Genomic DNA, 1,045,371 nt, shown 5'->3' on the forward strand with positions numbered 1-1,045,371 from the left:
GGATCAGAAAGTCTACTGTCACTACGCTTGATGACTTGTCAGCAGAAGGATTTGCCTTTTTATTGTAAAAACAGGCACACATACTTTATTGCAAAGATTTCCCTTAAAAGTTATTTATAAAATGACAGCCTCTTTTCTCTCTCATTTCCCTCTGGAAAAATCTAGCATTCACAAATTTGATCTTTTGTCTTCCAGATTTTCAAACATCTCCTGAATCTTTACAATGTCAGATTGATTCTGTCATTGAGTTTGAGATGAAGTTAGTCTCTTCTTGATAGCCTTATTTCACTATTTTATATCAAAGTCTTTATTAAAAATCCCTTGCACTTATCATTTATTCCTTTAGCTTTAGAAATCCTCTGACATGAAAGAAACCCTGGAACAAAATGTTCCCCTGATATTTCTCACTCAGCTACCCCCGTCCTCCTCTGGCAGTTTAAGTACACTGCAAGGACATATAGACCAGAGGAGACTGGCAAGACATTCTGCCTGATTCTACAAACCTGCTTCATCTGGTCCCATCAGTTTTTGCCCTTACTCATCTGGGAGCACTGGTGGCAGCTGACACCTGTGGAGTACTACTGGACTGCTATCATACTGAGCTCCGTTGTTCCAGTTGAAAGCTTTCCACTATTCAGACAAATCTATTCCTTAGCTGTATGGAAATAATGTGGATTTCCATATCAGCAGGCTGACGACTAACAGTGGATTGCTTTGTCTTGCAAGGGCCATCAGAAATAAGCTGTTCAATTACTCCTGTCATGGTTGCTTAGACAGAAGATGATCAGCACCACACAAAATATCTCCAAGTACATCAATACTTAGACTAAGCTAGCTTTTTCTTGGTGGCTAAAGAAACAAAATAATTTCATTCAGTTCATTCAATATCTGTCAGCAAAAGTCCCGGTGCAGACATTCTCCAGATACAGGCAACACTAGCCATGGGCCTTTTCTCCCCTTGTGAGTCTCCACGTTCTGTTTCTTACCTCATAGATCCTCCATCTGTCACTTGAGAAAGGCTGGGGTTTTTTTTTTGTTACTTGGATAATATCACTGTATCACAGCTTATAAAGCCAATTACAAACAAACAGCTTCTCTCTGGATGAAAACAGTACCAGGTAGGGAGCTGTCAGCTCCACTGCAGTCTCTTTGTGGTTACAGTGTTCTCATATAGAGACCATAGTTCCTTTAGTGACTGCAGAATCTCCAGTAACAGGCAGAGATGTAAGCCTGAATATAAGCAACAGTCAAAATCAGAGGACACAAAATACCGGCTTCCCTGATTCACAAGTTTGCCTCATTTTGAAAAATAAAATTATGGGGCTAGTAATCCTATCTGTCCATTGAGACCTTCACCATCTTCTCACATCTACATGCTGCCGGCTGATTTGATAGCTTGCCTAATTTATGAGACAGTTCCATCAGTGTTTCTACTCTTTCCATTTTAGTAATTGAGCACGCTTACCTCAGTGCCCCCCGTCAAATCTCTTTAAGGAACAAAACTCAGAATGCAAGATATGGACATCTCTATATTTCAAATTTGAGTGCAAAGAACAGACTAAAAACTAAATAGAGACAGTCAAAAATCAAATTAAAATTTACATAAGAAGGAAAGATGTATCATTCTTAATGTAGTGTTGGAGTACTGATGGTCAGCGGGGACTAGCAAAAAATTCCATGGAAAACTTCTACTATAACACACTAGTGGGTTGTACGAAGCTATGCTGGTCTTTCATTGCAAAGATTTAATGAACCGATTCCTGCTCTCACTGTGAGGAGCTGAAATGTACCAGTTTTTTACTTTAATGTGGTTGAGTAGTGCTATTAATGCACCCATGTCACACTTCATTGCAGTCTAACACTTGTTTGGAAAGAAGGAAAAAAGCTTTAATTAGAATTGTGATAAACAGAAATATTCCCTTCAAAAATAGTCCTGTGGCTTTGTCCTTTATTTAAGTCTTCTCTCAGGACTCCAGATTCTTATGTGGAGTTTACCCCTGACTCAAAAAATCCTTACAGTTCAGAGCATAATGAAGACACCTCTGATACTGATAAGGTTCCTTTTAAAAGTTGTATTAATTATTTTGGTAGTTTGCCTATTGTTGAAATCACTGAAAAGTTCAACTTGACATGCATTTATTTGCACCAAGATAGAGCAAGTTCATGAATAGATTGACTTCTGCTGTATTTCTTCCTAAAATAAATATATGTAAGCTGTCTTTCTCTCTCTCTGCTTTAAATATGCATAGACCACTTGACTGAAACCATCTTGGGATATCTGAGAACTAAATACAAATAATTCCATTAATTTTCACTGACTAAAGGCTAAATCATAGGCTTCTCCTCCTACCTGCTTTCTACATTAGTCTTCGGTAGTTAAAGCAGACTGAACTCATAAATAATACATCATTATCTTACTTTTTTATTGTAACTATTAGTGTAACTAAAAAGGAACTACAAAGTTACATGGGACAAAAAGAAAAGTTTGAAAGCAAAGGATTAGTTTTTAGCGGTCTCCTGTCAGGTTACTATTGAGCAGCTCAAATCTAAACACCCTAAAGGGATTTATGGTTTTGTTGTCTTTGTGTTGCTCCAAAACTAAACCCAGAAGGACAGGGCTTAATGCTTCTGTAAAAAGATGGGTTTCACCACCCTGCAACAGAGCCCCCATTTCTCTATCTGACCTCTCAGAGAATACGAGAGAAGTACAGAAGGAATAGACAGTGGAAGCACTAATTTCTATCAAAGAAGAAAAAAGGTAAAAGATAAAATAACATATGCCTGCAAAATTTACTCAGAAAATAATTAAATGTAACTTTAAGATGTGTTTCATTGGAGCAGTCTCCAGCGCTAGAATACTATTTTAGGGTGGGATTTCTAAACTTGACTACAGACAAGGACAGTGTAAGAAAAATAAGCTGAGAGATCTGAGCAAGGAGGCATTGCAAGGTACTAGGCTAGTGCTAAAACATTGTCCTCCTTACACATGCTCACATTTTCTTGAAGAGTCTGGTATTCTCGTAAATGGAGGTCAGTTTTTATGATCACTCACTAGTGAAAGAAAACACATTTGTATCCTTATTGAAGTGGCTTGCCAGAAACTGTGAACTGTTTCTCCCTAGCAAAGGATCATGTGACCCTGCAACTGCTGGCTGATCAATTAATTTTAAATGGCACACACCAGTTTTCACTTTCCCTAACAGGAGTTAGTTACAGATCAAGAGGAACAGACTTTTCCTGACCTCATTAAAGTTTAGTTGTAGAGCACATCATCAAGCTGTACTCCACAACTAGAGTTCTGTGGATTTAAAGAAAGACTTCAAAGAGCTTAGAAATTATTTATTTCAATGTATCAGGACTGACATCACACTTTCTAATCATTAGAGAAAGTAAAGCAGCAGCATCATCACACACATCTCATGGCATTTATTGTTGAGAAAGGCCCCAATAAAGGACTAAATTAATAACATTTCTTAAAAGTTATTAAAGTCAGATTATAGTAAAGTACAATTTTAGAAAAACAGTGGGAGATATCAACAGCAAATGTGACGACAGGGAGCCATGGGAAGTCATTTCGGAGGTAAGCTGCTGTATCCTCCATCTGCACTGCCATGAGAGAAAACCATATTGAAGTTGTTTACTACAGGCACACTATGCCTAGAGGTTCAGTGAACACGGGCTAGGAAAGACGTGTCATTGAAAGGTGAAGGGTTTACAGTGCCTGAAATACAGCAGGAGTTGTTATCAAACACAGTTACTAAATGTAAGGAGTTGTTACTAAATACTAAATACAGAATGTTACTAAAGTCAACCCTTTTACATCCTGAATTAGACTGTATTTTTTTTTCCCATTGGGCATTTCTTATGATACTTTTAGTTTTTCTAGTAACAGAAGATAACAGCTTGAGTAATATGAAGTTCATTTCTCATGTGTTAGTGACAACCAGATGTTCAGCTCTAGGCATTCTTTTTCTATTTCTTGCACAGATAACGGTTGATCTATTATTTTTCCTTAATAACTATAGCTTCCATCTATAAGAACTTTGTCCTTACATACCAAAGGAACAGAATCAGTTTAAAGAAAAGGCAAAACATGAAAAAGAGACAATGATTATTTTGCTAAGAATGAGGCTAATATCTCTTCTAGGTCTTTTCAGTGCTCCAAACTCTGATAATATTTCAGTATTGAACATTTCTTCCATATTAGATCTAAGTTATCCACATTCTCCATTAGCTACTCAAGACTAGAATATTCAAGATACATTAGCCTTAAGTAAGTGACTGTATTTATTCACTGTCTTAGTTTTGTGTAGCTTCTGTGAGGAGCTGCTAGAAGTTTCCCCTTTGTCCAGTGGACCTGGCTGGGCCTACGACGGACTCGCCGCTGGCCAAGGCTGAGCTAATTGGTGACAGTGACAAATCCTCTGTGATAACATGTTTAAGAAGAAGAAAATTAACAAAAAAAAAAAAAGACAAAAAAAAAGTGAAGAAGCAGAAGCTCATGCAGAGACGGGGAGGCACGAGACTTGTGGGCCTTGCACACCTCATCCTCTGGCCTCCCACTGGGCAGCAAACTGGGCCCGACTCGACCCAGCCCGGCTGCAAGAAGTGGAGAGGAGATGAAATGTGAATGAGATGTGAAGAGATCCTGAGAGGCGTCTGCCTGAGCTGATTGTGAAGAATTTTTCTTGTGAGAGGAACGGCTGCAGATGCCAAGGTCAGTGAAGAAAGAGGGGGAGGAGTAATGTTGCTCCTGGCAGAGATTCCCCTGTAGCCTGTGGTGCAGCCCATGGTGGAGCAGGTTGTCCCCCTGCAGCCCATGGAGGTCCACGGAGGAGGACCCCACACTGGGGCAGGCAGATGCCCAAAGGAGGCTGTGGCCCACGGAGGGACCGTGCTGGGGCAGCAGTTCCTGAGGGGCTGCACCTTGTGCAAAAATGACCCACGTTGGAGCAGTTTCATGAAGGACTGTAGCCCATGGGAAGGACCCCATGCTGGAGCAGGGGAGGAATGTGAGGAGTTTTTCCCCTGAGGAGGAAGGAGCAGCAGAAAACAACTGACCACAACCTCCATTCCCTATTCCCCCCGTGCCACTTGGGGAGAGGAGGTGGAGACAATTTGAAACAAAGTTAAGTTTGGGAAGAGAGGAGGAGCAAGGGGAAGTTGTTCTTTGTTCACTCTCATTATCCTGCTTTGGTTTTATTAATAATAAATTGAAATAGTTTTCCCCAAGTCGAGTCCGTTTTGCCCATAATGGTGACTTGAATGATTTCTCCCTGTCCTTATCTCAGACCTCAAGCTTTTTTTATATTATCTCTCCCCCATTCCCTTAAAGGGTGGGGAGAGTGAGTGAGGGGCTGCGTAGCTTGGTCCCGAGTGGGGCTAAACTATGACATTCACTCATACTGGATAACAGATAGTGTCACTCACTATTTCTTGTCCCTGTCAACTCATTTCACAGTGCGATGGCACAAAGGATTTGTTGGTGAAGATGGAGTTTCAGCAAAGTGGTTGTTACTGGCCATCAGCTTCTCACTGTCCTGCACACAGGCTAGAGAAACTGGGGGAGCAATTTCCAATTCCCTGTTGTAGATATGCAGTACAGGTTGCGACTGAGCCCTTCACAAAAGATCCACCAATATTAGACGTGTTAAAAGATTGTCAGTGAATGGGAAATCAAGGGAAAAACAGGCATAAGCCGCTTTATTTCTCTGTTTTGAGCCAAGGATGTGACTTACAGTGGTAATTCTCAAGTAGGAGAGTCAATACTATGGAACCATGGCAGGTAGCTTGATACTGACTGGTCCTTGTCAGCCCTGTAACAGAAGGAATTGACTTAATTTAGAAAATTATGTCGCCTGACATTCCAGTTGGAATAAGTATCAGGATCCAAGAAATGCTGCAGGAGCCTGAGAAGGGAGGATTTGATTTCCTCAGCGATCGTGTTATGCCTTGCAAAAGAACAGCACTAGTACATGTGTTCTGAAAGTCGTTCAGAGGACTAACTGTCATAAATGGTATGGAATTAATAACTGAATGCCAAATTCTGAAGAAGACTAAAAATCTTCATAGAGATATATGAAACTCTATTTCCAGTTACGTACTAATCTGGAGATTTTTGATAGCTAATAATAAGCACCTGAATACCTCTGGCACTCCTAGAAGATGATAGCCTAAAATGATGCTTGCCCACCTCCATGGTAGATGGATGGCCCAGATAAATCACATGCCTGTAACACTCTGTCTTCCTCTGTGCCCAACACAGCACAGGACTGCTGTAAAATTTGTAAAAAGGCTACCTGCTTTTCCTTAGTTTCCAAGTCAAAGGAATTGTCCTCAACCTGGACCTGGAGTTTTCATAGCCCTTAAACATGACTAACCTCAGGCTCTACCTCAAAATTGTGGAACCACAGTGTGTGTAAGCTCATGCAAAATAGCCTGTGGTGGTTTAGCCCGGATCACCAGACAGTTTCTTATTCACCCTGCCCCTACCTAGTGGGACAGGGGAGAGAAATTGGGAAGAAAGGAAAACTCGTGGGTTGAGATAAAAAACAGTTTACTGAAAATACTAAAAACTACAAAGCTAACAGGATATAAGGATATTAATATATACAAAATATACAAAATGAACAATGTACAATTTCTCACCACCCGATGTCCGAATGACCGACGCAGCCCGTCCTGAGCAGCGATCACAGGAACGACACCGAGCAGCAAGCAAAAGGGGGAGAGCAAGCTAGCAAGGTAGAGGGAACGATGCCAGCAAGCAAGAAAGAAGAAAAGAATGCCAAGGGTGCCCGAACGGATACCCGACAAGAAAAGGAATAACTGAAAATGATGCCCCCTCCCATGGGCAACCCCCACTTATATACTGAGCATGACGTTTATGGCATGGAATACTCTCTTTGGCCAGTTTGGATCAATTATTCTGTCTGTCTTTTGCCCAGCTTCCCGCATCTGCACGTTAACGAGACTTGGAAAGCCAGACAGTGTCCTTGGTCTCATTCACAACAACTCGTATCATCAGAATGTTTTTATCAACATTCTTCACACACAAAATCCAAAACACACCGGCTACTGAGAAGAAAATTAACTCCATCCCTGCTGAAACCAGGACAGTATCCACCCCTTATTCCATACCATTTACGTCATGCTTATAGATATACACACAGATATCACTATCTCAATCTATGAGCTATCCCTCCAGAGTCTGTTGAGTTAATTTAGTCCATGACTTTGGGCCCCATCTGTGATAGCAGTCTCTCAGGGCAGGAGAGATGGTATGTAGTGTGAAGTTGTTACATACTGCATCTGGAACTCGTAGCTGGTACCTCTGGCGCGGCTGGTGTATCACGTCCATGGTCTGCGAGTTGAAGATGTTGATCTCGAGGAAGTTGTTGGTCACCAGTTCTGACTCCATCACTGCTGCACATCGCTCGGTTTCATCAAAGCTTGTTCTTCACTGTTGAGTGTGATTCTTGCTGCACTACCTCTGATAGAACATAAAAGAACTACAGACATGATTATATACAGTTCAAATTATTGGCTGTTTTCACCTAGAATCAAATCTCCTTGAGGTACACATCGGACTTGCCCATCCTCCCGCATCACCCACCAAGTACATCCAGGTCCTTGAGCGAAAGCAATCCCACGAATGGGTTTGCCTTTGCCCAGAGGAGGAATAACCCAGACTGTTTTCCCCAACATATTCCTTACATGCACCACAGGAACTTTATCACCATCTACAGTATGTAAAAGTTCAGATTGGGCAGGGCCAGCTCGATTGATGGATCCCCGAGTGTTGACTAACCAAGTGGCTTTTGCTAAGTGTTTGTCCCAGTTTTTGAAGGTTCCACCACCCATTGCTTTCAGTGTAGTTTTCAGCAGTCCATTGTACCGTTCAATCTTTCCAGAGGCTGGTGCGTGATAGGGGATGTGATATACCCACTCAATGCCATGCTCTTTGGCCCAGGTATCTATGAGGTTGTTTCGGAAATGAGTCCCATTGTCTGACTCTATTCTGTCTGGAGTGCCATGTCGCCAGAGAACTTGCTTCTCAAGGCCCAAGATGGTGTTTCGGGCGGTGGCATGGGGTACAGAATATGTCTCTAGCCACCCAGTGGTTGCTTCTACCATTGTAAGCACATAGCGCTTGCCTTGGCGAGTTTGTGGGAGTGTGATGTAATCAATCTGCCAGGCCTCTCCATATTTGTATTTCAGCCATCGTCCTCCATACCAAAGAGGCTTTAGCCGCTTGGCTTGCTTAATTGCAGCGCATGTCTCACAGTCGTGGATAACCTGTGCAATAGTGTCCATGGTTAAATCCACCCCTCGATCACGAGCCCATTTGTATGTTGCGTCTCTTCCTTGATGACCTGAGGTGTCATGGGCCCACCGAGCTAAAAATAGTTCACCTCTGTGTTGCCAGTCTAAGTCCACTTGGGAAACTTTAATCTTAGCAGCCTGATCCACTTGCTGGTTGTTTTGATGTTCTTCAGTGGCTCGACTCTTGGGTATGTGAGCATCTACGTGACGTACTTTTACAACAAGCTTCTCTAACCGGGCAGCAATATCTTGCCACAGTGCGGCAGCCCAGATGGGTTTGCCTCTGCGCTGCCAGTTGCTCTGTTTCCATTGCTTTAACCACCCCCACAGAGCATTTGCCACCATCCATGAGTCAGTGTAGAGATAGAGCTTTGGCCATTTTTCCCGTTCAGCAATGTCTAAAGCCAGCTGGATGGCTTTCACCTCTGCAAACTGACTTGATTCACCTTGGCCTTCAGTGGCTTCTGCCACTCGTCGTGTAGGACTCCACACAGCAGCTTTCCACTTTCGATGTTTTCCTACAATACGACAGGATCCATCAGTGAACAAAGCATATCGCCTCTCATTTTCTGGGAGGTTGTTGTATGGTGGGGCTTCTTCAGCACGTGTCACCTCTTCCTCTGGCGGCATTCCAAAATCTTTGCCTTCTGGCCAATCTGTGATTACTTCTAAGATTCCTGGGCGATTGGGGTTTCCTATTCGGGCTCGCTGTGTGATCAGTGCGACCCATTTACTCCACGTGGCATCAGTTGCATGATGTGTAGAGGGGACCTTCCCTTTGAACATCCAGCCCAGCACTGGCAATCGTGGTGCCAGGAGGAGCTGTGCTTCAGTACCAATCACTTCTGAAGCAGCTCGAACTCCTTCGTATGCTGCCAGTATCTCTTTTTCAGTTGGAGTGTAGTGGGCCTCAGATCCTCTATATCCCCGGCTCCAAAAGCCTAGGGGTCGACCTCGAGTCTCTCCTGATGTTCTCTGCCAAAGACTCCAGGTAGGGCCATTCTCCCCGGCTGCGGTGTAGAGGATGTTTTTCACATCTTGTCCTGTTCGGACTGGCCCAAGGGCTACTGCATGAACAATCTCCTGTTTAATTTGTTCAAAGGCTTGTCGTTGTTCAGGGCCCCATTTAAAATCATTCTTCTTTCGAGTCACTTCATAGAGAGGGCTTACAATCATACTGTAATTTGGAATATGCATTCTCCAGAAACCCACAACACCTAAAAAGGCTTGTGTTTCCTTTTTGTTAGCTGGTGGAGCCATAGCTGTTATTTTGTTGACCACATCCATTGGAATGTGACGACGTCCATCTTGCCACTTTACTCCTAAAAACTGGATCTCTTGTGCAGGCCCCTTGACTTTGCTTCGTTTTATGGCAAAACCGGCTTTCAGAAGGATTTGGATTATTTTCTCCCCTTTCTCAAAAACTTCTTCTGCTGTGTTGCCCCATACGATGATGTCATCAATGTATTGCAGATGTTCTGGAGCTCCACCCTTTTCTAATACAGTCTGGATCAGTCCATGGCAAATGGTGGGGCTGTGTTTCCACCCCTGGGGCAGTCGATTCCAGGTGTACTGGACACCCCTCCAAGTGAAAGCAAACTGTGGCCTGCATTCTGGTGCCAGAGGAATGGAGAAGAACGCATTGGCAATATCGATGGTGGCATACCACTTGGCTGCTTTTGACTCCAGTTCATACTGAAGTTCTAGCATGTCTGGCACGGCAGCACTCATTGGTGGTGTAACCTCATTTAGGCCACGATAGTCCATTGTTAGTCTCCATTCTCCATTAGATTTTCGCACTGGCCATATGGGACTGTTAAAGGGTGAGCGGGACTTGCTGATCACTCCCTGGGTCTCCAGTCGACGAATCAGCTTGAGGATGGGGATTATGGAGTCTCGGTTGGTGCGATATTGCCGCCGGTACACCGTGGTAGTAGCAATTGGTACCTTTTGTTCTTCAACCTTCAGCTTTCCCACAACAGAAGGGTCCTTTGAAAGTCTGGGCAAGATGGACAGCTGTTTATTTTTCTCCACGGTGGCTATACCAAAAGCCCACTGGTGCCCTTTTGGGTCTTTGAAATACCCACTCCTGAGGTAATCTATACCAAGAATGCATGGAGCATCTGGGCCAGTCACTATGGGGTGCTTTTGCCACTCATTCCCAGTCAAACTTACTTCAGCCTCCAATACAGTCAGCTCTTGGGATCCTCCTGTCACTCCAGAAATACAAATGGGTTGTGCCCCTTTATAGCTTGATGGTATTAGAGTACACTGTGCACCAGTGTCTACTAGAGCTTTATACCTTTGTGGGTCTGATGTGCCAGGCCATTTAATCCATACAGTCCAATAAACTCTGTTGTCCCTCTCCTCCGCCTGGCTGGAGGCAGGGCCCCTCTAGTCCTGTTTGTAATATTTTCTATTCACTTTCTGTGAATATGAATCAGAAGTTCCTTCCGTAGGATCAGAGGTGAGATCAGCCCTTCTACGCTGTCTGGGGAACTGCCCACTGGAGACTGGAGCAGCAAATTGCCTGGAAGAACCTCCCTTTGTGATTGTTTTACCTTGCAACTCACGTACACGTGCCTCTAGGGCCGAGGTAGGCTTTCCATCCCACTTCCTCATATCCTCTCCTTGGTCACGCAAGGTAAACCATAGGTCATCTCGTCGGGTGTACCGTCTCCCTTGAGCAGGAGGAGGATGAGGTCTTCTTCTAATAGCTGAGATATTAGTCCGTGCAGGTGGGGAGCAAGAATCTTCGAGTTTCTCACACACCTCAGATAGTTTTTCTAACAGTTTTTCAAACTGGCTTTCAGATTTCTCAGTCAGTCTTTCTATAGCTGAGACACAGGCCCGCATCGGGGAAGAGAGATTGTCTTCATATTGTCGGAGCTGGTTAGCCACTGCACGTACTGGTGGCATCTCATCATCTTTCCAACTCATTGCTGCCAATGAGTTGGCATACGATGATGGTGCACTCTGTACAAATTTCCGCCACATGGGTCGGGTACATTCAATTTCATCTGGATCTACGGATGTCCGTGGGTCATCCAGGTTATGATAAATCAGCTCCCGAACAGCTAATTCCCTCAGAAACTGGATACCTCTCTCCATGGTGGTCCACTTGCTTGGGTGGCATACAATATCTTCCTTAAAGAAATACCTGTCCCTCACACCTGACAGGAGTCGCCTCCAGAGGCTGCAGGCTGCTGACTCTCTTCCAATTGCCCTGTCAATGGCTGCTTCCCTAGACAGAGATCCCAGCTGCCTGGCTTCCCTGCCTTCTAATTCCAGGCTGCTGGCCCCTCTGTCCCAGCATCGGAGCAACCAGGTGACAAGTTGCTCACCTTGATTACGGCTGAAATCTTTTCGCATATCTCGCAGCTCACTCAGGGATAGGGACCGGGTGACTACCTCCCCTTCTGTGTCTCCCTGATCATGTGATGGGCCTGGTTCATCATCATCTTTCACTATGTGAACTGATTTTTTGGTGTATTTCTTATGTACAGGGGCAACTGATACTGGTGTAGATGATTGGTTTTTCGGTTTCTCTTTGGTACTGCTTGCCGAGGTTTGAGTAGCCACAGTGTCTGGCGTGGGGGCTGAAGCAATCGCAGTGCCCGTAGCAGGGGCTGGGGTAGCTGCAGTACCTGCCGTAGCGGCTGAAGTAGCTGCAGTATTTGTAGCAGCAGTTTGAGTAGCCACAGTGTCTGTTGCGGGGATTGGAGGAGCCATAATACTTTTAAAAAACTGTTTAAACTTCATCAATATCAAGATCTGAGATAGCTGCAGAAGACTTGTCACCATGAACATGGTGGTAGGGGTATAAAAAGGGTATTCAAAATTCTCAAAAGCTGTTGAAATTAGCTTGGTGAGGTGGGGAAAGCTGTAAACAGATGTTCCCCCCGCGGCCTGGCTTCCCGGAACAAAACAACAGGTATAGTTCCAAACAACACCCACAAGATGGCTCCCGAAATACCCGGGTGGAGCTGCCTCTGCCTCCTCGCTCTGCACACTGCCCGCCCCCATTGAGTACAGATATGAAAATGGTCCCATTACCAGCAATCTCACTAAACAAATCAGTGCCGCATAGCACAGCAGAACGATACCTTTGATCCAACACACATCATTGATAAAGCGTGCACAAACACCGACAAACAGAAAATACGGCAAGTAGGGTGCTATCCAGTACAGCTCTAAAAACAACTGCGAGAACAAATAAAATAACATTGTGCCCAGCGATGACCAAACCGGCTTAATGAACACTTGTAACAAATCTGTTTTCAACACACTGTGTTCAAACCTGTCCTTATCTCAACCCTTCGGGACTGACCGGGGCTTGAACCTTGGATCCTCAGACTAAGGTCCGATGATCTCACGACTGATCTAGTGAGGCCCCTTCGAGCCCCACGTTGGGCGCCAAAAAGACTGTGGTGGTTTAGCCCGGATCACCACACAGTTTCTTATTCACCCTGCCCCTACCTAGTGGGACAGGGGAGAGAAATTGGGAAGAAAGGAAAACTCGTGGGTTGAGATAAAAAACAGTTTACTGAAAATACTAAAAACTACAAAGCTAACAGGATATAAGGATATTAATATATACAAAATATACAAAATGAACAATGTACAATTTCTCACCACCCGATGTCCGAATGACCGACGCAGCCCGTCCTGAGCAGCGATCACAGGAACGACACCGAGCAGCAAGCAAAAGGGGGAGAGCAAGCTAGCAAGGTAGAGGGAACGATGCCAGCAAGCAAGAAAGAAGAAAAGAATGCCAAGGGTGCCCGAACGGATACCCGACAAGAAAAGGAATAACTGAAAATGATGCCCCCTCCCATGGGCAACCCCCACTTATATACTGAGCATGACGTTTATGGCATGGAATACTCTCTTTGGCCAGTTTGGATCAATTATTCTGTCTGTCTTTTGCCCAGCTTCCCGCATCTGCACGTTAACGAGACTTGGAAAGCCAGACAGTGTCCTTGGTCTCATTCACAACAACTCGTATCATCAGAATGTTTTTATCAACATTCTTCACACACAAAATCCAAAACACACCGGCTACTGAGAAGAAAATTAACTCCATCCCTGCTGAAACCAGGACATAGCCAATGCTTACTTTTCTTCTCTCTTGTTTTCCTTTTTTTTTTTTTCATTTACTATATAAAGGAAATAATATTCACAGATTGGAATATGCCATTTTGGTCATTATTAATTGTCTTAGATTAGCAGTCTCCTGTTATTTCCTCTATATTCATGTATTAACCATTCTTATGATCAACTAACATTAAATAAAACCAAGTAAAGTACAAGGTAATAGATATAAATCTCAAAAAGTATACATAAATGTCTAAATAAGAATGCAAGAAAATAAAATTAAAAATAAATTTTAGGAAACTTCCTTAAATGTAAATATCAAAAAAAGAAAAATAATTACTCAATGACACACAACAGGGTGTTTGATTATCCTATGATAATAATTCCCTCACGTCTTCCCAGCAGTTTTAAATCCAAGATATAAATAGCATCACAGTAAATGCTAACGGCTGAGTTTCATACTCATTTTCCATGCCATCACTGTGCAGATCTTCAGGGATGCATTTCTGACAATGATGTCCATCATGCCCCTCTGCAAAATGAGCAGAATTTCAGATGGGGATCTGAGCAATAGGTTTTAGAGAGAAAATTATTCAGAATTTTTTTTTAACAAATCTTGAAATAGAAGGAGTTGCTGTTATGGAAAATCTCACACCATTTTTCATATGCAAAGTGGAAAAACATATTTCCATCTCTGAATCATATTTATGAGAATACCAGAACTCTAATAATAATCATTATATTTCCATTTGTGTTTATATTTTGTACACAGATTACAAAAGAACATTGTGTGGCAGCTGGAAAGAAAACAGATTTAAAAGGTGTTGAACAGTAACTCACTGTGCTGTCTATAAGCATTGGAATTTCTTGAATCAAGAAATATCAGGGAGTTTTCCATCAATTTACAAAAGCTGATAGGAGGAGATAAAGGTAGCTGGAAGGAATAGGAAATACTTGCCATTAGATAAACGGATTTCAGAGAAGGTTTTGTATACAAACTATGTTTTAGTACTTTTCACCAGTGTATATTTCCACCCTCAGATTCAGTGGTCTCAGTTTGAATAACAAGGTAAGGCAGCCATAAATACATGCTGGGAAGGCATCATGAGAAACTGGAACTCCTTAGAGGCACAGCTTACCATGTGTGATCAAACTTGATGTGTCCTAATTAACATACAGTCTCAGTAGCTTTCAGAGACAATGTTTGACAGGGTCTAGTGGTCCTGTTACCATTTTTCAACTTGCATTTCATGCATGGAGATATGAAAGGTAGCCTCACTTGCTTCATTATATTTTCTTCTTTCAGTGAAGATGCCAGAAGAGACTACTTCTTCCTATTTTATAGTTTTGTACCAGAACAGAAGCCAGCCCAGAAAAAAAAGCTCCTATATAGTTGTATATAACTTATGAAGACACTGTTTGTATTCTCAGCCAAAACATAACACAGAACATTCATGATTAACAAAACACAAAGTGCAGAAAATATGCAAATATAGGCCATAATTTGTATGCCTCTTACAGCTTTGAGAATCACCAATGAAAAGCAACCTGTGTAGCATGAGATTACTGACTGCCATTTTCAGGCATGAGAAACAAAATTACAGAGAGGAATGTATATTTACCAATTCATCAATTACTGAACAGCAGAATTTGGAATACAAACCAGACTGATTTCTTCGGTCTCAAGCCACCACACTGTTTCTAGTTATTTCTTTGATAACCTCTATACTCTTCAATAAACACTTAATAGAAATACTTTATCATCTATGGTTCAGATTATCCGATAAGAATGAGGTGCATTTGATATTTCATTGCAGTGTTAAGCTTGTCACAGGATCAAACCCACTTACAAATTATTTCCATTTCTGTTTTTCCTCAGAACACATGCTTACTTTCCTTTGTAAATTTTGAAGAAAAACAATTAAAAAATATTCAGAAAATAAATTTAAATAATCACAGAGGGAACATAATTTCCTGTTGCAAAGACATCCACTTACCTTCCTTTTTTTTTTTTTTTTCTGTTCTTATAACATGCCAGATGTTAATTTGGCTCGCAACCCCTTGCGTACAGCCCTATTGCAACTTTAATCAAGTGATTAAGAGAGCTGTTATTTCATTAGTGCATCCTTTTACTGATCATTGTGACACATTAGTCGTAGATAAAATGGGTACCAGAGGCTTGCTTCAAAAATCACACAATATGGTTTCAACTGCAACAACACTTCTGTTGCCTTTCAACCTGCAAAATGTTAATATTCTAAACAATCAGGTCTAGCAACTCTTTCATCTCTGTATAAATGGCCTTTCATTCTAGAGCAATAACTATTCCTTTTGTCTTTTTTTTTAATATTAAAAAAGAAAGAATGAAAGAAAAATTATAAAGCAAAGCAGATGGGTATTTTATTAGGTTATTTTCAAAGGCCTTTTGATAAGAGGGAAAGACTTGTTAATAATAATCAGCCAGATACCTCCTCCATCACTTATGCTAAAATTGACCTGACTACTTAAAAAAGCACTATGCTACAGTTTTCATTTTCCTGCATTTGCTGGCCTGTGTATGCAAATCATTCAAGGGAATGGCTATGAGAAGCTGAGTATTTTTTTGTAATGGATTCTAATAAGAAATGGACTCAATAGTGCAATTGAAATTTTATGGGGACTGAAGCAATGCTATTAATACTCAGAATTAAAGTATTTGTATTACCAACTGCCAATTTTTTTGAGTTATGTGTGAAAAATATCAGAAGTTTCCACATAGATAACACAAAGACAAATTTTTAAAAACTTAATCCTTTAGTGAATGACACCTCAGATTTTAAAAATTCAGAAGTCTGTGAAATCCATCCTATCTTCCCAGACCCCTTCAGCTTCATATCATACCAACACAATTCAGCACATAATGAAAAAAAAAAAATTAAGTATTCACATACAGTCATGATTTCACCATTTTGAGCATACTGACCAAAAGTTTGAGGCTCAGCAGCCCCACAGTTGACTCTGGTGTCCTTCTCAAGGGCCACCCCACAGCCAGTGCCTTTCACTTCCCCAGGGTGGATCTGCGACTCTTCCACTGCCTTTGTCTACAGAAATCAGGTTTGGCATGACAATGAATGGGTCACTGACGAATTCACTGATATTAATCTTTAAAAGATGTGTTCAAGGAAGAATTTGTAGTAACTGAAAGAAATAACTTTTTTTTCTTCCCGTACGAATAGCTACACAGCTCACAGACCACTGTAAAAAGTAACTGAGATTTTTGTACAAAACTGGATATGATCTAATCTAAAGAGCATATCAACTTCCTTTAACAGAGAAGCAGGCCATTTAATTTTGGACCAGCAGGAGGACCTAATTAAGCAGGTCAATCCTTCTCCACAATTTCAACCAGAATTTGTAAGATAAACGGATTTGTAAATAGTCATTGGTTCCAGCAAGAAAAGATGCCTTTCAGGATCGCTATTAAAGGAACATTTGACATCCTATTATTAGTCTAATTGCTGCACATTTTCACAATGCCATAAAATTGTGAAAGAGTATACTGTTACTTTTTGCTGGCAAGTGTATTGTGATGTAAAATGTGTGGAAGTATAGGGTATGAAAGAGCTATAGTGAAATTCAATTACTGTAGCATACATATAAGCTTTGAGAAAACTGTAGCAGAAACGTGCAGCTCTGTGTTACTGACAGATAATCAAAGAACTGGCTGCTTTTCACAAGTGTTGTAAGAAGGGATTTTCTATTAAAGTTTCTTTTTTTTATTATTATTAAAGTAGAATATGGACTGCTTCTTTAAAGATTACACAAACAACCAAACAACAGCCAAAAGAATGAAATGCATTAACAAAAATCACATTCAGTCTCCTCTAAACCCTCCTGCCTCCAAAACAAATGCAGGATAGCCCTGAATTTTAATATAGGTTTCATCAGTAGATTCAGATCCAGAGCTGTGATTAAGGCCTGAAAGTCTTAGGCTGAAACTGAAAGATGCAGTTCAGCTACAAATATGTAGTAATTATCATGAAATGAAGTTCATTCTACATTTTAGCTAATCACCATGGAAACCTGTCTTCATTGGCTCCTAATTGGAAATGTTCCAGACCTGGAAAACATTGTAGGCTTAAGACTGCATAATTTCTTATTTAAGAAATTGTACTACTTTCTGTGTTTGTGACAGTACGCCATGGCAATTTTGGCTATAACAATAGAGAAAATATATTTTTCTTGAGAAGCTTGCCTTTGCATGTATTTTTCACACTGTGGTGGGACTTCTGCCCCTATAAGACTGTTTCATCAAGCCACTTCTACCCTTTGTGACATTAATACTCGAATACCAAGACCCAAGTATTATAGAAGGATTATAGAAGGCTGCTGTTCCAGTGACTTCAAGTTAAAAATTGATACTTGAATATTGCTAAAACAAAAAAAAAGTTTTTAAAATCCTTATTACATGCTTTTACTGAGCTTTTCTAATAGGTTCAAGGCTAATTTTTCAAACTTTAATGCAATTTTTTAGAAAAATGCTTGGACTGACTTAAGCAGAGATGACAGGCTGATTTCCATTGATGCATTCCTAAATCCATCCTTCAGATTTCAAAATGCTCTAATAATCAGAAGTGATGAACAGATTTCATTAATATTACTAGGATGCATGCAGGCCTTCTCTAAAAATCAGATTATTCAGTTAATTCAGTTATTTTCCATCACCCCTTTAGCTTTACTTTCCTCAATATTTTGATCAAAACCACAAATCACCATTTTATGTGCATATATTTTGTGTGTGTGTATATGCATGATACCAGTTACATAATTTTTAATAAAGATGGACATGAGTTCCAGTTGCATGGACCATTTCAGAAAGGAAACTTTTAACTACAAGCTCCTAAATGTTTACTTTTTCTTTTGAACTATGCAATTACACTCTCTGTTTTTTGTTAGAATTCCAGCAAGTAATTTTCCCTACTTTTCAAAATGAAGAGGTCAAGCAAGAGTTGTTTTTTCTGGAGTGAAATAGTCACTGTATTTCTAGGTTAGCTTGCTTGCAAAGTTTCCATCTTTTTAATTCCCAGAAATATGTATGTAACAGCTCACATATTTCTTCTCAATTCCGTCTATATAATTATACTCTTTTTGGATGGTATAGAGTTAATTTTCTTCATAGTATCTTGTATTGTACTGCGTTTAGGATTTGTGATGAAAACAGTGTTGATAATACAGAGGTGGTTTAGTTATTGTTGAGCAGTGCTTGCACAGAGTCAAGGCCTTTTCTTCTCACATCACCCTACCAGCAGGGAGGCTGGGAGTTCACAAGAGGTTGAGAGGAGACACAGCTGGGCCAACCGACCCCAACCCACCAAGGGGATATCCCATACCATATGTTGTTTTTCTCAGCAATAAAAGCTAGGGGAAGAAGGAGGAAGGAGAAGTGTCCAGAGTGATGGTGGTTGTCTTCCCAAGTAACCGTTATGCCTGATGGAGCCCTGCTGTTCTGGAGATGGCTGAAAACCTGCCTGTCAATGTGAAGTAGTGAATGAATTCCATGGGTTTTTTTTTGCTTGCACATGTGACTTTTGCTTTACCTATTAAACTGTTTTTATCTCAACCCACATGTTGAGATAAAACACCCTTCTGATTCCCATCAGGGAGGAGTGAGCAAGTGGCTGAGTTGGGCTGAGCTGCCCACCAGCATTAACCCACAGTAATCACGAAGGCTGTATCTTTCTGTTTAAAAGAAAACTGTGGTCTGATGAAGGTGTTAGGAAAACTCATACAAAAAAAAAAATTGTTCTCTAGGGATTATTCAGTTTGCTGTAACACATCGCACCATTAGACAGGAAGGAGTAAGCACAGACTGTAAAAAAAAAAGCCCTATGTAAACTTCTAAGTTAAGAGTCCTGCTGCTAGACCAAGCTCAAGACTATTGCTACATTACAGAGGTATTGGTGTCTGAACTACCTGTTTTTAAATCAGTTCTGGTTCATCTGCAACCACACTGTTAGACTACAATGTAAATGCTTCCCAGACTGCTATGAAAAGCACTCCACAAATGTGTTTCTTTCATCCATTTCTGTCTGCAAGAAGTAAAAATGAATCTTTGTTAAGCAGTTACAAAAAGGGCACAAAAATCTTCAAATTATTGGAAATAACTCTGTTAAGTTTTGCTTTCTGTGACTAGAAACGTTTAGCATTCCTGTTCCCCCTACTCTCTCCTCCCACAAAATACACAGAGCAGAGGAAAATCCAAATACTTACACGCTTATATGCATATATACAGTTGTCACACAGTGGTCATTAAAGAGAATGTTTCCATGTAAGTTCTATGGAGTTTGCTTTAATATTAGATGGCACTAGTCTGTACAAACCGATAGCACTACTTTGTTGGCATAGCATTAATTCATACAGCCTGATTTTTCTCAGTGGTGTGCTACTTTGTAATTCCTGTTTTCTGCTAGAAAATTAATTAAATTGTGAGTCAAAAGAACATATTCCTCAAATTTACAAAACTATAAACAAATGTGAGTGTATGTGAAAGCCACAATCTTCAGGTGGAGTATGTTTATTTGAGTTTCAGACATGCCTTCAAGTAATTAAACTAAGAAATACACAATTATTTTTAATTTCCACAAGGCTAAGATTTGATCTTACATGTTGACAGAGCAGCATACGACAAAACACTTGGTTTGGTTTTTCTCTGTGTCAAATCAGCTTTCTGGGTTCAACCTCCCCTGACAGTGAGGAGCAATGGACAGCGGGGAATGGAGAAGCAATGCAACTGTTTCACCGTCTAGAGAAAGTTTTTTTGGATCAGCTACAATGGTGGTGCGGAAGCATATGAAAATATACCCTTGGTGTTTCTATTCTTCAGCTCTTGGTTTGGCCTTTGGTTCTCAGTCCATGCACCCTCAACCTTGCCTTCTGTATTTCACTCTCATCAGCTGCTGAGCATCAACTCCTATCTTTACAATGCAAAATGCTTGTCACAGGTAGCCTCAGTATTATCAGGTTATTTGAAGTATATATTTAATTCTCTGTTTTTCTTCCAGTGGAAACTGCCTTAAGTTCATGTCCAGTCTTGGGTGGATGCTACTGATGTTCTACTGCCTTGGGTTAGCCAGGGCCAAGTACAGAGCTTCAGGGCCCCTAGCAATCAGCACAGCCTCTCCAGTGCAAAAAACTGCTACCAAAAGCTGCTCCCATCCCTTCTTCCTCCCACTGATGACTGCAGACTCCTGCTGTCACTCTTGCAAAAGCAGCTTCTCTTCCTTTTTTTTTCAAGCCCTCCTTTTTCCCGTAACCCTTTCTCTTTCCCATGGAATAATCACCAAATAATCCTGCCTGCATTTCTTCCAGTGATCCTGTGGGCACAAGATGATAAAGGAATGCGGTACCCATTTTCGTATTAGGACAGGGAAGGATGGTGTGTTAGACGCCAGAGCAGCATTGTTGTGTGAAAAGTTGATGATCTTTTTCCAAAAAGTGGCCATCGCAGTAGCTATTGCATCACACTGCTTTAGCTCATTTGCTACATTTGAGTTTTCAGTAGGGTTTGCTGCCTCAGTAGCTAGAATATATGAAAAATACTTCTTTCTAATTTGTTCTTTCAGAGAAGAAACTACTCTTCCTGTTGGCTGTTAAAACCTTCAGTGAGTGTTTTACATATCTATTATATCCACTTTAAAACCTTCTAAGCTTTAAAAATCATTCTTATTAAACATCATGGCCCAGAATACCAATTTACCTGGCATTGAGAAAACCTTTAAACTTTGTTCTAGCACTCCTTCAAGTTTGAAGTCTTAATATATCTGAGACCTAAAGTTTGGTTACATAAGGCTTCTCTTGTTACATCCCCTGAGACCCTACCAGTCTTCAAATTACTAAATGTATTCATTAATTTTATTAATGCTTCCTATTTCTGACTACTCTTCTTTCTTTCATGCAAATGTTTGGCAAACTTTGAAGTTTTACGTTAATCTGACACTTAAGAGAGTTCAGAGAGTGTTGATAGCTTTTGCCGAAGTATTCTCCCCAAGCCTTCTGATTGCCCTCAAAAGAGCCACTTTACTCCTGTAAATACTTACATGGTGAATTAATGTATGTTTACTGCTAGTTACTTTAGAAAATGAGCAATTTTTTAGTTCATACTTTGAATTCTTGTTCTCTAAAATCCATTTCCATAAATGGAACTCCAGAAAAACTGCTGGTGTTAAATTAGAGTACACCTATTTTAAATCTGGTTGCTCTCTTAATGATTGCATTCCTGTCAATATCTTCCTTTCTGTATGCTTACTAGGTTGCTCTGTTAGAATGGCAAAAGGGACACTGAGATGGCAAAGAGGAGTTTGGGAAATAAGGGGTTTTTTCCCACTTCAGCTGTGCAGAAAATGAATGCAAGAAATTAAAATTAGGTTTCATTAAATCAAAAAGCAAACCAGAAGAAATTAACTTCAGGCAAAATAATAATAAGTATTTATTATTAATTATGTTCATTATGATCATAGATATCGCTTTGTTAATTTATATAGAAGACAAGTAAATAAAGGGCTAGTTTATAAAAAGGGGTTGTTGTTGCCATCTCTTTCCCAGAGGTGCAATGCTTGAAAGACTGTTGCAGGATGTATGAGGCAAAGATTTGCTTTAAATCCAGTCTTTAGTGATTTAAACAATAAACCCCAGATTGAGATATCCACACTCAGAGATAATGCGGGAAGTTTTCAGTTTTCATGCTGTATCTAAAATGCCATTTTGCACCAAGTACTTTAATATTCATCTGACTGCCGACAAAATGACCAAACTTTGTCTTTCTCATTTTAAAAACCATGACAAATATCCAGGTTATATCATTTCCCATCCTGGGATTTTCTTCCCCTTGAGACCAACTGCACAAGCATTTGTTTTGGAGCTACTATTGTCCTACTCGGAGCAGATGCTGGAGCTCATCTTCAGAGGGGAATTTTTCTCCCTAGAACTTAACCTTTTGAGACCAAATGCACCATTAAAAAAACCAAACAAAAAAACCCCAGGGAACAGTTATCTGAACCACAAATAATATTTGTGAAAGGAAATGGCTCCATACTTTCCGGGGTATATCCTTCTTTAGACATAGTTTTCATGGTTAATATTTCTGAGCATAACTGAGTTTTATTTCTGTTAGGTATACACCTTCAAATAATGAAACTTTCTTTAAAACAGCATTTTATTTTATGAAAATCAGTTCTGAAGATAATTGATGTGTGAACAAGGTATGTGTACATCTAGCTGAGCTAAACCCTTTCTCCTACGGTGGACGAAGAGATTATAGAATCATAAAATAGTTTGAATTGGAAGAGACTTTTAAAGGTCATCTAGTCCAAGCCCCCTGCAAGGAGCAGGGACATCTCCAACTAGATCAGGTTGCTCAGAGCCTCATCCAACCTGACCTTGAATGTTTCCAGGGATGGGGCATCCACCACCTCTCTGGGCAGCCTGTTCCAGCGTTTCACCTCCCTCATTGTAAAAAAAAATTCTTCCTTATATCTAGTTTAAATCTACCTCCTCCTACTTTAAAATCATTACCCCTTGTCCTATCACAACAGACCCCGATAAAGAGTTTCTCCCCATCTTTCGTGTAAGCCCCCTTTAGGTACTGGAAGGCCACTATAAGGTCTCCCTGGAGCCTTCTCTTCTGCAGGCTGAACAGCCCCAACTCTCTCAGCCTGTCCTCGTAGGAGAGGTGCTGCAGCCCTATGATCATCTTCGTGGCCCTCCTCTGGACCAGCTCCAACAGGTGCACATCCTACTTATGTTGGGGGCTCCAGAGCTTCACACAGTACTCCAGGTGGGGTCTGGAGTCCAGGTGGGAGATGCAGAAAGGGAGATTGAAATCAATGTATTTTTCAAAGAGAGCAATTAATTCTAAATCTTACAAGGAAGAGATAAGGGAAGATATATATTAGGATTCTGAAAGCAGAAATACCTTAAAATACCAATTTTGTAAGGTTCATTTATATCCAGCGTGTTATTAAAGTCATTTAATGGCATTCTCTTTCAAAAAAGACTACACCTTCTAAAGCATCTACAATGACAGATGCTAATAGAAAACTTACTTAGAAAAATATAGTAGTGCTACATTAATTCAGATGAAATAGGCTGGCTGGGCTTTACAAAGTTGTTCTCATAACCCTGTTACTTTATAATACTTTGAACAGCTAAGTAAAGTTCAGAATTTGAGTACCATGATAATAAATGCTATCTAAAATCTTTTTAACTTTTATTAAAGATACAGAAATGAAATAAGAAAACAGTTAAACTTTATGACATGTAAGGAAATAAACAAGGCTAATTTTAAACAGCATTTTTTTTCTATTATTCTCTGCTTTTGCTCTAAAGCTTCTAGAAATAGATTTCTTATATCACAGCTTTTAGATGGTAATATCTGTCCATTTGGGATAGAGAAAAAAAGAAGTAAAAGCAGTTTAGATAGATGCTGTTGTTGCAGTCTGTGTTCTTCAGAACAAAGGAAGGTAAACAAAGACAAAAGTAAGAAAAAACGAACAGCAAAAAAAGGAAAATGCAGTTTCTGCTTCTGAGCTTCATTTTTGAATTATGGACTAGAGTTTAACAACTTTTTAACTATGATGAAGGCCATGCTCTTCTTTTGGTTAACCTGAAGAGAGCACATTCCTCCCTTGGGTATGCACAACTCAGTGTAAGACTCAAGGCCTGGGCTGAAGATCCCCTTCCCTAACTGTCTTTTTGCAAGGTGTTTGAGAATGAATAAGTTTGCTTGCCCATAATGGGAAGAGAATACTGTGGTTTGGACAGAAGTCATGCTGTTCTAATCTGCCTTTCAGAAAGATTATGTGAACCTTCTAAAATATGAAGGTTCCTCAAAATCGTCAACATACTTGGATACAGAGGAAGCTGAGAGGCTGCCCTAGCTAATCCAGGATGTACGCTCACCCCACCAGAGACAAATGTCCTTCTCTCCTCTCAGATGTGCTGCCTGAAGAGGTTACTTTTGTTAGCTAGAAGAGGATGAAGTATTTCCTCACCAGATAGTTAGTCTCTGTGTGGGGTTGTGAAAACCTCTAACAGTAGCAGATTATTTCAGAACATTTCTTTAACAACCTCTATGAGATGAAGCTGTGGCTGGCAAACTAGGCTCTTTTTTATACAGAAGACCAAAGGAGAAAAAAACATCAGAAAAAGAGCAAGGAGATAAAAAGACATGTGAGAGAAAAAGCAGTGGTATTAGGCCTTTAGCTCATACTGTGAAGCTAGCATTTGCACTGATTTGTCTCCATCTGGTGTGTTACGTTTAGGGCATTTCTCACCACTGGCTGTGAAAGTTTTGAGTGTTACAATGGAATTCCAAAGATCTTGGACATGGGACCCTGGATCTCAGCTCTTTCAGCAAAGGAAATGGTTATGACGGTAGGAATATCCTAACTTCTTAGCTTTTTTTATCTACCGAGTGCAGTAATTTTTGGCTCCACAGTCTTGTCTGTCAGACATGATCTTAGCACAGTCCTCTCTGGATAATTCTTTTTTTTTTTTTTTTTTTTTAAGAAAAGAACAGCTTGGCACAGTCAGTATAATACTAGCTTAACAATCTCTGTATGAGATGAATTCAGAAAGCCAAAGAATTTGCATAGTAAACAAATTGCAATAATTGACAAATCATAAAATCATCGAATAATAGAATGGTTAGGGTTGGAAGGGACCTTCAAAGGTCATCTAGTCCAACCCCCCTGCAAGGAGCAGGAACATCTTCGACTAGATCAGGTTGCTCAGAGCCTCATCCAGCCTGGCCTTGAATGTTTCCAGGGATGGGGCTTCCACCACCTCTCTGGGCAACCTGTTCCAGTGTTCTATAACTCGCATTGTAAAAAATTTTTTCCTAATATCTAATCTAATATCTAATCAAAACCAGTAATTGAAGAACCGTATTTGAAGATAGTGCCTTTAATTTTAACAAGGTTAAATATTTCTGACAAAAGTGAATCCTTCCAATGATATTTAAACTGGGAAGAAAATGGTAAGTTACATTAAGTTCCATGGCTGTAACTTATTGTTCTTCAAACATGAAAGCAAGCAATATCTGAAGTTGCATAATACTCACCTTTTTACACTTGAGACTGTTGCAAATGTCTATCATTAAGGCAGCTACAGCTAGCCAGTCAGTTAGTGTCAATCAAAGTCTGTTAGACATTTTACAAATTAGTCCCTATTGATATATAATGATAGATGAATTAAAAGTAAGAGATGGAGCCATTTGTCATTGTAACAGCTAAGTTTCCAATTAGCCTGTTTAGCTACTTTTATTGTATATGCCATGTGTATGCCATGCATTTTTTATCACTCAATGTATTTTAATTGAATAACAGAAATGCTTGAAGGAGCTGACATTAAATCAGAAATCTTTGGATTTTTTAATCTACTGTGTGCATGGAGGAAGGAGGAAAATAACATTTATTGTATTCTTAACTTCATTTTGCCTACATTATTTACTTCACATTTCTTCGCATAGAGACTTAATTTACAACCAAAGCCTTTCTGACAATAGTCTGGGGCCAAATTTGTTGATAACAAAAAGTAAAAGAGCAGCCTTGGACAGAAGGAATCCAGAATAGAGATATCTATCTCAGAAATGTAGACTAGCTTAAATGTTATGATGAGAACTGAGTTGCTCTCACATTTCACCAGTGAAGCTGGAATGAGAAGCTAATCCATACTCTTCAAACAGTTTCATGGGGTTGCTTCTGCACAACTGTAGTGAACCTAGCCAGAATTCTATTCCTTTGCGGGTATGTTGGGACACCTCAAAATGTATGGTTAGTTTGCTCCCCAGGATATTTGACAGGGAATGAGAGAGTACAAGAGAAGGAAGAACGACATTACTGCAAATTACTGCAGCATTTGTCTATTCCCTGGCTAGGGGAATCACTCGAAGCATAAAGAATCAGTTCAGCAGCTGGCTGATAAGCTGCAAGAATGGAAAATTGATGCTGTGTCAGGATCTGCTTTTCCCTAGTTAGAGTAGGAAACTACTATTTTAATTACTCTGTATTGCTCTAGATTTAAAGTGGTGAAGTATCTTTGTCTATCTCAGTTTCTAAAATGTAACTTTTTCACGTATAATATTCTCTATCAGAACAGTAATCTTATGAAGATTATTCTTGAGTTATTTGCACTTTATATGCTGATTTTTGTGTATCAGATCTTAAGTATTTTTAGACATCGATTTGTCATTTTCTTGGCCCCTTGTACTCAGAATATGATAGTCCCATTAAATGACTCTTGGATGTCACTTTAAAGTGACATAATACCATAAAGAATAAGATATTTTTCAAAGAACGAGAATAAAGAAAATTAAAAAAAAAGAAATTATGCATTTCACATAATGATGTCAAGTAGGCACACAAATCTGCTAGAGTATGGAAGAATAATCACAAGTAAAAGAGAGAATTGTTAGAAACTTTCTCTTCTAGAAGATTTCTACTCCAAAGCTTCTTGCCAGATACTGTTTTGAATTTTCAAAAACAGTCAAGGGATTTAGATGTTAACGTCCCACTGGAAGTGCCTTTGGAAGTCCTCCCTAGGAGAACAGCCTGGAAGGAATTTTGTGCAAGGAGTAATTAGTGTGTACCTGCAAGCTGAGCAGATGCAGAATAACACCATCTGTACAGCAACTCTAATTCTGCAAGGAATTTAGGCCCATAATGTCACCTTTCTTTGCTTATTCATCCATTTGTCCTCACTCACCACTGTGCTTTCCCCTGTGCATACTCCATCTACAGGAAGAACACCCAAAGATAACTGATCACATTGTTCTATTAACTCTTAAAAAACCCCCTCCCTTTAATGAAGTTAGGCTATTTATTGAACTAACACTGCTTGTTTCATTATAACACCCTGCTACCACTTCTTGACATGAGGTTGAATGTTATATGAACATGGTGGAGCAAGGTGCTGCAGGGTACAGACTGACCAAAAGGCAGAAATAAAAGCAGGTAAGAGGGGATTGAAGGGAATGTTAAAGCTGTGGAAGACTGCAGAGATATAAGCGGGACAAGAGACAAAAGAATCAATATGAGTCAAACTCCTTTGAGGAAGGTGTTTTAAAAGGCTTTACAGGTATGATCTACCTTCACGCTAGAGAACTCTGTACTGCTATTAAAATAATGGAAAAATTCCTGAAACAGTTTATGGGAGATCTTTATTTTCCAAACATAAATTAAGAATAAATGCCATTAAAATAATGAGCCTGAGAAGAGAGCTGATTGTCCTCTCACAGGGTAAATATGAGAAAGAAGTAAGCAATTTACAAAGAAGGACAGAACTGGCATAAAACAAATCAGCGTACATTGGTGAGGAATTAATTCAGGCTGGAAATTAGGAGCTATCTAACCATCTCAAGAGGAGCGTTCCAAAAGGCTCAGCATATGGCCCAGAAAAATAATCCGTTTTATGCTAGAACATGAGAAACTTACGGGGGCAGTAGCATGATAGTTTCATATCCTGGGAAGTGATTAGAAAGTTGAAAAAAACCCAAAAAACCAAAACCCTCCTGTCAATTGTTAAGTTGGCCTGCTGTTTAACATTGCATACTTAAACTTTAAGCAGCAATTATCTTCTCACTATATATTTGGACACAGCACAGAAGAAGCTGAATCAAATACAGCTAACATGGTAGAAATAATAACAAAATAACACTGAGGTTTAAAGAGAGCTATTTAGGGAAAAGATTAAATTATGATAATATCTTCCATGGAAAATTTCAATAAATCTGCCAGAGTTGGGTAACTTCAGAATCAGTGAGACAAGGCTATGATCACATTTATTAAATAGAAATGACCCAAGTGAGTCATTTCTGTAAGTGGGGAAAATAAAGGAAAATATAAGAAATAGTGCTTTGGAAAAAATGAGAACTTGGAGTTCACTCAAGACAAACATTCTATGTTTTCTTTCTATGCACAATTGTAGGGTTAAACTCCTTACTTAGCAAGGACCAAAATATCCTAGATCTAGCTCAAGTTTCAGATTTACATTAAAATATTAGTGCAGTAGCCAAGTAACAAGAACCATGTAAGGAGAAGCATCTCTTCTTTGAAAAGAAATGTTTCAGTGTGCCTTTGCTATTTATTCAAAGACCTTAGCATTCATTTTCTTAATTAAATTAATATATGCTGTATTGCAGACACTTATTAAATTAATTGTTTGCATAAAGCAGGGATATCATAGATATAAACATTCCAGTCGTCTTGATATGATTCAGAGACCTTTGCTAATGGCTTATTTGAGTAAAAGTCTGGATTTGGCTTGCCCTCTGTGATAATAACTTCCTAGAAATTGGGCTAAATTATGCAAGCTAGGCTTACAAATCTAGCTAAAACTATGAAAGGAAGATTAAAAGAAATATTTTATAATTGTGAGGTTTGATGATCCTGTTTCCAGACTCAAGTGTCTAGGCAAAGTTTCAAATCATACAAAGCAAATGTAAGTAAATGAGTAAGAGCACTACCCCCGTGCCTCAGAACATGATATAATAGGTCGTCAGAGACGGCTTCTACTCTGGAGTCATGACCCTGCATCTGCACAGTGGGCATTTGACTCATATTCATCAAAACCTTTGAGATTTTCAGTACCATTATCTCTGAGGTAAATTTATCTGTTACACAATTCTTTAGCAGGAGACTTTCCAAAAGAATGATGTGGAGAGTCATGTTTTGTTTTTTTTTTTTTTTTTTAAATTCCTTTCTTCCCAAGGCATATCTGAGCTATCTAAAGATCAGTGAAAAAACTGTTTAATTACACCAAGAATTTGAGGGAAAACAAGTTATTTTCTCCATGTGTAGAAGTTTGCCCCAACAGCTGTTAACTTAATAATGTAATATTAAGTGAAGAATTGTCATGATATGTTCTTTGATTAGTACTATTTAACAAAGCAATGATCTTTTGCCTTGAACATCACCTCAGTAGTCTACTGTATACAATGCCTAGGAATCAAAATCAGCCTTTGACTGAATGCTTTTCATTTTCACTGAAGTGGACATTAATCGCATGGATTCCTGAGCTGAACTTGCCTTACCAATGTCTTCTATGCACCCTTGATAACAGTCTTAACCAGATCCTACCTTCAAACTTTTGTGAGACTGGGTCTAGAAACACACCAGGAGACTATCACTGCTAAATTGTACCATCAGGTGATAGCCTTCTAATGTAAAAAAAGAAAAAAACAAACCAAAACCAACAGTTTCCTCATACCTAGGTATTGCAACTTCAGTCATGCTGAAGATAGAGAAATTCTTTTTCATATCAACTGACTTAACATAGCCAGATGTATATTCCTAAAGTTTAAGATTTTGCTGAATGGCTCAACTGCCTTTATAATACAGGAGAAAACCCCATGGAATTACTTATAAATTCTGGAATTGACTCCTAACCCAGGAGGAGATTGGTTGCTATGGCTGCTGCTTGTGAAAGAAGCTGACTTCTTCAGCATCTGATTATTTTAATATATTGAGTGACAATCTCCAAACACCAGAATTTAAATATATATATATGTTTAAAACAAAACCTGCACAGATACCATTAAGGAAAATATTATCTATTTGAATATTCCCTATCTCTACATTCTTCTCTCTGTAAGGTTTCAGTTACTCGGACAGATATACTTTACAGGACTTGAAGGACAAATTGTCTCTTTCAGTACTGTAAATTCTGTGTTCCTACTTCTGACAAATTCAGGCTGATGCTATGACATTTACTTTCACTTGTAAGGAGAGGTAGGATAATTCATTCATATCTCTTTCTCTCAGCTGTTACTTTCTTCTTTTTTTTTTTTTACCATGAAACTGGAAAGAAAAAAGGAAAATGAGGGATTATCTGGATTCAGAGTTACTATATTCTTAATTTTGAAACAAATTATTAATTGCTAGTATCAACCTGTCTTTTGAGCAACTTTTGCATCAGTTCTAAAACAATGTGGTAAATTTTTCCCTAGGTAATTTTGTGAGTCAAAGGATCAATTCCAAACAAAAAATGAAGTAAGCATATCAAAACAAACTTTAGTTCATAATACACTTAGAATAATTCATAATTCACTTAGCTGATTTTCCTCTTTTTTTTTCCTGTTCTAGAATTAAAAAAAACAGAAGGTGTTTTGTTTCTTTGGTGCACAAGTCATTACTTACGCTTGTGCGATGCCAACTTGCTATACTATAACAAGAATTTTCATGTTCAGCTACAACGACTTGCAGAGGGAATCCATTGTTTTCAAGGCTTAAGCTGCAGTTGGAGAAGTTCCAATTCATTACCTAAATTTACATTCTATTCTGTCTGGAAATGTATTTTTACAACTTGCAAAATTTTGCGGTTGACTTCAGTGTGAAAAGAGCATCCCTGTAGTTTTTAAGGGATAACTGAAAGTCACAGAATCACAGAATCGCAAAACAGCCCAGGTTGGAAGGGACTTTGAAAGACCATCTGGTCCAGCCTTCCATCGGAAAGGGAGAGGCACCGTGGATGAGAACTATTCTATTTTCCTATTAGCCTGCTTAGATATGACTCATTGTCTATATTGTACACTTTATTTTATTTTAAACTTGAAAGTGTCACAACATCTAGAAAAGACCTGTAGTCTTGCAGAGGATGGACGGTTACGGACGTAAGAGTGATGTTCTCTGAGAAATATATTTTATGCACAAGGACTGCTGAGACTTATTTCTTACATTTGAAGTGCAATATAGCAGCCAGTAAATGTACGTAGGAGCTCTTATATATGACAGGGGGTGAAATCCTTCTTCCCTTAATCATCAGGTAGAATCCTTCAGGAATAAAGAACCTGACTACTAATTCTGCTTTGAAATGGAAAACTTGGAGGGCAGATGATTTCCCCACTTAAAAGAACAAGGTATACTGATGTCAGTCATCTTAGAATTCAGATGGCTCTCTTACTGTAAAGGTTGTGCTAAATATAGGAACGGTTTTAAGCTGAGAAAGAAATTCTACAAAAATCTGCGGAAAACCCTGGACTAGAAAAGGTTTTTTTTGCTTGTGAGGCTTCTCACATATTTGAAATTAAACAAATGCTTAATTAAGGAAAAATTCCATCAGTTTACAATTATCTTTGTTAGACAAAAATCTCATGATTTAGGAGAATAGTAGAACAATAGTTGCCAGATTTGGCTGATTCATACTGTGAGTCAGAAAGAACAAAAAAAGGGAATATTATTCTTTTTTTTTTCTGCAGTCACTTTCATGCTGTCTTTTCCTTCCAGCTTCAGAGCATTAGCTCAAGAAGCAGAGAGAGAAAAGGAAAACAAGCATTCATCTAAAACAAATTTAAAGATTTTTTTTTTTTGTCCATAAAGAGGTTAATATTTTTGGCAACTTACATTTTTCCCTCTGCAGCTGGAATTCAGCAGGTCATAACTGTCTGCCAAAGCAGATGCATAATCTAGGCCATTGCCTCACAACTCCTTTTGTGAGTCTTCTTAAAGGAAACACTTTCTAAATAAATACTTTGAGAATCTTAAAATTAGAGAGTTTGAAGAAAAATGACAGGATTCACTTGTTCAGCTGGTTGTACAATTTAGGTATGGAGATATTCTTTCTCAGTTCTAATTTTCTTACACATTATTTCCTGTCTAACTACCCATAAAATAAAGATCTAGATGGTAGTTCTAATTCAGGGGATGCTGGACTGACGAAATCAAGCATTTTTCATCATTTCATATTAATTTGAATGCAATAATAATGTTATCTTGAATACGGGAAAAATTAAACCACCAGGTTTACCTGTTCACAGTCCCACGGATTCTTTAGTGAGCGTCCTGACTTTATAGCTTTCTTTTCAAGTACACTTAAGCTGCTGGGATGATACTTTTCTCTCCCTTTTAATTTTGCTAATTGCTGCTCCAATTGTTCTGTTATTCCTTCTCTTTCTCTCATTCCACACACACATACCATGCATATGCATATATATACCTATTCAAGAAGATAGTTAGCAGTTTACTCTCATTTTTGACCTATGTGGAGCTCTGCGATTTTTACCGGGGATTTAGATACAGCTGTTTACTCAGCTGTCTCTTGTGAAAGCACTTCCGCTAATATTCCTGGTAAAACAAAACCATTAAACTCATCAGTTTCAATAATGTTCTATCCAATACAGTATTTTTATAGTGCTGATGGAAATCTCCTTCAAATCAGGGCACTTTGGTGGAACTGTTGTCTGCTACATATAATTTAAATATTTCTACATCTGTTTCTCCACCTCTGGAGATCATCTTTGCTCAAAGCATGCGCAACTTAAAGCAGGCTACTCAGGGTAAGATTTCACAGCTTTTCTGGGAAACCTGTTCCAGTCTTTGATTACACTCACTCTGCTATTGTTCTTTCTAATATATACTCAGAATTTCCCCTATTGTAACTTGTGCCTTTTGTCTCCTGTTCTTTCATTGCTGACTTCCAAGAATAATCTGGCTCCTTTTTTTCTCCACACTCTCATTATGTGGTTGAAAAGAGCAGTAAGATCCCCCTTAGTCTTCTCAAGACTAAACAAACCCAGTTTTCTCAACCTTCTTTCATACATCGGGTGCTCCAGCCTTTAATCATCCTGCTGGTCCTCAGCTGAATTCACTCCCATTAGACAATGCCTTTTTTTTTTTTTTTTTTCCCCAGCAATGATGTATGGGAAAACCCAGCATGGTGGAAAGCCCCTGATAGTGGTAGTCACAAGCTTAGTGCTTTTTGCTCTTCCACAACCTCTATACTATCCTTCTGTCTGTTCCAGTTTATGGGATGGCTTTTTAACTGGGAATGTTTTAGGTTCAGAAGCAGTCTGCTCTCTGCATAGCACAGTTCCCAATCTGATACTCCTTTGCTGCACCAGAACAGCTGAGGGCTGTGATAGAGATGGGTCCAACCAGCTTCATATCGGTCAGAGGGGGTTCTGCAAAAAAACCTGAAGTTGGTTAGAGCTTTCTAGTAAAAGCAGGTATCTCACTGAGTAGCCAAGTTTTTTCTTTGCCATCAGTTCCCAGATTTCTGCGGAAGTAGCTGCAGAAGATGTGTGGGCTGATTAATCATGTCAAACTTCACCCATTCTCCATTAAATCAGTTCAGGTGCATCTATACCACAGATGGTGAATGTCTGATTTCTGCACTGTCCAAGAGTAATTTTCTGTAGATATATGGATTCACATATCTCTGTGTCTACTCATATATCTATCTCATGGTTTACATAATTACAGTTAATCTAAAGGAAAAAAAAAATACAACCTAAAACGTTAATTACTTCTTCATGGCCATCAGTAATGAATTAAGCAGCATATTAGGTGTGGATTAAACATCACCTCTGTATCAGCTTATGCCAAGAAGACCCTGGCTTCTACTTTACCATATTTTTCATGCTAAAATATTAATGCTGTGTAGACAGAGTGTGTAGAATGACACAGATCTTTTATTCTAAAAGACTCAGTCAGCATTCTCTAAAAGCTTCCCTAACTAATAACTATTTCTAACACTGATTGTTTAAAGAGTTAATATGTTTTAATGGAATCACCTCTGTGAAGAAAAAAAAAAGAAAGAAGTTAAATGCACACAGTCCTACATCATGAATAAAGATATTATGAAAAGAAGAGGAGAGGCGAAGCGAGGCAAGGAAGAAAAAACCTCAAACTTCCAGATATCAAGTTAAAAACTTTTTGATTTTTAACTCATACAGGGTTATCAGGGAAGAAGTCAGAAACTCTTGAGCATGGTATTAGGTAAACCTTAACTGTGTATAACACGGCTTATTGGCCAATTTCATGGCTGCACTCATCAAGCTCCTTTCTCAAGCAGCACTGTAGTGAACATATTGTTGTTAACATTGTCTTAAGAGAAAAAAAAATACCTATAATGAATTCCAATGGGCATCGCTTAACATTTTAATATTCCTGCCTTGAAGACAGATGTGTTCCTTTTGTACTGCCCGATACATGTATCCCTGAAGCAACAGCCACATGAGGTCACTGTTGTTCATATATGAGTCATAAGCTTTAATCGTGATATTTTCAGTTGACTGAAGCCAAAATGTGTGGCTGGAAAATAAAGCTGTTTATATTATACATAAACAAAAGTATGAAAAAAAATTTCATTAACATGGCATATATTAAATGCAAACATTAACTCCATAAAGTACAGAACATAAGTTAATAGCTTATTTGGAAAACAGTTAAAAATTATCTCATAGTGGCTGAAAAGATGAAAGGATATTATCTATGTTTACTGGAACTTCCTCTGTGATAGTTATTCTCCTCAGTACTTGGTTATAGAACATTTGATGGGCTGGGCTGGCATAAAAACGCAAGAGTTTCAAGAAAGAATTAAAGTTTATAATTGTTTAATTGCTTATCTTTCATGAGAGAGATTTATTTTTTCTTTTTGCTTTTACATGTGAAGTTTAGTGTCTTCAGATGTATGAAACTAAAAGACTGAAATATTATGTGTAATGTTAGATGCTCTGGCATTAGAAAGCAAGCAATTAGAGAAGCAGTGTTACGGCAAACCTATGTGCTGAATTGTGGTGTGAAGCCCTCCTGACTGTAAATTTGCTAACCATTTTTTGGTAAATTCTTATAATATATTATACCTATTATGCTGATAAGAGTTTCTCTGAATGATTCATCCATTCATGTGATTATGTCAATGTACATTGTCATAACATCTTCTCTTAAAATTTATATATTATATATAATGAACTCAGTGTTATAAGATTTCAGAGAAAGTAAATTTCTTTTTTACTAAATTCTTCTAATTAAAGAATAAGGTGTCATATTTGCCAATGCTATATAGTCATGAAATTAAAAACCTTATCATGATCAAAATCATCAAGAGAATAGAACTGAAATAGCAATCAAAAATGTCAGCTGAATTTGTAGAAACGCATAATTAAAATATTACTCCCCGAACTGAATCAAATTCACATTCATATGCTGAAACTCTTTCAGTAAGGCAGGTTTTTATGCATTTATATGCAAAACCATGACTTGCTTTACTAATAAAATAAAATATAACTTTAAGAGTTGATTAGTTTTTGCAACATCTTTTATCAAAGTACCATGCATATTAACGTATACATTTGAGCATAAAAAACCCTCTCCACATAATGTACACAGACTGCTTTAATTCGACATTAATCATGGAATCATAGAATGGTTTGGGCTGGAAGGGACCTTAAAGGTCATCCAGTTCCAATGACCCTGCCACTGGGGGGCAGGGACACCTTCCACTAGACCAGGTCACTCAAAGCCCCATTCAGCCTGGCCTTGAACACTTCCAGAGATGGGGCATCCACAGCATCTCTGGGCAATCTGTTCCAGTGCCTCACCACCCTCATAGTAAATAATTTCTTCCTTATATCTAACATAGCAAAAAAACCCTCAACAGTTCTTGCATTTATTTCTTCATCTTTAAGCAGGTGAGTAAATAAAATTCCTTATAGTATGTTATTATTTCATAACTTTGGATTCCCATATGTGATTTAAGAGACCATGGAGAAAACTTGAAAATTGAACAGATTAATCTTTGGTAATAGAGGAACACAATAATGAATCTTAAAGGACAGAATCTGTACAAAAAATTAATGAAAAAGCAAGTCAATACAGGACATTATCCCAAATTTTTATTGACAGTGTATTGCCTTAAAACTGCAAAAATAAATTGTCCTTTTCATTAAATAACCATTAGCTTAAATTCTACAGTAGATCTAACTACACATAATGCAACCTCCATGTTTATAGAAACAAAACAGAGTATAATTACAAAATATAATTAACTGTACTAATTAAACTATAAAATAGCAATAACTCTCAGTAAGTATCTCACTACAGTTTGCTGCTCAGCTGAATTTATGACTGTAAAGGAAAGCTAAAAGGGCTAGATGTGGGAATGAGTGCAAGAGTTCATCCTGCCCCAGAAGTCAACTAGATTTAGAAAATCTGTTGGAATAGTTGGTGAAAAATCAGTAGCAATAGCATGTGCAGCAGATGGTTGTTCAACAGTGGAAATGAGTTTGAGTGTGCAGGGCTGCAACAGCTCTGCTGGTAGCTGGTGGCCCCACTGTGATCTGAAAGAACGAGAAGGGGTCTACCTCAAGATTTGTTAGCTGAGTCACCAAAACCGGAGCTTAGCCAGCAGTGCTCTCAAAGAGGAGCCAAACTATTTCCCAGAGAAATGTTTGATTGATGGGGAAGCAATAATGAGGTGTTTTCACTTCCAGAGCACAACACATAAAATTGCTTGATAGTGCCATCATGCAGGAGGAGAGAAATCTGTTGCACTCCCAGACTCAGATCACTACCATGGAACAACTCAATACTTTTGTTTTGGCTCTTATGTCCAAATAGATCTTGATTTATTGTACTAACAATTCTCCTAACATATCTGACCTTTTAAACCACACCAGCTGACAATTGTTGTACAAGATAAATATATGAGAGGTATTTTCAGGAACAAGCCATATGACAAACAATTTCAACTTAAAGTTGCTTAGGTGTTTATCAAGTAGTGAGTTGCTTCTTTCTTTTGCTATTTTTTTCTAATAAAGTATTTCTGCCTAAGCAAGCGAACAAGCTAACGTACCTCCTGCTGCCTTGCCTTTACTCTCTGTGATAAAAATCCTTACTGAATGAATTTATCACAAGGTAAGGAGCATATATTTTTTTGAGTGGAATCCCTTCAAGATATTGGCAGCACATCACTGGATTCCTCAGAAAAGAAAAACAAATCTTCTTTACTAAAACATACATATTTTAGTGCCAGCTACTGTTCCACCTAACAGATCAACAACCCAGGAGGCTACTTTGGATCACTCCAGCAGATGATGATGGGGCAGGTGGAGGGCACTTCTATTCATTTATTTCAAGTGAGTTTTAATTTGTTCTTCGTCTTTTCTTTCACTGAGAACTCTCCCTTGCCTTGGTAACCTGCTTCATTCAGTGTTTCTACCAAACCAGTGAAGAGGAGATGGTATAACATATTTTTGTGTGAGTCATATGCTGGTAACGGTCTGAGCTACTTTGCTGTCCGAAGTAGCGTGGTTCTATCATCTCATAGGTAGTTTTAACACTACTGGTTAAAGGTTTAAAGGAATGTATGGCTGGTCTATCTAAGTGGCAGCTGACACACATTGGGGAAATTTTAGATCAGTGAGATTCACATATCATTCAGAAGAAGCAAGCAAAACCAGCTTTTCATCAAAGCCCTGTGACCTTGAATGTAGCTTTCGTATTGTGTCTCTATAGCTTGTAACATATAAGGATCAAATTTGTAACATCCTTTAGAGAAAGTCTTCAGATTTCATCATTTTAGTTATTCTAAATTACATTTATAAGAGAGAAACTAGCACAGTTGTTGTCAAACCACTCAAAATTTTATAAGAATTCACATCATTTAAACAAACATAGTATAAATTTTGCCTTTCTTTTTTGACATATTCATCATCTGTCCACACAGACGCAGAGATTCTTGCTGACACAGGCAAATCAGGACTTGAAGTCATTCAGAAATCTAACAAGATATAATAATAATAATACAATCATTGTATGTAACATTCACATCAAGTAAAACAGCTTGTTCCAACTGTTGCGGAGATTTTTGGAACATCTTACTCTCTGTACAGAAGTTTCTTCTTCCAAACCATGGAAGCTAAAGTTGAGAGTCACAAAAGGCACCATCTCTCCAATCACCAGAACGTTTGACCATATTCCTGTGGTAGTTATACCACTTGCATATACCTTCCCTTTAAATTAGTGTGTTTTTTAATCTCCACCTTATCAAGACATCTGGGACATGTAAATATGCAATTAGTTATCATCAAGGCATTTTTGTAATGCATTTTTTTCTCAGAAAATTATGTGTGTGTGTGTACATTCTTGTGTGTGTAAACAGGGTCACAGAATAATTTAGAGTGGAAGAGACCTCTGGAGGTCATCTCGCCCAGCCCCTCTGCTCAAGACAGACACACATTCACTAATTAGGCTAGAAATAGCAACTTATTTTTTTATATTAGCATCAGGACAGGTACAATAAAGCCACTCATTCATAATAAAATAGTCTAGAAGCTTGCAATTATGTACGTTAAGCAACGCCATTTTTCAGCTACCTTTCTAACATACACACATTTCTCTTTACATACATAAACCCCCCCTCCCCCCTATAAAGATACAAACAAATAAGCTGGAAAGGATCTGTAAATAAACATATATAGCAGAAATAGAAATTGCATTTGTAAAAAGGAATATGCGTATGTGAAACGTCCTAAACCCATATGCCTTTCCTCCTGAAATAAAGGCAAAACCACAGAGCCTACTAAGAGAGGTAAGAGAGGTCAGAAGATAAGACCACTTGTCTTTTACTCAGACCAACCTTTTTTTAAAAAAAGTATCATATAATGGAGAGTGGATACAGGATGTGACATTTTGAGAGCACATCAGTTGCCCTTCAGTGCATTTCATATGAGCCTAACAAGTCAATGCTAACCTGGGTGACAACTAATTAAGACACTACTAATGAGGCTGTAAAAATTGAGGTCCTTAGAGAATTCTGATTACTGACATCTATTGCTTTTTGGTCATTATATGGGGAGAAATGTCCCTGAGTGAAAGTCTGAATGTTTCAAACAGGTTTTCCAGAGCACAGCTTTCTGTGGTAAGTAGAAAACAAATGTAGTTAATCATGCAGATATCAGCAAAACATAGAACATTATGCCTTTGTGTTCATGCAGAAAGAAAATGTGTCTGATGTAGATGTTTAGCTTTATAGTAGCTTAATAGAAACAATATTTGGCATATTCAAATACTGAACTACAAACAAATGTGCTGTCACTCTGAAAGCTTTCATATGGTTGCAATTTTCAAATTAGCAAACTGAAAGTTATCTAAAAGGCAACATATTGTTATACTCTTATGGACTATTATGGCATAACTTATCTACTTATTTAGTTATCTGTTCCAGCTTAAATTCAATTTTTCCAGATTTTGGACTCAGAAACCCCACAGGGCTTTTACAATTTGGCTTCTGCAAATCCTACTTCTTTCTCAAGAGGTAGACATTTTCTTCTGGACTATATTACAGGAGCATGAACACCACAGGGCTTGGCAATATATCTGAGTAAATGTGACCTGTATAGGCATTTTTTTTCCCCTGTATTTACCACCCGTATTACAAGAATAGTGTAATGCAAAGACTCCCTTGTCATAGTATAGCCTTACATACAGTAAAGGAACACGACTGACCTGATCCTATTCAGAGAGAAAATATCTGATCTCAGCACTTAAGGAGAAGTTGAGTGAAGCCAGATTGCAGCCAATTGACCTGAAAGGAAAACATCCAAGCTCCTATATTAGTTCCATTGGTGCTCTACTGACCGAAAGGCATTTGTATCCACAATAATTTCCCTGTGATTTCTCTCCTGACATTTTATTTTCCTAGTTTTAAACTGCAGAACATGAAAAAGGTCGCCTTCTTCATCCCATATATAAAAGCCTAACTCAGTAATGCTGTTTTCTCAGATTCAACATCTTTCCCTGACCCAAACTTTAACCACCCACAGTGTAGATGTCTATATATAAAACAGTCTCTCTAAATGGTTTTGTAGTCAATGGAAAGCTAGTCTGTGTAGTCAGCACAGAGTCTATCTGAGGAGGAAATGCATGTATAGCTTCTTTTCATTGTAATTACCAGGTCTCTGTTGACTACAGAGATACTGCATGAAGATTTTTCAGAGATCCTTTTTTTTGTCAGATGGCTCCTAGACTTACCTCAATTTGTCTAATAATAACCTATTGCTCAGCGTAGTTACATTTGGAAAAAAAATCTGAAAATGTTATATTGTTCCTTTGACTTTCTTCTGAAGAGCTGTTTCTTTAAAGCAGCAGATCTTCCACTCTTATATATCAAAGTGACTTTCGTAATTAATTTTTATCTTCATTTACAAAATGAGAGTATACACAAGTGAGGAGTTAAAGTTCGCATCCATGAAACTTGGGGATAACCACAGCTGGAGTATTAGGCTCAGGTCTAATTTAACGGTTTGTGTTTTTTTTCTATACAAGCATCTAAAACATTCAATTCCATTTTGGAGTTTTACGGAGAGTCTACTGCAGTCTGTTGAAACATTTGCAACAATGTCCACTCTTACTGGATTAGATTCCAGATATTTAGATTCTTCAAGTATTCTGGGAAAAAAAAAAATCTGAATTCTGAGTTAAATTTGGTACTTACACTGGTCAGACTTTTAGTGCTGTTGAATAATGTGGATATCCTTATTTCTACATGCATACTGTATACAATCTTTGACTTTCTCTTGATGACTTTTCTTTCAAAGATGTCTAAAACTTTTTAAGATTTTTCTCAGAGCTGCCTTCAATTTTTTTGTGATATATTCCTAATAGAGAGATGCCCAGAACTGGTCACGTGTAGCCAGAGCAGGAGTAATTATGTTCCTGTTAATGCGTGTTCTTTACATATATCAAGCAAATACTTGTTTCCCTTCACAGACGCAGTGTTAAAATTGCATATCTGCTTTGTTGCCTACTGACACCTTTCCTCCTTTGAAGAATAATGAAAATCAGATTATTATCTCCTATTGATTATTTTGTTTTATACTGTTCCCCAAATGAAACTGTATATGTCCCCACTGGTATCTGCAAAATGTGGAGCATTGTCTCTTATATTATGAACATGCCATTTATTCTACTTCTTCTGAGCTTTTATTTTAGAAAGAAAAAAGACTGACTTACCACTGATTCAGGAAGATTCATCTTACCAACTTTAGCTGTTGACAATGTAGATAACCTTTTCAGTTCACTGTTATACGGTTTTTCTCTTATAAAATTGTTATGTGATTTTATTTCTCTTTCCTTGTTTTAGAAGTACTTATGTCATGCCTATTAAGAAGAAACCCACTGTGATTATATTCAAGCTACTTTCAAATTATTTAGTTAGGGTTTGCGGTCCCTAATGTAAAATTGTAGTTGAAATCCAGCGTAGTCCTCAGGATAGAGTCGGAGATTTAGACCTCCCTGCTCCCAAGACTGTGTATTTAATAATAATAGGATAAAATACACCAATAGTATTTGGAACAGGAACCAGAAGCTGGAAGCATCTTCCCTCCCAGACAAAGACTCTTCTCAATGTTTTGTTACAGCTGGTTTCCCCCTTTCTACCATCTCTTTGCAGAATGGCCCATTTTTACCATGAACATGAGAAAACATCTTAATACTGTGGTATAACTGGTAATTAGAACAGTTCCCTTGACAACAGAGTAGTACGTAGCTGTTTCTCCAGATTAGTCACACAAGATCGAGTAGCTACAAGCAACAGTATGAACTATGTGATAAACAGGAGAAATAAGTTACTTATCCACGCTATGTACAAGAGAGGTTCAATCACATTTTCCTTTATAAGACAACTATGACCCATTGTATATTTCTAAATGAAATTCATAAGCAAGTAATTGCAGATTCTCTGTTTCCATCTTCATATACACGCCAACTGAAGACTGCAGGGAAGTGGCTATTAGCAAGATTTCAGAGAATCTACTCTTTACAGTATTTCCTGTTGATTTTTATTCACATAAAAGATCTAAGAAACTATTGCTTATAACTATATTACATGATCTGTGTGCAGATCACCTCTTCCAGACCTTTTACTGAGGCTCTTTTTGAAGCTATCAGTGCTCTCGGTACTCTTGGAGGCAGGGCACTGCGAATAAACGCTCTTGATTAGAATCCCAGGTTGTTCCCCCTGGTTACCACCATTAACACAAAACAGACATGTAAAATCTTCAGATAATAACAGCAAAGCAAGACTTTTCAGTATGCTGTCTCACCTACACTTGCAACCCCCCCAAACCCCCTACACAGGCATGACTTAATGACTTCTCTGGGGTGTATCTCTGCGGCCTTCTGCTGCACAGCATGCTGAGCCCTGAGGCCTGCAACTTGCTGGCTGGTATTGCTTGGAGTGTATCAGAGATTCCATCTGGAAAGTGCACTCAGATTTAATTTTCAGTGAAACTGGAGCCTGTGTGGAATCGTAGGGAGGAGAAGAAAAGCTTGAAGAGCTGATGCACACCCTTCTCTTGCCCCATCAGGATAACCTGACACATCTATGCTTGGGCTTTGCTTTCTGTAAATCAGGACTGCAAGCCTGAGTCAAAATGCAGTACTCATGAACTTCCACCTCATTATTCATTGCTTTCTACAAATGGAAACTTTAAAGCTTTTTAATATATATTTCATGTGAAGGTTGACCTGAGAATTAAAATCCTGGAGGAAGCCCCAGAGGCATCCTTTGTTACGTTGGTATTCTGTATTCTATCATGCTAGGTTTGCTACTGTTTTCCTTTCCCGCACTAAATCATTTGATCTCACCCAACTGTAAGTAATTTATCACACAAAGTGTACTGTTATTCACTATGCCAACAAACAGAATGCAAATATTTCCCAGTTTGGCACAAGGAGCATGTGTCACATCTTGTGACCAAGTAACAGCAGCAGGCTACATATAAACAAGAAGATAAAATTCCTTCACAATATATTAGTCATCAGTTACCACCTCTCTCTCAAGACACTGTAATATAAAATTGCTTAATAATCACCTGCTTTTTTTTGAATGAATGAATGAATAAGCCATACTTAAAAATCTTATCATTTAAGATAAAAAGTATTGCTCCACTATTTTCTCATCATGCCTTTCCTAAAGGAAACATCTGCAAATCTTGTGAAAAGAAATTTTGGCCTATTTGAACAAGAGTATGTTTCACTAATATATCTCTCAGCATCCCACCAATAAGGGTGGTTTACAGAAGTAATCAAAAGAAGTTTTCATGGCCTATTTTTTCTGTGACTTTGACCCAATCTGTTGGAAAATTAAAAATCCTTGTTCAGGACTGTAGTTTTTGGAAAAAAAAAAAATAGAGAACGAGGTATAATATAGGGTAATTTTCTAAGATGTTATAAATCTTCATATTGCTTGTATTGAGACTTGAATATAAGGAATACTCTTAAAGATAAATATAATGTTTATAGACATTTATATGGCAGGTCAAATGGAAAAATTATTCTGTTTTATTAAGAGATAATGATTACTTCTTACGACTAAATTTTATAGTGCTGCATTATTTACAAAGCTTTGGGCAGACATTAAAATAGTCATTATCAAGGGGAGGATTCTCCTTTCATTTTGTCTCTGTTCTTTCACATAAAAGAACATATTGTAAATGTAAACACACTTTGAGCTGAATATATACAGTATTTTTTAACACTCTTACTGGCATCTTGCTGGCAGATGACTAGCTGTGATACAAAAAAAATGGGGTTTTTTGTGACAATTGTTTTATGTGCTTTTTACTGAAACTTTCTTCTGATATATGTGCTGTCAGAATGCACATGCACAACATATTTATGCTCTGTTGACCATCCATATTTAAAATATACCAGCTGGATGTAAGTCAGTGAATGCATTCAATCTCAAATCTCTATGCATCTTGGCTCTAGAAACTGAAGAAAACCAGGCAGTTTTTTAAAACTTACACACTTCAACCCCTCTGTGTTTCCAGTTTCTCGCCTGTGTTTATCTACTCCATTTGTATGAATAAGAAGGAAAAAAGAAACTTGCACATTTTGTTATTATAGGCGGGACTGGGATTTTCAACACAGACACAGCTGAGGTGCCACTTTGGGCCCAGACACCCCATGAACAGCCCCCGAAGACAGTGTGCTCCTATAAGACTCCGTTTTTTACTCATGTCTCTGTGCAGCCTTAGAATTCATATGTGGTACAGGCTAATAGCAAATGTCAGTCTATACCACCAAGAAGTCACTTTTCCTCTCTGCTGGTTGTTCATCTGAGCTAATCGAAAAGCCCGTGAACCAAGGAAAAGCAGGTGCCAACTGCTATCTCTGTGTGGCTGTGGACAGGTTAGCTCAGAAACCAAAGCCTCTGTGCCCACCGCGAGCGCAGAGCCACTCTTCTTCCCAGCACATGCAGGCATAACTGTTAATCAGGACTTTCAGTTGGCTGCAATGTTGTTAAAAATTGTATGGGCCCATATGAAAGGAATAATCTAGATGGAAAAGGGGTGGGAGGCTGAGCTCCATTTACATCTGCAAAATGTAAAAAGAAGGTCTCACTCCTTTGCGAAAGGCACAGCCCACGGGGGAGTGGATTATTGCTGTGCAATTGATGTATCTGTAAGCCGATTGCATGGTGTGGGGGGTGGATGTGCAGAGATATGAGGGAGAGAAGGGAAGCCTATGGTCTTATGGACTGAATACACCAGGTAATGGTTCTTAAAACAGTCCCACTATGTTGCCTGAGATGGTGGCTGCCATATGTATGCAGTAAAAAGATCACCTTGAGTGAATCATCCAAAATAAGTGCATCAGGGAGAGATAAAGCAGGCAAATTTGGAGAGAAATGAATTCAACTCATACCAGCCGATGTTAAAAAAAGCTGTAACACTGATCATATTCCTTTATTTGTGATGATTTGCATTATCCTAGTCAGCTCTATCCAATCCTAGATTTTTGTTTGATGAAATGAAAGTCACTTTAGTAATATAGTTTGCAGAGGGCATGGAGAACAAGATTGTTTATTCTTATGTTATAACTTTATTACTCTGCATATTTGCAGGAGAAGTTGCTTACTATAAGGAGGAAAAAGGAGGTTTACAGCTTGGCTGTTGACTTCTGATATTTGGGTTTTTTTTCACTTACATTTCATTTCCCATCTCATTTTTAGATAATTAAAAAGAAAGCTACAAATAGAATCAAGTCAAATACTCTCTGGCAATAAGGAACTTTGTCAATGTCAAAACCTGCATGACTCAAGTGTCTTCACTTCTTGACTTTATTTTCAATATTTTTCAATCAAACTGATATAATGGGAAAATAGCAGGAGTGTGAAGAATTTCCATTGTCACTGAGTTTTCTTCTGTTTTTCCCTGTAGCACATGTTGAATGTACACTTACAGTGATGTTTTTCCCCCAGTACTGTTCAATCAATGATGAGAATTCTCTGACTAATGTTTTGAGAGTCAAGAAAAACAAATAAATGGGAAAGAGTGCCTCAGGATTAGCAAAAAGATCACCATGAGAGTTTCCTGCAGGAATTATCTGCAAATGAACCACAGAGTTCTTAAGAAAGTTTGGGGTATGGAAGGGATTTTAGCAAGTGAAGAAAGAACTTCAGTAAAGTGAAGAAAGCTCAGTGACAGAAGCTACACCTACAGGCAGTGACAGCAAAAAGAAAGTGAGTCAATATGTGTGAAAAGAACAGTGTCAGGGAGCAAAATAGCTGAAGAAAAAGTGATAAAGAAAAAAAAAAGAACAGGAACAGGAACAAAATGTGATTGGAGAATTTAGTTTTACTATGGATGATTTATTTATGTGAAATCTTCCTAAAGAGTAGCAAAAGATTACTCCAGGCTGGTTAAACCTTCTGAGACAAAGTAATCCTGAGAAACAGACTGAAGAGGACATTAATTTTGGACTTTTACTGGATATAATGGTAGAAATAGTACAAAACTCTTACCCTCTGAATGAAATGGTCTTTTCTTTTACATTATTTACCACCTTATTCACTAGCATCTACCATACTGTTTCCTGAGGTTCAATCAAAAGAAGAAAGTTTTTTTTTTTAGTATTTCCAGAGTGTTCTTGGAAAATTCTGGTAAAATTAATTTTTGCTGAGATGTCTTCAAGTCAAAGTTAGTCTGCCTTCGTTTGTGGTGCTTCTAGCATGGGTGCATGGGACAGTAATACTATAGTAATAGTAGCTGGCTGGAGCTATGGATAGGGAAAACATGGGAGGTACATATCTATTGTTAGGTAAGGGCATAAGGAATTGAAAGGTACCTCAAGAACTTAAATGTCAAAGGAGAAAAAACACACATAATTTCCTAAACACAGAAATAGACCCAGGTGATACGCATCCACAAAGAGAACGAAACAGGTCTCAAGGAGGATGGCTGTCTCCAGATAGGAATGAAAGAAATATCCTGGGCCATCAGTAAAAGGCACTGGGAGAAGGGAGCAACAACAAATCTTAAAGAAAAACTACAAAATGTAGGAACAGCTACAATAAAGCCACAGATCTGGTGGGTGCAGGAATTGACAAGCCTTTCTTGTTTAAATCTAACCTCAAGGCAGAACATGAAAAATTGGAAAAAGCATTAATTGCAAGAAAACTGAGAGAGCTGACATCTGCCACAGCTACAGAAAAAAAAAAAAAAAAGAAATTAAATCACTTTGAAATACTCAGTGAATTTAAGAGCAACTGAAAATATCTGCAATAAATCCTATCAGGATACACGAAATAGGAGCTTAAAAAACACAGTTCTTTAATGTTCTAGCCTTTTAAATGTTCATTTTTAAATGCCCAAATGTATTAAACATTTTATGATACAGTTAAAGGCCCAATCTCTGTATTGAAGAATTCAATGTAGATTTAAAGCACAGCTTAGAACAAAAGTATTTCATAAAAAGATCTGGAATTGGTAATACTGGGCTACAGCATTCAGGTGGTTGCTTATTAAGCTTATGTGTGTCTCAGTGGTTTGTGAAATCCATGTTTCATGTTGGAAAAAGCATGTCAGAGATTAACATTAGAGAAAGGTTTAAAGATGGAGAAGTTAATAGGATGAGTGAGAGAGAACAAAACGGACCCTAAATTTCTAAAAATAATGAGAGACTTGCTTCTAAATACCAGCTTGGCAGAAACTTCAGGAGCCCATTACTATAAAGAAAAAAGAATAATAATTAAAAACTAAAGCTTAATCTACCTTCATGGCTCTCTGGTAGGTTGGTGATAGCAGGGAAGAGGTTTACGTCACAGTTTTTATGATGAGGTGATAGGTTTTTTACAGCTTTATTATAGCTACCTTCCACCAAAAGATCTAATTCCTGTCCTGAGGAATTGTTTGACCTAAACTTTCCTTATTTCACTCTGACAGAAATGGAAAATAAACTTGAAAAAAAAATATTGTTTGAGGGTTATTATTATAACTAAACTAATATACATTTAGTGGTCTGAAAGGTTAATATTTTTCCAGCATGTATTTTCTTTTAGCACAATAACATCTTGCTACTATCATCTCCACGTATTAAATTTACCTAAAATCTCTGTGTCAGCTATATAGCTGAAGAAAATCACCATTCAAAAAGATAAATAGAAAGAATCTTATTCAAGTAGCACATAGGGACCACAGCATAGTTTGCTGTTATCTGAATGCTGAGACACAAAATGTGACATTGTCGCTTGATAAACTTTTTAAGCCAGTGAACAAAACCTAATCCATCAAAGCCCTTCCTCTACCCCTCTACCCTCTATGGACTGAGTTAACAACACAGCTGGAAGCTGTTCCTGTGCTCCCCATACCAGCTTTTCAGGCACAGGAGAGGGGCATCATCCAAGAAAGACCTCTTTGTCTATGTCTTCCCCATCACAGAGTGCCCAGGACACCAGGAGGACATGCAAATTCAGACTGCAACCCTGAGCACTGCTTTCCCCCAACTCCAAAGGGCTCTATGGTCACTGCACAGAAAGGAAGGCACAGCTCCTGCCTCGGTGGCTCTGACCATGAGACCTTCGGCAGCTGACCGTGCTGCCAAACAGCTGGGGCAAGGACTACCTGGGCCCTGCTCCCATCTGCATCCTTGATATCCTGCAGACTTTCCCACCTTCCTAGCCTGCTGCAGAGGAGGGCTTTTGGAAAGCTGGATCTCTTCACAGCTCTGATTTATAGCCTAATTCTATGTGGAGTTGTATAGCATCTCTGGGGAGGTGGTCAATTGTGGGAAAGACCTTGGTGAGAGGGGAAAGCAGAAACTTCTTCAAGTGATCTCACTGCTAGCAGAAACATAATGGGAAATTACATCCTAAAGGTTGTTTAATTGATGTGACTAATGGTCAAGTAAGGTGCCTGATTCTGGACAAGTTCTTACTGTCTATCTTTGGCAGCACTTTGCTTCTGCTGTTGGGAATCTGCTTTCAGCCTCTTGAGGTGCATTGCATTGGGAACATTTAACTTCCACTACACATTTTACCAGGCAGCAAGGCACCAGGGTCCTTTTCCAAATGTTGCCTGAGGAGGATAAACCAATAATAAAAGGGGAAGACAGAGTGAGGAGGAGAACAGAGCTGTCATTTAGCAGAAAATCAAGACACTAAGAATAAAATTAATCAAAACTCCAAGAGATGTGAAAAACAAACAAACAAAAATCTTTAATTGCCTACACTCCAAGGCTAGAAGCCTGATTAGTAAACAAGAATTGGAATAGGTCATTTATTAGAATGAATTTGTCCTCATTGGCTTTACTGAGACTTGGTCAGGTGATCTGCATGACTAGAACTTTGAAATCACCAGTTGTAGTCTATTTAGGAAAGATGAAGCAGGAAGAAAGAGTGGAAAATGACACTTCATGTCAAAAATGGCACTACGCCTTTCCAAGTGCTGACAGTGTGGAAGTGATCAATATTGAAGGTTTATGGGTAAATATTTAACTGGCGAAGCGCAAAGTACCAGCTGGGATTTGCCATAAGTTACTAGATTGCAGCAGGAAGCAGGTGGTCAGCTAAGTACCTGTCCATAATGCAGGAGGAATGAGCTGCTGTGTTATCAGAGAGACTTCAGCCTGAGTGATATACACTGAGGAACTTCTGATGCCAAAGTTAAAACCTTTGCAGAATTTCAAAAAGTTATAGATGAAAATCGCTAACATTTTACTGGATAAAAAATCACGGTTACATTCATGCAAATTCCTAGATTTGCTGTTTGCACAGAGAACAAAGCCCAGTTTATGTTTTGCTTTAAATGAGTTGATTTCAGAGAGTTGATAGCAATTAAGAACCAAATTAAATGGAGGGAAAAAATAAAAAAAAATAGTATCACAATATAATGAGCATACACTGAAGGAGGAACTGGAGAAAATGGATAAAGGAAACAAAACTAAAAGAATACACAATCATTTTATAATGGACCTCACCAGATCCAAGTAAATCAAGATGAATCGATTACAAAAGTGGAAAGGCAGTAAGACCTGCCATGGCTGTTAAGGTCAATAGGAAGAGAGACTATCTGGGTTTTTTAAAGTGATATTAAAAGCAAAGAAAAGAGAAGAACAATATTGGCTTTGTACTATCAGACATGAATCACAGAACAAAAAATAAAATGCAGGCAAGACACATGTGCTCAGTGCATAGCTCCATTCTGTATTTAGGAGGGGAAAAAGTAGAAATTTTATCATAAGGTAACGCTGAAGTACTTTCCATTCCAGTAGTCACTCCAGAGAATTAAAAGGCAGTTACTAACGGCACACATTTCCAAATAAAAAGGTTCAGGTTATTTTCATTGAGGAGTTGTAGAAAAACCTGGCAAAGAAATTCTCTAGACCGTTAATGTTGATTTTCAATAAGAGTTGGAGCACCAGAAATGCACCAGAGAAAAGGAGCAATGCTAATATTCTGCCAATATTTTAAAGGGGTAAATGAGATGACCTGGACAATTACATACCTGGCAGTCCAACATTGATCCAAAGTAAAATGATGAAACAGCTGAAATAGGACTCAATTAATAAAGAATTTAAGGAGAATAATATCATTAATGGTTATCGACATGAGTTTATGGAAAACAGATCTTGTCAACCTAACTTGATGGCTTTTATTGATGAGCCTACAAATCTGGATGATGATGGTAACTGTGTTGGCTTAAAATTTTAGACTTTTTTGAGCTCATTTTGATGACCATTCGATTGAGAAAACTAGAATGATGAAAAGTCAGCATAGAGCATAATAGAATCAGAGAATCACAGCATAGTTTGAGTTTGAAGGGACCTTCAAAGGTCATCTAGTCCAACCCCCCCTGCAAGAAGCAGGGACATCTCAAACCAGATCAGGTTGCTCAGAGCCCCGTCCAACCTGGCCTTGAACGTTTCCAGGGATGGGGCATCCACCACCTCTCTGGGCAACCTGTTCCAGTGTTCTACCACATTCACTGTAAAAAATTGTAATTTTAAATGGAAAACAACCACTGAATATGTCAATAGCACCTTGTACTACCTACCATTTAAATTATTTCTACATAAAAGGAAAATGAGATTGCTACAAACACAGTATGAAGATGAAAAATAGTTTTGGTAGCATGTTGTGAAGAGGACCTGCTACTTTCCATGCAATTTGGTTAATTTGGCAGGCTGAACACCAAGAAAGAGATCTGTTTGAGCAGAGCAGAATGCAAAGTCCCATAGCAAAGAACAGACAAGGTCATTCAGAGGGAACCCCTCAAGGAGCCTGTCCCAGGAAAAAGAATCAGAAAAGGGGCTTTAGTGGTTGTGGGAGATGCACAAGATGGACAGGACCATCTCAGGATGATGTAAGCAAAAATACTACAAAACTTTTTGCATTTGGTAATGTCACATTCACTGCTAATATACTGTATTCACTTCTGCTGCCCACATTTCTAGAAAATATTGAACAGCTAGGGAGGATTTCAAGAAATGCTGTGAGAATGATTAGAGGATTGAAAAACCTACTGGTTAGTATAAGACATAGGGAGACCAAGGTCTTTGGCTTATCAGAAGGAAGATTAAAGACTGAAATGGTAACAATATAGACAAGCTTATAGAGAGAACAAAACTTTTAACTTTTTTAATTTCTGAAGGGAACTCTTCAGTGTTGCAGAGAGAAATTGAGCAAGAACCAGTTCTTGAAAATGAACTTTAGACTAGAATTAAAATTTGTAATATTATACCTTCTACTGAATTTTTGGAATATATTACACAATGCTTTGTGCAGTCCTCATTTTTACAAAATTTTAAATCATGTTTGGATCAGCACTTCCCCAAAGTTTAGTTCAATTACAAATTGGTCCAAGGAAGACTTATGATTTCTTGCAGGAGGCCAATATGGGTAAACAAAGGGCCTCCACTTCACCTAGAAAGCCGTCAAAATTTTATAAGCAAACACAAGGAGGGTTATTCTCTCTGATCAGCTGTGTGAGTTACAAGTCCACCTATGCTCTCAGGAAAACAGAAGTGTTTTCCAAGCTCTGAGTTCAGAAGAGACCATTTGATCTTCTGCATTTCTTTTACATTTCCTTCTTGCATTTCACTCTTTATGCATTCCATTAATCTGCTTGAGTGACAAAGTGAGATTGCATTAGACACGAGCTGCCTTCTGTAGCTTTATATCTCTGCACCAGCTTCCTCTGTTCTCCAGCGACCGGGGGAAGCTGGCAGCTCTGTCGGGAGTGGGGCTGTGCCGGCTGGGGCAGCGGGTCAGGCAGGCAAAGGCTCGCCAGCTCGCTGGCTGGAAATCTATGCATCCACAGGCATCAGAGAGGACGGCTGCCTCCAGTATCGGGTGTTATGTCTGTACATGAATACAGTGCCCTCTTTTGACAGGTTGCAGTTTATAAAGAATATCACGGTTCAGCTGTGGTTGAGAGCTACTAGAGCTCTTCCCTCTGCTCAGATGGTGACAAGATCTCTCCACAAAGGTAATACAAGGGTTCCTTCTATTCTTCTATTTTCTCATCAAGTTTCCTCTCTGCAGAGGAGCCTTTTTTTCCTCTTTTCCCAGATGACTTTTTTTTTTCTCCATTTCTAAGACTGTAAACACACTTCTGTCACAGCTTCATCACAGAATAAAACACCATTGTTTTTTCAAACACTGGGATTTTAGTTTCACTGGTAATCAAAATATTTGCTGAAAAAAGTGTCCTTTTATTTCAGAATTAAAATACATTAAAATATTTTGTTAAATAGATTATAATAAATAAAAACTTAAGAAATGGAAATCAGATTTGATAGTGGCTTATGGAAAAGGCAACTTTCAAGCATATTAATAGTAGAATGCTTAAGAATATATTGTTAATTGAAATGCATACATGATTCCACGACAATGAAACAAATAGAAATAACAATGGTCACAATGAATAATTTGACCTCCATGCTGGCCAATTTTAAAAGTGAAAGGAAATTCCAATGCTAGGAAAATGATTTCTCCCTTGTGTCACCTTGCCCTAGGCAAAATGAGAACACATTTATTTTCCAGATGAGGTATATAAGAAACAGAATGTTTAAGTGACTTGTTAAAGATTACACAAGTTTACAGGAGATAGATAACAAAAATCTACTATGTGAATGTCCAAAGTACCTAACATACAAAGTGTTTCAAATCTCTGTGCTCAGATCTACTGAAATGTAGGATCAATAATATTCGTTTACCTATACAATACTTTAACATCCACAAGTGAGAAAGCATTGACTAAAAATAAAGTAGTGATAATGTTATTAGACACTTTTGTTCTTCCCCAGAAACACTAATAAAAGCATAGAAAATTACAGTGCTAGTTAAGAAAAACATTGTAGATATTATGCTTGCAGAGAGCAGTGGCAAGCCTCCAGGATGACCATTTTGTCAACCCCTGCCCCTGTGCAAAGCAATGCAACAAAGCGAGCCATCCCTCCTCCCCATTAGTTCCTCCTTTTTCCCCCTCACCCAGAGACAGTGGAGCTGTGTGGGAATTGCCTAAGCTCTTGCATCCTTGCCGTCTCCCCAGTCTGGGCAGAGAACAAACTCAGCAGCAAGGATGCAGCAACAGCACTTGGCTGCCATTGCTCTGGGGCCCTGCAGTAGGTTTTTGCCACTTGTGGTGTGCTCCAGTTGATGGACCAAGAAGGTCAAAGATGTCCTTGGGCACTACTCTGCTGAGCTTTCCCCATATCTAATGGGAGCCCTGTGCCACATCCCAGAGCAGAAGGTCAGCTGAGCACCTGGTTACAGCACCCCTCAAGATAGGTTCAGGATTCAGCCTCATGTATGATTTACTATTATTTTCTACTAGCGTTCAATAATGGCAGGTATGTGATGGCTACATTGTCTACGAAGTCGTCGTATGACAGACTGCCAGGGACACGTCATTCTCTTCTTCAATCTAACAGCTTGCTGAGCTTCCCCATCCTATTCCCTTCACATTTTGAAAACTGGCTTGTCCTTTGCCCACGCACAAGAAGTTAGAATGCTACTACTGCTAGTTCATCCGCTCATTAGCATAATAAAGTACCCTAAAAAATTCCCTAATTGGTTAGCATTGCTAGGTAGAAACAATGCTTCACACTCAAGAAACTGAATACGTCAAAATGAATGGATTTTCCTTACTATTATTCATATCTCATCTAAAGATATTGTTGAATAAGGAAGTTAAATCTTATTCTACTCTTCACACTAGTTACAGTGACCCAATATTTCTGTGCAAAGAGGAAAGAGTGCCTGTTTGTCTCTCCAGTAGCCAGAGTGCATAGCCTCAGATCTCCAGCGTAGGTTAGTAGGAATAATGAGTTTTCCAAATAGGAGCCAAGCACTTTTTCCTCTTAGCAGCAGGCAGGATATATCAGTAGACTTCCTATTTCTGTCCTTCTTTTAATTCATGAAACGATGCCCCTTCTAATTTGCTTCACCCTCTGGCTAGTTGTTGTCTGGTGACTTTCACAAGTCTTAAATTCATGCCTGAAAGGGATAATATTGGTCTTCACATTCAGTTAAAACAAAGACTTGCTTAGAAAATGTACACATTTAAACCCACCTTAATGTTTCAAATATCATTATTTTCAGTAGAAACTGCTTCTTAGTTAAATGGCTTTCAGGCATCAGACTGTTATATGACAGACGATTTTGTCACTATGCAAAATGTGAAACCTGTAATCAACTTGTTATGGCATTTCACAAAAGTGTGTGACAGTAAAATAAGTAAACTGTCATTTGGGCAATCAAGTCTTGAAATCCTGCAGGAGGAAAAAAAAAGTACCTGACATTCAATCTTCATGGTGGGGATGAGGTTCAAAAAATAATTTAATACTGCTACAGTCTGACAGGTTTGAATAGAATTCTTACTGCAGTGTGCTTAAGCCTGCAATAATTTTGTATTATGTTTTAATCATGTATTTTCCCCCCTAATTGATTTTTTCCCCAGATAATGTATATGCACGTCACACAGCAAGGTCTGCTCTGTTAACATGGTGTTGGATAAATTGAAACAATATTTTTCCTTTACTATTGATGACAACATTATCAATTACCAGGCACTTTCAGGCTGGTTTGATACTAGAATAGCTACAGTAGCCAGGAGCCCATGTTGATTTACCAGTGGCTGCGACAGACTGGGCAGACAGGGTGCTGGCAGTGGGGAAGGGCAAGGTCCTACACGGATGGAATGCTTGGGATGAAGTGCCACCGCACCCACGCTGTGCTGGCTTTGACGGAGCTCACATAAAAGTTTTATTAGAGGAAAGGGACACACAAGCTACGGTTCATGAGCCACTTGTGGCCCTTCACGCTGGTGCGTTTGGCCTGCGGCTTGTTCTTGGAAGTCCTCGTTCTCCCCTGTGGCTGCAGGTCTGACGCAGCAGGCTGGCAGCTGCAGCCCTCCCTGGGCTCCCCTCTCCCCGCGGTACTCCCCCAGGCTCAGAGAAAGAATAGGTGGGGGACAGGATTACAACCGATCAGTCAGTCCTGTCAAACCACAGGGAAGGAACTGTGGGGGACACAGGCTTTCTGTGAAAGCCATGTTCCCCACTCCTCTCAAAAGAGCAGACACTATGGGTGTACAGGCACTAGCAATAAGCTCTTATAACTGGGGCTCTAAAATGAACCTGTAACCTCTTGTTTCTAGTCATTGGCAATGATCACAAATTTTGGAACTGATCTCTTCCCAGAGATGAGCTATAGAAATCAGAATAAAATTACACTCGATTTTAAAAAGAGTGAAAGGAAAGAGGAAAATCTATTTTTATCTTTTTTTTTTTTTCCTTGTGGCCTCTTTCTGGTTACAAAATAACTGGTGAAACCATTGAAAACTGCAAGTTAATATTTTGCACGGAATAACCTTCAGTGAAGAGCACTGCACAGCCTGGCTTTGCAGAAAATTGGTTTTGTTTTGACAAAGTTACGAACGTTTGGAAATTACTCACTGAGCACACACAACAGGCCTTTTGTTAAGCTTAACTGGGAATCTACAAAACAATATTACTGTACGTATACAGCTGACCTGGCCGTATGCTCAAGATGCGGGGCCGCAGGCCGAGACTGGCCTGGGAAAGGCCCTGAGCCTTTGGCCTAATGCGAGCTGGATCTGGTTTTCCTGTGGCTCACCTCAAGTGCTCAGGGAGCCATCTCATAAGGGTTCAGGGGTGGTACTTTAGTCATCCCTCCCCCGCCGGCTGTACATAATCATACCATAAGGTTTTTTTTTCCCTCCCCATATATAATTTGTAGCTTCTCTGATTGCACAGAGCAAGTGAAGGCAAGCCCGCAGGAAGCCTAACTGTGGTGAGTCTGCTGGTTACACGGAGCAGGAATCTGCTTTGACACATCATCGGTGGTGTCTCTCACAGAGAATCTAAATGTCACTGTTGTAAACAAGATTTAACAGATTCCTAGCTTTTGGGAAGGTTCATGCTTGGAAAGGTAGAAAGACTGGAACAGCAGCAGAGGGAGAGAGCGACAGGGGCAACACTAGAGCTCCAACAAAGGTCAGGGAACACAGCAGTTCACATAAACGACTACTTCGACTTTCTCTGCCCCTGCTGAGGCCTTATTCTGCTCCTATGAGAGCCCTTACCAAGTGGCTCTGGCCAAAAGTGGAGACAGGACAAAACGCAGTCCATATCCATACAGGTATGGAGCAGTACCTGATACCATGGGACAGAGTGAAAAACGCTTTGCAACTGCTGGTGAAAAACAGGGCACAGATAGCCCAGAAAAGCCCAAAGGAAGGAGAGGTTGAATGGGTAAGAGTGACATGGAGAAAGGCAGCTTGTGTGGAAAGGTGAGCTATAGACCAAGGGGAACTGGAGAACAGCAGCAGAAAGACACATTTGCTTTGAAGCTCAGGAGAAGGCAAAGAAGTAGAGATTCTTACTAAAAAGCAAAGCTATAAAAGGTGCTGAGAAAATAAAAGGATCAGTGAGCTATGGGAAGCTATAGTGGTCCATGGAGGTAATCTTTTTGGACTGTCACTGCTGCTCATATTTTCCTCTGGAAATCTCCCACTGTAATAAACAACCAGACCAGTTGTGGACACAGAGAGAACTGGAGTCAGCTTTCTCTCAAGAGTCTAAATGAGTGTAAGTTTCTCCTTCTCCTGTTAGCTTCCCATCTCCCAGTCTCAGATAATCAGATACACTGTGCTCACCACTTTGCCAGTTTTACAAGGAGACAATGGCTGTGGGTAAACAAAAAGTGTTTTCCATTGGTTTTTGGCCACCCTGACTCTGCAGTCAGGCAGGATTCACTATACTAGAAGAGATCAGTACACAACCGCTAACACGCCTGGGATGAGATAGAAGTAATTATACAGCAACAGCAGAGGCTACTGCTGCATCTTGTCCAGTCCAAATCTAAAGTTCAAACAACCATAATGCCTGCTAATACCTGCACATCAATGTAATTTCTGTGAAACGTTTGCATGGCATGCCAAAGGAGTCAAGAAAGATTATTTGAATCCAGAGGTACCTGAGCTATTCTTTGCCACTTGCTGGACATCTCTGCTATTCCTGAGCCTTGTCAGCTCCACAGCTTTACCTGTTCTCAGGTACAGCTCTCCCTCAGGTCCTAAAGTTCACTGTGTTTGGTGCCCTGCATGACCAGTGATTTGGCAGATCAATGCTGTTTCTGATAGCACAGAAGCTGACAATCAGAAGGATGTCCTTATGGAGCAGAGGACAACGTAGAGTCACCTTTGTGTGTGTTTTGCTCCCCTGTGGAGTGCTCATCAGGTTACAAGGCATTTTAGGAATCGTAACTGTTAATTTGACAACCTGCCAACTATTTTGACAAACCCGCTCGGAAGGTGAGAGACAAACTACACGGGGTCCTAAGTGTCTAGAGAGCTTCCAGTTTCACAGAATATTTGTGCTGCAAACAAATATCCACATGTTCTCAGAAAACCTGGTGATGCTCCTCCAGTCCATAATTGTTGTTGTCACTCCTAAACCTACCTCTGTTAATGGCTGGCTCAGTAATAAAAGTGACCTGGTCCGAATGCGATGTCAAGACTGCTGCTGATGACACAGCAAGTAAAAGCCGTTGGAGGCTGATTGACACATGAGAATTTGACATACCATTTCCCACCAACTTCATGTATTCCGGATTCTTTTCATGGCAGAGAAAGGCTGGACCATGCCACTAAGTATGAATGCTCTTCGCGGTGATGGTGAACAGAACCAGCTCCCTGAAACCCATTAGTATTTTTTCTAATTTTGCCTGATCGTATCCTCCTCTTCCTGCCCTCACCCTGCAGCTCCCGGCCTCTGCTGCGGATCCCTCCCACTGCTCCCACTCAGTCTGTCCCGACCTGCGCCCGCTTTCTGCCTTGGGCGGGAGGGAGACCGGTGCGGAGGGCAGGGCTGCGGCCGGCGCGGCCCCGGAGGTCCCCGGGAGCTCTCCCCGGTGCCGACCGGAGCGGCGGCGGCGGAGCCGGCCCCCTGCACCGCTGGCCGCGGCCCGGCAGGCGGCAGCAGCGCGCCCCGCCCGGGACTGTGGTCGCGCCGGCTGCGCTCCGCACCGCGCCCGCGGTTGCGGGGGCTTTGCCCCGCCGCGGTTGAATGCCACGCCGCTCTCTCCCCCACCTCTCCGCGCCCGGCGGAGGGGCTGCGCCCGGGCGGCAGCGGGGCTGCGGCGGGGGCCAGCTGGGCGCGGTGTCGCGGCGCGGTGCGGAGGAGCCCCGGGAGTGGTGGGCGCGGAGACGTGTCCCGCCGAGACAAAAGGTGCCCGGGGAGGGGGAAGCCGCTCCTCGCCGCGCCCTCGCAGACAAAGCGGCATCCGTCCGTCCCCGCCGCCCCCTCCCGTGGGGGAGTCCCCAGGCGAGGGGTTTCCGCTGCTGGGGCTGCCTGAGCCCCACCGGGAGGAAGAGAAGGAGGAGGAAGGAGGGTGGGGGAGCGGCTGTGCCGTGGGCAGGAGGGGAGCCGCTCTCCGAGCGTGAACTGAGCTCAGCACCGCCGCCTGCCTCGCCTCGCCTCGCCTCCCCGTCCCTCCCTCCTTCCTCCCCTCCTCCCCCCCGCCCCCCCCCGCCGCAGACGGCCGCGAGCCCGGGTGGTTTGCGAGCGGAGTTGAGGGGGCAAACTTTGAAGCCCAGATGCCTCTGGGGCTGCGCGGCAGAGCGCGGCTCCTCCTGCAGGCACCTGCCGCCGCCCTCCCCCCGGCGCTGCCGCCCTCCGCGCGGGCGGCCGGCCCCGCTGCCGGCTGCCGCCGAGGCGGCGGGCGCTGCGGCCGCGGTTAAGGCGGGCGGGCGGGCGGGCGGGCGGCGGGCGCGCCCCCATGCGGGTCCCGGGCTGGGGCGCGCCGGCGGCGGCAGGCGGGAGGCGGGCGGCGGCCGGGCGGGGCTCTCCCGCCGCCTGAGCGGGCGCGGCGCGGGACGGCGGCGCGGGGTGCCGGGAGCCATGGGCTATTGCAGCGGCCGGTGCACGCTGGTGGCGGTGTGCGGCGCGCAGCTGGTGAGTGGCGGCGGGGGCGGCCCGGGGAGGAGGGGAGGGGGGCAAGGAGGGAAGGGGCGGCGGGGCGGCTTCCCCGGTGCCCGGAGGGGGAGCCCGGGGAGGCGGGGGGGGGGGGAGATGAGGGGACAGCGCCCGCGTTTTGGGCGAGAAGGGGGGCGCGGGGGCCGGGGTGGGGAAAGGCGTGAGAGTGCGGGGCGGGAAGCGGGGGCTGCGTTACAGGTAGTTTCGCGGAAGCTTTGCCGGGGAGGCTGCGGTGGGCGCCCGGCGGAGTTGGGAAAACTCGAGGGGGGGCATTCACCAGCCTTGGCTCAACTTGGTTCCCTCTGGCAGGCCGGCGTTTGGCTGGCCGGGGATAGAGCGGGGACGCGGCCGTGTCAGGGGTGATGGGTCGCTTGCCAACAGTTTGCCATACAGGTGTGTGTGTGTGTGCGTGCGTGTCAAGTTGTTATGCCTGAGCTTTTCTGCAGGTGTGTACCACTTCTTTTTTTTTTTTTTTTTTTTTTTTGTCCTTCAGACTTATTGGCCAGTCTATGTTAACAGGGTGTCATTATGTTGTTACAGAACTAAAACAATTATGTATTTATACTTACCTGTAGAGGAGACGTGTGGTGGCACTTGTAAGCTCAGCTATCGGCGGAACTAGACTGAGTTTAAAAAGTAGACACTGAGACACAATAACAAAGAGACTGCCTAGAAATAGATTGGCTTAGCAAGGCGGCTAGGCTGTGCAATGGTATTGTGGCACTTTAAAAGGCACTGAGTTTAAAGTTAAGAAACTAAAGAAATGTCCCTTCTAGCACTATATGCACGGGTTATTTTATTGTTATCAAATCAGGTACATGATGTATAGAATTCCAGTGGATGTGGATGCAGTGACACAGAGCTAAAGACCCATCAATGGAATGTGCCCCATTTCTCATTTTCCTCAGACCAAGTGTTCGTGTGCTAGCAGCACAGGTGATGGAAGCACCTTTGTTGAGCAGTTAACCTTATAGCAGGGAGAAAATAATTCCAGTTACTCCATCCCTCTACCTCTTACTGAATAGTTTTGCTGAGAAAGTGTTATTCGGTATCAATAGCAACCAGCGTTGTCACCAATTTCTCTCCTGCAGACAGGTACCAAGAAAACTACAGAAGGAAAAGCCTGGTAGATTTCAGGGACCAAAATCGGTAAAAGAGGACGTAGGCAAAGGAAGATGTGTTAGCAGATCAGAAATTCGAAATGCCCTGGTCTTTCTGTCAGTTGTAATGAACCCTTAAGCCTTTTGTGTTCTGGAAAACGTTTTATTTGTCTATGCTGTTCTCCACCTAAGTTATCTGATTCCTTGTAGCTGGATGTCTCTTATCAGATGTGATTTATTCATGCACACTGTCTAAAAAAAGAATCTCGAATAGAAGTAGTGAATCTTGAATGGAATGGTAGGAATGTAACCTTTTCCAGCAATTTGGAAACATAAAATTAATCACCAAAGTTCTTCAAATCCATTTAAGTTTCAGAGGCATACTTTTCTTTTTTTTTTTTCTGCAAAGGGAACAAAAAGTGTTTTAAATTGTACCTTTTACAGATAAAAGATTATTTTTTAATGCATTCAACAAACAGGAGGTTATGATGACTATGGAATATATGCTAAGATTTTAAATTATTATTGTTTGAAAGTCTATGAAAGAAAATATATTTGCTAACTCATGGTGTCAAAAATACACACAAAACTCGTAGTAAAAACATCAGCAGAAATGACCTATAGGAATGTATCAGCAGGTGGATGTACAAGTTAGCTGTTGTAGAATTGTAGCGTTACTGTATGCTATTTAAAAGTGGTTGTAAACTACAGCGTCAAATATATATAGTTACATTTTATATATATTATTTCAAAAAGTAAATATTGTATTCTGGAGTAGCTTAAGTGAACTGTTGTTTTCATAAACTGAAAGCAAACTTGGAAATTTTTACTGAGCAAGAAAAGGCTGGGCTAGCAGCAACACAAACCTCTGAGTCACACTTGGCCTATGTAATGGCATTTAGATGGGTTCAGAGCAGGAATAATAATTTACATGGAAAAAATTATGCACTTTATTAAAATCGCTTGGCATGTTCCTTCAGGTGCCATATACCATCAAATGGGAACGGATCGTGAGTTTTAAGTCGAGGAGACTTTACCTCTTCTAAGCAGGCCTATCGGTGATTGATCAGTTGTCGCTGCTTTTTAGGTAAAGGCTACTTAAAGGAGCAAATGCCATCAAGATTCATCCTTGAATTAGTAGCCATGTTAATGCAGATGCAAATCACAAATAAAGGATGAAGAAGTTATCTGGCTTGAGGAGATGGGCGTGGGAAGCATTTCTACAATGATAACAATACTTTAAAAAAATTGCATACAACATGGAAGTTTTTTTATTACTGGTACCTGGGTTTCAGTTTTAAAATGGTCATGTTTGTAGGAGAAAATATACTTTTGTTTGAGGAAAAAAAGTTTGTAAAAAGAAAGGTTTCTTCAATTTTTTTAAAATGAAAGTATTTTCTTCCATCTCTGCAGAGCTAGGGTGTGGTGACCTGATTGGTCTTTGAAGGCACTGTACAATAAATGGTACTGAAGAATACTGCAGCTCAATAGAGAAGTTGTTGCACATCATACATATATAGATTATGTAGGTGTCTGTGAGTGGGCAAAAAAAGGTGGTTGTTTCAACTACTGGTGCAGGAGTAGAGCTACATCAACTTAAGAGACCCTACGCAAGCAGAATTATTTTCATAAATACATTTTAAATGCTTATAACTAAGACAGCATACTGTACACTTAGATTATCAGAAAGCTCAAGGAATATTTGTGCTCCCAAGGGCATACTGATCATTGCGCCCTGCTTATTAACATACGTATACCTTCCTGTTTATGCTCTCATTTGTACTATGGAAAACAACCTTTGACAGCTCATTTTCTTCTGTGTTTGTAGCCAATGAGAAGAATTAACAGCAAGTAAAAGCTAATTTTGCCCATGTTAGGAGCAAGGCATTGCCTTCTGTATACAAAGTGAATAATCGCAGAATAACTTTTCTTTTTTTAAGATAATAATTTTGGTCTCTCTTGCCCTTTGCCCTTCTGAAGAGAACCCAGGACTCTGATGTTTTTTGTTGTACATCAACCATCCTGGTTGCACTGAAAGAATTCTCTGCTATTGCATTTTGTCCTTTAAACCTCGTTATTTTTGGGTGTCTCATTTTCTATTAATAGCTTGCATCAGTAACACTAATATCTTGTTGCTTAGACTTTTTAATAGCAAGAGCAGCAAAGGTGACACTGCCAAGATTATTGTTTGTTCAGTGCTTTCTGGAAGGTTTCAGGAGCCCCATGGAAGCCAGTTTGAAACTTTTTACATGTCCTCTATTGCTGCTTGGGAAAGCTCGGAGTAGTGGCAAAACAGTAAAAAGTACTACATGTTCTCAGCTTAGAAGCTCTTTTCCCAAGTGCAGTGAGATGAGAAAGGACAACATTTCGTAAGCAAACTTGAAGTCTTCAGAAATCATTGCCTTATTGTTTCTATCCATCAGGCAAAGATTGCCATAGTCCCAAGGCTAACTGGAAGACAGCCTTTGCACTGCCTTCTCTCCGTTTCTGTCTGAATTCATTTATATCATTCTTTTTGTACATTTTGCCTGTTCTTTTTTTTTTTTAAAGTAAACTGTAATACAGTTCAGATATTCTAGCTATGTACTAAAGGCTATATAAAATTTGTAAACAAGCTGCGCATATATCAAGGCTCAGCTGGTGATTCAGGGGTATTCAGTCTGATGCTCTAAAGAAGCATACACTATCAGGGGTACAGGTTCCTCAGTTTCTGAAAATCGATTTGTTCCACAGGCAACAATGTATGATGTTTGCAGTCTCTCCTCCTCACTAACATCTGACCATTTGGGGCATAAGCACGCCAACACGCAACTTGGTTCTATCTCTCTGAGACCTCTTCTGGTTACAATTTTGGCTGAAGCCACTGTCCAGGGCTGCTGTTGTGGCCAAGGAGAATAACAAAGGCAACCAAATTTGGTCACTTTTGGTAACATAGGCCCAGTCTTTATCTTTCTTTTGAGCTAATGGAGGAAATGATCAAAACGCTAACAGCTTGTATGGAAATGTCCTTGTTTTGTGCTTTTCCACAAATGAATAATGTGAATTAAGAGAGAATTCAAATACTTAATTAAAAAAAAAACTATTTCAGCTGAGGTAATTGCTGTACTTATCTCTGATGCCAATGTCCATAAACACATATTGAGTTACCTTGTTGCACATGAAGGCATGTATTTGATCTGCATCTGCGGCAAATAAAGAGGTGGAACCACTCGAACTCAGGAAATGAATTACGTACAAACTGGGAAGTAGCATCTACTGTATGTCTTCTGTGACTTCCTCTGATGTCTATATTGCATACCTGATGTAAGTCTGAAGAGTGTCCTGTTCTCTTCCAGTTCTCACATGCATTGTAAAACAACGGTACATGTAACAGAGCTTGGTTCTTAGAGAAAAAGTCTGCCTTAGTGATCAGTCCTGTAAAGTTCTGGTTTGTCTTTTTTAAACATGAACAGCAAATATTCTTATGCTCATTCAAACACTTCAGGAATGGTGATCACGACAAGTTCTAATCTATATCACAAATCTACCTATAAGGTTTAAGCACAGTTTAATACAATTAATATCCTTACTTGAGGAAAAACTCATGTTTTGACAGTTTGAAGGTTGAATTGTCTCTGGACCTCAGGGAGTAAGGTTTGCCAGATTAGAGCTAAGGTCCCTCTGTGAGCGAAGCAAAGGCGTTTTCACCAGATACTCCCTAGGACTAGCTACTCTGCAGTTTTATGTAATGAAGAACATAATTTTGTTAATATAGGCTCTTCTGCCATGCATGTCAGCAGGGTGCTTTCTAGTAGCGCACCAAACCACATAACTGGTATATGTAGCATGTTTATTTTTTTTTTGTTTTTGCTGTAGGTAAGTGGTAGTGAAATTTTTGATGCTTGCTTTTAGTTGCTGGGTTTTGGGGAGAGTTGTTTTTTCTTTTTGTGTTTCTGTTTTAATTGTGCTTCATTGTTGCTGTTGCCAGTGGTTTTCAATAGCAGCTTTAGGAGAGAGGTGTCTGCAGTGGGAAATTCTGATGACATGTACATGTTCCTATGTTTTCTGTTAGCAAAAGGGGAATTAAAGAAGTGAGCTTTCCCTGTGGAATGGAAAGTGATGCTGTTACTGTACCTAGCCTGTGGATATGTAGATTTACCAGTCTAGAAAGAGAGTAGAAAGAATTGGTTTCTGTGTTTTGGATAGTGCTTACATTTAAGTCCTGCCTTTGAAATTGTGACTACGTCAACAACCTGTGTCTGTGCCTTCTTTAAAGTTCTGCTTCCTGCTTCATTTCAATTTTGATAGGAAAGAAAGTGGAAGTCTTAGTTTCACAGTATCAAAAAACATTGTGATCCTACTAGCAATGAAAAGGAAACAGTCCTGTGAATAGCAGATTTTCACCAGATGCATGTTTGAAAGCTATTGTATAGTACTAAGGAGTAGATTTTGAGGTGTTGCTGGGAATATATAAAACAATCTCATGAATTCAGAGAGGTAACATCTTTTGTTGCCATGAAAGAAATATATAGCAACCTTTTTAGGTTTAAGTGAGACCTTGGTAGAAAAGTAAACACTCTTTTTCTATTCCATTTTTGAGATAAAATACCAAGGATTCATAAACAAACTGTTTTTTTTTTTTTTTTTTCTGGTAACTTCAGGTCAAAAACAGTGATGCATACAAAAAATGGATGTCAGAGGTAATGGTCCATTGTGTCATTTAATTTTAGTGTCTTGACATTCACTATGAATGGTACAGTATTATTTTTCATAGAAGTGTGAATGAATAATAATTCTGAATAACCAATCATACACTTCAAGAAAAGCAGAGTATGTTGTTTTAAGTTACAGTGGTAAAAGATTTCAGACCAGCTGAACAGCAAGTTTAATTCACTGCTTTTTAAAGCTAAACTTCTTTATAGTTCAGTGAGCAGACTCAACATTCAGATACTGTGATGATGAGTAGGAGGGAAAGGTTTAAATAGATTGAGAGAAGAGGAGTTGAATAAACTACCTGAATATAGGGACCTAGAATATCTAGCAGAGTTACTCTTCTTGTATAGCCATGAGGCAAATCCTTGACAGTAGGAATTAATTTCATATTGACAGAGATTTCAGTTAGCATCTTGAATGATGAGCAGCAGGGTTGGTGTTTTTTTATTTTTCTTTTTCTGTTTCTTTACAAAAAACACAAAGTAAGCATTTTTAAAAGACACTAAAAACTAAAACTTCTCTGTAGCCAGCCTGTAGTCAGTGAAGAGAAATCTCTCATTCTGTAGTCAACAGAAAGGATCAGGTTCCATTGCAGAGTGATTCAAAGCAGAAACATAATGTGTTGAGTAGGTAGTGACTTTGGTGTCCCAGGCTGAGTGGTGGGAATGTATACAATGCAAGTGCAGTAGGTAAGGTTTCTAAACAAGTACTTGGTCACTTGTTCCAGGAAAGAATCTAAATCCATTTGAGGTCTTCTCAATGTCCTGGTACATCTGATGACATGGGTTTCAATCTCTAGTTTCAGTTAGCATTAAGTTTTGAGAAACTTCCCTGGGCTTAGGGACTGGTGAGATTCAGTCAGTGTCTGCTCTGGAAGCTGATGTCAGTGCCCAGTGAACTACCTGGCTATCCCCATATGCTCCAAACTGCCTTTTTGGTCCCAAAAGGTTATCCTGGGTGTATCGTGCCAAAAGAGACAGCTATGCCCAATGACATTTTAAAAGAACAGATGTGTCAGAAATCTTGAATTTGTACAAGGTTTGCTTATGGTTCTGAATTTAAGTGACATTTAGCAGAGAATAGCAATAGTGAATATTTTCATATTTGGGTAGTCACAAGAGTATTGATGGTCTGACTAAATCAGAAAAATCTCTCTTGGCTATTCTGTGCCAGAAGAGGAGGGACTCCTTCAAGGAGCAGGTCAGAGTGCCTAAGGTTGTTTCTTGCCCTAAACTGCCCTTTAGAGTTGTGTCTTAAGTAAAATGGTCCTTCAGCTTAAGTAGGATTTTGGGAGAGGCAGGGAAAGAAGAAATCACAAAGCCATTGTATGCTCTTTTGCCATGCACAGTAGTTATTATTTACATTTTTGTCCCTCTTCCATTTTCACTAGTCATTTTACTGAGGACTTTTTGATTTTAAGGATGACTGTGATCTACATATTGAGAAACTCTGTTTTGGAAAGGTGTTTGTTGACTGCAGAAGGAAACTAAGGAGCCTGGTTTCACCAGAGCAACATCAGCTTTTGTGCATAAGTTCCTTACAATCCCTTAAAAAAAAACCAAACCAAAAACAACAACAAAAAAAAATCAAACAAAAAAACCCCAACTAAAATCAAATAGTTAAAACCAGTTTATGCTCACTGTGTTTTTTAGGTGGTTTTCTGTACCTTCCAACAGGAGTGAGGAAGACAGTGACCACCGTGTATTGTGTGTGATCATAAAGAGTATACTGAAAACACACACAGTAATTTTAAAGCATCAAATATTTTATTGTCATCTAGATTAATCATAATTTATTTATTTATTATAATGAGTGAAAGAGAAGGGCTGTTGAGTGCTACCTGACTTGTAAAGTAGAATGGGCACAACAGTTTAAGTAACATTTTCTTGCCCCTGTGGCAAATAAACATTTCACAGTTTGTTATTTTATCCCCTCTCCCCAGGTGTATGTGTACCAGCTGGATGGCATCTGAGAATTGTTTCGGCGTTTTATCATTCTATAACTCTCTGATAGAAATGACATTTAGAAGAAAAATTACTGATTTCTGTGTTCACTAAAAAGTAAACATGCATAGCTAATAGTTCCATTCACCACAGATCATACTTATGCATTTTTAATAAAAACTTGATTTTAATTCATACATAACTTATGAGAAATGTTTATCAGTTTAAGGCTCTGCTGATTCCACTTAAACGTTTACATATATCTGGATACCTTGAAAATGTCTTTCATTTGAGGCTCAAATTTACCTTTTATACATAAACTTACTTCTCTGCTGACTATATAATGTGTAAGAAATGCTGATTATTGTACTGATTGCTAAAATCAGTAAAAGTACCATTTATAAGACATAAACAAATCTCAGATTTTCGTATGCTGTTTGAAGTAATAACTTTCTAACATCAAGGTTTGGTTTTTTTTTTTCTGATTTTTTTTTTTTCTTTTTCTCAATTGGGATGTTAAGCTGCACCTCTAGTTGCAAGTCCGTAGTTACATATAACTGGCAAGTTACCAGTTATGTGAACGGGAATAGGAACAGTCTCTTGTATCCTATATTCATACCATAACAAATTGAGGTCTAGTTTTCTCACCCTTCTTTTCTTATGAAGGAATTCTCATTAGCAGAATTTTGTACAGAAGGCAATGTATGAGGTTAATTCTATTATTTCTGAGAGGCATGTTTGAAATGATGATGTTTGTCATGTTTATATGTCACGTCACCTTTCAAAAGGCAAAAATGCAGGACCATTTGCAGATGATGGGAGAGAGAAGCATGCTATCTCATTTAAGCTTATAGTGAATAGGCCTTGAACTGCCTTCTGGAGGTGGCTGCCTCTTTCCATTGACTATATAGGGATCTTTGTGTTGCTGCCCAGCTGGGCAGAATCCAGCTTCTCTTCTGTGTGCACCTTTAATTAATTATATAGTTAAGCATGTTCATCTTTGATGATATCTTTGTACTAAAGAAGGGAGGATAGACTGTGAAATTCTCGTACAATTTAGGCAGAATAAACATGAGTGATGCGTAACATTTCTTCTGGATGAATGGAAGTTGTGCTAGAGGCCTAGAACAAGGGTCGGAGGGCTGCCCCTGGTCACCTTCAATAACATTTACTGTCGAGTGATTCCACAGTAGTGAATGAAATTGGTCCACATGAACAAGATGGTATTAAGAGACAGAGGGTGTTGAATCAAAGGTACTACTAATATTTGTCTAAGAAAGCTTAACTGTCTTAGGAAATGATGTAATTCCTTTCCAGGTGACTCACACCGTGGGTCAATTTACTAATTAAAAATTCCTTTAAACTTCTTCATAGACGGACTGCTAATTTGCCCTCAACAAGTATATTCTTATTGTTTGAAGATAAAAAGCTTTTGTGGGGAAAGGAAGATGGATGCCATGATGTCTTTTTAGAACAATGCATCGATCTTTAGAATAATGCATGGATCTTTGAAAAGCCATTCTTCAATAATTAAACAAAGTGTGAAACTTGCAAATTTTTGCCACGACCAACAGTCACTGGTCACATTCTCTTCGGCAGGCTGTTCTATTACAGAGCACAGAAACAAAAGGGAAAAAAAAACCCATTGTGTGTCATTGCTGCCTTCACAAAGCCACAAATACATTGAACTCAAGATACTGTTCATTGTGCACTAGAGCCACCAGTGACAAAGGTGCTGCGAGTACCACTGCATATCAGGCAGTCATATGTCATTACATCACTGTTCAGATTGGCAGAGCACATGACAGTAAAACAAATGAGAATGGTAGCAGCAGAAGGAATGCAAAAGAATAAGAGGCTTATCTGAAAAAAAAAAGAACGGAAAATATGGATGTTATTTTTGCTGTTAGCTGTAGAGTTGATTTTCCCTTTTTTCTTTCTTTTTTAAAAATTATTTTTTAAGTTCTTGGCCATACCGATCTCATGCCCTTGAGGCCAGTTAGATTTATTTTCTTTGACACTAGTAGCAGTCACAGGCAGTGACAGCAGCTGGTAACAAGCCAGATGATGGCACTGGTAGTGTTAACATAAGACGTGGGCTTCAGTGTATTCTGAAAACAGAGTTCATTGTCTTGGATTTTATCAGACTGGCTTTTCTGAGTGTGGAGCTGGCAGTAAATTTGGTACTTGCAGAGCAAAAGCCACAACAAACTGTCACTGAATGTGGTATTGAGCAATGTACCTAGTAATGCCTATTTCTGGTCCTGGCCACCTCAGAATTTTTGGTTGGGGCTGCTGTCTGGTAAATTTTTTTTTTCTTTCTTTCTTTCTTTTAAAATGAAAGCTGTCACCCAGGAGTAGGGTGGTAGTGACAGGTACAGAAGAAAGTTGTTGGCCTCAGCCACTGGAAGAGATGGTGTCTGTTCTGCATCGTGGTAAACTGTGCTTTTTCAGATGCATAATAAAAGTTATTTATGGACACCAATAAAGCGGTATCTGTTGTATAATATCACAGATAGGCATAAGGACAATAACCAAAGGCAGCTGGTTTAGTAAGCTATATTTGCTGCCGAAATGTGCTGTTTTTTTGCAAACTGAAAAAAAAAAGTGGGGGGAGAATGTTGTTTTTTTTTCTGGTTCCTGGCATTTGAAATCATTCTTGCTTTGCAGTGTACTTATAAAGACAATTATGTGGGTCCCATGTCAGTATTATATTTGTCATGACTAGCACCTTATTAGAGGACAGCTGCTCCTCTCTGCCCAGCACATATACATAACTACCACTGACGATAATAGAAGTTATGAGCGTAACCCTCCTCTGCGTTACACTGACGGGGGATGCTGGAGCTCTCATGCTTTCAGTTAATTAATTCAGCTGTAAAATCAGGAATGAAGCAGTGATGTATCTGGGACTATCTGCATGCTGTTTAGAGTTCAGTGTATGAAGGAGGCTTTGAACTTCCAGTGATTATTACTTGGCCCTTGTAACAGATGAATAAGAAAGGCACTGTCTAAATACACAACATCTGAGTCTCTCTCAGATCATGCTAAAGTGTCTTCACTAGAAGGCCAGACATTCAGGTCCCCATCAGCCTAGAGCAGCCACAGGGAAGATCAGTGTGCAGGGGATATTTCCAAGTTGTAAGGGTTTTATGGTAACTCCTCAATCTTTCTCTAATTCCATCAGGATTAAAAAAAAAAGGGTGACCGGCACATTTCTCCAAAGGTCCTCCGATACTGTAATAGTACTTTGGCTGCTGTTGCTTCTGCTGAGAACTGGACCAGTTTTGGAACAAAGAAGAATATAGAAGTGGCACAGTGCCATCGTAATGCGTTAAGTAAGAGCTAATATAAACTCAGCTGGAGAAAACCATTTGCAATGAACAACAAGGTTTGTTGGCCATGCCAAACCCAAGAACCTGCTCTCAAGAACCACCTCTTGATGTTTTAGCTATTGTGATGAGTTGTGTGTGTACATCCTTAAGCACTTGCGTATCTCAGCTCAGATCTGTGTAGTGGGCAGCTCAGACTGACTTAGGGAATGCAAACCCATGCCTCTCTGCTCATGCAGGCTTCTCTTTTGTTGCTGTTTTTTATTTGCTTTTAAAAATTTGAGTAAATTAGAAGTTCTGCAGTGTTTGGAGTGACTAATTGGATTTCTGGGTGAGCACAAGCCGTGACTTTTTTTTTGAAGGTGAAAACTGTTAGTCTTAAAACTGCAGCATCTATTTCAGACAGTTTTGTTACTAATTTAAGACAAGACGAAGTTATACAAAGTTACAGTGATGAATGCATTGAACAGTTAATATTTGACACTTTGTTTTATGATTATACCATTTTAAAATAGCTGACTTTTGACAGACTGCTAGTATGTTTTTGTATGAATTAGAAAGCGTAGATTTATGGTAAGTTCCCTGTTACCTTTCAGTCTGAGATCTCTGGAGGGTGACCATACTGAAGATCCCAGCTGCTCTGATGTTTGGCACAAGTATGGACACATTCAATAAAGATGTCTCGGGGAGGTGAGGGCATTCATTTGCCCTCACAGCTGGACTGGTCAGGTGATTGAGAGAGAAATATGGAATAGCATCATAGTCAGTGGTAAACTAAAAAAAAAAAATTTTAAAGGTTTTAAATTCTCTGAGATATTTTAAGTCTCTGTAAAAGTGAAAACTGGTGATAGCAACAAGTGCCGGAAGAGTACTTTAGAACAGTCCTCTCTGAGGCAGTTTTGAAGGTATGGCTGTCATAACTGGAATGTATGGGAGATGTAAACCTTGTATTTTAACCTCTTCACATTTCAGGAGAACTTAATTCTTATCTGTGCACCTGAGGCCCACCTGCATAATTTAGGACAAGATTTTGTCTACTGTCATAGGTATCTCCCTGTGTTGCTAGTGCCCAGCTGTAGCTAGCATCTGGGGGAGACTGATGAGTGCATAGTCAGTGTCCTCAGTTTAAGCTGTGAATGGTGGTGTCAAGGAGGCTGAGCCATGCTGTCACCATTCTTACCCCAATGCAGTGATGGCCGCTGAGTTGGCCACATTCTTGCAGTGTAAATGATTTCACAGTGAATTGCATCAATTTCTCACCCACATAATCCAGTAGGAAGGTGGAGGAGAAGGTTTGTGCTTGTGGAGAGACCTGAGACTCTGGCACTGGGTTGTCTTTGGTCTTCTTTAGTGGAGTGTTGTAGCTTACAGCTTTTATCTCATTTGTTCTGAAGATGTGAAATTTGTGGAGAGGAGCGTGCTGAGGTATGCTTGCTGAGGGAAGGGATGGGTAATCTTCCAGGAACATTTAATGTAAAGCGTCAGCTTGCGTTTGTGAGGAACCTGTCTTTATTAATGATGTGCTTCCTGCCAATTCTGTCTTCCTATTGGTGCAGATCTTTCCTAGAGTGATGCGGGTTTATGCTGCCCCTTACGTAAGGGTCAACTGAGACCCAAATGGTAAGTGTATGATGGTGGGTAACTATGCAGCTCTTCTAAAAGTATCGTACTCTACATCATAGCCGTCCTCAAACTTCTATAAGGTCAGTATGCTAATGCAGCCACCTGAATGCCTTTAGAACATCAAATTTGATAGAGATAAAAGTGCTTAGTGAATATTTTTTAAAAGGTCAAAAAGTAAAGATGATTTATTTACTTCAATTGAAATTCAGCAGGTCTTAGGTTAAGGTGAGGGACAAAGAAAATAAATCTCTAGAATTATGTTATACTTGACAGAATATTGATCAATAATTGTCTCAGCAGGAGCTGATGGTGAGCTGAAAAGTAGTTTTACAAATTTACATAAATATTTCTGATTGGCACTTCTTTTTGTTACATTGTTCTGCCTAGATGTTTGTTCCACACTTTGTCTCCACATTAATGTTGCAGGAATGTTAGACCATCTTCATTTTTGATTAAAAATAGGTTCGAAAATTCTGTCTTTCAGTTAATGTTCCTTAATGTAGTGTAAGAAAATAAATACTTGTTTGGACATTATTAGCTTACTAATTTCATGAAGAAGAGTGTTTTACACTGCAGTGGTTTTACTGGATACTCCACACCATTAGTAGTGCTACCATAAGGAAGCTGGCCTTGGAAAGGGAAAGCACTTTTCAAAAGCATGTAATAATCACTTAGGGAAAACGTGGATCTGTGAAGCTCTTCTAACAAGAGTGCTTGTATTTGTAAAATATCATACAGTTATTTTCTTTTCTAACCTCTTTCTTCTTGTGTCTACTTACAGCCTCCCTATCGCAGAAGTAATACAAGCTCTTTCACTAGCCAGCTAGCATAACCTTAGAGTAGGTATTTCTAGTGCGTGTTAGTGGAGGTCTGTGTCACCTTCTGTACCTCTTTATTTGCTGCCACGCTTTCCCATCCATGCAAGCACCTGAGCAGAATTCCCACCAGCTCCCTCAGTGCTTAGGCTGCCTACCAAGAAGATGGAGGTAAGCAGGTGCTTCTAGTGGGGGGAATTCACTGCTGTTTGTTAGCATTTAGCAAACTTTGCTGAGGTACTCTAAATCCTCCTCTGGAACAACCAATATCTCTACCAACCTTATACAGAATATCGGGTCCTAAATTAGGTGCCTAGAATACACAGAATACCTATGCTTTGTCTACCCCCAAGCACACCTGATGTATACTTCTAAGTGTAGAGTAGGTTAAAATATGGACAAAACTTAAAAAAAAAAGTTTTGGTTTTTTTTCTGTCTTCTTTCTTTCCTCTATATTTTCTTTCAATACCTTCATCTTTGTAATCAGCCATGAAGTAGCACAGGTAAGCTCTCCTCATTAGGCAGCCTATGATTTGCCTGGACTGGCTGTAGGGCCCTAGTCTCTTGGTGGTGTGCTGACAGAGGATCTGGAGAATAAAAGACTCCTTTGCAGAGGCTGTTATCACTTATCCTGGCAGGTATACTGCATGATGGAGTGTGGTGCTTTTGAAGCAGGCCAGGTCTAAAGCAAAGTAGAGTTGAAAGGTAGATAGACAGTTCTCCCCTGTCCCCTCCACACACACATGCACAAACACATACACACACTCTACTGTAGCCAGGTTTGTTAAATTATAGCATCTCCTTATGGATTTGCATTTTGAAAGAAAAAAAAAAACCAAACAAAAACCAGGCTATTTCTTCAAGCTTGCTTATATGATAAGATGGATATAATTGTAAACAGGAAAGCTGTTAAATAAAGTTAGTAAAATTCATCCTTATAAGGACTATTTACCCTCCTGATGGTGACCGAGTCTCTGCTTTTCAAGAGGTGGCAGGCAATGATGGAGTATGTGAGAGCGGTTTTCTTTCATACCCTCTTTTTGTCACTGTTCGTATCTTTTCACTACTCGGATCCTACTTCTGTTACTTCCTTAAAGTGTCTTTGTAGTAAGAAAAGTTAGAGCCACTACTTAGTTGATATTTGTTGTATTAGCTTGCCTTCTGCTGCTGCTATGAGCAGTACTTCTTTTATAGTTACACAGTAAGCTAAGTAAGCAGCAAGAGTTGCTTACAAAGTAGCTACTAATAAGCATGAAATATTTCTGGATGGAATCACTCTTTCTGGTTCTTTCCTATGTCACTGAGGTTTCATGAATCTTCTTGGTTGCAGTTAGTCAGTGATCTGTTTGGTGACAAGGCAATGTCTAGCCAAACGCATCCACTTACATTTTGTTGACTGTCATCTTTATTCTCATAGGTATCTGTGCTTAAAAATGTGAGGGAATATCAGTTCTGTTGCATCAAAACAGGAGAAAAAGAGGCAAACAGGTTCCCCCAAAATACTGTGCATCTTGGAGAAATTCATCTTTACTGAGAGAAAATCCATTGACAATAAGTGAATGGAATGATAGTAAGGCTTATTGAATTCAAGAAATGGGGTTACGAAAATCAGAACTGGACTCTGACATAGTAACAGAACCACCACGAGTTGTGGGGATGAAGAAATGAGGAGAAGAGATGGAGGAAAGAGAAAAAAAAAAAATGTCACAGATGGGGCTGATTTTGAATTTTGGGAATGTAATTTCTCAGGGATGTCTTTCCCGTAGACCAACCTCTTTTTATACTGCTCTGAAATCCAAAAGGTCAAAATTAATAACAGTTTTTCAGGGATTCATGGTTCAGATGAGTTAAAGGGGTTGAAAGAAGCATACCAGTTTGAAACATTTATTCAATATATGTATACATATACAGAAAATGTATGTGTGTTTATCTAACCGGAAAAATGGATATGTCTCAGTAATGTGTAAAGATGTCATGTTTGACATCAAATTCTTATTTAAAGCAGTGATATGTCAGGTACTGCAGTGCATACATGATGACACTCAATATATCATAGAATTAAGGACTTTCAAAGAAAAACTCACATAGCTCTAAAGCTTGAGTTGGGAAACTGGGCTTCTTGGGAAAAAAATTAGTAGATGTAGCTTAGGCACAAGCAGAGTCTTAAACAACATGTTGAATAAAGGGTGCCTATAAGCAATGGATTACATATCCGTTTCCAGCTCAGTGTTGCAACAAAGGAGACAGCAGCTTAAGCAAATATGCCTGAATGAAGTCATAGCTCTGAATGTGTGTGCTGTGAGTTTTTAAAATAGAATCCTGTTGAATTGAATAGTCATCTTCTCCTACGCTGCATGGGTGGTACTCAAGACTTTAGGAGAACAGATGATAAATCTGATACTAATGGGAGTATATTAGAGAGATTAATTTATCTTGATGCATGTGTCACAGGTGAATTTGTCTTTAGCAGACCTATGAGCTGAGTAAATGATAAATGTTTGATATTTATGTCATTGAATTAAATGGGAAAGGTCAGTCATTCTGCCACTTCCTACTGTTATTATCAATGCTAGACTGCTAATTTGGGAGAAACGAAAGAGAACAGAGGAAAAGTAACCTGGATCATGAGCGGAGGTGGCAAGTCTCAGGACCCTGCTGGAAACAGAGAAATACAGAACTCCTCTTCACAGCCAGTATGAACTCCAGAAGTGAGTACAGATGGAGAGTGTACACTGCTGGATCTTGCTGACCATGGATCTCGTTGGTTCTGGCCATTCTTTAGAGGCTTTAGAACAGCGCCCCAGGGAACAGAGAGACAACAGGAATGGAAAAACTGCAGACATGACTGTCTTTGTTACACCAGAAACCAGTAACACCAAGCACAAGAATTGATGCTTCCTTTGGCAGAGAAATACTGTCTATTTCTGGTCATTCCAGTCACCCATGGCTTACTCACCTAAGAGGGAAGTCAGTTGAACCATTTGAGTGGTGTGCATGGGAAAGACCATGTTTTTAGCATGTATCTCTAGCAGCAAGCACATACTTGAAGTTCATTTTGTAAAAAACTTAAAAATATGTTTAGCCCAGTAATATAAAAGTTGTAGCATAGTCTGTAGTTTATATCGCATATATTTAGAAAATCTACTAAAATGCAAGCTTCATCTTAGATTTTGCCATAAAGAAATCCACATAAATTGAGAGCACTGCGTAATGTCAGTAAGACAAGCTTTTATTCATGACTTGTATAAATGTTGATTTTTAAAGCAAAACTAAGCCCACGCTAACATGACACATGGTAAAAGAAAGAATGCATTACAGTTGGGCAACCGTAGTATTTTCAAGACTACCCACAGTGAAAGACCTTTTGGCTAAGACAAGGTGGTAGTTTGCCGGTTTCTCCTACTTCTGAAACCTGTTCTTTTTTGCTTTTTCACTCACTTAGCTTAAAAAAACCCATCAAATCATTTCCCTTTTCCGTTTTTGTTTTCATTTTTTTTTGTCAACCAGTACCTGCTTTGTAGTTGCTGAATGTATAAAAAATTGTGTTATCTTGATTTTGTGGGGGGTTAATTCTTCCTGATATGATCTTTTAACTTTGTTTTTTCCTAACTTGATTTTAGTGCTCCTTTAAAAATATCTGTGTTTGTTTCCTGGAGTTTATCAATCACCAGAAAAAAAAATGTTCAAAATTAAAGTATTTACTAAATTCCCTTGAAGCTTTACTGGTATGATATTCATATGTCTAGGCTAAATGATTTTCCCATAGTTTACTCTTTTGTACTTGCTCATCCAGCTTACCTTAGCTGCTAGTCAGGCCTGAAGACTACATACTTTTGCTGCTTTATCTGCTTGGTAAGCTAAGAAATAGTCAATACAGTGAAAGCTCTTTAAATTACTTCAATGCACTTGCCTTAGGTCCTAACATAGGCTAGTTGCTTGTTTTTTCTGAAGTGAACAGGATGAACACGGCAGGCAGAAGTACTCCTGGGGTCATACTGAGGGTGGGGAAGGGGTCTTATCACTCTTCCTGGCTGGGTTTAGATGTCCACTTGCTGCCCACTTTAGACGCTTGTGTGGGGTTAGGATCCACTCTTGTAACCTATGCTGGAGTCAGACAGTGAGATTGCTCTTTTTGGTACCGAGGGGAGGCTGTCACAATGTGTCTGGAGAAGGACTGCTGTAGCTGCAATGCTGCCCATTTTTCACATAGTGACTTTTTGGTTTGTGCACACACACACCAACAAAAAAGGCATCAATTTGTTGCACTCTTGAGCAGATTGAGGCTGAAGCCTTCATTTCTCCGCCATCTTGAGAGAAAGTACCCTCACCAGCAGCCCACGAGCAATGGGAATGTCTGTCCATCTCTTATTCAGTCTGGGGCAGGAATAAAACAGAGAAAGGGAAAAGAGGCCTGAACTCCATATATGTGAAACAGAATATTTCCCTAAAGAAATGTACCTAAATTCAGCTTATTGGACCACTCTACATGTTTTCCTTGATAGCTACCAGATGCATAAACAGTATTAAGAACAGACATATACTGGGAATTTGTTTAGTGTGGTATTGAATTGGGTAGAAATAACCTCAGTCACTTGCCCAGAGTCATGACATCAATCAGTGGGAACTGGATCTGAAGCCATAACGCTTGATACTTTCCCTTTCAGCAGTGATTTTATTTTATTTCTTCTTTAGTCAAGTGGTTCAAAGATTAGTTACAGATCTAGGTAACTGGATTTTGACTCCTTGCTGTTAGAAAAAAAACCTAGATTCAGGCCCCAAGACAAATGCCTCTTTATGAAACAAAAGGTTTTATTAAAAAAATTAACTAAATGCCTAAGAAAATTCCTTATAAAAACTACTTCTATTACAACACCAAGTTGCTTTGTCAGGAAAAGCAAGATTAAGGTAGAAGGATCAAACATAATTTTTATTTCTCTTTTTTTCTTGCACTTTAAAATATGGCTGTTTCAGTCATCACTAGTAGTTATCTAAAAAAGCCTTGCAAATGGAAATTTCTTAAGCTTGCTTTCTTCTGCTAAGTTACTGGTCATGGTCTGATTTTATTCAGTGAGATTTTAAAGCCACTTTCAACAGTGACAAAAAATGAGTATGCTCTGCATTCTCTGTGCCTAGAAGAAATACTGAGTGAGTCTAAATCTGGGCAGCCTGATAATTGTCATAACATTGCTGTTTTCTGTTCATTCTCTTAGCTCTGCGCCCTCTCCTCAGAGCCGCGCTGTGTGTGTGTAGCCTGCTGCAGGCCGGGTTGTAGGGTCCCCTTCAGACGCGGGACACCACACATGAGGGGCCGAGGGCAGTGCGCAGAGTGCTGGCAGATTGTGGTCTTTTGCCTTTGAGTATCCCTCTGTGGCTTTTTTATTTCTCTGAATAGCTCCTTAGAGCAATTTCCAAAACAGCTGAAGATACTCTGATGCTTGAATTGAGACTATCTTTTTTTTTTTTTTAATCGTCTTTCCTGCATGCACTTCTCAATGTGCCTGAACCATGTTTTGCACAGAATGGAGATTTTGCTGACCATTGTCCTGTGTTTTACATCCGTTGTATCCCACAGGCAGAAATGAGCTGTTCTTTTCCTAATCTGTCCTTCTCTTTGGCTGTGTTGTCCTTTGAATCTGGAGGGATAAAAAGGATGTTGTGATTTATTTGTTGCACATCCATCTGATTACTGTTGCTATGAACTCACTACCATCTGCCAGACAAGAAAAAAAACCTAAAAAACACTACCACTACCACCAAAAAAAACCCCTTAACAGTTAAAATATATTTCTTTATGACCTACAATCTTCATAAGCACAGCGCTGGTTGGTACTGTCGGATGGATGGTGTGCTATCTGAGTTTATCAGAGGTCAGTGATGTTTCTTCATGTTTCCCGTGTCTTTCTGTTCAAGCCAAGTGTGCTCTCAACAGACCAAGTTTGAGTTTGTGAAAGCAAGACTCAAGTTTTTGAAAGCTGCCCCTGTCACCCAAATCTGTTAAAAATAGTGTATAAAATGGGCATCCAGATGCCTTTCTGGCAGCTTTGAAAGTCTTAGCTTATGGGAGCTCTGTTGCAGTTGCAGGAGTAACAGTCCATGAAACCTGTATATCAGCCAAGTGATTCAAGGAAATTATTGGTAGCCACCATTATGGTTTTGTTTTCATTGGCAAAAACATTAATGTAGTGGCTTTGCTATCTTTCCTCAGTTTTTCATCCAGACTGCTAGTAGTAAAAAGTATGATTACTTCATTGGAAATGTGCTGCTTGCACATAATTCCTGGAATCTTTTCTGTTGTGTTTTCTTTTCTCTGTCTTACATTTATTTATTTTATTATATGCATAAAAATTAATGAGACGGTGATGTTTGGCATTTGTAAAGCTTTAACTGTTCTTTATATTTGTCAATACAAAACTCAATCAGGGATCTTTTCCAGTTTTGGTTACTTTTGAATGTAATGCCTTCTAGTTTTTACCTCCCCATTACTCACCTGTATTTACAATTTTAAATACTGTCAAAAAAGAAGAAATATAGTAGGCATCAATTTATTGACTACTCTTTCATTTCTCCCTTTTTTCTTCCATACCATCTCCCAATAAAGTTTTAAAGCATATGTATCTAACTGACTTCCTTTTCTATAGGAAGTGATTAAATGTTATGTTAAATGTAATCTATAAACAGATGGGCAATTATATGCATGATATCAGATACTATCTCAATAACTTTAAAATCTACCCTATTTGAATGTTTACTCACGTACAAGTTGTTCCTTCTTTAAGGAATGCTGATAAGTAATACTGGTAGCTAGAATTCCTATGTGAGGAAAAGATAATTTAAGAAAGTCTTAAAACCTAATTTTTGTTATATTTAAAGCTTGTTTTCCTTCTGTTTATCTAGCATAGGCACAAGACCAATTGAACCGATTATGTGAATAAATGCATTTCATGTTACAACAAAAATGTAGACAGTGATTATCACTGGCTTTAAAGAAAAGAAAAATAGGTGAAAAAATGTGAAAAAAGGCATGGATTATCTTCGGTGTTTGGGAACATCTGTCTTATTAGTTGTATGGCAGTACTGAAGTTAGACTACACCTGTATTCTCCTAATCACCGTATAAACTACCAGATAACGAACTCCCCGTCTGCCAAAGCTATCAGGGTGTGTCGTAGTTCAGCCCCAATCTGGACCAGACTACGTAGTCTCTCTCTCACTTCCCCCACCCTCCAAGAGAATAGGGAGAGATAATATAAGAAAAACGGCTCGAGGTTTGAGATAAGGACAGGGAGAAAATCCTTAGTTACCGTTATGGGCAAAACAGACTCAACTTGGGGAAAACTATTCATTTATTACTAAAACTAGCAGGATGATGAGACAGAGAACAAGATAACCTCCCTCCACCCCTCCCTCTTCCCAAGCTTAACATTATCTCTAATACCTTCCCCCACCCCGAGCGGCACAGGGGGGAAGAGGGAATGGGGGTCGCGGTCAGTTCATCACGCGATGTTTTATGCCGCTGCTTCATGGTTGGGGGAAGAACTCCTCACGTTCCCCCCCGCTCCATTGTGTGGTCCCACCCATACACCACAGTCCTTCATGAAACTGCTCTGGCCTGGGTCATCTCTTCCATGGAGTGTATTCTCTCCAGAACAGCTGCCCCAGCAGGCCCTCCACGGGCCACAGCCACCTTCAGGCATCCACCTCCCACTGTGTGGGGTCCTTCATGGGCTCCAAGTGGATCTCTGCTCCTCTGTGGACCTCCATGGGCTGCAGGGGGACAACCTTCTCCACCATGGTCGTCACCACAGGCTGGAGGGGAATCTTGGCCCGGAGCTGCATTACTCCTCCCCCTCCTTCTTCACTGACGTTGGCATCTGCAGCTATTTCTCTCACAAGAAAAGTTCTTCACAACAGGCTGGCAGACGCCTCTCAGAACCTCTTCACATCACCCAGCTCATCTCCTCTCCACTTCTTGCAGCCCGACCAGGCCGAGTTGGGCCCAGTTGGCCACCTGGAGAGAGGCCAGAGGGTGAGGCCTGCAAGGCCCGTGAGGCCTGCGCCTCCCCCTCTGTGCCTGTGCCCCTGCTCAGCTTCTTCACATCTTCTCTTCTCTCTTTTTTTTTTTCCTGTTTTCCCTTTCTTAAATACATTATCGCAGAGGCGTTATCAGGGAACATTCTGCTACCAATCGGCTCGGCCTTGGCCAGCAGCAGGTCCGCCCTAGGACCGGCCGAGTCCACTGAACAAAGGGGAGCGACTTCTAGCAGTTTCCTACAGAAGCTGCCACCTTAGGCCCCCCCTCACTAAACAAAACCACAACAGAGTGGTTATGATTGTTTTCAAGTTTGGGCAAATTATCAAGGGTTACAAACTTTCCAGTGTTCCTAGTCACCCAGAGGAGTATAATTATAGACTGGAAGTGGTTATCACGGGTGCCATCTCCTTAGGTGGCCGTTGAGAATCTCCTCCTTAGTTCTGAAAGCTCTTGCAAGAGCTGGTTGGAAAGCAAAAGGGTCCTGTTACTGTGCCATTTCTGTTGCCTCATCTTTTGCAGTCTAGAATATGAAAGATTTATGGCAAACAATAAAGTATTAAAGATCTGCTTTTATATATATATATATATATATTTTTTTAAGGAGCGTAGTTTGCTGCCGGTGACAATGCCTGCTGAGATGGAAGTTCAGATGCTAGTGCTATTGAAAACAGAGTTGAGAAGGTGATTTGGCTTTGAAGTGGTGATCCTTTAAGTAAAGATCCAGTGAGCTAGTCATTGTACCTGTTCATTTTAGAAATCTCTTGAAGGGTCTCAGCTTGTTATCGCTATAGTCTATCACAGTGTAAAAATGGCTTTGTTTTACTACCATCTATGTAATATTTTTACTTACTTGTAGACTTTAACTTCTGAGGCCAATCCAGAAAAGTATAGATTTCTGTTGTTCACAATCACTCTGTCTTTTGTTATATACGTGTGCCCTTACAGTGCATTGCATCTTCTGACTCTTTTACAATGCTCAGCTCTCTCATAGGAATATTTCGAGGATGACATTCTCTCTGCATTTCACAGCAACAGAAAAGCTGAGGTTGCTGCGTCGTCATTGATTAAGCAGTAATAAATAATTGTACAGAAGTATGGTGTCAGCTTCATATTCAGCTCAACTGATTTCAAAATGCAAAACATTCCTCTGATAAGTTTTTTCTTCAATGCTAATATAATTTTATTTTCTGTGCAGCTTCGGAAATAAATATTGTTACAATGATCAAAGTGTATCACCCATGTTCTTCAATGAAAACTAATATTTGGAAATGCTCATCTCTAGCTATGTGAATTTGGCTGAGTGTATTAACTTTTGAAAAATATTTTATACTGTGAGCAGGCATGTTTAATCAAGAGCAACACTAATCAAACCATTAGCTATACTGGTAGCAATACTCAGTCTGGATTAACAGCTTTATCTAGGGCTGTATTCAGACTGTCTTTTTCCAAGAATCTCTACAAGGATAGTGTTCAGGTTTTAATTAAACATAAAAATTACAATTGGTAGAATGAATCATATTGCATACTTTATTTTGCTTCACCTAATACCATATATATTTAGCTTCAGATATTTTCAGTTTTTCGTTTGTTCCTTGACTTTGTCCTAGAAAATGTAGCATATTCTGTAAAAGTTATAATTGATTAATACTGTGTTCTTTTCAATTACCACTATACTTTAAATATTACTTAAATATTCTTACCAAATTATTATATACTGTTCTTAAAATATTTACTTGTTTCAATGATTGGAGCGGTATTCAGGAAAAATTTACATATAAATTAAATTTCTTGCTTGGAAAGTGGCAGAATGCACAGGGTGAAAAGAGGAAAAAAGTGATTCCCCAGGTTTGCTCTTCTGTCAAAGGTGGCTTTCAAATTTGTTGTTGGCAAGTGCTCAACTTTGTGAAAAAATTTAGACTTTGGAACTGGAAAGTGGTTATTTATTATACAAACTGTTACTTTTTGAATATAGAATCACTGTAGAATTTTGTAAACATGGAAAATGATGATTTTTTTTCTAATTGTTTTGGATAGATTCTGGTTATTTATATGGTGTGAAATCAGTCATGTTCCGATAAATATGTTCTTTATCCTCCTGCCTATGCTGTAGGGAATCCTAGTTCTTTATTACTAGAAAGAAGTAGGATTTAAGGTCCAGTTCCTACAGAGATTTACACCTCTGGACAAGTTTCTAGTTTAGTTCTCCTCCTTTCTTTTGTGACTCCTTATGCTGTGCGTATCCTTGCACTTCACTGCTGCAAGAGTGTTGGTGAAGACTGTAGTGCTGTTGGCTTGCTGTAAAGGCTAATGCAGGGTTCCACTGTCTTGGTTTAATTCTTCTAAAGGTGCAAAGATTTTTTATCTTCCCCCCCCCCCCCCCCCAAGGTTCTGACTTGAAAAAGTAGCTAGAGCTCTTGTACATGAGGATACAAGAATGACAGACTTCTGAAGCTACAGTCCAAAATTCGGTATGATTATTTTTGCTTTTAGGTTTTTTTAAATGCAATTTTTTTTTCCATGTACCTTTAGTCTTTATCATTTTTGAAATAGATGCTGAGAGTGCTGTATGATCATATGATTAAAGACAATATCATAATGCATATCTCAGTGGTGTATCATAAAGTCAGAAGATTAAATCTGCAGAGGCTGCTTCTTGACATTTTTCTAAAATTTACATATGCTTTTTGTCCAGCTTTCTTATAAAAATTTTTGTAATTTTTCTCATTAAGAAGCACATGCTACACATATGCACACAAAGAAAATACACTAAATTCCTCCATTTCAATCAATTAGTGCTAGTTGAGTCTACAGAGTCACTGATAGCTATCCTAGGCTGCTTGTCCTCCCTTATGTCACTCATTAGTAGTGTCTAGTGTCTGCAGAATGCTTTGTGGATGGATTTCACAGCTATGTGCTCGCAGCAGAGAAGTGCTGAAACATGCAAGACGTATGGTTCCTTTGATTCTGGGTCATGCAGAGGTGTCCATCCGAAGCCAAAGGATGCTTCCCGCTGAACCTAGAACTTGACTCTAGAGTTGTAAGTCTTTACCATTATCTGCTCTCAGCAAGCAGTTAAGAAGGTGTTTGTCAAGCAGGGATGGGAAAGAAAGCTTCCATCTCCTGGATAGGCTTTCTTATTAATTATGATTCCAGTTTCCTGTGTCTTCAGCATCTTCAGGGTCTGGAGTGATGCTCAGTTTATTGCCGACACTCTGGAGGACAGCTGAACTTCAACACCAGGATCTCCTGTGAGATCATCAAGAGATCACCTACAGTATCCAGACCATGGATCCTGTCTCATACTGCACCAAATGTCTTCCTCCTTCATCTCTCTGTGCTGCACAGGGTGTCATTTTTCCCTTCCCACTTCTGTACTAGGTTTGTCCACATCCCATCTGTTGTATCCTTGCAACCCACCTACTCTTTACTCACTTACTTTCCTAATTTGGCCCTCTTAAAATAAAAAGGCAAAGAGCTCTGCTCCAGTATATGGTTCAATATTAGAAGTGATCAGCTGTGATGTCTCTCTCTCCCAGCATCAGATTACTCTCTCTGAACCACATAATCTAAACCCTGTTTCATGCCTCTATATACCTGTTCTGTTTTTCCTACTTTTCCCATTCCCCCCCCCGGATTTTTCATCTTAGAACCTGTTTCCTTCCCCGTTCCTTGTTCTGCTTTGTGGGAGTGAGGCTGCCTCTTCCTTCATTCAGTATCATTTGGCATGACTGAAAGCAAGTAAAAACCAACATTTTATTGTGTTGACACAGAAAAAAACCCGAGTAGCTTGAAGTCAGCTGGTGCTCTCATCTGTCAGCCTCTTCTGGGTATTGCTCTTCCACATCAGAGACATGTTTTAAGCAGTTCCTGGAGTTCAGTGTATATAGGCACATCAAGTGGGCTGTGTGCTGTAAAGATGCTGGTACTGTTTCAAGTGAAGCCTGATGTCATTGCTAGGTCACCAGCTAAAGGATCGAAGAAAGTGGAAGCTAGTGGAGCAGAACCCATATGAGGTGTCCAACTTTTCATCATAAATCAACACTCTTAGAATGGAAAACGCATAATGTCTAACCTGATAATGTTATAGCAAATGAAGAAGGTTTGACTGGTGAGAGAAATGGTGATTTGGAAGCAAGAGGAGTCATTTCTGATGTGTACTTACAGTCTCTGATGTGATTTTATTCGATATACGACATGTGTTTCTTTAAAATATGAAACAAGCATGTGAATCTAAGCTTCGAATCTTTGAATTGCATGATTAACGTGTGGACAAAAATGTCATAGCTGGCATGTATTTTCATCTGGTTTTAAAAACTGTTAGGCAATCTTCTGGTCCCACATTTTGAAATTAAGATTCCTTTGCCACATTCCAAATAAGTTAAATGTAAAATTGGAAAAAACCTTGTAATATATTCTGGTAGTTCCTCTGCTGATTATCCTAACAATGTGATTAATAAAATCTATATGTGATCTTACATGATACAGTCTTGAATTACAACTTTTGAAAGAATGCTTCATTCCTCCTCAAATTGAAAATACCTCTGTGTGACTTACTGTACACCTTATCAGAGAACTTCACATGGTTTCTTCTGTCCCTTCTTGACTGGAAAAAACACTGGTTGCACTAAAGAAATGGGAAGAACACTGGATTTTGTAAAATACTGGCAGTCAGGCCAACAAGCTCTTTTAATGGTCTGGAGTGGCAGACATAGCAAGTATTTGTTATTCTCCCTGGTGGTTTCTGAGTCGCAGAGGGGAAGGGCTTTAATGCTGCTCAGGCCAAGGGAAGTCACAGTGGATGTGTCTGTGGTGATAGTGAGACATATTCTGTGGGGTCCTCACATATCTGGCTCTTTGTTCATATATGCAAGATTGAGGTTGAGTGCTGAAGCAGCAGTTACCTGGTCCCTGGGGGTGCTGTTTTCGGAAGAGCCCTGACATCACATGGGACACTGGCCTGGCAGCATAGTAGATACTTGAGTCTCACTGTTGAAGTGATTGGTCTGAATTCTGGATGAAGAACATCTTGAGTCCACAATTTCATCAGCAAGCGCAACGTCTGTAGTCACAGTCCCCTGCATGAGACACGCAAGGGTTTAGGCAGTGATGGAATTACAGAGTGATGGCCACAGGCAATACTGTAGCTGTCACAGTGTCTGAATATCACGGATTCATTAATCAGAAAGTTTGTTGTAATGTGATTGTCCCTGATCTGGGGATGTGTGGTTGCCAGCAAGATTGTTGGGATTGCACTTTGACTCCCCATGGAAATAGTCTTTATTTACTGTATAATTAACTGATAAGTTAAATGGCTGAATAAAACAAGCCCTGGCATTAAGTTTGATGCTAGTTTTCCGGCAGCCCCTCAGGGTAGTGCTCTCCCTCTCAGTGTTCCCAGCATAATTAAATATCATCCATCCTTTGAAGGACTTCCCAGGTAGGAAGGAAAGAAAAGAGAACGGTGGAAGCAGGGAGGGTATAGGGGAAATAAAGTGAGCAGAGTGAGGGAATTTAGCATGGGCGAAAGGGGGAAGCAGGGAAAGGATAGGGACAGCATTTGGGGTGGGTGGATATGGTTAACACAGGTCCTTCACTTACAGCAGCTGAAGATCTCAAGCAATTCAGAAAGACAAGCAAGTTATCGTATCAGCTGATGCACTGTAACATACTCTGTGTATTTAAAAAACACATATTCCTTTTACTTTCCAGTACCTTTTTTTTGGTATACTTGTGAGCTCTGGGAAGGTGTTTCAGAAGGATGGGGACTATATTTTCAGAAGTGGCCACCTCTTTCAGGTACCTCAATTTTAAATGTATAACCTGAAATACACCAGGACCTAATTTCACAGAGGTTTGTAGCTGCAGCTCCTTTTCACTGTACTTTGAATTTTGGATACAACATTTGTGGATTTTAAACCACAAGTTTACTTTGGATGTGATCCATGAAAATGCTCCCCTCGAAAAATACTGACCCAAAGTGGTTTTCCAGTCCCCATATAATGGCATTAGGAAAAAACTACTAGATTCTGGGTGCAATCTGCATTTTATTCAACTCTGAAAGAAAGTAAAAGAAATATTATACTGTAAGAAGAGGATATGATGCTAATTTGCAACATCAGAAGTTTCTTCCACTGGAGTTTACAAGTTCTGATTATGGGACTGTAGTTTATGGAAGTTAAAAAGCATTTTGTAGCTTATGAAGTAAGTTAAGGACTACAGCTTTGCAGTTTTCATCATCATTGATGATAAAGAGGGTAGAAAATTACTCTTAACTGAAGGCTTTTTTTCTCTCTCAGCAGGGATAAAAGGGAAGGCAATGGGTGGCACAGGATGTATTGAATTAAAAAGTTAAAAATACAGAAGTGAGTGTAGAATGGACCCTAGGGTAACAATCAGAAAGCATTCAAAGAACAAGTCTGTTGATGAGTTTCCAACTAAAGTGTAGGTGCTTTGTAGACAGATAGGTTAGATAAGGGATCAGATCCTGGAGCTTGTGGATTTAAACTATGAGTTTCTAGCTCAGGGGCATTGCCGTTCTGTTGGGGATCTGTTTTGCTGCTATTCTCCAAATACTATCTCACATCAATTGCACTGAATATTAATAGCATCACAGGGCAATCCTGTTAAGGATTTGGTAATAATTTTATGGTAACTTGCATTTTCTGCAGCTTTGCTGTTGTCAGCCTTCATATGTCTGTTTAAAGTACCCAATTTTTACTGTGAGCGTAAGTGCTTGGAGCTAAATGGGGGCTGACTGCTGCTGCCGCTGAGGGCGAGAGGGCCACAGAGCAGAACACTGCTTTTTTTTGACCTGAAAACTTGCTGAGCACAGTCTCTGCAGGGAGCTACAGCAGAAAGTCTGTGGGGCCCCGCACACAGCGGTGCCGCAGCTCTGGCGTATCTGTCTTTGTGCCTTGCCGAGCGTGATCCCAAGCCGGGGGCAGAGGGGCCCTTTATTTGGTCTTGCTTTTCTTACTTAGATACCTTCATTTCAGTGTTCTGGCCAAGCATCAGCTAAACGTTGTGTGATTTATTTACGATGCTGTATGTATTCATTAGATGTGCAGAATAAAGTTGATACACAGCGAGTCTGCGGCAGCGCAAAACCAGTGAATCAGTTGCTGGAGAAACACTGTTATTAGACTGTCAGCTGTTCGCAGCAGAGACTTTCAGATACATGGCACAACAAACTTCAGCCAAGTGACCTAGAAAGGCGTATGCTTTATCTAGATGTCAGCCCGCTTCTCAGGCCATAAAGTACTGCGAGTTAATGGTGGGTGGCTGTGTGCTGACCTCTGATGGGCCTGCCCTGCTGCAAGCTGATTTCTGCTCTCGCCTTGCCTCTGCTCATAAACAGCACGAGCTCTCACAGCTCACGTGCACCGTGGAGGAATAACTTCACTGGGAGTATTTTTATCCGTCATCCTCTTTCATATCTTTCTGTAAAACCACGGAGGCTGTTGCTGGTTTGGCAGCAGGTGGGCTGAGGCTGCAGTCTGCTCTGCTGACCAGGGCTGTAGCTCCCTGTTTCACTGAAGTGTCTTGACTGTCTGTACCCTTCTGCTGTTTTCCATCCATACCATATGCTCTTTGGCTCATTTACTGTCATATTCTGTGTTCGCATTATGCTAAGTTGACTTGGATTTTACACACTACAGGGTATCGCTGCTACTGTAGTCTTCCTCATATAGGTGCTGTTGTAATCATCTCTCTGTTTAAGGCTTCATTTCCAAGCAAGGCTATAATATTTAACGCTTTGAAATTAGGGTAGCTGAAATGTGGGTACCACCAGCTCCTAACTCATACAATTGCTAATCCTGAAGCACCACTAACAATAAAAAGGGGGAGGAAAATATTCAAGGTGTTTTTGGCAGGGTATGGATTCTCCTAGCTCACCACTTCTATTGGTTTCTAAGCACAACAACAATTCTTGGATCCTTCAGAAATTCAGATGTAGTGGCAAAATCCAGCACGATTCCATACTTTTCACAAAAGTGAGATATTACTAGTAAAAATACCTTAATGATGTAGGAATTGGGGGCTACTTTGCCCCCAGCCTACTATTTGGTGCTCTGAGGGTCTTGGTGGGACCCAGAGCCTTCTGAATGCATGCAATTTTTCCAAAAATTATGATTGTGTTCGAAGACATACAAGTGCTGTCCACGCTATTTTCTACTGACTTGCTTTGAGTGGTAGGTTGGTTTATCTTGAGCACTCCAGGGGCCCCATGGAAGGGGTTTAATGCTGTTAACTAACTGAAAGGAATATAATAATGAATGAACAAAATACTAAATTTTCTTTACATGTGCATCTCCTAGCTTCGTAGTGTGTGCAATCTGAGTATTCATTTAATGTATTTTTTCAATGTATCTCATTTTCCAGATTTCTTCACCTGCCTCCAGAAAGTTCATAATTAAGACACATAATGAGGCCCACATGTTCATCAGTACTTTTGAAAGCATAATTAATAGCAGGAGAAGGGGCATACATATCACCAACAGGTTTTTGGAGATACACTATCAATGGTAGAGAGTGAATCAGAATTCCCTCTGGTAGTTTTGAGGGGAATACATGGTAATATTTGTAGCTAAGAGCACCATCCAGCAAAACTCACTTTGCTCTGTAAAGAAAGAATGTAATCAATAGTCTAATGCATACATATAGATGTATAGATACATAGAAAAATGTACATACCTATGGACACATATTGAGCTGGGAAATTCCAGTATCAAAGACAAACCAAAAGAGTCAGAATAAACTTTGACATGAATCCATGCGTACTCCTTCTGTTGGTTTTGCAGAACCTGCGTCATGATTTCTGCTCTGACTTGTTAGTGATACCTCAGTGACGGATTGCCTATGTCAGGCCTTCAACCCAAGCTCTTTGATCAGCTTATGATGGTATTTCCCCCCTCCCCACCCACTGTTACCCTTCTGAATATCAGCGAGGCTGTAATATTTTTCTTGTAAAGTTGACATTTTAGTACTGTCACATTGAGAGTTTGGTTTTGTGCTACAAGAGTGGCTGGTTTTGCCCCATTTTGGGCTTTTTGTTTTTTTAATTACCTCCCCTGACTAGCCTGGCCAGCTCGTTCCTGGTAGATTGGTTCCTTATCTGCCAAGAAAGAGGCAATCAAAATTATGCAGAACTTCTCTGTACAAACTGGATTAACATTACGCCAAGCTCAAGCTTTCTGTTTTATAAAAGATTCACTTCCGTAGCCTTTTGCTTCCTTCCCGCCCTCTCCCTGCTTTCCAGTCTTTCTTTGTTGGACAGACAGGCTTGCTGGGGAAAAAAAAAAAAAAGTAGTCCTGTCCTTCATTGCCCTTTTAAGTTAATCCTCTGTTTTCTGTGAATGACTGAGGCAAATAGTACTTATATTAAAATCTGTAGCCCTGTGGGTTCTGATGATTTCAGAAATCTGTTCAGTGCACAATCCTGGGAAACCATCATATCATCCTCCTGGGCATCAACCTTTCACAGATTTGTTTACTGCTTTTCTTTGAATAGAAACTTAAACAAGGGTGGGATGACTTCTTTACAAATTTGGTGATCCCTTTATTAATACGCTTACAGCCTTCGGGCTGGCCTGTACAGTTCCATAAAAATATCTATTCTACTCAGGTGTTTACAGTTTCAGGGATATTTTGTGAAATTTCTAAACCAAGAAGCTGATACTACTGATCTGTTCTTTTTTCTTTGGTTGTGTTTGTTTGTTTATTTGTTTTTCCTATAAGCTTTTAGCTGTGTAGAATGCCACCTGGTTTATTTGCTTCTGGTAAATTAACTGCAGAGGTTTCTGATGTTTCAGTCTCTTGTATTCCTTAATACTTTCTTCCTTTTTTTCCTGATTCTTGTGTGCTAATGTTTGATTTTCATGTGTTTTTCAGGCTCACATAATCTGTGTTTGTCCTTTTAAATTATTTTAAAACTCCTCTTCCGCATTGTCTTTTCTGGGTAATTACTTAAACACACTTTCCAGGAGAAGTTTTACCTAAAGCCAGATAGCATGGTTTCTTTTTTTTTTCTTTCCTTTTTTTTTTTTTTTTTGTCCCTCCTCCCTGGAGCAGATCTAATAGTTTCTTGTGTTCTTACCACTGTTTCTGGTGATATTCCTATCACTGGACTAAAATAAAGAATAAAATAAAATCTTTGAGCAGGCTTACAGTGGAAGCATTTTTCTTGTCCTCTGCCCTCATGTACCACAGACGAGAACAGATATTATAATTTGCTCTTTTTAGTAGAAACATGCAAAGAGACACTGGAACAAAGGATTATGTTCAGGGTAATATCAGTTTCCTGGTTGTTTTGTAACAGGATTAAGGGAAAGGGTGGAGGGAAGCCAGTCTACCTCCACTCCTCCTATATCCAACTAATGACTGTCTCATACCCATCGTTACTGGGAAAGAACATAAAATGGAGAGAGGTGACTGAGCACAAGAACAGCATACTCTGGTGACTGATATTATTAGGAAGCTGTTCAGTTTTTGGAAGAGCTTCCCTGTGAAGAACCGAAGATGAAGGCATTTTCTTCTAATGTAAACCTTGTGGTTTAGGAAGTTGCTCTGCAACTCACTGGTTCACTGATAGAGTGTTTTACTTTTATCTTGAATGTATATCCCTTCAGCCCTGTGGCACAGGAGCACGCAATTCCTGTGACTTGTGATCTGCAGGGGCTTGTGAGCTGCTCAGTGCCATCCCGTGGTCCAGGCCCCTCTGTGTGACCTGGTCACTTGAAAGCTTAGCTGCACAAAGAAGCTGGCTTGCCCCAAGGTGCCATTCTTACCTTGCAAAGGAGCAGAGATATGGCAGGGATGATAAGGGTTATCCTCATCTTATAGACTATTTCCTTTGGTTCCCTGAAGTGTAAGGTCTGAGTCTTCTGTCTTACCTGGATAACTGTTTTGGTATGAGTCTTGAAGGCAGGTGGCTTGGTTGCCCCTTCTCAAGTGTGTATCTTTGCTAGTACCATGCAGTCCCTTCACATTCCTATAATTGCATCTTCTCAAAAGACATGACTTTTCCATCAGATCAACCAATTGCCAGAAATGGACCAGGTTATCACCTTAGTTATCTATCCTTAATTAAAATAAAATCCCTAAACTCTGAGTGATTTGCAGTATTAAGAACAAATGAGCCAGAAAAGTTAATTACCAAGAAGGACCTGCTTAGACTGAGATGGAGGACTGATATTGTGTGTGTGTGTATGTGTTGGTTTTGTTTTTTTTTCTCCCTAGTGGAGGTGATAAAGAGGTTAAGATGAGGTTTAGGAGTAGATAGGATGAAAGAGGAAAAGGGACCAGTGTGGATTTTGTCACTGACACTTTAAGATCAAGGTCTGGAACAAAGGTAATTCTGACAAATTATGAAGTGGTAGCTTCTCAATATAATGTGGTTGATATATTAATATATATATGCATTTATACATTTTGACCCATAATAAAGTTGGAATGTGAAAATGCAAAGTTTGGGCCTTTCTCAGTGTTAGATTTTCCATTTGAGGCATTATGTTTTAAAAAACATCTGTAAAGTATTGTTATAACATCAAGTATATTCTTATGCTAGTTTCCCTACTCAACTTATTCATATATTCCAAAGTAAATAGCTATCACAAGGAATTCTATATCACAATCTTATATTTTAAGTTTAGTAAGGTTTTTGTTATGTTTTGCTTTCAACTTTTAATTGTGGCCATTTATAATTCATTCTTTGTATGATAATGTGTGAGGATAATCCACTAAGAAGAATATTCTTCTTCAATTAAACTTGGATGAATGAATGGTGTTTTCTTGCTTCTCTGTAGGATCACCTGTAGGATATGCATGAAAAGCAAATGAGTTTATCTAAAATACAGCTAAATCTAATTTAACTACTGTAGTTACTAGCTGCTCCTGACATCTGTGAAAATAATTTCACTCCAGGCAATTTTAATGTCAGCTTGCTTTTTGGGACTAATTGTGAAAAAGTGGTAATCACCATATATTATGTAGAATAAGAAAGCAAGGGTGAAGTATACAAGGTAGGTTTGCTTGATATCTTGAAATTGCTCTTCAGTTTTGCTTTGTCACTGTTTCTATTCATATATGTGCAGTTTATATAAATAATCTATGTCTATGTTTCCTTTAGCTTGGTGTTCCAGAGAGAAAAAGATAATATAATATCTTTACATGGGAGGAATAATTTTCTTTTCAAGAGGAAAGCAACTCTGCTAAGGTGGATAACAGTGAAAAGCCAATTTTCTGAAAAGACCATAGTCTCTTGCAGGCAGTCCATAGGAATTCTAGTTCAATTTAATATGAGGAGCATAAACACTTGAAGCCGAACTAGAGCAATGGTCTGTTAGTGGGTGTGTGCACGCTTGTCAAACAGTATGATTGAGTCTTTGCTGAACTTTGGGTCCAGCACATGGTGATGGAAAACAGGCTATGTTGGCCATCTAGAAGCATGATTCTTCAGCTAATGCGTGTGTTAATGTGCCCACTGTGTTCATTTCATGTAAATCATCTAGACAAATGATATAACTGATGGTGGAAGAAAGTCCATAGAACTCACTGTTTAATAGCATGAATTGGTCAAGAGCGCCACCTTATTGACTGTCAAACCACCTTCTGAAATAACTGTAATAAATGCAAGTATAAAACCTCTCCTATGTGAAACTTCTACCCTTCCTTTGTGCTGGAAGTATTGGATTTTGTGTGGTGCTGATTTGAAAAGCAGTTCTCCAAAAATGACATAACAAGGTTCCATTTTATATCACATTTTTGCCTTTGGTAAGTGCACAATTTACAAGTAAAGCAGTATTTTTATTTTTTTTTTTTTTTTTTTAACCAGCTACCAGCATACCTGGCACTGAGGACTGAGATTCTCACCATGGACTGTTAGTAGTGCTAAAAGGTCTTCAGGATAAATTATGTGTTCAGTACCTTCATATTTGTATGTTTATAACAGATCAGAATAAGTAAGCAGTTCAGGAATGAAAAGCTCCAGTTTGTGCTGTCTGTGGTAGCTCAGGAAGTTGCGTAGGACTAAAGCACAGTTCTCATTTTCACCTCGGTTGATTACACATTGCTCTAGTGTGCGTGAAATGTAATACAGAGCTGCACCCTAGTTCTGTAGCGGTATTTCTGTAACATTTCCCTATGGAAAGCTGGGGCCTGCCTTGTGGCCAGGTAGCTGCCCAGAACTGGGATGGGCTGGTTGCAGCTGATACTTGCCTACAAAAGGCACCAAGTGGCATGAAGCTGCTGGTAGAATGAGTGCACTGCAGGAGTATAGTAAAGAGACTGCACAAAGTGGTAGGATGATGCAAAGAACAGGGCAAAGACAGATGTCTTTCTAGGATTTATGGGGCTCAGCTGTGGTGTTGAGTGAAGTTTATTGGTAGAGAGAGCAGTCATGATGCTGAAGACTTAAATAGAACAGACATTGCTGGATAAGAACTTTCCCACAGACAATCAGAGTTTTTAAAGGTATTTAGGTGCTGACCTGATACTGATTTCAGTAAGAGTTAAATGTTTAACTAACACGTCTGACATACTGATGTCTTTGCTGTCTTGTGCTACTATTATCTGCATAGGCATCTAAATGGAAGGAAGTGCTGTGCAAATAAAGATACACTGAAAGAGAATATCCTCATTCATTATAAAAATGACCTTTGGAAAATACATGATGTATTAAAAAAATTGCTGTCAAGGTAATATGACCTACTACACCCATGCTAGACACCAATTTAAACAGAAATCCTGGCTAAACTGCATTTTAATACCAATGTAATTTTATTCCTCCTTCTCCTGTGTGTTTATCAAGCAGTGATGTACAACTGACAGGACTACTCAATGGCAGATAATTTTGTTGTTAAGCGTCAGTGTCCTAGCTAGAATTCTATGTTTTCCATCAATCTTTGTTGTCAGGTTATTATAGATTATCCGTGGTTCTTACAGTGTTTCTGTTTTTTCATGGCATGTGGTAGATATGACACAATATCTGAAATGGTGGTAGACACATGCATTTGTGCTGTGCATTAAACATCACTACTGTCTGACAGTCCAGCTCACTCAAGATTTGGCGTGCAAATGTTACTGGTCAACGTCTTAAACGAATGTGAAGCTATCCTAAGTAGGTGTTCATTTGAATGTCATTACATTAATTAGTTTGCATAGACTTACGGCAAAATTATTAAGTCTGTCGTATCGTTGCAGAGGAGCAGTAGGTTGAACATACTGCTTGTAACCTGTGACTGGAAGTGTATTCCTAAGCAATTACAAAAGATATATATTTCTGGGAGTTTAGATACAAGAATACTGTGATCCCTCAAAGTACCTGAATTATTCTAGTGCCAAATGATCCATAATTTGACAGTTAGTTGCTGGGAGGAAAAAAGGGGGCAATTTTTTTTTTTTTTATGCACATGAAGATTAAGCTGAATTCTTCCATAAAATGCATTCTCCCCACTCTGTGTGGTAATACTTGCAAGTTAAAAGGAAATCTTTGATCCCAACCACAGTTGTTGTTCTAGCAGCATTTCCTTGGTGTTTTCTTAAGGGTTTTTCTGAGTTCCTAGAACACATGAAGTGCTCGCTTCAGCTAGTAAACAGGCTTTTGCTGTTGTTTTAAGAATATGAGCAATGATACAGTTTTATTAGAATACAAAATGTGAAGAAGGGAACTGAAATGCTATTTTAAATTTTTCTATAAATTTTTCTGAATATTCTGTTGCTTTTACAGCATGCAGTGTACAAGCATATAGAAGGTGCTTAGTCTGATGCAAATTGTTTGCAAATGGTTCTTTGAGGGCATGTGATTGATGGCAATCAACTCTAAATTGATGATCTGCCCTATATGGCTTTCACATATGAAAAATGTGTGGTTGGTCCCATCCTTAATGGATGCTGTTCTTTTTTTGGTTGCGTGTTTTACCCATGGACCGCTATGTCAAGCTAATACAAATTCAGTTGCAAGGCATGTTCCATCTATACGATAGTCTCTTAAAACTTCAGATTTAAACTTATACTTAAGGCAGGGATTAAACAGACTGTTTTTGCAGCCAAAGTTTGTGATTGACCAGAGTAGAGCAGCTGTAGCTCTGGGCAGGGGAACATACTTCAGAGATAGAGAAGTGAGTCCAAGACACAGATCTTTAAGGATACAACCATTGGGGTTCCCTTTTGACTTAGCTGTAAGCATCGAGCTATTTAATTCTTTACTAAACTTGGGCCTAAACCCTCAATATTTGACACACAACTGGATTCTGGAATGATAGATGTAGGTTTTCATCTTACCTTTCTTGATTGCTTATGGCAGAGAATTTCAGAATGACCCTGTTTTATCTTTTTTTTTTTAACTTTAAAATAGATCTTATTTAAAATATTAAACTTAAATATCTAAAATATTCAGCGGATATCTTATTTTTTCATCACTGCATATAAATACAGCCTGTAACTGTGAGTTTTTTAGCCTGTATATTCTGTAGCTGATATTCCTTAGTGGCTATAAAGGATCTATAATCATGTAAAAAATGCAATTAAGGAATTTTTTTTTAGAAAAAAATGCATGTACTTTTTTTTTAGATCACCCATAATGGCTCCAGTGTGTAAACATGTAATTATGGAGTTTTCTTAAATGCTTACTATTTACTCAATAGGCCGTGAGGGCTACAGAAGGAGCTCTTTATGGCTTTGCAGATCATTGAACTTATAGACTGCATAATAGCTACTTTGAAGCCAGCATGTTCTGTTTTAATGTGGGTGCTGTATGGAGTCCACATGCCCACATCCCATTTTGAAGAGAGAATAGTAGAATTATCTTCTCTTGATAGAAAAAGCAGTTGTTCCACGCTATGGGAGACTTCAAATGTTGTTTTGAAGAACAGAAACTCTTCCTGATTTAAGGAGATAGGGTTTTGGGTTTTGTTAGGTATTCTTGTGACTTTTGTTTTTAGGCTGTATGACCCAGATCAACATTTTTACAGCTAAATAGTGACTAACTGAATACAGAACTTCATAAAGAAAATGTTGACATGAGACATGAACAAACCAATTTTAATCTTTAGGAATCTGACACTGTTAGGCTTTCAAGTGCTAGTATGGGAAAGTTGCCAAGCTGGGGATCAGGAAGAGCAGGAATGGTACTGAGAGTCTCTCTCTTCTGCCTGTTATTACTGGTAGTAGTCAATGGTGTTTTCCTGCTGTTCAACTTCCCGGTCCTGGAGCTGATCACTGGGGTGCCTGGCATGCAGACCGCTGAGACTTTGAGACCATGCCCATAATTAGCCTAAATAAGACTCTTTCCAGGCCAGAGGTGAACAGAGAGAAGGCAGGAGTAATTTTCTGTATTAGTGGAGGAGAGAAATGCTGTGGAGATAAGCAGAAGTAGGAAAGCATTAGGGAGCAGGACCATGTTTGAAGTACTTGCAAAACTGGAGGGTGAATCTAGCTGGCAGTCTGTGGCAGGGAAGAAAAGCATCCTGCAGGTGGTATGGAGACAAGGGTGGGAGGAATGAAATGCCTTGTTAGTTCCTCAGAAATCATAGTATGGTTGTTTCTGTGTTCTAAGAGCTGGCAGCAAATGTAAGTTAGTTTAAATAAGCTATTTCTGCAGTAAAAAGGGGAGAAAATGCACAGTATTTTGAAGACTGTTCCTGAGCAGTGTGGGAACAGAAGATCAAAGCTTCCATTTTCATAATTTCATTTAACTTCTCTGATATGTAATTAGCTACATCCAGATGCCCGAGAAATTACGTCTGAAGAGTAAAAGTGGTACGAATTCTGAGTCTGACAAGACTAATGAGCTAAAAAGCAGCACATATTCTGATGACTTAGAAAAGGGTATTGTTCTTTTCTTCTTTCATAAGAGCTTGTGTCTACGAAGTGCCTCAAAGCAAAATCAAACTCCGTCTCAAAACAAATCTTTTTGCAAGGGAAAAGAGATGGGTCATTTCAATAAGCGTATTGTAAATACCTTAATTTCATGCACAAGTTTACATAAAGAGTTGCTCACAAATGAGAAATGGTTGAGTTTGGAGAATTACTGTGCCTAAATATGAATGCTAGCATTCAAGTTAGAGAATTTAATTAAGATAAGCGTTCTTAAACTGCAACAATTTGTTAAGATATTTCAAACGAGTGAATATTGTTAATGAAGAGTTTGCTGTAATGTCAACATGCATGTCAAAGTTAGATTCAGCACCATGAATTAGGAAGAACAACAGTGTCAAATTTTATCTATGTCTTTCATTTTGTTTTTATGAGGTAGTGTAATGATGTTTCATTAGGTGACTACTTTGTTGATGTTCTACTGCATGCGGGAGGGTCATTGGATGCACCAAGATAAAAACCTTTCCTATCTGTCATCCACTGAAGAGTTTATTAAAAGGCAACATTGTGAATAGCTGATTGGTTCCTAATCCAGTTTGTAGTTTGTTACTAGTGGAACTAATTGGCATCGACTTGGTAGCGATGAATAACGTCTTCTCTCTGCTCAGCCCTTGAACTGGCTTTTCCAGAACCATCAAATCAGCATACGGGTTTCACTGCTTTTACCTTTTATTGAAACTATTGCACTGGTAAGACAGTCCCTTGCAGTCTAGAGCTTTTAAGAATTGCAGTCTTTTAAAATATGTAACACAATCATATACGCGAGTAAAATATTGAAGTAAAAGAAGGCAACTCCTCCTATACTCAGCTTGGTTTTTTCCCCTCAAATGAGCTGAAAGTTACTAGGATCTCATAGGGACAGGTGGGTAGATGATTTCATGCCCTTCATGATGAAGTATGTCTGCATTCTGATGAGCTCCGTTGCAGAGATTTTGTGGAGAGAGGACCGAGAAAAGTCAAAATCTCCCTTTCCCTAGGAAGCATTATGTGAAGTGAGGCTACGTATTTAAAGATGACCCATCAAAATAAAACTAGTTGCAGTGCATAGGAGGAGAAAGAAGTGAATTGTTCTCCGTAAGTATTTGTCCATTCAGACATCTGTCTTAGGTTGGGATGAATTGTCCACTCATCACAGGCAGCACAGAGTTTCTAGTTTAGGTATAACTAACTTATTTATAGAAGTTTGAAGTCAGTTGATAGAAATTTCACCATGACTCTGTTACCTATGAAAGCCCTTGTGCGTCACTTTCAGTGCATTGTTTATTGACTGTGTTGCTCAGAAATCTCCATAATCTTGCATGCAGTAACTTTTAGAAATGAATACTGTTGCCATTTGTAAGGCAAACAAAGGAAATAATTGTGTGTTCAGTATAAAGCCTACCGTGTCAATGTAAGCAACATTTCAAAATGCCTCTCAGTTGAACACCCGTCGGCAGAAAGTCTATGGAAAGCCTTTCAACCTAGCAACTAACATTTTGCTAATCTGTTTTTCATTCCCACACTGATTCTTCCTTCAACTACATGGATAAAATCATACTTTGTTCCCCATCTCTCGAATCTGTTAATCCCCTTTTGTTTTGTAAGCAGCTCCAATAAAAGAGAGAGAGTTTTATTTCCAATATCACTTAAAGCAATCAGAGAACTGCTGTTTTGGGATTCTCTGTTAAAAAGTACAGGAAAAATAACATGTAGGGGAAGATCACATTCAAAGTCCTCAGGCTGTGCTTAGTTTCAAATATTCTTGTTTGTAGAATATATGAACGCCAAAATCATCTCTGAATTATTCAGCTATGAAGCATCCTTTGCAGTGCACTTTGTAATAAAATAGTCGATGTCATGGGGAAGGTGCAGCCATCAGGAAATATGAGTGGCCTGGAAAGTACCAGAATATTGGACATCACGCAAAGGAGAGCTGAGCTGGAGCTCTCCTCGGGAGGGGTGGTCATCCCAGGCCACCGGGGACCACAGGAAAATAGTGAGGGTGTGTAGGTAGAGCTGCAAATGTTGGGAGTGATTCAGGCAGACAGATGTGGTGAGGAGAAAGGCTGTCATTAAGCATGCCAAATGCTCAGTCTCACATAAGCTGGGCGCATGCATTGACATTTCTTCTTCTGGTTCATACTCCCTCCTGCATCCACCCTGTTTTCCTTCATTCCTTCCTCTCTAACTAGAGAGAAGTGGAGGATGGATTGGAGGAAGTAGTTGGGGAGGCTCAGTCAGTTCACAGTGAGTTGAGACTCAGCATCTCAATGCAGTCATTACATTTTATTCATCTGATGGCTGGAGAACTTTTCTTCCCTGGGCTACGCACAAAGATTCACTGTGGTGATTTTGTTTCCATTTTTCCTGTATGCCCAAACTTGTGTACTTCATTCTAAAAAATTGTTTGGGTTTATTCTTATTTTACTTTAAGCACTACTGAGCACTACTTTATTCTTTCTCTGATTCATCCTTACCTTCCCAGGCCTACTGATTATGAAAATGGCAGCATGCTACTGAGCTTCAGCCATACGCCAGATATGTTTCTCCCTGTTCATGACATACAAGCCTGTGACTTGCCCAGGGTTGCCAAGAAGCTAATTATATCAAGTCATCATTTCCTTCTGGGGTATGATTCTCATCAGCACATATTGGCATTTTAATGGATTTACTGAAAACCCAGGACAAAAAAATCTGAACCTCTTCATAGAATAGTGGGATTAAATCCAATCCCTAGTAAATAACAAAGAATTGTAATCAGCCTCTTCAGGTACCTTAAGAGTCTTGAGGGCAAGGACATACAGTATGGATTGGTTTAAAAAGAGAAATAATTGGGCTTTCAGTCACATTTGGAAGGCATTTTGGAACTGCCATTAATAGTTACTAATGGGTATCATGATCAGCTGCAAATCTAACAATTCAGTTTGCTGCACTGGGGAAAAAAAATAGTCATTAAGACATTGTAGAAGGAGTTAGTCCCATGTCTGAGTATTAGGCTAGGAATGAAAAAGACAGAGATGTGCAAAATGTTTGGGGTTTTTTTTGTTTTTGTTTTTGTTTTGTTTTGTTTTTTTAATAAACCATGAACATCATCCAGACTTGCAGTTATAAGTCTCAGTTTATTTAAAGGTAGATTGGTTGCCAGTGGGTTCTTATGGCACTTTTGTCACTCTCAGTTTAATTTAGTGGTCCAGATCCTCTGGGACATTTTAGCTCTCCTGAAAGAATGGTCTAGGATACAGTATCATCCAAGCCAGTTGTGAATTTCCTGCAATGTGCCCAGCAGCACTGACTAGGAAATGAGTTGTGATTTGGGAGTACCAGCAATAAATCGACACATTTTCTGTCAGAATGGTTTTTCCAAGAAGATAATGCTTAATCAGAATTCCAGTCTGGGAGAAATTTGGAAAGTGAACCATATACAGGCACCCACATTCTCTTATCCAGATATATCTTCTCCAAAGGAGGTGAAGCTCAGGTTAGCGTCTCTACTATGCTTAATTTAAAACTTGTTCTCACAGATCTCAAGAAAGTGTTCAAATCTCAAGAGTATTTGCTGTTTGGTATTATTACCTTAGTTTGTTTTAGGACTTTGTTTTAGTTCCAGTGCTGAATGTAGAAAGATTTTGAAATCTTGATATTTCATGGGAGGAAAGCTCTGCTTGTTTCCCCACTCTGTATTTGCCAGGTGGTGTATGGCAGGGTGCTCCCAAAGCTGTACAGGCCACTTGCCAGTTGAAACACCAGTACAGATTTCAGCAGTCCTGCCCTTCAGGAGAAGTGCCACCTGGAACCTGGAGATAGCACAGGATTTCTGCCAACGCTGTTGTTAGTGCTCTTGAAGAGGCATACAGTTTGTTAACTATGTTTTGAGATTGTATGAGACTGGAAGGAATTGTAAACACTACTGAAGGCAAGAAAACAGAAAAAAAAAAAAAAAGAAGAAAAGCAATGGTGTCATCATACAGTTTGGTAGGGGAACAACAATTTGGTTTCGAGGAATGTACCTAGAATGGTTTTCACATCCTGGCTCAGGAAGATGACAGTTCAGTGCTACGTATGGAGTATGAAGGCATGAGAACATGTTACAAGGCTGCTTTATTTATTGTTACATTTTCACAAGCTTGCCAGGGAACTCCCAAGCTTGGAGTGGGGAGGGGCTGCAGAATAGTGAACTTCTGACATAAAAACCTGTGTTGCTGAGCAACACATAGAACCCTGTTTTCAGGTTTTGGCAGCTGAGAAATTTGTGAACATTCTGAAGCAGCATCAGTATTTGAAGGTTTTTTTTAAGTTTTGATTTGTTGGTTGTTTTTTTTTTAAGTGATTTGTGAAAACAGGATAAAAATGTTAAGTGCTATGGGCTTGACCTTCCACTAGCAATACATAGGAGAGGAACCATTGTAATTAGTGAGTCACATAAATTTACCACTACTGTGCATTCTGTTCTGCATTTTCTTACCAAAATTCCTGTCATTTAAACTGGAATGAGTTCTGTCCTTATACTGTTTCAAGTAGGACTTGGGTGACTCATAAGCTTTGTCAGGATTCTGTGCATGACTTGATTTCACCTCCACCAGAGAACAGAACATCAGTTAGATAGCTAGTTAACCTAAACAGGGGCAGATGGAAATACCATTCAGGAAGTTTTAAGTTAGGTTCCTAGTCTCCAGAGGTGCAGATTATCATATGCACAAGACGGCTAGGGAAGGAACTGGGTGGCTCCTGTGAGAAACAGGTTGTCGATCATGCCAGAATGTATTTCTTTAAGATCCTTTATTCAGTTTTGCCTCATCTATTTTCTCTATCTCCACTCCAAAATATCTACAATAGAATATATGAAGTAGTCAACAGCTTGATTTTTTTTTCTTTTTACTTGTATTTCTGTCACATCAATAATGGATCTCAGGAATCTAACTAAAATAAAAATAAGGCATCATATGATTGCAATGGAAGATGAAAATTTCCATTCTCTTCTTCAGTTTTAAAGTTTATGTTCCTTTCACTTTGTAGATCTCTGATCCTTTCAAATGTTTCAGAATTTGTCAGTAAAAACATTTATTTACAGAGAAAGGAAAAAAAAAGCCCAAACTTCCAAGACTTTAGCTCCTTGTGTGATATAAAACTTAACAGAAAGGTTCAATTAGCCTGACTCAAGCTCTTCTTTAATAGACTTCAGTTGATTCACCCTATCCAAAAGACATCAGTGTGCCCAGTGTCTGGAAACACTATCTTCTGCTTTTAGGAAGGTTATTGTACCAGTTGTTAGGCATTTTCTGTTGAAATAAAAGTATTATGTTTTAAAATCGTTTAGTGTAAACAAGCTGCCAGTAGTCATAGAAGGGTTTTGCCCTCTTTTTCAGCTCTCCATCTTGGTAATTAGGACTGGGTTTGAAAACTAAATGATTGGCTTTGGCATTTGTGTCAAATCACAGAAGGAATAAGGTAAAATAATTTTATCCTGCCAAGAAGCATTGTCTCAAAAACAGTAGACAGCTAACAAAGTGCTGGTTAGACTACTCAACTGGCAGTCAGGTGAAATTCTTGAGCTGAGTAAAATCACGTTTGGTGATTGCTGAGCTTAATGTTGCTATGGGAATTATGGCACAAACCTCACCAAGAACGTCAGATGGGTAGATGGGTCAGTCTGCGGCAGACTCTGAGTCAGGAGGCAAAAGAATCTGTAAGAAAAGGATCTTTCTGGAACAAATATGGACTTCTGAAGAAAGCTTAGCACTATATGTCCAAACATCTGACAACTATTACAGAGGACTTAGCTGGGACAAAGACTGTACCTTATTACTGATATTGAATATCCTATAAGGAAATGCTGTTCTGTTACAAGAGAAATAGGAGCGAACACTTTAAGCTGCTGTATTACTCAGAGCTAAAATGAGCTAATGAGATATCATATATATTACGCAAAGAGTTTAATAAAAATCTCATAACAATTTGTGTAACTTGGCAAGAGAATTTTTCCCAAATGGAAGGAAAGATTATCCTCTAATCATTATTTAAAAAAAAAAAAGAAAAAATAAATGCAGGATATATCCAGGAACTGTGCAACATATCTTAATAGACTGTTGCAGCAAAGAGGTTATAATGGAATATACTTAGAACAGTTGTACCTAAGTAAACAAAGACATGCCTTTCTAGCTGACAGTCCAGAGATTTCTGTCTATTTTGGATAAACCCTAGCTAGTATTTGTGCATTGCTCTAAGCGTGAGAGAAACTAAATGTCCTTTCTGGGAAATACTACAACCAGAAGAAGACTTTAGGTAAGAAACAGATTGTGAAGACATTTGCAGTAGGAAAATAAGACAGTGAAACTTCTCACCTTATGAAGACAAGAAAAGTGGATTTGACAAATACAGTGAGTTGCTTCTCATTCCCAAAAAGAGTGGTCCTTTTGTTAAGAGATACTCCACTGCATTTTCAGAGTGATTTTGTACTACCAAGGGATTGAAAAAGGGTCAAATCCGTGATCCGTACAGAAAACACTAAAACAGCAATGTTATTGATTAAGACTACATTTCCTTTTCTCTTCACATATTTGAAGTAATTACTTGGAATAGATTTTTTTTTGAGAGCTCAATAAATTAAATATAACCCTCTACACCTTAGTAACATAAAAGCTATGACACCAACAATAACATAATAGAAATCTCATCTTTTTAATATCTCTCATCATATTGTCTAAACACAGCAGTGAAGTGAGAGATGAAGTTAAGATGTGTTATAACATGGAACAGTTCAAAGGATATTGCATGCATATGCTGAAGAACACATACTCTTCACTGTTTGTGACGTATATATTTTAAGACGTGCTGTTGAACCAGCTGGAAAGGTTCCAGCACACCTTTGCTGGACTGCAAACTTTATTGTGTGGACTTTTCAGTGGGAATTTTGTTACTTTAAAAAAAAAAAAAAAAAAAAAAAAGGATTTACAGTTGTTATTTCAGTAGAAGCTGACTAAATGGGCATAAAGTATTAAACATAAAACCAAAATGTTAAAGGGCTTCTGTGTGGTCAGTACCTGTGCCTGCTAACTTCCTGTTAAGAAAAAATGATGCAGAAAGGCTCATTATTTTTTTCCAGTTTGGGAGGAAAGCTTGTTTTTAAAGTAGCTTAGGTTTTTTATTTAATCATTCTGTCAATGATATTAACACAGGGTCTCAATGATGTTTCTTGGTTAATTACTGCTTCAAAATGGGCAAGTGATGAGCATAAAACATCTTTGTGCTTAATCCAGAGGATGATTTTGCAATTTTTTGTAAGAGATGTAATTTTTCAGTGAGAGAGCAATAGGTACCTTTTAAGAGCTACTGTGATAAAAACATTCTGTGGCCTTTCTGTAGATGTCCCTTCTTTTAATTTTTGGCAATCTTTTTCAGCAGTGATTTAAAGAGAACTTTAACTACCAAACAGAACTGGTTATATTGAAACCTCCCAGAGCTGTCTGTGCGTTCATATTTTCTCTGCAAAAATACTGTGCTTGAATCCCTGCAGATGCTTTAGCTTTCATCCTACAGAAGTGAAGCAAATAGGAATAATATATTCTGGCTTCCAAAACAAATCAATAGAATATCTCTGTAGCTCCATGCAGACACCTGAAATCTTCTCACAGTTTTCTCACACTTAAAACAGATTATAATGAATTTTTTTGGTCAGCATTATGTTGAAAGTAGATAAATGCTGATTTAGAAACAGAAGCCACTCCACAGCAGTACATCATTATAAATGTGCAATAAAGCTGCATTTTTACCATGCCCTGTTTGAATGTTTTTGTAGCTGTCAGTACCTCTTCCTTTTTGTCCCCATGCGTAAGTGCGGTAACTTGACTTAGATTCATGCACAGAAATCAGTCTCTACTGTTAATGTTCTCTTCACATCTACTTCCACCTGTTTGTGGATATGTGAATTTGAGAGTTTGACTTTTGTAAAATTTTGCTCATAATATGCATTAGCAATCCATTAGCCTTAATCATTTGTTTAGCACAAAATGGGTTTCCATTAGCACCCTTGTGGAAACTAAAATGGAAAAGTGATTTGTGCAAAAGGCAGAAAAGGAGAAATTCAGAGAGATGAGTGCTTTCCTGATCTGTATATGTTTCTGATCAGCCAGCTGGAAAATAGGACTAAAATAAGCGTGGTCATTGAAAAAATCAGGATTGCAGACTACTCATGCTGTTCTCCCACAGGACTCTGCAAAGGTTTCATTCTTTGATTCCAAAATGATATCTTCTAGAATCGTAGATATTCATGATGTGGAAAATGTTATTTGGTAACAAATCAGCCACTCCAGTTTAACTCTCTAGCAACATAGTTGTTCTTTCACCATCAACCACCAAGTGAGTTACAAGGGTTGAAGGTGAATCAAGGATTTCATTTAAGACAAGGATTTACCAGTCTTACAAAGAGTTTGGAGTTGTTTTCCTTTTCGTTCTCAGACAATGCTTCATTTCTCTCGTCATGTTATGTAAAATGCTTCAGTATCAAGGGGTTCACAGACAAGGAATGGAAAACATCTACCCTCAGGTATCAGGTATATACTTTAGCCTAATGATTTTCACTTCTAAGGTCTATTATATCCTGATATCTAACCTTTTCCTTTGCCTGATTTCATGTTCTTATTCCTTATTAAGCATCCTTTGTCAGGACTAGTCAGTGTACCTAGCCTGTGTACTCGTTTTTCTCTACAAGATATATTGAATGCAATTGTAGTAGTGTTTAAGTTTGCACCAGGAGTGTGCTTTTGAAGTGAACCTCCTTCAACTGGATCCCATTTGGATCAAACCGAACCAGGGTTTCCAGGAGCAAACCTCACGTGCTCTTGTTACAAAAGCAAACTTAGGCCTTGGGACAGGATTAGGACTAGTTGAAAGGAAAACCCTCTCAAATGTGTGGGCATGAGGTCCACAGCCCACTAATTATTTTGCTCAGCAAATCTGCTCCTATTAGACTTCATTACGTGCTAGTGTAGATGCAGGCATTTCATCCTTATTCCCAGTCATGCCACACCTAATGAAGTCTTATGCAGAAGGATTTGTTCCTAGAGATTACACCTCTGATAGTTGTGTCTGGATTTCCAAATATCTCAAGTTGACATATATAAAATGTTCTTTTAGTTTTTGTGTCTTTCTCATAAGTATTTTCAGTTTCTTTGTATTCTTACTACTGTTATCTTTTTTCTCTGTGTTTTATAACTCTCCATGCTATTATAGATGCATTATTTGTAAGGAGAAAGATTGCAGGGCTGTATCATGATATTGTCGAAGTTCTACAAGCACTAATACTTTCCTCTCCTTTAAAATATTATAAACTTTTTTCTCAGTTATCTTTCATTAATATTCTTAACATTCTTGTGGATGACCTTGGTGCTATCATTTACTGCTTTGTATGGCTGTTTCTGAATCTCTCAGAAAAAGAAATTCTTTTTGCCCAAATTTATTAAATTTTGAGATGTATCAATAAAAATGCAGGCAAAACCTTGATGTCTTAATTGCTAGTGATTTTCAGCCACTTGTTGAATATATTCTTCTCTTAAAATATAACAAGATGATGTTTTATAATAACCTGAGCAAATACATAATACTAAAAAAAATAGGAAATGTAGGCAACATACTACATTTTTATATTTATCTCAGTCTTCTAATTTTTAAATTTTTCCTCTCCTATGAGGATGGATTAGAGACATTATGTAGTTGGAGAGTAGTTCTGATAAGAAGGCTTCAAAGAATAGTATCAAACATTAGTATCATGCAATAAAATTGACGGGAAGAGGATTGCTACTTTGCTGAAAGACATAGAAGTGGATGTTTCTGATAAGTCTGGTCAGCAGGCTTTGGTTTTCTCTATTAGCTTCAAGGGAGATGGAGAATTATGTAGGTAGAAATGTAGGTAGATATCGTAGAAACATGGTAGAAACATTGTCAACCATGAGTATTTCCTGCAGGTTGGGGTTTGGTTTGTTTGGGGGTTTTGTTTATTTTTTTTTTTGTTGGTTTGTTCGAGTTTTTTTTAAATGCATACTTTGTAAGTTAATGGCATAATTTAACATAAGTCCTTGCCTTTATCTCTGTGGTGAAGGTGGAGCTGACTGAAAATGTTGCAGAACTTAGGCAATACTAAAATAAAGCAACTGACAGTTGCAGAAACAAAAGCAGTCTTTTTTTTTTTCCAGGCAAAATTACTGACACTGAAATTACGTTTCAACAGTAAACCATAAAAGTGATACACAGTGGGAGATCATTAAAAAGTATCCTGTCACTTGAATCAGACCATGTATTGTAATGCAGATTATATTGATTTGCTGCAAGTTTCAGATTGAAACTAGAGTTTCCCCCAGGTGAGCACAGGTATTAAATCTCTTTGAATTATAGTGGCAAGCAGCAGGGTAGTTGGTACAACATCTCTCTTACAAAAAACTTGAGATCAGAAGGTTATTAGCAGGAGGTTTTCAGACTTCTTTCTGAAAGCTCAATAAATTATTAACCAATTGTATTCATATTATTTGCAGTACTGCTGATGGATAGGTTTTTTTAAAAAAAGAACTGTGCTATGCTGTGCCTTTATTTTTGTTGTAAAGTAAAATATTATTCATGTTGTTCTTTTCAAAGATTAAGGACATTATCTCAGATAGAGGCAAGATCCCCTTTCCCAAGATCTAAATTAAAATCTTCCACGTTATGGTTCTCAGCAATTACCAAGACTGTAAGAACATTCCTTGTTGATTTTTGAAAATGTCCTAACTTTATCAGTTTTACCTTTGGTAGATAGTGTATCCCACATCCTCAAACGATGTGAGCAGGAATAGTAAAAGCCATAACAGAAAGGCACGTCAAGACTATAGATAAGGCTGCTAGAATTATCCTCTCAAATGATTTGCTGTGACATTTGAAAGTATCAAATGCGATAGCAAATATCTCAGAGTTAATCTGATCAGTCTGCATCATGCAAAGTAGAAATTTCCTCCCATTTAGATGCCATGATCTCTCATTCATGTCCTGCCAGCTGAAGCCCATGGCAGTACAGCCTGTCCCAGTTTCCAAGATAATTCACAAAAAGTTCTGTGGGAACTGTGGCTAATGTTCTGTTTTGGGGAGCTAAGGGACAAATGACTGAGTAAATCTCATTCTGATGAATGCTAGTAGAAAAAAGCCTGATTCAGTTACATTAAGGTCTCTTTAGCTTGCCCAACTAGTATGAAGCAACCTGATGATCACAGAAGCAACCCTTGTGTGCAAGGAGTAGCCTACAGCCAGAGCAGAGAGTAGTACTGTGTGAGTCTGCTTACAGCCCCTAAAAGGTGAGATCCATCAAAGAGTTAACTTGGGAAAGGGGAAGCAATTAAAGAGGTAATGAGTCTAGGGCTTTACCAGGTGCCACTTTTGCAGCCTGTGAGAAGGAGAGGTCAGTTGTTGAGCAGGACCACTGGAAGCACAGTTTCAGGCAGGGTAGTCTGAACCCCCACTGACTTTTGCTGCTGAGGACACAGAGTCTCAGCCTGTGTCAGAGTGCTGGAGTACAAAATATTGGTGATTCAATGCTCATCTCATCTCCTCACCTCTTTCCTCTGTTGCAAAATTACATATTTGAGAGCTGGGACTAGGGAGTGGAATAAGATCAGAATTGCTCAGTAGCTGGTGGTGATACCTTTGAGGATCATGCCACCGGTACTAAAAACTACTGTAGATTTTCATCACTTTTCAAAGAAATTGCATTCAATTTCTGCTTTGCCTTGATATATCATATCAGATCTGTCAGATTCTGTTTCACATTAGATCTGGCTTTGAAAATATTGTTTTACCATTTCTTTTGCTGAAAGACTTTCCAACTAAAGTGAAAGAGTGTGTTGTGATTTTATTTTTTAGCTTGATTTAGTACTCTGGAGCAGGCTCTCTCTGTATTCGTATATTCTTGCTGTTATTGAATTTAGCCCTCACAGAAGAATAGCCTTTCAGGCTGTGTGTCCCTATTGCAGAAATGATACGACATGAGCATCTTCTTTCCTTCCCTAGCATTACTCTGTCATCATATTCACCTTCTGTCTCAAGGAGCCCTCCTTAATCATGAAGGACAGTTCTTTCTCAGAGATCTGTTTCATCTTGGGCATTTTTTGCTGTGCCTGTTGTGATGGTACAAAGTTGTAGAGGTGGGATTTTTCTTGTGGCATTTCCTTAATTGGGTTTTGGACTGAGTTTGCTATCTTGTGTCAAATGAACTAATGAATATGGAACATGGTGCAGGCAGTTCAAATCATCCTACAACCTTAAGTAGCCAATTTCTGTCAGTTCCTGTCAAAATTATACCTTATATAATTTTGGAAGGATTTCTTATACTAAAAACATAGCTGAACTGTACCCTCAGCTGTACCCTGGCTGGCCAGAACCTCAGCCAAATGTGTGTTGCTTTGTACTAATACGGTGATTTTGCATAATTTGTGAGTTTCTAAAGGGAAGGAGGGGAGATGTCTGACCAGGTGCAAGTCTGAAAGCCTTTCAGCATTGTTAAATTACTGGTATTTCAGTACCGGTTACTGAACATTGATTGAAAGGAAGTTCAAAAGGATTACAGGAAGAACAAAATCTAAATTGCGGACCTTAAGGTAATAGGTTTGTTCATAACAGGTGTAGATTTTTGTGGCTATAATGACATCCATGAGGTTACATCTTTATAAAGCTTTTAATCTGAAAAGCTTTTCCTCTTAAATTGTGCAGTTTCCTGCAAACACAAAGAAGAGAGAATGAATACTATTTGAAAATGAGCGTTTGTGATTTTCACTTATCTTCTCATATATGATATACTGTATCTTTTTTTGTTTTGTGTTGGTTTTATTTTCTCCGATGTTCAAAATTTGATGGAGAAATATTCTAGCTTCTGCCTATTTTTCAGTAGATCAGTGTCTTTACCAAATATTAGATTTTCAGCACATTATGGGATCATGCCAAAAGTAATCATTGCCTTTTCAGTGTTTGGATCCCAGATTTCAATTAATTGCTGTTATGTTATTTATTGCTGTCTTTTAGAAGATTTAGTAATACATTTGTACCATGCTGTAGCGCTTCTGGAGTAGAGCTAAATTAATGGCAAATTCATGGAAGAGAGCTAACTGGCAAGAGAGCTAACTGGCAAGAGAAACCACTAAATTTATCTGAATTACAGCTTAGGAAGGATTGTTCAATGTGGAGTTCATACATAGCAGACTTAGATATGCCAGTAGAACAAATGGCATTAGGGATTTTTGTTCAATAGTTCTTTGATGTTTAAAAAGGTCAACTTGATCTGCACAGTTACAAGATATAAATTCATTTCTGTAATCAACATTTTTTTTTTTTTGTTTCAAGTTCTCACCCCTGATAGCGTGGGACTGCATTGAGAAGCTAATATTTTATATTCAGGTTTTCCTGGAACAAATCCCTATCCACTGGGGTCACATTTGCCTCCTTTTCAGACATCTAAATTGGGATTCTTTTCACCCAGTAAATGCTAAAAGCTAGTAATCTCACCCTAAGTGACTCACTCACTCCTTTTACCCAAGGGGGAGAAACAGCTACATCAAGTGAGAGCAAGTATCTCACATCCTTACAATGAAATGAAGCACATTTCAGAGGTGCCTATTTCTCTCCATTGATTATTGATTATTATGCACATGGGTTGGGGCAATCCCAGGCACAAATACAGGCTGGGCAGAGAATGGAACAAGAGCAGCCCTGAGGAGAGGGACTTGGGAGCACTGGTGGATGAGAAGCTCAACATGAGCTGGCAACATGCGCTTGCAGCCCAGAAAGCCAACCACATTCTGGGCTGCATCAAAAGAAACATGGCTAGCAGGCTGAGGGGGGTGATTCTTGCCCTCTGTTCCACTTTCTTGAGATCCCACCTGCAGTACTGCGTGCAGCTCTGGAGCCCCCAACCTAAGAAGGACATGGACCAGCTGGAGAGGGTCCAGAGGAGGGCCACGAAGATAATCAGAGGGCTGGAGCACCTCTCCTGTGAGGACAGGCTGAGAGAGTTGGGGCTGTTCAGCCTGGAGAAGAGAAGGCTTCGAGTAGACCTTGTAGTGTCCTTCCAGTTCCTAAAGGAGGCTTATAAAAAAGACAGGGAGAAACTCTTTAGCAGGGCCTGTGTTGTGATGGGACAAGGGGTAATGTTTTTAAAACAGAGGGAGGTGGATTCAGACTAGGCATAAGGAAAAGGTTTTTTTGCAATGCAAGTGGTGGAACACTGGCATAGGTTGGCCCGAGAGGTGGTGGATGCCCCATCCCTGGAAACATTCCAGGCCAGGTTAGATGAGGCTCTGAGCAACCTGATCTAGTTGGAGATGTCCCTGCTCCTTGCAGGGGGGTTGGATGAGATGACCTTTGAAGATCCCTTCCAACACAAACTATTCTGTGATTATAGAGGATCCTAGTCTAGAGCACAGCTAGTCTTAGCTGACCTTTCAATGCCTAATTTAGGCAGAATGATGGTACTGTTGATCCTTGCTTCCAAGTTCATAATTTGTTGCTGATGCTTCTCAGAAGAGTTGAACCGTGCAACCAAATTACAGGAATGTTTGTTAAAAAATACTAAAACCCATTCAACCAGGAAGTGAGAAACACTTCCTTAGCTGGAAGTTAGTCATGTCCCCCATTTGAACTCTTCCTTAGAAATGTATGATTAAGCTCTGGAAGCAGTCTTTGGCAAATGATCTTGAGTTGCAAGAGCTGCACAATATTACTGTAAGAACATGTTACTAAGTGAGAGAATCGAAAGGAAGGAGTAAAGGAAGACCTGAAAACTTAATGTGAGTTAGCTGTTGGGTCAGTTGTTTAGATTCAAAAGAGATGTAGGGAGCCTTTGTAGACTGGAAACCCACTCAGTAAAAAAGGAAAGTCAAAACCAGTCAGTACAGTCATGATGACATATCTCCCTTGTTAAGGACTCTTTAATAAAAGATTCTAGAAGAGAGTTTGTCTGTAGTTCTTTTATTCTTTCAGTTTAGAGTGTTAACTAGCAAAGCATGTGAAGATAGGGAGCTTTATGAAGTGGTTTTGCACTCAACAGAAGTTTTGCTTATATGATGACTTCCAGTTTTAAAAGGAATATTTGTAATTAATAAAGGAAAAGATACAATTTATCAGCTAAGAGTAGGGATACTAAAGCTGCTTTTTAAAGATTAAGTCTATACTGAGGAAGAAATTAAGCAGGTTGGTGTACACTTGTACATATTTTTGTAGAAATATGAGAGATATGAAAGCCACAGTATCTTTCCTAATGCATTCTGATAGTTAAATTTGCTAGACCCTAAGAAATCCAAGTTTGCTTATTTGTTCACTGACTAAGCTTAGGCTGTTCTTTTACTTGGGACTCATAAAACAATCTGCATATTGATGAATGGGTAGTGCATTTTCACAGTTGCTTTCTATAAATAAACAAGCAGTGTAGCATTAAAATATGGTAATAGCAGCAGCAAAGTTTTACAATTACTTATTTTTCTGCATTCCATATTTCTCTTCTTGCAGTAATTGTACATGACATTGCTTGGTTATATAGACAATGGAATCTTTGTTTCTTTCTGTTTTCAGAGGTCGTCATTGTGTTTGCTATTCCACCTGTACTGGAAGGTTGCCCTTCTAGAATTGATCAAAGGAAGATTTCCCATTTCTTTCATACTGGAGTTAGTTGTTTGCCTTTTCCCATGCAGAGTGTACATTTAATAGAAAACAATTGGAAGAATACCCTCACCTTCAATTCCAAAAAAGTAAGAACTTCGCCATCATCCACCACACAAAAAACAAACAAACAAAAACCCCCAAAAAACAAACCCAAAGACAATAATTGGGCAAAAATATAGAAAGCCACAGTGTTTTACAAGATTTTCATATTTTAACTTCTGAATTGCTTGTCCAGAGACTGGTGTGTTCTACAGGGGATTTCAGTAGGCAGCCACTACAACCAAAAATGTCATCAACAACTAAGGAATCAATCTGGTCAACTTCATTTGTATTTAAAAGGAGCTGAAGATCTCTGTGCAAGCTTAGAGAATTCTACAGCTTCTCTTGTTTGTTACCTACTGTACAAGTATTTTGCAGTTCATCTTCCGCGTCTTGCCAGTGTTGTAATGCTGGTATCAGTAGCAAGGTCAACCAGAATTGACAGTTCAACTGAGAAAATTGGGAACAAAAACCTAAGCTAAGCAGTCCAGCATAAGCATATTGGCAAGCTCTGTATGACATGGGTTGGGATGAAGCTTCATGTGATGCTGAAGTATTTATTGTTTGGTGAGTGGCAGCAGTGTCAGTGCTGCTGTGCTTCATCGACTCAGTTACTAAAAGAGTTTTGAAGTGCAACCCTGATCATAAAAGCAATGTTAATGCTTTGTGACAAATTTGAAATTGATTAAATGTTTATTTACTTTACAGGACATGCAAAGAAGCTGTGTAAGTGGCTCTAATTTATCCCAAAGAGCTCAAAAAGTACAGCGATCGCAGGAAGCAAGGAAAAGGAGAATGTTAGAGGAAAAAGGCTAAAGACAGTGTCAGCCTTCCTCCAGTATTTCCTACTCTTCCTTACAGTTCTCTGTCACTTTATTTTTTTAACCTCTTTTCAGCTTTCCAGTGATCTCTTCATACTCATAGCTGTAATTTCTACGAATATTTACATATTCCTTTGCTTTAGCCCTAGATCTTTGCTTTTAATGTGTCCTGTTGCAGTATAGAGAGAATAGATTGCTTAGTTTTGGGAGGGGACTTCAGGCATGACAACAGGCAGAATTTGACCTCTCTCTTTGAACTGCCTCTTTTATGAAATGCATCAGCTATAAAAGAGCTAAAGAATATAACAATTGGTTTATTCAGAGGGGATATAACTGGTTCATAGGCACTCTTCTGTGCCATTCAGAAAGCAGCTGTCAGACTAAATAAAAATACATGATAAAACAAACTCATCATTTTAATTGATTTTAATCTAGCTGCATCCAGCCATAAAATGCTCCCCATTGATGATATGGCAAATAGTGTGAATGCAATTAGTTAGCAATTCAATGTGCCTTCCAGAAAAGTCTCCAAACCTTTCTGGAAATAACTTTCTTCTGTCATAACGAACAAAAGGGTTTTTTTGAGACATCTGAAACCACCAGGTTTTAGGATCTCTTCAGATCTGTATTCTAAAAATTTGTATACTCTTTCTGAAATTAATATGAAAGCTTTGGTAGATGAGGCAATGGATGCTGGTTTTAAAGGGAAATAAATAAGCATGGCATATCCTAGCATATAAAAACTCTTCTGAAAACATTTCTGAAGAGAACTTTTATACACCATGTTTTTATCTTTTGCCAGTCCTGGCAAATGGATGATCCTGGAGAGTGCTCTGCAGAACTGTAGTAACTCGCTTCACATTCTCTTAAGTGTACAGTTACCATGAGTAGGAGATAGCCTTTTGTTTGTGTTTCTATTTTTTTAATGTTTTGTGATCAAAAAGAACAATATATTATAATTACTCACTAAGAAAAAATCAATCCACAAGTTATAATCTGTCCATTAGTGTACCGCATGCCATACCTAAGTGATTCTGGAGCATCCTCTGGTAAAAGAGACAGTCTTCACTGAACTTACCTGCTTCTGATACTGTTAATTATCTCAAATTGATTAGACAAATTATTCTTCTAGTACTGAATTACAGGCTTGTTTTAAGCATCCTCAGCCATATAAAGTCCCTGCCTTCAGCCACTATGCACCCTACAGGATTTGTTTGCTCTGGATGATCCACGGGTTATTTGCTGTATGTGTTGCTACATTTAGGAGGGCAAACAAGCACTTTATAACATATAGCAACAAAACTCAGATCAAAAGACTGAAAGATATAACGGAGAAGAGCACTGAGGTAGGTCAAGAGTGACTGCCTCTAGTTAGCTTCCTTCTGTTTACCCTCTGACCCCACTGCATTCATTTCTGCCGTGCAAACAGCGTTGTCATTGCTGATGATAAGCAACAGATTTTAATTTCCAAGCTGGTGCATCTGGATTTAGATTGTTGGATGACTATTGTTGCCCTTGTTCCTTTTTTTTCACCCAAGTTGTTTTGGCTAATGGGAATTATATCAAAGCATGAAGGGAAAACTGTCATTCACCTGTTCTCGGTAGGAGATGGGCTCCTCTCAGGCTTTTACTGAAAGGTTGAAGGAAATTGTTTCCTTTGGAGTTTTTCTTTTACTATGATTGTCTAAGGTTCTAGTGGCTAATGAAATGGCTCTACAAAATGAGCGGAAATGAGTAGGAATCAGACACCCAGTTCTTCTCAGTGCATGTAAAGATTATGCCCAGTTTTACAGACGGTTCCCCAGTTCCCATCAGTTTCTAACAGAGCAGCACTGGGCTGCAGCTGATTTCCCTGGTAGGTGAGACCCTGATACAGTTTGGGCTGATACAGAAGCTTGACTTCTGGTTACCTTATTGCTTTTGTGCCGAATTGAAGTACCTGTCTTGTTGTTCTGTGTGCTTCAGGGGCAGCCTGACCCTTGAAGTAACCCCACTGCATACATTTTGTTGCCTCACTCTTTGGTGTACTTGAAAGCCTGCTCAGTTACTGAGCCTACCTCGGCTGCAAACCATTTCTTCCCTGCTCTCATCAGGAGGAAACACCTCTTGATTATTGGTTAATCTCAGTTGATTTGCACTGCAGCATTTGACTCTCTACTGCAACAGGGTTTGAAATTTTTGCTGGAAAGCTCTTCAGACTTTTTTCATCAAAGAGCTTTCACAGCAGAGTGGATCTATTTCACTTTCCCAGTGCCTCCTAAGATTTCTTGAGTCCATGGTTTATGATACTTTTAAAATAATTTACTGTTGTTGTGTTGAATAAACTAAAGACAGTTTAGTCTATATATTTCTACATAGTTGCCATTAATTCCAGTTGTAGTTGTACGTGTACGGGAAGGTGAGACTTTCCTTAGTTCCCTAAATTCATCTTTATGGAGGAGAAGTGATTGACCTTTATTAATGTGGTAGTATTACACATTTTTCCTTTTCAAGAAGTTTCTTTGAAAGTAGAGTTACAGGTGTAATATATTACTGTGACTAAGCATCATGAAATATCACTTTAAGAAAAAAATATTTTTAGTTGTCACCTAATGATCCCTTAGTTTAAGTACTCTCCATGGAATAACACGAGATTATTTTTGCCTGAAGGACATTTCTCTTAGATATATGAAAAATACCTGTAATTTATATAAGTTAGCTTCTCTCTTTATTAATAATTTTTGCCTATAGGACGTTCAGCACTTTATATACTTCTTAAATGTGTTGATTCATTCGACATCCTCTGAAAGTCAGATATAAGTAAAAAAATTTGAAAGTTTGTTTACTGGAATAATTTTTGAACTGCAGTAAGAATACAGTGCTCATGCTAGAGCATGATTTTGAATCTAATGAGGATTATGTTGCTAAGTGCTTCTGTCTCCTAAAAGGCAAGAAATGGATAGCCACAATGTGACATTTTAACACCAATGGATGAGTGTAACCGACGGCTTCATTTCTCTGAGTTTTGTACTGTTGTTGAAAGCAATGAGATTCTTTGCATGTTCTGTGTAATGCAGCATCATTGAGTGGAAAAATGAAAATATGGAAATGGAAGATATTTAGAGTCTAAAAGCATAAATTTCCACTAGGTTAGCAAAACTGCAGTGCAGAATTGACCATAGTGACTATATAGAGAGAGCATTTAAGGACTCTAAAGAGCCAAATCTTACTGCCTTTTTTTTTTTACTTTTGGATGGGAATAAAATCCCTTTACTAATTCATCTGAGAGTTTTATGGGTCTTTTGTTTTGAGTTTTAGGTGGCTTTGAGGTTTTTGGCTGTAGGGGTTGGGTTTTTTTGATTCCTACCCACTTCCCTCCCCGCCTCCTCCCAGTAACAATGTGTAATAGATTAAAAAGAATGATAATTATTTTGTGAAGCAGAGCTCCTCCCCTGTCTTGCATGGCACTTAGTGCCCATTTAGTAACGTATTTTGTGTTAGCTGCGTGAACTAAGAATGTGAGGAAAGAAGATACAGTATAAGATCTGATTTACATAAGAACTGTTCCTGTTCTGATAATTTTGTAAGTTTTCACAGATTAAAAACTTCACTTTCTGAGGACAATTGAAAGGACTGGAATGTTGACTTTATGGGAGTAACTGCTCTAGTTGAAGACAAATGTATTTGATTTTTAGTAGATTCTAGCAATGTGTATTTATTTTAGATTTACTTGCACATTAAAAAGCACCCATCCAGGATTGGAAATGCCTTTGACATTTATTGAAAATACAGCCGTACTCTAAGCAATTGTTGATTCTTTCCATAATTATACAGCCTAGGGCTCAGCAAAGCATGTATATAACTTTAAATACACACTTAAATGCTCTGATGGATAAGACAGCTTGGCTACTACATGGCAGTGAGCAAGAATGAAATGGAAAGGTCATATTCTCTTCTCTGTTTGAGTCAATCTGCCAGGGCAAAGAAACCAGAAATTGGACAAATTTTATTATGTGGATGTGGGACCAGCAAGGCCAGATTTTATTTCACTCTGTTTCAGAACAGTGACAGAGAAAAGTGAAGAGGCACGTGGCAGGAACTCTTCAGCCTGCAATAGATCCTATGGCTGTTATAACATTTAGTGAAAGTGAGACGTAACGTGATCTATGAGAGCTTGTGAGCTGATCCTGATCAGGGAGTTGTGAAGAATATCCTTACCCTCACCTTAAGCATAGCTCAAACAAATGCAGTGTTACCATATTAAAAGTTAAGAAAATGTGGATCACTTCAAGTTGTTTTTTTTTTTTTATTTTATTTTATTCATTAGGAAGAGCTTGTGCACTCCAGTTAAGTTGATGGATACTTGAGGCCAGTTTTACTGCTTCCACAGCCTTTGTTCAAGTAGTGTTACTTAGATGAATGGCCTGTTTAAAAAAAAAAAAAAAAGAGGAGTGGAGTAGTTGAATTCCCGATATGATTCTCTGTAGATCTTGCATATTCTCAGTTACCCACATAATTTTTTCCACCACTTTGTACCTTTATTATATATGTAAATACTGGGATTTAGGTCTCTCTGAAAAGGAAGCACTGCTAATAAAAGTGTAAATGTACTGCTCCTGTTGCAAGTGTCTTGCTGCAGCCATCTGAGGCGATAAAGTAAACTATAGGATTTCCTTAATTATCATTTTAAAGGAGAAAAACATAGGTAATACTGCGTTAAGTCACAGCTTTAAGTCACAGCCTAAACTGACTTAAAGTGACTCTGAAGTGTAGAAAGCTGGCAGGCCCATATTCGATTCATGCTTTAGGTCACGTCTTAATTCTCAGTAGTTTCCTAGTGATCACTAGATAAGAAATCTTATTTAGTGGGGAGAGAAACTGAGTAAGTTTTATTGAAAACTCTTTGGTTGGGAAAGTAACTGTCACCAGGACTGCCTATAGGGGCTTGTCATCTGAAAAGTGAAGAATCTGTAGGTGAACGTCACTCCTAAGGTAATGGAGCCTTCCAGCGTGTGCTGTCCATATGAGTGGTGGATCCCAGGCTCTGGCCACTTTTAATCTAGAATAGGTTGAGGCTGAAGTGGACAGGTTCTGCTGAATAACTGAGCTAGCCACATGATGTGTCACAGTGACCCCAACAGTACAGAGAAATATGCATCCATGTGGGAGGCTGACATCTACTTTGGAGGCTCTAAGCAGTCTGTATAGAAAAATAAATACTCTTACAGTTAAAGAAAGGAAAAGAAAAACAGAATCTACTGAGGAATTTTTAGGTCTCAGGATCCTACAGCATAGCCATAGTCATCCTTAGCAGAAAGGAACTTCTTTCATTTAGGTACCTTTCTTGAAAGTGTGTTTTTAATACAAAGTTTTACAGGTTTTCAAGAGTATTTTCAGCTTTAGACCTTTCAAGGAGGAGGAAATAGTGCAAGCTATCTTCAGTTTATAACCTCTTGCAAGTAAGCTGTGACTGAAAGAAAGAAGTGTCTGTCAGACATCCGTAATTTTTTTTTTTTCTATGGGGATTTCCTGACTGCAGGCTGCATTACAGTTGATCGGTTCCTATTGTATAATTCAATCTACCCTACATGCATGCACAAACACAAAAGGATATTGAAATTCCAGCATGATACCTAGAAATTAATTGAAATGGCAGTAACCGATACCTATAAAATGATAGTGCTACTAGTTCATGTTGGACTGTTGTGTTGCCAGGAATGTTTTCTTAGGAATGAAGACTGAGACAAGATCTAAACCAATATGTAACTTATCCGGTATTACTCTACCATATTCATACTAAACTTCTTGAAAGCCAGTGCTTACATATTTACATACTCCCTGCTCTGTAACCATATTCAAGCCTTGTATCTAAACCCACTTTTTTTCCAGGAGTGTTTTGAGAATTTTCTGTAAGCCTCCTTGAAGTTGATGTTGTATTCATTTTGCTTTTGTGGTGTTTTTGTTTTGTTTTTGTTTTGTTTTGTTTTGTTTCATTTCAAGGCAGGTGTATGCCACTATGGGCTGAAGTAGACAGTAAGGATGTGTAGTCATGATAGGAAAGAAAGATATGTTACTAAGTATTGGAAACAATAAAACATGAAACTAAAGGAGACTATCTTACCTTTACTGTCCTCTGAGAACAGAGGAGTTTGATAAGGGACAGCCATGGATAATTTTGAGGGTTGGTCTGATCTACTAATCCCAAAATGTCATATGCAAAAGGATTCAGGAAATGGGGCTGGAAGCCCTTCAAAGATTCTATAGTTACAGAAAGATCTTTGTGAGAAACAATTATTTGGCTTTCTATAAAACAAAAGTACATTAAAAATAATGATGTCCCAAATTGGGATAAGTTTTTTTTTTACTCTTTATCACAAGATTAGACTGTTCTTGGTTTGAAAGAAAATGAAATAATTCTGTAACATCATTTTGATTTTGTGTACTTTTGCACTGCTAAAGATAGATTAATTCCCTCACTCCATCCCCAAATATTATTTTAAATCAAAGACTGAATTTTTCAACTAAGAAATCCGAAACAAAATTCTAGCTTTTTTTCCTGGAGTTTTGAATGACAAAAGCTGGCTTTAAAAATATGGCCTTTTCTTTGTAAAGGTACTATGTAACATCCTAGCTAGATTTGCAAACTTCAGTGCTCTGGCATGAATCTATCCTACATTCATCTTAAGTGAGATGTTAGACTGACTTTATCAGAAAACTCGACCCCAGGTATTGCTACAATACTTTCATGTGTTGGAAAGATTAAGAGAGCAGGTAACAACCCAAGCAGAGAATCTGAGATGCAGAGGAGTAAATACTGAATAACAAGAAACAAATCCAGAAAACAAATTAGAGAGATAAGAATTCTTGTACTAGAAATTTTATATCTCTGGGCTTTTTCAGTTTAATATAGACAGATATAGCTTCAATAGTATTGATATTAATAAAATGAGACAATTGTATTCCAGTATGTCAAAAGCCTGAAAGTCATTCCCCGCCCCTTGCCAAATAAGATATTGACAAGAAAGGAGAAAAAAAGAATAGTTTTTTAAATAGCTTGAAGTGTTGAGACACCATGCACTGGTCTTCCATTATTCATTTTATGAAATAATGTATTGCCTACACATCCATTAAAACACAAAATAGAAATAACGGCTTAATTGTTATACAGAGTAAGGACTAAATAGCCTAGTAGAAGCTGAAACAAAATGAGAGGTTGACTGAGAAGTCTCATGCTGGTGACAAGGCTTATTGCCACATGGGGTAGCTTAACACAAAACTATTTCTTAGCAGTGTTTCTGCTTGCTTTATTTTCCCCTGTTCCTTCATCAGTTTGTTTTTTAATTCCAGTGATGTGAAGTACTCTTGCAAAGCTGTATCACTTTCCTCTTGACATTATCTGCTGTCCCTGGAAGTTCTTATGAGTGGGAAGCATACATGTTTTTTTATTGTGTAGTGTTTACCTGTAGGAGATGTATACTAATCCTCCTCCTGCAAACTTAGGTTTTTAGATCCTTAAAAAAATCTCTATAAAATAGACAGATTAAATACTCCAGAGAGGTGCCTGTGTGGAAAAAGGAGAGTAGAATTATACCACTCTATTATATAGATTTGGCGGTGGCTATATAGCTACTACCAAATTTTCCACAACAGAAGTGTTTGTGAAAGTTGCAAAACGGGAAAGTAGCTGGGCTCAAGAAGAGGAAGAAGTTTCCAATGAATAGTCAGAAAGTGATACAGACATTTCCCATATTTTCTGACAACTTAGTCTCAATTGATTCTGGTATATTTACTGTGGGAGAGTGGAGGTGGCCAGAGCTTTCATGGAGATCTGGCCAAATCTGTTCCTTCAAGTGAGCAACTCAAAACCACTAAAGGTGAGTAGCTCTTGAAAGAGAGAGAACTCAAGATTTACTTGTAGAGATGGCTTAAAATAAAGGGTTTGACAGCAGATCTCTCTTACCCCTCCCAGCGCACTGTTTGTTGAGTGGATCCTGTCCTACTGTCATTCCAGAAGCTTTCATCAGCTTTCTGAGCTGCAACAAATTCTTCATTGTCTCTTCTGATTCTCTGCAAAAGTATCTTTTTTTTTTTTATCATCAGCTCTGAGGTTTGGCTTTGAGCCTGTTCCCTGCTTGTCTTATGAGTCTCTTAATCTCTGCTTTTGCTGGAGGCTCCTAGCTTGCTGTATTTCTCGATCATTCTACCTGCTCCATCCTGCAATCAAACACATCCACTCCAAGGCAAGCATCTGCTCCCATCCAGGAGGCTCCACAGCCATTCTCAGCTGAACACGTGGGTTACGTGCTGCAACTGGCAAATGCACAAACCAGAATGGATGCCTTTCATCTGCCTCCTATTGGCCAACACCGCGGGAGAGGTAGCTGCGCTGTGAATTTGAGGAGCATGGTAGTACCCGGAGTCAGAGTGGTTATGAGGAGAAGAACTGTAAGAGGAGTTAGAGCCTACTGTTGTGCCCAACATTTAGGAAGAGGTGGCGAGACAGAGATAACAACAAGAGGTAATTAAGGAGAGAGATCTGAAGGTCTGTTTCCTTTCATAATATATTAATATAGTATCAAGTGTTTGTGTTAAAGGGTTTTGGCTGTCATTCCCTGCAGATTTATCGAGCGTGGGAGGCCATGCCTCCTGTTCCGAGTAATGGTGAATGATGAATGACTGCTTCCAGGTAAATTCTTCCTCCCTCAGATGACAACAGAAAGGACCAGAATGATGTGTAGTCTGTCACTCGGTGATATGGTTCTATTAAATAAACAGAACAGTTCACCTGTCTTTTAAAATGTAACAGATAATAAAATAACTGAAAAAAATAAAAATAAAATGTTTCTCGTCTTGATTGCTGATTATCTAGCTCATTTGCATTGATAAAAGCTTGTAAGGAAAAAAAAAAGCCCTGAAAAAGAGTAGAGCAAACTATCACAGAATGAAGTATAGCATGATGAAAAAGAAATTTTGAGTGAACAAATTTACAATTGACCAAAGCATAGCTGCCATCTGTCCTTCAAATAAATGAGAATGCAGCTGCTCAATGATGTTACATTAGACTAATGTACCAAGGACTACAAGACTAAATGATGACATCTGAGTCATTTGGCATATATGAAATAGACATTGAAATAAATCTCTGTCCTGGAGCAAATATCCCTTTGAAAACAAATGATCCTGGCTCAGCATTTATTCCTGATCCTAGAATCACAGAATCATTGAATGACAGAACATTAGAATCATAGAATCGTCAGGATCAGTTCCTTGTCCCCACCTCTGTTCTGTAATTGCAGTAACACACTATAAAAAGGTGTGAGTGTATGTGCCCCACACCGGCTGTGCAGATTAAGTGGAGGCACATGATTCAGTGAACAGCAAAGGGACTTAGTGACTTAGTCAAAACTAATATGAAAGTGAATTGGTCACTTTTAGCCATTTGACAGTTCTGGCTTTGTAAGTAGGTCACAGCATTGGAATATTAACGTATTACAGTGCATTTAATTACATTCAACAGCAAGATTGTAAGGAAAGGATTTTAATTGTAGCTTCTGGATCTGCATTGAGTTCTGTAAGCACAGAAAAGCAAATGATTGATTTCTTTTCTTGTTTTCTTTTGTAAAGGAGCCAAAATCATTGTATCCAAAGCCCTTTTTATTTGAATGTATAGACTGCAGATATCATTTTATAATGCTTAGTTGTAATGGTTAAGTGGAAGATGTCTTGTTGAGTGTATGCCCGAGTAGTTGGTTTTGCTGCTATGTTGCTTTCTAAAAAGCAAATGGAAGTAATTTGAGAAGAAGATGTCACAGAGAGAACCTGACCTGGACTTCACTAAAAAACACGAATCCTGTGGAGAAGATAAAATCTGTGCTTTGAAAGATCTTGCTTTAAAATGCAAAGCCTTCTCCCACATTGATGTCACCGACGAAGAGCTTATTTCACAGAGGGTTCTGCTTTTAATTGTAGGGCACTACATCAAATTCCAGAAGATAAATGAACATGGAACAAATTTGTACTGGCTCTGTCAATAACTAATCTGACCTCAGCATTTTAGCTCTTGGACAAAGGGAGCTTCGGGATGCAGAGAAGATGACAAAAGGGCCTTTTCTTTGTGTTTAATTCAAATGTTAAATTTCTATCAGCTCAAGCCCTATGTTATTAATTAAAAAGAAAAAAAAAACAGAAAAAAAAAAGGAAAGAAAAGGAAAGAAAAGAAGCTGATGTTTGCTTCTTCTCCAGAATGCGCACACATGCTGTTTTACTGAGACCTTTACAAGCTGCTGTTGGCTAGCCATACACTCCTGAGGCTGTTTTATTATTGTTCACCCTTTCTGCAGAAAACAAAATACAGCAACTTATGCCATGACATTTTGTGACATTTCCAGATATGAACATCTGGGAAGTTTAGTGTGACAGTGACAGCAAAGCTGACAATGATTTTTCCAGTGCCATATACAGCCTGGGCATCTGCATTCATTGCCTTTTCGTTTTATTTTCCTCTCCCTCTCTACCTCCTTCTCCCACCCAAATGCTTAATACAGCCCTTCTCTATTTTGGCCTTGAAGATAGAATAATATCCCATATTTGTTTCAAAGCTGTATGCGGAGCATTGTACATCAAGTGCATCACAAAGCGGCTCAGTGCAAAAGGGAAGTGCGTTCCAGACAGCAAGAGGAAGCGCAGCTGCACAAGTTGGTCTAATTGCAGACATTGGGTGGATTTGATCATCAGATGTCTACTCTGCATAAAATGGAAGTTAAACAGCTAAACATTAATTACTTCTATTATTGCATTTATATATTGAGATGAAAGGGAAAAAAAAACCAAAAAACAACAACCCGCACATCTTGGGTAGTAAGCCAAAGGGAGAGAAGGAAAAAAAAAAAAAAAGCCAAACAGTTGCTGCATTTAAAATGTAAAACGTCTGGTTTGTGTGATGAAAGGTGCACTGCAAGGAACTAACACTTTATAAATGACTCAAACTACAACACTAATATCGTTACTTAATAAAATAATGTAAACCACATCACGGTACACTGAAAATTTTGAGAAATGTTATCAGGATCGTCTCAAATTAAAATGCCATTGATAAACATTGATATGGGAGACTATAGGGAGTTGTAGTTAGCAAAAGACAAGGCCATGCATCTTCGTGTTAGATTTAAGGACTGCATCTAACAGCCTGTGTAAAGGAGGAATTTTTGATGCTGTGAAATTATGAATTGATGTGCCCTAATGGTGTGAGGCACAAACACTTAGTCAACCTGTTGTTATGTCAACTTCATTTTCAACTTAAACTGTTTATTTGCCTTTTCTTGTCTCTTAAATGTCTACAGAAATTGTGTTTTATAAGGAACAGTCTTTCTGTTGCTTTGAGAGCCAATACTGAGTGGCGTTATTGAAACCAAAAGTTGCATAACCTATCTAACGTGTTGCAGCATTTGCAGCCACAAGACCCTGTGAAACTCTCAGCAAAATTGTAGCAACCAGGCCTTAAAATTACATAGTGTCTTTTAAAGATAATTTCAAAGACTAATGACTCAAATAAATACCTCCCTATCTTAAAAAATATTCAAATAAATACCTCCCTATCTTAAAAAATATTCAAATAGAAGATTCAGTATCCATCTTAAGTTTTATGCTATGAGAACCTATACTTAAGTACAGGGTGACAGCAAAATAGTTTATATGTAATTATTTTTTTTCTGGATTTACTGCAGTCAAACACTGTCCTGTGTTTGGTTGTGTTTAGACACAACACTGACTTTACAGCATTTTTACTTCAATGAGCAGCCTTGAAATATTCATAACGTTGCTTTAAAAGAAAAGTGCTCAGATGAAGGAAAAAACTAAGGTACAAGAAGAAAGAAGTAATGTCTGTTAGGTGAGCATTTTGTTCATATGATCTAGGAAAATTTGTATTCATTTTTTCAGAATTGCTTTATTGGGTGAATAGAAACAGCTGTATCAATTCCAGTCTGCTTTTCTGTCCCAGAATGGACAAAATTCCTAGAAACAGTGTCAGTTTTCCTGGATGGAAAATTATCTTCCTAATCTTTATTATCAGAGGTCCCCTGCAACACAAGATTTTCTCATCCTTGAAAAATACTGTATTTCCTTCTTCTTGTGAAAATCTCGCTAATAAACTTATTTATTAGAACATTCCTTGAAGGCAAATGCTAAAGGAGTGTGATAGCAGAGTGCAAAGGCTGTAACTTGTCAATTGAAAAGAGAGTATTGGCAGATTGGGCCCACAGAGCCATTCCTTGCTCAGACCAGAGAAGCTGGTGCTCCTGGAGGACAGGGAGAGCTGAGGATATTTCTGTGTTGCTTGCTGGCGAGTGACTGCCTGGCCATGAGGCAGCAATGACTTCCACTAGCTAGGTGACTTTCTACCTTCTCCTAGAAATAAATATAATGAGTCAGAGGGAATGCTTGAGGTTTTTCGACTGCCGTTAGCCAGCGGTTGTTTCAGCCTGAGACAATCCTGATTGAAATGCAGTCATTTCCTTAGCCAGCTGAATATATTAGAACAAAGGAGATTATAACAATCCTGACTGGAAAGTGACCTGATGAATCAGATTCCAGAAAAGGTTTCTCTTTTACCTCTTCCCCCTTTCCATCCTCCTCCTCCCCCAGCATTCTCTTCATTTCAAACTCTCACACATCTTTCTTTTACTTTTCAAGACCTTTTTCTTATTTTGCTCTGCCCCTTTTTATCCTGCTAAAAACCTGAGCAAATTGATAGAGCAAATCCCAAATACAGTGTCAACAGCCTACAGAGAGGTTTCCTTAGAAGACAGCAGGCAGCAGACTTGTATTTTCTGCTTCACAGTATGAGGATGTAGCAAATACGACCAGCTGTTCCATGGAGAGTGTTGGCACAGTTAAACCATTTTGTGCAATGATGCTCTGGCCTAGCCCCAAACTTTCTTTCTCCCAGGCTCCCTTATGCAGCATACTGGAGAGCTCAGTTGGCTGGGGGCTTCAGTGTCCCCCTTCCCCCCACCCCAGCCTCTATGCATCTTCTCTACAGTTTGAGCCACCTGTAGAGAAGAAATATTCTTTCTGTTGCTTTTTGTTGCTTTTGGCCCTTGCACATCAGTATCAGCAAACACAAAGGTTCTTTGTGTTCCCTTTCTTGACTGTTGGGTGGTTCACAATGTTGCATCATCTAAAACATCTACTCTGCATTTGGACTTGGCTAAGTGACCCTCTGTTCACCCTGGGCTTTGCTTCCTCCTCTTGTGGCAAGAATTGCAAATTCAGTCCTGTTCACTGCAGCTCTGTTTATGCCATTCCTAGGCATTTCTCCTGAAATTTTCACCTTTGTGAACTGATAAGTACTTTACAACATATCTAGAGATGTTACTGCTCTTAAAACATGTCTTTTCCCATCCTGTTTTCATGGCTGGAATCTGTTCATATAGGCATTTTTTTTTTTTTAGTTAAGCTCTGAATTTGTTCTGAAATTTTTTCTCAGGGTTTTGTGTGACTGTTAGTACACAAACTCAGCTGACTTCCGTGTGACTACTGTGCTGTAGTCTAACTGAGGACTAGTTTATACATGTACATTGCTGGAAGTTTTAAAAAATCCTAATAAATGATTCTTGCATCTGTTATGGTCCCAGGATGTTACCATAATATGTGGGTATTATGGGTACCCACAGGTGACCAGGCTGTAATGCCCCTGGAACAGGCACTATTTGAAATCACTTTCATTGCCATGTAAAAATTTGCCATCCTAGGAAGGACCAGTGCCAACGATATACCAGAAATTAATCTGAAAGAAGGAAATCAAGTGAAGTAGGAAATATCTCAGGCATTCTCATTATGGGATCCCAGCTAATCTGTCTCAAATGGACCATGGAAATTTAGGAGTTAACCAAAACATAAAGTGATGCTAGAGGACATGTTGGCATCTGGTGGAGCCTGAAACTGAGAAGGTTCACTTGGCTTGTGGCCCTTTTGCTGCACCTTCAGGATGGTGGGCATAGTATTTTACATGACTTCAACTCTCAGGCTAGTTTCATGTGCCTCACTTGCAAGAGAGACCCCCATAGACCTTTTGATTGACATCGGTTCTCCCCTGAGCTCCTGCCTGGGACTGCACACACACTGTTACACTCTTTGATTTTCCCTGTGACACGACATTAGCTTTCACCCTGAAGCTCAGTATTATTTTATGCCATGTGTTAATTTCTTGCATGAATGCCTTATTTACCTTCATTTAGAGTATGCTGCAGGTGGAAACAGAACAGTACTTACTGGCAATATTTTTGGTGGCAAAAAAAACCTGAAGGACAGCTCAGGGTCTTGCATAGCTCCAGGGTATCACCACTGTGAAAGCAATTTGGAGGTGTGATTTGTCATTAAGGAGGACTGCTTTCTTAAATATTGGTGCTTCATAGGACTAACCACGAGTATGAAGTTTTGCAGTCTCTTCAAAGTGAGCAGATATAACAATTTCTGGGCTCCATCCAAAAGCCGCTCAAGTCAATGGGAGTCTTTCCTGAAATTTCAGCCGGTGTCTGATCAGGCTCTCAGAAACATTTCTTTTTGTTTGAAAGTGTCAGATAAGAACAGCTGAGCTCTTTGTGCTAAAATTACAAATTTATCTAATAATTGAGTAAGGTTCTGTTACTAAATTGTTATTAGGTATCAGTAGCTGTTCTAACTGCTTTTTTTTTCTTCTAAGATAGAGTATTTACTCTATCTTAACACATTGTTTTGTTTTATCAGCATTATAGAATTTGTAGCAATACGATTTATATTAGTTTTCCTAACTCAGGTGCACTGACTTTAGTAGTTGTAGTTATAGTGTATATACAACAAGGTTAGCTAGATATGCATATCTATTAAGACACTTTGCCCAGTGCAACAAGCTTTGTAGAAGATCCATTCAGTACTGTACCATATAGAGGGATTGCTCCTTTTCAGAATTTCTCATTGTTTTCTTTTGCTACTTGGGCAAGTTTCGATTTTCAAAGCTGTCTTTTAGACACTTGCTCTGTATATATGACTTTTTGATCATCTTGGAGGTTTTGTATCTGTTTTGCTCTGCAACCATTTGATCCTCTCTTAATGATCTTCCAAACAATGGAGCTGGTGTTTTCAAAGTAGTAAGGCACACATTTCTTCAGTTAATTTTAATGGGTAAATATATGGCTACATTCCCTAGACTGTTTGGGCAATGTACATTTAATTTTTGTATTTTTCCTTTTTCTCCTTCACCATTCTCTTCAAAGGCTGATAAAACTGCTTTTCAGAGTTTAAAAATGTATTCAGCAATAGAGAGGTTTCGGTGCTTATGTTTGTGCGTGTTTATGTGTGTTTGTGGTGTTGGATGATTATCAGAAATAGATATGTACATGTATATGAATGCATGTATACATACATGTATATATATAAGCTTAAACTATAATTGTGATAAAGTAGAAAAGGAGTGTAGCTAGATGTAAAGTGTTTGGTTTTAAGCTTCTGTGTCAGGTGCTTCTCTTTGCTTCTGCTTCTAGGAGTGCAGAAACATGGTTTGTGTTTGCCTTGAGGATGAATGCAGAGGCTGCTTAAATTGCAGCTATAAAAACTTCTTATTACTTTGCATTTCCAGAGCAAAAGTCCATCAAAAGTAAAGCCACAAGGAAATACCTTTAAAATTAAGCTTATACAATAATCATACAGTAATACATTTGAGCTCTATAGAACTTGGTGCCATGTGATATATGAGTCAAAAGTTTTGAACAATTTCTATGAACACTCAAGCTTCAGGGCATAAACTAACTTCTAAATTCAGATTTAAGAAGCGACTTTGCTTATTGAAAGGTTATTCCATAATTGCCAATTTCATGGTTTCTTGCCCTTTCCTCTGATGCTGGTCACTGTCAGAAAGAGGATATTGGACTAGATGAATTGATCTGAATCACTTTGACAATGGCTGTATTTGTTATTGTGAGGAAACGATCATTTCTGCTGGTATCTTACCAATAAGAGCACTTGTAACATGTAGGCGCTAGACTGAGAAACAATCTGTGATTCCCCACTTACACACTGTGATGGTTTTAGAACGCACAGCTTTAAAATGCAAAATTGCAACCTGATCAGCCTGTTTTTATTGGAGAGAAATGAATTAATGCCTTGTACCTTTTTTAAAAGAAATGCAATCCAGTGTCCTACTCAAGCTAATGAAAGTTCAGAGTTAGCACATAATGTACAATGCGGGATGGGTGATATATTTCAGATGAGCAGTTTATGACCTTTTCAGGAAAGCACACCTGAATCTTCTCCCAGATTTCAGATCTTTATCACAGTGACTTTTGGTCTAAAACTTGGGCTTCTAGATTATATAGTAATACAAATGATAAACTGTAATAATAACATTTGTAAATATGATATTTTTATGCAGTTGTTTACTCTTTTCCTAGTTTCAGTAGCAGTGGCAAAACTAGCAGTTTTTTTAAACTAATAAGTGATGCATCAGAGAGAAGCCAATGTGCTTCATGGGAAACCTTTCTGCAGCAGGATACACAGAGGGCTTTGTCAATTTTTTTTAAATTTTCTTCTGTAAAACCTTTCTCCACTAGATGTCCCAAGTACAAGGAATGTAAGATACATGTCTTCTAGTTTTAAACATTGACCTTTTTTTTTTTCCCCAAATCAAGCATTCCTGTTAGGATATATTCAATGTTTATTTTGCTTACAGTTAAAGGATTTTTTGTATTCTAGCCTAAGTACTTTTATAAAAAGGATATAAAAAGCTAAAAAAGACTCAGGATACTTTTAGTAATCTTTTTCTTTATTCCTGCCTCATGTCCATGTAAAAGCAACCTCCAGGACGTCACCAGGACCTCTGTAAACACTTAGCTGCAGGACTCCATAGAGTCGAAACAAATAGCTTTGAAGAATTTTGTTATGACTGTCCCCCTTAAGACTTAGGAAAAAGAAAGCTTTACTGCTTGTCTTAGAGGACAAGTTGATCCTTTTGGTACCTTTGCATCAGTTGATTCTTACAGTTCCCAAAAATTAGTGAGAAACTGAGCCAAGTTTCTTCAAATTCTGCCTAAGAAAATGCATGGAATCTGTAAATTGTTGGACATGCTGTGCACTTCTGTGTTGTGGAGAAAAATTCTTCCATTAATGAGGCTTCATTGGAACCTGCAAAAATATTTGGCAAGGACCTTGAATGGTCAATATACATATACTCTGTGCCATTTGTGAGGACAGAACAGACTGATGCAAACTCCTGCTGAGAGCAAGCCGATATGATCAGATCTGCTTGGTCATAAAAGTTATTCACTGGCAAGCTTGCAGTTTAGAATGTCAAATTATTAGGTCCTTCTGGCATGTTATGATTTTCTTAATTATAATAAGTTTACAGATTTTGTTGATGAGGTCACCACAGGAGCATAGAAAAGAATTTAAATCCCTAATTGCTGAGGGACAGTTAGCAGCAAGAGCACCTTTATAAACAGCTCTAGATGCTGCAGTTACCACGTTATAGTCAACGGAAATATGTGTGGTAATGAGCCGCTCTCTTCTTGGCTCTGGAGTTCTGTGATCCCAGAAGCGGTGTAGTCATCAGAGGAGGATCTTCTGTTTGGTTGATGGGAATTAGTTCTGCATGAAAAAGGGCAATGCCCTTCACACTGTAGAGGATTCCTTTGCTGCATTTTTTTTTGTTTGTTTCAATGTGTATATGACTGCAGAAAAATAAAACAGAATTTTCTGATAGCTGGTTCATGTACAGAGTAGGACAACATAGAAAAATTTCTTGTTTGAGATGGCAGAAAACCCTGGTGCCTGCTCAAGGTATTATGAAATATTCTCTTTCTTACTGATTTTATCAAGTAACAATCCTTCTGACAAGACTGTTTTGAGTTACCATTTTGACATGCTTATGGATTTTTGTCACTTTTCCTTGCTTTGTAAACTAGCTTTTCTCATTCTTGGTATTGAGGTATTCAACAACATGAACTGCAAGGTCAGAGAATGTTGTGACTTGCCTCGTACCTGTCCCCAGCTATTTTATCTTCCCCTTAGAATCCACTTTTGCCAGAATCCATTGCCAGAGGAAGTGAATCTTCTCTGTGTTTTGCAATAGGTGAAAAAGTTTCTTATGAATAAGAAGGAAGAATTGCTCTTCACACTGTTTTATGATTTCCCCCACAAAGGAGGCCTTGAAAGCCCTCCCTACTTTCATTCGCCTGTTAACATCCAGAGAGATCTCCAATACTTTGTTACATTCTCAGATGACAATCAGAACTTGACAACACCTACAGATCAAGTTCTTGCATTTTTTTTTTTTTTTTGTCTAGGAGCACTCCTAACTGTCTATGCTAGATAACAACATTACCTGAAAACATCATACAGGGACAATTTGGACATACATCTAACAGTTCTGTCCTTATTGACTTCTGACATAAAGATCCTGGCAAAGTAAACAAAACCAAAAAGATATTTTTGACTAAGACCATGATGATCTGTATGGTTTAGGAGATATAAGCCCTCATGACATCTCCTCTTTATATAATTTATATAAGAATTTACTGGCCGTGTAAGGAGGGACCTAGACTCCAAGTAGCCTAGCATACTGTTTCCAACACCTTCCCAGCACAAATCATAGGAATAATTCAATTACAGATCAACCATGTAGTAATACTTCCCCAGAATATTCTCAGCCTCCAGGAGTATGTAGTCAGAGATGGCATCTTTATAGTTAATAAACCTAAGTGGATTTCTTGAACTAATGCAATGTTTCCTAGAACTCCTGGAACTTCTGTCATTCATTCTGGTTTTGTTAACCGTTCCTTGAGTTCTTGCTAAAAATGCTATCAAGTTTCCCTATAGTTCTCATTTGTCTGCATAATTTCACTGGTTGTCATCTGATTATGGAGAACCTAATCTTAGTGTTTAGATGTTCCAGTCTTTTTATGTAAAAAAAATTGAATCCCTGTAGAGTTTCCATCAGACTTATTTGTTTATTATCAAAAGAATGACCCATTTTTGTCTAAAGATTATCCAAGCAGTTTTCCGAGATTATAAAGCTATGTTATTAAGGTAACTGTTATTAAGGTCTCTGGGTGATACAGAATTCCACCAAAGTAGATGTAGACAGCTTTTCCTACCTGTTTGATAAGCCTTCCACTCACTGGCATATTTATTTGAGGTTGTCGGGACTGTTAATTAATTCCACAATACGTATTTGTTTTGTAAGAGTAGTATTTTGCAGTCCATTTTTAGGGTAGCACCAAATCATTTCAGTGTTTAGATCGAGTCACTGCATTTAAGTTGTTAAGCAAGCATTAGAAACTCTGAATAAGAAAGAAAAGGTACTTGCTTGTACAGCATCAGAAGTTCTTAGGCGTTTGTTGTCCATAACTTTATAATAGTGCATACTGTTCTGCAGCTGGCTCTTGTTTCCGTATATTACAAAATATGATGAAGATAGTGTTCCGCAGTGGAGAAAGACCTGAATGTAGCTTCACCTCTCCTTTTCCTGACATGGACATCACACAGCAACCTCTGCCAGGTACTGCAGCCTATTCCTTTACTGACACTTTGAAGCCTGAGGATACGGCATGGAGGTACATCATCCTTAGGATGAAGAGCAGACATGTTAAGAAACTGTATTCAGCCTTTCTATTAATTACTGAAGTTTATTTTGCTCTCAGCTCTGGGCATTTGCGTGGTGCTTACTAGCTCAGTTACTTTTGCTATTCTTTTGAATATATTTACATTTTGCTTGATTTTGAGAAAAGTGTGATTGTTTTCTCCGCACTGTGAATCATCTATAGTTTCACATACAGAGGAGCAAGCGTGATCAACAATGTGTAAATTAACTGCTTGTTTTACCCCAAAGAAATAATCTTTAGATGAAATATAATTCTAAGTATTCTAATTCTGCTTAGTGCTCTGCTGCACTAGTTGGAAGAGTTAAATGGTATAATCTTCAGTAATCATCAGAATCTCTGGGCAAGGAATGAACATTTTATGGTTTATCAATCAGTGGCTGCCAAAACCTTGCAAAGAAAAAGGAGTTTTGATTGGTTAATATATGCATATCTGGAGGATTCTAGCCCTCTCAACATAATAATGATAATATATCGTATATATCATATATAACATAATATATCATAGTAGCTGAACAGGTGTGCAAAATACTAGCTACCACATTAGGAGAAATCCGAACTGCATAATCTTCATTTTTTTTAGAAAATCTTTACACCTTTTCTTTTTAAATAGGCTATATAGAACATCAGCATGAAAAATGGCTGTACCATTGTACCCCTGTGCAAATATTTGGCTATGTCTGGCTAGATCCTGTTTTCAAAATGACTTTCTCATTGTTAATAGCAAAGTTTAAATGTTTCCTTAGCTCCTAAAAGTTGATCTGTGGAGCTAACTTGCCAAGCCAATGCCACACATGTCCAGATGTTAGTGCTTTGGGGCTGGGTTCAGTGAAGCTGCCTTCAAGCCTCATAGCAAAGCAAGATCTGGTTTCTTTGCATCCAAACAGAGCTACCTTAACAGCTTTGCCACTGTCAGTTATAACAATAGAAGTATCAAAATGACAATATGTGGAACAGCTGCACCAAGTGTCTGCACAGTGTGGTGAAAAAGGTACTCCACTCATCCTTACATGCACCAACGTCAGCTGAGGTTAGCACAGTCAAGTGTCTGTAACTGAGGTTATTGAATCTTTGCTAAGAAGAGCTACTGGCTATTCGTACTCTGCTTGATGTGCAAGGCGAGTGCTACGTCTAGGAGATGCCTTTCTGCTTGTGGCTCATTTGCATGAGTGAGATGCCTAACTGGTCAGATTCAGATGGTGTCCAGAATCTTCACCTCACTGAACGGACAAAAAGTGGTAGGATTGTAAGAGAGTATTTGATCCAATAGATCAAATCAAATACATTCAATATCTGAACATCTTAAAAAACCCATTTCTTAATAAAACATCTTTCTGAAGAAATGACCATTTCCCAAGTGTTCTTCAGCACAAAATATTTTAGAAGATGAGCCTGGTGATTATAGCAGTCATTGTCCATGTGTAACTTACATGTCAGTACTGTAGCCAGGATTTTCAAGAAATTAAACTTTTGTATTAAATTTCAGCATAAAATACCATGTAATAAACAGAGTAAGAGCTATTACTCATTTTCAGCTGATAGGTGATTTACTCAATGCAAATTAAGTATCACAGTGGAAAAACATTCACACACTTTAAAAAAATTAATGAAAAGTTATGCCTCCATAAATCATCATGTTACTGGTTCATTTCATGATTTTTCTATCTTATTCTGATGCATTTCACAGCCTATAGGCTTACCAGGAAAGGCAAACCAGAGAGATCTTTGGAGACTGAAAACTCTTCTGAGTGTGGACACAGCTAATCAGGAACTCCAGCCCCTGAGGACAGGACAGCTCGTTACAAGATTTTCCTTAAGAGGGAAGGATGGTACAGCTCAGTATCTCATTCAGCAGCTGTTATGCTGGAGCTGACCATCCAAGACAAGTGGGATAAAATGCCTGCTTGTGCAGGGATGTAAAGACAAGATCATTTGGAACAGTCAGAAATGTATAAGCTTTCAGGAGAATCATAGAATCATAGAATGGTTAGGGCTGGAAGGGACCTTCAAAGGTCATCTAGTCCAACCCCCCTGCAAGTAGCAGGGACATCCCCAACTAGATCAAGTTGCTCAGAGCCTCATCCAGCCTGGCCTTGAACGTTTCCAGGGATGGGGCATCCACCACCTTTCTGGGCAACCTGTTCCAGTGTTCTATAACTCGCATTGTAAAAATTTTTTTCCTAATTTCCAATCTAAATCTACCCCCCTCTATTTAAAAACCATTACTCCTTGTCTTATTGCAACAGGCCCTACTAAACAGCCTTTCCCCATCTTTCTTGTAGGCCCCCTTGAGGTACTGGAAGACTGCTATCAGGTCTCCCCAGAGCCTCCTCTTCTCCAGGCTGAACAGCCCCAACTCTCTCAGCCTGTCCTCATAAGAGAGGTGCTCCAGCCCTTTTATCATCTTTGTGGCCCTCCTCTGGACCTTCTCCAGCTGGTCCATGTCCTTCTTGTCTTGGGGGCTCCAGAACTGGACACAGTGCTCCAGGTGGGGTCTCACCAGGGCAGAGTAGAGGGAGAGAATCACCTCCCTCGACCTGCTCCTCTTGATGCAGCCCAGGATGCGGTTGGCAAACCGCAGTTCATATTTCAAAAAGAAGGCGGGGAAAAAGGCTGTGTGGAGGGTTGTAATCTTGTTGAAAATCTTTTTTGGAGCAATGCAGTTGTGTTAAAGGTATGGCTCTGGTGTCTTAAGAAATGTAAAGCCAGATGTATGTGCATCTCTCCTTTCACAGTTTTGTTGCCTTAGATTGCCGCTATCACTTTCAGCAATTGGAAATGCATGTTGGCAATTGTAAATCCGTATGTGACATTCTAGTAAGGAAAGACACAGCTGTAAAAACATAGTGCCATAAATGCACTGACTTGCCTCCAGTGTGCCATTTTCAGCAACAAGAGGAAATAAGTCTTAAAACTGTACATAAAGCTCTCCTGCCATATATTGCTATTATTCCTGATTCATTAAACGCTTTCTTGCTATAATCAAGCTTGTGGGAAAATGGCCATAGAACAAATGTGGAAAAATAAAAGCACGATTGCTTGTGCATTATTATTGCCATTAATCAGCACTGTGGGACTTGTACGGTCATATGATGTTTCCCTAGTATATCTTACATGTTCACAAGCAGTGCTTCATCTATGGAAAGTATTACAGACAGGATAGCAATGAAAGAAAACAGAAAAAAACCAGCAATTTTATGTAGGCAAGTATTTCAGCTGGGCCTCAGTTTAGTGCAAAAGCATGTTAAATATTTGCTGGAACAAACCCCACATTGTGCAGACAAATGGATACTTGGATGGTCACCCAGAAGATATCTGTGTTGTAATGGGGCAAAAGGCCAGAATTTTTGGTAGCCTAGCAACAACACTCTTCTGGGCCAGAACCACCAGGGCATTGCCAGGCCTCTGTGATATGGAGCTGAGGAGCCCCTAAGCTACTTACGCATGAAGCCCCAGCAGCACCAGAGGAATAGGAAGCCTCCTAGTCTGGGAGCTGGCAGATCTTTGTCGTCTTAGCTCAAATTCTCACAAAAAGCAAAGAGTGAAGTCAAATAGTTTAAGCACTTCTGCCCGGTGTAGCTTGGAAACTTATACTTTGGAAACTGAAGACTGTTAAGTTTGCTGAAATGACAGAAACAACTCAGGTAAATGGTAGTGTTGAGTCAACACCTGTTCTGTGTGTGCCAGGGCTTTCCGTACACTTCGGAAGGAGATGGGGCTGAATGACATTAGTCAGGAGCAGGAACCAGAAGCAATGTAGTTTTGGTCCGGGGCACAAATCCTTTCTTGGCAGAAGTTATTTGTGCAGTGGTTGCTGTGGTATCAGGAGATTAAGGATCCAGAGAGAGACATTATTTTTTGAGTCAGTAAGTCCATAAATATAAATCATAACCTTACGGCTCTTCACTTTGCCTGTGTAGCAGGAAGGACATCTGATTACAACAGGTGAGGAAAGTAAGAGATTAAAAAGCTTTTCTCTTACTTTCATTTAGGATTAATTGTCCTTGATTAGTTTTGGTATGTCTTCACTCCATATTAGCCTGAGTAATTTGTGGTTGAGGGTGAAGGTGTTAATTGATCTTTGTTCAGTGCTAGCAGAGGTTATAACAGAGTTATGGTGTTGCCACTGTGTGGCAGGTGAACTGCTTGAGTGGAGGGCTGTTGTTTGGGGTATTGTGTACAGCTGTTAGCACAGGTGTTTTGAGTGTCTGCTGATAGATGATTATAGAAGAGCTAGTTTGAGCTAGTTGGAGGTATTCAAAGGCTCTCAATTTGTTAGTGTTTTAGTTTCATCCTGACAGAAACTGGACTGGTTACCAGTCTGAATGAGAACAGGACCTAAAAGGTGTATTGTGCTTTCAGGTGGACTTGACTAAAAGCTCCAGCAAGCTCAGATTAGTGAGTTTTTTTTTGAGAATGGCCAGGGTGAGATTTTGCATATATGCAAAGCTAGCTTTGAGATGCTGATAATGTCAAAATATGATAAAGGATGTCTCAGTGGCCAAAGGTTTAAAAAAAGTTTCAGGTATTTATTCACCTCTGGTAAGGGTGAGTGGTTTGTATTGGTGGGTGGATTAAATTAAATTCCTTTGTGAGTTATTCTTCTATTCCTCTTCTGCAGCTTTCTCTTATGATCTCAGGTCTGTTACTCAGAATGTGTGGGAAGGTGGCTGGAGTGAGATTGCTTTTTCTATCTGGCTGTGGGAGGTTTACCACTGGATGTGGTTATTTTATGAGTCTTTTCTGTGGTAGAAGGTTGATGCATGGGAACAAAGAGAAGCTTGTTGAATCTTAAGCTAATAAAGGACTAGGGACTTCAGTAGGTATTATTTTCCAGTGCCATCTTCCCTATAATCTTGTAGGGCTGATTTGCTACAGGGAGATTGTGTTAAAATAAATGCTATTCTGGCATGAGAAAACCAGTCAAGATCGTGATTAGTAACTGCTGCGGTGGTTTTAGCTTGTTTTAACAGAAATGAAGTAGCAACTTCTATTTCTTATTAAAAAAGACTGCAGTTGGACTAGTACTCTGTTCTCTTGAGGCATGGAGACGTAGTGACGCATAGCCTTCCTTGTATTAGGAAATCCTGAAATAGGTAATGTAATGGTCCTCAGGGTTTTGATTGCAAGAACTTTGATCTTCAGTATAATGGTAGGAAACAAATTAATATAAAGCAAGAAGACTCAATGAAGTATTATGTCCTTATATTCAGTAATAAATCTCTATGCCATTAGATAATAAAGAAAATTAACAACAAACTATGCAAATAGCCAAGATTAAATATCTGTTCTTTTGAAACACAGTATTAATGTATGTGGTGTTCTGTGTATGGATACATAGCATAAGGGTGATTTATTTGCTTATATAGGCTTGACACCTGTTTCCCCTGAAGCAAATGGAAGACATTTCCCTAATTAGTAGAATTAAAACTTTGCTATATTGTATGGTGCTTGAATGTTTAAATACTCAAAGGTAACCACTTTTACATGAAGGTTTCTGTATGATTTTTAACATAGAGCTGACATATTGAGGAGAAGTTTTGCTTTCAAATAATTAGTTACATATTTAAAATAATACTACATTGGTAATTTAGGCAATTGACTTGTTTTTGCAAGCAGCATGGCTATTATGGTGAGAGTTTACCAATCGTGAGAAGTCAGACTATGCTTTGGATAAACACAGAGTAGATGTGTTTGGTGACAGAAACAATTTCTGTGTGAAGTTTGTTAAGTATTTTTCTATATTTGGTTTAACATCTGATAGTTTGGGTGTGCTTTAACAATGAGGTATGTTTTGTTGATGCTTCTGCTATAAAACTGTTCTTGCTTTCAATATGGATTTGTAAATATCCTTTTCACAGTCTTTGTTTTCTGCAAGTGAACTGAGGAAGGGCACATTGCTTTTTATCAGAAGCAGTTTTGTTCTAGGTTATTAGTTGGTTATATCTTCAAGACTGAGTGAATCATGGATCAGGTTTAAGTGGCAGAGAAGAGAAGAAACACATATAGTTAGAACTAAGATTTCACTTGGGAGCAAGAAGAGATCAATACAGAATTCCAGCTAGGGAATTCTAGTCTGTGAAAGATGTGACCATGATGTTAGTTATTTGATGTAAGGTGATAAGATTTTTCATTTTTAAGAAACTGCACAAAGTTTATTGTAATCAAAGCTCTTATTTTAATAAGGAATCACTGGATTAAATTTCTTGGCCAGTGTTCTGCAGTAGGTAACTCCAGTTAATCACACTTAACCCTGCAAAGCCAAAGATATTCTTTCTTCATTGGGTGCAAGCTAGTAAAAATATGCTTGTTGAGGATTTAGAAAGTGAGCGCTTGTTTACAGATCTATGATAACTTTTTTTACTTTGAGCAGAGAAATTGGAGCACTTAATTTTACATTATTGAATGCTATTGACCTTGTATCTCCATAGCTGGAGGTCTAGAAGATGATCTAAAGAAGTCTCCTGACGGAAGCCTAGATAGATAAAGTAAAAATTTCCAGCTTTATGACAAAACTAGAGATGTTGGAGGGGAGAGGAAAGAAATGCTTCTGATCAGAGTTTTAAAAACAATAACATTTCTTCCTTTGACAGCAGAAAAGATCAACAGAAAATTGTTGATCCTGTATACATCGCCCCAGTGTTAATGTTCTCCATCAAGAAAAGTGGGTAACTTTTATTTATTTATTTTTCTTCCCCTAAAGTAGCTCATTGATAAATGAGCTCTCTGAAGTGCAAGATAGCGTTAGAGAAAAGAGCTGTCAGCCACTGAGAAGAACCTGTGGAACAAAGGAAACATGGGCAAGCGTGGTTGGAAAGATAGTCTTGGTTAAGAACTTGGCTCTTACTATCTTACTTAGCATTGGGAAATAAAAACAGGTTTGCAAAACAGAAATTTACAGTGTGATCATGAGATATGATATGATACTTTTGAGAGCTCATTTGTGTATGCTAGAACAGAACATTAAAATGCTGAAAGTCTTCAATATCAGGTGGCTCATTTGCTAGTCAGTCACTCTAATGTAGCTCAGCTGAAATCAACCGGTGTAAATCAGTCTCCTGTGTTTACTTGTCAGGTTGGGAGATGACTGCTTTTTCTGTTTTGTTTTATGTATAATTGAAATGTTGCATTTTTTTTTTTTTCCAAGAATGTTCTGGTTACAGCTGTATAACATTTTGCGTGGCTCTGGAGTCAGTGTTCAATTTAAAAGACATATTACACCTAAGAAGCATTTAAGATTAAAAGGCTGTATTTTGGGGAAGTAAATTACTATAGTACCATTTAAATCTGCAATGGTGTTTGCAATATAAAGGAAAAATCTTTGGGGTTTTTTGTACTACTGGAAACCAAAGTTCCAGAAGGCTTTATAGCAATACATGTTCTGCAATAAAACTGTATTTTTGTAGCTAAATTCCCAACGTGGGAGATTCCTAACTCTCCAAATTAATACTGGAGCTAAAGAACTATAAGAGACAAGAGAAATATTTGGAAAATGAGAACGAATGAGAGCTACACTTCTTTGTGTGTGTATAGTTTTTAATCAGCTGTAGGATACACACATGTTACAGTATTATTCAGCCCATATTCATATACATTAGTATTTATAATCTGACAATAATGAAAGATTAGCTGTAACTGATAACCATTAATCTTAATGGTGACTCTGTTCAAATGAAGGGAAAAGAATTGTCCCTTCTGTACTGGACTAAGCCTGATTGCAGTGTGGGTGGTTTCCCTAACACTGTGGGTGTTAGGAATTTCTGTTTCCCATCTGATTGCTGTATCAAGCTCTTTACTCCAATTATTGTACCTTTCCATAATGATAAAGTGATTGCACACATAAAGAGGAAAACAGATGATGTTCCTACTACTTTTTACCCTTTGCTTTCTGGGTAGGACCAGCTGAAGCTTTGTCTGTTATCAGTGCTTTGGTGTGGGCTGGGCTGATGTGCCTTTTGGTGGCTGAAACAAGAAAACCCTTGTGCTTTTTAGGGCTGATCGAAGGTGCCAGAAATACCAAAGAACAGATACTCAGACATATTTAGGAAGCCAAATCCTAGTTGAGATGATGACAAGTGCTAAAGCCCTATTTGAAAATCTGGGCTTTGTGATTTGAGTGAGACATTTTCTTTCTCCTCTCACAAACATGGTGAGTGTGTGATGGAAGGGGAAGGTAAAGCATCCTCCTTGAGATGGATGGGAAATCAGCAGAATGAGAGTGTCTCAAATAACAACATGGTGAATTGAATGGATGTAGTGTTAGGGAGGTGGCGGCTGGCAGGAGGAGAGAGCACGAAAGCAAAGCTATGTGCTTTAATGCTTGATATGAACTACGTCTGCTGGAATTCTCTGCATCCTTTTGCTCCAACTCCTTCCTCCAGTTAATTGCTAAGGGAGAGGGATCCAAAAGCAAATTAGCTCTCAAGATGGAAAATTTAGACCAGTGTAGACTGTTTCATTTAAATCAGTGAAATTGCAAAACAAACTGGAAAATTCTAAAGCTTTCAGTGCTGCTGTATTTCCCAGATTATCTAAAGCTCTGTCCTGTCTCTGGAGTTCCTAACTTACATGTCTTCTCAGAAAGACTTGAGAAGAACAGGCAATCAAGGCAATTAATAGGAACATCAATGTTAGTATGATCAAAGTTTTAGTCAACTGTAAGTATTTTCAGCCATAGTCTTTGCATTTGCTTGGGATGTTTATATGTACCAAACAATTAATTCTGTGCTGTTCTTACTGTTTCTTCTTGGAGAAATGCTTGCAGAAGAATGTGTGAGTGAGATCTCTAACAATCCAACTCTGCCAAACTTTGAATCTCTTTATAATCAGGACAGAAATTGTCTACTAGAGGAGCCTAGATTAGGCATTAGATCCAGAAGTCTGACTCATTCATTATCTTCTTAGACTCAGATTAGCTGGATGTTGTGCTGATTTGTCTAGTCATCATGAGGGCAGCTAAGAGTTCGAATGAGTTCTGAAATGCTTTAGGAAGGGTATGTAGAATAGTGCCAGTGCACCACAAAACCAGCCAGGATCTTGACCCTGATTTGAGACATGTGAGCCTGAAAGTGTTTTCTGGATAATGTAATTGAAAAGTTTGCAGCTGCTATGAATGTGATCCTCACTCTGAAACAACTAAAGCCACACCCTACATTTGGATGCTGATTGTCAGATGGATGCTGGTAGTTAAATTATCTACTGGATGTAGAGTTTTTATTCAATTATTTTAATAAAACCCAGAATAACTGACCACTTTCTAGTTCTGTCAACCTTGACCTAGATGTTACTACTACCACTGAGACAAAAGGAAATTCAGTAGTGGGACAGTAACTGAGAAGCCAACAAAAGATTGTCTGTGCTTTGTCTTGATCCAGCCAAGCTTATTGTATGACTTCCAGTCTAAGAAGGTTGTCCTTGTTATACATTGATCTCTTATGTATTTAAATGCTCTACAGGATCTTTAGAAAATTTTTGTCCTGGTTCCTACTTGGTAGTTAAAAACACAAAGCTCCCTTTGTGTCTTTTGCTGGTATTACACTATAGTCACCCCATTGCCTGGCTATACAGAAATTCTCTGTCACAGTTTGGAGGAAGTTATTGCCAGTAGTGGGCACCAACTACAACAGACAAAACAGTTTGAAAGAACTGTGGAAAAACTTTGAAGTTTCCTCAACAGCCCTAACATCAGCTTTCATTTCTCATATTTGCTGCCTGTAAGCCTCTTGCTGGCTGAGAAAAAGAGGGTATTGTCTCTCATCAACAGCAGGACTGTTTGCCAGCCCTTTGACTCAACAGGAGAACTTTGAGCTTTTGCAAAATTTGCAGTTGAGCAGATGGACAGCACACAGGAGGCTGGAATGACACAAAGGGAGCCCTTAGTTTGTAGAGCACAGTTTGGGTCTGTCTCTAGATTGTCAGCTTTGTGTTCTCTGCAAACAAGGCTGGTACAGAGAAAAGAGTACAGAACAGACTGAAAGAAAATCCTCTGTGATAAGTGAGAGCACAAAATGTGGGTCAAGACTTTTAAACCTCCTCCCTAGTTCTTCAAGCTGGGTAGAGAATGTGAAAATTGGAAGACTGATACACAAGAAGCTTTGCTGTCCTTCTTAGTACATGCCTTACAGTTAGCAAACATAAAGAGTTTTTGAATTGTTTCCACCAAAAATGATGAGGCATATCATTGCGACCTTGCAAAAGACATAGAGTTCCTTTCTAGTACGGCTTCACTTAGGATTTTCTGAGTAGAAGAGCTTAACACACTAGCAACGTAGAATCTGGCTCAGACTTCACACAGTGACCCTGAAAAAGTGATTAATGCAAGAGGATAGCCTTTCCGCTCCCGAACTAGGAATAGAAAAGAAATTGAAGTCATGGGAAAGGGAAGGAAAAAGGGGAGGGGGGAAAAAAATAGAGAAACACGATAGCTTAAGAACTCGTCTACTTCTTTCCCTCCTCAAAGGCTTCTTCCTTTGTGGGAGGCCGAGGCATTGGCACTTGACCCATAGGATTTTAAATAAGAAACTCAGGACAGAGTGTTCCCAAAGGATTTCTTTGATATTGTGGTCAAATTGTCATAAAAATTTCAGAGCTGCAACTTGCAAAGTGGGGGTGGGGAGGGGGAATAAGCTGAAAAAAGAGACATACTAGTAGTAAAAAGGAGTCTAATTCTTTCCCCTTAGGACAAGACATGTAGAAAAATTTGGAGGTCCTTGAAGGAAAACTCTGAAATGTCAACAATGTGGTATTATAGAAACAACACTCAACCATCCACTGATCTTATTAAAGCATTGCTCTTTTGGTGTTGTGTATTAAAAAGTAAATAAAAAAATAGCTGACACTATATTAGATCCCTGTGTATCAAGTAACTGTCCACTTGATATTCTTCTGGAAGCAAGACAGCAGCAGCAGCCTGGATAGTCAAGTATTAACCCTGCCCTCAGTGGTGCTGTTCCTGTAGCTCTAGAAAGTTAAGGTCCATGGGAAAATATTTCCGTCAAAGGGAAAACAAAGAGTTTAACATAACAATACAAGAATATCTAAACCATGATTTTTTTTTTCTATCAGCCCAACCATGCAGTGAATGATTACTGATATACCAGCGAGGTATTAACCCCAAAGAGGCAGAGACTGGGAAATTCAGGCACTCTTTTCTTCCCTCTTCTGTTTAATGGAGGGGCTGTCCAGGAGGAGAAATTGTCCTGTCCTGTCTCCTGTCAACATGGAGTGTTGTTTGCATTCAGCGAAAGGAAAGCATGTCCAAAGTGTGATGAGATGGCCTATACAGAAATGGACTTTTCTTAGAAGACATGTGAAGGAGACTTCTAGCAGTGAAATGACTGCCTTCAATGGGATCAGTGTTTTACCTCATGTATTTCATAACCTTAGGGCCATTTATGTATTTCTGGAAAATGTGATTTTATTTAACTAAGAGGAAATACTATGGCGAGGAAAATACTGATAATAAGTTGCGGGAGGATTTCTGGGACACAACTGTTATTCTGGCCTCATTCCCAACATGGATCTTAATGTAGTGTTGGCATCTCATAGCATTTAGAATCATAGAATGATTAGAGTTGGAAGGGACCTTCAAAGGTCATCTAGTCCAACCCTCCTGCAAGAAGCAGGGACATCCCTGACTAGATCAGATTGCTCAGACCCTCATCCAACCTGGCCTTGAACATTTCCAGGGATGGGGCATCCACCACCTCTCTGGGAAACCTGTTCCAGTGCTCTACAACTCGCATTGTAAAAATATTTTGTCTAATATCTAATCTAAATCTACCTCCCTCTATTTTAAAACCATTATCCCTCGTCCTATCACAACAGGTCCTACTGAACAGCCTTTCCCCATCTTTCTTGTAGGCCCCCTTGAGGTACTCGAAGACTGCTATAAGGTCTCCCCGGAGCCTCCTCTTCTCCAGGCTGAACAGCCCCAACTCTCTTGGCCTGTCCTCATAGGAAAGGTGCTCCAGCCCTCTGATCATCTTTGTGGCCCTCCTCTGGACCTTCTCCAGCTGGTCCATGTCCTTCTTATGTTGGGGGCTCCAGAACTGGACACAGTACTCCAGGTGGGGTCTCACCAGGGCAGAGTAGAGGGGGAGAATCACCTCCCTCGACCTGCTGGCCTGCTGGCCACGCTTCTCTTGATGCAGCCCAGGATGCGGTTGGCCATCTGGCCACAAGAGCACATTGCCGGCTCATGTTGATCTTCTCGTCCTCCAGCACTCCCAAGTCCTTCTCCTCTGGGCTGCTCTCAGTCCATTCCCCGCCCAGCCTGTATTTGTGCCTGGGATTGCCATGACCCAGGTGCAGGACCTTGCACTTGGCCTGGTTGAACTTCATGAGGTTGGCATGGGCCCACCTCTCCAGCCTGTCAAGGTCCCTCTGGATGGCATCCCTCCCTTCCAGCGTGTCGACGGCACCACACAGCTTGGTGTCATCGGCAAACTTGCTGAGGGTGCACTCTGTCCCACTGTCCGTGTTGCCAACAAAGATGTTGAACAGGGCCAGGCCCAACACGGACCCCTGAGGGATGCCACTCATGACCGGTCTCCATATGGACATTTAGCCGTTGACCCCCGCTCTCTGAGTGTGGCCATCCAGCCAACTCCTTATCCACCGAGTGGTCCATCCATCAAACCCATGCCTCTCTAGTTTAGAGAGAAGGATGTCGTGCGGGACAGTGTCAAAAGCTTTGCACAAGTCCAGGTAGATGATATCTGTTGCTTGTCCCTTGTCCACTGATGCCGTCACCCTGTCATAGAAGGCCACCAAATTGGTCAAGCACGATCTGCCCTTGGTGAAGCCATGTTGGCTGTCACCAACCACCTCCTTGCTCTCCATGTGCCTTAGCATGGTTTCCAGGAGAATCTGCTCCATGACCTTCCCTTGCACAGAGTTGAGGCTGACTGGCCTGTAGTTGCCTGGGTCCTCCTTGTTCCCCTTTTTAAAAATGGGGTTGTGTTCCCTCTCTTCCAGTTATCAGGGACCTCACCAGTCTGCCACGATTTCTCAAACATGATGGCCAGTGGCTTGGCAACTTCATCCGCCAGTTCCCTGAGGACCCGTAGATGGATCTCATCAGGTTCCATGGTCTTGTGCACCTCTAAGTTCCTCAGATGTTCCCGAACCTGCTCTTCGAGTACGGTGGGAGGTTCTTCATCCTCGCAGTCCCTGCTTGTGCCTTCCATAGCTTGGGTGGTGAGACAAGAGCCCTTATTGGTGAAGACTTAGGCAAAAAAGTCATTGAGTACCTCAACCTTCTCCATGTCCCGGGTAACCAGGACACTGGTTTCCTTACAGAGGGGGCCTACATTCTCCTTGGACTTTCTTTTGTCCCCTACGCACCTATAGAAGCTTTTCTTGTTGCTTTTTATATCCCTGGCCAGATTGAATTCCGTCAGGGCTTTAGCCTTCCTCACCCGATCCCTGCCACTCGCACAGCCTCTTTGTAGTCCTTCCAGGTTACCTGTCTCGTACCTGTCGTACGAGTCTTCCCAGCATGTCTCTGTGATGCCAACAAGGTCGTAGCCCTGCTCGTGTGCACGCATCTCCAGCTCTTCCTGTTTATTTCCTATGCTGTGTGCATTGGTATGGAGACAGTTCAGCTTGGCCCCTGACAAAGCTGACTTGCTGGCTGGAGCGACAGGAGTTCTTTTGGACCACAGTTTAATTTGAGAGCTTATTTGTGACCAGTGCCTTGGTGCAAGGCAGATCCACTGTGTCAATCTGTAATCAACTGACTTATCTTTTGAATATATAGAATCATAGAATAGTTAGGGTTGGAAGGGACCTTTAAAGGTCATCTAGTCCAATCTCTCCTGCAAGGAGCAGGGACATCACCAGTGTAGAAGATATGGAAATAGTTCTGACAAACATTTCTGAAATAAATGCAATGTTGAATAGTGAAAGAAGGCTGGAAAATTAAATGATCTTCTGTAGGCCTTCAACAGGGCTCAAAAAATGAAGTTGGAGAGAGAAAGCAAAGAGTAAGCTTGGTGAGAAGAGGACTAAGAGGGGGGGCAGTGTTCCGGAGGCTGTCACCAAACTGATGTCCTTTGGTCACTCATTGCAACTAAAGTTTTTTCTATTCGTATCATTGGGAAGAAGTATTGGGGCCACTCAGGGCAATTATTCTGAGTAAGAGTCTCCTTAACTTAAGCTAGAATATCTTCCTTTGTCTCTCTGTGTATTTGCCCATAGTTTTTTATCATTGAGTTGTGGTGATGTTGTTATATGGTCATGATGATGGCAAGAGGGAATGAAGATACTTGCTTCCTTAGCCTTCTTCAAGGTCAACACAGATGTTCTAGTTAAAAACTTGTATACTTTAATAACAAGCTGATTTAGATGCTCACAAATGTGGTATATGAGGTGGTGTGGTCAACACACTGGAGGGAAGGGATGCAATTCAGAGAGACCTTGACAGGCTGGAGAGGTGGGCCCATGCCAACCTCATGAAGTTCAACAAGGCCAAGTGCAAGGTCCTGCACATGACTTGGGGGAATCCCAAGCACAAGTACAGCCTGGGCAGAGAATGTATTGAGAACAGCCCCGAGGAGAAGGACTTGAGGGCAATGGTGGACGAGAAGATCAACATGAGCCGTCAGTGTGTGCTTGCAGCCCAGAAAGCTAACAGCATCCTAGGCTGTAACAAAAAAAGCGTGGCCTGCAACTCAAAGGAGGTGATTCTTCCCCTCTACTCTGCTCTGATGAGACCCCACCTGAGTACTGCCTCCAGTTCTGGAGCCCCCAACATAAGAAGGATGTGGGCCTGTTGCAGCAAGTCCAGAGGAGGGCCACGAAGATGATAAGAGGGCTGGAGCACTTCTCCTATGAGAACAGGCCAAGAGAGCTGGGGCTGTTCAGCCTGGAGAAGAGGAGGCTCCGGGGAGACCTTATAGCAGTCTTTGAGTACCTCAAGGGGGCCTACAAGAAAGATGGGGAGAGACTCTTCAGTAGGGCCTGTTGCGATAGGACGAGGGGTAATGGTTTTAAAATAGAAGGAGGTAGATTCAGACTGGACATAAGGGGAAAAAAAACCCGAAAAACTTCACATTAGGATAGTGGAACACTGGAACAGGTTGCCCAGAGAGGTGGTGGATGCCCCATCCCTGGAAACATTCAAGGCCAGGTTGGACAGGGCTCTGAGCAATCTGATCTGGTTGGAGATGTCCCTGCTTCTTGCAGGGGGCTTGGACTAGATGACCTTTGAAGGTCCCTTCCAACTCTAACCATTCTATGATTCTATAAGATCTTCTGCCGACTCTTTTCTTTGCTGTTAGAGTTTTTTATATATGCAGTAAGTTACTACTTCTGGCTCCTTATGAAATACACAGAACCCGTTACAATTCTCAAATGAAAAATCCTCACTGTAGAAGAACACTCAGTATGTCATAATAGGATTTTTGCAATGTTTTGCTTGCCGTATCAGTCATGGTTTTCATCTTTATGCAAGTTTTGGGTTGTTTTTTTTTTTTTTTCTCCATTTTAGAAATTACTTTCTATTGAAACCCAAAAGACCTGCTGTACTTGAAATATAATATGCGCTCTTCTATTCACAGAAGCTTGTAGTTTGAATCTCTTGATTATTGCCTCATACAGCTTGATAAATGCAATATATCTATCTTCCTTTAATTACAAGTTCATGTGTCTCTTGCTGATTTGCCTTTTATGATAACTGTTTGACCGTGGTGGAACAGGAGAAAGATGATGAATGAGAGAGACTCTGTTAGAGGAATTGAATTGAGATTAGAATTTGGCACTAGGCTGCAAATTTAAGTGTGTGGTGATCGAGCACCAGTTTAAGAGGTGGTTATACAGTGACACAGCATTACTCCTGTGTAAGTGATGCTAGCTCAGGGAGAATTGTTCTCAACTGCACAACTCAGCAAGCATAAATATACACCAAGGAAATACTTTCCAGTTATGCCTACCTTCTTGTAGAAGCCGGAAGAATACTTGCAGGTAGCCTTACTTTGAAGGGTAATAATATTTATATATCTGAAGTTATAAAATGACAAATATTGTTATACTTTCATCCTACACTGCTCAAGATGAGTGTTTCACACATTAGCCTGAAATGTAGTGGTGCATTTAAAACCTTACAAAACTCTGAAGACGTAGTGGTACTGCCTTTGTATTAACTACATAAAAGCATAGATGTTCTCATTTTGGTTATTGCTTCTGTTGAGAGTCCAGATGAATATTCAGATAAAGAACAAGTTGTTGTGCTGTGCATCAGACCCCTGTATTATCATGCAGTTTCTGTGCAGCCTATAAACAAGGGTAAATGCCTGTACGTGGGGTCTGTAAAGACAAGGTGCCTGCTTACTATTCGTGACCTTTTTCTCATTCTCCGTCTGAATTGGTTAGGCGTGGCTACACGTAAATGAAAAGCAAGGCTCTTAAACTGTGGGAGACTCTAGTTATACATGTTTTGGGACCTGAGCAATAGTTCAAGACAAGCTTTACTTGAGAAACAGCTATCAATATTTCTAAAGCTGGTCTGTAGGTATATTTAGAGCAGTGTTTTAGTTCAGGTGAACAGAATGATTCTTTCATTATCATGGTGCAAACTAGTTTCCTTTTGGATGAAGTAGACCTAGGAGATGGGCATTGTTACAATAACTAATAGACCACAGCTGCTAATGGGCACTTAATCCATAGGACCATGCTGTACCTACTTTGAAATAAGAAGTCCATGTAACATCGTTAATTTCACTGTACATGTCTGCTCTTAACAGACTGCAGTATTTGCTAACGTACTTGCAGTAAATTATGTGGTGCTGTCATTGTAATTCAGGACTCGAACCCTTGGAAAACCCTAAAATGGGACAATTCACCTAGACTCTGAGAATTTTGCTACCACTTATTCTTATGACAGCATCTCTTGAATCAGACTTGGCAATGAAACTTCTAGATCACCCATAGAGACACTCATGTTGGTGCCCAGAGGACTCAAAATAAGTTTAATCTCAACTAGTTTTAGACATCTACAATATGAATGTTTGTCAGCAATAGCTGATTTATTGAAAGTTTGGGCGGTGAAAATAAATTAATTCACTGGGATGCGATTTAATCTATTTTAGATGCCTATTGTAGGATGAAATTGTTTCCAAGAAGATTCTCTCCCTGACTTTAAAGAAAACAAACAAACAAACAAACAAAAAAACCCAAAACCCAAACCCCAACACAAACCAAAACCTACGGTAAGCAGCTTAGTCAGCTACAATGACCTACAAAATGGGTTTCTTAAATTGATGTGTTTCTGAGTTTGAAGTCAGTTATGTTCTTTACTGATGCAGAGTAAAAGGTAGACGCTCCCAAGTTTGTTTTGAGGATATAAACTTTCAATTTGACCAGTACAAGGACAGGCATTCAAGGTCTGTCACAGGTGGAATTCAAAATCTGTGCACTAAAGTACTTGCAATGTAATACAGCCATTCTATAAATGCATGGTATTTTATGTTGTTGGGATTAAATGGGTGTTTTACTCTGTTTGGTCAGCAAAACATCTCTTAAGAGCTTACTTTCCCAATGTAGTTGAGCTGAATCTCCCTAAGCGTTATGTTTCCACTTACAGAAAGTACTATTATATTTTCTGAGCCTGTTTCATTCTGAGAAATGTGCAGTAGCAGTGCTTTTGCTGGCCTCTTGATATCATGGCCACATGTTTCTCGAGCAGGTGTTTCTATGCTGGAAGTACTGGTTTAAATTGATTATCAAATCACTACTTCTTCTCAGAATATTGGGTACAAGTGAGTTACTGTAGCAGGAAATGAGTCAACATTTACAAAGATACTGAAATACTATTTCAACATATTGTATTAAATCCTCAGCAACAATTACTTGTCACTTCCAGGCTTGAGTTAGGGCCAGTGCCTGATGTTGGTCTCTAAGATACATTCTACGTCCTAGAAGTTATAGAAAACGAAGTGATTGTGTCGTTTGTAATTCTCCCTAAAAATCTTTGTGAAAGCTTATTAAAATGCTATGGCAATTAAAATAGCCTTTAGGTTTACTAGTTGTCGTTAAGATTGTGTGAACTATTATTCACTCCAGACTTCTGGTTTGTTGCTCATAAACTTCAGTAACGTTTTGCTTTCCATACTGGCTTTTTCCAGTCACCTTTCCTGCCTGAAGGTGGTTCTGGTGGTGCTTCATTGTGGACTTTTAGCAACAATAACACTTCTGCCACTTTTAAGTGTATGAAAGCCAGGGAAAAAGCCTTTCCCCTGTAGTGACTCTTTGGATCTGTGCTTAAAGCACTCCAGTAGCCAATGAGGTGGGAGACAGAAATCTGAAATAGCCCCTACTGTGGAAAAGCAGATCTCAGTCTTCTGGTGAAAACTGGTTTTAGTTTGAGCAAATGAGGAGGAAACTACACAAAACCTGTGTGCACGTATTTCTGTATTTTAAATAACCATTTTAATGTGATTTTTATCACAAAATACATTCAAATAACTCTGGCTATTAACCAAGGACTTTGCAATGGAAAAGCTATCAGTTTTATATCCCAAACAGCATACTCAAATACTGAGCAATAGCTATTTCCTGACAGCGTTTCCATAGTTTTTATTTTATCAATGTCAAATAGATCACTGGGTTTTCAATATGTAGCTGTTCACATTAACCCTGAATGCAGTCAGGCAACTAGGCTTTGTACAAGAGTGAAAACTAATATGCATTACATTGTATCTAATTTTCATGTGAGTTTGCACGTATGTAGCTCTTTCCGAGCTAGAAAATAAGCTTTATTTAATTTTCGTAGAATTCAGTGCAACTTTTAGAAAAACTTTTTTTTTTTCACTGGAAAAATACTGCAGCCTTTCACTGGTTGTACGGTATCTCTAAATATTCCTGAATGACAGCTAAAGCTGATGGCAACAGGGTTGTAGAAATTCAGTTAATGTGACTGACGTAAATTCAATCCCTATTGTAATGATCTTAAACTTTTAGTTCTTTGGTATCAAGGGAATTGTAGCGGCAACGTTAGTCAATTGTTGGAACAAGTTTAGTGATATTAGAAGATCCACACCAATGTTCTGAAAGCTTTTTATTTTGTGCAGTGCATTGACAAAAGATATATTATTTATGTACTTAAAAATCCATGTTATGAAAAAATTTAGATATTCAAAATCAGTCTTGTACAGGCACAGTTAATGCGCTGCATCTAGGATTCCTGGTCTGTGATCAATGATCTGTTTCGGTGCTTTTTTGAAATGGAGATGTGAGAACTGAATCAGTGAAAGAAGCATTGTTTATCACTTCTGTCCTGGGATTTCTGATAGAACCTATGACAGTAACATACTTCCAAAATGCAATGGCTTTCTATGTATCACATTAATATGTATGTTCTATTTACAAAAAGGTCCAATGGTGACATAGCTTTTTATGTATTAGCTGTATCTTTTGATAACAAAGTTTTTTTTGGTGTGGTTTTTTTTTTTTGGTTTTGTGTTTGTTTTTGTGGGTTTGTTTTTTTTTTCTTTTTTTTTTTTTTTTTTCTTTTTCCCCCCCCTCGGGGTAGGAGGAGGCACAGGGAATGAGTGGAACTGGCCCAAAGCATTCTGTAGAAATAGATGGGTGTGTTTTAAGGCAGTATCCATCATTGCTGACCTACAATTGAATACCTATTTTCTCTCATTAACTTCAAGAGGAAATTGAGACATTTCCAAATGCCACCAGAAATAAAGAATATGAATCGGTTGATACAGTATTTTGAAGAATAGAGTGCAAAGCTGTTAATGAGCTGTAGTGGCTGCCTTCTTTAAGAAAGACAAGTTGCTTTAATCAGAAAGATCATGCATGTCAGATAGCATTATTGTCTTCTGTATTAGCTTGACTCTACCTCAGTCTGCAGGAATTAGGATTTCGATGAACATAACTAATAGTTAAGACACATGTCTGGGGATGTGAATGCTTCTGCATTTGGCTTTACTGAAATTTCACTCTTGATTTATTGGCATTGCTGTTAAATACTGCTTAAATGCAACCAGCTTTTACGTGTCACTGAAGCCCCTAGAGTCTTGCAAGTGTTAAATTTATAGCAGAGAAAATAGCTTAGGGATCAGTGAAGCACAGCTAGTTCCAGCTTGAGTTTGAATACTAAGAGCACCTTCATCATCCCCAAGGTTCAAGTGATGTAGTCATACTTCTTAAATATGCTGGAAAGAAAATGGAAAGGTTGTGGTTCAATTAGGCTGAGACTCAGTTTATTTGGGAATTATCTGTAGATAACAATTCTCTGCAGGTGGTCAGGCCTTCCTAAAGATTTTCTATTTATTCGGTGATCTAGGGGGAGGTTAGAGAAGAACCTCTTTGGAGGGAGTGTCACAAAGACAGTGTAAATACAGACCTTCCCCCCCCCCTCCCCCATTAAATTCCTCATTTTTATGGATGTGTAAGCTGTTTTATGGCTAGCAACTACTTAGTTACTGCATTAAAAAAAAATCAGTGCAAATATAGGCAAATACCTTCAGGTCTATTTTTACTTGGCATAAACCACTAGTTTCTTCAAATATATTAAGCCTTCTTGAAACATTTTAGTATATGATCCAACTTCCCATCAAACAAGTTTTCAGTGGAGTGCTGATGGAGGACTTGTTGATTGTCCTTTTCATAAGATAATGGTTGTCAGGATTAATTCCATCCTGGGTGTCAACACATGGTTCAGGTTTATTACTCTTTTTGCTCTATGATCAGTCTGATTTTTTTCATCCGAGTCATGCACTAGGATTGAACTCCCTTGATTTGAGTGGTGGTTGCTCCAACCTGTGATTTCATAGGCAACCTGAAGGGCTTTTTCTGGAACAGGAGATCATAGTTTCTCTCTGTTCTGGTATTTATTTCCATCGCATTGTTTCTTGACACTTGAGCATCCTGACTAGCCACAGTATTGCTGAAAGTAGTGTCAAATTATTTTTGTTCTTCACTAGTCCTATCAAGAGATGGTCAAGTTGAAAAAAAATGTTTTCTAAATAATATTTCACAATAGAATCTCCCAAATAACAGAAATCTATGTGCAGGATAATCCAAGATATTATTATCTTTATTTTTTGTCATATTTGGGAGCTTTCTTTCCTATGTTCATAATTTTATCATACAGTGTGCATTAAACAAAAAAATCCATTAGGAACTAACAAAACCAGTTTTGTCCTCAAACTTGGAAATAAAAAAAAAGTGAAGAGGGGGGTGGGCAGAAACCACCACCATTCATGAAACCTGAAAGTGTTTGGGGATACGTATTCTGATGACCGTTTCACCCATGCTGGCCAGACTATCTTGCTGCAAACGCCTCTAGAAAGGTCAGCAAGGAATCTGTGAGGTTCCACAGAAGTTCACATCCTAGCAGGAACAGTAGTGTTCCTGTCTTGGTGCTGTTGGCCTGCAGTGATGCTAGACCACATAGAAAGTCCTTTATTGCAACTTGAGTGGGAAGGCGGATAGTCATCTTGTATATATCAGACACATTCAATTCACTGGGAGGAAAAAAAGGGACCCAAAAAAAAAAAAAGGTGAACATGTATTTAGCTCATTATTGCTACTATAAGCTGTCCCTTTACTGAACTGAGTTCAAGACTCTGCTGTGGAAAGCAGGAAAGGCTGATAAAGGGTAACATGGGAAATGATTGCTTTCAGAAATTGCATGGCAAATGTGCCATGTTGATTCTTCTCATTACCTGGGAAAGACTGTGTACTTTTTTCTTTTTTTTTTATCTTTTTTTTTATTTTTATTCTTATATTGGTGACATTTTCTCCACTTTTTTTTTTTTTTTCCATACATCTTAAAGTCTATTCTGCTCACCTGCCTGAGCCCTTTCTTCAAGTGTTATTTTTCACTCAGCTCTTGAAACCCAGGTTAAGGAATCCGGTTTGGTGATGAAATAAGATGAATGTCCAGGTACTTGAAAAAAAAAAAAAATCAAGTTTAGAACAGGGTCAGTGCAACTGCACAAGAGTGTATATATGCACACCAAGCACTTATTAGAAATCATACAAATTGATACAACCTTTACCTGTGGGAGCTATTGTGCCTAAGTGAGGTGTTCATCTAAAAATTACTGACCTTGCATTCAGCATTCCTTTTTTAAATAGAAAAGCATCAGTCAGCACTTCTTGCCATAGCTTCTGCCTATGCAAAGGCTATGCAGAATACTTTTCAGAGACAGGACTGTGCTTAGCAAGGTAAGTGTGGGCCAGCCAGGAGTACAGCATCTTCCCCCTCAACAACTGTGATATCATACAGGAAGGCCAGTGTGCTTTTCCTGGTGTGATCTGTATCTTCCACTCCCATTTAAAGGTATTCTAAAATTAATTTGAATACACAGCCAAGATAATTCTCCTAGCTTTTAAAAGTCTATTCTTTTTTGAGCAATTTGCAGTTCTAATGGAGACCTATATTCTCTATACAAACTATTTTCTATCTCTTTTCGTCTTCTCCAAGAAGCATGGGAAGTACCTGTGCAGCCACTAATTACAAAGTGATTAAAATAGATTTCTTAATAAAAAAAAAAAAGGAAGCTCAGCACTACTTTTTCAAGCTAAAACAGATAAAGAAGCTGACAATATTAGGAATTACAGGCCAACTGAGAACAGCACCAGCAGCAAGAACAAAAGAGCTGGGCCAGCACGAATTGTCATAACTGTGTCAAAGACACAAATTCCTTTTTGGATGGCCAAGAGGCAAGACCACTTTTGAATGTGCTACTGTCTCAATACAAGGGTGGCTATAGGATGTGACAATTCTGACTACACTGAAACACCAACAGCATTATAGGATCCTGTTTGTGATGTAACAAAGCACTGAAGAAAAGATAGGAGGTATCTACAATGACCATGCCCAAGTCTGTCCCTCCCTAATTATTTTTTGATTCTGAAGATGAGAACAAGAAAAGCCATACCAGCAAGTATGGATACAGGTTAACTTTTGGAAGGTGAAACTTCAAATTGCACTTCAGCAGAGTGAAAACCTGAAGTTTTTTTGGTATAAATGCTGTAGGTAATGAAGAAAAAAGAATAAATTACAAACCTTTTTCTCATGATGTCTTATGTAAGAGTGGCCTGGCTTAAATGCTTAATGAAGAAGACTACTGAAGATCAGAAATAATAATTTTTTTTTTTTTAAACCTTTACTTGTGCTGTATTTTATAAGGGCCTGGTGATTAAACCAGGGCATGCAATTCAATAGCACTTCAAACTTATTCTGATCATTACCTTTGTAAGGAAGGTGCCAAAATGTCACTGTTAAATTTCTGTAGCCCCATATTATGATGAGAAAAGGGGAGCAAAAGTAGCATTTTACAAGTTGCCTGAGAACTTTCCCTCAGGGCACTTGAGGTGCTACAAGTCAGATTAAACTTGTCCTGGAAATCAAAACCCTGAACCTGATACTTGTGCTAACACCCACTCAATCTTGTACCTGTGTAACAGAAGTGATTAGGGATGTGATTTACTTAAAATGTAATTGTCCCCTCATGTCCTCTGTCTTCAGTGCAACTACTAATAATATATAGGTGCTTTTTCCAGTGGATCAAGATCTGTGTTTTCAAAGCTTGAATAGTTACTTTTTTAGATTTTCTCTCATGTCTTTAATTGTCTGTACTATATGAGTTGTACTTTATTACAGTAAAAAAAGTAATAATAATGATAGTCCTATAAGCAGAAGTCATACTAATCTATATTCCCACTCAAGCAGTGTTCAAGTGTACTAAATTACATTTGAATCTCTCTTGTTACTCCTTCTATCCCTCAGACTTGTCCAGGGCAGCCTTGATACGAATGTGCTACCAAGGTTTCTGCAGGAGACCTGAGCATGGGGAGCTCTTAGTGCTTCGCTTGCCCTCTAGTGGCTAGGGATGCCCCTTGGGGTGCCCTACTGGCATCCCCAGTAGTGAGTGTGCTTAGTCAATGAAGATGCAAACCCAAGAGCTTTGGTTAGCAGAACATCTTCGTTCTACATTGTATTTGAAATTGGTATTGATAAGGTAAAGGATATAATACAAATGCAAAGAGCTACCTGGTCTTGCATGTGTCCAAGAAAATGCCTTTGACTGCAAGGAGGAAAACTGTTCTTCCAAATAAAGTAAGTCACTCTGTTTACAGGAATGCTCAACACATCACAGGCAGAAAATTGCAATTGAAAGGGATACTAACATTGTATCATTCTTGTTTTATATAACTGACAAATTTTTTTTTAATTGACATTTTCACTTCAGTGATTTCTGTAGAATAATGTTAATTACAACTCATTAGCTGTTTTTAATTTAAAGACATAATGAAATGCTAATTTACTTGCATCTCAGAAAATTCCCTAAGCTTAGTCACAAAAGAAATAAATATTTGTTGATTTGTCTTAACATAGTATCCTTTTCCTCTAAATTGTGTTTTGGTATGTTTGATAGCTAAAACTGTCTTCTGCCACCCACACTTAAAACTTTTTGTCTGCAGTGAGATGGTTACACTGTTTTCTAGAACAATGATCAAAATGTCAATTCAGATTGTGATCATACAGCTGAATATTATTCATTGGTCTTATGCAGGAAAGTCAGCTGCAGAATAATGCTTTCCGTTCATTGCTCCTTTGGCACTAGGTACCTTTTGCCACTGCAGCATATACTGTTAACTATTATCATCCCTCAATTTCTTCTTTATGAGCTGTGACATTCACTGTGCAAGTATACAGTGGGCTTTTTTGTTTGCTCCTTTGAGGGTTGTTTTTTTTTTTTTTAGTTAGATTTGCCAAACTTCCCTGTAAAATCAAATGGTCTGTGCATGGTCAGAGAAGGAAGCAGGACGAACTTGATACAGTTGATTTTATGGCATACTCTTAAGGGCCTCTTTTCCAATAAGTATTTCTCAAACAAAATGGTCAATTTCAAGATGATTTTGGCCTGTTGTCTCTCTGCAAGTTCTTGTACTTTTACAATTAAGCATGTGATCAAATGATTAGAGTTTTTGGAACCACTCTTGTAATGAAAATATACTATATTTTCTTCTTCGCTATAGTGATTTTAGACATTATAATGGACATGGCAGCATTTTAGTCTCAAGCTTTTAAGTTGACAGAGTATCATTAAGAACTATTTCATTCATGTTGACACTTTAAAATTATTTACATATACCAAGCATTAGCGTAGAGCAAAAAGAATTGGATGCCTTTGTGCTAGTACTAGTTAATTACATACAAAACATCAAATCTGCAAAAACAGCCTTCAGACACTTGCACAGTGAAGTAAATTCATTAATTTAGCTTTATTAGATGTTTGGTGAAAGCACAAGTGAAGGCTAGAGTGTATATATAGCAGGAAACCCATAACCCATGAAGAAGACGGTATAAGTGTAGATGACTGTTCCCATGCTGTATTCTGGAATTCATACCTGTCGCAGAAGACCTGTATGTTGTACTCTTGTATAGGCTTTCTCCTCTGCCTGCTAGAGCCATCTTGCTAAAATGCAATAGTAGACTGAAGTGCTGGTGGCTCACTGGTGCTTCAATGATAGAAAACACTAATGTGGTAAGAACCTCAAAGCTGTACCAGACTTGCTTTCGGCTACCAATTTTTTTTTTTATGATGGATGCTATGATTGTGTCTATATTAAAATTAATTTTTCAGTCTTTGGAATGAGAACATTTATCTCATTAAAATGTTTACACATTTTTCAGATGCTCCTTTTGCCTGTAACAGCTAGCATGCTCAAGTATTTTTTGTGTGCACACAAGTCAAGAGATGACATGCCTGGATGAACATTCCACTGTGCAGTTTGCATGCAGTCACTCTGTCACAGTAAGCCAGGAGTTTAACAGATAAGTTGCACTGTACCAGTAGACCTTGATGTCCAGGAATGGGTGGCGTGTTGCGTTTACTGATATGCATATAGCTAATAAGAATCAAATTATATTTTCTGTGATGTTAGTCAGTAGCTCATTAGTTTGATATTGGTAATGATGAAACCAAAACTTGGTGGTCTTGTTTTGTTTGGATTTTTTTGGTAGTGTTGTTTGTTTGGTTTTTTTTGGTGTGTTTTTTTTTTTTGTTTGGGTTTTTGTGTTTGTTTGTTTGTTTTCTTTTTTCTTCCAAGTACAGCTAAGGTATATTTGATTCCTCTGCACTGGAGAAGAGAGTGGTATTTCCATGTCATTTCAGAAGAAATACACATATTTTCTTCAGGAAATAATGGGGAAAGCATAGCAGAACAGAAACAGCTCTTTGGCAGCAGATGTATTTTTATTTATGCCTTTGAAACACAAGTCTTAATATCAATTCCAAAATTTTGGTTGCTGTTGAGTAGCTACTGTACTAACTCAGGACTCCTTTTAATACCTGAATAACAAAATGTACACTTTTCTTTTTAAGTCTGCTCCAAATTTCTTTGATTATTTGTAGCAAGGGTGAGAGGTGACAGCAGGCTATGTAAGTTTACCTGTCAAAGGTTTGTTGCACCTTTGTTAGCCACCAGCAACAGGCTGCCTGACTCTCCTGAAACTTGAGATCTTCAGTCACTTTTCAGCTTCTGCGTTACAATGAGGCTATAAAACCGTAGGTCCTTCAGATCAGCTTTCTGATTGATTTGTAAAAGTGAACTAGATAGCTTTTTGTAAATACGGGGATTTAATATTTATCCTGCGTAAAGCCTGAATTGTTCCTAGTGCATGTACATGCAAAATAGTGCTCAATGTTTTTTTTTGGTTCAAGGCTGTTGTATGCTTGATCCATAACTAAAAATTCATTTACGTGCTGTACTGTTAAATTAGTCTTTGAAAAAAACATAAAGATAAATGCAGAAAAATGCTTTATGGTATAGCATTATCTTGAAGCTACCTTGCCTGAACAATATAGTACTCTCATGTGTCTCCATTTTTCAAATACCTTGCCTTTTGTTGCATAGGGCATAATGCTGAGTAAGACTTAATACTGAGAAGGGCAAAGAGATTGGTATGTAGTAACTGATGATCCAACTAGAATGATTTATAATGACTTCTTTGCCATGCCTATTATCATCTGAGAATATGACTGTTAGCCTTTTCTTCAGCTTAGCTAAAGGGACATGCTTCTGAGAAAGCTTTTATTGCCCCTTTCTTTAACTAAGCTGAAAGAAAGTTGGAGACAAAGGTAATGGATGAACCCTGTCTGTTAAAAGGAGAACACTGCTACTTAACCTTGTGAAAGTTTATTAATAGACAGTGTCCTGGTTCTGGCTAGGACAGAGTGAATTTTCACCTGAGCTGGGAGAGGAACTGGAGCTGGTGGCACCTGTGGCTGGGGCACACAGCTGGGATAGGTTACTAATTAGCCAACAGCTGGGATAAATTTACCCAAATTGGCCAAAGGGCTCTTCCACACCTTGTGACATCATGCTCAGTGTGTACAGTGGGGATGGTGCTGAGTGGAGTCTTCTGCTTCTCGGGAGGAAACTGGGCATCAGGATTTGCTGTGAGCTATTGTATTGTATTTGTTTTGTTTTCTTCTGTTATTTCTCTTAAATTTATTTTTTGTTTCATTTCAACCCATGAGTTTTTTGCCTTCTTTACCAATTCTCCTCCTTGTACCATGTGGGGGTAGGGGGAGTGAGCGAGAGACTGTGTAGCTTGGTCCTGAGTGGGGCAAAACTATGACAACAAGGGATTGGTATTGCTCAGTTTTTTCAGAACTGATTAGAACTTCTATTTAATTACTTAGTGATTTGTCAATTAAGACTAGATCCACAAGTAGTTCTATGTGCACAGGAAGGATATACAGTTGAAAGGTAGTTTCAAGGTGTTGGTTTAAAATATGTGACTCTATAGAGCATTGATTGTGTTCTACATTCACGTTGTGTGGCTTCTGCTATAGTACATCTGTGTTTCAATCTTCTTCATGGGATAGCAATAAAATGCAGCAAGGTTAGGTAGGTGTTACAGTCCTTACTGAAGACCTTGATTAAACCTGATGGCCAACCTAAGGCTACCCTGCTAGTCACACCATGGTCAGCATCTGCTTGACTGGATAAGAGTTAGCATACCTACATGGGCTGTAACTCATGCTGAAGTATTCTTGAATAGTCAGATCACTGGAAAAATACCTATTCTACTTGTTTTCAAAGCTCCCAGTACAGGAACTTCTTGGTAATAGGCAGGTTTATGGAAAAGCACATACTGATAATAGAAAGTGTATACTGGAACTCCTAACCTGATTTACTGGCTTCAAGCAGAGAGTTATGTAAAATGTTGCATATAAACCTACTTTACCAGGGGCTTTGAAGTTGGCATGTGATTCATTCATATCCATGTATCACTTGCATGGATGTTTTTTTTTTATGGTACAAATGTCAATCTATTAGATTAGTCTTTTGCTTATGAGTTGACCTATTTAACGTCAATAGTAGACGTATGAACAGAATCACATGATCCTAGAGTATATATGTCTGTTTATAGCAAATCAATTTCAATCAAAGCAACAGAAGCTCAGATCATAATGACAAGAGAAAGGTGACGCTGTACTAAGTCTAACCAAATGTCTGCCTGGAATAAATACCCTAGCTATAAAAAAAAAAAAAAGTGCACAAGATTTGATAAACTAATGATGCTCTTTCAAAAGAGAGCCTTGGAAACAGGGGATGAGAGAGGGCGGAGAGACTGCTCGGAATCCAGCAGTGGTTTATGGGGAAGGCTGAACTGGGCTTAGCTGTCAAAGCTCATCACTTCATCCTGCCATGCAAAGTGCTAACTTTGTACTTGTGGGGATAAGAATTGCAATATTTCTCTTGAAGAAACATAGGAAAGCATAAGATCCAGTGAAAGTGAGCCTGACAGGATACATATGACAGTTATCCTGATTTTAAATAAAATACAACTAGAAGAAGATAAGCTGTTGCAATCCAAAGATCAGGAAAGATTGTGCTGGAGATTCTAGGAGGGATGGTCACAAAGAGTAAATTTAGCCTATTGAGTTGAATCTTCCTAGACTACCTATTTGAGCAATGCAAATGGGGGAAAGAGAAAGTTTAGAAGGATCTGTTTCAGTAGGAAACAGTTAGCCTTCTGTGATTTAATATCTTCCTCAGTCTCCTCTGGGAAGTGTCTAACAGGTAATGCACTGAAACCAAGAAAGGAAATGACTGGTAAACTGCATTAACATAGGCAGTCTCCAATAGTGCTACTTGGTCATCAAAACTCAAAGGATTTTCAGCAGGGGTGCTGGCAGACAGTGGACAACAAACACCTTTCCTTCAGAAACAGTTATTTCTTCATGATGCCCTGCAGCCACCTTTCTTGCCTTGTGAGCATTAACGTTATACATTATCACTGCAAAGCAGCAGCTTTGAAGGTAAAAGGGCAAGAAGAAGAAAGGAAGACTATGTCATTGTCATATACACTGAACAGCCTGATTTGAAGGGATGGAGGTTCTCCTTGCTTTGTATCCTGCAGTCAGGATACAGAAACAAAATCTCCTATGTATAAAGAACACTTGGCTATAATCAGTGTGAATTAATGCATATATTTATAGCTGGAGAATTTCCTAAGAAGAAAACTAGTTATCTAAAATATTACAAGCAAACCATGAAATGAAATACTGTATATGGCCAGTCCTGTGGGAATGTCTCTGCCAATTTATACAGCATAGCACCCGACTGCATTATAAGTTTAAAATAATTTTAAATATTTATCTGAACAGGTTTCTTTTTATAGCTTTACTCACAGTGTTTGTTCTAAATACGATGAAGTAAAGATAGACAAGTAGAGTGAACTCTGTTTTCATGAGTGGTCTCCAGAAACCATTATTTAAAAAAATACTTAACAGTGTTGCTTTTAATTTTATGTTCTTTAAAGGAGGGGAAAAGATAGACTTAATTTGGGATTATGCATTTACACCAAATCTCAAAATATAGTCTACATAGTACAGGGGGTTTCTTGTATGTGTTTTACTGCTGATGATTGAGAGTTCAGACGCTTTTAAGACTTGAAAGCATTTTAGTTTCTGAGATGTAAATAATCATAGTGTTTTTCACACCCATTATTTAAACAGGTTTAACAACCACACCATCAAAACTGCAACTTCTATGGCATTTAATATTGAAAGTTCACATAAGATGAGATTTTTATTTTCAGTTCTCTCATAAATTAGCTTTTATCTACCGTCTGATTCTGCATTTTCAGAGCAGTCTGTAGAGAGTTTGGTTCCCTCAAGAAAGAAAACTTGGGATTTGAGGCTTTTTTTTTATATGTTGAACTAGATTCTCTAGTCATCAGAATCAGTGCAGGATCTCACAGGTCCTGTCACACCTTGGAGGATTTATACTTTGGAGGATTTATTAACATAAACAAAATGAGAGGAGATGATGATGGATTTTTTTTTTTTTTTTTTTTTTTTTTTTTAGCACTATGAATGAAGTAAGATTTCAAAGAAATGCAAAATCAACATTTAATTACATGACGCTGGAACTTTCATAGCAATTGCTAGCTATTAGTCTGAGTCATTAACAGTTAACCAGATCTAAAGTCTGCATTATGTAGAAATCTAGTTTGGAATGCGTAAAAAAATTTGGACCACTTACAAAGTTTGAAGGCACACAAACCAAAACAGTAACACTTTCCTAATGGTAGTGTAACTCATTAGCAAAATACTACTATGTCTGCATTTCCTTTGTGCTTATTTAAGAGGTATCAGCTTGCTAGCTTGTTTTTTGTCCTTTTTTGCATGGTTGGGTAGAATTTGAAGTGTAATTCAATATGCTTTTAAAAAGCAAAACAATTGTATATAGCTATACTCCTCTACAAAATCAACAACAACAAAGACTTCCTAGAAAACAATAGAAATGATGCTGGCATTTGTTTTTCTCTCCAGATGTCATGAAGCTCAATAACATATACCCTGACAAATCGAATAGAAATGTATATTGGGGGGGGGGGGGGCAGAAAATAGCAGAACAAACCGTTTCTAAGAGGTCCATGAAAAAAAGGCTTAATTGAGATGGGAACATGTGTCCTCTGAACACAATAGCTGCAATGGCTTTTGAGGGGCAGCTAGTATGTCCAAACTCTAGCAAGCCATTGGCTGACAGGATGAACACATGCATTTTTAATGTGCCTCATTTGGATCTGTCACATCATGGCCAACATTTCTGCCTCCCTGAAAATAGTTTATGAAGCTATTATGGCATTTTGTTTAAGAACATCATTTTTGCTTGAAGAAAAGCGTCTGAGATCAAGAACATTGTTCAGGCCATTTTAAGAGGTTGCAGGTAACGGAAGGAGTCCAAAGTGGGAACTTCAAAAAGTATGCAGATAACTCTGCATGAGTCTTGCCTTGAAAACTCTTTTGTGCCTCAGTTTGCAGCTGTGTGCATACATTGTGTTTATTTTTGTTGAATACCTTTGTCATTGACATAATGTTATTTTAGAATACTTTGCAACGGGGTAGGGGGTGGGAGAAGCACAAGGCTCCTTCTACCATCTCTGAACATCCTTAGAAATGAGAAAATAGCAGTCTTTGAATATATTTATAGTAGTATGACAAAAATCCTGACCTTGCTGAAGTAAATAGAAAATTATGAAGATTACAATAGTATCAGGATTTGACTTTTAATTATCAGTACTTACAGTATGTTCACACAATGGTCTCCCAGTATAGATTAGTAATCACTTGCTGCCTTGAAAGTCTTTGTTCAATTATATCTAGGAGAGAAGAGTTCCCTAGAGCAACCGATACGTGACGATCTATTTTATAGAAGCTAACCACTGTTGCCAAGAATTTCACTTATGCTGTCAGGTCAGAGATCAAAACCTAGTGTGATAATTGTGTTAATATTTGATGTTGAAATAGAGCTGAATGCATCTGAGAATCTTGGCCCAGGTTTGAGTTGCCAACTGTCTTGTGAATCGTATAGGTGAGAAAATTGCCAAGTGAATGATCTTTGGAAACTAACGAACATTCAGTAAGAAGCAAAAATATCTGTACTGCCCAATTACAAGTTTTTACTTAAAAGTAATCTTTTCCAAATGAAGTTGATTTGAAGAACGCTGAAAGATTCTTCACAAGCGAGAACACTCTGCACATACAGCTTCAGTTCAGTAATGTTCTTATTTTTCTAAAGGTAAGAGACCTGAAATCCCACTCTGATAAAGTGACAGGGATTCTCTTACATGTTTTGTAGGAAACTGGGATTTTGTTGTTTTTTTTTTTTTTTTTTAGTTCTTCAGCTTGCTCTTTTTGAAAAGTAGAGGGAGGGAATGTCTGCTTCTTTTTTTTTTTTTTTTTTTTTTTTTTTAAATGCCTTTATTTACTAGAATGTAAAAGAGAGGGAGAAATCAAATGATCAATCTGAAAGACAAAATATAAAAATGCTTTTGATATATTCCAATAACAGCTTTCTTTTCCAGGAAATTGAATGCCAAATTTAAAAATGTGGAATCAATGAAACCTATATGTGCATATCTGTATGTTCACTCAAATGACTTGAGTGGTTACTCAGGTGCTAAATGAAAAGGAGAACATAAAATATTCCAGGCTGGAAGTTTAAAATATTAATGAATCATGAGTTTCAACATCATGAGAGCTCTAAAAATATCTAGAAGTTTTATGCGGGTTCTGTTAAAAGGATTTTAGGTGGAAAGTCACTTTTTCTTGCCTTTGGTGCTCTCAAAGTATCTATATGTGTAATCATATACCATCTTCACAAAGTAACATTATACTCTAAACCAACAGAGTCTTTGCTTGAAGTTCCTGTTCCAAAAAAGGTCTTCCATTTTGGAGACATGACTAACTGTGGAGACTTCCACAGTAAGTGTACTGAGATACAATGAGTTGGACATCTAGTGTTGAAACTTCTGTTATTACTTTGTGTTTTGTTTTTGCAAGAAGCACAGCAGTTCTGAGGGAACAGAGGAATAATTTTAAGGATCTCAGTTGAAAAGAGTTGACAGCCCCTGCAGATTTATACTGAAGCAAGCCCACTGCAGATGAGAAGGTGCATTCGGTTGGATTATCAATAAACTGTAGTTAGCTTTGAAATGCATCCATTTTATTATGAGATTCCAGCAAAGTCCTACAGATATGCAGCTCCAGTGAGAGCTCTAAAGTTGGTAATAACGAGAAAATGACAGGGTTTTTATTTGGAGTCTTCTGACAGCTGTGGAAGGAAAAAAAAAAAAGCCAACCACAATAGCATATTTTTTTTTTTTGGGTTTTGTTTTTGGTCCCCCCCCCCCCCCCCCCCCCCCCCGCCCCAAACAGTGAAGGAGTAGATAAACCTTTCTGTTCTCAGGAAATAAATCCTTGTTCCAAGAGAAATGTACTCTGTGTGACTGGAAATGTATACAGTTCTTGAACCCTTTTCTTCACTTTGTCCTTTCTTGTGCACTAATGCACAAGTGCAGATGGAGTAAACTCATGTGTGCTCCAGAAGGAGCAAAGTGCTGTTCTTCTCTTGCAGTCTAATGGAGATGGCATAGCAAGACCTATGCTTTTGCAGAAGAGCAGAAGATACAGACCCACAAGGTGGTACTCACCTTAACACACTGTTCAGTACAGGGCTTTTCATTATGCCAGCAGTAAAGGCAGTGCTATGTGTTGCCCAGCCTGAACTAATAAGCTTTGTCTTGTAGAGGCTGGCTAGGATGACTTGGATCTCAGGCTAGCAGGGTCCTTGTTTGACTAGAGTATCTGTGGAGTAAACTATTGCACAGTGTAGCCCTCTGTTAAGTGGAGCAGAATCAGTGTACCATCATAAAGGGTATATAACAGAAAGCATGTTACTCTTTCATATTAAGGAGTAATTCTTTGTAGATCTTCCCTGGCTACCACCTGAGGCAAAATTTCTTCAGCTTCTTCTTAAGTATATATTGTAGTGACTGAATAGAAGAATAAAAGACAGGGACTGGGAGAATGAAGAACCGCCCACTGCAGAAGAGCAGGTTTAAGACCATCTAAAGAACATGAAAGGTACGTAAGTCATACAGGCATAGAATCATAGAATGGTTAGGGTTAGAAGGGACCTTTAAAGGTCATCTAGTCCAGCCCCCCTGCAAGGCAGACCATGGAACCTGATGAGATGCATCTGTGGGTCTTGAGGGAACTGGCAGATGAAGTTGGTAAGCCACTATCCATCATATTTGAGAAGTCATGGCAGTCTGGTGAGGTTCCCACTGACTGGAAAAGGGGAAACATAACCCCCATTTTTAAAAAGGGAAACAAGGAAGACCTAGAGAACTACAGGCCAGTCAGTCTTACCTCTATGCCTGCCAAGATCATGGAGCAGATCCTTCTGGAAACCATGCTAAGGCATGTGGAAAGTAAGGAGGTGATTGGTGACAGCCAACATGGCTTCAATAAGGACAATTCATGCCTGACCAACTTTGTGGCCTTCTATGACAGTGTTACAGCATTGGTAGATAAGGGAAGAGCAACTGACATCATCTACCTGGAATTGTGCAAAGCATTTTTCACTGTCCCATGTGACATCCTTGTCTCTAAACTGGAGAGACATTAATTTGACAGGTGGACCACTTGGTGGATAAGGAGTTGGCTTGGATGCTTGCACTGAAAGAGTTGCAGTTAATGATTCAGTGTCCAAGTGGAGACCAGTGATGAGTGGCATCCATCAGGGGTCGATATTGGGACTGACCCTGTTTAACATCTTTGGTGACATGGACAGTGGGATTGAGTGCAAGTCCAGAGGAGGGCCATGAAGATGATGAGAGGGCTAAAGCACCTCCCCTGTGAAGAAAGCCTGAGAGAGTTGAGGTTGTTCAGCCTGGAGAAAAGCAAGCTCTGGGGCATCCTTTCAATACTTAAAGGGGGCTTATAAGAAAGATGGGAGCAAATATTTTAGGAGGGCCTATAGCAATAGGACAAGGGATAATGACTTTAAACTAGGAGGCAGATTTAGACTAGATATAAGGAAGAAATACTTTACGATAAGGGCGGTGAGGCACTGAAACAGGTTGCTCAGAGAGGTGGTAGATGCCCCATCCCTGGAAACATTCAAGGCCAGGTTGGATGGGGCTCTGAGCAACCTGATCTGGTTGGAGATGTCCCTGCTCCTTGCAGGGGGCTTGGACTAGATGACCTTTAAAGGTCCCTTCCAACCCTAATGATTCTATGATTCTATTCTATTTTATGTTTTTTAGCTTTTTAGAATGTAACTGAAACAGATGATCTCTGCCCATCACCAAACATGAGAAAAGCTAATATGTGTGTTTTGCTGCTAAACAAAATCAGAGTACAGCTCTGTAGATTGTCAAAGTAATTTGATTTTGCATCAGGAGACAAAATGGCCATAGTAAACCAGCAGAGAGCTGAGTGTCTTCAGGTTGCATCAGGAGCATATTGGTGTCTCAGCTGTCACCAGTTTTGGAACCTATCTAGCAGTAAGCTATTCCTAGTGGAGACATAAGGGTGAAAGGCAATGCAGTTGTTGGTTTTACATGGAGTGCAGAGGCCTTCAGCATACTTCTTTGCACAATTTATTTTCTGCACAAGAGCTATGATGGCTTTCCCAAACAGCCATATATGAGTGCTTGCACACTCTATAATTTGTCTTTGCACAGAGAAGAGAAAATGAACACAATATACAGTTTGATATTGCAGATAGTTTGCCAATAGAACAGAGAAAGGATCAGTGCATGCAAATTTGGTAACCAACCTACCTTCAGCTACTGCAGAGGACCTCCAGGCAGTAGGTGAGCTGCTGTATTCCTGGGTTGACGTTGCCTGACAAACTCTGGTTCTTCTGAGCTTTCTGCAATGCTGATGTAATCACTTAGGCATAAAGTAAAACTAGACGCATCTTTAATCTGTAAAAAGGAGAGAGACTACTGCTGTTCCTCCTAAGAATTTACATACTGTATCATTGTGGCCAGGAAAGCTATTTGCCCCTTGATAAGACCCTTTATTATCACTTCTGTGCTGCTACTGGATTTCCATCATAAAATAACTAAAAAACCATTTAATTTGCTGCACAGACTTTAAATTTTACAGTTGCGTTAGCACTTTTTACCGGAATTCTCAATCATAGTGCTGCAATCATGTTAACTTTTGGGTTTAAAAGCACTTTTATTATTCCCACTTTCTAAGAGCCCAATTAAGAGCTTGTCTTCATAGCTTTCAGTTGCAACCCTACTTGCTAAGACGTTCTAGGACCAAGCCTGCCAGTCTTTGGATGGCTTGGGGTTTTTTGTTTTTTTTTTTTGTTTGGTTTTTTTGTTGTTGTTGTTGTTGTTCTTGTTTTTTTTTTTTTTTTTTTTCATGGCAAGCAACTGCACTCTATCTTCTTTTGAGCTGGATGTGTGCATCTCTACTAGAAAGTGAACCAGGCCCTTTAAAACCTAGTGCTGCATGTGATGGTGGTGTTAGAAGTTATGAGACATCTTAGGTCACTTAACACTCTCCTGATTGGGTAGAATATTTAGGCAAAGCCATGATTTAGCAGGGCAGAAATAATTATTTTGTTCTGTTATGTGTCCATAATCACCAACAAGCAACTATCATCATGTGCGTGGCTGGAAGTCCAGCAGAAGTGTTTGGGTTGGTCCCACAGTTTGATTTACACCCAACAGATTTTTTGTTGTTGTTGTTTTTGTTCATAGTAACTTTAGCAGCAAGTGTCCGAAAGATGTGATAGCAATAAAATAAATAAAACCAGCACTGTAACTGGAAAGAAATTTTTAAGTATCAGATTGCTTTTGGCCCCATTACAAATTACTTGGTGTTCATAGATTCTTTTTAGTTTGTCCAAAACAGACTGTGAAATTTACAGCTTTCTGGGTCTTAAAATCTCACATTGCTATAAGGATCCAATTATTACACTTATTAGAAGGACACAAACATGAAACATTGCAAGTCTAATACTGAACAAAACCTAGCAATAATCATATCTGTTCCTTCACCTCTCGCTGTGTTCTGAACATTTTTCTTACTGTTTCTCAAGGTTCCAGGCACCACTTTCTTTGAAGAAGTCAGATCTCCATTCTTGCTGGGTGTTTATCAGGCTCTGTTCCAATGCTTGTTTCTCTGTCTGTCTCATTCATAACAGATACCAGTGCTGTGATTTTTTTTTATTTTATTTTATTTTTTTAAGGCAACAGCATTCACTTTAGTTGATAAAATGTTTTGGGGCAATATCAATTCTTTCATGCTAAAGCAAGAATATTGTGTTCAGTTCTCTTATCACAAGACACTGAGAACAAAAACATACTGTTGTTACAAAATATTCTGACAGTCTGTACACAAGGTCATATTATCTTGAGAGCATGCTTTTTGTTATTATTTTCCAAAATTAATAACCATTTTCTTTTACATACTCATTTTTCCAGTGTGATTGTTCTAATGCTATTGTGCCACTGCTGTGTAGTGCACTTTTACATAACAGCCTTCCTTGTTGAGTTTACTTTGCTGGAAGTTAGACAAAAAATATTTATATGTAAATTAAGCACATTTGGTCATTGAGATACAATAAGCATAGAGCATAATGATACCACTTTTATAGCCATGTTTCAAAGTACAAGTACACTTCATCTTTTTGACCCCTTTGTTCTACTGCTGGAAATAATGTTAGCTACTGAATGAGCTTCCGTAATGTCTTATGCAAGGTTTTTTTTTAATCAAGGACCAAAGAATCATATTCCATTGAACAAAAATAATAACAATTCTGCAGGAAGACTGAAGCTTTAAGTTGTGGTTCTGTTTTTGTTTTTTTTTTTTTCAGCTTTTGCAATAATAAATTGTAGTGGGCATCAAAATTTCTGCTTTCTAGTTTGCAGGGATCTCTCAGCTGTCACTCAAACCCAGTACTGAACCCATACAGCTACATTGCAATAGCTAACATGTAATGATGACATTTTTTCTCTGTCAAAATATGTTTGCTTAGATCCCCCTAAGGAAGAAAACTCCTATTTTGGGGACCTTTCTTTGGTAGCCCGCACAGTAAGACATTTGCAAGGAAGGAGATGTCCAGGGTGAGATGGAGAATTAACAATTCTAGTAGTGAAACTTCTTACTAGAATCTTGGGGCTCATACTCATGAACCATTACATATCATCCAAATACTGGGTGGTGCAAAATCCAATTGCTCTGACTACTTGTATTATTTCTCTTCTCAGTGTGTGGCTTATGAACAATATTTTGCATTTCCCATAACTTCCTCCCTCCTACAAGCATTTCCTTTTTGTTTGTTCAAATTAAGACAATAGTTGACTCAACTCAGTCTGGCACTGTTTCCCTTTTCTGACAAACTCATCAAATGTGTAGAGAAACTTCAGGAAGGAGTGTCTTAAGACCAAAAGAAACCTGTAAGCATGGAGTAACTTTGTTTTAAGATGCTACATGAGAAATAGAATTTAAGACGGGCTTATAGATGCTGTGACTCCACTTAGCATCTTTCTTAGGTTTGTACTATACTGAGTTTAATTTAAGTAGTGTTACTTCTCAAAATATCACTACAGTGAAAGATGTATCTCTGAAGAAGTTTGTTTTTTATTTTCCCCATCTTCTCACAAGAAAACTTCTCCAGCCAGTTCAGCCCCCGTCCAAGTAAGGGAAATATGCACAGCTTATATCCATTTTTCCCTTAGGTTATAGATGCTGTTGTGTAGTGATTTCCCTCCTTTAAAGAGGGCAAACTGAGATGCAGAGAAAGGTTAAGCTGTTGGTCAACAAGGAAAAATACATAGTTACACTGCACTGAATTTTGCGTGGTAATGTTGCATGATTTGACTCAACTGTTATCCATTGAGTAGTCTACATATCATCAATACCCTTTAATGCAAGGGCTTTGATAGTAGTTTTTTGGGGGTTTGTTTTTGGTTTGTTGTTTCCCCCCACCCCTTTCTAGCCAGTGACTGAATCATTTCCCTCCAGAACATTGCTTATTCTTTTCTCTGGCCTGGACAAAGTGTAACAGCTTCAGCATAAAGCTGAAGCGCTTCTGAAGTACCTGATGATAGTAACTCTTAAGTTCTCGTATGCATATCTACTCATGAGCATGATAATCTTTAAATGTGTAAGTTACTTAAAGTAAGGTTTCCTTTCAAGAAGGCTATTTAATTCTTGTTAATTTTCATCATCTCTTCTCTGCCTTTGCCTCATAAGTTACTGTGATTTCTGACATTACTATGAGTAGCTGTCCTGGTTTCAACAGGGGTGGAGTTAACTTTCTTCTCAGTAGCCGGTGTGTTTTGGATATCGTGTGTGAAGAATGTTGATAAAAACACTCTGATGATAGGAGTTATTGTTAATGAGACCAAGGACACTGTCTGGCTTTCCAAGTCTCGTTAAAGTCTCGTTAATATGCAGATGCAGGAAGCTGGGCAAAAGACAGACAGAATAATTGATCCAAACTGGCCAAAGAGAGTATTTCATGCCATAAATGTCATGCTCAGTATATAAGTGGGGGTTGCCCATGGGAGGGGGCATCCATTCCATTGCTTTCTGGCACCTATTCGGCACCCTTGGCATCCTTTTCTTCTCTCCTGCTTGCTGGCATTGTTCCCTCTACCTTGCTAGCTTGCTCTCCCCCCTTTGCTTGCTGCTCGGTGTTGTTTCCGTGATTGCTGCTCAGGATGAGCTGTGTTGGTCATTCAGACATTGGGTGGTGAGAAATCGTACGTTGTTCATTTTGTATATATTAATATCCTTATATTCTGTTATTTTTACAGTTTTTAGTATTTTAGTAAACTGTTTTTATCTCAACCCACAAGTTGTATTTTCTTCCCAATTTCTCTCCCCCATCCCACTGGGTAGGGGGAGAGTGAGTCAGAAACTCTGTGGTGATCCAGGCTAAACCACCACAGTAGCCCAGGAAGGTATGTCTTTTCTGTTTTGCTTTTTTTTTTTTCACATGGTATATGAGTTTGTAAAGATTGAAGGAGTGAAAATACAAAGCAAGCAAGGTAAATTATCTGACAGGATTAATGTGTGAGGAAAAAGCTAGGTGGTCCAATCAGCTCACTAGCTCTTCCTTGTGCTCTACTATCAGAGGATAATTTTATTGCCTGGTGTTTTAATGTACAATTAAACTGACTGTATTTATTAAAAAAATATTTTTTATATTTTTAACCTATAATGCTTCTATATTATGATCAAGGAGTTATCTGAGACTAGAACAGGAATGCCTGACCAAAGCATTAAGGATGTGTTTAGGATTATTCTTTTTTTTTTTTTTTTTTTTTTAAGTAATAGACACATAAATGAAAAATTAGGAACAGTATTAATATCTGGAAATTATAATTATAAAATTATTTAGCTAGATAATTATTCTGCACTGTTTCTTGGAAAATAAACTTGGTGGTTTAAGGAACTTGTCTGTAAAACTTATGAGCTAGGTCATCATCTTTTGTGTGGATAGAATGTGGGACATGTTTTACTTGAAAATGACTGAAGTATTCTGAAGGTCATTTGTCAATTTTAGCAAAATGGAGAATTTGGCCTAAGAGGATGGCATATAAGCAGCTCAGTCTGAGATGCCTCAAGTGCCTACTACTAAACATGAGAAATCCTGAGTAGATGTGTGGCAAAAAAGCCTCGATAACAGGTTTTCCTTTTCCCTTTTGGTAGTTGCTATTGAGTCTTCATTCAGTCTGTACTGCTCTCTCATTTGTGAAGTGGCTCATACAGCATTAATCACCTTTTGTGCTCTGCCGCAGACTTGAGAAATACGCCCACCTGTGGACTGATTTGGGCATAAGGACTAAATTAGGGCACTTACTGGGTTAAAGTCCAGGACTCAGGCCTGGGTCACTCTCTCAACCTATGTGTCATAGCAATTAGCCCAGAAATATGGATGCTGCTGCCAGAAAGAGCCCAGCTGGACTTCCTTACACGCCTCAGCCAGAAAAGGCTGGTAGTTAGGAGAAGGATCTGATTTATGTTGGGAACTGAATTTTGTGTGGAGTCACTAAAGAAGAGTAATGCAAAACTCTTCCTTCTCTCCACCCCCCGCTGTGCTTTCTGTGAAGTTAAGAGCGATAAAGCATCTTAAAGCTGTCCTCAGACACCCTCATTTGCCTCGCGAAGCTTTTATTGGTAAGTATCTGCTGGCTAATACTGTAGTTTTGCAGGCTGAGTTCAATGTACCATAGTAGACTGAACAGCATCTTGCATATATGATTTATCATCTTGATACTAGTCAGGCTGTCTCATAAGCTAAAGTGTTTTACTGGTTGATTTCATAGGTCATTAAAAGACTTGCATTTTCCTCCAACAGCTGAGTGGCAAATGAAAATACCAGTGAGTTGCAGAGACTACGCTACTAAGTAATTCTAGCTTAACTGGCCATGCCTCTAGTAAGCGGTAAAATCATTAACTGTGACAGCACTCTTATTAATTACGTCTCATTCATCTCATATCCATGTTCCATGACTTCAACTGCTTTTTTTTCCTATGTGTATTATTTAACACTATTTTAAATTATTCCCTAAAAAAGAAAAGGGGATGGATTTAACTAATCTTCTTTCAAAAAACTCTGATGCTCTGTCTTCAAACAATTATGTCCTCAACATTTAGACAGAAAATAAAACTGAATCATTCACTTATTTCCAAAAGGTGTTCTTATGCAAGGCTTGATTTACCTTGATTAACATAGCAATTTACTACACATTTCAAAAAGTGTTGCTAGTATTTTTAGCTCGAAGTAGATTTAGATGCCTTAGAATTTCCTACTGTATTCAATCAACACTTTTTAGACTTCAAATGCTATTTAAATTTTGCAGATACAATAAGATTTCATGTTAAATAGGTTTTGATAATACAAACTTAATCAGTAAAGTGTTACAGTGTTAAAGCTATATTGTGTGGTGGTTGTTTTGTGTTTTGGTTTTTCTTTTTGTTGGTGTGGTTTTTTTTTTTGTTTTTTTTTTTTTTCCCTTTGGCCCTTCCTTGGCTAACCTCTTTAAACTACATTTTCATCTATGTAGTATGATTCTTATGAGGCAAATATTCTTTTTTCCTTCTCCCTGGAAGTGTTTAGGGGCAAACTTAAATGGTGTAGGCAAAATGTTGGCTTCATGATATTAACTAAAAGTAGTCAATGCAAAAAACTGAGAATACAAGTAACAATCTGAAGTAGGTCTTTAGCTTTATTTTTGAGTAAGAATAGGAGAGTTTGGTTTTATTTTTTGTTCCTTGCAAAAAAACTCTTCTAAAATAGCTTCCAGAGACCATAAACATTTCTGGTATAAAATTATAAAATTAATTAGCAGAGATTTTTTCCTTGTTTTTTTTTTTCTTTCAATTCCACTTCTCCATATAGTACTTATAATTAATTGAAAGCGTGGTTGCAGTGTTTGCCAGGGACCATGACTGTAGTAACTGCTGTTGCAGTGTAAGTCTACAAGCTTAACAGTATTGGAAGTTTCTTTTGCAAATATGAACCATCTCTGTACCCATTTTCAAGAACAAGCTTTTGACCCTCCCTGGAGCTTGTGCTGAGCACACAAGTTATAATATGGCTCTGAGTCCAGTGAGGTTTGGTTTGGTGTTTTTTGCACACTCTTGGGGAAGTAGTTTGTTGTGTCCTTTCTGAAGTTCTCCCTTTTACACAAAACAAAACAAAGTTTGGTAAAAGCAGGTAAGCGTGAACTGTGGACAATGGTGCCAGTGAGTTAGAACATAACAACGTATATACCAGCAGAAATCTCCTTGCACCAGTCCCCTACACTCCTCCCAAAAAGAAAACTAAACCCAAAAACAACAACAAAAAAAAACCCAAATGCAACCAGCCTGCTAACAAAACAAAAACTCACTTAAGAACAGGTGGAAGTTAAGGCAAGTCAAATGTTTTCTGGGGTTTAAAAGGAGCAAAAGAAAGAAGCAGGCACTCCTGAAGCTTTATTTCTTTATTTCTCTCTCCTTTTTTTTGAGAGAGAGAGAGTATTCTATACTATAAACATACAAACTATCATGACTCTGTCCCCTAGTCTGTCTAATTTGGTCACTCATTTTCAGAGCATCAGTCCTTCCAATGTGTCTATGACTGTCTTTAAACAAATGAGTTACTCCAGTAATCTGGCAGGTAGGGGGATTTGGTGCAAATAGGGACTGGTTGGTTTTTAGGACCACGTGCAGTAGCACTTCACTTGTGTAAGTAGCACTTCACAAGTGTAAGACCCAGCCTGGCAGGGACGGCAGCCGGGTGCTTGTAGTAGTACCAAAACCACTGTGCTCTGCTGAGATCTGAAAGAAAAGCCAGAAGGAAGTCAGCACCAAACCAGGAGATCATAGGAGAAAAATGAAATAGTGAACTACCATAACTTTTATTGCTTAGGAAAGAAAGTAAGACAAATGGAGATATTGTAGTTAGGAATTGTTCTGTAAGTAACTGATGGACATTCATAGCTACAATGATAACAGTGGTCCAGTAGTTGAAAATTGTGGGTAATGCCTTATTTCTTAGACATTCTTGGACTATCGTTCTTTTTTGTTTCTTCCTACTGTTGTATATAACAGACTTAGATTTTTTTTGTTTGTTTGTTTTTGAGATTTGACATGAAAAAATGTTTTAAACATTACTGCCACTGATTGGCATATTCAAAAATCTAAGTAGAATCAGAGACTTTGTGTTCATGTTTACCTTTAAATGCTCTGTATTGAAATATGTAGATTTTGTGACAGAGTATGAAACAGATTCTCACAGCACCTTTTCAAGTGCAAGTGTCTTATGCAATTCCGAGTGGCTTCAATGTATTCTGGACCAGGCTCACAGTGAATAAACTTGGGAAAAGATCTATAAAAGCAGTCAAACACATCTTTGTGCCTTTAAAAAAAGTAATTTTTTTTTTAAAAGCCTTTTCTATATATTTCTGAATTTCCTTGTTTAAACCTCTCAGGTTTTTGCTGTGGGTTTTTTTTTTTTTATTCTTCTTTTTACTTTGGTATTAAGCAGGTTTTAGTATACATTTATTTTAGGAAACAACTTAAAAACAAACAAAACAAACCATGAAACTTCCAAGAATTGCTCCTTTGTCCTATTTTTATTATAATGTGCTACTCCCACTTCAATTCATCTGATTTTATTACTAAATTCAATGTTAAAAAAAAAAAAGTAGGTTTTTCGGTGCCATCCTGATTCATTAAACTGCATCTCATAGTTCACTGTCAATACAGAAAACTTAAAGCTGTTCCTGGGGTTATTCTGTCTTTTCATATGCTCTTAAAATAGTCTATGTGCACTTAAGAGGTTTTCTTCTAGAGCTCTGTGTGAGCTACCTGCTTAGGAGATAAAGTACATTTCCTTAGGCTCAAAGTCAGTTTCTGATAGACCGTAGCCAGACCTCATTTCTTGTAATTTTTTCAGCTTAATTTTTCCTAATGTTTCTCCATATCGTGATTTTTCTCATTAACTCCTCTCCTAATGGTACCATACCACCTGAGGTGCCTTGACACTTCATTTCTACTTGGGCTCTGTATTCTGGTTCAGTGATGCAGGTTGATTCCCATTCATCACTAGCACAGTATTATGCCTTCCTGACTAAATCCTCTGCTTTCCTAATGTACCAAATTACTGAAACCGAATTTGGCTGCCTCTTCACATTTCTTAGACTGATCAGTGACTCTCGAAACCTCTTCTTAGCTTTATAGCACAGCAGAGCTCACTGTCTGAAAGGGAGCAACACAGGTGCCTAAACAGGGGCATCAGAAGAATATACAACATGGTATCTGACACCTCAGCAGAGGCTTGGGCAGGTAGGATGTGTGATTAATGGGAGGCGCTTCTGGAGCAGCAGCTGGAGAACACACAGGATACTTTAAAGCACTAGATGCCTGTTTTTAGGCTCACAGATCACTCCCCAGAATGACTGCTCCGAAATAGGTTGTTATTTTAATTAAAAAAAAAAACAAACCCTCAGTCCAAAATATGCACTTGATTTTTATTTATTTATTTATTTATTTTTAATTCAGTGAATTTAATGTTCAATGCCTTTTAACAGTTGCAATGCCTTTTCTATCTGCAATGTATAAAGTTGCCAAAATTTCTGTGTGGTCAGGTCTTCTGAAAATCACAAGAAATATTTGAATAAAGATGCCCAAAGGGAAGAAATTAAGGCACAGAATGTCTGCAAAGAGCTCATTTGTTCTAGCAAACATGAAAGAAAAACTTTTAATGACAGTAATTGTTCTTGAATATACTGTGGATCCTGCACTGGAGGGGGAGAATAGTGGTTACTAAAATACGCACGTGTACACCCACATACACTTTAAGCCTTACTTTTTTTTCGTTTTGCACTTCCTTCAGACTGAGGAGTAAAATAGCACTGAACCATTCATAGAGAATTTCATTTTCTGGTCTTTTTACTGCTGGAATGTTTTAATTTCCTGATACAGCCAGAATATAGCCACTTTGAAATTTCAGGTTTAATTTCCCTGTAATTGTGAAAGCATTTTTTTTGTAGAAACCAGGCTTTCGGAGGATCTTTCCTTTCCTTACAGAAGATCCTCATCTAGAAGGGGGGGGGGAGAGGGATGAGGGAATGAATATCCACTTGTATTAATGTTGGAAATAAAGTAAGGATGAAATAGAATTTTCTTCCAGTGAAGCAATGAAAATGAGAAGGGATGCTTTAGAAGTGCTAATGAAGGACTTGATTATGAAGAAGCTGCAGAACAAAAACAGCACCAAGGAAATTGGCAGTTATTCATTTTGTGGTGAAACACATTTGGTCCTATTGGGTAAAAAATTTTTCATGAGCCAAATTTTTTATTATTTCAGCTATTGCATAGCCTTGAGTCCCACACACAGCTGCACTTGTTTGGGCATACAGGAATAAGTATCACTGTGGCAAATAGCTCCTCTTTACCCAGAATGGTTAGAAAGGGGAAGGGCAGAACCCAGTGTATCTCAAGAATACAAAGGAAAAGAAGTAGGAAAAGATTCCTTGAAGAGTCTGATGCACAGTGCCCTCCTTGTTCAAGGCTTTGTTTAAGAGCACTGTCTACCCTTATGTGTTTCATCTGCTCTGCTCAATGGAGAGATGACACAAGCAAAGTGAAGTATTATGCTGTTTTTACTAAGTTCTGTGTCAGTGAAGTGACATTTCTTTGTTGGAAGAAGCCCAGTAACAATGCCAATTAGCTGATACCTCTATACCTATATATACATGTACATATGTGTACACACGCATACTATATATATACATGATATATGTTTTTTCACATCCTAGTTTGGCTAATTTAATGAATGTGGTGTTACCTCACGCTTGTCCCATTTAGGAAATAGATGAAGAGCTGTTTGCTGGTGACTCTGTCATTAATGACAAACACCAGCCCCCAAAAGAAAGAAACATCTAAATTATTGACTGCCTGATCAGCAACTCAGTTGGGAATTTCATTGGGTCATGAATCTGGCAGGTTGTCAGGGAAACAGGAAAAGCTTAATGAACTGCTTTGGTTTGTTGAAAGATGAAACCTTTTTACATATTTTTGGTGGCTAATAGCTGAGATGGATTTGCAAATGGTTGCTGGAATGGAAAACACAGTCATGCTTTTGATTCAATACAGAGAAGTTAAACAATTTAAGTTTTAATTTAGAGTCTTGATACATGGATTTCTGTTTTGATTAATGAGGAACTCCTTAGGTTTTCATTCTTCTCACCTTTTCCCTGCTGTAACCATTAATTAATAGCATGTATGGAGATTTCTTTATATTTTGGCAATTTGCAAGTAGAATCATAGAATCATAGAATCACATGGTTGGATGGGACCTATAAGATCATCTAGTCCAACCGTCTTCCCACTACCATTGCTGCCACAGCTACTAAACCATATCCTGTAGCTTCTCATCAAGTAATTAACTAGTGCTCTGGAAGCTCACTTTAGATTAGCTTCCCAAATATGATAAGCCAAAATTCCAAATGGTTCAGGTGCCACCATTTCTGCTTAACATTTTATTTGAGACTGGCTCCTTTGCCAACTATATGTCCTTCAGGAGCAGCAATGGATATTTGCCATGGCTGAGGCAGTTTGCCTTCATTTTGAATAATAAAGCAAGCACCTGGAAAGGCAAGTTGAAAATCATAGACAGAAGAGAAGCTATGCTGGGTGGTGAACGAGCTAAAGTAAGATTCAGTCTGTGACTGGGGGAGACATGGAGCTGTTCTGGTTGTCAGGAGCATGTTTCTGCCTGCAGTTAGGCTGTAGTAAGTTGTGAAATGGAGCCTATGGCTCTGAAACCTCTCAAAATTCTCTGTAACAAGCTCATAAGAATTGATTGCTAGTCCATAGGGCTTGCCTGCTCTCCTGAGCATTTGCCTGTCTGGAAAGCATCGTGCTGGGAACAGGGAAAACAACTGTTACAACAAGGATCTCTATTCCAAAACTTTATCTGCTAAAAGAACTGGTCCCACTTCATCTGTTTGGTTCCTTGTTCTTAGCGTGTATGCCAGCACTGGTCAGCAAAAGTCACAGAATCATAGGAATAAGGGTACCTGGCTACTGTATGTAGCATCAAATTCATTCGACCTCTACTTAGACACTTAGAGTGTAGACAGTATGCACCCATCGGTTGATTATAGTCAGTATTCATCAAATACTACAGCATCTATTATTTAGCAATTGATCTTTTGAAGTTTTTGTGCTAAATAGGAGCAATCATGGGCAATCATGCCACAGAACATTTACTGAGAAGACAAAATTCGCAAGTCACGCAGTGGTCTAGATTTCCTGGGACAATCTACAAGAATAACAACTGATGGGAAGCCTGGAATCAAAAGACATGCAGTAATCTCTGACTAGCAGAATATCAAAGATGAGGCTTTGAAGTATTAGCTGTCTTCAGGATTTCAGATTAAACTATGTTACTGCTACACAGCAGCCCTATGGAATATGAAGCCGAGTTTTCCTGAATTGTCATCCTTGTAGCTAGAATAAATAGCAGAGTAGTTTTTCTCTTCCTCATTTTTTTCATGAAGTGTTGTACTAATCTGATATTCTCAGGGTGGATAGATGAAAATATAGGGGAGAGGTATATATATAGCACTGATTTTTACCACTCAAATGTGCAATAGAGAAAACAAAACTGCTTTGACTATCCCCAGTCACCGCTTCTCTTTTCTCACCCCTTTACAGGCTCTCATCCCTTTACAGTGCTTGAAATGGCATAGCTTGCCATCAGAATAATTCAGAACTGTTCCTAGGTCTGAATGCTGCCTTAACAATGGAGAACAACTCATCTCATTTAACTCAGCTAGTTGTCCAGACACATTTTATACTTGGTGGAGAGAAACAAGCACTTTGAGGAAGCAGTTTGCTCCATCCAGCAATGTAAACACCTGCCTTTTGTGTGAGTCCGCTGACTTCATGGAAATGCCCATTTCCTTCTGTAGAGTAGAGTCTGGACAATGAGCTGAGATATCTGAAGTGTTTAAATCTATAAACAGGCATATGAAATGCACCAAACTGACAAAAGGTAGGTAAAATTATAGCCTATGTTTGGATATGAAAAAAACCCCAAACATTTCTCAATCAGACTTTCTCAGATCCTAAAGCATTTCCCTGCTGGTTAGGAGGCTTGAATAAAAATTATTCTCCAGGTAGCAATGACAGGATTGCATGACAGGAATTTCCTTTGGTATGTATTGTGATACAGACATCACTAGATCTAATTCCAGCTGGTTTGTTTGGGTTTTTTTGTTTGTTTATGCTATGAGTAAAGTACTGAGCACATTCACAAGAGAAAATGTCACTTACTTGCCCAGACTATCAGAATTTTCTCTCCTAGGAAAAAAAAAGTACTTCTTTCCTTGCTTAGTTTTAGGAACAACTTTCCTTTTACCTGGGCTAGCAAGAGAAAATAATTCTCCAGCTTCTCTTGTTTATATTTTTGTTTGGTTCTTTTACAAGCAAACCTTTTACAAGTGTAACAACAGTAAAATAAACTCTTTACGTTGCCTGTTAGTAAAACAAGAAAGCAAAACTATACCCCATAGTATTCAGCATCATCAAATCCATTTCTTCTCTATTTCAAAGTAGCAGTTTTTTAACTGCTAATGAAAGCATTATAAAGATTGGCTTCTGAAGGGGAAAAAAGCTTTCATTTTTTCCTTCTCATATTCTCTCTGCCATCCGGTTATGGTTCAGAAACAACCATTTTTGCTCTTCAGGACTAAATTCACTTGATGCACTATCAAAGTGCATTCAAATTATCAAAGTCTCATTCTTGCCCTAGAACATGATATTGAAGTGACAACACTGATCTGCTGGCATTTCATGGATAGCTTAGAAATATCGAGCTAAGAAACTGCAGATGAAATTACTCATAGTTTCTGCTTTGTAAGTGATTATCTCTTTTCCCCTCCTACCATGTATTAAAACGTTGTTCCCCTGTAGGTTAATGGTTTTGCTTCTTACCATGTAGTCAAAAGCTTCGATTTGTTATTCTCTGTAGTGATCACTTACACTGGGGGCACTGAAGCTTTCACAGCTGAAGAGCTGCTTTAATATGAAATATACAATAGCGACTCACAGAAGAATGCAACTATATTTATTAGTGGATTTTAATGAGAATTCTTATAGTAAATGAGAACTTGGTAACTAATAAGAACTAGTAATTGTCAAAAGCAGATAAATAACTACTGAGGACTGGGAATTTCAGAGCTATCTAGGCAACTTAATGCTATTAATATAGTCACTTGTAAAGCAGTCAAGTATTGGTGCTCTTGTGTCAATTACTAATGTCTCTGAGCAGGTCTCTCCAAACCTCTTGGTGGTTTCAGTTGGTTAGGATGTGGATCCCAAACAGATGATATTTTCTACTTCTTTTTTTTTGTCAAAATGTCTTACCGTCCATTGAGGGTGGCTGGTATCCCTTAGCAGAAAGATTATTGTTGTGTCAAGTGATACCAGCTACTCAAGAGAAAGTGATAATAGAAAAATAATCTTTAAATAAATAAAATTTTTAAAATAATAATTTAAAAGATTATGTAAATTATTAGACCTGTCTAGATGATGCTCCTGGAAGAATTTTCACATTTCTCTCTGTCTAGACATTTGCTGCAAAACAAGGAAAAGAGACAGTGAAGTACAAATTGATGGTTGGAGGTCTTGCGAGGTCAGCATGAAAAGCCTGAGGTGTGATTAGCACAAGGATGCTTTGTCTGAAGCATAAAGATAAAATATTAAGTCTGAATTTTGAGTGACAAAGATAAAGACATTGCACAGAGATGAAGAGGGGTAACGACAGAAAGGAATGTTTTCTGTTCCAGCATTTAACAAATGATTATGAGTGCTTACAGTCCACCAAACTTTCTTAGAATGGGCAGTATCACTTTTCCAATTCTGAGAAAGGGAATGGTGCTATTAGTTCACAGCTCAAGAGCTGAGTCATCAACAGCTGGAAAATTTCAAAGGAAAGCAATGGTGTCTGGCAAATATTTGGATTGGAGGGACCATTTGTGCCTCAATCTGTGTGGGTTTACTGCAGAAAAGGACCCCAAGAGCTTTTCTTGTGCATGTAAAACCACTGGAAATACTTTTATTTCGCACTATTTCATACTGCCTAGGCAAAATAGAGAAACAGGAGTTTTACCAGTTTTATGAGTTATAATTTCCATATTTATAGATTAAACTCAATAATTAGGTATTTATATCATCTACAGTAATTAATTTTGTCTGCCTAGTGTTGTAAAATATTCACACTTGACATGTTTAACATCTTTTTCTTATGACTAATTAGCAAAGTGACAATATTCACTTATTTCAGTTTTATGCAGGGGAAGTGGCATTATGGTAAAATGGTCATTCATCATTAATATGTGTAGTAGAGGAGACTTTCTTCATTTTATAATCCTTTCGAATTACATATTACATTATATTAATAACACGTTACACTGCTATTTTTTTTGCAGCTCTTTTTGTGCAGTTAGTAGGCATCCCAGTTTTGCAGTCCATATTCCACTTGATCCTTGGCATTCATTGAATGACTGCTGTTCTTACTGGAACTAATTTGGAGGGCTGGAGGGATCAGGATCTCTGCCATCATTTGTTTTATTATATTCAAGGATAAACAAGTGAATAAAATTATGTTCTGATGGTTTTCAATACAGATCCCTATGAAAGTGACTTGTTGCTTGCTTCTGTCAAGCTTTGAAGGTCTCTCTTTATCTACTACAGTTCTCTAGATGCAATGTATATTTTGGTCAATAGCTGGAAATTTTTGGACTGTGGCCTGGAATTTAATTTGCTTTGGACACTTTGGGTATTTTCTCACTTTCTTGTACAGAAAATACTATTGTGCATTTGTTAAAAGCCTTTGAGAAAGCTTTTTTACTTCAAGTTTGAAAAAGGATTTCTACTTCTGAGAGAGCTCAGCAACCTTGAGAAGCAACCATCTCCTACTGAGCAGTTGTATTTGCTTTTAAATGCAAATATTTTGGTTGATGTTGGTTGTTTTGTTTCTTTTTCTTTTTTTTTTTTTTTTTTTTTTAATCACCTGGGGTGTGACATTCATATTTACATTCTGCCATCTTTAGAAAAGCTTCTGTTGGCCTTAAATTTGGCCCCAGTGCATACAGCCAACCTCTTTAGCGGTTGAGAGGGACAGCCTCAGGATATCTGAGACCTCCTCTGTAGGATAGGGTATTCCTTCATAGCTGCCGCCTTCTATATAGGTGCCCCTTCAGGAAGCTTCTTGTATCTGTACTTAGCTAAATAATGACAAAGTGGAGTAAAAAAGTAGCATACTTGTTTTCCCAAGCCATACAAAGTGAAAATACTCTTCTAGCGCTTAGGGCCAGTTTTAATGGCCACACAAATGGCAAGGCCCTGGCCTGCAGGCTTTCTCTGTTCAACAGAAAGCCAGGGTCGGAGCATGATGGTGATTGGTAGTGGTGAGCTATGGACTCATGGGAAATATACTATAGTGCTAATGGTTTATTGCAAGCTTGTCAGAAAGATTAAATAATATTGACAACAAAATTCATTCTTTCGGTTATGTCTGTTTGAACACTTATGAATCAATTTCCACTCTTTCTTATCATACATGTTTGCCCTTGTCTGAACAATCACTGCAAACCTCAGGCACAAGAGCTTAATTCTTTACTGATAGAAAAGAGGGATGGTAACCTAGTAACCTTTGTCTCTTTCAGAGGCTTAAAAATGAGACTAAGTGGTTCTTTCATGGTGGTAGTGATTATAGTGTTTCAGCTTATTCTTCTTAAATTACGTTTAACTCACTGTTAAAAAAATCAGAATTGATATAATGCAGTTTTCAAAAGGACTAAACTAAGATCAGGGTTACTACAGCTAAATCCTTCCCCTTTTTGCCTGCTCCCCCAATATGTAACTAGTATATAAAATTAACATCCTAGCATTGTGACGAAAATACAGTGTGTGCCTATGTTTGGTCTGTCCCTCTCACTGCAAATGTGATAAATGACAAAACCCAGCCAGTGAGTCCTCTCATTTCTATAGATATGTAGATACAGACAGGGAACATGGAATAACATTGTTACTACTTCCTCAGATATTTAATCTTTTTACTTGTACAAGTAATTCATGGTTTTCTTGGAACGGTTTTGTAGAGCTTAGAGTCTTAGCCAAATCTCATTCAAGACAACAGGATGACTTTAATGGATTTCAATAGCTACACAATCTTTCATCAGTATTACATTTTGGAAGCAGCCTCTAGCTTTTATTGCTAACAAAATTTTCAATACAAAAGCTTAAACTAAAAATTCTGGTTGTTCCTTTCCTCCAGTAATGTTCTGCCAAAGATGGAGTTTTATAGTAAGGCAATGCTTTTACAAAACATAATTAGAAACAAAAAATGCATTTTAACATGCTTTTCTGAGAAAACATCTGTTTCTAGGGAAAGAGATTAAAATATTCCAACAGTCACCTACACCTACCCATTCCATTCTGTCATGTTGGAAGAGCTACTGAGATATGTGAAGGGAGCATGAGAACAGGAAAATTTATTTTAAATATTTGAGTTAGGGTTTTTTTTTCCCCACTTTGTCCATTGCTTGTTAGATATCAGATTTTCTTTTTAAAGATTAAGTATTTTTCTTATTTACATTACTAAATGGTTGGCCATCATGTAGTGATGAATTAATAGAATAGATAGAAGGATTAATATGCTAAGGTATAGCAACTCATGATTTTTGCTTTGGAGTTGGTGCCTGTTTTATTTATGAGCTGAAGACCTACAAGTAGAGCTCATGAGTTATTTCCTAACAGATAAAAAGAAGAATCACTTCATAAATTTAAGAAAATATTTTTTTCCTTTAAGGCACTTTTTGGCCACTCATACGTTATCTATCTTATTTAGGAATGCTGAAAGATTACCTCTCCTCTCCCCCTGCCCTGATATGTTAGTTACATTAGAAATGTTACTTTTGTATTGTGGAAAGCACTGTAAGATTAATGCATTTTCATTACAGTATAATTCTAAAAGGGATTAGAGAATTCTAAGGAAACTTTATAGCATGGTCAAAATAATAATTCTAATTTATATACATGCTTATAAACTTGCTGGGAAAAGTCTCTGCTCACAGTTAAATAACTTGGTTTTTTTAGGCTTGAATGAATAATAGAAGCTGCTGTGAGAGTGAATAAAATTAAACAAAGACATTCTCTAATGCATTGAAGATAGGGAGCAAAAGCAATTCATCTACCGTAGGTCATAAAGAGGATAAACATATGTAGAGAGCAGTAAGAATGCTAAGACCAGTAACCTGATTTTACTTGTGAGACAAGTAGTGTCGTAAAACCTAGCAGAGCATGAGTGCATGGACACTAGAAGTATTCAGTTTAAAGCAGTGTGACGTTTCATTTAAGCAGAGTACAAACCCTTAAGAATCTACTTGCCCTTTTCTCCTACTAGAGCAAGACTGTGAAATCTTGATGAAACAATATTTTGGTAAAATAATCCAATGCTGAACCATGGTAATGTGAATTAATACAAGACGGGGTTAGTGATGTAACAGTAGTTCTACGAGATAGAGAATCAAATTTGTCTTCTGTATATTACATAAGGCTAGTAGTTTTTGCAGTAACTTTAGATTTTACTGATCTTATCCCTGTTGTGCTTATTTGTTTGATGGTAGCCCAGCTAATAGTAAAGGAAAACAGATGACGGCTATTAAGCAGTCTGTGTCCTTAAAAAAAACCCCACAACAACCAAATAAAAACCACAAACAAACACAAAACCTTCTAAAAATTGTAGGTTTAATTTTTTACTAGAAATTATTATCTTATGAGTCTTCAAATCAAATTAGATGTGTAACTTCACTGTAAATTTAGTATCATCCTGGGCATTAAAAATACTTTTGGAATGAAGTAAGATCAACTGTAAAATTTGAATAAGAAGTGAAGCAGCAGCCTTACTTTCTAGGTTCTGCAGTGCTCTGAGTCCAAAACAAGCAAATAGCTGGGAAACATGCACACTTTGAAGATGTTTTCATGTGAAGGTGGAGGTTTTTTTGTTTGTATATATTTAATGATTACACCATTTAAGTATTTACCAGTACTTAGGTACTGGTAATTTACCAGTTCTTAGGAAACTTAGAATGGCAACAATTAATATGCTTTGTGTAGTTGTAAATCTGTTTGGGTCTAGGAAAAGAGAATTTAAAGTGATTCTTTATGGGTGGTACCTCTTCTGAGTATATGACATTATTTTTAAGAAGGAATAATGTAAATACTTATTAATTCATCAGAAGGAGAAAACAAATAAAGGAAGTTATTTCTGTCAAAAGCGTTGAAGATTTTATTTATTTTTTTTTCTAATGTTTGAATCATGTTCAGAAGTGATGATGTTAATTAGATTTATGGAAGCTTTAAAATAAGAGATTTTATTTCCACATCTATATGTAGTGGAACTACAGGTTTTACTTTTTACTAATACATTGAATCTACTGGACTAAATGGAAATACAGCAATGACTTGCAGGCCATTAAGTAAAGAATATTAAATGTCTAACAAATATTCTATTCCATCCTCACTTTCCAAGTAGATAATTTTTGAGTGGCATCACCTTGACTGTCCTACAAGCACAGCTGCTGTCAGTCTTTGGATTTTGTACATTCATAACATTCAGGTGACAATGAACAACCAAACACCTTTTTTAAAGATCTATCTTAAGTTAACTGTATGCTTCAATGGATGTGATAAAGGAGGTTTGTATGCATGTATGGGAGAGATGCTGAGGTGGGCTTCTTGGGTATTAACACAGATAAACCATTTGAAATCTGAGTAATCTAGTGAAGGTGTAGGACCCCTGACTGGGTCTAGAGGTCTGCATACTGTATGAAGTAACAGGGCTGCTGTGATCAGAAACAGTAACAGGTGACTTCAGAGATTTTAAAATCTGAAATAGACAATATTAAATTCCACTTGCAAGTTTCTATAAACTGCTCTGTTGAAAGAATCTTTGTAAGGAGTAGATGTCAATAATAATAGCAATAACAGCAAGACAGGTGTAATTCTGCCTGTAGAGGAACTCTGTCTGAAACAGTAAGCTACTTGACTGTACTTTAGTCAATAGCAATATTTCCACTGGCTTCAGTGGTTTCTGAATGTAGCCCTCTATATCTGCCTTAAACTCTGCATTGGAATAATTTCCAGTTTTTCTAATTATCTTAACTTTCTTCATTTCCAAAGGGCAGTTCACCTTGGACCCCATAAACTAATGGTTTTGTTATGGATCAAATTAACATTTCTTGTCATGTAGGTTCCTTGCTGAAAAAGGAAAAGATCTTTTAAGATGAATGAGACCAAGTGTCCATCTAACCTACTTCATGGACAGACTATTCTCAGGTACATGCAGCTCTTACAGCATTTCCGAATGTTAATGATTTCCCTTTGTGTGAGTAAGGTATATGAAAGTAACGTGGCTTTAGTATTTCTCACTTTGCAGATGTAGGTGCCATGTAGAAACTTACATTTAAATATCGAAAGCCTTACATAGCCGCTCTCATTTGAAGTTCAACTGTGTAGTCAGCAGATCCATATGGATTCTTGCAAAGAACACTCATAGTAGTACTTCATATAGAATAAGTTGTTTACTGTGCATTCAGAAAGTGTAGTGGGGTGAAAAGGCAGAGGGACTGTAACTGTTTAATAAGCCATTTGTGCATGTTAGCAATTCACACAGCAAATATTTGTGGTCACTTTCTCAGACAGATTTTATTTCCTTGACTTATTGCATTGCATGAGGCTTGTTCTACCCCACAGCTGGGGCTGGGTGATGGTGCTGCTGACTCCCTGGCAAAGCACGTTTGCAGTCCCCTTGCTTCACCTGGGGGAACCTGTCTTCTCCGGGTATTGTACCATTACATCTAGGATCTGTCCCTGTGTGTGTCAGAATGAAAGAAAGATCAGAATGATCCTGCTGCTTGCAACATTTTAATCTATTAAAGACAAAATACTGAGTACAGAGGTGGCTTTCCCCTTTTTCCTTCAGCTTAGAATGTGCTATGTCTAAAATAGGCAAATAATAACTGTGTATCATTAATCATTAATAGACTAGTAGCAAAACACAGGATCAACTTAATCCTTTTGGACATTGATGAGTGCAGACTGCCACTTTAAATAATGGCGGAAAAGGCATCATTGCTACCCGGTATGGATTTACCATAGCAAATGAGTTTGAGTTACTGTATATATTTTGCACTCCATACCCTGTTATCAATAACAGTCCTCAGGCCCCACAAAGGGCAACATGAGCAGGAAAAGAATAATTGCCATTCTGCATGGAGCCAGTTTATTGATGAGGTGGACAGAAGTAATATTTTTAGCCTGCTGGGTGTCCATCTGTAAGCAGTTTCCTGGAGCTGCCACTTCTCCTTTTTCTGGAAACTGTTATGGCTTTGTCTGCCCAAGGAAAATAATGAGATCCATCTATCAAACAGAGAACAAACAATAAACTCTATACCTTCCAATTAATTTGTTTTTCACCTCTGTTTACCAATGTGCATGCAGTTAACTATCCATCATATTATATGCATGTAAAGAAGTACATTTTTCAAAAGGTTGAATCTATTAACCCTTTTGCTAGCAAAATATATCTGCATGGCCTCCAGCTAAACAGGAGACTTGGAAAAAAAATCAATCCTTTTGAAGTGCCAGAACCTAACAACATAGAGCATGCTGTAAAATCATACCATCCAATCTTAAGTCTGTATCCTCTGTTATATTAGTAATTTATAGTCCATAAAAAAATATTTTCATGGGAAAAATATAATGCATTTCAGTCTGGCCCAAAATCTGCAGTGATGAGTCATTTCAGGATGTGATATGTCTATATTAAATATAGAGATCCCTCAGAAGATGAGTTGAGCTGGTACTTGAGGTTGGAGTGGCTTCTCACCACATTACAATAAATTACCTCTTTGTCCTAGCTGTACTTCCCTCTCTTAGCTGGTTTTCAACTGTTCTTGCATAGGGATTTTCAAAGAATGTGAGAAGGGCCGTAGCAGACCAAGCTATATAGTCCTTTTTGCCATTGGTATGGTAATGTGAGAGCTTGGGGCATGGGTCTATCATGGGGGTTTGCCTTTGTGTCTACAGTCTTGCTATTTGCATAATTAAGAAGCACTTGAATCTAGGTATTATTCATCTACCTAAACAGGTTGTGTGCTATTTCCATGTGTAAAACACACAAGTCGAATTTTTCAGGACACAGATGGCATACGAAAAAACCTAAGAAACCAACTAGACAGAAATGTTAACCTGTCTGTGTACCACCACGCACACACACACGCATGCACACACACACATCCCATGAGAAAACTGACTCCCAGGAATCAACTTGTTTGTAATATTTCACTAGCTTTTAGTGCATTAAAGGCAATGTTGTGCTTTTGTTTAGTTGAGGGGGGGCCTAAGGTGGTAGCTTCTGTAGGAAACTGCTAGAAGTCGCTCCCCTTTGTTCAGTGGACTCGGCCGGGCCTAGGGCGGACCCACTGCTGGCCAAGGTCAAGCTGACTGGTAGCAGAATGTTCCATGATAACGCCTCTGTGATAACTATTTAAGAGGGGGAACGCAGGAGAAAAAAAAAAAAGATGTGAAGAAGCTGAGCGGGGGCAGAGGCGCAGAGGGGGAGGCACAGGCCTCATGGGCCTTGCAGGCGTCACCCTCCGGCCTCTCGCCAGGCAGCCGACTGGGCCCGATTCGGTCCGGCCCGGCTGCAAGAGGTGGAGAAGAGATGAGATGGATGATGTGAAGAGGTTCTGAGAGGTGTCTGCCAGCCTATTGTGAAGAACTTTTCTTGTGAGAGGAACAGCTGCAGATGCCAAGGTCAGTGAAGAAGGAGGGGGAGGAGTAATGCGGCTCCTGGCCAAGATTCCCCTGCAGCCTGTGGTGACGACCATGGTGGAGCAGGTTGTCCCCCTGCAGCCCATGGAGGCCCACAGAGGGGCAGAGATTGACCTGCAGCCCGTGAAGGACCCCACATCAGGGGAGGTGGATGCCTGAAGGTGGCTGTGGCATGTGGAGGGCCCACTGGGGCAGCTGTTCTGGAGAGACTGCACCCCATGGAAGAGATGACCCACACCGGAGCAGTTTCATGAAGGACTGTGGCATATGGGTGGGACCCTACAACAGAGCAGGGGAGGAATGTGAGGAGTTCATCCCCCGACTATGAAGCAGCGGCGTAAAATAACGCATCATGAACTGACCACAACCCCCATTCCCTCTTCCCCCCTGTGCTGCTCGGGGAAGGGGAAGGTAGTAGAGATAATGTTAAGCTTGGAAAGAGGGAGGGATAGGGGAGGTTATCTCATTTTCTGTCCCATTATCCTGCTAGTTTTAGTAATAAATTAGTAGTTTTCTTCAGTCGAGTCTGTTTTGCCCATAATGGTAACTTTAAGGATTCCTGTCCTTATCTCAAACCTCAAGCCGCTTTTTCTTATATCATCTCCCCCTATTCTCTTGGAGGGTGGGGGGAGTGAGAGTGAGACTGCGTAGTCTGGTCCCGATCGGGGCTGAACTATGACAGGCTTGAACACCTGAAGAAGATTCTCTACAGGATAGTCAGCCTTCTCAGGCTATGTCTGGGGAAATGCCTAGTGCTAGAAAAGGAGTGGTGCTTTAGATCTTGGGACTGACTATGAATAATGTTGTATGAATGGCTCAAGCTCTGTATCATTGTCATTAGGCCCTCTGAAATATAGTAAAAATTCCACTGGGGAGGAGCTTGCTTGCTTTTTAAAAAGGAGAGGAATCTGTTGTGAAGGAAAAGGTTAAAAGGCTTCACAACTCAAGTGTGACGAAAGGAAAACAAGATAAGAAAAAGATAAAGCCAAGAAGAAAATGTCTTCCTATGTATTTCTCTCTAAATCAAATCAATTTCTAACTGGCCCAAGTTAAACAATTGGTAGATGACATTTTATGCAGATGAATCAACGTGTTCCCAATTATAGTTGTGTATACAATATCCAGTATGCAGTCAGCATTTTAACTAGTATTTTTTAGCAAGCTGCTCTGAGCTCACCCACAAATGTGTCAGAGAGAGAAGTCTGTACGTTCTGAGTAAGTGTGAATTAGAGAGGCAGATGTATAACCTGGGAAGACTTCCAGATTCCTCTTTCTTAAAAATGGATGTGTTCAGTATTGGCTACACTGATCAGGATTATTCTTTGTGCTGTAAGCCATCATCAGTATGACGATAATTCAGAAATAAGCCGAGGCTTGTTAACAGATCACTGTTTGATTGGTCCTGGCCTCAGCCATAGGAATTGCTGAGCCTTAAAGGAAGGAATGCCTGGTCTGATACTCTCCTGTTATTTCTGTCTTGATGCTGGGCAAACAGATAGTCAGCTCGTGTAAATTGGCACAGCTCCATTCAATTTAATGCTTAGCTAATGATCTACATAAAAAACCCAACACATCACTTTTATTAGTCATTAATTTCTTACTAAACATCTGAAATTATGAAAAGTTCTTCTGCACTTCCCTGCATTTTCAGCTTTTGTCCTCCCATCTGGTTGTATGATCGTGATTTTAAATTCTGTCCTTTGTTACTTACACATTGTTCATTGCTGCTACTCTACTTTTTTTTCCTCTGAAGCAGCAGCGACTATGTACATAAAGCTGGTACACAGTCCTAGACCCCAGTGTAGTTCATTTAGTCACAATTTCAACACAATTCCTTTAAAAGCCATCCATAGAAAGTACTTTCCAGTGGGATGATACTCTTATTTCAGTAGAGCTGGAACTGTTTGATAACGTTGACATATAGATACCACTTCACTATGATATCTCACATCTATTGCAGTGTACCTGTACCACAGAGGATTTTAACATTCACTGTTGCTGTTTTAGTAATATCTCCCTGGACAAAGATTGCTAATTACAAAAAGTGTGTAATTACTCCAGACTGGCAAAAGGCTATTAAGCTCTACAAGACTACTATGGAAGGGTGTATTTTCACGCAATACATTTGGAGGTTCCAAGTACTCCAGTCCTGAAGTTTCAGTATCAAATGGGAGGATATAATTTACTGAATTTACTTGTGTTAATTTTATTTAAAATATGAGTTCTCATAAAATGACGACTAGAAAGTAAATCTTTATGAGACTCTTTTGCCTATATTAGAGGATTACAGCTGAATTAGGTAAATCTTATTGAAAATCTTTTTGAAAAAAAAAAAGGATTTCAAGACCTGATTGTCAGATGAAATAACTCTGAAGAAGTTATTTCTGAACTTCACTGAAGTCTACAGAAGATACATGAATGTATACTTTCCTAGAGTATGGCCTACGTTTTATAAAGGCTTAGAACGTGACATGGTTAAATGAAAAGAATTTGGCATAAGAAACTGTTGTAGTTTAGCCCAGCTCAGGACCAAGCTACGCAGTCTCTCACTCACTCTTCTCCTACCCTTGGAGGGAATGGGGGAGAGATAATATAACAAAAATGGTCAAGGTTTGAGATAAGGACAGGGAGAGATCATTGAAGTTAAAGTTATGGGCAAAACAGACTCAACTCGGGGAAAACTATTCATTTATTATTATTACTAAAACCAACAGAGGATAGTGAGAAAGAGAACAAAAACAACTTCCCCCCACCCCTCTCTCTTCCCAGTTTTAAATTAATTTCAGTTATCTCCACCTTCTTCCCCTCCCTGAGCAGCACAGGGTGGGGAATAGGGAATGGGCTACAGTCTTTCATGACTTTTCCTTCTCTTTTTCTATGGGATGCAGTCCCTCAGGAACCAGCTGCCCCAGCACAAGCCCTCCATGGGCCACAGCCTCCTTCAGGCATCTGCCTGCCCCAGTGTGGGGTCCTCCACGGGCTGCAGGTGGATCTGTGTGGGGTCCTCCATGGGCTGCAGGTGGATCTCTGCTCCTCTGTGGGCCTCCATGGGTGGCAGAGGGACAGCCTGCTTCACCATGGGCTGCAGGGGAATCTTGTCAGGAGCAACATCACTCCTCCTCCATCTTTGCTGACCTTGGTATCTGCAGCTGTTCCTCTCAAAAAATTCTTTACAGTCAGGCTCAGGCAGATACCTCTAAGGATCTCTTCACATCTCATCTCCTCTTCACTTCTTGCAGCAAGGCTGAACCAAGTCAGGCCCAGATGGCTGCCTGGTGGGAGGCCAGAAGGCGAGGGCTGCAATGCCCACAAGGCTTGCACCTCCCTCTCTCTGCCTCCTACTTCTGCTTCTTCATGGTTTTTTTTTTTTTTGTTTTTTTTTTTTTTTTTTTTACACACCCTTAAATACATTACTACAGAGGTGTGAACATTCCATCACCAATTGGCTTGACCCTGGCCAGTAGTGGGTCTGCCCTAGATCCAGCAAAGTCCACTGGACAAAGGAGAAATTTCTAGCAGCTTCTTGTGGAAGCTACCACTGTAGTAGACCCCCACTGCCAACAAAACTAACACAGATACTCTATAAGATCAATCTGTCTCATGTCGTCAGACTCCTTAAAATGTTTAACAATCTGATTCTCTAACTATTTATAGTTCACTTCAGACCATAGGCCATCAAGTAATGACAAGCAATTTTTCCTCATTTACTCTGAACTGACTTTATTTGCCAAGATATTAAAGGTTTTTTTGGCACTTAATGAAATTTTCCTCATGATATTTTATATTCGCTGCTCAAGAGGCTGACTAAACTTGCATGTATCTACTGTCAAGATGCAAGATTGATAACACTAGATACATTTTGCCAAAAATAAAATATTTAATGTGGTTTTTTTTCTAAAATTTAAGATAATGTAAAAAAATAATGCTAAATAGGGCAGAAGTGCTGCACTGCTGCCTAAAGACAGTATGTAAAAAGCACAGTATTTTTGTAAGGGTTGTCTGAGGGTAAAAATGCATTAGTCTGAGTACTGTAGGCTCATTTCTGCAAGTTTATTATGGTAAAGGTTTTGTAGATATTTTTAGTATGCATCATATACTTTCCAAAAAAAGTATGCTTGATGTCTCCAGGTACTGTAATATTACGTTAGGTTTTTTCCCAAGTGCTTCAAATATTTCATAATTGAGTAATATGACTGATAAACTTCTGTTACTAAATGTGTAAAAGGCAGGTATCCAAACAGAACACAGACCCTTCAGGTTCTGTGGGAGATAAGCCTCCAAGCCTCAGTTCATTGAAGCACTTAAGTATGTATGCAGCTTTAAACACGTAGCGATCCCATCATCTCACATTTTAGCTATCAAATCACTTGCATCAGGAGACTACTTGGGTACTTAAGTTTATTAACATGGTTAAGTTCTTTGCTAGATTTATATAAGTTTGAGGAACTAAGCCCAAAAATGTGCTTGCTTTAGGGAGAGAGTTCTGCACTGTGGGAGGGAGATATGACCATATCTTGGACCACTTTGTCTCCAGAATGAAGTAGAAACTTTCTGTGGATGTTATAGCAAGAAGTTCTATGGGAAAAAAAATGGATCAGAAAATGAAAAATTGATGCACTTGCTGTTCTTTCTTACTTTAGTTTAGTCTTTGTATGATTTTAATTAGTTGTTCTAAAGGATACTTTAAAAATGTGACATGAATGATCCTTAAGCAATATCTATCCACTACTGCATGATTAATCTATTTCTAAACTAGAAGATTAGATGTGGTGCCCAGTGTGTGATAGAGTGTGAATTGCAAGAGAGAGAGCAACTTTGACTACTAAAAATGTTGAAAAAGAGCGTAATTTATTATTAAGAATATTTAGATCTCTTTCAGATAATATCATGGTATAATAAGGAAAAAATAGAACTACAGCTATCTTGAGTTACTGTTTCTTTCAATCAAGTTTATTTCTTGGAAATAGAATATATTAACCTGTTTGAGAAATACTTTCCATGAAAAAAAATATATTGTTATATGAAAATGGAATCTGATTCTGATGTCCTTTTTACTGGTGATAATTGCAATGTTTCACTTAGTGGGGGCTGTCAGGAGATGCTGGACAGCCATGGCCCACAGCACATTGGCAGGAACTGAGGAAATTGAGCAAACAGCAAAGTAATCAAATGAAAAGTTTTGGTCAGTGGAGAAAAGCTTTCACTATTTTATAAGAAGATGTAGATCTGGAGAAAGTATGGACTGTTATGAGATGGGAACCAGAAATGCAGGCATCAGATAAGGTGGCACAAAGCAGGCATTGCAAGATGAAAGTATCGTTAAATACATAGCAAGTAGTGGCATGTCTTTTTATTCTTCTATACTATTCTATAGTATTTTGACTTTTCATGCCTGGTACTCTGTATCTGACTTAATTCCATGACTGACCTGATTTATTAAGTGTTGTTACAAGCCTGCATAGGTACACTTCTGTTTTTGCATCTTAAGTCTTTTTTCAAACCCAAAAGAAAATTGTAATGTGCAAGTGTTCACAAAAGGAACTGCATAGATACACTACAGAACCTGAAATTCACACTTTACCAAGACAACTTTGTCATGCAGACAAGCCCTGGTTAACTTTATAGTAGATGCTAAAATTACACAGTGGGACAGGTTTTGTAGCTGTAATTTCATCACCATTTAAGCAGCAGAGGGTATTTTCAAATCAGTCCAAACTGATACAGAACAGCAAGCTCATTCTGAGTAAAAGTCATGGGAGAAATCATGCACTTTAGCAGATAAATGAAAAGGAAGGAGGGCATAAAGTGTGCAGATAAAATAACATGTATTTATTTAACAATGTTAGAAGCAGGAAGGCAAGGAGAAGTGCTGGCTAACAGCTCTTCAGTGTCCTTGCTTTTCTTACTTGCTCATTGTACTTTGGAGTGACCAAAGCATTGATCTGGCTCAGTCTTCACCACAGAGGATGGTGAAGACAGTGATGCTTGCTGTTGGGTATTTCAGTTAGTAGAAGTGAGGTACAAACAGACACTGAAGTCTTAAAAAGAGATGTTAACCAGTTCAGTTTAAGGTTGTAGCTTACTGGTGATGATTCACCTTTCAAAGGAATTGGGCACAAGGAATGAAGTAGGTAAGATGCTGTAAAAATCAGCCCCTGGTGACAGTCTTCTGCCTCGCTTAAATAATCAGAAAATGCCACATGTTATACTTTTTTTTTTTAAGAAAGATATTATCTAGGAGTTAGACTATTTTAAATCTTATTTCAGTGTCTCTGAAAGTATTATGAAAAAAAACCCAAACATAATTTTAATAGAAGGAGAATTAAGTTCTTTACTAATGGAACTATGATGTAGAAAATGTATACTGTTCAGATTAATTTAAAGCAAATATATTTATCCAAGCTGCACTATGAAAATGTATAAAGTGAATATGATCAATACTTACTGCAATAATATCTGCTAGGGAGAGCAGAAGTAAAATTGTTCTGTACTTAACAGTTACAAACACAAATGCATAACTGCCTGTGAGGGAGATTAGGTCTAGTTTCTGCAGCTGTTGTCCACAGATGTTAAAATAAACATTGCTTGGTTGACATGTGTAATATTTGTGTTCTTGAAAAAACGTAGATATCATTTTTTTTCCTGTGGCTATGTTAAGCTTGCCCGCTTGGTTAACAGAAGCCAATGTCCCAGCTATTCCCACCAGGACTTGGGCTCCTGCTATTAAGGGCTCTTAAGGTAATTAGAGTTTCTCGTGTTTACATCTGAGATCTCAGACACATAAATGAATTTATCCTTGCAACATCCCTGTTGAGATTTGGTGATCCAGACCTGAGCTTACTCCCAAATCATTGTAAATGTTTATCTGCAGGAGCCCGGGGAGACTAATCCTCCCTTCCTGTGTTGAGGAACCATACTGCTTCTCTTGCCTGTCAGGTTTTATGCATGAGAAATAGGGCGAATTCTACCCATAGGGCTTGCCTTTTTACTTTTTAGAAAATAAGATGAAAACTTGTTACTGAAAGTACTTTAAAGTCATCCTTGTATCCTTTTTCTGAGGTATTTTTTTTCCTGTACAATGCAAGTGGTAATAAAAATTTCACTTGGAAAGAATTCTATAGATGTGAAATGGTGCCAATAATTTCAGTGTTGTGTACAGCATCTTTGAAAAATGGAATAAGATACTCAAAGCAATTAACAAACATCAGATTTCCATTCTAGATGCTGAATGTGATTAGAAACTGTAAATGAATAATGCTTCATTCCAGCTGTTCTGGGAGCAGATTTTCATGCACCATAGCCATACTGAGCATAGCTGTACTTCTATTTATTTGCACAGCCCATCAAAATACCATTTTGATTAATGGGCTTTACTGTGTTATAGAATTGTTATAGAATTGCAGAGTTATAAACTATGAGTCTCTCTATTATAACAGAGAAGGCTAAATCTGGTAAAAGTTGTAGAGATTCTGTTTGAATTAAAAAGTCTTTGGACAAAATTAATATTAAGGCTCTATTTAGCAATAATGTTCCAAGGTGCATTTTGGTTCTTCATTTCATGGAATAGACAGTTTTTATGTGTATAGTCTGCAGTAGTAATTGCAATAGTAGCTAAAGTCTTTTGCCTTCCAGTTCTTCAGCATAGTGTGTTTTCTCTCATTTAAATGTTGGAGATTTTTTTTTTGTGTGTTGGTTCCAAACCCTACTAAAGGAAAAAAGAAAATCCTCTGGCAACTTTTTTCGTGGTGAAAACTCTCTGACTTTGCTGACAGTAGACTGAAGAAGCTGGTTTTATTAGGCAAGTGGGGAATGTAGCAGTCTTATAAAAACAAATAATGGACAAGCTCTTGGCATGTTCTGAGATATCTCAGATTTTAGTACTAATCTTATGGGAACCCTTTTCAGTTAATCACTAGTCACACCCTAATGATAAAGTCATTGTAATTCTTTGTGGTGTTTTCTTTTCTAGTGGTTATGCGATAATAAAACTATCAAAAACTATATTTCTGTTTGAAGTAGTGCTGCCAATTTGGAGATGGGAAATAAAGGTCTTCCAAATAATTTTTCCCCCATGTACTTTTTCTTCATATTAATTGTGTAAAAGCACTTTTGTCTGAATGCGCTTCTGGGGCTTTAATCTTTCATGTGCTTGCTTGGAAGCAGCAGCCTCTCACTTGTTCGTGTATTATCCAAGTGACATTAAGTAATTTCCATATTAACGTCTCCATTTGCTTACAATAGTTTTATGAATGGCTGTTGTGTTAATTGTCCCCCACTCCCTTATTTTCCTTCCCCTGATCCTTCCTTCCTTTATGCACAGGGGTTAGCTGAGAGCCTGCCTCCTAACACACTCTCTTTGTGCCGCTCCAGAAATAAAACTAGGGCTTCTTGTCATCTAAGCGAAAGTTTTATGTCACTAACTGCTTCTGCTCACTGACAGATGCAGTGAGGAGGGAATTCCAAGCAGCTTGGGATATCTGCATCCCTTTATGCTTTGTACTAAGTCTTGATTCTCTGTTGCATTGTTCACTTTGTTTTCTGTTGCATCACTGCAAATGGGAAAGCTGTACCTTTCCAATGGAAAAATGTTTTAGTTGTGTGAAGTCATAGAAAAAGGGGACTAAAGCTCACCTAGTCAATTATTCTGTCCCTGGAAAGCATCTTATCTTCATCCATCTTACTTGCAAGATCTTAAAAGCCTCTGATGATGGAGAATATATAACATTTGTGGGCAGTCTGTTACAGTAATTCAGTGTGTTCGTCAGTTGGACGTGCACACATGCACCTGTATATATATGTGTATGATCCTACGTCCAGGCAACTTAAAATCTCTCACTGCAATTAAAAGCCCCTTTGCTACTTGTCCTGTCCACAGTGAACTCAGAGAACAATTAATTCTCTTGCTTGCAGCAGCCTTTTACATGTTTTCTTCTCTTCTTATATCTCCAGGTGACATCATATGAACTGGCTAGCCCCTCTGCTTTATTTCACTTCAGCATAAAGATAAGAAGCACTGGAGTATAACAGAATTTTAGGTCTCAAATTATTTGGTTTGGGGTTTTTTATTATCGTTTTGTCTTTTTACAAAAAACAACCAACCAACCAGATAAGTTCCCAAAAGACTGCTTATTTTTTGCTCATCCCTTTATCTTCTTTTTGTTTCTGTTACCAGAATTACTCTGTGCAGCTTTGGACACTATTTTTAATTAACTACTGCTTCATCAATGGGGAAGGCCCACACACATTGTGCTTTTGTGGACAGACATCAAAATGGAGGCTTGTGTTTTAATTTCTCTGCAATAACACAGCTTTGCTAGGAAACAAGGTGATTAGATGGTGATTATATAATCTCAGATATGTCTTCATGTTCTGAATTATTTTAGTACTGTTTCTCTAAAATCAGTGCTCCATTATAATAAATTGGGTATAAAACATTGACAAGCTAATTGTAAAATTTGACTTTAGAAGTAACAATATACAGGTTAATCTGATTGATCAAATCTCTTGGTTTTTGGGTTTGTTTTTTTTTTTTTTTTTAAATAGATTCTATTTGACTTGGCTATTGTAATTATATTTGCAAGACTTCGAATTTTAGCACAGAGAATAATTGTATGTTTCTTGACATTTATTTATACATACACACATGCATACAATATGGCGTATATTGCTTCATTTTTGTATTGAGTTGGACATTGAGTGAGATTGAAGTGAGGGAAGCATAATCTTTTTTCTCCTTTCTCCAAAAGTTAGTTAAAATATTAAATGCAGCCACCTTGTCCTGGCGCAGTCTTCAGCTGGTGCAGAAGACGAAGCACCAGGCACCTTCCAGACAAGGGCTTTCTGAGCACATTCACAGCACCTTGTTTCCTTGTCAGGACCCTGCTCCTCCTGGGCTGCAATGGCTGCCTCGTGTTGGGGATCAGAGCTGAGAGCCCCGGGCAGAGGGAGAAGGGGAATCAGTGGGGCTGGGAGCTGCGTCTGCGAGGTAGAGGAACAGAGCACACACACACATCACTGCTGTGTTCATACACCTCAGCACTCACCTCCTCCCAGATGACATCCTTTCACTGCATGGAGAATTATTCTTCAGAAGCTTGCCTTTCTTCTACTAATCAGCAGAGCTGACGTTACATTGTCCTCTTTTTGCTTTTATCATCATCCACTTGGCTTATTTTCCTCTAGCATCAAACTCTCTCTAGCTTTAATTCATCTCTCACACAGAAGTCAAAAGCTGCAATTATTTACAGTGTGTGAGGAGGAGGGAGGGAGCACATTAATTTATAAATCATTTTAAATTTACTAGTCATAAAAGGTGATGTGTGGAGAGCTCTGGCCTCCATCCACTCAGCTTTGCCAGAAAACAACAGACCTGTTTAGTCAGAAGTAGTGCCAACTATTCCTGTCTCCTACAGCAGCCTCATTCTGTAGGGGCCACCTGAAAGATGAGAGGTCTGCCTTTCCCAGACCCTGCACAGTTCGTGGCTTTGCTGCTGGAAAAGTCAATATCCCTTCTAGTTGTAATACTGAGACTTTTTCCCTGCTAGAGGGGACTGAGTTGTGACTCCTGGCTTTTTTTTCCTAGATCAGAGAACCGCTTCAGTGTTGCTTTCAGAGTGGCAGTCTGGGGAGTGGTGGCCAGGAGACGCACATTGGAATATTCTGCGCAGGGCATTGAGGCTGCCAGAGGTCGTTCAGTTGGAACTGCGGGGAGGAAAAAAGAAGACATTATCTCAGCACATGTTCTTAAACTATGTGCCATTAAATTACAGAAGACTGGATGAGTAATTTTCTGAGATAAGCAATATGAAAAGAACAGGTGTATAAGGAAGAATACATGAGTACTACCAAGGCTCTGCTCAGGATATGAACCAAGCAGCACAGTGGTAGGAATAGCTACCAAAAATATTTGTTAATGGCTGGTGAAGGAAAAGTTACAAGTGGGCAAGTAACCCAGAGAAGAAGATTATGATTGTACAGCTCGTAAAGTATCCCGTATGTAAGGAGCATAGGTGGATTGAGGTGGATAGCTGTTATCCAGCTAGGCTTCACACAAGCCCCAAAAGACATCAGAGAAAATAGATCATAAATGCTCATCAGTCTGGGCACATGTGGTATGCTTATATCTAGATACTTATGTGGGCTTGTGCAAAAGATCAATGATTCATAGGGCACATCCAGAAGAAATGTTGTGGTAACTGGGTGCTGTGATACCCCATGAATGCCTGCGCCCTGTCGGCAGCTCTCTTAGACTGGATCCCAGTTCTAGCAGCAGCTGGTGGCAAAGAGCTGTCTGCCAGCCCCGCATCCCTGCCTGAGCACGCAATGTGCAGTCAGATCAGAACCCTGAAACACAAAATGTATGAAACACGAGATGTATGACAGCAGCTCTGGCATTACTCGTGCTGGCGGTCGCTATGACACTCCCACCTTCCCACCTCTAGGTCCGTGCCAAAACAGGTTTAAACTATTGTATTTGCTTTGGGGCAGTCTCTTCAGTGGCACAATGCCCAAATCTAGGTTGTCAATATCCTACCCAGTTATTAAAGTAGATTATTAGTTTTTTCTTTAAATTCAGCCTTATTTTAAATAAGTCTTTTCTGTCTCACCCTTTCATGTTGGTGATGGTGAGGGATGGCCAGGACCATGCTCTGTAGCAGTTAAAGCTGACTTTTAAATTTCCTGGATTTACCACATTTCACCTCTAAAGATCTTTTGAAATTAATACAGGGACAGGGTGGCCTCTTCCAAATTCAGCTGAGTTCACTGCAGACAGTACTACCCAACTGCATGTTGATGCTGAACTTTTACCACCCTTAGAGCTCTGCAATTTAAAATTAGCTGAGCTGGTTCGTCTGTGTCTGCTGATGAGGTAAATGAGGTGTGCTGGGGAGATTTCTCCCTGCAGAGTTCTGAGCTGAGGGAAGGACTTCCAGACAGAAGAAGATAAACGCGCATGAATACTTCAGCTTCAGTCCACAAGCACTCACAGTCTCCCACAGAGATGCGTCACTCTATAAGCAAGGGAATTCTTTTTGTTACATAAGTGAAGGATGATACACATTTATCACATGGTTCTGCAACTGGTCAGTTTTGTACTGCCTAGAACACATATAGAAGCCCTTGTAAGCAGTGTGAAATGAGGATCGTGAACCAGCAATGCTGAGACTTACTGGTACCACTCTCACTAAATCAGTTCTATGAAAACAAATTTCTGTGGTACATTTTTTTACAAGAACCTCTTTTGCAGCTGCACTTTAATAACTCTCCTCCTCTCTTTCTATCAACAAGAGCAAAATTTTTAAAGAATAATGTTCTGTAACATGGAGCAGTGGGTTCTGTGAGAGTTTTAATCCTATATATCTGGTGCAGAAAGGGAGCACTGCAGCTTAAACAGTGCACCACACTTTTGTAAATGGGTCCCTATAGTGTTGTAGAAGGAAATGAATGGCCTGCAGTGGACAGCAGGGGTTTTGCATGAGGTTTAGGTTCTGCAGCCCATAACTAGCAGTATTTTTAGAATGCTTTTAACCTCAGTGAGAGCACTTGCATGTTTTAAGTGCAGCATATTCTTAAATATTTTGCTAGAGTAAAGGGGTCATATGCTCGGTATCTACTAATTTCAAATATTGGATTAGTGCTAAGGTTATACAAACCCTTTTGTTTGATTTAAGTATTTTGAGTTCCAGACTATTTCTTTGAGAGGATATGTACAGGAAGTCATTTCAGACCTGTGTTTTGGGAATTGTACATTTATTTTAATAATGTGAATGCTGAGGTGCAAAAGGACTCATTTGGAAATGAGTAAATAAATGATGGGGGAGTCAGAATATTTTATTTTCTTAATTAAAGTGGGAGTTTATGGTGCAAATGTGTAGTTAGAAAACAGCTAATTCTCAGCTGACAGGATTAGAATTTCCATAGAGAAATGTGCATTGGAGGCTGTATTTGACTGCATTATTACAGCATCTTATTTTATAAATTGAACTGAATTGCTATTTCTGGTGATCTTATAAATCCTAGAACAGTTTGGGTTGGAAGGGACCTTTAAAGGTCATCTAGTCCAAGCCCTCTGCAAGGAGCAGGGACAACTCCAACCAGATCAGCTTGCTCAGATTCTGTTAGAAAATTGGTGTAGTAATTATTATTGCTCTTTTCTTTCTGTTAAATGGTAATCTTTGAATAAAGCTAAATATCAGCCTTAGTCTCCATCAGAAACAGTGGCCGAGGGGGAGGTTAGTCTTTTGGTGCACACAAGGAGCTTAAAAATTTACTGTACTACTTTTGATTTTAGGTAGTTCATCACAATCTAGAAGTCATTTATACCAACACATAATTGGTCTTAGAAGTATATAGTGATGCCTACTGGCAGGAACCTCAGAAGTAAAGCTGGAACACTCCTTTACATTGTAAGAGAATGGATTCCTTATGTTTTATATAATTCTAAATCTGAGAAGATGATATATGGAAATATTGCGATTGTGATTTTTAATGTTCACTTCCAACCCAAACTATTTTGTGATTCTATGTAATTCTGAGATTTTAGAAGCTGAGGTTTTTTAGGCTTGGGAGGGTTTCTTCTACCTTTAGCATTTTTGATTCTCCTATCCTTTCTCTGCTATTCCTATATAAGCGTATACTGTAACTGTTGCTGTCTGTGGTCAACTCTTTGGTGTTCTGAAGGATCCCTGAATTTGAGGTACCAACCTATGTTCCCTTCATAGGCTTGCTTGAGCTACTGCTGCTGCTTTGTCCCTTGAACTGCTGTGTTTTAATCTGTTGAATGTAAATAGCATTTATTTGTAAACAGCATCTCTGAGTTTTGAGACTCATTCTTGAGGAACATAAGCTCTGCATAATACCCCTTCTAATGGACAGGTTTCACAAGACACTGCTGTGGCACTAGCTCACACACAGCTCAAATGACTGAATGACTGGCTGCCACCAAAAGGAAGAAGTCTTTCTTTGCACTCCTGGCTGAGCTATCCTACCCTGTGGGCTGTGCTGGTCCCAAAGGGAAAGCAGGAGAAAACTACCCAAGGAACCATGGCAAATTTTGAGGGTGGAGGGATATATAGAGTTCAAGCACTTTATTAAAAAAAAAAAAAAAAGAAAAAGAAACTCAGTAAACCACAAAATGTGTTAAAGTATACAGTAGGAGAGTGGGGATAAAAAGACAGGTGAAAACCAGATGTAGTGGCTTTCCGTGATACCGAGCAGTTAGCTCAATTGGAGGAGACACTATAGCTGAAGAAATGGGCCAGTGCTCTTGCATCTCCAAAGCAGTGCTTTGCTAGGCAGTGTGCTCACTGTTCAGGAGGCAAAGAGAGGCTTGGAGATCCAAGTATAAGCAAAAAGATCCTGCAAGTTAAATCTTTCCTGCATGTTTACCACTCTGAAACAATCAGAATTTTTTTTTTTTTTGTGTCAATGTTTGCAGGTACCCAGACTCTTCAGTCTCCCTTTTCATGCCTCACTTCCTCTGTCTGTACAATGCTATATATGTAGATCTTGTACCTCAAGCAGTAAAAAAAATTCCCATGGACTATTATCTTCACTGAATATTTTCAGAGGACTATATTGGTAAAATTGTGAGGAAAGAACTGGGAGTATTTGTGTGCTGATTTTCCATCCCTGTTAACACTGTCTTTTTTTCTTTTTTTAAAAAACATTAATGATCATCTATTGTTTTAAGCTTACTCATGCAGCCAAGATTTGTATGGGTTGTGCTATCCCATTGGTTTGGGTTGGTTTAACTTGAGTGACCATTCTGGTGAATCATGCTCATTGTTCCATGTTGGAAGACAATGTAGCACAAGATCTTTTGAAATTTTGGGACTGAATTATTTGCAACAGAGGCCCTTGAGATTAAGATGATGTTTTCAGAATCAAAAATTGAGTTTGCAATTTTATTTTATTTATGTGTGTATATTAATGTTTGTGTCTGTATGTACATGTGTGGTGTGTATATATACATAAAGTTTTAAAAAATATACACATGAACACCATAAATGTACATACAGGGCTGTTAAATTGTAACACACCTTAATGACCTGACATGGTCAACAGCTCTAAATATAACTTCCAAACCACTATGGCTTACTTTCTGATCTTGTTCTTCAAGTAAACAAAGAAAATCACACTTACAACAGAAGGCTACTGTTTTCACAGGAGCTCTGGGTGAGTAGCACCTCTGAAATTTAGAAATTGGAATAACTTATTCTTGTCTAATGATAGATTGAATTAGTTTAGTTTAGGTATTTGAATTGGAATATTTGTCTTAGTCTTCTTTTATCTCTCCAAGATACATATTTCAGCACATTTTTCAATTAAAAAGAAAGACTCTTGGGCTGAGTTGCTAAATTTCAGCATAAATTTTTATTCTGAAGTTATAAGCCCTCAAAAATAGCAAGAGAGAAGATTATAACTGTCTGACACTACCTTATCTATGTAGCTGAGAACAGCATCACTACAATAAAAGAAGATAGCAGTGTCTCCCATTGATTGTTGTTTGATGAATGTAAAGCAATTTACTGGTATGCAATTAGCATTTGCAATCGCGTTACCGTGGGGAATTTTTTTCTGCTGGCTTTGAATTGAAAATCTATACATTTTCTGGCCATGAGTCACTCCTAAGGAAGCTTTCTTGTTTTTTTTTTTTTTTTTTTTTTTTTTAAGATTTCAGAACTATAATTTGTGGAATGCTGAAAAGAAGTAAACCTAGATTTTTTTATGTTTAAAATATGCTGAAGGACAAATTGTACAGTATATCTGCTGCAGTAGATGACTTGGATTTAAATTGGTAATGCTGTGCATTACTGGGGTATTAGTTTTTCAGTGCTTTTATGGAAAGAAATAAATCTCTCAAAAAACAAATGGCTTCTAGATATGGATATCTTAGCAACCTCGCAATAATTTTATAAATGTATGAATTAAGAGCTTGAAGTACACACATTAAACAAGCAAAGCAATATGCTGAAACAATAAGATCTGTGTATAATGGCAGGGTAACAATGCTGCAAAAAGTAATAATGCTACCTTTCCACAAGCATCCACATCACCAACAAGAGACGTATGTGTGTGCAAGTGCTTGGTTGGACACACGGTTCTGTCTGCGCTTTAAATAGGTGTCAATTTAATTACGTCCTTGTGGTGATTATTTCTGCATCACACACAAATGTTACAGAGATTTTAGAAAAAATACGTACAGATGCGTTGATTCACAATTTGAATTTTCTGTGGCCATGCGTGTGACTGATTGTCAGTGTTACTGGACAAATCTCAGGGGACATGCAGAGGCTATCAATGAAAAATGTGTATGTTGCAGTGGGCTGTCCTCCTGATGGTGACACATGAATACAACAGCAAAAGTAGTCTGTATGGAGCTTTTTAATGGCTTCTGTATGTTGTGGACCAAGTGCTGCTATACTGACTCAAAGACTGTCACAGAGAATTGTTTCCATAGTGAACTGGCTGTGAATGTTTGTTGTTTTCAAAATACAGTTATTTTTAACACTCTAAGTTAATGTCATCTTGCTATAATGGTGTATAGTGTACCTTAACCACTTTAGGAGAAGCTTCTCTTTTATGTGTTTGACCTTAAAGGTCTTATGAAGTCCCATTCTCTTTTGCACCTTGTGTACCTGAATCTCTGTGAGGTCTAGAAAGAATTGCTATTGAATTCCTGGATACTATATTAATTTTCCCACTGGGACATTATCTTCTGAGCTTTCAAAGGATTTTTTTTGGTAATGAAAACTTTTAAAGAAAGCATAACGGATAGGAACAGGAACAAAGGAGTTTCTGTGTTTATAAATTTAATATAGTACTAGTTCTTGTTATTTCTTTTTTTTTTTCCACTGCAGACTTCCTTCAATTATAATGGTAACAATGGCATTGTAATGGTAAGCTTTTTAACTGGGGTTGGCATTAATATTTTAGTGGAGTTAGAATTGTCTGTGTGCACCATCACTGCCTTGCTTAGGAAGAAGAATGCTATCCCATTTATCCCCATTTATCCCCATTCACTGCCGCAATCAGGCTGTCCACTGGCGTGTCTTCCATCTTAAGGAGAGGCTGGAAGCTTTGGGACACATCTTGTGTTGGTAACAATAAAACAAAATATAGGAAGAATCACTAGGATAGCAATGCAGTCCCTGCTTCCTTCAGAATTAACTCTTTGCTGCATTTTCCTTTAATAATTGGTGAATGACTTCATATTTTCCACACTTTCTCTTTCAGGAAAAAGGCTAGATACTTTTGCCACACTGACACAGCCTCAAATTTTTTTGTCACTTAAGTTCTATGACAATTTAAATCAACCAGTATGAAATGCAGGTTACAAGGAATGAGGAAAATTGTGATTGCATGAACAGAGCCTTAATAGTTTTCTAAAAATTAAAAACAAAACAAAACAGTAGATTTTCTATTTTTCTGGTTGAAATACCAGAGACTTTGTATTGCTGAGTTTCAAGGCTGGGTGTGTTCCAAATATAATTATTGCAAACAACTTTCTTGAGAAGGGAGATTTGTATTCTTTCTATATTAAACATCTAAAGTTAACCTCTTTATGCACCTCCTCTTCTGTACTGCTGTCTTCCTCAGACCACAAATTGCATTTCTGTGCCCTTAGTTTCCTCACCAAACAGTCCTAAGGCTAAAAGCAGATAGTGGGTTTGTCCTGTATGGGGCAAAATATTTTCTTTAAGTCTGCACTGTCATTTTGTGTATGTAAGGCTGGTTTGGCACTTTCAGATATATTCATTCAAATTCTGTTTTAACTGCTCTTCTTCTGGAACACAAGTGTTTCCTGGAGCTCGGTGGAGTTGACATTTTATCCAGAAACTGCTGAGACTAAACTGTGTGTGTAATACTTCTAATTGAGTGCTGGGTGGTATCTACCCAGTTTAGACTGGGGAAGATGCTATGCTGCTGCTTCTTCCATTTTATAAGCTGTGACACGTTGTGGCTGCGGGACAGGCTGGCTGAGGAACCATCACTGGGCACGAAGGCAAGAATGTGCCAGGCAGCTTGTTTAAGTTACTCTGCTACTGTGTGATCAATGACTCCTGGCTCCTGATAACTTTAACTTAACAGGAATCTGTGCACAGATAGGAGTCACTGTTTATTGTGCTATTGATTACCTGATTAGTGTTGTCTTGTCTCTGTGAAGGCAACAGCTCCTGTTTCTTGAAGGAACAGGACTTGGGGATTCACGCAGAGCCTTCTCACAGGGGTGGTCTCGCCTTGTGCAAGCTTGCTGCCGTTGTGGGAGACTCTACCTGTCTTGAAGGAAGGTGGTATCAGTGGAAGCCCAAAGCCATTGTTTCACATGAAGGCAAAAATATTAAGGTCATATGGGAGGCAATTGCTCTTGTGCATACAGGAAATAAACAGGAAGCAGGAGCTCTTTCGTGGTATAATTTAGATGACTCCAGGAGCTCATAAAATATCTTTCCACTTCCACATGAAGCAGGCATCCTAGCTTAGCAGACTTAGTGACACTTTCCCTCCACCCACTCCATGCCTTTCAAGTATTATATACAAAGAGTCCTTTTGATTTTTTTTTTTATTTTATCTTTTTAAGGACCTTCACCATATGTAAAGAGTGACAGGTGTAAAGCAGAAACTTTGTGGTGCCCTTGTAAGAAGGTTTGTCTGGTTTGTCTGTGCCTAGCCTATGCAAGTTCAGTGCAGTGTTTTGATTTCAGTTTGATCCTTGTTTTAAAATCATTGGAAATGACTCAGGGGAAGGAATGGATTTTTGAGATCTTATACCTCCCTTTACCAGCTATTGTATGCAGTCCAAGCCAGGGAAGGCTGTTGCATGAGTACACAGGAAGTAGACCAAAGTTATTTCACATGGAACTGAAGGACCTTCATTCAGGCTAAGCGACGAGTGACCAAGACATGCGAGTGAGTCTGTGTTTTGAGAACAGATTGTAGCAAACACAGTTAGCTTTGCTTAAATATGCAAGCAAGCCACTTAAATAATGAACATTGGTAAAAGTTGGAAGATCAGGACTGCTTACATTTCTGGGACTGAAAGACCAAATTATATAAGGATTTTTTTTTTTTTAACTTGTGTGAAGGGGATTAGACAGGAGGAGGAGTCATAATAGGTTGGAGTTGCTTAGAAAGGGTAGGCTGAAAACATTTAAACCTGCTTTTAATGCAGCTCCTGAAACAAAGGAGGTAGCCCAGCCCCTTTAAAAACATGTCATTATCAGTGTGGAAAGTGGGATTCATTTATAAAAATAAATAAATAAACAAGCTGCTGCACAGATTGGCATTACCCATCAGGAAGACAGAGTAAACATTATCAGTTCAGCTCATCAGATCAAATACTGGATTTGAAAACAGTACACTGAGGAAGAGATCATGGAAGCTTCAATCACAGCATTTTGCCCAGAATTGGGTCTTGGGACTGACTTGGAAGAGAAAACTGAGTTCCGTCTGCCAAAAGTGATGCATATCTTGAGGTCTCATTTGCATCTTTTTCCTGATAATGAACTTTACAGGCAGCTATCAAGAACAGAACAAGAGCCAAAAGAACCACCTCAGGATTTATTAGTTAAAAGTCCTGAATGGGAACAGTAAGTGCAATGTGTTTCAGAGTGTATCTTCACCTCATGTGTGCTCCTCTATTTCGATCAACTACATTTTGTTTGGTGCTGTTGGGATTACAAAAATGTATTATTCATTCATAGATGAAAAATAATTTTAGCAACTTGGTGTTAACACATTTGAAAGATACAAAGCAGAATAATAACAGAAGATGGAGAACTAAGTGGAGGCAGGAAAGTGGTGTTCTTTGAAACCACTGTGTGCCAAAGTCATATCAGTAACTGAAGCAGCAGGAGTTTTTCTCAAAGGAAAAAAATGTTTCAAATGTAATTTCTTTTGTGAATGAGATAAATGAACTAAGGGCCAGAGTTGATTAAATTAGAGCACAAATGCAGAAATGAACATTTTAGTTGTGTAAACACATAAGAGGACTGCATCTGGGAAAGAAGAGTCTGGCCAAGGATCATCATATATACCTTTTATGGAGATGCTTATGAAACCCTTTAGGAGTAGGGGAAAAACGCTTGGCTGTCAGCTGCTGTGGAACGAGGACCTCCAAAGAACTGCTCTGAAGGGGAATGCCAATGCCTCTGGATCTGGAAGCCATGTTCGGTGCCTTGCAAAGAAAATTGCTGGGCGAAGGGACAAAACTGAGGATGCATTTAACTTATAAGGAGTAATATGTACTTGGCTGTTGAATAAGAAGTAAATTACAGACAGGCTAGGTCTCAAGTGATTGATAAAATGGAAATTTCCTGAGGATTTTTTAAGAATTCTTATTTGAACACATATTCTTCACAAAGGATGAATTGAAGTCCTTTTTATTTTAAAATGATGATAGCATGACCATTTCTGTTTTGCACAGTACACATGAAAGGATATTAAAAAATGCTGTAAGGAACAAGGAAGTTAGAAGTGGCCCTATGGGATGACTGGTCTTCCTAATCGGCTTTGTATTCCCCAAATTCACATCTCTGTTGCGTTGTTTTATATGCCGTCTACAGAACCCGTTCCAGTGTGACCAAGAGCAAAACCAGCTGCTCACTTGGTACTAGTAAATGTTACGGTCCTCTCCTGTTGTGGTTTATCTTCTGTATCTCCCCCAGTGAGAATTTGATGCATTTAGGAAGGTAAACCAAGAATATCCGACTGTGTCAGAATGGTAACTGCAGCTAAAAAGTATTATTAACTTAACTGAGGAAGGCTGAAGTTTCTGCCTTTAAGTTAGGCTTTAACTGGCAAATGTCACTCCTGTCTTTGCAATTCTTCACGCTTTATGGCCATAACAACCTGCTAACCTATGTTTTCACTTCTGCAAGGCTGACTACTACTGCACACTGGTGGGTAGAAGAATTACCTGACTGCAACTTTGAGAGCAAAGGGAAATCTAGTACTGTGCTTTATTCATTATTCATCTCTTGATATGAGAGAGAAATGAATAGCGGAATAAATATTGTGTAGCATCCTTTGGCATATCATAAAGTGCCAAATCTTGACTAACAGGTATTGCTACCAACTATCAGCAGTAAAATCTTCTCCATGGACATTAAAGCTGCCATCAAGACTATTACACAAAAAGATAGCTGAATAATACCAAAACCAAAATCAGCCTGTTTAAAAAAATGTTTCACTGTAAATCACAGATCACAATAGATGATTTTAGATACTTTTCTCGATAATCAAGAGAACACTTGAGACTGGTAAAAACTCCTCATGACACAGGAATGGGAAGGACTGTGTATGGGAAAAGATGATCTGCTTTTCTGTGATATGAAGTAGTGAACTCAGCTGATACTGACTAAAAGGTACAAATCAAGTCAAGTACTTGAAAATAAGGTATGTGTCTAATTAAAGAGTAAATAATCTTTGTGGAACTGGTTGTGACATCTCAGCTGCCAAGAAGAGACCAGAGGCTTGGACATACACAAAGGGAAACAGTCAGCTTTACACAGCAACCAGAAGTGGTATGTTCGCGATGTATTCGCTAGACGCCTGTTTCCATCTTACCCATTCATTAGGAACTCTTAAGAAGCTGTAAGAATGAACAAATGAATATACTTTCTAGGGAAAAATAACACTCATACAGTATTAAAGTTAAATTAAAAAAAGGTCCTGTTTCTCTTGTTTCAGGAAAGTGGGTTATTGAAATGGAAGTGTCAAGCATACTTTGCTTCAGTCTTATTTTATTTTTTTTCCCTTGACATAGAACCATTCTCCATAGACAAAGATAAAAATAAATTAAAAATAAAAGAGGAAAAAAGCACCACAAAACCAGGGGAAACTAGTAAAGAGAGCAATCCATACACAGAAGGGACTTCTGGTGAGTAAAATATGTGGTAATATGAAAACCTTCTGTAGCACCAGAACGGTGAATAGAGAGACAAAGGTATTTAATCTGCCTCTGGGAAAAAAAACTGCAACAAGTAGCTCACAGGAGAAGTCTGTAAAATGGGAAGTATGGCAGGGCAAGTGGAGGTCTGCTGACCACTGAAAAAAGAACCACCAAACTTCTGATGTTTCAATACTGGGACACCTAGCTATCAGCATTTTAGTGCTTTTGAGTATAGCAGATCGTGGAAATTGTATTTGTGTTTTGATGCATTTGATGTTTTGTTTGAATGGGGCTTTGAGCAACCTGATCTGGTGGAAGGTGTCCCTGTCCAGGGCAGGGGGGTTGGGACTAGGTGATCTTTAAGGTCCCTTCCAAACCATTCTATGATAGTAAAACAATGAAAAGACAGTAGTAACCACACTTTCTCTTTAAAAAAATGGCCTATTTGCCAGATTTTATATTGAAATATCTGTAAACATGGAAAGGTGTACTAATATGACAATAAAAAAAAAAGTCATATCATACTAGGGATATAGCTTCAGAAATTTTAGAAATGAAGTTTATTATGAATTAAGGATGACTGAGATAATCTTTGATGCAGTACTGGTTTGCTCATGGTTCCCAGGGTAAAAATTCCCAGTAAAAATAAAATAATGAACTTTTTCCTTGTATCAATATAATCAGTCTGTCATATAAGACTTGAAAACATGTTTAATCCTCAGTTTGTGTTGGGTTTGGTTTTTGGGTGGCTTTTTAAAGTATCAAAAACTCTTTAAACTTCAAAAGTTTTAGGGCTTAATTTTTATTATTATAAGGGTTACTGCTTTTTAAATCCAATTTGAACTGTATTTCATATCTTAATGACTCAAAAAATGTGTGCCTTAGTTTTTCTTGATCTGAGCAGTATGAAACACAAAAATATACATAGCATTCTGCAATATTTGGTAAGATTAATCTAATCACTATGTCACAAAGAAAATAAGTTACTTTAAAGTCCAAGAACTTGTGCTTCTGCAGAGCTAAAAAAAAAATAATTTCTATATTGATTACAAGCTAGAAAATTCTGGTTCCTTTGGATTTTTATACTTCATTCAATGTAATCTAGTTCTACAAGACTGTAAGATCAGAGTTTTTTGTTGTTAATATTAACAAAAATCTTACTGTGTTCCCAGGAGAAAGAGTATGTGTGTTTTATTTTGTGTTTTCTCTTGAAGAAAATGTTTAACATGTGGGAACTTTTCTGGATGCAGAAGGTGCTATGAAGCTGTTTAGTGATTTGAAATGTTAAAACACCTCTCATGGGAATGGATGAATGCGCAGTTGATCTGATCAGACAGGTAGGAGACAAAAATTGTACAGATGTGTTTAATTTGTTCTAAATGTACCCATATCCTCAAGCATCTACTACCTAGTTAGTGCCTCTTCTTGTGAATTTGCACTATATTATGTGAGAATATCTACATATTTTACTGAAAGTTCCTTCTTTTTAAGAGTAGTATGGGCTCTAATAAGCATTCAGTCTGACAATATAGAGGAGACAGCTCTTAAACTCAAATTTTATTTTCTTCCTTTTGGAAAAAGAGTAGGAAGTGATCATATTTTTCAGCAAGCTGCTTTGTATTAAACATCAAATTCAGTAGTTCCCATGGGAGCTATTAGATGTACTATCATAATGGCTGCTGTACTATTTGAAATAGCAGTTGGTGAAGCTACAGTGTGTACGAAGTAATATGAATGTTCCTGTTTGTGTGAGCTTGTGCACATTTCATACTCATAGATGAACATTTTTCAAATCTCTGTTCGCTGTTTGATGATATTGCTTTCACGGGTAGTTTATGAACCAGACAAGGTCCCTCATAGGAGCTAGAAAGGCTTGGTTTGGAAAACACAAAAGAAAAACAGGAATCCTTCCCCCTCCAAAAAAACAAAAAAACAAAAAAACAAAAAACCCAACAACAACAAAAAAAAAAAAAAAAAAACCAAACAAAAACCTGAATCAAGTAAGCATTTATTTAATGAAGTAAACAGCATTTGCATTAGTAAGTCTTTACTCTATTTGTTAAACTGATTGACAGAGGAAATGAAAGGGATAGGCTAGAGCTGAAGCATTCCCTCTGCCTTTAATGTCTTACAATACTCTGCCTTGCATTAGATATTGATGGCTTATAGTCTTTGCAAACTCTGCACTCTTTGCAAAGTTGTTTAACTTGTTGTCATGACTTAATTAGACAAATTAGCATACAGAATGTGATAAACAACTGTGTAGCCCCACCTGCCTGTTTATTCGATTACAAAAAAAAAAAAATCATGGTGAGTAGGCAAACAGCTCATGATAGCCTACATTCACAGCCATTTTTTTTCTAATGGAAAATTGCTTTATGCTAATTGTCTTGGTATAAGAGAGGCCAACCCATTGAATGGATGAATTTAATGTTTTACAGTGTTAACATGATCTCATTGCCTTTTTCTATGTCATGCATATCTTCTACAAATATCTTGCCTAGCCAGTATGTTCATAGACACCATTACAATAATTAATCTACTGTGTGTGCAAGGTTACTGGAAACAGTCAGTGGTTTTGGCCTTATTTCCTATTTAATGACCATTTAATGTGTAGTATGCTGCCTAATTTGTCATTTTTGTTTTCCCATCTGCAGTTGAACTTGTTTACCTTCACATGCTTTACAAACACATCATTAGCTTATTGTAATCATTATCTGAAAAATTAATCTATATTTGATTCGTTATTTAAAGTATGTGAGGTTTTCAGACTCATTTTTTCTAGGTATAGTTCATAATGTCCACAACTGAAAAAGAAAATTAAAGTATTTCTTGAAAAGGAAATAAACATGGTGGTTCTTGTCGTAAACAATCTGTACAACAGACATCTGTGCAGATGAGGTATGGTGTCATTTCATAATCCATCCTCTCAGTTGTGCTGATTTGGCATTAACTTGCATCGTATTAGGATTGCGCTAGCAGGGGCTGTATCGTAAGGTGTACAAGCAGTGGGCAAACCAAGTCTCTGTGCTGATAACTCCAATTTCTAGCATATTATTCTGTGCTGCACATCTTAGTCTCTCATGTTTTATTGGTATGGCAACCATCTAATTTATTATTGAATTTAAAATTATAAACATTGTATCATTTAGGGGACTTTTCATTTTCTAGGAAGAGGGTTACCTTTGAGGTGTTTCTGGCAGTGGAGAACGGCTGTAAGGGTCCCTGACAGCCTGCCTTGTTCAGTTCTTTCCCTGGAGCAGCAACTATGCTGCTGCTGTCATCTTCTACGAGGGGGCAGGTTTTTGTGCTGATTGAAGGCCTGTTTTTGCAAAGAAAATGCACTGAAAATCTGAAAGCTGTTTGTCTCTCTTCTGCACCTGGTGTTTTTAGATTTCCACTGAGTAAATTGCAACCTTTTTTGCTCTGCTTTTTTCCCCTTTTTTTTTTTCCCCAAAGGCTTAGCCTTTTGAATTTAAATAATGAAAATCATAGAACCATCATAGAACCAATTTGCCAGTGTCAGAAAACAATTGTAGAGTCTACAAAATATCTACATTCACTATAAACCACCTGTAATTGCATAAATTAAAATGAGTGTTACTACTAGTAGTTATTCTAGTAAAACATTCATTTTACTATAGTTAAATTATTATTCTGAATATTGGAGAGCTGTGATGTCTTTCAAGTTAAGTCTTCAGCAGACATTAAGGCTTTAATATTAATCTGTATTTAAAAAGTAGTATCTCTAACTAATAACTACAGATTTATATGTGGCTTCTCTGAGGCTTCAGATATTAGGTTAGAAGAAGTTGTTACTGTACTTTAGTAAGCTTCAATGAAAAATTCATGCTCCTTCTGTTTTGACAAAGAAAAAAAAAAAACAACAATCTAAGAAACTCCAAACCTATGCTTAATCTTTACATTGTCCTTGAAGGTTACAGTAAAAGGCTACTTTTCAGCTGGCCTACACAGTTTATCTCAGATGTCCTACATCCTTCCTAAGTACCTCATGTACACTCCCTGATTTCTGTGTAGGGTTGCTCCCTGCCTGTGATAATTGTATTTTAGGTTTGGTTTTTTTTGTAGCACAAACCTACGATCTTAGTGAAGTAACTGAGATGCAGTGAAATCTGTGAACGAGTGGCAGTTCTGAGATCCTTTGTACCTTTCAGCAACTATTCTTACAACTACTCTACTACTACTGTAACTTATGAAAATTACGTTTCATAGCTTACTTTGGGGAGGTTCAGTGGTTTAGTGCCGACAAAGCTTTTGCACTTGATCCAGAGATGGCACTGCACTAACATGATTTCATGGAGCCTCCAACTGGATAAAGAAAATACAATCTTGTAATTACAGCCACAGAATTTCAGCTGTGATGATGTTTTGGGAAAAGGGAGAAAATGCCTCTCTGACCCAAAGCATCCAAATGGCCTAAAATGGTAGCGTACATAACTGCCAGAGTATGAAAAGCATTATATGCTAGAGCCAGCAAAGAATGGACATCTGAACAGATGAAGAGAAAGAGTAAATGTCACAGAAATAGAACAGATAATGACTTTTTGCTGCCACATAAATGCTGAGGCCACAAGGTGAAGCAGAAGACATTTCAAAACAGGCAGCATTGATCTCATGATAACAGCCCCATTACCATGATTTTATTTTTGTGACAGCACTTGATTGATACAGATGTAATCATTTAATTTCCAAGTTGCTAGTGCAATAGAAGGGTATTTCCTTAGTGTGTGCCCAATGCCTCTTTTCTTGCACAAAGTTCCCATTCCTGTCTCTGTACCAATATTAACATAGCAGGACGTAGCCTGATGACAGAATACATCTGTATTTTGCTTTGAGGCAACCATGTGTAATTGTGTGTGGTGTTTTTATTACATGTTTTTGCAGATAATCTAGATGCTTCCTGAAGTTTCATAATCCTTAAGTTGCACTGTTAGTAAATTATGGATGTGCATCTAGCAGTATGATAAGTCATAAGTACTGAAACTGCTACCAAATATAAAGCAATCATTTTGTCAAAGCCAATACCAGAAAGAAATGAAGGACCAGTTTTCAAATGTAGGAAGTTAATTAAAACCAGAGAACTCACACCAAGCTATATGAATTATACTTACTCCAGATCTATCCCTAAAAATGTTGTGATTGTGGGATATTTTCTTTTTATAATTTATCTTTAAAAGTAAAAAAAAAAAGTATTTTCTTTCTAAGAAATATTATTTTAATAAGGAAAGCAGTAATTAAACATCTGACAAACATTTAAAAATAAATTGTGCATTTTGTGTGTGTGTTTGTTTTTTATGGAGTGATTAATGACTGCATAGCTGTGATTGAGAGTGTAAGTGGGGAAATGCCTGTAAGGAATTCATATTTTATTAGTGCAACTGATATAGTTGCAGGAGGGAGACAGACAAGATTTCTGGCACACAAACTCTTTTTGCTGCGTATGTTTGTTTTGTCATTCAGGAGTGCAGTTCAGAGACTACAGAATGTGCCATACGTCTGCTGAAGTGGTTATAGTTTATGTCTTTAAAATTAGTTTTTTTAACTTGTACAAACCTATTTCAAGTTTTGAAGAAGTTCAAAATATAAAAGACTTCTCCAGTTGCAGAAGCATTTATTTCATAATTTGCCCTATCCAAATGACTAATATCACTGTTAGGGGAAAAAAAAACAATAACGTTTGTACATTTTTTCTTGAGCTCCTATTCCTGTGGTGGTATTTCTGTAATGTTTCTGCAGATAGTCTAGCTGATACCTTCTCCTTGTCTGTTTGAACAGAAATAAAGATCATTGTGCATTGGAACAGAACTAGAAGAGACATCTCGTGGTTTTCAATCTTATTTGCATCAGTGCAACTCAGGTGTAATTCTGACCTTGCCAGATAGCATGTAGTTTCAGTGAAGTCACTGCACAAGTGACTCCCAAGTATCTTGATACGTACAAAATCAGAATAAATAATGAAAGAATATGAGCTGCTAACTTACAGGTGATGTAAGTGTGCCTAGTTTGTCCACACTTCCATTATTATAAATAAACAAAGCCACGGGGCAATTAGACCTCTTTTTTTTTTTTTTTTTTTTTTTTTTTTCTCTCCTGTGCAGTGGGGAAATGCTTAACTGCTGCACCTAGGGTATTGTCAATATTAGATAGTTAGTGTTTGTTCAGTGTTATAAAGAGTATTATTGATATTAACCAAGCATGAGACGATTGAAGTGATTTAGCGCTGCTATTCACTAGAACATTTACAAAGGGAATTTACTGTAAACATACATGTTCACTCAGGGTTAGTTCTCATTCATTCCAGACAAACCAATCATTGAATAGAAGGTTCAGCTGTTTGACATGTCAGAGATTTTTCTTGATGCTTTCACGCAAGAAAGTTGAAGTTAAATCACAGTCTGGGTTTTGATTCCCATCTGTTCTGAATGTTTATCATCTCAAGGACTATCTACATCTCAATTTATTACTGGAATTCCTATAATAGGGAAGGCAAGAAAATATTATCAGAAATAAAACTTGTTGTTCAGGAAATTCTTACACCATGGTTTCCATTTCATATGAGACATCACTTGCTGTTGGCTTTTTTCACATCCTCGCTGATAACTAGACTTGAAGGGTTTTTTTTGTACAAACGCTAACCTGACCTCAAAGCTAAATATGGCATCATCAAGATATTCTGCATAATTTTGTCAAGGACTGGGTTATTTCTGTTTACTCTGTCCATAAAATACTGACTGAACACTGAATTGAAACATCTTTGGATATAGCCCTTTGGGCTGGATACAGGCTGTCCTCTCCCCTTCTCTCTCTCTCCTCCCCCCCCCCCCACCCCCGCTTCTCCGCTACATTTTTGTAGCTTATTAGAAGGAACATTCCAGTGGATTCTACCTTCTAGATGAAATCTTTTTGTTCCTTGAAGAAGACTCCTTCTGTCACTACAGCCTCCCCAAATAATTAGGGAGCATGTCCAGATGGCCCAAAACCCAGGAACAATGAGTGCTTTTTCTTCCACAGGTTGTTCTGACTGTCCTCAATTCTTCCAACTGTTATATTTTCCCTGTATCTATGTCCAGTGCCATAAATCCACTTAAGACTGTGTATGGTCAAAGAAATGTTGCTCCCAGTTAGTTATCACTTCCCAGAGTCTCATTAGTGATAGTGGGAGTGAGGGGGAACAAATCTCCTTGCAGCTATGCCCGTTGCTTATGGTCACTTGCATGGAAGTGCCTTTAAGGTCTGGCCCTGTCTGAGGTGGCTGAATTACTTACGTCTGCTGAAATTCATCGGTAGTAATTTTTTTTTTTCTTCCTACTCAGTAACAGAAGTTCTACTCAAAAGCTGGTTAAAATTCACGATATAATTACTACATATCAAAGAAATACACTAGCAAGAAAATGAAATTAAACAAAGCATCTGTTTTTGCCACCTATCATAATAAAAAAAAAAAAACCTTTCATTTTTCTAGTTCAGCTGAAGTTTATTATGGCCTTCTACAGTAAACACACTATCTCCAAAGCACCTGTTCCACATTCACTTTTTATTGAAACTGAATTCTTAGTGAATTGGTGCAGTTACACCTTTGGAATTCTTCAGTAACCACCTCAAAACTAATTCACTGTAGACTGTGCAATAAGAGGGAAGAATCTGAAATACTTTAGCTGAATCTACCACAAGAAATCAATTGCAAAGGTATGTGGCATCCATTTTTTCCAATTTACATCAAAAGGGGTTTACAGTGTTTGATGTAGTCAGACATTAACGTAAACTCAAGTTCTTAATTTTTCTTCTGGCAGAATCCTGAATATATCCTTCGTCTAATTCAGATTTTAAATAGGTTCTGTAGCTTGTTTCCCAAGACCACCACATCCTAAAATGCTCCTTGCTTCATTGTTGCCATGACATTTCAGAGGCTGGCATTACATCTTTTTGCAGAAGTAACGAGAGTACATTTTATAAAAGAGGCTTTATACAGTTAAGAACAGTGTATAAAGTCTTGAATTGTGTATGCATTTTCAAACCCATTGTTCCTGTTTTGTAGAAATAACAGCTACTATTACAGTTATTTGCAGCGTTCTCTTAGGAGAATCACTGAATTCCGTGACACTGTTGTGAGTATTCCTGTTGGCGTTTTCATAGAAACTCAGAAATGGCCTGCCTGTTGTTTCCAGATTTATGTAAGTGTGTAATAATTTTCACTCATGTTAATGGGGATTACATAGAGCAAACATCTAAATTATTTGGAGATCAGCTTCTAAACATAAAGGAGAACCTGCAGGCTTAGAATTAATGAAATATGTAAATCAGTATGTTGCATCACAGACCCTGAATGTGATAAAGTACTTGCTGACGTTTCATCTGATCAATAGAATAATCTTTGTAAGGAAGCAGAGCTTTGAACTGGTATCAGGCTGTGTTCTGAATGGCCTTGCCAAAGACAATTAAAAACATGAAAAAAAAAAGTTAAAACATTTCTGAGGTACAACCATACTAAAGATATTTCTGGTTTTAATACCTTTCAGGATATTTTCTGCCTGATTTTTAAGACAGATGTGTTTTAGATGATGACAAGCAAAACAGATATTCTGCAGAGCATGATTGCCTATATAGCAAAGAAAGAAAAATGTCTTGCCAGGAATGCTTTTATTTGAGATAATTCTCCTATTATGAGATTTAAATTTTGCCCTGACCCTGAGTTTGTATGCTGCTCAAATCCAAAATAAATAAAATCAAGGAAAAGTCACCAAATTAATGGTATCTCAGTAGTGGAGCTGTTTCCACTTCTAGACCATTGTTTTACAGAAAAAAAAAAAAAAAACAAAACAAAAAACAAAAAACCAACCCAAAAACAGACACAGAAAAAAAAAAAACAAAAAACTGAGGAAATAAGCAATAATTTTCTTATAGCTTAAATTTTTCAGAGAACTGGTAATGCTTAATTTGTTTTGCTTGTTTATAACAAAGTCTGAGGACAAAGAGGTCACAGGCAAATCAGCAGAGCAAATCAGTCTCCAGACTGTTGTGAGTCTGTGCATGGATGGGTAGGGTGAAATTCATTGGAATAAAACCTGTCTCCTCAAGCTCACTGTGTTTTCTTTTTATTTGTAGTAGTTTCTGAGAAAGATGTGTAGTGTTGTTTTGTAGTTTTATTAGTGTTAATAAATAATATAAAGAATGAGCTCATTGAAGTAGAGGAGTACATTTTTCAACAACGCAATAAATTTTTCCCACCAGTGATCATAATACTGTCTTTAACCAGGATATATTAAATTATTTTTATACTGAATGTGTCATATAGGATCATGCTTAGTATATGATATGGAATCTCAGTTCTGTAGATTTTATTCTTTTTATAATATGGCCTGTTGGACTGGTTAGGTGCTCAGGTAAACATATTCCTGATTTTGATGATACTAGGCTTTTTAAGTTAGTATCTATATAGGTTGTGCTAAATGGGTGTACATGTAAATCCAAACAAGTAATGAATCATGCATATATTATTCTTTATAATCTATATTTAAGATCTCCCTTACTTCATAAAGGCAGGTAGCTGGATTGCTATTTATAGTGGGGTTGAAAACTGATAAATATTCATGACATTTAATATGTCTTATATCTGATTATTCTGAAAGAAGTACAGTTCTCATAAATGAATATTCGACCAAGCAAATGAACTGGAATAGATGTATAATGAATATCAGTGTTATCAAAAAAGCAGTGAAACAGGCACTTTTAGTGAAAGATAAACCTCTGAATAAAGCAATTTCTTTTATATATCTTGTATTTTCTGACTAGGAAAGGAATACATCATATGGAGGTGAGTATGACTTGCCTAATTAAGAAGGGGAACATAGAAAAGTGGTCTAGAATCACATAAATAGAAAGAACACAGATATTCCCTGAAAAGTCCTGAACATGTTTTTTTAAAAATCTATATTCACTCTCTTATGCTTCAAGCTGTATCATAGTTTATATTGTAAAGAAAAGTTGCATGAATTTTGCTTACCTTAATATGCCCTAAATGCAAATATTCAGGACTGAGTGGGAGATGATCTCTGGAAGCATAAATTGAAAGCAGATGAATGTTTCAAAGTGTAGTTGCAAATAAAATTACAGGAAACTAAATACATGGTTCTTTCATTCTGAAGTGGTATAGTAAGCCATTTAGGAACAATTTAAACAGTTAGTTTGTAAAAGATTTTTCAAAACTTAAAAAAAAAGTGATTTTGGAAAAGCTGAGGAAAGCAATTATGTTCTTGTGGGTGTTCTAACTGCTTAGGGTTCTGTCAGCGCACTGCAAATTCAGCTTAGATATACCTCCTATAAATGCTTTCAGATCAAACAAACTTGAACTAATGGGAACTGCGAGTTATTTTTATAATCCTTTCAGCGATAACCATGCACACCACACTTAAAAGATAAAATTCTTCTCTTAAAAGAGATGTTTGGGAAAAAAAGTCATGGTTCAATTTTTGCTCCCAGTGAATTAAATGGAGTTATGTTCCTTTCTGCTACAATGACTGCAAGGTGAAGCAACTACACCACCTTTGGAGGTTTTGGGGTGTTTTTTTAGGTTGAGGGGGGAAGTTTTTCCTTTATTTCATCTCCATTATATCTTGTGAATGAGATTAGCACCAGGGATACTAATGGCTGAATTCTCACCCTCCAAAATGATTTAGTGAGAAGGAGCGAGTTTATTGTTATTGGTATGTAGTTTGTGCTGTAGTGCACCTTAGCAATCCGTTGCACCTTTCTTCTGAAGCTGCTACCATCTGCAAAGAGGAAATTAGAAAGGCTAGGGGGAGGTACCTGCCAAAAAGCTGACTTGGTGTCTCCTGGCTCTGCTCTTCTCAGAGGTGCTGATGGTGGGCCAATCTTAGAGGTGCCCACTGCACCCTTCCAATATCCCTTTTACTCTGAGAAGCAAAGTGCTCGCTTCTCGACTCAAGAAGTTAGGGTGCTTGTAGGACATTCAGCTAGGAGTCCTTCCATCTCTGTCTCATTTGACCCAGTGCTTTGCGAGGATCAAGCAGATACCATTTCTGAGGCAATCTCTCCAATACCCCTGGTGCAGGTTGTAACTTCAAACCCACAACACGCAAACATCTGGGTTGCTCCAGACCGCAGCATTGCAAATGAAACACTGCAGTTTAAATGTGCCCAAGCTATGCTATGGGTTAAAGTGCATAGAGATTAATAAGACACACCAGTGCCTTATTCAGTACGACTCAGCATGGACTACTCGTAATTAGGATGGGGAGAATGAGTGAATGGCGTGCTAATTACAGGAGCCTGAAGTACCAGCCTTTGTATCCCTTTGCAGTGACTGGCAACTACTGGTTCAGGTTGCTCAGTGGACAGCCTGAGCAAAAGCCATGGATACGTACAAAACTAAAATTGATGAGTTACTTTTTGGAAAATCCTTACTTCTGCTGGCCAGATCTGTTTGTGCTGTTGCCTAATATGAAGTTTACATGAATCTTCTTTTACTGTTAGCTTAAGACAATTCACCTAGTATCAACTTAAACACTTTTGCCGAGTATAATAATCAGAAAATAAGGAACTAGTACAGTCGGATCCTATTTTAAGAAAGCAGTAATTTCTTCCTCTTTGAGGTAGTGAAAAAACTTGTTTGTAAATATGGGAGAGAAATAACTTTTGAAATAGAATAATTTTCTATAAAAGTTTCAGGAAGGTTTTACGAGATAGTATTATGCAATGGAAGAAATGATCACTGAATCTCTGATGCCAAGAAAAGGATCAGTTTCTTAGTTCCTATCTTCCCCCATATTTCTACTCTTTACGTTGTATCAACTTACTTTGTCTCTTCTGTTCAGTCTTAGCTCTAGGATTATGATAGTTTGCAATGCCTTTTACAGACCATCCCTGCCCTACTGTCTCTCACTGGATACTGAAATGTCAACTGACTCGTCTGATTAGCCATATTTCCAGTGTCCACTGTTTTCTAGATGATTGTCAAAGTACCACCTCCTTTTTTTTTCCCTTTTTTTTCCCATGCAACCTTTCATATTCATGCAGGAGTTTTGTATTATAATATAGTTTACCTTAGTTTTATGAAGGAAGGAGGACACAATATAAAATTTGTAACTAATATGAAAAGCAATGCTTTTTCGCTTTCATACCTGGTTTTGTTTTGTTGATGTTCAAGTCTTGGACCTTGGTCCTTCAAGGTGATTCAGCAATCAGGCCTATATTGAACCACAGTAACTGCCTTGGGTCTTGCCTGAGAACCTTCCAGACAGGATTCCATCTCTTTTACCAGTTACTCCAGCTTAGTCCTCTAGGCAGCTAGTTATTGTCAAGTCCACCAGAGATTCCAGAAGGCAGTTGGACTCAGATATTTTAGACATCAGGTTTTTTGATTGAATGAATGCCCCCGTAGAGGTCCCTGTTGTTTTCCCTTGGCCACAGAGGGAGCCCACAACAGAGTCTAAGTCAAAGCAGATTCTTCTCTAGGAGAGCTGAATTTAAGATCAGCCTGTTATTTTTCTTCAGTATTTTCTCTTTTCTGATGAATCTGACTTTTAGCTTAAAATACTGACACGGGGCTAAGGGCAATTTATTTTTATTAATGGAGGTGTTTTTAGGAATCAGGCTACTCTCCTATACTTGATCTCTCTTAGTAGGGCAACTGTTTGAAAAAGGTAGAAAAGTTGCTTAGGATGACAGGAACTGCTGTCAGTGCTGCCTCAATAACCCCAGGAACTTCAAGGAGAGACCTACAGCACCCTGTCCTTCCAAACAGACTGTATGTCTTACCCAGTTCTACTGTTAACAGCAGAAATGCAGCTGTTCTTTTAGCCACAGTCCCTAAGTGTCACTACTGCTGTCACGTCACTCCAGTTCCTTTTTAACATTTAGCTGTTAATGACTCGTCTTATTTGTGGAAAGAGTCTCTCTCTTTTCTCATCACAACTTGCCTTTTCCATTTCCCCGTTTGTGTCTCTTTCAAAACATGTTCACAAGATTTCTTCTTTTTTTTTTTTAATGCATTTGCATATATTTCTGAGTAATATTAAATGGTCTTAAACATGAATGTTAAAAAAAAAGAAAATGTTAGAATTCTTGCTTAAGCTTATTTTTTTTTTCATTTCATTCCATGGTTCTTTTAAGGTATTATTTTTCTTCTTGCTTTTTAAAGCTAAATGCAGCTGTCTAATAGACCATGTGGCCTTCTTTTAGCACTTTAATTGGTATTATACCTCCTTGACCTAGAAGAACAAGGGCACTTTTTCTAAAGCAAGCAAATTATATACTTCAGGTTGTGTAGCAACATGGTGCTGATGAGCAACTCCTTTAAAGAAGTTCTGTAGAAAGCACTTTCAAATTGCAATATACTGAACTAATAACATCTACAATTTTTAGTATGGTATTCTTACACTGCTGTTAACAATGCAAATCTACTCCCATCAATAAAGTCAATGCCATACAATTTTCTATACCTAAATTTAGATCTAAAACATTCAAAATAATTTCAAAAATATTGTAATAAGAGTAATTATTGTTCATCTATTATTTTCGTTAGTTAAAATCCAACTTTGGGTATATTAAGAAAGTGTGAGATAAAACAAAATAAAAAGTAGACTTAATTAAAAATATAGACAAAGATAAATCAAGCTACAGAGTGCAATTTCTAGAAATTATCAAGTAAAAGCTCTCTTGTGCTGGGAGTGGAAATACTTGTAAACCTATGCTTCTTATTTAAAGTCTTCAGGTATGTGTATGGAAAAAAAACAATGTTGGTTAATCGTAAAACTTTGATGTGGCTGAATGTCAGAATCGTGCAGCAGTGTTGGAGTTCAAACCATCTCTTAAACTCCATGGGGATTGGGGTGGTAATTAAAGTACCCTTCCATCCCCCCAAGGTCCAGCCATTAACTCCTCTTTCTTTGCAGTGAGGGCTCAGATTCTCCTTCATGCTGCTCATTGCCACAGATCAGCAGAGCTTATGGTTTCTGTAGCCAGGGACTAGATAGAGGAAAACAAGGGCTTTGGCAACTGGAATAAATTGGCTGCCAGCACGGGACTGTAATTGAAGCAAAAAGCTGGACAAAGCTCATCTTCCCTCTGCCCAGCAGAGAGTCATTTGCAGTGCTCCATGTCACGAGCACAGGCATGGAAGAAGATGTCAGCCTCACCTTTTTTAATTAGGTGCTGAAGGCTAAAAATACTGTCCTTGTATGCGATCTAAAGACAAGATAGAGTACACACGCTGACTCCCACATGCTGCAAAACTAGTTAGGTTGCATTTGCTGAATGGCAATAGAGTTAAAAGCAGGAAAAGCCAGCTTCAAGGCAAGCTTCTGAAGGGAAAGCCGGAAAGAACCGTACATTTTACTTGCATACAGAAAACTTTACCTCCCACACACTGAGCTCTAATAGCAGCAGTGTGTCCTGATCCAAACCTGCAGACATGCACGGGGTCATGCAGTTCTCTTGAGCTCTCTCCAACTGCAAACCATTAAGAGAGCTGAATAATACCACAAAGGAAAGAGAGCTATAGTTCTGTTAGCAAAGACATTCTGTCACCTTTTGAAACTATATCTTCCTTTAGCAATTCAGAGACATTTTAAGCTGGGAAATGGTATATGTATTTTGGCAAGAAAAAAAATGTTTCAGACTTAAATAAAAAGACCAAAATAATTGTGCCATGAAAAGTCCCTTGGCAGAAAGCTGTTAGCACTTTCTATTCTTAGTGAGTTTTGTCTAGTTTAAAATCATCTCAGCTACTCTGTATTGAAAGGCATTACCATGCTTAAACTTGAATGTTGCTTTATTTGCATTTTACTCAAAGAGGACCCAAATCAAAAGCAGTGGGCATAATACTGAACAGAGCAAAATATTTAAAAAAACAGGATCCCTTCTCCTCAAGTATATTGATTCCTGTGGGAGATGTAAGTAACGTTATGAAAAATTAAATGTGTTGATGGTGATCTTTTCCCTTGTCTGACACCAGCTGTCTGGTTATATCAGTGTAGCTGCTCTGTCAAAAGGGTGCTGAATTATGTGATCTTTCAGGTCAGCTTTCCAGTAGAGAAGTGATGACATTAACTTCACAGAGTTCTTGTCTTTAATATAACTTATTTTATTTGCACACAAACATGAGTGTTTGATCAGAGGTGGCCCATTAGGATGCAAGGCAGTAATTTCCCCTATCCTCTGTCAGACTCACACTGTTACATAGTCATGGAGACTAAAGCTAAGAATAAATTCTGGTTTTGATATATCCCTCCCATGCAGGACAGTGTATACCCCAGCCAAAATCCACCACATACTTTCCCTCCAAGGATTAAATCACTAAGCAATCAAGCAATCAGACTATAGTTATCTTCATCTGGTGTCACCACCCAGATCAAATGTTACAGTCCCATGTTTACAGGTTGCCTTTCTCGTGGGGATGGCTGGTATTCTCAATCCCTGATATATGTTCTACCTTTAATATTGGGAAAAGAGAAATCTCCTCAGAGAGGAATATGCTGCTCAGCTATAGGAGGAAAAGAGTTCTCTTAAACTGAATTTAGACTGGTGCTGATCCTGTTGTTGTTGGGTGTATTCTTAAAGGGTATTTTTGGAAGAGATGGTAGTGTCCATAGTTGGCACAGGAAGGCCCAGTCAAAGTTTATAGCTCAGTAGGAAATGAAAAGTAAAGGTAATCAGATGTCAAAGAAAAATTCCTCTTTAAGGGTCCAGCATTGGTTTATTCATGTGAATTACTGTTTCTGTCTGTTTTCAAAAGCATCTTTAGTGACCTCAAAAGAATCTTTCTTGTCTGTATACTTAACTGATCAGATTGGGTTTTTTTCTTCCATCACTGCAAACACATTCTGTAAGGTAGCTAAATCTCCCTATGCTGACAAGTTCTAAAGGTTTTTTAAAACCTTCTTTTCCAGTATTGATAGTTCCACCTGCTTTTCAGAAAGGGTGTGTAATCTTTTAATTTTTCTTTTATAAATATCTTTAACAAAGCTGAATTAATTAAGTATCATCCAGGTATTCAATCTGTAGGGTAGGAGATCTCCTGAATAAAAGATTTGAAAGCTCTATATCTTTAGTTGATATTGTAAAGTCAGTGATGGCTACCCGTATATATGATGATAGGATCAAGCCCTTCAGACTGCATGTACAAGGTTTTCTGATTGTTTATAGCTCTCAGCATCCTTTAGAGTTATAACCAGTTGCACAGTCAACATTTTTTGCTACATCACCTATATGTCCTTGTGTTATGGAGTCTTTCATCCATAATAATCAAATAATTTTCTTTCTGGTAATCTAAATACTTGTTCTCCTTCCACTCAGCCCTTCTTTGACTAAGTGATTTTTTTTTTACAGCAAAAATAACAACATGTTTAAAATTTTAAAACAAATACATAGTTATGAGGAAAAAATAGCATTTTTCTCAAAAAAAAAAAAAGACCATGTTTTATTCAGGAGATTTTTTCCATACAGATTAATATAAGTACTTTGGTCTTAAAATTAGTCCTTCAAGAATCAGAGAAACCTTAGTTTAAGCCATCTAAAAAGTGGAAGCAACATTATCCAAGGGGTTGAAGTCAGTAAAAGGGTAAAGTGAGGATGCAAGATACCACCTCATTTATTCAACACAGAAATAGCAATGAGAAAGGTGGTGGAAGGATTTAGAGATGCTTTCAAGATAAACAGTAGATTTTCCAGTAATTTGAGGCACATGGATGATAAATATTTGTTACTTCATAAGATGATGAAAGAAAGATTGTAGTTAATGAAATGGATGGATGTCATGGGAAAATAGTATAGATTTGCAGTTAATATCCAAGTCAAAGCAGGTAAAACAAAAAGGAGCAGGAATGTTCTGGTGGAGAGGGACAGTGTTTTATTTAGGTTGAAAGTTTGGTAAATAAGCTTGGTTACTACCCAAGACAGTAAAGAAAGCTCTGACAAGGTTATGAAGAAGAGTTCAACTTCAGTATAAAAAAAAAACCCTGTCTTTTGGAGGCTGACTGCAACATCACCAGATTTTTTTGAAATTGTATTTTATTTTTTAAAAAAGTCATTTTAACCTAGATCTTACAGAGAATTGTGTAGAGTTGTATGTCCAGTGAGGAAGTCTAACAGCTGGGTTAGTTTCATAAGGAGAATTATGTGGCAGAAGATCTTATCAATTAGAAATTGGGATTTGTGATGAGATGAGAGAGACAATCATTCAAGGATGCCTGGATGAAGGACAGTACAAGTGCAAATGAAGAGGAGCGAATGAAAGTGATCACCCATCACTCAGAAAGATTAGTGATAACTAAACCACTGTGGTGAGATCTGATTTATCACAGCACCAAATCTCAGAGCGGTTATGGTTAGTGATGAAAATAATGGTTAACTAAAGTAATGTTTACCTTTAGGAAATCATAGACATAAATTATGTCATGTTTCTTTTGTTTGTTGATGGAGCCCATCATGCCAATGTCTATAACTTGTGTTTACAGTAGTGACTGGTGTAGCATGAAGAATGAAGGACAACATGTTGATTTGTCATCTTCTGTTACTGTTCTACTAGTATATATCTGCATTTTGTGTTTTCTGGCAATTAATTTTATGATAGTTGCTAGTGTTAGGTACCTAAGATGAATCTGTATCCAACAGACAAAACAAAGTAGTTTTCTGCACAGCTGTTCCAGATGACTGTCCCCATTGCACATGCTGTTACCAATAGAAATTAATGCATATGTAGTGAGTACACTGCTGGAGGAGCTCCGAGAGGATGTGTTTTCCTCCTGAGGAAGGCATCCTGTGTCCACATAGTACGTGAGGGCACTCTACCCTGGCATATTACTTTCAGCCTTGGTTCCACAGAGGAGAAAGCATTTAAAGTGCATTTCAAGGTGCAGTTGAGTTCATACCACATGACTCAATACAGATGCAATGCAATGTATTTCTATCACTTGGTTCCAGGGCACTGGGTGGGTTATGTAGATGCACCCTGAGCAGAGTGCATTCCTCCTGCACTACCGTTTTCTTTATCTTTTTGCCACTTCTGACAGATAGATAATTAGGAACCACTCTGGTTAATTTCTGGCCTTATAAAATATTATGATTGCCTACAGAATGGAAGTTTTCTTATTCTTCTGGCAGGCCTATTCCCAGTTTTTTTATGATTTATCTGTAATATGTTGTATTCCAGTTTTTCTACATTTTACTATAAAAGTCTATTCAGTGAAGTGTCAACACAAGATGAAGGACAGATTTGTTTTTGGTATGCTAAACCAGATTTTATCTACAGAGATATGTGAATAAGGAGTTGGTTCTCTTTGGCACATACAATATTTAGATCGGTATAGCTATGAATGGCAACTTCGGCATGTAAGCATCTTATCTTGATCACTTCCGTCTATGGCATGACATAGTTTTCAAAAAAAGCAGTACAATATTTCCAAAGATCTAAGTATGTAACTGTCCTTGTTCACTTTGTGGATAAAGTCTTTTAAAGTATGTGTGTTTATGGTGTCTGTTCCACATAAACCTTTTCCAGGATATAATTCATATTTTGAAAGTAGCATTGGGCAGAGGGAGAATCTCATGTTTAATCTGGGAAGCAAGTTCATTTGTATCAGACTTATTTTTCCCCAGGGTGTCTATCCACCATCAGTGATTTGTTTAATTAATGCATTTTAGCTATTGCTTCAAATCTCATAGGATTAGAGTTTTTAAATATTTTAATGTCATTAGCTACCACTGGAAATCTCACTGTAATTCTGAATAAGATAGTTGTACCAAGGTGTTCAGTTTTCTTTACAGTCGTGTATTTTTCCTGAATGTAAATTTTGAAGGGAGTTCTGCTTCTCCTACGTACACATTAGAAATTTGTTGGCTTTCTCCTCAACATACAGTAACCTTCCTTAAGACAAAGGATAGTAAATGCTGGTTGCACATACTCTGTCTGGATTATGTTTAATTCATGTGTCTTTCATATAAGAGTTTTTGTTTTGTTTTGCTGCGTGGATTGTTTCAAATTTATTATTGATCTAATCTTTTATGGGTTTTTTTTTTTTTGGAGCTTTTTTTTTTTTTTTTGTATGTAGGCCTTTGCAATACTGTTCTTGAACAGAACAGCATAACACTGGCCATGATATTTCCTACTGGTGGTTCCTATGTGTGGCAGCACGCAGCATCACAATGATTCATTTCATTGAAGGATTCCAGTCAGTCATGAAGCCTATGAAAGCAGTATTTTAAAGAGTCACAGTTCAGTAGTATCCACACCAAGGAGATGTCTCTGACATGAAGAGATGCTTACACTGACATCTATGCAGTTTGATACTGTCAATCATATTCCCAGATCCATTATTTTCACATTCTGCTAAGTTTGAAGAGGTTAGTGGTCTTTCTTCAAATAACTAGAGTAAGACATTGAAAACAGCTGTATTTGCAAGAAGCAGGAATAATGTCTGTGTTAACAAATCTTTAACCACAGGGATAACATTCTTTATCTTAACTTGCTGTGGTGTACCTGTGCAGGGGATGATTATTTGAGTTTCACAGATGCCCTGATGAGAATTATTGGGGTTTCTGTCTTTTTTTTTTTTTCCAATTAATTCAGCACAGAATTTATGGAGAACCTGGGTTTGCTTTCCTTGACCTCTAAATACCAGATATGACAAGCCATGCTCCTTTGACTCAAGACACTAAGTATCCTAATGGAAGTATTCTTAATGTTCTTCTTTGTATCATAGTGTAAATTCTTCAGAGTTGTAAAGACTAGAAATCACTCTTCTAACTTAAAGCAAATGTTTAAGTTGTGGGAGGTATACTTTTCTGAGATAGCACTGGAAAGCCTTCATCTACAGGTGTGCAGGTAGCTGCTTCCTTGCCTGCCTGATTCTACCTGTGAGAAAACACTTGAACTGTATATGAGTGCTGAGTGATGCCCTAATTCAGGAAGCTTTTTTTTTTAAATTGCAGAACTGCAGTCTGCAGTGCAGCTGTGATTTAGGTGTACATAATTAGTCTGGTATAAGTACACAACAGTTCTGTCTTCAGATTCTGTCCACAAATTCCTTTTAGGAAATGTCCTTGATACAACATTGTCTTTTGGTTTGGTAGATAGGGAATCATATAGCTCCCAAAAATTACAAAACCGTTAAGAGCTGAGGCAATTCATGGGAGGAATTAGAACAGTGACCAAAAAAAAAAAAAAAACCAACAAAAAAAAAATCAATATAATTAAAAAAAAAAATGTTAGCTACACACAAGTCTTTCAAAGCATTGGAAGGATGCCTGTAAACATAGTCCTTCACCACATTATTCTTTCTGGCTGTCTATCTTTCTGTGTCCATTTATTGCATATATAACAAAAGTAGGAGTAACTTATTTTGACTTTTGTGAACGCGATTGACCAGAACTGTATGCCATATTCAAGGTTGAGTTCAGCCAGTGCCTTGTAGACTGTCTTCAATATTTGCTTTACTAGAGCTAGAGTAAGGTTTGATTTCAGTTTTTTTTGTGTGCATGTTACGTTGATCACTTATACTTTACTAATCCACCTAATTTTGATCATCTGTTCTTCCTAAGTTTTGAATTTGTGGCAGAGGTTGTGTTAGTCATTAGCTGATCTTGCACTCATTGCCATTTCTATTACTTCTGCTTTTGTGCTCAAATAATGTTTCTCCTGTGATACTCTAATTTTCCTCTGAATGTTATTCTACTTGAGTAGAAGACACTGCTTGTTGTAATTTTTACCAAAATTAAGGTTCTATGAGGAGGAGGACAAAATAAGACAATAAGTGACTCTAGAAATACTTAGTCCATTTTTTTCCAAGTTGATGTCTATATTTTGGTGAAAAGTATGTGAGGGATGGCTTCTGCCATCTGAAAAGCTATTTTGATGGTGCATAATCTAATATGTGGTAGTTTATCCTAAAGTAATAAATATTTTGGTTGCCATAAGGCAAAAACAAATTAAGAGGGCAGACAAAATTCTGGTTTTAGTCTTCAGGTTTCTAATTTTAAAATCTTAGTTGCAAACTGATATGATTTTTGAAACTGATCGTGTTGATGATGAAAATCATTCAGCATCTGGCAAAGTCAATCCACTTGTATGCACTTAATGTTTCATTTATGGATTCATTTGTTTTATTTAATTAGCTGGGCTCTTGTACTCATTCCCCTGAAACACTGCAATGTAATGTTTATGGAAGTGCATGTGACCTTGGAGATATACTTCTAGCCATTCTCTTATCTTCTGAGAATACAAAATCCATATGGTGCTCTCCAAAAAGGAAAGTGTTTATGCTGCCTTGATGCCAAATTAGTTGTCATTTCATTTGAATGAAAGGTGAACAGTTTGAGGCAAAATCTAATTATCATCTATTGCTGCTTATATTCTTTGTGCAAATTGAACATTTACATTTTTTAATAACAATGCAGAAGATCAAAGTACATCTTTGTCAATTTTGCTTATTATTGCCATCTATGCTGGTGTCATAAACTCTGTTACTGACAGACTGACTGACAGAATAGCTAGAGACCTAATTACTTGAAATAGATTTCATGAAAGCTGTTAATAAAGTGTTGTTGCAATTATCACATGTGAAAACATGAAAACAGTGGTGTATTGGAGCACTTTGTTTCTGTTGAAAACTTTTTTTCTGTTGAAGAATAAAAATGACTGAAACTATTTTCAAGCTTGTAATGAATTTTTCATTCAAAATAATACATTAAGAAAGTGGATAGCTTACAGTTAATGGAGGAAAAATTTCAACTTTTCAGCTCAAAACACTTCATTTTCACTGTTCATAAAAATCTACTGCTAAACTAAACTCCTAGGTAGTCAAGTTCCATTTGATATTAACTGGTTGCTTGAACAAGCACAACTGTTTCAAATTAATGTAAAAAAAAAAATCCTTCTCTTTTAAAGCCTACTAATCAAACTAATATTACTAGAATAGAATAATATTTAAAATGCTAGGGATGTTCTTGGAGGAAATGTTGAAATTTAAGAATACTTTTGATAAATAGTAATAAAATTAATGTAAAAATTGGTAGGAACAGAAGGCCATAGGAGACTGTTAAGTAGATCTTTTAATTTCAGTACTCTAGAACAGCGGATAGACATTGAACAATTACACAGTTCATGACGGTACACAAAACACCTGCCCCATGCAAAAGAGGCCACAAAGCATTTTCCAGTACCTTATATCAATTCCAACACTTTAATGACCGAAGATTTAAAAAAAAAAGTGCCACAGAGAGATAGAAGAGATCAAAGGCATTGTGAGTGTCTTAGCTGCCTCCAGATGTGCCTGCAAGAGTACTGTCCTCACCGTGATATTGGAAGTTGGACCTTGGAGACAGGCTCTGGCATGACTGGGGTTGAAATTCCATCCAATCCTCAGATCTGGAGATCAAAGACCCTTATCGTATGATCTATACATTGACCAGAAAACTGTGATAGCTAAAATCATGTGCTCTTTATTTTGCATATCTGATTGACAATTTCTGGAGTGTTTGATACAGCTAGCTTATCACGCAATCTATGCATTGAAAGAAAAAATTCTCTGATTGAGGATCCTTCCTGGTCATGCTGATACTTTTAAATATTTGGGAGAAGCAAAAAGACACAGTGAAGTTCAATGCACTTCCAGATTCAAACAAACATTTTTGGAAATATTTTTTGTTCTTGACTCAGCTCTGGACAAAAGAAAAATATTTCCATTGGCATTTGAAATGATGCATTCAAAACAGTTCAGGGCCAGATTTCTAATTTCTTAGTATCCATTTGTGGGTGACAGAGCTTGAAAAGTTAAACTCCTATTTTCAGTTTATCATAAGCATGTCCTACAATGAAACTGATGACCAAATTTTCTAGACCAAATCAGCTGACATACTGATTTTCCCTTGAAAATCCTCTCTGACTGTGAGAGTCTGGAAATGCTGGTGACGATGTGCTCCCCACAGGACGCACTCGCTGAAGCTTCCAAGCAGAATTCAGTTTGAGGGATTTTCAATTGTATAGCTTTGTAATTAGGCTGCGTCAACAGAAGATTTCTAGGGTATGTTGTATTCACAGATGGTTTAATCAACAGCTACATTAGTGATGAGTAGACTTGATATCCTGTTTGGGTGTGCTTTTGCATTAGGACAACATATTTCTTGAGAGGAGTACGACTGGACCTCTCTGTTCTCAAGCAGCTAAGAGAATTTTCAAGCTGAGCGTATTTCATGTGAACGTCAAATAGTTGCCAAGCAATGACACTTCTGAAATTCCTCAAGCTTGTAACACATCAATAAGTTTGCAGGTAAAACCAGAATTTTCCTGGTAATATTAGATAAATACTATCTTGCTTGAGCTTCTGAAAGCCACATTAATATCTTTTACATGTAAAATATGTGATTGGATTAATTCTTAACATCTCAAGTACAACTTTGTAATTTAAATGGATTTTTAAATGTGTATTAATTTTAATGAATAACTGGGAGGTTTATTGGAGGGAAGGAGGTATAGTAGTGTCTCTGAAGCCTCACTGGCTAATCAAATTGCTATAAATAATCTTTGATAGTCTAAACCCCTATGCCTAGATGATTTCTCTCATCATTATCCAAGATGCTAAAAAACTGATACCTGCAGAGGCTTGCTTTCAGCTGCTGGGAATGGTCCTGAACCTAAACCCTCCCCTCATGACAAATACCTCTCAGTAGAGTTTGTAAGTAGTGTGTAGTATGCCAAATATTTGCTCTGTGTACATTTGGCAATGAAAACTCATCTTATTTAAACTGACGGAGACTGCCATCTGTGCTCACTCTTAGGTATCAGTCATGGAAGGAAGACTGAGGGGAAAAAAAGTGAGTGCCCTTGCTCAGATGCCTGATTTGTGCTTCCTCCATGCAGTCCATACAGCAAAAATAGATAAACTTTCATGACAGGTATTTCAAAGGGAATGAAACAAAAGTGCTTTTTTTTTTTTTTATTGACAGTGACAATGCAAAGTGAACCAGGTATGTGGAGTGGGAGACTTCCTTCTGTAGCTGAATGTTTCTGAGAATGGCTGTCTGTCGCTCTACTTCAGCTCCAAACTCTTTTCTTCTTCTTTAAAATAGATCAGTACTATAGTTTGTTTTTTCAACAAGAAACTAGATAAATGTTAATGCAAACAACTGTAGTTACAGTTTCCATTTTGAAAGCGTGAGTTTGACATCGAGAAGTTGATTCTGTTGTCCAAAATAACATCAAAAAAAAGCCAATGTGAAAGCTGGCCAGGAGCAGGAATCGTTTGATCCTAGGTCCTACACTTTTTAAACAACCACCTAACTAATTTCACTCCTAGATTCTATATTTCTTATCTTGGATCATTCTAACAGACTGCAGTCTGGTCCTGTTTAGATTATGCATTTCTTTTTGTTATATTCATGGTACTCCGTGATTTACATCTACTTTTTGTTATATGCACGTTCATAATTTTTGTTGTATATACGGTCATGCTTTCTTGAAAATTTAACTAAGCATATTAAATATGTGCGCATGTGTATATATATGTGCATGTGTGCACATTCACATTTCTGTGCAGATACAAAAGATGAGGAACTTTGGAGCGATCACAGCAGGTTTAAAGTAAATCAAAGTAGGTTAAATCTGTTAGGATGACATTAAGGTATTTGATCTTTGGAATTTTACTTGTTTAGGCCCAGAGTCATAAAGCTCACTCTCTTTTCCTAGCCTTTTTTTGCGTGTAGTCTCAGCTGAGAAACTGGGTATTGAGTGGGCTACAGAACAGGAATCACCTGTGCCCACTGGAGATATCAATGTAAAATTAGAGATATTTTGTACTGGTGAAAAAATGTGAGCTAATTGGCAGCAACAGGGCATGTAAAGGCTGTTCTGCAGTTTAGAACCATCTTAGTATAAATTGAGGGTGTAGTGATCCAGACCTAAAGTTAGAAAACAGTCTTTGTATTCACAGTTATTTTTGTCTGAATGAGAGAGGGAAGAAGTGAACCTGTTTTGCAGTCGTCTTTGTGACAGCCTTGGGATTGCAACTTTGAAATGCACAGTTCCCTCTGGTCAATATGGACACTACATTTCCCAAGAAACATTTCAAGAATAAGTTTTCCCTGGTGTACGTAGTTAAATACCTTTCTTAACATCTTGCTTTGTTGTGCACTGGGCTGCACACCAAATTGGCTGTATTTCAGTGCCACCAAATGTGTACAGTTTGATAAGCACATTGTAGCAAATCTTCAGGACGAAAGGCACTGCACAAACCTCAAGTTATTTACCCATTTTAAAGCAATTTATCCTCCATAGCTGTAAATCCAGCACCATTTGCTAACATAAAATTAGTTTTTTAATGCTGTAGGACCCTCCAACGCTAACACATACAGCAACGTCTGCATCCTTGCTGGTGGGGAGGCTGAAGGTTGATGTGTCTAGAAGGTGAAGTTTCAGCAATTCAACAGCTTTATTCACACTGGGTTTAAAATCACATTAATAGACCATACCAGGTCTCAGTTCAGCAGTTCAGTCAACCTGCCTTCTCTTATGAGCAGTAAGGAACAAATATGCTCACGTGCATGTTGTCACCACTCACTGAAATCAGCAGCAACAGTAAGCATACAAGCAAGGGCAGAATAGGACTCTAAGCTTCTTACTGATAAAGTCAGCATAGGATAGCGCATTGTTTATGTCTATTATTATATTTGCTTCATAGAAGATTTATTACTTCTTTTTCAGCAATTAGTTGTGGTTGCCTGAAAACCTGAAAATATGACAGAAAGCCTTGTTTATTTCCAGTCTGGTGATGTATTACACACCTTGTGTTTTATCTTTGTTGGTGTTCCATCGTGAACTACTTTTTTTTTTGTCAGACTATTTCCTTCAGCTTTCTGTTGCCTAAATTTGTCTTACTACTCTTATGTCCTTTTCTTAGAAGAGACAATCAATAGAAAGAGCTTTTAGCAGTGGCACGGCACAGTGGTTTACTGCAGTGTAGGTGCTGGGTGGTGTCAACACTGCTGACCTTCTCTATATTGGGATTTTGGTTAAGCAGCAGATATCATGTGGTGCTCCTTTAATATGTGTCTTTATGGTGCCTGGGCATGTCTGGAGCTGGGCTTTGTTAATACATGTTTGCTTTAGATTCTGAAATAAGACTGAAGACAGAATCTTATTTACCGTTTTTTAAATGCTTCTCAAGGAATATTTGTTCAGATATAAAGCATTTATATTAACAATATAATACTGAGACAAGGGAACACAAAAATATCAAGTATGAAAATACATTTTATTTTCAGTGGATTTTTACTATTATTGACAGTGGGGCAGGGCATTGCTGCTTGTTCCTCATTTTAGACCTTAGATACACTTCATATGTTAAAAAGCTTTGGGAGAAGGTCAATTTCCCATTCAAGCCAGTATGTGTGAGATTTAAACTCCTGAGACCTAAGCTCCAAAGAGAATTCAGTATGAATTCAGAAGTACCTACATGTCATCATCAAGAAATATTTCCTTTCTTGGCAATGACCAAACAAGGTATTTGTATCCTCAAAGAAGTGCAGTTTGGCACAGAAGAATGGGAGCCATAGGCACATCTGGTGAGATAATGGAGGTTTCTGTGTCAGATGGAAGACCTGAGCTCTGGGCTTTCTTCAGCTCTCATGGGCTTGATTCTGTAGTGTAACCAGTTGCGCCAGCTCTCCCTGTGGCCATGCAGTTGTAGGCAGGGGAGTAGTGTGGTCCACCATGGCCAGAATTGGGCACCGTGCAGCTGGGAATGCAGGAAGTAAAGGGCAAGGAAGAGAGGAGTGACAGGGAGCCTGGCTTCAGCAGTCTGCAAAGGATCTAGCATGAATGGGATCCTAGACCAGTTCCTGAGGGTAGGTGTGTGCTTTGCATAGCACTCACTTTGAATGAAGAAGGAAACGACTGTCTCTTCTGCATGTTATTAGTTGCTTCTCCACAGCAGAGCCAGGCAGATTCTTGGCTTCCTTAGAAACACCCAAGAGGACTTCAGAGTTAGGAAAAAAAGCCTGAACTAAGGTAACACTTAATATAATACCTTATTTTAATCTGGTTTGTTTATTTAACTCTGATTTAAATCATGGCTTTCATTACCTGCCTCAGGAAACATTTAGGCATGTGGGCAGCAGAGGGAGGGTGACGGCAGCCTGTCACAGCACCTGCACTGCTTATGGGGGTTCTTTTGCAGTAACTGTTCAATGTTGGAACTCAAGGAGTCAGGCTGGGTTCTCCTGTTGTGGTGAGAATCTCATCTTTCCTCCACTCAGTTCATCTTCTGCTATTGCACTACAACTTCTTTTTTTTTTTTTTTTCTTTTTTATACTCATAGCAGGTAAATATCTTTTGTCTTCCTTTAAAATTGTAACGTCTGACTGAAATTAGGAGACGTCAGTCTCCAGATGGTTTGAGATTTTCACAGACCTAAGTTCAGTTGCAAGAGACAGAAATTTTTAAAAATACTGTCTTGGAAAGACAAAACAGGGTGTAGCGTTACTACACCAGACAGAATTTTTGTTTTGTAAGGAAGAGGTAGCTTTTCACAAAGCTGTGAGATAAAGATTCACAAATTCTAGAGTTTTCAGGCTCAAACTTTTTCATTGCTGAAGTTACCTAGGATCGATGTCTGCAGAGGCAAAGAGTAGAAACAAAGAACCTGAACGGTAACTGGGGGACTTCAGGGAGGTTCCATGACGAAAGCTATAGTCTATTTCTGTCAGTCTTTCCTTGATGAAAGGAACAAAATAAATAATGGTAATGCGAATAAAATCACCACCTGAAGCTATCTTTTAAATACCTTTGAGAATCAGTGCCAAGTAATTTGAGAGATTTTTCTAAAAAATTACTTAATATTGTCTTTTTGCCTTTTTACTTCCTGCCTAATGAAGATAGCTTGGCTTCAGAAATTTTAGAAAGTGCATTCTGCACAGTTATGTAGGAATTTGAAGGCCTAAGAAAAAGCTATGCTAATGAAATGCCTAATATAGATAAACACAGGAAGTGCTGGTTTGCATTTTGCCTGCTTATTTATTGTTCACAGAGACAAGTAAAGGTCATCTTTTGCTAATGGCATTATAACCTTGGCCTCCTTGGTATCAAAACATTAAATATTGTAAAGAAATGTTTCTGTGAGAGGAGGATTTTAATTATAATAAAACTTTATGTTTTCATTTTAGCACCAGTCCATTTTCTTTCCACATTGAAGTTCTTAGTAATTTATTCATGACCTTTAACTGCTTTTAAGAAATGTAGATTGGGAATTATTGCTTTCCTCACCATTGGAAGTGCCATAGCAGGAATGCCTTAAGGAGCTTCAAGGGATTTTATTAATGAGATCCACTTCGCATGTTAGAATAAAACAGCTGAAGCTGCTGGTTTTGCTCATCCTGGTGTATATGTGGAGGATCAATGTTAAAATCACATGGAGATAAACAAGTGGTCAGACCACATAAGGATATGCAATTTATGATGAATAATCTTGCTTTTTTAGGATTAATTTTCAGCCTTGTGATTCTGACTTCTCTCTCCCTAAAAGCTGAGATAGTTAAAAAAACTAAAACCAAGCAGCTGAATTCAGAGGCTGAGTAAGAAAAGAAAAAAATTTCTCCATATGTGTGAATTTATGGGTAGCAGTATATAGTGTATCTACCCAAGTATATGTAATGTATGTTCAGAAACACATATGTAAAATGTATTTATTACCAAAATGCCTTCATCACAGTGAACTAATGCTGGAGACATAAACTTCAAAGAAAAATGTAGAAAGTAGACACGTGGGAACTGCTAATGTTTCTACATATCTTTCTGTGTCACTAAGCAGAGCCTGACAACCTGGCAGGCTGGCAAGGGTGGAAAGCTCAGGAACCCTGTCTCCTTTATGTTTTTTTAATTTCCTATACCGTGATCTACTCTAGGTAAGTCCTCTGTCCTCTGATGGGAGTAGTCATGGAGGCAAGGAGAAAAAGGGGAAGGGAGAAAGAGATTGATGCCAACTGGCTCTGTGAAGATAGAGGCTATGAGAGGAGGAAGGAAGACTGAGAAGCAAGTATTCAGTTTATGGGCTAAGACTAGAAAGGCAAACCTTCAGAAATTTGAATTTGCATATGGTAAATTCTTCAGCATTTTCATAGGCATTGAGGGCGCCTCCACCAAGGTCTGCAACAGCTGTGTGCTCCCTGCAACTGCAGCTCTCACAAGGTGTAGGAGTGCTAGGGACACGGGAACTGAAAACACTGGGATTCACCTCCCTGATGTTCTCTGCAAGATTCCGGGCAGTATGCATCAGGAAATAACTTTAGTAAGGTATTAATGGATATACCAGATTGGGATTATAAACCTTCTTTGAAATAATGGACTCATCTGAGGGAGACTAAGACTGCATCTGTGCCTGCAGGAAGAGGGAACGGCAGTGGGAGCCTGACTGAAATTTAGAAATGAAGGTCACAGAGCAGAATGCCGGAACTCAAAAGGGAGAAGGAGATCAGGAAGGACTAAGTGAAGCACGTTTTGTCTCAGACCCTTTATTTTATCAAATAATTGTGAAATATTGACAAAATGTGCATCTTTCTCAGAGAGAATGACAGAAAGTGGCAGCCTCTTGGTTTACTTGCTTCCAGCAGGACATTCTGCTGTGAATCTATACTGTCTAACCGCTTTGATGACCTGTACCTCATATGGACTGTTCAAGTTTGTGAACTTAATAATTTATCTTTAGAGATGAAAGGAATTATTTTAATTATTACCAAATACAAGTTCAGATCTCTAGTGTTTAACACATTCTAGAACTGACAATCCTTACTAGTATACTTAATTTAATAATTAATGTTTTTTTACATAGTCTGTTCTGTGCATTAGATTTTGTATAGACAAAGGTGTCTATACAAAATACCTGCCTTCTTTATTTACTCTTATTCTTTACCTACTTACTACTCTGCAGTAAATTAAAATAATATGTTTCAGAAACCTCTTGTTCAACTCACTTCAAATTTTGTAGAAAAATTTACTTTGATCTAAGATATAATTTACTACTGAAAGAACAAGGCACTTTTAAAAAGGATTAATTTAGACTTACGATAAACTCAGTTGTAATCTTTTTTTTAGAGGAATGACTCTAATTGGCCTGTTTTGTTAGAGGTCATGAGAAGCTCATGTCCTATTTCTTTTCTGATGACTAAGTGATATGCTCATTGCAAGCAGTAGAAATATATTTTTTTTATATAGTGTTTTGTGCCTAAAGTAGAGTTTTATTATTTTATCAATGCAAAGTGTGATACAATGGAACTGAAGCATAAGGTTTTGATCTTAGCAGAATAAATTAATAAATGTACTGTACAAAGACATTTATTCTGATATGCTTTATTCCCTAAATATGTGTATGGCTTCTTTCTGTTTATGAATGCTTTTCACAACCTGAGCATCTTTGCTATTGACAAGAACTGTTTCAGCTTTTTAGAGGATATTCTTAATATTGTAACAAGTTCTTTAACAGCATCAGTCCCATGTGATGCGGCGTATGACTGAATTTGAGATCTAGCTGCAAAATTTGGATTGAGCTTCCAGATTGTAGTACTTGCCAGGTGTGCTCAAATGCAAATGTAAAACGCCAAAACATTTTTACACAATCAGTTTTAATGTATTATATGCATGACCAGTAAGCATTTACCATTGCATGCCTAGTATTTAGCATTAGAAGACCTGATGATTAGTTATTTGTCCTATTTAGGTTTAAATCTTACATATTAGGGCCTCTCAAAAAAAATATATAATCAGAAATTAATTGTATAAAAATCAGTATCCACCAACTGAATGTAGAGAGAGAGAACAGCGGGGACTCTGCAGATGGGAAGGAGGAAACTGGGACAAAGGGTAAAAACGTAAATGAAGGGGACTAAGACATTTCTAGGAGCAAGACAGGGAGCAGATGAGGAAAGGAGAAGCACAGAGCTGTCAGGGCAGGGCTAGTTCTGGCAAGGGATGGTTTTGAGTATTTTGGATGATGAATTAGGGCAGTGACTGAAAAGCATCTGGGATCAGGAGGGGAAAATAGAGAAAATAGAGATAGGTAAAGTGGGAAGTATTCAACATGGATCAGAGAAAATTAAGTGAGCTTAAATGACTTAATTTAGATATTAAAAATAACACCTCTGTGGTAAAAGGTTTCTCAGCAGGAAAAACTCTGCAGAATACTCAGTATGTTGCTCTGTTAACTGCTTCAACTCGCTCTGTTCTTCAGTGCATTATGTAGCATAGATAGCCTAGAATTCAGTGTCTGAAGGAGAATGCTAAGATTGGTTGAGTAAAGAAACTTTAAACTGAGTTGATAGACTCGTACAGGTCCAGTTTAGTGAAAAAGCAGGGCTGAGAAAATGAGCAAAGCATTAGAAAGAAATAGAAGTGGTAGAACAGGTTGGAAAAAGAAGAGAGGAAAGGCCAGGCCTGTGAAGATCAGGCAGAAGAGTCCATTCCCCAGGTCTTCAGTGCCTTGGAATGCCTCCAAGGTTCCTGAACAAGTCGTTCTTGTCTCGTAAATGTTTTTAAAAATCTCCAGCAGATTCTGGAGTGATGTTTCAGTTGGTAGGGATCCAACAGTCACCTGCCCACTACTGCTGCTACTTACTCTGCTACCTCAAGTAGAAAAACCAATGTAGTGGATCTAAAAGCTCCTGAAACAGCTGATGTTGGAACGCTGATGTAAAACATTACATAATGGGGTTTTGGTTTTTGCTTTTAAAACCAAACCAGACAACTGAGAAATCATTTGCAGAAATAGCTTAAAAGGACACAACTAAAGTGATGAAAGCAGAGCTTAATTTTTGGAAATGACATTGCTCCAAATGCTTCTGCAACTTCAGCTCCTTCCCTTTCTAACATACTTGTAAGGTTTTTTTCTTGTTTACACTTCAAACAAAGAGCAGGATGGACCTACTCTGGGAATCCATCAATACTGAGTAATGAAAGGAAAGTATTTTTTTAAATTTTACTTCTGTCTCGCTTGTTGCAAAAGTTGGAAAGCATACTCTTTAAGTAAGCAAAGGACTGCAGAAGAAAGGGGATCATTTCAGGATAGAGAACTAGTTGCCACTTGCTCTGAAAAACTGTATTCTAAGCCTGCCACTGACAAGTTCCTATCTCATGCCTGACAGGTGGTTAAGCAGACTTTTCCTAGGCATGATTGTATGTTCCTTATTTTTAAGATTCCTAACCTAAGATCCAGATTTGCAGATGTGAAGCTTGTGTTCTTTCTTGGAAAATGAGCTTCAATGTATGAATTGCTGCATGTGCTCAGAACAAGTCTTAAGTGTCTCATCCTGGTGCTCCAACTTTATCTCCTTGATTCTGTCAGATGTGGCTGAGTAGAAGAAAATAGAACCATTTTCAGAATGCATAATACTGGAAAAGACTGGGAAATAACAGATGCCTTGACCTAAATCTTTCTATGCTACTGTTGTAGTAGCCAGTAGTGTAATGACTGTTGTGAAAATAAATTAGTGAATTTGTCGGTAAGTCATATGAAGCATGGAAAGAAGCACCAGCAAAGTAACTATGAGAAAACCAATGACTCTGGGAAAAAATTAACTCTGGTTTTAGAGCAGGATGTGAATACAAAGCTGTAGGTAACGCATGGAGCTACATGTTGAACAACAAAGAGAAAACAAAATATTGAATTATTACCTAATTAAGTGGGTACTGTCCGTCAGGATCTCTGAATAAAGTGGAGATTATGCAGAAAAAAGCAGCATGCAGTATATGCAAAAGGGGCTGTGTAAAATTTGCGCAGTCACCCTCTGGAATTGCCTTACACTTGAGTACTCGACCTTGCAACGATTTTAATGTTCTTTGATTGGAATTTTGTTTCATAAAAACTCATGTGCACATAAATCTGGGTATATTTCTGCACAAATGTTTATTACACAAATTCTAATTGGGTGATTACATTCTGTTTCTGTAACAAACTAGATTTTTCCTATTCAAGCTTTAGTTTTAGTAGACCCTAGAGGCCTAGTCCAGGCTCAAATTTTACTATTCAAGCATGATTATAACAGTCTTTTCACCACAAGTATTAATGCTGTTATAAATTATTTAGGGTTAGCACTCAATATGTTTTGTACTAAATTTCTTCAATAATTTGGTTTTCTTAGTGTTTTAACTGTTAAGGTCTTGTCCTGCAACTGGTGGTAACATTGTGTGTACCAGATGACCTTTCCTGGACTTCTTGAAGTCTCTAGTTTATACGTTATTATTATCCCTCGCCTCGCTGCCCCAGCTTGTACAGGTTGAAAAAAAATGAGCTGTGAGATGTCAAGGTAAACTTTCATTCAGTACTATTGCCATGTTTGTCTGTGGATTCAGCCAAAAACATCATTCATATGAAGTACAGGATGATTCTAAAAGCCACACTAAAAGCTCACACAGGATTTGAATACAGATTGGCTTGCAGCAGAGCAGCAGCTGTCTTCAGTTTGAAATCGTGTCAAACAAAGGAAACGGAAAGTCGTTCTCCTGTGTGTGCATCTTGGGGGCGTTATTCTGTCTTTTCATTTTCTAAGTGCAGTAGAGATAGGAAGAGCTTGATTTGTGCAGGTGATGTAGAAGAAGTGTGGGCACTACTGTTACGAAAAGTAATTTAGAACTGGAAAAAAATAAATCTTTAAATTGCTGCTGGAGGAGGACTTAGCCAGAAAAAGAAGCATCCAGTCCTTATTCTGAAAACATCGCAATCCCATCTTTTGCCAAGTAGTCGTAACTGCCAGTTATTGCACATCCTGCCGGAAATGCATGTAGGCTTTCCATCTAAGTCAGTGGAAGGTTAGCAATCAGTGCTTCCATACATTTTTATTCCCATTGTAAGAGGGGATGCCAAGCAGTACATCTTATAAATATGTATAATTGTGGTACAATGTTTTGATTTTTAGAAACTGACAAAATTCCTTGCAGTGACTGCAATCTCCTCTTGACACAGGTTCTGAAGAACCTGGAATGCTACTCCGTCTAGAACGGTAGCAAACCGAAATTTCTGGTTTGCAGAGTATTGTGCAAAGTCTAAATTGGCAAGCTTCAAAGTCAGAAAGTTGAAATTAAAATTGCAATAAAAATTTCAAATACATTATAAACCTTAAAAAAAAGACATTTTGCTGTAACATAGAAATATGCTTCTGAAACAATAAGCTTGTTCTGGAATTAAAAATAAGTTTTCCGTTTGCAAAATTAAATTTGATAAAAAACACAGGTTTTGATGGAAAATTGTTCTGTCAAAAATTTTCTAATCTGTTAAAGTTGTCCCACTCTTTTATCTAAGCTGAAAGAATACATGTATGTATTTGATATGGAAATTAATTTCTAACTAGGAATAGGAAGTCTTTTTCTGAGCATATAATGCTTTCATTCAAATTTATGTGAGTTTAGCAGTTGTGAATGTTGATGTACTTGAGCACAGGTTTCTCAGTCTTGTCAGATTATAAGATAAAAATATATATCAAGTCCTGTTCTAGTGACAAACATTCAATTTTCTTGTAGCATGAATGGACTGTAATGAAGTAGAAATATACAGAAAGGACTTTTTTCTCGAGTTAGAGTTCATTTTGATTTGGAATGAAAGCTAAAAAAAAAGTAAATTCTGGGTGCCTGAGAGCAGAAGCAACATTTCCTATTTCAGATTCCCAAGACTGGGAGAATCTGGAAGTGGTGGACTCCACTCACCCTTGAAGTCTGGACTTTGTTTGAAAGCATGTACTCCAGGGCTTCCACATCCCCACATCTCCTCTTTGGCTTTTTAGCTAGGATAAGTGAGAGCTTTTGAGATGCCTCTTAGCATCTCAGCTCTTGTCGTCTTTTCTGCCTGCTACAGTGTAAGGCCTGGAAGCTCAAGATGTTCAGATGAATGTCTGAAACTTGCAGATGGAGCTGGAAAACATGAGTTGTCCTGTAAATTGTCAGAAATAGAATAATCTTCATGAAACACAGTTTCAGTGAACTAGTATTCTCCTACAGAAGAACGTAGATCATAGAACTTCCAGTGACATCTTTCTTCTGTGACAGAGCGATCTGCTGAAGCCTTTTTTTTTACAGCAGGGGGCTACAACTACCCAAATGTCTCAGTGCTCCAACTTTATCTCCTTGATTCTGTCAGATGTGGCTGAGTAGAAGAAAATAGAACCATTTTCAGAATGCATAATACTGGAAAAGACCCATGGTGAGGCATGGTAGTGCCGGATGAGTGATTAGCTCAGTAACTTATGTACGTCATAGTTGACAAATGAAAGTTAGGGCTCATTGGGAGGCGTAATTTGAGATAACTGTACCCATTGCTGGATTCTAACTGAGCTGTAAAGACCTGATGTAGTCAAGAATTGTTCAATGACTGCAGCAGGAACTGGAAAAAACCCCAGAATTTTGGGATGTTTAAACAGACAGGTAGAAAATAGTGCTATGTTACACATAAGTCAATTATAACCACTCAGCTGGAATGTGAAATTCAGTTCTGGTCAAGAAAGATAATTCAGAAAATAGAGTAGATGTATGGAGGCTGCGTAGAAGGACTTCCATATAAAGATGCAACATATTATTTTAATTTAGAAAGGATTAAAGAAGAGAAATAATAGAAATGTGTAAGTAGATAAACATGGGAAAGATAAAGCATGCTCTCATATTTACCTTTTGTTGTTGTATAAGAAAAAATAGATAGCTGAAAGAAAATAAAGAACAAAACCGTACTGTTATAAAATGCAAATTTTGTAAGCACAAGCTACATGTGAACTCATTTTCACAGCCAGGATAGAATTAAGGCCAATATTTTAATACAGTTTTTAAATGAGTGATATATTCGCATGCTTCTTTTGACTTTGTATTATATCAAATAAAGATTTTGTAAGCAATTTGCCTTTCAGCTTAAGACTTAAGAAGAAACATCTCCAATAGGCAGATTATTCCATAGCTATTCATTACTTTCCCCGAGGCATCTTGTCATGCTTCCTGTTTGAGACAGGCTACTGGAATTAACAGCGTTACCACTTGTTAATAGAAGTACACTGTCCAGTATTTTGAATGCAGTGTTTTTAATGACATTAGGCCTGGCTATGTTTAAGCACTTTTCTGATATTTTGAGTTAAGTTTCAAGAAACATACAGACATTCCTATAAATTCTTGCCGTGCCTCCTATCAAAGACGACTTTCTGCTCTAGCTCATTCTCTGTATATCAGTGATGCAGATAACAGAGAATACAGGCAAGAAGTAATACAGAAAATAAGAAAAAGGTTTGTCAGCCAAAGGAAATACGACTTAATATACAGTACAATGACTGGCTTGACTTTATAGTCCTTCCAGTTTACGAATCTTCTTCAACTCAAAATTAATTTTGAACTCTAACAAAGGTTCTTAAATGTTTCCTAAATAAAAAGGTCATTTTTAAAAGGTTGTTGTTTTAGCACTTCTTTTTCTTTAAAATTAGACTGGGAAAATAAAAATATTATTCACCTAAAACATCAAGGCAACCAAAACATTCAAAAACATCATCAAGCATTTAAGATACTTATGATTAATTAGCCAATCTATTAATGAGAGACTGAGGAGCAGTCAGAAATAATTGAAGTGTGCTTAATTAATAGTTTTTATGATCCCTTGTTTTTTTCAGTGTTGTTTGCCATTTCAGGCTGTGAAATCAAAGATTTACAAGCTTGCTACACTTTGCACATTGAATTCTGCAGCTGTTCATGTGGACTGCTACACAAGAGCATAAACTTCCATGATATGGGGCCCTTCACAGCAATGATCTCTCCTGTTACTTGTCCGTTCTCAAGAAAATAAGGCCTGTACCTTATTCATGATTCAATACTAAATACTAGGAATGAAATCCTGCCTTCCCAAAATCAGTTGAATGGCAGTTTTGTTGGTCACTTCAGTGGGATCAAGATCAGAATAGAGGTACTCTAACCTATTAGTCTCGTGTCTCTAGTGATAGCTAATTGTAAAAGGATATAAAGTCAGAATAAGCCTGTCATGACATTTTTCCAGAATATTAGCAGCCACTGAGTTTGGGGTGTTACTTCTATATTTACCAGCTCTGATATTTCTTTCTCCTTTAACTTGTCCAGGCTCCCTTTATATCCATCTAAATTTTTGTCATCCACACCCATGCTTGTAGAAGTATTCCCACAGCTACACAGAGCATCAGCATCTCCCTTGGCTTGTGACCTCCTAGGTTGCATTTGTTACACCCTAGTTCTTGTATTTGAAAAGATGGTGAATGACATAATGCTTTCTACTGTAGTACAACATAAAGCAAATTAAACATCTCACTCTTGTTTTTCTCTGATAGGGACAGAGAATGTGTAGTTCTGAAAGGAAACATACAAGTTGCCCCATTGAGTTTTAAGCTGAAAATGTCACTGCAATAGAGAATTTTGCCCTATTATTGGAGACATGATAGGGCTCAGTAAATTCCTTATATTAAAAAAAAAATCTTAAAGCCTCCAAAGTACTTGTTTGAATTATAATGCAGAGCTTTTCTTTAGGGAGGAATGATAAAATGGAAAGTATGTTCATTGAATTGCATTGAGCATGGACAGGATTTCTGCTGCACCCAGGTCCTTAGCTTTTTTTTGTTTCTGGTTTGCTGTGGGTAACTCCTCTGTCAACGTACTGATGCTCACTGATTGCTTACCTGGAGGCCCCTAACTTTCCTTAAGCTTTACAGAGGCCAAAGAGACAGATAATGGTCTCTCTAACATTTCACGTGGGTGCCTAAGAGAATAAATTTAAGTGTTGAAGCACTTTAGGTCAACACCTTACCTTTAATATTTGGATCATTGTATTCAGTTGATAATTTGTGCGAGCATAAGCAGATCGCCAGCTGTTGGAACATGGCAGAGGGTAGTAGGACAGTGGAGAAGAAAAATAACAGGCTTAGGACAAAATTAGACACAGTGCAAGTTCTCCAATGTGTGAAGAATATCTGGATACAGATACCCGCCCATGCAGAATTCACAAAGTGATGTGGGTTTCAGGATTTGAATGTTGTCTCTCAAAATTCAATAGGAGTCCTTCTACTGATTTTAATGAAAATAAAATGAGGCTGCTCTTCAGCAAGGTGGTTAAGAACAGGCCTAGTTTTCAGGCGCATAAGTAATTGACTTCAGAGGGACCTGCTACATGTGTAAGTACCTTAGTGAATTGAGACTATATTGAATGATAGACTGTCTGTTAGGACTAACTAGGATGTGAAGACCATAAAATCTAATGAAAATGGGAATATGAAAGTAGCAGACTTCAGTCTCATTAAATTTTTTGCTAAACATGCTGCATTTGATTTCTTCATTTCCATGCAGGAAGATCTTCCTTAAAACTCTGTCTTATAGCACTCAAATGTATTGTGAAATGGTTAATGTTACTTTGACAGAATTAAGTATCCTCTTAAAGGTCTGAAAGGAAGCAGGTTTCAAAAACAGAACACTTGTAAATGATACTGAACCCTACACCAAAAACGTAATTGTTTGATTGTATGTCAGGTTGGTTTGAAATGGTAAGAGATGTCGGAAAAAATAGACTTTGTAAAAAGTTAGCACAGGGGGGTAAGGTGTTGTTTAGTGCCTGTTTTTATGCTGTCTACACCCATTTTTGTTATAACTAAACAGTGGAATACAGTATCTGTAATTATTTAAATAGCCACGTTTGCAGTTGTAATTCATTCTTTCACATGCAAAACTGTTATTTAAAAAAAAAAGGAAGGGAAGAAATAAGCTCTATATGGCTTTAAATTAAAATAGCAGTTAATATGATAGAGCAATTTATAATTGTAAAAAAAAATTAAAGGGTTTCCTTTTGTTTTTGCTTGTCTTAAGTTGATTTTAAAGTGTCTGCCAACTAGTAGCAACTAAATTTAAGACAGTAAGGGTGATTCTGTTATTCTGTCCTTTTTTAGTAAGAATTTTTTAAATTTGAAAGACTTATGCTAGTTCATTTAAAATGTTGGGACAAGAGGTCTTTCTTTTACCCTGTTCAACTCTTAGTGGCCAGAGCTTTTAGTCATTTCATCATAGCTGGGAAGTCTTTAGCTAACAAAAGGCAACAATTTCTATTCCATCTCTTTTTCTGTCTGTCAGGGCATGCTGGTGTATTTGTTTGAAGCTCTGGTTTTGCTTGTACCTGATCCTGTATTAGAGCAGCTCTGAAGATGCTCTGATACAGGATCATGTATCAGGTTTTATCATAGTTTTATTACAGAAATTTGAATGCTAGAAACTTAATAATTTCTATTTTTACAAAATGTAATTTTATGCAGTAACAGCAGCATAAAACTTGAAGAACGCAGCAGTGATGCAAGCCCTCCTTATAAATAAGTTTGTAAAAGATGCTTAGTAAAGGGGGGGTCATCCATCGTTTATTCAGCTTAAAGTAAAAATCACTATTGACTTTAATTATCATAGGCAGTTATTAACTGTAAGTGATGTCAATTTCTGAGTTATTTCACAAAAAGCCTGGCATTAACAAGTTTATTTTCAGTTCCTGTTTAATAACAGACTTACATTGTTTACTAACCATCTGGGCATCTGATTAGACCCTATAACAATCATTTGGTATGAGCTTCTTTACTTGCGCTAACTGCAAGTTATAAAAGATAATGACTTGGAAGTGAAAATATATAACTCATATAGGCAGCACAAGCAATTGTTTCAGCTAGCTATGCCATTCTTTATATTCTCATGCTTCGTATTCAGAGGAGGAATAAACCCTCAAAGTCTCGTACTCTACAAAGAACCTGGTGCACACTGTGAGAGTTTGCTCGGCTTTGTACGCTCTGCGTGACCAAATCTGCAAGAGCAAAACAAAGATAAAAAGCTTTTTTCTCCTGGGCGTTTTGTGTTCATAGAGACTAATAGCCAATTAAGAAAAAAGGAAATATCTAGTAATACTATCTGTCCCAAGTCAGTTTGACATTTAATATGTTTTTACTCTTCAGCAATTTTACTACAAGGGGCAATTTAAGCATTTAAAGAGAGGAAGTGAACTGTTTCTGTCTTGCGTAGTTGTTTTTTTCTATATAGATGGTGTTTTATCATTACAGCAGTGACATTTATTTACATACTTACATGCTCCATAAAGAAGATTCAGTATAGTAAGGGCTTTATTCAGACTGATAATGACCTCCTGAAGAGTTATTATTGGTTTAAATCATTTAAGGATATTGAATTTTTGGATTCTTCTTTCCAGAACTATGAGTGAAAAAGAGGAGAAAGAAGTTGTACCTTTTTGTATGTGCATATGTTGTGGTAGATTAACGTAGAATTATTGAATAGTTTTATAAATTCAATAAGAATACCTAACCTGTCAGAAACATATCTAAGTTGTCAGGAACAATAATGCGTAGACTCATGAACAATCAATAACTACTGGAAGTTTGGGGTTTTAGTTAAATAGCTTTTCTGATTCGTTGCAAATCCTTGCATGGCTGGTAGTCATAATAAGTATTTTTTTTTTGTGGACTAGTGTGCTGAAAGGGAAAAATAAATGTTAGTAATTGATGATTTCTTGTAATGGTGAAATATCTACTTTAAATTGTTCCTGAGATGTTAATTTTTTTAAAGTGTTACCTATAGTTACAAGTCACTTTTCAGAGCAAAAGCAGCAAATAGTAACCATTGGGTTAGAATTAAAAGCTGTAGTTGGTGACAACCAAAACCTGCTTATTTTGAAGTCCTTAAGTCTGCAGGCATCTTAACTTTATCTGGTATTGCTGTTCCATACCATCTTTTATAGCTAATGACTGGTGAAGAAAAGCCATCTTTTACTGAATACCCCTCCCCTTCAACTGGTAAATACATGGGAAATACAAAACTGAACTGAGCTATTTATCATGTAATTTTGCCAGCTGGAACAGTGAATGTTCCTATTTAAGTACCTGCATGTAACACATCACTGGCATTTAAGGCATTAATTAGGACATGATAAATAACTGGTTTTAACTGTTTTTATCTGTTAGATATAGAAAATCACTGCTTTTTGTATCTTTTTTTTTATAGCTTACCAAAAAAAAAAATTGTTTTGTCACATGAAATCTTCCTTTGGTTGAGTGGTAATCCAGAGAAGACCATAACATGGATTTTTTTTTTTTTTTTGTTAGCGTGTTTTTTTGCTTGTTTCAAAAAGCCATTACAACTTATCTTGGTGAAAAAAAAAATAGAATTGCTAAAAGAATAAGAATACCAGCACACACAAAATGCATAGACCCTGACCTGTACTATTCTGGAAGCAGGGAGGGTATATGAGAGGAAGGTTCACTGCACACTGCTCCTGTTCTTAGATAGGCCACTGTCCAAACAGGGACAAGATGACAGGCAGACCTTGGTCTAGGTATAGTATAATTGTGTCTAGTTATGCCTTATTTAATATGGGCCTGAATAAATTCTCAGGGAAATTATCAAACAGGTCATTGGAGAAAAAAAAAAAATGACACCTTCTCCTCTTAATGCTCCGCAGAGGTCATCATAATCTTTGGCAGAAATTTGTTTTACAAGCAAATGCCTCTGGACAGGAGACTTTCTTGAAATCTCTCCCTGAAATACCATCTCCACTAGGTTTTGTGGATTCTGCAAATATTTTTCAGCTCCTATCCTCTTATTATACTATAATTACTAAGTTAGAGATTATGAAAATTAAAATGCATCTTTTGTCCTGTGCATAGATAATGTCTTTATTTACTGTTTAGTTCCAGACCTGGAATTCCCCAGTCACCTTCTTCCATACAGACGAGGATGTGACATACCCTGTTCGAGTATTCAGCATTCTCAGTCATCCCTAAAAATGTTCACTACCTTAAATCAGATTCCTAGTTCTGCCTCTCCTCAGGCTTTCTTACCCAGTCAAAATGTTTTTTAATTTGTTAAAGTCCTCTTGGCACCTGTCGTTTGCATTGCGAAAAATGTTGCATGTGAAGTTCCCTGGTTTAATAGTTCGGGTCTGCTTTATGAAAGCATCTCTGCTGTTTCCCATTACAGACTGAAAAAGAAAATATACTCAACTAAATCTCTGTGTATATAACGATTAAGTAATTCTTATATATAATCCATGAGCTGGAAATGCTGGGCTCAGTCCTGCAAATACAGATGTCTTTTCAGATGCATGCCTTTTGTTTGTTATGCTTCAATGACTGCATTCCTGTGGCAAAATATTTTTTTCATCCTGGGACAGTGAAAAGGACTCTGCACTTCTGTCAAATTTTCTATCCAATATAAATGAATTCTTTTGATCTTATCACTTGTGCTTATTAATGCTGAGTGATGAGAGTAGAGCTTGGCAACAAGACTTTTGCAGCCTCCCTGTCTTTGCCACCTGTTACGAAGGGATTTACATGTTCCTTTCTAAATCACTTCTCTTGATAAAGCGGGATTGACAAATATTTTGTTTCCATTTGGATTGGGAAGGACAGATCCTTATGCATATTCACTGTTAACTTGATGGCTTTGTGAGAAAGGCTGTGGTACTGTTTCCCCCCATACTAAGGAAAATCTTCACCACAGGAGCAACGGAGAGAACACATTCAGTTCTGCACCAGAGGACTTTTGCAGGTCTTGGTTAGCATGTCTCAAAGAAAGGAAAGGGTGTTAGTAGGGCTGGAGCTCTAACGGTTAATTCCTCTGCAGTTTTTGTACGTCTGCATTTGATTTCTTCATTTCCATGAAGGAAGATCTTCCTTAAAACTCTGTCTTATAGCACTCAAATGTACTGTGAAATGGTTAATATTACTTTGATAGTGAGTAGTGTAAGCTCTACATTAAAAAAAAAATCCTCTTTTCTACCCAGGTTTATACACAGATTAACCACAGCTTTATGCCAAGCCCCCGGCCCTCAGAGGACGCTGATATTTTACAGGCAGACTTGCTTTCGTTTCCTCTGGGGTGCTGAACATTTTGCTCTAATTAGGGAACAGAAGCTTAACTCGAAACAGCAAAACACTTTTATTTATTTATGTTTTTATATGAATTTTGTCAGCATTTGATCAAAACTTGCAGGAGAATCCTGTTGTACCAGGTAGTATATAAACAAGGCATGGAAATATTGCCCTTGCTCTAAGAGTTATAAGACAAAAGATAGTGGGTTGCTTGCAGACAGATGGAGAAGTGGGTTGAAACGACGAGACAGAACTGCTCAGCTGAAGAGGCAGCATTACCAGCCCACCAGCAACTTCATCACTGTCAGGCAGTGGCAAGTTTCAAGGAGGGATTTAAAGGAGGTTAAAGAGGAGTCTCTGTGGATGCTCAGAGGGAACTCCTTTTAGACATTAGAGGCAACGTTGAAGACTTTATATGTTTGAAAATACAGCTAATAGCAGTGCAAGTGTCATAATTTGATCTGGGACAGAAACTGTGAAAAATGAAAAAAAAATAGGAAAGGAATAGCCTATATCGTGACTTGAAAATTGAATGAAGATAGATCAATTAAAGTTTATGCTTAAGTGGGCTTGCATAGTGGTGGTATGATCAACCCACTGCCCTGGGAAAGTGATCCTTGCAAAAACAGTAGATTTTTGATGGATGCAATTGGCTTTGTTAAAGCAACACTTTTGTGCCTTGCTGGATAGCCCTTCATTGTTGTGCTAAATCATGTGTGAAATGTCAGAAAAAAAATCTGTGTTCAACTTTTTTTTGTACAGGTGCATTTCAAATACTTGTTCTTATTTCTGCTTTATTTCAAATCAAACATCAGTTATTTTCCTGTGTTACTTAAAAACATCAAATCAATGTATTTAGGTTTTTCCCTTGTATTTTGTACTCCATTATGACTAAGGCTATAACAAAGACTGTCTTATCATTCAGCTGTGCCTACAAGATTAGCATGAATACCTTCACAGAGCTATTTTCCACGTGCTTTATAGGAGAAGTAGTTTTCTGGCATACTACTTCCCATTGAGGCATGACTTTCAGATTTTGGTGAACAATTTGTATTGAATTTAGCAAGTTGTTTTGACTAAAAGGATTTGAGAAAGTGAAAACATCAAAATAAAAACTTCTCCAGACCTCTAGAACAAAGTAGTCCCATTTCTCAGCTCAAAATACTGTTTTCTGAAGTTAGTCTTTATTCCTTAGGTATTTAACAAAAAAAGTGAGTTTCAGATTAAATCAAATGAAGTATTTTCTTGACCTGAAGCACCTTTGCGGTATTTTTTTTTTTAATTCTAAATATTTTTTTGGCCTAATTTGTTCATCAGGTGTAATAGTGATGCTTTTTTATTTTCAAAATTTATTATAAAATAGAGCATGAATCTGTCAAACGTTATAGTGTGATGGTGGCTCAAATTTACATTCCATGCAGAATTGTAGTGTATATTGTCTAGATTTTTACTGTATCAAATATCTTTGGATATTACATGTTGGGGAAGATGAGTAAAATAGTTCTCTGATTTACATATGTTCCTTTAGCTGAAGCTTTATGTACATACTGGATTTTGGGTGACTTAGAAGTTGTATAAAGTAATGAAAAGCACTTTTTATATCAGCTATTTATCTTCTTGTCTGTCTATCATGAGAAGTCTTACGCTACCCCCAACAATAAGAGTGCTTCATAGTTTTTAATCTTTAGTTCACCACCATATGGGATATATATTAGCCAAAACTGTCAAAGGAAAAAGTGTAAATTTATCACAGGACTACTTTTATGAGCATGAAATGAATTTAAGAAAATCTGGCAAGGATCCATAAATCTATTTTTATAGAACTAAGGGATTTTGTAAATGGTGTGAAAAAACTGTAGCGGTGTAGACCTGACTACTATTTCTCCTGTGTAGCCCACAGGCTAACAATAACTATGCAAAAAATGTTTCACTCATAGTGTAAGTCCACCTCACAGCTCTGCAACAAGAAAATAAGCACTGCTCTCTTTATTTGTTTTTAAAGCATGCATATTAATTCTGAATTATTCTCTTGTGCCGAATGCTGAATTGCTGCAAAAGCTCTTTGGAATAGCAGCACCGCTCTCTTTGCTATTTTTTGCTGTCTTTGAAGATGGTTCTGCGTCTTCTAAGCAGTGCACATGTGTAGAGCTGATGTAGTGGGAAAAAGGAATGCCATGTCTGATTCATTAGTTGCAATTACTTATCATTATTCATTATTTATTTTGATTTATAATGGATAAAAAGAACCTACCCTGGGCCATTTTAGCATGAATGATAAATGGAGTCTCATAAAACGATTAAACTGGCAACTACTGCTTGTCTCTTAAGTGGACAATAATTAATGTAAGATTGAGAAAATTCCGACCAATGCTTGCCCCAGTCTTTTTTATGAAACTCTGATCACAAAATCTGGCCAATCTTTCCCAAAGCTAGGAAACTTCTGGAAAATTTTTAGCAAATGATGAAGAAACAAATTAAGGCCTCATGTAAAATCAGCCATTTTTCTCATCACAGTCAACAAAACTTATTCATCAATGTCAACAGTCAATTCAACACAGAGTCTGAAGGGGACTAAAAACCTGTCACAGAAAGGTTTGAGTGAAAAATTCTTTTGTTCTTGCTCAGGGTATCTGTCACAAGATCTAGAACCTCTTCTACAAGCTGGAAGTGGTCTTTCATTATACTAATGTAGTTCAGCTATGCTTTGAATAATTAAAATTCCTCACTCAGCTGTTAGGATGTCAGGACATTGTTAAATATGATAATATAATATCCCAATGGATTCAATGTTTCCTAAAGCAGAAACAATGAAAAGTACCATATATGTACACTAGTATTTTTCAACAACTTATATCAGGATTATCCTGGAAAGGGAAATTATGTCCATAGTTCACATACTTTCACTGGTTCTATTGCTGTTGAGCATTTAGACGCTGCAGTACTTCAATTTCTATCTGTGTAGTAATGCTATAGACATTGCTGTTCTTTGTAAAAGGAAATCTTGGTGCCTATAAAAGCCGTCTGATCATCTTTGTGGCCCTCCTGTGGACTCCTTCCAACAGGTGTCCATGTCCTTCTTATGTTGTGGGCTCCAGAGCTGGAGGCAGCACGCCAGAGTAGAGGGGGAGAATCACTTCCCTTGACCTGCTGGCCACGCAGCCAGGATACAGCCCAAGATGCGGTTGGCTTTCTGGGCTGCAAGTGCACATTGCCAGCTCATGGTGAGCTTCTTGTCCACTGGAAAACCCAAGTTCTTCTCCTCAGGGCTGCTCTCAATCCATTCTCTGCCCAGCCTGTATTTGTGCCTGGGATTGCCCCAACCCATATGCAGGACCTTGCACTTGGCCTGGTTGAACTTCATGAGATTTGCACGGGCCCACCTCTCCAGCCTGTCAAGGTCCCTCTGGATGGCATCCCTCCCCTCCAGCATGTCGACCACACCACAGAACTTGGTGTCGTAGGCAAACTTGGTGAAGGTGCACTTTATCCCACTGTCCATGTCACCAACAAAGATGTTAAAAAGCAAAATGAGAAATTAGCTGTCTATTGTTGGTTGCAGTGATTTGTGAGTGCAACAGTTCTGTGTATTGTGACTTTCAGTACATATAAATTTGAGGCAAGATTTATCCTCAGCAGACAGCCTCCAATGAAGCCAGGCCTCAGTATTTTGTGAAATTGTAAGAGCTGGAGGTCTTCATGTTTGTGCCTTGAAAAGAAATTAACTATAGTGACCAGTCATCTGCGGAACATTTCTTCTGCACCATGGAGTCAGTATAGTTTTAGGTAACAGGAGTATGGATATTTTTGTTCAGTAAATCTTGTACGGGACAGTGTATCCCCTAGTGCCTCCCTGAGTCTTTCTGTTGCCCAATGTGGTCTTCAAATGACAACTGTAAAAACACCTCTCACTTTGTGGGAACACCATGAATCCTCCTTCTCTGGCAGTCACACAATAAAAAGTGGTGTCTTGTTAGTCAAGATTACCTGTCAATGTGTACACATCACTTATACGACAGGCCATTGAAAGGTTTCTACTCAGCTACCTAGGAAGGTGATATGTCTTAAGCATGCCTAGTGAATGTATGTAAGTATAGTACTTGTTGTTCTATCAGCTGTAGAGCTAATGAGAGTGCCTGATTTCCTACAGACTTTTGTCCTTTAATCTCTCGGATCTGTCTTCCATGGCAATAACATCTGTTCCTTCCTGGGTCTGTCTGTGACACTCCTGCAGATAAAGTGTTTTGTCATTACTCTGCAACTAGATATGTGCAGATTGCCTGGCCCAGCTGCCTTCAGATGGGGTGTGTAGCTGTTTTATTCTGCCTACCTTCCTCTCAGGAAACTATATCTCAGGATGTAGTTGTGTCCACAGTTATCTGTTTACATCCCCTTTTTCTAGTCTCCAATTTTATAACATCTTTTAGGAAGTTAAGTTCTCTTTGAGCCTTCATCCCTTTGCTAAATCTACCTGAATTTGGCCCACTGGCTCAAAAGTTATTTGGGAGATTACAGGGAAAGACAAGAAGATAGCACAAACCTTCTGTCTTGAGATACTTTAAAATTAAACCTATTTCTTAAAAGTCTAACTTTAAATGTATATATCTGAAATACCTGAAACTTACCTGATAAAATGTGATAATATTTATTTCTATAACGGATAAAAGGAAAATAATCTGTATTCAGTACATTCAAAAATATGTATAGGATCCATTATATACTATTTAGTCTCCAGTCTTCATCATATTAATCCTGTAAGTAAATTTATGAAGCTCACTTTCCCAGCAGGAGTAGCAAAGTATTTGAATATTTTTCAAGCACTGTTTTGGCTGTTTTTATTACCGTTTATTGACCAACAAACAGGATTTGATTAACATACACAATGTCAAGATTTGCACAGAGTTTATGTAAAAGTGAGAGCAAGTGTGGTTACTTGTGTCCTAATCATTTTAGAATAGACACTCAGACCTCTTCTTTTTCATAGCTTCTTGCAGTTTCTTTCTGTATTCTAGGACTCCTCGGTGCAAAGGCTGTAGACTTCTCAGTCACAGATTTTGCTGTATGAAGACTATAAGTTGGAAAGCTGCTAGATTTCTATTACACATACCTAAAAGCACAGATTGTAGAGGAGGCAAAGAAAGCACTAATGCACGGGAGAATAATTGGCTTTATTTAATACTAGATACATTTTTCCCCCCTTCTGAATTAAGAGTTAAATTATGCATAGACAGCATAACAGATTACTCCCCTCTGTGCCCTGATACTTCATCACTTAATGGATAGATAGGTGGAACTTCAGAAATAAATTATTACCATTAAAAAAAAAAATCAAGTGTAAGAACTTGATTACCACTGCAAGACTTGTCCTAAGAAGGCCCAGAAGGCCAACCGCATCCTGGGCTGCATCAAGAGAAGCGTGGCCAGCAGGTCGAGGGAGGTGATTCTCCCCCTCTACTCTGCCCTGGTGAGACCCCACCTGGAGTACTGTGTCCAGTTCTGGAGCCCCCAACACAAGAAGGACATGGACCAGTTGGAGAAGGTCCAGAGGAGGGCCACAAAGATGATAAAAGGGCTGGAGCACCTCTCTTATGAGGACAGGCTGAGAGAGTTGGGGCTGTTCAGCCTGCAGAAGAGGAGGCTCTGGGGAGACCTTATAGCGGTCTTCCAGTACCTCAAGGGGGCCTACAAGAAAGAAGGGGAGAGGCTGTTTAGTAGGGCCTGTTGCGATAGGATGAGAGGTAATGGTTTTAAAATAGAGGGGGGTAGATTTAGATTAGAAATTAGGAAAAAAATTTTTATGATGCGAGTTATAGAACAATGGAACAGGTTGCCCAGAAAGGTGGTGGAGGCCCCATCTCTGGAAGCGTTCAAGGCCAGGCTGGATGAGGCTCTGAGCAACCTGACCTAGTCAGGGATGTCCCTGCTCCTTGCAGGGGGGTTGGACAAGATGACCTTTGAAGGTCCCTTCCAACCCCAACCATTCTATGATTCTATGATTCTATGATTCTAATATTAAGTCTGCAGCGTGTGCTGCATATAAATGCCTGGTTTGTGTGGTAAAGGGCAAGATGGACGGCTCTGCTACCATGTGCTTACTAATTAACCAGCATTGAAGACAGCCTTGTCATGAGAGCATAGCCATCGCCACTACAACTAGGAAGCAAATGATTTTGCTGCTTAGATCAAAATATGAATACAGAAACAGGCTGGCTGCTGCTGGAACAAAAGGAAACCAGCTCACTTCTTCATTCTGTATCAAGAGTTTGGGCACTATAGCATTACTAGGCTTACAGGTTTTTTACTAGTAGCCCTAAACTGAATAGACAATGAAGAAGTGAAGTAGAAAAGGAGTGCTTAAGCAGACATTCCTGTCGAGGTCCGTTAGTTTTATTCTATATAATCAATTTTCTGCTCTTCTTCCAACATCTTATTTAATACTTTCAACATTTGCAATAACTTTTGCTTGTGCCTTCTCTTAAAATGCATGTATTTATATGCAACAGTGAAAATAAGTTAGGGAACTGTTAAAAAATGAATGGTTTATGATCAGCTGTGATAATTCTGTTTTGTCAGAATTTCTGTTTTATTAGAACAGCCTTAGTTGAAAACCAGACAAATGTAATACAGTTTTCCCAGCCAGTCTAATTTTCCTCACTGGGGTTAACAACACATTTGTGTGTGAACACCTGTTTTTAATAAATAATTGAAGCTGCTGATCTTATGCTTTTCAAAAGTGTCACACTAAGATAACTGATACTGGAAGTGTACTGTGAAGCAAGCTTTAGATTTTAAGAATCCAGCTATTACAATAACTTTTAGTAAAGATCATACCAGTTAAAGGAAATTAGCTATCTATTGTTGGTGGCAGTAATTTGGCAGTGCTGCAATCCTCTGTATTATTGCTCTCAGTGTGTATAACTGTATTTCTCACCATTTCTGTCCCAGACAGCTAATAAGGCTAAGTAATTGAAAACAAATAATACAATACATTTCTACTTGTGTGAAGTATAAGTAGTGATTCTGTTTTGAACATCACAAAGTATTAAAAAGGATAATATTTTAATCCTGTGAGGATACAGATTATGATAACTCCTACAATAACTTGTTTTTGTTGTAAGCTGTATGGATCCCTCAAGCAAAGAAATGTATATACTTGGTTTTTTTTTTCATGAGGGACAAAACAAGTCTTTTTAGCCCACACATGCTGTTTGGTTATTGACAGTGTAGTGCCTGGGCCACCCAGTCAGAAGCTCATAGCTCCTTACAAAGCAGTTACACCACGTGAAGCTCTGCTCATGTCAGAGAAGATCTCCACTGACAACAGGGATGTACTACCAGGCAACCCTTTCCAGCCCAGTGGGTTTGATGCTGTAGAATTTGTGCACGGTTTTCAATGAACGCTTAAAAAGAGTCTTTAGTAAATGTGCAATATTGTGAACTGAATAGGAAAAGGATAAAAGTCCTTAGGCCCAAGTTGCTAGTTATTTTTATTTGTGTAGCAGTATGGGGAATATTTTTGGCAGTAATTACTCACTAACCCTGCGTACAGCATTAACAAGAGGCATACAGTCTTCCTAAGAAATCTCTCCCTTTGCTGTGGCAACTAAATATCACAATCTTTAACATTTACAATGGATTTTATTTCTTCTTGTATTGGTATTTTATCCTGAGATATTCCTCTGGTTTACCCTGCCCTGGCTTTGCACAGCTGGTATAAGAGGTTAGTAACGCTGTGTGTCCCACCCAAAGGTGGGACACATAGCGGTCTGTATATGTGTCTTTCCTGTATCTTGACTTCCAGCCAAGCTGGGATCAACGTGAGTATCAGCCATACATTCGCACAAACAGAAATCTTGGGTTAGCCATAAAGGAGCCACAGTGTCATCTGTTTAGATCCCCAGTTTCTACAAACAGGGGACCAGTTCCTGAGCATGCAGCTGCATCTTAGACTAGATAGAGCCTTGGAGAATTTTGGCTTAACCTTGCTGTTGTTGTTGTTATTCATTACCTTTTAAAGTACTTGTTCTCCACAAAACAAACATGATAGAATGATCATAGCAGTTAATGGTCATCAGTAGTCAAAAATCTGCAGCAATATTTACATTGGAAGCATGATCACTCCATTATTATCTTTGACTAAAGTTTATAATTGTGAGATTTCTAGATAGCTATACTATAAAATGACAATCATGGAAGTGTTGCAGGTGCACGTTACACATTGTATAAATATTGTTTGACTCCTGGGAAACAGCCAAGAGAAGAAGGGAGAAAAATAACTGCATAAGAGCCCTTTGAGTTGAATGAAGAAAGACAGACTGCGCATGCCGTTCAGGTAACAAGAAAAGGCAGTGCAGTCCTTTTTCAGTCACTCTCTGGCAGAGAGAAGCCCTATGTACGAGGAATGGCAGCCTAGGCTCTTGGTTCTATTCATTTCAAGAAAGATGGAACTCATCATCTTATGTCCTAATCCCTGTTCTGAGGGAGCCACGTCCTCCTCTCTCTACATTATACTTAGGCCACAGTGGGTTGTAAGTACAGAAGTCATGACAGATAGCTCATTGGAGGCAGACAAGTATCACCTTATGTGCAGGGAACATAGAACAGGCATTACTGGGGTTCCAGGTCAGTCCAGCAAACAGGAATGTATTCTGCTCAGGCCTGCTTTAGACAAAGAAGTAGTACCACAGCAGCCAGAAACCAACTCAGTGCCAAACATTTTGCTAGAATTATATTTCCTCATGCTTTTTTGGTCTTCTGGCTCTTGATTGCTCCCTGACTGGCTACCCACAGTCTAGCAGAAAGGGAGAGGATGGAAAACACGTTCATCTCAAGTTAGAAAGCAGACTGTATTGGTGTGGACCTAGATTAATTTGAGGTACTTAAACAGCAATTTAGATAGGCGGATCTGGTTTGTTAAATGAGCATGGAATGATGACTTCTCTCCCACACCTGGAAACGCATCTACCTGAACGGGATTACAGCTGCTGCCCACACTGTCTCCCTTCCTTGTCAGTGATGAGGAACTCTTGAGTCCTCAGCAGATGGTCTAATACCTTGATGGATTGCTGAATTAATAGTTACCTGAATATTTAATCTGCTTCTCTAACTTCACCAAAGTTTATATGAAGTCCTGTAGTAGCAACAAAATAAACATATTGGCAGATTAAGGTTAGGTTATTATAATCTATTACTAGTAAAAGGACTGGCTTAGAGAAAATAATCAGGAATTTATAGCAGCTGTATGACATGATAAATAGTTTTAGTGTAGGACTTGAAGGGAAAAATAAAATAATGTTGATATTAAGGAAAATAGAAAACACAGTAGTGAGGGGATATTTTAGTGCAGGGAAATATTTTACATGATTTTTAATTTATCTGTATGTATGAAACAGCCGTTGTGTGATGAAATACATGTAGTAAATCTTGTAAATTTCACATACACTTTCATGTATGCCCCTCCACATTAATGCATTCCAGATAACTGTTGCATGAGTTTTTGGTTCCTATTTCCTTATACAGTGGCAAGGATAGCATAATAGGAAATCAAACATGTGACACCATTAGTAATACCAGTGAAATGAAAAAAAAAGCACAGGACCAGCTTTGTAAAGGTATTTCAACATTCTCTACTTTCAGTGTGGACCAGACAAAGCCATTGGTAGCTTAAATCTGCCCGCTATCTTTGGTATCAGTAAAGTTGTATGTGATAATATTGTCAGCGACTTCCATTATTTTGTTGAAAAAGGACAGGAAATACCAGTTTTAGGTTTTAATCTTTGTTATTGGAGTTATTCCAAAGCATTGTTTCTAAAAATCTGAAAATTGTGTCCCCTCATTGTATGCCTGATGATTACAACTGAAAGGAAAATACAGGGGAGCTGACAATTATAGGACTGTATTTGGGTATTGCAGGTGAAGTTTCCTGCCTGTTGAATGAGATTGGTTGCAAATGCATTTGTTGCATTATTCTGTGTGATTATCTTGAAAGGAAATAAATATGAACAACCTTTCCTTTAAATTAGGGGTAGGAGAGTTGTGAGTTGTATTAAATACATTTCCTTTAAGCCTCTGTCAGAGCTCTGGAAGAGAAACAAAATGTGCAGAACAACCTCATGTAACACGAAGTCAAAATGCTTAGTACAAAGCTTACAGGTGCTTACTAGTTATGGTGAAAATTATAATAGAACAACCATGGAGATTAGTGCAAAACAGAACAGAGGCACTTGACAGAAATTAGCAGTGTACTCAGAAATGACAGCATGAGAAAAAGCCACTGTCTTGGATTCTTATCCAAGTTAGGTTAGTCAGATAGTTACAGTAAATACTTTTTATATTTTTGTCAAACTAAAATGCTGTGGAGTTTATTTTTAGAGTATTCATGGTTTATTTAGAATTAAGACCTATAATTTCCAGCAGCTGTCGTTCTCGGTATAAGGATGCCAGTGCTTTTGCCCAAGTGGCAGTCTCATTAACAAAAGCTCTGTTAATTTGCATATCAGCATAAATGTTCTATAAATCGTCTTTTGCTGTAGTCTAGATAACATTTCTAAAAGACTGTTGCTATCTTGGGCAGGGGAGAAAATTCTTAAAGAATGGTCTGTTGGGACCTGTAACCATGGTAACTAGAAAGCTGACTTGCTGTAATTTGTTGTAATTTAAAAAAATCTTATACTGATTTACTTTTTACTTCACAAAATATAGTGGAGTCTCTAATGAAGAATCCATACTAAAAAGTGTTGTGCGTCTATATAGTATTGAAATTCACTAAAACTCTGTTCTGGGGGGAAAAAAAAAAAAAAAGTTCTTTATCTGTAATATTTAAATAAGTTGGTTTTTTTTTCAACTGTAAGTAAAAAAATTTTATTTGTTTATGGTGAGTCTACCTGTGAAGTTAAGTTAGAGTCTTGGTCCCTCCTAGTAAGTATCTAAGAATTATTTGGATAGGGCACTTCTGATAACACTAATGAAAATTCTAGCTGTATGTGCTTGTGTGTTCTCCTTCCACCATTAACAGTGTCGTATCCTTCTGTGCTGCTGTTGTGTTTCCACTTTGGGTAGTTGTTTTGCACCAGTACCTAAAACCTACATCCAAAACTAGAACGGGTGAAAACTAAAAGCTAGTGCTCAGAGAAGCCCTACTTCCCCAAGCACTGCTCGAGGAGCTGAATGGGAGAGAGAGATTCCTGCAAATCAAGGTTCTTCTGGAAACAAGGAAAGAAAGGAAACAGAAATGTTAAGTCGAGTCTTCCCAGATTGGAAGAAAGAGTTGCTCTCTTTAATTACGTTTTAGAATTGGAGAACTTTGAAGTCAAGGATTAGCAACCTTCCTACTTTGGGATTTAAATAAAATAGCTAATTAGCCCCTAAGAGAGAAAAGGAGTCCCATGAAGTTGAGCTTTTGGCTTTGTTTTATGTTTGCATGACCTGTGAGGATTATGAAGGTTTTGTTTTGGAAGCAAAGGACTGTTTTGTGGGAAACTGTAACTCAAGGGGATTCCTGCACAAGCTGATTAGAACCTGTGGTGTCTTTGTGCAGAGATTGACCAAGTGCAGATTTCTAAGAATTAAGGCCCGGATTAAGAAAGAAAATGACTTCTGTCAAATGCTTTGGCTCTCAGTGCTTGCTGAAAAAAACATATGTTCTCCATATACTTTTCAATTATAGTAATTGCCTTGTTCAACTAAAGACATTTTTATATTTTCCTTATACTTCCAAGGCAAGGATGACATTTACTGTTAATTCTTGAGGGAAAGACAAATTACAATCTCTTCTTATGCTAGCCCTTTTGCTGACATTCTTTGCAAGATCTCTTTTCTACTGCAGTTGTGAAATACCAGCCTGTTTCAGTATCTGAAATTCACAAGTGGATTCAGACAACATATACATACCCCCCCTTAATCCTAATATTTGCAAATTTGATGGAAAAAACTTTTGAATATGCTGATTTTAAAAAAGGGTGAACTTCATATCACTATTTGTCATGTCTGTATCGGTAATTGATGGCAGTTTCAGAAGCTGCCATTAACTTAGAATATCACAAATGAAATAGAGAGTTTTCAATATCAATCAAAATTTCAATATAGGAATAGATTAAATAGTTTCTATGTTGAAGCCTATCCATTTGAAGAATCACTCAAAAGGCAAGCTGTCTTTTTATAGAATGTATATGCTTTGAAGCATCTTTCTTTCTATCAAGAGTCAATATATGATATAAACTCAGGAAGATCGGTCTACAAAATACATCTAGATTTTATGAAAGAGCCATAATGGGAGAAAACAAAGTGATGCAATTAGTGCAAATCAATCAGCCTGAAGCTAGAAGAGCTAAGAATATCTTCTACCCATATTTCTACTCTTCAAAATTTAGCACTTTCTCCAACATAGTTTCATTTGGGATCTCCTTACAAATGAGCTTTGAAGTGCAGTTCAGTCTCATATATGACATTTTGTCAATAAATATCTCTGAAAATCGGTATGACTGTGAGAGAAAAAATGTCAGCAGGATTTCTCCTGCAGGTGCTTATCTCCCATTCAGCTAAGTTCTAGCTCTTCTTGGAGTTCTTCTTTGAATTCCTGTTTTATTATGTTCTTTTTAGGGAAAAGGCTTTCTTCTATACTAATTCTTGAGAAAGCTCAAAATATTGAACTGGTTTAAAAATAACACTCCCTTAATAAAGAGAGACCTGAGTCAAAGGGTAGTATATCATTATGTAATTAAAAGGTACATAAAAAATTCATATGCACAAGAGATAAGACTTCAAAAGTTCAAATTTAACTTTTGAATCTCTAATTTTTGATGAGGGAAAATTAATTTTGCATGAAAGTAGAATCTCACATGGAACCTAACTTAAAAAAGAAAAAAAAGTAATCACCATTGTCCTTTTTACAAAGATACCCGGAGTTCCAGATTTGAGGTTTCATTTTGGTTTATTTTTTAAAAACCATTACATTGTTACACTATTCTTATTTCCTTTTTGGGTGGATGGTTAATTTACGGTGAAATTATTCTAATTTCAAGTCAAATTGCCCTCCTTTTCTCTATCATGTTAAAGCCTTTCTGTCTCTCGTAACCTTTCTCCCGAAGAAAGCTTTTGCATTATTGTGTTTCAACAGTGTGTCTGGCTTCATACACTGTTTGAAACAACCAGAAGCTTCATAAACTACTGAAAGTATGGATTTTTCTACAACTACAGAGGGAAAATATATTTTCTCAATAGTATTCAAAGAATTTATTTTTTCCTGTTACTCTTAGCTGGAGTATGGCAATATTGCACCTGAAACAAAATGCACTTGGATAATCTTCTGTACTAGATTTTACCATAATTAATTTCATGAACGATAATCAATTTAAAGTTCTGTCAACCAATTATCACTTTTTCTCAAAGTCTGGGAGAGTACATCCTGTCTGAAAAACTACTAGTGTCTCCACAGTGCTGTCTTTGCTGCTGTGTGTTTAGACCAACGCACCATCCTCCCTCCTTCTCAGTTTCCAGGTGCCAACGCACACTCAAAATCTATGACCTATTATCACTAAGGTAAATATCAGAAATCAATTCATATGAGATAAATGTGGAGGGTAGGAAAGGAGGTTTTACAGCGGCACTTTTTCTTTTGTAGTTGTCGACAAGGTATATGGGAAAGGAAAGGTCAGATAGGCTGGGGGAATGTGAACTCAACATGAAGAGGGCTGGTGTCAGGAGCTAGAAATATAGATCAGGAGGATGGGGAAGAAGGCATCAAGCATAAGGTAAAAAACAGTCAGCGGCAACAGGAGTGATTGGATGGCATGGATACTCAGCAAGTCTACAGATGACTCTACATTGGGGATGGTAGTTGAACTAATAGAGGGAAAGGCTGCCGTACAGAAGGACCTCAACAAATCAGAGGAATGAATTAACAAGTCCCATTCAAGTTCAACAGAAACAAATGGAAAGACTTGCTTCTAAGACAGAATAACTCATGTAGAAGCACAGTCTGGGGATTGATTGGATAGGAGCAGCTCTGCAGAAAAGGAGCTAGGGGTCCAGGTAGACATCAAATTGACTATGCTTCAGCAGTGTGACTTTGTGGCAATGAAAGTTAATACCATATTAGTAGCCATGTCTAATAACGGTCTGTATTAGCAAGAGTGGAACCAGCAGATCAAGGAAAGTGATTATTTTTTCCAGCAAAGGACTGATGACATTACGTCTAGAGTACTGGTTCCAGTTTTGGGGTTCATCAGTACAATAAAAATGTTGACACACTTGAGAGACTCCAGAGGAGGATCACTAAGGCTGTGAGGTTTTATTTTTCCAGGTCTAGGAGATCCATGGCATCGCCTTGATAGCATATACTCTTGAGACATTTAATGATGCAGCAACTTCATACCCTCAATTAGAATTCTACTTGCATATAGAGAGATTCCCTGAATTGTCATATCCTCAAATCGCATCTCCTCTGTTACACAAATGAAGTGTAAAAATGGCTTACAGCTCCTGCAAGATGCACTGCTGTACAAAGAGTTGCTCATAAAATTACTGAATAGAATGAATGGATTAAGAACATTCACGCTGTTACTTTCAGTGGATTAAATCTCTGTGCTTTTTATTTCAAGTTAATCAGCACTTTGTACTACAGGACGAAAAACCAACAACCCTCTTCAGTAGGCCTCAATAGAAGGCATCATTATCATGCCAAAGAACTTTCATTGCCATGAATAAACTGCTGAACTTTTAGAAATGCCAAATTGCACTTCCTAATATGTACTATTTCTGTTCTTTTTAAAGTGAACATAGAGGTTTATTGAATGACGTATTCAAAATTTTAGAGTTGAAAAAGTTTCACAAATGCTCTAATTCATTCTGTCTAAATTGTGGTACCCACTCTGTATAATTCATCTTAATATACTCCCACCCATGATATTATTTTTTTCTGAAAGTGGCTGGACACTCTGGGAGTTGGCATCATTTCTATTTCACCTATGTGCTGTATCCCCCTTTTCACTCTCCTCTTCTGGAAGTAAATGTTTCCCTTCTCAGACATCTTCAGACTAAATCCCTGTTTGGGTGACCAATAATGTTTCTGCTATCAGTCTGTACCTTAAGCCACAAAATGAAATACAGCAGGGAAAATCTACACATGTTTCTCCTGACTATGCATAAGTAATTATTTCAAATTACAATGGGCAAGGTTTTGGGGACACTCAACCATCCCAAAACTCTCACTCAGCTATTACTAGGTGCCCTCTTGAAGGTAAGTCCTTTCCCCTTGCTCCCTAAAGTGAAATGTTGCTTGTAAGAATGACTAAAGATACTGTCATAGCTTGTGTAGGGCCAAAACTAACTTTTTTTTTTTAATGGTTTCTAACTGTATTGTATTTTATTTAGTGTATTTCCTTAACTTGAAAACTAACCTAGACTGTAAAAAAATAAAAACACCACCACCAACAAAAAAAAAGCCCATAAATCTGAACTATTTTATATATCATCTGAAGAAAGCCCTATATAGGTCTATAATTTAAATGCTAGAATTGCAAGTGTCTGTCAGTCAAGCTAATGGCTACTGTGGTTTCAGAAGAATGGTCTAAATCCTAGCTAGGTAAGAAGCATTAACAAATGGTCCGACGAGAAAACCCCATACACTTCACACATTTGCTGTATGAGGCACGGCGTGAGACTACTGGATGTTTGATATCGTATTCAGTAGAGCTGAGAACAGATCTCTAAATTCTCAGTTCAGATTGGGTATTAGTTTGCTTGTGCAATACAACTCGCTAGTACCAATATGGGGCCATGGTGATCATCCTTTTAACCTCAGCATATCCTCAACAAACCTCTGCATGGAAGTATAAACAGCTGCCAGGAAAGATAAGAAGAGAACACATTCTTCTGGCTTACGGCTCAGTATGCTTCCCCTAGGCTACAGGGAATTTATTTCTTGGAAACATGTAGCTGAAGGGTACTAATTTTGTCCTGATTAGCCAGACAACGGATAGTGGGGTTTGACTGAAGTCCTGATACTTCCAAATTGTGAAAGCCTTGATGTTCCTTTTCCTCCTCATCATTAAGCACCCGTGTTGTATTAAGCACAATTAAGCTCTTGAGATTTTTGTCTTCATCTGTGTTTGATGTAGTATTCTGGTAAACATTTCCATTTTGGATGGGAAATAAGAATCATAAGTGGGAGGAGCTCATGTCTGTTTCTTCTGTCTTCCTAGGCAGTGGCAATGTTTACTTTTTTTTTCCCCCTTTAAATTTTACTTTATTCAAATTATTGTTCCTCTAATGTTCTCTTCCTAGTACATCTCAAGGATTACAAATACAAAAAAAAATACAAGGTAGATTTTTATCTACTTGATTTTATCTTGTCTTTCTGAGTTTGTCATATCTCTGTACAATTGCTGTAAAAGTAATGACAGATGGGCTCTATTAAATTCACAAATGTGTGGAAGGTCAAAATTGCCCTGGAATTCTTTATCACCCTCTCACAAGTCATAGTGTAATCCTCACTGAAAGATGTTAAGTCAAAAAGTCAATCCCACTTTCCCTGATTTTTGCAGCTGTATATGGGTGCAGCGTAATTCTTGACCCTACTCCTCGCCATTTCTGATAAGCTTGCATACTTTTAGATCTGCCAGCATGACAATGTGTACTGTTGCTCTCTAATGCGTTTCTACATGTGGTCTACCTGGACTTCAGCAAAGCCTTTGACATGGTCTCTCACAGTATTCTCCTAGGGAACTGGCTGCCCGTGGACTGGGTAGGTATACCCTTCTTTGGATAAAGAACTGGCTAGGAACCCGTGCCCAGCGGGTAGTAGTTAATGGAGTCAAGTCCAGCTGGCAGCCTGTTACAAGTGGTGTTCCCCAGGGGTTGGTACTTGGGCCCATCTTGTTTAATATCTTTATTGATGACCTAGACGAGGGGATTGAATGTACCCTCAGTAAGTTTGCAGATGACACCAAGTTGGGTGGTGATGTTGATCTGCCTGAGGGTAGGGAGGCCCTTCAGAGGGATCTGGATAGGCTGGATCGCTGGGCTGAGCTGAATGGGATGAGGTTCAACAAGGCCAAGTGTCGGGTCCTGCACTTTGGCCACAATAACCCCATGCAGCGCTATAGGCTCGGAGGTGAGTGGCTGGAGGACTGTGAAGAGGAAAGGGACCTGGGGGTGTTGATTGATGCTCAGCTGAACATGAGCCGACGGTGTGCCCAGGTGGCCAAGAGGGCCAACGGCATCCTGGCCTGCATTAGAAATAGTGTGGCCAGCAGGAGCAGGGAGGTAATCATCCCCCTGTATTCAGCGCTGGTGAGGCTGCATCTCGAGTATTGCGTTAAGTTTTGGGCCCCTCACTACAAGAAAGACATTGAAGCCCTGGAACGTGTCCAGAGAAGGGCAACAAAGCTGGTGAAGGGGTCTGGAGCACAAGTCTTATGAGGAGCGGCTGAGAGAGTTGAGATTGTTTAGTCTGGAGAAGAGGAGGCTCAGGGGAGACCTCATTGCACTCTATAGCTTCCTGAAGGCAGGTTGTGATGAGCAGAGGTTTGGCCTCTTCTCCCAGGCAACAAGCAGGACCCAAGGAAACGGCCACAAGTTGTACCAGAGGAGGTTTAGATTGGACTTGAGGAAAAACTTTTTCTCCCAAAGAGTGGTCAGGCACTGGAATGGCCTGCCCAGGGAGGTAGTGGAGTCGCTGTCCCTGGCAGTGTTCAAGAGGCAGCTTGATGAGGAGCTACAAGATACGGTTTGGTAGCTGTGGCAGCAATGGTAGTGGGAAGACGGTTGGACTAGATGATCTTATAGGTCCCATCCAACCATGTGATTCTATGAATTCTATGAATTCTATCAAAATGAGACAGCATTAACATGAAGGCTACATTGAACCTGGCCATGCTGGCCAATATAAGAATGACAATTTATGCACTTACATCCACAGATCCAAGCTACACTGTATTTGTGATGAAGGGCAGAGGGGCCTGTATCCCTTTAACCCAGCTCAGCTCTAGGCAGCGTATAGCATCCGATCACAGCCTGAATGATCATAGCCTTTGTAGCTTTCTGTTTGTATGTGCACTTAAAAGATGCCCCTGGACTTAGGATATATATTACAGGAGGTCAAGCAATGCTTAACTGCTGCACTTCTGCACCAATACTTCAGTCACTGGATAGATCTGATGGTTCTTTACCAAAACACCTGAGCACCTATGTATTTGAGAACAAGAGCTCTGGGATGTCATCTAAAAGCCATTAGAAGCAGTGGAAGGTCCTGTTTACTTCAGGCTTGAGTAGGTCCCTAATAGGACACGCCATTTTGGTGCCATGATGTTGATGAGGCAGGGGAAGAAGCTGAGCTGTTGCAGATTAGTCAGGGCAGCTTATGGTTTTTATGCTTCAAAGCATGCACGCAGTTGCCAAGTCAACAAAAGAGGTCAACTCTTCTTTTTATTTTTTTTTGGCAAGGGACAAGCTGCCAGAAACAAATAACCAGTAAAATTATGATATAGGCGAAGTATGGGAAAGTTGTTACCACAAGAAGTTTCTTCAAAAACATTGCAAATACTTTGTGGAATAAGCTAATGTGCATCTTTTAAAAAAAAATTGATATTCTTAAAAGACTTTTTTTTTTTTAATACTAAACTGTCATGGTTTAATCCCAGACAGCAACTAAATACCATGCAGCAACTTCCTCACTCTCCCCCTTCCAGGTGGGATTGGGGAGAGAATTGGAAAGAAAGGAAAACTTATGGGTTGAGATAAAGACAGTTTACTAGGATAGCAAAAGAAAAGATATTAGTATTTAATATAATTATAGTAGGATATATAAAATGAATTATACACAGTTTCTCACTGCCTAACAACCAATACGGCCCGTCCCAAGTAGTGATCACAAAACGGAACCGAGAGTGATCTCGGAATGATCCCGAGAGAGACTTGCCCACTGGCCAACCTCCACTTACATACTGAGCATGACATCTATGGTATGGAATACTTCCTTTGGCCAGTTTGAGTCAACTGTACTGGCTGTACTCCTCCCAGCTTCTTATACCTGCACATTAGCAAAACATGGAAACCCGTAAAAAGTCCTTGGTCTGTTAGCAGTAACTAGTAACATTGGTGTGCTATCAGCGTTCTTCACGTACCAAATCCCATATTAAATTCAAAACACAGCAGCTACTGGGATGAAAATTAACTCCATCCCAGCCAAAACCAAGACATCAATGTTTAAGAGCAGAGCTTAGTTAGCGTTTGCAGTAAATCTCTCCTTTTTAGTGCTATTTAGTTGAGTGACTATTTACTCTAATAAACGTTGGATGAATAGTGGCACAAGTAACTACAGGCAAATATCATTTAAACCCCATCCTTATTTATCTGAGAGTGGCAATACTTTCTTCTTGACACAGGACCTTTCTATACTGATTGTAGCTGCATGGACAATTTATTTAAATTATTTGGTCAAAAATACTTTGATTTAATGTGCTCTTATGCACGCTGCCCAACAGAATTAAGCACCTTGCATTCATCCAGAGCATTTCCCATGCTTTGCTGTTACAGCTGTTTGTGTGGTAAGAATTGACCAACCTGTGTGCTGCTTCCCTGTTGCTGAACTCAGCAAATGGTCTGTGCAGAGCTCCAGCAGATGGGCGTATTCTCTTCTGATGATGCATGTTATCTTCTGTACCATTTTATAGCTTGTGCTTGTTTGGTTTATACCTTAATAGATATACTAATAAATAGACTACCCATGTAGTTCAGCTCTTCACTTCAAAAAGGTGGAAGGTGTCATGAAAAAGAAATAACTAAAAACAAGATGAGGCCAAATGCTTTCGTTTCAGTAAGGCCATTGGAGATGTATGCCTGCTGATGTATACCTTTTTTCTACAGCAACCCCAAATAAAGATTGGTATATATTATTTTAAAAATAAAGAACACTGTTTTATATTCTGTTAAAATATATTATCTTGGTATGATTTACACTCCTGAGCTGCAGCCAGATCCCTTTCCTGGATGTACTGAATTTGATTCTGCCACCCCTTTTTTGAGGAATCTCTGAGATGTGGATTAAGCTCACTGTGACACAAAAGCCATAATAATTTATAAAAGCAATTAAATGTTACTTAAAAACACTATGTGTAAGACCTATTCAGGATGAGATTTAAACTGTAGTCAGCTTACTTTCTTCTGTGGTCAAATATAAGTGTACTCTACAAGGAAAGGATAACAATGGTAGGGAAATCTGTGCAGTAGATATAAAACAAAGAGATTTGGAAGATAGTAGCAGATAATAAAGAATAGAACAAGAATATGAGAGAAAAACATGCAGGCATCAGCTTTAGAGAATATCACCTCAGATACGCCAAACAAACAACAACAAGATTATTCAAATTTGCATGCATCTTTGTCACTCAGAATATTTTAAAGTATTTAAAGCAATCTTCTCCTGTTTGAAAACAGAACAAAACAATGTGAATATGTTCCTGCACATTCCAAACAGTATTGTTTGAAATAATGTCTTCGAGGATACAGCAAAAATGGATTAGGCATCTCTTAATTAAAGCAAACTTTGAATGAAATTATGTTTTGACTCTGGGTTTTGTGATAGCAGGGCTGTGGGCCAGGATAGAGGTTTGGGGGCTTAGTAGTTCTGACAGCTTTCTAGTAGCTACTGTAAGCTCTGATTCATTCTGCTTTGCTAGTAGGGATGTACTTTCATCACTTGATGTTAAAAAAATAGTCCTATAATTGGCAGCATCAATTGTCTGGGGACTGAGAGGCAGGAATTTTAAATATATCTCTTCAGGCTAAAAAGATATTCAGTGGTTATTCTGTTTTAACAGAGATACATTTACAGGAGCCTTTATTCAAATACTGTGGAAGATTAATCTTTTTTCTATATATATTTATTTTTTGGGGTTCAGAATGTGTTCAAGTTATGACCTAAAAGCCCACAGTCTTGGTTGTCGTAATGTATTCTGCTTTTGTGGGATGTGGGAAGTTAGTGGGAGGCTGGTCTGAACACTCTTTAGATGACTGTAAGACCTCCATAATATTTGAATCTATATACGTACGTCTGTTGATTTCACAAAGGGCAACAATTTTGTTTATTATTAACCCCTAGACTCATCCAGTTTGGTGTCTTAAAGTCATGGAGTGCAATGATATGCACAAGGAAGAGTCTTTTGGTTTTTCAGAAAAGCCCTATCGATACTGCATGGTGGAGAAAAACAGCATCTATTGTAAAACAGCTTCTTGGGTGCTCCTCACCGTGCTGTGTGGCTGCAGCAGCAGTAGGAGAGAGGAGCTGGCATCCTTTCCCTTTCTCCCAACTGTCAAAATCCTCCTACATCCTCATGTTTTCACCAGAACTTTCTACCACGTACTCACCCATCACTCGGCCTCTGCAGCATATGTCCTCTGTGTGTTATGGAGTTTTCTTGGCTTACTAAGTCTTTTCATGTCTGAAGCAGAAATACCAGCTTTTCTACCTTTCTAGGACAATTTTGACAGCTGTAAAGTTCTATCAACTGCAAGAATACAAAATATAATCCAACCTGAATCAGTAACAATCCCTGTGTGCATAGAGAGAGAAAAAGTATGCCTGTTTAAATACCAGAATCTTTGGTAAAATGATGTGAAGGGACAGTTTGAAGCAAAAAAAGTCAAACAGTATAGAGTAAAAAGCTTTTCAACCTTTAATCTTATAACTGTATCTCTGTATTTCAGTTGACACACAGCAATGTATTGCTATGTAGCAGTGCAACTGAAGAATCAGGTAATTTAGTCAGAAAAACAATAACTGATCTTTCATTTATTTGTTTTGATTTCTTCTTTTTATGCTCTGAAGAAAAATAAATAGATGACAAAATTTGAAGACAAAAGTTTTAAAATCAAAGTTACACATTAGATTTTTTTTTTACTCTTTCTTGATACTTATATTTCTATATTTCTTCTAAACTCAGAATTATGTATAGAAAAAGTTGAATGAAAGGCATCCATATATATCAGCTATGAAAGAGATAAGAAGTGATTAAAAGAGTGATCATATATAGAAGATTTTTAGTCCTTTTTTTGACGGGTTAAAAAGCTAGGGGTTCTGTTTTCTTCTTTTCCCAGAGTTTGCAACTGACTTTACATTGAAAACTCTGTATTGGGCAAATAGGGAGGTAAAGATAACAAGAGAAGAAGAATTGTCAGAAATGATGATTATTAGATTTCTAGATTCCCTTGTGCACCTGTGTGGACAGGCATGCTTACATTATGCTCATCAGCCCACCACACTCAATAACTAGTAAGGAGTTTGTCTCCTTATAACAGTTTGCTGACTAAGCTGTAGCATCCTCATAATGGAAGGTTGTAGAAATAACCCAAAGGCAAGTAACTTGACAGAATGACTCAGAAAATCTTCCCTTTGTTTCATTAGTCCTAGAAAAATATCTCTGTCACTGAAAATGGTCAGTGTTAGCTTAAGTCCGTTGTTTTCTCTGAATTTGAACCAAGCGTAATTTGAATAGGTTATTTGGTGGTAAATATCAATCTTCCAGACCCAGTCTTATCAGTTATTCTTCCAGGAGTTGCACAAGTATTTATGTTTTCAAGATAACCCAATTTTGAAACATCAGCTTCAATAAAACATTGGGTTAGTTAAATGCACCATGCAAACCTAACGTTTTGAATTACTGCATGTTTAATGTGCTAGCTGTATAATAACTTTTTACAACAATTTTTTAGTGAGATTTGGCCTGTAGGTCTTGGATCATAGCAGTCAATGCTATGAAACTTAAAATTTATCACGTTTCATCAGGGTACAGAATTTTTCCATTGTTTCACCTCAAACTTGCGCACTCTGAAGGAAAACAGTGCCATGAAAAGCATTCTCAGTGAGAACGTTCACATGCTGAGGGTAAAGTTTTTCTTGCTGGCAAATTATCTACAGAAGATTTCACTGTTTATCAGTTTGTGAGGGATTCCAAATTCAATTTGTCTGTTGTGGAGTTGTATTTTGCTGCCAATCATTCTGACACTTGTTACGTGCTACAAAATATCAGCCTGCAGATCACTTATGAGGTCTTCTCCTGTGAGAAGTGCCTCCAGTATTTGCTATTTACAGTTTCTGATTAGCATGCTAAGTCACATGGTAATTTTCTGTGATTTAAATTTATATAAAAGAGAAAGATTGGATAAAATGTCTCTTCCCTGGAAAAATATATATCAGTGCTTTTATTGGCTTGGATAGGAATAAAATTAGGTCGATTAGCTGCTAGCTAGATCACTGAAAAAATATAATGGCACTAAACGGTTTTGGGAAAGGCTTTTCTGTGTGCTCTGCTTTTATCTGTAGTACTACAGTGAATTACTGTGGAGGTGCCTAATATTAAACGGATGAATGAGACTCTTAGGGTTTCTATTTTTTTTTTTGCCTACTTTTGCTGGTTATATTCATTTATTGTATTTAATATTTTGTAGAAGACCCAGTCATGGCTTAAGACTCTCTGTGTGAATACCAAACAAAATGATGATCCATGCCCTTAAGTATGATCGCATGTTACGAAACTGCCCCACCAGAAATGAAAAAAGAGGCAAGACTGACGAGTGTGATAGGCAGTATGTTAACAATCTAATTGCTATCAAATTTTGTGATGACTTCAGAACAAAGCAAAATTTTATCAAAGGACATGAAGGAGAAAAATAAGGTAGTTCTGCATGTGTTTAAAAGGAAGTCTTCCAAAATCTGAAAAACAAAATAGGAGAAAAGAAACAGATGTTTTCAAATGTAGTAAATAAATGGAGGCTTGGATCATGAGCTAATCAGTGGCAAAAGTCAGTCTTTGCAGCTGATGAGAGAGAAATAGTCGTGATACTTTGAGGCTGATATTTGAGCCAACAGAGAAAAAAAGGCAACAACTAGGATGGAGTGAAATGGATGCCCTTGAGCAACTCGTTGGAAACAAAGATCCTTGCAACAGTCTTATGAACAGAGATAACAGAGCAATATCACATGCAGCCAGGTCAGAAAAAAAAAGGATGATACTGTGATTGAGACTTCAGATGATAGAGACTTTTATAATTTTTATATGCGTGTGCAGGTAGAGAGGCAAAAAGATATGTAAGATGTTAGATGTATGCAGTGAGATTCTGGAAGGTTAAAGCTAAGTAAGTACTTAGGTATTTGTAGGATACTCTCTGATTTAATATCTTAATTAATGATTTCAAAGAACTAAATGACATGTTAATGTAATTCATAGATAACGAAAGTTGACAGCGGCTGCAAACATATTTAGGAGAGAGGAAGTATCCAAAGACTGGAAGAACTGGTTAGTAAGAAAATATGTAAATGCAAATATACTAAAGCAGAATTGTTTACAAGATACTGGAGTAGCAGAAAAAAGGGCTCACAATCATTAAAGATGTAATATCTTTAGGCCAAGATATGTGACAGAAGCATGGAAAGGATTCAAAGGTCTAATTGGAGAGTGTGTTACAAATCGCCAGTGTTAAGTTACAAAAAGTTTGGTGTAATATTGTTAGTATTACAGAAATAAATGTCCTTTGGGAGATTTGAAGTTGCCTGATTAAAGAACAACTGCTGTAAATTATTATAGGCTTTACATGTTTTTACACCACCAACAAAATCAATCTACCAACAAAAGTGTAATTGATATTGTACATTGGCAAGTCATTGATAAGCCCTGTTGCTTCAAAACAACCTGCATGGAAGTGTTCCTAAAATGGATCAATCTGGTGCATTACATAAAGAGTACATAAAATCTATACAAGGGTCTTATTTTTGGAAGAGAAAAGGTGACTAATTATGTAGACTGTCTACTGAAAATAAGTGGACCAAACAATTCCAGAATTTAAAAATCATTAATGCAAAAGATATTTGAGGTAAGGGAAGATATTTCATAAAGAACAGTTCAAGTTCATGACAGATAAATAAACAGGTCTTTCTTTCTTAAAAGGAATAGAGTGTAAGAAGTTAACTTTTTTTTTAAACAGTCAATATGAAAGCTACATATTAGAATTCAGCACACACTAGGATGTGAAAGTTGCCAAATGTCAAGCCAAGCTACATCATACAAAAAGTATCCATAACAAGAGGTCTTTAACCATAGAAACTTGAGAACAAAAAAAAAGGAAGAAAAGGACTCTTTATTCTGAGAACAAGAGATGTTAAAAAAACACTTATTTGCCCCCAATTCTAAATGAAAATCTTGTCAAAACTTTCAGTAAAGGCAATGGTATGGAATGTGGAGAAAATTATGAAAATGAGGACATGGAAATGTGAACTACTGCTTCACAGAATAAAAAAAAAAACTTTAAAAATTCTATGTGATCCAGATGGAGGAGATCAGATATTCTTCATTCCAGAATTTTGAAATAACCATATTTGAAACCACAGGTCTATTCAATCAAACTATCCCTAGTCAACCTTTCCTACCTGATATCACATACACAGAGAGCAATAGTAAAGCCTGCATTTAAAATTTAGAGGGAGACATTAAGTGATTTGGGATAGTGAGTTCATCTGGCCTTAGTAGCAGGCAAAATTTTAGAAAAAAATTTCAGTTGAAATTCTAATGAAATGTATGACTGCAATTTGAAATGGGACAAAACACAACATGTTTTTAACTGCGATTTTCCTTTGATAAATAATTTTCTAAGCAAATGACATGCAGTAAAGCTCATCTATTTGGACTTTAGTTAAGTAATTGATACAGTGCCAAAGAGTAAATTAAAAATAGGATTGCTACAAGAATTTTAATGTGCTGCAAGGAAATTACTAAAGGGGAAAAAACCATGTGTGATATTGAAACAGATAACATACACTGCAGGGGAAGGGGGTTATTGCAGAAGATTTTTATCATTGGTTTGTAAGGCTTCTTATTTAATATTTTCCTTAATGACCTTATTGCAAAATGTAGGAGGATGTCCTTGGTATTTGTCTGTGTTACAGGAAGAGAAGCTTTTTGTCAATTTGAAGAAAAAACTACCATAGGAAAAGGCACGAATTAAAAAAATAAAATTGAAGAATAAGAACAGGTACATGGAATTAAATTCATTAGTGCAGTAGGTAGTCATAGATTTTGTACAATAAACTGGGAGATATTAAGTAGCTGAAGAGGAAAGAGTTGAGTGTATTAGACGACTGAATCATCAAAATAATTCAGATGTGAAGAAAGAAAACTCAGTTGAAGGGTTGGCTCTGAAAATGAAAAAATGTTAATGTTGTGTAAGGAAGTATTAAGGCCTCCTCTGAAAAGCTTTGTAAAATTGAGTTTGCTAACAAAAAATGAATTCACAGTGTAACTGGTGAATGAAAGCATCCTAAAAGAATCAAGCAGGGGAAAAATATAATGTAGTAAAAGATACCAAGAAGCTGAAAAAAAATCCCTAAAGTTGAGAGTAGATATGATTGTTTCTTATAAATCCACCACAAGGATAAGTACAGGAAGGAAGAAAATTACAAAGTAGTTATACTAAGAGAATTAATTGGATATAAACTGTCAGTTAATTATTTTAAGCTGTAAATTAAAAGATTTCTAACCATGACAGCTTTGTGTTTAAAACTTTCCATCAGAAATAGAAAAACAAGAAACAAACTGCTTTTAAGATAGTACATATTTACTTCACAAAATAAATTACATCAAGTAGCACTATATTAAAGTTAGTGAGCCATAAATTCTTTTTCAATCCAATGTTCCTTTCATAACCAAAGGGAAATATGATACAAGTATCTGAAAGAGATTTCATTTTTCCTTTCCATTATTGTTTTTAATGTGGTGCATAGTGATAACATTGCTGTAAGAGTACTGGAATATAATATCAAAAAGGATAAAATTCCTCTCTTCCTTTTGGCTCTGAAATAGCTATTTAAGAAAAGCAATGGTAGCTTCATCTCTTGGGACTTTTAAAACCAGATTCAACAATCCACTGAAGACAAATACTGTAGGGAACAAACTGAGAGTGAAAGGAAGAGGCTTAATAAGCAGTTTTTCCCCTCCCTGATTCCTGGAGTGCCAGCCCTTCTGCTGTTCTTTGCTCTGGTGTGGCATCTTCAGGCCTGCACACAGCGCTACTGCCCTTCTGAATGCAAAGATTAACAAAGTAGCTAGCGCAAGTGTTCAGTAGCTATTTTCAGGTTTAAGTAATTTTCTATTTCACTTTTTTTTATTTTAATTACAACAACCGCTCGCCCGGAAATTGTGCATATCCTTTGATTGTTAATGGGAGATTTAATTTTCTGGTTGAATATTCTGTTGAGTATTCATTCTAATTGAATATTTGACTCAAAGAAAACAGCAGTTTCTGGAAACGAATAGCATATGTCCAAGAACTATTGAGAAAAATATAGAACTATGGAAGTCTTGTCTTTTCTTTCTTTTTTTTTTTTTCCTATGAAACCAAAAAATGGACAAACTTGTCCATGAAAAACAAGTACGTTAAATTTTCTGTGAGAAACTTTACTTGCAAATAAAAGCAAAGGGCCTTCTAAGACTTTTCCAAATGTAATCAGTGTTGCTTTGGGAGTAAAGGAGAAAAATCCCCAGACTATCACATCAGAAATATCTGCTTTTACTCTCACACAGAAAACAGTATTTAAACAGTAAAATATGCCACAACTGTAGACTTCTGGAGTCATTGTCTTTCAGGTAAAGCTGAAATTCACAAGTTACCACTTGCAAGCAGACCATTCAACATTCATGGAGTCAAACACAAACAGTGTTTCATCACAAGCCAAGCAGTTCATACATACATTAAAGCTTTTGGCAACATTTATACTGTGGGGAGCGATTCTGCACTGGGATGGAAAAGGACCAATTGTAACCTAACAGTATTTCTTACCATCAGCCTCTTCTCTTGAATTAGTGCAAAACCTTTATCCCATTTGCTCAAGATTTTATGATACGTGTTTTTTACACTTGAATAAATGAACCAAGTTAAGAATTTACACTGGGATGATTGATTCTTCACTTTGAATGTCCAATTTCAAAAGAGAAGATAAAATCATTGTGAACTTTTGTTAACACAGGTGGGGGAAGGAGAAAATTTCACTTCCTGGGTCCAGCACTGAGCCACTGAAATTGCCCTGTTTAATTCTCCAGGTGTCTTTCTGAATTACTAATCTGGCATAAAATGAAAGCAAAACTTACCTCTTACTTTTACTGCACTGTGATGAAGACAGTTTTCCTTCATATATTGAAAAGAGTGTTATAGTTTGAGAAAACGCTTCCTCTGACCTTGTGTTTAAAGCCTACACTTTTTTTTTGAAGAAGTGTAATATCAAAATGCTAATTTTTATGTCTTTATAGAGCACTGAGGAGTTCACTGAGGTCAACAGGAAATAGTAGAGTTGCTGTTATTTAATGGCACCATTTTCAGTAAGATCGAGTTGCTAGGCAAAGTATTGTTAGGCGTACTATAAATTTAACAATAACATATTATTACATGTGTAAATGGCCTAGAAATACTCCATTTAATAAGTACATCTTGTTAGTTGACATACAATTATGTTAATGCAATAGAATTGGAGAGTAATTTGAATGTAATTATCATTTTAGGGCTTAAAAGATAAATCATACAGAACATGGAACTTCTTCTCATGAAGTATATCTGAAATACCGTTTTACCTTTGATATTCATTTTTTTCAAACAAAATAGGAGTAATTTGTAAATCAAAATACAATTGTGCTGCTCAGTGCTTCAGTTCAGTTCCAAGTTCAGACTTGCACAATTAAGACAATCAGAAAATATATCCATAACTGAGGTTCAAAATAATCGTGTATCATGGCTTCAATTTTTCTGTTTTACTAATGCATAACCTAATAATAAAGAATAAATAATTTATTTGCATTTGTAACTCTACATTAAATTTCTTATCAAGCTTACTTCAGTATCTATCTTGTCTATCTATGTATGTTCATGTCTTTCATTTTTATAGAAATAACTTAAGATTCATTTGCAGCCATCAATATTGTGATAATGCAAGTTCTCTAAAAAATAAATAATAATATTTGTGGATTATTTATTAATTTCACTAGATCCTTATTGTTTAATGTTGGTATTTAGAAATTGAATTTTGTTATAGATTTAGGATACATATTTATTTTTTACATTTCTATCTTGTTTTGTGTTTAAAACTCGACTCTTCCCTTTTAGAATGTCTTAATAGTCTTTTTTTTTCTTCCACATGCATTTTTATCACATACAGTGTGCCTAAATTTAAGGTACTGAAATCCTTCATATTATTCTTTTTTTGATGAATGAGTGCTTAAATTCTTAACTTTAGCTCCCTTATGATTATTAGTTCTTTTATCACAGAAATAGATAATTAATTATGGTCAATCTTCAAGGACCACTTTTATTCGCTGTGATCTTTTTGCTGGAAGTTCACTAGTGAATAATTTCACTCATTGTTGTTGAATGTATACAATGGTTTTTTCATGCTGGTTTTCCTTGAGGAATTTATTTCTTTTCCAATATATTCTTGTTACTGGGAATATATTCTTTCATATTCTGCTTTTTTTTACTTTCATACCCATATGATATTACTCCTCTTTCCTGTTTTCATACATCCTTTTTCTTTTTCATATATTGTTAGCTTGAATGTATTTATATACTGCAATCATGATTTTTCTTTTTGTGGATTCTAAATTTGAGGTTTTCACTCTTGGCTCATTTTTCTTATTCTCCTCACTCAATAACATTTTTTTTCTACTCCTCCTCATATTTTCCCATGTTTTTCTATGTCTTCCTTACACTGAAGAGCCAAGAATACAAGATTTATGAAAAAAAAGAATGAACAAGGAAAAATACATACACAGTTACGAAGACACACCCTCTGTCAGTGAGGACCTACAAATTTATTCTTTTTATGGGAGTCATGTGGTTATGTACTTTCTCTGCATTAGAAATAAAATCCTCTGCATACTTGGGACAGAGATGTTCTCCTGTTTTCTGTCTCTTGTCCCCAGGTACCTCATTTCCTGGATTAGTGACTAATAATCATTAGACTATTATTTAATGAGGTGAGGGCTGCCACCAAATCCACAATTGCTTTATCCTGCCTGTCATGTTTTTTTACTAGAAGTGGTTGAACTGCTGAAGTTTGTGCTGAACTCTTGGGTATTTACACTCTGAATACTCCCATAGGACCATTACAAGGGATTTAGGCACGTCGTTTGCAAGTCTGAAATCGACTGGGCCGAGAGAGAGGCATGGATTTGCTGACCTCTGCAAAGATTAGTATGGCACACAGTAGGTATCAGAGTAGAAATTTGGCTGTCTGGGTAATTTATTTAAGAAGGTGTGGCCACTTTCAGCCTTTCAGACTAACTTGTATTGTGCTTTTAGACTTAGGGAAAAAACTAATCTAGTCTTTTAGATCCCTAATATTAACCTCCACCATAAATCAAGACTTTATATGTCCTCTTCTGGTGTCAGCGTAGTCAAAGGTTGAGTAGCATCTCTAGTTGCCAGAACGACTACCTAAATTCCTTATAAAGTAGGTGGCAACAGGCCGATGCCTCTGAAGATCTGCAGGATGTTTTAGCCTGACTAATGTGTTTTCTCTGTTTTGGTCATACATCTAACTTAGCCAGCTGCTGAACACTAATTGCCTCTTATGTATGGTTTTTATGAACCCAGTAAGAGATGTTAGTCACCTCCTGGCTACGCTCCTTGGATTGCCACCTTTTCTTTGCCATACAGCTTCAGCAGGAGAGAGAGAGTTCTTACGCTCAGGATACCACCAAATGGCCCTGCCCCATGTAGTGTCCTTCTGGAGAGCACCAAAGGCTTAGAATGAAAGCTAGCTGCTTTCTGGATCAGTGCTTAAACACTGAGCTGTTAAAAAAGTTATAAGCTCCAAATCCAACTTTTAAAATGGAATTTAAACAGACTTCATGTCTGTCTGCCTGATTCTGGATCACACTGGAGCCTTTGGTAAGAAATGTCACCTCCCTTGCCTTTGGGGCAATTTAAAGCATGCACAAATGAGTAAACAGGGTAAGACAACCTTGTCATTTTAACCACCTTCAGAAATAGTCTGCTGAAAAGCAGATTTGTTGGAACTCAGTTTGGGGACCACATTTGGTTTTAGGCAAAAAAAAATCTAGCCTTTGCTGCCAAGACAGCAAGGTGGCATCCTAAGCATTTTTCCTGGAAATTCCTCAAACATTTCTGAATCCACAGATTTTACTTTCTCCCATTACACACTGACAGAGTAAAAGAGCAGTGCAAGGGCCTGCCCCACAGTTTTAAAAAAGCTGCATTGACTCCTGCAGTCTTCAGATAACTGACTATAAACACAGTGAAAGAATACCAATTTTATTGTTCTAAAATCCTTAGAATACTAAGCAAGGTCTTCTTAATTCAGAAAAAAAAATAAAGTTATTTACAATTGTATGAAGCTGTACTATGAAAGGTTTCAAAAATCTAGAAACTTTGGGCAAAATCCTCACCTTGATGTTAAGGCTACTCTGCTCCATTTTGTTTTAAGAAGTCATTTGCAACACATCTTGTTTGGCAAATGCAGACTTTGTCCTGTGTGTGACATTCTTGTACATTTTTTTTAAGCAGCAGGGATCTCTGGCTGTCAGAATGGTCTATAGGCATAAGTGTTTTTCACTAAGGGCGCTGGCATTATTCCAGCCATCTGTTCTAGAATAAACTCCATCCGGTATGACTTTTTAAAATTGGTACACTTTTTTTATTGTTTTGGTTATGTTTGATGGAATATTTTATTTGAAATGTGTCCACCACTAAGTACTGGCCAATTGGCACAAGCTGCCATTCTCCTCAGGAAGGCCTGGTACGATTCAGGTTTCACACTCATGCACAGTAGATGTACAAGTGAAGTTTAATAATGAACGTTTACAGAATCAGAATTGTATTCAGAATGTATTGTTATGGAGGAGGTTAGAAGAGGGAAACTACAAGACAAGCAATCCAAAACCAACTTAATAATCCGAATGGCTTAGTACAAGCTCATTCAAATGACAGAGCATCTTTTAAGGGATATAAATTAACATTGTACATGAAATTTTGAATTCTGTCTGAGGTGCAAACCTTGTCTTGATCTGCTAAGTATAGCTTTCTGAAGCATAAAGCTGCCTCCATAAAGTATCCTTGAAAAGTCACTCAGAAAAATTTACTATCTTAACAACAGAACATAGAGGAGAAAAGAGTAAAAAGAAAGAAAACTAAGAACTTCTCACTGGAAGCTAAGGCTGATGGAGGGAAACTAGTTTGGCACAGGGATAGTATATATAGAGTGGCAAGAGGAAGAGGAATTAAGTTGGAGTGATGTAGCTTGGCAAGTGCCTGTCCCTCCCAGATTCTGAACAAGAGGTATTTCCTTCTAGATGATAGGTTTAAAAAGCCTGATGACATTCTTTAATATTTCTTAAAGCATTATCATCCTCCCTCAAACAACAGTTACAGTCACAAAACAGAAGAAAACTTGCATATAAAGTGTTTTCAGTTCTTTGATGGAACTTCTATAAACAGCTTATCTGTAAAGAATGTAATGTGATGTATCGTATTTGGTCAGTGCTACATAAAACTCACGTTTACTTCATACATGCATTTTCTGCGTTTCTTAATTGCTTACATCATCTTTCCTAATACATTATTTTCCCTAAAGTAATATTTAGGTTTTGCGAACTGATGGCTAGACAAAGAGGAAAGACATGGAATTCATAGCATCATTGAGGACAAGTCTGCAAGACTGCAAGGGAATTTAATACCTATCAGTTTTTTGGGTTTTTTTTTCTGATCTCCTTATGGCCACAGTACACATGGACCCCTCACTGCTCAGGTGACTCAGAACCATCACAGCGTACTCTTGTCTTTTCCTGAGGTGGTTGCTGGGAGCCCTGGGAGAGGAGACATACAGAATGTATAAAAAGATTGAGGGTTATCATTAGTATCTGGATATATTGCTGGACAATCAGAAGGTCATAAAGGACAGGACAAGGAGCAAGGCAATTGTGGCAGTGGTGGTTTAAAGACGGTGGTTTAGATGACCTGCCCATCACTACAGTTCGTCAGATTTAATGTCTACGTATCAATCCTTTGGTTCAGGTCAGAGAAGTCACATTGAAATGCCTGGATTTCCCTGGGATAGCCGTGTGTCACAAAGAAACCTGGGATGTAAGTGTCAATGTGGCAATGGGCTTAAGGATGTATCAGTTCATCTTCTGTACTTGCTAAAGTAGTGGGTTAAGCCTGCTTTAGAAAACTCCAAGACAGGATATTTTGGTTACCCTTTTTCAAACCTATGCAGTAAAACAAAGTAGGTCTTATGGATTAGGAGACTATTTCTGAAATGCTTGGCTGAGGTCTTACCAAAGCTTCATTGATGCCAAAGTACCATTACAATGACCTTATTTCAAAAAAGATTATTAAAAAGTTGACATTTTTACTTTACACAAAGCGTATACCAGAGAAAAAAGCATAAGCCTTCCCTTTTTATTCCTGAGTCCTGTATTTGTTGATCACAGGAAGAATTCGGAATTGAAAACTAGTTTCATGATGTGTCGTTCCAAACCATTAATCATTTTTTTCACTGTGAGGTATTTTCTTCATCAGTGAAGGGGGAAAAAAAAATAATAATCTGTTCTCTTCATGAGGAGAGCAAGACAACCGGCTTTCTTCTGTTCTGTTTTCAGATGTTAGGTTAATTTTGTTGCTCCATTTTCAGGAAGAGCACAGATAATAACATCCACAGTATGAGAATTACAGTTATCCTCATTCTTGCAGTTCTGCAAGTTGTTAGAGTGATCTGTATCCAGAGAAATAAACTATAAAACCTATTCAGAAAATCTTTTTCCATAGGAACTATTTCAAATCCAGAAACTTCAGTCTGTAAAGGGAAGCACCACAAATTTATCTAATTGTTATGCCACATATTTCTTTTTATCTCAGTTCTTTCATCAGTTTGCGAGTTTGCTTTTTTGGAGGTTTTTTTGTTTTGGTTTCGTTTGGTTTTTTTAACAGTGCCATTTTCAATCTCTGCTTGTCCTTTGTCCTTGAAGAGTAACACTTATCTACAGTTTGACCTTTTGCCAAAGAGCTTTGTAGTCTATAAAATCTTTTCTCTCCCTCCTACTTTCCCAGAGTGATAGCTCTCTGGGAAATGTATTGCGCCCTTCCCAGGCTATCAGGACTAATCCAATCAGGGACCCCCACTTCTTACTAAGACATATGGAAGGTGCTGCAGGCATTTAAACGGGAATGTGCTTCACCCTATTGACATTTTCTTGGTTTGGCATGTGGGAATGATCATTGATTTTTCTCATTCAATGTTCTGCCTCTGGCAGTAGCTTATAACACACAACGCTGAAAAGGAGATCATACACATGCCACATGAACAATTGGGTTATTCTGAGTGAAGTAGGATGAATTGATTCTTTCAACTGGGATGTGAATTGGTGTATCTATGACTGCAGCATACCTGAGAGTCCCTTGACTGGAGTTCCTTTGTCTGAAATAGAAACAATGAAGAACTGGCCCTATGTGGTGATATGGGGTATTCAGGAGAAAGCCAGGTATGAGATACAGAGTGAGATTCAAACAGAGCTTGTCCTCCATGCAAGGCACAGAGAGTGGAGCATCCTTGTCAGAGTCCTTCATGATCACAGCGCTGGTATGAAAAGCACTTTTGGCCAATTAGGTTGGAAGGATCACCAGTGCCTAGTATCATGTTGAAATTTATCACAGGTAGGAGAGATTAAAGAAAGGAAGCATCTAGATCCCTCTTTCTTTGGGATATGTTTAAAGATACAAGGCTTTATCTGTAATAAAATATCTGACCAGAACAAAAATGCTGTTAGTGTGTCTGTATTTGAAAACATTTCATGATTTCATACAGCTGCACTTAAAAAGATATCCAAAACCAGACTAGTAATTCATGAACATTGCACACAGTAATCACATATGTTTTTTTCTCATTGCAAAGTGAAAGTTGTTTTATGTTTACATACAAGTCAGATTTTTATTTTGACTTTTTGTTCCTGTTATTTAATCTTGTTATTTAGGGCCTTTAGGAGATAATATGGGATCATGTTTTCAAATGTCAGAGCCAAAGGTATTTTTTTAGCTGGAGCTGTTGTTTTTTTTGGTTTTTTTTTCCAAGGGAGGGGAGAGATGGGCTCTAGGACTTGACTAATTAAAAGTGATTTGTTTTCATGATCTGGATGAAGTGTTTTTGCCAGATGCCTGAGATACCTCTGAGATTCAGGCAGAATTTTGTCGCATCATCCAGGAAATCCTTATCAAAACACAGCTTGAATCTCTGGCGGCACTCGGTGTATGGTTTGATAAGTGAGTCCTATTTTCTTGTCCGCACACCAGTTCTTTGTAGCAGAGGGCATTTATTAAGGAAACAGATGGGGAAACATCAGTTATCTTTTGTGCCTTCTGTTTTCTATAAAGGCCAGCAAGACAAGGCAAGCTCAACCAAAATAATCAAAGGCTTTGTAGAATACGTTAGGTGAGTCAGAGCAGAATAGATTCACTACAGCTCCAGTAACAGTATAGTTCCTGATAAAACAAAGTGGTTTTCATGCAGGTTAGTAAAACAGCTCACATTTTGAAAAGCCAGAGACCTTATTTTTCAAAGAAATTTTGATCGATTAAATTACTGGTACAGGCTGCTGTGCTAAGTATACATGTAACTGATATAAACCGATTCTGAACAAAAGTTATTTAAAAATTGAAGGCCTCAGACGTGGTGAACCACCACCTGCAGTTTTTATGGACTTCTGTAGAAATGGTCAATAATTATAAAAATCCTGAGAAAGTTATCATTAATCAGAATCATAACCATTAAGAGCAATATTTTTTATCCAATAAATAGCTTCTGTAGTATTAACTCAGGTCTAATGTGTTTATGTTTCTCTCAGTTTTGTGGTGGGTTGACCTTGGCCAGTTGCTAGACACTCACTCCGCTGTTCTCACTCCCCTTCCTCAACAGGACAGGGGCAGAAAATACGATGAAAAAGCTGGTGGGTCAGCATAAAGGCAGGGAGACCACTCACCAATTACTATCACAGACAAAACAGACTTGACTTGAGGAAAAATTGGCTTAATTTATTGCCAATTAAAATGGATTTGCATGGTGAGAAACTAAAACTAAACACTTTCCCCCATACACCCTTTTTCTCATGCTCACCATCACTCCTTCATTCCTAACTCCTCTGCTTCCCCACCTGAGTGGTACAGGGGATAGGGAAATGGGGGCTTAGGGGCTTGGGTTCAGTCTGTGTCAGCTCCTCTCCACACTTTTTTTCCCTCACTCATTGCTCCTAGGCAGCATTTTGCCCTTCCTCACAGAGGCTTTCCCTGACGCGCCGCCATCTTGGCTGCGGGGCTCAGCCATGCCTTGTGGTGGGTGCACTGGAGCTGACTGCAACTGGCTGTGTCCGGCATGGAACAGCCCCATCTTCTCCTCAAGGAGGCCACTCTGCAGCCCCTCACCGGCACCTGTGCTCAGTGTAGGTTTTTAAGTGAAACGTGACTTCATTAACAATACTGGAAGGGAAACGATACGACTTAGAGATGATTTCTTTCATCTGAGCTTTGTTCATGTCTGGGCTTCATATTTCTAATAACTATAAGGTTTATACTGTTGTTCACTAATGATGAATTTCTTAATTTATAGTGTTGAATTAAATAAATAAAAAGCTAAGCACCAAAATCTGAGGTGATTTCTCATAAAAATCCTCCTCAGAAAAACATCAAGTAAAGTGAATAGTACAGGTTAATATGACTTCTCTCTAGTTTTTGAGACAGTCTACTATATACATGCATCGAATTACAGTAGTTTGATTGGCTTTAGTAATCAAATGCTGCCCTAGCAAGCATTTTTGTGTGCAAATCACGCAAACTTGTGTTAGGCAATAGCCCATGAAACAGGCTCTGGAAGGACAACATGGGGTTCCTCAGCTGCATGAACTGCCACCGATGAAGGACAGAGCCAGGAGCACAGTGACGTGAAGAAACAGTACAGGTTAAGAAACACAATGAGAATGAAAAATATCACATTAACATACACCATAACGCTATAACGCTTTCTTTCTTTTTAACAATTTCTTAGTACTATCCCAAATGTTTGTGCAAAAAAAAAAAAAATTCGATTTTTCTGCAGTGTGTGTATGTGTATATTGGTTTGTGTTATTTTGACTGTGTTGAGATATCTGATATTATCCCTCAGACAATATTACTAAGTTGCCTGCGATGATAGTCATAATATCTAGGTGCAAGTAGAATTGTTTTTCATGTTGCCCACATTAGTGACCCAAATCGTTAAAAACCACAGAGATAAGAAGATCGGATTTGTAAGTCCATATTAGACATGTACATAAGTAAACTTTTTTTCAAGTGCTGTCAGCCTAGTTTAGCTTAAATCATGTTTGCTGGCTTAAAATAAGAGGAAAAGAAGGCTGGTCACCTACCTTATTGCTTTCTGTGTCCAGATCTCTGTCTTTTTAATCATTACCTGTTTGCCATTGGTATCACTTTTGCTTTCCAAGGCAATGAAATTGTCATATCATAGCTACAATATTGCAGTTTATCTATAGACTTCTGATACCAACTGGCTGTGTACTGCTTGTGCTTTCAGTTATCTCTAGTCATTTCCCTTTGTGGATTCACAAGAAGAAGAAAGTGCTGTAATCATGGTTTGGAGGTCTCTTAAAAAGAATCTGGTTTATTTTTATTTTTCCTTTTTCTAAGAAGAATGGCTTTAAACTGGAAGAGGGTAGGTTTAGATTAGACATAATGAACAAATTATTTACTGTAGGGGTGGTGAGGCATTGGAAAAGGTTGCCCAGAGAACCTGTGGATGCCCCATCCCTGGACGTGTTCAAGGCCCGGTTGGATGGGGCTTTGAGTGATCTTATCTAGTGGAAGGTGTCACTGCCCATGGCAGGGAGGTTGGAAATAGATGATCTTTAAGGTCCCTTCCAACCTCAACCATTCTATGATTCTGTGATATGTCTTCTGTCGCATAATGTAACTGTAGAAGGTCAAGGAGGCTAGAACTCATAGCTACCTGCATCTCAAGGAAACTGCAAAGTCCTAGCTAGATGATCTAAGGAGGAAACTCCCTTATCCAACCTGTTTGCCACTCTCATTGGTGTAAAAATAAATGGCTTATTCATGTCCTGTGGCCCACAGCAAATAGATTGCTAGTTTAGGTGCTTCAAGGTGGAGGTTAGGGGTATAGGAAGACTTACAAGGCTAGTCAGTGGTGTGCCTTGCCCACGACTCATTATTTCAGTTACCCCTGCTATTTTCAAAGCAGAACTTGAATTTCTTATGCTTAGCATAAGCTATACATCATTACCCCAAATTGCTGCACTTTACCACTAGCGCTAACTTCACCTTCTGTTTTATAACTTAATAAGGTGCAGCTTTTTTACTGGCTACCATTCAGTGGTTGGCAGGTGGCTGATGAAGCACTCAGTGGAGTTTTCCATCTGCTATTCCATTCTTCCTATCCAGGCTTCATAGGGTATGTATTTTCTCCTCAAGCATTACAGTCTAAGCTTGCAAAAGACATTTTCTGTCTTGTGGTGCAGCTTGCATGAGGTGCACTAATCTGCCATATCTGAGTGATATTTTTATTTTTAGTTTGAAAATGCACTTAGTGATTTTTTCTTGTTACAGTGACATTTTTGAGTGGAGCTGTATCCTGTGGCAGTTACCAGATGTGCCACCTCTTGGTGCTATGCCAGCTAATGTTCATCCCATTAAAGGACGAATTAAAATAAAGAGGTGTTCATATTTTGAATGCTTTTAAAGCGTCAGGAACACCATCACCTTATTATTAATGTACCTCACAGTCTTACTTTTTATCATGGTATATATTATTAGAGCCAGATAATAATACATGTAACAGATATTAATCATAAAAAGATAGATGGCTTTCTTCTGGTTCCTGATAATGAAACAAAAGTGCTACCTAACAGTTGTCTTCGGTGCAAGCAAAGGCTTTATACTTCACTGATTAGGGCTCTCAGCAGGACTGAGGACATGTCAGCTATTCTCCGTGCTGGAGTATTTACCTGTTGTTTAGATGAATTTTGGTAGGTCTTTATCATTCTCATTCTTCAGGTCCTTATTTTTAAAATGAAGATAGTGATGTTTCATGTCCTTTTGCAAAAGTCTTTGGTTAAAAGGCAGAGTAACAGGCTTACAAATGTATTTATTTGTTTATTTAGGCTTGCTAATGACCACAGAGGAGCAGAACAATTGAAGAGGAATAGCTGAGTAGGATCAGCACAGCAATACCTATTCCAGGGTAGACAAAAGTTAACCGTCTCAAAGGATGGATAAATCCAAACTAGGCTCAAGGTTTCTTGTAGTCTCCATTTATTCACAAATGCTTAATTTGTGCCTCAGCTTTGCCCACTCCCTTTGTCCCCCTGTATTGACGTGTAAGTAAGTGGGCCCTTTTATAGTATTTTTCAAAATTTTTTGGCTAGTGCTGTTCAACATCAAGGTTATGTAACATGAGCAATGACATTAAAATGTGGGGAAAAAAAGGATGAGGAATTGTAAATAAAGGAAGTTATTTCATTTTATATTCTCCTAATTCTTGGTCTTTGCCATTAGTCACTAGAGAGCAGCTTTTTACAGGACCTGAGAAGAGATTAATGTCCCGCGGTCTTACTGAAATGTAAAGGGGGGGGAATATCTCTGAAATGATTGTGTTTTAAAGTAATTTTATAAATAAGTTTAGGCAATATGTTCTCAGATCATATCGGTTTTGTTCCTGACCCAATTTAAATCTTAACACTTTCAAAAGCCTGAAGACATAATATTCTGTGATTTAAGCGTAAGTATACACATTCTTGTATGCTGTTGATGGGTGTAGTTTTAACATGATTTGTGATTTTGCAGTAATTTCATTGCAATTTAAATTGAAAAAAAAAAGAAAAAAGAAGCTGTCAGCTGCTTCAAATGGAAGATAAAAAAGCCATATTAGATGAGAACAAAAGATCACCTAAGCAGAGAAGCTTGCCTCAAGCGGCAGTCAGTAGCAGTTGCCTAGTGAACAGTGCAGGACCTTGTAGAGCTCAACCATTTCTTCAATTTATTCTCTCAGATTTCAGCAATCAGTAATTATGAGACTTCTTAAACCAAAGGCTGTGGCCACATGATCATTTTTAACTATTATCAATGGATTAATTTTCCATTAAATTATCTTTTTTTTTTCCTAAGACAGAAAAGCCTGTGGTAATATTGCTGCCAGTTTCATTATTCACCCTGTGGAAAAATATTTGCTTTTTTTGTTTGTTTTCAGTTTTTCTCACATCATTGCAGCTGGCTGCCTCTATGGCTAGTACTAGGAGAAATAATAAAACTCGTTCCCTACTTATTTACTTTATATCATCCTTCATTTTAAAGACTTTTTCATATGCTCCTACAGCACTCTCTTTACTGACTTCAAGAGTCCTAATTGGTTTAGTCTGTCCTCAGTAGAAATCCTCTACCATTCTGATCATACCTTTTGCATTTCTTTGGACTTTTCCAGTTTTGTTGTGTCTACTGCTGCAAGTATAGTGCTGTCTCCGATAGTGCATTTCTCTGTTTCATTGCCCACTCTATCCTAATGATTTCTAAAATTTGTCTTTTCTTTATCATCAAGCTGACATTTTATGCTAACTCTCTGGAATGATTTTATAATTTCTTGAGTAGTAATAGTTAATTTAGAACCACTCACTGTGTATGTTAACTATTCTTTCCCAGGGAGGCACCTTATTTTGAATTTATCAGGAATTTATTTCATCTACGCTTTGATGCTTATTGATTCAGTGTTGTGATATTCTTTGCAACAATTTGCAGGTGATTTTAATATTGTTACCTTGCAAATTTGGATAGTCAGAAAACTTCAGCACTTCCACATATAACCTCTTCTTACAGCACACTTTCTTCAAATGTTCAGTATTGCTGAAGCTTTATCAAAGAACATGTATTCTAGGAAGGTTCAGTAACCAATTCTTAACATCCTTTAGCAAAAAGTATTGTTGATTCTCTTACAAGAAATTATGTTCATCAAAATGTTTTCTCAATCTAACCTAATTGTAGTGTGCAATACAAGAAGAGAAGCAGTTGGTTTGAATAGCACTTCAGCAAATTTATACTCCATCACATTGTTGCTAGGATGTTAGCTGGTGTCACCTTTGGTTCTTGATCTCTATTTACAAGAGTGGAATAGAAAGTCCAGTGTATAATAATGCTGAAAACTAATATTTACGATAAGGACTTTTCACCTTGCAGATTAAACCGATACAGAGAATAAAATGTTCAGAAACATTTAAATAAGATAGGAACTTAATAATTAGAGAAAGTCATAGAATGATTTGGGTTGGAAGGGACTTTTAAAGGTCATCTAGTCCAACCCCCCTGCAAGGAACAGGGACATCTCCAACTAGATCAAGTTGCTCAGAGCCCTGTCCAGCCTGGCCTTGAACGTCCCCAGGGATGGGGCATCCACCACTTCTCTGGGCAATCTGTTCCAGTGACTCACCACCCTCACACTAAATAATTTCTTCCTTATGTCTAATCTAAACCTACCCTCTTCCAGTTTAAAGTCATTACACCTTGTCCCATCACTGCAAGCCCTTGCCAAAAGTCCCTCCCCAGATTTCTGGTAGGCTGCCTTTAGGTACTGGAAGGCCACTATAAGGTCTCCCCAAAGCTTTCTCTTCTCCAGGCTGAACAGCTCCAACTCTCTCAGCCTGTCCTCACAGGAGAGGTGCTCCAGCCCTCTGATCATCTTAATAACCTTCCCCTACTCACTTGAACAGGACCATATCCTTAAGACAATGAAATCTACCGTTCTGGATTTAAATACTGCCTAGATGTGTTACCCTGAGATTAAAAGATTTTGTCTAAATCCCATGGGAATCTGTGGCAGTCCCTGGAAAAGCATACAGGCTGACAGTTTATTCATGGACTATCAGCTATATCAATTAATTTAGTAATAATTTTAACTATTTTAGATTAAATGGGTGGATGAGATTGTCTTCGTCTCACTTGGGTACCTGCACTTAGTCACATCAGATCTCCCTATGGAGACCTTCAGGGACACAATCTTTCATTAAGTATATCAGAAATTTGGTGGAGGTTCAATACCTAAAATGTAGACAGAAGTCAGGGTCCTAAATTAGGTAGGTTGCACCTCGCCTCTGCTTTCTAAATAGAAATTGTGATTGGGATGGGCCAGTGTCTTTTTTTTTCCTGGGAAAGCAGTGTCATTACATGGGGAAGGTTTATTTGCTCCACTGCGTGGAGCATCCACATTACAGTGATGTATGCGGTGAAACATACTTTTGCGCAAGGCATGATGGAAGAGACTTGATCACAGTTTAGTAGCATTCACCACAGCAGGGAAGGCAGTTTCACCAAGGGGAGAGCAGCTATGCAGGAATCAGTTGTTCTTACCTGAGCTTCTCGCAATGTGAGAACTTGAACATCACTTCAAAAATATCGTAGATACTGACAACCATTGGCTGCTCTCGGCAGAAATCTGCTGGCACTTTGGTTTGTTGCCCACAAAACAAAGCTGTCTTTGCCCTGGAGTTTTACTTTTTGGCATTATTTTCTTGTATTGTGAGATAAATTAAGGGAAAACTTGATGATTCCTGGTTTTTCTTCATATTTTCCTAGATATGTGCTAGCTTTATCTATTCCTTCTTCTCTCCAATGTAGAACTACCTGTCAAAAGCAGGGCATTTTGAATGGACATTGATTTTTTCTTTCCTTGGCTGCAGCAGCAGAGCAGCAGGGGTGAGAGAGGTTGACTCTGCTTTGGTTATTTTTTGCTACTTGGAAAGAAGGCATTTCCCGTTAACACAAGTTTCTTTTCCACCTAGACTATTTGCCAGGGAGGTCAGTTGCGTGCATCTTCATTGGAAAGAGAGTTCTAATCAGTGTGGCATCAGGCTAGAGATAGACTACATGGTAGATCATTACCGCAGTCAAAACACTGCCATGCAACGCAAAGCAGGAACCAGCAGGTGCAGCATTCATTGCGTAAAGGTATGCACTTGCTTTAGCAGAGAAGCAGCACACACAATATTATCAGATTATCTTTTCTTGAGGTAAAAATGCTCTCTCTAGAGAGGTCACCTATACCACTAAGAAATGCGTGGACATTTGGTGTTATGTAAATATTATTTTTTCCTATTGTTTCATTAATAATAGGAGTCCACTTTGAAAAATACGTTGTAGTTAGCCTCAAATAATTGTATTAAAAGATACTGTCTAGCAAGGATTAGAAAGTCAGTAGGCGTGCATCATTTAAAACACTGACTAACGTGATTATAGGAAAAAAGCGCCACTGATTTTTTACAATCTTGTGTAAGATAGCATACATTATGAAATTAAATTGAACACTGTTAGCTTTCCTCTCCTAATCTAATTCACAGTAAATTGGTCAAAAACAATTATAAATATTTATTTTTTGACAGGTCATGATTGGATAGATGAGTTGGTTTTTTTTATAATTCGAGGAGGTCATTTACTAACAAACCAAAGCATTCAAAATGGGTAGATTTAATAAGCAGCTAACCTAAAAATCTCTCTCTTTTTTTTTTTTTTTAACTATGCACTGTAGAAGAGTCTGGCTGAGGCAATTTAATTTGCGTTTCATAGTCTATCACAAGGCTCATGATTATTTCTTACAACAAAATATTCAGTGCAACAAATTAGTGGATTCTGCTATGTTGGTTGGGCTGCATTCCAATTCCTGCTTTAGTGATGCTGGCTGCCTTCAGCACTGCCAGCACAATAATTATCACTGAGTTTTTTAGACCTCATCAAACCAGCAAGGTGCTCACCCCCTTAGAACAGCTGGGGATATAAGGTATGGAAAAGTGGAAAGAAATTGCTGCAACTCTCTGCTATCACACCAGCAAGTGCCACTTGAATGATGGCAGCTATTGGCAGGGTTAGGGCTTTGCTGAAGGAGAGCTTGCAGCAGTTCTAGATTGTAGCTTTAGCTGCTTCCAAGGAAAATCGCTGTGGGCACTGAATTAAAGAAAGCAAACTGGAAGGTGGGGAAAACAAAGATTTGAAGGCAAATGTAGAAGGGGAGATGATGATTTGTGACAATAAAGCAATTTTTTTTTGTTTACTGTATGTGATTGGCTCTTTTATGAAACAAAAAAAACTTCCACAAACACCATAATGTCACCTATGCAAGTCTGTTGGTTTGTTACGCAGCCCTCTCCAGCCTTTGTCACATAGTTAAGGTACCAACTCGTGTTACCAAACTGATGTAATTCCTGTTCCAGTACAGAGAAATATACTGCTATTTATCAGTATTTTACCATATGAAGTACAGAAGCAAAGTAAAAAAAAAAAAAAAAAAAAATCTTATTTTAGATATTTAACAATATTGTCATCATCAAAATACCTGCTGAGAGACTGCTACTGTGCTTAAGTGCATATTTTGAATAAGCAAATGGGTTTTACTCCAGGACACTCAACACTAACCTTTACACAAAGTAAACATCCAGTAAAAATCTGAGTTTAGCCTCGAATTAGTTGACGTAAAGTATCTCCACATAAATCAGAGAAACATCGACCACAGTAAAGATTTATGCAAATAAGAAGGCCCATTATAGTCTTTAGTATCGCTGTTTCTCCCTTTTGTTTTAACATTTTAATTTATATCCAGTTGCATTTTATTTTCTGGACAATCTACTTGCATGGAAGTGGAATGTTTTGACACCACTCTTGTCACTGTGATACAGTGGCACCTATTAGCACTATGGAATATAGCAAGCATTCATCATGTGTGTTTATTCCTTTGTCAGAGCTTTGCATATATCCTTTCCTTTGTCCCTCACATTTTTAACTTTTAAGTCTGAACAGACTGGGAATAGAGCTTTGTGATTCACTATCTCTTAAGCCAGAACTTTATTATGGTGCTCAATTTTTCCCTATTTGTTACCTTGTAGGTTGATAAAGCCTGGCTGCAAACAGATAGTATTTCAGTAACAATGTGCTTAAGAGAAGGAGATATTTGTATGCATACATGAACTGGTATACTAAAAAGAGGTCAACGTGCAGTATTAGTACATTAGTCATTACAGAATAGCTTTTTATTCATTATATTTGTCATCAGGGCTAGGAAAAAGGAATGGCTAGTCTGCCTTTTAATTTTATTACGGCTTTAATGTTGGAAGAGGCAGGAGAATGAAACTGTAATCTATACTGCTTACTTATATTACAAAGGCTGTGCTTTCCAGGGGCAGGTGATGGGTTTTGTATTTTCTCACAGAACGCTTAGAGTCTGACTCATTTAAACATATTGTTTCATAAAACCTGAAAAAAAAACCTTCCTGTTTTCCTTGAAATGTTTAATGGGATCTTTTTGAGGGCAATGTCTGACTGACTCATTCCAGCTGTCCACAGGGTGAGGAACGGGGACCCCTACCCCAATTGCCCAATGACCTAGTGTGTTTCTGTGATGTCTATGACAGCACAGAGTGTTTCATATGCTGTCTTTTTTTTTTCTTATAATCATGTTCCAAAGTAAATTGAATACAAATGGTGAAATACTGAAAACTGGTGCACATTGACTGGCTCTAATCAATGGTTCTTGAGTTGAATCAACAATCTTCAACTAGCCTATGACAATACTCCATTTTCTTTAAAAAAAAAAAAAAACCTTCACACTTAAGATAGAAATTTCTGTTTGTGGAACTGGGTTGTAGACAACAGTCAGTGTTCCCCAGCTGTGGTGCTGGATTTGGGTCACTGGGCATCTGGAAGATGAGATCTAAGACCTTGTGCTTGTCCCTGGAACTCTGATGCAGAGAGCAGATGGGAAATCTGCCTCTTAAGGTAGCCATGTTGCAGAGAAGATGTGTTGCTGCCTTCAGCAGCACTACTTGGAGTTCCCTAAGGACTAATGGCTTTATATACAGGTAACAGGCAAAGTTTAGCAGCTCCAAACTTCTCTGACTTTAAGTAATGTCAGTTATCTCTGTTCCATAAAGTGGTCTGCATAATTTAAATGTCAGTTCTCAGGTTATGCCAAGGCATGAAAATGTAGTAGATGCTTCACATATTCTATATAAGAATAATGAATATTCCAGCAGGAGCATCTTAAGAGAGAGATTTCTGTAAGGTCAGACAAAGTCAGCATCCTGCTCATCCAGGTTCAATTGTGGAATGAGTGACTGCAAACCAAGGAACGCTCTGTGCCTTACAGTTCTGACATGGATAAGTTGTCATCCTCTCTCTTGCTTTGTGGACATACTTATATGTCTGAATACAGGTAAAACCACCACAATGAATCCAGATCGACTGTTTTTACTCGATATAGTGCTCTCATACCAAATACTCGGTTCTTGTTATCATAAGACTCAGTCCTCATGAGATAGTGAGTGATCCCTATCAATACTACTCAAAATTATTTGGCTAATGAGATTTCTTAGAGGTGTGCCTTTCCTGTTGAGGAGTAAAGACTATTTTTCTGTTGTTAGAATGTAATTTTTTTTCAGGTATTAGGCTGCATTCTATTTTTGGCTGAAGAAACATACACAGAACATAGTTTTACTAGCTTAAGTTAAGCTACCTTAGATACATCCTCTTGTTAACTCCATATCAGCATTATCATATCTTTGTTGAGTTTACAAATGTAATATATTGTAATTTCAATCGCTGTGTAGAAACTAGTTGTATCTTTGTGAATGAAAGTGAGACCTGTTTTATTGTCAACTATTTCCATAAAGACAGAAACAATTTGAAAGTAATAGATAAGGCTAATCTTTCTGAATGCTCTCTGAATGCTTGATTTTGCCTTCAGGTTTTACTGCAGGCAAATTCAGATGATGCAATTATAAAATATTATTAAAGCTTAATTCAAAAGTATTTTTGTGTTCAGAAATGACTTAAGGCTTCTCAGCAGTGTCAGTAAAATTGGATTTTGCCACCTTAAAAAGAGAGGTGTGAGAGCCAGGGCTTCGATGCTCTTGCTAGCAGAAGGATGCAAAGGAGAGAGAAAGAGAGGAGTAGAATCATGGAATCATAGAATAGTTTGGGTTGGAAGGGACCTTTAAAGGTCATCTAGTCCAATCTCTCCTGCAAGAAGCAGGGACATCTCCAACCAGATCAGATTGCACAGAGCCCTATCCAACCTGGCCTTGAATGTTTCCAGGGATGAGGCATCCACCACCTCTCTGGACAACCTGTTCCAGTGTTTCACCAGCCTCATGGTAATCTTTTTCTTCCTTATCTCCAATCTGAATCTACCTCTTTCTGTTTTGAAAACATTACCCCTTGTCCTATCGCAACAAGCCCTGCTAAAGAGTTTCTCTCCATCTTTCTTATAAGCCCCCTTTAGGTACTGGAAGGCTGCCATAAGGTCTCCCCGGAGCCTCTTCTTCTCCAGGCTGAACAGTCCCAACTCTCTCAGCCTGTCCTCATAGGAGAGGAGCTCCAACTGTCTGATCATCTTTGTGGCCCTTGTCTGGACTTTCTCCAACAAGTCTATGTCCTCCTTATGTTGAGGGCTGCAAAGCTGGAGGCAGTACTCCAGGTAGGGTCTCATGAGAACAGAATAGAGGGGGAGAATCATCTCCCTTGACCTGCTGGCCACGCTTCTTTTGAGGCAGCTAAGGATGCAGTTGGCTTTCTGGGCTGCAAGCACACATTTCCAGCTCGTGTTGAGCTTCTTGTCCACTAGTACCCCCACATTCTTCTCCTCAGGCTTGGTCTGAATGCATTCTCTGCCCAGCCTATATTTGTGCTTGGGTTTGCCCCGACCCACACGCAGGACCTTACACTTAGCCTGGTTGATCTTCATGAGGTTTGCACAGGCCCACCTCTCCAGCTTGTCAGTGTCCCTCTGGATGGCATCTCTTCCCTCCCGTGTATTGACCACACCACACAGCTTGGTGTCGTCGACAAACTTGCTGAGGGTGCACTCTATCTCACTGTCCATGTCACCGACAAAGATGTTGAACAGGGCAGGGCCCAACACAGACCCCTGAGGATTGTCACTCATCACCAGTCTCTGCTTGGGCATCGAGTCATTGAACACAACTCTTTGAGTGCGACCATCCAGCCAATTCCTTATCTGCCGAGTGATCTGTCCATCAAATCCTTGTCTCTCCAGTTTAGAGAGAAGCATGTCGTGCGGGACAGTGTCAAAAGCCTTGCACAAGTCCAGGTAGATGATATCCGTTGCTCGTCCCTTGTCCACCGATACTGTCACCCCATCATAGAAGGCCACCGAATTGGCCTGGCACGATCTGCCCTTGGTGAAGCCATGTTGGCTGTCACCAACCACCTCCTTGCTCTCCATGTGCCTTAGCATGGTTTCCAAGAGAATCTGCTCCATGACCTTGCCAGGCACAGAGGTGAGGCTGACTGGCTTGTAGTTGCCCGGGTCCTCCTTGTTCCGCTTTTCAAAAATTGGGGTTATGTTCCCTCTCTTCCAGTCATCGGGGACCTCACCAGACCACCATGACTTCTCAAATATGATGGCCAGTAGCTTGGCAACATCATCCACCAGTTCCCTGAGGACCCATGGATGGATCTCATCAGGTCCCATGGACTTGTGCACCTTCAAGTTCCTCAGATGTTCCCGAACCTGCTCTACCAGTACAGTGGGCAGTTCCTCATTCCCCCAGTCCCTGCATTTGCCTTCCACAGCTGGGGTTATGTGCCTAGAGCACTTCTCAGTGAAGACTGAGGCAAAAAAGTCATTAAGCACCTCAGCCTTCTCCATGTTCTGGGTAACCAGGTCTCCTGTTTCCTCCTGGGCGGGGGTTTGGGGGGGGTACATTCTCCCTGGTCTTTCTTTTATCCCCAACATACCTAAAGAAGCTCTTATTGTTGCCTTTGATGTCCCTGGCCAGATTCAATTCCATCAGGGCTGTAGCCTTCCTTACCTGATCCCATGTTACTCGAACAATCTCTCTGTAATCTTCCCAGGCTACGTGTCCTTACTTCCACCCTCTGTAGGCTTCCTTTTTGTTTTTCAGTTGGTCCAGGAGCTCCTTATTCATCCATGCAGGGCATCTGGCATTTTCACCTGATGACTTCTTTGTTGGAATGCATTACTCCTGATCTTGGAGGAGGTCCATGAAGACGATCAGAGGGGACTGGAGCACCTCTCCTGTAAGGACAGGCTGAGAGAGTTGAAGCTGTTCAGCCTGGAGAAGAGAAGGCTCTGGGGATACCTTCTAGTGGCCTTCCAGTACCTAAAGGGGACCTACCAGAAAGCTGGGGAGGGACTTTTGGCAAGGGCATGCAGTGATAGGACAAGGCATAATGGCTTTAAACTGGAAGAGGGTGGTTTTAGATTAGATGTTATGAAGAAATTATTTAGTGTGAGGGTGGTGAGGCACTGGAACAGTTTGCCCAGAGAAGTTGTGGGATGCCCCATTGCTGGAAGTGTTCAAGGGCAGGCTGGACAGGGCTCTGAGTGACCTGGTCTGGTGCAAGGTGTCCCTGCCCAGGGCAGGAGGGTTGAAACTGGATGATCTTAAGGTCCCTTCCAACCTAAACCATTCTATGATTTGCTTCAGGTTATGAAATTTTACATGTCTTCAGTGGAACACTTATTTAATTATTTCTTTATCATAATTCTAGCAATTCTGGTTCCTCTAAGGTTATTCTAAAAAAAAAATTTAGGAAGCAGTATTAAAAATACTGACCTATTTAGTGTAAAATTAGAGACTTCTCCCATTTTTTCCCATCATTTATCTCTATGGTGGATATTGGTGTTTCGTGGATATTGGTGTTTTGTAACTTGTGTGGAGAAAGGATTTTGCAAGAACAGAAGCATTTGCCAGCAATTTCATCTTTTTTTTTTTTTTCTGCCTGCTCACACAGGAGGTTATTCTTTCAGGGAAGTACTTGGAAGACAGGGTTTTGATTTTGTTATTGTTTGAGTCACTTGGTTTACATGTATATGTGGTGGAGTCCAAATGTTTATAAAGCATGAATATAATACCCTGAAGATATGTTCAGTGCACATTAAATCATCTTTATTTAAACCAACTGTCAGATTCACCAGCTCAGCTTTGGCTAGAATCTTTCTTATTTTCGTGTCATGAGTAACAATAACTGAAGTGTTATTTAGATAACAGGTCTGCTTCTCATTACTACATAACAGAAAACCTACTGCAGAAAGCTTGTATTTACACGTTTTTGATTATTACTGTGTTCAGTTAGAAAAGGCAGCAGCTGAGACTTAGAATATATTCTGTACCCATGGAGAGCCCTGTTGTCCTCAGTAGGTCACAGCAGAAATCCACTTGTACACAATACGATGCAGGGATGTGGTCCTACATAGGATTTTTAAAAACTATGATTACCTTCTTATCAAGTACGATAAAGGCCTATTCCTTCTCTCAGCAGCATCAAACGGATTAAGGACAGGGGCTTAGTATTATATTTGTGACTCCTTTAAGGAACCATTGGACAAGTGGAAACTAATTCCTTCTTGATTTTGACTTGAATTACCTGTGCTTGTGGTGGATTTTATTAGATGTGCTGAGACTACCATTGTGTCCATAGCTCTTCACAAAACTTCATTTAGTTTTGCCTTTCTTCTTAGAAAAAAAAAAAAAAATCTTTTCTTCTTTTTCTTCTTTCTTGCAGTAAAGGACTTGACTCACATGCACATGCACACTTGCAGATGTATAAATGTATTTTGTATGGATTTGACTTTCAAAACATTATTCTGTTTTTCTGCTGGGTAACTGGAGAATTTGTTGAGTAGCTGGGCCTTCTATCTCAGGATACTACCTGAAATTTTGATGAAAAATTAAATCAGCCTCTCTAAGGAATGTCACAAATATATGCAATCTGCCTCAAAATGATGGAAGTGCTGGGGAATGGTTAGCTGGGGATGTTGTACATAATGCAGGTAGACTTTAGCGTTAGAATTCTTTCATAAGGCACAGGCCCAAAATACTTGTATTTATTGAGCTCTTTTTAACTTTCTTTGCCATAAAACCAAGAACTAAAAGTCGTAACTGTATGTCTAACTTAAAAACACAAGCAAATTATTAGAAGCTGTGGGTATTGTATGCAACACAATTGAGTTGAGGTGCCTTAATGAGTTACTGATTACAGCTTAATTTCTGTAGCTCATTCTTAGCCTGCATCAGTCATGATGTAAACCATGGTTGCTTAATTCTCCTTCACTGCAATTTAAGCTAATACTCTGTACTTTCTTCGGAGTGAACTGAGAGCCTGTTACCATGACTCAGCTGATGAGTCCATCAGTTGAGTGTGACCCTGTCCCAGGCCCCAGCATACTGGGTGCCTCTGTGCTGTGCATGCTGTCCAAGGGTCCTGGCTGGCAGGGGCCGTACAAACCTGCTTGTATGTGTGTACCTCTGTGCACTTTAATTTATATCGATGCAAAGTTTTGATTCTGTATCGTTGTGATGTAGTCGTGGTTGAGTTTCTTCTCAAGGAGCTTTCTGAGGAGAGGCACTTTGTCATTTTCTGTTTTGAAGTCTGGGTTATAAATCATCTTTTGACTGATTTCTCCTTTGTGGGTCCTGTCTGAAATTTTAGTCCAATCATATACTTTAAGAATCATCTCAAAATGGTTTTCTTTATGCTCTGGAAATTCAATTCTGAGATCCCTCAAGGTCAGTAACACCTTTAACCTATTAACAGCCAGCATCTGACAGGAATCTGGAAATAGTTTGAGCTATTCCAACCTGACAGTATGCAGGCTGATTTTATTTTGTATTTATTTTTTAAATAGTTAGCAGAAGTCTGGAAAAAAAAATAATGCATTAGTAAAAATGAATCACTGTAATTGCATTAACTCCTCTATAATTTTATCAGTGCTTACATAAGATAATCTATGATATTTATTTATTTGGAAGCCTAAGAAAACAATATGGTGGATGTTTATTTTCTAACATTAGAAACTGACTCTCCATAACCCTACATTTTGGGTTCACTGCATTTTTAAAATGCAGTTGAATTAAAACATATTTTTCTTTTCTTACCATAGTGTACTTTTTCATGCAAAGCGTCCATTTTTCATCTTTCCTGTTCTCATGTTAAACTCTTGTTTCCAGAAGAAGAAAGAAAATGGACAATTCTCTGTCTTTTTCTAGATAGAGATTAATATGTCTTTGTCAGACCTTTTCTTTTCTCTCTGTCATGACCTTGAGACATCATTAAACATTTGAAGCTGGTGGATATTATTTGAAGAAAGAAGTATAGTTATTTAACCAAAAATTTTAAATTTTTAAAGTAAGGGGGAAAAAAAATCTTTCAAAATCAAGTCTGTAATTTCTCTTGCTATATAGTGAAATCTCTTATGATTCTGGCATCTGTGAAAGAGGAGGAAGCTGCATAATACTATTTTTAATAGATTTTGTCAGTACTTTGTCCTACTTTTCACTTTTTCCCTTTTAGAAACACAGACCTGATGAGATTTTTTATTTTTTTTTTTTAGTAACTGTGTGTAGTAAGTCCATATTGGTTTTCTGGTTGTTTGTGCGTTGTTTTTGTTATCTCTCCAGGAAGTGGAAACAAAGATCTAGTTCTGTCCTAGATTTTGTGTTTGATAAATCTGTGATGCACCTTGCTGCAGTAGTCTGATCTTCTAAGGAACAGCAGCTGCATTTCCACAGCATTTTATCTGTGCACAGCCTGCCAAAACACTGCCATTTCACAGATCCAGTAGTCCACACACAGCTGAGTCCTTGGAGTGACAGGAGAAAGTCTAATAACAAGTCTGCCTATGGCAAATATGAGGTAAATACACAGGGGCAGAGGTGGTGCAGACTCATCTCCTTGTTCTGCACAGATGATACTTCCCCTCTCCCTTGTGTGCGAAGTTTTTCAGTAGGTCTGGCCGCCAGAAGTTTCAATATGGCCACAAAATCTGAGGGAGTAGTTGCTTGGTACTGAAGAAATTGCTAGTCATCTGAAAAAAAAAAAAAAAAAAAAAAAAAAAAAGTGGTAGATTGGCATGTGGGAAGTGAAGATTTGCACAGAAGTAATTTATCCAGTACAGCCTCATAAACAAGTTTTGGTGGATCTACTGCATCTTTAGCCAAAATTGTAAAACAAAACAAAAATAAAAGTGCATGATGCATGATAGTGCAGTTTCCTTTTAACTGAAAGTTGCAGCAGAAATATTAGGTTTTCTACTTTTTTTTTATATAATTAACTGCCATGCTGCAATGTTCCTGTGTAACTGACATACTTAACTGTATGATTTCCTACAGATTGAATTATTTCCGTCATCCCTTGTGGTTTTTTTGGCTTACTGAACTCCTACTGTTACTATACTAGAAGCTTGTACACTCTAGACTCTTTTTGCTACTGCTTCACTATTGTTGTTTACTCTTTGTTCAGCTGATGAAAATAAGAACTCTGTGCTCAGAGTGAGCATTTTCCCTTTGTTACCTGTTTAATAGCACTTAAGGTGTAGCAGGTCTTTTCCTGATACCCCTAATGGTCTTTACACAGACCTATATAACACTGCTTTGTGCCAGATGTTGGTCTTTTTTATATAAATTACTATGTCACTAGTCAAGGAAATATTTCTTAATGATAAATTTAGAAGCGCAGGCAGTCTGAGATTTCATGGAATTACTAATACAGCTTGGGCTTCCTTTTCTTTCTTCATCATATTTTCACTATTATGTCTTGGGATTCTGGGACTCTTCTATGATGTTGCTTTGCTAGGGAGAGTTGTAGGATAGTACAAAACAGTTCATTAAGATCTTGGATAATGTAGGACCTTAATCTCTTGCTGTCAATAAATCTGTGAAATAAAATGCTAGGCAAAATACCAAGACTGCCTGTAAGCTGAATGCACCGTGTGAAAGGAATCTGTTGTAGAGAGGAATTCAATGGTTGACATGAAACCCTGAACTTTCAGATTCAAAATGATGTGGCTGACAAACTTCCTCAGGGTTGTGTTGAGAATCCCTGTCTTAAAGTTCAATATGTGCTGGTAGATACTTGTCGTAGTTCAGCCCCGATCGGACCAGACTACGCAGTCTCTCTCTCACTCCCCCCACCTTCCGAGAGAACAGGGAGAGAAAATATAAGGAAAAACGGCTCGAGGTTTGAGATAAGGACAGGGAGAAATCCTTAAAGTTACCGTCACGGGCAAAACAGACTCGACTTGGGGAAAACTATTCATTTATTTCTAAAATTAGCAGGAGAATGAGACAGGGAACAAGATAACCTCCCCCCACCCCTCCCTCTTCCCGGGCTTAACATTATCTCTACTACCTTCCCCTCCCGAGCGGCACGGGGTGGGGGGGGAAGGGAATGGGGGTCGCGGTCAGTTCATCACGTGTTGTCTTACGCCGCTGTATCATCGTCAGGGGAAGAACTCCTCGCATTCCTCCTCTGCTCCAGCGTGGGGTCCCTCCCACGGGCCACAGTCCTTCATGAAACTGCTCTGGCGTGGGTCATCTCTTCCACGGGGTGCAGTCCCTCTAGAACAGCTGTCCCAGCGGGCCCTCCACGGGCCACAGCCTCCTTCAGGCCTCCACCTGCTCCAGCGTGGGGTCCTCCACGGGCTGCAGGTGGATCTCTGCCCCTCCGTGGACCTCCATGGGCTGCAGGGGGACAACCCGCTCCACCATGGTCTTCACCACGAGTTGCAGAGGAATCTTGGCCAGGAGCCATATTACTCCTCCCCCTCCTTCTTCACTGACCTTGGCGTCTGCAGCCATTCCTCACAACAGGCTGGCAGATGCCTCTCAGGATCCTTTTTACATCTTATTCACTTCTCATCTCCTCTCCACTTCTTGCAGCCGAGTTGGGCCCAGTCGGCTGCCCGGCGGGAAGCCAGAGGGTGAGGCCTGCAAGGCCCATGAGGCTTGCGCCTCCCCCTCTCTGCCCCCTGCTCAGCTGCTTCACATATTCTCCCCCTCTTTTTCCTGTTTTCCCCTACTTAAATACGTTATCGCAGAGGTGTTATCACGGGACATTCTGCTACCAATTGGCTCGGCCTTGGCCAGCAGCAGGTCCACCCTAGGCCCGGCCGAGTCCACTGAACAAAGGGGAGCGACTTCTAGCAGTTTCCTACAGAAGCTACCACCTTAGGCCCCCCCTCACTAACAAAACCAGAACAATACTGTAAATTAACACTCTTCACATTTGTGATGTAAGACTATGCTGTCTTTTTCATGGCAAGTTTTCTTACTTAATGTCAAAAAGAAAGTGTTGGTATGGCAGTGGACTACAGCATGAAATTTGAAGAAGTCTCCCATAGCTATACCATGCAAGAACAGTGGTCAACAGCAGTTAATTATTCATTTAGTACTTGATCTCCAAAGTTGGGTTTTTTAAAAAGAGCGGAGTTTGTGGCAGATCCACCTCATTCAGTTACTCCACAGTGTAATATAAACCTAGTAAATAGTCACCCATAATTTAATGAAACTTTATAAATAAACAGCCTGCTTTTTCTTTCTGTCTTTAGTGTATGTGGTGTTGGTGTGGTTGTTATTGCAATTATTATTCTTTTTCTTTGTATTTTATTTTTATTATTCACATTTTCATGAAACTCATCTATTCACCATTCAGGTTAGTAAAGTTATTGCTGGAATGGTGTCAAAGAAATTCCTTACCCTTTCTGTCTAAATTCACTTCACCCTTATATTGCCTTCTAATATTACATCAATATTGTTTTTTTTTTCAAAACATGCCATTCTGTCTATGAGTTGGGGTGCAGTGCTGTGTTTTAATATAATGTATGACTACCAGTTAAGGGACACCTACTGTTTGCATTCTGAAATGATTTCTACTGATACTGTTAGAAATGCAGTTTTTCTACTTTCTGATCTATCTACTTGGAATGGTATTGCTTGAAAACAGTAATCAACAGCCCAAGATTGTCCTTTAATTCACTTTTTGAAATTAAGTACCTAGAGTCTTGGGTAACAGCTTATACTTCAGCTGATGTTTTGACAGTAGGAGGAGGTAAACTACAGTCATTGTCAGTAGAACCAGGTCAGAAAGTTGCATGCATTTGTTTACAGGTAAAAGCCCACTGACAGGATAGCTGGGGATAGAGGGAAGAGAAAAAATCAAAAGATAGGGAAATAATGAAAGTAAATAGTTCAGGACCAAGCTGAAGGGTGGTGTTTGTGAATGAAGCAAGGTAGGTGAGAAGATGTTGTAAGCCCACCACTGATTTTCAGCACCGATACACTAGAAGATAACAGCATTTGCTGGTGTGTATAACAAAATTATTTGTGTTTCTCCTTCTGCAAACACACCATGCTAGTGAACAGTTTAGTATCTCAGTAGAATTGCCCACATGAATATTGTAGCTAACCGAATATAACTCGGTAAACTGTCAGTGAGAAATGCAGCTTTCATTAAAATAAGGTGAAATATAGCAAGCTGATTTAATTTTACTGCTGACTGAGGTATTTTTTTTTAACTCAGGGCAATTATCTTGGGTATGGGAAGGGTAAATGCCCTGATAGATGTTTTCTGGTCTGTTCTAATATATTTCTGCTTTTGCTTTTTAATCATAGGTTTCTGTGCTCGAGAGGCAAATATTTGACTTCCTTGGTTATCAGTGGGCACCCATCCTGGCAAATTTTATACACATTATTATAGTCATACTTGGCTTATTTGGAACCATCCAGTATAGACCTCGTTACATAACAGGAGTGAGTATTTAATCTTATTTACTTATTTTGATGTGCATGTAAAAAAACCCAAGCATTCCAAACCCTATTGCTTATAAATCAAACAGAAATCTCATATTAGTTTAACTGTCTTCTGTAATATTTTACATTTACTTGTTTTGCTTTTGAGACACCTGCAATAATTAAGTGGTAACAACCTACGAAAGTTGAAAGTCAATATGATCACAAACTACATGACAATATGAACTTTCAAGATCTGAATTCAGTTTAAAGAATTACAGCATCCTCAGAATTACAGAGGTTTAGAGCTAGAATAAATAGCAGTAACTTTCCAAGATGCATTGGACCTCCCCAATAGATCCACGATTTATTATAGTTACTCATCATTGTTATTAACCGTCATTGCTGGAGTGCCTGTCTGTTGTGTATATCCTTCCTAGAAATTATAGTACAGTTGAAAACAAAGTATGAGAATATAGTAAGAAATGCATGTTTGATGTTTACAGACTGAGGACTCCAGAATAAAAGTAAGGATTTTGACCTTTGTATTTTTGATCCATTTTTCTTCTTTATTCAGCTACCCCTCTTACACAGACTCAGTATTGCTCTACTCTCTGTTACAATATAGTATTAATGAAATCCTCATTTCATACTCTGGGTTTCTGTTTTTTCCCCATTTGTAGGGCTACAAAGACAGAATAATAAATCTGAAAGCCATCATTGAGAACACTTGTTGTTAGAAATAGATTTGCATAGCAATATTTCTATCAAAATTGGCTGCTAATTCAATTAAAGTTTGTATACTTTTCAGAGACAGACAGCAATCGAAAAGAGTTGCCTGTACATGACCGTATTTACACGGTCAAATGAAAGAAAGATTTTGCTTGTACCCTCGCTGTGTGACCATCCATACTACAGTAATGTGACACTAACAGTACTACATTAACATTTGTGTCTGTGTTTCTATCTTTGTTATTACCTTTATGCAGAAAATGTGTGTCCATATATGTGTCTTTATGCATGCACACAATTTAATATATTTCAAAAAATAGATCATTAACATTGAAAAATATATTGCAAGCCTTAAATATTTCTAGTGTTCCCTTCAAGTCACAACTCTGGGAATCACATGGATGTGAAGTGGAAATCTATTCTTCCATTTCTAGTGCTTTGACCAGTACAAAAGGCTTGAAAATAAAATTAAAAAAAAAAAAAAAGTTCAGTCAAGTGTCAGTTGAATAAAAAGAGTAAACAGTACCATCCTAAGACTATTCAGACTATTCCAAGGCAGAAAAAAATGAGCGTAAGCATGAAATGTTTAGCTGAGCTAAACACAAAAGCTAGATTTAAATGACCCTTTCAATAGGAGTATGGCAAATTACCTGCTACAATGACGAGTGCATTGTGAATGGGGAGGAATACCAGCCTTATAAACAGGTACTGTTCACATGAGTTTCTGGATGATACTGTTTGTGCCACAGCATCCTACTAGTTTTCACTAGTTTCTTAGAGCTCCCCCTCACCCTCACTGTGTGGCCGGTCTGGCTTTGTGAGTTTGCCTCCCTGCATCCTGTTGCTTGATTGGATAGAAGCAATCTAAGATCAAATTGTTTGTCTTGCTCAGATTTTATAATGGACACCTGAATCTGCCGTCTATCACAGACTGCTTAGATAAGGAGACAGTGGTGAAACTTTCATCCTTTATTTAGTTGGTTCAACAGAGGAGTGCTGTGATTTTTTCATTTCTGTTGCTGCTCTCTTTGGAGAGCATCTAAAGTCAGGATGTGGAAAATGGTACTGGTCACTGGAGGGAGCGATAAGGGAACTGCGTCCTTTTCTTTGGTTTTGGTGGGCCCAAAATAGGCACCTTGTTGAAGCTGGGCAAACCCAGTGGTGTTATCTGACATCAGGAGTAAAGTTATGAGTTCAAAGGCAAGAAGAAAGACAACAGCCTATAAGCCTTCAAGTGTGTAGCTATGAGGTTTTCAGGTGAGTGGATGTAAAAACTCAGACTTCAATAGATTCTGCAAGGGTCAATCTATCTTGAGTGGACCCTATAGGACCCACAATACACTGTCACATTAGTACTTCAAATATAGCTTGCTTCAACAAGACTACAATAAATTTTCCTTTTCATGTACATGCTTCACAAAGGATATCACAAAAATGTTTTCCAGACGTTGTGAATCATAAGTTAAAGCGAGCAGGGAGGTTTTAAGGTGAGATTTGTAGAAATTATTCAATGGCTTAGGGAGAAGAGGAAATAAGTTTTAGACAGATGGGACACCACAAGTGCAAGAGTGTCCTTGAACTCGCAAGAGTCACAAGTAAGTTTAGAAGTGGGTGAGGGGAATAAGACCTTGGAAAATAGTTCAAATTACTTGGGATGCAGGAGTTGTGATGGACAAAGAGGACATGAAATTAAAGTTTAATAGAACCAGAGGGGTTAATCTAAATATAGGTTCAGCATGAACACATTCATTTTCGCTTGTAAACCTAAACCATTAGCCAATAAATGAGCAGTTGATGCAGGAGGTGAAACATCTGTTCTAGGGGTGGGAATGAGTTTCTGTTCAAAGGTGTCTTTTCAGAAGATAATGATTAAGCAAGCCTTTTTTTGTGTGTGTATGTGAAAATAATAATGACAAAAGGACTGCTTAACAACACTATGCTGAAGCAGAGGATAAGGATTTCAGTAGGAACAGAGGTTAGCTAGCATAATGACTGAAATGTAAATGTGGATTTTAGCAGTCCTTTTTGTTTTTTTAGCAGCATAGGTTATATCAATGAAAATGCCTGACAGGTAATACCGATGTAAATTATTAAGGATTCTGGAAAGAAGTAATCATCTTCACCTGGATAGGGCTCTGCCTGGAGGCTGTTTCTCTCTGTTCCTTCTATAGAGGTATTCCAGCTGTGCTGATATGCTCAACACATATTCCTTACACTACTATGGGTTATTAGTCACTTGACTAGTATAGTGACCTTCTATGATGGAGTAATTGCATCAGTAAGACAAGGGAAGAGCTATGGATGTAATCTATCTAGGCTTCTGTAAGGCATTTAATATGGTCCCCCACAGCATTCTAACTGCTAAATCAGAGAGATATAGGTTTGACAGATGGACTGTTAGATGAATAAGGAAATATGTGGATGGCCACATCCAGAGCTATCCTCAATGTCTCAATGTCCAACTGGAAACCAGTAACAAGTGGTGTCCCTCAAGGATCTATACTGGGACCAATAGTATTTAATATCTTCAACAATGACATAGTGGGATTGAGTGCATCCTCAGCAAGTTTGCAGACAACACCAAGTTGAGTGGTGCAATTGATTCCCTGGAGGGAAGGGATGCCATCCAGAGGCACCTTGACAGCCTTGAAGAGTGGGCCCAAGTGAACATCATGAAGTTCAAAAAGGTCAAGTGCAAGGTCCTGCACCTGAGTTGGGGCAATCCCCGATATCAGTACAGACTTAGGGATAAATGGATTGAGAGCAGCCATGCAGATAAGGACTTGGGTTACTGGTAGATGTAAAATTGGACATGAGCTGGCAGTGTGTGCTTGCAGCACAAAAAGCCAACCATATCCTGGACTACGTCAAAAGAAGTGTCACCAGTGGGTCAAGGGAGGTGATTCTCCCCCTCTACTCTACTCTCCTGTGACCTTACTTGGAGTACTGTGTCCAGCTCTGGGGCCCACAGTACAAGACAGACATGGAGAGCCACAAAACCAGTAAAAGGGCTGGAAGACCTCTCTTATGGAGACAGGCTGGGAGAGTTAGGGCGGCTCAGCCTGGAGAAGAGAAGGCTCCAGGGAGACCTTGTTGTGGTCTTTCAATATATAAAGGGGGCTTATAAGAAAGATGGAGAAAGACTTTTTACCAGGACCTGTAGTGACAGGACAAGGGGCAATAGGTTTAAACTGAAAGAACATAGATTTAGATTGAGCATAAGGAAGAAAATTTTTACGATGAGGGTGTTGAGACACTGGAAGAGATTGTCAGAGAAGTTGTGGATGCCCCATTGCTGGAAATATTCAAGGCCAGGTTGGATGGGGCTTTGAAAAACCTGATCTAGTGAAAGATATCCCTGCCCGTGGCAGGCGGGGGTTGGACTAGATGATCTCTAAAGGTCCCTTCCGACCAAACCATTCTGTGATTCTACTATTCTATAAAAGAAAAAGAGTAACGAAATGCCACTGAATGAACTAATGTCTTCTGGTTCCTAAATTATGGAAAACCTTGGAAATCTCATTCTACACTTCTCTTAACATTTCTAGAAAGCATTCTCAGAATATATAAGAAGGACAAAAAGTCTAATTTGAACTGAATATCATTCTCTTCTCCAAATGGAGAATCCACTTGACATGTGAAGCCCGCCTTGTAGTTCTCCAGTGCTACAGAGATAGCACTGTAAAATTAAGGACTCTGTTTCTTCAGTGCCATGGGAGGAAGATAAAGGGATGTCTAGTGAAGCTTGACAGTGATATAAACAGAAAAAAAACCCCACTTTGAAATGAATTATGAAATACAAGAATTCGAGGAAAGTCATGTTTGGGAGGTAGATTCTGCTGTAATTTCCACTGCTTGTTTGCACCTTCTAGACCTGTTATATTTACTTCTTCTAGAATTAGTTCCAAGAAGGTGAGAGTTTTTATACAATTCTGTAGGTTTTATTGAGCAGTCTTACAGACAAAGCAAGAGTGATAAGAAAGTGAAAGAGCATTTGCACTGAAGAATAAATTCTTCTGCCTGGAGCATAAAGTGAAGATCCAATACCAATAAGAGAGAAAACTTTTAATCCAGAAGGAATTACCTTGTTTCAAACCTGTGATAGCAGGAGATTGTACAAACTGTTTTCTTGTAATGACCTATTCATTGCACAGTTCAAGTGAACTTTGGTTGTGTGTGAAGCAAAATCATGCAGTGGACAACAACATTGCTAACATTTTCCCAGGGATTAATTTGTTCTGTTCTTGTATTTCCTCCTCTTAAACATAATTATAACACCTCCTAATAATAGTGAACATAATAGGAACTCATACAGACCACAATATACTAGCAGAAGAGAACAAGTATCTCGGTTTGACACAAAGCAAATGTGCAACCTTTAAGAGCAAAAAGAATCTTGTACAGGATAATACCTGGTCACATTAAGACTGGGAGAAAAGGGTGGGTTATTACTGGTACATTACTTAACACGTAATTGTTATTAAAAAAGAGAAAGAGGCAATTACCTTATGTCTGAGCTTCTTGCAGCATCATCAGTCTGCCAAACCATTAGTCCCCAGAGAGTATAACTGAGTTTATCTATGTCTTTTTAGAGACTAGACATTGTCAATGGCCTCAGCGCTCCTAGTGGGATCTACATAATGCCTTGTATGACAAGTAGCCCTGAGTCTACCAGATCAGTTTTGGAGTATTTAAGTTGTATATAACAATTTAGTATCTTCCATGTTTTTCAAATGTACATGAAAGTGTGCAGCAGTTCATCTGTCATGTACATACCAGGATACTATCAAACAACATTAACCATGCTATAGAAAACTGTAAAGCCAAGAACAGCAGGGAATCTGCATTTCTAGAGCCATGCTCTCTGAGCTACTTTTTTGAATTTTAAAGACAGATTCCATACAGTTAAGGATTTGGCCAGAATTTTTGGTGAGAAGACATTTCAGGAGACCGTTCTGCTAAATCTTCTAAGAGAACCAGTTTTTGGTTATTTTTTCCTGATGAAACAGTTATTTATAATGAAAGAAAAGTATTCTTATGCTTAACATTTTTTTAATAACTGAATTCTTCTAACATAGATTTACCTTATTGACCTAATCCAATTTATCTTCCAGATACTTGTTTTGTTTAAAATAAGAAAGTACATGTACCTAAGCTCAGTACAGGAGTTATTTAAAAATATATTTTACTTCTGCTTTTTTTTTATAGCTATTAAGAATATATATATATAAAACTCCATTTAACAAAGAGGAGGATGCCATTCTGGTCAACCTGCAAGGCACAAAGTTCTTGAAGTGTAGGAAGTCAAACTCCTAACTGACACTGCTCTTGATAAAGGGGTTTCTCAGGAAGTGCTTTGGTGTCCATTCTGAGACAAATTGTTCAGTGCTTCTCCATAATTGTAATTGTTTGATTATTTACTGTGTTGCAACTAAAATTTTTAGAAAGAGACACGTAGTCACACAAACTACTTCTATATACTGCACAATTTTTCAGAGCAAATGTTAATTTTGGGATAAAAAAAAGCAATAATACTCTGCATACTCATTTTGAGCTAACGCCAAATAATACTATAAGTACAATTAAGTAAATAAAGACCTTGAACATTTTAGTAGCAGCTTTGTCTGTTGCTTGTCACAGGAGATTGTGAATCAGGATACTGATTTTGTTTCAAAATGTGCCATTGGCAAGATGTTTTGTTTGCTAACATGTCGTTCAAGCACACATAATTATATTCCTCAGTTTGTTCCTTGATTCAGTAGTTTGCCATGGATAATAATGAATGTGAATGGTTATTCTGTGATTTGTGTCTGTGCTCTTTCAATGTATTCAGTTACTGAATACAAAATTACTAATACTCAACATAGATTTCTGGTAATTGTAATTGTAAATTAAGCAACAAAATTGTTAGCTATATAAATAAATATATATTATATCTACTTGTCTTTTGAAGACTGACCTCTTAAGCTTTGACAAAACAGAATTTATTTTCTGCAAATATCACTAATACTACCAATAGAATGATTATTTTTTTAAGATATTCCATCACTATATTTACTAAAATCTTTGCTGAATGTGAACCATAAGCAAACTGAACAAAACTGAAGTAAGTCCACTTAAAATTGAAAATTGTACTTGTAGGAGACATTTTTCATTATCCATGCTGTTCTCAGTGTAACATTTTCAGGATTTATTAGTTTCAGTCAGGTTGAAATTATCATCATGCAAGTTGATTTGTATTTTAGTGCTCACAGGCCAGATCAAAACCCAGAAGTATGTGACGACAGAGGTTGTATTTCCATCTTAGCAGAAAAATCTGTGTCAGTTAAAACTTAAGTAATGACTAAAAAGTCAGAGGTAATACAAATGCATATATAGCCACTGGAAAAGTTAAAACAGAAGGAAAAAAGAGAGGTCTCTCAATGACAAGCAATGAAAGAGAATATTGACAGAATAATTTTCACAAATAGTAGAATTCCAGAAATTAAGCACTATATAGTGAGTGTGTGCCTTAAATGAGGAGGACAGAATAGCTGTTTTATTTTGGAAGTGCATGCATATAAAGGAGTTCTTACACTTGGGAAAGGAATAAGTGGAGGTACTCACCTAGTAGTTCCAAGTTACAGTAATATAAGCACAATACCATTACATTTTCAATCAGAAAGACCAAGAGATTCAGAAAATACAAACCATACAAGATCAAGGAGATGATAACATCCCACAAAGTGGTCATTGTGGAGAGCTTTCTCTACACCTGCATTGAACAAATGCTCACTCAGGCCAAACTTTAATAAAATAGATCCTTTCTCATTTTATTCTTAGGGCTGTTGGTGAAAAATTAGTCACATAGAATGTTTGCCTTCAGTTGAAACTGAATCAGATGAGTTTGTTAAAAAATAATTATATCTGAGCCATCAAATAATAGTGGCTACAATGTTAGTGGTCACTATGCCTCAGGAAATATCAAGTAACTAACATTTATTACTAATCCTCATCTTGGTGAAAAATTAGGAAAAAAATCTTGATCGTAGTTTAAGATCCCCAGAGACTCCCAAATTAAAAAGGAGACAAAGCAAAGGAGAAACAACACACTCATGTGGCTACTTAGTAGAGATGGTTAACCAAAATAAACATATCTGTGAGAGTTTGTGTCTGATGAAGTAAATAAAAAAAAAGAAAATTACTAAAATGATAATACAGCATAGGACTGTATAGAAGAAAAAGCTTTGAAGAGCAAAGCACCTGACCAAGAGTATGAGGACAAACAAAAAGTACAGAATAAAAGTAGAAAACTTAAAAGAGCATTAGTAGACCTTCAAAATGAGTGTACAGAACTGTTTTTGAGACACTCTGGTAAAGCTCCAAATCATAACATGAATTAACACTAACAGTGCTGGAGAATCCACCTTGACCCTGAATTAACCCTGACTTTCATTCATGGTTTCATTTTCATTATGCCAGGTAGATCAATGCTGAATGAAGTACTGGTATTTTATGGTATAGTAATTATTGCATAGGGGCACTTTCATTAAATGCTTTCTGTGCCATGAATAGCAATGTGAATTCTTCTTAGCACTTTCTATGTTAAGTATTCAATATCATTAACATTATTTTCATGACAGAATTTATACTAAATAGTTTGGTTGAAGGATGTTTGCTGTTTGTCGAAGCTCACCTTCCTGAAAAGATCTTGGTTACCTTTCCAGTAATCCTCTTTCAGATCTCAACAGTGTTTTCTGATATATCTCCATATTCAGAAATACCTGGAGCAAGACCATGTTATTACAACTTTTTCATGTAAAAATTCTTATAAAAGATTACTGATAACAATTTGGATGTCACAGAAGAGTAGAGTTTGGAATTCTTTTTGTAGTCTGTCCTTTCACTACTGGATGCTGCCTCCATAAGAATGACCTTTGTAAACTTTACTAACTGCTATTTTATTGGAGAGTTTTGCTCACTTCTGGCAGCTGCTGTGAAAAATCAGTAGGGATGTAAGTAGAAGACTGCCCTTTGGACTTTAAACAACATTTGCTGAAAGACATTTCAATTCACAGGGAGGTATGCTATAGAACGCTTTTGCTGCTGTTGTGTTAAAAGATTAGATTTTAGTATGTTGTGGATTTAAATATGCTTTTGTTTGTACTTAAAAGGGCAAACTCAGCAGTTTACTTTTGAAACTGAATCTAGCCTACTTTATGGTAGGGATGGGAATGTGAAGGGAGCAGATGCTAGTGAATCGCTAGCTGGTCAGTATCATAGCTATAGGGGTTTGACTAATCTAAATTTTGAGTCTAACACCTTGCACACATCTAGAACTTGAACAAGAAAAAGCTTAAATATTCCAGTGGTCAAAATGTCATTCCTTCTTTATGCTTATTGGTTAGTTTATTGATGAAGTATTAAATATCAGTTTATAATAATAATACAAGTTTATAGTATAATAATAAATCCAGAAAGCTAATCTAGGCTTTGATTACACTGTGCTTTTGATTCTGACTTCTCCTTTTAGAAATATTTTGATAACTTGCCAGAGATCTCAACAGATCTCAAATTCTCCAGCCCTCAAGATTCAGCTGAGCCTTGGGCAAATGTGTCATAGAATCACTCCCAGTATAATATTGTTAAGAGTGCATCTGTCTTGACTATATGGAAGTAGATGAAAGAAGGTAGCCTACAGTAAATTTCTCTGGCATTTTCTGCCTTTTTTGGCTCTTGACTTTAAAATTTTCATACTATTTGGAATAAAGACCACACAAAGTAATTTCTTTTTCATAGAAATTGTCTGAGTAAAGTTTGACTACTTTCATCTGCTCTCTTCACTTGAACATATGTGTGTGGCATTGAGGTACAATAGGATTAATCTAAAGGAAATTATGAAAAGGAAATGTCTTCTGTGTTCAGAAAACCTGACCCAACTTCTTCTTAAGAAAGTGTAAAATATTCTTTCAAGATTAGAGAGTATCCAGGCAGTTAGTCTGCCAGCTCTAGGGAAGCACAATGGAAAAAAAAAATACCAAACCCTATTGGTCACAGAACTAGTCAAGACATTAAAAGGCAACAATCCCAGTTAAGAGATCCTAAGTCTGTGATTCCTTTAAGTTTTTTATAGGACATTACTTTTTCAGAAGTCCCCTACTGTCAGAAAACAGAGTTCTGAAGAGAAAAAGTGTACCAACCCTCTGGAGTTTCGTTGTAGGTAGTTCAATGAGAAGCTGTCAGACTCTAAGAGGCTTTTAAAATAGTAAACATTTTGAAGACACAATAAACTCTTCTCACTTATTTGAGCATGAAATATATTAGGTCCTTAGAGACACTGAATCTTGAAAATTAATTTGTGATATTTTCAGAAAATATGGTGAAAGGCACCCTGGACAAGACTTTAGGACAGAGTTTACTTCAACAACAGTTCTTCTTGGAGTTTTGTTTTCTTTTAGAATGAGATGGATTTTCATTAATTTTCAGAGTGTTTTTTAAGTTTTCCATTTAAACAATTCCTTTTAAAGATACTTAGGTAGTACTATTTTTTAAAGTGATATATGTATTGAGTGTTAGAAGATGAAAGATTATAATTTGCATCATAAAACGAAGTACAACATTGATTTCCAGGAAATTTTATTCAGAATCAGTTCAGTGCATGAAGCTGCCTGATATTTTTTATTTAAATTATTAATTATTAGTTTCATATCAGGTTTAACTACTTTAGAACTCAGCTACATTCATCCTTTCGTAATGCTTTTATCCCCTTTCAGGAGTCATATTCACATTTTAAAAGCAGCCATTCAAAATGTCTCTCCCTTATCCATTCCACAGAAAAGGAAGATGGTTTTCCAGGGAGTCTCCACTGAGGACTACAGTTCTGTGTAGAACTGCTAATAAAATATAACAAATATGATATTTTCTTTTCGTTCAAACCAAAGAGCTCAGTAACAGAATCTCTGAAAAGGTGCCAAAACATGAAGTTCATCTACATTTCATTTTCTCTTTCTTTAAAATAGATCCTCTGGTTTGTCACTGTAATGACAAGTGGGTTTTATTCTACAGGGTTTTTTTGTGGGTTTTTTTTTTCTTTTTAAGAACTAGCATCCATTTCTGTTAAAATAACGTCTAATTGGCACATTTTGAAATGCTATAAAAAGCATGGAGAATGAACAACTTAGCTGATGATGTCTTTAACAGATACTCAAAAGAAGAGATTAGAAAGAAAATCCATGTGTTTTGCTACCACTAACTAAACTGCAGTTGAAAGCGTTAAAATTCTGTCAAACACTCAATAGCTCTGACCAGCTAGAGATAATTAAAAATCAAGCAAGGATAAGGTAATGTTTCCAGTGCTCTGAGATGACCTCTGTAGTTCACTGCCAAATATTTCTTTTCATCTAGAGTAATCAGATTTCCTTGTATTTCCCGCAGTTGCTCCTGTACCTGTTACTATGGATTTCCACATTATTTAGTGTTTTTTCTAGCTGGCACGTATCAATTACTGCTGACATTCACTTGTCTAAGAGGTTATAGCTCTATCGTTTTATCTTGTACGTGTGTATCGCATGCATTCACGGAGTATCTGTCCACGTTAGAGATTTTAATGTCTCTGTCCTTGTGTCGCGCTACTGAAGTAGGAAGTACTCCCCCACACTGCTTTACAAAGTGGGAAGTGAAACACTAAAAGACTGAGACATTTTCTCAGTACCAGAGGAAAGGTTGTGACAGATCAACATGTGAATCCATTTTTCTCAAGTTACAAGGCAATGCTTTATCCACTGCATCCTGCAAACATAGAGATGCCCCAAACTCTCTGGAAAGTCTAGGAATAAAGATTGGGGTCACAGCTAGTCAGCTACTTAACAGTGTGAAATACTTCTCTAAAAAAAGAGAAAAAAAACAAAAAACCAACAGTCTTTGGACAGTATCTCTTTCACCAAGGGAAAAATCTACTGATACCTCAAGCTGTCTTTGTGATAACTCTTTCATCAGATTCAGTGACTGTTACAATGGCGGCTGAGATTTGTAGTTGCACTCCTTCCAGGAAGAGATTAATATATTTTAATTAATAGCATATACTGTAATGAGATAAGCATTAGAAAATAAGAGGAAACACTGCCTCTATTCCAAGCTACCTATCCAAGTCTCACATTCCTCTGCTCTGCTGTCTCTCCTTGCAACAGGCTGCAGGTTCAGAGCTTATTCTGGAGTTCAGTCGTGTAACAACAGCTCTGCTGCTTCTCCTCTTTCTAGTCCAACTCCTTTTGTACTTCTATGTCTTCCTCTATTCTCTTCACCTTGATTCAGCCACTAATCTCTACACCTGTATTTAAAATGGCATTGTGCTGCATGTAGCTAAAATGAAGCTGTCTGTTTTAAATGAAATGAAATCTGAATAACAGTACCTACTAATATGTTGCGCTGAAACCCAGTTCTTGTTTTGGCCAGCTGAGTAAGATTCAGGCAATCTCAATCATTCAAGTGAAGCTGACTTCAGTCACAGTTGTTTTACATCTCTGCACAGGATGACCTGCCAGTACCTGGAGTCCATCCTTATCTTTTTTTCCCAACAGCTTTTTTTAGGTAATGTGACTGATTCTCTTTCATGAGTTTCATTGTCACCCTGAGGTTATGCATCAGGAAAGGTCCATTGAGAATCACACAGAGCTATACTATCCTATTTGCTTACAAATCACCATTCCCAATTTTGAGAGAAGATGGAAACTACTTTCTTCAATCATATTCCAAATGTGGCCTCCTTTTTTTTTTTGCTTTCTGAACAAGAACCTACATAAAAATAATTCTGTAGATCTCCTTGTCACAGATCTCCATTTCAGAACTTCAGAAATGTTTCTCTCTTTCCATCTGTACTTACCTTTTTCAGTTTTTAATGTTTTCATTGTGATTTTCAACTCCTGAAGTTCCACAAGAAAAGGGACACACTACTTTTTTTTTCAACCTTTGCCTGTTGGTATGAGTACCATTACCAATGAAGACAGATTTTCTGAATGACACTGAAAGGCAAGATCAACAATGAGTAGAGTTGTGAAATGCACTACTAAACATGTTCCAAAATTTGCATTGCTCCCTATTTCTATAATTTAGCTGTCAAAGGCACTATTTATTTGCAGTTTATTTTTATGGGGTATTGTGTATATTTGAGCAAAGGTATTACTGCTACATACAATCCTGTTGGATAAACTTAAGTATACATAATAAATAAATTTAAAATAATAAAGATCATAGCAAAGCAATATTTTATGTGCTGTGAACTCAGCAGTATGATTTGAATTATAAATGCCTCTAAGGATAGAATTTTGTATATCAATATGAATTTTACTTCTAAACAAGTCTAGTAAAGTGACATTGTACTTTTACAAGTAAGCACTATGATTCCTATGTACCAGTTTGAGCTACTGGTGGTGCTGCTGCTCAGTTTGGTTCCTTGCTGCAGTTCCTTATCTATTTCCAATCATACTGTTCATTAGATTTTTACATTTATTTGTTTGTTTATTTATTTTATGAAGCTCTACAGCTGTTTTCATTGATTTCAGTATCAATTTTGGGTGAGTGCAGACATAACCAATTTTGGGTTCATGCTGCTTCATTCAGTCAGTAAGCCACTTAAAGATTCTGTGTTGCTTCTGCTCTGAGACCAATGAGGGTTCTTTGCTTTTCTTTATGGGTCAAAAAAAAAATAACATTTAGTTGTGGTGGGTTTACTGTCCAACCAGAAAAATAGAGCACTTATTAGGAATAGCTATAGAAGTTTCCAAGTTAATTAAATCACCAGCTTTGGGAAGGGCCTAAGTGTTGGTCCTTAGATAAAAAAAATTTACTGAAGGATAGCCTTCTGTAACCAAAAGATAAACAAGCAAAATTATTGCAGCTGTGTTTTCTTTTTTAAATGTTTTGAATTGCCAATAAATCTGAAAATAAAATAATGAATTTTAAGGTTATATCATTTACTTTAACTGCTTGCTGTTATGCACTTTGGCATTTCTAGTCTAGATCTTATGTAATCTTCAAATCTTCCGTATCATGTATGGAAACACAAAAAGTAACTCATAGCTTGTGGTACTGCGCACTCTGCATATATTACCTTAACTGTGCATTTGCCTGAAGAGCAAGTTCTTGTTCAAAAATTTAGTGTTGAAACATGTGTGTCACTGGTTTTACTTATGAGTTTGATTTTACCTACTCACTACTTCTACCTTCGGTGAAATAAAAAGCAATCTTTTGTCTTTAGTCTTGTTGAAATGCCTATTCATAGATTTGAAATGGTTTTGGTGATATAAATGGTACAAAGGTTCTGGGTTCTGCACCACTTAGTGTGCTAATTAAGCCAGTTTTGGATTTTATCTTGATGTGTTCTATTCTGTAAAAAAATTTAGATCCAATATCTGTCTTGAGAGACTTACCCTTGTAATAAATTTAATTAGTAGTAATATTCGTGGTTTCGCCTGTGTGTCTTAGTTTGATTGACAATGCTTTGCCCTCATAAAGATGCCATTGTTAAATTCACGTAAGTATAGACACAGTGTGAATGAGCAGCCTTTTGTAATACTTGTCTGTTTCTAAGATACATCGCTGTTTCTGTGTCAGAAGTGTCTTTGAGATGACTTTATTGATGCTGACTTTTTGTCATTTGATAATTGAATTCTAGCATAACTAATTCTAAAAATATGCAGTTTTATTTATGGCCACAAAAAGTCTGAAAATGGGCACTGGCCAGCAGTCTACATGTCAGCTCAGATGCAGATAAGACCACAAATATACAAAACTGCATATATTTTTTTTGAGACCTAAAACTGATATTTAGGTTTATTCAAGGTACGGCACAGGAGTTAGATTTACCACAGAAATTCAGGAAACGATATTTTAGTTTAGTAGGTGCAATCACTAATCAAAGTGCAAAAACATCTAATGTCAAGCAAAGTGCCAAATGGAAACAAAATCCAGTCCACTCTGAACTTACAGAAAGTCACAGGATCAAAAAAGAAATCCACATGTTGTTGACTAAAAGGCCTCAAAAGGGCTGACCTAAGAAAAGGCATACACTGTATGCAGCTGTAAATAAATAATTCCACTCTGGATATTTTCCCCATGAAAAGACAGTAGTCATGCTGCTGGTTAAGAAAAAAAATGTTGATATATGAACATTAAATAAATATATTTAATTTATGTCTTAAGCCTGGTGTGGAAAATAGTAATTAATGTAAGCTGGAAGCTATAATAAGTTAATGCAGTGCCTGACGCACAGCCACTGACATTCTTTTTAGACTTGAAGATAAAGTCTGTATGTTAGATGACAAAAAAATAACAAAATGGTCATGAAACGAGGTAAAGAAGTCTTAATGCTATATGCTGTTATTTGGACTCCATTGCACTTTAGAAGATGTGACTACATAGTAGGAGGATTCCTGCACAGACCATATCACAGAGAGTCTGTCGGAACTGTGAAGGTCTGATTAAGTCAGGGTAGTGTTGCATATGTTGATGCATGATGACAATGACTGCAGATTTTAAATACAATGGTGCCTTCCCCATAAGACCAGTCCTTATTCCACTAGTAGGAGAGAAGAGGAGACACTCAGATTTATTCCTTTCTACCATCTGGCAAACAGAGGTGCCAAATACCTGGCAATGTTCAAGTGTTGGCAACATTGAAATCAATGAGGATTTTTTAATTGTCTTCAGGGGAGCTGGGTTTTTGTCTCTGTGTGTCACCAGAGTGATCCTGAGCTCCACCAGGCGCTAACACCCATGCTCTACTGGTGCCAGGTATCCACGTTCTCCTGGCCATCACTCAGGGACTGCATAGGCCTCCTGCCAATCCAGTCACTGCGCTGCATGCTCAGAGAAGGGTACTCAGTCTCACCTTTCAAAAGAAGAAAAATCCTTTTGTAAAGCGCATAGATTTTCAGGCAAGAAGCATGCTTTAAAAGAACACAAGCTAAATATGGAGTTACTGAAGGAAGAACCTGGGCTTTTCTTAACATTTGCAGTTGTACTAGCATGCCTTTTGAAAACCTCATGTGGACAGGATATTGTTTAAATTCTCTGAATGGTGAATGAACCTGTGTAGAGAAGTCACCCAACTTGACAGTGGTTATTAATTTTCAAAAGTTATCCATTGGAAATGTATTTATCTAAGTGTTTTAAAAATTCATTCTTATCCTGCTTAATTTGTTTGTACTGAATGGTTGTGGCTCTCTTCAAAGAGATCAGTTGGTTAAAATACTCGAGGTCATGCTTTTTTCTAATATTCCTGCTTCATCTGAATACAAAAAGATGGCTATTCCATACCTGATTTTACTTTTTAAAAAGGGACAGGGAAAACATTGCAGTAATGTCAAGCACAAACCAGCCAATTGAATAATGGTTATGAAGACAGTAATTGTGGGATCAGTGAACAGTTCTTAAGTTCTTAAAAAGTGTTCAAATAATCTATCAGAAAAAGGAGTTAAACTCATGTAAGATATTTACACTGTAGGCAAATTAAAATGTTAAAAAAAAATAGTAGAGCTAATATAGACTTTGCAACAGGTTTTGTATTTAAGCAGTACCTTGTGAAGTAGGAGAAAAAAGAATAAAATCATAAAAAGCAAATTTAAAAAAATCTTGGTAGATATGAGGAAGTGCAAGCTCAGCAACTTATATATGTTATTTATTCTAAAGTATATGAATATTTTCCTAAATTATTTAATATTATCAGCAGAGGTTTTTTTCTCTGTAGGAAGTCTGTCCATACTTGTGCCTCATGATTTCAAAATAGGAACTGTTCCTAAAAGAAGAAGAGACTTACAGAATTGTTTCTTGTCTTCAGGGCAAGCAAAATAGAATGTGGACTTAACCACAGTATATTATTGTTGGCCTTGCTTCTCTATATAAAATCTTCATTTAGTAGCTACAAACCTTGCAGAATGTCCTCTCCTCACTATTCATACAACTTAGGTCCCTATATTAGATCTTGTATTCCTTAACATATGCTATGTTTGGACAATAATTAGATACTGTGCCATCTCTGGGCTCCTGGGCTTAGCTGCAGTACAAATTCTCTGCTCAGTCCCCCTTCTCAAAAATTGAGTCTGCACAGTTCTGCTGCTTATGGACTTATGCTCTAGTTAACCTATCTGTAAAAATCACCCCTTCAAGGTTCAACTCTGTGAGAGCTTGTTGTGTCTTCTCAGTTTTTCTGAGTTTCTTTTAATCCTCTTATTAGCTTTCTTATCTCTGTCTGACTTTCTTACTAGATCTACCAGGCAAAACAAACAAAAAAAAAAAGCAATTTTTCAACATCTTTCCACATTTTCTTTTCTTGCATTTTGGAAATTCAAGTTTTTACTTGTGTCTCTACAAACAAAATGTGATAACCCATTTATTTTTTTTTATTTTTGTTTTGGCTTGACTGTCTCCTTGGCATAAATACTGTTCCCAGGAAGTTAGGGGTACGTTAAAGAACAATATGTTGGACTGACACTATTCTTGAATGAGTTGCCTAATAATACGTAAGCATTTTCCCATTGTTTGAATGACAAAATATTTCAGTGTGTTTCTCTGCTTGCAAAACACTAGCTCTTATGTCCAAAAGCAGCTTTAATATCTAGCAACTATCCAGGTTTAGCTCAATCAATTTGGCAATTTGCTTTCACTACCAGTAATGTACATTTTCACAGAAACTGGCATTTATTAGCATTAGGTGATTAGCATTTGCTTACATTGGCTCTCTGTGAAATCTGAGTATAGATAGGAATGCTTCAAACTTAGTAAAGTCAATCATGAGTTTACCTCATGATATAAACAAAGTAGTTCACATTCACTGGCATTTTTCAATTGGTTTGTTGCTATTGCTAGAAGCCTAATTTTATTACAATTTAAATTTGACATGAAAATATATTTGTTTTGACAAAGAATTGCTTTCTACCAAGATATTTCAAATCTAGCTATGTGAAGAGGATGGGAGGTGAATGTAGAATAACTTGATACATTAGTGATTGCTCATCTGAGATATGAGGAAATTTAAGGTTCTATAGGCTCTTCAATTGCTCCTGCGCATCCTATGCTGGTGCTACATTATAAAGCCATTTTCTGCTCTCGATGACTTCTGTTTGGTTGTTAACTTTTTAAGTGTAGTGTATTTTTTTTCTCCAATACACTTTGAAAACAAATCTGAAATGTCAAATCTCATTTTGCATAATGGGAAAGGTTTTATTGGGCAGCCTTGTTAAGTATCCTGTGGGAGATTTTTTGCTGGTTTGGATTTGTTTCTTTTTTTTTTTTTTTTTTTCAGTGAGGTCTTCGACTAGGTAACTATAACATTTGATGCTTCCCATCTCATTTAAATCTATCAAAGTTGTCACAGTCAGACCCTGCTATTACTTCAATGGGAGGACAGTTTGCATTTCTTTACAGTGTAACCTTTATCATAAGAGACTACAAAAATCAGAAAATGTAAGCCCTCTCCCTGTAGGGGTTGACTCTCAATGAATAATCTATCATCTGTCTCTCCATCTATTTTATGTAATCTTTTTGAAGCTCCACGGTGAGGGGTGAGTGCTGAATGTCGATGACAGCTGTCTTAAGCCAGCCAGGGATATTAATGAATATGCTTAAACATCGTTTTCTGTGTCATTTCTTTTGATAGCTGGAACTATTTCTACTTACTTATTAGGGAACATTTACACTTACGAACGTTTGTGTGAGAAGTTAAATATGAAAAGCAAATAGATTCTCAAGAATTAGTGTTTTAGTAGAATACTATTTGTTTATGCTAGTCTTCAAAGTTCAGCACCCATTAGGACTAGAATAGACAAGACATGCTATTTTCTTAGCCAAGAGCTCATAAAGTTGAAATGCAATACTATCATTATATCTCTGTTTTAATTTATCTGGGCCAAATAAGCAAATATTTCCTTAAAATTGGGTGAACTCAGAAGGTCCTTTAATGCAACTCAGGAGTGAGGCATGGTTTCACTCCTTTTTTTTTGTTGTTGTTGCTGGCAGAATGTCTTTATTGGCTGTACTGTTAGGGCTGAAAGCCCAATAAAATTTTGAATACAAACAAAATGAAAAGGTACATTTCATGTTTAATAGTAATTTAGCAGGTTGGTGCCACTTTAAACAGAGCTACAGTATTAGTTCACTGTCAACATTTCCTTTGAACCTCCAAGTTCTTCCAGAACAGTCGTTTGGAGGTTTCCTGCAGCACAATACATGTGTGTTAAAGGCTTTTATTTTGTTGGGGAAGAAGAGATGAGCAAAGACTGTGACCACTTTCTGCAGAAAACATCTACAACAGCAAACAGCCTGTAGAAGGAAATAGAAACGTGGGCATGTGAACTGCACCATACAGACAGCATCATGATACCATAATAAGGCCAGTCTAGTACAGAGTTATACAAACATTATGGTTGGAAGCGTCATCAGAAGGTCTCTAGTCCAACCTCTTGCTCAAAGCATGGTCAACACTGAATTTATATCAGGTTGCTCCAGCTAGGTCTTGAAAACCTCCGGGGATTCACATTACTTGGTTTTTGATCTTTTATACCAAAAACCCTTTTCAAACTCTTCTAGGTAGTTGAGATTTACACTAACTCTTGTGAAAAGAGGGTTACTCCCATAGCTTTAATGACAGGATGGGTAAATATCTGGATAATACAGCCATGCTGAATCCATCTTAGTATGTATCCCTTTGAAGACAGACTGCACTGCTTTCAGATATACTTCTACATGCACCAAGAACAAGAAGACCGTATGACAAGGGAGTATTAAGAAAGTCGAGACATATATTGAATGTGCTATACTGCAGTGAAAACTCATTGCTACCCTTGTAAATACTTGTCCAAAAATTTACCTCAGTTTTTACCAAATGAGGAAAGTTTTGCTGTAACTACACTGTGTATGACCTCATTTTGATTCTAATGAAAATTGCAGCCCACAGAATGCAAGACATAACTGCATGTTCCTTGCTAACTTTTTCTTTAAAAGTTTAAGGACCCTTTTGAAAGCAAAAATAGGTACAGATTATCATTATTTCATTACTTTGTACAATCTTTAGCAAGTACCGCAAGTATTGTGAAAAGATACTAAGAATGTTAAGGGTAAAAAAGGTTAACGTTGATGCTAATGCAAGATCTAATTAGAAGTTTTTCATTACACTCATTCATTAAAGTAGTTGAACTACATATTCTTTGATTTTCTGTGAATAGACAGCTGTGTGGTGTCATGAGAGGCTTGCTAAAGTGAACAAAGATACTCAGACAACTAAGGAACCAATCTCAAATACACCTACGTGCATGTGTTAACTTTTTCATATCAGTAAAACACTGAACTCAGCAGGACTACTTAGGCATAAAGATTAAGTATGAACACGTTTGGGGAATTGTGGATGTAAATTCTGATCCACAATATCATTGATTGAAAAGAGGATTTCCACTGGAATTTTATATAGACTTAAAACAGGACAGCAAAAACAACTTCTCTTTTTTAAATTAAATCAAATTTAAATGCAAATCTGCAATGTGAAAGGATTTTTGCCTACTGAGCTTTCTAACCTTCATAAACAGAATGATGACTTTGCATTTCAGATCTATGGAAGATGTGCACTTGCAACAGAATTTTGAAGACATCTTACCAAGTAAATATATCTGGTCAACCTTGCAAAAACACTTTGGAAAATATTTATACAACATATCAAATGAATTTACATTGCTCCTGGTGTTTTCTCTTTCTGGCAGTATTCTCATAAATGACCTTCAGAAGCATGAAACTTCAAGGCTGACAGACAAAAAAATGTTATAATCATATACATTTGAATATTTGTTGAAGTTGAATGCAAACCTTACATTCATGTATAATATTCTTAGTTCATGGTATTGATTATTCAGGTAAGTAAAACAGCCATGCACATATATAATTTCATATGATTTATGAAACAACCTGAACAACAAAAATACATTGTCTTCACCAAAAGTAAACAGAAGATCAAAGTATTATTGTTAAGCTTGGTATCTAGTAGCCAATGCATCAAGAAGTTGTCCAGTATAATATTAGAGTCAAACTTTTGAGTAATAATATATTTACATAAATATCTTTTGATTAATATAAAGCAAAAAGGTCCAGTTTACAAAATTTTATTTCTATGCATTTGCAATTTTGAAAATGCATTTATGAGCATTATCACCTGCTTATGCAAGTAATAAATTATACGTTCTCTGGAAAATTGCAGACTAATTTCACACTTTTTAGTTTAACTAAGCTTTCTTGGCAGAATGCTGGGATTTGAATTATCACCCAGTAAAATGCATGGTCTGAAAGGTTGCTGCTATTAATATCATTATTAATCACTTTTGTTACAGTAATTTCTAAGAGCCAACTAAGAATATGCTCTGTTGTGCTAAACAAATAAAGCAATGGTGGGATAAGGAAGTAATTTGGAGAGAAAAGTTAAAAAGTAAGAAGAAAAGAATGTAGCAATCATAGTAGCCAAAAGCAAGGGTGAAGCTGAACTGAGGAGACACTTCTTGTGTTTTACGACAAGGACATAGAGTGACCGTACACGGGGCTCCCATTTTGAAAGGAATATCCCATTTAGATCCCATGATCATGCACTAAGTCAGACTGGACTTTAATTATCGTTTCCTGGGGATGTCAGACTCCTTGGAGGGGGTGGGAATTGGAGCATCAACCCATGCAAACCCTCAGCATGCTGAAAAATATGGCTGGAACAGGAGAGAAAAGCACAGCCATGGAAAGAGGCAACTTGATAGCATTAGAAAATTGTGTCATATTTTTTATCCACTAAACAAACACAAGCATACTGTAGTCAGCATCTGGGTTAGCATCTACATTGTGACCTGCTGAGCACCTCATCCTAGGCTGAAAGGTGAAAGAGTACTTTAGTTCCAATATTAATATATGCAAATTTTCCATGACCAAATATTTCAATCTTTGGCCTATCTGCCACATATAATCTAATCAAAATAGGTATTTTTACAGCACTCACTACTGTTGTTTCTGAGTGTTTTACAAATATTTTATATTATTAGCATTTTAAAACTGAGAAAATTAGGTTATATTTCTGTAAAGAGTTATCTGGATATAAAGATAACATCTTCCAGCATAATCTGCTGCTTTTTCAACCTCTTTATTTAATATTTTTTTCTTTTTTTTTCTTTTTTTTTCTTTTTTTTTCTTCTTAATTTATTGTTTTTATAGAGGAGATTTCATAACATCATTGCAAGTACTGGTAAGGGAGTTCAGTTTTAATGGGCACTGTTTGTTAGGTACCCACTACATTTAATAAAACCAAAATCCAAAGTTTGTTCTTCAGTAGAATTACATTTAACATTGCATTTGTTCAGCCAACGATCTCATGCATAGTGAGTACTTAACTTCCATTGACTCCAGCTGACTTTACTTGAAGTTAATCATATATGTTTACATGTATTTTTGAGTTAGGATTAAATTAATCATGCTAGATTAGAGCATTAGATTTCAGAGAAATGTAGTTCTGCCCATGCAATAGATATTACCTGATGACGACCCCAGGATTCCTTCATTTTTTACTGTTAACTAAAATGAAGTTGACTGATCCTGTCACAGAAGATAAATGGTTAAGAAATCTTTGATTTGTCCTCCTGAAATCTTCATATGTTTGGACCTGGGTTTAGAATCCAGTGAGAAATTCCTGAGTGTGCTGCATAAATGTTTTCAGCGCGAGCTTAATATTTTTCCACTTTACTTATCACATAGCAAATGTACTGTCAAATTTTACACTGTGTGGAGCTTGCTAAAGGGGAAAAAGAAATGGACATGCAGGAATAACGTATGGCATGCACACAGAGAGTGTAAACATTAGCAAACATGTTCCAGAGCAACTCCTGTATAGGTCATTGAGAAATAAGAAATTTGCAGGGAAGTCCTGCTAAATTGTAGCATTGTGTCTCTAATTTTTAGCCCTTGAAACAAGTGAACTGTGAGTCAGATTTAATTTTTAACACATTTGAGTGGCAAAGGGGAAAATACTGAGGGATAAGAAATTAAACAAAACAAGTGACTGCTTGTGTGGGTGGTGAGAAACAGCAATGTTTCTGTTATGAAAGTAGAAACAGTCATCATAGATACAGACAGAGCTGGTTCCAGAGCCAGATGAAATGTCTGTGGAAAGTCAGCCAGTATGTGACAATATTGCTGAAAGTAAAAGGAAAAGGATAAATGTGTGTGGGGGGGAAAACCAACATGGTGGACTTCAAAGTGTACAGCTATTCAGTTTTACCTTCAAGGCTAAATACAGCAGAATTAGTGCATCTCTGATTCCCAAGAATTGGTGAGCTCATGATTTTGCTTAGAGCTGTATACTCTAGGAACGGAACAGACACTGTGAACTGAAGTTCTTTGGTCCTCAACTAACACTAGAACAACAAATGTTGCAGCTGAAATAACTGCAAATATTTTAATGCTCTTCAAAAATTCTTTCAGATCAATAACCTTTGCTAGCTTTAGAAAAGGTTTTAAAAATTTCTGACGGGAAATATAATAAGATAATGCTGAGGTTACTGTTTGGGTTTGTTTTTTTTTTTTAAATTTGTGGAATCTGTTGGAAAATGTGGCAACATTTCATCTGACTCTTGTGCTTGCAAATGAATCAATAAAGCCATCAAAGCTTCTCGGACACCTGGCCAAAAAGCAACAGGGGTTTAAAGATAAGACTATAGATTTTTTTTTTGTAAGGAAATTAAAAGAAGAAAATAAGCAGATATAATTTATGGGGGGGGGGATAAGGTGGGGGGAGTAGTTACTCTGCTAGGGAAAACATTGAAGACTGCTTACCTGGTTTTTCTTAGGATGGCAACACAAGGCAGGAAATCTCATGCTACTGGGAAATCTCTAAAAATGCCAGGATCAACTGACAAGTGTAAAGCTATTCTTGGAGTGCAGCAAAGCTATAAACAAGCTAAAAAATATTTCAACAGTATGTCTGACAGCAGAATAAAAAAATTGAAGACATGAGTTCAGTTGTAAAGTCAGCCTCGGACATAAATGGCGTTAGGCTGATATTTGAATTTTACTGCCTACAGGTGATGCTTGGATTACTTGCTGGGTATATTTGCACAGTTTTTGTCACATCATTGAAAATGAATCTGTTCTAAACCAAAAATATCCTCATAAATAACATTGTAATAGAAACTTTGTGGTGCTGTCTATAATTCTTTTTTTTTTTTTAATCACGTTAACTGGAAAGGAGGATAACATAGTAATGAAGTAGCATTTATACTGATGATCTAACAGCAGTCATGTAAAGGTAGTTAGATATATTTTCCCCTTCTGGGTCTCAACCATTTCTATTAAGAACAAAAATGAACCCTTATTTGAACAATGGACGTAAAATCCTTCTTTGCTGTTATTAGACAGACAGAACTCTGTTTTTCTCGTTTTGTTCTTGCAATGCCCTATGCACATTTAGAATTTATTAACATTTTGAAGTTTGTTCTTCTGGCTAGAAAATGCTGATCACAGCTTAAAATGTCATCATAGGAGGACTCTGAGAAAAACAGCGTCCCTTTTTCTCTGGAGGCATCTAAATTCATTTTGCAGCTCTTCCACTTGAGGATAATATGTAACAAGCAGGAATAGAAATGTACTTTTTTACACTGGGATCACATCTCCAACATGTTACACTGGGATCATATCTCTGACATTTTATTCATTATTTTTCTATCTGCAACATTTTTTTTTCTTTGTTTTGCCATAGACTTTCAAGCCCTGATTTGAAGTCTTCAGAATTACAGAGGCTACTGCATATGACTTTTGTCCATCCATAAATTACTTTCATTAGCATTTACTTGTGCAATAAGAATTATCCAGACAGAGGGTAATTAGCCTTAAACAAGTGCATTTTAAACACTTAGACAACTGATCTTTTGCATACATCTTTCACAAATGATCTTCAGTTCAAGAATCAGAAAGAAGTGTTATTTATATCACATAATAGGTTCTTGTTACTGAAAGGATTAGAGCAGGTCTGCTCTGCGTTGTTTGGGAAAGTTTTACTTCTCCCTGAACATTCTTCTTTTTGCTAAACTACCATTTCAAAGTACAATGGGTGTCACAACTATTTCGAAATCAAGACTGATTTTCATAGAACTGTTCTAACTGTTCTTTAATAAATGTTTGTCTATGGAGGCACCACAACTCTTGTGGTATATCTTTAAAGATATAGCTCTATGGATAATGGTCTCAGTATCTTCCAGTTGTGAAACTAGATGAACTCAAGACTTCTTTTCTACTTTCTAATTCCTAAGAATTAATATAAAATGATAAAAGTAGCCTTAATGCCAAGTTTTACAGCATTCTGTTAATTACATCTCTGTGTCTCAGACATGCTGCACTTTACGTACCCAGTTTAGAGGCCATTTCTTACTTGCTGTTTAACATGTAGAGAGCAAAGGAAGCACACTAATCATGCAAGAGATTTTGAATTTGCTGGACAGCACATTGTCTCTTTGCACTGACTTCCTGTGATTTCTTTACTGCTGTGCTGAATCCACAAGGTTTGAAATGGATTTGGTATCAAAAGGCATACAGCAAGGAGCTGCAGACTTGCCACATGGAACAGATATTCTCATCTAATCTGTCATAACAGTGATTTTTACGTGCTGGCTGCAGATCATTTTGAGGAAGGATTCTGAACAGTGCAATTCATGCCAGAGTCAAGAATTTAGGGGACTAAGATGTTTCTTAAGACAAAGATTCATAACTTTTGTGTAGTTAGGCAGATGTTCCATTATCTTTCCTTCACCAATAAAAATGTTGCACTATAGGCTTTCTAAGGCTTAATTTCTGTGGGTTTATATGTAGTGGTCTTTCATTTTCCACAACAAAAAAAGATGTTAAGACAGAAAGCCTTGCTGAACCAAAACAATTGCACAGACCAACCTCTGGCTTCTTTCCAGGGAGAGTTAGGGGATCACATTTGCAATCTGCACTTGAGACCTTCTGTAAGAATTGTCATTTATTAGTTTGAATGTTCTACAAGAATATCCCATGGGGTAACTAAAAAGAGATCCACTTCAGTGCTTCCTAATACACCTTCAACAGGCAAAAGCATTAGCACACTTAGAAGAACAGCTCTGGGATAAATGGAATGTGAGTTAGATATCCCAGCCGCACAGCAGCCTCCTATGATGCTTCATCTGCTTTCTCCACCATTTTGTTCCATAATTAGTGCCATGGGAGTCTCGTCGTGACAACGGGGTCTTGCTTAAACTGGGTTGCCACAGAATTAATTCAGCCAGACACTGCACATGTTGGAGCTGGGCACAGGACTGGGATGTACTACTCTCTTCTCCCGATCCATTCACTCCCAGGCAAATGTGATCTCAGGTTGGGTAAGACAAGCACGTGTTCAGTAATGGGAAAGGACAGAGATTTCTAAGGATTCCCTCTTCATAGGTCTGCCTTCTGCTACTCAGCCGAGTTAACACAATGAGCATTTATTTGCCTAAGCCCTGAAATGAATCCACATTGATACTGATAAGCCAAGACTTTTGATTCCTTTGGCCCAATTCTGTCTGGTGGGGAAGAGCTGGTTTTCTAATTTCATAGCTAGATCCATGTGACAAGTCTATAGGTGTTCTAGATTTCTATCTTTTCATTTTAATGACAATCTACTTTGCAGTTACTTCCATTGCTTTTCTATGGAAATGTGGTCCTGCAGTTAAGAGTTTGCAAACATAAGCTAATTGTTCTTTTATCTTTCTTGCCATTTCATTAATGTTCTGGGACCAAATCCAACCGCCATGGAAATGTTCTTAATCCTCCAACTGTAATTTCTTGCTGACCACTACTGACCTGATAATGATACTCTGACATATTTCTTCCTTTTTTTTTTTTTTTCCCCCTTCCCCTTAGAGTTTTATACTTCTCTTTCTGGCTTTTGTTCCCAAGTGCATATTTGACGCACAGATCCTGACTACATTTTAGAATTCTCTTTTTCTTCTGTCAGTGAAATTACCATTTTTATGCCTTATAGATGTGACTATATTCTCCAATGCCAATGACCTCTTGTGGCTTATGTATTTGAACATTATCTTATTTACTTAACCTTTCACTCAATCCTTTCTGTTTTAAGACTTTTTCTCTAACTCTCTTTGAAGTATTAATACTCTTCTCTTCCTTACCTTCCTTGCTTTGGAAATTTTCCTTTTTGCTCTCTGTGTTACTGCTGTTATGGGATGTCTGTACTGAAGGAATGAGGGCGAAAGAATTTCTAACAATGAGAAGAGATGATCAGCAAAAATCAGCAAGATTTGGATAATCTACTGAAATTTCATGTAGACAAAGGGACAGAAGAGCTTTTCTTTGGGACTTTGTTTCTTTTGAAGTATCATCGAAGAAGGAGGACATATCTGCAGAATATTACTGAAGTCCCAGCAATGTATTTACTCAATGTGTGAAGTCCTAAAGGAGGATGGGGAAAAATAAATGACTGGATCTATGTAATAATTTAAATAGTGACAGTCAAGTTTGGCAATAAACGTTTACCCATAAGGTTGTCTAGCATTTTCCATTACAGGACCTTGATATTTAACCACTTTTATGAGTGGGCTACAGTTTAGCCTTTCAAACTAAAGTTTTGCCTAGGTCTATTTATTATTTTATAGTTAAAGCAACTTGGCCTTTCTGATCATCTAGATCAATGTAATTAAAAACCAAAAAAAATCAATGGATCTTTTTAATAACCATTACACTAATGAGTTCTAATATTTTTTTTTTTTTGCAATCTCAGTGTGACATTTGATGTGGAAAGAAAGAGGGAAGAGATGCCACAGGGCATCATTTCAGGCTGTCATTTGTCCCCATTGCAAATTCATCTAGCTTTGTTTGAATGGGCAGTGATTTCAAATTAGGGAATGGCAGCAAACTCTAGGCAAGAGCGCCAGCATGCAACCATCTATTCTGCAACTGAGCCACAGTGCTGAGACTCTGCTTCTGCTGAACAGACGGATGAACCCTGGGGGCTGTGTGGACTCTTGCCCTGCCTGTGCGTCTCCTGGCTTGGGCAACTGGCACCTGTGTGGGATGGAGAACAAAAGAGATCGTCCTTTCTTTGCACCAGCCATGTAGGGGAGAGGAAGAAAGCCATCTTTCACTGTGAAGAAAGGGAGGAGGGCATAGTGCAGAAGCCTTTAGCCCATAAAATTGTGGCTGGTGGTGTGTTTCCTCCTGCGATTTTGTCGCCTTGAGTGGCATAGGTCTGTTCTGAGAGGCTGAGGGTCTCTAATGGCTCACGTGTAGATCGACATCTCTCTGTAATAGTGTTTTAGTGTTTCTTTTTGCTTTCAATGTTTCCTTTAAACAAGATAGAAGTATTTATACCTATGTGTTAACAGAAGATTTACCTGGGAGCTAAAAGACCATTATCCTCGTGCTATAATCAGCTCATGTGGAGGACACTGCTCGTTGCATGTTATTAATTGTGGCTACCTGACTGCATAACGCCCATTATCCAGAGTGTAAGCACAGTTGTGAAAATACCTACACGTACGCTTTTACATGCACTGGAACAAGAGTCTATTAAAGCTGCAACTGCAGCATCCGAGACTGAGAAAGTTCCAGAACTGAAGCTGACTCTGTGACCTTTATTTAGCCACCCATGTTTTTGAATTATGCTACAGTCTTTAATTGTGTGATCAAAGTGAGCATCTCCTTATTAGTGCACAACATGGGTTTTTCTCACTGGTAATGAATAATGTGATTGCCTTCAGCACCCCAGACTCATTTGTGGAAGAAATTTCTCATCTCTAACATGGGACTAATAACTATTACCCTGCCCAGCCAGGGTCTTAAGAAAGTAATCCATGCCTAAGAAGTACTCAGAAGTTGCAGTAAGTCAGCTAGCCTAAGAAAATCCAACAAACAACTGAATGGGGATGATATTCAGTAAATAAAGCACAAAGCTGCACTGGATAATGAAAGTAAAAAGAAATATTGAACAGCAGCATCCGGTGCACCTCTGCTGTCACACATGAAAAAGAATTGGATGTTGATGTAAATTAGCGTGGGTAACTTCTCATTCCACTTTTCTTAATTTTCCAATATTTTACTTAAATTTACTTTGGATGCTTGGAAGCATGAAATATATTCTTGTGCTTGGACAGGAATTTGTTTGAAAAATCCAAGCAATCAGACCAGCAGCATATTCTAATTTAATTCAAGCATGAAATGTAAGCATGAACTTTAACTTGCGTAGTTAAAAGCTTTTTCCAATGGTCACAAAGTTATCCTGTTGATCTTAAGGCAACAGCAATTGAAAAATGACAGTATTTTCCTACAGGATGTTTCAGTACTTATTTCCACATACCGGTAGAAGTATGCACTTGATCTGCCACTTAAATGGAATTGGAGAGCAGGAGAAACCTGTTCAATTTTCATTATACCTTACAGACTTTGGAATAATTCAGTCTGGGCTCTTCAAAAACCCATTGCTTTTCCAAGCAAAGTTATCAGTCTGTCATGCTGTTGTCTCCTGTCATAAAACTGTCATCACAGTCTCTCTGATGTGGCAATGCTGGGGGCACTGGCAAAGCTTCTTGGCTTGGTGGTGCTCAGATGTTGCATGGCAGGCGAGGAGGCGAGGTTGTTGCAATGAAAGTCATGTGACTCTTCTGCCACAATGTGGGAGCTATCATGACTCTCATTACTAGTGTCATCTAATACTATCTTGACATCTGGATATATTCCCACCCCATTTGAAGTATCAGCTGTTTGTTCCCTCACTGTTGACCTTTCTTATCTCCTTATAATTTGTTGATCTATCATCCTTTCAACAACCTTTTTTTTTTTTTTTCCTGAAAAGTGCTGGGAAAGGATCTGTGTAACACTGAGTGTTTATCAAAATAATGGGTATGCTTTTCCATTTGAGCTGTGCATAGAGTCATAATGCCAAGAAAAATCTGTAAGAATCAAAGAATTAGAGGAAAAGCTAGACTGGGAGGAACCCTTGAAAATCAGCTCACCCAACACCCCTTTCAAAGCAAAGTTGTGTAATTTTATGTTTCAAGGCTGCTTTTGAACCCCAGTCATACCATTGAGTTTATAGACTGTATCTTCTGTATCTCCTGATGTTATTATATCAGAAATTATGCTGTAATTGATTACATTAATGGTATATGACAAATTCTCATGCATCTTGTACCTTGCCAGTCAGTTTAATTCTGTCATCATGTTATTCTCAAGAATTTTTTTAAAGACTGGTTTAATTTAAAGGTTAAATAATCTCCTTAGATTCTAATTTGCTGAGTTAGGACTGCTATAAAAAGAATATGTAGTCTAGCCTTAGCTTGAAATAACATCTATGCTGAACAATGGTTATTTTCAGGTGATACATCCAAACAGAACTGTAGCTATATTTTAATTTGATTTTCTACACTATCCATATATTTTAATGATAGATTTACAGGAACTCTAGAATACTATACTCCAAAGAGGTTTTTTTTCCCCTAAATCTTTTCCAACAAGCCCCCAGACTTTGGGTCATTCATTAATCACCAGTTGTTGTAGAAAATAATCTTCTACAGCTGTAAATGTTTCTTTTCAGAACTATTTTAACTAGCTATTTTCACCTTGTAATCAGTACTTTGTGCATTTTTTTTTTCTTTCATCACAGGCAATAAGTAATGTTTCCATGAACCATTTTCCATTAAATTCCTCTTGAGAATGTGAAAATGACAGACATTTTTTTATGCCTGTTTTTTAGAAATAATGTAATGTTTTTACTAGGGTCTACTCTATGATTAAAGATTCACATTCCAAATAGCTGCAACTTCTTTTACCTTTATACATAGATCAAATTTTATTCTATTTCAGTTGTTAGCTCTGATGCACTCATGGTCTCCAGTGAACTTTGTGACCTTGACTCATGCGATGAGGAGAAAAACATATTTAAAATAATATGTTTCTTATTAAAAGATTGACTAAATTACTGATACAAACTAAAAAAAAAAAAGTTTGTTAAATTTCTATGGGAATGGTGTGTCATCTCTGTCAGTTGGGGCTATTTAGAACATCTCAGCTATATATTACCATAAAATAATCTGTTTGAATTCCTCTCAGTGTGATCCAATTCTTGCATTTGCAAAGCTTTTGTTGTTTCAAACGTGTAAAATGAGGTGAGCTTGTATTTTTGCATGTTTTTTTTGTCCTTTGAATTAGTGGCATACAGTGCACAATACTTAAACTATACTCCTAACCTGCCATACTTTCTGAATTTTATCTCATAATGGCTTTGTTCATCAGTGTCGTATCTGTAGATACTGCTTTCTTTCCCTTAGACTACCAGTACCATATCTTTCTTTGTAAAAAAAGATGTAAAAATGGTTTTGGCAAAACCCATTTTCAGTGAGTGAAAAAAAAAAAAAAAAAAAGACATTGTCTATTACTATGTCAGCACTAGCATTTCTTCCTACAAAATAAATGGCATTTTCAGGGTTATACAGGCTACCCATGTAAAACCTTTATTTGGCACCTCTGTGTACTGAAACTGTCCAACTAGCTGATGAGTGGGCACAATGCCACTGAAGCAGATGGGCATAGCTGTAGAGAGCCAAAAGACAATGTATGTGCATCAAGTGTGGATGTTGGTGGCAGGCTTCCCAGTCAGTGATGTCTTAACGATTAAATGTCCTGAGTTTTTTTGCATCTGTAGTTACAGAGATGCCAACCTTATTCCTGGATGTTGTTTTAAAATCTCTCCTGTTTTATTTTTAAATAATAAAGAACTTTTTGAAAATGCTTGATCTGGGAGGTACGTAGGTCAAGAAGATTAACAGTAAGGGAAAGAGTAACAATAACCTTTCCCAGTCCAAAACAGGCACATGCTCTCACTCAAAACTGAGATGCAAACTGGAGTTCCAGAGGAAGGAGAGCAACAGCATTATTTAGGATATTTGAGATATGCAATGGAGAGAAGCAACAGGTACTTTCAGAGAAGGAATATCAGGTACAATCAGAGAAATGCAGTTTCTGCAATTTGACAGAAAAAAAAAGAAGAATTTGGAGGTTACATCATGAATGAAAGAGACTCAAAGGCATGAATAAGGAACATTATGCTATTCTTTGATTGTATCACTTTTAGGGAAATAGAATTTGGACAGTCTATGTATATTAAGAGGGTGGACCACAAAATTACCTGATTGCATCACCAGAACTGGAAGAACTTATTGCATGCAATATTTTTTGCTAATGTTTTTTGATGCAAGTTGAAAGTGAGAGAAAAAATAGTCTCCCTAAGATACTCTCAGAGGTTTTTCTTTGTTTCTTGAATAATACAGAGCCAAACATGAACACAGAGACAGGCATTAACCTTCCTGAGGAAGACCATAACTCACTCAATAAACAAAGTGTAATGTGTTCTGGCGATTTAAGTAAAGTCTGATATTGACTGATTGATAAATGAGGAAGATATTTTTAGAATAATACTTCCTTTGAATATATGCAATCTGGTTTCAGTGGGAAATGAATAGTTTTTTAGACACACATAGTCTTAAATTTACTTGAAGAAATTAGAAAATGAAGTCCATTTTGCATTTTATGGTCTTTTAGAAAGAGTGATGTTTGAGTATCTACTTTTATTTTATTGTTATAGCCCTCTTTTTTATCTCATAGTCTTCTTTTTTATCTTATTCAAGATTAAAAAAGATTGAAAAAAAAGCCGTGTTGTATTAAAACTTACTGATCTTGCCAGATCATGCAGTCTTGCCAATCAGGTGCACCAGAAGAGAATAAGAGAAGGGGAAATGTGTTCTTTGTGTTCCTCTCTCCCCTCCCTGTGGCTCATTAGTGTCACTCATTAGTGTCACTCATTGAGTCAGTCACAGTCGTGTGGGGAAGGTGACAATCTCACAGGTATGCACCTCTGACGCAACGAAGCTGCAGCTAACCCAGTGCTCATCATAAAGTCTCATGAAGCTGGTTTTTGTGCCTCTTGAATTTGACTCGGTCCACTCCAGCTGTCTTAGCCTCCTAAACAAAATTCAGTCTGTCTCTCTAGTACGGTTGGCTTTAAACAGCTGTGCTAGTTGGGATCCCTTTAAAGGTGAACACTCTGAAGATCCGATTTATGTACGTTTGTTATCTACAAAGAATGAGAAGTGAACTTTGCAGTTGACTGATTCTTTCAAAGCAGCCAGCAACCTCCCAAAACAGAGCTACCAACCAGTAACTTTGAAAGTCTGTGTGCTCTGTTCCCCAACCCTGAAACACAAACTCGCCTAGTATTTTAACCACCTCCTAATTTTTTCCAAAATTTTAGAGTTGATCTTAGGAATTTTTGAAAATGTGTGCTTTAGAAAACAGAAAACAGAGAGGTAAGAAGGCACCTCATGGTCCTCACTTATTTTTGCTATGATAAATATAACTTCAGCTTCAATTAAGTCTCCTTTGGAATATGAACACCAAGGACCCAACTCAAAGCCCTGTGAACTCCATGGCCAGACTCCTCACGGCTTTGACTGTAAAGGCATTAAGTCAAAGAAAATGGAAGGAAGAAAACAATACCTGGGAGGCTGAATACAAATATTGCAATTTATCACAAAGATCTTGTTGAAAACAGCTTAGTTCTAGCAAGAATTTTTATGTATTCACTAAGAGAGATTGATTCTCTTTATAAATAGTTGCAGTTGGCACTCAAATACTGAGGCATCAATAAAAGAATCTAGATAAATGTCAGTAGAGTTCTGTTCCTAGTAACAGTATCTATTGATTTAATTTTTTTTTTGCATTCTGTTAAAAATGAACACTGAAAGAATTCTGAGTGTCCTAATTTGTATTTTTAATAGGGAATTTAAATGAGCACAGCTGCTAAAAACTCCATTAAAATAAACTGTTCAATGACTAAATTGTAATAAAGATTTTTCGTTTTGTGTGTTTCTGAAAAGGCCAGAGACACTAAGGAAACAGTCAATACATGCGCAGCTCCACCAATATGCTGATATCTGAAACAAATTATGGCTTCCCATCTTTGAAGTGAAAAGCTCTTTTCAGTAACTTACAGCAAGAATATATTTCTTATGTTAATTTTGTCTGGACAAAAAAAAAGCCTTGCCTTCCTGGATGCACATTGTCCAGTTCAAGCAGGAGGGAGAGTTAATGTTCCCAGCCAGGTCTGGTCAGTCAGCAGAATAGACAGGTTCCTCCTAGGGCTGCCTGAGGTTGAAAAGGACCTAGAGAAGCTAGGTTTGACACTGTCCCACACAACATTCTTGTCTCTAAACTAGAGAGACATGGATTTGACAGACAGACCACTCAATGGATAAGGAATTGGCTGGATGACCGCACTCAAAGAGTGGTGGTCGACAACTTGATGTCCAGGTGGAGACCGGTGACAAGTGGCATTCTTCAGGGGTTGGTATTGGGACCAGCACTGTTCAACATCTTTGTTGGCGACGTGGACAGTGGGATAGAGTGCACCCTCAGCAAGTTCACCAATGACACCAAGCTGTGTGGTGTGGTTGACACGCTGGAGGGAAGGGATGCCATCCAGAGGGACCTTGACAGGCTGGAGATGTGTGCCTGTGAGAATCTCATGAAGTTCAACAAGGCCAAGTGCATGGTCCTGCACATGAGTCGAAGCACAAATACAGGCTGGGTGGAGAATGGATTGAGAGTAGCCCTGAGAAGAAGGACTTGGGGGTACCAGTGGACAAGAAGCTTAACATGAGCCAGCAATGTGCACTTGCAGTCCAGAAAGTCAATCGCATCCTGGGCTGCATCAAAAGAAGCATGGCCAGCAGGTCAAGGAGGCAATTCTGCCCTTCTGTTCCGCTCTCGTGAGACCCTACCTGTAGTACTTCATCCAGCTCTGGAGCCCCTGACACAAGAAGGACGTGGACCTGTTGGAGCAAGTCCAGAGGAGGGCCACGGAGATGATCAGAGGGCTGAAGCACCTCTCTTATGAGGACAGGCTGAGAGAGTTGGGGCTGTTCAGCCTGGAGAAGAGAAGGCTTCAGGGAGACCTTATAGTGGCCTTCCAGTACGTAAAGGGGGGCTACAGGAAAGACAGGGAGAAACTGTTTAACAGCACCTATTGTGACAGGACGAGGGGTAATGGTTTTAAAATAGAAGGAAGTAGATTCAGACTGGACATAAGGAAAAATTTTACCACAATTTGGGTGATGGAACACTGGAACAGGTTGCCCAGAGAGGTGGTAGATGCCTCATCCCTGGAAACATTCAAGGCCAGGTTGGACCGGACTCTGAGCAACCTCATCTGGCTTAAGATGTCCCTGCTTCTTGCAGGGGAGTTAGACTAGATGACCTTTAAAGTCCTTTCCAACCTTAACTATTTTATGGTTGTATAATAAGCTTGTTTACTCTGGGTGAAATGCAAGCATATGGCAGAGTGAGCACAGCACAGAGTCCGCAGGGAGAAGCACTGCTGCCTTGCAGAGGGGTTGAGCAGTCAGTGAGGCTTGTTGGACTGCTCTCAAGAATTGGTACCATCAGCAGAACCTCTCTATACAATGGTGGTCCCCAGAATGGGAAATGACAGGGAGGGAGCAATACCACTTCTTGTTAAGGGGCTATTCACATATTCTGCAGAAAAGCAATTACACAGTCTGTTCTTGAGCGTTTTTCCAAATATTTCTTAACAAAAAAATTTTTTTACAATGAGGGTTCTAGAGCACTGGAACAGGTTGCCCAGAGAGGTGGTGAATGCCCCATCCCTGGAAATGTTGAAGGCCAGGTTGGATGAGGCTCTGAGCAGCCTGTTCTAGTGGAGGATGTCCCTGTTCCTTGCAGGGGGGTTGGACTAGATGACCTTTGAAGGTCCCTTCCAACCCTAACCATTCTATGATTCTATGATTCTATAACTGAGGCAGACTTGTACATACAAAACCATTTTTCCACCTATCAAGTTTGTGCTCAGTCTGTGGGATTTTTTTACAATGGGTTCACTCCATAGTAAGAGTCACTCTCAGATGAAGCCTTGGATAAAGCAGTAGCAGTTTATAGTAGCCAGTGATTGTGTTCACATTTCTTTTTCATTGGTAATTCATTAGTAAAATGTTCTGTGGTGCTACAAGTTCCAGGGAAATTTTACAGCAACAATTCCTGCAGTGTTGTCCTAAGATTTAATAATAAAAAATATCCATAGAAGACAGTTTGAATTTTTGTGAATGCTCTTTCTACACTGATAATTATGTACAAACTCTGAGGAAATCCAGGGCTTGAAATGCTTAGTGTGTTAAGAATAGTCTAGAAGGTAGGGTTTGGAAAAAAAATCTTTCAAAATATTTTTAGCCTGTGCATTGAAGAACCAAATGACCCCCAAAATCACATCATCTTGATTTCTATCTTTCTTTTTTTTCTATATCAACTGTTGTATGAGTTTAACAGCTGATAAGAACTACTTAAAAAATATTACCATTTCAAAGCCATTATTTGAAATTTTTAGAACTTGTACAGCATTCATTTCTAGTGCTGGTAGCTCTTGAGGTAGATCCTTGTAAGATTCATGTTGGAATTAAAGCAGAGGTGTAGAAGAGGAACAAAACAGCACTATTTTAAGGTTCACTATTGCCTAACTAGCTCAAGTTGCATCTTGAAAAATAGAGGTATTACTAGAATTCCAACATAAAGAAAGCATTTTGAGCTCTGTTTAAGTGAGAATTATCTGTATATAATTTTCCTGTTACTTAGATATAATTAGTCATTTCTATTTTGAGAGACTTTATAATCTCTTCCACAAACAAAAGAAAGAATGCTGAAAAAACTAGGCAAGTAACATAAGAGGAAAAATATCAAGCCATCTGTGAATATATGCATGTATATGTATGTGTCTGCAGACGGATGGATATGTACTGTGTTGCAGTAAATTGAGTATTCAGACATTTGAAGTTGCTTCCTGCTGGTAAATGTTTCACAACAAAGATATGATCAAAAGAAATACAGGAACTGAATGATGAGTGAAGCCAAACCAATTAAATCTCTACTGCTAAATCAAAAAGGTAAAATAAAGATGTCCTGTTAAAATTTCTGTCTTACCTTACTTTCTTTAGTACATAAAATGCACTTTTGTTAAAAAGGTCATGACCTTTAACATATGGATGCAGAAGAAACCTAAACATTCCCCCCCCCCAAAAAAACATCCAAGAAGAAAAGAATTCGAGAGAATAATTCTCTGCTCCCCATTTAAAGAAGTAGTGCAGAAATATTGTCTTTTTAAAGAAAACTCCTTTAGAAGTAACTCCTCAGTTACAAAATACTTTTATTTGGGAATCTAGAATATTGGCAACACCCTAGTGTAACACAGTACATTGACTAAACAATGCTAAAATGTAAGTTATGTATTTCTGTGTGCTTACATTTATGTTTTGGCCATTCACCCTTATAGCATCATATTAAAATAAATCATTATTTACTAAGAACAGTATGACTACACTGAGAAAATGTTGTGTATTATTCTTATGAAGGCTGTATGAATAGGCCTATACATCTCCTGAGTTGTTCATGGGTTCTTGGAGTGGAGATTTGTCATTTAGTGCTTAGGGTAATATTTTAAGATGGTACAGTTGGACACTGAAACAGAAGCTGAAAAACTAACAAATGTGATGCGGTACTCAAAAGCAGCTGCTATGTTAGCACTTCTCCCAGTCTTTTCCACTAAAACCTAAAAAGCTGTGAATCCAAGAAACAAAAATTTAACAAATTAATGATTCAAACTTAAGTCTTATTGGACCATCAGTGTGTGTAGGATAGAAAAGACAATAGTTCTCTGATTATGTCTTTTCAGCAGTCCTTTGGGGTTATTTTACGCTGGTGATGTTTAAATTGCTTTGTTCTTTCTGTTTATGTAGAGAAAGGGAGTGCATATTCGCCTAGTGCAGTGTTATTGTCTCTTTTTTTATGTCACCAGTACAAGATTTTTAATGGGCTTTGTGACTTTGAGAATTTTGCCTTGGATGTGTTCAGCTTTCCAAACAGCAAGGGTGGAGTTATGTGTGTCAGTAACTGAGAAAAGAGACTGGTGAAGCATTAGAATGGGTTGCTCAGGGAGGTGGTAGATGCCCCATCCCTGGAAACATTCAAGGCCAGGTGGGACAGGGCTCTGAGCAACCTGATCTGGTTGGAGATGTCCCTGCTTTTTGCAGAGGAGGTGGACTAAATGTCCCTTCCAACCCAAACTATTCTATGATTCTATGATTAAATGAGCTAAGCCCTGGAAGCTCCTTTTCCTCTCAGTTGACTGTAATGGGAATCTAGATACTGCTCGGAGGAGGACATCTGCATTGCAGACATCTAAATGTGTGCAGATGGATGCCACTCCAGCTGTCATGTGCTCTGTAGAAATCTGACTTCTCTTATGCAGAAGGAATTGAAGCTATGTCTTCAGAAAAAAAAAAGTAAATCTCTGCTGTGCGTTCTGGGCCCAGCATAATTCTGACACACAAGAAAATGGAAACAAAACAAAAGAAGCCAAAAGAAAAAAGGAGTCCAGTGAGTCCCACCCAAGCTATAACTCCCTGGCTATTAGTAGATTGAGGGGTGCCTGCACATCATAGCAATGTGCTGGGCTCTGGGCTGTCCCTTCATCCATTTGTGTCCTGACCAGAATGTGCCTCAGCTTTCTTCTTGCCTTTTATGCTTATGAATCCTTCCCACACAAATCAAGGGAAAATAGAGTTAATACACTCTATATAAAATCAGGGCTTATAAGTGAGCCCAAGGAGCTTGAAAGTTTATGCATAGCCACTGGGTGTATAGAAGCCTCTGGGAAGAAATTTTAAGCAGCACTTGCTCTATATCTGCAAGCAGTGATTGCTCAGGAGTGAAAAATACCAATCTAACAGTAATTTTCTGTTTGGTAGTGACCAGTTACAACACACTTGAAAATTCAGCAGCATTCTGTCAGTTTTAGCAGAGGACACTAATTATTAAAGTGTAATGTAAAGGAAGTAAAATATCAGAGATATTATTTACCTGAGGGAGCAAAGGAAAGAAGAAAGTATCTATACATTTGTGAATGACAAAAGGATGAAAAGCCAAGGAATCACAATGCCAAAGGGTTAAAAAACTCCCTGGTAAAAACAAGCAGACAAACTAGACTGTCATTGCAATTTGAGACAGAAAAGTCCAGCAACTCAAAAATAGATCATACAAAACCAGTTCACATTAATTTAGAAATAGAAACTCACAAAGATAGACAGTGCTCTGACACTATAGCTATGATTGATTAAAAATTAAAAAAAAAATAGCAACAAGAAAAGGTCTAAGTCCTAATGACATGAAGTATTCAGCCAAGCAAAACTAGTGCAATCTGTATGCTGTGAAAACCGAGAAGCAATGTAAAAAATCCAGAGGATTATGTCATTCTGCAAGAGCTTCCCAGCACATTCAAGAAAGTGAATGAACATTTATTTAAGTTGAACTGGTTGCACAAAGTCCTCTACTGCCAGAAACATTATTATTTGTTGTCAAGGCTACTGGTTTTGGCCCTGAGCTCTCTCCCATTGAGGCCTGTAGGTAACTGCTGGGCACAGAAGACTTTCATCTGGATCATTAAAAGCAGAGTACTGTTGCTCTTTGTGTTAGATTGCTGAGAGCGGTGGTTCTGCTTAAAACAGCTGGTCCTCATGCATTCAATAACTGAATCTCTCCTGGGTGTGAATCTGGCTTCTGATTCCTCTTTGGAGTCAGGCTGTGGTTTCTGATCCTGCTCTGCACTGGAGGCTTCCCGCTGATGTGTTGCTCCTGCTGGACTCTCCACCACGCTGTGCTGCCCACACCCTCATCAGCTCTCAGGGAAAAGCCTCAGGCAATGGCAATAGGAAGGAAACAGCAAAATGCATAGGGCAGATTAAATTAGAGAATGGTGCCTTCTAAGTGGCTACATGAAGGCACCCTGTAGACTGTTGTCATTGCCACTTCAGCTGGACTTCTCCACGGGAGTCTAGGTGAGGTCTTTTACTAGTTCCAGGAAGGTGGAAACAAGAGCCAGAACTTTTGCTATTTGGTGGTGAAGCAGTTCAAACAGGCAACACCACAGAAGGTTATGACAGCTGAACCATGGACTTTGCTTTTCAGGAACAGCTGACTCCACCAAATAGTTGTTTCTATTTCAGAGGGGCTTTTCAAAGGTAAGCAGAGCTGTAGGCACCTCAAAGATTAGCTGAATGTTATCAGTAAATTTAGATATTATGTTGGTGCCAAGTATTCGGAATTCCACTTGTTATCAGATTTGCTGGGGAAAAGATAAGTTTGAAAATTGTATTTCTAAGTAATGTATCTTCATAGATAGACAAAATTAGGGGAAAATAACTTCAGATGCAAAGATAATTATAATTGTGGACAGATGTTACTGTGTTATTGGAAAGAGGTGCTCCTTTCCAGACATGCTAGGCTCAAGGTAGTCTTTGAACAACTCAAGTACCGCTGCCCAGATAGCATAAACAATCACATTTTTAATTACTATGGCAAATTTACTAATTATAATTTTAGAAATGCATTTAGTTTCTTTTTCTTGAATGGAGCATGGAAGAGTCTTGGGGCATAATATTTTCAGATTTGGAAGAATCTGAAACTAAAATTGTATACATTTCTAAAAAGAAAATAAACAGCAAATAACTAATCACAAGAACAATTCAACTGTTTTGAATTGCACAAGGTCTAGGGCTCTTGTATCCCTCAGTCAAATGTGATTGTAATTGACTTACATATCCAAAAAGAATTTGGGAGCAAGAGAAATGCATGTAAAGTTCTGTGGAAAAAATGCTTAAATTTTAAATACTCACAGCTATCAGAGTTGCTCACTATACTTGAAAGTTATGTGACATATTTCTCCCTGAGGCAAAGTGACAGGAGTATTAGATGTGAGCTCTGGTGACCAGGTTTATATCAAAGGTGGTAGTGGGCTACCTGGACCTTTGGTTCTTGTGGCTTTGTGATCATTTTTCTATTGGACGGTGTAATTAAGTCTAGTTATTTAATTTCTTTGGCCTTCAGTTTCTCTATTGGTAAAACGGAGATACTGTGACTTAAAGAAGTGTGAATAGGAGTGTATGAATTCTTAGTACTATTCCAGGTATTTTAATATTTTTGTTTCCCGTTTCCCAAGAAAAAAGACATCCTGTATTAATTTGTGATGGTTCATAGCAAATTTTCGAATCTGTAACTACACAATATTAATAGATCATAAAGTAGGTAATTCCTCTCACAGTTCTTTGTAGAGGGTTATAAATTTGCGTGTACTTGAAGAGTAGTATGTGTATTCTGACATATAGGAGCTGTATTTATACAATTAATTTTACCAAAAAAAAAAGTAACTTTTATTAATTGGCTACAATTCTGCAAAATAGTAAGTATCTGAATCTTCAGTCTTAACCTTCCAGTTATACCTCTTTCCAGTGTGGCTTTCCATAAAAATAATAAGCTGTGTTGTCATTGCTGTGCCTCCTGTCAGTATCTCCTGCTTGGTCAAGTGTGTGCTCGTCAAAGTTCTTGTCTTGTTGATATGTGACTGCTGTAGCCTTGTGGTAGCTTTTGTCGGATAATGCAGCTGTATTGAACTCCCACATATGAGAAAAAAATACAGCTATAGCCCTTTGAAGAACACTTATAAAATGTGTTTCTAATTAGATACATATAATAGAGAGTACCAGAGGGATTTGTTCCTTGTCACAGACCTTCAGAGCTGGATTTCCGCAACGATTTGCTGAAGCACATAGACAACAAGAGGCATTTATGACTGCATGTGATCCAGAGATAAGAGATGTGCTAGATCTGAAGCATCTCAAATAAGAAGCAGTGGGAAGCAGAAGCATCCTTGTATTTCAAGATAATTATGTTTATCCGCAGAATTCAGGCAGCAAACACTTAATATAACATTTCAAAAGGAAGTAGTTTAAAAAATACTTTAAAAATACATTTTAAAACCTTATCTGTAGTCCAGTAACAGCAGATGCTTGTTAAAACAGTGTATCAAAAAGTCAGATAAATTTTTCATTTTTTTGGTAATAGACTAGACAACGGAAAAGAGAAGTTTAACTTCTTTGTGTAAGCATAAGGCTCTCTGCGGGGACAAGCAGCTCCAAAGTGCCTTGGAGTGTTTTGCTGGATGTGCTGTGCACAGGAAGGTTTTTAATCAGCTGTTGCTTACATGCAAAGTGGTAAGTTGTGCCATGAACAGTTGATCCAGTGAAACCTAGTTTTCAGTAGTTCTCTCCTACATTTTTTTTCATGTTGACTGATAAAAGATTATCTTGTAAGTCTTTCTGTGTATGAGGACATTACAGAGTTTCTCTTCCATTTGTAGGCCTATTTTCCTGAAACTTTTGTGAAAAAAAAATATCTTTGAATTTTCTAGTCTTTTCTCCAGTTACTTAAAATTTCTCAGGAACACAGAAGTTATTTCAAGGGAATAGACACTGCATATGAATTTTACTGCTTAAGTGTAATTGTTTGGGAAATCAGTCTAAATGCAGTATTTAGAATTTTCACTGTGAGACATCCAATTATCTTCATGTGTGAGAAGGAATACTTGTATTAACTCCATCAGACTATATGTATACTTGTATATAACATTGAAATGTAAGATAATTGGCAAAAACTGGCAAGTTAAAATGCTGCAAAGTTAGGAAAAAACCCACCATATTAAGATTACTGAATCTAAATTAATGTTTTCTTCTCTTGTTCTTGTCGTTATAACACTTCTTATTACATGCAAAACCACATATACGGTGAGCAAACTGCAGGAAAATGTAATGCTCAATATATTTAATGTCTCGGAGTTGGGTTTGAAAAAAAAAAAGCGTGTGTTAAGACCAGGCATCTGAATTAAGTTCCTATATTCCAAAGTTTTACAAGCAGCCTATGCTCAAAGAGTAGATATGCATTAGAGAGGCCATGAAATCGCCATCCCTGGAGATATTCAGACTTCAGCTGGGCAAATCCCTGCACAATTTGATCTATGCTGGTCATGCTTTGAGCAGAGATTGGACCAGGTGACCTCCAGCAGGTCCCTCCTGACCTAAATATATCTGTGATCTGTGACCAGATCTATGGACCAGAAAGAGCTGTCCTATAAAGTATATGTAATCTGTACCTTGTTACTTCTGTGTTAAGCAATTCAAACCTTTAAAACTATCTTAGCTTCCGTTAGATCAAAACAATATTTATCATAATTCTTTAAAATCTCTACGTGGTCTACCTGATAGGTAGGCTGGTTGACAATTATTTGGTTATCTATAAAAACAAGAAATTGGAACAGGCAGAAATTTTATTCATGTTGGATATAGTCTCACTTTAGATCTCCTGAGAAAGGACTGAATTGTGTTCTTTTCACAGCATCTAGAGGTTTAAGTAGAAAATGACATGTTGAATGATAGACAATCTGATACAAAAAAACACTTAAAAAAAAAAAAAAAGCAGGAAGAATCCTGAATTCTACAGGTTGTTACTGAGTTTAGAGAATGAGATAGTCATTCATGACAAAAAATGGTTTGTCACGTATTTTTTTTTGTAAAGCATGGACAGTGTACAGTCTAAAAGATTGCTTATTCAGAAGGTGATATAATACAGAGGTGTGCAGAAAACTTTCTGATCTGGAAAAGTAGTTTAACAAAAATGAATCAGTACAGTTTGGAGAGAAGACAACAAAATAGGAAGAGTAAGTCTGTAAATACTTGAGAGGAAGGGGTTGGTGATGTAAAAGAAAGAAACGGCCCTCAGCTATAACAAGTAAGGTATAAGGTCATGTCTCTGTTGTGTTTCACACACATACAGCACCATGGGTCTGTGGAATGAAATCAGCAAACATGCAGAATTGAATTGTGGACAACCATAAGATAGCTACCACAGCCATTAGAAAAACAGTTGTAGATTCTAAGATTTATTAGATGATGGAATAATTTGTCAAGGGAAGTTCTCAGGCATAAACATTAGATAAGAGTAGCAACAGCAGGTCAAACTTTATTATACAAGATCCTCCAGCATTACAGCAGGGAAATGTAGTTTCCAGTCCTAGCACATAAGGTCTTATGAATACCAAAAAGGAAGCAAAGTAGTGGACAGAAGGAGAGAAAACATGTACTCCATTACTCACATCAAATATGTGAATAAGACATTTGGCAACCACCAATGGACAGATATCGCTTAAGCATGAACACTTCTCCTGTACACTGTAAAATAAAATAAAACAAAACAAACCCCTCAAAAATTGCAATTTAAAATACAGTCTGCCCCTGAGGGTGTTGAATAATTATGAACCATGCTTTGGAATGTCACAAAATATATTGACAGAGGCAGCTGTCATGACCAAATCCCTCTATATTTTGTAGAAATACTGCAAAATAACCTATATATAGGTTTTAGTTTCTTGAGACTACATCCAAAGTGTTGCAGAATCCAGCTCCTACTTCAATTAGACTTTGTTATTTGATAGGTTATATTTGAATAACCATTTGAATAAACAGCTCTGCACTTCTCATATATAATTAATATTACATGCCTCTCTTGATATTGCAGTATTCCCCATTTGAACTACAATAAGAGATCCAGATTAGTTCAAATTCAAATCAGATCTATCAACTTTTTTTCCTGGATACAGATTTTATGGTGTGACTGAGTACTTACTAGGTCACTCTAAATTGTGTCTGTGAAAGGGAAGATTTTATTCTTGGTTTGCTTTTATATGTAACACTTTTATTCATATGCACCGTATTTATAATCTGGTTTTGTCTTGAATTGAACTAATGGTCTAATGAACTAAGTTTAACTCAGTTGATTGTGAAATTATTAATGCTGTGTTTCTCTCTTCCTCCCTGCAGTATGCTGTCTGGCTGGTCCTTTGGGTTACATGGAACGTGTTTGTTATCTGCTTCTATTTGGAGGCTGGGGACCTTTCAAAGGTAATTTATCATTGGATAAATTTAAGCCATCAGCACTGTGTCAACATGCCCCAGTCGAAAGGCTGTGTTCTATTTTACTCATCCTCTTAGTGTTATTAGAATGAGGGTAGTATGATGGAAATTTGGAGTATTCTGGGTATGTTAGAAACGTTTAATCTAGGCAGTAATGGGCATATGCCTTCTGATGAATATAATGGTATAATGGTATATATGTTTTAAACGATAATGGTATATATGTTTTAAAATAAAATTACCTCTTTTGCCCCCTCAGTAATTCTACAATGTAAACTTCACCTCTATGAAAGGCATTAATTAGTGATTTCATGAATACAGAAGATTGCCATCTCAAGGGTAAACAAATATTTTTTGTGCTATATAGCTTGCTGTTACTTAGCTGGATTCCTTTCAGAGGTCTTATAGCACAGCATAATAATTGTAAAACAAGGTGTCTTTCATCACATTAAAATGTAAACTGAGGTGCCACAATAGATTACTATTTGGCTACAGCAGTGTTTTTTAACTTTGTGATTCTGGTAGGAATGTTATGATTGAACACTTATACACAGTCAAAATCCATAGGAAAAATACATTTTCCTAAGAAGGATGTATTTATAGGGTTTTTATTGAGACTGCAAGTGATAACATAGAGTGGCAGCTGGTAATGGGCTCAAACCAACTTCTCAAAACAAAATTCCTACTTTCTAAGGCATTCTCAGAAGGCTGGCAATTTGTGGGATAAAAGATTAGCAGTGGTAACAAATTATTTTGTTAAAGTAATTAGCTTCAACTGAGTCTCAATATTGCTGTCCGTGCTGAGTTATACTCACAGTGGTGTGAACTGACCATCAAGGAGAGTCCCACATGTGAAAGAGATCACATTCTCTTCTTGACTTAGATATTTAATTGTCGTTCCTGATTAAAGGGAGTTTGGTCCAACTGTAAATTACAGATGTAATTCTCTGATCCTTTGTGAGTTACTGATATGTTATGATGCAGAAAGTTAAACACAATTAGAGAAAGAATAAATGAGGCAAAAATATTTCCTTACCTGTATTTTCTCTGAAATCACTCCCAAAGTACAAAAAAATACTAGAGACTGGGATTTTTCATCCTATGTATTCTGTTTCTTCAAAAGATGCAGACTTCAAAAGGATCAGAATTTCATTTCCTGAGGGTGTAAAGTAATTTTCTACAGGTAAAATGTTACACTTTCTGGGTTTTATACCTCCAGACAAGCCCACTCTCATTAAAAGCTTGGCAAAAACATAATAACTAAAAGAACTTGCATATATTATCTTTTATGTGGTTAAAATGCTTCCTGTGAACTAATGTATGTAACAAACCTGGCACCTGTTGTACAACTACACTCAACCCAGTCCACCCTCTTCGCACCTGCTTGTTTCATCCAGCTGCATTCCTAAACTTGTTAATATTGGGATGTTTATCTTGTCTGGGAAAGTGAAAGGGAATGGGAAGGAAGAGAGAATGCAGAAGTAACTGTTTGAGCACTGTATTTTAATTAATATAAAATCAGCTTAAGAATACTAAGTAAGTGCTACTTGAATAAAGATGGGCCAAAACCAGTATCTAAACCTGGAACCAATTTTTTTTTTTTTCTGAAGTCTAGGGCTGTGTCATCTAGAGTGTTTCCTAACCAACCATATGGTTCAGGCTTGTATTTGGATGCAGTTACATTTTTTTTATTTGGTCTTTAGAGGTATTATTTGTTCCAGTGATATTATCCAGTAAAGTATATTCCTTCCACTTCAGCTGGTTGTCAGACCAACAGCATTGGTAAAGAGAGGGAGAAAAGGAAAAGTTTCTAGAAAATAGATTTAAGAAATAGGTACAGATCAACTTATTATCTACAAAAGCTCTAATTCACACATGGGACATCAGCCTTCTCTCCCTTTCAACTGTGCATGCTACATCAAAACTTCGTCACGTGACCAAATCTTCTGCAAAATCCGTGGCCTAGAAATATAGCTCTAATGGGAAGATATTCAGCTGTTTGGGTGGATAAAACTTACCCTCCTGTCCTAGATACTTCAGAGGCTCCAACTGTTTTACATATGTAGGTATGTTACAAAATGGATCATTTTAAGTTTTATGGCTCTCAGTCATGTTCATACGTCTTGTGCTGAATCTTCTTTATTATTTGTATTTTCATCTGGGAATAACTGCAACTTCAAATCTGTAATGATACACCTGTGCAATTTTTTTGTGTTTGGAATAGCACATAGAACCTTGAAAAATTCTTTAGGTCTGAATAGGTTCTAAATAGAGAAGAAAAAATAACCTTTAGGTAAGTACCAGAGGGATGCCTCTGAGGTTGTAAACTATGAGAGAGGATCCTGCACAGCATGGCTTTAGGAATTGATAGGTTAAAATTACAGCCTAATAATAGTTCAACTGGGTACAGTTTATTTTTATATGTGTAATTTATAGCTTTCTACCAAATAAAATGAAAGAAAGGCTTTTTTAAAAGTTTTGAGAACAGCTTTTATTCTGTGTGTACGTACATCAATTTTTCCATCATCACCTGCTGATACAATAGAGAGGATGTATTTCAATTGTTAATATACCTTATTACAAAAGGCTTGCTGGCTTCACCTTTTTTATTTCAGTTGTGGGGGTGGAGGTCATGACATTTTTACAGCTTTTTATTACACTGAAACAGGCCTGCAAAAACTCAGAGATTTTTAGAACAATGGGATAATCATGTCTAAGAGACTGAGGAGGCTCAAGAATTATTACTGAACTGCAGTGCAAATCTGTTTGCATTGTATACCATTACAATCATATATATCTTGTGGAAAAAATGACATCACATAGGTATTTTCTGTCCTTGAGGCATGGCTGTCTTTGCTGAAACTCTTTCACAGCAAGCTGGGATATTTATGGCTTTGTAGCAAAGGTTTGTAGCAAAGAGGAAGCACAATCACTTGTTATGTGGATCTGTGAATGAATGCCTGGAAAACCCACTTCTCAGGCTTACTTTTCAGTATTACTCTTCAATAATATTTAATTAGTCTGTGTGTTGTTTTGCTTGCTGGTGAGTGCCATACTCAGTATAAGTAGGACTTTAAGGTTTCAGGAGTGGGAATATTTATTTTGGCCTATAGCTAAGCAAGTGTAGTATACGAAAAGCATAACCTCTTGTCATGAATGAGGCACATCTGAAGTACACTAGTGAAACAAAAAGGAAAACATAATAGAAAGAATCTCTGAGAAACTAATATTTCAATGATTTGCTTAAATATATCAAGAAAGAACATAAGGAACTAGATTTAGAGACCTTGGAACAAAAAAAGAAAGCCCCCCAAACCCAACAAAAAGTTAACAGTCTGTTTGGCATTTTTTACTTTCTTTTTCAGACAAAACTTCCCATTTACTTGTATGGGATTCAGCTGCAACCTCTAAATAAAGACCCTCAGTAGAAAGAGTGCTGCAGATGCTCATGTAATGAAGAACAGTACTCTTGCTTCAAGGCATTTAAAAGACTCCCCTAATGATGCCTAAGGATCCCAGAAGCAGAACGGAAGTAGAATAACAACTATCAAACTCCTATTTTTAGTTTAAAAATGAGTAGACATTTTTTCACTGCAAAAAAAAATCCATGACTGAGGTTGCAATGGACCCATCACAATTGTGGGAGTGTGGAGATGGTGCTACTCTCAGTTATTGGAAATCAAGAGGCTGGATTTGGAGAGCTGGAGGAGGAGGACCTGCTGGGATTCAGGGTCCAAAGCAGCCCTTGCTGCACATAATCCCAGCCTTGTGCTAGTACTTTTGGTTCTCCTTGCATGCAAACCTACTTGTGTGACCAGATACAAGAGCTCTCCTCTCACTGCTGCCTGGCTGACCTCTGGTATTGCTTTGCTGTAGTCCCTACAACCTACAGTACTATGTGAATGGGACCAAAAATACACTTACAAAAAAATCTCACTTTAACTGTCAAAACTGACTCAATTTCTATTTGTGTGACATTCTTAACATCTTCCTTATTTATATCTAATACCACACAAAGGTTACTTTTAATATATTAAATCATAAAGTTGTACTTTTATCTTTTGACACAAAAATTAGATGTTTGAAAGTCAAACACTCCACTACCAAGAAATACCAGAATTAAGGTTACTTGTATAAGCATGATTTAGCTCTCTGTACATTCATTTTTATACAGCTTTTAATTATGCAGTCACAACTGTATTTTTTTTCTTTTTCATGATCCTCTCCTTAATCTCTGTACGGCATGTCCTATTTTAGAGATTAATCAGGTTTGGGAATTGAGTGAGGCTGCCATCCTGGATCTTATTCCTTGTATTGCAGCAGTGAGGAAAAGCTTAGTAAAGGGACAATGAAAAAAAGCGCTTTTCTTACCATATGTGGCCATTACATGTTTTGTTTTCTCCTCATTGACCATTATGTAATTAATTTCCATACTTCATACAAGTAAATCCTGTACTTCAACTCTGCCCTGAAAACATGTGGAATAATACTATGAAAGCTTGTGCAGAGAACCGTGGCGCCTAGCAACAGTATGTATACAGCTCACTGTGTGTAGTTAAAACGCAGTTCCTCATTACTTTAGCACTCATTCTACAGACTTGAGTTGCAAGCTACTGTTCTTTAAAAGCCAAATTGCTATTTGCATTCAAATGAGGTTAATTCCTTTCCTATATTGTCCTTCAACAGGGGGAACATGAAAGAACAGGAATAATTAAAAAAATATGCTTATTTAAAACTGAAATTATTAAATATGATACAAAGAACTGAATGTATTGTAGCTATTAAACTGGAAACTAAAGAAAAATATGTAATCAGATTTTTTTCTGGGGAAGTTTTAAGGGAAATCAAATATTACACATTTTTGTCTACCCAATCGAAATATCTACAAATCTAAGGTAACTCAGAACAAAATCATAAACTAATTCATGTTGGAAGAGACCTCTCAAGGTCACTTAATCCAGTCTTTTACTCAAAGCAGCATTAACTTCAATGTTAGATCAGAGTTTTATCCAGACAAGTTTTAAAAGTCTCCAAGGATGGAAATTTCATAACCTCTCTAGTTCTTAACCACTCTAATTGTGAAAAAAAAAATTCCTGACTTGCAGTTGAAATTTCCATTGCTGCAATCTGTGACATTGCCTTTTGTCCTTTAACTGTGTACCTCTGAGAAGAGTCTTTTCTAACACCTCCTTCAGACTTTTAACTGAAGTTGAGCTTTCTTTTTGTCCTTTCTGTAGTTGAATTCCTATTTCCGACCACACACAGTTTGTTGCACCTCACAAGCCAAAAGCTAATTATCATGTAATAAATCAATTCACTTTTCATGATTGTACATGCTTTACTATGGAAGAAAAATGAAGGGTGTACACCACTCTGGTGAGACCCCACCTGGAATACTGTGTCCAACTCTGGAGCCCCCAACATAAGAAGGATGTGGACCTGTTGGAGCAAGTCCAGAGGAGGGCCACAAAGAGGATCAGAGAGCTGGAGCTCCTCTCCTGTAAGGACAGGCTGAGAGAGCTGGAGTTTTTCAGCCTGGAGAAGAGAAGGCTCCAGGGACACCTTATAGCAGCCTTCCAGTACTTAAAGGGGGCCTGTAAGAAAGATGGGCAGAAACTTTTTAGCAGGGCCTGTAGGACAAAGGGTAATGGTTTTAAACTAAAAGAGGGTAGATTTAGACTAAACATAAGGAAAAAAAAAATTACCATGAGGGTGGTGGAACACTGGCACAGGTTGCCCAGAGAGGTGGTGGATGCCCCATCCCTGGAAACATTCAAGGCCAGGTTGGACCGGGCTCTGAGCAACCTGATCTAGTCAAGGATGTCCCTGCTTCTTGCAGGGGGGTTGGACTAGATGACCTTTAAAATCCCTTCCAACCCAAAGCTTTCTATGATTCTGTGATATATGTAAAGCTATATAGTATCATATGTAATATATGGAAAGATTAAGTTTATCCTTGTTCTCTGGAAGTAATGACATGTTCAAAAATAATTAGAATCCTTTAATTCAAAGACAATTCAGTTTATATCAACATTTAAGTTGCTTGATATTGTATTTAGGGAAGTATTGAAAACATTGCCTATAAACCTTGCAGTCAAATAAGATGCTGAAAACGTGTAACTCTTCCCCTTTCCTACTGAGGTAAGTATGAATCAGGAAGGTTAACCAAAACTTGGTGAAGGCTCCCCAGTAACTGACAGGGAGCAGGAGGAAGGCTATTAATATGATGGCATTTCTGGAGAATACCCCTCGGGAGAAAGACAGCTCTTAGAGTGCAGAGGAACTACTGGAGAAATGAAGGTTTAGCCAGAGAGCTCGCTACTGTTTTGTTATCTGCAAGTATTGCCCACTCTGTAGCTGAACTGCAAGTATGACTATTGTCCACATCATGAAAGCAGAGTAATAAAGACAAATGTAAGAAATCATGTAAGTAGGATTCCCCAACTGCCAATGTACACTGTGATTAGAATCAATGTTTTCATACTCATAGTCATGGTTCATGATGAAGTAAGGCCAGAAGGAACTTCAGGATATGTTTAGTTCATTCTCCTGCCTCCAGTTAGGCTCAGCAACCAAGGTGGACTATGGGAGAGCATCTGATGCAAAAGATCCTAAGGAGGAAATGAGCAGTTTAGAAATCCACCCACAGCTGGCGTTCATGCATTAGTAACTTTTCATCACTGATAAGTCCACCTTTCCCTTGATGACCTGAGATGATAGTTCAAGATTAGCCAGATATATCTGACTTCTAGTGGCTGTAGTGCAGTCCGTCCCTTGTCTTTTCTTTTTCCATTGGATGACACTAACGGGAAGATGAAGAGGCAGCAATGGTTGTAGCACTCCCTGCCAACAGGCAAATTAATGTCAACTCTGCATTGCTGATGGGGTGAAATGGAAGGCTAAATGGAATGGGTAAATGTTCCAATTTGTCCCCACCGTCCCATGTAGTAAAGTTATAAGGAACAACCAGAAATTGTAGTATTTTTCCACTTGAATATCCCAACAGAGGCAAGTACACAACACTATGTGTCTGACTTTTGTATACCACTGCTTGGATTGATTCCTGGTTGCTCTGAAGTGCAGTTTATATCCATATGCAAATTAACTGCAATAATGCAAATTACTTCAGGATATGATTTGCATAGCTTGTCACTCATGATACTTAAAAAACATACAGGCTATGAGTGCTAAACATTTTATGCAACTAATATACTCTGATTTTAAAGGGGCAGTTAGATACCTAGATGAAGCTCATGAAAGAAGGAAGCAAAAGAAATGAGTCATCCATCTTCAGTGAACTCAACAACTTGTAACAAAGCAATGAACTTGGCAACAAGACTGAACTCACATCAGTTACACATTCATTCTACAGTACTTCATGGCCATTAGTATAATCATTATACTACTTTGATTCCACATTTACTAATTATTTTTTGTAAGGTAGTGGTCATTAACAGTTAAATGTCAATGTTGCACATACTCTAATAAAACAACCTGCAGGATGTTTAATTTTGAACGTATTACCTTCCTTGGATGTTGTTTCAACAGATGTCCTGTTAAGATAACAGAGAAATTAAATTAGTTTTCAACTCAAAGCATCTGGTTAACTTTGTAGGTAAATGCCTTTAAGTGGTAAATCTGACCAGTGTTTTCAGATAAATAGCTATCAGAATGTTTTAAGTAAATGACTTTATTTTTTCACTTTTATTACTCAGGGCAGATGTGACATGCTTGATCATATATCTAACAGATGAAAATCGAAAATAGTGCTGACAACCAGCAGTGTTAGGTTATTTTGAGGGTAGTTGCATGGGTAGATACTATTAAGCATGCTTATGGTTTCAGATAATTTCATTTTGCAGCAATTTTTAAACCTCAAGATTTAAACCTTTACCAGCTAGAAGATAACTGATTATAAAATTTAAACTGTTTATTACTGTAGACATAGCATATGGTGGAAAACATTCAGATAAAAGTGGAGTTCTTTCGTCTCTTTCATGGTGAAGCAAATTGTGATAGGAAATCATTCAAAATATAGAAAAATATGAAATATGGTTGTATAGATTTTGTTTATTGTACAAAGTTTATCTTTTAAAATTCTGGAATATGTTTTTATGTTGAGTTCATGAATAAGCATGCATCTGCATATTGATTTATGTATGCACACTTTTCCCATAATCTAATAGTTATGCACTGAATACAGGAACACATCATGAGTAAGTGTAGTAACTGATCAAATGATAATGCCATATTAAAACTTACATATGTGTGTACATGTATATAGATATCATATATGTGTGTATATATGTATTAAGTACCTTAGTTATACTGCTAGGATTGTTAAGCACATATTTTAGCATATGCCTTGCAATTGCATATCTTGTAGTTACGTGGAGGTTTTAGTGTATATCTGGAGGCAATGTATGAATATTTCTGCAAGTCTTTCAACTGCTACAGGCAAGATATTGCAGATAAATATTTATTTATGAGATTACTTTTTAATATTTATTAATTATATTGCAGTACCATCTAGTGGCCCCAATTTGATATCAGGGTGCCATTACACTATGAACCCTAGATACACGTAATATAAATAAGGCCTGTCCTAAGTAGTGTGTAGTCTTAGTATGTGATGAAACAATAAGAAGTGGGAACCAACAAATAGGAGACTGCAGGGAGAATGCAAACCAGTGTTATATCTTTGAAATTCTTCATGAAGTCTGGATTTTCTCAACTTTCTCATCATGTTTCCCCCATGTTTCTCATCCATGTGAGGATGGATAGGCAAGCAACACAAAGCCCTACTTTTGGTTGGGCAGCATTTCCTCATCCCCCTCTGGAAGGGTATCACTTCTGAATGCTATAGTGCACCATTGCTAGCATTTCACCAATTGTTTAAGGCACTAGGGGAAAAACTGTTGATTTTGCTTAAAATGAAAAATCAGAAGATAAATTTATTTCCAGTGAAGCTCAGAAGATCACAGGTACACAATGCACGTTTGTGATGACAGCTTTTCTGGGGAGTTGTCTATGCCTCTCATAGACAGGATCTTTCCTATGGGTGTTTAAATTAGGCTCTGGAATCAGCTGTTCTAGTAAACTGTCTTCATCTCAGCCCATGAGTTTTCCTTTCTTCCTGATTCTCTCCCCCATCCCACTTGGGGATGGGGGCGTTGAATGAGTGGCTGTGTAGTATTCGATTGCTGACTGGGGTTAAGCTATGACAATGGGTAAGTGAATTAACTAATGTCAACTTTGATAACTGTAGGATTAAATGATGAATGTTTATTAATTGTCCATAATTAACCAGAAAAATTGTTTTCCGGCAAATCCTCATTTACTTCAGTGCTATCACGCTGCAGCTGACAGCACACTCTCAGCTTGTTTTGTTTTGTTGATTCCATGTGCTCAGAATGAAGGACTAGCTATGAAAAATATTTTATCTCCTTTTCTAATAACCCACTAAACTCGATTATTACCTTTGTGAATTTATCCCCAGAGTATGAGTTCACTCTAGTGCTGATGTTTTCAAACTTGCTGCTGCTATTTCAATGACATCAATTTTAAGGGGCATCCTATCTATTCAGGAGTATTCATGCTGTACTATGGCATTATATCCCACTTATCAGACTACCGCAAACACCTGTTTGGGTAGAAATTGGATTCTGTGTTTTGAGGGTAGGGTTTGATTGATTAAATAACCTTGCGAATTGAACAAAAGTGTGGTTTATTGTGGGTTTCATGCTAAAAGCCTGTTCTTCAGCAGGCCACAGTGTAACTAAGGCTATTTTTCTTCCTCCCTACAATAGTTGGCTAATTCAGCAATAATGAGGTGATCAGTAACGTGCTGTGTCTGAGTATCTCACCAGTATCTTTAAACTGCCAATGAACTCTTTTATAGAAAAACTGCTGTTTGCAATGTAGAGGGAGAGTAAGATCAGAGTGTTCAAAACTATGTGAAAAAAAAAAAAAAAAAAAACCAACAGTTCCTCCTCTGCAGGTAATTGAGACATAATTCACTACTCAGATGAAAAAAAAAAAAAGTGGGACTTGTCAGGCTTTTGACCATATATTAAAAGTGAAGGACTCTCCCTACTTATATAAGGGTTCTGTCTATGACTTCCAATCAGATGTGCAAAGCAATCCCCGTCTTCCGTTTTCTCTGTTTACTTGGCAATGTTGTATTTGTCACTCCTCTCTTTTCCTCCCTCAGCTTGTTAAAGCTGAACACTTTTTTTAATCTTGGCTCTGCTCATCACTGTCTCATTCCTCTGATGCTTACCACATCCAAATGTATTCTAGCTGGTTTTGGCTAAACTGACAAGTTTTATTTTGCTTTGGAAGTATGGGAAAACACTGTATTAGAATGCAGTTTCGTTTAGGTATTTCTCTTTAACTGCCACTTACAGAATATACATTCTGTACTTCACTGCCCATTGCAGCCACATGCACCTGTGGTGATTTGTTGTGCTCCTACAGATGGTCTTAAAACCCAAGGACAAGACATCTGTCCTACAGCAGCAAGGATGGGGATTGATTTGCATTAGGTGGAGAAGTTAAGCACTTGGAACATATTTGTTTATCTTAAAGTTTGACTTAAGGGAATTTTTTTAAACCTTTTTTTCCTCATTAGAATATTTAATATCATGTTTGTGTAAATGTGTTTTTTCTTTCATATGTTGCATATGACATCATAATATGCATTTTAATGAAATATTTTTACATATATTGCATATATACAGTATATAAACTATTTGCATAAGTATTCACATAAGAATAATGTAAAAATTGGTACCATGGGTTGTCTGTGAACATTAGTATGTACCCATCTGCAGTTAATCCTGGGTGTTCAAATGACCATGTAAGAAACACTGTCATGGGCAATACTGAAAGAAATTCCTCCATTGAAAAAGCTTCTCCTTCAGCCTGGAGAAATAACCACTTGCTTTTATTGAGAAACAAACATACACATACATACATACTTTTTTTTTAGTCAATGTTTTCCATTTTATTTGACAGCAGGTATATACCATTCTGTGTCTGACTCTTTTTATTTATTTTTTTTTTTATTTCTTTATCCTTATAGGCATGAATTCTACAAAAAAAAAAAAAAAAACCACCGTTCTTAGCTCATGTTTATTTTACTTTTTTTTTTGTTTCATCGGATGTTTTCTTGTGTTATGGGTGCCTGATTAACATTTACAAAAATATCACATTTTCTTTTAGTTATTCTGTCTTGAATAGTTCCTGTTCTACTTCCCAAGTACTATCAGTGCCTTTGAGAACGGTTTAAAGTATTTCAATCCCATAAGTAGTTCCAGCTCAGCACAAGGATATACAATACAGCATACTTTGTGTAGAATCAGAAAGCTTTTGAGCTTCTAACCATGCGTTTTTCATAGTCGACAAACATGGGTTCAAAGCATGAGATGTTTTCTAAAACTACAACTTCTGGCTGTTGTGTTTGCCTTCCTGAATTCTGTGGTTTTAATTTTTAATAAAGGAAAAAGTTACGAGCTCAGACAGCTGTTTGGAAGAAGAGGTTACAGGAGCGCTTAGTAACAACAGACTATGATACTATGTAATTAGGTTTTTTCTCTTCATTAGCATATACAACCTGCTTCAGGAATGAAAATATAATGATAATTGCCAGACTCTTGGGTTTTCACTCTTGGAAATAGTGTAAAGTACAAATCTGAAGTAATTGGGATTCTTTCAAGAAATGTTTCCACGTAGTGAGAGCAGGAGCTTATAACAGACTATGGAGACTTAATTTTGATGTTACATTTCTGGCAAAACATCTCCAGGAGACAATAGTACTTATCCTAATTTGGGTCTCAAAGTGAAAATGAGTGTAGCAATCTTTAACTTAGCATTAAAGGCTGTTTGTCTGTGTCACAGTATGTAGCATTAATGATAGATTCTGCAGAGGAGAGTTGCCTTTGTATGAAAAGTCACTGAAGACTAAAATTTGTTGAGAGAGCTTACATGGGAATTTTTTTTTATTCCTGTACCGATTCTGTTTAGCTTTAGACAATGTTTTCAGTTGTTTTTCACAAGAACAAACGTGTCGATTAAAAAGAAAATAGAAAAAGTAATATAATTTTTTACAATGATATCATGTGCTGTGTTAAAAGTACTCCTTTGTTTTCTGTCATAAAGAAGCATGCTTTCAAAGTTGATAAGTATTAAGTAGTACCTCTTCCACATCTCATAGGGAGAGAGAGTGCAAAAATATTACAAACATAAGTAGAAAATGTCATGTAAGTAGAGTGTTATTTCACATATATCTAAGGTCTTTGATAACTCAAATCCTAAAAATTATTTTCAAATAATCTGCTATTTATTTAAGATGGTGGGTTTTAAGCATGAAAACACAGACTCAAGGAAACCAGCAAGCCACTGTGAGTCCAGAGGCCAAAGACGAGTCTTCAGCACCATCTCAGCAGAACATGCCAATGTGTGCTGCTACCCTCCCATGCCACTTTCCATGTGTAATTCTTCAGTCTCTTCACCCCACCTTTTTATACTTCCTGTGGTTTCCTAGACACTTGCCTGATGCAAGTGGTGATGGGCTGAAACATACTTTGGAGATCCCTGTTTCTCTGCCTAGACTACCAACATAGCTCAGAGTAGATACCTGACTTCTAGACAGCTAAAGTTAAATGAACTGAATCCAACCCTACGTGTTTATCACCCATTGAATTCGTGGTGGTTAAGCGCAATGGGATGTCTTCCTTTAACACCAAGATCCTAATATATTTAAAAATCTGGTGACATGGAGCCTAAATTGCATTTAAATTGGACTTTGAGTGTTTAGTCCGTTAGTCTTTTCTGACAATGGGGTTTGAGTTCTAGCAAAAAAATCTTCATGCTTTTTTGAAAATCTTGCATTTATTGATTTGCCTTCAAGAAAAAGATAAAGAATGGCAATAGTAGAGTTTTCATTTATAAACATACTGAAAAACTGCTTCATGTTTTCAGTTGGGGTTGCATAGTTTATTTGGTTCTCCTCATTCATTGATTATCATTTTGTTCCAGAGTAAGCCAGTGATGCTGCACATGAAATAAATTGAAAACCTGCCTACCATATCCATGAAACAATGGGTGTCCATTTTGAAAACCTTCTACAAAAAGCCATACCAACATGCAAATGAATAATAAGCATTTGGGTTTTCGGTTCAGAGCATAGAATAGTTGAATTTAAAAAACTGATATCCTTAAAAAGGCAAATGAAGTAAGTGCACACTTCAAAGCAAAGAGCAATGTCAAGAATTTGTGGCTCTGTATTGATCGATACTGTAGAAGACACTCATAACAAGAAAAATGGAAAGACTGTATAAAAAATTCAAAGCAAAAGATCTGATCTGAAGATTTCTGATACTGAGCGAAGGGTATATATTCAGCCTACTTAAAAATTTAAAGATATATTTTTATTAATAGCTGTTTCTTTTCTGTAGTATTTTCTTTGTGATGACCTTCGTGGTACATGTTAGATAAGGTAAAAAAAGCGGGGAAAGGGAAGCTGCTGAATATGTAAGTCCTTGAGCAAATAAATATTTTCTTTTACATTTTTAGAATTAAATATTAAACAGTAGAAATATTGAATTACTGTATTTTAAACATAGACAGTTACGTGGCACTATGTTAATTATAAAGTCCTTTGCGATGATGATTTACTTTATCATTACAATGAAAATGAAAAAGAAAACCTATAAGCAAATTACATATTCATGTGTTCCTAATGTATTTAGAAAGATATACCCATGAGTCCAGAATGTCCTATCTCTTTTGCATCTCTTTGATGCTAAATTACTATAGACCAGGTCGCTCAAGGCCCCATCCAAGCTGGCCTTGAACACTTCCAGTGACGGGCCATCCATAGCTTCTCTGGGCAACCTGTTCCAGTGCCTCATCACTCTTACAGTAAAAAATTTCTTCCTTATGTCTAATATAAACTTATCCTCTTCCCGTTTAAAACCATTACCACTTCTCCTATCCTTGCACGTCCTTGACAAAATTCCCTCCCCAGCTTTCTTATAGGCACCTTTTAGATACTGGAAGGCCGCTATGAGGTCTCCCTGAAGCCTTCTCTTCTCCAGGCTCAACAGCCCCAACTCTCTCAACCTCTCTTCATAGGAGAGATGCTCCAGTCCTCTGATCATCTTCATGGCCCTCCTCTGGACTCCCTCCAACAGTTCCACGTCCTTATGCTGGGGGCTCCAGAGCTGGACACAGTACTCCAGATGGGGTCTCACGAGAGCAGAATAGAGGGGGTGAATCACCTCCCTTGACCTGCTGGCCATGCTTCTTTTGATGCAGCCCAGAATGCGATTGGCTTTGTGGACTGCAAGTGTGCATTGCGAGCTCATGTTGGCTTCTCACCAGCCAACAGCCTTAAGTCCTTATCCGCAGGGCTGCTCTCAATCCATTCTCTTCCCAGCCTATATTTGTGCTTGAGATTGCCTCGACCTGTGTGCAGGACCATGCACTTGGCCTTGTTGAACTTCATGAGATTCTCACAGGCACACATCTCCAGCCTGTCAAGGTCCCTCTGGATGGCATGACTTCCCTCCAGCGTGTCAACCACACCACACAGCTTGGTGTCATTGGTGAACTTGCTGAGGGTGCACTCTATCCCACTGTCCACGTCGCCAACAAAGATGTTGAACAGTGCTGGTCCCAATACCAACCCCTGAAGAATGCCACTTGTCACCGGTCTCCACCTGGACATCGAGTTGTTGACCACCACTCTTTGAGTGCGGTCATCCAGCCAATTCCTTATCCATTGAGTGGTCTGTCTGTCAAATCCATGTCTCTCCAGTTTAGAGACAAGAATGTTGTGTGGGACAGTGTCAAATGCCTTGCACAAGTCCAGGTAAATGACGTCAGTTGCTCTTCTCTTAACCACCACTGCTGTAACTCCATAGTAGAAGGCCACCAAATTGGTCAGGCATGATTTGCCCTTAGTGAAGCCATGTTGGCTGTCACAAATCACCTCCTTATTTTCCATATGCCTTAGCATGGTTTCTGTAGAGATGCAAGAGAACTCGTTATAATATTTCTTGCACATATAAATAAATAATAATATTTAATATGTCTTTAACACTTGGTTAGATAAGTGTTTCCTTATAAACTAATAAAATGGATTGCATATTATTACCAAGTAGCCTGTTTCTGCATGCGGGAAGTTTTTTGTAGTATCCAACCAAAATTTTTTTACTGAATATCTTTGACCTTTCCTGAACAGGAAGGGCAAACATTTTCTTTATTATACCATCTACATGTTCAAAGACATTTATCATGCTGATTGTTCTTTTTTTCTCTCTTCTCTAGGCAAATTAGATACATTATTTCATATTTCTTTTTTACTCGGATTTTCTATCTCTTGTATTCTATTGTTCTCCTCTAGATTCTTCCCATATACTCTGTAGCTTTTTTAGCATGAAATATATATATAAAAAAATAGGATATTCCAGCTGAGACCTCACCAGCATCAAGTAAATCAGACCTATAGGACCTCTAGTATTTTGTCTATAAACCTTCCATTAAGCTTCACTGAATCAGATTTTCTGGGTTTTGCACAGCACTACAGTGTTGATTCTCATTTCTGAGTCACTGTTACAGTCTCCTACAGTTCTCTTTGCCATGTTTTGCTACCTTGCCAAATGTTACTTTCAATCCGTCTGATTTCTCCTGCCTATGGGAAGTACTTTCTCTTTTCTTTATTTAATTCACCTTGTTGTTCTTGGGTCATCTCATTAATTTGCTGAGATCATTTGGATTGCATTCCTGCCCTCTGCAGTGTTTGGTATCCTTCTTCTGCGTGATATAAACAGTGTTCAATTCTATCACCCAAATCATTCATGAAAATATTAATTGAGTTGAATATGGAGTGGACACCCATCTTCCACTTCAAATCTTTTCTCAGCTTAACAGCCAAACACTGGTAAATACTTTTTGAGAACAAGTTTTAAACTGGCTGTGCAGCTAATGCATGTTGATTTACATCCATTATGCATTTTCTCAGTTTGCATGTAAGTGACATGCAGCCCAGTGTCACAAGCTGGAATAAGGTCAAATATGTCCTGTCTATTGCTCCACCTCCCCAAAACCACCACAGCTAATTCACCTGTCATAGCTGAAGAAGGAACCTTATTTTAGTATGAACTGCTCAGGAAAACTCATATAAGTGTCTTTTTCATCTTACAATTTCATAAGAACACAAGAATTGACGAATTAGCAATTTTGTTACAGAACCTCAGGATTGGATACAGACTCACTATTCTAAAACTCTAAAAAGAAATCTTTCTGATTCTCTGTGGTTGGTCCTTCAGCTTTTTAATTAGTTCTACTTTTTGCTTCTTTTTTTTTTTTTAGGTAGAAACTTCAGGTGAAATCATATCCCTATTGAAGTCAATGCATGAGTGTTTTTTTATTCCATTGACTAAAATGAGGCCAAGAGCTGACATAGACTCTTCAAGGGCTTTTCAAAATGTCAAGTCTTATTCCTAAAAGCATGATGATGTCTTGAGAATTCTGCACATCAAAAACAATTTCATAATAGAAGAGAAGATTTTAGTTTCATTGATATGGAAATCATGTTATGGAGCTTGCATCATGCAGGCATTCAGTGTCTAAACCGACACCATGTAAGGCATGCATAGATAATTTCCATCCTCACCAAAATGTTGTTAAATTAGATTTAGTAAAAAAGACATACTGGTATTTATCCTCACAAAACACAGATAAACATATGAGTAATGGTATGAGTTATGTTTGGTTTTTGGCTTTCATATTTCAGTGAACTTGGAATATAAAAGATGTGCAAATGTTAAGGGATTTGAATCTGTACATGAAGAAGTAAACATTTATTAATCTATTAAATATCATCTGTTCACTGAATGAGCCAGTTATTTAACTGCAGAAAAGGAACATAACTTTGTAGTTCAAGTCATTTGACTGAACCTTGGGAGATTTGAGTACATTTTTCAGCTCTGACCCGAATTTCCTGTAAATCAGAGTTTCTGCCTCAATTTCTGCTTTCAGTTCTTGACAGTGTAAAACAAAGATGATTGCAGCTGCCTGCCTGAAAAGGACAGCACCACAGTGAGGTTATTCCTCAAGTGCATCACAGTGCTAGCGGAGATGCCTTGCTCTGATTGTTCACCATGTGTGGTCCTGTTCATATTGTGGAATTACTTGAAGCCTTGCTCATAGAAATGGATCCCATTAAGTTTTCCCATGTTGTGATGGTTTAGCCCGAATCACCACACAGTTTCTCGCTCACCCTCCCCCTCCCCAGGGGGATGGGGGAGAGAATTGGGAAGGAAGGAGAACTCGTGGGTTGAGATAAAGATAATTTACTAAAATAAAAAGGGAAAACTACAATAATAACAGAATATAAGGATATTAAAAATATACAAAGTGAACAATATGTGTTTTCTCACCACCCGATGTCCCAATGACCGATACAGCCCGTTCCGAGCAGCGATCATGGAAACAAAACCGAGCAGCAAGCAAAGGAGCAAAAGGGAGCCAGCAAGGTAGAGGAAACGATGCCAGCAAAACGAGCAGGAAAGATGGATGTCAGGAAGGCAGATACCCACCCTCGCCTGCCCCCATGAGCATGACGTTTATGGCATGGAATACTCTCTTTGGCCAGTTTTGGTCAATTATGCTGTCTGTCTTTCTCCCAGCTTCCTGCATCTGCAAATTAGCGAGACTTGGAAAGCAGGACGGTGTCCTTGGTCTTATTCACAACAACTGGTATCATCAGGGTGTTTATCAACATTCTTCACACACAAAATCCAAAACATACCAGCTACTGAGAGGAATAGTTAACTCCATCCCTGCCAAAACCAGGACACATGTATGAAATGTTCCCTTCCTCAGTGAAATTACAGCCTATTGCTAACAAGACAACTAGTCATCAATACATTTAACCTTTCTTCTGCTAACTTTTGTGATGACTATGATTATCATACTTGTATATTTAAAATTTTAATAGACTTTTACAGGAGAAAAAACCCAACATTCTTTCATTAGAAACTGTTCACTTCACCACTTAATGACTGACAGCCAGTTTGGTTCAAAGTTATTTTTCTTTTTACTGATTTCAGTAATTCATTATATGAGTCTATTTGGCATATTGACTTTCCAAGCTACCAGACATTTGCTTTCCTTAAGAACCTGGTGAGAGTAATCTGAAAGATAAGGAAAAACAAAAACAACATTAGCTACTTTTACTTCTTCTTTCTGTATCCTTTGGGGAAAAAAAAAAAAAAAGAAAAAGAGCTATCCTGAAAAATCACTGTTAAAAAAAAACTAAAGAACTTCAGAGTTCCTGAAAATTGCATATCTACATTTCTTAAAATTATATTTTCTTGGGTTTAAATCACCAATTCACAACAGTCAGTGAAAAAATATTGCTAGGAAATGTGTGGCAGAACCCTTGTAATGATTTCTTTTATCTGGGTTTTGGGTGAACAGATCTGGAAAACAGACCTGGAGAACAGATCAGCAATTCAATTCAATCTGTTCTATGTTAACTGAACACAGCTGTAACTCTACCTTCTTTTATTAGTTATCCTTAGGTTTGATGTTACAGAAGCCATATGAACAATATTATTCTGGAAATAGTATACTCACCCACTTAATTAAAGATAAAAACTGGTCATGATACAGTCTGCCAGTTTGAATGAATCCCTACACCTATGTTTCTTTTTTTTTTTTTTTGTGGCATGGAGGAAATGGGGAAAAGGAAAATGATAAAGTGAACAAGTTTCTTTTAGAAATTCAGTGACAATTGCTTAAAGGTTATTCATATATCTCTTAAATTATATTTACTTTGGGGATTATGCAAGCTAAAGATTTGTACAATATTCTAGGTTCCTAAAACAAATATTCTGGGTTAATCATGAAGATTAACTACAAAGTATTTAAATTAATACTGATGCACTGAAATTTCTGTTTGTCATAATTTAAGGTGTCATATTTTGCTATAGAAAAGAAGATTGTCCTTGACAAAAACTATGGGAAATCACTTTGAGTAAAGAAACTTTAACAGTCATTCCTATGGCATTAAATGAAGTACAGCTGACTTTCAAAATAAGAATCTCAGGGAAAAAAAGAAGTCTTATTTCTCTTTAGGCATGACTTTACATTTTGAAGTATCCAAAATAAATTTTTAAACAATAAATGTAGGAATCACATCATCCATAGCTGAACCATAGCAGTAACTGAAGGTGGAGGCATGAGTAATTGTTTTTAGGTCAGAGAATAAGAGAAAATGGATATCCTACCCCCCCAGAAAAGAAGAGTATGTGATTAAATCCTTCCAGTCATCTACCTTAACACAGAGGCCAACACCTCTCTGATTTAACAAAAATATGATGGGACATTTAGCAATCACAAACATTTAAGCATTAGACAATTCATCACAATGGTCAGTAAAGCAAAGTCTATCAGAAAAATGATTGTTTTTCAGCCTAGTGTGTCTTCCACCTACAGCTAGCCCTCCAGGAGACCTGAGGGCTTTCTGTGGGAAAGAGCAACATCCTGAGAGTAATGTCATCTCCAGTGGTGCAAATGTAATAAGATAGAAAGCCAGGGATTTTACTATAATGTTCTATCAGTAAATACTGCTAATTTATCTTTTTCTTCTTTTTTTTTATAGTAAAATATTACTTGATAATCAATAAGCATATCAGGAACTAAAGACAGAAAACAAAAAAATAATTTTCACAAGGGAAGAACTGGCCAATGGATCCTAGCAGGATTTGTGCTAGAACCTTTGCTCCATCAGAATATTCAACATTTGTCAAGCAAAAGTGAGGAGTAAAGTGAGGTGAGAGAAACAGCTGAGTATACACAGAGTTTCAGGTTAGTCAGAGTTGGCTGGGTAGAATTGCAAACTGATCTTGCAATGTTTGTATTTTACGAAGTAGCACTGATAGGACAGTTTGGCCCTGATAATAAGTGTACAGTGATAGGCTCTAAATTAGCTGTTACCATTTAGGAAAAACATCTATTATGTGACTACTTCTCTGAAAACATCAACTCAGCAGTGACAAAGCAATGTTAAGACTTGCTAGGAAAGGAGCAGATCACTGGGCAAGGGAATACCTCACTACTGCCAAAAAACATGGTGAACCCCAGTATTAACTACTGTATTCAGTTCTGTTCATTTGCATAAAAAAATAATGAATAAAATTGAGAAGAAGGAAAGGGGCTGCCGGAGAGGTTGTATGAGGTGTGAATGACTGTCACAGCTTCTTCAAGTAAAGAGTACTTTCCTCCAGTATGTTTTACACTGACAGTGTTAGAGCTGTAGTTTCAGCTATGGTTCCTCTGCTTTTTTGTTTCTAGGAAATAGGACAGGTTTTGGTTTGTTGCTTGAAAATATTAGCCTCTTAAAATGAAAAAAAAAAAAATCCACAACAGAAAACTGAGGAACAAAGACAACTGGACAAAATTACTTAGGAATGTTCTTGTAATTACTTGTTTTTTGCTTTTGTAGCTGGTGAATCGCTCTGCCTACCATCCCTCCCTCTCCTCTTCTGCTCCAGTAGAGAGGAGAGGAAGACAGCGGTGATAATCCTCTTGGACTGAAATATTTTACACTTGTTTAGTAGGTGATAAATGCTGCATTCCAAGGGGATTAGCACAGTGAAACTTCACGAAAGGAGCAAGAGTTTCTGCATGCGCACTAAACAATTCAGAGCCTTGTTGAATTAACAGTAATAGCCACACTTTTTCTCTGGGAAAAGCTAATACAGGAACAACAATACAGAAAAGATTTTTTGAGTAAACTGTATTATACTGCAGCTACTGTGCTGTGAGAACATTTGATTGTTGTGTTTGTTTTTTTTTTTCACTAGTTTACACTAACCTGTGAACTTCAGTGAAATCTTAACTGAGTTAGTAACATGTATTGTGTCTTCTCAGGAAAGGAAGGCAATGTTAGGCAACTTAACGGTCTAACACAGATAAAACATTTCTAATGATCAACATTGCAACCACCATAAAATCTTAATAAACATATATCCTAATAAATGCAAAGGGTATAATATTACAAGTGAAACATTTTTCTTTTAGTGGATTCCTATAATTTCTTTAAGCATTTTTATTTCATTACAACCAATCCTTGAAAAGACATGCTGAATTTTCAAGGCAACTAGCAGAGTATTTTGCATCTCCTCCTCAAATTTATAAGCATTTAAAAATACTTCTTCCAGATGTGTCAAATTTATGGTTTTAAAATGCTGTTGCTTGGAATTTCTTCAGTCTACATAGAATAACAAGGCAAATAACCTATCCTAATGTTGAATCAAAAAATATGGGATTTAACGAACTGTATGGAAAGAGTAAGGTGAAATTATTTTCTGATTTCTTGGTGTTTAAACATAGAATATAATCAAAAGTCTTATGGAAAATGATAACTTCTGGTTATTTTATACTGTACTGCATATTTCCTGATACTATCCCTAGTCATGTCCTAATGCCCAGGCAGAAGGCTGCAGTAGAACACCAGGAAAAAAAAAGAACCTGATAACCTATCTAATACTAGATATTTCTACTACCAGATGGTATCATACAGATTATTCTAAATTGTGAGCTTCATGGTAGAGTTGAGTACTCCATCCGTGACAGACTTCTAGCTACCCCTGATGGAAATACTGCTTTTTCATCCATTTCCCTGATAGAGATTGAATGTGTTATTTTTTAAAAAGCCATGAAAGCCAACCGCATCCTGGGCTGCATCAAATGAAGTGTGGCCAGCAGGTGGAGGGAGATGATTCTTCCCCTCTACTCCGCTCTTGTGAGACCCCATCTGGAGTACTGCCTCCAGTTCTGGAGCCCACAACATAAAAAGGATGTGGACCTGTTGGAGAGAGTCCAAGGAGGGCCACAAAAATGATCAGAGAGCTGGAGCACCTGTCCTGTGAGGACAGGTTGAGAGAATTGGGGCTGTTCAGCCTGGAGAAGAGAAGGCTCCAGGAAGACCTTATTGCAGCCTTCCAGTACCTAAAGGGGGCTTATAAGAAAGATGGGGAGAAACTCTTTACAAGGGCCTGTTGCAATAGGATGACAGGTAATGTTTTTTAAATAGAAGGAGGCAGATTCATATGGGATATAAGGAAAAAATTTTTTACAATGAAGTTGGTGAAACACTGGAACAGGTTGCCCAGAGAGGTGGTTAATGCCCCATTCAAGGCCAGGCTGGACGGGGTTCTGAGCAACCTGATTTGGTTGGAGATGTCCCTACTCCTTGCGGGGGGCTGGACTAGATGGCCTTTAAAGGTCCCTTGTAACCTAAACTATTTTATGATTCTATGCTTTGTATTATATTTACTTTGAAGCACCATTGCAAGATAATGTCCAGTGAATTAACGCCAACAGATTGAGGCGTTCTTGCTCCCACTTGAATATTACTTGTCTTTGTAGTCGTTATACAGATTATTGCCATACTCAATATTGAAAGTGTTGAGGGGAGGAGGTATTTGAATTATTCTCTTTTGTTTCCTTTTTAAAATGTAGTTTATGCAGTTCTTCCTTTAGCAACATAAGATTACAGACTAAGGAAATGTATCCACATTGCATGAACCTGTTGATTTGTGATGTAGTGGAGGAGATGAAGGACTAATAGGCAAGAGTGATAGAGAGCATTCAGCCTGGATGTGAATGATTGCTGGGAATATTGATATACCTTCATTTGCGTATTGAGATGCCTTCCCTTCACCTGTCCCTTTTGCGGGTTTTGTCTCTAATGACTTACAGTGCTTAGAATATACATACTGTAGGCTGTTTCAGGATAAATCTCTTTTTTTTAAATACAATTTAACAGAAATGTTAAAAATAAGAACTAGTGAAGGCAGAATTCAGAAAACATTGAATGTAAGAGTATTTTCTGTCTTCAGTGCCTTGACGTGAATTGCACAGCTTAAATTGTAGGCATAAATTTAAAATAAATATTAAGCTAGGAGAGAAAAATCCTAATAAGTCTCACTACTGTATTTCTCTGAAGAAATTTTCATTTTTACTATTTGAAAAAAGGTACCAGTGATGACTATTTAGACCTTGAATTTAATGCTAAAATTTCATAATTTTTTTTTAAGACATCAAAAACTGCATTTACAATGCTTGGCTTGGAATAGGTTATTTCATGGCTTTGTTCCGACTTTCCAATATGAAATGCACTTATGATGGCAGAAGATAAAACAATGCCTCCTCTGCTGATTTAGGCTATAACATTTAAATGCTGCAGTATCTTGAAAAACTGTCTACATCTTAGTGGTAATTGTTCGTAATTTGTTGGACTGGTAGAAGTCTTCTTGACACATGCAAAATAGAAGAACAAAATATTTCTATGCTAATGCTGCAACACTAAAAATATCTAAATAGTGTTAGGGAACTGATTTGATGGTTAATACCGAAATTTTTCCTTTTCATGGAATGTAAGTTTTTAGCACTTTAGACAAAAATGCTTGTAGCAATAAAAATGGGCAATATAAGAAAGTCCATTGAATATATTTCCATGTAGATTAAATATTATGTGACTTCTTACTTTCAAATTTGTACTCTTAAAAGTGTAATAAAATTTTTTTGACATAGGATGATGTCTCATAGCCAAAGTTGCATCTTAATCTCCAGCCTCAAAAGCTAGGGAATGTTCAGTGGAATTAGTTAAAATTATCTTAAACAAGTCCTCTAATAAAGAGGTTTACATGTTTTGTGTCTTTGCTTAAGACACCTATCTAAGTAGTTCAGATAATGGATATGAGATTTTGGAGATAGAGTGTGTTTTATTTTTTTGGGGTTTTTTTCCAGCGCTGATTGTATAAAATTATCTGAAGATTGGATAAGGACTGTATTTGTGTGTGAGAATGCTGAGGGACTGTGCATGGGGTGAATTTTGTGCAGTACACACACTAGCACAAAAAGTATGTAGGTGGCAGGCTCAAGATAATAAAAGCTGGTGTAAACAGGATTCTGTGCAGACAAGCATAAATATAAAAAGTATTTTTCCTCAACAGATCTGATATTTTAGGGCATTCCTGTTTTATTATCAAAATCAGTGTTTGTTCCTTTTTATTGCCTCATTACAGTGTTGGTACAAATATGAACTGGTAGATAGGTTTTTAAGTGTTTCCCTTGTCAAATGTCAAAAGACATTTGTAGCGGCTTTTAATATATATTAAAAAATGTAACAATACTCTGAGCATTTACCTCCCTGTGAAAATTTTGCATTTGAAAAGGAAGGAAGGTAAGGAAAAAAGGGAGTTGGAAGTGTTACAAGAGAAGTTGGATGCTGTACAGTAACAGCTATAACATATTTTTAAATGAGAAGGATGTAGTTTTTTATTGTTACTGTAAAGATAACATATTTAAGTAACTCAGTTCGAAAATAATGCAACTTGTTATACTAGGAATATGATATTCATGAATTTCTGGTGCTTTTTAATGGAAAAATCTTTTCGTTCAGTCCAATTTTGCGTCATCAAATACATCATCTGTCAGAAAAAGTCACTAAAAGGGTAACTCCTGCTGAGGGAGAAAATAGACGCATATTTTGTTGAAGGATAGTAAAAAGGTCGAAGATATTTCTTGAAATGTTATGCAATTTCTCCTTTATACGTGCTATGTACTCTTCTGTTGAAAATTACGTACTTGTGATCTGAGGTGTACATGATCTTACAGTTTTAAGACTGTAAGAGCTTGTTATGATGCTCTAGTTTGATATTTTTGAATAACACAATCCTTTGAATTTCACTGAGTAGTTTTTCAATTACTCATGGAGCTTCTTCTTATCTTACAGAAAGAAATTCATTGTAGTCTAAAAGATTTAAAGTGATGGAAAATCCATTGTTCTAGATAAGCCATTCTGTTGAATGGGTGTTTCTAGTGTTAAAAAATTGTTTCTATCTCGTCTGAATTTGTTTAGTTTCTACTTCCAGCCAGTACCTCTTGTTATACCTTTGTCTGGTACATCTAGCATCTTCCATAAATTTCCTTTTAATATTTATATTGTCTTCCTTGTTGCATTACTCGTACTGTATCATCTTTACCAAGCTTAAAGTATAAGGATTACTACTATTAAATTACTAGGTTAAGCTTAAAAGATTGTGACTCTTAAATCTCTAATTGTAATTCAGGCTTCCCAGTTCCAGAATAACTTTTTGAGCTCTTCCCAGAACTCTTTTCACTTTCTCAGTATCTATCTGAAAGCGAGACATGAAAACTGTTTCCCAGTACTTTTCACAACAGTGTCAAGAACTGGGTAAACAAAAAGTCCAGTTCAAACATGCATATCCTACATATATGTTCAGGTATTGCATCTGTTCTCTTCTCCATGACTCTACTCTTGGAATTCTAGTTCATTAATGGCTCTAGATCTCAAAATCCTCTCTGAGGATGATTTTCCAAAATACAAGCGTTCATCAGAAAATCTGTGACTTGTGTTCTTAGTTCTTCATCTTAAGATATTAAAATGTATTATTTTGAAAAGTCTGCCTTACTCTGTAATTCAAGTATATGCGTAGCACCATCTACTCCTTATTCCTCTTCATCATTCCATCATTTTTGTATCTGCTTGTTTTTGCTATCATGAATGTGCAATTTCTTTTGGATAAATGAATATTAGATAGGAAGTGGTCAAGATATTTGCACTAGTCCACTAGAAATTCCTCTTCACACAGTTGTTCCAAATTAACAGCTGTTTTCTGAGATTTGCCAGTGAACTACTTTTTCAAACGTTTAGTATGTGTTACAAGGAATTTTGTGTAGTGCTATTTTTTAATCTGAATGTTGTGCAGACAACTGCCCTTACAGAATTTGTATTATGTCAAAACGTTTTCCTTTGTGAACTGAACTTCTCACCTCATCAGAAGTTTTGGCAAGATCTGTTTTCCATAAAACTGTGCTGATTAGTACTAATTATGCTACCATCCTTTAGTTCTTTAGTACTTTTATGTTACATCAGCTTTTCTGTGACTTTGCCCAGAATGGAAGAGGAAGACTATAATTATATGGGTCATCATGTCTACCCTTTACAAAATATGCTACAACAGATAATTACAGTATTTTTTTCCCCTTACATTATGTTTTGTAAACATGGCTTTAGATCTCCATGCAGAACAGAAAGTACAGTTTTGTGTAGTATGTCCTTCAGAAGGACTCAGATTTGCAAACCACAGAACAGACTGTCCCACACAGGACAGTGTAGCTGCAACACACATGGAGAGGCTGAATAGCGCTTACTTTTCACATGACACGGAGTGCATACTGATGATGCTACTAGAAAGGTTACAGTCTCCTTAAACTCTTCTCTGCTCCATTAAGTCACCCCATATCTCAGATAATCTCTTTCAGTGGTATGTTTTAAAGCCTCTATCATAGTTCAGTGGTGTTATCCCTGTCCTGTCTGTTATGGCAAGACATCACAGAATATATGCCCTGGAAAGACTTACATGTATTTAGAAAAAGCACCATAGAATATTTCTTGATTCTGGATCTTTAGTTCTCCGTCTCCTGATTCTTATGCAGTTGTACTCTCAGGGCCAGATCCTCAACCAGGGTGGAACAGTGTCAACAGGCAGTGCTCTGTTGAATGCCATGATGCCACTATGATTTCTAGAGCAGCTGAGCAGCCGTCTTCATTCTGGAATGGCATTAACACAGTATTTTGCTTTTACTCCTGCATAACAATTACAAGAATTTCATGGTATTACCAAAAACATTTCTGATGTCTTTAAGTTTAATTATTTACTATGCATTTGGAATGTCTCCAACTTTTTTTCAGATTAATACATGTGACCTGTGTAGTCGTATGGAAGTATAAAGACCAGAAAAGTGGCACAATCAGAAAAAAAAAAACACTTCGGAAAAAAAAAAATCTAATATTTCCATACCTGCCCTTGCCCCTTCAGTGGTGCACTTTTAGGAAACAAAGCTTAATTTCTCCACTTTACAAACTCAGCTTTCTCTTCTGCAATAAATGAAGTCGGCATATATAAAGGGAGTAGTTCTGATCTGTAATGTTATTTCATCAGCTAATGAGATATACACTTTCCTACCATCTTGATCATAGAAAATAATCGGAGGACTAAGTGTTCTTGAAACATGATGGCAAGGTTACTGCATTGGAAGTCCTTTTCTTTTGAGGTTGCACTGCAATCAATTGAAAATAAGCAAAACTGTATATACAGTGATTGAAAATACAGAACAATAAGTCTAGTTTCTTTGTGGAAGAAGAAAAGTGTAAATAAAATCTATTTGGTTATCCAGATTTATAAAAAATGTATTCAAATATATAAGAAGCATAACTAAACTTGGGAGAAGGTAAAATGTAATCTGCATATTATGCCACAATTCAGGATTCATAGCAGATGTCACCTTAGGCAGCTGCTAACCCATGTTCATGCACGTGTGCACATACAAAGCTTAATCAAGTTATTTTAACAGATAGAAATACTGCAAATTAAAACTTTTTGTTGGAATTACATGAAGTAACATGGAATAGCTTATATTTTTATGTAGTTTGCATTGCACTACAAGGAATCTGTGGATTGTCTCTGGTCCAAAATACTCCTAAGGAGATTTTGTCTTAGGGAGTTTCTGATGCTTATTGCCAGTAGGAATTGAACAGGTCACTTTCATCAGAAGTTTCTGTAAGTTTGCTAGAATCAATAAGAAAAAAAATATATAAAAAATCCCATCTCTTCTGGAGGCAATATATTTGTGTTTGATTCTATGTCCTGGGAAGGGCTCAGATGTTGTGCTCTTCAAAATGTTCTTGTAATTGGTTTGCAAATTCCTTGAAATAGCTTTAAGGTGTTTTCTTTTTAAGTGAATCCAGTAATTACTAATTTAGCAATTTTTCTATTTCTGTCGTATTTGTTGGTATAAGTAATCTTCTGGTCTTCGACAACATTGAGTTATCTGTGCTTTATGATCAACATATATATTGTCTGTGTATTATATTATTATCTGTGAGCAACATATGTATTATCTGTGATCTGGGACAAAGTAACTTGAAGATGAATTGAGATTGATAAGTTTGAAACATAATGATTCTCCTCCCAAGCTATGGAAATTTGTGATTATCAACGGAAGAATCCAGTTCAACTTTCTGAATCTGATACACCATTTTTCTTTAGCCTATTCATTATAAAACATGGAAATATATGTGGTGGAGAAATTCAGTTTCTAAATTATAAAATGTCTAGGAGTCCTTGAATTTCAAATTTTTTAAAATAAGTATATCACACTGGTCAGTCATTAGAGAGATTCTAATTAATTCACACTTTTAGCTGAGACCTACTTGCTAGATACTCTATCTGTAGGTTACTCTATCTCTATAGATACTCTATCTATAGGTTGTGTTTGCCTTCCATCCAGAGTGAGTCTGCATATAGTACCTCTTATTTGTGGCCAGAGGCTGTTGTGAGTCCTTAGTAGCAGACCAGACCTCAATGTGATATCTGACTTCCTGTAAGTGTGCTTTGCATTTCAATGGACCATTTAATATTTTGAAGACAACTATTTAACTTGGAAATCCAAGGCACGGTCTTATCCTGGGCAACACCATAGAACTTCATCCGGTTAGGGATATGATTTAGCTGAGAAGTATTGGTGATGGTTGGACTGGATGATCTTTTAGGTCTTTTCCAATCTTGATAATAATTCTGTGAAATTCAGTTTTTATCACCTGTAAACTGTACCTCTCTGTTTTCCATGGAAACTCTCTCACTAAATATTATTACTTTATGCCCTATCAATCTACTTTTTATATAAATATTATTAATGTATTAGCCTTCCATTGTGATCTAATGAAGATTATAAAGTTTTGTCTGCAAACAGCATCAGAGCCGTGTGTTCGTATGGTGATGGGATTTTGGGAGGCTTTTATTTTTGTTCTTTAGTTTTGCAGTTTTGGACTCTGCTGGTACAGAGCCAGTTAGTCTCTGTAAATTAAGGAAGAATGCTGTCTCTCAGTCATGTACCTTTTATTTTATTTGTTTCTCAATTCCAAATGAAGGTGAAAGAAAAGCATTCTGAGAAATATTTTTATTCCCTTACCTTTTTATGTCCAAAAGTTAAACAAACAAATAATAACAATGCAAAATAAATAAACACATATTGAGATACTAATTTAAAAGTTTTGGTACTGTAATAAAAAGTATGTGAAAGTGGGGATTTAGAACTAAAGCAAGCAACAGAAAACTCACCATGGATGAAATATTGTGTGTCAATGCAGAAAAGAGGCAGAAGATTCTTGGATGTTTTAGATTGTTGTGTGTGAGACTTGTTTCTCCTAAGTAAACTAGTTTTTATTAAGTTTGATCTATTTTCATTAGTGGTGGTTGGAAAACTGATTAAAACCGGCATTAACAAAAATAATACTTTAAAAATTGCCCACAAAGGGATAAAAAGAAGACCTATAAATGGAGTAATTTCTATAAGCTACTGTGCTTATATATTTAAAAATAATTACTGTAGCTTTTATAGTTAGACCTGTATTATTCTTTAAAGATCTGAAGACCAAAAAGTCTTGTACCATGTTTGGTTTTTTATAGGTAAAAATTAGGAGTACTTTTCCTACCTATTTTAAATTCTATGGAAATTCAGTGTTTAGAGATATTTCAGAGACTTGACAGCATTATGACACAGTAGACGTGAAGGAATTAAAACCTAATTAATTAAGATAGCATGCTTTTTCTTACTCTGATTTCAGTGGTATCTGCTTAATCATTTCAGAGGGAAGGTGAAGGCTAATCATGTCCCTTGGCTCCCTGTTTAAGGACAGGGAAACATATCAGACAGTTTTAAGGAAAGAGTAAAAGCACAGAGAAAATAAAAACAAAGGACATTCCAAATAGTTGGGAAAAAGTGGTATATTGACAAGATCTTTTTTAATTGGTACAAAGTTAAGGAATTTTTTTTCCTTACTTTTATTCCTTTCCACATTTTTATTGTGTTTAGGATCAATTTCTAGCTGTTGGAATGAGTCTTATCATATTTTGTTATATTTTTGTGTCACAGACTGAATTATATTTCACTTTTGTGAGGTGGAAAGGGGAAGAACAAGGAAAGCAGAAGAAAGTGAAGCACTCTCAGTGCTAATTTTGAGTGAGAGGTCTTTATTCTTGAGCTTATCTAATATCCAGTTTCTAAAGACAATTTAGAAGGATGGACACTCGTTTATTTTGCTGAGTCTTGGGTAGAATAGTGGGAAGGAATTCAGCTGCTTTCATTTCATATTTATGTTCAATGGAAAGCAAGGGCAAAGAGAAAGAACAGTTATGTCAGGGTAGGGCTCCGTTTTTCCAGGGTGACTTCCCATTTTTCAGCTTTTGACATGCACACTTGCTTGACATGCATATACTTGACCTGTGCAACTTAATGACTTGAAAATGTTACAATTCCGGAGAGTTTTGGTACCAAATAAGCTAGTTTTTACGTTCCATTTTTTCTTTGATTTTAATAGGATGACAAACCTGTTTGATTTTAATTTCTTTTTCTGAGAGCCAAGAATACCGCTATTTTTAACAAACAAGAAGGAATTAAAATGGAAGGTATTAGAATTAACTTTGTGAGGAATCATCACAAGCCTCAGCAACTCTTTCTACAAAGATGGTACATCTTTGGCTTTGTTCTTTCTTAATATAAATAGAGCAATATGTGTTTTGAGGAAACGCACATACAGCAATCCTTTCCAAATGTAACAGCAATAATATTGCCTAAACAAGATACTCCACTGCACTTTTATCTCACATTTCCCTCTTCCTTAAGTCAAGGTCATTAGAGAAACACATGGAGTAGCTGTTAGTTACATTGCTTAGAGTATACTCAACATAAGAATCAAAAAGTATGGAAAGGCTAAAATTATGTTTAAATTGCTTCTCCTTGAAGAGTTATTTCTATAATATATACAAGTAATTTTCTCTCCAGAAGGAGAAAGACTAGTATTCAGGCATTTGGAAAGGGATGTCCCAATTTATTGTTCTTTTGTGAAGGTGATATTACACAGAATGTGAATAGATAATCATACACAGTTTTTACACCAGGCCCACTGCTACATTAAGTGCACAGAGTCCTGGTTATGATTTAAAACAGTACCACAGTTTTTCTGTTTATGATGTAAGTTACTTGTTACGCATTATCCAGTTTCTGCATAGAGTAAGAGCTGTGTTCTCTTGAAGACTGTCTTTATAGTTATAAATTTTATTTTAGAACAGTCACTCCTTTGATAAAAAGGAGTATGTATAGTGCTTAGCCTTAAGAAGGACACTTTTTTTTTTCCCCTCTCTGATGAACTTTCATTTGCAAGCAATATAGTAATTATGAATTAAAACTCATTATATATCAGAAGCTAATGCAGCCTAAGGTACTCTGCTGAAACATCACATGAATAATTTAGAAACAGTTGTGCAAACTGCATCCCGATAAGGCAGTCCAGTTTTCTTTGCAAATGGCTTGCCACTGGCACAATATTAACAGAACAGGAAGAGAAATCAGACATTTCAACTCCCTGGCTATTCCTTGATCTGGTGGGAACTGTTCCTTTTATCTAAATTACATATTTTAAGGGTGCCTAATAATCCAATTACACTGCCTCTAAAAACTCTGGCCTGTCTTTCTAGGAAGAATGCCAACATTGCTAACAATAGTCCAGAGTAGTTTTCAAGAATTGTCGCAGACCACGTAAGCTTGTGTGTTCATGTTGTTCATTCAGTGCTCTAAAATAGTTTTTACGATGGCACAAATCAAATCCTCCCAGCCAGCTCAGCAGTTTACTACACAAGTGAAATCTTGGGTTTATATCCCAAAATGCTATTTTGCCTTCTCACATTGCAAGAAGGTCCCCAAATATTTCATAACTGCAAGTCTTGTCTGCACCAATTGTGTCTCCCCTGGAAGCTGGCACATCGAGTTACCAAATGGTTTCTCAATATTATGCTAAGACATTGATCTGCTACTGAACAGAGGGAAGAGTGCCAAATACTGAATCACCAGTGCTGCTTTCCTTAGCACCTGGGATTTTCTTTGGAAAGTTCCCAACCAATTATTATGCAGGCCAGAATCCGCTTACCTTATGAGATCTGACAAGATCACAACCTGAAGAGACACAGATGGTAAGGCATTCCCATCATCACCAGCATCCACAGGCAAATGAACTATTTTCTGTTCAGATCTGCTTCCAAGAAGACTTAATATTTTATGGATATAATTATGTTAAGTGAGACTGAATCCAGGACTAGATATGGAACTATATTTGCAGTGCATAGACTCAGTTATGGATATATGACACTGCTAGTATCTAAAATATGTGTACACTGCTGGTATCTAAAATATGTGTACACATACAAGAACTCTGTAACTCCATCACAGGACAAAAAAAAAACAACCAAACAAACAGTCCTACCAAAGGAAAAAAAAAAATAAAAATCAACAGCTTTGTTTGCAGGGAGATTTCTGTACCTTTCTGAGAATCTGGAAAGAGGTCTGTATATGTGTGCATGTGTATATGTGTGTATATATATATGTAAGAATTCAAAGGGTATGGACTTGAAAGAGTCATGAGAGAGATACAGATCTCAGTATCAGAAAAAAAAAAAAAAAACTTTAGCTTAAATTTCCCCTCTGAGAGAGCTGAAGTAACAGTGGAGCCCAGGGGACTGATTCCACTCAAGGCAGAGGATAGATGAGAATAGAGACACGCTATGATAATATGGGAAGCCTAATCACAGGATCATGGACATCATTCCCCCTTTCATTTCTTACTCAGTGAATAACTTATAATTTTACAAATTGGAATAGCTTCCAAGTATGGACTTACAAGGATGTGTTGCTGCTAGATCTATCCAAAATTTCAGCAGCTGAGGCTGAGCGACTTGTGTTTCAGAACAATTTATAGCTGACAAAAGATGGTATTTATCTGAGTGATAGGAGAGTCTAAATCAGACTGAGGGGATTTAAACTCCTCGCATTCATTTTAAATTGTCTAATCACTGTACTATCAAACACAGAAGAAGAGGCAAAAAAAATCTCTTTAATTTTACAAGTGATGTATCATAAGAGAACATTTTGTTAGGAAATATTGGAATCAGTTGTTTAAACATGCTTCCTGTTTGGTGTCCTGCAAAGATGGATTCTGCAGCAAAGATAAAATGTGACAAATGGCAGGAATTAACACGACTGAAGAAATAAAATATGCAACATGTGAAATGTTATTGTCCAGATCATGCATACATAAATTCAAGGATTTGTACCATCTACCTCTTCTGTTTTTGAACTCCAGATATTTTTGGATCTCATCTTTTCTGCCAGTTGTTGCTTTGCAGCCTGTTAATCTTTCCACAATCTCTCTGGATTTTCCTTTTTTTTTTTTTTTTTTTTTGAAAGATCTAGTCTGTCTTTCACAGAAGTAATTTTGCAATTCTCTCCCTCCATATCAAGATGCCTTTCTCATATAGTTGAATTGCAGTGCTTTGGCTCAGAAATTTTGCAGTCCTTTTCATTGATCAAAACCCATGACCCTCATGCAGCACCTACAGTTAATTTACAGCAACAAAGATGAGTCTGCCCTGATATCATTTACCTGCCTCCTTTTTCTGGTAATTTTGTGGTGCTTCAGGGCTACCGTTTCACCAGCAGTGAAATTGCGCTTACAATATACATATTTCCATCTGGAATGTAGATGAAAGGAAAACCAGTCTGATTAATATGCTCAGGACTATTATTCTTCTGACTCATTTTAGGGTGGGAGCACATGAGTGTCTAAAGAAAGAGGCTTTTTGTTTCCCTTGTGTGTTCTGCAATCCATAAATAAATACAGAGAAGAATATCTGCTACCCAACGCAATAAAACCCTCCTATAAAATGCTAAGACAGACTTGCTTGCATACCATTGTGTGACAGTCATCATCTCAATCCTCTCTGCAATTATGATACCATTTTGCTTTACAAAACCGCTGCAATTAGCATCGTTAAACATAGCCCTTTTGAAGTATGCTGTTTAGCTCAAATTTATCAGCATTTCCATTGTATAAAATTCCATCTTAATAATCCATGAAGGTCAAGCTATTAGCAAGACGCACACAAGCTCCCAAAAAGCATGCCTGAAGCACAGTGGAAAATTCATGACACTTAAGTGACTTGGCTATAATTCCTTTTCATCTCAACAGCCCTTCAAACTCTCCACATGAAAACAGCAATAATCTTATGACAGTTACAGGGCAGTGTGTTTTCTGGACATTTGCTCACTTGACTTTTTCTTGACCTAAAGGTAATGTACAATGTCAGCAGATTTGAAATAAGTTAAAGGCAGAAACAGACTTCAAAACCATAATATTTTTCATGAGAGCCTTACAATCTTTTCAAAAAATAGACAACTATGTAAATGCACTAAATTTGCATATGTGTAGTATTCTCTGTGGATAGCCTGGATTTTTATGAACAGAAAAGAAAATCCATTTCAGTTTGTATGTCCTTTTTTATGCCCCACAATATTATTTCTCACAAATATTTGTTCAGCTGCCTTTCTGGAATTGTTTCTTCATACAGCTCTGAAGTCTGCATGAGACTGTGAACTTTATACATTAAGGTATGTAAGAGAAGAAATTCCATCAGGATTATTTTAACAATTTGTATTTCAATAGTAAGATCTGAAAATTAAAGCATTTGACCTCAAATACTACCTGTGTTTTAATTTGTAAAACAAACAAACAAACAAACAAACAAAACCCCCCAGAACCCAGACAGTTTTATGCACGCTTCTCTTCGTCTCCTGCAAATACCATCATTAAAGATCCAAATGCATTCAAATTTAATCCACTCTTGGTTTAGGTTCATGTCATGGATGTGAATTGTGTTCTCAATGCCTTTGGCATCAGATTTAATATGAAATTTTTGAAACATTTCATGAAGTGCTATTTATCACCCTAATCTTGATCTCACAGTGTTCTTTGTATTTTATTTTTACTTTACATTTAATTCAGGTTTGTCTCTGATATTTTTTTTCTGTATATTGTGTGCACATTCTTCTATCTTACTGATCCATCAGGTGTGCAAAATTCCATGTCATTAGTAGAGTTAATGGGGCAAGCAAGTGTCCATTGTCTAATGATACATTCACTCTGATACAAAAGCAGGTGAAATAACATAAAATGGAGTTTAATAAGGAAAGGTGGGGGAGGTTTCTGTTGCCCAGGTGAGTGTTAAGAATGACTGTAGTATGTGCTGAGGGAGTAGAAAACAGGCAGCTGCTGTCAGTATTCAGCTGTTTAAAATAATTAAGACACATACTCATTACCTGCTCTAGTGCAAGTAAGAGATTCGAACACCTTTTCACTTGCAATTTATTGCTATTAACATGCCTTCTAAGGGGAACAGGTTGGTGGCTTGTTGCATGAAGTTTTTGCTCTTGGAGAACCACCTTTAAGCTAGGCTTAGGCATGCATTACATTGTGGCATAACTGCTAATGACTACATGGTATCAGTTTTGAGCCATGTTATCTACTATGGTGGCTTTAGTTTGTTACTTTTTATAGCATGTTTTCTACTGTGAATTTTCCCGTGCTCAGTGCGGCTGGTAAGTACGGAGGTCTGTGTGGTCCACCTCCATAGAGCTGCACCTTGCCAAAATGAATGCAGTGAACGGAGTACATGTTAGATCATGCTGCTTCGTTATGTCATCCACCTACAGAAATTATTACCTCCTATCCTGTCACCTATATAGAAGGGCTTACATGCTTGACTACCTACCCACAGGGATCAAGAAAATAAAATTTTATATGATAGCTTCAAAAGCTAAAAATAATCAGTTGGAGAAATTAATTCATCCTAGAGCACAAAAGAAACCAAAATCCAATCATTTCAGCTAAGGTAGCCTTCTGTGCTCCACTTCCAGGGGCCCAAGGAGACATGTTTCAGTTCAATGTAATCAAACAAAAAAAATCTGACTCCTAATTGTGATTTGTATTCCTAGACAGCGGACATCAAATCCCTAAGTGTTCTTGAAGTTATAATGAGTAAAGTCAGAAGTGTAAGTAAGTTTATTTCACACGCCTACATATGTTTCAAAGTGTCTCTGTCCTTTGTTGCTTCATGTTGAGAGACTTTGTGGGCCTAGCTTGATGGTTTTTACATTTTTAATATAGATGACTATTTGCTTAAGGACAGCAAGTTCTTTAATGCTGGAATTAATGAATAATATTTACATAGTGCATATCAACTCATAGAGGATTTTGCAAGAAGATGAATCAGTAACTTAACTGGCTGTCCTGTACTTAACTAAATAGCTTCAACATTACATAATTCTGATTGTTGGTGATTGTCTTTCATTTTTCTAAATAAATTCAAGAACAGTTTCAAGATTAGAGCAGCAATCTACATAAATACTTTTAGTATACCCATCCTATTCTTCTATTTTGCACTTGATAAGAAAGGAAACAAAAGAGAGTGGAGAGTTTATTCTCCACTGAAGTAGTGTTGTGTAGTGAAGGATTATTATTTTTTTTTGGTTAGGTAATATGTTAGGAGACTTAAATGTCAAAATGAGAAATTAACTAAAAGGAGTTAAATTAGTTGTAAATTGTAAGTTCACAGGAGTCATAAGCTTAGATTATTTACCAGTAGAAGTGAGCCTGATTAGCTTTCCCTCTCTGTCACTGTGTCAAGTGTGGGCATATGTGTATGCATGTGTCTGGTTAGTGAAAGTTAAATTGCAGTTTTTTATGGAAATGTTAAACCTTGCAAGATGTAGTGCTCTCCAACAACAAGATCGACTGTGATTCTTATTTCTACCACCAGCCTCTATGACTTTATATAAAATTCCAGAATTCTGATAAACTGTCATAGGGAAAAATGATAAAGTGATTTATACTCAATTTCACTGGAAGGAAGAGATACAGAGGCTGTCAGTCTGGGTCTTCAGAACAAATGAGTTACAGTTCATGAGGCAGCTCAATAAGGCTATCATTTCCCATCAGCTCCTATCACTGACAACCGTAGATTTACTGGACGGGGAAAGGGAAAATGGCTGAGTTTTGGTGCCAGGTGAGTCGACACTATTACTTCATCAACCAGACTTGTGTAGACAAGAGGCTACCATGAATATTTGATAGAAGCTTCTTCCCAGACATGCCTGTAGAAAGCAGTAAAGCTGTTCTTTCATTTGTGTAAAAAAAACCTCTGTCTCTCTCTTTGGATCCTGTTGAAAATGTCCATTTGTAAACCGCTAAGGTTTCTCTGATTTATTTTGTGTGTGTGCATTTGTTTCATTCAGCAGTCTGTTTTGTGCCACATGGCTTATTTATAGCCCATGCAGAATGAAACAAAAGAATCCTCAATCTGCTGGGATTTTATATACAACGCTTTTGTCACTATCCGTCTCACAAAATGGCAGTATGAATGTCGCCTCAGAGCCACCTGTGCGTGTCCAGAGGAAAGAGGCCTTTGATCTGCCACAATTACAAATTGTTAGAAATATGTATGTTCCACTTCCAGGCAGAAAAAGATTCAGGTCAAAGCTGAAGAACTCACTCTGTATGTATTTGTGTTAAAGTAGATCAATATGAATGATTTCTGTTTTATCCCAGTTTTCTGTTGCACAAAACTTACCTGTTGGTGTTTGTTCAAAGAGCTACTATGTATGCCTCTTGCATTTTTTTGAGGATGGTTGAACAGCAGGATTTCTTAACAGAAATCCCTATTTACCTGGCTAATAACTCAGATCCTAAAATGTTTAAACATTTAAACATTTCAATCTTAATGATCAGTAATGTATATTGTCCCTAGATGCCAGCATTAAACGTTCTTGTAGGCTGAATTGTTGTGCTACAAGGGTGGGATAATGCTTGCAGGTGTTATTGCCTGTTAGCTTTTTAAGACAGATGTGTACTTCCAAAGGAGAGTTTCATATGACAGTTAGAAACAAGGCTGTGACGTTCTCACTTAACACTGATATACCTAATTCTATGTGCAAGTTTAAGTAGTGAGTCAAACACCACTGTAGCTTAATCAGGCATCAGAACTATGTCTCTGTCCCATAATTCCTTACATAAATGAGATATTCTCCAAGCCTTTGCTTGTATCTGTAGCTTAGATAAAATATTTTTAAAATATCTGTTCAGTTACAGAAAGTCCTTCTATCATCTACCCACTCAGAAAGAAAGAGTTGAAGAGTTCACAAAGAAAAAAAAATTAATTAGTATCAAATACAGCTTTCATCTTAAAAAGCGCAAAAGAGAAACCAAAACCAAACAAAAACCCCAACTAAGCAAAAATCTCCAACATGAAATATCATTTATGTAGTTTCTCAGAATCCTCTAGGCAATCTATTCAAAAGAATCTTTCCTCACAGATCTGCAGTTCTTTTCCTGGATAATAAATAAATATATAAATTAAAGCATTGTATCTTCAGAACAGTCATTGACTGGAAACTTCCATCCACAGGAAACTTAATTCATTATTTTCATTTTAGAATCTTAGAAGGCCATGGCAAGGATATCCAGGCATTGTAGCTATGACTAACCTAGCATCAAAAGTGTTAATGATGTCAGATTAGATTTGAGACAGATGTTTTTTGTCTTGCTGTGAAGATTTAGAATAACCTTAAACCTTTCCACAGTATAGCTAACGTGTATTGCTAATGTTAAAATGATTGTTTCTTACCTGAATTTTTAAACTAGTGTTAATTGGTTTGGTTTGGTTTGCCTAGAAACCAAATATGTTTCCAAAATAGTCCTTGGGTGGTTTTTTTTTCCCATGTGCTTGAGTTTTTCCCATCATTGCTAATAGGTACCATTTCTTTTTTCAAATACTTCTCTGCTTTCATTTACTTTAATGATTGAAACCTGTGTACCAGCTCTATCTTTAATCTTTTTCTCTTAAGCTTTGAGAATCTCAGTAAATACACTTTCTAAAATAGAAAAAGAAAAAAAAAATCAAAGCCAGATCAGATTAACAGGTTTGTCATTTCATGGACCATTTTTCATCTAAGAGTAATAAATACAAAGAAGTATTTTCTGATTCATATTTCTCTCTCCTGGAGCTAGAGATGCAGACTGATGAAAACCAAAAGTGTGTCATAATGGATCAGATTCTGTGTAGAGAGAGTAAGGAAAGTGCAGGATGACTGCAGTCATAGAGTCCTCATGTTGTCCTATTTGTCATCTGTCATGTTAAACTCTCAGAGTACATAGCAAAATACGCAGTAATCTACTCTGGAAAATCCTAGCATCTATTGCCACATGTTTTTCCACTCATTTTTGTCTTGATTTATCTAAATGCAGGAGACAGTGATGTTATGGCAGAACCTCAAAATTCTCTAGGCAGGGAGCAGGAAGTCATAGAAATCCCTGCATCACTGCAGTTTTCGTCTTCTTTATGTTCACATAGCTGACCATGAAAAGGGATAACAATTAGGATACTAGGGCTCTGCGATCCTTATCACTACAACAGTTCCCTGCTCACTGCAGTGACTGAAGCATTGAGTATGAACTGGAAGAACTTCATTTTTTCAGAATGGCAGATTATTTTTCACAACCTGGAGCATCCTGTATCCCCATGAGTGAATATTATGGCAGAAAGGCAAGGAATGAAAGGGAAATGGAGAAGGGGATGAGGTAAGAAGGGGAAAATGGAAAAAAGGAGGAGGAAAGAGGAGGAAGGGGAATAAGGGGAAAAGGAGAAAGGGAAAGGGGAAAATGGAAATGGAAAATTGTACATGTCAGGAGGTTTCTCAGTTAGCAGAAGGTCCTGGAAGAATCTTGCATTTTCTGACCCTTTAATTCTAACTTGAGGTGGGTTTATTGGTCAGGAGTGAGTTCTCTTGAATGTCATTCAAATTTTAAATTGACTTTTGTTTCTTGTAGCCTCAGCTATGAAGCATGAGCTACAAATTAAAGATTTATGAAGTTTTCCAAAATTTGAGGTGGCTTAAATTTCTCATTTGAGTCAAGATCTTGTCTAATGTTATCTTGTTTTACACTTCCCTAAAGAGGTGCCCAGCTTGACTGAGAGTGCTGGGAAAGTCTTTTTTCTCATAGTTTCCCCTCGCATCTTGCCTAACTATAACTGGCTGTCAAACAAATCAGAAGTTATAGATTCCTATCCTTTCTGAAACATTATTCAAAAGGCTTTGATGACATCTGGTACACCTTCAATTTGTCATATTTCCAAAATGAACTGTATCATTTCTGGGCTTCTGGTTTCAAAGACCTGCATTGCAAGAGCAAGTGAATTTTCAGTTTTAGCCCGTAGTTCACATTTGAAATCTATTTGCGTCAGAAAACCACTGTGAATGCTGGCAAGAGTAACAGCAGAAGAGAACCAGAACTGAAATAATCAGGCATGATGAATGTATAGCTGAAAAGTATCACATGGACCGCTTCCACATTGCCTGCCTGTCTGCCATCCCACAATTTCTGGCACTGGTTCTTATATTTCTTTGAACATCCTATTGCATGAGAATCTTATTATTTCCCTCTGATTTTGCTCTCCCAAGGACAAAACAATCAAACATATGGTGTTTTAACCAAATCTGTGCTGAAACAAAGGATCTGGAGTCAGTGAAATACTCTGTCTTCTTTACTTGCAGCAGTTCTTCTGTACAAATATTACACATTGAAGTTATCTTCAGGAAGAAGACAGTGTCTTCTAAACACCTCATTTACAGTTTTGCAGGTGAACGTGTGCATGATTATATGACATTATCTCCATTTTATTTTCTAGTGAAACTGTAAGAACTCTTAAAGGTAAAGAGCCTATGAAAAAAGGTAAGAACTTACTAGAAGGTGTTATTTGTTGTCACAGTTATTCATGGATGAATTATACAAATTCTGCCGTAAAACTGAGTTTGTGCAGCTGCTGAGACATTTTCAAACTACATGCAGCTGTATAGCTAGTGATAGATGAAACTGGCTATTTGCCAAATTGCATCACTCTACTTTTCTCCTATAGGTTAACATGGATGCTAGTTTCTCACAGGATGAGAAAGTATGTATCTTGTTCAGGGATCAAATAATTTACTTTCTAGTAGTTGAATCACCCCTCAGATTTCTTTATTATATTCTCCATTTTCCAGTAATAGAGTGCTGTTTCTCTATAGCAATTCAAGGTGTAACACATGTCAACTTTTCCATTTCTTGAAGTAAAACCATAATGGTTAGTGTATAAAGAACAACAGACAGACATAATGAAAGGTCCAGCTAAATGAGAACCACGCTAGGTGTGATGTTGCTTTGTTTCTCTGAGCCTTAATATCCTGAATTTTCCAGTCCTGTTTGAGAGTGTATAGAATCAACAGTGAGGAAAGACTTAAGTATTAATAAAGTTAATTCAGGAAGTCCTTAGTTCATACTAAATTGTCACTGGTGCCAGCAGAAACCTTGAATGTTTAACTGTCTAATGATACTATGTTTAATCTGATAACTCAGGAGACTATAAAAATTACTTTCTTTTAATCCATAAGAAAATAATACAATTGGGCAACAATTAACAACTGACAGGCATTAAAGGTAAAGACACGTCTCAACATGGCTGATTTTTGTAAGGGTCCCTTCATCCTTATGGCAGAGAAAATTCCAGATAAAGGATAATTTTGTTCTGTCTTTTCCCCATCACCAGAAAAACAAAGCATAAAGAAATTACACAGGACTACATTTATTGAATTATATTATATGAAATCTAACTATATGTATACAACACTCCTCAGACACAGTTCTAGCAGTAACTGGAAGGGTGCAAAGCTTTATGAAATCCTTGTTTGCAAGGGGTAACTCACTTGAACATTACAATGCCATACATGTTACAATACCTAATGAATAAGAGTCAGGGTCCAAAGTGACAGATCCTTCAGTTACGCTTACTACTTAGGCTAACATATGTCTGGAGATAAAATAAAGGACACTGATCATCACCAGGAGGCAAAGGACCATTCGCTCTGTGTGTTTCTTCTAGCTAGTTTCAGAGGTGCAGATGAAACAGATGTAGATGTAACAGCAATGTGTCTGTTCCCTCTTGTCTTCAAACTCCTTGTACCCTGCAACACCCAGCCTCCACTCACCCAAACTGCTTGCCAGGCCCAGTCAATCACCCCTACATGTAAGATCTCAGTCCTCAGCCTCTCTGAGTTTTCTGGAGGCTGCGGTCCACCCAAGCCCTTCCCTCCCCATGCTCATCCATCACTCCCTCACTTGTATAGCCCCTGTCCTCATACCTATTCAGTGTACCCAAACTACCCAGGCCTTTTCCTCTTCAACCGCAGTTCCCTGCTGTACAACTCCAACCACTCCAATATGTGTCCCAGCAAGTGTTGCTTGTCAGTCATACCCTGCGACTGCCTCAGGGCTAAGTTTCTGCTGCATTTCTGCTGCCCGTCAGCTCTGCTGATGCTTTCCAGGTAGCTTCTGGAGTTGAACCATAGTCCTCATTGCATGGCTCCACCACGTCTTCTGCTTTCTTGTCCACAAGAACTTCTGCTCATTCAAATATTTGGGCTGACTCAATGCACATTGATAGACAACTCGGAGAAAAACTGTGTGATGTCAGATGACAGTCCTATACAATGCCTGGCAGTAGGCTCTTCAGAGCATGATTCAGACACCATCAAGGGTAGAACTGAGGAGAGTAACTGCTGTAATATTTTATTGATGATGGGCTAGAGGGGAGGCAAACATCACTACAGCCTTGCTGTCATCTGCTGGTGTGAAGCATGTGCCACCCTGGGCGGTTCTCACAGGGCCGAGGAGAGAGCCAGCCTGCAGGAACATTGACTCTTAATTTTGCATAGTAGTACTGGGGTTACATGGGTGACATGGCAGTTACCTGTCATAGGAGACATTTCAAGTTTTCTTTCTGTCCTGGGAAAGTCAACCCTAAATCTCCAACCATACTATAAAGTGATTTGTCAGCAGTATTCTCTTTAGAGGTGATAATATTCTTGAGTCTTCAAGCACAACCTGTTATACACCATGAAAATCAATATTACTTAGACTTGAGAGAGTGGAGGTATGGCTCTGTAATTCAGAACATGGGGGTCAAGAGTCTCAGATGCCCACAGGAAGATCAGGGGGTCTGAGGAGCTTTGTCTCCCTTCTTGTCTTCAAAAGCCTCAGTGGAAATTGGCAGGTTTGTCCAAATATCTTGATTTCTTCAAATTGGTGTTTGCCAGTGGCAAACATTTCATTCGGTGAATTTGCAACCAGCTCTCCTCTGCGAGATGTTGAGAAAAATCTTACAAGAGACCAAATTCATGTCAGATTTATTTTATAAATGGAAATCTGTCAGTTCTTTTGGCAACAAGGACTAATAATTTGATTGTCTCATAGAGTTAGCAACAATCCAGTTCCAACAAGCTGGAAAAATTGCTAACATGCAACACTTCTTCATCTGCCTAAACATACAGATATATACAGAAAGCATTGATGCATACCAAATTCATTATTTCATTTTCTCTAAAATATCTGTTTAAAAATAAAAAGAGATTGAAGGTTTACTTTTTTTTTTTCCACAAAATGACAGTCACCACATCTTCTAGTTCTTCATTGACTTGTTGGTATTTAGCGTAACTTATTTCCTTCCCAGTTGCATCTAGAAATAATGAAGAATGTAGAATTTCAGTGCTTTTGTAAATACTATTTTATTAATAGTTTGTTTCACTGGAAATAGAATAAGAACATTTAAAAATCTTTCTTTTTCAGCAGAACATTTTGCTTTCTGTTTCAACTTTTTAATTTTGAGTTTCAAAATTCTTGGTATGTTTTTAACTGCCTTTGTGCATTTCTCACTATGTCATGACATTTTGTGAAATTCTTCCACCTTACTCTGAGCTTTTGATGATCCCTTCATGTTCTACTTAGACTTTATCCTATACTTTGAAGAAATGAGTAACATAGAACAACACTCTTATTTCCACTGAGTTAATTCTGTGCAATTTCTACTGATATTTTCCAGCTGTCTTTGTGTCTGATGATCGAGGTCTTTATACTAAACCTATGTAGTTTCTTTATGATGTGTCTTTTGCTTTTCTATTCACATTTTCCTACTGGCTTTACTATGCTTTACTGTCTTTACTGCTTTCTTCTTATTTAGCTTTGCTTTTCTATCTTATGTTATCACACTTCTAAAAAATTGTACATAATTCTTACTGTAAGTCTTCATTCATGTTCTTTATGATTCTTATTCTAGATATTTCACTTTTCTTAATTCTTAACACTTTCCTCATTAAAGGATACAATGTGACTACTAATACTTGACAGGGCAATTAATGCAGTGCTTTTTAGGAAGATAAACTGTGTTTGCTTAATATGCTTGTCTTGTAGTAGTTGGAATTTTATTTTCCTGATTACACTGGCAGTGGAAAACAATCAGTATTAAATCTTCAGTGTAATGTCAGATTTTTCTTACTTTTTTTTAATGATCTGTATCTTGCCCTGTCTCTTATATAAGGGAAAAAAAAAAAGAAAACCAAAACAAAGTGCATGTCATTAGACTATATTAAAGCTTGAGGGTTTGGAATTTTTCCTTTTAGTGTAATTTAAGCTGTCAAAGTAGGTGGCCTAGTTGCTCAGCATACTATTCTCTGACTCACATAGCAGCTGATTGAATGAAATGATATGAATTTTCATCCCAGTATTATCAGACTATTTCAAAAGCGGCATAAAATGGCCATGTCTGCTCAGAGGAGCCCCAGGAGTTAATTTTTTTCTATATAGGAATCAAACAGAAGCTTGAATAAAGATTGTCCTTTTTTCTTTCCCTAATTCATGTTACTTTATACCCAGTGGGATGAAATCATTTTGTTAATTCTTTAAGGGAGAAAATTGGTTTGTTTTCTTCATTGGAAATGAGAGTCTCCATGGATGCCTAAGCTTGTATGGGGCTGTGAATCGTGCTCTGAGAAACCTATTGCCCTGTTTTGGTATAACTTCAGGGAAAGGCAGCAAATTTCCAAGATTTGCCTCTGTGCCCTTGAAATCAGAATCTGGTTTTTAGAGTTAGAGGACCTCAACTCACAGAATCACAGAATGGGTGAGGTTGGAAGGGACCTCTGGAAATCATCTAGTCCAGGGAGCAGGGGAGGAATGTGAGGAGTTCTTCCCCCGACTATGAAGCAGCGGCGTGAAACAATGTGTGATGAACTGACCACAACCCCCATTCCCTCTTCCCCCCTGTGCTGCTCGGGAGGGGAAGGTAGTAGAGATAATGTTAAGCATGGGAAGAGGGAGGGGTGGAGGGAGGTTATCTTGTTCTCTGTCTCATTATCCTGCTGTTTTTAGTAATAAATAAATAGTTTTCCCCAAGTCGAGTCTGTTTTGCCCGTAACGGTAACTTTAAGGATTTTCTCCCTGTCTTTATCTCAAACCTCGAGCCGTTTTTCTTATATTATCTCTCCCTATTCTCTCAGAGGGTGGGGGGAGTGAGAGAGAGACTGCATAGTCTGGTCCCAGTTGTGGCTGAACTATGACAGGAAGGTGGGTCTCCACAAACACCTAAGCTCATCTGGCACTGTGAATCAGACTTTAGGCAATGGTTAATGCATCATGGGTAACTAAGAAGCATCAGTCTCATAACACAGGCAGTGCCTTTCTGGGAAAAAAAAAAAAAAAAAGGAGACTGAAAGAAAAAAGGTAACACATGAATCCTTTTATGTGAATTTGAGCAGATTATATATATTCTCAGTGTATCATGGAATCATAGAATCATAGAACAGTTTGGGTTGGAAGGGACCTTCAAAGGTCGTCTAGTCTAACCCCCCTGCAAGGAGCAGGGACATCTCCAACCAGATGAGGTTGCTCAGAGCCCTGTCCAACCTGGCCTTGAATGTTTCCAGGGATAAGACATTTACCACCTCTCTGGGCAACCTGTTCCAGTGTTTCATTGCTCTCATTGTAAAAATTTTTTTCGTTATGTCCAGTCTGAATCTACCTCCCTCTGTTTTGAAACTATTACCCCTTGTCCTATCACAACAGGCCCTCATCTTTTTTGTAAGCCCCCTTTAGGTACTGGAAGGCCACTATAAGGTCTCCCTGGAGCCTCCTCTTCTCTAGGCTGAACAGCCCCGACTCTCTCAGCCTGTCCTCATAGGAGAGATGCTCCAGCTCTCTGATCATCTTCGTGGCCCTCCTGTGAATTCGCTCCATCAGGTCCGTGTCCTTCTTATGTTGGGGGCTCCGGGGCTGGACGCAGTACTCCAGGTGGGGTCTCATGAGAGCAGAGTAGAGAGGCAGAATCACCTCCCTCAACCTGCCACTCTTTAATTCTGAAATTATAAACATTAATACAAAGTAGATTTAAAGAAACTGCGATAGCATTTGCTTGTACTTGAGTCATTCTAAACCACCTCTAGTAAGTTCCTGTTCTTTAAATTTAGTTTCAAATTGCAAGCTCAAAAACATGTCCTGAGCTTAAAAGAGTGGAATTTCTCTTAAAATTATATCACAGAAAACCGGATCTGAATCATTACATGGTGCTATACATACCAGAAGAGGAAAGTCAGAATTTTACTATGTACTATTTCAGACTTTTAAATGCTGAAACCATGAGCTGAATTTTAGGTAACTGAAAATATCTTTTGAATTTGGGGTAAACAAAAAAACAACTGTCAGCACAAATATATGAATCTTTGATAAACTTGTCTCTCAATCCCTATCATAGTCTGCACTCAATGCACACACAGACTTTCACACAAATGTTAAGGGAGTATTCATTTGAAAGGCTGCATAGATATATCAATTTATTTCATGTTACTGAGTCCAGTAGTTCAAATGCTGAGTATTCTGATGTGTATTTATGATAAAACATACTATCAAAAAATGTCCTTCTAGATGGTGAGATCAACTGAGAGAAATACTGTTAGTGATAGAACATGGTTTTTGTGATGCAGACTGCTTTGGAGAAAACATTGAGGGTTTGTTAACAGAAATGAAAAGAGAATGGGGAAAGTATATTGGGATTAAGATATAATTGTTCAAAGTTATTTTTATAAGACAGATTGTTAGAGAAAATAGACTTTATGATATTTATCTGGTGATTTGCTGTTTTCCAGAGTTTTATTCAGCCTTTTGCATAATGTAAATGTTTTTACAGCAAAAATATTTTTTATTTAATTTACCTGCACTTTTTATGGAAATCACTGTACTTGCCAAAATCACTGGCCTTATGGCATTTGAGAACTTAAGGTGTATATGTTTCAAATTGCTTACGGGTTGGAAATTTGCCACTTTGGACCACAGTGTAGGAGTTCGTACTGATACATGAAAAATAGATGTAGCCCAGCTGTGAAACAATACAAGAGACAGCTAAAATACATGTCAGCAAAACTGGAAATGGAAAAGCCAGTTAAAATCATGATATCCCTCAATGCAAACTCAATTTCTCTTCGTAGTAGTTTTGTTGAAATTCTGCAAGTTCTCTCTGCGTATGGCTATTCATTGAAATAAGATCCCCTTATGTTCAAAAGTAGGACTCTTATGTTTAGAGTTTTCCACAAATTATAATATGTATCTTCCTTTATGCTGACATATCCTTTTCATTAATGCATATGCAACCTAAAGATGCTGGGAAACAAAGCTCTCTATTCTTTTTACCACTTTGCTGCTGTTTGACTTTGGGAAAGTCAGTTGATACTTTCCATGAAAATTTTGAGAAAAGAGTCTCAAAAGTTTGGCTCCTACGTATTTCAGTGCTGGTGACATGTTTTTAGAGCTATTGAGTACAGCTCTTTGTTGTGTTATCATTTTTTATCTCTATGGAAACTTTCGACATAAACAGTCTGTTTACTAAAATTCACAGAGGACTGTTTTGTCATCCCAGTGAAGGACTGGAAATAGGACTTTTAGAAACACTGGTTTTGGTTGAAAATTTGGAGAAATTTCCAATAAATATTTTTATGGATACATTTGCCTAATGGAAATTGTTTTATCCAGTTAGAAGGGTTTGGGGGACTTTTTTACCACGTCTAGGCTTTGATCAGTCCAACAGCAATGATTGCTCTGTCTTGGCTAGGTTTTTCTCTCATATGGAAGGAAGTATGCAAATAGTATCAACATTATGACTGTGCACTTTATACTTGGATGATTTCAAAATTCTTGCAGATTTCAGAATGCTATCTGCCACAGGGGCTGGTTGAAGGCAAAACAAAGAGGAAATAACACAAAAATGTGAAAGCATTTCCTGCCTCTCTGTCTTTCTTAACACAGATTCAGAACAGTTATATTCTGATGAAAACTAACAATGCAGTAGAAAGTCTAGTTAGCCGTACTTATGCAAATAATGTGTTACACTGTGCCAAAATTAATTGTGTATGTAAATTTAAATACTGTAATAACGGTATAGTAGATGAAGCACTGGCATGTCAGATCTATGGTCATTTAAATTTAACCTGAGGTTTTAACCACAATTAGAGGAGTGGTTTAGGGTTATTACCTGTTGGACAGTAGTCCTCTGTTATCTTTAATAAAGAAAACATCATTTATCACAATTAGGTTTAATTGGCAATTTTCAGTCTGAATATCAGGACTAAGGCAGCATGGACAATCACTTTATTCCTTCCATCACCAAAGGTGATTTTCCTCAGGACCTTTCCAAGCTCCATGATAAACAGTATGAGGATCTCATTTTAAAAGTCAAAATTATGAATTCTGCATCAGTAACTATCACACATGTCATTCTTCCCCGAGTTAGGCATTCTAGGCAATTCAGTTAGCAGACAGGATACTTCAGTCAGAAGATAGCTCAAAGTGTATGATGCTAGATATGCAGAAATCAGAAAAATATGCTTTATGATACTTAGGTTTATGCATAAGATTATATTGGCAAGTGCTGTTGAATACTATGATGGCAAACCTTTGTATGTTTAAAGAGAATGAATGAAAGCTAACACTATCTTGAATTTTGCAAGCTAGTCTGTCTACCACTTAGACTCTACTTCTGAAAAAAAGCTGTAACCCCATTCAAGCTTTTCCGTCTGTTCTGGAATGTTTGAAATCCTATTCCACCACTGCTCAAAGTGTTACAAAGCTGCAGCTTATGCACAAATGCATAAGCTGATTTCAGTGCGGGCGTTTGTCTCAGAGGACATCCTTTCTTGTCACCTACATTTAACTTTCACCGATTACCTACTATAGCAAAAATAATTTTTTTTTCCCCGCAATCTCTGTGGCCCAGCACTGACAAATGCAAAATGTTTACAGGCAAAGAAAAATCTCTGGCATATGTCTGCCTGTCATTTGTGCTTCATGGGAAAAAGGGAAAATGCTGGGAAATGAACAAATGTAGTTTTTATTCCTTTTGTGTTTCAAAATCTTACCAAATGTTGTTCTGGATCAGTGTTAGGGTGAAGCATCAAAGTATGGCTCTATTTCAGAAATTTTAAAAAGTAAACTCCTGGGCTAGCCTATGATACGTTCAGATTGGAATAATCTAAAGGACAGTCATATTCCTGAGAATATGACCATAGACGTAGACAAATAATTACCTTTGTATTACTTGAAATGCAGTGATTACTGTCTTCTGGAAAAATTAATGTGAACAGACTTCATGGCATACAGGATTTGCTTACTGCATTTGCTATTAAAGATACCTATGGATAGTGATAACATGGTATGAGGAACAATAAAATCTGCCAGCCTTTTCTCATAGCGAATGCTTAAGCAAGAGCTTACATCTCAGGATAAGTTTTGTGTTCAAATTATATGATTTTAAAAATTTTCTTTCAAATACAGTGAGTGACTGGGACAGAAATGGTGTTTGTGTTTGCGGGACTTTTTGTTCTTAAAGGAAAGATAGAGAAGTTACAATTTCTTCTTGGAGTTTAAACACAGTATTCACCTCCAGAGGCTGCCCTCCCTAACAATCCATTTCCACTGCACCAGCATCACCTCTTTCAACTTCTGTAAGTGCACTTGTTCCACATCAGAAACATACACTCAGTCTTTACGAAAAGTAAAAATAGATGCAGATGTGGGGAATGTAACAACATATTTTGATAAGAAATATGATACGTCAGAATTTTTTTGTTTTGTAAAATGGTGGAATAAGAAGGGAATAAGCTGCTTCAAAGCACATGAATGCAAAGTAGTTCAGTATCTGAAGAAATTTATATAATGAAGAATCAATATTTTTTACTCTTACACTTGAGATATAAGATCTGTGTCATGAAATCTGCTGGTTTTGACCTACAAGCAATGGAGAATTTAAACAGTCTCTTCAGTGCGGTAACAGCACAATATATTTATATAGCATCTTCCCTTAAAGAGTCACAAGGGACCTATCTGTGATCTTTCAGCATGTCAAGCGTACTGACTCTGACTAATTTCTAGTGTGGTGAAAGGAAACATGAATGCTATTTAGATCTCCTAGACAACAGTCTATTCTTTGAAAGTATACTTTGATATAAATCTAGGATTCAATTTGGGAGTGAAAGAACTTGAGTATCTGGCATTGTTTGCCTGGGCTGCTTCAGATGGGCAAATAAAACTCAGCTAGGCTCCAGTATTGTTAAGTTCTGATCATATTTTTACTAGATATCTAGACAGAAATATTTATCCTCCATTTTCCTTATAGAAAAATTAATTTCATTAATTTTAGTGTGTTCATCTTTCTTGTAACATAACAGTGAAGTTTGCTATGTGTAAATTTTATTTTCCAAATGGGCAAATACATACTATGAACCAACAACTACTAATACATTTCTGTTATTATTATATACTCTTCTGTTATTATTTTTAACGAAACATTCTTTGCAATGTTTTTAGACCTGTAGTTCTCCTTATACATAGTTTAACTTTCCAATAGATGTTTGCTATTCTCAGTTGCCAACCCAGGTACCATAGTGATACGAATTAGAGTGAAATTTTTGTAACAGGCTACAGAAAGGGGAATATTCTCCATGGAAAGTAACAAAGAAGTAATTAAATCAGCAGTGCTTTCCTATACATTGATGATGACATCTTTAAAACCACAGTTATGAAACAACCTTAGTGTGATTTCTAGCATATACTTTACCATATATAAACATTGTTTTGCAGGGTTAATTTGAACAACACCACATGGATTAACTAACTAAATGAACTGATTTTCAGCTACATCAGATTTCAGGAGAAATTCTAATTAGCTGAGCCAAATTTAACTAAACCTTTTTTCCAAGACTACTCCTTGGAGAAAGAGGGAAGAAATCAACCAAAATACTCTAAATGATAAAAAATGTAGACAATTCTTCAATTGCATTTTATCCTGAAGAAATAAACTTTCTACATGAATTGTTGAATTTTGGCAGTGGAAATTGATTCAGAGGCTCCATTCTGCCTATTAAATAATGCTAAATAACATAAAAGAAAAAGCTGTTTTCTGTTAAAATTGATGTTTGAGGTCCGCCAAATTAAGAAAAGCGTTTTATGATAATTTGTCTCCAGACTAATATTGCTTTTCTCTAGCGGGCAAAATAGTTAAGTTTGCTTCTTTATTCATTCACTCTTTTTAAAATTTGCCATAGCCACAACCACTAAGGTTTAAAAATATTAATTCAAGAATCCATGAAATTTAAATTATGCCTTTATAAAATTAGATGGGCTTGCCAAGTTATTTTTCATTTAAAATATTATTTATGAATATGTAAGTACATTTGCTGGTTTGTAAATTAAAATGTGACACAGGTAGACATTTTAGCAAGTAGTCTGAGTAGAAAACAGACCTCTTTTGGTTGCCAGTCTGTATTCTCTCATTTACTTTCAGAAGCAAAAACTTGCCATATTTACATGTCTGTGATAATTCTGATGCAAAATAATTAGATAATTGTAATTAACAGGTATCTTTTTTTCTCTCATTAAAAGACTTGATATATCTTTCCAGAGCAGCTGTTTGGCTGTCAAAATTGGCCAAGTAGCTCTTTCGTGTTGAGGAATATTTACAGGAACCATTTTACTGCTGAAAATAGTTTGAAAGTTCTTTCAGCTGTTTAATCTCTATGTTAACTGCAGTGTAGTTACTCATAGGAAATAAATTTAAATTATTTGGTTTATAGTATTTTAACTTGAAAGTATGTACACTTTAAGATGAAAAATTAAAAGGTAAAGTCAGAATAAGAGATAAGGTTTAAGGCGAGTAAGGCAGTTGATAGTAAATTACTAGTAATTTTTTAGTTGAGATTGCTTTAAAACATATGTATAAAAATTGACTCTCTTATTCCCTCATACCAGCTTTCATGGTAGTGTAATTTTATGGCTTTTGGAGGATTTTTATAAAAGCACTGTGCCATAAATCCCTGACATGAGGTAAAGAAAACTCTTGAAACTTCAGTGATACTCTCTTCTGATATTCTGATATAGGATTGTATTTGCATGGGGAAGCGGTGAGGAAGGGTAGGAGGCAAGATCAGTGCCTGAATAAGACGAGCGTCTAGCCCAGTTGATTAGGGAACACAAAGGATGACAGACTGTCAAGTCAGTGACAGTTTTCTTGTTGCCCCCATCCCATGGGAAAGCCATTGCCTGACCTGGAGTGTACAAATGCTGTACATTCTTCCACAGTTTCCAAGTTTCACAGCAGTGCGCCAGAGACTGAAGCATGAGACCAGATCAGTCTGTAAGATGCTAAATGCTGAAAGCTGGAAGAATGCACCAGCGAAGAATGACTGGATATGTGCCTGCACATGTTCTCCTCTGAAGCTTCCAAAACTGGTCTATGTCATAAAAAAAAAAAAAAAAAGACACTGAATGCTCTTATGGTTGAGTGTTGTGTGAATGGAGAGGGTTTGTTTTCACACTCTGGGAGTTGAAAGCTCAGAGCAATACTGCGTATTCAGCCACCAAAATGCTCTTTTTTAAGGTAGAAGGCAGTAGCACAGCCTTCTTGTCATATTGGCACAACTTAAATTGCATCAGGTTATATTTAAGAACAGACTGTTAGAAGAACTTCAGAGTACACATGGTTTAAGCACTGACATTTGGCCACAGATGCCACTGTGAGATCCCAAATTGCCATTGCAAATAGCTGGAGTATTAATGGGGAATTAAATCTCTTCCCAATAAAAGATGGAGACAGTATCTTCTTTTATGCTTCCCTGCCCTGTCTGAACTACTTCCCTTTTCTAACGGCTGCATTTCTGCCAACTGCCTCATCTTTGCAGCCAGGAACTATAAAAGCAAAGCGTCCTTGCCATTTGGGAAAGATGTTGACAGGAGGTAGACGCAATGATCCCCTGCATACTTATGGCATCAATTATTTCCCAGTAGCATCACATATGAATAAGTGACTAACTGCCAAATGCCATTCTCTGGAATGGAGACATTTAGACAGTACTGGAGAGTCTAGTCTAGGTCCCTAAAACAACAAAACTCAAGTTCTCATCTCTGCATAAGAATGAGCTTAATTAGTATTAAAACCGAGTTTATTACTAAACAAAGTTAGTGGGCTTAAATAAGGCATTGAAATGTATGTTCACACTTTACAGATAAACTTCTATGATATGTATGGTGCGTTGGAATGGCATAAGTTAAAGGGTTATATTCAGCTCCAAATTTGCCATAGAATTTGATGAGAATATAATTTACTTTCTGAGGCTGAGGACAATGTAGACCAATCTTTGGTCCTGAAAGTTAATCAATGCATTCCGGTTTCATGTTGACTACAGGAATTCTGTTAAAATTTGGGTAAGACTTACAAGTCTTCCTGTGCCTAAGTAAAACAGATCATAGTATCAGACTATCCCCTATCCTAATATGTAGTGAGGGTAGATGCACCGAGCTGATCCGAGTTTTCAAACATTACAGAGTAGATCTGGTAAGTATCATCTACAAAGTGAAAGCTGTGTTTTCTCAATGCTGAATCTGGGCATGTAATGTGTGTGTGACTGTAATGCTTGGCACACTAAGCAGATGGTAAAACAGAGCTCTGCAGGTGTCAGTGTATGGAATACACAAGGACAGTTGTTCTGAAAGGCTGAGAGCTCCTGCAACGTACAGGCAGTGAAGCAGCACATGAGTTCTTCAGGTCACTGTACTTGAAAAGTTGAAGTATGTCTTTATATTAGTAATAACCTATTTTGCATGGATGAGAGTTATATTGTAATGTGTCCTGGTTCTGCCTAGGGCAGAGTTAACTTTCACCTGCGCTGGGAGAGGAGCTGGAGCTGGTGGCCCCTATGGCTGGGGCACCCAGCTGAGATAGGTTACTAATTAGCCAACAGCTGAGATAAGTTTACCAAATTGGCCAAAGGGCTCTTCCACACCTTGTGACATCATGCTCAGTCTGTAAGTGAGGAGGGTGATGGAGGGAGTCTCCTGCTTCTTGGGAGGAAACTGGGCATCAGGATTTGCTGTGAGCTATTGTACTGTATTTGTTTTCCATCTCTGTTTTGTTTTCTTCTGTTATTTCTCTTAAATTTATTTTTTGTTTCATCTCAACCCATGAGCTTTGCTGCATGTTCTTTACCAATTCTCTCTATCCTGCTGGAGGGTGGAGTGAGTGAGTGAGAGACTGTAGCTTGGTCCTGAGTGAGGCTAAACTACGACATAATGTAGGTACAGTTTCCATGGAAGTTGCTGAAGCTAGCATGTTATTTATTAGGAATTATTGGACAGCCCGTGCCAAACAATGCCTATTAGCTACTGGTCAATTCAAAGGTCACTGCAGAGGTAGCTATTTGAGAAAATCAAAATTACAGTGTTCTTAGGCCCCTCAAACTGAAATAATGGTTGCCCACTGGAAACAAGTTTGTTCTCCTTACAAGAATTTGTGCCAATTTTCTCTAGATACAGTGTTACAAGGTGTCAAAGCTGGAACTCCTCCCTGTTCTCCCTCTGTGTAGCCCGTGTTGCCTCTTAAACGACTGTAATTTTTCAGTGAAGAAACAAACGCATCCTTAGAAGACAGGTTTTAGAAATAAAAATGGCAAACATTTCACACTGTGTAGAGGTGTGATATGTTGCAAGTAATCTTGGAAGAAATGGAGTAGTGGGCAGAGTGCAGGTGGAGTGTTCAAAGCTGCATGTATAATTCACACTTAGTGTGATGGGTGCTATATAAAAAAAAAAAATCAATACATAAACTCTAAGGCAGATGGAGTTTATCACATACCTCTGCTGTTTGTCACCTGAATAGCACCAGTATGTATAGATGCATCTGTATAATTTAATCTTATTTTCCTTCTAAAAACACATACTAAATGCATATTAATTCCTGTACAGAAGCGGAAGTGTTCAGTAAATTATGACTAGGATGTTGACTAACTTACATAGTGCCTGAACAGAAAGTATCTTTTCTGAATATCATGTTTACTTCTCAATGAGAGGTCTGTTAAATCAGTGCTTCATTTTGGTTAGCTCATTCTGTTGAAATGTACAATAATTACTTAACCTGTATTAAAATATGACAACAAAACCTATTAATAGTGGCAATCATTATAACGCTCTAATTAAATATATTATGCTTCGTTTCCATAGCTAGGCCAAACACTGATTTCTGACAAGTAGAGCATTCTGCTTTTACTATTTGATTGAGATCTACAAGGTAATCCTAAAAGAAGGGGGAATGATTGAAATATCCATGTACATTCTTGCTATGGTAAATAAAAAATGGCCTTCTATTGAAAAATGATCTATTAAAGCACAACAGTGGGAATTTGAACTATAATATAGAATTTCCAGTTTTCTGAGTGGGATCTTCCTTCTAGTTGAAATTATAAACACCTGAAAATCCAGTGTAAATTGATGTTATATTTACTGCATAGCAGTCACTTTAATATGCTAGCCTTGAAGCCTCAAAAGCAAAATCCTGTGTATTAATACTATGACTTCAGAAAAGCAGGGAGAAAAATAACCATTGATGCTTATAAATATGAAGCCTGCAGACTATAAGCAAAATAAATTTATAGAGAAAACCTTGAACAATTCCTACAGCAACATCAGCCCAACTTCATTCTGAACTGTTGAGCCAGAAATGTGAGAAAATGAAGTGACTGAAGCCTGTCAGAAAAGAAAAACAGCTAGAAGAGTGATGATACGAATCCACTGACAGCAGCATTGAATCCGCTATCCTTACTGCATTGATTAAAGACTGTTACTATTCAGGTGAATTGAAACCTTCACTGGAGCCATGGTGGAGATGAGCACAATAAGAAGTTGTTTGTCATTTGTAATTCAGTAGAACTCTGAAGTAAGGAACTGATTTCTTCTTTTATTTATTTATTTTTTCCTTCAACTGTGTTATATTAGATGACTCATGGAAAGAAATAATATTGTGTATGTTTCTTCCCATAAATACTTTGATTTATAGTACATGTTAGCAACCAGATTAGGTAAAATCTACAACAAGGCTAAACTTTCCAAATATAGCACTACTTTATTGCTATAGCTTGTAGCTTTAGTTAGAATCATAGAATGGTTTGGGTTGGGAGGGACCTTTAAAGGTCGTCTAGTCCAAGCCCCCTGGAAGGGAGTTCATCCAGTTTGCATAAAACAGTGCATCACATTTGGCCTCCTTTGAAGATGGATCTGAAACTTGCAGACAGCACAGCTTTCAACACACTCTACTGTCTCCTGATCCAAATTGATACCTGTATTTCATGCCAATTAATACAAAAAAGTTAGGCCTTTTTCTTGATAGAAAAGATTTTGAGATTTGCTCAGTAGTTGAAACTTAAGGGTGTTTGGGTTTTTGTGAGAAGACAGCAATTTTTATTAAACGTTCATCTTTTTAGCATTTCACAGCTTGAGGACAGATAAAGTGGTCAGAGACATCACTCCCAGGATACTCCTGCAGTCTAGATGACTGCCAGGGAGAAGGCATTTACATGGAGTTTTTTTACTGACTCAGAAGTGAGTGCCTAGGCTAGGTCTCCCATATTTCAGTCACACCTTCTACATATATAGCTGCTTGGTGCCATGAGGAGGTCTTCCCAACGACTTGTGTAAGACCTGCTCCATTTTGAACAAATAGTTCAGGTAAATTTATTCAAAAGTTAAGTTTGACCTGGCCTGCCTTCACTTCAATGAAGATAGTCTTCTTGCCATAAAAAAAAAAAATCTTATTTTAATACCATCATTAAATATATTATTCATGACAGGCCAGGACCTGTAAACATGAGGTGTGTGGAAAATGCCCAAACAGCCTAAAGGAGTTATCCAATATTGGAGGCTTGTCAGGAGTTCCACATTGGTTTAAGTGAGATTCAGCAAAATTCTATAGTAAATCTTTCTACTACCTTATGTGAAATAAGTTCTGTAGTTTACAGCATACCACAAAGAATGACTTGGCTATATTGTCAGGAACACACCGAGCAAGCGTCTGCTCTGTCACTCACGTATGCATAGTAGCAGAAATCAGATAAAGAGCATTCACTGAAGTTTAAGGGCAAAATAATGATTTCTTCCAACAGTTCTTAAATCAAATTGTAAAACCGAATATAAATTTTGTTCCTTATTCCTCAAAAAATGTGAAAGTGAACAAAAACCCCTTATTTCTGTGAAGCTGCTTTGAAATATGACTTATAGTACTAGTATTTGACAAAGCATCCTCAGTCCGACAAAATCAACAAAACTGAAATAATCTGCTGTGTTGCTGCCTTGCTTCTACTGAAAAGCTTTCAAAAATCAGCAGAGAAATCCCTAGTGATTTTACAAGATAACTTCCTTTTAGCAGTCGAAAACTTCGCTTTTTCTTTATACTTTATCCTCTCTTAGTACTTTTTTTGGCATCACTGCAGAAGAGAACTGAAACTTTCAGGAGATATTTGTTGAACTGTTAGAATATGAAGATTGTGTTTTGAGTTTGCAATGTGAAGTCATAAAAGTCAATAATTGTTCAGGGCTTTGGATGGAAGGAGTTTTTGTTTCAGGTGACATCAGCTAACAGTACCATATGATTTCAGTAAACTCTCATTCTTCATAGAATAAAATTGTGAGTAACTCAGCATTCTCTGATGTAAGTTCATTTAATTAAATATAATTATTTAGAATGTATTAAGTTGTGATCAAGAAAGCTCTCTCTAACATTCTGTAGGTTGTTTAGAAATTTTTCTCTTTTACTGTTTAAAATTGTTTGTACCATTCCAGCTGACTTTATCCATTCTTACACAAAGGTTTTTAAATATAGCATAAAAATGTCAATCCTACTAATGCAAATTCATATATCAGGCATAAAGCCAAAACAAACTTGCTGTTGCATGTTCCTACTTTAAATCTAGTGCACCTGAATGCAAATTGTTAGTTAAAAACAAATTACTGATGAAAGAATATCCCTCCAAAGTAGTTTCCTTAGCCACAAATTTTTGCAGGTTTTTGCAAAATCTTCAAGATTAAAAATGGCTAAAAAGCAAGCCTGATCAGGCACTTGGGTCCGCACGAGCTGACCTGACTTTGTCAATTTAAGTAGCTCATTGCTGCAATGAGTTATTAGCATGGTAGTAACAGCTAACATAAACTAGATGGCTAGCCTTCTCAGTCAGCTCGAATGTCAAGCATGTATTTCAGTGATGCTGTGTATTTTCCAACAACTACCAATTAACCTTAAGGTGAAATTCAAGGTGTTGGTACGTAACCCTAACTGTTTAACATCTCATTTCCTGCAAGATAGCTTTTCAGTCTCTGCATTGCTGTGTTTCCTGTGTTTAGTTACCTGTCCCATGGGTAGTGAGGTTAGAAGTCACATACTATTCGTAGTGCTGGGCTCACATTTCTGGAATTTATCCTTGCTGAATAAGTTTAAGTGTGCTTACTTTTAGAACATTACATAAGCTGTGAGCTATGTTCAAGTTTTCTACTTTGCATCCCTTGCCATTTAGATTCCTGACAATTTATGTTTCAATTCTTTGATCCTTCCAGGGGGTTAGTTCACTTGCTTCAAGGGATCACACAGTAAAGTGTTCCCTATCATAAAGAAAAATGCCCCTTGTAATTTTCGTGTTCAGATCCTATAAGGATTCCAGATCATGTAATGGGAGGTTTACAAATGTGTATTTTAATAATTACAATTAAAATTCATTAGGATCTGTGCTGCTGTATAAGTTCAGGAGGAAAATTATCTGTGCATGCTAAGCAAGGAGAAAAACAGTGAGTCTGTCACAATACCGGTAGTGGGAAAAAAACCTGAAGTTTCACAGAAACGTGAATATTTTATATGATCTGAAGCAGTTACTACCAGACTTTGAGAGAAATGCTTATTATTAGTAAGCCCACACCAACCACTGTCATGCCTGTGCATGTGATACCTTACAGTAGCTTAAGTGGGGGAGAATTGAGAGATGAGAGCATTCTGTATCTTCCAAATTTGAGCTTCTTTTCACCTATAATTAATTTAGTGATAATATTCATTTTTACTTTTTTTACTTCTTTATTTAACTGGTATAAGAAACAAGAATGAACAAAAATCTCAGGAAATGTACATTTTGTCTGGTACTGTGTCTGTGGTTAAGAAATTAATATTACAGCAGAACAAATAGACTTATTTCTTCTTGTGTATCCTTCCATCTTCAGTTGATCAATATTTTAAGGACTTTCTGAGCAAGAATTTGCATCCAGTTTATTTTATTCAGTAGCCTATAACAAACCTTTCTTCCATAAATTTCTGTGGTAACTTTTCTACTTCATTTAAGATTCTGGCGTTCAAAGAACCTGATAGCAATGAGTTCCACAACTGAAATGCGTGGAGCATAAAGAAACTCCTTCCATTTTTTTAGTTCTCCATTTCATTTAGCATCCCTAGTAGGAGAAATAATTAAAAAAAAAAAATTCCTATTCACTCTTTCATCATATCTGTCATTGTGTATAAGTTTATGGCCCTGTCTTCTCCATGCTGTAGCGTCATAGGCTGTCAGCTTCTCCTCTCCATAGTTATAGCTGCTTCTCTTATGGAAGCCATTCCACTTGTTTGATCAACCTTATCCCATTTTCTGCATCTTGAAAACTTGAAAAGTTCTTCTTTCAGCTTCGTATATTTGTAGATCAGGCAAGAACTGTGCATTTTATCCATAGTGAGGCTGCACCATGGCTTTAAAGTGGTATAGTGCCATTTTGGTTTGTTCGTTATTTCCTTCTAATACTTTCTAGCATTTTATTTGGCTTTTAAGTACCTCTGAGTATTGAGCTGAGATTTTTCAAAACTATCCCTCAAGTGCTCTTTCTAGACTAGAAGGACAAGAAGCTACCTTCAGGTTTTCTCAGCATTTATTCAGCATTGCAGTGTCTTGCAACTCTGTTGCACATCTCTATTCCAGTTCTGGCTATCCTGAAAATGTTTTATTGTAGAAATTAGGAAAGTCTTGAAGTGTCAGACATTTGCATATCCTGCATGTATTCATTCTTCAGTGAATGTAATTCTGTTCAGGTAATTTGTTTCTATTCAGTTTATCATGTATTGATTTGCTTTATCACTTTATTCTAACATGTATTTTCTACTGGCTTTCCGGTCTATGACACTTAAGAATCATGCCCAAAAGGGGAAAAAAAAAAAAAAAAAAAAGAAAGAAAGGAAAAAAAAAAAAAGGAAAAAAAAAAGAAGTCCTTGTAGTGAGCACCATTAGAAATAAAGAATTGGACTAGTTTTTCTGCTGTGATCTTGTTGTCTTTGAGTGATCACACTGATCGATCATCTGTTGGCACTGAAGACTTTTTGGCTTATTTAACTGTCCTAATGAGTCTAGAAATGAAAAGGTCTTTTCTGAGTTTATTACATTTACAAAGTACTTCCTTATACTCTCTTTGGTCTGTGTTGTCATGCTTTTGCATTTAACTTCCCAGGTATTATACTCTTTTTGTTCTACTCTGGGCACAAATTACAATTTCTGAAGAATGTCTTTTACTCTTAATAGCTTCTTTTACATTTTTTTGTCTTCTTAAAATCTTACTGATAGGTGTTTGTTATACTCTTTTTGGGCCAACAAAGTCACTGGACTTTATGTAGACTTGGACAACAGACAGCAAGCTAAGAATAATTCACATCACAGCCCCTGGATTGATCCACAACATTGCTAGCTAATGTAGACACACCCATTGTTTACTCTGAATCTTCTTGTGTCTTGAACACTACCCATGAAAACAGCAGGCATTTTATCTTTTAAGCTTTTTCTTTTCATTTATTTTTAACAAATATCCTTGCTTTCTCTTTTAGAAATTAAATATTACTCTGTGGATTTTATTTTTTTTTAATGTATTTCATTCAAGGATGCAGATAACAAATATTTCACTATGACTATTATAAAACGGCTCTTATAGCCATCATGCTTTAAACCAGATTCTGCATGGCTATACCATTTAACACAAAATGCTAAATAGAGTAATTATGTGTGTATATATATATATATATATATACATATGAATATATATATTAAATAAGAATATAAATAATTGGAAAAAATAATTTACCTAGCAATGGAATGTATCAAAGACTGAGGATTCCACACTGAAAATTAGGTATAAAGTCTGCTAAGATGATAGAACACCCTCAAAGAAAAGCATTTTTAATAAAAGCAGTTATGCATTCATCTACTACAGGCAAAATCCTAAATTCCTCATAAATATAGCTGCTATTATTGTATGACAGAACAGTGGAAAGCAGATGGACCTTATTTGCAATAATACAGCTGGGCTGAAGGTATTTTTCCACCTCTCTTCCTGCCTTAATAATGACAGCTGGTGTTGGAGATAATTTTAACCAGATTATGATGAGCTGTAGTTCAGATTCAAAGACTTTTTCCAGCTTCTCATGCTTGGTATATGACTGAACATACTTTTAAATGCAATTCTTCAAAAACAGCATTTGAAGATTTGTATGCGTGAAAGCTGATGAGGTGCTTGCCTTTTCTGAAAAGAATTCTTTGAAAAACTTAAAAAGGACATATTTCAAAAAAAAAAAAAAAGGTTCCTCTGACTTTCATGTGAAGGTACCTATTTTGATATGAAAATTCTTGTAAATGGAATTTCCAAATAGCAGATTCCCTCCTTCTGCAAAAAGGATCACAAACTAGATGAAGAACAAAAAAGAATCCTGTGCTTACTTTAGACCTTGCAAGCTAACGATGTAGTGTATTAATTGCAAACTGATTGCAAGGTAATGTTTCTTCTTTTTAAGAAGGAAATAAGTATATAAATTTATGTGGTACTTGATTTACCTCACAGCTCAGTGAGTTACCTTCAAAGCTAGCTCATGCCTTGAAGAGAATTTCGGTTTCTTAACTCAATTCTTTGAGTTTCACCTTCTGTGCTATGTGTATTTATGCATATGAATGAATGCAGATATGTGCAAATGACTGCATATATTCAAACTTTCTATAGTTGTTTACGTATTGGGAAAGAAAAGTAAAATAGAGCTTAGACTATAGTTTATAACTGAGGTGGAGAAAGAAATTGTGAAGGGGTTAATACTCATAACAGCCTTATTCACCTGAATGAAGATACGTATTAATGAAATATTAAACAGAGAAGTTGATTTCTGCCATTTGTAAGGAAAAGTTTCATTTTATGAAAAGCAAAGTCTGTTTTCAAACATATCAAACTGAAGATATAAACAGAACAAGAAAAACGCATTGAGTCCAGCCACAGATTTATTTTGAATGACATCTGAATTACCAGACTGGAATAGTTGAAAAAATGGTAGCTGCAGATATTTGATAATCTCAAAAGATTTCTTTTGCTTGGGAAAAGCAGTATAAAGAACAGTGGTAATTGAGCATGTACCCACTCATTGGGACTGAATAATTACAACTTCAGTAAATGTTGGTTTGTTCTGCCTGTTGAAGCTAAAATTTTATGCACTTTGATTCTGCAATCTGAAGTCCCTCTGCAAAAGTTTATATAATTGCAAATACATAAGAGTAATAATATGGTGCTGCCTGAGTGTGTGTTTGAATTCATTTTTATCATCAAGGAACTGTTCCTGTCCTGAGAGAGAGCTGGTGGCAAATTCCTGGCAGCCCAAGGCTCCGTCCAAGGTTATGGACTACTCCTTTCTTTTGTTTATACGTCAAGTAACTTTCTTTGCTAACTGTTTTGACTAGTTTAATCTTCAGCCATAGTTGCAGCAAGCTTACAATCTGTTTAAAAACACAGTTCAAGCAAGACATAGCCATGACTTTAGAAAATCCTTAGAGGAGTCATAGTAGTCTTTGCCCTCCTCAATGTGAGCTCACTGAGACCACTGGAAAATGGTTGAGAAAACAAAGACATTTCTCCCAAACCAATTCCCTGTCATGAAAAGGATCTGCATACAGCTCAGTTTTCATTTAAAACACTTCCATGCATTTGAGGATTATTCCAGTCCAGTATTTTAACTTCTTCTTGGTATGAAGTGCTTGGTAGATCCTTGTAACATGCTGTGCAGACTCACTCACATGCACAGCACAGTTGCTTTGCACAGTAACCATTTTCAGACATGAGCTTTGTTAGTTACTGCCCAAAGTAGCAAGATAATGAGCAATACTAGCAGATATCTGCTGCTAAAATTGATAAACTTGCCAGCCTACATGTTAGCTTAACATTTCTTGAACCTGTGATACTGTTATCTTGGTTCAACCACATGTAATAAATCTAACTAATTTAACTAAACCAGTAAATGAAGTTGTGCAGCTAATTTTATTGCAGTTTAAATGAGGCATTTTTCAATTTAGCATAAATTGGAATCTGTTTAAGCTAAACTGAAATAAACTGCTTTTAAACTGACTTATACATCCACAATGGAGTTTAAGTAATTCACTTTATAAAAAATCTTAAGTTAATAAACCTTAAATCTCTTGTGTGAACAGAACTTTATTCTTCCTATACAAAACTGATAAATTACTGTTAAATAAGGTTTCCTTGCCTTAATAGAAAAGTGTAAAAGGAGTCATATTTGACACATGGTAATCAGATGGCATCTGTACTTCACTGAAATATGCTCAGATAGAAAGTAAAGGTATGACATAAAAATTTGGCTTAGAATAGAACAGTAAGTGTAAACACTAAAACAGTGTTGTGTGAGAAAATATAAATAAATTAATCACAACTCTAAGAAAAGCAAGTGCTTCTATCATTAGGGAGAAGTAAGAAAAAAATAACAATATTTTGGTTCAGGGACTGGATTCTTTGCTGTAAGGAAGACAGTGGAACTGTAATGATTTATTTATGTTATCTAAAGATCTACCTTCTTCTAATATACTACTAAAATATGTTTTCTTTCATACACAAACCTGAATACAAGCCAACAAAGTTTTTAAGAAAAACATCTAAGATAAACAGTTATTAATCTTCAAGCATGTGCTTCAGTTTGATCAAACTACTGAGTAAAGACAGACATAAGCACATACTTAAGAACTTCTTCCAGCTGAGACTTTGCACCATTATTAGTTCTAACTGTGTAAGTACAGGTTCTCTGTGTTATAGTGGAGTATGTCTGAAAAGATAAATTGCTTTTGACTTCAGAATAACAGAGTACCTTGGAAATATTACAGCAGTCTGAGGCCTGTCTGTGGATGAGAGGGGTCTGGAGTAGTAGAGAAATGTTTTGCTCTGCAAAAGAAGAGCATGTTCTACTTTGCATAGATACCATGGATCATACCTATAGGAAAATTGTATTGAAGATCACTTTCATTAGACTTTGATTTTTTTTTTTTTCTAGATCTGACATCACTGAGCTTTTCCCCAGCAATGAGCACCCGCATTTATGCTAGGCTGCTCAACAGCACTTGCACATGTGCCAAACACAGTGGCTGGATCTCCTCACTGTGACATCAGAAAAGGAAAAAAGAGCAAGAGACTCCACAAAAAAATGACAAAACGCTACATGTCTGGAGCCATGGTTGGTTCAGGCACCATTTATTCTTGGCTTAGATTTATCTTCAATCCTTCGCTTGAGCAGCCCTGTCCTTGATATTGTCTTGCTGAGCTCTCTAGATCTTCTGGAGCTAAAGCACACTGTTTGCACTAGCAAAGTACAGAGGAGAAGGTGGTGGGCACCTTCTCATCAAGAGAAGAGTCTCCCCTTTAAGAGAGGAGCCTGCCCTTGAAGAGGCATGGAGCAGGACATTGCACCAGGACAACTAAAGGGAAGACTGTGGCTGTATGTTAGGATTGTCCTATAAGACTGTATCAGACAGTAGGGAGGAATAAGTCTGAGGCCATAGGTAAGATCACAAAGAAATTTTGATTGATTGGTCATGAGGAAAATGAAAAAAGGTCAAGATCCTGTGTTTCCACAGGAGAAGGCTGACATGGAACGTCTAACTCTTTTTAAAATTTGTGTTTTATTTAGGATAAAATGTTGCCAGAATTCAGTTATTTAAAAATAAATAAGCAACAGCTTGAATGCAGATAAAGGTACCAAACTCAATTACGAAAGATTTTTTTTTTTTCCCCAAATTTGAAAGCAGGCGTTATCCTCCTTCGATAGAAAAACACAGCTGTGCAGTGCCGAGATACTAATGCATTCTGCATTCAGCAGATTGTGCAGAAGACAGACATTCTTACTTTGGATACAATTCAAACTTTTGGCAGTGGCTTCCAGCTTCTGAGGTCATTTCCATCACTTCATTACAATGCACACATATTGTTACCTTGTTATATGCCGATTGACTATAAGTAAGTATTTGCATATTATTACTCCATGGTTTAATGAAAGGCATTTCATTTCAGAATTTTAAATATTTAGTGACTGGGTGTTTAACTACCAAATCCAAATTATCATGTCTGTTTCTTATGAGGAAAAAATCCAACCAATCCAGTAAGACATTCTCAGTACCCAACTAGCGAAGTGTGTAAAAAATGTAGTGAGCTAAATTCTGTTCTCATTTAAAACAGAATAAATGTGCAATTATTCCTCTGAAGCAAAAAATGCTCCACCAGATATATTGATTTTAATTAAAATTAGAATGTGGGTTCTAGTGTATCAGTATGTTTGTGATACTTTAACTTAAAACACCAATATGGTGGATTGACTTACGAGTTATAGAAGGAATGAAGAAAACAAAAGAGAAAACATACTTTAAATTTTTTGTCCATTGTTGTTTTAATCTTTTTCCAATTATTCACATTTCATATTTGTTCTGCTTTGTTTTCAGTGGTTTTGGTTTTGGGTTTTTTTTTCTTTTTTTTTGTTTAATTGATGGCTGACTGTTAGGCTTTTTAACATGTACCTAAATGAAAAGAGCTTGATTTTTAACGTTATAGAGCACCTTCTGCTCTCCTTGATTCAGTAGCTTTCATTATTTGACCATGGAATTACTATTAATCTGAATGTAATGGGATAATAGACAGATGCAGCCCTAGATTATGTCAGGTAAGATATTTCCAGGAGAAAGAGGGGGGTATTGAAGCTGTTTTAGAAGACATGGCTGAATCTTCATACAAAATACAGGGCATAGACCCAGTGCTTGCGTCAAAGCACCAAGTATTCAAAAGCAACAGATGTAAACAGAAGCTATTGAAATAATAAGAGTTTTGAAGAGCTTGCAAGAACTGACTAAAAGAGTTCAACTTATTCGGTTGAATTAAAAAAAAAAAAAAAGAAAGAGGACAAGTGGGAGGTGTTATTTTCCTGATGTCTCTTCCTGCCTCTGTGAATTAGTATATTAGAGACTTCCTGAGCTGTAGAAAGCTATTCCATACTACCAGCCATCCTTGTCACTTCGTATACTGTGAATGGTATCATAACCTTGTGTCTGAGATAAGTGGCCTGAAGTGTGTACTTGGTATTTGAATTTTCCATACATTATATATTTGTATAGTAGCGTAGTTGTTTTCCATTTTGTCCTTTTTTGTTTAGTTTCCTACTTTGTTTATTACAAAATAATTCAAATTTTTTATTTGTCTTTTTATTGTTTCAGATCTGTAATAATTCCAAAATCTTTCCTGACTGGTGATATCTAACTCAGGATCCATCAATTAATTTATAGAATTAGAGAAGTATTTTGCCTTGTGTGTTTTACTTCGCAGTAGTTGGCACTGAATTCCATTCACATATCTTAAATATGGTAAAGGATCCCATGAAACTGTCACTAAGCAGGGTTAAGATAAATGGGCTCACAAAGTTATCCTGTGGCAACAGATATTGTCCTTGCATGTTGTGCTTATGACAGCCCTGCTTTGACATGTTTTATGTTTTGAATATTAACAAGCATTCATGTGCACAGAATTTTAGAATGTTGATTTGAAAAACAGAAACAGAGGTAAAACCTTATCTGTTTTTCTACTTCTCTCTCTACAAGGCTTATAAATATGTCAGTACGTATGCCTGGACCTCACTTTAGCTTCTGGTAATTAATTTGCCTTGTTGTGCTATTAGCTGTGTCTACTTGATTGCCAAAATAAAGAGGATGCCCAAGTTAGGTAATGTTTTATTTTTATTTTATTAGCTCTAGCCTTGGTCTCTTGTTCCCTTTTTTCTTGCTTAGTGCCATTACAGACGTTTCATTTATGAGTACTATCAGCAGTTATGAAAGAGCAATAAAAATGTTTGAGGATCTGGAAGGCATTGATTTATGAGGAAACAGAGAAGAGTTAAATATGGAGTGCCTGTCTAAATAATGATTTATAATGATGTGCTAAATATCTGGAAGTGTTTTAAGAGGGTGAGAAAGGAATCAGGCAGGTGGTTCAAAGAGAAGTAACCAGAATTGACTGAATGGACTTAAGTAAAGGAAGGATTTAGGCATATTTTTCTTTATAGGCATATTTTTCTTACATTAAAACTGCGTGCAATAGGAAACAATCTCCTAGGGATGCTTAAAGCAGTGCTGCAACTTGACTGGATCAAACGCACCATCAAGATGCTCTAAGAAACCACTCTTCTTTGAATCAGTAATAGCTGTAAGAGTTCCTTTTGTATACATATCTCAAAGTGCTCTGCAGCCAGTACTTAGCACCTTATGACACCTTTTGTGTCAGGTGAGAAAAGAATGTTAGTGAGCAAAATTGGACTAGACACAGGTGTTTACAAATTTTTACATAAATAACTCACAACTTTAATCTTAAATGCTTCAGTTTGAGTCACAAAATTGGGAAGAAAGGAATACTTTCCCTAGCAGCCTAGTTACAGTGCTCAGAAAATCTCAGTCCCTCGCTCCGTCCTCTCCTTTCTTTATAGATATTTGACACTATGTCTGTTATCTCCTAGGGGATGACCAGTTGCCCATATATAGAACTAACAACTATTAAGTTTTTGGGGTGCATTATTCCTATTTTTAGCTAGTTAAGCTGTCCTGCTTCCTAGAAAATTATTCTGTGTGGACTACAGAAAGGCACTGAGAGTGACTCTGTAGCATGACAGCCCTGGCAGTCCTCTGGAAGTTGGACAGTATGTGTCATTTCCCTGAGCAAAGGAGGGAGGGTAACTTCCAAAACCTGGTGAGTATTCCAATAATGGTCGTTCTGGTTGTATCATATAGATATTCTGAGATTATATAAAAGGAGCCTAGAGAAGTACAATGTTTCATTCATTCACAGCACTATTTTATTTTCTTTTTTACACATATTGTATTCACTTTGATCTACAATTTTTTTTTCAGTTTGTCAGTTAGCTTCCAAATAAAAAAATGACTGACAGCTGCCAATCATATACAAAAATGCTCTTATTCCCTTATAAGTCCCAAATATTCTTCTACCTGCAAAGCCAGATGACCTAGAAACATTCACAATACTAAGATTAGTGAGAGAAAGCCAACCACCAAATATCTCACAAGAATACCAGTGAAACAAGAAAGAGAGAGGAACTTTGAATCCTGGGAAGTTGCTGTCCTCTTTTTAGAAGATCCAGTATGCTCTTATTTTTCCAGTGTGGAATTAGAAAGACATGGAGCAGTGACTGTATTTCCCCTACTCTAACATTTTATAACCTTATTTCCTTATTAGAACATCCTGCTGGGTTAGCAATGTTCAAAAAATATAGTTCCGTTTCAGCCCCTTCATAAGATGCGTTTCTTAGGAGGTGAGGAAACAATATAGGATGTTGACTCTGTAAAAGTTGAAAGGGATCTCTGGAGGTCATCTAGTCCACCCCCTCTGCTCAAGCAGGTGCCCCTACAGCTAGTTGCCCAGGTCCATGTCCAGACAGCTTTTGAATATCTCCAAGGACAGAGACTCCACAGCATCCCTGTGGAGTCCCCGAGCCAGTGGTCGGTCACCCTCACAGTGAAAAAGTATTTCCTCATGTTCAGAGAGAACCTCCTGTGTTTCAGTGTGTACCCGCTGCCTCTGGTCCTGTCAACACTGAAAAAAACCTGGGTCTGTCCTCTTTACATCCTCCTTTTAGGTATTTCTTTATACACATTGATAAGATCCCCCTGAGCCTTCTCTTCTTCAGGCTGACAAGTCAGAGCTCTCTCAGCCTCTCCTCGTATGAGAGATGCTCCAGTCCCTTAATAATCTTTGTGGCCCTTTGCTGGAGTCTCGCTAGTATGTCCATGTTTGCCTTCTATGGAGGAGCTAAGAACTGGACCCAGCACTCCAGCTGTGGCCCCACCAGTGCTGAGCAGAGGGGAAGGATCATCTCCCTCGGCCAGCTGTCAGTGCTCTTCCTAATGCAGCCCAGGATACCATTAGCCAGCTTCCCTTAAGGGCATACTGCTGGCTCATATTCAGCTTGGTGTCCACCATGATCCCCAGGTCCTTTTCTGCACAGATGCTTTCCAGATGGTTGTCCTCCAGCATATATACTGGTGCCTGGAGTTATCCTTCCCCAGGAGCAGAACTTCACACTTACTTTGTTGAACCATAAAGAGGTCATGGTAATGATGCCCAGTTTTTAAAGGAAATGGTCTTTTTCTTCCTATTATTCCTTTTTAGAGACATGCTCCTCTCTATTTGGACTTCGTTTGGTCCTGCAGCATTAACAAGGAAGTTATCTTTTCACAATTGGCCTGCTAATACATACTCTTTCAAATTTTGCCGCATATCCTGCCACTTTGAACTGTACCAGACCCAGTCAAGATCTGAGAGCTGGTCAGGAATAGATGTGTTTGGTCTGATTTTCAGTTTCTTCAAGAAAAGATGATATCTGAAGGTCTTTTGATTTTTGGCATGTAAGGACTTAATTTTCTCTATGACTGACTGCTACTTTCATGTCTTGCAGAAAAGACTCTCCATAAACTTTCATATCTTTCTTCTTTTACATCATGCCTCTTGCAAGAGCTAGAGGAATTATTATTACCATAATAAATTATCTCTAACAGTATCAGTGAAACAACATGGGGGAGAAGAATGTTTAGGATTCAGTCCTGAATCCTAAAAGCTATTTTGGACTTGCTTTATATACCAGTGTTAATTACAGAACCAAGTAATGTATTAATATTTTCTTTCTAGAATATAGCAGTAGGTGTAAAGGTTGCACCGTATATTATCTCTGCTCGTAGATAAGTATGACTAAATGCAGTGTACATCAAAAAGAAATCTGTCCTGAGGTACTATGCATGAGTCACAGAATCCGTAGTATGACATTTATCAGATAAGAAGTAAGAGACTTCCAAAATTTAATGAGGTCATTTAGATAAAAAGTGTATTCCCAGTTTGTGTCAAGCTACAGGCCAGTGTTATATGTACTTGCTTCTTTTTCTTTCTTTCTTTCTTTTAAATTATTTTAAACAACTATGTGTAATGGAGCTATATATTACCATAATGTTAGTCCATAGCCTTAACAAGGTAATATAAGGTGTCTGCAGTTTTGTTTTGTAATCATATTGCCTGTATATTATATGAATCATTGTGGTGAAAATAAATGTTTCTGATATAGAGTGCCTTATAGGTGAGTAATCCTTATTGTATTACTGTAGGTGATAGAGGCAACCTAAAAAAAAAAAAAAAAAATATGCTTCAAAGATGGCCAAGTCCAAATACTCAAATACAAACAGGTAGGAGATTTACCTTTTAATAATATCAGGAGTCTGCAAAGGTGCATTTCTTCTTCCTTCTGCTTGGAAGAGAAGTAATGATGGGTTAAACACCACACTAAGTACTGTCCTCTCAAATGACAATCTTGTCCAGTTTTGAAGCTGCTCCTGGAAAAGGGAATACAGGTTCTAGCAACTTAAGTAAAAGAGCAGGTCACAAATATAGTTCCTGATCTTTGGAGGTTTAGGGTGTATTTTTTTTTTCCTTTTCCTTCTGGAGTAGCATAGCTTCTGAAGAAAGGGTGTTTTGAATTAGTTGCTTCTCCTGTTCCCTACATCTATCTGAAAAAAATACCCGTCTTTTTTTGGGGTTGTTTTTTTTTTGTTTTGTTTTTTTTTTTTTTTTCAAAAAAGGTACAAGAGAAAAGTGGTAGACTACCAAGAAATTCGTATAATTTTTTTTCTGTAAGCTATAGTGACATGTTCTCTCAGCTTTTTTTTTGTACCTATCCCTAGTGTGCATGAAGAGCAAATGCTGCAAAATCCTGGTATTTTGAGCTATTAGTAAAATTTTTATGGAGAGGAGATCTAGGTTTATTCAAGAACATATTTGCTGAACCACAAATAATCCACTATAAAAGAAAAGGCTCTCTAAATGTTAATGTCATCATTCCTTTATAAATTCTGTAAACTCAAGGATTGTCAGGCTACGGGGCACCATGTAGGGTTATTCAAGAAATAGTCTCTTGCCATAGAAAGATAGAGATATTTCAGTGCAAGGTTTGAAATAATAATGGGGGATCTTTTTTCACTTGTCTGTGTTTGTTCACTTTTTTGTTTTTCGAAGATCTCTTTCATCTGTTAATAGCTTAACCATACACACAGGGCAACATAAATTAATTATCCTAATATTTCAGTTGCAAATTATATTCTTTACTGCTCCAGTCCTGGATCTAGCTGCTAGTCTTGAGCTAGTTGATATTATTGGCTGTTATCTAACACTGCAGAATCAGACAAATTACTTTAAAAACAAACAAGCAAGCTAAGCAAAACAATCAACCAACCCACAGGAAAAAGGAGGAAGAGGGTTTTTCTAGAAAGGTTTTCTATTTAGGCCGTTAATTACCTCCTAAAATAAATCTTTAAAAGTCACCTTCATGATGTGTTTGCTATCCTTGACATTGGACATGCAAACCCAAGAGCTTAATTTGAAGATTTTTGTTTAGTTTGCTCTGCACTTTGCACAGTATACTAGATACACGGAATCTGATTTTATCACGTAGCAGAAAATGAAATGCATTACCGTTAAGCGAAGTACTTTGTTGATACTTATCTTATTGAAGAAGAGTTCTTTGGACTGGTGCCAGCATGTTTAGCAATTAATTGTGGTGGTCAAAAACCATTATGCTGTCAAAGGCGCTCAACTTCTCTATAATGCTGGTGTGTTTCTGTCCCCCACAGAGATAACAATTGGGTTGCTAGGAAACTTACTTGAGTTTAACAAAGAGTAATGTAGGCATCTCATCTATGGAAATTATGCATGAGCCAAAAGCTGCATTACCTAAGGAAATACTTACCCTAAAATGCCTTTATTTTTGGTTTACAGTGGATGGACAGGTGCATTTGTCTCTTCACAGAAACATTTTAATGTATTCTGACTTGTTAGAGTATATAAATGTACCTTAATCTAACTTCAAAGTGTGGACTTCCCTGAGACTTCATGGGATCATTTCATTACCAGAAACACACGTGCGTTCAAACTGCAAGGGACCCTACCTGTCTTGCCTGAATCTGTCTCTGACAAAAATAATTCTGCAAATCTTAACACCATGTAAGCAGAATGTGGGAGGGGGAGAAAGTTATTCTTTGGTTTCATCCTTTAAAAAAGAGAGCCTTAGTTCTGATTCTCTTTGCTTTAGCCCTGAAGACTAGGCTGTCTTTGTGTGTTGTTTTGTGCCGTACCTTCACCTGTGCAGTCTTTCCCCTATGGCTAAAGAAGAGGCAGCTTCAAAAATGTTCTTGCGCCTTCCCCGCTCTGAAATACAGTAATCCCCAAGATCATTTGGACAACTCCGGGGGCAGAAGCCTCACCTAGATGATGAGGTCTCTTAGATCTTGCCCCCATGTCAGCACCACCTGTACACAGGGTTAGAAAAGGTTTCTGTTCAAAGATGAACCTAGATGAAGGCAGTGAAGACATTGGTACACCTGTCTTCTTATTCTAGGGGCACTTCCCACCAGGCCACAGCTTTGCTCTGTTTCATTCCTGTTATGTGGAACTTTAGGCAGACACAGTCAAGGTGATACTGTGACTTTGTAAGGTTTTTTTTGTTAAAAAAATCTGTAGAAACATTCTGTGTCTTGGTTGAATGCTGTTGATTTTATCTTTTTTGAATTATATTAAAATTTTCTGTGAGCTTTCTCTTCTCAGAGTAACCATGGCAGCATAATTACCTTACCTGCTATTTCCTTCTTTCCTATGTTATCAATATTTTTTCTAGAGCTCATAAGTATGTATAAAAATAAAATCTCACTTTAAAATAATATTAGGATGCTTTGCTGACATTTATACCCTCCTAGTTTTATGATCGCTGAGAGCAGATTTGCTTTTGGCAACGGGAGTATGACAGCTATCACTTGCACTGTGCAGGCCACTTTAGCGCTGTTGAGATCATAGAAATAGCATCAAAAGCTGATGTCTGATGCTCTTCAGTAGAACAATTTATTTCTATTTCTTGCTGTCACAATAATAATGATATAAGTTTAAAATAACAAGTCAAAGAGAAAATTAAGACAGACCTTATGGGTTTCAGCCTATTTACCAGATTCTTCACAGTCAGCATCCGAAATCATAGACATTCAGGATATTGAATATGGGTTCCAAGTGTGCTGGTGAATATAATTCTTTAGTTTTAAGTATCATTTCAGAGAAAAAAAAATTGGTCCTCTGAACTTCACTCAGAAGTACTTTACTTCTCAAACTGATTTTCCTGTAGACTTTGAAATGCCTCTGTGGAACTCCAATCACAAGCTTCTTTCTGGGTTTTTTTTTTTTTAGTATGTGTTGGCATTAAACATATGTTTTGGTCAGGAATAGCTCCTTATAGAAAAATTATTTATATAGCCAACAAGATTAATCTGAAACAGAGTGGTAGGGGAGAAGTATCCCAGTCCTCAGGCATTGCAGAAGAGGTAAATATAAGATTTAGAGAGAAAACAATCTATAAAAAAAAAAATCAGAAATTAAAACTATGAAAGTAATGGGGACAGCATTTTTATTGTTATGAAAGCAATTGCAGAACTGAGATTTGATTAAGAAAATGGACGTAGATATCCTGATTATGAGAGAAGAATCTGAAAAGATGAGAGAGGGGAGACTTGTGAAATGTTGGAGGATTGAATCTGGTAAAATCAGAAAGATCCTCTGAAAAGTAAGCAGTTTATATCACATCACCTGTCTGTATATAATGTAGGCTACAGTATTATTCAGATTTTACAAATTTTTTTGTGTGTTTCAAAGTCAGTGGCTAAAATATTGAATAACACCTCTTAGAGAACATATCCAAACCCCAGTCTCTTCTGTCCTGATAAGTATATTTTACTGTACTTCCTAAAGCCCTGTGGATCCAAATTCTTCCCTGCAGTAATACAACTTCAGAAAGATAGAATGAATGTACCTCTAGCCTGAATAGCAAATAGCATAACACCTGCTGCTTTTTCTGGAAATGCAATATTTAGGTTGTACTGTCTCTTACTTTTACATTCAAGACCTGACAAGAAGGTGTTGGATACCAAACAGAAAGAAATTACTTAACATAGGAGTGAATAAAGATTAATATAAGGCCTTTTTTATATAAGGCGCTTTTATTTTTTTTTTTTTTGTATAGCCTAACATTTCTTGTTAGCTTGTTCACTGTGTGAGATTTTTAGGTTACTGTTCTCATACTTAGCCTCATAAGTCTAAATTTTGTTCAGGATCAACATGCTTAAAATTTAAATGCTTCAGCACCCAACTTGTAGTGACCCAAGTGGTTCATTAAGAGCTATCACTACATAACTTAACAACTACATTAATGCCAGATGGTTAATCAGGCATGACACCTGATCTAAAAATCCATAGTGTCATCCACAAAGTCAAATGTTGTCACTACTGAAATACCCCGTGCAGAACTCTGTGTCCAGGCTGCTAAGGATGCAGTTTGTAAAGCTGGGGCTTGCAAAACAAGCTCCGTGCTAGTTTGGCACCTCCACTCCATCAGCCATAAGTGCAGCCAGGTAGGAGAGATTTTCAGAGCAAAGCTGTTGGTGCTGAGGACCTGACTTGCAAACTATGGAGGGTTCAGGGTCAGATCCCATGGTTTTAATGCCTGCAGCAGTGGGAAGTCATTGGGAGGTTCCTAGAGTACACCTGGTTTGTTTTGCCCAAAAGGGCTCCCGCACGGGATGTCTGGGACTGCTCTGCGGTGTCAACCAAGGCATGGTAAGTGAGGTTGTCTACAGTCCTGTCTCACCCTTGTGATGTGAAAAACCTGGAAAACTGGGATTTCAAATCAAAGTCTAAAAGGATTCTTGGATCTTGAGCTGGCTACATGACATCGTGTGGCCTCAGAAATGCCCTGGGGTCTCTGGTTATCCCTGCAGGCCAGGCAGCTCTGAGACATGACCATGAGAGGAGCACCCATCTCTGCCGTAGCAGTTGCACACCAAGCAGCACAACCCAGGCTGGATCAGCACCTATATTAGGGAATGTTCAAATTCTGGTGAATTTAGGCACCTTTCGTACAGAGGTGTCTTGTGAGCTGTGCTATGCAACTATGCTCTCAGTATTGTGAATAGGCACACAACACTGTGAAGTAAACAATGGAGTTGGAGCAAGTCTTTTCATCTGAAAACAGATACCTATCATCTGGTCATCTCAGTCAGTCCTTAAGCTCCATTAACTGTACCTCCATTGACTCCAGCAGAGCATTATAGGCCCATATAATGGGAATGTAGATGCTTATCACACAAGCAGACCCCTATGTGAGACACAAAGCTAAGTGTCTTAATCTTGTGCTGGATTTGTTTCTTGAAATCAGAACTTGGCCATGTTGAAATTCCCAAAGAGCTTTATAAGCACCAGCAGAGTATTCTTGTTCAAATCATTCACATTAGGATTATTCAGATCAATATGAACCTTTATAAACGTTGAGCCTTTATGAAGGAGTAGATTTTGAAAGGGCAAATAACTTCAGCAAGAGAATGTCAGTGTCTCAAAATAGACTCAAAAAGCTGGTTTCCCTTCACAGTGAAACTAGTTTACTTAATGCTGTGTGTTATTTCCAGAATGGTGATTTTTTTTTTCATTTACAACAATTTATCTTTATTTTGAGAATAAATATGCTTATGAAGTAATTTTAGGATTTTCAGTCCTATAGGATTTCAGTAAGATAGTAATGTTTAGAAATTATCTATTTGCAGGGAAATCTTGCAGCCAATGAAAAATTCTCCCTCTGTTCGGCTACTGTTATTTATTCTTCTCTTGCAGAAGAGCAGTAACTCATTTCTCCATGTGCTGAGGGACAGATTGTTCCTCTTCACATGCCTCATGGCTGAGGGGCTAGGGTTGTCTCGCTATACTTAAATCACTTATGTTAGCTTTACAGCTCTTATTTTGCTTTGCCCACTTCCTTTTACTTCCTTCTTGTACATCACTCATCCTGGAAAGTGGAGCACAAGATATCCCTGCTTTAAGGAGGTAAGAGTCCCTCTGTAAGAGGCAGAGAAAAATTTTAGAGCTATAGATGGGAAAGGGGGAAAAGGCTAGAAGATGGTAAGCAGGAACATCTGTGTTTTGAGAATGAGCTTAACTGTGGGAGAACTGAACTTCAACATGATATTATTGGAAGGCTAACTGCAGAATGAAGATGTTTCTTAAAATATAGCTGATACAGAAGTGTAGCACGTAAAAATATAAAAGGGAAATGCTTTGGAGGAGATGAAAGTGATAAAGAGGGTAAAATGCTGAAAGTTTTTTGGAAAGGAGGTAGATGTGTCAAAATACAGATGGTGGTATATGAATAGAAGAAAATCAAATCCACATCACCCTTACATCTTTTTTGAGGAAAAATGCATCAGTAACTCCCTGGCAGTAACATTCATAAAGGGTGGGCCATATACTCATTGGAGAGGGGAGAAAGAAGAGAACGTGGATTTGTATGCGTACATTTGCCTGTATTTTAGATTTTTTTTTTATATGGCTAACAGTAACTTTCGCCTCCAAGTTTGTCCTTTATACTGGGGGCGGGGGGGGAAGCTTTTAGGAATTAGAAGCCCTAAACTGGGAAATAACCAATTGTGAAGGATAAATTTTACCTGAACTACTACCTTAACACTTAAAGAAATGCTAAATGTATTTAAAAAGCTTTGGTTGCCCTCAAGTATTGATATAGTACTGTGGTCTGATACTCAGAAATCACTTGTAATTTTTATGGAAAATCTGTATTGCCAGAATGAAAAGCACTCATTTCAGTCCCATCAGAGTGCTAGTGTTTTTAACACAAAGAGTAATGTAACTGAAAAGTGGACTCATTATTTTTTCCCTGCTGTTTTTTATATATTATACAAACCATAACTTACACAAGATCACTGCTGGTATAACTGACACAGGATTTAATGAGAAAGGACCTTCCCTGTTTTCTGTTTCTGATGATCCAGACTTTGATTTCTAGCAAATTAAGAACTTGAAATATTTATTTGATACAACGTTATGTTAAAATTGTTTTCAGAACAAAATTAAACTAACTTTAGTATTGAGACTATTGCTGAGCAATTTGATTGTTTTCATTAATTCATATAAACTTGTTGAAACCAGCAGTTTCATGGTGCAGACATATTCAAAGAGCTGGGTCAAAATTAGCAAATTGTTTTCGACAAGGAAGGGAGAAACATCATTTTGTAGTAACGTTGTTTAGGTAGTTGTTTTGATTTTTCTCTTTGAAAAAAGTGTTTATTTCTTTAAGCAATTCTAGAGTATATTTTCAGAAGTTTTAATCAACCTTTCAATATGAAACTAATGCTTTTGATTTAAATAATATTAAAAAGTTTGAATGTTAATTCCATTTTGGTGACAAAAATCAAAGAAATTGCTTTTGTAGAAGTTGAACCATATTTGCGCACTTTGTTGATGTTATTGTTTGACCATTGATTAGAGAAGTACTTTTCCATTTATTTTTGCAGCTGAAATCCATTTATAAAATACAGCTCTTTATTTTCTTTTAACAAATAATAGATAGAATGGTTTCACTGAAACAAAATGTTTCTTTTTCGGAGTGCAATTACTTCAAGATATAATTTTTGCACTTTGCATATATAATAGGAACTACTAATACTATTCCTTGCTTTCAAACACTTCATCCGTGCTTGACACAGAGAAAATGTCGTTCATTACGTGGCTGCTAATGCAGTTTCTGTTCATTGACCCCAATTACACAACTACCACTTCTTAGACTTAAGAAAGCACTTAGATGCGCACTTGAGTTCCATTAATTTGTTGAATGGGGAAAGGCAGACACAGGCTTGAGTGTTTTGCTGAATAGAGTCTATCTTGGGTGTTAGCCCTGCCAGGCTTAACATCTTTGGTACAAGAGTAATCTCATTGATTCTAGCAGGATAGTTCACACAAGTAAAAGGTCAAAATTAAGCACACATCTGAATATTGGAAGAATCAGAAGCTTAACGTCCATCCATACAGTCAACTGCAGATAACTGCAAACTTGACTCGTCCACAATGCAAACTGGCTGCATGCATACTAGCTCAAATCCTACAACTGTTGTGATAAGTCCAGGAGGATGCTGTTAGACTATTTCTTGAGTAGCCACTGTGTCTGCTGCTTTGGGCCATTGTACACCACTGCACAACAGTGATGCACATCACAGGTTCAGTTCTAGGATATAGGAGGGGGAGAATCCCTGGCAACAGAGTTGTCCATGCCTCTACATTAAACACCTATATCTCAATCACAGTCTATGAAGAAAATAGAATGACTAAGAATATCATTCATAATTGCACAGTTCGTGTGGAGCTGTCAAAGGCAGGACATTGGGAACATCTCCCTAGTTCTCACATCAGGCAGTATTTTCCACAGAAAGGGATTCCTCATGAACCACTCACTGGCATTAGGGAACAGGGCCATATAGGTGCTTCTTCATTAAAAGGAGAAATAGTGATAATGACCAAGGAAAAACAAGGAAATTAAACTGATTTTATTGCTTTTTTTTTTTTCTGCAATATACAGACATTCCAGAGAAGAAGCAAAGCTAAGAGTAAGCATCTATAGTTAAAAACCTTGTGTCTGCACAGACCACAGAGTTTTCAGATGGGCAAGGAATTTGTAGAGAGAGAGAGTACCTGTAATTCTGCACCAAACCATAAGTCAAATGTACTGTTTGTCATTCACTTCACTTTGATTATTCTACGTTCTTATTGCTGAAGTAGTTTGCACTTTCCCATGACAGTCCATTGAATTTAACGCAAGCATCTAACTCCTGTTGTTCTTGACAGATTCACCCATCCTTGTAGATAGGATTACGCAAAACAGCCTTTCTCTCTCTTATGTCACTATGAAAGCAATGCATGGATGCTTCAGGTGCAGAACTTGTTGCTAAAAATATAACCTGCCAACAGGGAAACAAATGTATAAATTGCCTTTGGCCAGCCATCATATTTAATTGTTTTCCTAAACTGTATTACCTCCTAGGCACATGCTGCAGCACACTTGTATCAGAACAGATAATACAGCACCATGATTTTTCAGGGCAAAGAAAGGGATTTTAATGAAAATGCCATGTTTAATAAGAAAACTCAATAATATTCAGTCTTGGTTGTTCCAGCTGAGATGTTAATGTCTTGCACTTCTTTCTGGAATTCAATAACTGAAAGGGAAAGAGGTAGAGATGGAGAGTTTAAAAAATACTTGGCTGTGCTAAGCATATAAGGTCACTGGAAATGTTGATGGAACTGATCTAACAGCACTTGCTCTTGAAAGATTTTTTTCACTATTTTTCAAGACAGCCAGACGGGAGCTCCTCATATGTCTAAAGGCTAAAAGTGTTAAGGCACTTTTACTGTGGGGCAGAAGTTGTATCACATGGAGTCCAAGAAAATTCTCAAACAAGTCAGAGTGCAAGGTCTTTGTACTACCACCACCTTGTATGCAGGGACAATGACTGAGTGTGACTGCCCTTCAAAGCCACAGACTAGAATTGGGGAAGACTTGGTAGTCAAACATTGAAACAAGTAGTTTTTGCATTCACCAGCTGTTTTCCGCATTAAGATTCTCCGTTTGACCTAAAAAGCCCTGTATAGAGACTTGCTGATTAGGGACCCATTCTGTGGAGTTACGCGCTTAATGTAACAAACGTGAGCAGACCCATTCACTTACATGAGACTGTCCTTTGCATAAAATTTAAGGATAAGTGCTTTTAATCCCTAGGAGGTGAACTCCATTATTGTCATATATAATTGGGATCAATGGAGCTATTTCAATTAGAGACTTGTGTGAATTAGGAGAGCCTCTGCTGAGGAGGTGTTTGAGAGGGATGGACTCCTTTTCACTACGTGCCCCTCACTCCACAACTGCAGAGGTAAGATTGCTACATAGGCAGAAAATGCCCACATGTCAGAAAGAAACTGTGGGCAGCAGCTGAAAGGTATTTTGATAGAAATTTTAACATAAGGGACTATCTAGATGTCTTTATTTTTCCACTGAAGTCATGTTATTTATGGTGTGTGCATTTTTTTAAATGAGAGTTTCTCAGTTCTTGGGAAGACCAATGTTTTTCTTGCTCTTCTTTTCCCCTTTAAATTCTTACTGCGGGATATATTCTGATACTTAAATGAATACAAGAAAAAAGAACAAAAAAAAAAGAAATGTTGACTGAAAGTGAGTAAATCTTTTAATCCCAACACTTATTTTACTTTTTGAGCAAGAGACAAAATTTACTACACTGCTATTTTTCATATATCACTTTGTTTATGAAAATATGTCAGTTTAAATAGAACAACTCTGAATATTTTAGAGTGGCCAGTTTTATACTTTCAAAAGGAAAATGTCCAACTTTTTCTTTTGAAATAGTTTTTCCTATTATACCCTTCAGTTCTAAAGGTAAAAATTAAACAAACAATATAAAAAGCTTGGATATTTTAAGTTATTTTTATTATCAAAGTAATGTGTTTCTTCAAACCTAGGAAGAAAAAGCTTTTAAAAATGATATAGCAAGTACAAAAAAAAATTCTGTGGAATGCAGGTTTCTAAATCAGAGTTGAACATTAAGCATCACAGATTATTCAAGCTGAAGTGTACAGAATTTAAGTAAATGCACAATGGACCATGCTTCATTTATTTAAAAAAAAATCAGCTGCTGGAAAAGGATATTTGGGTAATTATGACAGTCCTTATCTTTTACAAATAGTGTAATAATGAAAGCATTTTCCCTGTTGATGTAAAATCTGAGTTATAGGTCTCTACATCAGATTTCTAATCTGCTTCCATAGGAAATTGCTATAGTAACTGGGGCATAGAACAGCTATAAAAAAATGGGAAAACCAAAGCTGGGCCACAGTGCAACGAAATATGCAAGATTTACGAGGCCAAAAAGAGAACACAAAAGCATCTAACTCTTTAGTCAAAAGGTTAGCTTACTCCCCTTGAGGGGGAAGATCCAGTTCAAGTCCTTGTCCCCAGGCTGTTTTATGTATTATTCAGTAGAGAATTATTGCAACCAAAAATAAGGTACGTAAATCACTGCAAGATAGGTAAGCTACTTTGAAACAATTTTTTTTTAAATTTATTTTCAGGGGTTTTTTTCTTTTTCTTTTTTTTTTTTCTTTTTAAGGGAGAGTACTTGACTGTTTATTAGATTGGCATTGCAAGGTGGCATGGCATCCTTGTTGCTGTTGTTCTTGATTTCCACTCATACTATATTTCAAAGATAGTTATCCTTTGAATAAATACACTTTGGGGTTTATCTAAACGGTACATAAGCAGAAACAGTTTGAATGACCAAATCACAGAATAACTGGGTTTGGGAGGGACCTCTGGAAGCCACCTAGTCCATCTCCCTTATCAAAGTAGGATCAGCTGTAGCAAGTTGCCCAGAACCATGTCTAGCCAGCTTTTGAATATCTCCAAGGACAGAGATTCCACAACCTCTATCAGCAACCTGTGCCACGGCTTGGTCAGCCTCTCAGTGAAAAAGTATTTCCTGATGTTCAGAGGGAATCTCCTGTGTTTCGATTTGTGCCCATTACCTCTGGTCCTTTCTCTGTCCTCTTTAAATCCTCCCTTCAGGTATTTATTTATATACATTGATGAGATCCCCCTGAGCCTTCTCTTCTTCAGGCTGACAAGTCAGAGCTCTCTCAGCCTGTCCTCATATGAGAGACGCTCCAGTTCCTTATTAATCTTTGTGGCCCTTTACTGGACTTTCTCCAGTATGTCTATGTTTGCCTTCTATGGAGGAGCTGAGAACTGGACCCAGCACTCCAGGTGTGGCCCCACCAGTGCTGAGCAGAGGGCAAGGAAGGATCATCTCCCTCGATCTGCTGTCAGCACTCTGTCTTGCAGCCCAGGATACTATTGGCCTTCTTTGCCATGAAAGCCCATTGCTGGCTCATGCCAGGACATCGGGTCCTTTTCTGCCAAGATGCCTTCCAGGTGGTCATTCTCCAGCTTGTACTGGTGCCCGGGGTTGTTTCTTCCCAGGTTAAGGACTTTTCCTTTCCACTTGTTGAGCTTTATTGGACTTCTGTTTGTCTCTTCTTAACCATGTAAACAAGATACGATTACACTCAAATTACAGCACTTAATCTTACATGATTGCAGCTTTCCAAGTGTTCAAAGTGACAAGTCCTCAGGTAGCAGTGAATCCTTGCTGCAAAGTAACTGATGTTTCTTTTCTTATTCAGATCTCAGTTGTCTCAAAGTAGAGCCACTGAAAGGTTTTAAGCTTTTCAAGTACAGTATCGTGTTATGGATGTCTCCTCTTGGCTGATTTAGAAATCATATGAGCAGAGAATATATCTGCTTCTTTTTTTGATTTAACTCTCTGTTGTATCAAATGCAATAAATAAATAGACTTGTCTGTAACAGTGAAAATCAAGGATCAAACTGGAGTTCTTGTAACAATGACAAGCAGAGTAGTCATTGAAGCAGAAATACTCCCCTGCCCCTATTGAATTGTTTGTGCTCAAGTAGCACTGTCACCTTCCTTGGGAACTCATATTCCAGTGCAAGCAGTGGTTCAACTACGGTGGCTTAATCAACCCCATCTTGTCATCAGTCTAGTTTTATGAGCTTCAGTAAATGTATTTCAAAAGTAGATGTAAGATTCCTCATCTTTTTATTCCCAACATCTAGGCCAGGGTCTGAAGTGTATGCACAAGCGTCTTGTTAATGTTGGACGTGAGCAGCATGCTTGAAATTTAGATGAAGAAACACCAAACGCAACAAAGAAAGTGGCTTGGAGGAATAAGCAGGACACCAGCTTGTGTGTACAGGGCTAGAATTCTTCCTGTAACTCTACCACTTTTGTAAATAGCTCTCATAAATAAACAATTCATTTTTATAAAGCACAAGTCCTTTAATGTAATTAGGTAGTGCACAATGCATGAAGCAAACTAGAGGGGATCTGTCTACTAGCACTCACAGCAAGGAAGAGGGAGTGATTAATAGGAAAAGAAAGCAACATATTGGAACAGAGCAGCGGGAAGCATGGAAAGACTCAGACTACCTGTAATCCTTATTTCCAGAAAAGCAGAGCAAACTTGCATAAACACAAAAGTGATGGTAACAAGAATTAAATCTGTGTTTGTAGCTGGTTTAAGGGACGAGGGTATAAAAATAAGAATATGAAGATGAAGTTCATTACTACCGCTTTTAAAGGACAGACTAGGAAGTCAGTGAGACAGTGTGGTCAGACACAACTTTTTAGATATCAAATGGCTGGCAAACACTTGAGTACTGCCACATAGGAGAGAATAGATTGGCTATGCCCTGTCTTTTAGGGAAAATTGACATCGGATGCCCAGTCTAAATGTAAATCACTCCATACTCCCTCTGCAGTGGATAGAGAGAAAAAAAACTTACTCTCCCAAAGCAGTTCATCTCATGATAAAAAAAAGTCAAAGATTATTTATCTCTACCTTTCTTACAGAAATCTTTAGCTAGTTCAGATTTAAACGTGAAACTAAAAGGTTGAGTGAAATAAATTTTACCCAATAATAAAATAAAGGCTAGAGTGATAGCATTAAAAAAAAATTGTTTACTTTGAAACCAGAAATGGATCTCTGCAAATTATTTATCCCTACAGCTGCCACGTGGCTGTACCTAGGCGATTTCTAGCATGTTTGTCAAATCTATTAGTTTTTCAGGGTTTGTCAAATCCGTTTGTTAGTTTTTCAAGCACCCCCACAGCCCTAAATAATTTCTCCCAATTTTCGTTACCTTTAGCATGAAAAGACTGTTACCATGGGAAAAAAAAATATTGCAAGGATTATTGAACACACATAATCCACTGTGCTGCAAGAGTATTGCAGGAATTAATGGCGATGTATTTGCCCCTTCTTATCTGCCTCCCTAAGCACCCACTTTTGGCCATTGAGAGAGATAGGACACAAGGCAGAATGTATTTTTAGTCTGGCCCATTACAGCCTTTCTATCTTTCTAATGTTGCTCCTTATTTTTCTCCTCTTAGTAAGGCTACACAGAACCAGTCACTTTGGAAGAATACAAAGTTAGCTTTTGAGACATACCAGAGTCAGGAGATTCGTAACACCAATTTCCAGGTGGGATTATTTCAAAGAAACAAATTTAACCACACTGAAGTGACTCCAAAATGAGGGTGACCTAGCTACCCAGGGTAAAAGTTAGAAGGTGACAATCACTGCTGGAGAGCAAGAGCTCTCCAGGAGCTTAGCACCTGGCTAAGATCAAGACCTCAAGCAGCAGGACAGAAACACTAAGTGTTTGTGCATGTAAGGTCCAGTACTGATATCATTAAGATCAGCATGATTAGAAGGAAGATACTAACTCCCTATCCAGCAGGGAAAGAGAGTGAGAAATAATGCTAGCCATCCCTTCAAGGCTTCTTGTATTCTGATTATCCTGGGAGGCCTGGGTGAGTCCAGCATCAACAGGCACAGGGTCAAAGCTGCCCAGAGATGGTCAGGCTCTTAGAGCACAATACAGTTTGTTCAGAAAAAAAGAATAAAGGAAATAGATGACAGAGCAATAAGCGACTTACAGTCATGCCTTGCTTTCCTAGCACTGCCTATTGGAACTGTAGGAACTAATTCTCTTTAGTTTGGGATTTTTTTTTTTTTTTTGTTCTGGTTTCATGTCACCTATCCTACCAAAGCAATATGTATTATATTTATCTCTATCAGAGTTACAGATAAACTATAGGAACAGATAACACCCATGTACTGTAACACAGGAACACATATAACACTTGTAGGACACTGATGCAATAGATTTTTGAAGATTTCATGTATCCATGGCATCTGTTGTATGTCAATATAGTATTTATTATTACATGCTTCCAAAGCACCTCAAGTGTTATGAAAGCTGACATGCATTATACCACTGCATTTTGCAACTGTGCTATTAGATCAGTGAAAAACTTTTTTCTGGTCAATTTGTGGAGGCAGCTTCAATGTAACTCCTGCCACATTGAAAAGCAGAAATGTTATACTGAAGCAGGGCCAAGTGCTAGTGTTTTAGAAAAATAAAACATTCTGAGGCCAGTGGCCAAATGCAGCAAGTTGATATGGAATTCCTGAGACAGAGAAGGATTATAGGTGTTTGCAAGCAGTGGCACCAAGTGCTAGGTACCTGGACAGAGAAATCCATATATTTAATTTCAGGGCAGCACTAGAATATTCTCAAACTGAAAGAGAATAATTATAATGGGCCTGTATAGCTTGCTAATAGATAGCAAAGGCATAGTGCTAGGAAATAACCACTAAGATAGTACAAAAAATGTGAAGTAGATCCTGAAGTGCAAAAGATGAGACTATAGTATGCAGCACATTAATGATTTTGATGAAGCTCAGAAGGAAGAAAATGGCAAATCTGTAAAGAAAAGGCAATATGGGCCATGCTGAAACTTGCACAACCTTCTAGGAAACAGTGAGAAATTTACATAATGTGAGGTTCTGCACTTCACCTAAATGATTTCTCAAAACATGTAGAAGATGTCATCGTGAGTCCAGTGATCATGTTCACACCTGCCAATCCACCCAGGAGAAAGTTTTTTTTTTTTTTTTGTATGTGAACAACAAGGTTAGCTAGGTAGATAGAATGCTCCAAGAGGGAGGACAATGCCAAATAAACACAGAAGGTATATTGGAAAAACTCAACTTTCTTATAATGTCTGTTAGGAATGAGCACAAGGGACAAAGATTTTCTCATGCCAAAGAGTGTTGTGCAGTGTCCATCAGAGGAATCACAGACAGTAAAAAGAAACTCTGAAGATAATATCAGGCTAAGGAGGCGCCCTTTAATTGCAAAGGAGTGGAGGATCTGAGGTGCAGGAATCCTGTTTTGTTCAGCCACAATTCATATAAAACAACAGTGAAAGGCACCAGACTAAGCCTCAAGGACTTCTGCTCATGTGACAACACCACACATTCAAGGATGAAAATAGGGAAAACTTTCCTGGATTGAGAACAGTCCATCTTTAGTAGTGATAACACAGCAGACAAGAAAAGGGACTTTTTTTTTTTTTAATCAGCAGAGTTGAAGAATAGTCTTGGTTATTAAAGGAGTAAAGGTTGAGAGTGAAGATCATTTTGCTAAATTAGTTGTGTATCTGGTCCCAGCAAGTTAGTTAAGAAATTTCAGAGCAGACTGCATTTTCAGGAGTAAAGAGATGCAGAGGGTAGGAAAAAGGGTTGAAGGAGGTGCCTGGAAACAGTCTACATGTTATTAACAGTTGTAATCGTAGGCAATTGCAATATCCCTGTAAAACTTTAGTTTTACATATTCTTGTACAACAGACACCAAGATAAAGTTGAATACCTTCAAAACTCAAGACCATTCAGGTCTTCTGTCAACTCGTTGCTTTCCCATAGTCAAGCTGTGCCTGTCCAAATTGTCACCTGGTACAGGCTGGATGAGGGAGTAATAAGAGCAGGGCTGCTCTGGTATGGGGGGATGAGCTGAGGGGATGAGGGTGACCACAGCAAAGGCAGTGCCATCCAGGACCTGGGTGCAGTCCCACATCTCTGAGCAGGTTCTGCATGGCAGCAGTGACAGGGCTTGTTGTCGGTCTTAGACAAGAAGAGGTAATGGGTCAGGTCCAGGGTCCATCCAGGGTCCAACCAGGTGAACAGCAGGAGTGCCAGAGTCAGGGCTGGAGAGGAGGCTATCCCAAAGCTTAGGTGTGGGCTGCCCTGCTCCTGGTGTGGATTCGGTCTCTTGCAACTTAAGGTATTTTGCAATATGACTGTGTTCATTACTCCAGAAATGTTTAATTCAATGCTACTAGTGCTCTGTTTTCTAAATATACAGGACCACACACTTAGGATTCAAACTAGTGGCAGACAGGACTACTGAATTTTTTGAATTGATGAGGATACATAATTTAGAAAAACATAGTCAATAATTTATCACAAGTCATATGGTATTAAAAGACAAATGTTGCAATAGTGCCTCAGAAAGCTTTGCTTTCCCGTGGTTAAAGTAGGAGAAAAGTGTGTTTTATTAATATTTAAGAACTGTTCTGTAACTGACCAGAGCATGTTCTTATTGATAAAGTGTAACGATATCAGTCATATGGGGTAAGAGTCCTCAATGTATTCTATAGTTTGTAATGTTAAAACCATGGGGTTTCAGTTCTGTGACATTTTAATACAACAAAGTGATCTTAAATCCTTTGAAAACTATGAAAAAGCACTGATTTTATAGTTTTGCATTGTTTTATGGTTGGTACAGATTAGCAAAGTGAAAATCAGAGATCCCACTTCATAAATGCATTCATTTGTATAGGCAGAAAACACAGCCAAAGAGACCTCTTGGGGGTTTGTGGGGCTTGTGTTGAGTCTGACTTGCCCAGAAGAGCAAAGGATTGTGGCATGGGGTGGTATAGTTACCAGTCCTAAAACAAGTGGATAGGAAACTATGTATTATGCAAAGATGGAGGCAAGAACTTGCCTCTATAAAGCTCCACATTTGTCTCATTAAAAGTTATTTCTGTCTTGTTATATAGCAGCCCTGCAAGTGGCCCTTTACATTTGACTATAAACATATTCAGACTCAAAATAAGCATTTTTCTCATGCTGAACGCTGGAGCAGCATGCTTCTTTAGCACAGTTTATGCAGAAGTTGATAATATCTTAATAAATTTTCTCTTTCTTTTTCATAAAGCACACTCTGAATTGTACATGAATGCTAGATTAAACACCTTGTTGGAAATTAAGAGCACCTAGCAGCAGTTTCTTACTTTGAAAGCAAGATTCTCTGCCTGGACCAAATTATTTCCAATAGGAATTACACTGATTGTATAAATGACTCTGGATGAAGCATACTTGCAGATACTAGTAGTAACAATAGGCTCTGCTAATGCGCCTTAGCGCTGAATCCCAAAAAGCACCCCAGTGGGGACTTAAACAAAGGAATATAAAATTAGCTGAAGCGCCAAGCTGGTCACTTATTAAAGAATCATTTCCTTTCTTATCTGACTGAGCCTCACCTACCCTCCTTTCACCACTAGACATGTTTGCTCTCTTTCTCTTACCTCCCTTCGTAGCTGAAATAAGAATTGTACTTATGTGCTTAGAAGCTGAAACTACCGTGTGCTGCAGCACTAGGGAAAACATCTATGATGTTGTTAAAATATTTATACAGCTGGATTTAGAGAGATGCAGCATCTCCTTTTAAGTTAACAAGCTTCTGTCAGCTTCTAGATAGAAAAAAATGAACGATGCCTTTAGAGCCAAACCCCCCTCAGACAATTTTTGTGGTAATCTTATGAACCATGTAATTCACAACATTATTTGAAACACTGTGCAGTGCCACATCTCACATGCAAACCAGAATGTTCATGTAAGTACATGCAGAATACACATATACTGTTCTTAAGCCGCTATGCTTGGAAAGATTTTGCTTTAGTTCTAACCCTGGGAAGACAAAACATTTCCAAGAGAATAGGAAAATAACTCAGTCACTGTCAAGGTGAAACCAAAGTCACCCATTTGTTTCTCTGTATATACATTCTAGCTGGTAAGATCAGAGAAAGCATTTTCCTCATAGTAGCAGTCAAAGCTGGATTGCTTTTATGTATCTTAGATAAAGCTATTATGCCAGGAGTAAATTAAAGATTAATATACAGTAGTTATTCCAGTCAGCTATATAATTATTTTTGTGCAGAAAATAACATCTGAAATTACTGATTTGAAATCACTAATATAGAAAACAGAAAAAAAAAATTCTAGATGCACAATCACAAGACCTTGCTACCACATAATATTATTGGCATATTTCAGCACGCAGAGACTGGATGCTCACATAGGAAACCTAGAAAACATGAGCAGTGGAGGTTAGAAAGCTGCTGGGCAAATCAAACCCCCTTATGGTGCATGGCTGTCTGTCAGACCGGTGCATATACATGTAGCTCATGATATGGGAAACTTAATTTTCTGTGTGAGCAGTTGGGAGGAGACTGCCTTTCCAGACAGACCTTAGACAATTGGTCCAACTGCAGGCAGCATTCATGGCCCCTTCCTTCTCTTCCCTCCCTGACACGGAGTCTGAACATCACAGGCTGTGGCCAACCACTCCTGCAAGCCCCTGGAAACACCTCAACCCCCAAGGCAGTTTCCTAACAACCTCTCAAGATTGACTTTTCATTTTTAACTCCATTGTGTAGTTCTGGCAGTGGGTTCTGGATTGTGTCAGTGCCCAGTGCTGCCCATGAATTTGTTTGCAGGGAAGTTCACCTATTCCATAGAAAGGACAGTACCGAAAGCCAAAGGCAAATATTTGTGCAAGCTTTCTTCTCTTTGGGTTTGGAAAATGCTTCCTATTTTAGATGCTGAAAGGCTGTATAAATTTTGACTTTGAGATTTAGAGATGATTTCATAAAAACATAATTGTGTTTGTCCCTCCCTGATATTAATAAAGCAACTACATCTATTTTTTACAATTGTAAGCATAGGTGGACGCTCAAGAAAAAGATGTTCCTGACAATTTTACTGCAAACAGTGGTATGACAAAAATGTCAATTTTATTTAAAAGCCATAAGGGGTCATATGTGGGGTCAGTGCCCTGGAGCAAACCTGCCAGTTCCATGTCTAATTTGGACACAAGTTGGGATCTGATTAGGACTGAAACTAAATTATAAGCAAACAAATAAAATTCCCAGCAACTGAAAAAATGGGTTTTGGCTAGCTCAACTGATAAACAATGACAGGGTCAAGTCAGCTTTATGGATTAATCTGGATTGCTTGGTGAAGCAGGCTCATTTGAAAAATGCAAACAGTACCAAATCCAAGGTCATGCATCTAGGAAGAAAAAAGATGGTTATTCCTGTGAGATGGAAGAATATCTTATATTGCATTGATGTTGGAAATAATTTGGAGACACAAGAGATTAGGGAAAGTGTCTGTTAGACATTCTAGCTCTGAGGATAACCATGACCTATGGATATAGGTTATTAAATTTGTAAACTACTGTTAGTCTCCCAAATGCAGATTTTCTGTCGACATTTTTAAAAGATAACAAACAACAAAAGAGGAGTGGGGAAAATGTGGTTAATAAAACATAGCAAGAAATATAGAAAACTGAATTTATTCCATTTGTTCACAGAAAATAAAAACAATCTGGATAATAAGCAGAGAATTTCTAGCAGATATTTCTTTAATCTAGGAGAAAACATAGTTGCAGTAAAACCTAATGTTTGAAAATTCTAGATAGATAAATTCAAAGTGTTTATTTATAAAACCAAAGTAATTAACTCTCCCTGAAGAACTGGAGGAGACCTCATCACTGGAAGTATTTAAGCCAAGATTGTATACTATTTTGAATTCTGTACAAAACGCCACTGGACAGTATCTTTGTAATTGGTGAGACTGTCTGAAATTGTCTGTCCTGTTCTACAGAAAATGAAATATCACATTAACACTCCCTTCTGACTTTAAAAACTACATTTTTGGTAATCTTGAGCTTTTTCTCCAAGGAGCTTAACACTCTGCAACTTCTTGACATCCTATTGGCATTTAGCATCTCCTACTTCCTCTTATATTCTGTGGGCTACGGAATAAAATAGTAACCAAATTCCACAGGAAAAGCCTTAATTCTGTGCATGTTTATAGGGAGATTTTTTCTAGGGTTGTTTATGACAAATTAGGATATACAGCTGTTTTGAAATCTTACCTAAACCTCTGAATCATTGTTCACTCTGTATATTGAGGTCTGGTCTGCAGCTATCTGCATTCAGACAGGAAATAATTACATTTACATATGCAAACAAAATCACCTCCAGTAACCTAGGTCTTGGAAGCAAGGTTATTGTATTAAACTGATTACTTTTTACAAATCATCCTTGGGGGGGAAAAAAGAGAGAGAGAGAATAGACTTTTCTGGGCTTCCATAGCACTTCAATCAGTGCTGTGTTTAGAAGCCAGGATCACTAATTTTGAGTATGTTTTATGTGGTTGATTGTGGAGTCTGATTCTAGTTGCTTCTACTATCTTTGGGATGCTTTTCATGAAGTGAGGCATCGCTCACAGCAAGCAGTAGTGCCATAATTATGCCTTTCAACAGCAGAGTCAGCAAGGAAAATCACCCATTGCTCACAGTGAATAAAGCTTTGTCTTTTTTCTGACAAAAAAAAAAACAGTTGAGGCAAGAATTTGGATCATTAAAGGGGGGGAGGGGGGTACCAGATTTTACTATGACTTTGGAAGCTGCAAAAAAAAAAAAGAACAAAAGAAATCAAGTTTTAAAATACTACATAGATTAACAATATCTGTTTATTTATATTTATTAATAAAAAAATAAATAGCCTTGCTTTGATATTCTTGAGCACAGAGACCTTTGACTTCACATCCTTAACTAAGACTTTGAGCACAGCAGTGGCCTCAGGCATGTGACATTTTAACTTCTGTTCATTTGATAAAAGTATCAGACTTCAAAAATGTATTTCTTCAGAAATGTTAGTAAATGATTTAATGTTAATGAAATGTTACAGTTTTCATGTTATCTTTATAAAGTTACAACATCCTATCATGCTGTCCTTTCTGCATTAGAATTTCAGAACTGAAAGCCACCCATACATTAAGCAGCCTAGCTCACAGCAAGGTGTTCAACTTGACATTTTGAAGAGCATGGATATTTCTGTCCTCCGTTTTTTCAACTTAATGCATGATAATTATGCATTTTAAAGCATTTTTACACTAATTTATTGCTCTTCTTTCAAGTGGGATTGCTCTTGAGTCTCACAGAGCATGTATTTCATGACAAGTATAATTAATATTTTTTTCAAAGTGACTCGTTTGTGTACACTCTGTTGCATCTAGAGTTACTTCTTGGAATTTAATACAGGTATATTCTGGGGAAAAGAGTATTCTTCAAGCTCTTGTTTATCTTCTGCTCTATACATACAATAGGAACAGAAATATGTGTGCTTCTGTGAAAATTAGTATCACACATACTGTACACTTTTCAAATCCACTGTATATAATATATTCACACTATGAACTTATGAACAATGAATGTCTGGGCTTCCTGTGTAACTTAGGCTGTGAAAAAAATTCTTGTTATCTCTCTTCTTGACTCTAGAGGGGTTCTGTCTTCCTGATTTCAGGAAAGCGAATTAGTCTAAAATAGCCAGCGGAATCAAACTCTCACTCCATTTGAATTGGAGGTTCACAAAGAACAAGATGTTTGCCTGTGTTCTGTGACTATATCTGCTGATTTATTTCAGTCACACTCACAGTGATTTTATTCACAAACATTTGTAAAAGGATCACTAATCAGAATAGTCAAGGAAAGGGAATGAATCATGAACAGCAGAAAGAACAGATTTATAGACTATTCACAGTTAGTAGAAGCCATCATGGCCCTTTATTAAAGCCTCTTTTTTGCCTTTATCACAAGAGGCATCAAAACCTGTGGATATTCATGTATAATTCATTAACAAATAAGGCATTTTTCCTGTTTATAATACATAGGTCATCCATTCTTGGAGCAGAATTGATACCATCTGATTTTGGTGATTAATCAAAGTGCACAGAGTAAATAGGAAATAATCTTACTGACCAGTTATGAATAAATTCTGCAGGAGGTTAAAAACTGTGCATACAAACTACTACAAATAAAGAAATACAAAGCTTAATTAACAGCTTGCTGAGGGATAATTTGCAGAATTACTGTATTTGTCAAAAAAGTTGTTCTCCATAGTTAGTAAAAGCAGTAAGTGTTCACTTTTTAATGTTCTATTGCAGTGCTTGGACAAGCAAAATATGTTCATATACTCAGCCCTGCATGAAGTTAGGAAAGTTTTTGTTTATATTGATAGTTAAAAAGGCGGGTTGGGTAGTTCCACTATTCAGAACATAATCTTAGACATCAAAAAACAACGTGCAAAGTGCAAAACCCAAAAAGGATGGAATATATATAAGCGAATACAAAACAAATAGTTGCATGGGCAGAGGAACTTGTAAGACCTGGTTTCCTATGATTTTGCATCCTTTATAGTCAATAAGGAGGGTTGTGCCTGCCATCTGCCTAACCAACTTATTTTTCCACAATACTCTCCTTTCCCCTTCAGTGGCTTCCAGGAATGACCCTCAGGTCTTCCCCAAATCATCCCCACCCTTACTTTTCATCTGTGATAATACCTCAGTTTGCCAATTAAAACCAAACCAAAACAAAACAGGCAACAAAAAAAAAAAAAAACCCAACCAAACAAACAAAAGCACTCACACAGTGCTTAGCACTCTGTCACCCTGTTTGCTACCTACCTGGCTGGGCGAGAAATGCCAGTTGTGCTGAGTTGCGAGCTACGCTTATGCTGGTTGCTTGGTACAAGTACATGTGTTGCCTGGTGAGCCACCAAGCCAGCCCACAGGAAAAACTGTAGGTGCATTTTAAGCTTTCCCTCAGTGGGTATAGTAATAGGTTGTCTCTCCTCTTCCCTGTTTCCTCTCTTCATGAAATTTGTGCAATTTTAATACCTAGATGTCTCTGTCAGATTTGGTTAAAATCTGCCAGCAGGCTCAAAAATTGCATAGGAGAAGGAAAGAAGGAGTTATACAGAAAGAGAGAAAAATAACAAACAGGCAGCAGAATGCTGGAAGCTTTTTCTTTCCTTAGAAAATGAATCTAAAAAGTTCCTGTAATACATAGTACAGAGCTTTAAATATTTATTTACTGGCTAATTAATACACAAGATATGGACACAAGCACAGTTTATGTGAAACATAAAGCTGTAATTGAAAATAACAGTTTTCCAAAGACAGATGATGGTTGCGGAGGATCTGTGGCAGGTCGCAGCAGGCAGATGTTTACTATGAAGTATAAAAAGCCTGCAGAAATGTTAGTAGTAGTCAACTAAGAAACTCTCATTTAATCTTTGGACTAGTGGGAACTCAAAGTGGCACATTTAGCTTTGGTGGTTTTTCACTGCTTGGCAGCCAGGAAGCCCAGGAGAGACATGAGCGGCCCTGGTTACTGAGAGCAAACACGGACACAATAGATCTGTCAGGTTCTCCATCTCCATGCTGAAGCATCCTTTGACACAGTCAGTGAGGTGCCTGCCTGTCTCTCCATAATAAATATCTGGGCATTTCCTGAAGGAAAAAAGAAAAAGTGAAACAAAACTAAAAAACCTCCATTATATTCTATTACTGGAAGTGTAAGTAAACTTTTATGCTTCTTCTAAGAAATAACCTTCTGACTGATGGAAATGCCTACCAGTTCACATCAGCATGCAGAGAACAGAGGGATTTTTTCACACCTGTGATAATACTTTTCAAGTTTCTTATTGTTAGAAAAATAAAAATACAAAACAATAAGCTCCTCTTCAGTTCCCTCCAAAATACCCAAGAACTCCACCTCTTATGAATAATAAGTTATCCAGATGCTTTTTTATTAATGATACTAGATGGTTTTTTATTAATGAAACCTCTTCTTTGTGTAAGCATATTGCCTAGGAGTATCAGTCACCAACCAAGACTTGCTCTGCCAAGTGCTGTACAGACACAGGACAAAAAGATAGTCCCATGCAAAAGTGCTCACTGTTTAAAATACAAGAAAAAAAAAATCTCAGTGTCTAGGGAATATAAGATAACATAAATGTTGAAGGGGAGTAGAGTTAACTTTATTTAGGATACTTTAACTCTGCATCTCTATGCTTTCCCATTTTTCCCTTATTTCACTTCATCTTTGATCAGCTGATTGCTTTTGTCTAGTTTCTCTAATTTTGTGGGTTTAAGACTGCAGTGTTCTTGCATTAGTTTCTGTTTCTTTTACAGATATGTTTTTACAATCACACCCAATTTTAACAAAGAGCTGGGATACGGAGGTTGTCCAGAAAAATAGTATTTCCTTGTGGTTTGTGACTTGTAATTCTTATCCACTCCCAGCCAAGAAGCAACTCGCAGCAGGCAACGATCCTTAATATCTTCCATCCAAAAATACTGCACACTTGCCAGAGAACAGAATCTCTAGGAATTACTTTCCTGCATGCGGGATTTAGTATAAACCCTCTTTACCTTCTCACAGTGAGCATCGAAAATGCAGAAGCCTATTAACTTCAGAGTGTAGTTCTGTTGCACCAGCTGCCTCCTTTGCTCCTGCAAGGACTACAGTAAACACAGCACCAATAAAGGCGGTAGATTGTTTTTATCCACCCCAACTTTAGATTTCCATACTTGTGGCTTTTAAACTAGTTTCTCTGCAACCTATAAGGTGTTAATAATTCTTTGTATGTTCCAACTTTTCCACCGAGCTGGATGAAAGAAAGGATGCAGTATGTGTATCATACAGTATATTCCAGCGTTGGTTCCCAGTGCAAGCAGTTACATTTGCTGATAAGAAAATACATTTGTCTTCAGTGGCATTTTAGATAGCTCCACAACCTGCTGTGTTTTCTAATGAAACCTGTATCGTTACCAATTAGACACCTGCAGAAGAAGTGGGCTATGCAAATGCCTTGCCCCCCAAATGCTATTTTCCCTCTCTCATTAAGCTTTCAAACTAAATTATATCACAGTTAATGGCTAAAGACTTTCCCCTCAAATTTCAGTGTTGCATGGAATTTAGCCAGACATCTCCCACTGGTTTTAAGGAGTTGTGTGACTGCAAGTTTTTGAAAATGAATTTGCATTGCTTCTTACATGCCTAACCTAACCTGACTACCTTCCTTCCCTTTCACACATGCACAAACAGAAATGCACTCCCTTCTTCCCTTCATCACTCCCTCCTCTCACCCTCCATCACTATGACAAAGTATTCTGGTGGGCTTGGCAAACCATAGATTATTGTTGTGCTTTTCATCTCTGGAGGTGCTTGAGTTCAAATGTGACTAGATGTAAGTCATGCTTGCTGTAAACAAATACTTGTTGGTTATATACACAAGGTAGAGAATAAATAGCAGATATCTTGCTTATGAGGTTATATTTCCATCAAGGGTTTCCAATGATATCATAAACCATGAGAGAAAAGCAAATATGATTTATGAAGTTGCCACAAGTCCCAGGATAGAATTATATCTTGGTAATTCACACATATCCGTTTGTTTCATGCGAATCTAAGGACCTGTTCTAAGCCCTGCCTGGGATACAGTCCCCGTCTTGCTCTCAGTGAATGTTGCATTAACCTTTTATCTGTTCCTGGCTCCTGCTGTTGCTGCCCCACATTCCAATTTGTCTGGCTCCTGGTCTGGTTGCTTTCATCTCCTTCTCCAGGGTGCTCTCTGCTGAATGTCTTGGCAGAGGCTGTAAGCATTACCCCATATCTTTTAATTACACATGCAAGCATATTTCTGAAAGCAAGCTGTGCGTTCATAAGTCAAAATTGGATTATGAGATGCCTAAACAGTTTGTGTTCACAAGTGAGTATAAATATGTGATCATCTCTGAAAATGTGAACTGCAAAGATTTGGTAGTAGGCTTTAGATTCCTCCTTTGCAATTTTGGCCATGTCATTTTAAGCATTTCTTGAAGAAAAATGTCTCAAGAACAGATAAACAAAAACTTAAAATCTGATTTGCAAAGGTAGGAGGAGGGTAATGATCAAGTATTTTACTCAGCCTTGAACGAGATCCTCTTCACATGCCAGTAACGGTAATATGCTGCAGAAAAGCCATCAGTGCTCTGCAGAAAGAAATTGTGTGTTTTTCCAAGTTGGACTATCCCAGCCACAAAAGTGAGGGTTAGTTCATTTTTTTTTTCTATCTGCAGTTATAATAAAGATTTAACATATCTATGACTTACAATTTTTTATTGGACAATTCAATAAGACGAGTTGTAAGAACATCTTTGGTCTGTGTAAATGACAATACAAATTCATGTCATTCTGTCTTCACGCACATTCTTGTATTCTAAAGTCAGAAAATAGAGAACAAGCTGAATCTGCTAATGAGCTCCACTTCCTTACATTTTAAGTCACATCCAAACTTAGAAGGAGTTTCAGGCATTATACCACACTTTAGCTGACTCTAAAACAAGTAATGTTGTGGTTTAACCCTGGTGGGCAGCTCGGCCCCACACAGCCGCTCCCTCACTCCCTGCCGGGGGCATGGGGGAGAGAATCGGAAGGGTAGAAGTGAGAAAACTTGTGGGTTGAGATAAAGACAGTTTAATAGGTACAGCAAAAGCTGAACTCACAAGCTAGGCTAAATAAGCAAGATGATAGGAACGAAATTAGCTCCATCCCAGTCAAACCTAGTACAAACATGGATCTTAAGTGTAAGTGGGCTATATATATATATATCTATCTATCTCTTAGGATTAATTTTACATCAAGTTGTGTAACCTGTTAACAGTATGAGTTATAGATGTATTTAATTGTAAAACATAAAATCTTTTAAAACATAGACCTCCCTAACATTTATTCTTTTTCTAGAAAACAGGAGCAATAATTTTTTAGTTTTGCGTTCAAGTTCTTATTTGAGTTTGCCTTTTTATTCTCACTATAGTATTAGAAAAAAAGTTACCAGTTCTAGTAGCTTTGAAAAATATGGGCAGAAGATTGGACTGAGGTATTACTCTGATAGAAACATCAGCAGTGTAGTCTTTCTAGCTATCTCAAAAATAGCAAGAAATTTGCACAGTAATGTTAACTACAAATATTGCCTTTAGCACAGTTCACTGTAACTGGCTATAAAGTAAGCATTTACAATGTGAGCTTATCTTTATCACAGAGACCCTTGCTCAAGGGGAAAACTCTGTGAAAAGGGATGTCAAATAACTATTTAGTGAGCAAGGCTTCCATTTATTCTCTGGATGGGTTTTTTGGTATTTCTTTTGTTAGCTTGCCATAACACCTGTATAGGTGGCAGAAAACATTTGGGTTTGCTTTACTGCTATTGCTCACAAAATCTCAGAGAGTAAAAATGTGCAATTATTCTGAGACTTAAGGAAATGAAAATTCTAGATATTGCAAGAAAGCCTATTGCTAACCTGCTCACCTGGAATGTTTTCCTGACAGCCTATAAGATGCCTATAGGCACTTTTTCCTGTCTCACAATGAAATATTAATTGTCCTTGATTAAAATACGTTTATGTTGTTAATTTAGTGTTGAGGAAAATATTTTCCTTTTAATCTTGTTTTCCATGTAGCCTGCATAAGAGGTTGAGAGAAGTTTAGGATCTTAGTCTGAGTGGACTAGTTTTCCTGTCATAATCCTGGTCAAAAACACAAGGCAGTGAAGGAAAATACTTAAACTGTGCTGCTTCGTAGCAACAGCTTCAGCCTTTTTCAGCTGTCAGTGCAGGATGACTCGAATTCCTAATAACTGCAAAAAAATTGCAGTTTTACCAGTTATTTCTATAATATTTGGTGTTTTGCTTGAATTTCTCTTTCCAGAGTCAGGATTCACCATGCAGATATCCTTCTATCACATGACAGATCTCAAAAATATTAATTAAAAATGTTTTAATTACAACCCTCACATTCATTAAGAAACACACCTGTACTGAAAAAGATTCTTGCAGAAGCTGCCACTGTACCCCCCCCCTCCTCCCCCGCCCCGCCCTCACCCCCCAAACCTGGATGCCCTATGTAGGCTGACTGGCTAGGAGAGGATCTTATGTGATAGACCAAAATGGATGACTAAAATTAGGTGGGCTACACCCCAATCTCTGTTGATAGAATTACATAATGATTACATATTATGAAGTGTTTGGTACTGTTCCTGTACAACCAATACTACTTTATCAAATTTTGTTTTGTTTTATGGAACAACTGAAGGATTGTTTTGACAATATACTATTGATCTGGAAGAATCACAATCGATAAGTATTATAGCTACTCAGTGACTAGATTATTAGAAAAATAAATTAGGATCTATCCTGCCTGCAAATAACCATTATTTTACATGATGAGTAGAAAAAATTGTATACATGTCATGGCATATTGTTCATTTGCAAACACAGAGAGATCTTATCTAATGTTATAAATTTCATTTATTGATTAGAGATCATGATAAAGTGGTTTCTTTTGTAGTGCTCTTTGTCTAAGCCCTCTCTTTTAAATTAAGAATCTATTTTACATTACCATAACCCAGCATAGAAACTATGTGCCTGTATGTGTACAAGCAAGTCACTTCTCTCCTGTTTCGACATAACTGACTTGGCAGCCCTTCTTATTAAGGAAAAAAATCTGCTTTTGTCTTCTCCAGCTGATCTTTGTGTTCAGGTGTAGCAAACATATTGTTTCCTGTTGTGGCTTATGCTACAGGCGATTCTGACATTTGCATTTGTACATCATGTGCATTTTGAAATAAAGAACTGACAGCTTAACTCCATGTTGAAAGCAGGCTTTTGTATTGGTATTTCTCTGTAGTTTGTTATTTGGCTTTGTTTTGTTTTACTTTGCTTTGTTTCCTCTGGAAGATTTCACAATCTGCTGTGAAGAATTTTTGTGTTAAAGAAGGAAAAAAGAAGTGTAAATCCCACTGAGAGAAAGTCGTTGGTGCAGAGCAAAATTGCCACAAAGCACCAGACACTGATAGAGATTCAGGCCTTTGGGTCTGCGACAATAAAAATAAACCGAGGCAGCCATAGTTTCCCTATAGGGAAATTTGCCCTTTCAAAGCACATCTCGCGCGTTGTTTTGATCGAGGAATGACAAGATCTGAAAATACAACTGCTCATCCTTAAACAAAGTAGAAAGAGGTTATGATGGAGAAATACACAGAATTCAGGATACAGAAAGAAGTTTCCCAACTGTGACATGCATGGCTCTGGTCTCCTTTGTAAATAGCAATAATCAGAAGCATCTGGCTGCCTGTATATATGCGTTTGCCATACTTGGTACTAGGCAAATGCCAGCTCCCAAATAATCACACGGAAACAGCTGATGGAATTAGAAGTAAGTGGATAGAGGCAGGGGGATGAGGATGGACTTGTGCAAAGTAGAGACAGTATGGGGGCTGACACTTGTACAAAGGAGAGATATGTTAGGGAAAAGGCTTTAAGGTTATTTTCATGAGGTTATTTTTAATGCAAAACTGTCAAAAAAATTCAATATCTACAATGTAAAGGTTCAGAAGACAAATCAATACAAATCATTGCTGCTCAGGTCTGTCTCAAATTCTCACTGAATGACAAGATGAGTTGAATACTAAACCTAAGCAGGGCATATTGGCTGCCTTAGCCTAGTTACAGGGAAATACCAGGGCAGAGAACTAATTAATGAATGACAATAAGATTTAAGAGAAAAAGGGTTAAAAATATTACCCTAATCAATTTCAAATCTTAGGATAATGCAACCTTAAGAGTAAAAGTGTACATAGAATCATAGAATCATAGAATGGTTAGGGTTGGAAGAGACCTTCAAAGGTCATCTAGTCCAACCCCCCTGCAAGGAGCAGGGACATCCCTGACTAGATCAGGTTGCTCAGAGCCTCATCCAGCCTGGCCTTGAACGTTTCCAGGGATGGGGCCTCCACCACCTTTCTGGGCAACCTGTTCCAGTGTTCTATAACTCGCATCGTAAAAAATTTTTTCCTAATTTCCAATTTAAATCTAACCCCTCTATTTTAAAACCATTACCCCTCGTCCTAAAGGGATTGAGGACAAACTGAGGTACAGGAAAGCACAGTGCCTGTCCTGTGTCAACCTGCATGGCTCAAGTCCTTCATCCTGTGTCAAGCACAGGAGTACAGTGCTGGTAGCATGTCCAGCATTGACCAGTCCTTTCAATAAGTAATTGGACCACAAGTGCTGTAATGTACGGGAGAAGAGGGGAGACCTTTTGATTTCCATTCCCTCACAATGGGTGTAGTTGACCCCTGAAATTACAAGTCCCACCAGTTAAAAGGCATTAAATCTCAAAATCTGATCTGGAAATCTTGCCTTCCTCCTGTTCTCCCACCCCTTCCACATCTGAAAGTGGAAGAGCTTTGTCAGAGCCAGTGTGCTCTTGACCATCTTGAGCGAATTAGACAAACCTTTAGCCTTGAAAGATGCACTAGACTTGTAGTTCCCCTTTACAGCTTGCTAACATCTAGCCAGATGTGTGCATAACTATCTGACCAGTTCCTGCATTCCTAGTAGGAAAACTGGGGAGAAAAGATAAATTATTCTACATCCAGCAGAAAATGTTCCTGAGTATATCTTTAATATATGTTCTCCCACTTTATGGCTTGTTGTTACTGTTACACTAATCACTTTTTGGTGACATGGGAGAAATTTTCTTCTCACTTCCAAATAAGCATGCATTTCTTTTCTCTCAGACCCCAGTGACCTGATAGGCAGGTTCAGTTACACACTTTTTTTCCAGTTATAGGTGTGTCACATGTCAGTGCACAGAGATTATGAAGCACTAGATTCATTACTGTCTTCAACAGACGTTTGCAGACACCCTTTGAAGTAACAGAGATGAGCTGGAGGCACTAAGAAAACCACACCTTTGCCGTAGTCTCAGTGATCACCCAAGGGCGAGCCAAGGGAGCTACGTTATCAGAGGGCCTGAGGACAGCAGTCATAGAGCGAGAGTAAGCCTGCTGCAGTGCTTAGGTTACAACCAAAGAGTGTTCATAACACGATGCTCACAAAAAATATCACAATGTGTATATACCACAAAAGGTTTTTTCTTTCTGTAGGTGGTTTTAATTGCACAAATGCAGAATTTTCTATTTTTTTTTCCCTTCTTAGCTTAAATCTTAATGTATAAGTCTGTGGCACTAATGTATGCTGTAAAATATGCAATATAGGTGAACTTATACTGCCTTAATATTGCTTTTGATATATGATTTTTGAGAGGTCTGAGGTCTTTAACTTCAGAAATTTAACACTACATTAGTTTTAGGGTTTTTTTTTTTTTGCATTTGAAAGACAAGACCTTGTTATGCAGTGTTTTGTTTGAAAATAATTGAACGTTTGGTTCCTTTCAGTAGAATCAATGCAAATTTTAATATTTTTTTTCATTTTGCTTATTATATCATTATTCTTTTTGAATTAAATTGAGTGTAGCACTCAGCAAATGCTCCCTGTTTCTAATCTACAGAATAATGCGGGTAGTGTCTACTCTCCGGTCTACAAATTTCCTACTCCAGATTTTGTGAAGGTACAGATTCTGGAGAACAGGGAAGTAATTCATTCCCTGTACTGATCCACTCGCTGGCCTTGCATCAAGTGTTAAAAGCAACTTTCACAAAATATTGATGATGATTCCTTCATCTTTTCTCTGATAGTGTCCGTAAAATAAATGTGTGAGTACTGGTAGAAAACATCCATAAGGGACTAAAGAGAATTTTAAAAATCATCTTCTTTTCTGTGTTGTAACAAATGCAAGGAAGGAGTGAAGTAGCATAATAAGAAAACATAAGGACACTTTGAGAAATGCTGTTCTCTACTGCAGAAAAGCATATGGTGTCCTGTTTTCAAATAGTTGTTTGAGCTGTTCAACATATGTGACTAAACATGTATGTGCACACATCGAGAAGTGAAACAGGTGAACCTGCGGCCTTTTTTATGAAAATCTATATTTTAGGATGTAACTCTATAAATGGCTGATGCTAATGACTATATATGTCAAATCACCACCTTTGCAGCTCACTCTGAGCGATATTCTTATCTTTTAAAAAATAAATATAAACCTCAAACCTTCTAGAAGATAGCATCTACCTCCTGGAGAATTTTGCTTCCTTTAGAAATAAGATTTAAGATACTCTACATCAGCACAACATGAATGTCTTTTCTGGTCCCTGTGCTTATTCATCCATTTCCCACTACTCCCTGCAGGGGAGGAGAGGTCAGGAAGTGATTCCTGCTATCTACCTGCAGCCTCCTCTCTGGAACATTGCATCCTTACAAGCAGACTCTATCTTTCCTGTGTTGCTGTGAGATAAGAAAGTGCTATCTCCTGTTTAGGAGCTGACAAGTGAAGGAAAGTGAAGTGGCAAGCATTTTTTTTTCCAATTATTAATGTATTTTCACCAAATCTTGGAAATCTGCCCAGATCTTTTGTATCTTGGCCCAGTGCTCCTATAAACCATGTCTGGACCCAAAATCTAGGTAGCATCACATTTACTTGCTTCTTCTTACCTCCTTGTACTCCTGTAAAGCAGAATATACCTTAAGAAAATATAAAACAATGGGAAAAATATTTTCTGATAACTGAGTACTACAAAGATCGTCAAAGTGGGAGTCTGTATGCCAATGCAAACAACAGTTTGGATGCTGTACAAGATACTAAATAAAGGTACATCCAAATTGTATTGGATAAAATTAGTTTTGTAAATGAAATACACTGCCAGAAGAATTAAACCAAGCTGCCTTTTGTCTGATGAGATGCATCCTTGGGAATCCTGTGAAAATGTCTTTAAATTTCCCTGAAAAGCAGATTTTGTCGATTCAATCCATGGGTTACAGCTCTGCAATACTTATTTATAGCGGCAGAACCCAGTCTATAAACAAGCACTACACCCCATGTCATTTGTTATGTTCTTTGTATTTTATTGTGATTAGGACAAACAAGAAGATCAGTCCTACTTCTTGTATTTACAAAGCAGCCCAACAGATAGTCAATATGGCACTTTTCTTTAAGGGATAAGGACGAACTGTGCAAAGCAGGCTTTTCCCACCTCCTTTCCTCTCTTTGATCATTACTCCTTTCTTTCATGTTGTTTTCAGCCAACAAAGCACCACATGACCTTTGAGAAATGCCAGGAAAATATTATTTTCTCTGCGCCGCTCCAGTTTGCAGCCATCAGGTACATCCTTATTGCTCAGTGTAGCAGCTTTGAGACAGGTCGTGCTAAAACACCTCTCGCTGTGCTCCTGGGGATGCTGCGCACCCCTCCTGACCTTCTCCAACTGCTAAATGTGGCGGTGGGAGTTTCACTGATGAATGGCATTGCACTGTCCGTTTGGCTCCCACCATTGCACCTCCTTAGGGTAAGAGAGGAGCAGCAAGGAAATGCCGGTCCGATACGTCGATCTGACTCACAAAGCAATACAGCCGCCCTCCTGTGCTTTGTGCCCTTTTCTTTTTCTTTCTAGAATGACTCGGATGCATTATTTTTCAGAAATATCCCAGAAGTGTAGAAATTTTAAACGCATGTAACAGAAATAAAATAATTGAAGTATATATGATAGCAATAAATAAATAAATGAAAATTAAACCAATTAAAATTGTAGCTTTTCTGCATGTGTGACTTTATATGCAAGTGCCTGTGTCTTTAGAATGTGTATTTCAAACTGGATAAAAATTTACCTGTGAATAGTTACAGAAGTACAGGTTTCAGGTTTTATGATCCCATAAGTTTTGAGAGCTGAATCTTTAAAAATAATCTCTTGGGCATAAATCGTGTATCAAGGCTTTTACATTGTGCTCATTCAGACAAAAAAAAAAAAAAAAAAGGAGATGTATTCCATTATCATGATTGCACTTCCTTTTAAATTCCTTGGGACAAATACTGTCTTCTTTCTTCTCTGTATAGTTTCTAGTACATTTTTACACCTCTATAATACAGCATTTGGCATTTTGAGATGTCCTCTTTCAGAAATACGCATTTCATCTTGCACTCTATGATAGAATGAAAGATAATGATTTACTACGATACATAGACTAGCATACTCAATCTTTAGCTGTACTAAGTAAGGTACTGTCATTCTGTAACTAGTTTAATTTGCCCTTAGTCAAGTGAAGGGAAATATTTCTTTATCAGCACTTTCAAAGGGAAAAGGTCTAACAGAGGGCTGGACGGGGTGCCCTGTCCTTTCTGATGAACAGCAAAGTGTTGCTACACTCCCCATGGAGCAGCTTGGAAGGGGCTGGTGGCATAAAGCATGTGCATGTTTACCTGTGCTGGTTAAACCATCCCTACTCAAAATAGATGTGGTCATCTGATACAAGGCCTGAATTAGTTTAGCCACACCTTGTGTGGCTACAGCAGATTTTCAGATTTGCCATAGGGCAGTCTTGTTTTGAAACTTCTGCCTCTCCTACACATGGTTTCCTTCTTTACTGTCAGCAATGCCTCCGTTGGCTCCGTGTTGTATTTACACAAAACGGCACTGGCTTAGGTCACCAAAGACCTATGTTGACGTCAGCCCTGAAGTCACAATGAGTGAAGCACCCTCTCTTCTCCTGGGCCAGCCCTCTGCGGACATCCAGGTCCTTCATCTAGCTGCCCCTCACTTGGCCTTGCCCCAGGAGCCCCTGCAGACCATTCCATTGCAGGATATCGTTGTACCTTGGCGGTCTGGATGATCCTCCCATATTCCCACAGCCTCTGAGAAAGAAGGAGCTGTTTTAGGGCCCTGCGCAAAGCAGCTTGACTCCTTTTGCAAGGTAGCATGGTGCAAAGAGACAGGAGGAAGAGAGAGCAGAAATAAGTCTTCCTCATCACAGCCTCTTCACATCCCTTCTGGTCATGGGTGCACACACAAAAGCAAAATAGCAGCTCTGCAGAGCTCTCCAGGAAAAAGGAGGAGGTTAACAGTAGTGGGGAAGCAATTTTTTGCCTTTCTAGTAGGACCAGAGTCTCAGCTGGATTAGGTGGTATAGGAATATATTTTTCCTTGCTTTCTACAGGCGTGTGTAGATAGTGTAAAACAGGCAGAGCCATGACTCCAGTAAAAGAAAATACAAAGTGGAAACAAACCAGAGTACTAACAACAAATGAAAATTATGCCGTGGTTGTGCCAGATACAGTTAGAGACACAAAAGAGGTGTTATTTAGTTACGTGTTCCTTACTTTCTGACAGTATGTTTTCTCCTTTCTCTGCATTTTACAGCTCTTTATAGGGTGGAGTATATGACTGAGCGGGAGCGGATGCCGTGCTTCCTTTGTGAGCAGCTATGCCAGTGGCAGGATTTGAGCCTATTGGGCAGATGTTTTATTCACTAAAGCTAAAAAGCCATTTTCTGTAAGGCTGAATATTGAATGATGGGAGCAGTATCTTGTGTAATTGTTTGGGGTTTTTTTTGGAATGCCCATAAAAGGTCAAATCTGTTTGGCACATGAGATATAAGAACAGCTGCATTTTGATAATAGTGCAGGAAAAGAGACGACCATATTAAATTGTATCTCCCCAAATCTTCCAAAGCAAGAAACACAATTACACTGGAACATTATGGAAACTCAGTAGGTTTTCTTGGATTTTTATTCAGTCATGTGCTGTTCAACTATTAAAACCCTGTCCAATGGACATGACATTGCATGATATACTTCAAAGCCAGAGCCTAGGCTTTAGGCACTATCGTAAAATGATTTATTTGGGAAAACAGTAATGGCAAAACACCGTTTGCAGACTGTCCACATGAAAATTGCTGCACACATCTCTTTTGCGTTTGATTCAAGATCCATGAAAAACCTATTTTAGTACTCAGGCCTTGTGTGAAGAGCCCTGACTATCAGAAGGAGCAAAGCAGGAGGAACAGAGAAAATGAAAATGAAAAGAAGGGATTGACTCACTGCTGTTAGACCAAGTCCGCATTTCATATAAAAAAGGCAGAACTATGTTTCATTTGTGACTGATACTGGCATTTAGCAGATCTCAGTGGTTTAAGTTTTTGGTTTAATTAAAAACTGTGCAGTATTATCTGGACTAATAGATTATTTCCCATGAGGGGAAAAAAAAAAAGTATATAGTCTTTGCACTTAATGCATACAAGACATAATCAATCCCCCCTCACCTGCATTTGTCTGTCCACAGGGGAAATAATTGTCATTTAAGTATGAGTTGGATGAAAGTTTATTTTCTTGAGGACAGGCACCTAGTGCTCTTACTATTGCACTGGCAGCAGCCTTAATTTTGTTGTTGTTGTTGCTTGGATTAAAAGCAGGAGCAGGTGTAAAAAACCAGATCACAGGACACAGGAATAGTTCCTCCTCCCCTCTGCCTGCCTTCTTTTGCCTTCCCCAGACATGAATCAGTGGCCTCAGCCAGAAGAAAGCAGTGCATCTTTCTTTTCTTTCTGTGACTCCAAAAGTACCTGATCTGCATAGCACCTTTTTAAGCTGCTGTGGTGAGATCCTATCTATGGTTTCCAGCTATGATGAAGAATCAAACCTCCAAAAGCTTTGACTCTGCAATGGGGAGTTGAGCAGCACCCAAGGCGAAACACGGGCTTCCTTACTGGAATGGGATTTGTTGTGTTAGCAGTCACTCAACAGTAAGATCTTTAAATACCGCTTTTTGCTCAAACATGGTTCCTGAGCCTGCTGTGAAATAGCGTTGAGAGGAGACTAGAGAAGTTACTTAAATAGATACATCAGATTTATGTAGCAGACAAAATGTAGTAAATTCTCCTACCTGAGTAAAGATATTTAAAAAAAAAATATCTTTATATAGTAAATAGGATATTGAGCCAAAAATTACATTAAATTTATATAAATTGTGGAGTCCTGTTCAAATGAAAGGTTTTATGCAGGTAATTCTATTAATGATATTGATAACTATCTGCATAAATCCTAACTTTTTCAACAGGAAAAAAAAAAAGTTTCTTCATTTAGAAAGCATCTGGATATCCAATAATATATTACTGTGATCCTTACTTTCAGTTAGGAAGAGAAGAATGGTATTCTGTATGTAATTACATTTTTAATATACATGTTCAAATAATGCAGCAAGATATTTTTAAGGGAATTTTTTTTAATAGAGTGAAAAATAAGACCTTTGGTTATCCTTCAGAAAGCCAGAGGAAATCTGGCCTCTGAAGTCTCATTTTTTCCTACCTCTATAATCCTTGAAATCTAAAAATCCCTTACTAAGATGAGTGAATTCATTTTTATCAAACAGGAATTAGTTTATGCAGAAGTGGTATTGAAGAATTCCTAGATACATTTCTTAAAAAAAACCTATGAATTCTGCATCTGACAACTTAAGAAGCTGTATGGGTTTTGATAATTGCTTATGAGTATTCACAGTACTAAAGCTCTGACCAAATACTTGGTAGGGAGGCTCTTATGATCAAATGTTAACATTTGATTAAGTTTCTCTATAAGTTTTCCTTTGTATTAGATCAGAATCCTACCCGATTGAGCCTGGAGAAGGGTGTGTTTTCAGAAAATGGGAGGGACGTGGAAGAACATTCATTATTTTGTCCAAATATCCTACAAAAAAAAAAAAAGGTTTGTAATTTGCAATTTGTGGATCTAAACTCAAAATTGGAAGGAGCACCTGGATCTTCATCAACCTTATAATGACTCCCATAATTTAGTAAATGTTTATGCTTCCAGAAAAAATGAACATGCTCATAGCAGAGTAGCTGTACTGGGAGGGTGTACACCTCTCCCACAGCCTGCGTTTGGCTAAGTTACCTGCACTGAGTGCTATGATGCTGCAGCTCAGTGGTTAACCAAGCTGGCTGAGACCTGCTCAAATCTGTGTGTGTGCTGCAGCTGCATCTCTGACGTACCCTTGGAGGGCCTAGAAGTCCATCTAATAGCACTGCATCCAGTAGCAAATCCCCAGCTCATTTGTATGCAGAGAGATCCATGCTCAACTTACTTTTTTCTTGGTGTCATATGCATTGTTAAATGCACTGACTGCATTTTGCGTTTTAGAGTGTGAACAGTAAAAACATTATGCTTGGTGGCCAGTTGCTGTGGGAGATGCAGTCCTTAGCGTGATCTGTTTCTTGGTGGTGGATATCAGGTCTATGCTAGGCAGCAGAGCAGGAAGCAGGCGCAGCAAGTCCTGCCACTGAGGTGCTGGGCACTGGCTAATGCTCTCGGTGAGAGGTGAAGCCCACTGTCCCAGGTGATGCGCTGCCACAGGACTCCTCGCTGCGTGGATGTACCTGCTCAGGTGGGTGGTGACACCTATGCTGCTGTATGGTTTTTTTTTGCCTAGAGAAAAACTACCTTTTACCTTCCACTCACCTAGATAAAGTCTTTTCAATACTCCCACACATGTTTAGCTAGAGTTTTGCAGCATTATTTCAAGGGACTTTTGAATCCTATTTCTGCTACACTTATTAATTGAATATCTTATGTTAGGTCTTCAAATAATATTTAATTTAGTATGACCAGAACAATTTTGTTACTCTCTGTTGTATGTTAACTTGAAGATAGTAATAAACCAAGTGTTGAAAATTACTCTTTGCTGATGGGATGGAAACAGTGACACCCAGAAACTCCAGCTGACGTCTGGGCGAGAGGGGCAAAAGAAGCCTGTAGGCATAATGTTCAGGACAAAGTATTCTACGAAGGCTTATAGGCACATTGAATATCTTCTGGAAAGTCTGAAAGGATTGAGCTCAAAAGGACCAAGTGGAAGGGGAAAACAGAAGATGCTCTTTGTGTTTCTCTCTTACAACTGACAGGAAAGATCTTCTTTAAAAAATATTATTTGAAGCAAGTTATTTATTTCTGATTATTTTATTGCAAGTCCATGCCACTAATGCATGTTTTGATATCTGTTCCTTCTCTTAAATTGTTCAACCTGTTCCAAAGTCAACAATGCATCTGCTTCTGTATTCCTCATGCTTATATACAGTGTGCAATCATTAGTGAAGCCTGTGACTGATATTTTATGCTCCTCCACACTCAAAAGTAATGAGAAACTGTTTTATAGCCACACATATCTTCTGACTGTTCACTTTACAAAAAAGACAATTTTCACAGAAGCTGACAGAATCAGAAAAAGTACTGAAACTATTGTTAAGAATTATATTTATTCCACAAGGATTTAGGGCACAATTTCTTTTATAACTTATATTTTATTAAAAGCTTTGATAGCAGTAAAATGTACTATCAATTATTTTGCAATGTTCATTTATCTCTAAGGAAATTTTCAAGGCCAACTCTAGTATGTAGTAGCTAACAGAAGTAAAATGTCGAAACTGCAAATATCCATACCTGAAGCAGCAAAAGCTTTTTGAGACTACCTGTAAGGTGTCTGTTTTATTTCACACTGGGGAGATTATTCACTGCCTCTGAAGAAATGGTGTGCCTTCTCCAGTAAGACCAATCTATAGAGGTGTAACAGGAAAAAAAGAGGGTTCTGCATTCCATATGTTGGATTTCCAGGCATTCACTCATGACAGTGCTGATTTGTTGGTTTCAAAAGGGATGAAATCCATTCCTTCAGACAAGTCTGTAAACAAAAGTAACTTACTGCATTCAAACCTACCTTAAGCTCTCAAGTGGGGGAATGTTACTGATATCCTAAGTAACATGCAGGGAGCAATTTTTTTTTCCTTTTATATATAATTCTCTGTCTTCCCAAAACTCCAAGGAAGACTTTTGGAAAGGTTAAATATGAGGCACAACCTTCAGAGGAAGAAAACAAACATGGTAGCCCTCCCATGAAGACCACTTTTAGAGTAATAACTGTGCTGAACTGTACCCACTGCTGGGCAAACACATGCCAAAGCCTCATTTTGTTCACTAAGAATTACTTTGAGGTTGGTTGTATTTTATTTTTTTTCAATTATTTTGCACTCCAAAATTAGAGCAGGGTGCATGGAAACCAACTCCAACCAAGTCTTGCTATGAAATGTCACATCTGTGTTTCATCTTATGTTGCAACAAAGAGAACAGTTTCTGACGTACTTTAATATATACTGCTGCATCTGCTCAGAAAATGAGGTAGCCTTATGAAATTTTGTGGTAAAAATGTATTTAATTATCTCACCTCTACTAGGGAATGTACTAGGCTGAATATCTGTAAAGTGTCTTTAATGTTATTTTGAAAGATAAAAACGGGGAGGGGGGGAGATTTACATTTAAATCATATTTCAATCAGCTTTAAAAGTGCTGTTTACGCAGTAAGGGTATAAAATGTTAGCTCATTAAATATGCACAATGTTTTGCATTGCAGAAAGGATGTGGATTGTACTTTCGATTTCCAAGCAAATTAAACCTGCTGTCAGAAAGTACTCTGTAGCAGGATACAGTGGGCTCTGTGGAAACCAATTTAAACAATTCATGCTAGTACTTAAAAGTTGAGTGAATTGGATTGCAGATAAATTCTCACTGACAAGCTTAGGTTCTTCTTACAAGAGTAGAAAGAATCCTCATCTCTTGTAGGCATAGGATATTTCCTCTTTTTCTGGTCTTAGATTAAGGGCTATACTTTTACTCTCCATGAGAAGAGTTTCAACCACAGGTTGAAACAGTTGGAGTGGGAGATCCTACACAGAAGGTACTAAAAATGTAATGCAAAGAGACAGCCTCCTGGGCTTAGCAGCAACCAACAATGTCTTGTCAGGTACACATCAGAACTTGGTCAATTAATGTCTGTAGTTTGCAGACCATCCCACTAACCTCTAGCCTCCTTCTGTGCAAATGCACCCAGTCCAGTGAGTGACCCCATGTTATACTAGTTTCCTTTCTCATTTCATTTCAGAGCCACATAGAAATGGTTTTTTTCAGGCCTTTGAAGACTACATAAGGGGCCAGAATATGCATCCTCAAGATTTACTCATTCCAGTCAACCTACCTCATCATATGGTTTTCTTTAATCTCTGTGCTATGAAAAAGAGGAGGGCAAATCCTGCCTATCCAGTGCCTTGTGGGGTTTTTTTCATAAGGTGCATTTATTAAACTATAATGCAAACGAAGTTTTCAAACACTAACTTTCCACTTCTTTCCAGTGCTTTAACAAGCAGCTAGGGACATATCTTAAAATCATAGAATCATAGGATAGTTTGGGTTGGAAGGGACCTTTAAAGGTCTTGTAGTCCAACCCCCCTGCAAGGAGCAGGGACATCCCCGACTAGATCAGGTTGCTCAGAGCCCCATCCAACCTGGCCTTGAATGTTTCCAGGGATGGGGCATCCACCACCTCTCTGGACAACCTGGTCCAGTGTTTCACCATCCTCATTGTAAAAATTTCTTCCTTCTATCTAGTTTAAATCTACCTTCTTCTATTTTAAAACCATTACCCTTGTCCTATCAAAACAGACCTTGCTAAAAAGTTTCTCCCCATCTTTCTTATAAGCCCCCTTTAGGTATTGAAAGGCTGCAATAAGATCTCCCTGAAGCCTTCTTTTCTCCAGGCTGAGCAGCCCCAACTCTCTCAGCCCGTCCTCATAGGAGAGATGCTCCAGCTCTTTGATCATCTTTGTGACCCTCCTCTGGACTCTCTCCAACAGGTCCACGTCCTACTTATGTTGGGGGCTCCAGAGCTGGACGCAGTACTCCAGATGGGGGTCTCACAAGAGCACAATAAAGGGAGAGAATCATCTCCCTCAACCTGCTGGCCACGCTTCTTTTGATGCAGCCCAGGACATGGTTGGCTTTCTGGGCTGCAAGTGCACATTGCCAGCTCATGTTGAGCTTCTCATCCACTAATATCCCCTACTCCTTCTCCTCAGGGAGATCTGTTCTCCTCACAGCTTGTATTTGTGCCTGGGATTGCCCCAACCCATCTACAGGACCTTGCACTTGGCCTGATTGAATTTCATGCAGTTTGCACAGGCCCACATCTCCAGCCTGTCAAGGTCCCTCTGGATGATATCCCTTCCCTCCAGCTTCTCAACCACACCACACAGATTGGTGTTGTTGGCAAACTTGCTGAGGGTGCACTTTATCCCACTGTCCATGTCACTGACAAAGATGTTATATCTTCACATTTAACTTCTTATGGTATTCACTGTGCTTAAAAAAGATATACTAAGAACTTTCCGAACACTGATTCATCATCCAGCTGAAAATGCTGAAAATTCATCTGTTGGGAAAAAATGTTTATGATAAAGATGAGGCCATGGAGTAACTGTTGATATTTAATTGAAAAGCATCTGAAATAACTGTATATATAACATAAACTAAAACAAAACAACTTTGAAGATAACCAAATGTCTAAGGTAAGATAATTTTGTTGAACAAGTATAATTCCTTAGTAATAACGCTTTTATGTCTTTAGGTTAGAGGATTCTAAAGCCCTTTACAGACTGCATGCACTGTCTTCACTGTATTCATAAAAATATGCAAAAAGTTCTAGATGGTACTCTTAAAATTAAATGACTCAGTGAAGTCCTTTTATGATTCTTTCTCAAAAAAGAGTCTGAGAGGCTTTATATTGTCATCATGTCCCCTCAGTTAATATATTGTTAAATTGCTGCAAATACTGGAGAAATTTGGTTCTGTTTGTACAACACACAATTGTATTTTCGGCCATCTTATCTCTGGACAATAATCACAGTGAGTCCAATTTCTAGCCATAAAGTCTATTTTTCCAGAAGTGGCATCTGTCTCCCAAAAGACTCCCATCAGACACTTCAGTTAGCATTCTTCAAGTTTCCTCTGGATGAATCTGTCATGCAATTAGGTTACTGATAGGCTGCTGTGACAAATAGGTTACCATTTGCCTTTTGATGTACTTTTGATTTTGATGTTTTAAGTATTTTCTGCTTCTAAATACTGTCTTCTGGGAGCTGTACCCACTCTATTTTATGTTTTGGATAAAATGCTTGCAGCAGCATCTTTTCTTTGTGAATCCGAAAAGCAGACTATAATGTGTCATATTTTTCCCAAGAGTGAATTTTATTTTGAACAATACTTATTGTATTGTGGAATAGTCTGTAGACTAAAGAGTGTGTTTAGTTGCTGGTTTTCTCTGGCCTGAGAGAGTTAGCCGATAATTCTCAGTCCATTAATAATAGTGTACAACTGATTAAATAGGCAGTGAAATCTTTCAGTTGGTAAAATAAGTGTTCTCATTTTTCCAAAATATCTGAATAGTAATGTTTTCTGTGCAGCCTTCATTTGGCTCCGCTCCCTGTGGCTTATGATACTGTATATAATTATTTTATGATTTACAATTTTTCCTCAAGATCTCTGCCTTGTTCACTGCGCAGTGGAATGGATCTGCAGGTCAATCACATCTAAGCAATGAAAGAGACTATTGTCTGAAGGACCTCACTTGCTGAAATTGGAATAATAAGGCAGGAGTCTGCAAGAGAGGGAAAAACTAAGAAAACTGTTGCTGCCCTGGAGGACGAGATTCTACTTCTGTCTTTACTGCCTGAGTTTCTCAGTGATACTACTGTCCACTTTCTAGCATAACTTTGCCTAGTAACTGTATTCTCTTTTTTTTTTTTCATTAATTAAGAGAATTAATAGAGAAGCAAGTAGAACGCTATGGTAAAAAATTGAGAGATGGAAGGTCAAATTTATCTTTTTATTATTTGAGTAATTTGATAGTTAAATTCAGCAGCTAGTTCTGACTGGTTTAAGATATGTTGGAAGAGTACTAACTAAGCAAAGCATGATGGCCTTTAAATTGAGTTATAGAACTGCTTTATTGTACAAGATCAATGCCAAACAATTACAGAATACACTCCCAGTTTCTCACTGATGCAATGTTGCAATTTCTTCCTGTCTTATTTTTACCTGGTTTTCCTTAAACCAGTGTGGAACAATTCAGGTCAAAGAGGCTTAATTCATTGTTAAAATTATTTATTTAAATTCCAGTCAGTATGAGCTTTTATGAAAGTAACTTCAAGACCTTGTGTGTTGCTGCTTTTCATTACCATATTTAATGAATAAATTATAAATGCAGATTTTAATGACATAAATGTGAGGATATTGCTTTTGAATTTTTGCAACACAAAATTGCAAAGAAATAAAGTGGCTCCTTAAAAGAAATGTTTGGTACTGCAAGTGGTTAGGCAACTCCTTAGCTCTTCTGCATGTGAGCAGTGACTACTGCTATGTTTCGTTTATGCAAATGCGTAACACAATTCAGGATCTGCCCCTAAACAAGGCAGCTGATTGGCAAATAAATTTGGCTTGAGTAGTGAATATTGTTGTCTGAGGGCTTCAATTCTAGTTTTATTGTATTCTTTTATCTTAGTTGCTTAACATCCTTATACCTTAAAAAACAAATTGCCTTAGTGTTAATGAGGCATAATTACTTACACTTTCTAAACATTGACTTTTTTTTTTTTTAGTTTCTAGATAGAAATACTGACACGTAAGAATAGTCTACATTCACAGTCTTCATTTAGGCAGTTAAAGGATGGGTTTTCCCAAAGCAGTTAAGTGATTTAAGAATGCAAGTCCTAGATTTATGAAAATAAAACAAAAATGAAAAGCTCTGATCAGCATACAGTAGCATAAATGTTTTAAAGCTCTTGATACACTGGATGTCAAATGTATCAGAAGATGTATATGGCCTAAAAACACTTTGTCAATATCCAGGTTATAAAATAAGAAGACATAAAGAACTAGAAATAAAAACCATTAAAAAATAGAAATTAAAATTACAAACTTTACTCAGGTTGGCCAAATTCCAAATTCCACCCACCAGTCTTTCTGAAGTATGGATGTATCCTACTTTATTTTTATGCTGTCATCTTTCTATTGCAAGTAAATAATTAGCTCTCCAAAAGATGTCTTTAAGTTAAAAAAGTAAATGCTGAAATTTAGGAGAGAAGACATGTTAAGTTTTTTCATAGAAAACTTCTCTGTGAACTTGTCTTTAACACTGAAGCTGCTGCCTATTTCATCATTATGTTTACCAATGTGTTCAATGTCTTCTGCACACTTTATGTATCAAAATAATATTACTTTTATCATATAAGGAGGCATAGGTAATTGTGATATATACTACTTAAAAGATTTTTTTCTTTCATCTACAAGAAGTTGCAGGCTTTATATATTAAGGATGTTGCTTTTGTACTGCATACTAAAGAAAAGTAGTATAAATGATACTAACTAGCAAATATAACTACTTGTTCAAATATTAATATACTCCCCATATAGTCATTCTAGCTAAAAGGAAATTTTAAGCATTTCATATTCATCACTAGTTCATGAAAATACATAACAAGTTATGACACATCTAATAAAGATGGAAAGGATGAAAATCCTTGTGAATTTTTAATGTGGATAATAAAGGGCATTAATACAGCTTAATTATATAGATAAATAATTAAAATTACATTTTAAACTACGTTTTATTTTTATTTGAAATATCTTTATCTGGTACTCTCGGAGGAATTATATACATGGCATTACAATGACAGCCGCTCTACAAGGGAAAGTAAGAGTTGCTCTATTGGTTATCTGAGTAAATATGACAATTTAAAACATTCTTTGGACATTCTGGCCAAGTTACTGATTCTTTTTAAACTATCCCTTTAAATCCAAAGTTTAGATAAATATAAACAACAATGACAAGATTCAATGGTCTATCCTGAGGTTACATGGCTGATTGGGCTGCCACTCTTAAGGCAAATCAATTTCTGTACACATCAGCGTACCAAGGAGTAATGTGTCCCCCTTTGCAGGGGACACATTTGGTTTTCAGTCAGCTCAGGTACAGCTGAGTTAAAGGAAAGGTGGGCATTTGATTTAAAACCAGAGGTTTAAACCAAAGTTCAATACTACATTTCTAACTTTAGCCCAGTGAATTATTGTAAATATATTCTCACAACAAAGTAAGCTAATATTTCAAAAAGGCATTAACTATTTAGCAATTCAGAGTTAATACACTGTTAACAAGATCCACACCAAATGTCTTTTTCACCTTTGCTGCATTTTCACAGGGGAGTGCACCAGTGCACCTCCCTGTTTCTCTTTCCTTATCTCTGTCTGCATTCCCTAGCTGGAGGCTGCTGGCACTCACCTAGAATCATAGAACATCTGAAGTTGGAAGGGATGCATAAAGGTCATCAAGTTCAATCCCTGCTCCTCTCAGGACTACCTAAAACTAAACCATATGGGTAGGAGCATCATCTAGACATTCTTTGAACTCTGACAGGCTTGGTGCCATGATCACCTGGTGACCACTCTCTCAGTGAAGAACCTTTTCCTCGTGTCTAGTCTGAACTTCCACTGATGCAGCTTCATTCCATTTCTTCGTGTCCTATTGCTGGTCACCAGAGAGAGGAGATCAGCAACTCCCCCTGTGCTGCCCACCTTGAGGAAGCTGTAAACTGCGATGAGGTCACCCCTCAGCCTTCTCTTTTCTAAGTCGAACAAACCAAGTGACTTCAGCTGTTCCTCGTAAATCTTACCCTCGAGGCCTTTCACCATCTTGGTCGCCCTTCTCTGGACACACTTTAATAGTTTCATGTCTGTGTTATATTAAGGTGCCCCAAACTGCACACAGTACTCAAGCTGGGGCCATACCATTGCAGTGTAGAGTGGGACAATCACCACCCTTGACTGGCTAGCTATGCTGTATGTGATGCACTCCAGGACATGGTTGACCCTTTTGGCTACTGGGGCACACCATTGACTCATATTCAACTTACAATCAACCCAAACACCCAGATCTCTTTCTGCAAGGATGCTCTCCAACCTCTCATCCTCCAATTTGTATGTATAACCTGTACAACTTACTGTGGTAACTGGTTTGGGCTTACCGACTACCTGAGCTTCTCCCCTTCTGATGCTGAGAGCCATGGAAAGAGTTATTATAACCACTTGAATCAACCAGTGCAGCAAATTTTTACAGGGAAATATACATATTTTTGGGGTTTTTTGTTTGTTTTTTTTTTTTTAAAGAGACATCTGTATTACTTGCAGTATTGCCACTTGATGACATCTTCAGTATGTCTAAGTACCTCCAAAGGTTCAGAGGAATTTTGTGTCCAAGATTAAGTGAAGCTGATTTCTTCTTTCTCCACCTGAAAAGTTCCTTGGAAATCTGGCAGGGGTATTTCTTAACAGCTCTGGAGACTTTTAGTCCTTCTCTTCCATGTACTCTCCTGATCTCAGCAGTGATCAGACCAAAGCCTCGGAGTTAACTAGTTGTATCCAGTTGTGTGCATAAAGGAATTGCAAGCATTCACTGACAGGTGACTGGCTTGAACTAACCCTGTCCTCCTGTTTTACAGATCCGTACAGAGAAATAATTAAACTGCAATGCAGAAAACACTATGCCAATAAGCAAGCCAACATCTATATTAATAAAACATTGAAATCCCTGCATGTTTGTCACAACCTCCACATAGTTAACTTTTGAAATATTTATTAAGTGCATAACACTTTGTGGAGTTGTCTTTATTCTTATGTTAAAAAAATAATAAATTCATGTCCAAAGTAGTGGATGCTGACAGGAATTCTGAGCTTTTGGTAGGAGCCAGACTGCATCTTTGCAACAGCTCAGCAACACCTGCTTTCCAGAGATAGAGTGTGACTGCTGCACGTCTTGCCCCTAAGGAAACATTGCCTCCATGGCCTCCCAGCAGAGTATTAAGATTTCTTTTTCCCCCTGTCTACTTACAGCTGAGGGTAATTGAATGGGTCACAAAGATGAAAGAGAAGGAGAATTTCTCACTGGCCAATGATCTTACAAGTCGTTAAAAACTTAAAGGAAAAAAAAAGAAAGCACTACCACAGTTGCCTGGAGGATATCAGCTTCGTAGTTATCTATAAACTCCTCTCTCTTGTGTAAATATTCAAGGGAATTATTTAGTCATGTATTTGAATAAAATAAGCTACTACAGCTGAGGTAAAAGATTTAAGATCAAGGTTTAGCGATTTTATTTCACAAAAGATTTATAAGTTAAAATAAATGCTTGCATTCAAATTAAGAGGAAAAACATGCAAAAAATGTACCTAGGAAGCATACAAGAAGAGGGAGAGAGGAGCAATACCTATCCTTGCTTTTAGAAAATTTAAATCTTTTATCTAGAAACACTCAAATTTGAAAAGAAGAAAGGTGACAGTGTGTCCACTTTAGTGAAAGTGGATCATGCTATTTCAGATTCTCAGCTGGCTCGCTTTGCAGCAGATGACCTCCAGAGGTCCCTTCCAAACTCAGCCATCTACAAAACACATGTCCACTCGCACAAGATCTCTTGCCAGCCAGAGGGAGAGACTGAGGTGCTCCATGGGCCAGACTGCCTGCTAAGTTGGCCCTGAGGACATGGCTCAGAAACTCTTCATAAAAAAAGGTGCATCTCCATGGTGTAGTTCATCAGCTCCTGGCTTGTACCATTTTGGGGTTGAGAGTGAGCCCAGGGCCACACGTGTATTAAGTGCACAAGATTGCAGCCTCTCATCCAGCTCCACCTCAATCTCTTCTGCACTTCTCCCTTCACCTTTTTTAATTAGACCCTCCACATCCAAGGGTCTTCTGTTACACCTATAAATGACTACACAGTCTTCTGTAAACATCTGAGTCATTCATGTTCTTCTCTTCTTTTATCCCTTTAGAAAGACCTTTGAAAAGGCTCTGAGGTTTTTGGTAAGGATACGATAATCTTAAAGGAGGCAAGCAATAGTGACAACAGCCAGCACTAAATAACCTGAATTTGCAATAGGGATAAGTCATGTGTCTTTTGATGTTTCTTCAGATGTCCCTCCCAACCCCCCACTGACTGCTGCTTATGGAAGTCCTCATGTGCTTGTGATGCCTTTGCATTTTTCCATTAATTTCTACATTTGCCTTTAAGTCTACATAAATTTGTCCCGGAACTCAATGTCGTGCAGCAATATGTTCCACAGCTGAATTACAGTTTGGTTTACAACAGTTTATGTTTGAACCTTTAACTAGGTTTTTTCAGCAAGTGTTTCAAGACAAAGTGTCCAGGGGTCCATGCAAACCTACAAGATAAGGGAATCATATCTGTGATGAGTTTCCTTTCCTTGCTGCTCAAATGAACTTAATGGCTTCAAGCCAAATAATAAAACTATCTTCTTTGGGATCATATACTTTTAAATTTGTACTGATATAAAAATCGAGGTTACAATAAAGAATCTTGATCTCTTATTATTTCGTTGCCCAGACCCATGAACAGATCTTGGCAAGTACCATTCAGTATTCAATTATATTTTATAATTATAAAGTATAAAATTATATTTTAAAGTTAGGTAAAGGCTATAAAATCTCCTGTTGAAACATTTTGATTTTTCTATTGCTAAAGCTCCCGCTTAACACAACATTTATCTAAGATTATCTAAGAGCTTGTGATTTTCCCACTGTCTTCAGTATTTAAGTAAAAAAAAAAAAAATTAGCTCTTTTGATGAATTTGCTCAAAACATGTCTACATAGTCATCACAAAAGGGAATCTCCATCTAAGGTATGTCTGGAGTTTGCTCATGCACTAGCACACCTTTTAAACAATTCAACTAGGTAACACTAATACTACTTTTTATGGGAGAAGTTCAAAATGACAACAGTATATAAAGAAAGAAATAAAGGAGAGCAGTGTCAGTAAAAGTTACATAAAGTCAGAACTGAAATTCAACTTTGGATCTTTGCTAGTCATATTCAGCATTACTACATCTTAAAGAAGAATATATTTCTTAGTGTGCTAAAATTGAATCCTGTTCTTTAATAAAAATAGCTTATAAGCAGCTACACAGAATGGTACTAAAATACCTCTGTTGATACAGTAACCTCTGTAATCTCACCTTTCTTTTTCTGTTTTATTTTGCTTTTTTTGAGTCTGTCTGTAAGAACTGCATATCAGACCGTAGATAAAACAAAGTTTTCCTTGAGTTGTTCTGAATAATTTTGTGCATTGCAAAGGTCCAGATATGAAGGAGTTTGAATTTCTTTACTTCCTTTTGCTGGATTTTGGGGTGAACTATGGGTACCTAGAACTCTGGGATAGGGATGTCTTTACAAAATATAATCTTAAAGAGAGAAGTTAGGACACTCTTTCTGAACATTCAGACATGCCTGTGATTAGATGTATCTCAGCTAAAATCCATGCTTCTGAAAACAATAAGCAACTATGTGGTTTATGTAGATTTGAAACATCTGGTAATAAATACCCAGTGTAAAATATAAAAACCTTGTCTTTATCTTCTCAAGATTGCTAAAGCTATGTTAACATCGCATATACGACCCAGGGTCAGAGCCCCAAGCTCTCACTTGCCAAGTCAGCTGTCATGGCCAATTTATGTCCATAGCTTCATCCCCAGCTTGGTCTCACTGTAGAAGCAGCACAACTGAGGCCCAATTCTGCTCAGCAACCAGTTGCTGTTAAGGGGCAGTGATTGGGTTCAGTCGCTCACAAAGCTTTTTCCAGTGTGCAGGCACAGCTGTTTTAAGAATGGATCTTTGTTTCTTGAAAAGAAAAGAGGAGTTCAAGGTGAAGGCTTAGGTCTTTAACTCACAACTGGGTGCTGCTTGGTCAGATGGGAACTTTGGAGAAGGATCAACATTGCTAACTGTATTCTGTATTCCTATCACTTCATAGTAGTAGGCTGAAATGTGTTCCTAATACAGTCTACTGTTTTGATTTACCTGGAATAACATCCTATTTGGTTTTGAACTCTGATTTATTTTTCTTTGTAAAAAAAAAAAATTGTGTGTGTAGTTTGACATCCTGGTATCTGTGGGATTTCCTAGTCTGTCTTTAAGTTGGGTAGTTTAAAGAAAAGTGAGAATAGTCCAATGAAGAGTACCTCTTAAACTCAGAGGCTAACATATTCAAATTAAGTAAGTTGGTAAGCTCCAACTGATCCACTTATGCTATCCCAAAAAGTAATACATGCTTAAGAAAACAAACATAGGTTTTAATATCCAACCTAAACAGTCTAAAGTATATTTCTGCAAAGAGAGGTAAAGTTTCAACCTTCCTACAATGAGAAAAAATCAAGCATAATCAGTGCACAGCTACTGGAAGGTGCTTGTTGAATGTCAGGATCTTGATGGGACAAACCACTTTGAGTAGTACTTTATGCAATTCAGTGAATAATATCCCAATTAAGCTCCCTAAGAGCATTTTTGAGGAATTCTGCTGTGGGTTCTGGTGAAAGTGAAGCATTGCATCACTGACTGGCATACATTGGCATAGCTCTGATCAGAACATACTGTGATCATTCAAAGCCTTCACAAAATTTTCTTACATGACTAAGATTATGTTACATACTCTTCCATCTCTTTTCTGTTTGTTCATTAAATGTAAGCAAGAAGAAATTAAAAACTACCTTTCGGGCCATTTGTGGCAAAATATTTCAACATAAGAGAGAAGACATGAAAGAGTGTTGCTGAGCAGTTAGATTTACTAGCAAACTGTCTTTTTAGAATCATAGAATAGTTAGGGTTGGAAGGGACCTTTAAAGATCATCTAGTCCAACCCCCCTGCAAGGAGCAGGGACATCTTCAACTAGATCAGGTTGCTCAGAGCCCCATCCAACTTGGCCTTGAATGTTTCCAGGGATGGGGCATATAGCACCTCTCTGGGCAACCTGTTCCAGTGTTTCACCGCCCTCAGTGTAAAAAATGAGGATTCCTTATATGCACTCTGAATCTACGTCCCTCTATTTTAAGCCATTACCCCTTGTCCTATTGCAACAGACCCTGCTGAACAGTTTCTCCCTGTCTTTCTTATAAGCCCCCTTTAGGTACTGGAAGACCACTATAAGGTCTTCCCAGAGCCTCCTCTTCTCCAGGCTGAACAGCCCCAACTCTGTCAGCCCTTTTTCATAGGAGAGGTGCTCCAGCCCTCTGATCATCTTCATGGCCCTCCTCTGGACTAGCTCCCATATACTTATGCTGGGGGCTCCGGAGCTGGACACAGTGCTCCAGAGCTGGATGCAGTACTCCAGGTGGGGTCTCATGAGAGTGGAATGGAGAGAGGGAGATTCACCTCCCTTGATCTTGCTGGCCACGCTTCTTTTGATGTAGCCGAGGATGCGTTTGACTTTCTGGACTGCAAGCGCACATTGCCAGCTCTTGTTGAGGTTCTTGTCCACTGGTACCCCCAAGTCCTTCTCCTCAGGGCTGATCTCGATCCATTCTCCACCCAGCCTGTATTTGTGCCTGGGATTGCCCCGACCCATGTGCAGGACCTTGCAGTCAGCCTTGTTGAATTTCATGCAGTTTGCACAGGCCTACCTCTCCAGCCTGTCAAGGTCCCTCTGGACCTTTCTGTTGGCATATAGAAGATTAAAGTACCTGAGATCTGAGAGTTAGAAAGGCTGCAGGATTCAGGAACTCCAGTGATTAAAAACTCTGAAGAAAAATGGAGTTAAATTCTCAGCCAAAAATTTAAAGACCTGGGATGAGCTGCAAATAGGAATTAGCCTAAATGGAAATTATAAGCTTTAGATAGTTCTGACCTTTGGGAGGCAGATTATTTCTTCTCAGTAAAATGTTAAATCTCACTTCAAGTCTTTCAAACGCCGTTTATGACCACGGGAAAAAATCTGAATTTTGAACCTCCTTTGAATCTGGGAGATTTAAAATTGTTATTTCAGTTTCAAACTTAACACTGTCAGCTATTTTCCAAATGTAAATTGAGTTCACGGACTTGACTTATACTTTCATGGAAGTTCTTAGACTCAGTCTACTGCAGCTATGTGTAGCTCTGTGTCTGGAGGCGGGGGCGAGGAGAGGGATGGGAATGGGTATGTGTTTTTTACATAAGTATCTAAAACCTACAAGGGAAGGAGTACATCTTACAGTAAGACATTTTAACCTGGAATATCTGTCTCTGTTTGGTGCTGTTACTTGCTACTTTAGTCTTGAATATTTCATTTAGTAAAATTTAAAATTTGAGTTTAAATTTATTATTTCTTGAACATATTTGTTTCCATTTACCATAATGTTTTCTCCTTTATTAGAAAAGCTTAACTTAGGAGAAATAAGTTAGAATATTCTACATTTTTACTTTTACTGAAGATAGCAGAGCAAATTTTGCAGAGAATTCGAGCCTTTATCCCATGAAATGGAAAAGATGCTGTCAGTATTCAAGCAATAGAATAAACAGAAATGCTTGCTTCTCTTTCCTCTACCTTCATCTGTTTAGGACTTCTTCAAAGTTATATAGCCTTAGTCAAAAGTAATATCGGGGTCATTTTTATTATTTATTTTTTTTCTTTTGAGGAATCTGCAATCACTTTTCAAATATTGGACTCTCAAATCCTTTTCTGAGACAGGCACACCTTCTCCTCTGTAGTTCTTGAGAAAGTTGAGCCTTCTTCCTCTCCTCATATGTATTATTTATGTGAGTATGCAAGAAAGCTGAGAGGAATAAATTGACAGCTCCACCATTGCACACCATTCATCAGAAAGGTTAGGGTGCACAGCACCACAAAGAGTGCACCGTAACTTTCCAGATTTCCTTGGGCACTTTGGAATATTTTACCTCTTTATGAGCAAGATGTCTGGCTTCTGCCAACACACCTGGAAATTAACTACAACAATAAATACTTGTAAGACTTGTACACTGGAATAAATGAACCCAAACAATAGCAATAATGCAGAGCACACAAAATTTCCCTTTACTACTTTTAAGTAAGAAAAAAGTCTAGTAAAGAAAATGCAAAGGTAGACTGTGTTTCAAGTAAGATATTTTGAGCAGGTTATTCATATCTTACATCTTCCCTAGGCAGTATTTTCCCTCTGCCTAGCCACTATGTAGAAAGAGGAGGGGGATAGCTATTTTGGGAGTTTTGACTACACTTGTTAACTAGGTGACAGGACACTGGGAACAGCAAACTTCCGTGAATATAGGCCAGCAGTAAGTTGCTAGCTTTCTGCAGAGAAGAGAGAGTTAGTATAATCTCTTCCCTGGGATGTTCCTGGAGTGGAAGAGCACCATAACATCTGCTGGAATAGACACTTCCAGATGGCTAAGGAGCTGCTTAAGAAACACACTCGATCCTAGCAGTCCCCAAAAATCTCCTTGATCTAGTCTAACTCTAGGCAACCACAATTCAAGCCTACAACCCAGTGCAATATGCAGCAAGGCAGAAAGAAATGCGTATCTGAGCTGAACTACCAAGCTGGAGGTGCCGTAGTTGGTATGTGCAACTGAAATCCCTGAGTCAAGGCACAGAGTGGCTATTATCTGAAAGAAGCACCCTAAAATTGTAAAAGTAATTGAAAATATAAAATTCAAATGAATTTATAATTGCATAAGAAGAAGTGTGCACTCTGAATGGTGTTTCTAAAAGGAATTCTGCACACACAGGTACGCTGCAGGAGCCATAGTTCTTCACAGGTGTTTATGGTCTTTATGGTCTCTTTCACTGTGTTTTCATTCTTAACTATTACCAATAAGAGAACAATGCAACAGTGACATTTTATGAAGGAGAGAGAAAGTGGTTTGTTTTTTTTTACCATAGATGAACATTTGAAAACAGAAAACTACATGAGGAAAATTCTCCTATGAGCGTCTCCATTAAAGTTTCTGATCTGTAATGATTGCCTTCTATATTCACAGTCTCCTTCAGAGCCTTGTATGCCATTTAATTCAAGACTACTTCTGCTAGACTGTTGTTTGCTGATAATCCTTTACTACTATTCGTATCCCAAGTGTTGTAGTTATAGCCTATCAATCTCAATCAACATGAAGACTGCATTTTTCTTATGTGCTTTACAAACACATATAAAATGCAAATACATAGAGATACAACATGACTTTATTGCTTTGTTTAAAGCAAAGCAAACAGTGAAAAAATGTTTTATTTTTAACTATAGGTTTTGTCACTATGAGCTTCCCATATTTTTCTTCAGAGTTTATTCAAATATTTTTATAAATTAGACAGGACAATACCCTAGAATGTGATTTCTACACTGGCAGGTAAACAGAGCTACAGGTTTTCTTCTGTCATCTGCATTTCCTCCTGAATCTGAGCATAAAGTAAAACCAGGGAATGGAAATTTGTGTTTTCACCCTGTGCTACTCACTCTAAAAGAGTAATTATTCTAGATTACCGGAAGCAGACAACTAAGATGGAGAAAGGATTAAATTATGATACTTTTTACTGCTGTGTCTAAAACTATTTGTGACATGGCAAACAAAAATTCAAGTTACAATTCAAATTCGCTGTATACAATGCACAGTTCTTGTTTGCTGATTTAGTGAGTCTACAAAGCTTAAATTTAAAGAGTTGTCTTTAAGGTAAAATCAAATATTGGTCTCATAATTCTTTGCAAACTACTGATGTAAAGGATGCAGGACTGTGCACTATTTTTTCTGTTGATTTTGGACTTTTGCTGCTTGCAATGTCTTTCTTCCTCCGCATAGTCAGTTATCCAGTTGACTTTGTCTTATCAGTTTTCAGTGACTTTTGCTGTCATTTCTAGCTGGATGTAGGAGAAAAGTTTGTCAACCAGGACAAATAGCTCGCAGGATTCAGCAGGGCATCTCAGGTCGTTATGTGCCATGTTCTGATCACTACAATTGCAGTTTTTCTGACCTGAAAAAACATTTCTAACTGCACGTATTTTATCATTTTTACATCGGATGATAAAAACTTATGGTCCTTCATTCTACCTGTGGAGAGAGAGAAATCTACATGAGAGGAGAAAAGGTAGAGAAAGGACAAATAACAAGAAAGTGGAGCATGTTGCTTCTCAGTTACTGCATGCTGAGAGATTCCACTCTATCTGACCTGATGATCCAGACTACCATTTTAAGTAAATGAGTATGATTTCTCTACCCTATGTTATATAAAGACCTATACATATATAAAGGAGCAAAATGTATTTACTTGTACAGCGTTTCCTTTGATTATAAAGGGATTCCAGACATCTTGTTTAGCTTAGCTTTGCTAGTCCAAAAATTATTACATTTTAGCTGTATAAAAATAGGTGAGACAAATCCCACCCTAAGTGCCTAGAAAAGAGTTTGATCGAAGTAAACCTTCATGTTACTTCAGCCTCAGTAACTGCACTGAGTAAACAAAGCCTGTCTATATGACTCTCACGTGGGATTCAACTGGTGGCAATGCATAACTCTGTGTTTAAAAGTCAGCCAGCTTTCTCTCCTTTGACAGTTACTAGAATTGTATTTAATAGAGTTAATGGGCTCTAAGATAAAATTAATCTTATTTACAAGTAATTATCTAATACAGGTCATATAAATCACAGCTTAAAAGTGAGTGTTTGCCTCCACTGGTAAAATGGGAGTCTATAATGTAGCAGTGAAGAAGCAGCCTAGCATCAGGGTGAGAGCACCAGGCTTGTAAGTGCCCAGCTCACAGAATGCCATCCACAATTTTTGGTTACAGACCAAAGCTACGCCATATGGTCAAGCATTAAATAGCCTAGAAAAGTTATTTGTTCTGATGTTTTGTTGTCTTCACCCTCATTGATTCATTTAAGCTAAGTTATACTCTCTCGTAATTAATTGGGCTAAAAGCATACTCATGGACTCTTGTAGCTGCTCAGCTGACAGGAGGCAGCTTGTTAAGTCACCACAATTCAATTGTGTTTGATCGTAGTGCTATAACATGAAGCTTTGGCTTTCCTCTGTTGTCGTTTTAAATCACAAATAACTTCCCTGAAGACATTAGATTTATTTCGCAGAATAAAACCAACATGAGAAGAAAATCAGGGCCTCAGGCCACCCAACTTAAACAACAATAAAAGGGAGAAGGGGAATTTACGGATGATATCAGCAAAGAGAGTCATAAAACCAAACTTACAGCCTGAAATAGCTATACTAATTAAGAAAGTGGATTGCAAAAGTTGGAGATTGTAATGTAGATAACTCCACAGTGCAAACCCATAAAGAGTGAATTTTTCTCTTACTAGAAATCCAACTGTTGAACAATACCTAAAACCCACATGAGTCTTGAATCATGAGTGGCTTAACTTAATCAGAGGCATAGGCATATATATCCTGCACAATGGAAACATACAGTTTAGACAAATCACTTAAGTGAATATGAAGCCTTTATATACCTAGAGTATTTCCTAGCACATTGTAGATATCTGAGGCATAAACACGATTTGATTAGTCAGTTAAATACATTAAAAAGCAGAAGCAAAACCAACACACCATACTGTTCAACATTACAAAACAATTATTCTATTCAGTCAGTGCTTTAAAAACAAACCCATTCCAGAACAGCTGGAAGCCTGCAAGTGACATTTATAACAATTGCAAGCGGTAGTTAACACAATGTAGTAAAATAAAAGATTGACTCTTTTGGTCTTTTCCCACATATTTTACTTTCAAATTTATATTTGGTTTATGATTTTCATGTAATATCTTGCCTATTCTCTTGTCTTCCCTGAAAAGTTCTAATTAGCAATTCTCACCTCACAGGTTTTGGTGCACCTGTGACTCGAATTCTTCCTGATGTGTTTTAACATGCCCAAAGCTTGGTCCAGAGTGCTTTTACACTAGTATGTGTATTTTGCTTGTTTGTTTCAAATTCAGATACATCCCTGTAAGCACAGGTTTCTCTACCAAAATGAATTGTGCCTGGTATGTTGGTATAACGATGCTCGTATCTGAAGAATTACTTCTAAATGTACCTGCAAACAAAGAAGCATTTCTAGGCTTTTTAAAAAATCTTGACAAGTGACCTTTCATGTGTTTGTGTCATTTAGAGCAGATGCCAGTGACAAGCAACATAAGCCATACCAAAGAGATACCCCACAATGACTCATGGCCAAGAAAAGAGAGAAGCATCTGGGAGCAGAGTGTAAATGCTTAATTTGAAAGGCTCTAGCTTGTTCTTGCCATCTCAGTGCAGATGAATCATTAGACTGACTAATACAAAAGTAGATCAGTTCAAACTCAGATTCCCAAAACCAGAAATGACCCAATGAACTGGATTTATTGTGCTGATACATCAAGATATGGTGCTAACTATGAATGCTCCCATTAGCACTGCAGTACTATGAATAGATATTTTACTTAAATGACCAGACAGAAGCTATAAAGTCAGATCAATTAATGAAAATCATTCATTGATGAAAGGTCAAAACACATCATAGTGGGTGGCCAATCACTTCACGTATCTTTAGGCAACAAAATTAGTGGGTGAAGAGGAGCCGTGTTTACTTAGACATCCAATGAACTTAAGAAATGGAGAAGAAAGGCTGAAGCTCCTCTGCTGCACAGAAACAGCTCCAAAGCCAAGTTTGTGGCCAGATTGAGCAATTCATAGCATCATAGAATCATAGAATGGTTTGGGTTGGAAGGGACCTTTAAAGGTCATCTAGTTCAACCCCCCTGCAAGAAGCAGGGACATCCTTGACTAGATCAGGTTGCTCAGAGCCCCGTCCAACTTGGCCTTGGGTGTTTCCAGGGATGGGGCATCCACCACCTCTCTGGGCAACCTGTTCCAGTGTTTCATTGCTCTCATTGTAAAAATCTTTTTCCTTATGTTCAGTCTGAATCTACCTCCCTCTATTTTAAATCCATTAACCCTTGTCCTATCAAAACAGGCCTTGCTAAAGAGTTTCTCCCTGTATTTCTTATAAGCCCCCTTGAGATACTGGAAGACCACTATAAGGTCTCCCCAGAGCCTTCTCTTCTCCAGGCTGAACAGTCCCAACTCTCTCAGCCTGTCCTCATAGGACAGGTGGTCCATGACCTTCTTATGTTGGGGGCTCCAGAGCTGGACACAGCACTCCACATAGGGTCTCACAAGAGCAGAACAGAGGGGGAGAATCACCTCCCTCAACCTGCCAGCCATGCTTCTTTTGAGGCATGCCAGGATGCAGTTGACTTTCCGGACTGCAAGTGCACATTGCCAGCTCGTGTTGAGGTTCCCATCCACCAGTACCCCCAAGTCCTTCTCCTCAGGGCTGATATCGATCCATTCTCCACTCAGCCTGTATTTGTGACTGGGATTGCCATGACCCATGTGCAGGACCTTGCACTTGGCCTGGTTGAACTTCATGAGATTCACACAGGCCCACCTCTCCAGCCTGTCAAGGTCCTTCTGGATGGCATCCCTTTCCTCCAGTGTGTCAACCACACCACACAGCTTGATGTCATTGACAGACTTGCTGAGGGTGCACTCAATTCCACAGACCATGTCATCATCAAAGTTAAACAGTGCTGGTCCCAATACTGGCCCCTGAGGAACTCCACTCGTCACTGCTCTCCACTTGGACATCAAGTTGTTGACCACAACCCTTTGAATGTGGACATCCAGTCAATTCCTTATCCACCGAGTGGTCCATCTGTCAAATCCATGTCTCTCCAGTTTAGAGACAAGGATGTCATGTGGAACAATTTCAAATTCTTTGCACAAGTCCAGGTAGATGACATCAGTTGGTCATTCATTATCTACCAATGCTGTAATGCTGTCATAGAAGGCCACCAAGTTGGTCAGGCACGATTGCTGAACCAGTCCTGGAACTGCTTTGCCAGGTCTGGGGAAAATTGAGGTAATGCTACATACTGTACAATACACCTCAGGTCATATTTACCTGCTATGTGGATAAGCTCCAGACCTTGTCCAGCTCATCTGCTGTCACTAGGGCTTTTATGCAACTGACATCAGGTGGTCATAACGTGCAAGGATTTTCCTAGGGAAGCCCTATGCTGCTTATTGCTGAAACACAGGCTTCTCCAAGGCTGCCTGCACAAACAATGTAGGCACAAGCTTTCAGGTCTTGAGGGTACCCAGGACTTCAAGCACTCAAACCAGCTGGCTTGACTGCCCTGTGCACATCTCCATAAGCTTTTCCATAGTGTAGTTGTTATCACCTCAGTTAATCTCTGGCTCTGAGTGTCCCTTTAGAGGTTTCAGCCCCACAGCGATGACAGTAGTAGAAGTGCAGGGAGACCAGACATCTAAATTAGATGCTTCAGCCTGCTTCTCTAGTGCTGGGCAAGAAGAATCTCTACCACTATGCCCATGCTGTCTGATTTCCAGCACCAAAGGGCACTGGAATGAGCTCCTGCAATAGTTTCAAACATTAATTTCAGCTGTTACACACATATACCAAGTATTTGAGGGTTTTTTAAAGCCTCATACTTGAGAGGGAGGGTATGCCTGGGATTTTTTGTTGGTTTTCCACTGATTCCTTACAGACTGTTAAAGAGGCATACAAGACTTCTGATTTCAAGACAGCAGGAGAGCAATATGGGCAGCCCTAAAGCACCATGCAGTAGTACTTTTGTTCCTCCCAGACCCACTTAGATTTCTGCATGCAATTCAGCTCATCTGAGCAAAATTTGATTAGAGTTTATAATGCTCCATCCACGTTCTGTATGCAGGAATTTTCAGAAGAAAAGAGAGTCAATGACAGTATGTAGGAGAGATCAATAAGAAGAAGATGTTTTTAGAAATCTTTATCCTTAAATCAATTAGTACAAGCCTAATGTACTATTAAAAGATGTTCTGAGATCTTAGTGGACTCTTACATCTCGTGTTGCCAAACCACGAGTTTTTGGTTGTTGTGACTTCCCTGTTGTACAATTTTATTTTGCTGCTGGATCTGGTCCAATTACCCTAACAGTAAGGAGAAATCCAGCCACTAGCAGTGGTTGAACAGCTCTCATGCTGAAAAAAGCAGAGTCATTATTATAGCCGTTACTGTGGCATAGCCTATATTATAACATATCATTTTCTGTCATGTAACACCATCTAATGCCATCCAAAGTTCTTTATCACACAGGAAGTTACAAATTAATTTTACAAATTTGTATCTATGTAAAATATGGTGTTTCATTGACTAAATAATTCAAAATATTTAACATTAAGAGTAGTCATGTCCACATCTTCGCGTCCAGAGATCTTTTCTAACTGTGTTTAAACTAAAGAGAGAACGAATTCACTATTTGACTGTCTGACTTCTTTGTTTTTTTCTTCTTGTGGCCTGTGCAAGTGTTGTTGTTTTGTTTAGTGAGGGGTGGCTATGGTGGTAGCTTATGTAGGAAACTGCAGGAAGTCACTCCCCTTTGTTCAGTGGACTCGGCCGGGCCTGCGGCGGACCCGCTGCTGGCCAAGGCCGAGCCAATTGGTAGCAGAACGTTCTGTGATAATGCCTCTGTGATAATGTATTTAAGAAAGGGAAAACAGGAAAAAAAAAAAAAAAAGAAGAGAAGATGTGAAGAAGCTGAGCGGGGGCAGAGGCGCAGAGGGGGAGGTGCGGGCCTCATGGGCCTTACAGGCCTCACCTTCTGGCCTTTCACCAGGCGGCCGACTGGGCCCAACTTGGCCCGGCCCAGCTGCAAGAAGTGGAGAGGAGATGAGCTGGATGATGTGAAGAAATTCTGAGAGGAGTCTGCCAGCCTGTTGTGAAGAACTTTTCTTGTGAGAGGAACAGCTGCAGACGCCAAGGTCAGTGAAGGAGGAGGGGGAGGAGTAATGCTGCTCCTGATGAGATTCCCCTGTAGCCTGTGGTGATGACCATGGTGGAACAGGTTGTCCCTTGCAGCCCATGGAGTCCACGGAGGAGCAGAGATCCACCTGCAGCCCGTGGAGGACCCCACACCGGGGGAGGTGGATGCCTGAAGGTGGCTGTGGCCCATGGAGGGCCCACTGGGGCAGCCGTTCTGGAGGGACTGCACCCCGTGGAAGAGATGACCCACACCAGGGCAGTTTCATGAAGGACTGTGGCATATGGGTGGGACCCCACAATGGAACAAGGGAGGAATGTGAGGAGTTCATCCCCCGACTATGAAGCAGCGGTGTAAAACAACGCATGATGAACTGACTGCAACCCCCATTCCCTCTTCCACCCTGTGCCACTCGGGGGTGGGGGGGGAAGGTAGTAGAGATAATGTTAAGCTTGGGAAGAGGGAGGGGTGGAGGGAAGTTATCTTGTTCTCTGTCTCATTATCCTGCTGTTTTTAGTAATAAATGAATAGTTTTCCCCAAGTCAAGTCTGTTTTGCCTGTAACGGTAACTTTAAGGATTCCTGTCCTTATCTCAAACCTCGAGCCATTTTTTGTTGTATCATCTCCCCCTATTCTCTTGGAGGGTGGGGGGAGTGAGAGAGAGACTGCATAGTCTGGTCCCGATCGGGGCTGAACTACGACAGCTAGGAAAAGTGAGACACTGTACAGCTTTTAATAAGCCTTTGATGGTCAGTTTTAGCCATAGAAATAACTCCAAATTTCTTTACTTGCCTTTTTATTTTCAAATAAATTAATATTAAAATGTAAATTTAAAAAATAATAACTGAACTTTTTCCCAATAGTCTTCAGGATGGTATTCATTAAAATTATTTTTTTCCTTAGCTTAATAATTATGGTTGGGAACTTGTTTCTTCCCTCCTTTCATGCAGTTGCCAAAGCAAATTATAGAAACTGCTACCAGTTCAGATTTTACTGTAGACTAAGCCTTATCTGAGGCTGTTCATCCAGAGCACAGCTTCATCTTGTGACAGCTTCTGAATTTCTATAGCCTGGGTTTTATTTCAGACATTTTGGCCTGTAAATCTCTCACATCTCACTGAACCTTATCAAAATTAGTGTTGATGTCTATAGTACTCAGAAAATGATGGAAAGGTCAATACCATCAATTCAGCTTCAACTGAGGTCATGCCAACATCCAAGAGAGATCCTCATATAAGATATGATGACTCATCTCGTTGAAGAAACCTGCAGTGTGGTTCATTTCTTTGTTATTATACAAAGATGTATTTAGTCATCAAGGCCTGCTGCTGCCAAAGAAAGGAAAAGAAAAAGTTCTCCAGCTGTCAACTTTGGGAACCAAGCTGGTTTAGTTTTCCATCAACAGGCATCTGTATACCTGTCTGGTCACAAAGCAGGTGTTGTTTATTTAGAGGTGTGATAGATCTTACTGAACACAAAATAATTATTCATTTTATCAAAATAGGCATGTTCAGAGCCAGATAGTGCTGTATACAATAAAATCAGGGAGGAGCACACAATCCCTCACCAACACAGTCTACAATACGATAAATAATCTATAAATAATAATAATAAATAAAATATAATAAATAATAATCCAGAGAGTGGAAAAGTGAAAAAGAAGGCAAAAAGTCAATACAACTTCTGCATTTGACATAATGCCTCATTTCCCATTGTATCTTTCTCTCCTTCAGTAAAAGCTTCTGGGGAAACCTGCTGGCCCCAGAAGTTATGACCCAGAGCATACAAAGCCTGTCTTCCTAGCTAATAAGCTGTACAGGGGTCCTTTCCACAGAATGACGAGCCTGAAAGCTGTGGGAAGGAAGGACACCTCTGAAGGAAGTTTCAGATTCTAGGAATCAAAAGAGCTGCTCTCAAAAATATCACTTTTCTCTGTTTCAAAATTGCTGTTGGTTACCTGGTGTACCTGTAGTCAAGTAACTTGGTTCAGTATGTCCCTTTATTCCATGTATCTGTACAGATTTATAGAAAAAAAAAAAAACTTTTCTTTTTGTCTTAAATTGCAGGACAGAATGAGTTATTTAATAGAAAGGACATTGTATGTAAGAGTACTAAATATTGTGTGACTTCTAGTCCATAGTGAATTAATTATATTTAAAACTATGAAGTGGAATAAAACCAACCCTACCAATAAAATTAAACTTTATTGGGAACAAATAAGGTCTAATCATTTAATGTATTTGAATTGTGTTTAAACAGGACAATAAGGCATTAGAAGTTTGGAAAGTAAAGCAAGGCATATAGATGATGAAATTGGTGAACAGGCAGCATGTACTGAGGAAACTACATTGATGATTTGGTAGTTGGTATTGTAACACTTCCCAACTGTCTTTTATTCACAATCTCTAAAGCCTGCTCCTAAATGGCCTTTTCACTCTTTGTGGTTTCTGATCCTGCTGGAGAGCTAGGGATGAGGCAACAGAGACAGGACAGCCGGCCACGACACTGGCAGTGGGATCCCCAAACCGAACATGATCACTTGTGACATGGAAATCACAGGGACATGAAAATGCTCTATCTGTTTATACAGGTGGTAAAGAGAAAAATCTCCTGTTTCCTTATAACATCTGCCTGTGGGCTTTTCACAATGGGTAAATATTGCCTAAAATCCATATCGTGTCCTCTTTTGTTGCAGTCTAATGCTATGAAAGTCTGGCATTACTTTGAGTAGGAGTCACCAGCTGCAGTTGTCTGAGAAGAAGATAATCAGCTTGAGGTAATCATCTGGGTAGGTGGGATGATTCATCCACTGGAGGTGGCAGTTACTCCTCAGTTCTGCCAAAGGAGCCTAAACAGCTAGCTTAATCTAGAAATTTAGCAATTTCTCAGCCAAAGATAGGTGAGGTGAGTCTTAACCTCTGCACATGAAATTACTCTGATCTGGTATGAATCTATCCTTAGTCACAGAGTGCCTTAAGACAACAGATGCCAGCTGGTACCTTTCACTAAAATAGGTTCAAGAGTATCTTAAAGCAAGAGTGGTTCAAAGCTGCATCAAGAGAGGTTTAGATTGGACATCAGGAAGTGTTTCTTTACTGAGAGGGTGGTCAAACACTGGAACAGGCTTCCTAGAGAGGCCATCGATGTCACAAGTCTGTCAGTGTTTAAAAGGTGCTTGGACAATTCCCTTATCAACATGTTTTAACTTTTGATCAGCCTGGAAGTGGTCTGGCAGTTGGACTAGATGATCATTGTAGGTCACTTCCAACTGAAACAGTCTATTCGATTCTGTTCTATTCTATTTGCAGTCGTGATCTTTCTGTAGAGTTGGCATTTTGCTGCTGAAGGCTAGCAAGAAAAGTTCAGGATCTTGTTAGCTGATCAGTTTTATAGTCTTTAAACAGGATTATCAGGGATCATCCTTAAAAGGGTTATAAATTAGTCTCTTAACAGTCACAACTTTTCTAAGAAGCTGCTCCTTTTCTCCCAGTTTAGGGGAAAATCCTTGGGCAAACTGAGCCAGGGAGCCCAGAAAGAGATTTTAAGTCCATACATTTTATTTCTTTTGACCAGTGATGTTAAAGTGGGGATATATAGCAGTGATTTCTCTGTTCAAATTTGTAGATAGTCTCCCCCAGCAAAGAAAAAAAAAATAATGATACATGCTAGATTGGGATTTTTTATCTATTACCAGCCTTTAGCACCAGTTCTGCCTTACTGCGTTGCTCTGGAATTTTCCCTCAGATATGTCCCACACCCCACTGGGCAGCTACCAGCATGTGTTGATAAGACTAAATTCTGTTTGTATCGTTTGTCTTGGAAGTACAGGTGAATACATGAACCGATGCAAATGTCCTAGATGACTGGATAGTTTTAAATTTCAAACAGATTTTTCTCAAATGATGCCTGGGAAAAAAATATATATATATTGAGTTTGGATCTGAAATCAAATTCCTGAAGGTTTTCAGTCTTTCATTGCGCTCCTTTTCTTCACCTGCTTTCCAGGGGCAAAAAGAGAGTGAGAACATGAAGAAAATTACACAATTTATTCTGTAATTTGTTCTGAAAACCCAAATTTGTTTTTAAGCAAGTGTAGAAAAAATGGCATGTTTAAATGAAATGAAGAATAGCTGAGGATAGAAATGATATTTTTCATTGTGAAATTGCTTTTTAAAAAATTATTGCTGACTTCTTGCTGCTTTGATAAATCAGCCAAATGGTAAGAATTGGTGATGGTGAAAATTACGGATGAAGGCAGACATATACTATCAGCAGTACAAGCTGATGTTCTTTCTATTGGTAATTGAGCTATATTTGTGTCTGTCCTTCACCAAGAATCTGTCCATGTGATTTCTTCTCCACATACTTAAAAGTCTACCATGCATGCATGCGGGTCAGAAGCACAATGCTTTTTATTTTTTACGTTATCATATAGATTGCACAATTCACCTGTATTTCAATATTTGCAGTGCTCTCACTCCAAAGTCAAGGTTAAGAAGAGTTTATTTTAGAACAAAGAGGAGCATTGTTATTAATTACCACAAAGTATTAATTTCTGTTGGGATATTGGGCAGTAGCTAGAAGAAAACAAGGTAAGGTATTATGTGTCTCCCTTTATAAAGGATTTTGTCTCTTATGGTTGTGAGCCTCTACATATACTGTAAAGTTTCTGTGAATACTGAAAGTGTCTTTATGGGAAAGGATAAGAATAAGCAGCGGAGTGGAGATGAACTGTCTGCTTAAAGAAACCTATTATTTCTTTCTACATTGATTTGTGGAGCTACATAGCACTATATAGCTTCCACTGAGATATCCAGAAAAAAAGTTTTTTATTACAGCTCAAGGTAATTTAATGCAATTCAGGATGTTTTCTTTTAGAGTGTTTTGCAACTGCCTCCTGCACTTCGAAGCTGTGGAAAAAATATTAGAATAGGAATAATCAAATCTGCTTATATATTCAGAAGCTTTATATGTAATATAGCTTAGTAATTTCCATCAGTTTCCTAAAGTAAAATACCACCTATATTAGCTACCAGATAAAGCTACAGGTAAAATCTGTTTTCAAAGGTCAGCTTGATGCTTTTTTGCAAGTTACTAAGGTCATTAAATCTAGACCTGATGTTAGAAAAAGCAAGCTTGGAGATAAATAGAGATCCTACCATTCTGGAATTGTATTGGAGCTCTTTGATTCTGTTACATGCATCACAGACTCCTTGGTGTAGCCCTGCAGAAATCTGTTCTGAAATGAGCCTCAAGGACCATGAAGAGATTGATCATTTATATAAAATAATGTTCTTTTTCTGGTTTATTCTGTTTGTGCAACCGCTGGAAAAACGTTTCCTTTCTTGACAAAAGCATTGTTCACCATCCAACATGTCTTATGAAGCTAAGAGAAATATTTTATTTTGCACTGGTAGATAGAATTCTTATTAAATACTTTGCCATTATCTTGAGTAATGTTCTGTGTGCCTCTTAGCTTCTATTTTTTTTCTTGCAAAGACATATTAATTGTACCTTCTTTTTCTGTACAATACATAGAACCTGATGTGAGGATTTATAAAAACTCTGATTCATTTCAAGTGTATTAAGCAGAATTTGACCACTTAAGTTTACACAAAAAAAAAAAGGAAAAAAGAAAAAAGGACATAATTTTTAGATAGATTGACTTCTGATTTATGTAAGTCCTTTAAGAAAACCCTAAGAACAAACTCTGTAAGTATAAGGAAAATTGTGGAGTCCCCACTGCGCCCTGTATCTCCTCTTCCTCCTAGTTTTTGCTTTGGTTTTTGTTTACAATTTCAGAAACAATGTGTTAGGGGAAAAAAAAAAAAAACAAATGAACCCAAAACAAAACAGAAAATATCGTTCTTCTCATTCTTTTGACAGATCACGCTGAGGTTTGTTGAAGTCCTAAGCACCTTGCTTATCTGAGCCTCTGAATAGAAATGGTTTTTATAACATAATAGGTTTTTTTTAATGTAATTCAAGCTTAAGGAATTCCAGATCCTCATACATGGTTTTGATCTTCTCCATTTCTGTGGGACTCACCACTGGCCATCTGCAGCAGTTAAAGATGGTGGAGGATGTTGCCAGAGAGTTCCTTAAAGAGTTTGACATTTTATCAAAATTGCTAACAAATGAGTATTGTTTGTCTGATGCAGCTAATCCTCTTTTCTCCAGCAATACAGTTCCTTTTGATCTTTAGGTGAAGCATTTACACACTTGTAAACAAAAATCTAGCGGTGTGAATGCCTGCCTGAGATAGCAGATGTGATATGCACTGTATTTTTTTTTTCATGGATTGTATTATTCTCATAAACATACTCTCAAACTCTTTAATAATCTTATCCTATTAACCAGAAAAACTGTAATTGTCCACAAGACCAACAAACAAATTAATGTAGTAAATTTTTACTGTCATAACTCAGATGCTATCATGAGAAAGGATATCTTGACTCTCAAAAGGTCATTTCTCTTAATTTGTAGAAAGACTAACAAGCTAATTATAAATCTAGCTGAAGGGAAGACTTATGCACTCAGTCCATGATTATGTCTGGAATTCATTCTTTTTATTCTGAAAGGATGGTGAACTCAGTGGAATCTACTGGGATTTCAGGCACTGTACTTAGATCATTAAAATAAATCCTTAACACTATTATTTAGGATTTTTTTTTTTCTATGTTGATCAGGTTATTCCTCATGTAGAGATTTTCTTTTAATTATTTAATTGTATCAAATACTTACTGATGCCTTTTTTTAATAAAATGTATTCTAATGGTTATATGCATTCCAATATATAAAGGAACATAAAATTTGAAATAGATTCAAGGGAGACATGCTGATACTTTAGACTCAATGGGAAAAAAAGGATGTGCTCAGCTATTTCCTGAACTAGGACTCTAGTTGCAGGATAGATGAAGAATAATGGGAGTTGCATAGAGGAATATTTCTCCCCTACTGCAAAGTGACTGGGAAAATAAAAGGAAAAAAAAAAAAGAACCTGAGAGGTTTTGATAATAAACCTTAGAAACAACATGGGGGGTGGATTTGAAAGCCTACACTTTAATTTTTTTTTTTTTCATATAAAAAATAATCTTTTTTCTCTGTTCTTTTTAAAGATAATTTTAAAATGAAACGAATGACCTTTTTATGTACAATCAATAGTCCCTGAATATGTAAATGATGCTTTCTAATCAATATATAGGAATAAGCATTAAAGTAGAGGTATTATCATTGACAAAAATATCCCCTATAGCTGAGAGAAAGTGGGATGAAAATTTATTTTTCTAAACATAATTTCATAGTAATTTTTTCCCCTTGATGTGAATTAGTGATTGCTACTGAAGGACAAGCAAAAAAAAATAGATTTGAGATCTACAGGTACAATAATTATACTAAAATTAACATCAATATGAAAGACACTAAAATGTACTCAAATAAAAATTCTTCTTTTGAAGCATTAAACTGCAATTCAAGAAATGTGCCATGTTTATTGATTGATATGGGAGGATGTCGTAGTTCAGCCGCGATCAGGACCAGACTACGCAGTCTCTCTCTCGCTCCCCCCACCCTCCGAGAGAATAGGAGAAGATGATATAAGAAAAACGGCTCAAGGTTTGAGATAAGGACAGGGAGAAATCCTTAAAGTTACCGTCACGGGCAAAACAGACTCGACTTGGGGAAAACTATTCATTTATTTCTAAAACTAGCAGGATAATGAGACAGGGAACAAGATAACCTCCCTCCACCCCTCCCTCTTCCCGGGCTTAACATTATCTCTACTACCTTCCCCTCCCGAGCGGCACAGGGCGGGGGAAAAGGGAATGGGGGTCGCGGTCAGTTCATCACGTGTTGTTTTATGCTGCTGTATCATCGTCGGGGGAAGAACTCCTCGCATTCCTCCTCTGCTCCAGCTTGGGGTCCCTCCCACAGGCCACAGTCCTTCGTGGAACTGCTCCAGCGTGGGTCATCTCTTCCACGGGGTGCAGTCCCTCTAGAACAGCTGCCCCAGCGGGCCCTCCACGGGCCACAGCTTCCTTCAGGCCTCCACCTGCTCCGGCATGGGGTCCTCCACGGGCTGCAGGTGGATCTCTGCTCCTCCGTGGACTCCATGGGCTGCAGGGGGACAACCTGCTCCACCATGGTCTTCACCACGAGTTGCAGAGGAATCTTGGCCAGGAGCAGCGTTACCCCTCCCCCTCCTTCTTCACTGACCTTGGCGTCTGCAGCCGTTCCTCACAATAGGCTGGCAGACGCCTCTCAGGATCCTTTTTACATCTTACTCACTTCTCATCTCCTCTCCACTTCTTGCAGCTGGGCCGGGCTGAGTTGGGCCCAGTTGGCTGCCCGGTGGGAGGCCAGAGGGTGAAGCCTGCAAGGCCCACAAGGCTCGCGCCTTCCCCTCTCTGCCCCCGCTCAGCTGCTTCACATCTTCTCCTTCTTCTTTTTCTGTTTTCCCCTTCTTAAATACGTTATCGCAGAGGCGTTATCACGGGACATTCTGCTACCAATCGGCTTGGCCTTGGCCAGCAGCAGGTCCGCCCTAAGACCGGCCGAGTCCACTGAACAAAGGGGAGCGACTTCTAGCAGTTTCCTACAGAAGCCAGCACCTTAGGCCCCCCCTCACTAACAAAACCACGACAGAGGACTACAGCGAAAGCTTTAAAGTTTGAAAACTTTCTTGGGGAATAACATATAATTGTCAATAAACTGTGGTTACTGTCCTTACTTTGTCCTGAACAATGCTTCCTTTTGAAAGAATTTCATGTAATTTGATCCATATGTCAGGCTGATCAAAACTGAACTCTCCATTAACATATGAAAAATAAAAAAGAACTCCTACAAAGAATTGAACATGTTGACAAAAGTGAGTGGAAATGTGCTTTATGATTTGGTTGAATATGTAGAAATACCAAACAAAAAAGCAAAATTTGAGAGAAATTCATGTTGTCCCTAAATGCTTCAATAAAAGCAAATGTGAGAGAAGACTTTGAGATATTATTAAAATACATGTTCCTTGTTATTTTACAAAGTATAAAATTCCCATTCAAAAGCATAGCTTTTGTCCAAAGGTAATTTCCCTAGATAATCAAGGAAAAGCTTTGCCTTTGCTAACACAACTGTGTAGTGCACTTTCTATATATAGACTGGCAAATGTATTGAAAAGAACACTAAATTTACTCTGTTTTCCCTGACCCAGCAGAAAAGTTCAGAAGTTTTTTGATTAAAATACGTCTTTGATCTTGGATTATTTACCAGGAAAAAAAATAGTATATATATAAAAAGTTTTATTTGGATAGTCTTTCTGTTCTTCAGCCTGTCATCCAGTAAAGAAGAACATTTAAGTCTTACTATCAAACAGCTATAACTATTCTGTCAAGAGTGACTTTTTAAACCTGTCAAGCAGTCATTCCTTTTCCGTTGCAAAACATCTAAATTCAAGCTGCCTAGCCATCTCAAACAAAAATTTTAGAAGAATATGCAGTAAAATCCCACTTCATATAATCCTTTTTACAAACTCTCATGCAAAGACAAATACTGAACAATGTTACAGATAATGTTTCTGATCAGAAGCTCAGTTAACTGATGTTTCTGCACTGAGGTCAAGCAACTTCTGTAAACAATAGTTTGGTGGGGAACTGTGTGAAACAACTAATATTTTGGCCTGTTTGTTACCACCTGTCAAGAGTTAGAGTGCTATGGTGTTTTGTTATTAAACTGTCAACATTTGATTAAAAGTTGTATTATTTAGTTGTAGCACAGGTAATGTAATTAAAGTGTTGTCTTCCTGTACTGCCACCTCAGCAGAAAATTCTAACATAAAATCTGTATTATTAATAAGCTACTGAAAGTAAATTAAAGTTACTTTCTCTGGCACTGGATACTGTTAGCAATTTATATTTGAAGCTGCCTAATACATTCTGCTAAGAAATCCCAGTTTTCTGCAGGTTATGACTTTGCCTTACGTCAGCTTTTCATGCTGAAATTTTCCATGCTTGCTCTCAGCTTCAGGTTTTTCTTTTTCTTTTGAGAAGATGGGTGTTAAATTTCAGCAGAAGTTCAGGTTCTTCAAAGAATGAGAGTAGATGGTAGTTTTACCAAAATGAATTCCCAGATATCTGTCTGATGCGTTCTGGACTATTGATACTTTAGAACAGCATTTTGGCAAGAGAAGTGAAGACTGATGTTGGACATACACATCTCTTCTCCATTTGAAAGTTAGGTTTGGCCAAACTAGTGGCGTCTTAAAATTTTCTGGTGCACCTGTCCAGCAGGCATTGCCAGTATTTGCCACGGATCCCCTGTGGGTGATCCAGGCACCTTGCTTCTGCTCTGGTCTCACAGTGTGCCAACTGCACTGAGCTCATCAGAGCCCTCTCAGGAGCAGAGCACATTTCCCAGAAGCAGAGACACTTAGAATGACCAGATCCTTCCCATGTGGCGTGGCGCAACAGTGAGTTATGAGCCAGAATTCCTGTTTGCATGCTAGTCTAGCTTTTCTAGGAATAATGGATTACAGATCTATACCTTCAACTCTCTTCACGATTTTGTAGGCGCTCCTGTCGAATACTATGTTGTGGATGGACAGCAAACATTGTTTCTGTATCTTACAAAAAAAAAAAACAACAAGAAATTGCACAAACTCTTGTCTGGAAGACCTAAGGCTATCACTCCATCATCCCATGGCAAATTTACTCTACTTAGCCAGGGATATGTAAGAAAAAGTGACCCTTTCAAGATCATTTTGAGAAATAAATCAACTAATTCTTAACTGAGAATGCTTTACTTTTTGAAGACCAAATGGCTACATAAAGAATAGCAGGAATTCTTTATATACATTTCATTTTTTCTGTCATAAGATGTTGGGACTATCCAGATGTGTCCCTACCCAGGATCAGTTCCAGGTTGGGATGTTCAGGGGCAGAGAGAACCAAACTGATGCAGATTCTTTCCACAGATAGATTGGGATAATAGGAGATATTCCATTCTGAAGGTTCTTTGTTGCCCTGCAGCCATTTTCCAGTACCTCTGACCCCATAGTTTCTTTTATTTAACAAAAAAAATGCCAACAAAAATTAGGTGTAGAGCTGGCTTTTTTTTTGCACAGCCTAAGCAGTTATGCTAACAACATTGGTAACACATAAATAAATTAATATAGTTTTATGAAGACTTACAAAGTATATGACAAGAGAACAAAATGTTCTTCATTACTGTGTCCTGGGCTTTGTTCTAGTTGTCATCTGAGGAGAAGATGCTAGGAAAATGAAGCAAGAAACAAAAAGCCCAAGCCCAAGATCATTTGTCTCTTGACTCAGCCTCTCTGAGCAAAATTGCTGACCTCTAAATCACCTTCAAAAACCCAAAACCCTCTATCACAGAACTGCATTGTCTCAGGACCCTGAGATAACTAAAATGAGAGAGCACGGTGAATGTGCAAAGTGAAGTAAAATTATACAACTGTTTTGTTCATAGCTTAAGTGCAACAGTTATGGTCCTAGAAAAGAAGAGCAAAGAGCTCTCTTAAAAGTCCAGCTCACCTTCACCTTTACATCCCTCAACATCTTACCTTTGGGGACTTGACAAAGTATAGCAGTATATGGAAAGACATACTTGGCTTTAGTTGAGTTATTTCTGATTTGTGGCCAACTTCACACCCGAGGCAGAATGAGGCACTCTATTCCTCATACCAGTTGAACACCAATTCAAAAAAAAAAAAAAAGGTTTCTCACAATACAGAGTTTTTCTGTTTTCTGTATGGCAAGTTAACTATTCCATGTTTTTTTACAAAAAGGAGACATGAAGCCAACCTACAGTGTGTTTTCTGAATACCACACTGAGCCCTCAGCTGAGTTTGCGGCCATCTTTGCACGGGTAACAGAAGAGGACAGGTAGTGACTAGTGACTGATATTTAGAATTAACTGGACACCTCAATTTCTGAAGTTTCCCCCCTCTATTTCATTGCAATAAACAATTTGAAATGCAAAAGGCCCCAGGAAACTTCAGTCCTCAAAACAGAGATTTGAACTTGCTTATTGAAACAAGTTCACGTAATCTCTCTGTAATTTTCAAAAATATTTTTACTCTTTTTTGAAAAGCACTTCATATCTGGGCAGAGGCAATATTAACAACAATTTTCTAAAGCATAATGAACTCTTCTAAAAAGCTTAGTAACATACTACATTTTTCATGTGGTCTGTAGTGGCCTAAATTATTTCAAAACTTCCCAAGTTTTTAGTAAAACCATCATTCTCAGGGAGACTAGCAGAATATCAGAAATAACATGTATAAGTCGAAATGTACTTTAAGAAGTGTCTGCCTGCAATTTCAGAATAGCTGACAGTGAGTCAGAGCAGAGAGACAGGTTTCTCCATCTGCTGCAAAACTGAGCAAAGCCTTCTGCTTTGTCCTGCTTGCCCATAACATTTTTTAAGGGTTAGTTTTAAGACAGTTACTCTTAGTAATTAGTGGAGCAGGATTTTCATCATTGCACAGAGTGGCACCTAGGAAAAAAAGATTGCAGAGCACTCAAAATCTGTCAAAGCAGGAATGTTTTCTGTTGGAAAAAGGAGTACAGTGTATTTAAATACCAAGTTCAAAGCAGTTTTACGGCTTCGGTCAGGCATGCTAGGTCCAGTAAATACACAGCACATCATAGAATATGCAATTAGAATGAATTATATAAACAAATAGAGAACAAAAACTTACTTTCCACCCACCCTTTTTCCCTCAAAACAATAGGAAAGGAAACAAACCACGTATCGGAGATATGAGTCATGTTGTTTCAGTCACTACTGGAGAACAGCCAGAGATTACAATGATGAGATCAGTATAAGGCTCTCTATTGAATGCAATTGTATTGTTTAGTGACAGCAGAGAGACTGAATTTGTGGCAGCAATTCTGGACACTTATACTGAGCACAGAGCAAGGTGGAACAAAATGGTCCTAAAAGCATCCCCAACCATGTTTCAGCTCCATAGTTGGTATCAGTGGCAAGTTGATTTGCTTTGTTTTAGGTTAAACACACAGAGTCTCTCTACATTATGATTCTTAAAAACTTCATGAAGCTGGGTGAAAGCATCAACCTAGAAAAGGAGGACTTAGCAGAAACACAGAAAAGCAAAGCTTCTGATTTTAGAAAATAAAACTATCTTTTTACTCTTTGTACTGAAATGCAAGACACAGATTTCATAATGTCATAAAACATGTAACAAAGAGAAGAAAGAAACTGTTGAAACACCAAGAGATTCTTACCAAGTCTCTGGGGCTAGTATGAAATTACTTGCTGGCTTTATAGTGCTTTGTAGATTTTCATTCACAGTGAATGTCTGAATTTTCATATAATGGTTAACTCTTTGATTTCCCCTTGCAGCATGTTGTTATTCTGTAGTCCTTTACTTTACTAAGAAATAAAAATGGTCTTTGGTAACCCATTTACATCAGAAAGTTGCCTTTGCAGATATCTAGGCTTTGCAGATTGGTGTATATTTCCCAGACTCATACAGAAACAGCACCTCCAAAATGATAAAAAGACAATACCAAGCCTTGTGTCTAGAATATAGTCCTATTGGGTTTCAAATAAATTCTGTGTAGTATAGTATTAAGACCTTTCTGAAAAATCCATGTTATTCACTAAGCTGAGCACATGGTGCCATTGAAATTTTTGTGGCTTGTTCTTTGACTTCTGTGTGGGACAAAATCAGCTGGGGTAAAGAATATGACTGTATTATATTCAGAGAACAGATACAAATGAAATATGGAGCAAATGCTATAATGAGTTTCTGAGAAAACAAGGTCCAATTCAATATTTTTAGTGTCACTGAAGACATCCTAATAACATCAATTCTTGATTTCTCTGAAATAAAATTATAAAATGGTCTATTTTATTTTTGTTCTTGGATAGAAGAAAGGAACCCCAGGAATGGGGCTCACCTCACTATGCAAGAGCTTGTACAAATGCAGAACAAATTTTAATTCTTAAAATTTTAAAGTGTAAGATAATATTTCAAATTAGTGGCAGATTGTATTTTAAAGTATTGGCCTAAGTAATTTTGAATTTACACTAACAAGCTGAAGCTGTAAAAAGTGTTTTATAATTTTGTGGTGCAACATGGTTTGGGGCAGTTTTGAGGTCGTTAACAACTGCAATGCATTTTGGTGTAGGCTCTGTATTACTGTACCTTATTCATACGTTGATGTACTTCATGTAGATCCATGGCATCTGGGATCTGGAAAATATTACTGCTTTTTGAGACCTAAAAAAAATCACAGAACTTTTGGATTCCTTGTTAGGATTTGTTAAGTTCTACAGCAACAGCAGCATCAAATGTCAGGAGCCACAGAGACCTTTGAACAGCACGTCCAACCCAGCCTAAGGCCATGTACAGGGAATTTCCTTTTGAAGCAGGGGTAGGTACCTACTCCCCAGTCCCACAACATGCGGTAGCTGCAGGAGATGAAGCGAGTGGTTGAATACTTGCCCTTTGTATGACTCAGAAATTTAAATATTTTCCAATCCCTCAGAGTCTGCAGTAATTGTGGTATATCAGAAAGGCCAGTGGGAGGACCCTTGGCATGAAAACATGAGCTTTGACCCATCTTTGTGGTTTTTTTTTAATCCAGTAACAATGAGGATCTTTTAGCAAAAGTCTCCATTGCAGATTGTAAAACTATATGAGAAAATAAGGACCTCCCCCTGTAAAACTATATGAGAAAATAAGGACCTTCCCCTCAACTCATCTGTGCATTCTCGTAATGCCTTCTCCCTAGCATTAAGTAATAATTGATAGCATTTTGAAGTTTTTATGTAATACTGTTGTCCCAAATGTGTGTTCTTTTACCCATTGTGCAGTACGTCAATCTTACACAGAGAGCAGAGTTATTTATTTATTTCATTTCTGTGCAGAGATGGGTGCTAGGCGGTAAATCCACAAAGCTAGCACACCCAGTTACCATTGCATTACATATTTATACAATTCAGAATAACAGTTCTGCCTTTTGGTCATACGTACTTAACCACAATTGATTAGTTCTTTTCTTATGTTAGTTTAAAGATGCAATACTTCTTAAATTTACTACACATGCTCAGTGAGTAGGAGTCTTTATCTGAGGAGGGGACAATTTTCATAGTAGAGGTGTGGTTTTCATATTATAATGAGTGAGTTCACTTTGAGGACATTAACGTTTGGAATTTTTTGTTGAACATTCACAATCAATGTCATGCACCTGCAAGGATAGACAACCCCTTAGTTTAATAAGTGTTTTCATGCTCTAGATCCCTCCTTATCTGCTTGAGTTTCTCTAGATCTGCTCTCCTTGAGCCTATCTCGGTGTTTCTTTGTTCTGGCAGATTTATGGCATCATCCTACTCTTTCAGGGATGTGTCTGCCATGTTACTCTTTGCTTATCTTGATTCTCCCTTTCCCATGCAAATCCTTGCTGACTTCAGGCTCCTTTGACAATCATCCAGCTTTCCACACCTTCTGGGGCAGAATGTTTCCTTTTTATTGGTCTCTCTGTTCCTCTTCAAGAGTATAGTCGTTAGCAGGGTATGCATTGTTTATACAAAGTAACTTGGCTTGCTCAAGCCAGATTCTGTTTCACAATGTATTCATTGTCCTTGCCTAATGGAAAATTTCATAAAAACTCATTTATGTGTATTCATAAAAATTTCATTCATGTATATCAATACTTACAGTCTTAACTTCATTCTTATTCTATTGCTACTATTAAATCTCTGCAAATCTTTCATAAGTAAGGAGAGATGCTTCTTAAGCTATGCGGTAGTGCTACTTCCTTTTTCACAGACGGATGATATGGGGGGTTTTAATTATTTCATTACTACAGGCTTTTTTGCTTTTATCCCTATAGTAGGCATATAATTAAGCTTGATATAACAGCAAAGTTTTGTTCATTATTAAAGTATTGTCATGGAATGAGTTTTGTAGTTGGAATGAAATTACAAAGACATTTCCAGTAAAAAGGTTAATAATATGACTTAGTAACTGTTGTGGTTTTTTAAGGAGTGGTATGATAGCAGAGCAATAAATTTCAGTTCTATGAAGAATAAGCCAAAAATTATGTTAATGAGCACAATAGTTTATCTCTGTTTTTATTGTGCTTGTGCCAACATATTGTTCACCCTCATAGTGAGGAGGATAAGGCTGGTTTTACCATAGGCCCCGGTGGAAACTGGGTACAGAGGACCCTCAATTTAGGAGAGTTTGGGATATTGGGCCTCTTACCAAATAGACTAGAAAGGCTCACTTTATTCTCTGAATGCACTCATCTGTATTGAGAAAAAAAAAAAAAAAAGAGTGAGAGAAAAGCAAAACTTAAAAAATGAGAATTAAGGGAACACTGGATCACATAAACATAATTGCTACATCACACTTCAGCTAGGAATGTGCCACAAAGCATTTTATTGTCCCTCACATCCTAGTTCTGCCTGTGAGGTTTGTGCAGAAAGTACCATTCCAGCAGGTTTTGTCATGCAACTGCACTTTTGTGTCAGTAATTTGCTAACGCTGTCACCTTACAGAATGCAGCAGCATTAATCTTAGGAGCAGCATGTTAACATCCCCCAAATGATCACAGTAGTCAGAGCACTGGCATCTGCTCTCTGCCGGCTGCTAGTGCTAAACCCTTGTCTCATAAAGATGATCTGCCTTTTCGTCTTAGATCTGGTCTGAGAAAGGGAGAATTTCTCATTAGTAGGGTGACTCCAGCACGAGGCTTCTGGCTCCAAGAGATCAAAAACTCCAAACTGACTCACACACAGTTATAAATCTTTACAATGTAAGTCCTATTGTGGGCTTTCCAAATGCACTTACATGCCTTATTTTCTAACATATGTTGACATTTGTGAGTGCCTAAGCAGTGGCACTTTTGCTAAACAGAAGGCAATGCTGTTATCTCCAGCTGACCTCGTGCATATTTCCATCAACCATTGTTCCCATCCCCATCTTGGCTGCATACAGTCCTTGTAAACACTTTTTAAAATCTGACCTTTAAAGAGCTTCAGTCAGTTCTCAAAAGGGTCTAAGACTTACAGAAAATGGATCTTACAGTCCCTTTTATATTGAGGTGAAGAACATGACTCTATTTCTATTCATATTTTTATTCTTTAGGCAGGGCTGACAGATGTTTTTCTTTAGTAGGTAGAAAGGTAATTAGGATGGAAAGAAACATTCCAAACAAGCTAAGCAATTGTCTCCTAGTAAATATATTTCTAAAGCTTGCAACAGGGAGATCATATGCTTTACCTGTGTTATACAACTGATGACACACCTAGCTGCCATATATAAAAAATCTGGACTCCACAGTGATGTTATAGACTGAGCTGGGACCAGTAAGGTGATTAGCATGCGTATTAGCAGCATAGAAGGAAGCAAAAACTGCCTAGGCAAGGAACAACTTCCTGGACTGGGCATCCTGCATTAATTTCAGAACTACCCATCGCTTTCTGTAGAAAAGACAAGATTCTCTAGAAAAAGCAACATTCAGCCGTGATTCAATGAATCTACCCATAAATTTGGATTTCTACAAAAAAAAAAATATATATATATATGCAGAACAGATAAACATACCAGAGCAAAACCAGATTTCTGGCCCATCTGAGAACATATGCTGTAAATATATTGAGACAGAAGCACCCACCCAGCTTTATGAGTTTAGAACTTTTATCTTAGATTTCATCGTTACACCACTTAACTTGGAAAAACTATTAAAGTTGTTGGAACCTATATTTCATTTAATTTTTTATCTCCTTTATATTTGTCACCAGAATTCTTATAATTCTGAAAAAAAATGCAGAAGATTTTTTAGCAGAGGAAGACTGAGTAGCAGATGTCTGGCAGTATCTATGTATGCTAAAACAAGATCTGTGAGGTGTATTTCCATCAACAAAATCCGTGTCTTGTAAGGAATGATCTAGTAATACAACATAGATTTTAAAAAAAAAAAAGAAAAACAAAAAAACCCAAACTTGGAATTCCTTTTTAACATTATTTAAGGAGTTTTTTTTCACAGCTCCACATGATGTTTTCACTGGTGTTATCTGAATAATTTTTAGGCTGCTGTGGTATGCAACTGAGAAAACTGTGAGCCACATGGAGGTTACATTAATAGTTTACATCTTGATAGGGTTATTAAATTTGCCTTGTAAATGTAGCTAGTAATTGATCTGGAATGGTAAAAGATTGATTATTGTTCTCATTTCCTCCACGGTGAGAGTTTCATACACTTGGTTAGAACTAGGTACAAACACAGTTCATTTTGTATTCAGCAGTATCGATGGAGCAAAACTGCTCATCAGGAAGAAGGGGTGGGAATTGCCTATGGTGGTGATGCTACCACCAGAGGAGGAAGTTTTTATGAGCTCTAAGTATCTATCCCTTTGCAGTATTCGTTTTTGTGGTTTACTTCGAGGAAGATGAATTTGGGGGCTAGAAGACTGTGGGCTGACAACTGACACTTGTAGCCACAGATTGACAGTATATTAAACTGAGATGTCACCTGTTACTTTATAAGCAACATGGAGTATAAAATAGTCTTGATGTAGCAAACTCTCCTTTTTTTTCTGAACTGTAAGTGAAGTGCTATTGAAGAAACATCCTACTACTTACTGTACAGAAGAGTTTACAACAATTAGGTATACTTGCAATAGTATACATTTTTCAAGTCATATGACAGCTTAAAATGCAACGTGATTCTCTGTCATGGGTCTAAATGGAGCAACTGACAAACATCCAAAGATAGTACAGTAGGCTGTGGTTTGTTTGTTTTTTTTTAAGAAGGGCTTTCCTCTAGAAAAATATTTTGTCAGAAAATGTTGGCATAAATTCAGACAGTTTATTCCCCTTTGAAGCAAAATTAATTCCTGTAGCACTAGCAAAAAATATTGCAAAGAGCAATTTAGTTACTCTTATGGCTACCTAGCCATTAGTGACAATGATCTATAAATGTACAATATTGAATATTTATGTATTCACCAACATCCTCAGAGGTGAGGATTTAAAAATAAGTCAAAGCTTCCTGTGCAGAATGTACTTTTCTAAAAGCATTTCATTTACAGCACCATAAAAGGTGGTAGGAATTACATTAAGAGTTTAACTCCCACCCAATCAGGCTCATGAAAAAAAAAAAAAAAGCTTCTAATTGCCTAAAGTGCATTTTGGATATACTCCTTGTTCACTTGTATTAATTGTTACTGTGTGAAATAGATAAATTGTTCTCGTCTTTGTGTTCTGAAAGGAACTTCTCGACTATTGTTAACTAAAGTAAATGCTAATATTGTATCTTCATTAAGCAAAATAAAGGAGGAAGGCAATTTGGTCTAATGGTCCAAAAACAAAGCTGGGAATGAGCAACTCTTCAGTCCTAATTAGGCAAAATCAAATTCCTTTCCTGTCTCAGTTTCTCCACCTGTAATGATTTAACTACTGCTACTATATACCTCATACTATTTGTTAATTCTAAAGTGCTTTGAAAATATAAGGAGTCAAATGTTGTTATTAAATCACTAAACAAAATAATTAAACTGTCTAAATAGAATTACAAAGAATAATTAGCAATTATACAGGATGCTATTATCTGTGCAGTGTGATGATGAGAGCAAAACTAGGGGAATGCAGAACCCATCTGAATACAGAAGGAATAAGCAACAATGAAAACTTATGTAACATTCAAAACATTAAAATGCACCTAAATGACCTCGAAATACATTTTTGTCTCATATTAAATGATCAGATTTAAGACTTTGAATATCATTTTCCCTTCTATTTAGAAATGAATTGTCTTGTTCAGCGTCAGCTGTACATGATCAAGCAGAAACCTCTTCCTGAAAGTATCAGTGAAATGCAAGCCTCCAGCAATTTCATCAGTGTCAGTCATAGTAAGTTAGAATATATAGGTAGTACCAGACCTGTAACATATCCTTAATCTGTGTGTTCTTATAACCAAATATTCCCTTTAGCTATATGCATTCAGATCTCAACGGAAGTCACTGGGAAGTGTATCTGGCATCTCTTGGCAGAATATGACATTTATTTTAGAAATATGTGCTTTTACAATTTATCAGTAGGCAAGTAGACTGTTAAACACCATGCCATTGCAATGGTTGTACTGACAGAAGAAGAAAAAAACCGAAGATATGATTTACAACTCTGAAAGAAAACCCAGCAGCTATCTCAGTTATTATTCTCTTAAAATGAAAAGACTCATTTTCTTTGGATAAACAACAGATGTGTTTTTCTGCATAGGTGTGCTGACCTCTTTGAATCGTATTATTGAAGGTAGTAGTAAAGTATAATATATATATTTACAGAATCAGAGATTATTCCTAGGAAGTCCAGTTTGAGAGTAAAACTCATCAAATGCTTAAATCGGCAAGCTGGGATCTGGGAGGCTGGTTTGGATCCATGCTTTGCCACAAACTTTATTAGTCGAAGTCTCTTACATCCAGATTTTTCAGTGAATTTAAATGCCCATCAAAATCGATGTAGGCATTTAAATGCCCATGGAAATCCATTCTTTTTCCAATTCTTACTTCCCACAGAGAAAAATGTGATAAGAATATTCTTTTACAGAGACAGGAAACTGTGAACATAAATACAATATCTTGATTTATTCAGACACAACAACACTACCTAAAATAGGTGAAGCTGCAGAATCGCATGCTCTTCTCTGCAGTAAATGTGAAAAAAAAAAAACAATATTTCTGTGCTGTCCCAAACAATAGACATATCAGGGAGCTGCAGTGTCAATAAAGAGATGCAAATACTACATAGTTTGCATACAGAGTCAGACTGCAGGAAATTCAAATGAGCTGCTTTATACAGACACCAATATGCGGATTTCTCACCAAAAATTAGGAATGTGGAGGGGGCATTCCGTTTGCAATGTGTTTTCTCTTTTAGAAGCTTTTCCAGATTTCTGTGTCATCATTAAACATGTGAAAAAAAAAATAGGAAAAAGGTTTCTTCATTTGGATACAGTGGAGAGTGGAAGCAAAACAACAAGATAGCTCTAGACTGTATTTTCAGACAGAGTAGCTTTAAAAATATTGAAAAGGAAATTAATTGTTGAATAGACCTGATCTTCAATACGAGATAAAGATATTGTACAGAACAAAACTTAATGTCATTTCTTAAAATAGAACATTAAAATCTTAGTTGCCTGTGATAGAACCAGATGAAGGCCCATAAAAAGGCAGTAATTTCACAAAAACACTTCTGTGACCTGCTGTCAGAAGTCTCATTTTCACAAGTGATGTAAATACTCTAAAGACTTTCTCTGAGATGCTTTAATGAAAGTGTATTTGATAATTTGAGCAAACAACCTAAGGAATCTCAGGAAAGATTTAAAGAATATTTAGATGTTAGCACAAATGAACAATTACCCATAAATCCCAAGAAACAACCAAGAAATATTAGTACATTTTAATCAGAAAAGCATATGATTTAAGAAGAACTCTTAGATGAATAGCTGTGATCTGAAGTCTCAATTTTAAGTGGTTTGCCAGTTACTCTGTGGAAGAGACATAAAGGTGATTTCCCTCATGAGCATTGAATCAAATGGTCCCAGCCTGGGTAGGGAGAACCAGAGAGCACACCACTGAAGTGATTAGGCAGAGGCAGCTCAAAGGCAGTGGAGGGAATCTCAATGCACTGTCCAAAGGAGATGAGCAAAAGTAAGTGCAGTCAGGGCTAAAACTGAAAATGCTAGTCCAGCATCCAGGTTGCAGAGCAGGATACCAGACATGTGAAGAGCTCTGATCAGAGATGCATCTTGGGGAAAGCAAGCAGTCATGAGTGAGGTAGCACAGGAGAAAGGCTACTGAGAGTAGGAATAGGCTGTTGGAAGCCACCAAAGAAACCTTGTAATAACCTCTAAGAGGCAACCAATGAATTTGCTGGGTATGCTTTGTCTCAGGGGCCAAGCTAGCCCTCTAGGAAACTGACTGTTACTGCTGTTTTACAGATGCTGGTAGTTGTCTGATAACTGATCAGAGCACTCAAGACATACTTATTTTCTTTAAAAATTAAGAGACAGATACTGGTGAAGTCCACATCCTTTTATTACTTGGCTAAGGGGCTGTATGAAGTTGAGTGGCTTTGCTTAACCATCCTTCTTCAGTCATGATTATACCACATGGGTCTCAGCTGCCCAAATATGCTCCATCATCCAACCATCTGCCAAAGTTTATTGTATCCTCATGAAGTACTTCTCTTGCTTCAGTTTAAGAGAGGCAGGTATGTTTAAAGAGTGTAACTAGTTGCTCTTTGCTAAACTGACTGATATTGGTAGGGTTGTTTTGAACAAATGACAAGATCTGAGAAGTTGGCAGTCTCTAATGTATCATGGAAGTGAGGAGGTCTTCAGTTAGCTCAGATCCAGTGGAAAAAAAAAAAAAAAAAGCCGTTTCTGAAGCCAACCTTACTTGCTGTTTATTTTGTTGTTAGACTTGATATAATTGACTGAATTCAATTGACTAAGTTCTAAGATAAGCATAGTTAATTTTCATGTGTAAAAAGAAAAAAAAAGGCAACACAAAAAAAAAATCGAAGTTTTAAAGCAAGTAGAAATTAAATTATTTATTAAACTCCCCTTCTGAAAGGCAACCCCTGAAAAGCATTAGGACAAAGTGCATTATATCTTCAAGAAGCACAATGACATCAAGAAACACTAACGCTGTATGAATGAATGATCAAATGTACTGAGTAAAAGCATAAAGAAGTCATAATAACCCATGCCAGCTCAGCCCTCTTACACTGTATCATCCTGTCTAGGATGTGCACACTGTGAAATACAAAAGGATAGGCAGAAATAAAAGAATTCATTTTGTCCCATTTATTAGTCACCTCCTGGTTTTCTGGATACTGCTCAATAATAAGGGAATATTCTTCTCTGACTCTGTTGTGAGTTACATTATCTCACATTAATTTCACATGTTTCTCAGAATTGTGCCTGAAGAAAGGACTATTACATGAAGTTCTGAACTGAATACTGATATGGCATTAGCAGCCTTTACAAATAAAGCTTAGGGGTTTAGATGACAGAGTAAGCTAGGTCAAGTCACAGCAAACTAAGCCTCTTAGCATTGTGTATGTTCGAGTCAAATTTACTAGTTTCTAATGAAAAAAAAAAATGGCTCAAAAGCTTGGAGGGTTTTCTAGTGAGTAAAAATAAATGACCACAGCCTCTCGAAGCCAGAAAGATCTAGTTTAAATCCCATAAAAGAACACTGAAACAACCTGCCAGAGGGATCAAAAAATGTTTAAAAATAGTAGCGACAATAGCAATGCACTGTATGTTCTTGATGTACCAGAGGAGGCAAGTTTGGAATCGGTACCTTTAAACAAATGAAAAAAAATTAAGTGGCCTGTGTGAAAATGTACAAGGACTTTTCTGCAACAATATCTGTAGTATAGCTTTTATCCCTATAGTTAATGAACAACCAAGAAAATCTAGCAAATATTTGCAGCGGTTTGTATGGTAAGCAGATAAGACTATTCACAACCTACATCCACTGGAAAAATGTTTGGGAAGTTGAAGTGTTGCATATTTTCATATTTGGAAACCCTGGAGTTGTTTGTTACACAGCTGCAATTAATTCCTTCTTAGCTATGACTGTTATCATGTGGTTCTCACTTAATGTTCGCATCCTAATTTTCCTGCAAAGGTATTTTTCACATCAATGTTCACACAAGGTACAAAGTCTTAACTTGATGCTCAACTGTTCTTTATTTTTTCCTCTTTGTTCACTAGGTGTCTTGTGATGTGGTTATTTAATGCTATTCAAAATCTGCTACTTCTGCATCAGTGGATGGCTACCAAAAAGGGAGGAGAGTGAAAGAGAAATGGCAAGACGTTAGGCCTTCTGTTTCCTCCTTACCAAGGATATTGGCTCGAATACATATTCAAGTTGTTTCAACCACCCTTTCTACCAGGAAAGGGGTAGTATTATGCTGCATGCCAGAGCAAAGGAAGTAGAAAATTAAGTATGACCCTAAAATATCATTTTAATTTCAAGGAAAATCTGAGATGGCATTTTATGTAGTCAGAATTATGACAGCTTTATTTTGTTTAGGTTAAATACTAACAGCCATATAGTCACAGCAATGTGAAACTTACTGCACAAGCCCGTCTTGGGCTTCTAAGCAAGTGGCTTAATTATTTGGTGCATCTTCTTAATAAATACTGTTGTGTAAAATTAGTTATATTAAAGCTAACCAAGGCACATAAGTCTAAGCTGCAAACTGACACTGAATTTCAGTGTCACAGGACAAATTTTTCCTCTTTGGGTGGTTCAGTTAGCGTGAGCCCTCATACAAAGCCCACACTGAAATAACTCATATGTCAGTTTGTAATGTAGTTATCATAATGACTAGAAGATAGATGGGATTCCAGTAGAGACTACAAAACTAAAAGATTCATTAGACCAATTGCAGTATGGTTATCTAAGAAAACTCGAGGTCTGGATCAGTTAAAATAGGATTCTAATTTACTTATTTTTTAATATACAATTTCTTGATTACAGAGTAATCTACAATACGTACTCAAGATTTCTGAAAATAAATATTGCTTATGCAGTATGGTGCTGTGGTGTTGAAAGGAGAGATGAATGGTAAAGGTTCTGCTCTGAATTTATCAGATGTGTTTAAGCAAATATTATATACCAATGTTATTTTTTCTTGTCGATACTTATTTTATATAGAGGTGACTAGTCCTTATACCCTTTGTTTTCGGTGTACATACTGCATGCACAACATACGTATCAATATGATCTGTTACCTTCCTCTTCTTGGTCAGACTGCCATGTCATTTTACCAGACCTGTAGTTTTCCAGGCCAATGTATATTTCTATACTCAAGTGTTACTAAATTGAATGAAGCAGAAACAGAAGTCATATTTTAAACAGATTTCCCACTCAATTAGACTGTTTTCTTTTTACTGATCCAATTGTGATTATTTGAACAACATATTAACACCAGGGAGTTTGCTAATAAGTATTTTCAATAAGCTTTATACTCTTTCTGCATACTAACCTAAGGAAAGAAGTTCGTTATCTTGATAGATTAACTTGAAATAGATTTCTAACTCAGACATCAGGTAAGTAAAGATAGCTTTGACTATGATTTGCTGGCAATAATACAGTAAGTAACACATTAAAAGATTGAACTTTTCACAGATTCCATACTGGTCATCCTTTTCTACCCGATTTTTAAAAACCTTGATACAATGAATGAGAATGTTTCAGTTCTCCTCTTGATCAAAGGAAATATTGTTCGTTTTTTATTTAAGGCAAATGAATATGTACTTGTCTTTTCCTTTTATGGGCAGATTAAGACCAGTGCATAGATACTTTAGGGTTGATGTTCACTAGTGAATAGTTTGAACGGGGTTTTAAAGGAAAGAACCTAACTTATGAAAGCCATCTCTTTTGCTGTCAGAAAATCATAAGCAAGTAAAAACAGAATTTTACTATTTGTCCCAATATAAGCCTTGTGTGTAAACACAAGGAACAGAACAGTAGTGGCTGTTATTTTTGCAAGATGAATATTGAATGCACAACATGTGCACACAGATACACAGAATATCCTTCAATTAACAGAGTGTGTATATGTAGTCATGTACTCAAATACATGTAACCATATACATATATGTTAGGATACATGCTATTTATTTCAGTTCAGTTTCAGGAAATCAGCAGAAACTGTAGATTTAGGTGGACAAGGAAGAGATTTCAGTAATGCAGTGCATGGAGCTTAGCTCAAGTACATTGACATTAATATGAACTTTTCCCTTCATATCAGTAGACTTTGGATAAGGTTCACTTCCAGCTTCAGGAATATTCAGAAAAACAGTAAATAACACAAATTATCTTTTACCTATTTGAAGTTCAGGCATTTAGGTCATGGGAGTCATCTAGGCCAGTGAAAAAGTGTTGTTTCCTTACAAGACACTTTATCACAAGTATCTTTGGCACCTGTAAAAACAACAGAGTTAGCAGTTGCCTTCTAGCACTCCCTGCTCCTCTTCATTGACTCAACCAGGGAGGCAGCTTGACTAGATACCTAACTTTGAGAATGTTAAAGTTAAGTGAGTTTAATCCTTCTCTAGCTTTTACTACTATAAATTTTAGGGGAGTTTACTTATTTGCTATGCTTATTGATAGCCTAGTACATAAGTTATACAAAACGGAATCGTGTCTGGTAAAAGAGGTAATTAAGATATAAATAAAAGAAGCCCTTACAAGAGACTGCAATCTATTCCCTGATGTAGATTATTCTATGAGGAGGTCAATATCATTGACATACGGCAGGGGTCATTGTCCACTGATTTCCCTCATTGCCCTTCTTTACGTATAGAGAGAAAGTGAGTGGATATGTGTATACATGCTCATAGACATGTATGCAGGCAGTGATACTTATCTGTATGAATGTATCTCTACATTAGTTAAGTTCTGAGCATTTCTTCTGAAGATGTTTATTCTTAATGGCATAGAGACAGATAAAGGTCGATTTTCAGTTATATTATGCAATGTAGAGATAGAAGCTTAAAGAACTTGAGGCCATTTTAAGGCAACAGGCAGAGGCCTTCTTATATCCTTTTTCTACCATCCATAGTTTTGGTGTGAATGGTTAAACAGTGTGCGGGACTTGATAAATAAATGAAATTCTAACTCCATAAAATATATCCAGTAAGTATCCCCTCATGATAAGATTTTCCATCTTGTCTGATCAAGGAGTTTACAATCTTCTGTTCAGGTTTCATCAAAGATTCAGTTCTGTCTTGCTATAGATCATTTCCATGTTTAGTCAAACTGTCTGCTCTGTGTCAGAGGAATAATATGCCTTTAAGGAAGTAATAACTGGATTTTAATAGGAAATGTAAAGTATGACTGTTCACTTTGATTCATCATTCAGCAGTAGTATCAGAAACTCCATTTCGCAGAACTGTAACCAGAGATCCAGTGAAAGTGTTTATCGCTACTGAGCAAACACTGCCACTAATGACTGATTTAGAGAGTTGCAATGTTGAACAGAACATGGCCCTTGCACATACAACAGGAATCATAAACTTTGATCTGCTCTTTATCAGGAGGACATATTGTATGCTAGTCCAATGATTAATATCTAGTTTGAAGCTAGAAACAGGAGTCTTACCTGCTGATATTTCAAAAGCAAGCGAACTCTGTGCAGGGATCAAAAGCCACTGGATCTAATGCATCCATAGGCATGTTATATGAGTATTGGCTGATAGCTGCAGCTAGTAGTGAAGGATGTTAAGTAGAGACTGGAATTATTCAGGAAAAGATCACACCAGGTATGATGACAACTAAGAAGTGGAATAATACTAAGTAGGAAATTAGAACTTAATGGATATGAAAATCATCATCTGAAAATGGAAGCTAGGAAAATTACTTTCATGTTCATACAAAGAAAGCAGAACTTACACGTGTTTACCTGTCTCACTAACCACAGACTAAATTAATTACAGGTGGACTCACCTTTGCAAAATCTAGAAGATATCAAGGCCACTTTATTCGCAAATAGATTTAAAATTAAAGACTCAAAACCAAGAGATATAATATTTTAGTCTTCTGAATAAAACATGAACTAAATATGCTCAATGCTAAGGCTGATTTCTATGTATTCCAGAGTATCTATGTTTCTGATTTTATTTCTTAAATATAAGGTGTTGAATTGAATGCAGATATCTACCTTTGGATTAGTATCTAGATCTGTTCTAAAACCAAAGAACTTGCAAACAGAGGACATTTTAAGGTGTGATTCACCTCATACTGAAGAAGACTTCTACACCTAGTGAGATGACTCATACCCCGAAAGTGCCTTTTCAGTTCCATTGACTATATAGACAACTATAGATAACCAAAGCCACAGAAATGCACTCCAGCCATTACAGATCATACTCGGTTTCAGGAGTTCCACAGAATGGACTGTGCAGTTCTATAGGAATCATCCTATCAAAAGTTGGGAACCTAAAAAAGAAGAAAATTTTTATAGAGAGTCATTCACTTAAAATTACTTGTATGAATCAGGCTCCCTTTTCTTGCATTAAAATTACTCAGATCTGTTACAAAACTCCAGGGAAAAGTGTTATATTTAAATTCAGTTGTGTTTCTGCTTTACATATTGGATACTTCCAATTATTATATCAGATGTATCAAATCTCAGTGGAATGACTGATAGTAAGTGTTACATATTTATAAATATTATGTATTCCCAGAACCATGCTTTCAGTCATTAGAATCATAGATTCACATTGCTGAATGACTCAGTAGGTCAATTAGTTCATGTCCCCAGCCTAAATAAGTATGAAAACGTAACAGAAGTTTGTATATCTTGTTCTTAAATGCCAGCAACAATAGATCACACAGACTCCCCAGGCAGTCCTTTCCAGTCATTTCCTCTCCCTTGACTTCAGAAACTTTTTCCCCCAAGATCTAATTTGTATCCTCTTTGGAATGTAGTCTAGTTCCTGGGCCAATGATGGATGTTTCTCCATTACAGGCAGGGAAACAGTTACTCAGTTCTTTTCAACAGTCAATTATGCTCTCAGTCTTCTCTTTTCTGAGCTAGGAAACCCCAGCTCCTTCTATCTTTCTTCATAGGTCTTGTTTTCAGACGTCTGCTCCATCTAATTGCTCCCCTCTGGCTCCTCTCCGGTCAGTTAGTAGTTTTTCTTGAAGTCTTTTGAGCTGAAGCCTTGCCAATACTAAGCTAACGTGAATTGCATCAGTGCTGCAGACTGCCCTCCTGTTTATAGGATGCAGAAGGATGACTCCTTTTCTGCAGCAACACAACAGTTCACATTTGTGAACTGTAATAACCTTCCACTCCCTTGTGAGAGAGAAATGTTCAGGCTGTTGTTACCCATACTTTGTTTGCACATTTAGTTATTTCCACCTAAGGGTTTTACTTTCCACTTGTCCTTGCTGAATAGCATTTTCCAGGACAAATCTCAGATTTCTCAAGATTATTTTCAATGCTTCTCCTTTTGTCAGACATATTTGCAAGCTCTCAGTATACACCTAGTAAGTCTTTTCTCTTTTCAGTCATTCATATAATTAACCAAAATACAATAGTATTGGACTAACAACAGACCACGGCATAGCATCGCTTGATACTTCTTTCCATTATGACCATGAACTATTGAAATTCCCTCTGGACATAGTTTTCCTTTTTTTGCAGAATGCCTCATGGGTAGGTCAGACACACACACAAAAAAAAATGGTTTTGACAACATTAAACTTTGTCTCATGTGACATCCTCTTCAGTATGCTAAGGAATCACAGTATATTTACCAAAATCAGCAGGAGAACCATATCCAGAATGAAAAAGATATTCATGTCACCATCAATATGGAAAGATACAGTAATAGGTTCAGTGTACATCTTGAAAAGTGTTTATCTGAATGTCTGGTCTCAGAGTAAGAGATTTAATCTCACATACTGTGAGAATCCCATTAATTTGATTGAATTATCAGCAATACAAAAAATGAAATAAATTCTGAAGTTACCTTGGATTAAGCTGTAAGTCTGTACAGGTTAAAAGACTGAAAAATACGATTAAGTTTTACAGGATGCTGTGTGCTCAGCTCAGATGATAAAATACTGTGTAATTAATACAATATTGTAGTGCTGAGGTGCACTAGGGCAGAACCAAGGAGTTTGTCATTTCCTAACCTTTGATGACTGCACTATGTAATCTTTATTTTTCAGGCTTAACTCTGCCATTCATTTTTGAGATTAGATCCTTTTGTACTTTATAAATCACTCTTTCAGATCAAATTAAAGCATTTCTTTTAGGTTGGAAGCATATAGGACTTTACTGCTACCTTCTCTGGGCAAATTCAATTCCCAGTGGAATCGGAATTGCACTAATGTGTGTTGTAGAAAACTGCTCTGGTACTAGGAATTCAGGGAAGCTTCAATATTTCCAATGCTTTTGTTCAAGAAAGAAAAAAAAAATCAGTGATTTTGATGTAAAAGCTGTATGTCTTTGTCTAAACAAAAGATCTCTCTTATAGATATTTCATGAGAGCTTTACTCTAAAGAAAGAGCCAGAGCACTGGTATACTGCTGGCACTTCATAGTGAAGTGATTATATAGATACTGTAAAAATGAATTATTATTGAAGTTTACATACTTTTCCATTGGGCAGATATATATTTCCTTGAAAATGTTTTTACCCAGTCTATATTTAATAAACCACATGTACTCCATTTACTCCTTGACCAAAAAAAAAAAAGAACTCTACTTCTTTGAATTCACAGTGGTTTGCAATATTCTTAAGCACCAGGAAATCAAAGAAGGGCTCTTTGTATCATTCTTCCCCCTGCGACTGTTCTATTGTGTATACCAGCTTTCCAATTCAAAGTAATAAAAGCATCGATCTAACGTCTTGACAGTGGAGTTTTTCTAATTCTACATTAGCACTAAACACAAACAAAAAATTTAGTATAAGCAGCCCCAAGAGGCGCTTCAACCAGATTTCTGCATTTCCCTGGGCTGAATCAGCTTCTGAAAACTTAATTTCAGAAACTGACGCAGACATTACAGTGAGAATGGTAAATCTACTCCCCATCAGTTTCTTAAATAAAGTTTTCAATCACTGATTCAGTCTACAGAGATATAGAGCTCTATTCTAGTTACTCCTTTCAAGCTACGCTCATTAAAGATCATTGCTCCTCATGTTTCATCTTAATCCTGGTTGGAAACTGGAGGGTTTTTGGACACAGAGCTGGATACTGAAGAGGTTTTCTTAAGCGACGTTTTAGCTAGCCAGCATGAAATGCCTGCAAATAAAATAGGCAAACCTAAGTCCTGCAATGACAGAATTTCAATGGAATGAATGCAAGAGAAAACATTTTGAAATATATTTCCTAAATTTTTTAGCACTTTCATTGTTTTACTCCCCATTACTTGGGATATTTCATTGACAAGATAGAGAAGAGCCCTAATTGTAGCCACTTCATTAAAAATCTCTACAAAATCTTTGGGGATGATATTTATGCCACTCCCATGCAACCTTTTCTTCACCCATCTCACTGAAGGGGACATCTCTGGGTTGTATCAGGGCAGAAAGCGTGTAGGTTAAAAATCTGTTCTTGGTTCCTAGAAGTATGTTTTCCTTGCAGAGCAGCGTACAAGTCAGATTTGAGTTGCTGCGTTCTTACTACTACTGTGCTTCCCAGTATATTATAGTAAGAGTTTGAGGGATACCCCATAGATATTCATGCTTCAGGAAGGCAATCCATTCTGTTGTCAGGGTTTTTTTTGTTTGGTTGTTTGGCTGGGTTTTTGTTTGTTTTCTGAAGAACTGCAGCGACACTACTAAGTCTTCAAGGAAAGACACTTTGAATCACAAAATTATGTAGGTTGGAAGGTCACCTTGTGCAGCTCCCTTCTCAAAGGAGGGCCAATTAAATAGCAGTGTTCAGGTGCTTTTGGGGTCAAATTTTGAATATCTCTAATCTAATATGTAATCTCTGGGAACCTGTTCTAGTGTTTGGCCACTCTTATGGTTAAAAAAAAAAAAACAACAAACAAACAAACAAAAAATACCCCAAAAAATAATCCTTACACCTGATCAGAGTTCATTGTGTTCCAACTTGTGTCTGCTGCCTCTTGTCCTTCTCCTGTAGACCTCTGAGAGGAGCCTGGCTCTGCCTTGAGTAGACCCTCCCATTAGGAAGTTATGAACAGTGGTATGATCCCCACAAGCCTTCTGCTATTATCTCTAAACTGGCCCTGCTCCCTCAGCCACTCCCCAGATGTCCTGTGCTCCAGTCCATGACCAGCTTGGTGGCCTTTGCTGGACTGGCTCCAGTATGTCCATGTTTCTCTTGTACTGGTGAGCCCAAAACTGGACCCAGAACTCCAGGTGTGCTCTCACCGGTGCTGAGCAGAGACAAAGGGTCACCTTCCTTGGCTTGCTTATGACACTCCTCCTAATGCAATCCAGAAGGTTGTTGGCTACCGGGACCCCCAAGTCGTTTCCTCCAAGAGTTGCTCCCCTGCCAGTCATTGCTCAGGGAAAGAGAGCCCTGCATTCTCATCGACAAGTGAGCAAACTGCCCACGGTCCTGTGTGAGAGCAGAGCAAGAGACTCCCCTCCACATTCAACTTGTCTTGGGACCAGTCAATGTGGATCTGAACTGAAAGGCAATCTTCCCTTTTGCACAAGCCTGTGAGACAGAGCAAAGCATCCAAACATAAGTCTTCAGCAGCAGTGGAGCTGACACCTGACATGAAGTGTCACTGAACTATCATTAATGCATAGCTGATCTAGGAATTAGTTTTTAAGGGTGCCTGCCAGCTACCAAATCCTGCTCTTCAGTTAATAGTCTTTTCTGTGTTGTCATTTATAAAATATCTTTTATATATTTGCACTTTAATACCTGAAGTAAAAAGCAGGGACAAAGACTCTATTAAAAAAGGAAATATTTGAATCAGTCTGTATTATTTTTCTTTATATTCATTTCAATTTAACTATTAGAAAGAGAATAAAGCTTTTACAAGACTACACCAGAAAATAAAACACCAAACAGCATTTTTATATCATTAAATAATACGGTTTATTTGTTAACCACTATATCTTCCACAAAATACCAGATGAAATTATTTGTATCTAACAGGAAAGAGAATTAAATCACAGGAAACAAAAGCTAATGTAAAGAGTTTTAGGAAGAAATAATGTGATATCTGGAAAATTACTTGTTACAACCTAATAGCACCATCCATTCAAAACTGTAACACTGTGCGCTGAATTTGCATGATACATCTTATGTATATTATACTGGCTGATATATATGTACAAACTGGTGCTAAGCAAAAGATTAGCAAAATAATGGATCTTCTTATTGAAGTGATTTTGTCTCTTAAATTAGGTGTTCTTGTATTAGATATAAGAACACATCTATTCTTATACATGAGGACAGTCCTCTATGCTTTAGCAGTATTGTATGCCACATAGTCAACATGTAAAAGAGTGACAGGCTCTTAATCTATGGATTAGTACCTTAACTGGTTTAAAATGCTCGTTTCTTTTGCAGTACCTGAGGTATTTTCCTTCATCGTCGCTAAAAATATCTAGCATAATATTATTCCTCAGGGTGTGCTTCTGAAAACTTAATAAAAACCATACATTTACCCAAAGTTATGCACTGAATCTTTTTAAATGGCTTTGAATTGTTCTTAGGAGGCTGCAGTTTACTAAAGTGGTGGGCATTGGCATGTCTTAGCAATAGCTCACAAGAGGAAAGGACAAGCACTTGAAAGGTTTGCTAGCATCAGCTTGTTTGATATTGCCATTTGTTTATCGATGCAATGACGAAGTTTCTTTTTAGTCTGTTTCTGTGAGACTTGTGTTGTCAGAATAGAGGCTTGTGAATAGGTTATTTTTCATTTCTGAATCAAGGAGATTTGAACCCATATCACCTACACTAAATATGTGAGAGTGCTAACATTTTCCATTCCAATTTGCAAATGCTGCCTAAAGGCCCTAATAAGTCAAGTTTGGAAAAGTGTAATATTTTCTTCTGAAAATGTTGAAACACATTTGTTGCTCACATTATTCTTTTCTTTTCTTTTTGAACTCTAAAATTAGCTAAAACTGGAATTCCTGAGTAGTATCATTATTCAAAATTGTTTCTGAGACTCAATGTAGAAAGAATTATCAGCTTGAGAACAGAAGTTGTGTGTCTTGTTTCTTAGAAATAATTCAAATAATTGTCAAATTCAGGAAGCAACCAATATACAAAACATCTGTAATTAACTCTGTGTTCAAGATAAGTTAGATCTTATTATTTCTATACTTAAATGACAGTAGTGGATAATCAAATTAGTTTTAATAAAACTAATCCATGCTGAGTGACATAATATCATGGCACAAAAAGAGAGAGGAATTTCACCTCTTGTTAAATTAATTACTGCATGTAAAATGAAAAGAGTTTGATTTATCAAATCTGAATATAGCCTTAGGTGTTCTAACAGACATCATCAACTGCAAGGACATAAATGAACTCTTTATGAACTAAAGTTTATCGGAGTCATTTAACATAGTCCTTTGACAAATGTCTTTTTCATTTAAAAATGGAAATAGATCCTTTCAGACAGGAACTAAAGGTGGTTTTCAAAGTCTATGGGGCACATATAGCTCAGGCAAATTGAGCTCTGGCCACATGAACACTGAAACTTGTGACACAGTTTTTCCGATGTCATCTGGTGGAGCTGCAGCTGTACAATCCCTTGAAATTGGTAAAAGTCACATTTAGGTGTAAAATGTGTCCAATTAATGGTCAGAAACACCCTTGCTATAAATATTCAGCAGTGTTGCAATAGACCGCTACATGCAGGCTTTGTGCACGTCATGCTGAGTGTGTGTTTGTGTGGTTTCACTGCTGTGACTTTTGTTTTACCATCTCAAATTTGCAAGCTACATGAATGCTGTACAGTTTCAGATCTGAATCTGATTCTGTGGATGACATCTATCAGACTGGTCAATAGTGGTCTAAGTTATAGTGAAAGAGCCTGAAATAGTTGATGCAGGGGTAGTTGCTCCACACCATTTCTTGACCAGGGCATAAGGGCTATGTGGAGATGGCCTACACTTCCACTTCTGCCTCTGTGCTTCCTCACCATCAGTCTGTGGCAGGCTTCCTTCTCAACGTCTTATCTAATCTAGGTTCTCTAAGCAGCTTTTCAGAGTCCTTCAGGAACAGTTAGCACTCTGTTTCAGCCAGGTCCTTTCTATTGACTGCAGAGGAATCCAAACTCTTTGAATCTGGCCATTTGATTTCATACTGAGAATGCAAGATGATTGTGAGGACTAGCTATGCATTTTTAATTGATACTTTAGCTCAACGCAACCTCCCCACAGAAGTAAACCCTTCTGAAAATTTTCACCTGGGCTAGACTTGAATCAAACTGAGTAAAATGACCCCACATGCTTTTTAGTAATTTCCCAGCTCACCTAGGCTTCTTTATAATTATTCTGAAATCTTAATGCATATAAAATCACCGCTGGTTAGAAATGCTTTGACTACAGAGCACTAAGTACAGCATGTATTTATCCTCACCTTGATGTTTCATGAAGCCTTTCTGCATGACAATCATCTCATGATTCCTAACACCACTTTTGGGATAACAATGTTGTTTCTGTGGTGTGAGAACTCTGTTAAAGTCTGGTTACTGTTTCCTGCACAGGCTGCAGGTGGTAGATTTTCCTAGATTTGACAGCAGAGGCTGATTCAAACAAAAAAAAATTTTCACTGTAAACATGAGCTCCACCCTAGGGTCATGAATGAAGTGGGTTCTTTAAAGGGAAAAAAAAAAAAAAAAAAAAAAGGTAGACAAGATAATTATTTACATTTTAAAGGAGAATTAAAAGCCAGAAACAGAAAACAAAGGTTCGTCACTTTACATATACATTTTGTTTTACAACACCTGGTACTATGTAATAACCAACACCAAGGGACACTGAACAAACCACATCAGCTGGTATTTCTTTCTGTATACACGCTATAAACCTACTGATGTTTGAGTTCTACAGCATACACTTCCTTGCTAAATGTTGGACCAGCAACTCAGTAAACCATTTATTCTAGAAATGGAAAGCATTTTAAGGATAGTAATTTCATCTTGTTATTTTACTCAAGGAGTAGACCTTTCTGTCTGCAGCCTGCAGAACTGTGTTCCCAGCTCACTAGAAGCTCTGCATAGTCTTTTGGATATTGTTCAAATGTAAGATATCACTGTGCTTAAAAAGGTTTTATTTAGAATTAAGAGGTTATTTATATATGTGTCTGCAAATTCTAAGCACTATTGATCTATGTATTTGCCTGGGTAAACCAAGAAAAGATATATACCTCTTTTACCATTTAAAAAGAAGAGGAAACGAAAATCAGTCCCAAGAGGCTAAAGAACTTAATCTTCTTTAAAAGCATTACGCCTTACTCACAAAAAGCTAGTACTGATATATGGTGAAAGCAGTGAAATCATGTGTTTCCAGCTCAAAATGAATAACCAGGGTTTGGGAACCATTCAGAACATTCACTTCACCTCGGAAAGAGATCCAGAGCCACACTGAGTTTAGTACAGTCATAAAATTATTTGCTGGTTTTGGTGTGGGAGAAGAGACCGTGTGCCACCACCTTGTTTCCAGCTCTGGACCTGTGCCCTAAATCAGGCCACTCAGTTCCATACCAAAGCAGAAACTTTCCTCTCTAAGATATCTGTGGGATCATCATCTTCTGGTACACCAGTAAATATTTAAATTGCATCTTTGTACCTTCAGATTCAATCTAAACTTTAGAACAACTTTGTCTTTTGGAATGAAATAAGATTGTTTTTGTTGGGGTTAATAAGATCTAGTAATAATTCCATGCCCATTGATAGGGCTAGAACAATGTAGATCACCTGAGACTGGAAGACTGCCCACTGTACACACACATTAACAAAGTTTGGAGGCAAGCTGTTTTCCTCAGAGAATGGCAATTTGTCAAAACAGAAACTTTTCAAAACAAGATATTACATTTAACTAAATTTCCTTTAACAAATTTTCTCAATTCCAGAATGGTATCTCTGATTACCCCCCATAGTGAGAAACAAATAAGATTCCACAGATAGCTACTCCTCTGGGATGTGAGCGCCTCTGGTCAGCTGCTTGTTTCAGTGTATTTTGTCATTGCACAAGCTTAAATCCTCCAGAAAGTAATTTTCCAAGAAATTACAAAAATTCTAGTTCTCAGGATCTTTGCTAAGTACATACAAGAGCCCGATTAAAATTTTTATCTGATAGCACAGGGACTGCAACTTCTCAGTCCCTGTGATAAGTGACATCAGGCTGCTGGGATAGGCTTAATTCTCTTGTTCTGTACAAAAAGAATTCAAAGGATCTTAGCTCAGAATATTCTTAGTCTAAAAATATTCGGTTTAAATATGAACAATATTAATGGGATAGTAATAACCAATTTAACCTTGCAATGCAAACTGAAAGTTTCTATTTTCTTTTTATGATATTTTTAACTGAAGAACTATATAGATAGAAACTTTTTGAACAAAGATGTTAATGAATAATGTTGATGCCACTGAGCTGATTAAATTAATATTCTGGAGTTTAGCAGTTACCTTTTTTTTTAATGAGTTGAAATAGAGAAGAAAAAAATGTTAAGTTTGTCAATGTGCATATTCCAATACTAGAAAAATATTAAGATCTTAATTAAGATAGTATTGATCGCAGCTCTAAAAATTTCATAAGATTGACAGGAATCATATCACAGAATAACAAGTGACAATGTTAATCCCTATATAGTAGTACCTATGCTTTTTCAGGAGTATTTTATAGTATTTTATTAATATAACACTCTAGTTTCATTTTAGAAAACAAAATGAGGACACCTAAGTTATGTCTTTCTTTCATGCTGGTATCATTATAAGTAATTCATTGAAATCTTCAGAAGTACATTGGAAATCACTTAAGATCTTTTGGAACATTTTTAACAGAATACTGAGAAAAGCTAACAGTGAGACAACTTTTGCTGGTTTTAATGGATGAACTTCAGAAGGAAATCTGTTGGATGGATTCAGACTGATAAATCTTACCCTATTAATGATACATATGTAAATCAAATTCCATATCCAATTTGGAATTATGCTGGTACAAAATTTTTTTGTAAGAGGAAATTAAACACTAAGATTCTAGGTTACTTTAAAAAAAATTCAAGTGAAAGAGTCACACACATATATAAAAACAGAGAAGTTAAAAAGCAATTCTGATGCAACATGATAAAAAATATCAGGAACGTTAAATATCCATGATCCCTACACAATTATAGAATAATTATTCCCTGTATATCAACTGTGAATTAAAAAGCAAAAGAAAATAATAATAATAAAAGAAAGGAAATAAAAGAAACACAACTGCTAAGCTCTCTTTTGACCCTTCACTGAGGGCATTTTTTTTCTTTAGACAGCAAAAGGTCTGCTTGCATGAGAAAACTGATGGGAGCTAGTTTTAGTGGAAAAGTGAGATAACAGAAGGAAAAAAATAAATGCTTGTAGAGGCCTCTGTGCATCCGAGGCATCCGGAACTACAAATGCTTTCAGACCCTGATCTTTTATCACAGAAACCTTGTAAGATCGTTCAGTCTCCAAGCAGCCTGTTCTTGCTAGTTTGAGTTTGAAAAATGAAACAAATGGTTACATGGTTGTCTTTGACAAAACTTGTACAGAAGCTTGGCAAGGTTGCACAGATTTCAGCAATTCCTAATTAGAAAAAAACGGAAGAAACTTATTTCCCATGACACAGCAAAACATAACCATGGAAGTCAGTACGATTTAATCTCCTGAGTCTGTGAGATCTCCTGGACTTTCAAAGGGAATCAACCTGAATCATTGCTGCCTCTTTTTTTCTCTTGGCACCGTGTTTGGGATCAGCTTCTCTAAGCTGCATCTAACAAAAAATCATTGAAACAGTAGTAAATTGTAATTACTACATAGAGACAGTATACTTACTCATCTGTTCTAGTAATATAATATAATATACACAGAGCTATCTTCATTCTGAGCACTGCTGTCCTCCTGCTGCTTCTTAACGCAAAGATTGTATTCATTTCTGGCAGCTCTTACAAATATTTCTGCTGCCATGTTCTGTCATCAGCTGTCCTCAGCGAGAAAATGTTGTGTACTATGCAGTTAACCCCAGCAAAAGTTGTTACCTACTGTATTAAAGACAGGCACAAAGCCATCAGAGCTGAACATTTTTTTACAAACTAAGCTGAAATAAAATTACAGACTTAATGTGAAGACATCTCAGCTTCAAATCTCTGAGATCTGGGTCGCTAAGACCTCCGAACTCTAGCCTTTATCTAATTCAGTAGTACTTCTCTGGGCCACTATAAATACCAACACATCTTTAGAATGTCAGCAAAGATGTCCTACTAAATACTTTCCTCTGGTTTTTTCCTCCTTGATGAATAGCAAAATCTACTTTAATGCACCAATTTTCATTAACAGGCTTTACAAATACCAGCAGGATTTACAAAAGCAGCATCGTGCTCATCAATAAATCTCATACAGATGTATTTCTGTGTCCATGAAGGAAGCAGCTGTTTGTTGAATTTAGGATAATGAAATCTTCCTTGACATACAGGCTGTGAACAACACCATAAAGGCATGCCCAATGTGTATCAACAGTTTTTGTTAGATTTCATAGCTTCGAGGCTTATCAGACCATTTCTCTGCATTTCCCTGAACAATGTTTGAGCCACAGATGTTGGAAAGAAAACAGACGGCAAATACACTGGAGAGTATAACAAATTCCCAGCTTCCAGCGTAGACTTCATCTGTGTCCACTAAAACTGTATTTGAACCATGAGTAAAGTAAATAGCAAGTGGAGTTTGTCCAAAAATAGCTTTAAATATTCTCAGTTGAGAGACGTTAATGATAGATACATCATCCTTTCCTACACAGTTCTCCAAGGAGATTCAAGGCCTTATCAGTTCAGTGTTCTTACTAAGAAGTAAAACTTTTTTTGTAAGCTGGATGACCTTCACTACTAAACAGCAGGAACTGCTCTGCTTATATAGTTCCATACAGGGGGATATGGTTTGAAGGTTATAGGGAAGTTCAAAGCCCTTAGCAATTTATACCTGAGAAGATCTAACTGGAGCAACTGACTTTCTAGTGAATAGGCTCCTTCTTCATTTATTCTTATCCTGCATATTTTGGGGACAGGAATTTGCAGGGTTTAACATAGGTGTTTGCTTGTGAAAATCTGTCTCCCTTATAATTCTCATTCCAGCCAAGTTTGACCTGAGCCATGGATGATGTCTAATCTTACCAGAAACAGATTTCACCTCCGTTTATTGTTCTGCTTTCTGAAGTTGCCCTTGTTTGTTAACTGATTCAATATGTAACATCTATCCTTGAAAGCTTTCTCAGCCACGTTATTCAAAGTTCTCTAAGATTTGAAGTCAAGTCTTTCAGTATGATTTATTTGTTTTTACTAATATGAAGAATTAAGGAATATAGCAATTCTCTGATAGGCATCAGATCTGTTGTGTGAAAAGAGGAAACAAAAGAGCATTTTATTGATTACTCAGAGATAGGAATAGACTATAGATCTGATAAAGATCTGTAATTTTTCAATGGTAAGCACTAAAAGACTGTTCTTGAAAAAAAATCAAGATTATTTAGTCCTAACAACAGCATTCAACTTAACTGCCAAACAATGAATTGAGGGCAAGGGAATTTTCTAGATATAACAAATTATTTCAGAAAATCATTTGGGGATAAATTCAGGAGTGGAAGAAAAACTGGACTTTGTGAATTTTTATTTATATATGTAATTATAAATATTTTAGTGTGTGATTATATTTCCTATGTAACTTGAAAATTTATTTGTTCTTTTAACCTGTAAAGTTTTGCATTACTACAATATTGTAAGCACACATAACCATCTCTAGAGCAATGGTGTTCTAACCAGAAAGCTAATTTTTGTCTTTATGTTTAACTCCTACTGATCCATTTTAACTTCATCTGGCACATGCATGACAAATACTCCGTTCCTGCAAGCCAGTTTATCCCTTTCTTTCTCAAGGAATACATGTTTCATCCCTTACCTGCACTTTGTAAAATATTTTTAGTCCGTCACTATTCTTCTGAAGGTATTGCAAATGATAAAATAGAGCCAGACAATGAGTCCTATTCGTTCATGTTGTGTCTCTGATAAGAGACTAGAAGTTAAGAATTTTCCACGGTAACTAGAATGACTTAAAGGTCTTCCGACAATAACATGGTGGATTCCACGTTTAGTCATTCAGGAATAAGTCTATTACTTTAAGCAAAGTTACTCTAAAGATACCCATTCTTCAACTTCTTATACCACGTGAGAAGGCCAGGGTGCTGCTGAGGGGCCATAACAGACTCCAGGAAGAAAAATAGTCTTCTAGCTGGGATGTAAGGTAAAAATGCCCATTTCCAAGAAACATCTGGCAGACACTGGAGTAGCAGTTTTGGTAGAGAGGATTCCAGAAAAAGGAGAGGTTTGTTTGGGTTGAAGACTTATAGACATAGGTAAATATATCTATTTTTGGAAAATGTGCATTGTTTATGCAAATGTTCACTGATTATTTGATCACCTTCTAATGCTTGAAGTTAGCTGCATGACTAAATTCATATGAAACAGCATATGTTTACTCATACAACTTATTATTTGCTGGATTGCATTCTTGTGAGAATGTAAGGTATTCATTCATCGCTGAAATATTTATGGTCCTTCCTGCAATCTGGTAGCTGGGTGTGTTGAAACAGGGTAATAACTGATTTTTTAAAAAAAAAATGTACAAAATTTCTGCACATTTAGACAAGAACTGCAACTTAAAGAAAAAAACATTCAGCTACACTGCAGTGTCAAGTGTAAACACGGATTGATTGACATGTCAGTCATGACATTATCTAAAACCTCTCTGGATGGAGTTACCTTTGCATGAGTTAGTATAAAAAGGGAAAATAAGTAGGATTGAAAAATTACTATTTTTGAAGGGAGGGAAATGTGGACTCAACATATCTGCTACAGAATGGCATTCTATTTATTCTTTTTGGCATGGTAAATCTAATTAAATAGCTACATTTTAAAATCTTTATGAGAATCTTAATTATTAATGTCATCAACAGCTGAAAAAATGTAGGTTAGATGTGGGGAGAATTTGGTTCCGCAAAGACATTACTTAAGAGTAAGTTTTTTTTCATGACTGAGCACATGTGCACACAGAATAGATTGTCACACTTTACAATGAGGTTACACTTATAAATAATTTATAACGGGTTGGTAAACACTGTAGGCTCTTACAGAATCCACAAAGTCCATAGTTTTGTTATAACTATGTATAACACTCTCAAGTAATGCGCAGCCAAGTATAATTTATGAAAGTCATATCCATAGTATTGTTTATGATGTATATTAATCATTTATTAATCCTTTATGAACTATTCATAAATGCAATCTTAATGGAAAGCATGGCTGACTAGTTACTCCATCGCACTAGCTGCATGGGAGTTAAATGTTGCAGGCCTCTTTATCCCTCCTTTTTAGCAACCTAAGTAGTCTTTAGACAAGGCAATGCTCACTAGCTCTTTCCTTACAGACTCCTAGGAAGTTAGAAATCTAAAAGAGGCATTTCAAAGAGGCTATCCTTGTAAGCAGATGTGCAGAATCCTTTTTTTCCATCTTCTTCAATATTACAGCAGAGCTACCACAGGTCTCCTTCACAGGGTCCATGAGACAAAGTACCTTGCAGATGGCCCATGAATATTAAAGTCTGTGAAGTCTTGGTCCCTGAGGACTCTTGCACAGTTTGATACATCAGACCACCAAAATATGGGCCGTATTTCTAGGAACCGAGCAGAGGATGGTTGCTGTGTAAATGTGTATGTCCATCAGTCCTTATGGCTTCATCAGGAAAATGGGCAATGTAAAGGAAATGACTGCTATAGTCTAGGCTATCACAATGTCTAGGAACAGATCCTGACTTACATGATTATTCTTCTGCTCCAAAGCAATTCTACCTGCCAGGGTATAGTTGCTTGTGCTTGCTGCAGGCAAGCTCTGCTAACTTTCATGTGACAGTCCAGTTTTATCACTGCTCTTTGCTTCTTTGTACATCCTGTGAAATCTCTTGCTGAGACATTTGATACCGGCGTACCGTCCCAGCACATTAATTCTTCACTTGTTCTTTTGCAGGAAACAGATCTCATCCTGACCTTTAATATCTCAATGCATCGTTCTTGGTGGATGGAGAATGGGCCAGGCTGCACCGTGACCTCAGTAACTCCAGCCCCAGACTGGGCACCAGAGGATCATCGTTATATCACTGTCTCGGGGTGTTTTCTTGAATATCAGTACATAGAAGTGGCTCACAGTTCTCTTCAGATCTTCCTTGCAGTAAGTGTTTACAGATAGCTTCACTTCCACCACCTTTTTTAGATTTCTTCTTGCAGAATGTTGTTACCAGAATAGCAGAGTATTGTGACATTCATTCACAAACCTTGGCTCTAAGTGTTAGTTCTGTTATGAAACTCTGTTGTCTTGCAGATAGGTCAAGGCATCTGTAGACAAAAAGCTCCAACATACATGTTTATTGCTGGGAGAACTTCTGACATGACACACTCTGTTTTCCTGAACTCCATGTTGGCTATTGATCATGCCACTAATGATTTCCAGCAGGTTACATTCAAATTACACTATAGGACGTAAGTTGTGACATGATAAGAAGTTACAGCCCTTGCTGTGAATGCCAAATTGAATATAAAAGAAAAGCTAAAATGAAGGAGAAAATTTCAATGGTAAAAAACGATTCAACAGTTCACAAGACTCAAAACTGATCAATTTGTTTTTAACCATATTAGTCAATATGCACTTGAGTTGAATGGAAAAAGTTGTTCCCAAAAGAACAAAGTGGTGCACTTACATGAAAATCAAAACCAGAAATCTCAAATATTTTTAGGAGGATAAGAATCCACTGTTACACTGCAGAAAATTTGTAAGGAATGAAAACAGCTTGTTTTGGGGAAAAATGGTAGGTTTTTCAACCACATTTACCTGTACTAATAATTTTGCCTTGTGTTGCTCTGACCTAGGTGAAAAGAGGATATAAACACTGAATTAATTACATTGAATGGCAATGTGCATTTCTGTGCTTGCTCTAGTGATACAAACGTGTTCATGCCCAGGTGGAGGTATATATGACTGCAAAAAAACTGCTACTATACATCTCAACTTGGACCAGTGTCTGGGTACATGACTCCCTCTATATACATTTTTTGATCAAGAGATTCCAATGTTTTGTCCAAAGAAGGACCATACTGGCAGAAGGGAGAGAAAATCTGGTTAGTCTGATCCAGAAGATAATATAAGGCAGTTGGGCTGTCGATAATATGTAATGTGGCCCTCAGCTACCCCAAAAGTGAGCAGCTTTTCCATCTGTCTATTCCCTAGCCTAGCTGTAAATGACCAAGTACTAGGTGAGTTTGGGACAATATATCTCTGTCAATAGATCTCTATGTGAGCTCTGCATGTTAAAGGTTAGTGGCAGATTTACCTGAAAGCCCAGCTACCTCCCTTCAGTGGAGCCATCCCAAGTCTCCCTCATGCTCCTTAGCTCACAGTGTTGTAGCAGACCAAAGGGGCCTTGACCAAGCAGATAGCAAGGCAGACACTAGATAGGTCTGGAAGATAAAAGCAGCTCTATCTCCAGATAGTTCACAGCTGCAATTTTGACAAGCTACAGGTGGTGCAAAAGAAACAAAAGGAAAAGTGCAACAAAACCAGCATGAATAAGTAAATAAGATTAAAATAGCTTTACAATTTTATTTACAAGCAATTGTTATCACTCAAGCTTAACTCATAGAACCATAGAATCACAGAATTATTTAGGTTGGAAAAGACCCTTAAGATCATCGAGTTCAACCGTAAACCTAACACTGCCACTAGTAGTACACTACTAAACCATGTCCCTAAGCGTCATGTCTGCACATCTTTTAAATACCTCCAGGGATGGTGACTGCACCACTTCCCCAGGCAGCCTATTCTAATTCTTGACAACCCTTTCAGTGAATAAATTTTTCCTAATATCCAACTTAAACCTCCCCTGCCACAACTTAAGGCCATTTCCTCTTGTCCTATCACTCGTTACCTGGGAGAAGAGACCAACACTCACCCCACCACAACCTCCTGTCAAGTAGTTGTAGAGAGCAATGAGGTCTCCCCTCAGCCTCCTCATCTCCAGACTGAACAATCTCAGTTCCCTCAGCCGCTCCTCATAAGACTTGTGCTCTAGACTCCTCATCGGCTTTCTTGCCCTTCTCTGGACACATTCCAGCAACTCAATGTCCTTCTTGTACTGAGAGGCCCAAAACTGAAAGCAGCATTTGAGGTGCTGCCTCACCAGCACCGAGCACAGGGGGACAATCATTTCCCTACTCCTGCTGGCCACACTGTTCCTGATGCAAGCCAGGATGCTGTTGGCCTTCTTGGCCACCTGGGCACACTGCTGACTCACATTCAGCCAGCTGTTCACCAGCACCCTCAGGTTCCTTTCCACCGGGCAGCTTTCCAGCCACGCTTCCCCAAGGCTGTAGCGCTGCATGGGGTTGTTGTGACCCAAGTGCAGGACCCAGCACTTGGCCTTGTTGAACCTCATACAATTGACCTCAGCCCATCGATACAGCCTGTCCAGATCCTTCTGTAGAGCCTTCCTACCCTCAGGCCCTCCAAAGGAGATACTGGGCTTTTTTTTTGTATGTCATAAATGATGAACAAGAAACTCAGGGAATATATAGTTTAAGCTCAATTCTTTTCCTGATGTAACAAGTTTTTTTGTGTGTCTGTGCCTAAACAGAGCTGTGTTTCTAGATCAGGTCATTCTTTGGTAGCCAGGGGAATAGTTCAGAATAGCAAATCATTGATAATCCACTAGCTGTAGTCAACTACAGCTGATTTTGTATTTCCCATCATGTTACCATAAATGTGATTATTGTAGGTAAAGAGCTACACAGTATACATATGGGTCAATTTTCCAAACCTCGTGCTTGCAACTTTACTGTTTCGGTCACTTTCACATTTCCACTTTTGGCCATAGCATTATTTTTTTAATGGAAATGCTAGCATAAATTCACTATCATATTAAATGTGGTGAGAAACAGAGGAATTACCTGGTCCTGCTCAGTGACATGTGACACAAAGTTAGAAGAGCAGATACTGCTTTGTTTTCAGCAAACTAGCTTTCAACAAACCCAAGTCTTAGATCTGATGTATCTCAGGTTAGTAGAGAGAAATTAATCTTTCCTTTCAATTTTCTTTTATGGACACTTAAGTGGGTCTTGCCCTTTAACTGTAAAACCATAAATTGCAACCTATGAATTGGTTACTTGCTTTCTGTCTGTGTTTCTGTATATTCATAACAATGATCAAGCTAATGTTGATCTTGGGTTGCCATGCACTGGTGGCACTGCAGCATGTTTTTAAGGATGTTTTCTGCTGCTTACAGATAAAAAACTACAAAGACATTCAGCTGCACTGAGGACCACTTATATCAGTCTTTGAAAAGAATACATTGAGTGTATTTTGTACAGCTTGCCAGTAAGCTCACAAGGAATCCAGCTACAGAAGGTTAGGCTTCACATAGATGTGATATTTGCTGTGGATTACTTAGTGGAAAGAATATGACAGCTAAGGTAAAAGCTATAAAACCGCCATGGTTTATACTTTCTAAAAAGCAAGTCTCAAGGTGGGCTGTGGAATATTTCAAGGATTGCAGACAGATACTCTGCAGAGGTGCAGAATACTCATAGTCTCCAAGAGACTCTCTCCAGAAGAACGTGTCTTAGGAGCAAACAGCACCAGATTGTGAACCATACAAATGCAGCTGCTAATTTTGCGCAAGTCAAGATAGATTTTAGGCTTTTAAGAGTAAAGTTTTGAAGAATTTTCATTTCTCCTGCTGCTTAAACAAAGCAGTAATTGAAGCAACTGGAAGGTTAAATGATCCCAATGGCCAGGAGAGCCTCCAATGTGCAGAGTGCTGGTGTTCATCATACTAGCCTTAGAGATAAAGAGAGACAGATGTGATGATGCACAGATATTTTGCCAGTTTCTCCTGAGGAGTGGATTTTGCTCAGGATAAACAACTGGACAAAATTGCTAGTTTATCTCACACTGAAGAAGTAACAGAAAATTCCATTTGGTGGTCTCTGTACTTTGACCGGCTGAATGCTCATGGTTTCGAAAATCTTCAAAATGGGGGAAAATTATTTGAGAACTAATGTGTGTGAGAAAATGCTCTGATAAAACAAGGATTGTCCCACTTTGGGTATTTAGCATTTATATATGCACGGCAGGGCTGGAGTAACCCACAGTGGTAACAGGGGCTGCAAAGCAGCCACAACCACTCCTTTATCCCATAACACAGAGCACTTCATGTGTTGAGTGATACTGGTGGAAGACTACAGCCTCTGTAGAGCCTATCAGTAAATGAGTCCCTCTATCACATATACAAAAAAATGACATTTATGTCTGTCTTGTAGCCATTCCCATGCCAGCACAATACTTCTTGCTCAGCTGCTCTCTGATTTTTTTTCATGTTATGGAAATCTAACATGATTTGAAAAACCTCCACTGATTTTTCACTCAATTATTGTGGTAAATGCCTCTCTGAAGTGGTACACCACCAAAATCTCAGTGCCACACACCACGTTTATCAGTTTTTGCTCTGTGCTCCATACCAATATCTCCCATTTGGTTCTTCTGAGACTGAGCCTCATTGCTATCACTTTATCTCTACGTCTCACCATCTTCTTCCAGCAAGTTAAAAAGAGAGAGGGGTCCAGGGTGAAGAGGGGAGAATGTGAGGGAGAGGAATCTATTTCATTCTTAAGTGCAGATTTGCAGCCTGCAGTGCTGCAAAATAAGCAAACGTATTTTTAGGGCACCACCTGCAGCACGCAGCTATATGGAACTGAACAGAACTGCCAAGGGTGTGATTTTTTCTGCTTTGTGTGAAACCCTAGGGTCTGAGAAAACATGTGGGGAAGGTATTTCTATGGAACAACTCCCTTCTTCCCTGCCCTCCCCAATTCTTGGTGAATATCATAGCTGAATCTGTAAAGTGAGATCTCAGCTTCATTGCACTTTGACAACAACAGTAATTTATTTAACGCTATGCTGATACATGGAGAAAAAAATGCATCATTTTGGACACAGCTAATTCATTTGTTTTGTTGCACAAAGCTAACCCTCAATGCAGCCTGTGCTCACACACTGGGCGAAATTCTCTGGTCGACTCTTCTCTTCCAGGGAAGTCCCATTTACAGAGCTGTGATATCTTGAGCACCTGGACCATCCAATGTGCTCTGCAAGGACCACAGCTCTGCCTGTCCTTGGTGCCTACATATTACCAAAATGAACTGATTTGGTGATGGCATGCCTTGGATATCCATATGCTTCATACATTAAAGTGTCCTTATGTGCTTAATGGTTATTGATTCTTGCTGCTTACACCAAAGAAGCTATTTAATTTTCAGGACTACTGGGTTATCAAAGATAGATATACGTAAATTACTGATCTCTGGAGACAATTCTTCCAGGTAAAGAATGAGGTCAGTGGTACTAACGGAAATTTGATTTGCTACTGGTTTGTGAAATTTGAGTTGCATTCTGTATATTATTTACAGAGTGGAGGCTGAGTGAAAGTTCCCACCCACCCCTAAACTATAGCTGCCACTTCACCATGGGGACAGCAGTGCCTGGGAGAGACATAGTGCGGGGTATGCACCATTGCTAACCTTGGCATGTAACATCACCACTTAAGGTGGTCGTTGGCTCTGTGTATAAATCCTATGTGCATCCCAGCTTTTTGGTCACACAGCTAAAAAAGGACCAGAAGCTCACAGTTTCACAGACACACACCCTCATCAATGTCTAATTCTAGCTATGAATTCTACATACAATTTATTCATTTGCACTTTTTATCAAACTCTTGTCTTATAACAGAAGGTGGAAATCTTTTCAGTTCAGGCCCTGAGCTGTGGTTCAGGTCAGTGGGTTCTGCTCCAGGTCTACCACTATGTCCTTGGGAAAGTCATTTCATCCCTCTGTGCCTCTTTCCAAGTACTGCAGAGAGGAAAGCATGCCTAAATTTTTCATGTTCAGTTTATAAGACACTGTACCATTTGCATAGATAAAAATCTCTTGGATCTGTCAAAAAGCCTCTAAATGTGGATGGCATACAGTACAGTAAGGTCTTTGTGTGGTACAAGGAAATTATAATAATGATAATTGCATTTCGTACAGAAATGGAGCTCAGATTCTCTGTTTTCCTTCTGCCTGTGTTTTACTCTTTGATTATGCATGACCTGCCCCCACTCCCACAAGGCTGTTCTTGCAAAAGTCGACAAATTAAAATCCATTTGTAGATCAAAACTCTGAAAATATGCAAATAAAAGATCAGCCTTGGAGATAAGTGTGACAGAATTATATATCTATTTGCCAACGCAGGATTAAAAGTATTTATTATGCTTGTCTTTTACTCCTCACTTACACACTCACAAGTCTATTGATTTTAGTGGAACTAAGTGCCCGAGTTATGGGAATAAGACTAATGTGAAGGCATCACCTTAGCCAATTTGGTTTTTAGATGTATGGTGCTTGAAAAGATAAACTATATGATATTATTCCAGTAAAACAAGTGAGGGAAAAGCATTTCTTATGCACTGTATCTACCTTATTGACGGTAACTTACATACCAAATAAATAAAACCATAAGTAAACTGTTACATAAAAGTATTGACCATTTTCATAGTGATCCTGTCCACTGACTTTTATGTGCTGTATATTAGTCTTAATTCCTTTTTGTTCCTTCCTGTATTTATACTTGAGTATATGCTTCATGCAATCATTAAAATTATTATTTCATGCTTTAAAATTTGTAAGATGTAATTATCCATCCATAATAGTTACGGTAAATGTATGCTATTTGGGATTCTGCAAGGTCTGCGTCATGCATAGTACCTTTCAAGCTCTGATGCTGTCAGATTGATTTAAAACATCATGAAGCATAACTGTGTTATTAAGGTGCAAATGCAGTTAGGACACCGGCTTCAAAATCTCTACCCTGTTGAGACTTACAGTATGACCTTTGGCAGGGTGCTTAATTCATACCAATTATTGTCTGTATTATACAAACAATGGTTCTTAAATATTTGAGAAAGACGTTGCCATGATAATTCCACTAAAAATTGCAAGGTAATCAAATATTATGAAAGGTGGTCCCTGTATGTATTTAAATAGTACAGTAGAATAGCATTAATATTCCCTGCGTCTCTCAAGGATTAGTAATAATTAGAGTAGGGTACTCTTAAAATCCTTAATGTTAGCATAGAACAGGTGACATTAAATGGTCTCATGCCCTTGTGGAAAGATGGGAGTAGTGAGTAATCACGTACTCTTATAGGAATTTCTTTACTGAACTCTCTATTTGTGCTTTAGACCCACATGCTCAAATGCGTTTCTAACAGTATATCACTTAAAAGCCCCCAACAGCACTGAGGACAGTATGACTGCAAAGCAAAGCAGAAGTTCCTGTCCAAAACAACTAACCTTCAAGGTACGAAACAAGCCAATCAACCCACACAGGCGGAAAACATGGGAAAGACAGGAAAACGGAGAGGGAATACTGGTTTGCAGTTTCAGTGCACCTCCTGTTTGATCATTGTCAGCCTTTTTGTAGGCATGATAGAAAAGCCCTAAAAAGGGCTATGAACCAGAATAGTGAGTAAACTTTGCATTACCTGGGGGAAAATTCTCCTAAAAGGCAGCAAAAGAGGAAGTCTGTGAAAGTTTGAAATTTATTAAGTGGCTGACAACAGCTGGTGGCTCATCAGCAGTGCACTCTCATACTGACAGGAGGGGGCAAGCCATGGGGAATAAGCCACAGAGAGCCTTGCCTGTGAATGGAATAGCTGAATTTCGCTGGAAGAAACTAAAGAGAAGAAATGAAGCAATAAAGCAAGCTGTGGAAAATAATCTCTACTGTAGCCTTTCAGACAGGCTCAGCTGAGACTGAGACATTGGTCAGGAGCAAGGAGAGGACATGGCACACGTAGAGGCAGGATGCTCCTCTGAAGCTGGGACTCTCTCAGTGAGAGATCAGGAGGGCATCATCAGGACAACAGAGGTTAAAGGAACAGAAAGCTTCTAAAACTCTTTTTTTCTTTTTCCTTTTAATTTTTTTTTTATTTGGGAAGAAATTGATGAGCCCTGAGCAGAGGAAAAGACTAGCAGTTCCTCCAGAGACACCAGCAAATTACAGAGCAGGACTAAAAGAAAAGAGCAGGGGGTGTAAAGCATGTGGGTGTATCAGCAGGACAAACTGCACAATAGGAGGAGGGGCAAAATAGGAAAGACAGGAGAGATGACGGAGGGAGTCATAGGAATGCATGAAAAATAAAAGCTACCTGGCCAATAATGTCATTAGGAATGAGACAAATAGCAAAAGGGTGTTGCTGTGGGTCCCAAAATATGCATGAGTGGAACCAAACAAAACATAAGTTGGCCCTGGCTTGTCCAGGTTGAAATGCTAAAAGTAATCAGGCAGGCCCTTTTGTCAGAGCTACAAAGACTCAGGGCAAGGAACAATCGAAGAACTTGTACTGTATTAAAGATCTTCACTGAGTTCAGATGGGTAATACTCATCTTTTAGGAGGTGTCACCAGTTGATGCAGGCTTTGGGTTCTGCTAATAAACCAGCATATGATATTCCTGTGCTCAAAATACATATAGTGTGATAGGCTAAAAATAAGAAAAAAAAAAAAGTAAGATCAGAACTTGCTGTTAATGCAAAAAGCCAAAGCTCCTGCAAAACATCTGACCCTCAAATGTAGCAGCAAACTAACACTGGATTCTTAATTTTCCAGTCCTCAGTTCCTTTGTGCTGACCGAAAGCAGCATATAGAACATCTATTTGCAGTAATAAGCCTAATACCATTTTCCTTTCTAGCCAACACAAAGGTCTTCAGTTGTGCAGAAAGCCCATCTTGCACATAAAGGCCCTCACACAGATTTACCCTTGCTAATTTTGTTTCCCCACCTCCCTTTTGACAGCAACCCCCACCTTTTCCATGCACATACACACCTTGCACATCAGTTGCCTCCTCCTGTGCTTGTGGAGTGGTGGGAATATTTATAGGTGAGAAAGGAAACAAGAGCTCGTATAATCAAATTTTGACTCTTCGAACCTAATGGGGAAAAATAACATTATTTAATTAAGGTGGAGTTCCTTTCTAGGGCAACACAATGATTGAAACAAAATTGATTCTTAATGATACAGATTGGTACTTTAGAAAGACTATTTCTTCACTGCAGGACTGGGCAAAATCAGCACAATGAGAGAAGGGTATGAATCTTTACAAAGTGCTAATTTAATAACACTGTCGTGCCATGTTAGCAGAGAAGCAACATCAGGTTCAGGCATCTTTGACATTGCCTCAGAGCACAGCATATTGCTGTTTCTCTGTTTGGCAATAATGTTAGAGTGTATGTCATTAGTGTTTTGAAGAATTACTATAAGAGATTTCTTTATGCCTATACATTATCTGTTTTTATTTCTATCAAATTTTACCTGCATTTCTTCACTACCCCTTGCAGAAAACTGAATTGTGCACATCAAAGCATAAACGTTTTTTTAATGAGCAGGGAGCATTGTCAGTAGAATTGTACTCATTCATTTCCCTAAAAGCTTCTCTTCTTAATGAACTGGGCTCACATAAAGCTAAGTTGTACAATAATTGCGTGAAAACAAGTTTGCTCCGACTCAGTGGACAGACGTCAGCTTTAAATAGAGTTACCTGACCGATGCACACAGGATTGTCTCTGAGAGGTTTATTTCCCTGATGGAATGAAAGGCAACAGCACCAGCATGAGCTGAGACTGGAAGAAACAGTTCTGCCTCTCACAGATCCTCTTGCACTGGCAAAGGCAGACAGTGAATGTGATTTTGGAGGGAAGGATAGGAATTGTGATAACCAAGAGCTGAACATTAGACTCATTACTTTGAGGCCTGAGGGAAGTTTCCTGAGAATTTGTTTTGACCATCTCATATGTATTCCTTCACACAGGGGACTCTGATTCTGGCTGACCCTGTAGGATAAATAGTTATACAATACAGCAATGAGATTATGGTTCCCCAGGCTCAGTGCCTCATGGCTGTCCTGGGGCTATGTGATGCTGGTGGTGCTGTGCTAACTGGTGATGCTGGCTTGCTGACTTGCTTCCTGCCACAGCTGGGATTTAAATTATTCCTCAGTTCCAGTACTAGCAGAGTACTGCTGCTGTTTTTGTGACACTGTCATAGCATAAGAGCTGCATGTGAACACTTTCCAGCTATACTCAGGTCAGAAGTCTTGTACTGGGATCTTTTTACCCAGTTTTTGTGAGCATGTATAGGTTTTCTACATTTTGAAGAGATTCTGGACAAAGCCTTGTCCATTCAATTTTCTTTCTCTACAAGTGGATTTGCATGGTAGAGAAACCAAATTACATGTACTTTAGATGTAAGAATAATATTAAAAAGAAAAGCAATAAATAGCACAAGCTTCTGTAATCATAAGTATTGCATTACAAGATATATTTAAAGAAAAAGGAATCCCTCTTTATACTGAAAACTCATAATCAAGTGCCAGGCTCACCGACCCCATTCCTGAGCTGATTCTGAAGGTACAATAAACATATGAATGCTGCTCTTTAGAAATACAAAAAAAAAACCCCACCCATCTACAGTACAGATGGACCTCAGCATCATCATGCTTGGTATTCTTGCAGATGTTATAGTACTGCCTTGTTCTGCCATATACGAATGTGACAGCTATTATTTTGCCATTTTGCTTCACATGCCATAAAGAACCTCCAGTTCTGGAAGCAAGAGGCCTCAGTTCATGAGTTAAATTTTTTTTTCTGAATATAAGAGAGGAAGTGATAAAACAGACAGCCAGCTTCCTCATTTGGTTATGGAGAACAACATTTAAAAAAAAAAAATACAGAAAAGGCCAGTTCTATCGGAATGATAGATTCCTAAATTTCTTTAAAGTGCCTTTGGTAGAGCTCACTGACCCACTGAGAACACTACCCATGCCTAGAGCAAATGGAAATCTAGGAAGCATTTAGATGCCCCTTGTCTTTAGAGTGTGTAAAATAAACCCAACAACATTACATTATGAATTCCATAACTTTTTTCCCCATTTTGTAGCACAGATAGCATAACAAGGAAAAAAGAGTACCTAGCTTTCTGTGGCAACTGTGTACCCTGGTACCCTTGGAATAAGTGTCTGAGGCAGGCCAGGAAAATGGGGTCAGAAAACTAGTCATTTTTGATTACTGAAGTTTCTCATGCGATCTCAGAAGTAGAACTAACTGAGAAATATGATTCTTTTGGAAAATGCATCAGCCCTGAAATGTTTTGTCTTAACATAACAGTGTCAATGAACTTCACTTAAAGTGCAGGCAAGTGACAATTAACATAGAACCTGGCTTCCTGCTAGATTTCTCAGCTGGCTGCTTGGTAGATTTATACCTGGACAGGACACATCCTAAAAACTGCCACATGATTGTCCATAATGTTTAATTTTGCCACAGTCCCTGTCACGTGTTTGCTCCAGACCAGCTATGACTGTCCCAGACATTCTCAGGGCATGGGTGCACGAATCAGGGAGCATCTATGATAGCCAGTTTGGATGTGCTCATCTTGTTCTGGGGGAATAACAAGACCTTATTTGTGTGAACACAGGCTGTGCTGTACCACTTGGCATCTAGGTCAGAAGACAATCTCCGGGTTATTTCAGTTGCTACTATGTCTTTATACACTCCTGTCTTAGTCTGTGTGCCCTAGAGCAATAGTAATACCAACGCTAACCAGGTCTCTAGCTAGTCTTTGAGTCATGCTGTGGCCCCACAACTTGCAGTCCAGGAGCGGAACATGAACTGTAATGTAGGAGGAAAATTATTACTTGTAGAAATAAGCCCTTTTTCTAGTGCTTATGTAGCATGCAAAACAATGTGTGCAATAGGGAAAGATCCTCTGTAGGCATGTCCTAAGGATTCTTAACTTTCTGACTTCTGCAGTGCTGCAATTCTAAGGAGAATGGAGTCTGAGATAATATTTTGTCATAAATTTGTGGAAACTTACACCTGAAGCCCAGATTTTAAATGACAGGTAATATTCATTAGTGAAAACGTCATTGTTCCATCCAACTGAAAAAAAAAGACTCTCCTCTGAAATCAGAGATAATCTGTTCTTTGCACATATTCTCAGTAGACATCAGCCAGTTCTCACCACTTCTTTAATAGATGTTATCTTCACCACTGGTTGGACAAGTAGAGAGCACTTTTGTGCACTGATGATGTGTTTGGAGGGCTTTGAAGACGTGCCCCTTAACAACACCATTCACCTAAGCTGCAGCACTATTGAGATATCGTTTTGTCAGTACCTGACTGCTTGAAACAGATTGGCATGAAATAATTCGTATTTTCAAAACCAATAGAGCAGATTTTTTTCCCAGCAGGCAGCATTCTTTTAACTTTACCCTTGAGCTCTGCCAGCTTAACTTCCATTCTTTTCTGAACACAGTGAAGAAAATAGCTATATTATTAGTATACAAATTAATAATGAAATGTTGGGTCTTTTCCTCTGCTTTATTTTATTTTTGGATGTTCAGGCTTTCTGTGAACAGATCGGTCATGTGTGCATAGTCCCAACCTGAGGAAAAAGAGGCATTTGCAAAACAACAGAAGCATTTGTCTGTTGGTAACGATTGTTGCCATAGATGTGAATTCAACATTGACATGACAGAATTTATTTTTCCTTATATGTAGGCAATGATCAAGTAGTGACATCTGGAATCTACCCTAGAGGTTCAAGTCAATAAAATATTAATTGCTGCCATTTCCAGAGAGGAGGATGTAACAAGAGCACAGCAGAGGAATCTCCGACATTTTTGCAGCTACCGTTCTTCCTAATTAGTTAACTATTTCCCTTTCCACATACTCTTCTCCTAAAGACTGGGGAAAATAAATCTGGGACTGAGAGGCAATTCCCTATCTCAGATTTAGGTAATTTGCTGTTCAAATAGCCCCGTTTTTCTGTGACTGCTGTGTTGAGAAGCGGCTACTGACAAGAGAATGGATCCTCTGGTTTTCCCGAAGCTGGGAGAAGTGTACACTGATTCACAGGTGATTCTCAATGAAAACCAGGCACAGAAATCAAGGTGGTGCCGGGCAGTCTCATCTGAAGCACTCAGCATTTTACCAAGAGATTACCAAGGCTTTCCTTAGTGATTGAATTCAATGTATTCAGTCATGACAAGCAGGGAGAGTAGGTGGAAGAGAAGGACTGTCGAGACTTATTTTAGACAGTCCTGTTCTTCCCATTCCTCTCATTCAGTGAGTAAGTATTCATACTCACTTATGCATAAGAAGAAATAATGAGGCTTAATGAATCTCCAAAGATCAGCTACTTCATAAAAGCAAATGCCGCACTTTTATCAGTTAAAGGCCTCCAAGTCCAAAGTCAGTAGCAGAGGGAATTTTTATTTTAAAGCAAATTGCACCCAGTTTCGGTAAATTATCATAGAATGATTACTCGACTTTTATCCAGTCAATGTTATGCCTCCCTAGTGAACTGGTTTATTGTCAGTGTGTCTGCTTCAAAACATGTCTTCCCTAGAAAGCACTCCTTCATTCAGCTTCTGCCGCTGGAAGCAGGCAACAGCTTGAAGGTAGCAGCTGCTCTTGAACAAAGCAGGTAGAGATGCAGAAAGGCTGCTGAATCCATAACAATAAGCACATCATGACATAATTACAGTAAATCTCCAGAGTAGTCTGTACACACAAAATGCCATATGTTTTGGGTAGAGGAAGTGTGCATTAGTAAAACCATAGTATAACATAAGCATTTTCCATTGTAGTCCTGTTAGCATGAAATTGATTTTTTATCTCGAAAATCAACATTGACAGAACAGAGGATAGTATTTGAATGGTCGGCTAGTTAGACTAGGGGGATATAATTAATATCCTGAAGGGCAAAAGCAGGTGATAGAAAAGTTTGGGAGGATTTTCTTGTTGTAGCTGTGCATAATCTAATAGCTGGTCCATCCATTTAACCTTTCTTTGATATGGTCTTCTTTCACCACTGCATGTAATAGCTGCTCTGTTTTCTAAACATCTTCGTTTGACTTTGAACAGGTTAATAGGATTTCCTGCTTCTGCAGCCTGCCTATACAAAACAGATTGTCAATATGGACAATACTTTAGGGTCTGTCAGGGAATAATAGACTGCTTTCTCCATCCCTGCTTTAAGGAAGTTATTTACTTTCCTAAAGATTTAGATACAAATGGGAGAAGGAGGGGGAAGGTATTTTTTCTGTGTGAGTCTAGAGTGAGCTGGCACTGCTGAACAGCCACTTGGCATTTGCTGTATCAGCCGGCGGTGCTTGCCTCATTGTCAGATGGCAGCCTCCTGATTCTCTTAGCGATGTCTGCAGAAATTTCGCTGTGGCTAGATACCAATCGTACAAAATACACTACCCGGATACATTTCAAAGATTGCAGTGGACTCTTGCAAACATTTTCTGTAACAAACTGTGTGAATTTATCTCAACTTCAAAAGCATTAATCTCCTAAATCATTGTTTTGTGCTCTGTCTGAACCTGCATTTTAGGTTTCAGTGGCTTTGTGGTTTGTAAAGATGTTTCTAAAATCACTGTGTGTCATAAGAAAAGGATTTTTCCCCGGCTGTTAGCTCTTTCTTGCCATGGTTATTGCTTCCTGCTGCACCTATCAAAATATAACGATGCAGCAAATTTTACAGGAATGTAAACTGCATGAACTAAACAAATTGTCATTTTCTGAAGTATCAGGTCCTTTCCAAATGCCGTCTGCATGTTTACACCTTTATGAGTTTTGAAGCTCTGACTGACTGAAAGAGTTTAGTGTCATTAAAAATTATGATACTGGTTACACGTAAAACATAGGTAAGCAATATGAGCTACATTTTCAGTCTCTTTTTGATCTTGGAGGTCGTACTGCTGATGGGAGATTCACTGTGATTATAAGACCCTAAAAAGTATCAGATGTAGTAGTAATTTAATCCTATGATTTTTACATATAGGGACAAACAAAATCCCTTCACAGTACGTTGTATTATCTGTCCTGAAATGCTCCTTTTGTGTAGCTGTTCAGCTTCCTTAAATTTGCTGATTCATTTTAGTTAAAACAATCTAGGAGAACATGAGCAAGAAAAAGGGAAGAGTTCTTAATTTCCTCATTGTGTAATTGTCTGTAAACTAAAAAAAAAACCCAACGGGCTTACTTACAAAGTCGTACGAAGGTATTATCCTTTTGCACACTTACTGGGAATGGCCTCAGATGGTGGGAGATGTATAATCTCCACTTGGATACTAACAAGAATCCATGTGCTTCCAGAATAACAAAATTAATCTTGCCTATTTCCAGACAAGGGACAATCACAGATAGCAGTTGCCATCAGTGAATTGAACTAGTGCCCTGCACTTCAGCAGTGTTTAATCTGGGGAGTTTGATCTCACACCACCTCTGAACTTTGGGATGAACTTTGCAAAGGCGTCTTCTTCAGCACTAGCGTGCTTAAGAGCAACAGGCTGTGTTTGATCCACAGCTCCTTAGAGAGCTCAACTCAGTGCAGGAAGCTTTGAACAAATCTCCGGGGGAATTTTGAAGAGGGTATGAAAAGCGATTAGACCATTAACCAACTCACAGAGTGATTCAGTGGCATTTTTGAGTTAGCTTATGCAGCTGCAGACATCATTCAGGAGCTTTATAATTCTTCCTCTAACTCCAGGTGTTTCAGCAAAACTTCACTGAAATTAAAAAGTAGCACCTTTTCAAAAGACTGTTAAAAGTTTTTCAGTCCTAAACAAACTGCCAGCTGGAAAAGTGCAAGCAGTGTTTGGAGCCTCTAAAAATACAGTAGAATCTAGAAGGATATGGTTGCCGTATCAGAACCTTTAGTATCTAATACACACTAGCTTAGTGTTTTGTGTCTTCTAAATACTGGGTTAATAGCTAAACTGCTTTAAGATTACAGAATCTTAACTCCTGGTTTGTGCACATGAACACAGAGGTTAATTTATGATCACATCTGAAAAGATAACTCTTTTTACTTTTTATTTTTAATATCTTAGGGAGGTGTACATGAACTTTTCTCTCTCTACAATTCTGAACATTCTTTTCCACTATCTACAATTAAGTTCTAAAATTCTTTCTTCAGGTAATTTTTAAAATTACTTTTAAGAGTTTCTCTGATTATATCTGAATATTTTTTTTATGTGAATCCTGGAATCTATCTTTTTTTTTTCTATACACAACAGTTAACAAATCAGAATCAAATGGTGAAATTCATATGCAAACTTTTTTCAGATAATGTCTGAGAGACTCAAGTTTCACATGAAAAAGACCTATTAGCTGGAAATGGTAAATGTCTGAATTGTTAAACCATTCAATAATCTTCTCTATAGCTTGCCTACTGAAATTTGATAACATTACCTTAGTTTACTTAGCATTTTCTTATTCTAAATTAAAAGTTACTCCTAGTGTTGTTTGTTGCAGTTGTTATTCCTTAATTGTTGATGCTGTTATTCCTGTAATTTAATTTTATCACATATAATTATTATCTCTTGATTTGATCACTTAGAATATCAAATATCATTCAAGGTGAAATCAGAACCTAAATCAGGTGGGAGTGTCGGTCTGCTCAAGCATAGGAAGGCTCTGCAGAGGGACGTGGACAGGCTGTATTGATGGCCCGAGGTGAACTGTATGAAGTTCAACAAGGACAAGTGCCAGCTCCTGCACTTGGGTCACAACAACCCCATGCAAAGATACAGGGTTGGGAAAGGGTGGCTGGAAAGCTGCCCGGTGGAAAGGGACCTGGGAGTGCTGGTAGACAGCTGGCTGAACATGAGCCAGCAGTGTGCCCAGGTGGCCAAGAAGGCCAACAGCATCCTGGCTTGCATCAGGAACAGTGTGGCCAGCAGGACTAGGGAAGTGATTGTTCCCCTGTGCTCGGTGCTGGTGAGGCAGCACCTCAAATGCTGCTTTCAGTTTTGGGCCTCTCAGTACAAGAAGGACATTGAGTTGCTGGAGTGTGTCCAGAGAAGGGCAAGAAATCTGGTGAAGGGTTTGGAGCACAAGTCTTATGAGGAGCGGCTGAGGGAACTGAGATTGTTCAGTCTGGAGATGAGGAGGCTGAGGGGAGACCTCATTGCTCTCTACAACTGCCTGAAAGGAGGTTGTAGGGAGGCAGATGTTGGTCTCTTCTCCCAGGTAACGAGTGATAGGACAAGAGGAAATGGCCTTAAGTTGTGGCAGGGGAGGTTTAAGTTGGATATTAGGAAAAATTTCTTCACTCTGTCAGGCATTTGAACATGCCACCCAGGGAGGTGGTGGAGTCACCATCCCTGGGGCTGTTTAAAAAACATGTAGACATGGCACTTCGGGATGTGGTTTAGTAGGCATGGTGGTGTTGGGTTGACATTTGGACTGGATGATCTTAGAGGTCTTTTCCAACCTTAATTATTCTGTAATTCTATATGCTGACATATAGAATCTTATGTCTTTGTAGAACTGCCGTCATATACATGTTTGATACAAATTTATGTTTGTTTGCCAAAGCTACCTTAGCATTCCAGATACATGACATAGCGTCTATTGAACATTACTAAGCTTTACAGCAGTTACCAAAATTCTTGGTAATACTTACTTTTGTTTGATTTTTTTTAACCCTCGTTTAACATAAATGGCGCTTGTCAAAATTGCAATCTATTAACGTAAACTCGGGCATCATTCAGCCAGCCTCCACACCCAAAGGCTATATTTGATACAATATGGGGCTTTTGCTTGCTCTCCTTCCTGACAAATGACTGCACGGAAGCTACAGAGACAGACAGACTGCCTTGGAAGAGCATACAACAATTTGGAACGTGCATGGGTCTGGCTTTTTTCAACACCATCTCCATAATAATACACCTGTGACTAAAGCAGGTGATGGGAAGTGGAGCGGATGCGTACAGACAGATGGATTAAGACAGAAGTAATTGTGCTTTCACTTGATTATAATATTAACAGGCTCCAGGTGATTTCTATTTTTTACAGCGTCACTCATCTCAACAAATCCCAGCAGGCTTGGAAGCAGAGTCGAGATGCATCCTGCTTTTCACATGAATCTGTTTCCAGCATGAGCACTTAAGAAAGTTCTTCTGTCAAAAAGCAATTAGCTTCTGCAGTCTAGGGTGCCGTTTAGAATATCCAGGCTCATGCGTTTCATCATAAAATTGACCTTTTTAATTTTTTATGTCTGAGATTCCCCACTAAAAGAGTAAGCATTAAAAAAATACAACCCTAGAGAAAATACTGAAGGCACATGTAGAACTTATTAAAGGATGTCTGGCCCTGAAGTGCTGCAGATAGCAACTCCATCTGAATATCATAAATATGAAGTATGCAGTATTGTGTGCTTAATTTTTAAATAATTGGTGTCATTAGGTAGCATAATGATACCGGTTACATAAAAAGCAAAGGAAAGTAATATGTGCTACATTTACAGGCTCATATTTTTCCTGTAGTAATTGTTTTGCCATACAAATAGTGTCTGCATGTTGATACCTTTGAATAACTGTGTACTAATTATCCTAATATTTCAGAGTTTGTTTTGCTTTTTAGTAACATTTAGTAACATTTTCTATCTTGGGAGTATACTTTTTGACAAAATTTTGCATCATTTTGATGCAATGGAGACTTTCAAAAGACACTGACATTCAGGATAGGCAAAAAAAAATCCCTCTTTTGGGGTACAAAATACCTCTTCTTGGACGATTTGAGTAAAAATATTGCCAGTAATAGTAACATCTTCCCTCCATCTCTGGGAACTATCAAGTTTCCATGGAGACATTAGACAGTTTCAATAGTGCAAGAGTACTCAAGATTTAAAGTACAAATAGGTGTTAGGCATTAGGAATTTCTGACAGAAGCTGACATACTTTTAGATCAGTTCTTTGGTGCTTCTGCTCTAAAATTTAGTAGCAAGTTTCTTTTGCGTCTCTACTCCTTAGAAACAGGACATGACAGAACCTTTAGCTCTGCTTGGAAGTGATTTGAGGTCAGCTAAGATTCTTGATGCTGACATCTATGCCTAGTTATGATCCAGTACTCAATATCCCTACAAAATGATCCTCTGTTGTAGCAGGGTAGAGACACACTGCAGAGAAGAGTAAATTTAGAAGGAAGCAGGAATATACATATATACAACATACATACATGAATATGAGAGTGTGTATGTATATAATGATTTAATGAAGTTTAACTTGGCTGACTGCCTCACAGTCACAGTATTTCTTAGAAGTGAATGAAGCAGGAGTCACTCCAGCCTATAGACAAGAGATCTTCAGATGATGTGCTGTAGAACATCAATATGGCATGTAAATAAATTGTCAAGATTTATGGCTTGTGTTACTCGTTTGGCTGTATTCAGCTTCAGACCCAGACTATGCTGTCTGGATACTAAGTTGGAGAAGTTCAGCAAAGACATATAGACACCAGAATAACTCAGTGGTCCATCAGCATCAAACCCCTATCTCTGAGACTGCCAGTGAACAATATTTCAGAATAAGCCATAGGTAACTCAGTTCCCGTAATTAATTAACTGGGTAATATTGTACTCTGTTATGGGTGATAACACATGAGAAACAGTTTTTGTTTGAGGCTATCCTTTAAGAAAGTACCAAATTACTTAATTTTCCAGGAGGAAAAAAAAAACAACTAACCAATAAAAAACACAAGAAAATCCATCTATCCTGTGTCGTTTAATCTCTTGAACATCCCCTCCTTCTCACCTCTGAATCTTTTCCATGCAGCACATTAGGTCACTTTTCTTTCTTCCTCTGCCCACTGTGGATGCTCTAGCTCATTAATCTGTACGGTATCTTTCTCTTTTTCTGGTTTCCCAAGAGCCCTGTTTTGCACTTCTAAAACTGTTTTATACTTACAACTTTATATCTGTAGCCTTTCTCTCATCTTCCTTACTCTTCCTGCCAAATGATGCTGTTTTTCCTGCACCCTCTTTTTTGGTGTTTGCTGAATCACCCTGAAGCCTTTTGTTTTGCTTAAAGCTTTTCAAACATTTGAATTTATGTAAATTACTCTGGCTACAATCACCCTAACCTTTCTCCTAGTTGTGTGACTTATACTTTTTTTTCTAACAACTCCTCCCCAATTAGCAAATTTCGTCTGCTCCAAAATCCTCTTTGAAACTCTGTGTTGCCTTGTTCTCATGGCAAATTCTTCTTCATCTTGGTTTTTACCCCATGCTGTACTTACTGCATGTGCTTGTCCTGCGTTATTCAGACATGAAGTCCTTTGGGGCAGAGGATGTCCCTTCATCTGTGTTTATAACACACAGAGTAAGATTATTGCCCTCTGTAAAGCAATAGTGAGGGCACAATTATTTGGCTGATAAATCAATTTGAAGGAATGCTTCTAATGATTAATGAATCTGTCACATCAACTAGGGCACCTACTAATTGTTTTCGAGGTGCTGACAAATATAACAGTTGTTAACTATACCACCTGTAGCCAGGCAAAACTTTACTATCATTGTGATGGCAAGGAGTCTCTGAAAGTTACTTTGCCATTGTTTCCTTCCCTTCACAATACCTGCTGCAATAAGAAATGTTGTGTTCTAGATTTTGCTTGTGAATGAGTTACTTAAGCTTAAGCTCCCACAAGCTGCAGTGTGAGGAGAAGGAGCACAGGCAAAGGTGGAGGACTGAAGCAGCTAGCAGAAGAGCACCCTGTACTTAGAAAACTAATTTTCCTCTAAGTATGGTAGATTGCAGCTCCCTGAAGCAGAGTCCTTGCTTTCAGAAAACCAATTTCTAGCAGATTGCAGAGGTTATTCCCCTTTGGTTTTCCAGCATCAGACAGGAGATGGGAATGGAGGACCCTCTCTCAGGGGGCTGGCGGCTTCACAAAAAAACAGATGGGACCTGACAGGCTATTTCCAGGAGATGGAGTCTCTGAAGCAGGAAGCAGGGATGCCTGAACAACTATGGGGAAAGTACCTGCTTTTAAACTGGGTGAATCAAGGACTCTTTAGACAGGAGGAAGCATCCTTTCACAGGCTACCAAAGGTTCTGTTTGTTATGTGACAGTCTTACCAGGAAAAGGTTGTATTATGAATTGGAAAATATTTGGCTAAAGTTTGACCTGTACAACACAAGCTGTCTCTACTTGATTTTGACAAGAACAATTTGTTTACTTTCTTAATTTGTGTCCCCTCCAGCCTCCATCATGTAAAAAACTCACCTCATAGATAGATCACATATCTCCTCACCCTGTGCTGTCATTTAAGTTTCACCTCCAAGGGACTTCAAGCATCCTGCTTTTTCTTATTTCTTACAAATCCTTTAAAACTAAAACCAAATTATTTTTCTGAAAACACTTGAAATTTAAACAGTTAGTGGTCTGCTTGTGACAACCTTTAAAATTCTAATCTCTCATCTTGAAAATGTAATTGAGTGTTTGCAGAAGCTGCACACTACATCTGTCAGAAAAGGGCCGTCCCTAAGGAGTTAGCTCTGCGCTTCACAGGCATGCGAGCAGGTACTATTCCTCACCAGCTGCAGGAAAGCGTGCCAGCTTTTTAGCAATTGGTGAGAATAAGCTTCTGCAGAGAAAATAAAAGAAGGCTGGCTGAAAAGGGCTGATATGTAGATGCTGATCTAGTCTGCCAAACAAAGGTACTAAGTTTGTAGTTATTGGAGAAAGATAGGTACCTGTATACCTCCAGAGGGCTGTTCAGCTCTTAGATGCTCATTCTGCTTAAAATAGAGATGTACTGAAAATGCAGATGTAGGTTTGGCCCATGATTTGTGTGCAAGACTGTGTTTGGGTTCTTTCTCAGTGCAGGAAAGGATTTGTAAACAGAGATTGAGGTCTCGTATACAGAAGATGTGTGAAAATCCACATCAGAACCAGCACTCATTTCAAAAAATTGACTTGGAGCAGATGCTTCTCATCCTTGGAAAAAGGGAGATGGCAATAAAACCTCACCAACACAGAAGGCAGGAATCTAAATACTGCCTGAATTCAAGTGGTGAAAGCTATAATGGAGGATTATGATTCTATGATTAAGAGTCACGAGTCCATGCAGCTTTAAGTCACCTCCTGTCTTCCTGCTCCTGGGCTGTGGCAGGATCTGATGTGACCCCTGTTGAATCAATGCTGACGCTACGGGTACCTCTGACAGCTGGTCTGTGGGTACAGCACTCACATCTCTATGCCCCATGCTCTCATTTACAGCCAGGGGATTCTTAGAAAACAACTTTGTCACTGAAGCTTGCACAGCTGTTCCTGGAGATCCCTCCCTCACCTTGGTCTTTGACCAAACCAAAAGAAGCTGTTCTTATGGTCAGACACCACCATATCTTGCACAGACATTCAATAAGTTTTTAAGCAGCTTTCTGTCTTCCAGGAAAGGCACTGCATACTAGTATGGTTAATACCATTATTGCTTGTTGCAATATTAAGGACAAGTTTCTAATATCTTTTGCCATCATAAACATGTATTCATCTGGTGTAATGTAAACATTATGTAAAGTCAGATTTTTGATGCACTCTGATGTATTTGTAGCTGCACATCCATTCACATAACAAAGATATGCATATGTTCATTGAGTTTTAATTAATAGAGTCCTTGCCAATTCCTCTTTAGACCTTTATTATCCCTTTCTTTTAATGCACTTCATTCATCACTTTTAAAAATTAGACCAATTTAGTAACATAATTTGAATCTATAATTGAATTTGCTCGCTACTTTCACTCTTTACAAGTTAATCAAATGGCATAGTTTAAAACACATTTTCAGTACTTGGGAAAGGCTATGTTGGTGACCAATCAGCTCATTTAAAATGGGAAACTCTTATGTCTTATTCTCAGCCAGGTTCTGTACTGATTAAACTTTCTCTCACCACAAATAATAGACTAGACTTTTTCCATTCACTGATAAAAATTAATAATATAAGGCTATGCGGAAGGATGAATAAAGTATAACTCTAGTTAAAAATGGGAAATGACAAATAAATGAAAAATGCTAAGTGAGGTGGAAGAGAGATGTGTAATTGAGCAGCACTAGAACCATATGTCAAATGCCTTCACAAGAAGAGGCAGGAAAGGAAAATCCCAACAACAGCTCTGTGGAAATGCCAGAGCAACTGCTTCACTTTCTTACCAGAGTGCTGTGGACTCACTAGGGACGCCCTACCTGGTCTACCATTTGACAAGTTAGTGTCTCTGTTTGTGTGTGCTGTCACTCAGACAATCTTTTCTTCCACATTCTCTCTCTCTCTCAGCTTAAAAAAAAAAAAAAAGATATTCAAATTAAGCTGCCAGAAAGTAACTTAAGTCAATTAGGCTGGACCAACATGCATCTTCTATCAGAATGAGCCACTATATCAGAAAGTTGCCTTGTTTTAAACGCCAGTAGGTTTGAACAGTTACTTCTATCAGATTTGCATGGATTTGTGTCAGGTGTTATTTGAAAAGTCTGGCTAACAAATAATGTGTATATATATGTAACATGATTCTGAGGATGTGAATGCATCTGGAATAGGAGAAAAGAGAATGTTGGATCTTCATGGAAATACAAATGGAAAATAAAGATTTGAGAATTCATGCAATGCAGTTATGAACGTCTTTAGAACCAGTTCATTTTCCTACCCCTAGCCATATAACTCTACTAGCAAAATCATAGATGTTCATGTCATTATATTAAAAAATATGAGATCTGAAATCTGCTCATGAAAACAATTTAAACTATAGCAGCAGAAGATAGATTTTGTAAATATATTCTACATCTCTTTTAGAAACCTTTGCTTGTGTAGCTGTATTGATTCTCAGTGCAAATATATGCTTTCATTTTAATATTATCCCTCTGCTTTTTCTTTTCTTTGTTGGTTTGTGGGCAAAAATGTTGAGCAAATGATTCAGTGCAAACAACATAATCCTTTACCCTTCCTCTCAACAGAAGAAACATTTTTTTTGTAGAGCATAAAATATATATCTTTTAGTAGCACCAGAAAGTCTTGCAAATGACACATTGTGGCTTTGCAAGATATTTACTATTAAGTCTCTGAACTCCTTTCTTAACAGCTTTTTCTGGGCAGCCCATAAAGCCACCCCAGCTAGTGACATGTAGGCAGCATGGCTTCACTGGAGACAACAGGCAGGAAAAAGAAACTGGAAAAGGAGAGGCCAAATGCTGGCAGAAAAAAATGAAAGATGTTTCTTTCCACTGCTCTTACTTTTCTTGCTTTGTTTTTTTCCTTTACTCTTAGCATCACCCAAACCTTCATGCCACTTCCTCTTCCCTTTCCTCCTATTGCCAATTTAACAGAATAAAACACAACAGCTAAATGTGCAGTCAAATCTTCACCCCATTAATGTGAGAAAAGATTCAACTTTTCATCAGCTTCAGAGCTGTAAGACTACCTGCCTCTCAGAGCATGAACTTCCTTCAGGGCTTTGATATACATTTGATACTGGGACACAACAACAGTAATTGTGTTGCTAAACAATTGTTGGTCGAGACTCCCTCCTCCACGCATGCAGTTGCCTTCATCGGCTACCTCACCTAAGTCAGTGTTGTAATGAACTCAGGGATTGTGCTGCTGCTTCTTCAGCAGGAAAGGAAATTAGCAAAGCATCACTGCACAGTGATGTTTCACCACATTTCGACACTTGATTAACTTGGAAAAGTCCAAGAAGAGTTACAAATCATTGTACTAATAATTTAAATTTTTCTGTATAGTTTTATCCTAAATAGAATATACAATTATATTAGACATAATGAAGAGTATTGTGATTCTTTGTTGGTCTTTTTTTTTTCCATTAAGTAATTAAAATGGAGGGGGAAATTACATTTACATTCACTTTTTTTATTTAGGCATTATTTTAAAGTCTCTCGTAATAGCTAGTGTTTCTAGCACTATTGCTCCTGGGTAGCCCACAACAGAGAGAGGCAAAGTAGTTAATTGAGTTAGTTCTATTTTTCTAGTTTATTTTCAGTCCTCACCTTGGATTTTCACTAAAGGTCCTAGAAATATTATATTAATTTTATTTTTCAATAGCAAGACAAAATAGTCTGAGAGAATGGGTTGTTATAAAAAAGGCCCTTTAATTCTCTGTGAGTCTCAAAGTGAAATAGTACTTAGAGTTCAATTAGCAACACTTGGCTAAAGGCCAAAGAAAAATTAACAAAGATCTAGAATATCTCTGATATTCTGATTATTTTTTTCCTGATAGAATTATACTTTTAAAAGTAAGTCCTACCAGACTCTAAATGCCCAAAACCTAGGCTCATTTCCAAATTTAAGCTTGAAGATTTATTGCATTTCCACCCTCTATTCTGCTTCCCAGGCACTATCTGCTTTTGGCAATTAATATGAACGTTATGGGTTTTGATTTGCTTCACTGCAGCATGTGAACTCAATTTCTTTTCATTTGTAGCTTTGAAATAGCATAAGCCTCTTTGTGACAGACTTTCACATTGCAGTGGTACTGCTTACTGAGCCATGGGCTCACACCATCAGCGTCAGCTATGCAGACTGCATCCCTTTTGTTTTCGTCTAGCTCTGCTCACTTCGTGCCACATCAAGGCAAGAAGTTGGACAGACAAGTGTTATGACTGAGTTGGAAATTGGTCTTTCAGCCATCTGACTAATGGCACACATAGCTTCACGTGAGTCAGAATGGAAGTGGAAAAAACCCCGCAAGCTAAGAAGATTACATGACCACTCCAGAGATGAGTACTTTATTTTTATTGTGCAGAAAGGTATTCTTACAAGGACTCTGACACATCTCATATCTCAGGTTGTTCTCACATTAATTTTCTCCCACCCTCACTTACAGACTAATAACTGTGTCCAAACAAACCAAACTTTATAACAACCCGCTCCAATCAGACTTCCACCGGTATTCGCCACCAGCTGTTACTGCTGCAAATTCTTTTGGAAATAGCTGGTATCTTTGACTGTGGCTGGAGCAGATATCAACATCAGATTTGAGCTAGTATTAGTAAATCCTGTAAAGGCACATTTCAAACTTGTTCCCTTCTCAGAATTTCTGCTCAGGAGGAAAAGTATTCACCGGACACAGAAAGGAAAACTGACTGACCAAACACAGTTGAGAGGACAGTCATCCTCCGTACACAGATGTGTACAAAACTCCTAGGTGGGCTAGAGCCAGGCTCTTCACAACTGCAAAAAGACTGGAGAGCTTGGCCACCAATGCAGCTCTCAGGGCTGGAGCAGCAGCCAAGCACGGGGACAACTGGCCATCTCACAAGCAAGGGAAGCGTCCTCCTGGAATGGGCTGATAGGGTTTGACAGCCACTCTGTTCTGGCCCACCAGTCCCAATACATGTATTAAATATTACAAAATCTCCTTAAAATCAGTCTCTCATTCCTCTCTCTTGCACTTTTGAATGTGTTGCAGGAGTCAACTCCTGTTTTGTTGCAGTATCTATTGAGAAGTTTGAGGATGACAACTGTTCCTCCTTCATCATCAAAGTGTTTCTTACCTGTATCGACCCTCACAAGACTTTTCAACAGGGTGAACAAAAAGTAGCTAAGGATGCTTAAGTTTGATTAATGTAGCTGCATCCCTTTGTGCTCTCTATTATTGTGTTCTTGTTATAAAGTATAATAATGAAGTGATCATCAGTCCCGTGTTAAAGGAACTGAGAGAAGGAAATTAACTTTAGAGAAAAAGTACATCTGCCTCACACAACAGGCCATCCAGAAATGCCAAGCTAGCCCTGAGCAGCCCAGTTCAGAGGCTAGAAACACTGTACTCTGCCTGAAATAATATGCCTATGAGATAACCATTTATTTAGCCCAGTTGCAGTGCATTTTAAATTGTGTATTTGCTACACTTCTTACCGTTACAAGTCTTATATGCCTGATATATGCAGCTAAGAATTTACTGAACTCAATTAAAGATTTAACAGTCTTATAAAAACAAAACAGTTGTTATTATTAGTCCACTTACACTGATACTAATTCTTATAGTCCAGATTATCTAATTAATACAGGATAATCCAATTAACCATAAAGTTATTATGCAAAATTTTTCCAGTACCTACCCCTTTCTCTGATGTAATGCTCATCCTCCCAGTGTTCTTTCCAAGGGTCTTGAGGCCATGATGCTAGTTTTACTTTTACTGGATTACAGTCTGAAAGAAAGGCAGCTGAAATACAGCATTCTTTCTCCTAGTCCATTCTACTGTTGAGATGACAGACTTTATAATCAGAAACACTGGAAATATGGAAAGATGATAGAAAGAGTTATGGTTATTCCCAAGATATATTTTTTTGAGAGGTAACAAGCTTTCAAAGCCTTTTTCACAGTCTGCTAGGGAAAAAAAAATCTTTTATCCTATTTTCCTCTGAAGAATGAAAAGGCAGAAAAGGCAAGAATGAAGAAAGCTGAGGGGAAAAAAAACCCACCCAAGATTAAAATATAGTATTTATGTGATAATATATGTGAAGAAAATTATACATTCTTGAAAAATAAACAAAGATCTTTAATCTTCTGTTCATCTGTACCATTAACAAATACAGGTCTGGTGGGAAAGACATTTGAAAATGTAAACTTTGTCAAAACACAATAACTCAAATACCATGGAGAGTTATCAAAGATGTAGGTTATTCTCATATTTAATCTCCCCTTAGGTTTGCTTACGCTAAATCATCAAGTCTCCTCTTAGTACTGCACTTCGGCTGCTCTCACTGACACGACCTGAGAGTCAATGGCTGCACGTCTTCAGTTTTCTTTTGCGCTCACCTCAGCAAAATTGTTGTTGTTTACAAGATTTGCCTCCATACTAAGGGACTGTGGAGCTCTTCTGGCCAAACCATTTACAAGCCCTTCTCCTTAGAAAGTATGTAACCTGGTTTGATTTTTGAATAAGTAAATATTTGCATACTCAAAAACCATAAGCATCACTGCAAAAATGAGTGTGGAGAGCCAGAAAATTGTTGTCCACTGAAGAGCCAAAACTGAAACCTGAGCTGCAAGATACTTACCTAGTAATCTCCCAAAAAACCCCAAGTGTTTATGTTCACTGAGTTGTACCAGGAACAGCTAAATGCAATCCCTATAGAGGCAATGTAAATGTCCATTTTTGAGGACTGAGACAGATCTCAGCTCCTGTCTAGCAGTCAGTATAACTGGCTTGGTAAGACCTACAGAGAAGGAACTCAGGTTCTCTCAGCTCTGTACATATTTCAGAATATCCAGGCTGCTAGAAAAAATGAGTCTTAATGTCCAAAGAAGTGTGAGTAGGAGCCCTGCTGTGAAAATTTTTTTATCGTAGGTTGGAGCTGACATTTATAACAGCAGTAAAGCAATTGTTGGAGCTTAATAGCATGATGCATTCTCAGTTACTGCTATGTGAACATATCAGCTGAGATAGCCTCTGCTATCAGCCAGTATCATCCAATCTAGGTTAGCAGTCAAGAGACAATGATGTGTCATCTGTCACAGTTAAAAATAATTCTGTGAAACTTAGAGTATCACACAGTTTGTCAAGTACACTTAATTGAGTTAAAGCAGCTCAGCCACTGATCAAATCCCTGTGGTATCATAGTGACATAATAGGCAACAACACATGACAGCACGAATTATGGAGCGTCTTAAATGATAGGTAAATAAGTTGAATTACAACAATGGAAGTGCACCAGGGGATGCTGGGAGTGCTATAATAAACACTGAATGCAATGCTCAAATAGTATCACATCTACTTGCATTCTTGATCTTGTTCACAGTTGCTTTTTTGTACTGATGAGATATACATGAAATTACGAGTTCCAAATGAGCCAGTTTGGTTTGTTCTTTTAAAATCTGAATTCACACTGGTGTGATTTCTCTGTGATGTCCTTTTTCAATTTACCACAGGTATTTTAATGTGTCTCATTTCTGTGTTTCCTGTTTAATGAGACATGTACCACACAGTGGTAAACTGTGAGCTGGCATTGTTTATCAGGTTTTATTCACACTTTTTTTAAAAAAAAAAAAAAATCCTGGTCTGATTTTTCCCATCTTGCTTTTGTGTTGCCACTGCTTGCTAATTCTGCATGGGGCTGACTGGAATATTAACCCACCACATTCAGCAGTACAGGGGGTTCTTCCTTGATTGTGTCTACTCTGAAAGGCACTTGCAAGACCAGAAAACAACTGCCATCCTTGTGAGTTGTTGCTTTTCTGTAAGTTAGAAAGGAAGAGAAAAAGACCCCTAAAAATTATAATGACATTCATATGAATCCAAAGGGTGCCAAGCACACATCTGGTGGAAGGAAACCATTCTAAGCTAATTTTATAATCAGCATATGCAATTTGTGGTACTATTCATTTATTTCAAGTCAAAGTCATTCAGTCATTGACAATTTGGTCCAGCCCCTGCATGGAGATGTATTACCTGATGTCTGGTGTAGGTGGTTGATATCTGCATATCCAGTCACATGACCTGGATATTTAAATTATCAAAGAAGCTACAGAGACTTTCCTTGATATGCTGATAAACCAGGGCCGTTAGCAGAGCAACGTGGAGAAACTGCCATTTGTGCTTTTTCCTCACTGGATTATAAATACTTTTCTAACCATGGGAAATTGAGTCTCAGAAAATTATACTATTTTAGGAGGACTGTCTTTGAAGCACTGACAAACAATATGGGAAATTCCCCTATTGCCAGTGTTTATCTTCATTTCGAAAAAACAAGTGGTGGCTAATGAGCTCTGTAAATATGCCAGCTTTCAGTGATATTAAAGACAAATACAGCTATATCTACTTTCCAGTTGCTTGTAAAGCAGTTAGTTGCTCCCATTTCACCCACAATGTAAAAAAAAAAAAAATAAAGATAGAGAAATTTCTGTTATATCTGAAGGTTTCTCACCGTACAACTCAATGAGCTACCAAATCATCTGGACACTCTTTAAGTGCCTTTAGTTGGAGATCTTGTAATTCCTCATCACCTTCAAAAAGATTTTTTTTTCCCTTTCATTTACTCTTAGTTTACTAAGTACAAAATGGAAATCTTTTTTTCTGGTATAAGAAAAGTTTTTTAGGAGCACACATACTCCATAGGTTGTGTTTCTTTCTACTTCTGTAGCTGTGCTCAGGTTGAAGAAGTAGTTCTTTCGATCTTTGAACAAGCTGTCCTTCTGGAACACTTGTATTTTTCTGGTTTTAGACTATCAAGTAGAATCAGGATGTACATCAATTGTGTTTATTCCCAGGTTAGCTGTCCTCTAGCATAAGTAAAAAAAAAAATATGTAAGTAGAGTAAGTGACATAAAGGTAAGAGGATTTTTCTGCTCAAGTTTTAACTCGAGTGTGCATATAGTCTCCTTTTGTGATGACTGAAAAGCAAAAGGAATATTTATCTGGTCCAACATCTGGCATCATGATATCATAATTTAGATTTTTCATTTCTTTTCCTCTAAGAAAATATTTTCTGACAGGAATAAATTGTTTAGTATAGAAGTCCAACAGCATTGTGAGATATTCTTTATTGTTCCTCTATCATTTGGAATTTGCATTTGATTTTCATTAACTCATCAGGAAAGTTACCTGCAATCTGAAAAAAAAAAATTGCATGCAAGTTTGACTGGTATTGCTAATTTTATCCTAGTTCTTGTGCTTTTAAATATGGTGTGTTTATCATAGCTAAAAATATTCCTTCTCTCATGTTGTCTAATAGGCTTTCAGTTGTGGTGTCTACCACAACTTTTCAATTACAGCCTGCTAATACAACACTGAGAAAAATCACTGTCAGATTTCACTCCTCTTCTTTCAGTGTGTTAGAATGGTGCAGTCTCAGAGATAAATGAATATGAATCATGTTGATAAATTATTATCATTCCAAGCGAAAAGGTTTAAGGCACTCTACAACCTCTCTCAATAGGAGTTTAGAGAGTAAATAATCTGCGATAACAGATTTGTGAACAGCTGTTGAACAAGGAAGCAAATCATGTAATCATATCAGAACTTAAACCAGTGATAGCTGGTTTATAGTGGAGGAAAACAGGAGAAGACATTTCAAATACCAGGGACAGAAAGACATAGATTGTCTTCATAAAATCTTGTGTTGACAAGGGTACTTAAGCACTCTTTAGCTGTAATACATCGTCTTAGACAATACTGTGGAATGATATCAATATCTGCTACATTTTTCTATATACTTTCAGTTTCTTCCCTCTGAACTTAATTTGTATCTTCATACTCAGTTGTTTAACATTTACATTTTTATCTGTTTATTAAGTATAGTTGAAAGCCGTAAAAGGGCATAGCCACTGTATAACTACTGATGTAATAAAAAAAATTGGAGGACATTTTGAAAAAAAAAAAAAGTAAGAAAAAGATATATGAGTGGAAATCAGAAGAAAACTTCCTTTTATTTTTGCAAAAGCAGTAGGATCTTAATTTCTCTCTGATGTGGAAATAAATCAGGGAAGAACAATGTTCCTGTTTGTGCACAGATTATCTGTGCCATAATAAGATATATCAGATACAAATTCAAAGTACCACAGTGCTGAGAAACAACTTTATATGAACTCTTTTATCAGATCTTGAACAATCTTTATTTCTGAATCCAGTGTAAGTATACAAATATTGCTTTATTTTCAACTATATTTGTAATCACTGGTATTCTTTATCAATATTTATTGCATTGGTTTTTGAAGTAAATATGAGGTGCTGTATAACTTGCAATAAAATAAAGATTTGTTCCAGGATCCTCACACTGTACAAAAAGACAATTATCAGGGGACAGGTCAAGATTATGTTTGCTGTCACACATTCAGAATTGCATAGATCTTTGATTTTCAGGTTCCACTCAAAGCCAAGAGAAAGAAAAGGAGAATACTTTTGCATTCATAATTTTATTCATAGCTAAAATAAAAATACTAGTTTTAGAAAATAACATGAAACTTCTTTAGAAAAGAATTAGCTGAAACAAGTTTAGTGAGCTTCACACAGATTGGCCAGTAGTTTCAATCAGTTTGAATCTATATTCTTCAGCAAATAAAACATGAGAATGAAAATGCTGCTGAGGTCTACCACTCATCCCAACATAGCTAACAATTTTTCCTAGTGCTACTGAAACAACTACACCATCTGTTGATGGAAGGTCACAAGATCATTTTAGTGCTGACATACCTGTAATTGTTTCTCAGATACAATAAACCTAGCATAAAGCTAAAGCATCACTGATCTCTCCTAGGTTCGCACAAGTGACACGAGAACATAGTCACGGGGATGGAAGAACATTCAGATGATAGTCAGTCTCATGCTGTGCCTTTAATCTTAAAAAAACCTCTGTTTAAATGTGATGTCTTTAAAAGTGTAAAGTTGAAATATTTTCTATCAAGCATCTAAAAGATAGTAAAGTTCAACTGGGTCCAGTACTAGCCTCTTAGTCAAGGCTAAAATAAGTCTTTTGCTTACTTTCCAGTAAAGGACAATTTTGTCTCACAATTAAGCTAGAATTTCAACACATTCCAAGAATGTTGAGGACCAGAACATTGATTTGAGCCTTAACCAATTTACAACTGCTGAAGCATATCGAGCTGATTGTCGGCTCTACAGTTTAATTGGCACCTGTTCTCTAGTACTGGTGGCAAGAAAAAAAAAAAAGAGGAAGAATTGGATATTCTCAAACCACATTTTACAGAATATTGTTTATCAGTAAACAGACTGAAATACTGATATTCTGTCTGTGCCAGGCTCAAATTCTGGACAATGCATTGCTGTTAAGGTAATGCTGTACGTACTTTGCTGTGTTGGGGAACAGCATGTATTAGAGATGGAGCATTTCAATAAATCTATAAAAACCTCTAAAACAATTGGTTTTCTTTTGCCTAATAGAGTAGATTTGTAGTTGCCATCAGCGAGTCTAATACTGCAACAATCAGTGACTCAATGAATTATTATGCAATTTATTCCACTGAACCATTTTAAAGTACATTTATGATTTCTACTCTCAATAACAAACAAACAAAAAAGAAACATTAATTTCTGTTATTTCTGCTTTCATTATTACTGCTATTTTCATAGGACCGGCTCTGGCAGTTAGATCTACAAAGAGACTAATCATCTAAAGGGGGGCTGTGGCAGAGGAGGGCTGTTCATGATTGATTAGTGAGATTCAGACTACGTCAAACAAAATGTAAAATCCCTTTGCAGACAGCGTAGAGAAGGCTCAGAGGCGATTCAGAGCATCAGTCAGATACCCATTGTCAGACAGCATGATCAACTATTTGCTGCCTTTGCTCTGCTGCTGTCTCACCCTGTGAGTGCCTGGAGCCTGCATTTGCCCAAACTTTCACCAGCAGACTTCCCTTAGCATCTAATATTTTGGTTTTGCTCAGAAGTATCAGCCTTGCTGTCATTGAGCAAATAGGTAACTGTATTTAGTCTGTACCCCCCAGCCTCTGATTTTACAGTTGCTCTGATTTTACGGTTACCTGCAGGTGATTTCTGGCTGTGAAATATGGTTCTGATCATCTGCTGACCTCACAATACCCATCCCAGGTACTTGAGAGCCATGCAGCTGAGGAACAAATAAAAGGGCTGAAAACTTACCCTGCTAAAAGAAAATAGTGCTGAGTTTGTTTCTGACTTCACAACCCCAGTGCTTACTAAGGCTGGAATCAGTCTGATGGCAGCCATGCTAGAATCACAAGGTGTGAGCCCAGACCCAGCTGGAGTCCAAGACTGGACCCTGCACTGAGCACAGAAGCTGCTTTCAGATCAAGGACCAGAATCCAGGACTCTTTCCTCTCCCACCTGCTTAGAAAAATTAATGTTTCACAAGTGAATGTAGGAAGGAAAATGGGAATAAGCTTTTCAATGTCTAGTTTTACTGCGGCAGCAAATCTTGGGTTTAAATTGCAATGAGGAAGATATGGAAGATGCATAGTACTTCTCTGCTGAACACAGAGCTATGGAGTTACTGGCATGGATCAACAAGGATAATCAAGGAGTTTCTACCAGGGGAGGTTTCTAAGACAGTTTTCACTCCTCGAGCAAAACATCTGTCAGAACAATATAGGTAGAGCTGACTCTTCATTGAGATTGAAAGAGGTAGTAGATGTGCTTCCCATCCTTTTTTCATATGATCCCAAGTGTTCTTTAAAAATGGGTTATAAGCCTGAGAGGTGGGATTCAGGAAGCAATTCTGCACATAAACGCACATGTGAAAGAGAAGAAGCAGATTTATGTGATCATCAGAGAAAAAATCTTTTATCTCCCCATGAGAGTGGATAAAGCAGGGTTTAGTACAGTGGTTGCCAGCCTTTTGCTTAGTCTGGCCCCAAGTTCCTACCAGTGCTTCACTAGGAGCTTTTTCCAGGCTTCTACCATTGGCTTTCCCCTCCACACAATTTTTTGGATGCAGTGTGTTACCTTCGGGACAGTCAGCATTGGGACTTGGATAGGTGGATAGGTGAAGACACGTGGAGCATAATCAGTCTGAGCCTTTCTCTGCCTGGCCTCTGCCTCCCATTAACTCACCATTAATGGGGGGCTGGGGTGGGGGATTGCAGATCAAGGGGGACAAAGACAACAGAGGGGATCCATAGGGTGGATGTGGGGAGAGGCCACCTGCAAGACAGTACACCATGGCTGTACTCATTCCTTGAACAGAACCTTACTTGAGTTGAAGAGACAGAAGTAGCACTGAAGAGCTAGGGAAGAACAGGGCAAGAGATGAAGACGAATGGAACATAATCCAATATGCAGCACTGCCTCTTTGTTCCCATATTCCCCTTTGACCTTCAGTGCTGCCTTGCATTAAAGAAAACATTAAAAAAAAGCACTGGCAGTCACAAAGAGACATAACTGCTACTACCACCTCTCCATACTTTCATGTTGTCAAACCTCACTAGCTGATACATCTGGTCTAGAAGAAAATATTGCCTTTCTGATCAAGACAATGCGGAGTAAGGAGCAGGAGAGTTTAGAGCTGCTAAGGGAAAAAGAGACAGTATCTGGGCTGGAACTAACGGAGGGAAGAGGAGGTCTCACCTTTCAAAGGAATATGTTGTCACTCATCAGGATCTATACAGACCAGCCTGCCTGTCATCGCAGGGAGAGGGTAGCCCTCCTGTATATTAAGAGAGAGGCTAAAGCTCACTGCAATTGCAATTGTACTGAATGAATCTAGAGCAAATCCTACATGAAGTAGTGCCTGTGGTGCAAAGCCTAGAGTCCCAGGCTCTTGGTGCATGTCACAACCACAATTTCCAGTCCTGACAACCCCCAAAGCACCACCAGCTAACAGAGAGTAAGGCACTGTGACATCCTTCTGTCCTTTCCCTCCTCTTGCTATACTCCCACCTGAGCTGGAAGACATATGGAGAAAAACTGTAAGGTTATATTCTGGCCTAAATTAGTCATTACTGTGTTGGTGTTAATTCTGACGGGAAAAATTTCACTTTCCTCTGTGTTCAAAATGAGGGGTTTGAAAGGAAAGAGGTGCTTGCTGTGATACCTTTGAGGGAGGTTCTAGGAAAAAGCTGTCAAGAGTACAGGCGTGGGATACGCATCCCATGCTAAAGAGAAGAGATGATGGTGCTGCAGTGTAGCTAGAAAAGGAAATGGCATTTTGGCAATTGGATTCAGTGTGTACCATATGCACTTAAAGACGTCACGGCCTTCTTCCCTGGTATTCACACATACACACAAAAACTGCAACACGGCCCATTTATTTTAAAGCACTGCTGCAGCTTAACGCTGATTCCAACTCCAGTAGAGCAATGTTAAGTAATAGAGTGTTGGTTTTAAATGTACTACATGGAAAATATGTCCAAGGGATTTATGTATATAACGTCTCTGTATTGCTTTAAACACTTCATCCCTAAGGGCTCTTATTCACTAAACTGTTTGTTTGGTTTTTGTGCAGCACAGTCATTCAAAAAACCCCAGCACTGCTAGCGTGTTCGTCAAGTAGGGTGACCAGATGTTCAGAAACACCAGCAAAGACTGAGGTTAAATATCTCCCTCAGGGGTTCCTCTTCTGAAAATATTTTGTAACTATGGGTTATTCTAAAGAGTATTGAACTGCCTTTTTCTGTTGCCTTCCCGCAGCATCACACAGAGCACAGGGAAAAAGAGGCAGAATGACAAACACAGAAACTGGAAGAGCAAGAAAGGGCACTTCTTTACATTTCAGAAGCACTCTGTCATTTATATTAGTACAAAAGTCTGGAACCTGAAACAGAAGACAAAGAATTATAGTTTATCATACAGTGTGTAAACTATCTAGCTCGATGCTTAACTGAGTTATGACGTTTAGCTTTAAGAGGCTGAGCCTAAGTTAAAAAAAAAAGATTAAGACAGCGAATGTGAATAAGCACAAATTATTTCAGATGTTCTGTTACAAAATTAGGAAAAAAAATGCAGTATGTCTTTCCAGAATTGGAAATTTTGTTTTGTTTTGGAGTTTTTTGATAGTTTAGTGGCTAGTTATGTATTTTCTGTCTTCACATGTGTCCTTTGTAAATGTCTATACTCTCTCCTACTCTATGCTTATTCACATTTTCACAATGAGGCATAGGGTGATCAGTTTGGTGTGTCATAGATTTTCTGACTGGGAGCAGTTTCAGCCATGGTGAGATAGCTGTCCATTAGTAAACTCCCTTCCTGGTGTTTTACCTTCAAAATGTTTCCAAAATTATTTTACTAGAAAAAAGGCTTTTCCCTTTTTTTTTTTTTTTTTTTTTGCTCCTGTGTTTTGGGGTTTCTTCCAAGAACGTATTTGCAGTCATAATTAAGAAATGTGTTAAACCTTCTGTCAATTAGCCTAATTGATGTAAAAACCTGATTGGGTCCTGAGAGAAATTAATTTCCCCAGCTGAACCTTATCAAAGAACAGCTTAGCGCTAAATAAGGAAGAAACCAAAACATGCAAGACTGTCAGGAAAAAAAACTTGTGATGCTTTGAGACAAGGTGAAAGAAAAAAATTCATGTGTACAGACTGTTGTGTAGGTGTTTTAAAAATAAGTCAAGTGTGTTTAAAATGCTTTCCTTTCAGTGCATAATATAAAGCCTTTAAAAGTGAGAGTAGAAATGAGGAAGAGATGCCTGTGAAATAAAAGATTTATCAGAAAATAAGATAAGAATATGGAAAGAATGGGGACTGTGAAAAGACAGTTCTTAACAGGCCAGAAAAGTGACTTGCTGTTTTTGTTTCTTTTTTCTTCTGGAAATGCCCATTACAGAATACAGCGAACACAGAGTGCATAGGAGGTGTGACAACAGAGGCCTTGGCCGTATGATGCTATCAGCAGAACTGTGTGTAAACTGGTGTAAACTGAGCGCATGAAGTGGAGGAAATACTGTGATTTATAAGGAGCACCTTTTATTTTATGCACTGCACAAATACATGAACACTTCATGGAGTAAGGTGAATGCAAATTGCGGAGACTTAACCTATAGTTGAGAGAAGGGGTACATCTCCACATTGGTGCAAGGAAGATCTTAATGTGGTCAGTGTTAAAATGTGAAGGGAAAGTAGGGTCTTCATCTGTCTGACTGGTCCCAGTTTTCCAGCAATTATTTGCATTAGTTTCTATTAATCATCAGGAGACCATTAATCTCAGTAAGGCTATCTGTGGAAAGTAAATACAAGTGCAGAGATTTGCAGAATAATAATAATAATCATCATCACATTAATAATATGTATTTCAAGTATATTGGCAACCCTTTGAATCATAGATGTTGAAAGGCTTAAAAAGTGAGTGTCCTCAAAGGTTACATGTGTGTTCATATTAAAAGAAGGAAATAAGAGAGAGCTCAAGCACTGGACTCCTGATAAATTATGTAATTTTTAGCTTACACGGTGCCTCTGTTTTGAGTATTGCCACAAGTATTTCCTATGACAGTACACCACACATTATTTCTGGAGATACTTCCTTTCAGAGACCTCTCTCAGAAGGCAGAATGGTTAAGACAGCACCCTGTTTAGCTCCTTCAAGCTTACACAGTTTCCCAGTGTTATCCTCAGATGTTTTGAACCCTCAACCGCTCCCTCATACCCTCCTGCTACATCCAAGAGACATGATGCAATCCTCAGTTTTACTTCCAGGAGTAGTTCACAGAGATAGGAAAAGATAAAATCAAGGGAACACCTCAACATAGACGTCAATATCAAACAAGACTGTTTTCTGCTGTCTCTCATCTGCCTTGCCACCTTCAAGAGAGAAACTTGGATAGGCATGGTATGATAGAGTAATTTTATCGCACAGCAACAGTATACTAGAAGACAAAACCTTGCTCCGTTGGGCTGTGACACAGCCCTCGTTGTTTCAGACACTTTGAACTTTAAAAAAAAAACAGAGAAGATGGCACTGTCTCAGAGCTGTAAGTCCAACTGCACAGGAGTCACCAGAGTCTCAGTTAACTGCTACTCGACCTCTGTGCAGCCCCTGTGTTCTAGCTGGAGCAGCACCAAAGTGGTGTGGACAACAGCCAGTCTACACAATTTGGCCTTGAAGTTAGAGACTGGCCCTTGGCCGTTTCCTATTTAGCAACATAGCCATAGCCAGAGTATCTTTCCCTGCATCGTTAATTACCCAGGTCCCAGGAATGCACTCTGTTTTATGAAGATAAAATATTTCCAGTTCTTTAGGCAGCACGGTGCCTCTGCCTCATTAGTGTGGCCCTGTTCCGTGAGACACTTGATTTATGTCGCTGTACAACTTCCTGTCACTGCTGTCTCTACAGTTCATTTCTTTTAATACATTTCATGAAGGCTACTTGCTGATGAGGGAGGGCTCCACCTGCGGTGTGCTGCCCCGGTGTGCTCTTAGCCTTCAGTCTCCTCACCTGATCATTTCATAAGAGCAAATGTCTGGCACTGTAGTTATGTGGTGATCGGCGAAGAGGAGCTGTGTTTGCCTCAGGCAACCTCCTGCCAGCGGTACAGCACTTATTTTGAAATTTCGTCCCTCTGCACATTTCATACTAATCCACATCCCTCTGTAGAATAGTCAGGAATATTATGCTCCTTAAAAAATTAAAAATTAAAAGAAAAGAAAGAACTGAAAGAAAGAGTCAAGGTGACATGTTCCATCGCTCTCTTCTCTTTACTCTGCTCCCAAGTGTTCTTTACCTTCTTGAAATCCTCTGTATTTTGTTTCAGGGGTATATTTTACAATATTATTTTCTTCCTTTTTGGAGATCTCAATGCAATTCCTGACATAAGGGTTGAAGCTTTTGAGGTGTGCCTTCTTTTCCCATATTTCCATATTAAGTATTAAACCAAACTCTGGAGTAAGCTGGTTACTCCTCTCCTGGGATTCTTTGGATTTAATTCAGCACTTGTATAAGTAGAAATGCAAATTACATATCTAGTGAATTAAGTGTAGTAATAATGGTGTGATATGCACCACGATACTTATTACTGAATGTGCAAATTGAAGTTAATTTACTCAAGAAGAAAATAGAAAAAGAAATTATACTACAGTTGAAGGTAATTGTACTCCGCTGTACCTAAGTGAGCTAGATACTAATTGCAGATACTTTACTATCACTACAAGTTTCTCTACTGTTCTTCCACTAAAGCAACATGCTCATTTTTCCCCATTTGTGAAATTAATTTCTTTCACAAATGCTACTATATACTAAAATTGTCGCATACCAATATTGCATGCATCATATTAGACTCGCACATCAAGAAGCCAGAAGAAAATGCTGCATTATCTAGTTTGACCTCATGCATATCACAGGGCATAGAGATTCCCTGAATTAATTCCTGTCTGAACTACAGTTAAAAATCCATTTAATCTTGATCTTAAAATGTCCCATGATGTTCACCACAATTGTTGTTAAAATTTACCTTCAACTTTCTTCCTTGTCTAAATTTCTAGTTTTCCTTCCAGATGCTTGTAATATGTTTATCTGCAAATCTGCAGCATCCTGTCGTTAGCAACATTTTACTCCTGTTTTTATGATTTGTGATGAAATTTGTTCTCCTTTGCTTAGGTAACCTACTTAATCTTCTCCGTCCTTCGTGAACTACTTATATTCCTCATCCTTTAATCATTCTAACAGTTTTTCTCTGAACCTTCTCCATTTTTTTCAAAATTCTTTTGGTGTGCGGACATAGAAGAATACTTTGAAAACTAGTATGAGTGGCACCACTGTCAAATACAGACAAAATGCAACGTTCTCAGTTAGACTCAGAGTTCTTATTTAAATAGCCACAGAGTACGCTCACTCTTTAACCGCAATGTTAACTGGGAATCCACATGGAGCTAATTATGCACTACGAACCACAGGTCTGGAGCCACTACTCCACAAACATCCCATCTGTGAGCCAGGCTTTCCTGCCTCTCTGTGTTCAAACACGTTATTTGCCTGTATTTGGAAGAAGTACTCTGAAGGAGTATCAGTCCTCCTTCTTTCCTAGCCATGGAAAAAAAAAAAAAAAAGGCACTTCTAGGGAGATTCATCCCAGTCTAATTTAGATAATTCAGATGCTTGAAACAGGTGGGAAGATTTGCTCACCTGTCTCCAACAAGTGACTACACAAGAAAGCTAGGCAGTATTTGTTTTCACATTCATGGGGAAAAAAAAAAAGGAAGATAATTATAATTGTTGTCAATTATTTTCATGATTCTGGAGGTGAAAATTTCAGAAGCTGCTAGAACAATTCTGAGCAAGTGAAACTTGAGGGCAAAACTGAGGTCTGACATTTCTATCACAGCCACTCCCCCACGTCACAAAGAGTGAAGCAACAAGCAAGAATGCTTGGCTCTTAAAAGAAACATCAGTACATTGTCACTGCTGGTGAAACACCAGTACACTGGTATTTCATTAATACCTAACTAAGCACAGGGCTTGCCTTGCTGGTTTTGGAAAAGTGTATATTTCATGCCAATTCATGATGTAACTGGAAAGTATTTTGAAGTTAATATGCATACCACAGTTATTACATTCAAACAACAAGTTACATTAAGGTTAGCTGTAAATACTGCTGCTAATTAAACATTACAGTATACTTGTTACTAGATTACATCTTTCCACATGTGATATAGTAGTTGACTGGGGAAACAAATGGAGTTGATGGAAATAGCACAAGAATTCAATAGATAAATGGTTAATAGAAACTATACGGCCACAGTTTTTGCTGCTTGATAGCAGGAAACAGAGTAGTTGACCTATGGAAGACAAAAGATATTATATTATAATATAGAACCTCCCTGTGACAACATCTGTCAAAATCAATATCCATGTGAAGAAGGCATAGATAATGAAAGCATGCAAAAGGGTGCATGTGAAAAATGCAAATGACAACCCTAAACTGATTGAAAAAAATATTGTTATCAGGGAAGAATCTCAGCAGTGAAAGACTGTGCCTGACTGAGGCAGCAGCAAGGACAATGAAGACAATTGCACTACTTAGTGGGCTCAATAAGACCTCAAGATCAAGTAAATCAGTATTAGAATGAAAAAAAAAATATGCCATCATCAGAACCTTTATATTTGTAGTGACCTAAAAAGAAGGCTAAAAGGAATTTGGAAGGATGTCTCCAAAAGAACACAGAAGAGCGTTAGGATGACTGTCAGATTCAAATTAGACAGATGGGGACTCATTATCCAGATTCTTTGTTGAATTTGCATGAGATGGCTTGATCGAATGATAAGAATGAGGAACAAAAGGATCCCCAAGCAGACTTTTGTACTAGATGTCATTCTCCAGATAAAATAGATGTCTTCATGAATCATGCAATTAACTTCTCCCTGAATACCAGTAGGGCTGCACATCTGTTTGCTGCCCAGTTATTTAAAGTTTTCCTTCATGGCTAGATTGATGCATGCTGAAGATCAGAGTGAAATTCGGAGGCAAGCACCTGCTAATCAGGCACATATTAGGCACAAAGTCTAACACCTTGTTGTGGAATTATGCCTTTGGTGGCAATTTTGTGGACTTTTCATGAGAAACTTGTGAGCACCCAGGCTTTCTGGGCACATAAACAGCCACCTGCCTCTGCAAATTTGCTGTTTTCATTGCAGAGGAACAGTCAATATCTGAAAATGTGAACAAGGACTGTGAAAGCTGTGAAAGAAAGATTTCCACTCTTATCTGCTCAGAATGAGCTCAGACCTAAGCATACACTTATCTCCTCCTTCCTGACGCCCTGGTTTCCACAGAAGAAAAATGTGCATGCATATGCTAAGCAGGAGCCATACTTGTCCCAACCAGGTCACCAGTCATGCAAGTGAAGGGACCAGATTGCAGCAGCTTAGCCAAACTGGTCATCTAGACACAACCCGTAGCACTTTTGAAAATGGAATGTGTCTGCCCTAGATAGTTTTGAGTTTGAAGGCTATTGGCATTTTCAACTTTAATTTTGACCTATTTCTTCAGTATTAATGTATCTGATCTACTTCAGTTCTTTGGGAAACAGCAACCTGCTTATTGGACCTGTGTCAACTCTCATTTGTAGACATCCAAGCAAAGAATCTACTTTATTTGGACAGCACATGCATATGTCAAACATTGCAAATTGTACTTTTTATCTCTAATAAGTCTTGCAGCCACTCCAGTCCCTGATCTCTAAATGTTTGGATAGTCTTTCATTTGTCTTGGCATAAAATGTTGGTTTTTTCAATCTGTGTTTTCTTTTCCTCCATTTTCTAAAACTCTAAATGTGTTCTGCAATGTCTCTGGCCTTCCACTGGACTTGTATACCTAATGTGTTATACCTTTTACATTTCCATGGTCATGCTGCAGACTTGTGTTGCTGCAGATTGGTGATTTATTGCCCACTAATACTGTGTCATACATTTTCCAAAAACTATGTATATTCTCAAGTATTCAAAAGATAGTGTTGGTGTTCTACTGCACTAAACATGAGTGAAAAAACAAACAAATCTATGAGTTTATGAAAGTGTAACTCATCTATAACAAGAACCCTCACAATGATAAGGTGCTTTATTTTAAATCTTACAGCAAACGATATACTAATGCATGTCTTCAGAATTACAATAAACTTCCCAATGATGTGCACCGCATTTAACAAAGCAATAAAGCATAATTGGGATGGAATTGTTGAAAGACAATTGTTTTCCTCCATAATGAAGGGTTCCCGGATCCATTTACCTGATTAGCTAGGATTATGAAGAAATGTTATAATTTAATTGACATTTCCTTGAGTTTGTCTGTGTGGACAAAATGCAACAATCAGTTTGCATTCACTGCTATCAGATAGGATAAAACAGATGCCTAAACTGATATAATAGAATCACAGAATGATTTGAGTTGGAAGGTACCTTGGAGATCATCTAGTCCAAACTTCCACCAGACCAGGTCACTCAAAGTCCCATCCAACCTGGCCTTGAACACTTCCAGGGATGGGGCATCCACCACTTCTCTGGGCAACCTGTTCCAGTGTTTCACCACCCTCACAGTAAAGAATTTCTTCCTTATGTCTGATCTAAACCTACCCTCTTCCGCTTTAAAGCCATTACCCCTTGTTCTATCACTACAATCCTTGATAGAGACCCCCTCCTCAGCTTTCTTGTAGGCCCCCTTTACATACTGGAAGGCTGCTATAAGGTCTTCCTGGAGCCTTCTCTTCTCCAGGCTGAACAGCCTCAGCTCTCTCAGCCTGACTTCATAGGAGAGGTGCTCCAGCCCTCTGATCATCTTTGTGGCCCTCCTCTGGACTCGCTTGAATAGGTTTGTGTCCTTCTTATGTTGGGGGCTCGAGAGCTGGATGCAGCACTCCAGGTGGGGTCTTACCAGAGCAGAGTAGAGGGGAAGATTCACCTCCCTCAACCTGCTAGCCATGATTCTTTTGATGCAGCCCAGGATGCAATTGGCTTTCTGGGCTGCAAGCACACATTGCCAGCTCATGTTGAGCTTCTCGTCCACCAGCACCTTCAAGTCTTTCTCCTCAGGGCTGGTCTCGATCCAGTCTCCACTCAGCCTGTATTTGTGCCCGGGATTGCCTCGACCCATGTGCAGGATCTTGCACTTGGCCTTGTTGAACTTCATGAGATTCACACAGGCCCACCTCTCCAGCCTGTCAAGGTCCTTCTGGATGGCATCCCTTTCCTCCAGCGTGTCAAGCACAATACATAGCTTGGTGTTGCTGGCAAACTTGCTGAGGGTGCATTCTATCCCACTGTCCGTGACACTGACAAAGATGTTAAATGGTGCCAGTCCCAATACTGACCCTTGAGCGATGCCACTTGTCACCAGTCTCCACTTGGACATTGAATCATTAACTGCAACTCTTTTGAGTGCGAACATCCAGCCAATTCCTTATCCATCGAGTGGTCCATCCATCAAACCCATGTTTCTCCAGTTTAGAGACAAGGATGTCATGTGGGACAGTGTCACATGCTTTGCACAAGCCCAGGTCGATGACATCAGTTGCTCATCTCTTATCCACTGGTGCTGTAACCCTGTCTTAGAAGTCCGCCAAATTTGTCAGGCACGATTTGCCCTTAGTGAAGGCATGCTGGCTGTCAGCAATCATTTCCTTATTTTCCATGTGCCTATTCCAGTCAGAAGGAACCTCACCACACTGCCATGACTTCTCAGATATGATGGATAATGGCTTAGCAACTTCATCCCCCAGTTCTCTCAGGACCCATGGATGCATCTCATCAGATCCCATGGACTTGTGCCTCTTCAGGTTCCTTAGATGGTCTCAAATCTGCTCTTCTATAGTGGGTGGTTCTTCATTCTCCCAGTCCCTGCCTTTACCTTCTGCAACTTGGGTGGTGTGTCTAGAGCACTTGCCAGTGAAGACAGAGGCACAAAAGTTGTTGAGTACCTCAGCCTTCTCCATGTCCTGATAATGTTTATAAAAGATAAAATTCTGTCAAAAGCTCTCAAATCCCACTTTCAGAATTCATTCACACACTTCTCCACCTAAAAGTCATCAATGAGCTCCTAAGTCCCTTGGTCAATTTAAAAATGGAACTTCTGTGTCAGGTTTACTTTATATAAAGTACTTGCCCACTGCACCATTTTTTTCTCTTATATAGGTATAAGTGTGGAAGAACTTGCTAAACTTTCTGTCTAAATCACAGAGCAGAATTTGGTAAAATGGATTACTAGTTTCCTAGTAATAGGAGTAATTACTTTTCGCAGTGATTCGTAACAGCAGGACATACATATTATAGTTATTGTCTCTGGCAGCTTGTCACTGTGGAAGGTAGAAGTTCAACGTAGCCGGTAAGGGCTGTTTGCTAGCTCAAAGCAAGTTTTTTCCACATGACATCATCAACTGCTTGTCAGATTCTGTCTTCACTCTTCCTAACAGAGAGCTATTTCCATATTTACCTGGCAATGCCAAGGTACTTAAGAAGTGTATTTGTTGAATATGTTCTATTTCAGATGATTAAGGTAAGGTTTGGGTTGAGGTTTTCTTACCATTTATTTGTTAATTTCACAAATTATGCAAAAAGGAATGATCCATGGTGCTCCAGATGTGACGTACGTGATGGCACAAGGAAAGATGAGAATGCTGAGAGTACTGGTTGGTGAAGACACCTAGTTTTGTCTATTCTGTAAAGCAGGACGGTTTCAGAAATAAATATCCTAGCTTAATCATGTTGTAATTCTCTAGCTGTTTACCTGATAATCTTATAGTCATTCCAAATAACTAACTAAAGCTCCTAACCCGTGAGTTTTGATGAAGCAGAATGTCTTCATGCACTAACAAACTACATATCTAGAGATGGGGCCAAACTGTAGTGTCTCCTGTGTGTCAGTAGATGGTTCAAGGTGTCAATGATTAAAGACATTATAACAGACAGCTGTTAGACAGTACAAACATATCTCCTAATTCCCAATATTCTCCTATTTACATTAGATTATATAGTCTATCATTAGGGCACTAGTGAAAAATGAAGGGGAGGCTGGCATGCCTATGTGCACCCAAACACCTGGTATCTTTTTCCATCTGTGCTGGAAACTTTTCCTTCCCTTCTGACAACACACTTTATGCCTTCAGGTACTGTTTCATTTTTCTCCAAGCAGTCCTCCAGTGCATTACACTACAATTAATGGTTTTCATGTTCTTTAGGAATATTCTCCTGATGTTTCCTAGTAGGTGCAACTTTGCTGTTGACTAGCATCATGCATCTGGATATTTGAAAATGGGCTAAATCATAGACAACATTCCAGATGAAAGCTCTTGAGTTTGAAACATGATTAGAATTGACCTAAGACAAAAGATTTAGTGTTCCTTCTTCTGAGAGGTCTAACTCAATCACTAGGCATATTTTCCCTAAAACTCTTATACATCCTTTATTAACTTTTAAAGATATCAATAGAATTTGGCCCACTTACAGTGGATATGTAAGAAACCAGGGAAAAAATATCTCATTAAATATGACATGTTTTGGCTTTGCACTCTGTTTAGTGTTGTTATGCAGCTGCACAGCTCGGCTGTCTTCAAAGATGGCTGTGCAATTTGGACCTCATTACACAGTGGCATATTGCATTCTCTCATGTCTCACCAACTAAATTACCTTCCCTTCCCTTTATTCTGCCAAAGCAATAGAACCAGATGAAATAAAGTCATACTTCTCAGTTTTGGCACTGAACTGGTGACCTAGGAGAACCAAACATCTAAGAATCATTTCTTCTCTGACTCTCAGTAGGATATAACATTGTCTTCCATTTTTCAAAGACTTAGTGTATCCGTTCAAGTCAATAACACCAAATCTCTATCTACAAAAGATTGTCTGTCAGAGCTGAGTCTGAGAATTACAAAAAAAAAATGTCACCTCATAAAGCTGGAATACAAAAATTAAATATAAACAATACTAAAAATAAAACATTAACACATTGTTGTTATTCTTCACAGACTACCCTAATATTTGAATAGAATACATAGCTGTAGCACTTTTCATGCTTTCCATCCAAAATCTCAAACCAAAAGTCATAATGATGACTGGAACCTTACAGTGCTCTGGTAAAACAGGCACTATTATCTCAATTTTACAGATTTTGTAAGGAAAAAAAAAAAAAAAGAAAAAAATGATCGTGCTGTTTTGAAGCTCATGTTAGGGAGCACTGTGGCTCTGCATCACAGAAATGCGAGCTTCTGGAGGCAAGAAGAAAGGCAGAGCAGGGACAAAGAGGGAACACAGCTGCTCTGCCAGCATGGTAGCTACTATGTGTGCTGCTGCCAGAGCAGAAGGAAAAGGACTATGGTCTTTTCTCTCACTTCAGGCAGTCCACTACCAGTGCGGAGACTGGATGGAGATTGTCCTTCTCTGCAGGTACAGAAGCTTCCCCTCCCTTCTTCTGCAGGAGCGGAGGCATCCCAATCTGCCACTGGATGGGTTGTCCTGAATGACCTGTGCCTGGAACAGGTGACAGAGCTGCAGCCTTTACCACACGTGGGTTAAAAAAACCACAAGCCTCACATTTTTCATGAAGACTAACGTGTCAAAGTACTGCTGTTTCTGGTGCTCTTCCTATCAGAGCAGCTTCTGCATCAGCATGATAAATAACTTCTTACTGAGACCTAGGGAAGAAATGTGTGCTGGCTACTGAAAGCCACACGGAGCTTCAGAGCTTCAAGCTGACGATCACTGCTTTAGAGGATAACGAGAGAAGTGCCCAGTTCAGATGAAACATTTTGTTTTAAATGGGCATCTGATGTCTGTCAATGGCAGAGGTCTAATTTAGACTTCCTTGATCACCATAGCTGGCACACTCCCAGGTACTGCATTATATTAACAAGGTTCATAAACTGTCAGATATAACTCATCCACTTAACTCTCTGCAATGAGAGACAGACTCTGAGGACACGGCCTTTCCGAGAATGTTCTGTCTTTATAATTCATCATTCCTCCCAAATGCCTCATGTGATATGATGTTACTGGAATCTTCAGCTAAAAGGATCAAGTTTTTTGGTCACACATAGTGCAGAATTTATTCATATGTCTTCTACCACCCCAGGCAGTGACTGGGACCTTTGCCACCAAGCTATTTCCATTCAGGCCAAGGAGATCACTATTTTTCATGCTGAATAAACAAGGCAGTTATCTCTTGCCCTTCAGCAGAAGGGCTGTAAGGGGAAAGGTACCTTTGGCTGTGGAATTCAAACTGTCCTTATGCTTGGAGGCTCTAGAGGGTCATCTGTCTTCATGCCAGGCCTGGTTGCGTGGTGTGATATTCCTTTAAACTGTCCAGTGGTTCTCCTTTTGCAGGAAAGGTTTCACAAAGCACTTTGGCATTTGCTTTCCGAAGCCTGCTTAGCTGATTTTGCTGAATGGAAAAGGTAGCACTGAAATATATCTTTTATTATAGATTACAATAGTGGAAAGAGCCTGCAGTAGGCTAATGCTGAGAGGAAAAATAGCATTGAAACATGAGCTGAGTTCAGTTACTTTAAACATTAGATACCACAGGAAGAAGTTTTATTGACCTTGAAAACCCCCTGACACTTGATGCTGTTATATTGTGCATCTAGAGAAAAACATTTGTGCTAAGCAGTGCATTTCCTAGATGTATATATCCTAGGGAGATGCAACGATGTGGAGCATCCCATGCAGACTGCTTTGTGTTTTCACTGAGATACATCTCTTTCCTTACTCCAGAGCATGAGGCTTGAGGGAGCTATTTGGTTAAGATAAGCTCATTCTTCCTCGTCTTCCCTACATGCATTGTCTGAGAGAGTGGCTATCCTGTCAGACATCCCACCTAAATGTCTTGTGCATAGGTGCACACAGCCAGAGATCACAGGCAAAGCCCTCCCGCTGGCTTAGTCACCTTCCTAGCAGCCCTGTTGCTGATGGCACTGTCAAAGACATCTGTCTGTTCCTCTGATATTAGTTCACAATTCCCACTGAGCTTCTGAATGACTATTACTGTATTTTAATAATCAATCAGTGTTCATATTTTACCACTTCAGGCCCTATTCATCTAGATCGCACCATCTAGAGCTTTTCCTATGAATGCCTTATTCAGTTCTCTTTCTGTAAGATAAAGTAATTAACATGACTGTTCAGGTTGCGGAAGAACTGCTTCAGCTGAGCTGTGCACTTCACATACTATACACCAATCTGCCTTGTCAACGCTGCCATCACCAACCATCGTAGGAGCACTTTGATCAGAGCATTATTAGGCTGTCACACCATGACCACCACCATGAAGCCAGTGTAGTGCCAAAGCTGTCACCTACCATGAAGCTTCCTGACCCTACGACCGCCATCAGAGCCTTCAAATAAACAGCAATTCATCACAGGGAAAATAAATAGCATCACAGGGAAAGTGCCAGTTGTTACTGAAAAGTCTCTCAGCTTTGATGAAATGTTCGGGCTCTTGCCATTTATATGACAGCATTGTTCTAACTTAATCTAACATGTAATGATGGAGAAGAACAAATTACCTGTGCTTCCTTTCTGAAGTTTTACTCTACCCAGTGTTCATGGTTGGCTGCAATCCTGAGAAACTGGCAGACACAACAACGTATTACTCTATTACTCCCTTTCTCGTCTTCAACTCACTCTCCCCTGAGTGCTTCTCTTTCCCGGATCCGAGGACCTGACGTTCACACTCACATCATCGAGGTTCACTTGCCATATGGATGCCTGAACATGGAGTGATGGGTTTTCACTGAACAGAAGCACTCACATGTGTTTCTTTATCAGGAATTCAGAGTTCTCTTATATCATCAAAATATTTCCCCCCATATAATCTGCACAAACTTCAAATGTGCATTTTTTTCCCCTACTGCCCCTCAAACAAACGAGTAGCATTGATAATCAACTGTTTCATCTAATGCAGTTCAATTTAAAATGCTAGGCATTCATTTGGTGGGCTGTGAGCAGTCTGTGGCTTTGTTAGATCTGCAGCATAAAGAACCAATTTTTCTTATCCTAATCCTATGGCTGTCTGGAAAAGGTGACACACAGACATAATGATAAGAAAAGCTACTGCTGCCAAAGGCAGTCAGATACTGAAGCCAGATGATTAAACCGTTCCAAAGCATTCTCAGAAGACAAGAGGGGAAAAAGGTCCAAAGTTTGTTTCTATAAAAGTTTTCTTGCTACAAAACCTTCAGAGCAAAGCCCACATACAGACACATATACACTTTTGGTTTAATACTCCATTCCTATTATTAATAGAATGACCAGGGTGATACATATTTTAAAGCCTTTTACTTTAGGGTTTTTTGTTTCAACTTCATTCTTTCTTTTGTTGTTTTGCTGTTGTCCAGTGGATAGATGCAGCTGGTCTTGTTTTAAAAATGAATGGGCTGATTTTTTCCAATCTACACAGCTCTAATGGCTAAATCCCTTTGATGAGAACAGCAGTCACTGCACACTGTTGACCTCTGTTCAGCCAGAGCTCTGTTCTAACAGTGACAAGTTGGATTCCAGAGCTCCACCATGACAGAAAACAGAGCAATAGACTTTTCCATTTTCAGGACTTCCCATAGTCTCATTTTGGATGGAATTAACAAAAATATGTAACCAAGGATATCCTTTAACCCTCATCAAATGAGAAAATGTGCAAAGACAATTCTACAAAAGCAGAAAAGCAAAAGTTAAAAGTTCTCTAGTTTTTAACCTTTTTTTTTTTTGCAGCACTAATACCTTGAGCCTGGACTGAGCAATGCACACTTCAGCTGCACACAGCACCTGCTGAGTGTAGCTAGTGGAGAATTTGCTCCTGGCTTCCCAGCCCTATCGTTGCTCTAAGTTGTGATCTGGGGATGAGCTGTGTCCTCCCCTCTGCCCCTTGGCACATGCTTGCTGCAGTTTCCTGAGGGAATCTGGCCGGGTCCCAGCTGGGGCATTTTGCCTGTGGGAGCAGGAATGTAAAGTTCAGCACCGAGCCTGAATTTACACAATTCAGTTACCACAGAGGTCAGCAGAAAGAGAGCCCTCGTTCCATCTCATACAAGCTGGTAGCCCCTGTATTTTGGGTTGTCTTTGATGTTTGAAGCAGGAAAAAGGACATCCTACCCTTTAGCTGGGAGAGTAGAAATCATGGAAAAGCACCAAATATCATGTTGTTATCAAAAGCATAAATCACACTGAAATATCTAGGAAGAGGGAAGATTTGTAGAAAGTTTTAGGTCATATTTGCAGAAAAGTCTCTCGAAACTTTCAGGAAATTTGGGTCAAGCCGAGTGTCTGTAATACAGCTTCAAAACAGGTGAGTACCTCTGGCTTTCTACCATTGTTAAAGGTTTGCACAGCTCTTATCTGACAAGCCACAGTGCTGTGATTTTCAGTGCCCCTGTGGTCTCTTCAATTCATCAGGTGAAAAAGCTTGCCAGGGAAGATGCTAAGGGAACGGCTGCCCTGAACAAGACAGAACCGCTCTCAAGCGCCCAGCAGCATTTCAAACGAAAGCATTCTAGCTGGTCTTCATGGTGATCTTCAAATGCTTCTACAAAAAGGAAATCTCCAGAAAATTGAATAGTACACTGAGAAATAAAGAGAGACTTTATGCTAAGCACCTTCTAGACAGCTGATGTAAAAAAGATTATGATGCACTAGTTGAAATAAATGCCATTTTTATCACACTTCTATTTTCCAATGTATCTAGATTTATCTGTATTTATGACTCATGTTTTACTCTGCCTGCTGAAAAAAAAAAAAATCAAAAACATCTGGGCAGCTTTCAGCTTAAGAAAGGAAAGACAAAGAATTTGACAACTACATAGGCTAAGAAATTATTATTTTGGTTTGGTTTGGTTTTAAATTTCATGAATGCCCACTAGATATTATTGTGGACATGGAAATTTAACATTGTCTTTCTTTAATATTTACTTTATTGCACAGAATAAAGCTACTTGGCCATATTGATGAATTATTCTTTCCAGACAGCACACAGATAGTTAATTCTGTAGAATAAAGACTGCAAGGCCACACAGTCTACATTCCACATCAGGAATCTGGCCTGATATCAATAGTTTTCTTTCTTTTATGATGAAAGATAGTTAAACTTGGAGGAATGTCAGAGCTCTCATCATGTTAAATATAAGCACAAGTAAAAGCGTACCTCAACAGAGTAGTTTCCATGGAACATAGCTTGAGTTTTATATTAAACTCTAGCAATGATGTTCACTCAGCAATGAGGCACTGCTGCAGGCAGTGAAATCATGCTTGAAAGGGTTTTTGCAGGGGGCAGCTTTAGAACCCCTGTGACACTGACTTAATTCTACAGATATGGAGATAAAGGTCTCCGTCTCACTTTTTCTGCTAAATAATGAATATGATATGATTTTTCTGAAAATCAATACACTGGAAGCTTTCTAGATAGTAATTCTCCAGCTCTTCAGTTGCTAATAACGTACATATATATCTACAGCCTCCAAAAATCCATTTTAAAGAAACACTGTTCCTAAAAGCCTTACAAAGCCTTTATATGTGCAGCCCCCTGTAAAGTCAAAAAAATATGATTAAATTGCACATGGATAGATATGTAACATCACAATGTTGCAATATAAAGATCCCAGGGCCAAAATGAACCTACATGTAATTTTGCATTATTATTGCTTGAACTAGCCCATTTTTTTTGCTAAGGTCTTAAAAACACAGTATTTGTAGAATCCTGCAAAAACATAATAATCAAAAGTAAATATACAAACTTCAGCTGTTTCAGAAGATACTGTGACATCTTTTCATAGGAAAACACAATAGTTTTGTGGTTTTTAAGTTTAAATTCCATTTCTTCTAATAAAGACCAGTTATAGGAAAAAAAATGCTCATTCAATGAAGCCAAGACCATGTACTATTTCCATAACCCTTAACTCATTCATCTTCATTTTCAGCCTTCTCCCCATCATCTTATCCCACTCAGACCTTACCCACTTTTACTTTTTGTTTCTTCCTTGCTGACATTCTTTTGCTTCAGGTGTCCGACTTAATAAAGATAACCCCTAAGAATTATCTGTATAGATATTGCTTTAAAAGAGGGAAAAGTGGAGGCCTTGACCAGGAAGGATGGGTTTGCATCTAATAGCCTTTTCCCCAAATCTGGTGCTATTTGCAGTGTATGAAAACATTCATCTCCATAAAAGTGAGAAAAAATAGCAAGACAGGATTTTGATCAATACCAATTCTGATTAAGTTTGATCACAGCACTTGACATTTGGAGCAAGTCTGGAAGTACACTCACAGAAAAGTCAGGATCTGCTAAGAGTCTCTAGCAATGTAACAGGACACTGCTGACTTGAGTAGGGCATATTCTGTCAACTTTTTTGTTTGCCTTATATGGCTATAATAAGGCAATAAGATGCATTAACTTAATTCCATAATTAGTCTCATTGCCAAACTTTCAGTAGTGCTGTTATACTGCTGATTTATTTTAAGCTTTTGCTTGTCTTCATTTTTTTCCTTGGCAGAAGGAATGATGGTTTTATCAAGGTGTTTATAGAGGAAAAAAAAACTTTAAAGTATTTTAAAAGTGTTTGAGATCATTGTATATAAAAGTGATCATCAGACACCATCAAAATAACAACTAGGGAGCTGGTGCAGGGATGGGCAATGTGTCACTTTTAGAAAGAGCAGAGTTCCGTCACTTTTAGAAAGAGCAGAGTTCATTTATACTCTCATATGGACGTATCAGGGAAAGTTGTAAAGAGCAGATTTTTTCAAGCTGCAGAAAATGAGGTTCATTAAAACATGCATGCACTAATCACTATATGTATAAATGAGCACTAGTGTTGTTAACAGTTCCTTCTCCCCTGGAGACCCGTACTACAGCATTACAATGTGAATGAGACAGATGTAGACACCTAATCTGGATGAGTCTGGCATCCAGATGCAATCTTCTGTTCATTGCACCTATTTCTTTTTATTGCTACGTGGTTTATAAAAGAAAGCTCAGTTAATAAAAATGGAAAAAAAAAAAAAAGGAGGAATGCAAAGCAACAAGGGTTTTCAAGCCACCTTTCCTAGTTCTGAACTGATTTTCTGAGAGAGTCAGGCTCCTTCTCTATCTCTGGGGACTCATTCCCCTCCTTCTCACATAAGACAAAAATCTTCCTGAGATACTGAATCAGGAGAACTCTGCTCTGTGTGATTCTCATACTTCATTCAGCACTGCTGTGTTTTGAGGGCTTCCCAGAAATATATTAAGCAATGTGACTAACCTCTATTACTTGGGTTTGAGTTTTTGTTTTTTTTTTTTTTCTCTCTCTCATCTTCTTCTCCAGGAGGAGTGTGTTCAGTGGAGTGTTTTGTTTTGAATTTTGTTTATTTATTTTTTGTTGTACATAGGTACATTGCACTGTATTTTTCTTAGAGAAACAAGGTCAAAGAAATGCATCTTGCACTATAACAAAAGTGGTTAATTTTGTGAAAGCCCTTGATCCATGTGGAAATTCATTAATAATTTTAGCTGACTAGTCCCCAAGAAATCTCTTCCTTGGGCATAGATGAGCTGTACCCTTCCTACAGCAAGTCTGAGTCCACCAGGGAGGAAGCCTGTTCCTGGTCTCCAGCCCAGAGGTTTCTCTAGTCACCATGGTCTCAGGCCATTGAGCATACTCAAAACAAAACCTGCCACTTGCGTGAACCTCAGCTGTCAGTGAATGCCCTCTGCTGCTGATGCATTAGAAGATAAATCTTTAATGGCTTTCACTAGATCAGAACTGATAAATTGTTTGGTTAAAAAAAAAAGAGAAAAAGCAAAAAACTAATGTGATGCCCAAATTAAAACAAAATGTTTATGTGTACCAAGCAAAGGGTTGGATAAATGTGGGAGAAGGGGAGATTTATTTTATGAACTCTGATCATCTCATATATTTAGAACAGAACAATTTCTAGCTTTAAGGCACACTTTTAATCAGCAAACTCATTTGTTGAAATGCTGTAGGATTTACTTGTATATCAAAGGAGTTCCCTAGACATTTAAGGGATGCAACTGAATACAATTAAGAGATCAGTTGTAAGCACAGTTTGTGAAACAGTTTATTTGCTGTGCTTTGTGAGAGAACTTTAGTTAATAACATATGAACTTGTAGTGTTTTAGCAGATGGTAAAGTATTGAACTGTACTGCAAGAAAAGCTTTACCATTGCAGTCTCCTACTAGACATGCAACTCTTCAGCTGTCTTGGATCTTATGGTCTGTAAAAGAGAACAGAGAAACTGTTAAGCTAAGGTTCACATCCAAGAATGGAATCATTTATGAACAACCTTTCTGGGCCTAATTCATTGCTGAATTAAACCTCATGTAATGTCATTGAAGTCAATGGGGTTATGCAGGGCATAAGTCAGTGGAGCAAATTAGTCCTCTGTCTTGAAGCCAAGAAACCAAAGGAAAGATTGATTCAATAAAACAGAGATGAAATGCTGATATTAGCTGAATGCCACTGTTCTTCATACAGTGCATTCTTTGTGTCCAGTAGTGAATATTTCATCCTTCCCAGGTGTAACATTTTCCCAGCAGCACTATGAAGTAGATTTATACTAAATGACAAAATTAATGATTTAGTTCAGTTGTAATGCCACTTCTGGGCTCCCAACAGGAACTTAAGCTGTTAGCAGACAAAATCTATGCTGGCTGTAGTGTGATCTCCAGATCAAGTCTTGATCTCTTCAGAAAAGGCTTGGAGCTGGTTTGTTTGTTTGTTTCCTTTAGCCATCTCTCATCCATACGGATGTTACAAGATAGCATTCATAGGCATGGAGCTTTCTACATAGAAAACTGACAGAAATACCAGGAAGATCTGTGTAAAAGCTGGAGTAAATTAGGCCAAATCACTGCCTCAGGTATGAAGCCACTAGGAAACAGCCACTAAGAACCCTGAACACTGCAATGGTTGTAGGTGTGCCTTGGATTCATGAAAAAAAAAATCCGTCTGGACCACCAGCATTCATAACAATACATGGTCTGCTCTCAGATTTCACCCTTTTTACCGTCTGATGCACTGATTACTTTGTCTGAAATTAACATCATCATCTCCCTCAGCCAGAGATTATGGGTTTTGCACCATCCACACAAAGAGCTCAGTCCTGGCTGGAGCCTTTGGGCATTTTTATTATCCATAAAAGGAACTAATTCCCAAAGTTTACAGTTGGGTTTGCAGCTCATAAAAAGATCACTGTGAGGTGACCTGTACAGAATAACACATTTCAACAGCATGGCTCACTTTTCACTGCAAAGAGATCAAGCAACCTGAATTCTTTTGATGACCTACCATGCAAACTTCAGTGATGAGCTAAAGGATGAAAAATGGTTTGTTGGCAACCAGTAGAGAACACTCTCTTGACCTACATGTAAGGGGAGCTGTGTAAAGCATGCAATGCATGGCACGTGCTCCTGTTCCAGTATTTGTACTGTTGCTTCTGGAGCAAATTCTCAGTGGTGACAGAACTTGCTGGAGGGACTAGTAGAGGACTCACATGATACTTGGCCCGTGGCATGTAGGATTTTGGTAGTTTATTCCCTTTTTAAATTTTTTCAGGTGATAGTGTGAGACAAGCAATCTGCCATGGTACTCGAGAACAATTCTGGATTTTTATTTTCTTTAAATCTTGCTGCTTGTGTTTACAGTTCACTTCTGGGCATGCTCTGAGGAGATGAATAAAGGGAACAAGGCATGAATTTGCCAGCTGCAGCATGAAATGCTGATGTAAACACATCCAAACCTATCCAAAGTGCTAGACATGTCTTGAGGTCTGGGGGCTATTGCAGATACGGGAGTAAGTCCCACTAATCCACAGCCCTAATTTCAAGTGATAAAATATCACTATAAAGCCAGTTCACAAGTGCACTGAATTCATTCTTGGTTTAGCTGGCAAGATTCTGCTAAAAAAAACCCCAGAGTTCTGCTAAAAAACCAGTGTTCTGCTAGAGGATCAGGTTTTCTTGGATAACAAACCTGATTTCAACAGAAATATTTACATTTTTAGTGGCTACAAGTCCATTAATCCGATCACCATTTGGTTTTCTGGTTTTCAATTGTCAAAAAGAAGTCAATTTGGTAACAGAAAATTGTTGATTAATTTTTGGAAGTTTTATTGAAGGGTGTGTTTTTCAAGAAAGATGCAAAATTCCCCTGAATATTTCCAGTTAAAATTTCCAAACTGTTGTGAAGAATTACCATTATCTCATCAGAATCTGGTGAATTTTGTTATTTCTGTTCCTGTTGTTGCTTTTCTAAAACCAACTCTTGTTTTCCTATTGTATTTGCTTTACATCTAATGCTATCACATTTTGTTTCAGCTGGCGGGCTTCGTCTATGCCTGTTATGTTGTGAAATGTATTACTGAAGAAGAGGACAGCTGTAAGTACTAAAGCTTTATGACATACAAAATGAATTCTTTTTTTTTTTTTTTTTTAAATCACCCCTCCACTATGCTGGCTCTTGCTGACTTCAACCCAAATGCCTTATTATACTGTAGTCAGAACATGCTTTCTGTCCATCCTGCTTGATCTAAAATTTGCAAATGCCTGAAAGACAAAGGAGTCATGAAATCCAGCTTAAAAAATACATACTCCTTTCTCCAAGAGATCATTGCATTTTTTCTTGCTCACAGTTTAGCTTAAGACATGCAATCAAAAAAAAGCAAAAATCTCAACTGGCAAATACTTTTTTTTTTTTTGCTCCTTATTCTGGATTGTTTTTAACTATCTTCACAGTAATTAATTGGTTATCACTGAGGGTATCGCTCTTCTGTGTTGACTTATGTGTTGGCTTTAAAAGCACTTTTAGAAAAAAAATAGCTTTAGATCATTGCAGGACCTTCATTTATGAGAGGTGAAACTGTGGAGCTCCTCTTTTTTTCCTGCTGCTCCCAGGGTACAATTACAAATAGCAAAATGATTTCATATAGATGTGTGTTTGTGTTACTTCTGCTTATTTATATCAATAGAAACCTGTTGAGCAAAATTTGCTCTTATTACATGTTATGGAGTCAAGCCATTTCATTTTTTTCTCTACTCTAACCTTGATTTTTTTTAAAAGGGCCACTGCAGCATTTCAGTTCATCTTGGGATTCATATTAAAGCACTTTAGAAACAAGTATCAGAACTGCATGTAACTTTGATAAAATATACATGAATCCTAGAGAGAGCTCTGCAACAGGAAGCTAAAGGGTTTTTATTTGATTGAGAGCACTGCTAGGGCTGGTGGGGGTTCCTTTGTGTGTTCTCCTGCATAGAAAATAGCTAAAACTCTATAATCTATTGGCAATACAGTGCCACTGTGAGCTGTCAAGGGGAGATTTAGTGCCAAAATCAAACCAGAATTTGCAGGTCTTTCCGACTATGCTTGTTTCAGTTGCCTTCCTCTTTCTGTGGAGGTGAGGAAGGCATAAGAGTAAAAAGAGTTTGGGACAGATATGTCAAGCAGGGGTATGTCACAAATAGGCCTTGTCTTCTTAGGGAAAGACATATGTGCTTTCTCCTGCTCTCCTGTTAAGTGTGTTCACTATCCACAGAGCAGGAGGAGAATGATTCCTTACCCCCCAAATGAAACCCCATTTAATATCATTCTGCTCTCTTTTTTAAGTGCTTACATCTTTTTTTCACTTTTCTGTGATGCTTTAGGGAATGATATAAGTAAGAAGCAGAAGTGAGGAAGGGACTTGTGACTTGGCTCACCAAACAAGCGCAGAAGTCAGAGCACATTTGAGAGATTTCTCCTGTGGTCTGTAAAGTGGCATTCCTGGCAGCAAAGCCTCATGGCCAATATGGTATTGTTTTCTGCTCACTGTGATGGGAGCTCCCTGTTATTCAGAAGCCACAGACCGTTATGCTTCTTTGAACCTTTTCTTGCTGTCAACTTGCCTATTTTGAGGCCTTTATTACTTTGTTAGTACACCTCAGCCAGGCCTTCTTTTCCAGCCAAAGAGCCATCTTACCCATCTGTGAGCGTCTGACTGAGGTACTGGAGCAAGTCCTCACCCAGCGTGACAAAGCCAGCACAAACTCAGGCACCCCAGCTTTATCTCTGGTGAGGTCTGGAAGCGTGACTGGAAAAAAAAAAAAAGAGAAAAAGGGAACTTCTATGGCTGAGTCATCCCAATATGGTAATAACACTCAGATCGGATTTGCCCCCTCAAGGTATCATAAAATTAAAGCAGCTTTAATTTCTACTGAGTATTTAGCAGAGAATAAGAATGATTCTAGTTCTCTCTCTGCTGAGATATCTACTGTGATGTGCACCAAGGTCTCACTGTGACAGCCAGGGGTTGCAGTCCCTACAGATACCCCCTGCTCTTATTTTATTTCCATTTAGATACATTTTCTCACTTTTTCATTCCCTTTTGGCAACACATCCATCTGTCATGCTCCTCTGAGAAGTAGTGTATCTCTTACAGATGCCGTGTTATTTAGCATTTATGCTCCAGAGGAAGAGGCCTAAGCATAACTTCCTCAGTACATTCATGGATGGGGTCATCTCATGCAGACAATTGAGTTAGTGTGAAGGAGAAAAACTTTCGGGAAAAGTGGAATATGTCCCAGAGACATTGCTAGACCTTCCTGCGTATGCAAGTCTTTGGTCTTGAGGTCATTCCAGATCCACTAGCTGTGTTTCTTTTCCCATGGCCTCCTTTTCCACTTTTTCAGTTCCTTACCCCTTCGTGCTGCTATGGAGCAAGCTCTGTGCAACATCCAAGAGCCAGACATGGGCATGTTGTAGATTTTAACCAGAGGAACATATCAATCCTGCTCCAGAGCAGAGAAAGCACCTCATCTTCTGTTGGCACAGAGCCTGAACTGTAGAAACACAATCAAGTTGCTCTTAAGCTGCTTCAGCTGCATTAGCTTTGCTCTCAGAGTAATTGGAACAAGCTGAAAGAATTACTGTTTCTCTTCATGCAGATTTTATTAAGAGAACAAATGAGCGAGGGTAGAATTAAGCAAACATTTCACTAAGATTAACCTGCTGTAACCCCACTAAAGGATTAGGAATGGAACAATACAATGATCAAATCAGGGTCATAACTAGGGCTGAATCAGCAAGTCTAGTGGTTTTAATTACTCACACACCAAATAAATCCAGCAGCAGGACCCCTAAATCAAAGCACAAGTCCGCACTACCTTTCATGAGAACAATCTGCTTTGGGTTAATTCTGCACTGAGGATTAAAGAGGAAGCTGCTTTCCCTTCTGGTACAGGGCCAAGCAGGGCTCTAACTCTGGGTGCACTACAGCTGAATTGCGGGACCCATCTCCAAGGGTCAGACAAAGGTGGCTTCTCTTGTCAGTGGTTTGTCGCTCCCAAAGATCCCTTCTGCATCCTGCTCCATGTGGCTGGAGAAACTCTGAGGCTTGGAGCAGCTTGGATCTCCATCTGAGAAAGAGGAGGCAGGATGGGTGCCCAGCAGGCCTGCTGCCTACCGAACGCTCTCCTCTTTGCTGTTGTTGCTGGTATGCCTAAGCCAATGTTATTCTTATCTCATTAGCATTATTAGCTGCAGCAATTAAAAATAAAGCATGAAAATGTCAGCAACAATCATTACTTGGAGGCATTCAGTGGCTGTAAACTTATTGTAGCTCCTCATTTGTTTTCCAAATTCGTATTAGGCCTGCATTTTTCAAAGGCTGCACATTGTTTTTGCTAACATTGAAATGTTCCTTTAATGTGCATTTCCTCACTAGCAATTTGGCTCCCTGCTATAAGTTGTTACTGCCTTACTAAAAGACAATTCAATGTATTTTTGAAAATGTTATTAAATATAGAGATATTTTGTGGAAAACCCTGAAATGTAAGCAATAAAGCAGCATCCTCCTGGGGCTTTTTGTCTGTAGGCAATTAAAAATGAAACTTGTGTTACTGAAGTGGGAATTCTGCACTCGCCTTGCAGGTTCTGTTGAGAGAAAGAGGATTGGCTTGTTGTTAGAGGGACAGCTTTGGCTGCGAAGAACCCCCAGCCTAGAAAAAATCATCATTTCAGTCTGTGTCCCATGGCAAAATCCTAATCCAGATGGCTCCCTTACAGACACAGAGAGGGGAAAGAAACAGCATTTACCTACCAGAACACAATGCCAAGTCAATAAGAGAATAAATATGATCTATCTGACTGTTGCCTGAGTACCTTTGCACTGTCTCATGTTAGCAAGGATCCAACTTTCACATACCCTACCTTCTTTTCTCTTGGCATTATTTCCAGGTAAACTGCAAAGCAAAAGAAATTGCAGCTGGGTTAAATAGATTTTTGCAGCATATTCTCTTGAGCCCAGCTTTTGGGGATGTCTGGCACAGAAATAAAGCTCTAGATAACCCTTTAAAATTATTTTCACACCCCTATAAAGGCTTGCATCCAAGATTCTATTTGAATTACTGAAAACATTCAGGAAGACAATACCCCAGATAGGGGATATCTACTGGTGAGCAACACAGCATAGCAATTACGTGCCAATAAACTCAGTGCCAAACAACAATCCACTCTGGGATCCTAGGCCTCACCTGGGAAGTACGAAGGTGATGACAAAGATTTTCTTTTAAAAGACAATATTAAATTCATTAGTTGTGAGAGATGTGAAATTTTAACAGATGGAATAGGTAGAAAAGCCTTTTATTTTTAGCTCTGTTACAGGCTGCCTTCCACCTCTGGGCAGGTTATTTAACCTCTCCGTACTTCTGTTTCCCATATTTAAAATGGGAAATAATGACAGGGACAAACTCACAGGCATGTTACTTCATAACTTTGAGCTTCTCAGATGAAAGGCACTATTGAAGTGCAGAATATGCACAGGTATCACTTTATTTCTGTGCCAAATGCTTTTCACAAGCTGCTTCATGAGACATTACAGAGGAATAATACTTCGGCTTCCACCCCTGCTTAAAAATCTCTAAAACAAAGACAAAGAGAAACTGGTAGCAAACATTTGGCTGTTAACTCTGCTTCTTTATTTCCCTTCCCATTTTCTGGTGAATATAGTTGTAAATTCTGAGACTACCAGGACAGGAGAAAGACAGGAAGGAAGCAGAAACTAAGGCTGAGGGAGATGGCTGAAGAGATTGTAACCATCTTTCTGCATCAAGGCCGGGCTTGAATGCATCTCTGGAGGTTGGTGTCCTGGGCAGCCTGGTAGGTCTCTTCCCCCCCCAGCTGAAAGATGACACACCACAGCTGCAGCATGAGATGCAGCCCTACCAAACACAGAGTTATCTGTTACGCTTCTGTAACACAACACAGGGTAGGGCATACCAGGTCTATCCAGCCCAATATCCAGCAATGAAGAACATCTAATGCTTACTTCTGTATCTGTTTGCCATATAGGCATATAAGAACACAGCAAGTTTGTGGTTCCCCAAAAATCCTGACAGTAATCTGCAGTTCAGGGACTTCCTTAGCTGGAAGTGGTCTCGTATTTTGTTGCCCACAATGATCTTTTCTTCCTGGAAGTGCACTCCTGTGTTTGAACTAAGAACATTTTTATCAAACACAGACCCCTCGAGAGAAGGAGTTCCAGCATCTCAGCTGTACATTTTGTTAGTTTTGCACCTATCTTTTGTGTAATGTGTCCTGTGTCTTTCCCCGGAAAACATCAATCACACAGTCTTCATCTTCTCCATCTTCACCTTTTCCATGCTGCCACAGGTTTTATAGACCATCATCAACTGCTTCCCTCAGCCTATGTGGAAATATTACAGACCTTGTGATCATTTTTTGATAGGTGGGAGGGAGTTTCTGCATCTTCAAACCCTTTATATCATAGAAATACTAGAAGCGGAATCTGTCATAAAGGAATAGCAGTGTCATTAGGAGAAACAGATTTGCATTTTTGGGCTCCTCACTGATGCCACAAAAAGTCACGGATGATATTCATATCACATACCTACAGCCACATGTAATTAGGCCTGCAGTTTAAACTATCAATCAAGATTTCCACCACAGCCAATGGAGGCAGGGATGTAACTACAAAGAGCAATTTGCCCTCTCTGTGGTTGTCATCAGGGTGAACCACTGGTCTGAGTTGTTTGGTTAATGCTAAGGCAGTCAGAGGTAATATAGGAGCAAATAGGCATAGGAACAAATACACGGCAATATTTAAAACACAGTTGTTCTCCAGCTGTTGAACAGGTCATTTATGAATGAGAATTCAGTGAACAGGCTACAAAAGCTGAAGCTACAGCTTGTTTTTTGCTCAGCTGCACTCTCCAATTTACAGCCTCTGGCTAAATTAGAAGCTTTTTCCATTTACTTGTTTCATTTAGTGTGGTGACTGCTACATGAACTAAGTAAACCAAAGGGATGGAAAAGGGATGCCTTCGGCTGTCAAGATGCTGATGGAAGTGTGGAGGGAGAGAAGCCTTTGAAATCCCATGGTACTGCCTCATGCTTATCATCCTAAAGAGAGCTGTCTTGGAGAGCTGCAGTGCCACCAAGAACACTTAGGAAATTCCCTGAGATGCCTGTACAGCATCAACCTTTTGCACATATCAATAGCTGGTTCCTGTGTCATTATTTCCAGTCATGTCCTGTCTTTGAGGGGACCTTTCGCAAAGGAGAAGGCTGGTGTTGAGCATCTCATTCTCACTGGTGCAGCGCACATGCACTCCGCATCCCACAAGGCGTGCTCGCTGGTTAGAAAGCACAGGCTGAAAATGTCTGAGCTGCAGAGCGTGAGGCTAAAACGCAGAGGGGAGAGCCTACGGTGGGAAGATATGACAACGGAAACCGGCTGCGTTTGAGATGCAAATGGACTTGAGCAGTCCAAGGTGTCACAGCGCTTGGCAGACGTTACACAGCCTGGTCTGTGATCATTTGGCACTGCACTGCAGAGAGAGAAACAAACTTAAAGCTCAGAGGAGGTGCAGTTTGTTTAAATAATAGCAAGTAATTAGTCTGAAGACAAAATCAGTGATGGCATTTTATAATTACGATTAATTTAAAGGTTAATTTCCTTTGGTGCTAAAATCTTATTTAAAACATTTACCAGGAAAGGAAATTAGGATGTTACTATCTAGATGCATAGAATGCTTCTGGGAATCCATGCCTATTATCACTAGAAAATTAGGTTAGACTCAAAGTGGGAATTTCAATTCATTTTAGGGTATAATAGATGGTGGTCAGGGCCTTGAGTCAGAAGGGTTGCTTAGGGTAGACTGTACGATTTGCATTTTCTTTGTTTGTGGGATTAATTGCAAATGTTTCTAACAAAAGGGCTGGGTTTATACATGAACAAGCTTGACATGAAAAGAAAATTGGTTATGGATTGCTGCCTTTGTAACTAATGAAGTTGATGTTCAAGGAATCCCTAGGAGATAGGGCTGTGGTATGAGGTAGATAAAATCACATGGGGGGAAATGGTGGTGTTGCTGGCTCCATCTATGACAATTTCTCTTCTCCCTCACTGTCTTCCCTGCCACTCCCGTTGCATCCATCACCACCTCCTGTGGGGATTGTCAACTTCGAGTTTTAAAAATGTCTAAATAACAATGTAGAGCTTGAAGGAAGTAACATTTCCATTCCAGCAGCTCATCGCAATGGGATACTGCTTTAAAAAATCAATGCATTGTAACAGCCACAGGGATATACTTATATTGCATCATTTTTTTAACTGTTCACCACTCATATTTTTTCTTTTCAATAAAAACAAGTTGCAGAATTATTGGAAAAGAACGGCATATGTGGAAAGGGAATGAAGAGTTAACTTCTCGTTTACGAAGAAAGATGCATTTCATATCAAAACATTTTGAAAATATCACTTCTTTTGTTATGAATTAATTGTTTCAGGAGAGGAACACAAAGCAGTCTGGATCACAAAACAATGTCCCACACTGCTGCATCAAACCGGTGGCAGAAATGCTGTAGTAACTAGTGACAGTTCTGACAACAAAAGCTGCAGATGATTTGAAGAGATGCTCAGGTTGTTGCTGCAGCTGCATAGGATGTGGTCTTCCTGGCCATGGAAATGTTTTGACATTTAAAAGTAAACAAAACTTATCTTCAAAATCAGGAAAAATCGGTAAAATCTGAGACTCTCCACAAGCTGAAAATTGCATGGAAATATGTTTCAGGCAGACCATCATGTTTTGTTTTGATTCCAGTGGAAGACTTAATTTTGATGTGAGTCATTTATCGCTACTTTGCACTGAATGTGGAGGGCAGGCTTTGGGGGCAGGGCCTCCTGCGCTGTGCCCAGAGGAGCATCTTATCCTTCGCCCTGATGGAAAGAGGGCAGCTCAGGCCTTGCCAAGTGCAAGCGGAGGAGCAGCCCATGGGAAGCCATACAGGGCTGCTGGACCCCTTCCCCACCCCAGTTTCCCAGCCTCTGAGGGTGGCTGGTTGCCTCCTTGGGGGTTTAGCCAATATGAGTCGGTGTAATAGAGCAGGTCCTGGCCACCCAAGCATAGTCTGAACTGAAGAGAGGAGCAGTGATGAGCTGCTACAGGTGGACCAGACTCATTAACCATTTCCAGTGGCCCTGAAAAGGACACCTGCCCACAGCTTTATAGTGTCTTCCTCAGTGAGACAGTCAACGTGAGCTCCTCGCGGTTTCCTACATGCCTGGGACATAGCTTTGTACTGAATTATTTTTATCAGCTTGCCTTCTGTTAAAGTTTTCCTTATTACTTTTCCTTTTAAATATCTAGATAGGTCTTCGTTAGCATTGGATTGTTAACTTTCATAGATTTGGGCCTTAATTCTCCACTTTTTTTGCACCTACTAATGACTCTTATTCTAATTTATTAGTGTGGTGGTCACACTTGGAGGCCACTGCCCCAGGCATTTTCTTTTTCCTCCTTTTTTCTTTCTTCTTCTCTTTATTGCTTGACCCTAGCAATGATCTGGCTAAGAACAATATTTCCTAACGATTCATTTGATAACTTCTATGATAATTCAGTCTACCCCACATTTTCTTTAATCCTTAGAATGATTTGTCAGTCAAGAGCTGTTTCAGGGCTGTAATTTTTTGCTCAGTACTCAAGCATGAAAATTTGAAAGCAAGTGGCTGTTATCCAGCAGTGTCCAGGTCTGTCTAGTTTAGAAAAATAATATATTCTTCAGAGTATTAATGTCCTCATAGCTGAGTGGAGGTCCTTTACACACTCTTTACAGGGCGTTGGATGAGCCCCACTGTGAACTTGGACAAGCCTTGCAAAGCCTTGCAAGGGCGAGGCAGCAGCCTGCCTAGCAACCCTATTTCCAGGTCTATAAGCCTGACAGGTGGCTTGCTGTGTTTAGCAGATATAAAAGGCAGTGCTGACCATTTCAGTCCAGTATTTCTCATTGCTGCAGCTATGCTCCAGCCATTTCCTCCTGGCCTCTGGCTCTTGTTCTTGCCTGCCCTATCCCTGGTCTCTGTTTCTGCCTTCAGTTGCCGAAGCCTCGCTTGTGTTTCCCAGTCATTGCTTGGTTACTCCTGGCTGCTTTCATCCTGGCTCCCTTCCGCTCATCCATGATCCTGGTTCCCACCTCCCTGACATGGTTCCTGCTGCTGGCCAGCCCTACCTTGCTGAGGCATTGCTCCAGAGCATAGTCTTCCTCACCTCCTGCCCTGAGGCTCTGCTGCTGATCAGACCCCTCTCCACCTGGGAGTTTGAGATGCATTTCAGTTTTTCTAATTTTTGAACCCTCAGTATCATTCATCCTGGTGTTTTCTTCTGGGCACAATCATGAGCTGGGCTCACCTTGAACGCAATATCTGCATCCATGCTTGGTACTAATTACAAGGAATATCGGGCTGAGATCGCTGTCAGTACCTCTGTAAAGGCAGTGACACCAGGTAGTGCTTGTCAGATTTCACAAACCTACCTACCTCCCAGTCCTACATCTTGTCTCAGAAGGGCTTATCAAAGAATTAGCCAGGGGATCAACAGCAACAGAGACAGAAGAAGAAGCTGCAAGCCCTTATCTAACAACAAACACGATAAGAGAAGAATCTGGATTCTTCCAGATTCCACAGTCCCTGTGAAGCAAAAAAAAAATTACAGAATAATTTTGACTATTATAAAAAGTAAAAAGCATGGAAATAGTGGCAGTGGGGCAGAATATGAGCTGAGAAACTCCACCAAAATTTGTGCAAGGGCTTCCCTTCCCTGTTCCTGTGGACATTGTAGGGCTCAGAAATGCTATGAGCTTACGGTTTAAAAATCTGAGGTTTTAGTTTCACCTTGCAAATAGGTGAGCTAAGAGCACTCATAGGCAGTTACTGGCTGTTTGGCAGAAATGCAAGAACCAGACCGAGTACCCAAGTCCTTGGGCCATTTCTGAACCCTCCTGTGCCAGCGGGAAGGACGCAGTCTCACATATTGGCAGATGCCCTCCTTCCCTCTGCTTTGCCTGGCCTTGGCTCTATCCCATTTTGTGAGTCTAAATCACTGTGCACTCAGCACAAAGACCAATAATGTTTGATTATTGTTGTAAACAAACTTTATTGAGATTGTATTCAAGCAAATCTCCTCCTGTGTGCTATATTGTGGAACAGCCACCAGGCCATGCTCACAGCAAAAAAAAAAAGCAGCAGCACTGAAGTGTTTGGAAGCATCTTTACCAAACAGCAAGGTGGGTAGCAGGATACTGGCAAAGCTGCAGGAGCAAGGGTGTCCCCATATGTTCTTTTATAATTTTTCCCATATGTCATTTCCAAAGTTATTAAAACTAAGTCTAATTTTAATCCTCTCCATTTTTTCTGAGTTTGGCCAGGTTTTAGCCACCAGCATTTGTGCACAGCTCTCTCTTGCCTCACATGCTCACTTCTGCACTGACAGTAACACCAGTGACGTTGTTTGCTGCAGTTTGTTTGCCATCTCTCCTCTCTCCCAGCTACTCATCCAGTGAAATGCCTTGCTGTGGCAGTGAAGCTTAATCACTGCACCTCCGAGGCCTGAGTCCGGGAGGCCAAGTCTTTGGCATCTGGAGCCAGTATACATAAGTTTAAGACCTCACATGTCAAATGTATACCTCATGTTCTCTCTCTGCTACACTGCGTGGGAAATATGTTCAGTCGTGACATGTATGTGCAAGCAGCATCCATGCACACATGCACATGCGCTTCCCTGGTCATTAGCACTTTTTAAATGGTGCCATCTTTATCATGGGTAATTGTAATTTTTTAAATATTATTTTAGTGCTTTAGATTCATGAATATGTTTAAGCACTACTATGATGCCAAGCACTGTATAAATATGAACACCAGCAGTGTTTCTTGGAACTTGCAATCTATGTATTAGACAACAGACAACTGGTGGGTACAGGCAGAAAGTGAGCACAGAGAAGCTATGAGCAAATATTGTTCACTGTAGTAGGCAGGAATATAAGTGCATTGGCAAACTAATTATTGCCAACAGAGCAAAGAAAAGTTTTAAGGAAAATAATGAGAGAACTGGTTTTGAAGTAGTTCTGACAAGGAGAAAAAGTGTTTGGAAAATTTACAAGTATGGAGGTCAAACTGGCAGCATGAGAGCAGAATTTCTTTTTTAGAAATGGGAGGGCAGATTAATGTGGAGCCTCCACAAAAAGCCTTAAATGTAAAAATATTTATCTTCTACTTGGTGTAATATGGAAAATGAAATCAGTAGCAGGATATGGAGAGGAGTAACATAGCCAAAGAGATGAGTCCTGCAGCTTTCATCTCCTTAACTCCACATTTGGTGAGATTTTAAAAAAGGAACAATTGTGGTGTTTGGCACTGAGAGCCCTGAGTAAATGCTATAGCTGTGTCAACAGATAGAAAAGTCTTCTTCTTCAATATGCAAAAATAATCTTTGGAAATTAAATCATGCACAGCCCAATCAAAGTCAACATCTAACGAATATCCTCAAATGACAGGTAGACTTGAGGGTACAAGTGCCTTCTTTCACTATAAGAGGCAGCAGGAAAGGTTAGGGAGGAACAGCTAAGAGTTATGGTTTTAGCCGTGCTGAACTGGAATTGATGTTTAATTATCCAGGGGTAAATATCACAGAGAGAAGCTGAAATTTCAGTTTGTATAGGAGGAGCAGGGGGAGCACAAGCCAGGTTCTCCATGACACCTCAGAGAGCCAACAACAGCAGAATTTGCATTTGCAACTGTGACTATCCAGTTTACGTGAGGTAGAGAAAAAAGAAAACGCAGAGGTCATGGGACTCTGACATCGAGCTGGAGGTAGAACCATCAAGAAAGGAGATGAATGATGAGAGGAGGAAGATGACCACGTGCAGAGGTGAGAGTGGAGGCCAGTGACACAAAGGTTTCAGGCAGAAGAGAGCAGTGGCTGTGAAAAAGGTGTCTGGAAGGCCACTGAGAGGACTGTGTGCATTGGTTTACCAGTACCCAAACTTGGATAGGAAGAGGTGATCTGACTGCAGTTCCAGCTGTGTGCAAGGGACAGAACACAAGATGGGATAAAATCTTATACAAAAATGGAGGGAAGTAGCTCCAGAAAGTGTCTGAAACCATCAGGGGAGAGAGAGTGAGAAAAGCAGGGATAAGGATGGGGTTGATTTTTTATTAAAATAATTTGCATGTACTTGCATTGGGAGGTAAATGAAAAAAAAAAAAGAGATCAAGAGAAAAGTCTGTCACTGGGACAAGCAGAAGTTTTACAGGACAAAATTCATGTGACTGCAGTGAGAGAGAAGAGGAAATAAACTGTAAAAGGAGGAGTGAAAAAGGCTGGAAACCTGAAGAAAGGAGGACTACTTTATCAGTTTGCTTATATAAGTTTGCTCTGCAATTGCAGCCCAGAAAGCCAACTGCATCCTGGGTTGCATCAAAACAAGCATGGCCAGCAGGTCAAGGTAGGTGATTCTCCCCAGCTTTCCTGTAGGCCTCCTTCAGGTACTGGAAGGCTACTATAAGGTCTCCCTGGAGCCATCTCTTCTCCAGACTGAACAGCCCCAACTCTCTCAGCCTGTCTTCATAGGAGAGGTGCTCCAGCCCTCTGATCATCTTTGTGGCCCTCCTCTGGACTCGCTTCAACAGGTCCACGTCCTTCTTATGTTGGGGGCTCCAGAACTGGGCGCAGTACTCCAGGTGAAGTCTCACGAGAGAAGAGTAGAGTGGCCTGTTGTGATAGGACAAGGAGTAATGGTTTTAAACTAGAAGGAGGTAGATTTAGATTAGATATAAGGAAGAAATTATTTACAATGAGGGTAGTGGAACACTGGAACGGGTTGCCCAGAGAGGTGGTTGATGCCCCACCCCTGGAAACATTCAAGGCCAGGTCAGACTGGGCTCTGAGCAACCTGATCGAGTTTGAGATGTCCCTGCTCCTTGCAGGGTGTTGAACTAGATGACCTCTAAAGAACCCTTCCAACCCAAACTATTCTATGGTGCTATGATTCTATGAAATGGAAGAGATAGTGTGGAGAGAAATAAGTGGAGATGAGAGGAAGAAAGCGGATGCAGAGGTGATGGGGGAGTCTGGAATGGAACTAATAAAGCTGGAGGAACCCAGCCGCTTCATCAGGGAGATGGACAAAGTGAAGGAGAAGAGGAGGAATCAGTGACAGAAGTCACTCTCATTGCAGGCTTACTACAAAAGACATTTTCACTTTTGAATAAGGAGACACAGGCAGGAAGCACATGCTGTGGTGAAGGCAGGGTTGATTGCCGGCAGTACATTCACTGCTGTGAGAAGCAGGGCCTCATGCATCAAGGGCAGAGGTGAGATAATCCATAAAACAAACAACAGTAGCAAAGGAACCAAGTAAGGAGGGGATCTGAAAGCAGTCAAGAAACCCATACTGCAGGCCACAGGTTGGGCAAGTACATGTCTGTTTCCCAATCTTTCCCTTTCCTTTTCTTTGCAGATAAAGCCACTCATCTCCCTCCTCATTCCTAAACTCTGTATCCTCTTCTATCTAGCCTGCATTGATTTTTACATGCCTACTGAAATGCAAGGAAAGCCATAGCATCAGTCACGTTTCTATATGCATATGCCCTAAATGACTCTTTGGGTCAGATCGTCAGCTCATGTAAATTATCCATGCTTTGATGAAGTCACTGAAGCTATAAATACACATATATTAGCTGTAGACCTGAATCTTTATGCTTCTGTACATATATCTTCAGAGGAAAATTTCTATAAGGAGAATAGTGTCTAATCTTCTGGTTTCTATTTAATATCTTTCCTTCTGCTTTCTATAGGAAGATGTTATTGCTCTTATTCTACACTGTTTCCTTTCTCTTTGTCCGTCTGTCGATTTAATCAGTTTCATTGTTTCTCACTGCTTATGGGGTCTTTTTTGTGCATCCCAGTTTAATGGTCCCTCTATACACCACAAACTTCCAGAAATGAAAAATGAGAAACCCGTTTATGCCTCTCATCCAGTCCTGATACACAATGGACACAGTGGGGTGTTCAAGAAACGTTTGGATGTTGTGTTGAGGGATATGATTTAGCTGAGAAGTATTGGTGATGGTTGGACTGGATGATCTTTTAGGTCTTTTCCAATCTTGATAATAATTCTGTGAAATTCTAATTCTGTGAAATTCTGGGGACTGTGACTCTGAGTGAAGGCTGAAACTTCACATTCCTGGGGGTACTTAGTAATAGAAAATATGTCCCTGTTTTGAGCCATGTGTCCTGTTTGTGTTACAGTTGTAACCACAGTCATATGCCTGACAAGCCTCTTAACACTAGCAAAGGAGGAAAACACTCTGCCTGAATTTCTTGTAACACATTTTACAAATAAATAGTGTTCTTATTATCCTATTCAAGTCCAGCTAGGAAAATAAGCATCTCAGCACCCAATGTTTCAAAGAAATGAGTTTCTGTGTTTATTTGTATATGCACATGTGCTTTTACTAAAGCAAAACATGACAAAGAAGCCACTTGTGATAACAGTGACATGTAGGATGAATGTAAAATAGAATAGTCAAAAATGTGTTTGATGGATGAGGTTAAGGATGGAAGCTTCTGTAGCGATTCAGCTAATGAGCCTCATTTTATTCATCTCATGTTACTGCTGCCAGGAATGTATCAGTCGTACAACACTTTTAGTGACCTTTCAGGCACAGCCAGGATAAAATGCCTGCAGAAAGGGCAGCATTTTGCATACTTTAAGAAACTAGCTCTGAGTCCACGGGGAGCTTTTAGCACCGTCTGAACATTGCAGGCTCTGCAGGGATGAGAAACTGCCACCATCAAGGAAACTTGCTACTAAGAATTTACTGAAATCATTGTGTATTGGAGTTCACTTTCCATTACATACCTTTACCTGCCTTGCAAACTTTCTTGTTGTGTGCGAGAAGCCATTGTATGTCTACAACCCTCTGCCCTACCATCGTTTGGTTACACACATGGGAACTTTCACTGTCAGTTGAAGGCAGAAATGTCTCTGCAAGCTTGACAACCCAGCTTGTTAACACTCTGTGTTTACTCCATGTAACAGGGCAAAGACACAATGCATGCAGATATATTAAGCATGTGTCTTTCTCTCATGCCCACACAAACTCATTTTACTCAAAGGAATCTTTTTCTTAACACGTTGATTTAGCTTTCTGAAAACAACCCTAAAATCACCCTTAAGACCTTTTGCCCTATGACTGCAAAACAGAGTAACTATGCCTGCAGCCTTCCAATAATGGTTTACCAGTTGCTTGAAGGGTCTTGGGAAGTACACAAAGCTGGATAAATGCATTTAAGTAACATCTGTAAAATGATATGGGTTGGCACCAGCAAGGCACTCAGTTCAACATAGATATTTTCTGACTTGTGTTGTCAAACGCCAAGAGAGAGAAAAAAAAAGGAAAACCGGGTGAAAGAATAAAGCAACAGCAAAGATACGTCCATTCTTTTTACTGCAATCTTTGTATCTGAATAAGAGGTTTTTTACTTCCTCCCAGCCCAGCACTTCACTTAATGATGTTCCTATAGTGAATTCTTCATTCTGTGCGTATAAACTTAGTATACTTCCAAAGACATGCTCACATGGTAATAAAGTTATTCTAATGGTTACAGACGTTGAGTAAGCAGGAAGCAACAAACAGTATTTATCTTGATTTTAGCAAGATTGTGACCCTATGAAAGGTTTGTAAAGAGGACAGGGAAGCACTGTCCAGACATAGTCATCATAAGTTGTGTGCAGAATTGTCTAAAACTGTATTTGAAATGTAGTTATCAATCAGCTAGGATAACATTTCAGATGGGATCCTACTGGGACCTTGGCTAGGGAAATAATTCTCTTAATTATTTTTGTTAAGGGCAAGCACAATAGAGGAGAGAACATTTGTAAAAATTTCAGATGAAACCAGACTGGGAGGGGTACCAGCAATTGTGAAGATAGGATTAGAAGTCAAAATGATCTTGAGAAGTGGCTTGAAATCAAGAAGATGAAATTCAATACAGACAAGTACAAAAGAACTCCTGTGGGGAAGAATCAATCAAGTGTCTTCAGATAAAATATGGACTACTTGGCTAGACTACAGTTAGTGTAAAAATATTAAAATAAAGATCTGGTTAAAAAAAAAAAAAACCAGCAACAAAAACCCCACCTTGTTATTCCAAGTAATGTACAGAAGGTCTACTTGGCAGTTGTTCCAGTTAGTCCTGATTTGTGCAACACACACTATAAGAAAAACATAAGCAGACTGAAGAAGGATCTTCAGGCTTGGAAATTTAGAGGCTTGGAAAACATGGGCCATGACAAAAAAAAAAGTTTGAAAGATGGATAGCATGAAAATACTTTTTGAAAATGCTTAAAAGTAGTTAAAAAAAAAGAAAAAAAAAGCAGCTCGTTTGTCTTCATATCCATAGGGAGAAAAGGTCGAGATGTTAAAAAGTAGTTAATTTGCAGGAAATTACATTTAAATTAGACATTAGGAAGTTAGGTGCGGGGAAAGACAACACAGAGAGACTATAGAACCTCCTTTGTTAGAGATGTTAGGGATTAATTTAGTAAAACATTCTGGGATAGGAGTATATGTAATGTTGCCACAGAACAGAGAATCAGCTAAATTATTTCTACAAGGGCCATTCTGGCCAAGGAAGAAGGTGGATGACAGGTTCAACATGTCTGCAATTGCAATGGAGACATAGTGTACCAGTCCAGTCTAGCGTTTTGGTGGCTTTTTGTTTCCAAAGTAAATGGTGGACAGAGGAGTACAAGAATTTGATTTTGTAACATGTCTGGAATGGGTGTGACTCCATTGATAAGTGTGGCACCCGTTGAGGGGCACCTAAGTATAAAATAACCTCATAAATGCAAGTTTTAAGGACTCCAACCACTGTGAAAGTTATCAAATCAGCGGTTATAAATTTACATTTTGTGATTTTTATGTGAATGCTACAGCATTTTAGATCCACAAGAAACTATCCTCTATCAAAGAAACTTTTTTTTTTTTTTGCTTTTAATGTACATAGAGTCAGCCTGTCAGTAGCAGCGCTCACACCTGTGAAAAATGCACTTCCATACCTGAACTCTTTGGTTCTTTTGTATCAAAGCAACCTCAAATTCACATCTGCTCTGTAAAAGTCAGTATTTCAGGGGTGAGAGCTGCCCACAAATAACCCCCAAAAGCCAATAGGTGGGTTTCCTAGTGCAAAGGAAGAAAAGGGTGCGCTTTTACCTTTGTAAAGACAGTGTTATAGCAGAGAAACAGTGGTCTCAGGCTCAGATCATATTGAATTGCCCTGGCAATTGTTTAAAATAAACATGAGAAGACCATCGGGAACTGGCAGTGGTGTGAATTAATAAATAATTCCCACCCTGCAACTTTCCTGCAGACCCCCAGCGCCTTGAGAGAAATACAGGTTTCCTTAGATCTGTGAAGCCTCATCTCTGAAGCTCAGATAAATTGTTCCAACTCTCTGTTCATGCATTTCAACCCATATGTCAAAGCAGGGAGTCAGAGAAACTTCTGTCTCTCAGACAGAGTCAGATCAATGTGCTCTCTCCTCTACATCACTGAACTACAGTATGACAGCAAGGCAGACACAGTAACCACAGTCAGAAGCAATGCATTCATGCCAATAAATAAATGGGTTTCAGCATTTTTAATATCTCAATAGCATGTTGGTTTGTACTCCGATGAGATTGTCTACTTGAAAAATAGGGATGTGTGGCTGTTTCTGATGGACAGATGACTGTTATAAATGCCTCATTGTCTTTCTGTGATTTTACAATTAATTTTATTTTGAAATTTAAAAAGGCACTTTATCTTTATTTTTTTTACCCTTTTTCTACACCTCCACAATTAACTGGTCTAATTTTAACAGGTTATTAGGGGGTCCGTCAAAAATAATCTCTATGCTGGGTGTTTTTTGAATGATGGTTCCTATCCTTTCTGAAAAGATATTGCTAATGAAAGCAATTTTCCCCCCTTTCAGTTGATTTCATAGGTGGATTTGACTCTTACGGCTATCAAGGTCCACAGAAGACATCTCATTTACAGCTACAGCCCATGTATATGTAAGTACTTAACTTCTGAGATACTCTGCAGAGTGGCAGGCTGATATTAAAGGATCATTAAGCTGAAAGATGATGTGACTTAAAAATTCGGAATAGGCAGAAGCTATTTTGGAGGGACTGAATTCACACTACACTTAAGTGCCAACATTACTCTTCTGTTGAATTATAATAATTTCTTATGGCAGGATACAATGTGTCGCAGTTGTTTAAATAACAGCCAGCTCTCACCTGATTTTCCCCTGTTTTCATTCAAGCTGTTTCCAATTAAAGGCAATGAGAATTGGATTTAGTAAAAAAATAAAACTTGTTAGCAAAAAAAAAAAAGTGTTTTTTTAGTAAATTTTACCAAAAGTTCAGCAACTTGCTAATTTAGTGGATGCATTTAGCATTTGTCTTACCAGCACATCTGTTCACTGAGGCACCTCTGTACCTCATTTCCAGTCTCCACATTAAAAAAAAAAAAAAACAAAACCAAAAACTAAACACTAATGTAACAACATATGGCTTTTAAAACCAGTTTGAATAGAAAACAGTATTCTACTTAACCAGTGAGAATGAAATCTCCATCCACTGCCTTGGAGTACAGCCTGATATATTAGTGGATTAAAGGGGTAGTCAAATCTCAGCACATACACACAACTGGAGTACATTCACACTACAGCTAACACCCAACTGTAGACCACTCTAGAAATAATCATCTCCAAATATTTCTTGTGCTGATGCCAACTGCAATTCAGAACAGTCCTGACAGCCTAGATAAATCTCACCTCACTGCTGCAGCCTTTTGAAATGTTTTTTATTTACCGTCACTGGCCTACACGGTAAAATCACAGCATGGAACAGCTCACAAAGGGGCAACGTTTACTTTTTTCCTTTGTTTCTCTTCTGAACATTTCTTTTGAGGAAAAGAACTGAATACAGGCAAACAACACCCATCCCAACATACACTTCCATTCACCTCTGAATGCAATTTCATTTCTTCTGATTAGTGGAAGCAAGTCTGCTAATGGATTAGTGGATTTTTGCACGGAACTGGCATTTACTCCTTTATCAGTGGTACAATCAATTCTGTGGTAGTGCTTAGGATTGGGCCCTTTGGGAGCTTTGCTAGGAGCTTTTTAATAATCTCAAATTACAATAGTGCATATCTCCAATGCCATCTTAACTTCAGCTTCCCATCTGTCTGTGCTCAAGTAAAGATTTTTCACCTGCACTTTTGGCACAGTGCTGTGCATTTAGAAAATGTTATTTCCTTCCTAGTATTATGTGTGGCTCATAGGTACTTAGAACATTTCTAATCCTATTTCTTTCTCAGCATACCATACCTTATCATCAACATATGGAGCCCTCTAGCTGAGATATTATCCTATTCTCTTTATACTCTCAATGTTTCTTCCAGAACAGTAGATTGCATTTACTGAGCATCTTCATACTGACTGAAAAGAAAGTTAGATCTGTGGAAAAAAAAATAAGGCAATATTTTTAAGCTTGTAGCTGAGACAAAGAGATATATGATTAATCCATGTAAACTGTGTTCCGCCTTATTTCAATGCTGCATTCTTACTGGAGTATAGGTGATTTTGCTGTCTTAACTGACAGACAGAAATCAGTATATAAGCTGATGTTTTGTCCAATCAACCCACAAAAGTGCTGCCATGTCTCAGCTGCAGTCAAACAAAGGCACTTCATGTTTCCCTCTAACTGTATCGTATGTGACAAGGTTCTCTAGAATTGTTATAGTCTGTCCTGAAGAGGCTGGAGGCTGTTACAGCATTTAGTAACATCTTGCTGTTATTTCCAACTGAGGCACACCAGGAACACATGCATATGTATTCACACTGCAGTTGCTCTGTAGATGTAGGCAGACCATTAGGTAAAGGAGTGACAAATTCGAGTGTCAAATTAATCAAGCTATGGTTTGATCTGCTTGTAGCACTATTTACAGCAATATTACATACTGGCAATCAAAACATACTGATATGATAACAGCAGGCCATACTCGATGTTTTAAAGCTTTATTTGTTGGGAGGAAGAGTTTGGTTCCCTCGGGATCTTGTTCACCAAAGAATGTCAGTGTTAACTTACATAGTACTCAAGGAGAAAAAAAACAAACAGGACTTTACATTACTCTTTGGGTGATGTCGCCTGCACTTTACAATGCTCAACGTCTCTCAGGGATGAGTAAAATATAAGAATCATTTAACATAGAAAGGCAGAGAGTATGGTAAGATAGGATAGGATAGGATAGGATAGGATAGGATAGGATAGGATAGGATAGGATAGGATAGGATAGGATAGGATAGGATAGGATAGGATGGGATAGGATAGGATAGGATAGGATAGGAATAGAACTAGACTAAACCTTCTGCTTTATGGAGTATGTCGCCATACTCTCACCACTGTCCAAGGTATAACCACATCCATCTAGGATACAACTATACCCATATATATATCCTTATAGCTGTATTCATATAACTATTTTCACTACTGCTACAAAATATCTTTGAATTCATAGGCAGTGGAGGATATATTAAGCATCCTCCTGTATAATTCCTGCAAAAGATTGAGAAAATAGAAAGGTAACTAGTTGCCACCTCTGCATCCTCTACTATTCAGGCTCACATTGGGTACAACTCATGGAGCTCTGGGTTTGTAAGATAAATAGGAGATAGTTGCCTTTAAATCATCTGGTTAGTAGCTAACTATATCCAAAGGCATGAGAACACCTCTTTTTGTTGTCTGTGGTGGGGTAGTATCTATAGATGTGCTAGGCCTGCTACAAAAGTGAAGGAGAACATATGGCCTCAGCTTTGAAGAACTTACCAAAACAATATCAGCTTCTACTGGTTGTACAGAATGTACAAAATGCAAATTTCAACATATATTTCAGTGATAAGCACAGAGAATCTCCCATATATTTACCAAATAGATTCATATACAGAAATAGTCCAACTCTTAAAGACATATAGAGTTGTGTGGTAGGTCTCAGTCATCACCCACATACTGATTGCTGACGTGAATTGATTTAGCGGATTGCAATGACAGAATTCCATCAACACAAACTTTTATTTCAATTCAAGCCAGACAGATTTACATCCAAGTGATTTAAATCAATTTTAACTGTTTGATACATGCACAGTTTAATTATTATCCTGAAGGAATGCTGGGTTTGGTAATTGCTAACTGTTAAGACACGCTGTTTTGTAACCAGTTTCCTCCTGTGTGCTAAAGTTAGCTCTTCATTTTGTTAATTTGGAAGTTATACTGAACCTACACAAACTTACATGTGCAATTAAATAATTATATTGATTTATTCAGGCTCCTCATGTTTACACTTCTATTGTGTCAGGACTTTTTTATTTCAGGAATTATTACTTTTTATTTGTGATATCAATCAAACTCTACTTATAAGAACATTCCAGTTCACTTTAAATGCACACAATATATTTGTATGGAATTTTATCGGTTATGCAAAACTACCATAAATGAACATGATACTTAAGGAAAAAAAATCTTGGTTTATGAAAAAGAAGTGTCATTTGTAGATAGTGAATTGAGGTGACTATCTCTGGCTACTGTTTCCTTAAATAGTCTAAAATTATTAGATTCAGGCTCACTTTGTTTCTTTTCTCTATATTTTAGGCTTTGAATTCCAATGACAACTCTCCTTATCATCTCTCCCAATTTCACATTTAATTTAAATCAACTTGCTTTTTAAAGAGAAATAAATATTCCATTTGAAATTATGTTTTAAATAAAACCCTGGTGTTTTGGGGAAGATTTCTTATAATGACGTTTATCTACCTGTTATAAATGGCTTTTTTATTATTTAAGTGCCAACAGTGTGCTGTATGCTGTACAAGCAAAGAAACCTAGACAGTCCCTTCAAAACGAATATGCTTTTTAAAGAGAACAGGACAGAACCGGTGCTCATGTACCTCCGTGCAGTGTGGCCACAGCTGATCTACTAAAAAGCAGCTTCCTGGCATTCTGTGTGGGAGATGCCAGTGCTCATTTCCAGACCATGGGACAAGAACACAATAAGATGGTGGAAATCAATTGTCAAGAGAAACTTCTGCTCTTGGGAGGTGACCAAGGAAGGTGACTAAACACACTCCATGGCACTGATTCTGCTGCACATGAAAAAACAGTTATAGTTGTGGAACAAGACTGCACTGCATGATCACTGTTCTAAAAACAGTAGGAATGAGGGAGGGGATAACAATTTTTCTTTATGTTTTTCACAGCAAACTTGTTTGCTCAAGAAAAGAAGAAGTGAAACAAAAAAAAAGCATGCACGCCTGATGCCTAATGCACTGGAGAAATTGCTCCAGTTTAGCCCTGAAGTGAAGCTTGGTTTCCTTGTATTCTGTGAAGTCTTAGAATCTTTGCACTATATATATCTATATAAACACACACATACACACTATATATGCATAGAAACACATATACCTATATACACGCAGACCCCTTTATATATATGTGTATGTATATATATGCCCACTTATGCATATTCTGCTACACAAGATTATTGGTAGGCATTGCTTTTCTCTAGAAGGCACTCTACGACACTTTATGGCTAATGGGATTCTATTTCTCACTAAGTGTTAGAGGGATTTTGACTCAGTAACTCAGACAAAGAGGAGTGTAGGAGGGGTTAATGTATTTGTCTTAGTACCTGGTCCCATCTCTCTGTTGTGTTTACATGTGCATTATGCTGGTGATGGTCTCCTAGTCTAAGGCTGTAGGCATTTGTCTAGATAATTGCACATACTGAAGGTATGACCTACTTTACCATTCAGTTGATGTATAAGTGAAACATAAGCATGACACAAAAAAAACCCAGCACCTAGAGTATAACCACCGTGACACTCAGCAAGTTCACGCAGTACAAATCTGGTGTGTCACTGTCTCCTTAAGATTCATGTTTGTGGAATTCAGATATTATGGGCAACATTTCATTTAAGCAAACTACCAGCTAAGCCTTCTCTAGCAACCAATAGCATCTTGTCTGTTTTAGGCTGAAAGCTGGAGTTACAAAACACAGCTTTGGGACAAGACTCTTCAGGTATACAGGGCTGCAGCGCTCACTCGTGCACTCTGATTTGTGAGTGAGCCTCGAGTGACTTTCCCAGGCAGCTGCGATTCAGCCCTTCTGTCCTGCATACCGCATCACTTCTTACTTTTACAAAGACAGCTACATTTCTGATGGATTATTATAGTTCAGGTCATCTTCCAGTCGACATATGGACACATAGTTAAGATTCTAATTAAATATCACTGCTGCTTAGAATGGTTTAGAAAACCTGTGCTGACTTCTCTGACAATGTTCCAGAGAGAGCCAAGCGATCACCTGAGCAAACACCTTGCCTTTCTGTCCCCTTTGTCCCACATGTACCTGAACCGTTACTGGTTGGTGGCTTACACTTGCTTGCAAAAGGGCACCAGAGCAGCAGGGTAGTGATCAGATAGGTATATGGTGAATTATAAGTATCTTTCTTTTTCTGTCTTTCTTCTAGGTCAAAGTAAAGAAAGGGGCTACTCAACATGGGCTGGAGGACCTGTCAAAGAAACTGTTTCAGGATGGCCCCTTGGTTCTTCAAAGAGAAAAAAAAAAATCCAGTTTTTATGCTAAAAAGAAAAAAAAAAGCTGATTGAACAGTGAGACAAAAAACAATGAACACCTTCAGCCCTTCTTTCTAACAGGTACTAAGGGAGATGCCCCAGACCCCCATCTTGGACCTCCTGTCTCCCAGCACCAGAGGGGCAGAGCAGAGGCGTCGGTGCCATCTTCTGGCTCTTCCCTACCCCGGCCACCACCTGCACAGTCCATCTGGATTAAGACATGAACCCAGCCCGTTTGGTGCTTTCAGAGCCCCCTCTACGCTCCTGACCACGTCGAGTCTCCTTAGTCAACACGACACTAAAAATACCAGGATGACCTTGCAGCAGAAGTCAATAGACAGTGTGTTTTTCGCCCTGAAGGCTGTACAGTTCATACTTGCCTTAACCCAACTGCGTTGCACATCAGAGAAACTCCGTGCAAGCTTTCTGAAGTAACGTCCTTTAGGCTCAACTTGCTGCTGTTAATTCTGAACGATTTCTAAGTCAGTGGTTTTCTTCTGTTTGGTTTTGTTTTGTTTTCATGTCAGGGAATAAGGCTCTGTTGCTCCACGACTCCAGAGCGACCAAGTAGAAAACTGCCAGCTGTCTGAGAAGTGCTTTACTTTTGAGGCTCCACAGTGGTCAAGAAACAGTTTATAATGGTTAAAAAAAAAAAACAAAAGAAATGAGACCTTTTGGGGGTTGGGATGGGGAAAGGAGTAACATAAACTAATAACTGAACCTACTGGAAATAAGCAGCAGAAACAGTGCTTCTTAATCCCGCTGTTTTTATTTATTGCACTGTAGGTGCTTTTATAGCTATCTCTAAATGTCTTTTACTAACTAAAGAGACATCTGCAGATTTCTATCTACAAAGGCCAACTGAATATGTACTAGCTACATTTACTCTTTTATATCTAATTTCAACTGAAAATTCTCTGTAAGTGAGGTTTTTTTTCTAATTGCTCCATAAGGGATCCATATATTTTATTTTTTTGTTTCAGTCGGGGAGGGTGGGGGACTAGTTGAGTTGAAAAAATATTGGAGATCTTTTTGTGGTATATCTGGGGGATCTGTTGTGTGTTAGAACGTGTATTTTATCTTCCTGTATTATTGTGGCTGAAAAAAAAAACTGTGCTGTTTCGTAGTTGGCAACAAGATGCCTTTGGGAATTTTGCTAGTAGGTCAATGTGTATATGAAATACTCTAAACTCCTAGGAACATATGTTTTGTTCTACATCTGATCTGTATTTTCAAGCACTTAGGTGGCTTCATTAGGAAAAACACAATATTTTGCTCAGGCTTTTCAGAAACTTGGATTGTCATTGTTTCTTTGCTCAGACCTTGCATAGGCAAACGCACGCACCTACCACACCTGAGGTGACCAGGTAGCTTTTGAGAGCGAGAGGGAAGGTCAATGCTTGGAAAGGCTCAAGCTGCCCCTGAGCATCTCCCTTGCTGGCCAAACCCTCGCACCCGCACGGCTCCTGAGCTCCCACAGCCTGTGCGCTCATGCCACTCATCCATCCCTGTACAAACCAGTGCCCTTTGCTGTGTCTGCATGGATGTACGGTGTCACAAGCAACAACTCTGGACAATGACAGAGGAATAGGCATTCATTAGTGAAAATAAGATATGGGACATGTTCAGGAACTATACGTACATTTATTCAGTGAGATTTTATATATATATATATATGTAAGAGTGTGTGTGTGTGTGTGTGTATGTCTATGTATATAAAATACACACAAATAACTACTGACAGCAGCTGCATAACCCGGAAAGCCTCTGATGTGCAGGGCCAAGGGCTCCATCCCCTAGATCCTGCTAGGGGTTTCCTGCTTGAATTAGGCATGTCCCCTAGGCCTGATCCCATAAAACATTCATTGCTGATTTGGATCTCAAATTAAAATTTTCAGACTTAGGTACCTGAAATTCTGAGTTCATTCTGGATAGAGCTGCTTTTCACTCTCACTGCAGGGAGGTTGGACTAGATGAGCTTTAAAGGTCCCTTCCAACCCAAACCATTCTATGACTCTATGATTCACTCCCTGGAAAATCGAGCAACTTCCAAGTGCCAGGCTGAAATTTCCTGTAACTTGAAAAATTTCAAAAGTTTCTACTTTTATGTAGTACTAAGTATACCAGCTGTATAGTATTAAACACAATGTAGGTATTTAACTGGAATGAAAATGTCATAACAGGGTATTTTAGCTTTCCCTATATAACAGTTAATCAAAGTCATATTTCTACAAAAATCATTTTTCAACATGAAAAGAAACCAGTTTAGGCACCTAAGTAGCAATCCAGTTTTCAGAAGATAATTTTTCATACCTTTCAGTGATTTCCCACAGAACAGCAGCTACTGATAGTTAGCAATTTTAGAAGGCAGACAATTTAATGAAGTGTCTACACATAGGTTTTAGGCCTGATTTTAATTTAGGAAGTTTTGGCCTTAATTTCTCTGTGTCTTAGTCTTCCCATCTATAAAATGGGAATAATATATGCCTCACAGACTTTTTGTGAGGTCTGAATTGTTAACATTTGTAAAGTGCTTAGGAAATAGGAAGCACATGTACCTATTAAGAATTACAATATAAATGCAAATTCATGTATTACATATAGAGTAGATAGATAGGCACACACTCACATACACACAGTATACATATATATATGTACATACATACCTATATGATGTTGGTATTCATAACCCTCCTTAAGTTGCAGTTAAAGCACCACCATTAAAAAGAAATTAGGACTGTTGACTACTAAACTAAATGATTAGTGGACAGATCTCTTCCGGAAGCAGTTTAGAGCACAGTAATGTGAGAATATCTGGATGACATTTTTGATTTGTACAGCTGTATCCTCCTCAAAATCCAGTAAAGAATGTTATTTTTCTAGGCTGGGCTTTTGTTATAAACTTAAATATTCAGAAGGCAAGAGATACAATCCAAATGTGTCTTTTTTTTCTTTTTTTTTTTTTTTGGCATTTGTTAATTCTGAATGTATTTTTAACAAAAGTGATTTTTTTGACTTACTAGTGTAATTTGCATTTAAAAAAATAAATGGAAAAAATATAGGTTTCCAAGCTATTCATGGCTCCCTGCTGCTATTCACAACTCACAGGAAACGTGGAATTACTGTACCCAACTGAGCAACAATGCAGGATAAAGAATCCTATTACATTTACATGATGACAATCCTGATCTGTGCAGAGCATGGATGTGACAGTACAGAATAGAAATTGCCAGGTCATGACACCATTTTAACTCTGCCACAGGTAGCGGTTATTTTCATTATCACTGACACTAAAAGGTTTCTTTTACAAGGCTGAATGCAATAGACACTTCACTTAGAAAACGAGAGGTTTTTGCCCACTCATCAGGAATTTCAAGCCTGTGATAGGTTTACAGTTACCAACAGTGCTAAGTATTGCAAAAGTAATCCTTGTTAAGAGGCAGCTATTTAAGATGGATATTTCTACTGCATTAATACTCTTTTATATGCTGTTCATTGTCCCTACACTGAAATGATGAAATCCTGTCTTAGGCAGCTTCTTTATACAGCTCACATACATTGACAGTTTGCCTGAGGTCATTTAATAAAGGCAGAGCAGAACGGTGTACTTTTCGAGACACTCGATCATGCTCTCCTAAGACTATTCCTTAGAAAGAGAGTTCATTAATTATTGGCATTAGGATTTTTTATGTCATAATTATCGTGCAAGTGATACTTTTCAGTCAGGTAAGGAGAAATGGTCTGTGCTCTGCTTGTGTAATTTAAGTACCGGTTGCAATACTCCGCTGCCGTAAAGCATTTTGACAAAGGCTAGTACGGTATGTATTGATCCCTGGGTGTCTCCGGACAGGAGCAGCTATTAACTCAGTGTCTGAAGGTTTTGATCATTTGCACTCTCATCCTCATTTGAGCACACTGATAGTCGGCAAGGCAAAACTCCATACAGCATGAATCCTTCCAGTTCGGAGTATTTTTCTTTCCAGTCCTCTGTTTTCTTTTTCAATGCAATTACCCAGAGGATAAGGATTTTTCTCACAAAGATGGAAAGCCCCATGAATAGACTGTGTATGTCTTGCTTGCTTTCTTTCTGCTGATGAGTCTTTTCAAGATAGCTGAGATTAAATTGATAGACTTTTTGAATTTGTTTTCCAGCTAATCTGAAACTGGCTTCTTCCCAGCGCATGTCGACTGGCAACAGACACTAAAGGTGAGCCAGGTTTTATTGAAGAACTGACACACAGAAATACTGCAGACAGTGCCTTGTCCACTGCTCCCTGGAGAAAGATGTAGTTGTTGTTATGCTAATGAGCGTGCTCCAAGCTATGTGCAATATTATATGTAATTACCATCATAAAAGAAACTGCCCTTTAGACTGCAGTTATTCATTCATGTATAGAAGTGATACAACACAGAATGAGTCAGTAAAAGATGTTTCCTTCCTGTAGTCACTAATACGCTTCATCCCCAGTCATGGACTGGAGAAATGGACTGTTTGGTCTCGTGTCCTGCTAAGTCCCTCTGTTCAGACCTTCACCGAGAGGGACAATTGCATCCAGTTGGAGTTGTGACTATTGCATAGCTGAGTGGGATAGAAAGAAAAATATTGTACCAAACTTGGAGTTTTAAGCAGCATCATACATGCATTCATTACACATGTCTCCGTATGTACAAAAGAAGGGGGCTCTTAAAACATACTCTTCCTTTATCTCTCAGCAACCAACTCACACAGATAATGTATTTTACAAATGTCTTCCAAATCCTGCCAAGATCACTACAGAGTTTTTACATTAGATCCAATCAAAACACCATCTTTTCTGTTATCTGTTGAGTAGAAGACTTAGCTCTTGGGAGTTCCAAGTGCCTTGGGACTGTTATTTTGGACAGATAAGAGCACTGTAAAACCTGAAAATTTAAAAAAAAAAAACCTGTTTGTGGACATTTCTGATACAAAATTAAAACTCATGCACAAAAGCCAGACTTCTGCATTTACCAGTGGAAGATCTTTGCTGCCATCTGTTACCTTACCACTTCCCTAGTTTTGTCTTCGTCCTGCTGGGAAATAGGTTATGTGGAGCTAAACATGAAGAAGCATTTTCGTATTCAGTTTGTGCTCTTCAACAGCCTTCTCCTCTGCCACACATGTTCTAGTCACCGTTATTTCAAACATATTTCATTTCTTTCTTCCTGTCACCATCTTCTTGTCCTCATTCTCCCTCCCTGTCTGAACACAACACAAATACCCTCCCCAGATTACATACTGATCTTTGTCACATCCATTGTTTCAAACTCTTCACATAATGATGGTGATCACAGTCATGGAGGATAGTGGCACTCTGGATATGTGCAAAACTGGAAGAAGAGGAAGCACGAAGGTTACATATGTCCTCCAAAAGTCCCAGACATAGTGAGACACTTAACAGAACATAAAGGTTGGCAGTGTTACAGAAGCCATGAGGTACAACGAGTCCTAGGAATCATTTTCAAATGTGCAATTACATTTGCTAAAGCTATAGTTCAGTGAGTGCAAAGAGAGTCATAAATATCTGGCGCTACAAAAGGCACAGGTGAACTAGAAGAAAATTCATAGAAAATGTGTTTGTGAACACGTTGACTGAATCAGATTCACATTTTGGTCTCTTTGAATTTGTCTCAGTTTTATTTTTCCCTCTTGCAAACATTTGGATGGCTGGTTTCTACGCATGCAGGTGAACTCTTTGTTCCTAGGAGAACATCTTAAGTACGTGCAATTGCATTAGTTAACATGAGATTCTCAGTATTCATGCACCTATGTGCATTTGTGCTAAATGTTTGTTGTTTCTCTCAGTCATACATACATAGACACATACATACCTCTAATCTCAGTATATGATATGGTGGGGATACAAAACCACACACACAGTCTCTCTCCCTTTCTATTTAGCTTTTCCTATCCCTCCTCTCAAGAAATTCAACCCCTGATAGTTTATCTGTGAACAGAGTAAATAAGACAGTCCTTTCTGCGAAGAGTTTCTATGGTAAATACAGTAAGTTAATGGGTCCATTTTGATTAAAAAAAAAAAAAAAGAAAAAGGAAAATATGAACTCACAGTCCCACTCTCCTGTCAAATTGTGATTCATCAAAAAAGTGGGTGCCAAACAAGTTAAGGAAAAGGAGAAGGGCAGGGAAAAAAAGGGAACTTGGAGTACATTTATAAGGTGATATGGTTAGTGTAAGAGTTGAGGAAAAGAATCAGCCAGTTATATCTCACTAGAGTATCCAGTTAATTTATGATTGCTCCATATAGATGTATTATACTATAACCTACATTTTAAAGGCATCTAAAGCAATAGCTATGGAAAAAGAGTAACGTCAAAGAGACTTTAAATTGATGCCATCACAAAAGGTTGATGGATTGATTCAATTAATCAGTAAGTCATTTCTAAGAGTTCTGCAGGGATTTATTTACCAAACACTTACATTGTTTATTTTGTTCTCTGGGGGGTATGTGTACTGTCATTTTTCTTCATTATTCTTCATATTTCTTTCATCAATTTCTGACAAATATTTTCATGCCGATATGTGGCATGTTACATATGTAAATTGTCCACATTTACTGATTTAAAGCAATACACTGAGCTTCCAGTAGCCAAGAACTTTTTAAAATTTCCCTTGAGTCCTGAGAAATACTAGCCATCTATAATTAATACAAAGACATGTTTTCCTTTTAATTTTGTTTGCACTGTCTGCTCAACATGACAGGGATGTAAGGTCTTGTCTAGCATAACATGGCTAACTGCTTAAACTTTATACAGAAACATATCATGAAAAACATTTTGAACACTGTTGAGGCGAAATAACATAACTGTTCCATATTTGCTTTGGCCTTATATTTTGTAATTCAAATCCAGGAAAACAATGCAAGAACATTTTAAGAATGTCAGCAGTTTCACTACATTTTCTGTAGGATTAGATAACTTGTCTATTTTAATATTGTCATAGTATGTACTTCAAAATCAATACGTAGAAATGGCCAAATTAGGTCAAATCACAGATTACAAAATGGCAGATGCTGGGCACGACAGAGGTCTCTGAAGGATGAAAACCAAAACAGAAAGGAAACCATGCTTTGAAAGTGCTGAGTCTCACTTGGACAAATATTTTAAACTATCAGAAACACTGAATCTCTAAATAAAAAAAAAACATTTCTCATGTGTTCATCACATACATACATGCAGCGTGGGCATGACTCTCAGGCATTTTCAACACTGGCCAAAATCTAACCTCACTTTTAGGTGGCTAGGAACAACTTCTTAGGAAAAGTAAAAGATTACAGTCTCAGTGACAAGAGCCATGGCAGTCTGCACTGTGTGCCAGCCTTCCCCAGTGGATTTAGAAAACTCCATTCCACCTAATAAAATGAAAGGCAATAGAGGGATGGAAGCAAAAAGAAAAGAAAGTACAAAATTTAAAGACTAATTAAGGTGTTAGCAGAATTAAATTATGGTACAAGTCTGATTACAATCAAAAAGTTTGTGGTGCAAAGGTAATGGTGGGGAGACTGCCAAACTCAAGGATCAGATGTCAGAGGAAACCATGCCAGCATGAAGCCCTATACCAGATACCCTGGCTGACTTAAAGGAGTGTCAGCACCTGGACGGCATGAACAATGGCACTGTGCTGCTCCTTGTGTCTGCAAAGATGATCTGGGTTGAAGAAAGGCAGCACATGGTCACATTGTAGGTGGTGGTAACACACAGATAATTACTTCAGAGAGCCATATAACATAAGGCCAGCACCATTTGCTTCTATCTTCCCATTTTTCTCTGACCATCAGTTTTATTCTCTTGGGATTGTTTCCAATCATGTAAATATTTGCTAGAATTCTTGTTCTTAACTTTAATTTTTTAAAAATTATTTTTCCACTATTTCCTTCTTCCTATCAAGTTTGAAAATTACACCCCCTAACACAAAATGGGCTGTAGTCTTCGATACAAAATTTTTAGTTCTGTCCTCAGATCTGATTTACAACAGACAGATGGAGCCAGACACTTCTCAGTGGTGCCCAGTGACAGAACCAGACGCAGCAGGCACAAACTGAAACACAGGATGTTTCCTCTGAACATCAGGAAACACTTTCTCACTGTGAGGGTGACCGAGCACTGGCACAGGTTGCCCAGAGAGGCTGTGAGGTCTCCATCCTTGGAGACAGTCAAATCCAGACTGGACATGGTAACCTGTTGTAGATGGCCCTGCTTGAGCAGGAGGGTTGGACTAAAGCATCACCAGAAGCGCCTTGCAGCCTCAGCCATTGTCTAATTCTGTGATTCATCTCCCATTTAAGCTCCATTTGTTTCCCACTGGAAATATTCCTAGCATCTCAAGAGGATGCAAAAATATTGCTTGCTGTGCTGAAGGAGTCTTAGAATTAACCTTTGTAGTGAAAATAAAAGTTTTGTGAATAAAAAAAAAAGCTTTCAGGAAAAACATTAATTTCTAAAATGTATTGGTTATTATGTTTCCCTCTTTTAAACCTCCTGCAGTTGGCTGCATGGATGAAATCCTAGTTCAGTCAAGGTCAGTAGAAATTTTGCTGTTTGTTTCAGTGGGAATTTAGGATCTCATCCTCTGCAATTAAGATGTCTGAATATTTGCTTTGCTTGAAAAACAAAAAGCTACAGCAATTACCTCCAATAATTTTTAAATGCTCTACAAAATTTCTGATTTTTTTTCCCCTTTCATGCTCAGCATTTGCGAAATGCATGGCCTGATGATATAAAAATTTTATCTATACTCATTTGTGCTGACCTACATAGCTTACTCATTGCCACATTCGTGCCAGTAAAATCTTTCTATCATTCCCACTTTTCCGTGTATTTCATTTCATATGAATGAATATCACTCCAGGGGATTAGCGCCCTGGGAGGCTTTCTGCAAAACATGAGTATTAAGGAGGAATCAAAAGACATTTACATATCTATTTGGCCAATGTGATAGCGGGAATCTGGTACGTGACCTCTTTTCCCTTTTTAAATAAATGTTAAACACTAGTTGTAACCTACAATTCTCAGTGTAAGTATATCACGTCCTTCTAGCTTCTTGCTCAATTGCACAGAGCTCTTCAGACTTGATAAGTTTTCCATTGAGCAAACTAATTCAGCAGTAGGGAAATTTTTGCACGTAAACAGAAAGATAAAGGGCAATCTCAGAAGATGGGCTAATAATATCCAAGGCTTCTGGAAATCAAATACTTTTACCAAAAGCATCACTCAGTCTGGAGTTCCTCCTGTGCAAAAATGCCTCTTGTTCATTAATTCGTAGCCTGAAATGTAGCTCCTGACAAAACTCTATCCAAGTGAGACCCCCATCCTGACAGTCACTGGTGTGTACAACCACATATTCTGCTCCGTGAAAGGAAATATATGAGAAACTAGCACTGATTCTTCAGACCTATTCCCTTGAGCTCGTCTTTCTCACACATCTGGATGCTTGAGACTGTTGCCTCACGATGGTCTCAGTTCTCATGAGCATGTTGAGTAATTAAACTGAACCACTGGTGAGTATCAAAATTAAGCAGGGTCTCTACGTCTTTAGTGATAAAGCATCCAGTGCATTAGCAGTCCTGTGCCACCTGAGCAGGGACAGGTCCAGGCACACATGGAGCAGAGAAGTCCTTCAAGTAGGAGTAGCCAGGAAGGGCAGCAAGATCTACCTCCCTGCTCCTGTCAGAGCCCCAGATACTCGCATCCTGCACTGGCTCCATCACCAGCAGTACCTAGAGGTAACCAATGGTACCATCCAAGAGGCTACATCCTTCTGGCACCAGCAGGAAAAGCAAGTCTGGATTTGCAGGAATCTCTTCCCAAGTCTCTGTTTTAACTCAGATCATGCCTTTCTTGTGGGAGAAGCAGTCAGACTTTGATCTGGCTCGAGTTTTTATATTTGAGGTGACAAAGCCCTGCCTTGCCTCACTCCTCAGAGACTTTGCACTTACTAAAGAGTTAGTTCAGAGGAAGGAGTTTTTGCAAGCAGGGACGGCACTCCAAAACTTTTGCATTAAGAAAGCTACAGCTCAGGCACACTTCTTGAGCTAGAAATAAACTTCAGGTGAAAAAACCTAAGTGATGATGTCCGTGAGGAGAGCTAACCTACCTCAGACCACACTCCCAGTTTCACTGAGAATCAGCGGATCTTAAACTCTTCTTGGGTATTTTGGTTCTTAGGCCTTTTTGAAAGGTCCACTAATGCTTATTTTCGCTTTCAAATTCCTCTGAAATGGAACAGAAAGACCTTTGAAAAATCAATGCTCTGTGATTAGACCCTGTGGACAGGTACACTTCGCTCATCAGGCTAAATAAATGCAGTCATTTGATTCAGCCCTCACATTTCAGGGCTCCACATGTATTACACTCTGTTAATTTCCCTGAGATTTTTCACAGCTTGTATGCAGAGAGAAATAGAAACTTCATCCACATCTGCGTTGATATTTTTATTTTGCCACTGGTGACTTTTGTTTGAGCTCCCAATATAACGGATGCATATCAGTAATAACAAAAATAGCTGATCTGCAGCAGCCCACACACTGTGACAGTTTTTACAGTACTTTGTTACCCTCTAACTCCATCACTTCAGAATCCCTACCTCTCCCATCTGTCCTAAACAAGTGGGAGAGGCTCTTTGCCAGAAATTGCAGTTTTTTAAAGCACCTCTCTGGAGGATAGCATAACAACACTGCCTTAAGAAAAATGTTGTTAGCCCTTCCCGTGTGTCAGAAGGGAAGCTGCTACTAATTATAACTAAGATCCTGTCAGTTGTCTGAATTCGCTGGTAATTCTCATAAGATCCTGAAGAAAGTGAGCAAACCCATTAACAGGAATGTGCCGGTAGCAAGGCACTATAATTCCTTTCCCGGCTTTCTGAAACCTGCTGCAGGCTTACAGCAGCTGTGGCTTTGTGCCGTGGCCCACGAAACACCTGAAGCCGGCGTGGGCAGCCTGATCCAGACTAGCAGCCGTCTGAAAACAGGCACATCCATAGCAGGTGAGCAGTGCGATAGCTGACGACTGTTTTGACGTATCTGGAGCATACTGGAGATTTGGACAACAGAGGGAAAAAATCTGTCACTCAGCCTCCTTTACCCGAGGAGCTAAGTGGGAAACAAAACCTTCCTAGTCTTGCTGTCTTAAGTAAAGCCGGGTGTGCATTAAAGTGTCGCACTAGACTCCCAGGGGGGTATCAGTACAGCCCGTTATACCGTCCTCCCTGTAGAATCCAAAAGGACAAGAAATCTTTCTGCTGAGACACCAAGGTACAGTCAGTGATTCTGCAGAGCCAAGTCTTCCCCAGGGACCACTCCTGCCAGCCCGGGCACACGGGATACGCGCGTCAACCAGAAACGGCTGCTTTATGTGAAATAATTACCAGAGCCCTCTTCATTACCAGGACTCTCTCGTACCTCTCTGGAAGTGCAAACAGGCCTTCATGGGAGTCAGTGCATAAAACACACTCACCTGAAGGCTCCTGTGCTTGCTAATGGAGCATGAGGAGGGCTTAGTGAAAATGAGAATGTGGTCCAACGCTCAGCAGGAGGGCAGATTAAGCACCTTCCTCCTTCAAAACTTATTATTATTACTCATAAATAACAACAGGTGCAGCAGCCAATTTCTTTTCTTTTTTTTTTTCCCAAAACACACAGCAATGTCTATTTGGTGAAGGTTTGAAAGATGGGATTTCTCAAGCTGAACACGACCGTGGAACCCTGCCGCCAGGTGCCAGGGCACAGCAGATCTCTTACTCTGTCCACGGTTTGATACAATTCACATTCCTGCACAGAGGGCAAGAGAATTAGGGGAAGGGAGGAAGAGTAGCAAAGATTAACAGACAGTGAAGAATGTAGTATATTCAGTAAAAGCTTAATGAGAGGATCCCATGGTAACCGTCAGTCTTTGGCTTTTGTGTGCAGCAATCTGCAGAAATGCCACCGGCACGTGTGTAGTTTGCTGCTGACACTTTCTGTTAAAGAGAGAAAAATTGTGAAAGGGTCTGGATTACTCACAGGCTTGGCAATGGGACATAAAGTTAGGGGCACGGCACGTGTATTTGGGCATGGTGTCCTGGAGAAGATGATTTCAAGGTATTAGGTAGTATTTACAAGAGTCATAGTACGGCATGGGCAGTTAAAACAGAAGATCGTGAGCTTAAACTGCTTTTAAAACAAAAGGACTTTTTTTTCTTTCTCAAAGAAGATTGTCAACCTCTCTATAACCAGAATTTCAAAAAATAACTTCACAGGCCTTCAACATTTTTACTGCGTATGTAATCTTTTCTTTCTCCAAGTAGCAGGTACCATTTAATATCAGACAACAGGTCATTTAATAACTGTCTGGACTGAGAGTCCAGAGTCTCTTATTTTCTTATCTGGAACAGTCTAACTTCACCCTATCTTCCATCCAGGCTTTAGTCTTAACTGCACTGAAAAGAATGGAAACCAATGGTGTTACATAGAAACAGATTATCAACTCAGGCAATGACAGGCTCAGAACAAAAGTCTTCTTTCAAATCCCGTTGGCTGTGACAGCGGGCAGTCTCAGCGTTCTTCCTACTGCACTGGCTCCTGGAGCAGTGATCTAGGATCAGACTGGCCTGAAATAAATGGAACAGGCTTTCAGATTAATAAAGATGTAAAAAAACATTCTGTTGTCAGCAACTCAGGCTTGGCACAAGCTATTAGCAACCAAGAAACACTATTTAGGAATCTCTTCCTATCCCTATTTTGAAAAAGAGGTGTTATAGAAACATCATGAATTACTGCAATAAAGCTGTAGTCTGTCACACTCTGCCATAAACATGAAATCTGCAGGTGCCAGCCCTCGTGTTGCTGCGGATGAACTGCAGTGGCATATACTACGTGGCGATTTAGAACCTGGGAATTTGGGGCACTCAGGAAACTGTCGCTGAGGAATTTGCTCTCTGAGAAAGTGTTCCTTTACACATCCATGATGGGTTTGCAGGTCTGAGTCACACCAGTGAGTCACGCTGTCAGCCAGGAGTAACATTAAGTGTCGGAATCAGTATGACGCTCAGGTCTCAGGGCTTCTCCGCATCTCCCTGCTGCTTGCTCCTTGCCTTTGGCTTATAGCAAGGGATGTTTTCAGCTGCCAGCTTGGCAGCTCGTGTTACCAGTTCTTGTTGGTTAGTAGAGAAGTGTCCTGGATACAACTGGCATCTTCCAGGGACCTTTCCCAACCTGAAGAGTAAAATGATTAATATTTATCAGGTCAATCTAAAATAGCTCCTGAAATGGAAGTAAACATAATATTACAGAAGAGATATTTACTCTAGAAAAGATGGAAAAAAGTCAGGGAACTATTTAATGGCTTTGAAAGTGAGTACAAAGAAATAAAATGACAACACACCTTAAAACTGCTTCATGTGCTGGCTGAGTCTTGGGCTGTGTTGTCCGATTTGCTCAGCTGGCAAAGCTGACACGACAGTTTCACACTCATCAGAATTACAGACTAATTCCTTAGACAGATTACCTCTCCTGGGTATTGTCTTTCCAAGCTGATGTAAAAAATCTGCTGCTGTATCTTCTTATACGCAAAGAATCTCTTGGACTGGAAATGCACCTTTTCCTTCATCCTGTCACTTGTAATTTTGGTACTTAACTAAAAATTGTGATGCTAGCTCTGAAGTTTCTTCTTAATGAAATGCAGTCTGTCACAACGTACACCGCTAATAGGCAAAGGTGCTTCAGAAACTCAATGAGAAACAGCCCTGGGCAACCTACTGGCGGTGACCCTGCTCAGTTGGGGGCTGGACTAGCCCATCTCCAGAGGTGCCTTCCCACCGCAGCTGTTCTGTGTTTCAGGTAAACCTGTCTTCTTGCTGGCAGCAGTAGACATCCTTGGCAGCCAGTAAGCAGAATTTTTCATATAAGACTCACATGGCTCTTCTTACAAGCTCAGGGTTTGTATACTTCCCTGTTATATAAGTTTAAACATATAAAATTATAAAACATTCTGTGCCAGAATCACTGCTTGTAGAAGATTTGAATCAGAATGCAGCTCAGTACCTGCCCTGAATGCACAAACGGTGACAGGAAACAATTCAAGCTTTAAGATACTAAGATGTTTGCAATAGATAGTACTCCAAATCTTGCCTGTGAGATATGGAGGACCTTATCACAGCAAGCTGCTAGATTTTGAGCTCCTGTGTAGGCTGAATTCTCCTAGACACCCTGAGGAGGTGGCTGGTGCTGTTCCACTTCTTTCTTAAGAAGGGTACCAGAAGGTCATCAACAGCTAAACAAGGAAGGCAAATGCTGCAAAGGAGATGTGTGCACAGAAGAGAAAGATCCTTAAAGAACAAAAGAGTTCTAGAGTAGGTGGAGAACCAGGTGAGTATATTATATCAAGAGAGAGCCTGGTCAGGTTTTACAAGATCAAACCATGTGTTACCTCAGTGCTTACCCAGATGCAGGTGGACACAACTTTTGTTTCAATTGATGTGACAGTGAAGTTCACCTCTTCCATGAGTAACACAAGGCCAGGCATGGGACACTGCATTTAGGAAGCTTGCTGTGCAGAGTAAATGTCTCATGTTCTAAGTAAATGCATCTTTGGAGTCTCTGAACAAAAGCTCTGTGTGCACGCTTGCACATGAAGGTCAAGGAAACCACAAGGTCTAAACCAGTATTAGGATGCTAGCAATTAACGTGGTTAAGCCACAGAGAGAAGGCATCTCAGCATATGCTGATATAGTCTCCCTGGCTTTTAAGTTTGGATTTTCTCCTGCATAGTTATCAGTGGCTACAGGCTGTTCAGAAAGGACAAGACAAGGAAGGAGAAGTGGAGGTGTTGCCCTCTATATCAAGAAATTGATAGATTGTGAAGAGCTGTCTCTGACAAATAGCCCTAAGCAGGTTGAAAGCTTATGAGTAAGAATTAGAGACCAAGGCAACAAAGGGAACCTTGTGGTTCGTGTCTACTACAGGCCACCACATCAAGGGAAGCCTATTGGCAAAGTCTTACTCCAGCTACAGGAGGCATCATGCTCTCAGGCTCTCATCCTGCTGGGGCACTTCAACCACCCCAACATCTGCTGGAAAAGTGGCACGGCAAGCTGTAGGCAGTCCAGGAGACTCCTAGAATGCATTGAGGATAACTTCTTAAGCCAGGTGATAGACAACCCTACCAGAAGGGATGACATACTGGACCTGTTGGTCACCAGTGCAACTGAGCTAATCAATGACATCAAGATTGGAGGCAGCGTGGGCACTTTAGAGCCTGCCCACTCTTTAGCAGGGCCTGTTATGAAAGACAAGGGGTAATGCTTTTAAAATAGAAGGAAGTAGATTCAGACTGGACATAAGGAAGAAATTTTTTACAATGAGGGTGGTGAAACACTGAAACAGGTTGCCTAGACACGTGGTGGATGCCCCATCCCTGGAAACATTCAAGGCCAGGTTGGACGGGGCTCTGAGCAACCTGATCTGCTTGGAGATGTCCCTGCTCCTTGCAGGGGGGTTGGACTAGATGGTCTTTAAGGTCCCTTCCAACTCAAACTATTCTGTGGTTCTATGATTCTATGTATCAAGGTCTGTCCTGTGCATTTCTATGAATTGCCACTAGGTCACTAGTGGCCACTAGCCATGGAGTGTGTAGGCTGTGAGCTGTGTTGCCTATTTTCTTCCAGAGGTAGGTGGCTTGCTGGGAATCATCTTCCACATGTCACAAAGGTTGTTATGGTCATCACCTGCTGTGCTCATACTGATAGAAGCAGCTCCTAAGCATCTGTAATTTCAAGGAGAGAGGAACTCCTCCTTTGCCTCACTAATACCTCACCCAGGGTGTTCAGTTACCCCGCTAGAGTGGCACTGGCCTTTATAAACCTGTTTTGGAAGGATTTGGTATCCTGGCATTTTTATAATGAATAGTATTTCTATTTTTTTTTTCTTTTGCCTCTGTTCACTCGGCTGTTTTACGTCACTCTGACATGAGGTTTTGGAAAGGAAAAGACACGCTTTTCACAGGGGTTACAGCTTTGCACTTTCTGCTTGCTAAAGCCTGTGAAGGTGAAACAGTTGACCACAGAGGTGCATTTTAGCAGCTTAATAAACAAAGAGGTAGCCTCCCTTGACCACCTTAAACAGGATCAGAATCCACTTGCTGATTTGTGTGCACTTCAGCCAGCCCCTGTGATGGTGGGCTCTGCTCGTCTGCGTGTGCCTGTGCGTAAATGAAACGCCAGCACTTTGAAATTTTTCAAATGTGCCCTGTGGTTCATGATGTGAAGCAAGGTCGCTATTGCTGCTTTAGCTGGTGAACATCACCTTGGTGTCACCCAGTCCAGAGATAAGTCATACATTGTCTGGTGGATCTACTTCAAAAATATTTTTCTAATAACAGTCTAGCATCGGGTTATGGGTATCCTCTAGATCAGTTATCCATTGCTCCTGGGCCCTCCAAAGTACATCATCTGTTAGTATAAAAGCCTCTGCTTCTGCCTCTAGTCATTTCTATAGTAGAAGTGTTTATTAATTCATTAATGCATATTAGCTTATTCAATTGTTTCAAATGTTGCAGTACATTTTTATTGCCATATGAAAGAAAAAGATACAATATGTCAGTATGTCCTAACCATGTGTAGTCTTTCACACACATTTGGAACTGATGAAGTATGTTGGATCTTCAGACTTCCTGTAACATCATTGTCAGATTCATAAATCTTTTCAGATGCCTGGAAGGAGTTTTATTCAGTGTCATTGCTTTTTTTCCTTTCATTTTCCAGGTTAACTTTGGTTTTTTACACTCCAGAAGTCCTGATAGGCCAGGAGAACTTGTTTTCAGGCAAGCCACCCCGTCTTATTCTTTTAAAAGATTCATCACACTGATTTTCTCTATTTTTCCGTGGAATTTCTGCTTCTTTTTTTTTCAGACATCAGTACATGTTGCTACAGGAATTTCTCTTCTGGGCTTGTATTTCCCTTTGAAGTCATGCCTTTGTAGGTTTATGATCACGTGTGAAGTCTAGATGGTGCAGAAGCTTAAGATTTGTCAAGAATATCCCCTAAGGTTTGTGATCTATTTCAGCTACACTTCACAGTATGTACTGACATCCAGTGACAGTGGTAAATTCTTTTCTATTTGAGTATAATTTTCCTGTGATGGTTCTACACTCTCAATCCTTTTGCCCCCAAAGCTTCTCCTACAAAATATTGCTCTGTCCACCCTTTACGGAAGATCTACCTTTTCAGTGTTGTGACCTGAATTTTTAGGAACGTGCCCTGGAACACATCCGATGACTTTGTTGCTACCATTTATTGCTGTCATTTATTGTTGTTTAAAAATGATACAGCCCCAGTGTTCTCAAAGTTCTCATCAAATTTTTCCAATAACATATGTCTTTGGGGTTTTATTTTGGGCTTCATAGCAGAGACTTGTATTAATCTGTCCTAGGTAAACCATAATGATTATTATGGATTCTGATTTTTCCACCAAGAAGCTGGAGATTTGAAAATGGTTTATTGTTTTCACTTTATTAGAACAGGTCCAGAGGTATTTTTTTCCAAGGTCTGATCAAAGTAACTCACACAATACCAATTTTTATTTTGCTATGATTTAGTTTTAGATGGCACTCCATCTTGCAAGCAGTGCTATTAAGTTTTAGTTGAGTGTCTCTATACACTAGATTGTCAAAAGCAAGGACTCCTACTCCACCTAATATTTCACTGCACCCTTTCTGGACTTGTGTAGATGCTATACAACTATATCAGAAAGCATATTCTGGAAAAGTTGTCTTCTAGACGAACAGCTGAGTTTACTTTCACTCCTTCTTCATCCAGTCTGACAGTGTCCAGAAACAGACTGTAATTGCTGAAGAGGACCTGTAAGTGATCACCTTTAGGATAATTAGACTATAGCTGGGCTGTGGAGAGGAAGAAAAGACAAATGAGATACTTGCTTCAAGGGTCGTGTCCTATGTGACCACATAGTCTAGCATTAAAATGGAGCAGAGTGGGAGCTGCACTGTAACTCAGGCTCAGCAGAGGTGGTCTCCTTAGTTTTGATACTTGATTTTGGTAGCTACAGAAGGCCCATCCTCACTTATCTCATGCTGGTGTTGGTAATCTCAGCTGCTGAGGTCTCCCTCTCTTTCTGTTAGGCTCAGCTGTATGTTGCTGTCCCCTGTCACTAATGGCAGTCATCACGGTACATGTGCTGGTCACACTGCATTTGGAGGCAGCTGAATCCTTGGAGCCTGAGAGGCACAAGGTATCCTTTAAACACACCAAGAAAAGCTGCTTCGATCTTTTCTCCTGGCAGACGAGTTCATAGGCATCCCATAGACTATAAAACGGATATCATGCTTCCTGATGCTAAGGCAAATGTTCTTAGGAGTGGCTCTGCTGTCATAGATTTGTCCAAATACTTTTATCTAAACCTGCATTTCCCCAGTATGCTTCCTTGACATTATCAGCTTTGCTGATATAAACTATATGAATGTTGTGGCTTAGACTTGACATTCCAAGAGGTTCTGCTATTCTGGCAGCTCAATTCAGGTAACATAACCACGTGATGTAAGTACATTTCCTCAGACTGCATTGCAGCAAAAGTGAAAGTGGCTGCACTGTTGCTAAATTCTCCATCCCCGCTCTGCAAGAACCTGGACTGTTTTTTCCTCTGTGCCTATGTTGTGCAGAATGCTTTGCTCTTACACACTTCATGAATATCCTCATCTAACAACACTGGCACAGCTTTCCTCCTCTGCTGCCTCTTCCACCTTCCAGAAAAGAGTGAGTTTGGGATGGCAGATGTCCTGAAATCCTAGACAAATGGTCACTGTCCACACACAAGGTAGCTTTGTCTCCTCCTTAGAGCAAGTCAAACATAATGAATGTTCATCAAAATCACTGGGCACGTGCTGGTCTATTGATCTGCACATGCACTGCAAATCTGGGCAACCAGTGCATGCACAGCCATTGCACAACACACGCACAATGGGTCAGATGCTGTTGATATACTGCATTTGTATGCTCCTTGTCTGGGGACTTTCGATAAGAAAAAGGCGAGGCCCCTAGCCAACAGCAAATTCATCTGGTCTTGGAACATCAAATATTTGGCAAGAAGCCCTGCTCAGGCCATGTTTTCTTTGAATGATGTGGTCTGGCAGACACTACCTCCTTCCTGTGATTGTGCTTTGCCACATTGCTTTCCTTCAACTGCTTTTCACACCTTAATGTTGCCTTCATACTTTTTTTTTTCCTTTATACATCCGGTTTCTGGCTATACAGCTCTCCATCATATACATTTCATGAATGATTCTTATGACTCAGGAAGTCATCTTTGGCTTCTTTCCTGTCTTCCTCTGTTCATGTATTCATTGTGTCCTCCCTTGTCTGAAATTGCTCTTTTTTCTCTTAGAGATGTTTCATCTGACTACTGCAGCTGTTATAACTTTGCTATTTCTATAAATATTTTCCCATTTAAATTCATCTGATGCCTGAGAATCACTTCTTTTGCATATCTCTTTGACTCTATCTCTTAAATTGTTCCAAGAAGTCTCTTCGCATCACTTTCAGATTATTACCTTTCTATTTTCTATAGAAAATATCACCTTGTTTGTATGTGACAAACAATTGGTCTCCTTTCCAATGGTTCCATTCTGCTCTGTCACCAATGCTTATCTCGACGAACTCTGACTAGACTTTTCTCTCATCAGCACCTTTGTACTTTCTTCCATTCTAACCCTTAACTTTTATTTGGACATCTCCAAATTCAGCATCAAGTAATTTCTTTCCTTCTACCAAACCCTGTCTAAAATAGTTTTGTCCTAGTCCTAAAGATCTAGTCATGAGTGGCTCACCAGATTCTTTTTCTTTTTTTAAGGAAAAAAAAAAATAAACTATTTCTTCTGCCTTATGTAGGTGTCACTTTATATTATTATCATTCTCTAGTTTTTCTTCCTTCTCCTTGACTACACTGCTTTTCACTTGTACCAATTTCAGTCTCTGCACTCTTTCAAAACATTTCTGTAAGGAAGCATTATGCTTTCTACTGGTGGAATTACAAAAAACTAAAAATTACCTTCCTTTACACACACGGCGTTTCCAAACAACCACAATTTACTGAAATGAAGATTAAATTTAACCAGAATTATGAAAAGTCAGTTCTCTTTGAAGAGGATTTTTGGTCCCTGACAGATTTCAGTACTTTAATTCAGTGGAAGAGTAGCTCAAACTTTACCTCAAAATCAGTCATCCCAAGTAAACTTATCACAGCTACATTGACACTCTCTCAAACAGCCATTTGGGAGCAGTCCTTGTTTCAGAGAGCCATATGAAGCAAATTTAAAATTATCTCAAAGCAAATTATTAGGAAACATGAAAGCATGAGCTGAGCAACTCAGTTCTGGAGTATGCTGGCTGCTGTTAGGATGATTTAATGTCAGGAAAATAGCTCAGATTTCCCTGTAACTGTGGTAATACAGTCTGTACAGCTGATTACCAGGTTGTCATCTTTAATGAAGTTGAAAACATGCTGACAACTCAGTAATGTTTTCTTTTCAGCTGTACAAATGCTGTGGCAACAGATTACAGCTGGATTGTAAGTACTTAACAAGAGTATTATAAAAGGAAAAGAATAATTGGGATGAGAGAGGAAAAGAGAGAAAAACATGGCACTAGATTAATTTAATGAAAAAGAAATACTTTTCGTTACTCTAATATTTAGAACTACAATAGCAAAAAAACTAGTCCACGATGTATTCCTCTTACTATTTGTTCTGGTTTTGTTTAGTGAGGGGGGGCCTAAGGTGGTGGCTTCTGTAGGAAACTGCTAGAAGTCGCTACCCTTTGTTCAGTGGACTCAGCAGATCCACTCCTGGCCAATTGGTAGCAGAATGTCCCGTGATAACGCCTCTGCAATAACATATTTAAGAAGGGGAAAACAGGAAAAAGACGGGAGAAGATGTGAAGCAGCTGAGCGGGGGCAGAGAGGAGGAGGCGCGACCCTTGTGGGCCTTGCAGGCCTCACCCTCTGGCCTCCCGCCGGGTGGCCGACTGGGCGTGACTCGGCCCGGCCTGGCTGCAAGAAGTGGAGAGGAGATGAGAAGTGAATAAGATGTAAAAAGGATCCTGAGAGGCGTCTGCCAGCCTGTTGTGAGGAACGGCTGCAGACGCCAAGGTCAGTGAAGAAGGAGGGGGAGGAGTAATGTGGCTCCTGGCCAAGATTCCCTTGCAGCCTGTGGTGACGACCACGGTGGAGCAGGTTGTCCCTCTGCAGCCCATGGAGGACCCCACGCTGGAGCAGGTGGAAGCCTAAAGGAGGCTGTGGCCCGTGGAGGGCCCGCTCGGGCAGCTGTTCTGGAAGGACTGCACCCCGTGGAAGAGATGACCCACGCCGGAGCAGTTTCATGAAGGACTGTGGCATAGGGGTGGGACCCCTCAACAGAGCAGGGGAGGAATGTGAGAAGTGCTTCCCCCGACCATGAAGCAGCAGCATGAAACAACGCATGATTGAACTGACTGCGACCCCCATTCCCTCTTCCCCCCTGTGCTGCTCGGGGGGGAAGGGAGTAGAGATAATGTTAAGCTTGGGAAGAGGGAGGGATGGCGGGAGGTTATCTTGTTCCCTGTCTCATTCTCCTGCTAGTTTTAGAAATAAATGAATAGTTTTCCCCAAGTCGAGTCTGTTTTGCCCATAACGGTAACTTTAAGGATTTCTCCCCATCCTTATCTCAAACCTCGAGCCATTTTTCCTTATATCATCTCCCCCTGTTCTCTTGGAAGGTGGGTGGAGCGGGAGAGAGACTGCATAGTCTGGTCCTGATCAGGGCTGAACTACGACACTATTTTACGTACCAATTTTAAAGCTGTCTTTTTGCTTTTATTTTCTTTATTTTTCTTTCACTAGGAAAAAAAGGTAGACAAATGAACTTCTGCAAATTATAACTGTTAAATAGAATGGCATACAAAACATTTCACTGGATGCATTTTAGATAAATACTGCCATCATTCTGAGTTCCAGCATAACCCCTAGTACTTTAATTTTGTTATGGTGATGTGTGCTTTGGAGATCTAAAAGTCTGTCTTGAGGTCAAAGATTCTCATGGGTACAAGCACAAAGCTCAGCTCTGATTTGCAGTAGAAATTTAAAAGCAAAATTTAGTTAAATCCATTTCTGATTTGATGGAGATATTGTCACGTTCAGTCAGGATATAAAGTAAGAACAATGCCTATACAAAAAGATTTTGAAAATACATGCCAAAATTGGATGAATGTGTTTGTCCATTTGTGTATATGTATGCATATTGCAGGGGAATGAGAGTTAATCAATATTGTATTGTAGATGACCTGTCTATCAAGAGTAAAATTCATCGCTCATCTCATGCTGTCCAATAGCCAGTCAAATATACAGATCTTTTAAAAGGCTGGCAAAATGAAGAAACTTATCCTCAGCATGGAATAGGACATAGATTCACAGTCTTTATTCTAGCTCCTGGTATAATAAGTAAAATAGATTTTGTGTAGGCTTAGGATATCTACACCAGTTTATCCACGCCTGCTTTTCTGGTCCCTTGATGATGCCATTGACCAGGAAGCAGGTACAGATACCTTCTTCCAGACCTTCCCACTCCAACTCCTCCATCATTTATCTGAGTTCAGGATAGAAGCAGCTAAACAGCTCTACAAAGAGTATATGGCATCTTTGCCCCATGCAGAAGACGTCTTTCATTCCAATAGGTAAGAAAAACCAGCCTACAAAAAATTAGTATACATCTGTCTTGTCTAAGCTGCTCAAAACAGCTGCTACACTGCGCATGAGCAGTTTTTATAAGGACGCAAAAAAAATTCAGTGCAGCTGTCCAGCCATGCATGCATCATGCTAGCAGATTCAATCAGGTTCTACATCAAGAGTATCATGGCAGATACAGGAGAATCCTCCATTCACTTCTGGGGAGTTACAGTGCAATAAATAATGAAGTAACTGGTTGTACATATTTCAAAATGTCCTAGATGCCTATCAAAGTCATTGAAATGGAATTCAAACAATATACATTTAAAAAAAAAAAAAAACAACACAGGGTACACACTGTAACAGAAAATATTTTCTAGGATGAAGAGAACGGTCAGTGAAGGGCATAAATGCAAGGAGAATGCAATGCAGAAGGCATTTGATTAACGCTGTTCATATAAAATTTAACAGAAGTTGCTATGCTGTATTTCCCATTTTCTGTTTTAAGAGTGCTAATCATAAAGTACATTTACAGCAGAAAGCTAAATATTCTCCTTCCATCCAACCAAGCTAGCAGGTAAATTACCATGCAAGGAGAGTTTAAAGTTCTGGTATGCTGCTATTTGCTATGAATCATACAGTCTTACTATCTGACACCCTGTAAACAACTATTTTAAAAACAACATCAGCAGTAAATACATTTAATTCCCAGAAGACCCACTACAAGTGCTTTGCTTAGTGTCAAGGAGTTTGATTCACAAAAGAAAGAGTCGGTGCTTATCTGTAAATCTATTTAGTGGGAGAAGGTAGGCCACTATTTCAAGACTTGTTCATCAGTTTGATAGTGGATTTATTCAACCTCTTTGGATGTCGTGGGAGGGAGAAGAGGGCTTTCTTGGGCTTTTCTGAATCATCCATCTACACAGCAAGCACAGGTGAAGGCACGACATACTGGCTCCGTGCCACCCCATCACCAGCCTCTGGAGGAGCAGCTCCCACAGGCTCTGTGCTGGCAGCAGCAGCCCCACGGCCAAAGGGGCCGGGACCTCAGCACCAGTGGGGAACGGCCACAGCCGCCCTTGTGCCCGGTGTCACCTCGCAACCAGCTTGAATCGCTCAGCCACCTCTTTTCTCCTGGCTAAGGGAAAGATATTTTGGGCATGAGTTCAGATACAACTTCAGACTCAGGCTGCTGGATTTACAGTGCAATGTCACTTTTGCGCTGGCACCTGCGTTTGCAGGTTGCAAAATAACTGCTGCTATCTTTCGAGTCATCCAAGGGCCTGTTTAGAAAGTACAGGTACTTTGTAATTAGTATCTCCCAATGCTCTGTCCCGTAATACATTTTCTAGCAATGGCTCCCCTGCTATTTTATACGAGATTACTGCACAGTTTAACACAGCCTTTGGAGAACCCCATATTTAAGGGGCTCTGGCATAAATCAGTTGGAAAGGGCTGCTGCGTTATGTTGTGGCTCTGGTTGAGCAAAGCCAACTAGTCAGGTCTCCGACCAAACAGACCTCTGTCATACTTCTTGGCTCTGCATGATTTCTGAACTTTCAGGGCATTTTGCAGGCATCCATAAACAAACTCTGTCCATGTTGTAAACTGAGCAAAGGCTATGTAGCTGTGATCTACTTCAGATAATTTGTCTCCCTTATCTCCTCTCTGACTGCAGAACCATTCGAGATGTGCATAGTTCATTTTTGCAGTTTGTGATCATCTTTAGCCTGCTTACCTCAGAAAACAAGATTTAAGTAATTCTGTAGCCTGTGTATAAGTGAAAACTTCTGAATGTATTTGAATTAAACCAGCCAGAGGGGAGGAGATCACAGTCCTAGGTGAGCCCTATAAAGGTACGTTTTGGATGGGAGATATTTCTAGATAGACAGCTGGGTAGGCTTGAAAAGAAATTGAGGGAGTGGCTAACATCGTCCTTCAATTTGGCATCTGCAATGAAGACAGACGCTAAAACCTGGTTTCATCAGTGCTCAGAGAACAACTTCCTTGTCCTCATTGACATTAGACAATATGTGGTGCCTGAAAGATATAGCCGAAGACATTGTGATACAAGGGTGGTAAGCACATGTTTACATTACCTAAGTTTGTATATGGCCAAAGTTTTAGTTTGCATATTTATTTCAGTAAAAAGTTGAGGACACCATTTTCCAATGATTACTTGACTCTTCACAGCAGTAGCACGAAAAGATGCTCATAGCATCATTCCAGTACCTAAAGGGGGCTTACACGAAAAATAGGAAGAAACTCTTCAACAGGGCCTGTTGTGACAGGATGAGAATTAATGGTTTTAAAATAGAGGAAGGTAGATTTAGATTGGATATTAGGAAATTTTTCTTTTACAATGCGAGTTGTAGAACACTGGAACAGGTTGCCCAGAGAGGTGGTGGATGCCCCATCCCTGGAAACGTTCAAGGCCAGGCTGGATGAGGCTCTGAGCAACCTGATCTAGTCAGGGATGTCCCTGCTGCTTGCAGGGGGGTTGGACCTTTGAAGGTCCCTTCCAACTCTAATGATTCTACGATTATATGAACAACCTGACTGTAACAGTAAAATCACTCACTTCATCAAATGCCAGAATGTTTAAAATATTTTTAAATGAATGTATTTAAAAATGGGATATTCTGCCTAGAATATGTCTTGGTCATTTTACAAAATGATATGTTTCATAACTACACTGTTATATACGTAGCCTGAGCTTGTGAGAGCCTCAGAGCAGAACAGTTTTGCTGTCTGCCATCACCCATGGATCTCTTTCAGCTGTGGTGCTTCCCACACTCTTGTGTTTCACTGAATTTGCTTTAAATTGCACCCACCCGCTTCCCCAGTGTCTGTCTTTGAATTGCATTTTGTTGTTTTCCTAGCCTGATCCAAACAAAGGATATTAAAAAAAAAACCTAAACAAACACACACACACTCCCCATGATATTCTCTTTCATTTTTATGGGATTCGGGGTCAGGTTGTTACTACTTTTTGCATTTTTTTTTTATCTTCCTAGGGGCTTGTTTTTATTCCCAGTATCTACATATCTCAGCAGTATGTATACTACCAATGTAACCCATTGCTGCATGGAAGATAAAAACTCCCCTGGTACTTCAACTTACAGAGCAGATGAGTCGTTTCCAGCCCCCATCTGCAGTTCAGGCTGCATAGCAACTGTTTTAACCCTAGAGACTCTCTGTTGCAGTCCTGAGCTTCAGCCAAGAGACAATTAGAGCCTTTGCTCCTCACTTTAGATTATTCACTAAATTGTTAAAAGATATCAGTCCTCAGAATCACAACGAGCCCTTGGCTTTGAATGGGGTACATCTATATTTACTATCACCCTTTGTTTATGGTATTGCAGTCAGCTTTCAATCTGCATGACGAGTTTCCTTTTCCAACTCAATTTGAATTAATTTTGAGATTACAATTTTGTGCGACATCGTAATTAACGGCGGGAGTGCAATCCAAACATAGAGCATCTACAGCTTTTCCTTCACTCGTGAATGTTGCGATTCTATTTTTAAAAGCAGTTAATGACTGTGGCAAAGTGTATTCCTTCCAAACCAAGCCTGCTTGTTGCTTGTAGCTTTTTTATAGAAGAAAAGGAGAGGAGCCAAACCCAGCAAGTATAAGAAAAAGAAGGCACCTCCAGATGTCTTTTTGATCTCCATCATTCGTGATAGCACCAGAGTGTCATCGGTGTTAAATCATAATGCAGGAACAGTCCCTAGTAGATACTGTAGATAGCAGCAACTGGGATGAGGAAGAGTTATCTCTTAGCCCAGCCCTGCATTTAGACAGACCAAAACGCCTTGCCTTACTAACATAGTGAGGTAAAATAAAGAAATGTGAAACTTACACTTTCCATTGAGCTCTTCATTATTTGATTCCAGGTTCTTTTGCACTCAGCATCGTGCCTGCGATCTGACATGCAGTCAGGCTCCAATACTCACATTAGACTGCCCTAGAGAGCAAAATGTATGGGACAGCCTCATCAGAAAATGTAACATCAGCGGCCACTCCTAGTATTACGTGTTAATCTAGTTCAAGGGAAAAGTAAAATTAAACTTGCCTTAATATTTTTTGTACATAAAACAAGCTTGCGTGGAAAAAAAAAAATAGCTTTGGATCATTAACAGTGCTGCATACACAGTCTGCTGAGATAACAGCTGGGTCTGTTAACAGACTCAGGCTAAACAGACTAAACAGCGTTTTGTACCTTCTGCATCGGACACAAATAGAAGGGTCTGCTCCCATTCATCTTATTGTACCTTCTTCAGGGGTTTTGATATACTTTATCTTGATCCCATCAAGAAATCCTAATCCTGGTCCATACATGCTTTTTTACAACAGCTAAAAGTACCTTATCAGCTCTCCCCTTGCTTTTTTTTAACAATCACAGTTACAGAGTGAATGAGACATGCTGCAGAGGGATTAACTACTTCGACCTGATGGGAAAAGCTGCAAAGTTACAGGTGAGATTTTAATACCTGTCTCTTCTCAGAAACCTAGTGATATCATGTCTGCTCACCCTCCTGCTGGGATGTGATAGATGCATATTATTCATGGGATCAGTAATTCATGGAGCTCCTCCACTTTTCCTCTCCCCTTCTCCTTCTTCACAAGGTATTTTCCAGTATACACTGTTAAACTGGAAAATGTACACTATCAACAGCCTCAGAGTATCCCTTACAGCTCAGAATAGTGCTTGATCTGAAATTATAGGTATAAACAAAATTCAGTCAAATCAAGATTGGATCAGAGTCTTCACAGAGAAAACTGCCATTGCAGGCCATGCTTACAACGTTGACGAAAGAGTCTTCGTGCCTACCATTACAGAGGCTCTGTGTCAGAACTGCCAGCTTCTTGCTACATCTTTTGTCCTTTATAACTAAGAAAAATCTGAAATAGTGGTAGAATCTGTGAAAATATGATCTTAAGCCTTATAAAGTACATGGTACTGAGTACTGAAACAGATAGTCTACTTACTGATCAAAAATGTCATAAACAGACGCGGCTCTTGCTAACTGCCTAGTGCCATCTATTGATGAAAGACTAAAAGTTGAAGGCATTTGTTGCAAAATGTATGCATGCAACGACCTTCAGCGAGACAGCACAGGAGGGGGGAACTGACTGCAGAGCCTCCACAGCACTTCTGCTGAGGTTGGGCTTTGTGCCTGTTCCTCTTCCCAGACTCGGAAGATCCCTTGGGAGCTGCAAGAGGCAGGAGCTGTCCTTGTGCTCACCACATGCCTTCATATGGGCTCGGTATCCACCCAGTTCCTGGTAGCCTTTCTCCCTTATTCTCAATGTCAGTACAGAATTGAGGGGTCAGTACTCCCCCAGGGTCCATGTTGGATGGCAAGAGGCTTTTCACACTCCATACCGGAGAAAACTGCAGCCATCTAGCTGTGCTTTCATTTCTTACCGAGTACTCTCAGGGCCAGGAAAGAAAGATTACAGGTATGAATCAGTTTCAGATTAGGAAACCTATTTAAGCCTCTGCACATGAGCTAGCTATTGATGGAATTCAACAGTTCAGTACTTTTGCTGAAACACTCGTGCATAGAGTCAAGTAGTACACCCAGGAGTGCCCCACCAGCCTCTAGCTGCACTTCCAGAAGGGCACAGGTTTCTGCAGCTGGTGTATCTTATCTGCCAAACCATTGCGTACATCTCAAGTGACGTTAGACTCCTGTGCTCAGACAACTGAGTCAAGGCAGTAGACAATACCACGCAGGGAGTTTTTTGGTTGATTCTTTGCCCTAAATGAGACACCTGTGTTTGCTCTGTTGAATGACACCCTGAACGCCTCTGACAATAGTGGAACTATAGACACCAAGCTCGTGTGTAGACATTTGAATTTAGATGCTTTCATCTGGAGCTGAACCTAAGTTGATGTGTTCAAAAACCACCCAGCCGCTCAATACAACGCCACTTGTTCAACACATCCATTTAATTATTTCCTTGACATCTCAATGTGATTGCTGCCCTGGCTGTGATCAGAGACAACAAATACCTTCACTGAATTATTAAAGCTTCCTATCTGAAAGGTTTTGTTTACCTATTAAAAAGGGAGAAAAAAGTTTTGGAAAGATAAGCATAAAGGCTGTGGGATTTCTGGTGTACACCTGTACAACAACGTTAGGCGCTATTCAATTCACAGCTCTTCCATTCTGTCTCCATCACATGGCAGGACTTGTTTATTATTGCTGGAGGTAGTCATTCACAGCAGAAGGCTAGAGACAGCTAAGCAGTGGTGGCTTTGTTTAAGAGAAAAGATCAAAGGACTGGGATAGATTTTAAATTATAAGTTCCAGAGCAAGGACACAAATTTGCCATTATGTAAGGCAGCATTCAGGGACTCAAGGCTTTGGGAACTGAAAGTTGTAAACTAGGAGTGAATGTACATGACTGTCTTGCTTTAAGGTCTGTGATTTTATATAATAAATAATTATGCAATAACTTTTCTTTATGAAGCAAAGTTATTGCACTTGGAGTGTTGCAGGCGTGACAAATAAGTCAGGCCTCTCAGGTAACCACAGAGGCACAGGAGGCAGCAGCCCAGGGCTTGATCTGAGAGCAGTGCAAGACTTCTGTCAGAGGAGGATATTGATAAGACATTGAACTGGGAATGCACCCTGAGCAACCAAGGAAGATCAGAAGAACAGTTTAACCTCGCCGCTGCAGTATCAAGGCCCACGCAGAAAATCAGCGTGGAGACAGAGGAAGCCAGGCAAGGGCACAGAGTCAGCCAAAACTCTTTCTGCAACAGCCACATCAAGCACCTGCAGAGCAGAAACAGAGCAGCGGATGAGCTCTCCTAGTCCTCCACTAACACAAGTGGTTGAATATTTCTCAAGCTCCTTAAAACAGGTCAGATTGTTTTGCTGCCAAACATGCTATCTCTGAACCTTTCCACTCAAATAATTAGGTCCTTTCTATCAATTGAAAACCTGGATCTATTGATGGCTATCTTATTCCCACCCAATCTGATTGTGTGCAATTATAAAATACAACAGATGTTTCTTTTCTGAGCTTGTAACTCTGCTTCTGTCCTTAAATCACTTTAGAGACTGCCAGCAGGTACGAGGGTCCCATTGAGCTAGACACCCCACTGGGACAATGCATAACAAAACTGTGTCTCCAAGTTTTAGTGATGTGCCACACACAACATTATGTATTTCCAGACCAGAGTCAAAATGAGCAGTTGCCAAGGCAGAATTAGTCTGGTTAATGAGGCTTTCATTCCAGGAAAATAAGAGAATGTGTTTCCTCATATCTCTGTTTCCATATAACAGCTACTTTTGTATAATGATCAGAGTAGGGTAAAATATTGCTAGTGATTCAGAAGAACAAAGTAATAAAAGGGCTTGAGTAGCTTTGAGGGAAGAGAATGCACTGAACTTTAAAAGATACTTAATGCATCCATAAATAAGCTAAGATAATATTATATACAGCTCATGTATAGTCTCATAAGAATCACTAAGAAGAGGAGAGTAATGACTCATAAGAAAATAAAAACTAAGAAGGACAAAAATACACATTTGCTCTTTTCCTCCCCACAAATGTCAGTAAAGATCAGGAGGGTGTCCTAAAACTGTAACCTCCACAAAAAGCCTGCAGTACTTATCTGGCAAATGAAAAAGTCTTTAAAATATTCATACACTACATTTCATTGCTATGCGCTTTTTTCCCTGCTAAAGAATACCACTAGATCTATAATGTATAATGTATAGAGATATTGTTTTCTTTATATACATTAATTAATAGTCCGATTGTTCAGAAACATTTAAATGGTACAATGATTCTGGTTTTCCAATGGCTCTTCTCCCAAGCAGTAATTTTTAAAAGCAATAATTTAACTTCTCCAGCCCCCAAAATCCAGTGTTTTCACTAAAACTTAAATTTGTCCCTTGTCTACTCTTCCTTCAGTCATAGCATAGAAAAGAAGAAGAAAACATTGAGGGAAGAAGGGAAGGAAAATCAGAAGAAACATGATAGGGATTGATGTTGACAGGTATCCCTGGGTTCCCATCTATCCTCTAAGCACTCTCTATTCATGTTATTCATGCCTATGTGTTGCACAGTATGAAGTCAGTGAGCAGCCCTTGGAGCCAAGAAGGGAAACCATGGGGTTATCCCAACTATTCAGCTAAAACAGTGCTCTCTTTGTCTTCTAATTGCTGTGAAGCACTTATTATTTCATGGGAAGTAGAGTAACTTCAACAGGAAGGATTTAGGTTGTTCTCATTGGTATGCTACCACTCCACAACCTGGGCCAGATATTTCTGGAGGCAGGAGCTTATGTTGTTTCAGGCAGAAGAGGGCACTTTTTTGCATCCCAGAGCATCCTTTTAGTACTAGATAAATAAAGATGTTCTCTTTTGATTCGATTTTTAATGTAAAAGGAAGATAAACAGTGTGTTCCCACAACCTTCTTGGAGAGCATCTGTCCAACTAGCTTCAATAGGGCCGGCATACGGAGGAGCACCAAGCTTGGGGGGTTTCCTGAGGATGATGGATGAGATGGAAAATGAAAAACTCTGTTCCAGAAAACTCAAGAGTTTTAGCTTAAAACCTATTGACTTAAATCATGCTCTCCAAAATAGTTTTGACTCCAAATACTAGCCAGAACATCTCCAAGCTGCAGTTGGGATTCCCAGGGTACACGTACAGGAGAGGGCTGGGGCCTGGGAGAAAGCAGTGCGAGAACCCCCAGTCTAGGGGGTCCCCCATCCTGCTGGTTGCCTTGCAGGCTATCTGGCAAAGTTGAGTTTGGGAACACTTTTGCTGTGGCTGTGAGCAGCAGAAGTGACAAAGCCTCAGTGTCAGGAAGCAGCACTATGACGGGAGCTTCCAGGTCACAGCGGCTTCCTCCTGGCTGCCAGATTGGCTGTTAGCATCAAACAAGCTGTCCTAGCACTGACCACCCTTTGTCCTCCTTGGCACTTAGAGCTACACATGGGTCAACAGCAGTAGTAATAAACCAGTTACCAACAATAGGCAGTAAATCACAACTTTTTAATGGTTGCAACAAGGGTTTTCTCTACCTTGGTGCTCTCCTAAGATGAAATGTCGCTTTGCAGCTCTTCATATAGATCCATGTGTACTAACAGTGGAGTCACTGTCAGGGTGTCCTACACCCAGGCTCAACATAGGTCAAGATTTCCCTCGTTCAAAGCATGGAAGTCCATTCCTTGCAATCACATCTGCTGCCGCAGCTCCAGCAGAACAGTACTGCCCTTCTGCAGCAGGAGAAAACGTGAAACAAAATCATAACAGCATGGGCAGGCCTACAGTTGTAAACCATATATTGCAAGCTGGGACAGCTCCAGAGCTGAGAAGGCACATGACACCAGCCCTGTGATATATACCTGTATGTCACAGAACCATCCCATGAAAACAATGGGAGAATAAACAATGCAGTACGTTGGGATTAATTTGGGACATATGAGAAGCTTCAGCCAGGGAATGAAAGGTTCCACCAGTTATTGGCTGGACAGGAGTTTGCCACTGTTGTGCTGCCTGTTGCGCAGCCCAGGTGAAGGGAGCCACAGTGACGATATTGACTGAACTGCGTGAGACAGAGAGGTCAGACTCCCTGGCAGAGTCGGCTTTTGAGGGAGAGCCATCAGCACAGTAAACGCAACTATAAAATTAGCTTCAGCTTTTACCCAAGGAATGATAGCTTCCTGATTAAATCCCTGGTTTAATCTCTGATTCTATCAGGCAAGTTCTGACTGACCTTGGAGTGACACCAAAAAACTAAATCCTGCTCTCGATTAGTTCAATGCTTCCACCAGAGCCCAGACACCGTAGATCTTCTCTGGCAGCCTTTCCAAGGTGTTTAGAAGCCCCGGGGTAGAGGCTGGCATTTAGTAGACAGACAGATAAGCATAAAGAGGTTCTAATAATCTCCCTTTGAAAATTAGATGTTTAGCCTGCTCAGGCATTTCTGAGTAACCCAGCAGGTGCTGACCTGTACCTTCATAAATTTTGAAAAAAGGAGGCAGAAAAAATGCTTCTGCCTCCTTTTTAGCTGCTCACTTTAACAGTACTCCCTCAACACACTGAGTTGCAATGACTATAAATTCACTACTAGCTATGAACCGTTCAAACCTGGAATAATCAGCAAACTTATAGGTCCCTACAAAAGTGTGCAAGAAATAAGTGTTGCAAAGCTGACCCAATTGCTGAAATTCTTGCACTGATGATAAATGCACAGGAGAGGGGGCTGTAGGACCAGATTGATTTTCACTAAAGACTCCTGGTAAAGCTGAATAGATTACAATGGCTAAAGAATGAGAGAAATAATGAGAAAATAGCTTGAACTTTAATATCAGTAATTTTTAAAAAATGTTTCTAAATAGTTTGGTGTCATATGTAGCCAAAACATAAGGACTTTATCTTAATCTTAGCTGGATATTCCAACTGCAGAAATATCTTACAAAGATTCTTGACTGCTCTGTGTGACATAAACACCATCTAGGATTCTGAGATCAGCATGACATAAGTGTTGGTGAGTGCAGAAGGTGCAGCCAAGTGGAAGACAGGCTCCTGGAATTGCTGAGATAGGTCAGCTTGAAAGATGGGAATTGGAGCACAATCAGGATAATTTTACACTCGTTCAGTAAAGACATGAAGTTTAGAGATAAAAAGGAAAAATAACTATCCTACCTTAATACGTATGTTCTTGTCACTTTGTTGTGTGCATAAGGTCTGTTACAGGTTACTTCTCTTTAGACTTTTTTAAACTTGATTTGCAAACAACATAGCAATAATGGTTGCATCCTCCTTACAACTTACGTCAGATTATCCCTGATCTGATTACAGTGGCCCAAACATTGCACTATGAGATGCCTTTCTGAAAGATATCCTAAAAACTGAACCAAGAAGATGGCTTCAGCAGATTTAGAATCATAGAAAATTGGGAGTGAAGTTGAGCCTGGGAAGAAGGAAGTGGTGAGGGAAGGGTGTTTTAAGATTTAGTTTCTATTTCTCATTATCCTACTCTGATTTGATTGGTAATAAATTAAATTAATTTTTCCCCAAGTCAAGTCTGTTTTGCCCATGATGGTAATTGGTGAGTGATCTCCCTGTCCTTAGCTCAACCCACGAGCCCTTCATTATATTTTCTCTCCCCGGCCCAGCTGTGGAGAGGAGTGACAGAGAGGCTTTGGCGGGTACCTGGTGCCCAGTCAGGGTCAACCCACCACAACAGTATTCAAGGTGCAGCCTCACCAGTGCTGACTCCAGAGGGAACAATCACTTCCCTGGTCCTGCTGGCCACACTGTTCCTGATACAAGCCAGGATGCTGTTGGCCTTCTTGGCCACCTGGGCACACTGCTGGCTCATGTTCAGCCAGCTGTCAACCAACACCTCCAGTCCCTTTCTGCCAGGCAGCTTTCCAGCCACCCTTCCCCAAGCCTGTAGAGTTGCATGGGGTTTTTGTGATCCAAGAACAGGACCCAGCACTTGGCCTTGTTGAATGTCACACAACTGGCCTCAGCCCATTGATTCAGCCTGTCCAGATCCCTCTGTAAAGCCTTTCTACTCTCAAGCAGATCAACTCTCCCACCCAACTTTGTCTAAGTGGTGTAGCAGGCCACTAGCCATTTCCTCTTGGATTATGGGGGCTTCATTCTAACCCCTTCCCTGTCTCCCAGCTCAGGGGGCTGGGTACCTGGAGAACAACTGGTCACGGTTGCTTTTAGCCGACCAATATATTTTTCAGCCTGTGCCTACGTATAACTCATAAGGCATAATGCTGAGACTATCTAAATAATGGATATTTAGCATCAGTGAAATTCTACACATAGAAAGGTAGTTCTGGACCTGCTCTAGAGACTGGCAGAAGTGAAGAATAGAGGGCTCCTCCTAGCCCATCGCTAAACTGGGACTTAGAGGAATGGGGATGACTTGCCTTCCTGTTGCAAGGTACTTTCTCCATTGCCTGGGAGAAAGTCAGAAGTAGACCAGATGACTCCTTTCTAGGTGACCAGTGTTAAATGAAATTAAACCCCTGGTCAGGGCTAAATCAAACTTGTTTGAACTGAAAAATTTCCCACATACTTTTTTGGTAACCTAGGTAAATTTTGTCTCTTGTTATCCTCCCAAACCCTATTATGAGACAAGGGAAGCTATGTCCCTGAAGGCTTGACTAAAGCAAATGCCATGGATATTTTCATTAAAAAATACAGTGGGAGGAGGAACTGTACCCAGCTTTTACACAGTAGGTGACTTATTAGATAGCTCACTCAAGATGTGGGGGATCCACATCAAAGCGATTCAGTGGGAAACAGAAAAGCAGGCAGTCAAAGCTGTCGCCCCTGACAGCATGATGACTATGACTACAGCTCTGTTAAGCTGCAGTTTCGGTGAGGGCAAGTGATCACAGAGTATGATTAAGACAATCAAACAGACCACAGGACAGTGAAGGATACAGATCTTCTATTAGTATTTGGTCTTGGACATAGCTGAGGACGTTGGAGCTGTTGTGAGCCGTGACTTGCCTTTGTATACCAGGGTGAGTAAATCCCTTAATTCCTCCCTGTCTGCATTCCTCAGTTTGCATAATGGTCTTGCAAATATGGGACCCTAAGGCTTGAAAGAGTAAACTTCAGACAACTGAAGACAGGACAAGCTGTGGCTCCTTGCCCACTTTTCACTCCATCTCCCCACCTCCTGAGACAGCCAGCAGCACAGATGAAGCCCACAGACTGCTCATCCCGGGAAACTCCAGAAGACCCACGCTGGGCTGCCCTGAGCCCGAGCTGGCTGGGTTTCTGTCTGAAGGAGAGCTTTAATTATCTATGCCTGGCTACTGAATATACCAACATTTTTTTCTTGTAGTTTCTCATCTTAGGTTCCCTATTCTTTATTTTTATGAAGCCCCCATCATAAAGCTCCAATGTAAACTGTGCACAGAAGATGTTTGCAGAAAAATTTAAACAGTCTTGCAGTATCCAAAAATAATGCTGAAATCTCTTGCACGCAATCTCCTGGTACTTCATCTACCAGACCCCTATCAGATACAAGCAAGTTAAGTGAGGCATGATTTCCTGTATTAGACCAGCTGGTAGAGCTGCAGAAAACAAGAAAGCTTACAGGCACAAAAGCCCTTCTTCCCATCTCAGGGAAAAGCTCCTGATTCAGAGCAAAGAAAGGCCTGTGTGTCTCAGACAGATGCATCTGTCCAAACCCAGAGGAAGGGTTTTGTGCCCAAGGCCATGGTGCCTTTGCTCCAGCACTGCCCAATGGGTTTTGCTGCTGTATCAGTCAGCTGAACAAAAGGTATTATTTCTTCTCCAAAAATTGCTGCATCTATAACCTTAAAACTATCACAATTACAACAATGTTGCCGTTTGTATACGATAAAACCCTACATCATCCCACTAACAGGGAGCAATTTGTTCTCAGTCTCGGTCGCTTTTTGTCTTTCAGTGAATGCAGCCCTGTCCCCTACTGCCCATGTCTGCTTCCAATGGATGCTAAGGGAGCATCATGAGAAGTTAAAAATTTCCTGCTGGGAACACCTACCTTCAGTGACCGTGCAGGGTTTGTTTTCCTCCCTCCTCCAAATAGCAGCTGCTGAAAATTTTAAAGATGTTAAACCTTCAGTGTTTTTACACAATTCTTGCATTAAGGAAAAGAGGAAAGAAGGAAGGCAGGAAGATAGAAAGGAACAATAAGCCATGCTCATGGTTTATTCTGTATAATTCTTGCTGTGTAACAGTCCCTCTAGCTCATTGTGCTCTTTCCAAAAGTAATCATAAAAGACTTCACATGGAAGAGTAAGAACAGGATAAGTATATGCGATGCATACCCCTAATGCTCTTCCAGTCATCAATTATTTCCAGCTTGGTGACTTTCAGGGCTAGATATAGCCTCTATGCATTTAATACCTCCTCAGCTTGTTCCAGCTCCCCTTATAACATCTGCTTCTTTTGGTGGGAAGTTAGACCCACATCTCAAGGTGGAAAGAACCATCTCCTTACTTTACATGTACACACATTGAATTTCATGTGGCATTTTGCTGCCAGCTTGCTCAGTGTTGTACAGTCATCCTACATCCCACAATTAGCTTTACTATCCTAAAAAAATTAGGGTCATCCATAATCTTTTTTTGACACTGACTGATTGAACTATGGTGTCTATGAATACATTGAACAGTACGGATCTGTGGATGGATCTAAACTACACTGACAAAGTCCTCTTGCCTTCAACGTCTGACTGTCTCTTGGAATTCTGTTTCCTACTTAAACAAGTTTTTAATCATTTTCTTCTATGGTAACTACCTAGTTACTGTATTTTAGATGTTTTATTTGCAGCTAAAGCAGAATTTATACAGCAGACAAGGTAAAAGATGGCAAAGAGAATACAAGCAGGTATGCAAGCACTGGAGTGAGGTGAGATGACAAAGTTGATATGATCTCCTAGACGCTCTCTCCTCTTTCAAGGATAACTTCTGGAACTTCTAACAGCAGCTAGCCACCTGGAGTCAGAAAAAGAGCATTCTAGCTATCCAGCTAGGCAAAAACCTTGAGGGCACCTAGTCCTCCACCTTCTGAGGTAGTCTGCTCACCCTCCAGGCTTAAGGAGTGACAGAAGTCCAAGTCCACTGAAGGATCCACAAAGGAGCACAGCCTGGCCAGTCTAGGTCTGTGCCCCAGCACTGCTGCTGCTCACACATGTGCTTCATATGCTCTGCATGACTGAGTCCCACTTCCCTGCCATGCGCAGCTGCAGGATAACAGCTGGGAGGAGATGTCCTGCTCTCCAGAGCTGAGCCAACATGCTCTTCTCACCAGGGATGGGCTATGGTCAAAGTCAAAAGTGCCTTTCCAACACCGCCCCAGCAGAGACCTGCCTGAGTAGTGCGGTTGCAATGGCTGGACTCCTCTTGGCTCCTTCCCTCAGAAGTACAACATCTCCCCTCCCTTCTCCATCCTGAGCTCTTCACCATTACTGATTATCAGATGACAAAATCTCCCTGGCAGCCAGTTTCAGTGGAGCTGCAAAAGCTCTAGACAATAACAGCGTACTTCACTGGCTGCCATCCCACAAGTGCGTCCATCTGACTAATTTTGTTCCCAGGCAGCTCCCTGTTTTCCTTTCTTTCACATCTCCAGTCCAAAAGAAAATAAAAGTCATTGGAATTTATTCTAGCCAGCTGGCCACCTGTAACAAACACCAGCCCTGCTCATAACCCAGATGCATGAATACTCAGATAGATACAACTCCAACATCCGTGGTTTTTATCTGGGTATAAAATATTGAGTTATACTTACCACGCTCTCCACTGCCACCAGTGTAAGTGCCATCTACCGTCAAATCCTCTTGTCCTCCTCATCCTCACCACCCTCTTCTTCCTCTGCTGGCTTTTGGCAAGGGTCCTAGTCGTGGTAAAATCGTCTTCTCCTGACTGCAACCATTACACCGGCATTCCTGGGAGCAAGAGAGTCTTCTCAGGCAATTAGTTTTGTCCAGGAGACCAAGGACATATAGAGGACATAGAGAGAACAGAGGGGATGTGGGAGAACAGGTTTTGGACCAGTTTTTCTTTTTTTGTCTCTATATGCACTGCTGAAACAGAGAGCAGAGCCCTTGCCCTGGGCTGCCTGAAGGATGGCATCCCTCTAAATGCTCCCTGTAACTGAAGATTTAAAGCATCTGCTGGATGAGAGGAGAAGACAGGGCAGGCCTGGAAGACCCTTTAGGAGAGGCAACAGGTCCTGGTTTCTCCAGAAGACCCTGCAGTGCTGCTGGAGGCAGCTGAGGCAGGCTGATGCCTGGGCAGAGCTCACCCCTGCTTCGAAGGGGCTGACTGGGCAGGCGGGAGCGGAGGACCCTGGCTCTCCTGCAGCTTGGGAGGTTTCTTCAGAGAGCCAAACCTGGGAATGTGCTAAGCCTCAGGCCAGCTCTATTTTCTTTTAAATTGTCTGCTTCAGGCTATTCTAGAGTTGCTCAACAAACAGGCTTTTGTCAAAAGGATCTGTGGTGACTTCTGCATTGCCCTGGGGCATGGAGCCTGCAGGGACGCTCCTCTCTGCAGCATGGGGGACATCTTCTTCACTTCAGCCTCTGTGGGAGGAAAGAACAGAATTATTTTGGGAATTGAATAAAAACAACAAGGTTTGGCTCTTCCCAGAAATAGCATGCAGCATTTGTCTCCTGACTCACTACCCCGAGGAGAGGTCTCGTGCTCGGACCCCCAACCATCCCATGCTTACCCTGCACATAAACCCAAGGGAGGTGTTCAGGGCTGCATTCCTGGCACTGGTCAGCTCTGGCTGGTATCTTTTAAAAGTGGTACCAGGTAGAGTCCCCTGGGATATGATAGAGGGATCCCACAGGTCCCTGGTTCTTGGGCTTTCAGGTGGATGGCTAGGTTTGCAAAGTGAGCACTCACCACACTCACCACATAGAAGTATGGACAGGTCCTGAGGAAAACTCATGAAGAACAAACCCTCCAAGACCCTGAGTTTCTTCTACCAGTGCCAAGGAAAGAGTGTCAAGCAGAGTCGTTTTTGTAGGTGGCACGTTCAGTTTTGGACTGATCTTGGTGCAGATAGTGTTTCCCTGTGCTAACAGGACTTTTGTGAACCAGGGTGAGAGGAATATCTGGTAGCTACAACAGCACTGTGAGTCCAGCTGGACCTTTTAATGCAGCATAAAGATCAGAGGACAGATGCGGATGCTTGTGGCTGGGTAGACACGAGACATGTACAGTGATACACTCATAAAGCAATTTGAGATTTATTGAGAGCTGCTACATTCAAAGTCTTGACAAAACTTTGAATTACAAAACCACTTTATTTTTGTTTCTAAATAAGATAGCAGCACTGCTTAGCAATACTATTTTGGACAATGTACCTAGTGTCGGGTTTATCCCTCTATGACTCTGTAAATTTAGACATGGCATAATTCTAGCTCTTGGACATTTTTAGTAAGTGAAGATAAACTATAGTTCTTTCCAATGTTTAAGCAATATAACAACTAAGAATTGTTAGCTTTATGTTTCTTCCTTTCCAATTTGAAAGAAACTAAATTAGGACATTTCTACCTGGTAGCAAAGAAAAATAAAATTAAACTATGTTATTTCCTTCCAGTCATGTAGTGATAATTTTTTTTAAAGATAAACTCTTTGTTTGGTAAACAAAACTTAGGTAAACTTACCTATTTGATAGGTAGCAATAAATAAATGGTATCTTTATTGCTCCACATTGAAACAGACAAAATCCATTTACCCCTGTTTCTCCTCGGCTACCCCATGGCTCTCCATCTTGGCCTTTGTTGTAGTTCAGCCCCCCTCACTAAACAAAACCACAACAGCCTTATATTCAATACATAGTCAGATATTTTCACTACAGACTCATTTATTCTTATTCTGTGGCTAGAAGCACACCACACACAAATTTAGGTGCTACTACTGAATTTCACAGGAAACAGAACAACAGACAAAAAAACTCAGATTATTCACCATAAAGTCTCTTCCAAATAATTTGGCAAAAGCATTCCACATTTTCTGTCACTAAATAGAGAGAAGCCAAACATTTTGAAGTTTCAGACACCAGGGACCCCCAGTGGTGTTACCACTTCTGCAATGTCATTTGACCAGTTATACCAAATGGGTTTTCTTTGGCCTTGAATGGAGCTTTTTCTTTAAATAGAATAGTAAACAATAATAGTCACTACAATTCTTCATAAATCCTAAAATGAAATATTAAGACTTTACTCTCTTGTGTGCTTTTGAGGACATTTAACTGAATGTGTGAAATGGAAAATTTCCCTACAAAGCAGAAAACACACCAGGGCCAAGAGGATGCTGAGAATAAATGACTGAAAATCATCTATCAGATCCTAACTGATACATCTTCGTAAAAGGCACTTATAGCAGAAAAATAATAATGGAAACCATACTCCCTCTGTCCATATCTGTAGAAAAGGAGGGAAAACTTTTAATTTTATCTGCAGCAGGAAAAACAAGGTGCAGTACTTGTTGCCTGTGCCCCATGAGAGGTGATTCAGAAACTGATGTACCAGGGAGGCTCCAGACCTTCTCCCATAGATGTATGGCCTATCCCTGGTAGTGCATACAGTGTCTCTCCTGTTACAGAGTAAAGCAAGGTGGTAGAGCTTCACCCAGCTCCCCATTGAGATCCTGGCTTTCTCTGCTGCCAGTACCTGGGAGGCTCGGAATGACCTACAGGCTGATCCTGCAAAGCAGAAAAATGAGAAAGTCCCCAGTGAAGAAAAACATTTAAGGAAATTTACAGTTAAAGAAAATGTTAAAGTTCCATCCAAAGCAAAAGGACTGAATGACATTTTTAAACCCCATTCGCTTCAAAGAGAATTAAATACGTTATTAAAGGCAAGTGCATAATTTTGCAAATAAGAATTCTTTAATGATCCTTACCTCTACAGCTGTTTCATCAACATCATCTAGAGTGGAGCCAGAAATTATTTCCGGTAATCTGAGGCTAAACTACTTGAAAATTAAACTTTACGATGAGCAAGGGACAATGATTCATGTTAGAGATCTACAGTTCCATCTCTTCCTGTCAGTCAAAACTGAACCTAAGTCTTCCCCTTGCACACACAAAATCCTTATGTGTTTTTATTATTGCCCATTTTTACTGTTTTATTTGTAGTTTTTATTTTCTTTTTAGAACAAGATAGAAGTTATCTAATAACTATGTTTGCCTGGATCAAGACTTCATAAAACCCTCTTAAAAATAGATGGTCTCATAACGTAGCAGTCAAACATGCAGAAACTGTATTTTTGGTAGCTTAACTGAGCAAATCTATAAAAAAAAAAAACCCTATGTTTCTTCGAAACACCAGCAGTGTGCGCTGCCAGCTCTCATCCTGCTCCATGGAGGTGTCGTATCCTGCTGTGTCCCATCCGCTAGAGCAGAGTCAGCGCATACGCTGCTGTCCCACAGCACTGCTGAGCAAGCTGAGGGCCATGTGTGGGGCCGGTGGCCACACAGACAATGCCCAGAGGTGGGCAGCCACAGAGCCATGATTCCATGTCCCAGTGGCATGTGGAAAACACCCCAAATCACAGACTCAGTCATCGAGGTCCTGTATTTACAAGCAGTGTTGGTCAACCTTTTCATAGTGCTGGCTTCTTAGTTAAGTCAGGTCTTTTCAGAGTGTTCACTATTCCCTACATAGTTGTTGAAACTTTGAGGGGAAAAATCCCTGATCTTATAATCTTTGACAACTTGACAGTCCATAATTATACTGGATTTTTTTTTCCTTTAAAATTGTAAGGCAAGATTAGAACTGTAGCTCTTGTCTTTTTTAATCATCTCATCTCTAAGCTTCATGCACCTTCTGAGATAGAAACATCAGTTAATAAAAGAAAAATTTGCAATTGAGTGTTTCAGGGTTTTTCAACAAAATAAGAAAAACCTCCAGAATGCTTATAGATCTAGTATTTCTTGCCTTTCCCCTTGTACTCCTACTTCTTCTACCTCTTTTTACATTCCACTCTGAAGAAGAGAAAAAGCTGCACTATAGAATGAGAGGTCATTAGTATTTTGGATCCTTGCTGTTTTTTTAATATTTTTAAGGAGAAAAATTGCTTTTTCTCCCAAAACATCTATAATATTCTACAGGTTTCTACTCTGTAGAGTTGTACACCTTTATACCACAGAACTCATACTTGATCATTCCCCAACAGTATCTACCCTTCTAGCTCTTACCTGAAACACAAGATGTCAGATTTTCAGCCCAAATATCTTTAAGCAGGTCAAAGATGTTTTTGGCATTGGATAAACACCAGTATTACTGGAAAGAAGAAAAACACTAAAAAATTAAGCAAATAATGATTGTGCAATCTCTTTGACTGGTATGACAAGCTTGGACCATTAGTTCACTGTGTTTCTAAATTACTGCCACACTGGAGATGCTAGACGAGGAAATTGGATCTGACTTTCCTTATCCTGAGACTGGCAGAAGGCAGAACACAAAATCATCATTTGATCTTGGTAAATTTGATTTAATCCCTGGAGGCTTGCTGTGTCCTTTCTGTGTCATTCTGAAAGACTACAAATAGGAGACACGGACCAAAACATATATGTAGAATCACAGGCTTGGAATAAATGATGAAGTCTTTCTGTTTACATAAACTCCTCTCTGAAAGCAGAGACATTTTCAAATAGGCTCTTGTCCATTGCACAAAAGTAGAAATCGTTCTGAGGCATGAAGTAGGATCTAGACCTAAATGTTCCCAAAGCTTAAAGCTGTTAACGTATAGCATTGTGGATCAAAACTAATACTACAATGGAAAAGTGCTTCTGCATTTAATCCTGTGGTCTCTGATCAGATCCAGCTCTAAACACACGAGCCAGCTGCCTGCTGAAGGAGCAGTTAGCTCCTGAAGCAGGACACTCTTGATATGAAACTGCAGAATGAGGTTCACATGCATCGTGCTTTCTTAACAACTACTCTGTAGCTTTTACTATAAGGAGCATTGAATAAAATTGGGTTTTGCATAAATTCCATGTTGATTTTACCCAGGGTCCTACATTTGCTAAAGGTTTCCTTTCTAGTCAACTCATGTGTTTCACTGATGATTTTGATTACTTATCTCAGAGCCTGTAAGGAAGGGAAATCAGCCTTGTAGGTATTGACTTGGTAGGTGAAGAAAAGCCCTCACACAAAGTTTTCATATGTTGTTTGTAATATAATCTAGAAAATAATAGTACTACAGATGAACTAAATGCATTCAAAAGCAAATGTTAAACCCTTCTATAATTGGTTTCCTCTAGGCTACAGCCAAAGCTATTTGAGCGCTTGAGGATTTGAAATGGTAATATCCTCCTGTCTACAGTGGAGGTTTTTTCCCCCAGCCCAGAAGAGAACAGAATTAAAGGACTTACAGTGATTCCTTACAGTGATTCCTACTTTGGTGCAGAGTTTAAAGATGATCAGTGGAGGAACAAAAAAAAAAATATAAATAATACAAGCAAGATCTGCAAAGCAAAAATCTACAGCAGACAACAACTTAATAACTTAATATAGGAAGGAGAATGTCCTGGAAACCTCTACTTTCAAAACTGGAGAAAGAAAATCCAGAAACAAAGAGATCTGTACAGATAAAGTCACAGAAGTGGCAATTCAGGAAGCAAACCTGTAGAGGAGTGGAAGCAGGACTTCCAAAAAAAAGGGGCACAACAGGCAACCTGCTTGTTTTCCTCCTGAATCCCCTGCAACAGGATTTCCTCGTCACATCATAGGGAGCCATGAAAATATGCCCCCTTTGGCTACGTGACAGGAATCATTTCCTCCACTGTGCTTGCAGGAGAGGAAAGCAAAAAAGAGAGGTCAGGATCTTGGGCATTTGTATTAGCAGATAGCACTTCGTCAGGAAAGGGATAAAGATTAGAGGGGAAGTGGGTGCTGTTCGTCTGTAATCCTTTTCTGTCACACATACTTTTTATATTAATCATAAGAAATGTGTGGAAAAAATTAATCTTTACTATTATTCACTTTCAATTTCTAATTGGTGCTTAATGTAGGGTATAAAGACTGCAAAATGTACTTAGAACAAGCTCATGAGCTTAAATTTTCTTAGTATTCGCAAATGTGAAAGTAAAAATTCTTCTGCCCAAGTTTTCAAATGCTTCTGTGCATATCTCCACTCCCCCCAAAAAAAAGAAACTTATTTAAAAAAAAGGAAAAAAAAAGAAATTGTTTTATTGGAAAACAGGCATTTTAGCAAATTTATTGGGATAGTCTTAGCTGTGTTCTCTCTGATTCACATACTTAAATACTGAATAATAGCCTAGATTAGTCTAGCTTCAGTATTACTGCCCATTGTACCACACAGCCAAGGAGAGTTAAAACAGTACGACTGTGTGCCTAGGTCGTCTTTTCACGTTCTGAACTGAAAGTTCAAGATGTTTATTTTCAGCAGTGTAAGAAGCGTGGACCTTGCCTACATGAAAGTAAGGCAATAGCTGCGCTGGAATCCTTTAAGTGCTGCAAACTCATGCGAATGGATGCAGTTTTGTCAGTTCAAAGGCTTAAGCTTTCCAATTAGGAAAGAGAAAAGACTGCTCCAGTATAAAAGCATCCAACATATCTACATCCATGCTAGGAACTGTATCAGTTTAACTTCCAGGGAGAAAATTACACTGCAAGCAATGCTGCTAACCTGGAAGAAGCACACGGGCTTCCTTAATGGTCCGTTTGCAGAAAATGCTGTGATTTTTCCTGATAAGACTTCCATGTATCTCAGTACGCCAGTAGAGCTGGGACCCTAATTCGTGTTTAACACAGTCACACAGGAGAAGCCCAGACTCCTGCAGTAGTGCCTAAGCACTCCGGTGGCACGAACAACTGCTTTTTTTCACAAACAATTGCTTTTTTCATGTCTGGTTGATGTGCAGAAGTTTCACTGGTTACAAATGGATTCATAAAAACCAACACCAGAAAAGACTCTTCTCATAGCTTTAAGTCTTATTTCCTACCTATGTAATGTGTACAGAGTACACATAATGCATGTTTGACTGAAAGATAACTTCTAGAAAAAATATCCATTCTTGAAGACTTTCAGAACTACAAAAACTATTGCACCTGCTGAGACATCGTATTTCATTTTTTATTATATTAAGTCATTTTATCTTAAGAAGACTAATACATTTAGGTTAAACTCCTTTGCACAACTGCTTTGTCCTTTGTTTTAGTTATTTGCTAGCTTTCAGGCACTGTTTTTATTTCCACCTGGGTCATGAAATCATTGAGCAATGGCAGGACTCACACTAATCCCCATTGAACTCTACTGGAAGCAGCCCTATTTGATGATCCTTTCCTACTGATAGTTCCTTCTTGATACCACTTACCAGTTTTTCATCCATTTTACATGTGTACTAATTCTGTTGCATTGTGATACACTATAAAACAAGAATATCATGCAGCATTAAGATAAATGCTTGACGCATTTAATTTCACTGATTTAAAATCATGCTGTCAGTACTGTGCTTAGATCAATTCTTACCTTACAAAACTTTACTATATACCTTATAGTTGTGTCCTAAAGGAACTGCATATCAGTGTTTTCACTGGAAAAGAAGAAGTACTGTCCTGGTTTCAGCAGAGATGGAGTTAATTTTCTTCTCAGTAGCTGGTGTGTTTTGGATTTCGTGTGTGAAGAATGTTGATAAAAACATTCTGATGATACGAGTTGTTGTTAATGAGACCAAGGACACTGTCTGGCTTTCTAAGTCTCGTTAAAGTCTCGTTAACGTGCAGATGCAGGAAGCTGGGCGAAAGACAGACAGAATAATTGATCCAAACTGGCCAAAGAGAGTATTCCATGCCATAAACGTCATGCTCAGTATATAAGTGAGGGTTGCCCATGGGAGGGGGTATTCCTTTTCTTTTTGGACATTCTTGTCGGGTATCCGTTCGGGCACCCTTGGCATTCTTTTCTTCTCTCTTGCTTGCTGGCATCGTTCCCTCTACCTTGCTAGCTTGCTCTCCCCCCTTTACTTGCTGCTCGGTGTTGTTCCTGTGATCGCTGCTCAGGACGGGCTGCGTCGGTCATTTGGACATCGGGTGGTGAGAAATTGTACATTGTTCATTTTGTATATTTTGTATATATTAATATCCTTATATCCTGTTAGCTTTGTAGTTTTTAGTATTTTTAGTAAACTGTTTTTATCTCAACCCACGAGTTTTCCTTTCTTCCCAATTTCTCTCCCCCGTCCCACTGGGTAGGGGGAAGGTGAATAAGAAACTGTGTGGTGATCCGGGCTAAACCACCACAAGTACTCAATAAATACACTTCATTAGTGTCAGCAGCATAAAGAAAGCCTACAGCTGTTTCACACATGAATTGCTTAACCAGTAGTCTTCTAGCATTAGACCTTTTCACATACAAAAATTTCATAGGTGATAAAAACTTAAAAGAAAAATCTGAAGGCAATGACACAGTTATATGTTGATCTCCCACATTTGCTCTCTTCTCTTTATTTTTATGCCTCCTTACCAGCAGATCAAATCACTGCGAGTAGCAGGTGAAGACACTCTGAGTCAAGCAATCATAAATACTCAGATACTTCCTGATCTCGTTAATATGAGGAACACACTTTATTGCAATTATATTTACTATTTTTTATAAAATCTGCCACTGTTCATGTAAAATTGAAACTTCTGACTTGGCACTGAAGAACATGATGGTGAGGATTTTCTCCAGGAGTCTAATTCAGGTTTGCCTAAGGTTTAAAGTTATACCAGTGCTTTTTACTCTGGTGCTCCAAAGCTGCATCAGGTGAGCTAGTCTTGGTTCTTGTCCTTATGAACAGAGATTCACGTAGCAAGAACCCATCACAACTATTGTCTTCTCAGCAGACAGGCACACGAGTGGCTCCTTGGGAAGGCTCCTGTGATAGCTCGGCATTTTTGAGACTTCTTTTCATGTTGCTGATAAGCATACCAGAACCACAAAACAAACTGCAGGACTTTAGCTACAACCTTGGCTTGCCGGCAGTCTCAGATTCCACTCTGACAGACTAAGGATTTTGTTCTCTGTCCAGACAGTATCTTCAAATGCTACATTTTTTCCTCCAGTTATGCTTCCCTAGGATAAGAGGCTTAATGATGTCCTTTCATTACTCCAGGGATTGTTTCAACATCTCTTTTTTCCTTTCATAACTCCATCCAGGACTTAATCTGCAAACCAAGCAACAAACCTTATCATTAGGGCAAGGCGTACTAATGTTGCTTCTAAAATGGCTACTAAAACCCTGCTTTTGTAGGAAGAGTGCAAACCATTTCTTACCTGCTTTTATCAAGTTCCTCACTGAACTTCTCTTTTCCTTAAAAACAGCTTTCTATTGCAATCTATAGATTGTCCTAGCTGGCCTGTACTTTTTAGTATTATTACTTTTGGTCTATTTTAAAACGAGAGATGTCAGATAAGAGAATACAGGGAAATACTTTTAGGAACAGTTTTTTCAAAGTTGCCAAGTATTACATGCATAAAGACACTTCATGGTGTGTGCAGACCTATTAGCAGGGTATGTACAAATATATGGCTCTTTTCAGTAGTATACAGTAATTCCTAAGGCAAAATGCATGCCATTTACCAACACTTTTTTCAACATATGCAATGAAGTCTTTAAGAATCAGCCTTTAGCTATGGGGGAGCCAAGAATGCCCTAGGCAGACAAACAGTGCGTAGCAGAAATAGTGAAATTACCTTTCAAAGAAATCAGTTAACTGATTCGCTGTTAATTGCTGTGTCTTAGCAGCCCTTCAGAAAAGACGTGCCACCTAACAGGCTGTATGGATGTGTTGGATGTGTATTGCAGCAAGTAAACTCTTATGTTTTGGTCAAGGGAATCTGCTGCCTGTTTCCTGTTTCTGAAGCTTCTCAACCTCATTGCAGTGCCCCATAGTCAAACTATCTATAGAATAATCAATACAACATATAGAATAATCAATATACCAGTACTTTAATTTTGCAGAATCATAATTCAGTCTTTTTTTCTCCATCCAACTGTGAAGACTTTCTGAGCATGGCACCTCTACAGTGAAGCTAGCCTTACAGGCTGGAAAACCCTGGGAGTTTGCAAATTAGGGTCAAAGCCTATAAAATCAACTTTTGTTTTTACCCATTATGAAACTGGCATCATCTTACTCTGCAGAACAACTTACTGCAGAACAAGAACAGTTCTTGTGGCAGTAATAAAAATGCGTTTGTGGAGAGGAATTATGGTATTTTATTCTGGCTTTTCTTTCCTTGGTAGAATTGTCATGGATGGCCTACCAAGTATTTGCTTTGGTACACCAGGCAAAATCCCGCTGGAAACCTGGACACATTATGTGAGCAAGGGAAAATGTTTAGATTCCTGCCTTCTTACACAAAGAGAGCATGAGGTTGAAGGTGGGTTAGGTTCCTGTGGTTAGCTTATGGATGTAAAACCCTCACAGCACACATGTGCTGTTCAGTAGTGACTACAGCCCAGCAGAGAAACTCCTACAAATGCGTTGTTCACCAAACAAACAAAGTAAAACTAGGGAGAAGCATCTGAGCATACAGGATTTTACTTCTAGCTATAAAATGTGCTATTAAAGAGCTAATTTCCTGTGATACACTGGATGTTGAAATTACTGCATTTTGTCTGCATTATGGCAATGCCTCGAGTCCTCAGCCGAGACCGGGGGCATTCACCAGGCCATGTGGTGCCGCAGCTGCGAACACTCCTTGGCACGCACGGCTTACAGTCTAAATAATAGAGACAAAGGGTAGAAGGGGAAGCAGAGATACAGGAGTATCTCGCCCAAGGTCACACGGCTGGTCAGTCACGGAGCTGAGATTGGAAAGGGGGCCCCCAGGCCCCCACTCCAGTGCCCTTGCTGCGGGATTGTGGTGCCTATCCCTGCACGGCTCGCAAAGGTGGCCCCATTTGTTACAGCGGCTCCTCGCAGCAGCGATAAATCTCAGCGGAGTCACAAAGCGCATAATGGGAGTCTCAGCCGATAGCAGTGGGGTTTGTTGAATTACAGAGACGAGCATAAGGAAGCCTTCAAAACCATTCTGAAATTTGGCTTTAAGAAGGAAAGAAACATAATTAAAAAATAGCTGATTTGAATAGCTGTATGTATCCTCACTGTCTGATCAGGTTAATTACTTCATTTCATTATTTTCTGAAATCCTTTTAAATTATTAACACTGTAAAAAAAAACCTTCTAGTACAAAATGATAAAAGCATAATTTGATAATCCTCTAATAAGGATAGACAATTGTTTTAACAAATGTTCAACTCCTTTTCAGGCCTGAAGCTAAGAAGGAGAAGATAGCAATTTGCACATCAGAGAATTACTCACAATAATGTTGAAAACGTAGCTGCTAAGTCTTTATTTTACAAAACATTCTATTTGTGTGTCATTCTGCATAGTTAACTAAAACAATAATAGCTATAAAATATATTTGCCCTTCAGCAGAATTTACTCTCGCTGTGCTGTTGTCAGGTAATCCTGTGGCCAGCTATACCTATAAAAATAGCTTCAATGGCACATTAATAAAAATAATGCAGTAATGAAGGATTCCTTCTTTGGGAGAGTCTAAAAATGCTGATGTAGTCTGGAACAGCTTCATGCCTGTATTGCTGCTGACGGTGGTAAACAACTTCAGCTTCCTCAAAATGACTGCATCGCATCCAGGCTGTGCACCGAAGCATTTCATTCCAGATTAATGCTGACAAATGACTGGGGGTGTTGTCTGCTGGTAAGGAGAAAATAGGTGACTGTGAGATACATGGAGAGCAGCTTGATTCAGGTGTGGTTCTGGGACTAGCCGCGAATAAGCCCACTTGGGGAAGCAATGTGCAGTCATGAGATTCCCAGCTCAGTCTCTCAGTTTTAAACTCAAGAACTTAAAAATATATACTGCTGCCCTATGAAAAGTCAAGGAAGAATAAAAGATTTGAGTGAGGAGGAGGAGGAAGTCGTTTCCATCAGCTTAAGCTGCCGGTGTGCCTAGCCCTCAGTGGGAAATTGGATTTTGGATCAGGAACAGAAACATGGTCGTGAGTCTATCTACAAAGCTTTAGGCTAAACACAGAGCTTTCTGGTATTTTTAGGAAGAGAAAGATGTGATAGGAAAAAAAAAGAGAAAGATACTAAAAATTAGTGATGCAGGCAGAGAACTAAGAAAAAAAAGTGTCTTAAGTGTAAAGGAGGATTTTGAAGAAGCGTGTACGAGCCCAGATGTGGATAGTAAGCACACAGGTTTGATTCAAACAAAAGGTTTGATTCATTTAGGCAACACTTTCTCCTCTTGAAGAAGCTCACATACATGAACATACCTTATCTTGTAATTCCAGTGATATGACAGTGACTATGTTCTCACAAAGGTTTCTAATGAACCCATATGCAAAAGCTTGGAATTGGAATTTCTGGAGAGACTTTCAAGATACGTAGTTATATTTTGAAGGTTGTTTCCATAGTGCTAGATAAAAATAATGGCACAGACTGTTTTCAAAATAAATATTGTAACAATTAAACTAGGCATACAGTCATTCTTCCTGATTGAATTAGGATGTGAATTAGGACGTTCATAAGAAATCATTCTGCTGCATGCCCTTTTCTAATCTATACTTTCTGTAGAACATACACGACTCTTTCACCTCAAAAGATGAACAGAAACCCAAAAGAGAGAACTGTATTTTCCTTCTAGCTGCAGAAACATACTGCATAACTATTAAAACACTGGACCAGGCTGCCCAGAGAGGTGGTGGATGCCCCATCCCTGGAAACATTCAAGGCCAGGCTGGACGGGGCTCTGGGCAACCTGATCTGGTTGGAGATGTCCCTGCTCTTTGCAGGGGGGGTTGGACTAGGTGACCTTTGAAGGTCCCTTCCAACCCTAACCATTCTATGATTCTATAAAACCAAGTACTGTCAAAAATACTTTCTTTTGAGTACTATAATTCAGACACTAGGAAGATTTTTTAGGTGAGTTATACAACTACATCTTCTTCACCACCAAATAAGTTGTGCTCATCTATCCCACCTAAATTCAGAACTCTACAGGAAATAGAAACTTTAACAGTTCTGTTCTCACTGGGCAGTCCCAGAAAACTGTTGTCATTACTGCTACACCATTGCCACAAGCTTTTGTCACAGAAGCTTGCAGATATTTTTTGGTGAAAACTGTCAAGCCAGTATAGCCAGTTTGTAACTTTTGAAAGCAGGACCATGTCTGGAGTGTAAGCAGTATATATAGAATGTATTCTGGAGAATGTAAGACAATACATTATATGTGAAGTGTACAGAGAACTACAAATGTTGAGGGGCAAACATGAGAACTTGAATTTTTATTTCATTTTCAAAATAAATACAAACACATGTCATAAAATACTCAGAATACATTTGCAATGGTAGGCAAAACAGAAAATGAAAATTTTAAATATTTTGAAAAAAACACTTAATAGCAAGATAAAAAAGAATCCCCCCTCCCAAAATAACTCTTACAACCAATGATCCAGTACCATGCTGCCTGTTACTTACTGGTATACATAGGAAAATCAGTCTTCAAATTTCCTCAGAGGCCATCAGCATAAGCCCAGAAGAATGAATGTTAATTACTCATCCTAAAAATATTAATTATTTTTAGCAAAAGTAATTTTCATGAAGTCTCAAGAACTACAGCCCTGGGAAATTGAGTACTCCTTTTATATATATGTATACACACACACTCACACACACACAGAGATATACACACATAGCTGGTACAGACAGCACAGCCTGCTTCAGCTCTGCTGTATTGCTAAAAGTGTCCAATCAGATTTTAAATTCACTATAGACCTTCTTCAGTGATTGCGCGTAGTAATGAATTCCGCAGTTTGCTTATACGCTGCATTGCCTAGGACTTCATTTTGCTGAAGCTTTAGGTAAGCTTGTCCTCCTTGATTAAAGGAGAGAAAGGAAGGGAGGAAGAGAAAGAGGGAACTGATAGAAAATAAGGAAGGATGGAAATTCCCAGGCAATACTTTGTAAATTCTTGTTTAAACCAAACCCTCCCAACAGTCTTAACAAAGAAGAAAAAAAAATGACGGATTTTGCTGCATGCCCAGAGGTAAGCAAATCCAGGCTCTGGTGGACGACGGTAGATAGAGCTTTCCAAACCCGGGGATCCCTCTGAAAGAATGAGTGCCCTGCCAGCTGCCTCCGCATACTTCATTTGCAGAGCTCAAATGTATGAATCTCTGTGGAGTTTGACTTGGCAGTATATCACAGAGAGAAAAGTAATCTTTCGAGCAACTAGACTCAGTTCCACACAACTGTGCTCAAATGCAATGAAGTTCTTGTAAACCAAACACTTTGGTGAGAAAAAGGTTTATCTCTGTAGGATTATTTATTTGAATCTGTTATTATATGCAAATCCTGTAGTGCTGCTATCTTTTTGGTGTCTTCCATAAGGTTCTATTTAAAGCTTAGACATGCTCTACAGAAAGTGTAAAATGTGTGGATCTAAAATTGCATTTTAAAACAAGAAGGTTTTAGCAACAGAGTCATTCTGGATGCAAATCTGACTCATGGTTTCTCAAAACCTGGGCAACAGCCAGCCCCAGATGCATCATGTAGGCTGGCAATCAGCAGCAGAGCAGCCCGTTTGGGAACCAGGCGTTGTACGGGCTCCTGTGTACCCAGGCGCCCAGGCACCTCCCAGCAGCGCAGTGAGCAGCAGAACCAGCACCCCTCGCAGGCTGCTTGTTCTCTCGCCAGCTCTCTTGGGGAATAAGTGAGCGCCATGCAACACCGCATCCTATTTTATCAGATTGTTGGGGTCTCATGAGGGTTTAGGGTAGTCTCTTTTTTAAAAAAAATTCTTCTTCCTTGAGCTTGTTTGAATATGAATTCGTGTGAAGGCATAGTGGGAGAGGTGATTAGTACGTACAGGATTGACATTGTCATCATTTTGTGTTTACCTCAGTCCAGTACATCTTTTGGTCTACAATTATATAATTTCCTACTTTTAAGCACTTAATACGCATGACAGAATATATACGCACATTCGCCTAACGCTTCCCCTCAGCCGAGTATGATGAGCATTGCCCTCCTGAATTCCCCTGGACCATTTTTCCCTCTCTGCGCTCTAGCAAGTGCGTTTCTGAATTAAGTTAGCAGCCAAGAAATATTGCTTGCTCTTGCAAGGATGTTGTCTTTCTAGGGTTTTTCTTTGAGCGCCAGCTTCTTGAATGATAGGGTTGTAGGTAACTCTGATGTTTCTTCATTCGTTAGAAGTTTTGCACTTTGTATTTTCAAAGAAAGTGTTGGGAGTGTAAATTCTTGAGGCTCAAATAAGGAAGGATAAATAAAGGTACTGTTTAAAAGAAATCATTCCTCTACCTGATTTTCTCGCAGGGGTAACTACAGTCTGACTTTGCACAAATTCATTTGCATGGACTTCCAGGTCAGCCTGGGTCTGGGAGCTATAACAGCATTTTCAAGCCAAAGAGCCCCCGAGCCAGCCGAAGTTGCCAGTTGCCACACAGAAGAACCTGAGGTGCCTCCATTTCAAGGCTTCAGCAGGGCAGGGCCAGTTCCCTGTGTGGCTTTCTGGGAGCCTCAGCTCCTCTCCATAGCGCACACTTACTTCAGTCCCATGCAGGGCCCTCCAGAGCTGGGCTGGCCTAACCCCAGTGTCCTTGGCACCCCACGCTCTGGGATGGCTGGAGGGCTGCTGAGCTCAAGCGTGGAGCCAACGGAGCTGCTCTGGCTTCTATGGGGCCTATATGAGCATGAGCTAATGTGCTCACTGGGGCTGAGGTGACAACACACAGGCACTGCTTGTGTCCCCTACTGTCATCTCCCCACTTGCAGATCTCCTCCTCCTCCTCTCACCCCAGTTAGCCCAGCCCCACGCCCTCTCATGCAGAGCAACTGGTTAACTTCTGATTAATGCTCTAAGACAAAGGTTGGGGATGGAAGCTGCACAGTCTCTGTTAAGTTACTCAGTTGCTGCAGGATCAGAACTGATGATTACAAAATTACAGAATGGTTTGGGTTGGAAGGAACCTTTAAAGGCCATCTAGTCCAACCCCCCTGCAAGGAGCAGGGACATCCCCGACTAGATCAGGTTGCTGAGAGCCCCGTCCAACCTGGCCTTGAATATTTCCAGATCTACCACCTCTCTGGGCAACCTGTTCCAGTGTTCCACCACCCTCATTGTAAAAAAAAAAAAAATTGTCAAGGTCTGCAGATACTGTCCTCCAGCAGAGGCACCAGCATACTGGCAGACCTTCTGAGCAGAATGCGCGAACGTTGTTCCTCTAACACCCTTAATTGCCAGTACCTGAACAACCAGCTACCATTGTGGACCTATGTGGAGCCACCTGGTTTTAACTGTCTACATTATTTTTGTGAATGTCACTGTATCACCTGGTTTTAGGTGTGCAGCTCTTACGGCGGCGCTGCTTCTGATTGCTGGGTTGTGTCCTTTGGGGACAGTTTTTACTGGGATGCTCACCATTTGCTCAGAAGATGTAACTTGGGGAGCACGACGGCGCTATGAAATTTAAACCGATGTTTGCTTCCCAACGCCCCCCTCTTACTTCCCTCCCCGTGCTTTCCAGCAGAAGACGGCTTTAGGGGAGCGGCGGCAGACGCGGCCCACGCAGGACAGAAGCGCGGGAGCGTAGCGGGGGCGGGCACAGGGCGGGGAGGACGGGCCGGGGCCGGGCCGTGTCGCGGCGTGCGGGCAGCCACGCGGTGTTTACGGTTGAATGAGGGGCGAGGCCAAGCAGCGCTGCGTCAGAGCGGGGCGGCGGGCGGGCAGGCCCGGCGGGGCGGCCGCCGCAAGCAGGGGGCGGTGCCGTGCGGGGCGGGCCGGGGCGGCTGCGAGGCGCGGCCCGGCGCGCTGCCCCGCGGCACCAGGGGCGGCTGCCCGCGTCCTCCCCGGTAATGGGGGTCGAGCTCCGGCCGAGACCCCGCGGGCGGTGCTGACCCGAGCGGCGCTCGCCGCTCCCTCCCTGCCCTGCAGCCCCGCGGGGAGGAGGCCTGGGCGGGGGCGGCGGCCGGTGCCCGCGGGCGGGCGGTGCGGAGCTCGGCTCGGCGGGCCGCGGTGCGCGGGGCTCGGGACCCGGAAGCAGAAGCGGGGCCGGGAGGCGGCTGGATGGGAAGAAGCGGCGGCCGGCGGCGATGGGGGAGCAGCAGAGCTCGCTGAGCGCCCCGCGGGCGGCTGCTACCGCCGCTGCCGCGCCGCCGAGCCCGGTCGGGGCCCCGCGGGAGCCCGGCCCGGACGAGCCGCCTCTGCCGCGAGTGGCGGCCCCGGGCGGCGGGGCGGCCGGGCCGGGGCGAAGTGGGGAGCCGCCGCCCGCTGCCAGCCCCGAGCGGCGAGGGGCCGAAGAGGAGGAGGAGGAGGCGGAGGCGGCGGTCGGGCCGGAGGAGTCGCCGACCGCGGGGGAGCCGGCGGAGGAGGGGCCGGAGGGGGGCAGCGGCCGCCGCCGCCCACCCCCCCGGCGGCACGTGTACTGCACCGTCTATTGCGTGGAGAACGACCGGCCGGCGGCGGCCCCCGCTTCCCCAGGCGGCGGCCCAGGTGTGGGGCAGCCCCCGACGCGGCGCGGGGTGGCGGCGGGCGGCGACCCACTGTCGGCGGGCGGCAGCATCGAGGTGGTGGACTTGTACCTGCTGCCCGAGCCCTTCTCCGGGCTGATCGCCGGGGAGTTCGGGCCGCTGCTGGTGCTGAGCTGCCGGGTGTGCCTGGAGGAGAAGCCCGTCAAGCCCCTGTCCTGCTGCAAGAAGGCAGTGTGCGAGGAGTGCCTCAAGCGGTACCTCAGCTCCCAGGTACGGCCCGGCAGCCACCGGTGGTGGGGATGGGGCGGGGCGGGGGGAACCGTCGGATGGTGGGGCGGCGGGCCGGGCCGGCGGCTGTTGTCCCTGAGCTGTTGGCTCCTGGCGAGTGGAACTCCGGTGCCGTGGCGTGGGAAACCCTTCCCATCCCGTGCGGGACGTGTTTGGCAGCCGCCGGCGTGTGAGCTGCTGGTTTAGTGACCGGTTGTTCCCGAAGCGTTGGGCTGCGCGTTGTTACACGGTCTGTCGCGTTTGTATTTTCAGGCTCTTCCCGTCTTTTAAAGATTTTTTTTTTTTTTTTCCAGTTTCCTTTAAAGAGAGGTGCAGAGAGTGATGAGGAACAGAGTTGTGGAGCGTGGGTGGCTGCTGGGGCTGGGGGTTTTGATCTTTGAGATCTTTGAGACTTAGGACTTTGTGTAACAAAAAAAAAAAAAGCTTACCAGAAGTTCAAAAGGAGTAAGTGTTGAAAAGGTGTTCGTGTGCTTGAAAATTTTAGCAGGTTTTCAGCGCCCCCCTGCTCCGCACCACTCTGCGCCTGTGATGCTGCTTGAGCGTGCGGGCGTTCGGCCTTTGGTATTACCGCCAGTTATCCAAGATTGAAATAGTTAGGGGGTCTGTGTGGCTGTTAGTGAAGAATCCGAGTTACAACAGTAAAGAACTTTGGGGGAAAAAACCCAGCTAAACATGACAACTTTTCCACCCTGAGCAGATAGCTGTGCATCCTGGGTGGATAGCTGCTCGCTGTGGGCTGCTTGTATCTTCATCTCTGTTTTGGCAGTCAGAAGTGCTGTTTCAAACCGAAATCAGCAGCTTGAAAGCAAAGCTCTCTCTTCGCCAGTGTTTTTAAGTAGCTAGTTTAGCATCACAAAACACATGTGCATTGTTTTCTGTCGCTAGTGTAGGCATGCCCTAAACTCAGAAAGCAATGGGAGAAATAGAGGTATGTGGGAAAACCAAGGCCAAATAAACCCTTTGCTTACCACCTTTGTGTTTTTATTCATCAGAAACTTCTGGGACGTGCTCGGTGGTGCTGGTTTGGTGGTGGAATGAATTTTGACACCTGTTGGGGCTGGGAGCCGTGCTGGGGCAGTCTGTGCTCCCTCATGGGATGGATAGCTACAGCTACCCCCGTGCACTATAAATAGTTGTCGGGCTGTTCTGACCAGGGAACATTTCACTGCTTGGAAATTGCACGTGCTGGCTGAAGTGAAGCCTGTGCTCCTCTCCAGGTATTGGTAGCCTACATAGCATTTGCTAGTGCTGGTTGCATTTATTCTGACTAATAGTAAACTCACGGACCACCTTTGTTATGTTTAGATAGCAGGGAAGGATTTAACATGGGAACTGATGGATGGGAGAAGCAGAGTTGTGTTTTGTGTATCTCCTGTAACACTGAAACGCTGAAACACTTATTAAGCCTTCTTGAGACTTCATGCACCGAACCCAGAATGTTTTAGTTTGTAGTTAATGTGGTGGACTTGAAATTCCCAGTAAGTTTTTTAGAGTATTTTGTCAGCGCTCGTTTGCCACCTTCATATTTGCCACATGTGTCAGAATATTATCTTGCTTTGAAGCTGGAAATTGCAAAGTGGTGTGATGTCACCACTAACTTCTCTAACTTCTCCAGGTGCCTGCAGTTTACAGTGATCTAATGGAAGTTATGTGGCCCAGTAGCTAAAACCATAGTGAAGAACTTTTTTTCTGCAGGTTTAGGCTGGACTCTTGGGAGGATGATCCAGCACCTGGTGGCCCATACAGCTGCCTGGCCGGGGAACCAGGTATATGCTCCAGGAAGTTTCCTCTTCAAGGAAGCTGCTACTATTGCTGAGCACTCCACAGAGCTTATCCCAGCAGCTATTAAAAGGTCTGCTTGGCAGGCAGCCATATGGATACTTACCCCTGTACATAAAAGATGGGGCAGGGATGCAGATGCAGAGGTGGGGATGCCTGCAGCAAGGATCCTGATCTTGAGAAGGGAGATTCACAGAGCAATTCTGTGGGGTTGTGACCAGGCAGAATTTCAGTTGCTTGATAAATGTGTTCAGGGAAAAAGGAAACAAAATACCGTCAAATAACAGTCCAGTGTGTTCTTCCCCATCTTCCTTTTTTAAAAAAGAACAAGAAAGTGATATTTCTTTGAGAAGAACAAGAAGTCATATATCTTCTCCTTTGTGCTGTGGAAGGACCCTGTGACTCATCCTGGGAAGAGAGAAAAGCCTTCTCCAGGTCAGCTAGATTAGAGGAGTTTCTGGGAAGCATGAGTGGAAAGGCAGTATAGGGTAGAAATAAAGTTGCCTTTCGTCTTTGAGACTTAGCACTTTGTGTAGTAAAAAAAAAAAAAAAAAAAAAAGAAAAAATTACCAAAAGTTTAAAAGGATTAAATGTTGCAAAACTGTTTCTGTTTGAAAACTTTAACAGGTTTTCAGTTTGAATACAGTCGGCTTGATTTAGGAATGTATCTGAAATTGAAAACAAAGAAAAACAACAACAACAAAAAAAAAAACCCGAGCAGCAATATGCATTGTTTAGATCTGATTTCCTCATCAGAGAAGTAGCAATCTGTCCCTTTTGTTTGAGAGGACACTGGCTGACTCTAAGTCTCTGGAGGAGCGGTCTTTCATGCGGAAAATGTGGAGTTTGTTGGCAGAAGTGTAATGCTTAAAATAATTCATGTTGCCTTTAATATCTGTGTGTTTTCCCACTGAAGAAAGCTGTGTTCTTGATGATGGTTTCATCATGATTTCTGAAATGATGCTTAATGGAGTAGCAAAGTAAAAACCCAGTTAATGCACTCTGTGCTATCCTATGCAAATGCATAACAGCATCAGAACTGCCTTGGAGCCCTTTATAGATCAGAAAATCAACTGCAGTTTTAGGCATTGCTGAAAAGAAGATTATCCAGAGGAAAATAATCCAACTGCAGAATTCACTCATAGTGTTCCCGGCATGCTGGAAAATGAGGGTAATTGATTTAGGAATGTCACATCGGAAGGTCCTTAGAGGTCAAATCCAGTCTCTCTTGTCACCGGCACCTTGCTGCATAATCCCTTTCAGAGATTTAATGGCTGGCAGGGAAGATTAGCAGGCGAGCCTGGAGGACCCAGGCTGCTCTGGAGCCTGACTTTTGGTAAATTGTGTAATTTTGCCTCAATTTAGCTCTTCTTTCTCCCAGCCTAGTACTCACAGACCCCTCAGGACTTTCCAGGGTCTGACTGTGACCAGTTTATCTACCATTCACAAAGAGATTTCTATAACTTTATTCTCTTGGACCCAGAGAAATTGAGGGAGGGGTAGGTATGGGTGGTGGGTTAGCATGAAAGAGGCTATGGCTCTTGCACCTCAGGACCTGGTGTGGGTCTCACAGAGCCTGAGTCAGGTCTTAACAAGCCCTGTGTACAGGAATCAGTGCAGCCCAAAGCTATTCTTTGTTGTTATGCTTAATCACGAACGTAAAGCGGATGAAGGTGAAGGGTGTGAATGTTTGAAATGTCAGTGCTCTTCCAGGACCATGGTGCTCGCAGAAGCCGTCTCCATGGGCTCTCGGGTATGCACTGAGTGAGGCTGGGGTCAGAAGGGTGGAGCACTATTTCCCCTTCACCTGGGAGCTGTGGGCTTCTACACTCGTGCATCCAGCATACAAACCGGGGATGAGGAAGAACCAAGGCACTCAATCTCACAGATGTAATGTTGCGTTCACATCTCCCTCACTTCCCATCTTCCTCTCTGTTTAAGATGGCACCAAACCTGGGTTATTCCAGAAGCTGTGTGCACAGTTAGGTTTGCTAAATTCACTTCCTAACCTCTTCTGGCTGCTTGTACCTCTGAGTCAGAGGGAGTATTTGTGCCTGGTTTTGCTTTTTGTCCATTTCTATGTCCAGGGCTTGGGTGGGATTTGTTCAGAAATTTTATTTTAAAAGAAACAAATAGGTATGGGAAGACATTTGACTTAAGAAGAGAGGGAGAAGACCTAAGTTTAACTAGGTTTTTGTATTTTCTCATACTGATAAAGAAGCTAAGGTTTATATGTGTTTTCTCATCTCCCTAACCTGTAAACCTGACGAGTGCTATTTAGAACAACAATCTCCTCGCTGTTTAGCAAGTGTTGACTAGACCAAAATAACACTTACTGTTTCCTAACATCTAGAAAGTGCAATATGTTCTCTAATAAATATTTGAAGCTATATATACATAATTGTATCTATACTTGTTTCACTTTTCCTATAAAGTGACTGTAAGAGGTTTATAGAAACCTTGGTGATTTGACTGCCTGCTTTTTCTACATGCAAATTAGGAAACCTGATAATCCAGTTTTGATCCTATGATCATTAGTGATGCTTTATTTTGTAAATCTTGTAATTCTCTTGAAGCAGTCATTCTTACATTAAAGGACTTTGGGTGAGTTAATTTAAAAGCATGCTATATTCTTGATCAGATATTGTGGTGCTTTAATTATAAGAACTCTAATGAGATTAGTGGCTGTGAGCAAATCAGAAGAGATTGTCGGTGATGGGGAGAGGCTGCATCCAACAGTGTTTTGTGCGTGGTTTTGGTGGGACTAAAATCCTGCTCTCCTCTCCTGAGCATTAAATGTGGAAATGGCTTTCCTCTGCCCGGGACCTGTTACCAGGCTTCCTCTCTCTGTGACCTGAGATCTTATTTTCGATCTCTTTCTTTTCTGTGCGTGATCTCTTTCTGAAAGACCTGGGGAAAAAAAGTAGCAGACTGTTACAGTCAGGGTTTTTGTGGGGAACATGATAATAAAGCCACATTGCGAAGAGAATTTAGGAGCAGGCTGTGTTGCCTAAAACTAGTACTGTCTTGGAGCTGGAGGGACTTGACACCTGTGTGCATCATCAGGTGTCTGACTGTATCATGTAAATGATCCACCTTCAAAGTTGCAGTCTGGTTGCTGATGAAAACCAGCCAGCAGAAATGTAGGCACCAAGTGCTGAATCATCTGATGGTTAATGAGCTGCTTGTGCCCTGAGTCAAACCAGAGCTCAGAAAGGCCCCTGCCATTCAGTGGGGGAGCAGCTCTGTGTTTGCAAGGGTTATTAATCCAAAACCATGCTCTAATGCTGGCTAGCGTGTTGCTAGGACAGCTGCAGACTGGCTACCAGGAGGTGATGGCAGGGTGAGCAGCCACCCTCCAGCTGACCTTGCAAGAATGCAGAAGTTTCCAAAGGAGGAAAAGAGGTGCAGGAGGAGAGAACAGATGACCTGCTAGATTACAGGCTTTCTAAACCAAACTAGCCACTTCAGCCACTGTCAGGTGGCCATGTTCCTGAGTAGGAGGCATGTAGACCTGGTCCATCAGCTGTGAGCAGCCTGTAAGCTGCAGGAGCACCTCAACTTCTTCACTGCCGTTTTCCGCAGCTTCTGAAAGCCAGTCGTGTTCTCCTGATGTGTTGTATGCAGTCCCAGAGCTGGAATGTTGCTGTGTAACTAGCTGCCCAAGGGTTGCCTACGTAGGTCAGGATGACACCCAAGTACCTTTAAGACTGTAAGCATTAGTCTTTAAAGTTGACTAGGCATATAGCTGGCTTTCAGTCCTTCTTGAATGCTTGTTGATGGATGTAGTTTGGGCCGAAGCTTAAGTTTAGAACAAAGTTTTACAAAATTAAGCACTGCTGGAAATACTTTAAAATTCTTTTTAAAGAAAAGTAGTTTTGAGTAATCTTCTTGGATGTTAACACTGCCTAGTTGTCCTACTGTGTGTAGGCCTAGATGCTCTGTCAACATACCACCATTTTGTGTAGTCTGTTTCTTCCCTGTGTAGAAGTAGCTGCAAGCTTACTCTACACTTATAGCTTTGATTTCCTCATTTGTATAAGTCTTTGCCAGAGGTAGAGCTGGAATAGGTGGCTGTCATTTCTTAGCCATGCTATTGTCTAAGATTTACCTCTGTAGAATCAGAGTTGTTGGAAGTAGAAGAGATGGTGTCACCTTTGAACAGTTGCGCGAAGGGTTTTACTAATGGGGGAAAGCCTGAATTCCTGGGGTGAGGATAAATGGTCTCTGAAATTGTTAATGTGGGTAGCAAGGGGTGAGAGTAAATGGCGAGTCCCACAGTGGTGCCATGAATTTGTTGGTGTTGATAATAAAGTTGATTTTGAAGGGTAAAAACTTTTTATGAGTGTGAAATTGCAGTGGGAGATGAGGGAGAACTGGTTTTGGTTTAACTTGGGTTGAAATCTAATTTTGAAAATGCAGAATTTCTGTGAAGCAGAAGCCCTGCTTGTCAGCTGCCTGCCATAGCCCCTGTGTTGCACCTCACTGGTCCGTCGGTGGTGTTGGTGTTGGGGACCATAGAAAGGCTGAGCAGTGAGGAGATCATGTGCCTTACCTCCCCCTGCTTCCACCAGCTGTTCCTGGGAGCTACCAGGCATAGGTATGGATTCCATCCAGGGATTTTAAAGTGAAATGAGTTGAAAATTGAACTGTTGGGCTTTCATTGCCTGAACAAGGAGAAATGAAGGAGTTAAATGGGGGTTGGGAAGGCCTTCAGCTCACCTCTGCGCTGTTCCTCTGATTCTCCCCCCAGAACAACTGTTCTTCCAACTGCTCTGGGGCCTCTTGGCCCTTCATTCCTCTCTTCTTCTTGTACAAATATCTTGCTTCCTGCTGTCTAAACCAGCCAGGCTCAAGGAAAGTACGTATGTTACGTGGCCAGGGTGTAAGTACCTTGTCAGAATGATTAAGATTTGTAAGGGATGTCATTTCTTCAAAAGAATTTAAACTGTTGAAGAAGGGCATTCCTTACCCACCCAGTTATGCTGGTTTATCTGTCTTTCAGTGTACTTTAGCTGCTTGCGCCTATGTTTCTCTTGCTGGTTTTTTTCAGTACTTTATGGATTATATTTTTTTAAAAAAGGTCCTTGTCTCTAGGATTTTATTAGCCAAGTAACTATGATTTTTTTTTTTTTCAAGTATAGAAAAAGTAACCAATTTGTCTAGTGATGAAGAGGCTATTTAACTTTTGAGTCCATTTTTAAGTACTTGAAAAATTTTTGGTAAGGCAAAGAATTTAATTTTACTTGGAAGTTAACGTGAACATAAAAATAACAGCATTCTTGTTGAATTGCCTGTTCTTAAATGTACGTTTTTCTACTATGGCACACATACATCTGTTGTATAGGTAAATAAGCCTTGTGAAAGCACACAACATTAAGCAGTTGCTTAATGCAAGTGAAATAGGAAGAAATTGGGATGAAAAATAAATTAAAGACTTTACTTCTAGAGAAGAAAACTTAATTGGTTTCAGTGCAGGAGGTCAGACGCTGTACAGTAGTTTAAGCCAGTTTTGGAACCGAAACTAAAATGACTTGGAGTCCACATTTACCTCAGTAACTACTCACTCCTTCAGTTGAAGATCGGTGTATATTTTCATTGACAAGCTTGTTGGGATGTACAGTTGCTCCTGTTTATTTACTTAATTGTGAGAAAGGCTGTGCACTTCCTAGATTACAATTTCATGAAAAGATAAAGAAATTTCTAAAGCTTCCCACTTCCTTTTTCTTATGAGCTTGCTAGTAGACTGTGTAGTGCAGTTATAAAATGGCAAATGTCCCTTATAAAGAATATAAAATTGAAATAATAAAGGTGTCTATGTACTTCCATAGTTTTATTTCCCCAGTGGTGTTTTTTAAGACAAGTACAAACTATATTGGGTATTGTAGTGGAAAATATAAGGGGCAAAGTTTGACTTTCTCAATTCTAGTCACGCTGATGCCATTGTATATTGTTTTCTACCACTGATGGGATACAAATGGCACCGAAGGCAAGTACCCCTCTAGTTTAATGGTTTGGCTCCCTGCTCTTGTAGGAACAGTGCTGTATCAGCTCGGGGATGTGGGATGGGGATCTGAATGGCTCTGTCCCTTTAGCTCGTAGGAAAGGGAAGTCCTATCCAAACTGTTTCAGCTGTGATGTGGCTCTGTGTGCTTGCTCACACAATACGAGGAAGGAAGAAGGGCGAGAAGAAGATTGCCAGGATGGGAAGGGCTTGGTGATGTTGTAAGAATCAGTTTGCCCCAGAGGGTGGGCTTGCTCAGGATAAACTTTCATAAAACAAAAGGGAATCTTGAAGACTGGTGGCCTCCGTATATGAGGTGGATCTTTGGCCTCTATTTAAACCTGCAGCTGAATACTGGCCAGTTATTCTGGTAAATAGTGGCCAAAAGGTGAAATGGGACTAGCTTTCTAGTTTCCTGTTGGGTGGGAGTAGGCAAAAAATAAATCTAACCTGAAAAAGGGAAAAAAAGTAATGGATTTTAAAAACAATTTCAAGTGTAGAACTTCCAGGAAAATAATGGGTTAGTGTTTTGCTGGTCTGCTGGAAGACTTTTATACCTATGGGTGTCAGAGAGGGGTGCAGCGTGCTAACATGACACAATTACAGAGGTGCTGTGAGAAGTGCTGCTTTCCTAAACAGGGAAAAATAAGTGCTTCACTGTTGTCAAGACTATCGCTGCTGTATGGGGGCAAAGAAGTGGTGTGGGAGGGCTTCTTGATGCTTTCAGCTATTCTAATGTTGCTTGCAGTATGAGTGTACTTTGGGGAGAGGACACCTTGTGCCTGCCCATTCCAGCGGGTCAGTGCAGTGCCAGGTATAATTTGTCTGCTCGGAAGCAGTCCTTTGGAGGCCGTACAGAAACAAGTATGTAAACTGCTCCGTGTCTTTTCAAGTGCGTGTGCAGCTCGGTTGTGCAATAGCTTGGAAACTCCGCTTAGTTAACTTTATGGTATTAGCATGCAGCTTAAAAACGGGAAAGAATGTGCAACTTAAAAGTTTTTTTGAATGGACAGGTCTACAAAAGAGCAAACGTGGCTCATATAGTATTTATACACTGAGTGTTTAAATACATAGTTGCATACCAACTACAAAATGTAGGTGTTAGGACTTATGGTGATGGTAGTGTATTTTATTGTGGTGAACTAATCCTACTAGATTAACGCAGAAAATCAGTTGTAAGACATTAGAGTTCTGTCTAAATATTATTGCTGTTAGTGGCTTACGGATATTGTTGTATATGTGACTATCTAAACCTGAAAGTAGCCAAAGTGAAATACATTATTAAACTCTGGATGTCTCAAAGTATTAATTTATCTATCGTCCCCATTTTCCTTAGGTATAGGCAGTGGAAATTAAGCAACCTCAGGATTTTTCACCCATTTGTACAATGGAAAGTATATTCAGACTTACTTCTATTGTATTTCTCAATAACACTTGAGAGTAGTTCTCAAAATTCTGATGATACCCATTCTTTCAATGCATTATCTGGAGTTGTAGCTTTATTTTAAATTACTGGCAACTTCCCAGTCTCTTAAATTTAAACCTTCTTTGTAGTGAGTTGTGCCTGCTGCTGGTGGACATTACTGAGTGCTTTTGCCTCAGTAGGTATTTAATGTGAAGGCTTGATTTGCTGGTTTTTTGTGAGAGTAACTTGGCAAATACTGCCTGAAGTATCCCAGAGTGTCATGCTTCATGAGGACCTCACCTAAGCCAATGCAGATGGTCGTATAGCCAGACAAGGCCAAGCCACCACTTCTAGTAAATTAAGGATATAAAATGAGTTTTAGATCTCATTGGTTTTCCTTCTGTATCAAGAAAAAGCAGATATTTTGTCTAAAGTTGAAAGTTTACAGTCATTTTAATTAGTAGCACTGCTCACCCTTCAACTTGGTCTTCACTGTTTCTGAATCATCTGATCCATGTACAGAAAAACTGGTCTGTGTTAAAATTAACATTTCACAACCATTCTCTTTTTTATATATATATTTTTATTTTATGCAGTTCATGCACAGCATGCAAATGTTTATTCCACCACAACGTGGTACTGAGTAAAGTGTCCATGGTGAAGCAGGGCCATTTGTTTTGGCAACTGTGGCAGCCTAATGGAACAAAACAATTGAAAAGGCTGTGCAAGGGAAAGGGGGAAGAACATGTTCAAGATGACTGCACATGAAGGTTTTCATTGGAGCTCCATGAAATCAAACCTGCAATTTGGTCATGTTGCTGCATTGTTTCCTCTTTTGCATCCAAACGAAAGTCACGGCTTGTCCAGCACCCGAAGGTGCATCTGCACCCACGGCTCTTGGGCAGGCATGGTGCACAATCCAGAGCATTTCTCTGAGCTGCTCACAGCACTGAGGTTCCCAGTCCAGCCCAGGCTGGTACCCACCAGTCCTGTCTCTGCTGCCTGTAGCATCATTAAAGAAGAAGCTCTCAACTGTCTGGAATTTTAAAGCATCCACAAGTGTTTTGTAACGGAACAGATTATTCCCAAGGCAGTTTTACATGTGAAGTTTTTAATGTGAATATTCTTGCAGAGGAGGAACCCATTTTTTGATCTTTCTTATTTCAACAGCTTTAGCTTGCTGCAGCCAAGCAGTGTCGAGTATGATCATTATTTTATTGAGAAAAATCTTTCTTGCACCAAAGAGCTCTCAAAAGTAGTTCCTTGTTGCTTCTTACCTGTGTGAATAACTAATGAAAAGACAGAGCTCAAAATGATAGAAGGAATTTGGGGTTTTACTGTGTGGGGTTTTGAGTGGGTTTGTTATTTTTCCACACAAAATGCATGAATACTTACTAAATGTGATGTTATTTTTAATTGTACAAAAAAACCCCCTCATTTTGAAGAATTCATCACTATTCCAGTATATTATTTTCCACTCTGACTTTTTATGTTTCTGTAGGTGTACTGCTTTTGACCTGTAAAACTTTTAAACTTATTTTTACAATGAATATAGCTGGGGTTTTTTTTGGGGTTTTTTTGGGGGGTTGTGTTTGTTTTTTTTTTTTTTTAGCTATATATAATCCACACTTCTAGCATGTGCATTGGCATGAATAGGCTGTAACTACAGCTTTCACAAGCTAGAAGCGTATTTCTTAGTGAGAAGCACTGAGGTGTTTGTTTAGGGGAAAGGGAGGAGACAAGGAGAGAGTCCCCTTTTCTTGCCTTGATAATGAACTGGCCCCAGGTGGTAAGTTGCTGATACTAGCTTATCATTTAGCTTCTGTATTTAGTTTTGATTTAGGACAGTTTTGTTTTATCAGTCCTCATGGTGAAAAGAAAGAGTAAGGAAGAAGTTTTTGTGATGACTTTCATTTTTCTTGACTTGGAACGTTAGTAGGAGGTAGCAAATCTGGGTTAATGATGACAGATTGTACGAGCAGCTGATAATGATGGAACCACTAAAAAGATGAATGCAATTTGAGGATGTCATAAAGAGAGGAGAGCAATGAGACCGTTGTACGTGGCAAGGCTTTATTTGGAGTTTTGAGTGCTAAGGTAACTATAAAAATTGTAATTAATCCAGTTAGGCTAGAGATCAGCGTGAGCCTGTATATTTGGGTTAGAAGGGAGGGATCTGGGAGGGCCCCTCTAGTCTCTGTGGATTTGGAAAGAAGGGTGCAGTATCTGAAGGATTTTCAAAGCCTATACCTTCAATGCTGTCAAAAAGGACTTGCTATGTGGCACCAGTATGTGCTGAATTTGGCCCAGTTGGATGGGAAGGCCACCTGTTCTTCTGAGAGCATGCTCTGAGCAGAAGCTTAAGTTCAGTGAGGAGATGATGGAAGAGTTTTATTGTCTGTCATTACTTTTTTTTTTTCAGTCATTGAAAACAATAAAAGATTTTTTCCAGTGCCCAGCGTATACCTGCAAGCAGTACACTTTAAATCATGCCTTGTGTCCAGCATTTTTTTTAATCTGTAAGGAATCTGAAGTCAAATGTCTCGCACTGGTTTTTTTTTTTTTTTAGGAGAAATGGCTTTTAAATAAACTTCAAAACTGTGTTTTCAGGACTGGTTTTGGTTAGAGTGATCTGGTTGAATTGGAGCAGTTTCCAAGTGGTCCCCTCCCTCCACCAGCAGAGAAGAGACTGCATTGCTGTTACCTGATTTGACCTAGGCTGTAGAGGATGCCTTTGAAATAACTGTCCAAGGGAATTAATGCAGGCTGTTGTATAAAGAAACTTATGAGCGAACGAACAATTAGCAAAGACCAGTGATTGTTTGGTTTAGTTTCCACAGATTGCTTTTACATGAAAACAATGAACAGAACAGATGGTTAAGGTACCAAAGAAAAGCTGTGTAACATTGAAAAACAATTTCTGAAATTGAGTCGTTTTGATGTGGGTTTTATTTTTTGTGGCTTTTTTTTTTTTCTGTGAAACTACAGTTACCATCTGGGCAAATGTGTTATAAACTACTGGAAAGTGGTGGCTGGCTGTTGTTGAACTTCCTTGTCTTTCTCTTAGTCTTTAGTTTAGCTGTATGCTTCACTTGACAGGCTGCAGCATCATAATTCTGAATTTATCTCCTGATGTCTCATTCTAAGGTTTTTTTTTTCCCTTCCAGTTTTTATACCAATATCTGACAAATTTTGTGGAAGGATTTTAGCATCCTTAAAGTACTTATGTTGGCTCAAGGTGGTTGCAAGGTGATTTATTGGGGATTCTGGTGAAATTCAATCTGGCTCCGTGCCTGCCCTAGTGTACTTGGAGAGGGCTTTGCTGCTGAGATGCAATAAACATTGAGTTTCTGTATTCATCACAAAATATATCTGCAAGCTGACTGAATGAACTTGCTGAAGCTGTTGTGCTCTTTATAGCTGCTGTATGCAGAAGTTAGATCCACAGGGAAAATCAACAAATCTTGGACAGAGGTAGAGGCTGGGTAACCAAGCAAGTGTCTTGCATCTTTAGTGTCCTGCATGTGTTTGCACCTTTGAAGACTGTGTAGCATTAGAGGATATTTTTATTCAATTCTTGTTAAGTTAGGTTTATACCAGACTAAAGTGGTGTCCAGCAGGGCTTTGGTTTCGTGTACTGTCTCTGAGTTCACCAGTGAAGTCTGTCTGGGAATTTCAGGGAAGCACTAATTGATTTGATTTTTGGCTCTGAAATCAGTATCAGGCACTAATCTGATCACGAGAAACCTACTTCTGTATTTGAACAAATTTTATAAAACATAAAGACTGATATATGCTGACACTAACAGGCATTGAAACATTAAAAACATTTCTGAAAGATGCAGGCTTATAGTTTTTAATGGATTACTTCATATATGTGAGCCACGGTGGAAAAACTGATGAAAACAATATCTGGAATATATCAAATAATAGTATATATTGTATAAAGGCCTATTGAAACACTTAAAAATGCAAAGTGCTGGTCAAGGAATAAGAAAAGGCAGGTGAAATTAAGTAATTGGCTGGCTAATGTGTATTTTGAGTGGGTTATAAAACCTTTATTTACGGCAGGAAGTTGAGCTTCTTCAAAGGGTGTATGCTTATCTAATGAGTGCTCTAAAGATCCTGGAGAGTGACCTCTCTTCTCACCAGCTTCCGACTTTTGCTATCTTTCTTCTTCCCTTTCCTGGAGGAGCTTCCTTTCCACTGTCAGGAGCTTTCTAAAATGGTTTTTCCTTTCCACAGTGATCCTTTTGGTATAGTATTTGCAGTCATGCTCTGAAAAGGTAGAGGTTTATACAGCTTAAGACTAACTTAGTCATATCATGGGTTATTCATCAATGCCATTAAAATGAAAGTATTGTGATGCAAGAAATAAAACGTCTGTTGCTGTTTGATTTTTTTTTTTTTTGGGAGAAGGAATTATTACTCAGCCATGAACTCTTCTTACCTCTGTCATAACATTGGAGTGTTTGTCTTGTTTTTCTTCCCAACAATGTATAAATGGGCCAGGAGGGAAAAACTTCTTTGCCGGAGGATCTTTGTAATCAGATGTCACATCCTTTTGTCTGTCCATCTGCTTTTGAGCAAGTATGATCCACGTAGCAGATTTCTGCAAGAGCTAGCCATGCTTTGTACTGGTGGTGTCACTCTCTAGCATTAAACTGAAAACATTTGAGCAAAGGCTGAGCCTTGGTGACACATCAGTTACAGCTGGCTTAAGCAGCTCTTCACCGTTCCTTGCTATCCCTGTATGTCTCTGGAGGGGGGGCTGAACTATGTTCTCATCAGTGAAATTACAGCTTTTTTTTTTTTTTTTTGCCTTCTCCCCTACTACGAGGTCATGGGAAGCATTGTTACTTGTGGCTTGGAGGACTTGGGATTTGTCTTTTGTTTGAACTAGCCTATGTTACTCAACAGCTGCCTGTGATTTCAGCACACTGATTTTGAAGATCAAGCTTGAGTGTTTCTATTATGCAGATATTTTTGGTAGTAAAGTGGAGCAGTTGTGAAATTTGGAAGCTTACAGTCATAAAAGCCTGTAACAGAAGATTAACTTACTGTTGCATTGATCATGACAAAAAGTTTTTTTTTGAAGACTCCCTCCCTCAAGTAGCAGAAGAGGTATTGATTTTGTTCTTCATTTTCTTACCTGTCTCTCAAGCTCTAGAAGTGAGAAGTAGTGGGTGGAGTAGCCATAAGATTAAGACTTAATTTGTCTGCTTTCCCTCCTTCCCCCCCCCCCCCTCTCTCTTTGAGCATAATTTGGTTGGTGGTGGGAGGGTGTTTGGAAAAGGAGTTAGTCTTTCTCTGAAGCAATAGACTTCCTATCAAGAGTGTTTCACAGGCAGCATCCTTATCTGTGAAGGCACAGGGGACAGGTTTGCTCAGTTACAGCTTTAATGTTTCAGTTAAACCTGTATACTCTGTTGGATGTAATAAGAGGTGTTTTGATTCCGTGTAGGTGTTCAAGTGCTCCTGCAGGAAGTGACTAATAGAGCTGGGCAGGTAGGACTGCGCTAACGAGACCAGAAAGCAAATGGGCTTTATCTAAAAAAGAGCAACTGTCACTGTCCAATTTAGAGAACACATCGCATGAGAGTGGGACACTTTGTATTGATTTAGCGTACTCTTGCTTTGACCATTTATTTGCATTTTAGAAACAATATTTCTTTGGGTTTAGGATTTAAAGAAGTTATCTGCATAATCATGTCTTGGGTTGTACAACAGGTATGTTAATTGTGCTAATACTACATCTTGCAAACCCAAGCAAATAAGAAATCACTCATAGCTTTTTTTTTTTTAACAGGAAAATACAGAATTAGGGTACCTGATCAGTCTTAGCTCTCCTATAGTCATCAGTGGAAAAACCTTGGAATCATGCCTAATTCTAGTTCCAGTTTAAACTACGTTAAAAGACAGTTTTGCATCAGCTTTTTGGGGGAAAGGATAATAACTTTTGATATGGCTTCAACTGAAACTAATTGCAAACTTGTGAAATTCTACAAATGCCTTCCCCCCCCCAAAACTGTGAATTCAGGGGAGGAGTATCTAATTGTTGAAATTCCCTTGAACTTTTAAATATTTTATGGCATGACACTGACTACTGTAACAATACAAATATCTGTGATTATAATTAAACCTTCATACTGAAGTTACATTACAGATCATTCCCTGAAAGAGGAAATATATATATTTTGTTTAGCTTCCTTTCTCCTTTCATGTTTCCTTTTGGATTTTTATATTTGGACTCTTGCTGTTAGTTTACTTCTGAACTTGCATTCTGCAGAGAAAGGTGATACCCCTGGAATATAGGCAGAACTGTGGTGCTCCCATCTTCGTGGCAGTTGAATAAAACAGTCCTAATCTCCTGTGGTTGGTTTTTTTGTTGTTGTTTTTTGTTGGTTTGGGTTGGGTTTTTTCCCCACACTTTTTCTTTTTTTTCTCTTCCACATTTTTGCCTCTATCTCTTGAGCAGTTTCTGCTGGTTGACCAGGTTGTCTTTGCTGTACTGCACTTGAATTTGCAGCTCAATGAGTTTTTACTTTCTAAGTGTCTCTTAAAAGTACTTCTGTTGCGTGGTAACCAATACTGTATGTATGCAGTTTGTCTAGTCCCGTGTAGGACATGAATCTGTCACCTTCCATCAGAACACATTTATCTGCTGTCATAGCTAAGGAGGAAAACCATTGAAGACCCATGTGAATTCAGGAAGTGCATTTTTTTTTCTGGAGTAAAAGTATCTTCCATGTATCAACATTGCAATGTATTGTCTGCTGTTAGAATCAAGCAATCATAGCCCAGATTTTTAGATTTTCTTGGTTTCTTCCGAATGAGATGGAACACTTCCACTTGAATCTGTGGGGAAGATCCTAGCAAAGAGTTGGTTTGGATGCCTCAGAGAGTGAACTTTGGAGAAACCCATTTACTTTTGTTCCTGCCAATCTATTAAAAAAAAAAAAATCACATTTAGTCCATTTCACTAAAAATCTTCAGTGTTTCAGTGATTGATTCATCCTACTCAACGTTGTAGGATGTCTGTCTTTGTGTCTAGAGATACTATCAATAAGGAATCAAATGGTGCGTGATAAAAAACTGCAGTTAAATATATGCAGATTTTTTCATTAGATGGCTTAATTCACTAGTAATTCAGACAGCATCAAGCTGTCCCAGCCTTGTGGGTCTTGAACAGGATTCACGTTTTGTCCATCCTGCCTATTTTAGATGCCTGTAATATCCCGTGATGGATCCCAGAGCAGGATGACAGTATTCTGATGTGCATACATGTTCCTTTCCTGCTGTCCAGGAGGAGTGGGTAAACTGAAATGCAGCAAGAACAGCAGGATAGAGGTGGCAGAGGAATTAAATTGAATGGGACAGAAAGCCTTGTTTCTGGATGCAGTGCGACAACACGGGAGCTGAAGGCAGTCTGCATGCCAATGGCAGTCCTGTAAGGCTTTGGATGTGGAGGATGAAGGCTAACTAGGACTGGCCTGGTGACAAGTGAGAACGATTTGGTATGGGGATGCCTAGTGCCAAGAGACCAGAAGAGATGTGGGAAGCAGAGGCAGGAGGGCAGGGGCAGGATGTCTGTGGGCTGGGGCAGGCTGCAGCTGAGGCTGCAGGGATCTGCTTGCTGTCTGCGCTTGCGCCGCCTCAGGTGAGATGTCTCCGGGCATCTATCTCTCGAGAAGTGTAAAATAACTGCCAGTACCACCACTGGTACTGGTGGTTATTCCCTATGTCCAGGCATTAGGTTTTTTCCTCTATACATGACTATCAATCAACTTCCAGCTTGCTGACAAAGTGAAGAAGCTGATATTCTTCCATACAAGTCGTTTTGAGGAGGAGGATTATTACACCTTCCATGAACCTAGGAGCTGTGAGATGAGAGAGAATAATATGGTAGTTAAGGTAGGAGACCTGCATGGTGATGATGTTTCCTGGCAGTACTAGAGCCTTGCAAGGTGATCCTAGCCAAGTCCCCTAATCCAGCCTTCTCACAGGTGACCAATTATTGCAGTGACTCAGTTTGTGAACTCACCTTTTGCACTCAATGTCACGAGGAGCTATACTTTGAGGGAAATCAAGGTGACATTAGGAAAAAGACGATCTTATTTACAAGGTGTTCCAATGCCACAATGAGAAATTACTAATTTTCTTCAGAGGTTTGGTGTGCAGAAATAGCTGAGGATGCACATTAAAAAAGACTTTATGATCTCTATTTATTTTATTCTTCCTGTGTGGTGAAAGACTTGCTAACTTGTTTTTTCCTACTGATTACAGTTTTGCAAATGAGAAATCAAGTGCAACTGTAATTTGCAGTTAGTTTTAAGCATAGCCATTTGTACTTTAGAGATTTAGCACACAAAATGTGCATAGTATCTGGAAGTTAGCACTGATGTGGGATTTCTTACTTTTTCCGAATTGTACTAATGTTTACTGTTTTCCTAATGCATGTAATTTTGTTAGACTTCCTCATATATAATATGTTGGAAATTAACACAGTCATGTTTATTCTCATGCAGCAATGTTTTGATTCTCTTAGATAAATGTCAGTACAATTCAGAACTTAATTCTGCAGCAGGATGCCACCCGTTTCCCTCGCTGCAGGCAGCATTTTGGTGAAAAGTGCGTAACAAACATATCACTTGTCTTGGTGTTTGGATGTGCTCCCGAAATCACAGAAGTCACAAATACAAACATTACTGCCTTTCTTTTGCACAGAAAATCAATGTGCTTTGGGGCAGCAGTTTCCTGAGTGGGAGCAGCAGCAGTTCTCTGCAGCAGCTCCAGCAGTCTGGGCCAGGTGCAGATTACAAGGAGACTTTACAAGTTTAGAGCCTTCCCTGAGTGAAGGTATGGGGCAGCAGAAGCAGCGTAGAGGGTAGCCAGCCTCTATATGCGTGTTACCAAAGTGAAGGAAATTAGATGGATTCAGAAAATTTTGAAGAGTAGACTTTTTTCCCCCTTCTACATTGCCAAGAGGACGTTACGTTCCAGGGAAAAAGTGCAGAAGAGAAAAGATACGACTTGTGGGAAAGGCAGCGACGTCATAGGAAAGGCTGAAGTGAGTGCCTCTTCTTTCTTTTCACTGAATTTTCCATTCTTGTCTTCCTCTCCCCAGACAAACTAAAGCAGCTGTGACTGTTTTCCCTTTTCCAAGGTAAACCACTGCAACTAGCCAGGCCCCTACAGAAGCACGTATTTTTGGCAAATGATAGTCAGTGATGCTTAATGATAGAGGGTGATTGCAGTTTGTAACTGCTAGGTGAAGTAATTGCTCTGGAAGAACTAACATGCTGTCATATTTGGATGGACAGGTCACTGGTGTTTAATGTCATGTGGTATGCTTCTATTTCAATGAAAATATATGAAATGCTAAATCGGATACTTTTCAAAAGTTTTCATCTCCTTACTAACAAACATTCTATTTATTTTTTTTTGTCTCTGTCACGAAAATAATTAATGAAATAATTGGAAATAATTAATGAAACTAGAATTTCCTCAACTAGTATTGAATTCAATTACTACTAGAGTCTGTAGTTTCAGAAGTGAAGATGGGCATAGCTGACTTGATACTCCTTCACCTCAGTTTACCTACCCAAGCTGCTGGTCCCCAAGCTGCAGTCCTTACTGGTGGTCGTTCAATACTACTGGTAGGAACAAAGCTGCTTCTTTAAATATTCAGTGTGGCAGCCCAGTTTCTAGAGCCCTGCAAATGTTTAATGCTGGCAGAAGTGATGCTTCAAGTTATCTAACGTCATGTTCATCACTTTACAAACCCTTATAGTCAATAATCCTTGATTGTTTTGGGGGAGGAGGGTTTAGACAACTTTGAAGTCATTTCATTTGTAAATAGGCAGTATCCACAGAAATGATAAATAGTGGTTTTCCTCCAGTTGTTGTAAGCAGTATTTTCCTATCATAACTGCTTTTAAGTTGTAGTCTCTGGAGATGTTGTCTGCTCTTTGAACAGGACAATGAAATGTATTTAGTAAAAATTCTTTGCAGTGTATGTCAAGTTAACGAGGTGTCTTGTTCATAGTATATCTTTTGTAGTCATTTTTTTATTCTTATGGTCAACTGCTTTATGGTGTTTTGTAGCATGTGTGACAGTTGTTGGTAGAGTTCCTCCCTGTTTCTTGGTCTGAAGTTGCTGAGGATACCTATTAACTTAGTTTTTTCATTACAAGTAGTGTGGTTTTTTTATCTTAAAAAGCCTAGTTGCTTCATGACTATTCCCTTTGCGTTAGCTTTGTAAGTAAGACTCCTCTATCCTTCAGGGAGACAGCTGAGAGGAGAGCAGAAATAGTGCCAACAGAGAAGTGGAAAGTATGAAGACCATCTGAAGGGCTGCGGGATGGGTGTCAGGACAGATGCTGGGTTCAGACCTGAAGCTCAGGGAAGGATTTCCATGCATACTGTTGAGCATTTTAAGTACTTGTACAGAATGGGAAAATATACATTAGTACTTACAAAGCTATGCCAAAATACAGGCTACTTTCTGAAGAACAGGAATTTTAGTATGTGTGCGGAAAACACTGATGCATAGACTCGCAAGGCAAAGGGATCATGTGCAGCCCTCCAGTCATGGTGCTGTAGTTGCTATTAACTGTTTTTACTGAGGGGAGCTGCTGAGCATATTTCAGGCTTGTAGCTTTCTAAAGGTAAACAAAGTTAACATGAGAAATACCTGGTACATGATCTGAAGGTGTAGATTGACATAACAGGTAAGACGACTAGTGGCCAGCTATCTCTGCAAGAGTCTCTGCTTGGCTGTGTGTTTCCCACTTCTCTCTTGGGTCATGAACTAGTGATCGTATGTCACAGGGAGAATTAATTCAGCTGCCTGATCAACTGGAAAACTAATTGAAAAACATTTCAGTCTCCTGTGTTAGCCAGCTGAAGCTTTTCTCCTTGCAGTCTCATGATCACTCTCTGAAGCAGAGAGGGAGAAGGGAAAGCTGTATTGACTTCTTTGATAATTTTTTAGCTGTTACACAGGGTGCAGTCTGAGGTAACAGCAGTCTTGGCTGACTGTGACCTGAAGGAGTGACTGAAGGGGTCTGAGACCTGGGGAGGGATGCCTGGACCAGCTGATATGTGACAGGTCTAGCTGGACTTGCACCCCAAACCTTTCAGGCTCATGAAGGTGTTTGATCACTTAACTGGAGATCTTGGGCTAAACTCCTGGTGATACAGGGTAAGCCTGGCATAGCATCCAGAAAGAAGTCTGTGTGAGTAGTAGTAGTCTCGTCTTTTTATTCCAGGCCAGTCTTTTAACCAGCAAAAAAGGATGCTTGCAGGGAACTGAATTCAGTGATTACAGAAGTTATTTCCACCTTTCTCTTCATATTCTGGGACTATTGTTATCCTCAAAGGAGCAGAAGTGATTAAAAACATGATGAGGCAGGGAAGGGAAGCCTTATTTCACCTTATGTTTTCTCTCCTACATGCAAGTATTTCCACAGCCTTATCTGATTGCAACAGTATTTTTGCAAGAATCAAATCTCTTCCTCACTGTTAACTGCAAAATTTTAGCCAGGAGACTAATCTGTGGGATTTTGGCTTATTCTACCTCTATTCTTTACTTGTGCCTCGCAGCAAAAGCAGGCTCTCGGAGCACAACACTACATGCAACAGGTTTGTCAAATCCTTATCAACATTCTGAATTAGGAAAGGGTTTGTAGTAAAGGTCATATTATGTTGTTATAATTTTTATAAACATAGATTTAAATATATAAACAGCAGATTAATAGGTAGTAGTGTTTTTGTTTTGGTGTTTTGTTTTTGTTTTTGTTTTTTTTTTTTAAAAAAAAGAGAATTTGGAACAAATGGAATAGTCGCAATTTCTTCTCTTGTGGCAAACCTGATGTGAAAATGAGTATTTTAACAGCCTAATCAGCTGAAAGAACTGCCTTTAGGAATTTAAATCAGCTCTCTTCATGTTTTCTTTGCTTTATGAAAAAGTAGTAAGCAGAGTATATTGTTCTGAACATAGTTATGGTTTGTTTTGCCTGGTGGAAAACAGCTGTGTTGTCTGCTTCTCGCCTTGTTTTGCTGTTTCTAATGATTTTGTGATGTTGTAAAGATCCTAACTGTTTGTGACAAAGTCTGCAGCAATCAATACACACTGTCTTGTTAATCAAGGTAAAAGCTATCTTCTAGCTTGAGTTGGGACCCAATTCTGGCAGATTCTTGGGGAGACTGACCTGACATAGTAACAACTCACAAATTACAGCCAGAGTTTGATCAGCAGGAGAATGAATCCTAATAGTTTGTCTGTTAAATACGCTGTTTAGAAATCACTGCACACTAGACAAGAGCAGCTCCCTACTGCATTAGGTCAGTTCTGGGGCAGAGTTGTTCCTTCAATGTGTATAAGAGGATTTTTCTCCCGTGCCACAGTTTTCTGCTGAGGTATCTTAGGTAAGTGTTTACCTGTGTGATGATGGGTAGTTTGCTCCTAATGGGGTGACACTTCTGCTTTGCTTTCACTTTTGCTTCTCCAAGTATGGATCAGAGCCATCGCTCAAGCTTTTGCCTCTAACTCTCCCCTGGAGAAGGCTGTGCTGTTTATACTTTGGTCGTGTACATTTGCTCCCTGTTGTGGCGTTATCCATCATTGCATTAAATGTGTATTAAAATGTAGTTTCAACTTAAAATGCATTATGAGAAATAACTACATAAAGTCATGTGAAATTAGAGCTTTATCACGGTATCTGAGGTTTGTCCCCATTATGGTATGTGGAAGTCCATTCTGCATTAGGCTTTCCCAGGAAGTATTTATCCCTAAAAATGTGTCAGCATGCACACTAGTCCTCTTACCACTTAAGCTATGTAAAAGTTACCAAGTTGTTTCACTTCGTGGTAGCTTTTCAGCAAAAGCAGCTTTGTTTTTATTGTGGATAGGTACTGGTATGGTATGTGCCAGGTCTCTTTTCAGGAAGGCAGGGCAAAGTAACTATTTAGAATTCAATTCAAGTCTTAGCTATTTTGTAACACCTTCAGTACATAAACAAATTTCTTCAACCTACCTTGTTTCTAGGGGGAGCCAAGTGATGATGTGTTAACCTCTTATATTCCACCTTGAATCTTAGAAATGAGGTATGTTACTGTCATTCCTGACAGTCATCTACCAGTTTAAAAGTACTTTCTTCTGCTTTTGCTTGCATCTATGCAACTGTGCTGTTCCTATATTAAATTTATAAAGTAAAGAGGGCACAACTTGGTTTCCTGTGTGATGCTCAAGAATCTGTAAATACATCCACAAGAAAACTTGCCTACAACCTCAGACCTAGCGAAGATGTGGAAACTAAGTAGTTGTAGGGAGCTTTCTTAAGGAAAGCAGGATAGTTTTTAATAATGGCTATAAAATCCTTGTCCTTCTTTTTTTTTTTTTTTTTTTTTTTTTTCCTCCTACAGACCAACGAACATAGATGATTAAGTTGGTCAAGAGAATAGTTGAGAGATTTATGTTAAAAGTTCCTGCTATTTTTAAGTCGTCGCCCACATCCATGGTGACTCTCTGGTAGGTTTCGTAGCCATCTTCTGGGATGGAGCAGTGAGACAGGTGGGAGCATACCCCCCCTACCTCCTTCCCTCAATTATGAGAGCTTTTCTTTATTTTATGCTAAACACCACTTTCAGTTGGGAAAAATACTAAGCACCCTGAAATGTTTCTGTGGGTACAACAGTAAAACATAAGAGCAACCATTGGTGGTGAAACCAAAGGTTTAATTAGCTATTGCTGGTGGTACCAGTTGGGCTAATCTGTATTGGAGGCACAGTCATACAGATTACTGATTAGGTTCTGCAAATGTATGGTGGATTGGGCCCTATTTTATGTGAAAGAGGAACACTGGTTGGCAAATGGGAACTCAGAAGCCTTTTAGAGCTTTTGTGTCTGCTTGGGACCCCGCCTACTAAATAGTAGAAGAATGAGCTATTCATCTCCTCTTTTCTGACATAAATAGTTGTAAGATAAATAGTCACAGTTGATGGATTTTGTTTGGCTCTACCTGAAGACCAAAGTGATGTTTCTCAATGAAGATTGAGACCAGCTATTTTCATTCTTCTGTTATGGGTGCTGACTTTTTATCCACCTTTAAGAAATGCATGGGAAAGGATTTGATTGTGATACTAATGATTGTTAATAGTTAACAGTATTATTCCATTGGAACTGATCTGAATCTGGGTTAATCTAGTCTGAACTCAGTGGAGGTCAGAGTTTGACTGTTCAGGACTTTCTGTTGTGCATAAGATGAGGAAACAGTTGTGTTCCTTTTTAAGCATTCCTCCTGTAAGAGACCAGCATATAGATAAAAATTACCTGCTCAAGTAACTTTTCGTCTGAAAGCAACATGTGCTGCCCCATGGCAGAGGGAAGGCTCCTGTGCTGCAGGGTTGGCGGCTGCTGCTGTGCCTGCCTGTTCACTCCTCACCTTCCTGGAGCGTCAGCCTGGGCTTTTGTAGTTTGTCTGTTTCTTGCCAGAGCACTTGAATGGGCAGAATAGATCCAGGTTAGGCTTGGCTGGTAATGAAATTAAACACAGAAGACAGTTTCTGCAAGTCTTATGCTGGCTGTAGGAGAACAGGCTGTTCTCTGAATTTAAGCTTGTTGATTAAAGAGTTAATTGATTGATTTTTATCTTAGTTATTTTACAAGTATCAGCTGTGGGAGTTGGTTTGTTTTGTTCTGTGCTATTTGTCTGTGATGTTTTTATTCCAATGCTGGAAGCCCAACACACCATTACCTTACAAAGGTATTGTTTCTTCGCTACTTGTATTTCCTAATGCTACTGGGCCCATGCAAGCAGGGCTGACTCCTGAGATGGCTGGGTTATTTGAGTGTGTCGTGGTATGCAGATGGTCTCCTGGCCCTTGCTTCATTCCTGTAATCCCTTCCCACACCTGCTTGATTTTAGTGTGGTCTTTAGGTCCTGCTTGTAGGCAGAAGCAACTACTCTCAGGGCTTGGATATATTTGCCTCTGTTTTCCACCCCAAAAACAGCAGGTACCTGGCTCTGTCTGCTGTCTTCAAAGCTCTAATTTTATGAGTACCTTTGAGTCTTTTAGTAAAAGTGAATGTGTCTTCTAAGGAACAGAAAAATTACCTTACCCATACTTAGCTAGCTTTGGTAATATGCACACCTGGACAAGGTAAGAAAGCTATCATGCATTTCCTTGTTCCCTTTAATGAATGCTGAGAGGCCTGTGGGTTTGAGTTGGATTCCTCCAAGGTTGGCAGTTTCTTCCGCGCTTCCTCCTGGGTTACCTTCCTCCACTGGGATTTCCCCCTCCTTCTGCCCCCCACACGCACCCCGACAGGAGAGATGAAAGATTGCGTTATCTTGCACACTCCAGGCTCCCAGAGGTAGTGAAAGCTTTCTGCCAGCAGATTTGTTGGTCTAAATTTGGCATGTCTCTTTTTAGAGAGTGTCCCAGCTCAGCGCGCAGCCGTCCAGGTGTAGCAGCCTTGGTTTTGTCTGGCCATGGGACTGACAGTGCCCCTGCTGTGGGTTTCAGCTCCCCATGGATGCCCAATAAACAGAGCAGAAAGTGTGTAAGCTCCATACTTGCTGATGATACGTATTAGTAGTAGCAGGCAGAAACATGTCTTAATGCAGTGTATTTTTTCTAAATGCATTACTGAGGTAAAAATCTTCTTTCCGTTTGCCGATTAACTTGGTGCTAGAGAAAGTAACAGGAGATGGAAAGGCCAGAGGGAGAGTTCGTGCAGGTTTTTAATTACTTGTTTACCTCTTGTGAAGGAGAATTTTAGTGTTAATTTGTTTCTCTATAATTTTTCTATAAATGTTATTCCTATGCAAACAGGACTAATAGAAGCTAGATGCTCCCTTTGACATCAAATCCATATATCCAGGTAACACCTGGTCCTGTGGAAGGAAGGGAAAAGGAGTAGAGCTTTGTGCCAGCATGTCGTCAAATGATAAAGCAAATCAAGAGGCCTTTAAGGAGTTTAGGTGTATTCTGAAGAATATTTTGCTAGCTTATCCTCACAGCTCTTCAGACGAGGCTTATATGTGGCTGTGGAGTGAAAAAGAAGAGTTTGAATGGGAAACGGACACCGTGGTTTGGGGTTTTGCTGCAGGCTGTGGAGGCCAGTTATGCCAGTTAAGATTTTGGTTGGTTTCTGGGGCTAATGCTGCTCCAGTCCCCACCTGCTCAGATAGTACCGGCTGTGGCCTTCACTGGTGTGTGGCTGCACCATCGTGTAGCCCCCCTGGGGACGTGGGTTTGTGTGAGTGCACTCCCTAAAGCAGTCCTCAGAGCATTACGGATGGAGCTGGAATCCTAGCCTGTGTCTGAGGGTGTGAAAACTAGATGAGCTTTGAGAGTTTAAATTGATACCATGTTTAAATGTTGCAAAGCATTTGGAAGACATGCTTTTGGAGCAGAAAGGTTAAACCTTTGATGTACTGGTGGTGGTTGGATTGCAGTTATATGTGCTGTGATTCCCTCCCAGCTTCTTCCTTTTTCTGTGCTTTTCTCCTGAAGGATGAGATACTAACATGTTCTTCAAAGGCCCTGAGATTCGGCTGCTTTTTTGTGGGTTTTCTTTTTTTTTTTTTTTTGCTGTTGACAATGTGACAGTTAATGGAAATTGCATAACAATGTGACTAGAAGAGGTAATATCTGCTCATGCCTGCAAGGTTTGGGCTCAAGTGACTTTCTCCTTCTGAATGTCACGTGGAGCAGGAACTCCCACATCGTGGTCGTTCTTCATCCAGGTGTGTAGTACCAATGTAAAAGGAGAACAAAGACTTTGTGTCCTGAGAGGACACATGAAGGTGGACATCCTCATGGACCCTTTTAGGGTTGGTCTGCACAAGCTTGTGACACAATAGAAAGCTGATGATTTCTTTTTCTTTTTTCTTTTTTTTTTTGTGGAAGTCTCTGGTTGTACTCTTAATAATAAAGATAGAACAAGGGGTCATGGTTTTAAAATAGAGAGAAGTAGATTCAGACTTAATATAAGGAAGAAATTCTTTACACTGAGGGTGGTGGAACACTGGAACAGGTTGTCCAGAGAGATGGTGGATGCCCCATCCCTGGAAACATTCAAGGCTAGGTTGGACAGGGCTCTGAGCAACCTGATCTGCTTGGAGATGTCCCTGCTCCTTGCAGGGGGGTTGGACTAGATGACCTTTAAAGGTCTCTTCCAACCCTAAGTATTCTACGATTCTATGATTTTAAATACAACTTAAAATGGACTTCTGTCACAAATGTAACAAAATTTCTTGGGTTTTTCGTCTTTGAATACCTGTCAGATGTTGGTGTTGGGAGAAGTTAGGTTTCTTGAGCTACTTTTAGTCCCTGAGATGGGGAAAAGTGTGATATTTTTTTTTTTTTTTTCCCCTTCTTTTTTTTTTTTTTTCTCCTATGTGTCTTAAAGGTGCTATTGACATTTGCTGCTTTCTTTGCATTGCCTCTATCACCTTCCTCATTCTCCACTGACTATGAAGAAAGACTGGTCATTCTAGTTGTTTTGGTGGTGACTAGGATATTTCCTGGCATAGCAGAAAATATGAATTAAAACTAAAAAAAGAAATTATTAATGCAGTGTCCTGAGAGATCCTTACCATGTTGAACATTTTCTGTATCCTTTTGAGGCCAGCAATAAATGCCTTGCTAAGGCTAGTGAAGCCCTTCCCTCTTAGGAAGGGGAGCGATGGCTCTCAACTAGAGTGAGGTTACAGGTGGTGGTTGGCAGCGAAGATGATGGGACAACTTCATGAGAAAGGGATTCAGAAAGTAATTTATTGCAAGTCTGCCGTATTGAGAAATGAATAAAAGGGGGGGTCAAAGTGAAACGTACCTCATGGAGTATAGTTTGTGAAGGAATGAACAACAGGCAGAAACTTGTGTGAAGATGTCCAGTGGAGGAGGTAGCCCACAAGAAACTCAGTCTGTTTTCTTGTTTGGTGGTGATACAACTAAAGTAACCCCAATCAAATTACTGTTATTTCTAGCTGTTCATTCTTGCTTGTCTTGCAGCACTGAAGATTTGTACCGTTTGACAGTAAGGAGGTAGGATGGATGGACTGAAAAACAGAATCTGTTTCTTAGGATTTTTTGTTTGGTAAAAGGAGTTTGATGGAGTATGCGAGGATATCACTGGCATAGATCAGAGGTAGAGGATCCAGACTGCTCAAGTTAGTACTCAAACCACAGAAACGGTTGTGGAACCACAACCTTAAGGGCAGGTGCAAAATGCTTAGTAAAAGTTTGCACTATCTTTGGTTTGCACTTGTTGAATCATGTCTACTCAGATTTCATTTGGTTAGCACCTACCACTGTGGAGTCCTGAACCATGGTGAGCCCTTCAAGTATTTTCCATTAAGTTCGGTTGTTTTTTTGTTTGTTTGTTTTTTTTTTTTTTGTTTTGGATTTTTTTTTTTAAAGAAAACAAAATCAAAATTACACTCTCCATTTCCAAAACCTATAAGAAAAGTAGTTCTTCACTAATTTGCAATTTACTAGCAAAAATGAGAGAGCAATGTTTCCAGTGAACTAGAAGGCAGTGGAATTTTGCTTATAAATAAAGGAACTTCAATTCATTTCTTTCTCTTTCCCTGTGGAATATGAAGGTCCTGTAGACCAGATTGTCCCCTCACTTGCATCTGTGCAGTTCAAAAATATTTTTTTAGTGTGTAACATCCTTAGGAATTTACAGGGGAGAATTGGGCGCACTGGTAGAAATTGAATTTCTCTAGAGGTGCAGATTAGACATGGCACTGTTCACTTTTCTTTCAGCATTAATAGGTGAGAAGTAAGACCACTTTACTGTTCTATTTAGCATATGCATCTCTGAACTAAGAGTAAAGTTTCAGTTAGAAAATGCTCATTTGTTCCTGTCTATTTTAGAAGTAGAATGGCCCCTTCTTTAAGGAATATAGCTGTAGTACAGCTGCCCAAGTACAGCCCGCACAGGTTATGTCACATCCAGCTTGGGCCAAGCTAAAGAACAGGTATAAATCAGTGCTTCCAGTGTAGTTTGAACTTTGCTTTCTGTGTAGCTGACAAAGATTTCCTTTAAAAGAAAGTTTGGGGAGTGGAAATAATTTTCTGACTTAAAGTACCATGCCATCTGTTTCTGTGTTCTGTTGGGGCAGTAAGTGGACTGGTGTAGAGTCTGGGTCCTGTCCTGTGCCATCTCCCTGCCCTGCCCCTCCGTCCCCCTCCAAATATTTTCAAACGAAATGTCAAGAACTGGGGGAGGGTGAGGTGCGTATTGCTCTTCTGGTTTCTCCTTATGAATTAAAAGCAGAGCTGGCCCCTCCTGAGTTGCTTTACGGAAGTGAAGCACAGCTGGGTGTAGGAACTGGATGCTGCCTGACATTTAACACTGTGCTGCAGCTCAGCTGCTTTTAGACATATCTGAGTCGTTCCTCATGCTGTGAAAATACACCATGCTGTAGCGTATACTGAGAGTTCTTACATTCTTAATACACGGTGGTATTTTGAAATTCAGCGACTTCTTAAAACTCAGGGGTTTGACATTGTGATAAGCTGATGTTGAAGGATAAGACTCTTCAAAATTTCCTAAAAAAAAAAAAAATCAAGGAAAAAATAAAACTTTTTTTTTTTATAAGAGTTTTTTGTTTGTGGTTTTTTTTTTTTTTCCTCTCCTTTCCCATTCCATAGCACCTCCTGGGTCTGCAGCAGCAGGTAGCCTAACAGGCTACCTGTAAAGCTGTACTTATATCAATTGCTGATGCTAGTGCACAAAGATGGACTGTTTTGGTAAAACAAGGCTCCATTGAAGTTACTGCTAATAAGCAAATCAGCTCAGTTCACCTCAGTCCTATTGAAAACACAGGAAAAGAATAAATCTTTGCCAAACTTGAAAGGCTGAAACTATTACAAAGGATAAAAATGATTTACTTCAAGTGGGTGTAAAAGATATTTTCAAAATAAACACTGAAACCACACTTGACTCTTACTGCATATATTAATCATATTCTGTGTTGGCATGAAATATAGAAAGTGTTCAGCTTTGTATCCTTTCATTTTATTAATGCAGGTTTGTTCTAACTAGCATTTAATATAAGCAGTGCTTCATAAGTACCAGCTTAGATGCCAGAAACAATGTGCCTTCTCACTGAGAGGTGTTACTCCATTGTAGCTTAGTTTTCTCTTTGCAAAATGGCTTGCCTCTCTTAGTATTTCCCTAATGCTTAAAAAAAAAAAAAACACCACCAAAAAAACCACCCAGAAACCCTGAAGTAGTCATAGAAGCGATTAATTTTGGTTAATTGGTTTTAAATTGTTGTACCTACACTTCTTTAAACACTTGTATTAATCCGTGCAGTAGTGTGGTAGCTATTTAGATTTATGTAGCAAATTGTTTTCCTAGTTTAGTGCGTTTGAGTACTGTAGTGCTGAATTGATCATCTGCTTTTTAAGCACAGCTCCATGATGTACTGGGTCATTCTTCTGAGAAGAGTCACTCTAGTGATGTCTCACTTGATGTCTTGAGTTCAATTTTCACATGCTGCTACAGGCGAATTAGGGTCCTGCAAGTATAAATTGTGGACATTCCCCAGCGTGTAATTTGTGAGGGCAACCTGTTCCTGTGTTCTACCACTCTCACTGTAAAAAAATTTTTCCTGATATCTAATCTAAATCTACCTCCCTCTATTTTGGAACAATTACCCCTCATCCTGTCACAACAGGCCCTACAGAATGGTCTCTCCCCGTCTTTCTTGTAGGCCCCCTTGAGGTACTGTAAGGCCACTATAAGGTCTCCCTGGAGCCTCCTCTTCTGCAGGCTGAACAGCCCCAACTCTCTCAGCCTGTCCTCATAGGAGAGGTGCTCCAGCCCTCTGATCATCTTCGTGGCCCTCCTCTGGACCCTCTCCAACTGGTCCATGTCCTTATGTTGGGGGCTCCAGAGCTGGACGCAGTACTCCAGGTGGGGTCTCACCAGAGCAGAGTAGAGGGGCAGCCTTGTTTGCATGTGGTAGACATCTGCTCACCTTTTAAAGTTGGAAATGAAATTCGGGGAAATTCCTTCTGAAGAGTGGGTGTATTGCTGGGGGAGCTGCCTCTCATCTGTACTGCAGGCAGATCTGCCTGCATCCTGGGCTGAAGCTGCACAGATATTGTAGTTCAGCCCTGATCGGGACCAGACTACGCAGTCTCTCTCTCGCTCCCCCCACCCTCCAAGAGAATAGGGAGAGATAATATAAGGAAAAAAGCTCAAGGTTTGAGATAAGGACAGGGAGAAATCCTTAAAGTTACTGTTATGGGCAAAACAGACTCGACTTGGGGAAAACTATTCATTTATTACTAAAAACAGCAGGATAATGAGACAGACAATAACATAACCTCCCTCCACCCCTCCCTCTTCCTGGGCTTAACATTATCTCTAGCACCACCCCCCCACACCCTCCCCAAGCGGCACAGGGGGGAAGAGGGAAATGGGGGTTACAGTCAGTTCATCACATGTCACTTTATGCCACTACTTCGTCGTTGGGGGAAGAACTCCTCACATTCCTCCCCTGCTCCGTTGTGGGGTCCCTCCCATGGGCCACAGTCCTTCATGAAACTGCTCCGGCGTGGGTCGTCTCTTCCACAGGGTACAGTCCCTCCGGAACAGCTGCCCCAGCAAGCCCTTCATGGGCCACAGCCGCCTTCAGGCATCTGCCTGCTCCGCTGTGGGGTCCTCCACAGGCTGCAGGTGAATCTCTGCCCCTCTGTGGACCTCCATGGGCTGCAGGGGGACAACCCGCTCCACCATGGTCATCACTACAGGCTGCAGGGGAATCTTGGCCAGGAGCCACATTACTCCTCCCCCTCCTTCTGAACTGACCTTGGCGTCTGCAGCTGTTCCTCTCACCAGAGATTCTTCACAACAGGCTGGCAGATGCCTCTCAGAATCTCTTCACATCTCGTTCACATCTCATCTCCTCTCCACTTCTTGCAGCCGGGCCGGGCCGAGTTGGGCCCAGACAGCCACCTGGTGGGAGGCCAGAAGGTGAGGCCTGCAAGGCCCATGAGGCTCGCGCCTCCCCCTTTCTGCCCCTGCTCAGCTTCTTCACATCTTCTCTTCTCCTTTTTTTTTTCCTGTTTTCCCCTTCTTAAATATGTTATTGCAGAGGTGTTATCACGGGACATTCTGCTACCAATTGGCTCAGCCTTGGCCAGCAGTGGGTCCGCCCTAGGCTTGGCCGAGTCCACTGAACAAAGGGGAGCGACTTCTAGCAGTTTCCTACAGAAGCTACCGCCTTAGGCCCCCCCTCAACTAAACAAAACCAGAACAGCAGAGCACCACGGCAGCGATTGCCTGCTGATGTCTTCTCTGCCGTGCTCTGGTCTTGGATGTGCTGTCAGCATCCTCACCCTGCTTTTCTAACATATATCGAACCTCTTTGCTCTGCTTGGGTTTAGCTACATTGCTGAAAGAACAAAGGTAGTGCAGTAGGGTTTTTTTTTTAAATCAATATGAGCCTTGGGTTTTATATCATTTTGTTATGACTCTTCTAATCCTGTAGAGCTGTACTAAATTAATGATAATCCAATTAGAGCTCATATGGCTCCATTGCTGAGGCAGCAATGACAGGGTTGTGTTGGTTTTTGTGTTTGTGGTTTTGTTTTGTTTTGTTTTCCCTCCTTTTTTAGCTTAAGTACTGTATTAATGGAGTGTCTGACGTGTCTTCTGGTAACACTAGGCAACAGTGAGATCTGCATCCAAATCTGAATGTTCCTATCATATTTAGCGTATTGTTTGGCAGATTCCCGTAATGGAGCATGAAGCAGTCTAGGGAAATCGAACTTGCCAACCCTGAAGCAGTATTTCCTAGAAGGAGATTCTGGTTACACCGTTAAACCCCCTTTTCTCTGCATGGAGATACTCACAAGGAAGGAATTGTACTGGTGGTCAGCTACACTTGTGCAGTCAACACTCATTCATTCCACATTACTGGAGGTGCGTGCAAACGTGCTCAGGTGAGGTCCTTGCCGGCTCTCGAGATGCAGCAGGGTTGTTTAACTCTGGCTCAGTGCCAAGCAGATGCAACTTCTGCTCCCAGACCCAGTAGGATCTGCTGTTTTGGCGTGGAGTCCAAGCTGTTAAAGCCTGCCAAGCATGAAGGGTGCAGACCTGGGCCCAGCGCTTTTCTCACATCCAGGAGCTCTGGAAATGTATTGCAGTGGATCCAGCTTGGGACCATCAGGGCTCATTAGATCAGCAACGGTTTCAGCTCTGTTAACATGGGCTTGCTTCTGTGCATGTTTTTGTTTCGGTTGTCTTTTTAGTTTTGGGTTGGTTTTGTTTGTTTGTTTGTTTCTTTTAGAGTTTGGGAGAGGCAGGTGTTGATTTTTGAGGGGCTGTTTTTTAAACTCTGACTCTGAGTTCTGGGAAAATTTATTAGCTTGGTCAGCTCCAGGCTTGACTGACAGTTTCCACACATGCAGTGTGGTGTGTAAGGAGCTTCTTGAAAGCAGACTGCAGAGGCACTGAGCTTGCTGTGCAGGAACAAGCTCCGGGCTAGCGCTGAGTCAGAGCTGCTGGACTCTGATGGTCCTAAATTGACTTTGATTTCTCTGTGCTGTGATTCCCAGTACGTTTTGCAGTGAAACAGTATACAAATGTTTCCTCTACCTGCTTTCTCACAGCCTGTATGAGCCGTGATAGTGGAGTGCTGATCATTACGCACAAAGCACGGGATGCTGGATGGATGCTTCCAGTTAGGACTTGTGTTTTGGTTTTGCAGAGTACATAGCCATGGTACATACACCAAGACTATACATTTAATAACTACCGTTGTCATAAGGGTAATTAGCTTTCCTGTTTGGATTTGAAAATACTCTCTGGAAAACTGCAGTGTGCTTGAGCAAAGTCAAAACAGTAAGACGATATGCTTGATAAGTCTATGGATTGTTAAAGTACTTGAAACTAAATTTCCTCACAAAACTCACAAATGCTTGCTTACTTTTATGAAGCAAAAGGTCATACAGCTCTTCTGTATTTTTTCACATGCAGGTGCAGTTGGGACAAGCGGATATAAAATGCCCGATCACAGAGTGCAGCGAACACCTGGATGAAACAACTGTCCTCTGTAACCTGCCTCATGACGACATCATCAAGTATAAATATTTCCTGGAACTCAGCCGCATTGACTCCAGCACCAAGCCATGCCCTCAGTGCAAGCACTTTACAACCTTCCGGAGGAGAGGCCACATTCCTACCCCTGCCAAATTGGAGAACAAATACAAAGTGAGCATGCTTGCCTGGGCCATGGGTTAGAGGGCATTACTACAGCAGAACAGCATTTGATGGGCATTAAGTGAGCTTTCTTGCATCACTGGAGCCATGTGTAAGCTGTAATTAGGACTGTGAATCTGTCATACATCATTGATTAACTACCTAATTAATTTCTAACAGTTCAAGCAGTTGAACCTTTAGTCCTTATTTCTTTGGCAGGTGGCATAACTTTGTCCTGACACACATTTTAAAATACTCTTAAAATACTCTTTAAATTCTTTCTGACATGCAAACAATATAGTCGTGAACAGAAGAGACTGGGGAAGGGGAGTTATAGCTCTAACTGATAATTTTAGACTCACAACTCTCACAAAGATAAGTATTCCCTGAAACCCTGAGCAAATGGAGTATGGGCATTTACGGTGTCAGATCACTTCCTGTTGTCTTTCTCCTTCTTTAGTGCTAGAGCTGTTGTCTGTTCTGCTTCTTGGTTTTGATTTCTTCAGTCCCTTACTAGAGGTTAAACCTTACTGTAGTCTTATCACTTACAAAAACTTGAGAAAGATAAAAAAAAACCACTTTTACAGCATTTATTTTGGTAAAAGGTTTGCTTTAACAGTGATTTCAAAGACAAAAAGCAAGATGTTGCAGTTAGAAGAAGCTTTGATCTGCTGAATGTTCATCTCAGTTCCAGAAGACGAAGGTTCTGTCTGCAGCGTTGTGCTCTGTATTAGTTTTCCATCCGGTTATTACATTTGTTGTGGTTAATTTCATGATTCAGCTGGCCTTTCCTGGACAAACCAGTTCTCCTCAGTAGGAGTTTAGATGAATGTTTAGATAGCTCTAATTACTCAGCATAAGATTCAGCCCAATATGGAGATTAAAAGGTAGAAGGTTGTGCATCCAATGGAGTTGAAACCTTGGTAAAGCTAACTCTTGAGTTATGAGCTACTTATGTATATCTGTGCAGTGCATGAATTACAGATCACAGTGTCTGTTGGACTCAACATTTTCAGATTTTTGGCATCTTACGTGGAGGTGGAGAAATTTGAAACTTGAGGGTAAAATTCCTTCCGCCCACAGCCATTCTCCTTCACCTATCTACTGAGCATTCCCTCAGGTGTAGACAGGTTGTGTGGTCCAGGGTAGATCTGGTGTTGTAATGCTTCTGCAGCAGCCTCTTAAGGTGCCAGAGGCTGTTACTGTCCCACTGATGTGGGGTCACAGGTGGTGCAGCTGTTGTATCATGGGATGCCAACTCCAAGAACGTTCCTCAAGGCACGCAACGGGTGGTTCTGCCCACCAGTGCTTTTTTATAAGTGAACATGCTGTGGTTAAAATGTTCTCACCGCGTACATACAAATTGTAATCAGAAGGAAAGTGAGGCTGTGTGATGCATGAAATAGTGCAAGCCAAAAGCAGTTCCCTGGTCTTGTGGTGATGTCTTATGTGTAGCTCTGATCTGCAGAGTTCAGTTCTCCTCCTGGGAACAGAATCCAGCAAAATGTGTCCTTTGAGCTGTGGCCATCTGTTGCCTGGAAGAACATGTAGTTGATGCTGGTCAGAAACACAGTTAGCAAAGTGCTAGCAAATGGCATGGATGATCATAGTCCAGGGCTTCAGCCTACTCCCTGAACCTGTGTTGTTTTCTGGTATAGCTACAATTTTAGTGACTTGTTTTAAGTTTAACACAAGAAAGAGTTTTGCTACAGGGATGACATTTAAAAGGAAGACTACATGTAAGTTTGTGTATATGTGAATAATTAATTACGTACGTGTGTAGCTGTTGACCATTATTATCTCAGTTTTCTTGTATTCTCATGTGATTGCTTGTATGGTGTCCTGTCTGGGCCTTGAATTATAGGGGTTTTGGAGGCTCAGACTCATTTTCTTCTGCATATGGCATAGGAGACATCTGACTGGAAACTGGGAGACTTGCATATTCACACGCAAGCAATAAAAATGGCAATTGCACCAGATGAATTCTGTGCCAGGGCTGGAAGTGCTGCCTTCAGAAGAACTGAGTCATGTGTGGAGAAAGTCTGCGCACAAGCCTACGAGTAGGATCACTGCACACAAGGGCTCTGTGCCAGTACCCTTGCTCTCCTGTGCACTGCAACAGCAAAACACTATAAAATGCCAAAGTACATTTGAACAGATAATTTTGAAATGTTATTAGTGGTGTTCCTAAAATTTGATACACTATTTAAAAATTATAAATAAACTTAACATCTAAACTTAAAGAGATAGCAAAGTTATTACATTAATTTTCCTTACTCTAGCTGTTTCATATCAGCTAAACTGATCCAAGCCAGGCAGTTTGGTTTGCTGCTGCTGTTTTTCATTTTTGAGATCAAAGTTTTGGTGTGCTAAGCCTAGAAAGTTAGCTGGTGCATGTATGTTGAGAGAGAATGAGGGGAGAAAAAAGGAAACTTGCTGTCCAAACCTTTCTTCCTCCATTAGTGCCACTTAGGACCGCACAATACAGCAGTGTGACTATTTTGTTTCCTGTATTAAATATTTGTATCACAAATGGATCCAGCTTTAAGTGAGGAAATACTATTGCCCCCACTCTTATGACCTAAATTGGGAATGTAAGACTTGGTTGTAGACAAGACCCTAATAAACCTCAGGTCAAAGCTGGTATGCCAAAGTGCAAAGGAGATGAGCAAAAATTTTGAAAAATTGGTAGTTCAGTTCCTGTGTGTGTAACAGGTAAGAGTTTTTAACAAAAGTGAGTATGTTGGCTTGTTCTGTGAGTTTTTGGGGTGGTTTTTGCATTCCTTTTTTTTTTCTCCTAAGCCTTGGATTTCACCTGTTGCTTTTACTGTTAGTTCTTTGATTTGCCACCTGCCGTGAAGAAGCAGATCTTGATTCTCGGACTCTGTTATCAACCTGTGATGTTCATAATGCAGTTTTCTTGCTCACTTCTGTCAAGAGATACACATCACATAAAAGAAGAGCTGGAGTGCTTGCCTTTGGAAATGAAAACGGTTTTTTTTGCAGTGCAGTTTATATAAAAACTGTATTTTGTTTGAACTATTCAAGAGTTTCTGAAACTCATTGCTCTAGAACTAGTAGGAGTCTGTACCTGCAAAGGTACTCTGATAGAGTTGGATCTGTTTTAGCTAATTTCAATCAGTACCCCCTTTTTTGGATCAAGTTTTAAGCTTGAGTTGCCGGTACCTTCATGGCTACACATCCCTTCAATCTGCCTTGAGCCTAAACTGCTGCAGATGTGGTGATTTTGCTGTGCTCTCCCTCTTTGCTCTCAGCTATTCATTCCTGCCAGCTTGCTTTTGCTGGTGTTGATGTTTTGGTGTCACACTGGGAGCTGGATCAAAGATCAGCTCCAATGGGATACAAGATTTGTTTTGTTGTTGCTTATTTTCAGCTGGTACAAGAGAGAGGATGAGTTGGTGATGAGGAGGCGGCAGCTGTTTTGGCAGGAGCCCGTATTTATTTTGGAATAAAATGACTGTGTAGCTGTAGCTAGAGATTGTAATTCATGTAATCTGTTATTTGCACAATTAATTCAGCCATCCTATTAAACAGCTAGCATTCCACTAAGCAGCAGAAAATCCCACTAAGGTTTTTGCAGCTTCAGGCTCTCAGAATATTTTTAATGTGCAGTCAGTTTTGCTGTCATTGTGTCACATTGAGCAGTGTTTTGTCTTGAGGGTACCTACCAATTTTGAAAGGTCTTTTCCTGGGAAGTGAGGAAAATGATAGAACATTTTGCAGTAAAGAGGCTAGCTAGGAAAATGGAAAATGTTAGCCTCAAAGGTCAGTGTTTCAGAAAGCTGAGAACCAAAAGGGTTAGTATGAGAAGTTGTGTAATCTCTTCTATTTCAAGGAAGGCTGACCTCCAGATGGCATAGAAGTTTGTGTGTATGTTCATCCTCTCAATTCTGTTTGACTGAAATGGAAGTTGTAAAATAAATGGAAAAAATGTTTGTGTGAGGAAAAACATATTTGAAAAAAAACCCTAGATTGATTAGGTCTTTTAGATACAGTTTGTCTGCTTTGCTAGACTGTAATACATTTTAATGCTTTAAATTATATGTAGATAGCATTTCTGTGTCCTCATTATGATTTCATGCACTAATACTGGAGCAGAAAGCAAATTATATTTTACTTTTTTTTTCTTTCAGAAAAGCAGAGAAAGAATGGAATAAAAATCTGAAAGACTGCTGTAATTGCCCTGTTGTGTTCCTGTTTCTTAAGTACATTGGTGCCACACTGCATCCAAGTTAGAATAAGTTGAGGGTTTTGTTTTGCGGCCACTAGTTACTAGAAAAGTAACTAACCTTAACGCTTTTTTGAAAAAAAAAAAAAAAAAATTTTTTGATGATGGACCCCTTTCCATTCCTCCCCCACACCCCTGAGTGGGGGAGAAGGGAAAAAAAAAAGATAAGGAGATATTCATCAGGATGGTAGCTAGTAATCTAATCTGTTGTGCATATTGGTTTCTAAAGGATTGTGGAAACATAAATCAGTACTCTATCTTAGTTTAGTTATTAGCAATAAATACGCTGTTCTTTAGGTTCTTCAGAGTGGGAATCTTCCTCTTTCATATTAAGCTGTTTTTATGAGGGGAAGTCATCTGGGAAGCAGAGATGCGGGATAGTGTATTTCCTTTGGTTTAGTGTCTGGGCCAGCAGACAAACAAATCAGAGAAAAGGCACTGATTATATTTTGTATTGCTTTTGTTTTATACTTTATCTTGACCTTAGACATTACTGTGTTTTCATGCAAAAATGAATAATGTTTGTAATCCACATGTTGCAGCTTTAATGTATTGTCTGCCTACAAACAGGTTTCATTTGTTGTTCCTTCCTGGTTTTGTGCTGCTTACATGTTTCTTCAGTAACTTCTTTCATTGGCAGCAAGCATGCAATATGCGCAACTTTCTTCCGTGTGAAGTATCTTACTGTGTGCCTTAGCAAACATGTCACTTTGTAGCTATAGAAAGCAGTAAGTCATACTTGCACTGGGTACAGGATATCAGAATTTCATCTGTTTTATTACACACTCTTTGACTCCGCTTGATATGAAGGAAATGTATGTATTATAACACTTAAATGCACGTATGGTATTTATTTTACAAGGATAATGACTAGTAGATGGTAACTGACTTAAATGTTCATCCGTTGTAATAAGAAGAAATTCTGTTAACTTCTTGATGCTGCTTCCCTTTGCATTTTAGCCTTATGCCCAGGCAAAAGATCCTGGAGGGGGAAATGCTATCTTATAGCTAGTGAGAAAATTATTAGTTCTCTTGACCAACTCCCATTCTTGCGCTTGCTGATCTATAGATGTGGATTGGGATGAAGAGGTAAGCTGAAGTGACGCATTGAGCAACACATTATATAGTCCACCATTAAAGGTAAAACACTTGGTTAAACAGTGCTGCTCAGACAGAGGTACATCACTTTATACAAATGAAACTGTAATGCTTATACACTGCTGTAGTGTAAAAAAACAAACAAACAAAACCCATGAAACCACGTTTGTTCTTTACGGGTGAAGATAAAAACAGCCACTGAGAAATGAGTCAATTAGGGTCCTAGAAATGCTAAGCCTGAGCCATTGCATCAATTAGGTTTTAAATGTGGAACATTAAAGGCAAAAAACTAAATGCAATCTCTGTGTAAAACTTGGGGAATAGCATTAAGGGTAGCAGACGGCTTCATTTCTTGGTCATGCATCAGAGATCAGATCAGCTTTGTACTAGCATGCTGGTGGTGACGGATGTAGGAACTGCACATTTAAATAATAATTTTGGCTGTCCACCAGCAAAATAGTTAAGGGAGATCAGAGCTCCTGCTTTGGACTCTAACTGGAGCTGAGGCAGCACACTGCCTGTTAGCGTGTCTGAGCAGAGGGCTCAGCAACTGGTGGGAGTGAGGACTTCGGAAATATGTTTTGGGGGCTTCACATGTGACTACACCCTAGGATGCAGTTTCCTGAGCAGCACCCCCACGCCATGCATGGCCAGCACAGACACGCCCATGGTTCGGTGGTGAACCAGGTCTAGACTCAGATACAACCAAAAAAGTCCCTTTTTTTTTTTTTTTTTTTTTTAGCTGGTTGAATTTCTCACTCCCATCCATCAGCTGGTACAAAGAGTGCCAGGCATGGGCGGCAGCCAGAGCTGGCAGACAGGGCTTGGCCATTGCTTGAGAAGTGTGCCTTCCTGTCTTCCAGGCTGAGGCATTTTGCTGCCAGACACAGCAGCAGTGAAAATGTTGCTGGAGCCTAGATATGCCTGTATCTAATGTGGCTTCTAGTTCTTGCTTTCCTTAGTCACGATGCAGGTAGGAGGCTTGTCTTTCATCAGATAAGCACCTGCAATGTGCCTGTATTTATTACTTTTACAAACACAGCAGCTGCCATAGCTTTTTTCCAAAAGACAGCCAGACTCTGGAGGAAGACATGATGACAATGGTACCTGTTTGACGCAAAGATTTAAATCATCGTGGAGTGGGAAGATCCTTTCCCATAGATCCTTTCTCAATTTAACAAGCTTGGCTTGTGTTTTTTGCTGTTAGGTGTGGTCTGTAGCAAGTGGGCTGTTTGGCACAACCTCAGCTCGCCCTTACACAGTGAAGAGCAAAAGGCGGTACCTGACTTGCAGGTGGTAGTTATGGCACTTGGTTGAGACCCTTGCTGTTGGCCCCGTTTTCCCAGGACCATTTCTAATATCAGCTTCATAACCCGTTCTGGGCTCTGTAGAGCCCCTTCAGAAGACTAGGTACTCCTTGGTGATAGCCCTGGCAGTGAAGTTTATAACTAGAAGACTGAGATCCACCACACTGAAAACTGGCTGCTAATTTTTAGGTGATCTCATGCGTGTATTGGAGGCGACTGAATAAGCTTCCTGGATTTTGTTTTTCGGCATTTGAGCCACACAGTGAATTTGGGAAGCAGTTCCTGTGCTTAAACCAAGCTACTTGTGCTTCATTTGATTGGGACCTTTCCTGGCTTTAGCAATTAGTCTTGTATTTTTCTTTCTTTTAAAAAAGGAAAGGAACAAGTTAGCTTCCATAACTTCATGTGTTTTTTAAACAGACATTTCAAGAGCTAGAATCATAGAATCATGGAATGATTAGGGTTGGAAGGGACCTTCAAAGGTCCTGCAAGGAGCAGGGACATCTCCAACTAGATCAGGTTGCTCAGACCCCCATCCAGCCTGGATGGGGCTTCTACCACCTCTCTGGGCAACCTGTTCCAGTGTTCTACAACACTCATGGTAAATTTTTTTTTTTCCTCATATCTAATCTAAATCTATCTCCCTCTATTCTAAAACCATTACCTCTCATCCTGTCACGACAGGCCCTACTGAACGGTCTCTCCCCATCTTGTTAGACCTTTGCTGGGCAGCTACTCTTTTAATTTAAGAGCAGCGTTTTTAAAACGGGCTTTTCAGTTGGGTTGGCACCCAGCTTGTAAATGTGTGGTGTTTTCTCATTTATGCAGATCCAGTGTCCATCTTGCCAATTTGTCTGGTGTTTCAAGTGCCACTCTCCCTGGCATGAAGGCGTTAACTGCAAAGAATACAAGAAGGGAGACAAGCTGTTGCGTCACTGGGCCAGCGAAATTGAACATGGGCAGAGGAATGCCCAGAAGTGTCCAAAATGCAAGGTAAGCTGCTCTCTCTTGGCTTGCAGGTAGTGGCTTCAAACAGTTTAAATATGTATTTAAAGTAAATATTTGTAGCTTCTGCTTGGCATTGGAAATTGAATTCACACTTGCTGTGCAGATTCTTGTCAATGACCCATTGAGAAAAATAGGTCAGATGTTTTACTTGCTGGTTCCCACACTGATTCTACAGAATCTCTGCATGTAAAAGAAAAAATAAGGAAATTATAAGAGGGGTCTTCGATGTATGCTTATAATGAATGTGTTACAGAATAAGTTATTCCTAAAATAAAACTTTAAAGAAATATAAAGCTTTAGAGAAATGTGATGCCCTTTGTCAGGTTTTCCAGAGAGCTTGGTGAATTCAATTTCTGAGCAAGACAGAAAGTACTCTTATCAACAGGTTAACTAAGGGAGATGTTAAGATTTGGCCAAACTGGAAATTTTTAGGATTAAGTGTCAATTCTTCACAATCCTTTCTCATGAATTAGTTTACTTTTCAACACTTAAGTGCAGTCCCACACCTCAAAAATATCATTAATCTCTTTCAGGATAGGAAACATTTCCCACTACTCAAATGAGATGCAACAGTCCTGCAAACCCCTGCCCCAGCTGCCCTTAATGAAGGTGGCCATTATGTTTGTTCATTACTTTTTCACAGCCCTTATCTCCAGCTTCTGACAGAGTAGTAAGTCAAAAACCTTAAGAGCACCATCGTGGTGGTACCGTGCTTTTTTTGGAAAGGGAGTACCTAATCTGAACCTACCTATTGCTCTATGCCTACTCAATGGAGAGGACAAAGTAAGGAAACTGGAACATTTGGTAGGAAATAAATGTTGAATAGGAAGATTTACTTTTAAATGTCCAAAGTATACTTTTGTCATCCTTTGAGCCTTACCCTGTGCAAATAAGAGAATGTTTATCAATTTACTCAGTATCTTATTTTGGTCTTGGGGAAAGAAATGCCTGTGACACCACAGCTTGAAATTGAAAGATTTCAAAACACTAGGAAAAATTCAGAAAGCTCTGAAATCAGCAGTTGGTTGTTTACCCTTTCCTCCTGCACGCACATGGCATTTGAACAGAGTTTTAACAGCTTGCTGTTTGGTAAGAGTTTATAGGTTTGAGCCAGTTCTAAAAGTGTTCACTTTCTGGGAAATCTTACAGTAAACTCAGTTTACGAAGTTTATTCCTTTTGGAATGGGAAGAAGTATCTGTTTTATTTTTAATTCTTTGACTTGTGTCCAGATTCAGATTTTATGACAATGTGAATGATGTAACTATTGAAATAAGTTGTCCAAAAAAAAAGAAGAAAATGCACCAAGCAAAGAAGTGTGAATATGGAAAAGCAGGGGGAAGAGGGCTGCTAGCTGGAAAGAGAAACTAAAACTGCTAACCCTAATGTATTTGTCCTTAAGTTTTAAACTTAAAACACCAAATATACAATTGTTTTTGCCATCTTCAAAAGAAAACTCTGGACGCTTGAAACTTATGCAGGTTAAATCACTAATTTTGAAGCCTGAAGTTGCAGGAGTTTGGCTACTAACTCTAAAAAGACTTTAAGTTTTGTTTCTTACTCAAAAGAAAATAAAACCACCTGCATGGTTGGAGGCAGTGTAGAAAGTTACAAAACTAGCACAGAAAAAGAACCTTTGTTAACAGATTCTTTCTGGTAAGGTGGTATTATAAGTGAATATTGAAGAGGGAGTTCAACCTTTTCATAAACTGTATTGCTACCCCAACTCCTGATATTTTTTTTATTTTTTCTTCAGAGGTGAAAAGAATTCTTCCTGCCTACAACCTCAAAAATGTTTATATCAACACATTGTTTGTTTTTTAAATCAAATCTATAACTAGCAAGTAATCGAAAGAACCACTTGGACAGCGGTTAGTACAGTTTGTGGTTTTTTGTTTGTTTTTTTTTTTTCCCCTTAATCAGTTATTGAATAGTTATATACAAAAAAAAAAATCTTAAGCATCATTCTTCATCAAAGCATTAATAGTTGTCTGGGCACATGAGGTTAAACATACCAAGAGGTAACAATTTGGAGTCGGGGGGATTGGAGCTCATACTTTTCTGCCTCTCTCTCCACCCACGCCCTGCCCCCTCAAACCTCTGTATAAGGTAACATTGAATCAGATGACTACCATATTTCTAAATAAAACAGAGAAAACAGTGACAGAGGAAACAGAGTTGGTAAAATACTATTTGATTTGTGCTCCTTCTAGATCCACTTAGGCAATGTTTCAGGTGACAATGTATTTTATTTTGGTGTGTGCATAAATATTCTATTTAAAGAACCTCTTTCGTGTTTCAGTTAAAAATTTGCAGCAGCCAAAATTGACAAACAGATTGAGGAAAAGTCAAGATTAAACTTTGTTAAGATATTAGTATTCAATCTTTATGCCAAAACTGCAGCTAACAGAAATTAAAGGTAGAAACTCCAGTAGAGGTAGAATTCCTTTACTGAGGTAACTTGTAAAATTACTGGTAACTTGCAAAGTGTGATACTGATTGCAATGTAAGCTGTGACCATACTTAACAGCTGTCTTCTGGAGATAATTACATACACACGTAGACTCTTTCTTTAAGTAGCTGTGCCACAGAGAAGTAGAATGCACAATTATTATCTTGTCAGGGCGTGCAGGTGAGAAAACAGGAACACTTATGGTGTGTGTGTGTGTATGCAGGCAGATCCTTAGGCGAGTATTCACAAGTTTTTCAGTGAATTTGGTAAGTGCTTTGAAAGAACATAATACTTTGTAAAGTGAATGCTAGCAGCACTGTTAAGGACCCAGGCAACTACAGGCCGGTCAGCCTCACCTCTGTGCCTGGCAAGGTCATGGAGCAGATTCTCCTGGAAACCGTGCTAAGGCACATGGAGAGCAAGGAGGTGGTTGGTGACAGCCAACATGGTTTCACCAAGGGTAGATCGTGCCTGACCAATTTGGTGGCCTTCTATGATGGGGTGACAGCATCGGTGGACAAGGGACAAGCAACGGATATCATCTACCTGGACTTGTGCAAAGCTTTTGACACAGTTCCGCACGACATCCTTCTCTCTAAACTAGAGAGGCATGGGTTTGATGGACAGACCACTCGGTGGATAAGGAGTTGGCTGGGTGGCCGCATGCAGAGAGTGGTGATCAACGGCTCAATGTCCAAGTGGAGACCGGTCACGAATGGCATCCCTCAGGGGTCCGTGTTGGGCCCGGCCCTGTTCAACATCTTTGTCGGCGACATGGACAGTGGGATAGAGTGCACCCTCAGCAAGTTTGCCGATGACACCAAGATGTGTGGTGCTGTTGACAAGCCGGGAGGGAGGGATGCCATCCAGAGGGACCTTGACAGGCTGGAGAGGTGGGCCCATGCCAACCTCATGAAGTTTAATCAGGCCAAGTGCAAGGTCCTGCACCTGGGTCATGGCAATCCCAAGCACAAATACAGGCTGGGCGGGGAATGGATTGAGAGCAGCCCTGAGGAGAAGGACTTGGGAGTGCTGGGTGGACAAGAAGCTCAACATGAGCCGGCAATGCGCCCTTGTGGCCCAGAAGGCCAACCGCATCCTGGGCTGCATCAAGAGGAGCGTGGCCAGCAGGTCGAGGGAGGTGATTCTCCCCCTCTACTCTGCCCTGGTGAGACCCCACCTGGAGTACTGTGTCCAGTTCTGGAGCCACCAACACAAGAAGGACATGGACCAGCTGGAGAAGGTCCAGAAGAGGGCCACGAAGATGATCAGAGGGCTGGAGCACCTCTCCTATGAGGACAGGCTGAGAGAGTTGGGGCTGTTCAGCCTGGAGAAGAGAAGGCTCTGGGGAGACCTGATAGCGGTCTTCCAGTACCTCAAGGGGGCCCACAGGAAAGATGGGGAGAGGCTGTTTAGTAGGGCCTGTTGCGATAGGATGAGGGATAATGGTTTTAAAATAGAGGGGGGTAGATTTAGATTGGATATTAGGAAAAAATTTTTTACAATGTGAGTTCTAGAACACTGGAATAGGTTGCCCAGAAAGGTGGTGGAGGCCTCATCCCTGGAAACGTTCAAGGCCAGGCTGGATGAGGCTCTGAGCAACCTGATCTAGTTGGGAATGTCCCTGCTTCTTGCAGGGGGGTTGGACTAGATGACCTTTGAAGGTCCCTTCCAACTCTAACCATTCTATGATTCTAAATAAGTGTAAACCTGATTACTTTTTCCTGTAGGTGGACACAGCTTTAGTGCACCTAATAGAAATCACTTTTATTTACCTGCTCTCTTTAAGATATGCTTACATAAGCAAATAAAAATGTTACACAATGTCAAAATACATAATTGTAGGTTCATTTTGTGACTATTTGTCAGTATGGAAATATTACAAAATGCCTCTTATTTAAAACTATATCTTAAATTAATTTTGACATTTTTTTGTTTTTAATAGAATCTTTCCCAAATTATTGTACACTATTTTGAGAAACTCAGCATAAACCATTTTTCTCAATAAGACTTGTCCAGAAAGTGCTGCTCTTGTTCTAGAGGGAGCTAGCTAATGAGTGCAAATTTGCTACATACTATTAGATGCCTTTCATAAAACCTGATTAGTCTTATTAATCTTATTAGCCTTATTAGTCTTTGCCCACTACTGGTTTAGGGTTTTATTTTTTACAGTTTCCTGCGACAAAATATTTGCAGCAAAATGGCTTTTTTCCACAAGTGTTTTTACAGTACAGCAGACCAAGGAAGTATTTCATCTTGGTGTTGTCTTACCAGGGATTTCAGAAACAACACTGAGGAAATGCCAAACAGCAGCTCGAGCTTTGAAAGCTTTGAACAGCTGCAGAAGTTTAAGTAAACAAGGATGTCAATGCAAATCAAGATTATGTACTTCTCATCTGTGAATTCACTATTCTGATTAATACAAGCATTACCAAATAACTCAGGTCATAGTTTTTGGAGGTGCTCTGTGAATTATTTCTCATCCTTTGGAAAGTCCTTGCTTGTATTGGAAGGGATAAGGCTGTTGCACTACATTTTCTTCAGAAGGAATAGAGGTGAAATGGCCACTCTCATCCTTAGACCTCTGAGAAGTTATTTCCCTAGAAGACTTCTGTGAGAGGGCATGTAACATGCAGAGTGGGTAAGTGAGGGTCTGAATTGGCCACTGGGCTACCTTAGTTGTTTCCTTAAGACTCTGAGCTCTCTGCTTTGCTCTGGGTGTGTAATTTTTACCCTGCTTGTTCTGGAAGCCGTTCTTGGCTTTCTAAACCATCCCCATAAGGTGAGGGTATGTCTTTGGGTTTCAGCAGGCTCTGGGTGCAGGTTGAAGCCAGTAACATGGACTGAATGCTTGGAGGCAGAACTGGGCTTGCAGTCATTGTGCTCTCACCTTGCCTCCTCCACCCCCACTGTGCTACTGGGGAGCCTGCAGTTAGAAGGCACTGAACCCCACACGGCTGCAGCTAACTATAGCGAACTGCCTTCCCAGCCCTCTGCGTTCCCCCGGCTGCCTGCTGTGTGCCGTGGTATTGCCAGTACAGCAGGAACACTTGTTTGATATCTGATCCATCGGTGATAGCTTTCCCAACCTATAGATTTGTAATCCGTCTCTGTCAGCGGATTATCCAGAGGAGAGAAAGGCACGTCCGTGTGAACTAGAGCTGAAGTTGACCTGGTGAGATGTTGTGTCTTAGACTTGAAAGCAGGCTGACCAAATCATGCAAAGTTCATTTGACATTGTCAGTCTGCGTGCATATGATAGGAAGTCCAAGCTCCACATCTAAGATTTTTGGGGATTTTTTGATGAATTCTTTCCTTACTAAAAAAAAAAAAAGTCTTTTGCAACAGAAAAAAAAAAAGGCAAGTACACCCCAGTGCTCCAAATCTGCAGCTTTTGAAGAGTGTTATGTATGTGCAGATAAGTATTGACTAAAAATATTTTAATACTTTTTGAAGAAGCAACAATAAAGTACAGGTAATTGCAATGTGTGTCCGTAAGAAAAGAAATCCTACATCGACTTTTTTGTGTTTTAAGAGGACAGTATGTCTAGAGGATTTAAAGCAGAAACAAGTAGATTTAGGAGTGTCTGGAGTGGTGCCTGGCTAACTGGAGCTGGGATGCTTCTAGGAGAGTGTGGGTAGAAGGATGGTGGGCGGTGTCCAAAAGGTGGGTAATTCTGAAAGATGTTGAAGGTAGAATATATAAAGCTATTGCCAGCAGCTTCTTGAAGTTGTTACTACCAAATAACTTAATTTTTGAAATATGAAGTAGTTTGGTATTAGTGTTTACATCTAGGGTTTTTACAGGCTCTAGGCTTGTAAAGATTTTTCATTAGGACAGATGGTAACTTAATAGATTGAGTTGGTAAGTTGAAGAAGGTAGAGGAGAATTCAACAGTCTTGATTTGAAGAGAAAAAAAACCAGTTACATTAATCTCATAAAATCTAATTCCCTCGTTTACATTTTCAAGATGGAGATATATCACTGAATCAGCAGATAAGGGAAGGTACCTCTAAAATAACAAAATTTATGTAATTGTTTTCTGAATTTCAGTCCCCTGAAAAAATTAACTGGAATTAAATTTTACAGTTAATGTCTTAAAATACACTGAGGCCCTATGTGCAAACTCCACAATTCGGAATTAAAATTCCTTAATTTCAATAGAAGCTAATCACTTAGGGATTAAATGAAATAAACTGTTTTTTCCATGAGTAAGGTCAACCTTTTTTTGTATAAAAACCTGGAAAGTAAAAGCAAAAGTCAAACTGACATTAGGCATTTTAGAAGGAAAATAGTGTGTAACTTAGAAGTTATGCTTAAGTTGGTATAATAATGAGTAGACTTTTTTCTTTTCCATCTCAGTTGCAGGAAATGTTTAAATGTGAAAGTTTTGAAGTCATGTAGCTTATAAAGCTCATCAGCAATGGTATTTTTTCAGGTGCATGTGGAAAACAGACACCTGTGATAGAGGTGAGGGAATGACACAGATAAACCAAACAGCAGACTTCTTCAAGGTAGCAGGGCATAACTGCTTGGTCTCCCTTCTAGGAGATGAATGCAAGTCCCTTACTTGCCCACTCAAGAGTAATCTTTTATAGCCCAGTCCTTTTTTCTTTTTTTTTTTTTTTGTGAATGTCTTTTCCCTCTTCTGCTTAAAGGAAGCATTTCGAAATGTAGAAATATAAATTGAGAAGGCTGTCATTTGCACAAGGGTGTTGTTAGGTGTACTTGGAGCTACTGTTTACCTACATCTACTGTGAATCTTTTTTCAAAAGTACTGCTGGTAGAAAACATCGCTTTGTTACACGTATAAAGTGCCAGTTTCAGCAGCTGTTCACATGGGCGAGATTTCTCTGATCCCAGATGAACCTTGATCAGTACCAGAGTGCAAACATGCTTGACTCTCTCAAGAATGTAAAAAAACCCCAGGAGAGTCACAAGCATCCCTTGAGGTGGGAGGCTTTAGTTATTCCTGAGCTTTCAGCATCTCTGGTTCTTGCAGGGCCACTAGTGCTGATGTCTTGTCTTTAGCTGTACCTCCCTGCAAAATAAATACATGCAGATATGGATAAGAATTTCATGAGGTATTCATTCATCACAGGTTTCATTAAGTAAAATTCCCATTGAATGCAAGAAAAAAAATATTCCTGGGGAGAGTGATGAAGTGTGGGACAGGTTGCTCGAAAAGACTGACGTAACCATACTAGGAAATTTTTTAAATCTAGTGGGACAAGGCCTGGAGCAATCTGATCTGACTTTGAAGTCAGCCCAGCTTGGAGCTAGGGGTTAAAATAGATGACCTCCAAGGGTCACTTCCAACCTCAATTATAACTTTATCTGCCCTGCCACTGTGGAGCATGGTCTTGGGACAGGGAGGGTCTTCAGCAATTTTGTGAGCTAGCAAAAGTGTGTGTTTAGCAGCCTGTTAGCTGTATTTTTAGTTTTCAAGATTTAGAATTACTTATGTGATCGTAGTTGATTTAGTGAAATACTCGGCCCTAGAATTACTCTCTCTTCTAAGACTCTCAGAACTGTTAACTGAAACCGAAGCCTTACCGAATCTGTGCAAAGTAGGTAAATGTGTGAGTTTTGCGGAAGAGTACATGGAGATACAGGAGTAGAGTGAGTTCGTGCAGGTGAACAGCAGACAGATGCCATGTGCTACGGGCGTTATGAAAGCTTAGTGCCATTCTTTTATACTGTTTGTGTAATCTTTCTTTTTTTACAAAAAAAAAAACCAACCCACCCCATACATTTCAAATCATTCACTCTTAAGTGCTAGAAAGGCTTTGCTGTTATTACAAAATGCCAAATCAATTTGTGATGGTAATGGGAAAGGGAGTGGGGACACAGGTGGCTCAAGAGAGAAACCCGTCCATGGAGGGGTCAAGCAGAGTTCATAACTATATTTAGTGTGCTGCTTTTATTTTTAATAAAGTTTTGTGCTAATGTGTCTAAGTAGTAAAAACAAGTTTTCAGTAAGGGCAAGGATCACTCAGATTCTCGTCTGATAAATGGAGTATTTGAAGAAGGAGAATTATATAGAAAATTATGTATGGAAATCTGGAAACAACTATAACTTATATTTGATGCTGTGAAACATGCCTTAAAAAACATTTTTTTTTTCCTTGGGATAGCTTCAGTATTAATTAATGCAAATGTTGAGTTAAGCAGGGGGTTGCTTGCGGTGTCTTTTCATCTGATGCATGGATTGTACCTGGTAGTGCCTACTTTCCTGTGCTTAGGAAGGGGAAAAATAATATTTCCTTTTTCTTTTTTTTTTTTTTTCTCTTTCTTCCACTCATACACTCATACAGATCCATATCCAGAGAACAGAAGGATGTGACCACATGACCTGTTCACAGTGTAACACTAATTTCTGTTACCGTTGTGGGGAGAGATACCGCCAGCTCCGGTTCTTCGGAGATCACACATCAAACCTCAGTATCTTTGGATGCAAATACCGCTACCTCCCCGAGAGACCACATTTGAGGAGATTAGTGCGAGGCTCTGTCTGTGGTGAGTGGATAAATGTTCCTTGTGGAGTGCTGCACAATGAGGTGACTGGGTGGGCAGGGTAATAGTTAAATAAAAACTAGTGGTTTAAAGTACTGGATAGGCAGCCTGTCGTTTGGTTATGTAAAAGCTGTTTTTCAAATATGTAGCATTTGCACTCCCTGGACTAGGTATGAATAAGTGTTGTGTCCTCTTCTAATAGCTTCTGTTTCCTAATGCTTTTTAATAATATGTAAGCAAACTGGAAAAATACTGACAATATGCATGTTACTGGCTGCAATCATTATTCCAAGAGCATATAGGAGAAATGGATCAGAGCAGCAACCTTTTTTAAATGAACCTCTGTGTCAAGGATCCATTCGAATAAGCATTTTTTGGATTTGAACCTGATCTGGGTTTGAAAAACCAAAGCAACTCAGGTTTGCCCATTTAAATAGCAAGACACTTCTCTCTTAACCGTTAGCTTTGTTTCAGATAAAATCCAGCTTAAAACAAAATACATATTCCTGCATTCCATTTGTCTTGCAGGAATATGATACCAAAAGCTTGACTTTTTTTTTTTTTTTAAAAAAAGGCATTCCTAGTTTGCTTTTGAACCAGATGTGTACCTGTCTTAACCTACAGAAGCACAAGAAAAATCGATAACAAAGTAGATTATGCAAGATCACACATAAGGTAATAAAGTTCAGTCATTGTAGTGAGTCTACAGCCTGTAAAGCTATAGGAAATTGTTGTATTAAGTGTCAAAAACTGTGGACCTATTAAGGAAAATAGGACTTTTTGTGCTTTGAATTAAAGCATAGAAATTGCAGGAGATTTGGAATTCACCTAGAATGAGGAAATGCTTTGAGCTTATCAATCAGTGATGTTGAATGTAGAGGTAAAGATAAGAGACTGGACACATGGAAATAGAAGTCAGCAGACCTACATTGAAAACAATACTCCTGAGCCAAACATCTTCCAGTAAGAAAGCTAGGTGATTTCTGTTTTAGAGCAATACAAGAGTTGGCACACAAACACATAGGCCTGGTAATAAGAATGCCAATCTTGCTGCTCTGCAAAGTTGTGGGAGACTCTCAAACCTGGAATGCTTGTTTAACAAATGACAATAAGTCATCCAGGCACATTAGCTTGACCTTAGGAACTTGCAAAGCTTTAGAACAAACTTAATGAGAGAAGTAAATTAAAGATACAGAAATAAATAGGAAAGTGGATAAAAGTTCAAAATGATTGGATGTGCCTACTCTGATACATTCAGTAGAGATAAATTCCAAAGTGTGAGAAGATCTAAGACAGTGCTGACACTAGAACACATGAATATACACTGTTCATTAATAAATTTTGACTTAAAATTAAAGAACTGTTTCAAAGCTCTTAGTAAGGTTTTGGAACAGCTTTTAGCAAAAGCCACAATGGCAAACAATGTAAGCTATTTTAAAACGGATCTTGGTACGTTTGGTGGAATTAGTATCTGTGATAGCCAGGGTCTGTGCTCAGAGGCATTACCAAGCCTGTGCTGCTCACATGCAGAATCATGGGTAACCTTATTCCAAGATGAAACCTTCTATATAGAGTGGAGATAGAAATATAAAATAAGTGGGTTTTATCACAACATAAATCAGCCAAAAAATATGTTACTGTTGTCTTAATTTTTATAATGGCTTACACGTAAGATATCTGAATATGCAGTTGACATGTTTTAATGCCACAGACAAAGTCCAAAATACAGATGCATGTACTGCATGTGCATAACTACTATTAAAATTATTTTCTATTTTCCCTGTTTGTTGTTTTAGGAAACAATAATACTCAACTTTTTCCTTTTTAAAAGAAACAGTTTTTACTAGTAAGAAAGAAAATTAGTTTGTTTGCAAACAGTGACTTGGCAGTAAGGGAATGTGGAACTGCATATATGAGTTAAAGTTCAATGCTGAAGATATATATGCTCATATTTATAAAAAAAAAAACACATAGAAAAAGTATACGTTACTTTACTTTCATTTCCTGTTTGCAAGTTTACTTGTGGTTTGCCTTAATTAGTAAACCAAGAAAGATTAGCAGATCTTAAAGCCTCATCTTAAGTTTCTCATAGGTTTTTCCATTAAAATTTTCTCTCCAAGACTACCTCTGTCATGCAGTGTTATTTCTCACAGGAATGGTCATCAATTTAATAGAGACAGAGCTAGCTGAACCTGCCAGAACATGTACCAATTGCCCTCATTTTTACAATAGCTTGTTAACACCCAAGTTGACAGTGATTCAAAGAATTCTGCATTGATACTCATGACCTTAAATCCCTGTCATCCCGAAGCTCTACATTTTAATACTGATCCTGATACACTTTATGAATAACTACCAAAATGCTTCAGAGCCATAACAGAACTCTCACATGAAAATAAAAAAATAAAAGTTTAAACAATTTACATCAGATAAGAATTCAGGAAATCAACTCACTGCTTTCCTCCATTGGATTAGATTTTGGCGATGATTAGTATATGTGAGGCAGTCTAGAGTTTTTTACTTTTTTCCACAAGCACACAGGTGGGTGTGCACATGTTTTTTTAAAGAAGGCGTTATGTTGTTGTAAGATTCTATCTACTGACATTTTTCTTTCGAGACTGCATGATCCCTAACTGTGATACAGTGTCAGTTCAGTTTATGGATTCTGCCATTTTGAATGAGTGAAATTTGGCAAGATCAGCTGTCTTTCTAAAACTTCAAGAGAATTGATCTGTGCCTGTTCACTGGGTGAGTATAAAGGTCTTCCTAGTGAGTTTGTCTCCAACAGTGGTCAATTAGAAAGATTTAATTCCCTGTCTGTTTCCAGTAATCATTGTTTTAGATGCTTCCCTAGTTAAGTTTTCTATCTGAACCTTTGTCTAATAACTATCAATAGATGTATCCTTCACCAGTTCATACATTTCTTAAGTTTTGGCTTCCACGACATCTCTGGTAGGGGCTGTAGGATTTCCTGTGCTTTATGTGGACAAAGTACTCCATTCCTCTATTGTTTTTTTTGATTGATTCCTGATAATTTTATTGGTTACTTCTGTTATCATGAAAATTAGTAAATAATAATAGCTTGCTAATAGCTTGCTTACCTTCTTACATCTTTCTTTTATAGACTTCTCATCAGATTCTTCTTTGTCGTGAGCTTTGATACTTTTTTTTTTTTCTGTTTTGTTTTGAACTGAAGCTTCCTAGTCTTAATCATTTAAGATCAAGTTGAAAATCCAGAAATGTTTAATTCCAGTTAGGGATCACGCCTAGGCTCAGAGATGTCCTGGTAGCTAGAACCGTGAATGTAAATACATTAAGGCTTTATCAGGCAAGAGGGGAGCATTATCGTCAGTAGGTGTTACTGTACAGACCTGGATTTTGGTTCCATTGTGAGAGTCAGCAGATGACATTAGAAAGAGGAGACAGTAGCAGAGAGATAAGCCATTAGAAGCATAGTCTCTAAATTTTAGAAACATGTAGCAGGAAATAAAGGATGGATTTCCTATAGTAAAATACCTCTGCTAGTTAGCTAAATAGTGGAAATGAAGAGGACATTATCTTGGCTGTCAGTTGGAGACTGGCGAGTTGTTGGTAGATTTTCTTCTGTGACTTTTTTTTTTTTTTTTTTTTTTTGCTTTCTTGCTATGGAGAAGAAATACTGATTTAAGTAAACATGGTGATTTTGTAGCCTTGTGCAGTGAAGATTTTTTGGCTTGTTTCTACTAAATCCAGGTGGGTGGAGTGTGTAGAAGGGAAAGAACACTTCATGGCAGGCTGGCATGCTACGATGGTTTCTGTTGAGAAGCAAGTGTTTGTCCCTACCATCTCAAGTTGTTCTGTAATAAAAATAAGGGAAAAGGATTTATGGCAGCATAAATTTGAACATACTTTTCTTCATAAACCAGTGATTTTGTAAAGGTAATGGAAATCACAGGGAGAAAAAAATAGAGTGGGAGCAGAAATGGTCTCTCAATTTGACATTTCTCTACCTTATTTAGCTAGCATATTTCTTAGAGAAACTTTGTCCTGTGACCAGTACAGTAAAGTGAAATTGCTTTTATCTTTCACTCCCAGCACACTTAGATATTTCATTTTCATAGTAATTGTTTGGCTATGTTGTTAATAGCAGAATGTTTGGTTATAACTAAATTAGTGATGAAATCCACAGAAAGGGAAAACATGTTCAGCTGTCTTAAATGTACTTGAGGTGCCACTTAAGTACCACTTGAATTCAGTTGGGTATATTATATTCAAAATCAATTGCTATTAAAAAAAAATGAAAATTTTTGCATGGTAAACAGCATTTCAAATAGGATTTGGAAAGCAGCATGTTTTCTGATATGACTGACATGTACTCCACTCCCAAACCAGCGTGCAAGATTCACTTTATATATGCAGGACTTTGAGCACTGCAGAAGGAAGCATGCATTTCTAGGATCCAACCTTCATTAGCAACTTTATCATTTAAGTCGGTCTGATTTGTAAGAAGTTTCCTATGTACACTTGATAGGACTCTTTAAAAATAGATGCAAACTTGTATTAGAACTTAAATCTACATAGATATGACTGTTTTATTTGTAAGTAGATACTTTTAGTGGCTCTGCTGCTTAAACATATAATGATATGTCTGGAAAACAAAACCTTTTATTTCTCATATAGTAGGGATTAAATTTGTATTCTAAAACTAGTGTATTTACTTTTTACGTGACAAAGAATTCTCCAAGAATTTAAGGCTTTCTGTATATTACCCTAAAAACCACAAGCAAACCCAAAGTTATGCAAGCGAAAAATATTCTCTCGTGTTTCCCTAACGTTTCCTCATTTTGCAGAAAAACCTCTTTCTCTGTATCACAAATAATGCAACCCTTCTGAGACACCTGTAAATACAGTTTAGATTACCTCTCATGCTGAGTAACCCACTAGAGAAACTGTCTACTGTTAATTGGAGTAGAACTGTAAAAAAGTTCCCTTTTTAGTCTTGTTCTATTTACAACCATTTCTTTTTATCTGTAGAAACTAGCTTTAAACATTGCCAAACTGACTGTCACAACCTACTGCTGAGTTCACCACATGGACTAATGATCCAAACTTTTATTCAGCTCTGAGGCAAGTTTTACATTTGCTCTCTCTGCTAGCAGTCTCGGAGCTAACAGACATAGGAGAGTGGATCTTTGGGAAGTTTAGTGCCTGCAATAAAGGTCGTTAGTCTCAGCAGCATTTCTTGGTGTGTCACAATTCCTTCCCTGATTAAAAGCCTCATAATCCTTCACAATATGTGTGTCAAACTGGAACTGGATATAAAGTTAAGTTCAATTCAGATGTGTAAAATTGAGCATTTTATGATTGTTTCATACAATGCTGATAAAAATGATTGGGGCAAAAGGTACATATCTGCCACTGTGCAGTGATTGCTGCTGTTTGTATTCTTGCCTAATGGAACTTGCGCAAGTCTTGTTCACCTTGTGTGAACTTGTCCTTTAATTTTAGTTTACAGAAGTAAAGAAAGAGAAAGGATTTAAATGTGGTAGATATATAAGGAGAAGAGGTATTTTGGTTTGATTTTGAAGTTTAACCTTTAGAAAGAATGCATTGGTAACCAAAGGAAGATACTCTGCCATGACAATGAAAGGTCATTTTAGCCTGTAAGATCTTGGATCTACACAATGCTCACAACTTCATATTCACAGGCAGAAAGAAAAAGACACTCATTCATGCTTTATATCAGCTCTGAGTTAGTTTGTCAAATGTAAGTAAACAAGTTCTTAAACTGAATTAGCTTAGGAACCATTCTTTGTCTTCAAGAAATTGTTCCAGTCAAAAGCTAGCTTAGCCCTTTCTGCACGCTCTGTTTCTGTGTTCAGTGGTTTAAATTTTTAATAATTTTGGTACCAAACCACAATTTTCTAACATTCTATTTACATGGTTATTAATAGAGTTCATACCTTAACACAATCTTTTATAAGCTTTGCTTTGAAATTGTTAAAGGCTCTGGTAATGTTTTTAAATGTTTTTAATTGCTCATTTATGGACTTTTCTTGGTTTTCCATCACGCTGCATTCCTTCTCCTGTCTACACTTGAATAATTAATTTGACAATCTCTGTTTGTCTAGAATGCAGTGCAGTGGAGTCCCAAGAAGGTCTACCATCAGGATGCCTAGCAACTAGAGTAATACCAATAATATTTACTTGTTTTTTCCTTCTAGGAATTAATGTTTCCCACCCATAACACTCCTATGAAATTTAAAAGGTATCAAAACAAAGCATGAAAAGGACCAATGAATTTAACTGCTGTAAATATTTCCAAAATATCTCATTTTTCCCTCAGACTGCCCAAATTAGTGGCTCAGGTAATGGAGAGGTTTACATCATTATTGAATGAAGTAATCCATTTACTGAAATCTGATACAAGTGACTTGAGAGAAGGAAGGGCAGGGAAGAGAGAGGTAACAAACTCACTTTTCCTGCCTTTCCAGAGGTGATCCTTCAAACACATGCTTAACTTAGAGAACTGCTTAATTTCAATTGCCTGATCACACTGCTGGCGCATCAGTAAAAATGCCTGCCCTGCTGCATTTTCAAACAGCTGAGACAAGTGCCATCTTTGATCCATCTGCTCAGCCAACACAGCCAAGGAGATCCTGCCATTTAGTTGAAAGCATGCAACACGAGAAAGATAACTTGGATTCAAAGTTCATTTTCAACTTAAGTGTTTCAGAAGGAACCCTGCATTTCTACAGGGTTGAATCTACAGATCATTAACTCAGCAGAAATAAAGAATATGAGCACGTTTCATTTGTTCTGAGTGTCTTATGCTCTAGCCTGTGTGCTGCAGAATCTAGCTGCCTTAATCATGTAAGAGCAACAACATATCCTTTTAAATGTTGATCCAAAATAGACTTGGCTGTGGTTTGACTTAGACCTAAATCATAGCTGTACATGAGGACTTCACCATAGCCTTTTAAAGCAAGCAGGAGCATATTTAGAGGTGATGGTCTCATCGCCTTGAGCTAACCTATACACTCCAAGATGCTGGTTTGCTTGGCATCTTTCCAGGGTGGTTGCTGTACAGTAGGATTCCAGAGAAGCCAAATGATCATAGCTTTATAGCGATGGCATTCCTGTCAATGCCTGAGGGATTTCAGAATGGAAACAGAAGTAAATGCAACCTAACTGTTAATGTACAAAATGAGCTGTACTCAGAGAGTTGTGGTGGGTGAAGAGGGCAGAGAGAAATGTGTGCAGAGAGCTGGCTGAGTGGTGATAGCTCCTAGCTGGATTTATAGGATGAATTTACGAGTAGGAATCCTGGTAAGGTATTAAAAAAGTGAACCAGCTTTTGGGAGTCTGATATCGAAATATTTATGGATGGTTGGAAAGGGAAAAATAAAATGCTTACTTTGAATTGATTAATGAATTGTGTGTTTCAGCTGGAAAACTACTCATTACACCCCTAATACTGGTTCTGGGACTGGCACTGGGAGCCATAGCTGTTGTAATAGGTAAGAGTTACATATATGAATGAGTCTGATTCTCATTTTACAGTGACTTTCTGTATGACATCTCACTATTTTCATCTTGAAGAGACAGACACAAAGCAAAAACTTTATAGGTACTGTTTTAGCATAAAGCACATGAGTTTTCTTTCTAAAAAAATTTGGTTTTAGAATGCTTCTTCTTACTTGCAGTTGATGCCTGTTAGCTTTATTATTTTTTCCCAATTATTTGGTTGTTAAAGCTTTTCTGAATCAAAATCTTTTAACTAGTATAGTTTAACTAGTAAAAAGGCCAGAGTAATTAAAACCTAGTGCTGAGGACTGGCTGACTTGGACCCCGCCTTTAATCACCCCAATAGACCATAATTCTAAGGTGTTTGCAATGTGCATGATGAGATTTTTGGGGCACTAGGCATAGTGTCAAGAGTCCTCCAGCTTGAGGATGCAACAACAACAAAGCAGCAAACTGAGATGAGACAATCTTAAAATCTGATTCAGAGTATAGGCTGCCAAATTGGATTCCATCACAAAAAAAACTTTAAAAAAACAGTACTGTGAACTCATTTGATACAGTATCAAAGCTCTGTTAATGTGGTTGCATTAATGTGGATGTAGTTATTCTAGCAAATCTGCTCTTTGCCTGGCTTAACTGGATTCTCCCAGAAATGAAACAAGCTGTAACGATAAATGTATAATTTTGCTCATGTAAGTGCATATCCACTATTTATGTTGGCAGTAATATGTCAATCGGGGGTCATGCTGCTACTTCATAACTCTTCACCAAACTACTTACTCCACTGAAAATTTGCAATATATGCCCAGCCCTGAGGCATGTTGGGATGTGACACCTTTATTTTGATAAAATAAATCAAAAATATACCAGCATAGTTACATTAATAAGATTGTACATAACCAATCAACATATAATCAAAGTACGATCGTAGCTTTTCTAGACTACATTTGGCCAAATAAGGAATATTGCTATTAATTTAATTATTTAGGCTAAGAATGCATATCTTTTTTCCTATATCAATATTCTGAGTGGGATTCACTGAAGATATCTATATATAGAGATAGCCATCTTTAACATTTATTATTTTTAGTGGCATTTTAATGCTAAAAATATAGGTAATAAAAACTTTTTAATGCCAGTGAAGCTTATTTTGTTTATCAGTCGGATATAATCTATGCTGGAAAAAACCCACTCTTTGGCTTATATTAAAAATTAAGAGGGTTCTGTAGTAATACAATAGCAATAATAGCAAGAGTACCTAGTATGCCACTGAAATACCATCTGAGGTATGGTTGGATAAGATATGTTCAAGAAGAGCAGTATGAGCAGCTCCAAAAACATTGATTATTTATAGGGAAGTTTTGGTTTTCAGGTAATTACAGCAATATTTACTGCCAACACAGCTGTTAAAGTAATCTCAGTATCATAGCTGAAAACTATTTTACACCATTTACAAGGCTGTTGAGCCAAGCAAAGACCCTGGTGACTGTAGTAGCCTTTTGTTATATTTGTTACTGTAGTGATGTCTGAAAAGAAGATATTTCACCATTTCAGTCAGCTGGTGGCAAGAGAAAAGGGGAGATGCTTCTTATTTGAGTTTGAAAGAATACCTCTTATGACAAAACTATTTTTCACTTTAATAAATCTGATTTATTTATTTTTCCTTTTACAGCTTCCTTTCTCTCAAAAGACTTCTAAGAATAAATAATTCCATGCCCAGGAAAGGATAAACATTTGGTATTACTTCACAATAGATGAGGATGTTTGTAAAAATAAACAATAATTAAAAGAAAAAAGTAAAGCTGTAACATGCTGCCTCTGCCTGTGAAATTGGTTGAAAACTAGTTTAGCTAAATCAGGCTTTGGTTTAGGTCTAAGGATTGTCAAAGTGCTTTTGAAAGTTTTAAGTTTGTTTCTTGTACAAAACAGCATGGTTCAGGAATTAATTTGTCAGATATGAGAGTAGAGTTAGTGGGAATTTGTTGTAAAGTAAACAGAAGGTGTAGCTTCACTCATTACCGAAGACACTGTTGCAAGCTGATATTTTTTCTGCTTGTCCAAATGCCTTGTCTAAATTCTCTTGAGACGTGGAAAGCTGCGTCTGAATACTCTACGTACATTGAAAGAACACAGTGCCCGCACAAAGATTGCATTTAATTGTGGTTTTCTTATTTTCTTCTTTTGGCAGGTTTATTTGTGTTTCCTATATATTGCCTTTGTAAAAAGCAGAGGAAAAGGTCACGGACAGGTATGCCCTGGTAAGGATGGACCTTACTCACCTGAACTGAGCTGGTCCTGCATGGGCTGTACGCGCTTTGTGCAACAGAGCAATACAGTGCTGGTAACAGCGTCAAAGCCACCGCCCTGGAAGAAGAATGGGGGATCTCCTGCCGTCTTCCCTCAGCCGAAAACACTACTGCAGACCAGAAAGCCTCTTTGCTCTGGTGCACTCTGAACAAGATGGGCCCCCTGACTGCTGCTTTTTAAATGTTTTGGGGTTTTTTTTAATTATTACTTTGGAGGAGTTTTTTGGGTCTAAGTTTCTGAACTAGACAATCAAAGTCTGTATTGTAGCCACAACTCGACTACCGATTTGGCCTGTGAAGAAAGCATTTAACTGCTAACATGTGCTACGTTTAACTTCAGTGTCGGCCTTTAAGGGGGAAATGCTTAGAAGTGTTTGGACTCTCACTGTATACTGAGCATACTACTTTTGGTATTAAAAACTACTTCTGTAAATAACTTCCATCACACAGCATTCTGTTCAGCATACCGAAACCCCGTCACATGCCAGAGCACGACAGCTGGTTCTCTTCTGAGTCCTCCTGCTAGTGGGCAAGAGTGTGGATTGCCACCGCCAGACTTCAGGGCCTCAGAGGGAAATATCCTTAGTATTGAAGCTCTGTGATACTTAAAATGTGCTGATTGGTTTCAATTCAGTATTTAATTTATGACAATAGTACTTGGGGGAGGGTGGCAGATTTGTTAGAATACAGCATTTTGAAACTCTCCCAGTACAGCAAAAATTTGAAGGGTTTAGATAACAAGAAGTATCAGTGGCCTCTTTTGTCCCAAGATACCCCTGAAGTGTGATGCAGAACATACAAGGAAATGTGTTTGCAGGGAAGCTGGAAACCTGCTCTTCTGTTCTGATTTGGCATATAATACACATGCTACACACTGGTTGCGTGAAGATAAAGTTGATGAAATTTTATAACTGAAGTAGCAAATTTTGTTTGTTTGGTTTAAGTAGGCTACATAAGTCTTAAAGCATCCACTGAGGTCTCATGAGGAAAACTTTAGGTAAGGGAAGGGGTCATGAATTCTTTGGAGACCATTTAATTCTTATTCTCTGCTTCCAGTGTTTCTCTTCCTGGCACGTTACAGACCTGAAGAGACTAGCTATCCTTGTTCTTTTTTCTGAACTTCAGAGTACCACTATTTGCTACCAGATGTCTTTTTCAGTGCATCACCACAAGAGAGTGTTAGGAACCAGCTACTGAGAATTTTTTAACTTTTAGTTATAATCCAAATTTAGCATACAACTATAACTTAAAAATCTAATAAAATAAATTTGTGTAAGCAGAACACTGAAACAAGAAAGAAAGGAACTGAATAAGAGAAATATCTACTTTATACTTTAAAAATACAAGCTGATCTTAAAGAAAAGAAGATTAGATTTGTACTGTGAAGGTACTTTTTTTTTTTTCAGCGTGTGTGTTTGAAGACACGTGTGTGTGTGTGTGTATATAGGGAGAAGGGGAAGCAGGAAGATGGACAATGTCCTAAGAGTCTACAGACTTCAGAATTTAGTCCCACAAATAGCAGGAGAGGATGTACTTTGCACCGCTTTCTTTGAAAATTGTTATTTAATGTGAATCTCATTGTAATTTTTAAGTAAATAGTATTCTGCCCCACCAATGTAATACTGCTATAAGATACTTACTTTGACTTCAAAGCCTCAGTAGAAGCAGCCGATGAATTTTGTTTACCTGGAAACACAAATATCAACTTACCATAGTTGGCTAGTTTGCTTGTTTTCTGTCAGCTTCTGGTTTTGTTTTCTTGTTTGTTTTGTTTTTTTTTTTCTTGTTGAAACAGTGTGTACAAACACATCATAGTAGTCAACAAGTACTTAATATTTCCATTTGAACTTAAAGGCATGTTGACCCTGTTGTCGTAACAGTAGAAACAGTACCTTTCTAAGATTTGCAAATGAAGCAGGAAAGCAATGACATTTAGAAGTAAAGTTCAATGCATGTTGTCAATGCAAATCCTCCTGTTAATTAGATTTCTTCTCCTGTGACACATCAGTTTTCTCTTTGTGTTCTGTCTGAGGTTGGAAGCTGCCTTAAAACTGGTCTTGTTTTTGAGTGTATTTTCTGAGGCTATACATATCAGTTGTCTTTGGCTTACTCAGGGATTTTTATTCCTTTCTTTAAATATCAAATAATGAAGATATTTTTATATTATTTAGAAAAACCTTCAGACCTCAGAGAGTGAGATGTGTAGATAGATAGATTTGGGTTTGCAGTGCGGTCTGTAATACAGTGTAAAGCTATTCCACTTGAGAATATTTTAGTACTTGAGATTATCTGTAACTGTACAGTGGACTAATTTCCTTTCTTTTCCTGGTTCTTTATAAATATGTGAGAGATTCTTACAGCAGTCTTTGTAGCTGTTTTCACTCTGCTATGTTTGCCATTTTCAGTTTCTGATGGGAGTTCACAAAGATCTGAAATTAAGATGCTAGAATAAAGAGCATAAAAGGGAAGATAATAGATCTGCACTTATTTATATTCAGAAAGCATGTCATTGTGGGTGGAGGAAAGGAACACACATTTCAGCTCCTGCATTTATCAATTCATCTAGGCCATTTTGATTTTATTGGAACAGATTAAATCAAAGGGAAATGGTTCTTAATTTTCTACACATAGCAAAATGAGGCATTTTTGACTTTATAAAAATGAGAGAGAGTCTAATCTTGCTTTCTCTGTAGAAGAAAAAATAAGTATGGACAATCAGATTTGCTTTTGATTTTCAGTAGAACAGGAAAAAAAATCAAGAGCCAGGCAGGGCAGGGATATGGAAAACTTTCCATCCATATAAAGCTATTCCCACTTGAATAGTACTGATGAAAAGTTGTATTTATGTACTATGTGATGTAACCAACTGCAATATGAAAAGTAGGTTAGTACAAAACTTCATTCAATAAAATGTTAGCTTTTAAACAGCTCATATCATAGGAAATCTTACATACATCAAAGTCCTGTCATTTTTTTACAAGCATTAATTTATCATTTTGAAAGAAATGGAGTGAACTTTGTTGTAAGAAAATGCAATGATGTTTTTCTTTCATTATGTAAAAGTGTTTTGGTTTTTTTTGTAACTGTACTCTAAAGAAACCATCAGACTGTTCTACTCCATCTTTATTAGCAGAAAACTTCGTCAGGCAGCTGAATGAACCTGCTAAGGCTGATTTCATGCTACTGTATGCTGATCATCAGGATTGCTTTCACCACATTTAATATTTAAGATTATTTCTCATTGTGAGAAGTTGTTGCTTACCACTACCTATATTCAGACTAGGAAATGCTTAAATCCATTCTCCACTAGCCTTCTTTTTCTAACTTGCCTGGAAATGGATTTGCTCACCCACTCAGGTGTTCTTGCTGGTGCCCTCCTCACAGTGCTGTGCTCTGTGTGCAGCTGGGGAGGGCTGGTCGGACACGCCAGTCCAGAGCAGGCTGCTTTCCCTTTCTCCACTAAGAGTAATTAGTTGTATTTTACTAATTAGGTCAAGTTTCAGGGCTGCTCAACCATGTCAGTGGCAGCAGTATGATTCTGAGTGCTGTGGCCTCTCAGAGCATAGCTGGGTGTATTTGCAGAGCTTACCCAGGAGCCTGTGACTGGAAAATAAATAGTGCCTTCCCTTGTGTCAATCTATTAGCCAGTGAGAATAAGCAGCTGAGTAGGAATACAAGCGAGAGGCAGAAGATTAGAGGAGAGTAGAGTAGCCTCATGCTGTAACTGACCCTTCATTTTTAGTTCTGTACAAAAATTCTCACCACTTCTGTAATAAACAGCTTATCCATATCTTTCACAGGTCATTAAAATACAGTGCTCTTTAAGTGATCTATTATCTTCCTTTGGGGCAGTGCAAATGTGTAAGGGAGGATTTTATGTTTAGTTTTGGTGTTACTAATGCTGACTTCATAACTCTTCCTGGTATGATAGGAGGTTTTTTAAATTCACATCTATTTATTGGTTCTGAAAGTTTGATCAATGTGTAGTTTTACTTTATTAAAAATATTAATTTGTAAGGACTATTGCCAATTTAACTAGAAGGCATTTTGGATCACTATCAGGTATTCTTTCTAGCCAAAGGGGCTTTCTGCTCTTCCAAAGACTGCCATAGCTTGTGTGGTTAAATGGTCTGTAGGTAGGGCAGTATTTCTGTCAGAGGATACGAATTCTCCAGTGATTGAATGGGGTTTTTTGCCAGTTACATCTGAGAAACCATTTCTTATTCAATAGCCAAATAGTTTGCCATGCAGACCCTGAATTCTTTAAAATTTCTTTGTGGTGTTTTGTTGCTTGAGCAAACCTTGCATTGTTCATAATGCTTGGGATGAAAACTGTGTGGGTCCAAGTTGTGGATAAAAACCATGGATTACTGTTACTTTTATAATCTATATTAGACCTCTGATTTTGCTAATGGAAAGAATCCTACCCAAGGAAACTGTTAGATAATTTTTTAGTTTCTTTTAATTTTGCAGCCTTATTCTTTCAGTGGGGCAGCCCCATTCCTGCTATTAGTCATAGCCCAAATAAACCAGAGAAGTCGTACTCGTTTTTATGCCAGCACAGAATTTGGCCTCAGATACTTTGATAAAAATATTTGGAAGCATTTTGACAGCCAATGTGCAGCAACTTGAAAATCTGGTTCACTTTTGAAGTGCAAACTACCATGGAGCCAGTTCTCTCACTCGCAGAGTGATATTGGTGCTGTTTAGTAAGTGTAGGAGAAGGCAGGGAGTAGGGAAGAATTTCCAAATGACATTCTTATTGAAGCAAATTGTCAGAGGAAGGAATAGTAACTTTTACTATAATAAAGGCACATTCTTAATGCTCTGAGTCACCAATAAAGTTAGAAACAACATCCATAGGCAGTGTTAAATAACATATCTTAACATTTTGTTTTCTTCAGTGTAACTGATAATTAGCACAGTGTAAGAGTTAGAATTACAGCTGTTAGGTAGTTTTCTAACTTAACACATAAACTTAAAATAGAGGGCACACAACATTTTAAAAGTTTGTTGCTGACATATTTGGATATGAAAAACCTGCTGAGCCTTGATTCATCTGCAAGACTAGCAGTGTTTTTGCTTAAGTACTGCTCAAGCTATAGCACAACACTCCCAAACTTTTTTTTCTTAATAAAACTAACAAATGCTGCTTGTTGCAGTTACACAAGACTGTAGCTTCCTGGCTGATTCTTCCATATCATTCTGTGCGTAAGGGCTCCGGATCTATACATTCTCTCTCTAGTAAGGAATGGAGTCCTCATATTAGACAATTAATCACTGATGCTTCTCTTAGCCTGACATTGAAATACCAGAAGGTAGGGAAATGAAAACTGATCTTAGAATGCATGCTCTGCTTTCAAAGGTAAAAATGTGTCATAGGCTTTAATTACTTCCTAGTAAAAAATAAATGCATAAATTTCTAAGCATAATTGCAGCTGTTTCTTTCTAAATACATCTCTGAAAAAAAAAAAAAGAGTAGTTATAATAACAATTAGTTTATTTTAAAATGCACATTGTGCAAAAGAAAACCTTTTTGGAGCTTATTTGATTTTTTTCAAGTTTCGATAAGCCAATCTGAAGTGTTTTGGATGGATCAAAATTAGAAGAGGAGAAATTTATTGTGTAAAAATGTTGTATTTTTACCATAAACATGGATTTTGCACATACCTGCTTAAACACAGTTGCACGCTAACCCCATATAGTATTTATCTTGTTTAAAACTTGTCAGACTGAAAACAGGATTGTTGAAATACTAGCCTACTGTCACTGAGCAGTATGTTACTAATACGATGCCACATTTACCTCATTTTCAGAAGGAAAATTACTTACAGAATCCAAACAGGCTGTTCACGTGTTTTAAACCTGCCCTGTAAAATGCTGATGCAGTCAAGAAACATTTTCATGCCTTATGCAAGCTCTGGGTAAGCAGTTGGATTCAGTCTTTAGTCATGGACTATCTTTTTGCTTAAAAAATACATTCTTAAGAGTTCTTCATACCAATTTACATTCTGCTGCTTGATGTCCAGAAATTGCAAGGACAGGGGTAGATTTACATTTCACTGTGTTTACCAACTCATAATAAAATGTTTACCATATTTCCATTTGTTATTAACTTTATTTCTAATGCTCTCCTTTTCCTACCAAATTTGATAATTTGAAACTGACTTGTGGAAACAACTGAAGATAAAATTGGACCTGGAAAATGTGCTCTTATAAGAAGTCGTTTCGGTAATGCTTTGCTGAGCTATAGCAGTGAAAGATTAATTCTGATGTATTTAAATTACTTACATGCGAAATGCTGAAATCTGTTTTTCTTCAGGGCTTTTAATTTTGCATTCTTAAAAATGTAATTAAACAGTACAGTCATCTTTGTTATGTAACTAACCATCTGAGTCCAAATAACTTTTTAAGGTATTTGTTAATTCTTTTGACTGAGGTAGAGATGAGAGTAATAGGTACTGAAAAAAAAAAGAAAAGTCTTTTTTTTCTGAGGAGATTGTCCAAGCTGAAGTTTGTCTTAATTCCATGATAATTCAATGAGAAATCTTCCCCTGCCCTCATCTTTTTTCTTTTATCTATTTTAAGGTGAAGAATTCCCTTTAAAATAGTGTTGATTTGAATGACAGGAGGTCATGGTAGTGAGATGACAGACCACAGCCTTTTCAGTGTACAGACTTCTGGCACAACTAGAGTGCTAGCCAAAACACTGCAGATTCATTAAGAAAGCAATTTCTAACTCCATGTTTTTGCTCTATACAAACTAGATGCATCGGCAATTAGAACTTTCTGTAGTATATTTATTTGATGACTTAGAAATTATAAAAACTGGAGATAGGCAATAGCCATGTAGTCAGTGCTTGAATTCCAGTATTCAGTGTGTTTTGTCTAATGAGAAATGTTAAATGTGTAAGTGCCTTATTGCTTGAAACAAATGAAAGATGTTCATTCCCCTCCGTAGAGCAATATGGGAATCTCTGTTCTGTGGACTCCTACAGACAGACATGTTAAGCCAAAGTAACCAATACTGGTTTCTCAGAAAATTAAAAAATGTTATGTTAGTGAAGAAGTTATGTTTTTGTGAATTAAAAAAAAAGTAATCTGGCATGCCTATTATTTAATTCTGATTATCTTGATATCACTTCTGAGTTTTTTAAGTTGCTGTTCACGCCCCGCCCCCCATCTCCCTTCAAACTTCAGCAGAAATGTATCTTATATTTCTTGCCAGAATTAGTTTGGTCTTCCAGCGTAACCAGCTAGGATTTTTCAGCCACTTAAATGCAACTTCTTGGAGCAGAGAATTCAGCTGAAGTTAGGTTAGACCACAACCTGTGGTATGTGTACCTCCAAACTCCAAGGCTCAAACAGCCCCTGTTCCACACTAATTCGTGAAGATGGAAGCATTGAGCAGCGTGGTGCATGGAGGAGCACTGTAGTTAGGTTGGGAGTTAGGGCAGTTTAACAGCATTTCAGTGGTGTGCAATCTTGAACTGATATATCCTGTTAATGTAAGTTGGTAATTCCTCTGGGGTGGGTATGTTGATGGACTAAACCATCAAACAAGCTTCATGGAGCAGCTCTAGGGTCTCTGCCCAGCCCTTCATTGCATGGTGGGAGGTATGATCTGAGAAAGTAGTATTCATTTTACCATCATCAGAGAACTTCAAAATGGACACTGTAGGATTTATTTCTTCTTCTGGGATTACTGTTCCCAGAAGACAGTGGAATTTTACCTTTTATGATCTAGATTTTCTAAAGGATTTGTCTTTTTTTCTTAGGAACATTGCTCCCACTTTTGTCCATCTATTGGAAGTCAGGTGCCAAGAATAATTTACTTTTCTAAAATTATCTTTAATTATATGAACTTGTGTTAGAAACTGTATTTAAAAATATTGAAGTTATAAAAAGGTAATTATCAGAAGGAAATTGAGTTAATAATGGGGAGGTAAAATGAAAAATTACTCTTATATGGGCTATTTATTGTAGATTCATGATCATAAAATAGTTTGACTATGTTCAGTTTCCTCCATTAAGAATTTGTGATAGAAGAAAGGAGAAGGGAGAAATGAGGATAAGAGGATCCCTTGGACCCTTTCCTTCTCCTGAAATTCATGAGTTTTTCAGAACTGTAGGAAAGGCTTCACCCCCCCCCCACCCCCTGAGTTCTTAATTAGTAATATAGCTGTCAGTTGCAGTGTTATTTCTTCATGAAGCATCACACACAAGTGTTTAATCAGGATTCAGCTTGCATATCTGAAGTTTCTGGAGATAGGGAATTTCATTTAGAGCTATACTGCAATAAATTCTAAGTGAATTATCACTCTTACAGATATCTTAGTAACTTCTGTTCCAGTATTATCTCCAGTTTTTAGGTATTAACTAAGTCATTCTATAACCCACTGAATAGGAGGCACCGTGTATCAAAATAAGTCTTCAATCTGTGAGTTACTCTTTTTTTAAAAAGTTAAATAACCAGCAGGCACACAACCAAAATGCTGATGTTTTTCCATTATCTTTCTCTTGCATTTAGCTAATAACTATATTTCTTTGATGCATAGTATTGCAACAATGGTCTTCATGCTGTAATAATTTGATAAAAATATTTAGTAATTTTGGGCAATATTTTTTCAAATAATCCATCTTCCAGTTGGTATTTTAAATGTATGCCGATAATCACTGTTGACCGTGCTACCTTTGTGGCTGCTTTAGTTTGTGTCAATGTTTTGTAAAGATTATTTCCTGCTACCCTCTTCAGAGTGCCTTTTTATTTAGGAGGTCTAGAGATGGTTCACTGAAGTCTTCTGTTGAATCTGCCATAGTAATGTCTGATTTTTAAACTTGTCCTGATGAATGTATAACTAAAATCCTGTTCTTTAAAAAGCTATAGTAGACACAGGTTGTATATGCATATGTACATGCATGGATACAAGGGAAGGTGTTCTGCCAATGTTTGTCCTGCTGGACAGGACCTTTTGAAAGTAAGTGAATTTTTTTAACAGTTTTATTTTCGAAATGTTACCTCACTAGTCTTTAGTAGTAGGTATGTCTCTGTACTGCTTCACTTTGCTAAATACAATCATGATCATGGCAGGCAGTTTAATTTAAAAGACTCTGTGATTAATCTGGCGTCCATATTGAGAGTGAAGTTCGTAAGTCAAAACTTGCGATACTTCGTTTCCTTTAGAGGCATTCCTTTCACTTACACTGATACCACAAGCCCCTGTTACCAACAGACTGAAAAAGTGCTTCCCCGTGATGAAATTGAAGAATGTAGAGTAGCATTTGAATGCATTCCACCTGTCTTAAAATCAGTGTTCAGAAATAGGGGAGAGGGGTGGATTTAATGAATTGTGGGAAGACATATATTGTAGAGTTCATTTACTTGCACACAAGGGGTTTTACAATGTCATCTAGTAACGTCTACCTAATAAAGTTTTGAAAAAGAAAAATAAAACTTGTCTGAATGTTTAACTCTTTTTCTTTAAGCGATTATATGCATGAGTGAAACCTGACCAGCTCTTAAGGAGTCTTGCTTAAATCTATAATCTTTTTTGATTCTTATATAAGCCTAAGAAAATCCCACCAAATTATTTAAACTTCGGAATCTTTGTCTTCACAATCACTGTATTACAGCCACTTCACTCTTTAACTGCTTTAACACTGAAAATTAAATCAGAGATAAAAAGCCAGTTTATTATGATGAATAGTTTTATGTAAAATACTTTGGGCCATGTGGTGTCATCTCTGGGCTACTGCTTTCATTTTTAAAGGCATCTTAATATGCAACACAAAATTTTACCTTCTCATGAAATGTTAGCTTAAAATAACCCAATACAAAATGAGGAGAAAATATGCTGGAATCCAATTTTCCTGAAGCCCCATCTCTTTCAAAGACAGTTTTTAGAGAAAGCAGTCCGTAGCTGTAAACTTGAAAGATGTAATCCATTAATTGAACCAGGTGCCTCTTTATCTGGTAAGGAACTGTTTTCAGTTTCCACACTTTGTGAACTGACAATATTGATGGCATGTTTCGTCCTATGCGTTGGGGATTTTTAAACACTATGCCTAATCAGGAAATTGCATTTGCATGTTCATTCACAGGCAGACAAGGAAGCACATGCGCCTACAGTTTGTTTCTATAGGAAATAAAGCTGAAAAACAATTCACAACAGTGAAATATACAGCAAAAAACTTGAGGCCTGTGCTAGGTGCCTCTGGCCAAGGACAAACCTTTCAGCCCTCTCCCCAGCCCCCTTTAAAACAGTCAAGATTTGCAACCAAATGTCAAGGGCATCATACCAGAGGTTCCTTATCTGCAGGAATTCTAGCATGCAGTCTGCAGCAATGGAAGGATGGTCAGGAGGCCAAAGAAATCGATATCCCTGGAGCTGAAACTGAAATTAAAGGCTAACTTCTCCCTTGCAATCTCAAACTGTTTGACAAAAACCAGAAAAGCAGACTTTGATTACAAACATGGTATTTTTCTAAGTAAATAGAGCTAATGTGCTCCATGGAGATTACAGATATGCAACCGTAATTTTTAGATGTTTCTCTTTACATGATTGATACGTGCTTTTGCGTGTACTTGAAATAGTGATTATAGGAAATATAGGTGTTTTCCCTAAATCATGCATTTGTGCCTGCTTATAGGAAATTACTTTTAACCATTAATAATTAAAACAAACATTCAACAAATTTTGAATTAATATTTGAGTTTCTCATGTGTTTCCTTAGTAGTTTGGCCTCAGCAGCAAAATGAGGCAGCGGTATGTTGAAATGTGGGATATGTGAAATACCAGCTAATGGGAACAGAACTAGAATTAGCAACCGCATGGGTAAAGCAGTCATACTTCGGAAAAGTTGACATGGCTTTTATGAAGGAGTTTTGCCTTAACCAACCACAAAGTTTATTTGGCAGGTCAGCAAGTCATCTTGTTTATATAGTATCTTTGAATTTCTAGAAGTCTTTGTTAGAATGCCTTACTATTTGTTTCCTCAAATGAAACTAAGTAAACATGAGCTAAGAATGAGGATCTGACATGGACAGTGTGGACATCATATCGTCAGAAGATACAGAACAGATGGAGTAAATAGCTTTTACAGTAAACGGAGGATGCCAGTTGAACTCCGCAGACATCTTTACTTGAACTTTGCTCTTGAACATATTTGCAAATGATTTGAAGAGAAAAAGGTAAGTGACAGAGTAACAAATGATGCTGATGATGGAGAGTTATCCAGGACAGTAAAAATGAGAGCTAGTAACAATGATCAAATGAATGGGTTTTGGACAACAAATAACAGAATAGAGGAAGACTCTAAACAGCTTTGTGGAGCAGAAGATGTTTGGCTGGGAGATGGAGGTGCAGGGCGGCCATCCTGTCTGTGTGAGCTGTGCTGTGTGGTGGCACCTGCCTTCTCACAGCTTTTCCCCAGCTACCTTGATTTTAACTTTTTTATTCTCAAACAATGTTTATTTTAACCTTTAGCTTGACCATCTGTTTATTAAAAATACTCTTGAAAATGTGTCTTCATCTTAAATTTGTCTGACTTTTATGAGGTGATGGACAAGTCCAAGCTAATAATAAACTGGCTGGTGGCAGACCTTTGCCAAGTGAAACAAACATTAATTCAGCTGAGCTTTCCAATAATGCCTTCAATGTTTTGGACCTTCAGTGTCTGCTGGTGCCTTTTTCTCAAACTCCTTTACAACAAGAACTTTATGTCACCACTCCTCTTATGGTTATTTTTTAAAAACAGGTTACTTAGATAACAGATAACACATAGCCTCCATTTAATTATCATTTATTAATTAATTGTAATCTTGAATTAGCTATTTGCAGCTTCGCACCTGAGAAATGAGCGTAGTGTTGTTATCTTTCCCACAGCAGTAAAAGGAGACAAGCTAGAGAAAGGCCAACTTTTCCTCTCCCACAAATGAGGGTTCAAGGACTAAACATGATTGTCAGAATTATACTTCATAAGAACCGACATACGTAGAGACCCCTTGTCAGCCTGGTCAGGGATAAATGGAGCAGCTGCCTCTGCCAAAGCTTTTCATTCAGCTGACAGCCTGGCAGATGGGGAGTGCTCTGAAAAAGGTGGCTGAACATGAGCTGCAGTAATTGCTTTGCTTGTGGCAACCTGTCTGGAGCTGCTATTTTCCCCAGCTTCTTGAAGGGTAAGTCTGGGGTACGTGCACTCAGCAGGTCCCAGAGCCCTGGACGTGGTGTACGTGCGTAGGGTGCCTGCTCCCCCTGAGAAGTAGGTCCAGTCGAGTCATAGCAGAGCTCTGCACGTCCCAGTCTTGCTAGTGGAAGAAGGTGTGGGACCCATTCCCATCAATAGGCATAAAGGTAACATATTACCAAGTATTGTATTTTGGACTGTCGTCTTTTCAGAGCACCATGTAGATATGAAAAAAGGGCATCCTTCATCATAGAGTTTCTCTGTCTACTGTTAGCTAACAAATATTTCCTGAGCTATGACACATGGATTTTAGAAAAACACAATTACGTGATGCAGTTTATGGTGCATATGCATGATCCTATTACCATGGTGTGAAAGTTTTCTTCTTTATATATGTAATATGTAACAATGATTTATATATTATAATATAATAACATATCTAATTATGTCGTATGTATTCATAGATAGATAGCAAACCAATAGCATGAATCATTCCTTGCTAGTTTGTCACGTTCTAGAACAAAAGAATTGCAGTGAAATAATTTTAACTGCTGCCTGTTTTCTTCTCCATGTACATTTCTAGGGTTTTTTTTAAATTGTTATTTTGCTAATTTGCTTATCTCAATGGCATTCTTTGGTACTGAATTATCTACATTCCAGTGTGGAAATGTATTTCTTTGCTTCAGTAATTGCCTTTTTATATAATTATTATCCGCTGCCTTTAAGATAAGAACAAGGAACTGGGAGATTGTTGTAGATGTGAATGTGTTTATGTTGAAAAGTGAAAAGAGATGTAAAGTTGTTTTAAAGATGATGGCAACAGGATTAACAAGAAAGGAAAATGACTGTTGTGAAGGCACATCTGATGAGGATTTTATGTTTTTGTTTAGGTTAGAGACTGACCATGTTAGACTGATGTACCTGAAAACCTTAACACAATTCACTGATGAAAAGCAGGGTCCAGTCATTGTTTCTGCTGGTTCCTGTGTTTGTTAAGGCATTAACAAAATCTGGTTTCTTGTGGATTTATTTCCTGTACCCCTCCACCATAACCTGTCTTCACTTAGTGCATCCTATATGAGCACACTCCTTCCCATTACAAACCTCTAGTTCTGCCCTGTATTCCCTAAATTCTCACCTGATGCCTTCTTCCCCTCTCTAGCTTAGCAAGAAGCAGCATATGGTCTACCTTCTTCTGAAGTATGTGAGTGCCAATTGATCATTTGCTAGAGTTGTGCTCCTTGCCAGACCAATTTTCAGGAGCTGGCAGGCTGGCTGGCCTCCAGCCAGCTGACGACAGCCTGGTGCTTCACTCTTTCTCCCAAATGAAGCACTCCTGGGTTTGTTTCTCTTGACCAGGTACTGATTTTCAAAAATCATATAGGAACTTGACATCTTCAAGCATTGTTGCTCTAGGCCACCAGGCAATGTGATGTTACAAGACTCATTTCTTTAGAATCCCAGGATAAAGTGCAGATTTTCACACGTGGATATATAAGGTTCTCCTTTTAACTTCAGCGTGAGATTTCATTTTTTGAACATTACCATTAAAGCACAGCAATGGTAATTAGATCATTGACAGTGTGCCAACTGTATGTTGGATACTGCTACTAGCAGGGGATATGAAAATGTGTGAAGATAAGGAGAAGAGGTGCATAGACAAAGACAGAATAAATTCTGGAGCTAGGAACAGAAATTAAGAGGTACCGATAGTTTTGATCTGATTTTTCCTGGCTATGGAGAATATTTCTTCAAGCATTGGGTCTGAATATATCAAGAACCTCCAGCAAAAATTTCCTGGAACTGGAATTTTCTAATCCCTTTGTGGTACTATGTGTGCCACCAGCTGAATAATTGCTAGAGAAGGATATCAAAGGAAAACTGCTATTAAAAATAAATTGTATTGCTTTCCATTTATTATTAAATTAGAATAGATTTTCTTTAGTTTTAAATTTAGAAAATGTGACATTTATATAACAAATGAGAAATTACTTAACAAACAACTTTCAATCATCACTGTTGTGCAGACTGAAAAAAAGCCATGGATCTTCAGCCATGGATCCATTTGTGAAACTGCACAAATGTTTCAAAACCTCCAGATAAATTTTCCTCAGTCATTTTATTTTATTGATTGTAAATAACTCTATTGATTAGGTTATTCTGTAAATGCTCTACCCTTAAATGTTACAGAGTTGGTTTTTGGTTTTTTTTTTTAATAGAAAGAAGCTGTTTTATAAGTATTCTTTCAAATACTAAGAACCTGTTAAAACAGCTTCAAGATGCTGCTTTTCCACTAAGTCTAACTATGTGTTTTTATCATTCAATGTATTGTTTGATTTAGGTCAGTTAGCAGGGACTTCTGGATGAATAAGGCTTTCATCTGGAAAGATACCTGAGCAGTTGGGCTACCTGTCATGTTGTGTTGTGTATCTGTGTACAGGTAAACATCTGTGTACAGCTATTGTGTACCCTTGATAATTAAATATGCCCATAAAGACTATACAAAAACTGATGTCAAATGCGTTAAGGGTCCTTCCTTCACTGTTTTTTTTTCCCTACAGTATTTCTGGTTTTGTAAACTTAAATGCTATAAATAATATTATCAATATGTATTTTTCAGCTTCTTCTACCTTCATCACAGTTTCCTCTCAAAGATTTTGCTGTGTTGGGGAAAGAGACAGTTGCCAGCTATCCCAGCCAACCATGTTTAGTTAAGGCATTGCCCTAATTAAAAGAACCAGCCAGAGATAGTAACTAGGGACTTAAGAAACTCAGGACAAAGCAATAGAGCAGCACAGCTAAAACAGAGCCGTTACCCTGTGATAGCTGTGCTGGTATAAGTCCTCCTTATGGCCATTCTGTTCTGGAGTAAAGTTACTTTATCTTGGGAAAATCCCTGCATTTGCTTTTTTGGAGTACCAATCTAGAAGCAAGTGCTCACCCACATGTTCCTTTCCTGCCTGGTGGTAGGGGAATGACTAGTTGACTATAACCTCACCTGTCCTGTTGCCCTAGTGGACAAGTATCCACAAAATTTTGGTTCAGCAGGAGCCATGCAGTCCACCAAAGACTGTCTCCTTACCTAGATGGAGGCTAAAATCCGTAAGGTAAAGAGTTCACTTTCAAAAGCCCCAGTGGAGTTCAATATAACTATATATGGAAAAAGCTTTCTTACTCAGTCTGGTTATTTTGGCAAAGATGTGAAGCCTTAGGAGACAAAGCATTTCATTTTGCTAAATCTCTCATGTTCGTGCCTGCTTATTTTATTGACAGCCCACCGTGCCAGCAAAAGGAAATGATCAAGTGAGTTAAGAGATGTGACATTAGATTTATTGTGTGTTAGTGGCTGACATCATGTCTAACTAATATTGTATGACACGCTCTTCTGTAACCAGGCACTTCATGCATTTGTGCAGGGGTTAACAAAAGTTAAAACTGACCTAGTAGAAGAACAGCACATCAAGCTTATTCATTATTATAAATCAAACTAAGGCATTTTTATGAGAAATTTTGCATGTAATGAAAAGGAAAACATGCAGCCATTGCACTGAATAAGAATATTGTGCTCTTTGCTCATGAACAGCAAACTGAATCGGAGTAGACATAATCACTGCAGTACTGTTCAGAAATGCACTGAAAGGGGATAGGGTCACATTATGACCGACCTCAGTGGATTTGATGGATGCAAGGTATTTTTGAAAAGGTGCCATGTACTTGAGAGCCTAGCATCGGCCTTTATCTATTTGAAGAATGCTGCCCAAACTCATATTTTAAAGGGGAAGGAACTACTTGAAAAATGGGTGGTAAAAGCATGCATCCTGGAAAGATTTTTGCAAAATAATGGACTATAATTATGTTTTCGAAATAAATTTTAGCAAGATGCATACTCTGCATTTTGTTGTGCACGAGTCCAAAGGTAGTTGATGTTAGAATTACCTCCCTTTTTTGTGTGTGTAACTGCACAAGAAAGATGTATTCACCCACCGCATCCTGCTGACCCTGTGGAGAGCTTTATCAGAGGCAACATACCATGTCCCACACAGTCCTCAATATGTCACTGCCTCAGCACAGAGGCTCTGGCTCTCTGCAGATGTGACGTAGTCCATCAGAAACAGGAATTTTAGCCTGCTTCCCTTCTGGCCTCTGAACATGTTTCTAAGCCAGAGAACCACAGCACAAGTACTGCGGCTTCAGAAGCCTGAGATATCCATTGACGTAGTTTGATACAGTGTGTACAAACAAAAGCTGCTCCACACGCAAGCCATGATAAGCCACAACCAGATGTGTTTGAGAGGTCTGAAATCCAAACAAGCCCCATTCCTACTCCCTCTGTAGAACCAGGATCTTTCTAGAGCAACTTGTAGGAGCCAGGAAAGGCTCTAAGCTGGAAGCTGTGTAGCATTGGCTGGGAGTAAAAAAGCATAAGAGTCGAGACCAGCTGAAAATGGCCCAGCAGTCTTAAAATGTAAGAAAACAAATTACATATCACTCCATTATTTATTCTAGAAATTACCTTAGTAGGCAGTATTTTTCAGACTGATGTGTTCAGATGTTATGTCTGAAATCATATTTTTAGATAACTGACACAACTCCCAAATAGCAACCTTTGTTTATATGTCACATTTTTTCAATCTAACTACCTAAAACTACTTTAGTTGAAACATTACTGCAGGTAGTACAGAGGCTGAGACCAGTGTTGTATACTCGTAATTGAAAATTGTAGTATGTCTGAAAATACTGCTTTCAGCAAGAAGGTGACAACAGTTTGATGTTGACTCTGCGGAATGCTATCGGGCACTAAGCATGCAAGTTTCTATCAGGCTGTAGTTTTTTATATGGATTTTTTTTAAAAGTGTTTTTGTAAACTGATGCCTCCACTGATCATAAATATCCTCGTCTTTGCTACCAGAGGGCAACGTATTTGCTTCTACTCCTTGGTCACTGACTTGGTCCTGCATTTTCAGTGCCTTTCTCATTCTCAGTTAGGGACTAGTCAATACTTCACACTAGACTGTGGACATTAGGACAGCACGGGCAGAACAGAGTGGGAACGGCCACTCCAAGGCAGACTTCTGATCCTCCAGAGGCTGTAGCAGTTCAGCCAAGCAATGGGTTACCTACTCACTGACAACAGCCTACCTGAATCAATAACTTCTGTACCTGAGAGCTTGTATGAACAGCTGTGCTGGATCAGACAGAGTCTGATAACGTATGACTTGAGTAGCATAAGAACTGGTTAAGCACTTTCCCAGCTTCTGCAGGATCTTCTGGAACTGAAATGGTATTTTTGTGTTCTGTTGTCCCTATAGATATTTTAAAATTAAGTTTCTCCATAGTTTTTGAACAAATGCAAATTTCCATTAATCACAATATCCCATGGCAGGGAGTTGCACAGCTCAGTAGACATTACTTGAATCAGTATTTCCTCATTATATATTTGAAATGGTCACCTCCTACTAACACTAGAGGCCAATATGTGTTGTATAGGAAGAGACAATGAGCTATCAGCCCCTGCTCACTGCCTCCATATCACTCACGAGACCTGTGTGTCCCTGCTGTCTATATCTTTATGTAAAATTCTCCCCATTCTCCCTCTCCCAATATGTCTTTTCTAAGCCGACAAACCCTATCTCACAAGGTGCTCACTCAGCAGTAATTCTTCCAGTATTTTGACTGTCCTTATTGCTGTTGTCTGTTCCTTTTCCAATTCTGTCAGGTCTTTTTTGAGATGGGTGGTATACTACAGAAGGGAGATAAGATGTGCGTGTTGTCCTGAATATCTGGGAAAATATGGAATTGTATAATGGCTTAATCATTCTTCATGTATAACTGGCTTTTTTGGAGTGCTAATAAGTAAGGAAGTGAAAGTTCTTTGAAAATATCTGCTGTAATACCAAGGTCTCATTTCTGAATCCTAGTTGATCTGTACTAGATTGAGATCTGGGCAGGTTGCTTAACACAGTGAAGAGACGCTAGAGATAAGAGGTTTTCCTTCTTGATTAGCTTTTTTCTTCCCCATGGAAAAAGAAAATTAGTTCCAACACCATTTTTTTAGATGAAGTTATTTGTTATTCCATGTTTCCTCAAATATAGATTTTTTTTTTTCACTTTATAAGCCTATGTATATGTCTTGTCTCTTCACTATTATAATCTGAAGAATGGCTCTAGTAGGTTATAGCAGTTATTCTTTCCATTGAGGAATCCTGTCTCCAGCAGTGAAAAGCCCTCTTGATTGTTGCTTCCAAAAGAGCTGCAAGAAACTATGCACTGGGCAGATGCTAAATAATCTGGCAAGAGGAAAAATCTTCTTTCTAAATACCAATAAGTAAAATACCGATATATACCCAGATGGGAACGGGCTTCGGTCCTTCCCAGTCCTTTGTCACGGTTCTGGTATTCTTGTATATTCAACCAGGTTTCAAATGCCACTTGTCTCTTACCTACAGGGATAACCAATGTTTTGTTAAAGGATTCAAAATGTTCCCCTTTCAGTTATCCTCTGACATCTTAGAACTAAAGGGCAGATTTTTTTCCACAAGGAAAATTCCCTGCTTGTAATTTTCTCCACCCACATTAGGAAGTTAACTCATCAGAAAAATTTCCAGCCTGCTTCTTGACATTGTGGACATATATGTATAGCCAAACTCTTAGACTGAGCTATTTGTTTTGTTTTCATGGTTATGTAAAACAGTAAAATAATTAAATAGTGTATTTCTCATATGCAGATGATTTTTCCCTCTAGCATATATATGTATGCATTATTACATGTTGCAGTATTCATCATTATATTAAAGTATAAGTTACTATGTACATAGTACATATGTATGTTTATAATTTGAATCTTGTTAATTATTGAACTTTTTTTTAGTCCTCTTCATCCGATCGCACTAGGTTGACACATAGTTATGTTAATTCTCACACACGTGTTTAAGCAGCAGCACTGGCAACAATGCTGTATTGACCTGTACATGCGACTGTGATGAGGCACATATGCTAAGAAATCCTTCTCACCATAAGTGACCTAAGATTAGGACAGCTCTATTTTTTAGCTGAGAGTAGAAGTTTACATGTCAGAGCCAACTGGAAGTGCTAACGTGAACCAAGAACCTCATCCCATCCAGGCACGTGGGGGCTAAAAGGGAGAACTGCATAGGAAAGCAGTTAACAGTTGAGGTCTTCCACAGAACAGACAGCAACGTTCTTTCAAACAAAAGGCAGAGTAGCAAAGCCTCAGAAATTAAGCTTTTCGTTACTACGCGCTGTTTTCAGCGCAGTGGATGAAAAACTGGAGCTAACTGAGCAGTTGGAAGCAAGAACTGTTTTCCAGGAAAAACCTGCCTTGAAAAGTGCTTCGTGTGCATGTTGGAGTTGGGGAGGCAGCCGTGTGATTTTGCGGTTTGATTCTGTGCTCTTACAGACTTGTATCTTCAAGTTCTTGGGTTGGGGCTGTGGCTGAGAACAGGCACTGTTTAATACAATTTGATTAGACTTTTGTGAAGCAGTTTAATCATACAAAAGTAGCACATAGGTGCTGTGCATACTAATAGATTATTGTGCCAACGTATGTTTTGCAAATGCTCTGAAAGTTGTGTAATTCTTCTTGGCATTTTTGAACATTGTTTCTGATACCAACATCTCACCCTGATCAGAAGTTAGTCAGGAGTAAATATGATTACAGGCACATGCCTGTGACACATCTACCTTAACACCCATGTTAGGAAGTGTAGTTAAGTCCCTTTCCCAAATTGCAGTAAGTCACAAGGCATCTTTCACAGGACTGGTAGATAATTTCCCATGTGCACAGGATGGTGCACACTCAACACCTAGGCCTGCACCTCAGTGTAATTCCCTTCCCAGCATCCTAAGGTCTTCAACGTGAAGGGATATGGACCCAGTGGTGTTTCTGAGGTACAAGAGCCCCATGCATCCTGGAACAAACAGGTGAATGATAAAAGGTCATGCAGTTAAATTCACCAGGTCTGTGAGGAATTATTCCATACTGTTAGAAGATATCTATAGAATTTGTTAAGCACATAGCCTACACACTCTCTGTGGGCTGAAAAGAAGACCTGTGCAGGATACTTACTGTAACTCACGTGTCAGCCCTTAGAGAGATCATGATGAGTAGTCCAGTGAGTTTGTAAAGGCACAGCATGGTGTTCGTGTCCATGCTGAAGCACATCAAGCTAGTTGAGACCTTTTCTCTGAGGCCTAAAAAGTGCTATGTGCAAAAGGTTAGGAGTAGGGGCACTTGGGCTGTCTCCTTCCTGTAACTTCTTCAAAAGCAGCCACACCACAGCACAACGTGAGCTTGCCTGTAAACTCTGCCTCCAGCCTCCTTAACACAAGTACATACAAGCTTCTTTTCTCCCCCCATCCTTGCTGTCTTTCACCACACCCATGTCCTAAGGACCAAGTATGGATCCTCACCCACATCGTTTCTAATTGCCAAGACTGTTGCCTTTCTAATGCTGAATTTTCCCCGAGCCCTAGTATTGCTTACTGTCCCATATCAAATCAATCCTACCAATTGCACCATGATAACCTAAGCTAGGAGTCCCCTGAAAAATCTTGCGCTTGCCTGACTCTGCTCATGGTGATGCTAAGCCAAGGGCTAAGAGCCAGCCTCATTCCACTGTTGAGTCAACCTGCTCAGATAAGCTAATTTTGTCCTGGACTTGAATACAGATGAGTCTTGCAAATGGTGAGGACAAGATGCTGATTTTGGAAAGGAGGTGACTGTGGGGTAGGCACACTGACGGGGATGTGTCTGTGCAAAAGGAGCACATTGGAGACATGTGGGTGCCCAGTTGTCCTTATCTACAGGGTGTAAACACCGAGTGGGTGGGCATCTGAGAGGGGGAAGCCAGATGAATCACTGGCAGATAGACACATTTAAAACAGTTTTCAGTGCTGAAGGTACAGCAGGTGAACGGTAATGCCTAATCTTCAAATATCCATGATATCAAATGATAAATGTACGTTTCCTATGAAAATTAAATACGATTCAAGCTTCAGCTTAAACCATATTTCAAAAGGTGACCTGGTTTTAAAGTTGTTTTAGCTTTGGTTAAGTGTGTAAAACATTTGGCACCATCAAGTGGTAAAACGGTGTACTGCTTATTCATAGCAGTCTCAATAATAAAAAAGGGGACAATTATATAGTTGTATATCAGAAAGGTGCCTAAAGAATCTTTGAATACATTTTACTGAGGTTATTTCAAAAAGTTCCTGATGTTTTCTCAGGAAAAGCACCAGATTTAAATGCTTATGTTTCCAGCAAATTTAACTTAGATCAATCATTGTTTTAGCTTGAATCTATCATAGTAATCAATGTTGGGATTTTTCAGTCTAAAGTACTGAGATTGAGTTTATTTACAGGCAATCAACATGGAAATAATGTTCATTTTAGGATAACAGCTGGTATAGGTAACATCCGTTGTTACTAGGCTTGCTTTTCTGTGCTGGCCACTGAATGGGCTTGAATAGGGCCAGCCACTGCTACAGGCAGTCTGCAAAAGAGACAACTGTAGGCAGACAAAATGAGTAGAAATGAAATATGGAATTTAAAGCAGCACAAGTAATTTGCTGTAAAAGAATAACAACAACAAAGTCCTTTGCTAGACCAAACGCAATTCTGCAATCTGAAGAGATTTTAAATTATGCAGTAATCAGGCATAATTTCAATTAGTACCAGCCTTGGTACAGATAACACTTAATATATGCATAACTTGATTAAAGAATTAATTGACCTAGCTGTGGGGTAAAATGATCCATAATTATCCAGGCTGATGATTGTTACATAAATGTTTGTAATTTTGTCACTGTCTGCTTATCAAATAAGGATATAAAAAGACCTTTTTGTTCTACAAAAAAAAAAAAAAAAAAGAAAGAAAGAAAAAGTAAAACCTTGCTCCCACTAAAATAACCTTTTTTATTACTTAAAAATGTATTTTAATGAGAAGCAGACTTCAGGGGATGAGATCACACAAATGAAGAGAAAGAAGAGACAGGCAGATGAACTGATCTCTGAGAAAGAAATAGAGCTAGTTTGTGCCACGCAGGAGTTAAAAAAGCAGCAAACCAACCTGAATAACAGTGAACAGAAAATTCTTATGTTACAGTCAAAAGTATTTTTCCTGCTATCACTGAATAACTCAAAGCATTTATTTGGATTGACTCCTCATGTTTATCTGAGGAGAAATATCTGATGCAGAGAACATTTTCCATTTTGCTGTGGATACAGGAGATGGAATTCAGCTTATCAGAAAAGAAAATTATTACTGTTACAGTTTAAATTCCTTTCTTTAAATCTACTGTGCAGCCACATAAACACAATATTTTAGTTACAGATGAAGACTTAATTCCCTACTGTTTGTTTGAAATCAGTGTTAACTGAGCCTAGGATTCTGCTAATGAGAAGTGGAGAGCATTTGCCGACTGTAGTAACCTCTTTGAAAGTCAGGATGCTCAGCATCTTCCTACGTCCATAACTTGTAACATTATGCTCTTCATATATCTCTTGGACTTCCAAAAAGGGGCATGAAACTTTGAAAGGACTTTTGTGAGATCTTGACCAAATTTTAGGAAGTGACATGCAGGAAAAAAAAAATAAAATCAAAAGTATCTTTTTAAGTACAGGATAGACTTGACTGCAGTAGCTTGTCCAGCATCAGGAAAGGAGAACGTGCTCAGAGAGAGAAGGGCCTGTGACTGCAGCAGTAGGCAGAAGTGCACAAAACCCCTCTCTCAGCTTGTCCCAGTGTTAGATGCTAGAATCCCAAATGCAAATGCAGAGAATTATGTGTTACTTAATAAAACAGCACTCCTTAATCATTAATCAAGACCAAAATACGTAAAGGTGCCTCAGTTAAAGTATAACAGAAAAAAGACAGAAAGACACCTTTCAAAGAACACTGGGGACAGGGAAAAGGGAGATACGCTGAGTTTTATAAAGCCTACAACTATTCTTTTGTGTAATTCCCTTGTATAGACCTCAGCCACTCATGGTAGGAGAGTGACTGATAGCAGCAGTCTGCTGTCATCCTCTGAAACACAGCACTTAGCAGGGAAGAGGGGTTGCTGAGGGCTTTGTTGTCAGCTGGGAAGACGATCTAGGGAATGGCAGCAGAGTGGTGTCTCAGCTCCACTCGGATGCCCAGCCAGCTCTGAAATGGCGGCCATGGGTCCCCAGGTGAAAAAGCACTGAAACCAAGTGAAGGTACTTTGCCTTCAGCTCAGCCTTCCGGCTGGGTCTCTGCAAAGAGCTGGCCGATATTCCTCTGAGTTGGAGCACAGGCAGACTGCACTGAAGGCAACCCACTTTTCATGCCTGCCTCCGAAAGCTTTTGTGGACATACTCTGAGTGGTGGAGTGTTTCATTTCAGGCCTTTGAGAGGAGTCTGCTCTATAGATCACACATCCTTCAGCTTGATCCTCATGTCATCTTAACTCTCCCAGAATTTAGAATTTGCAACACCAAAGGAGCATGCAGGGATGTCACTTTATCACATGGATAAAACCATGGCTTAACAAGTTGAACTTGCTTTGAGAAAAACACAAAAATACACAGACATGTAAAAAAGAAATATATAGCCTGTGATTTAATTGTATTTATAAATTAGGTGAAAAATGAGGAAGCATTAGAGATCTGCTCTGTTTCTAACCACTCATTAAGTAAAAGATTAAATCAGAATGTGCAGCAGATTTTCAGTAAGCAAGCTACATTTTATCCTAGAGTACTAGCATCCCATATTAGTGGTATGTTTTACAAGTAAGCTGTCAGTTAACCAAAATATGGAACCTCATGTTGATGTTATTTTGCCTCCTTGTATGTGTACCATTACCAAGCTAAAGCAATGTGCAGAACAACAAACACCCATAGAGCAGCCACTTTCTAAAAAGAGAAGAGAGGTTCTGAAATTGCAAATGGCTGTGCCTGACATGGAAGAGAAAATAATTTTAAAAATAGTGATGCTGCAAGAGTAAAGAACATGGGGTATCAAGTGATTTGGTTTATGGTAGTTGGGATTTTGAGGGCATGGGACTCAATTCTAGACCCATTCTATTTTCAGTCATCTGTTGTGCTCTTAGGGAGGTTGAAGTCACTCTAACTGGACACCCAGTTCTCTGAATGCACTCTGCACATTATGATGGATTGCTCTCAGTTCTTCCTTGTTCACTTTTTTTAAAAGAGAAAAAAATAATGAAATTTTATTCTGATGTTTGGTGATTCTATGATTGATTCTGCAGAGGCATCCTTTCTAATGTGAACCCCTTTTAAATAAATCTTTTTTTCCCCCCCATTTTTAAGAAGAATCAATCTCAAGTATTTTGCTTAAATTGGAAAATCTTTGAAAATGTAATCTTTCATGAAGTGTGATTCATACATTTCCATCATGGTGCTAAATTAATGCATATGTAAGGACATAAAATATAGTTCATATATAATCTGTTTCTTCCTGTTGGTTAAAATTATTTGTTAAAGAGTCATATTTTTATTTTGGTGATCTGGATAATAAATAGGCAGGAGTGTTGTCAGGTTGGTTCAGTCACTCCCAGTCATGTGGCAGGATGCACTTCCACTTCAGTTTGGGGATGCAGGATTAAAGCCCCAGAAATGGGCATTACATCCAGCAACACAGCAATAATTAAATGTGCTGGGCCTTCCAGCAGTATTAAGAGCACTTCAAAGAAAGAACTCCTTTAAGAGGTTGAATTAAACATTTCTCAGCAATAGCTTGTGGTCCAGCTTCCCAGTGCACACATACATGGATTAATGCTTTCTAATCTAATAAAGAGTCTAGACAGTCTCAGTCAAGAATTCTATTTCTGAGCTACATGTGAAAAATAAATTCTATCCTTGCTTTTAGGATAGCTTTTGGATATAAAGGAAACATTCTAAGACACAAGTAACCGCACCAGTTCTCCTGAGTTAAAATTAAATCTCATTGGATCTGTCATGATTGTTTTACCAGTATCAGAGACTGGTTTTGACCCATTAAAATTTTAATTGTCGTAATATAGATTCACTAAGTTGATCTTCTTAACAAAGCATCATTTTGCAGTATCTGACAAAACTGGAAGTTTATTGTACAGCAGGATTGGCACATAGCTGGATAAGTGGACAGAAAGGTGGACTGAAAACCGGCTGAACCGCCGGGCTCAAAGAGCTGTGATCAGCAGCACGAAGCCCAACTGGAGGCCAGTTACCAGTGGTGTACTGGGCTGCGTGGGGCAGAGTGTTGCCAGCAGGTTGAGGGCAGCGATCCTTCCCCTCTAATCAGCACTGGTGAGGCCACACCTGGAGTGCTGGGTCTGATTCTGGGCAAACAGGGACATACTAGAGCAAGTCCAGCAATGGGCCATGAAGATGATTGTGGGATTATTATTTGAGGAAAGGCTGAGAAGGCTGGGACTGTTCAGCCTGGATGCTCAGGAGGGATCTTATCCCTGGGTATAAATATCTGATGCTTGCAGTACTACTGGGGCAGCCTCTGGGCCTTGCATGGTGCTGTAGGACAGAGGCTATCTGCAAAAACAGAAAACCCAAGCAAAATGTCAACAACAAACACATGCATGGGGACAAGACAGAGGAGGTCCAAAGGGATTCCAAAACCAGACCACATGAACCGAAAGAACAAACTGATGGGCCTGTGAATCAGAAATTACACTTTTAAGTTTCAGAGAAGGTGGTTGGTCGGGGGGACCTGCACCTGTCCGTGGCTGTGGAGGAACTTACAGCTACCTGTGGGTCCACTACAGGGTGCAGGCTGGGGCAATGTGTCTTTTCTAATGCTTGGGTCGGTGTCCTTGTACAAAGTGTTTGTCTGTGCAAGTTAAATCGATTGTCCAGTGTTTCATTTCTGATGTGATTAGTAGCAATGCATCAGTAGACATGTCTATGCTACCACTTCTGTCGAAAGATATTTACTATGCTCTTGGGGAGGTGAGAAGTTTTGGGGGTATAAATCCACTTTTTGAAGCTGATAAAAGGTTAATTGCTGGTCTGAACAAAAGCCTAGGGGCAACTTGGCTTGCAAATCAGGACACAAGGTGGCAAGAATGTCCTTGAAAAGAAAGGAGGTGATTGTAACAGAGGGGGATGCACAGTGGCAGGCAGACTTGGTGAATATGCAGCAGTTCTGCAAACACAGCGTGGTGTTAAGTACATCTTAACAGTGACTCACCTACAGACGTTCAGCTCACATCTAGCTGCACAAGGCAGGATTCAGTTGTCTGAAAACAGGCTCTGCTCTGTCACTTCAGGTATGGAAAGGAGACTCACCTGGCCTGGACCTGCTGCTCCAGAGCAGTGCTGGCCTGACATCGGGGCTGTGCTGCACCTCTCTGCTCTACCAAGGGGTCTCAGACCCACCAGGAACTCCCAAGCGATGCTGGCTGTTTGTCTGTAGGTAACTAAATGCTCTCCGTACAGAATAATTCAAGTGCTTAAAGTTAAATGTCTAGTAGTATTTTAGATGTCCTAGGGTATCCTGCCTGTCCCAAGATGCCACTGCACAGATCTCCCACAGATCCTGCCAGCTCATGTGGGTATCTCGGGTCTTCTGAGACACTTAAAATGGGTTTACCTCTGTACATTTAGGCATTTTAATTGCCTTCCTACATTTAGACAGTTGGAGATGTCCCTGCTCCTTGCAGGGTGGTCTCCCATCTCATATCTAGTGACCTTTAGGTCCCTTCCAACCCAAACCATTCTATGATTCTATGACATCTAAGTTTAGTCGCTCGCCATCTGGTGCTGAAAGATAACAAGAGGGCTTCAACTCTGAGCTTCTACGGTGGCAGTTCATCTGAACCACTCTAGAGCTCTGTGTCAGATGGCATGAACACACGCCTAGAAATGCCGGGTTTCTTTTGTGTGTTAACATGAGAGATGACCCTTTATTTTGACAAATGGAGTATTTAATCTCATAAGTTATAATTATATGAATCAATGTGGAATTGCTTATTGTGGTATACATATATTTTAGAAAGTCCTAAAAGCATAATGACAACAGAATTGCCCTGTAGGAAATAAAAGTCTCAACTCTGTAGCAACAACATAGCAACACCTCATAGGAGAGAAAGATTAATTTATTTTAAAATAAACTGATTTCAGCCTGTCACACTCGCACTGTGATATCCACAAACACCAGATGCGTGTAAGCAATTTGCCGAACATTCCGGCACTAAGGCACTACGTCCAGGCACCCTGTCCAGGATTGCTTGCAACGACATGGGGAGCGAGGGGCATCAGGTTTGGAGCCCCTCCCTACAGTTCCCAGGTTCTTCTTAGGAGCATGCTGATGTGGGATGTGTCTTACCACACCTTTCAGGAAATGACTGTGATTTATCTCTCGATCTTGTCCAACCTCTCTGAGTCCCCAGGATTTAGTTGTCTCCATTTCAGATCTGACAACTATAGGTGTCAGCAACACATGCCATTTTAATAGCCCTTCTCTTGCTGGTATTTTGCTGTCATGCATTCACATTCGCTCTCCATTCGTATCAGTACAAACGTTTTTAATACAATTTCCAGAGCCCTGGAAGATTGCTGAGCTTCTATTTTCTAATTAATTGTAGGCACAGTGTAGGCACTGTTGGCAAAAAAAAATTTGACATTTAGCTTTTTTGAGTCCTAGGTTTTCTTCCCAAAATTCTTCTGAGCTTCTGGTGTTGCCCCTCAGTATTTCAGCAATACATTATGACAAACTGCCCAAAATGACAAATGAAGATTACAATTCACTTACGTCTATGTAATCACTTCATCTATAAACTCTAGTCTGATCCAACCTTCATATTCTCTCTCTGTTTTATTGGACTCTGGTGAACTGTCTGATCTGCCTTCCCACACGCTCAGCCTCCATTGCTCACCTTACATCATCCCTTTTCCTCCAGACAAACTGGGAAAAAGTTTGAGAGGGACGGGAAGAGACACTTCCCATTGATAGGACAGTGAGAAATCTGCTAAGTAATGGGAAAAAAAAAGTATTTATTTCACTTCTCAGTATTATTCTAAATGCTCCCTGTGAGTTGTCGTAATCCAGTGTCGTAATACTGTCACTGACTGTCATGGTACATATTTATCAAAGACTACCGCAGTGGCCAATCAGAACTTTATTGGTTAAAATAGAGATGTCAGTTGGCATCAGATAAAGATCTTGATCCAGATACTCCATGCAGCATTTACAGTTGGGAGCAGCTGCTAAATTTCCTCTGAGATTAGAAGCATAGTGATCAATGCCATAGCTGATATGAAGTTCAGTTCCACAGATCCCTGTCGTGAGAAAGTCAGGACGTTTCAATGAGCTGTGGAAGAATCAGGCAGACATTTTAAGTTCACATTAGTATGAAGAAAATACTTTTCTCCACATGATTCCATCACAGAACATGTTTCATACAATGCTAAGCATTGAAACATAACTTAAAAAAAACACATATTTTTTTTCCTCAATATCCAAATCAGTAATTTAAAGTTTATGTTAATTTGCAATACATTAAATTAACTGAAATTCTCTGAGTCAGGACTGTTTTGCCCATTACACCTACCCTTTCCTGCAAATAACAAGAGGGTTTGACCAGTGATTAATGTTAACAGCCTGCTTTGCATGGCCTTTCACTTTGACCATGACGAAGTTACTTGGCCACCCTGGGCTGCATTTTCCTGTTTCTAAAGTGAACATGTCTTTCAAAAGAGTATATATTGTATATATATCCCATTTTGAGATGCTGAGGTGAGATGGGAAATCATCTGACAATAGAGCGGGGGAAAAAAAAAACAAGTTTGGGGAAGTTTTTTGTTTGTTTGTTTGTTAAGCAGATCGGAATATTTGCAGAGCCACCATGGCTGGGCTGTGCGTGCACTCTGAGGGCCATTTGGCCACCCTGCACCACCATTCTGTCGAACGGTGGATCTCAACTCTCGGCATTCCCAGCCTCATTTATTTTGTCATGGACTCATTCTCTTCACAGTGAGCCAGTACGCCTTGGTGGTAAAAATGGTGTGTTTTTCCAATCTTTTAATGAAACAAAAGAAACAGAGCATATCCTTGGCCTTTTCATCCATGGCATATTACCAGAAATTTTTAACCTGCCCACTGCTGTGGGATCTAGCTTTTTATCACAACTAGAATGTTGTGCTCACTGAGGCCTGCCATTTTCCTCACAAAATGCATGTATGCACACGCTGCAGTTCATCCTGTTAAACAATCGTTCAGCCTGAAGGACCAACAACTTCCACTGGTATTTCACAGTTCTTAGACCTTTTGCACTTATGTGAATTATTCAGCCCAGGTTTTCCTCATTATTTACTATGGAAATTCAGTAAGAGTTTAGGATACCCAGCATCATGCAGAATCCTGCCTTAATCTCTATCGCAAAATGCATGTAGTTACTCCCTACAAGCACAGAGAGATCCACTGAAATCTGACACTAGATTGAACGGTGTCGCTTTTGTGTTGGAGCACAAGAACAGTCACTGTAATGCCATAAACATAATACATTGATGCTTTTTACTGTCATATTGTGTAAATGGTGTAATCTCAAGTGCACAGTAACACATAAGTGTTTTCAAAAATTGAATAATTTGGCTTTTGTTTTATTCTGTCTGACCTCTTAAAAACCAAACAAAAAATCAACTGTCGTTAATTTCAGCATGATGGGAGAGACAATGACCTTTCTCAGGCAACAACTAAGCTGCTACAACTTGATCAAGACCTTCCAAGACAGAAAACAAAGTCCGAATTATGACAATCTCTTCAGACAGAAAAGTGGAACAAAGTCTCTTACAAGGCAAATTCAACGATAAATCTCACCGAATCAGTGATATATGTGGAACGAGATGAAAATGGCTCCTGCTGTACTGTAGGTAGAAAATGAATCCGCTACTTTAGAATTAAATTACATCATTTAAATGGGATATGAATTTTCTAATCAGATTTACCTTTAAAATGCTGATTTCCTAACAGTATGTTACAGAAGAATATTAACTTGTAAATGAGTGATTTATTTTCCTGTGTAACACGCCATAAGATGAACGTGTGGATCTCATAAAGATTATAGGTTTGTTTCCCTGAAGATATTTACGGATATCCTAAATGTAGAACTAATTGTGTTGTTTGCCAGTACTTGTTAGGTAAAACACTGCTTGGATTTTCTTTACAGAAGAGTGTGGAAAAATAAGTCATATATATAAATGTAAAGAATAAATCAAATACATTTTCTAATTACGCTGATAGTTTCACATATTGAGAGAAATTTCTTAGCTGTTCCGTGCCTTTGTGGCTGGACTTAGGTTTGGGTTTTTTCATGTAGATGTTGATAGCATTTCTGAGCTCAAATCTTTTCACGGTAGAATGTCTCTTTATTTGAAATTATACGAGTACAGGAATTCATTCTTCTGACAACCTCTGTTCTGCTTTTGTAGGTGGTAAATTCCAGCCCAAGGAGATGTCAAATCACAATGAAGAGAGGCTTGCCTAGAAAAAAAATGATAATTCATGCTTTACAGTAATTCAAATTCAAAACCACCAGTGTGTGCATATTAAAGCAAAACATCATTAGATGTATACAAATTAAAACTGCCTTGGCCTTCATTTTCTAATTTGTTAGCAAAGCAAAGTTGAGAAATAAGGAAATTTGACACTTTGCTATGTTCTATAATATTTTAAAGAAAAGAACTTATTTTCTAACTATAAATGTTCTTTTTTCCTTAACCTTATTGCATAATCATTTTCTTTAGGATTTGCTTTTCTTCAGCTAAAGTATTACCTGTTTGTTTAACGTCACAAACAAGTGTCCAATGCTTCCTTCATATGCCTTTACTCTCTTGCTTTGTTATTTTTAATACTACAGACCTTGAGAAGCTACACGTCCTCAGCGTGTCCTGGAAGGCATTCGGTAGTATCATGTACACCAACTAGATATGGTGTCTGACTGACAAATACAGGGATAATCAGCCATGGTGAATGCAGCATTGCTGAAACAAGTATTCTGAACCCTTCCACAAGGGAAGTTAACATGGACCAGTGAGGAAATGTGGAAGTTATGTTAGCATAAGCAAAACCTAGAGTAAATCTGCACTGTGCTGTGAGCTTCCCAGCTTCCAGTGAATAGCAGGATACAGACCTGCATACTGGAGAAAACTTCTTTTTTACCTAAACTGCTAAAGATACGTGACAGCATAGCCACTGTCATAGGCACTGCTTTGGGTGTACTCCCATGCTTCTACCATAGGAGGCACTAATTGAAACCTGCAGGTACTCAAGTAAGCCAAATACTCATTCACTTCAGGCACCCAACTACTTCACCGAGCTGGTGTTACACCGGCTTCGTCTGTTTGCTTGCCGCCACCGGCGCCCTGGGGCTCCCTGCTTCCCCTGGGGAGAAGCCGCGGGTGCTCTCCCTCGGGAAAGGGAAGATGGCAGAGACCAACTGTGCAGCTGAGGAACCCAGGTGCCGGCCGGGGCCGGCTTCCGAGCTGAGGGGCTGGCCCAAGTCAGGGGCAGAGGCGGGCTGCGGGAGAGGGTCTCCGACACGAGGTTTGTCCTTGGGACACTGCGGCCTTCTGTGGGGAGGTAACACCCCCTACCATTGCCACTTCTGTCCCTTGAGCCGGAAGCTTTGCTTGTACTTCGCTTTGCACGGTACTTGACCGTGCAGCCAGCGGGCTCCTCTCGGGGCCCTTTCCCACACCTCTCGGCCAGCCACGCTGCTCATACGTGCAACCACAGCAGCCGCGACCTCACCCAACGGGGTTCCCCCGGACGCCCCTCGCCAGGCCCAGCCCCGGTGAGGAGGCTGGGGCGGGGGCGGCCGCAAGTGCGCGGTTGCCGGTGCTGGTGCTGCCCGCGCCTGGCCGGCAGGGGGCGCCGCCCGCCCCGCGCTGCTCCCGCGGGGAGGGGCGGGGCGGGGCGGGGCGGGGCGGGGGAAGGGGAGCGGCTGTCAGCGCCGCGGGTCCGTGCGGGGTGGCAGCGGCTGAGGCCGGCAGAGCCTCCCGCGCCATGGAGCCGCAGGCACAGGGTGAGTCTCGTCGGGACGGAGCCCTCCGGGCCAGCGCGGGTAGAGAGCCCGAGGGAGAGCCGCGGCCCGGGGCATCGCCCGCCCCTCCGGGGAGGGGAGCGCAGTTTGAGGGACCCGTGCGGGGTTCCGCCGGAGAGCCCGACATAGCCCGGCCCGGCCCGCGGAGCGCCAGGGCGGCCTGCCTGTGCGCCCCCTCCTCCGTCCCGGCCGGGCCCCCCTTTGGTTGGGATGGTGGCGTCCGTGTTTTTCCTTCTGTTGGTTTAAACGTTTCGCGGTCGAGTAACCGGGTTACAACTTCGCGTTAAGTCAGCCTCGGTGAGGCTGCGGGGCTCCTCTGGGCTGTTCGGAGCGGTTTTGGTGCGCGGTGTGGCCCCCTCGGGAATCCGTCCCCGCTCCCGATGGGGCAGGCGGGGTGGCCCGAGGACCAGGTTGCCCAGAGAGGTGGTTGATGCCCCATCCCTGGAAACGTTCAAGGCCAGGTTGGACGGGGCTCTGAGCAACCTGATCTGGTTGGAGATGTCCCTGCACCTTACGGGGGGGTTGCACTAGGTGGCCTTTAAAGGTCCCTTCCAACAGAAGAAACTTTTCATGCAAAGTCTAGATGATGTTTGGGTCAATCTAAGGTATTCAGCATACATAGATCTTGCTTATCTTTACAGTCTTGTTTATATTTTGTGAAGAACCTTATGAGTTTGCCACATATGTCTGAAAGTCAACAGTACTAAGCGGGTGGGATGAATATTTGTGCGAAAGCAGAATGTTTAGAAACACCATTTTATGTCATCTATAAAACAGGGAGATTAAATAAGGGGGAGACATATGCTCATTGAAATTAACTGACAAAATAGCCTTCCAGAATAGTTAAAAGCTGTCTTAAACAAATACACATAAAAGAAGAAAGTGTTGATTGCAAATACAGTTGTATGTAAAGGAATACTTGGGAAATTAGAGTTCATAATGCTTGTGAAGGAAAAAGCCTTTCCGGCAAAAGCGTGGTGTATGTGCTGGCCTAATGGATACATGGCGGAAGCTGATTGGCAAAATAAATAGATCTGTGGCTCAGTTCCCGGGGTTTTTAGAAGTCAGTATTAAGATTATAGCGTAAGACGCATTTAAACTGATTTTCCAAATACTATGGTGGGAGTTTCTGTTCTTTAAACAGAACTTCATATGGTAAAGGATTTCATAATTTCTTGTTTTGTAGAACTAATGGAAAACAGTACCTGATTCTAATAAGCCAGATAGTGGTATATGTCCATGTGAATTTTTTACCTTCCCTGACTACTAAGATGAGTAAATATGTTCTTAGTACGTGTCAAAAATTCAGCCAATGAATGTGTTTTGCTAATATACATTTTGGTCAGCAACTCTATTACTGCCACAGATCTTTAATAAATTCTTCTTCTGGATGAGTGTTGGCTAGCGAGACAGTATAAAAGCATTTTGTATTGCTTAATTTTATCTAATTAGGGATTCTTAGCTCTTCATTTTTCTCCATGCAATGCAGGAGCTCAGGAACTTTTTATTTTCTTTTTTTTTTTTTTCCTTGTAATCTTAAACTTAGTTGACAGAAAGACAGATATGGGACTTTTCAAGGCTATATCCAATTAAGTCACTTTTTTCTTCTGTTTCTCACCGGTGTGTTTTATTTCTACAGTTTCTCAGAACAGCCTTTCATTACTTAAAAAACATCTTTCTTTGATACACTATCAGTACAAGCTAAGATTTTTGTGGCAGTTATTTCCATGCCAGCAAACCTTTGTTCTAAAACATCCCGCTTTCCTTCTAGACTTAATTCAGTGCATGCTTCTGCAGTTATGGAGCCTTGCTGGCAAAAAGGAATGTAACCTCTAATGCAGTTTAATTCAGTAAAGTATATTGAAGCACTGGCCAGAAATCTGAATTTTTCAATCCCACTATGCAATTAGCAGAACATAGTTATAGGAGATTACTAACAGAACAGTAGCAATTTGCTTGGAAAAAGACCCAACTTCAAGTATCTGCTTAAGCAGCAGGAGAAATGTGTATACATTTTAATGCATTTATTAATTGCTTCTAAGGAACTTTTAGGTGCACGCAGAGATATGAATCCTGAATGGTTTGTTCCAGAGTGCTCTGCTGGGGGATTGCATTCTAATTTGAAAAGACAAAGTAAAAGCTATATATTTGAAAGCACTGTCGAATTTCTCGTATTTAACACTTTAAAGGTTTTCTTCAAAAGGACTTTTCTACATAATTGCGTTGTTTGTGCCATTTTGTGCCACTAGTGGCTTGAGGCTGATTTAGTGTAATTGGTGTATGAGAAGAAAAGCCGTCTACTTGGGTAGGTCCATCAGCACACAGGTTGGCCAGTGTTGATACATGTGAGAAAATGGGAAGGATAAGACAAGGGGAACCTTAGTTTTCTTGCCTAGCAGGAGCTGCTAGTTCCTTCAATTGTAACAAGTGTATTTACATTCCTCACCTATCTTTGCAAGGCAAGTCCGTGGCCACTCTTGCTTCTGAGGATTCAAGATTCGCTCTTGTTAAGGAAGGGTTTGTGCTGTCTCCTTGCTGCCCTCTGGAGCTCACCATTGCCCCACTATGGAAAGCAGGAGAGAGGACTTTGCGAAGGGTCAGGAGGATAGCGGGGTAATTGAACCAGCCAGTGATAACCTGCATATTTGGCTGCATGATAGAAGTCTCAGCTACTGTGTTAATAAGATCATGTGAAGATGAGGTCAAGTGAAAATGATGGGGTTGTAATTTGTAATAGGATTCTTAAATATTTAACAAAAGTGCACAGAGCTCAAGCTAATTGCTCTTTCATCCTTTTTTATACTAAAAGGAGGGAAAACACGCATGGAATGAGTTTGGGTGTACTGGATTTTGAGCAAATAAATGTCTGAAATAAAATGTAGTGCTTCTGATTTACCCTTTTGAACCTGTACTGCTTTCAGCTTTATGATACTTGTCATATGATGAAATTCAGTTTGATGAGGCTCAGAAAATTGAGTGGTTTCATGTTACACATGAGAACTGAGAATAAAATGTGGTGGGATTTGGAAGAGAGATATAAGAGATACCTCCTCTAAAATCTAGGGCCAGTCTTAAGAGGCATTGTAACTTTGCCAGTTTTACAACTATGAAGATACAAAATACAGAACATGCAAACCAAACACATCAAACCCTAAATCATGTTTTAAAATTCTTGCTTTGTTTTTTCTTCTAGATCTTATTTTCAGAGAACTGCTGGTATGAGCCCTTCTGTGAGGCAGCTCAAGTATAGTCTGAGTTAGCTCTCTGTCAGTGTTCTCAAGTGCGCTACTGGAAAGATGAGTCTGCCGAAGCTGCTCTCGTGTGCCTCGCTGACCTGTGCAGTACAGTACAGAAATGTGTGGAACTTCTGAGGTGCTTGCTTAGGGCATGTGCAGCAGCACATGAAGGTTGAGGATGCGGCATAAGCTTGGCAGAAGATTGCAGAGGGGTTGAAGTATGTTCTATGGCCACATTTAGGAATGTAGATGTTGTTTAGTAGCTTGTTTTATCGTAATCCTGGATTTTCTTTTTAGAAAGACTCTAATCAGCCTTTGTTTCAGAATGTGTTTTAAGGGTAAAATTAGATCTTTCTTACTAATCAGAAAATACTTCTTAGGGTAATACATAAATAGGAGATCCAGGCAGGCTAGTTTTATCTTGTTTGATTTGTATCTCGTAGAAATACACAGTTGCAATGCCAGATTTTAGAAATGTAGTCTGCTGTAGTCATATTGCTCCTCTCTAAACCGGGCATTTTGGCTACTGCTGTCTCTAAACCCATCATGTATGAGAAACAATGAGAGGGGACTGAAAAATCTCTGTTTTAATGTCAGATGTCACACCGACCTTCTCCAAAACTTTGGGTCTGTATCAGTTGACAGAAGCAATTCTGCTTAGCCATCTTTGAGATCCTTGGATCAAAACTGCATTATGATAACTGACTAGGCTATCATCATCACACTTCTGCATCTGTGGTGTGGTTAAGGGTCACAGGTGGATAAATGTAAAAGACAGTCATTTAGCAAGTGTTTGTATTGCACTTCAGCACTAAATCTCCTTTCCTTTCTGTCGTGCCATCTCTCATTCCCTCTCTCTTTCACTTTGTAAAAAAGAAGTAGATTGTCAGCAGTAAAGATCCTTGGGCAAATGTTCTTACCTGAAAGTGTAAAACAAATTCAAGAACGTGACGTATATGAAGTGATAATGCCTCAAGTACCATCTTGTGATGATAAAGATCTTACACTGAGTTTCCCATTTTCCCTTTCCCGCTTGGCACGTTTTACCTTTTCTGGGCTTATAGGACTTCAACACTCTGGATAATAAAAAGGGCTTCTAAAAGGCTGTTCTTTTTAATTACCTCTGTGCAAGATTTCTTGAACTTCTTGATACTTTTTCACTTATTCCAGTAAAAAGGTATTGTATTTATGTTAATAGTATGATAAAGTGAAAAATCCACTATTGGATCACGAAGCAGAAAAGAAAGTTGCCACTGCAAATAGTCACATAAAATACTGGGAGTTTCGGTATTCTCTCCACACTCTCTGTCATTAAGCTTTTTTACATAAGTCTGGTTGCTGAAAGATATCTCATTTTTTGTCGCTGAAGGCCAGAGCTTTTACAACAACCAAATAAGAATAATGCAGCAGTACAATTTAGAAAGACATGTTTACAGAAATAAGGAGCAGTCATGGTTACATGTGTGTATCCTGTGGCGAGATACAATAGCTTCTCTCATTTAGTCTGTTGTCCAACTAATGGACTTTCAGATGCTTAGTGACTATGTAGTCAGGGATCCAATTCTTGAGCAATTTTTACATGTTTGTGTTTCAAGTTCCTGAAGGAGAATCCAGGGAGTTTGGAGAAGCACGTAATGGGTATAAAGATCAGAAGAAGGTCTAATGTCCTCTGTCAGTACCAGAAAAGGGAAGGTAACGCTATGCCTTGAGCAGTCAGTTCCTTCTGAAGCAAGGAGAGCTGTCAAGAAAAATGCTTCCTTCTGGGTTTCTTTTGTTGGTCTTCTGGGGTTTGGTTTTTGTAATGTTGTCCTGCTATCAGCACTAATTTTCCTTAGCATGCTGTTATCCTTCCTGTCCACCAAGAAGCTAGTCAGTAGAGTGTTTTAAAGTAATGAAAGTCTTTAAAATGAGTAATGGAAAACAGTCACTTTTCAGCTTTACTGTTCTGAAGGCAAAATTAGACTTCTAATGTTTTTGTAAGATAATAGAATGTTAAGTACTTTTAACAACAACAGATTCCGCATAATGCAAACTCAAGATTCAGCATTTAGTATAACACAGGAACTAGAGCTCTAGTGGCCCTTTTGGCAAAGAGAGAGATAAAATTACACTCTGAAAACATTTTTTTTTTTTATATTCATGCAAGCATAAAGTGTCTATAGATATGGTGTTGGTTTTCCCAGAAAAAAAGTGTTTGCACAAAATGTTTTAGTAGCAGGCAGTGCAGTTTCTTTTCATGTGCTTTCTTGCTGAAAGGGCTACTTTTGTTTGCCGGTAAGTGAAGTTGTTATTTGCTTTCCCAGGTCCCAAGGGACCAGATCCTGCCTAAACTACTTCTTCCTCTTTTGAGAAGCATTCTTTCAGGTTGTTTTTTTTTTTTTTCTTTCCATTTGTACAGTCTGATTTGTGCCTGGGTTTTGCTTTAACTTGTGAAACACCATTCCTCTTTAGCCATCCAAATACATAAGGTATCTCTCTGTAGTACATGTACTATACTTTAAAGTTGTATTTAACAGTTGCCTAATAATTAAAGTTACTAATTTATAAATTGTAGGTAAAGTATGGAAAGCACAATTAAAAATAAAAGGCTGTATGATTTATATTGTGTAAATATTTATAAATAGTGGCTACAGGGAGCTGATGCTTTCCACGTCTGCTTTTTCAGCAAAGAGTTAGGTTTTTCTGTGTTCATCTGTTTGTTCAGATACTCTGTTTTCACCAGTTTCCTCACCAGTAAATTGCCTTGCCACCTAGGTGGAACTAAGATGGTGCAGGTTTGTGTTTACTAAAAGGTTGCTCATAACCATCTTAAAGTTTTAAAATACTTTTGCATAATTCACTTGGAATAGTTGTTTCTATTGTGCTTTAGGTGGATTTAGTAATAAATTGTCATGTTGGCTCAGGCATTTTAGGTGCTTATCTAATTTGTCTTTCTATGTTTCACACTTTAATTAAAATGTTCTTGACTCCACTGACTAGATCTTAGATGGTTCACTCAAGGAGATGCTGAAAGATTTTTTAGAGAATTTGGAACAAATGTGTTTAGTTAGAATGTATTCTGAAGGCCTCAGATGCTTTATATTCTTTCTCTGCTGAGTTGATGCATGCTAAATTTTTATTAAAAAGTAATCAGAGATAGTTGTATTTAAACACAATGAGATTTTTCTTAGAGACAAGTAAAATGTATGTACATTACAGAGTTAGAGGGGCAATTATGCCAGGAACAGAAGATTATCTTCTGCTCAAAGTATTTTAATAGGCAGATGGCAGCTATTAACTTATTATTGTGGGAGGAAGGAATCAAAGTCATAATCAGGGAGAATGATGTTTGCCACGTAATTAAACTATCTAACCAGTGCTGTACACTGTTATGTGCATATGAGAATACTGAAGAACCAATGAAGACATATGGTCTTGCAAGGGTAAATCCTTCGGTCGTGTTGTGGGTCAGATGGTGCAGAAGCTTTGATAGCAGAGAAAAGATGGTGGTGAAGAAGTAACAATTACTTGAGCAGTGTGACTGCTTTGAAAAAAAAAAAGGCTTGCTGAATAATGTCATTCATATAAACTGAATCACAGTGTGGTTTTGAAGATTTAAATAAAGTCTTTGCAGAGTTAAATAACAGGTATTGTCAGGAAACTGGAAGTCAAATACTACAAGCAGAGGAAAAAAATGTCTCCACTTGTGGCTTTAAATTGCTTGAAAAAATAGAGAAGCATAGATAGTGAGCAGTATAAGATGAAGTCTGCATTAAGCACAAGGCATACAGAAGAGTGTGTAGTGATAATAGTTTGTAGCCATTTGAGAGGGGTTCAAAGATAGGAACTAGATTTAGACCTAGATCTAGAATTAGATTGCACAGAATTGTCTGCACGGAAATATGGAGCATGAAGACATCCTGAAAGGGGAGCAGCAGTCTTCTGGTCATAGTTACATGCTGCATGTGGGAATCAAAGACAGGGGAAAGGTAAGTGAGAATAATATTTTAACAACTGAATTGAATAGGGATGAAGATGCGAATGGAAGTTATTAGCAGAGATGCAAGCACTGGAATGCTGGTTTATTTTAGAAGAGTATGTTGTGTTATGTTCATTGTGCAACAACATCCTCAGAAAAGTCTTCTTACGTAAGGTAGTAGAATAGTGAAGAGAAGACAAGGACTGTCTTGTGTCCTCTTTCTGGGCCTTCTTAGAGTACTGAAGTTACAATAGCCATGATAACAGACCGAGTGATCTGTATGGAGTAGGATACAGGTTTGAGTGATATTTTTGCCACTGAGTGTGATCTAATGCAACCTTGAGGGGAGAGCAACTCATGCCATGTACTAAACCCCTTCCTTCTCTTACCAATTGGCCTGCCATTACCTGTGTCCAGAGCAGCTGTTAGAGAAGCTGGCCATCTGTGGTTCAAGGCTTATCTTCCCTCTTGATCTTCAGGAAGGAGAAAAACCACACTCTGTCTGACATGGCTGCCATTTTGGCTGATACATGAAGGTAAATCTGGGACCTCAAAGATGGAGACTGTATGGTGTGACTAGAAGTGCCAGTTTCTGTCCTCTGGTCTGATAAATAGCCTCTCCCCCTGCAGTGTGGTCATTTGTCTAACTTGGGCTGACTGCAGAGGCATGCCTCCTGTCTTCAAACCCTACCCAACATAAGGAAAGGCCAAGAAACCTGTTTCTATGGGAACTTCACAGACATCCAGGGCCCTAAACCCCAGATGTCTCCACCCACAGCCTCACTGAGCAAACACATTTCTTTGTAATGGCGTGCTACAAAACACTGAGTGGGCAAAACCACAAAATTAATGATGCCAAAAACTCTGAAGGCCTTAACATGGAGCTTGACATTAAAAGCAGAATAACAAATACCTCATTTCACAGTTCAGGGTGCTGGCAAAAAAAAAACTGGAGGGAAAACAAATGAAATTTTGAGTTGAGCAGGCCCGGCTAGATGGTGCTGATCTGATTGAAAAGTAGTTTTTGTGGCTTGTGTCCAGAGAGTTAATGTCACACTACCTCCAAATTCCAGGTTTATCAGAGCAGCCGGCAGCAGCAATGGCTGCCTAGCTGCAAGGCAGCACGTTTGCAAGAAACAATGTGGCTCAAATTAGAGCTGCTTTTCAATGTATTTGGAGTATGTGTTTTAGTAAAGAAAAATTTGTTTCATCTTAAACAAAAGGTCTGTGCAAGGGAATACATAACCATTGTCTCTGGTACAATGGATTGTTTTCCAATAATACTCATATAGATGAGCTTTATTTTTATTGGTTTTAAATTAGAATGCAGTTGTGTTGCAGGTAGATGCAACCAAAGTAGGTCAAGTATGTTTAGGGAAGCCTGGAAGAGGTCTGCGCTGTCAGATGACCCACCATGGGAAGGCAAAAGTGGACTAGTGCAAAGTGTCTGGCCTTAATTACAAAGGGGTTAAGGGGTACTGCAAACTGAAGCAGGTGGTGCTTTAGAGTTGGAGAGCAAGGGGAGGACACAAGACATGCCCGCTCTGAGGAGCGTGTTGATTCACTGTCTCTTCTTGGTGGCCATGAGCTCTTATACAGTCTAACATAAACATTTAAGAAAAACTCTGAGGACAGGAACTGTGCCTTTATCTCAATGTAGTGAGTGATTTAATGTTGTTAATTTATAATTATGAAGCTGCCTACAAAGCTTAGTCACAGATCATGGACCTTTTGGGTCAAGCAGTATGCAGAAAGACAGTCTTGGTCCTTAAAAACTGAAATCTTTACTCTCCCAGTGTGAGAGATTGAGCAGATGTAGGGGAGGATAATTTGTCCCTTCTCTCTCAGCATTCCTAGATGTGTATTTTAGTACATGTAACAACGCTGAGACATTTAATCTGTATTAAAGCAATGGGAATAATTAATTTGAGCCTGAAGGGAGTAAAGAATCTGTCGTGTGCCCAGTTATAATTATTTCCTGTGTATTTTCCCGAGTAAGTTTACAGGATCAAAAGTGACACATCTGCCTTACATGTTGAGATAGTTGGATGAGGGTGTGGGGAAAGCAAAGAAACCAGCTGACTGCAGCAAGATTTTGCTGATTTTTAAAATTAGAGTTATAAAGATCTTGTTAGTTATGTGTTTTGTGGTCTAAAGGATACAAATTATAGCTACTTGAAGAATTTATTTTTTAATTTAAAAATGTAATTTTATAATTTCTTGCAGCACAGGTACTTTGGAAGTTAATTGAGGAGGCTTGTGAGTTTAACTATATTGCAGTTAGATTGCTGTCTAGTGATATTCTTATGCACCTGGCTTTAGAAAAGTGCAATAAACTGATTCGTTCTTAGGAGAGAAATGTTATTAAATCCTCTGATTAAGTTTCTGTGATTTTGATTCAGTGAAGCAGATGTGTGAGCTTAATTATTCAATTGATGGAATCACAGTCACTTCTACCAGCTGAGGATGGGACCCAAGATGCCTGTCTATTCTGAGATTAGAAAAATGTACCTTTATGTATTTTTAGTGTGAAAGGGTGGGTTTAAGAAATTTGACTGATAACTTCCACCTCTGACTGCTACCATTTCCATGTCATAGCTCTTATCTTCCCCTACATTGTTTTTTCTCTAGTCTGATTATATATTTATATATGCTTTATTCCTCCATTTGCTTTATGCAGTCTGTTACAGTTTCTAGAGTACCTTATTTGTAGAGAACAAGTCTCTTTTGTGACTCAGTGTCATCCACTTTCTCATTCCCTATTATTCCATCGTGACTTCATCTTTTTTCTTTCTTTTTTTTTTCTGTTCTGCCTAAAGAAAGAAGAGATGATAACCCTTCCACTTGTGGCATCTTTTTCTTACCCTTGACCTCACAGAAGGTTGTGCAGAATGATCAATAGAAAGCACAGTAAGGGGTACAATACTGTCATTACTTTCAGTATTGACATAATAGAAAGAAGCATCTGCTGTCTTTAAACTGTTACAAAGCAATTGTTGTGAAATGTATTTCCATAGCTACAGTTTAGAAAGCAATGTCACCCTTGTCTTCCCCAGGCAGGCAGGATTATTATTTTATACAACGAGAGCTAGCTATTGGATACAATTCGTAAGATCATGCCTACTGAGCATTTCTGGATGTTTCAGATAATTATTTTGTTTGGAAGATCAGTTCTCGGGTTGAAGCTTGGTAGCTACTTTTAGTAAGTGATATATATTTTTACCATTATTGCTATTTTTACTTTTATCCATTGCACTTCTGTCTTTGGGATGATTATCAAACTCCTTGCCAATGTGTATGGCTTCTCGGTGCAGCGGTCAAGCTGCAGAGTCCGTTTTCTGTCAGCTATTTCTGTGTAAATTGTCTCTCTTCACTGGCATAGATTGGCAGCTGTGCTAATGGCTTCTGGGGGAAAAATAACATAGCAAGATCCTCAATGTATGATTAATCTCTTTATTTTACTAAAACAAAGAAAAGATTTAGCACATTACAACTGGCTGTTAGCTTATCCAGGAGCTTTGAATATAAGTGTTCCTTTGTTTGGAAACCTGCCAGTCTATCTCATAGCTATGGATAGATTTGTTATTAATCCCTGATTTTGCAGGGGTTAAGAGATGGAATGGAAAGCCTTAGTAAGGTCTATAATGAGCTGCTCCAGGATGACTCGGGACACTTCTGAGATGGTAGACTGAGTCCTAGAGATCTTGAACACTGGAAAGCGGTACTCCCTCCCTCTCCTTGTCACCACTCCTAATCCAAAGCCCAGTGGAGATTGGACATGAAGACACTTGCCCATCTATATCTCTCTTACAAGGAGCATACTCGGAGAAAAAGGAAGATTGAGTCCCCGTGGTCAGGAAGTAGAATCTACAATTTTATTTCAAATTTACACTTTTGATCTACATGATCTGTGACTCGAGTTCTTCCTTCTCTGAACTAAGACAAACTCAGCCTCTAGTTTTATTTTCCAGTCATAGCTTCAAAATCAAACTTCCTTCTGTTCTGAGTTCTAAGTCCTCTAGGAGAAAGGCTGTACAGTGATTTTTAGACTCAAGCAGTTCAGACTTATCCATGGTTAGAACCAAACACAGAAGGGAAGATCTTCCTTCAAGTAGTTTGTTTTGTAGGCGGATCCTCCCATAATAACTTAAGAGTGGAAAAAGTGGTACTGGAAATCCTTGCAATTTTTAATAGTTGTCCTGATCAATGTAGTTATTTACTGTCCATGCTTCTAGTCTCCCCTTTTCCCCCCTTAATCTCTGTATCTGGCATTAAGACTACATTATAAAGAAGATCAAAGACACTAATGCAGTGTCTGGACAGTTCTACTTACCATTTCATCCCTTTCAAGACTTAATTGCAATTTAAATTTGTAAACAATTATTTTCCCATTTTAAATATGAAACAGTTCTTCTGTTGTTCTGCTATGCTGTTAACTACAATATAATGACATGGCAAAAGAAGCTGTAACATGTCATTTTGTTTACTAGAAAGATTATACAATTGGAAGATGTTTTCTCACTATTTGATGTGAATATTAGATGACAAGGTAGGTATGCTATTTTTAACTGGTTGAGAAACAAAAAAAAAAATTAGAGCAGTAAAAGGGCTTCAGTTCTTAACAGTTTTGTTAGAATAAAGGATCATCTATGTATCTTCCTGAAATGAATGTCGGAGAATGTACAGGAGCAAAAATTTGGTTTTCTTGCCTTTAATTTTGCTGTCATTATGGTTAATTCAACATTGCCAATAGTGTGGAATTTTGTTGTGTGTTTCTTTTTTTTTTTTTTTTTTCTTAAGAAGGTTAACATACAAAAATTAGCCTGATACATAATACTCTAGAACAGGAGCCTGAGATTAATATGGAGAAAATACATAAAAAGCACTAATTAAAACACTTTCATCCAGTTAATCTTCAGGTACCTGAATGAGTCTAAAAATCTGTCTTGGATTTTATCATCCTATTCTTTGGTTAATTTAAATTTTATGGAATAGTTACAGATCCTGCAGTTTCTAAGTGGCTTATTTAATTGTCATCCCTGCAATTCTAGTAGCAAACATATGCACAGGTACAGATCAATGCCAAAACAGTTTCTTGCGTTATATCAGATTTAGCAGCAGACTGTAAAACCTAGTTACTAATCTCAGCCACAACTACCATGAACTTTGGGAGAAAACTAAAAAATGCCCATGAAGTGTTTCAGCATACTCTAACTCCTTATACGGTTGTTGTATTATCTTATGAATCTTTCAGAAGATCACATTAAATGTGTTCCCCCAGCTATCCACCCCCTAATTGTTCTGTATAAATATCCTAATACAAAGAGCTGTTAGCTCAATTGTTTTGAGTTAGATTCTTCTGTGACTTGCAGTTCCTAATTACTGATAAAACCATACTTTTCATATTTCCTGCATATTTTATCTGATTATATGTGACAGTAAGTACTAAAACTTTCTCTAAAGTAAAAGCCAAACAGCTCTTTGCACTGATTTATACCTATTATATACTTTCCCATGCTTTATGGGAGCTTTTTTTTTTTTTTTTCTTTTGAAGTAACATCTGTCCAGACAATCACTAGTCTACCTGTTTGTGGAGGATAAATTCTAGTGTAATTTGTTGTAGGCATATAAGGTTATACTAGACCATAGGGACCTTCAGATCTTATCCCCAGCACTCTTAGGCTACATCAAGAGGGGTCGTCTGGAAGAGATAATGAGGGAGGTGGGCTGGGTCTTGCATCCATCTCTGGACAGAGTCCTCTGATGGCATATCCCAGAGCTAAGTCTTGATTGAGCTTCTGGATGGAGCTTGATTGCAACTGGAGGAAGCGGAGAGAAGGGAATAGGCAATGGGGACTCCTCAGGTGACCGTGGACTATGAGGGGTGGGAAGTTCATGGAATAGGTTCTAAGATGGCTTCTGCTCTATGGATGCCTCTTGTGTGATTTTTCTGGGGAAGAGAATTTATGGGCACCAGGAGAACCAAGATTGGCTTAATCTGGACAAGATGGAGGAGGAGAAGAAGATAGATACTAGTAAGTGGTGGTGTGTGGGCTCTATCCTTATGTCCTATCTGTCAGTGGCCTGCTTGAATGAAACTTGGAAAGCCTCTACTTTAGACAAATATGTGGAGGTCAATGCCTAAAATATTGTGTTGTTAGTAAAGGACATAAGAGGTACAGGACGTCATCAATACAATGGGTTCTTGTGATGGCTGGTGATCTATTGGATGAAGCTCCTAGTTCGTTCTGGGAAGCTTGCAACACTTGTGCTACAAAGTGAAGCAGAAGCTATTCACCCACTCAGCAACTAAATTGCTGTTCTAAATGGGTGTAAAGTTAATTCCTGATTCCACACTTGAATATTGGTACAATTCTGAAATCAGTAGCTCTGCATCTGAACAGTTTATTAACTGTTACAATTCCAGTTTTTCTAGTTTTGACCACAGCTATAAACAAGACATGATCTTCAGTGTCTCTGGGAAGAGTGGAGAAGTGGAGCAAGGAATGCAGCTTGAATGGGACTTCTCCATGAAGGTGTACTAGTCAGGAAAAAGAGGAGCATTGGGAACCTCAGACTGACCTTTTCCTTTTTGGTTTTTTTTTCCTTTTTGGTTTTTTTTTCCTTTTTGGTTTTTTTTTCCTTTTTGGTTTTTTTTTCCTTTTTGGTTTTTTTTTCCTTTTTGGTTTTTTCCTTTCTTCTGCTACCAAATATCCATCAAGATTTTACACTAATCTTGAAAACATCTCAGCTACTTGTACAACTCCTTCCCCAAAGGTAAGGAGTACAACCTTGTACTTGTACAACCCTGTACAACCCCCTCCCTGACCAAACCTTCCACGACTCATAACTAATACCTTTGCGTCTTTAGGCAAAAATATTGTCTCTCCCAGACCAACTAGATGTGTGTTGTCAGGTTATGTAGCTAGGAAAGAGAAGATAATGCCTGCCTAGGACTTTGAGGCTGTACTAGGGCAGTATTTATAGGTGGGCTTATGTGACCCTCCTTAAAGCACACTGGAGGGTGCTAGGCTGCTCCTTGGAAACCTGCCTTTAAAGGATGGCTCCATCATCATCAAGAACTCTCAGTACTCACCTTGCTCTGGAGACTTTAGCTGCAAGTGTGTGAGATGACGGTATCTAGACAGAGAAAGCAGTAACTGCAAGAAATGTTCTGCTGTCTTTGCAGTGTAGCAGTGCAGAGATACCCACAAGATCTGAAGAACTGTGATCCAAAGCAGAGGTCCGAGCTCAAGGCTCTGGAGCAGTATATTATATTACGTTGTCAGTGTGCCTGAGCTGATAAGCTGTGTAACTTGGCATGGCTAACTAGCAGAGAACAAGTTTGTACTGATGCAACTGTAGCCTGAGTTTGAGCTGGTGGATGCTGACCTTATATTGTGCTCCATTTCAAATATAATAATGTCCTAATTGTAACCCCTCTGCTTATTGTTGCTGCTTTAGCAATGCCATTGACTAGGTAGAGCTTGACTTTCATTTATCAGGATTAAAGCATCATTATGTATTGGTCTGGGGAGTATCGGATATCTTGTAGTTCTAGAATTACTGCAAGTCTCAGTGCAGTGAAGTCAGTTAAATTTAATAATCGGGGTAGGAATAGGTTCTTTTAGTGTCTTTTGTGAGCATGCAGGTTAATCTGTTTTAGCTCCTTGCACATAAAAACAGTGGGTAATCTGGCAGTAATGATTCTGACCAGGCATATATTTGTCACTTCCATGGAAAATTAATTTAGCCACTGGGAAATATTTCACTTTGAAATGTTATGCTCCCTATATTTTGTCTGAAGGAGCTTTAACTGAAAGTTAGTAAGTAATAAATATTTTCCCTAATCCTGTAAGTTAGGAGAAAGAATTACTTAATTTTATGGCTTCCCTATATTTTCAGTAAGCTATTGGGAAAACAGGGCCTTGAAATGTTACATGACCAGATTCGCAACTACCCAACAAGCTTATTTTAATAAGCAGCTAACAATAATTTGAATACTATTATTTAAGGTAGCCTAAATTTAAAGGAAAAGATGGGTTTTGCATAGAGATCTGCAAATGGGAATCAAGGTGCACTGTAAAAGCTATCCTATTTCAATGCTGCAGTGAAGATTTGCCTTGGACATCTGATCAAAATGCCATTCTGTATTTTAGCTTCTGTGAGAAGCTACAGATTATTTCTGTAACTATAGATACATTATGACTAGGTATAGATATATAATTATTTATATAGACATAAACTGTGTAGATACACTTAATCCCGGATGAATTGGGACCAGTTAAGTTCCTTAACTCCCAAAGGAAGATGTGTGAAACTAGGAAGAAGAGCTGTGTTACATGCTCAGCTGCAATAATTGTATGTATAACCAGAATGTATAAACTGTGTACATGCACACAGATGAATGTCTGCAGTGCTAAAGTACAGATTTCTTTTTTCCTGGGTGAAGTACATAATTGTTGGAATTGAATGTGCATGGTAAAGTATAAAAATGCAGTGTTATCTTAAAATTCTGGCTTTTAGATGTCTAAATCTGGCACTCTTCTATATACTGCAGAAAAATACTTAGATTCTAGGACTCAGCTCTAACCATTTAGCTGAATCAACTCATCCTTGTGTCTTTTCATGAATTGTTAGATTAAACATGTTTAACAAAAGGTATAGCTACATTAAATACACTAAATAGGATCCTACGGTATTTCTTGATTCTTAAAGAATTGCTCACGTGGTTAATTCAAGATATATCAGCAATCCCACTGAGCTCTTGTATTCTATTATGCTTCTATACTTGGTGCATCTATAATGGTTGTCTGAAAGGTATATTTCCCAGGCTGACTAGTTGAAAGGATCCAACAGGGAAGGTTGAGAGGAAGCTGTGCTTCCTGCAGAGAGTAAAAGATGGGACAATATTTTGGAGCCGGCAATACTAACAATAGGAGCTGTTTTACTACCGAGATCATTACCACTTCTTATATATATTGGTGTGAATTTTGCTGCAGGTTTCTGTTTACCTTGGAGACTGCAAAACTAATAAGTTGTCCTATGAGTAGGAAAATGTCAATAGTCTAATTTCCTATGGTTTTGTGTCTTGTGTTTGCCTGACTTCCTTGAGTCAAGTTAATACTATAGTTCCTCCTGAGCCTGTGCTGAACTAACTCCTTTCTGGGTAAGGTGCTGTAGGAACCTCACAGAAGGAGTGCTTTGATGGAATGGCTGCTGTGGTGCTCAGAAGTAGAAACTTGGACATTGTTTTCTATTGTTGTAAAATAGATTGTGTGTATTACCCTTCTTCCCTCTTTGGTTTCTCTGATACCTCCTATAAAGATGAGCTAATCTAGCATTCTCTCTGTCTGTGAAATCACTTTGAATCTTCTCTACGAACTGACTGTTTTCATTAAACTTGTTTTAAGAGACGTCTAACTCTGAAATCTAATACAGGACTCAGTGGCTCTTAGAGGGGGAAGCAGGGAAAGACACATAAATTTAAAAAAAATTGCTAAGAAGAACAAAGTCTTGGGAACCTTGCCTGCATACTTCACTGTGCAATTGCTTGAAACTGTGGATGCTGAATTCTCTAGGATATAAATCACAGGGACGGAGATCTATGTCTACACTCTCAATAGATGGAAAAAGTTGAGATCTCTTCTGCCTCAGGAAGCCTGTTTTCTTCCTAATGCGTTCAGTTTTTCATTCGTCCCTTTGCTAAGCTGAACACTTAAGACAGGGAAATTAGAGAAATGGTTTGTGAGGATAGCCCCAGACACTAGTGATCTTTTCACATCAGATTCAAGAAATGAGTTTCTGTTGCTCAAGTGAGGAAAAGAGACTGAGAAGTTTGGATGACCTAGCGCTAGAAGTGAAGCATACTACCTGTGCCAATAGACCTGGCCCGGGACTGAAGTGCTTGGTCATAAGTGGTGAGAGGCTACCAGTGAAGCCGTCCAACAAAGTAGAATGGCAGCAGAAGGTGAACCAGAACTGAGAGCAACTAGGCATGGTTGGAAAAAAACAAGGATCATGAAGGAAAGACAGAGACTGAAATCGGCAAGGGAAGAGTAGGAGAGAGTATGTTGCTTGTAATAGTGTTTGTGTGAGGAAGATTAGAACTGAGATTGACTGAAAGATGACTACAACCCACAGTATGGTGGAGAGATGTTCAGAGTGGAGCTGTGAGGTGACTGATGCAAAACCTTTGTGGAGGGACATAACCATTGGGCAAGACTCTGGTAGCGTCTTCAGCAAGAAGGTGGAGACTAAAGGATCAGACTAGATTTTAGAGGACTTGGGCGAGAAGCAAGAGAGAAGAATTGGGACAGGCAGTGGATGAGGTTGCAGAGGATCATGCAGAAGGTTGATGTGCATGGTCTGTTTTGGGGTGGATTGTAATTTCAGTTCAATCTTGAAGCTTGTACTTGACCACTAGTTAAGTGTTACTCAGTCATCTTGGTGATTTTGGCCCATGATGGCTTTCATATATCTATTTAGCCATTATCCAGCAATTCTGGCCTCTTTACCTAGCTAATCCCAAACTGATGTTGTCTTTTGAGCACAGATCTGCCTTCTTTTTAGCTCAAGTATCAGTTGCTCCAAGATTGCCTCATCTCACGTCTACCTCAAGACTATCCTTAAGGGTTTCAGCCTTAACCATATTGTCCCTGAGGTTCTTCCTAGTATTTCCCAGAGCTGCCCTGTACTGCTGCTCCTCTATCTGTGAAAAAAAGAGAATGCTTTCAAGACCATGGGAACTAAGTTTAGCCTGATTCCCATAGCAACACTATTAATCCTCAAATACCAAACAACAATTGTCTTTAGGGATGGAGGGGTGTTAATAAAGGTGATTTGGGAGCATTCCTACTGGATAAATGTACTTTTCTTTTGTTGTGACTTTGGCAATCTAGGTTTTCCTGTCCAGCTGCTTTTTGGGTAATAGCTAAGGTATCAACTACGTCTGTATGCTTTCATGTTTTTTAAAAGGTTTTGTGCTTAACTGTGGTGCTCTGTTCTTGCATATGGTGCCAGGCAGGGGTTCAGCACCTGTGTTGTTACTCTTTATCTTCCCACTCAGGAGAAGTTGTAATTAACAGGGCTGAGTTCACCACATTGTGCTCTGGAGTGAAGTTGGTCTGAATCAAATCAGTTCTGTTTGGTTAAATAGAAGGAAATCCAGGTACACTGGGGGACTCTAGGTGGAAGAAATGACATAAAACTAGAGGGAGTTTCGCTTTCTACATGAAAATATTAAGTACTCCATTTTAAGTTACTGAATACTCCAGACTTGCTGCTTGTAACCTTTATTCTCTGCTTCCAAAACTTAACAAAGTTAAATTATAATCTCTTTGTAATAGAGTATACAGACGTCTGGGGACTTGGGAAAGAAATTGTTCTCTTCTGTATTAAGCAGTATATAGATGTCAAGAATCAACTGAGATGGCTCATTACCCAGCTGAAAAACTGAAATACAGAGAAAAGCATTGTCCCAGGTGTTGTCTGAAGGAGAATTTTTTTCCACAACATAAATAGATTGAGAACTTTAAAACAAGGTCTGAAGGAGCGAGAATGTTTTCTGTTATCTCGTGTTTTGCACTGTTTTGCTTGCAGGCAGTGAAGAATGAGAGGCTATTAATGGCTGGAATCCCAGCAATCACTCTTCTCTTCACCGAATAATTGGGAGATACGTTATATTTTGTTTCTTCTGTATATATTATACCAGGCAGGCCCAGGTCCTGCAAACATTTATGTATGTGCTTATGTTGATTCTCATACATACTGCTCCTGATCTTGGGCACGCAGAAGAAAAAAGTAACTGGAGCTCCAGTATAGTTGTTCACCCTTCACAGGTTTAGATTAAGTGATCAAGACGTGCTTCTCTCTAACATTTAGAAAATTCAAACAGTAGGTATCACATTTGCTTCTGCAAACTGTATGCATCTGTAAGGTTCTCAAATTGCTGCAATAAGCAGTACTTTTAAAGCAATTTTGTCTCAGTAATATACTTCCCATATTGCTCATAGGATTGCCGCTATTCACATCAGAGATCCACATAACCAGCTTTCTTACTTTGAAGAAAAAGCTTTTTTTTTCTTTTTTTTTTCCTTTTTTATTTTTCATTTTTTATTCTGTATCATTAGAAGCAAGGAAAAGCCTCATCAGGGATTTGTGGGGTCCAAGGTGATTTCATTCTGGGAATGAGTGGTGCTTTCATGTATTAAATTGCCTCTGTGTAGACATTACCACCTGATACTTCCAGTAGCTTTTCAGAAGCAAGGAGGAACGGAATCCAAATGACCTTTAGCAAGAAAAGGTTGTTTTGTTTTTTCTTTGATTTTTTTTTTTTTTTTTCCTAGTGGGTGAATCATGTATAGTTCTTAGATGTTAGGGGAGGTCAGTAGCATAGCTGAAGTAATTGATAACTGTTGTCTTGACCTTTTGACTCTTTACTTTAAGGCCTATTGGAAACCCAGTCTTTGCATGAAGCAGATGAAGATGTGGTCACTGATGTTGATTTCACCAATATGATTTCTGAAGAAGAAAAAGAAGAGTTAAAGATTGAGCTAGCCAAGGTAATGAATTTGAAATTCTGTAAGTGTTACTGTTTCTGCTTCCTTAGACTGGAAGATATTAATTGTCAGATGAAGCACACATCATAAAGGTATGCTCTTCCTTTTTAGTAAAATTATTCTAGTCTACAATAATGTGAAGCAATTAATTTCCTTAGATATTTTTTTGAAGATTAAATATCTTCTACTTCATGACTGTAGAAAGAAAGTTAAATATACCTTACCATTTTAGTCAAGGCATGTGTCTTTTTGTATAAACCTTCCTTCATAAAGAATGAAAGATGTTCTTATTAGATCTATAGTATTGTTGTGACACCTGATGGAAAAGATTCTTCATGTGTTGCTCAGAGGAAAAGCAGATGATGGTTACAGAAGAGACTGATGATGATGAGCACCGTAATTTCACCACACTTTTGTTTCCTTTGGCACTGATGTATTTAGAGAGGGTTATATTTTTTGTTTGCTTAATTCAAGAACTTCAGGAGATGTCATGACACCACAAAGAGGTTAAAAATAATAATAAGGAGATGGGAGGAAAAAGATGTGAACCTTGTGGTCCTTTTATTACAAAGATTAAAGACATTGTCTAGATTCTGTCTACAATGGGAGGATAGATTCAGTGTTAATTACTGCTGCTGAATACCACAGAAACAGAAGTGAAATTCTGAAATGGAACTGAGAAAATGGTAAAAAGTGATACTTTATTTATTTTAAATATGAGACAAATAACAGAAATCACAGCTGTATGAAGGGGGGGAGTTGTTTTAGTTTTAATTGAAATAATGAATTTTTAAAACAGTAGGTTGGAAGCTTCACATAACAAGAACAAAATAAGTACCTATTTGAATAGTAGGAAACCCAAAATTTGAGACTGTGAGCATATACTCTCAAAGTGTAAACTGGCTGGGGAAAAAGCATTCCTTCATAATCATACCATAGTGCTTTGTGAAGCATTTGCTGCTATTAAACACAGAATGAGCCCATCCAGAGGACAGTTATTTTGCAGATATTGATCCCTATCTTTCATACAAGAGAAATATTTAAATTGGTATTAAGTTGTAATATTAAATATGCTTAAGAAGTCACATTCTTAATGACTCTCAAGTCATTTACCTTGAGTGCTGATTTTGGATTTTCTAGTGAAACAAAACCCAAAAGATTGGGTTTCGCTTTAATGTTTTATCAAGCCTTGTGTTTCTGAGTTACCAGTTAATTTTTACTTCTTTGCTGATCCTGTCATGTCTGTAAATAACAATAAGGAAGCTGAAATTTTACATGTTCAGTTCATCACATAGCAATGAGATAGGAGTTGGGAGGTCATTATTGGCTTTTTGTCAAGGCCAGGGGCAGTGGGCACACACTGAAACACAAGATGTTCTCTCTGAACATCAGGAAATGTGTTTTTTTACTATAAGTGTGACTGAGCACTGGTGCAGGTTGCCCAGAGAGGCTGTGGAGTCTCCATCCTTGGAGATATTCAAAAGCTGTCTGAGCTCAGTCCTAGGCAACTATCTGGCTCTAGATGGTCCTGCTTGGGCAGTGGGGTTCAATGAGATGACCTCCAGAGATCCCTTCCAACCTCAGCCATTCTGTGATTCTCTTCTCTTTTCTGGTGAAAGGGACTTAAGAGGCAGATGGAAACAAGGAAGGAAAAAAGAACTTCCTGCAGCCATCTGAGAATTATATACCTCTCAAGGGAATTAATCTCAAGAGTTTCTGGGCATCCTTCCTGCTTGCTATTTCCTAGGGGAGCAGAGAGTTCTCAGTGGCTCATGGTAGAAATGCTGTAATTAATGTACCAACACACAAGTGAGAGATCACCTTTCAAATATGATCCTGGCTGACCTAGAAAATATTTTCTCAATTCCTCACAGCAGTTTACTGGCATACAATTTATTCTTAAAAACAAAATAAAACTAATAATTATGCTAAGAAAGTTTTCGAAAATTTGAATCTAAAGTGAACAAAGTCTAAACTTAAGTGAGGATTATGATTCTTAGAAAAGACTGTAAAAAAATGTGTAAGACCTTGACTGCTTCAGAAAGAAACCTCTGTGGGAATGTGTTAACGTTTCCTTTTGAAAAGCTATTAGTCTTTCCTTTCAAGCTCCCTCTGCTCCAGCAGTGGTAGTCTTGTTTTCTTCCATGTCCTTATGTGTTAGGTAATGCCTGTTTGAGCCTGTACGAGCAAGCACCTTTCTTATAATTTTGAAAGGTTCAAGTCTTCCTTAATGCTGCAGTCACTTAATAGTTGAGATAATGGGGAGCTGTTGTGAGCACCTGTTGTGCATGTATTTAAACAGAAAAAATATGTTCCAGCTCTGTGTTGTGTATCTGCTGTATGTATTCTCTGTGTTCTTCCTCTTTCCCTCTCCAGCATTAGAAGGGGAACTAGCACTACTGTTTTTTCTGACAGGTGTCTTGTATACTCTTTTCCTGTTTCCCTGCTAGTAGTAGTCTCTTTGTACTGGAAGCTTTTCAGAGCATGGACTAACTCTGTTCTTGTATTCTCAGTCTGCCTAGCACAGCAGGGCTCTAACTCTGATCAGGCCTTGAAATTTCTACAATGCAAGTAAAATGAGTAACTCTTACAGGAACTTCTAACAGTCATTTGAATTAACAGAGGTCAGTCTGACACTTCGGAATAGTAGCAGAAATTTGTAGTCTGAAAGTTTTACATAAGACCAGAAGCTTGTTAGCAGAACAGTTTGATTCCCACCCCCTGCTTCCTCCCTTGGTGTGAGGAGCATGATACTCCTGAGTCATGACAGGGCTGAGGTTTTGAACTGTCATCTCACTCACTGCTGTCAGTTGTCCTTCCATTACGCTTATCAAAGCAGTCATTCACTTCTTGCTGTCTTCCCCCTCCCATACCTTCACAGAAGCAGCTATCTGGTTTGATCTATAAGCTTTCTAGCTAATGCACAGCTTCTAAGTTCAGCTAAGTTCAGTTTGAGGAAAGATGCGAGTACCTCTTTCTGCAAACTTATGGCTAATTTTATTTATGAGTGTCACTGATGTCTCTGAGTGCTGTTCACCCAAGATAAAACTAATAAATCAACAGGTACTCAGCCTGGAGGTATAAAATTTGAGCTATATGATTTGGTGCAGAGGTGAAGTGCCTGTTTTTTGTGCTATTTTATTCTGTTCACAGTTACAACTACTTTCTTTAAAAGGCTACCATAGTAAGGTGCTCTCATATCCTTACAAATACTTTCTGCATTTTAGTATACATGTTGTTATACTCAGCAATTTTGAAAAGGAGTAACAATTCCATAACAATCACTAGTTTACTAAATACAATAGCTAGTCAAATTTTAAGGGTCCCATGGGTTGGCTTCACTGAGAGACAGTTTTTCTGTATGTTTGCTGTAACTTTATTGGTGTCTTCTGACATAAAAAGGATTATGTGAAAGAACAGTATAGAGAAGATGCAGTCTTGTGGGTGGTTTTTTTTTTTGGTGGTGGTGTTTTGTTTTCTTTTTTTTTTTTTTTTTTTGAAAGCCAGTGAAATGAAGGAAAACATTATTTTCTTCCTTGCAAAGCGAACTTCTTTCTGTTACTAAGTACTCCCTCATAGTTGCTTTTCCTGCCAGTGATACAGCTGCCCCTTCCTTGTTGTGTTTTTTTGCCTGTTACATGTTTTCCAGCTTTTCTTACAGGATATTGCTATGCAAAGAGTTGATGTTCGGTTCTGGCACAGGCGGGCAGATGCATGCTGCAGCCTGGCTGCCACAGTGGTAACTTTATTTTAATCACTGCCTTGATTCTTAAAACAAGCATAATAAATGTTCAATTTACTATTCAGCTTACGATTAAATCTATTCATCAGTATTATTCCAACCAATAGCTAAATCTTTCGACCTACACATTTTACATAGTACTATATGTATCTCAGAATGTAGGTAATACCAGCTGACATAATTTTTTATTAATAGTAGTTTATCCAAAATGCTCCATTTTACAGAATAAGTACTTTCTGGTTTGTTTTTTATGAGCTGTTTCATGGGTTTCTTCATGGAAAAAAAATGGGAAAGCTTGTGAGTTGAAGAATTACTGTGATGGTTTTTTTTTTTTCAAACATGCCACCATCTTAAAAGGATGTTCAGCTCCCTAAAACATACAGTTTGCCTTGCAAAACAAGGGAAAATACTTATTTTTTTGTGTTTGTGTGCTGGACTTCCCTGTCCTTTTTCCATATTATTAGTCAGTCCCAGATTTCAGAGATCTATCTGTAATTGTGGATTTTTCCTGGGGTCTCACCTTTGTGTGATTACTCATGTTAGCTAATCATGGGAATTCTAATGTTTCAGATGGTCAGCTCCTCTCCTTGCTTTTGCACATGTCCTACACAATAATATATGAAAGAAAAAACAGCTATTAACTCTGATTCCTAAGCCCATAAAAAGGGAGAAGGGAACTTTGTCCCTATATGATGCATCTCTATTTTTCTGTTGCACTTAGAAGGGAAATGTGAGGACTAGAAGCTTGTATTTATGTTGGTTTAAGCTTTAGTTTCATAATGGAGTCTGCCATTTATAACAGTGGACTTTTCAAAAATGCCTAAGCAAGTGATGCCTGACTTCCATGGGAGTTAGGTATGTAACTTGCTTAAATGCTTTTCAAGATCCCACTCTAAGTCCAGAATTCCTTTCTGCCTACTTCAGTCTTCAGCCACTGATATCTGAGCACTTGAGGGAGGCTTTGTATCTTCCATTGTTTTTAAACAATGGAACTTGAGGAGGATTTTGTCAAATCAAAGACTCTGATCTCTAAAGAAAAATAATGCGTTATTTTTAATACAGTCAGAAATGTTCATACTTATGCCGTTGAGCACGTGGTTAGTACTTGTTTAGGGCTTGCAGCTTTAGGTGTCTATTCAACAGAACAGATGGAAAGTAATTTTAACAGAAGCTCTTGAATGTTTACATATCCAGGTACCTTATGATCAGCCTACTGCTAGCCCGTATGGAAAGCATTAATGTGTAAGTACCTGTAAGCATACTGGTATTGTATTAAGTTAAGTTCTTTAGCAGTGTTACTCAGGCAGACTTGTGCACCAAGGAGTTTACTGCGGGTGGGAAATTACTAAAGGGAGCTCTGAACTGCCACCTGAGGAACCCTGACATTTGTGATTTCTTCTTTCTGTAAGCATTTAACCAGTTATGCTCTCAGAAGAGAAACTCATGATGCCTCTTGACAGCATTTCATTTGCAGGTCAGGAATATAATGGAGCATAAAGGATATGGGAAGGAATAAAGCGATGTTGGATTGTTACGTAGTCTACCAGCAAAGGGGTGGTATCTCAGGCACTGGTGAACACTGGTTGGTATCTGCTTCACTGAGGTCACAATTTTGCTTTGTGTTCATAGTCTTGCTGCTTTAATTCCTGAGCTGCTTGAATAATTTAGATAGCAGGTAGTGACAAAAGATAAACTGATAGCTGGGGGATTCAAGGCTGAGACTTCCAAGAACAATGAGCTTGCAGCCAGTTTTACAGGGAAGCAAAATACGTGAGTGTGTAAAATAAAAATAATGCTACTATTGGCATCCTAAATATAGCCCTGGAGAGGTCAGCAACTGATTCAGCTGGTGCTTGCCTCATTCCTTGCAGCCTATGGAGTTAAATCACAGGGAGACTGTGGTTCCTGGGAACTTAACATATGGTAATCAGATACATTACCATATGTCATCCTATTAACATATGGAGGAAGGAACACAGTTGGTAAGGGAACTTCTAAACCTGAAGTGAAAGGCAGCTGCTCTGGTGTCACTTGCCCTTGTTAGCTTCAGCACCTCTGAGTGCTGCTTATATAATTGGCTTGGGAGTTTTTTGGATGGAGAACGCAAACCCGTGCTTGCAGTAGTGCTGCCCAAGGGGGAGGATCCTGAGCAGGCTCATTCAGCGATCCCTCCTCTCAGTCAAGTGTTCTAGGTCCTTGCCTTGCAAAAACACTGGCTTGGTTTAGATGTTTCAAATAATGTCCACTGCAGGGAGAATTATATCCCTCTGATTGGGCTGAATGGCATCTTTACAACTTGAATTCATACAAGTTGGGTTAATGACTAGGAGTCCTGAAAAGACTCATCTGCTGTGTCTTCTGAATGATTCTATGCTTTGGGTAGGATCTGTTCACTCATGTTAACAGTCCATCTGCTATGTATTTTTATTGTACTGTTTTGAAATATGTGAGGCCTAAAAAATGTAGACAAAACTCGTGTGACAATGATGTAACTTTTTATGATTCTCTCAAGTCATATGTTATCATGTGATTTTTTTTTTTTATTTTTATTTTTTTTTTAACCTGCTCGTTAACAATTTGTATCTACTTTTTCCATGAGTGGAAGACAAAAAAGCTGCAAATAGGACTTTAAAATTCTGTGTATTCAAAGAGAGATATCTGCCTGAATTATCCAATCTTCTCTTGTTCTGACCATTCCCATTTTATGAGTGAGTGGAAAGCTGATGTTTGAGACTCCTAATGCCTCAAGGCAGATCTTGGTCAAGTTGTTCAAAAGTCACTTCCTTACTGGAGAATTCTCTCTCTTACCGGATGCATGTGTATGATGGTGCACATAGCTGACACAGTTTGAGAGATTCACTTAATGTGGTGTCAGCTCTGTTTGGGGTGTGTCTTTGTGATCTCCAGAAGCACTTGAATCTCTCTGTCTCTCTGGTCACCTATGAAAAATGCAAGTTTATGTAAGAATAGTTTAATCTCTTGGCATAATACATGTTTATTATTCTGTGGGAACACACTAACACCTTTCTTCTCCCTCTTTGTGCGTTTCAGCTAGAGGATGAAATTTCAACTTTGCGGCAAGTGCTAGCAGCCAAAGAAAAGCACCTGGTTGAAATTAAACAAAAACTTGGCATAAGTCTGATGAATGAACTGAAGCAGAACTTCAGCAAAAGCTGGCATGATATGCAGACAACTTCTGCGTGAGTACAGACCTTGCACAAATTCATTCTTATATGTTGTGTAGCATGTTGTGGGTATTGTCTTGATGAGCCCTGGTATGAAATTTAGCAGTCGAGATATCTGCCAAGTGGAGTAGATGGCAGGGATAAACACATAAAACTTCCCAGAGCAAGAAGACCTGAAAAAAACCCTTCCACAGCGACAATGTGCTTTGCTACTGTGTTGCACCTCACTCTTGCAAAATCACAGCAACTAAAACTGTTGTGGCACTGAGATGCTTATCTTCCTGTCCCATAACACTTTCCTCCAGAGTCCTTACTGGGGAGAGAAAGGATATTTTTTTAATCTCAATGTATTATATTTTTCAACTTCCGAGAGAGGATGTAAAAAATAATAACAATAAACATTACCAAAGTATTAGCAACTATTTAAAAAAAAAATAGTACCGTCATCTGAATTGTAAAGAGTACTGGGATCAGTTGATGTGTGACTGTGTTTAATTCCTGCTTTTATTTGTCCAAAAGAAATAAATAAAACAATTTTTGGAGTAACTCTACTGTCTTTGAGGTACAGTCCTACGTCTGTCGAGTTTTTTATTTTCCAACAATGTGTTCTTAGCCAAGTCCCTAACACCTCTCACAGCCTTGGTTTACCACTGTGCAGAATGCGTATCTAGTTCACAAGGGTTCACTGAAACTCACCTTGTGTAATGTGTAAGCAGCTTTGAGTTTCCAGGGTGAAATGTAATGCATAAAAGTGAAAAACACTTACTCCACTGCTGTTGTTGAAATGGTTTTAACATATTTTTTTTCTTTTTTTTTTTTTTTCTTTTTGACCCAGACCAATTATACTGTGGAAGTCTGTAGTCTTAAGTCAGTTCCTGCCTTCCAGGAGGGTGCCTTTTAAAAATACACCAGTTCTTGGATGAAAAAGCAGAGGAGGGAGGTTGTTTGGGCTGCAGCTTGCTGCCAGGAACTACTGTTTTAAGCCTTTTGTCTCACATAAGGAAGGAGTTAAATTTATACATATGGACATAGTGGTAAGACCTGTCCTGAATCTGCCACAAAAAAAAAAAGTTTAAACCAAAGACAGGCCATGTTACTTACTTGTAAGTGTCAAACACTTTTTGCTCTGTATCTCTGATGGAGCGTCACTGAGAGAGATGGTGAATAAAACTATGAATTCCAAAGCTTTAGGAAGGACGTTATTACTGAAGGGCTGGTCTCAGCTTCATATGGATCTTTATATGAACATACTATATTCCTCTAACACTTTTCAGGTGAATTAATAGCAACATTGGTAGAAAGAACCACCCACCTTTCATGAAGTGCTGTCTGAAAAGTTGGGGTTTTTTTTTTTTTTTTTTTTTCAATTGACAACTGAATTTGACACTGTTAGGGAGAAGCAAAAGTGAGCGGCTTCACAACAGAGCTGAGCTAGGAGTCAACAGCAAGGCAGGCAGGCAGGGCAGTGGCATCACCCACGAAGGAGCAATCCCACAGTACCTGAACAAAGAGAGCAGAGCAGGTCCAGTGACAGTAAACAGGGTCAAGCCAAGAGTTCAGATCTCCAGGTGAGTCTGTAGTGATGAGCTAGGTCCAAGGTCAAGCCAGGAAGTCAAATCTGTGGGTCAAGATCAGTGAGGTACCTGGCCAGATGCAGGTATCAGTAATGTATCTCAGGCAAGGACCAAGGGTTAAATGCAGTCTTAGGCTTTAATGTAGCTCCCAAGCAAAGGGAGGGAGGAGCATAACTTTCTCACCCAGCACTGTCACCACAGTCTTACCCAAGGTTACACAGTTGTGCAGTGTCAGAGCTGGCCTTGAGCCCAGGCGGCCAAACCCATGGGAGCAAGGGCAAAGAGTCTGCAGTGGCTCTTGGTGCACTCAAGGTCCCGACAGAGACTTGGAAAAAAACCCATTAAAATGTACATTTTTACATTAAAATAATCGTTCTTTATGTTTTAATGAGAAGTCAAATAAGGTATAAAACCCTTAATAGGAAATGTAGTTTGTGTGTCTTGTATTTCAAACTTTTGGACAGTTTCTCAGCTAGATCCTGTTTCTCATTATATGTTATTAACAGGGGCACCCGTGCTGGCTCAGTGAGGATGTCTGGTGTGTGCTAGGAGAGGTTAGTCTAGAGATACTGAGCTTTAGAAGACAAGAAGAGCACAAGACAGCTGAACTAGAGTTACTGGAAGACATTAACAAAATTTTGAAACAAAAACTTTCATTTTTACTTGAAATTTGGTAGCAAATTCCAAGACAACTTTTCATTTTCCCTTCACAATGTTGACATTTTCCACAAGGATAGAGAGACTTAGGAGACTTCATCAGTGCTTCTTTTTATTTAAGATGAGTTTCAAAAACAACAAGCCATAAGATGATGAGTGTCCACAAGTAGTTACATGGAACTGAGCAGCAGGACTCTATTTGTGCCCTTGAAAATCCTGATGCCCATGATCCAGCTGCTTTATAATTCTGGCTGATACTCGTGCCAGTACAGTGATGCCAGTACAAGTCATGGTAATTCGGCATTCTTCACGATGGATGTGTTAAGTAATAGAGGTGATTCATTTTTGCTGTACCAAAATAGCAGTGGGATAGCATTACTCACCAAGATTCTCTGATTTAGTAAGGATGAAAAGCCTGTTTTAAAAAATAAAAGTTAAAAATATTTGCATACCTGTACTTTAGGCTTCCACAATTAGTAATTTTAAATTTTAAAAAGACCTGGTTTTAAGGAGGCAAATTTTACTTTAACTCAGGATTTTGTAGCTGCTGTGCTTTTCTGGAAATTAAAACCACTTTTTTTTTTTTTTAACAGGGAACTTTTCAAAGCCACAGAGAGCAACTAAGCACCAAATTTTTGTCCTCTTATTTTTAATAATCTTTTTAATATCTCCTTTTAGGGATGCATTGTTAAAGTGGACTTAGAGGCAGAGGGGTGGACTTCTCTCAGAAGCAGTTCTGTAAAGTGTGTCTGAACAACTAGTTAAGACTCATGACCCAACTCACAGGATGGATGCCACCTGAAATGGCTAGATGTAAACTTGAGATTCTGGCTGGTTTTTAGTGTTTACATTCTAAATGGTTGGCCACAGGTAGCTTAGGAGTTACCCTGATTGTGCCTGACATGTACATGTCAGAAATAGTCATTAAAGGATTGTTACAAGTAAAAAGAAGAAAAAAAAGTAATCGTTTTCATACTGAGGAAAGATAGAGCTGGAGGTCAGTGGACTGATGTCCTCCATAGAGTGGAGATTATGTCAGACTCAACATACAGTTCTGTGCGAAGTCTGTCTCCTTGTCATTAATTTATACTTTAAGGTATGCAAAAGCAATTCTGACTTTGTAAGACATCACCTTTGCAACAGTAATGTGCAGCTTTTTTTTTTTTTTATCAAATCAGCGCTTTTTTAAAATCAGCTTTGTTTTTCTCTAAAGAAAACCTATAATGTTCTTTGCATTTTTCAGCCTTATATGAAACACACTTGGAAGTCATTCACTTATTATGATGACCATAATGCATTTTTCAAGTTCCTTGTTCATTTCCTCTGCTATTTTTAGTGCACTGGTTTTTAGCATAATCTGTTAAAGAAGGCAGAAAGTTCTACTACAGAGGATATTGGTAACTACAGAGCAAATGATTTGCCTCAAGTTTAATTTGCTTTCGTGGTAGTAAGGCATTCAACTGGAATGACTTCCCCCACACACCTTTTTAAAGATCAGGTTTCCAGTGAGTAGAGGTGGGTGGATATTCAGTTAGCTTCTAGCAATGCAGGGGTTTTAGTTATATTTTAAACATAGATAATTCATTCTTATTTAGATGCTAGAAGCAGGGTAATGTTGGCAGATTTCAAGATTGTTTATTTTAGCTTAAGGGATCATTAAAAACATCTTTACAGAGATATTTATAAAAACTATAACTGAGCTTTTCTATTTAACATTTTCCTACAAAGGAAAGGTTTTATGTAACCTTAATGCAGTATGTTTGCTTAGTTAAAACTGTTTGGTTGGTGTTGCTTCAATAAAGTTTCCACGGCTCTCCGTAGCCTTTCTGTACTTCAGATTTTCACTGCATAGTGCATTAAGGTAAGAAGATAGCTTCTGTAAAGATTGACCTAGTTTTATACAGAATCATGGAATAGCTGAGGTTTGCAGCTATGTCAGGAGACTGTCTAGTCCAACTCCCCCTCTCATCTTCTCCACTCCCTTCTATCAGGTTATTTATACACATTGATGAGATCCCCACCATGAGCCTTCTCTTCTCCAGACTGACTAGTCCCAGCTTTCTAGCCTTTCCTCATATGAGAGCTGCTCCAGTTCCTTTGACATTTTTATGGCCCTTTGCTGGACTTGCTCCAATATGTCCATCTCTGCCTTGTACTGGAGAGCACAGAAAGGGACCCAGCACTCCAAGTGTGGCCTTAACCATGGCTGGGTAGAGGGGGAAAGTCACTTCCCTCAACTTGTTTATTACTTTTCCTAATGCAGCCCAGGATACTGTCAGCCACCTTTTCTGTGAGGGCACATTGCTGACTCATCTTCAACTTGTCTACCAGGACCCGAGGTCTTTTTCTGCAAGGCTGCTTTCCAGCTGATTGGTCCCTAGCCTCTGCTGGTGCATGGGGTTATTGATCCCAAGCAGCAAGATTCTGCATTTCCCTTTGAACTTCATGAGACTCCTGTTGCCCTACTTTTTTTCAGACAGTCAAAGTCCCGAGTACTAGTATTCTTCAATGCAGTTACAGAATTGCAATGCATTATATATGGAGAGGTTACAAGGATTAATTTATCCTCCTTACCAATCCTTCACATAAAGCACTAAGGACATAGATCCACAAGATACCTTGATCTTTGCTAAGCATGTATGTTTCAACCATGCTCAGATTTGTCTATCCCTCAGCTTTTAAGTTGGGACTCTTCTGTACCTCTCTGAGAAAAAACAGTAAGGCATTATAGTGTTGTCCTCTCAGGAGATATTTCAGTACTACTGAGTTTCTAAGGAGCAGTTGTATCTGTAAAAGTACTCACCAGTAACCTCACTCCAGCTGATAGTTCCCAGAAGCTCCTTTGTCATTCTTTCTAGAAATGTTATCAACTGTTAGAAAGTATAAGCCTCCTCTGTTTTGAATGGATAACCTTTCAGCCTATGGATGGAATAGAAATAGAACTACAGAGATAGCTTCTAGTGAGATAAAAATGGTCAGTTTTGCTATGCACCCCTTAAAAAAAACCAATACTTCAGACATTCAGAGCGCTGTAAGTAGCAGTTCTGCCATGGCCAATAAATTATTTGAATCACTAAAAGCTTAAAGAAAACTCCTTGAGGACTGTACTAGTGAAATTAAGTGAAATGTCTCAAAGCCCGTATACTTAGTGATGCTAACCAGGGGACTAGGAAGCCTTTGATGTGAGGGAAAGTGGATAAGAATCTCACAAAGCTGTGTTTTCAAAATGACACTTCATCTTTTTCACTCACAGACAAAAATTGTCACTTGTAGAAATGGAAAATCTCATGAATTAGTGGCCAGAATCAAGGGAACTGTAAGTGCTAGCTCTGAACAGCGTGTCTCCTAGGCAGTATCCTAGGCTTTCTCAGGTGGTGGCTGTCTTTGGAAGCCTTTTTAGGAAGGTTTCAATATTCCTCTTGCATTCAACATGGACTTGGCCTTTCCCTCCAGAGGCAGAATAAAGATCTCTTCGTTGGCTGCTAGTTGAAAACTATGTGAGCAAGCTTAGTTCTGCTGATAGGGAACCTGAGGGCAATAGTATGGGTTTCCACAAATAGTGGGAACTTAATGTTTTGTATTTCAAATTTCTGCCAGGTGATGAGAAAATAGAAAGTAATAGTTGCACTGCATGGGTTTTAGACTTAGAATCTACTGTACCTGCAGTCTTCATTAGTATAACTTTAAATATATAGTAATGTGTTCCAGAGGTTCAGAATTTTCTCAGCAAGCCAGATATAATTTGTGGACAACCACAGTCCTACTGTGACTTTTAGGAATTCAATATGCCATGTTCCCACGTGCATACTTATAATGAGTGGTAGTAAAAGAAATATGGGTGTTTCTGTTCATTGCAATGTGTAATCACCTTTTGACATTTTCTTCTGTAAATGTGCAAGTAAATGAGCAGTTGTGCAAGCGAAGAAAAAGGCATGTTGGCTTTAGTGAGCACATTACCTGCCTGTGAGCCTGTGCTGTATGGAAGTAAAGGGAGCCTCCTACTTGCACTGACTGTGTGTCCTTTGAGTCAGACCAGGCAATGTTCACGCCTTCGTCAAAGACAATTTTTTTGGGGCTACTTTTCCACATGTATCTCTGGCCTTTAACTTGGAAGGGTGAAGTAATGGAAAATAAGGTTGGAGAAAGGACTTTGAGAAGTTAACTTAGTCTATTCTCATTGTCCCTTTCCTAAAAGATGTATGTCCACTTGTTTACACCAGAAGCTTCAGCTAATGGAAATTCCCAGCAACGTGAAGTGATCCATTCCAGATCAGTGAACATAGTGCTAGTTTCTCAGGGAAAAAGCTCAATGTAATTGTGCCTGTGCACCACAAAATATATACACATATATTGTAGATACTTGTATGCATGTATATCTAACTGTAAGCAGGGGAGGGGAGGCCCGAGTGTAAATTGCAATCTCTAAAATGACCAGGATTAAAAATATCCAGGAAAGAGTCAGTGGTGAAGGAGACAGGGGAAAGGAAAAGGGGAAAAAAAATGAAAGGAAAGGAAAAGGAATGGAAGGGAAAGGAAAAACAGAAATGAAGCAATAGTAGAAAGAAAGAAGGAAAAGGAAAGGAAATGGAGGGATGAAAGGAAAATAAGGGGAAGGGAAAAGGAAAGAAGAAAAAGGAGGGAGGTAGGAAAAGGAAGGCTGGGATAAGTTGAATCTGTGTGATTTTGTTGATCTAATCTGTACAGTACAGAGCCCACAGACATTGTTATTGGCATAGTTTAAGGTGTGATGAACTGTGATGTTTCAACCTGGAATATCTTAAGCTCATCTGTATGTAAGGCAACATATTGTGGCTTTTCTACCTGGAGATAAACTCTACCACAACTGCTTGTTTTTTCCCCTATTCTATGCTACGCTGCACAAATAGTGGCTTTCACACAATTGTATCCCAAATTTTTGCTAAGGTTTTTAATATCATGGTAGATACCTCGGCCCTGGAAACATTCAAGGCCAGGTTGGACGGGGGTCTGAGCAACCTGATCTGGCTGGAGATGTCCAGCCCCTTTGCAAGGAGCAGGGACTCGATGACCTTTAAACGTCCCTTCTAACCCTAACTATTCTATAATTCTTTGAAATCAATATTACAATTCAGGACAGCACACAAGATTTGTCACCTTTGTCTGGCACCTTTCCTGACTCCTGACTCTCCAGCCTACTGAACAGTCATCTGCCATGTGCTGCACACGGATTTCTGGCTGCAGACAGGTCTCCTGTGACCTGCAGAGGTTTGGTTCCCTCAGCTATGCCCTTCCTTTTTCTGTGGGAGAGGAACTACCTGGGGCATACTTCCTTTGACTAATTTAGGCCTATGTAACCATCCAGATGCCAGCACAGTTTCAATTCATTCTTAATGTACCTGGCAAAGGGAAGAATGTCGAAAGAGGTACATCTGTTGTTGTTTGGTTTTGAAGTTGGAATGAATTTCAGGTGAGCACTAAAGAAAAAAACAAAACACCCCACAATACCTTAGAGTTCATTTGTGGGCAAAATGGCAGTATGAATGCTCTTAGAGAATGTTTTATGTACAAGTTACATGCCATTTATATATGCATTGATTTCATTTGAGCATTAGCTTAATTTAGTTAATGCTGTGCCCCGTTCTTCTCAGAAAATTGACAGAAAAATAGTTTTCTAGCTGAGAGTTTCTCAGATGCAGATGCTTTATATTGATTCCAGAAATGTCATTCTTAAGCTGACTAATGGTTTGAAAACCAAAAAATCCAACCTCCATAAGGCATGGCTTGTGCTACCAGGCTCTGCTCTACTCTATGGTTTTGTTAATTGTTTGCATTTTATTGCATCTTGTGTGAGCTTTATCACAGAAGAGGGGTTCTCCTGGATTAATTTTGCCAGCAGGCATTGATGGAGAGGCACAATGCTCAATGAAGATGTACTAATTTTACAGAAGCTGAATTTGAATTATTTATAATTTACTGTAGTAGATTGAATGTGCATCTTGCCATGCAAAATATGAATTTTATATTTGTAGCCTACTTTTGTCAGCAGCCCATGTATTGCACCTATGAAGGAAGGTTAGATTTAAGTCTGCCATGTGAAGGACAATTCTGTACTCAGTTGAGATGAGATCAAATAGCATGCAGAATGATTTTCCTGCCTTATCCTGCAAATGATGTTGGTCATTTAAACATCTAGTTCTCTCTATACTTGCTGTGTCGCTATGCTCTATATGAGGCACTATTTCCTTCATATGTTTTCTTTTATGAAACAGTATCTTCTTTTATTTGCTTTCACTGGCTGTAAAAATCAGCTGGTGAGACCTGGTTGTCATATGATAGTACAACCTAAATGCAATATATAAAACTGTCAGGTGAAAAAGCAGTCAAAATACACTGCAAAGCTACTTTGCCTAATTAGTGTGTTACAGTACTGGAGATGTGAGTTGTCTTTAAAGCTTCTTTTAAATGTGTTGGGCATATTATCAGAATATAACTGATGTATCAGCACACTTTATGATAACCTCTAATAATCAGTTTTATAAACAATTGCTTTTGTTAAAGAAATACCCTATTTTGAAAAACAAATTATAATAGGAAGTTGATAGATGAAATTCTTAGACTAATGTCGTAAAAAGGTAATGTTCAAAATGACACAGGTGAATTTTATTTACAAGTTTACAATTGTGACAGCAATTTACATACCATGTTTGTTTAATGTTTCTTGTATGTGAAATACGTTATAAATATTTATGGTTAAGTGCTAAGGGAAAAACATGGAATATGTTCACCACTACCAGCAATTCCTCTGTGCTATGGAGTATGTTTAGATGCCGCAGAACCAGAGAAAACTGTTCTGAGTTTGTTTCTGCTGGAGCATTTCTGCCTAAGTTTCAGGGTCACTGACCATGTTTCAGCTGATGGCTGACTGACTGCTGAGATGCTGTCACCTCTCCTGATGAGTTGGGTGGTCAGTAGTTGCCCAACAATTACCAGCAGTGGCTACTCGAAAGATGAGAGTGTGCAGGTATTGTAGATGACTTAGCGTGTTGAAGGAATTGGTGGTATTAGGAGGACTTAAGCCATGTATACAGCATTTTTTCCAAGGAATAAGTGTTAGTAGGTCTTAACTGGAATATCCAACTTTACTTCTATTCTTAAAGGTTTCAGAACATTATGCCAGCTGTTTGGTGCCTTAAAACAAAACTGCAAAGTGGTGTGTATTACATGAGAGTATGAAAACTGCTGGCTTAGGTTATTCATACAAGGGAGAAGATTCCCAGAGGTCAGAGAGAATATGTTGCTACCAGAGTGTTTGGCGAGATATCAAATGAATTATGTAAATGTGACATAACTGATGATAAAATGATCAGAACCAAAACACTGTGCTGTGTATCAATACAGAGTGTAACTAACTACAGGAAGGCAATGTGCTCTGTGGAAAGTTAATTCATTTATGAAGGCATAGTGATGTGCACAATGGTGGAGAGGGAGGGATGAAGGGGGCTTGATTTTGAAGCTGGCAGTGAGCTCTACTGTGATGCAAATTACTGCTTCTCGTCTTTGCTGACAGGTATTGGCATGTTGCACTGTGTTTTTACCTTTTTCATTTTGTTGTTCCTTGAAGATGCTCTTTAGCATTGCGGAAGGCAGGAAGGGTTCATGTCAGAGGTCATTTTTGCTGAAGTTGGTGATGAAAAAAGACCAGTTGTATAACAGTCTTAGCTAGATTTACACTGTTATGTAATGTCAAGAGCATTGGGAACATAAATGCAGTCTCTGTCTTCCTGGCTAGTGGAAATACTGAAAAGGATGTTGGGTTTATGTGATTTACGGAGAAAATACAATACTAGTTGGAATGCCAAAATCAGTGTAATTTCAGCCAATTCCAGAAAGTGTGTTCTAACCAGTGTAATGTTCAGAAATACATAGGGGACTCTAATGCTTCTCAATTAAAGTTGAGTTTGTCTGCTGTATGGGGTATTTGGGACTATTAACGGTTTTACACAGCATGAGGAACCTGCAGCAGAAAGGTAAGATGTTTTTTTCATAAAGCTAAATATGCCCATGAATAAAATGAACTCCAAGGTGTCTTCTTCAAAAAATTAGTTCAGAAGATACCTGCAGAGTATTTTATTATGCACAGTCAACCTGTTCATAAATTGGTTCTGCTACCAAGGACCTTTTAGACCTGGAAGTAAAGTCTTGGGATTCATTTTGTCATCAGCAAAAAATTCCACTTGTGCTGAGTCATTTAGGAAACTTCTCTGTTAGGAAAATCCCTAAAGACTTGTACGCAATAATGTAGGCATTTTAAGAAATGCTTTTGTATATTTTTATATATATAAACCCGACAGGCATTAGAATATTTAATTTTTTTTTTATAGGCAGCACTTATCAAAAAGCTGCACACTCATAATTTGAGTGAAGCAGCACTAATGTCTATTTTAGGGTCTTATCCCACTGTAGTTTATATGAAAGCATGTCCACTGACAGCAAGGAATGGCAGAGCTGTTGAACTGGTTAAGCTAGAGAATGAGGCCTCAGTGAAGTAAGAGCATGGCAATCTTGTTATGTCTGGGAACGGACAGCAGGGCTGAGGAGAAAGGAAGACCCAGTGAAAACAATCTTTTTCAATCTTCTTTGTATTTCACCAGAAGAAATAACCAGGCATAACCAGGGCTCTTGCCTTTCTAATTATAGTTTGTGCTCCTTCTGTCACTGTTGCAATGTTGTAGCCTTTGTTGTCATTCAATATTGTGCATGTGATTAATTCAGCTTATTTAACTGTAGGTTTGTAGAGATTTGGTGCTCTGGTCTAAGTTGCTCCCTGCAGACTGCCTTTCTAGTCAGTGGAAACAGAAATAAGCACCCTCACAGAAGGAGCCATTTCACTTGGTGGTTTTAGAACTTGTTAAGTCAATAGTCTGTAAGATATTTTGTGGCTTAGGAACATAAAATCAAAGTATTTGTGTTGGGAAAAATGAATCGTTGCTAGACTGTTGTCTGAAAGAATAGAGCATTGTTTGGCATCTGCTTTCTAACCTGTGGTTTGTAAAACACAGCCCTCAACAGGGGACTTCCAGCAGTAGGTACTGCTAAGGCTGAAAGGACCCAACATAAAATATAATGTGCTCTATTGCAAATGTTAATCTTCTCTTATTTCCTCGCCTGCCTCCACAAAGTTATATTGCTTTCATATACCTGAAAGTAAGAAGAAAATACTCTGTTTCAGGAATTAGGCAGTGGGATTTTTTTTTTCTTTTTTAGTGAATCTCCAGTGTATTTTGGTACATATTTACAATCTTACAGAATTTGTTCAAAGGAGAATTAGAACCAGTGGAATTGCATTTCTGAATTTTTCATGATCATTCCTTCAATTCTTGTCTGCCAACGCACACCACAGGATACAAGACTGATTATCATGTGCTCTCCTTTTGTTACTAGGTCAGTACTTCTAATTCTGAGCTTGTCTGCGTCACTGGGAGTGTCAGAGAATTTACTCGGAAGGAAGCCTCTGACATGCTCAGAGTTAGTTTACTCAGCAAAACAGCATCTTTGCAGAAAAGCTTATTGATTGCACTGAGAATGCAACTTAACTGTACTGAAGAGTCTATGTGGGTCACAGCATATATTCCAAATCAGGAAATTAAGATGATTCTGCATTTGAATGTGTATACTCTATGTGAAATGAATGACTTCTAAAAGGATTAGTGCTATATAGAATATGGATTCACTGTCTAGATTTTTTATCTTTCTTTCTCTGTCTCTGCCAAAGCCTTTTTCCTTTAAAGAATTTTTTAGAAAGTAAAATTCTAGCATATGAAACCAGATCTGATCAAATTTGTCTAATTTGAAATCAACAAATCATTTTGAAGTGTATCTGTTAAATTTACCTAATACGCATATGGACAGAAGAGCAGACTTGTGTATGTCCTGATTCTTCTCTGTGCTTTAGACAGCAGGTTTTGCTACCAAGTCAGTGTACGCTGCAAGAGTGCTTATTTGATGTAAATTTACAGAAATTGTATCAAACAGGTATTTGACAAATCACTGCACTCTACTATTAAACAGCTTGCGCTGACCCGCTCAGGATGTTATCTGCAAAGGGGAGAGGCACAGTGAAGGATTGCTCTGGAGAGCATTTTACTCACATCAGGATTAAACTGCACTTAGGAAGCTGTGCAGAAGTGGGCATCTTTGTAATTTGTTTTGTACTACAGTTATTATCTTTCTGAAGCTTTCAGTGGGTGGGACTTTAAGATGTGGAAATAAGGGAAAAAATGAATTAATTGCAGAGGATTCTAGACTCTCTTTTTTTAATACTTATCACTAATTCTGTTCTATTTTTTGTTTACAGTTACAAGAAAACACATGAGACCCTGAGCCATGCAGGACAAAAAGCAACAGCAGCTATCAGCAATGTAGGAACTGCTATCAGCAAGAAGTTTGGAGATATGAGGTACAGGGATCTGCTGCTTCTCTGGTCTTATTTGGAGGACAAAAAGTATAAGTAAAGTATAAGTCATGTGTCAGCTCCTCTTTTCCTTCTACATTAGTATTTTAAAGGTTCAAGTAGTTTGTAGTCAGAGTATTCTATAACATTCATTATGTCAACCAAATATAAGGGATAATGATGAAAGAAGATATAATTCGTATTTGAATCTTGGTTTAAAAAAAAAAAGTGTAATTTGAAATCCTTTTGCCATAACTTTGCAAGCTCAAGGAAATGTACATGTAAAATAGAACAAAAAATTGCTGTTAGATCTTTATTAACCCAATTTATTCATACATGGATTGTGGAGGCCAACATCATCTGAAGAAAACAAGGCTGCCTTGAAATTGCTTTTGGAAAGATAAATAAAAAAAATATTTCAGGCTATTTTTTTTTTTCAGCTATTTTAACATGTACAAAGGCAAAGTTTTGTTCTGCAGTTGTATGTATAAAAAAAAGATATGATGAAAGTAGCAGGAGTTGAGGTCAGGAGAAGAACTGTCACTTAGATGGAACTTAAATGTCAGGCTTTGTAAGTTGATGTGTCATTAAAAATGTTGATCTCAAAATTCCTCAAAATGAGAGCATAAATGAAGACATTGTACACTGTAAATCAGCACTTCCGTTTTCAACTTGATAGCAGATAACAGAACTTCTTTTCAGGTGTATTAGGAAGTTTTTTTTTGTAATGAAATAAATGGAGATGGGTGACTACAATATATTGTTTGAGCTGCAGAATTAGAGTTTCATTTATTAGAGGTATTGGCATATGCTCACTTTTCTGGTCATTTTGTAACATATGCGGTAACCATATCCTAAGAACTGTGTGAATCTATTTTAAAGTATTTCAAATTTATATGTTTTTTTTTTTTTTTACTGCAAGTGGCTGAAGCATAGTTCTTGACAACTAAAATTTATTTTTTTCCACTTTTTTATTTTTAATCTGAATCTTAAGAAATCTTTAGAGTCTCTCCTTCATACCTACCTTTTACATACAGCTTAATAAACCCTCTACAGAAGTACAACTGCTTTTCTAGGTGAAACTGAAAAAGGAAAATCTTCACCACTGTATGATGTACTTTACAATGTCTCTTTCAACATTGCAGTTTAAAATGGAAATCTAGTGAGTGACTTGCAACCAGGTTATGAACATAAACTAAGAATTGTTTGACTCGATACAGTTAAACATCCATAGGTAGTATATGCCTAGAAAAGAATATAAGAATAAGGTGGCATGCAGTTACATTTTTCCTGGAATTTTTTTTAGCATTCAGCAATCTGAGAGCTGCAAACTTTCTAAAATAGAGGTTTGAGCTTTCATTTAGAAGTCTTTGAAGGGTTTTTCTTCATGAATTTATCTTTTTTTTTTTTTTAATTGTATTTTAACTAGTATGAGCTTTTGACATTCATAACACCTCATGCCTACCCAGATAAACAGATAGTTATGTGGAAAAATGTGTGATTTATTTGTTTGTTCATTCATTCCCTATTCTGAGTGTCCCTGGTCTTTCCTTTGATGCCTTCTGGCTCTTCTGTTGTGAGAAACAGTGAGTGTAGTCATTCTGCTGTCCTTCATGTCACTCATGATTTCGCGTGGTTTTCTCATATTTCATTTCAATTCCTGCTTTTCCAGGCTGAGGCTCCAGTTGCATGAGTTGCTTTCACAGGCCTTTTTCCTACCTTTGTTTATTCTTACTGCGTTCCCTGCATTTGTAGTTGTATTCTGTACTTTTTGAGAAATGCATGACATGCATGTGCTGCATGTGGCACCAGCATACCCTCTGTTTCATTTTCTGTTCTTTCCCAACACTTCCTCCTGGAACAAAGAGAAGCCCACTGCTCAGTGAACAGATCCTGTTGCTGCTTCCATACTTTAGTTGATGTGCAAATACCTTGAACACTCTTAATCATAGAGGGAAGGATGACTTAACAATTCAGTGCTTCCCAGGTCCTGTTTGCTTGTGCTTTGCATAGGGTATGAGATGAATTGCAAAGGCAGAAATGTCTTCACTGTAATAGAGCACGTTTCTCCTTTAATATTTCCCTTAATTAATGACTGCTACCAAAATCCTTTGTCCTCCCTATCCGTACTGACCCTCACCCCCATGGTGATCATGCTTTTGACTAATGTTTGGAGAGCAGATGGGTGGTATTTATCCCGTTAGCCCTTTTGCAGGGGCTCAAAGCAGAGTCCATAAGCATTTTGATTAATAGAGAAGCTTGTTTCTAGTAGCTCTCTTTGATCAAAATTATTACCTTGAACCTGGTTGGGAATTTTTCAGGAAAATATGCACGACTAACACTGCTATTTTTTGTGGCTACTTACTGTTTTCAGTTAAGTTCTCAGTGTCTTCTTGACACTTCGTGATGAAGCAAACAGTATAGCCAGTATCCCATAGTTACATGAAGCATGGCATGACTTGGGCTTTCTGCAACTGCTGAACATCCTAAATCTGGAGTAATGGTCAGTATGCTTCCCTCAGCAACAAAGCTGGCTTAAGATCTTGGCTCAGCTTGGGCAGGTGCAGTTCTGTGGGGGGTCACACTTGGAAATCTTGACACTTAAATAACCTGGTTTTAAAAATCTTCCCCTTTCTCACTCCAATGCCAGCCGTGTTTGGAGGAGTAAGCTGTAAGGAAGCATGCATTCTTTGTTTATTGTTTGTTTGCTTGCTATTTTAGTAATCCAAATAATTTTATTTCAGTGATGTAGTATATGGATTATCACTGCTCCATCCCATAATGCTGATTTAAACACACATCAGACTCCGGCTTAATTCTCTTGGTTAGGCATTAAAGCTGATAGTCACCAATGGCATCCAGATGCAAATCCCTCTTCTGCTTTCATTCAGGGCAGACACTTGAAACTGATTTCTAAAATCCAGATGATCATCATAATTCCCAGTATGTTCAGCAGTCTGGTATGTTTTACCCCCTGCCTGTGGTGATGGTCATTTTGAAAGGGTTTCTAGTCAGCCTGGCTCTATTGAAGCCTTCCTTCTTTATGAAACAGATTTCTGTTTTCTAGGTGGCCTGCTGTATCAGCTGTGCACAGCATCACATGAAACACATATGTTTCTGTTCTGAAGATGCAGAGTCTTGGTTAATAACCTGAAATATATATTTCACCCTGGATTAGCTCTAAAAATATAGACTCCAGATAGATTCCCGTGACTGTGCTATTTTGCTGTGTTGGAATTCAAGAAGATGAAATCTGCAAGAAAGAAAAATGACAAAATTCCACATGTCCCAGAGAGCAGAGAAGCTACCCTTGGGGAACGGAGTGCTTTTCATGCAGCTGCTGTGCTTCTCTTTCATCCCCTCTCCAGCTTCCCAGTGTTGCAACTCTCTTAACTCATTTTGTGCATGAATAATCATTAGCATTTTACATCTTCTACATTTTATATTAATAATTGGTGCTTGCAATGTCCCTTGATAGTTGTAATGCATTCCATTTAATGTATCGTGTTACTAGAAATACCAGAAATGCACATAAACCCAGTATACACATACTTTTTTTGCTTTGGGATACAAACCAGGCACTAGTAATATAGTTAATAGATTCTTCATTTAATAGCCTTTGCCATTAATGATATGGCATCAGGATTTTTTGTTGCCCCTCCACTCCCAGCTTATATTAGCTGCTTTAACATTTTGACATGGAGAAGGAAGGCAAAGGGGAAGAGAGGAGACCCACATCACTCACAGGGCAGTAACATGGGCTCAGATCTCTCAGCGGTAGAGGTTACACTCTGACATTTCAACATGGCTCTTGCCATGTAGAGCAGAGATGTGATACGGAGTTAAGGGTCTTTATCCCTTGCTCCTTTGCATACTGGTAAAGCTTGGATCTTTCCCTGAAATAGTGCTGGACTGCTCTGCAGCTCTCTCTGTAGCTTTAAGAGTTTTAGCTCTGCTGAAGGCCTTTTTAGAAATAAGTTGTGATACCAAGTGGGAGACGTTTTCTAATTCTTTGATTTGCTTTAAAAAAATAAGAAAAAGGAAATTGTGTACAGTATACTAATACAGTCATACTACCACATACGTTACTACTATACAAGTAAATGCATTTAAAGATTAAGCTAACAAAGGCATGCGTGCAAATTAGGATGTCAGCAGTTATAGAGCTTACCCATCCTTCACTCAGCTGTCTTGTACATTTTCTTTAATTACATGATCACACAGACCTTGTTTCAAATTCAGTACCTGGGATGAGCCAGCTCTAAAGATGAATAAAATTAATATAATGCCTCATTGCTGCCAGGAGCTGGAAGGCACAGAAGACTGCAGGGAGGGAGAGCTTAGGGGCATGACTGTGGCAGTTCAGTGTGCCCCTCAGAGATGAGTGGAATCAGCCCAGAAGGGACGTGAGATCAGAGAAGGGTGGAGGAAGGCAAAGTTCATCCCTCTAGAAGGGGGCAAGGGACATTCTGGGAAATACAAAGCAGATACTGGGAGAGTACATTAACCTCTTATTTTCTAAGTATTTAGAAGAGAGCATGATGGCAAAAACATAAAAGAGTTTGTCAAGAGGAATTATCTTGAACTGACAGCGTCTGTCATAGAGGACAGAGTGGAGGCAGGAGATGTGATAGAGCTTGACTTTGATAAAGCTGTCCATACTCTTTTTGCAGAACTAGAAAAATACAGTTTAGGTGTTACTGCTTTAGCAGGAAGAGGGCATAGGGAGTTGAAAATGATATTAAAAGACTAGGTTTCAGTAGCTAGCCATAATGCAGGATTTTGCAGGCATCTGTCCTGAATCTGTTGCTCTTCAGCATTTTCATTACTGGTTTAAAATCCCCAGATGACTGCAGTGGGAGGGAGTGCAAGGGCTTTAGACACCAGGATTAGAATTTGAAACTATTTTAAATGATAAAATAAAATTCATTGTAGGAATAGGGAGCACTGACCAGCCAACTTTGAAGATAAGGGCCTACCAAGTGCTAGGTTGGTGGCTCCCAAATGCAGCAGGAGTCAGTGCTGTCATGCTATCATTGCTAATACAAACTTAATTCCAGCAAGCGTTACAGGAGTGTTGATCGGGAGAGAATTGCTCTGCTCAGGTCTAATGAGGACTCAGATGGAGCATTTCAGGCCAGTGCAAGGTCACCACCCTTGGAAGGGTGTGCAGATGAACTGGAAGGAATGGAGAGAAAAAGAAATAAAAATGAAAAAAACCCAAACCATCGGCTTCAGAAAATACAGCCAGTGAGAGTGTTTGAACGAGTTGGCTTTTAGGCTAGACAAATGTGGCTGAAAACTTAAAGGAGAGGGAGGATGTAGTAAGTTACTGTGAGAGGTCAGGAGAAGCTTTTAGCTGTAAAGCTGAACAGGGGCACAGGTTATTTCTGAAGGCTGTGAGTTCTCCCTCATTGCAAGTTTTTGGAAGTAGGTTAGGCCAATATCTGTTGGAGATGGCTCAGGTATAATTAATCTGCTTTAGTGTTGTGGAATATGGTTTTTGCTGTGCCTTTATTGTTGTGCCTTTCTGGGTTGTTTTTTTTTTTTTTTTTTGTGGTGGTGGTGGAGTTTTTGCACAGCCTTTTGCTGAACTCATTGGGAGCTGAATTCCTTGAAATATTGCAGCTGACTTACCCAAAATTACCATTCTTAAACCTCTGTGTCTTGGATATCCCCTATAAAGGAAATAATAATACTGTCTTGCTTCAGAATGTAATTTCACAAGCATTTCTTTTGCTCATGAGTGAAACAGTGGTTTTCTCTCATTTCTACTGACACATGCCCCTTCATTTGTGCTGTGTTTTAGAGCTCTGCAGTAACACAGGTTTCCTTGTCATATGGCTGTACAGGCATCTGCGTTGGCACAGAGAAGGGGTGGCTGTTAGTGGGAGTCAGCAGGCAGTAAAAGGAGGCTACGTGTGGCAATGATATTACTTGAGCTGCTCTAAGCAGAAATGTATTGTGAAGGTAAATCCATGAGTGTTTGAGAAGCACCAATATGCATGATGATGATCCCTGTAAATAATCCTGAAGAAATCAATGCTTTTCTTCAGAGCAAAGTATGAATATTGTGCAGTAAATAACGCATCACACCACACATTGAAAACGCATGTGAAAAATAAGTATTGAAGAGATGTTCTTTAAGTGTGTGCCATCTGTCTGGCTCACCGCATGAGGCAGGTGTTCCCTTGGAGTGGTCTGTAATTAAAGACTACATCAGTAACACACAGATGAAGGAGAGGCTGTCTGCCTCATCATTTCTCAACTTTGGAACCTTAATGACATCCTTTGAATATTGTATATCAGTGTGCCTCTCCCAGTTCTGCTGCCTTAATTAAGTTTCTTGTGAGCTGGAAAACAGTGTCAAAGTGTTTCAAGTGTTGTTTTCAACAAAGAAGTAGTAATTTAGAATATGTAGTTTTAGGAATTAAAAGCCACTTATTTTTTCCATACCTTTCTCAATTGAGAGATGATTAAGAAATGTAGAGGAAAAAAAGATTTGCTGCTAATGTAATTCCAGGTTGCATATACTGTCTGTTTACGGTAGGATTTTAGAGGGTGTCCTGGTTCTGGCTAGGACAGAGTGAATTTTCACCTGAGCTGGGAGAGGAACTGGAGCTGGTGGCACCTGTGGCTGGGGGACACAGCTGGGACAGGTTACTGATTAGCCAACAGCTGAGATAGGTTACCCAAATTGGCCAAAGGGCTCTTCCGTACCCTGTGACATCATGCTGAGTGTGTATAGTGGGGACAGTGCTGAGGGAAGAGTCCTGCTACTGGGGATGGAGCTGGGCATGAGGATCCACCTTGAGCTGTTGTATTAGAAATTGTGTGCTTAAGTATTTTCTGTTATTGGGGTTTTTTTTTGTTTTCTATCTCTGTTTTTTTTTTTCTCCCTCTGTTGTTCCCTTAAGCTGTTTTTATCTCAACCCATGAGTTTTACATTCTTTCCTTTACTGATTCTTCTCCCTGTCCCACTGTGGGGGGGTGGTGAAAGGGGAGTGACTGACTGTGTGGTGTTTTAGCTCCTGAGTGGGGCCAAACCAGGACAGGAGGGAAACCAGTTGGCATTGTTTAAATGTGATTTAATGGGGAGAACACAAAGTTTAACAGATAAAACTTCATTCTTCATTGCAAGCAGAATAGGTGGCTGTGTAGTGAAGGAGTATGTGAAAAATTTTGCTTTGAAGGAATCTCAACTGATCCATGTTCTAGTGTGAATTCTGGCAGCAAGATTTGAAAGCAAATGATTTTATTTTTCTCCTCAGGCATTTTTACGTGCTACAGATATATATGTATATTTTTGTTACATTTTCATAATACTTCTTTTCTTTTCTTGTGCATCCACTACAGATCACATTCAATTGGGTAAGACACATTACTTTCTTTGCATACTGCCTCTGTATTTGGCACAATTTGTTTTATGGAATGTAATGCAGTAATCTCTTTCCTTTCAGCATCATTATATATGATAAAAATATATGCTACTTAAACTGTAATGGACTAAGTGTTTGCCTTGCTCTTGAGTAGGTTAGTCTCAAATTCAAATAATGAACGCATTCAAAAGATGTTGCTCTTGGGAAAACCTATTTGTACGTAATCCCATTCTCTCAACCATCTTTTTCTGTCAGAGGCTGGAACATAAACAACAAATGCTCAGTAAAAATTCTATTCAGGCAGCAGAGTTTTATGAAGATTGTATAAAATATATAATTATCTGCTCTTTAATAAAGCAAAAGTTTATTAGTCGTGAAGTATACACAGTGACTCCTCAAAAGCCTTGAGTCCTGGAGAAATTTCCAATAGTAGGCCAAGAGCTTAACAGGATAAAGGGGGTTCTTTATATTTAGAGCTTGAATTTATTGATGCTGTAAAGCACTTCAGCATTTAATGAATTATAAAACAATTTTGTGTGTGCTGAAAGATATTGTAAGCAGTCTGGCTTTACGTCAGTTCACCGGGCAGGGGGGCTCAACAGCCCGGAATCCCCTGCAGTTCTCTGGCCTTGCAGCATGGCCAGTGCACAGGACAGCTCAGGAACAATTTTTCTGTTTAGCTGAGTGATCCTAATGTGGACTCTTGCTTCACTAAGAAAACCTCAAAATGGGGCATAAATTTACCTTCCTATCTCACTCTGACGTGAAACCAAAACGTAATATTCAGCAGCCTTTGTCATGCAGGATCTCTGTCTCTGCACTGATCACCATCACAGACATGTGTGTCTTTAAAAAAAGCTTAATGTTTTAGGTTTCTAGTTAAAGACATTGTCACTGTTCCTATAACTTGCATCTTTACCTCTTTAGAGACATTAAAAGATGAACTCAATAAATTAGGCACTTAGTATTCAGATTGTCTGTCACATGCCATCTCTCAGCTGTGCAGATTTAATTTGGCACAATGTAATCTTCTTACCTAAACCTTTGTATCTGGAATGCTTTTCTATTAGAAAAGGAGCAGCCTATGCTGAAATGCTTCCAGACTCTTACTTTTGCCTATTTGTCATGTGTTACAAGACTAAAATGGCAAGCATGCTTGTTTAATTTAACGGAGATTGTTAAAGATTGGCTGCACTTGTGAAGTGTTTGGGCTAATCCTTCATAAGCCGTAAAAATTATGTGAAAAATTGAATGTGAACCATTTGCATTGTCGGCTGTCAGTTCTTGTCTGTCTGAGCTTAGCAGAAGCTTTAAAATACACACAACAGCAAACAGTTTGTATAAGGTCTTGCTGTCCCACCTGCTTTCCAAATAGCTCTTCCCCCTTGAGCCCATTTCTGAATCTTTAATCTGAAAAAAAAAAAATAGATCTTTTATGTGTATATGGACACAGTGCTACTCTGAATTTGTATAGTTGAGAACAAACGCACATGCTGTTTGTATGAGAGCTTTCATTTTTTAATGCTATAAGCATGTTGTGCTTTTCACATGCAGCCAAGTGTTGGTGACCCTTAAAGTAAAGCTCTCACTGGTGTCAATCAGATCAGGCTGTAGCTGTCAGTCACCACTGAAAGTAGCCACGCATGAATTTTTGAAACAGTACATACTCTTGCAGTGCACAATTTCCTTATAATGTTTGGATCTAAGTGTATTTATGGACAATTCTTACACTTCAAATAAAGATTCATATTCAGAACAGGCTCAGTGCTTCCCAGCAGGAGGGAACAGATGATATGAGAGCAGAGTTGGCTTTGGTTGCTCAGGGTGGGAGAATGTGGCTCATGTAAGTCAGGCAGTTCGGGTGAGTGGCCATCTGCAGGGTTGAAGGTGTGCAAGAGGATTTGGGGATCTTTGAATGATGCAGAGGCTCCATCCTCTGCTTGCCAGCCTTCCAGTACACTTACTGTGATGTCTGAGGAGGGAAGTGTGGCAATGAGAGCCATGGAAAACAGCTTTCTACCCTTGGTAAGGTTCAGATGTAAAGGAGGATGTGAAATGTCCTAGAGAGATGGGAACAGCAACTGCTGCAGCTGGGTGAGCTGCCTCTCTGGTTGAAGAAACCTCTGGTTTAGGTAGCCTGTTATGCAGGAACCTGTACAAATTGGGGGCCAGCGCTGGCTGTGTGGACTGAATATGTTGTACAGGCAACAAAGGTGGGCAATTGCCTGCTTACCTACTGCCTTGAACTATCTCTGTTTATGTTTACAAACCTGAGGCGTACTGCACGCACCCAACACAGAGCTTATCGTCTGTCACTGTGGAACGTGGAGGTAGGTCTCTGAGCCTCTGTCACATGCTGCATGTCTCTGGAGATAGCATTTAAAAGGATATTGCCAGGAACTGTTTTTTCATAATTCTTTTGAGCCCTACAATTGCTGATCAGTTGACGTGAGAATGTGGTGGTAAGAGCTTCAGTACTGAAATTGAGCTGAAATTCACAGGTGAGTTTGACAAGCTATTGACATCAGGAAAGGAAGAGTACCAGCACTCTTGAAAACATATATACATATTTTTCAAAGTTAATTTTAAAAAATGAAAGTTATATGTTATAATCATGTTGCAAACTGCATTTTACAGCTTTTTTTCCTTCTTTTGCTTTCATCCCGCAGTTACTCTATTCGCCATTCCATAAGCATGCCTGCGATGAGGTAGTATGCTACCCATTTTCTATTTGCTGTGGTGATGCTCAACAGTGTAATGAGGGGGGATTTACATACTTTGATCCTGATCCTGCAGTTTTTAGTTGGATGAATAGACACACTTCAATCTGCAGGACAGGCCATCTGTGGTTTTTTTCCTTTTAATTGTATTAACTGTTTAATCTCTGTACCAGCCTTTGAGTAACTGAAGCCATTCTGAGATGTATTTGGGTAGCTGGTTGTTATCAGGTTTGTATTACTGAATCAGAAATTCAGTTGTTCTGCTGCCTCTAGAACATCATCCAAAGCCCATTAATGTCAGAAATGCTTTCACTCCAATAGGCTTTGGATCATGCTCCTATGGAGGGATTTTAGATGAGTACTTTCAAATTTTAATGGCTATAATCTTGCTTTACTTGACTGCAGCCAAATATTGATGTCTATTCAAGTAAAGCTCCAACTGTTTTCAATAAAATCAGAATCCAACTTTCTTTTTACCCCTCAGCCTCTAAATATATGAATATCCCCATTCTCTGCCAAGCATGTGGGGAAAAAAAAATCTCCTCACTGTTTGATGGATGTTAATTCATTCAATTTCAGCAGGTGCATAGTTTAAGGCAAGCATTCTCCAGTGTGACCTGTAGATAAAATATAAGTCGTAAAACTCAATTTCTCTCTCCTTTTGACCCTTCTTACCCTGTGAAAAGTTGGTCACCTATTTAACACAAACCAAAAGTAAAGCTGCATTATTTTCCAACTGGCTTCCATTTGCCATTTCCTTAAATTAGGGTCAGTTTAACTTAGCCTGGTGAGGGATATGATGTAAATGTATTTGCAGAAATAGAGGCCATCATCATGCTCCTGGTAAGTTCCCAGAATGTGCACAGAGGATGAACAGAAACACTAAACTTTTAGCAGCCATTGGTTTCATCGCTTTGCAAAATGACTCACAGGCTCCTGCATGTGTTTGCCTTTCCCCATGGATGACACAGAGGCATGGGCACCTGCCAGGGTAAGGTGGTTCTGCCTCATTCTTCCATTGTGAGGGTACCCTCTGTTATGGTTAAAGATCACCGTTATGCTTGATTTCGTGCAGGAACAAATGGACGTAGTGGTTTTTGTTCATCCTATTGGCTGTGTTCTTAGGAGGTATCCCATGCTTTCAGTGGTAGTAGTTTCTGTAATCTCTTTCTAGATATACCACAACGATAGGTGAAAAAAAAAAGCTGAATAACTAAACATTCAATTAAGTAACTGCTTCGTTATACTGCACTGGGCTTAGAGGGATCTTGTCACCTCTTTGTTTCTTATGGTAAAGAAAGTACAAGAGGAACCCTGCTGGACAACACTTTCTGAGCTGCAGAGTCTTCCCTAATAATGAAGCACAAAGTATGCTATAATTAATGCTCTCAGTTATCAAGCAAGGAGCAGAGAACCAGGAGGAGGTCCCCTTTACCCACTGTAGATTTGCCCAAGTCCTTTGTGCTGGCTAAACTGCTGGAGAAGGGGGCCTATTTATTCACTCCAGCTTGTATTCCTGCATGGGACAGGGATTATCAGCAGTGGGGAAACCGCTGCAAAAAGGGGAGAAGAGACATCCTCTTAAGCAACTGAGGGGCAACTTGAGTACATATCTTTATGGGGATCCATACTCTCACTTTAAAAAAAAAATATACATTATATTCATAATATTATGTGGCAGATATTAGTTGTGGTCAGTGTGTTCTGTTTGCAGGAAGAAATGTAAAAAATTGAATGCATTTAAAATGAGAGAAGCTATGTTTCAAGTTTTGGAGAAAGAAAGAACGAACAAGGTTGTCAGAAAAGCTTAGCTTTGTCAGAAGGGTAGCCTTGGAACAGAGTCTCCCTAAAGTCTTTGCCTTTGAAAGCTGCAGGATACACCTGCGGTCACAAAATCATGGAGTCAGGATTCCCCAAAGGTATCTAGGACTCACTTCCTGTGCAGTTCTAATCTCCTTCATCCTTGCCTCAGGACGTTAAACTGTCATCTTTTTAATTATGCTGATTATGAACTTGCTTATCAGCTGAAAAAAAAAGTTAATTTCATTATAGCAACAACGCAAATGGATAAAACCTTAGAAATGCAGCACTAGAGCCAGCGTTCTCTGCTTCTTCTTCTTCTGAGAAGATGATAAATGTATCAGAGGGTAGGCAGGCCAGTCACTGTTTCGTTTCAGTTACTAGGCAGGTTCTGTTTTTGCAAATTTGTAGCTAAAAAATACTCATCCGCTTACTGTAATTGGATTTGACTGACAGAGCACAAGTGACTGTTAATACCCTAATAATAATAATCAGTCTGTAGCCCTGTGCTGCCAGCCAGCCTTCATTCTGTCCTAGCATTGTTGCCTGACAAGAGCTGATCAAATTGTGGAGTTATCCCATTACGTTTGCAACTGACTCTTCTTCTTTCCTTCAACTTTTCTCCCAGGAATTCTCCAACATTCAAATCATTTGAGGAGAAGGTTGAGACAACTGTCACAAGCCTTAAGGTAAAGGTTAGAGGCTGAGTTGTATGTCTGTGCTTGTTAAAGTGTAAAAGCTTACTTGTCCCTATCATTTGTACAGGAGACCAATTGAATTCACAGTTCCATCAATAATTTCATGGAACTGCAAAAGCACTGGTGGAAAATTAAGGCAATATGCAGAGAAATAGTCTTTCTCTGCTTTGTTGCTAAAAAATTACTTCTGTTTTATTCCAAAGTAAACAAGTGGTCTCAGAAATGCCAAAAATACGGCCGCACTAAAATGGAAAGCAGAGACATCTCGGAAGGTGTGACCACAGTTGATTATGCTGTGCAAGGCAAAGCCATGTGCAGATGCAAGGCAGATTTTGAAAACGGTGTGGCCTCATGAGCTTTGTGATGTGCGCTGCCAGACAGATGCAGCCATGTGCTTTGCAGTGAACTTCCATCCCTGAGCTACACTAATGGTTCTTATTCATTGCGTAAAGTCAAGTGTGCTCATAAAATGACATTTTACTTTGCTGCGATAGAAAGATGCCAACACATTCCAAATACAGTCTTGTCAGTGGAAAAGGGCCACATAGATCACCCCTCAATTTAGAGGGAACTGAAAATACTAGATTAATGTCAAGGGGGCATTACAACTTGTAAAGTGCTAAAAAGGCAAGAAAATGGCCTTCCACTTGGGACAGGACATTCCTGCTTACAGAAAATGCATATTACAGCTAGAACTGAAGCCGCAGGTGCACAGAGAAGGTCTGTCTTTTCCATGCCACTGTGAAATCATACAGCAGATAAAATTTTCCAGTCAGTGTCTGAGGAAAGTGAGCAGCAGAGAGCTTGATTTATTTTGATGTTTCTAAATAAGCATGTCCATCAAAGAATGCAGAATTGCTCTATAATTTTCACCTTTTGAATGTTCACATTTATTTAGTGATAGGCTGTTCTGACAACTTTAAGTCATGATAGTGTAGGGTAATGTCATCTCCATCACACTGTTTCAGAGAAGGAAATGTCATCTCAGTTTCATGGGTGGGAGGCAGCATCCCAGGGAAGACTAGGAGCATTCCAAGGAGCTACAACAGAACACAGACCTCCAGAGCCCCAGCTCAGTGCCTCTGCACACCTTCCTATTCATTCTTTTCACCTTAGCTGCAAATGCTTTGTATACTCAACCTCACTGTAGGAGAAATTCATGCCGTGAGGTGCATCAACCTGGAAAGTCTGAATTCCTGTCTGTTGTAGTCAAGCGTATCGCTTGCTTATCTCTTTATGTTCCTTCTACCCATTTGGATATGGGATGCAGCTCATTGGAACACCTGAGGTCTGAAATGGAGAAGTGCAGCACTTTTTGTACCCATTTAGTCATTTACTGACTAAACCTATTCTGAGGGCTTTCAGTAGTACTTCTAGCTCTGAAGTTTCCTTCTGGACTACTCTAGACTCCACAAATCCTTTCCTCCTAGACTTAGGCCAACCTGTGAGAGGGACAGCTTAAAGCTTTTTGCCTTGCTTTGAGGGGTAAAGGACAAATGTGAATGATGTCCTTTCTGCATCAGGGAAGGGGTGTCTGTTTCCAGTCACCTCAGTGTGTCATTCGGAAAGAGGAAAAGTGAATTCACACTGTATAGCTCTGAAAGCCATTTCTTCTAACAGTGATCTGCTTGAGCAGCCTGATCTTATTTTGCTGACTAAACAAAGGCATTCTTCTAGAGGAGGCTATTTGTCATTCCAGCGCTTAGCGTATCATGTTCTTTTAGAATCTTTAGTTAAGCAAGACAAAACAGAAAGTCTTTAGTCTAAAATAATCTTCCACATTCTGTGAAACCTTCATTGCCCAACTTTATTGGCAAGCCCACTGACATTTTCTGAAATACTTTCTAACTGTATTCTCTTTGTTTCTTTCACTTTTTTGTGCAAATGGAGAAAGGAAGCTGGAGTCATGGACCTAGGGTGCCACCAACGTAGGCTGTAGACAGCTGGGAATGTCTCAGCACTGTTCTTCCTTCTCCCTGCCTCTGTTCCAAGGCTTGCAAGATTAGGAAGACTGGGGCAAGGGGGTGATCATAGACTGTCCCTTCAATTCTAGAATCCTGTTGTGATCTGAAAAAGTTAACTTCCCAGAGAGGTTTCTGACAAAAGAACAGCAGTAGCATTATCATCCTCCCCTGTCACAGCTCCCCACGCCACCATATTAGTTACAGATCTTCAGTGGTCCTACAATGTTCTGCAGTCAGCCAAAACCGATATTCAGATTTCATACGTTTAGAAGTCAAATTTCAATTTAGATGTTACTTGCTCTTGAGTTTGGACTTGCAGTTTTTGTAGGAGAGTGTATTAATTCAGGTTCCCCTAGAAATTAACAGGACCTGGATGCCTGATTCTCTTCAACTTTCTGAAAACCAGGACACTGATAAACTAAATGTTTGCTGTAAACAGTGAGGTATTTGCCAGAGGCATTCAGTAGAGTGACTTACATGATTCTTGTATGTGGATGGAAGAGCAGGCAGAAAGGCAAATAGAAAATGAAACTGCGTTAATGTTTCTGATTCTTGAGGTATCCAAATTCAGATGCACCTTATCTGAGTAATTTAAAGAAGTGCAGGAATGGTTTACTTTCACAATCACTCTGATCAGTCTGCATCAGTGTTCTTTTGAGAATTTTAATTGGCAAATAAAAGTCATGAGTTTTGCCATAAAAACTTAATAGTAGCTGTACTAGACAGTGCTGCCTTTTCATGGCGAGTTCTGATCCTACCAACACTTAACAATGTATGTATTTTGTACTGCTGTCTGCAAAAAATCAGTGGTGGTTCGATACTTCCTGAAAGTCAGCACAGCCCACTAGACCAGACACAGATTTTTACCTCTTGAGATGGAAACTTTTAGTAACTGCGATTCAAACTGTCAGAGGAAAATACCAACCCACTACTGCCCTATTTTATTGAACTTTCAAGCCAGGCAAGCTCCTGTGCTAGCTGATGAAACAAAAGATTACACAGTATTAACCCTTTGGAACCTTGAGACACACAGTTCATTTAATTAAAATAATCTTCCTAAGCATTCAGTGGCTGACAGGCTGGAAAAATGCCAGCTTGTCTTTTAAGTCCTGCTGTAGTTCTAGGATGGAGTAAAAAGTTTTGCCCTATTTTCAGGCTTGAATCAACTTTGAGTGGGCATATAAGCAAGCCAAACTAGAAATGAACGTTCACTTACCGAGACAACCCAGTCAAAACAGCATTGTCTCTTTGTCACTTAGTCTTGAGCATTTCCAAATCTTTAGATGAAGCTCTGTCTATGTTAGGAAAACTCTCTTTCAGAGAATTAGTCATACAGGGTTTTGGTTTTAATACTTGTATTTACAAAATCAGCAAACTGAAGCATTTTGAAAGTAGATAACTTGTGAGCACATTGTCGTATGTTTCATTAATGCAATTTGGTGTAACTCTTCCTCCTCCCTCCCCACAGGAAGACACTGGGCAATTTTATATATCAGTATCTAGGTAGCTACAAGTACCTAATGGGAGACACGCTGCTGGCTTTTTTTCTTTGGTTTCTGTATTCCTTCTACTGTCCACAAGTCCAGTACAGTTGATGTATTTTTAGAGCAGCTGTGTTACCATTGCTGGTGGATGAGCCACTTTGCTCAGCAAATGAACCAGTTTATTTTAATACCCATCTCTTATCCAGCCTGTGTAGGATATGGAAACTGGAAAAAACAGTGAAACCGGTGTGAGCTACAAATGTGAAGAAAAGAACCACACTAAGTTTACTGCTAGAATCTAGGATCCTGCCTGGGATCTACTTAGGCGCTGGTTCCTTTAAGCAAATGATAAATGCCACTGGCATTTGATTGTAGCCTAAAAGTTTAGAAATTGGGGGAGGAAAGGGGTTTCTTTATTTGACTGGTTTTATAGCTTTTGTTCTAAGAAAAACCCAACACCACATGTTCTCTGCATGCTTTGAATGCTTCCCAGCCCTCTATGGCCATGGGGTGGAATGCAAATAGGACTTGCTACACAGTCTCAGCAGAGGAACTTGCTGTTCTCTTTGTTTGCCTTGTTTCAGACCAAGGTTGGTGGAACAAGCCACACAGGGGGCAGTTTTGAAGAAGTTCTCAGCTCTACAGCCCATGCCAGTGCTCAGAGCTCTCTTGCTGGCACCCGACTCCCTGAGAGCGAAGAAGAGCTTCAGTGTTAGACCATGGGCCCTCCTGCGCCTCACATGCCTCTCCAGAGACTTGCCCAGCCAATGATTTTTAGACCTCCCTCACTACCCAACTTGTGCAACAAGGTTTTCTCAGCTTTGGAAAATTGCCTCCCTGGCCTTGTGCTGGAGAAAGACTGCTTGCTCTGTTTGTATTTTGGATGGGCCATTTTATCATCAGGTACTTTGTACACCATAGAAACAACACATAAGTCACTAATTTATAAATCTCTAAATTCTACGTTAAGTGACTAAAATAGTTTTCATTTTCATGTAACTTCCCTCCAACAATCTTCTAGTCTCTGTTTCTTATTTATTTTAGTTTACTCTATCTGTTGGTTTCCAGCTCCCCTCTCAGTGCCACGTCAGACAGATGGACCTAGAGCTGTGTAAAGATGTCTGCTGCCAGTAATAGTCCATATACCAGCTGTTTACCAGCCATACCAGGTGCCCTTTGCTCAGGAGTGTCTGTACATGATCTATTTCCTAATGGAATTAAATCACTTATTGTCAGAAAAAAAAATTTTTTTCTCCTTCACTGGTACAGTCTGGCATTGCCCTCCACCCATTAGTCAGCAGAGTTACAGAGGACAGGAACAGACACCCAGTTATCCATAAACTGAACTGATCACAGCTGCTGATTTAAGATGATCATTGTAGCTGGAGAAGTGTTAGTTTAAATATATGTCCCATTGCTTGCTCTCTGTGGTTTGGTAGGACTTGACAGTGTAAGTGTGGAGCGGAGGGAAACTCTAATATTAAATTTTGCCTCCTTGTCTTCCCCTTAAAAATAAGGGAAGGTGTATTTATGAGCCTCAGTCAAGATACAGCCTTAAGTGAAAGAATACAAAACAAAAAATCTTGGTTTAAGATGTGCCATAGGTTAGAGAGCCCATGCCTTCAGTCCACGTTTCAGAGCTGCTAGCATAAACCCTGTTATCTTACAAATTCACAGGATGAATAGGTACTTCACTTTTGGTGTCAAATTTGTTGTGCTTCACTCCAGGACATAATTCCACCAGCCACATTGTATCTGCTTAATCGCCAAGAGCCAGTCATTGCTCAGCTTTGCTTTAGCATGTTTTCTTGCATCCTTTTAACTTTTTTTTTTTCCTAAGAAAAGAGCAGCACACTTGTGACACTATCTTACTGTCTAGTGAGCTTGTGTCAGTCTGCATGTTGCATTACTCTGTTCACCAGATGGAGATGAGCATAACCTTATCAACAGACAGGATGGACAACAGTTTGGCTACTTCAAAATGAGTGCTTTTTTTTTTTTTTTTTGAGCATAAGCAAAAGCTTCAAATCAGTGTTAGTGAGTTTGACATTACAGACTGCTTAAAATCTTGTGAGGAAACTTGGCTTTAGGTGACTTTTTTTCCTGTGTAGCTTTTGTTATAGTTTTTACAAAGTTGGAAGTCCTTTCATAATGTTCTACTGGACACAAGTTAGCTTTGGACATTTATAGCAAATGCCTCTAGTGTGATTTTCAGCATGGAAGCAAATCTCATTGGGTTTTTTTAGTATAGTTTTCCTGTGACAGTTTGCTAGCTTATTTTGTATTGTTCTGTGCATAAATGTGAACTTATTTAAATAAAGAAGATATTAATGGTCAACTTAGTTTGTGCAAATGAAGTTATTGATATTCTTACTAAAAATAAATTCCTCTCTTACTCTTTTACACTTTGTGATGTTTTCTTTTTTTGTGTATTTATGAGTATTACTGTGCATCTCTAAGCCTTGCTATGTCACTGCAGAGTATCAAGGTAAACTGCAAGAACATAATCTGCCATTCTTACAGTTTTTAAAATCAGTCCCTTCTGAACCTGAAATTCCCCATGGAAAGCTATGGCTCAACTTTTGAAATTGTTGAGGTTCAAAGGAGAAAAATAATTGAACAGAGTAAAAGTGAAATGTGTGGCAGAAAACACCTTCTAGGTCTAAAACTATTGAGCTGGGCCACCAGCCGAATCAAGGTTAAAAAAAAAAGGGGTCCAAGCACTATCACCTTGTACAGGACACTGATTTATACTTCCTGTTATTTATGTGTTTATGTATAATGTATATACATACACAGACAAATGCTTCTGGGAAAGCAGTATATTGCTTTAAACTATGTTAATTAACAGCATAATTTAAAGAGCTGGTGCAAGTATGACTGTTAGAGGAGGCAAGATGGCCAGACAAGCTTCTCTTCCATATAAATACTTCCATGTTACTGTCATTGCAGCACCTGCCACTGTGTGTATGCTCCATGCTGATATGGAGATCAGGAGAAAGACAGGAGGAGGCGATTTCCTCTCATAGGTCACATGGCCAGGGCCTAGCACACTTTTCCGATATGTGAACAGTGCACTTCGGTACTGCAGTAGGAAGCCTGAAGCCCCACGGGCTGTTTGCTAACCCTTCCGTGAACCTGTCATCACAGCTCATGCTCTCTGATCACACTTCCTCCTCCAGTCTCACTCTGACCAGTTCCTATTAAAATGCAGTGCCCAAAACGGACACACAGTTGCACCTGCAGTGCAGGGAATGTACTTTTACATAAAACCTGCTGGATTTATTTGAACAAAACCAAACCCCACACAACGCACACCCAAATCCTGTCTCTTTCCCAGGGTAGTATTTACCTTGCGTTACTGCACTGCTGACTCCTCCTGCAGAACTGCGTATCCCCAGCCAGTAACGCCTACTGCTGCATTGGAGGACCTGACTGTTCCTGCTGGGGTAGTGCTTGCACTGTGTTTCTATCAAACATCTTTTTAAGACTACTGCTCTTTTGTCAAGACTGTTCCCAAGCATCTGTAGCTCTTTCATGCTTGGCATGCAATACAAACTAATGGAGATTATGCTTTAGATGTATCTTGGTGTAATAAAAATGCTGAAGAACGCTGGGCCCACTCCATCGCTCTTGCAGTTGACAAGCAGCTGCCAGTAACAACTAAACAGTTTTGTACTGCTCAGTAAAGTGCAGCTTGTTCTTCCAGGGCCTCCCCAGGGCACAACTGCTGCTTTGCGGAGTTCCCTGAGCAGAGCAGGCGTCCCACGTCTCACCTGGACCACTGCGCTCTGCAGATTTTGTGCCCTGTGCCAGCTGCTAAGACAAGAGCCCCCAGCAGCTCTGCACAGCGCTCTCTGCCTCTGCCAAAGGCACCAGCTGCAGAACGCAGCGTGAGCTTCAGTCAGGCCCCCGAGGTCTGCGCGGAGACATTTCCTGAGTCACAGTGCCTGAGGATGTCTGCTCAGCTAAATTACCTACCTTTCAAGGGGATGACAATTGAATTTATAGTTTTATGCTGCCTCCTTTGACATGAGGCTGAAGACAGAGAAGCCAGCTCCAGGTCTCTACTATGCAATTTTTCCTGGTGCAAACTTTCATTACGTGGTAATTGTGACATCACCCTCATCTCCAGCAGCACACAAGACGCAAGTCAGTAATGCAGTCTGGCCTCATTATGACATTAACCACCACTACAGCTTTACTTGTCAACCGTACTGCACTTTCACATTAGCATTATTACTTCTGCTAAAAACTCCTTTACAGCAGAATCAGCACCAGTGTGTACCAGCGCTAACAAGGGACGGCCAGCTCTGCCTGGGCTTTTGCATTAGGGTGCACAAGCTCCAAAGGTCCCTCCTAACCTGAGCTACTCTGTGATGATCTATTACCTGCACAAGAGCCTGTAAAATTGCCAGTCTGGGGTGAGAGGGAGTCAGGAATACAGGCCTTATGGAAACGTCAGCAGCATTCCCTGATACAAGGTGAACAGTGGAAAAACTGTAAGAAACAATAAATGTATTGAGAAAAATGTAATTAATGAGATGAACAGTTTTATCCTCCACCACTTCTTCAGGCTTAAGCACTCCAAAGAAATCTCATTTCTAAGTCTGGCTCTGTCAAGAGCTCCTAGAGAAACATGGTCATTGGTCTCCTTTACAGGTAAAACACTGAAAAGATATTAACCCATTTGATACAGAAGCTACATAAATCCACACATACTTAGAAGTGACAGGACAAGACTACCTGTCCCAGTTAGTGCACTACATAACAAATTAGACTGCAATCAGCTAAATTTTAAACTTACCTGAATTTCCTCAGTGGAGAGTCTATTTGTAACTGAGACTGCATCAATCAGAGGCTGATTAAAAAAAGAAAAAAACCCAAACAAACTCATTGTAAATATTTGGTCCTTGACACAACCTCTGATCTGGGAGGTAACTATCCTACCTGCTCCTATCTAAGTGGTCCCGAGACACTCCGCAGTGATTGCACAGAAAAAAAAAATCTGCTGGCAGAATTAGTGATGTTATGGGAGGAAAAACAATGCACAGAATGTAAAACAAAGTTATTTATTATAGCTACAGTGTTTAGGAACACCTCAGGAATGTGGATGAGATGTAGCAGCTATTTTTTCATTCCTTTCTGCGTTAATCTGAGATACAAGCTGGAGCATTTCTGGGTGAACAAACTTTCCTGCAAAACAAAAGAAAAGGAAAGTGAATTAAAAATGCTCTCATTTTCCTATGTGTGAAAGCTTGCCAGTGATGCTCCTTTAGGCTCAAAATAAGCACCAAGTTATTATTTTAAAAAAGAGAGTACTCCCATTTTACTCCAATTATGGAATAACTGTAAGAGTAGTTACAGCTATTTTTCCCCCCAAACTTATAAAAATATTTCGTCTCTATTAGGACACTTAAGAGCTGAAAAAAGGATGCACCCTGGCCAGGACAATCCCATGCTATGTATCCTGCTACAGGAAACCACCTCAATTACAGGCGCATGTAGGGTTTATGCTGCAGGCTCTACTGAGACACCAGCTTAAGTTACTGGGTTCTAGTAGGAGGGCAGAGATGTCAATTAGAAAACCAAGTGTTCCAGCTGTGCTGATGTTGTCCTGTTTGTCCTTCTTCCCTAACCAAATTATTGCATTTTTCAGAGAGCTTATTATTTCCCTGAGGAGTCACCAAAGTACACATGGGACTCGTCAGGGGCTGTGTCTGGTGATTGCTGGTCCTCTCCTCGAGTTTGTCTGTCCCTAGTTTTTCCCAGAATAGGATGACTTAGAGTTACAGACCTTTTCTGGTGTCCAGCTCCCTTGCTAAAATAATAAAGACTATTATTTTACCTATTCTTCCTTTCCTCTATCAGCAGTGGATAGAATAAAAAGTAATACCTGAAACACAAAGCACCTGAAACATTTCCCTGGGCTTATTCTTGCATGCACCTTGGGCAAGTTACACAAGACGACATAGCTCACGTAGGGATAACCCATTCTATTTCACTGGCTCATGAAACACTAACAAAGTAGAAACAAGCTGACAGAGCATCAGTGAAGACTGAAGCCTCCTTATAGCCCTCTGATGGTACAGGGAGATCCTCAAACATAGGCACCTGTAATGAAAGCTGGGTCTCTCTCTAGGTAAAAAGTGAGGTAAAAGGTACTTGGCACAAATGAAATTCAGGTTCAATACATACAGAGAAATGTAAATTATTTTCACACTGCATTAAGTTTCCCCCAAAACATTTAGGGTACTTGCGCAACAAGTAAAATAACTAGTGCTCACTTGCTCTGAATGTCTATCAAAAAAAAAAAGGCAATTTATATATTTCATTTCATTTAAGTAAGGAAAAAAAAAGAAGCCCAAATGTCATACCAGCAGTTGAATCATAAAAATCCTGCAGTCTGCCAGGTGTGTTTTCCAACTCTTCGTACTCAAATGCTTGCAGTATCATCTCGCACTGATCCAACTGTTTTACAAACTTGGCTTCTGCAGTACGCTGGTTTTCATATTCCTGAACAGATTTGCAGTTATAAGAAAAAAAATTATTGTTCTGAAACAGAGTATTAGAAGCTTTTTATATATCTAGAATTTTCCTCATTAGTACAAGCCACTCCATAAATATTCACAATAGTTATTTCTTTCACTCTCCTTTTAAGACTGCTCTTCAGCAAAACACTTGAAGTAAGTACATGCCAAATTTCTATTAAATGTAATAGGACTTAAGAACACAATTCTTCTGCATACTTTAAGTTAAAAGCATACCAAGTGTTTTGGCTGAATCAGGGATGATATGGACGCAACCTACATAATATAAAAGTTAAATAATTGGTTCCATTTAAAAACATCTTACATACAAAGATCTTTTCAGGCCTGGTTAAGGCTATGAATTACCGCAGCGTGTGTCTAGGCATTACCACTGCCTGTTTTTAAGACCTATTTTGCACTTTTCTACACCACATGCTGTTCTTATAAGGAGTTGTTCTTTACATTTCTCCTGTCACTCCTTCTTAATCTCTTTGGTCTAATCTGTCTGAGCTGCTTATGTCTTTATGTCTCTCCCAGAAGACAGGGAAGGGAGTTGTTAAAGTCTGAAGGGGAGGAAACCCCTTAAGTTCTTTAATCTCTCTGCTATCTTTTCCCTCTTTCCAGTCATCATCTGCATATATTTGCGAGTCAAGAGGAGCGTGGCCAGCAGGTTGAGGGAGGTGATTCTCCCCCTCTACTCTGCCCTGGTGAGACCCCACCACTGGAGTACTGTGTCCAGTTTCGGAGCCCCCAACACAAGAAGGACATGGTCCAGTTGGAGAGGGTCCAGAGGAGGGCCACAAAGATGATCAGAGGGCTGGAGCACCTCTCCTGTGAGGACAGGCTGAGAGAGTTGGGGCTGTTCAGCCTGGAGAAGAGGAGGCTCTGGGGAGACCTGATAGCGGTCTTCCAGTACCTCAAGGGGGCCTACAAGAAAGATGGGGAGAGGCTGTTCAGTAGGGCCTGTTGTGATAGGATGAGGGGTAATAGTTTTAAAATAGAGGGAGGTAGATTTAGATTGGAAATTAGGAAAATTTTTTTTACAATGCGAGTTGTAAAACACTGGCACAGGTTGCCCAGAGAGGTGGTAAAAGCCCCATCCCTGGAAACATTCAAGGCCAGGCTGGATGAGGCTCTGAGCAACCTGATCTAGTCAGGGGTGTCCCTGCACCTTGCAGGAGGGTTGGACTAGATGACCTTTGAAGGTCCCTTCCAACCCTAACCATTCTATGATTCTATGATTCAAGCACATTTCTAGTCTCAAACAATTTTGCTGTCATTTGCTTCCAGTGATGCCTGCAGATGGGTTTGCCATTTCATCCTCTCTTTTCTAAATCCACTGCATTATATTTGATGTCTCATCAGTTAGTCTTCTGTCTTCCAAAACCAACCGCAGAAGAAGGCTTCTTTTCGTGCAGGTTACCATCACCTTGACACTCTCAGCAGATCTGACCCCATTGCTCATCAACACCACCAATAATCAGACCAGAGGCTTCAGTACACACCGGCCCCATCTGCGCTTTCAGATCCACACAACCCATGACATACAGCAGTTCTGCAGATGGGAGCAGCGCAAGTGCAGGAAGAGTTTTACTTGCTGACCAAAGAATATGGCAACTCTTTCTGCATGTTACGAAGACATCTGTGAGTGTCAGTCATAGGGGCAAGATCCTGGGTTGTAACTCCAGCACAGTGATGCTCAGACAAGTGTCATGGTCATTTCCTCGTCTGACATACTACTAGGAGCCTGTTTGTTCTTATGCTTATTGCTTTACCTTTGAAAGTCAGAAATCCAGATTTTAAGAGCCATCGATTCATATACTAGTCTACTTGAATTTGAATGATGCTTTGAATTTTCATTCATGTTTTGATCACTATTTTACTCACCAATTTAATTTCAACATTTTTATCTTTCTTTCCTCCTTTCAATATGAGTTTTGCCATATATCTAAATTGTTTAAAGACTACTCCTTATTTTATTAAATCTATTTTTTTTCTACTCCTTTTTTTTCGTCATCAAAGAGAACAAACCCTTTTGGCAGCATTACAAACGAGAACTTCAGGAGAAGGAGAACTATTGCTGTTTGCTTGTAAAGGTCTGTCCCACCCCCAGCAATCAACTGGGAGTATCAACCTGTTACCAAGCTCTTTGTGCCATAAAACCCACCAGATTTTATTCATACCTCAGCTCACATAAACCTCAAGAAACATCAGCTATTATATGTGCAACTGTGCACAGTGCTTAAATAAACACCTACCGTTTCCTCCCCACAGGTGTTTAAGAGTGTGAAATAACACTATACCTTGGAAAAACAGTAACTTGTCTCTCAAACACCACAGTCTAGCTTTTAAAAGTGACTCCTGTGCTTTTGCTCTTGAAAATAAAAAAGCAAGATAGAGCTGAAGTGTGCTGACTCATTTACGTTGATGTTTTTTTCAAACGTATTCTGGATTAAGTTATGAAGTGAATATATATCAGAGGCATCTTTCTACTACCTTTCTCCCCTACGCTACACTTGCAGAGTGCCGACCCATAGAGCCCAAAGCAATAGTCCTCTTCAGGCTGAAAGTGAAAGAGGGGCAGAGACCAGGACAGAGCAGTGCTGGAAGGACTTGCTAAAAGCGTCAACAGATCTTGTCCCAGGCACTGTTCAGCTCAGGGCCATAACTTCCTTCACTCACAAAAAGAAGTCAGAGGGAAGTGCCTCTGGCTAGCTGAGAGCAGACTATCATACCAAGTGAGCAGACACTTGTTATTTTCTGCCTCTTTTATTTCTTATTTTTTTTCTTCTTTTTAAGAAGCATCTAGTTGTTCCACTTAAAATAAGACTAAAAGGACTACATGTGATTATTAGATTTTTAGGTTACACTTGCTGCTATGTGGGTTACACTTATACTGTTGCACTGGAGGCTCAATGCCAGTAAGTTACCCTGAAGGTAGAAACAAAGAACAAATGATCAAAAGTGTGTGTATGTTAAATAACGGTTAATAAGAATGATAAAAAACTAACATGCTGAGGAATTAACTGCGTACTGAACCAGCTCTTACACAATCTGAAGAGAAGATTGAGACAAAGAAAAAAAAATGTGCACAAAAGTCCTACAGGACTAATCTTATCTATTAAAAACTCCTTTTCCGCAATTATAACAGCTTCCCAAGGGAGAAGGAAACAGTGATCACTAAACAAATGCACACACATTATTTCCCAGATTTGGTTATGCTGATTTACCCCCTTTACCTTGAATTACAGCACTGAAAACCCATTCCCATTGCCAGTTGGACCACATAACTATAGCAAGGAAAAAAAAAAACCAAACAAACAGGGTGCTGTAACAAAAGGCAGAAATTGGCTACAAGTATCTGGAATTCAAATACAGTCCAAGTAGAAAAGTAAGAATATCAGCCTAAAACACAGTTTCAGGTCACAGAGTCCAAGAAATATATAATCCTTTGTTTGCAACGACATGTGAACAAGAGATTGTGGATGCACTTGTCGTTATGTGACTGCATGCCACGAAAAGATAAAGCATAGTAATTATAAACGTGAATTGTTTGGAAATAATCTAATAATCCCTGGTTTGCAAGTATAAGATTTTATGAACTAACAGCATGAGTTCACATCAAAAAGTTAAATCACCTTCAAATACAGAAGATACTTTCCAATACAAACATTTAAGGTACCCAAGACCAGCCAGCAATCTGTGTTGTTTGTAGGAAAGCACTGTTCCGTGTCAGTGCACAACATTTAAGTTTAAACCAGAAGTTACTACTAAATATTTTAGCCTAACGGGCTGTATAATAAAGAAATGGAGGCCACATAAATTATTACTTGCATAAAAAGCAGAAAATGCTCCACAGCATCATCAGCTCCCATTATTTTTTCCTGTATTAAAAGATCATAAGCTGCAAAGGGCCAGATGTGAACAAAAGAGATCACGTAGTAAAAAACCCCAGATCTATATCCAAGAAGGCTGGATGCAGTGGACAAACTATTCCTTCAGTTGTACAAACCAAGCCCTGGACAGGTTCATCTGGAATTTCAGAGGCCAAAGGCAGAAGCTGGTTATTTTATCAGTTTGGAGGTTTTTTTGAAAAGGATTCCAAAGTGGCCTTGGCTCATACAGTTAGCTTTAACTCCCACGGAAATTAATCTACCTTGCTTGAGGTCAAAAGAAGAGATGACACAGTTCCACAGGTAAACAGGAAGAGGACAATGGGCCACTCCGCATTTTAGCAAAGGATTAAAAGAATGCAAGCTTACTTCCCAGAGTTCATAGATTTCTTTTCTGAGGTCCTCTGATAGAAGCTGTGTCAACTGTTGCATAGCTGCCTGAAACAAAAAAAAAAAAAGCCATTGCCATTTATCCATTTTTTGAGAAAGTACATTTTTATAATTATCTTTCTTTAAGAATTAACTACTTGTTAGCAAGTTTGTAGAAACATACACTACACAGCATATTATTCTAAAGTGCACATGTACATAAATCCACCAGATAAACAGTAGGACCATCCAGTGGGGGATCTTTTCTGGAGCTGCTTAAGTGAATTGTTAGAAAACAAAAGAAAACAACCTGAAAGTGCATCCAATATCTTCAAGAGTCCAAAAAGAATCCCAGAGCAAAACAGGCAAGTCAAATGACAGGGAACTGTTGTCATTTACCAGCTCTACCTTCCAGATTTAACTACTGGAGGCAACATTTGAAATTAATAGGTTATAGGTACAGTTCACAGAAGCAGCTTCAAAATACTAACTCCTAGTGTTGGCAAGGAACTGCCCCCTCTCAAACACTCAACTAGCACGTCTCCAGTAGCAGGGCTAAGAACAGCTACTGACTGGCAACACAACAAAAGCCTTTAAAAATCTCTGGTTTTGAAAAACAGAGAAAAAAAATCCATTTAATACTCTGTAGCAATAAAACACAGTGCTCCCAGACTGAGATACCATGTGTTCAACAACAAAAATCTTGGTACAAGGTTTAACGCAATATGAAACATGGTATAATCAGCAAGCAGCAGTTGTTCTGCACACTCTTTGTGCTCTCACAGCCAATCAGTCTCATTTTTGTGCTATTTCTACTGTTTTCCTAGTAACGCTGCTTCTGAAACAATCAACATCACAGGCAAGACAAAGGTTTTGTGCCATGATTGTTTCTCCACTTCAAATACAGCATATAGTGTCACAATATGGCTGATTTGAACCAGCTGCTCCCCATCACTGAAGCATGAAGGTTTCATTCCTTCCCACCTCCTTCCAGCTCTGAAGCTCATCAGATTTCAAGGTTAGCAAGCCAAAATTACTTACCTGGCAAAAAAAAAAAAAACAACAAACCACCACTAAATAATCTTTTTTTTTTTTTTTTAAATAGAGTTCATTTTCTGCTGCCTTAGCCTTGGTGAGCCTAGCTGATTAAACCTACTGCACAAGCAGCAATCTTCAGAACCAGCTCAACGTCAGTTGTAGAGCAAAGAGAAAAAAAGGACAAGTCTGCAGCGGAAGTAGCATATTGATAATTCGTCTCAAAGCCACCTCATGAAACTGTTACCCTTGGTGTATTTTTACAACACAGTATTTCAGAGTCAGCCTAAATGTTTAATGTTTGACTTTCCTTCCCACAAAGTCAACAGCAAAATTCTCATTGAGTGAAATGGGAGCAGAAGGAGCTGCAAATACTTAAGAAAATTTCTTAAACATACTTAGGCATCAAAATACCTTTTTCATTGCCTAAATACAAATGAGAATTCCCTCTAGGCAAAGCTGAAGTCTGATCCTCAGTGACAAAAGAAACCTTTGGAGGTTTCCAGGAAAGAGATTTTTTGTTTAGTATAAGAACACACTAGGAAGTATATTGAAAAAAAAGAAATACCAAAGTTGCAGTTAGTGAAGATAGTAGTTCAAGAATGCTGAATACCCCATTGACCTTTAATTTCCACTTTCTCAGCAAAGAGGTTGCTCATAGAGTTAGTCATAGCCCCTCAATCCCAAGTTTTAAACAGATAAGCACAAAAGTGAGTGGGGGGGAAATAATCACTGCAACATCTTTTACCCTCTTTGAAGAGCTAATTGCAGCCTCTGAAGTTTCTGAGGCATCACGTTGCCCTCTAGCTGTGGCTGGAAGAGTAGTTTAAACTTTCTTCAAGTAATACAGCAAACCAGAAATGACAAGCCAACAGTTTGGATACCTATAAGGCCAAAAATAAAATAACTCTAGGCACACTGCACTCACAGACTCATGACTTGTGCCCCTGTGTCTGGAGTCCTGTGCAAATGGTTTAAATTAAGTCTCTGTCACAACCACACAAACTGGCACCACACAAAGGATTTGCCACGAACTGTCATCCATCCTTCTCCATGCACCAACTCCCTGCTCCCCACCTCTTGGTAAGGCTGGTCAACAAACTAATTCAAGCTAGTTCAGGCATAAGTGTCCCGTGTCTCTGCTCCTTGTAGGGGTGTTGGACTAGATGACCTTTAAATGTCCCTTCCAACCCAAACTATTCTATGAATCTAAGTAGCCAACATAAAGATTATTGCAGAGGTTCTCCTTCCTAACTTTGTACTTGGTGACATTACACATACAAAAACCAGGAGTTGAAAATTTTGGTTGTTTGTAGCATACTTGTCCAATGCCAATGGCAGTATTATATTGCTTAGAGGGTCTCTTCACTACCACCAGAACATTAAAAATATGCAGAATGCTTTGCAGATGTGACTTCGCGCCTTATGCCCATACCTCTTCTCTCCTGTGTTTCTCCTCTTTTGAGATATTATCAGCAGGAGCAATATCTCCAACAATGCATTCAGCCATATCGTGAACCAAAGCTAATCGGATGCATCTGACAGGAAGCAAAGAAAGAATAACTGTTTTACAGCATTTTAAGTTATATCTTGTTACTCAAAAACCTAAGAAACTGCATAATTCATCCCCTTCATATATTTTACAGGGTGGTTCCTTTAAATTTTACATAACATTTTTCACTTATTTGCTAAAGGAAGTCGTTTCAACCTCAACATTACTTTAATTCCTGATTTGTAGCTACTGATGCTTGTAAATGTAGACTGGAGTACAAATACAGTTCATACAAGAGCATAGCCCTAAAAAACCATGCACTTAGCTTTTGCATGCTCAGCTTTTGGAGATGTGATAACTAACTACATTATACACTTCACATTAATGCTGCAACAGGTAAAAGGTAACCTGATTGGAGCCATTCCAAATTCAATATATAATCCGACACTCCAGCTCTGTAGCTATGTCAGTCTGCAGCAAAATACTCAAAAAAGCCTTCATTATTTTCACCAGCTCCTGAAGGGACAAAGCAAGCTTGACAACTTACTCAACACTAATGACGCGTTCTCATCTATGCTATATGATTTCTGAGGCTCCTTACTGCTGCTGAGTGCTCACTAAGTCTGTCAAAATCCACAGGGTGTATGGCTTTGCCTTTGCTGTCTGTTGCTTCAAACTATGCTTTAAGTGAGTGTCCTCAACACACTTACTTATGGCTTGAGAGAAGGCCAGCTCTGAGCCTCTGCATTACCTAACTGCTTCAGCACCTGGAATTTAGCAACAGAAGTCTTTAGCCCTTTTTAGTTCTCCAGGCAAACAGCACTCTGCCCAAAAGATGGAGGGAAAAGGAGAGGGGAAAATATTTCAAACTCCTTCAGCATGTTTTAAAAACTCTTCCTCAGGATGACAGCTACTTTAAACGTTTTGGTTGCAGCTCTCCCACAACATTTACAGACATTCATTATAACCACGGGCAGTCTCACCTGTCCTTGTTAAGACTCTTGTCTCCGGTCACCAAAGCCATCATCGCCATCCTGTACATATGATCGGACACGCTCTCTGGCTTCGCCACGTTCCTGTACACCCATCCTGTCCGTGGTACTCTCTGCACGAGGAGAGCGTCACAGTAACATGAATGTTAGAAACGTAGGTTTTGAAGGACCCAACTTCAGAGACGCCGGTAGAAATTTCGTCCCACAGTGACCTCCACGCTCTGGCGAGCTTTGGTGCTGCCAAAAAACACCTGCCCAAAAGACCGAGCTGCCGCCGGGCTGTGACAGGACGCCTTTGCATGGCCGTTCACTGGCAAGGAAAATGCGCTGCCAGCAGCACCAGGCGCCCTCTCAGCCTCACGGTGCTCACGCCCAGCCGCTGAGCCTCCCCTGCCCTCCCCCGGCCGGCGCCCACGTTCCCCCGCAGCAGCCCCAGCACCGGGGCCGGTGGTCTCCGCTCCGCAGGCGCCGCGGCCGGCCGGCGGTCAGGGCCTGGAGGCCCTGGCTCTCCATCGGCTGCCAGGCCGCGGCCGCCGGGCCGGGCGTCACCAGCCGCGGCCCCAGCCCACCCCGGCGGTTGCTGGGGAAACCCCGCTGAGGGCCCCGGTCCCGGCCCACCGGCGGAAAGGCCGCGGGCAGACCCCAACCTCCGCCAGCCAGCCACCCCGGCCGCCGGGGCCCCACAGCAGGCCCGCCGCCCCGCCGAGGCGGGCCCTTTCCTCCCGCCCCGCTCCCGCGGCCGCCCCGCTCGCCTTGAGCTGCCCTAGCAGCCGCAGGAAGGGCAGCAGGCCGCCGCCGCTCGCCGCCGCCGCCATCCGTCTCCGCCCGCTGCCTCCTTCCTCCTGCCGGGCTCGGCCAGGCCGGGCCGGGCGGCGGCGCTGGGCGGCGCCGGGGGAGCGGAAAGGAGCTGCTGGCCGGGCCCCACGCCCCGGAGCCGCGGGTTCCCTGCTGTATGAGGGGGAGAGCAGAAGTAGCTCATCCTCTAGTCAAAACTGAGCGTTTCAGTGACCTTTAGCATACTTAAAAAAATGAAATAAAATAAAAAAGGAAACCAAACCAACAGTAAATAGTGCAAACTCAAGTAATTATTCAGAGAAGAGAGGGTAGTTACGGGAGCTGCTGCACTCAATTATTTTGGGGACTCCTGGAGTCTGGCTACAGGCACTGCCATCACTTTTACAAGTTTCATAAATAACACATCGGATTACTTTACAACCGCTGGCTTTTCAAAACACATTACATTTCTCTGCTGTTTTTATATTGCCCACTGAAACAGCAGATACGGGTTTAAATCTGGCAGTGAAGTACTGTGCCTTCAGAAAAGAACATCTGCAGTTTGCCGGAGATCAACAGATGGCAGAGTATTTTTATTTTTATTCACGTGTATACTTAAAACACACTCTCGAATTCATAATAAAGTCCAGACAGCATTTTGGTGACTATTTGAAGGCTATCTTCCCACAATAAACAAGACTCATAGACCAGGAAAGTCATCAGCTTTCTATTTGTGCACATTCATAAACAGGTTGGTTGGAAAGGACCTCTGGGTGTTGCACAGTCCAGCCTCCCCGCTAGAAGTAAGTCACGTCTGTTGCAGTTTTGTCTTGACAGCTCTTGAAACCATCCAAGATAAAAAGTTCATAGTTTGTCTAGGTTAACTGCTTTCCTAGTAAATAATTTGTTTCATAATGTCCTCTCTGGGCTTCCCAAGCCACTTCTGCCCATGGTTTCTTGTTGCATTGCCTATCGCTACCAAGGAGAATCATATTTCTAAACCCCTTTCAAGATAGTAGGTGCTGTTAGACGGCCCCTCACAGTCTTCAACAGGCGAGAGAGACCCAGAGACCCTCAACCTCTCCTTCAGGGGTGATGTGATTTAGATCCCAACCATCTTGATAGCCTTCACTGGAGATGACCCATCTTTATCTGGGGAAACATCAAACTCTCTCCAGCCAGGCCCTCACCAACACCAAGCAGAAGAGGACAGTAACTTTCCTCCGTCTATTGGCCATATTCCTAATGTAGGCTACTGTGTGATTTGCCCTCTTTGGGATGAGAACACACTGTTAGTGACTACCTACAAACTCTGAAAATAAGGAGACGGCCTGTCTAGAGATAAGGAGGGGACCTGATGAGGAGCAAGAACGCTCTAGCCCTGAAATTACCATTGGACTAACTGATGCGTGGACAGCACATTAAGAGTGCATGGGGAGTGTGAACTCAGATTGTGAAGGGTATAATTGCACAGGGATTCCTTTGTTCAGGGTCCCTCGTGGGAGGGGCCCAGCTCAAGCTGAAATAAACCACCTCTGTGACAGAACTTAGGAACTGAGCTCTTCATCACAGATGGTTCTAAGTCAGGATCCAGCTGCACCTAGGCTCCTTCCTGGGAAGGAGTTTAGAAAGCAAGGGGGTGCAGTCTGCATCCCATGACTCGTCACAAGGGTCTTCCCAGACTGTCCTTTAACAGTGATTTGTCCTTCATAAATCCATAATCAAGGCTCTTCTTGATTGCCTTCTTGTCCTTTACAAGTCTCTTTCTAACAGAGCTTCATCAACTTTCTTTCTGTATCTTGCAGTCTCTGTGGCTACAAACTGAATCTTTGGTTTTCTGTATGGTTGTCAAATACCTTCTGAACTCAGACAATCATAAAAATAACACAGAGTAATTTAGTATTTTACATTTTAAATAAGATGCTGTATCTAGTTCAGAAATGCTATTTTTAAGACTACCTGATAACAGATACTTTGTCTTTTAACCATTCCTGAATTTTCTTATTCAATGTACATGCTTAGGATTCATAGCCCTTTAAATCCAATAATCCATTGGTTTTTGCAAAGTCTTTAACAATTTTTTAATATGGCTGAGTCTTGTACAACACACATGAGAAGGCATGATTTCAATTTTATTGTATGGTAACTTCTGTGCCACTGATGCCCTTAAGATATGTTTCTAGAACAAACTGTTCTCTGATATTAATGAGGCTGGGCTCGCAGGTCCCAACCCTGGCTCTCCATTTAGTTTAGAGAACACTATCAAAAGCAGCACACCTGCATTCACAGATGAATTTTCTAATGCACTTAATATCTCTGCCCCATTTGAACCCTTTGGAGCTGTGAATGCTCTGGAGACTTGAGGTTTCCCATGGTGGTAGGAAGAACAGAAAGCTGCTAGTTAACAGGATCGTAACAACATCATTTAACATAGTGGTGGGGAAAGATTTCTCAGGCATCAGCTGTAAATAATGTCCTGGTTTATGTTTTGCAGCACAGAATTGCTTTGAAAGTGTACACTAACTTATTTACCGTTTATGTGGGATAAAATGTACACGAGATACACTTGTTCTTAATACAACAAATGTAGTTTGTACTGTTTCTATATGTAATTTTTGTAATATTTGTATTTGTGTAGTTCTGCACGCAATTTGTATGTAGAAATAATTGCTTATCTACACTAGTTATCTACCCAGACATTCTGGAACAGTACTAGAAATATAATTTATGGCTTTTCCAAGCGCTTATCATGTGCATCATACGTAGTATTAGGTGCATAGAATCACTGTAGGCTGGAGGACAATAATGTAGTACAAATTTTCACTCTATTAAAATCTGATGTGATTTTATTCTTGACTAAGTAGCCTGAAAACAGAAATAAATTTGGGATGCTCAGCTCCTTGCAATTTTAAGTAGCTTTTTTATTTAATTCTGAAACTTTAGCAAGGATTTGCAAAGTCACCCTAGGGGATATTAAAATAGTGTTAAGACTTAAATCTCAGCCTTTCATCAGTTTCAGATTTTTTTCCCCCTGTCTTTTGCTGGAACAAATGGCAATTCCAGAGGAGAAATACCAACTTAGTTTTTGTTACTGCAGAGTAATTATTATTTGGTAGCTGGAGATGGCGCTCTCTGCCCACAAATTTCTGCTTCGACCACATTTGCTGCTATGCAATGCCAGGCTGAAATTATTCTTCAGTTTCTTTAAGAAAAATAACACTGGGGAAAAGGGGATGTTTTACACACTTGGCACAGTAATACGAAAATCATCTCCACAAGTGCCAGACTACTGAGGACAGACCCATTAACTACTTCTAAGGTGGATCTTAATCAGCCTGTGGTTTATGTAACGCCAACAGCAACACTTGGGATTTTGAAAACTCTTACGTGTTCTCCCAACATGCACACCACAAATCTTGGTTGGTAGAATATCTTCAGGCAAAGTAATTAATTGATTGGAATCATTTGTTACCATCTGGCAGAAAAGAAAAAAAAAGGAAAAAAAAGAAAGAAAACTGTTATCTATGTGTAGTTGATGGGATATAGCAAAACGATTGTGTGTTGCAGATCCAACAGGCAGGAACAACATCCCTGATGTCCTGCTTAGCACCTAAAAGTTTGAAGAGCACCTGCCCAACACTGTAAATGGTCATTTTAGTTCTCCAGACTGTATTATCTCTTTCTTTACCTGAGGCAATCTTAGCAACAGTGTAGAAGCAGCTAATGAAAAATCTGTTGCAAGAATCCTCAGTAATGGTACAGAGAAGAGCATACCACTGGAGTGACAGGTCGGTGCGTGCCCCGTAGCTCTCCCCTCTGCCACACACCTTGCAGATGCCGGGCTGTGTGTCCTTGTGCCCAGGGAGCCCCGTGCTGCCCTGCGTAGATGGTCAAAGCAAGCGAGAGAGGCACCACGTGCTGACATCTGTGCCGAGGGTTGGACGTCTTCTGCTGAGACTTGCTCTACAGGTCAAGCAGGCAAGGTGGTAGGAAGTAGGCTAACACTGATAGTGTTAACTATGAGCTGGCTGTTATCTGTAAATATTGGCCAAATCCAGCCTAGGGCTAAGTAAATGACACTTAATTTATGCTGGCAATTAACACTGATTTGACCACAGAGCCTTGTACTTCTGGAGGGTCTCGCCTTTGGGTTTGTGCAGGAATGCAGACACCTGTGTGCTGCTTGCGGAAGTGATGGCTGTCACCAGGCTTTGTAGAGTTTTAGTTCCAAACGTGTGCATGGGAACTGATTAATACAGTTAAATGCAGGTGGCCTATAAATCGACTAGCCTCCCCTTGCGTGGCCTTCGTTAGAGGACGCTGCTGTGAATGTCAGTAGACACAACCAGTGCTGATGGTCTGTCTGTTGGTGCTTGTAGAGCTCAGGAGCTCTTCTGGCGTTACAGGGTCAGAAAACATACCACATCTAACAGCCTGCATTTGAGAGGGTCACCTAGCTGCCCCCTTCTTCATGCCAGCATGAGGCGATCTCTGATGGCATCTCATAAGCCATCAGTTGTTTACAGAACAACCCAGTGGACTGTTTTCTCTCCTGTGATCCTGCACGTCAGGTGTGGCTGCCATCTACGATCTCCTCTCAGATGCACAGCATGGAAGGAGTGGGGACATTGCTCCAGCCGCCCTTTCCCAGCAATGGTGCGGTAGCTCCGTTGCATGAGGTGCCACACCAGAGCCACTACATCAGAAAAAGCGAGGGAACAAAAATGAAACAGGAAAAGCGAGGAGCTTGTTTCAGTCTTTGGTGAAACGTGTGAGAACATCAATGGAAGGTGTATCTGAAGGCTGAGGAGAAATTACCCTTATGGTAGCTTTCCTGTAGTCGGCAATAGCTGACCAGAGTAGCCCTGTTCAGTGTAGATAACCCGTAGGATCACTACCAAAAATAACAATGTTCTTCGCACTGTTGTTGCATAACATCCTGGGCTTTCTGTGATTAACAAGAGATCTTCTATCAGAACCCTTAGGATTAGCCTATCTAAACCTACAAAATGAAGATAAAGTGGTCTGCCCTTATTTGTGTACCAGATCTGCGGAACCAGGAGTAGAACTTTAGAACAACGCATTATACAATAAAAAAAAAAAAAGTCAATTTAAGAGCAAATCAATCTTACATGAGCAGAACATTTCTAATGTAAAAAGGCAGCTGAATTAGAGGGTTAGGTCATTCAGCCCGATTAACATCATTTGATCTTCTGCTATTGAAAAGCCACTGGGCTTCTCAGAGAATGGAAGCATTCAAACTTTAAATGAAACCACAAGCCTGGCTTGGAAAAAAAAAAAACCTGCTAAACTGAAAACAACTTGCCTTGCTTCAGTAATTGTCAGTTTCTTTCTGCTGCTGTGGGATGCATCCAAATCAGGATTTAGAAATCCCTCACAATTCGATGCAACAGACTAGGGCTGCAAAACTAAACAAGGGCATCTCAGACACCTGGGAGAGGCTTACAGCATGTGAAGCTTGCCTTGCTGTATTGTGTTTATTTCTTGTTTAAAAGTGAAAGAAAGATACTCAGAGGTCTGTTTGCTGTTTGTTTTCTTTGTAACACTTTCATCATCAGTTTTGCCTTTTTAACTTTTGGGAACGGGAGGAGGCAACAAAAAAAAAAATAATGAGGCTCACCCAGGACCACAAGACCCACTAAGGATCTGAGGGGTACCCACTGATGACATTTGATAAGAATGCAAGAGAGGAAGGGAGTTCTAGCTACATTTGTTATATTTTTAATGAAGGAAACTTTTGTCAAAGTTCTACCTCTTGCTTGGAGCCTCCAAGCAGAATCATAACAGACCAGCCTTGATCTTCTGGAATTTTCTAAGGTAAAGCAAGAAGGAAGGAACATTTATATGATATAATTTAGCCCTTTGTCACTGAAAACACCAAGAATAACAGTAAACTTCACATTAAAAAAATCCTCTGGCTACCTCTCATATCTTTTCTGTTAAAAAGTTTATACTGTTTACACTTATTAAAGGGGTTTTAAAGGGAGTTTTACAGTCCCCTGGCACTGTCAGCACTTAGTAAAGTAAATAGCAAGCAGACAGAAATTAAAGAATTTATTTCCTATCTCTAATGACCTGATGATCAGTTTGCTCAAAGGCTTTTTCTGTGCTCTTTGGAAAGTATTAACCAGTGTTCATGCGCAGTCTCTTTTTTTTCTTATTATTTGAAAAAAATGGCCATTTAAGGTTCATGATGTTATTTTTGGTCATGGTGTTATTTCAGTTGCTATATATGGAGAAAAAAAAATAAAGTATGGAAAAGCTGTGAATATTCTTGTCATTCCCCCCCAATCATACTTTTTGGCACTGTGTATTCGTATGAGCACACAGATCCTGCTCGAAGTCTCCTGCATTTTCAGTGGTCTCCCCAATGCCAGCCGAGTCAGACCCTGCTTAGCTTCCAAAATCAGATGTGATCGTGCATATAACAATATAAAGAAAAATAAACCCTGAGAGGCTTTCTGAACTATAATGCAAGTTTTTTTCTGACATGCAAGAGATAACAAAATGGAAGTTTTATCACAGCTCTGCTTCCTTTCCAGTGCCCCCGCCCACCCTTATTACTGTGAGCAATGTTTTCTCAAAATAAAGGCACACTGATTTGTTTGTTATTTTAGGCTCTGAGGAGAAGGTCAGACGGGAACGCTGTCCAAATATATGCCTCTGGTCCCATGAAGGACCTATAAGCATACTTATCTTCATCCGTTGCAAACCAGCTCATTGTCTTCCAGGGAGAGCTCATGATACTGCGTACCTCTCTATCACTTTATAGCCGTACGTGCTCGTGCATCCTTGCAGGATCTGAAGCTGCCCCATTCCTGTCAGTTCTCACGTGGGGAGGCATGCACACTATCGACAGCATTACCCTCACGCTCCCCCACTGCTCGGCTGTTATTTTGAAGCCTCACTTCCCTTCTGTCACCCTGCATGGCGTCCGCAGGCAGGCAGGCAGATTTGTGCTGTGCCAGTCCTGGGGGGCTGCAGCCCTGAGGCCGCAGCACTTGGCTGCAGGGGCTGCGGGAAGGCTGCCGAGGGCAGGACCTGCAGCCACGGCTGGGGCCGTGCTCCCTCCTCTCTCATGGCACCCATGCTGCTCCTACGCTAATTAAAAAAAAAAATCTGCTTGCTATATCTGTCCAAATATTTGAGCGCCTCAGACATCCCTGGATGAAACGCACCAGCTATCGGCATGCTTCAAGGGAAAATTTTGCATGGGCCTCTGCTTTCTAACCTGAGATTGACTTCAATTATCCATTATTTTGTCTTCCTCCCCGTGAGCCTCTCGCTGAAGGCGTTGTGCCACCCAGCATATTAGTCAGTCATCACTGCTTAGGGAGCCCTGTACTTTACATCTTGGCTCCGGTGTCATTCATGTGCACCGAGTGGAGATAGCAAGCAGTTTGAAGACGCTGGGCAGATTTAAGCGTGCTAGGGCCTGTCTGTCCCTATAGTAAATAGCTTTGCTGACATTTAAGCTGCACATGGCTTGATGTTAGGTCAAACAAAAATGTCACACTATAATCACTTTTTAAATAGCTGTTTCCGGCTCAGTTAGTACTGTATAGTTCCAGAAGAGAAAGCACTTACAAGCTGACAGGCAGAAAGGGGAACCGTCTTTATAGGATGTTTGCCTAATCCCATCTCTGCCCTTGCCTGTCAGGCTTGGAGGCTTCGTTTGTTTAAAAAAAAAAAAAAATTGCATATACAATTTAACGCCACCGTGCTTTTGAGCTGGGCAGACTCTAAAGAAAGCTCATGAATAAGTTCTGGGGAGAGCCCTTTGATGTAGCTGGGAGGGGTTTGGGTGGCCCAGGGGGTACTCTGCCCTCAGCAGCATTTGGGGCCGATACTGTGTCTTGTTGGGGGGGCACTATCCTGCTGAGATGCCGTTGCTGGGAGGAGACATGTAGGTAAAATCCTAATGAGCTTTGACAGCTGAAAATGTTTTCACATTCCCTGATACCACTCCTTAAATTAGGCGCTACCTCTGAACCACCCTATGGAGGACATGGATCACAGGAGAAGCCATGCAGGACTAAGTTTGTCAGACACCTCAGTTCGGTATGACTGTCTCCATATGGTTTCAGTGAGGCTCTGGCATCCTGCCCTGCCCTCAACAGGCACTAGCATTCCCACGGGGCACAGCAGTACCCCCTGGGGGCTTGGTCTCCCAGCCATATGAATGGGACAGTGGGTCAGAGCACCCTGTGGTGAGGCTGAGGCGTGTAGGTGGCTTTCCTCTCCACAGCCCAAAAATGGCTGGAGAGAATGCCTTCACCCAGCCACTTGGAGGCATGTCTGAGGCAGCTCCTTCTTACCACTCTCTCCCGCTTTCCCAAAATTGGCCATGTGTGAAATGCTGCCTAGCTACAGCTTTGTCTTTTGCCTCACAAGCCCTCCTGGCAGAGAATGGCAGTAATCAGAAGGTGACAGCATTTTCCAACATGGAACAGTCGTAGAAGGGAAAGCACGAGAGATCTACAAAGACGAATGACAATGCGTGATCTTTTGACCAGGAGGAATCATGTTGGAGGAGCCGTGGAAACCCATGAGGGAATAAAGCAGTCTTGCCATCAGCATTTCAGCATAAAGGAGGAAAACAGCCTTTCTTGACTTCCACTGTAACTTTTTCCTTCTTAATTTGATGTCTGGCGCTATTATTTCTGACAAGCTGGGAGGCTGAGAAGCTGCTGTAGTCATGACCGAATGCCATCATGGGAGTCGAACCCAAGCCTTGAACACCCCTGACTGCCGCTTCACCAAGGCTGCTGATCCCAGCTTGTAGGTCTCTGCTTGTAAGTCATTTCCTTTCCTGATTAGGTCAGAACAGTGGCACCAACCTGAGCATGTCAACGTGGAGATTTCCTGCTATGTGGATTTTCCTCAGTATCCTGAAGCAACCCGTACACACTAACTTTTTAAATTGAAAAGCAAGTTTATTCCTGTGGAGGTATACTTCCAAGCTGCATTTAGACAGTAAGCAGTAAATCTTCACCCAGTCTTCATTTCAGATCATAGTTAGAGCATGTGGTGGCTACTGTCTGATCACGTAATAATGAACACGATAGATAAGCAAAACCCTTCCACGTTCAGTCTGTGGAAGATAAGCTTTTGCCAAGTGCAGCTACAAACTATGGGGCACTACAGAGGGAGAGCTGAGAAAAATATTGCAGCCTCTAAGAGGCAGGGCAAGATAATCTTCTGTTTGCAACTACCCAATGTTTCTTAACCCAGAAGTAACTTTTGTTCCAGGTCAAATTTATCTCAGCAAATCCTTTTCTTTTAGGCACAGTTTAGCAACTGAGAATGACTGCACTCTTGCTCAACCACCGATGTGAAGGCAAGTGGTTGCAGTTGCATTTAACCTCAGGGGAGCCACTTTGGGGCTAGTGGAGAGTTCATCCTGGCTAGGAGTCAGGTAAGGGAGAAACAGAGGGATGGAGCATATACAGTGCACTGCAAATTTGTGAAAAATGACCATGCATTTGAAGTCCAACCACTTCTCCGTCTTTTAGGCCATCCGCCAGTACAAAGTATAAAATGGGACTAGGGGAGCCAACTGTGGGTGAGCTTTCCTGAGACAGCATTAAAAATAGCATGCACTGAAAAACAAATACTGTGATTTGTGATCCTATGTGATACAGGTTAGCCAGCCAAGAGGAGGACTAGGAAATGACAAGGCCTCACTGGTGGTTCAGCAAGAGGCTTTCTAAATATGAATTTACACTTTGTGTTGTGGAGTTCTTCTTTCTCGTGAAAAACACAGTGCAGGGTAGGGGTAGGCAATGGCAGTTTTGTAGCATGTTACATGTAAAATCAGGTAAAATCATCATGCATGCCATGATGAACCATCAATGAAATGCAACATTCAGAAATGTAAGCTATGCCTCTTTGTTTTATCTGTTCATCATCAAATAAAAACTTAGAGAACACAGGCAAGGGAAAATTTTCTTTAGACTTACAGCACTTGAAATGCACTAAGGCATTCAGCTGAAAGACACTTTCTAGGAAATCAGAATTGTATAATTGAATCTTATTTAAACTATGACAGTTACCTGGGTTTTTTTTTTTTCTTGTTAAAAATACTTCACTTTCTTTCTATTGTACAGCACATACACAATATTCACCAGTATGTGATTAGTAGATACCTTCTTGCAACCTCACGCATCATTCTTGTTAATGAAGATCGCAGAATCACAGAATGGCTGAGGTTGGAAGGAACCTCCTCCAGGGCCAGCTAGGGCAGATTGCTCAGGACCATGCCCATATAGATTTTGACTGTCTCCAAGGACAGAGACTGCGCAATATCTCCGGGCATCTTCAGTGACAAAATGTTATCCCTTTGTGCCACTTTTAAAAAGATAATAACTTCTCATATGTAGCTGTTTAAATAGGAAAAAAAAAAAGACACACTAGAATGAGAACTAAAAAGATGTTAACATTTCCACCTTTTGCTTTGCTGAGTCCACATTCTTTAGTTATATGTAAAAATTTATGCAAGGATTTTATGAAGTGCTTCTTTACACCTACAATTTTACTGTTTCTTTGCAAGCGGATCATAAATCCTCACAATTTTTTAAAGCTAAGACCTGCAGCCATGTACCATTGACATTCTCTGAGATTTTTCAGTATTACAAATTGTTTTCTGAGGTACCACTGCTTTTTATGTCCTGTATTTTTCATACGGGAAATCTAATACACTATTATCGACCTGAATATCTGCTGTGCAGAAAAATACTGATTTTAACTTACCTGCCTTTTAAACTAAGGTTCTTTAAGTGAGGCAAAAGTGCAGACACTTACAGGAACTTTTATTTTTCTCCCTTCCCCAAAACAGCCCTTCATTTGGACACTCGTTCTTGGATATATTTTATACTTTAATGCAAATCTGTAATCAATTTACAGATTGCGTGGACATACCTAAATGGAAGACATGCTTTTTTTTTGTGAAGTGTGTACCTCTCACAGGCTTTTTGGCTGAGCACATTGGCAGATGTGGTGCGGTTGTGTTTCTCCTCTGCGAGAATATGTATTTTGTTTTTTTTATTGTTCTGCTGAGAGTAAAATTACTGAATGTTTTCATAAGCAGAGAAGCAAAATCCCTGTCAGAGAGAGCTCTGAATGTGAAAGAGGCACGGCATCCATACAAGGACTCAAGAAAGCATTTCAAGACTGCTGGTAGTTGCAATATCCCAGTGCAAGGCACCCTGATAAACAAGGCACACTGCAAAAGTGTTCCGTTGCAGGGCACTGACAGGTCAGTGCGGTGACATTAGGAAGATGACAGCGATGCTTGAACGATGATTCAACATGAAAAATATTGACTGCTTTTTGGCTATTTGGAGGGTCATCCCAAATAATGCTACAAAAGAGTCACATTATAAAATTGTTGGGGCAAGATTTGTAATGGTCTTGGATAACGTAGTTGGCTGACCTTTGTAAACTAGTTACTGTGCAATTCACAATTCACAATAAAACCTCCCCCAATAAACTGTCTGTATATTGGCTTCTTTGTCTAGCTGCTTTTTTTTTTGGTTAATAGGTTTAATTTTTACACAGCCTGTCAGTAAGATTCCTGCTGTCCCAAAGTTCTGGATATTTTTTTTTTTTTTTTTTGCTATGTGAACATTTCAGTCAAACCAAATATGACAACTTAAAGAGGTACAGATGGCTTTTGAGCTGGAGAGGACTGGCTCTCTAAATTAACTGGTAGAAAGGGGAGTCTTCTACTTGGCTGACTGAAGTTCGGCTCTGCTAATTTAGTAATGACTTTTTCCACAACCTCAGTTCATAGCTTCAAGTTTTGTACCTTCCCTGGTGTGAATTGTGACTCTACTAATCTACTAATGGTAAGCATTTTATTTTCTTTAAAGCTATTCTAAGAGGCAACTGTAAATCCCTCCCCTCCCCCAAATCCCCAATTTCACAATGTATTTTGGAATTTATTTTTTTTTAACACTGGGATGTCAGTTATTTATTGCTGTTATTTGACTTTCTCTTGTGAGCATATTGGTATTAAAAGGAAAAAAAATAATAAGCATATGCAGAAAGTTGAAAGAGAAATCCATACTTTCTCACAAAGCTTACTTTCCGTGATCTAAGATTTATTTGCTTTTTATTAAGTTCAATTTTCATTTTTCTTAAATTTCTTTTGTTTTCACTTTCTTTTTCTCTCTTTTTTTCCCTGATTTTTCCCCCTTTTTTTTTTGCAATTTCATGGTCCCTCATAACTTAGCTCCTAGTAGCTATGTTATAAGGTAAGTGTTTTAAGTAGATACTGTTCTGAAAGGAAAAAGTGTCCTGCTCAAGAAAACCTGCAAAATCGAGTTTGTCAGCAGGGTGTTGGTCTCACCCATCCCTGTTCTTACATCAGGAATGTTTTAGTGTCTGAACTGGAAGGCTAAAGTACTATCAAGCAATAATATTTCAGAAAATTGAATTTGGTGGTTTTTTGAGGGTTTTTTTTTTTGTGGTCATTGTGTGGTAATATTTGGCTATTTTTGGATTTTAACTTTTCATTTCTGAAATATGAAAACTTTTTTTACATAGATTAATCGGACATTTATTTCCTTGTGGCCGATGGCCAAGATGCTCAGTTTATAATTGAATTACACATTTAAATATAAAGTTACAGCTCCACTTCATGGAAGTGGAATTTGTGACTTGTCATGTATGAAAAGGGAAGACCTTCTACAGCAAGTGGCTGCCGTACGACCCCGTATTTCATTGCTAGGAAGAGCTTACACGGCGCTGTGCATCCTCCCTGCTGGGAGCCCATTCCCATTCAGGGAGTCCTTACACCCAGGGAAGTGTTTTCTTCGCCTCTGAGCGCAACTGTGAGAAACAGGCTGTACTATTCCAAATACAGTTTGTTGGCATTGGTTTGAATGTTATTTTTCTCTTTTCTGTGTGGAAACATTTCAGCAAACCTTTCTGTTGGCTTCTTAGCTGCAAGATTCCTGAAAAAAAAGTAGATTTTTCGTGACTTGCAAAGCCTGGAAAGGGGAGTTTCAATGAACCGTTGGAAGCAGTGCCTCCGAAAACGTTGTTTGCAGGTGTTTTTCAGGCACCCAGCAGAGCACAGAAAACACCACAGTCATTGTCTGGGATGAACACAGCTCAGATACAGGCTGGGCAATAGTCACAGCTTGCCTTAAACAATCTCCTGGCCAAAAATATTCTGGAAAAGATGTTATGAGTAAATTTTAACAATAAATATCATTGTGAACTGAACACTTCTCAGCAAGGAAAGACAAGTGTGTCACTTTTAAAATACACTCATTGGGAATCATATTCAAACAATCAGCCTTGTCAACCATAGGCTATGAAAATAATTATGAAGGTCACTTTTATTTTGGGAATTATCTTCACTGCTCCAGCTATCAGATATTTAAAAAAAAATGTTTTAAAGAAAGATCCCAAGCCAAAATCTTCAGGATGTTTCCAGTCCCACTGGAGTTGTGCAAGTTTGATTTGGTGCTATTCTATTATTATACTCAATGTATTTTTCATAAATGAAATGAAAAATTTAAATGCTTTATCCAAAGCATTGCCATGCCCTTTTCTTTGCTGATAAGATACCTCCATTTAAATTTCTCCCTCATTCAGTCCTTAGAAAATTTTATGTTCTGGGGAGGATGGATTGCCACTATAGATGGGTGTGAGAACTGGAAAAAATATTTATTTTCAAATCAACAGAGTACTTTGGACTCAGGGATTTATTTTAATTTTTTAAATTAAAATAGGGACATTAGGTCACGAGCTATCATTCCAAAATTAAATAAATATTTCAGAAATATATTTTTTTTTCCTCAATTCTATCTCTATTTTTTTTATCCAAAACTATTTGCTGGATTTGCCATAAATTCTTACATAGTTTCAACATGTTTCTGCTTCTACTGACAGATAAACTGCATAGGTAAATAAATTACTTGCTTTAAAGCTATCACTTGCATATTAGAAAAGTATCTGTTACTTAAACAACAGCAATGGTTAAAATTACAGTCAATCTATCATGCAGTCCTACGAAACAAAACCATATTATCTTTTTAAAGAAGAATATATATGTGCATGCTCTTCTGTTTGCTTTTGAATCACCCATTGCTGCTGCTTGGTCACAAATTTTAATTACAGAGACAGTCTCCCAGACCCTGCTAGTAATTAATTGCTGTAACTTGTGCGTGCCTTTGTGAGGCGCGCAGTGTGCTTGCAGATAAACAACTAATTAACACTTTTATACAAGTGAAATGGATTTCCAATTATTGCTGTCTTCCCCCTCCCCCCTATTCTTCCCATACATTCTGCTTAGGCGTTAGGGATGCCTTGTCGCTTACCAAAACAGGTAGCCTTGTCTTTCCCCCTCCACCATTCCGAAAGGGTTTAATCCCAGTCAGGCTGCTGATCTGCTGCACCTGCTCTCGTGCTGCTGTGCTGGGAGAGAAGCCTTTTGAGTGATAGAATGAGCTTTTTATATAAAACAAGGGAATCATAAAGTGCATTTGGGCAAGAACAGAGGTAGTAGTTTATGATCAGATGTAACACTGCCAGAAAGTCTGTACCGGTGTTAAGAGTCTGCAGCAGTATCCCAGGTCACTAGATCAGCTTAGTAAAGGGAAAAAATGTGACCACCAGTAATCAGTGCACATGGGCACAAACTAGGAAATCCAGAGGAATCTGTAACATGGTGTATTACAAGCAGCAAAGAGGTGCAAACTAGTCCTGTGACCTGCTTATCTGCAGAAAGCTGGGACTGGATCCAGCCACTTTGATCCTCCGAGAAAGGAGGGAATGCAGCATCATGTACAGCTAATTTGGTAGAGTTCAGCTAGAGTACAGCTCCAGTCCCAACATGGGCCAGATGGCGTGATCCCGCTGCTGCGCGGGGAGAGCCGCCCGCCTGCCCAAAGCACGATACCTCTCTTTGGCAGCTTAATGCCCTTCCACAGAATGGGATTTTTGTCTTCAGAGTGGCTTTAAGAAAAAAAAATTAATGTCTTGTACTTCTTTTGCTCCAAAGAGGGACCCACCTCTTGAGCACAGTAGTCCTCTGTTTCCACCAATGTATTTGGAAATCTTTACAGCATTGCACCAGAGCCAGAGTAACTTCGATGCTTTATTTCTCAGAGGCACAGCAAATATGGAACATATTACCTTACCGGGGAAAATCCTGACTTGGATTATTGCTTTGGCACTTTCCAAGTGGTCTTCCCACACTGTATCCCAAAGTGCCTCATAGAGTAATAAATTATATTACCCACAACCAGTATGACCTCAGTAAGATCCACCTACGACCAGGAATAGTTCCATGTTACTGTCAGTTAATTAGTGGTGGTATTCGTTAACTGAGGAAGTGAGAGCCAGGAGGCTATCCTTTACTCTCTGTGGCTGGTGTCTTGGGATGGCACAAAAGCCATCTAACCAGCTGCTGGCAGCTGGCCGAAGGGAGGTTAGGTATCTCCAGGAGTTCATTCCTCTGTCCTGTTGCATGGTGCACACACGGTCACCCTTACATGCACAGGACATGCATGGTCATGCTTGGGGTTGTCAACCCACCTTCCTGCAAGCATGGCCTGGGCTGCTATCCATTAAGCTGTGCACTGCTCTGACCTTAAACCTTAACCCTGTGTAATCTGATGGGGGTGGCTCCCCAGTCCTGCAACCTGGTGCCATATGAGTTCAGGCTAAGGTTTGCTCCTGGGGCACAGAGAATGGTATGTCCAAACACAGCCAGCGCAATAATATAGCATTAGGCAAACCCAGTCAGGCTGTTTGTTGCCTTTCTGGGGGTCATCCAAGGAGCCTTTCTGGGAATGGGAATCAAAGAGTGCATATTCTGACGTGGAGTGGAAAAGGCATCTCTGCTCGTGCAGCCTGGTGGTGTTAGTGTCTGGCCTTAATTCCCGCAAGCCCGAGTGACGAACTGAGATGCAAGCCGATGGAGAGCTGGAGGAGCAGCTCTTCTGCTCCAGAGGAAAAAGCCTGCGCTGCTCCTCTAGCTGGACATGCTGGGGTGGGTGCTGCTGGCTGCACGCATTGGGGCTGATGTGCTCACTGTCTTGTACACGGCACAGCCGGTGCCCAGCACTGCCCTCCCAGCCGAAGGCATCCTTCCCCTGCAAACAGCACTGGAGCTGATGCACTGGGAGGATTTTGGTCCGTGTGAAAGGCAGGCAGGGCAGAGAGCACAGCAGGGACATGTGTGAGCCTGAATGGAGCTGTCAGTCTCAAGACCTCATAGATATGCAGATGCAGATGTGCTCTGATGGATTTCTCCCTGAATGCTGGCTTTCTTGGTCTTTCTGCTCCTTCCTGACTTTTGACACCTCTCTGACAGCCTACAGGGCTCTTTGGTATCACTTCTTGTTCCATTCAGAGTTCATGCACCTCTCTTGACCCCCTTTACTCTGTCACCAACCTTCCTCACCCTCCCACAGGCAGCAAACACCCAGTTCCCTCCTAGAAAGCTTTTTTTTTTTTTTTTTTTGACATATGAAAAATGCCTTCATGCTTTTTCCTCTCTTCCTCTGCTCTGCTTCTCACCACATATTCTGGAAGTCACCTTCAGACCACACTGGAGTGTTACCTCTATTGCCCAGGGCTGGGGTCATGTTACAGCTTTCTTCTTCTCACCAAAGATGTGTGCACTGATTTGAACTTCTCCAAAGTTCAGGGATGTTTGGAATCTGGGCTTTTGGCTTGGACCCCTCTCGGTGCCTCATGTCGGCATCTAGGACCTGACAGAAGTTGTTTGCGGCCGGGGCAGCCAGGCCTGCAGGATACAAGTGATCAAGAATAAAAGAAAAAAATCCCAGCACTCTAATGAACAAATTAAAACTGGCCCTGCAATGAATTGCCTGGCTTTTGGAGGCATACCAGCCCCTCTTTCTTTCCATCCAAGCCACAGGTCAGGCGGTGCTCCCCTGGCTACTGGAAAATCCAGCAAGCAACGAGGGTCACACACCCTGGCCCTATGGCACACTCTTTCATATTCTCACTTTCCCTGCAAGGGACCAGGCTGGGAGATGTTGATGGAGAAGACCCTCGCAGAGAGATGATCCCGTTCGGCATGTGGCTGCTTTCCCTTTGTGATGGCTCTGGAGAATCTCGGCTGTGGGAGGGAAGAGGTGATGGGCAAAACAAACAGTTTTTGCTTTTTCTTTCCTTTACCAGAATAGGGTTGGACAGCTCGGCTTTGCCTCCAGGTCAGGATTCAACATGCACAGAGTGTGTGGCAGGAGATGAGAGCTGTTTCAAAGCCTTTATCAATGTGCAGACTGCATTCCTCTTCTCTGGGCAGCGTGGCATCACACCGGGCAGTGTGGCATCACACCCTCGGTGTTACGCTGCTGGGGGTCAGGAGCGAGGCCGTCCAAGGCTGTGCTATCCCCATGGCCCCAGCCCACCCCTTGGGGAGGGGGTCCCGCAGCGTGGGCCAGGTGTCTGTAGGAGCCTTGGTCAGCCCACCTGGTGTCAAAACAAGCAGGGCTGTCATTTTCTCTCTTTCTGCCTGCAGGAATCAAAAACTTCCTTCCTGCCCTCTCCTCCTGGCAGAAAACAGGCAGCTGAGCAAGGGGCCAGCGAGGGCAGGGAGAACCAGCGGCCCCCGCACCCCCCTGCCAGGAGGGAGCTGCTGCGGCCTGGGCTATTTTTAACCTGTTTTCATTGCACGCTGGCAGCCGCGTCCCTCGTTACTTTCTTCCTTCTCTGTGTGTCTTTGCAGCTCCTTCCTGCTACTGTGAGATGTGTGAACTATATATGGCCTGGGAAATCTGCGGCAGGCAGTATTTTTAAACCGTCCAGGCACCGGGTTTGCAGGCTGCTGTGACGCAGTTTGTCCGACTTTGCAAGTTTCTCATGGGAATGCAGGGTGCCCGGCGGCAGCCTGCGGTGCTGGGCTGTTTGTTTTTTGCCCTCCACGACACAAACCTTGGGGCCCTTGGACTGACATCTCGAGACTTGGAAAGCAGCAGACCTTGTGCTGGGGGGGGGGTTAGGCCCGGCTGTTGTCATGCTGCAGCTTTCTGGATGTCAGCCGTGGGCCTGCGAAATGAGGTGACTTTTCAGGCCAGCCAAGCGTTGCCAGCGAACCCGGCGGGCTGCAATACAGGGAGGACCTCCCTAAACCCCTGTTGTCCTGCAAAGTACGCGTCTCAGCTCTCTTTGGAGTAAAAGGGGATCTTGCTGCGTCCCGCACCCTGCTGCTCACACATTGCCCCTCCGGAAACAAGGCTGATGACTGAAAAAATAAACAGGGGAGAGGGTTAGACCGGGGGACTGGAAGTCCTAAGATAAGGCAAGGACATCAAAATCCGATGGAAGGTGAGGGGGAACAGGTTTACAGTGATGAAACTCTGATCAGTACACATCTGGTATAGAAAAGACTGAATAAAGCAGGAAGCAATAATTGCGAGTAAATACTTTGACTAGCTCCACTTGCCCAACAGACCTTTGTCCTTGCCACTTCTTCCACAGCAAAAATTCTCCCTAAGTAAAAAGGTGCCGCTGACGACAAAAAGTTTCCTTATGATTTTTTTTTTTCTCTTTGCCACCATTTAATTTCTGGTTTACATTCAACTGAGAGAAAGTAAAATCCTGGTTTGAAACTCTTTGCTGAAAACATCCTGCCCAAAAGCATTCTTCATGCATTTTCACTGTGAGAAGGAACTACTTGTGTTGTCTACAGCATGAACATCAGTTTTTCTAATGGTGCTTTTTTTTTGGTTGAAGTTCTTTCAGAAGATAAATAATATGTTTTAGTCATTCACAACCTTGCAAATTAAATCTCTAAATCAAATTTTCTTCTGTTACAAAATGATGTCTCTTCATGTGTTCTTTCACTATTAATGATGCATATAGGCTCAAATTAAGTAACCACGATCTGTCATACACAAGTATCTTGTGTATGACTTTACTCCTGTAGAAAATGGACTTGCCTGAAAGCATATAATACATTTGCAAATGTATTTGTATTCCTATATAAATACGTGCTTTTATCTACTATTGTCTTTTGTACTGTGTTTCTTCAGTAAGAATCCTAACTCTGGCAGTGGGGAAGTTTACTCTAAATCTTTGGGATGCAGTCAATTCTTATAGATTTCACTGAGCTTTGGACCAGGCCTTTCTAAAAACTAATTTTATTTGAGATGTTTGAGTCCAGGTTAGTGAAAGCAACTAATTTGTGAAGACTATCCTTTCAGACTTTAAGGCTTTACACAGTTTAAGGAATGCTAATCAGTGTTTATATGATAATAATTTGACCTCTGTGCTGTTCCATTAAATCTATTTTAATTGCTAATAAGGCACAATATTTCAGTCTGCCAAAAAGTGAAGGATCACAGATATTATCAGAAAACCACTGGTTTTGGTACCATGACACTAGGCTGGAGAAGGCTAATTTCTCAGGGCCAGTTGGACCAGTGTAGGAAAGCCTCTGTATTCAGGAAATTGTTTTTCATGAATGATTAACTCCTTGGATTTATAAACATTTAGGTAAAACAAACAACACTGAGGATGCGAGTTTAGCAGGATTAAAAGAAAGCATGAGATGTGTTTATCACCAGTATGTAAAACAAAGGAAACAGATAAATCTTCAAGACTCCACTGGCGAGAACCATCCCCAGGAACCCTGGTGATGTTAGTAAAGATGCACTTCCGTTTAGTAAAGAAAATTAAGGATAAAATTCTGTTGAAAGTGGAATATTAGATTAGGTAAAATGAGGTTTTTACCTTGCTTGGCAAGTGTTATTTTCCAAGTAGATGTTTGTTCATGAAAACTGGGATTTTTCTTAACATGGTGCCATATCAAAACTTGTCTCTAATTGTCTTCTTTCTGTCAGAGAAGGTCTTAGTTTAAGCACACATATTATTTTGGAATCAAAATGGTTGTGTCATTCCAGAGATACTTTCCCAAGGGTTCCCATGACATGCAGTGGTCAGTGGACTTTTAATTCTAGAGATGCCAATTAGAAAACAAGGCCTAAGAGGAAGTTCATTTCTGGGCAGTGAGAGCACATCGTGGGTGGCCGTAGACGCCACAAAGCCTACAACTTCAGCCACCTGAGAAATTAAATAATGAACCCTGACCGAGGAAGCTTGCAGGCATTACATCATTTACACATAAAAACAAAAAATAGATTTATAGGGCACACGAGTGGCTGTGACATCACTAGCAGCCAATCTAGAAGTCTCAGCTACATCCAACAGACTAATGCCCTTTAATATCATTCTTTGTAGAAGGGGATCCTACAAACCTACCCCTCTGCTTTGGGTATCTGTTTTTCTGTTGTTGCTACAGATTGACTGTGACATACTGACTTTGGGCTGAATTGCCTAAGCTGCAGCTGTACAGAGCGTGCTCTGCATTGCAGGCATAGGATGTGCGCCGGGTGTTTTTCCAAACGAGTGTAGCCCTGGAGGGATGAACTGCTGCTGCAATTTTAACAGGTGCTCAAGGCATTTCTAGAGATCTGATGGGCTTGAAATATCTTATTATGGTGGTACTGCCTGCACAGAAGTTGAGATAGGGCTGTTCCATTTCTGAAATTATCCTACAGAATTACTAATAGTCTGAAAAATAATTATCTGTGGAAAAAAAATAATTGCCTAATACAAAAGCTTAAGAACTAATACCTTACAGTAGTAGCTAAGCAGCAAAGGAGCTGCAGCCAGCAGTGGCAGAGGGCATTTCTGCGGTGCTTCTCATTGGGAATAGTGAGAGTCCTAGAACTGGCTTTAAACAAAGGAGGAATCACGGGAAGAATAAGTGATTTTGCAAGGACAGGGGCAGCGAGGCTGATCAGCCACGGGAATAGCTGCTGGCAAAAAGAGAAGGCAGGCAGGAGGCAACGGGATCCTTGGGGACAGTGGTTATTCCTTGGGGTCTGGGCCTCCGCGTATGCAAAGGCAGCTATAGGGTCCTTCTCAGTGTAATCCATCTCTGTTGTTTTATACTCTGCAACTCCTCCCTCACCCCAAAACGCACCCGTCACCTCAGGGAGCGGGTTGGAGCATGACCAACTTATATCCCTGAAAAAGCACCCTCTGCACGCTGACCCTGGGTAGTCTCGCTGAAAGCATCTCTGAGCTTTCTTTAATTAAAACTTTGATTTGAGCTCAAGCAAGAGAAAACAAACATTGTCAGGTTCCAGCATTCAGATCCCTCAATGTGAGCCAGATGTCACAGCTGGTTCATACAACCGCTCTCGGTGTGGCAGCCATGACCTCCTGCCGCACGCCGTAAAAGGGTAGCAGCCAGGGACGAGCCCAGTAGCTGTATCGATGCCTCTTGCTTTCAAATTTCGTCTCAAAATATGTTTCCTGGTCTTTGATATTCTCCCTCCACTCTCCCTCCTTTCTTTTTTTTCTCTCTCTTCCCTCCCACCTTGAGACTTGGCACACACCGCATTACCCGAGGAGCCAAAAGAACAGGGGGGAAAAAAAAAGAAAAAGAAAGGAGGAAAGAAAAAAACCCTATGTCCCTTTGTTTGTTTCTAAGGCAACAGGTAGTAGATGCAGAGCACTGGCATCCTCCCAGCTGCACGCCCTCGGTGTCGGGGCTGCTCAGTGCCCCACAGGGACTGGTGGGAGGCTGTCTGTCTGTCAGCACGGACGCTGGTGAAATGGTGTGAAACAAATAAGCCTTGCTTGTGCTCCCATTTCAGCCCTTTGTGTAGAGCTCCTGCTGCGGCTGCCCAGTCCCCAGCTCCGTTTACCAGGCAACTAGAGGCAGAGGAGCCGGCAGGCAGGTGAGAAACATGTCTCAGGTGGCCTCGGATGCCAGCCTAAGGGCTGAGACATTTAAAACAACAGAGCTTGAAATAAATTACTTCCTCCTCCCAGGGCTACAGCCAGGTCACACAGGAAGAGGGGCAGTATTATCACTTCAGGAAAGAGAAGATGCATTTGACAGTTACAAATTTTACTGAAATAGATAAAAGAGAAGGCTTTTCCTTCCGTTTTTTTTCCTTCGATCTCTGAACTTCCTTCACCTGCCTCCATCTGTTTTAAGCAATCGCCATGGGAGGACCTGTGAAGCTGGGGTCACGGTCCAGTGGCCAAGCAGGAGGACACTCAGACTGAAACGAGTTGAAGGCGGGCAATGTTGAACCCAGCTGGGCTGCTGACAGCCATCCAGGGGACCCTCCAGAGCCTTGTGGGTGCAGTTCAGGACATGGGCTAAAGCAGAAAGAAGCTTGTGGAGAGGCTGGGTGACAGCAGCCTGCAGGCTGGGTCCTGCCCCTGCTCAGCAGGAGAGCAACCTGGACCTAAAACCACCTTAGGAGTGGCTGGCCAGTAACGCTTTTCCTGCCTGAGGCAAAAGGAGATTTACTAGAGGCAGGCTACGAGGGCTTGGCCCCTTCCCTGGCTTTCCTTCCCTTACTGGTGGGGGGACATGCTCCTGCGCCATGTGATGTGGGCTGTACAACCAGCTGCAACCCTATGGCCTAAGGATGGCATCGTGGTCTGTCTCACTGACTATGACCTGGTGCTTCAACCCTGGCTTTGCTTGGATGCATATATATATATATATGCATAGGCTATAGTTACTTGGAGAGGTTTCACTGAGCTTACCTGCCTTCATTTGCTCAAAAATATTGATCATCCAAGTTCTCATTGCCTGCAGAACTAACAAGACTTGCAGAAAGCTCTGCAGAATTTATTTCTGAGGTTTTATGAAATACTAAGCAGCTGACCTGTCTTCATAACTGTTGCACTAAATTTCAGAAAAAGCCCAATCAGTATCTTGAACACTCTTTAACAATAAATTTAACTTCATCTGACTTCAGTTGATGTCAGCAGAACCACTGGTGCCTGAAAGAAAGCCAAGTTGTTTGCAGGATCCATAGACAGTGCAAGAATACTGTGCACAGCAATAAGTAATTGCAATTGCTGAGTAATCTGTGATACCAGAAATGATACTGGAGTTCAAAGTGCCAGTCTTTGTGTTTTCAGAATCTACAGTAGGAGTTTTTCTGCAGGCAGATGTGTTGTAAACCTAGAATTATTGTCAGGGAAATCCAGTAAAACCTTATTGCAGAGAATGACAGTATTTCTTTCCTAGATTATGATGATTAAATTTAAATATAGGGCTAATAAATCACTTCTTGCTTGGTCTATTTGAGTCTTCCATATGTAATAATGAGTTTTGCAGGCAGAGTGTGTTAGGTATTGGTCATAAATAGTGGGCTGTAAATTCTCTGAGACTACATCTGTAAGTGCATGCGTGGTTATGGCTGTGTTTCTGGAAGGCGTGAAGCATGTGTGCGAATATGTGCTTGCAGCGGAGGATATGTAATGAAAGTGGTGGCAATGACAGCAAGAAGCAGAAATACCCTCTATGTGATGGTTGCAGAGACCCAGCAGCATAGCTGCACGTATCTGTTCTTCTAAGAACTGTCTGTCTTTTACATTGTACCCAGGCTAGATTAAACAAATTGGTTTATATCTATATGCCCAAATAACCTTATATGGGTAGACAAAACCACCAGCAATTATTACATTTTCTTACCATTTACTGTCTATGTAGGATGGTTAACAAGTAATTCTTGGAGCAGTAAAAGTTTGCTTGTTTTGGAAAGTTTACTTGTCTTGGAAAAGTAATGCCTTCTATTTCTAATTTAACACTATAAAGACATACTTTAAAATGCATTTTGAACCACTCTTAAAGCCAAGTTACTTAGATTTACAAATTAGAAGCAAGTACACAACATTACTTCATTCATGCTCCAGGCAGGGTTTAGAAGGTGTCTTGAAAAAGATCACAGACTCATAGGAACAGTCTGTTGCATACAGAGATCTAGATCTTCCACTCACTGGAAAGATAATGTAAAATGTTATGAGTTGGGTTTTTTGTGGCTGCTTCTTTTTTACATTTAGAAGATAATGTGTCCCAGATGTGTTATACCTCATCTTTATTTACAGCCAAGCCTTTTGTTTCTGTGCATCTTTTATTTTGTAGTGTGGCTCCTTTTGAAAGAAGCACGATAAAAGCGAAAATTGAATCTTTCATACAAAAATGTCCTTCAGCTTGTCAGAGGTAAAGAACTGTAGCTTTTATTTTACTATACGGACCGTGATTACCTCAAAAACCAGTTTATTTTCCAGCACCAAGTTTTCTTGTATTCAAAATGTCTTAGTCTCTCTGTTTTTCACTTTCTGTCATGAGATTGTTTTAGGATTTCCCATTTTCTAACAAATCTTTATAGTGCAGACATGAAATTCTGCCTACACAAAAAAAACCAAACCCAAACCCCAAGATTATGTTTTTCCTTTACAAGATAGATATAAGTAATTCTGGGACAAACACTATGAGCAGTTAGAGCATCACAACACTGGGGAAATGTGATATTTCACCTGGTGAGAGATAAACAGAAATATGCTCCTTGCCTTAGACAATACTCATCAAAGCCACGTGGAGAACCCCTGTGCTTACAGCTCAGTCACGGAACAGGCAAAGAGGAATCCACATCTGCTCCATCCCACTCTTGAGAGACTCCAGCATGATCCGAGCAACACTGAGTTTATGTTTTCCATGGCGGGAGGGAAGGTAGCGACTGACTATATGACGCCAAACTCGGGAAAATGTTGAAGCGTGTCCCAGCTCAAGCACTTGAATAATCACATTACAAGTCAAATGTTCGCACAGTACTGCTCATAATATTTGGTGTTTGGCCAAATGCATAAATTAAGAATAACTTCTTCTGGCTCTCCTAAGGGCACCAGGACTTTTCTGTCAAAGGAAATATCATTTGTACATCACCTGTCATTTGATTGCCCAAAAGGCCTGTACTGAGACATGCTGATTCAAAATGGGGCTTCCTTTCCACAAACAAGGTGATACAGGAGGGTTGTGTATGCATCCACTGTGCAAGCACCATTGCATTTAGGTCACTGCCTTTACAATCATTGTAATGGGCAAAGACTATTCCCCAAGGTTTGGGGAGAACAACTGCTTTCTAAGACAATTCCCCTGCAAAGGCTGTTGGAGTGGAAAGTCTCTGTTGTCTTTTTAAGCTATGCAGGGGTGTTCAAAAGCTTGTGAGTGCCTCACAGCTGCCTGGGAGGGGGTTTGTAGCATCTCTGCTTCTTTAGGGGACAGTGTCACGGCTAGTGGTGAGGAGGACCTTTTGGAAACGTGCAACATAAGCACTGTTACTGATAGTGCTAGTTGTGGGGCTGTGGAGGTCCTATGGCCAGTGTTGAGGTTAGCTCCCTAGGGATGCTGAAGCTAAGGCTGGGAGCCCTGACCAAACATGCCCAGAGGACCAGTCTTTTTTTTTTAATTCAAAGTCACAGTATAAAGTATCATCTGGGAAGATCCAGTCCAAGAAGATCATTCCCCTGAGAACTGAATGGCCTTTTGAGCAAGACAAGTGCCTTTGGCAGGAAACATGCTGGCAAGTACATGAACAAGCAGCCTGCTCCCACACTGGCGACGAGGCTGTTGCGAGAAGAATGATGGCCCCTTCCTCCTACCCCCTGCATGTCCCACTTCAGGTTTCATTGGAATAGCGGTAGCCTTTAAACTCTTTTAAGAGTTAAAATGATTTCCAGATCTCAAAAGATGTGGCATTACCTGATGCCAAGAGAAAAGAGAGTTGTACCTACGGCAGACACAGCAGCAGTATTTGCTTTTTGCCCTTCTGCCTCCACCTGAGCCGAAGGAACCATCTCTGTGAATGAAAGCCCACTTCTGTTTCCACTGCTGTTTTCTACCAGCTGAGCTTTCTCTGAAGAGACAGGAGGAAGGTAAAACAACTTCGGCTGCAATTGTACTTGTTACAGGCATTTTCAGAAACTTGAATGCCTGTTGCTTTACTTTATAAACTGCATCCCATTGCCAGCTTATAAATTACCAGTATTACTATACCTCTCCTTTCAACATTGACTATACTCTTTGCCTGCTGAAATGAAGAGGGAAAAATAGGGGGAGGAACAAACACCGTTTTCCAAGGCTGGTTCTCATGTTCTCAGGATTTCGTGCCCAATAGCTTTCTAGTCAGTGAGGCATTAAAATGCTGAGCTTTCAAGCCAGTAAATTGCAAAAATAATCTGCTGGTCCCCTCAGCACAGAAAAGAAGTCTGTCCAGCTGGACTGTTTCTACATATCCTGTCAGGCAGAGAAAGATGTCCACCAATTGTCACCTCCTCCTTTGGCTTCTGAGGCGACTCTGCATAATTCACTGAGTGTGCATAGATGTTGCTGGCACGCACGGCAGCGCAAGCAGCAGGGAGGAAAGCAGGCACTACCAGAGGAAGCGGAGCGTAATGAGAGCACAGCTTAGCACCTTCCCACATATGTGTATGCACACACACTTATGCACTCACATCATGAAATATGAGAAAGAAGGGAGGAACCAGAGGGTAATGAAGCATAGCGGGTGTCCAGGGAGAAGGGGCTTGACTGTTGTGGCTTCTTTTTGACCGCAAGGATTTAATGCAGCGTTAATCTCTGGTGTTCTTGACATCCCTGATCACAGTCTTCTGATTTCATCTGAGTCGGCATTTCAAGCACAAATGTCTATTTTCTGTGGGAGAATTGATTCCACGGGAAAAAAAAAAGACCTTACATGTCAGCTGGATACTGATTTTTATTCTCCAATTAATTAAAACAGAAAACTCTTTCCACCCTTGAATGATGGGAATGCAAAAAAGCTCAGGGATGCCTAACGTTGGTTTTAATTCACTTGATTTCTGGCATTTAAGGGGAAACGTAAAAGTGACCAACTTAAGTATATTTGAGAAGAGACATTATTTGAAAACAATTAAAAGATTTCAAATGGATTATCAACCAGGTGCCTGAGAATCAAGTCCTTGGCTATTGATACCAGCAGCAAAGCTAATTTAACTCAACGGCAGCAGGCAGCAATGTCTATGGATGGCCATAACCTGATACCTAGTGCTGTGATTATGTTGCATTCCCCCAATTTACCCAGGATTGAATAGAGCCAAAACTTAACGAAATCCACCAGCGAACCCTGAGGCTCCTACCTTGCCTTGCCACACAGCCTGCCTCCGCTAGCAGTAAGCTTACGCTGTCAGGGCTGTGTGTTGGTGCAGTTGCTGCATTTTGCACGAGGTGTAAGTGGGTCTGCTTCAGAAGAGGAACTGTTACACTTTTATGCTTGAAAACACAGGGTGACTGTGATGACGTCTTTTCAGTTGCAAGGGCAGTTACCCAAAGTGTAATCAAGAATAATTTCTCAGGCTTTTAAATTGTTTTCTAAAGCAATACTGTAGTCCTGTATGTTTGTTGCCATTGAAATTGAGAACACTGGGGTCTAATTTGAGAAAGGGCAATACATGGATATACTGAGTAGTCAGGGGAAATGAGGGAGAATTGACTATTATGATTTTGTCAGGGGAAATGAGGGAGAATTGACTATTATGATTTTATCTACCCCAAATGTTTTTATCTGAGAAGATAAAACTTTTCAGAAAGTGTACCTGTAAGGCAGCGAGGCTGAGTGTCTAGCTGTGACTCTGATCCCCTGCTCTGTCAGAGAGCTCATGGAAGTGATTTTGAAGCTAAGGAATTACATCTCTACCAAGGGATACACTGCTCTTCTACCCTGTTTTTTAGTATATGGCATGACTCCATGCTCTTAGACAGCAACAAACTTCTGCTGCATGTGAGAAACGATGAGCAAAGTGACACTTACCATCTCTGAAAGATGTCTGGTAGCTATTTACAAAATCCCAATGAACGGAACAAATTATTGAGAATATTGTGTGATAATACCAAAATATTTTTGCTTGTCTAAGCTACAACCTTCTTCTTTGGTCCAAAACCTGTCGAGTAAATATGGTCCATTCATTGACACGGTTGTCATGCGTGGTTGACAGTAGGGACTCGAGCTGCTGGAAAATGTGCTGTATGCATGCTAAGTGGCAGCTCTGTATATGGTAAAATGATGATTTAATAAAGTAATGGAAAATGCCCAAATAGATATTTATTATCCAGAAAATTATATTTATTATAATGTATTTACTCTGCAGTTTAATGTAATCATTTTAGCATGGCTGTGTGAATAGGATTTAAAGCCACATGGGAAAAAGTTCAAATGAGACCAAAAATAGTGACTTTAGAAAAAAAATTGGGAGTGTAAAGTCATTATTTCTTCTTTCAAGCTGTAGTCTCTCATGGCCTGCTGGAGCAGCCTAGTAACCTGAAAGCTGAAAAAAAATAATATATGTCCTTGAAATGGACGTGTATCTGAACACTTGGAGTAAGGTGTCCTTTGTGCCAAGTTTTCTTTCACATATGCTGTATGAGAATTGATTGCCTTTGTGATTTTTATCCTAGCTGAAACAAATGCACATGTTGTTCTTATTTGTATGAATGGCTAATCCATTTTAATATGCTGTTTTGACACATGTACATGACTTTTGCAAGTTAATAGAGGTGACTCACATCTGTCACGCCTTCCCTTCGGTACTTTTTCCTCTGTACAGGCTATATTATATTAAGGGTAACAGGGAAATACATCCTTGTGCCAATGCTAATGACAAGGAATTTTTAAAGCCTTGATATGCATCAACTTGGTAGAGTACCAGCAACCCCAACGTGCATGCCTTTTGGAATGACCCTCTACAAAATCACCAATGTATGAAATTCCTTTAGGCATTTTGTCTCACTTCCTCAGCTTGCCCTCAAAATGCCTTCTGCTGGCACTTTCTGTGTAGAGGTTAGGATGAGGACAGTGTTTTAGTACAACGAATAGTCAGGGAGATCTGTGCTGACTCCTTGGTATTTTTTCTTGTTGTAAGGCAAGGGTCAATCAGGCATAAAGTGGAAGCTAGGAACATTTCTTTCCTGCTTCATTTGTTCATATCTGAACCATTTCTCTGGATATTAACTGTTTTCTCTGAAAACAAACAGCCTAGCAAATCTCCTACAAGTTGGCCCATTAGTCACCAGAAAGAACCAAAGGAGCAGATTAACTTGGCCTTGCCTTATGCACCCAATTTTGGTGTCGTTGCCAGATTCAGAGCAGGATCCTAAAGTGGGAGCTGTGACTCATCAGTTGGAGGAGCATCTGTCATTCCACTGATTATAGTGGGAGTCTACGGAGAGTCACTTTGGGCAAGACATGGGTTTCCTCTCTAAAGAAGTCAACAGTTCTATTGAATTTAAACCCAAACTCCAAAACTTGTTATCAAGGTGTTCTTAGGAGAAGAGGGTAATCTTGTGCTGCAAGAGACTGGAGAACACCAAAATAAGAGTAATCAAACTATAAGCTTTGAGGAAAAAAAATATATCTCCTAATGGAAACTGAATATTTTCCTGAGCCCTGATTGTTTCCATCTGCACTACACCCTGGCTATCCCATGGAATCGTAACTGATTAACAGGGAGGAGCAAAACAATTTTCTCCAGAAATATTTTGCTGCACTCATGCAATAAGTACATTCCGGTTCACAATTACTTTGTATGTAAAAGCCAGATCCTTCTGCAGTATTTGTATGAAAAGAGTTATCTAAACAGGGGCTGTGTACATTGTAGCTGCCAAGGTGCTGACCACATGAATACCCTGTGACATAGATTTGGCAAGAATGAGATTAGCCTTGTTATCTTGGCCAAATTCCAGAATAAGTAACTGAAGTTGAACAACCTAATTTTCTCTCAGTTTCAGCAGGAGACACTGAGCATGATACTGCTGCTTTATATTTTAGGTAGTTGTTCTCATTAGACAGGTGGGATATAGAATACTGTCCTCTTGACATCGCACTTACTCTGGCTCTCTAGAAGTAGAAATTACAATTGTACAGGGCAATCATACCATCACATGGATCTTCTAATTCTTTCCCAGTATTGCTTAACAGCTGCTTCCTCCCACTCAGGTGAGGGGAAGGTCCCCTTACCCTCAGCAGGCTTCAATCTGGAATACTTTCTATTGAATTCAGCAAATTATCTGCTTGCGAAATTGCTGAAAAGGTCTAAGGAAAAGTTTGTCCCAGGACTATTAAGTCTGAGAAGTAGAGAAGTAGTATGGAGCGTGCTGAAACCCATACCAATATCATACACACTACTAGATCAGAGGTCTGCATTTAAATTTTTCTTGGTGCTGCTGGGAATCACACAGTGTCCTGTCTTCTCATTGTGGAGTGAGTCCTGCAGCAAAGAACAAAGATCAAAAAGAGCTAACTAGCTGTGACTGACAGTTAGAGACAGTTATTGTCGTGGTAGGCGGCACTAGATGTCTGCAAGAGAGGTCTGGGATCCTTTAGGCAAAAGGTCTGTCCCAAAAGTACACCTGACACATACCTTTGTGTAGGCAAAGACTTCATGCTAACAGCACATGCTATTGGCACTTTTAGTTCTTTTAAGAGAGCTGCTGGATAAATGGAGCTGGGCATGAACAAGGGAGACTCTGCGTTGGTCTCTGATTAGAATCAGTGCTTGAGACAATGCTGGTCTCGTGGAGCAGGCATTGGCATGGAGTTAGGATTCCTAGGAGATGGAAATGACTTTTTCTCCCAGGGCTACCACTCCCGTTAACTGGAGACATGAGATCTCCCCTTGCTACAAATTTGACTTGATATCAGGCTCGTTACTCAAGTTTCCTTCATTCAGGCAGTGTGACAGGCAGCAGAATACTGGCCAAACATCAAGCAATGGGTATAGCATCCTGCAGCTAGGATCCAGAAGTCACCTGCCAGTCTCTATGCAAACAAAATACTTCTAAATTATAGTATCATGTGTTTGCTTGTTAGCTACATAGATGACTGTACACATTTCATACCTATGCATGTAATCACTACACTGCAAAAACAGGTGACCACAAAAATATTCTCATCATTGCTATTGGAGCTCTTCATGCTTGCAGGTATTTTGAGCTGAAGTTTCAGGTCTCTTTTGGGCTAGCTAGGTTGTAGACTTCTTGCTTTCATTAACCTGTCAGCATCCACCATACTTAGCATCATTCAGCATCTTTGCTTAATGCGGAGTCGGTAGTAGCTGACAGGTTACCTGCTCACGGTCACATACCATTTTTCTGTGCAGCAAAGCTCCACCTTATGTCCCAACTGGTCTTGTACCAAGTTAGGAGTTTGTGTGTAAATAAAACCTAGGTTATAAAACAAATCTGTACTGTTTGAAAACCAAGTTACTATTTGATGCAGGGTTACAGCATGGCCGAGGACAGCCTTCTTGTGCCTGGCATCAAAAGCTGCTCTCTCTAGATCTTTCTGCTCTGGAGAACCAGCACTCATTTCAGGGCAGGTCAGCAATGGCTCTGCTACCTCCTCCCACCAAACGCTCCCAAAAGGGAGCGCAGTGCTCCTGCCAAGCCTCCCACGGAAACCTCGCACCAGAGCTGAGTGGGCTGTTGGAAATCAGCCCACACCTGAGGTGAGCTCTGCAACACAGCAGCTGTATGCTGATGAGTACCCTGGGCTCAGCAGCTAGAAAAGCTGGGAGAAAACTCAGTAAACTGTAATTGTGCAAGATTCACTGTTCTGTACGGTTCAGTTAAGCTTCACGCTGACAGTGAATTTGTTTAAAAATGATGCCTAAAAGGTACAGAGGTGCAAGTTCATGTGAACCAAAGTGAAAGAAAAAGAGGAGTTCAGTTTTAACGTTAATCATGATGTGTCACAATTTATCATGAAACTTTCCTAAACTGCCTCTGACATTAAGCTAGGTATTGAAAAAATAAACTTTCAAGCACAAGTTTTAAAAACTTGGAAATGCCCTAAAACAGAGTATGTTACAGGCATGCAGTAAAGGACCTTTTGTCTTAACTATAGATATTTCTTAATATTGATTCAGTCTACACTCAGTCAAGGCTTTCAGTGATATCAGTGGGAACTGTCCTGAAAAATGATTTTGCGAAGGCTGTAAATGCTGTTTGATTTGCTTCATTTTTAATTACTCCCCTCCCCCAAAATCTGTTAATTTAATCTTTGCTTCAGTAATGTGTTTTAACCATTAGTACTTCCCAATGCTGCTTAAACAGGGATTTAGATGAAAGTGCTTTGAGGAATATGGTTTTTGTCAGAGTTAGCAGAGCTGCTAAAATTCCATTCTTTCAGTTTTAAATCTGATGTTTCTTTGCAGGCTAATACAAAGTGCCGATATGTACATGCAAGAACATGCAAAAAAACAAACAAAAAACAACCCAAAAACCAATGCAGGCAAAATAATTGGATTGTAGATTAATTAAATATTACTTTTGAAAAATGTCATAGAGCAGCCCTGTCAGTTCATGTCCATTTAAGTTCCCACCCATTTTCATTTATAGAGTTTATTTGCTATTTAGCGTCTATCTGCTTTTGCTATTTAATTAAATAGAATATTTTCTTCCAAAATGTTCTATGTGCCAAAAAATAATGAAAGCCAAAGCTATGGACAAACAGACCCCATATTCAATGGGACAAAGTCACCTTCTGATGGAAACCCACTATAGCAGCCTTGCAGTACTTAAAGGGGGCCTACAGGAAAGATGAGGAGGGACTCTTTATCAGAGAGTGCAGTAACAGGACAAGGGGTAATGGTTTAAAACTGGAAGAGGGTAGGTTTAGACTAGATATAAGGAAGAAATTACTTACTGTGAGGGTGGTGAGGCACTGGAACAGGCTGCCCAGAGAAGCTGTAAATGCCCCATCCCTGGAAGTGTTCAAGGCCAGGTTGGATGGGGCTTTGAGCAACCTGGTCTAGTGGAAGGTGTCTGTGCTCCTTGCAGGAGGATTGGAACTGGATGATCTTTAAGGTCCCTTCAAACTCAAGCCATTCTGTGATTGTGTTTTGTAAGGGACAGCTCTCTCAGTGTCTCTTCAGAAGTCCTGTGCTAAAGCCCATGACCAGTTTGGTGGCCTTTGCTGGACTGGCTCCAGGATCTGCATGTCTCTTGTATTGAGGAGCCTGGAACAGGACCTAGCAGTTGAGGTGTGCTGTCATCAGTGCTGAGCAGAGATGGAGGATCATCTGCTTTGGCCTGCTGGTGACGCTACCTAATGCAACTCTGTTTGAGGCCAATACATACATGAGCGGCTATAGAAGGCAAAGAATCCATTGTACTGTCCGTTGCACAGGTACTATAACTAAGAAAGGGCAAAAAAAAAGTACGAGTGAAAAATGACTTCAACAAGACAGGGAAGGATTTCTGGAAATAGAAACAAAAATGCTTTTTCAGAAAAAATGTATTTGGAACACCACGATCACTTCAGAAAAAGAGTAGTGATGTATAAGAAGGATACCGTGACAAGACTGAGAGACATGCTAATTTTATTCTGATTTCAACTTGATAGCATCAGAAGATGAAGGACTGGTACTGTAATGAAACTGGAATCAGCATCACTGCAGCTGCAAAATTTGCAGTAGCTCGCATAGCAAATAAAGGAGCAAATTCAAAGAAAAAATATATAAAGCAAACCTGACAAATCAAGAAACAACATGCTATCCATGTGCAAACAAGAAGCATAAACATTTTGCTTCATGAATTTTACCTGGAAATATCAGAATTTCATTTGCTTTTTTCCTGTTTTCAGATAAAATCTTGTAGGTCATCCTGTTCAACTGTTTATAGAGTGTTTGCACTAAACAGATATTCACATAAATAAATACCCAATAAATTAAAATAATGTTTCTCAAATTGCTAAAACTTCTCTTAGCAATACCTTACAATATTTGTTCTCCACTCATGCAGATAATTCTTCAGGAAGAAAAATATAGTCAACTTTGACTTTGTAATGTGAAAAATGTTAGTGTGCACACTTTTGTGCACACACAAACATATTTAACAAGCATTTTAATATTGATTCAACTATAATTTTCTCTCTTTGCCTCAGAGTAAATAGAAGAAAGAAGATGACAAACCTTTTAATCTCATTACACAATGATCACTTCCACCACCACCTCTCTGATGTCCTCCAAAAGACGACTGAATCCTGTTCAGGCTTACGTACCTACAAATGGCTTAGAAATGTATGGGAGTTACTGAAATTACTGGTGGTAGAATCATCACACAAACAGATTGCAGAAACTAGGAGCCCTCCTAAGCCTGCTTTCCATGAGACTTTATGCTTTTATCAGCTGTCAACATCAATTTGCCATTGCAGCAATGGAAAAGACTGCAAGAATGCTGTACATGTGTCAGTCCTGACAAGCTAGAAGGCAACCAAAAGAAGCAAGGGTGGAAATTATATAGGAAATATCTCCTATGTGGACAAAGCTTCTGGAAAGTGAAGTAACTTGCCTGGGGTTATGTACAAAACCAAGGGCAACCCCGTTCCACTGCTAGTTGGGCCTGTGCTCATGCCTCAGTCACATATTTCTTGCAGGAGAAGCTCCTCAGCTATGGTCTAAAGACTTGCAGACTTTCTGATTCAGCCAGTATGGTTACCCATAACGATTTCATTAAACTATTTCTGTACAGTCTTTTGCTTGTTAGTCTTTCCCCGGTAGAAGAATATGTTGAAAATAGTATGTTCTGTGCTCCACTCCTAAAACAAACAACACACAGATAAATATGGTGCAAAGCACTTACCACAACTGAAAAACAAACTTCTAACCACAGTGAGGGAGGGGAAAAAGAGCTGGATATTTTGCGGTCCCTGAAGGAAATTGAAATCTGCTTTTTGGTGGAGACATGCTTCTAAAGATGAAACCAACCAAATGGGGAAAATGTCTTTTTTTTTTTCTTGGGTATGTGCACAGCACATATTAATGGTTGCCATAAGTTAAATGGGAAGTACTATTGGTATTATTGTCTGTTTGTTATTAAATAAAATCATTTGAGCTTTGTTCTCTTCTCTGGTGAATTAAAGAAAGACATAACCCTGAATCAAATCTGATCAAGTTGCCTTTTAGCATATCATGCCTCGCTACAATACACTTCAGACAGTGGCTGCTGAAAAATATTTTGTTTAGTGCCTTGTTTATTATTGTTTTCCTAGAGGAAAAATGGTCCCAAACATAATTTATTTTTCTCCAAAATTCCAATGGTCTGCTATACTTTAAAAGAAAACAGATGATAAAGGCTTCTTATAAAGTTTTGTGTCTTCTTTAAGGGACTTCACATGTCAACTGGAATTATTTACAGAAGGAAGAAAAAGAAAGAGGGAAAGAGAGAAGGAGGGAGGAAAGAAAGAAGAAGGGAAGGGAAGGGAAGGGAAGGGAAGGGAAGGGAAGGGAAGGGAAGGGAAGGGAAGGGAAGGGAAGGGAAGGGAAGGGAAGGGAAGGGAAGGGAAGGGAAGGGAAGGGAAGGGAAGGGAAGGGAAGGGAAGGGAAGGGAAGGGAAGGGAAAGGAAGGGAAAGGAAGGGAAAGGAAGGGAAGGGAAGGGAGAGACTTTAAGTTAATTGGTGTAGTTAGTGAGTTTATTTTTTAAATTAAAATAACTAGTATTTTTTAGACTAGTGTTTGTATAAACATTCAGAAATATGTTTGTGTTTGGGACTTCAGAAGTCCCCAAAAGGATTATAAGAAAATAATTTATATATGTTATTCAACCAGACATTTTCATGTCTCCACACACTCTCAGATAATTTATGTCCTTTCCTAATGGCAATAATACAGTAGGATTTTGGCCACTAGTGAGCAGAGCTGGCTTGGGCTGGCGACCTGGAGATGAAATGTTTACTGCCAATCTCCTGGGCAACCATCTCCCCCTACAGGCACCTTTAAATAAATCTTCCCTTCCTTATTTCCAAAAGACTCTTTGGAAATATGCCATTTGAAACTATTGAGAATGCTTCCCAAAATCCTTTTGTTTAAGGCTTGTTTTCGTAAGTATTTCGTGTAAGACAGGCAAAGTTTTCTTTCCTTAAATTTTAAGTAACTTGTAGATCTTTACATGGTTTTCTTCTTTTCATTTCTCAACGTCTTATGCTGTAGCCTGCGGCATGGCAGCTTGCCCGCGAGCATTCCCACATTAGACACTGCTTAGGTGCACGAATCCCAGCTGTCATCTCTGCTCCAGGGAGGAACTGAAAATGCACTACATGCTCTCAGTCCAGCTTCCTCTTCCGCATTGCCTTCCACACCCCAGGTACCCATACCTCTGCAAACCCCATATTAAACTCGGATTCTAGGATAAAAAAGAATGATGGAAATATAAAACTGATCCTGATCTAAGCTACTAAATACAATTTTAAACGAGGGAGTATGAGAGTAAATTGTTCCACCCATGGCCCATGTCGTAGTTCAGCAGTATATATATGCTGTATTTTTGTGTAGAAACAGAGAAAATAGAACCTGACACAAAGCTATGTTCTTGGAGATCAACTAATAATCTTCATGTTTAATATTCCCAGAAGGCAATGCTTAATGTTCCCATTGGTTTCATTCAAAGACATGCTCATCTGTTTGTGTAACTATCATGTAAAAACAATGGTTCCAGTTCTCAATGCCTTACTCAGGCCTTTGCGAAACCAGTTACTAGAATTTTTATCTGGGTTAGGAATTCAAAACAGGGCACAACAAATAAGTTATAATTCAAATTTTACTATGATGAAACACTCAGAATGCAAGTTGAGTCTATGTTTATTATTTTCCTAACTTTCAGTGCTAAGAGGAGATCCCTACCACAGTTAAATGCTGTACTGTAACACTCACAACATGTAGTTTCACTCTTTTCATCGCCATATGTGCAGAGTAAGTTATGTCATTCTACCTTCAGGTTTTTACTGGTTTGTATCTCTTAAAGACATGGATGAAATACTTAACTAAATGCAGACTCAAATACTTTGTGTTTTGAATTTCAGAGACTACAGTTTTAGTAAGTTTGTATTCTGCCAAGAAAAGAACAAAGTCAAACAGTAAATCCATTTTATATGGGCAATCGACTCACAGCTTTGTCTTTTCTTTAATCTTCTGATCCACAGATGCATAAAAGGGCAGCAGCAATGTTCCTTCTGCCATGTGCAGTGAGCTCATCCCTTGGTGAAGGGGATGAGACACTTCCCCTTTAGGGTCCAAACTTTGAGTTGACTCCCACCGCACTTCCCTTGCCAGTTCAGGACCTGTGGTCTAGTCTCGTCACATCATTGCATCAGGTTTACCCACAGCCACATCTCTGCATACTAGTCAAGCTTCTCTGGGCCAGTGCAACTCATCAGCCAGTCATACACATGACAGCTCCACACTTAGAGGATTTGGGCTTGGCTGATGCCTGAAAATCCAAAGAATTTACATGCTTTTCATTGCTGACAACCACCAAAGCAGACTGCACCCACCCCATCTGTGAGGAAGCCAGTGTCTCACTTTGAGGGTATTTAAACTAGAGCAAAAGGGAAAGAAAAGCTCTCACTTTTCCCTCACTTTCCTGATGAGATGGATGCACCCTTCCATGCGGAGGACAGACAGAGCTCTGTTCTCCTAAGCATCTGATAAACCTGGTGCTGCTTTCTTGCAGCTGGAAGCAGAAATATCTTCCCAAAGACAGCTGAACTCACTGATTTACCAACCAAGGTTATGAACATTGTTGCTGTAACAACAATGCAAGGGTTTGTACCCTATAGTGAGTAGGAACTTAGAGGGACCGGGGAGCAAGGGAACCAGGAGGGTTGAGCTGAAGGGAAAGGATGGTCTGGAACAAATGGTGTTTGCTTTGTTGCTTGCAAGTGGTGACCAGGGAGTGGTAAATGGGAAGTGATACTGATGGTCTGATCTTTCTGGGAAACTCCATATGCAGATTTAGAAAGTGAGCAGTGATCTCCACCAGCATCATTATATGCCAGAAACATATGGGCAAAATAGCTATCTTTGTGGCTTCTTTCTGCCTATAATGGGAGCCGTCAGCACTATAGGGGATCTATTCTAGTTTGGATGCTCCACTCAAGAGGTTACGAGAGCTACCAGTGCTCTGGAGCAGGTGATTTTTAGAAACAGAATGGGATTTCTTGTTTCCATCCAAATCACAGTACTAAAAAGAGAGAAAAAAGTGTGAGATCCAGAGTGTGTGATCCTGTTGTGAACAAACATCAGAAATCTCAGCATCTGAGATAACAGTCTTCCCTTGAGTTACATAAAAGATGCCACAAAGAACTCTTGTGTAGGCTCCGGCTTATGGTCATTTCAGCAGAAATGTTGTCTTAGGATGGTGTTTCACAAATGCACAGATTCCACTACACAGGGACATGGACTCAAATCCCACCTGCTTTTTGTTACTGTGACTCATTTGCTGAAATTATTAGGAGTCTCTCCGATACAAATAGAAACGCAAAGAATTCAGTGCCTACTGTAATGTTATTTTCTCTGCATCCAATTTCCAGAATGATAAAGCAACCATATCTTTAATTCACAAACCTTCACTTCTGACAGATTTTACATCAGATTGTGACGAACTTGAGTGCAGAATTGAGCTTTTCAATGACCGCACAACACAGAGTCCTCCAATGAGTCCCTACAATATTTGTGCAAGTGATCCAGTCAATACAAACCTGTTTAATCTGTGATTCTGCTAAGCATTGTCTGTGCCAGCTGTTCTGGAATAAGCAAATTCATGTGTTGAGGACCTAATGCCTTTGATATAAAGAATATTGAAATGGATATGTGTGGAATACATGCAAAAACAATAATAATAATTTTTATCATTAACTGCATAGGGGTAATTTCCGTAGTTCAAGGTCACCAATTTCTGAGCAAACTGCAACCCTTGATCAAGATCCCATTTTGAATGAGAAGAAAGGACTTTTGCTGATATAATAAACTGTGAATGCTGCTGAAAGGAGAGAGTAGGGGACAGAGAGCAAGGATGCTATGGAGAGTCCCGAACAGTGTTAAAGTGGAGAAGACTGACAGGCTGCTGATCAAGAAAACAAACAATAATATGTGAAGAAACTTTGACAGAGAAAGTGTACAGGAATCTCAAAAGCTAAGGTTGAATTGATGGATTATAGGCAATTTTTCAGCTTGACATAGCCATTTTCATATAGGGCAGCATGTCCTGAGGTAAAAAGAAAGAAGGAAAACTAAGGAAAAACTGGCTTATAGCTACTGGGAGTAATTTTTTAGCTACAGTGAGATGGAAGTAATACAGCAACATAATAAGGATTTTGAAATTATGAAATTACTTAAATATAGCATGCCATGGCAAAGAGCAACAGAATGTGTTGGGATTCCATCTTTGAAGAAAAGCAATGGATTTTACATTTTTGAAGAGAACCAGGTATTTCATTAAATTGCCTGTGAATATCATTATCAGATGAGGAGTTGTGCAACCTACAGCTTGCTCCCAGCCAAATTTGAAGAGACTAGGGCAATGGCTGTTGGCTGGGGTGGTTAGAAATCACGTACTTGATTGCTCAACAATGAAGTTGTAATTAGAAGAGTAAAGAGAACTTTATGAAACAAGAAGCAATTTAAGAGTTTTATTCTCCCCAATGGGGTGGTGAGAATTGACAAAGCAGAGCTTGGTGGCCTTCCTGCATTCCTTCTCACAGGGCATTCATATATGATCTGTTACAGGCCTGGTGTGGGACTGCAGAGCCTCTTGAGAGACAGGTGGGTCTCTGAGGAAGACAGTGATGGAAAGGGGAAAAAAGTTTTAATTTTGATTGAGAGAGTTGGAATCAATCACATTCACTAAGGATATTAGGAACTTCTCTCATCAGGCAATTCAGCAGGGATCTCTAGGCATGGAAGACAGCTGAAGAATATTAAGTGAGCTGTGCTAGTGACAAACCATTTCTTCTTTTCTGCAATTGCTTTTCCCTTTTGAGGAGCATTATAAGATTTTCAGATGTTGGTAAGTAAAGAACAGGTCTGGTTTGGGAGGCTACTAGAAGAAGGGAAGACCCAGAAAGAAAAAAAAAGCACAATTCTAAAGAGCCATCTTCATTATCAACCCTCAAAACTTGATAACCAAACGATTTCCTTGGCTCACAATTTAGTTGTTTCTAGTTGTGCAGTGAGTAGAGACACATAAGATTCCTCCTTTATACATGGGACTTTAGATATTTTTTGGCAAGAAGACAAAGGATTGATAAGACAGTACAAAATGGAATCTGTAAAATGTAGGTTTTCATTTTAGGCAGAAGGCTGGGAAAAACAGCAGGGAAATCTTTCTGTCCTAGTTGGACAAATATAGTCAAAGCCTCGAGAGTAGCAGATGCTGAATGTAATTGCTAAGAAAGTTTCCAAGATGGACAACAGGGAGAATAGATTTTGTTCTCACCTTGTGTCCAGCCATAGCATTTGTTTATTAAAAGTTTAAGGTTCTGTCTATCTGGCTTGATCTTTCATGCATTTTATTACATGTTTGTGGATTTTTTGTATGTAGCCTTTTGTGGGTGGTTGAAGAGAAAACAATACTAAACCCTTCCAGGGTGAAATAGGGTATCTATTAGCACACTCTCTCTCTGCATTCAGTAGGCATAGAAAAGTTCTGTGGGGTGGCCAAGGTGGAAAAGGGTCTATGATCCAGCACTGCAGATGCCATGGGTTTTCCAGAGAGGTAACAAGGCTGCTGAGCAGCTTTGGAAAGAGGAAGGTACTACTGGAGACCTTACATATCTCCAGAAATGAATCCTAGAATCATAGAAATACAGAGCTGCAAAGTACCACAGGGTACATCTATGACCTCTTTTTCCTCAGAGGTAGGATGACATTTGCTGAGACAATCTGAATGGAAGGTTTATCTTACCTCCTTTCAAACATCTCCAGTGGATGAAAACCTCTACCCTCCCTAGGCTGTCTGTGCCACTGTTTCAATATTTCTTTACTAAGAATTGCTTTTTCCTAATATATAACTTAAATGTCCTTTACTTAATATTAATCTGATTATTTCTTGTCCTAAGACAAGACACAGTGAGCAATAAATTAGTCTTCTTTATAACAGTTTACATGTTAGAAAATGGCCATCATATCTTCCCTCATTTTTTTGTCTATTCCAGACTAAACAAACTCACTTCCTCTGACCCTTCTCATAGGTCAAATTTCCCTAACCTCAGCTCCTTCCTTCTATTCTTCTTACTAAATGCTTCACATGGGGTAGTGTCCTGGGGTCCCAAGGTCCCTTCATTTCCCCAGGTGAGGTTCGGACTCCTGAGGTGTCTCCAGAGGAAGAGGAGATAATAACCTCCTACATTTTACAAATGAAAGTTTTCCAGAAGTTGCACTCTGGAATTCTTCCTTCTTTGCAGTAACACTGTTCATCTACAACAAATAAAAATAAAATGTTGGTGGGAATTCTGAGGTCCTCTTTTGTCTTGCTGGTAGATGTAAGAATCTTGGTGAACTCTTCTCACACTGGGCTGTAACTTCATAACGTATATTACTCACATTAATATTTTATGACTAATCTTTAGTTGTGGCTCAGGAACTGAATTGTGCTGTGAAAATATTTTTGCCTCCAGATGGGGCAAGATGGTAGAGTGACAGAGATAGACAATGTTGTTGTCCTATACACCACCACCATAAACACACTGCCTGAATTTGAAGTGCTTTTGATTTTTTTTCAGATTCTCTCTGGTCGTACATGTAACACAGTAAAGAGAAATACAATCTGTCTGGCAGTTAAGGAGGGAACAGCATGCAGCTTGGACTTCAATTTTCAGAAACTTCATGTGTCAATGAGTAAGAAATGGCCACTCATCTTTCAGAGTAACTAAGCAGCTCTATGAAACAATTAAAAGGATTTCTATAGAGAAAAGCCTGTACAAAGGTTCTTGTCCTTCTGCAGCTCACCAGGCTACTTTTACGGGGGACTTTTTTTACTAGAGGTTTCTCTATTGGAAAAAATCAGGCAATTGTACTCTACCACAGGGAGCAAGTTCAAGAAATAGCTATACTGAAAGAACCTCAAGTAATATTTTTCAGAACACCATCAGGCAGTCTTGTATTGATTACATGGCTGTCTCAGTGGGGCATTTTGTGCATTCAAAATAATAGCATTCCCTGTAAGTGCAGGGATAATAGTGACAGAAATTTTTAAGGCAAACTGTTTACCAGAAACAGCCTACAAGAAAAGTGCATAATAGACAAGGCTGCCCCTCAGGCAGTTACTGTGGACTGGAAGAGACTCAAAAAGTTTTTTGGGTGTTTTTGTACTGTTCTGTTCCTCTACTACCCAGGATGAAACTGAGAGATCCAAGACCAAACTTGTAGCTTACAGACTTTTTGTGGCCTCACAGGACACCTTGTCTTCTCATTCAGTGAAAGATACTTTTGCCAAGTACTTTGTTTCAGATGTCATAGTGATTATAGAAGTTCTCTTACCGATGGCCATGCCGTTCTAGTTCAAGCTGGTTGTTCAGTTTTTGGCTAGCAAAGTCTAGCAAAATGACAGCTCTGAAGAGGCTGGTAGACACAGGATCAGAGGGAGGGAGAAGCAATTTTTTTCAGTCTCAATGTGAAAACAGAAGGTATTTGACATGCTACCGTCACATCTGTGTGGTGTCCATAGTTGTAGTTTTATTTTGGACATTTTGGTTCCATGAATATGAAAAAGAAGGGGAGAGGAAGGGAAGGGGAAGAGATAAATACTCTGAGCAGAAATACTCTCAGCTGTTTTTTTTTTCTAGAATCCCCACATGTACACCATCACTGTCTTATCAGACATACGCATTTGGATGTAGGATGGCAAAGATGTAAAACTGAGTTTCAATGCTAGACTGGGGCTTCCTTCTGCACTCATGAAATTTGCACAAAGGAAACACTGATGTTCAGACTAGTGAGTTAGACAATTTTGCTTTGGCCATAGACATATTACACTTACTAAGATTTAAGGTAACATTATTGTTGAGTTATTTAACACCAACTGATTTAAAATAGGATACAAAGGGACTACTAAGCTTTCATTCATTTCTAAAATGCAGTTCCTAGCTTTTTCTCTACAAAGAAACACAATTAAAATATAAATTATTCCCCCAGGGAGAGGCATAAACAAAGAAATGGGAATAGAGTATTAATTACAATGGTAACATTAAAAGATAATTAGCGTTTATAAATCAAGGGTGAGGTTTCACGACTGGCTTAGCCCAGTCTATGAGCAAACCCGTGCCAAAGCCATGGTCACTCCTTCAGTACCTCCTGTTACACATCTCCCCATGTCCCTTTACTGACAATAACCTGGATCAGCTAGGTAAGCAAAAGGAAAGCAAGAATAAAAAATATCCCTCTCAAACCTTCTCCTTACTTATTGGTGCATGACGGTGAAGGAAAAGCTGCAGGAGCTTAAAGGAAAGCAGGAAGACAGAGAAAAATGTTGAAAACTTTGGACAAATAACTTCAGCTGATATAAATCTAACATCAGCAGATTCAAGTATATTTGTATCATCTGAAGCTGATAAAAATCAGCTGTTGTTGTCAAATTACTTCTGCAGCTAATCTCCAGTAACCACTGTCTTCATTATAGCTTTTGTTTCACGTGCTTCTACACATGGCGGTGTGTTTCTTACCTAATATTGATGCTTTTCCAAGCTGACTGAGAGAGCAGCATTGGATTATTTGACACTGAAGTTAATCTAACTGTAGCACACTAACCATGAGTCATCCAGCCTAGTATCTAAGTTAGTCACGCAGATCCCCCTGTAGTCAGCAACAAGACAAGAATGCCGGTTTCAGGTGTGGTTTTAAGATAGGGGGAATAGGACATCCTAAGAATAGGAATTCAGGACATCAGAGGTCAAAAAGTCCAAAAAGTTGTGCTCAGCTTCCAAATTAGATCTATAGTTGTTTTTTCTTCAGGAAGAATCTTGTTAAAAAGAAGCTAGAAGATGCAGCTAAGAATGTGATGGGGAAAATAATGCAGGACTCAGTGCTGAAATCTTGCTATTGGTTCCTCACTTGTCCTCTATTAGGTAAGCCTTGAAAAAGGTTAAAGAGAAGCTGATGTGATTAAATGGCAAAAGAGGGTGCTTTATTAGATGCGAGATACTCTTCAAAAAGATGAAGTTGTATCAGGCAAAGAATGTATACAGTAATATCCATTGTAGCATAATGAATATAAAAACATAAGTAAGCCAAAAGAAACAAATGCTGAGGGAATCAAAACCAGGATTAAAATCTTCTAGTATATCAGGAAGGAGCAAAGTGCCCTCTAGAGAGTTCAGAAGGCTAAGTGATGAGTTGATCCTTCTTCCATTTTCAAGCAGTCCACAGAGTGACAGGGTCTTGGACAAGTGCTAGTCCCCCGTTCTTCCCATCTACTTTCCTCATGTTTTGGAGGGGTTTGTGTTTGGTTTTTTGGTTTTTTGGTTTTGTTTTGTTTTGGTTTGTTTTGTTTTTCTCATTGTTTTTGTATTTCTCAGGAGAGTATTTTTCTGTTTCCAAATTTTCCACTTCCAATTGACAAATATTATTTCATCCAGTATCATTTTTCACACATAAGCCAGTCTAATGTTGTTAGTTTCCTAGCAGCTAAGCCCTAAGGATTCTAGCAGTATAGTTCAAGAGGTGTACTTGTTTAAATGTGTTCTCCCTCTGCATGAGGTATTGGGTGTGAGTGTGTGTACATATACCTGCATAGCTCTGCAGAAGAATATACACTTCAGCTCTTGCAGCAGCAACTTGTAAATGTGTAATCGTGTACAAACTGGCAAGGTTCTAAACTGTGAGGTGGCTCTTTGCTATGATATATTTTAAAAATAATTTATACTCAAAATTCTGTACATTAAAGACATTTTTTTTCACAGGCTGTCTGAACAGAAAGCAACTTGAGAGCAGTGTCAGAGTCAGGACATGCATTTTTTAGGATAGATTTGTCAACGACTCATAAAATCTAATTTCTAACCCAATGGACTCTGACCTAGAAAAGCACCAATTAGTTAACCTCATCTGTAGGCAGATGATTGTCAATGTACTTTAAGGAACACTGGATGTACATCATGAAGAATATGACATTACTATAGAGGTGAAAAAATGAAAAGGTTTTTCTAAACCATTGAAAAGAATTCCAGCTTCACATAGTGGTTCAGGTGTTTTTCATCTGCTTTTATGTGTGTGCATGTATGTGTACTTCATCAGTGCTGGAGGTATTATTTTTGAAAACAGAACAGTGTAACTCCTCAATAAAAGAGCATATACTCTCCAGAAAAAAAAGTGAAAATGTATAAAGCCTTAAGTCAGGATGTCCTGCCTTTCTTTCCCTAGTCCTAAACCTCTCCATTTTGCTAAGAATGTCAGAATTTTACTGTGGAGGCAATGATGGTATAAAGTAACTAGGTAAAGCCTATGCATACAGTTAGTTGACATCAGCAAGAGGTGTCATGCTCAAAGTATGTGCAAATAATCTGTATAAGATTGCACAGACATCTGGTAGAGAGAAAATTTTTACTTACATCAAGTGTTGAAACAGTAAGATTTCTGTCTTCAGTGTTATTAAAAAGCACTCATATGGTTATGCTGAACATGTGGTTGCTCAAGGAAGATGTTTCTCAAAGACTGTCAGGAAAGGGAAAATACAACCAGGACTGCTTTCGTATTTCCATGTTTAGCGGTTTACAATAGTGGAATTCGGGGCCTGCTATCTATTATAGTGAAGAGAGTATGTAAGTCATGGCATCATCTGGTTTAAAGGCCCTGTTGTTCTTTTCCATCTAGGATCAGACAAAGCGGCATGAGGCTCCATATAATTGAGAGCAACTATCCCACAGCGGCGAGGAAAGCAGAAGAGATTTCATTGGGAAGCAGGACTGACTACAGTACTTTAGAGACATGATTGTAAATAGGAGAAGCAAATCAGAGAACGTTTAACAGGAAAATAGCACCCTGACCCTCTCTGGATTATACACTATCAATCAAGTTTAAATTTAGCTCCTACATGGTCCCAGATGAAAAGAAGGCAGTAGGAGCAAGGAAAGCTTAACGCCTGAGAATATTTGTATTGCATGGCAAGGAAAACAAGCCTAAAGTCAACAAAGGGCAGCCTGTAAAAACAAATAGTCCTGATGAGAACAGCAGTGCCACCAGAAAGCTCATTAGCAGCCAGAAGCAGAAGAGCTGTCTCTCTGCTCTTTCTTTGCTGACTGCCCCCGGCCCAGCGCTACCGCAGCGCTTCTGACTCAGCTGCTGCCTCCCTCCTAGCATAACCCCTAAGCACTTGCCAGTACCCACACAATGCACGCCCTCAGCATGAAGAGTGCTTCCCCGGGGTGGGCTGGACTGTAGTGGGAGGCAGGAGTGGAAAAAGAGCAGGAAATATCTGAGGTTTTTTTTCAAATAATAGTAATGTATACATACACACATAGTAATTGTCTTTATCTATTCTAAGATAAACCAGCATAGGGAAAATTTGGGTGTAAAATGATGAGAATAAACACTGCCATGCCCACCAGCAAGCACATGGGATTTCAGAAATCATGTGAATTCCAAAACCAATGTTCCATCTGTCATCACCTATTCACTGCAGGGGGAGTCACAGCTGTAGGGCAGTGAGACACTCCATTTCCTCCCCGTGCATGGGAAAACATAGCCATGCATTTGAACAGAGCTGAAATATTTGGTGACCAGTAAGGAATAAAAATAAATTTTTTAGCCTTGAGAGACAAGACATAATTTTCACAAATCTGCATTTAGGTACCTGAAAATAAGCAGTTTGATGGTGTCAGAGCCCATTTATACAGCAGTTTGAGATTTTGCACAAAGATCTGTTTTGGACATGAAGTTCATCTTAACATGTGGAGAGAGCTAGATCTCCAAAGTGACAAAGTCATAACTGCAAGGGTTATAAAGGATGTCAGATATAATTTTTTTTGTTTGCAAATGCTTTTTCTTTCCTTTTGTCTTCTCTGTTTAGACCACCAAACTGCTGGACAAATGAACAAAAAGGTAAAAATCAGGGAAGTTCCTCAAATGTAGCAAGTTGAAAGGGAACCTCTGCTCTCTACAACAATCTGAATACTGTTCTGCATCATCATACCACCTTTCACCTTCCCAGCTCTACTGCACTATTTGATTCTTTTCCTCCTCCAAACCCACTCATGCACATTAAGCAGCTAAGACCTGGGCAGTGTTCTAGTGCCTTGACTACTGGTATATATTTATGTACATAAACATTGGACTGCACCACAGTCTTTATTTTTCATTTTCTGAAAGTCATAAGCTACAGCAGTATAATCACAATTATGCAGCTAAGGTATCTAGCATTTCTGACAATAAATAAGGAAGTTTGAGGATCAGGAATTTGCAATGATATTTTTCAGTCTATCACTTTAGGGCTTTGATTTCATAAATCTGTCATCTACAAACAGATTTTCTTAAGGGTAACTTTTACCCTATAGATTGTACAGTTAAACAAGATTCATCCTGACTCCATTCATGTTATTTTGGGTTTTTGGCATTGCTTTCAATGGCAACAGGAGCTATAGCTGAATTGTGTTTTCTTTTGCAAATGTAATGAGGAAATTAAAGAACAGGGCAAGGTACCCATTGTGCTGCATAAGTTGAGATGACTTGGAATAAACAAGAAATAAATTATTATATCTAGAGTATTAATTCATTTATTCATAAATAAAATTGATTCCTCAGTGCCTTACAATATTTGCGTACTTTTGCTTCAGGTTTGGAACAATAGTTCTGTGAAAATAAACTTTAGGCTCTTCCCCTAAAAAAAAAAAATCAGATAATAAAAAGAAAATATGAAACTAACAAGGAAGAAAGGTTGAAAGTTCCCTTTGTTGCTGTGAAGAATGTGGGAAAATCACAGACAGTATTAGATTGGCATATTATTTTCCAGAAGTATTTAAAATAAAGTCTCCTTTGAAATCCCATGAGAAACACCCTTGTCCTGGTATGTCTAGTGGAAAAAAATGCTGGCAAAAGTCTTTGAAAAGTCACACAAGTGGTAAAATATCGATAGGTAAAAAACATTAGGCAAGTCCTTACTCTCCTTCCCAGCTCTGTCATGATACCAGACTGCTGTTTACCTTCCAAAAAGGTGCTCTTCTGACTTGGTAAATGTGATGATGAGGAGGAAAGAAAAAGAAAACAACTACAGGTTGAGGTTATTTCAGGCTCCACACGTGTTCATTCCTGATTTCTCAACAGAGGCTGTGATCAAGCATGCTGGCTCATCTTGTGGCAAACACAGTGACAAATGCAAAAAAAGCACCTCTGGTTTTTCAGGGCTGTAACCAAACTCCTACAGTCCTAGTTTGCTAGCAAGCACTGTAAGATGTGGCGTAGAGCAATGGGAAGCACCTCCTGCAGCTCTGGTTGCAGTTGCGTGGTATTGCAGGGTACCCCCAGGCCAGCTTTACATGCTCCCCTGGCTGCAGACCTGAATGGCAACGAACAAAAAGAAAAGGCAGAAATTATAGAAAATCATGGCAGGCATTCAGGATCTCACACTGTTTTATTGAGGTTAACTAGCCTTCAGACAGCCCTGCCAACAGAAGTCTTGGAAGATGTTTTTGGGTGAAGGTGCAGGGTACCCAAGATCAGCTGCAGGAGCAGAGCTGGTGGGTCTTGACCTCCCTCTCCGTTCTCCTCCCAAAGGGCCTGACCACCACCTGAGGCTGCCTGACGGCTGTCAGGAGCTGGGTGGCTTCAGGAGTGTTTCTTGTATTAAACCCTTGTCACAGGTCAGTTACTTCCCCTAGTTGTACTTCCCCTAAAAATACCCACATCTTGTGGCTTCTGTAGTCACATAACTTCATGTCTCTGTTAGTTCTTCCCCAGAGGAATGAAGTATGTTGAGCTGCTGGCAGTTAAACTGTATTTAAAGACATTTTTATTTTCTGAATCATATGCAGCATGATACTTGTTTTAATTATATTTTATGCGGGGTGCTGTAAGATGCATGCATGAAAGTCTGCCCATAAATAAACATGTCTTTAAAAGTCCTTATTTATTTTCCTTGAGCCAATTCCTGCTCCTTTCCTGAGGTGCGCAAAAACCGGGATATTTGGTCTCCGAAGTCCAACCACAAAACCCAGACACCACATGAAGTCAAAGAGCCTCTTTGCACTGCTGCTGTGAGGGCTCGCCTGTGCCACGGCACCAGGGGGATGGTCGCCGCATGAACATCCACTCTGGGGTCCGAACTGGAGTGCAAGGAGCCGGGATCACCTTGGGGGATCAGCTGCTGTTTCTTCTGGAGGGGCAGACTCTCACCGAAAATTGCTTTTAGGGCAGTTATGGGGGGGGGAAAAAAAGCCCAGCCAGGGAAGCACTCTGTAAACACCCTGCAAGTGGCCACCTCCTGCTCCTGGAAGCGGCTGAAAGCCGCAGGGTTTGTGTGTGTGGGGCGCAGGCCTCAGTCCCAAGCACAGGTGTCAGTGGAGGTGCTGTGGCTTGGCCATGTCCCATGCTGGGGCTCGGACCCCCTCAGGGCACCCATGGGCCCGAGAATGTCACCTGCCAGCAGGCTGGAGTGAGGGAAGGGGCACCGAGGTCAGCTTGGTGGGGGGAGGGGAGGATCAAACAGCAATGACAGGCGTAGGCCTGCCCATCAAAGGACCTCTTTGAGGCTGATAGAAAAGTGATTCATTTTCTGTTCCTGCTTGGGCTCTGTGGAAGAGGCGACGCTGAGAACAGGCCTGTGAACGGCCCCAGCTGGAGGGCAGCCAGGGGAGGCCACCCCGCTGGCTTTCACAGGACCTCTCGCTGACGCTGGTCACCCCCAGGCAGCCTCAAGCGCAGCTCGGGCCACCCGGCCATGGTGGCCCTCCTCCCCCCCGCCCTGCTCCCCGCGCCCCTGGTGCTGCCTGCGGAGCCGCCCTGCGCTCGGCTCTGCCAAACCAGCTGTCTCCTGACGGGAGAAAATAATCCAGGATCAAGGACAGGAAACTGGATCCGCACATGCAGGCGAGATGAGAAACTGATGTTTTGCGGCAATTCCCCCCTCCCCACTGTTGATGCACTTCCCCCTAGGCAAAAAGAAATGAAAATAAAACAAAAGGAATAAAAACAGGTACGCCCAGCTAATTTTTTTTTTTAACTTTTATGTGAAAAAAGGAAGACGAGAAAGGAAAGCCTCCAAGTGCATTTTTTTCTGGCATCAGTGCGCTCTCCTGCTCCTGTTCCCACGACAGTTCTCGCACCCTCACCACAAACACATGCGGCTGTCCAAAAACCCAGGGGTTTATGGAGAGATGTGCCACACGGAAAGCTACCGGTGAAGGGCCAGGGGGAGGGTGGCAGCCCTGTACAGCTATGAGCCCTGTCGACCAGACCATCTGCCTCTTGCTCCTGCCCCTCGCGCGTCTGCATTTCCACACTCCAGTGATCCCTCACACTGCTGCTGCACCCCATGCCACCTAGAAATATTTTGAGTGACGGAATGTGTTGCTTAGAAGAAGAAAATGGCCTTTGATATGTTTCTTGAAAACAGGCAATTAAAGAAAAGCAACCCACAAGCCTTTTGAGCAGGCTGGCCGGCTGGAAAGCAGCTACCAGTCAGTCCTACACAGAGCGATGGCCAACTGCCGGGAATGAGTGGAACCATCTGGTCCCACTGCCCTCCGTCCCCATCACCCTCGGGAAGGGGGGGTGTTTAAGAGGGATGTGCTTGCTGCTCCAGCATCATTGCCCTAGCAACACAACCAAAATGTTTGTCAACAGGCGAGCGATGTGAATGATGGCTCCTTGTCTGAAGAGGTCTGGATTGCGTGTGTGGTTCTTCTTCACAAAAGCCAGTTTCACCACTCACCACAAAGAGCCTGAGCGGGAAACCGGGTGCTGGGAGGGAAACTTTCCTGGGAGTCAAAAGCATATTTTTCTTCTAATTGCATAGGAACTGCTCTGGCCTTTTGGAATCAGTGGCATCTAAACTAATAAATAGTACCAGTCTAAAGCTGAGGAGAAAGAGCTACAATTTTAACAAATGTCTGCTATTTTTATAACAACAGATCTGCAGAAGTGCTGGAAGCCTGATATGCTCTGCCACTGGATTGTATCAGCCTTCTGAGAGCCTTTCTATTTCCTTAAACCTTTACTGAATTAGGTATAAGGAAGCTGCTTATATCTCCTCATTATCTTGCTGTCACTAGGTTTAAATGGAAATCTATTCACTGAAATCCCTTTTTTCATCAGTGATTTTTTCCCAGATTGGATCAGATGTCAATACTGTCTCTAATGGGAAGGAGCAGGGTCATGCCTGAACAATGTTGTGTTCTTTTAACAAACAACACAGGTTTCTGCAGCTTACTTTTCACCCCTTCATGTTCCCTCAAAAAAAACAAATTCAAATTCCTTAGTGCTATTCCTTATGATTCTTCTTCTTCTCTCCTTTTCCTGCTCTGTTTCATGTCAAAGTGCATGTTTTCCCACGACCAACTCATCTTGATGCGCGTCTCTGTCAATTAACAGTGAAATTTCTCTCCATTAAAAAATTGCAGCAAAGCTGTTCATTAAAAAGGCACAAATACATAAAACCTTTCCATTACCTGTCAGAAAAATGAGACAACAGATGAACTTTGCAAGAATTCATTGCTTCTGTGAGACACAGCCCTGTCCTTCCTCCTTCAGTGGAGCAGACTGATCTGGTGGAAGAAAATAGAACTTGGGAGAAAATTTATTAACTAGATGGAAAGATAAAATCCTAAAAGTCCTTATGCAGTTTCAACCTAATCCAGATGGCACCTAAACTTAAAGAAACTTTATATCTTAAAACTGTATAGAGACCTGAAAATTCTAACATAGGGAACGAACAAAAGTATCTCACCTGTAACAGAGTTGAACAGCCAAGTTCCAGTTCACGTCTTAGCCTGATCAAGGTCCAGAGATGTGTCTCTCCTTTGCCTAGGTCTTTAGAAATGCGTAATCAAAAGGTGTTCTTGGAGTAGTCTCAAAACTCTGCTATGAACTGGATACCTACAAAAAGCAGCGCCACTGAGTTCTGGAGTTGGGTTGGCTTGTATCAATGCCTTTAACTACTGACTTAGCAATTAGATTACACAGCTAGACTGTGGAGGACCTGAGTTTGGCTTTTTCCTTTCAAATTCCCATTTCGTATGAGGCTGCACTGACTGGCAGCCTATAGTGTGAGAGAGTGTCTTTCCATCTCTCCTCTTGGTGCAGGTTTTGGAAGGCTGGGAAAAAAAAAAGAGCAATTGGGGAACTTGGATAGCTGCTGGTTCCTGCTCCGAGGAGTGTATTTGATACAATTTCCAAGTCAGAAAGCCTGCCCTCCCTCCGGTCTGTTCTAGTGGTAGCTGTAGGTAGGATGCTAACTTCAGTCTGTTCCTTGCTGTGGGTGCCATAGGGTGGGAAAACCAAGGTGCTGCAAGTAAGTGTTGTAAGTGTCCTGCAGCCTAGGGTAATGCCATGTATGGACAGTGCAGAAGCCTGAGGTGACACGCAGGGATTCTGAATTTCTCTGTGGGATAGAAAATGTAGGCATTGCGATGCTCAGGTTTTTATGTACATAAGGACAGGACACAGGTACTACAGCCTAACTCCAGGGGCAGATTAGCATCTCCTATGAAGATGGAGGAACCAACAGCATCTCCTGATGTAGTATGTGGTTGTATCACTCCTCTGCATAGCCTTCTCCCCACCACCTTCCAGATTCAAACAGCCCTGTAGCTCCCACTGATGTTGCTGAGAGCCAGGATTTATGTGCATAAGTACCTCATTTCTGCAAAGAGCCCAAAGTCTTTGTGGGTCCTTTAAGCACCCTTCCAGAAGTTTCTAGTGCCCCTGTAATTCATACTGTAAACTCCCTACAGTGGAGGAGAGGGCTGAGCTGAATGCAGAGGGAGAGAGATGCAGAGCAGAGATTGTCAGTAGTATTTCTTGGTAGTCATCAAAGTGCAATATGAGATGTTCCCCATACTGTCCACACTAACATCTGTATACAAGAAACAGAGAGAGTTGTAGCCACAGAGGGAGGTGTGTTTTATGTGGTATACTTCTGTTTGGAGTATGCTGTTCTGGATGACTTCAGTGCATTTTCACGAGTAAACGATGTTCTTGTGTTTGTATTAAAATGTTAATTCATCTTTTTTAAGTTTTAAGCCACAGTTTTAAAGAAATATGAGAAAGACCTTGCCCCCTGCAGATGTGTATCAATCTTGCAATGCCAGTAGGGCTGGTGTAGGTTCTTTGATGTTTAAGTACGGGAATTTATGAAGTGTATTTAGTGTTCTCCCATGTGATCTGGTGGAAATAAAGTCAAAAGAGTTGAAAATTGGATATGATAAACATGACTACAAAAGGAGAGTCAAGTCTTTAGGATCACTAAATTATGCGAACAGATTTCAAAAACAGGGAGCTGCTGTAAAAATGTTGAAGGAAACTATTGTAGGTAGGAATTGCTGCCTCACAAAGTGATGAGGCTGACATAGAACAAAACAGGAAGAAAAGTAACACTAAATCTTTTGATGGGTCAAATTTATTTACGCTGAGAAATAAAACAAAGTGATGGCAAGACTTGGATAGAGAGCACAGTTTCAAAAATGTTTTACCCATCACGTAAGTGGGCAATGTAGAAGTGAAAGAGCAACTGAAATTTTTCCATCACTATCTTTTAACTGAAAAATAAAATTTTAAGTAATTAATTACACCTGAAAATGAGAACATTTTCTAAAACAAAAACAAAGTTCCAAAAAACTACAAACCTTGTTATGGTTGCTAATCAAGAATTAAATACTTCTAGGACAAAAGTTACTATTTTAGAGAGAGAATATTTTCTTTAATTTTTAAAGCTTTAAAAATTGGTGAATGTACTGCAAAGCTACCACTAGATTTTATTAGATCCTGTGTTAAAGTCTAGGCTATACAGAGAGAGGTGACAGGAATGAAAAAGCTGCTGTGTCCTTTTTGTCTACCTTGCTCTTAGAGGTATTTTTCAGTGATCTCTATCAACTGTTTACGTCTGCATTTCATGTTTTGTACAAATGTTTCTCCATAGATGAAGTGCAACTGTAAATCATATTTTTCGACTAGTTAGCATGTGCTTCAGGACCTTTGTTTCTGTGAATTAAGCACATGCTAACTAGTCCAAAAATATGATTTACAGTTGCACTTCATCTTCTTCAGTAAGATGAAAAACAGATGACTAAAGGTTAATATAGAGTTTTCTTCTGCATGCAGAGGATGACCAGGGCTGACACTAGCTATGAATCACACATGAGAAAAATAAAGTTGCACACTCCCTCAAGGAAAATACAGGGAGAAGACGTAAAGTCTTTACTAGGAATGAAAACGCTGCTAGAGAGATATGAGTCAAATCAAGAAAGAAATGTGCTCACTACATGCTTTAGAAAGTAATTTGTTATGAGTACTCATGAGCAAGAGCTGCAGATCCCTCTCTGATCAGAGAAGTACCTCTCTGATAACTCCATACTTTCTTTTTCTGCCAGGACTTTCAGCTCCTCTGTGTACTATATTTTTTCTGAATGAAGCTTTTTCTGTCAGTAAAGGCTCCATCACTGTGACGTTGTTTCCACTCTCTGTATCTCAGGTCTGAACTTTATTTCTAAAACTACTTGTACCGCAAAACGGAGACTAGAGGAGCAAAGTTCCTCCCACTGTAAGAGAAAATCAGGTTTGTGACCACCTGAGGAACCTGAATATGCATAAGTCTATGGAATCTGACAAGATGTATCCCAGAGTCCTGAGGAAATTGGCTGGTGTAGTTGCCAAGCCACCCTCCATGATAGTTGAAAAGTTGTGGCAGTCAGGTGAAGTCCCTGCTGACTGGAAAAAGGGAAACATTGCACCCATTTTTAAAAAGGGTAAAAAGGAGGATCCTGGGAGCTACCAACCTGGCAGCCTCACCTCTGTGCGTGGGAAGATCATGGAACAGATCCTCCTAGAAGCTATGCTAAGGCACATGGAGGACAGGGAGGTGATTTGGGACAGCCAGCATGGCTTCACCAAGGGCGGGTCCTGCCTGACCAACCTGATGGCCCTCTATGATGGAGTGACTACATCAGTGGACAAGGAAAGAGCTATGGACGTCATCTATCTGGATTCTGTAAGGCCTTTGACATGGTCCCCCACAACATCCTTCTCTCTAAATTGGAGAGATATGGATTTGATGGGTGGACTGTTTGGTGGATGAGGAATTGGTTGGATGGTTGCATCCAGAGGGTAGTGGGCAATGGCTTAATGTCCAGATGGATGTCAGTGACAAGTGGTGTCCCTCAAGAGTCTGTACTGGGACTGGCACTGTTTTACATCTTCATCAGTTACATAGACAGCGGGATTGAGTGCACCCTCAGCAAGTTTGCAGATGACACCAAGCTGAGTGGTGCAGTTGACATGCCTGAGAGAAGGGATACCATCCAGAGGGACCTGGACAAGCTTGGGAAGTGGGCCCATGTGAACCTCATGAGGTTCAATAAGACCAAGTGCAAGGTCCTGCACCTGGGTCAGGGCAACCCCTGGTATCAATATAGGCTGGGGCATGAAGGGAGTGAGAGCAGCCCTTCTGAGAAAGACTTGGGAGTACTGGTGGATGAAAAGCTCAACATGAACCAGCAATGTGTGCTCACAGCCCAAAAGGCCGATCATATCCTGGTCTACATCAAAAGAAGCATGGCCAGTAGGTCAAGGGAGGTGCTTCTGCCCCTCTTCTCTGCTCTGGAGAGACCTCACCTGGAGTACTGCCTCCAACTCTGGAGTCCCCAGCACAGGAAAGACATGGATCAGTTGGAGCAGATCCAGAGGAGGGCCATGAAAATGATCAGAGGGCAGGAGCACCTCTCCTGTGAGGACAGGCTGAGAGAGACTGCGCTGTTCAGACTGGAGAAGAGGGGGCTCCAGGGAGACCTTATACCAGCCTGTCAGTACCTAAAGGGGGCTTCTAAGAAAGATGGGAAGAAACTTTTTAGGGCCTGTTGCAATAGGACAAGGGGTAATGCTTTTAAACTAAAAGAGGGTAGATTTAGACTAGACATGAAGAAATTTTTTACAATGAGGGTGGTGAAGCACTGGAACAGGTTGCCCAGGGAGGTAGTAGATGCCCCATCCCTGAGGACATTCAAAGCCAGGTTGGACGGAGCTCTGAGCAACCTGATCTGGTTGGAGATGTCCCTGTTCCTTGCAGGGGGGTTGGACTAGATGACCTTTGAAGGTCCCTTCTGATCCAAACTATTCTATGATTCTGTGATTCTATGAACTACAAATCTGTGATTTTCCTTTAACAAAAAAAAATTTATTTCGTTATTGCAGTGATCATTTTAATGGCCTCCTGAAGCCATACTCACTAGACTTTAAAGTACCCAGAAAACTGCAGTCAGACCACATTATTTGCTAAAGGGTTTAATCTCTTATCTTTTCTCTTAACTTTACTCACTTACTATCCCTCTGTCCACAGAATTAAAATCAAGTGCTAATTATTTCAATTCCCTTTTGGCTCACTCTGTATTCAACCCCTGGCCTAAGTATGATTCAGTTCTCCTACCCCAAATTTTCCCTTTTTTTATCATTGACATGGATCAACTTCTGTGAAATACCTACAAAATAAAGTTAGAAAAGTGGAAAAAAATTTGAGAGCTTTCTGTGAATTTTCCCATCTGAAAAGGCAGAAGATGCTTGGCCTTTGAAAAAGGATTTCAATTTTGAAAAGGAGGCTACCAAAAAATCTACATTTTTCAGTTCTTTCCTGGATTTTCTGTAAGTCCTAGGAGTAGAAAAGAATCAGATAAATGTATCAGTGTGATCTCAAGCAGTCCTATGCGTTCCCCTTCCTGCTACTGGCCCCTTACCTTATTGAAGCATGGGAATTAGATCCCTATTTCCAACTTCCTTCTATTTTTACACTCCCAAGCTTCCTAGACATCAATATGTCTAGTTCATGGCTGTTCTCAGAGATGCTATTTGCCTTTCCTACTTCCAGGACAAAACGCTATCTTAACAATATTGTGTTTCTGTTCTTCTCAGGTGGTAGTAAATCTGTATACAATAAAATTTGTCTTTCATTTTTCTATATGCTATCGTAACTCTGTCTTTTGTACCCTACCTTCTGTCTGCCTATACAATTGCCATTTTCACTTCTAACCCATGACACAATGAAGGCTGTTGTAATCAATTAAATCATATTATTTTTGACTAGTAGACTGGTATATTCAAGAGTGATTTCTGGGTCAAGCAGTACAGGCTTTTATATCTCCTAATGTGCATGAAATTATAGTGCAAAATTCTTATTCTTAGTTTCATTGCTCCAGCAGTCCTAAGCACATCAACCATATGTGATTGGAAAACTTTAAAATTGAACATCAGAAGAGTAGGGGGAGGAAAGTTTCCTTTTTGCCTCTCAGAAAATGCATTGTTTAATTCATTCAAATATAAATGGAATGCTCATACTAAGCCACTAAGATGTTCCTAATTTCTTAAAGATGTTTCTTCCTATGATGAAGTATCATCTGACCCAATAAACCAACGCCTGAGCTTGTAGGTTCACAAAAAATAAGCATTGCCCAATGACCTTCCCACTTCCTTTCCTTTTGGTTTTCTGTATGAATGAATCCCTTTCACAGGAAATGTTAAAATGATATTTTCAGATCTCCAGACAATATAGGACCAGACCACAGAATTAAAGTATTTTCTTTGTCTTAAGATAGCTTTCTTCTCTAAGTATGAAGAAACGTTTGGATCAGATCAGTTTTTTCCTTTGAATTCAAGTAGAAAGATAATTAAGTGGTTAAGCATAGAGTTTACTGGTATTACTGTAAGAGACAAATATTTTCATCTGATCACTTTTTCAGTTTTACATTAATTTGAACTTATTCTAAAAATTACTGTGATTAGCTTATAAGGAGGGTCACTGTGCTTGGAGTTCATGCAAAAATGTTAGGTGAACTAATAAAACAACATTTTATGGAGGCAGTGCAGATGCTGCAATTGTTTTTAAAGTCCTGAAGAATTCATATTATCTTAGGCTTTATGTAGAAAATAGAAATTCCTCCAAGTGACAAGAAAAGGTTAAAATACACTTCTCACTGCATTGTCCTAACTAGTTCCACTCCTTTACAGGTTTGGTCAGGGCTAGCTGTGATTTCAAACAGTAATATTTACATTTAATGTAGTGGGACTAGATGAGTACTCTTTCCTAATGATGTGAGAGAGTTAAATTGCTTTGCTATTTCTGTTGTCATGCAACTCTTGTGTTATTGACCATGGAAATAATGAATGCTCAAATGCATCTGGCAGCTTGCGTAGCTTTTTTTTTAATTGGACAAAGGTGCATCACTGAGGATAATGCTACTGGCTTTGTGAGACCAAAGGGATTCATTTTAGAATTTTTGACTAATTAAAAAAGCTGATTTTATAGGTCTAACTCTCAAAATATTGGCCCTAATTTCTAATATCATTGCATTTGTGTTTCAGTATGTTTGTGGCTGATTTAAGTAGATAATAAGAAGACAAGTGGGCCCCCAAAATCAAGGTATTTGTTATGTAAATAAACAGACATTTTTGATACCTAAACACTGAGGCCACCTTTCTGACTAATTTGTGGTACTCTGCACTATCAAAATAATCTACCCTATTGTCTACATCCAGTATGCTTTTATGTTGGTAAGAAGTTAAAAATCATATACTATTAAAAATTTATCTAATAAGACTATATATTAGAGCTTATTATTTATTAATCATGACTAATATTGTTGACTTTTTAATTAAAATAAACTGTTGGTGCCTAACTTTGGGCATGAGGAGCTTGACTATTGCCTTGAAGCCTGTCTTCAGTCACAGCAATGTACAAAACAGTGCTGGAAAATATAAGAATCATTCCAATGACAGGTATCTTCACTTTTCTTCTTATTTCAGTGCTCTATACTCAGGAATCAATGGGGCTCTTCATGAAACAGGGACTCCAGAACAAGGACAAGACTCCTTCTCTGTGCCTTGGCAGCCATCCAAAGGGTCAAACATCACCATGCAGCCAGAATTTGGGGGAATCCAGCATTTATTGCCTTTAGGTGCTTCCTCTCCAGCCCTGGGAGGGAGAGGCCTGTGGCTAGGTGGCACCCCCAAATGTCTCTCCTCCTACCATCCTTCCTCGTGCAAAGAGAAAAGACAATTCGAAAGAACAGAATCATCATGGCCAGAATGGCCTTCCCTCAGGAAAAACTTTCTGTCCTCTTCTGCCTCTCTGCTCATGTCTGGGTTTTTTCTTTCTTTGGAGGCAGAAAGGAAGCAGATGGCTCATTAGTAATGGCTCTTCTTGGTCATCTTAGATTTGCCTGAGGTTTGAATCAAGACCAATTCACCTTAGTTGCTCAGGAAAACATGGTGAAAGCTAGCAACATTGTGCATGGGAATCCAGCAAAAGCTTCCATATAAGTAAGAGGTGCCTCCTCCAGACTTTTTCTAGGACTGGCTGGGTCTCATGCTCTCAGTTTTCCATTTTCATGAGGACCAAATGTTTCTTTAAAAGTGGCATAACAACATTGAAAATAAACCAATTTAAAGCCCAGGATTTTGCTGAGCTTTTATAATCTACCATTTACTGAAAATATCTCTGTGTGAGATCTTTCGCCCTAAGAACATATGTCCTTCCTGCTTGTTCAGACTCTGATCCTAATCTCAATTGTTTGATGTCATAATCTGCAGTATGGGAATGCAGAGAAATGCCTTCAAAAAACCTCCAGTGCTAATTGAGAGAAGGTGCCTTCTGGGAGTTTTCTGTGTGCAATAGTTTCAGGAACGATTGGAAGAAAGCATATTAATCAATTTTGCAGATGATTTGCAGTGGGAAAAGATCATAAACCCCTTAAAGGCTGGCAATAATATAGAACACAACTTTCATAAAACAAAGGAAGAACCTAACATCACTTGGAACTTACCGGATGTCCAGATCACTTCCCATAGCTATTTAGCAAACATTTTAAAAAATATTTTGAAAACCAATATAGATGTGAGAATGACTCGATGACCAAGAAATAAATACATTCATGCCTTGGTCTTTGGAAGCACTAGGAAGAAACAGAAGTGCTTTCAGTATCCAATGTTATGCTCCTAAATTCCAGAACAGACAATACAAAATTACTGCTGCTATATTGTGTTAGTATTCTAGCAAACAATATGGGACAATAGCAATGATATATCCTGTTCAAACCTATGGTATTACAAGTGCCATTTTCTTTATACTAATAGTAACAATGAATGTCTTTATAGTTCCTTTTCATTTCAAATCCCATAGCAGGATTTACAGTCTTCACTTCAGTACAAGATGACTTTTTCTAATGAACTCAAAACAGGTTTTCCGATATTCACTAGCAATTCTAGTTACGTATACAGATTACTTTCACAGTCTTGCTAACTTTGCGTGGCTGCAGAAATGCAAGTGTCATGGGGATGTCGCCAAGGTCAGAAATTTGAGGCTTGCAGCAAGTTACACCAAACATCGTGCATTTGCATGAACATGCAAGTGTTAAATACATTTGCTAATTTTGCTTGTAACCTGTGAATTGCTTTAGATGCTGTTAGCACAATATTGTCAGAGTGCATGGAGCTGGAAGAGTCTAGGCTTAAGTAACCACAGCAACAGGATTGGTAAAATACATTTTAAGAAACAATTTCAGGCCTCTAGATGCTACCATCTGAATGTTTTCCTATTGCCTTTTATTTATAAAACAGAAAATCTTTCATATAACTTTTTTCTGAGTTTTTAATAATTTTATACTTTTTTTTTTCTGGCAGCTCACATTTCAGAAATTAATAAAGAATCATGACATCCGTAATTGCTATGATTTGACTGTAGAAAATAGAAAATCTGCATTATATAGTATGCAGGTTTTTTGATTAGTGCTGCATTATCATCTGCAGGAATAAACACAAGAATGAGACTAAAGTGGTCTCATCCTATTATGTGGTCCCTAGTCAAGCCATTTAACTTTTTGGTTTAGTTTCCTGATTTATAAAAAGGGGATTATAAATCTACCTGCCTTAAACAGATATCATACAGGAGTTAATTGATAATGTCTGTACACTACTTTGAACATGTAAAGAATAATAAGTGAACTATGAGTGTTGTTTTCTTTTTCATTTATTAGTCTATTTATGTCTCATTTGTTTTTTCTCTCTCTTCTCTAAACTCTTCTTACAGTAATCTTGTATTTCTAATACTGAAACATCCAAAGTTAGCTTCTTGATTCAGTCTCATTGGACCTGGAATTTTTTTCTCTGGGACCATGTTGCTCTTTTCTTTTTATATTTCTTGTGGCATACTGACTGTTCTTTGTTCATTTTATTTTTCTTCACTGTATTAAAAGTCAGTCATCTTTGCCTTATCATACTTATTCCCTTTTCTCCAGATTTCTTCTACTGTCTCTGAATCATTTATTCTTATTTCTTTTCTAACTTTTCATATATAACAGTTTTCTGAACATACTGTACACAGGATCATTAAAAAAAAAAACCTCAAGTCAGTTCGAGCTTATGCATTTACAAGACTCAGAGAACTTTGTATTCCTATTGTGTAAGATGGTTTTCTTATAACTTAATTATCGTAAATAAGAAGGATCAGGCTAAATGAAGAAAGATGGAATGTTTTGTTTTCTAATGAATTTCACAGAGATGTAGCAGTTTCTCTGCTGCTGGCTTAAAACAAGGCAGACAGACACAAGTGGTATGAACAATATTGTCGGCAGCAATCTCATTTGCTTAACCTCAGTGCATCAAAAAAAGAGAAAAAGTTTTTTGGAATGCAAATATTATTGTGAAATGGGAAAAAAAAAAGAGGAAAGGAAAAAAATATAGGTTACGCATGGCTGCTTTTAATGGAAATAGTATGATGTCGTTTCTCCCTTTCTTCATGGTTTGAAGTCAGCGATCCCCAGAGAGAAAAATTCTGAAGTTGTAATGAAAACGGATCATTTCAGAACACATAACAGGCAGTTCCCTCTTCTTTTATGTTCTAGGGAGAGAGAATGTTTCCATTGTATGTGGCTTTTTGATATATGACTTTGAAAAGAATACTCAATCCTTCTATGAAAAGGTTGAATATTCTTCTCTTTGCTTAGTTCTCATTCCTGAATTACATTGAAATCCCACTCCTTGGTTATTCATAACTTGCTAAAGTTTCCCTGTGAGGCTTAAAATTGTAGCACTTTAGTCTAGTAAAGACATTTTGAAAAGAAATACCAAGCTAAAACAAATAATGCATTGCAGAATAAACAATATCTGAGACACAGAGGAGGGAGAACCAACCCCATACTTCCCTTTTTCTTTCCCTCATGGTGAGCACAGAAAAATTTATGCCTGTAAAAGGGTTTGTTTACATTAAATTGTGAGGCCATTTGTTGGTGCAATGCATTTTAAGCTCAAAGAATACTTGGAGGCTGAACTTGAGACATTCACACTATGCAGTAATTGCTCTATTTAACAATTAAACCCTAAGCAGTTCTGTTACTGGATTACTCTTTTGAAGCCTGGCTTGAAAACCAATCCAATAGTCTTAGAACAATCTCTAAAAGACAACTGGAGCTTCAAGAAATTTGTGTTGTAGATCTTTCATTGTCGTTCTTCCTGAGCTGCCAGTGCAATTTAGCGTTCAACAGTGTGAAGAATTTCCAAGAACAATTGACCTAAAAATAGATCTCAACCAGCAAAACGTGAGTCAAGCAGAGGTGTATATTTATGGAAATGGGGCAATATGGTAACATCTGCAAATATTAGCTGAAATTTTTAATCTTCTTTTAATTAGGCTTCTTAGAAATAATTTCACATGTTAAAACTTGAAATAAGGAGTCGAACACAGTATTCCTGCACAACAACTTCCAGATGCCTGATCAGATGTTTGCTTTGAAAGGGTTATGTTCTACTCTCCTGAAAAGAGATGTGTTCTGTTCATCTTGCTTGACACTAGGCTAACAAAAATTTTATTCACCTATACCTAGAGGTACCCTCATATTCTTTGCAGAAGGACTTTCTCAGTTGCTATTTTATGTGCCTTTTTCAGGATGAGATGACTCTCCCTGTGAATTTTTATTGCTGTTGACCAGGAAAGGGAGTTAGGTCATCAGTCCAGACTTAGTTAACTATTATTTCTGTGTTAATTCATGGCAGACTTTTGTCCCATCACATCTCAGACTGAGATTTTGAATATTGTTTACAAACTCTTCTCAAGCAATATTGAAAAAGTACAGACCTCATAAAAAAAACAGGGTATAGTGTGAACTCAGTGTTTCATGGCAGGGATACATACGCATTTCATTCACAAAGACCAGGGAGCATAGGGACTCACTGCTGACAAAAGTTCAAGCCCATGGGCTAGATCACTTTTATAAGTGTGCTTCTGTTTTAATGGAGGATTTATTGACCTTAGTAGTTTTATAAGATTTAAATTATCTTTTAAATCAAGTATGTAAGTTTTAACACTTTAACTGACATGCCCAGGCAACTTACATCTGCATTAATTATTTTGGGATTTTCCAGCAGTGTTTTGTGTTATTCGTTTTCCATTTCTATAATAAATAAGTGAGATGCCATAGGTTTAACTCACCCAGTAGGATTTCATTTAGGGTGACTTCTTAACTTTTCAGTGCATGTTGACAAATAATAATCTCATAGTAAGTAAATAGTCTTGTGAATTCCTGCTTGGAAATATGACCCTCTTCTGTCCCACACACTCTGTAAGACCTGCCACAACAACTCTTCTGATGCAGGATTCAGCTGACCTGCCTAAGTTAATTGTCTAGACAACTTCTATTGTTGGTGGAGAGACACAGGTAACCCTATCTTAAAGCAGATACTTCAGATAGGTGCACTGAATTACTTTCCTGAGGTGCCAATATCACTCCTTTCCAAAGGAGCAGAGATGGCAAATGCGATCACCTAACTTGAAGAGAAATCAGATCAATCCCAGCACAATGAAGTCCATACTCTATATTTGTCTGGTACAGAATCCTTTTTCACAGAGGTTTCATGGAACATGGTGACTAGCATTAGGCTTTTTTGAGAAGAGCCCTTTCTAGTAGAAAGACAGTGTTTCACAGAAGATAGATGATCTATACCTTCCCTTTTCTCTTCATTTCTTTTCTATCACATAAATCCCTCTGAATGCATTGTGTTGATTTCCAAAGTGTCCAGAAAAGATGAGGAAGGGTGGTATAGGCAAGGACAGTCTGAGCAGGGAGAGTAGCTCGGAGAGAAGAACCTGGGTTTCAGATGGAGCTCATATGCTGCTGGGCAGTGAGGATGACAGTGAGATGATGGCATTTCATAGCAGAGAGGGGGAATGACTGGGCTAGCAAAATGACACTGAATGATGGGGAATGACAAAAACCCTAATGGGAATAACTTGGGTCATCAGCATAAAGGGAAGAGGTAGGACTTGTGTAGAGCTACTGTTCCCTATATGACTTTACAATTCAGCCTCAAGCACTTGAAACTCATCAATAATACAAGTTTAGCTCATCCTCAGACAGTAAAATGTGGGGTTTTTTGGCAAGACTCCGCTTAGTCTCATACATTTCAGAGCTAGATTTGTACTTCTCATAATATATTTCCTTGCATGGTTTCTGCAAGAAGCTAATTTTGGTCACTATGGTTTAGAGATAGACTTGACCAAAATCAAATCTCTATCACAGTAATTTTAAACACAGAGCAGTTAGAGATTACAGCATTTTCAAATGGTCCACGTTCATGACTCAAATCCAAAAGGCCCATATGTGAAAATCTGCAGCAATCAAGTGGTTAAACAGCACTCAACAAAATGAGCTTGCACTTGGATAATGAAAATTTGAATCAACATGCTCTGGTAACCAATAACCATACACTGAATGCCAGCTGAATATTTAAACTGAAAATGCAAAGCAGAGAAGCATAACAACTCGATTACCAACTTCCTTTCTATAAAGGAAATATTGTTTTAAGTGAGCTGTTCTAATGATCAAGTATACCACAGGAATGTGTCAGCAATTACAGCAATCAACACAGCACGTTTTTTTTCGACTTCTTTTTATCTCGCATCTCCTAAACACTAAGGGGGGGCTGTGTCCTTTGGCCTCAGACTATATGCACAAAAAATGCTGGAAGTCAACTTTAAATAATTAGTCCTAAAGGAATGCATATACTCACTGTGTGATCTCCTATCTCAAACGATATAAGGCTTGTGTAAGGATGCTGGCATCTAAAGGACAGTGTAATCTACTGAGGAAGATGCAGAAAGAACTGAATAAACTGTACTTTTTGGGATAAGACTTGAAGCTTGTGACTAAGTAACAAGAACCAGTTGAAAACTCACCTGTGACATAGGAAAAGTTGATGTCTGCTGCCCCAAGCATGAGGGCTTGTGCCAGGCAGGGGTCTGATTATCCCACCTATGCTCAGAGCTGGAACAGAGCTGCAGGAAGAGGACAGGAGGAGCAAGATAGGTACATCTTCCAAGGGATGGGAGAAGTGAAGGCAGAAACAGTCAACATTGCCTCAGCAGAAACTGCTACTCTGTTTTCTGCCTTGCTCTTCAGCAGCATCTTCTGTCCTGGCTTTCCAAGGCTCTCACACCAGCAAAGTTTTGCTGCCCTATTGCAAGTAAGATTTGTAGCAACTATTTTGAGGTGTATAGTGGAGCTGGGTTGTAGCAGGATGATGTGAAGAGAGCAGAAGGAAAAGAGAAAGAAATAATTTCTTAGGGACAAAATGGTCTGGGGCACCCTGTTAATGTGGTGCCTGATAAATAGTGCAACTCTTTGCTGGGCTGAATACCGAGCATCTGCACGAGCTGGAGGGACTGCCCATTTCTAAACCCAGCTGTGATGTGAGAGAATATAATTGTTCTAAGTCCAGTGACTGCCATCTCCAGCAGCTGCTGAGCAGAAATTGCCATCTATAGCCATGGGGGTGTGTTTACGACACATAGAATTGGAAATCTGAAATTAATCACTTGTGACATAATTAGGATTGGAAGCCAGTTTCAGTCAGGGGTTGTTATGTCATCTACCATATCTACTCTACATAACTGCTTAGGTATTCCCAAAGCACATCTGTCTTCATAACTCACTGAATGGCCTAGCACTTCACTGACCATACTTCTGACTTGTATTTTCAATATAACACAACCTTGTCGAAAGGTTGTCCAGGTATCAAAAGTCTAGCGTATTTGAAAATGACAGTCAGATACTTGAACAGCACTAATTTCAAAATCTGAGTCAACAAAAAAAAAAATAATAATTTATTGCCTAAAGATGGGATACAAAAGAAAATATATGAACTCCACCTAAGGCAACAAGAAAATCCTAGTGCAAATGCTGTTATGTAAGTATACTGCTATTGCTGGAGTCTCACATTTCATGCTTTATGAAGCTTAACACTGTGCATGATTTTTGACATGAGAGGATTTTAGCATGTGAACAGGCTTGCAGGTGAGAGAACAAACAGATGCCAGAAGGAGTAGGTATGTCATTGTAGCAACTCTGAACTGTGAGTATTTCAGATTTTTACCACAATGTTGCTGGAATGCTGGGAGATGTTCCAAATTACCTCACTAGCTCATCATTATTACATTTTTTATATTTTTTTTAGAAAGTCAAGGAAGATGACATGAGCCTGAGGCAGCAGGCAAGCAAAGAAAGAGGGAGAGAGAGAGAAAGAAAGAAAGAAGGAAAGAAAGAAAGAAAGAAGGAAAGAAAAAGAAAGAAAGAAAAAGAAAGAAATAGAAACATCCCTCAGAACTGTTCTTTCACTTTTCAAATGTTTTTCCAAAAGGTATCAAGATGTATTGAGCCCTAAGGCAACAGCCTAAAAGCTCATCTGTGGAGAAAGCAGGAATAATATCACAGGTTTCAGCCATGATTTACAACGATATGAATGAAAGCTGAATCTGGCAGAGCTCCATCTACTTAATGAAAAACTTGCTGAAGAGGAAAAATAAAGACTGAAAAAAGACAGACAGAAGATTAGCAAGAACTAGCATGAACACGATTACAGCACTTGTATATCTATCATTGACCACCATCTGATTAGGAATAAATATTTTGTTTCCAGTTTTTTAATTGCACTATTCCTCTTTTGAATCTACAAAGCTATGATTATCTGCCAGTTTCTTGCAGAAGTCAGAGCACATAAAAATCTTGGACATGGATTTGAAACCTTCCAGTGTTAGTCAAGGAAAGCTGTGCACATTGGTGTGACAGAAAGTACAAAGATAGTAATAGGAAAAGCAGACCCAAAGGGACACCAATAAACACTTCACTTCTCAGCTTCTCATAACTCTATCAGTGTTTGCCTCTAGCCCAGCATCTTACTTCTGAAGACTTCTCGAATACAGGGAAAGCATGCAAGGAAAACAGTTATTTGATTATCTCCTCTTTTGTATCATTCCTTCTGAGGCTCAGGCCTCTGCTTAAAAATGCCAAATAGCAACACTATATCCTCAAAGGCACAGAAATAAGAGCTGAAAAGCCCTCTCTTACATCACTTAACATAGGCTCTGCCAAGAAGAATTACTTCCTACAGTACATTCTTAAGTGTTTCCTACTATCCAGCTCTAAATGACTGAAGTGATAGGGCTTCCGTTGCCTCCCTGGAGAGGTTTCACCACAGCCTATTCAAGTATGCTGTTAGGAGAGCAAGAGACAATGATTTCATTGTGTATCACATCTCAGCGTTTCTACAGAAAGGTTGGCTCCATGCTGCACCTGGGACAATCTGAAACATTCTGATGACGCAGTGGTGAAATTTCCTGTTCACTTGTCATCATGAACCTGATGGGCAACACCACCATGAGCCAGAGTACAAGTGAGCCAAACTCCTAGTCAGCTCAGCTTGAAATAGATTCTGTGCACAGATATGACCCTCAAGTGAAAACGTCTTGCAGCTCTGCTTGGCTTCAATCCATGTCCCTTGGAGAAGGGAGAAAGCCCTTTAAGTTCAGTGACTAGCAGACTGTGTGTGCTGATGATCATAAGTAAATAATAGTAATAATAATAATAAAAGTTGTCATAAGTCAATCTGTGCAGTTCTTTGAATAAATTAAGATGATATATGACTTAGGCCAGGGCCAGGAAATGCCTAACTCCCTGATTATGAAAGAGATGGAATTAGTGTGGTATTAGTTGTTTTCAAGGGATTAATGAGTTACACATTTAGGACAAAAGCAATACTTCTTCAGTGGTGATACAAGGCCTAATTTTGATCTAACTCTTCTTCTCTGCTGGTGTAACTCCACTGACTGCTATGGGGCTCTTCTTGACTGACATCAGTGCAGTGGAGCAACAGTACCTTGCATCTTTGGTAGCATATACAGTGCCTGTAGCATTCCTTTCTGGGAAATAGTACAGATGTTAGTGGTATGCTCGCACCAGAAATTATCACAGTGGTATAAAATATTTGAAACCACTAACTAGATCATCTTTCCTCCATATGATTAAATATGGTCTAGAAAAGTTATCTTTGTAACTTATTAAAGCTGCTACTCTTGTTGGGCAGATAAAAAGTGTCTTTGCTTAATAATCTGCTTTGATAATCTATTTGTTTTTCTAGAGAAGTATCTTTAAGTGTCTTGGTACAGGGAGCACATGTTGCTGAGGTGTTATTTCTTTGTTCTTCTTCTGAGCACAAAGTCAACTCCCCTAAGCTCCTGATAACGGTTTCTAAAACACTTCTATAGTTCCAAGTGCAAAACGTTCAGCATTTTTAAATGCTGCTTTCTCACACTGATGAAACATTAGAATCATATTAGCTTCAGTCTTCTGCATTTTTCAGAAGTATATATTTTCAGAAGAGCTTAACATTGACCTAATTCTGCTTCCTGTGAGGTAAATGAGGCATTTCCTGCAGACTTCAACAGCTGCAGATACAGGTAAACGCTGAGCATAAAATCTCACCCTTGGTGACTTGTCCCTACTGCAGCTAACTTCCAGGAACGCCAACACTACAGCAAGCATACTGGCTGTTTTCAAACTCCTTTGCTCCTTTCATTTGTACATAAGATCTATAAATAAATTCAGGCATTTTGGTTTCAATAAGCTCTGTTCATAATGATGCTATCATTAAATAGTAGGAATTCACTATAGTAATATAATGAATTATTTTCTGTGTGTTGTTTGCAAGTTGATTAATTGTAATCACAGTGACTTAGTTCAGAATTCTTTCTTTATGGAATACATAAAAAAATAAAACAAAACACGGTCATCCATGAAGGACTTAATAAAATGTCCAGGCTGTGAAAGGCAGTCACCAATCTGTGCAAGTCACGTTCAAAACCTTTGTTTGACAGACTTTCCCAGAGATTGGCAAAATGTTAAAGAGCAACTGTACATGGAATTAGAAAAGGAACAGAATCAGCTGACCTGAGAAAGATCTGAACTCGTAGTTCTTCCCACAGCCAACAGTATGGTACAGTTTTTTTTCAGAAACATTATGCCTGATAAAATCTCCCAGGCCCTGAATATTCTCTGCTCAGTCATTTATTGTCCTTTTTAATAAACAGGTCAGGGGAGGTATTTGTGAACATGGCATATTTTTTTCCAAAGCCATCAGGCAGCCAATATTTTTCAGTACAATACCCTACTTGTCTTGGGCATCTTTTTCATTCTGAACAAGGGAGTGAATGTTTCAAGATTAGAAAGACAAGAGACTTATTTATGTTTATCCCTCTCTTTGTTGTGCTATTTCTTGAAATACTCTTTCATTCCATTTCACCATCCTTACCTTCACTAGCTGTTGTAGCTAAGCAGGCTTCTTCATTAATTATTGCAGTTATATTACAGAATATCAGAGCCTATGGGACCCACTACAGTTATAAGCCAACCTTAATGAACAGTTATGTTCTTGCATCTCTTTGCAGTGTAATACAGTGAAAAGACATGGAAACCATCCCTTGGGTGATGTATTCAAAGCTGCCTATAGATTAGGTACTCATTACAAATAGTCAAGCCATGGATTTCCTTGCCACAGGATGTTGTGGGTGATCAAAGTCTATATTGGTTTAAAAATAATTGGACAAAAATCACTGAAGAAAATTCTGTCAAAGATTATGAAATGCAAAAACACCACTTCTGGTTTGAGACCAACAAATCACTGGAAGCTAGGAGAACATTGTAGGGATGTGCCACTGTGTACTCATTTTGCTCTTATACTTTCCCTACGCACCTTCTACCGATCACTGTCAGAGGCATGATCCCAGGCAAGGCAGACCTCTGATCTGATTCAGTAAGCCTTCCTTTGTTACTGCCTTTTGAGACAGTCGGCATGAAAAGGCCAGCTCCTGTTCTTCTATTTAGATGAGGCAATTGGTTTTCAAGGCGCTCTGCCCCCAGCACTCAAACTGAAGAATTTCCTTTCCTTACACTAACAACAGGCTGGAGTCTAAACACAGCTGAGGAAAGTGCTCCCCTCTTCTTCTCCCTCTCCCCTGCCATTTATTTGACACATCACACCTGTGGCAGTGGAAGAGATTTGGAAGATAAATAGCATGGGGCGGGGGCATCCATTTTTCAGTAGCTTAATACAGAGAGACACCAGGACGAATGGAACTGGAAGTCAAACATTACCCTGGGGATGTAGGAAGCTTATAGAGAGAGCGATATAATGTTGATCTAGTGATCTCTACAGTGTGAGTAGTATTTTACACAACTGTGTTTTTAATTACTAAAACCAGCTAGATTTTCATTAATTCATTCTTTTTTTTATGTGCAAAAAGCTCCTCAGGGAGCCCTGTGAAACAGAATACACGTGCTCTTTCAGCCTGTTATGACATCTGAACTTATACAGCAGACTGTCACTGGATTTTAATAAACGTGCTTGTTTTCCACTCAGATGAGGAAGAGGTCAGTTGCAATCAGTTACTCAGCCTGTCAGCTTTTCAGTCTGGCTGTTTCATTAAACCAAAACATCAGCCCTGTTTTAAAATGCCTAAACCAAATGTTGGAAGCACTTAAGAGTCTACTTGCAAGCCGTAGGGATCAGAAGGTGGACAGCTGAGTCCGTGCACAAACATCACTCCTTATCCTCCTGTTTGGAAGGAGGTCAGCTCCTGACGTGGACACAGACACACACCCCTTTGCCAGAACCTGCTCCCTGGGCTAGGGAAAGCACGTGGAAGGAAGGTAATACAAGCTATGCAATCCATATTGTCAGAGAGACAAAGCAGAGAGAAGAGTTGGCCCTGAGTAGAGTCACCAGATATAAGTTTATATTTCCTTTCTAATCCAAGGGACTTAAGAAAATTTTTATTTGTGTTGCTTTTCTCACAAAGCTGGGATTTTTGCTTACATCTGTAAAAGAGATCTGCCAGAGGTTAGGACCTCTGGCAGTCTGGCTGAACTGGTGCATAGATTGGAAGTAGGAAGGATAGAAACCCATCGCTGGAAAATCTCCAGTGACTGATGTCTTTCTGAGCAGTCACTCATCCTGAATGATGTAAGAAATACTGAATGTAGGTATGTGATGACATCAGAGCCATCCAGGCCATATAACCAACAAAATAACTGTCCACCACAATAGCACAGAGAAAAAAAATATCGGTGGTGTTTTTCTCTTGTGCTTTGAGCATTAGCACTCCGCAGAGCATCTGGTGGGCTGAGGTTATGGATTATGATGTGAAATTTGCTGGCTTTCCTTTTATTCCTTCTGGAATCTGTACCTTTCAATTATTGTATCTTACCATTAATGGAGACTAAACTTTCACCAGGCTATTGATGCTTGAGTATAGATTTTTTTGTCACACGGCTACACAACTTCTAGCATTACAAGGCCTGTGCATGCATGCAACAATAGTACAAATAATAATAGAAATATAGGTAGAAAACTTAGTTATTAACTAGTGTCCTGGTTCTGGCTAGGATAGAGTTAATATTCACCTGAGCTGGTGGCCCCTATGGCTGGGGCACCCAGCTGGGATAGTTAACTAATTAGCTAACAGCTGGGGTTAATTTACCCAAATTAGCCAAAGGGCTATTCCATCCCATCTGACATCATGCTCAGTATATAAGTGAGGAGGGTGCTGAAGGGAGCCTGCTGTTACTTGGAAGAAACTAGGTGTGGAGATTTGTTGTAAGCCATTATACTGTATTTCTTTTCCATCTCTGTTTTGTTTTCTTCTGTTATTGCTGTTAAATTTATTTTTTGTTCCATCTCAACCCACATGTTTTTGCTGGTTTTTTTGTTTGTTTGTTTACTAATTCTCCCTTCTGTCCCACTGGAAAGGGGGGCTGGGGGAGTGAGAGAGAGACTGTGTAGTCTGGTCCTGATTGGGGCTGAACTATGGCAACTAGTTTGTTAATTAAATCATTATCTGAAAGCATTCTGTATTAATGAATGTGATTTTATGGGAAAATGCCACTTTGGCAATACAGTATTACATATTAAATGAGATAATGATAGTAAGGGAGGCATGCTGGAAAGAGACCAAATATCTTATAATGAACACTTTTAGGGTCTGATGCTACACTTGGAGTTGAAAAGTAATTGTTATGTTACAAGGAAAATACTGGGTATGTTTTTCACTCAAGGAATTCACAAGAGGGACATGCAGCCAATGAAGACATTTCGATGGAAGTGGAGTGTCTATAAAAGAATTGATATTCACTTACTTGATTTACACGCACCCTTATTTAATATTCTCTGACATCCAGTTTTAACAGATTGGTCTTGATCACAGTAATAAGCTCAATTGCAAAAGGTTTCTGCTTTTATAACTTTAGGTTTCTTTTTCTGTAGTCCTAATGGTATAGAAGCTGCTGTTCTCAGCAGATGAACAGAAAACCAGAGCATGAAAAATGAATGATGCAGAAGTGCAGCCCAGGTGAATATAGCTAATAATGAAAACATTTGACTTAAACCAAAGTTTTAAGGGAAGAAACTTTCTACCAATACAAATAGTAGTGATGCTAATGGACCAGATCTAACAGTTCTAACCAGAGAAAATTATTTTTATGTATCTATGCATGCCTGCCATCTCTGCAATGGAAATATCTTAGATATACATATCAGAAACACAGCATATAGTTCCCCTCCAGCAACACAGTGAAATAAAAATGGATCAGACTTTAGACCTGCTTTGTTTGTAAGTTAGGAAATTGATTCTGTGATGGACAAAGCACTTTCATTTACCATCTTTTTCCCTTCAAAATGTGGTAGCGAGCACCGCAGAGCGCACAGAGTGTGCATGTTATCAGCATGGTAGCACTGGGACATACAAACAAAATCTGAATACGCTACTTCATCTGCCTCAATCCTGATGGTGTGTGCACCCAGAGCTTTCCAAGAAGCAAGGCTTTCTGATACATTGACAAATATCAGCTTTACTGAAGTTCTTGTGGTGTGGAAAGAGCACCAGTTAAAGCTTTGGGGACAGGTTTCTGTCTTCTTTTTTGGGGAGTTTGGGCCCATAATAAATTGAACAGCCCTAAAAATGAAAATAAAATGTTGCAAATATTCTCCGTGACACATCAGTGGAAAGTTGTGGAGCTGGTTTTACCCTAAAAAAAGTATTCTGGGTTTCCTTGAAAGAAGGAGAAAAGTGTTCTCCTGTTACGGAGGGCTGTGACTGTTTTACAGCACACCTCCAAAAGCCCATCTACCCTATGTAAATGCAGCCCAGGTCACCTCCTACACATGATGGGAAAACAGACAAGTATTCATTCTTATTGCACTTGCTTAAAGGAGAGGAAATAGCACAATTTTGTCAAGCTTTTTGGTTAAATGTGTATCAGATCAAAAAATAGACTCAGACCTTACTTTAAGTGGATTTGTATGTCAGCTTCTAACTTCCAGCAGTGATGTTAATGGCAAGGCAGATTAAAAAACTGAAAAAGCAGTAGGTGAACAGGAGTTCATACAAAAAAGGATGGGAAAACATCCAAGCAAGCGGCATCAGCAAGAGAGTTTATAATTGAATTAAATGATGAAAAGAGTAATGGGTCAAGTGATGAAAACAACAATACAGCCTTTCAAGGCAATAAGGATTAGAGAAGCCATCTTCCAACTCACAGAAAATCAGTCCTTCATTCTGCTAACACAAGAGCAATTGTAAATTCTGTTGATTAAGTTTGCATGCCATGAGATATTAGATTTACTCTAAGATCTGCAATGCATAGTTTAGCAACTATGCCACAAATGCATAGTGAATATTCTGGATAATTTTATGCTCATAGGATGTTTACGGAACACAAGTGTGAGTTGAGGTCATCATACAAAAAGTGCACTATGGAAATGCTAAGATTGTCCAAAAATCTTTTAATTTTTCTTGACCTTTGTCCGACATTATGATACAGGCTGTCAAATTTAGCACACAGGCCAATAATTGCTGTATAGACACCACAGAAGCAAAGCCATCCCTGATTTCTAACAGCATCTCTGCCTAAGCTCATACTGTAGCCCTTCCTTCCCTGCCTCCTACCCTGTTTTCCCCTTCATTCCCCATGAGCAGAAGGGTCCAGTTCCTGATTCTCCCATATAGAATTTTAGGCATACATTTTCTTTTGGTCTTTAAAATATTTTTCCTTTTTCTAAATTGCTTTATCTCTGTTGTCTGATTTGCTTTATACAGCTAAATTTATTCACATCATGACAGCCTCAAGAAAATATGCAAGAAGAAAGTATGTGGACTTTTAGTATACATGCAACAGTATTGCACGATGAGGTTTTACACTGGCTTTAGGTGTGATAGTCCTCTTCTGACACCTTTTCTTATCAAAAAGCTGCCAGCAATCTAGAGATAGAGCAGAGTTTTATGATATAATATTGCTCATAGTAATCATTCTCTTACTGCAATTTATGATTAAAATAATTAGTTGAAAGTTTAGACAATAAACCTTTAGTCACTTACTTTGCCTGTTAGCAAGATAGAGCTGACTGTCCAGATTGCCAAGCTATATTTATGTTGTTTCCTGTTTCATTTTTTATCTCCTTGGCACCGCTTGTTTTTCTCAGGAGTCCAAAATCACTCATAAAACATAAGCAATTGCCAGCAGTTTATAGATGAGGTAATCATAATACCACAGAATGATAATTTTGAGCTTGGAAACTGCTCTATTTTTAGAAAAAAAAAAAACCAGCTGAATAAATCTAATTAAGCTGCACTTAAAGAGGGAAGTGATACAGAGATATTAAGAAAAAATGTCTTTTCCTAAACCATACTGACATGAAATCTGGGATTGAATTGAGGAAACCAAAAGACCATTGAATGAAGTAAATGAACATCCATCAGAAAGTGGACTCATTTAATTTGTGACAGCTATGACAGCTGTTACTTTTTGCCTTATATGTCTGCATGGTGATCCTGAACCAAGAGCTTCCTTAAACGAGTTTTCAGTGCTATTGCAGAGATATAATAAAGGATCTATCTGTGCAACGATCTCTCTTATAAATGCAGCTCTATAAGCATTCTAGCTACCTGTAACAGCCCCTGATTAGTGACTACTTCACTGGTGATCAAAAGTCTCGGAACAAAAGCTGTCTAAACATCTTATCAAACCATATTGATATTAGCTCTACAGCCCACATACAATAATAACCTATCAGCAGTGACGGTTCAATTTATATAACTATTTTGTTACATTTTAGCTGTAGAGCTAGTTAGTCTATTTTAATCATGTAATGCAAGATGCTGCATTGGGTTGAGTGTTATATTAAGTTGAATTGTTAAAATCCTTCACATTTTTTCCTATATCTGGACTGCAGTGGTTGATATAGAAAGCTGCTGAGACAGAAGAACAAGACATTCCTATGTGAAAAAAAATATGAACAACAAGCAGCACAGCACTGTGTTTGATGCATGAAAGAGCTACAAATGCTGAACAGATAAAGTGAGGGTCATTATCTCTTACTTTGTGCTTCAGGAGTTCGAATACGCTAAGAGACTGAAGAGTTCAAGTGCTGTAGCAGGAGTAATCTGGAGAACAAGAAACATTGCCTAAGTGCCGGGACTGTCAGGCTGTCACATTCCTACCTGGGCTGCCTCTCAGACAGAAGGGCGGCCGGAGGTCTGCAAGTGTCTCGAACGCTGCGCACACCACCAGCAAACTCAGAAAGTGTTAACACTCCAAGGTTTGGGATTTTTTTTTTTCAACAACATTTCAATCATTAGAGTTAATATTCAAGGCTTAGAGTGGCTTTTTTTTTTTGCCTGTAATTGTAAGATATCTAGGCTGGGAATATGTTACTTAGGGGGTGTGGGGAGGATGTCTGGTTTTCCTCTAAATTCTTTATTGAGTTTCCTGTTGCTTAATGCTAAATAGTATGGAAGGTGGGAGTCAGTATCTTCTGTTGTCTGAGAAGAAGTAGCTTTTCTCATGGTGAGAGTCTCCACTGCTTTCTGATGAAAGCAAGCAAGCTTCTTGCTGTGGGCAAATTGGTGCGGTTCCTCTCAAGTCAATGAAAATCTGGCTTTAAGGAATAGTTTAGCAAGTGTTTCTTGTTTTGGATATTTTTTCTTTTCAGAACACTTGTCACTATTGGTCAGTCAAATGCTTCCAGCAGGCTGGGAACACTCTGTTACGGAGTCGCTGATACAAATATCCTTGTCCCAGCTAATGCAATATTCAATGCAAGAGAACTTTACACTTCTGTGACATGCTTTCAAGTCTGAAAGGAACTCATTTTTATTAAGGAACATTCCAGGGGTCTGGAAACTGTCATCATATGAGTGAGATTTAAAAATATGTTGTACAACAAAGATCTTGACTTCTCAGAGTTTGGAACATTTTGGAGGGTGGCCTGGTGCTTGTCTGGTTTTAGGTTTTGAGATTGATGACCCTTTGTTTTCTTTTTTTTTTCTAATTTCTAAAGCTACTTCCAGTTCCATATTTTTTTTCTTCAACTTTCCTTCTTTTTTAAGACCGCTAGTTATATTATGTGGTCCTGACTGAATTCGGGATATATGTGTGGAGCCGAGTCTATTCTCTTACATGCAGCTTTTTATCATTCACTTATTCCTTTGCTTTTCTGTTTCTACATGAATCACTTCATCGGCAGGCTATAATTTATAGCTTCCTCCCTGTAGTATAAGTGCAAATGCTTAATTTTACTGACATAAATTGTATGCAAAGGACACGCTTAAAGTTTATCAGGCTTGCAAGCCTGTTCTTGCAACCCTCAGCTTTAATTTGTACCTTATACAAGAAGAAAAACAATAAATGAAAAAAAGAATGGGGTAAGGGAGTGCAACAATTAAAATGGGTGGGTAGGGAGGAGGGAGATCTTTTCCTTGGAAACCTTTTCCTTGGAAACTTAATTAAGTCTGGATGAATCCCACAAGAATTCTCTATAATGAAATAATCTGCAATTTATCTATCAAAGTGTTAACTTTTTATGTTTTGGTGAAGTAAAAGAGAAATAATTATATAACCACCCTTCTGGACATAAAATTAAAGAATAGAAAAGAAAAAAACCCTGAACAGCAAGAAGAGAAGTTTATAAAATGAGAGGCACTGTGCATTGAAATTTGGGATGGGGGCCAGCAAGAACCCAGCAACATGTCTGGGTAAAACAGGAAAGCCCAAATCCAGTGAGCCACTTTGTAATTTAAGATGCCAATCTCAGTGTCTGTCATGCTAGTAATGTGTAGTTTCTGAAAGCTAAGATGACACAAAACCAGTGTGGGAAGGAGGGAAAGTGACCTCCAATGTGGGATTGTTTGGCTTTTAATGAAGGATAGCTGAGAAGTTAATTGTACCCACGCTTATTTTTATGAATGCAGGTAACCTGATCCGGTGACATCTATGGATGACGCTCACTCTTCAGCTTCCCGTGAAGCTTGGCACGGCGACTGCTATTGTGCATAGACTCGCAGGAGGCACAAAAACTATGGAGGCAGCAGGCAGCCCTTGTTTGCTTTCGTCATTCAGCTTCAGAGCTGTGATTATGTTTCTTCTCTCAAACTCATGGATACTTTCCACAGGAATAACCAGAGCCAGTACATTATACATCTTTCTGCTAGCAGAGTAGCTATGTATCTTGCAATACAGTTCTCTTATTTCAGGTATTATTTAGAAGTTCCCACTCCAGTGCTTTAAGGAAAAGCAGCCACTGCATTCACCTACCAAAGTGAAGGTACTGGCGTTACAGTTTACTGTCTTCTTCAGTGCCATTCTAATTAGCTTCAGCCCTGTCAGGACAAGGATCTTGTAGATCTATCTGAGAATCATCACAGAGAGAAACACTAGGGACTACGTCTACCATTAACATAAATTGTCTCACAGTATCATCTGGATTTATCTTTTTTAACCCAACCAAATCCTTAATTAACATAAATATCCCTTTGATATCTCTTTCTCAGATATTTAAAAACAGCAGAGAGAAAAATCTTCATTGTTTTGCATAGTAAGCTGTCAAAACATCAATTAGAAAGAGAAGGGTCTTTTAATGAATAACCACCTTGGTAATAGGAAAGAAATTAGTGCTAATTGTAAGTATTATAAGCATTCTATACAATATTTCTGTCTGAAATAATGCTCCCAAATATCTACTGGAAATCTAGCAGCTTTTCCAGACATAACGGACCCACTTTGCTCCAGGATATTGATGCCATTCCATTCAGGTTGGTGATCATGATTTAAGATGAACATATTCTGGCTTTTCTTATTATACCTCAGAACTAGGAAACTCCAGCAATAGAGAATGTGTTCAGAAATGCCAGAAGCACCTGCATCAGAGCCTGCCTGCTTAGTTGCCAGAGTCAGAAAAGCACCTCAAAGGCAGACAGAGGATCAGTTAGTACAGCATGTCTTGCAGCTGCAGTCTTTCTTTTGAAAGACTCCTATTAAGCAGAGGACTCTGAAAAAGTTGACTTAAAGCCATGGAAACCAAAGAAAGTATTTTTCTACTTTCCGAGAATATTCCTGTTGGACTACAGGAGCCAAATGGTGCAGCCCATGAGCAGTTCCCTCACCATGGGTGACCCAAACCTGCTGATTGCACCTGTTTTGCAGTAGAGTATTGCAAGGAACCAGTTTTCTCTTTTCTGAAGAAACTCAGAAAAATAATGTCTATTAAACATGAAATTTAATAATGTCTCAGAAAAATAATGTCTACTAAACATGAAATTGCTGAGTGATTTTTCTGCAATTTCTAAAATTTCACAGCCCCAGCAATAGGCACAACACATCCAGGTTTCCAAAGACTGACATTGGTGTATCATATCTATAAAGCAGAATATATGAATCTTGCTTTTTATGCAAGAGTAACTACTATTAACATAGTAGGAGTATTTGTCCACTAATATCAGCACTATAACATTGTGATGCTTTCATTCATTTTTACTTCTGCAGCTTGAATGAAGAAATTCCTGTGAATTATTGATCTGCTTCAGAGCTACTTTAGAGAGAACATCATGTTCCTGGGTGAAATCTTGGACAGAAGACAGTCAGTGGAAAAACTCTCAAGTCAACACAATATTTACTTTAAGATCCTAGTTTCTATAATCATACAAGCTCACTCTAGATGAGACACCTGTGCTGTAGCTCTGAAGCTCCTTCTTCACTCTAGAATTTTGTTAACATGGATCAAAGACAATCTGCAGAAGTTAGTTTTCTGTAATTAGCAATCATTGACAATCATGTTGCACTGTTGCTGTCAGACCCAGAGGCAAAAGGAAAAGAGAAACATTCTCCAATTGCTTTGCACTGGAAGTGATGTCAGAATCTCTTCTGTAACTCAGTAAAAAGCCTACAAAACATCAGTGGCCACACATATATATATCTGTGGTCTTTTATTTTTATCTACCTATGGAAACTTATAATTTCATTGTATATAAAAAGTAAGTTTAAGCAAATACAGTTAATGTGTATTTCAGAGAGTTTTTATGTGTATAGATGTATTTAGAAACTAGATGTACCAGTTGCTATCTGTCCCTATTCACCTATAGATAGGTTGAATCTGAGGCAAAATCAAAGACCCATAGAACAGCCCAGGTTGGAAGGGACCTCAAAAGAGCGTCTGTTCCAACCTTTCGCGGGAAAGGAACCCTTGTCTTTTCTATGTGGGGTTAATCTATGAAAGTAATAAACTTATAATGGGACATATTTCATACCAATTAGGAAACAGGATTTCTCAGAACAACTTCTACCTTTCCCTTTCTTTAATTCATAGCTTAACTAAAACTCTATCAGAAGAGCTGCAAAACTTTTTTAAAAATTTTTTCGAGATCATTCTGAAAAAATCAGCTTAAAATGGCTTTAAAAATCCATTTTCAGCAAGCAACTATGTTCAAAGCATTGTTTTGGCTTGAGTGTAATATTTTTAATGGAAATTGAGATCTTTCCTTTAAAAAAATTTTGAATACAGTTTAATCAGGCTGAAACACGAATCCAGATTGTAGCTAACTGAACAAATCAGGTGGACTTTTTAGAATTGGAGTGGGATAATTCACACTGAAATGAGTTGACAAAATAAATAGTAATTCATCAAAGACTTTGGTTAACCTGAATGCACTTTTTTTTTTTTAAATCGGAGAGCATTGCCCACTTCCATACTGATGGTGCGTTAGTCTCAGTGAGGAAGTTTGAGAACCAAATAACACTGGATTTTTGGCCAAGGGTAGAATAACTGAGCACAATTCTCTGTTGATTTATATGAACCCACAACAGCAATGTTAGATTAAGTTAACTTGGAAATCTGACCTATTAGGTAGTGGTCAGCTATGTGCATTGCTCAGCTCCACTGAATAGTTCATGATTCAGAGGAAATTTAAACCTCTGATTCAGTTGCCTGCAGTGAATAGATTAGGTTTTACCCTTTCTTCCCCTGAACAACTGTAAAGTCACCCTTTATTAGCAGTCATATTCTTCGTGTTTTACCAAAGAGCAAGTATTTTCAGTCAATCTTTAAGAATGTTCTTGCTCTTCTAAGTGCTACAAACTGTTAAGATAGCAGAATTCAAGAATAATGCTTTTTACCATCTTCAGCTAGCTGAAGTACTCTCTCATTCTAGTGGAATATTACATGAATGAATCTGTACTTTGTCACTTCACTATCAGGGCAGAGTGATACACTGGACAGGAAAGGATATCCTAAGTAAAGTTTGTCCCCGTGATCTTCTTGGCACCATGTCATACAGCCTCTTCCATAAATTTATCAAGCTCCATCTTAAAACAGCTCACCTGGGCACAAAGCCTGTCAGCCCCTTGGGAACACCAGCCAGTGCTGGCTGCTAAAGCATAGCCAGAAACACATCGTACTGGCCCATTGGTGTTGGTCTCAGCTCTTTACAAGAGCACTTACTTGCATATGACACTGATTCTTAATGCCAACAAATCCAGTACTTGCAGCATGGATAGGTCTACTGAATACGCTGCTGAGAGCTCTAGGCTAAAAAGCCTCTCTTGAAAGCGTGCCTCTGAAGTGCTGGTGGTCATCCTGCTGCTCCTGAAAAGAAAGCACATGAAGGAAACAAAGTCCTAACTCGGCAAGGTCCTCGTCCTCATGGGCTTATGTGGCTTCGCAAATATCGCTCACACCTCTGGCTTTCCTCCCATTCACACCACACCTTGGAGGAGAGAAAACCTCCTCCGGGAGCATCTCACCTTAAATTTAGGATTTTAACAATTCAAAAAGAAGGACAAGTAGGGCTCAGCCCCAGGCTTTGATTTTGATTTAATGTCCAATGTGATCTCATCCGAAGACCAAAAATTAACTGCTTCTGATAGACGTTCCCAATGTTATTTTATACAACTATCAAAAGTACTGTGTTGATCTGAACCTACACTAAGCCAAACACATTCCACTACTGAAGCGGTATCAGATCCAAGAGCAAAAATCCCAGGGTATTATAAGGAAACTTTCTACTGACTTCAGCCTATGCTGGCCTGAGCCCTTATTTGGCAATTTTCCTGGATGATGAAAAAGGAAAAACCAGCATGCATCTTCTGCTGGGAGACAGAAAGCATCTTGTCTGCCTCTCATTCAATCTTTCAAGTAATAATTCTCCTTTATAACTGTGTATTGTTTCTGGCAATAATTATGGATATAAAGCCAGATAAGTTTGGTGTAAATTAGCATCGCTCAGTGAAGTCACTGGAGCTGTGCCAGTATATACCAGTTGAAGGCATGGCAGAAAATGTGATGTCCCTGGAGCTGTGCCAATATATACCAACTAAAGGCATGACCCATAATTCTGTACATCAGCATCTTTGTGCTGTGCTCCTTTATCAACAGCTGCTACGTATTCTAAAAACAGAAAGCAGAGTCCTGTCTTTCAAGGTCTGTGGAGCATGGGCTATTTTCTCTTTACAACTATTTTACAGGCTCTTTGAGAAACAGACACCATATGTGATTAAGGTTTCTGGGCCCCTTCCCAGTGCCAATAGTAAATAAAAATTGTATTTGATCTATGCAGTGTTTCTGAATGTCAAAGGTGGTTTGGACCAGGTGATGTGGCATCCTTCTAAACTCTAAAAAATGCAGTGATTTCAAGCTGCTCCTTCCAACTCCTCATAGTCATTTGGTACACAGGAGGCTCTGACCATTTCACTGCACACAAAAGGCATCCGCAGCTCCTGACTACATCTGAGGTACATTAGGAGACACGTGCTCACGTATACGGGATATTTACATTTATTCAATTATTAATATCATTGCACGCGTAAATGTTTGATGAATATCACTGTATATGTATTCCTAGACGATTGAAGTAACAGGTTTTTTCCTTGCTTAAAAGTAAAACACCAAATTCTAAGCCCCAGAGGGTATTATTAATAATATTTGCAATCTGCAGTCATTGTTCTCTGCCCTGTATTCCAATACAGGACACGAGTGTCACTCTGATATATTTACAACTTAATGTCTACACAGATAGTAAAACTTTTATTCTTTGCCTCATCTAATTTATTCTAGAGTCACCTGCATAGCTAAAGCTTGTAACTGCCACCCTCACACGAACACTTGAGCTAGACCACCTGAAAACGCTTCTGTTACACAAATACAAATGAGGACCATTGCTAAGGATCAGTGCTTCCAGCAGACAGTATAACCTTTGTTCAGCTGATACACGCTTGGTTTTTATTGGTTTTTTTGGGTTTTTTTTCCACTGAAAGAGTAGTAGCAAAAGTATAGCCTTCCCTTTTTGTCTTGGAGCCCGGAATCGTAAGACTGTTGAGTGCGATTTCTTGCCTTATCTAAACCTCTCAGCAATGGTCGCGCGGGAACAGACAGGCAATGTCACAGACGTTCCCAGACAGGAAAAAAAGTGGCCCCAGAGGAAAAGATTGAGCAGGTCTTTGCTTAAATGGATCTGACAGCTTTGCTTAGGGAAAAGATATTTGTCCCTGTTTATGGACGTGTCCTTTCCCCCCCTTACGATTCCCAGGACCAGCATTACTTTTTACTGTGTGTCTGACTGTCTGGGTAGGGAGCCTGAGGGTCGTGTGTCCCACAGGCAGTGGGGATGGGTGAGAAACAAATCCACCAAGGCTGCTATTCGCAAAGGGCTTGAGCCTTTTCTACAGCATTTCCATTATTCTATTTAAAGTTTAATACTCCAGTGATGGAAGTCTTTCCATTTATTTCAATGGAAGTAGGGTCAGTGGCTGCCCTAACCTGCACATGCATGTGTATTTTCACATGAACCCTCTTCAGGCTGGAAGAGCAAATGTCAAAAACATTTCGCTGGTATTTAAGTTACAAAATGGAAATTGATTGTTAATAAACTTCTTGTCCAGATTCACAAGTTTGTTTTACAAGTTGTGCTTTATATTCTTTTACCTGTCAGATATGATTGTGACTGTATTATTTTCAAAACCTAAATATTCTATGGACTTTATTTTTTGCTGTCAATATTTGCATTTTGAGTGTGTCTAGCAGAAGTAAATGAATCTTCAGCCAGAGTTTAATTTTAGAGAGGATATACCGTATCTTGCTTGAAGATTTTCTTAATCAGTCAAATTTGTCCTGACTTTCAACTCCAGATAAGAAAATAGACTATTTTATCACAAGGTTTTACTGTGTGGGGTTTTAATGCCAACCAAAAATGGCTCCCAGTATTTTAGTTATTAAAGTCACATTTGCTGGTGATTATAGCTATTTCCTGCATAAAATGAAGTTTCCACAAATACTTAATAAGTCAAAAGAAGTCAAATAAATGGCATGCCTCTGGAACTACGAAATAAATTAATATTTCTCTGAAACTTGAGTATCTCTGTGCACTGGGTTAAATGTGTTCAGGAGCTTATGTTTATTCCTGATAAAGTCTAAAACATGCTGGATCTAATTAAGCTTCCTCAAATACACTGTTCCCTGTGTTCCGAGATGCTGGAAAAAAATAAAATTTTCGAAGCTGGAACTGAGCACTGTTCCCTGGCCTTTCCAACTACAGTGCTTGATTGGAGACCATCTTGTACCTGATATTTCCCAGGGAGATCCCTTGTTCCCATCTTGCTCTGCTATCATACAAATCTCATCAGGACCTCAATATAAACAACCCCCTGGCTGGATCCTAGGGAAATGACAAGGCTCAGAGGGCTAAACTGGAGGCAAGGGATGATCCCACTACTGATGGAAGACAGGGCATTGAAGGACAGGGGCTCCTGTGAGTTCATACAACAGAGAGGAAGGAGTGAGCCAGGCATGGCACACAGTGGAGTATGTTCAGTTAATAAGCAGCAGCTCTCTCTTTGCTCTCTCCTCTTTGGCACAGAGAAGCCAATCACTTTCCGCCACTAAACAGGTTTAGAAATTAGCCTTTTGCTGTGATCATAATATATGAACTCTAACAGCTCTTTAAAAACCCAGAGATTATTATAATATCTGCTGTTACTTTAGTCAGTGCTTTTACTAAGATTTTTGCTATCAACTTATATAACATATTTGTAATATACAACTTATTTTTTCCTAAATGCTTATCTAACATACTTTTTTTTTTAATACTGTGGCTGTAAATCAGAGAAATATGGTTATTGTGAAATTATTTATATTTACTTTAGTCCACATATTATAGGAATAATCTTTTGAAAGTATACTAGGCTGGTCAGAGATTAAAGGAACTTTTAAAAAAATGACAAAACAAAACAAAAAGTTATTTCAATGCTTTTTCTTCCCTTTCCCACAATCTTGTAGTTCTGAAATAAGTGCCTGCAGGGCTGGATCCAAGCCGCTTTGAAGCAGAAGGGAAACGTGCTGTGGAGCTTTTGTCTGAGCCCTGTGGGTGCTCCCTGTGCCCCAGGTTTAGAAGCCCACCATAGCTGCCCGTTGCGGAGTGGCTACACTTGGTGGTTGCAAGCAGTTGATTAACACAGTGATTTGGATCCTGATAGTCCTCTGTCTGTTAAATTTATTTCATAAGTACAAAAGGTGATGTATTTCCCTTGACTTCAGTGAATGTGAGTAAAGCCCAATGTAAGAAGAGAATTTTGGAATAGCCATAATGACTGTCAATGAAAAAGCAAAATCAGTAAGCCACAGCAGTATCACAGTTCACAAAACAAACGAGAGGGACTTGAAGGAGAGCCTGAAGTCCACAGTCAAAAAACTAACAGCATAATCCTTGATGCAGACAGAAACAATTATTTGCCTGCAGCATTTCACTGGAAAGAACCACAAACGTGAGCACGGACAAAGTATCATCTATTTAGTTATTAGTAGCCACACCCCACCAAAAAATGGCAGAGTTTTAATTATATCGAGCCATATCCTAAGGTCCTAATTAATTTTTAACTCTGGTAAACTGTTATGAAGTTGATCAAAGGTAGCAACTGAAGGACTTGGCGTATTGTAGCTTATGAACAAGCACCCACCACATAATTCTCTGAGATTTGGTCAAATGGGTTTGAGCAGCTGCTGGTTTATTCTCCTTAATGAAAATCTCATTAAAAATCCCAGAGATACAAATGATTTGCAAAAGGCAACATAGACAAGGCTATTGATGTCCACCTGACTCATTTTTCACATCTGAAAAGTCCTTCTTCTAGATTCAACCAAGCTTTCAGCAAACACGTCTGTACACAATTGAGTTTGGCAATGACTCCCAGGAGTGCAGCTAAGCTGGATGGTGTCATGATGTAGTGTGACATGCTTGCCTTGGATATCAGTATAAGGAGTATAAAAGTCCCCATCTACCAGTGTTTGCCCCCAACTTCCAGTATTTTCACAGCTGGTTACCTGTACTCCAGCCCATGTACATCTTCAATCCATGTACTTCACTTCTTGTTGACTGGAGGAAGATGACAACTCCAGATGGATTTCTGCACCCGGTTACTCTCCGTAGGGAGCCCCCAGAGAGTTCATGGGTTGAGATGGGGTCCTAAAGAGGACAGGCAAGACCCACAGTCCTTTGGCTACAGATAACATTGCAGCTGAGCAGAGTGTGATTTGTCAATAAACAGTGATCTGCTTACATTTTTTTCCTGCTGTTTCTTCCAGCAAAACATCCACAGGTAGTTTGCCGTTGTCTGAGGTTTACTCCCAAGTGAAGTAGAACATGCAGGAGAACTTCAGAATTTCTAAAATGTCATGTGTACGTGCAAGCATCCCCCTGTGCAATGGTATGCTTAACCTCTGAAAATGGGAATGAAGCAGCTACCTTCAGCTGCCCTCCCTTCTCCTCAGTGTGAGCCTTTGGACTATTGGGAAGGTGAGAGACCTCAGAGGCTTCTAAAACAGCCAGATCGTGACACTTACTCGGTTTCCCTCCTTGTCCACCACAGGGCTCACAAACACCTCCTGAAGTTTCTGAACAGCCTCCTGTTGGCTTCAGTGGGAGCTGGATCGGTCCCGCAGGCACAACTCCAAGTCTATTCCCAGCGAGGTAGTGTTTCTGGCCTCTGTTAATTGGGAACTTGGAATCCCCTGCTCGTTTCCAAACCTAAGGGTTCCAGCTAGGGCGTACAAAGTGCCTGAGCCATGCCAAGAAGCCAACTGGAATAATTTTCTTTGCCAGAGTTAATTACGTTAAATTGGGTGCCCTGCTCTGACAGATTCAACTACAGAGGCAAGCACGGGAGAAGGAGTCTAGCCAGTTTTGCATGAGCGATACTGGGGACTGTGACTATGCTGTGAGAATTCTGGGGCTGGCGAGCAATCCACACATGATGTCATCTTTCCTGGACTCGTGAAAAGGTTGCAAGGACCTGCTGCAGCCCTCCCAGAAAGACTTGGTCTTGTTGCTCCTGAGTTTGGAGCGTATGGCTGCCTGGGTCCACAGCTCATTAGGGAGATATGCGTAAGGCAAACAAACCCTACTCCAAGAGCGTGTTTATCTCATGGCACAGAATGCCGCGTGCCCACTGATCAAAGCCGGTGGGAACAGATGCTGTTAGCAGAGCAGCAGCTGCACTCAGATCCTGTCCACACCCTTCCTGTTTGCAGCGGCCTACCCGGGGGCTATTATGTTCCCAACAGGGCGATGATTGCCCCTCCTTCCCACCCCTGCTGCCATTCTCCGGGGAGGGTGTACCAGCACTTGCCTCACTGTCTGCCTTTGGGTTCTCATTGTTTCTTTCCGAAGGTGCAGATAGTGGGCTAGACACTCCTTGGCTGGAGCTCTGATAAGGGTCTGGAAATTGTTCTCATGTGTTGTACAGAAGCCTACTCGAAAGAAGGAATTCTACACAAAACAACAAGACTGACCTCAGAGGTCATTATTTTCTTAAGGAAGGAGCTTGTGCCCGTCCAGATTGGAAAAGAAAAAGTCAGGGAAGCCAGACTCTGTTTTCTGCTGCACTGGAGCAAGGTGGCGTTAAAGATCATGATGTTACTGCACTTTCCTGAAAGTGCTCTGGAGATCAGATTCTACGTCTGCACACAAATAAGTCTCTATTTCCTCACTGTCCTGCAGTTCCACCTGTTGTCCAAGTCATTTACATCAAGTTTGACTTAGCCAGACTAACCCTAACCTTAAACAGCAGCAGTGAGGTCTTACTTGCAGTAGTGTAGAAAGAACTGTGCTCACAGTAAGGGGAGGAGACTTGGAAAGCTGGTGCTCAACAGGAGGACATGGGTGAGAAGGAAGCATGTTCCTTTTCAGCCTGGCTGTCTAATAACCTTTGATCAGCCCATTAGTTTATGATCAATTCAACCTGTAAAACACAGTGGATTTGACTTTGACTTTCACTTGTGAAAATTAGGAATAATTGCCACAGATATCAATGGGGTGGAATTTGGAATTTAAAATATCTTCTAATTTGTAGCAAAGACAGAAGTCCTTCAGGGAGCTTTGGTCTGGTATTGTCAAGTGGTAACACAAGCGTTCCTAGGGGTAAAACATTTCCCACCCTGCTTCCAGTGTGAAGCCTGATTAGTTTAGAAGCGCTGTCATTTTCAAAAGATCATTTTAAATACAGGTGTGTACACAGGTACACACTTTGTGTTTTTTCCACGGTTCAACAGCAAAACTATCGCAACTGGATATAATGTAAAGTAACTTCTTTCACTCAGGACAAATATAATGCTATGTAAAAATTCAAGTAAAAGTGACAACCAGGACTTCTAGATTGCCCACTAGCTTAGCTTCTCGACAAGTCTTTGCTTTCTGTCTTACTGTGTCAGATAGGTTAAAAAAAAGCACCAGATAAATTGATGGCAAAAAAAGTCAATTACATTACCTCACATCAAAGAGAACCATAGGATGCTCCAAGTGACCCAGCCAATGTGAGTGAATGGACAAACTAATGATAAAAATATGATGGGCTGATAATTATAAAATATGCTTTGTATTTTAGGATCTTCTTAAGAGAAGGGATGATCTGAACTACTCTTTCAAAGACTGATCTGTAAATTAACTCAGTCAGAGTTACAGCAGAAAGTGGCAGACACTTGTGCACTGTGGGGACTATGTTGAACCGTGGACACCTATTCTGTAAGATGCTTGTCCAACTTCCCCTGAAAGCTCTGGTCCTTGCTCACTCTTTAAGACAGGATATTGGATCACATACAGAGATTTTGCTGTTTCTAATGGCCCCCACATCTTTGCATTATATTTTCCACAATTCAACTTCCATCTTTACATTCCACCATCAAACGCGCTAGATGATGATTTTTAATGGGAGTGGCAAATACACTGGCATGCATGGCTCTATCTATGATAATAGAATATGCTGAGATCTGGGAATGTGCACTCAATCATGAACATTTTTAACTTTCTGAAAAGCCCCTGACACAGTTTAGCCATGCCAATCAGCCGTTATCCCAAGGTGTCCCTGGTCATGGCTCACACATGGCCTGTTCCCAACAGGGAGCCTACCCTTGGGCACTCTGCTTTGGAGGTTAAGAGAGTTTAATAATTAGAGGTGTGGCCAGACTGCACCTCCAGCTTCCGGGGCAAAGAATGGGCTTTAGCACTGTTTAGTTTACTGATACAGATGTAGCCAATGGCTTAAAAAAACCCCTTCGTGTTTTCTTGAAACTGTACTGTGGAGGGAAATACACCTTTCCTTGAAATAGTACTGCAGAGGGAAACTCCCTGCCTACAAATCCTAGATCAGGCTCTCTCTTTCCTGAGTGTTTTCTCTCTATTCATTTATTATTTTCCCTGACAGCTTATTTGTTTTCCCAGTTGTACTCACCTATCTACCAGCTTGTGCAAGTCAAACTCTCCTTTCCCATTTCCTCTGTCTCTGGTGTTTCCTCTCTCATCATCATTTCACGCTGTGGCATTTGTGGAAGCAGCTTTCGTTTCTCACCATCACAGCCAGTATGTGCTGACTGCAGCCACACAAGCAGGGATGTGGAGGCAGGCAGCTCTGCCTAGCTTTGGGTGTTGGTCCCTCTCCTGCGCAGGGACTATCCTGTAGCTGCGGGTAAACTGCTAGGAACAGGATTTCTCTCAGGGGAAGAAGAAAAGGCCAAGAGACTTGGTGTTTCACAGTGATCAAAATAATGGGAAATTATTTATATTGGTAAATTGGCAAGGTGCGTTGAAGAAGAGAAGCAATTCTTCATAAACTGGGGGGGCTGGCAGAACCATCTGGGTTTTGCTGGCTTTATGCATGGCACTGGTTGCAGGATCTCAGCCTGAACTCAGAGCTGAGTTCCTACTTTAGGAAAGTGAATTATTTCTGACAGGTTGAAAACACATTAGACTTTTAAAGGTATGGCTTCTGATCTCTGCTGTCAGGATTATTTAGAGTTTTATTTTTTTCGCTCAAGGTGTCTATGAGGCAAGAGGCTGGTCTCTGCCCTGCCTTTGCAGTTTGTTCCACTACACAGCAGCCCAGCCTCAGCAGGAGAGTGCAAAGCACCCCCCAGGCACACGCAACAGCCTGCCAGGATGGGACGCCCACATTCAAACGCCTTGGATCCCTTCCGTCTGTGGGATGAGTCCCCAGGTTTCTTTCCTCTGAGCAGTCAGAGTCAGAGGATCATCTAAGCAAGAGAACCATCAGATGCAATGTGGCAGCAGCCACAATGTGCCCATCTCATTTTGCTCAGAGGAGAAGTCCCACACAAGGACAAACTGCCTCTCCTCTCTGGAGCAAGACAACGGCTTTGCAGCCCTAATCCTGGCTCTGGTAGCTGGAATTAGGATTTCTAACACAGTTCCACATTTTTTTGTTTTCTATGAGCTGACCATAGATGGCTTTCCAGTTGAGTGCCCCAGTTCTGGGGGTCAAGTACCCAATTTGTAGGTGTTTGTGCCTTTTTCTTCGATCTAGCTCCAAACAATTCTACTAACTGTGTAACATAATTCAGGGACCTAAAAGCCATGGAAAGAAAGAAGCAACAGAGATATTAATGAAATTGCTGCCTTATGTTGCCATCCGCACACCTAGCTCTGGTGAAGAAACCAGCAGGAAAGAATTTGTGTATTTAGAGTACAGCACAATCAAGCAAGAATACAAAGATATTTTGGAAGACAAGCAACCATCATGTGTGTGGCTGTATGTGTGTGCACATGTGGCAGGGACAGGCACATGGACACACAGACACACTGCAGAAGGCCTGAGGTGCCAGAATGCTGCAAAGTCTGGTTGCAGAGAAGTGACTTTTTGGTGTGTTTTCTAGTTAACAAATGAAAACCAATTTCTCAAACACCATTCAGGATCCCAGTATAAGCCAAGAGCCATTATATATATGTAGCCATGTGTTTTCATCCTCTGAAAGGCTGTTCCGGGCAGAATGGCAGAGTAGCATGGGGTTCCACATCTTTTTTTTAACGGTGACTGGAAGTGTTACTGAATAGTTAATAACATATAAAACTGAATAAGTTATGTTTCGACTTGTTTTAGTGGCTATGCTGGGACCAATCTCTCTTAGATTTCCTAAGAAGCATTGCTAGTTAGTCCATAGCTTTCACTTAGGTTCTGCATCCAAAAAACACAGAAAGTGCCTGTTTGTGCCGAGAATCGTACTATTGCTGTCCCAGGAACTGGTGTTGAGAAACTCCAAGACTGAGCTGACATTTGAAGAAATCTCTGTGGTGCTACAAGATGAAGTAGCAAGGAAAATGAGCTACAAGGCTTTCCACAGGAGGAGAGAGCACGATGCTCCTGGAACTCACCTTCTCCTTATCTGGAGCCTTGACCCCAGCCTGCGCCATTTGATCCGCATGCCTGCGACTGCTGGAGACTTATCTCTTGCAGCAGGAATTTGCCTGTGCCTCATGCACCCATCTTACAGCCCACTTACAAACTGGATTATGGGACTAACACTTCAACACTCGCAAGTGGGAAACCTGAGAGCAGGTCATGGTCTCCATCACTGGCGAGGTGTAACGGAGTCAAGTGGGAGGTCAAGCAGAACTAACTGGGTGAGGTAGAGCATGTTTCACTACTCTTCTCAGCCGTAGAGAAGCTAAGTGTTGTCAGAGTAAAGGATCACCAAAAGCATATTTAGTAGCTTAATAGTTAATTATGTAATTGAATAGGAGTAATTTAATCTTCCTTCCATCCTTCCCAAATTTTAGGGTACATTTTTAGACAACTAATGGAATACAATTTGATGTTAAGTTGGCTTTTTTTTGTCACCTTGATTGCAGGATAGCATAGGTATTTTCTGGCACTGACAGCCAGCTGTTTTCTATATAAATTCCAAGAGGCAATGTTTCTTTGTGATCCAGTGGCAGAGATGACAACACACACATACACTGGATGTTTATGTTGCGCTACAAATTATAGAAATGTCCCTTTGTGGCAGATGAGAATTGAGTCCCATCCTCTGACAAAGAAAACCTAATTTAGTTTGCAGCTTGTTACCATTCTCTCAAGAAAAGTTATAGTGTTTACAAGAATCTGTGGCTCCTTTGAGTATAATTCCTCTGGTACACAGGTTGAGGTTTAGCATTATCCTTTGTAAGCTTCATTATCTAGATACTCCATACTGCCTGAACCATCAACTCACTTTTTATCAAACATACCTACCCTTCCTTTTATACATTCTCTAGTGAAACACAGCATAATTTCACACTAAGAAAAGTGTTCCTCAATCCTGTAGGCTGCTTATCTGAAGTGATTTTTTCAGATCATACCTTAGAATAAAAAAAAAAAAAAAAAGGAAAAGAAATTAGGATGAGACTCAGTCTCCTAAGATGCCAGATGGGCAGCTCAAGATCTGGTATGTGCATTCAAAAGGTAATCTGGATGATCTCTCTTAGCCAAGTGCACTATTGTCAATCAGGCATTTAATCTCATCTCGGCTACAGCACCTGTAGAAACCCTGTGGTAGATAACAGCCTAATATTGGCTGAACTCGAGCACCATTAGGAAGTGTTATCCTACAAAAGATCGCTACCTCAGATGTGGTTGGTGTTCTGTTCACAAGGAGGTTTTCAGCATTGAAATGCTTACTGCTGTCGGTGCATTGTGCTGCAGTGGAGTCCTCAGCATCCAGGCTGGGTACTGCGACTCTGTGCAGCAGCCCAGGAGAATCAGATAGACACCAAAGACAGGAAGGATGGACATCTTCCACCCAAAGTGCAGGACTGCCTCTGCTAATCAAAAGGATATGCTTAAAACTTAGTAGAAGTCTCAGCTGAACTTGTGAAGAGATGTCTACTCAGCCCTCAAAGTGTTTAGATCCATAAACCCAACTGAAATGAAGAGTTAGTCTTAATAAATCCTTGCAGACCTGGCCTGTAAGAACTGAGGTACTCACTGTTGCATGAATATCAAAGGAGAAGCTACAGACTAGAGATGAGGCAGTGGCTGCCCTTGTGACACCCCGGGAGACTCCTATCCCCGGAGATGAAAGGCATAGCAGCCAGTGCTGCCTAAACTGGTGGGGAGCACTGGGGAAGGGGAAGATGTCTCCATTCCCATGGGGTGGCAGCGAGCACCTTTGGTACCCAAGTGAGATAGCTGCTCTCTCAGTGATGGTGCAGAAAGGCACCTGGGTCTGATGACGATTTACAGCTTAGAGGTTAGAAGACTCTTCAGAGTCATCTCCCAAACCTATAAGTATTCAGACCCACATTAAGCATCCTGTAGCCAGCAAGACTGCTCAGGCTAGGGAAACCGGTAAGCACAGCCTTCTCCAAAAGCAGTGGCAAGATGCAGAAAAGAAAGGAAGGGACATACCACAAAATTATAAGATTTTTTTGAGAGGAGACTTGTCTTCCATCTAAGAGGAAATATGAGCTAAATGCCAATTTTTTGGTCCAGTACATTATGTTCTGGTCCACAATTATTTCTCCTCCTTTGTCTCCCACACTGGAATATTAGTAATTTTCTGCATCTACTGTACATGGGAGTCCCAAGTTGGCGCTAAGGATACATTTCTTTTTCAAAACTCTTTTGCTGTATTTGGACATATTGCTTCTTCTCACTGCATCACTACCAAAGATTCTAAGGCAAAGCTGATGATTTACTCTTGGTTATGATTTATAGCCTTCCGGGCTTTTTATAGAGCTCGGGGTTTCTTAAGGCTTGTGCCGGGGCACTTGTCTCTTCCAGTTTACCCTCTTGGCTAACTGGCAGCCAACAAACAACATTTCTTCAAAATGGCAGTGGGGGGCTTTCCTGAGCAACTTCTCTAGCAACTTCTTGAGTCGTTAACTACTGCAGGGAAGAGAGGAGTGGGTAGAGGCAGGAGCAAGATCACTGCGAGCAAGCATTTGGTTTCGCCTGGTGACACATGGCTTTCTAAATTAGATGGCTCTGAATAAAATAAAAAATATCAAAGCCATGTGTCTGCTTGTGGGTGCCACATTCTTTAAGATCACAGTGGCCGTCCTTCTGCACGAATGTCACAGAAATGGCTCGGTTTCATCCCAATTGAATGATGTGGCAATATTGTGAAATGTGGGGTGGAAAGGCGTCCCGAAAACAGTCAAGCGAGGAAACCGCCGGAGAGCTGGAAAGCGGCTGTAGAGACCCAAGTGCTGTCACTTTAAAAAGGCAATGGGCCTCGGCATCTTTGAAATCATTTATCACAGAAGCCGTAACATCTGCCACCATCTTGGATTCATTCGAGAAGTGCGTCTCAGTAGCCATTTTAAAAATGTTTGTTTTCAATTCAAAACATATAATTAAGTACAGGCTAGGGTAAAATATATGCCTTGAGCTGCTTTCCCTCACCCTGGTTCAGAGCATGGCTTTTTCACAACTATGTGCTTTGAATTGAAAGCTCTCTTTTTTTTTTTTTTTAATTTATTTTCTGCACGGCCTGCTGTTTCTCAAGAATAAATTGAAAGTAAGGCTTCAGATTTAAAGGAGCCCGTCTGATAGGAGCCTGAGCATCCTGGGGCCGGAGGGGCAGCCTGGCCTCCCAGGGCTCTGAGCAGCTCCTTCCTCCGGCAGGGACGGAGCTCGGCCCCAGCAAACCGCAGCCGAAGCCTTGCCGGATAACTAGGCTATGCCTTGTGTTTAATTAAGCTATGTCCCATTTTGTAGACAAAAGACACTCAGATGATTTGTGGTCATGGAAGGAATGAGTGACCTTGTTACTGGTCTCCAAAGAGTCTACCAAAAAGGTAGTTATGTCCTTAATACGCTGTCCTTAATAAACTATTCACATCCTTTTTCCGGACTTTCTAGGAGGCACTTCAGAGAGACAGCATGAGGACAGTGCTTGTCTGTTTACAGTGCCTTCAGTTCTGCCGACTTTTATCACCATCACTGACACGTTGCAAACAAGCCTGGGGAAAAGACGAGCAAATGCTCAGGAATGAACCGCTCCAGACCAGCTGGGGCTGGGCTGGACCTGCAGCTCTAATGTTATCTCCTAAACAGACAGGAAGAAAAGCAAGTTGCTGATACGGGGATGAGTTAGAAGCTAAGGTAGTGTAGGTCTCAGCCCACTCCCCTGAAGCACAAGAGGTTTTTGTGGAAGGTTGAGAAAAATCCAGAAAAGTCTTTAGGCAGCCCTGAATTCTGTTCCCCTTTGAGTCTGAGTCTTCATTTCCAGATGTCTTAAATTCTCCATCTGAAAATAGAAGTCGCACAAGTTCCCTGAATGACCAAGGTGCTCAGACACTGGGACTACACGTGCGCTGGTGCACCATCCCTTTTCCTCAGGTCAGGCTCAAGAGAGTAGGTAGGTATTTGGGGATGCTCAGCCTCGGAGACCTGTCCCCCGCCCCTCTGAGCACTGTGCTTCAGGTGCTGAGAAAAATCAGGTATATGCATGGGCCAGAAGCTGCAGCGTGCTTTAACCACCGATTTTCAGGCTGAGATGGTTTCTGAGTGATTGGGGGACTGGGACTTTGTAATGTGTCGTGGTGAGCAACTATGTGCAGTTTATGCTAATGAAAACCAGAAATAGATGATCTCAGATTTCAGTGACTTCGTGCTTTTAAGCATGACATCTTTATTTTAAAACACAATGTGTAGAAGGCAGTTTTTCTTTCCTGAAGTTGCCTGGCAGAAGCTGAATTCAGAACTGTGCAAAGAGAGGAGACTCCCTCATATGTCTGCAGTGAAATGAAGACGCAATGAGCTTTTGAATAACTTACACTACAGGTTTCTGTGAGAGATACCTGGTTTTGCACCAACAAATATGTTGTTCCACTAATGATGAAATACATTCATTGTTCTGGCAGTGTTTTGATTAAAAAAAAAAGGAAAAAAAAAGAGGGAAAAAGAGGAAATTAATGAGAATACTTTATTACTAATGACAAGGTTCCCACAAGAGACACCTTCTCTCTCTGGTCACTGTATTGTACAAAGCAGGCAGGATGCATTTGTATTGAAAATAAAAGTATCTGCTTGGTGTGCGTGCTCCTGGCATGTATTTGGGAATAAACTGCAATTCTGATGTGGGGAAACCCAAAGCAGAAAAAGCAAGATACCTGCTGCTACTTGAGCTACCACTTCCTAAGCACAAAGCCAAAGCATGCTTTTAATTTTTTACTACACCCATCTTTTTGAAGTGTCCTGTAACTGTGTGAGGGGGGTTGTTGCTCTAGATTTCAGGGAGGAGGGGATTCGCTTTCTTTTTTCTTACAAATGTTTTTCACGGGCTTTCTTCTTTGGGCACGCATGCCAGCATTACAGATGAGCACTGAAATTACAGGGGTGAGAAGGCAGCCAGGAATGAGTAACATGCCACCGTACGCACACAACAGAAAACATCCTCTTGCACTAGGTGATAATTAGAAAGGTTGCTGCATTGCCGTGTACACAAACAAAGCACGTCCCCTTTGGGAATGTATTTTCCTTCCTCTGATGTGAAAACTTTTTTTTTTTTTTTTGGTGGAAGACAGATTTTTAACTGCTTACTGACCTATTTTTAAACAGAACTTCTTCCTGCGCCAGCAGTTGCTTCCAGCTACAGGCGTATGACCACTGCCCAAATGGGTCTAACTGGGATGCTGGAGAGCTGAACTAGTGTCTGATTAGAAAGGGCTGATAACTTATCAGCGCTCCGTGTTACTTGACTAAAACCAATTAAAGGTCTCTTGGAAATAAGCTACTATCTCCACATCTTTGGCAGAAACATACAGAGTGATAACCCCATAGCTACAGCTGGTGACTGACAGCCTGAGTCAACTATGAGCTGCTGACTTTTTCTTCCATTACAAGGATCATCTTCCCCTAATACACTTCTGTTGTGCTGAATGAAGGGGTTTTCCTCCGCATCCGACTGAACCTCTGCATTTCCTTACCATGGTCTGACCATAACTCGATCAGCCTAGGATGACCCACCCAGAAAAAACCATCTCTCACAACACAGACTGTAAAAGAACACTTTATGAGTAGTTGTGGATATACAGTTAAAAGATATGAATATGAGCCTTTCAGATTAAATGTAATGCATTCAAATATGACGCATACCTGCATTTTTTTAGGAGGAAGGAGTATACTTTGTCTGAAAAGAAAGAAAGAAGGAAGGAAGGAAATACAGGAGGATGAAAGAAAGGGAAAAGTGAGGAAGGGAAGGGAAGGAAAAGAAGGGAAAAGAAAGAAAGGAAAGAAAAAAAGAGGAAAGAAAGGAGAGAATACATTTTTTTAATATCCTTTCTGCGTGCACTGGCTGCTTGAAGAGCTATAATCACATTCGGAGCCAACCTTTCCTGTCAGGGTAGCACAGGGAGTGAGATGGAGTTGACCCTCTCCAGCTGACCCTTGTTACTGTTCTGGTCTAAATAGAGGCAAAAATACCACAGCAACACTTAATGTACTAGGGAAATCATATGTAAATTAGGTAAGAGACATGTTAAATAGTTGTAGATCTTGCTGGTGGATAATTATTTCAAGTTCTGTGTGATCCCAGGAAGAGGGAACTGTGTGAATTCAAAGCACTACTCATTAGGTAGTATACAAAGGTTAATATTGTGAAGAGGATATTAAGGTTAAAGCTGAACCTTGCTTTAGATTTTACATTTTTATTTAGACTTGCTAAACATTCTACCTTGCATTCTAGGGAGAAAAGGACAGAGCCTCATAAAACATAACATGTCTTTTTAAAGTTGCTATTGATGGCAAGGGAAGAAGAGGCAAGATAGCATTTGCTTTCAAAACGCATCACTTGCAATATTTGAACCTGATTTTGTATTCAGCCAAAGCAAAAAAAAAAAAAAAAAAAAAAAAGAGGAGATCATCTGATGAAAAGGTTCAACAGAATTTAAATGCAAATTGTGTAAGAGCACAAAATGTTTTCTACCTTCTATATACAGTGGTAGCATCAGGCAAACACTGATGCATTTAAATGTATTCAAAATATATAATTTGCATTTTCCTCAAAAAGCTTTAGAATACATACATATGGCCCCCAAAAAGTGGCTTTTAAACTGAGATTTATGTAAGATTCACAAAACACACTCATACACAAGCACAGTTTAAGTACTAAAAAATTTTGGACAAAAATTTCTAAATAACCAAACTGTGATCTATAAGGCACTAAATGGCGTTGCATTCTAACTCCATTGCATGTAAAAAACCACTCAGGTAGGAGGCAGCTGGTGTCTTGTAAGGTTTAATGAGATGCAGTAGTGGTCAAGTTTGCAACAGGTTTTGTATTTTTTACACAGGTATTAGCAACAGCATGTAGTGTTTCTGCAGTGGGCCATAACCCAGCACAACCAGTTCTTGATGCAACAAAATTTGTAACAATGTACTCGAGTCTGTTGAACGCGTCAATGCAAGCCAACCTTCAGTCCTACCAAACTCAGTAGATTCTCATCACCTGTTTAGAGTCAAGGGCGGGCTAAGGTGATACATTCAGGACCAGGGCCACCCTAACACTATTGGTATGGCTGGGGGTAGGACCACCTCCCTGCCCGACCCAGCACCAGTGGCTGATGTCGATCCTGCAGCAAAGGGCTGGGACCCACTTTGGCCAACCATCAAGGGCGGTCAGGAGTGCGGGGCGGCCCGTGCCCTCTGCAGAGCTGTCGTGGCAGCCCAGGGAGTGGCTGACTCACCAGGGACAGGAGTGGGGCTGGCTGGGGGCCGTGGGGCAGCAAGGCAGGGGGGAGGCTGCCCCACACCTGGTGCATCCCCATCAGCTCAGAGCCAGATGCAATCAGCTTTCCTGGGGCTGCAGGAGCCTGGGGTTTTCCGCAAATCAACAGGAACAAAGGAAAACAAGCACACGGTTTCATCTTAATTACAACACACAATACCAGAAAAAGCTTTTTCATTTTAAAGGTATGTAACTAATTCTTGGCTAAAACATCTGTGTGAAGTAGAGCTCCTCCCAAAGTAAAGCTCCACAGTAGTAGTTTTAAGTCATAAGGAATCCAAGGGCTTGCTAATGTTTTTTTAAAAAAAAAGAAGTAAGGGCAAAGCGATGTCACTGGGCTGAAATTCCTTTGACAGATGTAAAGGTGTCGATGACAGTTATTTTCCAGGTCTGCAATTCAGCAATCATGCCTCTAAACGGTTTCCCACGTGAAGTGTTTGAAGAAGCGGTCGACGTGTGACTGATCTCTGAGACACACCGCCTGGTCTTCTTTAAGGATGAGGCAGAGGCAGAAGGAAAGGTGATGCTGATAAGGGAATCTGAACCAAATGTTGTCACGTTCTAGAGATGATTAGATGCCCTTGCTGTGACTTATTACACAACCTGAGAGACGAAAGGGAAAACCTGGAATGAAATGTAGCTGCAAGAGGGAGAGATGCGTTTTCAGCAAAGAGCAAAAGCAAAGAAAGAAATTGTTGTTGATGCCTAAGATCATTCTCTGTGCTGTGGGACAGATGTGATGCTGCAGCAAATCTCCCCCCAGATCAGAACTACTGTGATCTTGACAAGCTGCTGATTATATAAAAAGCTTGTCTTTAATAAAGAACAGGACAATGAATTTAAAAGGCACTTTTTATTAATTTGGGTTACTTCAGATTTTACCTTTTTCCTTGTATACATTAATGAATGAAAGCTTTGAAGCCTAATATATGTAATAGAATTAATAGACTTAAATCCGAAACCCTCTTTAAACTTCAAGAAAATATTTGTATGTTTGCTCATAAGAAAAACTATTGATTCACATATTTCACATATGCAACTCATAGCTTAAAGAAAGTGCAACCTTGCTCCTAAATCTGCATTTTCTTCTAACAAGACAGTTACCTGTAGCCATGTTCCTAATCTTGGGATTAGATGCATTTTCTGTGTAGCAGCCTACAGTTTGACTATGGTGATGGTGTATTTATCTCAATAGAAAAAAGAAAGGAGTTTGGGATTCTGGAGGAGTTCTTTGGTCAAAACACCCCAGTTCACCCAAGAGTGCTTCCACATTTCACTCTTGTTAAAAGTAGCAGCAGAAGCCCACTGCTATGGAAAGTACTGATTTGCCACATGAAACACAGACTCCAAAGTACAGTTTATACATGATCTATTGTGCACAATCACCTCTGCACAGCTTCATTTGCAGTATAAACATAGAAATTACATTAAGTATAACTTAATGTCTGCCATCTATTCTCTCATTAAAAAGCACCTTCTGTATTGTTTTGTTACCACAGAAACTAGTACAAGTTTTTCCACTGATTTCAGGACAGGCAACGTCACCCTTACACTCACCTTCCTGTGAATCCAAGAGCAGAGCTCCCTACTGGTGTCACTAGCTCCGTAGCTTAAAAAAGGTATGAGTCAATGCTGATTTTGGAAAGAAGTGTCATTCTTAGTATTAGTCATGGCTTATGAAACAACTAAAGTATCCTCAAGCTTTTCAAAAACTATTTTATTGAGTGTGAAGACCCTGAAGCAAGGATTTCAGGTTTTAACATGTTATCAATATGTATTTTTAAGTACATATTATTTGTAAATATGCATTATTGTATGTGTAGTTACAACAAATTGCTGTGCAAGTGGAAGGGAAAAAACGGCAATCTCCTCCTTTAACCAGGTGCCACACTTCTATCATATACAGCCTGGATTTGCTCCACCTCTGGATGCTGAGGTGGCTAGTAATTATTCCCCAGCTTACAGGTTAATTGTTGAAATCCTGACTGAGGATGGCAGCTAAGACCAGAAACACTGGTCACTTACGCTTACCCCAGATGTCCAAGGGATCCTAAGAAGCCTTTCAGGTTATGAAGGAGGATTTGGTCTAAACTAGACTTTAGGCCCTGTTTGATAGCTATCTGCTCTAGTTCCTCGTGTTCCAAATGGGTCTGGTACAGCACAAGTCTGCAATGAGTGGTGAGGCACCCATCTACCACTGAAGTTAGCTAGTTATCTGAAAAGCAGCCTGGGGCCAGGCAGACCCTGCTGGGGACACCAGCCAAGGACAGGCAGCAGCTTTGCCGTGACAGCCTCGGCATCCTGTTGCTCTTTTCTGAGGTGGCTTTACAGCCATTTTAAAGTCTGGCCTTTATCAGGCATTGCCTAAGTAAGTGCCTGGTTGATTATAATGAACAGAAGATCCATAGTCTGGGGAAGATCAACATGTAGGCTCTACCTGTTACCTCACTTCTATAGCTCCAGAGGAACCATGATGAGACTGAGGTTTTGCCACAATGTAAATTGTTGGTTTGGGTGTCTCAAAAATGCATGTCTGGAGGAAGCCAGGTGGTTAGCGGTGCTTTGCAAGCAGCTGAGGCGAGTGCTGCATGGAGCTGGGATGACTGAGATCAGGAGGAATTTGGGTCAGGAGTGTGGCTGTGAGAGACAGGATCTGTGGCTCGAAGTTTCCCATCTCTCTGCCACAGGACCATGACTCACCATGTCAAGGAAGAGGTCGTAGGAAGGAAAAGGGCAACAAAGGGACAGAGAAAAAAAAAAAAATCCTTCCCTCTTGGTTCCTATCTCCCCTGGTGTTTTACCTCAGCAGTTCGAGAAATGTCCTTCCTCAAGCTTGGGGAATTGTAAAGGCTCTCTATGCGCTACCTCCATACCTTCTTTTACTCTTCTATTTCCCTTCATCACAAGCGCTTGCCCTCACCTAACTCTGGGCGTGTTTGCATCACAAGTGCTGGCAGATGAGGACGGCTGCCTTCAGCACACCTTCATTTCACCCCCGCGCTGCTCTTCACCAGCTCCTCATCCCCTGCACTACCCTGTCCCTTTGCCGGCAGCCTCACGGGGGTCTGAGCAGCTCATCCCTGACTTTGGGGCCAAAATACACTGGGGACACAGTGAAGGATGCTGCCATTTGTTTTATTTCTGCTGCACAAGTAACAGGAAGCTTTACAACATAGTGCTGCAGCACAGATACTTTGTTTGTAAGCTCCTGTCCCATGTTCATGCAGTGCCTGCCTGTCAGAAGGGCCAGCTCACAATAGTAACCGTACCGAAACCCGTATGGACATCATGCAGAATGAAAATACTGGAGCTGTAGAAACTGTTACATGGCTTTGAAAGATGAGTTGGGCAGTTTGCATAGCCCCTTGTGCCATGGCAGTTTGCATGCCCCCCTGTGCAGAGTGACATCTCTGCCGTCTGACTGAGGTCTGACTTCAGCAAGGAGAAGCTAAAAAGGACACAGCAACATATGACAGCAGGGTGCTGCAAAAGCACTGCTCATAAATGCACACCAATAAGTGGCTTGTACCTTCTTTCTCACAGCTGCCAGCCCTTTTAGGTTTCATCCTGCTCCGTTAAATCAAGGCCTCACCTTTCATTTTGCCAGGAAGACAAGCTCAGCATTGTTTTCCCTTCAGTTGTGCTATCCTGCTGTCTTTCTGGTTACTTAATATAGTTTCATTTCTGCACCCACTGCATTTAGCAAGGAAGTATCACCCTCATTTTACAGGTGTGAATGTGAGGCACAGAGTACGCTGGGAGACATCACTATCCAAGGAGCTTTCTTCTGTTTCACCGGCTCTCTTCAATCTGTTAGATTGCTCTTCCTAAAAGCAAGAGGGGATGCTAAACTTCAGAGGCAGTGGGCATGGGACAGGGCAAGAAAAAAAAAACGCTGCAGTACCACATCCAGCTCTGGAGCCCCTAGCATAAGAAGGATGTGGAACTGTTGGAGAGGGTCCAGAGGAGGGCCACGAAGATGATCAGAGGGCTGGAGCACCTCTCCTATGAGGACAGGCTGAGAGAGTCGGGGCTGTTCAGCCTGGAGAAGAGAAGGGTTCAGGGAGATATTACAGTGGCCTTCCAGTACCTAAAGGATGTCTACAGGAAAGATGGGGAGAAACTCTTCAGCAGGGCCTGTTGTGATAGGACAAGGGGTAAAGGTTTTAAAATAAAAGGATGTAGATTCAGATGAGACATCAGGAATTTTTTTTTACAATGAGAATGGTGGAATACTGGACCAAGTTGCCCAGGGAGGTGGTAGATGCCTCATCCCTGGAAACATTCAAGGCCAGATTGGATGGGGCTCTGAGCAACCTGATCTAGTCGGGGATGTCCTTGCTCCTTGCAGAGATGTTGGACTAGATGGCCTTTAAAGGTCCCTTCCAAACCAAACTACTTTATGATTCTATGATTCTAAAAGAGGAGAATGCTGATTGCTTGGCGCATTTTTGTGTGTGTTAGCTTTTATTTAGAGCAAGCTATTGAGGCTGTCAGTCCAGACTGTCAGAGAGTGATGGAAAGAAGCGTATGATAAGCATATGATAGGGGAAAAAAACCTCAGTCAGAAGGTCACTAATGGAATCACTCCAAGTGAACACACATGGTTCACTCCGCATCCCTCACAATTTATGCCATAAACCAGTGCAAGACTCATTTTCCATGCACATCCCTTCAGCAGAGACTGTGAGCAGAGGAAGGGGGGAATTGCTCTCCTGTCTCTGCCTCTTGCAGCATTTCCCTTTGCCTTCCTTCTTCTCCCAGTTTACACAACTAGGTCTGGCTGTGTCCTCACCTTGCTAAGGGTTCGAGCCTGCTCTGCCCTATCAGCTGCTGGCCCAGCCTTCCCTTTTGGGGGGCACATTATGCTGTAGCCTGGTCTACAGTCACAGCTAGGCTGCAGATTTGCCTTCAGTGCAGGAGAGTGTTTTAGCAACAGGGCTTGCAAAAGGCATGCGCTGTGAGAGTGTCAGCAGCTCCTCCAATTGCTGCTGAAATATGAATCTGAGCTAGCTGGCCCCAATACATCAGATGCCAAGACTGCGAGGAGGAGCTGGGAGAGATGAAAGAAGAAGATGAAAAAGTGGGAGGGAAGATTTGCTGTTTCTGTGGAGACCAAGACTTTACTCACACTCAGGTTTTTGCATCCCTGACCCCAAGGTGACCTGCTGACCTCTCCTCCCAGCCTGACTCCAGTCCAGCTGTTTCTCCTGAAGGAACGGGGCCAGACTCACCTCCTGCTCTCCTCTTGACAGCGTGTCCAGGCAGACTCCTTCCTGCCAGAGTAAATACAATTAAAAGAGCATCGTGCACAGGGTTCAGGCCACCTAATACTAAAGAGGTCAACGGGATAGGTGCCCCAGAAAGCCCCAATGTGACAATGCGATCAAAACAAGTAAATAACTGCACATGTGCAACTCTTGAGTTTGCTGACTGCATAGGTAAGAACTATTGGATGTTGCTTGTTCTCCACACCTATGTAAAAATCTGTAAAATGAAGACCTGAAGCAACCCATGAGGTTATGAATCCAGCTTCCAAAAGATGTTCACTAAACCCTTTCTTAGTCAAAAGGCTTTAATTTAAAAAGTTGCAACAGCATGTAACATGAAAGCTAAATAAGCACAGACTAGCAAAGAAGTGAGAGATGTACGGATAGCTCCTGATAGGAAGAAGTTGTTTGAGAGGAAGAAGCAATATTTAAAAATCAATAGAGAAATAATCTAGTCCACAGCCAGGACAAAGCAACTATGATTGTGTGCTCCTATTAGGAAGGAACAGTGGTTCCATTGCTGAACTCCTTCCTCAGGCAAGAGATCAAAGCAAATTACACCCATAAGAAGAATTTCTACAATGCCTCGCTAATTAAATAGCAGTTGGTTCATGTAATATTGAAATCAAAAAGCATATAAACAAACCTTGAGACAGGGTTGAATATTTTCCATGCAGACACGGGCCTGTACAAACTCTATCTTGCAGATTGCCTGAATTTTGGAGAAGTTTGAATTCAGAGAGGGATCCAACTTTTGTGCTGCAGACACATTTCCACTTCACATTAACAAAAGTCAAATTCTTAGTAAGGAAAAGACAGTAGCTTGAAGGAAAATGCAGAGCAGAACAAATGACAGATGACAAGATGTAAAATGAGTTTAACTTCAGTGATGTTTCAAAATTAGAAAGGAGACTGACTGATGTCACATACTTTGACACCAGTGTATACATTTAGTAATTTTTAGGCTCCTGTAGGTAAGAAAAGGAATGAGCACCACAGTAACCAAACTAATAGTTGTACCTTCCAGTACGACTAAAAGTATTTCAGGCTAGTGGCAAGGCAGCAGCAAAGGCCAGCAGCAGCCCTCTTTCACCCTCCCCTCTGAGTGAGTTTACCTCCAAGAAAGTGGATGACTGCTGCAACATATGTGGTGCTGGGCTGCTCAGAAGCGGACAAAATTATAGCTAGAGCTTACCACAGCTTTTTATAGAAACAGTCTATGAGCCTGAAAGTCTATGAGCCCTGACCCTGTGACACCTACAAATCTTCCACCTGACAGAGGCAGAGCCTATGTTTTGAAGGGGCTATCCCTGCAGCCACGTGTGTTCACCTAAATAAAAGAATTGATACCTAAGAACAGGCAGGTGGGGATTTCTTGGCTCTTTTCCATTGTAAGTCTGCAGTGGGAACCTGAAGCATCTCTGCTTTCCATTACCATTTTTTTCTTGTTGATTTAAGGATTACCTGCAATGCCTCTGCCTATCAGAGATCTTGCTGGGAAGACTGGGAGTATTTCCCCTCCTTCCTGGCAGAGATGTCTCTTCTCCCACATAAGCTTCTGCTTTGTGTATGCTAGTGTTGCTCCGGCTATGTCTGCTCCAGCAAATACTGCAAGGCCAGGGAAAATGCTTAAGCACTGGCCCACAGCTGCCTCTACCATTTGGCTGTCGCCAGCCTCCCAGGAGCAGCACTGACGGCTGCCTCCTAGCCCACTTGCATTGCTTGGGCACTGTTTGCAATTGCCAAGAACCATTTTCTCACAGCAGAGGTAGCCCTGTAACCTCCCATCCCTCCCAGTCACTGTCCCTTCCTCATATTCGAGGACCAGCCCACCTTATCCCTGATTCCCTTCCTGCTAACCTGGGCCTGCACATGTACACCATTACCACATCTATTGCTGCTCCTGTTTTTCCCTTTGAATCATAACCCTGGAGCTCTGCATCTCTGGAGAGCCAAGTTTCTCTCAGAAAGAAGATTTATGAAATGAGAATTTCCTTCTCAAGTGCTCATCCGCTTAGTCCCCACCTGCACTCCTAATCCTACTGGTGACATCAGGCGTAACGGGCAGACATTCGAATTCTTAGTAAAAGGCAAAAATGTTTAGTCTCTTATTCATTTTCTACACTCGAACCCATCTGCTCACCAGAGAGAAGTTTTAAAAAGAGAGAGTAATCACAAATAATAACCAAAAACCCTGCACACCCAGAGGTGTGATAGCATTACACTATTTCTGAAGTGAACATTTCTGAATTTCCCGTAACAATAAACTGGATGCACAGTTCAAGTACCCTTTGGACGTGGTAACTGGGAGTTGGAAGAAGCAGCCAAATGTTCAACGTGGACGTGGCCACTTGCCAAAGGCAAGGAAGGGGATTCACAGGGGTAATACTTTCTTTCTGCAAAGGTAGAGCACCAGGAGACCACATCTCCCTCCCAGGGAGCCAGGGTGGCCACAGAGTTGGCTCGGCTTCACAGTCAGCCCAAAAAATCCTCCCGTCCTTTAGGTTCCCACCCGAAAGGACATTCCTTTCCCAGCTCACCTGTGCCAAGTGCTTCCCTCTCTGGGCAGCTCAGAGCTCTGCTACCTACCACAGACATCTGCAGATGGCTCTTCTGCAAACAGCTACTTCCAACCAGCTTAGCCTGTGCAGACTTTTACTTCACTGCAAAAGGACATCACTCTTAATAACATTTTGAAAAGTCCTTGCGTGCACACACACACGTTCACATGTGCACACACATGTTCACACGTTCACACGCACAGCGGGGTACCAGCCGTAGCCTGAGGACAGGCATATTCAGCACTGGCTTAAAGCCTAACTCCACTGCATCCTCCTATTTTATGAATAGAAACTTAGCAGAAAAATGTCTTGGGAGGGGAAGCAGCAGGGCTGTTATAGCTTTAGCAGACCCCGAATGCTTATCTCAAGCTGAGAGAGTGATTTCATGGCAATAATTTGTTTAAAGTGTTGCTGATTGCTTCCTATTTCTTCCTAGCAAATGACTTTTACACCTTTCTACTGTTGCTTTTATATGAGCTGCTATAGCAATTACTCTGCGGGAGGCTATGTAAACATCACACAGACCCTTTTATCTGACTACTAAGGGCCGTAGAAGACACTCCTGAGGCCTGACAAAAAGTATTTTCATAAGTTTTTCCCCTTCCTTGAAAAATATATTGTTACTAAGTTCCTACCAGGGTTTTCTTTATCCTTAGAGAAATATTCAAGTATACTTCCAACAGAGACTGTCTGATCTCTGCAAGTAGCCCTTATTTCAATAAGTTGTATTTAATAAATAAATAATAAATAAAATAAAGTAATAAATAAAATAATAAAGGAATAAATAAAATTACTGAGAGTTCCTGGCGGCAAGGAATTGCCCCTTGTCTGGTAAAAGAAGAATTTCTCTGATAACATTATTTCATATCATGTTGCCTTTTTTTCAGAAGAATCAGGGGTATAAAATGATTAGGCCTAATTGGAGGAATCTCTTTCTGGTTCATCCTTTTGTTCTCAAGTGCCAGCACTAGGTGTCAGCTATCCAGTGCTCCTGCTAGGAACAGGTTGATGCAATGATGTTCGGAGTCTAACCAAGGCATTTTGCATGTTTGGCCAGGGCTCCAGCCCAAGGATTTCTTTTGGCCCATTAAAGTTTTTTTGCTTCATCTAAACTTCAAAGTTTCTGCTAGAGATCGGGGCCCTGTCAGATCACCCGTAAAGTCCATCATCACAACCACATCTCTGTCAGATTAACCAGAGCACACACTGTGGAGTCTATGCCAGTTGCAGGCTTTTTCTGCCAGTTTTATTCTAAATTTAAGAGGACTTAAAATAGCTGAACCAGCACAAAGTTAGAGCAGCACAGGAAGATAATACAAGATCTGGCATAATGCCTGGTGGTACAAAGTTGGGTTGTCAATGTTTTTTAGCTCATTTATGCTGATGATGTGAGTTCATTTTCAATGAGTGTTTTGTGTCATGTGACCACAGTGGAGTTTTTTTTCTCATGAAGAAAATCATGGTATTTTTCACCAAAGAGTGAGAAAGACACTCTGATAGCAATTAGTAGAAAGAGAATGACAGAGTATTAAACCTTACAGGATGATTAACTCAATGATTCACTATTGTAGCTAGCATTGTGATGCAGGTTCCATTTAATCCTTGATTTTCAGTTCTTTGGGGTATTTGATAGTTTAACTGTAACTTACAGAAAAAGAATGATTAACCTCCTACATGCTCACTGGTAGATTACCTTCCTCTCTAGGAGTTAGTGCAACATAGTCTAATATAAGTAATATCGTATTTATTTCCCCAATATTCCATACTAATGACATGTTTCAAATGTCTTATGGAAGAAAGCCCCAAAACACAAAAGGAAAATTCATAAGACTTTTACTTGTAGACAAAATGGGGAAGACATTCCTCAGTGATGTTATCATAGATTCTTAATCATTATTTTCCATTTTGTATATAGTTTGTATTATTATCCCATTTCGCAATCCCTGAATCCGTATTTACTTTGGGACAATGTAAATTTGAATGTAAGTACATCAGTTTACTTCCAAAAGCTACCATTTCCAGTCACCCTGTCCCAGCAATAAAAAGCAGACATACAATGTTGTAAGCGTAGCACTCTTAGAGTCATTCAGTTGTGTTCTTTACCTTTGCTATAATCAAGGAAAGTTTTCTGAATTATGGATTGTATTAGTCTTCCAGGGCATTTACAGCCATGCCGGTCCCTCTGCTGCTCATCCACCCCTACTGATACATCATTAATAATATACAGTGACAGCTTCTTATATTACCCTCCCACAATAAGTCACGAGTGGGTTTTTTTTCAGTGTTTAAAATGTGTTATCAAAACAAGCAGATAACAAGACTCTGGTAGATACTGGATCAAACTCATATTCAATAAAGGGAATAAAGGACATTATGTGTATCCTTACCTACTCATAGAGTTCTAGCCTCATTTCTACTTGCACCTCTGGGCAGTGAAAGAGCTCCCTAGCTTTAAGAGAAGAGCAGGTACTCATCAACAGGCTCTACAACATCTGTTGAAAGATGTGCTGCGTGCAGCACGATGTCGAACAGAGTGAGCGCGAGCTCGTTAGGAAGTTATGAAAGGAGCTTCCTTGTTCCTTGGACTGAAAGCCCGTTTCTGGCTCCAGGTGGTAAAAACATTAAAACAAGATTGATTGTGCATTATTCTCGCTGCTTGTTTCACACAAGCACGAACTGGTCTGGTACAAGAACTGTCTGTCAAGTAAGTGAAATGAGATAAGTAGGACTAAGACAGCATTATGCACTTAGCGTAACAGTAACTCCTGTAACGTTATCTAGATGGCTACATAAATCGCTCTTAAGTACTCCAAGTGTTGTTACGTGCATTTTCTTTACAAATAGGCTTGGTAACATTGTTCTTCCCGGCCTTTGCACACCAACCTAAGTGTTCCTTCAGCCCTTAGAAAGTGAGAACTGCAGCTCTATGAAACAACAGCTGAAATTATTATTCGCAGCAGTACTATCTAACTGCAGCAAAAGTCTTCTGAGATCTATTTGCTTTATACATCCATGGGTATATGAAAATACAGTGTGATACCGCTCTCTGTTAAATGAACATTCATTTGCCCAACATAAGCCAGGCAGTGGAAAATCCCGATTCAAGATTTGTGTAAGGATACCACTCAGACCAAAAAAAAAAAAGAGGAAACTATTGTACAGTATCTGATGTTCTTTTGCAACCCAACACAGAGCTAATTCATCACTGTTCCTTAATGTTATCAAATTCAATCCTAAAGCCTCACTTGGTGTGAATTGTGGCACTATTCCACCACAAAAACTTGCTTCAGATAAAAAAAATACATTCTGTGCTAGTGGCCAGTCAAAGCTGCTTCCCAAATACAATTCCCTTCAAACCATTTTGTACTACTTCTGGCCTGTTTAAGTGGAAAAGGAGTGGCACTTAGAAAAACTCCCATCTCACCAGCTAGCTTTAGCAATTCAACTGTCATCTGCTGTGGTTTTACAGCTCCTAGAGAGAGGGATGCAGAGCCCCTAACCTGCCTTGCCCACACCAGGTGCCTTTCTATATCCTCTTCCTATTGAGGGACCTTAGATAGAAGAAGAGCCTCACAAGGGATCCGCCTCGGTTGCTTGCCCGTAAGCACGGAGATATGTTGGAGTCCCCCAGGATGCTGAAGGCAGAGCGGGAGGCTGGCAGGTGGGATCTGCATTCTCCGGGATGGCAATGGGAGCACCCTGGGTGGCACTGAATGTCAATGCCCATGGAGGTGGTCATCTGCTGGTCCCAGGGACAAGCTGGGGACAGCACAAGCAGGGACTCTTCCCATGAGGTAGTAAGGAAGGATTTGGCTGTACAGACACAAGTTATGCCATGCTACTTTCAAGGGCAGAGAGCAGTCCCTGGTCCATTTTATTTACCAGTATAGGTGTAACCCTCAGCTTCAACAGTGACATTTCTTGAAGAATTGTACAGTCAACCCAAAGTGATGGAAAAGATGGATACCAAATTGTATCTTAATTTAATACATTATCATGACTTACTATGAAATAAATATCCAGATATAGATTCTCCAGCCTTCGCGAATCACATCTGAGTAATAACAAATCTCTCCTTAAAAAAAGAAAACATAACACACACACAGATAATTAAAATTTGTCTAACATTTCTGTCTAAGCTATTTCTCTCACTTCTCAAAGATGTTTAAGAATTTCTGTTGCTTGCTTGCCCATCTCTAGCTGTTCCTTCAGAAGCTCTGGGGATTTGTGGGATGATAACCCCTGAGAGGTTATTGCCCCCAGGCATCTCCCCACTTCTACACCCAGTCTGCTTCAGCTGCCATCCACCTTACAGCCTAAGCCATTTCGGGTCAACAAAGCTGCCCATGAGCAGCCGAAGAGCAGCCACACCATCTGTTCTGCTGTCCCTGAAAGAAGGAAGGTCACTTCTAGCCTAAGAGCAGCCACAGGGAACGCTCATTGGACTTGGGCTCCTAAGTCACCACTGTGAAAACTTGACCTCAAATTTGGAACACGCTGCGTGGCCGCTAGCTGCAATGTGAGGAAACTTGGATTTCTGTGTTCTTAGTGGTTTGTCTTTAGTTCCTTGCTAAAGCAGACATTTAAACAAGTTTGTCTCTGGAAGCCTTTGAATTTATTATTCTTGTAATATTTGCTCCTAAAATGGCCTGCTGCAGGAAACACTTAATATTTCGCATTCCTTTTGCATCTGGTAACATACAAACTCCATGCCTATAAATCTATTCTTTAGAGTAATTGTAAATCATTACATTTTCTTTCACACTTCCATTTCTCTAGTACTGTCCAGATAGCAATGGCTATAACCCATAGTTTGCCAGGTATATGGTGACATATAGATGACAACCACCACATTGCTCCTCATGTGTTCTAGTCTATGTTCCTCTTCCATTTAAAGATTAAGAAGCTGCTGTTGGGTTTATATATATATATATATATAATTTTTTTAGTTCTGCTCAAATGATACAGTAGTTGCATACAGTCTGTGAACACTTTCCACTGAGACTTCAGGAATTATACGATCTCTAAATTAGCCATTCTAGGATATGTTTGTCTTACTTTCTACTTCTACAGAAAAACTACAAATCTGAGAAGACAGGATGCAATAACAAATTATTTTCTTGCTTCCTGTTACATTCAGTGTAACAAATTCTCAAAGCTAAAAGCAGCTGCTGTAACATTTTATACCACTTTCTACTAGGGTACTTTTCAATTTACTAGCTTCAATGTGAGACTTTGTTTTCCATTTAATAATAGAAATTTGCCATGTGTTATATGTAAATTTATTTCCCATTGTGTAAGAATTTTTCTAAGGTTATTGTCTTAGTGTAGCCATCTTCCTCATGGAGGGATTAATGAGACTACATATTTCTCGTCCCCATAGGCAAAATTATTAGTTCGCTGTCATCTTTAGTCACCTGATTTCTCTACTACATAAATTTTTAGTACAGCTGTCAAAGTAGAAACGTTTTCCATATTTTTATGTTTACTTATATTCTTTTGTCCCAGTTTTCCCAGGAATGTTAAATCATCCTATAAATTACTATCTACTGAGTATTTCAAAGGCATCACACGCTTTTAAACTGAAGCACAGACAAATAAGAGGTACCTGTTGCACAGAACGACCAAGTTAGTGGCATTCCTTGAAGGAATGACACTTCATTTTGATCTAGGAAAGGAAAATACAGCAAATCTGCATATCAATCAAAATGACAATACAATCCTTACCTCTGTGTAAATTTAAAAACTCCCTAATTTTATATTCAGTGCTGTTCTCCTTTGCATATCGCAAGTGCTTATCAGTTGAGAAAAATGTTTTCTTTCAAAGGCACAAACTCTAGAGGACTCAGACAATTTAGCAGTACGTCTGGCAGAAGAAAACATAATACCTATTGTCCTTAAAAGTCTTTGAAATATAAGTGAAATCCAGCAGAAAATTAGCAACCTGTCTGACTTCACTCATCATCATGTTTTCACATAACCAAGCAACAGTCAAGGTCTGAATCCTGCTCCTGGAAGGAAGTGCCAGTTACCAGTATATTACCTCAAGGCAATTCCACTCCTATCAAAATACAAAGCTCCCCCAATTGCAATGATGCAAGGTCACAGTGAGTGAAGTTATGGAGAACAGACAAAGAAATTAACTTTTGACTAAAAGAGATGAGGTGGGAATAAAGAAACTAAGACCAAGTGGCAATTTCTCTGAGTTACTACAAACTATGCAGGTGCCTTACTTACCTTTCTTCACTGGAAAGAAGAGGTGGAGGGTGAGCTGGAATTGTTGGAAACTGCGTGTTAACAGTAAATGAGTTTCTGCCTAGAGTGTAGACAGTTTTGGCCAGTGCTCAACCAACACAATGACCTTTATGTCATCATTCCTGTTGGTTCAGATTGGCTCTCGGGCTGCTCTAACCTATATCGGAAGCTAGAGCCTGTAGGCTTAGGGAAGTAGTAAGTCTCTGCGAAGCCTCCTGCCTCCATGTTTGGTCTTTCCCTCTTCAATCCAGTTCAGTCTATACAAGCTTTTTTGTCTGCTCCTACAGCACCTCTGACATGTTCAAGCAGGAGATGACAGCCATCATAGCAGCATGTGCCATTTTGTGATGGGATCTGTGTTCACAGACCTTGGTAATTACCTTGTAGGCCCTCATCTGTACAGTGTTTAATTTGCAAAACATTGTTCAAGTGCAAAGACATATTGCATGACCCATACCACATGATACAGCAACTTTAGCATCCTACAGTAAGAGCTCCTCTGAGACGGTCCACAGCATATTGCTGAAAACTTTTACTAAGGTGTCAATAATCTGTATTTCACCACTGTCTTGATTTCTTTTGCAGCTTTTTCCTTCTGTGTCATATTTTTGGTAAACTAGGCCACTAAAGTATTACTGAACCTTATATTCAGAGGAGCCTTCAGTGTCCTGTCTTTAAATCTGGACAGCAGCAGAACTGATACAGTCAATACAGTCCCAGTTACCTTGCCCTGCTGTTGTGCAGCTGGTGAAGAACAGGGTAGTTAACTTCTACCAGGACAACTCTGAGCCACCTTTGCTGGAGTTGATCAGGGATACCAGTTTTTTTGAAGTGTAAGAGTCAGTCTCTCACAGAAATGAGTGCTTTCCAAATTATTTAGATGCCAGTATAGCATTTTGAAAAGGGGTTAGTAACCAGTTACTTCTTGCAGGACCTTCGCCATAAGCTTTCCCTACGTTTCTGATTGCACAGCTCTGTTAATCAATTTTGTGCAACTAATATTCCTGATCTACTACCCAAATGTGCCCTAGAGAGTTCATATGATCTGCTGTAAGCCTGACTGTATGTTCTTAAACTAGTTTGCCTTAGAGTGAAAAAGACTAGGGCCCTGTAGACCCCTGAGTACCTACTTTTAGGTCTTTGGCAGAAGACATATCTCTTTTATCTCTCTAGTGGAGAAAATTTCTCTCATTTTGTAACACTGGAGGTAATACTTCAAAGCTATCCACTATAAACCAACAGAAATTTGAATAGTATCTAGTTCATGGCAGCCCTGTTATTGGCTCCAGGGAGGAAAACAAATTCTGATATGATCATCGTGCAGCTTTTCTTTGCACTAAATCTGGGTCTGCCTCAGACAGTGTAGTGATTTTGTTACTTCCACTGTTATTACTTTTGGCATAATATGCAACAGATTTTATATCCCAAACTGCTTATTGTGTTATCTTTGTGATGAATTGTAAGTTTGGATGAAGATGCAAAATAAGAATGGTCACAGATATTTTCTACGGTCAATGAGTTAGAGAGAGCTAACTATATGATGTGGTGCTTTCTGGAACTGATCCTCTCCTGTAGGATACCCCAAATATTTTAAAGAAATATTTCACTAAAGTCACAGTAGCATAAAAATATGCAAAAGAGAAGTGAGTATTTGACTGTATTTTTGCATAAGTCTCCTCATTATCTGGTTCATTTGCAGCTTAATATACAAGTCTTCTGCAGAATAGCAAATGTTTACATATTGCTCTACTTTTTTTTTTTTCCAGAGTTTCTCTAAAAATCTCCACCACAATCCTATTCATGTAAACCTCTACACAGGCACTTTGGAGAAAACAACTTCCCCAAAACAAAACAAAAAACTCAGATCAGAAGCTGTTTTCTCTGGTCCCATGACTTGAAAAGCAGAAGAATATATCCCATATATAAAGCAGTCAAAATCACATCTATAATCTTAAGTAAGTAGCTGTGCTGTGTTGTTTACAAATTTACCAACTGTAGAAGATGCAAACATCCACTGTAGAAGTAAATAAAATGCATTTTAAACTGTATTTATAACTAACACAAAGTAAGCAAATTACTTTGAGAAGGTTGATACTCAGTTCTGCACTATTCACTTTATCTTCCTGTAGATTTATGTTTTAAATTATTTTTAAGATCGTAATTTACTGTTTATGATTAACATCAAAATTTCATCTCTTTCACCAGCATGTCCCTCACTTCTGGCAACTCTATTGGAAAGCCAACCCGTCTTAATTTAAACAACCCAAGTGACAAACTAAGAGTTTATCATGGTAATGGACAGCCTATGAGGTGCACTTATTACATGCCCCCAGATTGTCAAGTAGTGAGATTGCAGCCTTCCTTGTTAGTGGGAGTACTGGATATATCGCCCTGCTACCAACTTGGAAGCCTGAGAAACCAAGTCCTAAATTATAACTGTTTGAAAGTCTGGCATCCCCTTTTTTCTGCAGCTGTCTTTCTTGGTATCCTGTCATGAAACAATGCTCAACTTGCAAGAATTAATCGTATTAAGTATCAACTCCAAGTATCTAATAAAGTTTTCCAATAAACAGATGATATATTCAAAACTTCATCTTATCTTCCTTTGAGATATCTATTATTAAGAAAAAATACCAGATTTACTTAATATATTTATTCTTTCAAATATATTTATTCTTTCCCAGGAAAACACTAATTTTATTGCATAAATTTTACTGCACAAAATACTGGCAAGGTATTAGAAAGCTTTTTGGAGATTTTTTTTCTCTAAACTGTTCTGTACCAACCTGGATGTGAAAGCTGAATTGAGTAGAACTTTTTCTGCTACTGGTATGCCACAGTGACCCAAGAGTATTGTAAAAGTGCCCCAAAGTCCCTGCTTCTGGGCTTTCCACAAGTGTCGGTAGGAGGGACTTCAGGAGGACACTGCAGCCAAAATAGCTTCATTCAGTGCTGTTGTGGACTTAAAAAAAAAAAAGAAAGTAAGTTTTAAAATTAAAGCAGAACATTTTACTTATTGATCCATTTACATTTAAACTGTTTCTGTTCACTAATAGCTATCAGAATTGGGTATGTCCTTCTACTATTGATGTTTAGATTAGATTTTCACTACAAAATTGACTCTAATGCCTATGTTTAGTATCAGGAATTAAACAAAAATCAATATGTTCAAGATCATGTGAGATTGGGTGAGATGAGAGAATATCCCTAGGTTTAAAACTTGTTATTTCTGCTCATTTAATACCATGTTTCCTTCAAAGATTTGCCTTACATGTATACAGAATAGCTTTACTTTTAAATATTTTTATACTCCTATACTTCTGTGTTGGCATACAGGTTTTTATTCAGCATTATATGAGGGTTTCTGGCATGCAGTTGCAAGGCACATATCCTCATAGATGCAGTTTGTTCATCCAGAACACAGACCACACATGGAAAGTAAAGCACAGTTTTAATAAGAGGGAGGTTCTCCGAATCCCAGTCAATAACTCATCACATACTCTGCATAAACTAGCCATTCCCTTTTAGAACACCAAATAAAGTTGTCAATTCAATATTAAGAATGAATAAAAAGCAACAAAGAAGAAAGGAATGCAAAATACCCCAAATTTTACTTTTTTGTTGCTTTCTGCATGGCAAGTTCTCTGATACACTCAGATATTATTTGTATTTCCTCACTGGAACAGACTTTGCTGTCTGGACCTGTATCTACACAAATGTTGCCAATTTACAGATGTGCTGGGTTTTTTTTTGCCTGTTAATCACATATGCTCCTTTACAATGGGTTTTATTAGACTGACAGCTACTACCATGATTCCCACCAAGCCAGGGCAAACATCAGACAGGGGCCGTGGGGTGGATCCTTCTCTCATTCCATCCAATACTGGATGACTTGCAGTGCTTCCTAACTTAGCTTCATACTTTGGTGTGTTTGGGCACTCCAGTCACTTGTCCTAATTTTTTCAGTCCTAACGCTGGCTCTGGTATCACGCATTGTATTTTGGGTAATCCTAAAAAAGAGCTGTTTCATGCCAAGGCTATTGTGAAGACAACCAGTTGTGGAAACCTTCACTGAAAATATATCCACCTGCAAACGCACTGTCTTGTTACTAACTTTCAGGCTTTTCCCCAATGCATTTTATGTACGTTCCTACAAAGGCTCTTAAGACTTTAGTTGCTTCACCCTCATGTTTCCTTAAGGCTCTCTTCAAAAGGAAAAGGTATAGGAACTTACTTTAGGATTTAAGATGGAAGCCATGTCTGCTCCAGTGTGCCCGAATCTGGCTTCTTTGAGAAGGCACCAGTAGGATATTCCTTCTAGTGATCCTGACTGAGTCTGAGGACAAAAAGGAAGCACACAGAGACAGGAGCTGGGAGAGGCCAGTTGGGAGGATACAGAGACATTGCCTGTGCATGTAGGGATGGAATAAGGAAATCCAAAGCTCATCTGGAGTTGAAGCTAGCAAGGAGGCTGGAGGACAACAGGAAAGGTTTCTTCCATAAGTACACTGGCAGCAAGAGTGTAGGCTAAGGCTAAGGAGAGTGTCGGCCCATCACTCAGTGGGATCAGGAATCTAGTGGGAAGGGAAAGGTGCCCGTTTGTGCCCCTTTTTTGCCTCAATTTGTCCTCAGGCCTCATAGGTCCCACAGTCTGCTGGCAGAGTCTGTGGGAGTGAGGCCATACCTGCAGAAGACAAGGACAGAGATAGGGATCACTTAACTACCTGGATGTGCACAAATCCATGGGACCAGCTGGGACGCATCCAAGGGTGCTGGAGGAGCTGGCTGGTATCATTGAGAGGCTGGTCTACATGATTTTTAGAATGCTGTGGCACTTACGGGAGGCTCCTCAGGACTGGAAAAAGATAACGTCACATCCATCCTTGAGAAGGGCAAGAAGGAGGATGCAGGGAATTGCAGGCTGGTCAGCCTCACCCCAGTCCCCAGGAACATGATGGAGCAGATTGTTTTAGAAACTGTTCCAAATACATGAAGGACAAGAAGGGAGTTGGAAAAAGCAAACATGGGTTTGTGAAGGGCAAATCATGCCTGGCCGGTCTCACTGCTTTCTATGATGATGCACTGCAGACAAGGGCAGGGCAGTGAATGTCATATACCTTGACTTTAGCTAGGTCTTTGACACAGTCTCCCACAGTTTCATTATCACTGTACAAGTAGATGGTAAGGTGGATGAAAAATTGTCTGGACTGCCAGACTCAAAGCTGTGATCAGGGGTGTGAAGTACAACTGGGGTCTACAATTTAATATCTTCGTTGACAATCTGAATGATGGGACTGCATGTGCTCACATTAAGCTTGGATTAGAAAGCAGGGATGCTATCTGGAGTGACATGAAGACGGTGAAAACCTGTCTGACAGGAACCTCATGAAGTTCAACAAAAGCAAGCGCAAAGTCTTATATCTGGGATGTACACCAGTACAGGCTTGGGACTGGCTGGGACATAGGTCCACAGAAAAGTATTTTCAGTGAAATTTTAAGTATCAGGTTTCAGGTTCAGCAAAGGCTCCAAGATCTTTCTGAATGGTAGACTGCAGGTCAATCAGTGTAGGAAAACCAACCTGAACTTCTGAGATTCATCAGAAGAGTTTTGAGCAGTGTTCATTATCAGGTATTTATTATTCAAAATTAAGGCTTTCACTGGCTTACATGACCCTAACAAGTACTTAAATGAATAGGAGCAGTTTACCTTGTACTTGTAATGTTGAATGTCTTCACATTCATGTCTCTATACTACCTGTTTACAAAGATACAGGAAAGTTTGCAGGCAAATGCCCGACCCACTTCCAAGCTCTTTTAGTGATGTCTCCCAAACACATCTCTCCACTCTCTTCTGGTCCGTGTCGCTAGAACCTGACCAGACTTGCCCCTACAGAGAAACACGAAAGCTCTGTCTTCTTGTCTTAAAGCTATCCAAGCTTACTCAAACCTATCTCAAATGTCAACAATATTTACAGAGCTATCAAGAAAAAAGTTGGGGCTGAGGCCAGCACCATGCCATGCACATGTCCTTCCCTCTGCAGGATAAGGGTGTGTCCTTTGCCAGCCCTCACTGCGGGGAAGCACTTTGATTCTCCTTTGCCGAGTCCCTGTCTCCAGGTAGCCTGCTCAGTTCCTCTTCTCACTGTGAAGTAGAGAGGAAGGAGAAAAACGGTTTACTCTTTTTCTGTCTTCATTATGGTCGTAGAATCATAGGATCATGGAATAGTTCAGGTTGGAAGGGACCTTTAAAGGTCATCTAGTCCAACCCCCCTACAAGGAGCAGGGACATCTCCAACCAAATCAGGTTGCTCAGAGACTCATCCAACCTGGCCTTAAGTGTTTCCAGGGACGGGGCATCCACCACCTCTCTGGGCAACCTGTTCCAGAGTTCCACCATGCTTAACAATTGTTTCTGTATCATCTGGAGTGCTCCCATATCCTACCAGGTTTTGAAGTGTTAATGTTGCAGCAGGACAGCAGTGTGTTAAAGACTCCTGCTAAGCAGAGAGAAGTTCCTTCTTACTGTGATCCTCTGTGCCTATGAAAGCAGGAGCAGAGCAGTCTACCTCCTTCCTTCCCAGAAGCTGTGCCCTGGTGGGAGAAACAGAGGAGGGAGGGAAGGTGAAATGGAAAGGGGGGAGAAGAGTGATAAACGACGAGAGGAAAAATGCAGTAAGGAAAGAAGAGCCTTGCATAACCTTTGGACTTGTTGCAGCCAAGTCACATTTTTTATGGTTGCAAGCTTCCACGTCTTGCTGGGCCGTTTAGAAAAAGCTCCCACAAGAAAGGACTTTTAACTTCTAAAAAACCCTCTTCATTATTACTATTTGTTGTTACAACCTGATAATTTCCAGGATTTCTGACAACATTCCAGTTTCCAGGGAGCTATAGGAATCCATAAAAGAAATTAATAAAACAAGAACTGCATATAAGAAATTAATAAAACACTTATTGTTTCGCCTTTTTTTCTTTGATAAAAGATATCATTAGCATCTTTCAGCTAGACAGCTTCCATCTAGTTCCTGCGTATGAGAGCACACATCAGCAACACCTCAGTGTGTGACTGATGCATCCATCAAAACCCCCAAAGCAGGCACAGTGTATTGTTGGGTGATACTGCAGACCTCCAAGCATGCTTAGTGAAAGTTATTTTTTACATCTTGAACAATAAGCATGCATTACAATACTGTCTGTTACATCACTTAATGAGAAAAGGCCTGATTCTTTTTTTTTTTTAAAAAAAGCCTACTTCTATTTCAGTTGGGTGAAACATTGTGTAAGGAAAGACAAGAGCCTCAGGTTAAAAATGGCACTTTTAAAATAGCTCTTCAATACTTATGATTTGAAGACCTATATCCTCCAGAAAGCCACTAACATGCAGAAAAACTGCTTATAACTCAACACTTCGATAGCACAGCCTCTCCTGCAATAGGACAAGGGGTAACGGTTTTAAACTAAAAGAGGGTAGATTCAGATTAGACATAAGAAAGAAATTTTTTACGCAGAGGGTGGTGAAACACTGGCACAGGTTGCCCTGAGAGGTGGTTGATGCCCCATCCCTGGAATCATTCAAGGCCAGATTGGACAGGGCTCTGAGCAACCTGATCTGGTTGGAGATGTCCCTGCTTCTTGCAGGGGTTTTGGGCTAGATGACCTTTAAAGGTCTCTTCCAACCCAAATTATTCTGGGATTCTCTCAAAATAAATCTCATGTCCTCTCCTTTCTCTATAACATCTATTTTTTTTGGTATAGAAATAAAAGCAAAGTCATGCTGGATTTTCTTTCCTCCACCTCTTGTTTTCTTTTTGATTATGGGCTAAAAGATCAAGAAAGTTTGATATTTCTTGATCTAGAGCTTTAAGCTTAAGAGAGCAAAGCAGAAGGGAACAGGAAGCCTCAGTGAGCACAGTATGTAGTGTATGTGTTCAAAGAAAAAAGTGAAGCTGGAGTTCAACAAGAACTGTATGGCGTGCTCTCCCTGTTTGCTCTATAATATCCCAGATTTACTAACAGCACAAAGACAAACCAGTACCGTATTATTTATAATGTCATTTCTCAAGAATGCAATGTCCCACCCTCTCCCACTCTCAGCTTTAAACTTGTTTGATGAACACCAGTTTTCCAGTAAAGACAACATGGTATTTGGCCAGAGTGGTGGAATAAGAAACATGATTCTTTTCATGTTGGACACTTGCATAATATTTCTCAACATCCAAAGTTGGGTTTATGCAGGATTACAGCAATCCTTATATTATTTATGAAAGATGACAGCATGTCATGTGATAATGTTTAGGTTAGTCATCATGCAACCTATAATAGCCTACGTGGAGGGAAATATGAAATTTTACTTAGTGAAGTGAAATCTTTAATTAATTTCATCTGTCTAACTGTTGCTTTTTTTTTTTTTAACCCAAGCAGTAAATATCTTCCAACAGATTCACAGAGCAGAGACTTGTCTTACAGTGACAGCTAAGAAAAATGCTTATTAATGCTCGGAGCCTGCCATGTATGTCTGACACAGCCAGGTTTGTCACGCTGTTGATCTCAGATCTGCGTGAGAAAAACAGATTGCACACAATCCTTCACAGCTTCTCCAGGCCTGTGAGGGCTTGCGTGGTCTGCACTGGAGAATGGCATCCTTCTCTGGAAGAGGACAGTAGAAAACTCTCAGCTCTTCACCATCATCTCATCATGTATTGCTGCTGCCCTTACCAGGGTGGGCAAGTCATCCTTCCAGGGAGAGATGAGGAAACAGCGCAGAAAACCACACATGAGACCTGTTGAGATAAACGTCTCCAAAAAGTCTCCAGCTGACCCTCTGGGTGCTATCAATAATGTTAATCGTAGATGATCTTCTAAAGGCAGTGATATGAGGCATAGATGTTTTTTTATTGCAGTGCAACCTTAAATAATTAAATACAATGTAATAAATGAGCCTGTCAAAACCAGCTGGCATAAAGTTAGACCTACTGATCTGATCTGACTGCCAAGATCTGCACACAAGCAAACCTCCATCTGTAAGTTGACTGCCCAAGGGAGTTGACTGCCCATGGTGCTTAGGGGGCATGTTGTGTACGCCTGTGTCAGCTACCCAGAGCAAAGATGCTGCTCAGAGGTGCCCCATGATGGCAGATGGATGTCCCGTAGGACAGAGGAGTGTGAAGGTCAGTACTACCTCACACAAGTATGCACCATAAGTACAGCCTATCACTGGATTTTTTTTTTCTAGATAGGATAAAATACTTCAGGAAAAGCTGTAAAAAAAGCTCCAGTAAAACTTTGTTCTTGTATGTACATACACCACTTTTTACCTACGTGAACTGTACTAATAAAACATCTCCAGTTGTGTGAAAATGTACTCAGAGCCAGGAAGTTAAAACTACACCCTTAAGTCAGAGGCTTGAGCATTTATAAAATGTGCCTTTTCCCCTCCTTTCATTGTGCTAAAAAAAAAAAAAAAAAAGGAAATTAATCTGCAGCTGACCAAAACACACAAAAATGTTTCATAAAAAAACCTGGCATTTTTAGAAGATGACTATTGGCCACACATTGGTGATATTATTGGAGTTTTTCCTTTAAGCCTAGATATTTAATCTAAGTATTATTAACACTTAAGTAATTTGCCAAATTTTTCCTTACTAAGCCTTCTTTTTAAGGTGGTTATTGGCTTGTTTCATTTTATGTAGTGTTTCAAGTGTGATCTTAAATGAAATTTCAATAAAAATATCTCTTTTAAAAGTCAAATACTTTTTTGGGAAATGAAAAATGGCTCTGAACAGAGACTTTGCAAAATCAAGTCAGCCTCAATGCTTTCTGTGCTGCATTCTCCTATTTTTGTCTGACTCTCCATTTTATTGAATCTAAAAAATCAAACAGTAAAAGATGTATTTGCTGTGTATGCACAAAGATATGTGTGTAAAAAACCACACAAATACACACACACGTACATACATACATATTATTTGGCTGAGGTCAATAGGAAAAAAACCAAAAAAAAAGTTGCTAGTGTCTGAAAATGGGGATCTCTGGTGGGAATAACTGTGTAGCTCCAGTAAGCATCAGTGCTACCAGGAGTTTGCTCTCTCAGTCTATTTGCGCTAAAGATTCAGGGGAGCTTAGACAGACTGTAATCGTAATCTGTCAGATCAAGAGGATGACTTCTTGAGAGTCTCTTCCCACTGTAAAGGGAGGCATTCACTTTTTTACTCTGCAGTTGGATGATCTTTTGAGAGGATCCTCCACCCTGCAGGAAGACCAGAGCTAAAATAGGTGATAAGCTTTTCAGTGTTTATTTTTTTGTTGATGTTTACACACCCTTCTCTCCCTCTCTCTCTTTCACATGAGGACAATAAAGAGAAGGGGATATTATTCTTGCATGTACTGACACAAAATAAATATTTTGAACATCATCATGTACATAAGGAAAAATGATCCTGTTTCTGCCTCCCTTTTTACATCAAATTTTGCCAACAGCAGCTTCATTTAGCTATTGTCAAGCACACTGCATAAAAAATTGCGTGTGCTCTGAGGGTGGGTTATGCCTGAGTGAAGTTGAAGTCAGAGCGAAAGAGCGACAGAATGGATGTGGGTACAGCCAAGGAAGCTGTGAAACTATCTACCATCCAACGCCTTTCAAGGATCTTGGCACTTGTGCTCTAATCTCAGTTGCAGGACTCGTGGCTCCAGAAAGGCCTCCAGCCTTGACTTTAAAGATGTCGGGAGATGGGTCCAAGCACCACATCTCTTGCTTTCCTCCCTCCCCGCTGGTGGTGGGTGCCCGCAGGCGCCAGGCTGCGGTTCATGCCGTGGGGCGACGTGCCTCCACACGCTCACCACGTCTCCCCGCGGCCTGGTGCCAATAAATACACCAATAAATCTGCCACCCACTCACGCAGGGCTGCAGGCCGGCACCCATCTCCTCCCTGCCCGCGTTACGTGCTCCTTCCTAATCAGTCTTCCTGCAGGAGCAACAGTACCGGATCAGACGGCAGCATGGTTTGTTTTTTTTTTTTTTTTGCTGGGTACCTGCCTTAGTAGAAGCCTTTTCTTTTGAATTGCAGCCCACGGCCAGCTGGACAGAGCAGCAAAAGGGCTGTCGGCGCTGGGTAGGGAAGTCTGGGAGGAAGAATGGCAGGAAAACCGCCTCGTTTCCCGGTGGCTCTATCTGCTGGGAGGCAGCGTGGCGCCTGGAGCCTGCCTGCCCTTCGGGCGCTTCTCGGGATTTCCGAGTCGCAGCCAGGGCTCCTGCTAACAGCCAAATATTTCACTCTTGAGACATACTACACTTCCTGATATAGGATGCACTTGCATGTCTCCTAATGACCTTAAACACTAATAAAGGAGTCATAATACGACCTAGACAGGCCTTGAGAGACAGCCGTAATGCGAGTGGTTGAAGGGGAGGTTGAATGGGTGGGTGCGCTTGTCTGCTTTTTGTTGGGCAGCTTTTGTGTCATGTTCTTTTCCTTTTGATTACGTGGAGGAAGAGATTTTAAAATACATACGTGTTGCCCTTTTGCCAGCAGCAAAAGTTAATCCACTGTGCTGGGAGACAAAAGTATGCTGATGGTCGGGGCTGACCAGCAGCTCCTGTAGCCTTGCTCTTTCTCCCCGCAACTGCCTCCTACCAAGGTGAACAGCGATGCAGTGCGAATGCCAATCCTCCTACGCAGTCACTAATTCCCACTGCCTGCGCAGGCAAGAAACAATGGTGTGTGTGTGTATCATGGATCTTTTACAGAGACTTGCAGTTGTAAGGCAAACAGAGATATCCAGCTCCTGTCCAAATCACATACTGAAGAAATAGTGGGGTTCTCGATGTTGTTGGGCCAGATTTTCGTCTACTGACAACAGACTTATCTGCATTCAAGATGACAGAGGACTCAGCCCCGTTGATATAAGGAAACACAGCAGCTATCGTTTGCTGCTTCCTGCCACACGTTGAGTTTTGTACTGCCTTGGCCCTACACGCTGAGCAAGAATAAGCAGAAAGAGGCTAATTTTGGATTGTGCTGGCAATCCGGCTATCAACCATAAAATGTGCTCAGACTTGCTAAGTAATGAGTGAATGAAAATGGTCAGTGTTACAGGGATCAAATGCAAGTGAAGGAGAAGCAAGAGACCACCAGGAAAAGAGGCAGACTTTCTCATTAGCAGAGAAGTGTTTTAACTGCTTTAATAGCTCTAAAAAAACTTAATTTGATCACAAACCTATGTTATTTAGATCTGTTTATTTGTAAAAGGAAGGATAACAATCTGTCTTCAACTCTATATTACATAAGATCAGCTGACATTTGCTGTGATATCATAGACCAACAAAATGAAAGAACTTGCAGAGAAAATATTGACTTTCTTCGTCTGAAATGAAGCCAGCAGACAGAAGAGAGATGAATAGGAAATAAGAGAAAATATTAGAGCAGTCATACCCAGACTAAATTTAGATACATGACCTAATTCAGGAAAGCTCAAGAAAAAAAAAATCTTAGGCATTATTGTTATTAATATAAAATATTTAAGTTGCCGAAACCAATCCTTAGCAAGTGAACAATGCAGTGAGACAACCCTCACAACCGATGAAAACTTAAGTGCACCATGATCTCATTGTCCTTTGATACTTTCACATAATTCCCACTGATTTTGACAGGAGCTATGCACACATTTCGGAGAGAGGCCTTTAGTTGCACGTAGAAATAGGAGGCAGAACCTGTACACATGGCAGTTCTTAATGCTCACTGTCACTGTACAGCCCAGCAACTCAAAACATTATAGATCTGGTCTCAGCTAAGACCCTAATCAAGCAACCTCACATCTTACATGCCCTTGGAGTATCAGTCTGCCTTCAAGGCTCTTTCCCAGGATCTGACTGACAAGGGCAATTAATCAGGGCTGGGTCCACTGTAGCCAACAGTGTGACACCAGTGCAAAGTTGGTGAGAAGTCCACACCAGACCTCTTTTTCTGCATCAGCTTTATTCTTGACATAGTGCTGTTGCTCACTTACTACCCCATTTTAAAAATAAGTGTATGTTTTTGAAACTGCTGGTAGGATATGTTTCTCAGTTTGACTCAACTTTAACTGTAATTTCTACAAAATCCTATTAACTCATTCCACTTCTGTACAAAAAGAACAAAGCAATGATGACTGTCTTTGAGTAATTCTGTCTGTCCGTCCCACAGACCTCTCCAAAATTTCCTCTGTATATTCAGAACAGTCCTCTGTATAACTCTTCTAGAGTTTGATGTGTCCACTTTGTTATTTTAATTCACCATCATGGCTACAGAAAATGCCTCTACTGACATTTTCCCAAACTCTTCATTTTTAATATAATAAGTCTAAGTTACAACTCATTATCTCGCCCCAACTCTAGACTTGGAGGGATGCAGTGCTGTCTCCCATGTGCCCTAGGGCTTTAGGATGGTAGAACTTTTGAATGTTAATCTTTCTTTGATATTTATAGGAATTGATTAATTATCCTACTCCTGAGGTTACACTTGTGTTCAGAAATCATGCCAGAACAAGAACTGTGTTGAGGATCTGATTCATTCACTATCTGACCTGTGTGTAGTAAAATCAGATTTAAAAGATTTTGGAGACCTTGCAGCTTCTTAGAGAATCCTGGATTTTTGTGTTATTTCTGATTTTTATGGTATCTTATAAAGCAATACCTCTGTCTCCTGTTACGCCTTACCAGATCTATGCAAGCAGGATTGTCCAACATCCCCCTCCAATGCTCCAGGCCCCACCACTCTTCACTTCTCCCTGTTGGTCTTTTGTCTGCTGTTTCTGTCATCTATTTCTGCACAGCATTTCCGCTACTCTAAATGCACCACTGTTGGAGCCTCAGCTGATCTCAATTTGTATGTCACACAAGAGAAAAAAAAAAAAAAAACAAAAAACAAAAAACAAACCAGTCTGAAATACCATTTGCTTTTTACTGTCTAAAATGCACCATAAGTTCACCTCATGTCATGTGCGTGTTTCTTTTCTCCTCTGCATCAATTTTTCCATGGAGACTTGCACCAGCGTCATATAGGATGGCAACGCCCTGCGCCTCAGCTGCCCGTGCGTGAGAGGAGGACGCAGTTGCTGGGAAGGTAAGTGTGACAGACAGACAAACGGCCTGCGGCTCTTCAGCACATGTGTTTTTCAAGCTCCAGTTGTGAGCTGACATGTTTACATTTCAAACCACTCACAGATTGCAGTGGGTGCAAACAGGCATCTTCAATTATTTGTGTGACCTCTTCCCATAAAATATTGAGAAAGAAAGAAAACTGCCTTCTAGCCTATTTACTGCTGGGATTTATCCCATCTTGTTGTACTCGAGCAGAGTAACTACAAGGAACACCTCGGCTGTTGTGGAAACACAGTTATGACAAATAACCCCAGACAACGGCCAAGTAGCCGGGCCCTTTCTGAGGCCAGGAGAAAAAGCCCGGATGAAGGGACGGCTCTGCAGCAAGGCAAAGGCCAGAGCCCCGGCTGACAGGCAGGCATACTTCAGTATGTCACCATGGTTTTGCTGTCACTCCAAAACAGGGAGCCAGTAGCTGCCTCAGCCCCGCTTGCCTTGGAGGTGGGGTGGGATCTGGTACAACAGTCCCACAGCCCCGCTGGCTGCTGCCAACAATCCCACCGGTTTTGCATGGCAGTTGAGCCCAGGTGACATCTGTGTCACATCCAGTTGCTACATACTCCAGGAAAACTCTAAAGAAGCCAAGGGGGCTTCTTTTGGGCCACAATGCATGGTTGCTTGTTCAATCAGGCATTTGTCCATGATGGTAACTCATTACAAAAAAATTCCAAGTGCTGGGGTTACATCCTGTGTGCACCTCATGTACACTTGGAAGTAGCTTCAGTCTAGGTAGAATTAAGGTGGTAGTTTTTAGAGCGCCTATTTTTCAAAGTGACTTTAGGGCCTACCTCCCTCCAGCTTTTGGAGAGGCTAATGGCATGTCCAAGCTGGCAATTACAGGATTTCACATGAGGCTGAGCTTCACACTTCTTGATTCACAGATATCACCCCCTCAGTGGACAATCCCATTTGGCATATGGCAACATAGAGACAAACATGCCGTCATGGGCTCCATGTAGGGCACAACACAGTCACGTCTTTGTCCAGCGCACAGGTGAAAACAAGTGTTTTAGTTCCTGCTGGTCATGTTGGCAAAGAATGCAGGGATAGGTTTTGCAAGTTCCCTTTGAACTTTGAACTTTTATAAACTAATGAAAAAGAAATTGATAGGTAAATAAGCTAAAAAGAGCAGAGAAAATCCATACATTCAGGAAGACTAGTCTCCTGCAATAGCCTGTGGACAGAATAGTTAAACAATATTTAGATAGTTTTCTTTTTCACTGTTCCCTAGGAGTTGTATTCATCCTGCCTCTAAGAACCAGACCCCTGCTTAATCAGATTTATAATAAGGCTGATATTTAAGTTCTTAAGAACAATTTAAGATTTCCTTCCAGTGAACATTAGAAAATGATACCATGATTAGCCATGATATCTCTCTGACTGAGACTGCTAAGCAAAACAAGCGGCTGGCACAACTGTTTGATTTGGGAAGAAAGAGAAGCAAGAGTAATGACAGCCAGTTTCCAGGTTTTATTAGAGGAAATGTTTTTGATACAGAAGTTCCATCCCAGATGTATTTAAGTTCACATATTAAATAACACAAGTTGTTTCTAAAACATGGAAAAGTTCATAAAAGCTGAATATAATTATTTCTTACAGCCCTCTAGTCACTGTTTTCTTTATGTAGCACCCAAAAATTAAAAGAATTATGACATAAAAGTTAACCAAAGGGTCAGTCCTGCCCAAAGATACAGTAGTCAGCTAAGATGAGAGATGAATTCTGCCGAGCTTTACCTTTGAAGCACAAGGACTTTGTTAGCATAAAAAGAGACAACTTTATTTTTCTGAGGAACATGATGCCACTAGAGCTCTTGAAGAATAAAGAAAATATTTTTCTGCATTGTGTCATACAGTTTTAGAAAAATAGTGAACTGACTTTCTTCTCACTTTTTTATCACAAGCGATGCACAAGGCAGAAAAAATTTCTGAATAAATTCTGAAATTTCATGCTGAACTGGCAAAAGTCAGAATTAACCACTGTGACACTAAAACAAGTGACAGAACAGAACTATGCAACTTTACATTTTTGTTTTCCATGGTTCACTCTAATCCCTCTTAAGAAGAGTAGACCTAGCACTGACTAGAGGACTGTTGCTTTTTATGCATGTTGCAGAAATTCCATATTCAAAGTGCTTTTTACTCTGGTCTGAAAGTGGTTTAAAAGTAAACATCTGTCTTTCATCAGCAGGATAGCAATTAAAGAAAATCTATCATTAACCCCCCTCTGCAGATTCTGGGTCATCGGGAGCAAGAGATGCTTGGGGCTCTCAGGGGTCCTTGGGTGCGGAGGAATGCAGTGCATCTGTACCTCTTTCTGTGAAGAAGGGAATAGGGCATCAGGAGTGCCTTTCTGCAGTACAGCTGGCAGACAGGAAAAAAGTTAGAAATGGATCCTAAAACAAAACGTCACCTACAGTATATGTCTGTCCCTATGTATGTTCCCAATAGTGTCCTGAAGACAGACACGTCTATTTGTTTTTTAAAAACGAGAAAGAGTAGCATCTATTACAACTGAACAAAATACTTTACGGTATTTTGACGTGTAAAAACACATTCAGTCCTTCCTATCATTTGCCTCCTCTCATATTTAGCACCCAGGGCTATCTATCATTCTTTTCTGAAGCAGCCTGTGAGTTCACCTTCTAGCAAATACTTGAGTACATTCAAGGTGCTGGTACTTGGCACTCTGGGACATGATCCAATCTGTAATGCAGGAAGAAAATGCATTTCCTCCTTTCTTTGACATGCCACCTAATATATTTCAGGGAATATGAAACGTGGAGGAGAGGAGTCAGTCTGCAATCTCTTCCTTCATGTCTCCAAGGAGACATTTCCATATGCTTGGAGTGAGCACTGGAGACCATTTCTTCAGGGAGAGCAATGACACTGAGCTTTATCCCATCCCAAACCAGCTAGCCCAGGATATGGAACATCCAACTTGATGCTCTCAGGGAATTCAAACTATTACCTGCCAAATGTCTGGAAACCTACTAAGGCAGGGGGTGGTTTGGGAGTTGGTGTCCTCTGTCCACTGTGGTGCTTTTCAGCCAGGACAGCAAAGTGAGCCAAAAAGTGATGGCGGTTAGGCTTGGGGAGGCTCATGTGCTGCGACCTGCTGCTAGGACATCACGTGTGTTGCATCCAGGATTCAACACAATGCATAAGCATTCAAGGGACAAATGCCTAAATATCTTTCAGCCTATTCTCTTTTGTTTTACTGGGATTACTGTGCCATGCATATTGCTATGGCATCTCAGTGGTGCATTTCCAGTGGTACTCAAAAGCAGCCTACAACTACATCTATTTTTTTTAAAAAAAAAAAAAAAGAATTTCAGTTGGCAAGTCAACTAGGCACTTCTGAAAATGTTACTCCCAGTCAGACTATGCTCCTTGGCCTTCTGCTAGGCAAGCAGCTGGGATGCCTGGGACCTACCAGCACAGAAGCAGTTAATTTCTATGAAGACTCCGAGAAAGAAAAACAGTCTAAGAACAGCCTTGTGTTGGGAGGAGGGCTAGAAAATGAGGCTGTTGCTGTTGTTTTCATTGTGTGCACTCTAATCAGAGAGAGTAAGAACAATAATGCATGTAATGCTGATTTTGGACCGTTTCCATGCAGCTTTTCCCAGGCTAGGCAGCCTTGGGAACCACTGATAGTGTGGCACACCAGGGGCACAGCCTCAATCACCAAGCACAGGGCAGGGCAGCCTTTTCTGCGGATAAAATATGTGAGGGATGACAAGAATCTTCCCAGCATGGGAAGTGGCAATAACAAAAAAAAAAATATACAAGGGGCTGAAGCTGAGTACAACATCCACTGCAGAGCATGCCTGCAGGCATCACTCAGATTTGAAAGGTAGACTGCTATTTTTCATTTCCTCCCCCATTTTGTGTGTGTTTGTTTGTTTGTTTGTTTGTTTTCCCTTCTTTCATTAGATGCCCCCCTCCCCCTCTCAGCACCACTTTGAAGCCAAGATGAAAGAAATGCTGTGGCTGCTGGCACGGAGCACACCCAGGGAGACCGACTGAAGTGTGCTTTAGTTTAAGATGCCATGGCTTTTTTTTTTTTTTTTCCAAAGTAGGGGAGGGACGGGGGGAAGGGAGAAGAGGAGAAGAAAGTTATTCAGCTAAAAACAATATATTACACTTCATTGAAAAGCATATTGTGCAGCTTGGATTGAAACATGGTCCTAATTTTTCAAAGCTTTGCTTTTCAAGGACGGAGGGTTTGGGGTAGCTAAGATGTGGCATCCTCCCAGACAGCAACTGCCCATATTTTATTCATAAAACCTGTCTCATCAGTGTATGATGAGAATTGACACAACAAGCTGTAGCTTCGTGACCTGTTTTGAATAAGTCGGTCAAATCAATGAAGTTTGTCCCTTGGTAGCAGAAATGTATATAGCCACTGTGGGGTGGAAGAAAGTCAGTTGCCACCATTTTTGTTCCTAAAACAAAAAGATGCTTTTGAACAGTGACAATAAAAGGATCAACTTGTTTTCTTTTCTTTTTTCTAGGTAATTGATTTCTTTTGACATTCACTTTTGAAAAAAAAAAAAAGAAAAATCTGGCAGGGACAGGGGTAGAATTCACACACCTCTGCCTTGACTCTGTAAATACAGAAAGAAGCAATTAACTTTGAGTGGCTGAAGAATTTAGATCTTTGGGGAAATCCTCATGCCAGTGACATCAGCAAGGGATGTGTCAGTGACTTCAGCATATCAAGGAGGTAAAATCCCACCAAATTCATTAGGTGCCATCCAAGCCTACAAGAAAAAAAGGCCCTTCCACCAGACTAAACTTGCCTGGATGCTGGGAAAGTTGTGCAAAGACTCTGTAAAATCCAGAGGAAAAGGAAGGTCACCATGGATGGTTGCAGTATTTTCTTCTGTGTTCAACTTCCAGACCTTGCCCCTATAAAAGTGTCATTCACCACTAGATTGTCGTGCTTATTTAATATCTCTTAGTCACTGTTAAACTGCCAACAGCTAGCTAAATTCACACTAATGTTCTCTTAAATATGCAGCAGTCCTACCATTTACAATCATTATGGAATTAAATCGTAGAATTAAACTCTCAGGTCAAATACCTTAACATATATCTAAACCAGCATTAATTAGCATGTCCAAGGATTTTTTTGAAGCCCTTGAAGAGAGCAATTACAGCAATTGGTGAATATCCTTTGAAGGGTGGATTGCATGCAGCTTAGCAAGTTAGAACTTCTGACTATTAATTTATTTTGAACTAATTCTGACCCTGCTTCTGTCTGCTAACTGCAAGCCAATTTTCAAAGGCCGAGTATACTGGTGTACAAAGTAAGCCAAGTTTTCTGGAGAACAGAGAGCAGTAACCAGCTCTCAAAGGGATGGGGCTGGATCAGTATTAGAGATTAATGGAGAAACAAAAGAATCATAAAATAGGTGTTATCATGACCTGTTACCCAGAAAAAATAATTTTATAGCAATATGTTTTGTATACGGAAAAATCCGGAGTCCTTGTTAGGAAATAGCACAGCCATTGTAAGAGTTCCTTGTTAAACCAGTAACAGAGAGGATTTGTTTCAAACTAAGCAGTTTCCAAGCAAGTAGCAAGCAGGGCAACAGACCCATTTGCAATTGTGGCATCGCAAGAGAATCATGAGCAGACCTTTAAATGACAGACAAGTAACAGGGCTTGAAGAGGTTTTCTAACTCGACCTCAGGGATGGATCAGTTATATCCAAACTATTCCAGGCGCGTTTATTGAATCTCCTCTTTAAGATCTCAAATGATGGAGATTCCTCAGTTTCTCTAGGTGACATAATTCAGTGTGTAGCTGGCTCCACATTAAAAATAATTCCTAAGATCTTCCCCTGTTTCCCTTATTACTTTTTAGTATGCATGCATCACATTCTTCTGGAAGGCAAAACGCATTACACATTAGCATTTTCACTTGGGCTGCCTTTATCCTTATCATTAACTGGCCCGGTCAGGCCCATCTTTCCTCCTAATGGCTCTGGGATGGTGTGATTAAAGGTGTAATATCCTCCAACTCTTTTATTTGCTGCATTTTATCCAGCTAAATCTTAGCTGTAGGACTCCCTTTTGTGAGTACCATGATACATTTCCTATTGCCATTGTTTTAAAAACACAGGCCCTTTCAGAAGCATGAGTAGGAGGGGACCAGAAGAGGAAACATTCAACATTTAAATTAATTGCAGTAACTGGGTGCCAAGACACTGGGCAATGAACTTTGCATATCAGACGACCACGTGGATGTCCCTCAGTCTGAATCAACAGGTGAATAACGTTCCAGAACTGAAGTAATTTTACCTGAAAGATAGAAAGAATCAAACAGAACAATTCTGCACATGGTTATTCTCCTGGTCCTACGCAAAACCCGTCTACAAATCAAAAACAGCAGAGTGAGGAAGAGGCTCAGATCCATCAAGAGTTATTTTCCAATATGGTGAGATTAATAGAGTTCTCCAAAATTCTCTCTTCTTGATGTTTCCTTGAGATAACTGTAAAATAGTGACACAGGAAAGGCAAGTTGTAGTTCTTACCTAGCATCCAAGAAATACTCCAGTTATTGTAACCACCAGAAAGAAGGCTCAAGTACCTTCTGGAGGGCCTCATTAAAAATACCTGTTCAATGTGCCTCTGAGACAGAAAACTCAAATTGTTAGTGCTTCCGGGACAGGTAACAATTGAAAAAGAAATTGCACAACTATGTGAAGAATAAAAATACAGGAAATTATAAAAAAAATAATGCTGAAAAAAAATCCAAAGGAGACATTAAACTTGTTGCTTCAGGATTTGGATGCCTCCAAATATTAGTCATAAGGAAGAAACTTGCTGATGAGGAACACAAATTTGCCTGGCTGTGTAAGGCAAGGTTTTCTCACCAAGTGTCTAGTGCTGACTGGTTTTTAAGGCATCATATTGAACAGGGTGAGCCACATACTGGTCTGACATGAGAACTACCATGTTCCTAATAAAAAGAGATATTTTAATAGTTCTAGAATCAACCTGAAGGTAGCATCTTTTCCATTTTCACCATCATATCTGGCACAGAGATGTTTATGAGCACTTGTCACTGTTTAACCTCATTCACTAATTTATTCTTTTTCCCAGGTGACCTCTAAGTGTCAGCTGCAACACTTCAGCACTATGGTCCTGGCTTTGGCTTTTTACTTAAAACATCCTACTCCCACTACACCTGTGTGCTCACCAGCCATGGAAGGCTTTTGCTGGCTGTATGCCTGACCCCATGAGGCCCTGCATGCAGTCTCCCATAGAAAAAAAAAAGCAATATTCCCTGTCTCCAGCACCTTTAGCGTAATTCCCTGCACTGTTCTACAGATACAGCAACAACGATTTCTATGAATCCTTGAGCTTTGCCTAGCTTATATGGCCTAAGTGCCAGATAACTAAATTCTGTTGGTTAAACCTATTAGTTCCATCAGTGAACTCTGAGCTTAATTTAGCATCCAGCAAATTATTTTGGGAAGTCAGCCCTTGTCTGCTCCGTAACAAGGTCGGTGGCCAGATGCAGCCTGCATGCTTGTTCAGCAGCCTCCTCGAGCTCTGTGAGGATCATGCCTACTAATAAATCTCTGGTCAAATGTCTAACAGAAAAGTATCAGTTGAAGAGATTTTTTGCATTCAATAATTAAATATTCTTCACTAAGTAAGATACTATAATACTAAGTTGATGTTTCATGCCGTATGAATGCCTTTGACAGGCAGCAAGTCCACATGACTTACTGCCTGCCTGCAGCACAGGGCCAAGGCTTTAAGGTTATAGGAGAAGCCTGGCATGGGTTAATAAATTTGTCCACTCCTACATGTGACTGCTATAGTCTAGGGAAAATATGTCATTAATTACTTGTAAGAAAAAGAGTAGGTGTGTTTTAAAGCATAAATAAATCTCCACCTTTGCAGTCTCTCAGCAGATCACAGCAGGCAGCTGAAAGGTTTTGTGTCACTAGTTGTGAGCTCTTTGTAACAGGCTTGAAAATTTTCCCTCGTAACATTAGTCCAAAGCTAAGTCTTACTAGCCAGAGCACAAACAGCTGTGTTGCCATGACCCACAGCTTTTAAGGGAACAAAACAATTAGTATAGTTATAAATAACTACTTTTGAAGAGTGTAAGTAATATATTTCAGTTTTTCCTTTGTGTTTCTTATAAACAAAATATCCCTGAAAATAATTGTGTTGAGTAAAGACGCATGAGATATATGACTGTGACAAATAATGGCCTCTTGTAAAAAATGTGGGAGTTGGGGGCTTTTTATATTCTTGGTATAATAAAGAAGATCACAAGTTTTTTTAAGGAGCGTAACAACATCTGAGAGGAGGACACGAACTGCCATTGACATTTGAATATCTCAGTCAATCATGTGTAGGCGTAACTCATAGTAACAGCTGCACTGTCTTCTTCTGACCCTGACAGGGGCATAATGGAGCTCGGAGAGCAGGGAGGCTCAGACCCCAGACCCCTGAAGCAGAACAGCGGCAAGCAGGGACGGGGAGCAATGTGGAACCTATCAGGTGGGAAAAAGGTGACGACATTGATTCAGTCGAGAGGTCAGTTCCTTGCAGTCTTTCCCCACTGCGTTCACTCACAGAAACTTTTCTGTTCGTGTACTTTTCTGGTGTGATTTGGTTAGACCTGCTGCACTGTCTGGAGTGCTTATCTAAACGAAGGATATTATGCTTTCTGCCTTCCCCTTTATCTGAACCTCCCACCAAAATCACCATGTATTCTGGAATGAGCAAGAGGCCTAATGAAGAGAATAAATATCTGAAGGCAATAATATAATTCTGAATGGATTCTTTCAGCAAAGGAATGCAGATTCCAAACTCAAACAAACCAGCAAGCAGAACTGTGCCCCCCTCTCTTGCTGCCTGAGGCACAACAGGGGTGTCACAGAGGTGGAAGGGTAGTGCAAGAGACGGAAGCAAGCCCTTTTCCACCAGCAATAAAAGCAAGGATGCTGAAAGGATTACTGAAACTGGAACCAGGGAGTTCCTGACATGTGCCCTGGCATTTCTGAGAAAGGAAGTGAGTGACACCAGGTCTCTGGCTGATGGAAAACTCTTTCAGCACTTTGGACTTGTTGACTGAGGGCACGAGAGAGTCCTGAGGCAGGTGCTAAAAGATTTACAGAGTACTTTCCAGGATGCCCCCGTAACAAAACTTTGGGTCTCACCTTGGCTGTAGATGAAACTGCTGCTATGGAGGAGCCTCAGCCATAACTCAAACTGGAGATTTTGTTCACTTTTTTCTTTCTTCACTGGGCAACGGCTACAGATGCCTGCATGGTGTGAAACAGATGCTTTTTTAAGTCCCAAAAGATGATGAATCGAAAGTACAAGGCAAAATGTGTAACATTTGTGCTGCTTGGAATCCATCAGGGCAGAGATGTTCACTTTAAAAATCTGTCACAGATGTTACAGATTGCTAAACTAGGGACTTGGCTATGAAGTCCATTTTTCAGCTCATGGAAATAGTTGTCTAAGTCTACCACTATACAGCCTACCTCTTCTCTCTTCTGGTTAGCAGCATAAGGGGGACATAGCCTTGAACATGGGGAGACTGTGGTTTAAGTTTCAGCTCTGTCATAGTCTTCTGGCCTGACTTCAAACATAGCATTTGAATGTGTATCAAAATGATGGGATGGTGAATGGTTCTGCGAGGCCAGAGGTGTGTGCTGCTGCCTGCCGAAGGGGCTATCGTGATGTCCCCGGGCTGCCATCAAACCAGTTACCCCACCACGGCCGTCCGTGGAGGGGTGACCGGTTCGACGTCAGCCTGCGGACGTCCTGGCAGAAGCACGATGGGCTGCTCAGCTCAGACCATATCTACTGCCCCTCCCACGCTCCCCTCAGCCTCTCATGTGGAAGCAGCAATGACAGTGCGGACAGCCACAGATTCTGCTCAGCTCGCTACTGATCTGAGAGTAGACAATGCTTGTCCATTTTTATTACCTCCTTTACCATAGTGGGTCTTGGACCACAGATGTGGAGTAATTGCTGGGAATATTGTGAATCTCAAAACTATACTGGCTAGCACCTTGCAAAAGGCAGTGCTATGATTGCCTTTTCCCCCAATATAGACAGTATCAGGGGCAGGGAAGCATCCTCCTGTGCTGGTGCACTGGTGTGTGTTTAACTCCATCTCCCTGGGATTCTTCTGGCTGTGCTGTGAGCGAGACAGTGTAGAAGAGAGATTGTGGTTGAAAGGAGAGAAGGTTTTCTGATTCAGTGTATCCATCTCTGCCTTTGTCTGTTGCTATCACACAATGATTGGGTTACAGCAGTGCAAAGGAGGCTGTGGGAACATCTCTGTCCACTGGCTGCAGAAACAGAGAGAGTGCCCCCCGGCCAGAGCTGCAGCAGCGATGTAGGGCAGCGAAGGAGCCCTCCACGTTTATGAGCCCAGGCAGGCTCTGTGGCAGCTTTTCTATGTAACATGCCTTTACTGCCAGCCTTCCTGCCTTCACAACAATAATGCACAACATTGAAGTTTTGCCTTTTCCTCCTAAATCTAATTTTCCATGTATTACTTTAATAAGTGACATGGCTTAAAATGGCCTTCAGTTTGCCAGTCGCTATGTTAAATTATATTAAAACAGCCTGATTTTCAAGGATAAGGTTCTTGAAACTCTTGCAATCATCTCTTCTCCTTTCATCGCCATACAACTGAGGCACTGAAGATCCTTAGCTGATACACAGATCCCACAGTCCTTCTATAAAGCCTGTAGAGATTATGGAAAAGCTGTCTTCAACATGGAGAGAAAAGCAATTCTATGAGCTGTTCTTTAATTTTTTTTTTCAACTGTTTACTCTCACCCTTAGCTGAAATGAAGTCCTGATTTTCAGTATATCCTTTGAAAACAGCGGTATACTTGTAAAACAATAACAGGAAGTTGGATGTATATAGTTTTTTCCTGCTCATCGTTGCTTTAATATTTGAATACTTTACTGCCTCAAAATATTTATCCTTGCAATTACCCCAGGAGATCTGACATTTATACAGTACCAACTATAAGAGGAAATAAGTGTCATATCATGTTAGCTGAATATGGCTCCCTCAAGATTTACCTGGCATTCTAATCACCAAAACAATCATTTTCTGTAAACAAAATACATATATTCTGAGCAAGTGTGTTGTAGAGATGATTATTTCAATGGCTGAGAAGTTACATGTTTCAGTGGCACTCCTTTGTGTCTCTGCATACAGGCATATGCATGTGCCTAGAAATCCGTGTGTGAAAACAGGGAAAACTAAGATTCAATTTTTCTAATCTAATCTGTCTCTGAATGATTTCACACTCCTTCCTCCCATCTGCTTTCTCTCTGATTTGCTGTGGTTCTCCAAGCTGGTGGGAACTTCTGACAATTTCTGAGATCTTGAGCTACAGCTGAGCCAGCAGGATGGAGAGGTGCCATACCGACTTTCAAAGAGCTGGCTGATGAGAGCAGATTGGTGACTGAGCAGTTTTAAACAAAAAGATGTGAAATTTGTACAGCAGAAAGATCCCAAAGCTTTTCAAAAAGCTTTTACTGAGAGATTTGCAGACTAAATACATGAATTGTTTCGACAATCTTACTCACTATGTCGGGAGTGAGTAAAAGCAGGAGTGAAGTCTAGCCTGGAAAAGAGAGCACTGCAGACTCACAGGACCGCTTCAGCAGAGTGTAACCACCCCAGACTCCAATATGGTCACAATACCAGAGGCACATCTTCTGCATCTATAGTGCTATGTAGTCAAAACAGCATATCTGAGGCAAATGCCTGTAGGTTCAGGGGCACAATGTTGACCGATGCTAAAAGAAGAGAAAGTCCTTACATCTGATCCAGTCTTGGTGCTTCCTTGTGCTGGCTAAGCAGTGCCAGAGGGTGGTCAATTTATACGGGGAGACTGCAAGAATCCAAAAGTTTTGATATCTGATATTTCTAGGATTAAAATACTATTCCTTCATTTATATGGCAGTCCAATTATAAAAAAAAACAAAACACAACCAACCAAAAAGAAACAGTGCTATAGAAACATGAGCAACTCAGAGATGCACCATATTTTTTTTTTTGTTTTCCTATGATGCAAGGTCTGTCACTCTGCACCCTGACTGTCATAATTTACCTCTTGGCAGCACTTATTCCTATTCTTTAACTAGCCTGAATTCCTCATACTTCTCCAATGTGTGTGTTCTCCATGAGCTTTCTCATGGCTTCTTCACCATCTGTATCATGTCAGTCTACCCTGAGACATTCAATTGCAGCACTATGGCCTTACAAACTAGAGAAAAAGCATTCCTCTCAGCCTAAAACTTCCCTCCCCGTGCTAGGATTCCTCTCTTTGGAAAACAGAAAAGAAAAGAAAAGAAAAGAAAAGAAAAGAAAAGAAAAGAAAAGAAAAGAAAAGAAAAGAAAAGAAAAGAAAAAAGAGAGAGGAGAGGTTCGAAGAGCTTCGGAGAGGAGAGGTTCGGAGGGGAGAGGTTCGGAGAGGAGGGGAGGGGAGAGGTTCGGAGAGGTTCGGAGAGGTTTGAAGAGGAGAGGTGAGGAGAGGAGAGGTGAGGAGAGGTGAGGAGAGGAGAGGTTCGGAGAGGTTCGGAGAGGAGAGGTTCGGAGAGGAGAGGAGAGGTTCGGAGAGGAGAGGTTCGGAGAGGAGAGGTTCGGAGAGGTTCGGAGAGGTTCGGAGAGGTTCGGAGAGGTTCGGAGAGGTTCGGAGAGGAGAGGAGAGGAGAGGAGAGGAGAGGAGAGGAGAGGAGAGGAGAGGAGAGGAGAGGAGAGGAGAGGAGAGGAGAGGAGAGAGCAAAAGGGAACAAGACCTTTAAGTATAACCCACAAGATATATTTTCTGGGATCTACTTAGCACTATCTGTACACATGTTACCAAAGGACATTCCTCACAGTGAACTTTGAAGTATTAAAAAGAGGAAAAAAGCAAAGAGAAAAAAAAAGAAAATAAAAGAAGAAAAACCTGTCGCTTAATCCCCATAGGAAGACCATGTCCAAGAGTGACATTCTTGACTCTAATCTTCCCATATGTCCTCTCTAACAAGCACAGTAAGAAATAATCGCAACCATTCCTGCTTGAGTCGTATATGCTGGCAAAAATTACTTCACCAAAATTACTTCTTTTGTGGGAGTCCCCGCGCACCCGTGAGAGGCAGCACTCGCTCACTCGCTCACTTGCTCTCCAACATTCCTGCTCTTGAGAGTGTGGCATTCAAGTACAGAGTGGGTTGCACTTTCCGGTATAGTGAGTAAAGGTGACTCTCACTGTTACTGTAAATTAACCTGTCAACACTAGCCAGAAAGCCGCAGCCAATAAAAATAATGGGCCTGCTAATGAAGAGCTGTTGACACAGCATTTCAAAAATACAAGTTCAGCACTTGGGGCTGCAAGGGCACCAAACGTTTTTGTTTCATTTTTTTCCAAGTTTGCTTGGAAAACGCAGAAAAGTAGGGAACGGTCAGCATCATTTCCAGCCTGCTAGTGTGTTAGGGATGGCATGGATAGCCTGAGGATTTTCAGTCCCAAAGACCACTTGAGATTGTACACTTCGCTTACATATCTGTATTGCGTGAGAATATCAGTAACCAGGAGTTACACATGTTGCTAAATAATTTTCAGCCATGATGCTCCTTAAAGTGAGCCTTTAGAACCGATGATTGAAAATTGAGCCACCCATGTTCTTAACCGTTGTAAAATTATCACATAAATTCATATTCTTTCCTTCGGTTTCAGGAGGCACTCATGTATCTCCATATGGAAAGCACTGACATCTTTGTTTTCTCTTAAAAGCTCCCCTTTGCTGCAGGATCAGAAGTACAGGTAGACTTGAAAGTGGAAGAGCACAAGCACTTCTTTGTTCAGAGTGGGTTTTGAGTAGCCATTGGTCTTCAAAGTTGTTTGTATTCCAGCAAGTTGCGTTACAGCTACTATGAAGTGATTTTATAAGTATTGTTTCCAGTACTCAGGAACAATTCCCACTGTGCTCCTCATCATCTTCAATTAAGCCAATACATGCAGAGCTCATCCCGCTGGCCGGATCGGGGCAGTCCCTTAACCAAAGGGAGTGAGTACAAAGGATGAAGGAGCCTGTAAGCAAGCTGTGTGGCAGAGTGTGGGTGGGAATGGAGTCATCCTCTCTGCCCTGGTGGCTGGGACAGAAATTGCCTGTGGAGTAACTGGGACTCAATTCAGTCATTCTTGCTGTTCTGATGTTCCTCTGAGCCTTCCTGACACATGGCCTCATGGTTACAGCACTGATTTTCAGGTGTTTTAGGCTCAGTCTCCGCCTCAGCTATAGACTAACTGAGATGCGGGATGAACCAAGAAATCTTACCTGAATGGGATGACATCTCTTCTGTTTTCCCACCCAGGATACGCCTTATCTGAGTGTCATAGCTATGAGGTCCACAGGGCAGGATTGCTTCTCTCCCTGTGTCTACACAGTGCCTGCCATATGGACACCAATGTCACTGAGAGCCTCTATGACAGCCCCAAAAAAATAAACAGATAGATGGAGACCCACACACAACTGCCTCTTTTTATCTTTTAACAACAGCTGCTACCAAGCACAGCTTTATCACTCTGTACTATCATCCTCTCTGGATAACTTTACTGAGCATGTGATAGTGGTCTCCTGCCTCCTTTTGATGCTTTCAGTTTTTTGCACCAGGGTTTGACAAACTCTCCGTTACAGACAGGAATACTGATTGTTCCATAGGCCAGAAATGTCTTTCAAAGATCATTAAGGTTTTACAACTATTTGACTGCAAAAGAGTTGCCTAATACCCACATAGAGCTCTACACCAGCGAGGTGTCATCTCCCCCATGTGATGATTCCCGTCTCAGAGAACTCACTGTCTAACTGGCTACTCTTCATACAGTACTAGGACATACAGCTTCCTAAAAAAATATTTTTAAATTCAATGTTGTTTGACTCAGAACTATTTTAACTGATTTTCTTTTCTGAACCATGATTTGATTTTAGATACCTTTAACAAAGAAATTTAGAAACTAAAATCTAGATTTACCAAGTGGCTTTAAAAATCTGGAGAACATGTTGTGCCCTGATCCTACATGCTTAACCAGGAAAGTTCATTTGCTGCAGCATTTACTGAGGAGCCACAAATTCAACACCCCTCCTTGTGTCTCTACTGCAGAAAACAACATACTCACATTTGAGCCCTTGGCTTCTCAGTAGCTTGTCTCAACACTCAGAAAAGATGCTGTGTAGTGGAGCTCTCCCAGTATGCCTAACTGAAGCTTCATCCCAATTTATAGAAGGTAATTAAAGCCATTAATCACCCACTCAGACAAGTGCTGTAGACACCAAAATATAAGAATGGGTTGTAAGGGAAGGATATGCAAGCATCTCTTTCTTCTTCTCTGCCTTGTGAAAGCCACTAAGTCGCCTCAAGAATCAAGCCTTCCAAAATTCAATGTTTCCTTCTGAAAATGTTGAAACAAACCAGTTGGGCATTTTCAGAACTTTGTTTGTTTGTTAGTTTTTGCATCAGCCAAAATTAGTTGTCCTGCCTGACCCAGTGTCACAAGCCTGAACTTTCTTGGGCCAACACTTGATTTATTGGGGGAAAAAGAACAATTGCAATGTCCTGGTCTATGTCCCTTCCTTCTAAGCTAGGTCCAACAGCTGGGGAGCAGAGCCCACGCTCCATCCCGCCCGGGCATAACGGGCAGCCTCTGACCGGCAGCAGGAGGTTAGCTACTTGTGTGGCGGCATGTGGCATTTCTTCCTAATAATAAAAAGAAATCACCAAAGCAAAAACAGATGATAGAGAGTAGCCGTTGCTGAGATACTACAAATGAGTAAACAATCCTTGGGCTTTGTGCTGTTGCTATTTTTCTTTAATGAGGATTGTGGGTGGGAGGCCCTGGCACCTCTTCAGTGCACCCAGCCGAGGAAAAGAGCTCTTTCCTACCCTGATCGGCTTGACGCAGCGACAGGAGTGGTACCTCCTGAGCAACTCGGCTCACAGTTGGGGAATATTTCCCCGCTTTGAAGGTTTCCATTGCTGACATCAGGACAAAATATGAAAGCCCCGTCTCTTCTCCTGGATAAAATCGCGCAGTTCTGCTCCCACGAGAAGAAGCTGCTGTCAGGGACTTGGCAGGCCTCCCAAAGCCTCAAAGGTTGAGTGACAAAGAGTAGGGAAGAGCGCTGTACGAGGGCTAGTAATGATTTTTTAGCCTATTATTAGGTATTAAAAACTATAGAGAAAATGTCCTCACAGGCGCAAATCATCTCTACTGTAAGCTGATGGCAGAGTGCATAAAATCTCATTTTGAGGACAAGCCAAACTGTACCACATCAATCATGGGCTTTTTGGGTACACTTGCAAAATATTTTCCTGTACTCTTCAAACCTCATGTTTGTCCACCATGAGGCATGATCCATAAAATATAATGATACCAGTGGGAAAGAGGTACAGAGTTGTCCCTAGAAACACCTTCAGGCTTTAAATTCTATATCCAAGTATCCTCCTACTTCAAGAAGCCTCATTTTTGCCAACTGCAACTGCATTTACACATAGGTTTAACATTTCTGCTGTCTCTGGACCTCCATGTCTACTTCTTTGCACAAAACTGGCCCCATTACTGGAAAAGAAAAATGAGATGGTTATTTGAGATTCCAGCTGGACACTGAATGGATTGTTCTTGATACAAACCAGCCTCATGGGAGCCCACAGAAAACAGGGCAGTATTGCTTTTTCACTCCTGCTATTGCTTGTGTGTCTTTCTGCATATACAGCCCTGATCCCTCATGGATTTTTTTGAAAACTGTCAATAATATTTTTTACGCTCCTGTGGCGAGGGCACAGAGTATTTTATGCTTAGTTCAGGAAAGGAATGGCACTGGGTAAGGGCTGCTTTCCTTGTCAAACACCAGTTTGAACATGAAGGTCTTTAACTGTTCCTTTGGAGTCTTATGTTGCCTGCGTAGATTGCTTCCTCTTCCTGATACCTCAGGAGAACCTGTTGCTATTGCTGCCACTATTCCTTTCCTAATAAGTAAATGTACAAAAAGTACTAACTGCAGACATTAATGAGTGTACCTTTATGTTCACGGGAAAAGCAAGAACAATGTGGGCTGACCAGACCAGCTGGCTGCTCACAGTCAGCTGCTGCCAAATGAGGCGCAAGGGGGGAAAACTGAAGTGCCCGCCAAATGCGTCACTCTGGATGCCAGCTCAAAGGACACGTGGTTTCCCATAGACTTGTATTTCAAAGCTGGTGTCCAGAGAGGACTCAAGTTTCTTCTTTGGAAAGCTCTATCTCCAGTGGATTCTCAGGTGTCTACTAGGGTTGTGCTCCCTCAACAGCGTTCTCTCAACTGGGATAATACAATAGGCTTGTGAGATTTCATGAAGCTTGCAGGAGCATCATTAATACCTTGGTGATCCCTACCAAATCTAGCTGCAATTGGCCAGCCAGTTTGAAAGATGTTGAGAGGTGCAAGTATGAGCAAACACATGCACATCATGGAGTGGTACGCCGGAAGCCTTATTTCCTAGAAAACCCAGCTACTAAATAAAACAAAACCACAGGTAATACCATTGACATTAGTGTCAGCAGTCTCCTTACCTGTCATGGTGCTGAGGGCACTCACAGGCCTTACTGTCCCCAACCAGTCTCCCCTGACCCTGACCACAGCCCAGGATCCCATTTCAGTAGATATCTGGGGCTCATAGACAGGGACTAATGTTACACACTTTTGGGAGAGGAGAAAGTGGACAAAAATGAGAAATTATATCTCTGCTTGTCAAGGGTTTAGCACTCCATGTGTTCAAAAAGTACAAATACTTGAGATGTCCTCAGCCAACAAGCAGATCCTTGGGGCATCTTCCTTGGCTAGGAACTACTGGAAAAAAAAATTGATTTGTGTGGTAGGGGGAAGTCTTTAACACTAGGAATTATTTCTTACGAAAAAGTCTAAATAGTTCATATGCAAAGTCACAACTCTGTATTTATACAAGTCTTATCAAACTAATTCATGAACAATGGCTTTTAAGCAGAAAAGCTTTAAATAATAAGCGTTGTAGCATGTGTTAGCAAGGAAAATATAGTATTAAATAATTCCCACAAGGCTTCAGGCCATGTAATAATCACTGGAAGCTGAACAAGCTTCTCTGAAATGGAGGCATAACAAATATGTTCCTCCTCCTCCAAACAAGATCACAACACTGGAGTATTCCCAAGAGTTTGTTTATGGTTAGCTATCTACATGATGCTTTAGCTTGGCTATCTGCAGCAATGAAGAAATGGAAGAAGAGCTGAAGTCTACAGCTGGTAGCAAATAAAATGAAAGGTTAAAATCATGGAACCAGTCTCCAGGGAGTTGAAGATGGAAGGTGAAATGTACTAAAGGCTGTCACCAGGAAGTGTCAACAGGCAATGAGGAAGTATTTGTTGTCTGAGCCCTGTTATGAGAAAACATGTAGAGGGACAAGCTGGAGCTCTGGCAGGGGTGTGCCTGGAACTAGAGTAGATGCATAAACTAGGGCTGCTACCACCCTGAGAAACAAACTCAAGGGCTTTTGCGAGGATAGTGGTATATGAGTCTTCAGATGACCAGGAGCCAAATGTATTGGGATCCTATAGTGCACTCACACTCCAGTTCTGAAAGTGGAGAGCATCATATTCTGTTTTGTTGTGCTGAAATAAGTGAGTGTTTGATTTTCTCAATCATTGTGCAAATTTGGCTTAATGTCATAGAATCATAGAATCATAGAATGGTTAGGGATGGAAGGGACCTTCAAAGGTCATCTAGTCCAACCCCCCTGCAAGGAACAGGGACATCCCCAACTAGGTCAGGTTGCTCAGAGCCTCATCCAGCCTGGCCTTGAACGTTTCCAGAGATGGGGCCTCCACCATCTTTCTGGGCAACCTGTTCCACTGTTCTATAACTCTCATCGTAAAAAAATTTTTCCTAATTTCTAATCTAAATCTACCCCCCTCTATTTTAAAACCATTACCTCTCGTCCTATCGCAACAGGCCCTACTAAACAGCCTTTCCCCATCTTTCTTGTAGGCCCCCTTGAGGTACTGGAAGACCGCTATCAGGTCTCCCCAGAGCCTCCTCTTCTCCAGGCTGAACAGCCCCAACTCTCTCAGCCTGTCCTCATAAGAGAGGTGCTCCAGCCCTTTTATCATCTTCGTGGCCCTCCTCTGGACCTTCTCCAACTGGTCCATGTCCTTCTTGTGCTGGGGGCTCCAGAACCGGACACAGTACTCCAGGTGGGGTCTCACCAGGGCAGAGTAGAGGGGGAGAATCACCTCCTTCGACCTGCTGGTCACGCTTCACTTGATGCAGCCCAGGACGCGGTTGGCCTTCTGGGCCGCAAGGGCGCATTGCCGGCTCATGTTAAGCTTCTCATCCACCAGCACTCCCAAGTCCTTCTCCTCAGGGCTGCTCTCAATCCATTCCCCGCCCAGCCTGTATTTGTGCCTGGGATTGCCATGACCCAGGTGCAGGACCTTGCACTTGGCCTGGTTGAACTTCATGAGGTTGGCACGGGCCCACCTCTCCAGCCTGTCAAGGTCCCTCTGGATGGCATCCCTCCCTTCCAGCGTGTTGACGGCACCACACAACTTGGTGTCGTCGGCGAACTTGCTGAGGGTGCACTCTATCCCACTGTCCATGTCGCCGACAAAGATGTTGAACAGGGCCGGGCCCAGCACGGACCCCTGAGGGATGCCACTCGTGACCGGTCTCCGCATGGACATTGAGCCGTTGACCACCACTCTCTGAGTGCGGCCCTCCAGCCAACTCCTTATCCACCGAGTGGGCCGTCCATCAAACCCATGCCTCTCTAGTTTAGAGAGAAGGATGTTGTGCGGGACAGTGTCAAAAGCTTTGCACAAGTCCAGGTAGATGATGTCAGTTGCTCGTCCACCGATGCCGTCACCCCGTCATAGAAGGCCACCAAATTGGTCAGGCACGATCTGCCCTTGGTGAAGCCATGTTGGCTGTCACCAACCACCTCTTTGCTCTCCATGTGCCTTAGCATGGTTTCCAGGAGAATCTGCTCCATGACCTTGCCAGGCACAGAGGTGAGGCTGATCGGCCTGTAGTTACCTGGGTCTTCCGTCCTCTGTAGTGACATTATCACAGAATCATAGAATGGTTAGGGTTGGAAGGGACCTTCAAAGGTCATCTAGTCCAACCCCCCTGCAAGGAGCAGGGACATCCCGGACTAGATCAGGTTGCTCAGAACCTCATCCAACCTGGTCTTGAACTTTTCCAGGGATGGGGCATCCACCACCTCTCTAGGCAACCTGTTCCAGTGTTCTACAACTCGCATTGTAAAAAATTTTTTCCTAATATCCAATCTAAATCTACACCCCTCTATTTTAAAACCATTACCCCTAGTCCTGTCGCAACAGGCCCTACTGAACAGTCTCTCCCCGTCTTTCTTGTAGGCCCCCTTGAGGTACTGGAAGACCGCTATAAGGTCTCCCTGGACAGAGATTTTATAGTCTGTTCTCTGATGCTTTATAGATACAGTACATCCTCCAACAACCCCTCAGTTTTGCCCTCTTTGTCAAAATCCTCCACAAGACCTATCAATGTTACCTATGGGTCAAGCCTAGAGGATCACAGCTTCCCATGACACCTTCATTCCTGGGGACAATGGAGCTGTCAAGACCCACGAGTCCAAGCCTCATGCCTGACTGGCAGGGGCCCCACAGCAGCCAGCCTTCAGCTGCAGCATGTGCTTGTCAAAGACAGCAGGAAGGCTGGGATATCAGCATTCACAGCCTTTGAAAAGAAAATGTAGAAACATAGCGTACCATTAATCCTCCATCCACTTAGAGCTCAGAATTAAAAACACACAAGAAAATTTCTCTCAAAAAAGGGAGATGGAGAAAGATGCAGAAATTTCCTTCTATTCTTGTTTTTTTTACAAGTTGATGAGCTATTCAAAAAAATGTCATGATGAGCATAGTAAAAGAAGCTAGCAAATGACTGTCAGGTTATTTTCACAAAATCACAACCAGATCCTGCCTTTCTTTTTGAAAAAGAATTGCTGTTGTCACTACCTGTAGATGACAAAATAATTCTGTTCATTTACAGTTTTAATTGCAAACCTAGGAAGAAAGGTTAGAAAAGTTTCATGTTCCTTACTTAACATAATGAAGAAAATAGTCAAAGGCAATTTTTGTCATAAAGGAGGCAAACATCCACTTACAAACATTTGTATCCAACCATCTAGACAATTTGTAGTGTATGGCTTTATGGATCTAGTCCTCTATTCAATTTTTCTTTCAGTGATCTCAAGCCATAAAGGTCCAAATATCTTCTCTGTGCAACAGGACTATAATGGAGTCCCAATACTCCAGTGAACAGACAGCTGAAACCAGTGCCTGGCACGTGAGCACATTGCTCTGCTCCTTCCTAGTGTAGCGCTGAGTGGTTAGCTTAAGCACCTTCATGCTGCAAAAACGTGATTACCGGTGCTCAGCCCAAATCAGTGCTTTAATGTGATTTTTTTTTTCTCCTTTTCCAGCCAGAGCAACTAGTGATGGCATAATCCAGGCTCTCTATCTTTGTCCTGGAAAGGACTAGAGTGTGGTGTGTCCTTTCAAACCACCATGTCAGGAAGATTAAATTCATTTGCGAAACCTTCAACTTCAGTGCTTTTTTAGTTATGGCTTTTATGTGTATGTTTGGCTGTTTTCTGTGTAACCTATAAGCACCATATCTTCCAGTACTGATTTAAGCAACCCATAGCCTTGAGTCTGGGATGCTATAGGTGCAACTGCAGCTCCCAGTTCAGGCCTGAGACATAGCACTGAGGAAGGAGCGAATATGATGACGGCTTTCAGATGTATGTACTGAAACAAGCATCCAGAGTAGCCAAAAATGAACACTTCAGCTTCTGCGCTTTCGCAGGCTTGAAGACATCTGATCAGGAAAGCATTTATGGATGCGTTTAATTAGAAACACATGCTAAAAATATGGACTTCAATTATACTAACTTCAATGCAACTTAATTGAAAATGTGCTTAAATATTTCCTGTTTGAGGCCTAAAAGAACAAGAACACAATTCTTCAAAATGTAGGATGTTTAATTGTGTGGAATCTTAAAGGACTTTATGTGCTGCATATGCTGGCATTATTCAGCCCTGAAAAGCGGTCGCTTCTAAGGTGGAACATTTTGTGTGCTATGAGAAGAAACAGCAACACTGCAACAGCTAGAGACAATGAGTATATCATGCCCAAATAAAACCACTGTAGGAAAACAGACAACCAGAACATAATTTCTCAGCTTGAAATTTAGAGGAGACACTTACTGTTACAAAAAAGTCTTACTGGAGCTCTGACAATAAGCATGGAGGTCTGGAGCCCGTAGCTTCGTGCCGGGACACTGATTCTTTCCTTACTCCTGGGAAAGAAAGACCGCTCCCTTAATGAACTACCGGCAGAGTGTTGTTACTTGTACGGCATTTAGCGTTTCCGCAAGGTATCCTATCCCAAAGCCATGCTTAACTTGCAAAAGTGTCACAGCCTGGCTGTCATGGCCACAGGGAAAAGGCTGCCTAGCTGTTTAGAAAACGTCAGTCAAAGTTTTGTCACTGTTTTTTGCTGCTGTTGTTGCCTTCCACTTAGGACGCTTAATCCTTTGCATTTATTTCTAAAAACCCCTCTCTGCCATTACTTCTGTAACAGTGCTTAAAAATTGATAGCACAATGTGTTTCACAGCTCTGTGCTTTGCCTTGCACATCGCATCTGTCTCGCCCACTTCCAGCAGCACTTGCAGCAGCCGCACAGAAGTGCTGCCCAACGTGCGTGAGAGCCTCACGGGAGAGCGAGGGGCACTGACGGGGCCAGGAGCGTGCGCTGCCCTTCCCACACACACAGGCTGCAATGCTTTAGCTCTTGTAGTATGCTAAAACCTCCAGGTACAGCTCTATTAGCCAGAGAAGTATTTTTGACAGAATAGCTCTTTCCTACATGGCTCGGACGTAACAATGTCAATCGCCTGTATACAGCTTCGCTATACTTGCAGTAGATCCTGTACCAGGACATTCATGCTCTTTCTGCAAATTCACTTTGTTAACTGCCACCACATGACAGTAAAAAAAAAAAAAATTACATCTTACGTCTTTGGCCCAAAACAACCTGCTTTCGTGATCACAACAGAAATTTGCTCTGGAATATATACTCCAAACAGTGCCAGTGTAGAAAAAAAAATTAAAAAAAAATCTGTTGACACCATTTAAAGTTAAGTAGAATCTCATTTCTTCTCAGTTTTGCTTCAATTGTTGTTTTTCTTTTTCTGTTGCTTGATGCTCTCTTTGAGGAGTGGTATAAAAGACTTTTTAAAACAACATTTGCAGCAGATTAGTCTATGATGTGAATTAATCCCAGTCTGTGTTCTTAAAACATTCGACGTGTCAGAATTTACAAGGCAGCTACGCAATAATCATTCAAAATAGATTGCTGCATGGCTGAAATTATAATTCTACAATATACCAATAGACATAAAGGGCAACAAAGAAACATGCTCCTATTAGCAGTAAGAGGAGGATGGGAAAAGAGCTGGACCACCATGTAGTGTAGAAGGAATGCCACCACTTGATCACGAAGGCAAAGTGTTAAATCTTTGCATCAGGCTTCAATACGAAGACCTCATGCAATCACACAATTAACACCAGCTACATCAGAACTCGGCTCTCAGGCTAAGAGGAATATTTTAAAAAATTAGTTGTTGTGCTGTTTCCCAAATCAGCTGCCTGATTAATTTTATCTTGAGGTGATTAAAGAACCAGCTGAAGCCACCTTGGATGTTCGCAGGACTCAGACGGGCAAATACAGAACAGACATTCATGCCACCCAGTGCGGATCGTCTGAAAGTCAGGCATCATTAATAACTTGCATTGCACAGTCGTTGTAGACAAGTGTCTTCTCCAGAAGGTAATTTTCTCATCCTAAAATTAGTCTCTTGAGGCAGCCATCTTTTTCCCATAATTACAGAGGGAACCTTGATAACTATTTTAAATTGGACACCTAATGCTCCAGCACCTCATGTCGTGTAAGCTGAATTGCACTTTTATCTCAGGGAGGACAGCGCTAGTGCAGCTGCTGCAGCACCTTCTCTCAAACAGGCCTCCCAGATTAGGCAGCCAGCTCTATTTCACCCCCACCATGGCCTTTGGGTACAGAAACTTAACTCACTGTTTGGCTGTCGTGAGAAACAGCCCAGGCACAGCAGTGGCTGGGGCGAGGCCACTGAGAGCTGCAGTGTGATGGGAGATGGAGATGGCACAAGGGGAGAGAAAAGAGTGATGCTTCTGCCAGGGAACGGTATGAGAGTGGTGTCAGGGGAAAAACTTTTTACACAGCAAGGTACCGAGCAGCAAGGTCGCACATGGCTCTCCACACCCAGGGCCATGAAGAATTGCAGGCACTCCGGGAATTTTGCTCATGGGAACACAGATTCCTCAGAAATTTAGGTTCTTTCGGCCTCCAGCAGCCTCAGCATGAGAGTCCTATGCAGCTACCTTACAAGCAGATGTTTATACTTAGCTATCACACACACAATAAAAAACAGATAACTGTGCACGTTTCGAAGCTGTCCTGGTTCCGTCTTGGACAGATATTGACAATTTTCACCTGAGCTGGGAGAGGAACTGGAGCTGGTGGAACCTGTGGCTGGGGGGACACAGTGGGACAGTTTACTCATTAGCCAACAGCTGGGATAATTTACCCAAGTCGGTCAAAGGGCTCGTCCACACCTTGTGACATCATGCTCAGTGTATATGTGGGGATGGTGCTGAGGGGAGCCTCCTGCTACCTGGGAGGAAGCTGGGCATCAGGATGCACTGTGAGCTGTTGGACTGTAAATTATGTGCTTAACTGTTTTCTGTTATTGCTTTTTTTTTTTGTTTTTCACCATCTCTGTTCTCTTTTCCTTTGTTGTTCTCTTAAAGTGTTTTTATCTCAACCCATGAGTTTTGCTTTCTTTCCTTTCCCAATTTTCCTCTGTCTTCCATTGCAAGGGAGGGGGTGAGGGGGGAGTGAGTGAGCGACTGTGTGGTAATTTAGCTGCTAAGTGGGGCTAAACCACAACAAAAGTCAAGTATGAAATTATCTATAAAGAGATGTGGTTGAAATAAAATATTTATGAACAAATACCTATGTTTTTACATACCATTGCATTATTATTTAGAATAATGTATTGCTAAAATAAATTTAAATATAGAGTCAGATCTTTGGCTGTTTGAGATCAAAAGGTTGCCTAATCCCTGATGTCTTTTCAGCACAGTCACTGTAATTGACATTTTCTCAGGCTGCCTGACTTTGATTTCTGTTCCTTTGTGTCCCTGTGCCACAGTCCTCACTATGAGGGCTGAGGAGCATCTCTCTGCTGTGTAGCAGAGTACAGTACACAAAACTTAGCGCAAGGATCCACCAGCATGGTGTGTTCTCAAAACAGCCAGGTAATCCCATGCAGTCTCCTCTGAATAGATGTAGAAGCAGTAATTTATAGAATTACATTATTACTGGAACTGTGAAAATAATTATTTTCAAATATGGCTTATTGCTTCTGAATGACCATATGGGTGCTGGTTCTGGACCCATTGACTTCCACAGGTCAGGGTCTCTGTAACTAAAATACTTCAGATTGGCCTCTGGCTCAGCTGGCACAGCATGGGTATTTCCATTCCCACAAGGTGGATGTTCCCTGAGCCTCTGGATTTGGAAGCAGTGATGAGTAAAGAGAGAAGAAAAATATGCTGGCTAGCTTACATGCAGCATTAGCACAAACAGTACTCGTTAAGTAAGGTGACATCTCTTAGGCTCAGCTGTTCTGCAGGCTCCCTGCACGGCAGCCATCAAGCATAAGAAGGCAATTCATAAATCAGCATGTTCTGAAAATCTTTTTGTGCTCTGCCTACACAGCACCTAGCATGGTGGGGTGCTGATCTGTGTTAGGCTCAGACGTGACTGCAGTGAAAAGAGCAGATCAGTTATCTCAGATGCAGGGGCAATGCTGCCATTTAGTGAAGCAAGCAATGTCATCCTCGCTGACTCTGCTTGCCTTCCAGAGAGGCAAAATGCCACTGATTAGATGCTCTTTAGGTGATGTACAGGTTTTCAGCTCCACCCTCCCATACATCTTTTTCTCCTCTTCTAGCTGTCTCAGTAACGATCATGAAAGCAAAACCAAACCAGTAACAGGAATGACAATAATAGCAACATATAGAATCTTAATTTGTTCTTTAACAAGCAGTTCAGCTGTATTGGGCTGCACATAGGACTTGCTTACAGACGAACTTTGATGGGCGACATTACCAAGTCTTGCAGTGTACTATCTGCAGAGAACAGCACAGGCCTTTCTTCCCTCCCTGGCTCTCAAATGGGGCAGAATGTATGAGCATCTCTCTACCTTTATGTTAGGGTTTTCCTTAACTGTAGTGAGGATGAAATAGAAATGACTAGCTTTACAGAAATACCTAAATACAAATACATGCTGAAGTAGGGTCCTTGGTGCTCTCACAGAGGAGCTATATAATGATGACTTACACTGTCATGGCTGTGTTAAAATTGCACTTATGATAGATTAAATCAGTGTATGGCTTTGTTTGATGCTCCTTTTTCCAGCACTAACTTTGGAACTTAAATTACCTTTTTGTTCCTTTTGCTTGTGCTTTCTAGTTTCTTGTATTTTCAGTCATAGGGTTATATTTTGGCCAGTCACACTGCTGTGCAGTTTGCAAGGTGCAAGAAGAAAACATCCCAGAAGCAGAAGTGACTTGCTTCCAGGATGCTGTGTGTTTTAATTTCATTTATTAGATTTTCTGTAAACCAAACAATTTTCCCACAATGTGAAACAGATGTAATAAATTTTCAGCACTTGCCTTTGTGAAAGGATTTTACTCTCATAAATTCAGCGCAGTGTCAGGTCGAATGTTCCCTGGAGAAACCAGGGCATAGATTATAGTTAAAGCCGTGAGTGGCACACGCCGACCTATGGCTGTACCTCCGGCATTCACTTTGAATGTATGACACCTTGAACTTCAAAGAATAAATCACTACAATAGACACAAGAATCAACAGGGGAGAAGGCAGTGAAATACAACATTCACTTCTGCAGTTCTTAGGTACAGAGCCAGCAGAGTTTCCCCACACGATTTAGAAAAACAAGGAAGTTTTTCTAAACTTAAAGGTGATGAGGAAGCATAGTTGCATCTCATTATACACCAAAGAATGGGAAGGATAACCTTTTCTGTTTTTCCTAACAGGAGCTGAGCTTTTCCTTTTCTTTTCTTTCCCAGAAAGTGGTCAAGTTAAACAATAAATATGTGACTAAATACAAGTGTGTGTGTATAATTTTCTGTCCATCTTACACGTGATTTTAAAGAACTTCTGCTTTAGCACCTTGCCATCACTGGGGAAGTACTCTGTACTTTTACATACCAGAAAAACTCTCCCAACATCATTTCCTGTACTTTGATGGATAAATCCAGTGCTTATAGAGAAAATGCATGTTTATATCCCATGAGCTGCGCTTCTCCCCACTCGAACCTCTGGTGAAAGCTGCAGGTTCTTGCCTAAAATGAATAGATCTTCCCAGTTCCTCTCCTATTCCTGAAAGTACTGCAGAAACTCATAAGTTTAAACAGAGATTAAGAACAACTTTAAAATGTATTTTCCCAGTTCTGAGAGGGACGCAGCAGTGCAACAGGATTGTTGGCAGAGGACTTCAGAAATAAAATGCTGTAAAGATAGCTGAAAAGTGGCAAGTAAAACCAACATAATGTGATCGGCACCAGGGATACAGAACACTGCAGCAGTCAGACAAAAGGGCCTTTAGAAGTGTATTTTAAGCCTCTAGGGTTGATTTAACAGAGACAAAGTTTACTGTGGCGCAGAGAGCACTCTCGCTCCGTGGACGCAGCAGAAAGCAGTTGGCGGGTTCTGTCTGAGCTGCCAGGGGGAAGGAAGGGAGAGAAAAAAAAAAAAAAGAATTAGTGCATTTTCTGAAATGCTGTCTCTTTCCTCTTCTGGTCTTTAGCTAGTTTGTGAAATTTCACCCCAGCAGAAGACAATGATTTAGAAGGGCAAAAGGCTGCCCTGCGGCTGCTGTCGCCAGTCCCTGAGATAAGCCCTGGGAAGCTGTCCTGGGAATGTGCTGCACTGAACAGCCTGCGAAAGAAAAGGGCTGCCTGAGCATCCCCCAGCCACACTGCCACCAGCCTGCGGCTGGCCACCCTCAGGGTCCCATGTGTCTTTTAGACATTAGCAGCTGTGGCGTTGCTTTGTCATAAATACTAGGATTTGTTCAAGACTAATATAGAAATACAGAGAAATTCAATGTTCCTTCCCTAGGACTATTCCCTACATTACTTCTCACATTCAAGTACACCGAGACCGTAGAAATAAAGTCTTTAGAAGAGAATGAGGAATGCAATCGTGAACTTCAGGGAAAAAAAAAAAAAAAAAAAACAAACCCCAAAACAACACAGACCAACACCAAACCAAAAAATCCACTGAAATACAGTGGGTAAGGCAAATAGAGTACCTCCCTCACATCTTTCTAATGCCCATGGTAGTGGTCTCTCTCTAGCCGTCTTTTCCCTTTCCGTCCTTGCCTTTATCCATCAGAAACATGTAGCATCCTGCACCCAGCCCTACTAAGATGGAGCACTGAAAAAGAAGAATGGAAGAAAGAATGAGCTATGTGTTGCAGCCATACAGCCACAATTAAGGCATCACTAGAAGACACTTGGATGTCTCTCACCAAGAGTGATGTGTAAAAATCTATGTCGAACCAACAAGTGTATCCTGAATCCAGGCAGCCACACGCCACTGGCAGCCTGCAGACCATCAGGAACCCTTGTCATCAAGTTATTAATTCAAAACAGTATACAAGTGAGATAGTCCCATAGGCCAGCTCAGGACAACAAGGAGTCCATACTTGGTTTGTAAGTCAGTGGAATAAGAAAAATGTTAGCTTCCTCAATATTCATAGCTTTGGCATTCTTTATTTCTTAAACCCAAAATTTTGAAGACAGAAACTCTGTGGGGCTATCCTCATTAAATGAAACCACCAGCAGATCTCCCCCTGCAGCCATAAGAGTGGAGTTCAGAAAAGACTCCATCCTCAGTTACAGCTGAGGGTTCTGGACAGTTATCTGTGAGACAAAGAGACAGATCTACATTTCTCAGAAAAAAAAAAAAAGAGTATTTTAATGCCTTACTGCTCATGTACAAATGCAACTATAACCTTATGCTTTTATACTTCTTCTTATCTATCCTATCTTTTTTAGATTCCTAAGCATTGAAAATACAATCTTTTGGTCACCATTCATTGTCTTCATTGCAGCCAAATACTGTTTGAAATATGGGATATCTGAAGCCCATCCAAACTTCTGACATTGTTTTTCCAAGCATGGCCCAAACTTTGCCATGACTCAAGTGAAGTTTAAAGCATAGTGGTGCTGATCAAAAATAAAGCATTATGCAACTGTTTGCTTAATGTAACTCTACATGAGATGACAGAGATGAAATTAGATACTGCAGGGGTTGGTGAGGAAGAGACATCCATAGCCAAAGTTTCAAGCAACTGACAAAGACCATTAGGATTTTGCACTAGAGAATAGCCATGTGTTTTTCAGTGATGTCAGAGATGAAAGAAATTATTATAATTTTCAGCTGTTGCTAGTGCAAGCCATTTCACAAATTCATTTCAGCCAAGAAAAAGACACAAATATGTCCCATACAAATCTTCCCATGTAGCCTGTACTTTTATAGACAACTATCAGAAGCACAACATCAGATTATCAGACAGACAATAATTGCATTTGCTGCAGGATATCAGAATCAGTAAATATGCTGTGTGTTTGGCCCAGCCAACAAAAGATAAGACTTTATTTTGGATACTTCTCCATCATAGACAGTAAGCAAATCTGATGACCTGCAGCTTGGAGATGAGAATGGGAGGGGTAAACTCAAACCAAAATAAAAGTTTGTATGAAACTTCAAAGAGTGAAAAAAAAAAGAGTTCTTTAACTATAGGAGAGGAAAATACTGAAGTTACAACATGTGAAGTCCACTCTTTGCATACTAATATTGCTGATTCTTTTTAATATGTGTTGCTGATGTTTTCTTCATCTTCATTAAATATGTCCTTGTTTTCTCCCATAAAGTCTCAGTAGCACTGTTACATATTGGTGTCTGTTACGAAGTTGTCTTTGTGTTGATATTCCCAAGATGACTCCCCCTCTGGAGCAAACCTCTCTAACTCTACATTATCCACTCTTAATAGCAATAAAAAAAACCATCCTAGACTTCAAATATTTCTGAAAAATTGGAAGAGACTCTCATGGCTCCATTCTGCAGTGGGAAGAACTGCAGCACAGAGAGATAAAATCGTCTGTCCTTGGCAGGAAGCCACTTAAAGAATACTTGCTTTTTGTTTGCTTTTTTTCTCCCGCCTTTATATTCTAGACACTTCTTAGATATTTTTTCTTTTTCTTTCTTGCTGGTATTCAGTTTGATTTTTTTTTTAATCTTTGTCTTGTTTATTGAGGTTCCTGTATTTTTAATTACTTCTCCCTACAGGCTATTTCATATGAGGAATCCTCCCCCTCATTGCATGAAGTCCCTAGGGAAACATCCAGCAGAACCAGGACTAAGCATACCTTGCTTTACTTTTGTCCCACTTTTCTCCTTCCTTTGGATCCACTTATCCTTAGTTCTATCCATTTCGCGCTTAACTTCTAACCCTCCCCTATTCCCTGCCACTGCCTTCCTATTTTCTTTCTGTCTCTCTTTCCTCCTTTCCCACCAGCTGGACATAAAGGGACCAGGATTTGAAATACCAAACAATAGCTTTTCAGATCTTGGTATGTTTCCTAAGGACTTCAGAAGATTGGAGTCTACGGGAGGGGGAGTAGCCTTTAAAAAAATAAGTAGATGTTCCTAATCATTGCCAGGAGATGCACTAAGGGGATCCTAAAAGGACTCAGTCACAAAAAGGGAGTGGTATTTTCCTTGCCATGAACCCAGTATTGCCCTAGCCAGCACTCTGAATCACTGGGGGAAGCTTTGCTGGGAGAAGTCATGCAGGATGTTCAGTCCAAGAAATCAGTCTCAGAACAGCCATTGCCCTATTTCGGACAATATCAAGTATCAACACAGAGTTTCAGGAAGGTTGTTCAAGGTAATCTTCTCCTTATTGGGAAAAAGCATCAGCTATGCCTAAGCAGAATGGTCCTCCTTAACAGTTTCTCCTTGGTATCCCTTATTACTCTGATGTTATCGTGGTCGCTGTGACACAGGGTCATCTGCTAAGTACAGATTGGTGGCATATGTTCAAAAAGTCCCTACATTCCTTTAAATAGTTCGAGAAATATTTCCTTGTTCTCTATGTGTTTTGGAGAAACCAAATGACAGCTTAAGCCAGTCCCTGTCCAGATACTCCTTTCCCAGCTCCCCACAGTTTTTATTTGTGCCATCAGCATTGTTTATCAATTTTCACAAAATTTACCTAACAAAGACCAGTAAAACTGAGACACTGCGAGGTGTCCCTCTGTGTCCTGCAGCCTGTGACATAGTTGTAATTTCAGGAAAAAAAAAATCTTGTTCTCAGAGTGCTCCCTTCATCAGAGATAAAAGAGAAGAAAAAAAGAGGATTATAGAAAGTGTTGGGAGGGCTTTTAGCAAATGGGAACAAAAAGTAAGAAATAAACAATAGATGTACTCTTGTCTCAGATGTCTATGATGGATTTCAAATCAAGCATTAACTGTGGTGTATTTGTACTGGAATAGATGTCTCGCAGACAACTGAGACAGGTCCTTTGTTGCAAGAAAAGGAGAAAATAAGAGGTAGCTTCCCAAAGGCCATTTTGATTTATATTCATGTATCTTGTATGAAAAATGGAATAATTTGGTAAACTCTCTGGTACTTTGTCATTTAAAGTGTGATGTGCAAAGAAAGTCATAGAAGAGTGACATAACAGTAATATGGACCAGCTTGTCATGTATTGTTTTATACACACGTCCTTCATTTCTTGCACTGCTGAAACATCACATTAGCTAATCTATGTGACGTAAAGAGAAACAGCACCGTAACCCAGGGCATCTCTTCATATGCCTCTTTAATCATGGTAAGGCTTTCCATTTCTGAAACCCATGAGCAGGTTTTCATCTTGTAGTATGCAATGCATATCAACGAAGAGTGAGGAGACTATATGCTTGGTCATGAAAAGGGAAAAATATGGAAAAAAAAATCTCAATATCAAACATGATGTTGATGAGTTCATTGCTTATCTGACTTTATTTATGGGTCTAGGGATAAGGTTTTCTAAAGACTGTCATCAGACTTGCCACAGCTTTGAGCAAAATAGGTGTTTCTCCATGCTTCTGATGCTCCTCCCTTTAAATGAACTTTACAAATCTAAACTACCACAAGATGAATTGATACTACTCACAGGTGAAAGCCTAGATAGCACCAGGCTATGAGTATGCCGTGGGACCAGCCCCCCGGTCCAAGCCCATACCTGAGGCATGTCCAGACTCTTCACTCCAACTGTGGGGAAAGTCAAAACAAGACCCAGACATACAGCCTCACTCCCTCCCTCCCTCATGCCCTTGGTCGCAAGGCAAGGAAAGCTTGCTGCATTTGCTGGAGGCAGCTCCAGAGTTTCCCAAGAGATCCCAAGTCTGATGAACTAACAGACCGGGACAGTGAGGGGAGGGAGAGGACTCTGTACTCAGGCTTCCCTCTCTTCAACAGCAACGTAAAAGAAACCACAAAACCAGCCCTACAGTCAAGTGCAAAAAAAAGGGCTCTGTGAACTCTTGCAATTTAGGTTCAGTGGGAGCAACGCTTTCCAAGCAATTCATGCAGATCTGCCCAGGTGTGTCTTACACTACAGGCACATAAGGTTAATGCAGCTTTCTCAGAACCTTAACAGGAGGACCTGAAAACAACCAAGCTCATCCAACAAAATGTACATGTATGGGGTAGTATGGTCCTGGAGAGAGAAAAGGAAGGCATTTGAAAACCTTCTTTTTAGGGAGTGTTGTGTCCTTTTGAAATATCTCAAAGACAGCCTTGTGTAGGCTTTACAATTAGTGAGGGAAAGAGAGGATTGTGAAAAAAAGAAATGAAGGAAATGCAAGGAGAACACGAAGAGCATTTTTAAGAGGTTGGAGGCAAACCCCCCACCACGGAGAGTGGGCAAAAAGGGAGCTAAAAATAGGCAGCATGAGACAGGGCTCTCCAAAAGAGAAGCGGGAAGGACACTGTGTTCTGGAAACTGGTGCAACCAACCACAGACGAATGTGCCAAGGCTCTTGTACATTTTGTTGGCAGTTGCTCAAGGCTGGCACGTAATCCACACCAGGAAAGGTATCACCAAGTAGGCAGTGCCCTTCACTGCGGCATGCATTGCCAGTACAAACCCCTGAGGGGCCAGAGGCAAATGGCTCATCAGTCAATAACAGAAAATGATAAAAAGAAGACTTTCCCTTATATCACCAGAAGAACTGATAGAAGCAAAGTTTTATGTACTTACCTAACTCCATCAAAAAATGTGGGGTTTTTTCTACCTACTCAGTCAGTTTATAGCTGTTAGTTCTTGTGCTTACATTGGCATTTAGTTTCTTTCTAAATTAGCTTTATTTAGCTTATCTTCTCCCTTCCATGTGTTTAGAGAGTAATCATATATCCCCCACAAACTAACACACCAATCTCTGCTATTTTCTTATTGTAAATCTGATCTTTGATTCCATGAACACTGTTGTTTTCTACTTCTTCATTTACTCTGGTCCAAACTAGTTTCTCCTGAAGTAGGGTAAACGGAGTGAAAAATGAAATTTCAAATGCAACCTCACAAGCACCTTGCAAAATATGGCCTCTCTACCTCCATCTAAGATGCCAGACCTGGCAAAACATCTGAGAGTAAATAAGGCTTTTTCACTCCCAAATCACACTGATGTTTCTAAGTCCCTATTACCTCTTACAGAGACTCTGTTTATAACAGATGTTCTGATCACCTCCTAAATGCAATCGTTTGCTGTTTGTACTATTAAATTATATCCCATTTCTTCGGCAGTCATCTTCAAATTAATCTTCAGTCATCTTTGCACAATGGTCTGATCTTCATCTGTATTGACATGCTTCTCTTTTTATTTATCACTGGCAGTTTTCATCAGCTTGTTCTCGTTTTCTCTGCCAAGACCATGAAACAAACACATTAAGTGGCACGAGTGCCAAGACAGGGTCTCAAGACACCCCCTTGCAGCCTGAAAACCTCCTGAAAAGCAGGTTTCTTTTCAGCACAGCATGTTGTCCCTTCCCTTTTATGTGCAACTCGGGTATCTCATATTAATCTCCATCTTCTCTAATCTGACAGTTTCTCAGGTGGTACATTATCAAATACGACACTAGAGACCAGGAATATTGGACATACTATATTTCCTTTAGCTAGAAAATCACTTGTTTTTCTCAAAGAGAAATTTTATGTCAATATGGAATGCTTTATGCAACCAAGGCAATGTTTTGCCCTGTTTTCTATTTACCTCCATTTCCTGAATTATTCTATATGTCAGCAGTAAGCTGTGCTAAAAACCCTTGCTGCTAGAACTACACTTCTCCGACTGGTCTCCCAGGTGAAGGTTGTCCTTCTTGCAAGTGTTGTCCTGACTTGCATTCATGGAAGGGGCATGGAGACCACATGTTCCTCACCATCTCTTCCAATCCAAGAAGCAAACACAAGGAGGTTGTTCTTCAGTCAAGCTGCAAGTAACCTCTGGAATGTCTTGTCCTGAGATGTTGTAGATGATTGAAGTTAAAAATGGGTAAGGGGGTGCATGAATGAGTCAATGGAAGTAGAAGCAACTGAAGGTTAATAACTACAACCCTCCCCACTCTTACTCTGGGTATGCAAGTCCCTCGGCCAAAAACTGCTGGAGCCTTAGATACTAATCCTGAATTGGGAAGCATAGTAAGATGGATTTTGAGTCTAACCCAGTGAATTGACTCTTATATATTCTTATAATCTACCATATCTTGTTTGACGACCTTATCCGAGTCTTATTTCCACTCCATTCATTCTAACATACCAATTTCCATTCCCCTTCCCATTTTTCACCTCACGGCCATCATCATCATTGAGACAAAGTGTTTGTTTAGCTTTTACACAATACTTAGATTACCTTTAAATCCTGTAATATCCTTACGGCACAGCAGATGCACTTCTTTTTCTTTTTTTTCCTTTATGTTTCTCACTTTACCTGCTGTTACTTGCTGTAATTTATTTTTTTAAGTTAGGAACCTGACTTCTAGAAATTCTCACTTTGTCCCTGCATTTTCTAAGATCCAGCATATGGTTTATTTCTTGATAAGTCCTTTTTCTATTCCTTGTAGCCTACAAATTTCATTCATAAGTTCTTGTTTGACATGACAATTCATTAGGCCACAACTGCGACCCTTTCTGCAAGTACTTCCTTGCTAAAGATAAAATATCAAGGTAGATTTTACACACTTGATTTGAGGAATTCCAGCCCTCTGCTGACTTTCAGTTCTTCATGATCTCTAATGAAAGTGAGGACAACAGCTCAGGAGAGAATGGAAAGTAGATTTTTGCCCTCTGAAGCCCCTTCCAAGCATCTAAGGGACTTACCTTCAACAATTGCAGCCATCTAGTGGGCAAATACCAGAAACAGTCACTAGTCAGTAAAAATGTGGTCTTGGTCTCCTGTTAATGGCAATTGTTCACTTTCTGAGTGGACTGATATTTCATGGCTAAATGAGGAAATATGGAAAAGCATGTCCCAAAATATCTTTATCATAAGCTTATATTAACAGCGCAGTTGCCCTGGCCACCCCCTTAAGACCTCAGGAATGAACACACCTTGCTACTGCTGAACATTATACCACAAGGAATCACTTGGGCATACAGATTTATTCTCTTGCATTTCCAATACCACAAAAAAAGTTACGACTTTACTAATGCTGCCATGTGATGAGAGTGATAATAAATACGTAACCAGAATGGTTTCTACAGCGGGCCACAAAATTCGCTCACTTGGATCCTTTACAAGTGAGCGTGGAGTCAGATTTATGTACATCAAGGCCTTACCCTACAGCTGCGATTCCCAAACTGAGCTACACTTACCTTATTGATGCACCGATCACTCTATCAAGGGGAATGTCAGCAGCTGCTGATTATCTCCGGTGTAAATGCTTGCCATCACAGTAGGTGACTCTACATAGACAATTACCACTTTTGCATGCTCAATTAACTCAGACAGGTAGGTAATGGCAATCCAATAGTAACCGCCTTGTGGGGTATGGAAGGAAAATAGATCAGCTGGTATGCATTTGGTGGAGGAGAGGATGAAAATTTGTAGAAAAAGGAATAAAGAAATGTAGATATCTCTTGATCTGTCAAGAGCCACCTATGCAGCCAGAAGTTATTGCTATTGCTGCTCTCAGTGGTAATTACCTCTTTAAGCATCAGTTGTGGTGGTATCCACACACTCTATGACCACAAACTGCTCTGCTAAAGTTTTTTTAATGCAGATACATCAGCCACAATTTGTACATGATACAAAATAAGGTACTTCCTTAAGACTGACCTTCAATAGTTTTTAAATGATCTTGTTATCATAGAGCGCATAACACCTGACATGCTCTTGTGTCAAAAAAAACTCATGCACTTGGCAACATCATTATGATGACGTGCTTCTTTTCCTGCCAAAAGCCATCTTTTAAAATGCCGCTACTTCAGTGCAAGGCATGACTATTCTGTTTTGTCAGCTAGGGTCTCACCACAATTATGATGCTGTACCACTGATAAATGCTTCTGAATACACTGAAGGAATGACTTATTGGAAGCATAGTCATTTCAGTTTTGTTTTAAGCAATACCACAAAACTTAGTTGAACTCTAGTGGTTATTACCAAGATAAAAGAAATATGCCCATAAAAAAAGTGAACCCTGAAAATGTAAACTAAGCAGGTACCATGCAAAAGCCTAGCTTTTCCACACCCTGCACCCACATTATGGGTGCTTTCAGGTGTCATCATTGTCAGTGTACACCTGTATTATTTCTGGCTATTTAGAATTTAAAAAAATTAAATAGCAGTTTTCTAGTGAGGTTCAGTCCTTGTGCTTCCTTGAGATCACTATCGTGAAGCTGGGTATGAAGAGAATAAGCATGACAGGAGAGGATCAGATCAATGTGGATGCGAAAGAAAGTCAGAAACACTGACCTACTGAAGTTTCTCTGTGCTTACAGTGTTTTCCCTTTCTTTTCATTCAACTCCCATTTTCCTCTGTCCGAGTGTCTGAACTGATGCACAGAATTTTGTCCATTTTATCCTCCTCCATCTCCCAGCAAAGTATTACTGCCACATACCCACAGCGGTCTCTGCTTTTTCTGTGGCAGTGGATATTTGCCTCCAGAACATGAAGCGTGACTCACAAGAATATCTGTGATGTTTCATATTTTATGGGCAGGGCAGTTTCTATCAAGAAGCAGAAGCAGCTCTGCATCCCTAACTCCCAAGGTAAAGCTGTGAGCATGCAGCAGTACCCAACAGCAACCAGGGAGTCGGGGAGATACGTGCCAGAGGAGACACTGTGCTAGAGGAGACACATTCAGCACATCTTCTGCAGCTCCTGGAGCTGGACGCACTTTGGATGCTCGTGTAACTACCTGGCTGATTCAGCATGAGAGTGAACTAAAGTGTTTGCAGCCAAAACCATAACAAATTCATCCCTTTTTCCCATCAATAAATTATTTTTAAGGTCTACATTTTATCAATTTGTTTTACTTGTAAGGAATTCACTGTAACTCTTTATTGAAGTGTATGCTATTCAAATAGCAATTTAAATAGCTATCATGTGAGTTAGATATCTAACTCACATTATATTATTTCTATGGCCAGATCAACTCTGAAACCTTTCAGCAATACACAGGGGAACTGAAATCATCAATTCTAGTTGGATCTTTGAGGAAGGACAGACTTACACACACATACACAAAACAGCAGCCGTTGTTTGCTTGTGCGCATGGCCCGGGGCAGCAGTTCTCAGTACTGAAACTCCATGGTACACAAGATATAGGAAAGCAGATGTGCCCCGAAGTTCCCAGCATCGGCAGAGCATCCTCAGCTACATATTCTAGCAATCAGTCCACCCCAGAGGGGCTGACATCAAACTGATGTTGCATTTATTTCACATTCCAGAATAGCAGCAATAATCCTAAATTACGTAGATCTACACTGGACTTTAGCGCCTGACAGTCATTCATCAGCTGCAGTCTTGCTCCACATGCACTCGGTCCCTGTAATATTTTAGCATGTGGCCTTTTGGCAGGATTAGTGTACTGGACGTACCCTGAGAAAGCCATAGGAAATACATACTGGTCTTGTGGTTAATTTAACAAAGCTCTTGATGTCATTATTATTTAGTGGAAATGTAGTCAATCACTTACCAGGCAGCCAAAATTTAAATAAATTCCCATGTTCTTAAGTGGTCATTTTGAATGTTTGACATAAAATGCACATCTCTGTTTAAGACACGTGGCATACGCAGATAAACTTACACACCACTGTGGGTTTTAACATGCTGAAACAATTTGCAACTCTGCTTTAAAGTTGCTGGCTTCCAAAACCAATGGTGATAAGTAAAGTGAGATCTGGAACAGATTCATACATTTCTCAATAACCTGCGGTTTTCTTCAGGACTGCTCATAGTACTTAATGGGCAGCCAGAGCTTCCCATAATAACAAAACATAAAAGAAGAAAAAATCCTATGAATATTGATAAGGTGCAAAGTCAAGCACTTAAAATTTAGGAAGTATAAAAATAAGGTTCTCTGTGTGATGTTAATTTGAGACCCTTGTATACATTTATTCTGATACAAACCTAATATTCAACTTTTTTCCACGGGATTCTTCTGCGACCGGGACAAATGGGGAAGCCAGGGAGCTGAAGCAAAGTGCTGCTGCTTTCTGAGTAGGACACAGATGGCTGTCAGCAAATGTCATGCCAATACTGGCTTCTCCACCACAGAATTAGAGAGGAGCCCAGAGGAGTTATCAGAGTCACGACTGATCTGGGTGCCTGCGTTGGTACAGAGACACGGACTGCCCAGAAAACAAGATAACTCCTCCGTTTCCCACCTTTCTACTACCTTTATGGTTTAGTAGCTGTGGCAGCAATGGTAGTGGGAAGACAGTTGGACTAGATGATGTTATAGGTCCCATCCAACCATGTGATTCTATGATTCTATGATTTTCCCAGAGGGCCCTTAAGGGCAGATGTAACCCAGCTGGGTTGCCCAGAAGTGGCAGCCCGGTCCCGCTGCCTCGTTCCCTTCCCTTCCCTGTAACCTCATGGCTGGGTTTCTCACCCAAGCTGGAGTCAGACAGGTCAGTGCCCACAGCCAACGGGACCTCAAAAAGAGAGGGCAATCACGAACAGGCAGCCACAGTTGTTCCAGGAGTGCCTACATTTCCTTGGCCATCATCTTCCTAACCCCGGAGTCCACAGGGAAGCGCCAGGATGGCTGGGCTGGTTGTGCCCCCAGCTGCAGGCCCATGGTGGGAGAGGAGCTGCCCTTGGCTGGGCACCTCCTGGGAGCAGATGTGCATCCATGGGAAACGCGTATCCCCAAGGCACAAGGCAGATAACACCTTCCAGGGGTCCTCAAACCCCTTCTAAATGAGCTACTGGAGGAAGGGAGAATTAATCCTGCATTAATGCAATACTGCACCCAGCCTAATTAAGGCTGTAAGGCCACCCTACCATTCCTTTCCCCTTCCGTGTTATTCTCTGTGTGGCTGTTATATATTGGCCCTTTTTAGTACGGCAATTTAAAATGGAGAGAAAAGACTTTACAATTTGCACCCATTTTATTCTGCTTTTTTTTCTTCTTTACAAAAAAAAAAAAAACCTCACAACAAAACAAAGACCAGTTCTGCCATTCAGCTTGTCCGGTTTTGTATGTGGTCACTACAATGGTTCACATTAACAGCTGTAATATTTTTTACAGGAGGTAACTGGAAGTTCAGAGACACTGAGTGACCCCTCCATGCAGGAAGAAACAAAAGCCTTTATTTCCAGCTTCCTCTTCTAACAGCAAAGCTGCTCTCCCACCCTCCCTACAGTTTACTGAAAATTGTTCCTTCTCTTTAAAATGTTTACTCCAAAATACCACAATTGTGTCTCAAATTCCCGCAAAGCTCAGAGGAGCAATACAACAGACTCCAAATTCGTCAACATAGCTTCACCTCAGCGTTGCTGCCGTAGCCAAGGTGTGGCTCAATGCACTTCAAACTGCTACATCCCCTGTACGTAGAGCCCAGACACTCGTAAAGGATGCAGTTGTGAACTATGGGTGACAAATCAGCATATGGATTTGGGGAGATAGAGGGACTAAGCTTTAAAATTGCAACTAGGTAATAAGTAGTAAAAAAAAAAAAAAAAAAAACTTTTAAAATTACCCCTTACCTAAAATTTCAGAGTGTTTCTTTCAAAGTCAGGCAAAAAGTCTCACTCAAATAATGCAGTTGCTCATGACTCAAATTTTCCTCAGTCTTCACATTCCTAAGCATTCAGCTGACTTCAGTATTTTCTGATGTAAAGCCAGCTCAAGGCTTCTGAGCATTGTAGGCAAAACACAGTTTTGGAAATGGTGGCAGAATGGGTCCAGGATGGGGAGGACAAAAAATGAGGGGCTTTGGTATATGGTAAAGAAGCCAAACAGCATTTTTTGCACTACGAGATGTGTAGCTCAAGCAATTTGAGTCTGCTTGGAGCCTGATTCCAGGAAAGCTTTTTTTTGAAACCTTCCAGTTGCTACAGAGGAAAGATAAAAGATTTCTGCCCCTTGGGTGGGAGTGCTTAAAAAGGGAGACACAGAGTTGTTCCCCAACTGGAAGAGGCTATTTGCCTAAGAGGGACTGCAAGGCACAGGTTTTCATCACTCACTCCCTGGGGGTGACACAGGGGACCGCAGTCACTCCAGCTCCTCACAGGGTAGGTGATGGGATGCTCTGCCTCTTGAAGGAATAGCTCACCAAGGCCAAATCTGCATAGAGTCATAGGCCCTAGAGTGCTCCTGAGCACTGCATTTTGGTAGGATTTTTGGGTTGGGATGGGATTTTTTGGGGCCTTTTACAACCAAAGGAAACTGTTTTGTCCTCCCTCTCAATGTATCTACATGCTGGTTTTGAACACTAGCTTGTGTACTTAGGTGAGGTGTTAAATGCTTCCTCCACAGATTAGCCTGTGATTATCCTGCTCCCACCTTTGCATGATCCTCAGAGGGACATGAATGTGGCACTCAGTATCCATCTGGGGCAGCCCTCTGAGCCCCAGTCAGCCTCCTGTCTTGTTATGAGAATGCTTCATAACAGGGTAGTTCATGGTAGCCTGTCTGCAGAGGAGAAGAGATGTAATGGCTGATCTCCTTTTCATAGGTTACCACTTACAGCAACATGCTCAAGGACAGTCTCGGGCAAGCTCAGTGGCTTTGTTAAGGACTAATAATGTCCATGACATCTGCTGAGCACCTACCTGGAGCCCAAGCCCTGCTTTCTGAAAGCCATTCATGGATAACTGTGAGTGCATGGCATTACACCTTAGAGGGACTCACAGCATGAAGGCGTTTGTGGCCTCAAGGACAGCAACAGCAGTGGGAATGTTTCACCACGTGTAGTCTGAATGTACATTACACTAGTTTCCCTCTCCATCAGAGGCTTTTTATTCTGCCTCTTTGGGGACGTGGTGATCAAGATGGTGCCATGTTCATGTGCATTTAGCAAGAAGGAGAGGGGAGATGGAGAAGGCTCAGTTATGAACCAGCGTATCTACTTTCACCCACTGAATGCTTGTGCGTAAGGACCACCTATTTCAAAGAGTGCTGGTTACTGATATATAATCTGTCTGTTGCCTTTTCTCCTTGCTTCATTCTGTGTAATGTTCAGATTAAAAATATGGTAAGAGGTTCAGGTTGGTTTAGCCATCTCTCTCAGAGAACCTGCAAACTGCATTGTTTCAGTCAGTTGTCTGAATTCAGTTGTCAATTTTCCATGACAACTTAGGAAGAAATTAGTTGATTCACTTCATGAAAACTACAAACTCAACTACCTTTTACTTGTTGTGGATGTGGATATGACTTGCCCCAGTGCCCCTTCACTCCTGTATGACAATCGTGTGGGAGAGCAGAAAGGAGCTTACACTCAGAGGTTGACTGCTAGTCCCTTTCTTGACACCATAAGGGAGAATGCGATGTCCCCCAGTTGGCAGAAAAAGCAAAGTTAGTCCATTTCACTTGCCAAATGTGTTAGTACTCCTGCTGCTGCCCTGGGAAACTCATGTTTCCAGGATCATCAGAAACTGCTCAATGAATCATCACAGATCTACAGATCCATAGCTGCTTCTGAATAAAGGTGCCCTTCATGCACCATGTACATGGGGAACTTCTCCTCGAGAGGCTTATGCAAGACTTCAAGTCCTTTGCTCATGCCACAGAGTTTTCATGAGGTTAAAGATTAAGTTTTGCATAGCACTAATATGAGCAAATATTTATCATTCTGAGGTGAACTAACATGTAACTATGCCTACCCCAGTTCAACAAGGATTGTAATCTGCTACCTGCTTAAAGCAAGCCATAGGCTTAAGCAGCTTGCTGAATAAAAGCCAAAGGGAAGAGACATTGAAAGAAAAGGTTAAGCAGTCATAAATGATTGCATAAAGTTTTCAAACAAACTTTAAAATTGTTTTCCCTTTGATTCTGATGCCCTACATTTTCTTAATTGATATTGCTTTCCCGGCAGAATTTCAGTGCAGCTTTCGTCTTTACAATGGAGAAGAAAGAAAACTGAAACCAAATTACAGTTTACCATTTAATTGAGTACCAGTTTTCAATGGATGCAGCCAGGTCCAAACACAGAATTTCTCAAACAGACTCTGAGTTCTTTATTTGCATCTTCCAAAAGCCTTAAGCAGTTCTGCAAATGTTTTATCTTATATTAATTAAATGAGAATCAATCATTTCAGTATAATTTCAAATGATACATGAAGCACATGGGGATCTTGTAAACATAGCAAAACATTACAACATCTGTTATTATTAATGCTCTTTACTTTCTGCCAAGTTTGTCCGTGGTCCTGTCGAGTGAGGAAATCCCTCCTTACTGGTACAGGAATCAGATGATCGGAGCTGGGTTCACAAGGGAACAGGAGACATAAGGATTCTGATGCATTCCAGGATAACATAAAGGACTTGTTCATAGTCTTCTGACAAAGGAGTGAAGCAAACATCACCTGTGAGTATGATTGGATGGACTGAGTGCTGTATCTATCTCCTTACCAATGTGTGGTCATCTCCTGGGCAATCTTAATTTTGGTGGATCTAATGGAGTGCAATGAAGGTCCATTACTCATTTTCAATGGCTTGTAAATAGAGGCACCATGTCCCACATCACCCAGGTTCTGTTTGTCCAACATGCCTCAACTATATATATTTAGCCCAGAGACAGTAGTGTTCAAGTACCACCTCAGTGGGGATGTTTCAGGCAAGAACAGTATTTTTTCTAGGTTGAATACCAAAAAGCAGCAAAGACCAAGTAAAGAATCATAGTAATAATGCAAAATGCCATGGGCGAAGTGATATTGGCAAGCTATTTGCATGTCAATATACAGAAAACTGGGCTGTAGCACACCATGCTAACATCTGGAGGAATGAACTGCAAGCTTGGAGCCTCATGTTTCTGAAGGCTCAAAAAATGTTTTCTGTAACATTGATAAAGATTAGGAAAAAAAAAAAATCTTCTCACTGAAATCTCCAGGAAAAAAATACATTGAACACACACACAAAAAAATATTTCCCACAATCTAAATCAGTTCAGACTTATCCCAGAGGGAGCTGCTCATCCTTTCTGCCTATTTCCACCCCATTTGTTTTATGCCATCTCTTTCTAATACAACGGGGGAAACTGATCAAACACATTCTATACATACCACCCAGCCCACAGTCTCAGCATCCCAGCTGTATTCCTAACCTCACAAATTCACAGTGAAACCATCTCCAGGGTTTCAAAAGCATAGCAGCTTTCATGAAGGGGGGCACTGGGAGCTCTCTTAATTAGCCCAGCTTCTTTGTGCATTTCTAGACACGTCTCCCTCTTTGTTCACCTTCAAGAGTTTAATGCCAGGCTAGAAAGAGAAGATTTCTCCTTCATAAAGTAGCATCACATTCTTTTAGGTCTTCTTTTTTTCCTAGCAAAGTTTTGGCATTCAGAAAAACAGCTGGGGCCAAGCTTCTAAATGGAAAGATGTGAATTTTAACCAGTCTGCACATTTATTGAGCACTAACAGAAAAATGTTACACTAACAGAAAATGTTCACCTAGCCAGCTAGGTGAACATTTCATTGCCAGGATGTCCTTCACATGTTGTTCCTACCACTCTGGCAGGAGAAATTCAAACACAAAACCATCATTAATGTAATTCAACTCTTTCCGGAAGTACAACAAAATGAAATTCAGTCTTGATAGCTTAATTCTTTTAATTTTTCCTCTTGAGACATAACTTACTGACCTGACAGTCATTTTCTAGGAGGGGCTGAACGCAGAGAAGGTAGCAGGTTTGTGAAATTTCTCACCAGTGCTTTAAAGCACAGATCTATACAGAGAAAAGAGACAATAAGGTCATGGAAAGGTGGGTTCCAGCTTTACTGTGTTCCGCATTTCATTAGCCAAGGTTTGCAACAAGGAAATCACATGATCCCCTGGCACATTCAACCTGGGCTGAGAGGTCCTGAGACAACAAACCACTCAAGGATGTGCCTAACCTACACACAGCCAGTTTGCTAAGGAGCTCCCATGTGGATCATGTCAGAGAATAATTTAAAATATCATTACAATTTATCTTAGGCTACTAATAATGTTTGGAAACAGAGGTTTGCCATTAAAATTTGCACGGTTTCCAAAATTTGAAGTAGTATGTGGCTGGATAACAGACAGCAGTAGATTTAAGTTTGTAGCTTCTGAGAATAGTTTTGTCTTCTGGTCTGCAGTATTTCTATTACGGGAGAACTGAAATAAAAAAGGTTGAATTCAGGGCGTTGTCTATATTTTAAATATTATGCATTATGATGATGGCTTAAAAGAAAGATGAAAGTATGAATGAACTGGATAATTTTAAAGAACCGCAAAAGTGGATCTCCTCCTGAAGTCAAGGCAGCTATGAACACCAATATCTCTAGATGTTTCCTTGTTGCTATGAAGAGACTGTCTTCCCTACTAAATAAACTGTATTTAAAGACTTTCCTACTAAGCCACTGCAATATAAAGAAAGATTAATTCATTCTGGTGTGTACCTCAGCTCTATCTCCCTTTGAAACCTCCCTGGACTAGAACTGACAGAGTATTCTGTTCCATCTCACAGTGTCCTCATCTCACCAATGTCCCCTTGGAAACCCTTCCAGATCTCTCCTGATGATTTAAAACACACCTTTTCTGCAAGAAAGGAAGCAATGATCTAATTAAAGGCTACTTACCTTTCCAATACATGCATAAGCATGCATTGTACATCTTACTGCATGTGTATTCCTTTGGCTTTCAGTCTATTCTATCTCCTTTTTCAGAAACAGCAAACTTTAAGGGGGTGGGTATTACCTAGAAATATATCAGCATCGCTTTACAAACCCATAGTAATAAACTACATCAATGTCTGAAACCGTTGTAAAACCCTCACTGTGAGACATTTCGTGTTTTATTTTCCCCATGTAAAATAAGGTCTTATTTTTATATAAAAAGTTTGAACAAGACTTACGCATATTAAATTTGGTGTACGGTACACAATCCTACTAGTTCATAAGGTACCATTCCAAAAGTGACATTTTGGCCATTTTGGAGTTTCAATGCCAGTGAATCAATATAAGGACCACAAACACACATAGTTAATGCACAAAGTGAAGCAGGTATAATAGCTGCACACTCATGGACTTTAAGGGGTAAGGGCTCTCCTCATCCTCAAGCTATTAATTTTTGCAAATCAACATCTTAATCTACATTTTAATTTAACTGCTGTTCACTTCTAGCTCAGGCGGTGTGCCACAGGGAAGGGGTTGAGAAAAGATTCACAGGACTATATCCCCTGTCAAGCTCAGACAACCAACCACATCTGTTCCCCCAGGATTCTGCTGTTCATGGTAACTTAATGTAGTCCCAAGCCTCATCTCTCAACCATTCTGTTGAACAAAGGTTATAGACTTTGCATTCACCATGGAAAAATGAGGCTCTATTGACTATTCTGGCCGGCTATTTATCCTCATTTCTTTTCAATGTAATATCTAACATGTTGATGCTATTTAACAAAAATCCAATTCATTAACACATTAGTCAATATGCAAATATTGTTTGATTATTAACTTCTTGTTCTTTTTCCCAGGCATAAAGTGATCAAACTAAATTTCAGATGTTTTTTCTTTGACTTTCTCAGCTGTTTTTTTAACTGTCATTTTCTGTAGATAATTGGGTAAAAGGAGTTGCTTATGTAAATATTGGTTTTTTGGATGGTCTTTTTTATGTATTCTTATTAGAGCATTTCTACTGTTCAAAGGAACTGTGGTGATCCCCCCTATTGAAGAGTTATACTCAAAGAAAACAATGGAAAACTGTTCTACAACCACCATGCATGGACTTCGCTTTATTTGTCTGAATAGGGTTTGGGCTACAGGATTCTGGAGGATAATTTTACGACTTTTTGGACATAGCCTCACTGTCCTGCCTAAGCACAGCAGACTGTGGGGCGCAGCTCAGTCACATCTGTCCTAGCAGACAATGGCTCTGCTCCTGCTTCTGATGTAGTCTCTGAGAGTTTTGCCACGAACTCATAATACTGTAATTCAGATGTGCTACTGAAAGAAATGAGATGTATATTTTCCATAATATGATTACTGGATTCAGTTCTGGTCAATTAAAGCAGCGTGCCCAGGGCTATCAACAGGATAACGATTAATGTCAATAAGCAACCCTTCCTGGCGTCCTATTCTATGATTCTATGCCCTTCCTGGCATCTGCTGGCTGCCCATATTAAAAAAAAAAAAAAAAAAAAAAAAAAAAACACCACAAAAAAAAACCAAACAAACAACAAAAAAAAAGAATGGCAGAGGGAATATGTGTTACTAGGACTGTGTCGGACCTGCCATGAATGTGGTCCTGGTGCAAGGTGAAGAGTTTGGCTCTAGCGCTGTGAAAGACCATCGGGCAGCACTCTGCCAGTGCCTCACAAGAGAGCCAAACCAGATCCGAGCCTCGCAGCACAGAAAGGCACAACACACAACATGGATAAAAGCGTGTGTGCATATGTGAACACTTGAGTTGGCCCAGTTATAGAAAACAGGCTAAGGTCCAGGGCTTTGGTGTGTGGTGGGCAGCCTGAGTGCCAGCCCTGAGGAGGAAAACATGAGAACAGCCCTGAGCTGGGACCCTGCCACGGAGGGAGAACTTCAGAGTAGAGAAGCTCCTAGTGAACTTCATGTGGTTCCCTGGCTCCCATTGCTCTCCTTCCAGCTAGCTCCTGGTACACCCACAGCAACCCTCAACATTTCAGCAAGTGTGAGATATCTTCTCTTTTTCTATCCTAGCTGGGCCTTCCTAATTGAGCAGTGGGTTGCACCTCCAAAACCAAGGTGCTCCCTCACACTTCAGCTCTTCTCCTAGCTCATTCTCCCCTGGTTTTGATGCCACCCTAGAGATTGTGCTAAACAGATCACCGCACCACAGCAACAAAGACGGGCATCTCACATTCTTCATTGTTTAGAAGCAGGAAATGGCTGCAGAAAAGCCTCTTCTCAGCGTGCCTAGGCTGATGACATGAAACTGGTGGGATCCCTTCTGGTCAGAACGTAACCTTCACTGGAACAATCAGCAATTTGGACATCCGAAAATTATTTTATTAAACTGCAGTTGTTAATCAGTAGGAGGTCTTTTTCCACAGCCGTTCTTTAAAGCCCAAACATTTCCATGTTTCCTGTAATACTTGTGCTTAGTCACACATTGACAAATGCAAGGAAAAAATCTCAGATCTGTATGACAGATTTTTGGAACCGCCAAAATAATCCCTTTGAATTTTGCAGTCACTCGACAGTGGGAGTCCAGGAGGAGAGTGTTGAAAACAAAAACTTGTATTTATTCACTGGAGTTTTTACTGCATTTCTCTTCCAGAAAAAGATACCTATCATATTCTGCTAAAAATACATTATCAAATAAGTAGACCACAGACCCCGTTAAAGTTTAAAAGTTGCCAGGTCCACTTTTTGCTACCCAGCCTATGAGTCTGACAGAGAGAGAAAGGATGGTCCTTTGCAGTTCAGCCAGAATTTAACACACTCAGGCATGGACACCAAAGGCTCTGTCAGAGGACATCTTCTGCAGAGCATCCTGCCATCTTGCAACTCACATACCCATATAAGCAAAAGGTCTCTAGCTGGGTCTGACCTCCCCTGCTGTAATACATCATGAGAAAAGGGATCCCTAGGTCGAAATGCCCCAAAATATAAATACCTGAGAAGTATTAAGTACTATAATTAAGAGTTATTAGTATTAATCTCTAAATACTTAGAGAAGAATGGTTGTCCTCATTGGGCATGAGGCCCTGTGTCACTAATTCATGAAAATTTCCTCCTCCACACCAGGCTGTCAGGAGGCTGGCAGTGGGCCTTGTTCAGAGTACTGTCCATGCAAAAAGCAGGTCCACTTGTTCACTTTTTTTAATGATCATCTCAAAAGGCCATCACTTCAATGAAAGCAAAGCCAAATATCCCCTCGCACATCCATCAATTTCGAGGCATGGAAGGAACAAGGACTGCATCTCTAAGTAGATTTTGAAAGAAAGAGGTAAGCCTGGCTGTTTTTCAAAGGACGGTTGTAGCGCAGAGCTGGGACTGGTGTAGGCAGCTGAGGAGGGCCACAGCCTGCTGAAGACAGCAGCCCTGTGGTCTGGTTTGCTGGTGGCACAGGCCTGAGAAACTGGGTTTGCTGCCTGACCTTGCCTGACCAGCTCCAGCTGGTGGGATCCTCCCTCCTTCTTTCACCAGGTGTGCATCCATGAGCAGGAGCAGTAGTCTGGGCTCTCTCCCAGCTCTCTATCACAGATGTGCCATTTCTTTCTCCACCTTCTCTTTCCAGTCCAATCTCTCCATCCCTCACCTCAAACCAGGCTGGCAGCACGTCAAGGGAGGTAATTCTCCCACTCTGCTCTGGTGAGACCCCACCTGGAGTGCTGCGTCCAGCTCTGGAGCCCCCAGCATAAGAAGGACATGGACCTGTTGGAGAGAGTCCACAGGAAGGCCAGGAAGATGATGAGATGGCTGGAGCACCTCTCCTATGCAGACAGGCTGAGAGAGTTGGGGCTGTTCAGCCTGGAGAAGAGAAGGCTCCAGGGAAACCATACAGCAGAGGAAAATGAGGAGAAATTCTTTAGCAGGGCCTGTTGTGATAGGACAAGGGGTAATGGTCTCAAAATAGAGGGAGGTAGGTTCAGACTCGATATAAGGAAAATTTTCTACACTGAGGGTGGTGGAACACTGGAACAGGTTGCCCAGAGAGGTGGTGGATGCCCCATCTCTAGAAACATTCAAGGCCAGGTTGGATGGGGCTCTGAGCAACCTGATCTAGTTGGAGATATTCTTGCAGGGGGGTTGGACTAGATGGCCTTTAAAGGTCCCTTCCAACTCAAACTATCCTATGATTCTATGATTTCTGCAGCTCAGAGGAGTACTGTGAATATGAAGCACATTCAAGTACATGAGGTGCTTAATTCTTTGTGTCTTTGAGGTAATTTTGCTATGATGGAGTTATAGGTGCTATAGGGAAATCAGCACCTCTGCTTACCACCTTCACAGTATACACAGAGGCGGCCTTTGTAAATGAAATGAAAAATAAGACTATCCAAAAACTATGGACAGAAAGTTGACACTTTACAAAATCACAAATATGCCCTCACAATAAAGACAGTTTTTATGCTAAAGATTGCATTTTAAATTCATTTTGGCCAGGTGAACATGGTGCTGGCTGTGATGGGGTAAAGCCATGTGGAGAAGTCTCCTGGAGAAACAAACAGCCACGGCTGGGTGTGCATGATGGGTGCGGCTGTGCACCGCCAAATCTTCATGGTGACCTCAGCTGGATGAGTAAGTAGACCCAGCATTTTCCATGCAGTAGAGAACAATTTCTTTCACTTCACAGCTTTCTCCTGTGACTCCCAAGAGAGTAATTCTTTTTTTCCAGTCTGTTTCCCACTGCCTTAGAGCTTCCCCCAAAATTCCTGTAACTCTTGCCTTATCAATACAAGAAAGGAAGGAAACATTAAATGTTCAGAGTGACAGGTTCAACTGTTTTTCTTCTTAACCAAAAATGTGGGAAATCTGTGGTGGCAGGACAGAGAGGTGAAAACATGTCAGCACGGCGAGGTGACATGTCTTTGCAACCCTCCTGCCTCTCGCTCCACTTCCACAGACACAACTGACCATCAACACAGATGCAATAGGAGGAGCTGTTGCAGATCTCCCAATTTGCCCCATTATGTCTTCTAGCAGTTCCTCTCGGTGCAGACCCCTTTGATCAGCGATATAGGGAAGATGAGATCCAAGCCGACGCAATGGCTCATTGCGGGACGAGGCGCGTTTGGCTCCTGCCTGTCAGTGCGACGTGCCATGTCCGTGGGGCTACTGCATCTGCATAAGGGCAGCCACGCTGAGCTCCCACGATGCACAAAACTCATGTTCTGAATTTTCCCTTCTTGCCTCCAGCCATCACTGTTCTGCTTCTTGCTAAGTCAATTAATATCTACCATACTAGCAGTAAAGGGCCCTTGGGAAAAAGGAAACCAGGGAGTAGGCTGGTTGTTCCCGATCTAGGCTCGCCCTGTGCCAATACAGCATATTTTCTAGAGTGTTTTTTACAATTCAGTTTAAATGACTCAGCTGAGGGGTTTTGTATAACTTCTGACCACAGCTTAACAGTTCTCACAGGAGGTAGTATTTCCTAGTGCTTGGCATGAGCTTTCCTCCTTTTCATCTTAGCACTTGTGCTCCTTCAGCAATCCTTACCCACGTCTTTCCTTTCTTCGTGCTTACAGCCTAAACTTTCTAAGTGGTTACTGGATCCCTCAGCTTCCACCAAGCCCTTCACCACGCAGCATAATGCATCACATTCATCACTGTTATGCAAGTACCTAGACACACAGGCTTTATCTAGCTGTTTTAATCTTCCCCATAAACCAGCCCTTAAAGTCCAACAGCGGTTTGAGTTGTTTGGTATGAATTCCCTCCACTTTGTCAACATCAATCTGCAATGCTCTGATCTTTGAATAACTGGATTGTCACAGTGCTGGCAAGGTGTGACCGTTCTGGGTTTGGTTTTTTTTTGGTAAGTAACCAGCTACTCATTTGTTGCATTTTACTAATTGCACTTAATTCTACCTCTGTTTTTTCCCTGTTCCGTTACACTGTCCATATTACACTTTTTCTGGTAAGCAGCACCAGACACAATAGGATTCCTTAGTCTGTCAGCAGCAAAGGTAATCGCTGTAAATATTTGAAACTCTGATACATGAAACAATTAAAACTCTTTTGAAAGCATCCTCTCTTCAAACTCCTCTCCTGGTAATCTGAATTTAAGTGGCAGCAAAGCAACCAAATTAAAACATTGCCTTTCATTTCTGCTGATGTGAAATATTCCCCCTCTCTGCTCTATGTTCTTGCTCCTCACAGAGTGAGTAGATATTTGATTAGGTACAGATTTAAACACAAAAAGATTTTCCAAGCCTCGGTTCCAAGTTCCAAGCAATTACCCATTTGCTGGGTGTAACTCACTGCAGGGTCGCCCAACTGGAGAGCAGAACAGAGGAGGCTTTTTACAAAAAAAAAAAAAAAAAAAATTCTAAGTGTTTCACCTCACAAGGAATTCTTGAAAAATGTGTTTCTCTCTAGAGACCAGAAGTTGTTTGTCTCATTCAAGGGCTGAGTATTTTCCTCTCGCTAGCAGACTGGCAAAGAGGTGGAGGGCTCACGCTGCAGAGTGAGCGAAGAGCTGTCCCGAGCTGACATCAGATTTGCACGGGAGCTCCTGAGGGTTCCACTTGTGTCACCTAGTAGTGGCGTCTGCCGCACACCGGACACTTGCACTTGATGGCAGGTACAGCAAGCAGGATGTACTCACCTTGTTTGCTCTCCAGCGGCACTGGCAGCAAAATAACTTTGCAATCAGGGCAAAAATTCTCAGTCCCACGCCTAGATCTGCCCCCAAAGCAGCCTTTCTAAGAGGGAATACAATTGTTAAGGCTGGTGGTCTTCCAGTGACTCTGCAACGCTGTCCCTGAGAAGCTGACCTAGAAAAAATAAGAGCTAGCATTGGTCCCCTGTGTCTCAGATAATCAAGATTAAATGTGTTTTTTTCAACACTAAAACCAAGTCTAGAACATGAAGCTAACTAACTAGCTCTGACTAGATGACACCAAGTGGTCATAGCAAAATTTACATTTATTATTACTGGAACACTTTGCAAAACTTTCACCCTTTGAACTGGAGTTTTGAGCTTTGCCATTTAAACAATTCTATTTTTTATGTGGGAGCCACTAAGTCTGGGTATTTTGAGTCTAGGAAAAGCACTCAAACTGTTAAAAAATACAGGGAAATATTTCAACATGAATTGCTACCATACTCAAAACCTGACTGACTATATATAAACAAGATGCAGACTTGTAAGCACTAGTTATTAATTTAGTTAATTAATGGTTAGCAAAGTGATTAATGACTATGCTGTGCAGTGGTGCTAACACAGAAGTCAATGAAGAAGTTCCCATTACTAAAACATCACAGGTCCTTGGATAAGGCATTGCACGGACTATGCAAACCTACTGAAATATAAAGTAGCGGCAGATCAGTTACACCATTATTTCAGAGCAAGTGTTTACCACTCCCTATGCTCTTAGTTTATAATATGTCTCTCACAAGAGACATTTAAACTGGACAAGATACTTAATGATGTAGGAAAAGATATGTTGGTGGTGCATTTTCTCATCCATTACAATTTTGGGTATGGTATAGTTATATGAGCAAATACCAAAACGTATTTTTAAAAGTTCGTCATCGCTGGAATGTGTTCTGTTAGGATGTTTTCTTCTCTGCCTCAGATGACTCTATAAAATACTTCCCTAGTCACTTTGCCAGCAACCATGAAACCCCAGCAAAACACCAGAAGTCCAGCCAACCCAAGACTGCAAAACTGGCTACGCTGAAAATTAACTCAATAGATTCTTCCACTGTTTTTGAAGGGCTCAAATTCTCCCCTACGAGACAGTCGGGACCTGTGCAGGCACACGTGAAAGAGGAGAGGGGTGGTGATGTAAAAGCAGATGCTCTCTATGCCCATGGGGAAGCAGAAGGCAAGAAGCAGGTGTGTGGACAAGGGTGTGTGGACACATGCACTTTGTACTACCTCTGTCCCTAGCAATGAAATTCTACTCTCTTTCTACACAGAGTTATCATCCTCTCTAAATATTTCCTGTTTTGACTCTGATCCCCACACAAGGCATGTTCTGAACCAAAAGACTATGACTTGAAGGAGAAAGTGAGAACAGTGTGAAACACGCAACGGAAGGCGACCCATGCCGTCCTCTTTCTTCCTGAGCTTTCAGAGTGGGTGAGCTGGCCTGCTTCTGTCACTGATGGGACAGCGACTGCCCATACCATGAGGATTTACTCCCCTGCTAGCTGCGTAGGCCTGCCCCACAGCTGCACGGCCACTACATTGGCCACTTTATAGCCTTGCTATGTTAGAAATACTCTGTGCCCTTCCGTTCACTGGAATGAACCCCCATTTCTCACGATTCACCTTGCACCTTGGGCTGTGTTTCCTGCGCTCTCCAGGTTGTTCTCTGTCCATGTCCTCATTGCTATTGGCAGGTCTTTAAATTTTAAATAATCTTGCATGTTCTCTTTAGCGTCAGTAGGTCTGCTTACTTCCCATTTAAGATCAATACAGAAGAAACCAATGGCCCAAACAGCAAACCCCTCAGGCACTTCTCTCTAGACCGTAACGCGTTTCTAGCATCTAGCTCCTCTTTGCATCTTATCTGTTAGCTGTCTTTCTCTGTTTATAGCAGTGGTTTTATCTAAGATAGTTTTATTTAGCAGGAAGTTAAGATTGCTGGAGAAACTCTACTTGGAAGAGTGGTCCTGAAAGTCTAAATACGTATTACTTATGCTATTTTATGTTTTGCTGCATGAAACAAAAGAACTATTGGTTTGTTAAAACCACAAGTGATGGACTTCAGATGGCCTACTCAGGCAAGCCCACAGGCTCAGAGACCATGAGGGGTCCTGGCCTTGTTGAAATCATGGCAAAATCTGACTCCAGGTGAAACTGTGCCCTGAGCCCCTGAGCCCTGCAGGTACCTGGCTTTGGAAGCAAGGCATACGAGTGAGATGCAGCCATTGCGTGGGTACCAACCAATTTCAGATAGGTAGGTACTCGGCAACTGCCTCCAGCTGGGCATTTGCCCTGCGTGACAACCCCCTCTCCTTCCTCAATACCGGCAAGGTTTTCCCTTGTTCTCCTTACTGCCAGAGTTCCTCTCAGAGCAGGAAGGTTTGCCCAGCACATTTCCTCAGCCCAGACTCTACCCTCTCGATGGGAATGTCCTACCTCCCTTTGCCCTCCCCAGGCCCACGTGCCCGCCCGGACCCCTCTCCCCATTGGCAGCTGAGGAAAGGGCAGCAGCAGGGAGGTTTCTGGAGCTTGTCCCTCTCGCCTCCCTCTGCCCTGACAGAGCCAGTGGGCTGCAGCTTCAGCTTGGAATTCCCCTATCAAGGAAGAAAAATCCCCCCTGATTGCGGGAAATGTCCCACAGAGGTGGATGGGTGATGGGGTCCAAGTGCCGCTGCTCTGACATGTCACCTCACCAAAAAAATCGCGCATGCCAGAGTACCTCGGTGTGAGGCTCCCAGACAGCAGGATCTCCAAGGCTGAGGGGAACATTCTGGCAGCTTAGAGACATGGACATACCTTATAGTCCTGGGGGCACCTGGTGTTTACAGTGCCTATGCTTAGGCCCAGAAACAATACAAACGTAATACAGGAGATAAGCTAGCAGTGCTATTGTGATATAAGCTGGAAAATACTGGAGCTGGTCTGCACTGGGGAGCATCTGCTGAGTCTGGAAAATCAGTACGGTCAGTCTGAGCAGCTGTCAAAGACAAACATCACAGCCCACATGTTTGGGGGCCCCGTGCAACCACCGTTAACCCTGAAGGTGTCTGGAGAATCCACCAAAATGCTTTGGAGACCCTTCACGTGCACGGGAACAGGGAAGGCAGATAAGTCTTGCTTGACCAGACTGGTAGAAGAAGTAAGGAAAGAATAAGGTGAGAGAAAAGGCAGGGGTGAGGGAGGGTAGGGGAAGGGCCAAGATGTTCAGGGCAGGGTATTTTGGGCAGAGTAGGAATGAGTGAGCCAGAGGGAGTGACAGAAGCGATGTGGCCAGAACTATTAACCAGAAGGACAGACTGAATAGCTTCTCTAACAGTCCAGACATAGAGAGAGAAGATGTGCTTGGGAAGCCAGGCAGAAGCCTGAACAAAGTTTAGTCTGTCTAGCAGAAAAGTCAGATTATTCTCTGCTTTTGTAGGAAGACCTGATAGCTGCACTTGGAGACAGCCTTCATGTCTAAGCAAACAAGGAGGCAGAGAAGGCACCAGTGCTGTACGTCTTTCTCACCAAGCTTGAAAGAACTGATGCCCTTGGCCATGTCTGAGGAAGCAGAGGAGATGAGGGATTTAGGAAGGAGGAAGAGAGGTTCAATGTTGGCTGTGTGAAGGCCAAAGATGGGAGAGGGACACAGGAAGAGGGAGAGCTTGTCAAAAAAAGATGCCATGTAAGAGTAATCTCTGTGGCTGGGGGGAAGTTGCTGCTAGAAATTAAGCTCTGTGAGCTGTGGTCCTCAGGACAGCCTCAGGCTGTCTCCAGACATAAATTTGGGAAAAGGAAGGGAGCAAAGGTGGAGGCCTGAGAACGTTTCACGAAGAGCAGTAGAAAATAAAGGGACGGTCAGAAACGGGAAGAGAAGCGAAGGAGAAGGGCTTGCCAAGGGCCAGGGAGGGCAGCTTTCCAAGCAGGAGTCATGGCCTGAAAGAAGAGAAAGCTTCAGAGACCTGAGATTTGGCTCAGAAAAGGGAGCTAAAATCTTCACTTAAAAAAGCATTCGGTGGTCAGAAACAACACAACAGTGACGAAGGTGGGGGCTGACAGGAAGAAACATGAAATAACAGTGTCTGGTTTATCCTTAACACCGGCAGAAAAACACCCCGGCACCTCATGGTGTTTTGGCAGGGAGGTGTCTACTTGCTGCAGCCTGGGAAGGGTCGCAGGCCTGAGGAAGTGGTGCCAGCCACCTCGGGTCTTGTGATGGAGCCCAAAACGGGAACAGAATGGATCCGAAAACGAGCCCTCTGCTCCTTGCAGAGGTAAGCACTGACACCCATGGAGAACCGGCAAGCAGCAAAAGCAAAGCGCTCTCTCACAGTAATTTTAAATGTTCTTTGGTTAACATCTGCCATAAAAAAAATAAAACACAAGGAAACAACTCACCAAGCAAAAGAAAGCATTTAGCATTTTGGAAAGCCTTCAGTCTGCACACATTTTTTTCATCTCTTACATCACAAAGAACAGTGAACACTTTTTAAGTCACTGACAATTAGTCTGACATGTCCTCAGAGCTGCAGAGCTTTCCTCTTGGAGAGAAAATCTTATCTCTTTTTCATGTAACATGACATATTTATTTTCAACTGTGTATAAACAAAAGACGTATACAGAATAAAATTAATCAGAAGCATGTTAAACTAAAATACTACTAAAGTAATATAATATTTTGAAGGAGACAAAAATGTTTATCACCATAAATCAAAAATACCTTGGCAATATCCTTTTCTTTTGGGAGTGAGAAGAAAATTGGAAATAGGCCCAGCTCTTACAGAGTGCTCTTCAACTTCTTTATTGAAGCAAAAGTCATATTCAGTCAACACAGGTTTTCCTGATGAAGCTCAGCAGGATCACATGCGATATTAACTAAAGAATCACAAAAACACTTGTTTAAGCACAGGCAGCCAAGATTGGGCTGAGCACAATCAAGAGCAGGGCAATTTCTCTCCCTCAGAAAATGAGAGTGGTTGACAAAAGGGAACTTTCTGCAATTTAGAATAACTGTTCTCTGCACGGACACACATTCATGGCAGCATTTAAAACTTTCAGTTTGGGGAAATCAGTTTACCTCTTCGGCTTAAGATCCTGATTCAAACTCACCTGTGGTGGAAGACTCTGGCTCTTGACTGGATTTATGCCTGCTTACTTGGGATAAAAATTTTATCAGCTGAGTATTCATTTTGACCCTACATGTTTTATTGCAGAGACGTGGAAGATGTTTTCATTAAAAATGTTCCTTTTCCAGAGATCATAACTTCTTCTACCAACAAGTGGATGTTTGGTCTGTCATTTTACTTACCTAGTTTTATGGGATCTGAAGTTTCACGGTCACTTCCAGGTTCCAACAATGACTACTGTTACTGAGGAAGTTAATTAAAATACCATTGATCTAGCCAGAATATCTAGGGTTGCTTATTTTATTATATGCATAGTCTATGTACAGGAGTAATTTTTAGAGCATTAAGCAATGTGCTTTATTCTTAACAGCTAGGTTTGGAGCCTGAAGATGATACACTATTTTCTTTCATAAAGAAAACTCCGCTAATGCCACTGCTGTTTCTTTAGCGCTCCCTGAAAATTGGTTCCTTCCTAACTCTCTGGAAAGCATCTTGACTTTTATTTTCAAAGAACAACCAACAACAAAACTCAAATAATGACAATTCAAGAAGTCCCATTTGGTGAGAAAACATGCAAGAAAGAAAGGAAACTGCTCAAGAAAGCTGACTAGGAAGAAGGAACTAAAAAAAGAAAAAATCCCTTTAGTCCAAAATCCACCAAATTTTTATTTCAAAAAAAAATTGAAGGAGGTTCCCGTTTTCAACACAGGATGTGTTTATCTAGCCTTGCCACAGTTACTAGTGGCATGAGCTAGTCAAACCATGCTTCACCACTGTGAAAATTTATTTACACAGAAATGAGTTTCAACGAGAAAGCAGTGCTTATATGCTCATTTTTACAAGTAAGTACTCTATTTCCATTATAAAAGGATAATTTTATTCTTGCTACAGTTCTATGGATTTTAATGGTGCTACCTCTAAAATACATTGAAGTTCATAATTCGTGTTGTGCAGAAAACCATGAGACTAGATCCTGTATATTTTTGCGAGGTAATTAAGTGGCCTGATTTCCTTTAATAAAGAAAGTGCCCTAGTTCTCTTTAATGCCATTGAAGCTGTTCATTAAGATGACTAAAGTTAGAGAGTTCTTAAATCTTGGCCCATAGTCTTTGAAGAAAACACAGAGCCAAAGCCAAGGAGATGTTCAGTGAAAGTTTAAAACGCACGAGGCCCTAATTCTCCAGCGCTGCATGTCTCCTGTGGTCATGTACAGCTGGGTACAGACCTCATAAAACACGACCAGGCAAAGATTTTGCACATGTGTAGAAAATCAAGACCTGGCTTTTGCAGAACATACATGCTGAGTATCAGGCAAAACACTGCAGCTACCGAGACCCTTTGATACAACGACTGGAAAATGTTAGCAGGCAATTACTATTTCCATTTTACTGTTAGGGGACTGAAATAGAGAGACTAAGCAAGCTAGGCTAGATGGAAATGCCCAGGAAAATCAACAGAGTTAATTCTTAAAGTGGATTAGTTAAACCACAAACAATTCTGTGTAGACACCCATTCAAAACTAAAGCTGCTTTTATTCTGTTCAGTGTTATTTTATTCTGAAAGTGAATTAATTTAAATCAAATTGCGGGCAGTTCTGTTGTGAATAAGAGCATGCAAATCGAGGTTCAATACAGTTCACAGACACTTTTAATTTACACCTTTTGTCAATTTAATTAATTGTCCTGAGTGCCTGAGCTCACATAGGAAGTGTGCCAAGATGCAAAGAGTTAAGGATGAGGCTCTTCAACTGCAGGGCTTGTCCCCTCCAGCAGCCCTTCTTCCTTGGGGCGATGCTCAACCATCCTCCTTATCACCAGGCAGCACAGCCCTGGGTCCTTGATTCCTCGGGAGCCAGAGGAGGTATTCCTATCTGTCCCTGTCACCTACAAAGTAGTGACAGCTCTCAGGGAGAGCATTTCATGCATTTAATGGGAGGACTGGACAAACACGCAGCACTTACTGACTAGGGGCCAGGAGGAAGCACTCGACCCAGGAGGTTGCATTCATTGACCTCTGTAGGCACCAAAAGCAGGGAAGTAGAGTGACACATCACAGGGGACACAGAGTTGTGTTTTCATGGTCAGCCTAAGAACACAATAGTCAACTCCACTACTTCAACAAGATCAGATTTGTGGAGGTGTAACGCAATGATAAACATTAAAAGACGTCACTGAGAAAGATCCATAAATTCCTGCTGCATCTTCCTCCCTACTTTTTAAAAATCATATTCAGCTTGAAATTGTAGTTTCTTACAGCAGTTCTCTGTGCAACTTTTACACTTCCCAAAACTGAAGTAAGCTGAAGTGATTTACCACTGTGATCCCATCCACCTCAGGGCAGTGCAACTCTGTCACCACCCACCCAGTTACTGCAGTACCGCAGCAACCACCTATGGATCAGCCCCTACTTTGACCCATCCGCAAGAGTCCTTCAGCCCAGCTAACAGTCAAATACTCCTCCATGATGCAAAAATGTGTGGAATGCCGCGCATCCACTTCCACGGGTGTGCAGCCACTGTCTAGGCAAAACCACGTGTTTTAAGGTCTCTCCAGCTTTTTTGAGCATTGTTTCCTTCAGCATCATAACACACAGTTTCCTCAGTTCTCTGATCTTTCTTCGGTCTGTCAGTGCCACCTTGGTATGAATTTAGCCAGAAATCATCTTAACCTTTTAGTTACAACTGCATCAGAGAAAAAAATAATGGACATGAGCTTTGCTCTCATTTTTATGTTTTTTTTTTCTAGCAGTTAATGATGAGTCCATCAAGAAAAAAAAAAATATTGTCATTGTCCATAGTGTGTGAACACGGATTGTGTTTCTCTACTGTTCTTAGAGCTTCCTAATAGGAGAAAGTAACTAAAAAGTAACTAAAAGTAACTAAATAATAGAACAGTCTCCGTAAGAAGCTGCTTACTGTGTGAAGGAAGTGGGATGCAAACGTTTGTTTAAGAGGGAGAAGGTAAAGTATAAAAAACAGCTCTAAGACTAAGAGTTTGCGTACCTTCTGTGTCCAGTAGAGAAACTCAAGACAATCTTGAGTCCCGGAGAAGGGAGCTGAGCTGCTGGGTAAAAACTGCAGCTCCTTCAGGAGGCCACGCTCATTTTCAGAATGTTCTTTAAAACTCCTAACTATTTAATCTTAAACGTCTCCCAGCTACGTAACAGGGGCAATCCTGAAATCTCGGCAGATTCATTTTCGGGGAGGGGGCGGGGGCAGCGCCACTTCTCTACAGAAGCCGGCTTTATAGAGGCAGCGAGAAATGTCCTGCGTTCTTTATTTCGCAACCCAATTCCCGAAACGCCCCCACTGCCCAGCCACTCGCAGGGGGCACCGGCCCCATCGCGCCCCGGAGCGCCGGGGTCCGGCCCCGAGTGACCCTCGGGGGCGCGGTCCCACCGCCGGCTCCGGGCCCCGGACCCACACCGAGCTTTTATTCCCACCACGCTTTTTTTTCCAAAGGAAAAAAAGTAAAAACAAACCCAAAACGGAGGGAGGGAAGGAGAGGGAGCTGCCCACCCTCCTCCTGCCGCCCCCCGGTCCGAGGGGAAGAGATGCTCGCAGGGCTCCGGGGAGAAGGGGTCTCCGTCCGGCTCCCTCCGTGCCGGGGCGGGGGGAGGGGGACGGAGCCCCGCAGCTTCTAGGCCCCCCAAGGAGCAGGTAGATCTGAAAAAAAAAAAAAAAAAAAAAAACTCTGAGAAAAATGAAAACCGTAATTGCCTGCTAACACCAGGAGCTTCCCGGAGGAGGGACTTCAGCAAGGCGGACAGGAGGGTTTAGCAGCGGATAGCTCGGGTTTCTGTAGGAGGAAAGCACAGAGGCTTGTGCTCCAGGGAAGAAAAAAAAAAAAAAAAAAAAAACCACACAAACAACAGGAAAAAAAAATACCGTAAGGTAGCAGGACCTATTTCCAGAGAAATGACAAATCCAGCGGCACCGAGAAGCGACACGAAAGATTTCTGTGCAAAACGCCGAGGCAGCTGGGAAACGCGCCGATATCCCGGGTGATGAAAATATTTTAGCGGAGATCCCAAGCCCCGGGCTCCAGCCTTTTGCCCCGTTTCGGAAGGGTTTGCAGGCGCTTCGAGAGGAGCTGCAGCCCAGGCCGGGTAACACGGATCTTAATTCAGACCCGCGCCAAGCCTCGCGTCTCCCCAACCCCCCCCCCCCCCGAAAGGAGACTTCATCGCTTCCCGGCCGCTCCCGGGGGTCCCGGGCGGCGGCGGGAGCGGGCCCGGCCCTCGCAGACCCACGCGTCCTTACAGCGCGGGCAACGGAGGGAAGGTTTTGTAATTTTTAATTATTATAATTTTTTTTTTAATCTAGAAAACCCCGCGCGGAGCACTGAAATTTTGCGCCTTCTCCCATATTTCTAAAGCGCTTGTGCTTCGAATTGCAGCCGGTCCGAAAGGTCCAGATACTTTTGGAGGCAGGTTTGGTTTTTTTTTTTTTTTTGAGGGGGGGTGTGTTTGTTTGTTTTTGTCAGATTCCATCAAAGGGGCCTTTGTGGGGAAGGCGTCCTGAATTCCCGGGAAGTGCCTTTGCCCTTCCCCGCTGGCTTGTGCTGTGTCTCAGCAGCCGCGGGAGTAACGCGGCAAAGGGCGGGCAGGGCACGGTTGTCCCTGCGGGGCACGGGTCCACGAAATCCCCCCGCGATCCTGGCGGTTGCTACCCGCCCCTCTCTCCGACAGGTGCCCGGGAAGGTGGTGGTCGAGGGGACGGAGAGGGGACAGGCAGAGGGGGACAGCCGCCGGAGGTGTAAGATTAAATTTCTGCGGAGAACACAGCACACGCCCCCCGCCCCAACGGATTTTGTCAGGAATCCGGAATTAGAAAACACAAAACAAACAAACTTGGTGAGGGGGGATGAATCCCAAAGAAAAGCAAAATAAAACCCGCCTGTTACAGATTCGCCGGTTACCGAGCCGCTGAGCTCCCTCCGAGCCCTGTCCAGCCGGGATCATCCAGCCGGGATTATTCAGCGCCGTGCCTGCCCCCCCCCTCCGCCACTGCCCGCGGCTCCTCGGCGCGCCTGGGGGAGCCCTGCGGGACGGAGCCCGGGATTTGTACCTTTCTTTCCCGGGATTTACACAACCCCCAAACCCGCGTTCCTGTGCCCCACAAGAGACCCCGCGGCACCGCGGGAGCGGCGGCACTCTTGGGGGCTTTGCGGGACGGGGCAGGGGGCTCAGCCGGCTGGGGGCTTACGGGGCAGCAAGACTCCCCTGCCCCCTAAATCCCGGGTGGGAAGGATAGGGGGCCGCACCCGCCCCCCCTTCTCCGGAGGCTGGGAGCCAGATCCCCCTGCTCCCCACCGGAGGTCGGGCCCCGGATCCCCGTCCTCCCGCCCCCATCCCCGTGCCGGGGTCATCCGCCCCGCTCCGCTCCCCGGTGCCGGGGTCCGAGGGTGGCCGGGCCCCCCGCGGAGCAGCCGCCCGCCTCGCCTCCGCGCCGCCGGGCGGTGGGTGGCCCCCCCTCCGGCCCTCACCCCCCCATGGGCGGGCGGGGCGGGCCGTGGCGGGGGCGGGGCGGCGGGCTTGGGGCTGAGCCGCGGCGTGGGAAAGCGCCTCAGAGAGGGTTCGGTTTGCTGCCGCTGTGGAGCCGAGCCGGGCGTGATACCCCCACCTCCTCCGGCCGGATTTATCTGCCTGTGCCCCCACCCCGGCTCGAAGCTGCGCCGTGTTCCCTGCCCACGATGAAGCGGCCTTGCGAGGAAACTACCTCAGACAGCGACATGGACGAGACTATAGACGTGGGGAGTGAGAACAACTACTCGGGGTAAGTGGGGTACCCCCGTTCCCCTCTCAACCCCCCCTCCCCTGGGGCCGCCGTCTCCGCGGGGGTCGGGGTCCATCCCGGGACAGGACAGAGCGAGGTGGGCAGCCGGCCGCCCCGTCGGGTGGGGGTGAGGGGGGGGCCCGAGCGCGAAGCGGGATGTGGTTTTGTCTCCCCTGCAGGTCAATTAGCCCGTTGTTGATAGCCCCCCAAGAGCTTGCCCCGCGGTCCAGCTGCCCCCACCTCGAAATTACGCGGAGCGCGCAAGTACCTTGCGAGCCACCAGGCTGCAGCTCATTAGCTCCGCTTAATTTGCCGTTTTCAATCGGATCTTTTCCAAAATAGCTCTTTGAGCAGGCCGAACAACCTAAGGGAGTCGGCACCCGTGGGAAGCGAGCCGTGGAAAGTGAGCGGGGATCCAGAGGAGCTGAGTGGTAACTTCAGCAGAGCCGGTGCGCAAAGCCAGGGCGAGCTGTGGTGGTCGGCCAAGGAGAGCCGGCCTGGGACCTCCGCAGGGATGGCGATGGGCTTCAAAGCCGCTCTTGCCAATTTAGAGGCACATGCACCACAGCCCCAACTCATCCACATCAGTGGCTTAAATGAGTCCTAAAAGCTACTGGATTTTTTTTTCGCTCGCTTATGATGCAATAAAAGCCTTTTTGTACTGGTGGGTAGTGTAGCTTTAAAAGTGGATTTTGAATTCCGCTCCTGATGCAGGACAACGCAACAAACCCGAGCTGGGAAACTGTCTTTGTACTTGAGCATCTGTCACGTCGTGTAGCAATGGGAAGGAAAGTCAAAAGCTAGCAGGCCAGGCAGAGGTGGTGGCATCAGATATGTGTGCTTACCACTGCTCTTAGCATAGAGATGGCTCACGTGGTTTTGGACTTGGTTCTTCAGCCTGTATGTGGTAGGCAGGGATTTACATGCAAGGAAAATGAAATCCACTGCACTGGACAGTGAACTGTCTCCAGAAAGGGATTTTATTTCCAACAGAGTGTTCTGTCAGTTCAATGTATATGCTGGGGCAATGAAAAATGAAATGTCTCTCTCTCTTTAAAAATACTGTGCAGTGCAAAGCACATCTTCTAAGCACTGAAAAGGGCATGAGAGGGACTATGCAAATTTAATACGGTGACCTAAGGTGTCTTCAAAGAGCAGTGTCAAGCTGTGCAACACCTGACATACTTTTATTGTTTCACAGGCAAAGTAACAGTTCTGTCATCCGATCAAATTCCCCAACAACAACATCTCAGATTATGGCCAGAAAGAAAAGAAGAGGGGTATGTTGCCTTTAATTCTTTTCCTGTGTGACAGTTTGCATGTGTGCTGTGATTTTGCCCTTCAACATTTTTTTATAAACTTAACGTGTTTTGTTTTTTTGAGAATAGATTATAGAGAAAAGGCGCCGTGATCGTATAAATAACAGTTTATCAGAGCTGAGGCGGCTTGTGCCAACTGCTTTTGAAAAACAAGTAAGCCCTTTTTTTTTTTTTAAATTCTGTATCTCATCTGGCAATGTTAGTTCTCTTGTAAAACTCATTAAAATAATATTGTATGTGTCCTGATCTGGCACAAAGCAGGCATTTCAATAAAATGCTTTCTTGTGGCGAAACTATTAGAAACATAATTCATTATAAGGCTGAAAACATTTCCATTCTTTGGCTTGTTTTTCCCTTAAGGGTAACTGTGTTCATGTTGCCTCTGTTCTATCGATGAATTCCAGTAGTGGTTTTGTTAAAAATGCGCTTTACTCCATATTTGTTTTAAAAAAAAAAACAACACCAACCCAACACAGCTCCCTCACACCTGTTTGTCAATCAGCCTTCTGTCTAAATCTTTAAATATAATCTTCTTTGCCCCTACTTTAAGAAACCTTTATTTTTTAATCTATAATTTCAGTTGCAAACTGATCAATCCAATTTCCTGAAAAGGGAATAGACAGTCTGCATTATTCATGTTTTGAAATGACTCGTTAGAACCAGAGAATTAGGAGAGGGAATAGGCCCGTGTCATGTGAGCTGGTGAAGTCAGTGATAACGTTCAAAGACTTTCAGTGAGAAAGTATTCAGTGGGAAGGCCAGAAGGATCCAGCTAACTTTGGTTCAGCTCCTTGGTTGTGAAATTGCAGACCAAAAGCTTACAATACAACCCGTCCTGTAAAAAAAAAAAGGGCATTTTGGTTTTGCCATTCAAATTTAAATTATTTATTTACTTTTCCATATTTTGATCTTTGTTTTGGGGGCTTTGATTCGATATTCAGCCTTGTTCCTGTTTCGCTGGAGGTATCTAAAGATCCATGGGTATGTGCAATTGGCACTACATTTCAATGAAAAGGAACCAGCTGAAAATGAAGAACCTGACTTCCTTACAATAGTAAAATAAAAAACAGAAAGTAAAATTTGAGAGCAGGATTGCGAGGTGCTGAATGTCAGTGGTAACTGTGTGGCAAGCACCGCACCATACTAGGCCTGCTACATCCCTGATCTGAACAAAAACTAAAAATAAATTTTAAATATTTTAATCACGGTGAGAGCATCACTTGTGTCACCTGCAATATGCTTTTAATAACTCATAGTTGTAAGCGCGCCTTTCCGTAGGTTCTGGCAAAACAGAGTGACAGAGGTTTTTTCAGCTAGATAAAACAGGGGCAAGAGACAACAGTTGTTTGTCCCATTTTATTGTTTACTTCTTGAAAACCACAAACATTATAAAACAAGTCCTACAGAGCCTTTGGAAATTACCCAGCGCCATGCAGTTTTTAGCTATTAGTCACTCTCACTGAGACGGCTTGTACTGTGTCTATGGAAAAGATGAAGTCTGAGAAAAGTACAGGATGTAGTCGCTATGTGAAATGGGGAATTCTGAGCAAATATTCACACGCGCACCAACCTTCATACGAAGAAAGCGCCGAGAGCAATAAGTGGATTAAAAAAATGTATTGGCGTAAAAATGAGCGCGCGTTGTATTTTGTTCAGAAAGCTCCACCATTTTTGTACAATATGCCAAGGACAGAGTCATCGGTCCTTTTCCAGCTCCTTGACATTCAGCTCACTGAAGTTTCCAAGTTGGAGGTTTAGTTTCGCTTCCGCCTCCCTCCCTCCATCCCCAAATCACAGCTCCACTCTCTGGAGTCCCTCACAGAGATTAGTGCTGGCAAAGCGGGGCCACACAGGAGGGTGCAAGCCCTACCTAACTTGCATGCGTGCAACCTAAGCAAAGACGGCTGGGGCTGCTGGACGAGCTGACGGCAGTGAGGCGGACAGATGATAACTAAGAGAAGAATTTGACTTGCAGGATGCAATCCACTGGTGGCTGCGGCTTGTGCAGCCCTGGTTTTAACTGATACCAAGGGATGATCTCTTGCACTGGAATAACGTTTGCGTGGTAAACTCAGGCATCTGGGCGTGCTCCAGATATTCAAGGGAATGCTACCCTGTAAAATAGTTTTATTTATAGATTAATATTTTAATAGTACCTTTTGAGTTTTATTTTATACTTTTCCAGCACCTACTGTAGTCTGTGAGCCACCCTCAGTAACAGAAAAGATTTTTACTGACAGAGGAGCTGAACTCCTTTCTTTCTCGCAGTATTTAGCTTCATGTCCCTGCAAACTCGGCCTCTCGCTAACTTAAAATACTGCGGGCTGTTCGGTTGTTTTTTTAGTCGATAGGCTATTCAGCAGCCAAATGACATGTCAAGAATTAACAGGCGATTAAGAAGAGGGGTGCTTCAGGGGGTGTGTGTGTCCACAGGGACACCTGCTGGTAAAAGCAAAAAAAAAAATCATCGATAACGGTGCTGTCCTGCCAGCTCGCTCTCCATTTGTGTTTGTTAAAAAGAAAGTCCAGAAGGTTAGGTATTTCTCTCACTTCATGCAGATGTCATCCCTACACTGTCTTCAAGGGCAGAGCTACGCTGAGCTGTAACCTTAATAAAGCAAAATTGTGCTGCTGCTGCTCGTATCGCTAGAGAGGAGACGGCGTGAGTGCTTAGACAAAGTCTGGGAGGCAGATGCTCACGAAAGAATTAAGCCGAGAACGTCCTAATGATAGGGGAAATTGAAACCATAAGGCCGAGCTCAGTGGAAAGTATATCAAATTAAAGTTTCTAGTACTTGTAAGGCTTTATTTATATGAGTCTCTTATCTCCAAGGGATCTGCCAAATTAGAAAAAGCGGAAATACTGCAAATGACAGTGGATCATCTGAAGATGCTGCAGGCGACGGGAGGTAAAGGTAAGGAGCCGACGGTTTCTTTTCTAATATTTGGGGAAATCTCACCAAAAAAAAAAGTGCTTTGAGGCGCCGTGATAGGCACTTCCAGATTAAAGGAGTGGAAATCAATGCTAATGGCAGGATTGAACTCGTGGGAAAGAACTACTGGGACAAAAGAAGCACTTGACCCTGGGCTTGTGTTTGCTTTCATAACACTGTGGGAGTAAAGGCTTCATTCACAGGCAGCCCAGTCAGAGATTTGTTTGGGGTTTCCAAAGAGCACTGAAATCTGCACAGGGAGACAAAACAAATACACAAACACCAAACATAAACAGGAGGTTTGTGGCAACAATTGTATAGCACAAAACCGATGCTAAACCTCATTATCCAGCAGCTATACCCAAGGAAGTGGATGGAGAGGAACTTTCATTATTGTTTATGTATTTTCTTTGTTCTGGGAAGACTTTTAAATGCTGGGTTAGTTCGTCTCATTCACCAGAACAAAACCCAGTCTTGTCCTGTGCAGCTCCAGGTATCTGGTAAAGCAGACGGGCAGGCGGCTAGCAGCGCTCTCTGCACTCATATTTGTGCTCTGTGTGTGTGCTGGAGGTCTGGGTAGCTCCCAGTCAGTGGGTGCTGGCATGGCCGACGTCGGGGCTGCACTGGCTGATCCCTACTATATCAGCCAACTGCCAGGAGGTGAGTGCACCTCGCTTGTGCAAGCTGACAGTCCTGAGGCTGGAGGCCAAATGATTTCAGCCACCCACGAGGTATTCGGCATAGTCACAATTTCAGAACTTATTTGGAGCTAAAAACTCGCTGGCCTCCCGTAAGCACGCTTCCACGTCCCGTGCCGTCGACTGTGATTATGGTTCAAGTTGCTGTAACGGAAGCCAGCGATTTTTCATTGACTCTCTATGCCATAGAGGCAGAGGCTAGAAAAGAAGCTGCTGCTGCTCTCTCTCTTCCTTTTTTTTTTTTTTATTAAAGTTTTTAGCCCATGATTGAATTACTGCTCCTCTCTGTACCTTGCAGCGATTCCAGAACTCAGCTTATAGTCAGTGCATACTTAACAACAGACAGTTACAGGAAAGCATGTGGAAGGCTGGTATTCTGTTACTTGTGAAAATTAACACCAAGCTGACATACGTATTTTCTAGGTGTTAAGAGGCTTTTCATAGGAGTCCATTTAAGCTTTAAAATTTATGGGTAACTTGTTCTATAAGACGTGAAAGGAATTTTATTGCCCTTCGTCTAACAGACACACCTCTCGATTCCTCAAAAAATATGCAAAATTTTAAAAAGAAGTTAATTTTTATATCTAAAAGCAGCCTTTAGAAAGCACTATTTAGTTGGTAAAGCTATGCTCTTGAAAGTTGCGAAACGCCAGAATTGATCATGCTTGTGCAATTTGAGTGCAGATCCTCTGTGCGTGTGCGTGCTGGTGCCGTCTTTAATTGTGTGGTTGCGTGCTGGTGCCGTCTTTAATTGCATCGTTGCGTGCTGGCTTTCCACAAGCCCTGTCTCACTTGGTGCAAGGGGTGATCAACGCTCAGCTGCTGCGGGAAGCAGCGGTTGTTTTGCTTCATCCTCCCCGCGTGACATGCCGCTCAGCTACCCCAACTTGACCTCCGCTTCACGCTGCACGTCGTTCCTCCAAAAAGCAGCGCCTGCCCCTCCGATGTATGCACTAATAGTGAGAGCGCCAGGAGGTGAACCCAGTCGGAGGCCTAATTTAATAGGAACCCTCATTCCCCTGCCTCCCTGCCCCAAAAAAGTATGCGGGGATTGTTTTATAACTGGGTCAGGTCGGGTGGCCCAGCGAGTGGGGCAGGGGATGAAGTGCCTGGGATGGGAGCTGCCAGGCAGAGAGGTGTTGGCAGAGCCCCGGCCTCCAGCTGCGGCCAGACAAGCCAGATTTTGTTCGAAATCCCAGGTCCTGCAGTCTCTTCCTTGGTCTGCCACCGCCGCCGCACCTCTCCCTGCCCTGGCTGATGCCAGGGTGCCTGCGGCTGCCGGAGAGCCACGCAGGAAGGACAAAGCATCGAGGAGCAGGGAGAGGCGATGCCAGTTTATACTCACAGCCGCCTTCTGCACCATGGTCCATAGTGGGTGGCGCATCAGTACACTACCCGATCGCCTCACAAATACCGCAACTTTATCTTCTCCTTCTGACCCAGAGATAAGACTAATCTCACTGCATGGATTAAGAAACTTTAAGAAAAAGAGATTTGCAAGTTAGTACCGGGCAAAGTTTAAGCCTGTGTTTCCTGCTTGTTTAATGTTTTACTTTGCAACCTAAGTAACAGCTTTAAATATAATTTCTTACAGTGTTTTTAAGGCAGATGTTTGTTTTATTTGTAAGTGTAGTTATTCCCACTTCGTAACTCATCTTCTGAGACAGAAACTTTTTTGGATCAGCAAAAAAAAAAAGACTTGGATCATTTTTCCTATGTACAAAAGCTATTATTGCAGCTGGGAGAAATGGGTCCTGATACCCCTCATGCTCCCCTGCATTGAGGACTGGGGAGGACTTGTCCTGTTCCGCCCCACACAGAAGTAGAGGACACCCACGATGGGGAACGCTCGGGGCTAGGAAAGCTGGGGTGGAGCTGGCTGCTGCTCAGCGTGCTCAGCCCGAGGTGGGCCTGGCGGAAGAAAATCCAATGTGGCTCCTCTCCCTTCTCTACTTTTCGGAGCTGCCAGGGCAGGCAGGCTGCCACCTCTGAGGTCCCGTGCAGACGCTGCGTTCCCGCCACCTCGATGCAGGTGTGGGCAGTGGTCTGCCGTTGAGTTATTATTTTGGCCTGGGGCCAGGGCTTTTCGCTGACCATGCAAGCAAGCGCAGGGGAGGAGTAATTTGTCAACAGTGAGTCGCTTGCTGGGACCTCGGTGTGGTTTTATTGCAGCTTCACTGCAAATTTGGCTCGGGTGACTGCCACCTGGGTCAGCAACATGGGTTGATAGAGCTCAGAGGACTTAGCCAGTGTCCTGTGTGCGGAGCAGATGGGATACCAGGATAGCTGAAGTAAAACCGAGACTTCCCATTCACCGCAAGATGCTGGTGTGTGGTGGAGGATGGTGTTGGATTTTGGAAAGAAAAAAGAAATGACAAACAACATTTTGAAGTTTCTCTCAGAAGGGGGAAGCCAGCAAAGGGGAAACCTGGGAAAGATAACCATCAAAATCAAAACATAATGGAGCCTGGGAGACCCATCTCTCATCTCCCCTCTGTTTTCATGTCTCGGCCACCATAGGAGATTGAGGGGGAGCCAGGATCACCAGGGCTTTGGGATGGCTCGTCACAGAGCCAGGAGCTCAGACTCAGGGGAAGCTGGTGACAACCGCATCCCCCACATCTCCTCCGGTCCGGAGGGAGGGAGGCTGGGAAGCCCTGGCTTGAGCCGCACACTCTCAGGACTCCCAGGCTGGCTGTCTCGTGGCCAAAGCCGGGAAGCAGCTTTGGCTGCATGTCAGCCCCTCTGAAGCTGCCGGAGGTCCTGGAGCCTCCGGCGCAGAGGCAGTCCCCACGCCAGGCTGGCTGGCAACCGCACAGGTACCCTGCTAGCTCGACATCGCTAGCCTGCCTGGCCTTTGCTTCTCAGGAGTTCACTCAAACCCTGGCGTCTCCACAGATCGTTTGGTCGCAGTGGACCTGGCAGGACAAAAGCTGCGAGGAGCCATTGCTTGCTGAGACGAGTCCTCGACTGATCTCACTGATCTGCTGGCCAAGCTGGCATTTCTCTCGAGATTCTTACAGCCTCAGATGAGCAAAGCAGCCTGCATCAAAATCGCTGTTGTAATTTGACACAAAGTGCTATACAGCAGGCATGGGATTTGGGGCGACGTCTGTAAACGTGCTCAAATTAATTCTGTAATGTGGGCGTGCAGCGATGGAAAGGCTCTTTTGCTTGAAAGTTGATAAAAGTGAAAACGACTATCTAAGGTGCTAGCGTTTTTCAGAACGACTGAGATTATTTCATGCCAGAAAGTGCAAGGCCTAATGCAGGTATTGCTGCCACGTTGCTCCATAATAAGGGCACTTGATCTTTATGTACTAACACACATCATAGTCATGCATGCCTAAAAATTTTCACTGAAAGCAAGAGGTAAAAACCACCGTACCAGCTTGGGAGTGGATAGGATGTTATTCTCCCAAGGAGACTACTTTTAAACTAAAATGGGAAAATTCCAAAAAACAGAATAGGTTTTTGTAGTTGACAAGCTGCAACTTAAGCCCTAGATTTGATGCTAGAGCCTTTCATAAAAAGAATATCTTTTCATGTGCATTTAATAAGACAATTTTTTTTTCAAATGCTTTTTTTGTCCCAAGCCTGTGGAGCTCTAGTTGCTGTTTGTTGGAATACCTCATGGACCATATGACTGTCAGTCTTCCATCTCCAAATTAGCAATGGCATTACATAAAACGTTTTCTCAGTAAAGCTTTTTATTGTGTGTGTGCAGAGTCATGACAAGATGTTTTTAGTTTGTAGTTAAATAACACCGTATGTCATATTGTCTTAATGACTCTGTGAAGTAGATGGGACTCCGGCAGCAGTTACGACAACTGTCTCACAATGTCGAGAAATAGTTTGAGCGTCTTATGAGGAATGCCAGTGTAGGGAAGAAAAGGCAGGGTCGTACATGCAAACTCTCTGATCTCCAGCCTGTTTCTTTGTGTGGATAAAAGTCTTGTTCACACACAGTCAATGCTGTACTGCAGCAGCTTGCTGAGGAATTTCAGGAGAGGCATCATATATCTTTTAAAGTATCACGAGTACTTATGGACTTAATTCTTTTCATTTGTATATTGTCTGCAAAACCAACTGCAGCCTATTGCATTACAGGGATGGTCACACAAATCATTTACAGATCAGCGAACAAACGTTTCGCGTTGCAAATCTTAACCCATAAATGGGAGATCTGGCAACTGAGCAAGGACCCGGTTAGCTGTGTTACCTAATGTCGGCTGGGAGGCTGGCTCAACACTCAACACATCTTTTGCCCTCCCCTTGCAGGTTATTTTGATGCTCATTCCCTGGCCATGGATTTCATGAGCATCGGCTTCCGGGAGTGCTTGACAGAGGTTGCGAGGTACCTGACTTCGGTGGAAGGTCTCGACACATCCGACCCCCTGCGCGTTAGGCTCGTGTCTCACCTGAGCACCTGTGCCTCTCAGAGGGAAGCCGCTGCCATGACCTCCTCCATGGCCCACCACCACCACCACTTGCACCCTCACCACTGGGCAGCTGCCTTTCACCACCTCCCGGCTGCTTTGCTGCAGCCCAACGGACTTCATGCCTCCGACGCCGCCCCGTGCAGACTCTCCTCGGACTTACCCCCTCATGGCTCTGCCCTGCTCACAGCCACCTTTGCCCACGCTGACGCTGCCCTCAGAGTCCCCTCCGCTGGCAGTGTCGCTCCCTGCGTCCCCCCTCTCTCTACCTCCCTCTTGTCCCTCTCGGCTACCGTTCACGCGGCGGCAGCGGCAGCCACAGCGGCTGCCCAGAGCTTCCCCCTCTCCTTCACCGGCACCTTCCCCATGCTTCCCCCAAGTGCCGCTGCAGCTGCTGTGGCCGCTGCAACGGCCATCACCCCTCCGTTGGCCGTATCAGCCACCACCAGCCCTCAGCAGCCTGGGAGCGGGGGCAGTTCTAAACCCTACCGACCCTGGGGGACTGAAGTTGGAGCTTTTTAAGTTCCCTGTGTCCCTTCCCGGTCTGCCTCCCTCCTCTCCCTCAGCACACGCGCACGTGCACACAGACCCCCACGTGCCCACAGATGCCCACAACCACTCACAAGCCTGTGGGGCTCAGCGTGTCCTTCCTGCTCAGCCCGGCCAAGCAGCCACCTTTGCCCAAAAGGGCCTGAGAGGTGCCGGCAAGGCCGTCAAGGAATGGCACAGCTGTCCTCTTTTCAGGCGTCAGAGAGGACAGAGGATGGTATCTTTTTCTCAGTTTATTTCACTGGAGGCACCTTGAGGGAGCAGCAGTGGCTCTCAGAAACAGTGCGACCATATCGGCATGTAGAGGTTTCCTGGGAAATAGGTAGACACTAGAACTAATAATGCTCCAGCTATGCATCCTTGTTTGGCAGAGAGGTGAGGGATCGCACCTACCAGGTCTCCCCAGGCTAGGAAAAGAGTTTGAGTTTCATAAGTGCCTGACATTGAAAAAATAGTAATAAAAAATTATATATATATATGTGTGTTCTGCTAAAACAAATAACATTGCACAGGTATGGAAATGGTATGGGAGGGAGGCAAAATCCTACATTCAGCTTCAGAACTGGGATACCTTTCCAGGGAAGAGCGTGCTCTTGAAGGGGAGAGGTTTTTTTAGCCAAAAGATTGCCAAGGAGGAGTGTTCAGTTTGACAGGCCTAGTTCTCGCTTACTTAGTTCACTTTTTTGTACAGACTTGCCAAATTGTGACATCTAGCAGAGCACTGGTAAAAACAATTATCTTATCAGTGCTGGGATTAATGAACATTTCAGCACTGCCTGTGAGCCTTGAGGCACCCTTTTTTATGGCTTAAATATGGTGCTAGCTCGTATCTGCACAAACAGTGAATTTGTCATGCACCCAGAAGTAACCACCTATTTGAAGCGTGCACACTTGGATACGGTTGATTCATGCCAATATGAGAGACTCAGTGTTGCAAGAGTTCAAATTAACTTATTTACCCGTATATGGACATTTACTTTTAGCCGATTCTGTGCAAGATCCCTCTTCACTATCAACTTCTGGGAGAACGATCACTCTGGGTAGGAATGAAGTTACGGTAGGGACAATTTTTAAATTGGCTATTAACACGCCAACATTGTAAAGTGGGTTTGATTCCAAACCAAAATGAATGTATTAAAGGGAATGTCAGTAAATTATTTTGTCAATACCCAGACAACTAGTGCTGCATAAAATGGTTTGCTTTCATTTTTTATTACAGTGACTTAAAATAACCTAAGTATTTTAATACATCCAGTCAAGAACTAGAGATTTTATGTAAAAAAAAAAATAAAACACAGCATGTATTATTATGCACTTGATTTCTCTGCTGTGTGGAGAAAGCAATAAGCATTGAGAATGTTAAACATTATGCAAAATATACTTTAAAATATTTGTTTTTAAAATACTGTACCTAGTCGGTCTTTTATGCATTACTTTGTTAACCTTTTTTCTATGCAAAAGTCTTTACATATCACTAATTAAACGAAGTCCTTTTTGACTGCGTTTTATGGATTATTTGTTGCAGTTTTTCTTTGCTCTTGAGGAATACTTGTGGACTCGAAGTTATTTTCTGCCACTGGCAACAAGTCTGTTGGCTTCTCCATCCTCTGCTGCTCCCCCTGCTCAGCCAGGCAGCCCATCTCTTACGGCATGATTCTATGAACATTCTGTGATTCTATGAAGATGTCCCTGCTCCTTGCAGGGGGGTTGAACTAGATGACCTTTAAAGGTCCCTTCCAACCCAAACTATTCTATGATTCTATGAAATGGGCAGAAAAAAGGAGCTGGTAAAGCACTGTCATTTTTCAGGCTTGGGAACTGTTTCCGCATCGATGGTACGTTTAATGGTACAAACCCATCTGTCCATCCTGGAGAGCCCCAAAAATCATTGGGGTTTCTTGATTCACCTTTCCTTCAGATCCTCACTAGGAGCCTGTGTTTGGAAGGGCAAGATTTTAACTCAAGGACATTGTTAAATATCTGGATTGATAAAGGGTAGTTTTCCCCTCCAGTTCTGGTTTTCTAATTTACCAGTTCTCACTGAGGCAAAGGTTTGTTGTTTCATCTGAGACCTGCAAAGCCGGTCTGTAGCAGGCGTGTAAAGCTCTGTCCATAAGGATAAGCCCAAAGTCTTATGTGTCTGAAAGATACTCAAAGATTATTATGCCCAAATAACAGCTGACAAGACTGAGGCACAGACACGGGGTGACCACCCTTCAGCCAGATAGAGACTTCATCCAGTGCCAAAGTGCAGCCTCAGCTCAGTGACTCACTCCCCACCATCTCTTTCTCCCAAATGTCAAACACATAACCCATCCCCGCCTGTATCAGCTGGTCTGCAGCACCCGTGCAAGGAGGGATTGTGATTTGCTTGAGCAGCATGCTGTCCCATGGAGAAAATGAACAAAAGAGAAGGAAGAAGGCTTGCTACTCCTGCGCTGTAAATTATCCTTGATATTCTTTGAAATTTTGTTGTTTCGAGGGGGATTTAGATATTTTTTTGATTCAGGACGCAAATGCTGTACTGGCATGTTTAGCAGCATCCAGTTCAGGTACCATTCACTTTCCATAGCAGCAGTTTCAAGAAATAAGATGACATTAGAGAACTGGCAAGTAGATAAAAGTGGGCTGACTTGGTTCCACCTAAGGGCTTCAATCTAATTGATGTGCCCCAAAACATTACCATTTTTTGCTCCAAATGCAACATTTTACTTCATTCTAAAAAAGGGGAGTTTGAAAAAATATTGCTAAGAGACTGATTAGATGAAAGTGTAGTTATTTTAGTATCCTGAAACAACGCACCATGGATGGATTTGGGCAGCCTGAGTGTTTGAGCTTATCCCATTTTCACTCTCGGAATACAGGCCAAATTCATGAACACTGAGTTGCTGATGTTTTCTCTTTTTTCTTGTTTTGTTTTGTTGTCTTTTGGTTTGGTTTGGTTTCGTTTGGTTTTTTTTAATTTGAATCACCCGAAGAGACCAGCACATGAGATAGGAGCTCAGCCTCTGTGCCTGTTCAGTCATAGAATCATAGAATCACAGAACAGTTAGGGTTGGAAGGGACCTTTAAAGGTCATGTAGTCCAACCCCCCTGCAAGGAGCAGGGACATCCCCAACTAGATCAGGTTGCTCAGAGCCTCATCCAGCCTGGCCTTGAATGTTTCCAGGGATGGGGCATCCATCTGGGCAACCTGTTCCAGTGTTCTACAACCCTCATTGTAAAAATTTTTTTCCTAATACCTAATCTGAATCTACCTCCCTCTGTTTTAAAACCATTACCCCTAGTCCTGTCGCAACAGGCCCTACTGAACAGGCCAGTCCTGAGCCTCTGTTGGGAATGTTACCTCTGTGAAAATGGATGAAGGTTTCCCAGGTGAGAAATTAATGGAAAAGCAGCATATTTCACATGTGCTGTTGGAAAGACATCAGAAGGTAATAGCTTCTGGTGGCTTTCGTTGTAGCTGTGCTGACAGGTCAGAGATTAACGATTCTACCCGATTTTTAAAACAGAGCAAGGGAAAACTGTTTCCTTGGCATAACCGAGATCCAAAAGGTAGGAGCCATGGCTGTGCATGTGCAACCTTACTTTGGCCCTTTTCTATCTTTATTCTGCATTGAATGATGAATGGACCTGGAGGAAGAACATTTGTAGTTTATATTATTTAGGACTAGATCATAGCTCATAGCACAAGAAAGCAAATCAGGCTGCTTACTCAACATGTAAGCGGTTGGCTTTGACTAACTTTTCAAGGAGTGAGTATGCAACCTTAAATTCCAGTTATCAAAAGGATCAAAGGAGGTTATGCAATTTCCTAGAATGTTTTTCTTCAGAGGAAAAAGCTAAAAACCAATTCTGTCACTCAGCATTAGCATGCTCGAAACCTTAGCCCTTGGCAGTGCAAATAGAAAGCACTTAGGCTGCTGTAGGTGTGGGACTCATGTCACACAACATCCAGAGAATATTATTACCCTAGAGAGGAGACGGGCAACTGAGAGGCGGTGCTGCCTGTCCTCCCTTTGCTATGCTTGCAAATGGAGGAAATCTGGCATTAGGTATTGCCCCAGAAGAAAAAACAGCTACTGTGGCTGAGGGCTGAATGTGTATATTTAAAGCAGAATAATTGTATCTTGGCTGTGACTACATCTGTCTCAACAACTGCCAGGAGGTGCCAGTTCATGCTGCTGCCTCCTTAGTGTGAGCCTTCAAAACATTGGTTTGCAGCTGTTCTGAAAGATGATACATCAATCCAGATGTCATGAGATAAGTAGAGGGTGTTTATCGAAGCCTGGGACATGGATATTGACAAATTCTTACGGCTATTGTAAATGAGAAGTTTCTTCTTCATAGCAGAAAAAGGTCACAAACGTCTTTTCATCAGAAGATACTACATAAGAAAATACTACTGAAGTGTGAAGTGGACTGTTACCAGCTCTCTAGTTACCCGTCTCATTAGTCATCTGCTTCTACAGGTACAGATAGTCTGAGATCACACCAGTGAGGAGCCGAGTGATTTAATAATCACAGGTAATTTCGTCCAACTTCAAGAAAAGATGAAGGAACTGGTATAGCTTTGTTTGCAAGCTTCATGTGCCCAGCCTCATTTGTGTGAGGCTACTGCCTGAACATGGGTGTAATTACTCAGTGCTGGAATTTTCATTTGTGCTCTGTTCCTCTGCTTCACTATTTTACACAGCAAAGGCTTGTGCATTGGAAGCTAATGTGTAAAAGTCTCAAAAGCGATGACCACAGCAACACATCTGACCGTGACCAGTAATGATAAGCAGAGGAGCACCAGGCAGGTGCTAGAAATGCTGGGATCTCAACTTGAGGGTAAAGCCAAGCTTTCCCGAAGTACAAATGAAATAAAATTTTGACAGATAATTATCTGAAGTGTTCTGGTTTGGGGTTTGGGTCTAGGTTGTTTTGTTTTTTTTTTCCTCTGGTAAATGCTACTACTGGAAGTTGTAAAATGCTATTAATGTGTAAATACATTCACTTAGTCGGCATTCAGTTGCCTAAATATTTGCCATGTTCTAAGCTGGGCTCCAGCTATCGCTCTGGAAGGTGCAGGTCTCCCTTGTGTCCTGTGTCACCTCTGCCAGCCCTGTGCAAACACCTGGGAAACCCAGGGTTGCTTAAGTGGCACTAAATATGTATGGCCAAGCAATTGAATTTCTCCTTCTCTATCTTGCATCATCTGTGGAGAGACAGGGTTTGAAGCTTAGCAATATTTTCATGTGATCTAATTTTTTTCAAAGACTCAGCCTCCTTCTCACATCAAATCAGTATCAAAATCATTTGATGATAACGTGTTGTGTCCTCTATCAATCTTGTAAAACTAAGACCAGTCAACACCTCATCCAACACTAACTTCAGAATTTCTCTTAATAGTCTGGCTGCAGCGGTGGTGGTGATTATAAGATGGTGTCAATATAATATCTTTTTAAAGGGATATTTTTCTGCATTCATGGTGGCAGTGTAAAGCTGGGACACATGAATTAGTGTAGTACCCTAGAAATTCAAAGGTCAGAAGCAAAAGGAAATTAATGTGGGAAATAAAAGGAAATGTGTCCGGCTGAATTACTTACATGGTCTGGAGAGGCAGACTCCTTTTCTACAGCTACAGCTGCTGATATTGCATTCAAGCAAAGCTATAAGTTTTAGATGATGCTTATCTGAACAGTGCTATTACTTATTCTACAGGAAAGTCCTTCAGAGGTCTTGACTTAATTTTGCTCTCCACGAAGTCCATATTCAGAATTTTTCTTTTCTACAAAGGAAAATCTTCAGGATGAGAAAAATACCTTGATGCAACATGAAAATTGTGGTTGCGATCACCTAACAGCTGGGAAATTTCTAGCTCTGCCCACATCTTCACATACGTTACACTGCAAGATGTCACTATATGGAATCAGCACGCTGCTCCAGGAAATGGTGTATCACTGGAAGATGTAAAGAGAACTGTTTTACCCATAAAGAATACCCATAGATAGTATTCTGTATCACTGTGTGGTAGGTGAAAATCTAATAAATTACTACAAGGCAATCCATAAACCTAAGGAGACAAAATTATGATTCCTTAAGGGCCTACACTTTTCTGCCCCTTAGTTTTGATTTAACTCTGAATGCCATTTTAAAAAAAAAAAAAATTTCATATATTAGAGAGTCAAGAAACTATTTTTCTTTAAGAGAAGGACTCTCTCTCGAGGAGTTTAAAACAAAAGGTTATGCGTTTAAGGTACACTCTTGTAACCAGATTAACAAGATGAGCTCTGTTGTGTGTGAATAGTTCACATAGTTTTTAATGACACTTCCCAGCGCAACACTTGGGTTTAATATACAAGCCTTAAAATAAAATAGCATTGTTTGTGTCTCCCACCCACTCTCCCTCTCTTGCTTTCTAAACGTATTTTGGTGGAGGAGAAGGGAGTTTATTTTGTTTGGGTTTTCTTGGGTTTGTTTTTCTGAAGAGGCACCAGGGTGGCAAGGGGGAGCGGCAGTGTGGCACGCTGGTTCCTTGGCGCAAGGAGCACCTCCTTTCCTCTCAACAGGCAAAACTGCTTCCTCACCTTTTCCTTCCCTTGCCCTCTTTTTAGGGCAGCCCCCTCCCTCCTTTCCTAACAGAAAGGGGATGCAACCACAGCAAAAGGTCCCTGACAGGCAGCCGCCTCTGCAGCAGCCAGTGGCAAGGACCAGCCCCAGCCTGCAGTTTCACCAGGCTGCCCCGGTCTCTCTCACCGTGCTCTTTTCATTTTGAAAATCACAAAGGCCAAACTCTGGGCTTTTTGATAGTTATCTCACATCTTCAGTCGTGATCTGCCACCACCAGTGTTTGCTTCCTTCCCTCCCCATGTTACCATGGGTCCGATACCTGCCCAGCTACTATGACTTTGTCCTCTCGATGCATTTTTGCAGTTAGCATATAAAAATGCTACAAACAGGAATCTCAAAAAAAACCAAAACAAATAAAAACCTTTCTCCATACTGCTGAAAACTGACCTTCATGTGCTGCCCTGTCCTCCTTCAAGGCCTGCTAAACCCACAAGAAAGATTCCCATTAGTAAATCACTATTGGATCATTAAACCTTTTTAAGGCAGTATGTGCCTTACCAAGAGAATGAGGATTACGACACAGCAGTGGCTGCTGCCCACTGACAATCATGGGAACCAACCTCAGTAATAAATCCATGAATTATCTGGCTCACTTTGACCGGTTCTCACACCAGAGCAGCTCCTTTGATGTGACCGTCAAAACCCAAGGATGCCCAAGAGCAGTAGCCACCAACAAAACAATAGAGAAGCAATAATTCAATACAAATACGTAAAACCTGCTTGCCCGTACGCCCAGTTTTTACAGTGGTGCATTTCTGTGCCTGTGGTTAAAACTGGAGGTAAAAAAGGGAAATATAGCCTTTTTTTTTCTTTCTATAATGTTTTAAGGGAATAAAAGCTGGGCACATTAGAGAGACATATTTTAGCTGCCATTGACATGCATTACTTTTTTGGCTAAGGGGGGATTCCTGGTTGCTTTTCAAAATCAGTCTGATGGTTCAGCACCAATATGCACTGAAGGACTGATCCTGCAGAGGGACTAAGGATGTCCCTCTGAGGGACACTGAGGAACTATTCCTCCTCAGTTGGACTATTCATATAAATAAAGTTATGCCTGTTTTTAAGTCCCTGCAGGACCAAAACTTTAGAGGATGCATTCTCATTTGTCTGATTTGTAAAAATATTTAGGTGTCAAGCTCCTCTTGATTGTTTACATATGTCAAAAACACAACTCTTTGTTAGTCCGCTTCTTGGCTGCCCACCTGTCAAGTGGGAACAGTGTTATTGAGTTTCTTGTCCTTGATCTTGTCTAATTGGACCTCAGACTCCAGGGGAAAGATTGTCTCCAAACTCATTATTGTCTTGTGAGCATCCTTAACTGGAGTTTCCAGCCCTTACCGTAAGCCTCCAGTTTATAGAAGATAGTAGCTGTCCTGGAGCCCAAATGCTAGTCAGGGAGGCAAATTTCTCATGGCACAAGGGATGACATGGAAGAAAAATCCATGAGGTGAGTCTTTCCTGCCTGTGGGCAGATGGCTGCTGGCTCCCACTGCCTGCAGTGTGTTTTTCTCACATTGCCATCAGTTGCCCACTCCAAGCAGCCCAGGAACAGAGAGCCATCATCAAGAAAGCAGACAGGCGGGGGGTGATGGGCACCTCTTCTAAACCACTGCATTTCTGAAGAAGTGTGGCAGTACAGCATATCGCAGCAAGCTGCTGCACATCGCCTGCATTGACAGCCAGAGCCACCCGCAGCTTCCATCACTCCTTTCTCACCAAGCACAGACTTGGGGAGGTCACAGTGGGAAGCCCAAAGGTCAGCACTTCAGAACGGGTTTGGCATGCACACAGGGGTTCCCTGTGAGCCTCACAGCAGGCAGAGGAGTTGCGGTGATAGAGGCTCGTGCTCGTCGTCTCACATGCTTCACATTCAACTTCAGCCTGCTTGCGTAAGGGGAGACAAGCGCAGTATGGTTGGAGGGATGAAAGCCACCCAGCAGGCTACAGCAAGATGCTCCACTTTGACTGACCCAAGGCCATAGTCCAAACAAATCTGAAGCTGAGACTTTCTACCCAGCTTGGGGTAGAGAATGAAGAAACTGAAGATTATATACTGCAAAACCTCATCCTGATAGAATTAGACAGGCAGAGGGGAAGATCATTCCTGTTTCTTTCATTTACTTTGCTGTATTTCCTGCAGCTTACAGAATACCAGTTATGCCATTTACGGAATGCTGAGTTGTCATTTATGTCCAAAAAATCCCTTGCAAAGGATGCAGAGCCAGTTTGGGTGCATAGCGGTGTGGCACTGCAGAAGGCACCCTGCCGTGGACACGCTCCATCAGCTGCCGTGGCCTTGCCTGGGTCACTGCTATTCCCTGTTACACGTAGCAGGCAGCACCACCAGCCAGAGCATGTGTTGTAATATCAATTTATAGCCTGCTATTATTTTCCTGCTTTTGGGGGATGCTGGCACCTCCCAGCTCCATTTTCCTGCCAGCAAGACAAAGATTAGGCGCAGCATAATAACGCTGTCAATATAGTTTACTAAAATGTGATTAATCAAAAGAGCACATGGGAAACAAAGCATGGAAAAGCAGAAGGTAATCATTGACTGTAGCCACAAGGCAGTAATAACAGGGGTCTAGAAAGCAGATTTTTCAGCGTGTAAGTGAAAAAGTTCAGGCATTTAAAAGGATCAGAGCTTTCACAATTTCATGATCAGAGCACTTCTTAACAGGACGTGGCAATTGCTCCTGTAAAAAGACTTTTTGGAAAATGGCCCTTGAATAGCATTATCTAGATCAGTGTGTGGTAATTAAATCTGCATTGGATTTTTGTTACCATCACCTTCAATAAGATGCCTCGGTTTGGACAAAATAATTTCTCCTAAAATATAATTCAGAGTAAATTTTCCAGCCGTAGCTCTGAAGGGACAGTCCTAGCAGGATCTGAAATTAAGTTGTTACGTTTTTTCAGTTTATCTTACTGTCCAGGAGGTGTTCCATATCAAATCTGTACCTAGAAAAGAGATTTACAGTTATGTTTTAAGACAGTAGTATTTTACAGAAAGGATCTTGGGGAGAGATAATAGGAGGAGGGGAAAAAAAAGTCTCTAGAAGGGATTGTGTGCCTGAAAGCATCTTTTTTTTTCCCTCTCATCTCCAGCAGTTTAATAAACTCTGCCTTGTTTGGGTCTTTTGACTGTCATGGTGACAACAGCACTAATGTCATAGCACAGACTGCTCCCATGGTCCACCAGCCTTGTGAATCAGTGCAGAAGGGAACGAAACCGGACCCTTCTTGTCTCCTTGGACAGCTGATCGTGATGCCCTGGGATGCAGAAATTCTGGTTCCCTCCTTTGCCTTGGCACAGACTTTCTGTATGATCTTCAGTTCAAAATCTACAGGTGAAAAGCAGAGATGCTGCTGGCCCCTGACCAAGTGGCCATGAGGATGGACATGGCCAGGGCCACGTAGTTCTTAGTCACTCTGGTAATGGCATACGTCATCAGTGTATAAATGCCACGGATGGACTGAGGTGTTAAAGAATCCAAGTCATACTCCTGATAATCCTTCTAATTTATCTTTTTTAAAATGCTACATTAAGGCTGTTTAAAAGACAGCTTGTAAGGCTTCCATGCGCAGCCTTAGACTCCAGGAAACACATTGCGTACGATTTGGCTTAATAACAGCTTCATCTGTACATGAAGTTGGCTTTATCAGCAAATACAAAGCCTTCATTTCTCTAAAGCTCATTGGAATTGAACGGCCACCATGGAACCTCTGGAATTAAATCCGAAACCGTGCGAGTAGGGACCGTGCTGGGAGATGGTGGTGGCAGACACGGGTCCAGGGTGCCACCTCGTGGCATGTTTCATGCATATTTTTATAAATAACCAGAGGCTCCTTGCCCCATAGAGGATAGCGTGAAGTTGTACTTGTTTATGTTCACAACAAAACCAGAAACAAAGGGATAAGCAGCCACCAGAATGTCCTGGGAACAGAAAAAATCCAATGACTGCATGAGCGTATGTCCTTCAGATAGAAGTGAAATATGAGGGCAAGTAGAAAATATGCCTTCAGAAAAAAAAAAAACCAAAACCAAGAGAGTTCATTTTCTAAAGAGTCTATTGGTTGTAAAAGTATTGCGAAATTTTATGTTCACTCACAGGCAAGATATTTCATATAAGATTGGAAAAAAACTTAAGAAGTTGAATTACTGTAGGGCTGTAACTTAAAGGAGGTAGCCAGAAAGAAAAGTTAATGGCAGACGTAAAAGATCAAGTTTGGATCTAAAAGCTCCTGTTCCCAAATTTTCCAATAAAGTATAAAAAGTAAGAGTCAACAGTTTCAACCAGAAACTCAGCCGCTGGTTTAAATTGATCTATAGTTAAGGTTTTGTCCTCCTCACCCTCCTTATTTCTACTGCAATGCATTCCCATCAACCTTTGCTGTAAGATGGAAGGCAATTGGTCAAACTTCTGAGGAAGAATGGAAATGAAAGTAAAAATACTTGTGACCCAGTATCTCAGAATAGTTAGAAGGTAAGTTAGAAGCAAATTCAGCTACACTTTGAGAATGTGATGCTTTAAAAAAATATTAATAATAATCATAATCATAAACCTATTGATCTTATATTTGTTTGAAATATCTCTGTTCTAGCCTGTGGAGCCATGTGCCAGACCACTTTTGTAATTTGCTTTTGATTGTACTGCAAGTCCTTTGCAAAATAGCTCTCCTTTTCCGGGGCTTCAGCATGCCACTTATTATTTAAAACAAAAATGCCAACAAAGACTCTCCTAGGAAAGATGCTTCTTCCACTTGTTAAAAAAAGTACCCTGTTCTTTCCCTCCATCATGTTAATCTAAGGAAACAGGGAGTCAAAAACTGCTGTAACTGTTCAACCCACACTGAAGGTAAATGCTGATCCTGGAGCCTTACCTCCTCAAACCAGGACACCTTTAATCACAGTGGGACCTGAAGTGGTAGGACACCAGCAAGAGGACTGGTTCCCACTCCTTTATGGGTAGATATTTCTCCTCAGTGCGAGGGCAAGTTTCAGGTCTGGCGTCGGACTGAGAAGGCCATTACGTAGCCTCTTCAGAGAGTATGCTTCCATCCCTAGCAAAATACTGGAAACTGTATGCTTTCTTTGTGTGTAACAGCTATTCTGGTGACTTTTTCCAGCTTTCTAAAATCTTACATATGATTATCCTTTCCCAGATGACTCTAAAGCTGGATTCATGGTGCTGAGAACATGCAATCATAGTACGACAAAATAAGTTAAAACCAAAGGAAATGCTTATTTTGTTCCTATTCTGTAAAACCATACCTATACCTTTTCTGGGAAACTAGTCAACACCTGAAATTCACTTTTGTGGCTTGTAAAGTGACCCATAATTTTCTGAGGTAGAAAACAGCAACTGGTAATGCATTTCACTGAGACCAAGGAGAGAGGGGGGAATTTGAGAGCTCTGCACAGCTACCTCAGTGCAATTTGTGTAAATGGGTAATTATAGGGGAAAGTCCAAGATGAAACAGTAAAATTAGGACTTTCAGGATCTTAGGAGACACACTGAGTTATTCCCCTGGCCCAGTATGAGACCCTTGATGAGATGCTTGCACAGCCCACTCTTAACAACTTTCAGCCATAGGAAAGCAATAATTCCTTAGGTTGCATCCTTTGGTCCTTTTGCTTAACTATTATTAGGCAGTTCTTCTTAATATCAAAAGGGTGACGAGAGCCCTTTTGACTGTTTGCTTTCTGCCTTAAAGCAAAAGTGATCCCATCCCTTTGCACTCCCTTGACACTTCTTTATCAGGAAAAATGTAGTGGAGGACCTTGGGATGTCTCATGAGACGCTCCTTTCTGCGTTGGAGGGCAGCCCAGACTGCAGTATGCCTCCGGCACGCCCTGGGAAATGCAGCCAGAGCCGTTATTTCCAGTGGGGCTTCCACATCAGGCAAAGTCCTCCTGCATAGAGCGTGGCCTGCCAGCATTACGGAGTTATATGAGCGATGCCAGGGCCGTGGCTTGCTCCTGGCAGCAGGGAGGATCCCAGCTAAAGTATAATCTGCCAGGCATGCCAGCCTCTGTTTTGCCATCTGTCTAAGATACTACATTCATTTATTATCAGTATTTCTTGTATTACCCACAGCAGCGTACTGGGTCTGGCTGGGATGGAGTTATTTTTCCCCACAGCAGCCCACATGGGGCTGTGCTTTGTACTGGTAGCTAGAAGGGTGTCGATAACACACCGGTGTTTTGGCTGCTGCTGAGCAGTGCTCTCACAGCACCAAGGCTCTCTCCCCAACACTCCCCCCTCCCAAGGCCAGTAGGCCAGGGGGCGGGTGGGGGAGTTTAGGAGGTGACATAGCTGGGACAGCTGACCCAAACTGACCAGAGAGGATATGACTGTCGTGCTCAGCAATAAAAGCTGAGAGAAGGGTCGGGGGAAGGATTCATTTTTAAGGCACTTGTCTTCCAAAGCAACTGCTGTGTGTACTGGGGCCCTGCTTCCGAGAAAGTCAATGGGTATCACCTGCTGAGGCAAAGTAGAAAATAAATCTTTTTTTTTTTTGCTTTGATTCCACGTGTGGCCTTTCCTTTCTTTCACTAAACCGCCTTTATCTCAACCCATGAGTTTTAATCTTATTTTCTCCCCCTGTCCTGCTGAGAAAGGAGAGTGAGAGGGCGG

The 1,045,371-nt window shown here is 39.5% G+C and overlaps 5 protein-coding genes across 6 annotated transcripts; 4 read left to right on the plus strand and 1 right to left on the minus strand.

Moving 5' to 3' along the window:
- Nucleotides 1–58,828: 58,828 nt before the first annotated feature.
- On the plus strand, nucleotides 58,829–616,752 carry NKAIN2 (sodium/potassium transporting ATPase interacting 2). 2 transcript variants are annotated; one of them, XM_086744415.1, is made up of 7 exons: nucleotides 58,829–58,940; nucleotides 312,983–313,120; nucleotides 357,640–357,720; nucleotides 532,863–533,063; nucleotides 589,981–590,041; nucleotides 607,972–608,053; nucleotides 613,573–616,752. In XM_086744415.1, the coding sequence occupies exons 1-7, from the start codon at nucleotides 58,887–58,889 to the stop codon at nucleotides 613,580–613,582; spliced, it is 627 nt and encodes a 208-aa protein (XP_086600541.1). In that variant the 5' UTR covers nucleotides 58,829–58,886; the 3' UTR covers nucleotides 613,583–616,752. The 2 variants fall into 2 exon arrangements, with proteins under 2 accessions (XP_086600541.1, XP_086600540.1); XM_086744414.1 differs by lacking the exon at nucleotides 613,573–616,752 and adding an exon at nucleotides 611,888–611,967.
- A 52,314-nt stretch (nucleotides 616,753–669,066) lies between these two features.
- On the plus strand, nucleotides 669,067–731,243 carry RNF217 (ring finger protein 217). The gene is made up of 6 exons (XM_086744413.1): nucleotides 669,067–669,714; nucleotides 702,937–703,170; nucleotides 710,641–710,805; nucleotides 719,589–719,790; nucleotides 727,215–727,286; nucleotides 729,482–731,243. Exons 1-6 carry the CDS (start codon nucleotides 669,067–669,069, stop codon nucleotides 729,553–729,555), a joined length of 1,395 nt encoding a protein of 464 aa, XP_086600539.1. The 3' UTR covers nucleotides 729,556–731,243.
- A 30,499-nt stretch (nucleotides 731,244–761,742) lies between these two features.
- On the plus strand, nucleotides 761,743–819,614 carry TPD52L1 (TPD52 like 1). Its single transcript, XM_086744434.1, has 8 exons — nucleotides 761,743–761,807; nucleotides 781,467–781,582; nucleotides 788,373–788,521; nucleotides 801,071–801,172; nucleotides 808,523–808,537; nucleotides 811,215–811,253; nucleotides 813,694–813,754; nucleotides 817,796–819,614. Exons 1-8 carry the CDS (start codon nucleotides 761,789–761,791, stop codon nucleotides 817,925–817,927), a joined length of 633 nt encoding a protein of 210 aa, XP_086600560.1. The 5' UTR covers nucleotides 761,743–761,788; the 3' UTR covers nucleotides 817,928–819,614.
- A 2,655-nt stretch (nucleotides 819,615–822,269) lies between these two features.
- Nucleotides 822,270–832,432, minus strand: HDDC2 (HD domain containing 2). The gene is made up of 6 exons (XM_086745021.1): nucleotides 832,275–832,432; nucleotides 831,514–831,635; nucleotides 830,474–830,576; nucleotides 828,004–828,072; nucleotides 823,589–823,727; nucleotides 822,270–822,407 (listed from the first exon to the last, which is right to left on the minus strand). Exons 1-6 carry the CDS (start codon nucleotides 832,335–832,337, stop codon nucleotides 822,313–822,315), a joined length of 591 nt encoding a protein of 196 aa, XP_086601147.1. The 5' UTR covers nucleotides 832,338–832,432; the 3' UTR covers nucleotides 822,270–822,312.
- Nucleotides 832,433–1,021,893: 189,461 nt separating this feature from the next.
- HEY2 (hes related family bHLH transcription factor with YRPW motif 2) lies at nucleotides 1,021,894–1,033,618 on the plus strand. The gene is made up of 5 exons (XM_086744441.1): nucleotides 1,021,894–1,022,177; nucleotides 1,023,379–1,023,457; nucleotides 1,023,566–1,023,649; nucleotides 1,026,330–1,026,411; nucleotides 1,031,409–1,033,618. The coding sequence occupies exons 1-5, from the start codon at nucleotides 1,021,894–1,021,896 to the stop codon at nucleotides 1,032,086–1,032,088; spliced, it is 1,209 nt and encodes a 402-aa protein (XP_086600567.1). The 3' UTR covers nucleotides 1,032,089–1,033,618.
- The last annotated feature ends 11,753 nt before the right edge of the window (nucleotides 1,033,619–1,045,371 follow it).

This window comes from Chlamydotis macqueenii, chromosome 3 (assembly GCF_036417535.1).
Source record: "Chlamydotis macqueenii isolate bChlMac1 chromosome 3, bChlMac1.mat, whole genome shotgun sequence".
Taxonomy (NCBI): Eukaryota; Metazoa; Chordata; class Aves; order Otidiformes; family Otididae; genus Chlamydotis; species Chlamydotis macqueenii.

Excerpts from the sequence above, each read along its gene's own strand:
- HEY2 (XM_086744441.1), top strand. The coding sequence starts at position 1,021,894 with ATGGGCGGGCGGGGCGGGCCGTGGCGGGGGCGGGGCGGCGGGCTTGGG. Across the intron at positions 1,022,178-1,023,378 it reads AGTGAGAACAACTACTCGGG|GCAAAGTAACAGTTCTGTCA; the intron begins GTAAGTGGGGTA and ends ATTGTTTCACAG. Across the intron at positions 1,023,458-1,023,565 it reads CCAGAAAGAAAAGAAGAGGG|ATTATAGAGAAAAGGCGCCG; the intron begins GTATGTTGCCTT and ends TTTTGAGAATAG.
- NKAIN2 (XM_086744414.1), top strand. The coding sequence starts at position 58,887 with ATGGGCTATTGCAGCGGCCGGTGCACGCTGGTGGCGGTGTGCGGCGCG. Across the intron at positions 357,721-532,862 it reads AGGCTGGGGACCTTTCAAAG|GAAACAGATCTCATCCTGAC; the intron begins GTAATTTATCAT and ends GTTCTTTTGCAG. Across the intron at positions 590,042-607,971 it reads TACTGAAGAAGAGGACAGCT|TTGATTTCATAGGTGGATTT; the intron begins GTAAGTACTAAA and ends CCCCCCTTTCAG.
- TPD52L1 (XM_086744434.1), top strand. Across the intron at positions 781,583-788,372 it reads TAAAGATTGAGCTAGCCAAG|CTAGAGGATGAAATTTCAAC; the intron begins GTAATGAATTTG and ends TGTGCGTTTCAG. Across the intron at positions 788,522-801,070 it reads GATATGCAGACAACTTCTGC|TTACAAGAAAACACATGAGA; the intron begins GTGAGTACAGAC and ends TTTTGTTTACAG.
- HDDC2 (XM_086745021.1), bottom strand. The coding sequence starts at position 832,337 with ATGGCGGCGGCGGCGAGCGGCGGCGGCCTGCTGCCCTTCCTGCGGCTG. Across the intron at positions 831,636-832,274 it reads GGCTGCTAGGGCAGCTCAAG|AGAGTACCACGGACAGGATG; the intron begins GCGAGCGGGGCG and ends CTCCTCGTGCAG. Across the intron at positions 828,073-830,473 it reads AGAAACACAGGAGAGAAGAG|GCAGCTATGCAACAGTTGAC; the intron begins GTATGGGCATAA and ends TTTTTGTTTCAG.
- RNF217 (XM_086744413.1), top strand. The coding sequence starts at position 669,067 with ATGGGGGAGCAGCAGAGCTCGCTGAGCGCCCCGCGGGCGGCTGCTACC. Across the intron at positions 669,715-702,936 it reads AGCGGTACCTCAGCTCCCAG|GTGCAGTTGGGACAAGCGGA; the intron begins GTACGGCCCGGC and ends TTTCACATGCAG. Across the intron at positions 727,287-729,481 it reads AGCCATAGCTGTTGTAATAG|GTTTATTTGTGTTTCCTATA; the intron begins GTAAGAGTTACA and ends TTCTTTTGGCAG.